This window comes from Pinus tabuliformis, chromosome 1_1 (genome assembly GCF_031772625.1).
Source record: "Pinus tabuliformis cultivar Carrire ecotype Pingquan chromosome 1_1, CPIR1, whole genome shotgun sequence".
Taxonomy (NCBI): domain Eukaryota; kingdom Viridiplantae; phylum Streptophyta; class Pinopsida; order Pinales; family Pinaceae; genus Pinus; species Pinus tabuliformis.
Window position 1 is genome coordinate 3,340,826 of NC_142297.1, and position 1,153,433 is coordinate 4,494,258.

The 1,153,433-nt window shown below is 39.7% G+C and overlaps 1 pseudogene; it reads left to right on the top strand.

The window, feature by feature from the left end:
* The first annotated feature begins 381,159 nt into the window (after positions 1-381,159).
* On the top strand, positions 381,160-382,262 carry LOC149211333 (uncharacterized; annotated as a pseudogene).
* Positions 382,263-1,153,433: the final 771,171 nt, after the last annotated feature.

The following is a 1,153,433-nucleotide window of genomic DNA, read 5'->3' on the forward strand; positions in this document are numbered from 1 at the left end:
AGCATGAAGGGAGCTCGAAATCCTATCATTAATTGCCTTATCCATATCTAAACAAACTAATTAATTACAAAGGTATTGCGCTGTGAAAACATAGAGTCCCATTCCCATTGAAACTCTAAGTCTATCTCCTCGTGTGCATTGATGCTTTCTTGAAATTTGACACCTGTATCACTTCAGTAATAGCCAAGACATGCTGGAGGAACATTCACTGAATGAGCAGCTTCGGATACTTGATATGTGGATGACTCATCAGCTGATAAGGATCTGTGCCCTATTTACACGGTCTCTGCCTCCCATTAGTCTTCATGCATTAAAAGACTATGCTCCAAGCCATTTAATTCTTCTAATAGCCACGCATAATTCAATATGCCTTATGATCTGGACACTTTGTGAACTGAACAGGTGTACCACTCAAAACTTCGGTAACCCTACCAGAACCCTAATAATTCGGCTATAAAGTAACTTTAGGAAGACTTTAACAAAAGACAAAAATTTCACTTTTTCCTTAAATACTCACACCTGTCACCTTTTGGATATCTGAATAGCTTTGTATAATCTCCATGCTGGCCTCGACTCATCCCTTTTAAGATTTGCTGACCTCAGCATCAATTTCATTTTTTCACATAAACAGTCATCTACAGCAGTTTCGTAGCGCGCTACGAAACTGCTGTAGGTAATCAAAACAAAGCATATGAATCTTAAAGCACTGATGACTTAACTTCGTGATTTCTTCAGCTATTTTGTATAGGTGTAAGGGCTCCAAAAAGTTTCAAAATGATGACAGCCAAAATTTATCAAAACTTGAAAAGCAAATTTCCCCTTGGATTAATCAGCTAGTTTGCCTAGCTTCCTCTTTAAACTGCTAACTTCTTCCTTTAAAGCCTTGTTTTCTGCTCTTAAGCTTGTGTTCATTTGTTTCATGATTTTTGCCTACTTCAGAGCTGGCACCGTCCACAAATATGCATCAGACACTGAGTCAGTTTGGCTCATTAGACTTGTTCTGCCCTTTATTACAGCCTTTTTATAATTTGCATATCTTACTGCCCTTTCCTTAGAAACATTTTTAATCTGAGGTATTTCTTCTTGTGTTGTTCCTGCTTGTTGCTTGATAGCAATGACATTTCCACCTTAACTGATGATAACCCTATTACCCTTATTTTTACTTTTGGCTGCTTGAACTGTTCTGGTCAAAACCTCAAGTACATCTGTACTAGGCACTTCTAAAGGTGCCTTCTCTTTCTGCGCTTTCTCCACTTCTTTCATTTGTCTTCTTGTGACTGGTCTACGTGGCTTGAAAGCATATTCTTTACTAGGCTCTTCAAATTTCAATCTTTTTGAAGCTCTTGGTTTTTTTGTACTTTCGGGTGAAGATTGAGTGAGGTAAATATGCATTGGCTGCACTGGGTGATCTTGCTCAAACTCTATTGGTTCAATCTGTATTGGCTGATCTTGCTCAAGTTCAATGGCTTCAAGTAAGTCATTTAAACTGCCTTTTGAAATAGGGCTTTCTTCCACAGTAATTGACTTACCCTTTTCCTTGTTTAGTTGACCTCTGGTTTTCACCCTTGAAATCTTTTCAACTTCACTTGGTTTAGCTTCATCCTTCTTTTTCTGGATCTTCTGCTTTGATGACTGAGGTGTCTCCTTAGATGATGGCTTAGGAGTTTCCTTTGCTGATGATTTAGGTGTCTCTTTTGCTGCCACAGACTTCTCTGATTTCCTTAATTTGGTTTTAGGCTTCTTTTGGTCTGTCACCTCTTTTCTGAGCTCAGCCAGAGTGGGTTCTTCATTCCTTTCTTCCCTTTCCGTCACAGGCAATGGAGTGAGGCCTGTTTTTCTTGGAAAGCCGGCCATAAACACAAATGAATCCCAATCTCTGCCAATCTTTTGTAAACCATCCAACACCAGCAACTTTACTAAACCATGATGAAACAAGGATGTTTCACAACCATCTTTCTTTAACTGGATTTTATCACACATTTTACTAATACTTCTGAACAAATAGAAAGGTATATCTATTGAAGCCTTACCTGTGAAATGCAACAAAAGTTTGAAGTGGTAGGAGTAAACTTTATTGTACCTTCCCTCGCATGTTAGGTATTTCTGGATGCATGTGAGGAGCATAGCATAATGTTCCTTTATGTAACTCCTTGGCACCGCTTTGGTGAGGTCCTCATTTACATAAGGTTCTTTCAAAAATTCTTTACAGGGACTCATGTCGAATTTAAAGTTTTTGAACCATTCTTGACCTCCCCTCGGAATTTCAGTGACAGTGGAAATAGTTTCAGGAGACACAGGAAACTCTAACATTGACACCTTTGAATTCAGTCCAGTAAAATTCAATGCGAAAGCCTTCGTTACCTCTGCATGTCCTCCTTTCAACTTCTCGCAGAACCTCCAGCAACCAGCATTTCGAAAGGCTCTTGCGACACCTTCATCCCTGAGTGTAACATCAAGCCCCTCCGGCTCTGTCCTCAAGCACCTACCGGATCGATGTTCCCTCTTTTCCATCTTGCTTCGAATATTTTCACACAGGGAACTAATGGCAGCTACAGCGCGAAAACAATCTCGACTTTGGAGTGCAGGCTCGCTTGCAATGATCCCTTTAAATGAGAACTTGGGCTTCTCATACAGCAAACATGTTTACACATTATGAAAACACATTATGACATAACCATACCTCGTAAAATCCCTTAAGCTGACATTCATATGCATGACTCTGGACCTTATGGCGGAATGATGATTTATCATGACCGGGAGATGACATCAACTGACAAACATGAACGGACCTATGACTCACCCCTCCCGGATTTGATATTCCAAGAACAAGCACTACACAAACACTGAAACCCCGATTTCGTAGCGCGGACAGTTCAAATTTAACAAAACGCGCTACGAAATGGCTGATAAACAGTACGCTGCGAAAAGACGGAAACATCATTGCGCAGCTAAATTGACCAAACAAACATGCACTGCGAAACTGCGCAAAGTACTAATGACATGACATGTCTTAACTGACAATGATGGAGGGTATCTAACGATTTTTTTCTTACACGAACTTACATCAATACCTTTTGAAATTCACATTTCAAAGTGACACACACATATAAACCTATTCACAAAACTGAAAACCTTTATATGAACCTTGTGGACAACATTACATACATGAACTATGGTTCTAAGTGATAACACAGCTAGTGCACGCTGCGGCAAAACTACCCAAATATGCTCCTCCATGGAGAGGGAAAGCAAAAGTACCCAAGGATGTGGATTTCGTTAAGAGTGCAATTGAAACCCCACTTCTCCCAGATGGAATTCTATTTGAGGGATCAATCGTAGGGCGCATGCCCATGATGAAATTTGAAGACTGGGACCTCGCAGATAGCGAAAAGTTCCCACATTTGGAGACTAGCCAATTATGAAACAGAGCAAGGAAGGGTCAGTTACAGCACTACATCCATAGAAATGGTTGCTCAGGGTGGAGGAGACTGGGCTACTCCACCTACTATGGATTCCACACTTTCACCGGGCACCAATCATGATATTTGTCATCTGGCATCTGCTTTGCCTAATGCATGATGGGTACTTGTGGCTGGAGGAGACGATTCCCATCACGGTGGAGCTTATTCATAGGATTTCTTGGCTTCCCTGCACGAGAAGGGACCCCGTAGAAGTAGCTGGCCAAAGTGGAGACTTGGCGCTAGCAGAGGCCATGAAGAAGAAATACAATTTGGAGAAGAAGCAGAGGGGCTATGTCATTACTAGCATTCAAGACAAAGGGGTGCACGTAGCCACCCAATTGCTGGCAGGAAAATTAATGAGAAAATGTCAAGGCAATGAGGTACCAGCAACGGTCATTGTGTTGGCCGAGTAATGCGGCAAGGGGGTACAATTCAACTAGGTGCAGTTTCTCTGTGATGAGTTCCTGACGAACTGTAAGGAGGCCTACGAGCAGGGTAAGGCCTTCCACTATGCGTGGTTGCTCTTATCCATCTTGTTGGTCACAGGGGAATTGTTGGAGGACAGTCAGTTTTCTCCTCTTGATCAAGACTTGCTAGAGGCAGTGAAGTACACGTCGCTATAGGTGACAAGGGACGCCATGCTGATCCGCGAGACCAAGATTTTTTGGATACTTATGGAGGCAAGCATACGTATGGGGATCAACAAACATTTGCGCCTATCACCTACGGTATACAACAGTTTGTGAAGCTTTACAGACTTTAAGGTAGATATGCATAATGTGTATATCAGGGCATGGAAGGACCCATACCAGAAATGGACCAAACTCCCCTTCATCGCGATTGATGACGCTGTGTTCATGGTGCTTGACTCATGGCCACCTAAGTGGCATGCCTTGGATCTGGAAGTGCGCAATGAGGCAGAAATATAGAGACAAAAGGATGTCGCCAAGCTTCTGGCACAACAGAAGTGAAATGAGCAATTTGCCGAGGAGGTAAGGGCTTCCTGGGAGGCAGCAAAGGCCGCTGCGGAGCAGACCAAGGCCGCGGACAAAGCAGCAGCAACACCAAAAATGGGGGCAACCACGATGCAGGAGGTAAGAGACCTGGATCTGACCACAGGATAGGCGACAGACGACATAGCAGAAGGCGTGGACCTGAGCACGACATCAACACAACTAAAACAACCGCGCGGAATGGAACGAACATGACCATGAAAGAAGACCAAGGTGTCCAAACTAGATGGGGAGCCTATTACATTGACAAAGGGTGGTCTATACAACATTGATGACACAGTTCGCAAGGTCACCAGGGAAGCACTCCAAGAAGCAATGGCAAAGCAGCAGAATGTGTTGGGGGCCCTCAGGGAACAACTCCAGGGACTTTAGGTGCGGCCCCCACAAGAAGGAACAGTAGTCACCTATAGTGCCGTGAGAACACCAGTAACAGAGTAGCTATTGCTGGCCAAAATGACTAACACAGTCGCACTGCCAGAAGGAGCACTGACAGCGGACATCATGGAGGATAGAGCCGTAGTAGGAGAGATCAAGGGACTCAGCCTAAACTTGGTTGCCGTTCTGCGGGATATTTTTTTTTTTTTTTTTTTAACAACATCGGTTACTTTCATATTATAAAACCCATAATCAGAATTCTAGTACATAGGTATCGGAGACTAGAGTGAAGAGGATCAAAACTGGGTGCGCAGACCCATATTCCTCAACTCTGCCTCTATGATGACTGTAATTAAAGAGAGAGTGGCTATATTGCCTTACAAAAGTGCCTCCTAACCAACAGAATTTGCAAACCATGGAAAATTTTTAAGGTAGTTTTTGTGTGACCGAATCATCCGGCATGGGATCCCTCCTTGCACTGGCCTTGGTAGAAGCTTCAGCCTGATAGCTCTGAGTGAGTGCTTTGATCTGTTCAATGGCTTCTTCCAAGTGGCTGCACCTTCCTTTGAGATTTTCAATCTCTTCCTTCTCTTTCTCCAATTTCTTCCTCTTAGATCTACGATCAGCTTCGAAGTCATCCTTCAGATCATTAAACTGCTTCACAAAACTGTTGATCATTATGGTATGGGTTTTGCGGGATATTTTATACCAGCTACAGGACAGAGCGATAGCATAACTCCACGCTAGGGAGGGAGGCGCAGTGCAAATGCTAAGTGAACAGAGAATCAACATCAAACAACTTAGCATACAACGCGATGAAGCGGTGGCATAGAACTAGCAGTTGGAGTAGATTCATAAAAGAAGCATGTCGCTGCGTCCCCGAACTGGAAATTGTGATAGATCTACCAATAGGAATGCGGATCCACAAATTAGCTAGTGGATTCCATGAGGCAAAGGAGGAAGCCACAAGAATCCAGCTGGATGTCAACCTGCAAATTGCTGAACTACGATTAAAGGTGCAGCCCTCCATGCCCCCAGAAGTTCGAGAATAGCATACCGGCGATATCCGAAAAGGGTTGGGAGAAATTGAACAGGCAGTGCAGAGTTGTACCACTTTGTTGGAAGAATCCTTTGGGGTCCTCACAACCTTACAGGAGAATCCCACCATACAGTGGTTGGAAATATAGGTGCGGGAGCTTCAAATGCAATATGATAGTGTGTGCGAGACGACACAGACAGTAGTCTTAACCCAACAGCTCATGAGGCTACAATAGGTGAAGGCATTGAAGGAACAAGTGGACGCAGCACGCCAAAAAGAGGTAGTACTTAAAGCATGAATCCAACCTTGGATCGAGGATACCTTCTTCATCACGGTCGACATCGAAGGAAAACTCGCATACATGAAAGCGATGCATGAACTAAGATAAGGATTTGACCCTGACAGTGAGCTTTCAGCCATGCAAGCATAGCAGATCCAGCGGATAACAGAGCAGTGCACTGTGGACCTTCGTGCCACACAAGCACAGTTAGATGGACTTTTCACGAAGATCGTTGCACTAGTAGAGTGATTCCGGACGAGTCACGATGATTGTGTTGGGGGCCTGTTGGGCAGTGGATCCCCCCATAGCATGTTTTTGGGGCTTGAAGCCCAAATTTTGGTCAAGTATAATGTAAAGACCCCACGAAATGCAGGCGCGGAGTGCAAGAGTCTAGGGTTATCCACCCTAATATAATGTAATTTAATGTAAAGTGTGTCGGCCTACCCATGGTCTGCGGACCATGGGATTGTATAAATAGAGCGAGGCTCTAAGTGTAAAGTCAGTTTTAGTTTTTGACAAGTAATAGAGAGATGCGAAGGTATGGTTATAAGTTATAAGTAGATCTGAAGGTATTGGGTCGTAGTGATAGGTATAGGCTCTGCAGCTGAGTGCACAGAGGCCTAGTAGAGTTCGCAGCCGAGCGCACAGACCCCCGCAGTTGAGTGCGCAGGGCGGAGTTGGGATTGTACTTGGCCAGAGAATTAATAAAAGATAAGTTGATTCTGAAATATTGTGTGTTTATGCTTCTAGTATATTTATGCATCTCTTTTCAGTTTTGTGATTGTGCACACTTGTTATGAATGTTGAATGATTAATAAGAATATTGGGCCCACACAATTAAGTTAATATCTATAATAATAGCACAGTAAGGATAAACGATCTAGACAGCACCTCTTCGCGCTCTTTACAGAGCTGCGCGGAAGTAGTTTCACAAGCTGCGAAGGACTAACGGCTGCGCTGAGTAGCGCATGCACACAGGTTGGGTTCGCGACCTTCCTAGATTTCATCAAGACATTCCTTGGGTGTGGAAACCTAGTTCCAGCACCCTCCCATACTACCATGGGTGAGACCTCAGTCCGCACACCGCAGACTATTGCTGAAAGGGCTGGTAGTTTCAAGATTTGTTTGGCTAAATCACTTCTGAACCTAGGTTAGGCCCCAACAAGCCAAAAATTTGTCACTATTTTTCTTACTTCTAATATTATATTGTCTATGGACTTCTAGTATAACATTCTCAAATCCACATTTATACTCATTAGATTCTTCAGATTCCAACTCTCTTTCAGTTAACAAAAATAGTTCTTGTTCCTCTTGTGTAAGAAAAACAGAACTATCTTCATTTGTCCCCATTAAATTAATTTGATTTTCCTCAAATTCTTCAACCACACCTACATCTTCATCAACATAATTTTCTTGAAATGGGGGCTTGATTTGTTGATTTGTTCCTCTTTGTTCTCTTTGTCTAATTTGTGGAGTGTTTCTTCTGGGATTTGGATTTTGGTTCTAGGGAGAACGTTGGTTTTCCCTAGGGACACTTCTCTCATTCAAACTTATTCTCTCCATCATTCTTTCCATGGTCCTCACTAAGGAATCAATATTAGCATCTGCTGCAGAAGTTGAAGCTTCTTCTCTTATCATCACCCTTCTTTCAGTTTTCATCCTAGCTCTTTTTTCTTGTAAATTTTCTTCTACACTCACGACATCTCTTTGCATCACTTCTAATGTTGGGGAATTCCTTTCCCTAAGCTGGTAGGACATATCTATATCAAATCCATCTGGGAATTTTATCAAGGCTAAGTCCTGTGGTGGTTTAAGATATATAGGATTTTCATTATATGTATTGTTGAATCTAGCACAATAGTCCTGAACACTTTCACCTACTTCCCTCTTAATATTTTCATATTCTGATAAAATTTGCAGAGGGTTCTTTTTGACTTCCATCTATTAAGAAAGGTTAGATGGAACACAAGGAGATCATTTATACTATTTGCAGGCAAAGAATTAAACAATTTCTGAACTTCTCCTCCTAAACTTTGAGCAAACATTCTGATCTTGACACTTTCTTCATCTACCTCTTGTAGGTCAAAAAAATCATTCATTTTATCCACATGTTGTTGGGTTGTTAAAGGACCAGTCCCATCAAATAGTGTGATTTTGGATTGATAGTCTTGCGGCATATTGGCCAATGTGCAACACCAAGGGAGCATACCTCGCTACCATGATTGGTGGTGGTGGAGGACCACTTGAAGGATGTTGAACACTGGATGAGGTTGGGCTAGCACTAGGAGGAAATGAGAGTAAAGGAATTTGAGTAATCTCATGTTGAAGAATAAAAGAAGGGGTGGGGATTATAGGGGCAGGAGGACATGGTGACTGAATATGTGTAGATTGAGATGTGAGGGAAGAAGCTGCTATGTTTAAGGTAGTTAATTCTACCAAGTGTTGAAGATAAGCATCATCAATTTCAGAGGTGAGATATGTTACTAAATCTTGAAGAGTATCAAAATGTTGTAAGAGCTGAAGATCTAATTTAGTTTATGAAGAAAGTTCTCTCACTAGGATTTTTGGTAAAACTGAGGGATCAAAGATAATATGATCTTTCCAATTCTCTGATTTAGTCATGAATAAGACCTATTCAAAGTGTAAATCAAACTGGATATCCTGAAAGGTAACAAAGTTTTCAGGGAGTGAGTTGGCTCTGTGAAGGAATCTATTGCTTTTCTAACTCTCAGTTCTAGGAGTTTTTCTTAAGATCTTTTCTGGATTGTCCACTATGGTAGGAGGATTTGGATCTGGGTGGGATCTAGTAAAGATTCTTTTGGGAGCCAGTGTTTAGGTTTAAAATACAGACAAACTAAATATATATAGGAGTGGAAAAGAAACCAATCTTAGGAATGATCTTATCATACAAAGCTTTTGATTGGGTACTCTAAATTTGAATGAAATGACATATTTTCAATAGATCCCCAATATGGTCGCCACTATGTTATCACTCTATGATTTTAAGATTGGAAAGAAAAAGGATCATAAAGGACACATCAAACCACTTTGGAGTCTAGGATCTAGCCATCTTAGACCTAGAGAGGGCTCTCTCTGTATATTTAAGATTTTGATTTTTATTCTTAGTATTTTAATATTTTAGCTAGTTATATATTTAAAAGAGTGATTAACTAATTAATTGGTTGGTTGGGGTAGATATTGTTTAAACCTTTTCCATTGGGCTATGGAGTCAATAGCTGGATTGTAGAATCAAATTTTTTTAGAGAATTCACAAGGATAGCTAACTATCTATGCTGGATCTTTAAAGCACAATAAGGAATGAAATGACAGAATGGTGAGATCAGTAGTGGTTAAAAAGAAATTAAGAATTTTTTAACCAGACTTCATAGGAAAACATGTATATGGTAAACACAGACAGAAATAAGGTGCTCTAACAACATATCTTACTGTAAACTTTCTGTTTTACCACAAGATTTAAATGATGCATACTGTAGAAAACAACAAACATTTAACACAGAAAGAAAAACATCACCAGATAAAAATAGCTCAAGTGTCTTGCAAACGGTCTTTATTATCAATGCTCCAGCTCCAAAATTACAGTGCTCCAAAAGAAAAAGTCTTTCAATTACTAGGGTCCAACCCCTAATACTTCCAATGCATGAAGTATTTAACTAAAATATACAACGAATGTCGTATACACTTGGCAGTTCGTTATTAATTACAACAAAACTAAAATTTGACTAATGTAACCAAGAAGTGGCCACGATGAGGTAACTTGGATATCTGGTCCATTTTTTTCTGAATTTAATTGCTAGGTAATTAATTTTGTTGTAGTCATTGATTTGGCTACTCTTTAATGTGGTGTGTTCACTTTGCTCACACGGTTGGGTGTTGACTTAGCTCTGTGTTGTTCCTTCAATCCTGCTTGTACTCTTCCTCTTGGTAGTCACACAAGTCACTCCATTCATCTTCATCTAGGATTTTGAATTTGATCAACCTATGATATGCCTCATCTGCTTTGGTTTACTTTCAAAAAGTGGGCTTTACTGTAAAAACGTGCTTCAATTCATGTCCAATATAGATTGGATTGTTGATAGACTCCAGCATTACTTTTCCTATTATGATGCCTCTGATATTGAAGAGATTGACAACATCCTTTGCTATTTCTTTTAGCCTCTTGACATAATATTATCTAGGAATGAGTTTGTCATTAATGACAAATAAAGAAGGGAGACCCTTTTGTGTTAAAGGCTCAATTCTGTTAAAAAATCTGTTTACTGTTAGCTCCAAATTCTAACATTTCTCCTCAAGCTGTACAATCAAGTTCGTTTTGGTTAATACCTTTTTCACTTATAGGATGGTCTCTATCTTATATTCTACTCCCATCTCTTCAAGGTCATACATATTCTTTAAATTTAGAAATTTGATGATTCTGTTGGTTGTTGCTGGCATGTCTTCGAGCTGTAGGTTAGTAGTTGAAATGGCTTCCTTAGCTTTTTCAAATAGCTCGTTCTGTTCAAATATAATTTGGATGTAGGCTAGATCTCATTCACGCCAATGATGATATAGTTCCCGATGATTTTCTTCACCCTTCCTAGAGTGTTGCCGATTGATGATTCATTTTCAAATTTCTGCAATTTTTCAATTAATGTTCTTGCTCTCTGCATTTTTGTTGAATGTGCACTTTCAGTTACTTTAATATGGTCCTGAAGAATGTTGACTTGAGTTTCAAGTCTCTTGATTTCCTCTATTTGAAGATTCGTGCTCTCCATGGATCTGGCTAGCTATTTTGTAATGCTTCCTGTCTCTGTAGTAGTAGTTGCTGGATTAGCTAAAGGAATAACTGTAAGAGGAAGAGACTCCATAGTAAGGATGGTCGATTGTGCTGCTTTTTACTTCTCTTGTACCATATTATCCATCTATGTTTCCATTTGTCTTATTTGGCATGACTGCTCCATAATCAATTTCATCATTTATGCCTTCTGACTCTCTGTTTCCTCTATTTCTTTGTTCAGGGGATCATGTGTGGCAAGCATTTTGTGTTAGGATATTTTGACACATAGGAAATAGTTAAGTATAACTTGGTCTTGTATAGAGTTAGGTAAAGTGTGTTTCTTTACTATGTACATTTTGTAACTTACAATCCGACAGTCACGATATGTAGTGATCCGACGGTTCATTCTCTCCTTGGTATTACCGACACTTGATCCGTGGCTTAACACCCAATTGGTCCATGATCTCTATTTAAAGAGCATGGAGGGTCATTTGTAGGTTAACTCGTTCATGAGAGAAGCTTATGTAAATTTTCATTCTTTTATTAATAAATTGCCTGAAGTGGCCGCGTTGGCTCAGGCCGTGGATTGTTTCCCTCTTTGAGGGTTTTAACCACGTCAAAATATTGGTGTATTGATCTGTGATCTGTTTGTGAGCGGTGTCCTTTGGTGTTCTGTCTGAGGAACTTACCCTGTAAATTCCTACATGGTATCAGAGCTATTTGAGGGCTGCGTCCGTTAGTGATCCAAATCTGAAGCCGGTAGAACTGTAACCGACTGTCGTTTCCTAGATCTACTGTTTCTGACTACTTTCGGGCTGAGAGGACTGCTTTATTGTGTTGGGAGCATCTGTTCCAGTGAGGAACCCCTTTCGTTTCACGCGAAAAGGTTTCCGGTAGCCCTAGCTACGTCATTTTTAAGATCTGGAGGTATGCAGTGTTTATTTGCAATTTACAGTTATTTTCTCTCTGTTTATTTCAGTTTCAGTTTATTTAGCCTTTTTTATTACCAGATCTATACCTTTCATTTCTGCATATGCTCTTTGCCCCGCGACTCTGTGCGATCTGGGCAAATCAGAAACAGAAAGGAAGGATTTTTCTCATTGGTGGGCTCCAGTATTGTAGCAATAATGCTACAACTCCTGGAGCTTCCTTCTCTAATTTTATCAACCCGGTAGTTCGTAACAAACTTGGAAGTGACGGTGCTGTATGCACAAGTACTAGCTCTTGTCGCAGCTGTCACTTGTTCAGCTGGCACAAGTCTGCTAGGGCTCAAGCCAACTTCTATATGTTCTCAGAAGAAGCTTTCTAAATGATGAACGAAGACTATCTGAAAGGAAATTAACCTACTTTGCAAGAATGAACCAAAAGCCAACCAAGCATGGAAACCCTAGTAAACCCTAATCTGACTAGCTTAATCCTTACAATGCAACGATGAGAATGCAACTTCTAACAATGATGCCATTACTTCTAGTGATATGAGATAAATGAATTTAAACTACTTCCATTGAGGAAAACATGTTTTTATATTTTTGCTTAAGTGGTTGGAGTTATTATGATTTTGTTTCTGATTGGGTTTTGACTGTGCAGGGGTAGTTCGAAGGGAAAGAAAGCTTGGGAAAGGTCAGGAGGGCTAGGAGAGGTTCCAGGGGATCCAAAACATCATTCCACAGAAGTCTACAACGTTCAGGTGCTCGGCAACCGAGTTTGCAGGCTTCTACAGGATGTCTGCAGGGGATCTTACAGGAAGCTCGGGATTTCTACAGGAAGTCTGCTAACTTCTACAGGATGTGCTAAAGTTGGAGTTTTGGGTGATGGAGGAGTCGAGGAGCTGTATGGGTGGATAGGTAGGATGAAAAGGGAGCTTGTGATGTCTCAGGGACAGAGATATGAGATGGAGAAAGAGTGGGTACAGTTGGTTGGTGAGTAGAAGGGTGGAAGCAACGAAAGGTTAAAAAGATGGAGCTACGTGAAAAGTAGAAGGGTTGGAAGGCAAACGAGCTGAACAGAGGATGGGTAGGTGACTTGGGCGCGGTTGAGAAGAAGAAGAAGATAACAGAGTGATGCAACACAGTGTAAAGGAAACAAATCTGCACAAAACCGAGAATTCATTCACCTATTCTAACTATGTTATTAAACCAACGAACATCAATGTAAGCTTCAGAGAAAAATCGTGCATGGTGTTGGAATGAAAAAGTATTGCTCAAGATCAGAATGCATGGATGGTTTTATGACTGAAATGATTGTGTTGCAGCTTGCATGAACGTATAAGACTGCGTTTTTTTGGTGGTTGGTACGGTCTACACCCCAGTCTCTAAACAGAGATGGCAGTGAGTGCACTGTCAACCTTTTCTTGGAGCTCTAATGAATGCTAATCCTCCTACTCTAATCTAAGCTATTGAAAGCACTTTAACCATGAACTAATCCTACTCAATCACATTAAAGAAATTAAATCAGCAGACTGTGTTTTTCAAATGCATGTCAAAGCAAAGAAATGAAGTGCTGAAAGGAAAGACAAGTAACAATACAAGGAAAAGGAGGTCTATTGCTCTCAGGTTGGGCCCTAACCTAAGAGCTATAGCTCCCTTAAAAACTCAGAATTGAATCCAAAGCTGCCTACCTTTATTGAATAATCATGAGTCTAACATCATGCCAAAACTGGCTTACAAAAAGCAAAAACAGAGCTGGAGCTCGTGCTTAGAAATTGCAACAGTAGTTCAAAAGTTCAAAAAGCTCCTATCAAAGGCTACGGCCTTAATATTTATACATGATGAGGACCACGCTGGCTTCCTCAATTAGTGGAGCTTGGCTGTCCAACTGAAAGTTAAACTGCTGTTCCTGTAGAATCCGTTGGCTGCCTTTAAGCTCGGTGGGGAGAGCTGTTGGAGCTCGGAGTTAGGGTGGAAATCACGAGTAAGGTCATCAAGACTGTGGACAACCTCCCTAAAAACCCGCAATGCCACCTTGGCTGTCTCCTTGTCTCCATTTGCGTGGTCTTTGCTCCCTTTAATGCCAAAAAACCTAAAATCATCATGTATTAGCCACATAGATATAATGCCTGCCCTTCTTCCTACAAATAACACGAATATACCAAGAAATGAATGCATAAGTGATAAAAGATGAAGGGTTGAGCAAGGTAAGTAGGCCAAATGAGCCCAAATTGTTACCAAAAATTGGGGCTCATCATCACCCCCCAGCTAAAATATTTGCTCATCCTTGAGCAATTTTGCTCCAGCTCCTTGTCCTTGGCCGAGAACTAGGCTCCGGAATACGCTCTTTCTTTCCTACCTTTGGTGGCTCTCCCTGTTCTGCCCTTGGTGGCGATGAGGGTGCCGTTCCTTCCCTCTTCTCTGTTTTCTTGACCTTGGGCTGGGCTTTTGAAGCCGATTGGTCTAACCTTCCTTTCCAAGTAGTTGTTTTTGGGCTCCCCCTCTCGTAGGTGACCGATATCTTCGAGGGGGACTTCTCACTGGGTGAAGTAGGGGCATCCCCTGTAGTGATTTGGCTGCTGGATGGAGGCTGTGGCTTGCCCGTCTTTATTCTGTCACTTCTTCGAGCTTTAAAGTATAGAGGGGTCTCCCTCTCTCTCTTCTCTTTTGGCTTAGGTGGCATGCTGAGGGCGGCCAGCACAGCTGCTGCCTCCCTTGCTAGAATGTCCGCCTTCTTCTCCTTGGGCTTCACTTTTTCAGGGCTTCCTGTAGAAGACCCTGTTTTAGTCAATTTCGGGCTTCCTGTAGAAGACCCTTTTTCTGTTTTCGGGCTTCCTGTAGAAGCCTGTTTCTTCTTTCCTGTAGACACAGGTGTCACCACCTTGGCTTGCTTTACTGCATGAGTTTTGCTTTTTGGTTTGGTTGCGGGAGCTGATGAGGTACTTTTGCTGATGTGGACTTTCTCAGCTTTGTCCGTTCTGCCTTGCAACCTTTTCTCTCTTGCTGACAAGATGGGTGTGTCACCTTTTTCTTTGTCATCCTTTTTCTCGTGCTTCCTCCTTTGTTCTTTCTTCTGCACTGTGGTCGGGGTCTTCTGGCCTGTTTCTTTCTTTCCCGCGGCCACTGATTCTTTTTCCTCACTGCTGGAGGAACCACTTTCTTCAGTCAACATCCTTATGTCTCCATCTCTTGTCAAATTTCTGAATGCTTCCCATGAGAGGGGAACCTTATATGAATGAAGCGCATCCTCCACGAGAAGTTTGATCAATCCATGGTGGGCTACCTGGTCGGGTATGCATTCTTTTAACTTTGTGGCACACTCAATTAGAGACTGTAGCAGGAAATAAGGGATGCTCAGTTTATTTTCTACAGGAAGATCAATCTGGTGCCTTAATTCAGTGAGCAACCGAAAGTGATACCCGTACACAATGCTAAAACGGCCTTCACAGGTTATATACTTCATGATCTGCAGGCTAACTTCATTCCATGGTGGCAGCAAACTGGTTCTACGCACCCCATTTTTGTCCTCCGAGAATTCCTCCTCTGGGGGAAAGAATTCTTTCTTGGCCTGCTGGCTCAACTTCCTTTCTTCCTTATCCCATGGCAAACCCATTGGAAGTTCAGTAATTCGACTGATATATTGTGGGGTGAGCTTGAGGCTTAGGCCCCTGAAGTTCACGGTGGCCAATGTTTTAGATTTCGGCCTCAGAGCTTGTAAAAATTCTTCTACCACTTCGTCGTCATAACCCTGCAATTTGTCACAGAAGGATATCCATTGCACCCGTGTGAAGAGCTCCACTACTTCAAGATTTTCCCTTAACTTGGTTAAATCAGTGGGTTCCCATCTAATAAACCCACCCGGCATGATGAAAACTGTTGCTTTAACTAGAGGTGGCAAATGCGGAAGAAATTTGGTCTACTGAGACAGAGCGTAGAATTACGCTTCTGTCATGCACATAATCCACGGAGCTTATCTCTGAGGACCTTAACACAGCTTAATTACACTGACATCCTGTAGAACGACAGTTTATGCACAGCAGACAACAATTGCAACAATTTCCTACGACCAGACTGTAGACGACGATTCTGCCACCTTCAAAAGCCAATTACATGGAGAGTTCAGGTTTACCTTTTTATCTGCCACCTTTTTACGTGAGGAACCCGCCTTCCTGTAGAAACAACTTTCCTGTAGGAGCAACGCGCGATTTCTGGGAAAGACTGCAGTTGGTCTGTGCTCTCGGTGTTGCTTCACAGGCGTTCTGATAGCCAAAGGCTCGGCGTATCGAACTGCAGAGGGATCCGGATGATCACTCGAGTTCCAAACGGTGAATGATAAATGCATGGGGCAATCTAGCCGATTAGATTTGAATCGGCGGAATCCGTGGCGCGGGGATGAGCTGTCTCCGCCGGACCGTTGGATGACGTCGTTCCATCATTTTTCTGCGAGTTCACTTACTGCCGCATCATCCCCCAGCAGATCCGCCACCGTCTCTTCTGCTAAATACGTTTTTTCCCGACGGGATTGCTCTCACGTGTGTGCTGCCCATTCCTTTTGTCACGGCCGCCACCCAAACATCCGACTGGACCATTAACCGGTCGACGTGGCCACTCAACTGGCCATACAGCCGCTCAACCCATTCACTTCACACTTTGCAAACAATTCAAAGTAAAATTCATGCAATCTGATGGAAGAAAGGGTCGAGACACTTACCTGCGCGGTTGCAACGCGATTTTTCGGTTTTTGGATGATGATGAGTGGATCTATCTGCCGCTGATGAATTGGCCCGGAGGTTCATGTTTACAGGCTGCCGACGATGGATTTGATGCTTGGCTGCATGCGCCCGCGTTTTCGTTGCATATGGCCAGCGCTGTGATTGGTGTACACCCTAGCGGGCTTAACTGTTACAGGACTCCCACAGGATGTCTTGTAACCGTTCTTCCTCCTCGGGTGCATGCTGCACGACGAAGGATTTGGCCTCACGATCCCGCTTCCAGAGCTCATGGATGACTGGGATAGATATGGTATGAGATCTCAGCGCTTTTTTCCATTTAAAAATTGCTTTCTCTTTGATACTCAACGATCTGCTTTGCTAGTGCAGGTAACTTCATTGATGTCGACAAGGATGGTAGAACGAGGTGACAACCGTGTGCAAGGGTGACAACAATAGCTTGCATGCGTCCGAACCGATCCTTAGTCGTTAGATCTCCTCATAGAATGGATTCTGGGCCGTCCCGAACTTCTACAGGAAGTTTCCTGTAGAAATACAGAGCTTCCTGTAGAAAGTTTGCATTTCCTGTAGAAAGTCTGCACCTTCCTGTAGAAAATCTGCATCTTCCTGTAGAAAACTCAAGCCGTGATGAAATTGTGCACATACCTTGGAGAAAAGGAGTATTCTTGGAGGAGGTGCTGGTGAGGTCTCCTGACAGCATGATAAGGATCCTTAGCTTTGAGTTGAGAGGCTTCCTCTCCTCCATAGAACACCTGCAACCTGCATGCAATTTCACATTATGAACTTGCCGTCCTTGCCTTTTTTTATTGTTTTTTTTTTTTTTCTTTTTTTCTCTTTTTTCTTTTTTTTTTGAAAGATAACAGGGGCGCCTCAATGAGGTTTTCACCCTTGCCATCTGCCTTAAGCGCCTCAGAGAGGTTTTCACTCAAGGATCTTTTTCAAATCTCTTTTTTTTTTTTTTTTGAAAGACAATAGGGGCGCCTCAATGAGGTTTTCACCCCTACCACCTGCCTTGGGCGCCTCAGAAAGGTTTTCACCCAAGGATCTTTATTATTTATTTATTTATTTTTTTTTTTTTTTTCTAGATCTTTCAGGGTATGCCCAAAGCAGAGGCAGAACCCTTCTCTATGACCAACACTGATTTCTCCATAGTTTTGATGAACTCTTGTCTTGAGAGAGGTTTCCTGTAGATCTTCAATCGATGCCCATTGACAAGCATGGAGATGGCTTCCTCATCAATGGTCCGAATAAGAACAGATCCATTGTCATGACATTTTTCCACTGCATATGGCCCCAGCCATCTGGTTCTCATCTTTCCCTTGAAATCTTTGTATCTGGAGTCATACAACAGTGCCCAATCTCCTGGCTGGAATTGCTTGTCATTGAGGTGTTGGTCATGCCACACCTTTCTCTGAAGTTGAACCACTTCCGAGTGAAGGAGGGCCTGCATCCGGTGCTCGTCCAGTCCATTCAGTTGCAATAACCTTTCTTGCTGTGCATGGCTGAGATCTAGGTCCAGCTGAGCTGCCATCCTCAAAGTGTTGTATTCAAATTCAATGGACAGCAAAGCTTTCTTCCCATAGACTAGCTCATAAGGTGTGAAGCCGGTGGTGGTCTTCCAGGTTGTGTTGTAAGCCCATGTGGCCTCAACCAGGCGATCTGCCCAGTCCTTTCTGCTGCTGCTCACCACCTTAGTCAAGATCCCTTCCAATGCTCTATTGGTGACTTCCACCTGCCCATTTGCTTGAGGGTGATAGGGGGTGGAAGTCCTATGCTTGATCTTGTGATGAGCTAGTAAGTCTTCAACCAGGTTGGATGTGAACTGGCTCCCTTGATCGGTGACCAGCTCTCTTGGGTAGCCAAACTTGTAGAAGATGTTTTCTCTTAAGAACTCGGCCACCTTTTCTTCTGTTGCTGCTTTGATTGCTTTGGTCTCTGCCCACTTTATCAGGTAGTCAGTACACACAATGATGTAAGACCTTTGCCTCAAAGGAGGGTTGATTGGACCCACAAAGTCCATACCCCACTTCTCAAATGGCTCAAGAGTCACTTGAGGTTGGAGAGGCATCTCATCCCTTTGAGTCGGTTTCCCCATTCTTTGGCATTGGTCACATTGGCTGATATATCTTTTGACATCTTGATGAAGTGTGGGCCAATAGTAGCCTGCCTGCAGGATTTTGAAGGCAGTCCTCTTTGCTGCAAAATGTCCTCCACAAGGCCCATCATGACAGGTGAGGAGGATATCAAAGACTTCCTCCTCCCTTACACAACGCCTTAAGATCTGATTGGGCCCAAGCTTGAACAGATTGCCCCCGATCCAAGTAAATGAGGCACTTTTTCTGATGATTCTGCTCTTCTCTCTTGAAGATAGGTGCGGAGGGAACTGTGCTGAAACAAGGTAGTTTGCTATATCAGCAAACCATGGAGAGAGTGCTGAGATAGCAAACAGATGCTCATCGGGCATCTGGTCATCCACTGTTCCATCCTCATCTGCAGACAAATCCAATCTAGATAAAAAATCAGCAACAACATTTTCTTTACCTGGTTTGTCAACAATGGTCAAATCAAACTGCTGCAACAAAAGTAACCATCTAATAATACGAGCATTCACATCTGGTTTATTCATTAAATATCTAATTGCAGCATGGTCAGTATGTACAAATGTTTGATAGCCAGTGATATAATGTCGGAACTTGTTCAGTGCATGGACCATAGCCAAAAACTCTTTCTCAGTTACAGTGTAATTCAGCTCAGCTTTGGACAAGTTTTTACTAACAAAGTAAATGGCATATGGAAGTTTTTGTTCAACTTGTCCTAAAGCTGCACCTATGGCTTTGTTCGAGGCATCAGTGTGGATGTGGAAAGGTAGGGCCCAGTTTGGACCTCTCAAGATTGGGGCTGACACCAACTTTTCCTTTAATTCATTCAAAGCCCTCTGACAATCGTCAGTCCATTTAAACTCCACATCTTTTGCCAACAGGCCAAACAATGGTGAGGCTAGCTTGCTGAAGTCTTTAATGAATCTCCTGTAATACCCTGATAATCCTAGGAAACTCCGAACATCCCTTACCTTTTGAGGAGGTGGAACCTTCTTGATGAGAGCAATTTTGTTAGGATCCACCTGTAACCCTTGGCAAGAAATGGTATGGCCTAGCACGGTCCCTTCAGTCATCAGGAATTCACATTTTTCAGGACTAAGGGACAGGTTCATCTCAATGCATTTGGTTAGGACTTTTCCCAGATTGGACAATGCTTCCTGGAAGTTGGCTCCATAAGGAGTGAAGTCATCCATATAGATTTCCACTGCATCATGGACTAGCTCCGAGAAGATGCTTAAGACAACTCTCTGGAAGGTAGCAGGAGCATTGCATAGCCCAAAGGGAAGAACTCGATAGGCAAAGGTACCCCAAGGACAAGTGAAGGTGGTCTTATCTTGGTCTTCCGGGCTGATTTGAATCTGGTTGTACCCGCTAAACCCATCCAGGAAAGAGAAGAACTTCTTTCCTGCCAGTCCATCCAATACTTGATCTATGAAAGGTAGAGGGAAATGGTCTTTCTTGGTAGCTTTGTTCAGTTCTCGGTAGTCCACACAGATTCTCCACTTCCCATTTTTCTTGGGAACTAGCACCAGAGGGGACACCCATTCACTATCTGAGATGGGGTAAATGAATCCGGCATCCAACAGTTTTTGCAATTCTTCCTTGATAATGTCCTTAAGGGCTAGATTCATTCTCCTCTGAGGTTGTCTAACCGGTTTACAATCCTCTTTGATGTATATGTGATGGGTACAAACCGAAGGATGAACTCCTTTCATCTCCTTATAGCTCCAAGCAAAAGCATCTAGATGGCTGGCCAACAGGCTACACAACTCCTTTTCCTGGGAAGGAGATAGGGAGGAGCTGATCTTTAACGTTTTCTCAGGGCCGAACTCCACATTTTTTACTCTGGGAGTGACAGGGTTGGTTGTACAAAGATCCACTAAGGTGCTGGCTTGGGCATCCTCCACCAATTTCTCTAAGGATAGTGCACTGGAAGGTGGATTCTGGATCAAGGTCTCAATCAAGTCATCCTCGGTTGGGGGGTCTCTTCTAGTGGTATCTAGGGTGCACAGAAGTGCTGCGTACACTTCATCCTCTTCTCCTTCCTCCAACCAAAGTGGTAAGTCATGCTCTAAGGAGGGTTGGGCAGGAGGGTATGTGACTAGCTGCTTGGACATAGGACCATTTTTGATGGTCATGTTTCCTGCACGACAACTTATGTAAGCATCTACAGTGGCTAACCAAGGCCTTCCCAGAATAAGAGGATATCCAGTAAGCTTTGCCTTGGGTTGCAGAACCAAGAAATCTGCAGGGTATTCTCAAGAGTCGACAGAGACCAAGACATCCTCCACAATCCCTTCAGGAGTCATAGTGGAGCAATCTGCAAGCTGCAGAACTATCGAAGTCTTCCTCAAGGAACCCTGAAGATTGAGTTTGAGCATGGTATCCCTGGTCATCACATTAATGGCAGCCCCCAAATCAATCAAGGTGTGAGGTATGATGGTGCCATTGATGTGGACATCTACTACAGGACTCCCAGGATCTAGATACTTTGGGCAGATGACTTGTCCTAACATAAGGTCAGACAGTTGTCCTAAGACATTGATGGTTGAAGCATCTCTCTTTCGCCTGCCTGGGTGTTTGAAACACTTTTCCTTAACAAGTTTGTTGTATATTGGCACATCCTTGATGGCTTGGAGAAGTGGTATTTTCACACACAACTGCTTGAGCTCACCCAAAAGCTCATCCTCCTCTGGGTTGGGTTGTGTGGTGGCTATTAGTCTCTCAGGAAAGGGTGGAATAGCCTTTGGTTCACTTTCCTGTTTATCTTCCTCATCCTCTAGGGGAGGAGGTTGGCGATCCGGAAGAGTCTTTCCAGATCGAAGATTGATCTCCTGGATCTCCACAGCATAAGTAGAGCATGATGTTTCCTTAGTGTATACCTGTTGGGCCTGTCTATTGTTGGGGTTCGGGTTCGGTTGAGCAGGTATTTGAGGTTGCCTTGGAGGAGCAGGAGGTAATGGTTGAGGTTGAACTGGTGGTGGAGGCAAAATGGCGGGCGGAGTGTTGTACTGGGGCCTCCACCCTGACTGAGGTGCATTCCACTAAGGCTGTGGCTGGGCATGTGAGTGATATGAATGAGTAGTGGGTTGAGTAGGGTACTGAGGTGGGTAAGACCATGGAGGCGGCATGGACCAAGAAGGATGAGCAGGGGGACCCCAGGAAGGCATAAGAGTCGATTGGTTGGGGCTGTAATAAGCTTGGGGTGCCCCTTGCATCCCCTGCTGGTAAGGTCTAGGTCCTTGTGGCCTTCTTTGGTTGAGGAAATAGAGAGGTTCAGTGGGAGCTTCTGTCCCTTGGTACATGGCTTTAAATCCAGGTAAGGTTGGACATTGGTTTGTGGGATGGTCCTCCTCACAAACGAAACACACTTCAACTGAATGCAATGGGCATTCGTTCTTAGGGTGTCTCCTTGTACATCTAGGGTAGAAGATGGCCAAGGCTCTCTCAGCTTCTTCCTTCTTCTGCTGGATCCTGAATGTGTCCAGCTGCATGGCAATGGTCTGTCTCACCTCACTCTTAAGATCTTCTAATTGATTTGCAAACTCATGTTTGGAGAAAGGGACACCAGCTGAGAGGAGGTTTCCTCTACCTCGTTTCCGAGCTGCCCTGGAGTGGTTTCTAAACACAGTCTTGATGTCCTCATAAGGCAGTTGGTAAATGTCCCCCCCAGCTAACATGTGAAGGGTATCTAAGAGGTCTTCAGGGACTCCTCGGAGCAGAACCAACTTGAGGGATTCAGGGTCAAGTGTGCACCTGGCCCGCTTATAGCTAAGTTGGAACCTCTCCTCATAATCCTCTAAGGACTCATCATTTCCCATAGTCATCCGAAAGATTTCTCCCTTGGTTTCCTTGGACCTACAGTAATCCCGGTATTTGGTATTGAAAGCTTGCTGCATCTGAGCCCAAGTAGTGATACTATTCCCAGGTAAGCCCATGAACCAGCGTAATGCTGCATCCTTAAGAGTTGAAGGGAAGAGTTTCAGCTTCTGCTCATCTTCAGTATAGTCATAGGTTCTACAAAGGACAGCAAACTCAAACAGGAAGGTATCAGGATCTTCAGTAGTCAGTCCATGGAAGTGAGGTAGAGCGGAGGGACTAATGTTTTTCATTTTCATGTCCCCATTGGTCTCTCGGATGGGGAAGGCACCTTCTATCCTCTCATCTTCTCCTCTATTGTCAGCCATAGCTTCAGATGGGATGGTCTCTAATTCTTCTTCTGCTATAGGATCTTCGTATATCTCAGGAGGTTCACCTATAGGTTCTTCTGGATCACTGTCACCGAAGAAGAGAGAAGGGTGACTCAGTGATGTGGTGGGGGTGTTGGGTAAGAATTTGCCTGTTTTATCTCGATTCCTACGAGGCATGAAATGGAAAGACTTTTTTTTGATTGCTTTTGTCTTTTTTCTTTGGTACCTGCAAAACTGAAACAGATTGATCTACAACTAACTATCTTACTGAAATAAAGATGCAGAATTGAATTGAAAGCAGGAAAGAACTAATCTACTTTGCTCAAATGAAATTTGCAGGAATGGAAATTCTAGTCTACGCTTGCAGAATTGAAATGCTAATCTACGCTTGCAGAATTGAAATTGCGGAATTGAAAGGCTAATCTATGAAAGCAGGAAATGTCTATGCTACTTTTGTAGAATGGAAATGAAATAAACTACTTGGCAGAAGGCAAGAGTAAGAAAGTAGAAGAAAAGAAACAATTACTAATACTCTGACGCTTCCCCGGCAACGGCGCCAAAAAGATGGTGGGCTCCAGTATTGTAGCAATAATGCTACAACTCCTGGAGCTTCCTTCTCTAATTTTATCAACCCAGTAGTTCGTAACAAACTTGGAAGTGACGGTGCTGTATGCACAAGTACTAGCTCTTGTCGCAGCTGTCACTTGGTCAGCTGGCACAAGTCCGCTAGGGCTCAAGCCAACTTCTATATGTTCTCAGAAGAAGCTTTCTAAATGATGAACGAAGACTATCTAAAAGGAAATTAACCTACTTTGCAAGAATGAACCAAAAGCCAACCAAACATGGAAACCCTAGTAAACCCTAATCTGACTAGCTTAATCCTTACAATGCAACGATGAGAATGCAACTTCTAACAATGATGCCATTACTTCTAGTGATATGAGATGCATGAATTTAAACTACTTCCATTGAGGAAAACATGTTTTTATATTTTTTCTTAAGTGGTTGGAGTTATTATGATTTTGTTTCTGATTGGGTTTTGACTGTGCAGGGGTAGTTCGAAGGGAAAGAAAGCTTGGGAAAGGTCAGGAGGGCTAGGAGAGGTTCCAGGGGATCCAAAACATCATTCCACAGAAGTCCACAACGTTCAGGTGCTCGGCAACCGAGTTTGCAGGCTTCTACAGGATGTCTGCAGGGGATCCTACAGGAAGCTCGGGATTTCTACAGGAAGTCTGCTAACTTCTACAGGATGTGCTATAGTTGGAGTTTTGGGTGATGGAGGAGTCGAGGAGCTGTATGGGTGGATAGGTAGGATGAAAAGGGAGCTTGTGATGGCTCAGGGACAGAGATATGAGATGGAGAAAGAGTGGGTACAGTTGGTTGGTGAGTAGAAGGGTGGAAGCAACGAAAGGTTAAAAAGATGGAGCTACGTGAAAAGTAGAAGGGTTGGAAGGCAAACGAGCTGAACAAAGGATGGGTAGGTGACTTGGGCGTGGTTGAGAAGAAGAAGAAGATAACAGAGTGATGCAACGCAGTGTAAAGGAAACAAATCTGCACAAAACCGAGAATTCATTCACCTATTCTAACTATGTTATTAAACCAACGAACAGCAATGTAAGCTTCAGAGAAAAATCGTGCATGGTGTTGGAATGAAAAAGTATTGCTCAAGATCAGAATGCATGGACGGTTCTATGACTGAAATGATTGTGTTGCAGCTTGCATGAACGTATAAGACTGCGTTTTTTTGGTGGTTGGTACGGTCTACACCCCAGTCTCTAAACAGAGATGGCAGTGAGTGCACTGTCAACCTTTTCTTGGAGCTCTAATGAATGCTAATCCTCCTACTCTAATCTAAGCTATCGAAAGCACTTTAACCATGAACTAATCCTACTCAATCACATTAAAGAAATTAAATTAGCAGACTGTGTTTTTCAAATGCATGTCAAAGCAAAGAAATGAAGTGCTGAAAGGAAAGACAAGTAACAATACAAGGAAAAGGAGGTCTATTGCTCTCAGGTTGGGCCCTAACCTGAGAGCTATAGCTCCCTTAAAAACTCAGAATTGAATCCAAAGCTGCCTGCCTTTATTGAATAATCATGAGTCTAACATCATGCCAAAACTGGCTTACAAAAAGCAAAAACCGAGCTGGAGCTCGTGCTTAGAAATTGCAACAGTAGTTCAAAAGTTCATAAAGCTCCTATCAAAGGCTATGGCCTTAATATTTATACATGATGAGGACCACGCTGGCTTCCTCAATTAGTGGAGCATGGCTGTCCAACTGAAAGTTAAACTGCTGTTCCTGTAGAATCCGTTGGCTGCCTTTAAGCTCGGTGGGGAGAGCTGTTGGAGCTCGGAGTTAGGGTGGAAATCACGAGGAAGGTCATCAAGACTGTGGACAACCTCCCTAAAAACCCGCAATGCCACCTTGGCTGTCTCCTTGTCTCCATTTGCGTGGTCTTTGCTCCCTTTAATGCCAAAAAACCTGAAATCATCATGTATTAGCCACATAGATATAATGCCTACCCTTCTTCCTACAAATAACACGAATATACCAAGAAATGAATGCATAAGTGATAAAAGATGAAGGGTTGAGCAAGGTAAGTAGGCCAAATGAGCCCAAATTGTTACCAAAAATTGGGGCTCATCACTCATGCGTATGCTCTTTTCTGCTGCGCCTTAGTGTGATCTTGGAAAATCAGAAACATTGAGGAAAATATTTAGTTTCCGGCTAAAGCTAACTTTGAGCCGCAAGGTTCATTTTTTTTTGTATATCCATGTTGGGTTTTGTGTTTTTTGTTTTGTAGAGAAAAAGAGCTTTCTCAAAGCAAGCATGCAACCCAAAGCTTCAACCCCCCCCCCTCTCTCTCTCTCTCAAACTTTTTGTATAGCTCACTTGGTCCAAAGCTAATTTATGAGAGTAGAGGTCTTGGGTTCAAGTCTCCTTTTTGTGGGGGCGGATTTTTTCATTTCCGCACATTCCCGCACTTCGTCGGCATCTTCATCAAATTTTCTTCAAAAAGCCATAACTTCTTCATCCGGAAGCCGTTTTCAGAACCGTTTTTTTTAAAACAGCCTAATTTTTTGAGATCTTTCCATTGGTACACTTAGTTTCAGCATCTATAGCTTTAGTTTCTGTTAAAAATGGAAAGTCCATGCCAAGTCATTCTTGATAGCACTAACTACTTCCAATGGTGGTCCTACATTGTGGATTTACTTAGAAGTAAAGGTCTTTACAGAATAGCCACAGGCCAAGAAACCAAACCAAAAGATGAAGATAAGGCATCTAAATGGGAAAATAGGCAAGATCAAGCACGTGGGCTGATAGGGATGTCTATTTCTCCAGATCTTAGATTCCATATTGCAGAACTTGATACTCCTGATGAAACAATGAAACAGATTACTAATGTCTTTGGAATTAAAAATGAACTTAAATCCCATCAACTTGAAAATGAGTTGCTTACATTGGACCCCAATAATTTTTCCTGCGTTGAAGATTTTTTGTCCAAGTTCAAGACCCTTAGACTTCTCTTGGAAGGTGTTAAGGTTAAGAAAGAAGATAGTAGCCTTATCTACTCCATTCTTACTAAGTTGGGACCAGCCTACTCTGTATTTGTTTCCACCTTCCATTCTACAAGAGAAGCCTTCATTTCTCAAGGACAAGACTACAAGTCCCCTTCCTTTGATTCTTTTTGTGATTCTTTATTAAGAGAACAAGAAAAAATCTTACACCTTGGTCTTCTGAATCTTGGAAAATCTTCTACGAAAGCATTAGCCACCCAGCAGCAACCAAATCCAAAGAATCCTAAGAAGTTGTATCCTAAAAGGAATGGTCCTAAACCAAACAAGGGTCCTCAGCAATTTCAGCCTCAAAATGAAAAATCATTTCAACAAAATGATAAGACAAATAAAAACAAAGGGAAGAAGACTGATAGACATTGCAACTTTTGTAATCGAGATGGCCACTTAGAATCCAAATGCTTTAAGAAGATGGAAGCCTTGGAAGCAGCAATGAAGAAGCATAACATCCATTTGGAGCACTCTTCAACTTAAACTTCATCTTCAGGAATGACACTTTTTGCATGTGGTTGTCAAGCATCTCGGTCTGGCTATGCGCTAAATGTATCTTCTTCTTCTCACTCTCATGAGTGGCTCATTGATTCTGGAGGTTCTTATCACATGGCCAAAAACAAAGCCATGTTTTCTTCTTTAAATGATTGTAACACCAAAAATATATATGTTGGTGATGATAGATCTCTTAGTGTTGTAGGGACTAGAACTGTTCATATAGACAATGGTCAGTTTAATGATGTATTATGTGTTCCAACCTTATCTTGCAACCTTCTATCTGTATATCAGATAACTCATTTAGGTGAAGGTAAAATTGTTGAATTTTCACCTCATGATGTTGTAATTAAGGACCTAAGAGATCCTAGACAGATTTTAGCTACTGGCATTGCTGATGATTCTACAAGGTTGTATAAGTTTCACAACTTTGGGTCATCAAATCTTCCCTCAGTATTTGTTGCTCATAATGATGAAGTTAGCAAACTTTGGCATGAGCGATTTGGTCACTTAAACTATCGCTCTCTTCCGAATCTATGTAACGAAAATATGGTGACAGGTCTTCCAATGGTATCTTGCAGAGATGGTGTTTGTTCCGGATGTGTACTCGAAAAAAATCATCGGGACAGTTTTGAAAAATGTGCCTCTTGGCACGCCTCAGCCCCTTTACAGCTCGTGCATAGTGATTTATGTGGTCCACTTCCAGTTGCTTCATTCTCTAGCTACAAGTATTTCTTAACTTTCATTGATGATTTCTCCAGACGCACTTGGGTATACTTCTTAAAACTCAAGAGTGAAGTATTTAAAATGTTCTTGGCCTTTAAGGCCTTCATTGAAAAACAATCTGGACATCAAATTCTTAAGCTAAGATCTGATAATGGCGGAGAATATGTTAAAAACACATTCATCAACTTTTGCACTGAGAATGGAATTCAAATGCAACATACTGTTCCATATACTCCACAACAAAATGGTGTAGCTGAAAGGAAGAATCGCACCTTAAGGAAATGTCTAATTGTATGCTTCAATCTAAAGGACTTAGTCTTAATTATTGGGCAGAAGCAATTAACTGTGCAAATTACATAATAAATCGCACTCCTACTAAGGTTTTAAAGAATATCACTCTAGAAGAAGCATGGAGCTCAATTAAACCAGATGTAAGTCACTTTCGTGTTTTTGGAAGTGAAGCATGGGCCCATATTCCAGATGAGAAACATACAGCTTTAGAACCTAAGAGTGAAAAATGTATTTTTGTTGGATATTCTGAAGATGTCAAAGGATATAGACTTATTCCACTTAAGTCCAAGAATGTTATCATTAGAAGAGATGTAAAGTTTGCTGAAAATATATCGGCCTGTGAGCCTAGTTCGGCGGATGTGCCACCTCTCCCTATCTCTTCTACTTTTGAAAATATTTCTTCTTCAGATGATGAAAGCGAGGATGAAAATCCTCCTCCACCTTCTCAGGATCCTCCTTCAGCTCCTCAGCTTCCAAAATGGGTCCGTGCTACTCGGGATGCAGCAGGTGATCTTGCCGGTGATCCTACAGATCAGCGACGTACACGTTCTTAGTTCGATAGAGCCTCTTCTTCACTAGTTCAAGCATCAGCGAATTATGATCTTGACACCTTTGCAGAAGCTTCAGGCCATCCAGATTGGGACGCAGTTATGAATGAAGAATATCATTCATTATTGGCAAATGATACATGGGATCTTGTTCCTCTACCAAAGGGACGAAAACTTGTTAGATGCAAATGGGTTTACAGAACCAAGTATGGACCAGATGGGAAAGTTGATAAACATAAAGCTTGTCTTGTTGCTAAGGGTTTTTCACAAGTTGAAGACATTGACTACACTGAAGCCTTCTCCCCTATTGCCAAAATGAATTCTATCCGTCTTGTTCTTTCCCTTGCTGCTTCTTTCAAATGGGAAGTCCATCAGATGGATGTTAAATCCGCCTTCTTGCATGGGGACTTGCATGAAGAAATCTATATGGAACAACCTATTGGCTTTATTCAAACAGACTCCAGCCTTGTATGTCGGCTTAAGAAATCCCTTTATGGTCTCAAGCAAGCTCCTCAAGCTTGGTATGCCAAAATGGATAGCTTTCTTTTAGAATCTGGCTTTTCTAGGTGTCATTCTGACAATACTATCTACACCAAGAAAGTGGGCAAGTCTCTCATAATTCTTGTTCTTTATGTTGATGATCTTATCCTGACTGGTAGTGATCCCAACCTTATAAACCATGTGAAGTCTAGCCTTAAAAGGAAGTTTGAAATGATAGACTTAGGACACTTACATTATTTTCTCGGTCTTCAAGTCTTGCAATCCAAGGAAGGTATTTCCCTTTCCCAGTCCAAGTATGCCTGTGATATTCTACGCCATTTTCACATGGAAGACTGTAAGCCAGCCCCTTCTCCCTTTCAGTCTGGAGTCAAACTTTCAGTCACTTGTACATCTCCTGAAGTTGATGCTACCTTATACCGTCAACTTGTAGGAGAACTTTTGTATCTAACCCATAATCGTCCTAACCTTTCCTTTGCTGTTGGCCTTGTTGCTCGGTTTATGCAAAACCCACGTGAAAGTCATTGGAAAGTAGCTAAAAGAATACCTCGTTATGTGCGAGGTACAGTTCAGTTTGGGATTCATTACAGTGCCGAAGCAGCTCCTATATTGGTTGGTTTCACTGATTCCGATTGGGCTGGTGACCCTGATGATCGGAAGTCTACTGCAGGTTATGTGTTCACTCTTGGTTCAGGACCTATTACATGGGCTTGCAAGAAACAAGGTGCCATTTCTCTTTCTTCAGCAGAAGCAGAGTATCGTGGTGCCGTAGAAGCTAGTAAGGAAGCCTTGTGGCTTCGTCAGATCCTATCAGAGTTTGGCTTTCAGCAGCAGCATCCGACTACACTTTGGTGTGATAATCAAAGTGCCATTCAACTATGCAAAGATCCAGTCCAACATCAGCGCAGCAAACACATTGAACTGCACATGCACTTCATCAGAAATCTCATTCATGACCATGTTCTTGAAGTGCAATATTGTTCAACAGATGATCAAGTTGCAGACATCTTTAAAAAGGCTCTCACAGAGGTGAAGTTTACTAAACTTCGATTTATGGTTGGAGTTCAGGAAGTTGTCACTGAGGGGGGATAGGCTCTAGTGCCTCCTTCCTTCTCCTATTGTGTCATATTTGTAAATCCTTCAATCCTATCCCAAGTTGTTCTTAAGGGGGGATGTTAGGATATTCTGACACATAGGAAATAGTTAAGTATAACTTGGTCTAGTATAGCATTAGGTAAAGTGTGTTTCTTTACTATGTACATTTTGTAACTTACAATCCAACGGTCACGATATGTAGTGATCTGACAGTTCATTCTCTCCTCGGTATTACCGACACTTGATCTGTGGCTTAACACCCGATTGGTCCATGATCTCTATTTAAAGAGCATGGAGGGTCATTTGTAGGTTAACCCGTTCATGAGAGAAGCTTATGTAAAATTTCATTCTTTTATTAATAAATTGCCTGAAGTGGCCATGTTGGCTCAGGCTGTGGACTGTTTCCCTCTTTGAGGGTTTTAACCACGTCAAAATACTGGTGTATTGATCTCTGATCTGTTTGTGAGCGGTGTCCTTTGGTGTTCTGTCTGAGGAACTTACCCTGTAAATTCCTACATTTTGAGCCGTTTCTTCAAGGTTACTATATAAATATCCTTCTTCTTAATAATTTCTTCTGCTACTTTCACATTCGATGTATCAGTTGTGGCCAGAAACAACCCCCCTTTTTATTTAGTATTAGTAATAACACTAAATAAATGGGGACCCTTCTAAAATAAAAAACTAGCACTTAGAATTCCCTTTTAATAAAACACACTATCATGAAATTAGGAAAAACATCCGCAAACACAAAATCTTAAGTATTATGAAAAGTTTCAAATAAAAATGTTCTCTTAATGATGAACATCACATCGCAAAAAGGTAACGGAGTGCATCATATATAAAGAAACTATTGGAATTGCGAAAACGCGATGATGCAAGATTGCGACCCACACAAATTCATCGCATATTGTAGATCCCATATGTTGCAACGCCACCTAAGATACAACGTCCCGATATTGCGAAATGCGATAAAGCATCTCGCAAATCGCATCTCGTAGTTGCATAATGAAACAAATGATTGTTAACGAAAAGGATTAGCGATATTACGATCTGCGATATTGCGAAGCAAATCGTAAAATCGCTTTATTGCAGACCAAAAGGGCTCACAGTTCGATGAAATATTTCTCGTCATCTGATACCAATTTATGGGCATTAATGTCAACTTAGTGGTTTATTGATGGTTATTTATGAGAAATGATTTAGATCTGAGCAAAAGGGTTATTTCACGTAAGGTGATATATTTGATGTGATTTCGAAATTAAGAGCTTTCCCATCACCTTATTACTTACCATCATTCGTTATATTTCTTATTGTGTCTTAGTTCTCTACTTGTGAACTTATAGGAGCGGTACGCAGAACAATACACAGAGCAGTGTGCAGAACGTGATGGGGAAGAAAGGAAAAGCTCTGGTATCTGAAAAAATAGAGATGACTCCATTATTCACGGACACCACCTATACCAGAGAAGCAGGGATATCTACTTGGGAAGGCATGTATAGTCTGCTGGAGGAAGAAAACCTAAGAGTCATGGAAGTTACAGCTACAGCAGATGGACGTGGGTCATCCAAAGCATCACTTACAGAGCTTGCATGCTCATTCGTGCACCGTATCACAGCAAGGCCACAAATACTTCCCTATACAGCTATGGTCAAATGGTTGATAGACGATGCTGAGATAACGGACAGGCAATTCAAGTCATGGAACCAGGAGGTTATAGGATCATTTACTCCACAGAATTTAAGACGCATGTCTCATTTGCCAGAGCCACATGCTAGCTATAACAAGAAGTTCGTGGAGAAATTTGTCAAGGAGAATGAAGATTTGGCAGAATGCACCAAAAGCTGGTCAGCGAAGGAAGAGTCATTAAAGAAGGATAAATATGGTATGTACAACATTGGTTCCCTCTCTTCTCCGTCTTGTTTCGCTACTACAATTTTATGTAGGCTATTCGAAAAACTTGATATCAATAAGTTTTCGTCTGAGTGGGTACCCCTACTAGATGCGGCCACCAATGCCACTATAATGGACTAGGCCCAAATATTGTCTGATAACTTAGCCTTTTCTATTTGGAATTATCGGAATAAAAGGAGTCCTTCTCAGAGGGTTTATCCTCCCTTTTTTCTAGCTGCCTATGTCATGGATGCTATCTGTTCTTTTTCTAAATTTCCTCTCATGAGTTGGAAATGGATGGTACAAAATCCCTTACCCATTCAAGTCTACCATAAGGAACTGTGGGATTCTAAGTTCACCCCATATTTTTATAAAATCTGCCATGGAGTTATGCTACCCATTCACAAGATGTTGTATAATACAGATGCCCCAAGATTTTCTCCTGAAGCCAAAATTGATATTCTCCCTGTGGGAAGATGGTTCGGAGAAGAATTTTTCACTTATATCAGAGTATTTGGAAGCATTGCCTCCCCTCATGTACTTCCCTTGTACGTTCCTGAAAAACTGATGGCCCAGGAAATAGCTTACCAAACCTCTGGGGTTGGAGGAATGAGAAAAGAACTTAAGGACAAGAAAAAGGCAATCTGGTCGCAATTCCCTGTGGTCTGTGGGGCTTTTGCATTGTTTGATCTAGGTCACGCTTTCAAGGAAGTAGACAACATGTTGAGTCTACGATTGCTTAAGTTCCCAGGGAGACAGTTTGATCCCTTTGATTTGATAAAGAATTTTACCACGACAAATAAAATAAAGGTGTTAACTAAGGAAGATGATCTCTTCGACAACGTTTTCCAGTAGAAGAGCACACTCTGAGACATCTTACACATGGCCCAAATCCAGTTTGGCCCAGTAGAATTCCAAGAGTTTAAACTCTACAAAGAACAAAGATTGGCAAATCTCCCCTTGGACAAATTGCACGTAGAACCAACAAGGGAACCCACTCCCAGCATTAGCATGAGTGGAAGCTCGGGTCAAGACAAGTCTAAATCTAAGTCTACAAGAGAATCGCTAGAAATGTCTAGATGGTCAGAGAGCAATCACAACAAGAGTGAAGGATCAGTCAGGGATACTACCCAATCCAAGGAGAATCCTGAGCATCAAGTGTTTTTACCAAAACAGGTGGAAACTCCCGCTCCCCTCATCCAGCCAATAAAGCCATTAAGAACAGAGCTGGAGAAAGAATGGGAAAACTTTAATGAATTGATCAACATGGAGGAGAAAAACATGGGGACACCAAATAATATAGCACAGACAATCACATAAATGGTGATTGACACAGTTGTCAATGCTCCAGAAACTGAGCACATTCCCATAGCTCCGTCATCTGAAATTATACTAAAGATAGAGGAAATCGCTCCTCTAGATGTGTTTTACAGTCCACAGCACAAAGATGTGGTCAGGAGACAGAGAAAGAAGCAAAAACTAGACAACATGCTCTCACTTGAAGCAGAGCCGTTGGATGTCCTTTGGTAAGACCCTACCACTAATCCGACAAAGAACCTGACTAGATTATCCCAAATCACAGGAGCTTATGCTTCTACTACTATTGACAAAGCATCCAAAGTTCAACTATTGCTTAAAGATAAAGAGGATAAAATCCTATTTTTGCAGCAACAGTTACAGCAAGCCAGTATTAGCCGAGAAGCAAAAGAAAAATTGGTAAAGTTACAACAGGACTTCCAGCAAATGCACCTGGGTTATCAAAGCAGTTTGGCCGAAAAAGAACAGCAATTACAGGCCATGTTAGAAACGCACAAATATGATCCTAATGTCACAGAATTTGTCACAGAAGCCCTTGCCCTGAATGATCAACTATTGCAACAGCAGGAAACGCTTTGCCAAAGAATATCGCAATGGAACTCTCACTGCAAAATAAGTGACAATATCACAAGTCAAGTCGTAGATTTGCAACTTGATTATGATTTAATTTATAAGAAATTTTTTGACTATTTGGATTGGTAGGAATTAGAGGAAGGCAAGAATGCAGGGATGCCCAAGATGAATGAATCCCACAAAGAAATGTTGTTTAATAAATGGGATACGCAGATAAAAAAAGCAGAATAGGAAGCGGAAGAAGTAGCGATAGTAGCAAGCAATGTCATTGACTGTGTCAATGAAAATCTGCACAAAGCCAACTTGATATCGGAGACCGCTCCAGGATTTCTTCAAAAATGCAGCAACTGCAAACAAGTTGGAGACAGAAAGCTGAAGGAAAGGCAGAGTCAATAAAAAAGTTAACTAAGTTAAATTGGGACACTTACTGGAAATATTTGGTGAAACCACACAGTTAGTGTATGACTTTGAAGTACCTTACAAATTCTGCTGAGAAGATAGCACCAGTGCTTGCTGATTCCATTTTCATAGGACAATTAAAATCATAGGTCGGCCAACTGACACTCCTAAAGTCGATGCTGGATGCTTGCGACTTAAGAGAACAGATGCATAGTTGATCTTTAGATATAGTTTCAGTTTAATTTCAATTTATTTTTGCTTTAGATGAAGATGGTCATTTAAACCTCCTCCCATATTTTTGTAATAACTGTTTTTAGTCTTTAGTTAGTAGTATTTAAACCCCTCTCATGTATTTAGAGAGGGGTCCAGAAATTTATCAAAAACAGTTCTTCAGAACATGCACTTTTGCTTCGCTGAGGAAGTTTTGATAAATGAATGGAACGAGATTTATTTATATCTGTTTTTAATGTCTGCTACTGAAATGCACTCCCGTACTCTTAGTAGATATTGAATTATGAGAAGATAAATCTATATTGCTGAAGCTTATGAGTAGGATTTATTATCAATGGTAATTTTATCTCTTAATGATTTCTGCTTATGTGTCAAGTGATATGTTATTTTCAGTTGTTTATATATGAAGGCCTGAATGTTCAGTTATCATTTGGCACTTTTGTACGGTGGTAACTATTCTTTTTATGCTGAGTGTATGAATAACTTATTATGCGATATGATTATCACAATTGCTTCGGCTAATTTGTTATATGAAACAATTTACTTTTAATGGATTCTTTTGTCGTAGCAATTGAATAATCTTTATCACTGATTACTGTTGGAAACTATTTTAGATCGTATAAGTGAAGAGTTAATCCCAAGATAGTTTTTTTAGAATTAGATATTTCCATTCATTAGAATAAAATTGCATGTCTTAGATTAGATTTAGATTAAAATCATTCTCTTTAGAAACTTTTAGGAAGGAAAAAATCATCCCTTAGCATCATCACAAACAAATTGGGAAACTGGTCCCATTACCCCCAGTCGGAGCCACTATCCCAAATGGAAAAGGAGTTGCTTTCAAGGTCTGGACTGGATGGTTATACCCCTTGTTGTAGACCTGATTTTCGGGGATTCAACAGGATCATATCTAATTTTCACCACTAAGTCTTCCAAGGACTTGATCCTATTATCTTTTGATTGTGATGAAGTCTTTTCCATCTTCAGCTGAGATTAGGAATTTGATAAAGCCACCTGCATTTTAAACAAACTCATAGAGGTACTTGTTAGAGTGGAAGAGATCATCTCACCTGTTTGCTTATGCATTTCCAGCTAATCAATAGGATGAAAAATTCTGGCATCAAACTCAAAGGAGGTCTGTTTGTAATCAGTTGGAGTTTTAGGCTCTGCTATTTGTGCTTCAAGGAATGCCATATGCATTTTTCCTTTTTCTAAATCAAAAGTTGATAGGAGTCTACCTTGAGAAGTAGAACTTTTCTTCCAGAATTGAGCATAAGTACTCTTTTTCAACATCTCATTTCTGATCTTTATCTCTAAAATGTATCAAAGATGGTCTCCTTATTTTCTCTTGTTACATTGGCAGATGTGGAAACTTGGAGAGTTTGTTGCGTTTCTAAGATTGGAGTGGTAGGAAAATATTGACCTCATGTTCAAGATGAATTAAGAATATCACTAAGATTAATGACTGTTTGTTGTGTTGATTCCTTGCCTATGTCCATGTGTATCCTTGCCCTTTTCCTAAATTTCAATTTGAACCCTTTCATAGAAGTATCATTCCCTGGTTATTGATCTTCTCTTGGTATTTTCCCAGTTGCTTATTTTTCATGTTCCTTACCCTTGTCTTGTCTGTCCTCTATACTCTGCCTTTCTTGCTGCCCAGGAGTTTGTGCACTTGAAGAATAAAGTATTTTTTCCTCAGCTTCTTGCTAGGTTTCAGGCATCCATTCAATCTGGTTCATAAAATTTTCTATTTCAGGTCTATGAGTGTGAATGTAAGGTCTTGATTTGTTCTCCACCATTTTCTTAGAGATGATTCCCCATGGGTCATAGGACCATGTGAAGCTGTGAGTGAATTTCATTTCTTTCAATTTCTTGTCAGCCTCCCCACCTGTTGCCCTGTTGTTGCAAATAAAAGGGCCAATTTGGGATTTGATCCTAAATTGAGACTTCTTCTTTGTTGCCACAAAATGTACTTCATATGCATTGATCATCTGCCTAATATACTCAAGTGAAAAGATCCTCATGGGGAGGAACTTTGGCAGCTTGTAAGGGGCCAATTCACACCCATATACCCTCAATTATGTGTAGTTTTCGTACAAGTACTAATCTCTTGTTCTTTCTTGATCTATCAGCTGCATAATCCTTTTAATTTCTTCACTTATTCTAGGTTCTGTTGTTCCACTAAGGAGGATCATAACTAGATGGACAAACATTTGTATGAATGTTTTGTATGTGAAGTTCCTTTGAACCTTCATTACTAAGGTTGTCTAGAAGATGACAGATTGGGGTTCTCCTTCCTCATTCAACTTGGTCATCACAAAATGAAATCTGTCTACCTAAAAATAAACAAGCATGTACGCTAATACTAAAGAATATTGAAACACTTCCTCTGTGGTGAAATTTATGAATTTCTCATGGATAGCATCTACCAGGAACTGACTAAAATTAAACAATATAGAGGGCTTTACATTAGATGACAATATGGACAAGAAACCTATTATGGCCTCACCAAGCCACTGATATGGATAATAGCCTAGTAGATATGAAAGTACAGTGACTATATGCTTGGTTCTATGAGGGAAAGTAGAGCAGGAATATGGAGGATTTTTGCTAGGCAGTGGAGTCTATTTAGTCATGAAGAGTTCCAGGGTTTTAGCTCTTTTCGAAAAGTCTAGTCTCTGGTACATTTCACTAAGGATTTCATGGGAAAAAGGAGAGGCTCCTTCAATGATAGGAGCTTGCATCATCTACATTATAGATTTAGCATCAATGGTAAACAATATGTCTCCTGCTGGGGCTATTACTGCCCTTTGTTGTGGGTTATAACATGACTGGCATTTTCTGATCAATTTCGGGTAGCTATGGGTTTTGGGAAAAATATAGAAAGACAAATTTGTATCACATAGTACTATGTCATCCATTTCATCAACAAATTTGTCCTCCCACCAGCAGTAGATGTCAAAGAGATCGAATTCTGATACTGTTTTGATGTATTTTGAGTTCTTTGTCTACAAGTGGGACATGGTCCAAGTCCACTGGTGGGTGCACCATTGGATTGAACAGCTCCTATTCGTTTCTCTTCGGTGGGATGGCCATCTTCTACAAAATTTTAAACCTGGACTATTTTTTCAATTTGTAGGTTAACTGTAACAAAAAAGGAATGAGAAGAAGAGGGAACTCAGAAAGGGAAAATAGAAAGGGGATGAATAGAAAACGATATTCAAGAAGGGGGATGTCTGCTAAATGTAGAGAAGTGCAGATTTTTGCAACTATGTTACTGTTTCACTGCCTGAACAAGCCTTCACATTCTCCTATAAGCAAAAGAGAACATATTCAAAACTCGGTAAACGAGTGAGATGATGCATTTGTAGTTTCAAAGAATCCCTGTTGGAGTGGCCTGAAGTGGCGCAGGTGCGTTGGCCAATGGTCCAATGAATAGAATTTGCAATGGTATAGCGTGGGAATGGAGGTGATAGGAAGATGGCACAGAGTGGCGGGATTGGTGAATGGTCACAATGGAGGGGTGGTTTATTGGAAAGCAAAAACCACTTTTTGGAGGGCCTATGGAGTGGTAAGTGGAATGAGTGGGGGGAGGTGAAAAATCACGACAGCGTGACACGTAAGTGGTCTGAAACCACTGATTTTGGACCCCTCCCCCAAGATTAACGTTCGGAGGGTGAGGGGGGGCTGAAAACTCATGTGGGCCATTGGATCAAATATCAATTACGGGGATTTGATGAAAGGTGCAGGGTGGGTAATAGTTGATGTGACGGGAACATGAGTGGTGGGGTAGGAAAATGAAAAGGGAGGCAGAGTATAGGATAAAGTTAGGAGTAATGTATAAGATCCCTAACCTTTTAATTTTTTTTTTGTATTTTTTTTAACATTAGGAAAAAAACATGAACTATGTCATACAATATTAAAGGAATTTTTCATGTCCTTTTCCATTTGTAATTATTTTCAATCTACCTACCCTTAGTTTCTAATCTAACATTTTTTCCTTTTTTGTATTTGCAGGGTGATTTGGACTTGCAGACCCCTTTTCACCTTCTCTCTCTCCTTTTTTATTTATTTCTAACCTACTCTATCACCTGTTTCTCCTATTGGTCCAGATTGAGAAGTTGAACCAATTTCATTTCTACCTAGCTACTGATTTTCCAAGCTTAAAATTTTTGGCAGATCTTTATTCTCTATCCTATCAACATAAATTGAAATTTGTTCAAACATGCTTAGACTGTATGAATTAAACAATATTTGGGGTTCTCTTTTCTTTTCATTTTTTCTCTTTTGTTCTTTTCCTCCTTTTTTTTTAATACCCTTTGTTATATAGCAAATTGATCCCCTCATCAGCTTAGAGGGGAAATACATGACCGCTGAAGCAAAGACCAAGATCACATGCCTTGTTTCCACACTAATGATGGCTATGCACTGACAACCTGCTTTATAAAGCTTCTTTGCAAGCCTAAGGGTGCATTAGTGACCCAAATAACTCTAGTTTCTAGTTCAGGAACAACGTTAGTGGACCCTAATTAAGTTCTAAGGGTCAAAGGATCGAATTGACTCATAAATATCTAGATATTTGCTCCTAGATCTACTCAAGAAAAGCAAGGAAACATCTCATGTTCAACCTATTTGGGGGATTTCTAACCCTAATGAAGGAGGAAAATGGGAAAGAGCTGAAAAGCATGGAAACTTCATTGCTTTTACCCTGAGGAACTCATGGAGGAACTTGGCAAACCTAAGTCAATTGCTACATAAGAAAAGCTAGGGCTATGGTGATAGAGGTCAGATCATTTGAAAGGATAGCATACTTGATTGTTGAGCATTGTCTCAAATCAGAAGAAGTTGGTAAGAAGGGAGAGAGAGAGAGACAAGCTGGAGGTGTAAGTGAAGGTTGATGCAACAGATGGTTGTAATCACTCTTCCGACATTAATATAGAACTATAGTTGTACCGTCTACTCCAGGTGTTGGTACTATCATTCATTTACTTGTTTGTCCAATACCTTTTAGCATGAGTAGCTTAGTTATGTGTAACTAGATGTTCTTTTGTGTATTCATGTAGTAGTTATCAAAGTTGTATGCTGTGATTATGCTTATCTCTTCTATGTGCAAGACTTGATTTGGAGCCAGCTCAGGGGATTTCCACCTAGCTGCATTATGCTCTCCAGCAAATCTACATGGAGGCTTGAGGTAATCTATTTGTCCTACTTTGATAGTTAGATATTGTTTATGAACAAGCATGTAACTTTGTGACGGTTGCAAATAATCTTATAGTTTTCCAAAGGTCCTAGGAAGACCTTTGAGGGTATCTCCATTCTCCATACACCATGCATTTTATCCTATAGCAGAATTGGTGACTCCATTGGGGACTATACATTTAGTTCCTGGTCTACCCGGATAGTTCTCAGTTTCCTCCTCCTTCTAAGACCTCCATATACTTATGCATTCCCTTTCTGACCCACCAAAACCTTGCTGCATCTTGCTTATACATATTGATCATTGAATCTAATCCAAGAAGCCCTGTTTTGAACTGTTTTCCCACACTAACGCAAGTTAGCAGACTACACAGTGCTTTATAAAGCATTGTTTCTGCACACACAAAGCATTAGTGGACCCAGTAACTCTCTGTGGCCACTGTTATAGAGCGTCAGTCTCCCAAAATCTTGATTTCTAGTTGTGTCTACAAACCCAAGGGGATAGGAAGCATGTTCATGGACTAAAAGAAGATCTACTACTTCATTTTGTTAGCAAGATAGGTGTCCTGAAAGTTTTTTTTTTTTTTTTTATTTTTTATTTTTTTTTTTAGGAAATAAGTTGTTTTTTCTTTCTTGAAAAAGTTTTTATCAAAGAAAAAATCATCAATTCTTTTATTCATTCTTCTGTTTAGCTGGTTAAAAGCTGCTTTATTTTGGTTTCAAGTAGTTGTTAGGAAAGCATTGGAAAGATTTATGTTGGTTATGCATGTGTTATAATGACTAAGATGCATGGAACAAATATGAATATGTGAAAGACTCTCACTTGTAGAATACAACTTGTTTTCATCGAATTGAATATTTTTTAAAGCATTGTCTTGTGCATGATTTTTGAGTCAGAGTCCCATCACATTTCATATGTCAACTCCCCTACTGAAGACAATAAAAAAGTACACATAAAATTTACCTAAAATCAATCAGTAACTCTTTATTGAGCAAACAAACATTAGTTCAGACTAGGATCTTGGGATAGGCAGCGTGAGTAAATTGCCCAAGATCAAAAACCCAAACTAGTGTCATTAAAAGAGAGAAAATTCCTACTGCACTCATACTACCGGGACCACTCCAGTCAAAGCGGGGCTAAATACGAGACAACATCGAACTGTAAGTGAAGGTAGCCTACCTTCACTTGCAAATCCTTTGGGTATTATGTGTATTGGGGATCCCTTCGTGGATTTCGGAGCTGAGTCGAGGACTCAGGTATCCTGTCCACACAGCATACTGTCTGCGACTATGTCCCCCCCGGTAGTGTCTGTGATTTGAGGTATCCTTAGTGGCCAAGATTTTAGGGACTTACACAAGGTGACTAGGGTAGGCTGCCCTGGTACCTGACACAGACGGACCTACTCTTTCTTCAGTTTTGGGAGGGTGCTCGTCTTCATGAGAGTACTTGGTCCCTCAATCTGAGGTTCGGGCGAAGCTCAAGAGTAACCATAACTGTATATTTGGCCAACCCTCTCTATTATTCATTGAGATACTAGGTTTCATCTCCAGTGATCGGTGCTTATCAGACAGGGTCATTTCCCTCCATTTGTTGATTGATCATTTTTTTCTCAAGCAAGAAACGAACCTTCTATTCAAATTAAGCAGCAAGGAGGATACATAGTATACAAGATGTCAATTGTTAGACATACACCCTTAGTTTGAGAACTGAGCAACATGATCAAGAACACGGCTAAGGGCCCATAAAACATTAAAACCAACAAAGCCAAAGGGCGGCCTCAAAAGTTAAAATGAGACCCTCGAGTCAACTCGATGGTGGGAAACATGCACAACATAATGAAGCCGTTGATCTGCATTCTTAAAATCCAACGACTGAGAGGGATATTGGTCGGAATAAAAGCACTAGGATTACCTGTCCAATGAGGGTGGTAATCAAAACAGCCTAGAGACATGTGTAACATGGTCAGTGGAATCGGAGGCATATCCGAAAATCCGCTTATGGTGTAGCCGATGCCCAATAACCAGGGACACTGTAGCAAAAACGTTGTGGTCCCACCAGCAAAACCGTTGATGTCTTCCTAGCACCACGTGTAACTCTTTTTGTGGCATTAGAGACATTTTGGTAAAACCACTTTGAGTACAATCGGCCCTCTGATAACCTTGGTAACTGCTGCAAAACCAATCAATTCTGAAGAGAAGATTTGAACCACTTTTTGGTTTAATGTTATTTCTCCTTTGCCCACTAGTCCCCTGCAAGATCCTAAACTTGGGCTGCCTATTAGAAGTACCCTTGACTTCCATCCACTTAGATATCTGTCGGATGTTTCCCCTTGGAGTGATGATAAAGATCCCTATCTTCGCACGCCAGAGTGCTGCAGTCCTTTCTCAGTTGTCCATTTTGAGAAAACTCCCATAAACAACACTTGCTTTCTCTTGCGCAAATCACCCCTTCATTGGCTAGCCTGTCCGCCACTCTATTGGTGTCTCTGAGCACATGAACAAAGCTCAGAGTTCTAAGAGTTCTGAGATGAGATTGAACTCGATGAAAAGCTTGCAAGAGTCGCCAGTGGTTTGAAACTTTGTCTGGTGTTGTGCCAGTGCTTATCCTTTTGATTGCGTTAATCATTAATTTCGAGTCTGCCTCTATGATAGTATTATGTAAATTGTAGTCTCTGAAGATTTCTAGGCCTTGCTCCATGGCCATGAGTTCAGCCATATTGTTGGTAGCCCTCCCCAAATCACTGTGCAAAATGATTTTGATATTGACCTCTGCATCTCTAATGACTCCCCCGAAACCCGCATCACCTAGGTTCCCTTTTGAGGCTCCATCTATGTTGAGTTTCAGGAAGCGATGGGGAGGGTGTTGCCAGAAAGCCTTGCCATTTGATCTGTGCCTTTCTTTCTTATGGGTGTCAGAAGGGCTGTGATACTTAAGTCCCAACTTTTCAAGGATGTGAGTGTCCCTTTGACTCGGCGGTTTCTCTGGAGGATGCTTCAGAAAGACATTAACTATTTCTTTGAGCTATTTTAGGATCTGAGCCATGATGCCTTGAGCTGAACTAGATTTATTCTTGAAGATCCTATTGTTGCATTCTTTCCACACATCCCATATCAAAAAACCTAGAATCAGTGTCTAGGCTACATTGACTGTCTCGCAGTCTAAAAAGTATTTTCTCCAATTCTTTAGAGTAGCAGTAATATCATCATCCTTCCTGACTGTCTGGTTGAAGATAGAGGCTACCCAGTTCCATATAGAGGAGGTGAACACAAAAAGGTTAAGAATGTGATCCATGGTCTCCTCCTGCAGGCCACATAAATGGAATTTTGAAGGACTTGCAAAACCTCTTTTCCTAAGATTTTCCTAGGTCAAAATCTTATTATGCTGAACTAGCCATATGAACATTTTGATCTTCATCCAGTGAGGGTTGCTCCAAAGGTTTCACCATGTCTTGTTAGGATTTGGATGATCAAATCCAGTGATTATTCTTTTGGCTTCTTTGAGGTTGAAGTTTCCCTCATTGTTTCTACCCCACCTTAGCAGGTCATTCGAGTTAGAAGTTAAAATTTGCCTTTTTCTAGGATCTCTTCCAGGACTTTAGCTTGGGCTTTCAAAGGGGTCTCTGCATTGTATTCTAGTACCCTCCAGATTCTCCATTTCCTTTCCTCTCTTGATTGATCCCAAAAGTCACATACCCTTTTTAGACCTTTATTGAGGGTGTCATCTCTGATGATATATAGGTCGTCCCTGCTGAGATTTTGTTCCCGTTGCTAGTTGTCCTCCTAGAACCAGACAATATTCCCATTTCTTATCTCCCAGAAACTATGATTTTGAACTAAGGCTCTATTTTCCCAAGCCTTGTTCCAAATATGAGAACCCCTAATGTGCCCTGACATCCGAATGTGGTCCTGTTCCTACCAATCCATTGCATACTTTTGTTTCCATAGCTTGGTCCATGGGCTGTTGGTTTCCTTTAGCCATCTCCACCAACGTTTTGCTCCCAAGAATTTGCTTATGGTGTCTAGGTTGTGGAGACCTAAACCACCATGGGTTTTGGGTTTGCAAAGCTTCTCCCACGCTACCAGGGCCCATTTCTTTTTCTCTTCTCCTTTACCCCAAAGAAAGTTTCTTTGAATATTCCTAATTTGCTGTAAAACTCCTTTTGGGGCAGGAAGGGCTGAAAACATATAAACTAGAATGGTTTGAAGAACAACCTTTGTTAGAATTAATCTTCCTGCTAAATTCAAAGATCTGCTAGTCTAGTTATTGACTTTGTCCTTCAGTTTATTCGTAATTGACTCCCATACTTCCTTCTTCAGAGGTTTTTTAGTGAGAGGCATTCCCAGATATTTAGATGGAAGATTCTCTCTTTGAAATCCCAGAATTCTGGAGAGATGTCTTTGGATGGAAATATCCGTATTGAAAAAGAAAAAATTTTATTTTGTGAGGCTTACCTCCGTGCCGGCGGCCATGGCAAAGTCATGCAGGATTTGTTTGAAGGCTTTGGCTTCCTTGACTATGGGTGTGCCTTGCAGCATAGTATCATCCACAAATTGTTGATGAGTCAAAGTGTCCCCATTCTGAGTGAGTTTTAGCCCCTTGATTCTTCCTTCTTCCTTGGCTGAGTTTATCATTCTGCCCAATCCTTCCATCATGAGAATGAAGAGGAATGGGGAAAGAGGATCACCCTGCCTAAGGCCCCTTGAAGGCCTGAAGGTTCTTGATGGAGAGCCATTGAGAAGGATAGAGCAACTTGCCGTGGTAACCAGGGCCATAACCCACTTTATCCAGTTGTAGTCAAAGCCATAAGCTTTAAGAATTTCCTTTATGTAAGGCCAGCTTAGCTTGTCATAAGCTTTTGCTATGTCCAGCTATATTATCACCCCTACTTGCTTTTTTTTCTTGGGGGAGTGCACCACTTCGTGAGCTTGGATGATATTGTTGAGAATTTGTTTCCCTTCCACATATCCGGCTTGCTCCTCTGACACAAGTGATGGAAGTAACGATTTGAGTCTGTTAGCAATAATTTTGGAAATGATTTTATACACCACATTGCATAAAGTTATGGGTCTAAATCTTTCAGGTGTCATGGATTTTTCTTGTTTAGGGATTAATGGTATGAAAGATTCATTAATCGCTCTAAGAACTATTCTGGATTTTCTCGAGTCCTCCACCACATCTAGAATGTCAAATTTGACAATTTCCCAACATGTTTTGAAGAAGACTACATTGAATCCATCTGAGCCTGGAGCTTTCCCATTATGCATCTCATTGATGACTTCATTGACCTCTTCTTCCATTATTGGCCTATTGAGATTATGGTTGTCTTCCCTAGTCACCAATTTTGGAATATTCTTTGTGAAGCTTTTGATGAATTGAGATCTGTCTATAATGTTTTCCTCAGCTATGCTTTGGAAATGTTGCACTAGAAGCGATTCCATTTCCTTGTGAGTATTTAACTCTTTCCCTTGCGGATCTAAGAGTTTAATGATCCTGTTATGAGCCCTGTGTTTCATGGTGGATTTGTGAAAGAATCTAGTATTTCTCTCCCCTTCCTTTATCCATTTTATTCTAGATTTTTGTCTCCAGAAGATTTCTTCCTGCTGGCATCTGTAGTCCCATTCTTGCTGTAGAAAGCTCGCCTATCCTTTCCTTTCCTCTATGAATCCTTCCTTGATGAGAATTTGATTAACTTCTTGTAATTTTCTTTCTACCTCTCTTTTGGCTTCAAAAATGTTGCCAAACTCATTTCTGTTCCATTCTTTGAGCCTTTGTTTGATATGTTTGAGTCTCTGATGTAGGAGGAACATTTTTGTGCCTTGGGTGGGCATGTATTCCACCCACCAATTTATAATATTAGAAATGAAGTTGGGGTGAGTCAGCCATGCATTTTCGAACCTGAAAGGTCTATTTCTCGGGGTTCCAATAAAATAAGCTTCCAAGTAGACCAGCTACTGGTCTGAGCCTCCAAAAGGAAGGATCCACGAAGTCATAGAGTGACCGGAAAGAAGGAGATCCTCTGAGATTATGAATCTATCTAATAACGAGGCAACGTGGGTGGTTCCCCCTATCCTGTTATTCCAAGTGAAGGTGCCATTTGTTGTTTCCATACTCACCAATCTCATGTTGTCTATGAAGTTTTGGAATGCCAGTGAGTTGCGTCCTAACATTCTGCTTCCCCCTTTTTTCTCAGAGAGGGATTTGATCATATTGAAGTCCCCTCCCATAATCCAAGGGATAATAGAGTGTCTCTCTCTTAGCTCCTCCAGAGAGGTAAGGAGCTTTAGTTTTTCTTCTAGCATTTGAGGACCATATACGTTTGTGATCAAGTAGTACTCTTTGTCTCCCAAAGGTTGTATTACCATTGAAAGGTGCTTTCTAGTAGCTTCTGCATCTATGATCTCAAATTTCTGCAGATTCCATAGGGTAAGAATTCCCCCCACTGTGTTGATTGCTTTGACTTCAAGGAACTCATAGTTGTAGAGCCATTTGCTATGTAGTTCTCTGATCTTGTCTACTGAGCATTTTGTTTCTTGAATAAACACCATGTTTGGTTTTTCTTCTTTTATATTGTTACTGATATTTCTTTGTTTTCTCTTGCTACCTAGCCCCCTAATGTTCCAGGATGTGAGCTTCATAATGATATGTTTGTGAAAGAGTGGCTGGTAAGATCTTTCATCTTACCTAAATTAATCATGAGTTTCCCACATTCTGATAGGAGTTCATTCTGTCTCCTTCTTCCTCTTTTCTTGCTTGGGTTTTTGGTGGAGTATCTAGATGTAATCTCCATTTGTCTAACCCCTTTATTCTCCTGGCTCTCATGGTTCCTTTTGAATCCTATAGCCTTTGTTTGGGACCTTCGGAGGAATAGTTGTTGCACTTTATCAAACTCCTCTTGTGGTAGCGAGTATATCCCTTTGTTGGTTCCTTGTTCTAGAAAGTGTTCTAGTTCCAGGTTCTCCCTATCCAGAATCTCCTATAGGTCTTGGTCCTCCATTCCTCCTTCACTTGGGGTCATCTCCTGGTCCCTTCCAAGTCCTGTGGTGCTTAGTGGATTCTCCTTTAGTTCATTATCTAGCCGTGTGATGTCCATGTTGTCCTCTTTTTCTTTTTCTGATGGAGTTTCCTCCAGATCCTTACTCTGTCCATTTTCTTCCCCCTCTTCTTCTAAAATCTCAAAACTATTGTGACTTGGTATCTTGTTCTCACTAGGTTTCTTTTGGTGCTTTTTCCCCCTCCTTTCCCCCTGCCTGCCACTTTGGTGTATCCTTCAGGATCTCTTCCGATGCTGCCTTTCAGTTTGTCCTCTCTTTTGTTGAGTGGGAATTCTCTAAAGAGGTTCCCATGTTCATGACATTTGTGGCATCTAAAAGGGATGTGTTCATAGTCAACTACCTGAACCCATTCCTCATCATACACTTCCAGGATGACTTCGTCTGGGAGTGCCCCTGATAAGTCCATTTCTACACAGATGCGGGCAAAGGAGGTATATTTGCCTCGTAGAGTTGCCTCTGATATCTTTATAAAATGTCCTAATTTATTACCTATAGCTTTTAAGGATTCCAGAAGCTAGTAATCTAAAGGTAAGGAATATAATCTAATCCATACTGGGACCGATGTGAACATTTCTCACTCCGGCATAAAGTTCATCGTCCAAGGTCGCATGTAGAGACCTGCGGCAACATAGAAGTATGGTCCTCCTTCGAAAATTCTGTCTTTATCCTCTAGGTTCGTGAATACCACTGTAAAAAAGCCCTTAGACCCAAGATGTATGTTTAGTTCTCCTTTTGGTTTCTAGGTGTTTTTTATCCATGTGTATAGTGCTTTCTCCATGGGCCAAATACCCATAAACTTGCATATGACCGCATAGGTTGCCATGTGATCTCTGTGCTCCTACAGAGCCGGATCATTCAGGACCACTCGTGGTTTAATATTGGACTTGGGTTTGCAGGGTCCCATTGTAGCTCTACCCTCCATCCTCTGACCACTGTCACCCGCTTTCGTATCTTATTGAACCTCCTTGTGGGTCCCTTCCTTATCATGGGGTTTGCTGCCTTCCGTCTTTTGAGTTCCAATAGTTTTTGTCTCATTCTCCAAAGGATTTTGGAGCTTGTTCCTACTCGTCCCTTTACGTCTATTTGAAACTATGTTACTGTAGGAGGTGTTAGCACCTAAATCTGCCCTAGCCTGAAGGAAGGTAAAATTCAGGGTAACCACAAACCACGCTCAGTCTAGTAGCTAGCCCTACCAGAACAGGAGAGGGCTCTCTCCAAGTCACGCTCAATGAATGGATAAATGAAACGGTTTGAGATGACTTACAGTGAAATATTTATCTTAGGCTAGTAAGTGAATATGGATACAAGAAACAATTTTATGAATGATTGAGCTTCTGGGATGTTATGGGACCAATGGACAACAATGAAAAGAGAATTTAATACAAAGGCACAGATTACTCTGTGAGGCAAGATAGGTGGAAAGTGTAGCAATTTAGTTAGAAATAATTTGGAATGGAGAGATTGCTTAGGAGAGTGAAAAGGGCATAAGTACATGAATCCTTTTAAACAGAAGAAGAACACTAAACATGAAATTTTCCCACAGGCAGAGCAATAAAATTGAATTCTACCTTATCTAACTCAGAAAATTTCACCGGAAATGAATATGAATTGAACTATGAAACATTACAAAATACATATGAAACATACGAGACACATTTACTACACTCACAACCACATGAATCTCATGAAACAGAGCCGCTGCCTTTCCTTAATTCTCTATCAAAAATATACAGTGAGGAAACAGAGTTTCTTTCCCACAGTCTCCCAGAAGTTACAAGCCAACCAACCCTTTGCAAATGGTTTGCATACAATATACAGAATATGCCATGAAGAGATAGAATGCCCAATGGTTGGGGAGTTACTCGAATCATTACAAAATGGAGGTGAAGAGCCAACCGTCAGCTACAGGTGCAGCGTTACAAACATGACAAATGGCTTGGGTGACCGTTTGCCTTCATTCACCACTTGGTTAGAAGCCAATATAGAGATAAAATACTTTAAATTCCACCTTAGGTGCCAAAAAACTGAAATGTAGATGAGCGGGCACACTTGGAGAAGTCGCGAATCGAAATTTCGCGAAACGGAAGCAAATTTGGCAATTTTTTCCTGTGTGCACTGTGCTACTTTGGAGCCTAATTTGAGGCACTTGCAAGTGTCCAAAATGTACCCAAGTGTGCTTGTTGGAAAGCCTGTCCTGTCTAATTTCTAACCCAACTAGAATTTATGAATTTGGTGCTCATTTTCCCCTCCAAATCTTCATTGTCCCAAGACTGCTTCCTGTGTGTCAAAATAGGGGCAGAGAGGCCATTTTTTGGGTCTTTTTGACCTCCTAGAGACTCAGATCTTGCCCAAATTTCTTGTCCAAGCACCAGTAGTCGTGATTTTCCATGATGAATCCAAAAATGCAAACCATTCTTCATTTGGAGCTCCCAATTTTTAGCGTCGCGCCAGTGGCGCGGCACACAGGGAGAAAAAACCTATGTTTTGCCCAAAAATTTTTCATGTGACCAAAATTTCCCCAAATTCCTTGAAATTCGAGCTAGAGGTTGTCTATGGGATGTTATGCTGTGCCAAATAAGCCTCAGCCAAGATTCGAAGCCAATCTTTCTCTTTTGCCTCTTTCGCCTCCTTTGTTGCTTTGCTCAATTTTGCCTTCAAGCTCCTTATCCGGGCCTTTGCACTCATATTTCGTGTCCTGTAATGATAAGCCATGTGTCTCAGCAAAGCATGGTCCTTGTCAGCTTTTTCTAGCAGCCTCTCCAAGTGCATGTTCACGCTCTCGAGATTGGCCTCCCGATTCTCATTGATTTCTTGCTCCAATGACGTGAGCTCAACTCTTCTCCTTTGTGCAGCTTGGCGATGCTCATGAATGTTTTGTAGCTCCATGATTGCCTGCTGATCCTCAAGCTGCTTGTTCCTCTGCTCCAGATATTTCATGTTCCCTTTGGCTCTTTCTAAATCAAGGGACAAGGCTTCAATCTCTGATTGCTGCTCCTGGATGATCTCTCTAAGCTCTGCATTTGTCAGTTCTGTATCTGTCTCATCATCATGAAGGAGAACGAATTCAGTCACTCGTTCACTTGATGGCTCACCTGGAGGCCCCTCATCATGCATGGGCTCCTTACCTCTGTCCTTTTCCTGTGTCGTCGATGTAGGAAGTGAGGCCCCTTCCACCCCGGGTGGAGATAACACTCGCTTTGCTGTTGCAAACAAATGTCTATTGCCTCTCTGATAGGTGATGAATACTGGCATAGTAGTGGTCTCATGGTGCTCATACTGATGAGAAGGACCACCTATCTCATGCTCTGCCTCTGATACTACTTGTGGAGTGCTGAAGAAGTCACGGGAGATGAAGTTCTCCCAAGAAATGCCCTGCAATCCCAACTGATGATCCACCAAAATCTGGATAAGAGCAAAGTGATAAACATTGTTGAGCTGCTGCTTAGGGGTCTTATGCTACATGAAATTGTTCATCCTCTCTATGTTCCTGCAAATGAAAAATGGGAGGTTCATCATCCGCACCCTAGTAAAGTGCATGAGCAACCTGATGTGATATGCATATAGGCGGGAGAACCTCCCCTCACAACTGAAGTATTTCATGATCAATTTCATGAGCGGAGCATACTCATGTTTCAAATATTTGAATGGGAAGACTCTTGTGGGATGCCTCAAACAACTAGCCTTAATGTAAGGCTCATAGTATTGCCTATCCACCTTCTTCTTCTTATGCCACTGTTCTCCAACATTTGGTATGCCTGTTGCCATTGAGATAGTTTCGGGTGTCAATGTGAAGGTGACCCCGACCAAGATAGATTGACCTCCATGTAGGTGAAGCACAAAAAGACAGGCCAACTCATGATGAACTCTAACATTTGCCACCCTTTGACAAAATTCAAAACATGCTAGGTGCTGGAAACATGGCATAGCAAGAGGGCATGCTTGCAATTCAGTGAGGGTGTTTGGCTCATCCCTAACATGTTTTCCACTCCTGTGATGTCTCCTGGGGGCCTGTTCTCCTGAAGCTGTATCACTGTGAGTTTCCACCTCATACTCTAATGAACCCTCAGATGCCATGACTGCTGTTTGTAAACTATATTTAGGCTGCCCTTTGATGATGGTGAAGCTGGGTGTTGTTTGTGATATCTGCCACCAAGCGGAACAATGAAACAAAGGGAGTATTAGGAGGGGAGTAATGTAATGGGAATAGGGGTTATAGGGAGAATTTTGTTTAGGGATATGTAGGGGTTTTGGGTATTTTGATAGGTTAGGGTTTGGGGTTTTAATTGAATAATAGGAGGAAGGGAAAGGGAATATGAGTTTGGTGGTGTTAGGGTAGTGATAATAGGGAAAATGGCATAGGGGAATAAGGAAAAGGGGTAGGGTAGGAAAAATAGAGCCTTGGCATCAATAACACAATGGCACAACCCTAGCAAAATGGTTTTTTGGTGTCTTCTTGTGGTTAACTTTATGAATTTTTTTTCATTTAATCATGCGCAATAAACCACCATATTTTTATCAAATTTGATGCACAAGTGAGTTTATGGAGCCTACCTTGCAATTTATGTGCTTCACAAAAAAAATTTGAGGGAGTTTGTCAAATTCTGGGCGCTTTGTCTCTGTGCACCAGGCGCAAAACCCAGTGCGCTGTGCTTTGGGTGTGCACTGCGCCAGTTAAAAATTTTCACTGCGGGCGGGCTCTGTGTGTGCCGCGCCCCTGCCTATATGCGCCGCGCGCCTGTAATGGCCTCCAAACTGCTCCAAATTACGCGCTTTCACACCCACAAATTTGCAATGCTTTCCTTCTGCCTTTGATTGCACAATGACTTGGATTTAGGTGGGAGTTTGTATATAAAGATTTGGAAGTGATGGGTTACATTTTTTCTTTTTCAAAAAACCCATTTTCTAATGTTTATGTTTGACACTTTTTCATTGCTTTAAAACAACCCTGATTTTCACTTTTCCTCTGAATTTTGGCTCAAGTGTTGAAATTTTCGGCACTCTTTGCAGGGATTGCTTGACAGGACATTTGGCCACAGAATCCATGACTGCACTTGAAGAAATCAACTGAAGACCTTTTTGAAAATTTTGTCACCAATAACACTATTTGACTTTTCTTCAAAACAGAGTTTTGAAGAACAGTCGAAGTTTATCAATATGACGATGAAACTCTGTGAATCATTACTTTACAAGGGCATCACCCCTGCATGGCTTTACTGGACATATTTAAAGACCAAATTGATTTAATCCCTAGACCTAATGACCAAAAATGAACTTTGTCCATTAAAGGACCAGACCTTGACTGTCATGGACTTTGGTAATCATTGACAAAAGACCTAAGCCAGTAGGGGCCAGACATGAGGGGCAATGACTAGCATGACCTTCTCCGTCAGATCATGGCATGCCCCTAGTAGAATGCAGCTGAGTGAATGGAGCGGGACACCTGAAAATGAAGTGCATAAAGAGTTTTGATCTCTGACGGAGGGCTGACCAGACTGACTCTAACATTGGCTCCAATGGGGGATGGTAGCTCCTTGGAGGTGCCAAGAACAGTGGATCTCTGGAGGAGCTAGAGAGTGCCTTTGTCCATTGGGCTATGGAGTCAGTTTTTGAAAAACAACACAGGACTCTGACTCATTTATGAAACTAAAATGACCAAAAAATTGACTCAAACTTGACATTGAAATGACTCAAAGACTAACTTGACAGACTGAAACCAAACTGAAATAAAAATGGTATTTACAATGATAGTGGAAGTAGCGTTGATAACTCAGCAATGGTACCGCTTGAGCAGCCGACCATTGATCGGCCCTCCTGGACAATCTTCCCCATTCATTTCCTTCAAAAGAAAGGCATTCTGACCCCTATATGCTGCAATCTTGAAAGGACCTTTCCAAAGATTCTCGAACTTTCCGTGCTTACCTTTCTCTTCATTCCTTGCATCCCATTTCAGCACCACATCATCCAACTGAAATTTATCTACCTTTGCTTTTCTGTCATAAATTTTCTTGATCTTCTCCTGCAATTTGGATGTGTTCTTGAAAACTTCTTCTCTTGTTTGCTGCAGGTGGACCATTTGATTCAGCCTTCTCTACATGGGATCTTCTTCACTGCTAGCCTCCTGAAGAAGTCTGACTGCTGGGGCAACGAGAGAGGTAGGAAATATTGTATCAACTCCATAAACAAGCTCAAATGGTGACATACTAATGGATTTTTTCTGACTGATCCGATCTGCCCAAAGCGCATGGACCAACCTCTTATTCCAACTCTTTTTATTTATTTCCATCAGCTTCTTGATGATGTTGATCAATTTGAAGACTCCGCCAATCCATTGCCTTGCGGATGATAGGCAGTTGAATGACCCAAAGTGATGTGATATTTATGACAAAATTCTACCATCCTTTTTGATTTGAAAGCTGCTACATTATCGGTGATTAACTTATTCGGACAACCAAAACGAAACAAGATGTTATTTTCAAGAAATGAAATGATTACCATATCTGTAGCTTGTCTGATGGGAGTTGCCTCAATCCATTTTGTGAAATAATCTGTTGCTGTGAGGATCCATCTATGCTGACCGAAAGAAGCGGGATGAATTTCACCAATGAAATCCAACCCCCACTGCTGGAAAGGAGCGCTCACCTCAATAGGCTTAAGTGGCAAAGGCTGTAACTTCTATTTTCCTTCGAAAATATGACATTTATGACAGTGCTTGACCATCTCATATACATCAGCAAACAATGTTGGCCAATAGTACCCTGCTCTCAGAATTTTATTTGCTGTTGACTTCCAAAAAAGGTGACCACCAGACTCTCCTCCATGGAAATCCTCCATGACTTTCTTTGCCTCCTCTTCCACCAAACAATTTAACAAAATGCCACCGGGATCTTTCCAATACAGTGCACAATTTAGAATGCAAAACTTGGCAGCTTTTAACTTGAGTGTTCTCGCTTTGTTTCTAGGCATGCTGGGTGGTGGTGACAAATTTTTAAGCACATATATGATATCTGAATACCATGGGGAAAGAGCAAACATTTCAGATACCTGAATTGATGATGATTCTTCATTCTCATCGGACATAGCAACGATCAGGTTTATATCCAAGGCATGCAAGTTTGATTCGGCCATTAGCTTTGCCAATCCTTGTCCTTTGACCAGCTTTGTGGGCTTTATTTCCACATCATATTCCAGCAAGGCTGAAATCCATTTGCCTCTTCTTCCATCAGGATCGATCTGCACTAAAACATCTTTTACAACAGCGTTAGGTACATAGGCCAGAATATGAGAATGTAGAATATATACCCGGAAATATTTCAATGCCTTCACAAGTGACAGGGCTTGTTTCTCAATGATGTTGTACTTTAAGGCTGCATCTCTTATGGCTCTGCTGAAGAATGCGATGGGTCTTTCATGATCATCTCTTTTTTGCAATAATACTGTTGCCATAGTGTGCTCCGAAGCAAATGAAAACAATATGAAATCCTGAGTGTAGTTCGGGCTGACTAGAACTAGAGCTGAAGAAAGAGCTAATTTAACCAAATTGAAAGATTTTACAGCCTCCTCTGTCCATTTCACTTGGTTTTCCTTCTTAAGCATGTTGGTCATTTCTCTTAGGTGTTCAGCAAGATTAGGTACAAAGTGACGTAGAAAATTCATCTTACCATTGAACGATTGTATCTCTTTTTTATTCTGGGGTAGATCGATTTGTTGAATTTCTTGCACACATGCTGGGTCAATACGAATGCCATCCTTTGAGATAATATGCCCGAGTAATTTGCCTTCTTCCATGGCGAATAAGCTCTTCTTCGGATTCAGCGATAAACCATATTTTCTGCACTTTTGAAAGACAGTTTTTAGATGATGCATGTGCTCTTCATTAGATTTGGAAAACACCGTCAAATCATCCAGGTACACCACCAAAAACACATCCTTCTCATTCGCAAAATCCAAGTCCATTGCACGCTGAAATGTGGCACCTGCATTCTTTAAACCGAAAGGAATTTTGGCGTAATGAAAGGTTCCCCATGGAGTGGTGAATGCTGTTTTGTCCCGGTCATCCTCATGGACAGAAATTTGGTTATATCCGGAATAGCCATCAAGTAATGACATACGAGATGCCCCCACTACTCACTGAAGTATATGGTCCATTTTGGGTAGTGGATAGTTGTCCTTCAATGAAACTTTATTGAGATTTCTGAAATCAATGCATAAGCGGATCTCATCTGTCTTTTTTCGTACGGGCACCAAGTTAGATATCCAATCTGAAAATCTGATGGGCACAATGATCCCTGATTTGTACAACCTGTTTACCTCCTTTTCAATAGATGGCAACAACTTTGGATTTATCCTTCTCAACTTTTTTCTGAATGGTTTTTGATTGGGCTTGATGGGTATCGTGTGCTGAATTATGTTAGTATCATAGGTCTTTAAATCAGAATAGTCCCAAGCAAACACATCTGCAAATGAAGCCAGCAAACTGATGTATTTGTCCTTGATCTTTGGCGGCAATGCTTCGTACAATTTTACCAACTTAGGATTAGCAGCTGTTCCGATGTTGACCTCTTCTACACCCTTCTCTATTGGCTGCAATGTTGGCTTGTGGGCTACATCATCTTGATCAAAAAGTTCTTCTAAAGGTATCAAGCCTTTAGGAATAATGTTATTCTTCAGCTGTAACACGTCCATTTCATTGATCTGCACTTCATCTGTACCATTACCTTTACCATTGTCATTTTCTACATCTATTGAGGTTTCTTTGAACTTGGCTTTGTTTTGCAGAAAATCATTAATCTCCTCATCATCTTGAAACACTTGCCAATATCTCTGATTGTCTGGAATGGTTGGACGATGCTTGACATGGATTTCGAATTTATTGTTGGAATTCATTGGGATCTTCAAACTACTTGCTGCCTTGGCAAGAGCGTCGGCAATATTATTTTGTATACGAGGCATGCATGTCAAGGTGTATTCTGAAAATAATTTTAGGATGTCTAGAACTGCATTACGGTAGGCCCGCATCCTAGGATGTTTTGCTTGATACTCGCCTCTGACCTGGCTTATTACCAATTTGGAGTCGCCATATACCGAAATCCTCTTAGCATTCAGCTTTCTTAAAATCTTCAGGCCAGCAATCAGAGCTTCATACTCAGCTTCATTGTTTGAACACTCAAAAGCCAACTTGTAAGAGCAAACCCTCACATTACTAGGCACTTTGTTTGGGGTGGAGAAAGGACTGTGTACCCAAATTCCAATTCCAGCACCATCATTTCCCACTGCTCCATCAAAATCCATGGTCCACAAACCTTCTTCCTCCTCTTGTAAGTGCTGGAAATCTGTTTGTTGTGCCTTGTCTGCTTGCTGTCCATTACTTTCAGCTGATTGCCCAACATTGTTCTGCTGTTCTTGTCCTTCTTTCTTTAAAATTTCTCTGAAATTTTCTGTTATTTCCGGAATATCATCTACTTCTACTACCTGACTATCTATATCATTTAAACTATCTGAATACAAAACAAAAGACTCTAAATCTGTATGTACATAGTTAATTGGATGATTTATTGGTTTCTCCTTGCTTGTGATCATATATTTCATTTTTTGTTCCTGATACAATTTCCTCATTTGTCCAAACACCGGAATAGTTACATAGGAGAAATCTATCTATAGTGTCCCTTTCAATTTCGCTACCCAAGACCTGGAAAGAAGCATGCCAAACCTTGGAGGAATATCTGCTACCACAACATCCATCAAAATATTTTTCATAGGGAGATGATCCAGACTCACAACCAAGTCTTTGATGAGTCCTATACATCTTACTCTGCTAGAATCAAATGAATAGAGATCATGGTATTGCCGGGTGATGTTCAGACCAAGCTTATCCATGATAGCCTTGGGCATGAGATTGTGAGAAGCTTCGGAATCGAACATGGCATTATGTAACACAAAATCATGCAATCTTAAACTGATATAAAAGGGTGGCACATCACTATCAAGAGACTCACCATTCGATGCTGGCCCAAAAATCATTTCAGGCTGATCGTCTTCAACATTCACCATGTCAGACATTGGGTCCAAATTCAACATCTTAGATATTTGTCCTCTATAACTGTTGTTCTTCATTATTTCAGTCAAGGGGATGGAAACTTTTAATTTGGAAATCTCATTCTCTAAATTAAAAGCAGGAATCTTTTCTACCTCTTTGACTGAGATTTCTTTCTTTTCCTTTTCTTTTGATGCAGCTTGCTGATGTGATTGTTCTACTGATGGTGATTTGTTGCTCTCCGGACCAACTGCCTCCTTTCCTTTCCTTTGTGAACTTGATGAATCGTTCTTTGATGCTTCAACTTCCTTCTTTTTCTGAATTGGTTTGGCCGGCACATTTCTGTTTCTAAGTGAATATCGCTGCTGCTGTGCGGATAGGGCATTCATATATCCCCTTTGATACTCCTCTGATTCTTCTTGTAAAACAGTGTCACTTGCTAGAATGAAATATGCATCTTTGTGTGCAGCTGAGCTCACCGCACACTCCTCTTCTTCGGTAATGTAAGTAGGCAGCTCATCTGGAGTAAAGAGGTGGTTTTCTTCACCTATTACATTTCCATCCTCATCTGACTCTGGTCCATGCACAAAGTTTTGCTGCAAAGGTGTCTGTATTTGCTGTTGCGCTGTCTGCTCTTGGGCGCGCTGATCTCTTTGTATTATTCTATATTGTGGTTGTTGCTGACCACGAAAGTTAGGATTTCTAACTTGTGGCTCCGGTTTGTCAAGTTTCACCCTTTCAAGCATCTGCTCTAACTTCTTGAGTAATTGATCCATTGAGGAAGACTCTTCTTTTACAGTGACCTTCTTCTTTGCCTTTGCTCTAGCTCTTTTGGACAACAGATTTGCTTCAACGCTGACCGCTATCTTCTACATGTCTTCCATTGTGGCTGGTTCTCTCTCTCTTAGTTGGTAGGCCATGTCATCGTCAAAACCATCTGGAAATTTCATCATAGCTAGTCCCACAGGTGGCTTTAGATGATTTGGAATTTCGTTATAAACTGAATTGAATCTAACACAATAGTCTTGGACCGACTCACCGACGTTTCATTTGATTTGCTCATATTCAGCCAGAATTTGAAGAGGATTTTTTTTCACTTCCCATAAATTTAAAAATTGTCTCTGTAGGTCGGCCAAGGTAGTGATACTTGCTGCCGGCAAACCTTTGAACCATTTCCTCACTTCACCTGCAAATGTCTGTACAAAGAGTCTCATTGCCACATTCTCCGCATCAATCTCATGAAGTTCATAAAAATCTGCCATTCTGTCCACATGTTGCTGAGCAGTAATGCTATTAGGAGTGCCATCAAAAAACATGATTTTTCTTTGATAATCTACGGGCATATCGTCTAGAACTTGAGGCAGAACCAGGGGTGAAAAACGGGTAGCCATCACTCTTGGTGGATTTGGCCTTGGAGGTGTTGGAGGAGTGTGCACAGTTTGTAAGGGGCTAGCAATTGGAGTTTGAAGCTGAGCTATAATGTAATTATCAATTGACCGGTTAGCCCTTTCTGTCTCCAAGTCTACATGGAATTGTGGATTGGGAACAGTATAGTCAACAGCCCTTTCGGATTTGGTCTCGAACAATGATAGTTCAAACTGCTCGTCAAACTCAAGCTCTTCAGGATACTGAAAAATGTCAGGACATGAATGGGATTTGAGCACGAGAGTTACAGTGTTCTCTTGACGAAGGAGTCTTGGAATCAAATTGGGGTTTTCGTAGATATGAGGAGGATCCGGGTTTGGATTAGCTCTGGTATATCGTCTCGAAGCCAGCGTGCTATTGAGAAAAATCACAGGACACAACCAACTTACTCAGCCTATCCAATCCTAAACTTATCATCCGGAAGCTTAGAATTATTAAGAAATAAGAGGATTTTATTTCAGTCGTCCCCAGCGGAGTCGCCACTATGTTAGCACCTAAATTTGCCCTGGGCTGAAGGAAGGCAAAATTCAGGGTAACCACAAACCACGCTTAGTTTGGTAGCTAGCCCTACCAGAACAGGAGAGGGCTCTCTCCAAGTCACGCTCAATGAATGGATAAATGAAACGGTCTGAGATGACTTACAGTGAAATATTTATCTTAGGCTAGTAAGTGAATATGGATACAAGAAACAATTTTTATGAATGACTGAGCTTCTGGGATGTTATGGGACCAACGGACGGCAATGTACAAAGAATTTAATACAAAGGCACAGATTACTCCGTGAGGCAAGACAGGGGGAAAGTGTGGCAATTTAGTTAGAAATAACGTGGAATGGAGAGATTGCTTAGGAGAGTGAAAAGGGCATAAGTACATGAATCCTTTTCAACAGAAGAAGAACACTGAACATGAAATTTTCCCACAGGCAGAGCAATAAAATTGAATTCTACCTTATCTAACTCAGAAAATTTCACTGGAAATGAATAGGAATTGAACTATGAAACATTACAAAATACATATGAAACATACGAGACACATTTACTACACTCACAACCACATGAATCTCATGAAACAGAGCTACTGCCTTTCATTAATTCTCTATCAAAAATATACAGTGAAGAAATAGAGTTTCTTTCCCACAGTCTCCCAGAAGTTACAAGCCAACCAACCCTTTGCAAATGGTTTGCATACAATATATAGAATGTGCCATGAAGAGATAGAACGCCCAAGGGTTGGGGAGTTACTCGAATCATTACAAAATGGAGGTGAAGAGCCAACCATCAGCTACAGGTGTAGCGTTACAAACATGACAAATGGCTTGGGTGACCGTTTGCCTTCCTTCGCCACTTGGATAGAAGCCAATATGGAGAGAAAATACTTTAAATGCTGCCTTAGGTGCCAAAAAACTAAAATGTAGATGAGCGGGCCCACTTGGAGAAGTCGCGAATCAAAATTTCGCGAAACGGAAGCAAATTTGGCAATTTTTCCTCTGTGCGCCGCGCCATTTTCTCTGTGCACCGTGCTACTTTGGAGCCTGATTTGAGGCACTTGCAGGTGTCCAAAATGTGTCCAAGTGTGCTTGTTGGAAAGCCTGTCCTGTCTACTTTCTAACCCAACTGGAATTTCTAAATTTGGTGCTCATTTTCCCCTCCAAATATTCATTGTCCCAAGACTGCTTCCTGTGTGTCAAAACAGGGGCAGAGAGGCCATGTTTTGGGTGTTTTTGACCTCCTGGAGACTCAGATCTTGCTCAAATTTCTTGTCCAAGCACCAGTAGTCATGATTTTCCATGTTGAATCCAAAAATGGAAACCATTCGTCATTTGGAGTTCCCAATTTTTAGTGCCGCACCACTGGGAGAGAAAACCTGTGTTTTGCCCAAAAATTTGTCATGTGACCAAAATTTCCCCAAATTCCTTGAAATTTGGGCTAGAGGTTCTCTATGGGGTGCTATGCTGTGCCAAAGAAGCCTCAGCCAAGATTCGAAGCCGATCTTGCTCTTTTGCCTCTTTCGCCTCTTTTGTTGTTTTGCTCAATTTTGCCTTCAAGCTCCTTATCTGGGCCTTTGCACTCATATTTCGTGTCCTGTAATGATAAGCCATGTATCTTAGTAAAGCATGGTCCTTGTCGTCTTTGTCTAGCAGCCTCTCCAAGTGCATGTTCATGCTCTCGAGATTGGCCTCTCGATTCTCATTGATTTCTTGCTCCAATGACGTGAGCTCAACTCTTCTCCTTTGTGCAGCTTGGCGATGCTCACGAATGTTTTGTAGCTCCATGATCGCCCACTGATCCTCAAGCTGCTTGTTCCTCTGCTCAAGATATTTCATGTTCCCTTTGTCTCTTTCTAAATCAAGGGACAAGGCTTCAATCTCTGATTGCTACTCCTGGATGATGTCTCTAAGCTCTGCATTTGTCAGTTCTGTATCTGTCTCATCATCATGAAGGAGAATGAATTCAGTCTCTCATTCACCTAATGGCTCACCTGAAGGCCCCTCATCATGCATGGGCTCCTTACCTCTGTCCTTTTCCTGTGTCATCAATGTAGGAAGCGAGGCCCCTTCCACCCCGGGTGGAGATAACACTCTCTTTGCCGCTGCAAACAAATGTCTACTGCCTCTCTGATAGGTGATGAATACTGGCATAGTAGCAGTCTCATGGCGCTCATACTGATGAGAAGGACCACCTATCTCATGCTCTACCTCTGATACTACCTGTGGAGTGCTGAAGAAGTCACGGGAGATGAATTTCTCCCAAGAAATGCCCTGCAATCCCAACTGATGATCCACCAAAATCCAGATAAGAGCAAAGTGATAAACACTGTTGAGCTGCTGCTGAGGGGTCTTATGCTGCATGAAATTGTTCATCCTCTCTATGTTCTTGCAAATGAAAAATGGGAGGTTCATCATCCACACCCTGGTAAAGTGCATGAGCAACCTGATGTGATAGGCATATAGGCGGAAGAACCTCCCCTCACAACTGAAGTATTTCATGATCAATTTCATGAGCGGAGCATACTCATCTTTCAAATATCTGAATGGGAAGACTCTTGTGTGATGCCTCAAACAAATGGCCTTAATGTAAGGCTCATAGTATTTCCTATCCACCTTCTTCTTCTTATGCCACTGTTCTCCAACATTTGGTATGCCTGTTGCCACTGAGATAGTTTCGGGTGTCAATGTGAAGGTGACCCCGGCCAAGATAGACTGACCTCCATGTAGGTGAAGCACAAAAAGACGGGCCAACTCATGATGAACTCTAACATTTGCCACCCTTTGACAAAATTCAAAACATGTTAGGTGCTGGAAACATGACATAGCAAGAGGGCATGCCTGCAATTCAGTGAGGGTGTTTGGCTCATCCCTAACATGTTTTCCACTCCTGTGATGTCTCCTGGGGGCCTGTTCTCCTGAAGCTGTATCACTGTGAGTTTCCACCTCATACTCTGATGAACCCTCAGATGCCATGATTGCTGTTTGTAAACTGTATTTAGGCTGCCCTTTGATGATGGTGAAGCTGGGTGTTTTTTGTGATATCTGCCACTAAGGGGAACAATGAAACAAAGGGAGTATTAGGAGGGGAGTAATGTAATGGGAATAGGGGTTATAGGGAAAATTTTGTTTAGGGATATGTAGGGGTTTTGGGTATTTTGACAGGTTAGGGTTTAGGGTTTTAATTGAGCAATAGGAGGAAGGGAAAGGGAATATGAGTTTGGTAGTGTTAGGGTAGTGATAATAGGGAAAATGGCATAGGGGAATAAGGAAAAGGGGTAGGGCAGGAAAAATAGAGCCTTGGCATCAACAACATGTTGTGGTCACCAACAACCCCCCTTCTTCACTTGACATTTGCAATAACGTCAAGCAAAGAGGGGACCCTGAACAAAAATCCCAAAAAATATTTTTCTAAAGTTTTTGTATTTTTCTCCCTAAGGCTTAAATCGCATCGCAAAGAAAGGCCGAAGCATTGCTCGAGCGCGAAAAGCAAGACTGCGAAGGAGCGATGCGAAGTTCATCGCGTCGCATACATCACACGCGCCCCTTTAAAAGAAGACCTTTGAGAAATGCCGATCGCCGATATGCGATATCGCAAATCGCAAGCATCGTGCTATACGGCATAACCATTAAACAAAATTTGCGATTTGCGATCTGCGATCTGAAAAGACTTATCACACGATAAACCCAGGATTAAGTGTGCGCCTTGAAGAAATTTAATGACCACATGCTTGAGTATCTAGGAATGATTGCATTACATTTATCGAAGAGTCAAGTCATGATGAATGTCAGGGTTATGCATTCATTAGAGATTAATACTTTCACGTCAAATCTTTTCATTTCCCTTCTTCTTTGCGTAGACTGCAAGACACGCAACTAATATAAGTTTATATGCAGGAAACATTTGAGGGAAAGAGGAAAGCGCCAATCAGATAGTAAAGAGAGAATGCCTCCGCAAACGGATGCCACATGCAGCAGAACCGCGGATTCCAGACTATCAGCCAACCGGCACTGATGAAATTAGACTATTCAAGACTCAGAGTCAAAGGCACACAAAAGCAGCGTGTTCAGAAAAGATCCTGAAGCTCAGACTTGGTAAAGCAGAGAAAGAAGCGCATGAGAAGGAAGACGCTTCATGAAAACCTGGAACAAAGAACAGAAACAATTCTTAAAACAGGGGGATGTCCATACAGCACGACTCCTAACCCACTCAGTCATTCGCACGATCGGAAACCGAAAACAGCAATAGCAAAATCAGTTCGAGAAGAACCTGGGTTATGCTAAGTATACACGTGGCGAATACACCCAGCTAGAGAAAGGTTTTCGAAAATATCTTCTGGTCTGCCGGAAGGAAGTGCCAGCTCCTGTTATTTCCACTTTTATCTCCAGAGCGAAAGAAGAAAGCGGCCAGCCGACTCTTCCCAGGAAAACGTTGCACTGTTGAAAGCACTAAAGAGAATATACAGAAACGGTCAGAAATTAGATTTTAAATTTAGAAATAAAGTTGCTTTTAGTAAAAGGGCGGTCATTTGAAGCCGATTCCCTAATTTCATGTAATTAAGATTGATTAGTTAGTAGTATTTAACCCTTCTCATGGTTTTTAGAGAAGGGTCCAGAAATCTGTCAAAAAACTTATCCTCAGAACATGCACTTCTGCACCCTCAGAGGAGGTTTTTGATGAATAGATGGATCAAGATTTATTTATGTTTGCATTTTAATATCTGTTACTGATGTTGCACTTCTGTACTCTTAGCAGATGTTAGAACAAGTAGAAATAAATCATTATTACTTGAAGTTTATTGGTGAAGTTAGTCATAAATGGTACTTTTATCTCTTGACTAGATTCTGCTAGTATCCCTAAAGTGATATGTAGCTGAGTTCTTTATATGTTATTGTATGAATGTCTGCATTACCATTTGGCACTTCTGTACGGTGGGATCATTTAATCATGCTTAACATATAGAAGACTGATTATGCGATATGCTGTTCACAACTATTCTGCCTAACTTCTTATGCAGAATGGTTTATCTTTATTGGTTTATATTCTGATATCAGTTGAATGATCTTTATTACCAGCTGTTGTTAGAAATCTTTCTAGATCGCATAAACAAAAAGAAAAACACCCTGGGTTAGCATAGATCAGATGTATTTCTCTTCATTAGATTACATTAGCATAGAGTTAGTTTAGCAGCTAGAATCGAGACTAGTTTAGAAAAACCTGTAGATTAATATCATCAGACTCTACGCACACACACACACCCATCACATTGGGAAACTGGTCCCATTACCCCCAGTCGGACCTGCTACTCCAAACGGGCAAGGAGCCGCCAACCAGGTTCCGGACCGGGTGGGTATCCCCCTTGTTGTTGACCCGACTTCGGGCCCCTCAACATTTCTGGCGCTAGAAGGAGGGCCTGAGCTATGAATGGCGCATAATTCAAAATTCAAATACCATTCTAAGAGCAAATCACCCTCACCAACTTCCCCGATTTCCCCGGTACGACTAAACTCGGAACTGGAAGTTGCTCGGACATCCACCGCTGCTATACATCCCGATACATCAGAACAACTTATTGTCGATCCCCCTGAAGTTCAAACCTTGATCCGTAAACTCCAGGGATTCTCTATTTTTAACCAGAAATCTGATAAATCTAAAGGCAGCTTGACTTCGCAATACAACCCTGCTCATCCCCTGACCCGATTGAAGAGTGAGAAGTTCGGCATTCAGCCAACTGAAATCCCTCTCCCCACTAGGAAAAGAGCAAGGAAAGCACTTCAAGAGTCTGACAGAGAGACTCTTTCATCCACCTCGTCCATTTCAACTCCCTCTCCGCGAAGTCAACCACCCACATCTCCACCTCAAATCACTCATCCATCTTCCGCAACCCTTCCTCCACAATCGTCAAAAATCGTAACATCTCTATCTTCTCAACCTCGAATATCATCTTCTACACTTTAATTAACCAGCAACTCAGCGATGGCACAATCTCCATGGAACAACCCTGGGGCGGTTTTAATGCCTCCACCCCTGAGTCCAATACCTGCCCATCCTGAGAAGTGGTTACCAAAGTTCAATCCAGAAACTGGAATGCTAGCTGAAGAACATATCAATAATTTCATGCTTTCTGTTAATCTCAATGGGGTCACCAACGAAGATGCCGTGGTCCGACTCTTTCCCTATACGATGCAAGGGACAGCCGGGTCATGGTACTTTTCGCTACCCTCCGGATCTATCACCAGCTGGGATATTTTTCAAAATCAATTTCTCACCAAATTCGGTGATGATAGATCGATAGCGACACTGATCAACGATCTGTCCAATCTTAAAGCTGAGGCTAGGGAACCCATTAAAGATTTTAACTTACGGTTCAACAAGATCCTCAATAAAATCCCCGCTGCTTCCCAGCCCAGCGAGGAAGTAAGATGCGAATGGTACATCATGGCCTTACCTTCAAACTTGGCCATCTTCGTAGATAGGGCAAGCAAGACAACCTTAGTCGAAAACTTGGCTGAGGCATTGGCAGTCGAAAGACGCGTAGTAGCCCTAGAAAAAAGATCTACAATCGAAGAGCGTAAATCTAAGAAAATCTCTTTCAAAGAAGAAACCAAGAAGAAGCAAACGAAGGATCCTTTCGACATGGAAGGATTACAAAAAGTCTTGAAAGCCATGTCTAATGAGATGATTGACATAAGAAAGCAAGTAGCAAAATCGTCCCCAAGAAAGCCTTTTAGGAATTTCAAAAGAAATCCCCCTATGGAGACGAAGCCACCCAACGTGGTCTCAAATGTGGAATCTGAAGAAGAAGAAGAAGAGAGCACCATCGAAACGCAGACCGACGACGAAGAAGTGGTGGAACTGCAAGGAATGTGGGATTTCATCCTCCCACAAGAGGAAGATCAAGAAGCACTTCCGGTTAGCACACGAAGCAGAAATCAACTTGATCCTCCCCAGACTACCCCAAAACAGAAGGGCGCAAGCCCTCCAGCGAAAGAAAAGGTCGCAACAAAGAAGACAACCCCTAAAGCGACCTCATTTAGTCCAGTCCAATCAGAGAAATCGCCTCCATCAAAGACACTAATAGTGTCGGATGAAATGGAGTATAACATCATCGACGACATGAAGAAGACTAGGGCTAATATCACCCTGTACGAGTTGAGCAAATTGAAACACCAACAGAAGATCATGATGAAAGAGTTACACGCCGTACCTACTGCACCTCTACCTACAGCTATAGCTTCCCATAATATAGGAAGACCCCCAATCAACGCGATCAATAAAATCGATCCAAATGACATCGCTTTGATTGGAGGGAGGTCTAGATCTCACACTCCTCCTTTCCTCCTTACTTATGAGATCTTTAACAGAAACGTGCATAACTGCTTGGTTGATTCTGGTGCTTCAACCAATATTCTACCCAAGTCAATATGTGCCAAACTTAATGTTCAACCGCAAAAATCCGCAGTGCGCATAGTTCAACTTGATCGATCACAAGTCGAAGTGATAGGCGAACTTAATCAAGTGAACATAAGACTGTCGTCCAACCCCAAGGTATGCCAGGTCATCGATATTCTAGTTGCTGACATCCCTGAATTTTATGGTCTAATTCTTAGCAGGGATTGGTCCGAGAAGCTCCACGGATACTTTTCGACTGACTGGTCACACATGTGGTTACCCTTCAACGGGAAGCCAAATCAAATAAAGGTTGAACGAGAACTGCACCAAAAGTACATAGTGACGGATTTGGAGGGAGAGAACGAAGCCATAGCATACAACAGCAGCATCATAGGCAACTACTCGGTAGACTCTTTCCTTGGAAATTTCAATGCTCACATATCACCATATTTAGAAAATTCAGTCGTGTCCCAAGTAGAAAACTTTTCCCAGACTGATGATTCAAAATGTGTTAGTTTCTTAGATAACCCTGTAAATACTTCTTTATTTTGGAAATTATATTTTGATGGCTCTAAGTCCAATGAGGGAGCGGGAGCAGGATGCGTCTTGATTAGCCCGGACGGAAATAAGACCATGCTCACATGCAGGCTGGAGTTCGATTGCACGAACAACACAGTGGAATATGAAGCCTTGGTGCAAGGCCTATACAAAGCAATCGGCTGCAACGTCAAATATCTTCAAGTCTTTGGAGATTCCGAGATCGTCGTCAAACAGGTACGTAACACCATACACTGCCTGTCTAGTCATTTAAAGCACTATCAATCTTTAGTGCAAGATCTCACTGCGCATTTTACAACATTCAATATTTCATCAATCCCAAGACTTCACAATGCAAGCGCAGACCTGTTAGCAAGCGTAGCCTCCAGACTCATCCCCTCCGAAGACTTTAGTCCAGATAGGTTTTCCATAGAATTAATTTTTAAACCATCTATCCCTGACAACATCACCAACTGGAGAGTATTCAACGACGACCCAGACATCGTAAGTTTCCTTACCTCTGAAGGATCCTACTCAAACCAGATAATCGACGAGGACTGTCATGACCACCAAATACAACAAAATGGCACTGATAATGCTATACCCAAATCAGTGGTCAAATTAGAAGATTTGTATGACTTAAAAAGTCGGTTCAAAAGGTCAGCTAACGCCAAACTTTACAGTTCAACTCTGAACTACGAATCAGTGAACTTAGGAACCGAAGAGAAACCCCAAAACGTCAATCTAGGCCAAGGCCTGGCTCCTGAAGAAAAGTCAGCATACATCCGTCTTCTACGACAGTACAAAAACGTCTTTGCCTGGAACTATGATGAGCTGAAAACTTATAACACTTCTATCATTCAGCACACTATCCCTATGATTGACAACGAGAAACCCGTCCAATAGAAGCTCAGGAAAATCCACCCCAACCTGGAAAATCAGATAAAAACTGAGCTGAATAAGTTGTTGAGAGCTAGAATAATTTTCCCGGTCAGACATTCCAAATGGGTATCCAATATGGTACCTGTTAGGAAGAAAAACGGAGATATTAGAATCTGCATCGACTTCCGGAATCTCAACAAAGCCTGTCAGAAAGACAATTTTCCCCTCCCACCTATGGAGCAAAATATTACAGGCTCAGAATTGATGTCTTTCCTAGATGGATTTTCAGGATATAATCAAGTGCTGGTACACCCAGACGATCAGCTAAAAACCACCTTCCGAACTAAATGGGGTACCTACGCGTATCGGAAGATGCTGTTCGGTCTGATCAACGCCGGCGCTACTTTTCAAAGAGCTATGGACATTGCGTTCAAAGGGTTAGTCAATAAATCAGTAGTGATTTATCTGGATGATATAACTGTGTACTCCAAGAACCGAAGCGACCATCTCAAAGATTTGAAGCAAATCTTTCAAAGATGTTTAAGGTATGGAATCTCGCTTAACCCGAAGAAATCTTTTTTCGCGTTGAGTGAAGGAAAATTGCTAGGATTCATAGTGTCCAAATCGGGCATTCACATTGAACCTGACAGAATCAAAGAAATTTCCGAGATATCCATGCCCCATAACAAAAAGACCATGCAATCTTTCCTAGGACAGATCAATTTTGTGAAAAGATTTGTCCCAGATTTTTCACGTATTATTTCTCCTTTACAAAAAATGATAAAAAATAATTCAAACTTTAGATGGGGCCTAGACGAGCACGAAGCGTTTAACTTAATCAAACAAGCCATCATCAACGCTCCATCCCTAGCAACCCCAAATTTTTCAGAACCATTCATCTTATACACGTTTGCCTCAGAAAATTCTTACGCTGCGATCTTGACCCAGGCAAACCAAGAAAAGGCAGAAGCCCCAATCGCATTCTTTAGCTCAAACTTACAAGGTGCTGAGCTGAAATATTCGGATGTAGAGAAACAGGCGTATGCCGTTTTCAAAGCGGTCAAATATTTCAGACCCTTCTTGCTAAAGGCCCATACCAAGTCATAGTACCATTCCCAGCGGTAAGAAACCTCCTGATTCAGAAAGACGTGGGTGAAAAGAGAGCGAATTGGATCACCGCCTTGCAAGAATACGACCTGGAAATCAAGCCGGCACACATCGTAAGAGGCCAAGGCTTCTGCAAGATGTTAGCCAGAGCATCGCAAATCCCCGAAGAATCGCCTGAAGAGGTACACACGTATGAGGTAAGCCTAAACGACACAGAATCATTTTATGCTGACATCATTTATTTCCTGAAAAACGGATATGCTCCATTTCACCTGGATCACATCAAAAAGAGAGCCCTGAGGTTGAAAGCTAAACAATATCAGCTCATAGATGATGTCTTGTTTAAAAGAAACTATGATTCTGTGCTTCTTAGATGTCTTGAGAAAACTGAAGCCGAAAAGGTTTTGCAGGAACTCCACGATGGACCAGCAGGTGGACACTATGTTGGAGAAGCCACCGCACACAAAATCTTACGTGCAGGATACTACTGGCCCACGCTATTCAAAGACTCGTACAATCACGTAAGAAAATGCCAAGTTTGCCAAACGGCTGCAGGGAAACAAAAGAAGTCATCCATGCCACTGCAACCGGTTAACATCGAACAACCGTTTAGCCAATGGGGCCTGGACATAATAGGTGAGATCGTTCCTCACTCCTCTAAACAGCATAGGTATATCCTCACTGCAACTGACTATTTTACTAAATGGGTAGAGGCAGTTCCTCTCAAGACAGCTAATTCTGAAAACATTGTTGAATTCATAGATCAGTTCATCATTACTAGGTTTGGATTGCCAACGGCCTTAATATTTGATAACGCTTCATATTTTTCTGGAAATACCATGACTGAGTTCCCACTCAAAAGAGGGTTCAAACTAAAGTATTCCGCCAACTACTATCCGCAAGGTAATGGGTTGGCTGAATCAACGAACAAGAACCTAATCAGGATCATCAAAAAGACAGTCGACCAAAACCAAAAGAATTGGCACAAAGCGCTGGTAAACGCCTTATGGGCAGACAGAATTACCAAGAAAGCCTCTATCGGGACTTCTCCCTTTAATTTGGTTTATGGGAGGGAAGCAGTTCTTCCTACTCACTTACTCATTCCCTCCTTGTCCTTAGTACAATACATTGATGAAGTACCTACTTCTCCCTTACAACTAAGGCAAATGGAAATAATCAAGTTAGAAGAACGACGAGAGCAGGCCAAGAAAACCCATGCTCACCACCAAGCGCTGATAAAATCCTCTTTTGATTCGAACATAATGACCAGAAAAAACTTTCAGATCGGTGATTTAGTTTTGAAGTGGGATAAGGCTCACGAAGAAAAGGGCAAACATACGAAATTCCAGAAGCTATGGCTTGGTCCTTTTCAAATCGTAGAAGTCATAGGCCCATCGACTTTTGTGTTGCAGGACTTGACAGGCAGGAGAGATCCTCTGCCTGTAAACGGACAAATCCTCAAAATGTATTTCCCATAGAAGGTCATCCTTCTGTTTTTGTAGGATAATTTTAATTTTTTTTTTTTACGTTAGTTTTCCATTTTTCTTCATAAATAGGGTTGGTTGTGAACGATCATAAATAGTATTCATGAAGAAACATACCATTTCTCTATCAGATTTTGATTTCACTTGTATAAATAGCAAAACTTTTCGAAAAATCTGACTTTTATTATTGACTGGTAGAGTTAACTTTCGCCTGAATATGATGTTAGTTTCAACTTTACAAAGAAATCTGGGATGAAAGTAACTTTTGGCAAAAATTGTTTTATGCCAATGCAATGAAAAGTATCATCGATAGCAAAATAAGTATTCTCTGCAAAACTGCTGTTCTTAAACTCTATTATTGTCGTCCAGAGCTTTCTTAAGGAAAAACAATGACTTCCTCCCTGCTAAGGAGAATCGCAGCATCCAGAGAAACAATCCAAGAAAACACTATATCTCAAAGAATAAGAGGTCTCATCGCGAGCCGGCTTATCATGATCACAGATATTATAACTTGCTGACTTTGCCACTACTGTCTATCAAAACAGGGCAACGACTCAAGATTGTTGCAATCAAAAGACAAGGGGTCTCATCACGAGCCAGCTTGTTCAGCAAAAGTGTAAATCAAGTGGATGACTGTGTCATAATTTGGCCACCAAACCAAGACATTGTTCTTTAGAGAATAAAAAAAAAAAAAAATTAAAAAAGAAAGAAAAAGTGTCAAAAGGGTTTTTCTCTGGAAATGTTGTAAATAACCTCAAGCAGGAAAAAGGATCATTGCTGGATAACATGGTAACCCTGTCGAGGCTATGGACGCTTGCAGGCAGCAGAGGCTCTACCTACGACAAAGGAGCATACTTTACAAAGCCAGTACGCAGAGAAGACCTTATTTTTTCTTTGAAAAAACTGAGTAATGACTAGGTATGAATACAAGAAATAACCCAGAGGAAACAAACAATCAGAATGAAATAAGAAGTTGTGACGAAGCATCATTGACAGGATAAAAGGTAATACTCTATCTGTCCATAACAAAATTTAGGCATAAGAAAACTTTTCTGTTTTGGAAGTGAAAATGCAATAGAACAAGCAGAGATAACTGGTTCTTCACAGTGAATCGCCATTGTTGTGGTCACCAACAACCCCCCTTCTTCACTTGACATTTGCAATAACGTCAAGCAAAGAGGGGACCCTAAACAAAAATCCCAAAAAATATTTTTCTAAAGTTTTTGTATTTTTCTCCCTAAGGCTTAAATCGCATCGCAAAGAAAGGCTGAAGCATTGCTCGAGCGCGAAAAGCAAGACTGCGAAGGAGCGATGCGAAGTTCATCGCGTCGCATACATCACACGCGCCCCTTTAAAAGAAGACCTTCGAGAAATGCCGATCGCCGATATGTGATATCGCAAATCGCAAGCATCGCGCTATACGGCATAACCATTAAACAAAATTTGCGATTTGCGATCTGCGATTTGCGATCTGCGATCTGAAAAGACTTATCACACGATAAACCCAGGATTAAGTGCGCGCCTTGAAGAAATTTAATGACCACATGCTTGAGTATCTAGGAATGATTGCATTACATTTATCGAAGAGTCAAGTCATGATGAATGTCAGGGTTATGCATTCATTAGAGATTAATACTTTCACGTCAAATCTTTTCATTTCCCTTCTTCTTTGCGTAGACTGCAAGACACGCAACTAATATAAGTTTATATGCAGGAAACATTTGAGGGAAAGAGGAAAGTGCCAATCAGATAGTAAAGAGAGAATGCCTCCGCAAACGGATTCCGCATGCAGCAGAACCGCGGATTCCAGACTATCAGCCAACCGGCACTGATGAAATTAGACTATTCAAGACTCAGAGTCAAAGGCGCACAAAAGCAGCGTGTTCAGAAAAGATCCTGAAGCTCAGACTTGGTAAAGCAGAGAAAGAAGCGCATGAGAAGGAAGACGCTTCATGAAAACCTGGAACAAAGAACGGAAACAATTCTTAAAACAGGGGGATGTCCATACAGCACGACTCCTAACCCACTCAGTCATTCGCACGATCGGAAACCGAAAACAGCAACAGCAAAATCAGTTCGAGAAGAACCTGGGTTATGCTAAGTATACACGTGGCGAATACACCCAGCTAGAGAAAGGTTTTCGAAAATATCTTCTGGTCTGCCGGAAGGAAGTGCCAGCTCCTGTTATTTCCACTTTTATCTCCAGAACGAAAGAAGAAAGCGGCCAGCCGACTCTTCCCAGGAAAACGTTGCACTGTTGACAGCACTAAAGAGAATATACAGAAACGGTCAGAAATTAGATTTTAAATTTAGAAATAAAGTTGCTTTTAGTAAAAGGGCGGTCATTTGAAGCCGATTCCCTAATTTCATGTAATTAAGATTGATTAGTTAGTAGTATTTAACCCTTCTCATGGTTTTTAGAGAAGGGTCCGGAAATCTGTCAAAAAACTTATCCTCAGAACATGCACTTCTGCACCCTCAGAGGAGGTTTTTGATGAATAGATGGATCAAGATTTATTTATGTTTGCATTTTAATATCTGTTACTGATGTTGCACTTCTGTACTCTTAGCAGATGTTAGAACAAGTAGAAATAAATCATTATTACTTGAAGTTTATTGGTGAAGTTAGTCATAAATGGTACTTTTATCTCTTGACTAGATTCTGCTAGTATCGCTAAAGTGATATGTAGCTGAGTTCTTTATATGTTATTGTATGAATGTCTGCATTACCATTTGGCACTTCTGTACGGTGGGATCATTTAATCATGCTTAACATATAGAAGACTGATTATGCGATATGCTGTTCACAACTATTCTGCCTAACTTCTTATGCAGAATGGTTTATCTTTATTGGTTTATATTCTGATATCAGTTGAATGATCTTTATTACCAGCTGCTGTTAGAAATCTTTCTAGATCGCATAAACAAAAAGAAAAACACCCCGGGTTAGCATAGATCATATGTATTTCTCTTCATTAGATTACATTAGCATAGAGTTAGTTTAGCAGCTAGAATCGAGACTAGTTTAGAAAAACCTATAGATTAATATCATCAGACTCTACGCACACACACACACCCATCACATTGGGAAACTGGTCCCATTACCCCCAGTCGGACCCACTACTCCAAACGGGCAAGGAGCCGCCAACCAGGTTCCGGACCGGGTGGGTATCCCCCTTGTTTTTGACCCGACTTCGGGCCCCTCAACACAACACAATGGCACAACCCTACCAAAATGGTTTTTTGGTGTCTTCTTGTGGTTAACTTTATGAAAATTTTTGCATTTAATCACGGGCAATAAACCACCATATCTTTATCAAATTTGATGCACAAGTGAGTTTATGGAGCCTACCTTGCAATTTATGTGCTTCACAAAAACAATTTGAGGGAGTTTGTCAAATTTTGGGCGCTTTGTCTCTGTGCGCTGTGTGTAAAACCCAGTGCGTCGCACTCTGGGTGTGCACCGTGCCAGTTAAGAATTTGCACTACAGGCGGGCTCTGTGTGCGCCGCGCCCCTGCCTATATGTGTCGCGCGCCTGTAATGGCCTCCAAACTGCTCCAAATTACGCGCCTACACACCCACGACTTTGCAATGCTTTCCTTCTGCCTTTGATTGCACAATGACTTGGATTTAGGTGGGAGTTTTTATATAAAGATTTGGAAGTGATGGGTTACATTTTTGCTTTTTCAAAAAACCCATTTTCTAATGTTTATGTTTGACACTTTTTCACTGACTTTAAAACAACCCTGATTTTCACTTTTCCTCTGAATTTTGGCTCAAGTGATGAAATTTTCGGCACTCTTTGCAGGGATTGCTTGACAGGACATTTGGCCACGGAAACCATGACTACACTTGAAGAAATCAACTGAAGACCTTTTTGAAAATTTTGTCACCAATAACACTGTTTGACTTTTATTCAAAACAGAGTTTTGAAGAACAATCGAAGTTTATCAATATGACGATGAAACTCTGTGAATCATTACTTTACAAGGGCATCACTCTGGCCTGTATGGCTTTACTGGACATATTTAAAGACCAAATTGATTTAATCCCTAGAACTAATGACCGAAAATGACCTTTTTCCATTAAAGGACCAGACCTTGACTATCATGGACTTTGGTGATCATTGACAAAAGACCTAAGCCAGCAGGGGCCAGACATGAGGGGAAATGACTAGCATGACCTTCTTTGTCAGATCATGGCATGCCCCTAGTGGAATGTAGCTGAGTGAATGGAGCGGGACACTTGAAAATGAAGTGCATAAAGAGTTTTGATCTCTGACAGAGGGCTAACCAGACCGACTCTAACAGGAGGGAGTGGAGCTCCCTCCTCCTTACCACTCCATAGTTACCAGCTTGCTTCTGTCACCCTTGTTTCAAACCCTAGTTTTCCTTCGTCACAAGAGATCAACAATGCGAAGGAATTCACATTGTTCTTGTTTGCTGATTGATCAAATTAGTGTATTTTTTATATTTTTTAGGCACCTGAGTGTTATCATTTGAGACTTTAACAAATATCACGACAAAATTTATTGATAAAAATTAACGGTCATTGTGGCTACATTTGGCCCTCATCGTCAATCTAGATGATTGTTAGGACTTCCTCCACTCATTTTGGAAGATCTGCCGAGCTCCAGTGAACTGGATTCCCCATCTTCAGGGAATCAATCTCCAAGATCTCACACAGAATCTGTTTGGACAACTGACGATTCAAGTTTTCCAGAGGATTTATTTACCAAAGGATTTCTTCCTCCCTTTAACCCTCCACTTACAAATCCGTTGGACCCACTCTTGGTTCCAGTGGCACCTATACTCCCTATTTTTGTAGGTGGAACATTTCCATCCCTCCCGTCGACGACTAACCAGTCATGGAACTTTGTGGACACTTTTAGTCCTCCACCACTTCCCCAGTCGACAGTCACCACCACACCATTGATGGTGAACCCTTCTATCCCATTTGTCCCAGGTACAAACACTCACATGACACCCTCCACGAGTGTAACCCAGCCAATGCCAGGTTCCACCCCTTTAGTGTCAAACTATATACATTCGACAAGTGCTACATGCATCGCTCCTTATAACACTTAATATAGCACTATTAGCTCAGTTCCCGTCAACCAACAATATGGTTAGCAGCCATTGTACAGTTCCGTCCCCTATATTCAAGTATCTAGGGGAATTCCCAATATGTACATACTGGTTGGGAACGTAACAATTCCCCCTCCATTCTCAGGCATGCATGGTCAGTCATTGATAGACATGAGTGTTCCTTATGTCAATCAAGGACATATGGTTAGTTCTGTGGCAGGAGGGAATCCTCAAGGAGGTCCCAACCAATCCATGGAGGCACCCTACTCACAAATTCAAATGAGTCAAGGGGACACTGCTTATCTTGGGGGAAATTCTATACCCCAACATCAGATTCCCCATGGAAATCCACACTACAACATCATACCGCAAGGAAACTACTACACCACACAGCCTATGTATAATATTGGGACTCAAATGATGGGAGGACCACAAGGTTCCTCAAGTCATGTGTCATCGCCTTGGTCCAAGTCAGGGGCACAACAAACTTTTCCTTTCTTGGCAATGTTGGATATCCCCAACTTGTACAAACTTACAAATGACCCCATCTATCATAACTTACTTTGGCCACTGATCCCGCATAATGCCAACAGACATCCCCAAGTTCGAAGGGAAACAAGGGGAGGATCCGGGCACCCATATCACCACCTATCATCTTTGGTGTGTTTCCAACTCCATGGTGGATGATAGTGTCCAGTTATGTCTTTTTCCCCGCACCCTCACTGGCAACGCAGCTAAGTGGTACATTGAGTTACCACGCGCGTCAGTAAATACCTTCGACGCTCTAGCGATGGAATTCCTAAAGCACTTCCAACTACCCATTCGCTATGAGACTAGGATAGAGCTCCTCTTCACTATGTCAGGATACTTCCACTCACATCTCTGATCAAATACATGAATGGAGATGTAGGCAGAGGTTAGTCAAAGCTCCCCTCCCAGACTATCTCTTAGCGGACTAGTTTTGCAAGTCCCTACTCCCCCAAATCACTAAGGATGTCACCTTAGGTGGTGCGGTCACAGAAGACCAATCCATACATCATGCCCAACACTTAGATATGATATATTCGCAGTCTGGCACTCTTTACTACATAATCCCTAATGCCCCTCACAACTCCAATGCTTCTGCTACTCAGCACCATGGAGCGCACGCCGATGGGATTATCGGTGCAGCCTCTGGGGCTGCTGTAAAAAACTCAGTGGTCACATTGCCCAGATGTCAGTTGACCCCTCTACCAAATCGACTGCTCTTCCTACCATTGTGATAAACTCTGTGCAGTCTACACAAAATCTTGGTGGTAAGAACAAGAAGAATAAGAAAAAGACCGCTCCTTTTGAAGAGTAGTCAACAAAGCAGTACAACCCAAAGTAGAAGGTTGCTGAGCCCTCTAATGATGGAAAGGATAAACCTACCCGATTCCCTTGCAAAATCTATGTTGAATACCACATGACATATCTATGTTTGTGTCTTCAGGAATGCACAGATTTCATTGCTAACAAGGATACTGGTAGGACCCCTACTGTCCTTAATAATCCTTTCCCCACTCAGCAGTAGCAACACCTCATTGCAAACCAACCCCAACCCCCACAAGGGGGCAATGGTGGTTCGCAACATCCTTCAACTGGTGAAAGACCCTCTACCGTTTACACCTTTGAACTGGTAGATCTACAAACCAGAGCCAAATCTTATGGAGCTCTTTTCGCTCATGCAGAGGAACCTTCCCCAAGTAAAAACCCACTACTGCCTAACGATTTGCATATCGAAAGGCCAGTTGCTGACCTTGTGATTCACCCCCCTAAAGGGGCACTTCGATGCACAATGCACAATACATCTGCGCATGCCCCCCAAAACTACAACATTATAGAAGACTTGGCGCAAGCGTCGTCGGCTATGTCGGCACTCGAAGTATTACAAACATGTCCAGCACAAAGGAAAGCTTTGCTTTTGGCTATTGGTGGTATCGACCCACAAGATTCCATGCTTGCAATTGTCGACATGGAAAAATGTAATCCTCCCTTTAATCACCAACTTTCATTTCAGGAGCAAATATTTTCGAAAGGTAAAGGTATACATAGAACTATCATTGACGAAGGTGCTTCTACCTATGTCATGTCGGCTTCATGTTGGCTCGCTTTGGGTTCTCTAACCCTATCCTCGTCGTCGAATTCGCTTAAATCTTTCGAAAACCACACTTTCATCCCAAAAGGTTACCTGGCTAGCTATCCCATCACCTTGAGTGGGAAAATGGTAACAGTGGATATCGAAGTCATGGATCATAAACTCGACTATAATCTCCTTTTGGGCCAAACTTGGACTTATGCCATGAATTGCATTGTGTCTTCGATCTTCCGTATCATCCTATTTCCCTTAGATGGAAAGATAGTCACAGTGGGTCAGCTGTCCTTTTGCACCCCAGATTACTCCCTATTACCTAGCACCTTTGTACCCTTAGTGGGTGGTGTACCTGACTCTTACATTAGTATTGGTACTGGTCTATTGAAGGGCTCTTCCCTGATGGGTTGTTTCCCTCTTCTGCTGCCCAAGGTTTCATAGACGATCAATATGATTTCAGCCATTCCTCATGAACAAACCAATCCTTGGATCCTACCTGCCCCTTCAGACATTGAAGTTGCAAAGAACAAATGCCATTGTCACCAGCTGAATTGGCCTATCAAGCCATTCAATCTACATTAGAGTCTTCGTTCACTTTGGTTACGACCAACAGTACCACTGCCCCTCCCATCACTACTTCTATCAATCCCCTCAATCAAGTCCTACCTAAGGACAAAGTTATTAGAGAGATTGTGAGTTTAGAATAGAGACCTTGGGAGGACTCGCACCATCATGTTTCCATACCTGATTCATACACGATGCCTCTTCAAATCCTGTCCCTTGACATACCAGAAATCATTTCCTCACCATATACGACTATCCAAACTTTGGAGGCAGAAGGAAACATGGGCAATATTTCAAAGACATTGCTCATTGATATTTCTGTCACAAAAGGCATCATGGAAAGCATACAAATTGGAGCCAATCGCAATCCTGAGGAAATTATGAGCTTCACCTGCCCTTCTAAGGATTTCTGCGATGTTTTCCCTTGGTCTTATGAGGAAATTCATGGCATAGACCCTTCTATTGCCAAGCAAGATATCAAGAAGGATCGAGCATTCTTTTATGGTATTTTTCTTGCTCATTAATCCAAAAATACCTCAAGTCTCCTTCTTCAGGCTTGTTAAACTACCACGAAGAAGATCGAGTGTTCTTTTTGTGGTATTTTTCTTGCTCGTTAATCTGAAAAACCTCGAGTCTCCTCCTTTGGGCTCGTTAAACTACTACAAAGAAGATATGAGCGCTTTCTTTTATGGAATATTTTCTCACTCTTAAACTGAAAAATACCTGAGTTTTTCATCGTTGGGCTCGCTAAACACATACGACGACGGTTTGAGCAACTCTTTTTCACTCTTTTTCTAGCTCATTAAACTGAAAAATACCATTAGAGCATTCTTTTTAGACACTTTTTTTCTCGCTCATAAAACTGAAAAAACCCTGAGTTTTCTCTTTAGGCTCATTAAAAATTTATAAACATGGCCCGAGCATTGTTTTAGATACTTTTCTCACTAGTTAAATTGAAAAATCCCGAGTTTTTTTCACCGGGCTCGTTAAAAATCTACGGCAGCAACAAGAGAACTTGCTTTTTTGGGACCATTTCTCGCTCTTAAATCGGAAAATCCCCGAGTTTTTCCCCTTCTTTAGGCTCATTAAATCTACGAAGAAGGAATGAGCAGTTCTTTTACCTCTTTTTCCTTGCTCAATAAACTGAAAAAGATACCTTGAGTTTTCTTCATTTGACTTGTTAAAATTTGATGAGGGTATTGAGTTTTTCGTCGTGTGACTCATTAAAAATTCACGACAAAAAACGAGTTTAGTCCGTATCCTCATACTCGTAACAAAATGAGGTCGACATCTATTGAACATAGGTTTCTCTTTATCCAGATTCAATATATTAACTCACGAAAAAGTAACCGATCCGGGTATACTATTAACCTTTTGTTGCACCCGGTTAACAACTATGACAAAGGGACCACCATGGAGTCATTCTTTATGATCTTTTTAGACTCTCTAAATATGAAAATACCATCGAGTTGTCTAGTTTGGACTATTTAAATTGCACAAACAAGATATAGAGTCGCTCTTTTTACGATCCTTTTCAGACTCTCAAAACATGAAAAAATAGACGAGTTTTCCTGTCTGGACTCATTAAACTAATCAGATAGGGCATAGAGTTGTTATTTTCTTGGTCCTTTTTCATACTCTTCAAATATGAAAAGATCGACAAGTTTACCCATCTAGACTCACTATACTAATCAGACGAGGAAAGTAGACAATACAACTGCATTCAGTATTAAAAAGCGTGGTTTGGCAGTAGTCGTTCCCTTGAACATGGCACTCCCTCAGATAAACCTTCCTTGTGACGACCTCTCAATATGAGTCCTACCATCCTATGAGTTTAGCCTAAATACCTCGATGTTCTTTCATCTCTGTATCCTAACACTCTTTGGTGTTCATGAGTCTAGTGTTGCATGGTTAAAACCATTGTTGTGCCTTCTATTGTTCAAGGGTTAACCTTTTTTTTCCTCCATCAACCCATCAAGCATTTCCTTTCATCATGCACTCTGTTGTTTAGACCCAATGCTCAAAGATTCCTCAAAAAACAAATCATTCTTGTCCCGTTTTGTGTCAATTGATGTAGGACACATTATTGCCTACCTTTCGACAGGTATCTTCCTATCGACTTCAACACTCTATCTAGGAAGACAACCCAAAAACACATTCAGTTCCTTGGTACTTGCAGACATTAGTGGCAGGTTGCCTTGTGTTTGATCAGGGGTTCTCATTATTGGCTCCTGGTTAAGCGATTCTACGGGTGTTCGATGACAAAAACATCTTTCACACTCGTTAGATTGTACTGTGCATCTTGGAGACCATCACCATTATTGGTGGCCTTCCTCACATCTGTTAACGGTCTCCATTATTGACTGGTAATCAGATGATTTTGTGCATGTTCAACATCAACGCATATATTCACATGTATCGATCTATGTTGTTCGATGAAGCAGAAATCAAGACCTTGGGTAGAGGCTTGCATCACTCATCCTTGTTTCCTCTCTCATGTTATGTATATTGTTTTTTGGAGACATATTATCAAGATGATTCTATTTATGACACCAGATACACATTGTGCTTATCAGCGGCCAACATCATCATATCTCTTTGGAGAAAATCACTCTGACATAGCTAATGAGCATGGGAATGCCCGACTCAGGACATGATTTTAGTAGTTATATATATATGTGTTGTATCAGGTTTCTCGTACCACCCGAAGCTCTGATCCTCTCTCTCTTTTTGTCGAAGAAGGAAAATTACAGTTAAGTAAAGTATTTCAGCCATCATCACAGCCTCTGATCTCACACTTTAGGGGGCATCTGTTATACAACAAATTGACCCCCTCATCAGCTCAGAGGGGAAAGACATGATAGCTGAAGCAAAGACCAAGATCACATGCCTTGTTTCCACACTAACGCTGGCTATGCACTAACAACCTACTTTATAAAGCTTCTCTGCAAACCTAAGGGTGCATTAGTGACCCAACTAACTCTAGTTTCTAGTTGGGGAAAAATGTTAGTGGACCCTAATGAAGTTATAAGGGTCAAAGGAGCGAATTGACTCATGAATATCTAGATATTTGCTCCTATATCTACTCAAGAAAAGCAAAGAAACATCTCAAATTCGACATATTTGGGGGATTTATAATCCTAATGAAGGAGGTAAATGGGAAAGAGCTGAAAAGAATGGAAAATTCATTGCTTTTACCCTAAGGAACTCATGGAGGAACTTGGTAACCCTTTCTCAATTGCTACATAAGTAGAGCTAGGGATATGGTGATAGAGGTCAGATCATTTGAAAGGATAGCATACCTGATTATTGAGCATTGTCTCAAATCAGAAGAAGTTGGTAAGAAGGGAGAGAGAGAGAGAAGCTGGAGGGGTAAGGGAAGGCTGATGCAACAAATGGTTGTAATCACTCTTCTAACATTAATATAGAACTGTAGTTGTACTGTCTACTCCGTGGTGTTGGTACCATCATTGATTACTTGTTTGTCCAATACCTTTTAGCATGAGTAGCTTAGTTATGTGTAACTAGATGTTCTTTTTTGTATTCATGTATTAGTTACCAGAGTTGTATTTTGTGATTATGCTTGTCTCTTCTATGTGCAAGACTTGATCTAGAGTTGGCTCAGGGAATTTCCACCTAGCTACATTGTGCTCTCCAACAAATCTACACGGAGGCTTGAGGTAATCTATTTGTCCTACTTTGATAGTTAGTTATTGTTTATGAACATGCATGTAACTTTGTGACAGTTGCAGATAATCTTACAGTCCGCCAAAGGTCCCGGGAAGACCTTTGAGGGTATCTCCATTCTCCATACACCATGCATTTTATCCTATAGCACCCTCTTTTTTTTTTTGGAAATCAATTGAATATTGAGATCTATGAACAATATAAAATCTATAAAATGTGAGATACTCAATCACCTTGAGATCCTATAAATTATAGGACCCTAACAGTGGCTCCAACTGGGGATGGCACTTCTCAGGGTGAAGTATCAAGAACATTAGATCAGTAGCCTTGAGCTCTCATATCTGCATTGTCTTCAATTTGATTTCTTTTTGTAGTAATTTCATCAAAAGAAGGCTTCAACCTCTTTCAAATGAGTCATCCAATAAAAAACATAAAATGTTGTGGTATTTACAATGGAGTAAGGGAAATCTTTGTGCTTATGTGAAGTAATGCTTCAACATCCTACCATTGACAGGACCTACTGGCAGCTCTGTTACATCCAACTCTTTAAGAAAAAATGCATTATATCCCCCAAAAGAAAAAAAATGTATGGACATTTCCAAATATTTTCAAATTTACCATGCTTCCCTTTATCTACTCTTCTTGAGTCCCATTTTAGAACTTTGTCTCCCAGGCTGAAATCATCAGTTTTGGTTCTTTTGTCAATTTTATTTTTTTGTTTGCCTGGACAACCTGAGTTCTATTGCATACCTCTTCTCTGGACTACTGCAACTGAATTGTCTGATGTATCCTTCTTTTTATATCATTTGGTTCAATTTGTATCTATTGAAGAATCTTCATGACTGGAACTCCCATGGAAGAATGGAAAATTGCATCCATTCCATAAACCAATTGATATGGGGAAATGCCAATTGATTTCTTTGTAGTCAATCTGTCAGCCCATAATGCATTGATCAATTTGTTGTGCCATGAATTCTTATTATCCTCCAATATCTTCTTAATGATATTTACCAAACTTTTTTTGAGGATTCAACCAATGCATTACCTTGAGGGTAATAATATGTTAAACGACCCAAATAAATATGGTACTTGTGACAAAAATCAACCATCTTTTTTTATTTGAAAGTTGCAGCATTGTCAATGATAAGTTTCCTAGGACAGCCAAATCTGGAAAGGATATTGGTTTCAAGGAATTTTATAATAACAGAATCAGTAGCAGCTCTGGAAGGGATGGCTTCTATCCATTTGGTAAAGTAGTCTGTGGCAATCAGGATCCATTTGTGTTGGGTAGAGGATGGAGGATGAATTTCACCAATGAAATCCAATCCCCACTGTTGGAAAGGACTTTCAACAGGGATGGGTTTCAGGGGTAAGGGTAATAATTTTCTCTTTACTTCAGATATTTGGCATTTATGGCAATAAGTTACCATCTTATGGATGTCCAAGAAGAATGTAGGCTAATAGAAACCAACTCTAAGGATTTTATTAGCAGTTGTTTTCCAATAAACATGGCCTCCATAATCACCTTCATGGAATTCCTGCATAACTTTGTCAGCATCATCTTTTAACAAACATTTGATTAATGTACCTCTAGCATCTTTCCAATATAATGTATTTTCAATAATGCAAAACTTAAGTACTTTTAATTTTAGAAATCTAGCCTTTGTTTTGGATAATCCAAGAGGAGCATTCATATTTAATAGAACATACAAAAGGTCTACATACTAGGGCGAATTTAAGAATTCTTCATCTATTAGTGGAGTCACTAGCTCTTCCTAATCATCCAAGGCAAATACCATGTTGATATCTAGTGCATTAAAATTTGATTCGGCCATTAGTTTGGCTAATCCCTGTCTTTTGATCAACTTGGTGGGTTTTATTTCTATATCATATTCTAGAATAACAACCATCCATTTGCCTCTCTTTCCATCAGGTCCATTTTGAGTTAGAATATTTTTGAAAATCACATTAGGCACATAAGGAATGATATGGTAATGTAAAATATAAACTCTAAAATCTTTTATTGCTTTAACCAGAGTGAATGCTTGTTTTTCCATGATATTGTATTTTAAAGAAGCATCTCTCAAAACTTTGCTAAAGAATGCTATTGGCTATTCATATCCTTCTCTATATTTTTGTAATAGTACAACTGCAATAGTATGTTCACATGCAAAAGAAAAGATAATAAAATCTTTGGTGAAGTCTGGGCTAATTAAAATTGAAGTTTTTGTTAATGCCTATTTGACGAGATCAAAAGATTTTTTAGCTTTGAAATTCCATTTAATTTTTGTATCTTTCTTGAGCATGTTTGTTATATTTCTAAGAAATTCAACAAGATTTGGTATAAATCTTCTCAAAAAATTATTTTTTCCAATAAAAGTTTGAAGTTCCTTTTTGTTTCTTGGATGAATGATTTTAAGGATACCTTCAATCCTAATGGGGTCAATTCTGATTCCATATTTGAAATTGATATGGCCTAGAAGTTTGCCTTCTTCAAGCCCAAACAATGTTTTCTTGGGATTCAGTGAGATACCAAATTTTTTGCATTTTTCAAATACCCTTCTCAAACGTGCTAGGTGTTCTTCATTAGTATTTGAGAAAATCGTGATGTCATCAAGATAAATTACAATAAAATGTCCAATTTCATTTGCAAAAGCAATGTCCATTGCTCTTTGTAAAGTGGCACCAACATTCATTAATCCAAAGGGCATTTTCACATACATGAAATTTCCCCAGGGAGTAGTGAAAGTTGTTTTATCTTGATCATCAGGAAATACTAAAAATTGATTATACCCTTAGAAATCATCTAACAAGGAGTTCCTACTAGAACCTACTACTCCTTGTAATATGTGATCCATTTTTGGTAAGGGGTAGTTGTCCTTAAGGGAAACCTTGTTTAGATTTCTAAAGTCAATGCACAATCTTATTTCACCAGTATTATTTCTTGTAGGCACAATATTGGATACCCATTTGGAATACTTGATTGGAACTATGATTTTAGCTTCATACATTTTCTTGATTTCCTTTTCAACTAGGGGAATTAGGACAAAATTTATCCTACGCATCTTCTGCTTAAACGGTTTATGGTCTTCCTTGATTGGAATTTCTTGTTGTATAATGCCAGTATCATAAGATTTCAAATCCTCATAGCTCCAAGAAAATACATCTATGAATTATTTAAACAAAGCTATATACCTTCGTTTTGCCATGATGGGCAATGATTTTGACAATTTTATGATTTTGGGGTTTGCTCGCTCCCTATGTTGTGTTCTTCAATGTTTGTTCTTTTTGGTTCCATTTTTGGCTATTTGGAAACTTCATTAAAGTCAAATAGTTCTTCCAAAGGGGAAATCCCCCTAGGAAAAATGTTATCCTTGAGTTGAAGGACTTTGAATTCCTCTTTCTCTGGGTCTTTATGTATTTCAATTTCATGTATAGTTTTATTTGCTGAAATATCTATATCAGAAACAACAAGTTGCTCTACACTAATATGTACATTAGTTTGACTATCTAGCCCATCCTCCAAAGCTATGTTGCTATTCTCAAATTCATATTTTGATTGTGTTAACACCCAGGTTGTTCCCTTTGACTCCTGAGGGAATACGGCCGGGGTAACCACTAACCAAGCTTTGGATTACAGGTTCTAGCCTACCTGTAATCAGAGAGGGCTCTCTCTTTTAGGATTTAGCTTTGTTTTGGTAATGTTTTAGGCTAGTTATACTGTGTTGAATTTTTTGTTTAAATTTTTGGTTGAATGATGTCTTGCAGAGGCTGAGATGAGATCTTCAGATGGTTCATTCCATTGGGCAATGGAGTCTGTGATTATGGGTTGTTTGAGGTATTGAGTAAGATTGCTAAAACTGCAGGGCCATATAGATATATCATGAAACAAACTTAAAACTGTGAAGACGAGATATGTCTAGCCAGTGAGAGGCAACTAAGAATCTTTCACTAAGCTGGTGATGTGGGAAAAGGAAATATCACTCAGGAGCAGATTTGAATTCCTGAATAATACTCACTGTGAAAGTTTTAGTATGAAGGTGAGCAACCAAGAATTACACTTTCATAACTAATACTGGCGAAAACATTCATAACAACATAGATTGAGTTCAAGGTGTTTAACGAACAAATCCTGAACTATTCTTTTTCTGTGCTATTTAAACCTGTGAAATATAGGACATGAGCGGATTATGAAAGAATGATATACATAACAAGAAGGTTCAGGAAACTTATTGTGCCATGAAATATGTAGGAATCCTATAGCAGCAAGCAATCACACCACGACACATCAAAACAACTCAGAACTTCAGAAATTCCATTCGCTCCCTGTATTAAAAGTCTGAAATTTACAGCATAAGTTCTCCAGAAGAAAAATCAACAACCCCAGCAAGCTTATGCGTGGGGATATATATACAATCGGTTTTTACAAAAATATCTGAACGCTGAGTCATTTGCTCAATAACTGCGTTCACCAACTTTCAGAATAGCAGATAAAAAAGTTATTGCCACTTTAAATATACAATGAATGCCCTTCAGCTTTGTCAGAAACTTTTTGACTTTTGGAGGCCACTGAGTCGGTTGGGCACTTTGTATTAATTCTGAATGATATGCTCTTTATTGCTCTGTCAAGGTGCGGCTATCTCAGCCCCGTCATCTGCATCTGTAGTCATCTGCTTTTGCTGGTCAAGCTGGATTGCTGAGTTGGCCTTTTCCTTAATCTCTCTCCCAGTCAAAACAAATATGTATTAACTTTCTGAAATTGCTAACTTCTTATGATAAAAATACAAAGATATGGTGATCAAATTGTTTTCTACAGCAGTGTTTGTATCATGCTTGTCCACCATTCCTGAGTAGGCAACTGATGTCTCAAAATTGTGCCTAAGGTTTCATTTGCCTCAGTATATTTGTAGTAATTTGGAGGCACTTCAAATAGATGTCTAATCTCATTCATGATAAAAAACAAATTCTCTATTCTGTCATAGAGACTCTGCCCAGATGCAGGCCCTGTTTCCTTTGGGGAACTTGATGCTGTAGTGATCTGATTTGTAGCAAATGTATTTACCCTCTTGGCATAGTTTTCATGGGATAGTAACCTTCTTGCACTGTTTAGTAAGCTGGGAAGGCCTCTGTTATGCAATGCTATAAATTTCTCTATGAATTTGTTCACCTCTGTCTGCATTTCCTGGCACCTTCTATCCAATGTTTGCACAAGATTTCTCAAAGTGAGCACCCTTTTTACTAATAAAATGGTATCAGTCCTGTTAGAGATGCCCATTGCTGCCAGCTGTGGGCCTGTGCGATTATTAAGGACATTGATCATTCTATTGGCTATCTCAGGCATATTGCCTAGAGATGCCCTTGCTCTTTGACTTTCCTTGTGGGCCCTGCCTATGAGATCTATATGCTCATGTATGGTTTCATTATATTTCCATTCATCTGTTATAGAGTGACCAATATTGGCCCACAGGACTTTCTTGATTTCAATTGCAGCCTTATCAAGAGAGAGTGCTTTTTCTTTTTCTAATTCCTTTATTTGCTTCTCAAGAGCCCTTATCTCTCTTGTCTTTTCAGCTACACTTTGCTTGGATTTGTCATATTTTTCATTAACTGTAGCCAATTTTTCCTTGGCCTCATTTAGTTCTGCTATCTGGGCCTCCAGAGCTTGAATCTCTTTCATCATCTTCTGCATGCTTAGGCTTGGTCCCTGATCTGGTGCTGTTGCTGGTGCTGATGTTGACGGGCCTACCTCTGGTGTTTGTTCTATGGGAGGACTTATAATTTGAGGAGTTTCCTCAAGGTTAATTACTGGCTGAGGGGGTTGAGATGTTTTCCCTCCCTCTTTCTGTTTCAGGGCTGCCTGTAATGCACCCTCTGTTGCTATCAATCTCCCTTCTGTTTCTACCAATTGTTTGTGTAGTGTCAGCAGCATGGCTGCTACATCTTGGTCCTTTCTCTGCTGAACAACATCTTCTGTTTGGGGGTGAAGGGTTGCTGGAATTTTGATCATCTTCCTCAAAGCCGCTATATCTTACTCTTTTTTCTTTAGTAATGCCTGCACAGCTTTGGGATCACTTGGGTCATGCCCAAGCTCTATAATGATATCTTCCAAAGACCTAATCCTGTTGTCCTTGGCTTGAGAAGATGCTTTCTCCAATTCTAATTCGGCAGTAGTATTATGGAGACTATTTTGCAATTTGTGTGCTAGAAAAGTTTTATCTGCAAGAGAGGAGTAGACCATCTCACCCGTTTGCTTATGAAGCTCTATTTGGTCCATTGGGTGGATGTCCTTTGCAAATACCTCAAGGTTGGTTCTTATGTAATCTGCAGCTGACTGTGGCTGCAGCATAGTAGGCATGAAATGGCTCATAGTCATCTTCCCCTCTGTTATGTCATATGCTGACATAAGCCTCTGTTGGTTTGTGGGAGCCATCTTGAGCAAGTGATTGTAAAGCTGGAGTCTGACTGGCTCATTCCTCTTCTTAATATCAATAAATTGCTACTTTATGCTGGATTCTGCCCTTCTTTGCTAGCTTGAGGAGCTGACCTCTCCTCCAAGTGGTCTTTCTTGTTCCTGTTGGAAGGAACTGGCTGATGCTTCCATGCTAGGGGGGGCCATACCTATGGATGGCGCAATAGGCATCTCTTCCTCAGAGAAAGGGTTTAATCTTTGCCTTTTCTCCCCTTGTTGACTTGCTGATGTAGTGAGGGGAGTTTCTTGCTGTCTGTCCCTCTTCCTAGTTCTCTCTTCATTCATTGGGGTTTGAAGCACCGCGGTATCCACTACTATTTCCTACCTTGGAGGCACACTTTGTTGAGCCTGTTGCTATGTAGATACAGGGGCCTCAGCCATTTATTCTTGCTGTTCTGTATGTTCCTTCTGCTATTCTGTTGTTGGGATTGTCTCCTCCTGCTCCATTTCTTTTCCCTTATCTGTGCTGGCTGCCTGAGGAGTAGTTTGAGTTGCTTGCTGGGGAGCTGTAGAAGATGAGGCAGCTGCTCCGAGTTGAGTATGAGGAAGAGAAAAAACCTGTCCACAATATTCCAAGTCAGCTTCCTTCTCAAGTTTCTTTGTTTCTTTTTGTGCTATTTCCTCTTTAGTACTTGCCTCTTCTAGGGTGCCCTCTTTCCATCCTAATAGATTTGCATATTTTTCAATATGAGGCAACCTAACATGATCATAGCTAGCCAACTTATATTTGACCCTTCTTGTTATAGACATTTTTGTGCCTTACAGCATTGAGCATGAAATGTTCGTAATCTAAGGGATCCAAAGTCCCTAAACATGTTGTTCCTACCCCTAGAGGAACAAGGCTAACAAACCACAGCAATTCACAGAAGTTCTCCACCAGAAACTGCTAAAAAACAAGTCAATTCAGGATCATTTCAGTGGCTACACTAGCTGTTTGCGCTGAATGTCAAAGCCAACACTGGCTACCTGCGCTGAATGTCAAAGGGAACACTGGCTACCTGCGCTGAGCAAGAGTGGACATGTGGCAAGTTCATTTCTCAAGGTGTCAAAACCCAGGAAGCTTCCAAAATGACACTTGCCTCAGGGAATTCGACTGGTGATGAGTAAGAGGTTCCAAATCTCCAAGTGGAAGCAAGAACCTCCAAGTGGAATCAAGAACTGACAGAGGGAGAGGACACTAGTCAGATCTCAAGCTGACTCATCCTCTCTCCAAACATCTATATATGGATCTCTCCTCCATGAGATCTGGAGGCTGGAATTTTGTTATTGCAAAGAATTGCTGTTGGTTTGAGATCATAATCATTGGGTGCTTAATGCTTTGAAGGGAGGTGAAGATAGGAATTCTATTTTGCTGGGAAGGAGATGTTGGATTGGAACCCTCTGGGTTGTATCTCTTTCTGAACCTTGTTATTCATCAATAAAGCTATCTTGGTTTCTCCTATATACTGGTGTATCTTTGATGTATGATTGCATTAGTATGTTTAGTTTGCTTCTAATCCTGAACTAGTTATGAATATGAATCTATGTCTTGTGTAGTGTTCTTCTCTTGCGATCTTGCAGAAACCTGTTGAAGCTGGGCGAGCGGGAAGGCAAGTAGCTGGGAACTCTCCAAGAGAAGAGAAACTGGATCGAGGGACAAATGGAAGACACCGATTAGTCCATCCATCTCTCTTCATTCTAATTCATAAAGGAAGAATACTAGAATAGCTGTCTCTGTTTGTTGCTAAGGCACTGTCACACCTTAGGTGGATAAGATCGTCCTGCATAGGCATTTTTCCCCACAACAAATTGGCGACTCCGCTGGGGAGATCTGTTTAGTCATTTTATTTGTGTCTCTATCATTGTTTGTTTCATAGACTCAACAGCAACAATCGAACTGCATTTGCTCTTCTCAAATGCAAAGTAGACAGTTGCTGCCTTGATCCAATCACTGGATTTGTCTATGATCTGAACAATGGACTCACAAATGATTTGATGATCCTTTGTGATAGATCTTAGTACCCCCTCAAAGCATCCCTTTGATTGTACCTTGCTTGTTGCTTTTATTTGGCCTGAAACAGTAGATTAATTAGCAATCTGTGACCCAGAACCCAGTGAGAAACTCTCGTTTCTCCTTCAGCGCGACCCCTGTGAAGAGGTTCTGCATTTCAACGCAGGTCCCGTGAAGGCTACCTGTGTTGAATGTCAAAACCCCAGTGTTGAGGTTGCGCTGAACCAGTTTGGCCTTGTGCAGCTGGGGTTCTCTGCTCTCTTTTGCCCTGTTTTGATCTCTGATTTTTGCAGCCTGTAACCAGCATAGGTACCAGTCTGATAACTCCTTTTCTCTGCTTAAATTCCGCCTCCTTTTGTACAAAAAGACTGTGAGTGTTTTTATGTGTTTGTGGCATCATTTACAGTTTCCCTTTGCATGAGTGAAATAATCATCCTGTAGCCCTTGATTCAGATCTGTTCATTGTGATCTTAGGAGAGAGTTCATTGGCTGTTTACAGTTGATTATACATTTACTTTTTCTTATTGGTTTGAGTTTGTCTCTTTTAAGTGTCGAAACAAGTGTTCATTTCGAAAGTCGTAAAGTGTTGTATTCTCTTCTACCCTTTCTGATTTCGAAAAAAGTAAACTTGTTTGTATTTGTCATTTAAAAGCAAATTCAAAGTTGTACAAAAAGCTTTCTTTGTAGGCATCAATACTAAGAAAGCGGAAAACAAACACCTGCATTGTGCATTTGCATCTTGATAGTTTGCATGCTTGATTTAGGAAAAGTGCATTAGAGTGTGCTGATTGCTCTTTGAGAAAAGATGGTGTCTTTCTTTTCCCTTTGTAGCTAAGATTTTCAAAGTTGAAAAGATATAAAGCTTTCTTATCATCTTTAGATTGCATTTAGGAATTGTACCATACATCTCGTGGTGATCCAGAAAGGCAAACCTCTAAAAAGATCAACTTAAAATAAACTGAATGAACTTAACAATGCTTTGCAACATAACGCACAACATAGAGGTCTAGGCTAGAGACGTGTTCCGGCGTCGTAAAGCCTGGTGACTGTCGATCTTGTTGAAGGTGGGTGATTCCTCCTGAGGGACGATAGCGCCAGTACGGATTGTGCTCCCACGTACCGTCGCGTATATATTGGGAGACCCCTATAGGCATAAAACCTTTATCCTTAGGAAGCTGTGTCGACCGCCCTACTAATCGCAATGCACTGAACACAGCATTCAGGAAGATCGACCGCCCGTACCTTAAAAAGTATTCTGCGGTTTTGCGAAAAGTTTGGCACACCCTCTGCCTAGAACTCCAGAGAAGTTTCTTTTGGCCTTTTTCAGACTCTATAACAGAAAAATTCCATCCGAGCATTTGTCACTTCGGGCTCGTTAAAACATCGAAGGAGACTAGAGTCATCTTTAGCTTTTTCTTGACTCTTTAAAAGTGAAAAAGCAAGTTGTGTCTAAGCGTTGTTAACAATTTATTTTAAACGGAACAATCACCCTTTATTCTTGCATTGATCTTTAGGTTGAAAAGATGGAGCCCACCAACCAAGGAATTCCCCTTGGTGGAAATCCTAGCCCCTTCTCCTCTTGGGGAGATGTTGGTGCGCCCCACATGGCCACTTTGTCACTTCCAGGATTGACAATTGGCCTGCCAGTCTGGCTCTTTTCAACCAATGTCGTTCAGAACACCACCATTCCTGAATAGTCGAGTCAACAGTTAGACCAGACCAGAGTTTCCCACCAGCCTTCTACTTCATCTAAGTCTTCCTCTCCTCCTTCCTCTTCGCTTGACGGAACTGGTAAAACAAAAAACCAAGTTCCTAAGGAGAAGAAGGAAAAGAAGAAGAAAGAGAAGAAGAAGAAGGAGCCAAAAGCGACTGGGGGAAAACAAGTGTCGTCTGACAAAAATCCACACACAGCACTGACTAGGCCTAAATCACCATGCGTCATATCCAAGGGAGACAACTTCCACAGAGATTGTCCCTGCATCCCTCGGATACTAAGGGACTAGTCTCCCCGTTTGCACAATTCGGTAGCGTCAACCTCTGATAGCCATGTTGACAGCCCACCGTCAACTAGTGAAAGTGAAGCCCCAGGACAGAGAGGGAAAGCTAGATTTCCCTGCAAGCTGTGTGAAGGCGATCACGCCATCCACCGTTGTCCCTTCTTAGACGAGGCTAAAAGAGTTTTGGAAGATCGCCCGGTTTTACCAGTGCAACTTCCTCCTGGAAATCAAAAACTCCTGCCAAGTCCTTCACTAGTTGAGAACCTGGCTGACCCGCTCAGGTGGTCAGCCGAAGCACCTATCATTGAAGATGAACCGTCTGAATCCATACCTGACGAAAGTCAAAAGGTTGAGGCGGCAGTTGACCCGGTTTTGCCTTCAAAGGTTCTATCTTTGAATGATACCATCACAGAGGAGAATAAAGACGACACCATCCAAGTTCTCTTCATCAACACAGACTCTGACGAACAAGGGGGCAATTTGCCCATTCCTTTATCGCAGGAAGGAACTTCGTCAGGGTCATACCCGGCCGTCTATTCGGTCCCACCACCAAGCAACCTAGTTGTCTCGTTCGACTGGAACCAACTAGGCAGACCCCGCTTGCGAGCTAGCATACCATTCAGAATTATCATTCAAATATATAGAATGGTAATGGCTAGCACTATTATTGATGAGGGGGCATCTGTGAGTATCCTTTCCTCTATTGCTTGGAAAGTGCTTGGTTCTCCAGCGCTTTTGCCTGAAATGAGAAATCTATCAGGCTTTGATAAAGGAACCAGTCGACCTTTAGGGATCCTCCCCAATGTGCCCATAACATTGAAAGGGAAGACCGTTCAAATGAACGTGATGGTCGTTCAAGGACCCTTGGATTATAACCTACTCCTTGGACGAGACTATATATATTGCATGGGAGCCATCGTCTCATCACTCTTTAGAGTAATGTGTTTTCCGCATGAAGGAAGAATGGTCAAGCTCGTGGACCAACTTTCATTCCCCGAATCACGCATCGCAAATAGTCATGTACCATCCCTAAATGGTCTATTCACGCAAGAAGTGTCTCAACCCACGGTCCGTCCTCCTAATGAGCGCGAGTAATCCGGGAGGATATGACCGAAACCCAGGGGGCATGCGTCCTGGTCTGTTTCGGCAGGGAAACTTTGGGTATAGAGTAGGTTTCCGCGGGAGAATATGACTAGTCTGTACCCCGTCTGTCTAGGAAGAGGGTTATTCTAGAATAAGATTCTTTTGTCAAAGTTATGTGAGTTGGCGGGCTACGTCGCTCACCTTTGTTTATCTCGGTAGACATCGCCGAAGAAGTGTTTCATTCGTGCCCGCGAACGAGACAATCTTTGGGTGACCTGAAAGAGGTAGGCCTCTCTCGGTGAAACGAATGTTTTGACGGAAATGAAGTAGAGGTAACCTTGAAATCGTACTTTATGCCTGGGGGCATGCAAACCTTTTGGAGTGCTAGCAAGGGGCGGCTATTTATTTTTTAAATTTTTAGGACCTCTAACCCTCTAAACTCGTAGGATTAGTCGTTTCCGAACTTGCATAACGAAAGGATCCGGAGCAAAGCTTACGTAAGATCTAAGCTCCCTAAAAAATAGCATCTTCAATGAGACACTCTTATCATATGACTGGTATATTTCGAGCAGTTTTAGCACACAGTTCATGCTCGTTAAAAAATAAACGCAAGATCCGAGCAGTTTTAGCACATAGTTCATGCTCGTTAAAAAATAAACATAAGATCGAGCAAATGTTTCAATCCGCGTTTAAGCTCGTTAAAAAATGAACTACCCGGTAAATAACCACTGTGAATGTAACATTATCCGCCATTAAAAGCCTTGGTCGTGTTTGCACCATCACCTCCACTTTTCATTTGGCCGATCGTTCACCTCCATATGATTGTTTACCCATTTTGAGGAACAGCTGCAAAGAGTGATTTCACCTAGCCATCCTTGTGACACTGCCATGATTGGAAAATTCCAACCTGTACCTGGAATCAGCTGCTAACCTGCTTTATCACTCGTTCCTCAAAAGACGAGTCTTCTTTAAGCTCTCTTCATCTGACTCGTAAAATATGAAAAGATTGCCGAGTTTTGGCCTTCCAGCTCGTTAAAGCAACCGGAAGTGCTATCCCTCCTCTAGATTTTAATCTTTTTGGACCTGAGGGATTATTGCACAAAAAGATCGAGCGCTTGTTTTGTTCGGCTCGTTAAAACTATCGAAAACTCATCCCTTCTGTATTGTTTTATACTTTTTCGGACCTAAGGGATTAGATGACGAAAAAGGAACTTTGGAGTTATCTTTACGTACCTTTTCAGACTCTCTAAAAATGAGAAGGGATCGAGTTGTCTTTGTCGTTAGACTCGTTAAAATCATTAAATAGCGACAAACTTGTCTTTAGACGAGAATGAGTTTCACTATCGCTAGGCTCGTTAAAACATAGCGATGGTCTTGCCCGAAGGGCAGGTTATAGAACAAGCATATGTTATCCTCCTCAAGCTTGACAAAAATAAAGAGGTACTGGTCAGCAATGACTGGGGAAAAATTGGGAGAAACTAAAGAAAACTTTGATGGTAGCAAGTCGCTCTTGAACATGACACTTTTCCTCCGTACCACAATCGGGTTGGGTTGTTTCATTCACCGGTCACATCCATGGTCTCGCCATACCATCCATATTTGGGGTAATGCTACCGATCCATCGCATCAGTGTCGCCACATGTTCAAGAGAAGTCATTCAGAAAAGTCAACCGTGTCCCATCCACTGCCATACATTGTCCTTCATCCTTTCATGACCGCCACCCTGAATCATATGTCACAGATCGTTTTCACCTCCATCAAAATCATTAGCTCCGTTCCGTGTCACTGATGTGGGATTCATTAAGGCCCTCCTTTTACGGATCGCTTCTTGTCGACATCAGCTCATTATCCGAGAAGTTGATCTAGGGACACCCCCTTCAGTACTTTGAAGCTTGCATGCCTCAATGGCAAGTTTCTCACTTCCGGCAACAGGTATACATCAATGACCTTCGACCAAAAGATTTTGCGTGGTGTTCGACGCCAAGTCCTTTATTCACACCACGTGAATTGTACTGCAGTACCTTGAGGGTCATTATCATTATCGGTGATTCCTCTCGCGCTTGTTAATGGTTTACCTCATTGACCGGTAATCAAGCGATGTCTTTCCATGTTCGACTTCAGAACATTTCTCGCATGGATCGACTTGTACTTAGAGTGAAGATCAAACGAGTTTGAAGACCCCGGATCTAGTTTCATCCATCCGGGCTGCGATATATATTCAGGAAAGATAAAGACATTTGACATGTACATCATTGCAGCAGATGATCATCCTACTCAAAGGATGATAATTTCATCAAAATTATCAGTCTACCATCAGACGATTGTCTGTTCTATGTACAGAAAATGAATTTATAAAGCTGAGCATGGGAATGCCCGCCTCAGCTAGATCATGAAAGCAGTATGAAAAATAATGTATTGTATTGTATCTTATTACAGGTCTCCTCCCAGCATTGGATGAACTTCGGACCCTCCTGGATAAAGCATTTCACCCGATAAACGGCCTCATACTTTAGGGGGCAACTGTTATAGACATTTTTGTGCCTTACAGCATTGAGCATGAAATGTCCGTAATCTAAGGGATCCAAAGTCCCTAAACATGTTGTTCCTACCCCTAGAGGAACAAGGCTAACAAACCACAGCAATTCACAGAAGTTCTCCACCAGAAACTGCTCAAAAACAAGTCAATTCAGGATCATTTCAGTGGCTACACTAGCTGTTTGCGCTGAATTTCAAAGCCAACACTGGTACCTGTGCTGAATGTCAAAGGGAACACTGGCTACCTGCGCTGAGCGAGAGTGGACATGTGGCAAGTTCATTTCTCAAGGTGTCAAAACCCAGGAAGCTTCCAAAATGACACTTGCCTTAGGGAATTCGACTGGTGATGAGTAAGAGGTTCCAAATCTCCAAGTGGAAGCAAGAACCTCCAAGTGGAATCAAGAACTGACAGAGGGAGAGGACACTAGTCAGATCTCAAGCTGACTCATCCTCTCTCCAAACATCTATATATGGATCTCTCCTCCATGAGATCTGGAGGCTGGAATTTTGTTATTGCAAAGAATTGCTGTTGGTTTGAGATCATAATCATTGGGTGCTTAATGCTTTGAAGGGAGGTGAAGATAGGAATTCTATTTTGCTGGGAAGGAGATGCTGGATTGGAACCCTCTGGGTTGTATCTCTTCCTAAACCTTGTTATTCATCAATAAAGCTATCTTGGTTTCTCCTATATACTGGTGTATCTTTGATGTATGATTGCATTAGTATGTTTAGTTTGCTTCTAATCCTGAACTAGTTATGAATATGAATCTATGTCTTGTGTAGTGTTCTTCTCTTGTGATCTTGCAGAAACCTATTGAAGTTGGGCGAGCGGGAAGGCAAGTAGCTGGGAACTCTCCAAGAGAAGAGAAACTGGATCGAGGGACAAACGGAAGACACCGGTTAGTCCATCCATCTCTCTTCATTCTAATTCATAAAGGAAGAATACTAGAATAGCTGTCTCTGTTTGTTGCTAAGGCACTGTCACACCTTAGGTGGATAGGATCGTCCTGCATAGGCATTTTTCCCCACAACACTTCTAAGACTAATGAAATGATTGGGATCATAGGGTATCCAGAGGAAATTGGTTTGCAACCCGAGGCGTTGCAGGATCTTATCACCTTCTTGCCATGCCTCTTCTCTTTTGTTATAAATAAATGGGCCTAGCTGGTTTTTGACTTTGAGTTGTGCCTTCTTATTTTTGCTGTGGAAATGGATCATGTCTGCATTTCCAAATTGTCTGAAATACTCTAAAGCAAAAAGTCTCATAGGGACATATCTTGGTAGCCTATATGGGGCTAACTCACAACCATATATTTTGATTACTGTATGGTGTTGGTAAAAGTACCAATCCCCAATGTTGTAGGCCTTTGAGAGCTGGAGGATTCTTTTCATCTCATCTGTCAATCTTGGAGGAGGGGCACTCAATAGCAAGGACATGGCTGGATGGATAAAAAGGTCTATGAATTAACAGTAGCTGTATGGTGAATAAGATGTATGATGAAAAATTGAAGACCAAAATACCACAGACCGTTGGTTTCCCTGAGCATCAAACTTCTTGAGGGTAATAGGGAAGCTATCAGGCTGATAAAATAGGAACAAGTGATAGATGTAAGAAGTGTATCTAAATATCCTTTCCCTCTCTAGATTCATCAATTGCTCATGAATTTTATTGGCAATGTATGCAGCATAATCATAGTGAACAGAAGGAGGCTTTCCAGGGGAGAAGATAGACATCATTGCCAGAATGGTTTCATCAGCATCCTCAGTTGACCTGTAACCCAGGACATAACTGATCATATCCACAAGCATCCTGCCCAACTCATTGAAATATACATTTCCTATAGGAGGGGTCCTCACAGTTTGAGAGCCTGATTCAATGAATAGCTGATTAATCTTTATGATTTGGGCACTGAACAGCTTGCCTCCTTCGTCTATTAAGTGCATCATGGACAGAGGAGTCAATGGATTTGTAGTATGAAAGTGCAGCATTTGATTTATAGCCTCAGGGGTGACATGGAACAAAACTGAACCTGAGGGAGTGAGGACAGCTCTTTGACATGGATCATAGTTGGCATTGCATCGACGAATTAAATCTGGGAGGACATTGACTTGCGGAAGATTGAAAATGGGCAAATTGGAGTCCCAAATCCCTAGAATATTAGTTCCACTGAGATGTTTGGCTTTCAGCTCATTGAGTACATGAATATGATGCTGTACAGTGGAATTACTTCAGCCATCTGGTAGTCTCTGTCAGCCAGGGCCTGCCATTCTAGCTCTCTTTGTGGGGCATTTAGAGGTGCAATGTTCAATGCCATTGGTGTTTCCATGGTTTTGGTACTTTGAATCGTATTTGAACTTGTTTTTCTGGGCACAACGATACAGAGCAATGAATTTTGCAGTAGCAGGGAAATTTACAGAGGAAACAGGGTGAATTAGGGTGAAAACAAGTCAAAATGCTCCTGAAAAAGGTTTAATGAGCAAATACTGGGACTGAAGAGTTGTTTTCCTGGTGGACTTGCGTAGCAGAGGTTTTAGTTTGCGAATGCGCAAACAGACTATAAATTTGTGGAGATTGGACACAATGGGGACTTCTGCAAGTAAAATTGGGCTTACAGTGTGGAGAATGACCAATGATTCCTGAAGATTTGCTGAACTTACAGTGTTTTTTTCTTTTCTTAATTTCCTCAGAGAACTATGGGAAAAACCAGGCGCGGAGGGGAAACTTTGATAAATACCTGGTAAACTCGGGCAATGGTGGCAATGCAGGCGAGTTGAGGGCGCCCACGGTCTTTAAATCAATTTCTGCAGGTTGGCGGCGAGAACGTCGTTAAATTTCATGCAGGAGCATAATAGTCTTTTGGTGAAAAAATGCGAAAAAATGCGTTTTTTGGCGAAAATATTGGAAATTTGGCCTTTGGCACGCTTTTCTCGGATGACATCAGCATGACGTCATCGGGTGGGGTCGGGTACGAAAATGTGACGTGGCGGCCTGTGAGTGGTCCGCATGGATGGGGGATGTGGCGAACAGCTCAGGGCGATGGCGAATGGAGCGGTGATGCGACGCTGAGGTGGTAGTGACGTGGGCGTGACATGGACGTGACGTGGGCAGGCGGTACACGGAGGGCGGTAAGCGGTATTATCAGACCGCTTAGGGTACGGGCGCGGTTTTGGCAGGAGGCCGCCCGATATAACCCAGGGATGACGCGTGTCATTGCCCTGACGTCATGGTCTGACACTTTTCGGGAGGTAACGTACCGCCATCGGGGGCGGTCCGATATCAATGTGAGCCGTCGGATGGGAGGGCCCAGATCTGACGGTTGACGGGGCGCAAAGGTGATAGGACAATACGGCGGGACCTGGCGGCATTATTTTAATAATTTCTTTTGTTTTTTGTGAAATGCACATTGTAACAAAAAACTTTGGATAGGCGGCAAAAGTGGGTTTTAACAATGTTTTTGCAAATAGTGCGGGTAAAGCATTGTGAAGGGATTGCAAGGGGATAAGGGTAGGGTTTAGGTTATTAAACCAACCAGGAGTTAGTTTAATCCCCGATTTTAAACAAGCCATGTACAACAAGACTTTGATTCTGCATGGTTTTCCAATATTTGAACATATGGCTATAATGCCAAAGGGGAGGGATATATACATATTTTGGGTTTTATACACAATAGTGATATAGTAATAGGGAAAAGGAACATAGGGAGTTAAGTGTAGATAGAGTTAGTAGTTAGTATTGGAGGGGAATATGGAAGAGAGGAGGCAAAGACTAAGTTTTTAGGGAACAAACTTAGTTAGGAGAGTAGATCAAAATGAAAAGATTTTTACACAAGAAATGTGGCTCTTTATGAAACAAGAATCAACAAAAGAGTTTGACTTCTCTTATGAACAAAGGTGGTATTGGGATGTTAGCAAGGAGTTTGATGGGGGATGATTGGGAAGTTAGACATGCTTCACTTTGTTGCTACAAAACTGCTGGATAGGAAGATCTGCACCGGCCACCATGTGTTTCCTTTGCTTAGGCCAGTGATATGAAACAAATCATGCTTCTGCAACCCCATCTACCTACCCATTCTATTGCCTAGCATTTTTTGTTACTTCAAGGAGGGTGCACTTAGACTAGCAAACCCTCAATTGCTCTTTTTCTTTTCTTTTTCCATTTTCTTTTGATTTCTATCTAAGGCTAGCCTTATTACTTCCAAGGCCCCAGATTCCAAGATTGAACAGTTTGGACAAATTTCTTTCTCTAGTCTACAACAAAAATTGAAATATGGCATGACCCAGCTTAGACTGTTGGATCACCCATTCAGAAGTAGGACAACATCAAACAACTGCAGATAGGTGTTTTCCACACAAATATGAGATCTTTGCACCATCAAAGTAGAACATATTGGCACTTCCCCAGCCAATCATGAAAAATGAAACCTATTGGTATAGGTAGCTAACAGTGGCTCCACTTGGGGATGGTTTTTCTACTTTGAAAGACCAAGAACAGCAGGTCAGAATGCCTTGGCCCTTGACTTCTTATCAAAACTTGAAAGCTTTCTCTTTGGATTTCAAAACTGGAATCTTCCACCACTTGTAGAACTTCTGAAATTAAAGCCTTTTCCTGCTTATTTACAAAAACTTGTGAAGCTGAATTATCTATATGCTGAAAGAAAATACTATATACAACTGATAATGTACAGGGCGAGGCCATGCTATATACATGGAAAGTAGTCAAAATAATGCTTTAACATCCGGCCATTTATAGGGCCCTCCTTGGCTTCAGTATCATCTAAATTCTTCAAGAAATAAGTGTTGTTTCCTTGCACTGCTTGAATTACAAAGGGTCCCCTCCAAAGGGAGTCAAATTTGCCATGCTTTCCCTTGTCCTCTCTTCTTGAATCCCATTTAAGCACTTTATCACCAACAAAGAAATCTTCAGCCTTGGTTCTTCTATCAAAGGCTTTCTTCAGCTTCTCTTGTAGGACTTGAACTCTACTGTACACTTGATCTCGGGTTTGCTGTAAACAAATTATCTGGTTGATTCTTCTTTGCATGTCATTTGGTTCAGCCTGACTTTCTTGCAGCAACTTCATGACAGGGACCCCTAATGATGAAGGGAATTTGGCTTCCATTCCATAAACCAACTCATATGGGCTGACCCCAATAGATCTTTTGGTTGTTAGCCTGTCTGCCCACAAGGCATTTACAAGTTTCTTATGCCAATTTTTCTTATTCTCTTCCAGTATCTTCTTAATGATGTTGATAAGACTTTTGTTAGATGATTAAGCTAAACCGTTGCCTTGAGGGTAGTATGCAGTAGAATGGCCCAAAGTGATATGGAATTTGTGACAAAAGTTCACCATCTTCTTGGATCTGAAAGCAGCAGCATTGTCTGTTATAATCTTATCAGGACAACCAAATCTGGAGAGAATATTAGTTTCAAGGAACTGAATGATAGTAGAATCATTTGCTTGTCTGCATGGAACAGCCTCAACCCATTTACTAAAGTAATCTGTGGCTGTTAGAATCCATTTATGTTGGCCTGAAGATGAAGGATGAATTTCCCCAATGAAGTCCAAGCCCCATTGCTGAAAGGGCCTTTCTGTTGCAATAGGTTTTAAAGGAAGTGGTAGTATCTTTCTTTTTCCCTCAAACACTTGACACTTGTGACATGTAGTGGTGAAATTTTTAACATCAGAGAACAGAGTGAGCCAATAGTAACCTTCCCTTAGTATCTTATCCACAGTGGACTTCCAGTACAAATGCCCACCACAATCACCTGCATGGAATTATTTCATAACATTGTTAGTCTCATCCATATTCAAGCAATTCAACAGTATACCTTCATGATTTTTCCATAGTAAATTACCATCTATAACACAAAATCTTGAAGCTTTCATTTTTAGAAATCTAGATTTGGTTCTGGACAATCCTGGGGGAGCACACAGGTTTTGCAATATATAACAGATATCAGAATACCACAGGGATTGTTCAAAGGTTGCATTGATCTTTGGAGTCGCCAGCTCCAGTTCATTGTCCAGTTGGTTAATATCCAAGGCTTGGAAGTTTGCTTCAGACATCAATTTAGCCAAACCTTGCCCTTTTATCAGTTTTGTAGGTCTTATTTCAATGTCAAATTCTAAAATGTTAGCAATCCATTTTCCTCTTCTGCCTTCTAGGTTTTCTTGAGTCAGTATGTCTTTTACAATGGCATTTGGTACATAAGCAATAACATGGGAATATAGGATGTAAATCCTAAAGTCTTTGATGGCCTTGACCAAAGCATAAGCTTGCTTTTCCATGATTTGATATTTCAGAGGTGCATCTCTAAGGGCTCTACTAAAGAAAGCAATGGGTTTTTCATTCCCTTGATCATCTTTCTGCAATAAGACAACGGCAATGGTATGCTGGGAGGCAAAAGAGAAAATGATAAATTCTCTGTCAAATTGAGGATTTGTTAAGACTGGGGTTTGGGTAAGGGCCAATTTAATACCTTCAAAAGCTTGATTTGCTTCTACAGTCCATTTCACCTTAGAATCCTTTTTTAGCATGTTGTTTAGCAATCTGATCAACTCTGCTAAGTTTGGGATAAATCTCCTTAAAAAGTTGATCTTTCCCAAGAAGGCTTGTAATTCTTTAATATTTCTTGGATGGGGCATTTGCAAGATGGCCTGTATTCTGTCTGGATCAATTCTAATGCCATCCTTTGAAATGATATGACCCAATAGCTTACCTTCTTCCAAACCAAATAGAGACTTCTTAGGATTTAAGGAAATCCCATATTTCCTACATGTTATGAATATTTGTCTCAAGTGTTTCAGATGTTCTTGGTCAGATTTTGAAAAAGGTGTGAGGTCATCTAAGTAAATAACAAGGAAGTCACGAATCTCTTTAGCAAAAGCAATATCCATTGCCCTCTGAAATGTAGCTCCTGCATTCTTCAACCCAAAAGGCATTTTGACATACTTGAAAGTTCCCCATGGGGTTGTGAATGCTGTTTTATCCTCATCATCAGGGTGGACTAGGATCTGATTAAAGCCTGAAAACCCATCAAGTAATGAGATTCTTGAAGCCCCCACCACTCTTTGGAGAATGTGATCCATTTTAGGTAAGGGATAATTGTCTTTGAGGGATACTTGATTCAAATTCCTTAGATCAACACAAAGCCTAATCTCACCGGTTTTCTTTCTTGTGGGGACCAAATTTGAAATCCAGTCTGAAAACCTGATTGGTGCTATGATACCAGCTTTAAACATTTTTTGCACCTCTTTCTCAATTGAAGGGAGAAGCATAGGATTGATTCTTCTTAATTTTTGTTTGAATGGCTTTTGATTAGGCTTGAGAGGGATGGTGTGTTGAATAACAGAGGTGTCATAGGATTTCAAATCCTCATAACTCCATGAAAACACATCCTGAAACTCTTTAAAGAGGTCAACGTATTTGGGCTTCTGGTCGGGAGGTAAAGATGCAGACAATTTTATTATCTTGGGTTTTTCAGTAGTTCCAATGTTGCATTCTTCAATGGCAGCATTAAGGGGTTGCATTTTTGGTTTCCTAGGAACATCATTTGAGTCAAAATTGTCCTCCAACGGAGTCAGGCCTGTTGGTAGGAAATTGTCTTTTAGCTGTATGACTTCAGCCTCTGCACCAGTTATTTCATCAAAGTGTAATTGTTTGAGTTCTTGTATATTTTCCTTGTCAAAGGTTGTCGGATGAAGTATTTGGTTTGCTGTTTTGAGTGATATAGCTGTTTGGTCCTGTTCACTTAGTGGCTGTGTGTCTTTCACAGAATCAACATCAATGTTCAAACCTGAAAATTCATGCTGCAAGGTCAAGAAGCTATTTATCTGTGTGTCATCCTCAAATACTTGCCAGTCTTTAACATTGTTTGGAATAGAAGGCCTGTGTTTTATCTCAGCTGTAAAACAATGGTTAGGTTCAAAAGGCAATTTGCATGTACTGGCAAATGTAGCTAAGCTATGTGCATGAAGGTTATGGGTTCTAGATATTTTGGTTATTTGAAATTCAGTGAAAGCTTTGAGTATTTCAATAGCAGCAGACCTGTATGACCTTAGTCTTTTGTCATTGGTGACAAAATTGCCTTTCACTTGTTGAATAATGAGGTCTGAATCTCCCATGATCGAAACTTTCGTGGCCTTTAAGGATTTTACCAGTTTGAGGCCTAGCAAAAGAGCCTCATACTCTGCCATATTATTAGTATATCTGAAATTAAGCCTATAGGCTCGACCTTCTGCATGATCGCTTTGTTTGTTATGAATCCACACTCCAGCTCCTGCCCCTAATTTGTTGACTGATCCATCAAACTCAAGAAACCAGAGGATTTCTTGATTTAGGGGAGATTTAACAGGCTCTCTATGACTTGGAATTATAAGCTGGAGATCTTGTTTTTCATCTGGTTTGTCTTCTAGAATGGTCTCATCAATTGATTGCTCAACCTTGATTTCTTGGGAACTTGATTGCTCAATCATATGCAGATCTTGTTTAAGTAAGACAGATTTGTCATCACATATTGGACTTACATTGTCATTGAACAGAATGAAGGAATCCATGTCTGAATGGACTGCATAAATAGGGAAATTTTGAGGTTTTTCTTCACTGCTCACCATGTATTTCATGAGTGATTCTCTGTATAGCCTCTTTGGTTGCCCAAAGATAGAGATTGCGGCATATGACATGTCCAATTGTAGGGAACCTTGGAGTTTGGATCCCCATGATCTTGATAACAGCATTCCATATTTAGGTGGGATATCAGCAACTACAACATCCATTAAGATTGTTTTATTTGGGTACTGGACAAGGGAAACACATAGATATTTTATCAAGCCTAAACACTTAACTTGGCTGGAGTCAAATGAAAATAGTTCCTTATATGGTCTTGTGATGTCTAGATTCAATCTCTCCATTACTGACTTAGGCATAAGGTTATGAGAGGCACCTGAATCAAACATTGCATTGTGTAATATCTTATCATGAATATGCAGGCTGACATAAAAAGGTAAGATTCCAGTACTTCCTGTCTTTCCATCAACTTCTGGACCGAAAAGCAATTCTGGGGTGTCATCCAACACATTGACATCATCTTTATTATGGGTCAGTTGAAGGGATTTCTTGATTTGTTGTTTGTAAATGTGATGCTTGGCTAGCTCTGAAAGAGGAATGGCTATCTTTAATTTACCAATTTCAGCCTCTAAGTCAAAAGGTTTTTCAGATTGGATCTTGGTGTTCTGGTTGACAACCTTTTCTTTGTCAATTGACTTTTTAGAGGTTTCTTCTTGACTCTCAATCTGGTCTTGAGATTTGTCCTTTTTGGTCACTTTTTGAGAAGTGTTACTTGGATTGTGCTGTAGAGGCGGTGTAGCCGATGGCTGTTGATCTGAGGGAAATGCTTCGGTTACCTATTCAACTGTTACTTCATTGGTAATTGAATCAGTTTTTTCAATTGGCTCTGTGACAATAACCTTCTTAGGCAGTTGGCTATCCTTTGTTTTCTCAGGCTGTGTCACATTTATAGTTCTGCTTCTCAATTTGTATTGCTTATGAACTTCAAAAACAGCTGTTGTTTGAAATCAAATGATTCACCTGATTTAGTTTGGAACTGATTAATGTCATCATCCTTATGATCTTCTTGACTCAGAAAAACTTGCTGATCATCGTTGAGACCCATCAAATTAATGTGGGTATCATCAATCTGCTCACTAGAAGTAGATGCTTCAGCATAGTTTTCTTGGAAGGGAGGTTTAATCTCCGGTTCAGGGCTGGCCTTTCCAACATTAGGATTTTGATTTCTTCTAAAATTGGGATTCCTGATAGGATTATTCTGTGGTCCTTCCCATGATGACTTCCTCTCAACTGATTCTACTATGTCACCTAACCTATGCATACCAGTGATTATTGCATCTAATTTCTAATCCCAGCCTGAAGGCTCTTCTTTGACGGTAGTCTTTCTTTCAGTTCTGGTCCTATTTCTCTTCGCTATTAGGTTGGCTTCTACACTAACTACTATGTCTTGCATCTCAGCTAAAGTTCGGGGGGCTCTTTCTCTCAATTGGTATGCCATATCTGGATCAAACCCATCCAGAAAGGTGTATAAGGCTAGATCAGGTGGGGGTCTCAGATTTTGGGGAATAGCATTGTACACATTGTTGAATCGAGCACAATAGTCCAAGACAGTTTCTTGGGGACCTCTTTTGATAGTATTGTATTCGGATAAAATATGGAGTGGATCCTTTTTCTTCTCCCATCTGTTAATAAAGGATTGATAAAGCTCATCTGGAGTAGTTATGGAGTTTGCGGTGAGTGATCTGAACCAAGTTCTTACATCACCAATTAGACTTTGCACAAAAATTTTCATTCTAACCCCATCATCATCTATCTCATAATTTTCAAAGTAATCCTGCATTTTCTTTTGATGTTGAAGGGCTGAATAAGAGCCAGTAGCATCAAAATATGATATCTTGGTTTGATAATCTTGAGGCATAGGCCCTAGATTGGCAGGTAACTGCAGTGGAGCATATCTATTAGCCATGTTTGGTGGGACAATCGGGATAAGAGGAACGAATGGGACAACTGGAGGAAATGGGATGAGAAGGGTATGTGCAGTTGATGGAGGGATTGAAAGGACACCTTGTGAAGTGGATGAACAACTAGGAGATTGTGGAACGGTGGTATGAGGATGTAGAGAAACCTTACCAGGGGTTGGAATATTAGTTTGAAATCCTGCTTCAGAACTTGAATCTGATAAAGTCCCTTATGATTTGTGTTTCTTAAGGATTCTTGGAATCAAGTTTGGGTTTTGGAACTCAGGTGATGGATCTGGATCTGGGTTAGATCTTGTATAGCGATTTTTCTTCTTAGGAGCCAGTTTCTGTGATTTTCTTTAGGAGAATTTTCTAAGAAGATAGTGATATTTGACAAGGACTGATCAGGTATAGCACAACTGTATGGAACTTAAGACTGAATAAAGATTGACTGAGGCAGCTTTTATATACTCCTGCAAATGCAAAGCAGAGGCAGTTTCTAAGGCTGTCTGGCTGTCACTTAGGCTTTATCTACAGTATTAAGAATCAGACAGGGGTTTATGAATTTCATTCAGATCCCCAGTGGAGTCGCCATTTATGTTAACACCCAGGTTGTTCCCTTTGACTCCTGAGGGAATACGGCCGGGGTAACCACTAACCAAGCTTTGGATTACAGGTTCTAGCCTACCTGTAATCAGAGAGGGCTCTCTCTTTTAGGATTTAGCTTTGTTTTGGTAATGTTTTAGGCTAGTTATACTGTGTTGAATTTTTTGTTTAAAGTTTTGGTTGAATGATGTCTTGCAGAGGCTGAGATGAGATCTTCAGATGGTTCATTCCATTGGGCAATGGAGTCTGTGATTATGGGTTGTTTGAGGTATTGAGTAAGATTGCTAAAACTGCAGGGCCATATAGATATATCATGAAACAAACTTAAAATTGTGAAGACGAAATATGTCTAGCCAGTGAGAGGCAACTAAGAATCTTTCACTAAGCTGGTGATGTGGGAAAAGGAAATATCACTCAGGAGCAGATTTGAATTCCTGAATAATACTCACTGTGAAAGTTTTAGTATGAAGGTGAGCAACCAAGAATTACACTTTCATAACTAATACTGGCGAAAACATTCATAACAGCATAGATTGAGTTCAGGGTGTTTAACGAACAAATCCTGAACTATTCTTTTTCTGTGCTATTTAAACCTGTGAAATATAGGACATAAGCGGATTATGAAAGAATGATATACATAACAAGAAGGTTCAGGAAACTTATTGTGCCATGAAATATGTAGGAATCCTGTAGCAGCAAGCAATCACACCACGACACATCAAAACAACTCAGAACTTCAGAAATTCCATTCGCTCCTTGGATTAAAAGTCTGAAATTTACAGCATAAGTTCTCCAGAAGAAAAAATCAACCACCCCAGAAAGCTTATGCGTGGGGATATATATACAAACGGTTTTTACAAAAATATCTGAACGCTGAGTCATTTGCTCAATAACTGCGTTCACCAACTTTTAGAATAGCAGATAAAAAAGTTATTGCCACTTTAAATATACAATGAATGCCCTTCAGCTTTGTCAGAAACTTTTTGACTTTTGGAGGCCACTGAGTCGGTTGGGCACTTTGTATTAATTCTGAATGATATGCTCTTTATTGCTCTGTCAAGGTGCGGCTATCTCAGCCCCGTCATCTGCATCTGTAGTCATCTGCTTTTGCTGGTCAAGCTGGATTGCTGAGTTGGCCTTTTCCTTAATCTCTCTCCCAGTCAAAACAAATATGTATTAACTTTCTGAAATTGTTGACTTCTTATGATAAAAATACAAAGATATGGTGATCAAATTGTTTTCTACAACAGTGTTTGTATCATGCCTGTCCACCATTCCTGAGTAGGCAACTGATGTCTCAAAATTGCGCCTAAGGTTTCATCTGCCTCAGTATATTTGTAGTAATTTGGAGGCACTTCAAACAGATGTCTAATCTCATTCATGATAAAAAACAAATTCTCTATTATGTCATAGAGACTCTGCCCAGATGCAGACCCTGTTTCCTCTGGGGTACTTGATGCTGCAGTGATCTGATTTGTAGCAAATGTATTTACCCTCTTGGCATAGTTTTCATGGGATAGTAACCTTCCTGCACTGTTTAGTAAGCTGGGAAGGCCTCTGTTATGCAATGCTGTAAATTTCTCTATGAATTTGTTCACCTCTGTCTGCATTTCCTGGCACCTTCTATCCAATGTTTGCACAAGATTTCTCAAAGTGAGCACCCTTTTTACTAATAAAATGGTATCAGTCCTATTAGAGATACCCATTGATGCCAGCTGGGGGCCTGTGCGATTATTAAGGACATTGATCATTCTATTGGCTATCTCAGGCATATTGCCTAGAGATGCCCTTGCTCTTTGACTTTCCTTGCGGGCCCTGCCTATGAGATCTATATGCTCATGTATGGTTTCAATATATTGCCATTGATCTGTTATAGAGTGACCAATATTGGCCCACAGGACTTTCTTGATTTCAATTGCAGCCTTATCAAGAGAGAGTGCTTTTTCTTTTTCTAATTCCTTTATTTGCTTCTCAAGAGCCCTTACCTCTCTTGTCTTTTCAGCTACACTTTGCTTGGATTTGTCATATTTTTCATTAACTGTAGCCAATTTTTCCTTGGCCTCATTTAGTTCTGCCATCTGGGCCTCCAGAGCTTGAATCTCTTTCATCATCTTCTGCATGCTTAGGCTTGGTCCCTGATCTGGTGCTGTTGCTGGTGCTGATGTTGACGGGCCTGCCTCTGGTGTTTGTTCTGTGGGAGGACTTATAATTTGAGGAGTTTCCTCAAGGTTAATTACTGGCTGAGGGGGCTGAGATGTTTGCCCTCCCTATTTCTGTTTCAGGGCTACCTGTAATGCACCCTCTGTTGCTATCAATCTCCCTTCTGTTTCTACCAATTGTTTGTGTAGTGTCAGCAGCATGGCTGCTACATCTTGGTACTTTCTCTACTGAGCAACATCTTCTGTTTGGGGGTGAAGGGTTGCTGGAATTTTGATCATCTTCCTCAAAGCCGCTATATCTTCCTCTTTTTTCTTTAGTAATGCCTGCACAGCTTTGGGATCACTTGGGTCATGCCCAAGCTCTATAATGATATCTTCCAAAGACCTAATCCTGTTGTCCTTGGCTTGAGAAGATGCTTTCTCCAATTCTAATTGGGCAGTAGTATTATGGAGACTATTTTGCAATTTGTGTGCTAGAAAAGTTTTATCTGCAAGAGAGGAGTAGACCATCTCACCCGTTTGCTTATGAAGCTCTATTTGGTCCATTGGGTGGATGCAGCTGACTGTGGCTGCAGCATAGTAGGCATGAAATGGCTCATAGTCATCTTCCCCTCTGTTATGTCATATGCTAACATAAGCCTCTGTTGGTTTGTGGGAGCCATCTTGAGCAAGTGATTGTAAAGCTGGAGTCTGACTGGCTCATTCCTCTTCTTAAAATCAATAAATTGCTGCTTTATGTTGGATTCTGCCCTTCTTTGCTGGCTTGAGGAGCTGACCTCTCCTCCAAGTGGTCTTTCTTGTTCCTGTTGGAAGGAACTGGCTGATGCTTCCATGCTAGGGGGGCCCATACCTATGGATGGCCCAATAGGCATCTCTTCCTTAGAGAAAGGGTTTAATCTTTGCCTTTTCTCCCCTTGTTGACTTGCTGATGTAGTGAGGGGAGTTTCTTGCTGTCTGTCCCTCTTCCTAGTTCTCTCTTCATTCATTGGGGTTTGAAGCACCGAGGTATCCACTACTGTTTCCTGCCTTGGAGGCACACTTTGTTGAGCCTGTTGCTCTGTAGATACAGGGGCCTCAGCCATTTCTTCTTGCTGTTCTGTATGTTCCTTCTGCTGTTCTGTTGTTGGGAGTGTCTGCTCCTGCTCCATTTATTTTCCCTTATCTGTGCTGGCTGCCTGAGGAGTAGTTTGAGCTGCTTGCTGGGGAGCTGTAGAAGATGAGGCAGCTGCTCCGAGTTGAGTATGAGGAAGAGAAAAAACCTGTCCACAATATTCCAAGTCAGCTTCCTTCTCAAGTTTCTTTGTTTCTTTTTGTGCTATTTCCTCTTTAGTACTTGCCTCTTCTAGGGTGCCCTCTTTCCATCCTAATAGATTTGCATATTTTTCAATATGAGGCAACCTGACATGATCATAGCTAGCCAACTTATATTTGACCCTTCTAAGACTAATGAAATGATTGGGATCATAGGGTATCCAGAGGAAACTGGTTTGCAACCCGAGGCGTTGCAGGATCTTATCTGCTTCTTGCCATGCCTCTTCTCTTTTGTTATAAATAAATGGGCCTAGCTGGTTTTTGACTTTGAGTTGTGCCTTCTTATTTTTGCTGTGGAAATGGATCATGTCTGCATTTCCAAATTGTCTGAAATACTCTAAAGCAAAAAGTCTCATAGGGACATATCTTGGTAGCCTATATGGGGCTAACTCACAACCATATATTCTGATTACTGTATGGTGTTGGTAAAAGTACCAATCCCCAATGCTGTAGGCCTTTGAGAGCTGGAGGATTCTTTGCATCTCATCTGTCAATTTTGGAGGAGGGGCACTCAATAGCAAGGACATGGCTGGATGGATAAAAAGGTCTATGAATTCACAGTAGCTGTATGGTGAATAAGATGTATGATGAAAAATTGAAGACCAAAATACCACAGACCTTTGGTTTCCCTGAGCATCAAACTTCTTGAGGGTAATAGGGAAGCTATCAGGCTGATAAAATAGGAACAAGTGATAGATGTAAGAAGTGTATCTAAATATCCTTTCCCTCTCTAGATTCATCAATTGCTCATGAATTTTATTGGCAATGTATGCAGCATAATCATAGTGAACAGAAGGAGGCTTTCCAGGGGAGAAGATAGACATCATTGCCAAAATGGTTTCATCAGCATCCTCAGTTGACTTATAACCCAGGACATAACTGATCATATCCACAAGAATCCTGCCCAACTCATTGAAATATACATTTCCTATAGGAGGGGTCCTCACAGTTTGAGAGCCTGATTCAATGAATAGCTGATTAATCTTTATGATTTGGGCACTGGACATCTTGCCTCCTTGGTCTATTAAGTGCATCATGGACAGAGGAGTCAATGGCTTTGTAGTATGAAAGTGCAGCATTTGATTTATAGCCTCAGGGGTGACATGGAACAAAACTGAACCTGAGGGAGTGAGGACAGCTCTTTGACATGGATCATAGTTGGCACTGCATCGCTGAATTAAATCTGGGAGGACATTGACTTGCGGAAGATTGAAAATGGGCAAATTGGAGTCCCAAATCCCTAGAATATCAGTTCCACTGAGATGTTTGGCTTTCAGCTCATTGAGTACATGAATATGATACTTGCTGTACAGTGGAATTACTTCAGCCATCTGGTAGTCTCTGTCAGCTAGGGCCTGCCATTCTAGCTCTCTTTGTGGGGCATTTAGAGGTGCAATGTTCAATGCCATTGGTGTTTCCATGGTTTTGGTACTTTGAATCGTATTTGAACTTGTTTTTCTGGGCACAGCGATACAGAGCAATGAATTTTGCAGTAGCAGGGAAATTTACAGAGGAAACAGGGTGAATTAGGGTGAAAACAAGTCGAAATGCTCCTGAAAAATGTTTAATGAGCAAATACTGGGACTGAAGAGTTGTTTTCCTGGTGGACTTGCGTAGCAGAGGTTTTAGTTTGCGAATGCGCAAACAGACTGTAAATTTGTGGAGATTAGACACAATGGGGACTTCTGCAAGTAAAATTGGGCTTATAGTGTGGAGAATGACCAATGATTCCTGAAGATTTGCTAAACTTACAGTGTTTTTTTCTTTTCTTAATTTCCTCAGAGAACTATGGGAAAAACCAGGCGCGGAGGGGAAACTTTGATAAATACCTGGTAAACTCGGGTAATGGTGGCAATGCAGGCGAGTTGAGGGCGCCCACGGTCTTTAAATCAATTTTCGCACGTTGGCGGCGAGAATGTCGTTAAATTTCATGCAGGAGCATAATAGTCTTTTGGTGAAAAAATGCGAAAAAAACGCGTTTTTTGGCGAAAATATTGGAAATTTGGCCTTTGGCGTGCTTTTCTCGGATGACGTCAGCATGACGTCATCGGGTGGGGTCGGGTACGGAAATGTGACGTGGCGGCCTGTGAGTGGTCCGCGTGGATGGGGGATGTGGCGGACAGCTCAGGGCGATGGCAAATGGAGCGGTGATGCGACGCTGAGGTGGTAGTGACGTGGGCGTGACATGGACGTGACATGGGCAGGTGGTACACGGAGGGTGGTAACCGGTATTATCGGACCGCTTAGGGTACGGGCGCGGTTTTGGCAGGAGGCCGCCCGATATAACCCAGGGATGACGCGTGTCATTGCCCTGACGTCATGGTCTGACACTTTTCGGGAGGTAATGTACCGCCATCTGGGGCGGTCCGATATCAATGTGAGCCGTCGGATGGGAGGACCCAGATCCGACGATTGACGGGGCACAAAGGTGATAGGACAATACGGCGGGACCTAGCGTCCTTATTTTAATAATTTCTTTTGTTTTTTGTGAAATGCGCATTGTAACAAAAAACTTTGGATAGGCGGCAAAAGTGGGTTTTAACAATGTTTTTGCAAATAACGCGGGTAAAGCATTGTGAAGGGATTGCAAGGGGATAAGGGTAGGGTTTAGGTTATTAAACCAACCAGGAGTTAGTTTAATCCCCGATTTTAAACAAACCATGTACAACAAGACTTTGATTCTGCATGGTTTTCCAATATTTGAACATATGGCTATAATGCCAAAGGGGAGGGATATATACATATTTTGGGTTTTATACACAATAGTGATATAGTAATAGGGAAAAGGAACATAGGGAGTTAAGTGTAGATAGAGTTAGTAGTTAATATTGGAGGGGAATATGGAAGAGAGGAGGCAAAGACTAAGTTTTTAGGGAACAAACTTAGTTAGGAGAGTAGATCAAAATGAAAAGATTTTTACACAAGAAATGTGGCTCTTTATGAAACAAGAATCAACAAAAGAGTTTGACTTCTCTTATGAACAAAGGTGGTATTGGGATGTTAGCAAGGAGTTTGATGGGGGATGATTGGGAAGTTAGACATGCTTCACTTTGTTGCTACAAAACTGCTGGATAGGAAGATCTGCACCGGCCACCATGTGTTTCCTTTGCTTAGGCCAGTGATATGAAACAAATCATGCTTCTGCAACCCCATCTACCTACCCATTCTATTGCCTAGCATATTTTGTTACTTCAAGGAGGGTGCAGTTAGACTGGCAAACCCTCAATTGCTCTTTTTCTTTTCTTTTTCCATTTTCTTTTGATTTCTATCTAAGGCTAGCCTTATTACTTCCAAGGCCCCAGATTAAGGAGTTGGGAACCTTCATTCTCTACCTAACTACTGATCTGCCAAGATTGAACAGTTTGGACAGATTTCTTTCTCTAGTCTACAATAAAAATTGAAATATGGCATGACCCAGCTTAGACTGTTGGATCACCCATTCAGAAGTAGGACATCATCAAACAACTGCAGATAGGTGTTTTCCACACAAATATGAGATATTTGCACCATCAAAGTAGAACATATTGGCACTTCCCCAGCCAATCATGAAAAATGAAACCTATTGGTATAGGTAGCTAACAGATTGTAAAAAACTTTCAATTTGTTTATCACTTCCAAAAACTTGCCAGTATCTCATGTTATCAGGTATTGTGGGATGATGTTTCACCTCAATTGTGTGTTGTTTGTTTGGGTGAGGTAGTTTGAAAGTGCTGGCTGAAACAGATAAACCATTTACCAGTACATTTTGGATCCTTGGGATGATAGCAAGTTCATACTCTTCAAATGATTTTAGGAAATCAATCACAACATTTTTGTTCTCTCAATCTAGGATGCTTTGCAGAATATTGTTCTTTAATTTGTTTTATGATCAATTCAGAATCTCCCTGGACTGAAATTCTTCTAGCACCTAATTTTTTAAGCAATTTCAAGCTTAATAGTAACGCCTCATATTCTGCTATATTGTTTGTACACAAAAAATTCAATTTGTAAGAATGACCTTCACCTTGATTAGTCTTTGAATTGTACAGCCAAACTCCTGCCCTAGAACCTGTTCTACCACATGAAACATCAAAATTCATATTCCAAATAGGCTCTGTTCTAGGGTTTTTTTGTATCAATGGTACTTGTGAGTTATGATTTTCATTAAAATCAATTTCTGCATGAGTGACCTACGTGTCTATAGTCCCATCATTATACAAAATGAAGGAATCAAGATCAGTATCGACAAAATAGAGGGGATAGTTGTCTAGATTTTCTTGGTTGTTCACCATATATTTCATTATGGTTTCTCTATATAGTCTCCTTGGTTGGCCAAATACTGGTATTGTCGCATATGTCATATCCACTTGAAGTGTTCCTTGTAACTTAGCTAGCCAAGAACGTGACAATAGCATGCATACTTAGGTGGAATGTCTACTACCGCTATGTCCATGACTAAACGTTTTGCTGGTATCTGGGCTAATGTGACACAAAGGTCCTTGATAATACCTAGACAGCTAACCTTGCTAGGGTCAAATGAGTACAAATATTTGTATGGTCTAGTGACTTCAAGTCCAAGTTTTTCCATAACATTCTTTGGCATAAGATTATGAGATGCACCTGAATCCAACATGGCATTATGAAGAATTTTGTCATGAATTTAAGACTGACATAAAATGGGGGAACTCCTCCTTTTTAAGGCTTTCCATCAACTTCTGGTCCAAATAGCAGCTCAGACTGATCATCATTCAAGTTTACAGTGTCAGTGATTTATTCTATGTTGAGTACCTTTAGGACTTGACACCTATACACATTTTTTTTTATCAATTCAGTGAGAGGAATATAAATTTTGAGTCTAGAAAGTTCATTCTCAATACTGAATGGTGTTTGAATTTTAGGCAAATTTGAGAAATCGGCGCTTTCGGCTACTTCTTTGGTGATAGGTATATTTTGTTGACTTGTACTAGGGATATTAGTTTGGACAGTTTTAGTGGAAACATCAATTATTTTCCTGGTAACATTCCCTGTGTTCTTCTTTTCTGAACTGTTTATATTTTTCTTAGAGCTTTCAACTGTTTTCTTTACATCAAGATTAACAGTGTTCTTGGAAGGGTTATCATAGTTCTTTTTTTTTGAGTTTTCACTATTTTTCTTACTTCTAAGATTGTACTGTCTGTGGACTTCTATTATAGAATTCTCAAATCCATGTTTATAGTCATTAGATTCTTCAGATTCCAACTCCGTTTGAGCTAACAAAAACAGTTCATATTCCTCTTGTTTAAGAAAAACAAAACTATCTTCATTTATCCCTATTAAATTAATTTGATTTTCCTCAACTTCTTCAACCACACCTACATATTCAACAGCATAATTTTCTTGAAATGGGGGCCTAGTTTTTTTTTTTTTGGGCCTCTTTGTTCTCAATGTCTGATTTGTGGAGTGTTTCTTTTGGGATTTGAATTTCAGTTCTGGGGAGTAGGTTGGTTTTCCCTAGGGACACTTCTGTCATTCAAACTTATTCTCTCCATCATTCTTTCCATGGTCCTCACTAAGGAATCAATCTTAGCATCTACTGTAGAAGTTAAAGCCTCTTCTCTTATCATCACCCTTCTTTCAGTTTTCATCCTAGTTCTTTTTGCTTGTAAATTTTCTTATACATTCACGACATCTATTTTCATTGCTTCTAATGTTGGGGAATTCCTTTCCCTAAGCTGGTAGGACATATCTGTATCAAAGCCATCTGGGAATTTTATCAAGGCTAAGTCCTATGGTGGTTTAAGATTTATAGGAATTGCATTATAGGTATTGTTGAATCTAGCACAATAGTCCTGAACACTTTCACCTACTTCCCTCTTAATATTTTCATATTCTGATAAAATCTGTAGAGGGTTCTTTTTGACTTCCCATCTATTAAGAAAGGTTTGATGGAATGTAGGGAGATCATTTATACTATTTGTAGGCAAAGATTTAAACCATTTCTGAACTTCTCCTCCTAAACTTTGAGCAAACATTTTGAGCTTGACACTTTCTTCATCTACCTCTTGTAGGTCAAAACAATCATTCATTTTATCCACATGTTGTTGGGTTGTTAAAGGACCAGTCCCATCAAATAGTGTGATTTTGGACTGATAGTCTTGTGGCATATTGGCCAATGGTGCTAGCAACACCAAGGGAGCATACCTAGCTGCCATGATTGGTGGTGGTGGAGGACCACTTGAAGGAAGTTGAACAGTGGATGAGGTTGGGCTAGCACTAGGAGGAAATGAAAATAAAGGAATTTGAGTAACGTTATGTTGAAGGATAAAATAAGGGGTGAGGATTATGGAGGCAGTAGGATTTGGTGTCTGAATATGTGCAGATTGAGATGTGAGGGAATAAGTTGCTATGTTTAAGGCAGTTAATTCTACTGATTGTTGAAGATAAGCATCATAAATTTCAGAGGTGAGATCTATTACAAAATCTTAAAGAGTATCAAAATGTTGTAAGAGATGAAGATCTAATTCAGTATGTGAAAAAAGTTCTCTCACTGGGATTTTTGGTAAAACTGAGGGATCAAAGATAATATGATCTTCTCTGATTTAGTCCTGAATAAGCCTTTTTCAAAGTGTAAGTAAAACTAGATATCCTGAAAGGTAACAAAGTTTTCAGGGAGTGAGTTGGCTCTGTGAATGAATCTGTTGCTTGTTTGACTCTCAGTTCTAGGAGTATTTCTTAATATATTTTCTAGATTGTCCACTACGATAGGAGGATTTGGATCTCGGTGGGACCTAGTAGAGATTCTTTTGGGAGCCAGTGTTCATGTTTAAAATACAACAAATTGAATATATATAGGAGTGGAAAAGAAATCAATCTTAGGAATGATCGTATCATATGATGCAGGAGCATTTAGGCCTAGTCAGCAATGTGATAGCATGATCACATGTTGTGACTAGCAAGGGATTGGAAGGCAAGAGTTTAATTAATTTTATTTATTTAAATATGTAAGAGTGTTTATTTATTGTAAAATATGAGAAAAGGGGCATAGTGGTTGATTGATTCTCCCTGTGTGGAGATCATGCCAAATTGTTAGATTTAATTGGTTTGAATAGGAAATGAGGAAATTGAAAGCTTGATTTAGTGCTGGTTTAGAAAATAATGGGTTTGAAGAGACTTTTTAGGAGAGGTTGAGAGATTTCTGGTTTTGAACCAGAAATGGTTCATGAATCCACTTTTGTATAAAGTGTGAACTCTTTGTATAATTCAGAGGTTAGCTAGACTAGGAGAGAGAGGTTAGATATTTTCGAGTGGTTTTGAGCCTACGGGCAGGATGTAAACTAGAGGCCACTGATAGTAGAAAATCAGGCCTGTGCGAGACATAAAGGTTCGGTTATGTAATCACTTGTTTATATCATGAATATACTTATCTTAATTATGAGTGGAATGCATGTTTAAGTGTTATATTATGCATGATTTGTAGGTCCTGTAATAGGATTGCAGGGAGAACTTGGAAGGATGCACAGAGGAGAAATTGAGAACTGTTCAAGCAGAACAACGAAGTGAAATTGGGCCGAGATGAAGTTTTTTGAATCCACCAAAAAGGAGGAGAAACAGAGGAGCGTGAGGAACCTTTAAATTCATTAAAGGGTTCAAGAGAGGAAGCTCAGGAGAAAGCATGCATTAGAAAGAACAAGGGACCAGACCCTTTTAAAAGGAAGCCGCAAGCCACAGACAACACTAAAACAACATAAAAACCCAAGTAACAGAAAGAATGAGAAGTGAAGTGGTGACACTTAGCAGTCGTTGGATCATTTACATCAACGGCTAGGATCAAGTCACGGTGGCATAAGCCTTTTGAAAACATCGGCGTGAACCTTTGGAATGGAGCGATCGTGATCCTATGATTAAACGTGGACTGTCGGATCAAGATTTAGATTGACGATCCAAATCTAATCGCAAATCGCGTTATCGACGGTTTTAAGTGGAAGCGATTGGCGAAGATGTGATATCGCCGACAGCAATAATCGGAGATCGGCGATCGGGGCCAAGAGGAGTTCGGCCTATCAGAGGAGTGGGTGACTTAAGGCAGACCCAATATATTTATGTGTGCAGGTATATAAATCTTGAGTTCCGGCTCTATGTAAATTGCGGAGATCGGAGTCGGAGGAATATGAGTTATATATGTTTGTGTTAAAGACCCACGGTAGGGCTGATTGCAATCAGCAATGAGGTACAACCTTGGGTTTTGTGCGAAGGTTGTACCAAAAGGCAGAAATGTTGTTTTGCGAGGATTTCCTTTATAGTGGAGCAAAAAAGGAATTAAATGCCGATATACGATTTGAGGTGGTTTATGTGTATTAACCAATAGTTTAAGGGGTGAAGGTTAATATATATGCTGCATTGGTTAATAAGACCTTATATGAAGGTTACGAAGGGTTGAATAGTCCTGATAGCAGGGTTTGGCGGGATGATTGAGTTTCGATAACAAGGAACGATTATAAAGGGCTTAACCATTTATGCTTTGAAGTTTTGACTCCATAGAAGAGTCAAACTCCTGGGACAATTATTTTTATGCGTTTCATGCATACTGTGGGTATGTGCAGGGGTAACCCTGCATCATTTTTGGTATCAGAGCAAGCTTACTGCTCTGTGGAGACTGATTGAGGAAGTCATGATCAGAAAGGATCTTACAATTTTAAAGCTTTAATGGTATGTGTAGGTCAATGTAGGTAATGAAATTGTAGTAAAACTATTGTAAGGAAAGAAAGTGAATATGGATGTACTCAGCAAGAACAGGAATTTGGTTGAAAGAAGGATTGAAGTGCAGACAGTGAAAGGTAAAGCAACATGTGTATTGTCCAGCTAGAGCAAGATGAAAGAGATAGATCAGCAGGTATGAGTTGTATTTTGATGATTGGTTCATTTGAATTGTTTTTATAAAGGGAAGAGAGTGGTAGCAGCAACACACAGTAGCAGACTATGTGAAGAAAGAGAGGAGTTGTGTTAGTGGCAGTGAACCTAAATATTCCAGCTAAAAGTTGGACAGGGAGAACAGTTAAAGTGTTCTTAAGAGAAGGTGAGATGAGGATACAAGCCTAAAGAGAGCAGAAGAGGATGCTCAAGAGGTTCCAGAGATAGAGAACCAGTCCAGAGAAGGGATTGGTGAGGTAAGTGACAGTAGGAAGGACTTGTTGTCACAGAGGCTTAGTGTAGCTCATAGTGAGTGAGAAGCTCATAGAGATAACGAGGAAATGACTATTGATAGTCATAGTAGGGGTTCGGAGAGAAGCCACAACAGAGGAACAGAGGATGCCAAGGAACAAGGCAAGGGAGAGAAGATGAGTCAAGAGGTATTTGACAGAGAGATTACAGAACTGAAGATAATTATGGATAACATGATAGTGCTTCTAGAAAAAGGTGAAGGAAACCGAAGATATGGTTGGACTATGAAAAGAGAGAAGATAAAGTGGAAGTTGTTGTAGAAACATGTAAACAGGAGAAAGTATATCAAATTAAGAGAAGAACTTAGAGCAGCTGAGTTAGAGATGGAGGATAGCTATTGTAGACACAAGCAAGATGTTTACCTTACTGGGGAAGGAATCATTGATGATTTCCTGAACTGTTGGACAAGTTCGAATCAGCAGCGAGATTTGATGTTTGAAACATCGAAGAAAAAGGAGCCTAGAATTTTTGAAACTAATGATTTGTGTATGTATGCAGGTGATGAACAACCTTTAGAGGATATGTTTATGCAGGTTGCTGAAGAAATGAAACTGTTAGAAGAAATGGATGTAATAGAGCAATTCTTGATTGACCATGTGTTCAAGGACACTGGAGATGGAAAAATGTTGAAGACTACTAAAGAAGATGAAGATGATGAATCCAGTAAGACTTGTCAGAAAGATGACAGACAATATGAAGACAAAAGGGAGTTGCATATTGCAAAAGGAGAAGTATGAAAGAGGTATGAAGATGACCTTATGAAAGGAGCAAACAAGAGTGTAGATACAGCACAAACACTTGAGGTAATGGAATTATCTCTTCAATTTTTATTCAAAAATTATGAACCTGTATTAATAGTTAATGGACAAGAAATAATCTTGAAAGCACATACTGGATCATTAATGGAAAGGTCTCTTACTAAAGAGTGTATTGTGGAAGATGATAGAACCAAGGTTTATAAAGAAAATTCAACCCAAGGAGGTATAGTTAATCCATTCAAGGTTATGAAGAAGAAAGGAAAAGAGGATAAACAGGAACACAAAGAGAGGTCGATAGACACTGATGCATAGCTGGAGATTGAAGACAATGTTATCTGTACAAATTGCAGAAAGAGTAAAGGTGAGTGTAAACAACAAACTGAAAATAGACAGGCAATCTTAGAGGATGAAGGTAAGGATGCTTTTATGAACAATGCATATGCAGTGAGCAACCCAGGGGAACAGTGGAAGGTGATATTTATGATGTTGACAGTAATCTTCACTATTGTGAAAGGGACTCAACAGTGGAATGGGAAACCTATGGTATATGGTGACTTTGTTTCTTGTATGGAAACAAATAGAACTTTAGGTTCTAAACTCAGAGATTGGCATATTTTTATTGAAACTAAGGAGGAATGGAAAAGGCAACTCAGCGGCTTACAGATTTGTAAGGAAGGAACAGGAAGAATGAAAAGGAGTGTGAAAGGAAGGAAGGCCAAGGAGAAGAGCAGAGAACAAAATTTAGAACTTAGACAACATTCAGAATAAAGTGAAGACAAAGAAGATTTTTTCAAGACAAGACAATGTGACAAGTTTGACATGTCATATATATATCAAGAGGATGACAAATCAGAAAACTTATGGAGCAGAATTAATGAAGACAGAGATAGAAAATGTAATATATTTTCTGACTATGAATTATTAATTGTTGAATGTGGTTTTCAGGATGAAGGACAAACTACTCTTGGAGATATGTTTGCACTAATAAATATGAAGGAAGATGTAAATTCTGGAGCTGTAGAAGGTCAATTTTCTTTATGGAAACAAGAAGATGAGAGTAAGCAACGAGTTGACTTAGAAACTTGGAATAGAGGAAGGAGAGTTGGCATAGCTCTTAAACCAGTTATTGCCGAAGAGGAAGAAGATTTAAAGAGATGTGGAAGTACAGTCCACAGACAGATTTTGTTCTTAATACAAAGAAGACTTAAATCTCGAGAGTTTATATTGAGGATGCAATTGGGAAATTAGGTGAAAGGCTATATGTTCTTGTATTAAACAATTCCCAATCTTATTTTGAGATTGGAAGGACTCTACTTAAGCTATTTGATAGATGGATGATGAAAACTACAAAGATAATGAGTATAAGGAATTGTCAAAGTCAACGAATCAAGGGAATATGGAAGGATATACAGAACAACATAAAGAAATTGGTCTATAGACAGAAGGAGATGCTGAGGATTGAGTCAGAAGTTAAAAGGAACAACCAGGTACAACACAAGAGAAAATACATGAAGATAGAGATCAATTCTATTGGTATAATGACAGGACAACAGTGGATAGAGAAGCAGAGATTTATGTTGTTTAAGGAGGTGTTTATACAGGGTATCAGCACCAAAACATTATTCAAAGGAGATGCTTATGAATGCAGAACAAAAATACTTCCACAACAAAAATATTGGCAACCACGAGAAACAAAGGAGGCAGAAAATACACTTGTAGCTGAAAAGGATCAGGTAACTAGTTGGGTAACGAATTCAGATGAAGTTTACAATAGAGGAAGTAGAAAGACTCATGAACAGGAGTCCATGGAAACTTTCAACTTTGGGAGTCTGATGCAGGAGCATTCAGGCCTAATCAACAATGTGATAGCATGATCACATGTTGTGACTAGCAAGGGATTGGAAGGCAAGAGTTTAATTAATTTTATTTATTTAAATATGTGAGAGTGTTTATTTATTGTAAAATATGAGAAAAGGGGCATAGTGGCTGATTGATTCTCCTTGTGTGGAGATCAGGCCAAATTGTTAGATTTAATTGGTTTGAATAGGAAATGAGGAAACTGAAAGCTTGATTTAGCATTGGTTTAGAAAATAATGGGTTTGAAGAGACTTTTTAGGAGAGGTTGAGAGATTTCTGGTTTTGAACCAGAAATGGTTCATGAATCCACTTTTGTATAAAGTGTGATCTCTTTTTATAATTCAGAGGTTAGCTAGACTAGGAGAGAGAGGTTAGATATTTTCGAGTGGTTTTGAGCCTACGGGTAGGATGTAAACCAGAGGCCACTGATAGTAGAAAATCAGGCCTGTGCGAGACATAGAGGCTCGGTTATGTAATCAATTGTTTATATCATGAATATACTTATCTTAAATATGAGTGGAATGCATGTTCAAGTGTTGGATTATGCATGATTTGTAGGTCCTGTAACAGGATTGCAGGGAGAACTCAGAAGGACGTACAAAGGAGAAATTGAGAACTGTTCGAGCAGAACAGCGAAGTGAAATTGGGCCGAGATGAAGTTTTGTGAATCCACCAAAGAGGAGGAGAAACAGAGGAGCATGAGGAACCTTTAAATTCATTAAAGGGTTCAAGAGAGGAAGCTCAGGAGAAAGCGCGCATTGGAAAGAACAAGGGACCAAAACCTTTTAAAAGGAAGCCACAAGCCATAGACAACACTAAAACAACGTAAAAACCCAAGTAACAGAAAGAATGAGAAGTGAAGTGGTGACACTCAACAGTCGTTGGATCATTTACATCAACGGCTAGGATCAAGTCACGATGGCATAAGCCTTTTGAAAACATCGGCGTGAACCTTTGGAATGGAGCGATCGTGATCCTATGATTAAATGTGGACTATCGGATCAAGATTTAGATTGACGATCCAAATCTAATCGCAAATCGCGTTATCGGCGGTTTTAAGTGGAAGTGATTGGCGAAGATGTGATAGCGCCGACAGCGATAATCGGAGATCGGCGATCGGGGCCAAGAGGAGTTCGTCCTATCGGAGGAGTGGGTGACTTAAGGCATACCCGATATATTTATGTGTGCAGGTATATACATCTTGAGTTCCGGCTCTATGTAAATTGCGGAGATCGGAGTCAGAGGAATATGAGTTATATATGTTTGTGTTAAAGACCCGCGGTAGGGTTGATTGCAATCAGTGATGAGGTACAACCTCGGGTTCTGTGCGAAGGTCATACCAAAAGGTAGAAACGTTGTTTTGCGAGGATTTTCTTTATAGTGGAGCAAAAAAGGAATTAAATGCCGATATATGATTTGAGGTGGTTTATGTGTATTAACCAATAGTTTAAGGGGTGAAGGTTAATATATATGCTGCATTGGTTAATAAGACCTTATATGAAGGTTACGAAGGGTTGAATAGTCCTGATAGTGGGGTTTGGCAGGGTGATTGAGTTTCGATAACAAAGAATGGTTATAAAGGGCTTAACCATTTATGCTTTGAAGTTTTGACTCCATAGAAGAGTCAAACTCCTAGTACAATTATTTTTATGTGTTTCATGCATACTGTGGGTATGTGCATGGGTAACCCTGCATCATCATACAAAGCTTTTGACTGGATACTCTAAATTCAAATGAAATGATAGATTTTCAATAGATCCCCAGTATGGTCGCCACTATGTTATTGCTCTATGATTTTTAATATTGACAAGAAAAATGATCATAAAGGACACATCAAACCACTTTGGAGTCTAGGGTCTAGCCATCTTAGACTCAAAGAGGGCTCTCTTTGTATATTTGAGATTTTGATTTTTCTTCTTAGTATTTTAATATTTTAGGCTAGTTATATAGATAAAAGAGTGATTAATTGATTGATTGGTTGGTTGGGGTAGATCTTGTTTAAACCTTTTCCATTGGGATATGGAGTCAACAGCTGGATTGTAGCATCAAAATTTTCAGAGCGTTCACAAGGATAACTAACTATCTCTGCTAGATCTTTAAAGAACAATAAGGAATGAAATGAGATAATGGTGAAATCAGTAGTGGTTAAAAGGAAATTAAGTATTTTTTAACCAAAATTTAGAGAAAAACATGTATATGGTAAACACAGACATAAATAAGGTGCTCTGACAACATATCTTACTATAAAATTTCTGTTTTACCACAATATTTAAATGATGCATACTGTAGAAAACAACGAAACATTTAACACAGAAAGAAAAACAACACGAAATAAAAATACCTCAAGCGTCTTGCAAATGGTCTTTATTATCAATGCTCAAGCTCCAAAATTACAGTGCTCCAAAAGAAAGTCTTTCAATTACTAGGGTCCAATCCTTAATAGTTCCAATGCATGAAGTATTTAACTAAAATCTAGAACGACTCTCGTATACACTTGGCAGTTTGTTATTAATTACAACAAAACTAAAATTTGACTAATTTGACCACGAAGTGGCCACGATGAGGTAACTTGGACGTCTGGTCCCTTTTTCTCTGAATGTCGTTGCTGGGTAATTAATTCTGCTATAGTGGCTAATTTGGCTGCTCTTTAATGTTGTTTGTTGGCTTTGCTAACTCGGCTGGGTGCTGACTCAGCTCTGCACTATTCCTTCAGTCTTGCTTGTATTGTTCCTCTTGGTAGTCACACAAGTCACTCCATTCATCTTCATCTGGGATTTTGATTTTTATTAACCTACGGTATACCTCATCTGCTTCAGTGTACTTTGTGGTATTCAATTCATGTTCAATATAGATTGGATTGTTGATAGCCTCCAACATTTATTTTCTTGTTATGCTACCTTTGATATTAGAAAGATTGAAAACATCATTTGTTATGTCTTTTAGGCTCTTGACATAATCTTCTCTAGTCATGAGTTTGTCATTAATGACAAACAGAGAAGGGAGACCCTTTTGTGTTAAAGGCTCAACTATTAAAAAATATGTTTACTGTCAGCTCCAAATTTTGACATTTCTCCTCAAGCTGTATAGTCAAGTTGTTTTTGGTTAATACCTTTTTAACTTGTAGGATGGTCTCTATCCTGTCTACTACTCCCAACTCTTCGAGCTCATACCTATTCTTTGAATTTAGAAATTTGATGTTTCTATTGGTTACTGCTGGCATGTCTCCTGGCTCTAGGTTAGTAGTTGAAATGGCTTCCTTAGCTTTTTCAACTAGCTCCTTCTGTTCAAATATGATTTGGATGCTGGGCTAGGTCTCATTCATGACATTGATGATATTATTCGAGATGATTTCCTTCGCCCTTCCTAAAGTGTTCATAATTGATTATTCCTTTTTAGATTTCTGCAATTTTTCAATTAATGTTCTTGCTCTCTACATTTCTGCTGAATGTGCACTTTCAGTTCTTTTAATTGGTCCTGCAGAACATTGAATTGAGTTTCAAGTCTATTGATTTCCTCTGTTTGAATATTAATGCTCTCCATGGATCTGGTTAGCTGTTCTATACTGCTTCCTATCTCTGTAGTAGTAGTTGCTGGAATAGTTGTAGGAACAACTGTAAGAGGAAGAGCCTCCATAGTAGGGATGGTCAATTATGCTACTTTTTCCTTCTCTTGTACCATGTTCTCCATCTCTGTTTCCATTTTTCTTATTTGGAGTGACTACTTCATAATAAATTTCATCATTTCTTTCTTCTGACTCTCTATTTCCTCTATTTATTTGGTTAGGGGATCATGTGTGGCAGGCATTTTGAGTTGTTCCTTCAAGGCTACTATATCCATCTCCTTCTTCTTAATAATTTTTTATGCTTATTTTACATTTGATGGATCATATCCAATTTTCACCACTAAGTCTTCCAAGGACTTGATCTTATTATCTTTTGATTGTGATGAAATCTTTTCCATCTTCAACTGAGATTGGGCATTTGATAAAGCCACCTATCATTTTAAACAAACTCATAGAGGTACTTGTTAGAGTGGAAGAGATCATATCACCTTTTTTCTTATGCATTTCTAACTGATCAATAGGATGAACATTTCTGGAATCAAGCTCAAAGGAGGTCTGTTTGTAATCAGTTGGAGTTTTAGGTTCTGCTATTTGTGCTTCAAGGAATTCCATATGCATTTCCTTTTTCTGAATCGAAAGTTGATATGAGTCTACCTTGATAAGTAGAACTTTGCATCTAGAATTGAGCATAAATACTCCTTTTCAACATCTCATTTCTGATCTTTATCTCTTTGAAAGTATCAAGATGGTCTCCTCCTTTTCTCCTGTTACATTGGAAGATGTGGAAACTTGGAGAGTTTGTTGCCTTTCTGAGATTGGAGTGGTAGGAAAAGATTGACCTCCTGCTAGAGATGAATGAGGAATATCATTGAGATTAATGACTGTTTGTTGTGGTGATTCCTTGCCTCTGTCCATGTGTATCCTAGCCCTTTTCCTAAATTTCAATTTGAACTCTTTCATAGAAGTATGAGTCCCTGGTGACTAATATTCTCTTGATCTTTTCCCAGTTTCTTCTTTTTCATGTTCCTTACCCCTGTTTGGTCTAACCTATATACTCTTCCTTTCTTGCTGCCTAGAAGTTTGTGCACTTGAAGAAGAGAGTATTTGTTCATCAGCTTCTTATAGGGTTTTAGCAATCCATTCAATCTGGTTCATAAATTTTTCTATTTCAGGCCTATGAGTGTGAATGTAAGGTGTTGATTTGTTCTCCACCCTTTTCTTAGAGATGATGACCCATGGGTCATTGGACCATGTGAAGCTATGAGTGAATTTCATTTCTTTCAATTTCTTGTCAACCTCCCCACCCGCTGCCCTACTGTTTCAAATAAAAGGGCCAATCTAGGATTTGATCCTAAATTGGGACTTCTTCATTGCTACCACAAACTGTACTTCATCTACATTGATCATCTACCTGATATACTCAAGTGCAAAGATCCTCATGGGGAGGAACTTTGATAACTTGTAAGGGGCCAATTCACAACCATATACCTTCAATTCTATGTAGTTTTGGTACAAGTACCAATCTCTTGATCTTACTTCATCTGCCAGCTGCATGATCCTTTTAATTTCTTCACTTATTCTAAGTTCTGTTGTTCCACTGAGGAGGCTCATAGCTGGATAGACAAACATATCTATGAATGTTTTGTATGTGAAGTTCCTTTGATCCTTCATTACTAAGGTTGTCCAGAAGATGACAGATTGGGGTTCTCCTTCTTCATTCAACTTGGTCATTGCAAACTGAAATCTATTTTCCTGAAAATAAACAAACATGTACACTAATACTAAAGAATACTCAAACACTTCCTTTGTGGTGAAATTTATGAATTTCTCATGGATGGCATCTACCAGGAATTGACTGAAATTAAACAAGATAGAGGGCTTTGCATAAGATGACAATAACAACAAGAAACCTATTATGGCCTCATCAAGCCACTGATTTGAATAATAGCCTAGCATATATGAAAGTACATTGACTATATTCCTGGTTCTATCAGCAAAAGTAGAGGAGGAATATGGAGGATTTTTGCTAGGAAGTGTTAATCTAGGTTGTCATTGATGTCAATATGGCACCAGGATGGAAAATATTCTTGAGATGCATCAATGTCATTGATGAAGATGCTAAGTCACTAATGAATAAGTTCCAAGTGTGCCTTGACGACCTAGGATCTCTTGATGACCTATGTGATGAATGTCCTTACCTTTGATGGTCTTGATAATGGAAGATTATATGATGATAATGGAAGACTATACGATGATGATGAAAGACTACATGCTGCATATGATTGATAACACATCACTATCTTGGGTAGATGATGAGATTTCTGAGCCTAGGAGCCTTGATGAAGAAACCAAACAAAAGTAAGCTCATCCATGAAAAATGTTGTTGTCCTATATTTCTGCACTAAATAATGACCAGTCACATCAAAAATTATTTTTCACCTCCTTAGAGGCTGAATATTTCCATGATACCTACACCATCTTTTAGAGCATAATTTTTCCTTTCCAATGAACTATTACACAGCCCGAAACTCCAACCGGTTTGAAAGTTATGATTTTTTTAAGTTAATTTATTAAATCTGGACGTGGAGCCAACCTGAGCAGGCTACACAAGTCGGCCTCCAAACAGAGGACGTGACTATTCATTTCAAGGATGGAAAGGGTATATATAGAGAGACTCAGACCTACTTTTTCCTCAAGTAATTTTGGTGAAAATACAGAGAAAAGGGATAGAACAGGTTGGAGGCCGAGGTGAAAATCTCAAGGATGAAAAGTAATGAGCTATTATGAAATTCTTTTGGGCTTAAATATAATACAAAATCACACTGTAATTTTTGTGAAAGAATTAGAAAACAATGCATATTTATGCTCATATCTATAGGTCACTATTACATTACCTCGGATTTATGGTGAGTTAAACTTGTGGGCAGTCATAACAACTTGGTCAGTCTCTTGTGTGCTATTTAAGAAACTCAGATTTGTTGTTACAAGGCTCATAACTGTGGAAGGATATCTTTTAAGCTTAGAAACTCAGTCTACATAGTAGTATAAAATTTTGTGAAGGCACAATCTTGTGTGAAGGCTAATGGAGCATGAACCTATGATGGAATGCCACCTTTAGAATCTTGGACAACAAACATTCACCGGTAAGCTCCTACACCTGTTCATCTATAGTTTCAATTTCTCGAAACTGTGATAAAAGGCTCAATTTGTAGATCCCGGACTAGTGAACAAATAATTTTTTGAGGCTTGGATTGCAACCCTTGTTGAAGATTAGAATCTTGGTCTTTGTTGGGCATGGAATCCCCCCAAGACATGTTTTGGGACTTAAAGCCCAAGTTTTGAATATGTCCATTGTAAAGACTCCGTGATTTGTGAGCGCGGAGTGCAAAGTCATAATAGAGTCATAGGGTTGTCCACCTTTGTTTTTGTAATGTAATGTCAGTTTGAAAAATCTACCCATGGTTCACGGACCATGGGATTGTATAAATAGAGCGAGGCTCTAAGTGTAGGAGAGATGGGATCTAATGGAAGAAAGATGAGTCTAAGGAATTGATGAAGCATTGAGTCGAAGTGCAAGTCATGTCTTTGGGTCATAGAGTAGGAGTAGGCTCTGCAACTGAGTGCATGAGGCCTAGTAGTCTGCAGCTGAGTGGGCAGACTCCTGCAGTTGAGTGCGCAGGGTAGGTCGAGTTTGTAACCGTGGGAAGAATTAATAAAAGAGAAGTTTTACCATATTTCTATGTATCTTTTCCTGTTTTATGCATTACTGGGTACAAATATCAAGTTTACTATTTATTTACTGTGAGAACTCATATGAATATGCTGAACTCAGGTGTAATTTGAGGAAATACGTGCATATCACTGCTCTAGCAGCACAGAAGCCCCACAGCCCTTGGTTAGGACTACACGAAGGCGAATATATCAGGGCATGAAGGCCATGGAAGTGTGCGAAGTAACCTGCATGAAAGGACTCAAAAATGGACTGAATCAATCCCTCAGACATCTCAAGGGTGCGGAAGCCTTGTTCTAGCACCCCCCCATATTACTTCGAGTGAGACCTCAGTCTGCAATCCGCGGACTGTTGCTGAAAGGGCCAGTAGTACCAGGATTTGTTTGGCTAATTAACTCCGAACCTGGGTCAGGCCCCTACAAGCCAACAAATGGTTCCATTGCCGGGACCAGGATATGCATAGAGATGTCTAATATTGTATCATTGGAATCCAACTAATAAAGGAATTAAATATTGGTTGGATAGGAATATTCATGAGTTCATGACGCAGGAGAACAGAAATATGCGACTATTAAAAGAAGAGTGGTTGCACTAGTACCTGTTGTTTCAAGGAAAACTAGTGTCGATTCGAACTGCTAGTCCCACTAAGACATGTAGCTATCTTAGAAACAAACAATGAAAGCTTTTTAAGAGTTCCTTTAAGTGTGATAGATGGAAGAGAAGAAAAGAGGACCAACCTGGATCTTCTGCTTTAATCCTAGCTTGATTTCCGCTTTCCTTGATAGAATTTGCCACTCCTCTCCTACTTGTCCCAATTCAAAGAGTACCTATAGAGTCAAAGTAACAACAAACTATCAAAGCATCTCTATCTAAAACATCATAAACAATGCAGAATCAGAAACACATTGACCATACAATTGCATTCATAAAGAAGATTCACAAATACACGATTATATGGAGGAAAACTCAAAGAACTTTATTAATAGTAATGTAAGAGAGAATTACAACCCAGCTGTCTGATCCAACATCATCCTCCTAGTTGTAGAAACCCTCTTCAACTCATGAACAAGCAAATCACCCAACAATGCAATGTCTCTTCTCACCAACAAACCAACAACACTTCCTTACAAAATACAAAATTCCAGCCTCTAGATCTCTCAGATGAGGGATCCATTTATAGATGTCTTGTAGGGGTGTGAGTCAGCTATGGGTTTTTAATTAGTGTCATTCCACTAATAGTTCTTGGTTCCACTTGGAGATTTCATTGATCTCTTACTCATCCCTGGGCGAATTTAGAGAGGTAAGTGTCACAGGAGAAGTTTCTAGAAGATTCCATGATCATCCACCTTGCAAATTGTCTCTGCCATTTGTCTATTCTTGCTCATCACACCCCAAAGAAGGCCATTTTAGTATGCATCACACCTGGCTAGTTTGGTAGTCAGTATGCATCTCACCTTGCCCATGGAGCAGTCTGTATGGTCTAGTTTTGGCCAGTTCTGAGTAGTTTTTCAGGTGGAACTTCTAGGAAATGATGTAATCAGTTGACCATGATCCTTTAGGGTATGAAACAAAACTTTTAGGGACTTAAGGAGCCCTTAGTTTATGGACATATGAGTTTGGGGTTGTAGTGCCCAAATATGTCTATAACAGCTGCCCCCTAAAGCATGAGGTCGTAAATCTTCTGATGTCGAGTGAAATGCTTTATCATGTGTTGGAAATAATACTGAGAGGGGGGGGTGAATCAGTATTATCACATTAATAAAACTTTTTCATTTCCATAATCAGATTCATATATGCTACTTCCACAACTTCTTATGATTAAGTTAATTGATCTTCAATGAGTGCATTATAACATTATCAACCATATTATCAGTTAACAGATGCAGTAACATAGAGTAGATCATCACACATAAGGCACACACATGAACACCATGATATAAGGTGGAAACCCAATGCGGGAGAAAACCACCTGCTGCAAGTCATCTCAATCTTCTTCTTAATAAGAAAATCCTTTTACAATATTTTGTACTGGTGCAGTCTTATACCAGTACGGGAGCTACAACCCCCTTTGCTCTTGTACTAGCCGATCCATTTACTAGTACGCAGGCTACTACCTGCTATAATGCTCCAAAGATTTCCTCTAGCTCTTGTATTAGCTTAGATACTAGTACGTAGGTGCTGACCTACAATCTTCTCTCCTCCAGGTACCACGTTTCATCAATTTTCAGATTGGATACACTGAAGCACAACACATAATCTAAAAGGCCACATTTCATCCAATTTTCATACTGGGCCCAACAACATTGAAGCTCATAATCAAACAACCTTCTGAATTACCCAAGCACTAGATCAATACATATACAAGAGAGTCATCAATCGGATCTAGTCCATTAGATCACATAAAATGAGTCAATAAGAACCTGATCCATTCATCCATCAATGTATAAACATTTAATCAATCACTGCTGTTATCAGAACTTAATATCAACAACCAGACATCACTTCAAAACCCAGAACACAACAATTAACAGGGGCAGCTAAATAGGTTTCATGAGAAGTACGCAACTTCACCATATAACACCTGCGTATAAGTACGCACTGTTTCCAACTGCATTCCTGCGTACCCACGCACTGAGCCTCACAGACTTCTTGCGTACCTGCGCTCTGTGTCCAATGAACTGCTGGCGCCCCCCGCATCTGCAGCGCTTTTGGGCCTGCGTATCTACGCACCTGCAGTGCTTCTGCGCCTGCGTACTTACGCACTTTTCTTTCACTGTACTTGCGTACCTGCGGGTATAGATAATTTCAAGACTTCAAGAATAACCCAGACTGTCAGATCTACAGATCTGATCATGCGCCGAAGGGATCTCCACCCATTAGTAGATCCGACTTGTAACCCTCATGTTTCTTCAGCTATCTCTCACAAACCCATCACTAGAATTTCAGATCTAGCTTCTCTCAAGATCTTCTACTTTCACAAGTTTCTAGCCAAATGATCTCCTTTGCTTTATATAGGCAAGCTCTCCTAAAATCATGGATCAATACCAAAACATGGGGCTCAATAATAATAATAATATAAAACAATACCACGGGCCAAAACCATAGAATCAAGAACGGCGGGCTAAATACCATGGGCCAAACATAAGAAACCCCACGTGAGCGCGCTTCTCTGCCTTGAAGTGAGTGAACTGGGGGTATGCACCTCATGAATGGGATAACTGCGGGTATGTACGCACTTTATGTAAGACAGGCCTGTGTGTACGCACCTTCTGTACGGTGTACCTGCGTACCCCTTATTTTCTTCAATATTTGAGAGCTGATCATCAATTTCTTCTACTGACCTGAAGTACTGTGATCTATCACTTGTATGGGTTGCCATCAAGGACAATACTTTAGCCATAATGCCAACAATCTCCCCCTTTGGACTTGATGGCAAAGATTACTTGTGAACTGTCATCTGATCCCTTTGAACTGCCCTACATCCATCTCTTCTGTGGATTCATCTGAATGTATACAAGTGAGATGATCTTCTATGAGAGGGTTGCCATCAAGTACAACACATGCATCATAATGCCAACAATCTCCCCCTTTGGACTTGATGGCAACAACACCAAATCACTCTCCCCCTTTGACATCAAGGGCAAAGGGTTATGCTCCCCCTAAGAACATGCTCCCCTTGACTATAAACCAGATCTGCTGAAGTCTCTGAATGAGCTCCCCCTTTGTATATGCCATGGTGCACCAATCTGATAATGCTCTTTCTGAGAACAAGCTGAAATATCTGCTCTGCTATATAGTGTTGTTCATGCTCAAGCTCCCCTTGACTGTAAGCAAGATCTGCAAAAAGATGTTCTACAAGAAGAACATGACTCTATATATCATAAAAGACTTTCCTATCACCAAAGACTCATACATACATCTATCTCCCATCACAATGATGATATACCAAAAGTTTACATATGATAACATAAAAGAATAACATCATTCATCCCAGGCATAGTGGGGAAACCAACATAGGCCGTTACATGACCTGAAGAGATGACTATAATAGATAGAGGCATAATATTACATCCTGAGTCTTGATATGACATTCATAACAGAGACCAATCACCTAAGATAAACATCAGCAGCAACACTGTATGATCTGCTCCATAGTATCTGTCAACAGCAACTAGATCAACAACTTGCATTAGTGCATGAATCATCAAGGTATGTCCGCATCAACAGAATTTCACATTCTATGTGAGAAACACCATAGCCATCATGATCATCATTTGGGAATATCTGCATCAATCAACATATGTACGAAACAACCTATCATCATATAGGTAAGAGCTCATCATCATCATGTCTTCAACAATGCAACTTTGAATAATCATCCCTGTATCCAGCCAACAATCCTCATCCATTTGTGCCAAGAATGAAAGGAATCATGCATCATAACTGTAATATATGATCTTAATGCATATGTCAACAGCAGCATATTAGTGACTCATCATCAAGAAGATGTGAATTTAAGCTAAGTGCTTCTCCTTATCCTCATGAAAGTTACCATGTAAGCACCATTAGAGAATCAACCACAAATCTGATCCAAGAACTATGTGAACAACTCATAGCAAGATGAATCATAAGCATCGTCACCAAGGACCATAATGCCAACAATGTATTAAGAACATATGCTCCCCCTAAACTGGTGCCATCTGTCAGATCTTATCAACAAGAAAAGTCAGCCAATAAATGCCTTAAGACAGATACGCAGTTTTTCTTTCTCTGGCCTGCGTGCCTACGCACTTCACCTTCTGCTCCCCTGCATATACCTGCAGACAGCCTTCTGCTGCACCGCGTACCCACACATTGTTTCTTCAATCACGCTGCGTACTGTTACTGTAGGCACGCACCCACAGATACTATCGCGCCGCGTACTGCTACTGTAGCCACGCACCCACAGATGCTATCGCGCCGCGTATCTACGCAACTGCGGCTTCTGAAGCGCCGCGTACTTTCCCTATGCCTACGCACCTGAACCTCTGTCACGCTGCATACCCATGCACTGCTCCTTCTTCTGCTCTGCGTACCCACGCACTTCTCCTTCTTCTGCTCTACGTACCCACGCACTTGCACCGTTAATCACCTGCGTACCTCTGATTAGGGCCAAATTAAATAGTCCTCCTCTGTGCCACTGACAGTCAGATTCTCAGATCTGATCTTGTGAGAGATCATAGCTTCACTTCCAACTTCACTTTCCCTACTGCCTTTCTTCAAACAATCATATACGCGATTGTGCAGTATCCAACTCGCGTATATACGCAACTTCCCTTTATGGAGTTTGCATATGAGATTCAGGGCACTGAATTTTTGTACTTTCAGCTCCCTCTGATTTTGGTATGTCTGTATGTTGTGCTGTGCCGCCACTTTTTGACTGAACTTCCTTTTTCTTCCATATCTTCAAGCGTGATGATGTTTTCTCCTTTTGGTGTGGTGCCCACACTTTGTTCCTGCAATTCTTGGCTATATGTCCAAGCTTGTTACATGCATAACATCTTACATGTTTCATATTCCTTTTGTAGCAATCAGCAGCTTTGTGACCATACATATTGCAAGCAAAGCAATATCCATTAAAGTACCTTGACTGAGAAGATCTGTTTGTTTGATGATCTTGAACCCTTCTTCTTCTACATCTGGCTGCAACATGTCCAAGGTTATGACATACATAACATTCAACATTATTCATAGGAGGAGTAAAGGATTTTCTTTGAGGAATCTCTTTCCTTGGTTGATGATGAGATTGATCTTTCATTTCTTCGTTGATCACTTTAGATTTTTCTTTAGAGTTCCTTGCCTCACCTTGTGAACTAGATTCACCTTCAACAGATTCATGGAAACCAAGACCAGTCTTTATAGTAGGAGACCTTTGACTACTAAGAATATCATCCAAGACTTTAGAACTATCTTGAAATCGTAAAAGCTTATCCTTTTCTTCTAATTTACCTTTCAAGATATTTACCTCAACCTGAAGCTGTTCTTCCTTTTCAAGAGATTGCTTTTTCAAATCTTCTTCAGCTTTCCTTCCTTCTTCCATTTGTTCCCTTAGTTTGAGAATCTCCTTTTCTTGTTCTTCATTCAGATCCTGCTACATTTGACGAACTCTGAAGGCACTTTTCAGCTGGGATTTTAAGTTGATGACTTCGTTGTCTTGTTTTTCAATTGCTTGGTGTAGATCTTCATTCTGCTTCTTTGATTCTTCAAGTTCTTCCTTTAGTGAGAGGATCGTGGCTTCAAGACTTTCATAATAACTGGATCGATCTCTGAGCTCCTTGATTGTTGTGTTCTTTTCAATGACTTAATTTCTTAGAGATGTTGCTTCATCCTGCAACTTTTGATACTTTTCCTTGCATAACTTTTGATGAGCTTTTTGTCTAGTAACAGCTTCTTTGAGGGCACCACTCTTTATGTTCAGAAGTTTTTCTTGTTCACTAATTTTGTTTGTCAGCCTGTTAAATTCTACCTCTATTTGATATCTTTCTTGCTCACCCATAAGAGCAAATTCAGTAGTCTCACTATCACTTTCATCTTTTCCAAAAGGAAAGATAGCTGGAACATCAGAGGATAGCAAATTCATACCTGAATGGTTGTCTTCATTCTGAACTGATTCTCAATCTGATTCTGAATCTGAAGAGCTTCTTAGACCTAATCTCCAATCAATTCTCCCACTGTCATAGTTCTTCTGAGATGTCTTCTTCTTCTTATGAGCTTTCTTCTTAAGCTTCTTTCCCATTGTTCCACGGATCTCCTTCAAGCGATCAAGCTTCTACCAAAGGACTTGCTCTGATTCCAATTGTTGGAAATAATACTGAGAGGGGGGGGTGAATCAGTATTATCACATTAATAAAACTTTTTCATTTCCATAATCAGATTCATATATGCTACTTCCACAACTTCTTATGATTTAGTTAATTGATCTTCAATGAGTGCATTAGAACATTATCAACCATATTATCAGTTAACAGATGCAGTAACATAGAGTAGATCATCACACATAAGGCACACACATGAACACCATGATATAAGGTGGAAACCCAATGCGGGAGAAAACCACCTGCTGCAAGTCATCTCAATCTTCTTCTTAATAAGAAAATCCTTTTACAATATTTTGTACTGGTGCAGTCTTATACCCGTATGGGAGCTACAACCCCCTTTGCTCTTGTACTAGCCGATCCATTTACTAGTATGCAGGCTACTACCTGCTACAATGCTCCAAAGATTTCCTCTAGCTCTTGTACTAGCTTAGATACTAGTACGTAGGTGCTGACCTACAATATTCTCTCCTCCAGGTACCACGTTTCATCAATTTTCAGACTGGATACACTGAAGCACAACACATAATCTGAAAGGCCACATTTCATCCAATTTTCATACTGGGCCCAACAACATTGAAGCTCATAATCAAACAACCTTCTAAATTACCAAAGCACTAGATCAATACATATACAAGAGAGTCATCAATCAGATCTAGTCCATCAGACCACATAAAATGAGTCAATAAGAACCTGATCCATTCATCCATCAATGTATAAACATTTAATCAATCACTGCTGTTATCAGAACTTAATATCAGAAACCAGACATCACTTCAAAACCCAGAACACAACAATTAACAGGGGCAGCTAAATAGGTTTCATGAGAAGTACGCAGCTTCACCCATATAACACCTGCGTATAAGTACGCACTGTTTCCAACTGCATTCCTGCGTACCCACGCACTGTGCCTCACAGACTTCCTGCGTACCTGCGCTCTGTGTCCAATGAACTGCCTGCGCCCCTCCGCATCTGCAGCGCTTCTGGGCCTGCGTATCTACGCACCTGCAGTGCTTCTGCGTCTGTGTACTTACACACTTTTCTTTCACTGTACTTGCGTACCTGCAGGTATAGATAATTTCAAGACTTCAAGAATAACCCAGACTGTCAGATCTACAGATCTGATCATGCGCCGAAGGGATCTCCACCCATTAGTAGATTCGACTTGTAACCCTCATGTATCTTCAGCTATCTCTCACAAACCCATCACTAGAATTTCAGATCTAGCTTCTCTCAAGATCTTCTACTTTCACAAGTGTCTAGCCAAATGATCTCCTTTGCTTTATATAGGCAAGCTCTCCTAAAATCATGGATCAATACCAAAACATGGGGCTCAATAATAATAATAATATAAAACAATACCACGGGCCTGTTCAGGGCCCCGAAATCGGGTCAACAACAAGGGGGATACCCACCTGGTCGGGAACCTGGTTGGCGGCTCCTTTCCCGTTTGGTGTAGCGGGTCCGACTGGGGATGATGGGACCAGCTTCCCAATCTAAAAGATGTGTGTGTGTGTGTAGATTTTGAAGATACTAATCTAAAGGTAATTTTAAACTAATTTAATTCTAGACTCTAAACTGACTCTATGCTACTGTAATCTAACAAAAACAGCACATCTAATCTATACTAACCCGGGGTAAAATTCTTTCATTATGCGATCTAAAAAGATTTCATACAACAACTGGTAATAAAGATCATTCAGTTATCATAAGAATATAAATCAATTAAGATGAACCATTCTGCATAAGAAGTTAGGCACAACAGTTGTGAACAGCATATCGCATAATCAGTTATTCATATGTCAAGCACAAACAAATGATTCCACCGTACAAAAGTGCCAAATGGTAATCCAGACATTCATACATTAACATATAAACAAATCAGCTGTATATCACTCTAAGAATATGAGCAGAAATTAATCAAGAGATAAAAGTACCATTTATGACCGATTTCACTCACAAACTTCAAGCAATAACGATTTATCTCTACTTACTTCTAACATCTACTAAGAGTACAGAAGTGCAACATCAGTAGCAGACATTAAAATGCAAACATAAATAAATCTCGATCCATCCATCCATCAAAAACCCCCTCCGAGGGTGCAAAAGTGCATGTTCTGAGGACAAGTTTTTTGACAAATTTCTGGACCCTTCTCCAAATGCCATGAGAAGGGTTAAATACTACTAACTAACTAATCTTAATTACACAAATTTAGGGAACGGCTTCAAATGACCGCCCTTTTACTAAAGCAAATTTATTTCTAAAAATTGAATCTAATTTCTAACCGTTTCTGTATCTGTTCCTTAGTGCTGTAAGCAATGTGAGGTTCGCCTGGAAAGAGTCGGCTGGTTGTCTTTTCCTTTTGCTCGGGCGATGAAAGTAGAAATAACAAAAGCTGGCACCTCTTTCTGACAACCTAGAAGATATTTTTGAAAATCTTCCTCTGGCTGGGTGTTTTTTGCTGTGTGTATACTTAGCATAACCCAGATTTCTTTCAAACTGATTGTGCTGTTGCTATTTCGGTTTCCGGCCGTGTGAATGACTCAATGAGTTAGGGATTTCGTTACCTGAACAATCTTACGTATTGAAAATTGCTTCCATTCTTTGTTCCAGGCTTTTCTGAAGCATCATCCCTTTTTAGCGTTTTTCTTTTTGCTTTACCCAATCTGAGCTTAAGGATCTTTTGCAAACATGCTGCTTTTGTGCGCCTTTGACTCTGAGTCTTGGATAGTCTATTTTCATCAGTGTTTGTGGAGTGATACTCTGGACTCCGCGGCTCTGCTGCATGCGGCATTCATTTGCGAAGGCATCTCCTCTCTGTTCTTCAAGTATTGGCGTTCTCCCCTTTTCCTTAGATGTTTCCTGCATATAGATTTATATCAGTTACTGCCTTACAGCTTACACAAAGGAAAAGAGATATGACGAAAAGATTGACATGAAAGCTTTAAACTCTAATGAATGCATAATCATGACACTCATAAGGAATTGACTCTTCGAAAAACGCAACATTATCATCTTTGGATACTCAGGCGTGCAATCATTAATTTTCCTTAAGGTGCACGCTCGATTTTGGGTTTACAGATCATGCCGAAGAAACTTTGCGATGAGTGGTTTCTGCGATTCGTATCGCAGCAATTAATAGTTTCATTCGTCGCAGATCGCAAATCGCAAAATCGCAGTTTGTAGGATCGCAGATCGCAATATCGCAATTTTCATTTGTTCGTTGTGTGCTGCTTTTGCGACGTTTGCGATATGCGACGTCGCATATCGGCCGTCGGTGATTCCTTTTTATTTTCTTTTAAGGGCGCTTTCAAAATATGTGATGCGATGAATTTCGCATCGCTTCTTTGCAGCTTATTTATGCGCATAGGAAAACTCTTCACTCTCTCTTTGCGATGCGATATAGCTTTTAGGGAGTGAAATACAAAAATTTGGATAAAAATATTTTTGGGATTTTTTGTTAAGGGTCCCCCTTTGCTTGATGTTATTGCTAATACTAAACAAAGAGGGGGGTTGTTGGTGACCACAACAATGGCGATTCACTGTGAAGAACCAGTTATCTCTGCTTTTCTATTGACATTTCCACTTCCGAAACAGAAACGTTTTCATATGTCTAAATTTTGTTATGGACATATAGAGTAGATTACCCCTCATCCTGTCAATGATACTTTGTTTCAATCCCTTCTTTTATTCCAATTGTCTGCTTCCTTTAGGCTTAGTTCTTGCATTCATACCAGACATTACTCGGTCCTTTTTTAAAAGATAAAATAAGGTCTTCTCTACGTGCTGGCTTTAAAATATGCTCATTTGTCGCAGGTAGAGCCTCTGCTGCCCGCAAGCGTCCATAGCCTCAACAGGGTTACCATTTTATCCAGCAATGATCCTTTTTCCTGCTTGAGGTTATTTACAACATTTCAGAGAAAAATCCTTTTTGGCACTTTTTCCTTTTTTACTCTCTAAAGAACAATGTCTTGGTTTGGTGGCCAAATTATGACACAGTCATTCACTTGATTTACACTTTTGCTGAACAAGCTGGCTCGTGATGAGACCCCTTGTCTTTTGATTGCAACAATCTTGAGTCCTTGCCCTGTTTTGATAGACAGTATTGGCAAAGTCAGCAAGTTATAATATCTGTGATCATGATAAGCCGGCTCGTGATGAGACCTCTTATTCTTTGAGATATAGTGCTTTCTCGGATTGTTTCTCTGAATGCTGCGGTTTCCTTTGGCAGGGAGGAAGTCATTGTTTTTCCTTAAGAAAGCTCTAGACGACAATAATAGAGTTTTGAAAATAACAGCTTTGCAGAGAATATCTATTTTATTATTGATGATACCTTTCATTGTGCTGGGATAAAACAATTTTTTACCAAAGGTTGCTTTCATCAAAGTCTTTTGAAAGGTTGAAACTGATATCATTATTCAGGCTAAAGTTAACTCTATCTGTCAATAATAAAAATCAGATTTTTCGAAAAGTTTTGCTATTTGTACAAGTGAAATCAAAATCTGATAGAGAGTTAGTGTGCTCTTTCATGTATCTTATTCAATGATCATTTACAACCGGTTTTATTTATAAGAAAGAGAAAACAAAATAAAAGAAACTAAAACTATCCTACAAAAAATAGAAGAGTGATCTTCTATGGAAAATACATTTTAAGAATCTGTCCATTCACAGGCAAAGAATCTCTTCTACCTACCAAATCTTGCAACACAAATGTCGATGGGCCTATGACTTCTACAATCTGAAAAGGACCAAGCCACAGCTTCTGAAATTTCGTATGTTTTCCCTTTTCTTCATGAGCCTTATCCCATTTCAAAACTAAATCTCCCATCTGAAAGTTCTTTCTGGTTATGATGGCTGAGTCAAAAGAGGATTTTATTAGCGCTTGGTGGTGAGCATGGGTTTTCTTAGCTTGTTCTCGGCGTTCTTCTAGTTTGATAATTTCCATTTGTCTTAATTGCAAAGAGGAAGTAGATACTTCATCGATGTGTTGTACTAAAGACAAAGAGGGAATGACTAAGTGAGTCGGAAGAACCACTTCTTTCCCATAAACTAAATTAAAGGGAGAAGTGCCGATTGAAGCTTTCTTCATGATTCTATCTGCCCATAAAGCATTTATCAGCGCTTTATGCCAATTCTTTTGGTTTTGGTCGACTGTTCTTTTGATAATCCTGATTAGGTTTTTGTTTGTTGATTCAACCAACCCATTACCTTGTGGATAGTAATTGGCAGAATATTTCAATTTGAACCCTCTTTTTAATGCAAACTCAGTCATTGCATTTCCAGAAAAGTATGATGCATTATCAAACATTAAGGCCGTTGGCAATCCAAACCTAGTGATGATAAATTGATCTATGAATTCAATAATGTTTTCAGAATTGACTTTCTTGAGAGGAACTGCTTCTACCCATTTAGTAAAATAATCTGTTGCCGTGAGGATATACCTATGCTGCTTAGAAGAGTGAGGAACGATCTCACCTATTATGTCCAAGCCCCATTGGTTGAATGGTTGCTCGATGTTGACCGGCTGTAGTGGCATGGACGATTTCCTTTGTTTCCCCGTAGCAGTCTGGCAGATTTGGCATTTCCTTACGTAATTGTATGAGTCTTTGAACAGCGTGGGCCAATAATATCCTGCACGTAAGATCTTATGCGCAGTAGTCTCTCCAGCATAGTGTCCACCTGCTGGTCCATCGTGGAGTTCCTCATACGTGTGTACCTCTTCAGATGAGTTCTCAGGAATTTGCGATGCTCTAGCTAACATCTTGCAGAAACCTTGACCTCTTACGATGTTTGCTGGTTTGATCTCAAGATCGTATTCTTGTAGAGCGGTAATCCAATTTGCTCTCTTTTCGCCCACATCCTTCTGTACCAAAAGGTTTCTTACCGCTGGAAACGGTACTACGACTTTGGTATGGGCTTTAAGTAAGAAAGGTCTGAAATATTTGATCGCTTTGAAAACAGCATAAGCCTGTTTCCCCACGTCTGAGTCATTGAGTTCAGCACCTTGTAAGTTCGAGCTAAAGAATGCGATTGGAGCTTCCGCCTTTTCTTGATTTACTTGAGTCAAAATCGCGGCATAAGATTTCTCTGAGGCAAAAGTGTATAAGATGAAAGATTCTGAAAAATTCGGGGTAGCTAAAGATGGAGCGTTGATGATAGCTTGTTTGATCAAGTTGAATGCTTCGTGCTCATCTATGCCCCATTTAAAATTTGAATTCTTTTTTATTATATTTTGTAAAGGAGAAATAATACGTGAAAAATCGGGGACAAACCTTTTTACAAAATTGATTTGTCCAAGGAAAGATTGCATGGCCTTTTTGTTATGGGGTATGGATATTTCAGAAATTTCTTTGATTCTGTCAGGTTCAATGTGAATACCAGATTTCGACACTATGAATCCGAGCAATTTCCCTTCACTTAATGCGAAAAAAGATTTCTTTGGGTTAAGTGAAATTCCATACCTTAAGCATCTTTGAAAGATTTGTTTCAAATCTTTGAGATGGTCGCTTCGCTTCTTGGAGTACACTGTTATATCATCCAGGTAAATCACTACCGATTTATTGACCAAACCTTTAAACGCGATGTCCATGGCTCTCTGAAAGGTAGCGCCGGCATTGATCAGACCAAATGGCATCTTCCGATATGCGTATGTGCCCCACTTGGTTCGGAATGTGGTTTTCAACTGATCATCGGGATGCACCAGCACTTGATTGTATCCTGAAAATCCATCCAGGAAAGACATTAATTCTGAGCCCGCTACTGCCTGTAGTATTTGCTCCATAGGTGGGAGGGGAAAATTATCCTTCTGACAGGCTTTGTTGAGATTCCGGAAATCAATACAGATTCTAATATCTCCATTTTTCTTCCTAACAGGCACCATATTGGATACCCATTTGGAGTGTCTGACGGGGAAAATTATTCTGGCTCTCAACAATTTATTTAGCTCAGTCTTTATCTGATTTTCTAAGTTGGGGTGAATTTTTCTGAGCTTCTGCTGGATAGGTTTTTCATTGTCAATCATAGGGATAGTGTGTTGAATGATAGAAGTGTTGTATGTTTTCAGCTCATCGTAATTCCACGCAAAAACGTTTTTGAATTGTCTCAGAAGACGGATATATGCTGATTTTTCTTCAGGGGCCAGGCCGTGGCCTAGATTAACGTTTTGTGGCTTCTGATCGGTTCCTAGGTTCACTAATTCATAGTTCAGAGTTGAACTGTAGAGTTTAGAATTGGCAGACCTTTTAAACTGACTTTTCAGATCATACAAATCTTCTAACTTAACCACCGATTTAGGTATAGCATTATCAGTGCTATTTTGTTGAATTTGGTGATCATGATGGTCTTCGTCAATTATTTGGTTTGAGTAGGATCCTTCAGAAGTGAGGAAATTTACAATGTCTGGATCGTCATTGAATACTCTCCAGTTGGTGATGTTGTCAGGGATGGATGGTGTAAAGATTAATTCTATTGAAAACCTATCGGGACTAAAATCTTCGGAGGGAATCAGTCTAGAGGCTACGTTAGCTAACAGGTCTGCGCTCGCATTTTGGAGTCTTGGGATTGACGAAATATTGAATGCTATGAAATGTGAAGTCAGATCTTGTACTAAAGATTGATAGTGCTTTAAATGACTTGACAGGCAATGTATGGTGTTACGTACCTGTTTGACGACAATTTCGGAATCTCCAAAGACTTGAAGATACTTAACATTCAAGCTGATTGCTTTGTATAGGCCTTGCACCAAGGTTTCGTATTCCGCTATATTGTTTGTGCAATCGAACTCAAGTCTGCATGTAAGCATGGTCTTGTTCCCATCTGGGTTAATCAGAACGCATCCTGCTCCTGCTCCCTCATTAGATTTAGAGCCATCAAAATATAATTTCCAAAATAAAGATGTATTTACAGAACTATCTAAGAAATTAAAACACCTTGAATCATCAGTTTGGGAAAAGTTTTCAACTTGGGACACAACTGAATTTTCTAAGTAAGGTGAAGTGTGAGCATTGAAATTGCCGAGGAAAGAATCTACCAAGTAATTGCCTATGATACTGCTGTTGTATGCTATTGCTTCGTTCTCTCCTTCCAATTCTGTCACTATGTACTTTTGGTGCAATTCTCGTTCAACCTTTATTTGATTGGGTTTGCCATTGTAGGGTAACCACATGTGCGACCAGTCAGTTGAGAAATATCCGTGGAGTTTCTCGGACCAATCCCTGCTAAGAATTAAACCATAGAATTCAGGGATATCAGCTACTAGAATGTCGATAACCTGACATACCTTCGGGTTAGACGACAATCTTATGGTCACTTGGTTAAGTTCACCAATCACTTCGACTTGAGATCGATCAAGTTGAACTATGTGCACTGCAGATTTCTGAGGCTGAACATTCAATTTGGCACATATTGATCTGGGTAGAATATTCGTTGAAGCACCAGAATCAATCAGGCAATTGTGCACGTTTTTATTGAAAATTTCATAAGTGAGGAGAAAAGGAGGAGTATGGGATCTTGACCTTCCTCCAATCAAGGCAATGTCATTCGGATCAATCTTATTGATCATGTTGGTTGGAGGTCTTCCCATGTTGTGGGAAGCTACAGCTGTAGGTAAAGATGTAGTAGGCACGGCATGTAATTCCTTCATCATTATTTTCTGTTGATGTTTCAATCTACTCAATTCGTAAAGAGTGATATTAGCCCTAGTCTTTTTCATGTCATCGATAATGTTATACTCCATTTCATCCGACACTATCAGTGTTCTTGATGGAGGTGCTTGATCTGATTGGACTGGGCTAAATTGGGTCACTCTAGCGGTTGTTTTCTTTGTTGCGACCTTATCTTTTGTTGCAGGGCTTGCGCCCTTCTGTTTAGGAGTAGTTTGGGGAGGATCAAGTTGATTTTTGCTTCGTGTGCTAACCAGAAATGCTTCTTGATCCTCTTCTTGTGGGAGGATGAAATCCCACATTCCTTGTAGTTCCACAACTTCTTCATCATCGGTCTACCCTTTAGTGGTATTCTCTTCTTCTTCTTCTTCTTCAGATTCGACGTTTGAGACAGCATTGGGTGGTTTCACCTCCATGGGAAGGTTTCTTTTAAAAGATCTGTAGGGCTTTTTTGAAGAAGTTTCTGCTACTTGCTTTCTTATGTCAATCATCTCGTTGGACATGGCCTTCAACACCTTTTGTAATCCTTCCATATCGAAAGGATCTTTCGTTTGCTTCTTCTTGGTGTCTTCTTTGAAAGAGATCTTCTTAGATTTGCGTTCTTCTATTGCAGATCTCTTTTCTAGGGCGACTACGCATTTTTCTACTGCTAACGCCTCAGTTAAGTTTTCAACTAAAGTCGTCTTGTTTGCCCTATCTACGAAGATATCCAAGTTAGATGGTAAGGCCGTGATGTACCATTCACATCTTACTTCCTCGCTGGGTTGAGAAGCAGCGGGAATCTTGTTGAGGATCTTATTGAACCGTAAATTGAAATCTTTAATGGGTTCTCTAGCCTCAGCTTTAAGATTAGATAGGTCATTGATCAATGTCGTTGTTGATCTGTCATCGCCAAACTTGCTGAGGAATTGACTCTGAAAAATGTCCCAACTTGTGATGGACCCAGAAGGTAACGAAAAGTACCATGACCCGGTTGTTCCTTGCATTGTGTAAGGAAAAAGTCGGACGACAGCATCTTTGTTGGTAACTCCGTTGAGATTAACAGAAAGCATGAAATTATTGATATGCTCTTCAGTTAGCATGCCTGTTTCTGGATTGAATTTAGGTAGCCACTTCTCAGGATGGGCCGGTATTGGGCTCAGGGGTGGAGGCATTAAAATCGCCCCAGGATTGTTCCATGGAGACTGGGCCATCGTTGAGCCGCTAGTTAATGAGAGTGCAGAAGATGGTCCCTGATGCTGAGAAGATGAAGGTATTATGATCGTTGATGATTGAAGAGGAAGTGTGGAAGATGGATGAGTGATTTGGGATGAGGACGTGGGTGGTTGACTTCGCGGTGAGGGTGTTGAAATGGACGAAGTGGATGAAAGAGTCTCACGGTCAGACTCTGGTGGTGCTTTCCTTGCTCTTTTCCTAGTAGGGAGAGGGAGTTCACTTGGTTGAATACCAAATTTTTCACTCTTCAATCTGGTCAGAGGGTGAGCAGGATTGTACTGCGAAGTCACGCTGCTGTTAGATTTATCAGACCTATGAGAAAAAATAGAGAATCCTTGGAGTTTACGAATCAAAATTTGAATTTCAGGGGGTTCAATAATGAGTTGGTCTGATATATTGGAGTAGGTAGCAGCGGTGGATACTCGAGCAACTTGTAACTCTGGGTTTAATCGTAGTGGAGAAGTCGGGGGAGTTGATGAGGGTGATTTACTCTCAGAATGGCATTTAGATTTTGACTTAGTTGCCATTCATAGTTCGGCCCCTCCTTCTAGTGCCAAATATGTTGAGGGCCCCGAAATCGGGTCAACAATAAGGGGGATACCCACCCGGTCAGGAACCTGGTTGGCGGCTCCTTGCCCGTTTGGTGTAGCAGGTCCGACTGGGGATGATGGGATCAGCTTCCCAATCTAAAAGATGTGTGTGTGTGTGTAGATTTTGAAGATACTAATCTAAAGGTAATTTTAAACTAATTTAATTCTAGACTCTAAACTGACTCTATGCTACTGTAATCTAACAAAAACAGCACATCTAATCTATACTAACCCGGGGTAAAATTCTTTCATTATGCGATCTAAAAAGATTTCATACAACAACTGGTAATAAAGATCATTCAGTTATCATAAGAATATAAATCAATTAAGATGAACCATTCTGCATAAGAAGTTAGGCACAACAGTTGTGAACAGCATATCGCATAATCAGTTATTCATATGTCAAGCACAAACAAATGATTCCACCGTACAAAAGTGCCAAATGGTAATCCAGACATTCATACATTAACATATAAACAAATCAGCTGTATATCACTCTAAGAATATGAGCAGAAATTAATCAAGAGATAAAAGTACCATTTATGACCGATTTCACTCACAAACTTCAAGCAATAACGATTTATCTCTACTTACTTCTAACATCTACTAAGAGTACAGAAGTGCAACATCAGTAGCAGACATTAAAATGCAAACATAAATAAATCTCGATCCATCCATTCATCAAAAACCCCCTCCGAGGGTGCAAAAGTGCATGTTCTGAGGACAAGTTTTTTGACAAATTTCCGGACCCTTCTCCAAATGCCATGAGAAGGGTTAAATACTACTAACTAACTAATCTTAATTACACAAATTTAGGGAACGGCTTCAAATGACCGCCCTTTTACTAAAGCAAATTTATTTCTAAAAATTGAATCTAATTTCTAACCGTTTCTGTATCTGTTCCTTAGTGCTGTAAGCAATGTGAGGTTCGCCTAGAAAGAGTCGGCTGGTTTTCTTTTCCTTTTGCTCGGGCGATGAAAGTAGAAATAACAAAAGCTGGCACCTCTTTCTGACAACCTAGAAGATATTTTTGAAAATCTTCCTCTGGCTGGGTGTTTTTTGCTGTGTGTATACTTAGCATAACCCATATTTCTTTCAAACTGATTGTGCTGTTGCTATTTCGGTTTCCGGCCGTGTGAATGACTCAATGAGTTAGGGATTTCGTTGCCTGAACAATCTTACGTATTGAAAATTGCTTCCATTCTTTGTTCCAGGCTTTTCTGAAGCATCATCCCTTTTCAGCGTTTTTCTTTTTTCTTTACCCAATCTGAGCTTCAGGATCTTTTGCAAACATGCTGCTTTTGTGCGCCTTTGACTCTGAGTCTTGGATAGTCTATTTTCATCAGTGTCTGTGGAGTGATACTCTGGACTCCGCGGCTCTGCTGCATGCGGAATTCATTTGCGAAGGCATCTCCTCTCTGTTATTCAAGTATTGGCGTTCTCCCCTTTTCCTTAGATGTTTCTTGCATATAGATTTATATCAGTTACTGCCTTACAGCTTACGCAAAGGAAAAGAGATATGGCGAAAATATTGACATGAAAGCTTTAAACTCTAATGAATGCATAATCATGACACTCATAAGGACTTGACTCTTCGAAAAACACAACATGATCATCTTTGGATACTCAGGCGTGCAATCATTAATTTTCCTTAAGGTGCGCGCTCGATTTTGGGTTTACAGATCATGCCGAAGAAACTTTGCGATGAGTGGTTTCTGCGATTTGTATCGCAGCAATTAATAGTTTCATTCGTTGCAGATTGCAAATCGCAAAATCGCAGTTTGTAGGATCGCAGATCGCAGATCGCAATATCGCAATTTTCATTTGTTCGTTGTGTGCTGCTTTTGCGACGTTTGCGATATGCGACGTCGCATATCGGCCGTCGGTGATTCCTTTTTATTTTCTTTTAAGGGCGCTTTCAAAATATGCGATGCGATGAATTTCGCATCGCTTCTTTGCAGCTTATTTATGCGCATAGGAAAACTCTTCACTCTCTCTTTGTGATGCGATATAGCTTTTAGGGAGTTAAATACAAAAATTTGGATAAAAATATTTTTGGGATTTTTTGTTAAGGGTCCCCCTTTGCTTGATGTTATTGCTAATACTAAACAAAGAGGGGGGTTGTTGGTGACCACAACAGGGCCAAAACCATAGAATCAAGAACGGTGGGCTAAATACCACTGGCCAAACATAAGAAACCCCACTTGAGTGCACTTCTCTGCCTTGAAGTGAGTGAACTGGGGGTACACACCTCATGAACGGGATAATTGCGGGTATGTACGCACTTTATGTAAGACAGGCCTGCGTGTACGCACCTTCTGTACGGTGTACCTGCGTACCCCTTATTTTCTTCAATATTTGAGAGCTGATCATCAATTTCTGCTACTGACCTGAAGTACTGTGATCTATCACCTGTATGGGTTGCCATCAAGGACAATACTTTAGCCATAATGCCAACAATCTCCCCCTTTGGACTTGATGGCAAAGCTTACTTGTGAACTGTCATCTGATCCCTTTGAACTGCCCTACATCCATCTCTTCTGTGGATTCATCTGAATGTATACAAGTGAGATGATCTTCTATGAGAGGGTTGCCATCAAGTACAACACATGCATCATAATGCCAACATCATGAGGATCCAAGGTATTTGTACTAGAAGGTGACCTGTATAAGATACAGTACAATACATCATCATCATATTATTTTCATGATCTAGCTGAGGCAGGCATTCCCATGCTCAACTTTATAAATTCATTTTCATGTACATAGGACAGATAATCATCTGCTGTTGTAGACTGGTGATCCTTCATAGGAAGAGTCATCTTCCCTGGCTTAGATGACTATTTGTGCAGCTTTTGTGTACAATTGATGTCTTTATTTTCCTAAATATATCACTGCTCAAATGGATGGAACTAGATCTGGGGTCTTCAAAACTCGTCCAATCTTCACTCGATGTACAAGTCGATCCATGTGAAAAGATGTTCTGAAGTCGAACATGGAAAGACATCGCCTGATTACCAGCCAATAATGTAAGATGTTAACAGACGCAAGAGGAGTCACCGATAATGATGATGACCCTCAAGGTACTACAGTACAATTCACGTGGTGTGAATATACAAGCCAATGTCGAACACCACGCAAAGTCTTTCGGTCGAAGGTCATTGATGTAAACTTGTCACCAGAAGTGAGAAACTTTCCATTGAGGCATGCAAGCTTCAAATGACTGAAAGGGTTGTTTCTAAGTCAAATTCTTGGATAATGAGTTGATGTCGACAAGAAGTGACCTATCGTAGGAGGGCCTTGATGTATCCCACATATACAATGTGAAACGGAGCAAATGATTTTTGTGGAGGTGAAAACGATCTGATGATATAAGGTTCAGGAATGGCAGCCATGAAAAATGAAGAGTGGATGTAGTGCAGTGGATGAGGCGTTTGCTGGATGGTAAATTCTCTGAATGACTTCTCTTGAACATATTGGTGACACTGATATGGACTTGGTAGTGTTAACCCCATGGATGGTACAGAGGACCAATGGTGATGGTGAATGGAAAAACCCAACCCAACTCAATCACAGTGATGGAGTGAAAGTGTCATGTTCAAGAGCGACCTGCTACCAATAGAGTTCTTCATGTTTTCTTCCCATTTTTCCGCAGTCATTACTAACTAGTACCTCTTTATTTTTTATATGCTTGAGGAGGATAACACATGCTTGGTCTATAATTTTCCCTTCGGGCAAACTTGTTGCTTTTTGTTTAGCGAGCCTGTTAGGATATTCCGACACATAGGAAATAGTTAAGTATAACTTGGTCTAGTATAGAGTTAGGTAAAGTGTGTTTCTTTACTATGTACATTTTGTAACTTACAATCCGACGGTCACTATATGTAGTGATCCGACAGTTCATTCTCTCCTCGGTATTACCGACACTTGATCTGTGGCTTGACACCCAATTGGTCCATGATTTCTATTTAAAGCGCATGGAGGGTCATTTGTAGGGTAATCCGTCTATGAGAGAAGCTTATGTAAATTTTCATTCTTTTATTAATAAATTGCCTGAAGTGGCCGCGTTGGCTCAGGCCGTGGACTGTTTCCCTCTTTAAGGGTTTTAACCACGTCAAAAATACTGGTGTATTGATCTGTGATCTGGTTGTGAGCGGTGTCCTTTGGTGTTCTGTCTGAGGAACTTACCCTGTAAATTCCTACATGGTATCAGAGCTATTTGAGGGCCACGTCTGTTGGTGATCCGAATCTGAAGCTGGTAGAACTGCATCCGACTGTCGTTTCCCAGATCTATTGTTTCTGACTACTTTCGGGCCGAGAGGACTGCTCTATTGTGTTGGGAGCATCTGTTCTAGTGAGGAACCCCTTTTGTTTCATGCGAAAAGGTTTCCGGTAGCCCTAGCTGCTTCATTTTTAAGATCTGGAGGTATACAGTGTTTATTTGCAGTTTACAGTTATTTTCTCTCTGTTTATTTCGGTTTCGGTTTATTTAGCTTTTTTTATTACCAGATCTGAACCTTTCATTTCTGCGTATGGTCTTTGCCCCGTGACTCTGTGCGATCTGGGCAAATCAGAAACAGAAAGGAAGGATTTTTCTCATGCGTATGCTCTTTTCCCTGCGCCTTAGTGTGATCTCGGAAAATCAGAAACATTGAGGAAAATATTTAGTTTTCGGCTAAAGCTAACTTCGAGCCGTAAGGTTTGTTTTCTTTGTATATCCGTGTTGGGTTTTGTGTTTTTTGTTTTGTAGGGAAAGAGAGCTTTCTCAAAGCAAGCACGCAACCCAAAGCTCTCCCCCCCCTCTCTCTCTCTCAAATTTTTTGTATAACTCACTTGGTTGAAAGCTATTTTAAGAGAGTAGAGGTCTTGGGTTCAAATCTCCTTTTTGTGGGGGCGGATTTTTCATTTCCGCACATTCCCGCACTTTTTCGGCATCTTCAACAACGTTTTTTCAAAAATCCATAATTTCTTCATCCGGAAGCCATTTTCAGAGCCGTTTTTTTTAAACCAGCCTAATTTTTCGAGATCTTTCCATTGGAACACTTAGTTTCAGCATCTTTAGCTTCAGTTTCCATTGAAATGGAAAGTCAATACCAAGTTACTCTTGACAACACCAACTACTTCCAATGGTTGTCCTACATCGAGGATTTACTTAGAAGTAAAGGTCTCTATAGAATAGCCTCAGGCCAAGAAAAGAAACCGAAAGATGAAGATAAGGCTGCTAAATGGAAAAATAGGCAAGATCAAGCATGTGGTTTGATAGGGATGTCTATTTCTCCAGATCTTAGATTCCATATTGCAGAACTTGATACTCCTGATGAAGCAATGAAACAGATCAACAAAGTTTTTGGAATTAAAAATGAACTTAGAGCCCATCAACTTGAAAATGAGTTGCTTACATTGGACCCCAATAATTTTTCTTGCATTGAAGATTTCTTGTCCAAGTTCAAGACCCTTAGATATCTCTTGGAAGGTGTTAAGGTTAAGAAAGAAGATAGTAACCTTATCTATTCCATTCTTACTAAGTTGGGACTAGCCTATTCTGTGTTTGTTTCCACCTTCCATTCTACAAGAGAAGCCTTCATTTCTCAAGGACAAGACTACAAATCCCCTTCCTTTGATTCTTTTTGTGATTCTTTAATAAGAGAACAAGAAAAAATCTTACACCTTGGTCTTCTTAATCTTGGAAACTCCTCCAAGAAAGCGTTAGCCGCCCAACAGCAACCAAATTCAAAGAATCCTAAGAAGTCATATCCTAAAAGGAATGGTCCTAAACCAAACAAGGGTCCTAAGCAATCTCAGCCTCGAAATGAAAAATCATTTCAGCAAAATGACAAGACAAATAAAAACAAAGGGAAGAAGACTGATAGACATTGCAACTTTTGTAATCGAGATGGCCACTTAGAATCCAAATGCTTTAAGAAGATGGAAGCCTTGGAAGCAGCAATGAAGAAGCATAACATCCATTTGGAGCACTCTTAAACTTCAACTTCATCTTCAGGAATGACACTTTCTGCATGTGGTTGTCAATCATCTCGGTCTGGTTATGCACTAAATGTATCTTCTTCTTCTCATTCTCATGAGTGGCTCATTGATTCTGGAGCTTCTTATCACATGGCCAAAAACAAAGCCATGTTTTCTTCTTTAAATGATTGTAACACCAAAAATATATATGTTGGTGATGATAGATCCCTTAATGTTGTAGGGACTGGAACTGTTCATCTAGACAATGGTCAATTTAATGATGTATTATGTGTTCCAACCTTATCTTGCAACCTTCTATCTGTATATCAGATAACTCATTCAGGTGAAGGTAAAATCGTTGAATTTTCACCTCACAATGTTGTAATTAAGGATCTAAGAGATCCTAGACAAATTTTAGCTACTGGCATTGTTGATGATTCTACAAGGTTGTATAAGTTTCACAACTTTGGGTCATCAAATATTCCCTCCGTATTTGTTGCTCATAACGATGAAGTGAGCAAACTTTGGCATGAGCGATTTGGTCACTTAAACTACCGCTCCCTTCAGCATCTATGTAAAGAAAATATGGTGACAGGTCTTCCAATGGTATCTTGCAGAGATGGTGTTTGTTCTGGATGTGTACTCAGAAAACATCATCGGGACAGTTTTGAAAGATGTGCCTCTTGGCACGCCTCAGCCCCTTTACAGCTTGTGCATAGTGATTTATGTGGTCCACTTCCAATTGTTTCATTCTCTAGATGCAAGTATTTCTTAACTTTCATTGATGATTTCTCCAGACGCACTTGGGTATACTTCTTAAAACTCAAGAGTGAAGTATTTAACACATTTTTGGCCTTCAAGGCCTTTGTTGAAAAACAATCTGGACATCAAATTCTTAAGCTAAGATCTGATAATGGTGGAGAATATGTTAAAAACACATTCATCAACTTTTGCACTGAGAATGGAATTCAAATGCAACATACTGTTCCATATACTCCACAACAAAATGGTGTAGCTGAAAGGAAGAATCGCACCTTAAAGGAAATGGCTAATTGTATGCTACAATCTAAAGGACTTCGTCTTAGTTTTTGGGCAGAAGCAATTAACTGTGCAAATTACATAATAAATCGCACTCCTAATAAGGTTTTAAAGAATATCACTCCAGAAGAAGCATGGAGCTCAATTAAACCAGATGTAAGTCACTTTCGTGTTTTTGGAAATGAAGCATGGGCTCATATTCCAGATGAAAAGCATAAAGCTTTAGAACCTAAGAGTGAAAAATGTACTTTTGTTGGATATTCTGAAGATGTCAAAGGCTATAGACTTATTCCACTTAAGTCCAAAAATGTTATCATTAGAAGAGATGTAAAATTTGTTGAAAATATATCGGCCTGCGAGCCTAGTCCGGCGGATGTGCCACCTCTCCCTATCTCTTCTACTTTTGAAAATATTTCTTCTTCAGATGATGAAAGTGAGGATGAAAATCCTCCCCCACCTTCTTAGGATCCTCCTTCATCTCCTCAGCTTCTAAGATGGGTCCGTGCTACTCGGGATGCAGCAGGTGATCTTGCCGGTGATCCTACAGATCAGTGATGCACACGTTCTCAGTTTGACAGAGCCTCTTCTTTACTGGCTCAAGCTCCAGTGAATTATGATCCTGACACCTTTGCAGAAGCTTCAGGCCATCTAGATTGGGAAGCAGCTATGAATGAAGAATATCATTCATTATTGGCAAATGATACATGGGATCTTGTTCCTCTACCAAAGGGACAAAAACTTGTTAGATGCAAATGGGTTTACAGAACCAAGTATGGACCAGATGGGAAAGTTGATAAGCATAAAGCTCGTCTTGTTGCTAAAGGTTTTTCACAAGTTGCCAAAATGAACTCTATCCGCCTTGTTCTTTCCCTTGCTGCCTCTTTCAAATGGGAAGTCCGTCAGATGGATGTTAAATCTGCCTTCTTGCATGGGGACTTGCATGAAGAAATCTACATGGAACAACCCATTGGCTTTATAAAAACAGACTCCAGCCTTGTATGTCGGCTTAAGAAATCCTTTTATGGTCTCAAGAAAGCTCCTCGAGCTCGGTATGCGAAAATGGATAGCTTTCTTTTAGAATATGGCTTTCCTAGGTGTCATTCTGACAATACTATCTACACCAAGAAAGTGGGCAAGTCTCTTATCATTCTTGTTCTTTATGTTGATGATCTTATCCTTACCGGTAGTGATCCCAACCTTATAAACCATGTGAAGTCCAGCCTTAGAAAGAAATTTGAAATGACAGACTTAGGACACTTACATTATTTTCTCGGTCTTCAAGTCTTGCAATCCAAGGAGGGTATTTCCCTTTCCCAGTCCAAGTATGCCTGTGATATTCTACGCCATTTTCACATGGAAGACTGTAAGCCAGCCCCTTCTCCCTTTCAGTCTAGAGTCCAACTTTCAGTCACTTGTACTTCTCCTAAAGTTGATGCTACCTTATACCGTCAACTTGTAGGAAAACTTTTGTATCTAACCCATACTCGTCCTGACCTTTCCTTTGCTGTTGGCCTTGTTGCTCGGTTTATGCAAAACCCACATGAAAGTCATTGGAAAGCAGCTAAAAGAATACTTCGTTATGTTCGAGCTACAGTTCAATTTGGGATTCATTACAGTGCCGAAGCAGCTCCTCTATTGGTTGGTTTCACTGATTCTGATTGGGCTGGTGACCCTGATGATCGGAAGTCTACTGCCGGTTATGTGTTCACTCTTGGTTCAGGACCTATTACATGGGCTTGCAAGAAACAGGGTGCCATTTCTCTTTCTTCAGCAGAAGCAGAGTATCGTGGTGCCGTAGAAGCTAGTAAGGAAGCCTTGTGGCTTCGTCAGATCCTGTCAAAGTTTGGATTTTAGCAGCAGCATCCTACTACACTTTGGTGTGATAATCAAAGTTCCATTCAACTATGCAAAGATCCAGTCCAACATCAGCGCAGCAAACACATTGAACTGCACATGCACTTCATCAGAAAGCTCATTCACGACCATGTTCTTGAAGTGCAATATTTTTCAACAGATGATCAAGTTGCAGACATCTTTACAAAGGCTCTCACAGAGGCGAAGTTCACTAAACTTCGATTTATGCTTGGAGTTCAGGAAGTTGTCACTAAGGGGGGATAGGCTCTAGTGCCTCCTTCCTTCTCCTATTGTGTCATATTTGTAAATCCTTCAATCCTATCCCAAGTTGTTCTTAAGGGGGGATGTTAGGATATTCCGACACATAGGAAATAGTTAAGTATAACTTGGTCTAGTATAGAGTTAGGTAAAGTGTGTTTCTTTACTATGTACATTTTGTAACTTACAATCCGACGGTCATGATATGTAGTGATCCGACGGTTCATTCTCTCCTCGGTATTACCGACACTTGATCCGTGGCTTGACACCCGATTGGTCCATGATTTCTATTTAAAGCGCATGGAGGGTCATTTGTAGGGTAATCCGTCTATGAGAGAAGCTTATGTAAATTTTCATTCTTTTATTAATAAATTGCCTGAAGTGGCCGCGTTGGCTCAGGCCGTGGACTATTTCCCTCTTTGAGGGTTTTAACCACGTCAAAAATACTGGTGTATTGATCTGTGATCTGGTTGTGAGCGGTGTCCTTTGGTGTTCTGTCTGAGGAACTTACCCTGTAAATTCCTACAGAGCCTAGCGTCAGTGAGACTTGTTCTTATTTGGGTGGACAAGTTTGTCGCTATTGTTTTAACAAGTTTAATGAAAAAGATAACTTGGTCCTCTTCATGTTTAGAGAGTTTGAAAAGGGATGAAAAGGAGACTCCAACAGTCCTTTTTCGTGGCATAATCCCTTAAGTCTGAAAAAAGTATAAAATAATAAGAAAGGGATGACTTTTTGAACGTTTTAACGAGCCGACAAAGACAAGTGCCTGATATTTTTGTTTAATAATCCCTCAGGTCCAAAACGATTAAAATATATGAGAGGGATGGCATTCCCTTTACTTTAACGAGCTAGAAAGGCCAATGGCTCGACAATCTTTTTATATTAAACAAGTCTAAAAAGAGTTTAAAAGGGACTTGTTTTTTAGGAACGAGTGGTATTTTCGGGCAGCAACCGGTTCCAGGTAAGTTTGGAACTTCTCAAAACATGGTAGTGTGAAGAGGGTGGCAATCAGAATCACTCGTTGTAGCTATTCCTCAAAAGGGTAAACAATCAAGTGGAAGCGTATGGTCAGCCAAATGAATGGAGGTGATGGTAGGAACACAACCAAGGTTCAAAAGGGCTGATAACAAGGTGATCACGAAGGTTATTTACCAAAGGTGGTTTCATTTTTTAATGAGCTTGAATCAAGAGAAACTATGCTCAGTGCAGGTTTATTTTTTAACGAGCTTGAACCTTGCAGAAACATTTCTCATTTTCCTTTTTATGTAAGCTAGGAACAACTAAACTATAAAGCTAAAAAGCTAAAAAATAAAATTGGTCATTTTTGCTTGTATGAAAAGGTTTGCATGCCCCCAGTATAAAAAAAAAGTCTTCAGTAACCATATGGAAACTTACTGTGGTTAAGCAAGATGATTTTCTATCAATACTTAGACAAAACACTTCCTGCACTTTGTTCGCCAAATAGACAAAGGTGAAAGGTCACTCGGACCGATCACATAACTTACAGGGAAACTTATCTCTACAGCTGGGTTTGTCCACAAAATAGACAAGGGTGCATGCCCCCTAAGCTTCGTTACATTCACTAGACTACTCCCGGTAATTAGGTGGATGGAATGATGGTTCCTTTACGAGATCAAGTGAAAGACTCGACTTGGAACATTGCTTAGCCTTGTTTCATTTTTTAACGAGCTTGACACAAGACAAGGAATTCTGCTTAGATCCTTGGTTTCATTTTTTAACAAGGTTGACACCAGTCAATGAACTATCCTCTGGTGACCTTTGATCACAACTCATAAGGGGTCATGAAGGAAAGATCTGGTCCCAATGCTCCTAGTACATATTGTACAACATCACTTAATTGAGTCATGTCAATTAGATTTTCAACTATGAAAACCTCGCTATGATCGATACTATCAAAATGGTGAGAGTTCTTCTTAATCTTTGATGATGTAGAAGATATCATATGACAAGTTTCCACTGTGGCCACTTCCACCAGATTACTTGGAGGTGGGAGGGAAAAAGTACCCATTAAGGATGAGTCTTTTTAGGAGACCTACTCTGACATGTTGAAGCGATTGAGAACTTCCATGGATCAATGGAATGCTTCCAGTAGCTTGTGAAATATTGGGGAAAAAGGTTAGTTGGTCAACGATTGTAATTCCACCTTGGTAGGGAAATGCAATCTTTCTAAAATATGTCAACATAATAGCAGCCATAGCATAAATCTAGGGCCTTCCCAGTAGGATATTGTAGTCAAGGTTTCCATCAATGACCTCAACTTCAATTTCTATTGTCTTGCCCCCAGTTCAATTTGCAAGTTACTTAATATCCCATATGGCATATATGTTCTTCCATCGAATGCTTTTAATGTCATTGATGATCGTGACAAGGGTGGAGAGCCTAAAGTTTTCCAGCAATTCATTGACATAATATAGGTAGATGCTCCCTCATCAATGATTGTTTGATGAAGCGTTTTGGTGAGGGATTTTACTTGTATGAAGAAAGAGAGTTGTGCTGGTAACTGAGGTTTGTATCCTTTATGATTAAAAGCCACTAGATTGGAATCTGCTGGATCAATCCCACCTATTGCTGATAACAAAGCTTGCTTTTGGGAGGGGAAATTTTGTAGTACTTCAAGTGTCGACATAGCGGATGGCGATTGGGCCAAATCCTCCACTATATTATAATTTTGTGCTGCTTGGGTACGAGGATTAAATGTCAATTCATGTGCTACTCCATTTGGCAGTTTTATAGTTAATTCAGGAATGATGGGTGGAACAACTTCTGGTGAAGTTGTTGTCGAACTACTAGGTTGATCTGTAGCCTTGTTGTTCGATGACTGTGGATTCCGATAATATTTATTCCTTATCGATATCAAAGCATCATTTTGTTGTTTCGAGATGGATAGCATAAGCACTTGGGATGGGGAAGGATGATCGATAGCAACCAAGTTTGTTTCTGGGCTCGGAAACGGATTTCTCAACACCGCTGGGGTATTTGAAGTTTTTAAAAATTTCATAACCTCAGCTTTATGTGGACAATCTTTTGTGAAATGCTCATCATCACATATGTAACATGGATAACGAGGTTTCTTTTTCCCAGCAGGGTTTTCAGAAGATTTTTTAGGAGGTGAATTTTCCTCTTTCTTCTTATTATTTTTGCCTTTCTTCTTGCCCCCTGGTTGCCTTGGATTTTTTCCCTTGTCAGACGACACAACATTAATCTCCGAGGCAAGAGGTTCTTCATTTTCCTTTTGACTAGAAACTGCAAGGGATTTTTTAGATGTAGCCTTTGTGGTTTTTGTGCTTGTTGTACCGATCATGCCATCACTAGCATGAGAGTCCCGGTTTGATTTAGGAGGGGGAGGAACGGAAAATTCTGGTCTAGGAGCATCTAGAATTTTGTCGTAGAGGGTGCCAGATTGAGTATAGATCAAGTCTAAATATTGTGCACGAGCAATGACTTGTTCCTCAGTGACAACTCCTCCTTTAGCCACATCCTCTGTAATAGAGGGTAATAATGACTTTATAAACCATTCAGCTAAAATCTGATCAGGAACATACGTCTTTACCATTCGACAATGATGCCACCACTCATGAATATGATCAGATATGTGAGTGGTTGTTGTCTGTTTAAAGTTGGTAAGGAGTTCTTTCCCTGTTTCGTACCTTATAGGTAACTAAAAATGGGTTAAAAGGGTAGTGGCAAGGGTGCTGAAGTTATCAAACGAAGCTCTAGGCAATTCAATATACCATTTTGCTGCTGGACCAGTTAGCGTTCATTGAAAAAGGTGAAGCCTAATTGAATCATCATTTAGGGTTTTGGATGAACACCATAAATGGAATGTCATTACATGATTCGATGGATCTTCACCTGGATTTCCATTGAATTTAGGAATATCTGAGGGAAGCTTATAAAGAATCGCTGGCCACCAAGGGGCATAAGCAATTGGATCATTTGTCAACCGGTTTAGATCTGGTAATTCTAGAGTTGCTACAAAAGGCAATTGTTGATTTAGGTTAGGCGAAGCATACCTAGGATAAGATGGAATCGCCTGAGCAGTAGGTCTTTTCATATCAGCATAATGTATCTGATGCTGGTAACTTTGATAAGGTTGATGGGCATAACCATCATAGTATGGTTGTTGATAACCATTTTGGAAATGCGGTTGCCCATTACTTACAAAGCCTTGTTGCTCAAGTCCTTGGTATGATTGTTGGAATTGCGGTTGTTGATATTGCACCAGCCATGGTTGTTGGACCACTTGCTATTGTCCAATACTGGAGGATTGACCAAGATGTGGAGTGATAGTACCTGTTTGAGCCTGAGTCATTCCAGGTAAGGAAGCACTAACCTGAGGTTGTGATTGAATCGCAGAGATGAGAGGTTGTTGTATTGCCACTTGAGAGACTTGAGGTTGACACACAACAGGTAGCGCTTGTACTTGCGATATAGTCACAATAGCAGGTGTAGTGGGAATATTCGACATAGGTTGGACTGGTTACATTGAATATACAACCCTTGGTTGTTGAGCCAGTATTGGTACCCAATTGCTGGATGTAATTCTAGTTTGACTTGAATTTTGTTGCAAACTCTCAAATGGTTTTTCTCTAGGAGGGAACAATGAAAAGGCATACTGCCCCCCATATGGTGGCAATCTAGTACTTAAAGGATAAATTGGCCTTTGAAGACACATTGTATCAACTTGTTGAGTTTCAACATAAGAAATACCAGATAAGATTTTGGATGAAGAAATAGGAACAGACCATGATGTTGAAACAGTCCCCAAGTGGACTCCAGCTTGTTGTTGATAACTAGTCAGGACAGATGGTATACCAGCAAACATTGTAGGAACGGTAGTAGGAAGCTCTACCATAGCTGTGTTAGTTGACATAGTCCTAGATGTTGATGGTTGTTCAGACATGTTTAGTCTATCCAAAAGATTTCCTAGTGATTCGACAAGAACTTGAGATGAAGGATGATTACAAAGACTAGCTTTTGTAATAGAAGGATGTAGGTGGATCCCAGTTCCAAAATGCACTGGAGTACTGGGTGGAAGATCCTCTACTATCTCTTCTATAACAATCAATCCAGGTGGAAGAGGTAGACCGTCAGGTCCGTAAAATATTTCTGGAGCCGAAGAAAGTGTAGCTTCTGCAGTAACAGATACTAGAGGGGTGACACCTTCTGAATTCTAGAACTCAACTTCTAGATGTTCAGGCAAGTGAACTTCAGTTTCTGGATCAGTCCTAGGTGGAGCTACTTTAGGAATAGAGGTGTCTATCGTTACACTAGGATTAGTTCTAATGTCCTCTTGTAATTGCAGAACTTTCTCTGTAAAGGCAGATGTACCAAAGATAACTAGAGTAACTGTAGTATCTGACAATGTTGAAACACAAGTTTCAAATAAATCAGGTGAATTGGACTCAGTTAAACGAGGCTCTTTTACCCAGGATGGCTTCGTTTCCAGGGTCAAAGACGGTTGACTCGCTAGCCTCCGCGAATGACAGGGTTTTGATTGATTTTCTTCCACGATTGCGGATTACTTGATCAACTCAAAAATTAAAGGGGAAAAAGTTATTCCGATTTAAATGAATTTTAAGACACTTTGATGCAACTTGATTTTTCAATTTTTAAGAGTCGAGAAAAAGCTAAAGGTGACTCTAGTCGCCTTCGATTTTTAATGAGCCTGAAGTGACAAGTGCTTAGATGGACCTTTTCTTTTAAGGAGTCGAAAAGGAATGAAAGTGACTGCTCTGGAAGTCTAGACAGAGGGTTTACCAAACCAATCGTAAAACTGCAAAATACACCTTGGTGATAAATGATAGAGAAATTACCAAGGACTTATGTATGGCAATCAATCTTCCCGAATGCCGTCTTTAGTGATTGCAATCGATAGGGCGACAGACACGGCTTCCTAAGGATAAAGGATATCAGCCTATTGTGGTCTCCCAATATATACTCGATGGTATGGGGAGCACAAGTCCATACTGGCACTTGTTGTATCAAAGAGGAGGAATTACCCAACCTTCGATGAAAACGATAGTTACTAGGTTTTACGATGCCGGAACACCTCTCTAGCCTAGACTTCTAGATGTGTTGCGTTAGGTTCCAAAGCATTTTTATGTTCATTGAGGTTTATTTTAGAGTTGATCTTGCTTAGAAGTTTGTCTTTCAAGGTTCACCGCGTGATGTAGATGTAAAATTCCTAAATATGCAATCTAAAATGATAAACAATCATTTATGTTCTTTTAGCAATCAAAATCCTAGCTACAAAGGAAAGAAGATAATGATTTTCTTTCAGCAGAGAGCATAGAGCACACACCAAATGCACTTTGCTAAATCAAATTTTGCATGCAGTCAAAATGCAGATGCACATGCATGTATTTGTTTTCTACTTCCTTAATGTGTGAATCCCAAAAAGGAAATCTAAGTACATATCTGAACTATTTTCTTTCAAAGCAACATTTCTAACAATTTCTTTTCAAAACGAAAGGAAGACTAAGACGACACTTTTCGATTTCGAATTTGAAAACTATTTTTGACACTTCAAATACTAATAACTCAAATCAAGCACAATGACAAAAGTACAATCAACTATCTAGAAGAGGAAGACTTTACGACACTCTTCTTTTGATTCAAAATGACAATTATGACACTTGCATCAAAGACGACAGTTCGATTAAGCTACTTTCGACAAAGGAATACTGTAAATGATTCACAAATACACAAAAACATTTACAATTCCTATTTGATGGAGGCTGAAATATGTGAAGGAAGAAGGTTCTAGCAAGAAGATACTAATCATGAATAGCAAAACTACTGAATAGAGCTAAAAACAAGGAGAAAAAAAACCAACTCTCGGAGAGAAAAACAGTATCACTCAATCATTGCACCTGAAACACAGGGAAACAGGGATTCTTCTCACCTGAAACACATGGGAGGTGCGATGCATCCAGGTTGCACAGTTACAGACAGTCCGATGGACTAGGGAGAAAAACTGAGCTTGGTTTTTGCTCAAAATTTGCAGCTAAGTTCAATGATTTAGGCTGAGTAATGATGGATCGTAAAAACAAAGCATAGGGGCAAGATCTTATGAGGTTCTGAGCTACCACAAGGGCACTTAGAATTCTTTGTAAGTCAGATGTTCAGTTCATAAACCAATCCAGAGATTGACTGAAGCAACATTCATCTACTTCGCAATTGCATAGCAAAGGTGTTTCGAAGGCTAGCTGGCTAACTTCAGGCTCCGTCTGTAGTTTATAAAGCAAACAATAAACAAACAAAACAAATTATTCATTCCTGAGCGGAGTTGCCATTTTGTTTCAGGGAAAACTAGTGTTGATTCGAACTACTAGTCCCACTAAGATGGGTAGCTATCTTAGAAACAAATAATGAAAGTTTTTGAAGAGTTCCTTTAAGTGTGATAGATGGAAGAGAAGAAAAGAGGACCAACCTGGATCTTCCGCTTTGATCCTAGTTTGATTTGTCCTTTCCTTGATAGAATTTGCCACTCCTCTCCTACTTGTCCCTCTTCAAAGAGTACCTATAGAGTCAAAGCAACAACAATCTATCAAAACATCTCTATATAAAACATCATAAACAATGCAGAATCAGAAACACATTGACCATACAATTGCATTCATAAACAAGATTCACAAATACACGATTATATGGAAGAAACTCAAAGAACTTTATTAATAGTAATGTAAGAGAGGATTACAACCCAGCTGTCTGATCCAACATCATCCTCCTAGTTGTAGAAGCCCTCTTCACCTCATGAATAAGCAAATCACCCAACAATGCAATGTCTCTTCTCACCAAAAAACCAACATCACTTCCTTACAAAATACAAAATTCCAGCCTTTAGATATCTCAGATGAGGGATCCATTTATAGATTTCTTGCAAGGGTGTGAGTCAGCTATGGGTTTTTGATTAGTGTCATTCCACTGATAGTTCTTGGTTCCACTTGGAGATTTCATTGATCTCTTACTCATCCCTGGGTGAATTCAGAGAGGCAAGTGTCATAGGAGAAGTTTCTAAAAGATTCCATGATCATCCACCTTGCAAGCTGTCTCTGCCATTTGTCTATTCTCGCTCATCACACCCCACAGAAGGCCATTTCAGTATGCATCACACCTGGCCAGTTTGGCAGTAAGTATGCATTGCACCTTGCCCATGGAACAATCTGTATGGTCCAGTTTTGGCTAGTTCTGAGTAGTTTTTTAGGTGGAACTTCTGGGAAAGGATGTAATTAGTTGACCATGATCCTTTAGGGTATGAAACAACACTTTTAGGGACTTAAGGAGCCCTTAGTTTATGGAAATATGAGTTTGGGGTTGCAGTGCCCATGTCTATAACACCTATACACAGAGATCCACGAAATGTTCTTCGCATCTTTCCCTACTAAGCTATATGAGTGGATTGTGAATCTAGCAGATAGCCAAGGAAGGTGCAAGCTCGACAGAACTATTGTGTGGATCCCAGAGTTGGTGCACAGATTGGAAGCATAGGAGGATAAGATCATGCGTGCAATTGATCATTGGCTCAATCAAATTATAGGAGGATTCATCACTGAGTTCACGGTAGATACTTTAGTCAGTGATAGCGAGGCAGTACAATGGTTCCTCAAATGACCACGAGGTAACTACGTTAAGTCTCTGAACACTTGGATTAAAATGCTACTATGTGAAAATTAGATTATGTGAATACATTGATGTTTGGGGCTACACGAAGTGGAAGAATTTATAGAAACAAAGGAAGTACATAACTAGAAACTAGCCCCTTGATTTCACCTCCGCGAGGGGGCAAGGGAGAGCCCGCGAAGGTCTCACCAAGAAGTGTGATCAATTTGATAAGACAGAGGATTCTATGCATACCACCCCCACCCACACCACCGCCACTTTCACTGTCTTCACCCCCATCTTCTCCTATACCACCTCTGCCACCACTGCGAGTTAATATGGCAAGCGCGATAAAGTTGTCGGTGTTCAAGGGAGTAGGAAATGAAGATCCAGACCAATTTTGGTTCATGATAAAAGTTGTATGGGAAGCGCAGGGAGTCACGGATGACAATATAAAGAAAGCAATGTTGGTCAACACTCTGCAGGATCACACGCTGACTTGGTATATTAAGCATTCTAATGACAATCCAGATGCTGGGATCGCAGACATCCAAAATGTGCTGAACAGAGAATTTAGCAGACCGAAGTCAGAGGCATAGTCGATCATTGGGTTCAAGGAGGTCACAATACTACCAAGCAAGACCCCTTGGGAGTTGTATTAGAGAATGAAGTGCACAATTCGCTAAGCTAACATGACTTTGATGGATGGACAACACCGCGAATGGTTTGTAGCATCGCTAACGCCACATTTAAGGAACGCGCTGTCACAACAGAGGCTAAAAACTTAGGTCGAGGCCTTGGAGATCGTGATGAGGCTGCATGAAACCTTGATATAGGATCCTAACCTGGGAGTTCAGCAGATCCATGCGTAGTTGAAAAACTTGTGCCTCGAGATGTAGAACCTAAAACAAGACAGGACAGCTTGCCTCGAAGTGCGTGACAAGATATGGTGTGTTAAATGTAAGGGTCAGAGTCATGACAAGGACCATTGCCCAGTGTTCACGAATTACCTTTCGGGAGGAGGACCAATGCCATTAAGACCAGAGGCCCAAGCAGGACCTAGCACGGTGCCTGCATTATGGTGCGCAATTTGTCAAGTAGGAGGAAAACATGTTATGGACAACTGCCACTTATTGCAGAAGTACATGTAGAATTCACAACAATTGTTCTATAATTTCCATAGATCAGTAGGACATGATGAGTGCACCTGCAGAAGTTATGAGCTGATGATGGATAGGACTCCCACCTACAGAGTTCAGGCCGAAACACAGCCCCTTGACCAGAACGCAGGGATGGTACGAACTAGATTTCAAGGGTGCAGACGAGGCTGAGGTGGAGGAGGACTGAGAAGAGGTCGCAGACAGTTGATATGTTACAATTGTAGAGGGCCAATACATTATGCCCGTGATTGTATGAATCCGACGCGTCTATCATGCTTGTATTCTACCTTGTTTGATCATGAGATGGAGGATTATCCCACTGTTGGCTTGATGGGGCCTAACCTAGGTTCAGAAATGTTTTAGCCAAACAAATCCTACACTACCGTCCCTTTCAGCAACAATCCATGGAGCACAAATTGAAGTCTCACCCGAGGTAGTAGGGGAGGGTGTTGGAACCAGGTTTCCGCACCCTAGGGATGTCTGATGGGGACTGGAAGGGTCGCGAATCGATCTGCGCACTTGCGCTACTCTACACAACAATCTGGTCTTCGTGAAGCTCGGTGAAGAGGCACTTCTTAGATTCTTATTATTAATGTATTTATTATAGATCAGATCTAATTCTTAAGGTCTTTACTCAAGAATTCAACAGTTATACCTAGTGCGCCCACCCATAAATCTTATAGATTTGCTTAAACTCTAAACAAAAGCATATAGAGATCTGCAATAAAACACATAATGATTCCAAAACAACTTATCTTTTATTACTTCGATCTAGTACATTCCACTTCCACACTACACACTCAGCTGTAGGGGTCCGCGCACACAGCTACAGATTCTACCAGGCCTCTGCGCACACAATTGCAGAGCCTACTCTAGCTACTATCACCCCAACTTAGACTTATAGACTAAAAGCAAATACTGCATTCATAAACCCATAACACTCTAGATCCAAACCAAAAACTGACCCCTATCCTTAGAGCCCTACTTTATTTATACATTCCCATGGCTTGCGGACCATGGGAAGGTCGACTTACTTTCTATTATCTTACATTATTCTCGGGCGGACAACCCTTTGACTTGACTCATTACAATTCACGTTTCGCACATTTTGCGGAACCTTTACCATACTTTTACACAAAATTGTGGGCTTTAAGTCCCAAAACTGTTACGCAGGGGATCCGCTGCCGAACAAGCCCCTAACACAAACATCATGACTCGTCCCGAGTCACTCAACTGGTGCAGCAATCTTCACATGGAGGTCATCCAACAACTTCTGCGCTTCGCTTACGCTCACAACAAATTCTTCTGCTATCTACTGTACCCATTGTACACGAGCCACTGATGCATCCGTATCATTTTCAGTTGCTTGTCCGGGTTCAAATACTACTTGCATGTGTGCTAACTTTCCCTCAATGTTGGCGGAGACCATGAATGCCTCATCAAGCCAAGGTTGGATGCGTTCTTTAAGCACTGCTTCCTTCTGCCGAGTGGTGTCAACTTGTGCCTTGAGAACCTAGGCTTCCCTCATCTTGGCCAATCGCTGCATAATAGAAACCGTCTGCGCGGTCCCCTTGACATTATCATAGGCTTGTTGCAACTCCCATGCTTTTGTCTCCAACCGCTGTAAGGTTGGGTCTTCCTGTAGTGAAGTGACCGTGATAAGTGACTGATCCAACAAGCCGGTGCACTCCTGCATGGCACATGATATTGCTTCCTGCTTGGATTGAATGGTGCCTTTCCGCTACTCTCTGACCTCTAGTGGTGTAGAGAGCTATGATTTCAATTTTAGTTCTATGATCTGTAAGTTGAGGTCCAACTCAATCCTTGCTGCTTCTTCCTTCGTTTCGCGGAACCCACTAGCCAACTTGTGGATCCGAATGCCTACAGGTAAATCTGTCGCAATCTCAAGCTCAGGGATATGACAACATGCTTCCTCCACAATTTTCTCCAACTGTCGATTTTGTGCTACTGCTTCATCACGTTAGAGGCTCAACTGCTCAATGTTAATTCGTTGCTCACTGAGTATTTGTACCACATGTCCTTCCCTAGCATGAAGCTCCATCGTTGCGCCATCTTGTAGCTGGTATAAGATTTCTCATGGGAGGGTAGCCAAATTTAATCCAAGTCCCGTAAGCTGGCCTACCACAACTCTGTCCACCGCGTTGTCTGCTGTCAATGCTCCTACCGGGAGTACGATAGTATTAGCCATTTTGGCCTGTAGCAGCTGCTCAGTTGCTGACATACCCGTAGCTCCATGGGTAGCGATTATTCCCAGCTGTGGGCTCGTGCTTCGAGTTCCTGCAGTTGCGCCCTGAGCACCCCCAACATAGTCTGCTACTCTATCATGGCCTCCTCGAGCGCCTCCATAGTGACTTCATGAACTGTGTCCTCGATGTCACATAGGTCACCCTTGGTCAATGTGATAGGTTCCCTGTCCAACTTGGACGCCTTGGTCTTCTTCCATGACCTTGACCATTTTGTCGCACGTGGTCGTTTTAAGGGCAAACAAGTGGTGGTTGGCGCTGCACCTTCCATCACTGTATCCATTTCTGGCTCTGTGGTCACATTCAGGCCACTTTCATCCTCTATTGTAGCAGCCCCTCCTACTGTCGCCTTGTCTGTGGAAGCCTGTGCTGCCACCCGGGACGCCCGTACTTCCTCAACGAGCTGTTCGTTCCGCTTCTGCTGTGCTAAGAACTTGGCTGTAGCCTTCTGTTTTTGGATTGCGGTCTCATCGCGCCCTACCGCATCTGGTCCACGCCACTCTGGTGGCTAGGTATCGAGCACCATGAAAACAACGTCATCAATGGCAATGAAGGGAAGCGTGGTCCACGTCTGCTCTGGATCCTTGTGCACCTAGATATATACATGGTGCATATCCGCCTTAAAATCAGCCACGTTCTTCACACTGTCATATACCTCAGCAGATAGATGGGGTTGCTGGTTGATCCACTGGCGTATGCTCACATCCATCAGTATCCAGAAAATCTTGACTTCTTGGATTCTTGTGGCATCCTTTGTCATCCATAACGACATGTATTTTGCGGCCTCTAGGCAATCCTGGTCTAGGGAAGGAAACTAACTATCCTCAGGTAATTCACCTGTAACCAATAGGATGGATAAGAGCAACCATGCATAGTGGAAGGTCTTACCCTACTCCTGGGCCTCCCTGCAATTGGTCAAGAATTTGTCGCGAAGGAACTACACCCAATTGAACCATTCTCCTTTCGTGCATTTCCTAGCTAACATAATGACCGTTACTGGGACCTCACTACCTCGACATTTTCTCATCACCTTACCTGCCAGCAACTAGGTAGCAATGCAGACCCCTTTGTCCTAAATACTAGTAATAGCATACCCTCTCTACTTTTTCTCCAACTTGTATTTCTTTTTCATGGCTTCCCAATCATCAAGTCACCACTCATGCCAACTATTGATGCGAGGTCCCTTCCTTCATAGGGAAGCCGAGAGATCCTATGAATGAGCTCCACCATGATGGGGATGGGTTTGTCTAGCCATAAGTACCCATTGTGCACTAGGCAGAGCAGTTGCATGATGTCTAATATTGTCATGAGGGCCCAATGAAAATGCGGAATTGATAAGAGGTGGAGTAGCCCGGCCTCCTCCACCTTTCGCAACCATTTATGTGGCTGTAGTGTCATAACAACCCCCTCTGTGCTTTGTTCCATCAGTTTGCTAGTTTCCAAATGGGGAAACTTCTTAGTATCTACAAGGTCCCATTCTTCAAATTTCATAGTGGGGATGCAACCAGTCATCGTTCCTTCGAATAGAACCCCTTCGGGGAGGGATAGGGTTATAAGTGTGCTTCTAACGGCATCCAAATCTTTAGGTACCTTGACCCTCCCTTTCCATGGAGGGATATACTTAGGTCGTTTTGCTAGAGCCCATACTGGTTGATTATCTACTTCCATTTCTTCTTCTCATTTTATTTCTTCGACAAAGGTCAGAGGATCCTCTTCCTCTTCATCACTCTCAATAGTACTGTTTTTCCCTTTTCTTCCATCGACAATTTTTCAAATCACGGATTTCACAGAGACATCTGGACCGGTCCTACTACCTGTGGGTCCTTCTTGGTCTGCAGCGTCTGGGGTGATTTAGGGATCTCGGCTGTACCCCCTCCCTATGGCGTAGGGTTTTGTGTAACATCCTTGGTTATGGACATCATCCTAATTAGGGACTCCTGCATATCCTTTGGCAATGCTTGAAACCATGGACTTTCTCTCAGTAGTTCCTCATTCATCATGCTTCTGTTTGCTGGATAACAGGATGACTTAATATGCAAAGTGCCGAGGGTTGTTTGGTGGTAGGCCACCTGTGCTTTATATGTCCCTTTGAATTTAAATTCGATCGTTCCCCCCTTTCATGGCTCATTAATACGATTTTGGTGGTAGATCCGTTCAATCATGTGTCTTAATTGCCCACCATCTGCTCCTCGGTTTCTTAAATGGGACATCTTGTCATGAATAGTATTAGTAACGGTTACTTTCCATCCTCCCCACGTGGTAGCGCAGTCCCTTGTACGTGGACACATTCTGTGCTTCATACTAATTTTGTGTGCCACGTCCGAGTTGCGCAACCCCCCTATATACTCCTTTATAGTCCCACACCCTCTTCCAACTGCATGGAGCACTGAGACTATGCTTCCTACAGACAGTCAGGTGGTCGCACCCTTGGTGCAGGATTTTAATGTCCTTGCTATCTCAGGCTACGGGCACCTTTCGAGTACCTTTGTATCCAGTGGCCCATCGCTCTCTGCTATATATGGTACACTCCCTCGTTGGTGCAGTCACGGCCATGATAGTAGGGTCACAACTCATTCTAGTACTGTAGTAGGGCTGGCCAGGTCTGGCCCCCTTATTCTCAGATTCACGCGGCCCTCTTGTGCAACTCTGATTTTCATGTTGCTTTTTTCGTCATCCAACATTGTGCTTTTCCTCCTCAGTCATGCCCATTCTTCATCAAGTTCGCGACGGTTCAAACTATTGGGCCAAATGGCTTCCTGCAACTGCATGATTCCTTTGCCCAGGACCTTGTGTTCAGTCTGAATGGTAGGGGCGGTGGTTGGGGACATTGTCTCCACCTTCCTAGTTCCATCGTTCCTAATCGCGGATAGGGCCATCTTTGCACACCTCATTTTGTTTATGGTCCTATATGCCCATCGAACCCTTGGTACGTGAAAATTTAGTTGTGGTAGTGTTTGCACAGCATACGTCTATCTTCCTCGTCATAGGTTGGTACCCAAATAGCTTCGTACTGGCTTCCCAGGTCGTGTTCACCATGCAAGGCCTCCAACCCGTACATGCATCTGCCTTATACATTTGCGCCCATTCCGCCTAATCTTCCCAGGTGTATGCCACCCTGATGTAGTTATCACACACAGTGTTCCTTTTAGTGCACCGTGCTACTTCTGCTCTATGATTGAAGCTCCATAGTGGTTGATGAAGTCCTCCCCATTTGTTGTGCTGTCATCCGTGGTAGTTTCCTTACCTCGGTTTTCAAGTGTCGTATTGATCTAATCATAATATTATAGTTTAGTGTTGTTACTTCATGCAATTGGTTCTGCCATCATTCTATCTCCTCATCTAAATCTGGCGTGTAGGAACTATCGTGCTCCCATCAGATTCTTCTGTTTGCTATTGGATTCACCCGATCCTGGTCTTGCATTGTTATTTGGTAGATGCAGTCTAGTTCATCATCATTGTCCTCATCGCGCATAGGTTCACTGTAGCGCGCTCCTTTGGCTGGGTCTAGCAGAGCTATTACATGGAGTGACTTTTTCTCGAATATCATCTTCCATCTTTTTAAGTTGTTGACTCCATTCATGTTCATGGCCCAATCTATTCCTAGAAACGCATGGTACGGACTACTATCATCAACAATTTCTATTACCTCAAAGTCTATCTGAGTACTTACGCCTTCAATGTCCACTGCCACCCCTTGCAATCTTCCCATCGGTAAGATCTTTTGTTTTTTGGCCATCCATAATTGAATAGGAGACCACTACAGCGCGGGCCTACCCATGCGTTCCCACGTCTGTTTTGGCAATACAGTTGCATTTGACCCCAAATCCAAGATGACCTGATCCATCCCATACTCACCTATTTGTGTTGTCATTCACATTTCCTGTTTGGTTAGCAAAGCATGTTTTCCAAGTTTTTGGACCACGCACTACTCTCCTGACCCTGTGCACCTAGTGATTAGATCTTGTAGTCCCTTAACTACCTTATTGTCATGTAGCAGCTTCATACATGTCTCTAAAAAGGTAGTGAGAATAGAAGGATCCATTCTCGGCTCAAGTTGATTCTTACTACCTGAAGTAGAAGCCTCTGTGAAGCTCTTCTTAGCTTCCTGAGATGTTCCCTTCATGTGTTCTATCTCAAAGTTAGGTTCCTTTGTAGGTGCATTGCGAACCTTCGAATCTTCTCTGGGTTGTTTCCTTGTATCTTCCCCTATAGTTGCGCCACTTCTGAGTACCATGTTTATGCTGGGGTCCTCTTCGCGTGGTTTAGACCTCATCATTTAGATATTTTGAGTTGGATTAGGCTGTAGTACCCCTTCCTCACGCATTTGGGCAATCAGCATTGGACAATCTTTCATTTCATGGTGAAACTACTCACAGTATGGACAAGATATTCTCGTCGGGTTGGTACAATCACAAGCGTAGTGCCCTGGTCCTCCGCAATTCTAACAGATCAGTTGTCCGCGCCTTTGCCTAGGTCCCATCCCTCCTCTCCCTCGTCCACATCCTTGGAATCCACCGCGTGGCCCTGTAGATGGATCGAAAACTTGTGTTTCAGTTTGCATTCTATAGGCTAGGGTTATATCTATCATTAGCTCATAGCTTCGACATGTTCGCTCATCATGACCCACTGATCTATAGAAGTTGCAATATAGTTGCTGCGGAGTCTGAGTATACTTCTGCAATAGGTGACAGTTGTCTGTCACATGCTTTCCTCCTACTTGACAAATCGCACACTAGAGTGCGGGTGCCACACTTGGCCCTGCATGTGTTTCTAGCCTCAGAGGCAGTGGTCCCCCCTCAGCGGAATAGTTTGTGAATACAGGACAATGATCCTTATCATGACCTGAGCCCCTAAATTTTATACACCACACTTCTTCATGTGCCTCCAGTCATGGTGCCCTATCTTGCTTCAGGGTTTGCATCTCTAGGCATAGGTTTTGTAGTTATGCATGGATTTGTTGAACTCCCAACCCAGGATCTTGTATTGGGGTTTCATGAAACCTCATCGTTATCTCTAATGCTTCAGCCTGGGTTGAGATCTTCTTCTGTGACAAAGCCGTCCTTAGGTGTGGTATCAGGGATGCCACAAACCAGGTGCAGTTCTGTGCATCTGAAAGCGTCATGTTAGCCTCATGGATCATACTCTTCAGGCGCTGATCCAGATCCCATGGAGTCTTGCTTGGAAGCATCATAATTTCCTTAAATCCTATGATTGACTGAGTTTTTGATTTCGGTCGGCTAAACTCTTTGTTCAATGCATCCTGGATCTTTGCTATTCTGGCATTTGGATGATTTCTAGTGTGCTTGATATACCGCGTCAACGCACGATCCTGCAGTGTGCTTACTAACGTAGCCTTTTTAATGTTATCATCCGTAACGCCTTGGGCTTCCCATACTGCATTTACCATGAACCAGAACTGATCTGGTTCCTCATTTCATATGCCTCTAAATACAAGCAACTTGATTGTACTCGCCATTCAAACCCTTGGTGGTGGTGCAGGAGGGGTAGGTGAAGATAGGGTTGATGTAGGTGAAGTGGGTGATGGCATGGATGGTGGTGGTAACAGTGGAATGCACTGCTTTATCAACCAGACCACGTTTCTCGGAGAGAACCCAGTGAGCTCCTCCTCACGACAATGAAATCAAGGGATTGTTCTCTATTCCTTTGATCCCTTGGTAGCCTCTTCTGCTCTGCGTTATCCCAAACATCAATGGATTCGCATAACCCGTTTTTTACATAACAACATTTTAATCCTGGTATTCAACGATTTGATGTACTTGCCCTGTGGTCCTTTGAGAAAACATCTTTCTGCTTCACGATTGTATCACCTTAGTGATAAACCCTCCTATTATCCGATCCCACCACTCTTCAATCTCTTTCTTCGTAGGGTTCCAGTGTTCTAATATCAGACATCCCTTAGGCAGATCCCTCTCCCGGCAACGGAACCATTTGTTGGCTTGATGGGGCCTGACCCAGGTTCGGAAGTGTTTTAGCCAAACAAATCCCGCACTACCGGCCCTTTTGGCAACAATCCGTGGAGCGCAGACTGAAGTCTCACCCGAGGTAGTAGGGGAGGGTGCTGGAACCAGGTTTTCACACCATGAGGATGTCTTTATGGGGACTGGGAGGGTCGTGAACTGATCTACACACTCGCACTACTCTACACAACAATCTGGTCTTCGCGAAGCTCAGTGATGAGGCACTTCTTAGATTATTATTATTAATGTATTTATTATAGATTAGATCTAATTCTTAAGGTATTTACTCAAGCATTCAACAGTTATACCCAGTGCGCGCACCCATAAATATTATAGATTTGCATAAACTCTAAACAAAAGCATATATAGATCTGCGATAAAACACACAATGATTCCAGAACAACTTATCTTTTATTACTTCGATCCAGTACATTCCACTTCCACCCTAAGCACTCAACTGCAGGGGTCCGCGCATACAACTGTGGATTCTACCAGGCCTCTGTGCACACAGCTGCAGAGCCATCTCTAGCTACTATCACCCTGACTCAGTGTTACAGACTAAAAGCGAATACTGCATTCATAAACCCATAACACTCTAGATCCGTACCAAAATCTGACCTCTATCCTTAGAGCCCTACTCTATTTATACATTCCCATGGTCTGCGGACCATGGGTAGGCCAACTCGCTTTCTATTATCTTACATTATTCTCGGGCAGACAACCCTTTGACTTGACTCATTACAATTCACATTCACGCACTTCGTGGAACCTTTACCATACTTTTACCCAAAATTATGGGCTTTAAGCCCCAAAACCGTTATGTGGGGGATTTGTTGCCCAACACCCACACTGATAGCAAGGTTGCGCGACAAGGGAGAACTCCAACCTTCCCCGACTCAGAACTTGCAAATGATGAGGTCTGAGCCGCACGAGGAAGACCCTAACGTAAACATTGTGCTCCAAAGTCGAATGGAGATGGGGGATGATAAAGGAAAGCAACTCGAAGATAGTACTTGGGTTCACAAGGCTCCGAAGAAAGAACCAGAGTTTGATTTGGAGCATGCTAAGGAAACCTTCATGGAAGCTGGGAAGAACTTCATTGATGCCTCCACTTCAGGAAGCAAAGACAGACCGGAGCCGGAAATGGACCCATCGATGCTCATGACGTTCCTGGAAACATGCATGAAGCTGTTGCGTGACAGCAAGGCTATAAAGGGACTACAAGAACTCATCAATCGATGTGCTGGGACCATTCCAAGAGAATCAAGCTTAGTCCGGAGGATTGGAAAGCACACGATGAGGACAGAAAGATAAATGAAGTTGACCACGCAGATTGGGGAATACGAGATGGACCAAGTGATTCTGGACCTAGGATTGGACGCGAACATTCTTCCGAAGAAAACATGGGAGCACATGGGAATACTAATGCTCCAATGGTCTCCTATCCAACTGCGAATGGTGAACCAGCAAAAGATCCTACCTATAGGAAGATTGCAGGGAATCACTGTGGACATTAAAGGAGCAAGTGCGCTGGTAGATTTTGAAGTGATAGAGATTGTTGATGACAACAATCCCTACCCTGCACTATTAGGGATAGATTGGGCTACTGACATGAATGGGGTGATAAATCTGAAGAAGCACAAGATGATTTTTGAGAAAACGTCTCTGCGCGTAGTTGTACCTTTGGACCCTGTAGAAGGATCGCGCTACACAGAGCCAGTGCATGACTATGAAAGCAACGACAACTTGGATTTCATCCACAAGATAACTGTGCGAGAGAAAGGTTGGGTAAATCCCACCGCAGATGAACGAATCTCATGGGAGCTCGAAAGCTCCTGTACATTGGATTTTGACAAAGAGATAGAGCGATGATAGAACCTGTTACACGAGGTAACCACGTTGAACTGTATAAGAAATTGCCTCCTTTTCTAAGGATAATGGGCAATCTTATTTTTACAATAACTTCTTCATCCGAAGTCCATTTTAGCCCATTCAAATTGCATTAGATTTATAATGAAGATATCTATGCAATGAGACTATTTCGAAGGGCATCCTTTGACTTTCAATTTTCCCCTGTGAGGAAAATTCACGGACTTAGAAGTCTATGTTAGATCCATTTTGGATCACGCCTTCCCACTAAAAAGCTTTTGGACTCCAAAAGACTGATATACTGATTGGAACAGTAAATGAGAGTACCTCAACCTCTTCTTTCAGCCTCCGTACACTTGCCTTGCATAGTGCCTTTGAACCAAAGCCTTTGAACACTTCCTTTGTGGATGTGCTTGTCCTCCTAGGAAGAAATGTCTTCGTCCTTGAATTCCTGCAGAACTCCTGCTGAGAAGGTCACAAGAGGCAGTTTGAACTTCTCTGCCTTGATCATTGATCCAAGGTGGCTCAAACCAATGTGAAGTTACATCTGCTTCACAAAATTTTCATTTTTACCTATTTGACATACTGTCAAGAACAACTGTTAACAACAACAAGTTTACAAACAAGAACTGGATGGCCTAAACTCTTGCTTCATCAAAAGAAACAGATTTCACATTGTGTGAATTACCTCCATGTCTTACATCTGCATACAAATGATTGACTAGATAACAAGCCAATAAAACATGCCTTTAAAACAACTGACCCTTCAAGCCAAGCATGTAGAAAAATAATTCCAGAGTTCTTTTTCAAAGATGAAACACTTCATCATTATCTCCATCTTGGAGACCAAATCAACTTTTTCCAAGTCAACATTAATATTACATGAATGTTTACAACAAAGTAATCAACCCTTCAAGTTAATCACACATACATGTTTAAATACAAGGAAATCATTAACCTCCCTGTGTTCATGCATATCACACTTATGCATGCATTTCATCCTTCAACTTTCACTTAAGTACATTGTACTTTCAAAGCTGAAATGAAATGAAATATTTCATCCTTCAACTTATGCTTAAGTACATTGTACTTTCGAAGCTGAAATGAACATAATTTTGCGGCAATAAAGTGAGTCTCCTACTCAACTTTTCCATTCACCTTCTTGGTAAAACCTTGCAACTTGCATTCCATTAACAAATAAATGCTAATAGATGCATTATATTAATAGACATGCAATCTTAATTGGATAAGAACTCTAACAATTTCTTACCAATCCATTTCAAAGGTCCTTCCTCTGTCTGCACATCAGCATCGACATGTGAATCATCCTGAAACACATCAATCATGGAATCTTTCTTTCAATTCTTGCCATTTTCTCTTTCCACCTTCTTCAAGTTTTGTGGAAGCATTGTTGGATTCAAAGTCCAACACTTTTCAGCAATGTGTCATTGCTTATGGTAGTAAGTGCAACTTCTTGATAGCATGATTTTCCTTGTCCAATGGACCTTTGGATTTTTGCTTCCTTTCCTTCAAAAGTTTCCTATATGTGGCCATCTCTTCCAACATCTAGAAACATTATGGTTAACCAAACCACAAAAGTAACATGCAATTCTTTTCCCATACTTATATGGAAATTTACCATGCTAAACATAATCAAAAGGAATATGATTAGAACCAAATTTATACCTTCCTTTTTCACCTTTATTTCCTTCATGAGAAGGTGAATCAAATGAAGAAGTAGCTCCCTTTGGGACACGATCAACTTTTCCACAACTCTCTGGTTCAAGTGTGTGCTGATATACACATTCTTTCTGTAAAGTATGCTTCACATTATTGCATTCCCCAAGAATACAATCTTCACACTATTGAGGTAGAAGACCTGCAATGAAACTCCTTCTTGGAGCTATTTCAATGGTCTTCATGGCAGCTTTGGAACTTTCTCCATAAGATTGTCCATAGCCAAGACCGAAATACTTAGGCCTTTCCTCAACCATTATTGGTTCAAGAATACCCTGTGCATGTTTGCCCAAGCCTTTTCCTTCATAGCCCATCTTGAACATTAACTTGGAGCCTATGCCTTTGGTATGTTTTTCAAAAGAACCAATATAAACATTCTTAGAGGAAATTGAAGACAAACTAGAATTATTTACCTCTTCTTCAAGCTAATACTTGACTAAGGCTTCTTTGGCAACAAAGAGATGTGTCTCCAACTCATGCATCCTTTCTAGGTTCATATTTGCAATATGAAGTTGTCTTTCCATTTCCTGTAACTTGTTAGAAAGCAACTACTTCTCTTCCTTCATGGAATTCAACTACTCTCTAAGTATGATGCTCTTCCTTCCATCCTCATATATTTCTCTCACCATATCCATCATGGTGAACAAGTCTTGCTTCATGTCTTCATCAAAGAATCTTGTGATGAAGGAAGAATTTGAGGACTCACTTGTAGAAGTATCCATTATCAAAATGAACAAGAGAACTTCAAACAAGACTAACAAAGAGCTTATTCAAGCAACCTTTTGCAACAAACCTTTTGTGCTTCAAGGATTGCTTTGCGGTCCTTTGGGATAAGAAGAATGCCTTCAGCCCTTCTTTCTTCCTTTCCTCTCCTGGACTTAGCTAACAATAGCTTTCACCTCTGCAAACTCACACAATAGTCAGTTTACAAACAATCAAACAGCTAAATTCTTTCTACTATTTGAACACCTTTCAAGTTAAACAAGAAAATAGATTTCTCTATCAAACAAGCATCCTGATTTGATACCACTTGCATCATGATACCATCTGCTTCATGATACCACCTGCTCCATGATACCACCTTCTCTAGTATAACCAGTTCTAATATAACCACTCTGATACCACCTGATATGAAAATGGGGCATTGAAGGCTTCTTGTCATCCTTACAAGAACCTCTCCCACTCCAAAGCTTATATATTCCCAAGATCTATGCTTATGATTGGCAATTTACGGAATTAGGTACTTGAAACAGGTGTATGCTTGTGTTTGTCTTTAATTATTTAATTGCTTAAAAATGATATGTAGCATATAACAGTGAAATAATGCAACAAATAAACATCATACACATAGCGACAAGATGCAGCAAGTAAACAAACCATAAGACAACATGCTTCATATGGAGTTCAACCGGATATCTTGGGCTACGTTTCCTTGAGCTCTAATCAACTTGATTAGGCTCTTTTGGATTATGGTTTGAATTCTTTTACAAGTCTTTGACTCAACTCCATAGGGTTCCAACTGTACCTATGGGCTTAGAATACCATCTTATCCCGCTGGTTGTCCATACTCTACAGATAGATCTAGGCTTCTATGGACTAGATTCCTTCAATCAGCACTCCGAGCTATCTTGAGCTCTTGGCTTGCACCAACTCCCTCAGAATTCTTTTAACTGTCTTTGAAATTCCTTCTTTTATCTTCAGCACACATCAGACACCAGCAACAACTTGATCATTTCGATCTCTTTGTTGTTCTGAGTTCATTACAACTTCATGGCTTGTAGAAGTCCATTGAACCCTTTGGCTTTGCAGCTATACCTCCAACCTCTGGTGGCTATGCCTCTGTCAAGCCTCCAACCTCTAGTGGCTCTTTTTGTCAAGTTCTCTAGCTCTGCAGCTCTTGGGCTCTATGTTTGGCTCTGATAAACTCTTACGCTACACCGAGCCTTCCTCGCTCCGCAGACTGCCTCTGCACATCACTCAGCATTCTCTTACTCTTCTTAAGTATTCACTGAGCATCCCTAGGCTTCTCAAGCTTCTCTGAGCTCTCTCTGAGTGTTCCTCTACCTGTGCCTCTGGGAATCCTCTTTCTCTGTGCTTTCTATGTTTTTCTCGGCCCTTGCGCGAATCCCTGTCAATTCTGTTCTCTATGTATTTAATACACATAAGCTACAGTCACCTAATGCAAGGAAGGCCGGTTGTTTCCTTACAAGAAGCAGTTTACAATTGGAAAGGAACCAGTGGGCATGGGAATCCAATCATTTGGCCTTCCTCTTGTAGAAATACCACGTTTGAACACGTAATGCAATACACAGGAAAATTGATGAAAGCCCATCATGAGTCATTTAACCGAACTTCAAATAATATGTAATCACACTTAAAAATCCTATCGGGTCCACCTTTCCATTGCATACTGCAATCACATTGCATATGGCCAAAAAACCCAATTACACGGGAGTACACAGAAATCCCGTAAATCTAGATTTCAAAACTTATGAAATCACACTTATAAACTTATCAGGTCCATGCTGTTATCGCACATTGCAATCACACAGGAGGGAGGTCCATGTCCATGGACTTAACAAAATAGTGATGTGATATTCCCCATTAAATCTCCACCGTCCGATTGAGCTCGTGATCCAACAGTCAAGATGCGATCAGGTCATCGCTCATTGCACTATCGCAAGTCGCTTGTCACATGTATAAACAACCCTTTGTTTTGTTGTGATCTTGATCGCTGATTGTTGATCATCGATCGCACTACCGGCACATCACAATCACTTTGTCTAATGGCCCGAGGTCTGTACCACGTTTGATGCATTGTTCCAATGCGATATATATATATATATCCCTGATCCACCGATCGTCGATCCTGCTCATCGCAATCGCAAGTCGCTTTGCCTGGGTTCTAATATTGCATGGCAACCTACCTCTGATGTGATACGTTGAAGATCGCAATCGGGGATTTGTAAGGCTTGTGGTTAAGTCCTCCATTTCAACCCTTTTCGATGCGAAATTTACTCTAAGAAGCCCTTGAGTCCATTTTTATAAGAAATTACCTCCTTTTCTAAGGATAATGGGAAATCTTCTTTTTACAATAACTTCCTCATTCGAAGTCCATTTTAGCCCATTCAAGTTGCATTAGATTTAGAATGAAGAGATCTCTGCAATGAGACTATTTCCAAGGGCATCCTTTGACTTTCATTTTTCCTCTATGAGGAAAATCCATAGACTTAGAAGTCTATGTTAGATCCATTTTGGATAACTACCCAACAAACAACACTTGGTCATTTGTGAATTGAGTTGTTGTGTGCCCTGAGTAGCCTAAACCGAGACCCGTTTTCCCTATGTAGAGAATTGATTGAGCCCCTGATTGAGTGATTGAGAGATTTCTGGACAAGCAAGATGGCAACATCTGAGGAAGCTAGGGAAATTGTAGATATGACCACCAAAGAGGCCGTGCAGGCCCTGACCATAGAAGATGCCCCTGAAGGCACCAGGATTGTTGCAGAAATCACTAAATTGCCACGTATGCCAAGGCCAAAGAAAGATAAGCAACCAATGATTCTAGTGCGTGTGTCCCTGCGAAACCCACTGTGCACCAGTTTAATGATGGAGGAGAAAGGGAAAGCAGTTAACCTAGAAACAGATGAGGAGGAAGACCTTGAGGACTTTATAATTGAAGAAGAAAAGGATGAGGACATGGAAGTAGAAACCGAGGCTTCACACCCTCCAACCAAGCTTCCTACATATATCCCCCCATGGAAGGGTAAGGCAACAGTACCCAAGGACCTCGACGAAAGCAAAATCTCTCTGTAGACTCCACTCCTCCCTGATGATATAATTATTGAGCGTACGCACCTAGGACGGGTTCCGAACTCGAAATTTGAAGATTGGGATCTCACTGACCATGAGAAATCCCCTCACCTAGAGACTGCACAGCTCATGAAGCCCAAGCAGAACACTGCAGCGGGGGTTATAGAATTGGAGCCACGAAATTGGTTACACAAAGTTGAAAAGGCAGGGTTATTAAACCTACTCTGGTTGTCACATTACCGCCGCACCCCAGTGAAGATGTTTGTCATCAGGTAACTATTATGCTTGGTGCATGGTGGGTGTTTGTGGTTGGAGGAGCCCATCCCCATCACGGACCACTTAATCCACCGCATTACCAGGCTCCCATGTAAAGGAGAGGACCCTGCAGACATCTCGGAGGGGAAAAGCAACGATTTTGCCATCATGGAGTGTTGGCATTATGATGCATGTGTTGTACTTGATGGCAACCCTATCATAGAATATCATCTCACTTATATACATTCAGATGAATCTACAGAAGAGATATTTGATGTGACATAATATATAGATGCAGGACAGCTCAAAGGAATCAAATGGCAAGTTCTTAGTAAGCTTTGCCATCAAGTCCAAAGGGGGAGATTGTTGGCATTATGGCTAATGTGTTTTCCTTGATGGCAACCCATCCAAGTGATAGATCACAGTACTTCAAGTCAGCAGCAGAGATTGATGATCAGCTATCAAATATTGAAGAAAATAAGGGGTACGCAGGTACACCTTACATAAGGTGCGTACACGCAGGTCGGTGATACATAAAGTGCGTACATACCCACAGTTATCCTGTTCATGAGGTGCGTACCCCCAGTTCCTTATTTTAAGGAAAAGAAAAAGCACACGTGGGGTTTTCTTATGTTTTACCCTTGGTACTTAGCTGATGGTATTTGTGTTATTATGATGTCGGCCCGTGGTATTGATCCATGATTTGAGGAAGAGCTTTCCTATATAAAGCAAAGGAGATCATTTGGCTTGTGCATGTGCTTGGGTTGAACATCTTATGAGAGCTAGATCTGAAATATGATGATCTCTTGGGAGTAATGTCTAGATCTAATTAAGGCGAATCTACTGATGGATTGAGATCTCTTCGGCGCATGTTCAGATCTGTAGATCTGACTGTTTGGGTTATTTCTGAAGTCTTGAAATCATCTATGCCCGAAGGTACGCAGGTACAGTGAAAGAAAAGTGCGTACATACACAGGAGCGAAGCGTTTCAGGTGCGTTGGTACGCAGGCACAGAAGAGTTGCAGGTGCGGAGGTCCGCAGGTAGTTCAATGGATACAGTGCGTATGTAAGCAGGCGAGCAGTTGAGCAGGGTGCGTACGTAAGCAGGCGAGCAGTTGAGCAGGGTGCGTACGTAAGCAGGCGAGCAGTTGAGCAGGGTGCTTACTGTAAGCAGGCAGTACATGGGTGAAGCTGCTTACTTCTCTTAAAATCTCTGCTTATCATTCTTATGATCTGGGTTGTTGAAGTGATGTTTGGTTCTGATATTATGTTCAGATAACAGCAGTGATTGAGTGAATGATTATGATTAACTTCAGTTTTGTTGGATGAATGGATCGGTTTAAAATGACTTATCTTCATGTGATCTGATGTACTAGATCTGGTTGATAACTCTCATAATTTGAATTTCTGATCGGAGAACCCACAGTAATGGAGTTTTTACACCAACGTTTCGAATCCCAAATGGGATCCATCATCAGGGAAAAGAGAAAGATGAAGAGAAAGATGATAAAAAGAAGAGCCAGATGGAGGGAATAAATACTTATGAGGGCAGAATAATAGAGGCAAAGCACAGGTCGGCTGGAAAAATAATGAAACCTAATTTTAATTTTAATTTTAATTTTAATTTTATTTATTGATTTTAATTTTAATAAATTAATTTTATTTATTTAGTAACTTTAAAACAAAATCATTAAACTAAACATTTTAAAATAATTTTAAAATCATATAATTATCTAGATACTAAAATAAATAATGATAATAATATCAAAAAATATTTTTAAAAACCTGAAACCCTAATAATATTTTTAAAAATATTTTTTGATATTATTATCATTATTTATTTTAGTATCTAGATAATTATATGATTTTAAAATTATTTTAAAATGTTTAGTTTAATGATTTTGTTTTAAAGTTACTAAATAAATAAAATTAATTTATTAAAATTAAAATCAATAAATAAAATTAAAATTAAAATTAGGTTTCATTATTTTTCCAGCCGACCTGTGCTTTGCCTCTATTATTCTGCCCTCATAAGTATTTATTCCCTCCATCTGGCTCTTCTTTTTATCATCTTTCTCTTCATCTTTCTCTTTTCCCTGATGATGGATCCCATTTGGGATTCGAAACGTTGGTGTAAAAACTCCATTACTGTGGGTTCTCCGATCAGAAATTCAAATAACACAAACCACAGATCTCTGAAATCCAACTCTCATAATATCATTGTATATGTATGGATCTGATGGTTGTTTGATTATGAGCTTCAGAGTTGTTGTTGGGTCCAGTATGGAAATTGGATGAAATGTGGCCTTTCAGATTATGTGTTGTGCTTCAGTGTATCCAGTCTGAAAATTGATGAAACGTGGTACCTGGAGGAGAGAAGATTGTAGGTCAGCACCTACGTACTAGTATCTAAGCTAGTACAAGAGCTAAAGGAAATCTTTGGAGCATTGTAGCAGGTAGCAGCCTGCGTACTAGTAAATGGATCGGCTAGTACAAGAGCAAAGGGGGTTGTAGCTCCCGTGCTGGTATAAGACCGCACCAGTACAAAATATTGTAAAAGGATTTTCTTATTAAAGAAGATTGAGATGACTTGCAGCAGGTGGTTTTCTCCCGCATTGGGTTTCCACCTTATATCATGGTGTTCATGTGTGTGCCTTATGTGTGATGATCTATTCTATGTTACTGCATTTGTTAACTGATAATATGGTTGATAAAGTTCTAATGCACTCATTGAAGATTAATTAACTTAATCATAAGAAGTTGTGGAAGTAGCATATATGAATCTGATTATGGAAATGAAAAAGTTTTATTAATGTGATAATACTGATTCACCCCCCCCTCTCAGTATTATTTCCAACAATTGGTATCAGAGCAGGTCCTTTGATAGAAGCTTGATCGCTTGAAGGAGATCCGTGGAACAATGGGAAAGAAACTTAAGAAGAAAGCACCTAAGAAAAAGAAGTCATCTCAGAAGAACTATGACAGTGGGAGAATCGATTGGGGATTAGGTATAAGAAGTTCTTCAGATTCAGAATCATTATCAGGTATGAATATATTATCCTCTAATGTTCCAACTATCTTTCCTTTTGGAAGAGATGAAAGTGATAGCGAAACTACTGAATTTGCTCTTATGGGTGAACAAGAAAGATATCAAATAGAGGCAGAATTTAAAAGGCTGACAGACAAAATTAGAGATCAACAAGATCTATTGAACAAAAGGGAATGTGATTTCAAAGAAGAAGATACCAAACTAAAGGCCCAACTAGAAGAAGGAAACAAGGTAAGAAAGTTACTCAAGGACAAGGAAGACCAATGTCAAAAATTGCAGCATGAAGTGACATCATTAAGAAAAGAAGTCAACGAAAGAAGCACAACCATCAAGAAACTCAAAGATAGATCCAGCTACTATGAAAATCTTGAAGCTACAATCCTCTCACTAAAAGGAGATCTTGAAGAATCAAAGAAGCAGAATACAGATCTACTCCAAGCTATTGCAAAACAAGAAAACGAAGTCACTAGCTTAAAATCTCAACTAGAATGTGCCTTCCGAGTTCGTCAAATGCAACAGGATCTGAATGAAGAACAAGAAAAGGAGATTCTCAAACTAAGGGAACAAATGGAAGAAGGAAGGAAAGCTGAAGAAGATTTGAAAAAGCAATCTCTTGAAAAGGAAGAACAGCTTCAGGTTGAGGTAACTATCTTAAAAGGTAAACTAGAAGAAAAGGATAAGCTTTTACGATTTCAAGATAGTTCTAAAGTCTTGGATGATATTCTTAGTAGTCAAAGGTCTCCTGCTATAAAGACTGGTCTTGGTTTCCATGAATCTGTTGAAGGTGAATCTAGTTCACAAGGTGAGGCAAGGAACTGTAAAGAGAAATCTAAAGTGATCAACAAAGAAATGAAAGATCAATCTCATCATCAACCAAGAAAAGAGATTCCTCAAAGAAAATCCTTTACTCCTCCTATGAATAATGTTGAGTGTTATGTATGTCATAATCTTGGACATATTGCAGCTAGATGTAGAAGAAGAAGGGTTCAATACCATTATGCAGACAAGTCATCTCAATCAAGGTATTTTTATGGATATTGCTTTGCTTGCAATATATTTGGTCACAAAGCTGCTGATTGTTACAGGAGGAATATGAAACATGTAAGATGTTATGCATGTAACAAGCTTGGACATATAGCTAAGGAATGCAGGAACAAAGTGTGGGCACCATATCAAAAGGAGAAAATGTCATCATCACGCTTGAAGATATGGAGGAAAAAGGAAGTAGAGTCAGAAAAAGGTGGCACAGCACAATGTACAGACATACCAGAATCAGAGGGAGCTGAAAGTACAAAACTACAGTGTCCTGAATCTCATCTGCAAACTTCATAAAGGAAATTCGCATATATACGCGAGTTGGATACTGCACAATCGCGTATATGCTTGTTTGAAGGCAGTAGGCAAGTGAAGTTGGAAGTGAATCTATCAGATCTGGGAATCTGACTGTCAGTGGCACAAAGGAGGACTGTTAATTTGGCCCCAATCAGAAGTACGCAGATCATTATCTGTGAAAGTGCGGGGGTACGCAGCAGAGCGTAAGATTGGGTGCGGATGTAGGCAAGTGAAGGCACAGTCCCTGTGCGAAGGTACGCGGCTTATCAGAAGAGCATATGCGGACGGGCGCGGCGAGACAGAAGAAAAGGTGCGTATCATGATCCGTGGTACGCAACGCGATAGAAGGATAACCTGCGTAGGTGCATAAAAGTACGCGGCGCATCTGATGGAACAGCTGCGTGGGTACGCGCTGTAGTAGAAGACTGTCTGCGTACATGCGCAGTGCAGCAGAAGGATCTCTGCGGGTGTACGCAGGGGAGCAGAAGGTGAAGTGCGTGGCTACACAGGGCAGATAAAGAAAAACTGCGTACCTGTCTTAAGGCATTTATTGGCTGACTCTTCTTATTGATCAGATCTGACAGATGGCACCAGTTTAGGGGGAGCATATGTTCTTAATGCATTGTTGGCATTATGGTCCTTGGTGATGATGCTTATGATTCATCTTGCTATGGTTATGAGTTGGTCACATGGTTCTTGGATCAGATTTGTGGTTGATTCTCTAATTTGCATGAAGTCTTTATTGTTCTTGGCACATATATGGATGAAGATTGATTGGCTGGATACATGGATGATTATTCAAAGTTGCATTGTTGGAGACATGATGATGATGAGATCTTACCTATATGATGATAGGTTTCATTCATATGTTGATTGATGCAGATACTCCCAATTGATGACTCTTAGTTCATGCAGATCTGGATGGCTATGGTGTTTCTCATACCTTGGAGATTCATGCACTAATGCAAGTTGATGTTGACAGATACTATGAAGCAGATCATACAGTGTTAATTGCCGATATTTATCTTAGGTGATTGGTCTTCATGTAATAGTGTGTCTCTTTTGTAGTTATCTCTTCAGGTCATGTAACGGCCTTTGTTTCCCCACTATGCCTGGGATGAATGATATCATATGTAAACTTTTGATGTATCACCATTGTAATGAATGTATGTATTGAGTCTTTTGGTGATAGGAAGGTCATTTATGATATATAGAGTCATGTTCTTCTTGTAGAACATCTTGTTGCAGTCAGGGGGAGCTTGAGCATGAACAACACTATATAGCAGAGCAGACATCTCAGCTTGTTCTCAGAAAGAGCATTATCAGATTGGAGCACCATGGCATATACAAAGGGGGAGTTCATTCAGAGACTTCAGCAGATCTGGTTTACAGAGCATGTTCTTAGGGGGAGCATATCCCTTTGCCCTTGATGTCAAAGGGGGAGAGTGATTTGGTGTTGTTTCCATCAAGTCCAAAGGGGGAGATTGTTGGCATTATGATGCATGTGTTGTACTTGATGGCAACCCTCTCATAGAATATCATCTCACTTATATACATTCAGATGAATCTACAGAAGAGATATCTGATGTGACATAATATATAGATGCAGGACAGCTCAAAGGAATCAAATGGAAAGTTCTTAGTAAGCTTTGCCATCAAGTCCAAAGGGGGAGATTGTTGGCATTATGGCTAATGTGTTGTCCTTGATGGCAACCCATCCAGGTGATAGATCACAGTACTTCAAGTCAGCAGCAGAGATTGATGATCAGATATCAAATATTGAAGAAAATAAGGGGTACGTAGGTACACCTTACATAAGGTGCGTACACGCAGGTCGGTGATACATAAAGTGCGTACATACCCGCAGTTATCCTGTTCATGAGGTGCGTACCCCCAGTTTCTTATTTTAAGGAAAAGAAAAAGCACACGTGGGGTTTTCTTATGTTTTACCCTTGGTACTTAGCCGACGGTATTTGTGTTATTATGATGTCGGCCCATGGTATTGATCCATGATTTGAGGAAGAGCTTTCCTATATAAAGCAAAGGAGATCATTTGGCTTGTGTATGTGCTTGGGTTGAACATCTTATGAGAGCTAGATCTGAAATATGATGATCTCTTGGGAGTAATGTCTAGATCTAATTAAGGCGAATCTACTGATGGATTGAGATCTCTTCGGCGCATGTTCAGATCTGTAGATTTGACTGTCTGGGTTATTTCTAAAGTCTTGAAATCATCTATGCCCGAAGGTACGTAGGTACAGTGAAAGAAAAGTGCGTACATACGCAGGAGCGAAGCGTTTCAGGTGCACCGGTACGCAGGCACAGAAGAGTTGTAGGTGCGGAGGTCCGCAGGCAGTTCAATGGATACAGTGCGTATGTAAGCAGGCGAGCAGTTGAGCAGGGTGCGTACGTAAGCAGGCGAGCAGTTGAGCAGGGTACGTACGTAAGCAGGCGAGCAGTTGAGCAGGGTGCTTACTGTAAGCAGGCAGTACATGGGTGAAGCTGCTTACTTCTCTTAAAATCTCTGCTTATCATTCTTATGATCTGGGTTGTTGAAGTGATGTTTGGTTCTGATATTATGTTCAGATAACAGCAGTGATTGAGTGAATGATTATGATTAACTTCAATTTTGTTGGATGAATGGATCGGTTTAAAATGACTTATCTTCATGTGATCTGATGTACTAGATCTGGTTGATAACTCTAATAATATCATTGTATATGTATGGATCTGATGGTTGTTTGATTATGAGCTTGAGAGTTGTTGTTGGGTCCAGTATGAAAATTGGATGAAATGTGGCCTTTCAGATTATGTGTTGTGCTTCAGTGTATCCAGTCTGAAAATTGATGAAACGTGGTACCTGGAGGAGAGAAGATTGTAGGTCAGCACCTACGTACTAGTATCTAAGCTAGTACAAGAGCTAAAGGAAATCTTTGGAGCATTGTATCAGGTAGCAGCCTGCGTACTAGTAAATGGATCGGCTAGTACAAGAGCAAAGGGGGTTGTAGCTCCCGTGCTGGTATAAGACTGCACCAGTACAAAATATTGTAAAAGGATTTTCTTATTAAAGAAGATTGAGATGACTTGCAGCAGGTGGTTTTCTCCCGCATTGGGTTTCCACCTTATATCATGGTGTTCATGTGTGTGCCTTATGTGTGATGATCTATTCTATGTTACTGCATTTGTTAACTGATAATATGGTTGATAAAGTTCTAATGCACTCATTGAAGATTAATTAACTTAATCATAAGAAGTTGTGGAAGTAGCATATATGAATCTGATTATGGAAATGAAAAAGTTTTATTAATGTGATAATACTGATTCACCCCCCCCTCTCAGTATTATTTCCAACAATTGGTATCAGAGCAGGTCCTTTGATAGAAGCTTGATCGCTTGAAGGAGATCCGTGGAACAATGGGAAAGAAACTTAAGAAGAAAGCACCTAAGAAAAAGAAGTCATCTCAGAAGAACTATGACAGTGGGAGAATCGATTGGGGATTAGGTATAAGAAGCTCTTCAGATTCAGAATCATTATCAGGTATGAATATATTATCCTCTAATGTTCCAGCTATCTTTCCTTTTGGAAGAGATGAAAGTGATAGCGAAACTACTGAATTTGCTCTTATGGGTGAACAAGAAAGATATCAAATAGAGGCAGAATTTAAAAGGCTGACAGACAAAATTAGAGATCAACAAGATCTATTGAACAAAAGGGAATGTGATTTCAAAGAAGAAGATACCAAACTAAAGGCCCAACTAGAAGAAGGAAACAAGGTAAGAAAGTTACTCAAGGACAAGGAAGACCAATGTCAAAAATTGCAGCATGAAGTGACATCATTAAGAAAAGAAGTCAACGAAAGAAGCACAACCATCAAGAAACTCAAAGATAGATCCAGCTACTATGAAAATCTTGAAGCTGCAATCCTCTCACTAAAAGGAGATCTTGAAGAATCGAAGAAGCAGAATACAGATCTACTCCAAGCTATTGCAAAACAAGAAAACGAAGTCACCAGCTTAAAATCTCAACTAGAATGTGCCTTCCGAGTTCGTCAAATGCAGCAAGATCTAAATGAAGAACAAGAAAAGGAGATTCTCAAACTAAGGGAACAAATGGAAGAAGGAAGGAAAGCTGAAGAAGATTTGAAAAAGAAATCTCTTGAAAAGGAATAACAACTTCAGGTTGAGGTAAATATCTTGAATTGTAAACTAGAAGAAAAGGATAAGATTTTACGATTTCAAGATAGTTCTAAAGTCTTGGATGATATTCTTAGTAGTCAAAGGTCTCCTGCTATAAAGACTGGTCTTGGTTTCCATGAATCTGTTGAAGGTGAATCTAGTTCACAAGGTGAGGCAAGGAACTCTAAAGAGAAATCTAAAGTGATCAACAAAGAAATGAAAGATCAATCTCATCATCAACCAAGAAAAGAGATTCCTCAAAGAAAATCCTTTACTCCTCCTATGAATAATGTTGAGTGTTATGTATGTCATAATCTTGGACATATTGCAGCTAGATGTAGAAGAAGAAGGGTTCAAGACCATTATGCAGACAAGTCATCTCAATCAAGGTATTTTTATGGATATTGCTTTGCTTGCAATATGTTTGGTCACAAAGCTGCTGATTGTTACAGGAGGAATATGAAACATGTAAGATGTTATGCATGTAACAAGCTTGGACATATAGCTAAGGAATGCAGGAACAAAGTGTGGGCACCATATCAAAAGGAGAAAATGTCATCATCACGCTTGAAGATATGGAGGAAAAAGGAAGTACAGTCAGAAAAAGGTGGCACAGCACAATGTACAGACATACCAGAATCAGAGGGAGCTGAAAGTACAAAACTTCAGTGTCCTGAATCTCATATGCAAACTTCATAAAGGAAAGTCGCATATATACGCGAGTTGGATACTGCACAATCGCGTATATGCTTGTTTGAAGGCAGTAGGCAAGTGAAGTTGGAAGTGAATCTATCAGATCTGGGAATCTGACTGTCAGTGGCACAAAGGAGGACTGTTAATTTGGCCCTAATCAGAAGTACGCAGATCATTAACTGTGAAAGTGCGGGCGTACGCAGCAGAGCGTAAGACTGGGTGCGGATGTACGCAAGTGAAGGCACAGTCCCTGTGCGGAGGTACGCGGCTTATCAGAAGAGCATATGCGGACGGGCGTGGCGAGACAGAAGAAAAGGTGCGTATCATGATCCGTGTACGCGACGCGACAGAAGGATAACCTGCGTAAGTGCATAAAAGTACGCGGCGCATCTGATGGAACAGCTGCGTGGGTACGTGCTGTAGTAGAAGACTGTCTGCGTACATGCGCAGTGCAGCAGAAGGATCTCTGCGGGTGTACGCAGGGGAGCAGAAGGTGAAGTGCGTGGCTACGCAGGGCAGATAAAGAAAAACTGCGTACCTGTCTTAAGGCATTTATTGGCTGACTCTTCTTATTGATCAGATCTGACAGATGGCACCAGTTTAGGGGGAGCATATGTTCTTAATGCATTGTTGGCATTATGGTCCTTGGTGATGATGCTTATGATTCATCTTGCTATGGTTATGAGTTAGTCACATGGTTCTTGGATCAGATTTGTGGTTGATTCTCTAATGGTGCTTGCATGAAGTCTTTATTGTTCTTGGCACATATATGGATGAAGATTGATTGGCTGGATACATGGATGATTATTCAAAGTTGCATTGTTGGAGACATGATGATGATGAGATCTTACCTATATGATGATAGGTTTCATTTATATGTTGATTGATGCAGATACTCCCAATTGATGACTCTTAGTTCATGCAGATCTGGATGGCTATGGTGTTTCTCATACCTTGGAGATTCATGCACTAATGCAAGTTGATGTTGACAGATACTATGAAGCAGATCATACAGTGTTAATTGCCGATATTTATCTTAGGTGATTGGTCTTCATGTAATAGTGTGTCTCTTTTGTAGTTATCTCTTCAGGTCATGTAACGGCCTTTGTTTCCCCACTATGCCTGGGATGAATGATATCATATGTAAACTTTTGATGTATCACCATTGTAATGAATGTATGTATTGAGTCTTTTGGTGATAGGAAGGTCATTTATGATATATAGAGTCATGTTCTTCTTGTAGAACATCTTGTTGCAGTCAGGGGGAGCTTGAGCATGAACAACACTATATAGCAGAGCAGACATCTCAGCTTGTTCTCAGAAAGAGCATTATCAGATTGGAGCACCATGGCATATACAGAGGGGGAGTTCATTCAGAGACTTCAGCAGATCTGGTTTATAGAGCATGTTCTTAGGGGGAGCATATCCCTTTGCCCTTGATGTCAAAGGGGGAGAGTGATTTGGTGTTGTTGCCATCAAGTCCAAAGGGGGAGATTGTTGGCATTATGATGCATGTGTTGTACTTGATGGCAACCCTCTCATAGAATATCATCTCACTTATATACATTCAGATGAATCTACAGAAGAGATATCTGATGTGACATAATATATAGATGCAGGACAACTCAAAGGAATCAAATGGCAAGTTCTTAGTAAGCTTTGCCATCAAGTCCAAAGGGGGAGATTGTTGGCATTATGGCTAATGTGTTGTCCTTGATGGCAACCCATCCAGGTGATAGATCACAGTACTTCAAGTCAGCAGCAGAGATTGATGATCAGCTATCAAATATTGAAGAAAATAAGGGGTACGCAGGTACACCTTACATAAGGTGCATACACGCAGGTCGGTGATACATAAAGTGCGTACATACCCGCAGTTATCCTGTTCATGAGGTGCGTACCCCCAGTTCCTGATTTTAAGGAAAAGAAAAAGCACACGTGGGGTTTTCTTATGTTTTACCCTTGGTACTTAGTCGACGGTATTTGTGTTATTATGATGTCGGCCCGTGGTATTGATCCATGATTTGAGGAAGAGCTTTCCTATATAAAGCAAAGGAGATCATTTGGCTTGTGTATGTGCTTGGGTTGAACATCTTATGAGAGCTAGATCTGAAATATGATGATCTCTTGGGAGTAATGTCTAGATCTAATTAAGGCGAATCTACTGATGGATTGAGATCTCTTCGGCGCATGTTCAGATCTGTAGATCTGACTGTCTGGGTTATTTCTGAAGTCTTGAAATCATCTATGCCCGAAGGTACGCAGGTACAGTGAAAGAAAAGTGCGTACATACGCAGGAGCGAAGCGTTTCAGGTGCGCCGGTACGCAGGCACAGAAGAGTTGTAGGTGCGGAGGTCCACAGGCAGTTCAATGGATACAGTGCGTATGTAAGCAGGCGAGCAGGATGCGTACGTAAGCAGGCGAGCAGTTGAGCAGGGTGCATACGTAAGCAGGCGAGCAGTTGAGGAGGGTGCTTACTGTAAGCAGGCAGTACATGGGTGAAGCTGCTTACTTCTCTTAAAATCTCTGCTTATCATTCTTATGATCTGGGTTGTTGAAGTGATGTTTGGTTCTGATATTATGTTCAGATAACAGTAGTGATTGAGTGAATGATTATGATTAACTTCAGTTTTGTTGGATGAATGGATCGGTTTAAAATGACTTATCTTCATGTGATCCGATGTACTAGATCTGGTTGATAACTCTCATAATATCATTGTATATGTATGGATATGATGGTTGTTTGATTATGAGCTTGAGAGTTGTTGTTGGGTCCAGTATGAAAATTGGATGAAATGTGGCCTTTCAGATTATGTGTTGTGCTTCAGTGTATCCAGTCTGAAAATTGATGAAACGTGGTACCTGGAGGAGAGAAGATTGTAGGTCAGCACCTACGTACTAGTATCTAAGCTAGTACAAGAGCTAAAGGAAATCTTTGGAGCATTGTATCAGGTAGCAGCCTACGTACTGGTAAATGGATCGGCTAGTACAAGAGCAAAGGGGGTTGTAGCTCCCGTGCTAGTATAAGACTGCACCAGTACAAAATATTGTAAAAGGATTTTCTTATTAAAGAAGATTGAGATGACTTGCAGTAGGTGGTTTTCTCCCGCATTGGGTTTCCACCTTATATCATGGTGTTCATGTGTGTGCCTTATGTGTGATGATCTATTCTATGTTACTGCATTTGTTAACTGATAATATGGTTGATAAAGTTCTAATGCACTCATTGAAGATTAATTAACTTAATCATAAGAAGTTGTGGAAGTAGCATATATGAATCTGATTATGGAAATGAAAAAGTTTTATTAATGTGATAATACTGATTCACCCCCCCCTCTCAGTATTATTTCCAACATGGAGGCCATGAAGAAGAAATACAAGATGGAAAAGAAGAAGAGGGGCTACACAGTCTCCAGTATCAACAATAAAGTAGTCAGGGCGGCGACTTAGATACTGGTGGGTAAGGTCATGTGGAAGTGTCATCTAGATGAGGTACCCACGCCAGTTGTGGCACTAGTTGAGTAGTGCATGGAAGGGGTCCAGTTTAACTGGTCTGAGTTCTTATGCAAAGAGTTCCTAGAAAATTTCCGCGAGGCATAGGAACAAGGAAAAATGTTCCACTATGCATGGCTTTTGCTATCGATAGTGTTGGTGGTAGGGGAATTGTCAGAGGATAGCCAGTTCCCCACAATTGTAAGGGATCTACCAGAGGCCACAATGTATACTTCGCTGTGGGCCACGAAAGATGCGAACCAGATCCACGACAGCAAGATATTCTGGGTGTTCATGGAGGTGAACATCATAATGGGGATTAACAACAAGCCATAGTTATCACCCACTGTCTACAATAGCCTGCAAAGTTTTGCAAAATTTAAAGTGGACTTTCACCACATATATCTCAGAGTGTGAAAGAACCTCGCAAAGAAGTGGAGCGATCTACCATTCATTGACACTGATGATGTGATTTTCGATGTACTGGAGACATGGCTGCTGAATTGGCATGCCCTAGACATCACCATGGTAGAGAAGTCTGTTGCATAGAGGAAGAAAGAGGAGGCCAAACTGTGCATGGCACAGTTGGCAGAAAAGAGAAGGCAAGAGGCAGTGGCAGCAAAAATGCAAGAGGCATAGGACGTTGCTCAGACATCAGCAAAACAGAAAAAGGCCGAAGCATCAGCAGCACAAGAGGCAGCTGAGAAGGCGTGTAAGGGCCAAAATTTGCCTTCGCATGGGCAGGAGAAAGAGATGGGAATAGGCGAAGAGGAGGGTAGTGCGGACCCACTAACAGCGTCAACACAGTTAAAGCACCAACGCCCAAGTGTGAGCGGACGAGGCTGTTCAAGAAGGTGAAAGCATCCAAGCTGTCAATCAACCCAATCACCCTTACTGAGGGTGATCTGCATGATATAGGAGAGACCATGTGCGACACCACCACAGAGGCCCTCCAAAACTTCGTGGAGGAGGATCAAATTGTGTTGGGGGCCCTCAGAGCATAGATTCAGGAGTTGTAGGTGTGTACTCCTTAGGCTAGTACTCTTTCGACCAACCTCACGGTAGGGATAGCTACAACTAAGAAAATGCTACGCGCTTGGACAACCAACACAATAGTGTTGCCAGAAGGGGCACTAGTTACAACAAATGAGGCCGACAAGCCTATGGTTCGTGCACTAAAAGGGATAGGGATCAACATGGTTGCACTCCTACGAGAGACACTCTATCTTCTGCATGGTGGGATTATTGCAGAACTACGGGCTAGGGAGAGTCGTGCATTGCAAGTGCTGAGTGAGCAAAAGATCAACATGGAGAAGTTGAGCTTGTAGCGCGATGAGGTTGTGTCGCAAAATGGGAAGATGGTATAGGTATTGGAAGAAGCCTACTAGATGGTCCCTGACTTGGCCATCCCAGCAAACACACCAACAGAGGCACACATCCATAGATTAGCAGCAGGGGTGCGCGAGGCGTGAGAAGAAATGGCCAAGGTTCAGCTGGATTTGAACCTTTAGATAGCAGAGCTACGGTTGAAGGTGTAGGTTTTAACCCCATACAGAAATTACCTGCATACACATTCTAAAACACAGAAAATAAACAATGCGAGAGAATAACACATAAAACACATATACACAGAGATTTTCCCACTGGATCCCAAAACGGGACTACCAGCTTGATTTTTCATTATGTTCCTTTCAATGTTATAATACATATTTATACATGCCGAAGCATCCAATACCATGAACCGAAAACCATCACGTCCAAAACCATGGACTGAAAACCATTGCGTCCAAAAACATGTGTGAAAATCATGCACAAAACCATAGGTTGGTCTACCCAACCTAACATAGGGTACCCCTCAAACCCCCTGTGACCTCCCCCGATTAACTACATGGGCTAGTCGTGGAAAGAATATAACACAACCCAACATTCTCCCACTTGTTGTTTTCTTTCCACAGGGGGCCACAAGAGATCTTAGTCATTTATCCAACCCTGCAACACCCATTGTTTCTCTACGCCAAGAGAACTTCTCAGAGCTCACAGATTTTGTCAATGTATCTATGGTATTCTTCAAAGTGTCCACCTTTACCAGCAACACCTTTTTTTCTTCTATCATATCCCTCACAAAGTGATACTAAACATCAATGTGCTTTGTCTTTGAATGATATGTAGGGTTATTTTCCAAGAAAATTGCACTTTGGCTGTCACAGTCTATCCTTATAGCTTCCTGTACTAACCCCATACTTATACACAATCTCTGCAACCAAACTGCTTCCTTGCTTGCATGAGTGGCTGCCATGTATTATGCCTCTGTAGTTGATAGTGCCACTATAGACTCATCAAACTGACTGCACCTCCAAATAGGTTAAACACATACCCACTTGTATATCTTCTCTGATCTAGATCTCCAGCCCAGTCTGCATCAACAAAGCCATGAATATCCAACACTCTGTTCAATCCTGGTCTTCCTTGGTAGCACAAACCATAATCACTAGTGCCATGCAAATACTTGAAAACCTGCTTCACTGTTGTCCAATGCTCCTTTCCTGGTTTTGACATAAACCTACTCAATACTCCCACTGCATGTGCAATGTCTAGTCTAGTACAGACCATTGCATACATCAAGCTACCGATTGCACTTGCATATGGAACATGGGACATGTCCTCTTCCTCTTCTTATGTTTTGGGACATTGTTTAGCAGATAACCTCACACCTACAGGAATAGGAACCTTCATCGGTTTACTATCCTACATATTAAACCTCTGCAATATTGTCTTGACATACTTCCTATGGTTTAACCAGAGCTTCCTCTTTGTCTGATCTCTTTTAATTTCCATGCCCAAAATATAGTTTGCAGCAAAAAGATCTTTCATGTCGAATTTGGAGGACAAATGGGTCTTCAAATCTTGGATAATTTCTTTGTCATTTCAGCAACATATCATCCACATACAAGACCAGATAAATAACACGATCACCAATTAATTTAAAATACACACAGTGATCTGCTTTGCTTTTGGTGAAGCCAAGTCCCTATATAAATGTATCAAATTTCTGATACCACATCCTTGGTGACTGTTTTAACTTGTTGTCACTCAGATTTTCCTTGAAGTTGCTGGGAAGAGGAAAGGGGTACGAGGTAACCACAAACCAACTTTTAGGTACAGAATCTAGCCAATCTATACCTAGAGAGGGCTCTCTCTTTAAGTTTTAGCTTTGTTTTGAAAGATATTAAGCTAGTTATGAAGTCTAGGGGTTTTGATTGAGTTTGGGTGGTGAAATTCAATAGTAGAGGGGTAGAACTGAGTATTTTAGGCCATTGGGCTAATGGAGTTAAAGAAGATGGCTTAACTGGATTTGGTCTCTTAACAAGGGATGGTTTCACAGGGCAAGGTAGTCAAATAGGGAGCAAATAAAGACTTAAAATAGATGGAATGGACTCAAAATAGGTGAAGGGCAGTTAAGAATCCTTCACCATATTCGAAAGAGGGAATTTGAATGATTACTAATAAAGAGCAGTTAAGAATTCTTTACTAAATAATCAAAGTGAATAAACTAGAAAACAGGAGCAATTAAGAATTCAATGTTTAAGCTAGTTCAGAGAAAAACATTAAGAATAACAACGATTGAAAACCTATTGCACTCAAGCACTTTCCAAATTATTCTTTTTCGTTTATCGTTCAGATATGAAACACAGATGATATAATAAACAAGAAAACTTTAAGACATAAAGTATAGAAGACTTATTGATCCGGTGTCTGACTCAAGAATTCCGTGAAAAGTCCTTTGCATCAATTCTTTATCCAGCTAGCCATACAAAATTTTGTCCAACAGCACTTTATTCGAAAATAATCAGTCTTACAGCAATGTCTAAGAATCCACCCTCAATACTCCAATTGAGGGATTATTTATGCAAAAAAATTTACAAAAAATATCTCATAATAGAGTGAGATATATTCTAGGATGACTATGACTAAGTTACAAGAAGATAGAGACAAATGGTCTCGTAGACAGGAGAAAAGGTAAACTAATATTGTGTTGTTCCTATTCTTGTGAGTGCGTTGGAGGTAGGCCCTATGAATTGGCTTGCTGCTATCTTCTTTGGTAACTCTATGCTAGCTGCCATGTTTTCATTGATACTCTTTACCTGTTTTGATACTCTTCGACATGTTTGACCTCTGTTTATCCTCTTTACCATTACTTACTACAGTAAACAACCAAAATTTACATTTTACCAAGGATAATTTTACAAAATGTCTACCAATTCTTCCCACCATTATTTTTCTGGTATTCTGGTTCTTTGAAGCTTTCTCAGGGTCTCATCTGTTTCTGTGTATCTAAAAAAGGTAGGCTGAATTGGAAAGAAGTGCTTTACCTCATGCTCGAAACAGAATAAGTTCTCTAGACTATCGTAGAGAACTCTACCTGTAGGCAATGCTTTTGCTACTGATGCACTTGTTGATGGACCTGCCTGGTTGCTTTCATATTGATCCAATTTCTCTACATAGTCTATATGACTCATTAGTTTATCATGAATAACTAAAGGATTTGGCAACCCTCTACTCTGCAAAATATCAAATCTCTTCATGAAAGCATTAATTTCTTCCTGCATGTCATGGCACCTTCTTTCTAGGTTTTGCATCAGAGTCCTTTTAGTAAAAATCCTTTTGACTTCCAAAATTGTTCCTGTTCTATCTTGAATGCCCAGCTCTTCAAGCTGGTACTTATTCTTGGTATTCAAAAACTATATGAGCCTGTTGGCTTCCTCCGACATATTCCCTAACTCTGCCCTTGCCTTTTGAACTTCTTGTTGAGCTAGCTTTACTAAATCAATTTGCTCATAAATTATTTGGATTGATGGCCAAACATCATTTATTAATTGAGTGATGTTGGCCCAAAGAATTTTCTTAATTTCTGTCAAAGGTTTCCCAAATGTGAGATCCTTTTCTAATTTTTTTACTCTGTTTTCTAGCCCTCTAATCTCTCTTGTCTTTTCTGCAACATTTATCTTTGAGAGGTCATACCTCTGTTCTAAGTTGGCATACTGTTCTTGTACCTTTTTTAGCTCTGAAACTTGCAGTTTCATGTCCTCCATTGACTTTATTAGTTCCTCTGTGCTCAAATTGATAGTAATATCCTGTGTTGCTCCTGTTGTTCTTGTTGTTGTTGTACCTGTGACCACCTTTGCTATGGCTGTTGGAATGTTTGGTGCCAGAGCTACTCCAAGGGTTGAAGGGACTGTAGTTGAGACTACTGGTATCACATTGGGAGGCTGAGAGGTCGACTCTCCCTGCTTGTCCTTCAATGCTTTTTCAAGTTCTTGCTCAGTCTCATTCAATCGTTCATTAAGTTTTAAGAGCAAATCCATCAGCTCTTCTTCAGATTTTTGCTTTATGATCTCAGCAGTCTGTGGATGCCTTGAAGGTGGCAGCTTTAGTTGCTTCCTTAGGGCAGCAATATCTTCATCTTTCTTTTTTATTAAGGCTTCTGTAGCCTTTACATCTTTGGGATCATGACCCAATCCAATAATTATTTCTTCTAAAGACTTTATTCTATTATCTTTGGCCTGGGAGGAAGCTTTCTCCAAATGTAGTTGGGCAGTTGTGTTATCCAAAGAATTTTCTAGCCTTTGTGCCATCATAGCTTTATTAGTCAATGTGGAATAAATCATTTCTCTAGTTTGTTTGTGCAGCTCAATCTGATCCAAAGGATGAATATCCTTTTCCATGAATTCAAAATTGGTTCTAAGTTAATCTGCTGCTGTTTGAGGCTGTTGCTCTTTAGGCTTGAAATAACTCATGATCATCTTACCTTCCTTGATGTCATAGGCTAACATCAATCTGTTTTGATTTGAGGGAGCCATTTTCAAATATTGATTATAGACTTGAAGCCTTAATGGATCATTTCTGGCTTTTATTTTAATAAATGTCTTTTTGATATCTTAAGTGTCCTTCACTGGTGGTCTGAAAGATGATACCTCTGCACTTTGTTGCCTCTCTAGCTCCTTTCTCTGTGAGCTAGTAGATGTCCCACCTACTGGGAATGTTTGTTGGCTATCTACTCATTCTCTCCTCCTACTATCAGTAGTCTCTTGGTACCAGGCTGTCCCGAAGGTCTACTGGTAGGGGTAGCAGTTTCCCTGTCTCTCTTTTTATTTCTTTCCTCATTTAGAGGAGTTTGCAAGATTGGAGGTTCTCCCACATTGCCATGAGTGGGAGGAGTTTGCATTTGGGCCTGTTCTTTGGAAGTTTTAGGCTGCTTTGACATTGTAGATTGCTCTGTGGCCTATGCACTGGTCTCTTTTTCCTTGCCTTTAGATGTTCCTGTGGCTGGTGTGCTGGTTTCCTGTGAATATTGCTAAGAGGTTCCAGCTGAGTAGGGACCACTCCCTGATATTTGTACCTGCCCAAAAGAATCTAGGTCAAGTGTTTTCTGAAGATCTCTCATAACATTTTCAATATTTACCTGTTCACTATCTTTTTCTACTAGGGTCCCTTCCATCCATTCATCCATATTTGCAAATTGTTCAATCCCTAGAATCCTATGGTGAATGTATGGTGACAATCTGTTCTTCATCCTTCTATCATAGATAAAGCTGTTAGGGTCATATGGTATCCACCCAAAAATCTTTTGTAACTTAATATGATCTTCTAAAATTCTTTCTGCTTATTTCCATGCATCCGTAGTATTACAGACAAAAGGGCCTAACTGATTCTTGATTCTAAGCTAAGCTTTCTTCTTGGCATTATAAAAATGGACCAAGTCTGAATTTATCATTTGCTTGAAATATTCCAATGCAAAGATCCTCATTGGAACATACTTTGGTAGCTTAAAAGGGCAGAGCTTACACCCATATATCCTGATTTCTGTATGGTTCTTGTATAGGTACCAATCACCTATTTTGTACTGCTTGGAGAGCTGAAGGATCTTCTTCATATCACCATTGATCCTAGGAGGGGAAACTCCTGTCAACAAGGTGGTTGCTGGGTGAACAAATAGGTCAATGAATTCATTGTAGGAGTAAGGGGTTTCAAAGGAACTATGGAAGACTGCAGACCAGAAGATTACAGACCTTGGATTTCCTCTGGTGTCAAGTTTCATGATAGGGAAGGGGAAGTTTTCTGACTAATAATACAACATAAGATGATAGACGAAAGTGGTGTATTTGAAAACTCCTTCATTGTCTAGTCTTAAGAACTGGTCATGAATCTTATTAGCAATATAAGAGGCATAGTCATACTTAACAGCAAGGGGCTGTCCAGGAGTGAAAATTGACAACAACACTAGGTTTATTTCATCAACAAACTCACTAGTGTTGAATCCCATAATCGAAGATATCATATCAGTTATGAGTTGCCCCATATCTATGAAGAAAGTTTGCATGTAAGGAGGTGGCCCATCAGGCTGATGCTTTGGTGACATGAAAGTTTGACAGATATGTTTCAGTTCTGACTGAGACAATTGAGTGGATTTCTCAAGAAAATATCCCATGGAAATGGGAGTGAGAGCTTGACTGGAGTGGAATTGTAACATTTCATTGATGGATTGAGCAGTTATTGGAAAGAGGACTGTTTGGCTTGGAGACATAACTGCTCTGAGGTTAGGGTCATAATTGGCCTGGCATTGGTGGATTATATCAGGAAAAACATGGACTGAGGGGAGAAAATACATGGGAAGGTTGGATTCCCACAGTCCTAGGATGTTAGAGCCATTCAGATAGTTATCCCTACTTTGGCAAAAGACTTTAAGGTGGTTTTTATCAGTGGATAAGTCTTTTATCTGAAAGTCTTTATCCGCAAGAGGCAGATAATCTAAATCTTTATGAGGGGCATTCATGGGTGCAACAGACAAAGCCACAGGGGTTTCCATTTCTGGTTCTTGAGGATTCATAAAGGAATTTGGGTTTTCAGTAAACAATGGGTGAATTCACAGGTTTGGGAACTTATATGGTGAAACAAAGACTGAATTTGCAGTTAATTTTGGCCTTTTATGTGGAATTGTAGTGCAAAATGTGAATTTGCAGGGTTTTGGTGGAAATTGGATAAATACCCATGTTCGGGGAGTGAATAGTGCAAAACAGGTACAAGAAGCAGCTGACAGGTTCTAGACTGGTTCGGCTGCAAGTTTCTTAGCAAGGTGGTAGTTGGAAATCTTTGATGGTTGACCTCGACGTTCATTGCATGGGAACACTGGTATATGGTAAAAAACAATGAAAATGAAATTCATTTGTTTTATTAACAAAGTCAAGGTTGGTCAGGGTTTTTTTGGTTTTCAGGTAGATGATGTCAGCAAGGAATGAATTGACGTTTTGTCATATATGAAATAGTGATAAGTGGTTTTCTCACACCACTTTTGGGGACGGGCAGTATTTAGCCGAGAGCCAGCGATTCCATAGATCTCTTAACGCGTGGCAGAGGTATGGGGGGAAAACAACTTAGTGATTGTGCACTAACGCGTGGTCACTAAGGGGTGCGCGATATTGATTAAGGCTATTAGATCTGGAGAGTGCAATTGGATGGCTGATGAGAGGCGCGATACGGCGGGGTTTAAGAGTGGTGGGCCCAACATAATTAGGTATTAGTTAATTATATCACGGTCGATATGATAGGTTGGGGAGAGTTATTAATTAGTCCAAATGACTAAATTAATCCTCATTCAATGGTGGCGGGGTTGAGTTCTTAATTAACTACAGATTAGTTAATTAATCCCAGTTTAAAACGTATTATGGTTATAATTAACCATCGAGGCGGGATATATAGACTTTTGGGGTTTTTTAATATATTTAAATAATACGGGAAAAGGGTAATTTTCTTTTATTTGGGAATTATATAATAAAATTTAAAAGTTAATATGATCAAATGAATGGAAAAAGCGCTAAGTACAATGTTTCCAAATATATTTCATCATATAGCATATTGACTTAGGCTAAAGTGTATAAAAGGGTTTTGATGAAGATTTATTTCAATTTACCTAAGTAAAATAGGATTTTACTTAGGAAAAGACTTATGAAAGTAAATGAATGACTTTATGGATGATTTTAAATATTTAAGCTTTTAAAATTATTGGGCTGAGGGTCCGGTCCCTCCAGAATTCAGAGAAATGCTTTGAGCCCCTCTAATTTTCAAATGCCTTAGTACTTAGGGGGAATTAGTGAAAATTTAGGGAAAGATGAGAAGGGGAGTTAATTATTTGACCTTGTCTTGCTTAAAATGCTTCCAGTGTAATTTTTGCTTTGCACTTGTGATGGAAGTGAAAATTAACACATTTAGAGTCATTATCCATCACATGTAATTCTGCAACATCATCTACCTACCCTACCTACTTTAACCTATCATTTTTTCTTCTTTATTATGGTGCACTTAGACTGGCAAACCCTTATCACACTTTCTTTTATTTTACATGTAGAAATCTATCTAAATCTAACCTTATTACATCCAAGGGTTCATATTAAACTGTTGAGCTCCTTTTATTCACTCTACCTATCTACTTATCTGCCAAGATTAAACAGTTTGGCCAGATTTTATTCTCTATCTCTAAAATATGAAATTCAAATATGAACTAGCCAAGCTTGAGTTGTTTGACTGTTCATCAATTGTGGCATAAGTTACAAGCTACACACAATTTGTTTATTTCATAAGAGTAAAATGTAGTGGCATTTAGACTTGCACACTTTCCTTGGTCTTTCTTTTGGTGGGGTTCATTTTCTTTCACTTTTGTGACCATTTTATTCTTTTCACCCTTTGATTTTTCTTTTAGGGTATACCCTCTACATTTTTTAAATTTTTTTTATTTTTTTGACAATATGGAAAACCTATGCAACAAGTAAAATTATGAACATATTCATAGCTCATCAAGTCAATCATGAAATATGACACCTATTGGTATAGAAGCATAACACTAGCTCCACTTGGGGATGGATTTTCCTGGTGAAAAGTCAAGAACAGCAGGTCAGCTGGCCTCTGAATGATTTTTGACTGAACTATGGAATCTTCTTCTGCTTATTGATTTATTATATGTATGACAGTGACACTTCTGAAGCTTAGGGCCTTCTCTTCAGGCTTCAAATCCAACAAGTTACTATCCAATCAAAACTGTGACATTACAAAGGATATAGTATTTACATGTTAAAAATTAGGATACATTAATAAGTAGGATCAAAGTAATGTTTCAACATCCGACCATTAACTGGCCCTTCTTCTATTTCTGTGCCATCCAATTTTTTCAGATAATATGTATTGTTTCCTTGTAAGGCATAGATAATATAAGGTCCTTTCCATAGGAAGTCAAACTTCCCATGTTTTCCCTTATCCTCTCTCCTGGAATCCCATCTTAACACTTTATCTCGAAGGTAGAAATCTTCTACCTTGGTTCTTTTATCAAATGTCTTCTTAAGCTTCTCCTGCAACACTTGGGATCTTTGATACACTTCCTCTCTGGTCTGTTGCAGATTGATGGTCTGGTTTATCCTCCTTTGAATATCATTAGGTTCCACCTGAGCTTCTTGAAGTAATTTAATTACAGGAACTCCTAAAGATGAAGGAAATACAGCCTCCATACCATAGACTAACTCATAAGGACTAGTTCCAATAGATTTTTTGGTGGTGAGTTTGTCTGCCCATAGTGCATTTGTAAGTTTCTTGTGCCAATTTTTCTTGTTCTCCTCCAATAACTTTTTAATAATATTAATGAGGCTCTTGTTGGAAGACTCAGCCAGTCCATTACCTTGAGGGTAATAGTCCATGGAATGGCCTAAGGTGATATGCTATTTGTTACAGAAACTTATCATCTTCTAAGATTTGAAGGCATAGTCATACTTAATAGCAGGGGACTGTCCAGGAGTGAAAATTGACAACAACACTGGGGTTATTTCATCAACAAAATCACTAGTGTTGAATCCCATAATCAAAGATATCATATCAATTATGAGTTGGCCCATATCTGTGAAGAAAGTTTGCATTTAAGGAGGTGGGCCATCAGGTTGATGCTTTGGTGACATGAAAGTCTGACAGATGTGTTTTAGTTTTGACTGAGACAATTGAGTGGATTTCTCAAGCAAATATCCCATGGAAATGGGAGTGAGAGCTTGACTGGAGTGGAATTGTAGCATTTCATTGATGGATTGAGAAGTTATTGGAAAGAGGATTGTTTGGCTTGGAGACATAACTACTCTGAGGTTAGGGTCATAATTGGACTGGCATTGGTGGATTATATCAGGAAAAACATGTACTGAGGGGAGAAAATACACGGGAAGATTGGATTCCCATAGTCCTAGGATGTCAAAGCCATTCAAATAGTTATCTCTACTTTGGTAAAAGACTTTAAGGTGGTTTTTATTAGTGGATAAGTCTTTTATCTGAAAGTCTTTATCTGCAAGAGGCAGATAATCTAAATCTTTATGAGGGGCATTTGTGGGTGAAACATACAAAGCCACAGGGGTTTCCATTTCTGGTTCTTGTGGATTCAGAAAGGAATTTAGGTTTTCAGTAAAAAATGGGCAAATTAACAGGTCTGGAAACTTATATGGTGAAACAAAGACTGAATTTGCAGTAAATTTCGGCCTTTTATGTGGAATTGTAGTGCAAAACGTGAATTTGCAGGGTTTTGGTGGAAATTGGATAAATACCTGTGTTTGGGGAGTGAATAGTGCAAAAACAGGTACAGGTAGCAGCTGACAGGTTCTGGGCTTGTTCGGTTGCAAGTTGCTTAGCAAGGTGGTAGTTGGAAATCTTCGATGGTTAACCTCGACGTTCTTTGCATGGGAACACTGGTATACGGTAAAAAACAATGAAAATGACATTCATTTGTTTTATTAACAAAGTCAAGGTTGGCAGGGTTTTTTTTGGTTTTCGAGCGGATGACGTCAGCGGGGAATGAATTGAAATTTTGTCGTATATGGAATAGTAGTAAGTGGTTTCATCACACCACTTTTGGGGACAGGCAGTATTTAGCTAAGAGCCAGCGATTCCATAGATCGCTTGATGCGTGGCAGAGGTACGGGGGGAAAACCACTTAGTGATCGTGCGCTAATGTGCGGTCACTAAGGGGTGCGCGATATTGATTAAGGCCGTCAGATCTGGAGAGTGCAATTGGACGGCTGACGGGAGGCGTGATATGGTGGGGTTTAACAGTGGCGGGCCCAACATAATTAGGCATTATTTAATTATATCGGGGGCGATATGATAGGTCGGGGAGAGTTATTAATTAGTCTGAATGACTAAATTAGTCCTCATTAAATGGTGGTAGGGTCGGGTTCTTAATTAACTACAGATTAGTTAATTAATCCCAGTTTAAAATGTATTATGGTTATAATTAACCATCGGGGCAGGATATATAGACTTTTGGGGTTTTTTAATATATTTAAATAATACAGGAAAAGGGTAATTTTCTTTTATTTGGGAATTATATAATAAAAGTTAAAAGTTAATATGATCAAATGAATGGAAAAAGCGCTAAGTACAATGTTTCCGAATATATTTCATCATATAGCATATTGACTTAGGTTAAAGTGTATAAAAGGGTTTTTATGAAGATTTACTTCAATTTACCTAAGTAAAATAGGATTTTACTTAGGAAAAGACTTATGAAAGTAAATGGATGACTTTATGGATGATTTTAAGTATTTAAGCTTTTAAAATTATTGGGCCGAGGGTCCGGTCCCTCGAGAAGTTAGAGAAATGCTCTGAGCCCCTCTAATTTTCAAATGCCTTAGTACTTAGGGGGAATTAGTGAAAATTTAGGGAAATATGAGAAGGGGAGTTAATTATTTGACCTTGTCTTGCTTGAAATGCTTCCAGTGTAATTTCTTCCTTTCACTTGTGATGAAAGTGAAAATTAACACATTTAGAGTCATTATCCATCACATGTAATTCTGCAACATCATCTACCTACCCTACCTACTTTAACCTATCATTTTTTCTTCTTTATTAGGGTGCACTTAGATTGACAAACCCTTATCACACTTTCTTTTCTTTTACATGTAGAAATCTATCTAAATCTAACCTTATTACATCCAAGGGCTTAGATTAAACTATTGAGCTCCTTTTATTCACTCTACCTATCTACTTATCTGCCAAGATTAAACAGTTTGGCCAGATTTTATTCTCTATCTCTAAAATATGAAATTCAAATATGAACTAGCCAAGCTTGAGTTGTTTGACTGTTCATCAATTGTGGCATAAGTTACAAGCTACACACAATTTGTTTATTTCATAAGAGTAAAATATAGTGGCATTTAGACTTGCACACTTTCCTTGGTTTTTCTTTTGGTGGGGTTCATTTTCTTTCACTTTTGTGACCATTTTATTCTTTTCACCCTTTGATTTTTCTTTTAGGGTATACCCTCTTTACACTTTTTAAATTTTTTGATTTTTTGACAATATGGAAAACCTATGCAACAAGTAAAGGTATGAACATATTCATAGCTCATCAAGTCAATCATGAAATATGACACGTATTGGTATAGGAGCATAACATAACCCATACAAAGACTTCTTTAATTTGCATACCAGTTCTTTCTTACCCTTCACCACAAAGCCTTCAGGTTGCTTCATGTAGATCTCCACTTCCAGATCCCCGTGAAGAAATGTTGTCTTCACATCCATCTGTTCTACCTCAAAATCAAAAGCAGCAGCAACAGATAAAAGTAATTTAATAGAAGTTACCTTGGCAACAAGAGAAAAAATATCACCAAAATCAATTCGTGGCACCTGGGAATAACCTTTTGCTATCAATCGAGCTTTGTATTTCTCCACTTTTCCTTCTACATTTGTCTTCTTTTTGAACACCCATTTGTTGCCAATGGGTTTCCTTCCAGCCAGCAACTCCACCAGATCCCAAGCCTCATTTTTGTGCAAAGATGCCATTTCATCAACCATGGCCTCTTTCCAGAGTTTTCCATCCTTTGAATCTACTGCCTCCTTCATAGTTCTGGGATCATCATCAGTAACAGATAAAGAAAAATTTGAACAAAATGCAGATGAACTATACCTTTCTGGTTGCCTTCTTTCTTGAACTGATCTTCTCATAGCTAGAGTTTGTGGCTCTTCATCTTCTAATTCCTCCTCTACTATAGAGTTTGATTCTTCCTCCTTTAGCTCAAACTCTATCTTCTCAGGTTCCTTTGGTTGGACTTCATGTTTAATAACATCTTTCACCTCTTTGAACACCACATCTTGGTTGTACACAACCTTCCTTGTTACTGGGTTCCAAAGCTTATAACCCTTTAAACCATCTTTATACATAATAAAGATGCACTTTTCAGATTTACTATGCAACTTGGTTCTTTTCTCCTTTGGAACATGTATATATGTATCACATCCAAATACCCTTAGATGTGAAAGAGAGGGTTTCTTACCAGTCCATACCTCTTGTGGAGTCTTATCCTCCAACGCTGATGAAGGTGACCTATTGACTAGGTAACATGCAGTATCCACTGCCTCTGCTCAGAATTCCTGTCCTAACCCAGCACCATTGAGCATGCTTCTTGCCCTTTCCATCAACGTCTTGTTCATTCTTTCTACAACTCCATTTTGTTGAGGTGTATATGGAGTAGTCTTCTGCTATGCTATACCACACTTCTTATAGAATTCTTCAAATTCCTTGCTGCAAAACTGTCCACCATTATCTGTTCTCAGCACCTTTATCTTCTTCTCTATCTGATTTTCCACGAGAGCCTTAAATTCTTTAAACCTGTCAAAGACTTCATATTTCTTGTTAAGGAAATATATCCATGTATTTCTTGAGAAGTCATATATAAATGATACATAGTACACAGACTTACCTAGTGATGGAACCTTCACAGGTCCAAACACATCACTGTGCACAAGCTCTAATATCTATTCCGCCCTCTTACCACCAGAGGGGAAACTCACCCAATTCTGCTTCCCATACACACAATTTTCACAGAAATCAAAATACAGATAGCTATTACTCATACCTTATACCATACCTTTACCATGAAGTATTCAAAGGCCTTTCTCTCCAATATGTCCAAGCCTTTGATGCCACAATATGGTCTTCTCTCCAGAGACCACTAGATTTTCTGCTCCACTTTCAGGAACCACAGAATTGTTGCACCCATCAATAACAGTGCTACCTTGCAGCTTGTACAGAGTTCCAATCCGAATGCCCCGCATCAATACCAGTTCTCCTCGAACCATCTTGCAAGTATCCTTCTTGAACACTATTTTTACATCTGCATCATCCAGCTTGCTTACAGAAATCAGATTTCTAGCTAATGCAGGAATATGCAGAACACTCGAAAGTGCTCTAACCCTTCCACCTTGAAACTTCAACTTTACTTTTCCACGACCAATGATTCTAGCCTTCCTATCATCCCCTAAGAAGACATCACCACCATTGTATTTATCATACTCACAGAACCACTCTCTATGGGGAGTGAAGTGAAAGGATGCACTTGAGTTAATCAACCATGCCTCATGATCTACATGTGTACTTGAAGAAGCCAAGTACACATCCCCACCTTCATCTGAGGTGGTTTTCGCCTTTACAGAAGGAGCATCATTAGATCCCTTTCCTTTGTCAGGAGCTTTAAATTACAGTCCCTTTTGTAGTGCCATTTCTAGCACACCACTTTTATACGTTTTCCTGGAGATTTAGATCTCCCACTTGATGACTTATTTTTGTTTCTGTTCTAGGACCGTCCTCGTACAGACAAGGCATCACCATTCCGGCTATCCATATTTTTCTATCTCATCTCCTCCGTCAGCAAGGCTGAGACTATTTCATCAAACTGCAAGGCAGTTGCATTGCTACCTATTGCAATAACCAGACTATCCCACGAATCTAGTAGAGAACACAACAAATTGATGCACTTATCTTCATCTGAAATTTTAATATCAACAGATTCTAACTGACTTACCATAGTATTAAATGTGCTTAGATGCTCTATCACCGAGTCTCCATCTTTCATCCTCAGTTATACAGCTTTGTCCACAGGAATAGTTTATTCACCAGAGACTTAGATTGGTACAAAGTCCCTAACTTGTCCCACAAAGCCTTCGTCGTAGCTTCCTCTGATACATTCAACAATATTGAATCTGAGACACAGAATTGTATTGTGCTTTTTTCCTTCCGATCCAACTTCTTCCATTCTTCTTCGAACACTCCCATTGGTTTAGTACCCAGATCTACCACGATCCACTGATCTTTATCCACCAACAGATCCTCCATGTTGAGTTTCCACAACTCAAAACTCTGACCATTAAATTTCTTGATCTCTCTCTTTCCACTGCTCACCATATTCTTTCACCACTAGAATCGATCTCACAGATCTCCCACTGAATAGGGTCTACCACAGGCCCAAGCAAAACCCCTCAGCAACAAAGGCATCCCCTTGAAGCCAAAACTGCTTTGATACCAAATGTAGGTTTTAACCCGTACAGAAATAACCTACATACGAATTCTAAAACACAGAAAATAAACAATGCAAGTGCATAACACATAAGACACATATACATAGAGATTTTCCCACTGGATCCCAAAACCAGGACTACTAGCTTGGTTTTTCATTATGTTCCTTTCAATGTTCCATAAAGTGGGGTTACGGGTACCCCTCAAACCCCCTGTGACCTCGCCCCCTCTAACCCCCGGTTAACTACGTGGGCTAGTCGTGGAAAGAATATAACACAACCCAACATCCCTAAACATCACAACGGTAGAGAAGTCTATTGAATAGAGGAAGAAAGAGGAGGCCAAACTGCGCATGGCACAGTTGGAAGAAAGGAGAAGGAAAGAATCAGTGGCAGCAAAAATGTAGGAGGCATAAGACGTTGCGCAGACAATAGCAAAATAGACAAAGGCTGAAGAAGCAGTAGCACAGGAGGCAGTTGAGATGGCGTGCGAGGGCCAAAATTTTCCTTCACATGGGCAGGAGGAAGAGATGAGAATCGATGAAGAGGAGGGCAGTGCAGACCCACAAACAACGTTAACACAGTTAAAGCACCAACGCTCGAGCATGAGCGGACAAGGCTGTGCAAGAAGGTGAAATCATCCAAGATGACAATCGACCCAATCACCCTTACTGAGGGTGATCTGCATGATATAGGAGAGACTGTACATGACGTCACCACAAAGGCCCTCCAGAACTTTGCAGAGGAGGATCAGATTGTGTTGGGGGCCCTCAGAGCATAGATTTAGGAGTTGCAGTTGTGGACTCCTCAGGCTGGTACTCTTTCGACCAACCTCGCAGTAGGGATAGCTGCAACCGAGAAAATGCTGCGCGCTTGGACAACCAACACAATAGTGCTACTAGAAAGGGCACTAGTTACAACAAATTAGGCCAACAAGCCTATGGTTAGTGCACTAAAAGGGATAGGGATCAACATGGTTGCACTCCCGTGGGAGACGCTCTATGTTCTGCAAGATGGGATTACTGCAGAATTGTGGGCTAGGGAGAGTTGTGCATTGCAAGTGCTGAGCGAGCAAAAGATCAACATGGAGAAGTTGAGCTTGTAGCGCGACGAGGTTGTGTCACAAAACAGGAAGATGGTATAGGTACTGGAAGAAGCCTGCCAGATGGTCCCTGAGCTAGCCATCCCAGCAAATGCACCAGCAGAGGCACAGATCCATAGATTACTAGCAGGAGTGTGTGAGGCATGAGAAGAAATGGCCAAGGTTCAGATGGATTTGAACCTTTAGATAGCAGAGCTACGGTTGAAGGCGCAACCGTCCACCCCTCCATATATAAGAGAACAGCGCACCAATGCTATTACATCGGGGATGGAAGAGATCAGCAGTGCAGTAAGGGATTGCACTAGAGTGTTGGAAGAGTCCTTCGAGGTCCTCACCGATCTACAGGAGGACCCTAACATCCAGCGCTTAGAGATAGAGGCGTGTGAGATCCAGCAGTAGTATGACAGCATCAAAGGGACTGCGCAGATGGTGGCCGTCACTCAGAGGCTCATGCGAATGCAACAAGCCAAAGTGCTGAAAGAGCAAGTGGATGCAGCACGACACCGCGAAGCAGTTTTGAAGGTGTGCATGCAGCCTTGGATTGACGAGGCATTCATCATTACAACAATAATTGAAGGCAATCTCATGCAAATGTATGGGACGTAGGAATAGATCCAGGGAATAAGTTCCGACATGGTGGTCTCGGAACAACGTGTACAAAAGATTCAGGAGGCAACCGCTCAATGCACTGCTGACCTTGCAGTTGTTCAAGCAGAGTTGGAGGGTCTTCGCGCAAAGATCTTTGCACCAAAACAGTGACTAATGGGCGATTCATGATGTTTGCGTTGGGACCTGTTGGGTGTGGAATCCCCCCAAGGCATGTTTTGGGGCTTAAAGCCCAAGTTTTGACTAAGTCCATTATAAAGACTCCATGATTTGTGGGCGCACTAAGTCATAATAGAGTCATAGGGTTGTCTGCCCTTGTTCTTGTAATGTAATGTCAGTTTGAAAGATCTACCCATGGTTCGTGGACCATGTGATTGTATAAATAAAGTGAGGCTCTAAGTTTAGGAGAGATGGGATCTAATGGAAGAAAGATGAGTCTAAGGAATTGATGAAGCATTGAGTTGAAGTGCAAGTCATGTCTTTGGGTCATAGAGTAGGAAAATGCTCTGCAGCTGAGTGTGCAGAGGCCTAGTAGTCTGTAGCTGAGTGCACGACCCTTATAGGTGAGTGCATAGGGTAGGTCAAGTCTGTAACCATGGGAAGAATTAATAAAAGAGAAGTTTTACATATTTCTATGTATCTTTTCCTGTTTTATGCATTATTGGGTAGGAATAGCAAGTTTACTGTTTATTTACTGCGCGAACTCATATCAATATGCTGAATAAGTAAATATAAAATAAGGCATCTATTTACATGAAGATAACTAACTATTGTAATAAGATAAGTAAGAACTTAGGTGTAACTTGAGGAAATAAGTGCAGATCGCTGCTCTAACAATGCAAAGCCCTATGACCCCTAGCTAGGGATGCGTGATGGCGAATATATCAGGGCGTGAAGGCTAGGGAAGTGCGCAAAGTAACCTGCATGAAGGGACTCACAGATGGACTGAATCAACCCCTCAGAAATCTCAAGGGTGCGAAAACCTAGTTCTATCACCCCCCCATACTACTGCGGATGAGACCTCAGTCCGCACTCCATGGAATGTTGTAGAAAGGGATAGTAGTACAGGGATTTGTTTGGCTAATTAACTCTGAACCTGGGTCAGGCCCCTACAAGCCAACAATATTCTTGAAGAAGTGTTGGCTTAGACCTAGCTGTGAAGAAGTACTTGAAGAAAGTGGATTGTAGAAGGATAGTTCTATGGAGAAAATAAGAGGCTCGAGTTTAGGATTCATACCTGTTGGATATTCTTTGTTACCTTACCTAACCATAGATATTTCAGACTTAGCACCTATACATTAGATCCCCACCTATGTAGAAGTTACAACCTTAAGGACAATCACTTTAATGAGCTCAAACCTATAGCAATGCAATGGCTCAGTTATGTATGATATTAGAGAGTGAATATCACTGTCATGGGGATGCTAAGTGTGTCCTAGAACAATTATTTTGAAGAATGCTAAAGGACCATGTGAGGAATTGGTGGAGAAGAATCGTTGTGTAAAGGTAGTATTATTGAAGTGTTCCTAGAAGATTTCTAGAGCAGACTTGAAGTCCATTTTTAAGCAGACATTGGACCAGACCTAGAAGTGTTTTTAAAGAGATTTTGGACCATCTTCAAAAGATTTCTCTTGGAGAACCGTTGAAGATACTTTGTGAAGATATCCTTGAGCATACCTTGGAGAGTACTTTGGAGCAGACATCTGAAGACAGTTTGTGATTTTCTTGACACATCACCAAAGAATTATTGAAGGATCTTTGAAGTCTTGGTAAAATAGCATATTGAAGATTCGTAGAGATTCTTGGAGACCATGATGCATTAGCCATCATGAGGCGACCTTGAATATTTTGTTTGGGTGAGATGAAGAGTAGTGGTGACACCTTCTATAAGACAAGGTTATCATTGATGATGGAGTGTGGAAGACTACATTGAAGATGAAGATTGATAGGGCTCAATGAAGAAGATTTTGGGAACCATGAGTTACTACCAAACATATCTTGACGAACTATAGCAGTGGGTTGGAGCCCAAGAGGTTGGAGCCTTGAAAAGACAAGGTTGATGCCTTGGAGGATAGGGCTGGAGCCCTAGAGGATTGGTGTCCTCAAGAAACTTGGTTGGAGCCTACACGAGAGAAGGTTGATGCCCCAGGGGTTGGAGCCTCTAAACACAAGGTTGGTGCCTTGAGAAGATAGGGTCAGTTCCCTAGAGGTCGGAGCCTCACAAAAGTCCAAGTCGGTGCTTGGCAACAAGTTGGAGCCAAGGAAATTGAAGATCGATGTCTTCATCTAGGGTTGGAGCCCTATATGCATTGTACTTTATTTATTCTGAAAAATAAATTAATAAAAGCATTTATTCTTATGTTCATTTTGTGTTCTGAATATACGTGATCTAACTATAAAAAGTAACAATTGAAAAGAAATATTGATTCACCCCCCCTTAGTATTTCCAACGATTGGTATTAGATGCTAGTACCTTCACTGAAAGCCTAACAGCTTGAAGGTTGATCCTTAGAACACAAATGGAAAAGCCAAGGAAGAAAGTCTCTAATCCTCCTAAAGATGTGTCTCCCTCAACCACCAAAATTGAAGTCAATAAATTTGTGGAGGCTCCATTGTTCAATGGAAACTTTGATATATGGGAGAAAAGAATGAGGAATTTCTTAAAGAATCAAGGCATTGAAGTTTGGAAATTAGTGATTGTTGATAGCATGATGGATGGAGAATCCAAGGAGCATAATACAAGAGAAATGAAAGAAATCTTGAATGGGCTACCTGATTCTATGAAGGCCAATGTTGAAAAATTTTCGTCAGCAAAAGGCATATGGGATAAACTTCATTATCTTCACTCAAAAGGATTGTTGACAATGATCTCTAGTCAAGAAAATGATGGAAAACAAGAAGGAAATCCAGAACCCATCAAGGAAGATGAAAATAAGAATGATAACACCAAGGCTAAAGAAGACCTAAAAGATGAAGAGAATGAAAATGATTTTGAAGAAGATCTCGTCTCTAAACTTATGGCTACCATGGAAGAGATTAACAATCTGGAAAAGGAAAATGAGGAACTTAAGAAGAAAGCGCAAGTTGGTGACTAGGACAAAACAAGGAAGGAAGTTTACCTTATCAAGCTTCAAGTACAAGAAAGAGATGAAGATCTCACCAAAATCAAGGAGGAATTTCATCAAAACAAGAGAAAGCATCATGAAGAAATCATATCCATGAAAAATCTATTGGATAAGGCAAAGAAATGGGAAGTCAAGCCACCTTGAAAAGAGGCACAAAATCTTGAACAAACTTGAAGTAGAGATTGGTCAATACAAGGAAGAGGTCTCCTCCCTTAAATCTCAACTAGAAGAAGCAAGGAAACAAGCACAAAGATCTGAGAAGGTGATGGAAGCTTTGACATTCATAGAATGAGAAGTTGATGAAGTAGAAAAGGAGAGAAACACCATGATATGCCAACTAGAAGAAAAGGATGATGACATCACCAAGTTAAGATCAAAAATCACTTCTTTTAAGGCCCAATCATGTGAAGCAACCAAGATGAAGGAAGAAATGGGGATCATTCTATCAAAGAGGGATGAAGAATGCAAGAAAATGAAGGAATAAATTGTCTTTCTTAAAAAGGAAGTTGACTTGTTGAATAAGAACTTGAAAAGTTCTCAAACCCTAGATGACATCCTAAGTCATCAAAGGTCTCCCCTTGATAAGTCAAGTCTCAGTTATACACATTGTTATCACAAAATTTGACCTTGATAGGCTACTAATCAAGTAGACTTTGAGTAACTCTTTCAAACCAATCTTTTGGTTGAGCCTTAGCCTCGTCAACCTGAGAGGGCTCTCTCAATAGGTTTAAGATTTTTGATTAATTATTAGATGGATAACTCTAGGAATAAAATGGACAATGTATATTTGGTTGACTGGTTGAATCAAATATTAGCAAACATCTATCAGTCTATGGAGTCAAGATAGTCTTCAACAAAACAACATGATCAACAAAACATGGAAGTCAAGGCACTTAGAGTTTAGGTTTATAAACAAAATAGTAACACAGTGAAACAACACAGTTTACAAGCATGTGAAGGAAGTTAGAGCATTTTCCAATGAATTCTAAGTATCACAAGCTCATACCACTTCAAATAAGTAATTGAACAAGGCCATAAGAACACCAAACACATAAACTCCTTATGAATCTTGAGTAGTCAAACTGATCTTTGCATTAAGTATGAAAACCACAGTTTCTTACAATAACACAACTTTCTTTTGCTAATGAAATTACAAACCCTGAGGAATTCGATTCTCAAGCTTTATATAGAGTTTTACATCCTTGGATGCTATGATCCACCTTTAAAGGAATTCGAATTCCTAACTTAGACACCTATCTATTCACAAAAAACCTATTTAATTACAATTTGACAACAATCTGTCTTTAAGAGTCCTAATACAAATAGGAGTAAAACTCCTAAAACATGCTTTCAACAACCTTATCTGGGTCTTGAATACATTCTTTAATCAACTGCCAACCATGTCTTTGAGTTTGATGATGTCCATAGTGTTGTTTCAAAACTAGCTGAGTCATCACCTAACTGTTCTGAAATCTAGGGATCAGAGTTCCTCTTCTTTAGGTCCTTAACCATTTATGCTTATCTTCAAATAGTTTGTTGGTGTGTAAGTGGCATGCATTAATAATTCCTTGAAACATAATTTTCCACCTGTGCAAAAAAGGAAACTCGAGCATATGGTGTAAAGGATGAAACATGACTATGCTATGAAAATACTTTGTTTTCGTAGCACAGTCTTCATATTACTTATGAAATACTCCTTGAAGCTTTGCTATCTACACCACTGCCATCTGAGACTTCATACATGATTCCATGTCTACCTGCAACCTCAAAATTTGGAACTAATCCAACTTTACCTCCGGAATAACATCCATAAATGCTAAACGATCATCTTCAACAGTTTCATAGAGTGCTACAAAAATGCTGTGTATGTTATTTTTCAAAATGGCGTTCAAAAATCTGTAGTTTGGGAGATTTTTTCAAACTTCCAAGAAGACTGATATGATCAACCAAAAATCAAAATCACTGACCCTTGTATATGTTCTTCTTCACAGTTATTCTTCCTTAATGCCAAAATTCTTTTTGTGTGCCAAAACTGTTTTAATATATCTCCTTCACTGCCTCTTTTCAACACCCTATTTCATTATTGTCGTAGACCCTTTTCCATATTTGGTTAGTTGCATTTCCAGATCTTCAATTTGCCTCTTCAATCCCATGTTTGTAGCTCTAAGCTAAGTATTAATTTTCCTTACAAATCTGGCTTCTCTGATTGCAAGAACAATCCATGTAAAGTATTGATTTTCACTGCTAACTAATTCTGGTTTGGACACCTTTTCAGCCTCCCAGAGAGCCTTCATCCTTTTGAAATTTGTCCTTTCAGCAGCATGCTCTCTTGCTTTCACTCTTAGTTTAGCAATTTCATTGTTGGCAGCTTTTAACTTTTCTTCCATAACTTCATAACTGGATTTTTCTGTTTGAGTGACAGGAACTGTGATTTTGTCTCTTGCAGGTCTTGGAGATGGTAAGTCTATCATCTCTTCTTGAACAACAATGGCTTCTTTTGTTCTCTCCAATTCAACGTTGGACTCCTGCATATTCTTGGATTGCTTGGTTAAGGGATTTCTAGGTTTAAAAACAAAAGCTGTAACATCATCCTCAAATTCCAGTTTCTTGGAGGGTTTCACTTGTTTCGACTTCCTTTGATCAAATTTTGTCACATCTGCCTACACCAAAGGGGATTTTGTAATGTCAATGGCCTTTAAGATATCATTTAAATCACCCTTCAAGCTTGAACCTTCTCCCGAGATCACTGTTTTTCATTTCTCCTTTGAAATTTGGCTTCTAGTTAATCTCTTTTGAACTGGTTTGCTGGTTGACTGCTCTTGTGTCTATCCTTTAACCTTAGATATGTTTTCCTTGGTTGATTTAGGAGTTTCAAGAATGACTATTGGGGTTTTCACTACTGGGGTTTTGCTTGCTTGCTCTTTCACTTGCTTCCTAGGCTTTATCTTAACATACCTTTTTGCCCTGGATATTGCAGACTTGCTGGTTTCTGCTGATGGAGTTCCTTTAACCCTAGGGCTAGTGTCTTCACCTTGTTTTTCTGTTCCAAAGTCACATACAAACAAAAACAAAGACCAATCTTTGTTGACCCTTTTGAGCTCATGTAGAACTATCAATTTAATTAGACCATGATGAAACAGGTAACTCTCACATCCTTGGGATTTTAACTGTACATTATCTGCCAGCTTAGCTATACTTCAAAATAAGAAGTAAGGAAAATCTAGAGAAATCATACCAATAAAATGTAAAAGGAGTTTAAAATGATATAAATAACCCTTCTGATACCTACCTTCACAGGTGAAATAACATTGAATGTTGAAAAGCAAGTTGGTATAGCTGTCTTTGATGTAGTCTTTGGGAGCTACCTTGGTTAGGTCGGTTTTTGAAAATTGTGGCTTCAGGAACACCTTACATGGTTCCATGTCGAATCTGAAGTTTTTGAACCATGTCTCTTGCCCCCTAGGAATTTTTGTGACCAACGCTATAATCTTTGGAGAAATTTGCAAATTAAGCATTCCGAACTTTGTACTTAAGCCACTAAAATGGAGTGCAAACTCCTTTGTCACCTGAGTATGCCCTCCCTACAATTTCTTGCAAAACTTCCAGCACCCTGCTTTCTTGAAGGCTTCTACAACTGCTTTGTCTCTGATTAAGACCTTAATGCTTTCAGGCTATGTTCTCAAGTAATGACCAAACCTGTGACGTTTCTTCTCCTCTGTCATCTTTCCTTCTGAATTCCTGTGACAAAACTGACCTCTTTTGAAACTCAATTGATTAGCCTCGCTTGCCAATGGTGTTCAGCCTCGCCTGAATGATGGATGCGGAAAAATTTGGTGAACAATTACCAAAGTTTATTGTTCGAAAAAAATTCTATTTCAAGGGTTTGCATGCAAACTAAAACAACGAGACTAGCTAGCCTTTTTGAACTTTGAAATTATCTTTCATAATGAACCCTAAATTTGAAATGATGAGTTTGAAGCAGTGGCATGCTTAACGATTGACTCCTAACTAACACATAATAATGAAAATTTTAATGGAATTTTGACAGATTGATGTTTGACAAGACTGCTTTTATGAATCCGTGCTTTCGTAGCGCACGGGGAAAAGTGCTACGAAAAGAGCAGCGTTTTCGTAACGCAAAACAGACAATTTACACTGTCTATGCTACAAAAACATGGTTTCGGGGCTAATTCCAAAAAAATTTCAAAAATGGTTTAAGCTATGAGTTTCTAAAAGAACATAAGCCTCATGAAACATGGGATAAGGTTGTTGGACTTTATTTGAACATAAAAATTGAAACCTTTGAGACTCCTAACCTATTACCTACCCCTTAAGATATAGGGTGAATTGACACTTGTCTAAGACCATGACTAAGAAAAATGTGAACCCTTGTTTTGGTGATAACACACATGAATCCTAAAGCAAGAATGATGCAAACCATAATGATTCAAACAACAAGGATGTGAGGAATCCAAGAAGAAATGTTGATGCTCCGAGTTCTAGCAAATGCAAGGAGAAAGACAACAATGGAATAAATATTATTCCAAGGAGAGTTGTAGATGGTGCCAAGAATACAAAAGGTAATGAATATCATCAAGGAATCCCAACGCAAAAATACTTTAGAAGTACGTCAAGGAAATATTCATCTCCCAAGTATCAAAGTATATTTCTTGGTTATTGCTATTCTTGCACAAACTTTGGGCACATGGAAAAAGATTGTAGGGCATATCACAAAGACAAATATAATGGTCCCCGTCAATCTCCTAGAAGCAATTTTGCAAGAAGAAGCCATGAATTCTTATTCATGAACAAGATGGATTGCTTCAACTGCCATAATATTGGACATATGACATGTGACTGTAACTTGGCTTGGGTCCCTCAACAAGCTAAAACTATGTCAACCAAGCTAGAGAAGAAAGTTATACAAGTATGGAGAAGGAAGCAAATTGAATCTGGAAGTCCCTTGAACATTCTAGCCAACAACACATGTTATTTACCTGAGCTTTGATAATCTAAGTATTTGATGGGGAGACTTTGTGAGGAAAAAAACCACACATACTGTTAGGGGGAGCTTATCATGATTAAGCACTCTTATAGAAACTATCCGTAAATGGGCCCTATCAAATCCTTGATGAGCCACTTGGACATTCATTCTTTGATAGATAATCTCTCTGGAATGCTCCATTGAAGAACATACTCCTTATTCATCCGATGGAGCATTATTGAAGATGCCTTCCACTTGATCACAAGTGAAGCAATATTTCTTGAGATAGAGGAGTTTATGTAGGCAAGGGGAGTTGGTTCATCACATGAATAAATACAAACACATCTATCATGGACCACATTGCTAGAAATAAAAGCACCATGACAAGGGGAGTAACGTACCTATGAAGATCTACTATTCATGAAGAAGAGAAGTAGTTTAACAGGGGAGTACTCAGGCACCCCATTTTCCATTGATGTCAAAGGGGGAGAGAAAGTTGGAAGAACAAGAATATTGCCATCAATGACAAAGGGGGAGATTGTTAATCTAGGTTGTCATTGATGTCAATATGGCAGTAGCCGGGATGGAAGATATTCTTGAGATGCAACAATATCATTGATGAAGATGCCAAGTCACTAATGAAGAAGTTCCAAGTGTACCTAGATGATCTAGGAGCTTTTGATGGCCTATGTGATGAATGTCCTTACCTTTGATGGTCTTGATAATGGAAGATTATACGATGATAATGGAAGAATATACAATGATGATGAAATACTACATGCTGCATATGATTGATAACACATCATTATCTTGGGTACATGATGACATTTATGAGCCTAGGAGCCTTGATGAAGAAACCAAACAAAAATAAGCTCATCCATGAGAAGCCCATCCATGAAAAATGTTGTTGTCCTATATTTCTACACTAAATAATGACTAGTCACGTTAAAAATTATTTTTCACTTCCTTCGAGGTAGAATATTTCCATAAGACCTACACCATCTTTTAGAGCATATTTTTTCCTTTCCAATGAGATATTACACAACCCGAAAATCCAAGCGGTTTGAAAGTTATGAATTTGTTAAGTTAATTTATCAAATATGGACATGGAGATGACCTGAGCAGGCTAGACAAGTCGGCCTCCAAACGAAGGATGTGATTGTTCATTTCAAGGATGGAAAGGGTATATATAGAGAGATTCGGACCTCTATTTTCCTCAAGTAATTTCAGTGAAAATACAGAGAAAAGGGACAAAACAAGTAGGAGGCTGAGGTGAAAATCTTAAGGACGAAAAGGAAGGAGCTATTATGAAATTCTTTGTTTGGGCTTAAATATATAAAAAAAATGCATTGCAATTTGTGTGAAAGAATTAGAAAATAGTGACATATTTATGCTCAGATCTGTAGCTCACTATTACATTACCTCGGATTTGTGGTGAGTTAAACTTGTGGGCAGTCATAACAGCTCGGTCAGTCTCTTGTGTGCTATTTAAGAAACTCAAATTTGCTAGTACAAGGTTCATAACTATGGAAGGATATCTTTTAAGCTCAAAAACTCAGTCTATGTAGCAGTATAAACTTGTGTAAAGGCTAATGGAGCACAAACCTATGATGGACTATCACCTTTAGAGGCTTGGACAATAAACATTCACCTAGAAGCTCCTACACCTATGCATCTATAGTTTCACTTTCTCGAAACTATGACAAAAGGCTCAATTTGTAGATCTTGACTAGTGAACAAATAATTTTTTGAGGCTTGGATTGTAGCCCTTGTTGAAGATTAGAATCTTGGTCTTCTTGAAGAAGTGTTGGCTTCAGACCTAGCTGTGAAGAAGTATTTGAAGTAAGTGGATTGCAAAATGACAGTTTTGTGGAGAAAATAAGAGGCGTGGGTTTAGGATTCTTTCCTGTTGGATATTCTTTGTTACCTTACCTAACCATAGATATTTTAGACTTAGCACCTATACATTAGATCCCCACTTGTGGAGAAGTTGCAACCTTAAGGACAGTCACTTTAATGAGCTCAAACGTGTAGCAATGCAATGGCTTAGTTATGTGTGATATTGGAGAGTGAATACCACTATCACGAGGCTGCTAAGTGTGTCCTAGAACAATCATTTTGAAGAATGCTAAGGGACTATGTGAGGACTTGGTGGAGAAGAATCATTGTGTAAAGGTGATATTATTGAAGTGTTTGGTGGTTTGGTTGCAGGTGTAAGGGATAATCATTCAAATCCAGTAATGATCTCTTCAAGTGTAGGTGGAAGTTCTTCTCAGACTTCCTTTGGAGTTTTAGTCATCCGCCTCCAAATGTAGTTATTCTGCTAAAACAATAGAATTGTTAAAATTACCCGGAATATGGAAGAACTTCACTTACCACAAAACCGAAAGGAAATAACACTGTCATTCATAAAATTCTCGCATCTACCTTTTCCAATAAACCTTTACATTTCCCATGGAACCAAAAGGAAACAAAGCTGCAGGTTATAACTTCTCGGGTCCGAAATTTAGATTAAAGCCTGTGTACTTTTTGACACGATATCCATCGGATCTCATCACTTCATAGTGAATGGCTATGATCAATCCAGACTTCAACGGATTAAATCACATTTCATACCATATCACATCTGATTTCCAAATTAAACCCCATGCATGTTAACCACAGGATTGCCATCGAATCGGCCTCCTTCAAGCGAACGGTCCATATTAACTTAGTTATTAAATCAGTTAAACAATTTCTCACGTCCAGTTTTAGAATTAATGTTCGCACTTATGAGCATGTGATCACCTTTAGATTTGTGCCTGTCGATCGAACGGTTTAGGTCTTCTCCGAGGTTCTCAAGAGTTTTGTTAGGTTTTCTTCATTCCGCCAAGGTTTTAGTGCTTCCACTAAGGTTAACCTGTTTCTAAGTTATATTTAGGATTTCACTAATTAAATTTTGTGACTTTGAAATACTTCTCGATAAACTCAAAAAACCATGAATAAAGACTTAAACCACGATAACACAAGATTATATAAAATCTAGTTTTAAAGGCCCAAATTGAAATAAAAAACATTAAGGAATATTTCAAAGGAACTTCAAACCTCTGGGATTGACCATTCATACACAGAATACACAGAGACACAAAGAATTTCCAATTTTTACAATCAAATCATCCTTAGCCAATCCAACCAAATCTTATTACAATAATTCAAAACTTACATAAATACCAGTACATACAAACAATCAGATCCTCCATCAATGGATCAAATCTGTCTAATACTATATAATATCTACGGTGGATGATATTCTCCTCGATAATATCAACTAAGTCTAAACTACTTGAATTAATTACAAAATCATTCAAATCCCTATATTCTAGTTCAAATACTATCTAGGAAACTTTGTAAAGTGACAGCTAAAGGATCCCACTTCTTTGCTTGTAAACATTTTTTGGATTTTTGGAATAAAATTTCAAAGCCTTTTGTCTTCAAGCCTCATGCTCCTGCGTCAAACTCCTGAGGACAAAATTCTTCATGGGCTTCTATCCATGAGCTCTTCTATAGAACTGCCCAACTTCTGTAGCATGGCCTTTGTCATCCAGGTAGCATCAACAATTGGTTGATCCTTGCATTTGACCAAATACTGAAAATACTTCTGTCCCATTGTCTTCTTAAGCACTATCTTATCCAAACTTTGTTTTGGCTACAATTCCTTTTCTGTAGGTAACTATTTTACCCAATCAACCTCTTGTTCTTCCTTGTCTTCTACTATGTCATCTGCATTTCCACTTTCATACCTGTAGAAATCAACAACATTGAAAATTGGAGATATTCCAATATCAGGGGGTAATTCAATTTCATATGCATTTGTAGAAAATTTCCTCAAGACTTTGCATGGTCCAATTGTTTTAAATTTCAACTTGTTATACTCCATTTTTGGAAATCTTTCCTTCTTCAGGTGTGCTAGAACCAAATTTCCAGCCTCAAAATTAGCTTCTCTCTTCTTCAAATCTTCTCTATTTTTGTACTTTATGTTGTTGTCCTGTAACTGCAGCTTTACCTGTTCATGTATTGCTTGAATCTCTGAAGAAAAATCTTCTCCTTTAGCACTTCTCATTTCAGCGTTTCCCAAGTCTCTTAATTCAGACACTGCTCTTGGGTGCATTCCATAAACTATATGGAGTGGACTCTGCCCTGTACTGCTATTAGGAGAATCATTATAAGCATATTCAACATGTGCCAAAATTTGATCCCATTGTTTTGGATGTTGACCTGCAAGACTTATCAGAAGATTACCTAAGATTTTGTTTACAACTTCAGTCTGTCCATCAGTCTAAGGATGATAAGCTGAATTGAAACTCAATTTAGTACCAAGATTCTTCCACAATGTCCTCCAGAAATGACCAACAAATTTGGTTTCCCTGTCTAAAACAATGCTCTTAGGTAACCCATGTAACCTTACAATCTCCTTAAAAAACATATTAGCAATGTGAGTAGCATCACTGTTTTTATAACATGGAATAAAATGTGCCATTTTAGAAAATCCGTCAACCACAACATAAATAGAATCATTACCTCTTTGAGTTTTTGGTAAACCCAAAACAAAATCCATACTTACCATATGCCAAGGTCTATCTGGAATAGGTAATGGAACATACAAACTTGTGTTTTGGCTCCTTCCCTTTGCATACTGATAGACTTTACAATTCTTTACATCTCCACTTATGATCTCATCTTCCGCCAGAAATAAAACTGACTCACCTGCTCATAAGTCTTGTCTACACCAAAATGTCCTCCAAATCCACCAATATGTCTCTCCTTGATTAAATTTTCTCTCATAGAACAATTTGGTATGCACAACTAATTTCATTTAAGCAACAATCCTTCTTGCAAGAAAAAATCTAGCCACTTACTTCTGTCTAACAAAACAAGATTTTTACAAGCTTCAAATGCATCTTTAAAATCTAAATCTTTCTCATATAATTCCTTAAGAAAATCAAAAGCCAACACTTGAATTTGACTTTCCTGAACTAAGATACTTTTTCTACTTAAGGCATCTACTACCTTGTTTGCTTGGCCAGTTATATGCTTCAATACAAAATTTAAACTTTGAAGATAGTCTACCCATTTTGCATGCTTCTGACTAAGCTTTGGCTGTTGCATAATGCACTGCAATGCATGGTTGTCTAAATATAGTATAAACTCCTTAGACATCAAATAATGTCTCCACTTCTTCAATGACTGTACAACTGCATAAAATTCCTTATCATAAGAAGAATATTTCTTCTTTGTCTCATTCAGTTTTTCATTGAAATAAGCTACAAGTCTATCCTCCTAACTTAAAACAGCTCCAATGGCTTCTCCACTGGCATCACATTTCACTTGAAAAGGTTTGTTAAAATCAGGCAAAATCAAAATAGGTTTTTCAGTGATTTTTTTTTTCAACAGCTGGGAGTTCCTTTTTGCTTCAACAGTCCACTTGAATGGCTGTCTATCCTTCTTGATAGTATCAATAATAGAAGCATTGATCTTACTAAAATTCCTTATGAATTTCCTATAAAAACTAGCAAGACCATGAAAACCTCTTACCTCCAAAATACTTTTTGGTGAAGGCCACTCCATGATTTCCTTTATCTTCTCTGGATCCATCTTTAATCCATCATTAAAAACAACAAAGCCCAAATATAACAACTCTTCCTTCATGAATGAACATTTCTTTAAATTTAACAGTAACTTTTCTTGTTGCAATTTCTGTAAGACATAATTTAGATGTATCATATGTTCCTCTTTAGATCTGTTGTAAACTAATATATCATCTAGATATACTATTAAAAATTTATCAATAAATTCTTTGAACACTTCATTCATAAGCTTCATAAATGTACTAGGAGCATTTGATAACCCAAAAGGAATTACCATCCATTCATACAATCCTTCATTTGTTTTAAAAACAGTTCTCCATTCATCTCCTTCTCTAATTATTATTTGATAATAACCACGTTTTAAATCCAGCTTTGTAAAATATCTATCTCCACTTAAACAATCCATCAAATCTTCAATTCTAGGTAAATGAAATATGTACTTGATTTTTATTTTGTTGATTACTCTTGAATCAGTGCACATTCTCCAACCCCCATATTTCTTTGGACTCAAGACTGTTGGTAGTTCACAAGGACTCAAAATATCTCTAATTAGTCCCTTATCTGACAATTCCTACACATGTTTCCTAATTTCTTCATTTTCTGTGGGAGTCATCCTGTAAGCTGCTTTATTTGGTAGATTTTCTCTTGGAATCAAATCTATATGATGATTGATTTTTCTAATGGGTGGTAACTTATTAGGAAAATCATCTACAATGATATCACAATAATTCTTTAGCATCTCTTGAATTTCAATTGGCAAATCAGAAATTTTAGTGGAAGTCATTATTACCTTGGGTTTGCGAATCAATGCAAAATTTCCCTCCTCCTCTTCACTTTGCTTCGGGTATTCTTTTCCACTCAACAATAAGGTCTTTGGATCAAATTTTTTTTCCCATCATGCATAGCTCCTCTGTCATACTGCCAAGGTCTTCCTGGCAATATGTGACACATATCCATAGGCATCACATCACACAGAATTTTGTCTTTGTATTTTCCTAACTGCAACTCCACTTCACATCGTTCATTCTCTAACAACTGATGTCTTTTTTGAAGCTATGACACCTTGTAAGGTGTTGGATGTTTCTTTGTCTTTAATTTAAACTTCTCCACCACTTCTATAGAGACCAAATTATCAGTACTGCCACTATCAATTATCATTTGACAACATTTTCCTTGAACCTTGCACACAGTCCTAAACAAAGTCTTTCTCTATGTTGGTTCAACAACTTCCTTTGTTGGCTTTAACAAAACTTTGTTAACTACCAAAGATTCCCCTTTCTCTGGTACATTTTCTTCTTCTTCTGGAACCTTTTTTGCTTCCTGTTAGGTCTTAGCAACAATTACATTCATCTGATTTGTTCCTATGTTTTATGGGAACTCATAGGCTCCGTGTCCCAACTTATTACATATGTAACATATGACTTCTCTTCCTCTGCCTCTACCTCCTCTTCCTCTGAAAAAACTGCTTCTACCACTTGCATCACCTTCTGTGGGTGTATGCTGACTCGAGCTTTTGCTAGCTCCATCTCTAGGTGTTGTAGATCTTCCTCTACCACCTTGACTTCCCCTTCCTTGGAAAGTACCTCTACTTCTGGCAAATTGCTTCCTTATGAATTTTTCTTCAGCTTTCAATACCATCTGATAAGCCTCTTCTACTATTTTAGGAGACAACAAACTTATCTCATCTTGGATCTCCATTATGAGACCATTTATGTATCTTGCAACCTTCTCACCTGTATCTTGAATTTTTCCAGCTCTTATGATCACTTTGTAAAATTCCTCTGTGTATTCTTTAACTATCAAAGACCTTTGTCTAAGGTTCTACATCCTTCTAAATAATGTCTGTTGATAATCACTTGGAAAAAACTTACCTCTCAACTTTGACACCATCTTGTTCCAATTTTTAATTGCCTGCTTACCAAGTCTTTTTCTTTCTGCCTGCACTCCATCCCGCCAAAGTGTTGCATGTCCTTTCAATTTTGTGACAACAAATTTCACTTTCTTTCCTTCTTCCATTTCTTCAAAATAAGATAATTTATCCATGCTATTAATCCAGTCTATCAAATCCTCAGGATTTAAGCCTCCTGCATAATTTGAACCCTCAAGTCCAGGTTTAGATGTGGATCCTAACACTGATTTGAAGAATCTCATTTCAGGAGTAATTTCTGCAGGTTCCTCTTCTTCTGTAGCTTCAACTTTAGGTTCACTGACATCTCCATTACCTACATCTCCTTGATTTCCCATTTCCACTGCTTCTAGTCTAGCTTGCATCTGTTGCATAGCTTCGAACGCTTCAACATTTACAACTAGTATTCCTCTTCTTTGACCATGTCTTCCTCCAACTCTGAAAGCCATGTTGGACTTCTTTTTCTGATCCTTGAGATCTTGTTCAGTGTCAATAATTTGCACGGATACCACTAATGTTGGTCTAGTTGCAGGTGTAAGGGATAATCGTTCAAATCCAGTAACGATTTCTTCAAGCACAGGTAGAAGTTCTTCTCAGATTTCCTTTGGAGTTTCAGTCATCTGCCTCCAAATGTAGCTATTCTACTAAAATAGAAGAATTGTTAAAATTACCTGGAATTTGGAAGAATTTCACTTACCACAAAACCGAAAGGAAATAACATTGTCGTTCATAAAATTCCCACGTCTGCCTTTTCCCACAAACCTTTACCTTTCCCACGGAACCAAAAGGAAAACTGTTAGGATATTCCGACACATAGGATATAGTTAAGTTCAACTTGCTCTAGTATAGAGTTAGGTATAGAGTTAGGTAAAGTGTCTTTCTTTACCATTGTACATTTTGTAACTTACAATCCGACGGTCATGATATGTAGTGATCCGACGGTTCACTCTCACCTCGGTATTACCGACACTTGATCCGTGGCTTGACACCCGATTGGTCCATGAGTTCTATTTAAAGCGCATGGAGGGTCATTGTTCGGGTAATCCGTGCATGAGAGAAGCTTATGTAAATTTTCATTCTTTGATTAATAAATTGCCTGTAGTACCCACGTTGGGACAGGCCGTGGACTGTTTCCCTCCTTGCACTTTGAGAGTTTTAACCACGTCAAAAATACTGGTGTATTGATTTGAGATCTGGTTGTGAGCGGTGTCCTTTTGGTGTTCTTTCTGAGGAACTTACCCTGTAAATTCCTACATGGTATCAGAGCTATTTGAGGGCCGCGTCCGTTGGTGATCCAAATCTGAAGTCGGTAGAACTGCATGCGGCTGTCGTTTCCTAGATCTGCTATTTCTGACTACTTTCAGGCCGAGAGGACTACTCTGTTGCGTTTGGAGCATCTGTTCCAGTGAGGAACCCCTTTCGTTTCACGCGAAAAGGTTTCCGGTAGCCCTAGCTACGTCATTTTTCAGATCGGGAGGTATACAGTGTTTTTGCAGTTTACTGTTATTTTCTCTCTCCTTATTTCGGTTTCGGTTTATTTAGCCCTTTTTTTTAACCGGATCTATACCTTTCATTTCTGCGTATGCTCCTTGCCCTGCAACTCTGTGCGATCTGGGCAAATCAGAAACAGAAAGGAACGATTTTTCTCATGCGTATGCTCTTTTCCCTGCACCTTAGTGTGATCTCGGAAAATCAGAAACATTGAGAAAAATATTTAGTTTTTCGGCTAAAGCTAACTTTGAGATTTTTTTAAAAAATTTCTAGTTTTTTGGCTAAAGCTAACTTCGAGCTGCAAGGTTCGTTTTTCTTTGCATATTCGTGTTGGGTTTTGTGTTTTGTGTTTTGTAGGGAAAAAGAGCTTTCTCAAGGCAAGCACGCAAACCAAGCCCCCCCCCTCTCTCTCTCTCTCTCTCTCTCTCTCTCTCTCTCTCTCAAATTTTTTGTATAGATCAATTGGTTCAAAGCTATTTTTAGAGAGTAGAGGTCTTGGGTTCAAGTCTCCATTTTGTGGGGGCGGATTTTTTCATTCCCGCACATTCGCGCACTTTGCCGGCAACATCAACAATTGTTTTTCAAAAAGCCATAACTTCTTCATCCGGAAGCCTTTTTCAGAGCCGTTTTTTTTAAAACCGCCTATTTTTTCGAGATCTATCCATTGGAACACTTACTTTCAGCATCTTCAGCTTCAGTTTAAAAAAAAAAATGGAAAGTCCATGCCAAGTCATTCTTGACAGCACTAACTACTTCCAATGGGTAGCCTACATGGAAGATTTACTTAGAAGTAAAGGTCTCTTCAAAATAGCCACAGACCAAGAGAAGAAACCAAAAGATGAAGACAAGGCTGCAAAATGGGAAAATAGACAAGATCAAGCACGTGGTTTGATAGGGATGTCTATTTCTCCTGATCTTAGATTCCACATTGCAGAACTTGAGACTCCTCATGAAGCATTAGAAAAACTCGCTAAAGTTTTTTGGATTAAAAATGAAATTAGAGCCCATCAACTTGAAAATGAGTTGCTTACTTTGGATCCTAATAATTTTTCTTGCATTGAAGATTTCTTGTCCAAATTCAAGACCCTTAGATATCTCTTGGAAGGTGTTAAAGTTAAGAAAGAAGATGGTAACCTTATTTATTCCATCCTTACTAAGTTGGGACCAGCCTACTCTGTATTTGTTTCCACTTTCCATTCTACAAGGGAAGCTTTCATTTGTCAAGGAAAAGACTACAAGGCCCCTTCCTTTGACTCCTTTTGTGATTCCTTAATAAGAGAACAAGAAAAACTCTTACACCTTGGTCTTCTTAATCTTGGAAACTCTTCCACGAAAGCGTTAGCCGCCCAGCAGCAACCAAATTCAAAGAATCCTAAGAAGTCATATCCTCAAAAGAATGGTCCTAAACCAACTCAGCCTCAAAATGAAAGATCATTTCAGCAAAATGATAAGACCAATAAAAACAAATAGAAGAAGACTGATAGACATTGTAACTTTTGTAATCGAGATGGCCACTTAGAATCTAAATGCTTTAAGAAGATGGAAGCCTTGGAAGCCGCAATGAAGAAACATAACATCCATGTGGAGCCTACTTCAACTTCAACTTCCGGAATGGCACTGTCTGCATGTCGTTGTCAATCATCTCAGTCTGGTTATGCATTAAATGTATCTTCTTCTTCTTCTCATTCTCATGAGTGGCTCATTGATTCTGGAGCCTCTTATCACATGGCCAAAAACCAAGCCATGTTTTCTTCTTTAAATGATTGTAACACCAAAAATATATATGTTGGTGATGATAGATCTCTTAATGTTGTAGGGACTGGAACTGTTCATCTAGACAATGGTCAGTTTAATGATGTATTATGTGTTCCAACCTTATCCTGCAACCTTCTATCTGTCTATCAGATAACTCATTCAGGTGAAGGTAAAATTGTTGAATTTTCACCTCATGATGTTGTAATCAAGGATCTAAAAGATCCTAAACAGATTCTAGCTACTGGTCTTGCTGATGATTCCACAAGGTTGTATAAGTTTCACAACTTTGGGTCATCAAATCTTCCCTCAGTATTTGTTGCTCATAATGATGAAGTGAGCAAACTTTGGCATGAGCGATTTGGTCACTTAAACTATCGCTCCCTTCAGCATCTATGTAAAGAAAATATGGTTACAGGTCTTCCTATGGTATCTTGCAGAGATGGTGTTTGTTCCGGATGTGTACTCGGCAAACATCATCGGGACAGTTTTGACAAACGTGCCTCTTGGCACGCCTCAGCCCCTTTACAGCTTGTGCACAGTGATTTATGTGGTCCTCTTCCTGTTGCTTCATTTTCTGGCTGCAAGTACTTCTTAACTTTCATTGATGATTTCTCCAGACGCACTTGGGTATACTTCTTAAAACTCAAGAGCGAAGTATTTAACACATTTTTGGCCTTCAAAGCCTTTGTTGAAAAACAATCTGGACATCAAATTCTTAAGCTAAGAACTGATAATGGTGGAGAATATGTTAAAAACACATTCATCAACTTTTGCACCGAAAATGGAATTCAAATGCAACATATTGTTCCATACACTCCACAACAAAATGGTGTAGCTGAAAGGAAAAATCGCACCTTAAAAGAAATGGCTAATTGTATGTTGCAATCTAAAGGACTCAGTCTTAGTTTTTGGGCCGAAGCAATTAATTGTGCAAATTATATAATCAATCGCACTCCTACTAAGGTTCTAGAGAATATCACTCCAGAAGAAGCCTGGAGTTCCATTAAACCAGATGTAAGTCACTTTCGTGTGTTTGGAAGTGAAGCATGGGCCCATATTCCAGATGAAAAGCATAAAGCTTTAGAACCTAAGAGTGAGAAATGTAATTTTGTTGGATATTCTGAAGATGTAAAAGGTTATAGACTTATTCCATTTAAGTCCAAAAATGTTATCATTAGAAGAGATGTAAAATTTGATGAAAATAAATCGGCCTGCGAGCCTAGTCCGGCGGATGTGCCACCTCTTCCTATCTCTTCTACTTTTGACAACATTTCTTCTTTAGATGATGAAAGTGAGGATGATAATCCTCCCCCACCTTCTCAGGATCCTCAACTTCCAAGATGGGTCTGTGCTACTCGGGATGCAGCAGGTGATCTTGCCGGTGATCCTACAAATCAGCGACGTACACGTTCTCAGTTTGAAAGAGCCTCTTCTTTACTGGCTCAAGCTCCAGTAAATCATGATCCTGACACTTTTGCAGAAGCTTCAGGCCATCCACATTGGGAAGCAGCTATGAATGAAGAATATCATTCATTGTTGACAAATGATACATGGGATCTTGTTCCTCTACCAAAAGGACGCAAACTTGTAAGATGTAAATGGGTTTACAGAACCAAGTATGGACCAGATGGGAAAATTGATAAACATAAAGCTCGTCTTGTTGCTAAGGGCTTTTCACAGGTTGAAGGCATTGACTACACTGAAACCTTCTCCCCTGTTGCCAAAATGAACTCTATCCGCCTTGTTCTTTCCCTTGCTGCCTCTTTAAAATGGGAAGTCCATCAGATGGATGTTAAATCTGCCTTCTTGCATGGGGACTTGCAGGAAGAAATCTATATGGAACAACCCATTGGTTTCATACAAACAGACTCCAGCCTTGTTTGTCGACTCAAGAAATCCCTTTATGGTCTCAAGCAAGCTCCTCGGGCTTGGTATGCCAAAATGGATAGCTTTCTTTTAGAATCTGGCTTTTCTAGGTGTCATTCTGACAATACTGTCTACACCAAGAAAGTGGGCAACTCTCTTATCATCCTTGTTCTTTATGTTGATGATCTTATCCTTACTGGTAGTGATCCCAACCTTATAAACCATGTGAAGTCTAGCCTCAAAAAGAAATTTGAAATGACAGACTTAGGACACTTACACTATTTTCTCGGTCTTCAAGTCTTGCAATCCAAGGAGGGTATTTCCCTTTCCCAGTCCAAGTATGCTTGTGATATTCTTCGTCATTTTCACATGGAAGACTGTAAGCCAGCCCCTTCTCCCTTTCAGTCTGGCATCAAACTTTCAGTCTCTTGTACTTCTCCTGAAGTTGATGCTACCTTATACCGTCAACTTGTAGGAAAACTCTTGTACTTAACCCATACTCGTCCTGATCTTTCCTTTGTTGTTGGCCTTGTTGCTCGTTTTATGCAAAACCCCCGTGAAAGTCATTGGAAAGCAGCTAAAAGAATACTTCGTTATGTTCGAGGTACAGTACAGTTTGGGATTCATTACAGTGCCAAAGCAGCTCCTCTATTAGTTGGTTTCACTGATTCTGATTGGGCTGGTGACCCTGATGATCGGAAGTCTACTGCCGGTTATGTCTTCACTCTTGGTTCAAGACCTATTACATGGGCTTGTAAGAAACAGGCTGCCATTTCTCTTTCTTCAGTAGAAGCAGAGTATCGTGGTGCCGTGGAAGCTAGTAAGGAAGCCTTGTGGCTTCGTCAGATCCTATCAGAGTTTGGCTTTGAGCAGCAGCATCCTACCACACTTTGGTGTGATAATCAAAGTGCCATTCAGCTATGCAAAGATCCAGTCCAGCATCAGCGCAGCAAACACATTGAACTACACATGCACTTCATCAGAAAGCTCATTCATGACCATGTTCTTGAAATGCAATATTGTTCAACAGATGATCAGGTTGCAGACATCTTCACAAAGGCTCTCACAGAGGCGAAGTTCACTAAACTTCAATATATGCTTGGAGTTCAGGAAGTTGTCACTAAGGGGGGATAGGCTCTAGTGCCTCCTTCCTTCTCCTATTGTGTCATATTTGTAAATCCTTCAATCCTATCCCAAGTTGTTCTTAAGGGGGGATGTTAGGATATTCCGACACATAGGATATAGTTAAGTTCAACTTGCTCTAGTATAGAGTTAGGTATAGAGTTAGGTAAAGTGTCTTTCTTTACCGTTGTACATTTTGTAACTTACAATCCGACGGTCACGATATGTAGTGATCCGACGGTTCACTCTCACCTCGGTATTACCGACACTTGATCCGTGGCTTCACACCCGATTGGTCCATGAGTTCTATTTAAAGCGCATGGAGGGTCATTGTTCGGGTAATCCGTGCATGAGAGAAGCTTATGTAAATTTTCATTCTTTGATTAATAAATTGCCTGTAGTACCCACGTTGGGATAGGCCGTGGACTGTTTCCCTCCTTGCACTTTGAGGGTTTTAACCACGTCAAAAATACTGGTGTATTGATTTGAGATCTGGTTATGAGCGGTGTCCTTTTGGTGTTCTTTTTGAGGAACTTACCCTGTAAATTCCTACAAAAACAAAGCTGCAAGTTATAACTTCTCGGGTCTGAAATTTAGATTAAAGCCCGTGCACTTTTTGACGCAATATCTGTCCGATGTTGTCACTTTAGGATATGATCAATCCAGACTTCAACGGATTAAATCGCATTTCATACCATATCGTGTATGATTTCAAAATTAAACCCCATGCATGTTAACCACGTGATTGCCATCGGATCGGCCTCCTTCAATCGAATGGTCCAGATTAACTGAGTTATTAACTCAGTTAAATAATTTCTCACATCTAGTTTTAGAATTAACATTTGCGCTTATGAGCGCGCGATCACCGTTAGACCTATGCCTGTCGATCGGATGGTTAAGGTCTTCTCCGGGGTTCTCAAGAGTTTTGTCAAGTTTTCTTCATTCCGCCAAGGTTTTAGTGCTTCTGCCAAGGTTAACCTGTTTCTAAGTTATATTTAGGATTCCGCTAATTAAACTTCGTGACTTTGAAATACCTCCTGATAAACTCAAAACACCATGAATAATGACTTAAACCGCGATAACACAAGATTATATAAAATCTAGTTTTAAATGCCCAAACTAAAATCAACAACATTCAGGAATATTTCAAAGGAACTTCAAACCTCCAGGATTGACTATTCATGTGTAGAATACACAGAGACATAAAGAATTTCCATTTTTTACAATCAAATCATCCTCAGCCAATCCAACCAAATCTTATTACAATAATTCAAAACTTACATAAATACCAGTACATACAAACAATCAGATCCTCCATCAATGGATCGAATTTGTCTAATACAATATAATATCTACACTGCATGATGTTCTCCTCAAGAATCTCAACTAACTCTAACCTACTTGAATTAATTACAAAATCATTCAAATCTCTATATTCTAGTTCAAATCCTATCTAGAAAACTTTGTAATGTGACAGCTAAAGGATCCCACTCCTTTGCTTGCAAATGTTTTTGGGATTTTTGGAATAAAATTTCGAAGCCTTTTGTCTTCAAGCCTTATGCTCTTGCATCAGTGTTCCTAGGAGATTCCTAGAACAGTCATGAAGTCCATTTTTAAGCAAACATTGGACCAGAGCTAAAGTGTTTTTAAAGAGATTTTGAACCATGTTCAAAAGTTTTCTCTTGGAGCACCGTTGAAGACACTTTGTGAAGATATCTTGAGCATTCCTTGGAGAGTACTTTGGAGTAGACATTTGAAGACAGTTTGGGATTTTCTTTGCACATCACCAAAGAATTATTGAAGGATCTTTGAAGTCTTGGTAAAACGACATATTGAAGATTCGTAGAGATTCTTGGAGACCATGTGATCTGGAATTTATCTAGGACAAAGAATTAAAGGTATTACAGACTTATGTGCATGGATGTGCTTATGTTACCTTATGCAATGGATCAATAAGATTGAAAAATAATAGATACTAAGGTAGTTAGAGAAAACATAACAGGAAAACATGTAAGACAACAAGTTTAATAAGGAGTTCACCCAATGCTCCTGGGCTACGTCTCCTGGTCCAGCTCTCAGTGGTGGCCTCTTTATTATGTTTTTAAGCAGGATTTTTACAACAATGAGGTCAATTCGAGTCTCACTAAATAGATAAAATTCAGTAGGAATAGAGTGCACAGACTTTCCTTACTGAAATTCGACCTCTGATGGTCACAGTAGTATGATAGGCCTATGCCGAGGAGTTTTCTTGAACCTCTCAAGCCTTCTATGGAGTACACAGACTCTCTGACTCTCTCTCGCTCTATTTTGCTTGATGCTACCTTTAGGTCAGCTTGGCTTCTACTCTCTATTTTCTGCTCTTAGCTACCTACCTTCTTGTGTTGCCTGCTCTGCTTTTGTCAGTTCATGGCTTTAAAGCCAGTCTGTTCTTTTTACTATTCATTTCCGCTTCCTGGCCTTCTGGTTTCCTTACCTCTATACATTCAAATTCCTCTACTCTGCGTCATCATCACTAGATAACACCTCGCAGGGAGGTGGCCACCTATTTCCTAACGAACTAGGAGTTAGATTCCTTGAATCATTTTTGAATGGCCGTTAATTCTGTTTGCTTCAAGATTGCCTGCGAAACATGAATTGTTTTCTAACTCATCATCTACGTCAGACTTCAAATCCCCTATCATCTTATTTTTTGACTTGTCAAATCTGGTTAGTCATCAGGACATATCTCTGTCATTGATCTGGGCCCCCCAGATCCTACGATCGTCCTTCATATTGGGCGGACAAGTTGCACGATGTTTACCCATCTGATGCGGGCAATTTTCTCTCTCATACACTGGATGCGTGTCACTCGATGTGTGGCATCGGGCGGGACTCAGTCAAAACTGCTTACCACCTCAAGGCCTTCTTATATCCTGTCAATTTGTGGAATCCTGCGCTATGGAACCAAATGTGTTACTTTTCCGAATTTTATAGCGATTTCAGGTATGGGTGCTTCGAGGCTTTCCTTCAATGAGGGGGATGCCCTACGATACGTGATTAGTGCTTTAGTGCTAATTGCGTATCAGAAACCACCACCGTTTCTTGATTTGGCCTTCGGTTTTGCCAGTTTGCGCCAGCGCGCATTACCATGGGCCAATGGTTTGCACACTCGACCAAGGGTCCTCGTTGCTCTACTCTGGCCACAACTGCCACTATTACGAGGATTCCTTCTGATAGCTTTGATTTTTCTAAGACTTGAAACTTTTGGCATAATTTGAAATAGTCATGAAAACTTAGAGAGTATTTTAGGATCCAATTCAGATCACCATGATGCATTAGCCATCATGAGGCGACCTTGAATATTTTGTTTGGGTGAGATAAAGAGTAGTGGTGACACCTTCTATACGACAAGGTTTTCATTGATAATGGAGCGTGGAAGACTGCACTAAAGCTGAAGATTGATAGGGCTCAGTAAAGAATATTTTGGGAGCCGTGAGTTACTACCAAACATATCTTGATGAAGTATTGCAATGGGTTGGAGCCTCAAAAAGACAAGGTTGGTGCCTTGGAGGATAGGGCTGGAGCCTTATAGGATTGGTGTCCTCAAGAAACTATGTCAGAGCCTGTACCAGAGAAGGGTTGGTGCCCTAGGGGTTGGAGCCTCTAAACACAAGGTTGGTGCCTTGAGAAGATAGGGTCGGTTCCCTAGAGGTTGGAGCCTCAAAAAAGTCCAAGTCGGTGCTTGGCAATAGGTTGGAGCTTGGGAGATTGAATATCGTTGTCTTCATCTAGGGTTGGAGCCCTATATACATTTTACTTGATTTATTCTGAAAAAGAAATTAATAAAAGCATTTATTCTTATTGTTCATTTTGTGTTCTAAATATAAGTGATCTAACTGGTAAAAGTAAAAATTGAAAATAAATATTGATTCACCCCCCTTCTCAGTATTTCCAACAGGAAGTGGAGTCTATTCAGTCATGAAGAGTTCCAGGGTTTTAGCTCTTTTGGCAAAGTCTAGTCTCTGGTACATTTCACTGAGGATTTCATGGGAAAAAGGAGAGGCTCCTTCAATGATAGAGCTTGAATCATCTGCATTATAGATTTAGCATCAATGGTAAACAATATGTATCTTGTTGGGGCTATTACTGCCCTTTGCTGTGGGTTATAGCATGACTGGCATTTTCTGATCAATTCCAGGTAGCTATGGGTTCTGGGAAAAATATAGAAAGGTAATTTTGTATCTCAGAGTCCTATATCATCTATTTCATCAACAAATTTTTCCTCCCACCAGCAATAGATGTCAAGGAGATAAAATTATAATATTGTTTCACATATTTTCAAGTCTATATCTGCAAGTGCGATATGGTCCAAGTCCACTGGTGGGTGCACCATTGGATTGAACAACTCTTGTTCTTTCCTCTTCAGTGGCATGGATGCCTTCTACAAATTTTTAAACATGAACTGTTTTTTGAATCTGCAAGTGAACTATAACAAAAAAGGAATGAGAAGAAGATGGAAACTAGAGAGGGAAAATAGAAAGGGGACGAATAGAAAGTGGGGTTCAAGAAGGGGGATGTCTGCTAAACACAAAGAGTGCAACTTTCTGCAATTGTGTTATTGTTTCACTATGTATGCGCGAGCAAGACTTCACCTTCTCCTGTAAGCAAAAGAGAACATATTCAAAATGTGGTAAACGAGTGAGATGATGCATTTGTAGTTTTGGAGAATCCCTATTGGAGTGTCCTGAAGTGGAGTGGGTCCGTTGGCCAATGGTCCAAGGAATTGAATGTGCAATGGTATAGCGCAGGAATGGAGGTGATAGGTGGATGGGACAGAGTGTCGTCGCGGAGCAATAGGATTGGTGAATGATCACATTGGAGGGGTGGTTGACTAGAAAGAAAAAACCACTTTTCCTCTTTAATACCCTCTTTTTTGGAAATCAATTGAATATTGAGATCTATGAACAATATAAAATCTGCAAATGTGAGATACTCAATCACCTTGAGATCCTATAAATTATATGACCCTAAAAGGTTCTATGTTATAATTGGAGTGGACAACCTCTATAAATAGAGGACTATCCCTCCATTTAAGCCGACTTGACTGGCTTCTTGTAGGCCGACTTTGAGGGTTGTTTGTAGGTCGACTTGGAGGGCAGATTGGTGGTTGTTTTGTTGAGCAGACTTCTCATATTTTTCCATGGCGGTGTAGCATGCTTGAAGGAGCTTATTTGAAGGTGTCATAGCAATAAACTTGACTTTGCTTGGAGGTTTCCCTTTGACTCTAATATATACATAGTGTAAAATTCGCTTAAGGCCTTAAATATTTTCTCTTGACTATTTGACTCAATTGTCATATATTATAAAAATAATATTTCTTTTCTTGAATAAGTACAAATATCAAAAGTACATTTATGATGACTGAACCTATTTACACTTCCTTCAACAACTATTTCTGTTACCTTGTTGGTAGGCTTGGGTCGTTATTATCCCAAACTATCTTCAGAAGGTGCTTTTTATCACTCTCTTGTATTTTGGTGTCCAATCCTAATCACCTGGAGTGGAAATCCATGCAAGTAGCTTGATTGATTGTATCTATAGGAACATTTTAGTGAGTGCTCTTTGCTCCTATATTGCCATAACGTTAAATTTTTTTGAGTCTTTACAAGTTCTCATAATACTTAAGAGTGGATGATCGACTAGTTCGTCAGTCCAGGAGGCTTCGTGGGCTCTCACCTACGAGTGCCGCACCTTCTTCTAGACCGTATAGGATTAATTGTGCTTGTGATTTTCAATCGGTAGCAATGAACGTATCCGAGATTGATCCTCTGCATAAGGCTATAGTTTCATACGGTAGACCTAGTGCAATCCATGTTTTAGATAGGGATATCCCTGCCCTTTCTAGGGTTCTCTTCTAATCAGAAGACGAAGTTGAGGTTGAACATATTCCTGAGTCACTTGTGACACCTTCTTCACCTCTTCCTCCTAATTATCCAGACGTTCTTTTGTACATTGGGACCCCGACTCTCAGGTTAGAAAGCCCTGGTTTTTATCGTCCTTTTCCTTTGATGGCCACTACTGGGAGCACACATCTAGATATGAGTGCTACTAGTGAGCATGCTCCTCTTTCAGTTCAAGGAGGAGGTACTATTGCTATATCTACTATCACTCCTAGTACTACAATATTTGTCTCTACTTCCATTCCATCATCGAGTGGGGCTAGCCAAGCTTTTGCTTCCCACACTGGTTCCTTCCCCTTTGGGATGCCTTCTAGTGAAATTCCCTTGGTTCCTCTATCCATCCCATCCGTTGTTTCCACAACCATGACTTCTATGGCTAGTGGTTCAACCTCTTTTCAAGTTTTTCCCTTTGGAAGTTGATCTGGAATTTATCCAGGACAAAGAATGAAAGGTATTACAAACTCATGTGCATGGATGTGCCTATGTTACTTATGCAATGGATCGATAAGATTGCTAGAATCCATAGAAACTGAGGCAATTAGAGAAAACATAACAATCAAACATGTAAACAAAACAAGTTTAATAAGGAGTTCACCCAATGCTCTTGGGCTACATCTCTTGGTCCAGCCTTTTAGTGGTGGCCTCTCTATTATGTTTTCAAGCAGAGCTTTTACAACAGTGAGCTCGATTCAAGTATCACTAACAGAATGAAGTTAGTAGGAATGGAGTGCACAGACTCTCCTTACTGAACTCGACCTCTGAGGGTCATAGTAGTATGACAGGCCTATGCTGAGGAGCTTGCTTGAACCTCTCAAGCCTTCAATGGAGTACACAGACTCTTTGACTTTCTCTGGCTCTGTCTGGCTCGATGTTGCCTTCAAGTCAACTCGGCTTCTACTCTATGTTCTCTGTTATTAGCTTTCTGTGTCTCTTCATTGTCTACCTCTTATGTTCTGCTTCTATCAGTTCATGGCTTTAAAGCCAGTCTGCTCTTTGACTGCTCATTTCCTCTTCCCGACCTTCTGGTTTCCTTTCCTATGTCCGTTTGAATTCCTCTGCTCTACGTCACCATCACTGGGTAACGCCTCGTAGGGAGGTGGCCACCTGTTTGCTAATGAACTGGGTGTCAGATACCCTGAATCATACTCAAATGGCTATTAAATCTGTTTGCTTCAAGATCACCCGCGAACACGAATCGTTTTCCAACTCATCATCCACGTCGGACTTCAAATCCCTGTTATCTCACTTTTTGACCTGTCAAATCCAGTTAGTCATCGAGATGTATCTCCATCGTCGATCTGACCCCCCAGATCCTACAATCACCCTTCATATCGGGCGGACAAGTCGCACGACGTTTACCCATCTGATGCGGACGATTTTCTCTCTCTTCCACTGGTGTCGCTCGATGTGTGGCATCAGGTAGGACTCAGTCAAAACTTCTTACCGCCTCGAAGCCTTCCAATATCTTTCTGGTTTTGGGGAATCCCACGCTATGGAACCGACATAGTTATTTTTCTGAGTTTTATAGCGTTTTCGGGTCTGGGCACTTCGGTTCTTTCCTTCACTAAGGGGGACGCCCTGCGATATGCAATTAGCCCTTAGTGTAATCGCGTATTAGAATCCACCTCTATTCCTTGATCTGGCCTCTAGTTTTTCCAGTTTTGTGCCATTGCACTTTACCATGGGCCAACGGTCTGCGCGCTTGACCGAGGGTCCTCGTTGCTCTGCTCTGGCCACAACTGCAATTGTTATGAGGATTCCTTCTGATAGCTTCGATCTTTTCTAGGACTTGAATCTTTTAGCATGATTTGAAACAGTCATGAAAACTTAGAGAGTTTTAGGATCTAATTCGGATCATGGCCTTTCCACTGAAAAGGCTTTTGGACCACCAAAAGTTGGTTTTCTTTCAAGCATCAATCAAGTGAGGGTATTTCTTCCTCACTTGCTCAATTTCTATCCATTTTGCACTACTTAGCTTTGAACCTTTGAGTCCAATCCTGAGGTACTCAACGTCCCCTTTGCGTTTAGTTCTTACCTTCCTGTCCAGAACTGCATCTTCCTGCAACTCATTAAGATATTCAGGTAATAGATCATCAATAGAAGGCAATTGACTCTGCTCTTCGAGATCTTCAATTAATGAAGGTTCAAATAGTCTCAAGTTGTTTGGATTAACAACTGAGTAGATGTGCATGTAAGCTGGTAGATCAAGGCGAAAAGCATTCCCACCGATTTTCTCAAGTATCTTGAAAGGTCCATACCTTATTGGCTTTAGCTTCTTACCTTCACCTTGCATTCTGTCTTTGCTGATATATAGCTAGACTTGATCACCAACTTGGAAACTATGCTCCATTCGATGCTTGTCATGCCTTGCCTTATACTTGGCTTGGCTCTTTTCCAGCTGTTCTTGCACTGCCTGGTGAATCTCTTGGATTTGTTCAATGAACTTGGTTGCCTTGTCCACATCACTGTGTCCATCAGCTACTATGTCTTTACCAAAGAAAAAATCCAAGGGAGACCTTGGTGTGAAACCAAAATAGGTCTCGAAAGGAGATCTCTGTGTAGAAGAATGTTTAGCTAGGTTGTAAGCATGTTTCACATAGCTTAAATGTTCATCCCAAAGTTTGGGATGCTTGCTGAAATAGCCTCTGAGCAACTAGATCACTGTCCTATTGACCACTTCTGTTTGGCCATCTGTTTGCGGATGAAAAGTTGTGCTTTTCTTCAGTCTGGTGTCCATTAATTCCCACAAACTTGACCAAAATTTCCCAACAAATCCGATATCTCGATCAGATATTATGGAAGTCGGTAATCCAAAATGAACCCATACATGCTGAAAGAACAACTTTGCAGTTTGTTCAACTGTAATCTATTTGTTACAAGGTATTAAAATACACATTTTCCTGAACCTATCCACAACAACATATAAATAGTCATGACCTTTCCTAGATTTAGGCAGCCCTCCAACAAAGTCCATGGAAGCACTTTCCCAAGGATGAGAAGGAACTGGTAGTGGAGTGCACAAGCCTAGTTTCCTATTGTTGGGCTTTCTTTTAGCACACATGGTACACCCTCTTACATATCTAGAAACTGTCTCATTCATTTTTGGCCAATAACAAAATCTTTGCAGTTGTGCAACCATTTTACATACACCAAAGTGACCTGATATTAGAGAAGTGTTTGCTTCTCGAATTATCTTTACTCTTTCAGTTTGTGGAATGCATAGCTTCCCATAATGATACAAGAGTTGGTTCTTAAGATGATAATCCAATTCTTCTACTCGTTTTCCTTGACTTAAAGTTGCATATACATCTTTAAAATCTATATCTTGAGAATATTGTTCAATATAGCTCTCATGCAATACTGAATTATGCTTATGTATAGTAGATGCATTTATAATTGGTCTAGATAACATATCTACAACTTTATTGTGTATTCCCTTTTTATATCTGATGACTAAATGAAATTTTTGTAGAAAACCCATCCATTTATAGTGTCTTGATTGCTGCAACTTAGTTTGGGAGTGTAGATATTGAAGTGGTTGATGATCAGTATGTATAACTGTCTCTTTGCCCATTAATTAATGTTTCCACTTTTCCACACTCTGTACTAATGCATACAATTCTTTATCATATGTAGGATAGTTAACTACTGCAGAATTAAATGTCTCGGAATGATAACATATGGGTTTATCGTGCTGCATCAACACTGCTCCCATGGCATAGTCACTGGCTTCTATTTCAATCTCAAATGGTCTTTGAAGATCGGGCAGTGCTAGTATTGGTGCTATACTAATATTTTCTTTCAAGGTGTTGAAGGCTTTCTGTTGTTTGCCTCCCCACTGAAACACCTTGTTCAATCCTGTTAAAGCATGTAAGGAAGCTGCAATTAAGGAAAAGTTAGAAATAAACTCTCTCCAATATTATGCTGCTCCTAAGAAGCTTCTAACCTCTGTAGCAAATTTGGGTTTAGGTCAGTTTACAATGACTACAACCTTAGAGGGATCTATCTTCAATTCACCACCCCCTACTATATGTCCCAAATAATTCAAAGATGTTTTTCCAAATTCACATTTTGAGAGTTTAACATAAAGTTTTTCTCTTTTCAAAACATCTAGTGTCTGCTTAACATGCTTTAATGTTCTTCCCACGTTTTGCTAAATATAAGAATGTCATCCAGATATACAATAACAAAATCATCAAGAAAAGGTCTGAGTACATCATTCATTACTCTCATGAAAGTAGCAAGAGCATTAGTTAAGCCAAAAGGCATAACCAGCCACTCATACAATCCCTACTTTGTTTTGAAAGTAGTGTTCCATGCATCTTGCTCTACAACTCTGACCTGATGATAGCCACTATGCAAGTCTAACTTGGAAAAATAAACAGCTTATTTTAACTGATCTAATAGATCATCTATGCGAGGAAGGGGATAATGATTTTTGTTATCTTATTCAGTGCTTGGTAATCAATGCACATTCTCCATGAGCCATCTTTCTTTTTCACCAAAACAATTGGAGACCCACAAGGTGATGTGCTAGGTCTGATGAACCCCTTCTCAAGCAACTCCTATACCTGCTTCTTGATTTCTGCATTCTCTAAAGCAGACAACCTTTTACACCTGTGGCTGTGATTGTTGCTTCATCTCCTGAGTCTAACCCCAAATCCTTTAGAATAGCTATAGCAGTCTTCTTTTTCTTGCCCTTGAACTTCTTAGGTTTCAGCTCCAGATGCAGAATCCAGCAGTGTTCATTATCATGCCCATCCTTCTTATAGTGAGTGCATGAGGACTTGCTCTTCTGTACAGTGTTTGTCTTCCTCTCTTTCCATTTCTGTTTTCTTTTCTCTTTATTTTTTCTTGCAGTGGGTTGGGATGATCCCCCAACTTTTGGGTTCCCATTCTTCTAGCTTTTAGATGTGTAGCCTGAATGGATACCTCATCTATGCTAGTGGAATTAAACATAAGGATAGTGTGCCTCATGTAGCTATGTAGACCACCTATGTACTTCAATAGAGTCTCAGGTGAGTCTAAATAAATTCCTGGAATCAAAGCTCTTTTCCTAAATTCTTGGGTGTAACCTTGTACACTTTTCCCTTTTAGTTGTCAAAGAGTTTGCCAGCTCATCATGGCTTGCTGCATGTAGGCTAGTGGATAGAATTGCTTTTTAATTGCAGAAACAAATTCACTCTAGATAGAAAGAATCTTACCATGTTTCTTCATGTCAGCTTGTGTCCTGCCTTCACACCATACCAAGGCAGTGCCCCCAAGGCATTCTTCTTCTTTCCCTTTGCCTTTGGAGTGGTCATGGAGGAGAGATTCTTATACTCCTTTTTCTTGTTTGGAGCTTGATGCATCTTCATCTCTATGCTTCTTATAGTCCCTATACATTTCCTCCACCATGGATTTCAGGGTCATAACACTATCCATGAACTGGGGGTCTGATTCCAAGGGGATTTCTTCTGACATTTTCCTCTTAAAATAGACTCTTCCAATTTCCGAGTTAGTTTCAGCCAATTCTCCTTCTCCTAATTTAAACTTTGATCTAGTTAGCATTCAACAACAAAATCCAGCACAAGCTTGTCTAACCTTAATAACCCTATGCTTTGATACCACTTGATCTGGAATTTATCTAGGATAAAGAATGAAAGGTATTACAGACTCATGTGCATGGATGTGCCTATGTTACTTATGCAACGAATCAATAAGATTGCTAGAATCCATAGACACTGAGGCAATTAGAGAAAACATAACAATCAAACATGTAAATAAAACAAGTTTAATAAGGAGTTCACCCAATGCTCTTGGGCTACGTCTCCTGGTCTAGCCTTTCAGTGGTGGCCTCTCTATTATGTTTTCAAGAAGAGTTTTTACAATAGTGAGCTCGATTCGAGTCTCACTAACAGAATGAAGTCAGTAGGAATGGAGTGCACAAACTCTCCTTACCGAACTTGACCTCTGAGGTTCACAGTAGTATGAGAGGTCTATGCCGAGGAGCTTGCTTGAACCTCTCAAGCCTTCAATGGAGCACACAGACTCTCTGACTCTCTGTAGCTCTATTTGGCTCGATGCTGCCTTCAAGTCATCTTGACTTCTACTCTCTGTTCTCTGCTATTAGATTTCTATGTCTCTTCCTTGTCTGCCTCTTATGTTCTGCTTCTGTCAGTTCATGGCTTTAAAGCCAGTCTGCTCTTTGACTGCTCCTTTCTGCTTCCCAGCCTTCTGGTTTCTTTTTCTCTATCCGTTCGAATTCCTCTGCTCTGCGTCACCATCACTAGGTAATGCCTCGCAAGGAGGTGGCCACCTTTTTGCTAACGAACTGGGTGTCAGATTCCTTGAATCATACTCGAATGGTCGTTAAATCTATTTGATTCAAGATCGCCCGTGAACACGAATCGTTTTCCAGCTCATCATCCACGTCAGACTTCAAATCCATGTTATCTTTCTTTTTGACCTGTCAAATCCGGTCAGTCATTGGGATGTATCTCTGCCATCGATCTAGACCCCCCAGATCCTATGGTCGTCCTTCATATTAGGCGGACAAGTTGCACGACGTTTACCCGTCCGATGCGGGCAATTTTCCCTCTCTTCCACTAGATGTGTGTCACTCGATGTGTGGCATCGGGCAGGACTCAGTCAAAATTGCTTACTACCTCGAAGCCTTCCGATATCTTGTCAGTTTTGGGGAATCCCGCACTACGGAACCAAGACAGTTATCTTTCTGAGTTTTATAGAATTTTCGGGTCCAGGCACTTTGGGGCTTTCCTTCACTGAGGGGGACACCCTGCGATATGCAATTAGCACTAATCACATATCAGAATCCACCTATGTTCCTTGATCTGGCCTCTGGTTTTGCCAGTTTTGTGCCATTGCACTTTACCATGGGTCAACAGTCTACACGCTCGACCAAGGGTCCTCATTGCTCTGCTCTGGCCACAACTGCAATTGTTATGAGGATTCCTTCTGATAGCTTCGATATTTTCTAGGACTTGAATCCTTTAGCATAATTTGAAACAGTCATGAAAACTTAGAGAGTTTTAGGATCCAATTTGGATCAGAACTGGTCACATTCATCATTCTAATCCTTCTTTAGGATCTCTTCCTTTTTCTGCTCAAGGTCAAAGTTATAATCCTTTTCAAGGGTAGACTAACCCTGCTTTTAGTGATTTAGGAACTGGGAATCAATTTTCTTTTGGTCAAAATGGGAACATGCCTTACTCCTCCATAAGTTTCTTTCAGGATTTTTCTCCCTTCGTTAATGCATGGAACCCTTACCAAGGGCTCTCCTCTCCTTTTAATACTTCACTTGGGGGAAATATTCCTGGTTATGATAACTTTTCGGTAAGAGTTGGTCAAACTCCAAATTTCTCTGGAGCACAAGGTTTTCCTTACAGTTTAGTTTCTTCTGCGAGCAATCCTTGGCAACCTAGTGCCTCTACAAATCCAGGATATTCTTTTTAGACTGTTGGGAATCCATCTCATAGTGGGTAGAATTCTTAATCTCCTCCTCGCTTACCATCCCTGTTAACCCTAAATTTTCTAGATCTCTCAAAGTTGATGAATGATCCCATCCAATATATTCTGGCATGGCCTCCGGTTCTACCAAATTTCCATAAGATATTCCAAAATTCGAAGGAAAGTTTGGGGAGGATCCGACTGACCATATAACAACATTTCATTTATGGTGTTCATCTAACTCCCTAATTGACGATTCAATCAGGTTTATATTGTTTCAATACACCTTAACTGGAAATGCTGCTAAATGGTATATAGAGCTTAATGGGCATACCTTTGCTTCATTTGGTGAGTTGGCTACTATGTTTTTGAACCATTTTTAGTTGTCTATTTGGTATGATGCTGGAATTGAGCTATTGGCTAGTTTCCAACAAGATACAACAACTCTCATTTCTGACCATATTTAGGAATGGAAAAGAAGGAAGAGTCTCATCAAATCATATGTTCCTAATGAATTCCTTCTTGAATGGTTTTTAAAATCTTTATAGCCAGACATTTCTAAGGATGTATCACTCTCCATAGTATTCACAAGAGAACAAGCTATCTTTAGAGCCCAGCAATTAGAACCTATATATTATCAGTCTGGGATTCTTGAGAATATTTTTCCTGATGCTCCTCGATACAAGAATTATTTAGCTAAACAGAAGCTAGGTCCCCATGTCGATAGGATTGTTGATCGATCAATAGTAGTATGGCTAACCTACTAAGTCAATTGTAGCAATTAGATTTACAAACTGCGTCTTCAATTCAGGCATCATCATTAGTGTCTATGCCTTCTCAACCTTCAACTATTAATGCTGTCTAATATTTGAACCCCAAAGGAAATCAACAATCCGATGGGAAGAAGAAGGGATGAGGTAAGAAGAAAGATAAGGATGGGAAGGGTAATGTGAACAAACCTAGTAATAATAACAAGCAGGGTAAAAAGGAGTCTAAAAAGAAAGTTAAGTTACCTTTAAATTTGTGCAATGGATACCATTTAACTCATATTTGCCCTAAGATTTAGGACACTCAGCACTTGTTAGTGCAACATGGTTCTTCTAGCTCCCAAGCATTTCTAACTAAAACTTTTCCCTAAGGGTAGCAAATGTTCGCTGGGAATGCTAGTACTAGAAACCCCACAGGGGGAAACTAGGAAGGGGAAAATCCATCAAATGTATATATGATGAGTACTCATGTCGATGTTGCTACAAGATCACATGATTATGGTGAACCGGAATCCTCTAAGGCTAAGGCTGCTCTCGATGTTTCAGAGCCGCTCCATATTGAGAGGCCCACAGTTGAGTCTATACCTCGAATGCCGAAAGGATCTGCAAAACATTCGACAATTAACCCTAATGTCAGGGTTTCCCATAACTACTCCATTGTTGAAGATATGGCCCAAAGCCCTTGTGTGATGTCTGTGATAGAGGTACTCCAGTCATGTCTAGCACAAAGAAGTGTGCTACTCACTACGCTCAGGGCTATAGATTCAAAAAAACTATCTTATTGTTACATTTTACATGTCAAATATTAAGAAGAGACTACCTCATGACATGGCTTTCCAAATTAAATATACATATCAAAATATCAATATATTTCGAACTATAGTTGATGAGGGAGCTTCCACATGTGTCATGTTTATTGCATATTGGAAAGCTATCAGATCTACTCAAGCTTCTCCTTCACATACTCTCTAAACTGCATTTGATGGTCATTCTCATAGCTCGCATGGAATTATTCCAGCCTTTCCCATCTGTGTTGGGGTTAAGGTGGTCAATATAGAGGTGGAAATAGTTGATACAAATTTTGATTATAGTCTTATATTGGTACGAAATTGGATTTATGAAATGGATGCCATTGTATCATCATTATTTTGCATCTAATGCTTTCCCCATGAAGGGAGAATTGTTACAGTTGATCAAATGGAGTATTCTTCGAAAAACTCCAATGCATCCTCTGATTCCTCTGTTCCTTTGGTGAATAATTCTAAGAAACCTATTGAGAATTTAAGAGTTGGAATGTATTCTTCATTGATGGGTACTTTTGACCTTCCTTCTCCTGTTGCTTGAATAAATGCCATTTCATTGTCCAAGACCTTTTCAAAAAGAGAGTTTTTTAGAACTCTTTATTTTTCAGATCCTTGGCCCTTACCCTCTTCTACCACCACATTAGAAGCAACACAAGTGGGTGGAATGGCATATCCTACGTCTGCAGCTAAAATTTCTTATCAATTTATTATCAACACTGCAGATTCCAATCCTACCCCTCTTTCACTGGAGGAATTGGATGGAGATGTGGCTCCGGATTGGACTCTTGACTCTAATTCTTCTATGGACTTCCTTGACACTTTTTTACCATCTAAGGAAGAAATCCTAGAAGAAATGACGGGTATAGACAGACCGTGGGATGATTTGCATCATCAGTCAAATTTTCTCCCAGAATTGCATGAAGCAGAATCAAGTTTGTCTAGTCCTTCGTTAACTAGTGATGTTCATGCATTTTTAAAACCTTAAGCTCTAGCATAGGTTTTTGCTGAAGGAACATGTCTGTTATTTTGGAAACTATTCTAGTGAACATCTCTAGGAATCCAAATATAATCAAGAATGTTTTCATCAGAGCTGAATTCTCCCCTGAAGAAATTCAAATCTATACTGATCTATTTAAAGAATTCCATGATGTGTTTGCTTGGTCTTATGAGGAAATGTCTAGAATTGATCCCTCTACATATCACATGATGGCCCTCTCTGGCTCTATGCAGCTCCTGGTTTTATTTGTATGGCCATTGGCTGGCTCTGTGTCAACCTCTCCCATCTCTGCGCTGATCCTCCTAGTACTAACTCTACCTCTCTGCTATGTATTCACTGCCCCTCAATTTCACCTCAGATCACTCACTCGATTTCCTCAGCAAACCATATCCCAGAACATCAAATTATTCATATCTCTTGGTGTGTCCTCCAACTGACCCTCAATCCTCCTCTTATACTTTTCTCGTTGGTCCATCAACGAATGAGATGAAATCTCTAATTAATGACTAAGATTAGATTTGGCTTGATCCATGACTTTTGGACCATTCTAACTCAGTTTTATATTAATACCCATTAATATTTTATTTTTCTTATGTTTAGACTTAGGAACTCCATTAAAAATATTAATTATTTTAATATCTCCCAAACCAGTTAGATTCTTCCTAGACCATTTCTGAGTCTTGGAGATCTCATGTGCTTTTAGTCTCTCCACCAATTTTCATGGCTAGAGCACATCCGATGCTATCCAAAATCAACATAATGGTGGTTGGTAGAGGCTACTGGATGTATAGCTAATCGATTGTATGGCTAATCGACTAGTTGTCAAATGTAGGAGAAAAAATTTCTCCCATGTGGTTACTAGTTTTGGTGGGTAATAGGCTTCACCAAAAGTGAAGCAACTCCTAACTTGTATTACATATTTCTTGGGATTGATCTACTTATTTTGGTGTTGTAGGTCGATGATTTGTTTCTCACAATTGTAGAGAAGCTCATTTTGGTGGGTAACAAGCTTCACCAAAAGTGCAGTAGATCCTAACTTGTATTACACATTTGTTGGGATTGATCTACTTATTTTGGTGTTGTAGGTCGATGATTTGTTTATCACAAGTGTAGAAAATCTCATTGTAGGGTTCAAAGAAAATTACTCTGAAACCATGTTGAGAAATCTATAAGGAAATGATTAGAGTGGTTTCTATTTTCTTGATAACTGCTTGTGATGTATTTTTACTTTTTCTTACTTATTATATTATTTATTTATTATTATGTTTGCATATCATCAAACAAATACCAAAACAAGAAGAACAAGAACACAAAATATAGGATGCAAGTCAAGGCCAAAAGCTGTCCACTCTCTTCTCTTCTTATAGATTCTTCAATTGACAAATTCCAAGAACTATAAACCAAGATCAATACCCTCCAGACCAAGTCCAATCCTTCTAGATGATGTGCTTATTTTGTCCAAGTCAAATCCAATCAAAGCTCTTCTAGTAGCACAACCTTGACCCCCAACCGTAGAATTTCGACCTCTACTATAGGTTTGAATTTTTGGCCCTCCCTGTAGTAGCTGTTGCCACATGTGTGAGCATAGTTTGGCCTCCCAAGCCTTCCTCAGACCTTCACTTGGCTTTGTCTTCCTTCTAGATCTTGAGGATGGCTTATTGTGACCTTCGCTAACCCTCTTTTTCTTCCTTCTTCAAGATCAAACCTGCAGAAGAAAAACCCTAGACTAGCCCAAAGACAAGTTTTCTTCATTGTCTTCCTTCTTTGCTGCCTTCTTCTTCTTCCTCCTTTGCTTGAAATGAGTGAGTGATGAATCTTTTCTAAGGAGGTCGAGTTTCCTCTTTTATGTAGGGTTCTCAAGGTGGATGTGGCTCCTCAAATTAGGCTGACTTCCCAATTTCCATGCCGACTTGGAATTTAACGATATTTTGATTTCTTGACCTATAAAATAAAAGACCTTGAGCATGATGTTAGCACCTAAATCTGCCCTAGGCTGAAGGAAGGAAAAATTCAGGGTAACCACAAACCACACTCAGTCTAGTAGCTATCCCTACCAGAACATGAGAGGGGTCTCTCTGAGTCATGCTCAGTGAATAGATAAGCAAGAACGATCTGAGATGACTTACAGTGAAATATGTATCTTAGGCTAGTAAGTGAAAATGGATACAAGAAACAATTTTCATGAATGATCGACCTCCTGGGATGGTATGGGACCAACGGTCAGCAAAGAACAGAGAATTTAATACAAAGGCACAAATTATTCCATAAGGCAAGGCAGGCGGAAAATGTAGCAATTTAGTTTGAAGTAACGTGGAATGAGTAAATTGCTGAAGAGAGTGAAAAGGGCATGGTTACATGAATCCTTTTCAACATAAGAAAAACACTGAACATGAAATTTTCCCACAGGCAGAGCAATAAAATTGAATTCTACCTAATCTCACTCAGAAAATTTCACTCGAAATGAACATGAAATGAATTATGAGGCATAACGAAATACATATGAAAACATAAGAGACACATTTTCTACACTCACAACCACAAGAATCTCATGAAACAGAGCCGTTGCCTTTCATTAATTCTCTGTCAAAATATACAATGCAGAAACAAAGTTTCTTTCCCACAGTCTCCCAGAAGTTACAAGCCAACCAACCTTTTGCAAATAGTTTGCATACAATATATAGAATGTGTAAGGAAGAGATAGAACGCACAAGGGTTGGGGAGTTACTCGAATCATTGCGAAATGGAGATGGAGAGCCAACCATCAGCTACAGGTGCAGCGCCACAAACATGACATTTAGCTTGGGTGACCGTTTGCCTTCCTTCGCCACTTGGATAGAAGCCAATATGGAGAAATAACACTTTAAATGCTACCTTTGGTGCCAAAAAACTGAAGTGTAGATGAGCGGGCCCACTTGGAGAAGTCGCGAACCGAAATTTCGCGAAACGGAAGCAAATTGGGCAATTTTTCCTCTGTGCGCCGCGCCATTTTCTCTGTGCGCCGTGCTACTTTGGGGCCTATTTTGGGGCACTTGGAGGTGTCAAAAATGTGCTCAAGTGGGCCTGTTGGAAAGCCTGTCCTGTCTACTTTCTAACCCCACTAGAAGTTTTGAATTTCGTGCTCATTTGCCCCTCCAAATCTTCATTCTCCCAAGACTGCTTCCTGTGTGTCAAAAAGGTGGCAGAAAGGCCATTTTTAGGTGTTTTTTGACCTTTTGGAGACTCATCTCTTGCCAAAATTTCTTGTTCGGGCACCAGTAGTCGTCATTTTCCATTCTGAATCCAAAAATGCAAACCATTCCTCATTTGGAGCTCCATAATTTTAGCATAGGGAGAAAAACCCTGTTTTTTGCCCAAAAATTTGTGAAGTGACCAAAATTTCCCCAAATTTCTTGAAATTTGGGCTGGAGGTTCTCTATGGAGTGTTATGATGTGCCAAGGAAGCCTCAGCCAAGATTCAAAGCCGATCTTTCTCTTTTGCCTCTTTTGCTTTTCTTGTTGCTTTCCTCAATTTCGCCTTCAAGCTCCTTATCCGGGCCCTAGCACTCATATTTCGTGTCCTGTAATGATAAGCCATGTGTCTCAGCAAGGCAAGGTCCTGATCGGCCTTGTCCAGCAGCCTCTCCAAGTGCATGTTCATGATCTCGAGATGGGCCTCCCGATCCTCATTGATCTCTTGCTCCAATGATGTGGGCTGAACTCTTCTCCTTGGAGCAGCTTGGCGATGCTCACGAATGTTTTGTAGCTCCATGATCGTTCGCTGATCCTCAAGCTATTTGTTCCTCTACTCCAGATATTTCATGTTCCATTTGGCTCTTTTTAAATCAATGGACAAGTCTTCAATCTCTGATTGCTGCTCCTGGATGATCTCTCTAAGCTCTGCATTTGTCGGTTCTGTATCTGTCTCATCATCATGAAGGAGAATGAATTCGGTCTCTCGTTCACCTGATGGCCCTTCCTCCTGCACTGGCTCCTTACCTTTGCCCTACTCTTGTGATGTTGATGTCGGAAGCGAGGCCCCTTCCACCCTGGGTGGAGATAACACTCGCTTTGCTGCTGCAAACAAAGGTCTACTACCTTTCTGATAGGTGATGAATACTGGCATAGTAGCAATCTCATGGCACTCACACTGATGTGATGGACCACCTATCTCATGCTCTACCTCTGATACTACCTGTGGAGTGCTGAAGAAGTCATGGGAGATGATGTCCTCCCAAGCAATACCCTGCAATCCCAACTGATGATCCACCAAAATCTGGATAAGAGCAAAGTGATAAACACTGTTAAGTTGTTGTCGAGGGGTCTTGTGCTGCATGACATTTTTCATCCTCTCTATGTTCCCGCAGATGAAAAATGGGAGGTTCATCATCTGCACGCTGGTAAAGTGCATGAGCAACCTGATGTGATAGGCATATAGGCAAGAAAACCTCCCCTCACAACTGAAGTACTTCATGATCAATTTCATGAGCGGAGCATACTCATCTCTCAAAAATCTGAAAGGGAAAACTCTCGTGAGCTGACTCAAACAACTGGCCTTAATGTAAGGCTCATAATGATGCCTCTCCACCTTCTTCTTCTTATGCCACTATTCTCCAACATTTGGTATGCCTGTTGCCACTGATATGGTTTCGGGTGTCAATGTGAAAGTGACCCCGGCCAAGATAGACTGGCCTCCATGTAGGTGAAGTGCAAAAAGACAGGCCAACTCATGATGAACTCTGACATTTGCCACTCTTTGACAAAATTCAAAACATGCTAGGTGCTGGAAACATGACATAGCAAGAGGGAATGCCTGCAACTCAGTGAGGGTGTTTGGCTCATCTTTAACATGTTTGCCACTCCTGTGATGTCTCCTGGGGGCCTATTCTCCTGAAGCTGTATCACTGTGGGTCTCCACCTCATACTCTGATGAAACCTCAGATGCCATGACTGCTGTTTTATAAATTGAATTTAGGCTGCCCCTTTGATGATGATGAAAGCTAGGTTGTTTTGATAATCTACCACCAAGGGGAAAATTAAACAAGGGAGTATTAGGAGGGGAATGATGAAATGGGAACAGGGGTTATAGGGAGAATTTGTTAGGGACTTGGGAGAAGTTTGGGTATTGTGTTGATGGGGTAGGGTTTGGGATTTTGTGTTGACCAAATAGTGGAGGGACAAGGGAGAGGGTTTGGTAGTAATTTAGGGCAAGGGTTTTAGGAAAAATGATAAAGGGAGGATGGGAAAAATGATAGGTGAGGGGAAAAAGGTGAGTGGAGTGAAACCTTGGCACTAACAACACATTTTAACAACCCTAGCCATCATTTTCTTGGTGATTTCTTATGGTTGACTTTATGCATTTTGGTGACATTCAAACATCTCTATAAACACCATATCATTGATAAAATTTGATGAGCAAGTGATGTCATAAGGCCTACCTCTCGATTTGATAGCATTCACCAAAATTTGGAAGTGTTTGGGCATTATTTTTGGTAATTGACTGTGTGCGCCGCACGCAAAGCCCAGTGCGCTGCACCCTAGGTATGCGCCGCACCCTTAGAAAAATTAAACTGTGGGCAGGTTGTGTGTGCGCCGCGCCCTCTGTGTGCGCCACGCTCCTGGGTATATGCGCCGCTCCCTCTAAAACCACCTCCAACTCACTCAAACGCTCACAATTTCACACTCACACCTTTGCAACGTCTCTCCAAGGCTTGTAATAGCACAATGCCCTTGATTTGGATGAAAACATGTATATATAGCCTTGGAAGAGATGGGTTTAATTTTTGCTTCTTTGAAAACCCATTTTTCTAATGTTGTGTTTTGCACTTTTTTCACTGACTTTAAAACACACTGATTTTCACTTTCCCTTTGAAATTTTGGCTCAAATGATGAAATTTTCGGCACTCTTTGTAGGGAATGTATGGCGGGGCATTTGGCCATAGAAACCATGACTGCATTTGAAAAAATCAACTGGCGAATTTTTTGGAAAATTTTGTCATAAATGACACTGTTTAACTTTTCTTCAAAACAGAGTTTTGAAGAAGAGTCGAAGTCTATCCACATGACGATGAAGCTCTCTGAACCATAGCTGTGTAAGGGCCTCCCTCTAGCCTGCATGGCTTTACTGGACATGTTTCAAAGATCAAATTGATGAATTCCTAGACCTAAACATAGAAAATGACTTTTTTCCTTTAAAGGACCAGACCTTGACTGTCATGGACTTTGGTGATTATTGACAAAAGACCTGAGCCAGCAGGAGCCAGACATGAGGGGAAATGACTAGCATGACCTTCTCTGTCAGATTATGGCATGCCCCCTAGAGGAATGTAGTTGAGTGAATGGAGCGGGACACCTAAAAATGAAATGCATAAAGAGTTTTGATCTCTGACGGAGGACTGACTAGACCGACTCTAACACATGAAACGCATGCTCCAAAAATAAAAATAAAAAAATTCTTTGATTTTACAATATACAAGAATCAAAAGTACATTTCATATTTATGAAGACCAAACCTAGTTACACATTTTTCAACGGGGAAGTATTCATAACAATAAATAGGTACAAGGATGTACTGAAATTTACATTGATTATTAAAGAGTTCCATCATACTCAATGCTTAGAATACCCTTACTGCCAAGGTATCCTCCAACAAGGACTATGGTGTTATCTAGGCATGGCCACTGTAGGTACTGTTACCCACCATTTTGTGGGAAATATCCCTAGGAGAAATGTTTTCTCCAAGATAGTCCTCAACCGGCAAACAACGACCTCTTATAGGCATCAACTAGCTCATTGTGCCATTTCTCCTCCACCTGAACCAACCATGTGGTCCCTCACTCATCTGGCATGATCATATGTTTGAAGGTGGGCCTCCCGAATCTAAAGGTATGCCTTGTCATTTTGAAATTGAGTATTGTAGTTTTCTTATCATGGACACTTATGGGCATAGATTAATGGGGGTATTCGATAGAAATGATGGGCTAGGTCTGTGCTTATGTTCCTTAGACCCCTTTAGGAATTAACCTTTGATTCTAGTCTCGTGGGATCTCTTTTACTGACCACTTGGTTTTAGGATGGTATTTCACGGGAAACCTTGATTTTGGTTGTGTAGTTCCTCTCCCTTATTCGCTCATATTACCATATTTCCATTCATTATTACCCCATCCATCATTTTCCCGCCTGGGTCCACATTCCTCCATTGGGTCCACATAGGGTTAGCTTGCCCCTTTCCCTTGCCCACACCTTGTGTCATGGCCTGGAATGAAGCCGAGAGGTTGATGTAGCTTAAAAGAATGTTAAAAGCATATATGGCCACATTCAACAAGAAAGTGCCAAAAAAATGCAAAAGATGGTTGGGACAAAAACATTTTAGCATGTGCGCAAAAGCCAATACATGAGCTCTACCCCATTATCATGCCCATCACCCTGGTTCCTACGTGTTCTATTAGCCTTTTTCATCATATAGGAACCCATGATTGTCCAAACCCATGGTGGGCGATGAACCACCCCACCTTAAAAAGGGGATTCCATTGCTATATCTTATATATCATGCCCTAACCCCTTAAGCCTTGAGCAATTAATCAAAGAAAATCATAAAAGGTGAAAGACATATAAAGAAGGGTGAAAAAACCATGGTAGGGGCACCTCATGTACCAATATTTCTCCCTTCTACACATTATAAACCCAAAGTGTGGGCTTCCCTCTTATTAGCTACCCTTGCACCCCAACATGTGACCTAGGACTGCTCCTTTGCATCCCCTACTTCATTCACCAATATGTCACATGCCACCACCTTTTTATGGATGTACCTTGACTATATTATCCCCTTTAGATGTAGAAACCACCTAATAAGGTGCTTCATTAACCCATTTGGTGTTTAGGAGACATTGGCACATCCCGAAGCGCATTATGGAAGGTCATGCCATTATGAAGTCCCCACTTGTGGTCCATGGTTGGGTAAGCTCATTTGCTTGATTTCTCTAATGACTTGTTATGCTGGAAGGCTAGGGGACACATTGGATCTTATGCAGGATTGAAAATGGTTTCCATTTGGGTTTGGTCTCCCTATATAGGGTTCTAATCCTTGAGAGGGCTACAATGGCACATATAGGGTGAGCGTTGAGAGCCATGAGCCTCCACGGTAGTAAATTGCACTTCATGCATCCCCACAACTATTCAGAGATTTCTTGTGGTTCACTTATTGGACGAGGACAATGCACCAGATCCATCATGCCCAACTGTCCCTAGATATACACCATACACTTGGAAGATAATCCAGGACTTGTACGATGATGTGGCATCACCTACATTATCATCCTAGCCCTTCTAGGCAACCTACAGGCATGTTTGATTTGTTTGGAGACCCATCAAGACACCTGTGTGCCCTCACATGTCATTTGGAGCACCACAAGTTATTACAAGGGGCCAACCCCTTGACCATTGTTTTTGAGGGTCCTATTATTCATTGTGGAACGCATGGACCTCATTAGGCCGCTTAGAGGGCCCTACGACATGTGTGGATTATTATTTGACCTCTTGAGAGGCTTATTTTTTCATTTATGAGCTAGTTTGGTGGGCTTGTCACCAAACGTATGTATTATTAACATATTATTTTATTTTTGGAGCTCATGTAGGCCAAGGAGGCTAATTCAAACTCCTTAGATGTGTATAAATACAAGTGAGGTGAGATCATTTATCATCATCCCTTTGGATTGGATCTCTCTCTTCTTTAGAGAATTTCACACTTTTTCCTAGAGGATGAATTGGAGCATTTATGGATGAATTTTGATGTGTGGTTATTGGTCTATCTTCTCTTATATCTTCTCTATAGTCATTTGTGAATGGTTGGATATACTCTACTGCATGTAAGTACGAAATTTTGATGTTATTCTTGTTAATTTTTTCATATATGCTGGATTGGGACTTTCGTTGTTTTAGGGTTAATTGACGCATGCAAATTATTGCTTAATATTGTGGGATTGTCTCTATTACAACGTTTCTCTCCAAGTATGGGCCATGTAGTATGAGTGAAATATCCTAGGGGTAAATCTGACCTTGATAAGCCATTCCTCTTGTGCATTTGAAGTATAAGAGCTACAAGATTGCTTTCACTTGACCTAGATGTGTTTGTGAAGTAATTTTGAAGCTTCCTTACCGGGAACCAAGACATCTTACACAAAATCAACATATACTCCATTCTCCCAAGGATTAAGGCACTGATCTACCAAGGGTGGTCACCAAAAAGCTTATTCTTTCACCTTATCCCAATTCTACCCACATTGGGGTGCCTAGGGCATCAATTTCCCGACAAGTTAGCCAGTAAAAAATTTCATATCCTAGGGTTTCCTGCACTAGCCTTTCCTTTAGCCCTCCTTCAAATTTGAAGACATTCCGATAGTGGAGCTGGGAGAAAAGCGAAGCCCTAGCTCCAAGACCAAAACTTGCCCTGCCATCCCTAATGATAGCACTTCCCAAGGTCAAAACAACATCTTTGACTAATTATGTTTTCTTTTATCCTCTCCACACCTTGTCTAGGGTAAGGATATCATTGGTTGCCACATTCCTTCCTCATACCCTAGATTGGATCCACTTGGCCTCATGTGGTCCCACTCCATTGAAAGACCATTCTTCAAGAACCATCTGGGATGCCAATTCTAATAAGGATTTTACGGATTGGGAAACTCCTTCACATGTCTTATCCCATAAACTGAACCCTCAAATCCTCTTTTCCTTTCCCTAGAACACATAGTACCTTGCTTAGAAGGAAAGAAAGTTCAATCCTTCCACCTCTTATGGAAAATGGATTCATTTGGGTCACTTATATCCATTTTTTTATCCTTTATTAGTGACTCTATTCATACCAGGTCTCCTCAAATCGATGAAAGTTTGTAAATGGAAGGGAGCCTTAGCTAAGGTGACAGTGGGCTAAGCCTCCATCTGTTGCCCTTAGGCCTAACATTTTCCCTTTAGGGATCCCCCTTAGGCCCCTTTCTAGATTGAGTGGTAACAGGTACCATGAGGCTATTGCCCTAGTATCCATCAATAAGATACCATCTAGGCTATCATTCCCTAAGACCAACCCTTACAAGGATCTAGGTATCATCACCAAATCAGAGCTCCAACTGATACCCTACCTATGGGATCTAGACATCAATTGAGATCTCATTAACCAGGCCATGATGTCATCCCAACTTCCAAGTACCAACATACAAGAAATTTTTACAGTACTCCATCATCTCTCCCTCTCAACGAGATCAAAGATATCTACCAAACGAAGCATGCTCCTAAAATAAACTAACTTCTTGTTGGGAAGAGATTTTGTCAATACATCGCTACTTATTCATTTGTCGACACGTACTATAGCTTCACGACCCCATATTGTACTAAAATTTTGATATAAAAATACTTATTTTTGATATGCTTAGTTTTTGCACGGAATATAGGGTCCCCTGTCATTTTGATGCTGCTTTGATTGTCAAAATTTATGATTGTAGGATCCAAGGGTCCTTCAAAAAAATTGATAGAAGTTTCCTCAACCAAGCTGCTTCCTTTCCAACTTCACAAGCAACAATACACCAAGCCTTAGCACTACTCAAAGCAACTGCATCCTGTTTATGACTCATCCATGAAATCATAGTAGATCCTAGACTAAAACATTCACTAGTGGTGCTTCTCCTATGCTTCTCACTGCCACCCCAATCTAAATCGATAAAACTTGTTAATTTTATTTCCTTTCCATAATACTTCAAGCAATGATGAATGGTCCTATTGCCACTCAGATTGTACACGAGAATGCGATAATGCTCAGGGCAGGGGTTGTCACTCTAATCCCAACCCTCTCTGTTTAAGCTCTCTCCCTATATAGGCTAAGGGGGGTAGTGCCTATGGATGAAATGATGAATTCATGATACATAACTAAATGGCTTAGCAATCTAAGTTAAAATTATACAAATTGGATTATTTAGAACAATTAATTGGACTCTTAGGATATATAAGTTGGAGATCAATGCCTTACAGATTAATTACTTGCACATTTTAAGATTCATTGTCTCAAGTTACTGGATGAACAACTATTTCTAGGATGAAGCACTATCCTGTATGAGATGAAACACCTAAAACTAAGTGAGTTGCAAGAAGATGGTTAATTTTAGATTAAATGCCTAATCTAACTGAGTCCTTTCTCTCAATTGTTTTGAAGTTAGTGTCAAATGTAGGTTGTGGAGAGAAACTTAGGGGAATGAAGCTATGACTTCATTAACGATACCTAACCTAGAGTTCTAACCACTCGAATGGCTCCATTCCTACAAGAGATTGCCCGCAAGAGAACTACAAGGTCACCGTGTTAACCACAAATGAGGGTCTAAACTTTGCAAGTTGGGTGAGAAAGGTGGCCCTATCTTCTTTCAACCAAGCTTATGCTTGAAGGTAAATTTATTAATGCACAACTAAACCTAAAATGATATGCAAGATGTGAGTGATTCCTTTAAATGATATTATTGAATGAATTTTGAGTGCTTCAAGTTAAATTACTTAACATTTATGACGTTCAACACAAACACATAAATGAAGTACTGAAAGAGCAATTATAGGAATAATCTCATTCAAAGAAATGTGTAAATAAACCACTTGATTTTCCAATAAAGTGCTTCAAAACCAATTAAATATTTATCCAATGAACTTTAACAATGGAACCAGTGCTCTAAATCTTATTAATGGGTTCCTCGCAACTTGATGTGCAAATTAGAGACAATGCACAATACCAAGAATGAGACAATAAGACTTAATCACAATTAGCAATTGACAACTATCTCAAATGAAGCAAGAGAGAGAGGAGAGATGTAAGACTTGCTACTTATTATCACAAGAGCATTTAATGGAAAGTTAAGATCTCAACAAGATTTACTTAAATTGAAACAAAGGAAACTTGAAATTTGTAATGCTAAAGTGATAAGATTACAATCAATGCTTGTTGTGATAGCCAATTGAAGCACAAAAAATATGAAACAATTAGATTATAGAATCAGAAGCCCACTTGCAATACCACAATGTTAGGAAATTTTAAGCACACGTATTACAAGGAACAATCTCACAATTAAATACAACCAATGCTTCTTTAAGTGACAATAGTATTCTATGATTGTAAACTTTGTTTGACAATAATGTGATATATCTCAAACACAAGTTATCCAAGAAGATGTTCTTGTCACAATGACATCCAAATAATAAGATTTCTAATGTTTAGCCAATTAACTTTACTTCTAAGAGATCATCAATTTTGTTATTGTTGATTTTGGGTAGCATCGGATGTGCTCTAGCTCTAAAATTTTGTGGCGGGGTAGAACACATGAGATCTCTAGAACCCATAAATCATTTGGAGAAATTCCACCATGATGAGGAGTTATTAAAATAATTAATATTTTTAATGGGTTCCTAAGTCTAAACTTTGTTGGAAATAATACTGAGAGGGGGGGGTGAATCAGTATTACCTAGCAATTTACCAAATCTTCCTTATTTGATCTTTTGAAATATTCTTGCATATCAGTACCATAAAACAATGAGCATGGATAAAGAAAATAGACAGTCACACCAAAGAACACAAGATGTAAGGTGGAAACCCAATGCGGGAGAAAAACCACCTGCTGCAATAATGTCTCTATCTTCTTTCAAGAAATTCTTTTTACAATGATTTTGTACTGGTGCAGTCCTTTACCAGCACGCAGGCTGCAACCTGCAAAGAGCTACAACTCTTTCTCGTTTTCCAGACTTCTCCTGGAAGGGAGCTACAACCCCCTACTTCTTTTCAAAAAGATCAACAAGTATACAACAGATACAGTCTACTACAGATATCAGATCAGTAATTACAGAAACAACCCAGAACACCTTATGAACAGAAATATACAGTTAACAGATCATCTTAAGACAGGGACGCATATTTTCTTTCTGTGGCCTGCGACTGGACGCGGTATACCGTATGCTGTTCTGCGTGCAGACGCACTGTTCCTTTTGCTTGTCTGCGACCGATGCACACATCAACACTATCGCGCCGCGTCTTTCGCTTCAGAGACGCACCCAATACCACAGTCGCGCCGCGTCCTTCGCTTCAGAGACGCACCTGATCCTTCACTGTACTGCGTCCCGGCGCACTTTCCCTTCACTGAATCTGCGTCCCTTTAGATATAGAAGATAAGAGGACTTCAGAACCAACCCAAACACTCAGATCCACAGATCTGATCATGCGCCATACAGATCGTAGTCCATTAGAAGATTTACCCTTAAAGATATGGACTAGATCACACCAAGAGATGATCAACCAAGATGATGCTTAATCCAAATGAACTCCTTTGCTTTATATAGGCAAGCTTCTCCCCAAAGCGTGGAACAATACCACGAGCCGACACCATAGAAACACACAACCGTCGGCTAGATACCACACAAGAAGCCCCCACGAGCTTTTCTCTACCTTGAAATGAGTGCACTGGGCGGACGCACCTTCTGAACGGCTGGCCAGCGTCCCTGGACGCGGGTTCTATATGGTATACCTGCGGGGACGCACTTGCTGAACAAAATTTCCTGCGTCCTTCTTGATTTACCACCTGAAGGCGTTTGCCATCAAGTACAACACCTGAATCATAATGCCAACAAACTCCCCCTTTGGACTTGATGGCAACCACATAAACTTTCAGCTTCATCATTCTCCCCCTTTGACATCAAGAGCAAAGGGTATGCTCCCCCTATGCTCATGCTTCTCCAGAATTGTAACCAGAAATCCATCATGAAGAAGACAGAGACATATTGCAGCTATTTCCAAGATCTCCTTCTCCATAATGCCAACAATGCATTATGTGCTCCCCCTGAGCCTATACCATCAATAGGAAGATGGTCAACAGTGAGATGATGCATCAACAACCCCCAGCTTTTGCCTGAGGTATTCAAAAGTGTCCCTGGGCAACGGTTTGGTGAAAATATCAGCAACTTGTTCCTTAGAAGGAACATACTCCAACTTGACCTTCTGTTCAAGTACTTGTTCCCGGAGAAAATGGTACTTGATTGGTATGTGCTTGGTTTTTGAATGCATAACCGGATTCTTTGAGATGCTGATTGCACTTGTGTTGTCACATAAGATAGGAATAGGAGGTGTACAAGTGATTTGATAATCCTGCAAAGTCTGCATCATCCAAAGAAGTTGGGTGCAACAAGATGCAGCCGCAACATATTCCGCTTCAGCTGTAGACAAGGCAATTGAACTCTGTTTCTTGCTGAACCAAGATACCAGTCTAGAACCCATAAAGAATGCACCACCACTTGTGCTTTTCCTGTCATCCACACTTCTGGCCCAATCTGCATCTGTATAAGCATGAAGAGTGAGATCTGTATCTCTAGGATACCATAGGCCATAATTTTGAGTCCCTTGAAGATATTTGAAGATTCTCTTTACTGCTTGAAGATGAGTCTCCTTTGGATTTGCCTGAAACCTTCCAACTATTCCAACTGCATGCATGATGTCTGGTCGGGTACCTGTCAAATATAGTAGACTTCCAATCATAGATCTGTAGGTTGGTTGATGAACTGCTGCAGATTCGTCATTTGCACTGAGACTACATCCTGTAACCATGGGTGTACATACTGGTTTTGCATTTTCCATGCCATATTTCTTCAAAATCTGCTTGAGATACTTGGTTTGAGATAAAAGGATTCCTCCTTTCTTTTGTTGGATTTGCAAACCAAGGAAGTATGTCAGTTCTCCTAGCAAGGACATCTCAAATTCTTTCTGCATGACTGAGGCAAAGCTTTGACTCATAGCTTCTTCATTACTGCCAAAAATAATGTCATCTACATACACAACAAGTATTAGTAATTTGTCATTTTCAACTTTTATATAAAGATTGCTATCTGCTGAACCTTTTGAAAAACCTTGTTGATGAAGATATTTGTCCAACCGGTAGTACCAAGCCCTTGGAGCTTGTTTGAGACCATAGAGAGCCTTTTTTAATCGGCATACAAGATTTGGATCGTTTCCAAGAATGAAACCATCTGGCTGTTCAATGTACACTTCTTCATCCAAGTCTCCATTCAGAAAAGCTGATTTCACATCCATTTGAAATACTTTGAAGTTCTGACAACTTGAGAGAGCAAGAAACATTCGGATGGCCTCAAGTCTTGCAACAGGAGCAAAAGTTTCTTCAAAGTCTATTCCTTCTTGCTGTGCATACCCTTTACAAACAAGTCTGGCTTTGTTTCTAATTACTTCTCCATTTTCATTCAATTTATTTTTGAAAACCCATTTTGTTCCGATAACATTCTTATCCTTTGGTCTAGGAACCAGCTCCCAAGTGTTGTTCTTTTCGATTTGCTCAAGTTCTTCATCCATTGCTTTCACCCAACATTCATCTTTGCATGCTTCTTTCACATTTTGTGGTTCAGTAGAGGAGAGTAATGCCAAATAACTTGAAGCTTCTGCAACTGTTCTTCTAGTTTGTATACCTGCTTCCTTTTGTCCCATGATCTGAGATTCTGGATGGTTCTTTTGAACATATCTGGATGGAGTCTTTTCTTCTATTCTTGTTCTTTCTTCTGCTTCTTCGTGAGGTCCGTCTTGAAATTGTTCTTGCGGTTCTTCTTCTTCATCATTCTGTCTTTGAGGGTAGCTTTCATCTTCTTCAATGTCTTCACGATGTATTTGCCTAGGAATGTATCCTTTCTCATCAACCACTACATCAATGCTTTCAACAATTCTGCCAAGTCTTTTATTGTAGCATTTGTATGCTTTGCTATGTGGAGAGTAGCCAAGAAGAATTCCTTCATCTGCTCTAGGATCAAGTTTGCCAAGCTGCTCCTCAGTATTTTTGATATAGCATTTGCTCCCAAAGATTTTGAAGTGCTTTACCGAAGGAGTTTTACCACTCCAGAGCTCATGAGGAGTTTGAGTGCTGTTCACTCGGACATTTGTCTTGTTGAGAATAATAACTACCGCATGTGCAGCTTCACCCCAGAAGGTTGCAGGAGTTCCTGATTCATCAAGCATAGCACGAGCCATTTGCTGGACTGTTCTGTTCATTCTTTCCACTACTCCATTTTGCTGAGGAGTTCTAGCTGTAGAAAATTCTCTCCTTATTCCATGTTCATCACAGAAATCGAAAAATTCATTTGAAGTAAATTCTCCACCTCTGTCGGATCTGAGGCACTTAATCTTGTGACCTGATTCATTTTCAGCCAAGGCTTTGAAGGATTTGAATTTTTCGAAAGCTTCATCTTTGTGCTTCATAAGTCCTAACCAAACAAACCTGGAGAAATCGTCAATAAATAATATCAAGTATTCCTCTCCTCTAGGTGTTCTTTTTCTGAATGGTCCACATACATCTGTATGTACTAGCTCAAGAGGCATGCTGGCTGATCCTTCTTTTTCTGGAAAGTTAGTTCTAGTCTGTTTTCCAAACTGACATGATCTGCACATGGTGTTGTCAGGAATTTTGATATCTGGAAGATCGCGAACTGCCTGATATTTGCAAGCTTTCCTTATTTGTGAGAAGCTTAGATGTCCCAATCTTCGATGCCATAACCAGTGCTCTTCATCCTTGCTTAGATAGCATTGTTGTTGTTCTTCATCAAAAATGTATAGATTATTTGAAGTTCTTTTTCCTTTGAGAACTGTTTTACCTGTATCAAGATCACGAACAAGACATCCATTTGATCTGAATATAACCTCGGTTCTTTGATCACACATCTGGCTTACACTTAGAAGATTATGCTTTAGTCCATCAACAAACAAAACATTTCCAGCCTTAACATCTTCTTTTAAAGGAGCAATACCTTTTCCTTTTATAGTTGCAGGTGTATCATTTCCAAAAGAGACTTTCTTTCCCTTTTCTAAATTAGAATAAGATTCAAGTTTTTCTTTATCACCTGTCATGTGCTTTGAACATCCACTGTCAATGTACCATAGATTTTCTTGTCCTTCTGCATAGAATGCTATCCCACATCTTTCTGTTTGAGGTTCCTTTATTTTCCATGTTTTGGTGTCTGAGGTTTGTTCCCTTTTTTGTTCTTGTACCTTTCTTTCCGGAAACCTGCTTCTGCATTCAACATCTTCATGTCCAAAATTATTGCAAATAGAGCATTCAACTTCATTTTCAAGAGCTGAAAAATTGTTATAGGTCCTTTTTGTAATCCCTGTCATGCTTCTTTGTTTTTGAGCTTCCCTAGTCATGATTGTTTTATACGCAACACATTGGGCTGCTTTGTGACCAAAGTTATGGCAAGAAAAGCATTGTCCATTGAAGAAGTTTCTGCGATTATTGAATCTACCAGCCGACTGATTGTAATTTCTATTTTCATCTATTCTTGAACCAAATTGAGAAGATTTTACCTGTGGCTGGTTGTGGCTTTTGTTCACCCTTAAGCTGGATTGCCCCTGATAGTTTGAAGTTTGTACCTGCTTTACCTGATGATCTTCCTTGTGTTCTTGCTCATTTCTTCTTGCTGCATCAAGATAACTTTTTGAAGTGGAAGCTTGAGAAGTTTCTCCATTGTAGCCCAGACCTGTCTTATTTAGAGGAGACCGCTGCACACTGATAATCTCATTCAACGTTTCAGATCCTTTGACAAACTTGAGATTAATAGTTTTTGTTTTCTCAATTTCTTTTCTAAGACCAACAATTTCACCTTCTAATTTTTCAAGATGTTTTTCCTTTTCATCAATCTGAAATTGTAGAGTATCAATAATCATGTTCTTTTCTTCTATACATCTCTTGAGTCTAGTAATTTCATCATAAAGGTTATCCACATCTATAGCATCCTCATAATTATCATCTTCAAATGCCATTAACAATCTATATTTGTTACCTTGTTCATCTTCATCACTGTTTGATAAGCCATCGCTATCTTCATGGGTGTAGTAGCTTTTCTTATTTGTACCCTGTTTCTTGTTCCATCTAACTGGTTCCTTTCCTTTATCCTTATAAGAGCATTTTGCAGCATAATGACCTACTCTTCCACAAGCAAAACATTTGAAAGGTAGCTTACCTCTGAACCTTCCAGAACCCTTTTGAAGATTTCTGACAAAGTTTGATTCTTCTTCCTCTTCTTCTGGAACATGACTTGCTTCATAGTGATCTTCTTTGCCTGATGCTTTAAAAGCAGCTTCCCTTCTGTCTGATGGACCTCCCTTTCTCATTTCATAAGCAGTTAGAATTCCATGCAGCTGAGACATAGTGAGAACGCGGAGATTTTCCTTTTCTTCTACTGCAGATACTTTAGATTCAAACTTGGGAGATAAAGATCTTAGAATCTTTTGAACTACTATAGTCTCTTTTATTTCTTCACCCAAATTTTTCATACAATTAACAATCTCATCTACTCGAAGAAAATAATTAGCCACACTTTCATCATTATACATCTTGAGAGTCTCATATTGAATCCTGAGAGTTTGAAGTTTAGCTTCTTTTACCTGTTCATCTCCTTCATAGCTAGTGATCATTTTGTCCCATATCTCTTTTGCTGATTTGAAGTGCATGACCTTCATGAACTCTGTTTGAGATATACTTCCTAATAGAGTACTGACTGCTTTTGCATTTGTTTCATACTGCTTTTTCTCAGCTGGATCTGTAGGAGTAACTGAAGGAAAGGCATAGCCTGATTCTACAATGTTCCAAACTTCTGTACCAAGAGATTGAAGATATGCAGTAACTCTTACCTTCCAATAATTGAAGTTTGTTCCATCGAAGACGGGTGGCCTGATTGATGCTTCTCTCTCGTAGTTGCTCATGATGATCGATCTACCTTCAAGCGATCAAGCTGTTCTGAAGGACCTGCTCTGATACCAATTGTTGGAAATAATACTGAGAGGGGGGGGTGAATCAGTATTACCTAGCAATTTACCAAATCTTCCTTATTTGATCTTTTGAAATATTCTTGCATATCAGTACCATAAAACAATGAGCATGGATAAAGAAAATAGACAGTCACACCAAAGAACACAAGATGTAAGGTGGAAACCCAATGCGGGAGAAAAACCACCTGCTGCAATAATGTCTCTATCTTCTTTCAAGAAATTCTTTTTACAATGATTTTGTACTGGTGCAGTCCTTTACCAGCACGCAGGCTGCAACCTGCAAAGAGCTACAACTCTTTCTCGTTTTCCAGACTTCTCCTGGAAGGGAGCTACAACCCCCTACTTCTTTTCAAAAAGATCAACAAGTATACAACAGATACAGTCTACTACAGATATCAGATCAGTAATTACAGAAACAACCCAGAACACCTTATGAACAGAAATATACAGTTAACAGATCATCTTAAGACAGGGACGCATATTTTCTTTCTGTGGCCTGCGACTGGACGCGGTATACCGTATGCTGTTCTGCGTGCAGACGCACTGTTCCTTTTGCTTGTCTGCGACCGACGCACACATCAACACTATCGCGCCGCGTCTTTCGCTTCAGAGACGCACCCAATACCACAGTCGCGCCGCGTCCTTCGCTTCAGAGACGCACCTGATCCTTCACTGTACTGCGTCCCGGCGCACTTTCCCTTCACTGAATCTGCGTCCCTTTAGATATAGAAGATAAGAGGACTTCAGAACCAACCCAAACACTCAGATCCACAGATCTGATCATGCGCCATACAGATCGTAGTCCATTAGAAGATTTACCCTTAAAGATATGGACTAGATCACACCAAGAGATGATCAACCAAGATGATGCTTAATCCAAATGAACTCCTTTGCTTTATATAGGCAAGCTTCTCCCCAAAGCGTGGAACAATACCACGAGCCGACACCATAGAAACACACAACCGTCGGCTAGATACCACACAAGAAGCCCCCACGAGCTTTTCTCTACCTTGAAATGAGTGCACTGGGCGGACGCACCTTCTGAACGGCTGGCCAGCGTCCCTGGACGCGGGTTCTGTATGGTATACCTGCGGGGACGCACTTGCTGAACAAAATTTCCTGCGTCCTTCTTGATTTACCACCTGAAGGCGTTTGCCATCAAGTACAACACCTGAATCATAATGCCAACAAACTTAGGAAAATTAAAATATTAATGGGTATTAATAAAGATATGGGTGAGAAGCTTCTAAGTGACGAGGATCAAGTCTGTTTTAATCTTAGCCGTTGATTAGGGACTTAATCTTGGTCGTTGATTCATCAACAGGAAAAATATAAAAGGAGGCTTGAGGGTCAGTTGGAGATACACTAGAGAGATCAAAGAGTTCGATTTTTTGGGGTGTGTTTTGCTGAGAAAATCAAGCTAGTGATTTGAGTTGTAGTGAGAGGGGAAGTTCGACAGAGGGACTTCAGTCCAAGGCCGAGAATACATAATAGAGAGGTAGAGCAGCACTAGGAGAGATAGTGCAACTCCAGAGAGGGTGACACAGAAGCCAGAGGGACTGGCGCATTCATTTAGAGGCAACTGTTGAGCGATAAAAAGGTGTCTTTTTAACTCCTAATTATCTTCACATTAATTGTCAACCTAGGGACAACTTTTTATTTCAAGAGTGTACTCAGTCTGAGGTGGCTATTTACTCAAGAGTAATGTTTTGTAGTATAGTGCTTAAAATTCAAAAGTAAATGAATGCTGGAAACAAAATCTACTTACAATTAAAAGAAACTTAACACTCTGAAACTTAAATCATTTGCTTAGAAAACTACAGCGATTTATCAGTCAAGGATGCAGTAGCAATAACTCATTCCTTGTTTAACTGATATAAATTAAATCAAGCGTAAATAAGATCCCCAATCTAAGAACTTAGACAGCGGTAGTCAGTGTTCTTTACAGTTGTTGACCTCTCACACAACGCTAAATAACCAATTGGAAATTGCAAAGAACTAAATCAATCGTGCTACTGCAACTTAATAGAAATGAGACAATTGTGCTAACTAGAAGAATGCTGAAAGGCAAGCTTAAATAATTGCAGAAAATAAATGAACAGCTGTGCTAAGTATTAAAAATGAACAGCCAAACTATTATAGCTATAATAAATAGAAAACTGTGAAATTACTGGAATGAACAGCAAAGCTATTTTAATAGAAATGAACAACAATCTGTAGTGAACATCAAAGTCTGAAATGAACATTGAAGCTTTATATTTGAAATGAACAGCATAAGAATATAGGTTGAAAAGGATAATAATCTTTGTTATGATGGAAAAGAACAGCCACGCGATTCAATCTCAACTTGTGCAATAAAACAATTTCATAAAATACTATAACAACACGCTGTAAAAACATGAAACTGTAAAGCAATGCAATTCAAAGGAATAAGAATTAAATCAAACCATCACACGGTAGAAATCATAAAGATATAATACAGCAGCAGCTTAATCCACCAGTGGCTGGGCCCTTAGCCACCAGCGGATGCTGTTGGGCTACTTCAGATGAGACGAATGAACAACAACCTCCAAATTATATATTAATCATCAAACTGTGAAATCATTACAACAACAAAAGCTTTGAAGATTACAATGGTAATGAAACAATCTCCTTTTTCCTCCTATCCTATCATGAATCACAAATCTTTAATTTTGAATCTCTAATTCTCAAATCATAATTCTGAATCCATCATTCCCATTCTCTGATTTCTATTCTGATTTAAATACACAGAGAGCAGAGAGCAGTTACAACTGTGATGATTACAATATGATCATTATTACAAAATTGGATTGTTTCTAGCTAATTGATCAACAAGAAAATATATTTCCATCCATCTTTCAATAAGAGCAAGGCGAATTTGGCTTTGCAGCTGAGATTTGGAAAACGGCCACACAACGAATCTGAAAACATTGTGTTCAAAGAACCCTACGTTTCTCTCAATACAAGCCGAATTTGGGCAAATCATTTTTGTTAAAGTTAATTTGGTCCGTTCTGGACAAAACCCATGTTCCAGATTTTCCAGATTCTTTTTCATTTTCCCAGAATCTCAACCGCAAAACTGTCACTTCTTATTCCAGCGAATTTCTGAGTTAGAATATTTAATGATCAAATCTTCAATCTGGAAATTTTATTGGAGGCTAAAAATAGTGAATAATGTTACAACCAATTTATTAATAAACTATCATTGATAAAATCATGCATAATCATCAATTTATTAGAAATAAAGGAGAATAAATAATATTTTTCCATAAGAGCATAAATCATTATAAAATGGATTTATATAATAAATTATAATAAATGACATGATAAAGAAGAATAAAAATGGATGAAATAAGTGTTAAAAAGTGGTCGTATTCACGGCCCAACACACCCCCACACTGAATATATTGCATGTCCTCATGCAACAAAAACTGAATATATTGCATGTCCTCATGCAACCCAAAGACAAAACCCATGTGTTAACCAAGCAATAAAAAATTTGTTCATCCTAGCTCATGAAATGGATAGAACAAATGAATTCTTCCTTAATTAATGAATATTCACTTTTAGCAATCTTGATGAAGGCATAGCAATTTTTACATTGACATTCAACTATATATGAAGTTGCAACAAAATATGATATAAGTAACAACAAACTTCATTAACCATTTTCTCAAAACTACAAACCAGATTTTGTTGAAATTGTGCAAGTAGATTTCTACTATATTAATGCTTCTATGATCAAAAAATTAGATCATTTTGATGCACGGATCATGAGATATAAACAAAATGGTTGTAGGTGATAGTGCATGATTTCTGAAATTTTATGAACCAATATTACTTGAAATTGTCTGAGTTTGTATATTTTAATGATACATTTGTGTTTTCCAAAAATCACAAGAATTGAGTTCATAGTTTTTAAAAATATTATGGAAATCAATTTCTGTACTGTATAAAAATGAAATTGTATGCCTTAAATGAGAAAGAAAGTAGAAAACATCCATCATACATAGCAATTCCTCCCCCTCTCTGAAGAATTAGCATGCCCTCATGCAATGTTAGAAAAGAAAATTGAGGTGGTTGCTACCATCTGTTGAATTCTATGCTTGGTTTAAAACAACATGGAATAAGGGAGGTGTTGAGAATGAATGAAAATAGCAATGGATGATAAAGAATATTAATGACATGATCATAAGAAAGAAATGAATGAAAGCAACACTCCCCCAAACTAAAAGATGATATGATGTTGAAAAATGGGAAGTGGTGAAGATATGGAATGAAGGATGATAAATAATGCTCAAAATGGATTTTCATTAAATTCTTCTAAATTCGTAATAAATCATAAAATTATGTTATTTTACCTCAAGTTTTACCTCCAGAATGACATATATGTATTGGCATTTGTTAAAGTTGATGTAGGCAGAGTTGGTGCTGAAAGTGATGCAAAAGGTGGAATTCAGGTAAGCACATTATGTCTGAACAATTGTTCACATTCGCGAGTTGCTCGAGCATCTTCTGTCAGTTGAAATAGTGTGGTTATGTTGCGAATAGAGTCCCCCCCCCATACTTGTTGTTCTCCTATAAACAAAGACTATTTTTCATACAATATTCTTGAATCCACAATGTTAGTTTTGAATAACAATAGATAAGATGCATGTAAAAATTACAATCAGAAAAACTTTTGTATACATGCAATACTAATATTTTGTCAAATCAACAAGTTATAGCAGAGTGCAGTAATCATATCGCATGCTATCCCATAATGCATACATTCCCCCCTCTAATTGGAAAAGGGATTCCATGACCATAAAGCATATGAAAAGTGTTATGTTGATGGCAAGGCAAGGGAATGAACAATACAATAGTAAATGAAGTAGAGTACACATATCAATGATAGGACAGCGAGAGTTATGGCTATAATGAGAGCAGAGTGTGTAAAGATAGTTATGAATAAAAGATAGGACACTTTGGATTGATGATAAGTTATCAAAAAGAGAAAGGACAACAATATGCCAAAAAGATGTTTTGCTGACAGTATTCTAGCTGAAAATGATGTGATTGATCATAAAACAATTTCTCATGCATGAAGGTTAAAAATAGGGAAAAAATTAAGAAAATAACTTCTCCGATAAAAAGAAAAAAATAAGAAAAGGGTATTATAGTAATAATTGATGATAAGATATAACTTCAATACCATAAGTAGATCCTCTGCTGCCAGTAGGCATCCATACCCTCGACAGAGTTGCTTTTTAACCCATATGAGCCAGGATCCTCAATTTATAAATGGAGAGTTCCAATGTTGTTCTACAGAAGAGATCAGTGTGCTGGCGTGGTAACCAGATAACCACACTGCCATTCACTAGGATGTAGCAAAAGTGATCAGGCCAGCGCGTGATGAGACTTCCTGTTCCAAGGATAATTTTGTTATCCAATGGATCATAACCCTGGTGTCGTGGCCATAATGGGAATGTCACTTTGTTACAACCTTATACATGGTAGGCTGGCTCATAATGAGACCCCCTATCCTCCATCTGCGAACAACATTTTGTTGTTATTACACATCTTTATGATAAAAAGAGGGAGGCTCAGTACTCCTTAAGAGTAAGGATGGTGGAGGAAGTTGAATATGTCAATAGAAAAAAATATACCCATAATCTCATTTATTACAGACAGAGAAGATTATAACCAGGAAGGGTGGAACCAGCATGATATTAAGATGATCAATCAATATCATGTTCAACAGAAAACAATGCAGTAAAGTAGTATATAAATAATTGTGTCCCTTTTGAAAAGAATCTATCATCAAGGAGCTGTCCTGTTAAAGATCATAACGTGAATGATATTAACTCGCTTCAATAGAATCCATAATTCTTGTCCTCATAAAAGTAGTGTACTTCATGCCATGAAAGGGAATCAGTAAAATGTGGTTGAGACGAATTAGGAATAATCCCACAAGAGGAAGAAAGGGTTGCTCTCGAAAATACTCCCAAAGTGTTGCTCCTTTAAAGAAACAACAAAAACACTAAAAAAAAGTGTTGTTCCTTGTAGGGAACAACAAAGAAAATGCATACCAAAAAACAAAAATACACACGAAAAAGGTGTTGTTCCCTGTAGGGAATAGCAAAAAAATGCATGAAAAAGTGTTGTTCCCTAAGAGAAACAAGAAAGTGTTGTTCTTTCCGAAAGGAACAACAAAAATGTGAAAGTGCAGAAATGTTGTTCCTTTCGGAAAGGAATAGCAAAACGTGAAAATGCAGAAGTGCTATTCCTTTTTAAAGGAACAACAAAAACGTGAAAGTGTTGTTCATTTTTTGAAAAGGAATAACAGAATGCAAAAGTGTTGTTCCTTTTAAAAGGAACGGCAAAAGTGTGAAAGTGTTTTTCCTTTAAAAAGGAACAGCCTTTCAAAAAGGAACAACAAAAATGTGAAAGTGCAGAAGTGTTGTTTTTTTAAAAAGGAACAACAAAAATGTGAAAGTGTTGTTCCTTTTTTGAAAAGGAACAACAAAGTGCAGAAGTGATGTTCCTTTAAAGAAGAACATAAAAAATGTGAAAGTGCAGAAGTGCTGTTCTTTTAAAAATGTGAAAGTGTTGTTCTTTTTTTGAAAAGGAAGAGCAAAGTGCAAAAGTGTTGTTCCTTTAAAAAGAAACAGCAAAAATGTGAAAATGCAGAAGTGTTGTTCCTTTAAAAATGAACAGCAATAATGTGAAAGTGCAGAAATGCTGTTCCTTTGAAAAGGAACAGCAAAAATGTGAAAGTGCAGAAGTGTTGTCCCTTTAAAAAGGAACAGAAAAAACGTGAAAATGCAGAAGTGTTGTTACTTTAAAAAGGAACAGCAACAACGTGAAAGTGCAGAAATGTTGTTCCTTTAAAAATGAACAGCAAAAATGTGAAAGTGCAGAAGTGTTGTTCCTTTAAAATGGAACAACAAAAACGTGAAAGTACTGTTCCTTTTTTAAAAAGGAAGAGCAGAATGCAGAAGTGTTGTTCCTTTGAAAATGAACAGCAAAAATGCAAAAGTGTTGTTCCTTTTTTGAAAATGAACAACATAATACAGAAGTGTTGTTCCTTTGAAACGAAACAACAAAAGTGCGAAAGTGTTGTTACTTTTTTGAAAAGGAACAGCAGAATGTATAAGTGTTGTTCCTTTGAAAAGGAACAACAAAAGTGCGAAAGTGTTGTTCCTTTTTTTTTTTAAGGAATAGTAGAATGCAGAATCATAAAATGCAAGCACGCAGAAAAATGAATTAGCTATTCAGGGTAATGATGCTGAGGATGGGTTATAATTTGAAGGAAGCAACACCTGAAACACAAAATATAAGAGAAATCAGAAAAGAAACAACATTTTATTTAAAAACAGTATGCAAATAAATAAATTAAGTTACAACAGCTATGATATAAAAAGAATGATCTCTTTGAAAAATGTTTTGGCAGCAATGACAAGACATGAATTTTCAAATGAAAATCAATTCTTCATTTCTTCTATTATGAATCCGTTGGGTAATGAGTTGGACGAAATTCCCTTGTTTCATTAAGATTCCTTTCAAGAATCACTTGTCCATAAATTGACCTTCTTTTTTTCCTGGGACCTGCAAAAAACGAGTATCTACCTGCAATAAAACATTAAATCATGGAGAAAGAGAGGTGTGCGGGCTCCTATAATCCAAGAATTATGCAAAAGACTAACAAGTAGTTATTCTGTAGAACAAATCCACGGACAAAGTAAAATTAATTTATTACCTATGAGAGAGCAGTGGCCAATCATGCTAACCAGCAGTGTTTCAATCATAACTTCTTTGTTTTTCGTCCGATTTGAGTGATTACAAAGAAAAATGAGAGCTAATTAAAAGGTTTATCTCCAGTAGAAATAGGTTTTTAAAAATTAAATGATATGATATGTCAATTTGACTTAGAACAACCTGCATAACAGAGTCATTTTCAATTTTCCAGCTTAGACCAACAATTGATATTTTAAGCATAAATTTTTCGTTTGATGTCGGATTCGAATGATTCAAATTGGAAATGAAAGTAGATTCATTTATTTATCTCCAATAGAAACAGGTTTTTAATACAAGAAGAATTGAAAAGTCAAATACTCTAAGGAACAGCTGGAAAGATAGAGTTTTAGGAGTGCTGATTTACGATAGACAGTTAGTATTTTGATCATAACTTACTCATACGATATCAAAAATGAGTGATTCCAATTGCCTTGTAAACTAAATTCACAGGGAAATCTATCATAGAAACAAGTTTTAAAAATATGGTCATTTAGGCCTCCAAAAATTGACTGTCCCAACTCTGTTCTTAAGCTGCCCGCTAGACATCCTGTCAATGTTTTGGTTCTAACTTTTTCGTTTCAAATCCAAATTGAGTGATTCAAATTGGGTTGGAAAGTAAACATGAAGGGATACTTAAGATAGAAATAGGTTTTAAAAATATTCCCTTTTGGGCCCTCAAAACATAACTGTCTCAACTATTTTTTCAAAAATTTCATTAAGCCCGCAAGCCAAAAAAAATGATATTCAAGCAGTTTTTCAAATTGGTGATAAAAATGAAAATGAGTGTTTGTAGAACTTATTATTTCCATTATGATTCATCTACATACACAAATGAATTAAAAAAAATTATCACTGATGTTGATTTTGACAGCGTGTTGCAACAAAAACAACTATTTTTACAAAAAAACAAAATGCATTTATTTATGTCCTTATTTATTTATTTTCTACACTAACCTATTTTGATTTGAAAAATGAATATGACTATGTATATGAGTACTTCCAATGGAACCATTTTCGAAATAGGGCTTCATGTATGCACATACCCAAATTTGAAAAATGCATATTAATGAATATTAGGGTATGAGAAGCCAACTTCCCTTGAAAAGATGGTATCAAAAATTGTTGAAGTATGGAGTGATGCTGCAAACAAGTAATGGAGTGAAACCAATCTTCAATATATCCGTTACTTTCTTGATTTGTCATAGCCATCATATCATGAAGTTCTTGAGCTTTTAAAATGACTTGTTGATGCATACTAAAAGAAACCTCATTTTCTTCCATCACTTCTACAATTTTTGAATTTGAAACATTCTGAATCTCATTGTAAGTTTTTTCAAATGGTGCATGTGAGATAGAATGGGTGGGAAGGGTGGGTAAATTTTGCAGTTCAACATTGTAAGCATGTTGTACTAGTTTATTATGGTGAGGGTGTGGAATTAGTTGAGCAGGAAATTGTGTACGGAATGGAGCATTTTGATGATGTGGTTGATTGGGTTGTGTGGATGGTTTTGATGGGCAAGCAAGATGTTGTGGAAGAGCTGGTAAAGAATATGGAGAATGTGTTTGTGCTACAAGGTGAGGGAGAGTAGTCATACAATCATAAGGTGAACCGTGCCAAACTTGTAGACAAGATTGGTGGTGGTTATATTGCGATTGGCATGGCTGCTCTAACATATGAGTATTCCATAATGGATTATGCACGTAAGAGAATGGAGAAGAAGTGTTTTGAACCATACCTGTAGGCCATGATTTCCATGGTTTTGACCTTGTTGCAGCTTCCTCATCTCTTTGATATGCTACTTCCATCCTAGATAAGGAAGAACAACTATCTATGGTATGCTCCTTTCGGTCATGAGTGAAAGACACTTCTTCAATTTCTTGATTTTTCTGAGCCTGCAAAACATCCAATTTTGAATTTAAAGAGCTAATAAAATCAACTTTAAAATTTTCAAATAAAACATTGATTTCAGCTCTTATGTCTCCTATTCTTGTAACAGATTTGGAAAAGAAAGAACAAACATCTCTAGAATTCTTACCAACCTTGGAGATTCCTCTTGAATACCTTATGCACAATTCACAAACATCATCATATAATAATTGAAAAACATCACCTTTTCCTATCAGATTTAAGAGTTCTAAAAATTCATCTTTGATTCCTTTAAGAAGGAGTGTTTTTAAGATCTCTTTTTCCAAATACTTATGCTTTGATTTTTGAAGGTTGTATCGAAATCGCTCCACATAGTCCTCCAAGTTTTCATCTTCCCCTTGTATCATATCGAAAATATTTTCATTGGCTTTGCAATAGTCTTGGTACTTATTCAAGAATATGTTCTTCATGTCCTCCCATGTTTGGATATAGTTCCCACCTAGGCTCATGAACCATCGGAGCGCTGCTCCTTTTAGAGTAAGAGAAAACACTTTCAACCTTTGATCGTTAGTGTAATAATCATATCCTCTACAAAGTATTTCAAATTCAAATAAGAATGTATCTGGATCTTCATTTGTCAAACCATGAAAATTTGGTAGAGAAGATGGGGGAATTATGTGCATTTGTGTCACTCCTCCTAGATCTTTGATAGGGAATTCAAAAGTAGAAATGTGAGCCATTTCTTACCATAATAGAAGATGTTCTTCATGTGTTTCTTCGAGGCTCCTTCTTCAAATGCTCATGTCAATTGGTTAGTGAAATGGGTGGTGCTTACATCACCACTTGAGAGAAATCATGAGATTTGTTTTTCAAAATTTCTATTTATTTTTTAGTCATTCACACAGAAATTCAAACATCTATTTCTACCCTAAGTTCTTTAACAGTTCTGTTGGAAAGCGGGTGGGGGAGCAGGGCTTCTACATGCTCTGTACGCAGGTTCTTACCTTCTATTTTTAATACCCAATTCTTTCCTAATAGGCACTCATCAAATGCACACTGCTCTTTAGAAATGGCTACACTCTCCCCGGCAACGGCGCCAAAATGTTGAGCGATAAAAAGGTGTCTTTTTATCTCCTAATTATCTTCACATTAATTGTCAACCTAGGGACGACTTTTTATTTCAAGAGTGTACTCAATCTGAGGTGGCTATTTACTCAAGAGTAATGTTTTGTAGTATAGTGCTTAAAATCCAAAAGTAAATGAATGCTGGAAACAAAATCTACTTACAATTAAAAGAAACTTAACACTCTGAAACTTAAATCATTCACTCAGAAAACTACAACAATTTATCAGTCAAGGATGCAGTAGCAATAACTCATTCCTTGTTTAACTGATATAAATTAAATCAAGCATAAATAAGATCCCCAATCTGAGAACTTAGACAGTGGTAGTCAGTGTTCTTTACAGTTGTTGACCTCACACACAATGCTAAATAACCAATTGGAAATTGCAAAGAACTAAATCAATCGTGCTACTGCAACTTAATCGAAATGAGACAATTGTGCTAACTAGAAGAATGCTGAAAGGCAAGATTAAATAATTGCAGAAAATAAATGAACAGCAGTGCTAAGTATTAGAAATGAACAGCCAAACTATTATAGCTATAATGAATAGAAAACTGTTAAATTACTGGAATGAACAACAAAGCTATTTCAATAGAAATGAACAGCAATCTGTAGTGAACATCAAAGTCTGAAATGAACATCGAAGCTTTATATTTGAAATGAACAGCATTACAATATAGGTTGAAAAGGATAATAATCTTTGTTATGATGGAAAAGAATAGCCACGCGATTCAATCTCAACTTGCGCAATAAAACAATTTCATAAAATATTATAACAACACGCTATAAAAACATGAAACTGTAAAGCAATGCAATTCAAAGGAATAAGAATTAAGTCAAACCATCACACGGTAGAAATCGTAAAGATATAATACAGCAACAGCTTAATCCACCAGAGGTTGGGCCCTTAGCCGCCAGCAGATGCTGTTGGGCTACTTCAGATGAGATGAATGAACAACAACCTCCAAATTATATATTAATCATCAAACTGTGAAATCATTACAACAGCAGAAACTTTGAAGATTATAATGGTAATGAAACAATCTCCTTTTTCCTCCTATCCTATCATGAATTATGAATCCTTAATTCTGAATCTCTAATTCTCAAATCATAATTCTGAATCCATCCTTCCCATTCTCTGATCTCTGTTCTAATTTAAATACACAGAGAGTAGAGAGAAGTTACAACTGTGATGATTACAATATGATCATTATTACAAAATTGGATTGTTTCTAACTAATTGATCAACAAGAAAATATATTTTCATCCATCTTTCAATAAGAACAAGGCGAATTTGGCTTTACAGTTGAGATTTGGAAAACGGCCACATAGAAAATCTGAGAAAATCGTGCTCAAAGGACCCTGCATTTATCCCAATACAAGCCAAATTTTGGAAAACCATTATTTAATAAAGTTAATTTGGTCCGTTCTGGACAAAACCCATGTTTCAGATTTTCCAGATTCTTCTTCATTTGCCCAGAATCTCAACCGAAAAACTGTCACTTGTTATTCCAGCTAATTTATGAGTTGGAATATTTAATGATCAAATCTTCAATCTGGAAATTGTATTGGAGGCTAAAAATGGTGAATAATGTTACAACCAATTTATTAATAAACTATCATTGGTAAAATCATGCATAATCATCAATTTATTAAAAATAAAGGAGAATAAATAATATTTTTCCATAAGAGCATAAATCATTATAAAATGGATTTATATAATAAATTATAATAAATGACATGATAAAGAAGAATAGAAATGGATGAAATAAGTGTTAAAAAGTGGTTGTATTCATGGCCCAACAGCAACGCTGGGGTTTCTATGGGGCAGAGAGAGCAACAATTCAACATATCGATTTCTAAGAAAGAAAGGCTCACGAGGAGGGAGACGCAACTCCTAAAGGAGGTGACGCAGTTCCAGTGCAGAGCTTGGAGCAACCATCACTGCCCAACACTGGGAACAATATTGTCATCTGTGGGGTTTGATCATTGAGTTGCTACATTTGCCAAAATATCTGTCTCCGGATAGAGGTACTTCTTCTAGTTTCAATCTCTATTGGGTGAGCCGGATGTAGCACCCTAGTTGTATTTAGAAATCTGCTTAATAATACAAATCCTTTATATGCTGCATCGGTTTTCCCGAATTGGGTTTTTCTGGGGACGATTGTCCAAAAATAACAGTTTCCCTTGTGTGATTGTCTCATTTTATTTCAGTTCATGATTTGTATGTATTTGTAGTATGCAATAATGTTTTCATCACTGTTTAAATATTTAAACAACTTTTTGAATGTAAAGAACAAGTAGGAGATGATAAACTAGTGATTGCAGTAGGATTTCTGATGTGTAGATTTAGAAATTTTCACAGTGGTAAGAACTAATTTTGGAAGCACAAGTTACTTATTAACAATTAGGAATAATAAGCTACTTTGAAACAAGATGCTCTTTAGCAAGATATTCTTATGCAATATTAAGGGAACTTTAGAGCATTAGCATTCATTCAAGCTTCTTACAACAAGATAAGTTCACTTCTTTAGAAAATGACAATGAGCACAATTTCTTTAGTTAGAGAGCACTTATAAGCAATTTTGAGATGCTAGTGGAGACAAAAGCAAAATTATGCCAATGATGCAATGCAAAATGCAAAGAGTGACCAACAAGATGCCAATTATATTTCCATAATGATTATTCCAACCACTTAAATCTCTTTACTAATGAAAGAAATGATCCATAAAAGCCTCAAAATGAGTTTCTTGTGAATTTAGGTGTTTTTTTTTATCACTACTATGGTTTATATCAAAACTGTAAATGCATATATTAGACTTAAAAAAATCATATGATAGTCTTTAAATTCACTTGGAACATCAAAAATTCAATAACCCAAATTTTTCTTAACACTTGAAATTAAATTGATGATGGTTATTGACTTACTTTAAAGTATTTTAGGGATCTTTTAAGGTGTTTGAAGATTTTACCACTGTTATAAGATGATTTCAGATCTGATATGCAAATAGTGAGGCAAGAGATGAGGTTTGAGTTCCCAAAGTGTGCTAGAACTTCTTCAAACAGGTGCAACACAAATATCAACCTTGACAAACAATGGATCAACCCTCTTATGACTAAAGCTAGAGCTTCTAGAGCTGGTTGGTGGATTAGTGAAGCTTCAAAGCCTTGAGATGTTCCCTCAATCAAGGACAAGTCTACAAAACTGAGTGTTATCTTGAAAACACAATGTATAATGGAAAAATACTTATGGAAACCAATTCAACCCCTTGCCGAATTTACCATAAGCCTACAACCACAAATATTAGCGCCAAAGTCAAGTACCAAGGGCCGAAAAATGACTGAAATGAAGGGGCGAAGGCCCAAAGAGGCCAGCCACTAGGGTGAGAAGGCTTAATAGGCCTGTGGCCTAGTGAAAATGACCCTCTAAGACTTGCGGCCTAGGGTTTAAAGCCCACTAAGGGTTGCCACTAGCAAGAAAATGCCTTCTAGGCTTGCAGCAAGGAGGAGGAAGCGCTCAAAGGGCTACGACTTAACTAACGAAGCCCTAGAAGGGATGTGGCTTGCCTAAAAGAGGCTAAGAAGGCCTGTGGCTAGGCCTTAGAGGCTACTTCTAGGATAGAATGAGCCCACAATGGCTGCGGCCTTAGTCACTAGGTTTAGTGAACTTGAACAAATAAATTTGAAATTCACCGAACTTCAACCGAATTTGAATTTCTTCATTCAAGTTCGCCGAACAAAATGCCAATCTCGAATAAAATGCCAAACACGAACAAAATGACGAACAAAATGCCAAACTTTAATTAAAAAACGCCATTAAATTCATTTGTATTCGTTTAGGTTTGTTTTTTTCTCCGTTTTAAAAAAATGAATTTTATGCGGGCTTTTTCGTTGTTTAAAAAAAAAAATAGCTTTCATTGTCTGTGGGCCTGTGGGTTTGGTTTTGATCCAACATGTGGCCCGAGGGTTCTGTGTTTTGTTTTATAAACAGCTGTGACCATAAAACATAGTGACCATAAATGTGAAAACATAATCGTGACCAGTCCACAACATACACAACTCTCTGCAGGTTTTCAAAGGGTTTTTGAGTCTCAACGCTGCCATACACAGCCTATGGGTGACCAGTGCAGCACACTGGTATACATAGCTCAGCCAACCACCACATGGCTCAACCTATTGAACAATGGCACATTCCACGCATACACAGTTCTGTTGAGGGTTGCATTTCTGATAGAGCAGTGAGACGCCTTCAAGAAGCCTCAACAAGCCTTCAAGCAACCTCCAACAAGCCACACTGTCTAGACTCCAGCCTCCAGGTAAGTCAAAAATTAAAATACACATTTCTTTTTATTAGTTCAATACAATTTACTAGTTTTTATCAGTGAAATACAATTTATCAGTAAGTCGCAAATTACAATTTAATAGTTTTTTTAATATAGTGTCTAGACTCTTAGGCTTCAGCTTGAGTGATCCAGACTCTTTAAATTTATTTTATAAATTATAGTTTCGAACTTTCATAATTTCATTCCTCAAAAAAATATAAAACTAATTAAAATGTAAATTAAAAAAAAATTGTAAACATTTCAGGTTTCAAGCCTTCACCTCAGTCTTCAACAATCAAAAGCTCAGAACCTTCAAATTTCAATTGCACCCCCAAAATAAACTGTTGTAGCATGGAATTTTATCAAAAAAGAGGGGCAAAATCTTTTGTGTCAGTTGTGTGGACATCAATTCACTAGCTCCTTAACTAGAGCAGTGGATCACCTTCTCAGTGTTAGAAATGGAAGTGGAGGTGGTGTTGAAGGTTGCACTAAGATCTCTGATGAACAAAAAGCCAAAGTGGAGAAAGACTATTTCACTTCAAAGATGGAGAAGGAGAAAAGGGAAAATAAGAGACATCGAATTGAGAGGGAGATTACCATGTGTGCCTCCAACACCATTAATTCAATCTCAACCATTGGTGGATCAAGTTCTACTCAAGTAAAAACAGGAGGAACCAAAACATTAAATCAATTCTGGAAACCTATTGAGAAACAATAAGTTGATGATGCTGTTGCAGAATTCTTTTATGCATGTGCAATTCCCTTTAATGTGGCGAGGAGTCCATATTTTAAAAATGTAATTAAAAAGGCCATTGATTTCAGGAAGGGTTATGTTCCTCCCGGATCTGAAGCTTTAAGGACAACTTTTCTAAAGAAAACAAAAGACAGAGTGATAGGAAAATTGGTTCAAATTAAGGAGTCTTGGAAGCTTACAAGATGCACAATTTTGAGTGATGGTTGGTCAGATTTGTGTCATCATCCATTGATCAATGTGCTTGTTTATAGTCCTCAAGGGGTACTTTTCTTAAAGGCAGTAAATGCAATAGATCGACTGAAGACATCAAAATTTATTTTTGGAATTTTTGATGAAGCGATTCAAGAGGTTGGGGAGGAAAATGTGGTCCATGTTATTACAAATAATGCATCAAATTGTGTTGGTGCAGGGAAGCTGATTATGGAAAAGTATAATCACATTTATTGGACCCCTTATGTAACTCATTGCTTGGATTTAATGTTGCATGACTTAGCCAAATTTCCTTGGGTCAATGAGACAATCCAAAGAGCCAAAACAATTGCGAACTTCATCATCAACCATCGTCTCACTTTGAGCATATATAGGAATAATGCATCAAAAGAGTTGTTGAGGCCTTGTGATACAAGGTTTTTCACTTTTTATATTACTCTCAAAAGATTTGTTGAGGAAAAAGCAAGCCTAAGAGTTGTTTAATGCAATACTTTGTGGGAGAAATCTACCCTTTCAATAGAAACCAAGGGGAAAAATGTTGAACAAATAGTGCTCAATAATGGCTTTTGGGAAAATGCAAACAAGGTTTTAAAAATATGTGGCCCAATTGTTAATGTGCTCCGCATGGTTGATGGTGACAAACATTGTATGGGTTTTGTTTATGAAAGCATTGATCATTGCAAAGAGACCAGGCCAAGTGCTTTTAATAATGTGGATGCTACTTACCTGGAGATATGGGATTTAATTGATCAAAGATGGAAGATGATGCATAGTCCATTACATGCAACATCATGCTATTTGGACCATAGATTGTTTGGGTTACCAAGACATAGGGATGAATAAGTCATGAATGCACTTATCCAAGCTATTGAGAAGCTAAATCTAGATCCGAAAATTGCAGGTTTGATTAGAAGTCAGTTGAAGGCATACAGGTTAGAAGAAGGGTTATTTGGAACACAATCAGCAAAGTATGATAGGAGCAGAAGTGATCTAGCATTACAGTGGGAATTTTATGGTTCAGGGGCACTAGAATTGCAAAATTTTTCAATTTATATCTTAAGTCAGGGATCAATTGCATCAACATGTGAAGGGAATTAGAGTTCCTTTGACCACATTCATTCCAAGAAAAGAAATAGATTGTTATCTGGAAGATTAGAAGATCTTGCTTTTGTTCGTAGTAACTTACAGTTGGCTTTGAAAAATGTGGCTAAAGAGTCATCCAATTCCTCTACTCCATGGATCGATCCTGTTCCAAATGCATCAATGAATGAAGCTGATTTGTACATTGATAATGACATTGACAGGGAATTGAGTGATGAATCTGATGTTGAAGCATATAGTGGATTCACATCTCTTACTACTCTTGATGATATCAACTTTTTGATATAACAAGTGGGCCACAAGAACATCAAGAATAAAACTTGTGTTCCTGTTTTAGATTTCTAGTTTACTTTTTGCATGAAATTTTTTCTAAAACTGCCAAGCTACTTTAAACTTTCGAGTTTATATATTTTGAATACTTTTTTATCAGATTGTTTTTCAATATATGAAATCTGATATGGCCCATGGTTCTGTTGAATTTGATATGGGTGTGAATGTCTATGATGAATTTCTCACCTTGTTTACTATGTTACATGTATGGAAGTTGGTTCTTTATTGGCACTCGCTTTCATGGTTTATAAATTTATGTGGAAATGATTTAAATGTTTGAACAATAATCTTATGTGTTTGAAATATGAATTATGGACTATGAATTTGACTTTAAATTGATTTTATTATATATCTATATATATATATATATATATATATATATATATATATATATATATATATATATATATATTTTTTTTTTTTTTTTTTTTTTTTTTCAAATTTCTATATGTCGAATTTTATGTCGAACTTTAACGACAAAATTTTAGGTGCCAAACGTTATCCGAATTTCAAGGTCACCGAACTTGAACATGAGCACGAACCTGGTGACTTAGGCTACAACTAGTTTCCAAGAGGCTAAAAACCCTCACGACCCCCAAAAAAATGATCAGATTCACCTGCAAGAGCTGTGACTTCCACTTTTGGCTAAGTGTTGAGTTACTTGGAAGCTAGAAAGGCTAGATCTTACTTTCAAGGGCCTAGATCAACTTTCTTCTCTTGAATGAATAGCCCAAAAATTAATTTATTCTTCAAACCTTTGAGTTATCACCTACAGAAATGAAACAGAGAAGACCCAAGAATCAAATATATACAAAATTGAAATAAAACCCCGAAACCCCAATAATTATTTACAAAATTTCAAAAAATAAACAAGGGTTAGTGGAAAAATAATTTATAGGTATTTACAATATTTACAATATAAAATTTTCTCTCATTAGCATATTAAAATTTATGGCACAAGTAAAATAGCTTTGGAATAGTGAGAGAATATTTCTTTTTTTAAATTTTTGCAAAGCCCTCTTGGATAATATTTTCGTTAGACAAAGACTAAGAGCTAAACAAGGGTGCGATCCCTTCACAATCTATGAACTTGGAGGCCAAGGGCTAGAACAACCTATAGCTCAATGCACTTCAAATGATAAATTATTAAATCAAGAGTGGTTCAATTCACACAAATCCCCTATAGATCTAGAGATACCTGCTAGATCTCGCAATGTTCAGTGTGCTTCCTCTAGCCCAACACCTAAGGAAAGATACTTGTACCAATAGATCTAGCACATATCACAAACCAGCGAATGAGAGACACCTTTAATTGAACCTCAAAGACTTTTTATTAAGTGAAAAGAAATTCCAGTAGAGCCCTGCTTAGTACATCAGATAATTTTTACATTATCCAAAGATGAAATGAAAATCTACATAGCTTCCTTATATAGAGAAAACCCCTCCAAGTGGAAATAATGGCTAGTTGGGTTGATCTTCATCAAAATAATCTCATTCGTTGACCTTCCTTTGAAAATAACTTGATCTCCACCGTCGATTTTTATTTTTATTTTTAAGGAAAATTTCGAATTTCCCTAAAAATCCTTTTTTTCTTAGTCCAAAAAATAAGATTTTTTACTAATTTCCTCAAAAACATCACTTTGATATAACCACCAAGGTCCAAGGGGTCCATTTTTCTTAAAAAAATCCATTTTTCCCTTGGTGGAGGACCTTCAAAAATTAATTATTTTCTCACTAACGAATTTTTGATAAATTTCCACTTGGAGAGAATTTAATTTCTCTCAAACAAATTTTTTGACGAAAAATTAATTAATTTTCCTTTTATTTTTGCCAGAAAAATTAATTAAAAGACTCATGAGGGGATTAACTGTTTTTTCCACCCTCAAATATTTTAGCCATGGTGCCTAAATATGAGTAACCATGCACTAAAATATTTTTATAAGATATTACAAATTAATTCAACCCTTAGAAGTGGAAATACACATTTAGACATAGACCGTCAAGACATTACCCAATTTTGCGACATAATATGATTTAGTATGAAAAATACATAGAATATAAGCACTAGGACTTACCTAAGATCCTGTCAACGAATTCCACCCTAGCTTTGGGGTTTTATCTGGGAGAAAAACTCTGTCGATTATGCATTTTTACAAACACACATAATTCATGGAGGTTTAAAAACTCCCTAGGATGAAATCCTTTGACAAAAATTATAGGCTTACTTAGGTGTTATTACATGGCTTAATAGACATACTTGAATCATTTACAAAAATTTTGTAGAAATTGGGTTTAAAATGATGAAATTGACACTGAATGATGATAATGATATTTAAAAAATTTGTCCACTTCCTTGTACTCTGCTTCTCGGACTGTTGACCACAAGTGTGGTCAACAGGTCCCACATAAGTACCTTAAAATATTCTTGGCAACTATCCAATGATAATGACATGGATCTATTTGAAACTGACTTATAACATTAACTGCATAACATATATCAGGTCTAGTATTCACCAAATATATTAATGAGCTAATCAGCTGACAGTAACATGTTGGATCAACGAGGCTAGAATCTGAACTTTTCAATTTCTTTAAATTGGTAATCATTGGACTTGTCATAGGCTTGGAATGCATCATACCAAAATTTTGTAGAATATTGATGATATACTTCCCTTAACCAAGATAAATTCCTTTGGGTTTTGTTAGTGCCTAAATCTACCTCAGGCTGAGAAAGGTAGGATCTAGTACAACATCAAACCATGCTTAACCTGGTAGCTAGCCCTACTAGGTAGAGAGAGGGCTCTCTCCTGGTCAATCTCAGCAAAATATGATCGCTAAAGGCTTGAGATGACTGATATAACTACTGATCTTAGGCTAGGTATAAGTGCAATGAGTTTGATTGAATAAAATGATGTTTTTGTTGGCTCAAATGGAAAAGCAGATTTTGGGTGCGGGGAATGAGGCTCAGTCTTGCAGGGATATCAATGGGGCAAGGTATGCAACTGATTTTGGCACTTAAAATCGAATGAGGTGGATGGATTAGACAGAGGAGGAGTTGAAGAGGGCAAGAGAAGCCATGGATCCTCTCCAAACAGCTGAAAACATTAAGAAACTAAAACAAACTTCAAGTAGAGCACTGCACTTTCAATGGATTCTACTTTCACTCTTGTTTGATTTAGCTGAGAAGAAATATGAGAGAATATGACATACATAAAACATAAATAAATTCACAAATACATAAGAAATCATTGTACCAAAACAAATGCCACAGGGATCCCAAAGAGTACTGCAAACCCTGGTCTCAATTCCTTAGCCAAAATGCTGATATGAGTGTACAATGAAGCTCAAGGCTTTCTCAAAAGTCCAACCATGCTAATGACTAAAAAATTACAAGATATAGGCAACCAACAACTATTCCTAGCCTCTAGGGGTCGAGCTCATAAGTTTAGGAGTTGTTCCAACAAATTCTAAACTGAGAACTAAAAAGTAGGCAGTGGAATAGCTTGCCTCTAAAAACTAGGAAACTGATTCATTCAGTTGCAAACTACCTTTTGATGGATGAATCTACCTCTATGAGTTAAAATTTAGCATAATTACATCAAAATCCATCATGTCACATTAAATTATATCATGAGTTTGACATTTAGAAGAAGAAAAGTCAAACTGTCAAGAAACTAGGTGAAAAACAGAGTATTTTTGGTCAAACTGAGCAAAATTCCTCCAATGCATTGCATTGATTTCCCTATGCGTAGCGCCTTTTTGTAGCTGATTTTTGAGGCCTTCCCGGTGTCCAAATTTGCTCCAAGTGGGCTTGTTGGAAAGGTCTGCCTGTCTACTTTCCAACACAAGTGGAATTTTTGAATTTGGCCTCCATTTGCCCCTCCAAAACTGAGTTCTCCCAAGACTGCTTCCTGTGTGTCAAAAAAGGGGCAGAAAGGTCATTTTTGAGGTGTTTTTGACCTTTTTGGAAGCTCAAAACCTGTCAAAATTTCTTGGCCATTTGTGAGCATGCATATTTTTCCATGAAAAATCCAAAAATGCTGAGTTTTCCTCAAAAGGAGGTCCCCATCAAAAGCGAGCGCCAGGTGGCGCGGCGCATTGGGCAGAAAAGCCTGTTTTGCTCCAAAAATTTCTAGTTCCGCACTTTCTCTTAGTATTACCTATGGTCCCGCACCCAATGGTCATGTCTCCAGCACACCTGACCGCACTTTTCCTGTGTTAAAGGTGTGGACCACTGAGTGGGCTGCGCCACTACCTAGGTGCACTGTGCCTTGTTGAATGAGACTTTTGGAGGCCTTCCCGATGTCCAAATTGGGCATAGGATAGCTTGTTGGAAAGCTTATTGAGTCTACTTTCCAACCCAAATGGAATTTTTCAATTTGGAGTTCAGTTTCCTTGTCAAAAATCAAATCTCCCAAGACTGGTCAAAATGTGCAAAATGAGGTTGCCTCAAGGAAGAGTGTTGTTGCAGTCAACTGTTGAAGGTCTTCCTCAACCCAAAATTGAGCTCATGATAGCTCATTGGAAGTATCTTTGTGTCAAGTTATCATTTGACTCATCAAGAAAGTCATTAGGCCAACCAAGCTAGGAGAAATTTTGATTTTCCCAAGGTCACTTCAGAGGTGCATCAATTCTCCTGAGGCAACTGTATTTTTGACGTTTCTCTAAAACCATGACACCCGTGTAAAAAGTGAAGGAGGTTTTTCTTCCTTGGCATATTTTGGAAAAAAACCTCTCTCAGTTGTCCCAAATTCATCTTTTCTTGCTCAAAAACATCATTGGAGTAAAACCTATCCTGATGTGTGGAACATGGGATTTGTCGAAATTAAGTGAAATGAAGGGGATAAGGGGCTTATAAATTCTTGAGAAAATTTTTGGAAGTAGGGAGGGATGTTAGGAAGTAGGGGAAAGTGGAATTTCAAAGATTGAGTGAGGGGAAGGGGTCCAAAAGGGAAAAACACAGGCCTAACCTAGAAAATTGTCAAATTGTAGCAAGAAACTAGGGTTTGTGCGAAAATGAGGAATTTGAGGGATATCAGTGATGGGAAGTGTTTAATAAGGTACATTAAGGATAGGGGAAGGTGTATGAACATCAGGATACAAGTTTTGTTGATGATTTGACCATCTAAGAGAAATTACCTTCAAAACCCTAGGAGAGGGAAATGAACCTTACCTAGGTGCAACTGAAGCATGAACAAGGTGTAAAATGACCCATTGGAACTTGACATGATGATGAAAACCCTCTGAATGATGGTACACTCAGCCGAATGGTGACATGGACCGACATTTGAACAAATTTGAAAGGAGTGAAAGCAAACCCTAGACCTAATACCTAGTGACCAAATTTTACTTGAAGACTCACTGAAATGAAAAAATTTGACCTTGACACCTTGAAAATCACTTTGTAAGAGCATGTTTGATCACTAGAGGAAGGCTGCAAAGACTGACACTAACAGGTTTCTGCCAAATTTCCAAGCCCAAATAGTAATGTATAAGTCCTAGGTCTTTCATTTCGAATTTTGCTGCTAGCATCATTTTACATTCTTGAATTCTATGCTACACACCTATAATGAGTAAATCATCCACACATAGTAATATAATGAATGGTTCATTTCTTACTACTTTGATGTAGAGATTTGGGTTTACAGAAATTTTTTCGAATCCAATCCTAACAAGATAGGCATCCATTCTAGCATACCATGCTCTAGGTTCTTGTTTTAGGCCATATAGAGCTTTCTTTAATCTGCAGGCATGAGATTCCCTGCTATGTATGTCAAAACCTTCTAGTTTCTCAATGTACACTTCTTCATCTATGGTTCCATTTAAAAAGGTTGTCTTAACATCCATTTGGTGGATGTTCCATCTCCTAGTAGCCGCTAAAGAGATTAATGATCTAATAATAGTGTACTTGGATGTAGGAGAAAATGTTTCTTCGTAGTCTAATCCTTCCTTTTGAGAGAATCCTCATGCAACAAATATTGCTTTGTATTTATCTATGCTTCCATCAACAACATGCTTTATTTTGTAGATCTAGTTGGAAGTGACAAAAAATTTGTTACTAGGTCTAGGAACAATTTCCCAAACCCCATTTTTCATGATAGATTGATATTCTTCTTGCATGGCTTTCTTCCATTCATCATGATGACTGACTTCAAATGTGGTTGGTTCTATTTCAATTAGTTGTCTGCTGCATATCTAGAATACCTCTTTGGTATTTTCCTTTCTTTGAAAGTTTCTTTTATTGCTTCATGTCCTTTAACATCTTCAAGTGTAGCTTTCAACCAATTTGACCTCTTCTTTGCTTCGGGAATAATTATAGCTTGAACAGGTTCACTCAAGGTGAGCCAACATGAAGTAGAAAATGGCTATAAGTTCCTTGAAAAAGGCTATAAGTTCCTTAGATGTATGTTCACCACCATTGTCAGATCTAAGATTTTTTATCTTCATTTCGGTCAATTTCTCTACTTCAGATTTGAAATCCTTGAATTTTTCAAAAACTTCATCCTTAGATTTGAAAAGATAAATCTAAGTCTTTCTTGAGTGATCATCAATGAAGGTTACATAGTATAGATGACCTCCAAGATATTTGACTTCCATTGGTCCACATACATCGGAATGAATGAGGTCTAGTACTTCTTTAGACCTTGTCTCACTATTTGAGAATGGTTTTCTTACATTCTTCCCAAAGCACAACCCTTACATACTCCTTCATGATCATCTTTCAAGTTTGGTATCCCATTCACCTTCTTATTTAGAGAGGGAAATATTTTGTAATGAAGATGCCCATATCTCCTATGCCAAAGTTCAGAGGGAGTAATATCCATATGAACAAGAGCTTGAGGATAATTTGTTAAGAGTCTATATAATATTCCTTCATGAATTCCAATCACCCTTGCTTTTCCAATATTTGAGTCCTTTTTCCATTCAAGAAATGTTCAAATTTGATGACTAAAAAAAGTTTCCAACAATCCCAACCCAGTTTTAATTTCACCTTATCACTCCCATTCAGTTAAATTCCCTTTCCCATAAACATACATTCAAATTAAATGCCCTTTCTGGAAATGAAATTTTCAGATTAAAACACATGGGACTATCAACACATGCTGAAAATAAATATGGACATCACTAGACCAACAACACACATAAAAATACACATAGATTTTTGGTAAACTTAGACCCAAGGCAAAACCTCTTGAATCTTCTCTGGGGAAAAATTGTTAGAGAGCTCTTCAAATTTATTTATCTTTCAAGTTTAGGAAAAATACATTTGCAGACAAAAAAAAACAACAAAATACAACTTATATATTCAGCCCAAAACTCCTTGAAAACGTGCCCACTTTGCCTTGATTTATGTGCCCACTTGAAGCTGAAAATATGTATTGTACAGATATGATTTCACTTCTTTCCCATATGGACTATACGGATTTCCGTACCACTGTATGGACTATACAGATTTTTTTATTTATTTCTTTTTTTCAAAAACTTCTCTCAAATAGTGTGTAGTTCACAACATTCAATGTTGTTCATACTATACCCTCTCTTGTCTTCAAAACCTTGATTTCCATGCCCAGCTTTGCCCAGAAATCACTCCTTTAGGTCGCTGTAACCAATTTCTCCTTCAGAACTTTTCTCTAGCTCTCAACCTCCTTTCTCCAATCTCCTCATGAAGAATGAATGCAATCTCTCTTTTCTTTTCCCCCTTTTGTTTCCCTAAATGACTTTTGGGCAACCCTAAGATCTAATGGCTCATATTCATTTAGATCAAGGGATGAGAATAAATGTGCATTTAATTCTTAGTTTCTATTTTTTAACTCACCCATTAAATAAAGTACCCACATTATACTTTATGTCTAATGTCACTTTTCACTTTATAATTTAACATTGACTTTACCACTTATAAAGTCAATTTCACTTTATAAAATCACACTTAGGAAAATAATTATTTTGGATACTTTTCCCTAGGTAGAGACTAACCCATGGGAAACCACTTGTCTAAGGTACATTAAAAATCAACAAGAGATTTTCCATCTACAAAATCAATCCTATCTCCTTTATCTTCTAGATAAGAAATAGAAAGTAATTTCTTTTTTGAACTTGGAACATAGAGGATGTCACTGAGATGAAGCTTTCCACCTTCTTCTAGATTCAACGAGGTAGATCTGTGGCCTTTGAATGCATGGCTTTTGTTATCTCCAAGCTCTAGTGCATGATATGATGATCCTTTTGATAAAGGTTGTAGTTGTCCACTTTCTCCTGTCATATGCCTTGAGGCTCCACTATCAATGATCCATGCATTGTGATCATTAAATATACCTATGGGTGATGCAATGAATCTTCCAAAATTGACTCTTCTAGATAGATTGTTGATGACCTTGATACCATTTTTTCTTGCAACTTTTAAGAGATTCTTGAGAGATTTGACTCCCATCTTTAAATAGCTTGCCATTGATGAGAGATCTTCCCTTCAAGAGTGTTTTACTTCATTCAAATGATAGCCAAAAAAGTGATCTTTAAATAGCTCTTCCTTCAAGTTGGCTCTGATACCATGCCGAGAAATCAATGTCAGTAGATATTAATGTTAGATTCCTCTTGTTCTTGATAATTAATTGTGATTATGTTTGCTTCTTTTACTTCTTAGTTACGTTATCTTTCATCAAGAAATTATTGAAACAAAAGACATGAAGATCAAAACAATAAGGGACACAAGATGTAGGCTCTCAGCCAGGGAAAAACCCCTCTTCTAGGGGAAAACCCAACCAACTCTTCTTCAATAATAGAATCAAGTCAAAGTGAGACAATCCAAGACTTTCTAACCAAGACAAAGACTTCCTTCAATCACCAAGTCAACCCTCCTTTCAAGTAGACAAGTGATGCTTCAATCAATGATAGTCAAGTCCTTGAAAACAACTTCAATCTAGAATTTCGGCCCTGAGCTACACATAAATTTAGACATGCAGTCACTATAGAAATTTCAGGCCCTACAACTTTCCCATAAACTCTAGAAAGACTCACACATGAGAGAGAGAGATGCCCAAAAAACTTCGATTTAGACATCTTGCTTTTTATTCTTCTTTCTCCTTGTCTGCACACTTCTTTTCTCTTCTTTGAGTTGCATATCGAACTTGTTGTGAGTGTGTGATAATGAGGTCAAGTTATCCTTCTATTTATATGCCTTCCACAAGGTCGAATAGACCTAGTTCAAATTGACTTCTCCAAGGCAGGGCCAACTTGGTGAGGAGGTGACAAATGACCATTTTGACTCAAAAATAATTTCCTTTACATGATACAAAAGCCCAAGAAGGCTCTAATATACATGAAAATGATGCTTATGACTCATAATAAACCCTATAAGCCTTCAATGGATGCTTTGACCTAAAAATAAATAAAATGAACATGAAACACATGCTTCAATTTTTTTTTTCTTTTACAAATAACTTTTTCTCTTTCTTTCTTTTGACAAATATATTACATCATGACTCAAGTACAATTATGAAGACCGAACCTAGTTACATTCTTCAAAACCCTTGAGGGTTGGAAGCAGTGTTGCAGGAAACATCCTCGCGCCCCTGGATCAAAACCCTGATCCGTACGAATGCGTGGGGGAATCACCCTCCGAAAAGCGTTTCCGAAAAACCAAAATGTAGATTGGGCTGATAAACACGCTTCCTGCCATTTTCAAAAGCATACGGCCAATTTGTGTTTCGATTTTTTTGAAACACAATTTGTACGGCGGTTTAGCCATACGAAGCATGATGCTTCGGGGTCTGATTCTTACAAATCACGACTGCTTCTGTCGAGTGTTCGCCGTTTCCGCTGCGCGGCCAAAAAAAGCGTTGTTTTTTAATTTTAATTTTTTAATTTTTGTTCTTTTGTTTGGTTGGGGGTGGGTCCAACTTGGGTTAGGGTGAGGACTGAAGGGATTTAACCCCCATTCATCTCTCATTTTCTCACTTTTAGTTTATGAGAGCTTGTAGAAGAGAGGAGAGGAGAAGAGAAGAGAGAAGAAGAGAGGAGAGCTTGGAGGAGTGAAGTGTAGGTTTTAACCCCGTACAGAAATTACTTTCATACGAATTCTAAAACACAGAAAAATAAATAATGCGAGAGCATAACACATAAAACACATATACAGAGAGATTTTCCAACTGGTTCCCAAAATCGGGACTACCAGCTTGATTTTTCATTATGTTCCTTTCAATGTTACAATACATATTTATACATGACGAAGCATCCAAAACCATGGACTGAAAACCATAGGTAGGTTTGCCCAACCTAATATAGGGTCCAAAAAAAACACGGTCAACCACATACAAGACCAGATAAATAACATGGTCACCAATTAATTTAAAATACACACAGTGATCTACTTTTCTTCTGGTGAAACCAAGCCCCTGTATAAATGTATCAAATTTCTGATACCACATCCTTGGTGACTGTTTTAACCCATATAGAGACTTCTTTAACTTGCATACCAGTTCTTTCTTACCTTTCACCGCAAAGCCTTCAGGTTGCTTCATGTAGATCTCCTATTCTAGATCCCCATGAAGAAATGATGTCTTCACATCCATCTGTTCTACCTCAAAATCAAAAGCAGCAGCAACAGATAAAATTAACCTAATAGAAGTTACCTTGGTAACAGGTGAAAAAATATCACCAAAATCAATTCCCGACACCTGGGAATAATCTTTTGCTACCAACCGAGCTTTGTATTTCTCCACCTTTCCTTTTGCATTTGTCTTCTTCTTGAACACCCATTTGCTCCCAATGGGTTTCCTTCCAGCTGGCAACTCCACCAGATCCCAAGCCTCGTTTTTGTGCAAAGATGCCATTTCATCAACCATGGCCTCTTTCCAGAGTTTTCCATCCTCTGAATCTACTGCTTCCTTCATAGTTCTAGGATCATCATTAGTAATAGATAAGGCAAAATTTGAACAGAAAGCAGATGCACTATACCTTTCTGGCTACCTTCTTTCTCGAATTGATCTTCTTACACACAGAGTTTGTGGCTCTTCATCTTTTGATTCCTCCTCTGCTGTAGAGTCTGATTCTTCCTCCTTTAGCTCAAACTCTATCTTCTCAGTTTCCTTTACTTGGAATTCATGTTTAATAACATCTTTCACCTCTCTGAACACCACATCTCAGCTGTACACAACCTTCCTTGTTTCTGGGTTCCAAATCTTATAACCCTTTAAACCATCCTTATACCCAATAAGGATGCACTTTTCAGATTTACTATCCAACTTGGTTCGTTTCAACTTTGGAACATGTACATATGCATCACATTGAAATACCCTTAGATATGAAAGAGAGGGTTTCTTATCAGTCCATACCTCTTGTGGAGTCTTATCCTCCAACGCTGATGAAGGTGACCTGTTGACCAGGTAACACGCTGTCTCCACCACCTCTGCCCAGAATTCTTGTCCTAACTTGGCACCACTGAGCATGCTTCTTGCCCTTTCCATCAACGTCTTGTTCATTCTTTCTGTAACTCCATTTTGCTGAGGTGTATATGGAGTAGTCTTCTGCCATGATATACCACACTTCTTACAGAATTCTTCAAATTCCTTACTGCAAAACTCTCCACCGTTATCTGTCCTCAACACCTTTATCTTCTTCTCTGTCTCGTTTTCCACCAGAGCCTTAAATTCTTTAAACCTATCAAAGACTTCAGATTTCTTCTTAATGAAATATATCCATGTATTCCTTGAGAAGTCATCTATAAATGATAAATAGTACACATACTTCCCCAATGATGGAACCTTCACAGGTCTAAACACATCACTGTGCACAAGCTCTAATATCTATTTCGCCCTCTTACCACCAGAGGGGAAACTCACTCGATTTTGCTTCCCATATACACAATTTTCACAGAAATCAAAATCCAAAGAGCTATTACTCATACCTTCTACCATACCTTTACCATGAAGTATTTGAAGGCCATTCTCTCCAATATGTCCAAGCCTTTTGATGCCACAACATGGTCTTCTCTCCAGAGACCACTAGATTTTTTGCTCCACTTTCAGGAACCACAGAACTATTGCACCCATCAACAACAGTGCTACCTTGTAGCTTGTACAGAGTTCCAGTCCGAACTCCCCACATCAATGCCAATGCTCCCTGAACCATCTTTCAAGTATCCTTCTCGAACGTTGTTTTTACACCTACATCATCCAGCTTGCTTACAAAAATCAGATTTCTGGCTAATGCAGGAATATGCAGAACACCTGGAAGTGTTCTAACCCTTCCACCTTGCAACTTCAACTTTACTTTCCCATGACCAATGATTCTAGCCTTCCTATCATCCCCTAAGAAGACATCACCACCATCATATTTCTCATACTCGCAGAACCACTCTCTATGGGGAGTGAAGTGAAAGGATGCGCCTGAGTCAATCAACCATGCCTCATGATCTACATGTGTACTTGAAGAAGCCAAGTACACATCCCCACCTTCATCTAAGGTGGTTTTCGCCTCTGCAGAAGGAGCATCATCAGATCCCTTTCCTTTTTCAGGAGCTTTAGATTTACAGTCCCTTTTGTAGTGCCCTTCCTTTCCGCATTTCCAGCACACCACCTGTTAGAGTCGGTCTGTTCAGCCCTCCGTCAGCAATCAAAATCTCTTTTGTTGCATTTCATTTTTGTGTCTCATTCAGTCCAGTCATTTGCATTCCATTAGGATCATCGATTTTCTAACGAAACGGTCTTGTCACTCATCTCCCTCATGTCATGTATTTGTTGCTCCGTGTTTATACATCAGAATCAATTTTAAAGTCATTCACAGTCCTATTTGGTCTCTTGGTCAGCAGCAGGGTCATTTTAGTCATGAGGTCTAGGGTTTCATCTTCAAAAAGTCTAATAATGTCCATAGGCACATGAGGGAGGTTTAAAATCAATTTTCATTGCAAAATTTCATTGTCAATATGTTTGATCATGATTCTTCTTCAAAACTCTGTTTTGAAGAAGAAATCATCAAATTTATGGTTTGTAATAAATATGTAATTTTTAAAGTTCTTCAGTCATGAGGTGCTTCAGGTGCAGCCCTGGTCGTCCTTTGCCGAAATTACATGCCAATCATCCCTGCAAAAATAGATAGAGTTTCATCATTCAGCCAAAAAATCAAAGTGGATGCAAAAACAGAGTTATGTGAAAGTGCCAAAGTCTACAACACTACAAAAGTGGGTTTGCCAAATGAAGAATCAAAGTCCATGCCATAGGAGATATTCTTGTGCTTCAATAGTTCATTTACATGCAAAAGAGAAAATTTGGTGAGTAAGTGTGAAGTGTGGGTGAAAATTGCACTAGGTTGCTCGGCGCAGTGCACTGGGCAGGAGGCGCGGCGCACCCATCAAGTGCGGTGCACTGGGCCTTAGTCTGCAGTGCAATTTAATACGGGCGCGGCACATTGGTGAGGCGCGGCACATTAGGCTAAGTGAGCGGCGCATACAGCCAGGAAGCCTGAAAATTGCCAAATTTGCTCCAAAATCACCCAAAACGTATTCCTTGCCATCGATAAAAGTAGGTTGAACTGCTCTCATGGTTTTTCATCCAAGATTGATGGTTGTTGATGGTGTTTGATGAATGGTGAAGTGTGTTAAGGAAAGAACACAATATCTCTTCAAAATTTGCAAAGGAGATTGCTACTAGGGTTTTGTATTTGGCTGCTTTTCTCATCACTCCCTTATTGCATATTTTCCTTGTTCTCCTTATTCCCTAAATTCACATACCCCTAATCCCAAGTTCCCTTTCCCAAAATCCCAAATGCACCAAACCCTAGTCTCATACTTAAAATTCCCAAACCCTAATGGCTGTCCCAAGAGCTTCATGTCACCATTAAGAAAAATGTACCATCATTCAGAGGGTTGTCATCATCATGTCAGGGTCCAATGGGTCATTTTACACCTTGCTTATGCTTCAGTTGCGCCTAGGTAAGGTTCATTTCCCTCTCCTAGGGTTTTAAAGGCAATTTCTCTTGGATGGTCATATCATCAACAAAACTTGTATCCTAATGTTCATACACCTTCCTCTATCCTTAATGTACCTTATTAAACACTTCTCATCACTGAGATCCCCCAAATTCCTCATTTTCGCACAAACCCTAGTTTCTTACTACAACTTGGCAATTTTCTAGGCCAGGCCTGTGTTTTGCCCTTTTGGACCCCTTCCCCTCACTCAATTTCTGAGATTCCACTTTCCCCTACTTCCTAACATCCCTCCCTACTTCCAAAAATTTTCTCAAGAATTTAGAAGCCACTTATCCCCTTCATTTCGCTTCATTTCGACAAATCCCCTGTTCCCCACATCGAGGTAGGTTTTACTCAAATGATGCTTCTGAGCAAGAAAAGATGAATTTGGAAAACCTGAGAGAGGTTTTTGTCCAAAATAGGCCAAGGAAGAAAAAATCCTTCACTTTTTACACAGGTGTTATGGTTTTAGAGAAATGTAAAAAATACAGTCGCCTCGGGAGAATTGATGCACCTTTAAAGTGATCTTGGGAAAATCACGTTTTCTCCTAGCTTGGTTGGCCAAATGACTTGCTTGATGAGTCCAATGATAACTAGACACAAATATCTTTCCAATGTACTATCATGAGCTCAATTTGGAGCTGAGAAACACCTTCACAAGTTGACTGCAACAGCACTCTACCCTGAGGCAGCCTCATTTGGCACATTTTGACTAGTCTTGGGAGATTTGACTTTTGACAAGGTAAATGAACTCCAAATTGAAAAATTCCAGTTGGGTTGGAAATTAGACTCAAAGATATTTTCAAGGAGCTATCTCATGCCCAATTTGGACACTGGGAAGGCCTCCAAACGTCTCTTTCAAAAAGTACTACGCACAGGGTTTGGTAGCACAGCGCATTGGGCAACTGGCACAGCGCATAAGGAAGGCGCAGCGCATTGGGGTGCATTTCTTAGTGAAAAAATACACTGGCATAGTTCATAGGGAAGGCGCTGTGTGTTGGGCTTGAGGCGCAGCGCATAGAGCTGCCAAGCCCAATTTTCTCAAAAACTTCATCAAATCGCCCCAAATCGCATGGATTTGCCTTGTGACAAGTAGGTAGACCCTTCATCATTGTTTTTTTCATCCAAGTTTGGTGTTTATGTTATGATGATTGGAGTGTTTAAACAAATAATCAAACCCAACCCTACCATTTCAAATTCCTCACACAAAGATTGCTGCTTAGGGTTTGACAACTATTTGCTACCAAGTCTATCCTCTTTCCATCATTCCCTTATCCCATTTATCCCTTAATCTCATTGTTCGTTAAGTTAACATACCTCCAAAATTCACTAAGCCCATGCCCCCAATTCCTATTTCCCATAATCCCAAACCCTAGTCCATATACTAAACCCTATCCCAACATTCCCTCATATCCCAAGTTACTCATTCCTAAGTCCCACTATCCCTATCCCTAAAGTCATTGCATTCCTTATCATTCATGTCATTTGTAAAATTCCCAAAACCTCAAGTTTCCCAAACAGTCAAGTAACTGTCCATTGTTCCTACATTTGTCAAAATTCCAAAGGGCAAAACCCCACTGTCCACACTGCCCTATTTCCCACAGTCCCTCCCACATTTGGAAATTGCACCAAATTCTCATTCTTCATCTCATTGAAAGCCAAATAGACTTTGAAACACCATGAAGGTGGACACCGATACATTATATGACCAAGACAGTGACTTTACAACTGAAACTGCATGCACCAGGAGGACACTGGAACGGCGTAAAAGGAAAGATCGGCTCCAAATCTTGGCTGAAGCCTCTTTGGTTGAGCATGATACTTGATGAGGCACCTTCAGTCCAAATTTCAAGGAATTTGGAGAAAATTTTGTCATTTTTGAATTTCTTTGGTCACAAAACAGGGTTTTCCTCCCTATGTGCCACACCACGTGGCACGCGCTTTTGCTAGAGGGCTCCAAATCCAAGAAACTTTGCATTTTTGGATTTTTCATGATAAATTATGGTTTCTTGTGCATGGCCAAGAAATTTGGGTAGGTTTTGAGCCCTTAAAAGGTCAAAAAACACTCAAACAATGACCTCACTGCCCCTATTTTGACACACAGGAAGTAGTGTTGGGAGATTGAAGTTTTGCAATGGAAAATTACATCCAAATTTAGAAATTCTACTTGGGTTGGAAAGGAGACAGGCAGGGCTTTCCAACAAGCTATCTTGGGCTCAATTTGGACTTCAGGAAGTGCCTCAAAATCAGCTCCAAAGTGGCGCGACGCATAGAGGATTTTTGCCTATTTTTCACTGTACAACTCAGAAATTCGCCCAGTTTTGACTAGTTTTACTTTTTAATGTCACACTTGATCTTTCATGATGTAATTTGATAACCATGATGTAATATTGGCACATTTTTACTTGTTCTAGAGGATTCATTCACTAAAAATTGAAAATTAAATGAATGAATCAGTTTCCTAGCATATAGGGGTAAGTTGTTTGACTACCTAGATTTCAATTCCTTGTTTAGAATTGGTTCAAACAGCTCCTAGAATGATGAGATCGACCCCTAGAGGCATGGGAAGGAGTTAGGCTTGTCTATATCATGTAATTTCTCAGTCATTTTCAGGGTTGGATACTTGGGATTACTTGGCACTCTATTGTACACTTCATTTCTGCAATTTTGGCAAAGGAAAGACCAGGGTTTTGCAGCGCTTGTTGGGATCCATGTGGCTCTGTGTTTTGATGGTGTTTTTCTCTATGTATTTGTAAGTTCATTGATGTTTATGTGTATCATTTTCCCTTCTCTTTTCTTTTGCAATTAAACAAATGAGTGATTAAGGTAGAATTCATTGGACTACTGTGCTCTGCCTTGAAATTTTGTTTAATTCTACATGTTTTCATTTGTTTGAGGAGGACTCTTGAGACCCTCTTTCCCTCCTTAGCTCCTCACCGGTCTGATCCATCCATTCATTCAATCCAAAGCATCAAAAATACTGCCTATCTTGCCCCTACCTGAACTTTGCAAAAATCTGGCCTCATCCCTGGACCCAAATTTGCCTGTCCCTTTTTCCCAACAAAAACCCTTAAGAACTCAAATAAAATCCTTTCACTTCATACCTAGCCTAAAATTAGTTGGTATTTCAATCATCTCTAGCCCCATTTATTATCTTTTGCTGAGATTGACCCGGAGAGAGCCCTCTCCTATCCTCGTAGGGCTAGCTACGAGGCTGAGCGTGGTTTGATGTGGACCTAGAACCTTGTCTTTTCAGCCTGAGGAAAATCTAGGCTCTAACACCACCTTTATAGGTTTTCCTCTAGATTTAGATCTCCCACTCGATGACTTATTTTTGTTTTTGTTCTGGGACCATCCTCGTACAGACAAGGCATCACCATTCTGGCTCTCCATATTTTTCCATCTCATCTCTTCCGTCAGCAAGGATGAGACTATTTCATCAAACTGCAAGGTAGTTGCATTGCTACCTATTGCAATAACCAGACTATTCCACGATTCTGGTAGAGAACGCAAGAAATTGATGCACTTATCTTCATATGAAATTTTAATATCAACAGGTGCTAACTGACTTACCATAGTATTAAATGCGTTCAGATGCTCTGACACCGAGTCTCCATCTTTCATCCTCAGGTTATATATCTTTTCCCACAGGAACAGTTTATTCACCAGAGACTTAGATTGGTACAAAGTCCCTAACTTGTCCCACAAAGCCTTCGCCGTAGCTTCCCCTGATACATTCAGCAATACTAAATCTGAGACACACAATAATATTGTGCTCTTTGCCTTCCGATCCAACTTCTTCCATTCTTCATTGGACACTCCCATTGGTTTAGTACCTGGATCTACCACGATTCACTGATCTTTATCCACCAACAGATCCTCCATCTTGAGTTTCCACAACTCAAAACTCTGACCATTAAACTTCTTGATCTCTATCTTTCCACTTCTCGCCATCTTCTTTCACCACCAAAATCGATCTTGCAGATCTCCCACTGAACAGGGTCTACCACAGGCCTGAGCGAAACCCCTCAACAACAAAGGAATCCCCTTGAAGCCAAAATATCTCTGATACCAAATGTAGGTTTTAATCCCGTACAGAAATTACCTGCATACGAATTCTAAAACATAGAAAAATAAACAATGCGAGAGCATAACACATAAAACACACATACACAAAGATTTTCGCACTGGATCCCAAAAATGGGACTACCTGCTTGATTTTTCATTATGTTCCTTTCAATGTTACAATACATATTTATACATGTTGAAGCATCCAATACCATGAACCGAAAATCATCGCGTCCAAAACCATGGACCAAAAACCATAGGTAGGTTCGCCCAACCTAATATAGGGTCCAAATTTTTTTTTCCCAGGGCACTACCCCGGACCCCGTAGAGGGGGGCTACCTGCCCCATTCAAACCCCTCGGATAGGTGGGGCTTCCGCCCCCCCTCTGACCCCCCCGCTACGCAATTGGCGCAACGAAGGGGGGCCTCCACCCCCCCTCTAACCCCCAAGTTCACTACATATGTTAGTCATGGAAAGAATATAACACAACCCAACATGAAGGAGGAGGAGCTTGGAGTAGGAGCTTGGAGAACTTCCATCTACAAGAGATAAAGAGGTAAGTGCAAACCCAAAACTCCCTCATTTTTTTTTTTTTTTTCTCCTCCCTCTCCTACTCTTTCCCATTCTTTCTACTTGCTCATTTAATTGCAAGTTGTCCACCACCTATATCCATATTCCAATATGGTGTTCTTTTGGCTTCTATGTATCATTCCACTTTTGGTTTTAATGATGGAAAGGGGGAGTAGGAATAGAAGGGAAGAAGAACAAGAGGATAGTGGTCCCAATATGAGTGACCCAATGTATGATGAGGAGGAAGGGTTTGAAGAGGAAGGGGATGAAGTTGAACCTGAAGGGAACACTAAAACACTAGAGGGGAAAGCTGCATTAACACCCTTGTGGAACTATGTGACCAAACTTGAAGGGGGAAAGGGTGGTGGAAGCAATAAATTTTTGTGCCTTCATGGTTGTCATGGAGGAAAACCATTTAGTGGTTCATATACCCATGTGAGGAGGCATCTTTGTGGGGTGATGGACAGTGGTGACAAAAAGGGTGCTGTGGGGATACAAATTTTCCCAAACATTTCAGTTGAACAAAGAAGAAAATACATCCAAATAGAGGAGGTTGCACAACAAAAAAGAAAGAAACAAAAAACTCATTCTGAATCAAGTGCAACCTCTAGATTTGGTAGCTCATCTCCTCATGGTACTTGTGGAAGCTGTGGAGGTAAAACAACAATAGGGGATTTCCTGAATGTTGTTGGGAGGGATGATGTGGATGGAAAGATAGTCTGATTTCTTTGTGCTTGCGGTGTACCATTCAATGTGCTTCGCTCTCCCTATTGGCATGAAATGGTAAAGGCCATCAATGAAGCCCCAAAAGGATACAAGTCCCCCAACTATGAGAAAGTTAGAACAATGTTATTAGAAAGAGAAAAAGCACAGGTTCAAAGAGTTTTAACACGTTTTACAAATTAGTGGGTAGATTGTGTGGTATCCATTGTATGAGATGGGTGGAAAAATATTAGAAACCAACATCTGATAAATGTTCTTGGTGTTTCTGCTAGTGGTGCAGTATTTATTACATTTCATGACTCCTCCTCCATCAGTGCATCTTCCAAAAACATTGCAGATCTCCTATTGCAATCAATCAAAGATGAAGCCTTTCTCTTCTTTCGCCTTTGCATTTTTTAAGAGGACTGTGCATATGCACTTTTTTTTTTTTTTGGGTGGAAGAGGGATCCAGACTTATTGAGAGAAAAAGAGGTTTTTCCTTTAGAGAAGCATGTAAGACCTCTGACATAGGTTTTCTCATTCAGATTTTCCCCTTCTTCATTTCTACTAGTTGGATGAGCTTGAACACACAGAGTAGAAGGCTAAGTATAGGCATGGGGTTTCCCAGTGTGGACACAGGTTCATGGTTGGACCTAAGCTTCCCTTGCAGACAGCTCATATTTTCCATCAATACTTCATTGGCTGAAGGTTTAACCAAGCACAAAGAGGATGAACGCAGGACTGGCCAAGTGCTGTAGTCTTGAGATCTTAGGCACATACTCATTTAAAAGCCAGAACTCAATAGATGGAAGAACTTATTTACAAAACTAAAAATAGCATGATACTAAGAAGAAAAAATAGAACAAAACAAAAGTAGTAAGAAAAGAAAACAAAACAACAAGCAAGCAAAGTGAGAAAGCAAACAAGCACTACTCCTACTCCTACGCTAAACAGTGCATGGGCCTACTTAGGTGAAGTGATATTTCCAATGTAGCCATCGACGCATTGGCTAGCCCATGTTGGTGAAGCCGTGGTTCGCGAGAAGCACAGTCAAGAGAACCATCAAACATAAATGATATAAAAATGAAGCCTAACATACTCCAAGTTTAAACACGTCCACAGAAAAGACAAGAGTGAAAGCGCAAGACAAACCCTTTGTGCACTTACCATGGTGTTGTGGCACACTATGTACAGATGATAAGCATATGCACTCTCTTGACTATGGCGGACAAGAAAACATGAGAAAAAGAGACAAATTACTCCTTTTGAGTGTGTTTGCTGTGAATGATTCCTCGAGTGCGCAAGCGATGGGATCATGTGATTCCAGTGGAGGAAGCGAAATCTGTGTGTTGGATTGATCTTTAGTGCATACAAATGAGTGATGAGTAGCCTTGGGTGTTTCAAAATTTTTTTGATTGGAAGTGGAACTAACCTCAGAACAATGAGGGCTTGACATAACCATCAACTCAGGCTGAAGTGCCTCGACACCCTGTGGGCTTTCCACTTCGTTAATAGATAGATCATGAGAGACCAATGGATTAGACAAATTAACAATGATTGAATCAACATCGTGATTAGATAAAGAAGTACAAAGATCACGACAACCATGATCAGAAAATTCAAGATGTTTGTCAGCATCCTCATGATTTTATGAATCATACAGAGGGGTAGATGAGAAGCAATGTCCACCCTCTGCGTTTCTGGAAAAAGCAGATGAAATGTCAAGTGGATTCTCAATGAAATATTTGTCCTCTCTGCTATCAAATGATGGACTCACATCAGGTGTGTTATGCAAATGATTGGAATTAGATGTGTCAGTGGATCGATTTAGACAAGGACAATCAGAGATAACAGAATCACCAATGATGTCAAGAAAAAGCGAAGGAGGCACGGACATAAGGAGATCATCCTTCACTGCGGGTTCATTCTCAGATGCTCAGTCATACTATTCATGAATTATAGCATAGATTGGTTGTGTAACATCAACTTCGTTGATGGTTTTATCCTTGTTCACAATAGGTGGAGTTCAGAATGGAAGAACACAAGATAGTGCAATCCGGAGAATCAGCAAAACGCAGAGACGGATGTTGAGGTAACAAGTGTGTATGACAACCCATGGGCTTCCCAACCAAATCTGCACATATATTGAGAGTATTGAGGGTGAGAGGATGTGACAATTGAACACACGTGTGCGCATGTTCTCCCACATCACTCTGCAGTGGTGGAGTTGTTTGATGAGGGGTAGGCAGACAGTCACTTGTGATAGCGACTGTGTCCGCTTGTGATTGCATAGCTCCATCACCAAAGTATGTTGAGCGAGGTTTGAAATATAACTTCAATTTCGAACAAAGTGATTTGGTAAGGAATATTCAAATATGTCCATGAGATATTGGAATTTCATCTGACTTTTCGGAGATTCAAACATGAATAGACGGAAGCGCTGTGAAAAATCCATAGGCGATTCATGCAGGGCCTTCTGTTCTTTTAACAAATTTTTATCAAGTGCTTCGGGATCAAAATCATGAAAAAACGATTCAATTAGATCATTGCACTGCTTGAATGAGTGCACGGAGTTATGACGCAATATGCTACACCATCACAATGGGTGGTCATGAAGTGTGTGCGCGAGCAACGAACATACCTCTGTTTCATTAAAACCTTCCACATTCTCCATAAGCGCATGGAAGTCATCTATGTGCTCAGGCTAGGCCACTTCACCTTCACCATTATAGATTATTTGTGACAAGTCATCCCATAACTCCCTCTCGACGTGAAAGATATGTTTGTTGGACAGAAATTTTTGAGGGTGAATTATAACAAATCCATGATAGATATGCGAAGATTCAAAATAGATTTTGAGGACTCAGCTTGTCATCTAGCCCTACTTCTAGCACCAGAAATGTTGATGGTGCTAGACCTGCCAACATTCATGCGATCTCCCTAATATGAAGTCCTAAATAGACCTCACACTATTTGGTGTAGGATTCCATTTAGTACAATGGCCCGGTTGCCATTATCTTAAAGATATGCCTTAGCTCTTGGTTGTCAGCATGTGAGAGTGGTCTTCTTTGTCTTCGAACAATGAGGTTTGCATGCTTGGTGAGTGCTTTGGTGTTACTTGCGTCAAATTTCTTTCATTGGAGAGGGAGAGGGTGGAAGTGAGTCTCAGGTTGAGAGAGAATATTCCCAACTCTGCTAGAGACACAAAACATAGAAAGACATGCACAGCTTCTGGCAAAGTAGTCCACATGGATGCAACAGTCACAAACACAAGGTGAATAGATAGCACGTAAAGCACCCAACAGGATAGTCCACATGAGTGTGATAGACGTTATAACAAGTTACAAGAATGAATATGTTGAGTGTCCATCGGGATAGTCCACATGGACGAGACAATGTTAACAACTTATACAACACATTTTCGTAAGTATATGTATTAGAACAACTGAAATAGTTCAAATTTCTTAATACAGGTTAAAGAAACATGCATCACAAGTGTCCAAAGAATAGTCTTACAAACAATTAAAATACATGTGTGAAAACATGTTGGCCTGTTAACAAGTTTCTGAATTAACTGAAAGTTCTAAGACACATCCGTACATGATTACATCACTAACTTTGATAACGGGGTGTTGGAGCCACTGCCCGCTCCTAAAAATAAGGATTACAGACTCTCAATGCTATGTGGGAGGAGCCAAGGTGAAAATTCTGTTGCATGTACAAATGAGGGGTATTTATAGCCAAGGGTAAAACTGGCCCTTGTGACTGTTCGACTTCCCTCATGAATGTTTGTCTCACATGACTCTTCAAATTTACATGAATCTTTAGATTTTCAAGTGGGTCTCTTGGAATTCCATGTTACATTACATTGATTACAACAGTGTGGCCCACTTTAGTGATCTGGCTGAGATGACTCATGACATGACTTGACACAATAGAGTTGGTGTGTTCATGTTTTTGGTGGTGTGCATGTCAAGCTATAGTGATGCTGAGTGATGGATGTCCTCTTGGTGTATCATAGCTTCACCTCCGCATGGAAAGGTGTGTAGAATATTTGATGGTCATAGTGTTTGCTTGATGTTGCATGTGCACGTCGCTCCTTCTCTTGTACTTTGGCATGCTTCATGTGTTTTTCTGTTCATGAAAAAATCTCCTTGCATGCATTCCTCATTCATTCGTTCGCAAAACAATCCCCTCGCATTCATTCCTCATTCGTCCCTTCACAAAACAACCTCCTCACATTCTCTCCTTTTTCATCTTGTTCGTTGTCGCGTCATGTCTCATCCATGTACCTATATCTGCAATCACTCATGACAAGATGACATCAAATCTAGAAATCTCCTAGTCTACCATGATGCATTGTCGTTTGCTTTTGGATGTAGGTGACCGGGAGAGAAGACAAGGCTCTGAAACTGTGCAAGGAAGATTTCAAGCTGGGATGCAGGCTCCGGGCACTACCGGTGAAAATTGCGCAAAGGTCACTGGGAGACTGAGATGGACAATCAAGGTCAACAATGACTGTCTGCGAGATTTGGCTCAGCTGGAGGGAACATCTACACAATTTTTTCAGGGAGGCAGTGCAGGCAGCAGAGGGGGACTCACAACAAAAACTATGTAATTTCTCCGGGAGCTAACAACGGGCTATAGGAGTGCTACTCACAAAATCTGCGTAATTTTTCTGAGGAGCTGGCAGTGGGCTACAGGAGTGCTACTGGAAAAAACTATGCAATGATTAGAGGCTGGCCTGCTAGACATCCTTGCACAGTTTTTGAGTTGAGCGGGATGCTGTGCAGTTGGGGAACTACTCATACAAACTGTGCAATTTTCTGAGTGAACAGTAGGACGACTAGAAAAACTACCCAATTTTTTTAGGGATACAATGAGAGACACAAGGTGTCTATCTTACATGTTTGCATAGTTTCTTCATTTAGTGGAGTGGGCATGTTTTGCAGCTTTTGCGCAAATTTTTGGGGGAGTGAGTCTCGAGGTCACTACCCAGTCAAAATGTACGGTTGACTAGTTGGACGCTCAGTTGATGTGCTTGCAGGCAATGCAAATTGAAATGGCTTGCTGCGAAACTTTTGCACTGTTCTAGGTGATAGTCGATTGAGTCAATTCCAGGGTTGCGCAGTGTAGACTACTTGGGAAGTAGCCTCAAGCTCTGCGCAATTTTGGGTAGCAGTACATAATCACTGAGAGATGAAACTGCGAAATACAGCTCAACGGATGTCTGGTTGTTGGAGGATGGTTCAGTCAACAAAGCTTCAACAAAAGGACTAATTGTGTGAACGAGTGATTTCATAGATGCATGACCTTGCGATCACAAACTCAACATGACTTGACGAAAGACACCTCAAACCAACAAGACAACATACACTCAGTGTGACTAACCAACGGTGTGAAAGATAAGTGCGATCCTTGTGATAGATTGTTGAACAACCGTGACGACGCTTAAGTTATAGTGCATACAACTTCGTGTGTGACTGTGATAGATGTTTACATAGCAGACACAGCTTGTACACACACCTTGTACATGGCCAGAACATGACTGCAAGAATGACATTGTGACCAACATGTAAAAATATTTTCGTTGAACGATCAAGATAGGAGGGTGCAAAGACTCAACATGAGCTCATGGGATGAGCTCAAGTGCTTGCAAACAACAAGGGAAATCCCAAGGAAGGCTCCAAAATTGGATGCGGGCCAAAATTTTGGAGGGTGTTGCAACCGCTACAACATGTTCTTGATACAGGTTACTCTTATGGCAAGTTTAATTAATAAATGCAAACAATTGACCTCTACTGGCATATCAATTTCCTACTAGGAAGAGTTCCCTTGGATTGACTCGAGCTTCAAGCATATATCCTCCACTCTCTTGAGCACCTTCACTTGGATATTGGTGAGCACTAGTATTGCAGCAATAATGCTGCAACTCCTAGGCTGCCTACTTTACTCTTATCAACCCAGTAGTTCGTAACAAACTTGGAAGCGTCGGTGTTGTATGCACAAGTACTAGTTCTCACTGCAGGTTGTCACTTGGTTAGCCGGCGCAAGATCACTATGAGCTCGAGCCAAATTCTATGGATTCTAGAAGAAGCTCTATATGTGATGAAAGGAAAGAAATATAGATACTATTCTAACTGCAGAAAGGAGAAAGACTAAATTGTAAAGTAAACCTAGTGAACCCTAATTAACCAACTAATTCTACTTTTGCAGAAAGCGCTATGAAAACCATGAAAGGAATGCCATTACCTATTCAAGGAAGTAAACAACATCTAACTATGCTATTTCTGGAAGTAAATAAGCAAAAAACATATTTTTGGATTTTTATGTATTTTTATGTGAATTTGACATGCATGTAATTTATTGTGTGTGAGTGTGGCAGTGAATAGGTGGTGTTGAAGGGCGGTTTTGGGACTTGAGAGGATGTAGGATGGTGTGGATGGGTCCTAGGAGGTCTCAGGTGGCCTTCTAGAGGCTTTTCCCACACTCGGCCTTCAAAAGAAAGCCTACAGGAAAATCTACAGGAGGACACAGGAAATCTACAAGAGGAAAACATGGAATCTACAAGAGGCCTATAGGAGGAGGCTGAGAGCAGTTTTCACTATTTTGAGGGTGTGAGAGTGGGTGAAAAAGGTGGATGAAGGTTGGAATGAGGTGTTAGGGCACCTAAGATCTACCATGAATCACCAAGAGAGAAAAATATGATTGGGTTTGCTCAAGGAGAGAGGAAGAAGTTCTATGGAAAAATGTAGGAAACTAGGGCAGAATTGAGTTGAGATTTGGGAGACCTATAGGGCATGGATCAGATGTAGGGTGTGATTTCTGATAATCTGGCCTACTACTGGAAGAGATCTGCTGCATAGAAACATACAGTCAACCAAGGAAATCAAACAACAAGTGAAATGAATGCATTTAGGAAAAATAGAGTTTTGCATAAAAATGGTCTAAACTATGATCTGTGAAAGGAAATGCTGAGAAATGTTGTAGGAAAGGAAAGCATGAAAGAATACTATTGAAAATTAGGAAGTAATCATGATGAATAAGATCGAAAGCAAAGCAAAGCTAGACTACTAACCTACTAAAAAGCTACAAATACTAGAAGTCCTATGAAGGAGAAAAAATTATGTTTTTGGGCTAGCAAGAAAGTATTTTCCTCAAATCATGGTCCCAAAGGGAGGAAGAGATGCCAAGGCACTATTGCTAGCCTTTTGAATCTTTGTTGATCACTGTTTAACCTTCTACGGAAAGCACAAATGGAAGCAAACTATTGATTCATCAAAAGCAACCTATTCTTAACCATAAAAGAAATACATCTAACAACCTAATATACAAACTGAAATAAAACATAAAAATACAAGTAAAGAGGAGCTTGGCTGCTTGGATTGGGCCCTAAGCTAAGAGCTTCAGCCCTCTGAGGTAACTTAGTGCTAGCTCAAGAAGGATCCCATCTTTATTATCAAAACAATAGCAAGATTACATGAAACTGTCACAAAATAATAAGCTCGAAGTTGGAGTAGAGTTTACATAAGCAAAAATCCAACCCTAATGAGGCTTTAGGCCCCTCTACTTATACAAATGAAGCTACCAATAGGTTCCTTAAAATTAGGGAGGCTTGGCTCCCAAAACTTGAGATAATCATCAGTCATCCTACACTTGCTCGGTTGCCTTCTAGTGCATGATTTGACTGCTTGTACTCCGAGCTGAATGAAGGGGAATTCAAAGTGATGAGTAATAAATGAGGTGGATTCCCTCCTATAAGTCCTCTCCTCTGTCCACTTCGAGTTATTTCTGCCATTTGTCCACTGGATCCTTGACTTTGACCTAAAAATCCATCAATAATTTGCATTAAATACATGTTAGACCACATGGCACAATAACTAGCTCAACTCACTCTATAAGCATAAATATAATCAGAAAATCATACAATAAGCTAAGAGAATGGTTGATTTGACTAGGTTAGGAGGTAAAATGAGCGCATATAATTACCCATTTATGAGGCTCATCATCACCCCCCTACTAAAAGTTTTGCTCATCCTCTGAGCAACTTAGTCAATCTCCTCATCTTTTATGGCCCTTATGGCCTCCCTAGCATCCTAGGCTTCTGATGTGATCTGATCTTCTTTGCCATAGAATCCTACCTTCCTATCTATCTCCTTCCACTGCTCTTCCTCTTCTTCTTCCCTTCTACCTTCTAGCATGCCTAACAGCAGTGGGGGACTCAGTTTAAGGCCAATCCAGTTGACCTTCAGCCTCTGCATGGAGTGCTTGTACATTGGCACTCTTTTCAATGCCTCCTTCAGCCTCATGGGGGAATGATATTCCCTAATCTCTAAACTGTGTAGTAAGGTGTTACATCTCCTCATGCATGCATGCACAGAGTCATCGCCAAGTAGCCTTTGCATATTCTCAAAGTGTGCAATGGCTTGTGCCTGATTGGTGAGATATCTGGCAGCAATCTGAGGGTCATTGGCAAGCAGGTTGTGTGTGCTGATGAGTGCCATAGGATCTGATGGCTCAGCTCTTATCATTAGTGGCTCATTCTTCTCCTTTATCATCAATCCTTTTATTTCTGCTACCCTCAATTCTTCATGGTTCATCCATGAGGCCATAGCCATTAATTGCAGGTCCCCTAGCTTGGCATTGGGGTCCCACACATTCATGTTAGCGAGGGCCATGTGTTATAGACATATTTGGGCACTTCAACTCCAAACTTATATGTTGATAAACTAGGGCTCATCAACCCCTAAAAGAGTTGTTTCATACCCTAAAAGAACATGGTCATCTGATTACATCATTCCCCAAAAGTTACACCTACAAAACCATCCAGAAATGGCCTAAGCTGAACCATACTGGCTGCTACACTAGCTAGGTGTGATGCATACTGAGTGATACACTGCTCAGGTGCAATGCATACTATTTAGGCCTTCTATAGGGTGCGATGGGCAAGGATGGACAAATGTCCGAGATAGTTTGCTAAGTGGTTACTCATGGGATCTTCTAGAAACTTCTCCTATGACACTTGCCTCTTTGAATTCACCCAAAGATGAGTAAGGGATCTAAACTTCAGTTATCTCTTCTCTTATGGAACCAAATGTAACAAGTGGAATGACACTAATCAAACCCCAAAATGACTCACACCCTTGCACACATCTATAAATGGATCCCTCATCTAAGATATCCAGAGGCTGGAATGTTGTGAATTGCAAGGAAGTGCTGATAGTTTGTAATTGAGGAAAGAGCATTGTATTGTTGGCATGATCTTGCTATTTCATGAGGTCAAGAGGTCTTTATGCTGGGAGGATGATGCTAGATTAGACAACTGGGTTGTAATTCTCCCTTCTATTTAATAAAGTTCTTCAAGTTTTCTTCCATATGATTGCGCAATTGTGAATGTTATCATTTGTGAATGCTATTATATTTTCATTATATATTTGATTCTATAATGTGTATGTTGTAATAGATCAAGATGCTTTGACGGTTCTTTCTTACTGTGTTTCTATAGGTACTCTCCAAGCGGGAGGATTACGGGGAGGAGTTGCAAGCTCTGTCAAGGGGGAGAGAGATCAAGCAAAGGATTAAGCGGAACTTCCAGGTTGGTCCCATTATCTTTCTCTTATCCATTACATAGAAGAAATCGTTGAATTGCTTTAAACTATTGTTTCTAGGGTAGCTGCCAAACCTAGAGGGCTAGTCGCTCGAAAAGACACTAGTTTTCCCATAAACAAATTGGCGACTCCGCTGGGGATCGAATAGATGTTTGTTTGTTGTTATTATTTGTTTTATAAACTATAGACAGAGCCTGAAGTCATCCAGGTAGCCTTCGAACTGCTCTTGCTCTGTAATTGCATAGTAGATGAATGTTGCTTCACTCAATCTCTAGTTTAGTTTATGAATTAATCATTTGACTTACAAGCATTCTAGATTCCCTTTTGGTAGCTCAGTAACCTCTCAAGACATTCCTTAATACTTTGTTTTTTACTGTTCATCGAAACCCACCTTAACTTATTGAAAACAACTGCACATCTGAGCCAAAACCCACTTCAGTTGCACTCCCTGGCCCATCGCACTATCTGCCACTGTAAACCAGTATGAATTGCACCTACCTAGCATGTAAAGTGTGATGCATCCCTGTTTCTGTGAAGCCCAGGTGCGATGACTGACTAAACCTATTTCCGTTCTAGAAATTGGTGGGTTTTGTCCTTGTTTTTAGTTTTGTTTAGTTGTTTTGTTGCTTATGAACAGTGCCTCCTTACTGAAGCCTACTTGCATCACATAGATCAGCCTCCATTGATTAGTATTAGTGAATGTTTTTTGTATTTGTTCATCATTTACAATCCTTTTTCAAAAAGTTGTTTAAATCGATTTGTCGCTTTGATGCAAAAAGTGTCGTAACTGTTGTTTTGTGTCAAAAAGAGAAGTGTCGTGGATTCTTCCCTCCCTAAACAGTCGATTGAACTTTTCGTCAAGTATTTGGTTTGATTTGTTGATATTCGAAGTGTCAAAAGCATTTTTTATTCAAAATTGAAAAGTGTCATTTAGTCTTCCTTTCTTTTTTGAAGAAGAAATTGTCAAAAATGTCATTTTGAAAGAAATATTTCAGATCTTTGCTGCATTCAATTTTCCTTTTTGGCATTCTCACATTAAGGAGAACGAAAAACAAATACATGCATTTGCATTTGCATTTAGTTTATGTGCGAAAAATGATTTAGGAAAATGCACTAGTGTGTGCTCTTTGCTCTTTGTTTGGAAGAATTGTAGTCTTCTTTCCCTAGTATTAGGATTTTCATTGCTCAAAATAAACAAAGATTGTTTATCATTGTAGATTGCATTTTAGGAATTTTGAATCAAAATCATGTGGTGAACCATTGAAAGGTAAACTTTAAACAAGATCAACTCAAAAATAAATTTCAATGAATCTAACAATGCTTTGGAACTTAACGCAACACATCTAAAGATCTAGGCTAGAGACGTGTTCCGGCGTCGTTAAAACTAGTAACTATCGTTATCATTGAAGGTTGGTTGATTCCTCCTCCTTGATACGACCAGTGCTAGCACGGACTTGTGCTCCCCGTACCGTCGTGTATATATTGGGAGACTACAATAGGCTTATATCCTTTATCCATAGGAAGCTGAGTTTGCCGCCTTATTGATCGCAATGCACTAAACACAACATTCGGGAAGATTGACTACCATACATAAGTGCTTGGTAATTTCTCTTTAATTTATCACCAAGGTGTATATTGAAGTTTTTTGATTGGTTTGGTAATCCCTCTATCTAGATTTCCAAAGTAGTCACTTTCGTTCCTTTTTGACTCTTTAAAAGAAAACGTCCATCTGAGCACTTGTTACTTCAAGCTCATTAAAAATCAAAGGGGACTAGAGTCATCTTTAGCTTTTTGTCGACTCTTAAAAACTGAAAAAGAAAATTTGTGTCAAAGCATCATTAAAATTAATTAAATTGGGAATAACATCCCTGCTCCTTAGTTGATCTTAGGTTGAGATATATGGAGTCCACCAATCGAGGAATCCCTTTTGAGGGGAATCCTAGTCCTTTTACTTCTTAGGGAAATATTGGTGCTCCTCATATGGCAACATTAACCCTTCCGGGACTTACCATTGGCCTACCAGTATGGCTGTTCTCAACCTCTATGGTTCAAAATGCCATGATTCCTCCCCAATCGAATCAACCTCTAGTTGATACTGAAGTTGACACTTTGCCTTCTTCTTTGTTTGTTTCTCCCTCCCCTTCTTCTTCTTTGCTTCGTGAAAATAGTAATACTAGTAACCAAGTGGCTGAGAAGAAGAAGAAAGGGAAGGAGAAGAAGAAGAAGCCAATTCAGCAAGGGGGCAACCAAGCAACCATTGCTTTGGATGCATCATCTGGTGAAAATCTGCACATTAGACTTTCCGAAGCCAAATTTCCATGTGTAATTTGTGTGGGTGACCATTTTTCTTGAGACTGTCCTTGCTTTCCTTGGATTTTGAGAGAATGGTCTCCCCTTTCACACCATCTTGTGTCATCAACTTCTAGAGATCATGTTGATAGCACACCTTCAACTAGTGATGATAGTGAAGTTTATGGACAAACGAAAAAGGTTAGATTTCCATGTAAGTTATGTGAAGGGAACCATACCCTTCACCTTTTTACCTTTTTGGATGAAGCCAAAAGAGTGTTGGATAACTGTCTTGCTTCACCGCAGCGACTTCCATCTGGTTACAGGAAACTCTCCCCAAGTCCTTTACTAGTTGAAAAACAGACTGAATTAATTCAACCGTCGGTCGAAACCACTCTCTCTGAAAGTGAATCTTATGAGTCTATACCCGACCAAAGTCAACAGGTGAAGGTGACACCCGACCCAGTTTTACCTTCAAAAAATTGTACCCTTCTTGAAGAGAGTGAGAACGATACTGTTGTAATTCTTTTTGTTACTTTAGAGTCCAATGAACTTGGGGGCAATACACCCGTTCCTTCACAACAGGAGAAAAATCCTCCAGTTATCGTAACTCAAGAGGTTAATTCACCTATTTATTTGGTACCCCCTCCAAGTATTCTAGTCGCTTCATTTGATTGGAATCGACTAGCAAGATCCCGCCTTCCTTATCATGTACCTTTCTGGATCATAGTACAAGTTCGTAAAATGATCATGTCTAGCATTATTCTAGATGAAGGGGCATCAGTGAGGATCCTTTCCTCAACTGCTTGGAAAGCTCTTGGTTCGCCATCGCTTATGCCTGTTACACATAATCTGTCAAGCTTTAACAAAGGAACCAGTCGACCATTAGGGATCCTTCCTAAGTTACCAATCACTTTGGGAGGGAAAACCATTCATTTGAACATGATGGTAGTCCCAGGACCGTTAGATTACAATCTACTCCTTGGACGTGACTATGTTTATAACGTGGAGGCTATTGTTTCAACACTCTTCCGAGCGATGTGTTTCCTACATGAAGGCAAAGTTGTCACTGTTGACCAGCTTTCATTTCCTGGTTTAAGCATAGCTCCAAGTCAATCATCATCCTTAAATGGTCCTTTTATATCAACGGTGTCTCTTGAACCTTCATTCCATCCACCTAATTGCCATGAGTAGTCTGGTGAATGTAACAAAGCTTAGGGGGCATGCACCCTTGTCTATTCTACAGATGAACCTAGCTGAGAAGATAAGTTTCCCTGTAGGTTATGTGATTGGTCTGACACACAATTCACCTTTGTCTATTCTACAGATGAAGCCAAGGAAGTGTTTTGTCTATTCTGTGGATGAAACTGTCCTGCCTAACCTTAGTAAGTTTCCATATGGCTACTGGAGACTCTCCTTTTCATCATGCTGGGGGCATGCAAACTTTTCATTTCCTTTTTTCAATTTTCATTTTCTAGCTTTTTAGTTTTGACTTTTCTAGCTTTTTAGCTTTGTCGTTTCTAGCTTTTTAGTTTTGTGCTTGTGTAGAAATAGAAACTAGTTCAAGCATATCTTTCCATTTTAAGCTTGTAAAAAAATGAAACTGAAACCAAGCATAGTTCCCCCAAGGTTCAAGCTCATTAAAAAATGAACCCACCTTTAGTAAATACCCTTTGTGATTGCCATGCTATCAGCCTTTTGAGCCTTGGTTGTGTACCTCTCATTACCTCCATTCTTTTGGCCGATAATATGCTTCCACTTGGTTGTTTACCATTTTGAGGAGCAGCTGCGATGAGTGGTCTTGTTAGCCAACCTCTTCCTATAAACGACCATGTTTTGAGAAGTTCCAAGCTTACCCGGAACTAGTTGCTACCATAGACACCACTCATTCCTCAAAATCGAATCTCCTTTAAACCCTTTTCAGACTCATTAAATATGAAAAGATTGTCCAGAAATTGGTCTTTCCAGCTTGTTAAAGTGATTGGAAGTGCCATCCCTCCTAAATATTTTAATCTTTTTGGGACCTGAGGGATTATCTCACGAAAAAGTTCGAGGCGCTTGTCTTTTTCAGCTCATTAAAGTGATCAAAAAGTCATCGCTTTTGTATTATTTTAATCTTTTTCGGACCTAAGGGATTATTCTACGAAAAAGAACCTCTGAAGTTTCCTTTTCATCCCTTTTCAAACTCTCTAAATATGAAAAGGACCGAGTTATCCTTGTCGTTAAACTCATTAAAACAATAGCGACAAACTTGTCCACCCAGACAAGAACAAGTTTCACTGTCGCTAGACTCATTAAAACATAGTGATAGGTTTTCCTGAAGGGAAAATTATAGAACAAGCATATGTTATCCTCCTCAAGCTTGACAAAAATAAAGAGGTACTGGTCAGCAATGACTGGGGAAAAAGGGAAGAAAACTTGAAAACTTTATGGTAGCAGGTCGCTCTTGAACACGACACTTTCACTTCATCTCCATGATTGAGTTGGGTTGATCCATTCACCGGTCATCTCACCATTGGTATTCCATACCATCCATTTTTGGGGTTAACGCTACCAATTCATCTCATTTTCGCCGATATGTTTAAGAGAAGTCATTCAATCGAGAATTCACCATCCAGTTAATGTCTCATCCACTGCAATACCTTCATCTTTCATGACCGCCATTCCTGAACCTTGTGTCATCAGATCATTTTCACCTCCAGAAAATCATTTGCTTTGTTTCACGTCGTAGATGTGGGATACATTAAGGCCCTCCTACGATGGGTCACTTCTTGTCGGCATCAAATCATTATCCAAGAATTTGACTTAGAAACAACCCTTTCAGTGCTTTGAAACTTGCATGCCTCAATGGCAAGTTTGTCACTTCCGGCAACAGGTTGACATCAATGGCCTTTGACCGAAAGATTTTGTGTGGTGTTCGACATCAAATCATATATTCACACCACATGAATTGTACTGTAGTACCTTGAGGGTCATTATCATTATCGGTGATTCCTCTCGTGTCTGTTAATAGATCACATTATTGGTTGGTAATCAGGTGATGTCTTTCCATGTTCGACTTCAGAACATCTTTTCACATGGATTGAATTGTACATTAGGCAAAGATTGAACGAGTTTGAAGACCTCAAATCTAGTTTCATCCATCTGGGTTGCGATATATTCAGGGATATGAAAACATCAAATGTACAAATACGCTGCAAAGATGGTCATCCAAACCAAGGATGAGGACTCTACATCTGAAGAAACACTAGTCTGCATCTACTGACGACTATCTAATCTATGTACATGAAATGAATTTATAAAGCTGAGCATGGGGATGCCCACCTTAGCTAGATCATGAAAATTATATTATGATGATGTATTGTATTGTATCTTATATAGGTCACCTTCCAGTTTCAAAACCTCGGATCCTCATGATAAAGCATTTCACCCGACATCAAGATGTACAACTTCATGCTTTAGGGGGCATCTATTATAGACATATTTGGGCACTTCAACCCCAAACTTATATTTCAATAAACTAGGGCTCATCAACCCCTAAAAGAGTTGTTTCATACCCTAAAAGAACATGGTCATTTTATTAGATAATTCCCAAAAAGCTCCACCTGAAAATCCATCCAGAAATGGCCTAAATTGAACCATACTGACTGCTACACTAGCCAGGTGCGATGCATACTGAGTGATACACTACTCAAGTGTGATGCATACTATTTAGGCCTTCTATAGGGTGCGATGGGCGAGGATGGACAAATGTCCGAGACAGTTTGCTAAGTGGTTGTTCATGGAATCTTCTAGAAACTTCTCCTATGACACTTGCCTCTCTGAATTCGCCCAAAGATGAGTAAGGGATCTAATCTTTAGTTATCTCTTCTTTTGTGGAACCAAATGTGACAATGGAATAACACTAATCAAACCCCAGAGATGACTCACACCCTTGCACACATCTATAAATGGATCCCTCATCTAAGAGATCCAGAGGCTGGAATGTTGTGAATTGCAAGGAAGTGCTAATAGTTTGTAATTGAGGAAAGAGCATTGTATTTTTAGCGTGATCTTGCTATTTCATGAGGTGAAGAGGGCTTGATGCTGGGAGGATGATGTTGGATCAGACAACTGGGTTGTAATTATCCCTTCTATTTAATAAAGTTCTTCAATTTTTCTTCCATATGATTGAGCAATTGTGAATGTTATCATTTGTGAATGCTATTATATGTTCATTATATATCTGATTCTATAATGTGTATGTTGTAATAGATCATGATGCTTTGATGGTTCTTTGTTACTATGTTTCTACAGGTACTCTCCAAGAGGGATAAGTATGAGGAGGAGTTGCAAGCTCTGTCAAGAGGGAGAGAGATCAAGCAAATGATTAAGCGAAAGTTCTAGGTTGGTCCCATTATCTTTCTATTATCCATTACACATAGAAGAAATCATTGAATTGCTTTAAACTGTTGTTTCGAGGGTAGCTGCCAAACCTAGAGGGCTAGTCACTTGAAAAGACACTGGTTTTCCCAGAAACACCATGTTATGTAGGTAGAATTTTGCCATCTTTGCCTTATCCTCTGAGGTGCTTTGGTCACACAAATCCATAAACTATCTGTAATCTTGGAAAGGAATTGTGCCTCTTTGTGCCAAAGTCTTTATCTAGAATTGTAACCATTGGTCCTTGAGATAGAGGCCATAGGATTAGCTAGTGTTTTGCATTGCAATGCCTCCATGGATAAGCTGGCCATGCATGCCAACTAAGTCTCTTTCTCTTGCAGTTTCCTCCTGAGAAAATCATTTTTAGTTTCAAGGTGGCTTCTTGTAATTGCTTCCCTGTCTCTGATAGCACTCAACTCTCTGCCCATTTCTCTGAGTTTGTTTTCCATATGGCCAACATCCTCAACTCTTTTGGATTTGGCTATTTGCATCCACCTATGTGTTCTTACTCTTTCTTTCTCCAATTCAAAGAATAATGGTATTGCAAATTTTTGTGGCATTATCCTTCCTCCTTCAAGTATATTGTAATAGGAGGCAAGACTAGGCTGGGGATCTGGTTCTTGTAGCTCTATTTCTTCCTCCTTTACTTGTGGCTGTCCTTTTATCCTTTTCTCAAGCTTTTGGGTCTCCTGTAGTTTGGACAGTGTCTCCTATAGAACTGCCTGAGCCTCCTGTAGGACTGTTTTTGGGTCCTGTAGTACTACCTTTTCCTTCCATGTGGAAGATCTAGGAGTCCCCCTTTCATATGTTATAGGTGTCTTGGAAGGGGATTCTTTCCCCTTGGTAGAGGGTGAATCTTCAATTGTAATTGGCACTTTTGAAGAGGGCTGATGTTTGCCTGTTTTGATCCTTGTGCTCTTCCTAGCCTTGAAATACATGGAGGCCTGTCTTTTCCTCTTTTTCTTTGGCTTGATTGGTGTACTGAGTGCAGTGAGGGCAGTTGCTACCTCCCTTTCTAGAGTCTCAGGGGACTCTTCTCCTTGTTCTACCGTTTCTGCCTCTTTTTCTCCTCCTTCTGTCTCTTTTTCTGTATCTTTTTCTGTCTCTTCTTGATCTGTTTCTTTAGCTCTATCCTCCTCTATTTTAGTTTCTTCCTCCTTCCTTTCTCGTTTTTCTAAGTCACCAGTGGCTTCACCTTCTCCCCCTTGCTTTTCTTCGTCCTCACTGCCAGTAAGAATGATGTCATAGGTTAAGGCCTTTATGTCATCCTCAACTGTCATGTTTCAAAAAACTTCCCATGCTATAGGGAGTGTAAATGTATGGAGGGCTTCCTCCACTAGGATTTCGATTAACCCATGGTGAGATAGCTACTCTGAATTTCTTACTTGAACCTTAGTGCTGGAGTCAATGAGGGACTGTAGGAGGAAGTAGGGGATACTGAGCTTCTGAGGTACTGGAGTGTCCATGCCATACCTTAATTCATGGAGGATTCTAAAGTGATAACCATAGACAATGTTGTACCTCCCCTCACAGGAAATGTATTTGATTATTTAATAGCTAACCTCATCCCAAGGATATGGTATGCTAGCCCTTCTAATGCCATTTTTATCCTCTACAGGGGTTTCATTGTTTTGGAAAAAGTTTTTCTTGGCATCCTGACCAATTGGTTTCTCATCCTTACTCCAAGGTAGCCCAAGATGAAGGGTAGTGACCCTAATGATAAATTCAAGGGTTATCTACATGGAAATACCTCTAAATGTGATAGTGGCATGAGTTCTTGTGTGGGGTACCAAAGAGAGAGCAAACTCTTGGGCAATTTCCTCATCAAACCCTTGGAATTTCTCAAAGAAATTCATCCAGTTTGCCCTTGTGAAGATGTCCACCACTTGTCTATGTGCATGGAGCCTAGTGGAGCTGGTGGTCTCCTTTCTCATAAATCTGTTAGGATATTCCGACACATAGGAAATAGTTAAGTATAACTTGGTCTAGTATAGAGCTAGGTAAAGTGTGTTTCTTTACTATGTACATTTTGTAACCTACAATCCGACGGTCACAATATGTAGTGATACGACGGTTCATTCTCTCCTCGGTATTACCGACACTTGATCCGTGGCTTAACACCCAATTGGTCCATGATCTCTATTTAAAGAGCATGGAGGGTCATTTGTAGGTTAACTATTCATGAGAGAAGCTTATGTAAATTTTCATTCTTTTATTAATAAATTTCCTGAAGTGGCCGCGTTGGCTCAGGCCGTGGACTATTTCCCTCTTTGAGGGTTTTAACCACGTCAAAATACTGGTGTATTGATTTGTGATCTGTTTGTGAGTGGTGTCCTTTGGGTTTTTGTCTGAGGAACTTACCCTGTAAATTCCTACATGGTATCAGAGCTATTTGAGGGCCGCGTCCGTTGGTGATCCAAATCTGAAGCCGGTAGAACTGCATCCGACTGTCGTTTCCTAGATCTACTATTTCTGACTACTTTCGGGCTGAGAGGACTGCTCTATTGTGTTGGGAGCATCTGTTCCAGTGAGGAACCTCTTTCGTTTCATGCGAAAAGGTTTCTGATAGCCCTAGCTACGTCATTTTTAAGATCTGGAGGTATACAGTGTTTATTTGCAGTTTACAGTTATTTTCTCTCTGTTTATTTCGGTTTCAGTTTATTTAGCTTTTTTTTATTACCGGATCTGAACCTTTCATTTCTGTGTATGCTCTTTGCCCTACGACTTTGTGCGATCTGGGCAAATCAGAAACAGAAAGGAAGGATTTTTCTCATGCGTGTGTTCTTTTCCGCTGCGCCTTAGTGTGATCTCGGAAAATCAGAAACATTGAGGAAAATATTTAGTTTCCGGCTAAAGCTAACTTTGAGCCGCAAGGTTCTTTTTTTTTGTATGTCTGTGTTGGGTTTTGTGTTTTTTGTTTTGTAGGGAAAAAGAGCTTTCTCAAAGCAAGCACGCAATCCAAAGCTTCAACCTCTCTCTCTCTCAAACTTTTTGTATAGCTCACTTGGTCCAAAGCTAATTTATGAGAGTAGAGGTCTTTAGTTCAAGTCTCCTTTTTGTGGGGGCGGATTTTTCATTTCTGCACATTCCCGCACTTCGTTGGCATCTTCATCAAATTTTCTTCAAAAAACCATAACTTCTTCATCTGGGAGCCGTTTTCAGAACCGTTTTTTTTTTAAACAACCTAATTTTTGGAGATCTTTCCATTGGTACACTTAGTTTCAACATCTATAGCTTCAGTTTTTTTAAAATGGAAAGTCCATGCCAAGTTATTCTTGACAACACCAACTACTTCCAATGGTGGTCCTACATTGTGGATTTACTTAGAAGTAAAGGTCTTTACAGAATAGCCACAGGCCAAGAGACCAAACCGAAAGATGAAGACAAGGCAGCTAAATGGGAAAATAGGCAAGACCAAGCACGTGGGTTGATAGGGATGTCTATTTCTCCAGATCTTAGATTCCATATTGCAGAACTTGATACTCCTGATGAAGCAATGAAACAGATTACTAAAGTCTTTGGAATTAAAAATGAACTTAAAGCCCATCAACTTGAAAATGAATTGCTTACATTGGACCCCAATAATTTTTCTTTCATTGAAGATTTTTTGTCCAAGTTCAAGACCCTTAGACTTCTCTTGGAAGGTGTTAAGGTTAAGAAAGAAGATAGTAGCCTTATCTACTCCATTCCTACGAAGTTGGGACCAGCCTATTCTGTGTTTGTTTCCACCTTCCATTCTACAAGAGAAGCCTTCATTTCTCAAGGACAAGCTTACAAGTCCCCTTCCTTTGATTCCTTTTGTGATTCTTTAATAAGAGAACAAAAAAAACTCTTACACCTTGGTCTTCTTCATCTTGGAAACTCTTCTAAGAAAGCATTAGCCGCCCAGCAGCAACCAAATTCAAAGAATCCTAAGAAGTCGTATCCTAAAAGGAATGGTCCTAAACCAAACAAGGGTCCTAAGCAATTTCTGCCTCAAAATGAAAAATCATTTCAACAAAATGATAAGACAAATAAAAACAAAGGGAAGAAGACTGATAGACATTGCAACTTTTGTAATCGAGATGGCCACTTAGAATCCAAATGCTTTAAGAAGATGGAAGCCTTGGAAGCAGCAATGAAGAAGCATAACATCCATTTGGAGCAATCTTCAACTTCAACTTCATCTTCAGGAATGGCACTTTCTGCATGTGGTTGTTAAGCATCTCGGTCTGGCTATGCACTAAATGTATCTTCTTCTTCTCATTCTCATGAGTGGCTCATTGATTCTGGAGCTTCTTATCACATGGCCAAAAACAAAGCCATGTTTTCTTCTTTAAATGATTGTAACACCAAAAATATATATGTTGGTGATGATAGATCTCTTAGTGTTGTAGGGACTGGAACTGTTCATATAGACAATGGTCAGTTTAATGATGTATTATGTGTTCCAACCTTATCCTGCAACCTTCTATCTATATATCAGATAACTCATTCAGGTGCAGGTAAAATCGTTGAATTTTCACCTCACGATGTTGTAATTAAGGACCTAAGAGATCCTAGACAGATTTTAGCTACTGGCATTGCTGATGATTCTACAAGGTTGTATAAGTTTCACAACTTTGGGTCATCAAATCTTCCCTCGGTATTTGTTGCTCATAATGATGAAGTGAGCAAACTTTGGCATGAGCGATTTGGTCACTTAAACTATCGCTCTCTTCAGAATCTATGTAAAGAAAATATGGTGACGGTCTTCCAATGGTATCTTGCAGAGATGGTGTTTGTTCCGGATGTGTACTCGGAAAACATCATCGGGACAGTTTTGAGAAACGTGCCTCTTGGCATGCCTCAGCCCCTTTACAGCTCGTGCATAGTGATTTATGTGGTCCACTTCCAGTTGCTTCATTCTCTGGCTCCAAGTATTTCTTAACTTTCATTGATGATTTCTCCAGACACACTTGGGTATACTTCTTAAAACTCAAGAGTGAAGTATTTAACATGTTCTTGGCCTTTAAGGCCTTTGTTGAAAAACAATATGGACATCAAATTCTTAAGCTAAGATCTGATAATGGCGGATAATATGTTAAAAACAAATTCATCAACTTTTGCACTAATAATGGAATTCAAATGCAACATACTGTTCCATATACTCCACAACAAAATGGTGTAGCTGAAAGGAAGAATCGCACCTTAAAGGAAATGGCTAATTGTATGCTTCAATCTAAAGGACTTAGTCTTAATTATTGGGCAGAAGCAATTAACTGTGCAAATTACATAATAAATCACACTCCTACTAAGGTTTTAAAGAATATCACTCCAGAAGAAGCATGGAGCTCAATTAAACTAGATGTAAGTCACTTTCGTGTTTTTGGAAGTGAAGCATGGACCCATATTCCAGATGAGAAGCATAAATCTTTAGAACCTAAGAGTGAAAAATGTATCTTGTTGGATATTCTGAAGATGTCAAAGGATATAGACTTATTCCACTTAAGGCCAAGAATGTTATCATTAGAAGAGATGTAAAGTTTGCTGAAAATATATCGGCCTATGAGCCTAGTTCGGCGGATGTGCCACCTCTTCCTATCTCTTCTACTTTTGAAAATATTTCTTCTTCAGATGATGAAAGCGAGGATGACAATCCTCCCCCACCTTCTCAGGATCCTCCTTCAGCTCCTCAGCTTCCAAAATGGGTCTGTGCTACTCGGGATGCAGCAGGTGATCTTGCCGGTGATCCTACAGATCAGCGACGTACACGTTCTCAGTTCGATAGAGCCTCTTCTTTACTGGCTCAAGCTTCAGTGAATTATGATCCTGACACCTTTGCAGAAGCTTCAGGCCATCCAGATTGGGAAGCAGCTATGAATGAAGAATATCATTCATTATTGGCAAATGATACATGGGATCTTGTTCCTCTACCAAAGGGACGAAAACTTGTTGGATGCAAATGGGTTTACAGAACCAAGTATGGACCAGATGGGAAAGTTGATAAACATAAAGCTCGTCTTGTTGCTAAGGGTTTTTCACAAGTTGAAGGCATTGACTACAATGAAACCTTCTCCCCTGTTGCCAAAATGAACTCTATCCACCTTGTTCTATCCCTTGCTGCTTCTTTCAAATGGGAAGTCCATCAGATGGATGTTAAATCCGCCTTCTTGCATGGGGACTTGCATGAAGAAATCTATATGGAACAACCTATTGGCTTTATACAAACAGACTCCAGCCTTGTATGTCGGCTTAAGAAATCCCTTTATGGTCTCAAGCAAGCTCCTCGAGCTTGGTATGCCAAAATGGATAACTTTCTTTTAGAATCTAGCTTTTCTAGGTGTCATTCTGACAATACTGTCTACACCAAGAAAGTGGGCAAGTCTCTTATCATTCTTGTTCTTTATGTTGATGATCTTATCCTGACTGGTAGTGATCCCAACCTTATAAACCATGTGAAGTCTAGCCTTAAAAGGAAGTTTGAAATGACAGACTTAGGACACTTACATTATTTTCTCGGTCTTCAAGTCTTGCAATGCAAGGAAGGTATTTCCCTTTCCCAGTCCAAGTATGCCTGTGATATTCTACGCCATTTTCACATGGAAGACTGTAAGCCAGCCCCTTCTCCCTTTCAGTCTGGAGTCAAAATTTTAGTCACTTGTACTTCTCCTGAAGTTTATGCTACCTTATATTGTCAACTTGTAGGAAAACTTTTGTATCTAACCCATACTCATCCTGACCTTTCCTTTTCCGTTGGCCTTGTTGCTCGGTTTATGCAAAACCCACATGAAAGTCATTGGAAAGTAGCTAAAAGAACACTTCGTTATGTTTGAGGTACAGTTCAGTTTGTGATTCATTACAGTGCCGAAGCAGCTCCTCTATTGGTTGGTTTCACTGATTCCGATTGGGCTGGTGACCCTGATGATCGGAAGTCTACTGCAGGTTATGTGTTCACTCTTGGTTCAGGACCTATTACATGGGCTTGCAAGAAACAAGGTGCCATTTCTCTTTCTTCAGCAGAAGCAGAGTATCGTGGTGCCGTAGAAGCTAGTAAGGAAGCCTTGTGGCTTCGTCAGATCTTGTCAGAGTTTGGCTTTCAGCAACAGCATCCGACTACACTTTGGTGTGATAATCAAAGTGCCATTCAGCTATGCAAAGATCCAGTCCAACATTAGCGTAGAAAACACATTGAACTGCACATGCACTTCATCAAAAAGCTCATTCACGACCATGTTCTTGAAGTGCAATATTGTTCAACAGATGATCAAGTTGCAGACATCTTTACAAAGGCTCTCATAGAGGTGAAGTTCACTAAACTTCGATTTATGGTTGGAGTTCAAGAAGTTGTCACTAAGGGGGGATAGGCTCTAGTGCCTCCTTCCTTCTCCTATTGTGTCATATTTGTAAATCCTTCAATCCTATCCCAAGTTGTTCTTAAGGGGGGATGTTAGGATATTCCGACACATAGGAAATAGTTAAGTATAACTTGGTCTAGTATAGAGTTAGGTAAAGTGTGTTTCTTTACTATGTACATTTTGTAACTAACAATCCAACGGTCACAATATGTAGTGATCCGACGGTTCAATCTCTCCTCGGTATTACCGACACTTGATCCGTGGCTTAACACCCGATTGGTCCATGATCTCTATTTAAAGAGCATGGAGGGTCATTTGTAGGTTAACTGTTCATGAGAGAAGCTTATGTAAATTTTCATTCTTTTAATAATAAATTGCCTGAAGTGGTCGCGTTGGCTTAGGCCGTGGACTGTTTCCCTCTTTGAGGGTTTTAACCACGTCAAAATACTGGTGTATTGATTTGTGATATGTTTGTGAGCGGTGTCCTTTGGGGTTCTGTCTGAGGAACTTACCCTGTAAATTCCTACAAAATCTTCCTGTCATATTGTCTATACTCTTTTGAAAAAACTAAATATGGAGACAGAGATAGAGAATTTTGAGAAAAACAGAAAAACAAAGAAGACTGTGTTTTTTTTTTTAAATAAGCAGATTTTTTTTTTTTTTTAATGTATTTTCTCCTCTGCTAAATACTTTATTTCCTCCTCAAACTGAACCCACTTCTTTAATATATTGATATTCAATAGGGGGCATGCATGAACCCTACCTCTTTAGACCAAAAATCGTGTTGAAACTCGTGTTTTCTCCCTTCAAAACAACTCACTGCCCCTCCTGTAGAAGCCTGCTGTCCCTCCTGTAGAATTCTTGTAGGTGCTCCTGTAGAAAACGTTGAGAGAAGAAATATGGGAGAGATCGATGGAGGAAGATGGTTACGAGGATGTGGGGGCACAAGGAGACTACTGTAGCTCAGTTACGAGGAGAGAATGAAGGAAAAGGTGGTGGGAATGGTTGGGGAGGAGTACTTATTACCCTTTATGGATATTTCCGGTGATGAGGGGTGAGATGGAAAGGTATACGTTGGCCATATTCAGACTGTTGGTCCTCACCTGCTTTGGTCATCATGGATTATCCTCATAATCATCTCCCATCATTGCATTGAAGTTCACACTTCCTCCACTACCTGTCCTTGGCATCTTGTGCTGGAGTTGACTGTGCACACGTGTGGGTGACATCTCGGATGAGTGGAGTTAACTAGATGAAGGTGGCCAAGTTAACTGGCCACCTTTCCCTCATTCAACCTCAACCATATCGTTGCTTTTGCATGACTTCTAATTACACAAATGCAAACAGAAGAGCGATTTAGTTACTTACCTGTGATCCGAATGTATTTTTTGTGAGGTGATGTGGCTCTCTTTATATTGCATGCCTTTATTTCTTTTGATGCATGTTGTCTACTTGCTGATGTGTGGTTGTGTCTTGTGCAGGTTCTTCTCTAGCTAGGTCTGAGCTTTAGGTGCCTTCTCAACCTTCATGTGTGCATTCTCCTGCTGTTGGTGCTGGGTTTTGATGGGATCAGCTGCTACAGGAATTCCTACAGGAGCTCCTGTAGCTGCTTCTCCCCTTGAAACTTCAGCTTCTTCCTATGATTGGAGCTTGAGGATGATGAAATAAGTATAGATAAAGATGGAGAGGTAGTAGGTAGGCTTTAGGTGTTCTTTTACTGAAAAACTATTTTTTTTTTTTTTTTCTTGGACAGGAAGAAAAATGATGCTTGGGGTGTGATGCAGGCTTGGAAATGATGGCAAGGAGGTTTAAAGATTGTAGGAGGGTTTCTAGGTTCTTCATGAAGCTTCCCTGTCCCTCAAACTTCCCTTTATATCCATTTCTGGCCCTCTGTAATTCCTACAAGATCCTCTTGTAGAAAACACACAGCCTCCTGTAGAAAACACAGTTTTTTGAAAAAGAAGCACAATGGGGTGAAAGAAATGTCAAAAATGATGGAGAAAAGTGTGGAGAAGATGAGATGGGTGCTAGTATGAATGTCAGGGTCCCCTTGGCACCTTCTTCTGCTCCTTGTAGTCCTCCTACAAACTTGCAATGCAACAAAAACTCATTTATTTTCTCTCTTTTTTTTTGTGTTTTTTTTTGAAAAACAACTAGGGCACCTCAGAGAGGTTTTCACCCTAATTTCCTGCCCTGGGCGCCTCCAAGGGAGTTTTTCACCCAGGGATCTTATTCATTTTTTCTCTTCTTTTTTTTCTTGACATCACTGGGCCGCCTCAAAAGAGGTTTTCAACCCAATGATGGGACTCAAGCGCCTCATGGAGGTTTTCAATTGAGTCCTTATTATTTTTTATTTTTTATTTTCTTCATTGAGTGGGTGAAGTAGAAGCTAAGACATGCTCCACTACCATCACTGTTTTATTCAGACCTTCAATAAACTCTCGCTTGGAGAGGGGTTTCTTGTAGACTTTCAACCGATGTCCATTTACAAGCATGGGGATGGCTTCATCATCAATGGTTTTGATCAAAACTGAACCATTGTCATTACATTTCTCCACAATGTAGGGTCCCAGCCATCTTGTCCTCAGCTTGCCTTTGAAATCTTTGTATCTTGAATCATAGAGTAGTGCCCAATCTCCCTCTTGGAATTGCTTCTCCTTGATATTTTTTTCATGCCATATCTTTCTCTGAAGCTGAACTACCTCTGTATGGAGAAGGGCTTGCAATTTGTATTCATCCAATCCATTGAGCTGAAGTAATCTCTCGTTCTATGCATGGTTAAGGTCTAGGTCTAGCAAAGCTGGCATCCTTAGTGTATTGAACTCAAATTCTATTGATAGCAAAGCCTTCTTCCCATAGACCAGTTCATAGGGTGTGAACCATATGGTGGTATTCCATGTTGTGTTGTAGGCCCAAGTGGCCTCAACTAATCTGTCTTCCTAGTCTTTTCTGCTGCTGCTCACTACCTTGGTCAGGATCCCTTCCAATGCTCTGTTAGTGACCTCCACCTGCCCATTGGCTTGTGGATGGTAAGGGGTGGAAGTCATGTGCTTGATTTTATGATGTATGAGCAGGTCTTCAATCAAACTGGAAGTGAACTGACTGCCTTGATCTATGACCAACTCTCTTGGATACTCGAACTTGTAGAATATGTTTTCTCTCAAAAACTCAGCTACTTTTTCCTCTGTCACTGCTTTGATTGCTTTTGTCTCTACCCACTTTGTCAGGTAATCAGTGCACACAATGATGTATTGTTTCTGCTTTGAAGGAGGGCTGATAGGACCCACAAATTCCATGCTCCACTTCTCAAATGGCTCAAAGGTCACTTGAGGTTGCATGGGAATCTCATCCTTTGGAGTAGGTTTCCCCATCCTTTGACACTGGTCACACTGGCTAGTATATCTCCTCACATCCTAATGAAGAGTGGGCCAGTAGTAGCCTACTTGCAATATCTTGAAGGTAGTTATTTTTGCTGCAAAATGACCTCCACAAGGTCCATCATGATAGGTCAGGAGGATGTCAAAGACTTCCTCCTCCCTGACACATCTTCTTAAGATCTGATCTGGGCCAATTTTGAAGAGATTGCCCCCAATCTAGGTGAAAGGGGGCACTTTTCCTTACTATCTTGCTCTTCTCTTTTGAGGACAGGTGTGGTGGGAACTGTGCTGAAACCAAGTAGTTTGTTATATCAGTAAACCATGGAGAGAATATTGAGATAGCAAACAGATGTTCATCTGGAATTTGGTCATCCACCATTCCTTCTTCACTTGCATGCAAATTTACTCTAGACAAAAAGTCAGCAACAACATTTTCTTTACCAGGCTTATTAATAATGGTAAAATCAAACTGCTGCAATAAAAGTAACCATCTAATAATGTGAGAATTTACATCTGGTTTGTTCATTAAATATCTAATTGCAGCATGATCAGTGTGCACAAAGGTTTGATAGCCTGTGACATAATGTTTGAATTTGTTTAAGGAATGCACGACAGCTAGGAGTTCCTTCTCGGTCATTGTATAGTTTAACTCTACCTTTGACAAGTTCTTGCTTATAAAGTATATGGAATAAGGTAACTTTTCATCAATTTGTCCTAAGGCTGCTCCTATCACTTTGTTCGAGGCATCTATAAGAATGTGAAATGGCAGGGCCCAGTTTGGGCCTCTGAGAATTGGGGCAGTCACTAGCTTGCTCTTCAAGGTATCTAGGGCTTCTTGATAGTTTTCTAACCATATGAACTCAACATCTTTGCCTAAGAGGCCAAACAAAGGAGAGGCTAGCTTGCTGAAATCTTTAATGAATCTCCTGTAATACCCAGCTAAGCCTAGGAAACTTCTGACATCTCTCACCTTTTGAGGAGGTGGGACCCTTTGGATGATGGCAATTTTGTTGGGGTCCACCTGTAGTCCTTGCTGAGATATTGCATGACCTAACACTATCCCTTCAGTCATCAAAAGTTCACATTTTTCTAGACTGAAGGATAGGTTCATCTCAATACACTTGTCTAGAACTTTTCCTAGGTTAGATAAAGCTTCCTAAAAGTCAGAACCATAAGGAGTAAATTCATCCATGTATATCTCTACTACATCATGAACTAATTCAAAAAAAATACTGAATACTGCTCTTTGGAAAGTGGCTGGAGCATTGCACAAACCAAAAGGAAGGACCCGATATGCAAAGGTACCCCCAAGGACAAGTGAAGGTGGTCTTATCTTGGTCTTCTGAGCTAATTTGAATCTGATTGTACCCGCTAAACCCATCTAGGAAAGAGAAAAACATTTTCCTTGCCAGATCATCTAACACTTGATCTATGAAAGGTAAATGAAAATGGTCCTTTTTAGTGGCTTTGTTCAATTCTTGATAGTCAACACATATTCTCCACTTACCATTTTTCTTTGGCACTAGCACCAAAGGAGAGACCCATTCATTGTCAGAGATGGGATAGATGAATCCTGCATTAAGCAATTTTTGTAGTTCATCCTTAACAATATCTTTAAGTGATGGATTCATCCTCCTTTGAGGTTGCTTGACTGGTTTGCAATCTTCCTTGATGTATATATGATGAGTACATATTGAAGGGTGCATCCCTTCATCTCCTTTTAACTCCAGGCAAAGGCATCTAGATGTTTTCTCAGTAGGCTGCATAGTTCCTTCTCTTGGGAAGTGGATAGGGATGGATTGATTTTCAAGGTTGTCTCTGGGCTAAACTCTATATTCTTAACACGGAGAGAAGTAGGATCAGCCACAAAGAGATTAGTTGAGGGGTTGTTTTTGGTTTCTCTTACTATGTCTTCTAATGGTGATACACTGGGATGTGGATTTTGAATCAAATTTTTTATCATATCATCCTCATCTTGCGGTTTCCCCCCCATGGTAGTTTCTAATGTACAAAGTGGTGTAGAATAAACTTCATCCTCATCTTCCTCCTCCAACTAGAGAGGTAGATCATGTTCTAGTAAGGGTTGGGTATGAGGATATAGGATTAACTGCTTGGACATGTGACCATTCTTTATGGTCATGTTCCCAGCTCAACAGCTGATGTAGGCATTGGCTGTAGCCAACCAGGGTCTTCCCAGAATGAGAGGATACCCAATGAGCTTTTCCTTTGGTTGGAGAACTAAGAAATCAACAGGGTACTCCCAAGAATCAATTGAGACCATCACATCTTCCACAATCCCCTTAGGGGTCACTGTGGAGCGGTCTACTAGCTATAGCACTGTCGTGGTCTTCCTCAAGGAGCTCTGGAGGTTGAGTTTGAGCATTTTGTCCGTTGTCATCACATTAATGGTAGCTCCCAAATCAATCAAGGTATGTAGGATCATTATGCCATTGATGTGTACATTAACTACTGGGCTTCTAGGGTCCAAATATTTTGGACAGATTACCTACCCCAACATCAGGTCGGACAGTTGTCCTATGACATTGATGGTTGGGGCATCTGTCTTGCGCCTTCCTGGATGAATAAATCACTTCTCTTTGATCAACCTATTGTAGATAGGCACATCTTTTATGGCTTGGAGAAGTGGTATCTTTACACATAAATGTTTCAATTCTCCCAAGAGTTTAGTCTCTTCTGGGGTAGGCTGGACTGTTATGGATAGTCTCTCAGGAAAGGGTGGATTTGCTTTAGGTTTGATTTCCTCTTTATCTTCCTCAACCTCCCTGTGTGGAGGCTGGCTATCTGGGAAAACTTTCCCAGATCGCAAGTTGATTTCTTGAATCTCCACAGCATAATTTGGGCATGATGGTTCCCCACTATACACTTGTTGAGCCTATCTGTTGTTTGGGTTCGGATTTGGTTGGGCGGGCATTTGGGGTTTCCTTGGTGGAGCAGAAGGTAACTTTTGTGATTGGGCAGGTGGTGGAGGCATAAGAGCGGGAAGAGAGTTGTATTGGGGCCTCCACCCCTGATGAGATGCATTCCACTGAGGCTGCGGCTGAGCATAGGGTTGAAATGAATGGGTGGCTAGTTAGGCATGATATTGAGATGTGAAGGACCAAGGAGGTGGTGTGGACCAGGAACGATGAACAGGGGGACCCCACGAAGGTATGGTGTTATATACATTTTTGGGCACTGCAACCCCAATCATAAATTTCCATAAACCAAGGGCTCTTAAGTCCCTAAAAGTGTTGTTTCATACCCTAAAGGAACGAGGTCAGCTGATTACATCATCTCCCAGAAGTTCTCCACAGAAAACTGCTCAGAACTGGTCAAAGTTGGACCATACAGACTGCCCAGTGTAGAGGGTGCGATGCATCCCACCTACTCAGTGAAAAAGGGTGTGATGCATACTGAAAATCCCTTCTGTAGGGTGCGATGGACGAGAGTAGACAAATGGCAGAGACAGTTTGCAAGGTGGATTGTCATGGAATCTTCCAGAAACTTTTCCTGTGACACTTGCCTCTCTGAATTTTCCCAGGGATGAGTAAGAGATCATCAATCTCCAAGTGGAATCAAGACCTATCAGAGAGAGGACACTAATCAAAATCCCAGAAGCTGACTCACCCCCCTACAATCATCTATATATGGATCCCTCATCCCAGAGATCCAGGGGCTGGAATTTTGTATCTTGTAAGGAAGTGCTATTGGTTTCTTGGTGGAATATCATAGTGTTTGGTGATCTAAGCTTTTTATGAGGTGAAAGAAGGGCTTTCATGCTGGAGGATGACGTTGGGTCAGAAAAATTGGTTGTAATCCTCTTTGCTATTCTTGATATTAATAAAGCTATTCAAGTTTTCCTCCACATTCTTGTATGTTTGATGATATATGCATTTGTGTGGTCAATATATATCTGGTCCTATATTGTTTATGATTGTAAATCTCTATTCTTCGATAGTATTATGCTGCTTTGATTCCACAGGTGCTCTTTGAAGCTGGGTAGATGAAGGAGAAGTGGCAAGGATCTGTTAGAAGGGAGAGGAACCGAGCAAGGAACCAAGCGCAAGACTGAGGTTGGTGTCCTTCATTCCTCTCTTATCTACTTCTCATAAAGGAAAACGAAAGTAGTTTTAGTTTGTTAAGTAGTTTTAGTTTGTTTGTTTCTAAGATAGCTACCAATCTTAGTGGGACTAGCAGCTCCAAGTGGACACTATATTTCCCGATAACAAAATGGCGACTCCACTGGGGAGTGAATAGATTGTTTGCTTGTCTATATTTGTTTTTTTTATAAACTTACAGACGGAGCCTGAAGTCAAGCCAGCTAGCCTTCGAACTGCATTTGCTATGCAAGTGAAAAGCATATCAATGCTACTTCAGTCCATTTCTAGGTTTTGTTTATAAACTGAACAATCGATTTGCAAACCTTTTAATTGCCCTAGTGGTGGCTCTAGTAACCTCATTAGATCAACCCGTGTGATTTATATTTACTGAACATCACTTGCTCGGCCTAAATCCCTGAACTGAGCTGCAAACTGTGACCTGGAACCCAGTTGAAGTCTTGTCCCTGGACCATTGCACCTTCTCCTCTTGGGAATCTAGATGCATCGCACCTCCCGTGTGTAGTAGGTGCGCTGCATCGCACTTTCCCTGTGTTGCAGGTGTGCTAATCAGACAAGACCTCTTCTGCTCTTAGATTTTGGTTTCTGTGTTCACTCTCTTCAGCTTTATTCAGGAGTTTTACTGTCTGTGATTGGTATACCACTATGGAAACTCCGTTCCTTTCCATCATTCCGCCTCCATTGTGCAAAGAACTGTGAATTTTTTTATGTATTGTGCGCCATTTTCAGTTCTCTTTTACAAAGAAGTAGCATAATCAAACTGTCGTCTTTTGATTTGAAAGTGTCGCAAGTGTTGTTTTCAGTCAAAGAAAAGAATTCTATTGTTATTGATGGTTGATTATACAGTTACTCTTGTATTTGATTTGAATTAGTAGTTTTTCAAGTGTCGAAAGCAGTTTTCAATTCAAAATAGCAAAGTGTCGTCATTATCTTCCTTTCATTTTTGAGGAGAAATTTGTTAGTACTGTCACTTTGAAAAGATAATTTAGATTTGTGCATAGCATTCTTCTTGTCATTCACACATTAAGAAAGCTGAAAAGATATACATGCATGTGCGTTTGAATTTAGATTGCTTGTTGGTTTGATTTAGGACAGTGCATCTAGTGTGTGCTCTCTTCTCTATGTTGAAAGAATATCGTCTCTCTTTCTTTAGTAGCTAGGATTTTCATTGCAAAAAGAAGATTAAATCATTGTTTATCATCTTAGATTGCATTTTAGGAATTGTATATCTACATCAAATGGTGAACCTGAAAGGCAAATTTCTTAAGAAAGATCAACTGTAAAATAAATTCAATGAACATAAAAATGCTTTGGAGCCTAACGCACAACATCTAGAAGTCTAGGCTAGAGACGTATTCCAGCATCGTAAAGCCTAGTAACTGTCGCTTTCAATGTTGGTTGGGTGATTCCTCCTCTTTGAGATGACAAGTGCCAGTACGGACTTGTGCTCCCACGTACCATCAAGTACATATTGGGAGACCAATAGGCTATATCCTTTATCCATAGAAAGCCGTGTCTGCCACCCTATCAATCACAATGCACTGAACACAGCATTTAGGAAGATTGATGGCCATACCGTAAAAAGTATTCTGTAGTTTTGCGATTGGTTTGGTAATCCCTCTATCTAGATTTCCAGAGTAGTCTCTTTCGTTCCTTTTCAGACTCCTTAAAGGAAAAGGTCCATCTAAGCATCACTTCAGGCTCATTAAAAATCGAAGGCGACTAAAGTCATCTTTTGTTTTTTCTCGACTCTTAAAAATTGAAAAAATAAGTTCTGTCAAAGCGTCTAAAATTCATTTAATTCGGAAACATTTTCCCATTTATTTTTAGTTGATCGAGTAATCCACAATCATGGAAGAAAGTCAATTGAAACCTCATCGTTCACGGAGACTTACGAGTCAACTGTCTTTGTCTCCAGAATCAAAACTATTCTAGACAAAGCGAAATCGTTTAACCAGTTCAAAGTCCCATGGTCTGGTTGGAACAAGTGTTCTGACACCCTTGGAGACTCCGGTTACTCCAAACATTTCTGGTACCCCTGCCTTTACAGAAGAAGTTCTGCAGCCACTAGAGGACAGTAGAACTGATCCTAGTGTGAGGGTAAACACTTCTATACATGAACCGGCTCCATCTACATCTGACTCGGAAGGTGTTATTCCCCGAACATCTGTCACTGCAGAATCTATACCTTCTTCAGCACCGTAAATATTTTACGGACCTGACTGTTACCGGGAATAGTGTCTATGCAGAACTGCTAATCCCACTAAGGCTAGTGGCTACCTTAGAAACAAACAAAGTAAAGACTACTTTCGTTTTCCTTTATGAGAGATAGATGAGAGAAGAATAAAGGAGACCAACCTTTGTCTTGCGCTTGGTTCCTTGCTCGATTCCTCTCTCTTCTGATAGTGCTTTGCTACTTGCTTCCTTGTATACCTAGCTTCACAGAGTACTTGTAGAATCAAAGCAGCACAATACTACACGAGAACATAGATCTATTATCATAAACAATCTAGGATCAGATGTAAATTGACCATACAAGTGCATAAAATATAAATCATACAAGAGTATGGAGGAAAACTTGAATAGCTTTATTGATAATCAAGAAAGAGCCAAGAGAGTTACAATAAAAAGTTCTGACCCAGCATGATCCTCTCAGCAAGAAGTCCTTCTTCACCTCATGACAAGCTTAGATCACCCAACACTATGATATTGCACCAAGAAACCAGCAGCACTTCCTTACAAGATACAAAATTCCAGCCTCCGGATCTCTGGGATGAGGGATCCATATATAGATGTCTGCAAGGGAGGTGAGTCAGCTTTTGAGAGTTGGTTAGCATCTTCTCTCTGATAGTTCTTGATTCCACTTGGAGATTGATGATCTCTTACTCATCCCTGGTCGAATTCAGAGAGGCAAGTGTCACAGGAGAAGTTTCTAGAAGATTCCATGCTCCTCCACCTTGCGGATTGACCCTGCCATTTGTCCCTTCTCACCCATCGCACCCCATAGAAGGGATTTTTGAAATGCATCGCACCCACTATGTGTATTCAGGTGGGATGTAGTGCACTTTGCCTATGGAGCAGGTGAAATGGTCCAGTTTTGACCAGTTCTGAGTAGTTTTTCATGGAGAACTTCTGGGAGAAGATGTAATCAGTTGACCTTGTTCCTTTAGGGGTTGGAACAACACTTTTAGGGACTTAAGAGCCCTTGGTTTATTGACATTTATGATTGGGGTTGCAGTGCCCAAAAATGTCTATAACAGTTGCCCCCTAAAGCATGAGGTCGTAAATTTGTTGATGTTGGGTGAAATGCTTTATCATGAGGATCTGAAGTTCTTTCAAGCTGGAAGGAGACCTGTAATAAGATACAATACAATACATTATCTTCATAATATTTTCATGATCTAGCTGAGGCGGGCATTCCCATGCTCAGCTTTATAAATTCATTTTCATGTACATGAGACAGACAATCATCTGAGTGTAGACTGATGATTCTGGTAGAGTCATCATCCCTTAGATTGGATGATTATCTTTGCAGCAATGATGTACATTTGATGTCTTTATTTTCCTGAATATATATCGCAGCCCGGATGGATGAAACTAGATCCGAGGTCTTCAATCTCATTCGATCTTCACTCAAAGTACAAGTCGATCCATGTGAGAGATGTTCTGGAGTCGAACATGGAAAGACATCGCCTGATTACCAGCCAATGATGTAAGTTGTTAACAGGCGCGAGAGGAATCACCGATAATGATAATGATCCTCAAGGTACTACAGTACAATTCACGTGGTGTGAATAAGGGACTTGGTGTCGAACACCACGCAAAATCCTTCGGTCAAAGGCCATTGATGTAAACCTATCGCCAGAAGTGAGAAACTTGCCATTTAGGCATGCAAGTTTCAAAGTACTGAAAGGGTTGTTCCTAGATCGACTTCTTGGATAATGAGCTGATGTCGACAAGAAGCGATCCGTCATAGGAGGGCCTTAGTGAATCCCACATCAATGACACAGAATGGAGCAAATGATTTTAATGGAGGTGAAAACGATCTGGTGATATACGGTTCAGGGTGGCGGTCATGAAAGAATGGAGCGAAGATGTATTATAGTGGGTGAGACACAGGTGAATTCTCTGAGTGACTTCTCTTGAACATATCGGCGACACTAACATGATGGATTGATAGCATTAACCCCAAATGTGGATGGTGTGATGGAAACATGGTGATGTGACCAGTGAATGGAACAACCCAACCCGACTTGGATGCGGAGTGAAAGTGTCATGTTCAAGAGCGACTTGCTACCAATAAAGTTTCTTCAAGTTTTCTTCCCAATTTTTCCCCAGTCATTGCTGACCAGTACCTCTTTATTTTTGTCAAGCTTGAGGAGGATAACATATGCTTGTTCTATAATTTGCCCTTCGGGCAAACCCATCACTATGTTTTAACGAGCCTAGCGATAGTGAAACTCATTCTTGTCTGTTATGGACAAGTTTGCCGCTATTAGGTTTTAATGAGTTTAACGACAAATATAACTCGGTCCTTTTCAATTTTAGAGAGTCTGAAAAGGGACGTAAAGGAAACTCCAAAAATCCTTTTTCGTCATCTAATCCCTTAAGTCCAAAAAAGTATAAAATAATATAGAAGGGATGAATTTTCGGTACTTTTAACAAGCCGAACAAAACAAGCGCTCAATCTTTTTGTGTAATAATCCCTCAGGTCCAAAAAGATTAAAATATAAAGGAGGGATAGCACTTCCGGTCACTTTAACGAGCTGGAGAGGTCAATGGCTCGGCAATCTTTTCATATTTTACGAGTCAGTTGACAAGAGCTTAAAGGAGACTCGTCTTTGAGGAACGAGTGATAAATTCGGGTAGCAGCTGATTCCAGGTAAGGTTTGGAATTTTCCAATCACGACAGTGTTACAAGGATGGCTAACAAGATCACTCTTCGTAGCTGTTCCTAAAAAGGGGTAAACAATCAAGTGGAGGTGAATGATCGGCCAATACAGAGTGGAGGTGATGATGAGAACACAACCAAGGCTTTAAAGGCTGAAGTACTACATTCACGATGGTTATTTACTAGAAATTGGTTCATTTTTTAATGAGCTTAAACGCTGGGGGAAACATTTTCTCATGACTTACGTTTATTTTTTAACGAGCTTGAACTATGTGCTAAAACTGCTCAATTAATCTAGTCACATAATAAGGATGTCTCATAAAAACGGCATTGTTTCAAAGCTTTGCCCCACATCCTTTCTTTATGCAAGTTAGGAAACAACCAATCCAAAAAGAAGATAAATGGTCGCTCTTCACTTGCATGCCAAAAGGTTTGCATGCCCCCAGGTATAGAGAAAAATTTCCAGGTTACCAAGAAAGTTTCATCCGCACCGCGGATAAAATTCTTTCTCGGCGATGCCTATCGAAATAGGCAAAGGGGAGTGGTGTCACCCGGCATAACCTTAACGAAGGTATCTTATTCCAGTCTGTTCCCATTTTCCTATCAGGACGGGTTCGCCAGATTAGTCATATATCCTTTGCGGAAATCAACCCTATACCCAAGGTTCTCTTGCCGAAGCAGACCAGGGTGCATGCCCCCTGGGTTTTAGTCATGTCCCCCGAATCACTCGCACTCATCAGGTGGATGGACTGGGGATTGATGAGACATTCCTTGCGTGAAAAGACCATTTAGGGATGGTATATGACTATTTGCTATGCGTGAACCGGGGAATGAAAGCTGGTCTACGAGCTTAACCACTCTTCCTTCATGCGGAAAACACATTACTCTAAAGAGTGAGGAGACAATGGCTCCCATGCAATAAATATAGTCTCGTCCAAGGAGTAGATTATAATCGAGGGGTCCTTGGACTACCATTACGTTTATGTGAACGGTTTTCCCTCTCAATGTTATGGGCACATTGGGAAGGATCCCTAACGGTCGACTGGTTCCTTTGTCAAAGCCTGTTAGATTTCTCATCTCAGGCAAAAGCGATGGTGAACCAAGCGCTTTCTAAGCAGTTGAGGAAAGGATACTCACAGAAGCCCCTTCATCTATGATGGTACCGGCCATGACCATTCTATATATTTGAGCAATGATTTGGAATGGTACACTAGCCAGTAAACGGGGTCTACCTAGTAGATTCCAGTCAAAGGAAACAACTAGGTTGCTTGGAGGTGGGACAGAATAGACGGTCGGGTATGACTCTGACGAACTTCCTTCCTGCGGTAAAGGAATGGGTAGACTGCCCCCATGTTCATCGGAGTCTGTGCTTACGAAAAGAATTTGGATGGTGTCATCCTTATTCTCTTCGATGACTGTATCATCTGAAGATGGAACCTCTGAAGGCAAGACCGGGTCAACTGCCACCTCGACCTTTTGACTTTCGTCTAGTGTGGATTCAGATGGTTCATCTTCAATGATAGACGCTTCGGCCGACCACAAGGGCATGTCAGCCGGATTCTCAACTAATGACGAACTTGGCAAGAGTTTCTTATATCCAGGAGGAAGCCGTAACGGTGAAACCGGACGGTCATCCAAAACTCTTTTAGCCTCATCTAAGAAGGGACAATGGTGGACGGCATGATCGCCTTCACACAGTTTACAAGGAAATTTACATTTTCCTTTTTGTCCAGGGGCTTCACTTTCACTACTTGACGGTGTACTTTCAACATGATCACCAGAGGTTGACGACACCGGGTTGTGCAAACGAGGAGACCAGTCCCTTAAGATCCGAGGGATGCAAGGACAATCTCAATGATAGTGGTCTCCTTTGCAAATGACACATGGTGATTTAGGCCTGGTCAGTGCGGTGTGTGGATTTTCGCTAGACAATGCTTGGTTGCCCCTTTTTGCCTTTGGCTCCTTCTTCTTCTTCTCTTTCTTCTTCTTTTCCTTCTTCTTCTTAGGTACTTGATTTTTGGCTTTACCAGCTTCATCAAGCGAAAAGGAAGGAGGAGAGGAAGAATTGGACGAAGTAGAGAGTTGGGGGGTAACTCTGGAATCGTTTAGTTGCTGACTCGATTGTTTAGGAATCGCGGTGTTCCGAACGATGAAGGTTGAGAAGAGCCATACGGGCAAACCAATCGTCAATCCTGGAAGCGACAATGTGGCCATATGGGGTGCACCGACATCTCCCCAAGAGGAGAAGGGACAAGGATTTCCTCCAAGGGGAACTCCTTGGTTGGTGGACTCCATTTTCCTCAACCTAAGACCAACGTAGGAAAGGTGATAATTATTCTGTTTAAAATAAATTTTAGACGCTTTGACACAACTTGTTTTTTCAATTTTTAAGAGTCGAGAAAAAAAAAAAGATGACTCTAGTCACCTTCGATTTTTAATGAGCCTGAAGTGACAAGTGCTCAGATGGACCTTTTCGTTAAGGAGTCTGAAAAGGAACGAAAGGGACTACTCTGGAAATCTAGACAGAGGGATTACCAAAGCAATCGCAAAACTGCAGAATACTTTTTACGGTACGGCAGTCAATCTTCCCAAATGTTGTGTTCAGTGCATTGCGATCGATAGGGCAGTAGACACGGCTTCCTATGGATAAAGGATTAAGCCTATTGTGGTCTTCCAAAATATACTTGACGGTACGTGGGAGCACAAGTCCGTACTGGCACTTATCGTCTCAAAGTGGAGGAATCACCCAACCAATAGTGAAAGCAACAGTTACCAGGCTTCACGATGCCGGAATACGTCTCTAGCCTAGACTTCTAGATGTTGTGCGTTAGGTTCCAAAGCGTTTTTATATTCATTAAATTTATTTTATAGTTGATCTTGCTTAAGAAATTTTCCTTTCAGGTTCACTGCGTGATGTAAATGTACAATTCCTAAAATGCAATCTAACATGATAAACAGTCGTTTAATCTTCTTTTTGGCAAATGAAAATCCTAGCTACTAAGGAAAGAGAGATGGCATTCTTTCAACAAAGAGCAAAGAGCACACACTATATGCACTGTCCTAAATCAAACCAACAAACAGTCTAAATGCAAATGCACATGCATGTATTTTTTTTCAGCCTTCTTAATATGTGAGTGATAAAAAGAAAGCTAATGCACAAATCTGAATTATCTTTCAAAGAAACAATTACTAACAAGTTCCTTTTTAAGACAAAATGAGGACAATGACACCACTTTGCGATTTGGAATTGAAAACTTGCTTTCGAAACTTAGAAAAACTACTAATTCAGATCAAATACAATAGTAATAGGATAATCGACTATCAAGAACAATCAGATTCTCTTCTATGACTGAAAACGACACTTTCAAATCAAGAAACGACAGTACAATTATGCTACTTCTTTGTAAAGGAGAACTGAAAATGACTCAAAAAAATACATAAAAACATTTACAGTTCTTTGCACAATGGAGGCGAAATAACAGCAAGGAAAGGGGTTTCAAATAGAGGTGTACTGACTACAGGCAGCAAAACTCCTGAATAGATCTGAAAAGAATGAGCACAGAAACCAAAATTTAGGAACAAGGCCTTGTCTGATCAGCGCACTTGTAACACAGTGAAACTGAAATGCAGCGCACCTACTACACTCGGGAAGTGCGCTGCATTTGAAGTTCACAGAACAGACAGTGCGCTGGACCAGGGACGAGACTTTGATTGGGTTTTGGGTCACAGTTTGCAGTTCAGTTCAGGGATTTTGGCCGAGCAAGTGGTAATCAGTAAATCAATCACAGGGGTAGATCTAAGGAGGTTACTAGAGCCACCACAAGGGCAATTAGAGAGCTTGTAAATCAATTTTTTAATTCATAAACAAAACCCGGAGGTTGACTGAAGCGACATTTATCTACTTTGCATTTGCATAGCAAATGCACTTCAAAGGCTACCTGGCTCAACTTCAGGCTCTGTCTGTAAGTTTATAAAGTAAACAAATGTAGATAAACAAACAACCTACTCGCTCCCCAGCGGAGTCACCATTTTATTACCGAGAATAGTGTCTATGCAGAACTGCTAATCCCACTAAGGCTAGTCGCTACCTTAGAAACAAACAAGGTAAAGACTACTTTCGTTTTCCTTTATGAGAGATAGATGAGAGAAGAATAAAGGAGACCAACCTTTGTCTTGCACTTGGTTCCTTGCTCGATTCCTCTCTCTTCTGATAGTCCTTTGCCACTTGCTTCCTTGTATACCCAGCTTCACAGAGTACCTGTAGAATCAAAGCAGCACAATACTACATGAGAACATAGATCTATTATCATAAACAATCTAGGATCAGATGTAAATTGACCATACAAGTGCATAAAACATAAATCATACAAGAGTATGGAGGAAAACTTGAATAGCTTTATTGATAATCAAGAAAGAGCCAAGAGAGTTACAACCAATAGTTCTGACCTAGCATCATCCTCTCAGCAAGAAGCCCTTCTTCACCTCATGACAAGCTTAGATCACCCAACACTATGATATTGTACCAAGAAACCAGCAGCACTTCCTTACAAGATACAAAATTCCAGCCTCTGGATCTCTGGGATGAGGGATCCATATATAGATGTCTGCAAGAGAGGTGAGTCAGCTTTTGAGAGTTGATTAGTGTCTTCTCTCTGATAGTTCTTGATTCCACTTGGAGATTGATGATCTCTTACTAATCCCTAGTCGAATTCAGAGAGGCAAGTCTCACAGGAGAAGTTTCTAGAAGATTCCATGCTCCTCCACCTTGCACATTGACCCTACCATTTGTCCCTTCTCACCCATCGCACCCCATAGAAGGGCTTTTTGAAATGCATCGCACCCACTGTGTGTATTCAGGTGGGACGCAGCGCACTTTTCCTATGGAGCAGGTGAAATGATCTAGTTTTGACCAGTTCTGAGTAGTTTTTCATGGAGAACTTCTGGAAGAAGATGTAATCAGTTGACCTTGTTCCTTTAGGGGTTGGAACAACACTTTTAGGGACTTAAGAGCCCTTGGTTTATTGACATTTATGATTGGGATTGCAGTGCCCAAAAATGTCTATAACACTGACGTTCTACCTCTTCCACCTAGATTGATTGCCATAGAATAGATTGTGGAGGATCCTCCATCTAGTGCTCCATCGCAATTCGGAGTTGGGATCACCCTATATCCTTCTTCATTAGAAGTTAGTCTCCTGCAATCGAAAGTTCCTGAAGAATCACTAAGGAATCTTTTGGATAGAATAAATATGTCTGAACAACCGTCAACATCTAGGACTATGTCATCTGACACAGAAGTGGCAGAACTTCTTGCTGCCACTCCAACACTGTTCGCTGGTGTACCATCTGTCGCAACTAGCTCTCAATCACTTGATGGAATCCATCCAGGGGCTGTTTCGACAGTATGGTCTATTCTCGTTTGTTTGTTAGGAATAATATCTAGAATCTCTTATGTTGAGTCTTAGCAAATTGATCCTTCGCAATGTCAATTTGGGCAGTCCGGTCCTCAAAGGAAAATAATTCCCTTAAGCACTGGATTACCACCATATGGGGGGCAGTATGCCCTTTCATTGTTGCCTCCGAGAGGTCAAACATACGAGAGTTCGCAACAGAATTCAGGTTATGTTGGAATTACATCCAGTGGTTGGATGCCAATACTGCCTCAACAACCAAGAGTTGTATACTCAATGCAACATAGTCTGCCTATGTCAAATATCCCCACTACACCGGCTATTGTGACGGTGTCGCAAGTACAAGCGTAACCTGTTGTATGCCAACCTCAAGTCTCTCAGGTCGCAATCCAATAGCCCCTTGTCCTTGAGACGCCACCACAATCATCGATTAGTGGCTCCTTAACTGGAGTGACCCAGGCTCAAACGGGTACCATTACCCCTCATCTTGGTCAAATAGCCAGTATTGGACAACAGCACATGGTCTCACAACCATGGCTGGTGCAATATCAACAACCACAATTCCAACAAGTTTACCAAGGATCTCAGCGCCAAGTCTTTGCAAGTAATGGGCAGCCGTATATTCAAAACGGTCAACATCAACCATTTCATAATGGATATGCCCACCAATCTTACCAATGTTATCAGCATCAAATGCACTATGCTAGTATGCAAAGACCCACTACTCAGGCAATCCCATCTTATCCTGGGTATGCTTCACCGAACCTGAATCAACAGTTGCCCTTCGTGGCAACTTTAGAGTTACTAGATCTAAATCGGCTAACAAACGATCCAATCGCTTATGCCCCTTGGTGGCCAACGATTCCTCATAAACTTCCGTCAGATATTCCTAAATTTAATGGAAATCCAGGTGAAGACTCGTCGAATTATGTGATGACCTTTCACATGTGGTGTTCATCTAACACTCTAAATGATGATTCGATCAAGCTTCGCCTTTTTCAGCGAACGTTAACACGTTCGGCAGCAAAATGGTATATCAAATTGCCTAGAGCTTCGTTTGATAACTTCAGTACCCTAGCCACAACCTTTTTAACCCATTTTCAGTTACCCATAAGGTACGAAACGAGAATAGAGCTTCTTACCAATTTCAAGCAAACAACGGCCACTCACATATCCGATCATATTCATGAGTGGTGACGTTGTCGTAGAATGGTAAAAACATATGTTCCTAATCAGTTGTTGGCTGAATGGTTTAGTAAGTCGTTGTTACCTTCTATTACGGAAGATGTGGCAAAGGGAGGAGTCATCACTGAAGAGCAAGTAATTGCTCGTGCGCAATATCTAGACTTGATCTATACTCAGTTTGGCACGCTCTACGATAAAATCCCTGATGCTCCTAGACCGGAATTTTCCGTTCCTCCCTCTCCTAAATGAAACAAAGACTCTCATGCCAGGGACGACGTGATAGGAACAACCAGCACAAAAACCATAAAGGCTAAGTCGAAAAAGGCCTGTATGGTTTCAGGTCAAAATGCAAATGAAGAACTTCTCGCCTCGGAAGTAAATGCCGTATCGACTGACAAAGGCAAAGAAACCAAGCAACCAAGAGGCAAGAAGAAAAAGAAAGGGAAAAAGAAGAAACAGGAGGAGTCATCCCCTGAAAAATCTTCTACAAACCCTTCTAGAGATAGGAAACCAAATTGGCCATGCCTTATATGTGATGAGGATCATTGGACAAGAGAATGTCCATATAAAGCCGACCTTAGAAAATTCTTCAAGAATTCAAAAACCTCGGCGGTATTGACTGATCCGTTTCCAAATCTAGGAACAAATATGGTTGCTAGTGACAATGCTTCCCCATCCCAAGTGCTAATGTTGTCGGTTTCGAAGCAGCAAAATGAGGCTTTGATATCGACAAGGAATAAAGATTATGGGAATCCATAGTTATCGAACAACAAGGCTAATGATCAACCTAGTATTTCGACAACAACTTCGACTGAAGTTGTGCCACCCATCATTCCTAAACTAACGATAAAGCTACCAAATGGAGTAGTACACAAATCGACATTTAATCCTTGTGCCAGAGCAGCACAGCATTATAATATAGTGGAGGATCTGGCCCAATCGCCATCCGCTATGTCGACACTTGAGGTACTGCAAAATTGCCCCTCCCAAAAGCATGCTTTATTATCAGCGATAGGTGGGATTGACCCAACAGATTCCAATCTTGTGTCCTTTAATCACAAAGGATATGACCCTCAGTTACCAGCTCAACTAGCTTTCCTGATTCAAATGAAAGCCCTCAACAAAACTTTCCATCAAACAATTATTGATGAGGGGGCATCTACATGTATTATGTCGATGAGTTGCTGGAAAACTTTAGGATCTCCACCCTTGTCGCGATCTTCGACGACATTAAAAGCATTTGACGGATGAACATACACCCCATATGGGATTTTAAGTAACTTGCAAGTCGAACTGGGGGGAAAAACAATAGAAATAGATGTTGAAGTAATTGACGGAAACCTCGATTACAACATCCTATTGGGAAGGCCCTGGATATATGCTATGGCAGCCATTGTGTCGACCTACTTCACGAAGATTGCATTTCCCTTTCAAGGAGGAATTACAATCGTTGACCAACAAACATTTCTCCCCAACAGTTCACAAGTTACGGGAAGCATTCCGATGATCCACGAAAGCCCTCATTCGCTTCAAAATATCGGAGTAGGCCTACTAAAAGACCCTACATTGATGGGGACTTTTTCCCTACTGCCTCCAAACAATATGGCAGAAGTGGCCACGGTGGGAACCTGTAATATGAGATTTAGAAGATTCTTGAACATTTTGTCAGCATGGATCATCGCCCTAATAGAAATATTGTAGCAATCAATTTTCTTGGCCTGGGGGGCAAACTCAAGTCAACACTCATCGAGTGTTTGGATAAATAGGTCTAAGGAATATGGCACCTCTTCAGATCCTTGGTCACATGTACACTCTACAGACAAAGGAATCATTCAGTCAATGGTGATAGGAGAGGCACCATGGGAAGATCACCACCATCGTTCCCATCTTCCGAATTACCATGAAGATAATTCCAGCGACCTTAATCATCCTTCAGTTTTTTATTTTCTATCAAATACTGTAAATACAGTGAATTCTAAGGACAGTTCCTATCTTGTGTCAACCTCATTCAAAATGAAACAACTCCCTTTCCAAATCAAATTTTTGATTATGATCTCGTAAAATCCAAGTCAAGTATTTCAAAATTCTCGAAGGTAAACCTTCATTCCAACCACCGCAATGAATGCAATGAAGCTTGGGGGGCATGCACCTCGATTTGCGTTATTATGTTGGGGGCATGCAAACTTATCATGAGCAATGTTTCTGCAAAGTTCAAGCTCGTTAAAAAATAAACCTAGCCACGAGCAGTTTTTATGCGAAGTTCAAGCTCGTTAAAAATTAAACCTAAGCGATGAGCAAATGTTTCCCCCAGAGTTTAAGCTCATTAAAAAATGAACCAATCTCCGCTAAATAACCATTGTGAATGCATTATCATCAGCTTTTGAGCCTTGGTCGTGTTCTCATCATCACCTCCACTCTGTTTTAGCCGATCATTCACCTCCATTTCATTGTTTACCCTTTTGAGAAACAACTGCAAAGAGTGATCCTATTAGCCATCCTTGTGACACTGCCATGAATGGAAAATTCCAAACCTTACCTAGAATCAGCTGCTACCTGAAATTATCACTTGTTCCTCAAAAGGCGAGTCTCCTTTAAGCTCTTTTCATCTGCATCGTAAAATATGAAAATATTGCTGAGCGATTGGCCTCTCCAGCGCGTTAAAGTGACCAGAAGTGCTATCCCTCCTCTAGATTTTAATCTCTTTGGACTTGAGGGATTATTACACAAAAAGATCGAGTGCTTGTTTTGTTCGGCTCGTTAAAATTACCGAAAATTCATCCCTTTCATATTATTTTATACTTTTTCGGACTTAAGGGATTATATGATGAAAAAGGATTATTGGAGTTTCCTTTACGTCCCTTTTAGACTCTCTAAAATTGAAAAGGACCGAGTTATCTTTGTCGTTAAACTCGTTAAAACTGAATAGCGGCAAACTTGTCCATATAGACAAGAACGAGTTTCACTGTCGCTAGGCTCATTAAAACATAGCGACAGGTTTGCCCGAAGGGAAAATTATAGAACAAGCATATGTTATCCTCCTCAAGCTTGACAAAAATAAATAGGTACTGGTCAGCAATGACTCGGGAAAAATTGGGAAGAAAACTTGAAGAAACTTTATTAGTAGCAAGTCGCTCTTAAACATGACACTTTCACTCCACATCCGAATCGGGTTGGGTTATTCCGTTCACCAGTCATATCACCATTGGTCCATAACATCATCCATATTTGGGGTTAATGCTACCAATCCATGTCAGTGTCGCTGGGATGTTCAAGAGAAGTTGCTCAGAGAGTTCACCTATGTCTCATCCGCTGCAATACATTCATGCTCCATTCTTTCATGACCACCACCCTGAACCCTATATCATCAGATTGTTTTCACCTCCAAAAATCATTTACTCTGTTCCATGTCGTAGATGTTGGATTCATTAAGGCCTTCCTACAACAGGTCACTTCTTGTCGACATCAGCTCATTATCCAAGAAGTCGACTTAGGAACAACCTTTTCGATACTTTGAAGCTTGCATGCCTCAATGGCAAGTTTCTCACTTCCGGCGACAGGTTTACATCAATGGCCTTCGACTGAAAGATTTTGCGTGGTGTTCGACACCAAGTCCCTTTTCACACCACACAAATTGTACTGTAGTACCTTGACGATCATCATCATTATCGGTGATTCCTCTCGCGCCTATTAATAGCTTAGATCATTGGCTGGTAATTAGGTGATGTCTTTCCATGTTTGACTTTAGAACATCTTTCACATGGATCAACTTGTACTCCGAGTGAAGATTGGACGAGTTTGAAGACCCCGGATCTAGTTTCATCCATCCGGGCTGTGATATATTCAGGAAAATAAAGACATCAAATGTACATTGTTGCTACACAGATGATCATCTTAATCAAAGGATGATGACTCTATCAGAATCATCAGTTTTCCACACAAACGATTGTCTGTCTCATGTACATGAAAATGAATTTATAAAGCTAAGCATGGGAATTCCCGCCTCAGCTAGATCATGAAAAATATTATGAAGATAATGTATTGTATTGTATCTTATTACAGGTCCCCTTCTAGCTCAAAAAAACTTCGGATCCTCATGATAAAGCATTTCACCCGACATCAAAAGATTAACGACCTCATGCTTTAGGGGGCAACTGTTATAGACATTTTTGGGCACTGCAACCCCAATCATACATGTCCATAAACCAAGGGCTCCTAAGTCCCTAAAAGTGTTGTTTCATACCCTAAAGGAACAAGGTCAGCTGATTACATCATCTCCTAGAAGTTCTCCACAGAAAACTGCTCAGAACTGGTCAAAGCTAGACCATACAGACTGCCCAGTGCAGAGGGTGTGATGCATCCCACCTGCTTAGTGAAAAAGGGTGTGATGCATACTGAAAATCCCTTCTGTAGGGTGCGATGGACGAGAGTAGACAAATGGCAGAGACAGTTTGCAAGGTGGATCATCATGGAATCTTCCAGAAACTTCTCTTATGACACTTGCCTCTCTGAATTCGTCCAGGGATGAGTAAGAGATCATCAATCTCTAAGTGGAATCAAGACCTATCAGAGAGAGGACACTAATCAAAATCCCAGAAGCTGACTCACCCCCCTGCAATCATCTATATATGGATCCCTCATCCCAGAGATCCAGGGGCTGGAATTTTGTATCTTGTAAGGTGTGGAGCACCTGGAAGGTATGCTTTTGACTAGCAATCTAGTGGTTTTTCAATAATAGTTATAACCTTTTCTGCATTATGAGTTCAAAGAAGATCAAGGGTTTTGATAAAATGTGCAACAATCGATAAAGGAAGCTTAAGTGCTAATGATTGACGTTTTCCATGCAGGAAGACGCGAAAACAAAGGATCGGCGATTGAAAGCAAGAAGCAAAGGGAAAATAACTACTGTCCCGCCAACAGGGAACCGGATGCGGACAAGATCAAGTAAAATTAGAGCCGAATAGCCCAAAGAAAGAAGGCGGGATACTGAGACGGAGAACGCAAGAAGGGAAAGAGAAGAATCGAATGATTAGCGAATCCCTCAGGATCCTTGATCTTGAGGGATCGCTGCTTTAAGTTATCTTTTGATTATCTAGATACCTCCGTCATTTCTGTTATATAAAGGCACCACGCCATTGGACGGAGGAGGACTGTCTTTTGTAATTTTCAATTTCAGAACCAACTGTAATTACTGAGTCTCTCTGAGACCTGACTTTGTTATACTTTTGTTGATGCAATTAATATAAAAGACTTGGTGTTCATTTTGTCTCTGCATCTGGAGTAACTTCAGGCGGTGTTCCATTGGTAGCCAAGGGCCCAACTCCGACGGACACTTGCTTTTGTACTATTATACTGTGTGGTTTGTTTATTTCCATTATTTCAGTAATCTGATACATCTTCTATATGATATGCTATGTTTCGTTATAACTGACATCTAAATGAGTTCTTTTATCTCATGTCTCTGCATTGTATAAGTGGATCCATTCGAATTACGTCTTTCAGCTATTTCTGTAGTGGAATGTTTGTATGAATATTATTGTTATCAGATCCATGTGAAATAGTATTTGCAAGACTCGAAAGCAATATTACCTTGTTCAGGAACATAGTCGTATCCTCCATTATTCTCAGATTGCTGTAGTAGTAGAGAACGTGTACATATGGTTAAGGATTGCTGTTCCATTATTTGCTGTTCCATTTCCTTACTGCTGTTCCATTTCCTTACTGCTGTTCCATTTCTTTACTGCTGTTCCATTTCCAGATTGCTGTTCCATTTTACTTTTCGCTGCTTGATTTACCTTCCTTTGTTGTTTTAGTGTGAGAGCAGGCCTAAGGCTGTCGTGAGCCTCAACAAGACGCTGCCTAGCCCCAGACCTATAAGTCCATGCTCTGATTTCCTTTCTTTATCAGTTTCTAAAGGGATAGGTTATTGTTTCCATACCCTTGACTGATTAACTGCCTTGCGTGATTTTATCTTTTTGGTTAGTTTCGTTACAGCTTAGCATCTGTTTCCTTTCAGACCATTAGGACACTATACTACCGAGCATTACTCGGACAAACAGCCTCGGATTGAGTTACTCCTTGCAATAAAAAAACGTTCCCAGATTGACTTATTAATGTAGGATAATTAGCGGTGTGAGAGACCCTAGTTACAGCTCTACATTTTGGCGTCGTTGCCGGGGAGGAGTAATAGCCATTTGCCCTTTACAGAGTAGTGCGCAAATCTGCTAGGAGGGAGTTGGATTTTAAAAATGGAAGGTAAGAACCTGCGTACGGAGCATGTAAAAGCCCTGCTCCACCGTCCGCTCTCTTAGTAGAATTGTTGGTTGATAGGATTTAGTAGTTCTTAGAGTGCATGACTAAGCAGAAAAAATTAGAAAAGAATACCAAAACCCCAGCCAAACCTGAGAAAGCCAAAGGACCGGTGATCCTTGGCCGAACGACCTTCATAGACGAAATCTACAAGAAAACTGAATCTCAGCCGTCAGTAGGCCTCAGAAAGACTTATTCTAAGCAGCCTACCAATTCCCTTCAGGCTACAGCATCACCATCTGGAGCCTACGCTGAGGTGCAGAGTCAGACTGTTGAACAGGACTTCCAAGAAATTGAAAATCCTGTGTCTGAACGGCTGCAAGAAGGGAACTTAAGCAACCTTTGTGAAGGAGAGGGGGAAACAGGGGAAATAGAGGAACCAAAATCTCCCTCCAGGATAATCCAGCTGTTGAACAGCTTAGATAAGGGAAGCACAGCCAGAATTAATACTGAAAGCACCCCATTCCTTCAGATAGAAATCCCTGATAAGGGAAGTGTCATCAAGACAGCCCCTGCCAAGGCCGCCCCTTCTCAACCTAGGAACACCCTCCTAGAAATCCCGAAAGGTTACTGGCACATCTTCGATTGCATGGCGCAGAATCAGCCAAATACCCAAACTTCCACATTGCAATATCCGATAGTAGATTCTGCTGCGAATGCCCCCATGAAGGCAATTCCTCTTCAACACATCCCAACGTTTCACGGGCTGACATCAGAGGACCCTGATGCGTTCTTATTTGAATTCGATGTGTTATGTAGAGGGTATGATTACACCACTGATCCTCGGAAATTAAAGTTGTTTCCCTCTACCTTGAAGGGAGCAGCTCTGAGATGGTTTATGGGTCTAGGCGGTGGAGTCATAAACAATTGGGAGCAAATGAAAGAGTCCTTTCTCAAAAAATATCAGGATTACTGTAGGTCAAGGGAACTGAAAGATGAAATCTTCCAAATGACAGCCAGACCAAATGAAACTCTAGAGGAATATGTAGAACGCTTCCAGTATAACTTACAGAGATCCCCTTATGCATCATTACCTCTGCCTGACAATGTGTTGAAAACTGCATTAATTAGAGGTATGAAAGAACAGTGGATCGAAACGTTGAATATCATGGGAAAAGGAGATATTTACCAAGAGAATTTTGTTGATATCATTAATTTATGTATTAGGAGTTCAAGAGGGAGCACAAGGATAAAACCAACAGAATATGATAGGTTTGTTAGAGATAACAAAATATCAACAGAAGGGGTAACACGGGTAGAACTTGGGAATTTATTAGAAAATTTTAAAACTGATATCCTAGGGACATTAACTACTCAGCTTGATATTGTGCAGGCTAAACAAAAGCAAATGGAGGCAGAGCAAAATCTGGCAATTTTTTGCCCCCGATGCAGAAGAAAACACAGCCACAAAGAATGTCCGCTAGATACAATTCAAGCCTGTGCTATCTGTACGAAAGACCACCTTACTGAAAGCTGCCCCTCACTTCCTGGATTGAAGGCTGTATACAAAGAAGCAGAAGAAGAATCAGAACCAGCATACTTTGTTAACCAACGTTGCCAATGGCAACCAAGGCAATCAGGTATGTTTTCGGATCCAACTTCTTCTTTTCAACCTCCACAATACAATGCTCAGCAATATGGTATGTGGCAAAATCAACCTACACCCCCAGTCCCGAATTGGTCATCACAGCCATTTCCTTCTCCAAATCCATGGATGAATCAGCCAAACCAATTCGGATGGCCAAATTTTCCCTACACCCCACCATATTGGCAGAACAATTCATACCCTCCGCAATGGATTCCCCCCACATCACAAGGTTCACCCTGGCAGACCAATTGGCCAAGATCGACATATCAGTCAACAGGAACTATTCCACTCCCTCAACCAACTCTGCCAGCCTTACAACAAAACCCCCAGTCTAATTTAAGGCCACAACTCCCAGCCCAACCCAACCCTAATCCTAATAATCGACCAGTCCAATCCATCCAAATCATAGACACATCAGAAACTGGACTTGACTTAAGGGAGTGTAATGACCTTCAGTTACGATCTGGACGTATCATAGAAACAGAGGGAGACAAAATAGGTCACATTGAAGATCAGTTACCAATAGAACAACCGCTACAACAAAAGGATGTAAATAAGGAACAGACCCCTCAACAAACAAATACATCCTCTCCTCCTTTCCCGGAACGATTAGTCATACCGCGACCTGTGCAACATCCAGACTTTGACATTCTGGGAGAGTTACAAAATCTGTATATAAAAATTCCATTCCTCCAGGCCATTCAAGATATTCCCATATACGCAAAGACTATAAAAGAACTGTGCATAAAAAAATCAAGGAGGAATATAACTACTAACCCTAGAGTCCAAGTAGTTGGAACTTTATCCGACCTGTTACCAGGAAAAGAGACACCTATCAAATACGAAGATCCCGGGAACCCAATTGTAACTGTCCAAATCTATGGTCAAACCCTGCCTAATGCTTTAGTCGACTTGGGAGCTGCAATCAATATTTTGACAACTTCCACCTGCCAAAAGCTTGGCATCACATCGGTAGAACCTACTTCTACTTTGTTAGAATTGGCAGATCGATCTGTAGTTCGACCCGAAGGTACTCTATATGATGTCATGGTTTCCGTAGATTCCTGGGAGTATCCAACCGATTTCCTGGTAATTAATCCAAAAACCCGACTAGATGGACATCCGCTAATATTAGGAAGACCTTGGCTTGCTACTGCTGATGCCTACATTGGTTGCCGGCAGGGAAACATGACTATAACTAAAGGACCAGATGTTAAAAATCTCGTTCTATACCCTCCAGCACAGCCAAGCCTGCCAATGATCAAAACCAATCAGTATCCTATGTCATACCTTACTAACAATATCAGAGCCCCATTAACTGTACAGAAGGCTTTAGATTTTAAAGATCAAATAGAAGATGATGCTATCAATAACTTCATCAGTCAAACCGAATCTAGCTCTCACACACAGTGTTTTATGATAGAGGCAGCATTTGATAGTGAGCTAGAAGAAGACCCCTTAAAAGATCCGCATGACCAAACAATACCAGTAATTGTTGTTGCCAATAGTAAAGTAGTGGAAATCGAACCTGGTAAGACTTTAAATATTAACGCCAACCTGACACCAGATCAAGAAATGAAGCTTGTTAGTCTGTTACAAAAATATAAGGGAGCATTTGTGTGGGATTACCCTGACATAAAGGGGATTGATCCTCAATTATGCACCCACCACATCTATATAGAGAAGGATGCAAGACCTGTTCGCCAGCCACAAAGAAGACTCAACCCCCATCTAAAAGAAATAGTAAAAGCAGAACTTCAGAAACTTTTAGACGTTAATTTTATTTACCCCATCTCCGACAGTAAGTGGGTCTCTCCCCTAGTGGTGGTACCCAAGAAAAATGGGAAATGGAGGATTTGCGTGGATTACAGGGAGTTAAATAAGGCCACACAGAAGGATCACTTTCCCCTCCCATTTATAGATCAAGTACTGGACACTTTAGCAGGGAAGAAATTTTTCTCTTTCCTGGATGGCTTCAGCGGATATAACCAAATCCAAATCGCCCCTGAAGATCAGGATAAAACTACCTTTACTTGCCCTTGGGGAACGTTTGCCTATCGAGTACTACCCTTCGGCCTATGCAATGCCCCTGCTACATTCCAAAGGGTTGTTCTCAGCATCTTTGCAGACCTAATAAACGACGGACTTGAGGTGTACATGGATGACTTTACACCATATGGAGATGATTTTGACCCAGCTCTGGATACCCTGGAAAAAGTCCTACAACGTTGTATCGCTACCAGACTTTGCCTGAGCCACGAAAAGTGTTACATGATGATGACAGAAGGGCTCATTCTAGGGCACTACATCTCAGCAGCTGGCATCCAGGTAGACCCGGCTAAAATTCAGATTCTTTTGCTCATCCCTACTCCCACTACTCAAACAGAGGTACGCAGTTTCCTTGGATTTTCTGGGTATTACAGACGATTTATAGAACATTACTCATGTATTGCTGCACCTCTATATGCTTTGACTGGCAATGTTGATTTCTTGTGGACAGAAAAATGCGACCAGGCTTTTAAGGAATTAAAGAACCAGTTATCAACAGCTCCAGTCCTTCGAGGACCCAACTGGAATTTGCCATTTCAAATCTCAACTGATGCCTCGGACACAGCAATTGGTGCAGTCCTAGGACAAGAAGAGGACAAGAAGCCATATGCTATTTACTATATCAGCAAAAATTTATCCTCTGCCGAACTTAATTATACTGTTACTGAAAAGGAATTCCTGGCTGTAATACATGCTGTTAACAAATTTAGACATTATATTACAGGCTATCCTGTTGTGTTATATACAGATCATTCTGCTATCAAATATTTGGCAAATAAACCTGTTATGAATGCTAGAATAACCAGGTGGTTGATCTTATTGCAGGAATTCGACATCACAATTAAGGATCGACCTGGCAAGGAGAACCCTGTAGCTGATTTCCTCTCACGGATGCCGAAAGCAGTTGAAACAGCAGCAGTAGACGATCAATTTCCTGACGAGCACCTTTTTGCTGTTTCTGTTCGAACACCCTGGTATGCCGATGTCGCCAATTACCTCGCAGTCGGTAAGTTACCAAAACACTTAACCCCTCAGGAACGCAAGCAGATTGTTCAGAAAAGCACTCGCTTTTCATGGATTGGAGGCCATTTGTTCCATACAGGGGCAGACATGCAAATCAGAAGGTGTATTCGAGAAGACGAAATCTTCGACATTCTAAAAGCTTGCCATGACGGGCCATGCGGGGGACATTTCGCTGAAAAAAGAACAGCACATAAAGTATTGCAGACCGGATACTATTGGCCTACAATCTTCAAGGATGCGAAAAAGTTTGCACAAGCCTGTGACAGCTGCCAGCGAGCAGGAAAACCTGGCCAAGCCGATGAAATGCCTCTGAGACCACAATTGGTCATTGAGCCATTCGAACGATGGGCTCTGGACTTCGTTGGGCCCATCAATCCATCATCAAATCAGAGGACATACATTCTGGTGGCAACAGACTATGTTACTAAATGGGTCGAGGCCGAATCATTACCTAGGGCTACAGAAGACTCTGTGATACAATTCTTGTTCCATTTGTTTGTACGTTATGGACTTCCGAGAGAATTAATCACCGATGGTGGACCACAATTTGTTGGAAATAAATTAGTTGCAACACTTAACAATTACCATGTCCAACATAAGATTACTACCCCATACCATCCGCAGGCAAATGGGCAAGTAGAAAGTAGTAATAAGGTAATAGAATCAATTTTAACAAAAACCATTGCATCGCATCGGCGAGATTGGGCCGCTCGACTACCTGAGGCGCTGTGGGCCTACAGAACCACATGGAGAAGCACTACAGGCTATTCACCCTATCAATTAGTGTTTGGAAAGCAGCCAATTTTCCCCATAGAATTCGAAATCCAAACGCTACGAACTGCACAGGAAGTCGGCCTAGATCTGAGTGAGGCACAAATCAATCGATTACAGCAGATTAATGAATTAGACGAAATCAGGCTCTTTGCATTACAGAATACAGCATTGATTCAACAGCAGCGGGCTAAATGGCACGATGCACTGATCAAGAATAAAGTCTTTCATGAAGGAGACTGGGCTCTGTTATACGACTCTCGGTTTCAGGATTTCCCGGGGAAACTCCAGACTCGATGGCTAGGACCATACGAAATCCAGAAGGTACACGAGAATGGGACCCTTACCTTGGTCACAATTGACGGTTCTGGATATGCATTCAAAGTAAATGGCCACCGAGTTCGCCTTTATCGAAAGCCACTCACTCGGGAATCCTTCTGTCAACAGCTGCGACAAGATACTGATATGAAAATTTTAGGAGAGGAAGCGCAATCTTCCTCACCTATAGCTTAAGAAATTCATTTTATAACTTGTACATAGCATCTTGTATATATGTTTCCTTGATTTTTTTTTCCCAAGTGTTCTTGCTGTTCCTTTGCGAAAAGGAACAGCACTGGAGTGTTTTTGCTGTTCCTTTGCGAAAAGGAACAACATTGGTGTGTTTTGTTGTTCCTTTGCGAAAAGGAACAACATTGGTGTGTTTTGCTGTTCCTTTGCGAAAAGGAACAGCATTGGTGTGTTTTGCTGTTCCTTTGCGAAAAGGAATAGCATTTGTGTGTTTTGCTGTTCCTTTGTGAAAAGGAACACCATTTGTGTCTTTTGCTATTCCTTTGCGAAAAGGAACAGCATTTCTATGTTTTGCTGTTCATTTTGCGAAAAGGAACAGCATTTCTGTGTTTTTCTGTTCCTTTGCGAAAAGGAACAACATTTATGTGTTTTGCTGTTCCTTTGCGAAAAGGAACAGCATTTGTGTGTTTTGCTGTTCCTTTGCAAAAAGGAACAGCATTTGTGTGTTTTGCTGTTCCTTTACGAAAAGGAACAACATTTGTGTGTTTTGCTGTTCCTTTGCGAAAAGGAACAGCATTTGTGTGTTTTGCTGTTCCTTTGCGAAAAGGAACAGCACTTGCGTGTTTTGCTGTTCCTTTGCGAAAAGGAACAGCACTTGTGTGTTTTGTTGTTCCTCTGCGAAAAGGAACAGCACTTGTGTGTCTTGTTGTTCCTTTGCGAAAAGGAACAGCACCTGTGTGTTATGCTGTTCCTTTGCGAAAAGGAACAACACTTGGATGTTTTGTTGTTCCTTTGCGGAAAGGAACAACACTTGAGCGTGTCTGCTGTTCCTTGTCAAAAGGAACAACATTTGAATGACTTTGTTGTTCCTTTCTCAAAAGGAACAGCATTTGCGATTTTCAGTGGCTCCTCTCAAAGAAATGGTATCCTATGAATGCCATTGTCATGTTTTCGTCCTTATGGAGGATGCTTTGTGACCATGGTTTCCTCAATCTTTTAGATACAGCAATGAACTTATGCCGTGAACATAAACCATGAGATACCGAAATCAGCACATCATAAATCGCTATCACTATGAAGCCAGTATGTATAAAAGGACAAGAGGAGGGACGTGAACTTTTAATCTTCACTGTCATTGTCATTTACCGGTACCATTGTATTGGTGATCTTTATCATGACGATTTCCCTAAAAATCTTTTTTGATTACTACTAGGGAATAAGAACGAATGATTTATATCTATCTGTTGGGATCGTAAGACTTCTTCCACCATTCCCCGCTCTTAAGGAGTGCGGAACCACCCTGATGTGAAAATAAACAAGAGAGATGCTCTGCAAAAGAAAACAAAAACAAAATATGAAAGTTGTCAAATGCAGGATAGGAGGTCTCATTCAGAGCCGGCCTACCATGATCATAAGGGTGGAAGCGAAGTGGCATTCCCATAATGGCCACCACACCAGGGAAATGGTCCAAAAATAAATTAACAAGCAAATCTTGGAACAGGAGGTCTCATCGCAAGCCGGCTTGACCACGTTTCGCGCCTACCTTGTGAATGGCATTATGACTATCTGGTCACCAAGCCAGCATAATGGCCTGCATTTTGACAAAGCACTCTTCAAAATATACACAAAGGATCATGGTTCCGGAGGGTGAGATAAACAACTCTGCCAAGGTTATGAACACCTGTTGGCAGCAGAGCTCTATTAATGGCATCGAAGTCGTAATATTTACACCAACAGGTATGATATTAAAATCTTTCTGTCTCTTATATCCTTCGCACGTATCATATGTCACACCCCGATATATTTATCGCATGAACATTAGCACCAATCATGGCAACGGAACTGACAATGACTACTGGAGACTTCGTACAGTTGACAGACGTCCAATCCCCCGGTTCCTCATTATATCACGCAGGCTTATATAAAATGCGATCCACCTTTTTGCCTCGGTTTCGGCATTTCATTGTTCTTTTACAACATGGCATACTTTCATATGATGTACTTGATGATTGCACTCCCGACTGGCTGCTGCTCCTCTCTTTGATGGCTGTGGGCAGCCTATCAGATCGCGGGGGGGGAAGTAACCTCATTACTCCATGGATTACGTGGCTGCATACCATTCGGGCAAAATAATGTACAAGGAAATGGCATGATTTAACGGTATGATGCTTCCATCTCACGGAGACTGCCGTCCACGATCTCTTCTTTTTGTTGCATGCCCTGTGTAGTCCTTTCCTAAATTGGCATCGATCATCCTTTTTGCGTCATAAATACCGCAAACAGTTGTTGTTCCATTTCTGAGTCCATTTCTCAGTTGAATCATGGGTGGAAGGACGGTCCGGAGCGAACCTCACAAGCTGACAGTCTCCGATGCTGCTCGCAAAATCCTGGAAAATGCAGGATGGTTGAATTACTTCAACCGCCTGCAAGAATCAAACGAAGCAATAGCGTTGGAATTCTTGCAGAATTTGCAGGAAAACTACTCCGTAGTAGGAGGAAAGCGGATAGAGGTTACAGAGGATATCATCGCCGAAGTCTCAGGATTACCAGCTGTTGGACCCAAATGGGGGCCAAAGAAGGAGAGATTACAAAAAGCTATGGAAATTTTCCAGGACGAAGGCCAAAGCTTGACAGTCAAAGGGAAAGGAGTTCTGCCGGCAGCACTAGGGGAACCCTGGACCGAGCTAGCGAAGACAGTACAAAGCTATATCACCTGCGAAGGGAGAAAAGACGTGGTAAGACCTCGTCATCTGAAACTCTTAGTAGTTTTAAAAGGAAAATGTTCTGTAAATCTCCTTGCACTTTTAAATTCGTTACTGCATGGCGCGGCCCAAAGCCTGAAAAAGGCCCAGCACATAGAAACAGTCGTTAGCCACCATGGGCTGATTCAGTTGATAGTGAGCCACGGTCTCACTCAACAGCAAAGCTCTTGGGAGGAATTGGTCGCAATAGTCGAAGGGGGAGTGGCTGTACCACCCCCAAAACCTGAACAATCCTCTGGCACGCCGGAACGATTAGAGAAACGCAAGAAGTCAGCAGCAGAGAGACATGCCGCTTCAAAACGGAAGCAACCTCCCGATACACCAGAGCAACCAGAGACACCCGCGGAACCTACTGATACTCCTGACCAACTTGAGAGGCCAAGAAAGTCAGCTCGGCTGGCCCGGATACGAGGAAGGTTGGAAAGAATTCAGGGAACAATGGCCCAGCCAATTGAAATTGCGGATGAACCTCCAGAATCAGAGGGAAGACCCTCCGAAGGAAATGCTGAGCAATCGGAGGCCGAGACTGACCAGCCGGAAGGAGAAATTGAAAAAGGACATGAACCCTCGGAGGAAGAAGAGGCCACTAAACAGGGCAATCGGGAAGAAGAAATTGCACAGCCAGGGGGTAGCCCACTGCAAGACCCTCCAAGTGAGGAGGAATTGGCAGCAGTTCTGGCTAATATGGGAGAATATGGCCAGGACTCCAGCACAGGAGGTGTCCCTGGCGGTCCCACAGAAAGAGAATTACCCGAGGAAATGCATGCAGAAGAGGTAGGGGGAGAAAACCTGCCTGGCTATGATAATGAAATGGAAGATAATAATCTGGGACAATCTGTCCCCAGGATGCCGGAAGATATCACAGAAGATGCAAGCCTGAGAACCAAACCCTCTGCCGAAACAAGGGAAATTGCGAAATTAAGAAATAAGCAGCAGAGGTTGCTAGGCACTATAGCCAGACTCCGGCGGCAAATTCGGATGCTGAAAGCCAGTCTGAGGATACAAAAGACTGCAGGGAAAAGGAAGAGGACCACGGTAGCAAGAACCCCAAGGATGAGAATTCGCTTTGATGGACGAAACCCCATCAGGAGACCTACTGTCGAGGAACAGTCTGTTGTTCCAAATAATAATGAGGAACAGGGTGCTGTTCCAAATGACATGGAGGGACAAACTGCTGTTCCAAATAGCGCGGAGGGACAGACTATTGTTCCATCCGGCCCTGAAGAACGAATGGATATCCCAATGGAACAGCAAGAGGCTCCGATGGCAGGAAGACCACAACAACCCTTCGTTCGCATTAAGAAGGAAACAGAAAACAAAGAAGTCCAAACAGAAGCACCACCCTCGGGCGTAATTCGGGTCCGAAACTCAAAGCAACGAAATAAGAAGGTCCAGGTTAAACTCCCAGCCTCTACGGCTGTGTGGAAGAAGGACCCAAAAACCAGAACCTTGCATAAAATGATGAAGGAAGCCCAACAGGAAGCCGAGCAATTGCGAGAACAGACAGTCCCCAAGGAAAGATATGAAGAGCTCCAACAGCAACTTCGAGACATCAGTCAGTCCGAGAGCCAGGCCTTTGAAGGATGGCAGAAGGAGCAGGAAAAGGTTGCTAAGGTAACTCGTCTATTAGATAGTGTTGTTAAGAAGATGGACACCGTGTGTTCCTTATATAATGATGTTTTGACTTGTAGGGCCCCTGCTAAAAATTATGCTTTATTTTTGCTTGAACGATATCTGAGATTAAAAATAAAAGCCGTTAGGGCAGGAGCACCTATCCACATCAACACTGTTAATGATTTTATAGACTGTTGCAAGCACTATGGAGTTAGAGTTCAGAGGTTATTATGCGAGTTTTACCTGCACAATCTTGTGCTAGACCAGGAAACTGATTTAAATCCTGGCCCTTTTGTTGGTGATGTACAATTCCAAGCCTTCATCTCATTTGGGGTTAATCAGGTGAAATGGCTTAGAGCTTATAACACCTTTCAGAGACAAGAGAATAGCCTAGACTTGTGGATACGACCTGAACCTAGAGACCCAGTGACGCTATGGAGAAAGCATAGGAGTCTCATAAGGACCCCAGGAGTCATTGAGATAATAGGGCCCATGCACGAAGACTTGATCCGAAATGGTCTGGAATATTTCCTGACTATTAAAGATCTTGCCCTCGATGCTGCAAAATTTCGATACCGGACTTCTAGTCCAAGCATCCAGCTCAGGGAACCATTCAAATATGAGAATTTTGAGCTGGCTACCAGCCGGTTGAACCTTTATGGGGAACGGATTCTGCAAGCAGGGCCATCCTGGTTAGGGTATCGATTTCGCAGTCCAATTATTTGGCACCCTGCACCCGGATATCAGGCCTTATATGAGATGCCTGCAGATCAAATAGACCAGTTCTTTGACCATCTAGTTGCTCATCACGGTTGCCGGCCTCCTCACGAGATCCCTTCTCCGGCCTATTCTCTCACCGCCTTGCATCTCAACTACAATGTTTTCATGAGGCCATGAAACAGGGTAAGCAGGGGGGTGTGTGGAGCACCTGGAAGGTATGCTTTTGACTAGCAATCTAGTGGTTTTTCAATAATAGTTATAACCTTTTCTGCATTATGAGTTCAAAGAAGATAAAGGGTTTTGATAAAATGTGCAACAATCGATAAAGGAAGCTTAAGTGCTAATGATTGACGTTTTCCATGTAGGAAGACGCGAAAACAAAGGATCGGCGATTGAAAGCAAGAAGCAAAGGGAAAATAACTACTGTCCCGCCAACATGGAACCGGATGCGGACAAGATCAAGTAAAATTAGAGCCGAATAGCCCAAAGAAAGAAGGCGGGATACTAAGACGGAGAACGCAAGAAGGGAAAGAGAAGAATCGAACGATTAGCGAATCCCTCAGGATCCTTGATCCTGAGGGATCGCTGCTTTAAGTTATCTTTTGATTATCTAGATACCTCCGTCATTTCTGTTATATAAAGGCACCACGCCATTGGACGGAGGAGGACTGTCTTTTGTAATTTTCAATTTCAGAACCAACTGTAATTACTGAGTCTCTCTGAGACCTGACTTTGTTATACTTTTGTTGATGCAATTAATATAAAAGACTTGGTGTTCATTTCGTCTCTGCATCTGGAGTAACTTCAGGCGGTGTTCCATTGGTAGCCAAGGGCCCAGCTCCGACGGACACTTGCTTTTGTACTATTATACTGTGTGGTTTGTTTATTTCCATTATTTCAGTAATCTGATACATCTTCTATATGATATGCTATGTTTCATTATAACTGACATCTGAATGAGTTCTTTTATCTCATGTCTCTGCATTGTATAAGTGGATCCATTCGAATTACGTCTTTCAGCTATTTCTGTAGTGGAATGTTTGTATGAATATTATTGTTATCAGATCCATGTGAAATAGTATTTGCAAGACTCGAAAGCAATATTACCTTGTTCAAGAACATAGTCGTATCCTCCATTATTCTCAGATTGTTGTAGTAGTAGAGAACGTGTACATATGGTTAAGGATTGTTGTTCCATTATGATCCGGATTTAAATAGGAACGCAACAAATTACAGAGATAACCATATACACAAAGATGCAGCGGAAATAATACTTCATTTCATTAATGGAAAATACTGAAATATGCTTACAAACAGAAATGGAAATAAACTAGCTAGGGCGATGGTAGCTTATCTCTGAGAAGAGATGTGATGGCTACATGCCTCTGAACTGTGTTACAATGAGGCTCGAAGGCCTATTTATTGTTGAGAAACAATGGAAAAACCCTTAACATTCCAAAACCTAACCCTAGGAGATGAAACGCCAAACTGTGGGCCCCGTTTGGGGGTAAGTTGGTACATCAACTTCCCGGGGTCGTAACTTTGGCATATGATCTCCGTTTGACGCGTACAATAGCTCATTAGAAAGATCTATCCGAGCACTATCATTTTTGGAATGGGCAACACCAGTCCATTCCATGGACTCGTGTTGCCCCTGGATTCCCCAAAAAACGTCGTTTAGGGCCTCAAAACGGCTCCGGAAGTTCAGGACCCGAAAAACTGCTAAAAATAGTAAGTTGTGCTACAATTAAGGAAACTGAAAATGCTGAGAAAGACAATGGTGGGGGTCCAGGTGGACTTGGCAGGTGGCCACCAATATCCACCTGGATCATTCCTCCCCCCTTAGGAAGCAATGGTCCCCATTGCGTTGAGCTCCTCCATGAGATGAGGAAACTTCTGCTGAACTTGTTCCCTGGTGAGCCACTTGCCCTGCTGAAGGAGTTGGCCCGCTTTGACAACTCGATACAGTTGGATATTCTGTTGGCGAGTGTTCTTGATCTGTGTGTCCATGATCCGATCAGTGGCAGCTTGTTCCATGCAATCTGGATTTAATTCTGTGGGTTTGAGCTGTTCTGCAATGTCGGATGTGTCTAGCAATGGTGGAAAGTATGGCCGAAGGCGGTCCACATTGAATACTGGGTGCAGGCCAAGGAATGGGGGAATGCTGAGCTCAAATGCATTGTCTCCCATAGCCTTAGTAATGGTGTAAGGCCCATATCGGAGTGGTCTCAATTTCCGATAGGCTCCAGTAAGGCGTTCCTTTTGCAAATGCAACCAGACTTTGTCGCCCACCTGAAACTTGTGTGGCACCCGATGTTGATCATGTCGCTGCTTGTACTTGGCATTTGATTTCTCAAGAATGTCATGGACCTGCTGGCGAATATGTTGGATGCGCTCAATGAAGCTGGTGGCCTTATCTGTTTCGGACTGGACATGAGCTGAATTCATGTGAGTAGCTGCAAGTGGCATGCCCACATCAATGGGGCATAGTGGCTGGAATCCCAAACCCACCTGAAAAGGGCTATGGCCAGTGGAGCTGTGAAGAGCTCGGTTGTAGCTGTACTGAACGTAGGGGAGGCTCTCGTCCCATGTGTGTGGATTCTTTGAGTTATACATGCGCAGAATGTGCACCATCATCCTATTGACAACCTCTGTCTGGCCATCAGTTTGAGGATGGAAGGCTGTGGACTTCGTGAGTTTGGTGTCCAGCATTGACCAGAGACTGGACCAAAAGGTGCTGAGAAACCGACTGTCCCGATCTGAGATGATAGACTGTGGGATCCCAAAGTGCACCCACACTCGTTCAAAGAAGAGTTTAGCAGTGGCTTCTGCTGTGATATTCTTCTTGCAGGCCATCTTTGAGAACCTGTCGACGACCACAAAAACACAGTCATTTCCATGCTTAGTGGAAGGAAGGCCTGACATGTAATCCATGGAGATGGATTCCCAAGGTCGACTAGGGGTAGGCAACGGGGTATAGAGGCCTTGCTTCTTAATGGTTGGTTTGGCAATGGCATAGGCAGTACATGATCGGATGTACTTCCCAACATCCTGTCGAAGATTCGGCCAATAGAAATAGTTTTGCAGTACTGCCACTGTTTTCTCGACCCCGAAATGCCCAGCAGCCCGACTGTAGTGTGCTTCCCAAATCATCTTGGCACGCTCGCTTGAAGGAACACAAAGGTGATCGAGGTGGCATAATAGGGCATCTTGGAGGTGAAAATCTGCAACCTGCCGACCCTCCAAGAGTGTCTGGTATGTGTGGCCAAATTCTGGGTCGCTTTTGTAGAGAAGTGGCCAATCAGAAGTCTCGTGCCCGCAAGAGTTGAGCACGGTGGTTAGCGCCATGATCGGTGGTCGACTGAGGCAATCTGCAACATTATTGGTGCTGCCCTTTTTATACTTGATATTCAAGTGAAACTGTTGCAGGTATGTAGACCACTTCTGATGGCGATCATTCTGCAATTTCCCTTGGGTCTGTATGAACTGCAGAGGTCGGTGGTCTGTGTGGATGACCGTTTCCTTCCCCAAAATGTAATGCTTCCATTGTCGGCAGGCCTGTACAATGGAATACATCTCTTTATCATAAGTGGGGTACTTCCGGACTGTGTCTGAAAGTGTTTCACTGTGATATGCCACTGGATGTCCATGTTGAGTAAGGACTGCCCCAATAGCATAGTCGGAGGCATCTGTCTCGACCTCAAATGGTTGTTGTAAATCTGGTAACGCGAGCACGGGTGTCGTGCAAAGGCGATCCTTCAACTCCCTGAATGCCTTCTGTTGAGATTCAGACCAAAAGAATTTTGCTTTCGCCCCGCCCTTGGTGACTTGACTCAAGGGCCAAGAAATATGAGAAAATCCCAACACAAACCTGCGGTAGAAGTTGGCAAGACCTAGAAAGCTGCGGAGCTCTGTTAGAGTGGTTGGAGAGGGCCAATCCCGAATGACTTGGACCTTGGCTGGATCGACATGCACCCCTTGTTCATCAATGATGTATCCCAAATACTGAACCTCGGTCATGCCAAAAGTGCATTTCTCCAAATTGGCACATAGCTTGTGTTGCCGCAGTGTTTGGAGAACCTGTCGGATGTGTTGGAGGTGCTCTTCCCAACTCTGGCTGAAGATCAGAATGTCATCCAAGTATACTACTACAAAGGAGTTGGTGAATGGCCGCAAGATGTCATCCATTAGCCTCATAAAGGTTGCAGGAGCATTCGTCAATCCGAAAGGCATGACCAACCATTCGAAGAGGCCCTCCTTGGATTTGAAGGCAGTCTTCCACACATCTGAGGGTTCAATTGGTACCTGGTGATATCCTGACTTCAGATCGATCTTACTGAAATATTTCGCCCCCTTTAGTTGGTCTAGGAGGTCATCAATCCGCGGGATCGGGTACCTATTACGGACAGTGATCTTGTTCAGCGCCCGATAGTCAATACAGAGTCTCCACGTCCCATCCTTCTTCTGTACCAACACTATCGGGCTCCCACAGGGCGAAGAACTCGGACGGATGTGACCTTTCTGCAGGAGCTCCTGAATCTGCCTCTTGATTTCATTGTTCTCCAGAACGGAGCGCCGATAAATTGGTCCATTGGGTAGCGGCGCACCTGGGGTCAGATCGATGGAGTGCTTGACTTGACAGTGCAGAGGAACCCCTGCCGGGGAGGTGAAGATGTCTTCGTACTCCTCCACAATCTTGTCCATCTGTAGCTGCCGTGCAGAGGGACCCCGTTTGGAGGCCGCGGCCACTGTCTTCTTCTTCCCTTGAGGGCGTATCATCAGGAAAACAAATTTCCTGGTTTTGGAAATGATCTTACTGCATTGTTTTGCAGTAATCAAAGAGATGGCGGCAGGTGGTGCTACCTCTGGTATCCTGAACAACTTATCTCCCAATGTAATAATAACGGCCCGGGGCCTTGATTCATACACAGCATGTCGCTTCCACAAGTATGGTTGTCCTAGTAATACATCACAAACTTCAAGGGGAGCAATGTCACACAATACCTCATCCGTGAAGGGCTTGATGTTGTATGGAAGGCGACACTGCTGGCTCACGCGAAGATCTCGCCCTTGGTGAAGCCACCCAATGGTGTATGGTTGTGGATGTGCTGTGGTCGGTAAGCCCAACCGCTTCACGACCTCTGCCGAAATGAGGTTCTTTTGACTCCCGCTATCAACAATGAACTGTATCGGGGAGCCCTTTACCCACATCTGGGAGTGGAAGAGACGCTCCTCCTCCTCTGGATCTTCGGGTTCATTTTTCTGGATCTTTGCAGTAGCAACAGTGGCGCTGGGATCCGCATCAATGATCTGCTTCCCTTTTTCATACCCCTTATCGGGTTCTGATTCAGAGTCGGAACATGCATCTGATTCTGAAACCTTTAGCTCAGCCACCAGTGACTGCTTGGCCCGACACTCACTTGTGTTGTGAGTGGAGCTCTTATGGAACTCGCACCATTTTCCAGTGTCCTTTCTCGGCTTCGCGGCGTTGCTCTTTTCTTGCAGCTTTGGCTGGTTGTCTTGGGCTGTCCTGCCTTGGCTTTGTCCTTTGTTCTGTGGTTTAGGGGCACCTTTCCCCTGCTTTGGATTCGCAGATCCAAAGTCTCGCTTCTTTTGTTTAAACTTCTGCTCGACCTTGACGGCATACCGGTATGCTGCGCTGAGCGAGGGGATGTTTAGGAACTGTATTTCTTCCTGGATGTACTTGTGCAGGCAGCCACGGTATTTGAGTATCAAATGTTGCTTCGAATCCTTAATACCCAACTTTGTGCGAAGGGTATGGAAAAGATTGGTGAACTCCGGCACGTCTTGGTCCCTTCCCTGCCGCAGCGTGGTCCACTTTATGTATTCATCCTCATAGCTTCCGACAGGGTAGTACTGTTCCTTGATGGCATCCCGGAACGAATCCCAGGTGGGTGCGGCTGAAAATAGTGAGCCAGTACTTTCATCCTTCTGCTCGCAGTAGGTTTCCCACTAGTCCTTGACGTGGGGGGCTGCTTTGAGAAGAGCAAAAACAATCTTTTCCCGACTCGAAAATTCATGAACAGAAAAATAACCCTCTAGCAGATTTAACCATTTATCTACGGCATCGGCGTCTATCTGACCCTCGAATATGGGGATTTCAAAATTAACTTGTACCTTAAAGGGTGTGGCGTTTCCAGAGGAGCTGCTGGAAGCCGATGCGCCGCTTCTGGGTAGCCGCTGAAGGATCTGCGCAAAGCTGTCCATCATCGCGTTCCGTTGTCGCTCGAGCGCTTCTTCGAGCAAGATTTTGATGGGATCTCCTGCCCCCTCGTCTTTCTTCTCGTCCGCCATGGGAGGCCGTCGGGATTTGCGAGGCTGGTCTTGCAAAGGTTCAACCAGTTCAAGCCCTAACTCCTTATATCCCGACCTTGTTGGGGACATGCAAAGAAAAACAGAGAAAAAGCAGACCGCTTTGATACCACTGATCCAGATTTAAACAGGAACGCAACAAATTACAGAGATAACCATATACACAAAGATGCAGCGGAAATAATACTTCATTTCATTAATGGAAAATACTGAAATATGCTTACAAACAGAAATGGAAATAAACTAGCTAGGGCGATGGTAGCTTATCTCTGAGAAGAGATGTGATGGCTACATGCCTCTGAACTGTGTTACAATGAGGCTCGAAGGCCTATTTATTGTTGAGAAACAATGGAAAAACCCTTAACATTCCAAAACCTAACCCTAGGAGATGAAACGCCAAACTGTGGGCCCCGTTTGGGGGTAAGTTGGTACATCAACTTCCCGGGGTCGTAACTTTGGCATATGATCTCCGTTTGACGCGTACAATAGCTCATTAGAAAGATCTATCCGAGCACTATCATTGTTGGAACGGGCAACACCAGTCCATTCCATGCACTCGTGTTGCCCCCGGATTCCCCAAAAAACGTCGTTTAGGGCCTCAAAACGGCTCCGGAAGTTCAGGACCCGAAAAACTGCTAAAAATAGTAAGTTGTGCTACAATTAAGGAAACTGAAAATGCTGAGAAAGACAATGGTGGGGGTCCAGGTGGACTTGGCAGGTGGCCACCAATATCCACCTGGATCACATTATTTGTTGTTCCATTTCCTTACTGCTGTTCCATTTCCTTACTGCTGTTCCATTTCTTTACTGCTGTTCCATTTCCAGATTGCTGTTCCATTTTACTTTTCGCTACTTGATTTACCTGCCTTTGTTGTTTTAGTGTGAGAGCAGGCCTAAGGCTGTCGTGAGCCTCAACAAGACGCTGCCTAGCCCCAGACCTATAAGTCCATGCTCTGATTTCCTTTCTTTATCAGTTTCTAAAGGGATAGGTTATTGTTTCCATACCCTTGACTGATTAACTTCCTTGCGTGATTTTATCTTTTGGGTTAGTTTCGTTACAGCTTAGCATCTGTTTCCTTTCAGACCATTAGGACATTATACTACCGAGCATTACTCGGACAAACAGCCTCGGATTAAGTTACTCCTTGCAATAACAAAACGTTCCCGGATTGACTTATTAATGTAGGATAATTAGCGGTGTGAGAGACCCTAGTTACAGCTCTACATAAGGAAGTGCTGTTGGTTTCTTGGTGGAATATCATAGTGTTTGGTGATCTAAGATTTTCATGAGGTGAAAGAAGGGCTTTCATGCTGGAGGATGACGCTGGGTCAGAACAATTAGTTGTAATCCTCTTTGCTATTCTTGATATTAATAAAGCTATTCAAGTTTTCCTCCACATTCTTGTATGTTTGATGATATATGCATTTGTGTGGTCAATATATATCTAGTCCTATATTGTTTATGATTGTAGATCTCTGTTCTTCGATAGTATTATGCTGCTTTGATTCCATAGGTTCTCTTTGAAGCTGGGTAGACGAAGGAGAAGCGACAAGGATCTGTCAGAAGGGAGAGGAACCGAGCAAGGAACCAAGCGCAAGACTAAGGTTGGTGTCCTTCATTCCTCTCTTATCTACTTCTCATAAAGGAAAATGAAAGTAGTTTTAGTTTGTTTTTTTCTAAGATAGCTACAAGTCTTAGTGGGACTAGCAGCTCTGAGTGGACACTAGATTTCCCGATAACATATGGAGGGCACTTGGTTGGGGTTGTAGTATTCTTGAGATGTCCCTTGCATCCCTTGATGGTATGGTATAGGTCCATGCGGCCTTCTTTGGTTTATGTAATAGAGTTGTTCAATGAATCCCTCAACCCCTTGATATACAGCTTTAAGTTCGGGCAAGGAAGGGCACTTATCTGTAGAATGATTTTCTTCACAGACTGAACAAACCTCTATAGAGTTCAATGGGCATCCATTCCTAGGATGCCTCTTGGTGCATCTAGGGCAAAAAATGGCCAAAGCCCTCTCTGCTTCCTCTTGTTTTCTTTTGATATGTAAAGTGACCATTTGCATGGCAAGAGTCTGCAGCATCTCACTCTTGAAGTCTTCCAGCATGTTTCCAATTTCTCCTTTAATGGATGAGTTGGAGGAAGAGTTACTGGCTATGGGTTGACTCCCCCTACCTTTCTTTCTGGCTGCTCTAGAATGGTTTCTAAAAACAGTCTTTATGTCCTCATAGGATAGTTGGTAGATGTCTCCCCTGGCTAGTAGATGGAAGGTGTCTAAAAGATCTTCCCAGATTCCCCTAAGCAGGACCAACTTTAGAGACTCAGGGCCAAGTGTACACCCGATCCTTTTGTAACTGAGCTAGAACCTCTCTTCATAGTCTTCTAGGAACTCATCACTTCCTATGGTCATTTGGAAAATTTCTTCTTTAGTATCTTTCAACATACAATAGTCTCGATACTTGTTGTTAAAGGCTTGCTACATCTGAGCCCAAGTTGTGATGCTATTTCCAGGTAATCCCATGAACCAACGCAGTGCTGCATCCTTGAGAGTAGAAGGGAACAGTTTCAATTTTTGCTCATCTTCTGCATAGTCATAAGTTCGACAGATGACAACAAACTCAAACAAGAAGGTGTCAAGATATTCTGTAGTCAGACCATGGAAATGAGGTAGGGTGGAAGGGCTTATATTCTTCATTTAGGTGTCCCCATTGGTCTCCTGAATGGGAAATGTACCCTCTATTCTCTCTCCATTCCCCCTAGCATTTTTGTTTTCAGCCATTGGCTCCAAAGGAATGTTTTCTTCTTCTTCTTCCCCTATAGGTTCTTCAAATATGTCTGGTTGTTCACCTAAGGGTTCTTCTTGATCGCAACCACTGAAGAAGAGAGAAGGCTGGCTATGTGAAGTAGTGGGGGTGTTGGGCAAAAATTTTCCTGAGTTATATCTATTCCTATGAAGCATGAAAGGAAATCTTTTTTGGTTGGTTTTTGTTTCTTTTTCCCCACACTGACAGTACCTGGAGAAACTAAGATTGTGATTGAACAAAAAAAATGCAACTAACTAAAATGAACTTACTGAAATGAAATTTGTAGAATTGAAAAGGAAAGCAAGGAAATGCAGAACTGAAGGAAAAGGAATGACTAGTCTACTTTTGCTGAAGCAAACTAATAACAGAATGTTGCAATAGAAAAGAGAAGAAAGCAGTAATCACAGAATACTCTGACGCTTCACCAGAAACGGCGCCAAAAAGTGGTGAGCACCAGTATTGTAGCAATAATTCTGCAACTCCTGGGCTACCTACTTTACTCTTATCAACCCGGTAGTTCGTAACAAACTTGGAAGCATCAGTGCAGTATGCACAAGTACTAGTTCTCATTGCAGGTTGTCACTTAGTCAGCTGGCACAAGATCACTAGGAGCTCGAGCCAACTTCTATGGATTCCAGAAGAAGCTCTATATGTGATGAAATGAAAGAAAGATAGATGCTATTCTAACTGCAGAAAGGAGAAAGACTGAAATGTAAAGCAAACCTAGTGAACTCTAATTAACCAACTAATTCTATTTTTGCAGAAAGCACTATGAAAAACATGAAAGGAATGCCATTACCTATTCAAGGAAGTAAACAACATCTCACTATGCTATTTCTGGAAGTAAATAAGCAAAAAACATATTTTTGGATTTTTATGTGAATTTGACATGCATGTAATTTATTGTGTGTGAGTGTGGCAGGAAATAGGTGGTATTGAAGGGCGGTTTTGGGACTTGAGAGGATGTAGGATGGTGTGGATGGGTCCTAAGAGGTCTCAGGTGGCCTTCTGGAGGCTTTTCCCACACTCGGCCTTCAAAATAAAGCCTATAGGAAAATCTACAGGAGGACACAGGAAATCTATAGGAGGAAAACAAGGAATCTACAAGAAGCCTACAGGAGGAGGCCGAGAGCAGTTTTCACTATTTTGAGGGTGTGAGAGTGGATGAAAAAGGTGGATGAAGGTTGGAATGAGGTGTTAGGGTGCCTAAGGTCTACCATGAATCACCAAGAGATAAAAAGATGATTGGATTTGCTTAAGGAGAGAGGAAGAAGTTCTATGGAAAAATGCAGGAAACTAGGGCAGAATTGAGGTGAGATTTGGGAGACCTATAGGGCATGGATCAGATGGAGGGTGTGATTGCTAATAAGCTGGCCTACTGCTGGAAGAGATATGTTGCATAGAAACAGACAATCAACCAAGGAAATCAAGCAACAAGTGAAATGAATGCATTTAGGAAAAACAGAGTTTTGCATAAAAATGGTCTAAACTATGATCTATGAAAGGAAATGCTGAGAAATGCTATAGGAAAGGAAAGAATGAAAGAAGACTATTGCAAATCAGGAAGTGAGCATGATGAAGAAGATCTAAAGCAAAGCAAAGCTAGACTATTAACCTACTAAAAAGCTGCAAACACTAGAAGTCCTATGAAGGAGGAAAATCTGTGTTTTTGGGGCAGCAAGAGGGTCTTTGCCTCAAATCATGGTCCCAAAGGGAGGAAGAGAGGCCAAGGCACTGTTGCTAGCCTTTTGAATCTTTGTTGATCATTGTTTAACCTGCTACAGAAAGAACAAATGGAAGCAAACTATTGAATCATCAAAAACAACCTATTCTTAACCATAAAAGAAATACATCTAACAGCAACCTAATCTACAAATTGAAATAAAACATACAAATACAAGTAAAGAGGAGCTTGGATGCTTGGATTGGGACCTAACCCAAGAGATTTAGCCCTCTAAGGTAACTCAGTGCTAGCTCAAGAAGGATCCCATCTTTATTATCAAAACAATAGCAAGATTACATGAAATTGTCACAAAATAATAAGCTCGAAGTTGGAGCAGAGTTTACTTAAGCAAACATCCAACAAAAATCTGACCCTAGTGAGGCCCTAGGCCCCTCTAATTATACAAATTAAGCTACCAACAGCTTCCTTAAAATTAGGAAAGCTTGGCTCCCAAAACTTGAGATAATCATCAGTCATCCTCCACTTGCTCGGTTGCCTTCTAGTGCATGATTCAGCTACTTTTACTATGAGCTGAATGAAGGGGAATTCGAAGTGAGGAGTAATAAATGAGGGGGATTCCCTACTATAAGTCCTCTCCTCTGTCCACTTTGAGTTATTTCTACAATTTTTCCACTGGATCCTTGACTTTGACCTCAAAATCCATCAATAATCTGCATTAAATACATGTTAGACCACATGGCACAATAACTAACTCAAATCACTCTATAAGCATAAATATAATCAAAAAATCATACAATAAGCTAAGAGAATGGTTGAATTGACTAGGTTAGGAGGTAAAATGAGCCCATATAATTACCCATTTATGAGGCTCATCAGATATGGAGAACCTGGATCGACAGATGGAGTGTATAGAGAAGAATCTTGGGATCCCTCCCCTAATGGGGGGCATATCTGGGGACAACAAAGATATTATCAAGGTCACTTCCATAGACTCAAAACCATCTACTTCATGATATGTCATGGTCTCGCTATATTGGTTTTTTATTACTTTTGTTTATTATCGACAAGTGAGGCATTCTACTTTCTTTTGTATGACTTTGGACCACTCCTCTACTCTTTTATATTGTACCTCTCTATAAAGAGTTCATTTTTGGTTTTGGTAAGGTCTCCCCTATGAGAGATCGATGTAAGAATTTTTGTACTTTTATGTAATTCCTATTTTTCAAGGTAAGACAATTCACCACAAAAAAAGAAAAAAAAACGAGTACCCTATGTAGTAGGCTCTTTCTGCTTAGGTCTCCATTTCTCTTAATGAATTACATAACTACTTTTAAACTTAAGAATCATATGTTACAATGAAATCATAAACAAAATGTTGTTTTTATATTAACTAATAGAATATAATGGGAATTGGAGCCAATTTGAAACTATAACATCAAAGGTTCAAACTTGGCTTATGCATGCTTTAGTTTTCCTTTACAAGGGGAAAATTAAATTAATAAATCAAAATTATTATAGATACAACTATGGACATCAAAACAAAGTATCCATGTTTAAAAAGAGGTTTGAGATTGTTAGACAAGGATCTCAGTATTTATCCATTTCTTAATCGGTTTGGCTCAAAACAAATCCCTGATTTGTATATGTTGATTCCATATGATCTCCAACTTATCCATGTCAAACATGGACTGATACATGTGGATTTTTCTCATTGTTGAAAACTCCTTTGACCAAATCTACTATGTATATTGCTTACATATCCATGTCACTTCGTGAATGAAAATCATTCTTCGTGATGCCTCGAGCTTCTCCAACTTGCACTTTAACCTCTAGGTCATTGCAACCATTCAGATCATTGGTCCTCTTAGGATTTTGGTATCGTTTTTATGTTTTCTACAATATAAAAAATTCTTCTAGTTACGAGATCATATTTTAATTATATTACTAATTCACAAAGACAAAAATGTCTAAAATTAAACAAATTACCTGAAAATTTACTTTGATGTATTATCATGAGATGGTGGTCATATTGACAAAATATGGAATGGAAATGAGGTCAACAACATATCAAAGTAAGGCTCTATGAGGAAAATTTTGGGAATACTTGTAATACAAATGATGGAATTCTAGAGCTCAACATTGTCCACATTTCCAATGTTATTTTTCACTTTAGTGTGGGAGAAAATGGATAAATTGTCCACACTTCCTTGTATTGGTAACTCTTCTTCTAAAATTTCTTTTTGATATTTGCAACCATTACCATTGGATATTGCATATGGAAAACCTAAAGTAGGGGCCTTAATATGCATTGAATGAAAAAAGAATTAGTAGATAAGGTAAGCAAATCACACTTATAAGTTTAAGAGAAATTGAGGAAGTATCAAGAGAAATACAAGACCTAACACAATAAATTGAGAAATGCAAGACCTAACACAGTAAGTTGAAAATAATTTTCAAATAGGGGATGCATTTAAGTGACACCTTAATAAGGAAAATTTGTAAGGGTCAAGGGAGAAAATAAAAACCTTAAGATATGGGGCTCTTGAATGTTTGCGAAGGAATAGAATCAATAGTTTAAAATAATACGTGCATTTAGTTAGTATCAAATTTATTGAAGATGATACTTTGAGTCATCTATGCTTGATAAGGATGAAAAGGGCCAATTTTTAACTTCTATTGTATATTTGGAACTAGATGCAAAAAATAGAATTATCAATGGACATAGGCCTATAAAAATAATATCAAAATGATCCAAAATGGCTAGTGAAAATTTTGGTGGGTAGGATTGAAGGTTATATACCAATAAAGGCCAAATGATGCACTAAGGAGAAATCGAAGGAATCGTTTCCTCGTCTCCTTATGAACTAAAGAATTTGGAGAACAAAAGCTTGCCAAAATGAGGGATGTACCATACATGATTTTTAGAGGTATCATGAGTTTCTTGATTCTCTATATAGGGGATATCCGAAATCAAGACATCTCAACATGAGTTGATTTTTTCAGATTTTGTTCATCAACCTTCAACCCATTTTTGAAGCCCTTGACTATTGTTTATAGGCCTTGTTCTAAAAGAGGAATTTCAAACATGATTTCTTCATCTAAAAGTGAAATTTTATTCTAAACTATATCTTCCAAGCAAGCTATCACACACTTCAAACGAAGTTAATATGCAAAAGTTATGGCCCTAACAAGGTAACAATCCAAATATTCCCCACATATCCAAGTGGAAACTATGTTAGCTGACCATAATTGAGTATTAGTAATTAGTAATGTAGGGGAATCCACTAAATTATTCTAAAAAGATGATAAAGATCTAAGAGAGTTTCAAAACCGTGATCCTAACCCTAATTCCAAATATAAAAAATTCTAACAAAATTGGGGAAAAATGTGCAATAATTGTTCCACAATAAAAACAATAATGTGAAAATTGTTATAATAAAAACATATAGCTTAGATTGTAAATAATGATAAATTGTACAACTTTATAATTAATATTACAATCTTTGTCAACAGGTGCTTAGCTTGAGAGGTAGAAATGGTAATTTCATCCAATCCCGTGAAATTCAAATCCCAAAAAAAAACCAAAAATAATATTACAATTTCTATAATATTAAAAATCAAACAAACAAACATAGCGATCATTAAATATTTCTCTATAAGTTTATGAGATAAATATTTGTATTCAACTCAGACTCTTAAATGCAATTCTAATCGTCCATAATGAATTATTCTTTCTAAATTGCCTAGTTCTTTTGAAAAGCTTACTTACTAACTCAACCTCGGGAGAAAAAAAAAGGTCGGTGACTAATAAAGACGATAATAAATTCTTATCTCTAAAATGCTTAGTTATTTTGAAAAGCTTACTTACTAACCCAACGTGGGAAAAAAACGAAAAGGATAAGAAAGGAAGAAAAGAATAGAGCAGTTGCTTGTAGTTGGGAAGTAAAACAAGGGGTCTCGTCGACTCCATGTAATATAGAACACTGTCGACTCCATGTAATATAGAACACTGCATTATTGCTATGATAAACTCAAAACCCTATTCCAAATGCACCATGATAAATTCACCATATCATATCTTGAAAGCTTTTAAGAAAAAACGACAATCTTTCCTAACACGCTCTGCCAAATGGACCACGAGCTTCTTATTGCAATGATAAATTCACAAGATCTTATCCTGAAACCGTTTACGAAACAACGAGCATCTTTCAGAACACCTTTTTAGATTCACTGTACCATGTCTGCGAAGAGTTGGAAGTTCAGATGGGTGGGCAGCCGGCTCATGTCAAATTTTAACCCACGTGAAGATAAGATTTGAACTTGGAATGTGAGGCGCATACAGAGGCATCACTGCTCCATCGGTAAAAGAAGATATCCATCAAAAGAAAGATGAGGTGACATGTTTGGCCTACTCCGGAAAATAATTTTGATTTCCAGATGGGTCTAGGTGCATGTATTATACTATAATTCCTCGGATTCTTCGACTGTTTCTAGTGCAGGAGTTATAATCACGTGGTGTTCTAGATGTGGCAATTCCGTGACAGGTGGTTCGTATACGCGTAACGCCCAACATCATCAAATACCTCACGCCGTGCATAAGCGGACGTGGACCTGATGATATGTAACAGGCTGACCATCGTGCTAATAGATATTTATATCGCCTTTTCTCTACTCTTCTTCCCTCATGTATATGCATGTGCACGTATTATCCGTAAGAGCCCTAGCGATCTCTGGTTATCTGCATTTGAAACATTGGAAGCGGCACTCAAGCTCATGCGCAAGCTGCAGTGGAAATTCGAGTGTGCCCATGGCTTCGGATTTACAGCGCTCGGTCTCGAAAGGGAGTGAAATGCATTATAGAGGAGTGAGGAAGCGTCCGTGGGGAAAATACGTGGCGGAGATAAGGGATTCGACGAGGCATGGAGTCCGTGTATGGTTGGGAACATTTGAAACGGGAGAGGAGGTGGCCATGGCTTACGATCAGGCTTCCTTCGCCATGAGAGGCTCCAACGCCATTCTCAACTTCCCCCTTGAAATTGTTTGCAGGTCCTTCAAGCGTCGTCAGGCCCACGCCGGTGTAGCTAATCCACTTACTTCCAACCCCAACTTTTCCACCGGCTCCTCTGAAATCTCCTCAACCACATCTAGTAGCCAGCTTTCCGACTGCCATAGCCGGATCCAGCAACTCGACGAATATCATTCCAGTACTCCCACCTCGGTGCTTGAAACGTACGTCGTCGAGAGGCTCGATTCACGCAGAGAAAGAAGGGGGCCGCCGCCAACTTCTACCCCTGTTGCTGCCGAGACTGATAAAAACCAAAACGTTAACAAATGTAGCGAATTATTACCAATAGAGAAGCCGTAGTCTCAAGAAATGTCGTCTGTATTGGAGTTGGAGGCTCTAGATGATGAATACTTGGAGGAGCTTCTACTAGCCACACAGGAAGAAGAACGAACCGCATTGGCAGTAGAATAACATAAAAGTTCAATGACAAGAAAAGTTCGTATTAGAGCTGCCTTTCTTTAGGGTATATGACAATTGCTTAGGGTATATGACAATTGGTTTTTTTTTTTTTTTTTTTCTCCGAGTGGCAAAACCTATCAAAATTAGGTGTCAAACCAACAGTGAGGACAGCCATCTCTGGCTGCTATCACTCCACCTGTAATAACCCGCTGGTGGTCCGTAAGGGAGCAGGCTTTCACTCCTGCCAGATGCCTCTGGGCCGTTAACCTGTTTCCTTACGTCGAGGAAGACGAGCTCTTAGCCAAACAGAAGCAGTTTTACGCTATTGTTTTTATTTCAATAAAAGTGTAAAATTTTCAGTTTTCTAAAGAATTAAATTTTAAATTTAATATGTTAGGTCACACTCTATGCAATTTATATGAGCCAGTGTATTTGTGGATAGCAGTTGACTGTCTCAAAATAAATTGGTGTAACAGGTTTCCCTAAGAAAAACTACACGCAAGTTATTTTTTTAGAATATGCCTGAGATAAGATTTAGTAATGTTATATATAAAATAATATATATAAAGAGATAAGATTTAGTAATATTATATATAAAATAATGTAAATAAAGAATGATATAAATTTAATAGTATTATATGTAACCTAAATTTTAGGGTAGTTTGGTTTTATCAATAACGTATTATATGTGAAGAGGTCTAGTGTGTACATATGAATTTTTTTTAATTGCATAATAGATAGTGTAAATAAATTCAATTATTAGAATGATGCTCATATCTAATTTACAATGATAATATTTACATGAAATTGCTTTTCATAATATTTAAATTTCTTTTTACTTTAATTATGAGTAAATAATTATGTTTTGATAAAGTGTACTTAGTTATATTAAGTTTAACTACTTATTATATTTATTTCCAAATTGAGGGAGTAAACTACCATGTATCACTAGTTATATTAAGTTTAACTACTTATTATATTTATTTCCAAATTGAGGGAGTAAACTACCATGTATCACTGGTTTAAAAGTATGATATAATAGTTTCACCTAATTACCATTTTTTTCCTTAAATTACAAGTTTGAATTACAATCACATATGATAAAATTACTTACAATATTCATATTCACACCATTTGAATTCATAGAGTTACCTTTAAGTACACATTCTCAAATTAAATATAATACATGATACATAAACATATATATTGAGAAGAAATTTAAGCATGAGTGTATAAAGTGACTAGGCTAAATACTATTAAACACTAAAAACTATATTACCTTGTCTTTGAAACAATGAATGACTAAAATCACACATTATATTTCACACATAGCTATGTATTCATCAACATGCACACACATACACATTACATTCAACTATTTCTCTATAATATAGAGTTTCTCAGATCTAACTTATTCCTAATTTAGGAGGAGATGTTGAGATAATATCTCATCCATCTCCAACAATTCACAAACCAAATTTTAATATAGAATGTAAGCATTAACTCTAACTCCCCCCTTAATGCTTACATTACAAAAATTTTATTGAAACCACCCATAGACACCAAAACACACAATCATTCATTAAATGGTTTAAATAGTTTTCATATCAACACTAGCTCCATCAAACTGTCTCCTATGTCTCCTAAATCTCAGTTCTCCTGAATTCAATTATTGAACAACATTCACAAGTTGTAGCATAACCTCACTAGAAGACCACTAACATGTCTTCAACAACTAATGAGGGATCCTTCCCTAGATCCACAACTTCCAAACTAATTGGACAACCATCCATGTTGAAACTTTTCACTGAACTGTAGTTGTTGTAAAAGATTTTGAGAGGTTTAATTTCTTCATTGAACTCATCATCATTAAAATTCAATGAATATTCATTTGTTTCTATGTTCGCTAATTATTTTAGCTTCCCTTTTAATAGATCACATATATGCTTTGTACAATTCCATGATTGCATGCCCAATTTTCTTGCAAAATAGCATTCAACTTCACTTTTACTTGAATTTTTCTTTCTCATCATCTTCCTTGAAAATAATGCATTTTCTATTTAAAAATTTCCTTTTGTATCCTCTGGTTTTAGCCTCTTTTCCTCCACCAAAAGTGCTGCAATTGTTTCATCCAATATGTGAAGACATTTGATTTAAGGTGAAGATAACATTGCTAAAATTTGAAAGTAAGTCATTCAGAAGATTGCTTTTGCATGTTCTTCTTGTACCTTAGCATATTGAATCAGCCCACTTAATACCCAATTCACACAAGTATTAATAGTATTAAGTGGGCTGATTCAATATGCTCAAAATAGTAAAAAACATGTCAATCATAATCTTTTCCTTAGAATAAGTTAATCTAAACCAAAAATGAAGCAAGAAAACCAAATAAACACCATCCTTTATATAAGCTTTGTTTCCTCTACTTGTATTTCTGTGCAAACTTTTTATAAATTTGGATTTTATATAAGCTTTGTTTCCTCTACAAAACTTGTGTCTAAAATAAAATATAAATGTCCATATAATTTTATAATATTTACAATTTACCATTATTCAATATCATGTACAATTTATATAAACAACTTTTCCAATTTAAAAATAATTTAAAAATAAAATTTATTTACCTTGATCAAACTCAATTTTTTATATTTGTGAAATACAAACATGAAACATATGTTGATGACATACAAATATAAAACATAGATTAATAACATTGAATATGGATAAAATTTCATAAAAATAATTTACTCGTATTTAAATGGTTAGCCACATTTACTTCTATTTAAATTGTTACCCAACAATCCTTGCCTTTGCTTACTTTTTTAAATATGCAAATGAATGGACACCGCTGAAAATACATAGATAGCCAGTGATAATCAAAATTCTCATGCGGACTTTATTATAGAGATATTCTTGTAATATTTCTAGAGTAATATTTTGTTACTGTAAATTGTGGAATTAATTATGGAAGATTTCTATTCTTTAGAGAAACATTTTTAAAATAAATAATTTTATTGTGGCAAATTGTAGAAGATTTGCAAATATGAAAGTTATTTGTTTTTCTACATATATTGTCTTTTTTTCAATTAGAATTGCATTCAATATGTAAAATGTTAAAAGAACATGTCAATCACAATTCTTTGAATAAGTTAATCTGGGTTACTTTCCTATTATTTGTATGCGAGTGGTACATGCAATGGTCATATATAGTTAATGAGAACGAACCCACAAGAGGGGAAACTGCCGCGAGAGATACCTGGGAAGGACAGTGTGACACAACTTGCACAATTTGAATAGCTTCATTTGGCTTTGGCTGCAGGTTTGTGTGAATTGGGTATTAAGGTTCATGTGAATTGGGTATTAATTGGGCTGCAGGTTTCTGTGAATTGGGTATTTATTGGGTCGTAGGTTTGTGTGAATTGGGTATTAACTCAGTGAGCTGTGCGGCTTGGCTCTATCAAATAAAGTTCCATAGAAAAAAAAGCGAGGGTCAATACCTAGGGCTACCCTGAGGATAACGCATTTTGATACCCAATATATATTCTCCTTTGAGTACTAAAAAACTGTGACCGTTAAGATAATGCCACACTAGACATTGAAATACCAAAAAAAACTAACTTTCTAAGCATTTTCCATTGCTCTTCCTCATTGAACTGGTATGCACAAAAAGCTTACAAGGATTAATTAGGTGGCTTTAGAGTTCCGATCTATAGAACCTGGCGTCTTTATCATCGAATCTTTTTCCCGGCTGCTGCCAGAGAACATGGAGGTTCTGGCCTGGGCAAAACTCCATGGCACGACAACTGAGCCTCATCCAAATGCGCGTACAGAGTCTGCAGGAACTTATGATCGAGAATTTCCAAAATCTCCCTGTTAGTCTAGGTCCTGATCATCTTATTCCGACTCGACAATGCCTTCTTATCCATTGCCGTGATCACGAAATAGCAATCCGTTCCCTTCAACCCTACCAAAAAAACACTGCCCATGTCCCGGTTGCTTGGTGGAAATAATAATCCCAACCACCCTCTTAAACACATTGACAACCAGCATGCTTGCCTAGTCAACCACTGCATGGTTGCGATTTTGTTTACAGGCAGAAGGACAAAAGTCAAAACAGAAGTTCACAGTGTACCATTTGCAACACATCACAGAGATTAAGACATTTAATGAAGTTTATTAAATAGATATGGGCAAACATTCAACTGTTTCCCACACTCCACAACACCTTCAAGTTCAGAAAATCATTTATTATGTAAAATCGCCCATGTTGCGTATTAAATATTTTCTCTGTCATGTAATTAATGTCAAATTCGTATGTTAGTATAAATATGCAAGTAAAAGTCATTTGTAATAGAGCAAGTGTAAATTTCACAAAAGAAAATCAAAACCATGATAGCATTTTTTTAGCTTGTAATGTAGCACAAGAAAAATAGAGTGATATATGGTATCTAGATTTAGGGTGTAGCAACCACATGTCAGGGAACATAAAAATGTTTTCCAATCTAGATGAAAGTGTGAAATCTGAAGTGACATTAGGGACTGATAGCAAAGTCTCTGTCATGGGAAAAGGTAGAGTTAATATCCTAACAAAGAAGGGGGAGAAGAAGTACATCTCAGATGTTTACTTTGTCCCTGGTCTAAAGCACAACTTCATAAGCATTGGACAGCTCGTACAAAAGGGCTACAATGTCTTTTTCAAGAATAATGTATGCACAATTTTGAACAGGCCTCCAAGCAGATAGCTGATTGTAAAGGTTCATATGACAAACAATAGAATGTTACCCCTAAAGATAAGATCAGATTTGAAAGAAGGTGCACAAGCACAGCTATCAATAACTCACAAGAGGATGGAAGAAAAGAGGTAGCTGTCACACAAGTGAACTATGAAGCAGAGGTCAAAGATGAAAATTGGTTATGGCATTTGAGATTTGGACATCTCAACTTTGGAGGTTTGAATTTGCTGCATAGGAAAGACATGGTGAAGGGATTACCACTCATAGAAAAACTGAACAGCCTATGTGAAGGATGTATCTTGGGCAAGAAACATAGAGAGACATTTCCAACAGGAAAGTTAGTAAGGGCAAAGGCACCTTTGGAGATTGTCCACTCAGATTTATGTGGACCAATGCAGACACCATCAATTGGTGGCAGCCACTATATATTGACCTTCTTATATGACTACATAAGGAAGACATGGGTCTATCTCCTAAAAAGTGAAGTGTTTGAGTGCTTTCGCCAATACAAGGCTCTTGTTGAGAAGCAAAGTGGACCATGAAAGTCGTCAGGACTAACAAAGGTGGCAAATACATCTCAAATGACTTCCTTCAATTTTTCAAGGGGCAATTTACAGCAAGATATATACAAATGGTGTGGCGGAAAGGAAGAACAGGACCATTATGGAAATGGCTAGTAGTATGTTGAAGGCAAAGCATTTGCCAAATGATTATTGGGTTGAAGCTATCGCTTGTGTAGCATATATCTTGAATAGATGTCCAACCAAAAGCATCCAAAACATAGTTCCTGAAGAGGCATGGAGTGGAAGAAAGCATAGTGTCACTCACATGAGAGTTTTTGGTTGTGTGGCATATGCACATGTCCCGGATGAGTTGAGGAAGAAGTTGGACAAAAAGGGGGAGAAATGTATATTTGTTGGATACAGTGATGAATCCAAAGCATACAAACTCTACAATCCATTAACCAAGAAGGTCATAATCAGCAGAGATGTGCAGTTCATAGAAGAAGAAGCATGGGATGGAAGTTTAGAGAAGACAGTCAATGTCAAAGCATGTATACCACATGAGGACAAAGAGGAATTGACAACAACAAGTAATTCCTCAACAGTGACTCCCTCTACACCTATTCAAGCGCAACAAAGTAGGAAGCAAGGAACACCATCAACAAATAATAGAACAGCATTACGTAGGAAAGCAACTGCTTCTCCAAGCATGCCACAAAGTGCAACACCAAGTCACATGTCAGGCCCATCTTCAACAAGCATAAGAAGACCAAAATTCAGAAATTTAAATGAAATTTATGAGCAAGATGAAGTTGATAGCAGCGCTACTCTGAATTCCTTATTTGCTTTGTTTTGTCATGTAGATGACCCAATCCATTTTGAAGATGCAGTCAAAGAAGAAAAATGGGTTGCAGCAATGGAGGAAGAAATAGAAGAAATAGAAAAGAATGACACATGGGAGCTAGTGGACTTGCCACAAGGAAAGCAAGTCATTGGAGTGAAGTGGGTCTATAAGACCAAGAGCAATGTTGATGGGAAGATTGGAAGGCACAAAGAAAGGCTAGTTGTCAAAGGATACAAGCAGCAGCATGGAAGAGATTATGTAGAGACGTTTGCGTCATTCGCGACGATGGAAACAATGCGTACAGTTGTGGCGATTGTCGCACAACATAAATGGAAAGTGTATCAAATTGATGTAAATTCAGCATTCTTGAATGGAGTGCTGAAAGAGGAAGTATATGTTGCGCAACCGCCTAGTTATGAGGTAGAAGGCCAAGAAGACAAAGGGTATCAGTTAAGGAAAGCTCTTTATGGGTTGAAGCAAGCACCACATGCATGGTACAATAGGATAGATGCATACTTGTTGGACAATGGTTTCGTCAAGTGTGACAATGAGCCTACTCTCTACATCAAAGAGAATGATGGTAAGATTCTCATTGTTGTCTTATATGTAGATGATTTAATTTTTATAGGCAGCGATGATTTTCTCATCGCTAATTTCAAACAAGTCATGAAGAATGAATTTGAAATAACTAACTTGGGGTTGCTAAGATATTTTTTGGGCATAGAAGTAAAGCAAACAGAAAATGTAATTTTTATTTCTCAAGCAAAGTATGTGGCAGACATTTTGGAGAGGTTTAAGATGCAGAACAACAAGCCCGCACCAACTCCAACTGTCATGGGGTTGAAGTTGAGCAAAGAAGATTGCAGCGGAAAAGTAAATCCGACGTTATACAAGAGTATGATAGGCAGCTTGATGTGTTTGACTACCACTAGGCTGGATATAATCTATGCAGTGAGTTTGGTGTCAAGGTGATCCAGATTTAAACAAGAACACAACAAATTACAGAGATAACCATAAATATAGAGATACAGAGGAAATTATATTTCATTTCATTACTATAAAATATTGAAATATTCTTACAAACAGAAATGGAAATAAACTAGCTGGGCGATGGTAGCTTATCTCTGAGAAGAGATGTGGGGGCTACATGCCTCTGAACTGTGTTACAATGAGGCTCGAAGGACTATTTATTGTTGATAAACAATGGAAAACCCTAAACATCCAAAAACCTAACCCTAGAAGATGAAACGCCAAATTGTGGGCCCTGTTTGGATAAATTGGTACATCAACTTCCCATGGTCGTAAATTTGGCATATGATCTTCGTTTGACATGCACAATATCTCGTTAGAAAGAGCTATCTGAGAACTACAACTTTGGGAAGAGCAACATCGGTCCATGGACCGATGTTGCTCCTAGTTTTCCCAAAATATGTTGTTTAGGGCCTAAAAACGGTTCCAGAAGTTCAGGACCCGAAAGACTGCTAAAAATAGTAAACTATGCTACAATTAATGAAACTGAAAAGATGAAAGAAACAATGGTGGGGGTCCAAATGGACTTGGCAGGTGGCCACCAATATCCACCTAGATCATTCCTCCCCCCTTAGGAAGCAATGGTCCCCATTCCATTGAGTTCCTCCATGAGTTGAGGAAACTTTCGCTGAACTTGGTCCCTAGTGAGCCACTTATCCTGGTGAAGGAGTTGGCTTGCTTTGACAATTCAATACAGTTGGATATACTACTGGCGAGTGTGTTTGATCTATGTGTCCATGATCCAATCAGTTGTAGCTTGTTCCATGCAATCTGGATTTAACTCTGTGGGTGTGAGTTGTTCTGCAATGTCGGATGTGTCTAGTAATGGTGGAAAGTATGGCCGAAGGCAGTCCACATTGAACACTGGGTGCAGGCCAAGGAATGGGGAAATGCTGAGCTCAAATGCATTGTCTCCCACAGCCTTGGTAAAGGTGTAAGGACCATATCAGAGTGGTCTGAGTTTTCAATAGGCTCCGGTAAGGCATTCCTTTTGCAAATGCAAACATACTTTGTCGCCCACCTGAAACTTGTTTGGCATCTGATGTTGATCATGTCGCTGCTTGTACTTGGCATTTGATTTCTCCAGAATGTCATGGACCTGCTGGCAAATATGTTGGATGTTCTCAATGAAGTTGTTTTCCTTATCTTTTTTGGACTGGACATGAGCCAAATCTGTGTGAGTAGCTGTAAATGGCATGGCCACATCAATGGGACATAGTGGTTGGAATCCCAAGCCCACCTAAAAAGGGTTGTTTCCAGTTGAGCTATGGAGAGCCCAGTTGTAGCTGTGCTGAACATAAGGGAGGATCTCATCCCATGTGCATGGATGCTTTGAGTTGTACATGCGCAAAACATGTACGATCATCCTGTTCATAAGCTCTGTTTGGCCATCAGTTTGAGGATGGAAGGCTGTGGACCTAGTGAGTTTGGTGTCCAGCATCGACCAGCGGCTAGACCAAAATGTACTGAGGAACCTGCTGTCTCAATCTGAGATGATAGATTGTGGGATCCAAAAGTGTACCCACACTCATTCAAAGAATATTTTACCAGTGGCTTCTGCTATGATATTCTTCTTGAAGGCCGCCATAATGGCCATCTTCAAGAACCTGTTGATGACCACAAAAACACAGTTGTTTCCATGCTTAGTAGAAGTAAGGCCCGACATGTAATCCATGGAGATGGATTCCCAAGGTTGACTAGGGGTAGGCAGTGGGGTATAGAGGCCTTGCTTCTTGATGGTCGGTTTGGCAATGGCGTAGGTAGAACATGAACTGATGTACTTCCCGAAATCCTATCTAAGATTCGACCAATAGAGATACTTCTGCAGTACTTCCACCATTTTCTCAACCCCAAAATTCCCAGTAACCTGACTGTAGTGTGCTTCCCAAATCATCTTGGCATGCTCGCTTGAAGGAACACAAAGTGATCCAAGTTCGGGTGTGACAGAGGACCCTTCCAAGACCTTTTACTTTCATGATGTGTTAAATTGCATTTTAAAAAAGAGCATAAGTGAATACATCTGCATGCTGTAAAGAAGAGTAACATGATAATCATTAGCACATGACAACATAAGTCGTTGATAACAGAGTTCGTCCGAGAGGGACTACATCTCTAGGCCCCGATGTCAAGATGGTGTAGGCCACTGCATTAAGTGGTGTCAATAGTGATGATGTACATAAGAGATGATCTCGCTATCATACAAGGAAAATTCCCTCATGTAGGAGTGGCTCCAAGATATGTTTCGCTACAGGAACTCTCAGTCAAAAGGACTCCTATCAGTATGAAACAAACTCATGCATGATGATAATGAGCATCCCACCAACATGGTATAAAAGGGATCTCAATGAAAACATGCATGGTGACACATGAGTATCCCATCAACATACAACAAAGGGATCTCAAATAAAACATGACGAATCATGACAACAAGTACATCACACAAATGATTCCATGTCACATCAAGTAGGAACCATGAAACAAGTAAGCAAACAAGATCCCACATCAACATCAAACAGGGATCCGTGCAGTACAATGCATAGCAAAAGAAGTACATGAACATGCTACATATACCTCACATATTGGGGCCATCTGAAGAAGCAGATGTCAAACTGCTGAAGTTCTTCGAACCATCGATCTCACAGCATCAAATCGCATGGAAATGACTGCTTGCACATGAACGCTGACACCCACATTCCACATAGAAAAGTGGCCGAAAAATGAAATGAGCAAATAAAAAATCTGAACACACCATCAAATTTGTGGTGTCGAATAGTGTAAAATTGATTGTCAAATTTCTGAATTCTGAGAAAGTGAAAAGCTAGGGCTCAAGAAATCTTTTAGATTCCCCCTAGATTCCTCAAAGTTTCCCTCCTTTAGGACGTCTACAAATTGGCTGCTCAGATCAGGAAATTGACTGCGCCATCGGGTTCGTGTCGCCGAGAGGTGTAAAATCGACATAGATTTTGTCCAATTTGGACACTGCAAAAATTTCACCCTCTTGGAAATTTCGCGTAGTAATGGTTCCACCTGCAATAAATTAATTAAAAAATATCACGCCTCGATTTCCATGCCTGCTCCTAGCTCCTCCATGCTTGGGCACATTCGTGAAATGAAGGCTTATATAAATTTTCGGGCAGATTAATCAATAAGGTTGTTTAGATGGATTGGTAAGGGATCTAAATTAGGTCGAGGAGGTCGGGTGGTCAAACCCCACCTCCTCCATGTTTAACCTTTTTTTTTTCGTTTTGTGAAACTGCAGCATATTACTTTGGAGGGGGGTCAATTCTGCATTGGGTGGCCTGCCCCATAACTCCCGTAACCCGTTTGAAATAAATGGCGCATTGGGGGTTGTACATGGTGCATTAAATGGTATGTTGTATTAATGGTTTGGTTTGTTGTACATGGTATATGGGGTTCAATCATTCATTCATGGGGCCGCTCGGTGGGGGCCGGCCCACATGGGTCAGGCGGGTTCAATCCCTGCCAATCTCTCATTAATCGTATGGCATATAGTGTTATTTAGAAGGATAAGTGTGGGGTGGTGGGGGTGGTGGCCCACCACCTCCTTCATATATTTTTTTAAAATTTTTAATATAATAAGAAGACCTTTTTCGAAAATTTCAAAATTTAACCGAAGGAGTCAAATTAAGCAGGCCACAAATTCACCCATAATCTGGCCCAGGTTGGTCGGAATTCGGTGACTGGATTTTTTCCAAATTGCTACCTCCTTAAGCCTAGCCAGTGAGCAAAAGTCAACCAAACTTTGACTGCCTCTATCTTCCTCATCAAGACTCGGATTGATGAAACATTCACACTGTTGTGATCAGGATGACAAGATCTACGCTCTAGTCCTGGTTCGAAAGCATTATAATCACTTCGATTTTCAAGCTTTCATAAGCCCTCTTTGTCCTATGTGTGTCTCTAGAGCCACCTGGATCAATCCTCCCCACTGAGGAGCTTTTGGTCCTCCAAAAGCATGAAAAATAATCTACAACTTTTTTGTACCTTGTCTACATCACAAGCATCCTAAAGGGTCTCACTTCCATCTCCTTCACCTTTGTTCTTCAGAGCCTTAAGCGATGAGTTGACACCTACAACCTCTGCAACTTGTAGTACATTGTTTTGCAAATTACATGGTGAATTTACATGACCAACTAATGACCCAAGCATTGCACACTTGCCACGAGTTTATAACACATACTCGGTGGTCAAGTTTACATCAAGATGGACACAATACTCCAATTACGAAAACAAGGCCAACATATCATTGTTGCTTCAACAAGTGATGGCAAAACACATCATCACTGCAACACATGATTTACAAAGATAAGGCGAAACACTATTTACTTTTACAAGTGATGGAAACATGACATCACGTTCACAGTTTATTATGCAACACGAAATAAGACCAGACATCATTGTTGCTTAACAACTGATGGAAAAAACATCATCACTTTTACATTTTAAAATGCAACAAATGATTTACAAAAGCGCGACCATGACAATCTAACATATCTAAAAACCATTTTTCAGTTATCAAGGTGAATGGGTCGCCTCCTTATGGCGCATTTGATGGTCGAACAACTGCTTCACCTGGTTCATGCACCGACACTTTATCTTTAAGGCGCTGCTCTGGATGGAGCCTCCAACAAGAGGCTCTTTGATGGCCACTTCTGTCGCAATGACTGCAATAGGTCTTCTTCATCCAAATCTATTTAACACGTTTCTTTACCTGCTGTTGAGAGGGTCTTTCACGCCTCTTGTTTGTTTGAGCTACTATTCTTTTCCAACACTTGGAAAATGTATGGTTATGTAATCCACAAAAGGTACATGTCTTTCGATTCCATGTTTTACGTTCATCTCTAACAACATGATTATAATCGAAATGAACATTCAAATGTCGAGAGTGGTTATACCTTTCCTTGCTACCTCTGGTGTCATTATGGCGATGAGATCTCACCTCAGCTCTTTCCCTACAATGGAAACTTCCATGTGATGATGGGGATGTGTTCCCATCATTCTCTTTCCTCGATGATTTCGACGATGTCTCGGAAGCATATGACACCTTTGAGCATTCTCCCTCAGTGTATCTCAAGCCTGCAAATTGAGGTTTATGCACAATCTCCAAAGGTTGAGTTATGCCTTGGTTATTAACACCAAGTTCTTTTTCCTCCTCGTGCCTCATCTTGGTAAGGAGCCTCATGTTTGTCCCTGTAATTGGGATCTGCACATCTCTAACAGAAATCATACTATGTGAAGACGAAATCGAAAGGAAATCAACATCTTTTACCTCCTCTATTGATTTGGAAAGAACTGATGAGGGCTTCTCATCATCTGTTGTTGGTGGTTCACTACCTATCTTAGCGCATTCCCCAACTTCCTTTCTGACATTCCCAAGTGCTATCTAATAAGGTAATTCCTCTACTTTGATGGGGTTGACAATGCCTTGGCCATTAATGCCCAAGCCTTTTCCTTCATACCCCATTTTCTTCAACAGTTTGGAGCCAATTCCTGTGGTGTGATTTTCAAAAGTAGCAAAATCATCATCAGGAAATATACATACAGATGGAGAACTACTTTTTACCTCACATGGGTCACGTTGCAGCTTTTCCAAGGACTCATCCTTTACTTGCAGCTGTCGTAGCAAACTATGTTTCTCCTCTTTCTCTTCATGTAGCCGCATCTTCAATTCGACGTTCTTTGTTTGAAGATTTTGGTTGTTGTGATTCAGTTCTTTCAGGGCCTCTTCCGTGGCTTGCAACTGAAGCTGCAATCGCTCCTTTTCCTTTGTCTTTTTCTGTAGACTTTCATTATTCATGCTTGAAATTCACATCCACGCAAAGACTGCTCTGATACCACTTGATCCAGGTCCGGGTGTGACAAAGGATCCTTCCAAGACATTTTACTTTTGTGATGTGTTAAATTTCATTTTTAAAAAGAACATAAGTGAATACATATGCATGTTGTAAAGAAGAGGAACATGACAATCATCAGCACATGAAAACATAAGTCGTTGATAATAGAGTTCGTCTAGGAGGGACTATGTCACTGGGCCCCGGTGTCAAGATGGTGTAGGCTAGTGCATTAAGTGTTGTCAATAGTGATGATGTACATAAGAGATGAGGTCGCTATCATATAAGGAAAATTCCCTCACGCATGAGTGGCTCTAGGAGATGTTCCGCTACAGGAACTCTCAGTCAAAAGGAATCCTATCAGTATGACACAAACTCATGCATGATGATAATGAGAATCCCGCCAGCATGGCATAAAAGGGATCTCAATGCAAACATGTATGGCGACACATGAGTATCCCATCAACATACAACAAAGGGATCACAAATAAAATATGACAAATCATGACAACAAGTACATCACACAAATGATTCTGCGTCACATTAAACAGGAATCATGAAACAAGTAAGAAAACAAGATCCCACATCAACATCAAACAGGGATTTGTGAGCCTAACCTCCGTATTTATGCAATAGGATCGAGTCATAGTTATAGTTAAGTAAAGAGTCAATAAAGCCCATATTAATAATTGTAAGTGGTTGACCCGCATTTAATGAAGGGACCACAATTAGTTGCAAATGGGCCGTGGTATTAGATAGATGGTATTAATAAGAACCATGGTATTGTCCCATGGTATTGCATGTATGAATCCTATATAAAGGATAGAGACTCCCCTCGAGGAGTATTGTGTCTTATTTTGTACTTGAGCTTAGCTCTATTGGAGGTTGCCCCCTCGAAGAGGCAAGTGAACATTGCTTTTTGAATAATAAAATACTTGCTGCTATTTCTTATCGTTCTGTGCTTTGGGTATATTTCTTCACATATTTTGTATTCTGGTATCTTCTTGCAGGTCAAGAGCATAACAAGTGGTATCAGAGCACTTTCCAGGGCAAGTGGGATCTCCATTTTTAGCAAATTTTTTTTTGGCTAGAGATGTGTTCCAGCATCTTTAAATCTGGGGATCTGTCATTGAGCGCATAAACCTACGGATTTGGGGAGGCATGCACATAGAAAATACAAGAGGTGGTCATGATTGTTGGACTCCATTATAACCCCTATAGGTACCCCTTCGAGTAGTAGCGCATTAGACAAAACCACGCACGGACTATCTTCTAAGTACCCTCTAGGTATATCGAAAGCCCCCTAGGCTCCCTTGAAACCTTGCCATAGATAAACTGTCAGTCGTCTTGCTGCTATAGTACATCGAGAATAGCACTCGGGGAGATTACTCGCACATACGATAGGGTAGTCGGGTTGTACGGCTAAGGGTATGGTTGATCCTCCTTGGTTAGTGCCCTGAAATATTGGGCCGAGTACTACTGTCAGACCCTTATGTATATTGCGATCTGTAGCACTTGACTCTCCTAGAGACCATAGTTCCCTTCTCTATCTCTAGATCATGCATCATCTTTACTAGATCAGATCTCGCAGGTGGGGTTCTGTCACAACAGCAACAATTAGTTCCGCCATTCAGATCTATCAGATTAGCCATTCAGATCTATTAGATCCATCATATCTGCCATCCAGATCTAGCAGCTTGGGCTCTGTAGCCGTCGCAACAATCAGATCCGCCATTCAGATCTGACTATTTGTGTGGGCTCCTATACCTAGGCGTGATTCTCATAGGACATTGGAAAAATTGAGTTTTCTAGGATTCGGCTATTGCAGTATTCCTAAGCGAGGTGTAAAACTCCTTTCGAAGTTAAAAAAAAAAAAAACTGGGCGGTCCCAAATTTTAAGTGCACCGGATCAGTGCATGGTACAAACTAGAGCTCAAGCTATGGCCAATGAGAAGATTGACAACCTTGAAAGAAAGTTGGGCAAAGAACTGTCATCGTTCCAGACCTTAGTGGACTCACTCACAAAGGGAAAGTCGGAGGAATGCGCGGAGGCATATATTTTCAATGAAACCGATGAGGGCGAGTCTAGCCATTCTCTTCACCTCTTTGGAAACCAACAACAACCCTAGACGCAACTACCTAAGCTGGAGATATATAAATTTGATGGTTCTCATCTGGCCACATGGCTAGCACAAATGGAGCAATATTTCACACTAAATCACATCAGAGATGATGTGACTCAGCTTACTGTGGGTAGCATGTACTTGGACAATGAAAGATGGCAATGGTGGCAGTGGCATCAACGTTGTTATGGAAGGCCAATGTCTTGGCAAACATTTGCCAAAGCTCTTACGGATCGCTTTGATAATGAATCTAACTTTTTGGGTCGTCTCACGAAGCTTTGACAGACAGGGAAAGTGAACGAATATATTACAGCCTTTGAAGCCTTAGCTTTCTGCACAAGAGCTCTAAATGATCAGTTCTACTTGGAATGTTTTGTCAGTGGTCTCAAAGAAGCCATACAAGCCCACGTCCAACTGCAACACCCTATCTCATGACTGGATGCTTGCAAGATAACTCGTGAAGTAGAACGTGCGTTGGCAGCCCAGTACAATCGGCCAAATTTCATAGCCAAGGGTCACCCCCCCCCAGGCTCGAAGCACTACCCAAACACTCAAGGTTCAAAAGGTGTCACCAGCGGAAATGGCAGAAAGAAGAAAGCAAGGATTGTGTTACTATTGTGATGAGAAATACTCCCCCGAGCATAAATGCAAGGAGCCCAAATTCTTTCAAATTGATGCTACTGATCATAGTTCATCGAAGGATGCCCCGCCATTTGTGGAACTAGAGGAGGAAGATGAAGACAACCAACCAGACAATGTACCTGAAGAACCAGTTATCTCGCTGCATGCCTTGGCAAGGATTTCTTCTCCCCAAACTCTCAAAATCAGAGGTTTTATTAAGCATCGGCCAGTAGTAGTCTTGATTGATAGTGGTACTACGCATAACTTTATCCATCAAAGAGTCGCGGAAGCTATGCATTGTTTTGTCAGAGAAGTCTCTAACTTCCAGGTACAAATTGCTAATTGGGGGGACAATGAAATGTGAAGGCTGCTGTGAAAATGTCAAACTTCAAATGGGGGATTATGTTGGCATTATGAGACAAGTGTTGTCCTTGATGGCAAATCACACAGATGACAGATTAGAGTGCAGTAGGTCAGTAGCAAAGAATTGATGATCAGACTACAAAGAATGAAGAAAGAAGAGTATATATGCAGGTTCACTATAAACCAAGTAGGGTATACATGCAGGTTCACTATATACCAAGTCGCGTATACGCAGGTTCGCTATATACCAAGTAGGGTATACACGCAGTTTCATGAATAGAAAAGCGCGTACATGTCGGAAAGCTTACTTTTGGTCCATGGTAGTTAGTCCTCGGTATTTCAACCTATGGTTTTGGACCGTGGCATCTCGACAAGTGTGTTGATCCCAAGTATTGGGCCCTTGGTATTGATTTATTATGGTTTTGGACCGTGGTATTGAGAAAGGCCTAAGACTATAAAAGGAGAAGAAGATCATTAGGCAAGACAATCTGAAAAAACTAGAATATCTGATGAAGTATGAGATCCAGTATGCAGGTTATGGGTTGATGATGCATTGCTTGATCTGAGCTAAGGGGGGATCTCACCGGTTGATGGAGAACAAGATCTAAAGAGAGATCGGGATCAAATGGTTTGAAATGAACTATCTTTCTGATGCTTATTCTAGATCTGCATACTAACGCATGTAATATTCTATAAATGTTATGAGTATGACTGATGTTTGGTACAGCTGCAAAGTTATAAGAAAATAATTTTAGATCTGTACGCGGGTTGTCTTTGGCAAAAGAGCGTATATGCGCGGGTTTGATTCATTATAGTAGCGTATACATTATGAAGGATAATATTTGAAGTTGCAGATGGATCTGATGGTTATGGCAGAGTTCTGTTGTCTGCTCTGTGTTCTGGTGACTTGTTATTGACAGGGTTTCAGTGTTTCAGTGATTCAGAAATTGATGATGCTAGTATTGACTGTTTTGTGCTTCAATGATATTTATGGGTCCGGTATGAAAATTTGATGAAACGTGGCCTTCAGATTATGTGTTGTGCTTCAGGAGTATCCAGTCTGAAAATATATGAAACGTGGTACCCGGAGGAGAGAAGATTGTAGGCCGGCGCCTACGTACTAGTATCTTAGCTAGTACAAGAGAAAAGGGGGTTGAAGCTCCCTTCCAGGAGAGTCTGGAGAACGAGAGAGGGTTGTAGCCCTCTGCAGGTTGTAGCCTGCGTACTGGTATAAGACTGCACCAGTACAAAAGATTGTAAAATGAAGTTTCTTATTAAAGGAAGATAGAGACGACTTGCAGCAGGGGGTTTTCACCCACATTGGGTTTCCTCCTTATATCTGGTGTCCATGTGTGCTTCCTGTGATGCTCTGTTCTATTTACTACTTCTGTTTACTGTTCATATGGTTAATAATGTTCTGATGCACTCACTAAGGATCAAATTAACAGCTGCATAAGTTTACTGTATATACGCGGGTTTCATTAATCACAGTTGCGTATACACGCGGTTTTACTTAAATGAAGTAGCGTATATGAATCTGAATATGGAAATGAAAAAGTTGTATTGATTTGATAATACTGATTCACCCCCCCCCTCTCAGTATTATTTCCAACAATTGGTATCAGAGCCAGTCCTTTGGTAGAAGCTTGATCGCTTGAAGGAGATCCGTGGAACTATGGGAAAGAAGCTTAAGAAAAAAGCACCTAAGAAGAAGAAGACATCTCAGAAGAACTATGACAGTGGGAGAATTGATTGGGGATTAGGTATAAGAAGCTCTTCAGATTCAGAATCAGATTCAGAATCATTTCAGAATGAAGATGAACTATCAGGTATGAATTTTCTATCCTCTGATGTCCCGGCTATCTATCCATTTGGAAAAGATGAAAGTGATGGCGAAACAACTGAATTTTCTCTTATGGGTGAACAAGAAAGATATCAAATAGAGGCAGAATTTAAAAGGCTTTCAGATAAAATTAGAGATCAACAAGATCTATTGAACAAAAGGGAATGTGACTTCAAAGAAGAAGCTACCAAACTAAAGGCCCAACTAGAGGAAGGAAACAAGGTAAGAAAGTTACTCAAGGACAAGGAAAATCAATCTCAAAAGTTGCAGGGTGAAGTGACATCATTAAGAGATGAAGTCAATGAAAGAAGCAAAACCATCAAGAAACTCAGAGATAGATCCAGTTACTATGAAAGTCTTGAAGCCACGAACCGCGTGCTATAGGAAGATCTTGAAGAATCAAAGAAGCAGAATAAAGATCTACTCCAAGCTATTGAAAAACAAGAAAACGAAGTTATTAGCTTAAAATATCAGCTGGAATGTGCCTTCAGAATTCGTCAAATGCAGCAGGATGTGAATGAAGAACAAGAAAAGGAGATTCGCAAACTGAGGCATCAGTTGGAAGAAGGAAGGAAAGCTGAAGAAGACATGAAGAAGCAATGTCTAGAAAAGGAGGAACAACTTCAAGTTGAGGTAAATATCTTGAAAGGTAAATTAGAAGAAAAGGATAAACTGTTGAGATTTCAAGATAGTACTAAAGCCTTGGATGATATTCTTAGTAGTCAAAGGTCTCCTGCTATCAAGACTGGTCTTGGTTTTCATGAATCTGTTGAAGGTGAATCTAGTTCACAAGGTGAGGCAAGGAACTCTAAAGAGAAATCTAAAATGATCAACAAGGAGATGAAAGGTCAACCCCATCAACAATCAAGGAAAGAGACTCCTCAAAGAAAATCTTTTACTCCTCCTATGAATAATGTTGAATGTTATGTATGTCATAATCTTGGACATGTTGCAGCTAGATGTGGAAGAAGAAGGGTTCAAGACCATCATGTAGAAAGATCATCACATTCAAGGTACTTTAATGGATATTTCTTTGCTTGCAATGTGTTTGGTCACAAAGCTGCTGATTGCTACAGGAGAAATATGAAACATGTAAGATGTTATGCATGTAACAAGCTTGGACATATAGCAAAGGAATGCAGGAACAAAGGACGGACATCACACCAAAAGGAGAAAACCTCATCACACTTGAAGATATGGAAGAAGAAGGAAGTACAGTCAGAAAGATGTGGCACAATACAATGTACTCAGACACAGCACAACACAGACATAACAGACCCAGAGGGAGCTGAAAGTATAAAACTTCAGTGTCCTGAATCTCATACGCAAGTTCCATAAAGGAAAGTCGCGTATATACGCGATTTGGATGCTACACAGTTGCATATATGATTATCTGAAGAAATGCAATAGGGACAGGTTCAGGAAAAGGATTTGTTATGTTTCAGTCCATTATTTTCTCTGTTTGATAATATTTACAGTCTGCTGAGGATGTGTGGAAATATCTTGATACTTGTAAGATGTTTAGAAGGTTTTGATCCTAACTTGATGATGATGTCTTGATGCTTATTACTGATATATGCATGATCAGATCTAACAGTAAACAGATGGCTCAGGTTGAGGGGGAGCATATGCCTTTAATAATGCATTGTTGGCATTATGGATTAATAGCCCTTGGTGATGATACTTATATGGCTAAATGATATATCTTGCTATGATGTGGTTGTGAGTTGTCTATGATAAAATCTCATATGATTCTTGAGGTTACATAGTTGATGTTCAAATCATATTTGTGGATTGATTCTTAGATGGTGCATATATATGGTGATCAGGATAAGGAGAAGTACAAAGCTTGAATACAGAACTTCATTACTTGATGATGAGTCTCTCATATGCTGCTGTCGTCATATGCATAAAGATCATAGTTGATGATATAAAGAAGTTTTGACAAATAAGGTTGAGCTCAAGATACATAGTGCTGATACATGGATGACTACTCAAAGTTGCTTTGTTGGAGACATGATGATGAGTTCTTATCTATATGATACTTACATGTGTTGATTGATGCAGATGTTCCCAAGTAATGATACTTGGATCATGTAGATCTTGATGTTGATGAAATGGCTATGGTGGTTTCACACATGATATAATGTGAATGACTCTGAATTCTGTTCAAAGGGATGAATTGATGCAGACATACCTTGTTATAGGTTGATGACTTATACTCTACAGGACATTTACAGGTTGCTGATTTGAAATTGGTTGTACGTGAGTTTCACAAGGAGTATCTGCGTATATACGCTAGTTTCTGTGGATACAGTCGCGTATATGTTGGTTTGAATAAAATCAGTGGGCCAGACTCTGGGTGAGAAGAGTCTGATATGGGTCTGACAGAGACCATCTGGCACAGGTTCAGGGGGAGCAGATTAACTTCTAATAATGCATTGTTGGCATTACCTTAGAAGCTTTTGGTTCTAGTTCACAGCTGTTGTTGGTTTTAGGTGGAACAGAGGCAGATGGAGAACAAAAGGAGATCATGGTTGCTGATCTGAAAAGTGTTTGACAGATGTTGCTGCTATCAGTTATTGGTGACTTTCATAAGTCTTGCTCTAGATATTTCATCTCTATGTCATGTATCTCTTTTATGGTGTCAAGGTCATGTAATAGCCTATATTGGTTTCCCCACTATGCTTGGGATGAAGATGTAATGTTCTTGTTTTATCATGTGTAAACATTTGATGTATCCCCACTTGGTTGGGTGGATGAGTCAATTTTTGTATATCCTCACTTGGTTGAGAGATGGATGTATGTATGATTCTTTGGTGATAGGAAGGTCATTTATGATAAAGTCATGTTCTTCTTGTAGAACATATTTTTGCAAATCTTGCCTACAGTCAGGGGGAGCATGAATAGCACACTTCAGCAGTGTATAGACTCAGCATGTACTCAGGGGGAGCATGGACAGATTGGTACACCTTGGCATATACAAAGGGGGAGCTCATTCAAAAATTTCAGTAGGCACTCAGGGGAGGATGAACAACGGAATGCTTATCTTGGAAAGAGAATATCTTGGTTCGCCCTTTGCCCTTGATGTCAAAGGGGGAGAGTGATTTGGTGTTGTTTCCATCAAGTCCAAAGGGGGAGATTGTTGGCATTATGATGCATGTGTTGTACTTGATGGCAACCCACTCATAGAAGAACATATCACTTCTTTATAACTGGATGAATCTTCAAAAGAGATATCAGATGTGACTGATGGAGGACAGCTCAAAGGAGTCAGATGATAGTTCTAAGTGTGACAAGTTAGCTTTGCCATCAAATCCAAAGGGGGAGATTGTTGGCATTATGAGACAAGTGTTGTCCTTGATGGCAAATCACACAGATGACAGATTAGAGTGCAGCAGGTCAGTAGCAAAGAATTGATGATCAAACTACAAAGAATGAAGAAAGAAGAGTATATACGCAGGTTCACTATATACCAAGTAGGGTATACACGCAGGTTCACTATATACCAAGTCGCGTATACGCAGGTTCGCTATATACCAAGTAGGGTATACACGCAGTTTCATGAACGGAAAAGCACGTACATGTCGGAAAGATTACTTTTGGTCCGTGGTAGTTAGTCCTCGGTATTTGAACCTATGGTTTTGGACCGTGGTATCTCGACAAGTGCGTTGATCCCAAGTATTGGGCCCTTGGTATTGATTTATTATGGTTTTGGACCGTGGTATTGAGCAAAGCCTAAGACTATAAAAGGAGAAGAAGATCATTAGGCAAGACAATCTGAAAAGACTAGAATATCTGATGAAGTATGAGATCCAGTATGCAAGTTATGGGTTGATGATGCATTGCTTGATCTGAGCTAAGGGGGGATCTCACCGGTTGATGGAGAACAAGATCTAAAGAGAGATCGAGATCAAATGGTTTGAAATGAACTATCTTTATGATGCTTATTCTAGATCTGCATACTAACGCATGTAATATTCTATAAATGTTATGAGTATGACTGATGTCTGGTACAGCTGCAAAGTTATAAGAAAATAATTTTAGATCTGTACGTGGGTTGGCTTTGGCAAAAGAGCATATATACGTAGGTTTGATTCATTATAGTAGCATATACATTATGAAGGATAATATTTGAAGTTGCAGATGGATCTGATGGTTATGGCAGAGTTCTGTTGTCTGCTCTGTGTTCTGGTGACTGTGTTATTGATAGGGTTTCAGTGTTTCAGTGATTCAGAAATTGATGATGCTAGTATTGACTGTTTTGTGCTTCAATGATATTTATGGGTCCAGTATGAAAATTTGATGAAACGTGGCCTTCAGATTATGTGTTGTGCTTCAGGAGTATCCAGTCTGAAAATGTATGAAACATGGTACCCGGAGGAGAGAAGATTGTAGGCCGGCGCCTACGTACTAGTATCTTAGCTAGTACAAGAGCAAAGGGGGTTGAAGCTCCCTTCTAGGAGAGTCTGGAGAACGAGAGAGGGTTGTAGCCCTCTGCAGGTTTTAGCCTGCGTACTGGTATAAGACTGCACCAGTACAAAAGATTGTAAAATGAAGTTTCTTATTAAAGGAAGATAGAGACGATTTGCAGCAAGGGGTTTTCACCCACATTGAGTTTCCTCCTTATATCTGGTGTCCATGTGTGCTTCTTGTGATGCTCTGTTCTGTTTACTGCTTCTGTTTACTATTCATATGGTTAATAATGTTCGGATGCACTCACTAAGGATCAAATTAATAGCTGCATAAGTTTATTGTATATACGCAGGTTTCATTAATCACAGTTGCGTATACACGCGGTTTTACTTAAATGAAGTAGCGTATATGAATCAGAATATGGAAATGAAAAATTTGTATTGATTTGATAATACTGATTCACCCCCCCCCCCTCTCAGTATTATTTCCAACAGATTATCAGTTAAAGACCCACATGTTTGCCATACACATGGGAGGGTGTGACATTGTCCTGGGGGCTGAATGGCTCCGCACACTTGGCCCAATCACAATGTATTTCCACGAGTTATATCTGAGCTTTAAGCAAAACAACCACACACATACCCTCCGCGGACTCTAGGCGGGTGATCCCTCTATCATTAGCTCACATAGGATGGAAAAATTGTTAAAAAAGGGCCACCATGGAGTTATAGGACAATTTAATGCCATTTAGGCCTTCGAACCCACTTCTCTTCATATTCATCCTGAGATGCAACAGATCATAAACAACCATTTGCCAGTCTTTGACAAGCCTCATGATATTCCACCCTCGAGAGGGTAACATGATCATAGCATTACTTTGGTCCCAGGGGCCCAACCACCAAATGTGCACCCATATAGATATCCGTTCGCCCAAAAGAATGAAATTGAAAAAATCATCAAAGAAATCTTGGAAACACGCGTCATTCGTCCTAGCATTAGTCCTTATTCATCACCAGTGGTCATGGTGCTCAAGAAAGATGGGGAATGGCGTATGTGTCCAGACTTCAGGGCCCTCACCAAGTTGACAGTCAAAGATAAATTCTCCATCTCGGTTGTCGATGATTTGTTGGATGAACTAAATGGGGCTCAATTCTTTACTAAGCTTGACCTTCGCTCAAGCTATCACCAAATTCGCATGAAAGAAGTAGACATTCCAAAGACTTCTTTCTGAACTCATGAAGGCCATTATGAGTTCCTGGTCATGCCATTTGGTCTTTGTAATGCCCCATCCACTTTTCAGAGCCTTTATGAACCACCTGCTCAAACCATATCTCAGAAAATTTTTCCTTGTTTTCTTTGATGACATCCTCATCTACAGCCGCACTTGGGCCAGACATCTTCAGCATGTAGATCTACTCTTGCAACTGCTCTGGAAGCATAAATTATTTGTCATGATGTCCAAGTGCTCTTTTGGCATGGAAGAAGTTGAGTATTTGGGCCACATTGTGGGGCATGAAGGTGTCAGGGTGGACCCAAAAAAGATCTAGGCAATGCAGAATTGGCCTCAACCCAAGACCTTGAAGAGATTGAGAGGATTTTTGGGTCTCACAGGTTACTATCGCAAATTTGTCCGCAATTATGGTCACCTTGCTCGACCCATCACCCACCTCCTCAAGAAAAATTCATTTCTCTGGAATGATGAAGCACAACAAGCATTTATAGCTCTCAAACATGCCATGTGTTCCACTCCCGTATTAGCACTACCTGACTTCCCCAAATATTTTGTGATTGAATGTGATGCTTCAGGTACAGGTATTGGAGCGGTCTTAATGTAGGAAGGCTGACCCTTGGCCTTCACTAGCCAACAACTAAGTGGGATAAATCTGGGACAATCTACCTATGAGAAGGAGATGATGGCCATATTACATGTAGTAGATACCTGGCGACCATACTTATTGGGGTGGTGTTTCCAAATCCACATAGACCATCAAAGCCTTAAATATTTTTTGGAGCAACGCTTATCCTCGCCACAACAAAATAAATGGCTCGCCAAAATGCTAGGATATGATTATGAGATAATTTACAAGAAAGGGTGTGAAAATATCGTAGCAGATGCGTTATCACGATAATTTGAGGAGGAAAGCGCCCTACTAGCAATTTCCCTTCCCATTCCAAAATGGATTGAAGAGGCGTGCAAAGAATGGTTTTCACATCCATGGCTCTCCCAACACATTAAACAATTGCAAGTGGCTCCAAATTCCACAACGAGCTACTCTTGGCAGGATGAGATCCTTTGCTACAAGGACAAAGTCGTGATATCACCAACATCCACCCTCAAAAGCTGCATTTTGGTGGAGTTGCACTCATATCCCATTGCAGGCCATTCAGGCTTTCAGAAGACTTATGCTCGCACTCGACGTTCATTCTTTTGGATAGGCATGAAAAATTACATTCTTACTTTTGTAGCAGAGTGCGACGTATGTCAGCGCCACAAAGGAGAAATAGTCAAATCCCCAGGCACATTACAGCCATTGCCCATCCCGGTTTCAATCTGGATGGAGGTTTCTATGGATTTCATTACGGGTGTTCTGAAGTCAGGCAACAAGTCAGTCATCATGGTGGTTGTGGATAGACTTTCTAAGTATGCTCATTTTTGTGCCCTACCCCACCCCTTTACACCAGCTTTGGTTGCTCAATCTTTCATGGATCAGATCTTCAAGTTGCATGGCATGCCCACTTCCATTGTGTCTGATCGTGACCCGATCTTCACCAATAACTTTTGGCAGGAACTCTTCAGGCTACAAGGTACTGAACTACAACTCAATATTTCCTATCATCTACAAACTGATGATCAAACAGAAGCAGTCAACAAATGTCTGGAGACCTACCTTTGGTGTTTCACTTCAGAAAAGCAACATCTATGGGTACAATGGTTACCTCTAGTCGAATGGTGGTATAACACCAACTATCATGCCACCACCAGAATGATCCCATATGAAGCAGTTTATGGTCAACTCCCTCCTTCACCTACTTCTTATATCAAGGGATGCTCGAAGGTACAAGCAGTTGATCAACTCCTACAGAAGCGCACAACCATGCTGGCCCACCTTAGAGAGAATCTTCATCAAGCTCAAAACCCCATGAAGCAACAGGTAGATCAACATCGTTCAGAACGCCAATTTCAAGAAGGGGATTAGGTATTTTTGAGGATGCAACCATATAAGCAAACATCACTCAAAGATAAGGGTTGTCAGAAATTATCTCCAAAATTCTACAGACCATATCAAGTACTTCAACGCATTGGAGAAGTCACCTACAAGCTATCTTTGCCACCTAATACAAAAATCCATCTAGTCTTCCATGTCTCATGCCTCAAGAAAGTGATTGGGAACCATTGCCGAATTCAAACCAGTCTACTTGAATTGGATGAAGAAGGGTCAATATGGCTCCAACCTGAACAGGTTCTTGACACACAGGAAAGGCACCTGCGCGGCCGCATGATCAAGGAAGTTCTTGTCAAGTGGAAAGACACCTCTCCAGAAGATGCGACCTGGGAACCAACCACTATCCTTCAGCGGTTTCCACAGCTTCAACCTTGAGGACAAGGCTATTCTTATGGGGGAGGGCATGTTAGGGTCCAACCCTAACCCCTGTATTTATGTAATAGGATCGAGTCATAGTTATAGTTAAGTAAAGAGTCAACAAAGCCCATATTAATAATTGTAAGTGGTTGACCCACATTTAATGAAGGGACCACAGTTAGTTGCAAATGGGCCATGGTATTAGATAGATGGTATTAATAAGAACCATGGTATTGCCCCATGGTATTGCATGTATGAATCCTATATAAAGGATAGAGACTCCCCTCGAGGAGCATCGTGTCTTATTTTGTACTTGAGCTCAGCTCTATTAGAGGTTGCCCCCTCGAAGAGGCAAGTGAACATTGCTTTCTGAATAATAAAATACTTGCTGTTATTTCTTATTGTTTTGTTCTCTGGGTATATTTCTTCGCATATTTTGCATTCTAGTATCTTCTTGCAGGTCAAGAGCATAACAAACTCTTAGTCAAAAGGAATCCTATCAGTATGACACAAAATCATGCATGATGATAATGAGCATCCCGCCAACATGGCATAAAAAAGATCTCAATGCAAACATGCATGGCAACACATGAGTATCCCATCAACATACACAAAGGGATCTCAAATAAAATATGACGAATCATGACAACAAGTACATCACACAAATGATTCCGCGTCACATTAAGAAGGAATCATGAAACAAGTAAGAAAACAAGAACCCACATCAACATCAAATAGGGATCTGTGCAGCACAATGCATAGCAAAATAAGTACATGAACATGCTGCATATACCTCACATCCTGGGGCCATCTGAAAAAGCGGATGTCAAACTACTGAAGTTGTTCGGACCATCGATCTCACAACATCGAATCACATGGAAATTACTGCTTGCACATGAATGCTAACACCTGCATTCCACTAAGAAAAGTGGTCGAAAAATGAAATGAGAAAATAAAAAATCTGAACACAACATCCAATTTGTGGCGTTGAATAGTGTAAAATTGACTGTCAAATTTATTAATTCTGAGAAAATGAAAATCTGGAGCTTAAGGAATCTTTTAGATTCCCCTTAGATTCCTCAAAGATTCCCTCCTCCAGGCCCTCTGCAAATCGACTACTCAGATTAGGAAACTGACTGCGGCATCAGGTTCGTGTCGCCGAGAGGTGTAAAATTGACATAAATTTTGTCCAATTTAGACATTGCAAAAATTTCACCCTCCTGGAAATTTCACTCAGCCATGGTTCCACTTACAATAAATTAATTAAAAAAATATCATGCCTTGATTTCCGTGCCGGCTCCTAGTTCTTCCATGCTTGGGCGCACTGGTGAAATGAAGGCTTATATAAATTTTTGGGCGGATTAATCAGTAAGGTTGTTTAGACGGATTGGTAAGGGATCCGAATTGGGTGGAGGAGGTCGGGTGGCCAAACCCCGCCTCCTCCATGTTTAACATTTTTTTTTCGTTTTATGAAACTGCAGCATATTACTTCAGAGGGGGATCAGGTTCATATTGGGCGGCCCGCCCCATAACTCCCGTAACCCGTTTGAAATAAACGGCACGTTGGGGGTTGTACATGGCACATTAAATAATATGTTGTATTAATGTTTTGGCTTGTTGTACATGGATATGCGGTTCGATGGTTCATTCATGGGGCCGCCCGGTGGGGGCCGGCCCACGTGGGCTGTGCAGGTTCAATCCCGCCAGTGTCTCATTAATCATATGGCATATAGTGTTATTTAGAAGGACAGACGTGGGGTGGTGGGGATGGTGGCCCACCACCTCCTTCATATATTTTTTAATATAATAAGAAGACCTTTCTTGAAAATTTCAAAATTTGATTGAAGGAGTCAAATTAAACAGGCCACAAATTCACTCAGAATCCGGCCCAAGTTGGCTGGAATCTGGTGGCCGGATTTTTTCCAAATTGCTGCCTCCTTAAGCCTCCCCAATGAGCAAAAGTCAACCAAACTTTGACTACCTCTATCTTCCTCATATGGACTCAGATTGACGAACCATTCACATCACTATGATCAAGACGACAAGATCTACGCTCTGGTATTAGTTTGAAAGAATTCTAATCACTTTGATTTTCAAGCTTTCATAAGCCGTCTTTGTCCTGTGTTTGGTCTCTGGAGCCACCTGGATCACAAAAGTGACACAGGTGGCATAACAGGGCATCCTGGAGGTGAAAATATGGAACATGCTGACCCTTAAAGAGTGTTTGGTATATGTGGCTGAATTCTAGGTCGCTTTTGTAGAGAAGTGGCCAATCAGAAGTCTCGTGCCCACAAGAGTTAAGCACGGTGGTTAACGCCATGATCGGTGGTCGATTGAGGCAATCGGCAGCATTATTGGTGGTGCCCTTCTTACACTTGATATTTAAATGGAAGTGTTGCAGGTATGTGGACCACTTCTTATAGTGATCATTCAGCAATTTCCCTTGGGTCTGTATGAACTACAAGGGTCGGTGGTCTGTGTGGATGACCATTTCCTTCCCCAAAATGTAATTCTTCCATTTTCAGCAGGCCTGCACAATGGAATACATCTCTTTGTCATAAGTGGGATACTTCCAGACTGTGTCTGAAAGTGTCTCACTGTGATATGCCACTGGATGCCCGTGTTGAGTAAGGACTGCCCCAATAGCATAGTCAGAGGTATCTGTCTCAACCCCAAATGGTTGTTGCAAATCTGGTAATGTGAGCATTGGTGCTGAGCAGAGGTGATCTTTCAACTCTATGAATTCCTTCTGTTGAGAGTTAGACCAAAATAATTTTGCTTTCGCTCCTCCCTTGGTGACTTAACTCAAGGGCCAAGTGATATGAGAAAATCTCAACAAAAACCCGTGGTTGAAGTTGGCAAGATCTAGAAAGCTATGGAGCTCTATCAGAGTGGTTGGAGATGGCCAATCCTGAATGACTTGGATCTTGGCTGGATCGACATGCACCCCCTGTTAATCAATAATGTATCCCAGATACTAAACCTGGGTCATGCCAACATTGCATTTCTCCAAATTGGCACATAACTTGTGTTGCCACAGTGTTTGGAGAACCCGTCAGATGTGGTGGAGGTGCTCTTCCCAACTCTGGCTAAAGATCAGGATATCTTCCAAGTATACCACTTTAAATGAGTTGGTGAATGGCCACAATATGTCATCCATTAGCCTCATGAAGGTTGCAGGAGCATTCGTCAATCTGAAAGGCATAACCAACCATTCAAAAAGGCCCTCCTTAGCTTTGAAGGCAGTCTTCCACACATCGGAGGGTTTGATTTGTACCTGGTGATATTCTGACTTCAAATTGATCTTGCTGAAATATTTTGCCCCCTTCAATTGGTCTAGGAGGTCATCAATCTGTGGGATCAGGTACCTATTATGGACAATGATCTTGTTCAACACCCGATAGTCAATACAGAGTCTTCAAGTTCCATCCTTCTTCTATACCAACATGATCGGGCTCCCACAAGGCGATGAAATCAAATGGATGTGACCTTTTTGCAATAGCTCCTGAATCTGTCTCTTGATTTCATCGTTCTATAGAACAGAGCACTGATAGATTGGTACATTGGGCAGCGGCACACCTAGGGTCATATCGATGGAGTGCTTGACCTGACAGTGCAGAGGAACCCCTGCAGGGGAGGTGAAGATGTCCTCATACTCCTCCATGACTTTGTCCATCTGTAGTTGTTGTGCGGACAGGCCTTATCTAGAGGTCATGGCCACCGTCTTCTTCTTTCCTTGAGGGCATATCATCAGGAAAACAAATTTCCCGGTTTTGGAAATGAGCTTACTACATTGTTTTGCAGTAACCAAAGAGATGGCAGTAGGTAGTGCTACCTCCAGTTTCTTGTACAACTTATTTCCCAAAGTAACAATAACAGCATGGGGCCTTGATTCATATATAGCATGTCATTTCCACAAGTATGGTTGTCCTAATACTACATCACAAACATCAAGGGGAGCAATGTCACACAATACCTCATTTGTGAAGGGCTTGATGTTGTATGGAAGGCGACATTGCTGACTTACGCGAAGATCCCATCCTTGGTGAAGCCACCCAATGGTGTATGGTTGTGGATGTACTGTGGTCAGTAAGCCTAGCTGCTTCACAACCTCTGCCTGAAATACAGAGATGCAGTGGTAACAATACTTCATTTCATTACTGTAAAATACTGAAATATGCTTACAAACAGAAATGGAATTAAACCAGCTAGGGCGATGGTAGCTTATCTCTGAGAAGAGATGTGGTAGCTACATGCCTATAAATTGTGTTACAATGAGGCTCTAAGGCTTATTTATTGTTGAGAAACAATGGAAAGCCCTAAAAATCCAAAAACCTAATCCTAGAAGATGAAATGCCAAACTGTGGGCCCCGTTTGGGTAAATTGGTACATCAACTTCCTGGGGTCGTAACTTTGGCATACGATCTCCATTTGACATGCACAATATCTTGTTAGAAATATCTATCCAAGAACTACAACTTTGGGAAGAGAAACATGGGGTCCATGTACCCATGTTGCTCGTATTTGTCCCAAAATACATCGTTTAGGGCCTCAAAACAGCGCTGGAAGTTCAAGACCTGAAAAATGCTGAAAATAGTAAACTGTGCTACAATTAAGGAAACTAAAATGCTAAATGAAACAATGGTGGGGGTCCAAGTGGACTTGGCAGGTGGCCACCAATATCCACCTGGATCAGAAGGTTCATGGAGACACCCAAGGAGACACATTGACAAGCAGTGAAAATAATTCTAAGGTATGTCAATGGTACAAAACAATATGTCATTTTGTACACTGAACAAAAGATTTCAGGTTGGTTGGTTACACCGACAGTGATTGCGTAAGAAGTGTTGATGACAAAAAGAGCACATCAGGATATGTTTTTCATTTGGGTTTTGGAACCACTTCATGGGCTTCCAAGAAGCAGCTGATAGTTTTATTGTCAACAACAAAAGTTGAATATGTCGCCGCAACAGCAGCAACGTGTCAGGCAATTTGGATGAAAAGGATGTTGATGGATCTTCGTCACGACCAAGAGGGAGCAACAACTATTTTCTGCGACAACACATCCTTAATTGCACTATCAAAGAATTTCATCTTTCACAAAAGGACCAAGGATATTGATGCTAAATATCATTTTATCAGAGAGTTGATTAACAATGATGAAATTGTGTTGTAGCACTGCAGGTCATAGGAACAATTTGTTAATATTTTCACAAAGCCATTGGCATGTGAAAGTTTTGTTTATCTCAGAGACAGTTTGGGAATTATCAATGACGACAGTTGTGATTAAAGGGGAGTGTTGGAAATAATAATCCCAACCACCACCTTAAATACACTAACAACTAACATGCTTGCCTAGTCAACCACTACACGGTTGCGATTTTGTTTGCAGGCAGAAGGACAGAAGTCAGAACAGAAGTTCAGAGTGGACCATTCCGCAACACATCAAAGAAGTTAATGCATTTAATGAAGTTTATTAAATAGATATGGGCAAAAATTCATTCCGTGACTCTTGCCCACACTCTACAACACCTGCAAGTTTAGAAAATCATTTAGTATGTAAAATCACCCATGTTGCGTATTAAATATTTTCTTTGTCATGTAATTAATTTCAAATTCGTATGTTAGGATAAATAAGCAAGTAAGAGTCATTTGTAATATTGGGCATGTTGGAAAAGTTAGGGAGAGAGAGTCTGTGAGGTAGTGAGGAGAAAATCATGGAGAAAATTTTGGTAGGCATTGTTAGCCTTATCGGGATGTGTCCCAAAGTGCATCCAAAACACTCCACTGAAGGCTTCGAAATTCACCTAAGGATCATTAAAAAATCCCAACAGTCACATGCCAAGAGCCCTTGGAAGGGCAGAAAATCACTATTGGGAGGCAAAAACCAAAGAAGAAGAGTGAAAAACCATTATCGCAGGCATACACAGAGATGACGCACAACAACTGTTAGATTTGGCCGTTCAATGGCCCAGACCTAAGCGGCAAATCGCAAATTAGCGAGCAGTGAGGATGCCTTAAGACTAGGCACAAGACACCCCGATCAGCGATCCCCGATGATTGGATCGGCGGGGACATACGGCATGTTATATAAATACCATTGGCTTGGGCGATATGCGATTGCGACATCATCGCATCGCAATATCGTGTTGGAACATTACGAAGGAGCGCGACCTTTATACATGCATATGCGTGATGTGTTGATGTGGACCCTACAGAGTGCTGAATAATATTTTATAATATTTGAGGTCCGTGGAAAGCCAATTTTCAATGCATTTGTCGCGTATTTCGTTATTTAACGAAATACAAAGGGAAGCTTGGATTTGCGATATGCGATAAGACCCGGACCTGAAAGGGTCCAGGAAGTGAAATATATAATATTTGAGGTCCGCGGGAAAGCTATTTTAATGTGTTTTGTGTATTTTCGTTGTATAATTAAAATACAAAGGGAGCCTTGGGTAGTGCCGATGCGATAAAGACTCGGATCCGAAAGGGATTGGAAATGAAATAAATAATATTTTAAATCCGCAGAAAGCCATTTTTCAATGTTTTTCGCAGTTTTTTATGTATTTACAAAATACAAAGGGAACGCAGGGTCAGGCCACTTGCGATTTGCAATAGCAACCCTATGGGCAGACCTGATGGATGAATATATCATATTTGAGGACTGTTGAAGTCTAAAAGAAATAGAAATGGGTGGGTTTTTATAGTATTGCATCATTTCTCTGTTTATAACAGAAAGCAGTCATTGTTTGCATTTTAAAGGGAAAACAGAAGCCCAAATAGCCATTCCAACACAGAACAGAGACCGAAAAGGGAAACAAAAGGGCCCAGCATGATGCAGCCACAACAAACAAACATCATGGAACATCTCTAGCATGAGATAGCTCCCTGCCAGCGCAACCAAAATATCAAAATGCGGTTATTCTTCTGTCAGAAGAAGAAACCCCCGAGCCCATGCATGCCTAGTCATGGCATCAGGTTGTTGAAGAGACAGAGGGATAGATTAAGACCTCTCGAGCCTCAGAAGGCTCGAGAGCATTGTAAAAAGATATAAATATCTGAAAGCTAAATATAACAAGGGTTCAACCTTTGGAGACTGTGGAGGCTCTACTCCTCTAAAATTCTTATCTTCACTCCAGCGATATAAGCTTCTTTTGCTATTATATGTTCAATTCCCCCTTTATCTGTTGTTCTATGCTTGTACATGAATAGGTTATTCATGTTTTCAGCTGTTTCTAATGCTAGATAACTCTCATCTTATCTCTACATTGATAAATTAGATTTGCAAGTTTCATTTACTTCCTAGCCATTCATATGTGTTTATGTATGTATCTGCTGGTACAGTTAGTATTCTCCATTTATCCATTGAATCTATAAACTATTGAGCATTAGTGGTCTAAAGTCTTGTATTGTTGAGGGTCTTCATGGATGTCTTGAGTGAGAATAGAGCTGAAATGGTTATCTGACTTGATTCAAACCATCGTCCATTCCAATAGTTCAGAGAACAATATTGAAGATTATATGTTACCAGGCATCTCCGAGCTGCAACTTAGGAGAGTTTGCTAGAGTGATAGCAGGTGCGTAAAAACAACTTTTACAGAGTTTTACAGAAGTTTACTCCGCAACCGAGTAATCGAAGTAAGGTTGTTGTGTTCTTCACTTGGAGTTGAGGAGAAAATCGTGGAGGAAATTTTGGTGGGAATGTAAAAACTAGTTTTATGAAGTTTTACAGAAGTTTACTCCACAACCCAGTAATGCGTAAATCGTAGTAAGTTTGTTGTGTTTTTCACTTGGAACTGCAGCCTCCATTTATCAGGAGAATGTAATTTATAAAGTGTGGTGAGTTGCGTTATGGTTTTAATCTTACACAAGTAAATTTCTGCAACCTCTTTTATTTTACTTTGTTTTGCGGCGAGTGAACTCTGTGTTTTAATTAAGTCCTTGTGTGATTGCGAATGGTTTTAATCTTACACAAGTAAATTTCTGCAACCTCTTTTATTTTACTCTGTTTTGCGGCGAGTGAACTCTATGTTTTAATTAAGTCCTTGTGTGATTGCGATATCCAACCGATTTCTGAATTCCTTTGACCTCGTAAAATTATTTTTCTAACATGGTATGAGAGCTCCTTTGCCCTCCTAAATTTTTCTAACATTGCCCAGCTTGTGGATCATCCTGAAATTTGAGAGGCTAAGAGGCCCTTTAGCTGTGAGCCTCTGTTCCCAGCCAGCATCATTGTAGGCCTTGTGGGGGATTGCTTGACCACCGGGGCCACTCATCCCTTCCGCTGCATAGTTGTCACAGCTCTTGTTGCCATCGCTGCTCCAGTTGACGTCCCCCGAACTGTGGAGATGTCACAAAATCAATGTGAAAGTATCAAGAAACGGTTCAAGAAACAGTTCCGCAAAATGATTTATATGGTGTAAAACTTTTCAATCGTCTAATATAATATGCTTACATTATATATCTAAAAATGCTTACTTTTAATATTTGAAAAATTGGTTTGTGAACCCTTGGAGATAGTTGAGATATTATAAGTTAAAATTGAGAAACTCTATGTTATATAGTAATAACTAAATATAATGTGTATATTGATAGATACATACCTCTGTGTGAAATATAATATATCCTTTCGATCATTCTTTATTGATTCAGAGCTTAGTTGAGAGTTGTGAGGCATTAAGCGTTGCGCTGTGGAATTGTGATAAAGCCGAGCGTCGAAGAAGTCAAGCTGGTTCGATAGAAATCGACCTGTGTTGCAAATTGACGTTGAAAACCTAAGAGGAGGGGAATCACTATCAAAGCTCGTGGGCCTTTATTCGATCCTAGTAGTCTATGTACTTGATAACAAAGGACTATTTTGATGGCTTAATAGTTCTCTGGGCACTTCATTGCACTCTGTTGACAGTCAAGGAACATTTTTGGTTCTAGGAATTTTAGATAAGACTCCAAATCTTAGGTAAATGGTGGTTTTTTTGGTGATAAATTATGTTGTGTAAGGAGTAATCTGCTGCGTGGACAGAACCGGTGTGAAACATGTGTGGTTGTCATGAAAGAGTTGGAAAAATGTGGAGCTGCTGTATAAATTTGGTAAAAAAGTTCAACAAGAAGCTCCCACGTCTTTCTTGATTTTCCATGTAGCTTTGCAGCCATAAATACAGTGAGTCAAGGACATCGTATTGCCACCATCAATGCCATGAGTCAAGTCACTGCATTCGTATCAGGATGGGATGTGGACCCGTCATCTGACGGGGAGAGTTCGATGTATTTTTTCCTTAGGGAAACCTGTTACACCAACACTGAGACAGTCAACTGCTTTTCTGAAAGAAATAAAAGAAATGCGAACATGAAAGGACTAAAGCAGTTAAATGCCTTAATATGCTAGATGGGCGTGTTGCCAAACAAATTGTAGTCGAAATACTTGAGAGAATGCATATGTCTTTGAGTCGCCAAGTTGCCAAGAATTTCATGAATTTCACATTTGAGTGTCAATTAATAAAGACTTTGAATTTTAACTTTTCTAGAGGCCATATTACTGGAAATGAAGTCAACATTCATTGATGTGTTTGTGGGACTGTTCTTAAAAAAAATATTCCAATTTCAACGATGTTGAGGTTGCACATAATTTCTGTGTCAAATGTTGGAAAGAAGTGTATTTTTATAGAAGGCGATGGTTTCTTGATTTGTAAGTAACATATTCGCTCAGGTGGTTTCAACCCTTGTAAATATTGAAAAGGCCTTGAGTTGTCAAACGATAAGGAATTTCACATTTTAATTTTACTTATTGTATACTTTATCTTTTATTTTTGCTAGAGTTCATATTACTCGAAATGAACTCCACAATCATTAATATGTTTGTGGGCTATCATTAATTATTCAAAGTTCATCAATGTGGAGGTTGGACACAATTTCTATGTCAAAATGTTAGGAAGAGGTGTTCTTTTACAGGAATAATCTTTCTGGAGTGTAATCCCTTTTACCAATAGAAAATGAAATTTTCCTAGTAATTCAAGGAAACACTATCTCTGTGGGTATATCATCACTACTACCACTGTGTCATTTAGACATGTCCTACAAAACAATTCTGAGCAATACGGGATGCAAAAATAAAACAATGAAGGAGGAGTTGGGACACAGGAGACAGTTATATCTATTTTCTAATTTCTTCCAACATGCATATCATAGATCCCAAAGAAAACCCCCAAAACCAATAAGGGAACCCAATTCACGAGACTAGTTCATTGATCCCACTTTGGGGTTTCACCAAGTCTTCCATGTTGATAGTGTCCTTATGGGCATATTGTTATACTTATTAAAAAATTCATTTTTCTTGTCTTTCCATCAACATTGTTGATATAATATAGAAATGAATATCAAAATTAATAAGATACTAATTACATATGAAGCTGGAAACAATCCTAACCAATTAGTTGATTCCAAGCATAAAGTGAAACAAAAGATTCACTGGACTAGCTAATTGATTCCTTTCCAAAATAAACTAGTTTCTCAACAAAACATGTACAAATATGCAAATTATTAGATACATCACTATTTGTTTGTTATCCAAATGGATCCAAGAACACTCTCTAAGTCTCGAAAACTCTTAAAATCATACCAAAGATCAAAATCATCGCATGCCAAGAGCACTTAGCATGGCGGAAAAACACTATCGGGAGGCAAAACCAGAGAAAAACACGTGAAATCGATGAAAATAATAGAGTATAAGAGGCAGAGCAAATGAATGCACAGTAGTCGTCAGATCTAGCCGATCAATGGTCCAGATCTGATCGGCAATCACAATCAGCATAGGTAGACGGTGGAAATCGACACAAACTACATAACACCTGCGACGATGATTGGCGAAGTCAACTAGGACCATCGATCAAGCGCGCAGATCGACGGCCCATGTTGCATTGCATGATCGCTATCGGTGATCACGAAGAGCGCTTGCAAACGGCCTGGGGCATGAGTGATATGCGATTGCGATCAATCGCGTCACCGTATTGCAATCGGGGCTACACAGAGGAGTGGGCATATATGCAGACACATCTACGACCCGATGAACTGGACCCGACAGTGATATAAATACTATTCCATAAAATTTGAGATCCACAGCAAAGCCATTTTTAATGTATTTTGGCGATTTTCGTTTATTAAACGAAATGCGAAGGATGAAGGCCGACGTGATAAGCCGGACTCGAAAGGTCTCCTTAGGGCTATTATATATTGTTTCAAGTCCGGAGAAAAGCCATTTCTAATGCATTCTCGCAATTTTAACATATTTCAAAAACACAAAGGGGAACTTTGGAGCAGGGCCATTGTGACATGCGATGGCAAATTACAGGTAGACCCGATAGGGGAATAGACCATATTGAAGGACTTTTTGAAGTCCGAATTGAACTGTGCTTTGACGGAATTTCATAGTCGTGAATACATTTTCCTGTGTAAAATAGAAAACGACTGCGTTTGGGATTTTGAAGGATTTCAAGGGACCAAGGCACTCTCATGCTGCAGAATAGGTGGCCACCTCCCCTTTAGGCATTATCCAATGATTGTGTAACGCCGGAAGAGGGATTTGAAGTGGATAGAGGCCCGGGAGATAGAAAGCCGAGAAGGAGAAACACAGCCCAGATTGGCTTTAAAGCCACAGACAGAGAGCAAACAAGATAGGCAGTATTGAAGGCAGTGCCGAGACAGAGCTAGGATAGAGACAGAGAGTGTTGAGGGAGTCTGTGTACTCAGAGGAAGCTTGAGAGGTTCAAGCAAAGCTCTTGTTGTTGCATCTGTTGTGTGTGAGGCTCAAATTGAGCTCATTGTTGTAAAAACTCTGCTTGAAGACATAATAGAGAGGCCACCACTGAAGGCTGGACCAAGAGATGTAGCCCAGGAGTATTGGGTGAACTCCTCATTAAATTTGTTGTGTTATGTGTTGTCTATTATGTTTTATTTACTGCTTCATTGTCTGTGTATTTTGCAATCTTATCGATCCATTGCATAAAATAACATAGACAAATCTATGCACATGAGTCTGTAAAACCTTATTAATTTTCTTAGATCTCATTATCAGATCAAGTGGTATCAGAGCTTTAGGTTTACTAAGGTTAGACAAGCTTGTTCTGGATTGGTGAATGATAACTAGGTGAAAGCTCAAATTAGGAGAAGGAGAACTGGTTGAAACTAACCCAGAAATTGGTAGAGTCTATCGTAGGAGGAAAATGGCAGGAAAAAAATTCCTTGGAATCAGACTCTTAGTTCATGGATAGTTTCATGACCATGAGAGCCATGGTAGAAGAAATGTATAGAGAATTTAAGAAAGGTCGAAGTGAAGTTTCTTCAACCTCCAAACAAGACAAAGGAACAAAAGAATCTCTTCTACATGGCCATTCTGAAGGCAAAGGGAAAGGAAAAGGGGCTCCTCTATCCACAACTCCTGATAGCCCTAAAAATAAAAAGAAGAAAACATCTTTGATTAAATTAGATGTTAAATTTGATTTGCCAATATATGATGGAAAATTAAATGTAGAGAAGCTAGATAACTAGATTAGACAGATTGATGTGTATTGCAGGGTGCAGAGCATTGATTCAGACATGAGTAAAATGCAGCTAGCCAGCCTACACCTTGGAGGAACTGCCTTGGTATGGTGGGAAGGCAAGACACATGCTGACTTGAAGAATCATGGCAAAATTCTTTCTGTCTGGAGTGAATTTGTTTCTGCAATTAAAAAACAATTCTATCCACCAGTTTATATGCAGCAAGCTATGATGAGTTGGCAAACTCTTCGCCAATTAAAAGGGAAAAGTGTACAAAGCTACACCCAAGAATTTAGAAAAAGAGCTTTGATTCTAGGCATTTCTTTAGACTCACCTGAAACTATGTTGAAGTATATAGGTGGTCTACACAGCTATTTGGGGCACACCATTCTCATGTTTAACCCTACTAGCATAGATGAGTATCTGTCCAGGCTACCCATCTAGAGGCTAGAGGCAAGAATGTGAAACTAGAGATTGGGGGATCATCAAAACCCAATGCAAGAAAGAACAAGGAAAAGAGGAAGCAGAAATGGAAATAGAGGAAGGAAAATGTTGTACAAAAGGCCAAACCTTCATGCACTCACTGCAAGAAGGATGGACATGATGATGAACATTGTTGGTCTTTGCATCCGGATCTGAAACCCAAGAAGTTCGATGGCAAGAAGAAGAAGACTGTTGCTGCTATACAAAAAGATTTGGGGTCAGACTCAGGTGATGAAACAACAATCGCAACCACATGTATAAAAGGTAAAAATTCTGAAGCATCTACTAGTAATTCTGCCCAAACTATTGATAGTGAAGAAAATGAGAGAAAAAGACATGAGCTTTTTCATATTAGAGTTATTTCCAAGCATCAAAAGATTGATACTTTGTTTGATAGTGGCTCATAAATAAAATTAATTTCTCAAGCAATTGTAAAAAAATTGGGACTACTAACCACACCTCACAAGAAGCCATATCCATTAGGTTGGGTACATGATAAAGCAAAGCTACAAGTGACTAGACAATGTAAACTTAGGTTTTCTTTTGGGTTAGCATTTGTAGATGAGGTTGAGTTAGATATTGTTCCCTTGGATATATGTGGAATTGTTTTAGGAAGTCCTTACTTGTATGATAGAAAAGCCATTTTCTATAGTGCTGAAAATAAGTATCAACTCATTAAAAATGGAATCAAATATATTGTAAGAGCTCATAAACTCAAGAATAATTATACTCTCATAAACTTAGGGCAGATGAAAAGAATTGTAAATTCATGCAAGCAATTTTTACTCATGGTTGTAAAGGAAAAGAAACCTGATAAAACCAATGTATTTGAAGGCTGTGATGCTAAACAACAAGTTGATTTAGAAAAAGTTGTTTCAGAATATGATATCTTATTTTAAGAACCAAAAGGTCCGCCACCCAAAAGGGAAATTGTACATGATATTAATTTATAACAAGATGCTCCATTGCCTAACATCAGAATGTACATGTTATCTGCTTTAGAGAATGCAGAAATAAAGAAGCAGGTACTAGAGCTGCTCGAGAAAGGGTTCATAAGACCAAGCACATCACCATGCAGATCTCCAATCATGTTGGTGAGGAAGAAATATGGTTCGTGGAAGATGTGCATTGATCACTATGCACTGAATAAAATAACGATCAAGAATCGTTATCCCCTTGCTCGCATTGATGATCTATTGGATCAGTTGAAGGAATCTATTTACTTTTCCAAGTTGGACTTGCATAGTGGTTACCATCAGGTCAGAGTAGCAGAGCAAGATGCATGGAAGACTTCCTTCAAAACAAAGCAAGGGTTGTATGAATGGCTAATTATGCCTTTCGGCTTAACTAATGCTCCTGCCACTTTCATGAGTGTAATGAATGATGTACTCAGGCATTTTATTGATGATTTTGTAATTGTATATTTGTATGACATTTTGGTTTTCAGTAAAATATGGGAAGAGCATTTGAAGCATGCAAGGCAAACTCTAGATGTTTAAAAAAAAGAAAATCTCTATGTTAAATTATCAAAATGTGATTTTGGTAAAACATCCTTGAATTATTTGGGTCATATTGTAGGGGGTGGTGAATTGAAGATAGATCCCTCTAAGGTTGCAATCATTGTAAACTGGCCTAAACCCAAGTCTGCTATAGAAGTTAGAAGCTTCTTAGGAGCAGCACAATATTGGATAAAGTTTATTGCTAACTTTTCCTTAATTGCATCTCCTTTACATGCTTTGACAGGATTGAACAAGGTGTTTTAGTGGGGAGGAAAACAACAGAAAGCTTTCGACACCTTGAAAGAAAAAAATAGTGCAACACCAGTACTAGCATTGCCAAATCTTCAACAACCATTTGAGATTGAAATTGATGCCAGATTATGCCATGGGAGCAGTGTTGATGCAACATGGTAAACCCATATGCTACCATTCTGAGACTTTTAATTCTGCACTACTTAATTATCCTAAATATGATAAAGAATTGTATGCATTAGTCCAGAGTGTGAAGAAGTAGAAACATTACTTAATGGTCAAAGAAACAATTATACATACTGATCATCAACCACTTTAGTACTTACACACAAACTAAATTGCAGCAATCAAGACACTATAGGTGGATGGGTTTCCTACAACAGTTTCATTTAGTCATCAGATATAAAAAGGGCATACATAATAAAGTTGCAGATATGTTGTCCAAACCAATCATAAATGCATCTACTATACTTAAGCATAGCTCAGTAATGCATGAAAGCTACATTGAACAATATGCTCAAGATATAGACTTTAAAGATGTATATGCAGCTTTAAGTAATGGCAAAAAGGTAGAAGAATTGGATTACTATGTTAAGGACCAACTCTTGTATCATTTGGGAAAGCTATGTATTCCACAAACAAAAAGAGTTAACATAATTAGGGAGGCACATACTTCTCTGATATTAGGTCATTTTGGGGTAAGTAAAACATTTGCATAACTGCAAAGATACTGCTATTGGGCAAGAATGCATGAAACAGTTTCTAGATATGTAAGAGGGTGTACCATGTGTGCTATAAGTAAGCCCAGCAATAGAAAACTAGGCTTGTACACTCCACTACTAGTCCCTTCCCGTCCTTGGGAAAGTGTTTCCAAGGACTTTGTTAGGGGATTGCCAAAATCTAGAAAGGGACATGACTATTTATATGTTATTGTTGACAGGTTCAGCAAAATGTGTATTTTAATACCTTGTAATAAGCAAATTATAGCTGAACAAACAACGGAGTTGTTCTTTCAGCATGTTTAGGTGCATTTTGGATTACCCACTTCCATAGTATCTGATCGAGACTCCCGATTTGTTGGGAAGTTTTGGTCAAGTCTGTGGGAATTGATGGACACCAGACTGAATAAGAGCACAGCCTTTCATCCAAATGTCCAAACAGAAGTAGTCAACAGGACAGTGATCCAGTTGCTCAAGGGTTATTGCAGCAAGCATCCCAAGCTTTGGGATGAACATTTATGTTATGTGCAACATGCTTACAACCATGCTAAACATTCTTCTACACAAAGATCTCCTTTTGAGACCTGTTTTGGTTTTATACCAAGGTATCCCTTGGATTTTGTCTTTGAAAAAGACATAGCAGTTGCTGGACACAGTGATGTGGACAAAGCAACCAGATTCATTGAACAGATCCAAGAAATTCACCAGGCAGTGTAGGAATAGCTAGAAAAGAGCCAAGCCAAATACAAGGCAAGGCATGATAAACATCAGGTGGAGCACAACTTCCAAGTTGGTGATCAAGTCTGGCTGTATATCAATAAGACAAAATGCAAGGTGAAGGAAGGAAGCTGAAGCCAATAAGGTATGGGCCTTTTAAGGTACTTGAGAAAATTGGTGAGAATGCTTTCCACCTTGATATGCTAGCATACATGCACCTCTATTCAATGGTAAATGCAAAAAATTTAAAACTGTTCAATGAACCTTCATTAATTGAAGATCCCGAAGAGCAAAGTCAATTGCCTTCCATTGATGATCTGTTGCGTGAATACCTCAATGAGCTGTAGGAAGATACAGTTCTGGACAGGAAGGTGAGAACTACACGCAGAGGGGACGTGGAGTACTTAGGATCAGGCTCAAAGGTTCAAAACCTAATAGTGCCAAATGGATAGAAATTGGGCAAGTGAGGCAGTTGTATCCTCACTTGAGCGATGCTTGAAAACCAACTTTTGGTGGTCCAAAATCCTTTTTTAGTGGGAAGGCGTGATCCAAATGGATCTAAAAACACTCTCTAAGTCTTGAAAACTCTTAAAATCATACCAAAGATCAAAATCATCGCATGCCAAGAGCCCTTAGCATGGCAGAAAAACACTATCGAGAGGAAAAACCAAAGAAAAACATGTGAAATTAGTGAAAATAACAGAGTATCAGAGGCATAGCAAATGAATGCACAATAGCCATTAGATCTGACCAGTCAATAATCCAGATCTGATCGACAATTGCAATCGGCATAGGTAGACAGAGGAAATCGATGCAGACTACATAACACCTGCGACGGTGATTGGCAGAGTCAGCTAGGACCGTCGATCAAGCGCGCAGATCGATAGCCCATGTTGCATCGCATGATTGTTATCGATGATCATGAAGAGTTCTTGCAAATGGCCCAGGGCATGAGCGATATGTGATTGCGATCAATTGCATCGCAGTATCGCAATCAGGGCTACTTAGAGGAGTGGGCATATACACAGACACATCTGTGACCTGATGAACTGGACCCGATGGTTATATAAATACTATTCCATAAAATTTGAGATCCACGGCAAAGCCATTTTTAATGTATTTTCATGATTTTTGTTTATTAAATGAAATGCGAAGGATGAAGGCCAACACGATAAGTCGGACCCGAAATGGCTCCTTGAAGCTATTATGTATTGTTTCAAGTCTGGAGAAAAGCCATTTCTAATGCATTCTTGCGATTTTAACATATTTCAAAAACAAAAAGGGGAACTTTGGAGCAGGGCCATTGTGACATGCGATGGCGACTTACAGGTGGACCTGATAGGGGAATAAACCATATTGAAGGACTTTTTGAAGTCCGAATTGAACTATGCTTTGGCAAAATTTCACAGTCGTGAATGCATTTTCCTGTGTAAAACAGAAAACGACTGCGTTTGGGATTCTGAAGGATTTCAAGGGACCGAGGCACTCTCACACTGTAGAATAGGTGGCCACCTCCCCTTTAGGCGTTATGCAATGCTTGTGTAATGTTGGAAGAGGGATTTGAAGCAGATAGAGGCCCGGGAGACAGAAATCCGAGAAGGAGAAACACAACCCAGATTGGCTTTAAAGCCACAGACAGAGAGAAAACAAGACAACCAATATTGAAGGCAGTGCTGAGACAGAGCTAGGATAGAGACAGAGAGCGTTGAGGGAGTCTGTGTACTCAGAGGAAGCTTGAGAGGTTCAAGCAAAGCTCTTGTTGTTGCATCTGTTGTGTGTGAGGCTCAAATTGAGCTCACTGTTGTAAAAACTCTGCTTGAAGACATAATAGAGAGGCCACCACTAAAGGCTGGACTAGGAGATGTAGCCCAGGAGTATTGGGTGAACTCCTCATTAAATTTTCCTTGTTATGTGTTGTCTATTATGTTTTGTTTACTGCTTCATTGTCTGTGTATTTCGCAATCTTATCGATCCATTGCATAAAATAACATAGACAAATCCATGCACATGAGTTTGTAAAACCTTATTAATTGTCTTAGATCTCATTATCAGATCAGTTTTAGTGAATAAGCCAGAATCTCTATCAATATACACAATCTTGATAAGAGTCCTATACCATAATTTTAGACTAACCTGGATGAATGAGGTCATTGTGTTTTTCATTTGCTATCACCCAAGTTCTTACAAGACAAGCTAGATGCCTAGTCCATATATTTGTTTAGCCATGACAGATGCCAGATGATTTCTTGTGAACTACTTATCTGTGAATCCTATTGTCCTTTGAGATAACACTAGGTAAATTAGTTATGCCAAAGCATCTATAATGTTTTTTTGTTTTGAATGGTTGGATGACCAATGAACAAATTTATAAACAGGTGCTTTTAAACTCAGATAGATTTCCAAGTAAAATAAAAGGTTGCTTTTTAACTGCACATAGTTAATTGATTTTAATGGGTTGGAAAAGTAGAACATGAAGAAGTATAATTCATTTAATATTCAAACTGAATAATTGACCAATTATAAGAAGAAATTAAGAAAACAATGTTTTCTTAATCAATAAAATATAATTAAACTGTTATAGATATCTAATGAATTTATAATTAAAGAGGAACTCACAATAACAAATAGTTCTGTAAATTATTCTCTTTTTATAAACACAATTTCACAGAGGATTCAAAAAGAGACTGAAACTCAGTTAAATTTTGGATCAGATAGCTGTAAAACACTTAATTTATATGAAGAAAACATAATGAATGAACAACATGAAATATAACTCAATGAGAAACAAACTATATGAGATAAATCCAGAATCCTTTATTATTCCAAAAATGCTCCAGCTTAGTACAATTTTTCTTAATAGCTTGTTCAAGGGTTCAACCCATAATAACTCAAAGAAGGAGTTATTTATATAAAAATTTGAAAAAGATCTACGTTCTATTGGAACAACATACCAAAATAGGACAAAATTACAAAAATAGGACAATATTGTAGGAACTAAAAATATTTCTGAAGAGGTGGCTCTATCTTTTGGGAATTTGCTGATGATCTAGCCTAAAAAAGCTGATGAGATGTCATACTATTAGGGTCAGAAATTACTCAATTGTTTCACACAATTGATCCCATCTTTGTTCACTTGGGATTTTGAAATTCACAATCTTTCTAAATGTTTCATCCACTTATGTATACCTCTCGAAATTTGGCTTGGTGAGAAATAAATGTCTAATTTCATGCATGATGGTTAAATCAAACTCCAAGGCTTACAAAAAGGCCTTTGCTGTTATTTTTCCTTTGATTCTTGCAAACTTGGCTCTGTCTATTGCAATAGTATATAATTTTTTGCAATAATCTTCTAATTTGATCAAATTATCATTTATATCTACCAATATTGGTAGTCCCTTTCAATTTAAAACATTAAACTTTGAATGAAACCTTTGGACAACAATATCTAGGGTTTAACATTTTGTCTCTAACTCGTTAATCAAATTCCTCTTTTGTAAGACCTTCTTAATTTCTAACATGGTAGTTGTTTTGTCAGAAATAATTATTCCTTCTAGCTCTTCTCTACTTTTTGAATTTAACACTTTGATCATATCTATGGCTTTTGTTGGCTTAGTCTTCAAGGTTGCTTTCTGTTCTTCTATCACTGCTCTGCATCTCGTGATGAGTTCCTGTTGATCAAAAATAATTTGTATGGATGGCCATACCTCTATCATAGATTGTATGATATGTGTCCACATACTTTCCTTGGCATGGGCCAAAGTATCTACCATTAGGGACTCACTTTCCAACTTCTGGATCTTAAGTTCTAATTTGTGGGACTTCTGCATCTCTTGCACATACAAAGTATTATTCTTGACTTTCTGCAATTCTGAACTTTGGAACGTTTGTAGTAACTTTTCATTCTCATGTTTCTATATGGCCAATTCTTGTGATAATCTTTCTGGATCAATTGTTGTTGGTGTAGACTCAATGGTTGTTGATGATGAACTAGGCTCTATACCTATAATTGTTATTGGGACTGTTGTGACTGGAAGCATAGCAAGTTGTGATGCTTCTTTCTCCTTTAGTAACTCTTCAATCTTCTCTTCCATTTTCTTTAGCTCTATATTTTGCTCAATGATAAGCTTGAGCATGTCCCCCTTTTGCTGTTCATTTTTTGCAATATCCTTTGTTAGATGATCTTCTATAGAAGGCAACTTCAACTATTTTTTTAACACAACAATGTCTGCATCTTTCTTTTTGATGAGTAACTCTACAACTTTTACATCTCTGGTATCATATCCTACTTTAATTACAAAGTCCTCCAATGCCTTTATTCTGTTATCTTTGGCTAAGGAAGAAATATTTTCTAACTTGAGCTGAGATTGAACATTGGATAGGGAAGTCGTAAGTTTGAAAAGAGACATAGTTATAGTTGTCATGGTAGAACACAACATTTCACCAGTCTGTCTATGCATATCCATCTGGTCAATTGGATGAATTTGGCTGGTATCAAATGAAAACACAGTCTTTTTATAATTTGAAGGAGACTTAGGAAATGGAATTTGGGCTTGAAAGAAATCCATTTGCATTCTTCCTTTCTCACTGTCAAAAGAAAAAGCAATCCTATGCTGGGAAGTTGATGTTTGTTTCTAGAATTGGCTATATACATTAGACTTCAAAGTCTAATTCTTCTATTTAATCTCAAGGAACCTTGAGAAGATGATCTGATCATCTGAGGAACTGGTTCCTGTGGATTGAATGATTTCTAGAGGCTCCCTGGAAGGTGAAGTTGTAGGAGGAGTTGTTGAAATACTAATTCCTGCTAATGTAGAAACTTATGAATCTACGAGATCAATTATTACTGGTTGAGTTCCTTCTATTGATGTGACCAAGCCAACCTTTGGCTTCTTCTATTGAGAAATGAATTCTTTCATAATCTCCTCAATAGATGAAGTCTCCTCTCTCATCCTTTTCTGTTGGTTGGTATGAGCAAATAGAGTTTGTTTAGTGGGGGTGGATACAACCGGTTCATCTGCCTCTTGAAGTGTCGCATCAACCCACTGCTCTTGAGTCATGAAATTTTCTATTTCTGGTCTTGGAGTATGATTAAAAGGAGTCATTTTTAATTGAACTCTCAAAGTAGAAATAATACCAAAAGGGTCATAAGACCAGGTAAAGCTAGGCTAGAAATTCATCTTCTTTAACAATGTATCTTCCTCAACACCAGCTGATCTAGTGTTGCAAATGAATGATCTAATCTTTGCCTTGATCTTGAATTGGGATTTCCTTTTTCTCGAGACAAAGTGCAAGTCATCCATGTTGTTCATCTACCTAATATATTCTAGAGAAAGATTCTCATGGGAACATACTTGGGAAAATTATATGGTGCAAGCTCACAACCATATACCCTTATCTCTATATAGTTCTGGTATAATTACCAGTCACCAACTTTAGTCTGCTCACTTAAATGTAAAATCCTTTTTATCTCATCTCCAATCCTTGGCTCCGTCTGACTGTTGAGGAGCTGTGCTACTGGATGTATGAATGTATCTACAAAATCTGAAAATGAAGAGCTGGTAGAAGTTGTTCTACCTATTTCTGTCCAATGAATCACTGATTGATTCATTCCTTGTTCATCCTGTTTGTTGAGCTTGATAGGAAAAAGATATCCCCGCTAAAAAAGAAACATGTGAACAATTACAAAGCTATGGCTAAACACTCCCTGTATAGTAAAATTCATGAATTGTTCATGTATATTATCAGCTAGCAATTGGTTGTAATTATACATGAATGCTGGTTGCTGATATTTGTTGAAGATGGAAAGGAATCCAAGGATGGTTTCATCAACAAATTGGTCATATAGATATCCCAACAAGTAGGAAAGCAGAGAAATACAATGTCTGGGGGCCTGAGAAAACATGTAAGATGGGTAGGGTGGATTCATTTTTTGTAATTTTGCATCCTCAGGCAAAGTGATCTCAAAGATTTTGGCTCTCTGTGGAAAGGTTAACTTATGGTATAGATCCATAACTGTTGCTGGTGAAAAATGGTTGAGAGAGTCTAATTGAGGGATTAAGTGCATCTAGTTTATGGTTTCAGCAGAGATGGTGATCAGAATGTCTCCATTCTGAGCCACCATTGCTCTTTTTACATGGTCATATTTGTCTTGGAACCAAGTAATTAGGTCAGGGAAATCATGAGTTTTTGGAAAGATGAAGAAGGGTAATAGTGATTCCCAGAATCTGATTGGGTCTTGCTGGTCAAGGTATTTTTGTTTGAGCCATAGGTGTAGTTCATGAAAATTGAACTCACACTTGACATTTGCAATCTTGAACAGGGAATCGATAAGGGGAACATGGTCAAGATTGGGCTGGGTGGCAGTAGCAGTGCTTTCTTCTGTACTCTGCTTTTTATCTTTCTCTTTTGGGGCCATGCTGACAGACAGAAGAAACAGTGATCAATTGAATGGATTGGTAGGATAACAAGAGGTTTTGAGTAGGAAACTGTTTTACCTGCAAATAAGAGTAAAAAGTTAGAGAAAAGTGACATAAAGACGGGTATGGGTTTATTTATATCATGTCAGGGAGGACTAACAGTTTTATTTATGACTGTAGCAGCTTTAATGCATAGGAGCGGAGTTGCAATGGGAGAATATAAATGGGTATGATAGCAGAGCAATGGGCACGTGAGGTGGAAATGGGTAGGATGACTTGGAAACAGGAAAATGAGGTGGTGGAATTGGATTGGTTAAAGGATAACGGTCAAGGCGTGGAATGGAGGACCATTAGTGGAGGGAAAATCATGACTAGATTGCAGACGGGGTAGGGAATGGTTTATGGTTTTGAGTCGTGGGGGGGGGGGGGGTGTGGGGCTATAAGGTGGTGACACGTAGGGTTGGGGAATCTGCCATTAAAACCACTTTGTGGACCCCCCCCCCCCCCCCCATCACATTAACAGGAAATAGAGGAGGGGGGTGCGAAGTCTCTCCCTGCCGTTGATCTGGGTGGGGAGTAGATTGACCATCCAATGATGCGCTCCTTTTATGTAAAGCCGACATGATGTTTTGTCGCTTAGTAACTTTGGCTTATATCAAATATATGTGTCATATAGAATAAAGTCTAATGTCAAAAGATTATAACAAGGATTAATACCTTCTTAGGAAATTAATCAATAATTAATAAAAATCTAACATTTCTAATGTGGCATATTTAAACGAGCAGCCCTTGCATTTATTCTATTTATTTGAAATTGAAGCCTTTATTTTCTTTTTGCTTCCCTAACCATTTTATTTTCTCTTTCCTTCTTTCTTTAGGGCAACTAACTCCTAACATTTTATTGATATGGATGCATGTAAAATATATAATTGTCCTAACATTTTTATTTTTCTTTCTTTTTCATCCATATCCTAACTTAACATTTTGAATTTATTTTTGACTAATATACTAACTTATCAAAACCAAATAATGTTACAACAAATCCTATAAGACAACAAAATATAGGGAAAACATCAGAAAAGTAAGCTATAAAATACGTATATATGCAACAAGTATTAATTGTATTAAGTTAAAGTAATGAGCACATGAGGTGGCGTATCAAGGTCAATGTTTTCTAGTTCTCGATGTGAAACTTGATGTATTTATTTTTCAAGTTTATACTTTTAACGCAATGACATTCAGTGAGGTTGGGGAGTATGCAGTTCCATTCTTCAATATTTGCCTTAGAAGGTTTGTTTTCAATTATATCACTACAACCAAGAGAGTGATTTATCAGCTGCTGAGAGTCTTCAATCAACTGAGACTCACCCGCTAACCATGTTAAGCTTGTAGTTTCATTTAGAAGATCATTATATTTGTTGGACTCTAATTCACTTCCCGCTCTCTCTAAATTGGCTTAAAATGGTTGCTCTACCTCAAGGATTTTGGCCTCTCTAAATCTACTCAAAATATTAAAAAACTTTAAAAATTTAAAATTTGACGAAACTTACATTTTGTATTTTTGTCGACTACCTATCTAATGCCCAGAAATAGGGTATTTTATATGTCCTCTACAAACCAAGTTCAAGCTCCTAATTATTCATGATCTTAGGGTTTTAAAGGTACAATAGTGTTTCAATTCAAAACAAATATGAGAAATTGGGTTTGATGTGGAAACTAAGCCACATATGACAGAACTCTTCTTGCATCTTCTCCACTACATCAACAAGAGGCTTCGTAGATGACACAAGGGACTGGGTGGATGACAACGTCAAAAAGTGATAAACAACACACTACATTCATCTTGTAGATGTGATTATTCCATCCAAAAACACTTGATTTTTTTTATAATTACACCCCATTGCAAATCATGATTGGCATAAAGTGAAAAGATGGGATTGTATTGGTATGCTTTCTTGCATGTCTTATTTTTATTTCTTTATCTCCTATTTTTCTCAGAGAGAAAAAAAAACCTAAATTTTATTAGTTAAAATAAAAGAGGTTACATTTGTAGAAATCTAAAGTCAAAGAAAATATAAATACTCCAGATGAAAGATTCCCTCAGAAATAAGACAAAAAACTCCAAAATCTAAAATATCCTAGACCATTGTAGTGCAAATTACAGGGCCAATACAATCCAACAAAAAACTAATTTACAAACCTCACCGATACTTCTAAATCCAATGGAGCTTTCTTTATGTCCTTTTTCATTCATAGTGATATCATTTGATGTATTTCCTCTTTTATATGCATTCAAGATGCCTTCTATATTTTCATTAATGTTGATGACATTCCAACACCTGTTAGTCTTTCATTATCCATCTCTTTTGAAATTCCTAGAAAAAGGTTATTAAAAAAAATCCTGGGCCTGGTCATCTTTTATGACATATTAATCCATTAGTTGTATAATTATGACATATTTCCATATTAACTGATGCCACCTGAAGCTATAGCAATAGGCCTTTGGTTTATGGGAGAGAAGTAAAATAAGTCTATTGCTCTACCCAGACCCAGTTCAAACCCATTATAAATGGTTCATGCACATTTTTCTTTGTTTTCCAGTGGAATGATAAAAACATGGTTCTAGGTCTGAAATACAGCATTTCTACCCTGAATTGAATGTACTAGCTTGATCCACTATAGCATCCTCCTTCACTGTGTTACTAATTTCATGGAATTCAATTCAATCCTCCTTTTTGTAGCTTGTTAGTTATTCTTTGACTTGCAATGAAAAAATTAACAAGCACGATAGCCTTAGACAAGCTTGACACATACATTTTCTGTTTTTTTTTGGTAAACTACACTAGTCAAATTGCAATACAAATTCTACAAAAAAATCTTAGTGCCTACTGCAATCTTGGATACAATTTAGCTCCAGAAACTGCTAGTCATTTCTATTCACCTTTAAACTTATGAAACATTCCACTATTCGAGTATGCCAAATTATCGTTTTACATATATCGAAATATTCTAAGTAATGACTATTATTTTTTTTTTATTCTTCGACCCAGACCCGACAAGGACTACTGCTACCTACAACCCTTGTTTATTATAATGTTTTAAAATTAAATATAATAATTGAAACATGTTTATATAAATTAGAACATTTTTATTATTAATGAGTCATAACCATATTTTTTTTTAATTATAATATTCAAATATTTTTCATTTTCATAAAAATTGTGATATTTAAGTATTGAGGGTTTTCCATAGTGCATTATATTGGATATGATATTTTGGGATTCAACTGCATTAAGAAATTCATTCGTCTATGACCATTTCCATGAGAGGTAGTCGTAACTGACTAATTTATCATGATTCTTGAATAGTCCACTTAGCACTCATTGCATTGGGTGATTCTCACAGGGGTGAAGAAGTGGGATTGAAACTAGTGAAATGAATCACATAGCGTCAATCATCACTTCCAGGGCTTGCACCCGGTAACCAAGACTTCCTGAGAGGTCAGCCATCCCAGATTGCCTCTGGCTCAAGCGTGCTTAACTGTGGAGTTTTCCCCACAATCAAGGCCACTTAACTTGCTACCCCATTTGCAAAACCTTAGCAAGTATTGTTCCTCATGAAACATTCAAGTAGATCTCCCTTCACTCTTATGTATTTAAGTATTGAGGGTCTTTCGCAGCGCATTATATTAGATATCATTTTTTGGGATTCGACTGTGTTAAGAAAGTCATTCATCTATGACCATTCCCATGAGAGGTAGTTGTAACTGACTAATTTCTCATGATTTTTGAATAGTCCACTTAGCACTCATTGCATTGGGTGATGCTCACAAGGGTGAAGAAGTGGGATTGAAACTAGTGAAATGAATCACATAGTGTCAATCATCACTTTCCGGGCTTGCACCTGGTAACCAGGACTTCTCGAGAGGTCACCCATCCCAGATCGCCTCTGGATCAAGCGTGCTTAATTGTGGAGTTTTCCCCACAATCAAGCCCACTTAGCTTGCTACCCCATTTGCAAAATCTTAGCAAGTATTGTTCCTCATGAACCATTCAAGTAGAGCTCCCTTCACTCTTATGTATTTAAGTATTGAGTGTCTTCCGCAGTGCATTATATTAGATCTCATTTTTTGGGATTCAATTGCGTTAAGAAAGTCATTCATCTATGACCATTTCCATGAGAAATTAGTCATAACTGACTAATTTCTCATAATTTTTGAATTGTCCACTTAGCATTCATTGCATTGGGTGATGCTCACAGGGGTGAAGAAGTGGGATTAAAACTAGTGAAATGAATCACATAGCGTCAATCATCACTTCTGGGGCTTGCACCCGGTAACCAGGACTTCCCGAGAGGTCACCCATCCCAAATTGCCTCTAGCTCAAGCACGCTTAACTATGGAGTTTTCCCCACAATCAAGCCCACTTAGCTTGCTACCCCATTTACAAAACCTTAGCAAGTATTGTTCCTCATGAACCATTCAAGTAGAGCTCCCTTCACTCGTATTTATTTAAGTATTGAGGGTCTTCCGTAGTGCATTATATTAGATATCATTTTTTTGGATTCAACTACATTAAGAAAGTCATTCATCTATGACCATTTCCATGAGAGGTAGTCATCACTGACTAATTTCTCATGATTTTTGAATAGTCCACTTAGCACTCATTGCATTGGGTGATGCTCATAGGGGTGAAGAAGTGGGATTGAAACTAGTGAAATGAATCACATAGTGCCAATCATCACTTCTGGGGCTTGCACCTGGTAACCAAGACTTCCTGAGAGGTCACCCATCCCAGATCGCCTCTAGCTCAAGCGCGCTTAACTATGGAGTTTTCCCCACAATCAAGCTCACTTAGCTTGCTACCGCGTTTGCAAAAGCTTAGCAAGTATTGTTCCTCATGAACCATTCAAGTAAAGCTCCCTTCACTCTTATGTATTTAAGTATTGAGGGTCTTCCGCAGTGCATTATATTAGATATCATTTTTTGGGATTCAACGACGTTAAGAAAGTAGTTCATCTATGACCATTTCCATGAGAGGTAGTCATAACTGACTAATTTCTCATGATTTTTGAATAGTCCACTTAGCACTCATTGCATTGGGTGATGCTCACAGGGGTGAAGATGTTAGATTAAAACTAGTGCAATGAATCACATAGCGTCAATCATCACTTCCGAGGCTTGCACCTAGTAAACAGGACTTCCCGAGAGGTCACCCATCCCAGATCGCCTTTGGCTCAAGCGTGCTTAACTGTGGACTTTTCCCCACAATCAAGCCCACTTAGCTTGCTACCCCATTTGCAAAACCTTAGCAAGTATTGTTCCTCATGGACCATTCAAGTAGAGCTCTCTTCACTCTTATTTATTTAAGTATTGAGGGTCTTCCACAGTGCATTATATTAGATATCATTTTTTGGGATTCAACTGCGTTAAGAAAATCATTCATCTATGACGATTTCCATGAGAGGTAATCGCAACTGACTAATTTCTCATGATTTTTGAATAGTCCACTTAGCACTCATTGCATTGGGTGATGCTCATAGGGGTGAAGAAGTGGGATTGAAAGTAGTGAAATGAATCACATAGCATCAATCATCACTTTCGGGGCTTGCACCTGGTAACCAGGACTTCCTAAGAGGTCACCCATCCCAGATCGCCTCTGGCTCAAGCACACTTAACTGTGGACTTTTCCCCACAATCAAGCCCACTTAGCTTGCTACCCGATTTGCAAAACCTTAGCAAGTATTGTTCCTCATGAACCATTTAAGTAGAGCTCCCTTCACTCTTATGATAATCAAAATATCTTTACGTAAATTAAAAATTATGTGTTATATGATGTGTGACGGGAAGAGAGAGAGAAATTATTATTGAAAATTCATACATTAATATTAACAAAAAATTATAATTTGAAAAGAGTTAAGATGTTTGGAAATACTCCTATTAATGATTATTTAAGAGATCCACATCAAGGGAATGTATATTCTTGAAGTCTCATTATAGTTAATTAATATTAACCAACTTTAATTCCAATTTTAAATTTATAATTTCTTAAAAGGAAATATTTCAACACCAATACATATATTTGATTTTAGACTTTTGTGATCCATACTAATTTTGATAAATTCTTTCGGATTAATCACATCATGAGTTTTTGGTTGACGTTTCGAACCATCTAATGTGGTCCTGATGATGAACCACATTAGATGGTTCGAAACATCGAATAAAAACTCATGATGTGATTAATTCGAAAGAATTTATCAAAACCAATACATATATTTAAAAGAGAAAAAGGAAAATTGCATTTATAATGACATTTTTCTATGTTATAATCCTATTTTCCACTCCATTATAGTGAGAGAGACCCTAGTTTAACATACCTCAGTTGGTAGCTAGAATGAATCCCCTTTCACACTTGCCTTCACTTATATGGGTTTTACAAGGAAGTTATTAGACGCTATAGGGATAAAATTACATAAAAAAATATTTTTTCATAATTATTTTGTCAAATTACATAATTATGATGGAGAAAAAACTCATAATTGAGAAAAAGGTTCTAGAATTTGTCATTCCCAAGGAGATCAACTTGAACTACTTGTGTATGAATTAGATATGGATCTATTATTATATAAATTTCCTAACTTCTAAATCCCTTAGGTGTCCATATACATTCTCTTAGAAGATATAATAAGCCTATATAATCTCACCCTATCAAGAGGAGAAGAGTTAGATACGTAATTAAAATAGGAGATAGCTAAATTATACTTCCATCTTGTGTGAGAGTAGCTCTGATCTAGGAAGTGGCTAGGTAGAGGACTAAGGAAGAGCAACAGGGAGTGATGATGTACCTATTCATTATGGTATAACATAATCAATTTACAATTTTCCCCTTTATATCCTCATACCTTTATTGCTTTTATACTAATGCATTTGATTTCAATGAAGAAGAATCACAAAGCCATATAACCATATGCACAACAAATTAACACACAAAAATTAAACTGGCGGAAAAGGCAGAGAGCCATCATGTGGTCTCTCATGCTCATGTAATTCACATTATTCAAAAAATTTAATAATACATTTAAATACATGAGTAAGTGGTCTTAAGATAGTGCATCTATCTTAGACTCACTTGGTTGAGACAATTTCTCAACTTACACACTAATTTAGGAGAGCTAGTTGGAGAGAATCTCTCATCCAAACTAGACTCCTTAGTTTGAGGAATTCTCATGATTTTATTTATTTAATTTAATAATTGGATTTATTATTGCTTTTAAGAGAGTGAGGCTAACATTCCCCCCCTCAATGATATATCCAAAACGAACAAGGAACCATCTTCTAAGTTCTCAAGTTGATCCTCAAAAAACATTTGCTTGAAAAAATTGCCAAAGCTGGATGTTGAAGAAACTACAATATGAAGAGACCATGAGTCAGCTACATGATTGATTCATCTCTAAATTTCGTTTGACAACTCCATCATGTGCCAAGCCACAAAAGGATCCAACTGTCCTTTGTTGAAAATAGCAACAAGAAATGCTAAAAATAGCACTGTTATAAATAGCAGTTCATCCAGTGTTGAACATTGCTACAAGGAATGAAAAAATGGAAGTGCTAAAAATAGCATTATATAAATAGCATTTCGGGATACCTTCCTATTTTATTCAGTCCCTAAACTAAAATAGTGAAGTAAAATTCGAATTTGATCTTAGCAACTGTTTGTAAAATAATTAATTAATTCATCTTGAGTTAATTAGTTATTGAAAATCAAACATGAAGTCTATGTGGGGACATGCAACAATTTCTCCATTAATTGAGGAATTTATCCATCAGTTAAAGAGATAAGGATGAGTTGTAATATTGAGTTGTAATTAGTTGGCTTAGTTAATTGAGTCAAGTCCAGTTAGATTAATTCAAACAGTTTGTTGAATTAATGTAAGTTCAGTTAGTTAATGCTTGCATGCATGTAATTACTGCACTTCAGATAACTAAGTATTCTCTCATAAATAACTCATGCATGTCAGTTAAGATAGAGACCCGGTTGAGATCAGATGGAGGGGCAGTGTACTATCAGTTGCTAGAATATTCCATTATGAATATTCCTTGCATGCAGAAGGAATTCTTTCCTTGAGGATTGCACAGTTACTTCTTCAAGTTTTGTGAGTGTGATGAGGCCAATTCACACATGTGGCTTCATTGGACCCCAAGAAAAACTGCACAAGGAAATAGGAGGATTGGAGGGCTTGAGGAGGACATATACTATGTCTATTCAGTCTATGAGCTGTATTGTTTTTTGATTGCAGAGAGAGTAGGATAGCTTGAGAGCTGATTCTTTTTGTAACTTGAACAAGATTTCCACTTGTATGATAATACATTTATTGGAGTTTTAGGCTGAGGCTTTCCCCGAGTTATTTCTTCTGTGTTATGTGTGATTGATTTCTAATTCCCAGTTATATGTGTTCTCTTGATCTTGCTCAATTTGATTAAGCTTCCGCAAAGTGTTGTAGAAGTAGATCTTGTATTGTGTTTTAGTATATTGCATAATCTGTTGATCTATAGTGGGAATTTCTACATGGTATCGAAGCAAAGGTGATCAAGGCAAAGAGCCATATACTAGAAGGAGGAGTTTGAAGATTGTGGTTCCTGAATATAGAAATCGAGTTCTTATCACATCTCAATTTCACCAATGGCATTCAGTGGTTTAAGGCTCGAGTATGCCCTTGATGACAGCTCGAATTATATAGCCTGGAAAGATTGCATGGAGGTAGTATTAGAGGATAAGGGTCTAAAGGACTTCATTGATCAAGAAGTCCCCAAGCTGACTGATGCTACTCAATTGGTGGAATGGAAGAAATGTGTGGCTAGAGCAAGGAGAATCCTCCTAGAGGGAGTTAGAGACCACATTGTCTCAAGCCTCCATGGGAAGGAGACACCATTTTCGATGTGGAAAACATTGAAAGATTTATATCAAAATAGCAGCGATCAGAGAAAGCTGGCGCTGAAAGACAAGCTTTATAAGATCAAGTGTGAAAAGGGTGACATGATCTCTACATATATGAACAAGCTCACCACCTGCAGGGATGAGCTTGGAAGTGTAGGGATCATGACCGCTGATGATGACATGGTGAATCTTGCACTCCTCGGTCTTCCTAAGAGCTGGCATAGCTACCAAGACTCGGTTAATGGAAGAGAAAAAATTCCATATTGGGAATGACTTTGGTCAGATCTAATGCAAGAGGAAATAAGAAGAAGCACCAGAGATGGATCCTCATCGAAGCAAGAAGATGAGGAAAATCTAGCCTTAGTGAGTAAGCCAAGGAAAGGGAAAGGGAAGGCGTCCCATTCCAAATTTGGTTCTTCCAATGGTGGGAAGAAGATTGACAAATCGAAAGTGCGATGCTTTCATTGTCATGAAGTGGTCCATTATGCTACGAATTGACCACAGAAGAAATCCAGAAACGGTTCCTCAAGGGGATCTGATGGTGAGGCACTGGTCTCACAGTTTGAGTTGGATTTCTCGCTTATCACATGCATGGTTTCATCCATGGTGGGATGTTTGTGGTACCTGGATAGTGGAGCTTCATTCCACATGTCAGGTGACAAGAATCTTTTCAGTACCTTGGAGGAAAAGGATCTCCAGATGCGGATCGAGATGGGAGATGATGGAAAGTACTGTGTTCTAGGTGAAGGTACGGTTGTGTTTCAGAGGGAGCATGGCGCTCCCCTCACCCTGACTGATGTAAAGTATGTACTAGGTCTGAAGAAGAATCTTGTGTCTGTCGCTATGCTAGAAGATAAAGGCTATGATGTAGTCTTTAGCAAAGGAAAGGTATTCCTGAGGCATATCGGTACTGGATAGAAAAAGTGAATAGGGATTTGAGTCAAGAATCTCTACAAGCTGGAAGTAGACAACTGTGTTTCTTTGAGTTCCAAAGCTGAGATGGCGCAGGGCCAAGATGTTGGCGAGCTATGGCATAGAATACTGGGCCACTTGCACCATGGAGCCTTGAAGATCATGCAACAGATTTCTACCAGATTACCCAAGGGAAAACATGAGTAGACGACTACATGCAAAGGTTGTACCTTGGGTAAGTATGAGAAATATTCCTTTCCAGATCGAGACAGTAGAGCTGGAGCAATTGTGGAGCGAGTTCACTCAGATGTTTGTGGACCTTTCTCTACATCCTCTACTGCTAAACAAAGGTACTATGTTATTTTTATTGATGATTTTTCTCGTAGATGTTGGATCTACTTTATGCAAAAGAAGGATCAGACTTTCTTGAGGTTTTGTGAGTTTAAAGCCTTAGCAGAGAAAGAATCTGGAAAGAAAATAAAAGCCTTGCTTAGCGACAATGGTGGAGAGTATGTCTCCCAACAGTTTAAAGACTTCCGCGCTACAGAAGGAATTAAACGAGAACTGACGGCACCCCATAACCAACAACAAAATGGGGTGGCTAAAAGGAAGAACAGATCGATTGTGGGAGCAGCTCGAGCGATGTTGCATGACCAAAGCCTACCACTACATTTGTGGGCTGAGGCATGCAATACAACAGTATACTTGCAGAATAGAAGCCCACACCATATACTGGGGATGAAGACACCTATGGAGGCCTATTCTAGGAAGCGACCTGATGTAAGTCACTTCCGAATCTTTGGATCATCAGTTTACTGTCATGTGACCAAAGATGCCAGGAAGAAGCTAGACCCAACAACTGAGTTGGGAATACTTATGGGGTACACAGATACACCCCACAACTATCGGGTGTACCTGCCTTCCACTCAAAGGATTGTGGTACGCAGGGATCTGAAGTTCAACGAGCAAAAAGCCATGCAAGTGTCACTTGAGAGGGAGCTCAAGTTGCATGCAGAGGAGGAACCTTCAACTCCTAAGGAGGAGGAGCCTCAGATTGATGCGGAGAAGCAGCGTGTAGAGGATCCGGGAGTGGATACATCCACTCATGCTGAGACTTCTAGAGATGGGAGAAAATGCTCAAGGGAAGCTGACAGGTTGATGCTGGATGTGTGGGAGAATGTGGGACAGCCATCTTCTTAGCGCAAATAGAGGAGGTCACCCGAGCAGTACACTAGGTACATGGCCCTGGTTGGGGAGTGTGTAGATACCAAACGTTCTTCATTCGAGGAGGCAGTGCAGCAACCAGTCTGGGTTGATGCAATGGTAGAGGAGTATGACTCTATCATTCAGAACAGTATGTGGGATGTTGTCCCAAGGCCTCAAGGCAAGTTAGTGGTGAGTTCTAGATGGCTTTACAAGGTAAGGCAGGCAGCTAATGGCAGTGTTGAGAAACATAAGGCAAGGTTTGTTACCCTAGGTTTCTCACAGGTCAAGGGGATTGACTACGATGAGACTTTTGCTCCCGTATCAAGGTACTCATCGATTAGATTGATGTTGGCACAATCAGCTTAGATGGGGTGGAAGATCCACCAGATGGATGTGAAGACAACATTCCTCAATGGGAATATTGAGGAGGAGGTGTACATTGAGAAACCAGAGGGTTTTGAGATCTTCGATCGTGAGTCACATGTGTGTCGACTCAAGATGGCTTTGTATGGGCTGAAGCAAGCACCCTATCCTTGGTACACCAGGATCGACAACTATTTCACTGGGTTGGGCTTCACCAAGAGTGAAGCAGATGTGAACCTTTACCACATCATGGTAGAAGGTAAACCATTGATAATTGTTCTTTATGTCGATGATTTGTTTTGACAGGTGATGATCAGCTGATACAGTCTTGCAAGGAGGACCTTGCAAGAGAGTTTGAAATGAAAGAAATGGGTCTTATGCACTACTTTGTAGGCATGGAGGTGTGGCAGAAAGATGGTGAAGTATTTGTGTCTCAAGGCAAGTATGCCAATGAGATACTCAGGCACTTTCACATGGAGAAGTCCAAGCCCATTCAAACTCCTCTAGCTGGGAACTGGAGGAAGGAAGATGCTACTTTAGGTGAGGTAGTAGCTGTTATTATTTATCGGCAGCTGGTGGGTTGACTTATGTAACTGGTGAATACATGACTTGACTTATGCTTTGCGGTGAACCAGCTGAGTCAAGCTATGGTTCATCCTACCAAGCTGTTTTGGAAGGCAACGAAGCATGTGTTGAGATACCTCAGAGGCACATCTCAGTTTGGATTCTGGTACATACGGTCAGAGGGAGTGAAGCTTCAAGGCTTCACAGATGCAGATTGGGCATGGAGTCCATCAGACTGGAAGAGCACTTCTGGAGGAATCTTCAACCTTGGTTCAACTGTAGTTTCTTGGTACAGTAGGAAACAGAGATCAGTTGCACTTAGCTCAGCAGAGCTGAATACATGGTTGCTAGTTAGGCTGCATGTGAGGCCATTTGGAAGCGAAAGATTCTAGTGGGATTGTTCAGTCAGAGTATGGATCCTACAGTTATCTACTACGATAATTAGAGTTGTATCAAACTCTCTAAGAATCCAGTTTTTCATGACAGGTCCAAGCACATTGATATTCAGTATCACCATCTTCAAGACTGTGTGGTCAAGAGGATCATGTTGTTGCTGTATGTTTTGATTGAGGAATAGGATGCAGATATTTTGACGAAGGCATATCAAAATGCAAGTTCAAGTTCCACAGAGACAGGATTGGGGTTACTGATAATCCCTTTCTTGCTGAGAGGGAGTGTTGAAAATAGCAAGAAGAAATGCTAAAAATAGCACTACTATAAATAGCAGTTCATCCAGTGTTGAACATAGCTACAAGGAATGAAAAAATGGAAGTGCTAAAAATAGCATTATATAAATAGCAATTCGTGATACCTTTCTATTTTAGTCAGTCCCTAAACTAAAATAGTGAAGTAAAATTCGAATTTGATCTTAGCAGTTGTTTGTAAAATAATTAATTAATTCATCTTGAGTTAATTAGTTAAGGAAAATCAAACATGAAGTCTATGTGGGGACATGCAACAGTTTCTCCATTAATTGAGGAATTTATCCATTAGTTAAAGAGATAAGGATGAGTTGTAATAGTGAGTTGTAATTAGTTGGCTCAGTTAACTGAGTCAAGTCTAGTTAGATTAATTCAAACAGTTTGTTGAATTAATGTAAGTTCAGTTAGTTAATTCTTGCATGCATGTAACTACTACACTTCAAATAATTGAGTATTCTCTCATAAATAACTCATGCATGTCAGTTCAGATAGAGACCCAGTTGAGATCAGATGGAGGGGTAGTGTACTATCAGTTGCTAGAATATTCCATTGTGAATATTCCTTGCATGCAGAAGAAATTCTTTCCTTGAGGATTGCGTAGTTACTTCTTCAGGTTTTGTGAGTGTGATGAGGCCAATTCACACATGTGGCTTCATTGGACCCCAAGAAAAACTGCGCAAGGAAATAGGAGGCTTGGAGGGCTTGAGGAGGACATATACTATGTCTATTCAGTCTGTGAGCTATATTGTTTTTTAATTGCAAAGAGAGCGGGATTGCTTGAGAGCTGATTCTTTTTGTAACTTGAACAAGATTTCCACTTGTATGATAATACAAAGATTTGGGTTTTAGGCTGAGGCTTTCCTTGGGTTATTTCTTCTATGTTATGTGTGATTGATTTCTAATTCTTAGTTATATGTGTTCTCTTGATCTTGCTCAATTCGATTAAGCTTCCGCAAAGTATTGTAGAAGTAGATCTTGTATTGTGTTTTAGTATATTGCATAATCTGTTGATCTATAGAGGGAATTTCTACATCCTTTGCTTCAAAACAACATCCACTGTCCACTTACACAATTTGATGAATGTCCACTAGCGTATTTGCTGATGATGATTACCCACTAGCTGATGGAGATGCCCACTGGCTGCTTCGCTGATGTTGTCAAGACTTTCAGTCTGACAACCACTTATCAATTTCATTGACATTTTCCTCCCTTTGTTAGCTGAAAGGAGAGGCAATCTTCTCCAAATTATATCTGAACTCCCCCCTTTTAGGTGGAGTATTTCACTGGTGTACTCCCCCGTTCAACTACACGAGAGTACCATCTTCATTTGACTGTTGGCTACAATATGTGTGAGTGAATCTGATTGTAAAACTTGGACAATCTTCTGGCTTTGGATGACCGTTCCCAGGGATCAATCCATGAATAATTTATCTTCAATCTGGAAGACTGTCGTTGGTTGTAGCATTTCTCTGATGTATGATTTGACTTGCCGTAATGGCTACAAGGATGGAGATCAAAACATTGATTTTCCAGATGATCGGTTCTTTGACAATGAGAACATTTCAGTTTGTCTGCAACTTGAGTTTGTGTGCATTTCTGTTTGTGTTAGGGCCCAACCCTAGCCCCCTTATTTATGTAATAGGGTCAAGTCATAGTTATAGTTAAGTAAAGAGTCAATAAAGCCCATATTAGTAATTGTAAGTGGTTGACCCACATTTAAAGAAGGGACCACAGTTAGTTGCAAATGAGCCATGGTATTAGATAGATGGTATTAGTAAGAACCAGGGTATTGACCCATGGTATTGCATGTATGAATCCTATATAAAGGATAGAGACTCCCCTCGAGGAGGATCATGTCTTATTTTTTAATTGAGCCTAGCTCTATTGGAGGTTGCCCCCTCGAAGAGGCAAGTGAACATCACTTTCCTTTTTGAATAATAAAATACATGTTGTTATTTCTTATTGTTCTATGTTCTAGGTATATTTCTTCGCATATTTGGTATTCTGGTATCTTCTCATAGGTCAAGAGCATAACAAGTGGTATCAGAGCACTTTCCAGGGCTAGTGGGATCTCCATTTTTAATAAAAAAAAAAATTTGGCTAGAGATGTGTTCTGGCATCTTTAAACCACGGGATCTGTTGTTGAGCACATAAACCTATGGATTTGGGGAGGCATGCACACAAGAAATACAAGAGGTGGTCACGCTTGTTGGACTCCCTTGTAACCCTTGTGGGTACCCCTTCGAGTAGTAGCGCAATAGACAGAACTGCGCACAGACTGTCTTCCAAGTACCCTCTGGGTATATCGGAAGCCACCTAGGTTCTCTTGAAACCTCACCATAGATAAACTATTGGTTGTCTTGCTGCTATAGTACACCAAGAACAACACTCATGGAGATTACTTGTGCTTATGATAGGGTGGTCGGGATGTATGGCTAAGGGTACGGTTGATCCTCCTTGGTTAGTGCCCCAAAAGATTGGGCCGAGTACTACTGTCAGGCCCTTATGTATATTGCGATCTATAGCACCTGACACTCCTTGAGACCATAGTTCCCTTGTCTCTTTCTAGATCATGCATCATCTTTGCCATATCAGATCTAGCAGGTGGGGTTCTATCGCAGCCGCAACAATCAATTCTTCCATTCAGATCTCTCAGATCTGCCATTCAGATCTATCAGATCTGCCCATCAGATCTATCAGATCCGCCCATCAGATCTATCAGATCCGCCATTCAGATCTAGCTGTCACCACAATCAGATCCTCCATTCAGATCTAGCAGGAGGGGTTCGATCACTGCCACATTCCTACTCATACTCTGCAGTTGAGGGTTAGCTGATAGATTTGACTATTTATGTGGGCCCCTATACCTAGGTGTGATTCTCGTAGGACATTGGGTAGAATTTACTTTTTTGGGATTTGGCTACTGCAATATTCCTAAGAGAGGAGTAAAACTCCTTTCGGAGTTGAAAAATAAAAAATAAAAAAATCCCAGGACGCTTATAGGAGACTTAGCCCATAATAATTAGGTCGACGAGTTGAGCAAGGTGGTACCATTCACTTGTTAGCGTCAAAATTTCGGGTGGTCCCAAATTTTATTTTTTTCATAGTAACAACAAGTGCACTGGATTGGTGCATGGTACGAACCAGAGCTCAAGCTATGGCCAATGAGAAGATCGACACCCTTGAACAAAAGTTGGACACATTATTGAAGACAATCCAGACCTTAGCTGACACAGTGACAAAGGGCAAGTCGGGGGAACAATCAGAGGCATATGCTTTTAATGAAAACATTGAGGACGAGTCTAGCCATTCTCTTCATCTCTTTGGAGACCACCAATAGTCCCAGCCGTGACCACCCAAGCTGGACATGTATAAATTTGATGGCTCTCATCTGGCCACATGGCTAGCACAAATGGAGCAATATTTCACATTGAATCACATCAGAGATGATGCAAATCAACTAAGTGTGGGTAGCATGTACTTGGACAACGAAAGATGGCAATGGTGGCAGTGGCATCAATGTTGCCATGGAAGGCCTGTGACTTGGCAGGTATTCTCAAAAGCCCTGACAGATCGCTTCGACCATGAATCTGATTTTTTGGGTCTTCTTACTAAGCTCCGACAGACAGGAACAATGTAAGAATATATTATAGCCTTTGAAGCCTTAGCCTTCCGCACAGAAGGTCTACGAGATGATTTCTACTTGGAATGTTTTGTCAATGGTCTCAAAGAAGCCATACAAGCCCACGTCCGAATGCAACACCCAATCTCATGGCTGGATGTTTGCAAGATAGCTCGTGAAGTAGAACGCGCGTTAGTAGCCCTGTCGACTCATCCAAATTTCATAGCCAAGGGTTGCCCCATCCAGGCTCCAAGCACCAACCAAACACTTAAAGTTCAAAAGGTGTCACCAGCGGAAATGGTGGAAAGAAGAAAGCAAGGATTGTGTTACTACTGTGATGAGAAATACTCCCCGGGGCATAAATTCAAGGAACCCAAATTCTTTCAAATTGATGCTACTGATCACAGTTCATCGGAGGAAGCCCCACCATTTGAGGAACTAGAGGAGGAAGATGAGGACAACTAGCTGGACAATGCGCTCCCAGCTACACTTGATGAACCAGTTATCTCGCTTCATGCTTTGGCAGGGATTTCTTCTCCCCAAACTCTCAAAATTAGAGGTTTTATTAAGCATCGCCCTGTATTAGCCTTGATTGATAGTGGCAGTATGCATAAATTTATCCATCAAAGAGTCGTTGAAGCAATGCATTGTTTTGTCAGAGCAGTCTCTAACTTCCAGGTCCAAATTGCTGATGGGGGGAAAATGAAATGTGAAGGCCGCTGTGAAAATGTCAAACTTCAAATGGGGGATTATCAGCTAAAGACCCACATGTTTGCCATACATATGGGAGGGTGTGACATTGTCTTGGGTGCTGAATGGATCCGCACAGTTGGCCCAATCACAATGGATTTCCAGGAGTTATATATGAGCTTTAAACAAAACAACCACACACATACCCTCCACGGACTCCAGGCGGGTGATTCCTCTATCATCATCTCACATAGGGTGGAAATATTGTTAAAAAAGGGCCACCATGGAGTTATAGCTCAATTTATTGCCGTCTCGGCCTTCGAACCCAGTTCTCTTCATATTCATCCTGAGATGCAATAGATCTTAAACAACCATTTTCCGGTCTTTGACAAGCCTCATGAGCTTCCACCCTCGAGAGGGGAACATGATCATAGCATTACCTTGGTCCCAGGAGCCCAACCACCAAATGTGCACCCATATAGATATCTGTTCGCCCAAAAGAATGAAATTGAAAAAATCATCAAGGAACTCCTGGAAGCAGGCATCTTTCATCCTAGCATTAGTCCTTATTCATCGCCTGTGGTCATGGTGCTCAAGAAAGATGGGTAATGGCGTATGTGTCCAGACTTCAGGGCCCTCAACAAGCTGATGGTCAAAGATAAATTTCCCATCCCGGTTGTCGATGATTTGCTAGATGAACTAAATGGGGTTTAATTCTTTACTAAGCTCGACCTTCGCTCAGGCTATCACCAAATTCACATGAAAGAAGTAGACATTCCAAAGACTTCTTTCCAAACTCATGAAGGCCATTATGAATTCCTGGTCATGCCATCTGGTCTTTGTAATGCCCCATCCACTTTTCAGAGCCTCATGAACCACCTGCTCAAACCATATCTCAGAAAATTTGTCCTTGTTTTCTTTGATGACATCCTCATCTATAGCTGCACCTGGGCCACACATCTTGAGCATGTAGATCTGCTCTTGCAACTTCTCCTGAAGCATAAATTATTTCTCAAGATGTCCAAGTGCTCTTTTGGCATGGAAGAAGTTGAGTATTTGGGCCACATTGTGGGGCATGAAGGTGTCAGGGTGGACCCCAAAAAGATCTAGGCAATGCAGGATTGGCCTCAACCAAAGACCTTAAAGAGCTTGAGAGGATTTTTAGGTATCACGGGCTACTATCACAAATTTGTCTGCAATTATGGTCACATTGCTAGACCCCTCACTCACCTTCTCAAGAAAAATTCATTTCTCTGGAATGATGAAGCGCAACAGGGATTTATAGCTCTCAAACATGCCATGTGTTCCACTCCCGTATTAGCACTACCTGACTTCACCAAATCTTTTGTGATTGAATGTGATGCTTCAGGTACGGGTATTGGGGTGGTCTTAATGCAGGAAGGTCGACCCTTGGCCTTCACTACCCAACAACTAAGTGGGACAAATCTGGGACAATCTACCTATGAGAAGGAGATGATGGCCATCTTACATGCAATAGATACCTAGCGACCATACTTATTGGGGTGGTTTTTCCAAATACGCACAGACCATCAAAGCCTTAAATAATTTTTGGAGCAATACCTATCCTCACCACAACAAAATAAATGGCTTGCCAAAATGTTGGGATATGATTCTGAGATAATTTACAAGAAAGGGTGCGAAAATGTCGTAGCAGATGCTTTATCACACCAATTTGAGGAGGAAAGCACCCTGTTCGCAATCTCCCTTCCCATTCTAGAATGGATTGAAGAGGCTCGCAAGGAATGGTTTTCACATCCTTTGCTCTCCCAACTCGTTAATAAATTGTAGGCAGATCCAAATTCCATAGTGGGCTACTCTTGGCAGGATGAGATTCTTCGTTACAAGGACAGATTCATGATATCACCAACATCCACCCTCAAAAGTTGCATTTTTGCGGAGTTGCACTCATCTCCCACTATAGGCCATTTAGGCTTTCAGAAGACATATGCTCGCACTCAACGTTCATTCTTTTGGACAGGCATGAAAAATGACATTCTTACTTTTGTAGCTGAGTGTGACGTATGTCAGTGCCACAAAGGAGAAACAATCAAATCCCCAGGCACATTATAGCCATTGCCCATCCCAGCCTCAATCTAGACGGAGGTTTCTATGGACTTCATTACGGGTCTTCCGAAGTCAGGCAACAAATCAATCATCATGGTGGTTGGGATAGACTTTCTAAGTATTCTCATTTTTGTGCCCTACCCCACCCTTTTACACCAGCTTTGGTGGCTCAATCTTTCATGGACCAGATCTTCAAATTGCATGGCATGCCCACTTCCATTGTGTCTAATCGTGACCCAATCTTCGCTAGTAACTTTTGGCAGGAACTCTTCAGGCTACAAGGTACCCAACTACAACTTAGTACTTCCTATCATCCCCAAACTGATGGTCAAACTGAAGCAGTCAACAAATGTCTGGACACCTACCTAAGGTGTTTCACTTCAGAAAAGCAACATCTATGGGTACAATGATTACCTCTAGCAGAATGGTGGTATAACACTAACTATCATGCCACCACCAAAATGACTCCATATGAAGCAGTTTATGGTCAAATCCCTCCTTCACCTACTTCTTATATCCAGGGATGCTCGAAGGTACAAGCACTGGATCAACTCCTACAGAAACACACAACCATGCTGGCCCACCTTAGAGAGAATCTCCATCAAGCTCAAAACTACATGAAGCAATAGGCAGATCAACATTGTTCAGAACGCAAATTTCAAGAAGGGGATCAGGTATTTTTGAGGCTGCAACCATATAAGCGAACATCACTCAAAGACAAGGGTTGTCATAAATTATCTCCAAAATTCTATGGACCATATCAAGTACTTCAACGCATCGAAGAAGTAGCGTACAAGCTAGCTTTGCCACCCATGAAAAAAATCCATCCAGTCTTCCATGTCTCATGCCTCAAGAAAGTGATTGGGAACCATTTCTGAATTCAAACCAGTCTACCGGAATTGGATGAAGAAGGTTCAATCTAGCTCCAACCTGAATAGGTTCTTAATACACGAGAAAGGCACCTACGTGGCTGCACGATCAAGGAAGTCCTCGTTAAGTGGAAAGACACCTCTCCAAAAGATGTGACCTGGGAACCAGCCACTGTCCTTCAGCAGTTTCCGCAGCTTCAACCTTGAGGACAAGGCTATTTTTATGGGGGAGGGCATGTTAGGGTCCAACCCTAACCCCCTTATTTATGTAATAGGGTTGAGTCATAGTTATAATTAAGTAAAGAGTCAATAAAGCCCATATTAATAATTGCAAGTGGTTGACTCGCATTTAAAGAAGGGACCACAATTAGTTGCAAATGGGCCATGGTATTAGATAGATGGTATTAATAAGAACCATGGTATTGACCCATGGTATTGCATGTATGAATCCTATATAAAGGATAGAGACTCCCCTCGAGGAGCATCATGTCTTATTTTGTAATTGAGCCTAGCTCTATTGGAGGTTGCCCCCTCGAAGAGACAAGTGAACATCACTTTCCTTTCTGAATAATAAAATACATGCTATTGTTTCTTATTGTTCTATGTTCTGGGTATATTTCTTTGCATATTTAGTATTCTAGTATCTTCTCACAGGTCAAGAGCATAACCGTTTGTCTGTAACTTCAGTTTGTGTGCATTGACGTCGGTCTGCAAGTTGCCGAGAACTTGCTGAGGTGATTTGTTCAAGTAATCCAGCACTGACGAACTGAATGGGCTTTGAATAATCAAGGATATGTAATTTTTTGTTATCTTTGACATATCCTAAGCAGCGTCGATTTCAATTACTTTGAAGTTCTTCCCATGGCTTGATGATCGGTTTGGAAGAAAGTTGAACTAGAACAACTTCAACACTTGAATCTAGTTGGATGAATGAAGTCGAATGATCAACTGTCTCTCGATTGGTCAAAGAATTGGAAGCAACATGCTTTTCTTGCAACTCATATCTTTGCAGTTTCGACTCCAGTTGAAGGAACTCAATCGTGTCATGTGCATGTTGAATATGCACTTGAATGTCAGCAAGAGTGGTTTTGCTGATGTGCACCATCTCACCGGCTGATGATAACATTAAATTGTTAATAATTTGGGACAACTGAATGTGTGTCACCATGTTTCCTTGCTTACTTTGAAGTCAGGCTCACTTGTCATAGAAGTCGTGCTTGAAAAAATTGCTCACTTGAGTCGATCACTGAAATGACACGCTCGCTTGTACTAGTTGTTGATTGCTGATGCTTTTAAACACTTGCTTGAACTGCTAATTGTACGCTCGCTTGATGATGATCACTTTGCTTGAATGAAACATTATGAATGCTTTAATGAACTTTACATAGGCTCACTTGTTGTGCGTTGAACTGTTGTACTTGATTTGGTTACTTGACATGCTCGCTTGATTTATCACTTATTGCTCACTAGAAGAATAGAATATGAGAATTCACACTCGTTTGATGATTATTTGTTAAATTATGGTATGTTCTATGCTTAGAGTAGTTTACTTCTTTTTCTTATTATTATCCACATATTAGGAATCACATGTACATTAAGTAAAGTGCAGATAGAACATTAAACGATCAATAGAAAACAAGCCAAGACAAGAGACACAAGATGTGGCGACTAGCCAGGGACAAACCCCAATATGGGGAAACCCTTTGATCAAGTCTTCGTTTATCTTCAATAATTTAGTAGAGAGAAATAGTACATAAACCTAATTTACATCAGTAGCAGCAAACCCTAGATTAGCCCTCAATTAGGGCAGACAATATCTTGCAAACCGACCATCGGATCAGCTTGATTCCTTCACCAAAAAATGCGGCCTTCTGAGGAGAGTCAATTCCACCTACAACACATTTTTGAAAGAGAGAAAGATGGTCAATTCTGGTCAAACATTCGATCTGCAGTTGTAGCCCTAAATCTGTGTCCTTCCTTCCACACGTGTGAGAGAAGAGTCCCTTTCTGCGCAGTAGGAGAAGAGCCTCTTTTCTGCGCAGGAGAGAGAGAGAGATGTGATGAGATGAGTGTGTTCAAAGGAGGAAAAGACCTCCTATATTTATATACAAATTTTGATGATGAATAGATCCGACTGTTAGGCTTCTGAGCCTACATGAGTTGTTGGTCGGCTTGATAATTATTCCATAATCAAAATAAATTCATATCTCGATAAATACTTATTAGAATCGGATGACCTTTAGATCAATCCTACACCTCTCGATGAGAGGAATAGAATAAAAATATTATCAGCCATGAATAAGATGACCCACATGGAGTTTGGCCCTAGTTGCCAATTTTAACGCTCCCTCTCAACTAGGGAGAACTCCATCTGCAATTCATCTGTCGATTGCTACTATTCATCCATCAAATGTACTACCCAACACAGCTTGACCCCTACTCTACTCTGCTCTATTTCGCCTACTCTGCTCTATTTTGTTCTGCCATGTTTTGATCTGCTCTGCTCTGCTCTACTTTGCTTTGCTATGCTTTGTCCAAATTATGAAGAAGAAGAAATGATTGAGGATGTATCATACCATCCTCCACTGACTCAAAGTTAGTCTCAGAGTGTGTACCACTAGTCCCAGACTAGTCCTCAACCGACCCAAAGTCGGTGTCATAGTGGGTACAACTCCTACCACTGGTCCTAGACCAGTATCATTGGTCCCAGATCAATGAAGGTCATCCTAGCATAGGGAGTATGGTAGATAAAATGATGCGTCCATCGGTACTACTATGGTCCCTATCCTCATTTCACTGCTCATTGATCAAATGAGAGGTACTTCCCATGAGTCCCAGACTTCATGGGTAGGATGCCTCGATAGGAGAGCTAATCATCCTGTCCACAGGAGAGTGAATCATCCTGTCCCACAATCTCCATGGAGAACAAATCATCCAGGCCTCACAGGAGAACTAATCATCCTACTACACAATCGTCATGAAGAACACATCATCCAGACCTCACAGGAGAACTAATCATCTTGCTACATAATCGTCATGGAGAACACATCATCCAAACCTCACAGGAGAACTAATCATCCTGCTACATAGTCGCCACGGGGTGTCACAGGGAACGTTTTGATTCTTTTCGCTTTGTACACGTACACCACCAGGGGATGGTGAGTCACCCTGCGATCATATTTCGCTCCAAGAAGTACCCCATGCCCCCACGGAGCTCCTAGAGCTCAATAAATCATATAAAACCCTCATCAGAGGGTCTTAGAATGACACCAAGTCATTCTCGAAAAGTCAGGAATTTGACTTTCCCTAGGGGCTTTGTCAGAATGTCGGCGACCTGTTCATCTGTACCGATATGTTGGAACCTTATTGCTCCTCGCTGCATCATATCTCGAATATAGTGGTACCTGATATTGATATGCTTGGAGTGATCATGAAATACAAGATTCTTTGACAAATGAATCCCACTATGGTTGTCACATAGGATCATGGTGGTATCTAATGTAAATCCAAACAACTTACTGAAGAGCTTTCACAACTAAACTACTTCACAAGAGGCCATGCTAGCAGCAATATACTCTACCTCGGCAGTGCTCAAAGCCAACGACTTCTACTTCCTACTCATCTAGGATATCGAAGCAGATCCCAAGGAGAAACAACACCCAAAAGTGCTCTTACAATCCACCACATTGCCTGCCCAATCAACATCAGTGTATCCAAGTAGTCTCACATCTCCAACAATGTATCTTAACCCATATGTAATTGTGCCACGAAGATATCTTAACAGATTCTTGGCACCAATCTAATGTATGTGGTGATATTCAACCATATGTTGACTTAATGTGTTGACTGCAAAGCATATATTTGGATGGGAGTTAACCATGAATATTAATGCTTTGATGAGTTGCTGATACTTGGTAGCATTTCGTAAAACAGGTCCAACAACACTACTACTTAACTTCTTGAAGTCAAGCTCCATCGGGGCAGTTACAGGATTGTAGTCTACCATATCGAATCTTTCCAATATCTTCACCACATATTTTCCTTGAGATAGGAAAATTTCCCTTGGCTTCTACTAGACTTCAAGTCCTAGGAAATAGTGCATCATGCCTAGGTCCTTCATTTCAAATTCAGAAGCCAACTCCCTCTTACATTTGTGAATGAGAGGGTCTGCACCTATTAGAAAGAGGTCATCCACATATAGCACTAGTATGAGAGGTTTGTCATCTTCAACCTTAAAGTAAAGGTTAGGATCGGCTTCACTCCTAGTGAATCCCAACTTTATCAAGTAGCTATCGATCCTCTCATACCATGCTTGGGGTGCTTGCTTCAACCCATAGAGAGCCTTCTTCAACCTGCATACATGAGATTTTCGATCATACATCTCAAATCCTTTGGGTTGCTCCATGTAGATCTCTTCTTTGACCGAACCATGCAGGAACGTGGTCTTGACATCGATCTGATGTAGGTTCCATCCTTGTGAAGCTGCAAGGGCTATGATTGAGCAGATGGTGGTATATTTGGCAACAGGTGCAAATATATCATCATAGTCTATACCTTCCTTCTGGGAGAAGCCACGAGTGACAAAACAAGCCTTATACTTTTCCGTACTTCCATTTGCTACATGATTTATCTTGTAAAGCCATTTAGAAGTGACAACTGTCTTATCTTGGGGTTTGGGAAATACTTCCCAAACATCATTCTTCATAATAGACTCATATTCTTTGGTCATAGCATCCTTCAAAACTTGATGCTTGACAGAATCTAAGAATGATGAAGGCTCATTTTGTATGATCGTGCTCATTATGGTCAAGTATCCCTGATACCTGTTAGGTTTCTTACTTTCACGGAAGGTTCCTCGGGGTGCAGTGTGTCCTTCAGCATCATCGAGTAGCCCCCTAAGCTAAGAGGGCCTCTTCCTAGAAGAGGAAGGCTCAGGTGGATCAATAGGATCCATGGGTTCATTCATAACGAGCATTGTTACATCATCTTTTTCTTTCGATTCCCTAGTGTCAGCTTCTTGAGAGCTCCTCAAAGTAGGAAGATTGTCCACCTTGCTGACAGCCATATCTTCGTCAAAGGTGATATCATGACTAATCACGACTTCCCTTTGACAGACTACATAGATTCTATAGCCCTTAGTATTTTCACCACAACCCACAAAGATTCCTTTCTTTCGAGATGCACCCAATTTATTCATTTTCTCTTTCAGCACATGAAAATATACAGGGCTTCCAAAAATTCTAAAATGAGATATGTCAGGTTTCTTACTGATGAACATTTCTTTAGGAGTCTTCGAACCTAATGCTTGATGAGGGCATTGGTTTTTTACATATACAATGGTATTTGCAGCTTCGGCCCATAGAAACTTTGGAAGTCTTTGATCATGGAGCATGGCATGGACAACTTCCATAATCGTATGGTTCTTCCTTTATGCCACACCATTCTGTTCAGGAGTATATGGTGTAGTAGTCTCCCTCTTAATGCCAGCCTCTTTACAAAAGTCATGAAACTTGTTAGATTCATATTCAGTCCCATTATCTTCTTTTCGGTTTGATTCTCGATCAAGGCTTTGAAGTGTCGAAACCAAGAGAGCACTTCATCCTTCTTTTTTCAAGAAGTATATCCAAGTCTTTCAAGAATAGTCATCTGTAAAAGTAAGATAATATGAATATCCTCCTAAGGAGTTCATAGGCATCATACCAAATATGTCTGAGTGAACCAACTGTAATATATCGGAGGTCTTACTTTGGCTTAAGGGGAATGGTCCCCTTTTGAGCTTTCCTTCGGTACATCCCGAACATACACCTTCTTTCTCTACACGGAATTCGGGCATCCCTGTCACCATTTGTCTTACATCAGGTAGAGATTTATAATGAAGGTGGGAAAACCTCCAATGCCGAAGTTCGAATTGAAGAGATGTGTCACAAGACATGACACCTAGCGGACTTCCACCGACCTGATATAATGAATCAACTCGAAACCCAAGAGTGAAGGCATTTTTAACATTGTTTTTCCATACACGTACCTTGCCATTGCTGAAGGTCACCTTGTAGCTTTTGTCTTCCATTGCCGAGATGGACACCAGGTTCTTTTTGAGGTCAGGTACATATAATACATCCTATAAGTGGATGTGTTATTGGGAAAACTAGTGTCCATTTAGAGCTGCTAGTCCCACTAAGACGGGTAGCTATCTTAGAAACAAACAAACCAAAGTTACTTGTGTTTTCCTTTATGAGAGATAGATGAGAGAGAAGAAGAGAGTACCAACCTTAGTCTTTCGCTAATCTCCTTGCTTGTTTCCTCTCTCCCTTGATAGAGCTTTCACCACTCCTTTCTCACTTGTCCTGCTTCAAAGAACACCTATAGAGTCAAAGCAGCAAAATACCATCAAAGCATAGAGATCTATAACCATAAACAATATAGGATCATATGTAAATTAACCATATAAATGCATATATAAATACAAGATTCAGAGATATATAATTATATGGAGGAGAACTCAAATAGCTTTATTGATAGAAGTAGTAGAAGAGAGGATTACAACCAAGCTGTCTGATCCAGTGCCATCCTCCCAGCATGAAAGCCCTCTTCACCTCATAAAAAGCAAGATCACCCAACAATACAATGTCTGAAAGAGAAACCAATAGCACTTCCTTACAAATTACAAAATTCCAGCCTCTGGATCTCTAGGATGAGGGATCAATATATAGATGTTTGCAGGGGAGTGAGTCAGCTTCTGGGATTTTGATTAGTGTCATTTCACTGATAGTTCTTGGTTCCACTTGGAGATTTTATGATCTCTTACTCATCCCTGGGCGAATTCAGAGAGGCAAGTGTCATATGAGAAATTTCTAGAAGATTCTTTGAGTTTCCACCTAGCAAACTGCCTCTGCCATTTGTCTACTCTCGCTCATCGCACCTTATAGAAGGGATTTTTAGTATGCATCGCACCCTTTGTGTGTAGCAGGTGAGATGCATCGCACCCTTAGCATGGAGCAGTCTGTATGGTCGATTTTTTACTTGTTCTAAGCAGTTTTTCAGGGAGAACTTCTTGGAAATGATGTAATTAGTTGACCTTGATCCTTTAGGGTATGAAACAACACTTTTAGGGATTTGAAAGCCCATGGTTTATTAACATATGTGATTGGGGTTGTAGTGCCCAAATATGTCTATAACAGTTGCCCCCTAAAGCATGAGGTCATAAATCTTCTGATGTCGAGTGAAATGCTTTATCATGAGGATCCGAGGTTTTTCGAACTAGAAGGTGACCTGTAATAAGATATAATATAATACATTATCTTCATAATATTTTCATGATCTAGCTGAGGCGGGCATTCCCATGCTCAACTATTTAAAATCATTTTCATGTACGTAGGAGAGACAACCGTCTGTATGGCAGACTGATGATTCTGGTAGAGCCATCATCCCTTAGCTTGGATGATTATTTGTGCAGCTATGGTGTACATTTGATGTCTTTATTTTCCTAAATATATCGCAGCCCAGATGGATGAAACTAGATCCAGGGTCTTCAAACTCGTTCAATCTTCACCTGAAGTACAATTCGATCCATGTGAAAATATGTTCTGATGTTGAACATGGAAAGACATCATATGATTACCAGCCAATGATGTAAGCTGTTAACAGGCACGAGAGGAATCACCGATAATGATAATGACCCTCAAAGTACTGCAGTATAATTCATGTGGTGTGAATACATGAGTTGATGTCAAACACCACGCAAAATCTTTCGGTCGAAGGCCATTGATGTAAACCTGTCGTTGGAAGTGAGAAACTTGCCATTGAGGCAAGCAAGCTTCAAAGTACTGAAAGGGTTGTTCCTAAGTCAACTTCTTGGATAATGAGTTGATGTCGACAAGAAGTGACCCATCGTATGAGGGCCTTAATGAATCCCACATCTACAACACAGAATGGAGCAAATGATTTTGTGGAGGTGAAAACAATCCGATGATACAAGGTTCAGGGTGGTGGTCATGAAAAATGGAGAGTGAAGGTATTGCAGCGGATGAGGTGTTAGCTGGGTTGGTGAATTCTCTGAGAAACTTCTCTTGAACATATCAGCGACACTATAATGGATTGGTAGCGTTAACCCCAAAATGGATGGTACGGAGGACCAATGGTAGTATGACCGGTGAATGGAATATCCCAACCTGACTCAATCATGGTGATGGAGTGAAAGTGTCATGTTCAAGAGCGACCTGCTACCAATGAAGTTCTTCAAGTTTTCTTCCCTTTTTCCCTAGTGATTGCTGACCAGTACCTCTTTATTTTTGTCAAGCTTGAGGAGGATAACATATGCTTGTTCTATAATTTTCCCTTCGGGAAAACCTGTCGCTATGTTTTAGTGAGCCTAGCGACAATGAAACTCGCTTTTATCTGCATGGACAAGTTTGTCGCTATTGTTTTAATGATTTTAACGACAAATATAACTTGATCCTTTTTAGTTTTAGAGAGTCTAAAAAGAGACGGAAAGGAAACTCCAGTAGTCCTTTTTCATAGTATAATCCCTTAAGTCCGAAAAATTATAAAATAATATGAAAGGGATGAATTTTCGATAGTTTTAACGAGCCAAACATGACAAGCGCTCGATCTTTTTGTGTAATGATTCCTCAGGTCAAAAAAGATTAAAATATAGAGGAGGGATGGCACTTCCAATCACTTTAACAAGCTGGAGAGGCCAATCACTTGGCAATCTTTTCATATTTTACGAGTCTAAAAAGAGCTTAAAGGAGACTCGTTTTTTGAGGAACGAGTGATGCTTTTGGATAGCAACTGGTTCCAGGTAAGTTTGGAACTTTTCAATCATAGCAGTGTAAATAAGGTGGCTAATAGAATCACTCGTCGCAGCTGTTCCTCAAAAGGGTAAAAAATCAAGTGGAGGCGTATGATTGGCTAAAAAAAAAGTGGAGGTGATGGTAAGAACACGACCAAGGTTCAAAAGCTGATAGCAATGTGATCACAAAGGTTATTTACCAATGGTGGGTTCATTTTTTAATGAGCTTGAACTCTGGGGGACATATGCTCATTGCTAGGTTTATTTTTTAACGAGCTTGAACTTCACGTAAATCTGCTCGTGATAATAGCCAGAGATGTTCAATTCACCATTAACACTATATTCTTCTAATGGTCGTACTGCCTATTCAATTACCTCATAAAATTGATTATAAATGTAAATACACGCTTGAAAAATGAGTTAAACACCAACATTTTACTTGAATTACATGAATAGTAACATAAAAGTAGTTTTTACCTCTCATTTTTACCATTTCATTGAAATTTGGGATTTTTGGAGCTCTGGAGGTGTTTTCCTCCCTGATTTTCATCAAATAATTCTGGGAGATTCGGTGGACTATTTTTGGTGCCATCTGGACCAGGTAGGAGCTAACCCTGAGCTCTTTAATTACATTCTTTCCTTTTCTAATTCTGAGCATCTTTTCCTATTTTTCTAGGCCTCTAGGGTTTGAACAATTAATTCTCTCCCCATCACACCTAATATACATCGAAAGATGTGATGCATTTTGAGCTGGCCATTGGCCAGTCAGTATGCATCCCACCTAGTATACAGTTGGGGTACAATGGGCACAAAGAGGAAAGTTTATGCACTGTTTTTTCATGGAAAGTTTTCCTGTTTTTGCCTGAATCAAGATCCTAATCCTTCTCTTGTTTGTTTTTCAGAGATTCAACGGATCAAGATGGTCATTACATGGTGTGAACGCAAGTATGAAGAAGAGGATATGATTTCCTTACATGATCCGGGTATGGTGACTGCATTGCGGAACTATGGTTTGCTCAAATTCTTCCGTATATCTAGCATGAGGCAACAAATCAATTTTTTGCAATACTTTCTCGATGCATGGGATCCTACCAACCAAGTGTTCCAGATTTGAGGTAAATCCATCCCTTTGACAATTGAGGATATCTACTTCTTGACTGGTTTATCGAGGTGTGGTGCTCCTCTCTCACTATCAGGATCTACCTGTGGGGGTGAATCCGTGAGGGATTATATTCGCTGGTTCTATAGAGATGGTTCTCAGTTGAGTAGGGACAGCAAGATCAGTATTCGAGATGTCACTGACCGGTCCTTGAGGACTATCTTATTCACCTTTGCTAGATTGGCTAGTAGTGCAGCTCTTCATTTGGCCAACAAGTACTTCCAGTTATAAAAGAACAACTTTCCAAGGTGAAGAATGGAAGATCTAAGAACTTTGGTTATGGTTCTATTCTGACCACTTTCGCCTTGGAGAGGATCCCATTGATGCAGCCACAGTACATTTCACTTGAACTACCAGCACCGACGGAACCACGGATGTAGAGATGGGTTGATATCATGGCCAGACATGCTGGTCAGTCATAGATTTCATTCTATGATGCCTTCTTTGAGTGGTTCAACCGTTAGGAGATGGTCTTTGCTGAGTACCCATATGTTGGGATGGATTTCCAAGGTGACCCAGATTTGGTGCTGCTGGCTGGCGAGCAGTGGGGTGTTATAGGTAAAAATATCTAACCATATCTCTGTTTATTGCTTTCATAATGTTCTTGTGTTTTTTAAATGTTATCAAGACTAATCAAACCCATATATTCATGTAGACATTGGACCAGTGTGACCAGCAGTGCCCCCAAGGGTAGCATCTGCCGTTCTAGCAGGAGAGGCTATAGGGAGGGTTGTCCTTCACGATCTGGACTTGTAGTATTGCAGGATCAGATCAAGGGTCTCACCCTTGGTATTCAGGATGTGAGGACCGACGAGTTACCTCTGAGATTACAGTGCCATACTACTGGTGTGCCGAGCCAATGGACTAGGCTCTTACGTATGATCGCCCAGGCAGTGACTTGTTATCACCAGCACCATTAGTCTAGGATGCTTTTCCTTCATTTTGAGTTTTTGGGTTGTATGACTGATTTTGTCCTGGACACAGAACATTTTGAAAAAACTATAAACAGTTATATATATTTTTGATTTTCAGAGCTTTATTTTGGTTAAGTTATATGATCCTGATGCAAATGTTGATTGAAATGATTTCTTTTATAAATGCTGCAAATGTCTATCTAACACATAATTTGCTAATGAATCAGTTAATGTGTTTAAGTTTCTGGAAATGTGTTGATATTGTATAGAATCAAACTCTCTTTCCAAAATACTGACCCTTAGGAACATACGATAGATAGCTGGATTCCGAATGGAATAGATGCCAGTAAGCTGTAGGATGATGAGTTGTGAGTCTAGCTTGACAATAAGTCGGAATATGCCATGTGCGATGGCATCGGAGAGAAGTTCTATCAACGTGCTATACTCAGCTATGTTGTTCGTTGACCGACCAATACATACCCTTCTGAAACTCACTAACTCGCCACTTGGATAAAAAATGGCCTAGGCTACAAAAGATAGATTCCGCGTACTACGACTAGCTCCATCGACATATCCAACAAATGATTCCAATAGGTTCGACATCTTCAACAAATGAAAAAGTGGATTACCTAACCAAAACGATCACTCTTGATGAAAACAAAAATGTAACAAAAGCATATAAAGAGATTACTACACTTAGTCAAGCATAGTAACGCTTAAGGTACAACCGGTTTCGGGTTGCAACAGTGGAATCCCATCGTAATCTACTAGTGTGTAGGCTCCTTTTGCTAATACCCGCTTAACAATGTAGGGGCCCATCCATAATGATTGGAACTTACTTGCTCCCAATTTATCGGATTCCTGATCGTAAAGTAAGACCAGGTCACCTTCTGAGAAGACACGGGGTTTGACATTTTTGTCAAATTGCGCCTTAACTCGTTTCTTATGAGCTTCGTTAGCCAAGGCAGCATCACGATGGGTTTCATCCAATTGGATTAATTCCAAGAAACGAGCCTCTTCCTCTGAAGTTCTGGTGAGAAGGTCGACTGCGAGCTTGAGAGATGAAATCTCACACTGAATCGGTAAGACCATTTCCAGGCCATACACTAGCTGAAAGGGTGTAAATCCAGTTGCATTTATCATTGATGTCCTATATGCCCACAAGGCTGAGTACATGATTAGGTGCCAACTCGGTTTGTGGACTCCAATCATCCTTTGTAGCATGCGCTTCAGGACTTTGTTGATGGCCTCAACTTATCCGTTAGCTTGCGGATAATACGGAGTAGAACTGTCGTGGGATAGTCCTAATTTGGCAACCAATTCAACCATCATGTGATTGCCGAAATGTGATCTATAATCTGTGACTATAGCTTGTGGAACACTGAATCTAGAGACTACATGATTGAAAAAGAAAAGAGCAGCTATTTTGCCGCTGTTGTTTAATGTAGGCATCGCCTCGGCCCATTTCGTAAACTAGTCAACTGCAACTATGATATACCCATTGCCCCCGACTAAGGTGGGGTTACATGTTGTTAGTTCCTAGATTTACCTCAGGTTGAAAAGGTAGGATCCAGGGCCAACATCAAACCACGCTCAACCTCGTAGCTAGCCCTACGAGGATAGGAGAGGGCTCTCTCCGGGTCAATCTCAGCAAAAAATAATTGATGGGGCTTGAGATGACCGAAATATGTTCTGTTTTTAGGCTAGGTATGAAGTGCAAGTATTTGATTTGATTTTTTGAGGGTTTTGTTGGAATCAAGGGAAAGGCAATTTTGGGTCCAGGGATGAAGGCCAATTTTGCAGAGTTCTGATTAGGGAAGGAAAGGAAATTGTTTTGATGCTTGAATTTGTAAAGGTGGAGGTTTCAGACCAGTGAGAAGCTGAAGAGGGCAAGAGGGTACCAAGAATCCTCTTCAAACTAAAGAAAACATTGAAAATTAAACAAAACTAACAGGCGGAGCACAACAAACTAATGAATTCTACCTTTATCACTCATTTGTTTAATTTCAGAAGCAAAGAGAAAAGAAAATGATGCACATAAATTTCAGTGAACTCATAAATTACATAGAGAGGAACACCATCAAAACACAAAGCCACAGGAATCACAAAGAGTGCTGCAAAACCCTAGTCTTTCCTTTGCCAAAAATGCAAAAATCAGATGTACAATGGAGTGCCAAGCAATCCCAAGTGTCCAACCATGAAAATGACTGAGAAATTACATGATATAGACAAGCCTAACTCCTTCCCATGCCTCTAGGGGTCAATCTCATCATTCTAGGAGCTGTTTCAACCATATCTAAACAAGGAACTGGAAAATAGGCAATGAAACAACTTGCCTCTATATGTTAGGAAACTGATTTATTCACTCACATCTCACCTTTTGGTGAATGAATCTACTAAGACAAGTAAAAATGTGCCAAAATTACATCATGGTCATGAAATTACATCAAGTTAGATCAAGAGTAACATCAAAAACTAAAACTAGTCAAAACTAGGCTAAATTCTGAGCTGCTGAGTGAAAAATAAGCCAAAATTCTCTATGCGCCGCACCCAAAACCTATATGCGTAGCACAAATTTGAGGCTGAGTTTGAGGCCCTTACCAAAGTCCAAATTGTGCCCATGATAGCTAGTTAGAAAGCCCTTCCTGTCTACTTTCCAACCCAAGTGGAATTTCTAGATTTGGATGTCATTTGATCCTCCAAAACTTCAATCTCTCAATACTGCTTCCTATGGGTGCAAAAGGTGGTAGAGAGGTCATTTTTTATGTGTTTTTTACCCTTTAGGCAACCCAGAACTTGATGGAATCCTTAGGTAATTCATGAGCATGCATAAATTTTCATAAAAAATCCAGAAATTCAAAGTTTTCCTCTATAGGATCTCCCAATTATAAGTGTGCACCAAGTGGCACTACGCATTGGGCAGGAAAATCTGTTTTGAAGCCAAAAAATTCAAAATTGACAAAATTTTCTCCAAATTTGTTGAAATTTGGACTAAAGGTCCATCATCAAGTATAATTCTTAGCCAAAGAAGCTTTGGCCAAGATTTGGAGCCTATTATTCCTTTTGCGTCATTTTAGTGCCCTCCTTAGTCTTGCCTTCAGGATTTTGATCCTTGCGTTGCAAACATGAGTTCGTGCCCAATAATGATTTTTCATGTGCCTGAGCATGTCCTTGTCTTTTTTTTCCTTTTCCAATATCTTCTCAAGATGAATATTGACCCTCTCAAGCCAAGTCTCTCGATCAGCCTCTATCTCCTGCTCTGATGAAGTGAACTCTATCCTCCTCCTTTGGGTAGCTTGGCAGTTTTGCCGAATGTTTTGTAACTCCATGACTGTATGCTGATCCTCCAGTTGTTTCTTTCGCTACTCCAAATAGTTTATGACCCATTGAGCTCTCTGCAACTTGTTGGTCAATGCATCCATCTCAGCGTTTTGCTCCTGAATGACCTCCCTCAGCTTTGAGCTAGGAGAGCTAACATCATCATCGATGAGTATGAAATCAGTGTCTAGGCTTCCTGAAGGGCCCTCATCCTACATAGGCCTCTTGCCTCTGTCCTGTACCTATACCTGTGCTGCTGATGAAGGCAACAAGATCCCTTCCACCCCAGGTGGAGATAGTACTTGTCGGGCTGCTGCAAACAATCCTCTCATGCCTCTCTGATAGGTGACATATGTCAGCACACTAGTTGTCTTTGCCTCCCGACCTCCATGTTGATATTAAGGTTCACCTATATGATGGAAAACCTCCTGATGAGCTACTGAAGCTGTGAAGAACTCACGGGAAATGAAGTCTTCCCATGTGATACCCTGCAAACCAAGCTGATGCACAACAATGATCTTGATGAGCGCATAGTGATAAATGTTGTTGTATTGCTGTTCTGGAGTCTTCTTTTGCACAAGAGTAGTCATCCTCTTGATTTTTCGGCACATGAAATATGGAATGTTCATCATCTTCACTCTCGTGAAATGCATCAATAACCTGATATGGTATGCATAGAGGCGTGAGTAGCGGCCTTCACAACTGAAATATCTGACAATGAGTCTCATCATTGGTGCATAGGCTTCTTTCAAAAACCAGAATGGGAACACCCTGCTGAGCTGTCTCACATAGCTAGGCCTGATATATGGTTCATAATGTACTTTTTCTACCTGCATTCTTTTGTTCCACTCCTCACCTACATTCGGTATTCCTGTTGCTTGAGAAATGGTCTCTGGTGTCAAGGTGAAATTTACACCAGCAAGAGTTACCTGACCATCATGCAAATGCGAAACAAATAACCGAGCCAACTCCTGATGATGCTAAATCTGAGCAATCATTTCGCAATACTGAAAGCATGACTGTTGTTGGAAACATGCCATGGCAAGTGGGCAGGCTTGCAGTTCAGTCAAAGTGGTGGGCTCTTCTCTAACATGTCTGCCACCCTTACGCGGCCTCCTCGGTGCATAAAGCTCTGTGGTAGAATCATTATCTTGTTCATATGATGAATCAGTCTCCATTTCCATAATTTTTCAAGCAAGGTGTATGTTTGGTTTGTTGAGAATGTCTAATTGATGCCTTTGTTTTCAATGCCAACTAAGCCAAAGGGAAATGAGGGACTGTGAGGAATATGAAACAGTGGGAAAAGTGGAGTTTGTCAAGTGAAATTAAAGTGTGCAATAACAATCACTTGACTGTTGGGAATTAGGGATTTAGGGACTTTTCAAATGAAATGGAAAGTGATAGGGATGGGATATTGTAGGGTTTAGGGATAGGGATAGGAATAAATGGGGGAATAGGGGATTGAAATGACGATGTGATTACAGTGATGGGAAAGGGAAACAAGGTTTAGATTATTGCAGCACCAAAGGCAATTTTTAATACTCAAATTCAAACCTTAAAAGTAGTTTTTCATGAGAGGATAGGGTTTAAATTTTAACACTCAAATTTCTCCAAATCAAGCTTCGAACCATACCAAACACTCTTCAACAACAAGTGCAAGGTTAATTGGACTTACTCGATGCAAATGGGAGGAAAGAGTTGAATTTTCGTTGAAGGCATGATAAATTTCAGTTGTTGGCTCTGTGCGCCATGCGCACAACCTAGTGTGTCACGCACACTGTATGCACTGCGCACGTTATAATTTACACAGTGGAAAATGGTTATATGCATTGCGACCAGGATTTCACACACAGTCCGGCTTTCACACTGACTTTTATTTCCTCCACTACTTTCTCTTTGCTCTCTTGCATGTAAATGAACTATTAAAGCACAAGAATATCTCCTATGGCATGGACTTTGATTCTTCGTTTGGAAAACCCACTTTTGTAATGTTGCAGACTTTGGCACTTTCACATAACTCTATTTTTGCTTCCACTTTGACTTTTTGACTTGAATGATGAATCTTGTCTATCTTTTGCAGGGATAGCTGGCATGGAATTTAGCACAGGCAACCAGGGAAGTACCTAAAAACTTTACAACTGAAAAAACTGTGGAAAATTACATGATATTTATTACAAGGGATGAAATTGACGATTTCTCTTCAAAGCAGATTTTTGAAGAAAAGTCATGATCAAAGATTGTGATGATGAAATTTGCGATGAAAACTTATTATGAGCCTCCCTCATGTGCCTGCGGACATTATTAAACACTTTGAAGACGAAACCCTAGACCTAATGAGGTTTAAAACCCTAAAATGACTCTTTGCTGATCAAAAGACTAAATAGGACTGTAAATGACTTTAAAATTGATTTTGATGAATAGACACAGACCAGAAGGTACATGACATGAGGGGTATGAGTGAAAGGACCCTTTCATCAAAAGATCGATGCTCCTAATGGAATGCAAATGACTGAACAAGAATGAGACCCCTAAGATGAAATGCAACAAAAGAGATTTTGATCTCTAATGGAGGGCTGAAGAGACTGACTCTAACATTGGCTCCAATGGGGATGGTAGATCCTTGGAGGTGCCAAGGACTGTAGATCTTTGGGAGAGCAGACAGTGCCTTTAGCCATTGGGCAATGGAGTCAAAACACAAAAACTGACATTATGCAAACTGACTCTGACTCAAGACTAAAACTGAAAACCATAATAAAACCAAACATGACTAAATCAAAACTAACAAACTGGAAAGATGCTCATATTTGATCTTATTCATCAAACCTACTCTAATTGTTCTTTTCACCACCCAATCAAGTGAAATGGAACAACCAATGCAACCACGTAAGCATCCTGACTGGTATTTGATTTCTTCCCAAATGCTTTCTGATGCGCAGGAAAAGGGAAGAATTGAAAGGCAACTCCCATGGAAACTTGGAATCAAGTTGACTGCTGATAAACTTGCAAAGCATGAATTGACTGGATGACTTCAAGAATACTGCAAAAGGATCTTCATAAACATCGCTATTGATTTCCATTAACACATTACTGTTCTGGTCCAAGTAATCTTCGTAGCTGGATATTAAGATTTTCCTCACATTGGTGCTGTCTTTCTTTGGTGACAGTAGCAGGCTGTCAAAAGGGTCCTGAATTTCGTGAATAACAAAAATCTATTTCTGATTCCAAATAGAATAGAAGTCTCCTTTATCAATCTCCTCATATGACTGCAAACCTTGGTATGGGCTATGCAATGAAAAAGAGCAAACATCATGCAACACACGAGTAATAGGATCATCAAAAATTTGAGAAGACTGCTGCGATGTATCCATTAAAACTGTATGACATCCTACTGGTTGTTCATCATTTTCTTTAGAGATATTACAAAGATTTTGCCTTATAAACTGAAATGCTTCGAAACAAAAAGGTACAGAATCCTCTTGCATCATTAAATCATGTATTTTGGCTTCCACGCCTTCATCTATAATCTGATCTTCAATTGTGTTTGTTGGCTGCAAATCTAGTGCTAGGGAGGGTTTTGTATCGAAAATGATTTCATTAATCATTTCAGGGGAAGATTTCTCATTAACAACTTGCTCAAGAATTTCGCTATCTGTCTCATCCTCAACATTAAAACTGAGAGATTGTTGATTTCCTACAGGCTGCTCATTTGAAGATTTACCATGCAATTTACCCTTCAAAAATTGAAATGTTTCAAAACAGAAAGGTAGGGAATCTTCTTGTGTCATTTGATCATATGTGCTAGCTTCCATTTCTTCATGTGCAACTTGAAAATCAATGGCATTTGGGGGTTGGAAGTCTGAATATGAGAAGTCTTGATTATTGCCCTCAAGATAGTCCAGATCAAGACTTGTTGACAGTTGATTTCTGATTGCATGGAAATTGTCTCTTATGAACTAAAATGAAGCAAAAAAAAGAGGCAAAGATCCTTCACTTACTTCAAAATTTGCTTCACTGTCCTCCTCACTTCCATAGCTGATATGCATCGGCTGAGCACTATATTCGAGTTGCTGAAAGTGAACTTCTTCCTCCCACAAACTAGCTGTTGATTCATCTGCAAGATTCGCTTCTGTTTGGAGAACATAATCATCGTCATACTAATCAAATTGAGGCAAATCATTAGTATAAAAGACATCATCAAGCATACATGTCATATCAACAGATCTCTCTCCTCCAAGATGATCTACAAAACAATCATTATCAGATCTATGACAACTAGGATAAGAAAGAAGATGTTTTGGATCAACAACTTGTTCTTCTTCAAACAACAAGCCATGGGCTTCAACATCATAATCATTCCTTTTGTTAATCTTGTCCATCATCTTTTCCACTGCATTTTCCAAAATGTCAAGCTTTACCTCTAGAGATGTCGATTCCTTCGGATCTATGTTTTTCATCTCTTCTTCCTTCAACTTTGCCCTTCAGATTAGCAAATGAGCCTCTACATCTACTGCACTGTTCTACATCTCTTCAAGTGTTGCAAGATTCCTTTCTCTCAGCTGGAACTCCATTTCTAGATCAAAGGCACCCGGGTAGTGCAAGAGAGCAGATCCAGGAGGAGGTCTTATATTAACTGGCATCGAAAAATAGACTTGGTTAAATCTGGCAGAAAACTGTTGTACTGTCTCCCCTGGCAATCTTTTCAGCTGGTTATACTCTTCTATAATCAAGAAAGGGTTCTGTCTTACCACCCACCTATCGAGGAAAACTTTGACGAACTGCTGGAAATCTGAGATGCTCGCATCAGGCAGGGTTTTGAACCAACTCTTGACTTTTCCTTGCAAAGAAAGAGCAAAAAACCTTATACTGACATCCTCTTCATCAACTTCAAAAAGATCAAGAAAAGACTCAAAGTTCAATACACGTCTCTCAGCAGTGATGTTGTCGCGTTCACCATCAAATCTTGGTAGATATAGGTCATGATTTTTAGGGAAAGCATGGGATATAGGAGGTAAAATCAGAGGCTTGTATCGATCTGGAATTTTACAAGGTCTAGGGGTATGTACACAAGGTATAGAATCAGTCTTGGTCTCTTGGGGCTCATCAGTTTTAAGACGGTCATCACAAGATTCAGAAGAAGGGTCTTGATCAAGCTCAAAGGCATGCAAATCTTTGGTATTCACAATCTTCAAAGGGAAAGAATCAATTGCAGGCCTGGGATCTTTTCTTAAGCATAGTATACTTTGAAAAGCCTTCTTGACATTCTTGAGAAAAGAGAAGAAATAATTTATGACAAAAAACAAAATGTCTTGGATGAAATTCCAACTTGAATACCTGATCTTTCCATATTGTCCTTTCATGTTTCTGTTGGTCGGGTTCATCCTCCAGTGGAGTCTTTGGATCTGAGCTCGAAAATGATTTGGAATCGTCAGGTGAATTATTTTAGCCTTTCCAGTGCCTGATCGTTGTCCACCATCAACAATCAGATCTGAACTTGATACATGTATTGGGGCAATTTGCAAGCCAAATGTTCAGCTTATAGGACTAGATTGGAGATTGACTGAAGTAGCTTTTATCTACTTTTGCTAATGCAAAGAAAGAGCGTTTCTAAGGCTACCTGGCTAACTTCAGGCTCCGTATGTAGTTTATAAAGTAAGAACACTAACAAACAAATAAGCTTGTCCCCAGTATGGTTGCCACTATGTTAGTGCCTAGATTTACCTCAGGCTGAAAAGGTAGGATCCAGGGCCAACATCAAACCACGCTAAACCTCGTAGCTAGCCCTATGAGGATAGGAGAGGGCTCTCTCGTGGTCAATCTCAGCGAAAAATAATCGATGGGGCTTGATATGACTGAAATATCTTCTATTTTTAGGCTACGTATGAAGTGCAAGGATTTGATTTGATTTTTTGAGGGTTTTGTTGGAATCAAGGGAAAGGCAATTTTGGGTCTGGGGATGAAGGCCAGTTTTGCAGAGTTCTAATCGGGGCAAGAAAGGCAATCATTTTGATGCTTGAATTTGTAAAGGTGGAGGTTTCAGACCGGTGAGAAGCTGAAGAGGGCAAGAGGGTACCAAGAATCCTCTTCAAACTGAAGAAAACATTGAAAATTAAACAAAACTAACAGGTAGAGCACAACAAGCTAATGAATTCTACCATTATCACTCATTTGTTTAATTTCAGAAGCAAAGAGAAAAGAAAATTGTGCACATAAATTTTAGTGAACTCACAAATTACATAGAGAGGAACACCATCAAAACACAAAGCCACAAGAATCCCAAAGAGTGCTGCAAAACCCTGGTCTTTCCTTTGCCAAAAATGCAGAAATCAGATGTACAATGGAGTGCCAAGCAATCCCAAGTGTCCAACCATGAAAATGACTAAGAAATTACATGATATAAACAAGCCTAACTCCTTCCCATGCCTCTAGGGGTCGAGCTCATCATTCTAGGAGCTGTTTCAACCATATCTAAACAAGGAACTGAAAAATAGGCAATGAAACAACTTGCCTCTATATGTTAGGAAACTGATTCATTCACTCACATTTCACCTATTGGTGAATGAATCTACTAAGACAAGTAAAAATGTGCCAAAATTACATCATGGTCATGAAATTACATCAAGTTAGATCAAGAGTAACATCAAAAAGTAAAACTAGTCAAAACTAGGCGAAATTCTGAGCTACTGAGTGAAAAATAAGCCAAAATTCTCTATGCGCCGCGCCCAAAACCTGTATGCATAGCACAACTTTGAGGCTGATTTTGAGGCCCTTTCCAAAGTCCAAATTGAGCCCATGATAGCTCGTTAGAAAGCCATGCCTGTCTACTTTCCAACCCAAGTGGAATTTCTAGATTTGGATGTCATTTTCCCCTCTAAAACTTCAATCTTTCAAGACTGCTTCCAGTGGGTGCAAAAGGTGGCAGAGAGATAATTTTTTATGTGTTTTTGACCCATTAGGCAACTCAGAACTTGATGAAATCCTTAGGTAATTCATGAGAATGCATAAATTTTCATAAAAAATCTAGAAATGCAAAGTTTTCCACTAGAGGATCTCCCAATTACAAGCACGCACCAAGTGGTGCTACGTGTTGGGCAGGAAAATCTATTTTGAAGCCAAAATATTCAAAATTGACAAAATTTTCTCCAAATTTGTTGAAATTTGGACTAAAGGTCCATCATCAAGTATCATGCTCAGCCAAAGAAGCTTCGGCCAAGATTTGGAGCCTATCATTCCTTTTGTGTTGTTTTAGTGCCCTCCTTAGTCTTGCCTTCAGGATTTTGATCCTTGCATTGCCAACATGAGTTTGTGCCCAATAATGATTTTTCATGTGCCTGAGCATGTCCTTGTCTTTGTTTGCCTTCTCCAATAGCTTCTCAAGATGAATATTGACCCTCTCAAGCCAAGTCTCTCGATCATCCTTTATCTCCTGCTCTAATGAAGTGAACTCTATCCTCCTCCTTTGGGCAGCTTGGCGGTTTTGCCGAATGTTTTGTAACTCCATGACTGTATGTTGATCCTCTAGTTGTTTGTTTTACTGTTCCAAATAGTTTATGACCCATTGAGCTCTCTACAACTTGTTGGTAAATGTTTCTATCTTGGCTTTCTGCTCCTGAATGACCTCCCTCAGCTTTGAGCTAGGAGAGCTCACATCATCATCGATGAGTATGAAATCAGTGTCTAGGCCTCCTGAAGGGCCCTCATCCTGCATAGGCCTCCTGCCTCTATCCTATACTTGTACCTGTCCTGCTGATGACTACAATGATACCCCTTCCACCCCAAGTGGAGAAAGTACTCGTCGAGCTACTGCAAACAATTATCTCATGCCTCTCTGATAGGTGACATATGTCGGCACACTAGTAGTCTCTGCCTCCCGACCTCCATGCTAATATGAAGGTTCACCTATATGATGGACAACCTCCTGATGAGCTGTTGAAGCTGTGAAGAACTCACGGGAAATGAAGTCTTCCCTTATGATACCCTGCAAACCAAGCTAATGCACAACAATGATCTTGATGAGCGCATAGTGATAAATGTTGTTGTACTGCTGTTCAGGAGTCTTCTTTTGCACAAGAGTAGTCATCCTCTTGATGTTTCAGAAAATGAAATATGGAATGTTCATCCTCTTCACTCTCGTGAAATGCATCAATAACTTGATATGTTATGCATAGAGGCGTGAGAAGCAGCCTTCACAACTGAAATATCTGATAATGAGTCTCATCAACGACGCGTAGGATTCTTTCAAAAACGGGAATGGGAACACCTTACTGAGCTGTCTCACATAGCTAGGCCTGATATATGGTTCATAATGTACTTTTTCTACCTGCATTCTTTTGTTCCACTCCTCACCTACATTCGGTATTCCTGTTGCTTGAGAAATGATCTCTGGTGTCAAGGTGAAATTTACACCAGCAAGAGCTACTTGACCATCATGCAAATGCAAAACAAATAACCGAGCCAACTCCTGATGATGCTGAATCTGAGCAATCATTTCGCAATGCTGAAAGCATGACTGTTGTTGGAAACATGCCATGGCAAGTGGGCAGGCTTGTAGTTCAGTCAAAGTGGTGGGCTCTTCTCTAACATGTCTGCCACCCTTACGAGGCCTCCTCGGTGCATGAAGCTCTGTGGTAGAATCACTGTCTTGTTCATATGATGAATCAGTCTCCATTTCCATAATGTTTCAAGCAAGGTGTATGTTTGGTTTGTTGAGAATGACTAATTGGTGCCTTTGTTTTCAATGCCAACTGTGCCAAAGGGAAATGAGGGACTGTGAGGAATATGAAACAGTGGGAAAAGTGGAGTTTGTCAAGTGAAATTAATGTGTGCAATAACAATCACTTGACTGTTGGGAATTGGGGATTTAGGGATTTTTCAAATGACATGGAAAGTGATAGGGATGGGATATCATAGGGTTTAGGGATAGGGATAGGAATAAATGGGGGAATATGGGATTGAAATGACGATGTGATTACATTGATGGGAAAGGGAAACAGGGTTTAGATTATTGCAGCACCAAAGGCAATTTTTAATACTCAAATTCAAACCTTAAAAGCAGTTTTTCATGAGAGGATAAGGTTTAAATTTTAACACTCAAATTTCTCCAAATCAAGCTTCGAACCATACCAAACACTCTTCAACAACATGTGCAAGGTTAATTGGACTTACTCGATGCAAATGGGAGGAAAGAGTTGAATTTTCGTTGAATTAATGATAAATTTCAGTTGTTGGCTCTGTGCGCCGCGCGCACAACCCAGTGTGCCGCACACACTGTATGCACCATGTACATTATAATTTACATAGTGGAAAATGGTTATATGCGTTGCGACTTACCCATGCGCCGCGACCGCCTCCCAACGTGTCGTGACCAGGATTTCACACACAGTCCGTATTTCACACTGACTTTTATTTCCTCCACTACTTTCTCTTTGCTCTCTTGCATGTAAATGAACTATTAAAGCACAAGAATATCTCCTATGGCATGGACTTTGATTCTTCATTTGGCAAACCCACTTTTGTAATGTTGCAGACTTTGGTACTTTCACATAACTCTGTTTTTGCTTCCACTTTGACTTTTTGACTTGAATGATGAATCTTGTCTATCTTTTGCAGGACAACTGGCATGGAATTTAGCACAGGCGACCAGGGCTGTACCTGAAAACTTTACAAATGAAAAAACTCTAGAAAACATAGTTTTGAAGAAAAGTCATGATCAAAGATTGCGATGATGAAATTTGTGATGAAAACTTATTGTGATCCTCCCTCATGTGACCGCGGACATTATTAAACACTTTGAAGATGAAACCCTATATCTAATGAGGATTAAAACCCTAAAATGACTCTTTGCTGATCAAAAGACCAAACAGGACTGTAAATGACTTTAAAATTGATTTTGATGAATAGACACGAACCAGCAGGTACTTGACATGAGGGGTATGAGTGAAAAGACCCTTCTGTCAAAAGATCGATGCTCCTAATGGAATGCAAATGACTGAACAAGAATGAGACCCCTAAAATGAAATGCAACAAAAGAGATTTTGATCTTTGATGGAGGGCTGAAGAGACTGACTCTAACACATGTCATGAAATCTATGCCCCATTTGGGGAATGGCCCAACAGAAACTACTGGATGCAGAGGTGCGGGTGGTATTCTGGTTTTGCGGTCGAAGATTTGACAAGCATGGCAACCTCTGACTGTGGTTATGTAATCTTTGAACATTGTTGGCCAGAAGTAACCTACTCATAAAATCTTTTGTGCCATAGCGTAACCAAATTGATGCCCCCCACACGCGCCTGAATGGCAATCATTTAGGACTTTTTCGGCCTCCTCATGGGTGAGGCACCTTCGCAGAACTGTATCGATACCATGACGGTAAAGTGTATCACCGAAGATCATGTAGTATTTTGCTTGGTATCGAGTACGTCGTTGTTCTAAGCGAGAGGTATTAGGCCTGTATGTTTGGGTTTGGAGATAGATGATTATATCTCCATACCACGGATCGCTCGATGATATCAGAAACAAAGATTCATCCATGATTGATGCTTTTGATGTTGAATCATTGGACGACGATGGGAGGTTGCATATTAACTCCGCGAAAACTAGATATTTCTTTGATTTGGATTTACGAATTCCAGATCAAACTCTTGCAAAATGGCTATCCGTTTCGAATATTTGCCCCAAAGTAACTGATGTGACAGAATGTAAGTCATAAGGTTGCAATATGACAAAATGGTAGTTTTGTGAAAGAGGATATAGTGTCGAAATCTCTATACTACTTGAACAGCTGCAAGAGCCAACTTTTCAACATAAGAGTACTTGCTTTCTGTATCATTTAAGTTTCGGCTTAAATAATAGACAGGATGTTCGATTCCATTGTTTTCTTGAACTAAAACCATTGTGATGGTTGTATCTGCTGCAGCTAGATACAGGTTAAAGTCTTGTTGATAGTTAGGAGCATACATTAATGATGCTTTTATTAGGGATTCCTTTAGAGCATCAAAGGAAGCTTGCGCAACCTGATCCCAGTTGAAGGGTACTTCTTCTTTCAAAAGATGTGTATAACCTTTAGCAAGTTTGGTGTAATTTGAAATGAACCTCCTCAGAAAGTTTGCTTTCCCTTGGAGTTTCTGAATTTGAAGCAAATTTGAAGGTGGAAGCATATCGATGATTGCCTGAACCTTACATGGGTCGAGTCGAATCTCGTCCTTAGAAACCACGAAGCAAAGTAAACGACCAGAACCGACACAAAACACACACTTGTGCGAATTGAGTCGTATCTTGTAGTCTCGGCAACATTGAAATGTAGCTCTCAAAAGCTGCGGATGATCAGTCTGCTTTCATGAATGAGCCGATAGATCATTGAGATATGGTTGAACGATGTTCTTGATGTCATGGAAGGCATAATTCATAGCCCTCTGAAAAATTGCCCCTGCGTTCTTTAAACCGAAAGGTAGTTTGCAGTATGCGAATGTGCCCCATTGATATATAAATGCAGTCTTCGATTGGTCCTTTAGGCAGATATTTATTTGATTATACCCGAAAAATCCATCCATAAATGAAAATATTTCACATCCGGTGCATTCATCAATTATCTGGTCAATGAAGGGTGTAGGGTAGTTGTCCTTTGGACAAGCTTAATTTACATCCCTGTAATCAATGCACACTCTAATCATTCCTTGCTTTTTCATCACAGGAACAATATTTGATACCCAATCAGTTAGAGGAACTAGGTAAATGAAACCAAAATGTAAAAGTTTTTCAACTTCTGCCTTAATGGTAGCGGCTTTCTTCAGGTGCACCTGCCAAAGCCATTGTCGTACCGGTTTGACATCTGGATACATCTTGATTTCATGTTCAACTATGCTTGAGTCAATGCCTAGCATTTCTTCATATGACCATGCAAAGACATCTCTGAATTTGTGAAAGAGAGCGCAATATATTTCCAGTTCTGAAGAAGAACAAGATTTGTCGACATCAATATTCTCTACAACATTAGGTTTGGTTGAGATATTTATGGCGATAGTTTCTTCAATACTGGACAGATTTTGCTCGAAATCCACCATATTTACAGTATTTGATAGAAAATAAAAAACTGAAGGATGATTAAGGTCATTGGAATATTCTTCGTTGTAATTCGGAGGATGGGAACGATGGTGGTAATCTTCCCATGGTGCCTCTCCTATCATCATCGACTGAATAATTCTTTCATCTATAGAATGTACATGCGACCAAGTATCTAAAGAGGTGCCATATTCCATTGACCTATCTATCCAAAAACTCGATGAGCATTGATTTGGGTTTGCCGCCCAGGCCAAGAAAATTGATTGCTACAAAATTTCTATTGGGCTTGGAGGCAATACCTGTTGATGAACCATGCTAACAAAATGTTCGGAAATTTTCTGAATGGAAGATATCATATTGCAAGTTTCTACTATGGCCACTTCCGCCAGATTACTCAGAGGTGGTAGGGCAAAAGTACCCATTAAGGCAGGGTCTTTTAGTAGGCCTACTTTGACATTTTGAAGCGAATGAGAGCTTCCATGGATCATCGGAATGCTTCCTGTAATTTGTGAACTGTTGGGGAGGAAGGTTTGTTGATCAACGATTGTAATTCCTCCTCGGAAGGGAAATACAATATTTCTAAAGTAAGTTGACACAACAGCAGCCATAGCATAAACCTAGGGCCTTCCTAGTAGTATATTGTAATCGAGGTTTCCATCGATAACTGCGACGTCAATTTCTACTATTTTTCCCCCCAGTTAAACTTGCAAGTTACTTAAAATCTCGTATGGGGTGTATGTTCGTCCATCAAATGCTTTTAATGTCGTTGATGATCTTGACAAGGGTGGTGACCCTAAAGTTTTCCAGCAACTCATCGACATAATGCATGTAGATGCCCCCTCATCAATAATTGTTTGATGAGGGCTTTCACTTGTATGAGGAAAGCGAGTTGAGCTGGTAACTGAGGTTCATATCCTTTATGATTAAAGGCCACAATATTGGAATCCATTGGGTCAATCCCACCTATAGCTAATAATAGAGCTTGCTTTTGGGAGGGCCAATTTTGTAGTACTTCAAGTGTCGACATAACAGATGGCGATTGGGCAAGATCCTCTACTATATTATAATTCTGTGCTGCTCAAGCACGAGGATTAAATGTTGATTTGTGTACTACTCCCTTTGGCGACTTTATCATTAGCTCAGGAATGATTGGTGGCACAACTTCAATTGAAGTTGTTGTCGAACTACTAGGTTGATCTGCAGCCTTGTTGTTCGACAGCTGTGGATTCCCGTAATATTTATTCCTTGTCGATATCAAAGCATCATTTTGCTACTTCGAAATGGACAACATAAGCACTTGGGATGGGGAAGCATTGTCGCTAGCAACAAGATTGGTTTCTGGGTTTGGAAATGGATCAGTCAGTACCACTGAGGTTTTTGAACTCTTAAAGAACTTCTTAATCTCAGCTTTATATGGACAATCTCTTGCCTAATGGTATTCATCACATATGTGACATGGCCGAGTAGGTTTCTTTTTCCTAGAAGGGTTTTCAGAAGATTTTTGAGGAGACAAATCATCCTGTTTCTTCTTTTCTCTTTTCCCTTTCTTCTTTTCTCCTAGTTGCTTCGGCTCTTTGCCCTTTTCGGTCGACACGACATTAACCTCCAAGGCAGGAAGTTTATCATTTGCCTTTTTACTAGAAACTGCAAGGGCTTTACTAGATGAGGCCTTTGCAGTTTGTGTACTTTAGGTGCTAATCACGCCATCGCCAGCATGAGAGTCCTTGTTTGATTTAGGAGGAGGAGGAACAGAAAACTCTGGTCTAGGGGCATTAGGAATTTTGTCATAGAGCGTGCCAGACTGAGTATAAATCATGTCTAGATATTGCGCATGAGAAATAACTTGCTCTTCAGTGACAACCCCCCACTTAGCCACATCTTTTGTAATAGAAGGTAACAATGACTTAATAAACCATTCAACTAGCAGCTGATTAGGAACATATGTTTTTACCACACTACGACGATGTCACCACTCATGAATATGATCAGATATGTGAGTGGCTGTCGTCTACTTAAAATTGGTAAGAAGATCCGTTCCTGTTTCGTACCTTATTGGTAACTGAAAATGGGTTAAAAAGGTGGTGGCAAGGGCACTGAAGTTATTAAATGAAGCTCTAGGCAATTTGATGTACCATTTCACTGCCGGACTAGTTAGTGTTCGCTGAAAAAGGCGAAGCCTAATCGAATCATCATTGAGAGTGTTGGACGAACACCACAGATGAAAGGTCATCACATGATTCGACGGATCTTCACCTAGATTTCCATTGAATTTAGGAATATCTGATGGAAGTTTATGAGGAATCGCCGACCACCAAGGGGCGTAAACAATTGGTTCATTTGTTAGCCTATTCAAATTTGGTAATTCTAAAGTTGTGATGAAAGGAAACTGTTGATTCAGGTTTGGCAAAGCATACCCAGGATAAGATGGGATTGCCTGAGCAGTGGGTCTTTTCATACCAGCATAATGTATTTATTGCTGATAACTTTGATAAGGTTGATGGGCATAACCATTATGATATGATTGATGGTAACCGTTTTGAATATACGGCTGCCCATTACTCACAAATCTTTGTTGCTCAGGTCCTCGGTAAGCTTGCTGGAATTGCGGTTGTTGATATTGCACTAGCCATGGTTGTGAGGCCATTTGCTATTGTCCAATACTGGATGTTTGACCAAGATGAGGGGTGATAGTACCCGTTTGAGCCTGAGTCGTTTCAGATAAGAAGCCACTAATCGGTGATTGTGATTGAGTCACAGAGATAAGAGGCTATTGTATTATGACCTGAGAGACTTGAGGTTGACATACAACAGGCAACACTTGTACTTGCGACACCGTCACAATAGCTGGTGTAGTGGGAATATTCGACACAGGTTGATTTGATTGCATTGAATATACAACTCTTGGCTGTTGAGGCAGTATTGGCACCTAACCACTGGATGTAATTCCAGCTTGACCTAAATTCTGTTGTGAACTCTCATATGGTTGTTCTCCTGGAGGGAACAATGAAAAGGCATACTGCCCCCCATATGGCGGCAATCCAGTGTTCAAAGGGAAAATTGGTCTTTGTAGACTGGACTACCCAAATTGATACTGTCGTGAAGGATAAATTTGATGAGACTCAACATAAGAAATTCCAGATAATATTCTGGATGAACAAACAGGAATAGACCATGCCATCGAAACAGTCCCTGGGTGGACTCCATCTAGCGGTTGAGAGCTAGTTGGGACAGATGGTATACTAGCAAACATTGTCGGAGTAGTGGTAGGAAGTTCTGTTGCTGCTATATCAAATGACACAATCCTAGATTTTGATGGTTGTTCAGACATATCAAGTCTATCCAAAAGACTTCCTAGCGATTCTACAGGAGTTTGTGATGAAGGGTGACTAACTCCTGTAGTAGAAGGATATAGGTGGATCCCAGTTCCAAAATGAAAAGGGGTACTGGATGGAAGATCCTCCACAATCTCTTCTATAGCAATCAGTCCTGGTGGAAGAGGTAGACTATCAGGTCCGTAAAATATTTCTGGTGCCGAAGAAGGTACAGAATTTGCAGTGACAGATGTTGGAGGGGTGACACCTTCCGAATCAGTCCTAGATGGAGCTGGTTCAGGAATAGAAGTGTTTATCCTTACACTAGGATCAGTTCTAATGTCCTCTTGTAACTATGGAACTTCTTCTATAGAGGCAGGGATACCATAAATAGTTGGAGTAACTGGAGTCTCTGAGAATGTTGAAACATAAGTTTCAAAGAAACTAGGAGACTTTGACCTAGTTAAACGAGATCGCTTGGCCCGAAATGGTTTCGTTTCTAGAGTCAAAGATGGTTGACTCGTTAGTCTCCACGAACGACGGGGTTTTGATTCACTTTCTTCCATGATTGTGGATTACTTGATCAACTCAAAATAAAAGGGAAAATGTTATTTCGAATTAAATGATTTTTATTACGCTTTGACACAACTTGCTCTTTCAATTTTTAAGAGTTGAGAAAAAGCTAAAGATGACTCTAGTCGCCTTCGATTTTTAATGAGCTTGAAGTGATAAGTGCTCAGATGGACCTTTTCTTTTAAGGAGTCTGAAAAGGAACAAAGTGACTACTCTGGAAATCTAGACAGAGGGATTACCAAACCAATCACAAAACTGCAGAATACCTTTTACGTACGGCAGTCAATCTTCTCGAATACTGTGTTTAGTGCATTGTGATTGATAGGGCGGTAGACACGGCTTCCTAAGGATAAAGGATATAGCCTATTGTGGTATCCCAATATACACTCGACAGTACATGGGAGCACAAGACCATATTGGCACTTGTCGTATCAAAGAGGAGGAATCACCCAACCTACAATGAAAACGATAGTTACCAGGCTTTACGACCCCGGAATATGTCTCTAGCCTAGACTTCTAGATGTTGTGCGTTAGGTTCCAAAGCATTTTATGTTCATTGAGGTTTATTTTATGGTTGATCTTTCTTAAGAAGTTTGCCTTTAAGGTTCACTGTGTGATGTAGATATACAATTCCTAAACATGCAATCTAAGATGATAAACAGTCGTTTACTTTCTTTTAGCAATGAAAATCCTAGCTACTAAGGAAAGAGAAATAAAATTCTTTCAACATAGAGCAGAGAGCACACACTAGATGCACTTTTCCTAAATCAATTTCTGCATGCAATCTAAATGCAAATGCACATGCATGTATTTGTTTTTCAGTTCCCTTAATCCGAGAATGACAAAAAGAAAACTAAGTACAGATCTGAACTATTTTCTTTCAAAGCAACAGTACTAACAATTTTCTCTTTTCAAAACGAAAGGAAGACTAAGACAACACATTGCGATTTTGAATTTAAAACTGCTTTCAACACTTGAAATACTAATAATTTCAAAATCAAGTACAATGCCAAAAGTGTAATCGACTATCTAAAAGAGGAAGACTTTACGACACTATTTTTCTTGACTGAAAACGACAGTTGTGACACTTTCAAATCAAAAGATGATAGTTCGATTAAGCTACTTTTTGCAAAGGAGAACTGTAAATGATGAAAAACACATAAAAAACATTCACAATTCTTTATCAATGGAGGCTGAATAATGTAAAGGAAGAAGGTTTCAATAGTGATATACTGATCATAGACAGCAAAACTACTAAATAAAACTGAAGACAATGAAGAAAAAACCAAAATCTAGAGGCAGAAACAGTCTCACTCAATCATCGCAGCTGTAACACAGGGAAACAGGGATGCATCTCACCTGCAAAACACGAGAGGTACGATCCATCTAGGTTGCCAATGAGAGACAGTACGATGGTCCAAGGACGAGACTGAGCTTGGTTTTCACTCACAGTTTGCAGCTAAGTTCAAGGGTTTAGGCTGAGCTTTTGATAGGCAGTAAACACAAAGTATAGGGGCTGATCTAATGAGGTTACTGAGCTACCACCAGGGCACTTAGGATGTTTGCAAGTTATATGTTCAGTTCATAAACCAACCCGGAGATTGACTGAAGTAGCGTTGATCTACTTTGCAGTTGCATAGCAAAAGCAGTTCGGAGGCTAGTTGGCTTAACTTCATGCTCCGTTTGTAGTTTATAAAGCAAACAACAGTAACAAAACAAACAAACTATTCGATCCCTAGTGGAGTCACCATTTTGTTATCGGGAAAACTAGTGTCCATTCAGAGCTGCTAGTCCCACTAAGATGGGCAGCTATCTTAGAAACAAACAAACCAAAGTTACTTGTGTTTTCCTTTATGAGAGATAGATGAGAGAGAAGCAGAGAGTACCAACCTCAGTCTTTCGCTAGTCTCCTTGCTTGTTTCCTCTCTCCCTTGATAGAGCTTTCACCACTCCTTTCTCACTTGTCTCGCTTCAAAGAACACCTGTAGAGTCAAAGCAACAAAATACCATCAAAGCATAGAGATCTATAACCGTAAACAATATAGGATCAGATGTACATTAACCATACAAATGCATATATAAATACAAGATTCAGAGATATAAAATTATATGGAGGAAAACTCAAATAGCTTTATTGATAGAAGTAGTAGAAGAGAGGATTACAACCAAGCTATCTGATCCAGTGCCATCCTCCCAGCATGAAAGCCCTCTTCACCTCATAAAAAGCAAGATCACCCAATAGTGCAATGTCTCAAAGAGAAACCAACAACAATTCCTTACAAATTACAAAATTCCAGCCTCTGGATCTCTAGGATGAGGGATCCATATATTGATGTTTGCAGGGGAATGAGTCAACTTCTGGGATTTTGATTAGTGTCATTTCACTGATAGTTCTTGGTTCCACTTGGAGATTTTATGATCTCTTACTCATCCCTGGGTGAATTCAGAGAGGCAAGTGTCATATGAGCAGTTTCTAGAAGATTCTTTGAGTTTCCACCTAGCAAACTGCCTTTTCCATTTGTCTACTCTCACTCATCACACCCTACAGAAGGGATTTTCAGTATGCATCAGACCCTTTGTGTGTAGCAGGTGAGATGCATCACACCCTCAGCATGGAGCAGTCTGTATGGTCCCGTTTTGACCAGTTCTAAGCAGTTTTTCAGGGAGAACTTCTCGGAAATGATGTAATCAGTTGACCTTGATCCTTTAGGATATGAAACATCACTTTTAGGGGTTTGAGAGCCCTTGGTTTATTGACATATGTGATTGGGTTGTAGTGCCCAAATATGTCTATAACAAGATGGTATTACCTTGATTCAATTTAACAGAGACATTGCATACACCTTTCACAGGATATTTCATATTATCTCCAAGGACAATTTCGAGGTTAGTTTGTTTCTATATCATATTATGGATAACTTATTTGTAACTAGTGAAGTGCCTTGAGGTACCACTATCAATAAGCCAAATTCCTAGTAAGTCCGAAGGAGCAAAGGTAGATAGAGCAGCTGGTAAATAATATTCATCCTACTTATTGTCAACAGTGTTAGATTCATAGATAGAATTTCTAGCCTTCTTGAATGATTGTCCTCTTCCTTCATTTCCAACACTCCTTTTACCTCTGCTATTAGATTTTCCATTCCTTTGATTGCCATGAGAGGGATTTTGATCATCGTCCCAATGTGAGTCCCTTCTATCAGGGCACTCCCTTGCATAGTGACCTGCTTTATCGCAAATGTAACATCGTCCTTTTCTTCCACCCTTAGGTCTAGCCTTTCTTTTTGATTTAGTCCCGAAATTATTTCTTTTCTTAGAATGAGAAGAAAAGGTAGTAGGAAGACCTTTAGGCATGGGCATTTATTTCTCTTCTATCCTTGTTTCTTCTTGAATGCATCTTGCCATTAATTCCTCGAAACCAAGAATTACATTATTATTGAGAAGAGTAGTCTTGAACACATAACATTCGGATGGTAATTGTCCAAGAGTCATGAGTGCCATTTCCCTATTAGTAATAATTTCCCCAATAGATAGGGGATTGTTCTTGATCTCATTGATTCTTAAGAAGCATGCTTGCATACTCTCTTCTTTTCCATTCTTAATTTCCTTTAGCTTATTTCTAAGAAACAAGACTTGATTTGCATCATTAACTTTAAATAAACTCACCAGTCTATCATAGATTTCCTTGGAGGTATTCAGGTCAGAGATGTAGGCCACCAAGCACTTGTTGATAGAGTTCCAGATGATCTTCTTTGTTTTGACTTCACTGGTTTTCCATTTGTTCCTGGCAGCAGCGGGTGCATTTGATGGAGGCTCAAAAATATTGCCTCTCACATGGTCAAACACTCCTTGATCTTCTAAGGTTAGATCGAGAGACATATTCCATCTGTGATAGTCAACCTTCTCACGAAGCTTGTCTTTGGTAGGGAAGAGTGTTGAGGACCCCATAGTTATTTTAGGATAGCCTTGCCATTCTTCTCTTTGGTGATTTCTCTTTCTCTTGTTCAGGATTTGTGTTCACCTCAGCTCCGATACCATGTTAAATTATGGTATGTTCTATGCTTAGAGTAGTTTACTTCTTTTTCTTATTATTATCCATAGATTAGCAATCGCATGTACATTAAGTAAAGCGTAGATAGAACATTAAACGATTGACAGAAAACAAGCCAAGAAAAGAGACACAAGATGTGGCGGCTAGCCAAGGACAAACCCCAATATGGGGAAACCCTTTGATCAAATCTTCTTTTATCTTCAATAATTTAGCAGAGAGAAATAGTACATAAATCTGATTTACATCAGCAGCAACAAACCCTAGATCATCCCTCAACTAGGGCAGACAATATCTTGCAAACCGACCGTCGAATCGGCTTGATTCCTTCACCAAAAAATGCGGCCTTCTAAGGAGATTCAGTTCCACCTACAACACAATTCTAAGAGAGAGAAAGATGGTCAACAATAGTCAAACTTCTGATCTGCAGTTGTAGCCCTAAATCTGCGTCCTTCCTTCCACACGTGTGAGAGAAGAGTCCCTTTCTGTGCAGTAGGAGAAGAGCCTCTTTTCTGCGCAGGAGAGAGAGAGAGAGTAAAAGACCTCCTGTATTTGTATACAAATGTTGACGATGAATAGATGCAACTGTTGGGCTTCTGAGCCTACATGAGTTGCTATTCGGCTTGAAAATTATTCCATAATCAAAATAAATTCATATCTCCATAAATACTTATCGGAATAGGATGATCTTTAGATCAATCCTACACCTCTCGATGAGAGGAATCTAATAAAAATATTATCAGCCATGAATAAGATGACCCACATGGAGTTTGGCCCTAGTTGCCAATTTTAACATGATTGTTTGCTAGATGGCTTGCTTGAACTTGTATATGTAAACTTTATTATGTGCATGTAGTTGTTTTGTTTAACTACATTGGAGGGTCGGGGGGAAATTGTTGTTGGGGTTTATTCTCCAGGTTTACTGTTTGAGTGACGAGGTAGCAGGGAAGGGCTAGCAAGAGGCCTCGTTGCGCAACACCAAGCGCCCTCAGTTATCACTGCCTGGGGAACCTTGCGAACCCTGTTACTGCTACTACCAGAGTTTCTGCATTCAATTCCCATGGAACCCACTGATGAAGTTTCACACCTTCGCCTTCTCTTGGATTACAAATGGGTTTGTTGCCAGGATTGCGTGGAAGGAGTCGAGGTAATTAGCATTGGCCCTGCTCCAATACATGACCATCCTCTGTTGAAAGAGGCCTTGAAGTTCTGGTAAAAAGAGATATAGAGCACAAAATTGTGCAGAGATATGAATTTCTCAACGTTTCAAGACTTTAAGGATTCAGAGTTTTAGACATAAGAAAATCGTAAAATCACGGAAATATATAGAAAACCAAAAAATAGAGGCAATATCCAACTTTATACAGAAATCTACGAATTTAAGAAGAAAAATAGGTTATTGATGAAATATATGGCAATAATCCTAGTGAGCGTTAGCCAAAGAAAAAGGTTTTAAAGAAAAAATTCATGACTAAAGCCTTAGAAACCACATAGAGAAAGTCCATAAAGATGATGCAGTAAATCAAACCAAGCCAAATTACTTCACGCACTACTGAATGACTCTAAATAACACAATAAGCCAAATTGACTACCAATATTGGTTCACAAACAAAGATGTCCATGACATGTTGTTACAACTGGTATTTTTGATCAGTTAATCGATGAGGGTAACGGAAGAATGATATTTTCAAGAAACGCCAATAATCCTTTAATGAACCTCACTAGTATGTTCCAAATTTGATAGCTCCAAATTTGACAGCAAAAGGATGTTCTCAACTCTAACTAATCTCACCGCAACTATGATACCACATGAAGAAGAATCACAAAGCCATATAACCATATGCACAACAAATTAACACACAAAAATTAAATTGACGGAAAAGGTAGAGGGACATCATGTGGTCTCTCAGGCTCATGTAATTCACATCATTCAAAAAATTTAACAATACATTTAAATACATGAGTAAGTGGCCTTATCTCAACTTACACACTAATTTAGGAGAGCTAGTTGGAGAGAATCTCTCATCCAAACTAGACTCCTTAGTTTGAGGAATTCTCATGATTTTATTTATTTAATTTAATAATTGGATTTATTATTGATTTTTAAGAGAGTGAGGCTAACATTCAATTCTCCACTAACTTTAACAGGTATTGCAGACTCTTCTATTTGCTAGATCTATTGTTTGTGTGCAGATATTCAAAGCAGGAAAGCGAGAAGCAAATATCTCTAGTTTTATTTCAATCTAGTTGCAATAAACATCGAATTCTCTCTATAGAAGGTGTGCCTCATTCCTTCTCTCTTTCATTTCCTTATTTGCATCCATGTAGGTGGGATTTGCTTGAAAATTTTCCTTACTATATGGACAAGCCATGGGTAGTTTGTTGGAATAAAATAGTCTACCCCTGTAGGTGTAATATCTTCACAAACACTCTAAATATTAAGTTTCATGCCATTGTCATTAATAATATTACCACTTGCACAATATTAATGATATTGTATAATTTTTGTTTTTGTTAAAGGAAACAATTAAGGTCTTTCTATTATATAAAGTTGATGTGAAGGACAATACCTTTACAATGGACACTCAATCTTCTTGTGCAATGCATAAAAATGTACAAAAAATGGTCTTAAGACACTAATTATCCGATTACATACTAAGAGTTTGATACAATTGGACTTATAAGCCTTCTAAAAAACACCTTAAATTTCTACATATATTTATAACATAAGAAACCAAAAGAGAAAGTTAATCATCCACCATTGCTCCTCTTATAGGGACAACTTTACATTCAATCGCGTGGGAGCGCTGAAGTCACAGTACCTTGATCCGGTTCTTTCTCACTTCCTCAACCAAATTTCCTTGTCTCTCTGGTGCCTCCACATTGGGTATCTCAGTCTCTCCAAGATTCCCATTCTTATCATCAACTAGTGACACAACCAATCATGGTATAATTTGGTCCAACTAGAAAATCAACCTATCAAAATATATTTGCATATGCTTCATTTTATCTTGTAGCCAAACAATTTTCTGGTGCAATAACTCCAATTTGACTTGGTTGTGTTCCTGTTTCATTTCCCTTTATTTAGCCATCCAATTAAAATGAACGCCATTGTATCCATCGATTGGACTAGATATTGGGCCAGAACATTTTCCTCAACACATAATGGCTCCATTCTGCGGTTGTGATTATCCTCTTTATCCTTTTCTCTATCATGAATCCAAAACCATACTTTTATTATAATAGAGTGATTCACATCATTTTTATAGCTGATCAAGGCTGATCCTATTGGGCAGGTAAACTATGTTGGGACTTGATGCCATCGGTCCTCATGCTTGTAATTCCTCATGATTTTATTCCTTTCCATAATTCTTCTCTCATAATCACCTTGCACCATTAATTTCTAAGTCTCAATTCTAGATTGATGTGTTTTGAAGTAGGGAGGATGGTTAATAGTTGTCCAAAAAATCTGGTAGTTGGATATTTACCTTCAATAATAAACCGCCTCAATGTAAGTTATGCTCCCTTACACTCAAGTAAGCCGCCACTATAGTTTAATCCCATCAATGAACTAGGATCATCACGAGTATTTGTGGCTCCAAAGTTACATTTAATTGATTATCGTATTGTCTCATATCTAGATTCACTTCGAATCCACTTACACCTGGTTGTCATGCAATCCTCCGCCACCTAAAATTTGGCCACCATACCACTAATCTAACGTTTCAATTTTTTGGAGATCACTGGTTCAAGGATTGAAGCTTCACCCTTATCCATCGATATTTAATATTCTGCCGATGGGATTGGGTGTCCATCCTTCTATTGGGCGCAAGCCAACTCGGTCCAAATTTGGTCAAACACTCCTCATTTTGAGGAGAGGAGCGCACAGAGCATGTGAATTTCTATTCATCACGCAATGTTTAGGAGATTTGGGGTGGGTCAAAGCCCCTTATTTTTTAACGTGTATTGAGTGCTAGTTCAATTTTTTTTTGGATCCATGTTATGTGGACCATGGTATTGTAGTAATGAAATGTATATAAGGACATATAATTCCTTATCGAAAGATGTCATAGGAAAAGTCATAGATGTGTCATTGATACTTTATGTATTTAGTCTATATTTTTGGGCCTGAAGGGAAGGCTCTGCAGCTGAGTGCGTGAAGGCCTGGGAAGAGCCTCCAACTGAGTGCCCAGACCACTTGTAGCTGGGTGCGCAAGTCATAAGTTATATGCATTGAAAGATCCATCTTAGTAAAGAAGAAGAAGTTTTGGTGAAGTCTTATGTATTTGTACTCTTACATTGTGTTTATACATACTATTATGCATGTTTTTTACTGAATTATGTGAAAGAATACATGTTATACTATTTTATGATATGTTTACACAATAAGTAGAAACTATGAAGTAAATCATCAGCTTGAAGTTATTTATGTACGTGAAGTTGTAGATAGGTATAAAACATAACTAAACACATGGACACCACAACACGCATATCCCTCTGGTTGCAGAAACCTGGTTCTGCAACCTCACATAATTTCTTCGGGTGAGATTACGATATGCTTGCAGGCCATTGTCAAAATGGCCTATGGTTGATGGTTTTGTTGGTGCATAGTACACTTTGAACCTGGGTCTAAGCCCCTTAAGCTAGCAAAAGGTTACATTGCCAGGAATATAAACTACTCTGTAGAAATGGACTTCACCAAAGGGATATTACTACCCAATACTCAGAAGTATGACGAAGTTCAAAGGAACTGTGATGAAGAAAAGATGATTGTGCCACAAAGGAAGGTTTGTCAAAGTTGGCTGGAAATACGACCGTTGGAAGGAAAAAATTACTGTTAAAATGAAGTTTTCGTTAAAGGGAACGGGAGAAATGCATTTATGAAGCATAGCTGGAAAAATCTAGCACCATACATGCATTAAATGAGCAAGATCTTAGCCAATCATGAGTCAGAAATTCAAATTCATTATAAAAACCATATCCCGCACCACATTTTACACTTTGATATCTGGAAAATTTAGTTTGAGAACTTGCAACTATGTGTGAGAGAAGTGAGTTACTGCATGTCTGAGAGAATATTTGAAGAAATTGCTAGATAATTTGCAAAGAAAGGGCTAGCAGGAGTCATGGAAGCCTAAGGTGGTCAAACCACAACAACGAGTGTACCCATGTCCCCAAGGCCCATTAGGTTGCTGCGAAATCAGGTACCCTCAGAAGAACAACCATAGAAGAAACAAGAAAAGAGGCTAGCTAAGGTCTCTAGGGTAGAACTAAGAACATCCCTAAGTAAGAAGACACAAAAGGAAGTGCAAAAAAAGAACAAGGAGGACAAGGGGAAGAAACCAATCCAGCAGAAGGAACCACATAGATTCATCACAATAAGGAAGAGGCTGAGGTACACCAGATGGAGATAGAGGGTACGAAGATTCCCTTTGTCCTCCCATCTTACATGCCACTGAGGAAATTGAGTGCCAAGTCATTCAAGGACCCAAAAGATATGAAGTTTAACACATTCACTCCATTGCTACTGGAGGAAGTACCGTTTGATGGCGAAGTGTTGGGGAAGATCCCATAGCTGAAGATGGAGAACTAGGATTTTAATGATTGGAGAAAATACCCACGGTTGGAGCCAATAAGATACCTACAGTAGGTATATTACCCAAAAAGTGGAGTTACAAGGTTGGATCCGCACTAGTGGGCTATAGGATTACAGAGAGCAGGCCTATTAAATATGCTACTTATGCCACAGTTCGGTAGAAGTACATCCAATACAGCTTGTGTGTGACAACTTATCACATTAGTACATGATGGATGCCTCTGGTTTGGGATGAGGATCCCGATCGACTAAATGTTGCTCACCAAAGGACTGCCTCACCAAAGAAAATACCTTGCATAAGAGTTTGTGGGCAAGAATCAAGATAAGTCAATGGCATAGACGATGAAGGATAAGTTCAAAAACTTTAGGAAATCGTATGGATATTATATCAGCTCTATGAATGACCAAGGGGTGTGCTTCTATGCACATATCTTGGAAGGAAAGCTCATGTGAAAGTAAAGGGAAAATGAGGTCCCTACAGATGTGGTTTCTTTGGCTGCATAGTGTAGTGCTAGGGTCCAGTTTAACTGGGCTGCCTATTTGTGTAAGGAGTTTTGAGAAGACTGCAAGGAAGCATAGGAGGAAGGGAAGATGCTTCATTATGCATGGTTAATCATCATCATCACACTAATTTCATGGAGGGAGCCAGAGGACTCATAGTTCCTCCTATCGAACCAGATGTTTGTGAAGAAGCAAAGTATGCCTCCCTTTGGTATACTAAGGAGTTGTCACGTGCGATGGAAAATAGGATTTTATTTGTATTATTGTCAATGGATTTACACATGGTGGTGACTCAAAACTCAAGGCTATCACCTTGTCTACATAGGCAATACTGCAACATTGTAGACTTTAAAGCAGAATTCCATTGAGTCTATGTAAAGGCAAGGAAGGACCCGAAGAGGACATGGAACTCATTTCCATATTTAGCGACTAAGGATGACTTACTCGCAATCGTACAATGCTGGTCTAATGGTAGAAGTGTCCTCAAACACACAATTTTATTAATCATAAAAGAAATTACATAATAATTTTGCAAGAGTTTACACATACACTCCAACACACTTGTAATCAGGAGAGTGAACTATATAAAAGCTTAATTTCCTAACCTATTCTAGTTATGGACTACTTATTAAATTAATAAGTGTCCATTTAAAATAAATGCAATTCTAACCAATCTACTAACTCTACTCCTAAATTGGAGCCTAAGATACAACATTATTCTAGATGTCATATCTTTTACAACAATATTCTATTTCTAAGTGTCTCCAATATTTAATTAAATATTCTAAATAAATAATTATTCTATCCTAAATTTGTGAACTATGAATTTTTTATTTTGGATGATCTAAAATTCCCCCCTATGATCCAAAGATACATTACAAAAGATACCAGGTTCACCTCTAAACTTAGTAAATTTGATCCTGCCAAGTGGTTTTGTGAAAATATCGAAGACCTAATCTTCTGAAGGACAATAAATTGGCTTGATGACGTCCTTGGCAATGAGCAATCTAATGTGATGATACTTGGTGTCCACATGTTTTGTTTTGGAATGAAAAACTAGATTCTTGGCAAGCTTTATGGCTGACTCACTGTCGATGAATAATGATTTAGCTTTTGCTTGAGGAATGCCCAAATCCTGCAAAACTCTGTGCAATCAAACAATTTCACATGCTACTTTGCATGCTGATATGTATTCTACTTCAGTTGAAGAAGTGGCCACTATAGCTTGTTTCTTTCAACTCCAAGATACTGCAACTTACCCCATGTTCATTAAATAACCAGAGGTTGATTCTCGATCATCAATACTGCCAGCAAAGTTGGCATCTAAAAATATGCCAAGTACAAAGTTTTTAGTTTGTTTGTAAAGAATACCAAAATATTTTGTTCCTTGGCTATATTGTAGAACCCTTTTGGCTGCATTCCAGTGGCTATCTCATGGTTCCTGCATAAAGCATGAGAGAATACTAACTGCATAAGATAGATCTGGTCGAGTCATTGTCAGATAAATCAGGCTGCCAATCAATTGTCTATAAATAGTGTTGTCCACGTTCCCCCCCCCCCACCCCCCCCTTTCAAATTTTGAAAGTTTCAAGTTTTGTTCCATGGGGGTAAGAATGGGCTTGCAATCCTGCATTCCAAATCGTTGAAGAACTTCTGCTGCATACTTACTCTGAGAAATGAAAATATGATGTGGACATTGGAATACTTCAACTCCAAGATAGTAGTGAAGTAGTCCCAAATCTATCATCTTAAATCCTACATGTAACTCCTTTTTCACTTGTACAATATGATCATCATTGTTTCTAGTAATGATCAATTCATCTACAAACATAACAAGAATCACCAAATTTTTACCCTGTTGACATACATACAAAGTATCATCAGATTCACTTCGTTGAAAGCCAACTTTCCGAAGGTATTCATCCATTTTGGCATACCAAGCTCGTGGAGCTTGTTTTAACCCATAGAAAGCCTTAATCAGTTTATAGACTTTATGCTCTTTTCCTTCAATTTTAAAACCTGGTGGTTGTGTCATATATACATCTTCCTATAAATCTCCATTGAGGAAAGCACTATTTACATCCATCTGATGAACTTTCCATCCTTTTTGTGCTGCTAACGCGAGTGTTAAGCGGATGGTGTTCCATTTTGCTATAGGAGAAAAAGTTTCCTCATAATAAATTCCTTCTTGTTGCGCAAAGCCCTTAGCCACAAGTCTAGCTTTGTACTTGTTGATTTCTCCATTTTGGTTGTACTTAATTCTATAAACCCATTTTCATCCGATGGGTTTAACACTTTGAGGACAATAAACAAGTTTCCAAGTGTTGTTGTCTTGAACTGCCTTATATTATTCAACCATAGCTTGTTTCCATTCTTTATATTTTACTACCTCTTTGTACGTAGAGGGTTTAGTAAAATCATTCGTGATCAAGGCAAAATTTCCTTCATTCCTGGTTGATCCCCTTGTTCCGGTTTTATTTTTCTCATCGGGCCTTACATCTTTCAAAATTTGAACAACCCATTTTGGCAATTCAATTTCACTTGTTTGAGATTCTAAAAATTCACCATCATTATAAAGAGGATTAATGTAAACAAAGGTATGTTGATCAACTGCAGATTCTAGGGGCAGAGAATCATTGTCAAAAGAACTACTGCTACTAGGAGATTCTGATGAACTTCGAGAAGACCCAAACTATGTTGGTGAAGTAGATGGACTGGAAGAATCAATTTAGAGGAAGGAAAATCAAATTCATACCAATTTTGTGAATTTGGTTGATGTTGAATGTTTCCTTTCCTTTTATCTCCTTTTAATTCCAATTTTTGAAGAAGTGTTCTATTTCTTCAGCACTCTTAATATTAGTTTCATAAAAAATTACATCTCTGCTGACAATAAATTTACCATTTGATAGAAACCTGTACCATTTCTTCTCATCTGAATATCCAATCATTGTGCATTTCAAACTTTGTGAGTCAAGCTTAGTTCATTTTTCTTTTGGAACTAAGGCATAACACACGGAACCAAAAACTCTAAGGTGTTTAACTTTAGGTGTGAAACCAAACCATGCTTCATAAGGTGTGATTCCATCCAAAGAAGCAGTGGGAGACCTGTTCCTTAAGTAAACAACTGTATGGATTGATTCTGCCCAATAAATAGGACTTAACTTTTTAAAAGTTAACATAGATCTCGCCATTCCTAACAAAGTGTGATTCATTCTTTCTACTACTCCATTTTCCTATGGAGTGTAGACATTTGTAAGATGTCGTTTGATCCCATTGTCTCATCAATAACTTTGGATTTCCTTAGAAGTGAATTCTCCTCCATTGTCAGTTCTAAGAGTGCCAATATTTTCTTTGACTTCATTTTCAACGAGTTGATGAAAAGTTTTAAACTTTTCAAATTCCTCTAACTTATGCTTCAATAAGTAAACCCATGTCATTCTACTGAAATCATCAATAAAGAGTAAGAAATATTTGCAACCTCCTAGAGAAGCTTACAAGGGTCCAAAAATGTTACTATGTAGTAATTGCAAACGCCTGTTTGCTTGCCATGAACTTGTCAGGAAAGTCTCTCGACTTTGTTTTCCATAAATGCAAGCTTCACATCTTGCATTTTCTTTCTTGAAGGTAGGAAGTCCCTTAACCATTCATTTTTTTTGGAGTTGAGAGAGACTTTAAAAGTTTAGATGTCCATATCTCACATGCCATAATCTGATAGGTGAAATGTTTTTGCTTGCTTCCCCTGCAAAGTCAGAATTCCTTGGAATAATTGTTCCTTTCATTCGTAACAGTTTTCCATATTCATATCCTTTCATCACTGTTTTCATATTCTGTTTGATTGAATTAATTTTAACTAGGCCATCCTCCAAAACCACCTGATGTCCAGCTTGTCGGATCGAGACTAACGACAACAAATTCTTTTTAAAGGTGGGTACATACCATACATTTGAAATCAATCTTTCTCGAATGTCAGGAAGATAAACTTTAATGACACCTTTTCCTTAAGGAGTATGTTTTGTATCATCGGGAAGAAAGATTGAACTAAGGTGGCATGGTTGGAAGTTCCAAAAGAAGTCTTGTCAAAAAGTCATGTGTTGAGTTGCTCCTGTATCTAAAATCCATGCATCTTCATAATCACTTTTAAGAAAAGTGGAAACTATTGTTGTTGATTTTGAGCTTTGACTTGATGTGAAGACATATTCCAAACCATCATTGTCTTGATCAGTGGAAAATTGAGCTGTGTTTTGATGGAAATTTGGAATTTTATCAATGGAAGTTCTACAATCTTCTACAAAATGGCCCACTCTATTACAACTTCTACAGACAATTTGATTTAAGTCTCTACCTCTTCCTTGATACTGTCCTCTACCTCTATTTTGACCTCTGCTTTGAGTTTTCCCTCCGCCTTGACTTTGACCTCTTCCTTGATTGTTTCCTCTGCCTTGAAAGTTACCTCTGTTTTGAAATTTTCCTTCTGCCTTGATTGTTTCCTCTTCCTTGAAAGTTTCCTCTATTTTGGCTTCTTCCACAACCTTGTACACTATGTGTTGTTGGATGTTGATTGAAATGTCCTCTTCCTCTAGAATTGTCAGTTGAGGATTTACTTGTGCTAGCCTCTGTGAAGAAGACATCTTCCACTTGTTTCTTCTTCCCAAAAGTTTTGTCGTGTTGAGCCGTCATCTCACTTAGCTCATCAAACTTTAATTTATCTAACTTTCCTGTCACTTGTAGAGTTTCCAACAAATGTGTGTAGGAAGAAGGAAATCCAGCTTTTACTATTTCTTGCTTAATATTTTTAAGCCTAGAGATATACTCAAGGACATCTCCTCCTTCAGTTAGTTTTTGTTGAAGCAACTTAAGTTGTAGATCAACCTTTTTTGATTCAGGTTGTGTATCAAATAGATCTTTGAAAGTACGCAAAGCAGACCATGCATCTGAGGCATTTTCAATATGAATATACATCTCATCATTAATTGAAGACTTTATAAGAGCTAGTGCCTTGACATTTTTAACTTCCCATTTTGCAAGTGAAGTTACATTTGTGGGTTTATTAAGCTTAATGTCCTCATCACATATGTTTTGCCACAATTCATTATATATTAGAGTGCTTTCAATGAGACCTTTTCATGTCTTGTATGATTTTACTCCTTCAAGCTTACCAGAATCAGAGAACAGATTAATTAACTTTGACATTGTAGATTTGAGCCAGCTCAGGGGACTTCCACCTCGCTGCATTATGCTCTCCAGCAAATCTACATGGAGGCTTGAGGTAATGAATCTGTCATGCTTTGATAGTTAGTTATTGTTTATGGACATGCATGTAAACTTTGTGGCAATTGCAAATAATCTTACAGTCTTCCAAGGGTCCTCGAAAGACCCTTGAGGGTATCTCCATTCTCCATACACCATGCATTTTATCCTATAGCAAAGATTCACCAACTCAAATTGGAAGATTGGGATTTCAATGACAGAAACAAATTCCTAAAATTTGAGCCTAGCAGGTACCTGAAGAAAGTCCACTACCTAGAGAGCGGAGTTACAAGATAGGTGCCGCAAAAATGGGTTACGATAGTGTAGAGAGTAGTAATTTCGAACATGATGAATGTGCCACACTTGGGTTGAAGTCCATTCAGTACAATCTATGTGGTAAATCTCCTTGCACTAGTGCATGACGATTTCATTTGGTTAGGGAAGGGGATCTCGATTGATGATACTCATTAGAAAAATAACAGCGCCACCATATCAAGGAAAGGACCCCATAGATGGATTCGTGGCTAAAAAAAAAGACAAGGAGATGGCCCAGATGATGAAAGAAAAGTTCGGTCTAGTAAATAAATATCGTAGATAAAATATAAACTCTATAAAGGATCAGGGTGTGTGCTTCATCGTATATATCTTAGTGGGGAAGATCATGAGGAAGTACAGGGCCAATGAAGTGCCTGCATTAGTAGTATCACTAGTAGAACAATGCAACACAGGGGTCTTGTTCAACTAAGCTTCTTATCTATGTAAGGAGTTTTTAATGGATTCCAGGGAAGTACAAGAAGATGGCAAGACCTTCCACTATGCCTGGTTGTTAAATCTTATTGTACTTATTACATGGAAGGAGCTAGTAGATTCTAAATTTTTGTCTATTGAGCTTTATGTATGTGTAGGATCTTCATTATGGTTTATGAAGGAGCCCATTGGGAAGGGGTCCCTTGGGTCAATTGAGTCAATTTTGAGTAAATTTTTAAGTTCTGTTGTAATGAATGTAAATTCTCCACCAAATGTGGAAAGTAGAGCGCAAAGCTAGCAAAAGTCAAAGGGGATTTAGTCCCTTAGTTGGGTAGGTGATAGAGTTGTTTTGAGATCCACCCATGGTCCGTGGACCATGGTATTGTAAAGAAAATGGTATATAAAGTTGAATCATAGTGAGTCTTAGAAGTTAACTTTTAGTGAAGAATAATTGTAAAGGCAAGGTGCTAAGGCAGGAAAGGTTTGTTTCTTGTACTTAGGCGAAATGGGAAGGCTCCTCTAGCTGAGTGCCTGGAGACCTTTGTAAGGCCACAGGCTAAGTGTGCAGGCTCCTATAGCTGAGTGCGCAGGGATAAGAATTCTATAATTGAACATTTATACTTAAGAAAGTCTATTTTGAGACAATTCTGATGCATATGTGCCTTTTTATTTAATTATGCTAAAGTTTATGTATCTTCACTCTGTGACATGTTTTATATTAATTAATGCTTATTTACTGTGTGAAACTAGTAGATCTGTAATATTTGTGAATGATAAGTACAATCAAGTACCTTAGTAAAGATATGGAAGTAGTTTAATAGAGTTGCATCAGTTGTCTGTTTGGAAGGGATAATGCCGCGTGAAAGTAGATCTAAACTGTAATAACCTCAGGAAACCATCACACGAGCCTCTGGATGTAGAAACCTAGTTCTAGCATCCCCGAATACTGCTTCGGGTGATACTGCAGCCTGCGCTATGTAGGTTGTTGCCAAAAGGGCCAATAATTAGGGTTTTTTTGGTTGGCACAGTTAAAGTTGATCCTGGGTCAGGCCCCATCAAGCCAGCAAATGGTTCTGTTTCCAGGACCAAGATCCATCTGAGAAATGTGTGATGTCGAATAAGTGATTCCCTACTAAGAAGGAAATCCAAAAGTGGCTTGATTGTAATTTGCACATGTTTGCAGCTCAGGAGAACAAAAACCCATGGTTATCCAACGAACAACAGTTGAATAGATACATGTACACTCACGAAACCAAATCCTTTTTCTATTTCTTTCCTTGTGAATTACACGAGTGGTTGTCTAAATTAGGGGATATTTAAGGTACGTGGATGCTTGATGGGCCTATTATGTGGACTCCATAGCTGGTGAAGCACCTATAAGCTTCAACAACTAACATCGTACGAGTTGCTAATCACTGGATTGATCATATCTTAGGAGGATTCGTCATTGAGCTCGTGATTGACACGACCATCAGATATAGCAAGAAAAGCGTAGTTTCTTCAAGGGACTACGAGGTAAGTATTTAAAATCTATGAAAACTTGAATTGAGATGCTTTTGTGTGAGAAACGAGTTATTCCATTACCTTGATGTTTGGGACTATGGGAAGTAGAAAACTATTTAGAAGGAACAGAGAATTGGGCTCTAAGTACAGTCCCTTGTTAGGATCCTCTTCTAGTGATGACGAGGGAACTATTATGAATACACCATGAAGTGCACTGTAGATAATGAGTCCAGGTATCCCAAGGATACCTCACCCATCCACTCCACCTCCATCTCCGCCTCAGCTGCATACACCTACACCCTCACCTCCACCTCCACCTCCACATCAATCATTCAACATGGAAGACACAATGAAGATGCCAATATTTAAAGGGGTAGGAAGTGAATAGCCCAAACAATTTTGGTTTGTTGCAAATTCTGTGTGGACAACACAAAATATTACTAATGATAACATAAAGAAATCACAACTAGTCACAATGATACAGGATCGAACGCTGACTTGGTATATCAAGTTCTGTCAAGATAGCCCGAACACGACATTGGCAAAGACTTAGAAAGCATTGAACAATGAGATTAAGAATCTTAAGTCTCAATTGGAGTCTGTAACCAAGTTTAAGGAAATACAACAGAGGGTAAATGAGTCCTCATGGGATTGCAATTAGAGACTAAAATGCCTGATTGAACAGGCTAATATGAAGATCACGAATGATCAACACAGAGACTGGTACATTGCTTAATTATTGCCTCATCTGAGATTACCATTATCACAACATAAGATAGGAACACAAGCGGAGGATGTGGAGATCACGATGAGGTTAGAAGCCTCGCCAGTGTAGGATACAAATGTTGGAATACAACAGATTTAGTCTCAGCTGGAAAGTCTGCACATGGAGTTGCAGAGTTTGAAGACAAGAAATGATGCTCAGTCAGAGGTGCACTCTGAAGTCTGTTGTACAAAATGTAAAGACAAGGGACATGATAAGGATCATTGCCATGTTTATCAGAATTACTTGATTGCAAGAGCTCTTGTGCCTCTAAAGCCTGAAAACATTGTGGGACCAAGCGCGAGAGTACCATTATGGTGCATTATTTGTCAAATAGATGGAAAGCACACGACTGATAATTGGCACCTCTTACAAAAGTTTGTTCAGACACCACAACAATTGTTTTGTACTTTTTGTAAATAGGTTGGACATGATGAATGAAATTGTCAAAGTTATGAACAGATGAGTGAAAGAACCCCTACCTAACGAATGCAGGTGGAAAATCAGCCTCAAGATCAAGGCACAGGTACAACGCATAGAGGATTTCAAGGTTGTGGAAGAGGAAGAGGAGGAGGGGATGGCATAGGTTGTGGAAAAATCATCTGTTATAACTGTGGCAAACCAGGACATTTTTCACGCGTGTCAGAATCCAATGTGCCCATCTTATCAATATTGCAGAGAGTTTGATCATGTGATAGAAGATTGCCCAGTGTTGATTGCCAAGATGCAATAGAAGAAGACACAACAACCTACGCAAAACATATAGATGATGAGGGTAGAGCCTCACGAAGAATACCATAGTATTAATATCATAACGTGTAGTTGCATGGAAACATGAAAAGATAAAGGAAAGAAGCTAGAGATCGAGGGCTGGGTGTGTTATCATTCCTCCAGATCTCCAAGGCTGAGGAAGAGTCCAACTGAGGCAACCACAGACCAACATTTTGACTTGGTAGCTAGCCCTACCATGCCAGAGAGGGCTCTCTCCAAAGAATCACATCCAAGAGGGTTGGATGAATTAGGGTTTTAGGCTAGGTATAAAGTGCAGATGCTATTTTGATTTGATTTGATGGGGTTATTTTTGGATGAGGATATTAGGTCAAAGAGGCTAGGCCATGGAAAATAAGATTAGGGTTACATTCCATTCAATGGGGCAAGGTAGGTAGGTAGGATATCACATTAGGGTTTCTTGGGATGAGATGATTCAGATAGGTTAGGAGCTAGGAAGAGCATGAAAGATGTATTCTTCCTAAATTGAAGAAAGATGAACAAAGTATGAAAACTTTCCCAAAACAGAGCATATGAGATGATTCCTATTTATCAACTTGAAAGAGATCATACAATAGACATGAAATGGAATATGGAGTAACAATACATTCACACAAATGAAACTGAAGAAAAAATAATGCTAGACAACCATACCATAGGTATCCCAAGGAAATAGCTGCAACTCATCTATTAAAACTGGTCAAATTTTGATACAATAGTGCCTTTGATCAATCTAATAGCATCCAACTAAGTCCAACCTTTGAAAATGACTGAAAAATATAAGATATAGACCTTAAAACAAAATCCTCCCAACCTCAGGGGTCAAATCCATAAGAGGAGGAGGAGCAGTTCAATCAAAATATGAACTGATAATTAGAGTATATGGAGCTCTAAGTGACTCCTCCCTAATCACATTGAAACTGATTCATTTGACTTGATGATAACTTTTACCTGATGAATCTACCCCTAGGTAACTTATCCACATCATTATTACATTTACCATCCTCAATTACATAAGTGAAAACATCATTTTCTGAGATGAAAGTCAAAATTACAGTGAAAATTCAAAAATATCAGCAAATGGTCAAGTGCGCCATTTTTTCAGCTAGTGCGCCCTCATAGTGTCAAGTGTGCCCTCCCTATTGCAGGCTGATTTTGACTGAGTTGTAGGTGTCCAAATTAGGCTCAAGATGGCTTGTTGGAAATCCATTCAAGTCTACTTTCTGAATATGCCTCTAGTTTGCAAAATGAAGCTAATTTTACCCCTCAAAATGTCATTCTCCCAAGACTTCTTAGTGTGCAATGCCTAGGCCAAAATTGAGGTAGAAACATGATTTTTTGCTTGTTTTTTTCCCTTTTTACCTGCTAGTTTTGCAAACTAAGGTTGGAAAAGTGGTTTTCTTAGATATATTGGTCATTTGGCATCCACTGGTGGTCTTCATTTGCTCAAAAAGTGGCTCAAAAAAGTGTGCAACACCAAGGGCGCTGCGCGTTTGACCATTTTGTTGATATAGCGTTGTCCAAGAACACAAAAAAAGACAGAACTTGCAAAAAATGAGCCAAAATGCTTCAAAATTGGTGAAGTGGCTGATGATGGTGTGGCTAGGCTTGGAGTGAAGCCTCTGCAAGTATATCAAGTTTCTTTTTCTTTTCTTGGTGAGTTAGGGCTTCAATCTTTGCATTTGCTTCCTTGAGCTTTGCCCTTGCATTTCTTTCTCTTTTGGCATAATGTTTGGCCATTTTCCTTTGAATGCTGTTGTCCTTTTTAGATTTCTTTAACAACTTCTCCAAGTGATCATTGATGGCATGAAGCCAACCTTCCTTTTCTTCTTTGATCATATCCAAGAATTGATCATCAAGCATAGCTTCATCAATTATCTTTCTTTGCCTTTGCCTTTCAAGTTCCAAGGCTCTTTTCAAACCTCTAGTTCTAGGCTTGCCTCTTGGTGCTTTTTCATCTTGCTCTTCAAGAAAACCATGCTTTTCAAGTGTCTCTTCTAACAAAACCTTGGCTTTTTCTACCTCCCTTTGAGTTGTGATGTATTTTACCTCATCAATGAATTGCTTGGTCTTCAACTGCTTATTCTCCTGCTCAAGGAAGTTTATGACAAATTTGGCCCTGTCAAGATTAGTTTGGAGTTATCTAACCTTGGCATCCTTTCCTTTGATGACTATATTGATGTTCTCATCATCATCATGCTCACTTAGGTCAACAAGCTCAAAATCCTGTTTAGTCTCATGGAGGTCCTCCTCATGTTTGATTTCTGCCTCAATCTATGCCTCAATCACCTTTTGTTTGCCTTTGTCTACCTGCTTTGCTGATGTAGAAGGCAAGACCCCTCCCACTATGTGTGGAGCAAACACATGCCTATGACCTCTCTGGTATGTTCTTGCCAATGGATCAACCTCAACCACATTAGCCCTCTTAGGCTTACTGACCTCAATCCTGCTAGGTGATCCAATGTCATGATGAAAAGGTGATGAGGGTGGTGAATTTGATGAAGGAGACTGATCTGATGAAGATGAATGTGCTGTGGGCTGAGATGGGGGAATGGAAGTGGAAGGGTGAGATGATGAAGGCAGATTTTGTGCATGCTGAATAGATGGCTTAGTGAATATCTCATTGGCTATGAAGGTACTCCATGCAATGTTCAGTTCTTTGAGATGATAGAGGACTATGATTTTGATGAGGGAATGACGGAAAAGACTTCTCATTTGATGTTCATACTCTCTTTTCTAGACAATAAATACAATGCTTCGGAAAAGGTAGTAGGGTATGTTGAGCATCTTTACCCTAGTGAAATGCATTAAGAGCCGGATGTGATAGGTACAAATTCTAGAAAATCTATCTTCGCATGAAAAGTATTTCATGATAATCTTCATCATTAGGGAATATCTATCGAGGAGGTAAGAAAAAGGAAAAACCCTCTTTTTCTCATTCTTGTACCTTGGTTTTATGAAAGGCTCATAGTAATGTTCATCCAATTCACTTTTCTTGAACCATTTCTCCCCAACATTTGGGATCTCGTGGCAGTTGATATAATGGCAGTGGATATAGTAAAAGTGACTAAGTTTTGACTAAGTCCATTATAAGGACTTTGTGAATTGAGGGCGTGGAGTGCAAAGCTGTAATAAAGTCATAGATTTGTCTACCCTCATATTTGTAGTGTAATGTTGGTTTGATAGATCTAACCATGGTCCATGGCCCATGGGATTGTATAAATAGAGCGAGGCTCTAAGTGTAAAGATATCTAAGGGGAGACATGGAATGATGATCATGGAATAGAAGCATAGTAGAGTATCTGAAGTGTAAAGTCTATTTTTGGGTTGTAGAGTAGGAGAAGGCTCTACAGTTGAGTGCGCAGAGGCCTAGTAGTCCGCAGCTGAGTGCGCGGACCCCTGCAGCTGAGTGTGTAGGGCAGGTTGAGTATATAACCATTGGAAGAATTAATAAAGAGAATTTTTACCATATTTCTGTGTATCTTTTCTTGTTTTATGCATTGAAGTATATTGGGTATGAATTACAAGTTTGTTGTTTATTTACTGCGTGAACTTATATAAATGTGTTAAGTAAGTGAATATAATATAAGGTATCTATTTATGTGAAGATAACTAACTGTTATAAGAATATAAGTACGATCCATGAGGTGACTTGGGAAAATAGTGTAGATCACTGCTCCAACAGCGCAAAAGCCCCACAACCCTTGGTTAGGGCTGCGTGAAGGTGAATATAATAGGGCGCGAAGGCCCCACAGGTCAGGGGAGTGCGTGAAGTAACCTGCATGAAGGTATTCACAGTTGGACTAAATCAACCCCTCAGACATCTCAAGGGTGCAGAAATCTAGTTCCAACATCCCCCCATACTGCTTCGGGTGAGACCTTAGTCCGCACTCCACGGACTTTTTTTGAAAGGGCCAGTAGTATAGGGATTTGTTTGGCTAATTAACTATGAACTTGGGTCAGGCCCAAACGAGCCAACAAATTGTTCCGTTGCCGCGACCGGAATCTACATAGATATGTCTGATGTCATATCATTGGAATCCAACTAAGAAATAAATTGAAGGTTGGTTAGACAGGAGAATTTATGAGTTCGTGGACAGCAGGACAGTGGTTAGACTGCTACTTGTACATAGAGGTCCATGAAATTTTCTTCACATCTTTCGCTACTAAGCTGTACGAGTGGATTGCGAAGTTAAAAAAGCATAAGATTGTGCACATTGTTGATCATTGGCTCGATTGAATTATAGGAGGATTCATTATTGAGTTCGCGGTAGATACTTCAGCCAGTTATAGCGAGGCAGAGTGACGCTTCCTCAAAGGGCCATGAGGTAATTACGTTAAGTCCCTGAAAACTTGGATTAAAATGCTACTATGTGATAATAAAATTATGCGAATACACTGATGTTCGGGGCTACGCAAATTGGGAGAATTGATAGAAACGAAGGTAGTGTAGAACTAGAAACTAACCCCTTGATTTCACCTCCGTGAGGGGACGAGGAGGAGCTCACAAAGGTCTCACTAGGAAGTGCAATCAATTTGATAAGGCAGAGTATTCCGCGCAGACCACCCCCACCCACACCACCAGCAGTTTCAGCACCTTCACCCCCATCTTTGCCTGTACCACCTCCGCCACCACCGCGAAGCAATATGGCAAGCATGATAAAGTTGCCGGTGTTCAAGGGAGTAGGAAATGAAGATTCAGACTAGTTTGGGTTTGTGATAAGAGATGTATGGGAAGAACATGGAGTTATAGATTACAGTATAAAGAGAGCGATGTTGGTCAGCACTCTGCAGGATCACGTATTGACCTGGTATATCAATAATTCTAATGACAATTCGAATGCGGGGATCATGGATGTCCAAATTGCACTGAACAAAGAATTTAGCAAGCCAAAGTTATAGGTGCAGTCAATCGTTGGGTTCAAGCAGATCATGATGATGCTAGGCGAGACTGCCTGGGAATTAGATTAGAGACTAAAGTGCACAATTCGTGAAGCTAATATGACTTTGACAGATGGATAACATTGTGAATGGTTTGTAGCATCGCTAACACTACATTTAAGGAACGTACTATCATAGCAAAGGTTAAAGACTCAGGCAGAGGCCTTGGAGATCACGATGAGGCTGCATGAGACACCGATACAGGATCCTAAACTAGGAGTTCCACAAATCCACGTGCAGTTGAGAAACCTATGCCTTGAGATGCAGAGTCTGAAACAGGACATGATAGCTCGCCTGAAAGTGCGCAAAGAGGTATGGTGTCTTAAATGTAAGGGTCAAGGTCATGACAAGGACCACTACCCAGTGTTTTTGAATTACCTCATGGGAGGAGGACTAATGCCGTTAAGAGCATATGCACAAGTAGGACCTAGCGTGGCACCTGCTCTGTGGTGTGAGATTTGTTAAATAGGAGGAAAGAATGCTACATACAATTGTCATTTGTTGCAGAAGTACACATAGAATTCGCAACAGTTGTTCTATAATTTTTGTAGATCAGTTGGACATGATGATCGCACTTGTAGAAGCTATGAGCTGATGATGGATAGGACTCCCACCTACAGAGTTCAGGCTGAAACGCTGCCCCTTGACCAGAATGTAGGAGTGGCACAAACCAAATTTCAGGGGCACAAACGAGGCCGAGGTGGGGGAGGACTTGGAAGAGGTCGCGGACAGATGATATGTTACAATTGTAAGGGGGCCAGGACATTATGCCCATGATTGTACAAATCTTGCGCATCCTTCATGTCTGTATTGTACCTTATTTGATCATGAGAGGGAGGATTGTCCCACACTGATAGCGAGGCTGTGCGACAAGGGAGCACTCCAACCTCCCCTAACTTATAACTTGCAAATGATGAGGTCTGAGCTACGTTAGGAAGACCCTAATGTGAACATTGTGCTTCGAAGTGGAATTACGATAGGGGATAATAAAGGCAAGCAGCCAGAAGATAGTACTTAGGTTCGCAAGGCTCCAATGAAAGAACCAGAGTTTGATTTGGAGCACACTAAGGAAACCTTCATGGAAGCTAGGAAGAGCTTCACTGATGCCTCCACTTCAGGAAGCAAAGATAGACCGGAGCTAGAAATGGACCCATCAATGCTCACGACATTCCTAGAAACGTGCATAAAGATACTGCGTGACAGCAAGGATGTAAAGGGATTGTAGGAACTCATACATAGATGCGCTGGGACCGTGCCAGCAGAACTGTGCGTAGTTTGGAAGATTGGAAAGCATACGACGAGGACAGGAAGAGAAATGAGATTGACCGCGCAGATTGGGGAATATGAGATGGACCAAGTGATTCTAGTTTTAGGATCTGACGTGAATGCTTTGCCGAAGCAGAAATGGGAGCACATGAGAAGGCCTACGCTACAATGGTCTCCTATCCAGCTACGAATGGCAAACAAACAAAATATCATACCTATGGGGAGATTGCATGGAATCAGTGTGGATATTGAAGGAGAAAGTGCACTAGCACACTTTGAAGTGATAGATATTGTTGATGACATCAATCCCTACCCCATGCTATTAGGAATAAATTGGGCCACTGACATGAATGGGGTGATAAATCTGAAGAAGTGCAAGATGATTTTTGAGAAAAAGTCTCTACGCGTAGTCGTACCTTTGGACCCTGTAGAAGGATCATGCTGCATGGAGCCAGTGCGTGACTATGAAAGTGACAATGAGTTAGACTACATCTACAAGATAACCGCGTGAGAGCAAGACTGGGTAAATCCCACCGCTGATGAACAAATCTCATGGGAGCGTGAAAGCTCCTGTACTTCGGATTCTGATGAGGAAATAGAGTGATGGCAGAACCAGTTGCATGAGGTGACCACATTGAACTGTAATATGATGACAATGTCATTGCACTGCATATCGACAAAAGTGAGGGATCTACCTACTTATGATGGGTTAAGTGAGGTAGATTCTTTCCTGAACAGATTTGAAAGAGAGGTGTTGACACAACAACATTTCAAGGCTTTGAAATGGGTACTACACGCTATGCCTGCTAGGTAGTGGGGTATGAACAAAGGAAGCTTTGAAGACTGGCACGAATGCAGGAGAATGATGCACATGCATTTTGGGAAGCCTCAAATGAAACTAACAGACAAGAATGATGGATGGGATAATCTGCACATGCATTTGTCCATGTGGGTACAGGCATATGGTAGATAACCTGCGCGGATACATAGGGACTTCATGTTCGGGAACCCGGTCAATAGGTAGGTGTTGGCGAGGAAATTGAATGAATGGTCCCTCCAGTTGAGATGATGAAATGTGGAAAGAATGAGTGTGCAGAAGGTTACCCATGTAGAAGCCTTTAAGGAAGTGTGTGAAGAACTGAATAGGGTATATAATGCGCAGCAGAGTGATTGGGACCTACGCGTAGTAGAAATTCTATGGGTCTATAGGACAACATGCAAGAAACTAACAGGGCAAATGCCTTCTATGGTGGCCTATGGAGAAACCAATGTAGTCCCAATAGAATACAGTATTACTAGTCTGTGCATAGTAGCACCGGTAGATATGATGCTTCGTAGAGCCTTGGAAGAAGGGATAACGCAACTGAATGAAGAAGAATGCTTGGGACCTAAGGAAGAAATCTGATAGCGTAATCTTAGGCTTCAATAACTCATGAAAGAAAGGGTGCGACTAAGGGAAAAAAATGCTCTAATGGAAGCAGAAGTCAAGAAGCTTGAGGAAGAAATAAAGAAGTATTTTCTTGATAAGCAAATTAGGGTGATAAAATAGGGTGCGCACAGATATGGTGACGAATTTGGGGACTACCACTGAGAGATGATCAGCTTGATGCCTTGGATTGGACCGTATATTACTAAAAGGATCACCGATGGTGGCGCGATGAAAATAGTAAAGTGTGCGACGTAGACAGTAAAAACAAAAGGTAGATTTTTTCCAGGAAAAATGATGAATGACCGGTTGAAACCCTATACAGGTGGCGCGACCACCTGACTAGCCATGGGAAGTAAAGTCTTAGTGCTCCAGGTAGTTAAAAGGAGGCGTGGGACTATAAACTACTCTGCCCAAGAGCTGCGCGATGTCAGGGTTGCATGCAGGAGCAAAGTGTCACAAGGTCTGTGACCACACAAGGGGGGCTGCGTTGTCGTGCGTGTTAGCTGGAAAGTGACTGTTGTAGTCACTATTTAATATTTGATGCTTGACTTGAGACCAAATGGGGCGGGTAGTAGGCATTTAAGATGAGCTTTATGGGTAAGATTTGGGAAAATCTTCCGCCAAGGGAGCATTAATGGACCAGATTTGGTGGGAATGGTCGAATTCAAATTCAAAAGGTGCTATAAATTAGAAAGGGATGCCCAACAAACAACACTTGGTCATTTTCAAATTGAGCTATCATGCACCTCGGGTATTCCGAATTGAGACTTGTTTTTCCTATGGAGAGAATTGGTTGAGCCCCTGATTGAACGGTTGAGAGATTTTGGGATGAACAAGATGGCCACGTCTAAAGAAGCCAGAGAAATTGCAGAGATGACCTCCGAAGAAGCTGCACAGGCCATGACCATAGAAGATGCCCCTGAGAGCATCATGATTGTTGCAGAAGTCCCTAAATCACCACACATGCTGAGACTGAAGAAAGACAAACAACCAATGATTCTGGTGCGTGTGTCCCCTCAAAATCCACTGCGAACCAGATTAACAATGGAGGAAAAAGGGAAACTGGTTAACTTGGAAACCGATGAGGAGGAAGAAGACCTGGAGGATATCATAATTTAAGAGGATGAGGATGAGGGCATGGAGGAAGAAACCGAGGGTGTGGTCCCTCTATTTAAGCTTCCCGAGTATGTCCCTACATAGAAGGGGAAAGCGAAGGTGACCAAGGACCTCGATGAGAGCAAGAGCTCTCTACAGACTCTGCTCCTCCTGAATGATATCATCTTTGAAGGAACACACTTGGGAAGGGTGCCGAGCTTAAAATTCGAAGACTGGGATCTCGCTGACCATGAGAAATTCCCTCATTTTGTGACCACGCAACTCATGAAGCCAAAGAAACACACCGTGATGTTAGTTATAGAGTTGGAGCCACACAAGTGGTTACGCGAAGTCGAAAAGGCAGCGTTGTTGAACCTGCTCTTGGTGCCGCATTACCATCGTGCCCCAGTGACTATCTTCATCATGAGGTAGTTGCTTTGCATGGTGCGTGGTGGTTATTTGTGGCTTGAGGAGCCCATACCCATCACAGACACCTAATCTATCGAATTACCCGACTCCTGTGTAAAGGTGAAGACCCAACAGACATTTAGAAGGGGAAGAGAAGTGATTTGGACATTGCGGAGGCCATGAAAAAGGAATACAAGCTGGATAAGAAAAAGAGGGGCTATGCGATCTCCAGTATCAACAACAAAGCCATCAGAGTGGTGACTTAGATAATGCCGGGTAAGGTCATGCGAAAGTGTCACATTGATGAGGTGCCCGTGCCAGTGGTGGCACTTGCCGAACAGTGCACAGAGGGGGTCCAGTTTAACTGGTCTAAATTCTTGTGCAAGGAGTTCCTGGAGAATTGCCGCGAGGCACAGGAACAAGGAAAAACTTTCCACTATGCATGGTTTTTGTTGTCCATAATGCTGGTGGCTGGGGAATTGCCTAAGGACAACTAGTTCCCCATAATTGAAAGGGATCTCCTGGAGGCTGCAAAGTACGCTTCATTGTGGGCCACTAAAGACACGAACCAGAACCGTGACAATAAAATATTCTGGGTGTTCATGGAAATGAACATCAAAATGGGGATAAATCGCAAGCTGCGGTTATCACCCACTGTCTACAATAGCCTACATAGTTTTGCAGAGTTTAAAGCGGACTTTTATCACATCTACCTCAGGGCACGCAAGGACCATACAAATAAGTTGAACGAGCTACCATATATGGCCATAGATGATGTGATCTTCGATGTACTAGAGACGTGGCCACCGAAATGGCGTGCCCCAGACATCTCCACGTTGGAAAAATCTGTTGCGCAAAAAAAGGAGGAGGCAAAACTGCGTGTGGCATAGTTGGTGGAAAAGAAAAGGAAGGAAGCCGCAGCAACAAAGGCATAGGAGGCATGGGATGTTGCGAAGATAGTAGCAGAATAGTAAAAGGCTGCAGAAGAAGCACAAAAGGTAGCAGAGAAGGCGCACGAGGGCTAGAAGTCACCCTCGCCTGAGGAGGAGAAAGAGCTAGAAATAGAGGTAGAGGAGGGCGGCGCAGACCCATAGATAGCATTGACACTATTAAAAAGCCAGCACTCGAACAAGTGGATGGAGCTGTGTAAGAAGGTAAAAGCATATAAGTTGTTTATCGACCCGATCACCCTTACTGAGGGGGATCTACATGATATAGGAGAGACAGTGCGTGACGTCACCATAGAGGCCCTCTAGAATTTTGTAGAGGAGAATCAGATTGTGTTGGGGGCCTTCCGAGCACAAATTTAGGAGTTGTAGGTATGCACTCCTCAATTTGGTACTCCCTCAACTAGCCTCGCAGTATGAACAACCACATCTAGGGAAATGTTGTGTGCTCATACGACCAACACAATAGTACTACCAGAAGGGGAACTAGTTACAGAAAATGAGGCCGAAAGGTCTACGGTCAGTACCTTGAAAGGCGTAGGGATCAACATGGCTGTGATCCCTTGGGAGACACTCTATGTTCTACAGGATGGGATTACTTGCAAAACTACGGGCTAGAGAGAGCTGCACTCTGCAGGTATTGAGTGAATAGAGGATCAACATGGAGCAGTTGAGCTTGTAGCGCGATGCGGTTGTGTCTCAGAATAGGCATATGGTGCAGGTAATTGAAGAAGCTTGCTAGATGGTCCCTGAGCTGGCCATCCCAGTAGAAGCACTAATAGAGGCGCGCATCCAGAGACTAGCAGCGAGGTGCACGAGGTGCAAGAAGAAATCGCCAAGGATCAGCTGGAGATGAACCTTCATATAGCAGAGCTATGGTTGAAGGTGCAACCTTCAACTCCTCTAGAAGTAAGGGAACAATGCACCAGCACCATTACATCGGGGATGGAGGAGATCAGCAGTGCAGTAAGGGACTGCACCAGAATGTTGGAAGAATCGTTCGAGGTCCTCACCAATTTGCAGGAGGACCAGAACATAGAACACTTAGAAATAAAGGTGCGTGAGCTACAACAACAGTATGAAAATGTCAAAGGGACCACACAGATGATGGCCCTTACTCAGAGGCTCACGCAAATGCAACAACCCAAAGCGCTTAAAGAGCAAGTAGACATAGCGCGACACAAAGAAGCAGTTTTGAAGGCGCGTGTTCAACCTTGGATCGACGAGGCCTTCGTAATCACATCAACAATTGACAGCAAGCTCATGCAGATGCAGGGGACGGAGAAATAGATACAGGGGAGTAGTTCTGACACTATGGTATTGGAACAATGCATACAGGAGATACAACAGGAAACCGCTCAGTGCACTGCTAACCTTGCAGTCATCCGAGTAGAAATGGGAGGTCTCCGAATGAAGATCTTAGCACCGACATAGTGACTCGAGGGCGAGTCACAATGTTTGTGTTGGGGGCCTATTGGGTGTGGGATCCCCCCAAGGCAAGTTTTGGGGCTTAAAGCCCAAGTTTTGACTAAGTCCATTATAAAGACTCTGCGAATTGTGGGCGCGGAGCACGAAGTTGTAATAAAGTCATAGGGTTGTCCGCCCTCATATTTGTAATGTAATGTCAGTTTGAGAAATCTACCCATGGTCCGTGGACCATGGGATTGTATAAATAAAGCTAGGCTCTAAGTGTAAAGATATCTAAGGGGAGACATGGAATGATGATCATGGAATAGAAGCATAGCAAAGTATCTGAAGTGTAAAGTCTAGTTTTGGGTCGTAGAGTAGGAGAAGGCTCTACAACTGAGTGCACAGAGGCCTAGTAGTCCATATCTAAGTGCACGGACCCCTGTAGCTGAGTGCATAGGGCAGGTTGAGTCTGTAACCATTGGAAGCATTAATAAAGAGAAATTTTACCATATTTATGTGTATCTTTTCCTGTTTTATGCATTGAAGTATATTGGGTATGAATTGTAAGTTTACTATTTATTTACTGCGTGAACTTATATAAATGTGCTGAGTAAGCAAATATAATATAAGGTATCTATTTATGTGAAGATAACTAACTGTTATAAGAAGATAAGTAAGATCCATGGGGTGAATTGGGGAAATAGTGCAAATTGCTGCTCTAGCAGCACGAAAGCCCCACAACCCCTGGTTAGGGCTGTGCAAAGGTGAATATAAGAGGGCCCAAAGGCCTCACAAGTCAGGGGAGTGTGTGAAGTAACATGCACAAAGGTATTCACTATTTGACTAAATCAACCCTTCAAACATCTCAATGGTGTGAAAATCTGGTTCCAACATCCCACCATACTACTTCAGGTGAGACCTCAGTTGCGCTCCGCGGACTGTTGCTGAAATAGCCAATAGTACAGGGATTTGCTTGGCTAATTAACTCCGAACCTGGGTTAGGCCCCAACAAGCCAACATTGACTAACATAAATACATGATGAAATGAGCTTTTATGATTGATGCATGCTCAATAAGACATAAAGGTGGGCCACAAGTATTGATTTTTGAGGGAAAGTGAGGTTTTTTTACTACGGCTACCATCAGTGAGTAAATTTTTTAATGAAGACCTAGGTGGAATAAATTTTTTTTTTGAGTGGGACCCTAATATGATATGAAAAGAGGATTTTTTTATCACTAATGGTAGTATGCAAATACTAACACTAACATCGGCCTTATTGGGAATGTCAGCTCCTTGAAGGTGTCAAGAACACCGTAGACCAAGTGCCTAACCATGTGGCCAATACGGTCAAAAACTAACAACTAAATTGAACACTGAAAACTTGAATCCAAACTATTAGATCATCAAAGTATTAGGGCCTTCTCCTTGGGCTTCAAACCTTAATGAATTTTTTCGTCACTTGCAGAAATCTAAACTTGAAAGAAAGTTGTTGTTGAAACAAAATCCACACCCTATTCAATTCTAACTATTGCAAATGACTACTAAATCAGGTAAAGGAGAAATTCCAATGAAGCCAATCAAGTAACTGGATACCTGATTGTCCTCTATTTACACTATCTACAAAAAACGTGAAGATTGGAAACTCAACATACAACTGAAGCTGAAAACTATGATTCAAAACAAGATGATCTGGAATTTATCTAGGACAAAGAATTAAAGGTATCACAGACACATGTGCTTGGATGTGCCTATGTTAATTTATGCAATGGATCGATAAGATTGCAAAATACATAGACACTGAGGCAGTTAGAGAAAACATAATAGGAAAACATATAAACACAACAAGTTTAATAAGGAGTTCACCCAATGCTCTTGGGCTACGTCTCCTGGTCCAGCCTTCAGTGGGGGCCTCTCTATTATGTTATCAAAGCATATTTTTTACAACAGTGAGCTCAATTTGAGTCTCACTCAATAGGCATGAATCAATAGGACTGGAGTACACAGACTCTCCTTACTAAAACTTGACCTCTACTGGTCATAGTAGTATGAGCCCAATCTAAGACTCATACATGACAAGCCTATACCGAGGAGCTCGCTTGAACCTCTCAATCTTTCTCTGGAGTACATAGACTCTCTAACTCTCTCTAGCTCTGTTTGGCTCAATGCTGCCTTCAAGTCAGCTCGGCTTCTTCTCTCTGTTCTCTTCTCTTAGCTTCTGCGTCTAACTAACTCTCCTCTGTGTTGTCTACTCTACTTCTGTCAGTTCATGGCTTTAAAGCCAGTCTGGTTTCTATTGGTTCGTTTCTACTTCTTGGAGTTCTAGTTCTTCTACCTCTGTCCATTTGAATTCCCCTATTCTGCGTCATCCTCATTGTGTAATGCTTCACAAGGAGGTGGCCACCTATTCTGCAATGGGTGAGTGTGTCAGACTCCTTGGACACATTTGAATGGCCATTATTTCCGTTTGCTCCAAGATCGCCCATGAAACACGAATATTTTGCCAACTCATCGTCCATGTTGGACTTCAAATCCCATGTAATCTTGCTTTATAACTTTGTCAAATCCGGTCATTTATCGGGACGTGCCTCCACCATTCATCTGGGCCCCCCAAATCCTACGGTCATCGTTCATATCAGGCGGGTAAGTAGCATGACGTTTACCCGTCCTATGTGAGTGGTTTTATCTCTCTTCTGCCAGATGCATGTCACTCAATGTGTGGCATCGGGTGGGACTCAGTCGAAACTACTTACCACCTAGAGGCCTTCTGATATCCTGCTGGTTTTGTGGAATCCACGAAACCAAATTAATTACTTTTCCCCATTTCATAGTCATTTTGGGTCTGGGCAATTCACGGCTTTCCTTCACTGAGGGGGATGCCCTGCGATACACAATTAGTGCTTTAGCGCTAATCGCGTATCAGAAACTACCCTCGTTTCTTGAATTAGCCTCTGGTTTTGCCAATTTGTGCCAGTGCGCGTTACCATGGGCCAACGGTCTGCGTGCTCAACTGAGGGTCCTCGTTTCTCCACGCTAATCACAATTGCAACTGTCACGAGGATTCCTTCTAATAGCTTGATCTTTCCAAGACTTGAATCCTTTTGGCATAATTTGAAAGAGTTTATGAAAACTTAGAGAGTGTTTAGGATCCAATTTGGATCACGGTCTTCCGACTGAAAAAGCTTTTGGACCACCAAAAGTTTATTTTTAAGCATCAATCAAGTGAGGGTACTAATTCCTCGCTTGCCAATTTCTATCCATTTTGCAGTGCTTGTTTTTGAACCTTTGAGTCCAATCCTGAGGTACTCAACATATCCTCTCTATGTAGTTCTCACCTTCTGGTCTAGAACTGTATCTTCCTGCCATTTGTTAAGATATTTAGGCAACAGGTCATCAATAGAAGGCAATTGACTCTACTCTTTGGGATCTTCAATCAATGAAGTTTCAAATAGTCTCAAGTTGTCTGCATTAACAACTCAATAGATGTGCATGTAAGCTGGTAAATCAAGGCGAAAAACATTCTCAACAATTTTCTCAAGTATTTTGAAAGGTCCATACCTTATTGGCTTCAACTTTTTACCTTCACCTTGCATTCTATATTTTCTGATATATAGCCAGACTTGATCACCAACTTGGAAACTATGCTCCATCCGATGCTTGTCATGCCTTGCCTTGTACTTGGCTTGGCTATTTTCCAGTTGTTCTTGTACTTCTTCGTGAATCTCTTGGATTTCTTTGATGAACTTGGTTGCCTTGTCCGCATCACTGTGTCCATCAACCGCTATGTCTTTATCGAAGACAAAATCCAAGGGAGACCTTGGTGTGAAACCAAAATAGGTCTCAAAAGGAGATCTCTGAGTAGAAGAATGTTTAGCTTGGTTGTAAGCATGATGCACATAACATAAATTTTCATCCCAAATCTTGGGATGCTTGCTGCAATAGCCTCTGAGCAACTGGATCACTGTCTTGTTGACTACTTCTATTTGGCCATCTGTTTGCAGATGAAAAGCTGTGCTCTTTTTCAGTCTGGTGTCCATCAATTCCCACAAACTTGACCAAAATTTCCCAACAAATCGGGTATCTCAATCAGATATAATGGAAGTGGGTAATCCAAAATGAACCCATACATGCTGAAAGAACACTTTGCAGTTTGTTCAGCTGTAATCTGTTTGTTACAAGGTATTAAAAAACACATTTTGCTGAACCTATCCACAACAACATATAAATAGTCATGACATTTCCTAGATTTAGGCAGTCCTCTAATGAAGTCCATGGAAACACTTTCCCAAGGATGAGAAGGAACTAGTAGTGGAGTGTACAATCCTAGTTTTCTATCGTTGGGCTTGCTTTTAGCACACATGGTAAACCCTCTTACATATCTAGAAACTGTCACATTCATTTTTGGCTAATAACAAAATCTTTGCGGCTGTGCAACTATTTTTCCTACACCAAAGTGACATAATATTAGAGAAGTGTGTGCTTCTCGAATTATCTTTACTCTTTCAGTTTGTGGAATGTATAGCTTCCCAAAATGATACAAGAACTAGTCCTTAACATGATAATCCAATTCTTCTACTTGTTTTCCATGGCTTAAAGTTGCATATACATCTTTAAAATCTATATCTTGAGCATACTGTTCAATGTAGATTTCATGCAATACTGAATTATCCTTAAGTATAGTAGATGCAATTATGATTGGTCTGGAAAACATATCGACAACTTTATTGTGTATGCCCTTTTTATATGTAATGACTAGATGAAACTATTGTAGAAAACCCATCCATCTATAGTGTCTTGATTGTTGCAACTTAGTTTGGGAGTGCAAATATTGAAGTGGTTGATGATCAGTAGGTATAACTGTCTCTTTTCCCATTAAGTAATGTTTCCACTTTTTCACACTCTGTACTAATGCATACAATTCTTTATCATATGTGGGATAGTTAACTACTTGTTATAGACATTTTTGGGCACTGCAACCCTAATCAAACATGTCCATAAACCAAGGGCTCCTAAGTCCCTAAAAGTGTTTTTCCATACCCTAAAATAACAAGGTCAGCTGATTACATCATCTCCCAGAAGTTCTCCATGAAAAACTTCTCAGAACTGGTAAAAACTGGACCATCTCACCTACTCCATGGTCAAAGTGTGATGCATCCAACCTAATGCACATGGGAGGTGCAATGCATACTAAAAATCCCTTCTATGGGGTGCGATGGGCGAGAATGGACAAATGGCAGAGACAGTTTGCGAGGTGGATGATCATGGAATCTTCCAGAAACTTCTCCTGTGACACTTGCCTCTCTGAATTTGCCCAGGGATGAGTAAGAGATCATCAATCTCCAAGTGGAATCGAGAACTATTAGAGAGAGGACACTAATCAAAATCCCAGAAGCTAACTGACCCCCATGCAATCATCTATATATGGATCCCTCATCCCAGAGATCCAGAGGCTGGAATTTTGTATCTTGTAACGAAGTGTTGTTGGTTTCTTGTTGGAATATCATAGTGTTGGGTGATCTAAGCTTTTCATGAGGTGAAAGAAGGGCTTTCATGCTAGAGGGTGACACTGGGTCAGAACAATTGGTTGTAATCCTCTTTGCTTATTCTTGATATTAATAAAGCTATTCAAGTTTTCCTCCACATTCTTGTATGTTTGATGATATATGCATTTGTGTGGTCAATATACATCTGGTCCTATATTGTTTATGATTGTAGATCTCTATTCTTCGATAGTATTATGCTGCTTTGATTCCACACGTTCTCTTTGAAGCTGGGTAGATGAAGGAGAAGCAACAAGGATCTGTCAGAAGGGAGAGGAATCAAGCAAGGAACCAAGCGCAACACTGAGGTTGGTGTCCTTCATTCCACTCTTATCTACTTCTCATAAAGGGAAGTGAACGTAGTTTTAGTTTGTTTCTAAGATATCTACCAGTCTTAGTGGGACTAGCAGCTCCGAGTGGACACTAAATTTCCCGATAACAAAATGGTGACTCCACTCAGGAGTGAATAGATTGTTTGTTTGTCTATATTTTTTTGTTTTATAAACTTACAGACGGAGCCTGAAGTCAAGCCAGCTAGCCTTCGAACTGCATTTGCTATGCAAGTGCAAAGTAGATCAATGCTGCTTCAGTCTATCTCCGGGTTTTGTTTATAAAATGAACAATCGATTTGCAAACTTTCTAATTGCCCTAGTGGTGGCTCTAGTAACCTCATTAGATCAGCCCCTGTGATTTCTATTTACTGTACATCATTTTCTCGGCCTAAATCCTTGAACTGAGCTGCAAACTGTGACCAAGAGCCAAGTAAAGTCTCGTCCTGGTACCATCGCACCCTCTCTTCAAGGAAACCAGTATGCATCACACCTCCCATGTGCAGTAGGTGGGATGCATCCCTGTTTCCCTGTGTTACAGGTGCGATGATCAGAAAAGGCTAATTTTGCCTCCAGGTTTTGGTTTTTCTTCACTCTTTTTAGCTTTATTCAGGAGTTTTGCTGTCTGTGATCAGTATACCACTATCAAAACCCCCTTCCTTTCCATCATTCCACCTCCATTGTGCAAATAACTGTGAATGTTTTTATGTATTTTCCGCCATTTTCAGTTCTCTTTTACAAAGTAGTAGCATAGTCGAACTGTCTTCTTTTGATTTGAAAGTGTCACAAGTGTCGTTTTCAGTCAAAGAAAAGAATTCTATTGTTCTTGATGGTCGATTATATAGCTACTCTTGTATTTGATTTGAATTAGTAGTTTTTCAAGTGTCAAAAGTAGTTTTCAATTCAAAATAGTAAAGTGTTATCATTATCTTCCTTTCGTTTTTGAAGAGAAATTTGTTAGTATTGTCGCTTTGAAAATATAATTCCGATTTGGACTTAGCATTCTTCTTGTCATTCACACATTAAGAAAGCTAAAAACAAATACATGCATGTGCATTTGCATTTAGACTACTTATTGGTTTGATTTAGGATAGTGCATCTAGTGTGTGCTCTCTGCTCTATGTTGAAAGAATATCATCTCTCTTTCTTTAGTAGCTAGAATTTTCATTGCAAAAAGAAGATTAAACGATTGTTTATCATCTTAGACTGCATTTTAGGAATTGTACATCTACATCACATGGTGAACCTAAAAGGGAAATTTCTTAAGAAAGATCAACTGTAAAATAAATTTAATGAACCTAAAAATGCTTTGGAACATAATGCACAACATCTAGAAGTCTAGGCTAGAGACGTATTCCGACGTCATAAAGCCTGGTAACTGTCGCTTTCACTGTTGGTTGGGTGATTCCAACTCTTTGAGACGACAAGTGCCAGTACAGACTTGTGCTCCCACGTACTGTCGAGTATATGTTGGGAGACCACAATAGGCTATATACTTTATCCATAGGAAGTCGTGTCTGTCGCCCTATCGATCGCAATGCATGAACACGACATTTGGGAAGGTTGACTGCCATACCGTAAAAAGTATTCTGCAGTTTCTCAATTGGTTTGGTAATCCCTCTGTCTAGATTTCCAGAGTAGTCTCTTTCAATCCTTTTTAGACTCCTTAAAGGAAAAGGTCCATTTGAGCACTTGTCACTTCAGGCTCATTAAAAATCGAAGGCGACTAGAGTCATCTTTTGTTTTTTCTCGACTCTTAAAAATCGAAAAAACAAGTTGTGTCAAAGCATCTAAAATTTATTTTAATCGAAATAATATCACCATTCCCACGTTGGTCTTAGGTTGAGAAAAATGGAGTCCACCAACCATGTAGTTCCCCTTGGAGGAAATCCTAGTCCTTTCTCCTCTTGGGGAGATGTTGGTGCACCTCATATGGCCACATTGTCACTTCCAGGATTGACGACTGGCTCACCAATATGGCTCTTCTCGACCTTCATCGTTTAGAACACCATGATTCCTGAACAATCAAGTCAACAACTAGATGATGCTAAAGTTACCACCCAACCTTCTACTTCATCTGATTCTCCCTCTCCTCCTTCCTCTTCGCTTGATAAAGCCGGTAAGGCTCAAAACCAAGTAACTGAGAAGAAGAAGGAGAAAAAGGAGAAGAAAAAGAAGGAGAAGAAGGAGCCAAAGGCGAAGAGGGGTAACCAGGTGTCGTCTAGTGAAAATCCACACACTGCACCATCTAAGCCTAAATCTCCATGTGTCATTTGCAAAGGAGACCACTATCATCAAGATTGTCCTTACATCCCTCGGATCTTAAGGGACTGGTCTCCTCGTTTGCACAACCCGGTGTCATCAACCTCTGAAGACCATGTTGAAAGTACACCATCGACTAGTGAAAGCAAATCATTTGGACAAAAAAGGAAATGTAAATTTCCTTGTAAACTGTGTGAAGGCAATCATGCCGTTCACCATTGTCCCTTCCTAGACGAAGCTAAAAGAGTTTTGGATGACCATCCAGCTTCACCGTTACGACTTCCTCTTGGATATAAGAAACTCTTGCCGAGTCCATCACTGGTTGAAAATCTGACTGACACACCATTGTGGTCAGTCGAAGCGTATGTCATTGGAGATAAACCTACTGAACCCATACTAGACGAAAGTCAAAAGGTTGAGGTGGCAGTCGACTCGGTCTTGTCTTCGGAAGGTCCATGTTCAGATGACACAATCACCGAAGAGAATGAGAACAACATTGTCCAAATTCTTTTCATAAACGCAAACTCCGATGAACATGGAGGTAGTCTACCCATTCCTTTACCGTAGGAAGGAAGTTTGTCAAAGTCATATCCAGCCGTCTATTCGGTCCCACCTCCAAGCAACCTAGTCGTTTCTTTCGATTAGAATCTACTAGGTAGACCCCGGGTACCGGCCAATGTACCATTCGAATCATTGTACAAGCTTACAAAATGATCATGGTCGGTACCATCATAGATGAAGAGGCTTTCGTGAGTATCCTTTCCTCAATTTCTTAGGAAGCGCTTGGTTTGCCATTGCTTCTGCCTGAGATGAGGAATCTGACAGGCTTCGACAAAGGAACCAATCGACCGTTAGGGATCTTTCCCAATGTGCCCATAACATTGAGAAAGAAAACCATTTACATGAATGTAATGGTAGTCCGAGGGCCTCTAGATTATAATCTACTCCTTGGACGCGACTATATTTATAGCATGGGAGCCATTGTCTCGTCACTCTTTAGAGTAATGTGTTTTCCGCATGAAGGCAGAGTGGTCAAGCTCGTAGACCAGCTGTCGTTTCCCAGCTCACACATAGCTAATAGTCAAATACCATCCCTAAATAGTCTTTGCACACAAGGAATGTCTCATCAATCTCCAGTTCGTCCACCTGATGAGCGCGATTGATTTGGGAGGACATGACTGAATCCTAGGGGGCATGCACCCTAGCCTGTTCCGGCAGGGAAACTCTAGGTATAGAGTAGGTTTCCATGAAGGAAAATGACTGATCCGATACCCATCTGGGATCGGACCGGAATAATATTCCTTCGTCAAGGTTAGGAGGTTGGGATTTAGAACCACCCTGGCCCAGATGGACTAAGCCAGGAAGTGTTTCTATCTACGGTGTGGATGGAAACTATCTTGCGAAAGTAGGAACTTCTATATGGTAACCTGGAAATTTTTCACTATACCTGGGGGCATGCAAACCTCTTTGCAAGTGAAGAGCGACCATTTATTTTCTTAGTTTGTAGATTCTCAAACCCTTTAAACTTCTAGGATTGGTCATTCCTAACTTGCATAAAGAAAGGATCCGGGGCAAAGCTTTGAAAGGTGCAAGCCCCATAAAAAATGGCATCTTAGATGAGATATCCTTATTATACGACTGGCATGAGACGTTTTTATGTGGAGTTCAAGCTCGTTAAAAAATAAACATAAGCAATGAGCAAACATTTCGCCAGAGTTTAAGCTCGTTAAAAAATGAACCAATTTCTGGTAAATAACCATTGTGAATGCATTATCATCAGCTTTTGAGCCCTGGTCGTGTTCTCATCATCACCTCCACTCTATTTTAGCCGATCATTCATCTCCATTTGATTGTTTACCCCTTTTGAGGAACAGCTGCGAAGAGTGATCCTGTTAGCCATCCTTGTGACACTACCGTGATTGGAAAATTCCAAACCTTACCTGGAATCAGCTGCTACCTGAAATTATCACTAGTTCCTCAAAAACGAGTCTCCTTTAAGCTATTTTCACCTGACTCGTAAAATATGAAAAGATGGCCGAGCGATTGGCCTCTCCAGCTCGTTAAAGTGACCGAAAGTGCTATCCCTCCTCTAGATTTTAATCTTTTTGGACCTGAGGGATTATTACACAAAAAGATCGAGCGCTTGTTTTGTTCGGCTCATTAAAATTACCAAAAATTCATCCCTTTCATATTATTTTATACTTTTTCGGACTTAAGGGATTATATGATGAAAAAGGATTATTGGAGTTTCCTTTACGTCCCTTTCAGAATCTCTAAAATTGAAAAGGACCGAGTTATCTTTGTCATTAAACTCGTTAAAACCGAATAGCGACAAACTTGTCCATATAGGCACGAACGAGTTTCACTATCGCTATGCTCGTTAAAATATAGCAACGGGTTTGCCCAAAGGGAAAATTATAGAACACGCATATATTATCCTCCTCAAGCTTGACAAAAATAAAGAGGTACTGGTCAGCAATGACTGGGGAAAAATTGGGAAGAAAACTTGAAGAAACTTTATTGGTAGCAAGTCGCTCTTGAACATGACACTTTCACTCCACATCCGAGTCAGGTTGGGTTGTTCCGTTCACTGGTCATATCACCATTGGTCCATCACACCATCCATATTTGGGGTTAACGCTACCAATCCATGTCAGTGTCACCGGTATGTTCAAGAGAAGTCGCTCAGAGAATTCACCTATGTCTCATCCGCTGCAATAAATTCACGCTCCATTCTTTCATGACCGCCACCCTGAATCCTATATCATCAGATTGCTTTCACCTCCAAAATCATTTACTATGTTCCGTGTCGTAGATGTGGGATTCATTAAGGCCCTCCTACGGTGGGTCGCTTCTTGTCGACATCAGCTCATTATCCAAGAAGTCAACTTAGGAACAACCCTTTCAGTACTTTGAAGCTTGCATGCCTCAATGGCAAGTTTCTCATTTCTGGCGACAAGTTTACATCAATGGCCTTCGACCGAAAGATTTTGCACGGTGTTCGATGCCAAGCCCCTTATTCACACCACGCGAATTGTACTGTAATACCTTGAGGGTCATCATCATTATCGGTGATTCCTCTCGCACCTGTTAACAGCTTACATCATTGGCTGGTAATCAGGCGATGTCTTTCCGTGTTCGACTCCAGAACATCTTTCACATGGATCGACTTGTACTCCAAGTGAAGATTGAACGAGTTTGAAGACCCCGGATCTAGTTTCATCCATCCAGGTTGCGATATGTTTAGGAAAATAAAGACATCAAATGTACATTGTTGCTGCACAGATGATCATCCGAATCAAAGGATGATGACTCTATTAGAATCATCAGTGTCCCGCACAGACGGTTGTCTATCTTATGTACATGAAAATGAATTTATAAAGTTGAGCATGGGAATGCCTGCCTCAGCTAGATCATGAAAAATGTTATGAAGATAATGTATTGTATTGTATCTTATTACAGGTCGCCTTCCAGCTTGAAAAAACTTTGGATCCTCATGATAAAGCATTTCACCCAACATCAAAAGATTAACGACCTCATGCTTTAGGGGGAAACTCTTATAGACATTTTTGGGCACTGCAACCCCAATCAAACATGTCCATAAACCAAGGGCTTCTGAGTCCCTAAAAGTGTTGTTCCATACCCTAAAAGAACAAGGTCAGCTGATTACATCATCTCCCAGAAGTTCTCCATGAAAAACTACTCAGAACTGGTCAAAACTGGACCATCTCACCTGCTCCATGGTAAAAGTGTGATGCATCCCACTTAATGCAGATGGGAGGTACGATGCATGCTAAAAATCCCTTCTATGGGGTGCGATGGGTGAGAATGGACAAATGGCAAATACAGTTTGCGAGGTGGATGATCATGAAATCTTCCAGAAACTTCTCCTGTGACACTTTCCTCTCTAAATTCGCCCAGGGATGAGTAAGAGATCATCAATCTCCAAGTGGAATGAAGAACTATCAGAGAGAGGACACTAATCAAAATCCCAGAAGCTGACTCACCCCCCTGCAATCATCTATATATGGACCCCTCATCCCAGAGATCCAAAGGCTGGAATTTTGTATCTTGTAAGGAAGTGTTGTTGGTTTCTTGTTGGAATATCATAGTGTTGGGTGTTCTAAGCTTTTCATGAGGTGAAAGAAGGGCTTTCATGCTAGAGGGTGACACTGGGTCAGAACAATTGGTTGTAATCCTCTTTGCTTATTCTTGATATTAATAAAGCTATTCAAGTTTTCCTCCACATTCTTGTATGTTTGATGATATATGCATTTGTGTGGTCAATATACATCTAGTCTTATAATTTTTATGATTGTAGATCTTTGTTCTTCGATAGTATTATGCTTCTTTGATTCCACAGGTGCTCTTTGAAGCTGGGTAGACGAAGGAGAAGCGGCAAGGATCTGTCAGAAGGGAGAGGAATTGAGCAAGGAACCAAGCGCAAGACTGAGGTTGGTGTCCTTCATTCCACTCTTATCTACTTCTCATAAAGGGAAACAAAAGTAGTTTTAGTCTGTTTGTTTCTAAGATAGCTACCAGTCTTAGTGGGGCTAGCAGCTCCTAGTGGACACTAGATTTCCCGATAACACTACTGCAGAATTAAATGTCTTAGAATGATAACATATGGGTTTACCGTGCTGCATCAACATTGCTCCCATGGCATTGTCACTGGCATCCATTTCAATCTCAAAGGGTATTTGAAGATCGAGCAGTGCTAGTATTGGTGCTGTACTAATCTTTTCTTTCAAAGTGTTGAAGGCTTTCTGCTGTTTGCCTCCCCATTGAAACACCTTGTTCAATCCTGTTCAATCATGTAAGGGAGTTGCAATTAAGGAAAAGTTAGAAATAAACTTTCTCCAATACTGTGCTACTCCTAAGAAGCTTCTAACTTCTGTAGCAGATTTGGGTTTAGGCTAGTTTACAGTCACTGCAACCTTAGAGGGATCTATCTTCAATTCACCACCCCCTACAATATGACCCAAATAATTCAAAGATGTTTTGCCAAATTCACATTTTGAGAGCTTAACATAAAGATTTTCTCTTTTCAAAACATCTAGAGTCTACTTAACATGCTTTAAATGTTCTTGCCATGTTTTACTGAATATAAGAATGTCATCGAAATATACAATGACAAAATCATCAAGAAAAGGTCTGAGTACATCATTTATTACTCTCATGAAAGTAGCAGGAGCATTAGTTAAGCCAAAAGGCATAACCAACCACTCATACAATCCCTTCTTTGTTTTGAAAGAAGTCTTCCATGCATCTTGCTCTATGGCTCTGACCTGATGATAGCCACTATGCAAGTCCAACTTGAAAAAATAAACAACTTCTTTTAACTGATCTAATAGATCATCTATGCAAGGAAGGGGATAATGATTTTTTATCGTTATCTTATTCAGTGCTAAGTAATAAATGCACATTCTCCATGAGCCATCTTTCTTTCTCACCAAGGCAATTGGAGACCCACATGGTGATTTGATAGGTCTAATGAACCCATTCTCAAGTAGCTCCTATACCTACTTCTTGATTTCTACATTCTCTAAAGCGGACAACCTGTACATTCCAATGTTAGGCAATGGAGCATCTTGCTGCAAATTAATATCATCTATTATTTCCTTTTTGGGTGGTGAACCTTCAGGTTATTGAAACAGTATATCATATTCTGAAACAACTTTTTCTAAATTAGCTTGCTGTTTAGGATCACAGCCCTCGAATAAATTAGTTTTATCAGGTTTCTTTTCCTTTACGACCATCGGTAAAAATTGTTTGCATGAATTTACAATTCTTTTCATCTGCCCTGAGTTTATGAGAGTATAATTATTCTTGAGTTTATGAGCTCTTACAATACATTCGATTCCATCTTTAACGAGTTGATACTTGTTCTCAGCTTTATAGAAAGTAGCTTTCCTATCATACAAGTAAGGACTTCCTAAAACAATTCCACATATATCCAAAGGAACTATATCTAACTCAACCTCGTCTACAAATGCTGACCCAAAAGAAAACATAAGTTTACATTGTCTAGTCACTTGTAGCTGTGCTTTATCACATAACCAACCTAATGGATATGGATTTTTGTGAGGTGTGGTTAGTAATGCAAACTTATTTACAATTGCTTCAGAAATTAAATTTACTTGTGAGCCACTATCAAACAAAGTATCAATCTTTTTATGCTTGGAAATAACTCGAATATCAAAAAGCTCATGCCTTTTCCTCTCATTTTCTTCATTATCAGTAGATTGTGGAGAATCACTAGTAGATGCTTCAAAATTTTTACCTTTTATACCTGTGGCTGCGATTATTGTTTCATCTCCTGATTCTGACCCCAAATCCTTTTGAATAGTTGCAACAATCTTCTTCTTCTTGCCCTCAAACTTCTTGGGTCTTAGCTCTGGATGCAGGATCTAGTAGTGTTCATCATCATGCCCATCCTTCTTATAGTGAGTGCATGAAGACTTGGTCTTTTGTATAGTACTTGCCTTCCTCTCTTTCCATTTCTGTTTTCTCTTTTCCTTGCTTTTGCTTGCAATGGGTTTTGATGATCCCTCAACTTCTGGGTTCACATTCTTTCCTCTAGCCTCTAGATGTGTAGCCTGAACAGATACCTCATCTATGCTAGTGGGATTAAACATGAGAATAGTGTGCCTTAAGTAGCCGTGTAGACCACCTATGTACTTTATCAGAGTTTCAGGTGAGTCTAATGAAATTCCTAGAATGAAAGCTATTTTCCTAAATTCTTGAGTGTATTCTTGTACACTTTTCCCTTTTAATTGGTGAAGAGTTTGCCAGCTCATCATGGCTTGCTGCATATAGGCTAGTGGATAGAATTGCGTTTTAATTGCAGAAACAAATTCACTCCAGAAAGAAAGAATTTTACCATGCTTCTTCATGTCAGCTTGTGTCCTACCTTCCCATCATACCAAGGCAGTGCCTCCAAGGCATAGGCTGGCCAGATGAATCTTACTCTTGTCTGAATCGATGCTCTGCACTCTGCAATAAACATCAATTTGTCTAATCCAATTATCCAACTTTTCTGCATTCAACTCTCCATCATATATTGGCAAATCAAATTTAACATCTAATTTAATCAAAGATGCTTTCTTTTTGTTTTCAGGGCTACTAGGAGGTGTGGGAAGTTTTTATTCTTTCCCTTTGCCTTTAGAGTGGTCATGGAGGAGAGATTCTTCTGCTCCTTTATCTTGTTTGGAGTTTGATGGATCTCCTTCTCTACCTTTCTTAAATTCTCTATACATTTCCTTTACCATGGCTTTCATGGTCATGAAACCATCCATGAACTAGGAGTCTGATTCCAAGGGATTTTCTTTTGACATTTTCCTTTTAGGATAGACTCTTCCAATTTCATTGTTAGCTTCAACCAATTCTTCTTCTCCTAATTTAAGCTTTGATCTAGTTAGCATTCAAAAACAAAATCTAGCACAAGCTTGTCTAACCTTAGTAACCTAGAGCTCTGATACCACTTGATATGGAATTTATCCAGGACAAAGAATTAAAGGTATTGCAGACACATGTGCCTGGATGTGCCTATGTTACTTTATCTAATGGATCAATAAGATTGTGAAATACATAGACACTGAGGCAGTTAGAGAAAACATAATAGGCAAACATATAAACACAACAAGTTTAATAAGGAGTTCACCCAATGCTCTTGGGCTATGTCTCCTGGTCCAACCTCCAGTGGGGACCTATCTATTATGTTTTCAAAGCAGAGTTTTTAGAACAGTGAGCTCAATTTGAGTCTCACTCAATAGACATGAATCAGTAGGATTGGAGTACACAGACTCTCCTTACTGAAACTTGACCTCTACTGGTCACAGTAGTATGAGCCCAATCTAAGACTCATACATGATAGGCCTATACCGAGGAGCTTGCTTGAAACTCTCAAGCTTTCTCTGGAGTCAACAGACTCTCTGACTCTCTCTGGCTATGTCTGGCTCGATGCTGCCTTTAGGTCAACTCAGCTTATTCTCTCTGTTCTCTGCTCTTAGCTTCTGTGTCTAACTAACTCTCCTCTGTGTTATCTACTTTGCTTCTGTTAGTTCATGGCTTTAAAGCCAATCTGCTTTCTGTTGGTTCGTTTCCGCTTCTCATTGTTCTGGTTTCTCTGCCTTTGTCCGTTTGAATTCCCCTGTTCCGCGTCATCCTCACTGTGTAACGCTTCACAAGGAGGTGGCCACCTATTCTGCAATGGGTGAGTGTGTTGGATTCCTTGGACACATTTGAACGGCTGTTATTTCCGTTTGCTCCAAGATCGTCCATGAAACATGAATCTTTTGCCAACTCATCGTCCACGTCGGACTTCAAATCGCATGTAATCTTGCTTTATAACTTTTTCGAATCCGCTCATTTATTGGGACGTGCCTTCACCGTTGATCTAGCCCCCACAGATCCTATAGTCATCATTCATATCGGGTGGGTAAGTAGCATGATGTTTACCCATCCGATGTGAGTGGTTTTCTCTCTCTTCCACCAGACGTGTGTCACTCAATGTGTGGCATCGGGCGGGACTCGGCTGAAACTGCTTACCGCCTCAAGGCCTTCCGATATCCTGCTAGTTTTGTGGAATCCACAAAACTGAATTAATTACTTTTCCGCATTTCATAGTCATTTTGTGTCTGGGAACTTCGGGGCTTTCCTTCACTGAGGGGGATGCCCTACGATATGTGATTAGAACTTTAGTGCTAATCGTGTATCAGAAACTATCCCCGTTTCTTGAATTAGCCTCTGGTTTTGCCAATTTGCGCCAGCACGCGTTACCATGGGCCAACGGTCTACGCGCTCGACTGAAGGTCCTCGTTTCTCTGCACTGATCACAATTGCAACTGTCACAAGGATTCCTTTTGATAGCTTGATCTTTCTAAGACTTGAATCTTTTTGGCATAATTTGAAAGAGTTTATGAAAACTTAGAGAGTGTTTAGGATCCAATTCAGATCACAAGATAACCATCATGATCTGATGACAGCAGCAAATTGGTAAAAGGATCTTGAAAATCATGTGCAAAGGACAGACCTTGATGATCAATAGAAAGAATAGAACAGTTGTAAATTTTAATTATTTCCTCTTCATGAGCCAGAGGGAACACATTGGCATATTCCTCCACATTTTCCCCTTCTTCCACCATTGCTGATTGGGTGAAATGATCCTTCCAGTGTAACCATTCCAGTAGATGGTTACTTACTGAAATTCTGCTCTCACTTACCTTGAGAAAGAAAAATGATTTATATGTAGGCAACTGACAATGAAAACTAAAACCAATATTTATGCTGTTAAACCAAACAACATTCATCTTCTCCAATGTTTTCAAAAGGATGTCCAAGGGATTTAAAAAATTATGAAGCATTACCTTTTGTGAATCAATAAAAGGAGAAGAATAAGCATTATTTCTATATGGCTGTAAAAAATTAGCAAAAGGATCCTCCATAATATTTTCAACAGCATAAGTGTCCATATCTATAGGATCTGGGGCAAACTCCTTTTCATCAATAGGTCGTTCATTGTCTGAACCTTGAGGAAGATTTGTATCTGCAAGGGGCTCTAAACAACTTCTTCTTTATCATTGTTCTCCTCTTCATAATCACTTCGAGACTCGCAAGAATGTACAATAACATCATCATTCTTAATGGATGGAATATGGATTTGTAAATTAAGAATATGATTTATTTCTTCTTCATTCAAAGGATGAAGTAATCTTTGTTTTCTTTGGACAAAACAACAAGTGTCTTCTTTCCTTCCTAAAGTTTGACAAGGATGTTAAATATCTTCATTAATTTCAAGCAAAGGAGTATATAAATTTTCATCAGATTGCTGATTCATTCATGTGATTCCTTTTCACTATCAAGATGAAAAAATCCCTCATCTTCAAGCAAAGAGGAAGCTACTGTATGCTGACTATGATCTTGTGTATCAAACTGACTGGATTCTTCAGATTGTTGTTGAAGCGAAAAATTAGAGAAGGCTTCAATGATTTCTTCATCATCCATACATTCAATATCATCAATACTTTCAAGATATGCAATGAAATCTTCACTATAATCACAACAACTTTGTAAAGAAAGATAAGACTTCACATAATGGTTGGAGAACACATTATGGAAATATTTTAGAGAACATAAGATTCCTTCTGGTAACCCTTCATACCATTGTTATAGACATTTTTGGGCCCTACAACCCCAAGCATGAAATGTCCATAAACCAAGGGCTCCTAAGTCCCTAAAAGTGTTGTTCTAACCCCTAAAGGAACAAGGTCAACAGATTACAGCTTCTCCCAGAAGTTCTCCATGAGAAACTGCTCAGAATTGGTCAAAACAGGATCATTACAGCTGCTCCACTGGCTAAGTGCGTTGCATCTCACCTAAATACACTGTGAGGGTGTGTTGCATTTCAAAAGTCCCTTCTATGGGGTGCGATGGGCGAGAAATGACAAATGGCAGTGTAATTCCGCGAGGTGGAGAGGCAATGGAAGCTTCCAGAATCTTCTCCTGTGACACTTGCCTCACTGAATTTGACCAAGGATGAGTAAGAGGCCCTCAGTCTCCAAGTGGAAGCAAGAACTATCAGAGAGAAGACACTAATCAAATCACAAGCTGACTCATCCCCCTTACAGATATCTATATATGGATCCCTCATCCCAGAGATCCAGGGGCTGGAATTTTGCATATTGTAAGGAATTGCTGTTGGTTTCTAGAGACAAACATCAGATTGTTGGGTGATCTAAGCTTTGTTTGAGGTGAAGAGGGGCTTCTTTGCTAGGAGGTTGATGCTGGGTCGGAACAACTAGTTGTAACTCCTCCTGGCTCTTTTCTTGTTTATCAATAAAAGCTATTTGAGTTTTCCTCCATTCTTTTGTGTCATTGATGCTTGTTACATTTGTATGGTCAATTTACATCTGATCCTAGATTGTTTATGATTATAGATCCATGTCTTTGTATAGTGCTATGCTTCTGTGATCTTACAGGTATTTTGTGAAGCTGGCCGTGCAAGGGAGCAGGTAGCTGAGGACCATCAAAGAAGAGAGGGATCGAATCGAAGGATTAGCGCAAGACAGAGGTTGGTCTTTCTGTTCCTCTCTATCTATAATTCATAAAGGAAAAACATAAGTAGCTTTTCTCTGTTTGTTTCTAAGGCAACTGTCACACCTTAGTGGGATAGAGCAGTTCTAAATAGACACTTTTCCCTGTAACAAAATGGCGACTCCGCTGGGGAAGAATTAGTTTGTTTGTTTATCTTCCTTGTTGTCTATTTCATAAACTTAAAGACGGAGTCTGAAGCTGTGCCAGGTAGCATTCGAACTGCGTTTGCTATGCAAATGCAAAGTAGATAAATGCCACTTCAGTCCATCTTCGGGATCTGTTTATGATTTAAACAACTGATTCACAAACTCTCTGATTGCCCTTGTGATAGCTCTTAGATCCTCCTTAGATCTACCCTTGATTGTTGCATTACTGATTGCTTTTTGCTCGGCCAAAACCCAAGAACTGAACTGCAAACTATGACCCAGAACCCAAACAGAGTCTCGTTTCTGGCCTAGCGCAGGTATTGTTCAGAGAATCTGAACTTCAGCGCACTTCCTGAGTGGACAAGCTGCGCTGCATTTCAAATTCTTTGTGTTACAGGTGCGCTAATCAGACTAGGCTTTGTGCAGTTTTGGTTTCTGTGACTCATTCTTTCCAGTTCTATTCCTGAATTTTGCTACCTGTGATCAGTATATGTCTGTTTGGAACCCCTTGTCCTTGCTGTTATTCCGCCTCCTTTGTGCAAAAGAACTGTAAATGTTTTTGTGTGTTTTTTGAGTCATTTTCAGTTCTTCTTTGCAAAAGTAGCATAATCGTACTGTCGTCCTTTGATTTGAAACTGTCGCAAGTGTCGATTTCGATCATAGGAAAGAGTTTGATTGCTGTTGATAGTCGATTATCCTGTTACTATTGGTTTTGGTCTGAATTTGTAATTTTCTAGTGTCAAAAACAAGTATTCATTTCAAAATTGTAAGGTGTTGTGATCATCTCATTTTTGATTTCGAAAATAAAACTTGTTGATATTTGTCGCTTGAAAAGAAATTCAGATTTGTGCATCAACTTTCTTCTTATCATTCATATACTAAGAAAGTCGAAAACAAATACATGTATGTGCATTTGCATATAGACAGTCTGATTGGTTTGATTTAGGAAAGTGCATTTAGAGTGTGCTCTTTGCTCTTTGTGAAAAGATTTTGTCTTTCTTTCCTTAGTAGCTAGGATTTTCATTGCACAAAGAAGATAAAAAGATTATTTATCATCTTAGATTGCATTTTAGGAATTACATCTACATCTCGTGGTGAACCTGAAAGACAAACTTCATAAACAAGATCAACTATAAAATAAATTTAATGAATCTAACAACGCTTTGGAACCTAACGCACAACATTTAGAAGTCTAGGCTAGAGACGTATTGCGGCGTCGTAAAGCCTGGTAACTGTTGTTCTCATTGATGGTTGGGTGATTCCTCCACTTTGAGACGATAAGTGCCAGTACGGACTTGTGCTCCCACGTACCGTCGAGTATATTTTGGGAGACCACAATAGGCTTAATCCTTTATCCATAGGAAGCCGTGTCTGCCGCCCTATCGATCGCAATGCACTGAACACAGCATTCGGGAAGATTGACTGCCGTACCGTAAAAAGTATTCTGCAGTTTTGTGATTGGTTTGGTAATCCCTCTGCCTAGATTTCTAGAGCAGTCCCTTTCATTCCTTTTCAGACTCTTTAACAGAAAAGGTCCATCTGAGCACTCGTCACTTCAGGCTCATTAAAAATCGAAGGAGACTAGAGTCATCTTTTGTTTTTTCTCGACTCTTAAAAATTGAAAAAACAAGTTGTGTCAAAGCGTCTAAAATTTATTTTAAACGGAATAATCATCACCTTTCCCTCGTTGGTCTTCGAAATTAGTCTCTCTTCATCGCAAGTTCTTGTAGAATCGCTAGGAAATCTTTTGGAAGACTAGATATGTCTGAACAACCGTCGACATCTAGGACTGTGTCATCCGACACAGCAGCAGCAGAACCTCCTACTGCTACTCCAACAATGTTCGCCGATATACCATCTGTCCCGGCAAGTTATCAACAACAAGCCAGAGTCCAATCACGGACTGTTTCGACGATATGGTCTGTTCCTATTTCTTCATCCGGATTATCATCTGGTATTTCTTATGTTGAAACTCAACAAATTGATCCAATGTGTCTTCAAAGGCCAATTTACCCTTTAAGTACTGGATTGCCACCATATGGAGGGTAGTATGCCTTTTCATTGTTCCCTCCCGGGGAACAACCATATGGGAGTTTACAACAAAGTTCAGCTCAAGCTGGAATTACATCCAGCGGTTGGGTACCAATACTGCCTCAACAACCAAGGGTTGTATATTCAATGCAACCAGTCCACCCTGTGTCGAATATTCCCACTATACCTGCTGTGGTGACTGCGTCGCAAGTACAAGCGCTACCTGTTGTATGTCAACCCCAAGTTTCTCAAGTTGCAATACAACAGCCTCTTGTCTCGACAACTCAATCACAACCTCAGGTTAGTGCCTCCTTATCTGGAGCGACTTAGGCTCAAACAAGTACTATGACTCCTCATCTTGGTCAATCATCCAGTATTGGGCAACAACAAATGGTCCAACAACCATGGCTGGTTCAATCTCAACAACCGCCATTCCAGCAATCATATCAAGGACCTGAGCAATAAGTCTTTGTAAGTAATGGGCAACCACATTTCGAAAGTGGTTACAACAACCATATTATAATGGTTATGCCCATCAACCTTATCAAAGTTGCCAGCATCAAATACATTATGCTGGTATGCAAAGACCCACTGCTCAGGCAATTCCATCTTATCCTGGGTATGCTTCGCCTAACCTGAATCAACAGTTGCCATTTGTAGAAACTCTAGAATTACCAGATCTAAACCAGCTTACGAATGATCCAATTGCTTATGCCCCTTGGTGGCCAACGATTCCACATAAACTTCCATCAGATATTCCTAAATTTAATGGAAATCTGGGTGAAGACCCGTCGAATCATGTGATGACCTTTCATCTGTGGTGTTCATCTAACACTCTAAATGATGATTCGATTAGGCTTCGCCTTTTTCAGCGAACGTTAACTGGTCCAACAGCAAAATGGTATATCGAATTGCCTAAAGCTTCATTCGACAACTTCAGTACCCTAGCCACAACCTTTTTAACCCATTTTCAGTTACCAATAAGGTATGAAACAGGAACAGAGCTTCTTACCAATTTCAAACAGACAACGGCCACTCACATATCCGATCATATTCATGAGTGGCGACGTCGTCGTAGAATGGTAAAAACGTACGTTCCTGATCAGCTCTTAGCTGAATGGTTTATTAAGTCATTATTACCTTCCATCACGGAAGATGTGGCAAAGGGGGGAGTTGTAACAGAAGAGCAAGTTATCGCTCGTGTGAAATATCTGGACTTGATTTACACTCAGTCCGGCACGCTCTACGATAAAATACCTGACGCCCCTAGACCGGAATTCTCAATTCCTCCTCCTCCTAAATCGAACAATGACTCTCATGCCGGCGATGGCGTGATTGGCACAACAGACACGAAATCGACAAAGGCTACATCCAAAAAGGCCCGTAAGATTTCAAGTCAAAATGCAAAAGATGAACTTCTTGCTTCGGAAGTAAATGCTGTGTCGACCAACAAGGGCAAACAACTGAAGCAACCAGGGGGAAAGAAGAAAAAGAAAGGGAGAAAAAGGAAGCAGGATGAGTCATCTCCTAGAAAACCTTCTACAAACCCTTCTGGGAAAAGGAAACCCCCTGCGGGGTGTCATATATGCGATGAGGATCATCGGACGAGAGATTGTCCACATAAAGCTAAAGTTAAGAAACTCTTTAAGAGTTCAAAAACCTCAGCAGTATTGACTGATCCGTTTCCAAACCCGGGAACCAAACTGGTTGCTAATCAAAATGCTTCCTGATCCCAAGTGCTTATGCTGTCTGTTTCAAAGCAGCAAAATGATGCTTTGACAAGGAATAAAGATTACGGGAATCCACAGCTGTCGAATAACAAGGCTAATGAACAACCTAGTAGTTCGACAACAACTTTGACAGAAGTTGTGCCACCCATCATTCCTGAACCAATGATAAATCTGCCAAAGGGAGTAGTACACAAATCGACATTTTATCCTCGTGCCAAAGTAGCACAGAATTATAATATAGTAGAGGACCTGGCCCAATCGCCGTCCGCTATGTCGAAACATGAGGTACCGCAAAATTTCCCCTCCCAAAAGCAGGATCTATTATCAGCAATAGGTGGGATTGACCCAATGGATTCCAATATTGTGGCCTTTGATCATAAAGGATATGACCCTCAGTTACCAGCTCAACTAGCTTTCCTTATTCAAGTGAAAGCCCTCAACAAAACTGTTCATCGAACAATTATTGATGAGGGGGCATCTACATGTATTATGTCGATGAGTTGCTGGAAAAATTTAGGCTCACCACCCTTGTCCAGATCATCAACGACGTTAAAAGCATTTGATGGACGATCATACACCCCATATGGGATTTTAAGTAACTTGCAAGTTGAACTAGGGGGAAAAACAGTAGAAATAGATGTTGAAGTAAGCGATGGAAACCTCGATTACAACATCCTACTGGGAAGGCCCTGGATATATGCCATGGCCGCAGTTGTGTCGACCTACTTCAGGAAGATTGCATTTCCCTTCCAAGGAGGAATTACAATCGTTGACCAACAAACATTTCTCCCCAACAGTTCACAAGTTACGGGAAGCATTCCAATGGTCCATGGAAGCAATCATTCGCTTCAAAATATTGGAGTAGGCCTCCTAAAAGACCCTGCCTTAATGGGTACTTTCCTACCGCCTCCGAGTAATCTGGCGGAAGTGGCCATAGTAGAAACCTACAATATGAAATCTTCTATATCTAATGGATTTGGAAGATTCCTAAACATTTTGTCAGCATGGATCATCGCCATTTTAGAAATATCGTAGCAATCAATTTTCTTGGCCTGGGGGGCAAACCCAAATCAAAGCTCATCGAGTGTTTGGATAGATAGGTCTAAGGAATATGGTACCTCTTCAAATCCTTGGTCGCATGTACATTCTACAGACAAAGGAATCATTCAGTCAATGATGATAGGAGAGGCACCATGGGAAGATTACCACCATCGCTCCCATCTTCCGAATTACCACGAAGATTATTCCAGCAACATTAATCATCCTTCAGTTTTTTATTTTCTATCAAATACTGTTAATACATTGGATTTCGAGGATGGTTCTTATCTCGTGTCGACCTCGTTAAAAAATGAAACAAGGAGTCCTGAGGATAGTTCTTTTCCAGTGTCAACCTCATTAAAAAATGAAACAACCCCCTTTCCAAATCTCAAAGGTAAACCTTCATTCCAACCACCGAGTTGAATGCAATGAAGCTTGGGGGGCATGCACCTCGATTTCCGTTATTATGCTGGGGGCATGCAAACTTATCACGAGCAGTGTTACTGCAGGGTACAAGCTCGTTAAAAAATAAACCCGCCACGAGTAGTGTTACTGCAGGGTTCAAGCTCGTTAAAAAATAAACCCGCATCGAGCAGTTTTAGCGCATAGTTCAAGCTCGTTAAAAAATAAACATAAGCCATGAGCAAGTGCTTCCCCCCGCGTTTAAGCTCATTAAAAAATGAACTAATTGCCGGTAAATAACCATCGTGAATGTAGTACTTCAGCCTTTAAAGCCTTGGTCGTGTTCTCATCATCACCTCCACTCTGTATTGGCTGATCATTCACCTCCATTTGATTGTTTACCCCTTTTCAGGAACAGCTGCGAAGAGTGATCCTGCTAGCCATCCTTGTAACACTGCCGTGATTGGAAAATTCCAAACCTTACCTGGAATCAGCTGCTACCCAATTTTATCACTCGTTCCTCAAAAGACGAGTCTCCTTTAAGCTCTTTTCAACTGACTCGTAAAATATGAAAAGATTGCCGAGCCATTGGCCTCTCCAGCTCATTAAAGGGACCGGAAGTGCTATCCCTCCTTTAGATTTTAATCTTTTTGGACCTGAGGGATTATTACACAAAAAGATCGAGCGCTTGTTTTGTTCGGCTCGTTAAAAGTATCGAAAATTCATCCCTTTTGTATTGTTTTATACTTTTTCGAACTTAAGGGATTAGATGACGAAAAAGGAATTTTGGAGTTACCTTTACGTTACTTTTCAGACTCTCTAAAATTGAAAAGGACCGAGTTATCTTTGTCGTTAAACTCGTTAAAAAGATTAATAGCGACAAACTTGTCTATAGACGAGAACGAGTTTCACTATCGCTAGGCTCGTTAAAACATAGCGATGGGTTTACCCGAAGGGAAAATTATAGAACAAGCATATGTTATCCTCCTCAAGCTTGACAAAAATAAAGAGGTACTGGTCAGCAATGACTAGGGAAAAATTGGGAAGAAAACTTAAAGAAACTTTGTTGGTAGCAAGTCGCTCTTGAACATGACACTTCCGCTCCATGCCCAAGTCAGGTTGGGTTGTTTCATTCACCGGTCACATCACCATGGTCATGCCATACCATCCAAATTTGGGGTTAATGCTACCAATCCATCACATCAGTGTTGCCGATATGTTCAAGAGAAGTCATTCAGAGAATTCACCTGTGTATCACCCACTACCATACATTATACTCCATTCTTTCATGACCACCACCTTGAACCTTATATCACCAGATCGTTTTCACCTCCATTAAAATAATTTACTCCGTTCCGTGTCATTGATGTGGGATTCATTAAGGCCCTCCTGTGACGGATCACTTCTTGTCGACATCAGCTCATTATCCAAGAAGTTGATCTAGGAACACCCCATTCAGTACTTTGAAGCTTGCATGCCTCAATGGCAAGTTTCTCACTTTCGGCGATAGGTTTACATCAATGGCCTTCGACCGAAAGATTTTGCGTGGTGTTCGATGCCAAGTCCTTTATTCACACCACGTGAACTGTACTGCAGTACCTTGAGGATCATTATCATTATCGGTGATTCCTCTCGCGCTTGTTAACAATTTACATCATTGACTGGTAATCAAGCGATGTCTTTCCATGTTCGACTTCAGAACATTTCTCTCATGGATCGACTTGTACTTTGAGTGAAGATCGGACGAGACTGAAGACCCCGGATCTAGTTTCATCCATCCGAGCTTCGATATATATTCAGGGAAATAAAGACATTAAATGTACATCATTGCTGCACAGATAATCATCCACTCAAAAGGATGATGGCTCTATCAGAATCATCAGTCTACACTCAGACGATTGTCTGTCCTATGTACATTAAAATGAATTTATAAAGCTGAGCATGGGAATGCCCGCCTCAGCTAGATCATGAAAATAGTATGAAGATAATTTATTTTATTGTATCTTATCACAGGTCTCCTCCCAGCATTGAAAGAACTTTGGATCCTCATAATAAAGCATTTCACCCGACACCAAAAGATTAACGGCCTCATACTTTAGGGGGCAACTGTTATAGACATTTTTGGGCCCTACAACCCCAAGCATGAAATGTCCATAAAACAAGGGCTCCTAAGTCCCTAAAAGTGTTGTTCTAACCCCTAAAGGAAGAAGGTCAACAGATTACAGCTTCTCCCAGAAGTTCTCCATGAGAAACTGCTCAGAATTGGTCAAAACAGGATCATTGCCGCTACTCCACTGGCTAAGTGTGTTGCATCTCACATAAATACACTGTGAGGGTGCGTTGAATTTCAAAAGTCCCTTCTATGGGGTGCGATGGGCGAGAAATGACAAATGGCAGTGTCATTCCGCGAGGTGGAGAGGCAATGGAAGCTTCCAGAATCTTCTCCTGTGACACTTGCCTCACTGAATTCGACCAAGGATGAGTAAGAGGCCCTCAGTCTCCAAGTGGAAGCAAGAACTATCAGAGAGAAGACACTAATCAAATCACAAGCTGACTCATCCCCCTTACAGATATCTATATATGGATCCCTCATCCCAGAGATCCAGGGGCTGGAATTTTGCATATTGTAAGGAATTGCTGTTGGTTTCTAGAGACAAACATCAGATTGTTGGGTGATCTAAGCTTTGTTTGAGGTGAAGAGGGGCTTCTTTGCTGGGAGGTTGATGCTGGGTCGGAACAACTGGTTGTAACTCCTCCTGGCTCTTTTCTTGTTTATCAATAAAAGCTATTTGAGTTTTCCTCCATTCTTTTGTATCATTGATGCTTGTTACATTTGTATGGTCAATTTACATCTGATCCTAGATTGTTTATGATTATAGATCCATGTCTTTGTATAGTGCTATGCTTCTGTGATCTTATAGGTACTTTGTGAAGCTGGGCGTGCAAGGGACCAAGTAGCTAAGGACCATCAAAGAAGAGAGGGATCAAATCAAAGGATTAGCGCAAGACAGAGGTTGGTCTTTCTGTTCCTCTCTATCTATAATTCATAAAGGAAAAACATAAGTAGCTTTTCTCTGTTTGTTTCTAAGGCAGCTGTCACACCTTAGTGGGATAGAGCAGTTCTAAATAGACACTTTTCCCTGTAACAACCATACCTAGCTTTATCTTCAAGGGTATCCATAAACAACTTCATGAGACAGTCCTCAGGAAACTAAACTCTTAGTCTACATACATGTACATGAAACCTTACTAAATGCAAAGTATTATCATCTTCTTGTTCATTTTTAAATATAGGAATATTTTTAAACTAGTCAACATGAGGCATACGATTTGGAAATCTAGGGATTTGAGATCGATCCATAGGAGCATACCTGGGATTTATTCTTGTAGTAGAACTTATCTTGACAACAATGAAGTCACCAAGAAGGTTTTCAAACTACTGGTTCTTGAAAAGTGGAGTCGCCATGAAAATTTTGAACCTTCAGATTTGTCGACACTGGAGTTGCCAAGTGAATGATTTCAACCTTCTTATGTGTCCAACTATTGTTCACCATCAACAATTAGATCTCAATCATTATCATTCTTTCCTGGGGAAGATAGGGCTTTCGCCCTGACAACAATGCCAGTATGTTATCACTCCTCCATATCTCCAAGGTTGAGGAAGAGTCCAGCTAAGATAACCATAGACCAACCTTTTGACTTGGTAGCTAGCCCTACCAAGCCAAATATGGATCTCTCCAAAGAATGACAGCTAAGAGGGCTAGATGAATTAGGGTTTTAGGCTAGGTATAAAGTGCAAAGGTTGTTTTGATTTGATTTGATGGGGTTATTGTTGGATGAGGATATTAGGTCAAAGAGGCTAGGTCAAGGAAAATAAGATTAGGGTTATATTCCATTCAATGGGGAAAGGTAGGTAGGTAGGCTAGCACATTAGGGTTTCTTGGGATGATATGATTTAGACAGGTGAGGAGCTAGGAAGAGCATGAAATATGTATTCTTCCTAAACTAAACAAAGATAAGTAAACTATGAAAACATTCCCAAAATAGAGCATATGAGATGATTCTTGTTTATCAACTTCAAAGAGATCATAAAATACACATGAAATGGAATATGGAGTAACAATACATTCACACAAATGAAACTGAAGAAAAAACAATCCTATACAACCATACCATAGGTATCCGAAGGAAATAGCTGCAACTCATATATTAAAACTGGCCAAATTACACCTTTACCTACTACTTCTGCTTCTTTACTTGAGACCGTCATTCCACCTCACTGTGTTTCTACCAACTTTGCTCTTTCATGACCTAGTTTAGAGCTTCCAGGTCATGGACTTGTTCTCCAAGTCCACTATTTTGCTATTAAGGAAGAGAGTGGACGGTGCTGTATTGAGATCTTCGGGAGCAAATTCCTTTTCTACCATGAACTCAACATCAAGGTCAAGACTGTCAAAAGTCTGCTTTAAGACATCGCTGAGGGTTTCTATGCTCGGGGTTTTTTTGTCGCTAAGGGTTTGGATACCCTCATCAATCTATGTGCTAGGGGTTTTAGTACCCTGTGCGCCTAATTACTCTGGGCTCTTAACTTGCTCTCCCATTTTCTCAGGGGATTCCACACCCTGTCCTTCCAAATCAATAGGGGTTTTGATTCCCCGTTCTTCCACTACCATAGGGACTTCAGTACCCTATCCTTCGAACATTGCAGGGATTTTAATGCCTTGATCTTCAAAAATTGCAAGGTCTTCGGTACCCTAATCTTCACAACCCACAGGGTCTTCAATGCCCTGTATTTAAAAAACTGAAGGGTCTTCAATGCCCTGGTTCTCAAAATCATTAAGGGTCTCCACCTTCGGTTCACTAAAATTGTCAGGGGATTCTTCATGTTGTTCTTCTTCGTCCTGCTTTGCTTGGACTTTGCCAGTGTTTGGTGTCAACATTGTTCTCTTGCTCCTTAGCCTACTGATGAATGTTGACAATAACATGTCATCTTCTGTGTTCTCCTCATCCTCCATAGTGTGTGCTATTGCATCTGCAAGCACCGAGAGATTGTGAACTATGGGGGAGACTTGGGGCAAGTCGTCAATTACAATTGGGGAGCCTAACTGATTTTTTCCTTAGCTAACAACTTTCATCCTTGCCGAGGTCCTAATTTTCTTTGTTGCAGGTGGAGTGTTTTCAATGTCCCCTTTCTCTACTTTCACTGGTTAGTATTTAATTCTTTGCTTGGTAGGAGACAATGTCTCTTCCTTTCTCTTTTTGCTTGCACTTGTGCTAGCAGGGTCTTTTGCATCCTTCGCTCAGAATTCCTTCAAAAATGACTCCCATGCTATTCCGTTTTTCTCTAACTTCTTCTTGACAAGCATCGTAATGAGTCCATGGTGGTAGAGTTTGGTTGCAACCTGGCTTACGCTCGCGCTCTGCACATTTTTCGTCATCTTTTCGAGGCTCCTGAGCAAGAAGTGAGGGAAATTAATCAGTTTCCCTGCCTCGAAATGTGATAGAAGTCAAAGGTGGTATATGAATGCCAAGGTATAGCGTCCTTCACTTGTGACAAACTTCTATAATATAAACAGTAAATCTCACCATTTTCTAACCAAGGAGGTCTATGGCAGTCCCTTTCTCCAATCGACCTCAATCTTCTTATCAACCATGAACCGCTGCCAATGCTTCTTTTTCAACTGCTCCTTCTTAAACCAACTCTCACATGTAAGTGGTAGGCCTGTGGCTTGCGAAATGAAATCTTCAGTGATTTTAAATTTTAAGGACCTGGCCCTAACTTTGGCCTTCCTTCAACGTTCTTGCAAATTCTAGCACTACGCGCATGTCGAATTCGTCAAATTTTTGGAGAAATGGAAGGAACCCAGTTTCTTACAAAAGTGCAACATTGCTCCTGTACTCGGCAGTTTGTTCAATCTATTGTAGCGAAAGTGGTTCACTCCTCACGGGTGACATTTTGAACCTCTTCCACTTAACCAATCAGACCATTGGAAAAATTCTAGTGTAACTCCAACATTCACCGAGAATTCTGTACAGGAGGTTCCTTGCCTTCCGTCTTTGTAGACCTGCTTACCCAGCTATGATGGAACAGTCCTTCCACTTCAGATGTAGATCTGTGTCAGCGATCATCATTATAGGTGAATCACGATGATTGGATGTAATGGTGGTATGCGCGATGGTGATGCAATGGCTAGAATGATCTGATCACAGGTAGGTTAATGATGATAGGATAGTGCGAAATAATTGCAAAGAGGGTGAGTGTAGGTTATTGGATGGAGTACCCTTCTGTAGTCATCATCATAATTCAATCAGACTTATTTTCATGATTTATTAAAAAAGATTAGATTTCAGCCTTACACACCTTGCAATTTAAAGATTTATCCATAGATTAGTAATTAATGAAACAAAGCATCAATTTAAAACATGGAGTGAGTTATCATATCAACATATGTACAAAAATATAGGCCGATAGATCTTTGATAAACCATTCAGGACTGTGTAAATTTCTCCCACAGTCAATTATATCTCTGCACCAGACCTGCTTACACTGCGTTGTGCTTGCATTGTGCTTGCACCAGAGAATTTTACCAAGTAGAAACTCTGATAGGACATACTTCTGTAGCTGGACTTTAATTTTTTTTCCTCATTATACAAGAAAAATTTATTTGCATCCTTTGGTGCTTCTCAACATGCCTTCTGAATGACTGCATCAAATTCTGCAATCAATTTATGAGGGAATAAAGAAGTGGGAAAGGGGTAAAAATTTCAGAATGGGAAGGAATATTATAGCAGGGATTTCAAAACGATATCATCAAGAGGGATAAATGAAATGGGATGTGGGAAAAAAATTCAAGGGAGAAGAGGGATTCTACGAATCGGGTAAGGGTGGTTTCTTGGAAGAAATAGGAAGGTAATTCATTGGGGAATTTAGAAAAGAAACTAGTGGGACATTTCAAAATGGGAAATAGAAGAACATTTTACCTTGATGTCTGCATGCACTTGTGCAGGAAAAATAACTAGAGTGGGAAGTAAGCATTTACTTGGAAAAAATGTCCATGCTAGTTACCCCAAACTTGGGTGAGGGCTTGGTTTCGTGAGCCTGCTTCTTCTTGGTGGTAGCCATCATATCTAAAATTCAAGTAACATTTCCTTTTTATGAAAATTTTTGATCTTCCTGCCAGCATGCTGGTTTTCAGGTTGATCCTTCTGCAATCATGTCAGTCAACTGATTTTCACAATTACAGGATTTTTTCTTCTTTTTATACTTTTTATTTTTGTCATTTTTTTCTTTTTATTTTTCTTATATTATTTTTTCTTTAAAATAAGGAGAATAAGGAATCAATTCTTCAATAGGTTGGTGTTATCACCTACCAACTCCTTTTCAAATGGTTGTTGGACTTGCTACATAAAATTTACTTTAGTAAGGGGCTAAAAATATACCTTCAATCTATGCCCGTTTACCAGGAACACTGAATTCTATCCATAAATAGTTTTGATTTATACCACTCCGTTTTTGAACACTTTGACCACCTCATAGGGTACCATCCAGTGTTAATGGAATTTTCCTTTAAAATGTTTGAATCTTGAATCGTAAAGGAGCACCCAATCACCAGGTTGGAATTTCTTTTTCTAAATGGACTTGTCATGCCACTTCTTGCACTATTGTTGAACCAAGATGTTCTACTGAACAACATCCCTTCGGATTTCATCTAAATCATTCAATTGTGGAAGGCACTACTGCTGTGCCTCAAAGAGACCCAGCCCCAATTGGACTACAGTCTTGAAAGTCTTGATCTGGAATTCTATCGGAAAAAGGACTTGTTTCCCATACGCCAGCTCATATGGTGTGTGTCCTGTGCTATTTCTCCAAGTGGTCTGATAGGCCTACAATGCTTCTGGTAATTTATCAGCCCAATTCTTTCTATTCATATTTACCATCTTTATGAGGATAGACTCAATCACCTTATTTGTGGATTCTACCAGGCCACTTGCTTGCAGGTGATATGGTGTGGATTTCCTATGCCAGATTTTGTACTGCTCCATTACACCCTGTACTAGATTAGAAATAAACTGTGATCCATTGTCAGAAACAATTTCTCTAGGTACACCAAATCTAGTAAATATTTTAGTAAAAATAAAATCAACAACAACTCTTTCAATAGCAAAAGAAATAGCTTTAGCTTCTACCCATTTTGTAACAAAATCTGCACAAACCAAGATATGCTTTTTATTTGATGATGAAGGATTTATTGGTCCTATGAAATCAATAGCCCATTTTTCAAAAGGCTCAATCATAACTTGAGGACATAAAGGCATCTCATTGGTTTGGATAGGCTGGCCAATTCACTGATAGCTATCACACCGCTTGATGTATTGTTTGGCATCCTCAAACAAGGAAGGCCAAAAATAGCCAGCTTGTAACAATTTGTATACAATTCGCTTATCAGCGAAGTGACCACCACATGGTTCATCATGGGTAGATTTTACGATATCAAACACCTCTTCCTCTCTTACACTTCTACGGATAATGAGATTTGCTCCAGTGTAAAAGAGGTCTCCTTGGATCCAGGAATATGCAACACTTTTCTTAATGATATTTCGATTTTCACAAGCAGATAAGGGGGGTGGTAATTTTCCAATGACTAAATAGTTAGCTATATTAGAAAACCATGGAGACTTTGTTTACACAACAAAAAGATGTTTGTCAGGAAAATCATGATCAACAGGAATTGCTTCACCAGGATTATTTAATCCTGAAAGATAATATGCTACTACATTCGATTTCCCTGGTCTATCAACAATAGTAATATTAAATTCCTATAATAATAGAAACTACCTAGTCATTGTACCGCTAGTTAATGGTTTATTCGTCAAATATCTTATAGTGGAATGATCAGTATGTACAAAAAATTCATATCCTGTAATATAATGTTTGAATTTATTAATAGAAAAAATTACAACTAAAAACTCTTTCTCAGTAACAGTATAATTGAGTTCAGCGGGTGACAAGTTTTTACTAATGAAATAAATAGCGTAAGATTGTTTGTCTTCTTCCTGCCCTAAAGCTGCACTAATAGCAGTATCTGAGGCATCAGAGGAAATATGGAATGGCAAGGACCTGTTTGTTCCTCTCAAAACTGGTGCCTGAACTAATTATTCCTTCAATGTCTCAAAAGACTGTTGGCAAGCTGTAGACCAAGAAAACTTACTATCTTTAGCCAAAAGTTAGAAAAGGCGGGTAGCTATCCTTGAGAGATTCTCAATGACTCTCCTATAGTACCCTACATGTCCTAGAAAACCTCTCACTTCCCTTTGAGTTTTGGGTATAGGAAAACTCAAAATGACTTCTATCTTGGCAGGGTCAAGCTGGATACCTTTGTTAGAAATAAGATGGCCAAGAACTACTCCTGCCTTGCACATTAATCTTCATTTCTTGTCACTCAAGGCAGGATGAGCTTCTTGGCAGCGAAGAATCACTTTTTCTAGATTCCTAAGGGCTTCCTGAAATGAATCACCAAACACAGAGAAATCATCCATATAGATTTCCATGCACTCGAGGTCAGCAAAAATAGCCAAGACTACCCTTTGAGAGGTAGCGAGGGCATTACATAGCCCAAAGGGAAGCACTCGGTAAGAAAGTGTACCCCATGGACATGTAAATGTGGTTTTGTCTTGATCCTCGGGTGCTATCTATATCTGGTTATATCTGCTAAAGACATCTAGAAAAGAAAAGTACTTTTTACCAACAAGCGTATCAAGTACTTGATCGATGAAAGGAAGGGGGAAGTAATATTTGAGAGTGGATTTATTTAATTCTCTATAGTCAATGCAAATGTGCCATCTCCCATCTTTCTTCAGGACTAACACTAATGGAGATACCCACTAGCTATCAGAAATGGGATAGATAAAATCATCATCTAAGAGTTTTTGCAATTCTTCCTTTACAACATCTCTTAGAGCTGGGTTCATTCACCCTCTGGGGTTGTCGGACAAGTCAGGATCCATCCTAAATATATATATGGTGTGTACAAGTTTCAAGAGGGATGCCTTTCATATCCTCATAACCCCATGCAAAGGAATCAAGATGGTTTCACAACAAATTCACAAGGTGCTCTTGTTGAGAAGGGTCCAAGTCTGAACTGATATACAAGGATTTACCTGGACTAATCTCAATAAGAGTAGTGTCAAGCTCCAGAGTACACAAAGGTGTCGCTAGAGGTGGTGATGATGGAAGTAGAGAGTCATATCCTTCCTGAAAATCTAGACTAAAAATATGACTTAATGACTCAAAATTAGGCATGGTGTCTAGATTGTTTAGGAAGTCTTGAATCTCACCCTCCTATGAAGACTCGGCATTTTGATGTATTAATGAAATAGGATGGGTCTCCTCATCACTACTATAGTCTAACCATAAAGTGTCTCAGAGATCTGTTGAGTTGTGTTATATTCTTTCCACGACTAGCCCACGTAGTTAATCGGGGGGTTAGACGGGGACGGAGCCCCCCTTCGTTGTGACGATTGTGTAGTTGGGGGGTGGGGGGGTCATAAGGGGTTTGAGGTGTACCCGTAACCCCAATTTATGGGTTCTGGGTCAGCACCCTGGAAAATTTTGGTTTTGGACCCTATGTTAGGTTTGGCGGACCCACCTATGGTTTTGTGCATGATTTTCGCACATGTTTTTTGGACGCGATGGTTTTCAATCCATGGTATTGGATGCTTTGGCATGTATAAATATGTATTATAGCATTGAAAGGAACATAATGAAAAATCAAGCTGGTAGTCCCGGTTTTGGGATCCAGGGGAAAATCTATGTGTATATGTGTTTATGTGTTATGCTCTCGCATTGTTTATTTTCTGTGTTTTAGAATTCGTATGCAGGTAATTTCTGTACGGGGTTAAAACCTACAAGCTCCTGAATAGATCTAGTAGGTGGATATAGGGTGACTTTCTTTCTAGAATCTCCATGGGAAATATACATATCACTAGAACGACATCCAATATAAGCATCAGCCATAGCAAGCCATGGTCGTCCCAAGATCAAGGGATTCCCTCCTACAAGATTATTTGGCTGAAGCACAATGAAATCTATGGGATATTCCCAAGAATCTAAGGAAATGATCACATCATCCAATACTCCTTCTGGCTTGATTTTAGACTATTTGCTAGTTCAAGCATAGTGGGAGTAGGTCGAATATGGACCAATCCAAGTTGATCCATGGTTTTCTTTGTCATAACATTAATGGCTACCCCTAGGTCTATAAGTACATTGGAGACAAGGAAATCACCTATCTGAATAGAGATAACAGGGTTTCCGAGGTCGTATATTTTTCCATGTTCATACATCCCATCATTAACTCTGCTGTTCTACCAACAAATTGAAAGGTTTGGGGTTCCAATCTTCTCCTCCCTAGATTCTTGAGGCAGATTTCCCTAATGATTTTTGTACATAAGGGGATCTCTTTGATAGCTTGGAGCAAAGGTACCTTTATAAAAAGGTTCCTAAGCTCAGAAGCTAGGCTAGCCTCAGGAATGGGGCCTTTCTTCTCCACAACTAACCTCTCTGGATAGGGAGGTTGGTTGGAAGAAGATGACAAGGGATTAGAATGTACAAGGATAGGCTGAATGGTGTCATATTTCCCATAATGGTCAGGAGTTTCCTCCTCTCCTTTCTCATCGATAATCATGATGGGCTGCTTTTGATTTTCTGAGGTTAACACTTTCCCTGATCTCAATTGGAGATCATTGACTCCAACTAGTTTAGTTTGAAATCTGGATGAAGAAAGCAGAGTCATAGAATGGATAATTTGTACCACTATATTATTTGGATTGGGTAAAGGTTGAGCAGGTAGCTGAGAAGGTCGAAATGGTGGAGGTAAAGGTAATGGTGGCGTAGGTTGACTCAGCTAAGGTAATGATGGTTGAGGCATTGGGTAAGGTGCATATGTAGGAGGATATCATTGCATCGGTGCATGATAGGAATTATGTGAATGATGTGAATGATTTGGCCCTCTCCATCCTTGTTTCCAAGATTGGGAGGGTTGTCCATATTGATATTGATTCCCATGTTGCCAATGTTACGAGTGACCGGTGTTAGGATAGGAATATGAGTGTGCATTATAACCAAAAAAATGTGGTGGAGGTTTAGGAACCATACCAGCACTTACCTAAGGCCAATTTCTTCGTGATCCCATTGCATGTAATGATTCAACTTCAGGTTGTCCCCCTTCGAATACAACTTTTAGCCCAGGTAGGGAGGGACATTTTTCCGTGGCATGGTTATTTGCAAAAATTGCACATTTATTAGTCTCTTTAATATCTAGAGGACATTCTCTTAGAGGATTCTTTCTTTTACATCTTGAACAGAAAATAGACAATGTTTCTTGCTCTTCTACAAGTTTTTGTTGAAACTTCAAAGAGTCTATTTTTTTACTAACAATATTCATTATTTCAATTTTCATATTGTCCATTTTGTTTTCTAATCCAATAATCATAGCATCAGTAGATTCAGTTTTCTTGATTTTATTCCGAATTCGTTTACCGGATCTATATTGGTTCCTTGAGAATTTCTTGCACAAGTCATAGATCTAATCAAAAGGTTTTTGAACAATATCCCCTTTTTCCAATAGATTTAGATTATTCCTAGAATCATTAGTAAGTCCACGTAAGAATAAGGTTATAATAGTACCTATATCAAATTTGTGCTTTGACCTTTGGACAATATACATGAAGCTCTCCAAATAGTCCTCTAGCATTTCATCATCATTTTTCACAATAGTAAAGATTTCATCTTGGATATCTCTAGTTTTACAATATTCCTGATACTTTGATAAAAACACTTTCTTCATTTGCTCCCAAGAATTTATAGTGTTTCCTCCTAGTCCCATGAACTAGCGGAGTGCTGCATTCTTGAGAGTTGCAGGAAACAACTTTAACTTCTGGGCATCAGATAAGTAATCATAACTTCTACACAAAATATCAAACTCAAATAATAAAGAGTCTGGATCTTTGTGTACCTTATCATAGAAATGAGGAAGAGTTGTTGGTGAAATATTTTTCATTTGTGCTTGTATATTAGGATTCACAATACGGAATCTGAAAGTAGATTGTTCATCATTTACCTGATTTTCACCACTTCCTTTTGTGTGGTCTTCCATATCTACCATTGTTGTTCTTCCACATGAATCATTCTTAACAGACTGAGAACGTTGACTATGGATTCCAACATTCCCCTTCTTCCCCTTTATGGGTTGTGTCACACCTGAACTACTGCTACCAAAGCCTAGGTGGACTGTTCCTGCGTGATGAGTCTCAGTTTTTTTGGACTTTCTGCTTGCAAAAGAAGGCCCAATATGAGTTTTGGTTTCATATTTGTCAGTGTTTCGTTGGCCCCTACCTCTTTTAGGCATTCATTTTAGAAAAAATGACAAACCAAATTCAAAAAGTAAAAGCTGCAAGTTTTAGAAATAAATCGGCACCTATGAACTCCTTCAAACAATAGAAGCAGACTATGGAGAAAATGATAGTAGACTTACCCCTATTGTAAAAAATGGAAAATTCTTACCAATTCAAATCGCCTCCCCAACAATGGCGCAAAAATGTTGGGTGCAACAATTCCATAAATGGTATGAACTTTTCCTATTTCTAATCCTACTTCTTGAAGGGAATGGTTTGCAAAATCATATAGAAAACAATTGGAAAGGCAATTTACACCAAGGAAAATCTAGTGTTGGAATGTAAAAGACAATTTGCAAGTAAATCAAGTAAATAAATTCCACACAACAGAAACAATCTTAAATGTTGAATGAAACACTATGTTAATCTACAGATGGATGATAAGTAGTCTGAAAAGTGGGCCCTTGCAAAGCTCTACCTTTCTTCTGATCTTTCTCCCACACAAACAATCTATCCTTGCGCAGTTGCAATCTTGCTTGCACTAGTGCAGGTACAATATTTATGTGTAAGAGTATATTCAATCTTCCTTACTGAAGACTTATGTCTGAGTGAAGGTGCTCTAAGCCTCAGGGCTTGGAGCACTCTATTCTGGTGTCAAGAGACTTTCTCTTGCCCCGAAGCAGGGTTCCCTTTACTCATTTTCTGGTTTACTTTCAAAAGTTGAAAAGATATGCTGAAAAGGAATTGAAACTGTAATGAAATTCTGAATTAACTAGCTACGAGAAAGAAAATGCTTCAACTCATTAAAATTCATAAGGGAAATAAACTTCATGAGATAAAACACTTACATGTGTCGACCAGTTTTGGTACTTCACCCACAATAATGATATTCTTTGCAAGTATAATTTGGTAGTTAATATAATTGCTTCTAGATATTTTTAGAGATGAAATTTTCATATAAAAAATAGTTACTTGATTTATTGATTCATTAACTTGTGAAATAATGGGAAATAAAATTTAGGTGAGTGATTTAATGTTTGTTGCAATGAATGACTGAGCGCGGTGCAAGCAACAACATGCACTGGTTAAGGAAAGAGTTCCTTGCACGATCTACTTCGAAAATTAATTAAAACAGAAAGAAGGAATAAAGTAAATGTGTAAAAGATATCTTATAAACGTAAATGAACACAAATACTCTGCAAACTACGGATCTGTTCCACACATAGGCTAGAGAAGAAAATTTAATTCAGAACTCAAAGATTAATGATTAAACTATTTCGTCACACAGCTGCTACGAAATAAACACACCGTCTTCCCAAATCACGAAAGCAAGAGGGGTCAATGAGTTGGGTTGGTCGGGCCCTAGCCAACTAGCTCATTCCCCTTCTAAGGGACGAAAGCAATCAACACTTCAAATAAAACATCAAAGATGAAATTACATGCTGTGTGTGCAAACCATAATGATCCTCTTGTATTTACTTGATTCGGAAAATTACATTACAAAGTAGTCTAGCCCCAGAACGAGGCGATAACTAGATTACATAAGCCAAAATAATAACTGATGGTTCGCTAGCTTTCCTATCTACAATTTACATCATATGTATCCTTTGGCTCAAAGTCACTTACACTAATTACAGATAATTGTCGTTCAGACCTCTTGGCTGAACAGACTTAGAAACCAAATTACAAACTTGGCCAATGGTTATAACAACACAAGCTTCATTGGGCCATGATCTATATTTGTAGAAAAATCGCTAGATGCACACCACCTACTTTAGTTTATCAGAAGTTAAACTCAGAGTCAAAGATCAAGATCCGTCCTCATGGAAGATAGCTCTCGGAATCTCAGATAGTGGTGGCGCGGAATTTTCCTGCACTAGTCAACTCATACATTATTAACACTACGTTCCATGATTACTTCTAGGAAATCAATATTATTTGCAAGAATATGTAAATAACATGAAATCTACATAAAGAGATTAATAAAGTGTTGTAGCAAATCTTAATGTAAACTATGAGCATGTGCAGTAAAAGGGTAACAATCTTGTACTAGTGCAGGGAAGAAGGGTCTTGTATTAAGGTAAAACAAAGGTTGATATTGATGGAAATTGGGTAGAAAATATGGCAATTTAGGATATCAACAGTTGCTTCCAAGGCCGCTGTTGCTAAGGCAACTACTGACAAGGAGCACACCGTGAAGGAGGAAACATTGGAGGTTAAGGAGTTTTCTTCTCAACATACTGCAGACAAGGAAGGGTCCGAGGAGGAGGAAGGAGGTAGTGGCGAGGAGCATACCAATCCCTTTAAGTTGTAGAAGCGAACCAAAGAGGCCACTTCTGGGCATAGAAAGAAGAAGAAGTTGGACAAGCACATCCATGTAGGTACAATGGTCCTCATTGAGGGGGACTTGGAGGAGATCAGAGATAAGGTCCATGACACAAAGACAGATCTATGGACGCAATTTGAAAAGCAATATCAATAGGCACTAGGAAACGTGCAAAAGAATCTATGCAAGTTGCAAATCCAAACAAGTCAGCTACAGGTGAGCGTGGCACATGAAAGCAGGATCCAAGAGAACCTGCAGTAAGCCAGTGTGACGGTACTAGAGATAGATAGGACTCTAGACCTCAGAGTTATACATTTATTGGAGGGCTCGTTGCACATAGAGGCAGATGAAGAAAACACTTAGCTAGGAAAAATCAAGGATGTGGGTGTTGACTTAGTTATGCTCCCTATTCAAACCATCCACACACTTCATCAGGGGGTATCAGATGAGCTCAGGATTAGGGAGCAGCACACGCTATCAGTTATCAACAAGGTAAATATGAACAATGAACATATTTTCACAGAAAAGGCTGAGGCGTTGAAGGAAAAGGAAGAACTTGCCACACAAAGCTAAAGCTTGGAATCAGCAATTACACAAGCATGTAAGAGGCTGCCAGAATTTTACTTTCCAGAATATGCAAAAGCAGCATCGAAGATTCATAAGTTAGTTGCCGCAATCAAAGAATCGAAGGATGAGATCGACTGGGTAAGCTTTTACTTCCAAATGAAGATCTCAGAGCTCGAGTTAAAATTGTAGCCAGCCACTTCGCTAGAAGTCTGGGACCCGCGTGGAGCATCCATCAGGGAGAGCATGGCCACTTTGGATGTAGAAGTCATAGGCTACACACTAATATTCGTACAAGAAATGGAACTATGGATGACTCTATAGGAGGGGCCAAACCTGCAGAAAATTGGCATAGATATCCAGGAGATGCATCTGTTGGGTTGTGTTATATTCTTTCCACAACTAGCCCACGTAGTTAACTAGAGGGTTAGAAGGGGGTCGGAGCCCCCCCTTTGTTGCGTTGATTGTGTGGTAGGGGGGAGGGGTCATAGGGGGTTTGAGGGGTGCAGGTAACCCCACTCTATGGGGTCAGGGGCAATGCCCTGGAAAATTTTGGTTTTGGACCCTATGTTAGGTTTGGCGGACCTACCTATGGTTTTGTGCATGATTTTTCGCACATGGTTTTGGACGCGATGGTTTTCGGTCCATGGTTTTGGACGGGTGTTCTTCATATTCCTGCATTAGCCAGAAATCTTATTTTTGTAAGCAAGTTGGATGATCCAGGTGTAACAACAATGTTCAAGAAGGATACCTGCAAGATGGGTCGGGGAGCACTGGTATTGATGCAGAGAGTTTGGATTGGAACTCTGTACAAGCTGCAAGGTAGCATGGTTGTTGATGGGTGCAATAGTTCTATGGTTCCTGAAAGTGGAGCAAAAAATTTGGTGGTCTCTGGAGAGAAGATCATGTTGTGACATCAAAGGCTTGGACATATTGGAGAGAAGGGCCTTCAAATACTTCATGGTAAAGGTATGGCAGAAGGTATGAGTAATAGCTCTTTAGATTTTGATTTCTGTGAAAATTGTGTATATGGGAAGCAGAATTGGGTGAGTTTCCCCTCTAGTGGTAAGAGGGCAGAACATATATTAGAGCTTGTGCATAATGATGTGTTTGGACCTGTGAAGGTTTCATCACTGGGTAAGTCTATGTACTATGTGTCATTTATAGATGACTTCTCAAGGAATACATGGATATATTTCCTTAAGAAGAAATCTGAAGTCTTTGACAGGTTTAAAGAATTCAAGGCTTTGGTGGAAAACTAGACAGAGAAGAAAATAAAGGTGCTGAGGATAGATAACGGTGGAGAGTTTTACAGTAATGAATTTGAAGAATTCTGTAAGAAGTGTGGTTTAACATGGCAGAAGACTACTCCATATACACCTCAGCAAAATGGAGTTGCAGAAAGAATGAACAAGATGTTGATGGAAAGGGCAAGAAGCATGCTCAGTGGTGTTGGGTTAGGACAAGAATTCTGGGTAGAGGCAGTGGAGACAACATGTTACCTGGTCAACAGATCACCTTCATCAGCGTTGGAGGATAAAACTCCACAAGAGGTATGGACTGGTAAGAAACCCTCTCTTTCACATCTAAGAGTATTTGGATGTGATGCATATGTACATGTTCCAAAGGAGAAACAAACCAAGTTGGATAGTAAATCTAAAAAGTGCATCTTTATTGGGTATAAGGATGGTTTAAAGGGTTATAAGCTTTGGAACCCAGTAACAAGGAAGGTTGTGTACAACTGAGATGTGGTGTTCAGAGAGGTGAAAGATGTTATTAAACATGAAGTCCAACCAAATGTACTTGAGAAGATAGAGTTTGAGCTAAAGGAGGAAGAATTAGACTCTACGGCAGAGGAGGAATCAGAAGATGAAGAGCCAAAAATTCCAGGTGTGAGAAGATCAGTTCAAGAAAGAAGGTAGCCAGAAAGGTATAGTCCATCTGCTTTATGTTCAAATTTTGCTTTATCTATTACTGATGATGATCCCAAAACTGTGAAGGAAGCAGTAGATTTAGAGGATGGAAAACTTTGGAAAGAGGCCATGGTTGATGAAATGGCATCTTTACACAAAAATGAGGCTTGGGATCTGGTGGAGTTGCTGGCTGGAAGTAAACCCATTGCCAACAAATGGGTGTTCAAGAAGAAGAAAAATGCATAAGGAAAGGTGGAGAAATACAAAGCTCGGTTGGTAGCAAAAGGTTATTCCCAGGTGCCGGGAATTGATTTTGGTGATATTTTTTCTCCTATTGCCAAGGTAACTTCTATTAGATTACTTTTATCTGTTGTTGCTACTTTTGATTTTGAGGTAGAACAGATGGATGTGAATACAAAATTTCTTCACAGGGATCTGGAAGAGGAGATCTACATGAAGCAACCTGAAGGCTTTGCGGTGAAGGGTAAGAAAGAACTGGTATGCAAGTTAAAGAAGTCTTTGTATGGGTTAAAACAGTGACCAAGGATGTGGTATCAGAAATTTGATACATTTATACGAGGACTTGGCTTCACAAGAAGCAAAGCAGATCACTGTGTGTATTTTAAATTAATTGGTGACAGTGTTATTTATTTGGTCTTGTATGTGGATGATATGTTGCTCATTGGAAATGACAAAGAAATTATCCATGATTTGAAGACCCATTTTGTTGAAAAGTGTGCAACAAGAAATGCTAAAAGTAGAAAATGCTAAAAATAGCACTGCTATAAATAGCTCGGCTATAAATAGTAGTTTAGCCATTGGTGATCTTAGCAACTATGGGTGAAAAGTGAAAGTGCTAAAAATAGCTTTTCTAAAAAATAGCATTTCGGGATCCCTTCTTATTTTAGTCAGTGCCTGAACTAAACATAGGAAGTAAAATTTCAATTTGATATCAACAACAGTTTGGAAATTAATTAATTAATTAATTCATCTTGAGTTAATTAGTTAAGGAAAATCAAACTTGAAGTCTATGTGAGGACATGCAACAGTTTCTCTATTAATTGAGGAATTTAACCTTTAGTTAAAGAGATAAGGGTGAGTTGTAATATTGAGTTGTAATCAGTTGACTTAGCTTAACTTAGTCAAGTCCAGTTAGATTAATTTAACAGTTTGTTAAATTAATGAGAGTTTAGTTAGTAAATGCTTGCATGCATGTAACTATTGTATTTCAGATAACTGAGTATTCACTCATGGATAACTCATGCATGTCAGTTCAGTGAGAGACCCAGTTGAGATCAGATGGAGGGATAGTGTACTATCAGTTGCTAGGATATTCCTTGGTGAATATTACTTGCATGCAGAAGGAATATTATTCCTTATGGATTACGTAGTTGGACCTGAGGTTACAGTGAGTGTGATGAGGACAATTCACACAAGTGATATCATTGGACCCCAATCAAAACTGTGCAAGGAAATAGGAGGCTTGGAGGGCTTGAGGAAGATATATTCTATGTCTATTGAGTCTGTGAGCTGTATTGTTTGATTACAAAGAGAGCAGGATAGCTTGAGAGCTGATTCTTTTCGTAACTTGAACAAGATTTCCACTTGTATGGTAACACAAAATTGGGGTTTTAGGCTGGTGCTTTCCCCAGTGATATATCTTCTGTGTTATGGTTGATTACTTCTCATCCTCAATTATATCTATTCATGCTTGATGTTTCTCATGTTCGATTAATCTTCCACTAAATTGTTTGTAGAAGTAGATCAAGTGTTTTGCTTTAGTACATTGCATTACCAGGTGATCTACAGTGGGAGTTTCTACACATTTGTCCTCCAAATTCGACATGAAAGATCTTGGTGCTGCAAACTTTATTTTGGGCATGGAAATTAAAAGAGATCAGACAAACAGGAAGCTCTAGTTAAACCAGAGGAAGTATGTCGAGACAATATTGCAGAGGTTTAAAATGCAAGATAGTAAACCGGTGAAGGTTCCTATTCCTATAGGTCTAAAGTCATCTATTGAACAGTGTCCCAAGACACAAGAAGAGGAAGAGGACATGTCTCGTGTTCCATATGCAAGTACAGTTGGTAGCTCGATGTATTCGATGGTATGTACTAGACGAGACATTGCACATGCAGTGGGAGTATTGAGCAGGTTTATGTCAAAACCAGGGAAGGAGCACTGGACAACAGTGAAACTAGTTTTTAGGTATTTGTGTCGCACTAGTGAATATGGTTTTTGCTACCAAGGAAGACCAAGATTGGACAGAGTGTTGGATATTCGTGGCTATGTTGATGTAGACTGGGCTGGAGATTTGGATCAGAGAAGATCTACAAGTGGGTATGTGTTTAACCTATTTAGAGGTGTAGTCAGTTGGATGACTAAGAAACAATCTGTAGTGGCACTATCAACTATAGAGGTGGAACACATGGCAGCCACTCATGAAAGCAAGGAAGCAGTTTGGTTGTAGAGATTGTGTCCATGTATGGGGTTAGTACAGGGAGCTATAAGGATAGACTATGACAGCCAAAGTGCAATTTTCTTGGCAAAGAACCCTGCATATCATTCAAAGACAAAGCAAATTGATGTTCAGTATCACTTTGTGAGGGATATGATAGAAGACAAAAAGGTGTTGTTGGTAAAGGTGGACACGTTGAAGAATACTGTAGATGCATTGACAAAATCTGTGAGCTCTAAGAAGTTCTCTTGGTGTAGAGAAACAATGGGCATTACAGGGCTGGATAAATGGCTAAGCTCTCTTGTGGCCCCCTACGGAAAGAAAACAACAAGTGGGAGAATGTTAGGTTGTGTTATATTCTTTCCACAACTAGCCCACATAGTTAACCGGGGGGTTAGAAGGGGGGTTGAGCCCCCCCTTTGTTGCACGAATTGTGTGGGGGGGGGGGTGATAGGGGGTTTTAGGGGTGCAAGTAACCCCACTCTATGGGGTCCAGGGCAGTGCCCCAGAAAATTTTGGTTGTGGACCCTATGTTAGGTTGGGTAGACCTACCTATGGTTTTGTGCATGATTTTTTTCACATGGTTTTGGACGCGATGGTTTTCAGTCCATTGTATTGGATGCTTCGGCATGTATAAATATGTATTGTAACATTGAAAGGAACAATAATGAAAAATCAAGTTGGTAGTCCCAGTATTGGGATCCAGGGGAAAATATCTGTGTATATGTGTTTTATGTGTTATTCTCTCGCATTGTTTATTTTACGTGTTTTAGAATTCGTATGCAGGTAATTTCTGTATGGGGTTAAAACCTACAGCAACGAATGTTCGATGAACTCAGGGTGACTATGCGCACCTTGGCGCTAGTCCAACGCTTCACTCACTTAACCGAAGGAAAACAACTTCAAATGCAGATTGAGGAGGTGAAAAGGAAAAAGGTTGTCTTAAAGGCCAAAATACAGCCATGGATAGAGGAATCGAGCAAAATTACTTTATCATTCCAAGAGAATTTGAAGACACTCTAGCAAACACAAAGACGATGCTATAGATGGAAGGCTTGACTATAGAAAATTTGATAGAGGAAGTGTAGTAGGCTGCGATAGAGGGTATTGCTAACTTAGAGGTATTGAAGATGGAGTTTAGTGACCTCCGCAACAAGATTGAAGCACCAGCTGAGTGACTCGAGTGTGAGTCACCCAATTTGTGTTGGGGGCCTGTTGGGAATGGGTCCTTGGGGTCAATTGAGTCAATTTTGAGTAAATTTTGAAGTTATTTTGTAACGAATGTAAAGTCTCCACAAAATGTAGAAAGTGAAGCATGAAGGTAGAAGAATTCAAAGGGGCTTTAGTCCCATAGTTCGGTAGGTGATATAGTTGTTTTGAGATCCGCCTATGGTCTGCGGACCATAGTATTGTTGGGTGTGGAGCCTGATTATCTTCTTTATTCAGAGGTATCACCACATTGGACCCCAGTTCGTAATGTGGTGGCAACGCCGCCAGTAATATTTTCCCTGCAAGGGGTGTCTAGGGTGGAGGCGGCTGCGATCTTTAGGAGCCCTTCCCCGTGGGGGATCGGGGGAAGCACCCCTAAAGCTAAAAAATAGATGTAAAATTTCCTTGTAAATGTTTTAATTTTGTAGTCAATTTGAGCCATTCATGAGGCAGAGATCTGATAGTAGAAGTTATGTTTAATTTAGAGTGTTTTCCCTAGAAAGAAACCCATCGCTATATATAAGGGAATTGTATTGCGTCTATGTAGATCTATATTCTGAGTGAAAAACAGAGAAGAGATTGTGTGAGAGTGAAGAGGGAATTATAGCAGATTTGTTGTAGGTTGTATCTCTTTAGTTTGTTGGATAATATAAAAGGAAGGACTGGCTGTTTCTCCATGGACGTAGCGCAAATTGGGTGAACCACGTATATCTGTGTATCTCTTGTTTTATGTGTTTTCTATGTTATATTTCTGCAATATATTTTATGAGTTCCGTTGCTCTATAATATATAATTTTCTAACAATTGGTATCAGACTTGAAGGTATATTTGGCTGATAAACTAGAAGGAGATAAGGGTTCCTCGTTCGAGTGGGAGAAATGGCGGAAGATGGTAGGTTTAGGTTTGAAAAATTTAATGAACAAAACTACTAGCTATGGAAGATACAAATGGAAGATTATTTGTATCAAAGAGATCTATACCTACCATTGAGCGGAAAGAAAAATAAGCCGATGAGTATGACAGACACAGAATGGGATATTCTTGACAAAAAGGCACTTAGAACAATACGGCTATGCCTAGTGGCATCGGTAGCCTTTAATATTTCAAAGGAAACAACAACAAAGGGTTTAATGAAGGCATTGGCCAAACTATATGAAAAACCCTCAACCTCAAATAAGGTATTTCTTATGAAGCATCTATTTAATATGAAGATGTCAGAAGGTGGATATGTTGTTGATCATTTAAATGAATTTAATACAGTTACCAGTTAGTTAAGTTCCGTAGGGATAACTTTTGATGTTGAAGTTAGGGCTCTATTATTTCTATGCTCATTGCCAGAAAGTTGGAATGGTTTAGTTATGGCCATTAGTAACTCCTTATTTGGAATCTCTAGTACTTTAAATTTTGATGATGTTGTCGGTGCAATCCTTAGCGAGGAAATGTGACAGAAAAGCTCTGGTAAGACATTAGGTAATGCTTTGACTGCAGATACTAGGGGAAGAAAAATGGAAAGAGGAAAGAGCCCAAGATATCGCAGTGAGTCAAGGCAAGGCAGATCCAAGTCCAGATCGGGGATAGTGTGCTAGAAATGCGGGAAGAAAGGACACCTGAACAAATACTGGAAGTCTTGGAAGGGAAAAGAAGGAGACGCATAGTAAGAAAACAATCATGAAGTGAATGTGACAGGTGATGTGTTGCAAGATGCTTTGATTATTTCATTAGAAAATATCATTGATGCCTGGATGGTAGATTCAGGGGCCTCATTCCATGCCACACCTGATAGGAAACATTTTCATGATTGTGTTCAAGGATATTTTGGATAGGTTCAATTGGGTGATGATAAACCCTGTAAAATCATTTGAAGGGGTACATTTTTCATAAAACAGTAGAATGAAAATAAATGGCTATTGAAGGAGGTGAGGCATGTTCCAGATCTGAAGAAAAATATTATTTCAACAGGGCAGTTGCGAGGTGAAGGTTGTGTGACTATTTTTATAGATAAAACCTGGAAGGTCACTAAAGGAGCCTCGGTAATAGAAAAAGGAGAAAAGGTTAGTACATTTTATTTATGCAATGGTATTTCTAATTATGTTATTGCTTTAACCTCTACAGGAGAAGATATGACATTGCGGCACCATAGGCTTGGGCACATGAGTGAGAAGGGGATGCAGATTCTTCACTCAAGAAATTTGTTGCCACGGTTGAAGCATGTTGATTTAAAATTCTGTGAGAATTGTGTTTATGGAAAATAGAAGAGAGTCAGATTTCTCAGAGTTGGGAAAGAAAAGAAGAGCAAAAAATTAGAGCTTGTGCATACAGATGTATGGGGACCTACTCAGGTATCATCTCTTGGAGGATCTCATTATTATGTTACTTTTATTGATGATGCAACCAGAAAAACCTAGATTTATTGTATTCGAAATAAATTTGATCTATTTGATACTTTCAAGAAATGGAAAGATTTGGTTGAAAATGAGATAGGACAAAGGTTGAAGTGTCTCAGATCAGACAATGGAGGTGAATATTGTAGCAAAGAGTTTGATAGGTATTGTTCAGAGAATGGAATTTGCAAAGAGAAGACAGTTCCAAGAACACCACACGAAAATGGTGTGTCAAAAAGGATGAACAGGAGAATCATGGAGTGTGCAAGGTGCATGAGATTGCATGCAGGATTGCCTTTACAATTTTGGGCAGATGTTGTAGATATTGTTGTTTATCTAATAAATATAGGGCCCTTAAGTTCCTTGGATGGTGGTATTCCAGAGGAGGCATGGATAGGTAAAATGGTAAATTACTCATTTTTAAAGACTTTTGGTTGTGAAGCCTTTGTCCACATTAATAAAGAAAATAGAACAAAGCTTGAGGAAAAATCAAATAAATGTACTTTTATTGGATATGGTGTTAATGATTTTGGTTATCACTTTTATGATAATGAAAAACACAAAATCATTAGGAGTAGAGATGTCATATTCAATGAAAAGGTTTTGTATAAGGATCAATTGCAGGAAAAGAAACAAGAAAAAGAAAACAGATAATACACAGTGCTTGATGACACCACAGAAAACATGAAGGTGCCTGAAAATCATAATGATCAATAGCAAGAACAAATACAACAACCACAAGAGAAACAAGCACCTCAAACACCTAAAAGTGGCATTAGAAGATCTACCTGGATAAGCAGACCCCCCGAATGATACTCTCGTTTATTATATTATGTATTGTTGACTGATTCTAGTGAACTAGAATGTTATGAAGAACCAGTGCATGTCAAAACCAGGAAGAAGTGGGAGCAATCCATGAAAGAAGAGATGGAATCCTTAGCACGTAACCAGACTTAGGACTTAGTCAGGTGGCCTAGAGGTAAAACAACATTACAGAATAAATGGGTTTATAGGTTGAAGGAAGAAGATGGAGGTAGAAAAAGGTATAAAGATAGACTTGTGGTGAAGGGGTTTGCACAGAAAAAGGGTATAGAATTTGATGAGATATTTTACCCTGTTGTTAAAATGACTTTAGTCATAATTATTTTAAGTTTAGTAGCAGCTAAAGATTTGCATCTTGAGTAGCTAGATGTAAAAAGTTCCTTTCTCCATGGGGATTTGGAGGAAGAGATATATATGCAACAACCATAAGGATATGACATAAAATGGAAGGAGAAACTAGTGTGGAGGTTGAAGAAGAGCTTGCATGGCTTAAAATAGGGTCCAAGGTGGTGGTATCTAAAATTTGACAGGTTTATGTCTGAACAAGGTTATACTAGATGTCACTCTGATCATTGTGTTTATCTCAGAAGGAAAAATGATGACAACTATATTATATTGTTATTTTTTGTAGATGACATGCTTGTTGCAGGTTCTAACATGTAGGAAATAAATGTGCTCAAAATAAAATTGGCAAATTCATTTGCAATGAAGGATTTGGGTGCTGCAAAACAAATACTTGGTATGAGAATAACTAGAGACAGGAAGAATCACAAATTAACATTGTCTCAGAGTGAGTACATACAAAAGGTGTTGAAAAGGTTTAATATGCAGAATGAAAAACCAATTAGTATAAATTTGGCTAGCCATTTCAAACTAAGTAAGGAAATGTGTCCCAAGACTTAGGAAGAAATGGATTATATGTCTAAAATTCCATATGCATCAACAGTTAGAAGCTTAATGTATGTAATGGTCTGCACAAGGTCTGATATTGCACATGCGGTGGGAGTTGTAAGCAGGTACATGAACAATCCAGGAAAAGAACATTGGATGGCAGTGAAGTGGATTCTCAGGTATTTGAGAGGTACCACAAATCAAGAATTATGCTTTGGTGTTTCAAACATTACTCTACAGGGATATGTTGATGCAGATGTCGTGGGTGATAGAGATAACAGGAGGAGCACCATAGCGTATGTGTTTACTGTGGGTAGAACAATTGTCAGTTGGGTCTCAAAACTGCAACATATTGTTGCACTCTCAACAATGTAAGTAGATTAAGTTTCTATTACAGAGGCTAGTAAAGAAGTGATTTGGTTACAAAGGTTTCTCGATGAATTGGGTAAGAAGCAGGAGTTGGGCAGGTTATACAGTGAAAGCCAGAGTGCAATACATCTTGAAAAGAACTCTTCATTTCATTGCAAGACTAAACATATACAACTAAAGTACCATTTCATATGGTTAGTGTTGGAATATGGACAATTGAAGCTGTAAAAGATACACACTAGCCAGAATCCTACAGATATGTTAACAAAATATGTAAACAGGGAGAAACTGAGATTTTGCTCAGTTTCAATTAGTCTTTAAGAATGATGATGAAGATGAGAAACAACCAGGTCCAAAGTGGAGTCATTGTCCAGCAAATGAAGCAGCAGTGGAGTTTCTATAACCAGTATCCAAGTGGGATATTGTTGGGTGTGGAGCTTGATTATCTTCTTTATTTATATGTATCGCCACATTGGACCCTAGTTCGTAATGTGGCAGCAACATCGCACGTAATATTTATGTAGCAAGAGGGGTACAAGGGGGGGGGCTGCCATCTTTGGGAGCCCCCCTGGCAGGGGATCATGGGATGCGCCCCTGAAGCTAAAAAGCAGATGTAAAATTTCCTTGTAAAATTTTGTAATTTTGTAGTCAATCTGGGTCGTTCATTAGGCAGAGATTTGATGGTAGAAGTTATGTTTAATTTAGGTTTTTTTTCCCTAGAAGGAAACCCCTCACTATATATGAGGGAATTTTATTGAATCTGTGTAGATCTATATTCCAAGTGAAAAAGAGAGAGAAGATTGTGTGAAAGCGAAGAGGGAATTACAACGATTCTACTGTAGGTTGTATCTCTTCAGTTTGCTAGATAATATAAAAGGAAGGACTGGTTGTTTCTCCATGGATGTACCCCAAATTAGGTGAACCACGTATATATGTGTCTCTCTTGTTTTATGTGTTTTATATGTTTTATTTTTGCAATATATTTTATGAGTTCCATTGCTCTGTAATATATAATTTTCTAACAGGTATTGTAAAGCAAATGCTATATAAAGTTGAGTCATAGCGAGTCTTAGAAGTTAACTTTTAGTGAAGAATCATTGTAAAATCAAGGTGCTAAGGTACGAAAGGTATGCTTCCTGTGCTTAGGCGAAAGGGGAAGGCTCCTATAGTTGAGTGCACAAAGACCTTGGTAAGTCCACAAGATGAGTGCACGGACCCCTGCAGTTGAGTGCACAGGGATAGGAAGTCTGTAATTGAACATTTATACTTAATAAAGAATTTTTTTGAGACGCTTCTGATGCATCTATGACTTGTTGTTTACTTCCGCTAAAGTTTATGTATCTTCACTTTGCGATATGTTTTATATGAATTAATGCTTATTTATTGCACAAAACTAGTAGATCTGTAATCTGTATGCATGATAAGTGAAATTAATTACCTTCACGAAGATTTGGAAGTCATTTAATAGAGTTGCAATGGTTGTCTGTTTGGAAGGGATAAGGTTACACGAAAGTATATCTAAACCATAAGAACCTTAGGAAACCATCACACAGGCCTTTGGATGCAGAAACCTAGTTCTAACATTCCCCAATACTACTTCGAGTGAGATTGCAGCCTGCGCTATGTAGGTTGTTGCCGAAAGGGCCAACAGTTAGGGTTTTGGTGGTTGGTGCAGTTAAAGATGAACATGGGTTAGGCTCCATCAAGCAAACAAAGCCAATGCATGCAACAATGAACAAGATGTTCTTTATAGTCATGGAAATGGATTTTCATATGGTGGTGAATCAATATCCCAAATTGTCACCGAGGCTGTACAAACAATATTGTCATATAACGGAGTTTAAGGAAAACTTTCACATGGAATATGTGAAAGAGATGAAGGACCCAATAGAGACATGGCATCCATTTCCATACCTGGTAATGGAATGATGATCTCCTCATGGTACTACAGGATTTGCTAGAGGAATGGATGACTCCACCTGATGGAAGAGTTGGAGGATAGGGAGTAGAAGAGGGACCTCACAAGGTGCGGGTACAAGCATGAATAATGTCGATGAGGAGATAGAAGAAACATGGGGAGGGAAGGAACACAAAGAACACCATAGGGATGTAGAGGTATTAGAAGAGTCACACTTTGTAATTAAAATGAAACCAAGAAAGAAGCATAAAGTAGATAAGAGTAAGGGTGCAGTGCCTATTGTCCTCACCTATGGGGACATCGATGAGATAACAGAGAAAATCTAGGAGATTAACAAAGAGACTTGGGACAAGATTAATGATCATTGCAAAACGATCTTGGTTGAGGTATAACATGGCATCGCAGAACTAAAGGCATTGCAACAAGAAGTGAAGCAACTAAAGAAGGCAACCTAGTAATTGCAGTAAGAACAAATACTGGAAACAAGCTTTGGAATGAGGATGTTACATGTGCTAGCTGGGGCACTGAAGTTTGAAGCAATAGTAGATAAAGAGTGAACCAAGGCATGGTGCAGTGTCCAGACGAATTTCTCTACGCTACCCCTCTGGGTGTTTTATGAATTTCATCATGGAATCATCGCATAAATGCAAGAATGAGAGCAACATATGTCATTGTTGAAAGAAAAGGCAGAGTCAAAGAAAGAAACATTGTAGACAGAACTGAGACAAGTGGCCATGGAAAGGGAGAAAGCAAGGTAGCAATGAGAATAGTTGGAGAAGGCCATTGCTTAGACTTGCAACATAATTCTGTATGTGAAGGTCCATGAGGATGAAGCACCAATAGATAAGGTCACGAAGCTCATCCTCATGATCAAGGACTCAAAGAATCCTATAGTGCAGATGAAATTTGATTATGAAGTGAAGATATCAGAGCTAAAAATAAGGTTGCAGCCAAGTACCAGAGGTTTAGGAGCAGAGACAAAGGGAGCTCAGTGCAACATTGAAAGGCATAGCTGATAAGGCGGAAGATTGTGGGAAGTTTCTCTACAACACAATACAGATTTGGGCCTCACTGTAAGAGGATCCAAACATATTGAATATTGAGGAGGAACCGTAGGTTAAGAAGAAGTGACGTGATGAGATCTTAGCATCTGTGAAGACCTTACCAGTGTTGCATAGGCTTAACAACATTTCTGAGGGAAAGAACCTCCAGACGAAAATAGATGATCTAGGGAGGAAAGAACAGATATTGCAGGAGAGGACTCAACCATGGCAGGAGGAAGCCCTGGAAATTTCACATGCAATATATGAATGGCTGAAGGAATTGAAGAAAAGGGAAGTAGAGCTATTGCAGAAGACCATTGGTCCTACTACAGAAGCCTTGCTGAAGGAGGTGCAACAGGAAGAAAAGTTGATGGCAGAAACACTCCATCATTACAACGTAGGATACAATAAGATCACAACGAAGATCAAGGATGTCAAAGCTGAGTGACTCAGGATGAGTCACGGGTGAGCGTTGGGGGCCTGTTGGGCATGGCCCAACTTGGTCCAAGTTTTGGGTAAAATACATAGCAAAAGAAGGAGCGGACCACATGGAGTTGGCGAAGATATATTCATTGCATGGAATTTTAGGGATTTTGGGATGGGATAAAGCCCTTATTTTGTAACGAATATCGGGTAGTAGTCCTTGTTTTGTGGATCCATGGTATGTGGACCATGGTTTTTGTATAGATGAATTGCATTTAAGGTTGTTTGATACCTTAGTGAAAGGAAATCAAATCAAGAAAGTAATGAAATATCATAAGTGAATCTTGGTGTTCGCATCTATAGCCTGTAGTTTTGGAGAAGGCTCCACAACTGATGTGCGGAGAACTTGAAGAGTCTATAGTTGAGTGCGTAGACCACCTGCAGCTAGGTGTGTAGGTTAGGGAAGTGAATGTAACTGAAGATCTGTTTAATAAAGAAGAAGTTTTGGCGAAGTATTGTATCTCTGTTAATTGTATACTGTTATGTATCTGATTATGTATGCTTTTCACTGAATTATATGAAGACCTATAAGATATATTGTTATGTGTTAGAATTTATGCATTTCTATAAACTAATCATCTTTGTGAAGTTATTATGTATGTGAATTTATAATATTGATATACAATAGAATCAAATACATGATGCCACTTCGCAGATATCCCTTTGGTTGCAGAAACTTGGTTCTGTGACCTCCCATAACTACTTCGGGTGAGACTACGACCTGATTCCAGGTTGTTTCCAAAAGGGCTAGTAGTTGAGGGTTTTTTTGGTGTGCAACACACTCTGAACCTGGGTCAAGTCCCCTCAAACCAATGGGTAGAAAATGACCATAGTAGCATGCTTATTGGAGAAGCCATAAAAAGAAGACTATGGTGGTTGGGAATCCCATAATTAGTTTAAAGAGCAGGTTCTAGGCACAAAAGAAGGGTCAAGGTTCAAATAACAATAGAGAATTTTCTTCCACTTTGTAGGTAGAAAATGGGCTCAAATCCTATATTGGACATTCTCCATTGGAAAGTTCTCTGAAAGATGTTTCGAATGGTATGTGGAAGTTTGCAAATGGTCTCCTGGATCAGGAGTTATTCCCAGTCAAAGTCTTATGAAATATGCCCATGAACACATAACTAAAAGGTGATTGGAGGAGTCTAGGCATATAACCAAATTTGGTATAAATTCCAAACTTAGCGGAGATGGTGGTGGAACCTCGGAGAAGGAATCATATCGAAACCTTGGAGCAGGCGAATTTCATAGGCCAAATATTGGAAGAAGGACTCGAGCATCGGGACCTTAAACTTCGGGATCTCAGGACGTCAGAACGGATGAACCTCAGAAGGTTGAAATATTAGAAGGTCAAATTTCAGATGTCAAAGCCCCGGGAAATCAGAGAAGGTAGAATATTAGGGAGCAGGAAGAACTTCGAACCCCTAATATTAAAAGGTTGGCATATTGGGACCTCAGAGGTTCGATACATCAGGATTTCAGAGTTTCATAACTCCTTGTTAATTGATTTCTTTTGAAAAGTGCTAAGGGTTGTGGAGAACATGAAATACAAAGGAAATCATTTGAAAACCAAGGATGAAGGGACCCTTTCTCTCTCCTCTGAAAGGACACATCAATTAGGTGATTGGCCTCGAGGAGCTAACTATAGCAACGGACGTTAGAATGACATGGCAATATGAAGGACACATGGCAGTTGTTATCTCAAAATCAGACCCTGATAGGCTGCTGGTCAGGTTGACTCTAAGTAACTATTTCAAACCTACTTTAGGCTGAGGCTTAGCCTCCTCAACCTGAGAGGGCTCTCTCTAGATGAGTTAATGATTTTGATTAAGATAAGATGGCTAACTCTTTGTGAAATAACTGTGACAAATATGGATGCTGGAAAAACATTAAACAAGTTTCCATTGGGCCTATGGAGTCAACAACACCTCAATAAACAATGATCTTGACTTTACATAGAAGTCAGGGCATTCAGAATTTCAATATTCAGAACATAACTCATAGGGAACCAGATTTCATAAATGCATACAGGAAATCAGAGCACAATCAGTGAATTCTGAGTGATTATACATCTATACAACTGTAAAAAACATTAAGGAAAGGATAAGATCACACATTCTGAACATAGAAATCCTTCATGAATCCTGAGAAGTAAAGCCAAATTATATTACTGAAACTGTGTCTTCATATAAGCCAAATACAATGCTCTGTCATAAAGTTTTCCAACCCCCATTACATTGCTGTTTCAGCTATATATAGAGTTTTTATTCTAACTGATCGAGATTCCTCCTCCAGCATGAGGGGAATTCGATAACTACCTCTAATGACACCTATCAACTATTTAACTAACTAATAAATACAATAAAGTGCTGACTGGAGCTTTTTTAGAGTTCTAAATCTATTATGACTCTAACTCCATATTATATGCATGATGGCTTCTCCTCGTTCTTTGACATCTGGTCTTCTTTCAGTTTGGCTGAGATAGCTGAGATGGATGTTTAATGCCCCATGTTGACCTTGGATGCTGAATCTTTTAACTGCTCAGAAGTATTAGGAGATTTCCCTTGCTTCTCGGCTTCAGTTTTCCCCAAAATATTCGAATGCACATAAACATGTCTTCTAGCTTTTAATTACCCAAAATGTAGAGGACTGTCACATTTTTGATGTGTTGTAAGCTTTGTACATGAACATGTGGGCAGGCAAAATTTTGTTGCAGGAAAACCGTTTGATATATCTTGAATGGTGATCGAGGGACTTTATAACAAAAATTTAAAATTGAATTTGAATATTCAACCTTTTAAAGCATCCACCTGTCTTGACCTGATTGCCTATTGACAGCTCCAGATGATCTCTTGCATTCCCTTTAGGCGTTTCCTTTTCAAAATTCCTGCTCATAATTCAAACTGTTTGATTTACGTTAAAATCATCACTTTCAGCAGTTTCGTAGCGCGCTACGAAACTGCTGAGTTATTTAAAACAGTTTGCCTTTGACCCGAGATCTTTATCAACCGAATATTTGATTGCCAAAAACTCCCTTCGACTTTCCACATGTTGAACAGGGATTTATATTTCCTCAGAGAAATAAGATTAAGCAAATTTGTCAAAAATTTGAAACAAAACCTTACTTGAAGTGAAAACTCATTTAGCAGGCAGCCGGCTTAGCTGTGTCTTTAAATCTTCAATTTGTTTCCTCATAGCTCTATTTCCAGCTCTCAGTTGCATATTAATCCTTCTGATATACCTGGCTTCTTTGATTGCTGGTACTGTCCAGGTGTGAAATTGTGCATGGCCATCAACCACTGAATTCAACTGAGCTTTTACAGCTTCATTTCCTTCCCATAAGGTTTTATAATATTTTGCATGTATGGCTGCATGCTTTCTAGCGGCCTTCTTCAATTTAGCAATCTCATATTTGGCTGACTCTAATTGTCTCTGTATGGCTGCTATATTATCTTCTTGAGATGCAATGATTGTTTTTCCCTTGTCTTTTTGTGTCTCTTCCCTTGTTTCCTCTGTTCTCGGCAGTGCTTCCTGTACTTGCTGGAATCTTCTTGTTATAGGTCTTCTAGGTTTGAAAATGAACTCTTCAGCTGGCACATCAAATCTAAGCCTTTTTGAGGCCTTGGATTTCTTGGTGCTTTCCTGCTCTGACTGCATCAATTCAATTTGGACTGGTAGAGACTGCTCGAATTCAATGGCCTGTAATAAATCATTCAAATTTGCCTTGGACACTGGGCTCTCTTCAACTGCTACAGCTTTACCTTTTTCCTTCATTATTTGACTTCTTGTTCTTACCCTTGAGACTGCTTCAGATGTGCTTGTTTCGGGTACATTCTTTTTACCCTGAGCCTTTTCCTTAGTTATTTGCTGAGGTTGATCTTGGATGATGAGAGGCTTTACTGGTTTTCTTAGCTGTGACTTTGGAACCCTTTTGGCTCTTGCCTCTTTTTGGAGCTCAGCTATTGTGAAATCTCTGGCCGGTTGAGGAGTGAGGCCAGTCTTGCTTTGGAATCCAGCCATAAAAATAAAAGAATTCCAGTCTTTGTCTATCTTCTGGAGGCCATCTAAAACCAGTAACTTGATCAAACCATGATGAAACAAAGAGGTTTCAGAATCCTCTTTTCTCAGCTGTACCTTATCACACATCTTACTCAAGCTACGGAACAAATAAAAAGGCAGGTCTATGGAAACTTTCCCAGTGAAATGCAAAAGTAGTTTGAAATGGTAAGAATAAACCTTGTCATACCTTCCTTCACAAGTCAAATATTTCTGTATGCAGGTGAGTAAGAGAGCATAATGTTCTTTGACATAATTTCTGGGCACTCCCCTACTCAAATCTTCATTTACATATGCATCCTTTAAAAACTCCTTACAAGGATTCATGTCAAATTTGAAATTTTTAAACCATTCCTCTTGTCCTCTTGGGATCTCTGTCACAGCAGATATTGCTTCTGGAGAAACTTGCACTTCTAACATAGCTACCTTTGAATTCAAACCAGTGAAGTTTAGTGCAAATTCTTTAGTTACCTGTGCATGTCCCCCTTGTAGCTTTTTGCAAAAGTTCCAGCACCCGGCGTTTTTAAATGCTTTCTTCACCCCTTCATCTCTCAGCGTTATATCCAGGCCCTCGGGTTCAGTCCTTAGAGGTTTACCGGATCTGTGCTCCTTTTTCTCCATGGATTCTTCCAAATCTTCACACACAAAGACTACCAGCTCCGGTTGGAATTGTGATTCAACTTCTTTTTGAATTCAGCCTCGCTTGATTATCAGCCTCGCTTGAATTTTGAATCTTTCCGCTTAAAACCTTTCAAGACATAATCTTGCAGATTTATCATTCATGCAAGACTTACGGCCATCATTAAGGCTTATGCACGGTGAAATTTCTTGGGAATGATAATACATGCGTATCAACAGATCGAATGGTGGTGATAATGGCAATGAGCGTTAAAACGTGATAGGAGAGATATATGAACTGACATGAGAAGACATGGCTGATGACTCACCTAACGGACTTGATATTTTGGGAAAGATTCGTTGTGGAAGTATGAATCCATGATTTCGCAGCGCTGTTAGTTTTAATTTTTAATGATGCATTGCGAAACTGCCTAATCATGATGCGCTGCGAAACTGCTTAATCATGATTGCGCTGCGAAATTGGCGAATTGGAATTATGCTGCGAAATTACTAAAAGACACGGTGACTCAGATAAGACAAGATGTGGCTATAGAACAATGATGGGTGGAGGAGAACCAATGGGAGTTGAGAATGACTTAAGTTAAAAAACTCTTTAAAACTCCAAATCCTAAGGGAAGAAAATTAAAACGTAATTAAATAACACAGACCTTTGTCATCGGGCTAGGATAGAAAATTATATGCATCAAATTTTTTAGTTCTAAGTGATAACAACAGTCACATACAAAAGTAATTGGTGGCAAATATGTATGACACATGTCATGACTAAGTAGACGCATGACATCATCTTGAAGGTCAGAATATCAGAGGTTAGAGATCTCGTAATTCCTGTGGTATTTTTTTTGAAAAAGTTATGATACAAGGGGATTCCGATTTGGATTGGAGTTTGGTCATGGAGACACAAAAAACCAAGGGAACAGATCATGGCTTAGTACCTGAGAGACATGGAGATGCCACATGAGTATTTTAGACCCCGAAGATTTCGTAAGTCCATTTGAATTGAAATTTTGGAAAAGTTACGATGCTAGGGGCTTTCGATGTGTTTGACACTTGGTCATGAAAGCCTGAAGAACCAAGCGAAAATAGAGATAACACAAGGGGAAAGACCCCCAGAAATATTCTAAATGGATTAGCACCTAAGTGCTATACTAGTGGTCATAGGCAACGATCCTATTGTCACCTTCTGAAAAACATGTTCTAGGTGTAAAAAAGAGTGCAACGAAGAAGAGAGGTTTGCAACCATATTCCAAGCAATAAAAGCACACAAAGCCCAAATTGGATCCTCTCCAAAGGTAATTCCTCTGAACATGATTTCCAATGGTATGTGTAAGTCCGAGAATGGACTTCTAGATCAAAAGTTATAGCATGTTGAAGCTCCACCCCTCAAAACCAAAAAACAAAGGAAAAAGATGGAAAATTTTAAGTTTGAGGTTGTGTCCTTCTGAAATGTGTCAAATCGGTGATCAACTATCGGAAGCAGAGGCATATGGTACATCGGAGATATGGAAAGGAGTAGCAGTAGAGGTCAAAGCGGGTCTGTGATCAAAAATCACCGATATCGCAAATTGGCGATTGTAGGTTCCAAAATACAATGCAACAACAGGAAGTATTTCATCGATTAGCAATTAGCGATTAGGTGTATCGATGAATAGTGAAGTAGGAATTCAGTGAGGTCTGGTTCACACTACAAATTGACAATCAGTGAAATGGTAAAGTGCGGTATGTTGCGATGTTAACAAATTTGTGATATGTGATTAAACTGCTGGGAAAAGTGCCTTCAGTGTTAAAGCGCCGGGAGGGCCAAAAATATTTAACAAAGGAAATTAGTCACAAAAATAGAAGAGGGCGGGTCCTTTCTCTATCCTCTAGAGGACCACATGGGTGAATGCCATTGGTCCCAATAAAGTCGCATCACATCTGATGTCATCATGATGTGGCACTATGGTGGACAGGTGGCATACAATTTTGACATTTTAGGGGGTCATAAGCGCCAAAATAGGGTGACACTTGTCACCACTCACAAGGTGACATGTGGCAAAGGATTACATCGCCTCGTAGATCAAAGATGAGAAATTGCAAGTAGCATGTAATCAACATTTTATAAAGGAACACATCAAGGAAACACCCGATATCGTGGGCCCAAAGTGAGGTGGACAGGTGCCATAAGGCGGTCGCATGAATATATGTGCCTAATGTATTAAAACCAATGGCTGGGTGGAGGAGTTGATAAATGTTTTTATAAAGCAGAGATATATTGTTAAAGGTTTCTATGTGTTAAAAATTTCACGTTGGACCTCCATTATCCCCTTTACACATGGGCCAAACCACATCATGTATCACAATCACTATTTTTTGAAGGATGCAACCAGAGGAAAGGATTAGAAATCCCTGATCTTCGAGCTCTGATATTGCAAAAGGGGCCAATGCGTATATCTATTGTGGTCCCATATCTTATGCAATGGGATTGTTTATAATGTAATGCTTCAAAGAATCGGCCCCCGATCCATCCAAGGGTTTAAGCCCCAAAAGGATTTGGCCTTGAGTCCACCGACCTCTATCATATAGTTTCTAGCTAAGTCCTCGGGGCTAAGGCAAGGGGGCTAATCGAAGATCGACATTTGCAATTTTGCATAGATTTTTTAGTTTAAAGTACCTAAACAGTCTGAGCTCTGATACACTACTATGATTGTTTCACAAGGCATGATTGGTTATGATAGATTCTTAAATAAAGGAAAGATGACGGATGAGTTGAAAATTGTGCTGAGAAATGGTCATCATGGGTGATCACTCTCAACTTTTGTAAAGGGAAGAATTAAAGCGGTTGAGATCAAAAGTGACAGGGAACCGTCCAAGAATGTATGAGGCATAATGTGGCTAGATCAGAGGCCATCCAAGGAAGCGGCGTGGAGATATTTTCACACTCATCATTCCATTTTCACATGTCTGGTTATTCAGTTGTTTTGTTAGTCTATTATTCTATTTTATTTTAAAGAAAAAGCATCTTTCTATTGTAATAATTTGAGACGATAAAGCCTACATGCCGAGACAACTATTCAAGTAGACAGCTCGATGCTTCGGCCTAAGATATTTTTGTAGCTGATTTTAAAGCTCTCCCTCTCCTTATAAAATAAGGGAAGAAACACTTAAGAGAGGTTTAGAATTTTTGGGAAAGACTTCTCTCTTACGGGACCTTTTCCTACTTTCCTAAAGGCCTCTCTGAAGCTTGTTGTATGTTGGTTTTCTTCAAGAGATTAATACAAATTTCGATGTGATTCCAACTTATTAGGTTGGTAGTATGTCCTTCTCTATTTGTATTATCATATATGTTTAAATTATTTACATATTGAATGTCAAGTACTAGCTAGCTATATTTCCCTTCAGACGCAAATTCATTTAAGTCAAAACATTGATGGATAATGCCTGTTTCATGGTGGAAATAGAGTCTTTAAAAAGCACTCCATGCATCTTAGAATTTCATAGCACTCCCTCTAACTCATTTTTCTCCGAGTCTTGATATATAGAATTCTTAGATATTAAGCTTTATATGATGGACTACTCTTTTATTGTCTTCTCCCATTACCTATGTTTGAACAATTAAATCGCTGGCAATTCTTAATATGATTTGACCACCTATGAGTTGAGCATTATTTCCTGAGTAATATTTTACACAAGATACTTCATATATTGTACCTTTATGAATGGTTCTGAATCAAACCCATTTGAATTATTTGTGACAAACCAAAGTTCTGCTAGTATTTATTATAAATCTATAAAGCACTCTTTAAGATGTCCTAGGCACTGGTCTCCCCCTTCAACCTAAGGATGTCTCTACGAATATTTCGTATCTTGTGAACCACTTGTGCTACTGGTGCTAGAAAAATCAAAAACATATTTTTGGCGTTGTTGTCGGGGAACTAATGTCAAATAATTTTCCCTAAGTGTGACAAATCTCTACATTCCCTATGTTAGGTACAAGGAAAGTGTGGGTTGAAGATCCCTCACCTTGGTGAATCCACTATCTGAATTCATTTAGAAACACCTTGGTGACTCCATTGTCTGTATTTTTATTTGATCATTATGGCTTATAATAGGGCCCATACCCACTCAGATAACTCTCAGCAAAAAAATCCATCTGCATCTGACCTAGAAAGAATAATATTCGGAAGGATTTGGAAAGAATATACTCCAAATATTGATGCTACTTTCTCTTCATCTCCTACAAGCTCCTCATCTAGTTCATAGAAGGTTTAAATTCATTGTTCTAAATTCCCTCCTAGAGTCCTGGTATATCCTCTCGAAAGAGGTCATATACTCAATGCCACCTAGCTAGAGGTCAAAGAAGAAGCTGAGGAGATAAAAGATAAACTCCAAATAAGTCCTACCCACAACGTGAACAATTTCTCATTCCACTATTAGTTAGTTGTATTACCATTGGTAATACCTTAGGCTCCTCTAGTAATTCATGCACTACCACCTCTGATCCAGATGTTTGTCCCAGACTTCTTGTTAAACAAGTATGCTCCCCTAAACTTGCCTCAGGACTATCTCAAGCTCCTGCCCAGGTATAATGAAGAATATGATATAACAACGCAGAGACAGAAATTTTTTGTGCCTTTGTAGAAAATCTGAATGTTGAACACCAGGATATAGTGTTAAGGCTTTTTGTCCAATATTTGGATGGGGAAGTCATGAAATGGTTTAAATCCTTTCCAAATGATACCATTAACACTTGGGAAGAAATAGAGAAATCCTTTATGCAGAAATTGGGTGAGAAGGGAGACCATGGATACATTCTCACTGAGTTTAATGCTATCAAGAAGAAATATGGTGAGGATATCTCAGATTTTATTAAAATATTTAATAAATTGTACAACAATCTACCTAATGAAATCAAATTTCCATAAGACGTTGTCTGAGTAGCATTTGTTGGGGCCTTTGAATAAAAATTTGGTTTTACTCCCAAGGAGAGGAAGTCTCCTACCTTGGACCAGATTTAAACTGATGCCCTTTAGGTAGAAGAAAACTTTACCTCAACCAGGAAGTCAAGAGGAAAATCTGATTCCAGAGAGAAGAAAAAGGGAAAAGAGGAGGTAGCTTCCTCAAGTGGGAGAGAATGCCAAGAACAAAGGATAATGGAGATGGATAAGGTGATAAAGAACTTATCAAGTAAACTAAATAAAATGGAATTGGATAATAAGAGTCTTTAGAGATAGAAATTCTCATGTGCTAATCGATGTTTTAATCCCCAATAAAGAAGGCCTCCCGTACCGATAATGAAAAGGGAGAGGAAAGAGAAACAAGACCACATTCATCCTCCATTGTGTATAGAAGATGATTTAGAGGAGCTAATGCTAGATAGAAGGGATGTTTATGGGAACTTGTATTCCCCTTTCTCTGATGAAGGATAAGAACTTAGAACATATGAAGAACATGAGAAGGAGCTTGATGCAACACTGGATGATGAGAAGATAGATAACTATTGCAAACACCTCACTAATTTCATGGAGGCTCTACTACACAAGAAATACGATTTGCGATCATCTAGAAAGAGATCGAGAGGACAAGATCAAAATGAAGGTACTTCCTCCCAGTAGCCTCCTAAGCCCGCAAACAAGGGTAAGGGACCTCTAGATCCAATTATGATAAGAAAGAAAGAGTCCTTAGATTCAAACTAATATAAGCTTGAAGTCATCAAAGAAGGTAAATCACATCCCCCTACTAGACTCATCCATGAAATAGAAAAGGAGCCATTAGAAATTAACACTACAAAGAAAGACCCTACCATATTTAACCTTCAGAAAGAGCTTGAGAAAGTCAAGATCCCAGTCCCATTGTCTGAGCTCTTGAAACAACCCACCTATAAGGCCCAAGTCTCTCAGTTTATGTTTCCTTCTGCTTCAGTCCAACCACTTGACAGTTTAAACCTACAAGAAGAAAGGCCAATGGTAGTCTTTGGACCTCATGTTGAGGAACAAGATCCCTCCACTCCACCTTTTTATGTTACTCTGGTAGTACATGACCTCCTGCTCCATAATTTCATGTTGGACTCATGCGTTTCTCATAATCTGATGCCACTGTTAGTAATGGACTAACTGGGTTTAGAGATAACCATACCATAAAAAGATCTCTATTCTTTTTACTCTAATAAGGTCAAGTGCCTGGGGATGATCAAGGACCTGGCGGTGAATTTGGCCCAGATCCTAGTGAAAAGTGTGGTGATAGACATTGTAGTTGTTGACATCCCTGCGAGGTTTGATATGCATTTTTCCAGGTCTTGGGGATCAAATATCAGAGGTTCCATCACGCTGGATCTTACTTATGCTACCATTCTTATTTTTGGTGGAGAGGAAAGGAGATTATACAAAGAATCCAGATTCATTAAAATAGTCACAAGAGTTGATTTCTCAAACAATGCTCCTGTATATGTGTCAGAAAGGGATATCTCCTACTTCATGCTTGAAGAAGATGACTTTATTCTAGAAGAAACATAGGTACAACTTGCAGTCAAATTAGACCAACAACTCAAAGATTGTAGCAAAGTATGGAAGTTGCATTTTAATGGTGCTAATTCTAAACAAGAAAATGGAGTAGGGGTATTTTTGATATCTCCATAGGGTAGCCTGATTACCTTCTCTTTCAAATTAGAATTTGAAGCAACCAATAATGTGGCAGACTATGAGGAATTTAAATTACGCATGCAATCAACAGAGAATATAAACATTGACTACTTGACTGTATTTGGAGACTTAGAACTGGTAGTGAAGAAAATCAAGGACCAATGCCAAACCAAGAACCTCGGTTGAGGGCTTACAAAAATGAGGTTTGGGACTTGATTGACAACTTATTCTCAGATTCTAATGTACAATTATTTCCTAGGGAAGGAAATCGAATGACCGATTCCTTAGCTATAGCTGCCAACAATTTCAAGCCAACACAAAATCCACTGCTCAGGTATGAAATTGAAGTTAGGTACAGACCCTCAGTGCTTGACAATGTGAAACACTGGCAAGTGTTTGAGGATGATGAGAAAATCAAGCACTTCATGGAAGTCATTGGGGAATTCTCAAACTCTGTGATTGACCAAGAAGAAGAAGAAGTGACAGAAGAACAACCAACTACATGGGAGGAAAATATCACAAGACATAGAGTTTTGCAGCTGAAGGGAAATTCCATTCCACGGGGTCTAGTTCCTTTGGAGAGGATATTCAAATCCAATGACGTGGATTCTAAACCTAATGAACACGAAGTTAATGAATAGGTGGAGGATTGTAACATAGGCTCAAAGGACGAACCCTGGATGATCAAGTTGGGAAAATGGATCCCTCAACAATACAAACATAGGTACTTAAATCTCTTAAAATATTATAAAGATGTTTTTTCTTGGACTTATGATGATCTAAAGACTTTTGATGTAAATTTTATCCAACATAAGATTCCTTTAAAGAGTGGAATGAAGCCTTGTACGTAGAAACTCAGACAGATCAATCCGCTTCTACTCCCATCTATTGAGAAGGAAGTGAAGAAGTGGCTTTAGGCTAAGATCATTGTACCACTGAGGTACTTAGAATGGGTTGTAAATCTGGTTCCTATTATGAAGAAGAATGAAGAAATGTGACTATGCATAGATTTTAGGAACCTCAATAGAGCTTCTTTGAAGTACAACTACCCACTTCCTAAAATGGAACATATTTTACAGAAGGTAGTGGGCTCTACCCGGATGTCTATGATAGATGATTTTTCAGGTTATAATTAGATAGAAGTGCATCCTTATGATTAGAAGAAAACCACTTTCACTACACCTTGGGTGACCTTCATGTGCCCAAGGAGAATGTTTCTAGAGGGAAATGGACATAGCATTTGTGGGAGTGTAGGAAAATTTTTTGGTGGTTTATCTAGATGATATCACTATTTTCTTCAAAACAGATGAGGAGCACATTGAACATCTGAAACTCACCTTTGAGAAATGCAGGAAGTATGGTTTGTATCTAAATGCCAAGAAATCCCAATTCGTTTTCAGCGAAGGAAAGTTGTTGGGGCACATCGTAGCATAGTAAGGGGTAAAGATCAATCCTAAGTGGGTGGAGGCCATCAGTCATATTTCCCTACCAAGAAATAAAAGGGAGGTCCAAGTCTTCTTGGGGAGGATTAATTTCTTGAGGAAATTTGTGCCTAACTATGCAGAAATAGTAAAAGGCATTATAGAGATATTGAAGAAGGAGAAAAAAGTAAAGTGGAGCTCAAATTCTCGAGAATCCTTCTCCAGAACCAAGAGATATTTTTCAGAGGCTCCGGAGTTAGTCCACCCAGACTATTCAAGGCCATTTCACATATCTTTTATTTTGCCTCCCCCCATACTATATTCGTTGTGTTATTATAGAAAAATAAGGAAGGCCATGAGCAGTATATAGCTTTCTTCATCCAGGTCTTGCGGGATGATGAACCAAAATGTAATATATTGGAAAAATAGGCATATGCTCTAGTAAAAGCTCTGAAGACTTTCAGAGTTTATGTTTTACACTCAAACATCGTGACTTATGTCCCGACAATAGTTGTTAAGGACATCTTGGTACAAGGGGATAGTGATGGTAAAAGAGGTAAGTGGATTGCAAAAATCCAAGAGTATGACATGGAGGTAAAGCCCACTAACCCCGTCAAAGGCCAGGGGTTGGCCAAAATTCCATCAGAGTCTAACTGCCAGGCCTTGTGGATCAACCTTTTAAAACAAGAAGATGAAGAGGGGAAACAACCCATGATCAAGACTTCAATCAAAAGTATTCATGTCAAATATGACACGTCTTCCTCGAATCAAAATTTCATCCACTATCTCCTATTTTTGAGGTGCCCAACAAATATGGAAAAATCCAAGTACATAGCATTGAGGGCTCAAGCCCAAAACTTCGTTATATCTAACGGGAAACTCTACTAGAAAGACCTAGTGGGAAGTCTACTGTTTTGCTTGGTTGAGACAGAAACTCAAAGACTAAAGGATGAGTTTCATAGTGCCGTTTGTGGGGAGAACTACAAATGGAAGACAACTGCACATAAGATATTGAAAGAATGGTTCTATTGGCCCAAACTATTCGAAGATGTTCACCCTTATTTTAAGTCCTGTCAGCAGTGTTAAGTGTTTGCTGAAAAGAAAAAAATAGCTCCACTCCCCTTGCTCCCTGTTTGCGTAGGAGAACCCTTCAGGTAATGGGGATTGGAATTTATCGGAGAGATACATCCCCCTTTGAGAGGCCACCATAAGTGGATCCTCATAGCGATAGATTATTTCACAAAGTGGGTAGAAGTAGTCCCAGCCAGGAATGTAACTAACATTGTGGTAATAAAATTTTTGGAGGAGAATATCTTGGACAAGTTTGGATGTTTGTGAATATTTTGATTGATAATTCTGAGGATTTTAAGTCTACCAAATTTAGCAGATTTTTTCATAAATTCAACATCACAGTTGGCCACTCTACTACCTACTATCCTCAAGTAAATGGTCTGGTTGAATCTTCCAACAAAACGGTGGTGAGAATCCTGAAGAAGGAAATTGCAGAAACCCATAGGAACTAGGATTATCAACTAAAATTTCACTATAGGCAAACATGGTACCTCCAAAAAGATCCATGATTAAATCACCTTTCAAGTTGGTATATGGAAATGCAAATGTATTCCCTATACAATGCTCTATGTCGGTTGCTAAGATGCTACAAGACGTGGAATAAGAACCCAACTCCTTGAATAAAAGGATAAATCAATTAGTGGAGCTCCAAGAGACCAGAGAATAGGTAAATCATAGGTTAGAAAACTACTAGCAAAGAATGAAATCCTTGTTTGGTAAGAAATCTAAAGATAGACCTCTCCAACCAAGAGATCTAGTTCTAAGGTGGGATGTGAGAAGGGAAGACAAATGGAGATGTGGTAAATTTGATCCCTTATGGTTTCGACCCTTCAAGGTTGCTGAGACTAAATGAAACAATAGTTTTATGTTGAAGAACTTAGAGGGTGAAATATTTGAGTTTCCTGTAAATGGGCAATTACTTAAGCCTTATTTCCAACATTAAGAGGTTTAGTTCTCACCCATTGTACATACTTGTGAGCCATTGTAAAATATCAGCAGTGATTTCAGTTCTTTATATTTCTGTTTTTTTTAATATACATGAATAAAATGACTCCATGCTCAATAGATAGAAGGTTTCTAGTCTACAGGTTCTCACCACCTTGCTAGCAAGGCACTGTCCCCAATTAGAGCCAATGTTTTCACCATCTGAAAAAAGTGTTCCGAGTGTAAAAAGAGTGCAAAGGTGAATATAGTTTTTCATCCATCTTCAAAGCCATAGAAGAACATACATCCCAAATCAGACCCTCTCTAAAGAAAAGTGATGTGAACAAACTTTCCAACGGTATATGGAAGTCCCAAAATGGACTTCTAGATCAAAAGTTAGAGTGAGTTGAAGTTACGCCCCTCAAAACCAAAAAACAAAGGGAAAGCATGGAAAATTTCAAGTTTGAGGTTGTGTCCTTCTGCCACGTGTCAAATCGGCGATCAAAAGCAGAGACATATGGTACATCATATATTTGGAAAGGAGTAGCAGCAGAGGTCAGAGAGGGTTTGCGATCAATGATCACCAATATCACATATTGACAATCGAAGGTTCCAAAATACAACGCAATAGCGGGAAGCATTTCGCTGATTATCGATTAGCAATTAGGCATATCAATCAATAGTGAAATCAACAATCGGCAGGGTCTAGTACATATTGCAAATAAAAAATTGGTGAAATAGTAAGGTGAGGCATGTTGTGATGTTATAAAATTTGTGATATGTGATTAAACTACTGGGAAAAGTGCCTTTAGTGTTAAAGTGTTAGGAGGGCCGAAAACAATTTAACAAAGGAAATCAATTGCAAAACTAGAAGAGGGTGGGCCTTTTCTCTCTCCTCTAGAGGGACACATGGCTGAATATCATTGGTCCCGATAAATCCACATGGTGTTTGAAATCATCATGACGTGGCAGTACGACAAACATGTGGCATGCATATTCAGCATTTTAGGGGGTCATTAGGGGACAAAATAGGGTGACATGTGTCATCACTCATAAGGTGACACGTAGCAAAGGATGATGTCATCTCATAGATCAACGATCGACAATCATAAGAAGCATGTAATTGACATTTTATAAAGGAGCACATTGAGGAAAGACCTGATATCATGGGCCCAAAGCGAGGTGGATAGGTGGCATAAGGTGGGTGGCATGAATATATGTGCCTAATGTTTTAAAACGAATGGTTGGGAGGAGGAGTTGATAACAGTTTTTATAAAGTGGAGAAAGATTGTTAAAGGCTTTTATGTGTTAAAAATTTCGTGTTGGTCCTCCCTTATCCCCTTTCCACGTAGACCAAACCACTTCGCATATCGCAATCACAAGTTTGTGGAGGATGACTCCAAAGGAAAGGATTAGAAATCCTTGATCTCTGAGCTCTGATATTGCAAAAGGGGCCTAGGCACATATGTATTGTGGTATCATGTATTATGCAGTGGGACTATCTATAATGTAATGCTTCAAACAATTGACCCTCATTCCATCCAAGGATTTAAGCCCCAAAAGGCTTTGGCCCTGGGTCACTCGACCTCTATCATATAGTTTCCACCTAAGCCCCCAGGGCAAAGGAAGGGGGGGCCAATAAGAGACCGATGTTCACAGTTTTGTAGAGACTATTCAATTTAAAGTCCCTGAACAATCTGAGCCTTGATACACTGGTATGACTATTTCATAGGGCAGGATTGGTTCTGATAGATTGTTAAAGAAAGGAAAGGTGACAAATGAGTTGGCATTTACTCTAAGAAACGTTCATCATGGGTGATCGCTCTTAGCCTCTGTAAAGGGAAGAATTAAAGTTGTTGAGACCAAAACGGACAGGGAATCAACCAAGAGTGTATGAGGCATAATGTGGTAGAAACATGGTTGGATTAGAGGCCATCCAAGGAAGTGGTGTGGAGATATTTTTACAATCATCATTCAATTTTCACATGTTTCATTATTCAGTTATTTTTTTAGTCTATTATTCTATTTTATTTTAAAGAAAAACATATTTATGTTGTCATAATTTGAGGCGATAGAGCCTGCATGGTGAAAAAGATAATCAAGTAGACAGTTGGATGCTCAAGCCTGTGATATTTTTGTAACTAATTTTAAAGCTCCCTGTCTCATTATGAGAGGAGGGAAGAACACTTAAGAGAGGTTCATAATTTTTGGGAAAGTCTTCTCTCTTACCAGACCTTTTCCTATCTTTCTAAAGGCTTGTCTAAAGCTTGTTGTATGCTAGTTTTCTTCAAGAGATTAATAGAAAGTTGTAGGAACTGATTCCCACTTATTATATTGTAATTCCTTCTCTCGTTGTATTATCATATATGTTTAAATTCTTCACAGATTGCATGTCAAGTAGAAGCTAGTTGTATTTCCCTTCATATGTAGATTCATTTAAGTCAAAACATTGATGGATAGTATCTATTTCATGGTGGAAATCGAGTCTTTAAAAAGCGCTCCATGCATATTAGCATTTCACAGCACTCCCTCACTCATTTCTCTCTGAGTCTTGATATATAGAATTATTAAAAATTAAGCTTTATATGATGGACTCCTCTTCTATTGTATTCTCCCATTACCTATGTTTCAAAAATTAAATCGCTGCACATTCCTAATCTAATTTGGCCACTTGTAAGCTGAGGATTATTTCCTAAGTACTCATGTACACAAGCTACTTCATATATTGTACCTTTATGAATGGTTTTGATTCAAACCCATTTGCATTATTTGTGAAAAACCAAAGTGCTACTAGTCTTTATTATAAATTTGTCAAGCACTCTTTAAGATGTCCTAGGCACTGATATCCCCCTTCAACTTGAGGCTGTCTCTAGGAAGCTTTCATATCTCTTAAAGAACTTGTGCTAGAGGTGATAGAAAAAGTGACAACAGGTCCTATGGTGGAAAAGAGGCTAAGCGCCCACAAAAGAGGGGCTCAAATGACAATTAGAATTTCGTGATTTCGTAACATCCTAATAAAGGTTATGAAATGTAAAGCTCAGATATTACAATATAGAGGAGTATTAAAGGGTAGTTGAGTCAATATTTAAGTAAATTCATAAGAGTTGGTTTCACAGGAGTAATGGCAACTACAGAGATCATTGAGTCAAGGCAGCGAGGACTGCGATTGGAAGGGAAGAGTGTTGGGCTTGTCTTGAGTTTAAATAAAGATACCTTTGAACTTCCCGTTCTTGCTTCATTGAGTTAGATGAAGAACAAAGAAGCCATTGTTGGGCATCGAATCTGGGTATCTTTCTGTCCATTTTTATCATCCTTTTTGACCCTTTTCGTACTTATTTACCCACGTTGCTATGCTAAAATTATGAGGTAAATACCCCTAACTTGTCCAATTGGAATATTTTAATTAATGAAGTAAAGTCACAGAGTCTTATCTATTCGTAGCACTGAATTGAATTTTTGACCATAGCTTGGAGAATAGGAACCCTTGCTTCAACATTTCACAACAGATCTGGTAACAGCCAGCCCTGAGGAGGCTGTGCAGCTGGAGTCACGATCCCCTGGAACTATTGTTGGGCCTTTTTGCTATCTCGGTCATCTAGTGATTAGTGCCATTCCAATAGATGTATATTTCTTCATATGTGGTTACTATGTTTCAGGGAGATATGTTATTCTCCTGTGCTGTGTATAGAAAGAATGTTCCTGTAAATGGGGGTTCACCCACCGCTATTGTAATCACCTGTTATAGATTAATAAAATATCACTTGTTTTGTTGTTCTAATATTTTCTGTGGCTAACGCAGCCTTGATCAGAGAGCTCGGCCCACTCTTCTAATCAGGTGCTACGTCTTTGTGTGTACATTATTTGATAGTTTATGTTTGTTGTTACAGTTCTTTATTTCTTGTAATTGTTTCTAGAGTTTTGTAATTTATTTACTCTTATAGTCATGTTTTGAATCTTAGCTGTGAGCCCTTGGTCGGAATGGATTGTGTTCTTGCCCTTGCATATACCTTGTGCATTGTCTTGAAAGGATACGCACCTGGATTGATAAATTAATGTTGGTGTAGGGTGAATAAATCATTCATACCTGGACACCAACATTTTGGTGCCGTTGTCGGGGAGGCTAACAAGGTGCAAATAATGATCTGGACCAACCAGAGGGTCAATCTCTCGTCCTGGGGAGAGAACAAGTTTTCTCACTCTGCTTCAGGTCTTGAGCATAGGTGTTCTTTCTGTTTGTTTATTTTTGCTTTTCTGTTGATTTTGGGCCACCCTCTTGTCCTGGGGAGGGAGGAGTGTTTTGATGCCCTGCTCCAGGACCTGAGTTGGATTTACTTTCTTTTAACCCCTTTGTGTGATTTTCAGGAAACCCTAGCTTTTACCCTGAGGAGGGAGGAGTATTTTGATGCCGTGCTTTAGATATGGAAGTATTAGGTATTCTCGAGGTTTGTGTTTTGTTTTTGGTTCATGTTTCAGGGAGGGAGGAGTGTTGGCATTATGATACAGGTATGACTCAAGTGTTGTCCTTGATGGCAGCTCACTCAGATGATAGATCATAGTGCAGACTCACAAAATGAAGAAAGAAAGGTATACGGAGCTTCACTATATACCAAGTTGCGTATATATGCAGGTTCACTATATATCAAGTCGTGTACACACGCAGGTTCACTATATACCAAGTCATGTATATACGCAGGTTCACTATATACCAAGTAGTGTATACACGTAGGTTCACTATATACAAAGGCACGTATAACGTACACACACACTTTCATAGAAGGAAAGGCGCATACATGTCGGGAAACTAATTTTTGGTCCGTGGTATTTGGTATTTTGTCCATGATATTTTGGTATTTGGTCCATGGTATTTGGTCTGAGGTATTGACCCTAGGTATTGGGTCCAAGGTATTGGTCCTACATGGTTTTGGACCATGGTATTGAGAGAGGCCTAAACCTATATAAGGAGAAGAAGATCATTAGGCCAAAGTGCAAGTATTCAAGTAATGAATATCTGATGAAGTGTGAGATCTAGTATGCTGGTTATGGGTTTGTGATGCTTTGCTTGATCTGAACCAAGGGTGCACCTATGCGGTTGATGAAGGTTGATGGATCGGGATCATGAAGACTAAGATGCATTATCATTATATGGTATGATCATGAATAGATCTGAATACTGACGCATGTCTTATCCTTTATATCTTATGTTCTGGGTATATCTAAAGTTGAAAATTGTAGTGAAGGTATAAGTAATTATTTTCATATCTGTACGCAGGTTCCCTTTGGTGAAAGAGCATATACACGCTGGTCCGACACAGTCAAGTAGCATATACTTTATGAGATTTGATATTTGAGGTTGTTGTTGGTTCTAGTGGTTGTTGCAGAGTTTTGTGCTCTGCTCTATGTTATGGTGACTGTGTTTTGATGACAGGGTTTCAGTGATTCAGTTGTAGGGTGATTCAAAGTTGATCATTATATTGTAGTAGTGATTGTTTTCTATTGATGGATCTAGTCTGAAAATTTATGAAACATGGTCCCTGGAAGAAAAGAGAAGGTTGTAGCCTTCTACAGGTGGGTGCCTGCATACTGGTATGAGTCCACACCAGCACAAAATTGTAAAAAGAATTTCTTATTAAAAGGAAGATAGAGACGATTGAAGCAGGCGGTTTTCACCCACATTGGGTTTCCACCTTATATCAAGGTGTTCATGTGTGCTTCTTATGTGGGATGATATGTTCTGTTTTACTGCACCTGTTTACTGTTTATATGGTTAATAATGTTCTGATGCACTCATTAAAGATCAACTAACAGAATCATAAGTTTACTGGGTATATGCTAGTTGCATTAAACACAGTTGCGTATACACGCAGGTTGCCTTAATTGAAGTAGAGTATATGAATATGATAATGGAAATGAAAAGCTTGTTAATTTAATAATACTGATTCACCCCCCGCCCTCTTATTATTATTTCCAACAATTGGTATCAGAGTAGGTCCTTTAGAAGAAGCTTGATCGCTTGAAGGAAGATCCATCAAGATGAGTAATCAAGAAAGAGAGGGATCCATCAGACCACAAATCTTCGATGGGAGCAATTTTGTCTACTGGAAGATAAGAACCACAACATATCTACAATCACTTGGAACGGATGTTTGGGGGAATCATGGAAGGAGGATATAAATATCCATCAGCGATTCCTATGGATACGGCAGATAGAAAGAAATATGAACTCAATGCCAAAGCTATTACTATCTTACTGGGAAGTTTGTCAAAATCAGAATTTGTTAAGGTCATGCAGCTCAAATCAGCCAAAGAAATATGGGACAAAATCATTCTAAGCGATGAAGGAGATGATCAGGTAAAATGTGCTAAGCTTCAAACTCTCAGAATACGGTATGAAACTCTTAAGATGCATAGCAATGAAAGCATAGCTAATTACAGTTTTTGGTCTTGGAGTCGGGGAACAACGAAGGCGAACTTCTATGGTTGCAGTGAGTTGCAAACATTGTTCCTCATGGAGGGTCGCAAAGGAGGGAGAGACACTCCCTCCTACAAGGAGGCCGTTGCTAGTAGAGGTAAGAAACCTCTAGAAAATGATAGAGGTACTTCGGAGGAAGGGATAAGATATATGGTAGAGGAGATAGTAGGAGCCAATACTAAGGAAATCAATGACACATAGGACAAGGAGGTAGGAGACAAAAAACAGGGAACTAAAGACAAGAAACAAAAGGGACCCTGCAAACCCAAAGCTGAGATCACTCCCAGAGTTATTTTAAATGACCCTGCTCTATAGGTGAACAAGGATCACATGCGGACATATGCTATTATCTGTAAGTTCATGGGACTATGGCCCACTGAAAAAGCATTACAGATGGATCAAATATCACTGGAAACCTAAAGGGAGCATTGACCTTCATGTTGGGTCAAAGGGATTCTTCACTGTAGTTTTCATGAATATTGAAGACAAGGACAGAGTATTTGAAGGATGACCCTAGTTCTATGCAACAGTTGGACTCTACATGAGGCCATGGATGATGAATTTTGTCTCGGAACGAGAGACTTTTACTTCGGTACCGGTCTGGGTAAGACTCTATTCTTTACCTCTTGATTACTAGCAAAATGAATCGTTAACGACCATAGGCAGTAAATTAGGTCATTTTGTCAAACCTTCTGAAGCCACAAGAAGAGGGAAATACACTTCCTTTGCTAGGATATGTGTGGAAAGGGATCTATCAGGAGCTCTACCAGATGTAGTGATTCTAGAAGTTTTTGATGAAGAATCAGTGCAAATAGTAGACTATGAGCATATTCCATTCAGATGTCATAGATGTGATGAACATGGGCATCTATTTAGAGACTGTCCTCTCGGTAAAGTGGTGAATAACAACAAGGCTAACACAGCGAAGGAAACGGATAGCTTCCATAAAGTGGTGAATCGAGGAAAAGGCGGCAAGAGAGGGCCAAAGAAACATCAAGATGAAGGGCTTAAGGTCAGTCAAAATAATTTCCAAGTTCTTGAGGAAGATGAAGAGATCACAAAGGAAGATCAAGCAATAGAAGGAAATCCTAGGGAAAGGAAAAAAGAAGAAGAAAGTGACCAAACTCAGGAAACTGATTATCAGAAAGAAAACATGATGAGTGAAACAGAGCATGAGATAGATCAGGAAATGACCCAGAGTGAAATGGACCTGGAGGACCATGAGCTACAGGAGATTCTTGATAAAGAAAACCTAGATTTGGAAGGGTTCTTGATTCAGGGAACTACGGCAGGAGTGGATTTGGTACCTCAAGAAGAGCTCAATAGAATACAACAGTTGTTTTTATGGAAAACACAGGCTAATGCGTTGGAGAAAGGAAAAAATATAGATAAGTAGGATAACAGAGGGGTGAAGATGATGAAAACAACTCTGGGACTGGTAACAAGAAACCTAGGTAAGAAAAGATGCAAGAAAAAGTAGAACGAAATCTTGATGGAGTGTGGCAAGCTAATGATAGATTCAGGTAAGATGAAAGATCTAGCCAGCTACTCCTTTACAAATATTTAATTATGAAGTTTACATCTTGGAATATCAGAGGTCTAGGGAGTAAGAGAAAGCAAAGAATTCTTAGTAATAGGATGAAACAAGAAATGCCGGACATAATCTTTATCCAAGAAACGAAATATTCCATTCAAAAATTAAGACAAATCCATAGTAAATGGCTTAGTAGATTTGAGTTTCTAGAAGTTAAAGTAGAGGATACAGCAGGGGGAATTCTCACTCTTTGGAACCCTAAAAAAATTAGCATAATAGATGCTGAGGCTACCACGAACTATTTATCAATCATTATTCAACCTGTAGGAGACATGTACACCTATCTGGTCACAAATGTTTATGGCCCTCAAAGAATAGATGACAAACTCAAGTTTCTAGACTCACTGGTGGATCTCAGGGACAGACATGTAGGAATACCTTGGATCATGGGAGGGGATTTCAACATGATCAAATCTCTTTCAGAGAAAAAAGGAGGAATCAGAATTCTAAGTAAAGACTCTTTAGAGTTTCAAACCTTTATAGACAATATGAACCTTGTAGATACTGAAACGAATACTGGCCTCTTTACTTGGAATAATAAAAGAGGAGGAGAGTCTTAGGTAGCCTCAAAGTTAGACAGATTCATGATCTCAGAGGATCTGATGCTAACAAATAAGGAAGTAATAGCGGAAGTTCTCCCCTTTGGAGGCTCAGATCACTGGCCAGTTCAACTGGAGATCAAAGGTATGGGCATTCTCAGAAACAGACCTTTCAGATTTGAAAATATCTAGCTCTCCCACCCAGATTTCTTCAATAATATTAAAGAATGGTGGTCAGAAGATTTACAGATTCAGGGAACAAGAATGTTTCTTCTTCATAAAATATTAAAGCATATCAAACTCAGACTAAAGGATTGGAACAGAAATGATTTTGGCAATATTTTTGTGGAGAAAAAATCTGTTGAAAACAAAATGAAGGTTCTCAACCAAGCTCTGATCAAGGATGGATTTGATAAAGTCAAAAGTAACCAAGTGGATAAATATCATCAAGAATGGGATAATTTGTGTAAACAAGAGGAAATTTTTTGGAGACAAAAGTCTAGGATTCAATGGCTAAAAGAAGGGGAGCATAACACAAAATTCTTTCACAGGTCCACCATGGCGAATAGAACGCACAACAAAATATCTTCAATTAAGAATGAAGAAGGGAATCTTCTCACCTCCCATGAGAATATTGAAGCTGTGTTAGTTCAGCACTTCCGAAGCATTACTCAGGAAAATAATTCAGATAGAGAATAGTCCATCAGTGAGGTAACTAGAAACATACCAAAGATGGTATCCAGAGAGGACAATTTCAATCTAAATAGGCCAGTTTCTGAAAAGGAGGTAGATGATGTCCTCAAAGAAATGCAGAATGGAAAAGCACCAGGCCTGGATGGTTTTAATGTGGATTTTTTTAAAGCATGCTGGAATATTGTTAAATAGGATATATTGAATGTAGTGGAGGATTCCAGGTTGAACAGAACTATTTTGAAAGTGCTCAAGACCTCATTTATCTCCCTTATCCCTAAGAAGGACATTTCTCAAACACCGGATAAGTTTAGACCCATAGCTCTATGCAATGTGGTTTACAAGATAATATCCAAAGTAGTGGCTAATGGACTTAAACCTCTACTTCCTACCCTAGTTTCAGGGGAACAATCCAGTTATGTGGAAGGTAGACAAATTTTAAACAACATCATTCAAGCCCAAGAGGTGTTTCACTCATTAAGTAGCAAAAGGCAGGCTAGAATGATCATGCAATTAGATATAGCCAAAGCTTATGATAAGGTAAACTGGACCTATATGAAGAGGGTACTTATTGCTTTTGGTTTTGATCATAATTGGGTCAGGTGGGTGGTGGTCTTAGTTACTTCCTCCAGCATCTCTATTTTGGTGAATGGCTCTCCCTATGAGATTTTTAGTCCTTCCAGAGGCCTCAAATAGGGAGACCCACTTTCTCCATTTCTTTTCATTCTCATGATGGAAGGACTTGGTAGGTCCATCAAGCATGCTAAAGTAACAGGTAAGATTAATGGCCTTCAACTAACTGAAAATAGTCAGGCTCTAACACATCAACAATTTGTAGATGATATGCTACAAGGAGTCCCCACAGTTAAAGAAGCTACAACATATAAACAAATCCTGAACGTCTTTACCATGGCCACAGGTACGGAAGTTAATCTCTCCAAATCAAAAATCTTCTTCTTTAATACCAATATTGTGATTCAAAGGAATATTTCCAGAATTCTTGGCTTTCAAATGGATTCCTTTCCCTCAAAATATTTGGGAGTCCCTCTAACTACTAAACCAATGCTCAAAAGCATTTGGGAACCCCTGATTAATAAGTTGCAGGATAAAGTCAGCAAATGGACCTTCAGATCTTTAAATCTTGCAAGCAGGTTGGTTCTTACAAAAGCTATTTTGCAAACCATCCCTATTTTTATGTTATTTGCCCTCCCAGCTCCAAAAGGAGTCCTGCAGCAATCAAGAAATATACAAAGAAACTTCCTTTGGGGTAAGGAGGAGATGAAGAAGAAATGGGCATGTTGACACCTAATCCTTGTGATTGGGTGAATATATGTAAATAGATAAATAAGAAATATGAATAGTCATCAGGAGATGAACTGAACAGTCTCTCCCTCATGTATATAATGAAGAACTACCTGATGGAATAGAACACATGAATCATTTTTTGCCTTATGGAGTTACTGCCTGGCCTGACATGGTATCAGAGCCAGCTCCTTCTTTTTTAGCTCTTATGTCCCTTGTAACTCCCTAGTCTGCTCTCCATATAGAAGCGCTACTCCTCCATACAGTTAGCTATTCATATAATTCAGAGCCTGACACTGCCTACACTCTCTGGCTCTTTGGACTGTCCATAAACATTTTCTACCATATTGTTCAAAGGAATCAAACTGCATTAAGTCCATAAACGTTTTCTGCCATAACGTTTTATGCCATACTAATTCCACTGAAAGCTATCACCTCTGCCATTATCATGAGCCCATACAATCCATTTGAGGAATGCTAGTGCGTGAGTCGAGCTGCCGCCATCACTAAAATCCATCACCTCAGCCATGGTTCTAACTATTCAGGAAAGGGTTCTTTTCTTGGGTAATCTTTACGCTTTCGAATCAATGCTCAATATAAACGTTGTTTCAAGTTTTCCACATAATGCTACTCCAGTATTTTTTTAATGCTGGTATATGCTGCGTGAATGATGCTTCAAGTTTTCCACATAACACTGCTCCGGTATTTTTTAACGCTAGACTGACAGAACGTTGCTAACCAACAACAACTGCAACGCTGAAGACCAAGCAAGGCGAGTTGAAGGAATTCAAGGTCGAAACTCCTCTGGTTGTGGAGGAGTGTAGTGCTTTAAGGGATAAATTGTAGCCCAATGGTAGCCTTGTTGTTGATCTGGATGCCTCCATTTTGGAATTGTTGGTGAGCTTTCTCCAGTTCAGGAAAATGATAAGAGACCAATTTCCGGGCGATGATTGAGTGAACAAACTGGCTTGGAAACGATATTGAACTTGTATCTCAATCTGCTACCTTGATTAATTAGAAATGTCACGTGAAGAAGAAGGATATTTGAAAGTTTTTGGATGGTATATATGTGAGTGAGAGAGCCACTATTGAAGATTGAAGGCTGTGCTCTCCCATCAAACAACAAATTTTCTCCATCATTTTTAAAGATGCAGAGTAGTGCATTTTCTTAGGGTAGTGAACTGAGCTTTATTTCAGGGTTTTGCTAATCTAAACACATAAAATTCATATGTTTTTTGTGTTTGAGATGATATCATTATCGTTGGCATATACTTTGAAGTTTTTTGGTATATACGTTGAAGACTTTTTGACATGTAAAATGTGTACTCTTAACTCTGTTTAACACATGGAATTGTATTGAGCCCCTTATTTTTGGTACGCTGACTGCATGATATTCGCGTCCATATTGGTATATAAGGAAGAGATTTGAAATATTTTGAGAATGCCCTTTTGAGTACAATTTTACTATATATTGGCAGAAGTATTTTTCTATCAGCAGAAATATTTTTTTTACAGAATGCATTCAATCATATCCATGGTGGGAATAGTTTGTTGGAAATAATACTGAGAGGGGGGGGTGAATCAGTATTATCAGATCAATCAATCTTTTCAAATTTCATGCTCAGAAACATATACACTACTTCAGTTAAGTGAACCCGCGTGTACACGCTACCGTGTCTAAAGCAACTAGCGTATATCCAGAAATCTTATGATTCAGTTAGCTTAATATTCAGTAAATACATCAGATCATTATTAAGCATATTAACAGTAAACAGGTGCAGAATAACAGAACAGAACATCACACAAGAGCCACACACATGAACACCATGATATAAGGTGGAAACCCAATGTGGGTGAAAACCACCTGCTGCAATTCGTCTCTTTCTTCTTTAATAAGAAACTTCTTTTACAATGCACTGGTGCAGTCATTTACCAGCACGCAGGCTACAACCTGCAGAGGGCCACAACCCTCATAGCTCTTGTACTAGCCGATCCATTTACTAGTACGTAGGTGCCAACCCTACAGAAGGCTACAACCTTTGCTCGTTTTCCAGCTGCTCCTGGAAGGGAGCTACAACCCCCTGGCTCTTGTACTGGCTGATATGTTTACCAGTATGTAGGTGCCGGCCTACGATCTTCCCGGGACCACGTTTCATACATTTTCATACTGGATCCATGAAACAATCACCATTGTAGAACAACCTGCATCATCAATCTCTAAATCACCCAATACTGAATCACTGAAACCCTGTCAAGAACACAGACAACATAACAACAACCAGATCCAACTCCATCTTCATACTTCACATTGTATACGCTACTTTGACGAACCCAACCTGCGTGTATACGCTCTTTTACCAAAGGCAACCCGCGTACAGATCTGTAAATTCAAACTTAAAATTCCGCAGCTATATCAGCCATCAAAACAGACCCAGATCATAACAATAAACATGCGTCAATAGATCTAGTCTATTCACAGTCAAACCATATGAAGATAATCATTCCAAGCCTTGAGATCTCGTTCCATCGTTCATCATCCTCCACATGAGTGAAACCTTGGTTCAGATCACCAACCCATAACTAGCACTTGGATCTCACACTTCCTCAGATCTTCATTACTCACACACTCTTACATTTTGGCCTAATGATCTTTCTCCTTATATAGCTTTAGGCCTTGCTCAATACCAAGGGCCAAAACCATAGAAATCCAATACCATCAACTCAATGCTAGGGATCGACACGTCCGTCGAGACACCATGGTCCGAAACCATAGGCACAACTTCCAAGGACTAACCGCCATGGACCAAAGGTACGTTTTCACATGTACGCGCTTTTCCTGAAGCCAACCTGCGTGTACACGCTGATTTTCCTTACTGAACCTGCGTATATCGCTTTCTTGTCCTGTTGTACTGAGATCTGTCCTCTGATCAAGTTGCCATCACTTGTACCTGTCTCTGAGTGAGTTGCCATCAAGGACAACACTTGTATCATAATGCCAACAATCTCCCCCTTTGGACTTGATGGCAACCACCACACCAAGTCACTCTCCCCCTTTGACATCAAGGGCAAAGGGCGAACCAAGATATTCTCTTCTTTGGTATACCTTCTGCTGTCCATACTCCCCCTGAGTACCTGCTGCAATCTCCAAATGTGCTTCCCCTTTGTGTATGCCAAAGTGTACCAATCTATCCATCCTGCTCTTGCTGAATTGTGCTGTTCATGCTCCCCTTGACTGTAGGCAAGATCTGCAAAGGATGTTCTTCAAGAAGAACAAAGACTTATACACCATAGAAGACCTTCCTATCACCAAAAGACTCAATACATACATTCATCACCCAAACTAGTGGGGATATACCAATATTGACTCATCCACCTAACCATGTGGAGATACATTAAGAGTTTACTCATGATAAGACATGAACATTACATCATTCATCCCAGGCATAGTGGGGAAGCCAACATAGGCCGTTACATGACCTTGACACCATAAAAGAGATATCACAACAGAGATACATGCTGAAGTTTCTGAATGGGCTCCAAGTTGTATCAATCCATCCATGCTCCCCCTGAGTAGATGCAAGTTCTAGGACCAGCAATTCATTCAAGACCATGACTATCATTCATCATATATGATCTGTACCATCAGCCTGCAATGCCATTCCTTTGATCAAACAACAAGATGTATCATTTAGCTTCATAGACTTTATCAACAACTTCTAACCATAATGCCAACAATGCATTATTTGAAGTATATGCTCACCCTGAGCCTGTGCCATAAGTATCAAGACATTTCCAGACATCCTCAGCAGACTGTAACTGTTAACCAATAGAACATATACTGGACTGGATCATATCAGACCCCTTTTCTGAGTCTGTCCCCACTACTTTTTCACACACTGACATATACGCGACTTTGCAGTGTTAAACTCGCGTATATACGCGGATTTGCTTCATGAAACTTGCGTATGAGAATTAGAACACTGAAGTTCTATGCCTTCAGCTCCCCCTGAGTTTGTTATGTCTGTGCTGTGCTGAGTACCCTGTGCTGTGCCACATCTTTCTGGCTGAACTTCCTTCTTCTTCCATATCTTCAAGCATGTTGATGATTTCTTCTTATCATGAGCTTTGTTCCTGCAATCTCTTGCTTTATGTCCAAACTTGTTACATGCATAGCATCTTACATGTTTCATATTCCTCTTATAGCAATCAGCAGCTTTGTGGCCAAATATATTGCAAGAAAAGCAATATCCATTAAAGTACCTTGATTGTGATGATCTTTCTGCATGATGGTCTTGAAACCTTCTTCTTCTACATATGGCTGCAATATATCCAAGATTATGACATACATAACATTCAACATTATTCATGGGAGGAGTAACAGATTTTCTTTGAGGAGTCTCTTTCCTTGATTGTTGATGAGGTTGACCTTTCATTTCCTTGTAGAGCCTTTCAGATTTTGCATTAGAGATTCTTGTCTTACTTTGTGAACCAGATTCACCTTCAATAGACTCATGAAAACCAAGACCAGTTTTGATAGCAGGGGACCTTTGACTACTAAGAATATCATCCAAGATCTTAGTACTATCTTGAAATCGTAATAGTTTATCCTTTTCTTCTAATTTATTTTTCAAGATATTTACCTCAACTTGATGTTATTCTTCTTTGTCTAGACATTGCTTCTTCAAGGTCTCTTCAGCTTTCCTTCCTTCATCCAACTGATGCCTTAGTTTGAGGATCTCGTTTTCTTGCTCTTTATTCAGTCCTAGCAGCATTTGTCGAGTTCTGGAGGCACATTCCAACAGATCTTCTAATTTGATGATTTCTTCTTTGAGGGCATTCTCCTTTTTGCTAGGTAGATCTTGCTGATCTATGGTTTGATCTGATGCTTCATTTGTTTGTCCATCTTCATTCTGAGGTGATTCAGGATCTGAATTCTTACTTCCACTCAATGGCAGGTTGTCATTGTTCCTTTGAGCTGTCTTCTTCTTCTGACGTGCTTTCTTCCCCATTGTTCTACGAATCTCCTTCAAGCGATCAAGCTTCTCTGAAGGACCTACTCCGATACCAATTGTTGGAAATAATACTGAGAGGGGGGGGGGGGTGAATCAGTATTATCAGATCAATCAATCTTTTCAAATTTCATGCTCAGAAACATATACGCTACTTCAGTTAAGTGAACCCGCGTGTACACGCTACTGTGTCTAAAGCAACTAGCGTATATCCAGAAATCTTATGATTCAGTTAGCTTAATCTTCAGTAAATACAATAGATCATTATTAAGCATATTAACAGTAAACAGGTGCAGAATAACAGAACAGAACATCACACAAGAGCCACACACATGAACACCATGATATAAGGTGGAAACCCAATGTGGGTGAAAACCACCGCTGCAATTCGTCTCTTTCTTCTTTAATAAGAAACTTCTTTTACAATGCACTGGTGCAGTCATTTACCAGTACGCAGGCTACAACCTGCAGAGGGCCACAACCCTCATAGCTCTTGTACTAGCCGATCCATTTACTAGTACGTAGGTGCCAACCCTACAGAAGGCTACAACCTTTGCTCGTTTTCCAGCTGCTCCTGGAAGGGAGCTACAACCCCCTGGCTCTTGTACTGGCTGATATGTTTACCAGTACGTAGGTGCCGGCCTACGATCTTCCCGGGACCACGTTTCATACATTTTCATACTGGATCCATGAAACAATCACCATTGTAGAACAACCTGCATCATCAATCTCTGAATCACCCAATACTGAATCACTGAAACCCTGTCAAGAACACAGACAACATAACAACAACCAGATCCAACTCCATCTTCATACTTCACATTGTATACGCTACTTTGACGAACCCAACCTGCGTGTATACGCTCTTTTACCAAAGGAAACCCGCGTACAGATCTATAAATTCAAACTTAAAATTCCGCAGCTATATCAGCCATCAAAACAGACCCAGATCATAACAATAAACATGCGTCAATAGATCTAGTCTATTCACAGTCAAACCATATGAAGATAATCATTCCAAGCCTTGAGATCTCGTTCCATCGTTCATCATCCTCCACATGAGTGAAACCTTGGTTCAGATCACCAACCCATAACTAGCACTTGGATCTCACACTTCCTCAGATCTTCATTACTCACACACTGTTGGAAATAATACTGAGAGGGGGGGGGGGGGTGAATCAGTATTATCATAACTATAAAACTTTTTCAATGCTCAGAAACATATACGCTACTTTCGTTAAGTGAACCAGCGTGTACACGCAACTGTGAATAAAGAAAACAGCGTATAACTAGAAATCTTATAATTCAGTCAGTTTATCTTCAGTTAAGTGCATGAGGACATTATTCACCATATTAAGAGTAAACAGATGCAGTAGAACAGATCACACAGAAACCACACATATGAACACCAAGATATAAGGTGGAAACCCAATGTGGGTGAAAACCACCTGCTGCAAGTCGTCTCTATCTTTCTTTAATATGAAACTTCAGTTTACAATCTTTTTGTACTGGTGCAGCCTTATACCAGTACGCAGGCTACAACCTGCAGAAGGCTACAACCTTCTCTCGTTCTCCAAACTTCCTTGGAAGGGAGCTCCAACCCCCTTTGCTCTTGTACTAGCTAAGATACTAGTACGTAGGTGCTGACCTACAATCTTCTTTCTTTCAGGTACCACCTTTCATACATTTTCAGACTGGATATTCCTGAAGCACAACATTACAATCTGTAGACCACAATTCATTCAACTTTCACAACAGATCATTGAAGCATAAAACAACCAATACTAGCATCATCAAACTTTGAATCACTGAACCACTGAACCCTGTCAATCACCAGTTACCAGAACACAGAGCAGACTACAGAACTCTGCAATAACAGTCAGACCCAACTGTAACTCAAAAAATCAAGCTCCAAAATATATATACGCTACTTCAATGAGAGAAACCCGCGTATACACGCGCTTTTACCGAAGCCAACTTGCGTACAGATCTAAAAATAAATTCTATCAACTTGCAGCTGTACCAGACATCAGTTAGACCCAGAACATAACATTGCGTCAGTATGCAGATCTAGAAATATGCATAATCAACCATATCATAATAGTGCATTTCAAATCATTAGATCCCGATCTATCCTTTAGATCTAGTCTTTCATCAACCGAAGTGATCTCTCCTTAGCTTAGATCAAGCAACCCAGAACCTGCATACCAGATCTCTTTCTTCTTCAGATATTCAAGCCTTTACAAGATGATTTGCCTAATGATCTTCTCCTCCTTATATAGCCTTAGGCCTAGCTCAATACCAAGAGCCAAAACCATAGAAATCCAAAACCATCAACTTCAAAACTAGAGATCTACACGTTTGTCGAGGTACTTTGGTCCAAAGACATGGGCACAAGTACCGAGGACTAACTACCATGGACCAAAAGGAAACTTCCCGACATATACGCCCTTTTTTGTTCATGCATCTGCGTGTATACGCGCCTTCGTATATAGCTCTCCTGCGTATACGCGACTTAGTATGCATATCACCAGCGTGTATACGCAACTTGGACTTGATTAACCGGCGTATATTAGATTTCTCTTTATTCTGTAGTCTGAACGGAGATCTGTCATCAAAGAGAGTTGCCATCAAGGACAACACCTGTATCAAAGTGCCACACCTGTGCCAAAATGCCAACAATCTCCCCCTTTGGACTTGATGGCAACCTCAAGATCCTTAGAATCATTCTCCCCCTTTGTCATCAAGGGCAAAGGGCTATGCTCCCCCTGAGTACATGCTGATACCTCTGCTTGGCTGTGCTAAATCATGCTCCCCCTGACTGTAGGCCAGATCTGTAAAAGATGTTCTTCAACAAGAACCAAGACTTCTACACCATAAGGAACCTTCCTATCACCAAAAGACTCAATGCATACATCCATACTCCCTACCAAGAGGGGACACATCAGAAACAACCAATTATATTACATCAATCATCCCAGGCATAGTGGGGAAACCAACATAGGCCGTTACATGACCTTGACATCATAAAAGAGATATCACAAAAGAGATACATGACATAGAGACAACAGATCTAGACCAAGACTTATGAAAGTCACCAGCAGCATCTGATAAACATCTTTTAGATCAGCAACCAGGATTTCTTTCTGAGCTCCTTCTCCTGAAACCAATAACCAAAACATCTAAATGCCAACAATGCTTTATGAGACTTTTAAGCTGCTCCCCCTGAACCTGTGCCTGCTGCACCTCCTGAAACTGTGTCTGAAGGATTCTGACATACCCATCTCAGACCTTTTCAAACCAGAGTTTGCCCTTGCTGCTCAGAACTCCATATACGCGATTTATCCTGCACAAAACTGCGTATGGATGCGGATATACTCTCTGCAACAAGCGTACACCATACACGCGACTTTCCCAGCATAAATCCGCGTGTATACGCGTATATACCTTTCGTAACTTGCGTATACCAACTTTTCTGTAGAACAGACAAGCTTCAACAGCAGGATGAAGCATCAACTACTCCCAGCTTTTGTCTGAGATATTCAAAAGTTTCCCTGGGCAGTGGTTTTGTGAGAATATCAGCAACTTGTTCCTTAGAAGGAACATACTCCAACTTGACCTTCTGCTCAAGCACTTGTTCCCGGAGAAAATGGTACTTGATTGGTATGTGCTTGGTCTTTGAGTGCATGACTGGATTCTTTGAAATGCTGATTGCACTAGTATTATCACATAAGATAGAAACTGGTGGAGTGCAAGTGATTTGAAAGTCCTGCAAGGTCTGCATCATCCAAAGAAGTTGTGTGCAACAAGATGCCGCAGCCACATATTCTGCTTCAGCTGTAGATAAGGCAATCGAACTCTGTTTCTTGCTGAACCAAGATACTAATCTGGAACCCATGAAGAAAGAACCACCACTTGTGCTTTTCCTATCATCCACACTTCCAGCCCAATCTGCATCTGTGTAAGCATGAAGAGTGAGATCTGTATTTCTAGGATACCATAAGCCATAGTTTTGGGTCCCTTGAAGATACTTGAAGATTCTTTTGACTGCCTGAAGATGAGTTTCCTTTGGGTTGGCTTGAAATCTTCCAACAATTCCTACTGCATGTGTAATATCTGGTCGGGTACCTGTCAAATAGCGCAAACTCCCAATCATGGATCTATAAGTGGGTTGGTGAACTGCTGCTGATTCATCATTTGCACTGAGGCTGCATCCTGTAACCATGGGTGTACATACTGGCTTTGACTCTTCCATGCCATACTTCTTCAAGATCTTCTTGAGGTATTTGGTTTGAGACAAGAAGATACCTCCTTCATTTTGTTGAATTTGCAATCCAAGAAAATATGTCAATTCTCCAAGTAGTGACATTTCGAATTCTTTCTGCATAACCGAGGCAAAGTTTTGACTCATAGTATCTTCATTACTGCCAAAGATAATATCATCTACATAAACAACAAGAATTAGCAATTTGTTATTTTCAACTTTTATATAGAGATTGCTATCTGCTGATCCTTTTGAAAAGCCTTGTTGGTGAAGATATTTGTCCAACCGATAGTACCAAGCCCTTGGAGCTTGTTTGAGTCCATAGAGAGCCTTTTTCAATCTGCATACAAGGTTTGGATCATTCCCAAGAATGAAACCATCTGGCTGCTCAATATATACTTCTTCTTCTAAGTCTCCATTCAGAAAGGCTGATTTCACATCCATTTGAAATACCTTGAAGTTTTGAAAGCTTGAGAGAGCAAGGAACATTCGGATAGCCTCAAGTCTTGCCACAGGAGCAAAGGTCTCTTCAAAATCTATTCCTTCTTGCTGTGCATACCCTTTACAAACGAGTCTGGCCTTGTTCCTAATTACTTCTCCATTTTCATTCAATTTATTCTTGAAGACCCATTTTGTTCCTATTACATTTTTATCTTTTGGTCTAGGAACTAATTCCCAAGTGTTGTTCTTTTCGATCTGCTCAAGTTCTTCATCCATTGCTTTGACCCAACATTCATCCTTGCATGCCTCTCTCACATTTTGTGGTTCAGTGGAGGAGAGTAATGCCAAATAGCTTGAAGCTTCTGCAAGTGTCCTTCTTGTTTGTACTCCTGCTTCTTTCTGCCCCACAATCTGAGATTCCGGATGATTCTTTTGAACATATCTGGATGGAGTCTTCTCTTCTATTCTTGGCTGCTCCTCTGGTTCTTCTTGAGGTTCTTCTTCTTCTTGAGGTTCTTCTTCTTCATCATTCCGTCTTTGAGGGTAGCCTTCATCTTCTTCAATGTCTTCATGGTGAACTTGCCTAGGAATATATCCCTTCTCATCAACCACTACATCAATGCTGTCAACAATTTTGCCAAGTCTTTTATTGTAGCACTTGTATGCTTTGCTATGTGGAGAATAACCAAGAAGAATGCCCTCATCTGCTCTTGGTTCAAGTTTGCCAAGTTGCTCATCAGTATTTTTAATATAACATTTGCTCCCAAAGATTTTGAAGTGCTTCACCGAAGGAGTCTCACCACTCCAGAGCTCATGAGGTGTTTGAGTGCTGTTTACTCGGACATTTGTTTTGTTAAGAATAATAACCGCAGCATGTGCAGCTTCACCCCAGAAGGTTGCGGGAGTACCTGATTCATCAAGCATAGCACGAGCCATTTGTTGGATTGTTCTGTTCATTCTTTCCACAACCCCATTTTGCTGAGGAGTTCTAGCTGTAGAGAATTCTCTTCTTATCCCATGTTCTTCACAGAAATCGAAAAATTCGTTTGAGGTAAATTCCCCACCTCTGTCAGATCTGAGGCACTTAATTTTGTGTCCTGATTCATTTTCAACCAAGGCTTTGAAGGATTTGAATTTTTCGAATGCTTCATCTTTGTGCTTCATGAGCCCTAACCAAACAAATCTGGAGAAATCATCAATGAATAATATCAGATATTCTTCTCCTCGAGGTGTCCTCTTCCTAAATGGACCACATACATCTGTATGGACTAGCTCAAGAGGCATGCTAGCTGATCCTTCCTTCTCTGGAAAGTTAGTTCTGGTTTGCTTTCCAAATTGACAAGATTTGCATATGGTATTGTCTGGAATTTTGATATCTGGAAGACCACGAACTGCCTGATATTTGCATGCTTTCCTTATTTGTGAAAATCTTAGATGTCCCAACCTTCGATGCCATAACCAGTGCTCTTCATCCTTGCTTAGATAGCATTGTTGTTGTCCTTCTTCAAATATGTACAGATTATTTGGAGTTCTTTTGCCTTTGAGTACTGTTTTACCTGTATCAATATCACGAACAATACATCCATTTGATCTGAAAATAACCTCGGTTCTTTGATCACACATCTGGCTGACGCTTAGAAGATTATGCTTCAATCCATCAACATACAAAACATTTCCAGCTTTGACCTTTCCTTTTAACTGAGCAATGCCTTTTCCTTTTATAGTTGCAGGAGTATCGTTTCCAAAAGAGACTTTCTTTCCTTTTTCTAGAACAGAATAAGATTCAAGTTTTTCTTTATCACCTGTCATATGCTTCGAACATCCACTGTCAATGTACCATAGATTTTCCTGTCCCTCTGCATAAAATGCTATTCCACATCTTTCTGTTTGAGGTTCCTTTATTCTCCATGTTTTGGTGCTTGAGGCTTGCTCCTTTTTCTGCTGAAACCTGCTCCTGCATTTAGATTCTTCATGACCAAAGTTATTGCAAATAGAACATTCGACTTCATTTTCAAGAACCGAAAAGTTGTTATAGGTCCTTTTTGTCATCCCTGTCATACTTCTTTGTTTTTGAGCTTCCCTAGTCATGATTGTTTTATATGCAACACATTGAGCTGCTTTGTGACCAAAATTATGGCAAGAAAAGCATTGTCCATTGAAGAAGCTTCTGCGGTTATTGAATCTACCTGCCAACTGATTGTAATTTCTATTTTCATCTATTCTTGAACCAAACTGAGAAGATTTTACCTGTGGCTGGTTGTAGCTTTTGTTCACCCTTAAGATGGATTGCCCCTGATAGTTTCTGTTTGTATTTTGTCCCTGCTTTACCTGATTATCTTCATTGTTCTTCTGCTCATTTCTTCTTGCCGCATCAAGATAACTTTTTGAGGTGGATGCTTGAGAGGTTTCTCCATTGTAACCCAAACCTGTCTTGTTTAGAGGAGACCGCTGCACATTGATAATCTCATCCAAAGTTTCAGATCCTTTGACAAACTTAAGATTAATAGCTTTTGTTCTCTCAATTTCTTTTCTGAGACCAACAATTTCACCTTCTAGTTTTTCAAGATGTTTTTCTTTTTCATCAATTTGAAATTGTAGAGTATCAATGATCACATTCTTTTCTTCTATACATCTCTTGAGTCTAGTAATTTCATCATAGAGGTTATTCACATCTACAGCATCCTCATAATCATCATCTTCAAATGCCATTAACAACTTATATTTATTACCTTGTTCATCTTCATCACTGTTTGATAAACCATCACTATCTTCATGGGTGTAGTAGCTTTTCTTATTTGCACTTTGTTTCTTGTTCCATCTAGCAGGTACCTTTCCTTTATCCTTATAAGGACATTTTGCAGCATAATGACCTACTCTTCCACAAGCAAAGCATTTGAAAGGTAGCTTACCTCTGAACCTTCCAGAACCCCTTTGAAGATTTCTGACAAAATTTGATTCTTCTTCCTCTTCTTCTGGAACATGGCTTGCTTCATAGTAATCTTCTTTGCCTGATGCCTTAAAATCAGCTTCCCTTCTGTCTGATGGACCTCCCTTTCTCATTTCATAAGCAGTTAGAATTCCATGTAGCTGAGACATGGTGAGAACACGGAGATTTTCCTTTTCTTCTATTGCAGATACTTTAGATTCAAACTTGGGGGATAATGATCTTAGAATCTTTTGAACTACTATAGCCTCTTTTATTTCTTCACCCAAATTTTTCATACAATTAACAATCTCATCTACCCGAAGAAAATAATTAGCAACACTTTCATCATTATACATCTTGAGAGTCTCATATTGAATCCTGAGAGTTTGAAGTTTAGCTTGTTTTACCTGTTCATCTCCTTCATAGCTCGTGACCATTTTGTCCCATATCTCTTTTGCTGATTTGAAGTGCATTACCTTCATGAATTCTGTTTGGGATATACTTCCTAATAGAGTACTGACTGCTTTTGCATTTGTTTCATACTTCTTTTTCTCAGCTGGATCTGTAGGAGTAGCTGAAGGAAAAGCATAGCCTGTTTCTACAATGTCCCAAACTTCTGTACCAAGAGATTGAAGATATGCAGTAACTCTTACCTTCCAATAATTGAAGTTTGTCCCATCAAAAATCGGTGGCCTGATTGATGCTTCTCTCTCGTAGTTGCTCATGATGAACGATCTACCTTCAAGCGATCAAGCTTCTCTGAAGGACCTGCTCTGATACCAATTGTTGGAAATAATACTGAGAGGGGGGGGGGGGGTGAATCAGTATTATCAGAACTATAAAACTTTTTCAATGCTCAGAAACATATACGCTACTTTCGTTAAGTGAACCAGCGTGTACACGCAACTGTGAATAAAGAAAACAGCGTATAACTAGAAATCTTATAATTCAGTCAGTTTATCTTCAGTTAAGTGCATGAGGACATTATTCACCATATTAAGAGTAAACAGATGCAGTAGAACAGATCACACAGAAACCACACATATGAACACCAAGATATAAGGTGGAAACCCAATGTGGGTGAAAACCACCTGCTGCAAGTCGTCTCTATCTTTCTTTAATATGAAACTTCAGTTTACAATCTTTTTGTACTGGTGCAGCCTTATACCAGTACGCAGGCTACAACCTGCAGAAGGCTACAACCTTCTCTCGTTCTCCAAACTTCCTTGGAAGGGAGCTCCAACCCCCTTTGCTCTTGTACTAGCTAAGATACTAGTACGTAGGTGCTGACCTACAATCTTCTTTCTTTCAGGTACCACCTTTCATACATTTTCAGACTGGATATTCCTGAAGCACAACATTACAATCTGTAGACCACAATTCATTCAACTTTCACAACAGATCATTGAAGCATAAAACAACCAATACTAGCATCATCAAACTTCGAATCACTGAACCACTGAACCCTGTCAATCACCAATTACCAGAACACAGAGCAGACTACAGAACTCTGCAATAACAGTCAGACCCAACTGTAACTCAAAAAATCAAGCTCCAAAATATATATACGCTACTTCAATGAGAGAAACCCGCGTATACACGCGCTTTTACCGAAGCCAACCTGCGTACAGATCTAAAAATAAATTCTATCAACTTGCAGCTGTACCAGACATCAGTTAGACCCAGAACATAACATTGCGTCAGTATGCAGATCTAGAAATACGCATAATCAACCATATCATAATAGTGCATTTCAAATCATTAGATCCCGATCTATCCTTTAGATCTAGTCTTTCATCAACCGAAGTGATCTCTCCTTAGCTTAGATCAAGCAACCCAGAACCTGCATACCAGATCTCTTTCTTCTTCAGATATTCAAGCCTTTACAAGATGATTTGCCTAATGATCTTCTCCTCCTTATATAGCCTTAGGCCTAGCTCAATACCAAGAGCCAAAACCATAGAAATCCAAAACCATCAACTTCAAAACTAGAGATCTACACGTCTGTCGAGGTACTTTGGTCCAAAGACATGGGCACAAGTACCGAGGACTAACTACCATGGACCAAAAGGAAACTTCCCGACATATACGCCCTTTTCTGTTCATGCATCTGCGTGTATACGCGCCTTCGTATATAGCTCTCCTGCGTATACGCGACTTAGTATGCATATCACCAGCGTGTATACGCAACTTGGACTTGATTAACCGGCGTATATTAGATTTCTCTTTATTCTGTAGTCTGAACGGAGATCTGTCATCAAAGAGAGTTGCCATCAAGGACAACACCTGTATCAAAGCGCCACACCTGTGCCAAAATGCCAACACACACTCTTACATTTTGGCCTAATGATCTTTCTCCTTATATAGCTTTAGGCCTTGCTCAATACCAAGGGCCAAAACCATAGAAATCCAATACCATCAACTCAATGCTAGGGATCGACACGTCCGTCGAGACACCATGGTCCGAAACCATAGGCACAACTTCCAAGGACTAACCGCCATGGACCAAAGGTACGTTTTCACATGTACGCGCTTTTCCTGAAGCCAACCTGCGTGTACACGCTGATTTTCCTTACTGAACCTGCGTATATTGCTTTCTTGTCCTGCTGTACTGAGATCTATCCTCTGATCAAGTTGCCATCACTTGTACCTGTCTCTGAGTGAGTTGCCATCAAGGACAACACTTGTATCATAATGCCAACATAGTTCTCACTGGTAAGGAGAACTATCCTGAATGGTCCCGGATGATAAAACACACCCTCATTTTCAATGAGTTGTGGAAAGGAATGTGTGTCAGAGACGGAGACAATGAACCAGTATAGTCTACCTCAGACAAAGAGCTCATCATTTAATCGTAGCATCTGTAAATGAAGAGGTGAGTAGCCATATTTCGTCATATTCAACTGCCTTTGAAGCCTTACAAAAGTTGAAAGAACTCTATGACTCACATTCTACACTTGAAGCTGTTCAACTCATGATTAAACTCTTCACTCTTGAACTACAAAATAATGATCCTCTTGCTCTTGCATCTGAAGTAAATTCTATAATGCATGATATCAAATCCACTAAGGTTGAATTGGATATTCCTCTTATCGCTTTTCTCAAGGAACTTTATCCTACTTACTCCAATTATCTTGAGTCATTGCAAGCAAATGGAAATCTCAAAGATATAACCTTTGACTCTCTTGTGAAAAAGTTTGCTGAAAGAGAGAAAGCTTTTGGAAATAAGACAACCCCTAAATCTTCTAAAGAGGCTGTGTGCCTTGCTCATAAAGAAAAGCATCCTGCTCAAGATTCTACAAGAAAAAGAGGTGGTCGAAGAGGAAGAGGAAGATATTTCAGAGGCAGGGGGGGTAGAAATTCTCAAGGAGAAAAGGCAGATTTTCACTGCATACGCTGCAAAAGAAATGGATCACATAATTCCTCTACATGCAAGCTACCATGGGACAAAATTGAGCAGAAAAGAAACCAACAGAAAGGTAAAATTGATGATATAGACAAAGGTAAAGCACCTGAATCCACTCACTATGTTGTGGCACAATGTAACATTGGAGTAAATGAAGATTTATTTAATGCTTCACTTGCTTCTTGGAAAAATGATTGGTTGCTTGATTCAGGAGCAACCTACCACATGACTCATAGAAAAGATTTTTTTGAATATTTCACTGACAATGTTGATGGAGCAGTATACTTTGCAAACCAATCAAAAATCAAGCCATCAAGGCTTGGCACAATCAGGTTTAAACTGCCTGGTCTTCCAGACTTTCTTCTGCATCATGTTCTATATCTCCCACAACTCAAGAGAAACTTGTTGTCCTTGGTCCACATCCACCAGCAAGGTCACTCCATTCATATGTTTGATGGAAAGATTGAGGTAAGAAAAGCATCTGACCACTCACTTGTCATGAGGGGAATAGAAGAAGAAAGGCTTCTCAAGCTGCAAGGAACCTATGCTCGTCCACAACATTTCTCATACAATTCTCATCATGAAGAAGGTACACTTCCATTAAGTTTATTATGGCATGCTAGATTTGGACATTTGAACTATGACAGTCATCGCTTGTTGAAGAAAAATGGTGTTGCTAGTTTGCCTATAATTCCTAGGAAACTTAAGTAATGTGATGCTTACATTCTAGGAAAGCATAGAAAACAGTCTTTTCATGATTCACATTCAAGAGCATATAGAAAACTTGAACTCATTCATTCAGATTTATGTGGTCCAATGCCTGTTCCTTCTACAAATGGAAATAAATATATCATGACATTTATTGATGACTACACTAGAATGTGTTGGGTTTATTTATTGAAGAACAAATCTGATGCTTTTCAAACATTCAAGAATTTTCATAAATGGATTGAAAATGATGCACAATCTCATATTGGGTCTATTCGCACTGATAATGGAAAAGAATACACATCAAATGAATTTGAAAACTATCTTCGCCAACATGGGATCAAACATCAAACAACTGTGCCTTATAATCCCCAACAGAATGGTGTAGCTGAAGGAATGAATAGGACAATCTTAAATATGGTACGATCCATGCTCTTCTTCAAAAATGTAAAGATAATGTTTTGGGCTGATGTTGTTCTATGTGTTGCATATATAAAGAATAGATGTTCATCTAATGTTATAAGAAACAAGACCCCATATGAAATGTGGTATGGATATGTTCCTTCGGTAAAGTATCTCAGGGTCTTTGGTTCCACCTGTTATGCCTTGATACCAAAGGTACATAGAAACAAACTTGGTGCTAGAAGTCGTAAGTGTATCTTTTTGGGGTATTCAAACACCTCCAAAGCATACCACCTCTATGATGAAGTAAATAAGAAGTTTGTTGTATCTAGAGATGTAATTTTTCTTGAATCATCCAAAACTGACAATGTTGTTGAGCGGAAATTTGATCACTTGGATAGATTTGCAAAAGAAAAATCATTTCAAGAATTTGATAATCAGATTCCACATCTTGAAAGAGGGATTCCTATACTAGATCAACATGTGGAATCTTCTTCTGAAGAACACTCTCCCCCGCATGAAACTCCAACAACGGATGATGCTTTAAGTGATGTGATTGATAGAATTGGGAGACTCAATCTTGATTCAGTCCCAACTCAATCAATGGAGTAGCCTGGACCATCTGAAAAAGGCCCTCCAAAGTGGCTGACAAAGACACTTGAAAGTGTTCATCCTGATGAGGTTGGAAAGACAAGAACTAGAAATTCAAATTGGCAAAATGGAGGTGATGTGGATGACTCTAATTCATCTGTTGATATGGATGTTTCTTATGATTGTGAATTTAACTTGTCTACAAATTTTGAACCAACTTCCTTCAAAAAAGATGCTTCTCATGATGAATGGAAAGAAGCAATGCAAAAGGAGTATGATGCCCTCATAAAGAATGGCACTTGGAAGCTGGTTATCCTCCATTAGGAACCAAACCAATTGGCTACAAGTGGGTCTACAAGAACAAGTATAAAGCCGTTGGCTCACTTGACAAGCACAAATCTAGGCTTGTGGCAAAAGGTTTTTCACAGAAGGAAGGGGTCGATTATGAGGAGACTTTTTCCCCCACAACAAAATGGGCTACCATCCGGACACTCTTTGCACTAGCAGCTCAGAATGGTTGGAAAGTCCACCAAATGGATGTAAAAAATACTTTCTTAAATGGAGATCTAAAAGAGAATGTTTTTATGTCCCAGCCTGAAGGATTTTCTATGAAAGGACATGAACATAAAGTATGCAAATTGGTGAAGTCCTTGTATGGCCTCAAACAAGAACTGCGAGCCTGGTATGAAAAACTAACTGAGCATCTTCTGAAACTCAATTTCAAACATTATGATCTTGATGATGCAACTTTATTTGTTAAGAAAGTTGGCAAAATAGTTGTATATCTTGTGGTATATGTAGATGATCTTTTGATGACAGGGAATAATGAAAGCTACATTGCATCCATAAAGAAGGAATTGTGGAAAAGCTTTGAAATGACTGATTTGGGCTATGTTCATTACTATCTTGGCATTGAAGTAACCCAACAACCGAAGTCCATATTTATTTCTCAAAAGAAATACATTGGAGATTTGTTGAACATGTTTGACATGACAGAGTGAAATCCTATTACTACTCCAATGGAACAAAACTTAAAGCTCACATCTATTGAAGGAAAAGAATTTGAGGATGCAACAAAGTATAGACAACTTGTAGGAAGTCTCAACTACCTAACTACTACCAGACCAGACATTTCGTTTGCTATTGGAATCCTATCCAGGTTTATTTCAAAGCCTTGTGAGGGACATTGGCCACTGCAAAAAGAGTTCTAAGGTACTTGAAGGGAACAAAGACTTTGGAATCAAGTATACACAGTGGACGACTTCAGCTTGATTAGATACTCTAATTCAGACTTTGATGGAGACAAAGAAACTGGGGTATCTACTTTAGGATATGCTATGAGTGTTGGATCAGGAGCTGTCTCCTGGAGATCACGCAAACAATCATTTCCAGCAGATTCCACAACAGAAGCAGAATACGTGGCAGCAGCTGAAGCAACAAAAGAAATTGTGTGGCTCAGGAAAATTCTTGAAGATTTGCAGGTAAAACAAGTACAATCAACTCCACTCATGATTGACAATACCTCTACACTAAAGTTGGCCAAGAACCCAAAGTTCCATGATCGAACGAAGCACATCAATACTAAATATCATCTGATTCGACATCATGTTGAGGCCAAAACAATCCATCTCTATCATTGTTCCACAAATGAGCAAATTGCAGACATTTTCACCAAAGCACTTGGAAGAGAAAAACTTGAATGATTTAGAATGATGCTTGGACTCACCAACATCCCTTCAGATTAAGGGGGGAAATGTTGATACCTAATCCTTGTGATTGGGTGAATATATGTAAATAGATAAATAAGAAATATGAACAGTCCTCGGGAGATGAACTGAACAATCTCTCCCTCATGTATATAATGAAGACCTACTTGATGGAATAAAACACACGAATCATTTTTTTCCTTATGGAGTTACTGCCTAGCCTGACAGGGCCTTACTGTCTTGGGAAAAAATTTGCAAACCCAAAAACAATGGAGGGCTTGGCTTGGGTGATCAGGAAATACTAAGCAAGGTTTTAGGGGCCAAACTATGGTGGCACTGGGTTCAGAATCCAGAGACTCAATGGGAAAATTTCTAGAAAGAAAAATATGAAAGATCCTGGCAAACTAGTGATCTCATAAGAATGTCAGGTAATATTAAGGGCTCATACATCTGGAACAAAGCCTGGGAAAACAAAAGATTAGTTCAAGAAAATAGTTTCTGGGAAATCAGAGAAGGGAGTCTAGCTCTTTTTTGGGAAGATAAGTGACAACAAGAACCAATATTGTTAAAAGAAGACTTCCTCAACCTTAAACATGAGACAGATTCACAAGGATTAATTAAAGTAAGGCACTTCTGGGATAACACTCAGCAGATGGAGAAATGGAAAATCTGGAGAAACATTGATTGCAAAAATAAAAACCCCTTGAAAACAAAAGCAGAGGAGCTAAGGAAAATGGTGGAACAAAGGATGATCTTAGTTTCAAAGGGACTGTTGGAAATAATACTGAGAGGGGGGGTGAATCAGTATTATTAAGTCAAATATTTTATTATTTCACACCCAGATCATATACGCTACTTCAGTTAGAGAAAACCACGTATATACGCAACTTCAGATAAGAAAACCCGCGTATACCATGCAGACTTATAATTTAATGTATTCTATAGATGTTGATGCATCAGAGTCATATAAACAATAACCAGGAACAGTAAAAATAGAGCAGAAGATAATCACACACAAGAACACAAGATATAAGGTGGAAACCCAATGTGGGTGAAAATCACCTGCTGCAATTCATATCTATCTTCTTTTAATTAGAAACTTATTTTTACAATGATTCTGTACTGGTGCAAACTTATACCAGTATGCAGGCTGCAACCTGCAGAGAGCTACAACCCTCTCTTGTTCTCCAGCTTCTCCTGGAAGGGAGCTACAACCCCCTTAGATCTTGTACTAACTGAGATACTAGTACGTAGGTGCTGACCTACAGAAGGCTACAACCTTCTCTTTTCTTCCAGGGACCACGTTTCATCAATTTTTAGACTGGATCCATGAATATAAAACAAACATCAAGTATATGTGCATCAACCAATCTCCTTTCCACAAACAACTGCTAAATCAACCAATAACTTCTCAGAATGCTGTAATCAGAAAACAATACTAGTAACCAGACACCAATGCTGAACCCAGAACACTGTAGTAATCCACAGAAGCAGCTAAAACATATTTCAAGAGATGTACGCTACTTCACTGTGTATAAACTTGCGTACATACGCAGCTGAATCAAGGTCAACCTACGTATATGCTTTCTTCTCTTGCTGAACCTGCGTGTATATGCGCTTTTTCAGAGCCAAACCTGCGTACAGATCTATAAAAGAAAATTCACCCTTTACACTTAAACAAACTTCAATTATACTCAGATTATCAGATTTATAGATCCAAGTATGTGTCGATTATAACAGATCAAATCACAGAAAGATATTACTATTCAAGCCTTGAGATCTCGACCCATCAATAGAACTTATCTATCTTGTAATGCTCAGGTTCCTCCTTGATTCAGATTCAGCCACACAAACCAATCACTTGCACGTCTTCAGATATTCAATACATCAGATGATCCTTGCCTAAAGATGTCCTTCCTCTTTTATTGTCTTAGGCCTTTCTCAATACCACAGTCCAAAACCATAACAAACCAATACCATGGACCCAATACTTGGGATTAACACATCTGATGAGATACTATGGTCCAAAACCATAGGTTCAAATACCAAGGACTAAATACCACAGACCAAACATAAGTTCTCCCACATGTACGCGCTTTTCCTTGCGTGAAAGTGCGTGTATATGCATACGCGACTTTGGAATGTCTAAACCGCGTGTATACGCGGCTTTATCACGATGAACCCGCGCATATATATTTTTCCTTCATTTTGAGAGCCTGAACTGAGATCTGTTACCAGAGTGAGTTTCCATCAAGGACAACACCTGTGCCACACCTGTGCCATAGCACCAAACCTATGTCATAATGCCAATAGGGACAAGACCAAATAATATGGGGCAATAATAAAGAGGGCACCTTTAATCTCAAAGAAGCAAAACGCATTCTCCTTGAGCTAGATCCCCAGGTTTCAGACAAAATCTGGAAGAAACTTTGGAGGCATCAAGGGTGAATGAAAATTAAACTCTTCATGTGGTTGGTATACCACAGGAAAATCCTGACTTGGGACAATATCAAGAAGAGGGGTGTTCTGGGGCCTTCTAGATGCCTACTCTATGGGGAGCAAGAAGAAACAATGGAGCATCTACTCAACAATTGCATTTTCACTTCCTAGTTATGGGACATATTTTCCAAAATCTTTCAAAAATCCGATAGGGACAGAGGGAGCATCATCAATACCCTCAATAGTTGGATGGGAAATTTTTCGGACTATGAAATTCCCAACTCAGCCTGGGCCCTTACACCAAGCTTCATCATATGTAATGTTTGGAAGGGGATTAACAAAAGAACTTTCAAGGAGGAAAAAAATCCCCCATATAGCTTGTTTGAGACAATCCTGAAACAACTTAAGGAGACAGTGGGTACCACTGTTTCCAACCACCCTAATAATCCTCCATCAGATTTGGATGGGAAAATTCTCAGACAGCTGGGGTTGCAAGGACTAACCCCTCAAGGTCTTAATAGGAAGGTTATAGCAAGGGACATGGAGAAGGATTTCTAACATCCTTCCCAAGAAGGTTATCTAAAATAAAACATTGATGGAGCATCGAAAGGAAACACAGGATATTCTAGGTATGGAGGAGTCCTTAGGGATGCCAAGGGAAGTATTATCTTCATCTTCCATTGTCACCTAGGAACAACTACCAATAACATGGCTGAACTAATGTCTTTGGAGCAATGCCTGGATTTTCTAAGTCAGGATAATTGCTGCAATGTGATAGTTGAAGCATATTCTGAACTAGTAATTAACTCAGTGAAAAGAATAAATAGTGGAACAGCGTCGGAGAAAGTCTCCAAACACTAGAAATTAATCAGGGTTTTCTAGAGAATTTAGGATCACCTTCAAAACCTGCGCACTATTAGCTTTCATCATGTTAGTAGAAAGGCCAACAAGCTGGTTGATCTTCTTGACAATCAGGGGGTCAGTAGTATAGAGGTCAAGGTTTCGATGGAGTGGCAGGATTTGCGTCAAAGCAGACTGAGAACTCTTTGCTGTGAGCAAGAGGAAGAATATAGGATAGTGTTCAGACACAAAGCCATGGAGGCAAGCCCTTAACCTTTTTGGCCTTCGTATGTGTCATTAGTTTCTAGCAAACAGGTCTTTGGTGGGGGATCGAACATGGATGGTCGCTAAATTCCCCGGAGTCAGCGGGATGGTCATTATTGTTCTTCGGGGGGAACGGAGTGGACATGATAGTTCCTTAATTAATGGTGAGCCTCTCTTCTTCTCTGGGATGTAGGTTTAGGCAAGAAAGTCGGGCAGACGTGGAAGGAATCATTCTTTTACCAGCAGCTGGAATCTTCACATTTTTGGGCCTCAGAGAGGAAAACCGCTTCCTTGGCGGTATTTGGATGATCGCACCGCTCTAAAGTGGGAAATGGTTTTAGTGATTTTGCAGCGATCCCATCCATCTTCCTACATGTGGCAGAGTGAGGGTTCGGAAAACCGCCCTCCATCGCACACTAACGTCTGGTTAACTTGTGTGGTGTGATACGGTTCTCTACCATTGGATCTCTCTGTGTGGATCAATGGTCATGATGGTTCATGCAACTTAGAGGGGCGGCCCATTAAACTTCGATCGTCTTTGATGTGCTACATCTTGACCGTTGGTTTAGGCGACAAAATGAATGGCTCAAATCAAAGGGACTCTTCCGGGGTATGATAGGTGGTAGATCTCGCGGGCTTCTAGGGGCAGGTTGCAATTTTGGGTTATCTGAATTTTGGGTCAAGATTCACTGTTATCTTCCGGGCATGTTGATCCGAGAGGTCGGAATCAGTGGATTGCGGGCGGATTACATGCACGATGTTTTTTCCACCATTCGGACCCGAAATCTGTTTAGTATGGTTTCTATTTTTTCATCGGGTCCATTTTTGGAATCATAGAATATGCCTTTTTTGTCCCGATATGCATCTCATTAGATAGATCTTTATAATTAGATCGGGTGGTTTAGCCATTGCTTTGATTTTTGGAGGTTTTGCAGTTAAGTTTGTGGGCCCTTGTCCTGTTTGTCGTGCTTTAGGCTTGGTACCCAAGCTGTGAGAGGATAGTGGATTTTATGTCCCTCAGGTCTCTTTGGGTAGTTGTATCATATGAATAGAAGGTACGACTCTTGCTTTAGCAAAAAAAAAAGAAATAATAGCTAATTACTTCCTACGTATAGATGAGATTGTCAATTGTATGAAGAATCTGGGTGAAGAAATTAAGGAAGCTGTCTTAGTTGAGAAATTTTTGAGATCCTTGTCTGCTAAATTTGAATCCAAAGTGTCTACCATAGAAGAAAAAGAGGATCTGCAGAAAATCACTATGACGCAGCTTCACAGAATCCTAACTGCTTTTGAAATGAGAAAAGGAGGACCATCAGATATGAGAGAAGCCGCATTTAAAGTATCAGCAAAGGGAAAAGAAAAACTCAGTGAATCAGGATACATTTCAAAAGAAGAATATGAGGTAAATTTTTTCAAGAATCTTCAACGGGGATCTGGAAGGTTCGAAGGTAAGCTACCTTTCAAATGTTTTTCTTGTGGTAGAGTTGGTCACTACGCTGCTAGAAGCCCTCATAACAAAGGAAAGATGTCTGAAGAAGGAAATAGAAGTTATTATACTCATGATAAATGTAATTAATCATCCAATAGTGATGAAGACATTAGACTTCTCATGGCATATGAAAATAAGGATGCAGAAATGGAAGAAGTTACTAGATTAAAAAATCAGCTGGAGACAGTAACCAGAGTAAGGGAGCAGCTGCAAGATGTAGTAAAAGATCAGAGCATAACAATTCAGAGACTTGAATCTAAGATCCTCTCTCTAAAAGAAGATCTTAAAGAATCAAAGAAGTAGAATAAAGAATCTCTTGAAGAACAAGAACATGAAGTGCTTGAATTAAGGCAACAAGTGGAAGAAGGAAGAAAAGCTGAAGAAAACATAAAGAAGAAATATCTGGAAAAGGAAGAACAACATCAAGTTGAGGTAAATATCTTAAAAGGAAAATTAGAAGAAAAGGATAAACTATTACGATTTCAAGACAGTACTAAGATTTTGGATGATATTCTTAGTAGTCAAAGATCCCCTACTATCAAAACTAGTATTGGCTTTTATGAAACTGTCGAAGGTGAATCTAGCTCACAGGGTGAGGAAAGGAATTCTAATGCAAAATCTGAAATGATCAACAAAGAGATAAGTGGTCAACCCCAGCAACAACTAAGGAAAGAAATTCTTCAAAGAAGATCTTTTGCTCCTAACTATGGAAGTGATAGTCAGTTATTTCCTCAAATGAATAATGTTGAATGTTATGTATGTCATAATTTTGGACATATTGCAGCCAGATGTAGAAGAAGAATGGTTCAAGACCATCACACAGAAAGATCATCACGTTCTAGGTACTTTAAGGGATATTGTTTTGCTTGCAATATGTTTGGTCACAAAGCTATTGATTGCAATAAAAGGAATATGAAACATGTAAGATGTTATGCATGTAACAAGTTTGGACATAAAGTAAAGGAATGCAGGAGCAAAATTCAGACACCAAAGCAAAAGGATCATACATCATCGCAATTCCAGATATTGAAGAAGACAAAATTAGAATCAGAAATATGTGGCATAACTCAGTTAGCAGACATAACAGACACAGGGGAAACTGAAAGTGTAGACCTTCAGTATTCCAATTTACATACGCAGATATTATAAAGAGAAATCACGTATATATGCAAGTTAGAGGCTGCAGAGTCGCGTATATGGAGCTCTGAAGAAAAAGCAACAGGACAGACTTAGGGAAAGAAGTCTGATATGGTTTAGTCATGGTATGTGTTGGTTGGCACAAGTTCAGGGGGAGCATATGCTTCGAATAATTGTTGGCATTATTGGCATTATGGTTAGAAGACTTTGGTGATAATGCTTATGTGGCTAAATGATACATCTTGCTACTTACTGTTGGTTGGTCAAGAGAATGATATTGCAGGTTACAGGTTGCTGATGTTGATGAGAGATGCTTATAGTGCAGATCATATGGTGTATGATAGTTGCTGATGACTATCATGGTCTTGTTTAGACTTGGCATGTGCTCAGGGGGAGCATGGACGGATTGATACATCTTAGCATATACAAAGGGGGAGCTCAATCAGAGATTTCAGCATGTACTCAGGGGGAGTATGGACAATAGAATGTATATCAAGGGAGAAAATATCTTGGTCCACCCTTTGCCCTTGATGTCAAAGGGGGAGAGTGACTTGGTGTGGTTGTTGCCATCAAGTCCAAAGGGGGAGATTGTTGGCATTATGATACAGGTATGACTCAAGTGTTGTCCTTGATGGCAACTCACTCAGATGACAGATCACAGTTCAGACTCACAGAATGAAGAAAGAAAGGTATACGCAGGTTCACTATATACCAAGTCGCGTATATACGCAGGTTCACTATATACCAAGTCGTGTACACACGCAGGTTCACTATATACCAAGTCGTGTATATACATAGGTTCACTATATACCAAGTAGTGTATACACATAGGTTCACTATATACAAAGGCGTGTATAACGTACACATGCACTTTCACAGAAGGAAAGGCGCGTACATGTCGGAAAAATAAGTTTTGGTCCGTGGTATTTGGTATTTGGTCCATGGTATTTTGGTATTTTGTCCATGGTATTTGGTCTGAGGTATTGACTCGAGGTATTGGGTCCAAGGTATTGGTCCTACGTGGTTTTGGACCATGGTATTGAGAGAGGCCTAAACCTATATAAGGAGAAGAAGATCATTAGGCCAAAGTGCAAGTATTCAAGTAATTAATATCTGATGATGTGTGAGATCTAGTATGTTGGTTATGGGTTTCTGATACTTTGCTTGATTTGAACCAAGAGTGCACCTATGCGGTTGATGAAGGTTGATGGATCGGGATCATGAAGACTAAGATGCATTATCATTATATAGTATGATCATGAATAGATTTGAATACTGACGCATGTCTTATTCTTTGTATCTTATGTTCTGGGTATATCTGAAGTTGAAAATTGCAGGGAAGGTATAAGTAATTATTTTCAGATTTGCATGTGGGTTCCCTTTGGTGAAAGAGCGTATACATGCTGGTCCGACACAGTCAAGTAGCATATACTTTATGAGATTTGATATTTGAGGTTGTTGTTAGTTCTAGTGGTTGTTGCAGAGTTTTGTGCTCTGCTCTGTGTTATGGTGACTGTGTTGTGATGATAGGGTTTCAGTGATTCAGTTGTGGGGTGATTCAAAGTTGATGGTTATATTGTAGTAGTGAATGTTTTGTATTGATGGATCTAGTCTGAAAATTTATGAAACGGGGTCCCTGGAAGAAAAGAGAAGGTTGTAGCCTTCTGTAGGTTAGCACCTACGTACTAGTACATCAGTTAGTACAAGAGCTAGGTGTTGTGGGGAAAATGCCTATGCAGGACGATCCTATCCACCTAAGGTGTGACAGTGCCTTAGCAACAAACAGAGACAGCTATTCTAGTATTCTTCCTTTATGAATTAGAATGAAGAGAGATGGATGGACTAACCGGTGTCTTCCGTTTGTCCCTCGATCTAGTTTCTCTTCTCTTTGAGAGTTCTCAGCTACTTGCCTTCTCACTCGCCCAGCTTCAACGGGTCTCTGCAAGATTACAGGAAGAGAACACTACACAAGACATGGATTCATATTCATAACTAGTTCAGGATTAGAAATAAACTAAACATACTAATGCAATCATACATCAAAGATACATCAGTATATAGGAGAAACCAAGATAGCTTTATTGATGAATAACAAGGTTCAGGAAGAGATACAACCAAGAAGGCTCCAATCCAGCATCTCCTTCCCAGCAAATGGAATTCCTATCTTCACCTCCCTTCAAAGCATTAAGCACCCAATGATTCTGATCTCAATCCAACAACAATTCTTTGCAATAACAAAATTCCAGCCTCCTGATCTCATGGAGGAGAGATCCATATATAGATGTTTGGAGAGAGGATGAGTCAGCTTGAGATCTGACTAGTGTCCTCTCCCTCTGTCAGTTCTTGTATCCGCTTGGAGGTTCTTGCTTCCACTTGGAGATTGAGAACCTCTTACTCATCACTAGTCGAATTCACTGAGGCAAGTGTCATTGAGGAAGATTCTGGAAGCTTCCTGGGTCTTGACACCTTGTTGAATGAACTTGCCACTTGTCAACTCTCGTTCAGCGCACCTGGGTAGTTCTTCTACCTGCGTTGCAGTGCAGGTAGCCAGTTCAGAGTTTGCATTTCAGCGCAGACAGCTAGTGGAGCCTCTGAACTGATCCTGAATTGACTTGTTTTTGAGTAGTTTCTGGTGGAGAACTTCTGTGAATTGCTGTGGTTTGTTAACCTTGTTCATCTAGGGGTAGGAACAACATGTTTAGGGACTTTGGATCCCTTAGATTATGGACATTTCATGCTCAATGCTGTAAGGCACAAAAATGTCTATAACAGTTGCACCCTAAAGTATGAGGCCGTTTATCGGGTGAAATGCTTTATCCAGGAGGGTCCGAAGTTCATCCAATGCTGGGAGGAGACCTGTAATAAGATACAATACAATACATTATTTTTCATACTGCTTTCATGATCTAGCTGAGGCGGGCATTCCCATGCTCAGCTTTATAAATTCATTTTTCTGTACATAGAACAGACAATCGTCTGATGGTAGACTGATAATTTTGATGAAATTATCATCCTTTGAGTAGGATGATTATCTGCTGCAATGATGTACATGTCAATGTCTTTATTTTTCCTGAATATATATCGCAGCCCGGATGGATGAAACTAGATCCGGGGTCTTCAAACTCGTTTTATCTTCACTCTAAGTACAAGTCGATCCATGTGAGAAATGTTCTGAAGTCGAACATGGAAAGACATCGCTTGATTACAGGTCAATGAGGTAAACCGTTAACAAGTGCGAGAGGAATCACCGATAATGATAATGACCCTCAAGGTACTGCAGTACAATTCACGTGGTGTGAATAAAGGACTTGGCGTCGAACACCACGCAAAATCTTTCGGTCAAAGGTCATTGATGTATACCTGTCGCCGGAAGTGAGAAACTTGCCATTGAGGCATGCAAGCTTCAAAGTACTGAAGGGGTTGTTCCTAGATCAACTTCTTGGATAATGAGTTGATGTCGACAAGAAGCGATCCGTCAAAGGAGGGCCTTAATGAATCCCACATCAGTGACATGGAACAGAGCTAATGATTTTGATGGAGGTGAAAACGATCTGTGACATATGATTCAGGGTGGCGGTCATGAAAGGATGAAGGATAATGTATGGCAGTGGATGGGACACGGTTGACTTTTCTGAACGACTTCTCTTGAACATATGGTGACACTGATGCGATGGATCGGTAGCATTACCCCAAATATGGATGGTATGGCGAGACCATGGTGATGTGACCGGTGAATGAAACAACCCAACCCGATTGTGGTACGGAGGAAAAGTGTCATGTTCAAGAGCGACTTGCTACCATCAAAGTTTTCTTTAGTTTCTCCCAATTTTCCCCAGTCATTGCTGACCAGTACCTCTTTATTTTTGTCAAGCTTGAGGAGGATAACATATGCTTGTTCTATAACCTGCCCTTCGGGCAAGCCCATCGCTATGTTTTAACGAGCCTAGCGATAGTGAAACTCGTTCTCGTCTAAAGACAAGTTTGTCACTATTTAATGATTTTAACGAGTCTAACGACAAAGACAACTCAGTCCCTTTTCATTTTTAAAGAGTCTAAAAAGGTACGTAAAGATAACTCCAAAGTTCCTTTTTCGTCATCTAATCCCTTAAGTCCGAAAAAGTATAAAACAATACAGAAGGGATGAGTTTTCGATAGTTTTAATGAGCCGAACAAAACAAGCGCTCGATCTTTTTGTGCAATAATCCCTCAAGTCCAAAAAGATTAAAATCTAGAGGAGGGATAGCACTTCCTGTCGCTTTAACGAGCTGGAAGGCCAAAAATCGGCAATCTTTTCATATTTTACGAGTCAGTTGAAAAGAGCTTAAAGAAGATTCGTCTTTTGAGGAACGAGTGATAAAACGGGTTAGCAGCTGATTCCAGGTACAGGTTGGAATTTTCCAATCACGGCAGTGTCACAAGGATGGCTAGGTGAAATCACTCTTCGCAGCTGTTCCTCAAAATGGGTAAACAATCATATGGAGGTGAACGATCGGCCAACAGAAAAGTGGAGGTGACGGTGCAAACACGACCAAGGCTTTAATGGCTGATAATATTACATTCACAGTGGTTATTTACCGGGTAGTGGTTCATTTTTTATTTTAAAATGAGCTTAAACGCTGGTGGAAACACTTGCTCATTGCTTATGTTTATTTTTTAACGAGCATGAAGTCCGCATTAAAACTGCTCAGATCTTGCGTTTATTTTTTAACGAGCATGAACCGTGTGCTAAAACTGCTCGATCTTATGTTTATTTTTTAACGAGAATGAACTATGCGCTAAAACTGCTTGATTAACCCAGTCATATGATAAGAATGTCTCATTGAAGATGCTATTTTTTAGGGAGCTTAGATCTTACGTAAGCTTTGCTCCGGATCCTTTCGTTATGCAAGTTCGGAAACGACTAATCCTACGAGTTTAGAGGGTTAGAGGTCCTAAAAATTTAAAAAATAAATAGCCGCCCCTTGCTTGCACTCCAAAAGGTTTGCATGCCCCCAGGTATAAAACAGAGTTTCAAGGTTACCCCTACTTCTCTTCCGCCAAAACATTTGTTTTAACGAGAGAGGCTTACCTCTTTCAGGTTACCCAAAGATTGCTCCATTCGCGGCCACGAATAGAACACTTCCTCAGCAATGTCTACCGAGATAAACAAAGGTGAGCGACGTAGCCCGCCAACTCACATAACTTTAACAAAAGAATCTTATTCTAGAATAACCCCTCTTCCTAGACGGATGGGGTACAGACTAGTCATATTCTCCCGCGGAAACCTACCTTATACCCAAAGTTTTCCTGTCGAAGCAGACCAAGATGCATGCCCCCTGGGTTCCAGTCATATCCTCCCGGATTACTCGCGCTCATCAGGAGGACGGACCGTGGGTTGAGACACTTCTTGCGTGAAGGGACCATTTAGGGAAGGTATATGACTATTTGCGATGCGTGATCTGAGAAACGAAAGTTGGTCCACGAGTTTGACCATTCTTCCTTCATGCGGAAAACACATTACTCTAAAGAGTGAGGAGACGATGGCTTCCATGCAATATATATAGTCTCGTCCAAGGAGTAGGTTATAATCCAAGGGTCCTTGAACGACCATCACGTTCATTTGAACGGTCATCCCTTTCAATGTGATAGGCACATTGGGAAGGATCCCTAAAGGTCGACTGGTTCCTTTATCAAAGCCTGATAGATTTCTCATTTCAGGCACAAGCACTGGCGAACCAAGCGCTTTCCAAGCAATAGAGGAAAGGATACTCACAGATGCCCCCTCATCAATAATAGTGCCAGCTGTTACCATTCTGTATATTTGAACGATAATTCTGAATGGTATACTGGCTAATAATCGGGGTCTGCCTAGTTGGTTCCAGTCGAACGAGACAACTAGGTTGCTTGGTGGTGGGACCGAATAGACGGCCGGATATCGCTCTGACAAACTTCCTTCCTGCGATAAAAGAATGGGAGCATTTCCCCCTTGTTCGTCGGAGTCAGTGTTGATGAAGAGAATTTGGACGGTGTCGTCTTTATTCTCCTCTGTGATGGTATCATTCGAAGATAGGGCCTCTGAAGGCAAAACCGGGTCAACTGCCGCCTCAACCTTTTGACTTTCGTCAGGTATGGATTCAGACGGTTCATCTTCAATGATAGGTGCTTCGGCTGACCACCTGAGCGGGCCAGCCGGGTTCTCAACTAGTGAAGGACTTGGCAAGAGTTTTTGATATCCAGGAGGAAGTTGCGCTCGTAAAATAGGGCGATCTTCCAAAACTCTTTTTGCCTCGTATAAGAAGGGACAACGGTGGATGGCATGGTCGCCTTCACACAGTTTGCAGGGAAATCTAGCTTTCCCTCTCTATCCTGGGGCTTCACTTTCACTAGTTGACGGTGTGCAGTCAACATGGTTATCAGAGGTTGACGCCACCGAATTGTGCAAACGGGGAGACCAGTCCCTTAGTATCCGAGGGATGCAGGGACAATTTCTGTGGAAGTGGTCTCCCTTGCATATGACACATGGCAATTTAGGCCTGGTCAGTGCTATGTGTGGATTTTTGTCAGACGACACTTGTTTGCCCCCAGTCGCTTTTGGCTCCTTCTTCTTCTTCTCTTTCTTCTTCTTTTCCTTCTTCTCCTTAGGAACTCGGTTTTTTGTTTTACCAGTTCTGTCAAGCACAGAGGAAGGAGGAGAGGAAGAATTATATGAAGTCGAAGGGTGGTGAGCAATTCTGGTCTGATCTAACTGTTGACTCGACTGTTCAGGAATAGTGGTGTTCTGAACGACATTGGTTGAAAAGAGCCAGACCGGCAGGCCAATTGTCAGTCCTGGAAGCGACAATGTGGCCATATGGGGTGCACCAACATCTCCCCAAGAGGAGAAGGGACTAGGATTTCCACCAAGGGGAATTCCTTGGTTGGTGGGCACCATTTTTTCAACCTAAAGATCAACGCAGGAATACAGGGTGATTGTTTCGTTTAAAATAAATTTTTAACGACGCTTTAGACACAACTTGCTTTTTCAATTTTAAAGAGTCGAGAAAAAGCTAAAGATGACTCTAGTCTCCTTCGATGTTTTAATGAGCCCGAAGTGACAAATGCTCGGATGGACTTTTTCTATTATAGAGTCTGAAAAAGGCCAAAAGAAACTGCTCTGGAGTTCTAGGCAGAGGGTGTGCCAAACTTTTCACAAAACCGCAGAATACTTTTTAGGGTACGGGCGGTCGATCTTCCTGAATGCTATGTTCAGTGCATTGTGATCAGTAGGGCGGCCGACACGGCTTCCTAAGGATAAAGGTTTTATGCCTATAGGGGTCTCCAAATATATACGCGACGGTACGTGGGAGCACAATCCGTACTGGCGCTATCGTCCATCTGTTATAGCTCCAAATCTCACTCTTATGGTTTGTGATGCTGCACTTATGGCCTAGGGCAACCCCTCCTTCCAGACCTGGTCCAAAAATTTAAAAAACAGTGTTTTATTCCCTGTACGCGACTTTGCCCTGTGTTAAACGCGTGTACACGCGGGTCTGTCATACCCAACCTGCGTGTATCTATTAAAACACTTAAAAAATATAATTTCCTCTTTTTCGGGCGGTGATCGCGGGTTTACCTGCTGGATCACCTGTTAGTGCCCGTGGCCCAACTGTTCCCAACCAACTCCTAACTAAAAAACTACTTTGGAGAGGGTATAAAAAGACATCAAAGGGAAGGCCAAGGGGAGAGAGAAAGGAGAGCAAGATTATTATGCTGAGATTTTTCCCTTAGACCAGGTCTGAAGTCCTTGGTGCATCCTGCACTTCCCCCATTTTGCATAGGAAACCCTTGTTTCCATGTGTATTGGTGATCATTCATCCTTGACATCATCATTGAGTAAGACTTGGAAGGAGCTCTTGTTGAAGGCTGGAGGCTGGAATGAATCCGGGAGGAAGCTTGCTTGGAGCCTGCTGAAGGTGTTCAGGTGATATCTTTCCGATATATGTACTTTATTTGCCTTTATATATAAAGAAACACGTCTTTGTTCCCGAATAATCTTTCTTTATGCTTATGAGATTCTTGTGTTGAATTCTTATGAAAGTAGTTACTTAAAGATTATTTATAACTAACTTTATAGCATAAAGATGATTTATACATAAACTTCTATACATGTACTGTTGTGTTCTTTGATTTGTTTGTCTTGCAGGTCAGAGAAAGAAGAAGGGAACTCCAAGAAGGGTTTGCACCCTAACGGTCTTCTCGGACGTAGGACCTTAGGTATGTACCCTAAACATTAGAATTTGCTTAAAAGTAAAAAAGATGGCTGTGTGTGTGTGTTTCTTTGTATAAGCAATTTTCAGTCTGGTAGAGTCTCAGCCCAAAGGACTCTAGGGGTACTTTCCCTTCAACCAGAATTGGCGACTCCACTGGGGACAACACTCTTGTTGTTCCTAGTTTGGGTAGTCCTCAAGCCAATCAAGGCTCAGTCCCTCTGTTTGTTGGTTCTGACTGTCTGATATTTTCTTGAACTCCAAGCTTTTCCAGTTTTTCAGTTTGTGTTTTTTATTTTTCTTGAAACACTTCATATACGCACTTTTTCTGGATTACAGAAGCGTATATACGCAAGTTGCACTAAGTAAACCCACGTATACGCAGGTTTCCTTAGTTACAGTCGCGTGTACACGCATTCTGCAAATAATTGCAGGCGCGTATATCACATAATTTTCAAGATTTATAATTTTTCTTTTGCTGAATGTCTGTCTGGTGGTTTGGGTCAGTTTAAAGCAGTCAAGTCCCAGTGACAGTTCTCTGTTTAACAGGGGCATCTTGTTTCGAACTCTCTCTATGAGTGCTAGTCTTGTTTTTCGTTGATTGCAAGCGTCATTGATTTTTGACACACAAGGTTTCTGTTTAAGAATTTTGATTGCTCTGTTTCGGCAGAGTGGGAAGATTGTCTTAAAATCTTTGTGTCCATTTTGTTTTCATGACATTTGTGTTTGCTTAACGAAATCATTTTTATGACTATTTGCTCCTTCGTTTCGGGAAAGTTGTTTGTTACCATTTCCTTGAAACTTGTCTTTTGATTTCTTGGACTTTCATTGCTGCTTTTGATTGTCAAAAGCGATTTCGAACACATTTTATTTTTGTTGAGTTCTCATCATTTGGAAGGTGTCAATTCACAAAAGTGTTTGGTGGCTTGTTTATCAATCATTAGTGTCAGTTTTTTTTTTGAGAGTTTTCCTTTGAAAAAGACTTTTTGGTTTGATTGAAAGAAAATCTTTTGAAAGTTTTTGAGTTTCGCTTTCTTAAACTTGCTTCTCATCTGATTTCCTTTTTTGCGAAGTGAAAGTGCTTTGTTTTTTATCTTAAAACTTGTTTTTATTGTTTGGACGAAATGATTAGTAACAAATCATCTTCTATCTAAGCATTTCAGTGGCAAGACAAAATTTGGTAAAGCAGCAACTTTCCTTCTTTGTTTTTAGAGTAGTCTTTGAATCGTGCATCCACATTTAGTTCTTGCATTAGGGAAAGATTTGCATCTCTTTTTAGGCATATTTAGTTTTGTTAGTTTTTGTGAGTGTGGAGTCTGAAAAGAAAAAGAAAAAAAATTTTTTTTTTTTATATTACAAGTGCCTTCTGAACCTCATAGAAATTGCTATTCATCGAAAACAAAAGTGCATGTGCATGTAGCTAGGTTTTATTAATTTCTTTTGCGTCCATAAAACACCACAAGTTTCACCTCCATTACCTTTGACTTAAAGAACAGCCTAATAAAATCAAGCGCTTAATTAAAATCCACTAGAACTTTTTGTTTTAGTTATTACACCAACAAGTTTAGGATTTTAGGGCCTTGGATTAGGCGAGTGGAGAGTTAACTCTCCAAGGCCATACAAAACGTCAAACATAAGAGTCTGATTAAAGAGAGTAAATCCAATAGCGTTAGGGAGACCAGGAAAGCTCCGGATCTGGGAGTTAAGCACGAGGGTCTGTGAAGACAGGGAAGAGAGATACCCCCTCTCCTACTTGTCCGAACTTACCTCACGACTGTTCCGCCTGGCTTCTGCGACGAGTTGGTACCCATAGTTGCCTCTCATAGGGATCTGCATAGGTGGCTGCGGAGGGGAATCCCGTGGCACCTGAGGTCGACGTTGTATCACTCTCGACAGTACTTCCGGAGGGCACCCTTGCGAAGCTTGGGGGCTTGCACCGGCGCAGACTGTTGTTAGGAGGTCAGCGTAACTTCCTCTGATACCTTCGCTGATAGGACTGGGCCCTCATCATCCCAGACTATCCTCGGAAGGCCCTTTGATTCACTTTCTCGTATTTTGGTGTCCGGTCTCAATCACCCGGAGCGGAAATACTTGAAAGTTGTTTGACTGGCTGTATCTTTAGGAACTTTTTAGTGTGTGCTCTGTGCTCCTAATTGGCCTAGCTTTTAATTTTTTGAGTCTTTAGATAAGATCATAACAAAAAATTCAAAGTGGCTGACCGGTCTCCAAGACGGTCTCGAAGACTTCGTGGTCTCTCGCCACCTAGTTTAGAGCCTTCTCCTAGAAGGCGCAGAGGGAATACTACCGGTGGGGTCCGTCCCACGCCGGCTGACGCATCGGGGATTGATCCTCCTCTCGGGGATATTAGCGGCCAAGCAAGGCCTGGTACTTTTGAACAAGAGAGGGACGCTCCAGTCTTTTCTCAAGTTCGCTTTCAAGCGGAGGATAACGTAGAGGTAGAAGAACTTTCAGAATCATTAGTGATTCCAAATTCTCCACTACCATCTAGTTACCCAGACGTATTGCAATACGTTGGGCCTCCATTATATAGACCAGCGAGTCCAGGTTACGCTACGCGCTTACCATTTATGATCACTACTGGAAGCATGGCTTCCACGAGTGCTGCGACTATGCAAACCCCAACATCGGTGCAAGGGGGAGGAACCATTTCCATCCCCTCCGCTTCCTTGTTCGGATCGTTTGCTAGCACATCTTTGGTTGGGTCTACCTCCATTCCGTCCACGAGTGGAAATGCCTAAACCAATGCTTTTAGTACTGGTTCCTTCCTTTTTGGCACCCAATCACAGGGTATTCCGTCAGTTCCGTTCAATGCCGCTACGTCCATGATGGGCGGATCGGCTTCATTTCAGGGTTTTCCTTTTGGAAGTGGTCATATTCCACATTCCAACCCAACGGTAGGATCCATGCCTTTTTCTTCAATAGGAATTACCCACCTTCAACGAGATCGACAGTCACCAGGCTTTACGACGTCAGAACACGTCTCTAGCCTAGACCTCTATGTTGTGCGTTATATTGCAAAGCGTTGTTAAGTTCATTCAGTTTATTTTAAGTTGATCTTTTTAGAAGTTTGCCTTTCTGGATCACCACGAGATGTATGATACAATTCCTAAATGCAGTCTAAAGATGATAAGCAAGCTTTATATCTTTTCAACTATGAAAATCCTAGCTACTAAGGGAAAAGAAAGACACCATCTTTTCTCAAAGAGCAATCAGCACACTCTAATGCACTTTTCCTAAATCAAGCATGCAAACTATCAAAATGCAAATGCACAATGCAGGTGTTTGTTTTCCGCTTTCTTAGTATTGATGCCTACAAAGAAAGCTTTTTGTACAACTTTGAATTCGCTTTTAAATGACAAATACAAACAAGTTTACTTTTTCGAAATCAGAAAGGGTAGAAGAGAATACAACACTTTACGACTTTCGAAATGAACACTCGTTTTGACACTTAAAAGAGACAAACTCAAACCAATAAGCAAAAGCAAATGTATAATCAACTGTAAACAGCCAATGAACTCTCTCTTAAGATCACAATCGACAGATCTGAATCAAGGGCTACAGGATGATTATTTCACTCATGCAAAGGAAAACTGCAAATGACGCCACAAACACATAAAAACGCTCACAGTCTTTTTGTACAAAAGGAGGCAGAATTTAAGCAGAGAAAAGGAGTTATCAGACTGGTACCTATGTGTTGTGGGGAAAAGTATCCAACACGGAATGACCCTATCCCACTCTAAGGGTGATAGTTCCTTAGCAACAGCTGAAGCAAAGCTATCTAAAGTTACTTCTTTATGACATGCAAGAGACGAAAGGAAGAGATCCACTTACCGATGTCTTGCGCAAATGGTCGGTCCAATCTCCTCTATTTGCCGCTTGCTCCCAGCTCCAAGTCTTCTCACGGGCCCAGCTACACGAGATCCTGCGAACAAGACAAGAAAAGGAAACTACAAGAAGCACGCATTCATAATTGATTCAAGGATTAGCATAAATCAAATACGCAAGTAAGACAATACACCATTGAAACACATGCGAATAGAAGAACCTCAAATGCTTTATTAATATAAGGAAGTAAGGTTCAGGCGGTGATACAACCGTGAGAGGTCCAATCCAGCATCACCTTCCCGACGGAAAGAAATCTCCTCTTCACCTCCCTCAAGCAATCACCCAATACTCACAACGGTAAACCAACAGCAATTCTTTGCACTAAATTCCGGCCTCCAGATCCCATGGGATGAGATCCTTATATAGAGTTTTGGAGTGAAGATAAGTCAGCTTGATGTGTGACTTGTTGTCCTCTTCAACTCCAATTGTTCTTCAGTCCTTCACTCGGAGTTTCTGCCTTCCACTTGGAGTTTTAGAAGCTCTTAACTCATCATTAGGCGAATCTTATGATCAAGTGCCTTTTTGGAAGCTTCTTGGGCACTGGCACATTGGGAAAAAGATTCCTCCACATGTCAAAGTACGCCCAGCGCAGGTAGCTTGTGTTGTACCTGCTATGCAGCACAGGTAGCCTTTGTTGCACTTGCTATGCAATGCAGGTAGCCTTTGGAGTAGCTGCTTTGATCCAAAATTGACCTGTTTCTGAGTGTTTTTCAGTGGAGAACTGATCTGAAGTGCTGTGGTTTGCTGACCTTGTTCCTCTAGGGGTAGGAACAACATGTTTAGGGACTTTGGACCCCTTAGATTATTGACATTTCATGCTCTATGCTGTAAGGCACAAAAATGTCTATAACAGTTGCCCCCTAAAGTATGAGGTCGTTTATCGGGTGAAACGCTTTATTAGGAGGATCCGAAGTTCATTCAATCGTTGGGAGGTGACCTGTAACAAAATACAATACAATACATTATCTTTTCATACTTTCTTTTCATGATCTAGCTGATGCGGGCATTTCCCATGCTCAGCTTTATAAATACATTTGCTGTACATAAACAGACGATCGTCTGATAATAGACTGATAATTCTCTGCTTTTAATTATCATCCTTTTAGTAGGATGATCATCTGCTGCACATGTCTATGTTTTTATCTCCTGAATATATATCGCAGCACGGATGGATGAAACTAGATCCGGGGTCTTCAAACTTGTCTGATCTTCACTCTAGTACAAGTCGATCCATGTGAGAATTTCTTGAAGTCGAACATGGAAAGACATCGCTTGATTACCAGTCAATAATGTAAACTGTTAACAAGCGCGAGAGGAATCACCGATAATGATGATGACCCTCAAGGTACTGCAGCACAATTCACGTGGCGTGAATATAGGATCTGACGTCGAACACCACGCAAAGTCTCCCGGTCGAAGGTCATTAATGTATACCTATCGCCGGAAGTGAGAAACTTGCCATTGAGGCATGCAAGCTTCAAAGTACTGAGGGGGTGTCCCTAGATCAACTTCTTGGATAATGAGCTGATGTCGACAAGAAGTGATCCGTCAAAGGAGGGCCGTAATGAATCCCACATCAGTGACATGGAACGGAGCTAGTGATGATGGTGAAAACGATCTGTGAAATATGATTCGGGGTGGCGGTCATGGAAGGATGAAAGATGATGTATGGTAGTGGATGGGACCCGGTTGACACTTTCTGAATGACATCTCTTGAACATATAACGACACTGATGTGATGGATTGGTAGCATTACCCCATGTATGGATGGTATGGCGAGACCATGGTGAAGGGACCGATGAATGATAATAACCCAACCCGATATTTACGGAGGCAAAAGTGTCATGTTCAAGAGCGACTTGCTACCATTAAGCTTTGAGGTTCTCCCAATTTTTCCCCAGTCATTTCTGACCAGTACCTCTTTATTTTTTTCAAGCTTGAGGAGGATAACATATGCTTGTTCTATAACCTGCCCTTCGGGCAAGCCCATCGCTATGTTTTAACGAGCCTAGCGATAGGGAAACTCGTTCTCGTCTAAAGACAAGTTTGTCGCTATCTAATATTTTTAACGAGCCCAGCGACAAAGACAACTCGGTCCTTTTCATTTTTAGAAAGTCTGAAAAGGGTACATAAAGTGGACTCCAGGGGTCCTTTTTCGTCATCTAATCCCTTAAGTCCGAAAAAGTATAAAACAATACAGAAGGGATGAATGTTCGATATCTTTATCGAGCCGAACTAGACAAGCGCTCGATCTTTTTGTGCAATAACCCCTCAGGTCCAAAAAGATTAAAATCTAGAGGAGGGATAGCTCTTCCTCTTCTTTTAACGAGCTGGAAGGCCAAAACTCGGCAAACTTTTCATATTTTACGAGTCAGTGAAAAGAGCTCAAAGAAGACTCGTATTTTGAGGAACGAGTGATAAACAGGGATAGCAGCAGATTCCAGGTACAGGTTGGAATTTTCCAATCACGGCAGTATTACAAGGATGGCTAGGTGGGATCACTCTTCGCAGCTGTTCCTCAAAATAGGTAAACAATCAAGTGGATGTGAATGATCGGCCAAGATGAAAAGTGGAGGTGATGGTGCACAAACACGACCAAGGCTTTTATGGCTGATGAATTTACGGTCTCAAATGGTCATTTACCGGTTCATTTTTTCTGCATGAGCTTGAACTCTGGGGGGAAGCCTGCTCACAAGCTTATGTTTATTTTTTAACGAGCATGAATTTCCGCATTAAAACTGCTCGGATCTTGCGTTTATTTTTTAACGAGCATGAACTTTGCCAAAACTGCTCGTTTTTACCAGTCATAAAGTAGTAAGGTCTCATGGAAGATCGCTATTTTTTAAAGAGCTTCATCTCCCTACGTATTGCTCCATATCCTCTCTTTGTGAAAGTCGGGTATCAGCTTATCTACGGGTTAGCAGGGTTAGTCCTACCTAAAACTAAAAAGCCGCCCGAGCTTGCATTCCAAGAGGTTTGCATGCCCCCAGGTGTAAGTCTAATTTCAAGGTTGCCCCTACTTTTCCGTTAAAAACTTTTGTTTTCAACAGGTGAGGCTTACCTCTTTCAGGTTACCCAAAGATCGTTCTGCTAATCCTTTCAAACAGAAACTTTCTTCGGCGATGTCTATCATTAGGTTACACAAAGATGGTTACAATTTGTTGCAGCAATTGAATCCCTTTCTTTGGAGGCTACCCCTACTTATCCTCTAAAACATTTGTTTTAATGGGTGAGGCTTGCCTCTTATCCAAAGATGGTTACTACTTGCTGCCGCAAACGGATCCCCTTCTTTGGCAGAGCCCACTTTTCTAGACAAAGGTGAATGACGACGCTCCGCCACACACTTAACTTTAACAAAAGAATCCTTTTCCAGAAAAACCCCATTCCTAACTGCCCCTTCTTCCGCATGAGAGCTCTTGCCGGCTCTTCTGTTTTACGAAGAAGAAGGAGGGGACAGGGTACGGACTAGTCATATTCTCCCGCGGAAATTCTACTTTACACCCAAGGTTTTTTTCTGCCTCCAGAGCAGACCAGGATGCATGCCCCCTGGGTTCCGGCCTTCCTCTCCCGAATTACTCGCACTCATCAGGAAGAAGAACCGGAGGTAGAGACCTTTCTTGATCAAATAGACCATTGAGGATAGGTATGTGACTACTTGCGATGCGTGATCCCGGAAGTGAAAGTTGGTCTACGAGCTTGACCATTCTTCCTTCGTATGGAAAACACATTATTCGAAAGAGTGAGGAGACTATTGCTTCCATGCAATATATGTAGTCTCGTCCAAGGAGTAGGTTATAATCCAAGGGTCCTTGGACGACCATCAAGTTCATCTTGACGACCTTCTCTTTCAAGGTAATAGGCACATTAGGTAGAATCCCTAATGGTCGACTGGTTCCTTTGTCAAAACCCAAGAGATTTCTTGTCTCAGGCAAAAGCGCCGGGCAACCCAGTGCTTTCCAAGCAATAGAGGACAGGATACTCACAGATGCCCCTTCATCAATGATAGTTCTAGCCATCACCATTTTGTATATTTGGACTATAATTCTAAATGGTATACTGGCTGGAAACCGGGGTCTACCTAGTTGGTTCCAATCAAAGGACACAACCAGGTTGCTTGGTGGTGGGACCGAATATACGGCCGGGTATGATCCTGACGATGCTCCTTCCTGCGATAAAGGAGTGGGCACATTGCCCTGATGTTCATCAGAATCGGTGTTGATGAAAAGAATCTGGACGGTGTCATCCTTACTCTCTTCGGTAGGGGTGTTAGCTGAAGATGAATCCTCAGTGACTGTGGTATTTGAAGATGAAACTTCTGAAGGGAGAACCGGGTCAACTGCCGTTTCGACCTTTGGACTTTCGTCCGACCCGGATTCAATAGGTTCACTTTCAGTGACTGACACTTCAGCTGGCCCTATGAGCGGGGCAGCTGTATTTTCAACCAACGAAGGACTTGGCGCGAGTTTTTGATATCCAGGAGGAAGTAGCAACGGTGCAACCGGTTGATCTTCCAAAACTCTCTTTGCTTCGTCTAAAAAGGGACAACGGCGGAGGGTGTGATTGCCTTCACACAGTTCGCAGGGGAATCTCATTCCCCTTTGTCGTCTAGAACCTTCACTTTCATTGGTCGACGGTAAGCATTCAACCTGGTTGTCAGAGGTTGACGCTTCTGAACTGTGCAAACGAGGGGACCAGTCCCTTAGTATCCGGGGAATACTGGGACAATCACGGTGGAGGTGGTCCCCTCTACATATGACACATGGCGATTTGGGCCCGGTCCGTGCTGTGTGTGGATTTTTGTTAGATGCCTTTTGCTTGCCCCCAGGTGCCTTTGGCTCCTTCTGCTTCTTTTCTTTCTTCTTCTTTTCCTTCTTCTTTTCCAGGGGAGCTCCGCTTTCGGCGGCTTGACCTTTCGAAGAAGAAGGATCGGAGGAAGGCTTATAAGAAGTGGAAGGCTGGAGGGTAGCTCTAGACTGGTCTAACTGTTGACTCGACTGTTCAGGAACCGTGGTGGTCTGAACTACAGTGGTTGAGAATAGCCAAACTGGCAGGCCAATTGTCAGTCCTGGAAGCGACAACGTGGCCATGTGGGGCGCACCAACTTCTCCCCAAGAGGAGAAAGGGCTAGGGTTTCCATCATGTGGAATCCCTTGGTTGGTGTGTTCCATGTTCTCAACCTAAAGATCAACATAGGAATAAGGGGTGATTATGTTCCGTTTAGAATGAATTTTATATGACGACGCTTTAGACACAACTTGCTTTTTCAATTTTTAAGAGTCGAGAAAAAGCTAAAGATGACTCTAGTCTCCTTCGATGTATTAACGAGCCCGAAGTGACAAATGCTCGGATGGACTTTTTCAGTTATAGAGTTTGAAAAAGGCCAAAAGAAACTACTCTGGAGTTCTAGGCAGAGGGTGTGCCAAACCTTTCGCGAAACCACAGAATACGTTTTACGATACGAGTGGTCGATCTTCGTGAATGCTGTGTTCACTGCATCGCGATCAGTAGGGCGGCCGACACGGCTTCCTATGGATAAAGGCTTTGTTCCTATAGGGGTCTCCCAATATACGCGACGGTACGCGGGAGCACAAATCCGTATTAGTGCTATCGTCCCTCAGGAGGAATCACCCACCTTCGTAGAGATCGACAGTCACTATGTTTAACGACGCCGCTTCACGTCTCTACCTAGACCTCTACTGTGTTTCGTTATGTTTCAAAGCGTTGTTAGATAAATTTAGTTCTTTTTAGGTTGATCTTGCTTAGCAGTTTGCCTTTATGGATCACCATGTGATGTATGATACAACTCCTAAATGCAGTCTGAGAATGATAAGCAAGCTTTTTCAATTCTTTCAACTTATGAAAATCTTAACTACTGAAGGAAAAGAAAGACATCATCTTTTCAAACAGATCATAGAGCACACACTGATGCACTTTCCTAAATCGACATGCAAACTGTCAAAATGCATATGCACAATGCAAGTATTTCTTTTCTTCTTCCTTAATGTTGATGTATTACAAAAAGAAAGCTGTTGTATAATTTCGAATTCAATTTCAAGCGAAAGCAAACAAGTTTTTGTCCAATAATCAAAAGAACACCTTAAGATTCACTCGTTTCAACACAAGAAATACTGAAATTCAAACCATATAACGAAAGAAAATGCTCAAGCAGCTATGAATAGCAATAAACTAGCTCTCAGAATCACAACGACACTTTCTTACAGGTCTAGATCCAAGAGGTCACAGCAAGACTAGTTCACTTTTGCTATGGGAAACTGTGAATGAAAGCAAGAAATACAATAAGAACAATCACGGTTTCTTCATACAACTGAGGCGGAATGAAGGCAAAGAAAGGTAGTTTCAGCTGGGTATACAGGTTGACAACAGGCTGCAAAAACAATACTGAAAACTGGGCAACAGACAGGAGGGAACCCCAGCTGCACAAGGCAAAACTGGATCAGCACAGGTGCTGCACTGTCAATCTGAGATGCAGCGCAGGTAGCCCCTTCGGGACCTGCGTTGCAGTGCAGGTAGCCTTTGTTGCAGCTGCACTGATGAGACAACTCTCGTCTCTCTCAGATTCCGGGTCACAGTTTGCTCAAAAATCAATGGTTTTTGGCCAAATCAGAGGCTATCAGTCAAGTATACACTAGAGGATGATTAAGGAAGATGAACACTATCACAAAGAGCTAAAAAAGAGTCCTTGTGGATCAGCTCTTCAAATCATAAACATGCCCAGCACTGGGCTAGAGTAGCTGCCCTCTACTTTGCATTCGAAGGATTCAGATGCAGTTCGATTCGGTACTCCCTTTGTTTAAGAAATGAATAGAAAGAAACACAAGCTACCAACAAGACACGATCCCCAGCGGAGTCGCCAGTCTGTTGTGGGGAAAAGTATCCAACACGGAATGACCCTATCCCACTCTAAGGGTGATAGTTCCTTAGCAACAGCTGAAGCAAAGCTATCTAAAGTTACTTCTTTATGACATGCAAGAGACGAAAGGAAGAGATCCACTTACCGATGTCTTGCGCAAATGGTCGGTCCAATCTCCTCTATTTGCCGCTTGCTCCCAGCTCCAAGTCTTCTCACGGGCCCAGCTACACGAGATCCTGCGAACAAGACAAGAAAAGGAAACTACAAGAAGCACGCATTCATAATTGATTCAAGGATTAGCATAAATCAAATACGCAAGTAAGACAATACACCATTGAAACACATGCGAATAGAAGAACCTCAAATGCTTTATTAATATAAGGAAGTAAGGTTCAGGCGGTGATACAACCGTGAGAGGTCCAATCCAGCATCACCTTCCCGACGGAAAGAAATCTCCTCTTCACCTCCCTCAAGCAATCACCCAATACTCACAACGGTAAACCAACAGCAATTCTTTTCACTAAATTCCGGCCTCCAGATCCCATGGGATGAGATCCTTATATAGAGTTTTGGAGTGAAGATAAGTCAGCTTGATGTGTGACTTGTTGTCCTCTTCAACAACAGTTGTTCTTCAGTCCTTCACTCGGAGTTTCTGCCTTCCACTTGGAGTTTTAGAAGCTCTTAACTCATCATTAGGCGAATCTTATGATCAAGTGCCTTTTTGGAAGCTTCCTGGGCACTGGCACATTGGGAAAAAGATTCCTCCACATGTCAAAGTACGCCCAACGCAGGTAGCTTGTGTTGTACCTGCTATGCAGCGCAGGTATCCTTTGTTGCACTTGCTATGCAACGCAGGTAGCCTTTGGAGCAGCTGCTTTGATCCAAAATTGTCCTGTTTCTGAGTGTTTTTCAGTGGAGAACTGATCTGAAGTGTTGTGGTTTGCTGACCTTGTTCCTCTAGGGGTAGGAACAACATGTTTAGGGACTTTGGACCCCTTAGATTATTGACATTTCATGCTCTATGCTGTAAGGCACAAAAATGTCTATAACACTATGCTGGTTACAGGCTGCAAAAATCAGAGATCAAAACAGGGCAAAACAGAGCAGAGAACCCCAGCTGCACAAGGCCAAACTGGATCAGCGCAACCTCAACACTGGGGTTTTGACATTCAGCGCAGGTAGCCTTCACGGGACCTGCGTTTAAATGCAGAACCTCTTCACAGGGGTCGCGCTGAAGGAGAAACGAGAGTTTCTCACTGGGTTCAGGGTCACAGTTTGCTGATTAATCAACGGTTTCAGGCCAAATAAAAGCAACAAGCAAGGTATAATCAAAGGGATGCTTTGAGGGAGTACTAAGATCTATCACAAAGGATCATCAAATCATTTGTGAGTCCATTGTTCAGATCATAGACAAATCCAGTGATTGGATCAAAGCAGCAACTGTCTACTTTGCATCTGAGAAGAGCAGATGCAGTTCGATTGTTGCTGTTGAGTCTATGAAACAAACAATGATAGAGACATAAATAAAATGACTAAACAGATTTCCCCAGTGGAGTCGCCAATTTGTTGTGGGGAAAAATGCCTATGCAGGATGATCCTATCCACCTAAGGTGTGACAGTGCCTTAGCAACAAACAGAGACAGCTATTCTAGTATTCTTCCTTTATGAATTAGAATGAAGAGAGATGGATGGACTAACCGGTGTCTTCCGTTTGTCCCTCGATCTAGTTTCTCTTCTCTTTGAGAGTTCTCAGCTACTTGCCTTCTCACTCGCCCAGCTTCAACGGGTCTCTGCAAGATCACAGGAAGAGAACACAAGACATGGATTCATATTCATAACTAGTTCAGGATTAGAAATAAACTAAACATACTAATGCAATCATACATTAAAGATACATCAATATATAGGAGAAACCAAGATAGCTTTATTGATGAATAACAAGGTTCAGGAAGAGATACAACCAAGAAGGCTCCAATCCAGCATCTCCTTCCTAGCAAATGGAATTCCTATCTTCACCTCCCTTCAAAGAATTAAGCACCCAATGATTCTGATCTCAAACCAACAGCAATTCTTTGCAATAACAAAATTCCAGCCTCCTGATCTCATGGAGGAGAGATCCATATATAGATGTTTGGAGAGAGGATGAGTCAGCTTGAGATCTGACTAGTGTCCTCTCCCTCTGTCAGTTCTTGTATCCACTTGGAGGTTCTTGCTTCCACTTGGAGATTGAGAACCTCTTACTCATCACTAGTCGAATTCACTGAGGCAAGTGTCATTGAGGAAGATTCTGGAAGCTTCCTGGGTCTTGACACCTTGTTGAATGAACTTGCCACTTGTCAACTCTCGTTCAGTGCACCTGGGTAGTGCTTCTACCTGCGTTGCAGTGCAGGTAGCCAGTTCAGAGTTTGCATTTGAGCGCAGATAGCTAGTGGAGCCTCTGAACTGATCCTGAATTGACTTGTTTTTGAGTAGTTTCTGGTGGAGAACTTCTGTGAATTGTTGTGGTTTGTTAGCCTTGTTCCTCTAGGGGTAGGAACAACATGTTTAGGGACTTTGGATCGCTTAGATTATGGACATTTCATGCTCAATGCTGTAAGGCACAAAAATGTCTATAACACTAGGGGGTTGTAGCTCCCTTCCAATAGTAGCTGGAGAACGAGAGAAGGTTGTAGCCTTCTGCAGGTGGGTGCCTGAGTACTGGTATGAGTCTGCACCAGTACAAAATTCTAAAAAGAAGTTTCTTATTAAAAGGAAGATAGAGACGATTGTAGCAGGTGGTTTTCACCCACATTGGGTTTCCACCTTATATCATGGTGTTCATGTGTGCTTCTTATGTGGGATGATCTGTTCTCTTTTACTGCACTTGTTTACCATTTATATGGTTAATAATGTTCTGATGCACTCATTAAAGATCAACCAACTGAATCATAAGTTTACTGGGTATGCACTAGTTGCATTAAACATAGTTGCGTATATACGCGGGTTGCCTTAACTGAAGTAGTGTATATCAATCTGATAATGGAAATGAAAAGATTATTGATTTAATAATACTGATTCACCCCCCCCCCCGTTCTCAGTATTATTTCCCACAAGGAGTCCTTTGATGCCCTGCTCCAGGCCTAAAACCCTAGATTTTTGTTTTCTTTTGCTGCCTTTCTTTTGTAGTTCTTTCATCTTAGGGAAGGAATGGTCATTTGACACCTTACTCCAAGATCGAAGCATTGTAAGTTCATACCAAGACCCTCCGTCATACCAACTTTTGTATGAACAGAGAATAAAATAAGAGGGGTAGAGGGAGAGCCCCAAAGAGAGGACCAGACCTAGGAAGAAAGACCTATATCCAACAAATCATAGAGAAGGCTGAATCTGAAGCATCCTCTCGTGCAGCTATGAGACCAGGGGCATGAAGGGTGAAGTTTGAGGGGCAATCAGTAGATCAACCAGTGTTGTCTACAACATTCTTTGGTGATTCAACACAACAGGTCCCTCTAATAGTGGAAGAAACACCCAGCAGTAGACCTGACCAGGAGAATCTTACGCTGGTGATAGCAGAAGAAGAGGTCGCAAGCAGAACATCGACAGGGTCAGACTACTCCAGCAAGGGAAAGGAGGTTATAGTTGAGGGATAGAACCATTAAAACGAAGGAGAAGGAAATGAGGAGGTACTCACATCATCAAGGGACCAGGGAAGTGCCGCTAAAGCAACCCAAACTCCAGTGGTAAGGAATCCTCAGCCATCTTCCACAGAGCCTGTTGAAATTCCCAGTGATTATTGGAAGATATTCATGGCTCCCACAAACACTACCATTGATTTTCTGATTGGAGATCTGGGAGTTGGCGCGCCCACGAAGCCTATTCCACTGGCAGCTTTACCAACCTTTCATGGGCTTGTTTCAGAAGACCCCGACATGTTTCTGTTCAAGTTCGACATAGTGTGCCGGGGGTATGACTACACAACAGATGCCCAGAGGTTAAAGATTTTCCCTTCTACATTAAAAGGAATGGCTCTGCGATGGTTCATGGGCCTAGGAGGAAAGTCTATTACCACATGGGAGGATATGCAGAAAGCTTTTCTGGAAAAATGCCAGGATTATTGCAAATCCCAGAACATTAAGGAGGAGCTTTTCAAGTTCACACAAAAAGAGGATGAGAGCCTGGAAGATTGTGTGGAAAGGTTTCATTACACCTTACAGAGGTCAGGTCACTCTCATCTGGATAAGGAAATTTTAAAAATTATCCTCCTACGGGCTTTTCGTGAGGACTTGATGGAACTGCTAAACATTGTAGGAAGGGGAGACATCTCGAAGGAAAGCTTCGAGACTATTTTTGAGTTATGCGTTCAGTGCTCAAGGGGGCTTACAAGAAACATGCAAGGTATTCGTACAACAAAGGGGTCTGGAAGGGGTGTTACAAAGGTATAAATTGGAAACCTGCTAGACAACTTGAGGATAGATATCCTCAGCACTCTATCGGCACAAATGGATACTCTACAAGTAAAGCAAAAGTAGCTGGAACTAGACAGGACCATGGCAATATTCTACCCAAAGTGTAGAAAGAAGCATTTGGAAAGGGAATGCCCACTAAACTCCATAGAGGAATGTGCAATCTGTGAGCTTAACCATGCAACAAGTTCATGCCCCTCCTTGCCAGGCCTGAAAGCAGTATTTCAAGGGACGGGAGAGGACATAGAGCAACTGTACCTCATGGGGTCTAAGAAGCCATGGCAGCCTCGACCACCGATGGGAAATCAAGGTATGTATCCAGATCCATCTCAGTATTTCAATAATTTTAATATGAATCCTCAGACCATGCCTTATCCCCCCATGTGGCCACAATACTAGTTTCCACCTTGGCAGTAGTGGAATCCTCAACCCAGTACGAGCTCTCCTTGGGCTCCAACCTGGCGGGGATCCTCTCCTGGGCAGTTCCCCCAACAGATGCCACAACAACAACTCCAATTGCCCTCTAATGTGCCTCATGGTAACCAGACTACCTGTCCTCAGCTTCCAATGAAACCTAACCCTAACCCTAACAATAAGGGAACTCATTAAGCTGATGTTATTAACCTGCCTTCATATAGTATCTCCACTGCAGAGTTGTATGAAATGAATCTACAATCAGGGAAGATAGTTAATGTCCAACCTCCTCCAGTTATCATTGAACAACTCGATGGTGAAGGTAAGGAGGCAGAACCAGTTAGTAAAGAGTTGAAACAAACTAATAGAAACCAGACACCTCCTATGAATCATCGTCAATCTGAACCGCCTTAACTAGAGAGACTAATTATGAGTAAACCAAGCCCTCAAGCTGAATTTGATTTATTAGGAGAATTTCAGAATTTGTTTGTTAAAATTCCCTTGTTACAAGCTATGAAGGATGTACCAATATATGCAAAGACTCTTAGGGAATATTGTTCAAAGAAACTTGCAAAGAAATCTAAAGACCCCCTCACTATTCATGTTATGGGAAAATTATCGGACTTCATGATGGGAAAATCAATGCCAGAGAAATATGGAGATCTAGGGAACCCGATTTTGACAGTACAAATTAATGGGGTAGAGATTCCAAATGTGCTGGTAGACCTAGGTGCTACCATCAATGTCATTACCACTGAAACCATGCATGCGCTAGGCCTTCGCAATTTGAAACATACACCTACAGTATTGGAACTGGCAGATCGGTCTATAGTTAAACCTGTAGGGAATTTGGAAGACGTAACAATTTCATTGGATTCATGAAACTACCCCATAGATTTCTTGGTATTACATACGCAATCCTCAGTGGGTGGTCATCCTTTGATTTTGGGAAGACCATGGCTGGCTACTGCAGATGCTTACATTGGGTGCCGTTTAGGGAACATGGTTATTTCTAATGGGCATAACACTAAGAATTTGGTGTTATATCCACCTGCAGAACCAAATCCTTCCATCAAGCCAGCAGGTGGCAAGAAAGCCTCAGCTAGGAAAGAACCTAAAATGGAAAATGAGGAAGTGAGACCAGTCCTCACTATTGGACATGCCCTTCAGTTGAAAATGGAATCAGAAGATGATGTAATCACTTCCTTCATGGATGATCCTTGCTCCGTTTCAGAACCAAACCAGCAGATCCTAGAATCTATCCTAAGCTGTGAAACTCAGGAAGTTATCGAAACAGCGGGAGGACTAGAGGAACCACCTGTTGATGCACCTCATGAAAGCGTTCAAGTAGAGATAGAACCAGGAAAAACTCTAAATATTAATCCGAATCTGTCAGAATCCTAGAAGAAGCAGCTAGTAGACGTTCTTCAGAAGCATAAAGAAGCTTTCACCTGGGATTATTTAGATATGAAGGGGATACCTGCCAACCTATGTACCCATCACATATATATTAAGGAAGATTGTCATCCTGTAAGACAACCACAGAGAAGAATGAACCCTGCATTGAAAAATGTTGTGAAAGAAGAGCTTCAGAAACTACTGGACGTGGGTTTCATCTACCCTATCTCAGATAGCCAGTGGGTCTCACCATTAGTAATGGTCCCCAAAAAGAATGGTAAATGGTGGATCTGCATAGATTATCGTGAGTTAAATAAAGCAATGCAGAAGGACCATTTCCCTTTGCCATTTATTGATCAGGTTTTGGACACACTAGCTGGTAAGAAGTTTTTCTCTTTTCTAGATGGGTTTAGCAGATACAACTAGATCCAGATAGCTCCGGAGGATCAAGATAAGACCACTTTCACATGCCCCTGGGGAACATTTGCATACCAGGTCCTTCCTTTTGGCCTGTGTAATGCTCCTGCAACATTCCAGAGGGAAATTCTGGGAATCTTCTCTGACTTGATAGATGACAGTGTTGAAATTTATATGGACGACTTTACTCCATATGGGGACTCATTTTTGGAAGGGCTGAAAAATCTGAAAAAGTTCTTAAAAGATGTATACAAGCACGTGTCTCTCTAAGTATAGTGAAATGTCATATGATGATGGAAGAAGGAATCGTTCTGGGGCATTTGCTCTTAGCGGAAGGAATCAGAATGGACCCAGCAAAGATAAAGGTAATTCTGCACTTCCCAACACCTAAAACGCCCACATAGGTATGCAATTTTATTGGTTTTGCTGGTTATTATAGGCGTTTCATAGAAAATTTTGCAAAAGTAGCACACCCATTATTTCAATTACTGACAAAAGACTTAGAATTTGTGTGGTCAAGTGACTGTGATGCAGCTTTTACAAAGATTAAAGAATTGGTCTGCAGTGCTCCGATCCTTAGGGGTCCAGACTAGACATTACCATTCCAAATTCATACAGATGCTTCTCAAATAGAAATTGGTGTAGTACTAGGATAGCAAGAGGATAAATTACCCTACGCAGTCTACTATGTTAGTAAGAATTTGGCTCCTACTGAATTAAACTACACAGTAACTGAAAAAAAATTCCTTGCTGTCATTTACGCCATCAACAAATTCTAGCACTACATTTCTAGGTATCCTACTTTCGTGCACACTGATCATGCAGCTATCAGGTATTTAATGAACAAACCTGTTACCCCTAGTCGCATTACAAGATGGTTGTTGCTACTACAGAAATTTGATATTACTATAGTAGATAAACTAGGGAAGGACAATGTGGTTGCAGATTTCTTATCTAGGATAGAACATGATGGTAAGAACGCACCAATTGAGGATAATTTTCTGGATGAGCATCTTCTTGCAGTTTCTTCTAACACTTTGTGGTATCCAGATATTGCTAATTATCTTTCTACAAGAAAGGTACCTCATCATCTGTCATATAAGGAGCAAAGGAAGATCATTCACCAAAGTACCCGATATTCGTGGATGGCTGGATATCTCTTCCATACAGGGGTGGACCAACAGATTCAGCATTGTGTGGAAGAGGATGATATTTATGAGATCTTAAAGGTTGAACATGATGGACCCTGTAGAGGAAATTTTGCAAACAAAAGAACAGGTCATAAAGTGCTGCAAATGGGATATTATTGGCCCTCCATCTTTCGTGATGCTCGGGGTTATGTTTGAAGGTGTGATAGTTGTTAGCAGATGGGACAACTTGGGAAAGCAGATGAAATGCCTCTTCAAACCCAGATAGTCCTTGAACCATTTGAGAAATGGGCCATCGCTTTTGTTGGAACCTTTAACCCACCTTCTCATCAAAAAGCTTACATCGTGGTCTGCACTGACTATGTAACTGAATGGGTGGAAGCTAGAGTGGTCATGAGAGCAACAGAGAAAGTAGTGGAGGACTTTCTTTTTGAGGAAATCTTTGCCCAGTACGGTACTCCAAGGGAAATTGTATCAGATGGAGGATCATAGTTCACATATCATATGATAGGAAAGTTGATGCAGAAATATGGGGTCAAAAATAGAGTGACAACTCCCTATCACCCACAGGCGAATGAGCAAGTCGAGAGCACAAACAAGGTATTGGAAAATATCTTGACAAAGATAGTAGCAAGTCATCACTAGGACTGGGCACAAAAGCTTCTAGAAGCTTTATGGGCATACAGAACAGCATGGTGGAACACAACTGGGTTCTCTCCATTTGAATTAGTTTATGGGAAATCCCCCTTGTTTCCCATAGAATTTGAAATCAGTACACTCAAAACAGCTCTAGAAGTAGGCCTAGATCTATCAGAGGCACAGAAACACCGACTGGAACAGCTGAATGACTTAGACAAAATTCGATTAGTAGCTATTCAGAGGACTACTCCTATTCAACAGCAGAGGGTGAAATGGCACGATAAATTTATCAAAACTAAGGTGTTTCATGTGGGAGATTGGGCGTTACTGTATGACTCCCGATTTAAGGATTTCAAACGCAAGCTTCGCACTCGCTGGATGGGACCATATCAAGTAGATGTAATGTTCGACAATGGAACGATCAAACTAATTACAATAGATGAGAATCAGACCGCATTTGTAGTAAATGGGCACCGTCTAAAACTATACCACCGTCCAGCTTCTAAAGATGCCTTTGTCAAAAACCTTTCTGATTCAGCTGATCTAATGGTTATTGGAATAGAGGACACTCTCACTCTACTCTAAATCTAAATATATATATATAATATACATATATATGGTTATTACTTACTTGTTTGTATTTTGCAGGAATAATAAAGAAATATGGCCAGGAGAAAGGTAACACTTGGTGCTATTACTCCACTAAGTGTTGTTACTCCGTAGCTGTTGTTGCTTCGTAGCTGCCGTTACTTGACAACTGCTATTACTCTGTAGTTGTTGTTACTCCGCAACTGTCGCTACACCGCTGATGTTGTTACTCCACAACTGCTGTTACTCCACTGGTGCCATTACTCCATCGATGTTGTTACTCGGCAACTGCTGTTACTCTACTGGTGCTATTACTCCGCAACTGTTGTTACTCCACCGATGCTATTACTCTGCATCTGTCATTACTCCGACATTGCCGTTACTCTGCCAGTGTCGTTACTCCGTAATTGTCGTTACTCCGCCGTTGTCGTTACTCTGCCAGTGTCGTTACACTGGAACTTCCATTACTCACTCTTGCTGTTACTCACTGTTGTTGTTACTCACTGTTGCCATTACTCACTCTTGCTGTTACTCACTGTTGCTGTTACTCATTGTTGCTGTTACTCACTGTGCTATTACTCCGTCATATATTTTTGCTGCTACTCCACCTTAACGTAGGTCTGCAGGTACGTCTCCATTGATTTTATGGATTTAATTAAATATTCCAAAAAAGGACATTAAACATGCCGAGGACGGCCATCATTTAGTTGGGAGGGGAAACCATCATAATGAATGACGGCATACCTCGAAAAAGCATTCATGACACACGATTTTCACCTAACTAAATCTAATGATTTCAGTACTCCGTAATCATACCTTTATGTGTTGGAATGCGTATTCGTACGCAAAGAGTCATATTAGTACCCTCCCAACACGCTGCATTAAATTCCTGAAATATCTAACAATACCAGCATAATCTGTCATCATTTTCGAGCGTACCAGTACTGTTTAATCCATTGTGTCCAAAAGTGGCCATGACGTTATTTCAGTTGCCAACGGTTTGGAGCCCTGTCACTCTCCCCTGCTAGCCAACTGCAGTCATCGTGCTAATTCTGCCTCTGTAGCAATGGGTGGCCGATCTGTGTGACATGAATCTGAGGATACAATGAGAGTTTGGAGTAATCGTGAGGTGTGGCAAGTGTTTGAGAACATAGGCTGGGACGTTTATTTTGACAGGTTAAGAGGGTCAAATGAAGAAATCATAGTGGAGTTTGCATTAAACTTGGGAGAAGGAGGCTCTCGGGTTTGTGGAATCGAAATCCCTATGATAGAGGAAATCATCGCGGAAATCAGTGGGCTCTCGTAAGTCGAAGAACGCTAGTTTTCGAGAAGGATGACCCTTCCAGAATTCCCCGAGGCCTTCCTGCAAGCAGGAGAAAGTATTGCACAGAAGGGTTAGGGATATGACAGAACTTCGCTACCACATCCATGGGGAGGAGTCGTAGAGTTCGTCATAAAATATATGACTTGCGAAGGAAGATACTCCATCATCTTCAAATATCATCTCCGCATACTAGCTCACCTGCAATTTCCACAAGTAGAAGCTTTTTCAATGAATGTGCCCTATTTTCTATTAAGGAGCCTTCACTTAATTGGGCATTCGGCTCAAGGGTCGCGAAAAGTATTTGTGGTCATCACTCACCATGGGTTGGTTTAGCTGTTAGTAATGAATGCCATCGGAAGGATCCCGATTCCGTGGGAACTATTTCAGGATTCCACAGAGGAGGAAATAGCAGTCGCTATGGCGGCTAGGGCAGAGGAACCTGAAGCCATGGAGGAAGATGACGAGTATATTGACCAGGAGGAGCCGGAAGAGATGGAGATGGAAACTGAAGAACTTGAAGAAGAGACGACTCCCCAAGAGTGAGCCAAAACTGTGGAGTCAATGGAAGATACGAAGATTGATACAAAGATGCCCACTAGTACTATGGCCGAGGCTGTCCCACAAGAACCAGCCCCACCCATGGAACTAGCAGAGAAAATGGATAGCGTGATGACTACAGAGGTAGACCCCAAATAGGCAAGAGTGGGCGAATCGGTTGATATTGCAACTGAGGGTACCCCACAAGGATCTCCTATCGCCATGGAGCTGATGGAGGAGGATAATCTGATTGGAGAAAAGGTCGTGACCACTCCAACCAGAGAACCCATGGAAGAAGAAGAATGAGGACAAGGAAGGCCCAGAGCTGAGGAAACTAGGGGACTTGTGGAGGAAACACCGGGAGAACTAGGTTGTGAGGTCGACGCTGACCCACAAGAACCAGCATCGACTTCGGGGCCAAATGATTCGTTCCAGATTTCCTTCTTCTCCTCTATCCCAAGAGGAGCGAGGGTAACTTGTTCCCCATGGCAGAAAGAGGAAGAAGATTATGCCATTCCTCTGGCTTCGAATTTAGCACAAAGGCGACAACCGTGTGGGGAGGATGGTACTCAGGCGATAGGCACTTCGGAGCCTGAGAGGAGAGAAGAGACAGAGGTTCCTGAGGTTGGGGAACTGGAAGGGACTCCAACAGGCACATTAATAGGAGAGCATCTCACTAGGGCATCGCCGGTCATGGAGAGTGCGCATGAAGAAGAAATAGCCGTTGGCAAAGAGGAGGGACTACGTGGAGTGGTCCCGACGATTGAGCCAATGGAACAGTTAGGTGAGAAGGTAGTGAAGTGTGGAATAATTGAAGAAAAGCATGTAGTGGAGGAAGGACCAACAGTCGGCACAATAGAAGTTGTCCCGGGGGATTTACCTCTAGCTGTCGAAACGGAGGAAATACAGGTCAAGCGAGAATGGGTAGAGCTATGCGAACAGTAAAGACTCCCAATCAAACAAAGATATCAGCTGTAGTTTAAGGAAACAATGCGGCTCAAAATGGAAGTCAGGAAATTGAGGAAACAGGTGCACCAAATGCAAAAACGGATAAAGAAATACAGGCAGCAAGCTAAGAAGCCCAAGGCCGTAGGGGTCGAAGTAGGAACTCAGGTGGACCAAATAGTCACAACCTCTGCTGCCACCCAAACAAACCCAGTTGAGAGATTGTTTGAAGTCCGGGAGTATGCCTTAATGGCCGAAGTACAGACTTGGAAATCTATTGTGACCCAGTATAAAAATGAGATCAGGAGAACTCAGGAAAGAGCCTACACAACTCTCTTTGGATATGTGGAGCGCATAGATATCATGAGATTAAGGCATGCGAAGCAGCAGCTCAAGATGGAGCAGCTGGAGAAGCAAGTGGCAGAATTAAAGGTTGATAAGGAGCAGATGTTCAATCTGGTGCAAGAGGTGATGGCATGTTGTCCCCCTGCTTCTTGTTATTCCCTATTTTTGCATGAACGTTTTCTTTTATTCTGCATGGAAAGCATTAAAAATGAGATTAGTTGTGAGATAGAAGATGGTATACAATTCCTCCGGATAATGAGGAATCATGACGTGCCAACTCAACACTTGATGTGTGAGTTTTACCTGCATGGGTATCTACTGCGTTTGGACAGAGATTTCAACCCGGTTCTGTATGTAGGGGACATTCATTTAAGGGCCCTCACCTCTTACACTTTCAATCAGATTCATTGACAGAAGGCTTTCAACACTTTTGAATCCAATCAAGTTACCAAGCCATTTATAGTAAGAGGAGAGCATGAGAGGTCAATCACAATGTTCACTAAGCACCACACCTTTTTGGGAATCTAGGGGAAAAAATATAGGATGTTGAGGACACAAAGATGGTGCTTTGATCTTTGTGTCAATCAGTTAACTGCTTTTCAAAAAGAGGCCCTTGATTGTTGTCAGAAAAGGTGGATGATGTCATCGACGGCTTTCTGGAATAGGGAACCTTTTGGGGCACCAAATTTTGCATGAGTGCTCACCAAAGTACCAAAATATGTGGCATATGTCCAAACATGTGGGGTCTAGTGGATGGGGATCCGGTTTCAATTTCCTATTATTTGGTTTCCTGCAGAAATTTACACTGCAACATATGATGTTCCAATAGATTGGTGGAAGGAAGTTCTCCTTTCGGATGGGTTTAAGGTTCCAAGAATAGAGATGGCCTTAGAATATGATCTCTCCCAGCTTCATGAAACCTACAGTCTGCAAAATCCATACCTGCGGAGGCGGCGGACTGCATGAGGACATGCAAAAGGCTAGTTGGGGGGAGATGTTGGGCACCAAATCTGGCTATCTTTTTGTCCATTTTTATCATCCTTTTTTACCCTTTTTGTACTTATTTACCCACGTTTCTATGCTAAAATTATGAGGTAAATACCCCTAACTTGTCCAACTGGAATATTTTAATTAATGAAGTAAAGTCACGGAGTCTTATCTATTCGCAACGCTAAATTGAATGTTTGACGGCAGCTTGGAGAACAAGAACCCTCGCTTCAGCATTTCGCAATATATCTGGTAACGCTCAACCCTGAGGAGGCCGCGTAGCTGGAGTCACGATCCCCTAGAACTATTCTTGGGCCTTTTTGCTATCTTGGTCATTTGGTGATTGGTGCTGTTCCAACTGATGCATATTTCTGCATATGTGGTTACCATGTTTCAGGGAGATATGTTATTCTCCTGTGCTGTGTATAAAAGAAATAATGTTCCTGTAAATGGGGATTCCCCCATCACTATTGTAATCACCTATTATAGATTAATAAAATATCACTTGTTTTGCTGTTCTAATCTTTTTTGTGGCTAACGCAGCCCTGATCAGAGAGCTGGGCCCACTCTTCTGATCAGGTGTTGCATCTTTGTGTGTACATTATTTGATAGTTTATGTTTGCTATTACAGTTCTTTATTTCTTATAATTGTTTCTGGAGTTCTATAATTTATTTACTCTTACAGTCATGTTTTGAATCTTAGCTGTGAGCCCTTGGTCAGAACGGATTGTGTTCTTGCCCCTACATATACCTTGCACGTTGCCTTGAAAGGATACGCACCCAGATTGATAAATTAATGTTGGAATAGGGTGAATAAATTGTTCATACTTGGACACCAACAGCCATGGCAAAGTACATTTTAAGCTCTATGAGCCACGAACAAGCATGGAGAGCCTGGTTGGAGTGTTTATTTTTACTGAGAATTAATTCTCAGTATGGATATCACTCAGGTTCCCATCATCATGTTTAATGCAGCAAAAATGGGTGAGATATCAGAGCCCATTCTCACTCGTTAATGAGGATGTAGTTCCTATGTATCAAGCGCAACAGCAAGATGGAGTGCTAAGTGTAGAAGTACACTCAGGTAGCATGAATGGTGAAATGATGGCTAACAGAGACATCATTGATCACAATGGCATAATTCAAGCAACAAGACACAACCACAGGATGGAGAAGCCATGCAGAGGTACACTTTGATAGCATGAATGGAAGATTGATGGCTGACAGAGACAGCATTGTTCACTTTGTTTTAGTGAAACAAAACCTAGGATTGCAGTTGAGTAATGTTGAGGGAAGCAACATTTTTGCTAGTGAGATTTGAGGAGAGCTCTATGTGTGTGTATGATGTTGTGTGAGGCTAAGTGAGCCTATTTTGAAGAGAAATGTTGAGAGTTCCTATGCAAAGGAAAGAGACCCTGAGAGAACCTTTGTTGTTTTGTAAGAGGATGAGAGAGGTTGTGGCATAGAAGGCCCTCAGTGAGCCAATACTGCGATAAGAGGTTGAAAGTGCCCGTGTAGAGGAAGAAGGTCAAGTGAGCCTATGTGTAGTGTGAGAGGCTGAGAGAGCCTATGGAATAGAAGGGGCCATTAGATGAAGTGTATTCTACTAATAGCAGAGGGTAGAGATTGGTATGATGTTGTGTGAAGTGGGCAGAGTGCTGAGAGTGTTGTGTGTTAGTGAATGTTGTTGAGTGGAATAGCGAGTTGCTATAGAGTGATCAGAGAACAAATAATGTTGCATGGGAAGAGTGGTTTCCATATACAATGAACATTAGTTCCTTATTGAGTGTGGGTTGGTGCTTGCATACAGGAAGTTGGTGCTTCCATATCTAGTGTGTGTCTGAGAAGGCTTGGGGGTCGGTGCCTTCCATAAGTTGGTTCTTGCATAAATCCAAGGAGCTGCAAGTTGGTGCTTGCAACAAATCTATGAAGTTAGTGCTTCACATGGTGCTTCTGGTAAGTTGAACCTGTGTCTACAAAAGGAGGGAGTTGGTGCTTCCTGCTAGTGGGTGATAAGAAATAATCAAAGGGTGTTGGTGCTTCTTGTGAGTGGTGGCTCACAAATAGATTGATGTAATAGAGTAGGTGCTCTTATTTTACATCGATAACAATAACAATATTTAGTGGTTTTTTTCCCAAAATGATTTACACGTAAACCTCCTTGTCTCGTGTTTTTTTCTCATGATGTGTATTCTTGTAGGGGTTGATATGGATTTCATTTTGGTTTTTTAATGGTTTCTCTCATATGGATGGTTGCCAAGTTTGAATGAAAAATAAATTTTCATAAAAGTAAAAACTACCCTTAATACTGATTCAACCCCCCTCTCCTTATTAACATTGTTTCCAACAATTGGTATCGGAGCAAATTTCCCTCAGGAATAACTTAATCTCTAGAAGGTAGATCAAAGGTAAAAAAATGGCTAATCAAACATGGCTTACATTAGAAGGAGTTACATTCTTAAATTTACCAAAGTATGTGCTCTGGAAGGTTAGAATTGAATCTTATTTAATGGCCTTAGTTGTTGATATATGGTGCTCCATATTGAATGGAGAAAAGAGTGAGCAAAATGAGAAAGCCAAGGAGGTTATCATGAAAGGGTTATCTAAGCTAGATGTTGATACAGTAAGGAATTGTGAGATATCAAGGGAAATTATGGATAGGCTACAATGTATGTATGGAGGAGATAACCATGTAGATCAAGAGAAGGCCAAAGAACTGTGCTACTCAAGCAGTGAACCAGAACATGTAGCTATTGATAATAAGAAGAAAAGGAAGAAAAAGGAGAAGGCATATAAAAGGAAAGATTCTCAAATGATTGAAGATATTTATTCATATGAGAGAACTGTTGATATTCACTCCAAGGATGGTGAAGAAGAGGACCTAGATGAGAGTCTATGCTTCTGAGAAGATAAGCTATTGATTTGTGATAAATGTAAAGAAGCGGGTCATTCATTGTCTACATGTTCATGTGAATCACTTGAAGATAGCAATATCCATGCATCTTGGAGTATTAGTGAAGATAAACCCACTTTAGTAGCAATAGAAAATAAGGGATCCTCTGAAGACGAAGAGAGTATATCCCGTGAAAGAATATGGGTATCACTGGAAGTGATGAAGATGGAATACTCCTCAAACCTGTGGAAGATTCCATGGACACAAAGATGGTTCTAGATCTCCGTGGTGACTCAGCTAGCACCTATGATATTGAAGAGAAGGATCTGAATGAAAGGATGTAATTTAGAAATAAGTTCATCTCTACTCTAAAGGTGATCAATGACCTATTAGAGGAAAATCTAAAGCAAGAGGAGAAATAAAAAATTTACGAACTTGAGAATGAAAAGTTGAGAACAACAATAATTGATCTAAATTCTCAACAAGAAGAGGATAGCAGACTGAATGGGATGATTACCAATCAGTTGAGTGAGAAGGAAGCTTACTATGATAGGCTACAAGTTGAAGTATTCGCATTGAGACATGACTTAGAAAATTCAAATAAGGAGTTATCTCAATACCAGAATCTTGAGGAGAGCACAAAGACATTGGATGAGATGCTTGTTAAGCATAGATCCATGCTTATCAAGGTTGGTTTGGTATTCGAAGAAGAACCAAGCTCCAAGAAGGAAAAAGCTGAGGTCAACCACCCATGCAAGGGTAGTTGAAGGTTCCAACAACAACAAGGTAAAAGGGGTTGTTGGATGAAAACAAGGAAATCGGAAAAAACAAGAGAAGAAAAGAAAATAGTAGAAGGATAAGAAGCAACAACAAGTAGAGCAACAGAAGAGAGCCAAGTGGCAAAAAGATAGAATGAAAGGAAATAATGCAAACTTCCATAGAAGGCACATGAAAAGCCAAAAGAGGTTCATTCCTCCTCAAGGAAAAATACCTCAAAGAAAAGGTATCTTTAGTCCTCAAAAGCCTTTTTATGGCTATTGTTTTTCTTGCAATAATTGGACATAAAACCATAAACTGTAGATGGCATGCAAGAAAATGAGATATGTTGGGTAGAAGCAACCCAAGGCTACGTAACATGGCTAGGAGAAGGCACACTAGCAGGAGTATTGGCCTTAACAAGATTTCTATCAGTGATAGAAATTCCTTTGCCCAATTCTTAAGCCAAATCAAATGCTACATTTGTGGAAATTTTGGGCATAAGGCAGTGAAATGAAAACATAACAAAATGAAGCCTACTTCGCAGATGATGTGATAGAACAAAGAAATTTGATCAATGAGGTTGAGAAGAGATAAAAGAGAAAAGGGATCCAAAAAAATAAAAATGGAAGCACGAGGATTTTGGTGAAGAAAGAGGAACAAAAGGTGGAGTGTCCTCTAGCCATGCACAATTAAGATAGATCCCAAATGAGGTCAAAGAAGAAGGTGGAAGGTAATCCTTTTATCAAGACTCAAGCATTGAAATTTTGGAAGAAGAAGGAGGATGATCTTCTCAAGGGGATTATGTCCTCTATTTCTCTTCAGTAAAGGAAGCGAATGGCCTCAAGCGAGGTCGAATAAGTCAGGTGCAGGAAGCTAGAAAGGATACACAGAAAGGTGCATCTAATTGTTAAAATTATGGTCAAGTCCCCTTTCTGATTATAGTAATGTATTTGTTCATTTCAAATGTATCAACATTGAAAGAGAGAGGAGGAGTGCAACCAACATGATTTCAGGGGAAGTACACAACAAAATTTTATGTTGTGAAGAGAAACTGAGCTGTAGCAGAAGTGTGGAATGACATGAACTCCACAGTCAGGTTAGGTCCATAGGATCAGTCCCCACCCAAAATCAAGGAAGGAGATGTAGGAGATCAGAGAGAATTAGCTCAAGGGAAGATGATTTGATAGTAGTGGCAGGAAACAACTGTCAGTCTTAGGAAGAAATATTGCATAGTGAATGAAAGGTTTGTGTCTTGGGTGAGATACCCTTATTTAATTTTAGATTGTGAATTTGATTTTTCCTAGTAGTCTTGTGTTCATGAAAAAAAATTGGTACAAGCTTTACATGCCCCATAACCTTCAATTGGTATTGCTATGTGAATTGGTAGTCTTGGGTTCAAGTGGAGAAACATTTTTCACAAATAGGAATTTCTTTTTGAAGGGAAGTATTAGAGTTTTCTTGGTACAATATTCAATTTGTATCATTTTTTTTGGTACAATTGGTATTATTTAAGTAGCAATTCATATTTGGAGCAACTTGATCTCAGGGGGAGAATAAGTGGTTAAAATTCTCAGGAGAAGTGAGCATAGAGGATGAAGCAATGACATCAGTGAGAAGAAAGATAACTGCATCAGTAATGATTGGTATTTGTAGCAGTGACAATACCATGAGAAATTTTAATTGGTATCAATTTCTTTTAATTGGTACAAAAGATGCATTGGCAGAGAGAGTATTCAACCAATAACCATGAGGTGTAAAAAACTGGAGGCATTAAAATCAGAGGAAGTATATGTTCAGGGGGAGCATATCACATATGTCCAGTTTATAGAGCAACAACAATGATCAATCCTTGAAGAGAATTTTGCACAGAAGAATGCACATCAACAACTAGACCCTCATCATGGATAGTCAATGATTGAATGGAGAAGAAGAAGCATCTTGTAAGCTCTTTGCCATTGATGTCAAATGGGGAGATAATTATTGGAGAAGCTTTGGAGAAGATGTGATGGCCCGTGTAGAGGAGAGAAAGCCATTGGTGGCTCATGCAAGGAGATGTGAGGAAGCAACATGACGATTGGCCATCAAAGTGGAGATGTGATGAGGTGTTTCCATCAATGCCAAATGGGGCGATTGTTGGACAATTGGCATTATCTGGATGGCTAGTGGTTTCAAGTGTGTTGGCATTGATGTCAACAGTAATGATGGGAGATCAAGTTGGGAAGTTTTTATTTCCTGGAAGTTAGCAAGTGTGTTTGCATTGATGTCAACCAGATCAGAAGGGATGTATGTGCTAGCATGGTGATTAGGCAAGACAACATTGATTTTCACCAGGCTAGTTGTGATAGTAGTAGATGCTAGCATTCATGTGTTTGAAGTGTCAATCACATGGGGATTCCTATGGTTGTTACAGTCTCTAGTAGAGAATCACCATAGTAGCAGAATTATTAGAGAAGCCATAAAAACAAGACTATGGTGGTTGGGATTCCCATAATTCTTCCGAAGAGTGAGCTCTAGGTACAAGAGGAAGGGTCAAGGTGAAAATAAAAATAGAGAGTTTGCTTCCACTTTGAACGAAGAAAATGGGCTCAAAGCCTATGTCAGACCTTCTCTAATATAAATCTCTCTAAAATAGTTTTCAAACGATATGTGGAAGTCTGCAAATGGCCTCCTAGATTAGGAGTTATTCCCAGTTAAAGTCTGGTGACATAAGTCCATGAAAGCGAAGCTAAAAGGTGACTGAAGGAGTCTTGGCATATAGTCAAAGTTGGAAACAATGCCAAACTCAGCAGAGATGGTGGCAGAACCTCAGAGTAGGCAACATAGGGAAACCTTGAAGCACGAAAATTTCAAAGGCCAAATATCAGAAGAAGGATTGGAACATTGGGACCCTGAACTTCGGGACCTCTAAACCTCAGAAGGGATGAATCTCAGAAGGCTGAAATAACTAAAGGTTTAATTTTGGATGTTAGAGCCTCTAGGTATTGGAGCAGGAAGAATATCAAGGAGTAGTCAAAACATCAGAACTCTGAATATCAAGAGGTCGACATATCAAGACCTCATAGGTTCGGTACATCGAGATTTTAGAGTTTCATAACTCCTTGTTAATTGATTTCTTTTAAAAAGTGTCGAGGGTTGTAGAGAACAATAGATACAAAGTAAATCATTTGCAAACCAAGGACGATGGACGCTTTCTCTCTACGCTAACAAGACACATGGTGCTAGGTGATTGGCCTCAAAGAGCTGAAGGTGGCAAATGATGTCAACATAGCTTGGTAGTACGGAGTACATATGGCAGTCACATTCAGTGGTATTGGGTGGTCTAATGTGAAAAATACGTGTGACACATGTCACCACTAAGGATATGCCATGTGGGATTAATGACATCAACATGATGTCATCTCAGAGGTCAGACTATCAGAGGTTGGAGATCTCGTAACTCCTATGTAATTGTTATTTTAAAATGTTACAATAAAATGGGTTTCCAATGTGGATTGGCATTTGGTCATGGAGACCCAAAGAACCAAGGGTGCAAAGTAGGGCCTAGCACGATCTATGGAGATGCCATGTGGGTATTTCAGACACCGAATATTTCATAAATCTGTTCTAATTGTAATTTGAGAAAATTTACAATACTAGGGCCTTCCGAGGTGTTTTGCACTTGGTCATGAAAGCCCAAAGGAACAAGGGAAAAGAGATATAACAAGAGGAGAAGGCCCCCAATAGGATGCTAAAGGTATTAGCACCTAAGTGGTATACTGGTAGTCATAGGCAGTGGTCCTATTGGAGAAAAGAGGCTAAGCGCCCACAGAATATAGGCTAAAGGGAAATCAAAATTTCTTGATTTCATAATATCTTGTTAATAAAAGTTACAAAAGGTAGAGCTATGATATTGCAATACAGAGGAGTATTGAAGGACGGTTGCATTGGAAGCTATGTAAATGTGTGTTAAAGAGTCGGTGCTGCAAGAGTAATGGTGACTGTAGAGATCACTGAGTCAAGGCAACGATGACCACGATTTGTAGGGAAGAGTGTTGGGCATGTATCGGGTTGAAAGAAAGCTACCTCTTATCTTCCATGCATGCTTCATTGGGTTAAATGAATAATATTGAAGCCATGCTGAATTACCTGTCAAGCTCTATGAGCCATGAATAAGCATGGAGAGCCTTGTTGCAGTGTTCAGTTTGACTGAGAATTAAGTCTCAGTAGGGAGATCACTCAAGTTCCCATCCTCATGTTAAATGCAACAACAATGGGTGAGAGAACATAGCCCATTCTCATTAGTTAATGAGGGTGCAATGCCTATGTACTAGACACAACAACGGGATGGAGTGCTAAGCATAGAAGTACACTCGGGCAACGTGAATGGAAAAATGATGGCCCATAGAAATAAAATTGATCACAACGGAAAAATTCAAGAAATGAGACACAACAACAAGATGGAAAATCCATGTAGAGGTACACTCTGATAGTGTTAATGATAGGGTCATGCATGACAAAGACAACATCTTTCATTGTATTTCAATGAAACAAAACCCGAGATTACAATTGAGTAATGTGGGGGGAAGCAACATTGTTGCTAGTGAGCTTTGAGGAGAGCTCTATATGTGTGTGCGCTGCTGTGTGAGGCCAAGTGTGCCTATTTTGAAGAGAAAGGCTAAGAGTGCCTATGTAGAGGAAAGGGACCCTGAGAGACACTGTACTGTTGTGTAAGAGTCTGAGAGAGCTTGTAGGACAGAATGGGTTGAGTGAGCCAATTTTGCGGTGAGAGGTCAAAGGTGACTGTGCAGAGGAATAAGGCCAAGTGAGACTTTGCTTCAGTGTGAGAGGCCGAGAGAGAGCAGTATGTTGTTTTCACTTGGGTAGAGTGCAGAGAGTGTTTCATGTTAGTGAATGTTGTTGAGCTGAACAACGAGTTGCTACAAAGCGAGTAGAGAATAGAGAATGTTGCATGGGCCAAGGGCTGAAGAAAAAAGCTGATGAAGTGTGGCTGCCATATATAGTGAACATTAGTTCCTTATTGAGTGTGGGTTGGTGCCTGCATAAAAGAAGTTGCTTCTTCCATCTCTAATGGGTGTGTGAGAAGGCTTGGGGGTTGTTTCCTCCTCCAAGTTGGTGCTTGCACAAATCCAAGGAGCTGTAAGTTTGTGCTTGCAACAAATCCGTGAGGTTGGTGCTTCACCTGGTGCTTCTGGTAGACTGAATGGGTGTCTACAAACTAAGGGAGTTGGTGCTTCCTGCTAGTCGGTTCTAGAAAACAATCAAAGGGAGTTGGTGCTTCTTGTGAGTGGTGGCTCATAGACAAATTGATATAATAGAGTAGGTGCTCTTCAACAAAAAGATTTGGTGGTTTTTTCCCGAAAGAGTTTCCACATAAAACCTCCTTGTCTCATGTGTTTTCTATTCATGATGTGTATGCTTGTATGGGTTGATATGGCTGCTATTATGGTTTGTTAATAGTTTCTCTCCTATGAATGGTTGTCAATTTTGAATGAAAAATAAATTGGCATAAAAGTTAAAATTAGCCTTAATATTGATTCACCCCCACTCTCAATATTAACATTGTTTCTAGCAAGGGGAAGAGTTGCATGACTAAGGTGAAATCAATATTAGTGAGAAAATTTCTCAATCCAATGGTGGTTGGATAGTTTGGAAAAAACTAGGCAAGGCTCATTGGTCATGGTAGATTCTAGTAGATCGGAGTCTGTAGAGTCATTGATAGTTCAGGAGTAACTCGGTGAGGATTGTTGATTGTGATGGCCTTCAGTGGATGGTAGTCCATAGATCTACATGAGAAACATTCATCATTTGATAGTAGCCATATTTGTATCTCTATGTACATAATTGTTTAACATAATAGGTGGTATTTTACCCTCGAGAGGTTTTTCCACCAAACATACTTGTTTCCATTGTGTTGATTGATTTTATGGTTTCATGTCTATTTTGATGTTCTGATATATGGTTTTTTGTTTCTATTTATGCATGATTAAAATGAATATTAATTTGGAGAAAAAGTTTATAAGTGCTCACACTACTGATTCACCCCCCCTGCCCTCCCTCTTAGTAGTGATCTAGTTTCCAACATAGGAACAACCCTTAGATTGTTTGTATGACCCTTACATCCATTGTATAACAATTTATAGCCTCTACTAAATTTTCTAGAAATGTGTACCTAAGGTGTTAGCACCTAAATCTGCCTTAGGCTGAAGGAAGGCAAAAATTAGGGTAACCACAAACCACGCTTAGTCTGGTAGCTAGCCCTACTAAAGCAGGAGAGGGCTCTCTTCGAGTCACGCTTAGTGAATGGATAAGAAAAAATGGTCTGAGATGACATACAATGCAATGTTTACCTTAGGCTAGTAAGTGAATAGGGATTCTAGAAAATATTTTATGAAATGATTGAGCTTCTGGGAAATTATGGGATTGGCGCTCAGCAAAGAACAGAGAATTGAATATGAAGGCATAGATTATTCCGTGAGGTCAGGTAGGCGGAAAATGTAACAATTAAGTTTGAGGCACCACGGCATGAATAGATTGCTGAAGAAGGTGAAAAGGGCATAGTGACATGAATCCTTTTCAACAGAAGAAATAACACTGAAACATGAAATTTTCCCACAGGTAGAGCAATAAAAATTGGATTCTACCTAATCTCACTCAAAAAATTTCACTGGAAATGAGCATGAAATGAATTATGAAACATAACTAAATACATATGAACACATAAGAAATACACTTTCTACACTCACAACCACAAGAATCTCATGAAATAGAGCTGCTACCTTTCATTAATTCTCTGTCAAAAATACACAGTGAAGAAACAAAGTTTCTTTCCCACAGTCTCCCAGAAGTTACAAGCCAGCCAACCATTTGCAAATAACTTCCATACAATATATAGAATGTGTGAGGAAGAGATAGAATGCCCAAGGGTTGGGAAGTTACTCGAATCATGGCGAAATGGAGATGGAGAGCCAACCATCAGCTACAGGTGCAACTTTGCAAACATGACATTTGGCATTAGGGTGACCATTTGCCTTCCTTCGCCACTTGGATAGAAGCCCATTTGGAGAAAAAGCTCTTTAAATGCCACCTTTGGTGCCAAAAAACCGAAGTGTAGATGACCGGGCCCACTTGGAGAAGTCGTGATCCGAAATTTCGCGAAACGGGAGCAAATTAGCAATTTTTTCCTCTGTGCACTGCGCCAAATTCTCTGTGCGTCGCGCCACTTTGGAGCCTGTTTTGGGGCACTTGCACGTGTCCAAAATGTGCCCAAGTGGGCTTATTAGAAAGCCTATCCTGTCTAATTTCTAATCCCACTAGAATTTCCAAATTTGGTGCTCATTTGCCCCTCCAAATCTTCATTCTCCCAAGACTACTTTCTGTGTGCCAAAAAAGTGGCAGAGAGGCCATTTTTGGGTGTTTTTTTACCTTTAGGAGACACAGATCTTGTCAAAATTTCTTGCCCGGACACCAGTAGTCGTAATTTTTAATGCTGAATCCAAATATGCAATCTGTTCCTCGATTGGAGCGATAGAATTTTAGCGTCGCGCCAGTGGCGCGGCGCACAGGGAGGAATTTCCTATTTTTTGTCCAAAAATTTGCCAAGTGACCAAACTTTGCCCAAACATTTTGAAATTTGAGCTGGAGGTTCTCTATTGGGTGCCATGCTGAGCCAAGGAAGCCTCAGCCAGGATTCTAAGCCTATCTTGCTCTTTTTCCTGTTTTACCCTCCTTGTTGCTTTCCTCAATTTTTCTTTTAAATTCCTTATCCGGGCTTGTGCACTCATGTTTCGCACCCTGTAACCGAAATTCATATGTCTCAATATAGCAAGGTTTTGATCAGCTTTGTCCAGAAGCCTCTCCAAATGCATGTTGACCCTCTCAAGGTTGGCCTCCCGATCGTCATTGACTACTTGCTCCAAAGATGTGAACGCAACCCTTCTTCTTTGAGTTGCTTGGCGATGCTCACGGATGTTCTGCAGCTCCATGATCGTCTGTTGGTCTTCAAGCTATTTGTTTCTTCGCTCCAGCTAGTTCATGTTCCACTTGGCCCTTTCTAGATCAATGGACAAGTCTTCAATCTCTGATTGCTGCTCCTGGATGATCTCTATAAGCTCTGCATTTGTTGGTTCTGCATCCGTCTCATCATCCTGGGGGAGAACAAACTCGGTCTCTCGCTCACTTGATGGCCCTTCCTCCTGTACTGGCTCCTTGCCATTACCCTGCTCCTGTGATGCTGATGTTGGAAGCGAGGCCCCTTCCACCCCGGGTGGAGATAACACTCACTTTTCTACTACAAATAAGGGTCTACTGCCCTTCTGGTATGTGATGTATACTGGCATGGTGGCAGTTTCATGGCTCTCAAACTGATGTGAAGGACCCCCCACCTCATGCTCAAACTGATGTGAAGGATCCCCCACCTCATGCTCTGCCTCTGATATCATCGGTGGAGCGCTGAAGAAATCACGGGAGATGAAGTCCTCCCAAGCAATACCCTACAATCCCAACTGATGGTCCACCAAAATCCGAATGAGAGCAAAATGATAGACACTGTTTAGCTACTGTCGAGGGGTCTTGTGCTACATGAAATTCTTCATCATGTCTATGTTCCCGCAGATGAAAAATGGGAGGCTCATCATCCGTACCCTGGTGAAGTGCATGAGCAACCTAATGTGATAGGCATAGAGGCAGGAAAACCTTCCCTCACAACTGAAATACTTCATGATCAACCTCATGAGTGGGGCATACTCATCCCTCAAAAATCTGAATGGAAAAACTCTGGTGAGATGGCTCAAACAACTGTTCTTGATGTAAGGCTCATAATGATGCCTCTCCACCTTCTTTTTCTTATGCCACTTTTCCCCAATGTTCGATATCCCTGTTGCCACTGATATGGTTTCCGGTGTCAATGTGAAAGTGACCCCAGCCGGGACAGATTGACCTCCTTGTAGATGGAGTGCAAAAAGGCGAGCCAACTCATGATGGACTCTGACGTTTGCCACCCTTTGACAAAATTCATAACATGCCAAGTGCTGGAAACAAGACATGGCAAGAGGGCATGCTTGCAGCTCAGTGAGGGTGTTTGGCTCATCTCTTAGATGTCTGCCACTCCGGTGATGTCTCTTATGGGCCCTCTCTCCTGAAGATGTGTCACTGTGGGTCCCTTCCTCATACTCTAATGAAACTTCTGATGCCATTACTGCTGTTTGTGCCCTGAGTTTTACGCTGCCCTCTGAATCCAATGGAACTGGGAGATGCTCTGAAAATCTGTCACCAAGGGGACAATCAAACAGGGAGTATTAGGGAGAGGAATGATGAAATAGGGATAGGGTTTAAAGGGAGAGATTTATCAGGGATTTGGGAGTGTTTTGGGTATAGTATTGATGTGGTAGGGTTTGGGTTTTTTGAGTCATAGGAGGAGGGGGAAAAAGGAATATGATTACAGTGGTGTTAGGGTGATGATAAGGGGAAAATGATGCGGGGAAAATGGTGATAGGGGTAGGATAGGAGAACACTTTGACAACATTGTTACTGTATCAAAAACCCTAGAAGCTTGATTTCCTTTATGTCTTCCTTTGTTTACTTAAATTTTTTTTTTGCATTCGGTTCATAGTCTCAAAATCATGAAATTCTCATCAAGTTTAATGCCAAGAGTGAAGGTATTGGGTCTACCTTTCAATTTTGATAGGCCTTCACAAAAATTTTAGGCAAATTTGTGTTTTTCTGAGCTTATACCTCTATGCACTGTGCGCTCTACCCGGTGCGTTGCGTGCCCTGAGTGCGCCACGCCAGTGGCATTTTTATACTGTGGCCGGGCTCCCAGTGCGCTGCACACCCTGAGTGTGACGCGCCTCCTCGTGTGTGCGCCACGCGCTGCCAAAGTCACCCAGACTTAATTTGGAAGAATAGGGGGAGGGTTTTAGTGGTGGATCTAGGGCGGCCTTTAGGGAAAAATGATCAAGGGAGATGGGAAAAATGAGAGGAGAGGAAAACAAAAGGGGAGGGGAGTGACCTTGGTGCTAAACTCACAATCTTGCAACCTCATCCATTGTTTTTCTTGGTGATTTTTTCATGTTTGACCTTGTGCTTTAAGGGTACCATTTAAACATCTTATGCACACCAAATCATTGACAAATTTGAGAGAGAAGAGGTATCAACAGGGCCTACCTCTTGATTTGCTAGCCTTCACCAAGACTTGAAGCGGTTCGGCAATTTTTTATGCCCTTGGCTGTGTGCATCGCGCGCCAAGCCCAATGTGCCACGCGCTAGGTGTACGCCGCGCCCTTAAGAAAATTGAACGGCGGGCACGCTGCGTGTGCGCCGCGCCCTCTGTGTGTGCTGCGCTTCTGGGTGTATGTGCCGCGCCTTCCAACACCAACTCTCACTCACTCAAACTCTTCACTATTTCACTCTCTCACCTTTGGAATGCCTCTCCAAGTCTTGCAATAGCACAATGGCTTTGCTTTGGGCCACAACAAGTATATATAGGCTTGGGAGAGATGGTTTGATTTTTGCTTCTTTGAAAACCCACTTTCTAATGTTTGTGTTTGCACTTTTTTTCATTGTCTTTAAAACACCCTGATTTTCATTTTTTCTTTGAAATTTTGGCTCACATGATGGAATTTTCGACATTTCTTTGTGGGGACTGTGTGACTGGGCATTTGGCCATGGAAATCATGACTGCATATGAAAAATCAACTTGTGCATTTTTGGAAAATTTTGTCATAAATGACCTTGTTTGACTTTTCTTCAAAACAGAGTTTTGAAGAAGAGTCGATGTATCTTCAGGTGATGATGAAGCTTTCCGAACCATAGCTGTGTAAGTCCTCCCTCTGGCCTGCATGGCTTGTTCTGGACATGTTTTCAGAGACCAAATTGATGAATTCCTAGACCCCAACAATAAAAATGACTGTCCTATAATAGGACCAGACCTTGACTGTCATGAACTTTGGTGATTATGGACCAAGACCTGAGCCAGCAGGGGCCAGAGATGCGGGAAAATGACTAACATGACTTTCTCCATCAGATCATGGCATGTCCCTAGCGAAATGCAGCTAGGTAAATGGAGCGGGACACCTAAAATTGAAATGCACAAAGAGTTTTGATCTCTAACGGAGGGCTGACCAGACCGACTCTAACATTGGCTCCAATGGGCGATGGTAGCTCCTTGGAGGTGCCAAGAACAACAGATCTCTGGAGGAGCTAGACAGTGCCTTTTTTCCATTGGGCTATGGAGTCATCATTTTGATAAGCAGCACAGGACTCTGACTTATTTATAAAACTGGAATAACCAAGAAATTGACTCAAACTTGACATTGAAATAACTCAAAAACTGACTTTACAGACTGAAACCAAACTGAAATAAAAATAGTATTTACAATGATAGTGGAAGCAGCGTTGATATATCAACAGTGATACTGCTTGAGTAGCCAACCATTGATCGGCCCTCCAGGACAATCTTCCCCATTCATTTCCTTCAGAAGGAAGGCATTCTGACCCCTATATGCTGCAATTTTGAAAGGACCTTTCCATAGATTTTCGAACTTCCCTTGCTTGCCTTTCTCTTCACTCCTTGTGTCCCACTTCAGCACCACATCATCCAACTGAAATTTATCTACTTTTGCTTTTCTGTCATAGATTTTCTTTATGTTCTCCTGCAACTTGGATGTGTTTTTGAAAACTTCTTCTCTTGTTTGCTGCAAGTGGATCATTTGATTCAGCCTTCTCTACATGGGATCTTCTTCGCTGCTAGCCTCCTGAAGAAGTCTGACCACCGGGGTAGCAAGAGTGGCTGGGAATACTGTGTCAACTCCATAAACAAGTTCAAACGGTGACATACCAATAGACTTTTTCTGACTGATATGATCTGCCCAAAGTGCATGGACCAGCCTCTTGTTCCAGCTCTTCTTATTTATTTCCAACAGCTTCTTGATGATGTTGACCAAAGATTTATTCGAAGATTCCACCAATCCATTGCCTTGCGGATGATAGGTAGTTGAATGACCCAAAATTATGTGATATTTATGACAAAATTCCACCATCCTTTTCGATTTGAAAGCTGCTGCATTATCAGTGATTATTTTGTTTGGACAACCAAAGCGAGACAAGATGTTATTTTCGAGAAATGAGATGATTACCGTATCCATGGCTTGTCTGGTAGGGGCTGCCTCAATCCATTTTGTGAAATAGTCCATCGCTGTAAGGATCCATCTATGCTGTCCGGAAGAGGCGGGATGAATTTCCCCAATGAAATCCAACCCCCCACTGCTGGAAGGGAGCACCCACTTCAATGGGTTTAAGTGGAAAAGGCTGTAATTTCTGTTTTCCTTCGAAAATTTGACATTTATGATAGCGCTTGACCATCTTATGCACATCAGCAAACAAAGTAGGCCAGTAGTACCCTGCTCTCAAAATTTTGTTCGCTGTTGATTTCCAAAAAAGATGACCACCACACTCTCCTCTGTGGAAATCATCCATGACCTTCTTTGCCTCCTCTTCCACCAAAAAATTTAGTAGAATGCCACCGGGATCTTTCCAATATAGTGCAGAATTCAAAATACAAAACTTGGCAGCCTTCAATTTGAGTGTTCTCGCTTTGTTTCTAGTCATGTCGAGCGGTGGTGATAGATTTTTCAGCACATATATTATATCTGAATACCATGGGGACAAAGCAAACATTTCGGATACTTGAATGAACGTTCCTTCCTCATTCTCATCGGACATGGCAGCGATCATATTTATGTCCAATGCATGCAAGTTTGATTCAGCCATTAGCTTCGCCAACCCCTGCCCTTTGACCAGCTTTGTATGCTTGATCTCCACATCATATTCCAGTAAGGCTGTGATCCATTTGCCTCTTCTCCCTTCTGGATCGGTTTGCACTAAAACATCTTTTACAGCCGTATTAGGAACATAGGCCAGAATGTGAGAATGTAGAATATACACCCGGAAATCCTTCAATGCCATCACCAATGCCAGGGCTTGCTTATCAATGATGTTGTACTTCAAAGCTGCATCCCTTATAGCCCTGCTGAAGAATGCAATGGGTCTTTCATGTTCTTCTCTCTTCTATAATAATACCGCTGCCATAGCGTGCTCAGAAGCAAATGAAAACAATATGAAATCCTGAGTGTAGTCCGGGCTGACTAGAACTGGAGCTGAAGAAAGGGCCAATTTGACCAAGTTGAAAGATTTTACATCCTTATCTGTCCATTTCACCTGGTTGTCCTTCTTAAGCATGTTGGTCATTTCTCTTAAGTGTTCTGCAAGATTAGGCACAAAGCGACGCAGAAAATTCATCTTACCATTGAATGATTGTATCTCCTTTTTGTTCCTAGGCAGATCGATTTGCTGAATTTCTTGCACACGTGCTGGGTCTATACGAATGCCATCCATTGAAATGATGTGCCCAAGTAATTTGCCTTCCTCCATGGCGAACAAGTTCTTCTTAAGATTCAACGATAAACCATATTTCCTGCACTTTTGAAAGACAATTTTTAGGTGATGCATGTGCTCTTCATCAAATTTGGAAAATACCATCAAATCATCCAAGTACACCACCAAAAACATATCCTTCTCATTTGCAAATGCCAAGTCCATTGCCCGCTGAAATGTGGCACCTGCATTCTTTAAACCGAAGGGCATTTTAGCATAGTGAAAGGTTCCCCATGGAGTGGTGAATGCTGTCTTGTCTCTATCATCTTCATGGATGAAAATTTGGTTATATCCGGAATAACCATCAAGCAGTGACATACGAGATGCCCCCACTACTCGCTGAAGTATATGGTCCATCTTGGGCAACATATAGTTGTCCTTCAATGAGACCTTATTTAGATTTCTGAAATCGATGCATAGGTGGATCTCACCGGTCTTCTTGCGTATAGGCACTAAGTTAGATATCCAATCTGAAAATCTGATAGGCACAATGATACCTGACTTGTACAACCTATTTACCTCCTTTTCGATAGATGGCAGCAACTTTGGATTTATCCTCCTCAGCTTTTGTCTAAATGGCTTTGGATAGGGCTTGATAGGTATTGTGTGCTGAATAATATTTGTATCATAGGTCTTTAAATCATAATAATCCTAAGAAAATACATCTGCAAATGAAGCCATCAAACTGATGTATTTGTCCTTGATCTTTGGTGGTAATGCTTTGGACAATTTCACAAACTTTGGATTGGTAGCTGTACCAATGTTGACTTCTTCTACACCTTTCTCTGTTGGCTGCAATGTTGGCTTGTGGGCTACATCATCCTGATCAAAAAGTTCCTCTAGAGGTATCAAGCCTTTAGGAATGATGTTATTCTTTAGCTATAATACGTCCATTTGATTGATCTGCACTTCATCTGTACTATTCCCTTTGCCTTCATCGTTCTCCACATCAATTGAGGTTTCTTTGAACTTGCCTTTGTTGAGAAAAAAAACCTTAATCTCCTCATCATCTTGAAACACTTGCCAATATCGCTGATTGTCTGGAATGGTTGGACGGTGCTTGAAATGGATTTCAAATTTATTGCTGGAGTTCATGGGGATCTTCAAGCTGCTCGCTGCCTTGGCAAGAGCATTAGCAATACTATTTTGTATACGTGGCACACATGTCAAGGTGTATTCTGAAAATAGCTTCAAGATGTCTAAAACTGCATTACGATAGGCCCACATCCTAGGATGTTTTGCTTGATACTCATATCGAAATTCCGAAATTCTCTTTGCATTCAGCTTTTTAAGAATCTTCAGGCCAGCAATCAGAGCTTCATACTCAGCTTCATTATTTGAACATTCAAAGGCCAGCTTGTAAGAGCAAACTCTCACACTACTAGGCACTTTGTTTTGGGCGGAGAAAGGACTGCGTACCCAAATACCAATACTAGCACCATCATTCCCATATACCGAAATTCTCTTTGCATTCAGCTTTCTAAGAATCTTCAGGCCAGCAATCAGAGCTTCATACTCAGCTTCATTATTTGAACATTCAAAGGCTAGCTTGTAAGAGCAAACTCTCACACTGCTAGGCACTTTGTTTGGGGCGGAGAAAGGACTGCGTACCCAAATACCAATACCAGCGCCATCATTCCCTACTGCTCCATCAAAATCCATGGTCCATAAGCCTTCTTCATCTTCTTGCAAGTGCTGGAAATCTATTTGTTGTGCCTTGAATATTTGTTGTCCATTATTTTCAGTTGATTGCCCAATCTTTTGCTGCTTTTCTTGTCCTTATTTCTTCAAGATTTCTCTAAAATTTTCCGTTATTTCCGGAATGTCATCTGCTTCTACTATCTGACTATCTATCTCATTTAAACTATCTGAAAACAAAACAAAAGACTCTAAATCTGTATGTACATAGTTGATAGGATGATTCATAGGTTTCTCCTTGCTTGTGATCATATATTTCATCTTTTGTTCCCGATATAACTTCCTCATTTGTCCAAACACCGGGATTGTTGCATAGGAGAAATCCAGCTGTAGTGTCCCTTTCAATTTCGCTACCCAAGACCTGGAAAGAAGCATGCCAAACCTTGGAGGAATATCTGCTACCACCACATCCATCAAAACATTTTTCATAGGAAGCTGATCCAAACTCACAACTAAGTCTTTGATGAGCCCTATACACCTTACTCTGCTGGAATCGAATGAATAGAGATCATGATATTGCTGGGTGATGTCCAGACCAAGCTTATCCATGATAGCCTTGGGCATGAGATTGTGAGAAGCTCTGGAATCGAACATGGCATTGTGTAGCACAAAATCATGCAATCGTAAACTGATATAGAAGGGTGGCACATCGCTATCGGGAGACTCACCATTCATTGCTGATCCAAAAATCATTTCAGGCTGATCATCTTCTACATTTACCATGTCAGACATTGGGTCCAAATTCAACATTTTAGAAATCTGTCCTCTATAACTGTTGTTCTTCATTATTTCAGTCAAGGGGATGGATACCTTTAACTTAGAAATCTCATTCTCTAGGCTAAAAGTGGGAGTTCTTTCCACCTCTTTGACTGGGATCTCTTTCCTTTCCTTCTCTTTTGATGTGGCTGGTTGCTGTGATTGTTCTGGTGATTTTGATTTGCTACTCTCCTGACCAACCGCCTCCTTTCCTTTTCTTTGTGTAACTGATGGATCATTTTTTGTTGTTTCACCCTCCTTCTTTTTCTGAATTGGTTTGGTCAGCACATCTCTGTTTCTAAGAGAATATCGCTGCTGTTGTGTAGACAAAGCATTCATATACCCCCTTTGATATTCTTCTGATTCCTCTTCCAACACGGTTTCGCTAGCTAGAATAAAATCAGTGTCTTGGTGTGTAGCTGAATTTACTGCACATTCTTCCTCTTCGGTGATGTAAGTAGGCAGCTCATCTAGAGTAAAGAGATGGTTTTCCTCGCCTATTACATTTCCATCCTCATCTGACTCCGGTCCATGTACAAAATTCTACTGCAAAGGTGTTTGTACTGGCTGTTGTGTTGTCTGCTCTTGAGTTCGCTGATCTCTTTGTCTTATCCTATATTGTGGCTGCTGTTGGCCACGAAAGTTAGGATTCCTAACTTGTGGCTCTGGCTTGTCAAGTTTTACCCTTTCAAGCATCTGTTCTACCTTTTTGAGCAACTGATCCATTGAAGAAGATTCTTCTTTCACAGTGGTTTTCTTCTCTGCTTTCGCTCTTGCTCTTTTGGATAGCAGATTTGCCTCAACGCTGACTGCAATTTTCTGCATGTCTTCCATTGTAGCCGGTTCTCTCTCTCTTAATTGGTACACCATGTCAGCATCAAAACCATCCGGAAACTTCATCATTGCTAGTCCCACAGGTGGCTTTAGATGGTCTGGAATTTCGTTGTAGACTGCATTAAATCTAACACAATAATCTTGGACCGACTCACCGGCATTCCGTTTGATTTGTTCATACTCAGCCAGAATTTGAAGGGGATTCTTTTTCACTTCCCACCGGTTCAAAAATTGTCTTTGTAGTTCAGCCAAGGTAGTGATACTTGCAGCCGTCAAACCTCTGAACCATTTCCTCACATCACCTGCAAATGTTTGTACAAAGAGCCTCATTACCACGTTCTCCGCATCGATCTCATGAAGTTCATAGAAGTCTGCCATTTTATCTACATGTTGCTGAGCTGTAATACTATTAGGAGTGCCATCAAAAAACGGGATTTTACTTTCATAATCATTTGGCATGTCATCTAGGACTTGGGGCAGAACAAGGGGTGCGAAATGGGCAGCCATCATTCTCGGTGGATTTGTCCTTGGAGGTGTTGGAGGAGTGTGCACAGTTTGCAAGGGGCTTGCAATTGGAGTTTGGGGCTGTGTTGCAATGTAATTATCAATTAATCTATTGGCTCTTTCTGTTTCAAGGTTTACAAGAAATTGTGGATTGGGGACGGTATAATCAACAGCCCTTTCCGATTTAGACTCAAACAAAGATATTTCAAATCATTCGTCAAACTCAAGCTCCTCAAGATACTCAAAAATGTTGGGACATAAATGGGATTTGAACACGGGAGTTATGGTGCTTTCTTGACGAAGGAGTCTTGGGATCAAATTGGGATTTTCGTAAATATGAGGAGGGTCCAGGTCTGGATTTTCTCTGGTATATCGTCTCGAAGCCAGCGTGCTATTGAGAGAAATTACGGGACACAACCAACTTACTCAACCTTTACAATCCTAAGCTCATCATCCGGAAGCCTAGAATTATTATGAAACAAAGGGATTTGATTTTCAACTGTCCCCAGTGGAGTCGCCACTATGTTAGCACCTAAATCTGCCTTAGGCTGAAGGAAGGCAAAAATTAGGGTAACCACAAACCACGCTCAATCTGGTAGCTAGCCCTACCAGAGCAGGAGAGGGCTCTCTCCAAGTCACGCTCAGTGAATGGATAAGCAAAAATGGTCTGAGATGACTTACAATGCAATGTTTACCTTAGGCTAGTAAGTGAATAGGGATTCTGGAAAAGATTTTATGAAATGACCGAGCTTCTGGGAAGTTATGGGACTGGCGCTCAGCAAGGAATAGAGAATTGAATATGAAGGCACAGATTATTCCGTGAGGCGAGGTAGGCGGAAAATGTAACAATTAAGTTTGAGGCACTACGGCATGAATAGATTGCAAAAGAAGGTGAAAAGGGCATAGTGACATGAATCCTTTTCAACAGAAGAAATAACACTGAAACATGAAATTTTCCCATAGGCAGAGCAATAAAAATTGGATTCTACCTAATCTCACTCAGAAAATTTCACTAGAAATGAGCATGAAATGAATTATGAAACATAACTAAATAAATATGAACACATAAGAAAAACACTTGCTACACTCATAACCACAAGAATCTCATGAAACAGAGCTGCTGCCTTTCATTAATTCTTTGTCAAAAATACACAGTGAAGAAACAAAGTTTCTTTCCCACAATCTCCCAGAAGTTACAAGCCAGCCAACCCTTTGCAAATAACTTGCATACAATATATAGAATGTGTGAGGAAGAGATAGAACACCCAACGGTTGGGGAGTTACTCGAATCATGGCGAAATGGAGATGGAGAGCCAACCATCAGCTACAGGTGCAACTTTGCAAACATGACATTTGGCATTGGGGTGACCGTTTGCCTTCCTTCGCCACTTGGATAGAAGCCCATTTGGAGAAAAAAACTCTTTAAATTCTGCCTTTGGTGCCAAAAAACCGAAGTGTAGATGACCAGGCCCACTTGGAGAAGTCGCGTCCCAAAATTTCACGAAACGGGAGCAAATTGGCAATTTTTTCCTCTGTGCACCGCGCCAAATTCTCTGTGCATTGCGCCACTTTGGAGCCTGTTTTGGGGCACTTTCAGGTGTCCAAAATGTGTCCAAGTGGGCTTGTTGGAAATCCTGTCCTGTCTAATTTCTAACCCTACTAGAATTTCCAAATTTGGTGCTCAGTTGACCCTCCAAATCTTCATTCTCCCAAGACTGCTTTCTGTGTGCCAAAAAAGTGGTAGAGAGGCCATTTTTGGGTGTTTTTTTACCTTTAGGAGACCCAGATCTTGTCAAAATTTCTTGCTCAGACTCCAGTAGTTGTAATTTTCGATGCTGAATCCAAATATGCAAGCTGTTCCTCGATTGGAGCCCTAGAATTTTAGCGTCGCACCAGTGGCGCGACGCACAGGGAATTATTTCCTGTTTTTTGTCCAAAAATTTTCCAAGTGACCAAAATTTGCCTAATTTTTTTGAAATTTGAGCTGGAGGTTCTCTATGGGGTGCCATGCTGAGCCAGGGAAGCCTCATCCAAGATTCTAATCCTATCTTGCTCTTTTGCCTGTTTTACCCTCCTTGTTGCTTTCCTCAATTTTGCTTTTAAATTCCTTTTCCGGGCTTGTGCACTCATGTTTCGCACCCTGTAACCGAAATTCATATGTCTCAATATAGCAAGGTTTCGATCAGCTTTGCCCAACAGCCTCTCCAAATGCATGTTGACCCTCTCAAGGTTGGCCTCCCGATCCTCATTGACTGCTTGCTCCAAAGATGTGAACGCAACCCTTCTTCTTTGAGTTGCTTGGCGATGCTCACGGATGTTCTGCAGCTCCATGATCGTCTGTTGGTCTTCAAGCTATTTGTTTCTCCACTCCAGGTAGTTCATGTTCCACTTGGCCCTTTCTAGATCAATGGACAAGTCTTCAATCTCTAATTGCTGCTCCCGGATGATCTCTATAAGCTCTGCATTTGTTGGTTCTGCATCCATCTCATCATCCTGGAGGAGAACAAACTCGGTCTCTCGCTCACCTGATGACCCTTCCTCCTGTGCTGGCTCCTTGCCCTTACCCTGCTCCTGTGATGCTGATGTCGGAAGCGAGGCCCCTTCTACCCCGGGTGGAGATAACACTCGCTTTGCTGCTGCAAATAAGGGTCTACTGCCCTTCTGGTATGTGATGTATACTGGCATGGTGGCAGTTTCATGGCTCTCAAACTGATGTGAAAGACCCCCCACCTCATGCTCAAACTGATGTGAAGGAACCCCCACCTCATGCTCTACCTCTGATATCATCAGTGGAGCGCTGAAGAAATCACGGGAGATGAAGTCCTCCCAAGCAATACCCTGCAATCCCAACTGATGGTCCACCAAAATCCAGATGAGAGAAAAATGATAGACATTGTTTAGCTATTGTCGAGGGGTCTTGTGCTGCATGAAATTCTTCATCCTGTTTATGTTCCCGCAGATGAAAAATGGGAGGCTCATCATCCGTACCCTAGTGAAGTGCATGAGCAACCTGATGTGATAGGCATAGAGGCAGGAAAACCTTCCCTCACAACTGAAATACTTCATGATCAACCTCATGAGTGGGGCATACTCATTCCTCAAAAATCTGAATGGAAAAACTCTGGTGAGCTGGCTCAAACAGTTGTTCTTGATGTAAGGCTCATAATGATGCCTCTCCACCTTCTTTTTCTTATGCCATTGTTCCCCAATGTTCGGTATCCCTGTTGCCACTGATATGGTTTCCAGTGTCAATGTGAAAGTGACCCCAGCCAGGATAGATTGACCCTCCTGTAGATGAAGTGCAAAAAGGCGGGCCAACTCATGATGGACTCTGACATTTGCCACCCTTTGACAAAATTCATAACACGCCAAGTGCTGGAAAGAAGACATGGCAAGAGGGCATGCCTGCAGCTCAGTGAGGGTGTTTGGGTCATCTCTCAGATGTCTGCCACTCCGATGATGTCTCTTATGGGCCCTCTCTCCTGAAGATGTGTCACTGTGGGTCCCTTCCTCATACTCTGATGAAACTTCTGATGCCATTACTGCTGTTTGTGCCCTGAGTTTTATGCTGCCCTCTGAATCCAATGGAACTGGGAGATGCTCTGAAAATCTGTCACCAAGGGGACAATCAAACAGGGAGTATTAGGGAGAGGAATGATGAAATAGGGATAGGGTTTAAAGGGAGAGATTTATCAGGGATTTGGGAGTGTTTTGGGTATAGTATTGATGTGGTAGGGTTTGGGTTTTTTGAGTCATAGGAGGAGGGGGAAAAAGGAATATGATTACAGTGGTGTTAGGGTGATGATAAGGGGAAAATGATGCAGGGAAAATTGTGATAGGGGTAGGATAGGAGAACACTTTGACAACATTGTTACTGTATCAAAAACCCTAGAAGCTTGATTTCCTTTATGTCTTCCTTTTCTTACTTTAATTTTCTTTTTTGCATTCGGTTAATAGTCTCAAAATCATGATACTCTCATCAAGTTTAATGCCAAGAGTGAAGGTATTGGGTCTAGCTTTGAAGTTTGATAGGCCTTCACAAAAATTTTATGCAAATTTGTGTTTTTCTGAGCTTATACCTCTGTGCGCCGCACGCTCTTCCGAGTGCGCCATGCACCCTGAGTGCGCCGCACCAGTGGAATTTTTATACTGTGGCCAGGCTCCCAGTGCGTCGCGTGCCCTGAGTGTGTCACGCCTCCTCGTGTGTGCACCGCGCGCTGCCAAAGTTGCCGAGACTTGCTTGGAAGAATAGGGGGAGGGTTTTAGTGGTGGATCTAGGGCGGCCTTTAGGGAAAAATTATAAGGGGAGATGGGAAAAATGAGAGGAGAGGAAAACAAAAGGGGAGGGGAGTGACCTTGGTGCTAACCTCACAATCTTGCAACCTCATCCATTATTTTTCTTGGTTATTTTTTCATGTTTGACCTTGTGCTTTTGGGGTACCATTTAAACATCTTATGCACACCAAATCATTGACAAATTAGAGAGAGAAGAGGTGTCAATAGGGCCTACCTCTTGATTTTCTAGCCTTCACCAAGACTTAAAGCGGTTCGGCAATTTTTTATGCCCTTGGCTGTGTGTGTCACGCGCTGGGTGTGCATCGCGCCCTTGAGAAAATTGAACGACGGGCAGGCTGCATGTGCACCGCACCCTCTGTGTGCGCCGCGCTCCTGGGGGTATGTTCCGTGCCTTCCAACACCAACTCTCACTCACTCAAACTCTTCACTATTTCACTCTCTCACCTTTGGAATGCCTCTCCAAGTCTTGCAATAGCACAATGGCTTTGCTTTGGGCCACAACAAGTATATATAGGCTTGGGAGAGATGGGTTTGATTTTTTCTTCTTTGAAAACCCACTTTCTAATGTTTATGTTTGCAATTTTTTTCATTGACTTTAAGACACCCTGATTTTCATTTTTTCTTTGAAATTTTGGCTCACATGATGGAATTTTCAACATTTCTTTGCGGGGACTGTGTGACTGGGCATTTGGCCATGGAAATCATGACTGCATCTGAAAAATCAACTTGTGTATTTTTGGAAAATTTTGTCATAAATGACCTTGTTTGACTTTTCTTCAAAACAGAGTTTTGAAAAAGAGTCGATGTCTCTTCAGGTGATGATGAAGCTTTCTAAACCATAGCTGTGTGAGTCCTCCCTCTGGCCTGCATGGCTTGTTCTGGACATGTTTTCAGAGACCAAATTGATGAATTCCTAGACCCCAACAATAAAAATGACTTTGTCCTGTAATAGGACCAGACCTTGACTGTCATGAACTTTAGTGATTATGGACCAAGACCTGAGCCAACAGGGGCCAGAGATGAGGGAAAATGACTAACATGACTTTCTCTGTTAGATCATGGCATGTCCCTAGCGAAATGCAACTGGGTAAATGGAGCGGGACACCTAAAATTGAAATGCACAAAGAGTTTTGATCTCTGACGGAGGGCTGACTAGACCAACTCTAACATAAGGAATGAATATAACTAGTGGGAAAGCCAACATGCCCAACAAGGAGGTGAATTGATCCAATAACAAATCCAAACACCCAAATTCAAGAAAAAAATCTCCTACTATTCATTAATTCTTAAAATTCCAATTTTGAAACCCCTTGTGAAAATTTAACATTGAATCCACAATTATCTTGAGTGCATTATTGGCATTTACATATAGGTAAATTATCAAATTTTAGGTTATGGTTAATTCAACTTTATGAAAATAGTCATTGATTTGAGCATACAAGGGATGAATTAATCCATATTAGAATGTTGGAAACAATTGGACTTTAACATCACCAAATCACATAGTAGTAGAATGAAAATGCCCAACTCATTCAATATAACAATGAGTAGATAATGCCACAAAGAATCTCAAGGATATAAACCTTAATACATTGCATATGGAAATTAAAAACACGCCAAAAAGCACTAAAAATTTACCCTAGAAAAGCATATGAGAAAATCAACATTGAATGGTTGCTCAACTTTCATTTCAACAATATTTGATTACAATGTAGGACATGGCTCTCTATGCATACTTCCCAAGCCAAAATACCATTTTAATGTGAAGATACAAAAAAATAAATAAGGAGAGATGGGATAATGAGAAGGCCCCTTTCATTTCCTATTCATTAGTCTTTTCTCTCATATTATTATGTTTTTTTAATTAATTTATTTCTCACTTTTCCTCTTTTTTGTCTTATTTAATTTTAAATTTCTATTGTTTTTAATAGTTTATTTAGCCTTAATCAATTAAGGTAATTACACATGCATATAGTGAATCTTACAATTATTTTCTTGTTTAGATCAATTTATGATCAAGCCTCGCCATTGAGAAGCATTTGGGCCTCCAAAATCTTAGAGGAAAGTAATCTAAATCAACCTACCTTCTCTTTGCTTCTCTAGAACATTGATATCACTATGGCTCCTAGGTAAAGCTTTGATTTTGGGATTAACTCTAGATCATAGCTCTAGCTACTAATTCTAGTTCTAATATGCTCTAGCTCTAGTACCTAGGTAACTTGTGTATGCAGTGTAGAAGTCTATTAATTGATGATCAACAAACTATGCCATCATGCAACAATTCCACAAAAGAAAGCGTGGATTACCTTCTTCTATCGGGAAGAATTACTCCATAACTTGGAAATAATCTTTTGAGGACATGCTAATTGAATAGTGGTCTTACATATCCTACATACTAGTTATAGAAGACTTGATTAGTAATAATCTAGTTCATATGCTAATAAACCATTCTTCAACTAGTTTGCAAGGAAAGAAGCTTCATCTCATACTTGAGATCCTTGCAATTACTTTTATTAAAATACTTCGTTACTTCTTGTGCTATTACAACTCATCGGACAACTTTTGTTCATCATCTTTATTTTTACGACATTTCGAAATAGCTACTCCCTGTGTTAACAAAAGTTAGTTTTATCAAAATAAATAGATTATATTTATAATTTTTTAAAATATGTTAAAAATAATATCCTCGTCCTTACATTACTTTAAAATATATTCTACGAAATGAATAATGGTCTTTATAATTATAATTTCTATAAATTAAGAATGAGATGATCAATTTAGGGATGTTAGGAAAAATTTATAAGATGCCATGATAATGTGACATTAAAAAGCTTAATGTGAGGATTACTTTTCTGATTGTTTTCATTCGATTGGATTCGATTTTTTTCGATATAATTCTCCGCATTAAAAAATGAAATATCATAATTCAGAATTACAGGAGTATAGCAAGGAGAAGAGATTCGTGAAAGTTGAGATGATTCAAATCCATTGTAACTAATTGCACTATCCTTTATCCCACTTCAAAGAACAGTTTAAAGAAATTATGTTGGTGTAAGCGCATAAAGTTTCAGATCATCGTCGAAAACCTGGAATTTGTCAAATTTATATGGTTTGAAATATGACGTGCTATAACACCGATACACGATGATTCGCCATTATGATTTTCAGGATAGGAAGCATATGGGCCATGGAAAGCTTGACTAAAATCATGGGGTAAACATGTTCTGTCACTTTCAGCTGTCTGCTCAATGAATTTTTAAATTAGGGATTACCCCCAGATCCATTATATGATACGCATTATATATTTCATCGATTGATACTTAATCTGGATTGATTATTGGGGGCAATACCCAAGAAATGCAGACTTCCAGATGCTCAGAACATGAGGAATGTCGTACCTTTCTTTTTACCTTAAATCCAAGTATTTACCAGTCGTCGTGAGTTTGTTGGTCTGGCAGACTGGAGTGTAATCTCTGAACCAAATGATCTTGGAAGTTGGTGTACTGGGGGCCAAACGTCCATCAAAGGCATGATATTCTGTCGATTCCGCACATGCATGACAGCGTTAAACGTTATCCAGAGCTTGCAGAAACGAGTTGTTTGACCTATTTTCTTTGTACACCACTGAAGAACTGAAAGAAAGTGCTTTGTATGTGTCAAATCTCTTTGACAGCCTTTCAGCAACACTTCTCACTCATGTAAGGCCATATAAGTGCATTTTCGCACCGCATTGCTTATACCGAGACGGCTTTTCAACGATATTTTTGTCATATAAGGCCATGCAAGTGCATTTTTTCACCAACATTGATGATGATGGGCAGATCGTTTCATGATTTTTGGAAAATACTAGTTACCAAATTCCGCCTTTTAGGTCTGATAATTCATACTACTGAATTTTAGTTTGCTCTATTAGGTTTAGATTTAAAAGAAATTTGGAGAAACTATGTAATATGTGCATTTCAGATAAAATACAACTTCGAGAGAAGATCTATCGAAAAGGCATTCGGATCTTTTCCTCAATCAATCTAATGAAATGATCACTAGAAATGCCGAAAATTTTACATTTGGATGCAAAATAGCTTTTCTTTTTAATAGATATTTATTTGAGATATCTGGTGATTTTGCCAAGTGGATGGACAAAAATTAGATTGTTTTAATGTATGATTGTATTATTATTATTGGTAATTTAGCTATATATTAAATAGTTAGTAAATTTTTGTATCATTTATGATGAATATTAAAATAATTATTTTATCATATTTCTTAAAAGATTTAAAAAATTAGATATCATTTTTGGGATTCAACTGCGTTAATTAAGTCATTCAAACGTATGACCATTTCCATGAGAGGTAGTCGTAACTGACTAATTTCTCATGATTTTTGAATAGTTCACATAGCACTCATTGCATCGGGTGATGCTCACAGGGGTGAAGAAGTGGGATTGAAAGCATCGGGTGATGCTCACAGGGGTGAAGAAGTGGGATTGAAACTAGTGAAATGTGGAGAACGAATCACATAGCATCAATCATCACTTCCGGGGCTTGCACCCGGTAACCAGGACTTCCCAGGAGGTCACCCATCCCAGAACTCCTCTGAGCATCACCCGATGCAATGAGTGCTAAGTGAACTATTCAAAAATCATGAGAAATTAGTCAGTTACGACTACCTCTCATGGAAATGGTCATACGTTTGAATGACTTACTTAACGCAGTTGAATCCCAAAAATGATATCTAATATAATGCACTGCGTAATCCCCCATACTTAAATTTAAAAAATTATTAAATAATAATAATAAATTATAATTAGATTGTTGAATTTAGGGTTTTGATCCATATCAATATTTTGAGAGGAGTTTTTTGGAGAAATCACATTATACACATTATAATTCATTTGTAGACTGTTTCGAACCAACACTTGTCCTTCTCATGAACCACATTTGTTGGTTCGAAACGGTTAGACAAATGAATTATAATGTGATTTCCTTAGGAAAACTCTTCTCAAAATATAATTACATTATAATAAATGGTCAATTCTCCATAGAGTGGATAATGTTTGGAAAATTAAATATTAGATTTTTTAATTCACATAATTTCACATAGATAACAAATTAAGTTCTCTCCCAATTTTTGAAATTATTATTATTATTAATTATAAAAAATTTGGTGTTTAATTTATATATATATATATATATATATATATATATATATATATATATATATATATATAGTTCCTAAAACACCATGGATGGAAAGGTTGTGCCATCTATGTGAGAATACTAACATCTTTTCTCTTAGAGTGCCCCGGGTACAACCACATTATATCTCACTTTCAAAATCTCTGTTGCAATAGTCACCTTCCTAGCCTTTTACAATGTCAAAATTATAGTGACCTCCGAAGACTTCTCTCCAAGCTTTTTGAGCATAGGAATAAAATCTTAAATCAAACTAAATAATTCCTTTCTTTAGGTCCATAGACAAAAGTTTGGTCACGCTAACCACCACCATCATCATATATATATATATATATATATATATGAAAAATTTATAGCAATGTTGTTAATTATGGAGATTCTCCCCCACTTTATTATGGATATTTTTAATATATAAATATGTTTTGTTATAATACCATGGTTTATAAATATCATTTGTCTAAAAAACCATAACTCATTTCATATAATAAATTTATAGCAATGTTGTTAATTATGGAGATTCTCCCCCACTTTATTATGAATATTTTTAATATATAAATAGGTTTTGTTATAATACCATAGTTTATAAATATCATTTGTCTAAAAAGCCATAACTCATTTCATATAATACTTATTCATATTACAATTACTCATATGACATATTTTTAATTAATCAATCTAATTAAAAACTAAAACATAGCTAAATATTTTAATCTCAAATTTTAATTTGTGACTATTACTAAAAATAAACTAAAATATTATGCAAAAATTAAATACATAACATCTAACTAACAATTATGGATAATTAAAGTAAAATTATAAAAATTCTATTCTAAAATAGATAATGTATAATAATAAAATCTTAAATGATAATATTAGTTTCCAAATGAGAATAATATATATATATATAAAACATACTATCATGTATATAGTAAAAACAAAATACCAAAAAAAATAATAAGAAATTATACTCTTCAGAAATAAAATAAAAAAAAGATTACAAATACAAGATAATGATGCAAATAACATGCTAAACATCTTCATGGACAGTAGCGAAATGGTCAAAAGCAAGAGATTCGTGTAGAAATTTAATTAGATTATTTGGACATTGAAAATTGTTGCGAAAGTATAAAGATTAATATTAAGAAAAAGTGCAAAACAATAAAGAAATAATTTTAATTTAATTAGTCTAATCATAAAAATTGTATGGTTGATGGTTAGGAATTAAAATATTTATTATTAGTATTATTGTTATTTCATAATATGAAGTTTAATTTTTTTTAGAATTAATAAATTTATAAATTATTATAAAAATAATTAAGATATGAGCTAAATATTCAAGACTTTTAATCAGGGAGATTTATTTCTACTATAATATTGAGATTTTTAACTTGTAAATAATCTTTGTTACAATATTATGGAACAATCATTTGAAAGGATCAAGATTATAAGAAATTAGGTTAGATAAAATAAAAACACTTGAAGAAAACAATTATAATTCTTAACTTTAGTTCAAAATCTAAAATTAGAATATAGAATATTTAGTTAAATAGAATAAACACTTTAAAATAGGAATTAGACTACTTAACTTAATGTTAAGGGTTAAAAAGGGAAAGATGGAACATGAAAATGAATAAGAGAGGAATAATTTTAAAAGTGAATCTGATAACACATGAATTAAATGAAAAGATAGATTCTTATATGTTTAGAAGAAACATGCACATGGGTATTGTAGCTAAATAATATATGGAGTACAAATTTGCATCCCCCTCAAGGCCCTAGTAATAATAAAATATTGTTATGAGGAGAATAGACCTAGAACATATATGAAATATGAGGATATTGTTCAAGCTTTGCGGTGTTCGATAGCTTCTCGATCCCTTATATCTTCTACCAAAAGTAGAAACTACAACTCTTGCAATGTTAGGCCCATAAAAAACTAAGATCCCAATGAAAGTAGGGAGAAATTATTACTCTCCAGGTTTACAATTGATCATTCTTATATGTAACGAGACTTGAGTGTCGAAGCCTAAAAATGGACTCTTTTTGTCACTATGTTATCATTAGTTTTCTATTTTATACTTAAAGGCCTCCCATAGCCATCATTCCTTATTACAATGCTATCATTTTTGTATAGAATCATGTTTGAACTACAAAGGTTACATTTTGGAGAAAACATGTCCATTCTATATGTTTATTTGTAAACATAGTTTAAAATGTTGTGGCTACACAAGCTAACATATTTTGTACCTGCTCCTTAATTATATAGCAGAATCATTGGTTCACATGGTTAAAAGCATGGTTGAACAAAAGTGTAGGTTTGAGGATGTGGTAGAAGGAAATATTAAGCTCTTACACCTATTGATGTTAACATAATGCTTACCACATCAACGCATGAGTGAGGTCAATGCTACAATACAGTCTTGGTTGAATGGCCAAAGTGGTGGTAGAGTAATCAAGCAATGAAAGAGCATAGGAGTTGGAATGGAATGGTTGGCAGTAGCTATGGATCGAATCCATGAATATATCAAGGTTTCATGACAGAAATTCATGCATACAACCATGAATTTCTCACACATATTCTACAGCTCCATCTCATATTGTTATTTTTTTCCAAAAATACACATTAAAACCCTGAGAAAACTTTGTCTTAAGGTTGTATAAATATCTATAGCTCCGACTATGGAAGCCACAAAAGTCTGGTTGTGAACATTTTGTAATTAGTACAAACTCTATTCATTGGTCTATTAATTCTTGTGTGGCACATTATTACTCTACAAATGATTTTATAATTGTGGTTGTAGTAGCTTAAGTTTATTGGTTTAGTCTAGCATGTGCAACAAAGCTAGGAAAGTCTCCCATGTTAGGGAAGCACATTTACTTTTTCTCCTTGCCTTATTTAGTCATAGATAGATTTTGATTTTAAAATCTGATGAAGTGTTTTTAATTAACATTAATTTGAATTTTTTTACAGTGATTTAGTTTGCTTATAGTTTGATTTAATTATAGAATTCTTTCAGTTTAGTTTACTCATTGTTTTCTTAAAATTTGGTTTACTTATGATTTGAATGCCAACAAGTTGCATGTTGTTCATATGAACCTTTCGATTGAATAGAGATCTATTCATCTTTGATTGTAAAAATTAAACTTTGTAATTGGTTTATGACTAATCTTCACATGATTATGAGGGTTTAAAAATGTATAAAACCATGGTTGTGTTGAATTAGTTAAATTTTAATTGTTTTCCATAGATTATAGTTTGCATTCATGTTAAAATTAAATAGATAAAATAGGCCCTACAAATATCTTTCATTACAATTCACAAGTTTACCAACTCAGATTGATGATTTGAATGTAACAAAATTTTAGTAAAATTGAATTGACCAACTGTTTTGGTGTCATTGTCAAGGAAGTGTACATAGGATTTGGTTTCTAATTTAGGCATACAATTAGATGCATAAGTAAAGCATGAAAAGTAGGATGCATGAATAGGGAAAGAGATTCTAGAGGTATAATTGTTAGAGGTAGAATCACTTCAACACTTTGTCCACCTACCACCCCAACTAGTTCAACATGTGGTATAGTAAGAGCCACACCATCATCCACATCACACATCCCCACATTTGCATGTAGAAGAAGGTATCCAAAGGAAATTGAAAGAACTCAAGAACAAGAAGAATATTCAACACAAGAAGTTTTTTCTACTCACATCCAATAGGAGAGGCACTTAGTGGACATCAATTTCACATACCCATTGAATAAATTATTATAGAGGAGAGTTTCTTTGCAGATATTGCAATTCCAAAATAGCTGAAAACTCTAGTTCAAGAACCTCCATATTCTCATTCATCATAATCATCAATGGTTGTAATTTCATGAGAAGGAATAGCGGAAATGGTACTTGGTGCTGGCACAAGAGCTGGAATTGGAGATGGAACAAGAGATGGAGGTAATGGAGGAAGAAAACAAGTGAATCATGAAGAAGATGAAGAAGAAGAAGAGGAAGAGAAAGAGAAAGAAGAATTTGGCTTCCCCATTCAAGGTCCAACAACTAATGTAAACATGAAAAACATTGTACCGTTTGTGCTACCAAATTTTCATGGATTAAGAATAGAGAATCCTAAAAAATTTCTCTTCAAATTTGAGGTATTATGTTAATGCTACGATTACTCATTATATGATCAAAATTAGGTTATTTCCTAGTACTCTTAAATATGGTTCTTTACATGTGTTCATGGGATTATGATCAAATTTTGTTAGTAATTGTGATGAAATGCATCAACTTTTTCCACTAAAAGGATAAATACTATTGTGTAGATCATGATCTTAAAGAGAAAATTTTCAAAATGACTCAAAAGAAGATGAATCCCTTGAGGATTATGTACAAATGTTTTCTTATAACTTCAAAAGAGCTAAAAAACACAGTTTAAGTCTTTATACCTTAAAAATCCTTTTACTTACAAGTATTAGACATGAGTTGATTCATATTTTCACTGCAATGGGAAACGGTGACATACATGTTATCGGGAAATCTAGTGTCTATGCAGAGTTGCTAGTCCCACTAAGACTGGTAGCTATCTTAGAAACAAACAAACTAAAACTACTTTCATTTTCCTTTATGAGAAGTAGATAAGAGGGGAACAAAGGAGACCAACCTTTGTCTTGTGCTTGGTTCCTAGCTTGATTCCTCTCCCTTCTGATAGATCTTTCCACTCGCTTCCTCATCTACCCAGCTTCAAAGAGCATCTGTGGAATCAAAGTAGCATAACACTATACAAGAACAGAGATCTACTATCATAAACAATATAGGACCAGATATATATTGACCACACAAATGCATATATCATCAATCATACAAGAATGTGGAGGAAAACTTGAATAGCTTTATTAATATCAAGAATAGCAAAGAGGATTACAACCAATTGTTCTGACCCAGCGTCATCCTCTCAGCAAGAAAGCCCTTCTTCACCTCATGAAAAGCTTAGATCACCCAACACTATGATGTTACACCAAGAAACTAGCAGCACTTCCTTACAAGATACAAAATTCCATCCCTCTAGATATCTGGGATGAGGGATCCATATATAGATGTTTGCAAGGGGGGTGAGTCAGCTTATGATATTTGATTAGTGTCCTCTCTCTGATAGTTCTTGATTCCACTTGGAGATTTATGATCTCTTACTCATCCCTGGGCGAATGCAGAGAGGCAAGTGTCACATGAGAAGTTTCTAGAAGATTCCATGATCCTCCACCTCTCAAATTGACTCTGCCATTTGTCCACTCTTGCCCATCGCATCCCATAGAAGGGATTTTTAGTATGCATTGCACCTCCCGTGTGCATTTAGGTGGGATGCAGCGCACTTTGACCATGGAGCAGGTGAGATGGTCTAGTTTTGACCAGTTCTGAGTAGTTTTTCATGGAGAACTTCTGGGAGATGATGTAATCAGTTGACCTTGTTATTTTAGGGGTTGGAACAACACTTTTAGGGACTTAGGAGCCCTTGGTTTATGGACATTTATGATTGGGGTTGCAGTGCCCAAAAATTTCTATAACAGTTGCCCCTCTAAAGCATGAGGTTGTTAATCTTTTGATGTTGGGTGAAATGCTTTATCATGGGGATCCGAAGTTTTTTTGAGCTGGAAGGTGACCTATAAAAAGATACAATACAATACATTATCTTCATAATATTGTCATGATCTAGTTGAGGCGGGCATTCCCATGCTCAGCTTTATAAATTCTTTTTCATGTACATAAGACAGACAATCCTCTGTGTGCAGACTGATGATTCTTGTAGAGCCATCATCCCTTTGATTGGATGATTATCTGTTCAGTAATGATGTACATTTGATGTCTTTATTTTCCTGAATATATATCGTAGCCCAGATGGATGAAACTAGATCCAGGGTCTTCAATCGCGTTCGATCTTCACTCAAAGTACAAGTCGATCCATGTGAGAGATGTTCTGGAGTCGAACATGGAAAGACATCGCCTGATTACCAGCTAGTGATGTAAGCTATTAACAGGCGCGAGAGGAATCACCGATAAGGATGATGACCCTCAAGGTACTACAGTACAATTCATGTGGTGTGAATAAGGGACTTGGCGTCGAACACCACGCAAAATCTTTCGGTCGAAGGCCATTAATGTGAACTTGTCGCCGAAAGTGAGAAACTTGCCATTGAGGCATGCAAGCTTCAAAGTACTGAAAGGGTTGTCCCTAAGTCGACTTCTTGGATAATGAGCTGATGTCAACAAGAAGCGATCCACCGTAGGAGGGCCTTAATGAATCCCACATCTACGGCACTGAATGGAGTAAATTATTTTAATGGAGGTGAAAACGATCTGATGATATAAGGTTCAGGGTGGCGGTCATGGAAGAATGGAGTGTAAATGTATTGCAGTGGATGAGACACAGGTGAATTCTCTGAGCGACTTCTCTTGAACATATCGGCGACACTGACATGATGGATTGGTAGCGTTAACCCCAAATGTGGATGGTGTGATGGACCAATGGTGATATGACCAGTGAACGGAACAACCCAACCCGACTTGGACGTGGAGTGAAAGTGTCATGTTCAAGAGCGACTTACTACCAATAAAGTTTCTTCAAGTTTTCTTCCCAATTTTTCCCCAATCATTGCTGACCAGTACCTCTTTATTTTTTTCAGGCTTGAGGAGGATAACATATGCTTGTTCTATAATTTTCCCTTCGGGCAAACCCATCACTATGTTTTCAGGGAAAATTTTAAGAACCCCCCCTAAATTTACATGTATAATAAATGGGCGAATCTCCATGGTATATAGGAAAAATGGAAGGCGATTTTATCAATAATATGATATGTATATATAATTTTTTAGCGAATCTCTCACCAGGCATGGTGAATATTTTACTCAATTATAAAATCTTGTGTTTATTGAATACACAAATGAAATCATTGCATTTCTTTAAAACATCTTTTGAAATCAAAATTATTGAAATTACATATCGATAACCTAGTGGGTGTAGGATAAAATTCACCCATGTCATTCACAGATAGCATGAGAAAAAACCTAATACTATATATAAAACCATGAAAAATTCAAATTCATCACTTCTAGGGACCTCGTAACCACCCTGCCAATACACAAGTATGTTCCTGTTTGCAATTAGAAAAATTACCCAAATTACAATCTGTTTACTCCAGCATATGTTGGAAAGTTATAGAAGGATGACTAGTGCAATCAATCCATTCCTTTTAGCCCTGGATTTGTTTCAGTTTAAAACAAAAGTATACAAATATACTTGTCCAATGTCTATGCTTTAACCATTCACCTTAAGATGTTTTTACAATATAATTTCCTAAGTCTATTTAATATATTCATTATCATAAAAACCAACCTATATCCATCTTAACTCCACATCTACCACTCTTAGGGGGATGAAATCTATTTATCCCTCTGAGCACTTGGTAGACCCAGAATTAAGATGGATCTAAGATGATAGAATTTCCCCTTTAAATATTCTATGCTCACATGAATACCATGGTATTACCATGGGTCAATACCATGGGTTATCATAAACCTGGAGCTTAGAAATTACTATTAGTAATTTATAAAATTAATAAAATTAATAGTTGATTTTTATTTTATTTTTTATTTTAACCAAGCTAAAATGTTTAACATACATTAAATTACAACATCCATTTTTACTCTTGATCGGATCAAATATTTTTTCACTCTATGCTAGTTTTCATATCACAATATTTGATACCTCTAAAGGGTTAGTAGATCCAGAGTAAAGATGGATCTATGCTGGTTTAATTCCCCCATTTAAATAGGCTACATTCGAGGTGAATACCATGGATCAATACCATGTGCCATTTTGGTGAATACCATGGGTCAATACCATGTGCCATTTTTATTTTTATTAATACTAATATTAGGGTTAATAATGTTTTTTTGCATGGTATTAATAACAATCTAGTCCATGGTATTTGTCCCATAGTATTTTGCCCATAGGTTTCACCTAAATATAACGCATTTTTTGAGTGTTCGTAAATATAAGGTGACTTATGGAGTAAATATAAAAAAATGTTTTATTTGTTTACCATACCTCTAGTTTATTTATATTTTTATTAATTTACCATACCTCTTTTACAAATATAGTATTTGGCCCATAGGATTCACTTAAATAAAACCTCTTTCTTGAGCCTTCATAAATAGAACGAGGGTTATGGACTAAATATAAAAAGAGGTTTTATTTATTTACCATGCGTATAGTTTATTTATATTTTTATTTATTTACCATACCTTTTGAGTAAGTATAAAAAGACGTTTTATTTATTTACCATACCTCCACTTTACTTATATTTTTATTTGTTTACACCCTTGCATGTATATAAGGTGACTTATGGAGTAAATATAAAAAATGTTTTATTTATTTACCATACCTCTCATTTATTTATATTTTTATTAATTTACCATACCTCTTTTATAAATATGGTATTTGGGCCTTTGGCCCATAGGATTCACTTAAATAAAACCTATTCTTGAAAATGGGCAAACGGAAGGTTGTAACTCCTAATTTCAAGGGCTAAATTTACCTTTTTTACCTGTTAAACACACATGGGAGCAAGAACAATATGAATGATAAATCATGAGAGTACAATTTTTATTAACAAGAGATATACATTTATAGTACAATATGTGACCGTTGGGTTTCACATCCCAAGGTCTCTTGGACTACTTAGTCTATTCAGCTTCCACACTAACCCATTTAGGATTAGGTGTCCAACATTCCCCCCCTTAATCCGAAGGGTTATGTATGAGTCCAAGAAGAGAGCTGTAATACAAAATGTGCAAAAAATGCATGGCAGCACTAGGCTGAATGTGCTCTATGAAATGTTGGTATAAAGGGCAGTGGTTTAAGGATGACCACCAACACTAGAACGCTTAGTGTAGTTCCCGGAACTCTTGACCACCAACAAGAACGCTGGAACTCTTCCAAAACTGGAAAGAAGCTGAAGTCTTCTGCTAGAGGAAGTGATCCTATTGTTTTAAAGAGGGAAACCTTCAACCATGAAAGGGAGGTCTCACCCCGCATAAAAGGGAGAACTTCAACCTGAAAAGGGAAGTCTCAACCTGTGATGGTTTAAGGATGACCAACAACTCTGGAATGCTTAATGCAATTCCTGGAACTCTTCCAAAACTGGCAAGAAGCTGGAGTCTTCTACTAGAGGAAGTGTTCTCAATTTTGTTCCAGGAATTCTTCCAAAACTGGCAAGAAGCTGAAATCTTTTGCTAGAGGAAGTGTCCCAGATTGCCAACTGAAGGCATGTTCACGGGCATCTTTGTTTCTGGCTACAACTCTAAAACAGGTGTGGCAGGTTGTGGCTCAGGTTCGCTTGATGTTACTTTGAAGCTTGTAGATGACCATCATTTCTCCCCCTGTCAGATACAAGGTGAGATGATCGAGAAAACTCAACTGCAAGATTGTTCAATATTCTGGAACAAGTTCTAACATGTGTTTGGAATATCGTCTTGGCTGTTGATGCCCATTGCCAAGAAGCGATCCATCCAAGATGAATCTTTGTTCTTGCAGGACGTTTGTTTCTGAAGCATCTGTGTGAAGAATGACTGGTTTTATGACAGTGCTTACATGGATGAAGATCAAAACAGTGATCTTTCAAATGGCCAACTCGGTCACAGTGTTGGCATTTCACAATCTATTGTTGTTGTTGTTGTTGTTGTTGCTGTGGAAGAGGGGCAGAGTCTGGAACAGCTAAAGCTGAACTGTCATGAGGAGCAGGTGAACTGTCATGAATGAATCCAGCACTCTGAAACTGAATGGGCTTTGAGTAGTCTGGAACATGAAAGGACAAGTCCTTGTCATATCCAAGACCAGTTTTGTGTTTGTTGTGGACAAGCTATTCCCAAGGTCTGATGATGGGCTTGGGATGTGCAGACTGAACTTCTGCATCTGCATGTACAACTGCTGCTTTATGGGGTACTAAATCTGAATGAATTGTAACATTATTGTCTTGCTGTTTATGGGAGTCTGTTTCAATATTCTGAACAGAAATAGGTTCAGAATGATGACTCCACTACTGTAATTCTTCCTACTGTATCTTTGTCTGAAGCTGCAAAAACTCAATATTCTCTTGTACATTATGCAAACAGGTTCTAATGTCAACAAGAGAAGCTTTGCTTATTCTTACTATACCATGATCAGAGGAATGTATCAGAGTTTTTAAGAACTCCAATACTTCACCAATTCTGGCTATTTTATTCATTGTCAAAATTACACTAATCACAACTATGAACTTGTAGAGAAAAATCAACACTCACTCGCAATATGTCAATACAATTGGATTTTACAACAGATTGCAATTGTCTTCAAAAATAGTGATGGCTCTCGATTTCAGTTGTGTTTGGTTATATAAGCTTCATATTCCAACACATTTGAAATAACATAAAATAAGGTGGGCTATTTGAGGTGATTTGTAAAAATGTACTATGATACAAAATATTCGCCCACTAAAAATTTAAAACCCCTTAATTTCGCCAAAGGGCGAACATTCGCCCCTAAAATTTTCTATGGTTTTAATGAGCCTAGTGATAGTGAAACTCGTTCTTGTCTGTATGTACAAGTTTGTCACTATTCGGTTTTAACGAGTTTAACGACAAAGATAACTCGACCCTTTTCAATTTTAGAGAGTCTGGAAGGGGCGTAAAGAAAACTCCAACAATCCTTTTTCGTCATATAATCCCTTAAGTCCAAAAAAGTATAAGATAATACAAAAGGGATGAATTTTCGATAATTTTAACGAGCCAAACAAAACAGGCGCTTGATCTTTTTGTGTAATAATCCCTCAGGTCCAAAAAGATTAAAATCCAAAGGAGGGATAACACTTCCGGTCACTTTAACGAGCTGGAGAGGCCAATTGCTCGGTAACCTTTTCATATTTTACGAGTCAGATGAAAAGAGCTTAAAGGAGACTCGTTTTTCGAGGAACGAGTGATAATTTCGGGTAGCAACTAATTCCAGGTAAGGTTTGGAATTTTCCAATCACGGTAGTGTCACAAGCATGGCTAACAGGATCACTCTTCGCAGCTATTCCTCAAAAAGGGTAAACAATCAAATGGAGGTGAATGATCGGCCAATACAGAGTGGAGGTGATGATGAGAACATGACCAAGGCTTCAAAGGCTGATGATAATTCATTCACGATGGTTATTTACCAGAAATTGGTTCATTTTTTAATGAATGAGCTTAAACTCTGGGGGAAACATTTGCTCACTGCTTATGTTTAATTTTTAACGAGCTTGAACTCCACATAAAAACTTCTCGATCCAGTCATATAATAAGGATGTCTCATCTAAGATGGCATTTTTTCAAAGCTTTGCCCCGCATCCTTTCTTTATGCAAGTTAGGAAATGACCAATCCTACGAGTTTAAAGGGTTAGAGGACCTATAAATTTAAAAAATAAATGGTCACTCTTCACTTGCATGCCAAAAGGTTTGCATGCCCCCAGGTATAGCGAAAAATTTCCAGGTTACCAAACATTGTTCTATCCGCACTTCAGACAAAACACTTCTTCGGCGATGTCTACCAAAATAGACAAAGGTGAGCGGCGCAACTTGCCTCCACTCACATAACTTTAACGAAGGAATATTATTCCAGTTTAATCTCACAAACCAATCATATATCCTTCGCAGAAACCTACCCTATACCCAAGGTTTTCCTGTCGAAACAGACCAGGGTGCATGCCCCCTGGGTTTCAGTCATGTCCTCCCTAATCCCTCGCGCTCATCAGGTGGATGGACTGGGGATTGATGAGACATTCCTTGCGTGAAAAGACCATTCAGGGATGGTATTTGACTATTTGCTATGTGTGAACTGGGGAATGAAAGCTGGTCTACGAGCTTGACCACTCTTCCTTCATGTGGAAAACACATTACTCTAAAGAGTGAGGAGACAATGGCTCCCATGCAATAAATATAGTCGCGTCCAAGGAGTAGATTATAATTCAGGGGTCCTTGGACTACCATTACATTCATGTGAACGGTTTTCCTTCTCAATGTTATCAGCACATTGGGAAGCATTCCTAACGGTCGACTGGTTCCTTTGTCAAAGCCTGTTAGATTTCTCATCTCAAGCAAAAGCGATGGCAAACCAAGCGCTTTCCAAGCAGTTGAGGAAAGGATACTCACAGAAGCCCCTTCATCTATGATGGTACCAGCCATGACCATTCTCTATATTTGGGCAATGATTCGAAATGGTACACTAGCCGGTAAACGGGGTCTGCCTAGTAGATTACAATCGAAGGAAACAACTAGGTTGCTTGGTGGTGGGACTGAATAGACGGCCGGATATGACTCTGATGAACTTCCTTCCTGCGGTAAAAGAACCGGTAGACTGCCCCCATGTTCATCAGAGTCTGTGTTTACGAAGAGAATTTGAACAGTGTCGTTTTTGTTCTCTCCGGTGACTGTATCATCTGGAGATGGACCTTCTGAAGGCAAGACCGAGTCAACTGCCGCATCGACCTTTTGACTTTCCTCTGGTGTGAATTCAGATGGTTTATCTTCAATGATAGACACTTCAACCAATCACAATGGCGTGTCAGTCGGATTTTCAACTAGCGATGGACTTGGCAAGAGTTTCTTATATCCAGGAGGGAGACATAATGGTGAAACTGGGTGGTCGTCCAAAACTCTTTTAGCCTCATCTAGGAAGGGACAACGGTGGACGGTGTGATCGCCTTCACACAGTTTACAAGGGAATTTACTTTTCCTTTTCTGTCCTGACATTTCGCTTTCACTAGTTGATGGTGTACTTTCAACATGATCATCAGAGGTTGTTGACACCGGATTATGCAAACGAGGAGACAAGTCCCTTAAGATCTGAGGGATGCAGGGACAATCTCAATGATAATGATCTCCTTTGCAAATGACACATGGAGATTTAGGCTTTGACGGTGTAGTGTGTGGATTTTCACTAGATGATGCCTGGTTGCCCCTTTTCGCCTTTGGCTCCTTCTTCTTCTTCTCTTTCTTCTCCTTCCTCTTCTTCTCCTTCTTAGTTACTTTATTTTTGGCTTTACCAGCTTCATCAAGCGAAGAGGAAGGAGGAGAGGGAGAATTGGACGAAGTAGACGGTTGGGGGGTAGCTTTGGTATTGTCTAGTTGCTTACTTGATTGTTCAGGAATCGCGGTGTTCTGAATGACAGAGGTCAAGAAGAGCCATACGGGTAGGCCGATTGTCAATCCTGGAAGCGACAATGTGGCCATATGAGGTGCACCAACATCTCCCCGAGAGGAGAAAGGACTAGGATTTCCCCCAAGGGGAACTCCTTGGTTGGTAGACTCCACTTTTCTCAACCTAAGACCAACATAGGAAAGGTGATGTTTATTCCAATTAAAATAAATTTTAGATGCTTTGACACGACTTGTTTTTTCAATTTTTAAGAGTCGAGAAAAAACAAAAGATGACTCTAGTCGCCTTCGATTTTTAATGAGCTTGAAGTGACAAGTGCTCAGATGGACCTTTTGCTTTAAGGAGTCTGAAAAGGAACGAAAGAGACTACTCTAGAAATCTAGATAGAGGGATTACCAAACCAATTGCAAAACTGCAGAATACTTTTTACGGTACGACAGTCAATCTTCCCGAATGTTGTGTTCAGTGCATTGCGATTGATAGGGTGGCAGACACAACTTCCTATGGATAAAGGATATAGCCTATTGTGGTCTCCCAATATATACTCGACAGTACATGGGAGCACAAGTCCATACTGGCACTTATCGTCTCAAAGTGGAGGAATCACCCAACCAGCAATGAAAACAACAGATACCAGGCTTTACGACGCAAGAATACATCTCTAGCCTAGACTTCTAAATGTTGTGTGTTAGGTTCCAAAGCATTTTTAGATTCATTAAATTTATTTTACAGTTGATCTTGCTTAAGAAATTTGCCTTTCAGGTTCACCGCGTGATGTAGATATATAATTCCTAAAATGCAATCTAAGATGATAAACAATCGTTTAATCTTCTTTTTGCAATGAAAATCCTAGCTACTAAAGAAAGAGAGATGATATTCTTTCAACATGGAGCAGAGAGCACACACTATATGCATTGTCCTAAATCAAACCAACAAATAGTCTAAATGCAAATGCACATGCATGTATTTGTTTTCAACCTTCTTAATGTGTGAATGATAAAAAGAAAGCTAAGCGCAAATCTGAATTATTTTTCAAAGTGACATTACTAACAAGCTTCTTTTCAAGACAAATGAAGACAATGATGACACTTTGTGATTTGGAATTGAAAACTTGCTTTCGACACTTGAAAAACTATTAATTCAAATCAAATACAAGAGTAACAGTGTAATCGACTATCAAGAACAATCAGATTCTCTTCTATGACTGAAAACGACACTTGCGGCACTTCCAAATCAAGAAACGATAGTTCAATTATGCTACTTCTTTGTAAAAGAGAACTGAAAATGGCTCACAATACATAAAAACATTTACAGTTCTTTGCATAATGGAGGCAGAATAATGGCAAGGAAGGGGTTTCCAATAGAGGTATACTGACTACAAACAGCAAAACTCCTGAATAGAGCTGAAAAGAGTGAAGAAAAACCAAAGTCTGGAGACAAAATTAGCCTTTTCTGATCAGCGCACCTGTTACACAGGGATTCCAGTATGCATCCCACTTACAACACACGGGAAGTGCGATGCATACTGATATCCTTGAAGAGAGGGTGCGATGGTACAGTGCGAGAATTTTGATCCAATTCTTGATCACAGTTTGCAGCACAGTTCAGGGATTTAGGCCGAGCAAGTGACCATCAGTAAGTAAATCACAGGGGTAGATCTAAGGAGGTTACTAAAGCCACCACAAGGGCAATTAGAGAGTTTGTAAATCACTTTTTCAGTTTATAAACAAAACCCAGAGATAGACTGAAGCAGCATTGATCTACTTTACACTTACATAGCAAATGCAGTTCGAAGGCTAGTTGGCTTGACTTCAGGCTCCGTCTGTAAGTTAATAAAGCAAACAAATATAGACAAACAAACAATCTATTCGCTCCCTAGTGGAGTCACCATTTTGTTATCAGGAAATCTAGTGTCTATGCAAAGATGCTAGTCCCACTAAGATTGGTAGCTATCTTAGAAACAAACAAACTAAAACTACTTTCATTTTCCTTTATGAGAAGTAGATAAGAGGGGAACAAAGGAGACCAACCTCTGTCTTGCGCTTGGTTCCTAGCTTGATTCCTCTCCCTTCTAATAGATCTTTTCCACTCGCTTCCTCATCTACCCAGCTTCAAAGAGCACCTGTGGAATCAAAGCAGCATAACACTATCCAAGAACAGAGATCTACTATCATAAACAATATAGGACCAGATATATATTGACCACACAAATGCATATATCATCAATCATACAAGAATGTGGAGGAAAACTTGAATAGATTTATTAATATCAAGAATAGCAAAGAGGATTACAACCAATTGTTTTGACCCAGCGTCATCCTCTCAGCTCGAAAGCCCTTCTTCACCTCATGAAAAGCTTAGATCACCCAACACTATGATGTTACACCAAGAAACCAGCAGCACTTCCTTACAAGATACAAAATTCTAGTCCTCTGGATCTCTGGGATGAGGGATCCATATATAGATGTTTGCAAGGGGGGTGAGTCAGCTTCTGAGATTTGATTAGTGTCCTCTCTCTGATAGTTCTTGGTTCCACTTGGAGATTTATGATCTCTTACTCATCCCTGGGCGAATGCAGAGAGGCAAGTGTCACAGGAGAAGTTTCTGGAAGATTCCATGATCCTCCACCTTTCAAATTGACTCTGCCATTTGTCTACTCTCACCCATCGCACCCCATAGAAGGGCCTTTTAGTATGCATCACACCTCTCGTGTGCATTTAGGTGGGATGCAATGCACTTTGACCATGGAGCAGGTGAGATGGTCCAGTTTTGACCAATTCTAAGTAGTTTTTCATGGAGAACTTCTAGGAGATGATGTACTGAGTTGACCTTGTTCTTTTAGGGGTTGGAACAACACTTTTAGGGACTTAGGAGCCCTTGGTTTATGGACATTTATGATTGGGGTTGTAGTGCCCAAAAATGTCTATAACAATATAGAAACTAATTTTTGTAAATATTTGTCAACTGTATAAGCATATTTTAAGAGGAAGATCAAAATATTCTAAGGGTCCTAGAGATCCCAACATATATAGGATAACCAAATCAACAACTAGTGGAGTAAGTAGGGCTAAATTGGGTAATTTACTTAAACGTTTGAAAACTCATATTCTTGGTACACTTTGTGAGAAATTATATAGTTAGAAATACATAACAAGTAAAAAGTAGAAATGCATCCTTATAAATATGTTGTCCTAGTTGCAGAGAAAAACATCTTTTGCATGAATTTCCATTAGATAACATTGAAATCTATGTCATATGGGCATAGAATCATGTGAAAAAATATTGCCCATCCTTACTAAGGCTAAAGGAATTATATGAAGAGGAAAATCAAGCAAATGAGACCACATAGTAGCTTCTCTATTTCACATAAAGAAGATCTTGGTAGTCACGACAACTAAGTATTACCCAATATCCCTTAAATAAATTTAATTGATATCAAGAATATCAATAAAAAAATTGAAATACTCCTTTATCTTGGCCACCATAGCCACCAAAGAACCAAAACCAACCTTGGAAATAAGGTTTACGAGGAAATTATTATGAAGCTTACCCAACTTCTACAATGTTATTTTTTCTTAGCGCAGTATTGTTCCTTGCTTTCGATAATTGCATTAATAAAATTTTTATCATTTACATTGCATTCACCCAATATCATTATAACATCACTAGAAATTATGTAGAAAGAAAAATACCATCAAATATGTAGCAGGATAATAAAAGGAACATTAGAAGAAAAATATGCACAAATAGAGACACCATGATTTGGTTGGAGACGAGGGAAAAACTCCACAAGGGGGAAAAGCCTTTTAGATTCTTCTCCTTAATAGATTGTCATAAAAAAATAATCAAAGAGAGAGTACAATATTCCAATTCACCAATAATAGGATTATCAAAGAAAACAAACTAAACAATGAGCTCAATATATAGATCTGAACTAGAACATAATTTTCAAGTCTTTGGTCTATTGTCAAAATCTGTGATCAACTATCAACAAAACTCTAGGTCACAGCCGCACGAAGCTAGTGACCATGCATGTAGATGAAGCCTTCTAGCTAGGGAGAAGCTTATTCTACATGCGGCTACAACCGATATTTCCATATTCCACCCTACAACCCCACACCAAAAACCCTATTGCACATGCGAGCTTGAACCCTACAATTTCAGACTTGTACAAACAAATTTTGTGAACGAACCTTAGACCAGTGTGAACCAAATCAAAGAAGAGAGAAGAAGAAGGTGCTTGGTGATGATATCCAAATGAGGTTCACTTGAATTGTATTTATAGGCTTCCAAGGGTGTCCAATTTCTCTTTTGGGTCAACCTGACCTTTTGTGCACATGTGGGTTTCCATATTAAAATTATATTTTTTATTCGACCAAATTAAATTCTTCCAAGGGCTAGGAGGGGTCCTTCTGAATGAAGGAGATTGCCAAAAGGAGGTAATTTTTCCTTGAGATGCCAAATTAACACTCCCTCTTAGCTAGGGAGAAATTGTTGACTACAACATGTGTCCCATCTCAGTTATCAAATCAAGTGTCATGTTTTCTCATATCTTCTCATATGTTGAATAATATTGAATCTAAAATAAGAGTAATTTGACATCGTAGGGGAGCTGAAGCTACCACCCTCTGTTACACATTATTTTGTCACACCTCATGCACTTCCCTGCGACATACCCTGAACTTCCTGAAACATGATCATTATACATTATACTCATCAATGTATACAACTCAGATCCCTCCTTTAACTTTGCTTGGAAAATCCCTTGAGCTTTCCCTCAAGAAATGGCTCTTGAAACCCTAAAATATGAGTCCACCATTATGAAGCTCAAAACCACGATGATCACTTGTTGCACCTTGTTAAGATGAGGATGGCATCATTTTGTTCTCTTTCATACTCGCGATGGTCTAAAATAGGAATTTTTCCCAAGGAAGATGAGAAGCTTCGTGATCTAGAGGCTTCAAGAGAGACGAGCTAGCGGTGGTTTCACATAAATGAGGTCGAATCCTCCTAATTTTACCTCTTGGTCTCATCCTTATGAGCTACCTCCTTAAGATGTGGGCCTAATCCTATCTTTGGAGGAGGTCTAACTCCCTCTCCCAGACTATATATTCCCCCTCTACCATTCCCAAATGGTTGACCTATGTCGATTTGCACTCCTATGCTGAGCTTGTGCTTAGAGGTTATTCATTAGACTTGGAGAGGGAGTGTTGGAGAGTTTCTTGGCTTGGACTTGGATTACCACTCAAGGAGAGCCTTTCAACATCAAGGCTATGGTTGCAAGCTTCCTCTTTATTCTTTAAATAATAATACAATTGCTGGTTCATCTTCCCAAAATATATATGTTCATGTATGTATTGGTTTGGAATTCCTTGATTAGCTAAATAGGTTATTATTGGATTTGATATTGGTTTTGGTATGCTTTGTTGTATCTTGGTCACTTGTGTAGGTACATAAGAAAAGGAAGAAGCCGAAACATGTCCGTGACACAAGCGGTTCGAGGATCGCAACAAAGGAAATCAGATTAGCATCAGAGTAAGGTAGGCCTTCTCTCTTGTTCTATTTTTCAATTATAATATAGGAAGATGTCTACTTGATTGTTCCTTCAGTTGCTAGACCCACTCATTGGGCTAGAGGGATCATCTCTGTCCATAGAGAGGATTAACCTTGTCAACAAAATGGTGACTCCACTGGGGACCCTATGACCCTTTCCTCCCTTTCCTTCACCTTATCTTTTGACGAGTTTGACCAACCATTGATTTTTAGACTTCATTGCTTGTTTGTAGTCAGTGTCATTGTCTAGTAGATGCCCGAAGATTGTTAACTTGAGTTGTTTTTGAAATTTTTTTATTTCTTTTTCCTTTTCCTCAACCATCGCGGATTTGAGTCTGACAGTCACAATGATATCATGGGATTTTTAGTTACAATATCGATGATCGCTACTTTACTCCTGTCAGATGCGATGATTGCAGAAAATTAAGAAATTTATAGTTTTATCTCTGATTTGTAGTTCTAGTTGTCTTCCCCGTGTGATTTACCAGTGTGTTTTTCATTGACTCTCTCATTGCCTAATTGTCATTGTCTTTTAACTTGGCTTTAGTGTCATTGATGTTTGATTATCCTTTTAGGGTTCTAGGTCTTCTAGGTCAACCTTCGTACACTCGTTGGTCTTCCCATCAGAGATCAGAGATCGATTGCCAATGTTAAAGACTCTTTGTGTGTTCAGACGTACTTTGCAGATTACTTTTTGGTTCTTGTGCCTTAAGTTGTTTTCATTAGTGGATATAGTGAAAGTTACTTAAGCTTCATTTGATGAATGATAGATTGCAAATCGATTCTCTCATTGGAATCAAAAGAAAGTGTTTTCTTTGAATTTTTCTATGTTTTGAACTCAAAGTAAAACTGGTATTCTTTTCCTAGTTTTTGGAACATTTTGTGTTGCTTTCCAATCATCAATGTGAAAGAGATTTTCATACTCCTTGGTTTGCTTGCATTCTCTTTTCCTTTACACTAGATTACATTAGTTGCACTTTTGAAGAAGAGGAAAATCATCATTACATCCTAATGAAAATTTTCTTTAAGATTTTTTTTGGCATTGCATTTGCTTATGATATGAAAGATTAGGCTTCATATCTCACATTTAGCATTTGAAGACTGTCATTGATGCATTTTTGAATTTGGTTTGATGCATGATTCGAGTGATCTTCTTCCTTTCATAGATAGCTTTCATCGAATTGAAAGATTTCATTTCATCATCTAGTTTACATTTTAGGAAGAGGAAACATTGTTAAGGCCTTGAAATTGAGACATAATTACAAGTTTAACTTTAAATTCTATCAATTCACCTAAGGAGCATTTGAAACATTAATGATCATATCTAGTGTTCTAGGTTAGAGACATGTTCCAACTTCTTTAAAACTTAGCAGTTGTCGTTCGCTTCGGCATTAGACAATGCTAGCGTGGACTTGTGCTCCCTGTACCATCGTGTATATAAAGGGAGACCCCCTAGGTTTCAATCCTTTACCCATAGGAAACCGAGTCTATCGCCCTGTAAACGTGATACACTTAACATATCATCTGAAGAGATTTCCTGCATGTACATCAAGTCTTTGGTCAATTTATTGGCTAAGGTGTATATTGCAGCTCACGGTTACTTGGTACTCCTTTTACATAGATTCCCTGAGCAGTCATTTGATCTTTTCTGACTCTTTAAATTTGAAGAGATCATCGAGCAACTTGTCCTTTCAAGCTCACAAAACTATTGAAAGCGACTAGAGTCACCTTTTTTCCCTTTTCTTGACTCTTAAAAGATGAAAAGGAAATGTTTCTATTTCTAAAATTTAACTGCCCACGGTAAACATGTCAATCCCAAGCAGGTGCTTCTTAGACAAAATTGAGTAATTCCGTGTTAATTTCAAGATTGTTAAAGCCTTAATCGTACTTTTCTTCCTTTCCTTTTCTGCTATTGAGGGGAAGCCATCGTGGCTAAACCATTGAGTCCATCTCATAGTTCCCTTCAATTGTCTGATATTGAAGGGTCCTTCCAAAGAGTTCATTCTAAACTTCCTCCATCGCTTGAGGATCAAGGTGTTGAACTTGGAATTGTTTTGAGTATCCAACCTTTGTCTTCTCGTCCGCCTCCATCAGATTCTTGGTCACCTCAAGAATATGATCCAGACTCCTTTGATAATCATATCGAGACACCCAAGATTTCGTAAAGACTGGTTATTTATCCACTGAACCCATTGTTCGATCCTGTTGTGATATCTCCACAGTGTCCGTACAGTTCATACAATCGGCCTAGTATTCATTTGGAGTTATCTTATTGTTCATCTCTGGTTCCTCGTCGCTAGTTATTTCCATCTATGGAGTCAGAAGGTGATGTCCCAGTCTCCTCTTCAGTTCATTCGAAAGTCTCCGCTACCCATACTCTTCATGTTAGTTTGTGTTCTATTCTTTCCATGACTAGCCCACGTAGTTTATCGAGGGGTTAGAAGGGGCATAGAGCCCCACGTTCATTGTGTTGATTGTGTAGCGGGGGGAGTCACAGGGGGTTTAAAGGGTGCAGGTAACCCCACTCTATGGGGTCTAGGGCAGCGCCCCAGGAAATTTTGTTTTTGGACCCTATATTAGGTTGGAAGGACCTACCTATGGTTTTGTGCATGATTTTCACACATGGTTTTGGACACGATGGTTTTCGGTCCATGTTTTTGGACGCGATGGTTTTTGGTCCATGGTATTTGATGCTTTGGCATGTATAAATATGTATTGTAACATTGAAATGGACATAATGAAAAATCAAGCTAGTAGTCCCGGTTTTGGGATCCAGGGGAAAATCTCTATGTATATGTGTTTTATGTGTTATGTTCTCGCATTGTTTATTTTCTGTGTTTTAGAATTCGTATGCAGGTAATTTCTGTACGGGGTTAAAACCTACATTTGGTATCAGAGCTATTTTGGCTTCAAGGGGATGCCTTTATTTCTGATGAGTTTTTCTCAAGCTTGTGGTAGACCCTATTCAGTGGGAGATCTACGAGAACGATTTTGGTGGTGAAAGAAGATGGCGAGTAGTGGAACGATAGGGATCGAGAAATTTAATGGTCAGGGTTTTGAGTTGTGGAAACTCAAGATAGAGGATCTATTGGTGGATAAATATTAGTGGATCGTGGTAGATCTGGGTACTAAACCAACAAGAGTGTCCGATGAAGAATGGAAGAAGTTGGATCGGAAGGCTAAGAGCACAATATGATTATGTGTCTCGGATTTAGTATTGTTGAATGTATCAGGAGAAGCTACGGCAAAGGCTTTGTGGGATAAGTTAGGGACTTTGTACCAATCTAAGTCTCTGGTGAATAAACTGTTCCTATGAAAAAAGTTGTACAACCTAAGGATGAAAGATGGAGACTCGATGAAAAAAAATCTAAATGCATTTAATACTGTGGTAAGTTAGTTATTATCTGTTGATATTAAAATTTCAGATGAAGATCAGTGCATCAGTTTGTTGTGTTCTCTACTAGATTCATGGGATAGTCTGGTTATTGCAATAGGTAGCAATACAACTGCCTCACAGTTTGATGAAATAGTCTCATCCTTGCTGATGGAGGAGATAAGACGGAAAAATATGGAGAGCCAGAATGGTGATGCCTTGTCTGTACGAGGATGGTCCCAGAACAGAAACAAAAATAAGTCATCGAGTGGGAGATCTAAATCTAGAGGTAGATCTAAATCTCCAGGAAAACCTGTAAAGGTGGTGTGCTGGAAATGTGGAAAGGAAGGGCACTACAAAAGGGACTGTAAATCTAAAGCTCCTGAAAAAGGAAAGGGACCTGATGATGCTCCTTCTACAGAGGCGAAAACCACCTCAGATGAAGGTGGGGATGTGTACTTGGATTCTTCAAGTACACATGAAGATCATGAGGCATGGTTGATTGACTCAGGTGCATCCTTTCAGTTCACTCCCCATAGAGAGTGGTTCTGCAAGTATGAGAAATATGATGGTGGTGATGTCTTCTTAAGGGATGATAGGAAGGCTAGAATCATTGGTCGCGGAAAAGTAAAGTTGAAGTTGCAAGGTGGAAGGGTTAGAACACTTCCGGGTGTTCTGCATATTCCTGCATTAGTCAGAAATCTGATTTTTGTAAGCAAGCTTGATGATGCAGGTGTAAATATAGTGTTTGAGAAGGATACCTGCAAGATGGTTCAGGGAGCACTGGTATTGATGTGAGGAGTTAGGATTGGAACTCTGTACAAGGTATAAGGTAGCACTCTTATTGATGGGTGCAACAATTCTGTGGTTCCTGAGAGTGGAGAAGAAAATCTAGTGGTCTCTGGAGAGAAGATCATGCTGTGGCATCAAAGGCTTGGAGATATTGGAGAGAAGGGTCTTTGAATACTTCATGGTAAAGGTATGGTAGAAGGTATGAGTAATAGCTCTCTGGATTTTGATTTCTGTGAAAATTGTGTATATGGGAAGCAGAATCAGGTGAGTTTCCCCTCTAGTGGTAAGAGGGCGAAACAAATATTAGAGCTTGTGCACAGTGATGTGTTTGAACATGTGAAGGTGCCATCATTGGGTAAGTCTATGTACTATGTATCATTTATAGATGACTTTTCAAGGAATACATGGATATATTTCCTTAAGAAGAAATCTGAAGTCTTTGATAGGTTTAAAGAATTTAAGGCTCTGGTGGAAAACCAGATAGAGAAGAAGATAATGGTGCTAAGGACAGATAACGGTGGAGAGTTTTGCAGTAAGGAATTTGAAGAATTCTATAAGAAGTGTGGTATAGCACGGCAGAAGACTACTCCATACACACCTGAGAAAAATGGAGTTGCAGAAAGAATCAACAAGACGTTGATGGAAAGGGCAAGAAGCATGCTCAGTGGTACTGGGTTAGGACAGGAATTCTGGGCAAAGGCGGTGGAGACAGCATGTTACCTGGTCAATAGATCACCTTCATCAGCGTTGGAGGATAAAACTCCACAAGAGGTATGGACTGGTAAGAAACCGTCTCTTTCACATCTGAGGGTATTTGGATGTGATGCATATGTACATGTTCCAAAGGAGAAACAAACCAACTTGGATAGTAAATCTGAAAAGTGCATCTTTATTGGGTATAAGGATGGTTTAAAGGGTTATAAGCTTTGGAACCCAGTAACAAGGAAGGTTGTGTACATCCGAGATGTGCTGTTCAGAGAGGTGAAAGATGTTATTAAAGATGAAATCCAACCAAAGGAACCTGAGAAGATCGAGTTTGAGCTTAAGGAGGAAGCATCATACTCTACATTAGAGGAGGAATCAGAAGACGAAGAGCCACAAACTTCGGGTTTGAGAAGATCAGTTCGAGAAAGAGGGTAGCCAGAAATGTATAGCCCATCTTCTTTCTATTCAAATTTTTCTTTATCTATTACTGATGATGATCCCAGAACTATGAAGGAAGAAATAGATTCAAAGGATGGCAAACTCTGGAAAGAGGCCACGAATGATGAAATGGCATCTTTGCACAAAAATAAGGCTTGGGATCTAGTGCAGTTGCTGGCTGGAAGGAAACCCATTGGCAGCAAATGGGTGTTCAAGAAGAAGACAAATGCAGAAGGAAAGGTGGAGAAATACAAATCTTGGTTGGTAGCAAAAGGTTATTCCCAAGTGCTGGGAATTTATTTTGGTGATATTTTTTCTCTTGTTGACAAGGTAACTTCTATTAGATTACTTTTATCTGTTTTTGCTGCTTTTGATTTTGAGGTAGAACAGATGGATGTGAAGACATCATTTCTTCACGGGGATCTGGAGGAGGAAATCTACATGAAGCAACCTAAAGGCTTTGTGGTGAAGGGTAAGAAAGAACTGGTATGCAAGTTAAAGAAGTCTTTGTATGGTTAAAACAGTCACCAAGGATGTGTTATCAGAAATTTGATATATTTATACAGGGACTTGGCTTCACTTGAAGCAAAGCATATCACTATGTGTATTTTAAATTAATTGGTGATTGTGTTATTTATCTGGTCTTGCATGTGGATGATATGTTGCTGGTTGGAAATGACAAAGAAATTATCCACCATTTGAAGACCCAATTGTCCTCCAAATTTGACATGAAGAATCTTGCTACTGCAAACTATATTTTGGGCATGGAAATTAAAAGAGATCGGGCAAAGAGGAAGCTCCAGTTAAACTAGAGGAAGTATGTCGAGACAATACTACAAAGGTTTAATATGTAAGATAGTAAACTGGTGAAGGTTCCTATTCCTATAGGTGTAAAGTTATCTACTGAACAGTGTCCCAAGACACAATAAGAGGAAGAGGACATGTCCCGTGTTCCATATGCAAATGCAGTCAGTAGCCTGATGTATGCAATGGTCTGTACTAGACCAGACATTGCACATGCAATGGGAGTATTCAGCAAGTTTATGTCAAAACCAAGGAAGGAGCACTGGACAATAGTGAAGCGAGCTTTCAAGTTTTTGTGTGGCACTAGTGATTATGGTTTGTGCTACCAAGGAAGACCAGGATTGGACAGAGTTTTGGATATTCATGGTTTTGTTGATATACACTGGGCTGGAGATCTGGATCAGAGAATATCTACAAGTGGGTATGTGTTTAACCTATTTGGAGGTGCAGTCAGTTGGATGAGTAAGAAACAATCTGTAGTGGCACTATCAACTACAAAGGTAGAATACATGGTAGCCACTCATGCAAGCAAGGAAGTAGTTTGGTTGCAGATATTGTGTTCAAGTATGGGGTTAGTACAAGGAGCTATAAGGATAGACTGTGACAGGCAAAGTGAAATTTTCTTGGCAAATAACCCTGCATATCATTGAAATACAAAGCACATTGATGTTCAGTATCATTTTTTGATGGATATGATAGAAGACAAAAAGGTGTTGCTGGTAAAGGTGGACACTTTGAAGAATTCTGCAGATGCATTGACAAAATCTGTGAGCTCTGAGAAGTTCTCTTGGTGTAGAGAAACAATGGGCATTGCAGGGCTAGATAAATGACTAAGCTCTCTTGTGGCCCCATGTGGAAAGAAAACAACAAGTGGGAGAATGTTGGGTTGTGTTATATTCTTTCCACGAGTAGCCCACGTAGTTAACTGGGGGTTAGAAGGGGGGCGAAAGCCCCCCTTAGTTGCATTGATTGCGTAGCGGGGGGAGTCACAGGGGGTTTGAGGGGTGCAGGTAACCCCACTCTATGGGGTCTAGCACAACGCCCCCAGAAATTTTGTTTTTGGACCCTATATTAGGTTGGGCGGACCTACCTATGGTTTTGTGCATGATTTTCGCACACGGTTTTGGACGCGATGGTTTTCGGTCCATGGTATTGGATGCTTAGGCATTTATAAATATGTATTGTAACATTGAAATGAACATAATGAAAAATCAAGCTGGTAGTCCTAGTTTTGGGATCCAGGGGAAAATCTCTGTGTATATTTGTTTTATGTGTTATGCTCTCACATTGTTTACTTTCTGTGTTTTAGAATTCGTATGAAGGTAATTTCTGTATGTGGGTTAAAACCTACATTTGGTATCGGAGCTATTTTGGCTTCAAGGGGACGCCTTTGTTGCTGACGGGTTTTTCTCAGGCCTGTGGTAGACCCTGTTCAGTGGGAGATCTATGGGATTGATTCTGGTGGTGAAAGAAGATGGCGAGCAGTGGAACGATAGAGATCGAGAAATTCAATGGTCAAAGTTTTGAGTTGTGGAAACTCAAGATGGAGGATCGATTGGTGGATAAAGATCAGTGGATCATGATAGATCTAGGTACTAAACTAACGGGAGTATACTCTTCACATAGATGATGAGCAAGGATATGAGTTCCCTCTAGAAGGCTTTCCTTATACGGGAAGAGTCACGTCTCTCTCTTATCCTGACCTTAGTGAGCCCATATTTCCGCATGGTTATACCTCTTTAGCTCAGTTGGTTTCAGGCACTCCTAGTGCCACGACATTGTATCAAAACCCCATCCTTTCTTTCAGAGCTATGCCTACATCAGGTCCGTTCGTTTAGAACACGACCTCTCGACCGACTTTACAAACTGAAGCCACTTTAGTTTCTGTTCAACCTATCATTCTGTCTCAACTTGTTTTGTCATTTTGACTAACTATTTCAGTTCAACCAACTGTCTCGGGTCAGGTCTCGATAAGTTATTCTATCCCTTCGGCGAGTGGATAGACTGTGCCAATGCCTGGGGGGACAGATCCAAATATTCTTCTTATGTCAGGCGAAACCAGTGTGAGTGGATTACAAACTCACATGGCTGGAATGAATAAACCTTTTTATGGTGCTGCTACTAACCCTCTTGGTCTGTATGGGTCAGGTAATGTCCAATATTAGCAGTCATATATGGCTCAGGTTCCATTCTAACTAGCTTATGTCCCATATGGTTCACAAGCTATGGTTAATATTCCATACATTCCTCAAGCTGGGCCTTATGTTCATCCTGGTCAATTCACTATGCCTGGTGGATTTGGCCAGATCCAATTCGGGAATTATCAATACCCTCAGGTTATAACCCCTGGAACTGTCCAGCTACCCTTGTAGCAACAAGGACAACCTTCTCAGCAACAAGGGAAACCTTCACAATAGCAAGGGAAATCTTTGGAGCAGCAAGGGAAAGCATTGCAACATAAAGGAAAACTACTATAACCACAAGGGCAACCTTTGCAAAAGTCGCAGCAACCTTTGTAGTTGCAGACACAATTTGTTCAATAGTCCTCCCAACCTTTGTCCTCACAAGGCAAACCTTTGTAGCTGCAAGACCATCCTTTACAGTAGTAAAGCGAGCCTTTGCATCAACAAGGTTAGCCTTGGCAGCAGCAAGCCTTATATGTGTATCAACAAGGCCATCCTTTGCAAGGCCAAGGTCATCCTTTGCAAGGTCAAGATCAATCGTTGCATCAGCAGGGTCAAAATCCTTACGTCTAGGGTCAACAGGTTCATTAGCCTTACAACCCGTATGCCACATACAATGCTCATTAGCGGCCTATGGCATGGAAGTATCAAACTTACCCAGGACAGAACCCTTCTTACAGACAAGGTAACCCTCAATGGGGACAAAAAAAGATTCCATATGGACGAAATCCTCCACTATGGGGGAAAAATCCTTACCAACAATGATGGACTCCACAGTTTGGGTCTCCTCAAAGACCCTATATGCCTTTTAACATGCAATTGAATTTCTTGGCTATGTTGGAGCAGGCTGATGTTTCGAGGCTCACAAATGATCCCATTCTTAATTCGTTGTGCTGGCCTCCCGTTACAATGAAGATTCCAAGTGATTGGCCCAAAATTGAGGGAAAAGCGAAGGAGGATCCACAACCCCACGTGATGACATATCACCTCTGGGGCTCCTCCAATTCGTATGTTGATGATTCTATTTGTCTTCAACTCTTTCAATGAACTATCATAGGTGCTGCCACTAAGTGATACATCGAATGGCCTCGAGGTACCTACAGTGACTTAAAATCTCTCACTATGGCTTTCCTCACTCACTTCCAGCTGCCAGTTCGCTATGAAATTGACACCCATTTGCTTACGTCACTTAAAAAAGACACTGCGACCCACATCTATGAGCATATCCATGAATGTAGATGTCAGCATCACCTCATCAAGTTTGATATTGTTGATGAGTTGTTGATAGAATGGTTCACAAAATCATTTATCAGAAAAATTGCTAAAGACATAGAAATGGGTGGGTGCATTATTGAAGAGCAAGATATCGCTCATGCTTAGTATTTAGACCCAGTCTATTTTCAATTTGGCACATTGTATGAGATGTTACCTGATACTCTGATACCATCATTGGATCTCACAGCGTCGAAGTCCCTGGATATACCACCTATTGACTGTGTGACTGGTCCTGTGTCTCAGACTCCCATGAAATCTTCTTCGAAGCATAAATCAATCTTGAACACTAGTTCCAATAATCCCTCTAAGAATTCATCTAGTCCTGGTAAAACCTCTAAGGTTCATATTGTCCAGTCTACCACAGTAGAAAAATCCTCTAAGAGTAAAAAGAAAGGAAAAGGTAAGGCCAAATCCGATGCCCCAAAACAGGACCCTCCTAAATCTTTTGCTAATGATGCTTCTCGAAGAAAGCTGAAGTATCCTTACCTCATCTGTGAGGAAGATCATTACACTAAGGACTGTCCCCGATGATATGAAGTTAGTCGCTTATTGAAAGGGACTCTGACTGTCTTAAAAGAACCCTTTTCATCACAATAGACCCAATTGGTAGACCAACCTCAGTCTTCTTCTTCCTTAGGTTCCCAAATGTTCGTGATGCAAGGTTCATCACCTATCTCGATCGCTACTCAAACCAAGGAATATCAAGTTGTGTCTAAGTAGATGATGGAGAAATAAGCCAATGATACTCATTCTACTTCTACTCTATCCTCTTCTAGTTCACTCCATATCGAGCACCCTAACAATGAGTCTGTCATCCAGCCACCCCAAAGTTTTTCTTATGAAATCATCTTTCAATCTAAATGCTAGAGCTGTGTAGCATTATAATATTGTTGAGGATTTAGCTCAGCCACCTTCACTAATGTTTGCCTTGTAGGTTCTTCAATCCTGTCCAACGCAACAAAAATCATTGTTGTCTACTATAGGTGCTATTGATCCTTCTGATTCTAGTTTCATTACTTTCAATCTAGAGAATCATGTACCTCATCTTCCTCATCAGATTGCATTTCTTATCCAGGTCCTTATTAAAGGAAAGATGATTCATAGAACAGTTATTGATGAAGGTGCCTCTACCTGCATCATTTCAATTTTGTATTGGAAATCCATTAGTTGTTCTCCTCTTAACCAATCTCCGAACACCTTGGAAGCCTTTCATGGCAGAGGTTCATGACCATATGGTATTCTCATGAACTTACCAGTTACGTTAGAAGGAAAGACCATTGAATTATAGGTATAAGTTTTAGATGCTAATCTCAACTACAATCTTCTTCTCGGGTGAACTTGGACTCATGCCATGTTTTGTGTGGTGTTTTCTTTGTTCTGCGTGCTTCATTTTCCTCATGAAGGAAAAATAGTCACGATTGATCAACTGTCTTTCTTTTCTCCTGGTTCATCAAATGGTAACATTCCTTATGTGGGCAATATTGAGATTCCTTACGAGAGCATGGGAGCAGGTCTCTTCAAAGACTCTACCTTGATGGGTACTTTTACTCTCCCTCCTCCAAATATTCATTTTGTCAATATGATATCAGATTCTGTAGACCCTTGGATTATCCCTACCGAAGATAAAATTGACTTATTTGGTGATGATATGCCTTTAATTCCATTGGAAATAAATTATGAAGAAATTGTTTTAGCTTTGATGGCCACTTTAGAAAGTCATACTGTCTTCAGTATGAACTTGGACACTTATGTTCCATCCCCTTGTCTTGGTTCTTGGGATTCTCCAGATCCCTTGAATGAGACATTCCCCACTAACGAGAGTATCATGGAGGTCATGTCTCTAAAGGAAGTTCCATGGAATGGTCTACATCATTGTTCTTCCTTTCTCCCTAGCCTAGATGAGATGTCTTCTTGTTCTGAAGCATCTATTTCTCTTTCTCTTACATCTCCACTTTAGACACCTATCTAGGTACATGAAGTCCTTTCGGAGGGTAACATGGGAAACATCATTGATACTATGCCTCTTGACAATTCCATTAAACTGGGAATTGTTGAGAACATCCATATTATGGTTTCTTTTTCTCTAGATGAGATCAAGATTTATACTCATCTTTTTAAAGAATTTCAAGACGTTTTCACTTGGTCATACGAGGAAATGCCCGGAATCAATCATTCCATAATGGTGCATGAGATCTTGACTTATTCTAGTGATAAGCCTGTTCAGCGACGGCTTCACCCTGTGCACCCTTGAAAGGCTGCTGTTATCAAAGCAGAAGTAGAAAAGCTTTTGAAATCAGGTTTCATTTATCCTATTCCATTGATGAATTGGGTATCCAATATTGTCCTTGTTGCAAAAAACTAGGGTATGATACGTGTTTGTGTTGATTACCATGATATCAATCGTCCGTGTCCTAAGAACAATTATCCTACTCCCTTTATTGACCAAATCATCGACGAATGCACAAGGAGTGAGATTTGTCTTGCATGGATGACTTTTCTGGCTATAACCAGATTAAGATTTAACTCACCGATCGGCATAAAACAAACTTTATCTGTCCCTAGGGTACTTTCACTCACAAAAGGCTTCCTTTCAGTCTAAAGAATGTTGGTGCTACCTTTCAGTGAGTAATGTCCTATGCATTCCATGACATTCGACACATTGTTCAGCCATACCTCGATGACTTGCCTACTCATTCAGCTAAACGTCGTGACCATTTGGATCACTTAAGAGCTATCTTTTTATAATGTCGGCATTATAATATCCATCTCAATCCACATAAGTGTGTGTTTTGCATAGATTCTGGCTGACTCTTTGGTTTTGTTGTGTCTCACGAAGGTATCAGTATTGATACTTTCAAAGTTGAGGCCATAATCAATCTACCCCCTCCTTCATCATTATTGCAATTGCAAAGTTTGCAGAGAAAAGCTAATTTTCTCCGTCGATTTGTCCTGAATTACATTGAACTTGAGAAAGGTTATACTCGCTTATTTAAGAAGGGCATCCATTTTATTTTGGATGAATTTGCCCAAGAATCCTTAGATGCTTTAAAGAAAGCCCTGATAAGTGATCCTTTACTGCATTCCCTCGACTATCATCGTGATTTTTTCTTGTATTTGGCTACAATTGATACCACTATTGCTATGGTGTTAGTTTAGGATGATGATGATGGCAATGAGAACGTGGTTTATTATCTGAGGCAGAATCTTCTTGATACCGAGTCTTGCTATGCTCATGTCGAGAAGATTTCTTTGGTGGTGGTTCATGTCATCCAAATATTTTGACACTATATCCTTTTATGGAAAACCACTGTAATTTTTTATTGCAACCCCATGACGTATATATTTACTCTCCAGTTTCCGGGGAGAAAATAATCCAATGGATCATCATCCTGTAGGAGTTTTATTTGGAATTTACTATTGCCAAATCAAAGAAATCGCTCATCTTTGCTGAGTTAATCTGTGCTCTTCCGTCTACAAACAATCCAACTAATTTTGCTAAGTAGATACTTGGTGAAACGTTGTTTCTAGTCAGTACTCTTGACCCATGGTATGGATACATTATTGTTTATCTCCAAACCTAGACCTTCTGATCTAATTTGTCCTGATCTGACTGACACCGCATCCGACACTAGTCCCAACCCTATCAGATCATCGGTGATACATTGTATCAGGTCAGTGTGGACTATGTCCTTCACAGATGTCTCACCCTTGAAGTGGCTAAGTGGGTCTTAAATTATTTCCACTTTGGTGCTTGTGGTGGTCATATGTCTGGATATGCCACTGCCGAGAAGATCCTTCGCATTGGTTGTTTCTGGCCTTCTATCTTCAAGGATTGCATTCTAGCTGTCCAAAAATGCTATTAATGCTAGATTTTCAATTACAAGCAACACACCCCACCCGCACCCTTACACCCAGTAATTACCATTTGCTCTTTTTCCAAATGGGGCATTGATTTCATGATCTATAACCCTCACTCGACCGGGTGGCATGGTTATATCATCGTCGTCCTTGACTATTTTACGAAATGGGTTGAGGCGATGCCTACATACAATGCTGACAGTATTACTACATGCAGTTCCTTTTTAACCATGTTATAACACATTTTGGTATCCATTAAGCTATCATGTCTGACCATGGATCACATTTTTGTCATCACATGATGGAAGAGCTAACTGCTCAGTTCGGCCTTGGACATGATAGATCAACTCCATATTATCTATAGGCCAATGGCCGAGTTGAGCTAATCAATAAGGTTGATTACTATGCTTCAACGTACCATTGGGAAGCCAAAAAAATATTAGAATTTGATACTATTCTCATCTCTTTGGGCTTACCGAACTTCTGCTAAGACGACCACTAGATTCACTCTGTTCTAGCTGGTGTATGGTTTAGAGGCAACTCTTCCATTTGAATGTGAAATCCCTTTGCTCAAGTTAGCTATAATACTTCTTCTGAATACCTCACCTAAAGAGGAGTGACTACTATATCTCGAGATACTTGACGAGACTCGTCACATCGATATGATGGTCATTGAAGCTCAAAAGAAATGGGTCAAAGCTCATTTTGACCAAAATGTTTCTCCTCGCACTTTTGCTGAAGGCAACTTGGTCCTACTTTACGATCAATCCAACAATAAATTGGGGAAGGTAAGTTTGAACCCATGTGGCATGGGCCCTACATTGTCAAGTGTGTCTTACAGAAAGGTGCCTATGAGCTATGTGATTATGAGGGAAATGCATTGTCACAGCCCCATAATGGGTTGTATCTCAAAAAGTATTATGTGTAAGATTCATGTAATAACTTTTGTACATTAGTGTGTTAATTCATTAGTGTCAGTTTTGATTTTTGGTGTGTTTGTTTTCTTGGAAGACATATGTTTTTTTGCTTACCCTATGTTCCACTTGGTTTGGAAATGTCATCAGGTCATTATGTTGGTTTTGATGATGGTGCTTGTCATAGCACATAGAACCTATCTTCCGCAACATGGATACTTTATGACCCTAATGGCGAGCTTCTTAACTTACAAGGTATCTGCCTTGGTCGAACAACCAATAATATTGTTGAATATAGTGAAATTATTGAACTCTTGTTAGAAGAAGTTTCTCTTGGGATTAGGGATTTAGTTGCCAGATTGGATTCACAGCTCGTGTTACAATTAAACAATAATTATTCAGTAAGGAATCATAAAATATTGCGTATGTATCTACGTGTCATATTGTTGGAAAGAAATGTTGATTACATTACATATCAACATATTCCACGTAATGTAAATACATTGACTGATGCATTATCAAATTTTGTTCTTGATAGAAATTTGCGTCATTTGTAAAACTGAATCATGTTATGAATGCATAAGTAGAAATAAAATATGCACATATATACATATATATCGCATCTATCAGAGTGTTTACATCAAATGTCAAAAAATAGAGTGTTCTGAGACACTTGGCTTTGAAAGCCTACAAAATGTGTAAAAGACTAGATGAACTATCAAACTGCACAATGGTCATGATAGCACGATATTGCCTGATCACTCGTCCTAACAGCTGATGCAGTCTCACAGAGACTCCCACAGTGTGTCTCTGCCAATGCAATGGAACATTGTCGATAGTGGCATACTCTATAACTCCTCGAGTGATTGCCTCCAGATTGCATTCCATCTCAGCTAAGGGGTCAGCCCCTTCCTCGTAGTCCGCACCCACTATTGGATGGTCAGCTCGTCATGCTATTGGCCACATTCTTGGTGGTCTCTCTCATCCCACATCTTCACATTTATCATAACTTGAGTCTTAGTACACACTTTTATAAAAATCATAAAAACTTGAAAAAATTCGAAAAACAAATTTTTACTTGCGTCAGTCCACTGTTTGCTTGGTGGTAGAGGTAGATATGGATCCCCTCTGAAATATATGCTAGCATAAGCATATTCATCTACCATAAGCAGATGGCATTCAAGCCAAGCAAATAACTGTGGTGGATAATGCATATGTTGACCTATGCCTCCTCGAGGCATGAGCTAGTTCCATCTCACAAGCCTCAGATCTTGGGGGGTAGGATGTGGTACTTCTACCCACTAATACCAGAAGAGTGGTACTCACTCCAAGAAGAAGGTAAACAATATAGAACCAAACCTGAATTACTTTAGGTGTTCGTGCTTAACCTTGGTCAATTGGCACTTCATTTTCGCCAAAAGGCCTCCACACCAGTTGAAGATGGTAGGGGTCAGAAATGTGATAGCATACTAAAACAGAGACTTGGAAGCCTCATGCAAAGCTTGCGTACCAGATACACATGCCATGGTGAAAAAAATGGTTCTCAAAATGAGGTTAATGGTGATTTTTTCAATCTTCACCTTACCTCCATTGGTTACCTTGGCACCAGGATAGTTTCTATGGACTAGACTTCTGGTACTCTCACCTCCTTAGCGAGATCCAAAGAGTTGAACTGCTTCTCCTCAATGGGATAATCTCGTGATGAAATAAATGTCCATCTGTTCCAATTCCAGTTGTTCCCTTTGATGATGAATATCTCTCAATCTACATCCCAAAGGCTGATCAGATAGGGTAGAAACTCCATCTGAGCCCTTGACCCTGTGGTCCAGAAGAATTTTAGTAGGCCACAATCCCTCAAAGCATTTATACATGCTGAATCCTGAGATGCTTGGAAATCCTAAGCCTCATGGCCACTTTCTTTCCACTCCAAGACCATATTTCTCCTGCAAACAACATTTGAACACTTATTAATGCTTTTTACAATGGATAAAAATCATCAATTTTTTCTTAAAAGAGAGTTTTTAACTTAAAAAAATCACTCTCAACGCCATCACGCCTGTTTTAAAAACAATACGATGGCATCATGTGAGCCTTTGGGCTCAAGCGCGACCATCGCGGATCCGATGATCATACACACGATGGTTGCTGACGAACTAAAGTCTTAAAATCCTCCTTTCTACCCTAAATTTCACTGTTAAAATTGCATAAAAAAGTAATGAAATGAAAGAGCAGGGATAGGGCTCTTGCCTGTCACAAATAGATCGTGAAATGGTACCCTAGATCCCATAGTAGCCACTGGAAAATCAAGGAAATTAGGGCACAAAAGCACTTTCAGAGCTCAGTTTGGTAAAATGGTAAAAAATGAAATTACTTTTACCTATTTATAAGTTTTAAAAGTCATTTTGTCAAATATTTTTGTAATATTTTAATATTTTCTCGATATCAATGATGGGTGTGTTTCTTGTATAGTTACAGCTACCTTCAATGTGAAAAGTGATCATTATTGACCGATTCTGGGATTTTTATTTTATCTCTTTTTTGAACTCCTTAAATAAACAAAAAAGGAACCCCCTCAAGTCATCTTTCAGCTCTTTTCTGACTCTCTCAAATTGAAAATATTTCTGAGTACTTGTCGTTTCAAACTCGTTAAAGTAAATGAATCGATGTCACCTCAGTATATGTTTACCCCTTTTTTGGGCTGAGACTGACTATTTAGGAAAAAGGTACACCTTGATCAACATGGTCAAGAGGTTCCCTCGGATATTGTTTTCTACCTTTCAGATTCGAGGGACAAATTACGAAAAGGGACATGATGGAGTTTTCTTTTCCATTTCTTTTTCAAACTCTCCAAAACATGAAAAAGATACCAAGCTTTTCTTATGTCAGTATTGTTAAAACTTTATGACGAAGGACTCGTCACCATGATGAGACCGATATTCTCCTTCCTAGGGCTCATAAAACTTACTAGGATGGATTCGTTCGAAGAATGAACTTACATAGCAAGCATATGCTATCCCCTTCAAGCTTGTGATAAATATAATTGGGGTACTCACTAGAAATAGCAGGGGAAAATGAAGATGAGACATCCTTTGTATAAGCAGCATGTCGCTCTTGAACATGACACTCTCTTGCTCTTGTCTCAGGTTTGGTGTATCCTCATTCAGTCACTTGTCCTCTAGGGTTTGGGTGATCCATCTTGCCTCTCATTTGACTATTCCACATTGCCATCGTGACCTTTATTCCCATGTTGGGTCAGATGTTTCCACACTCCGGAATCGTGTCACCAATATGTTTAAGAGAAGTCCAATCTAGAGTTATTTACCTATACATTGTTTGAGTCATTGCTACAGTCCTGAATATCATACCACTTTATTCCTTGTTTGGTTTCAATGACGAGGGATTCATCATTGCATTCCTTCGATGGGTCACGTCCTGTCGAATTCAACTCACTATCCACGAAGATGACTTAGGAACTCCCTTTCAGTACCTTAGAGCTTGCATGCCTTAATGGAAAGTTCTTCACATTCGATGATAGGTTTTCACTATTGGCCTTCGATCGAGTGATTCCACGAGTGTTTGACATCAGCTTCATTTTTTACATTCACATATTGTATTGTTGTACCTTGAGGGAAATTGTCATTATTGGTGGTTTCTCTCGTACCTATTAATGGTCAACATCATTGGTCGGTAATCAGGTGGTTTGCTAGCATGCTCAACTTCAACACGTTTATCCGCATGTTAGGATTCGTGCATTGATCAGGTCGAGATGGAGTGCAAGACTTTGAGTCTTATCTGTTATGGATCAGGTTGCATGGATTTTTATGTTATTCATAATTGTACACATGTTTCTATTATACGGATGGATGTGACCATACCATGAGACTTTATATTCATGATGATCTATGCTATCTGGATGGCTGCCCCCATACCATGGATCTTTTATTTAGTCTTCATCATTTGGATGGTTGCATCCATGCCATGGATTCATGTCTTGATCTCAAATATGTATATTTATATGCATCCTTGATTTTCAAGTCATCTGACAGTGCATTTCCTCGTCCTTGCCAAAATCTCATAAAGCATTTCAGCCATCACTCCTCATTCTGCCTTCATGCTTTCTGGGGCATCTGTTACACAATATTTTGTCATGCCTCTTGCACATCCCTGTGACATGCCCTGAAGTGCTTGAAACATAATCATTATACAATATACTTTTCAATGTATACAACTTAGATCCCTCTAACTTTGTTTGGAAAATCCGTGGAGATTTCCCTGAAGAATTGGCTCTTGAAACCCTAAAATGCAAGTCATCACCCTTATGAAGATCAAAACTACGATTATCGTCTATTGCACCTTGTTAAGTCAAATATGGCATTGTTTTGTTCTCTCTCATACTCACGATGGTCTCAAAAGGTAAGTTTTCCCAAAGAGGATGAGAAGCTTCGAGATCTAGAAGCTTCCAGAGCGGCGAGCTGGAGGTGGTTTTGCATAGATGAGGTCGAATCCTCCTAATTTAACCTCTTGGTCTCATCCCTATGAGATACCACCTTAAGATTTGGGCCTAATCCTATCTTTAGATGAGGTCTAACTCCCTCGCCCAACCTATAAATTCCCCCTCTACCATTCCCAAATGGTTGATCTATGTCCATTTGCACCCCTATGCTGAGCTCGTGCTTAGAGGTTATTCATTAGAATTAGAGAAGGAGCATTGGAGAGTTTCTTGGCTTGGACTTGGATTACGACTCAAGGAGAGCCTTTCAACATCAAGGCTATGGTCGTAATCTTCCCCTTATTCTTTAAATAATAATACAACTTCTGGTTCATCTTCCCAAAATATATATTTTCATGTATGTATTGGTTTGGCATTCCTTGATCAACTAAATAGTTTATTATTGGATTTTCTATTTGTTTTGGTATGCTTTGTTGTCTCTTGGTCACTTGTGTAGGTACATAAGAGCTGGAAGAAGAAGGAACATGTTTGTGACACAAACAGTTCGAGGATCACAACAAAGGAAATCGGATTGGCATCAGAGCAAGGTAGTCCTTCACTCTTGTTCTATTTTTCAATTATAATCTAGGAATATGTCTAGTTGATTGTCCCTTCAGTTGCTAGACCCACTCATTGGGCTAGAGGGATCATCTTTGTCTTCAGAGAGGATTAACCTTGTCAACACCCTCTATCCATCAGGGAGCCACTGATACTACCTAGAATCATCTGCTAGCGGGGAGCCCAATGCTACTACCTAAGAAACTCCACGAGTAGGATCCCAATGCTACTACCGAGGAAAATTTGCTAGCGGGGTGCTCGATACTATATCCTGGGAAACTCTGCTAGCAGGGAGCCAATGCTACTACCTAAGAATCATATTCGAGTAGGGAGCTAATGCTACAACCTAAGAATCCACATAAAATAGGCACGACTCCACTTACCTTATGAGGTAAGGATCAAACCTATCCCACTTCCTAATGATAATAAGAGGGATACCACTTACCATAAATGGTAAGGATCACACCTATCCTATTATCTGTTGATATTCCTAACTTGACCCTCAAGATCTAGTGGTAGAACACTTGCATCTCCATCTTAAGTGGGATGCCAGTTACCACAAATGGTAAGGATCACACCTAACTCAAGCAACCAACACCCATTGGCCAAATGGGTGGGAAAGAAAGATGCCAACTAGGGTATACTCAGTAAGGGGAGATACACATTTACCATGAGGTAATTATCAAACACACCCTGAGATGATAATAGGTGAGATATATAATTACTGTGAGGTAAGGATTAGACATACCTATCATCCATGAGTTCCCTCAACCGTTGGAGATCTCTATCTCAATTCCTCACCCTAGGAGAATACACAAGGGGGAATAACTAGCTCAATGTCCTCAATCATCCCTGAACCTTACCTAGGAGGGTCACATCCATTAATACATGATGCTTTTTGAATATCAAAAACATGTCAAAGTGCCTGTATTGGTATCAACTCAAGAAATTCACTGAAGAGTTTAATCAGACTACTTTATGCAGTACTTTCAAGTAGTAGTCTATTTTCTTATTCATATGGGACATCAAATAAAATATTGTGTTAGCTAAAATACATGTCATAAAAAGGATACCTTATTCATCCTTTGTTCCTCTCATGGAGGCAACAACCACAAGCCTAGGATTTTCTCACACAACAACACTATCTTAATGAATATATCTTTGTCCTAGCTATATACAGGATTCTTTGCCAATTAGATCCCACTCTTATTATCGCAATATATCATTGTTGTATGAACAAACTATTCAAACAACTCTCTAAAGAGCTTCCTTAACCAAAATTACTCATAGCTAGCCATGATAACAACAATGTACTCTACCTCAGTCATGCTTAAAACTATGTACTTCTATTTCCTACTCATCTATGATATCATGGAAGATCCCAAGCTAAAGCAACACCTAGATGTGTTTTTCCTGTCAATAATGTTTCCAACCCAGTCAACATCAATGTATCCATGTAGTCTCATATCTTTGAAAGTAGTGCATCATACCAATATCTTTCATCTCAAACTCAAAGGCTATCTCCCTCTTGCACTCGATAATTAGAGGCTCACTACAAGGATCAAGGAGCTTCCTCCAAACCATAAAATGCTTTATTCAACTTCAAAACATTATTCTTCTTGTTCTTCACATCAAATCCTTGAGGTTTATAAACATATACTTCTTCTTGTATAATTTCACGAAGAAATGTTGTCTTTACATCCATATGGTGATGTGTCCATCTGTGACTAGTAAAATGACAACAATGAGTACATAGATGTCATCATAATATTCTCCCTCTTTTTGGGAGAATCCTCTAGCCATGAAACTTCCCTTGTCTTTTTTCAATGATTTCATCAACCCCTTGTTTGATCTTATATAACCATTTCGAGGTTATGACAAAATTTAATTTAGGTCCTGTGACAACATCCTACACATCATTCGTCATAATGAGTTCAGATTCTTCAGCCATAACATCCTTCCAAAACTTTTCTTTCACTACTTCTTCAAATATAGAATTCTTAGTCTGGATCATACTGCTCATAGCTATGACATATCCCTGATATCGGCATGGATTTTAAAGGACCTTTTGGTGGGAACGTGACTCTCACAAAGGCAATATGGTCTCTTCCTTCAACAACGTCATATGATCATCTATTCTTGCATAGAATTCTAGCTTTATTCTGCAATCATCCATCGCAATTAGTGATAGGTGTTGGGATACCATGGAGAGTCTCTCCCTCTAAATGGGAAGCCTCTTCAACCACCATTAATCAAGAAATCAACCTGTCTATAATACTCTCATGCATCAACAAAATTGTCAGATCATGGAGTCAAACTATACAAGGTTCTCAATCTTTTTGCCACATTATTACTATCAGGGTTACCATGTTTATTATAAGAATTGGCAATAGTATCATGTTACCTAAATCAAAAATCAATGTTTCCATCATACTTTGTAAAATCAGAAAATCCGCCATGACTAATAAAGTGTAATATATTTTCCAAATATCAAGTGCACCAATATATCATATGTACCAAAAATCAAACTTACTTTCATAAGTATGTGACCGGCATGCATGAGTAATTTATGGAGGTGATATTCTCATTGTACCTTAGGGATTAACTTACCATTCAATATTGCAACTAAATCATAATAATAAAATAATATGCTATACATACCTTGTAATATGTAGACACCTTGTAGCACTTATTTACCATTTGCAGTTGTAGCACTTGAATATTGTAATTTTCAAATTTTATTCTACTTTTTCGAATCTTCAAAAACATTCACAAGGTACCTCTTCTTATTCTAGCACCAACTCTTCTCTTCCTGCACTAGTTCTCTTTTCATGCATCTTAGATTATCCTCAATAAAGATTTTCTTATTACATATCATCTAGAGTTTCGAAGTATTCAAATACTAAAATATTCTTGTAGGAAGGATCAAAAATAAAAAACAATAGTGTCATGAAGAAATAAATATAAAAGTTACTTATCTTTAACAAGAGGTGATCAACTCTCTCTTGAACCAAGCTTCAAGAGTTATTATGATCCATTATCCATATAAAATGTTAACTTCAATATTCCCAATCGTCTTCATCAACAATCAAGCCTATTGAGATTAACCCATCTAGGGTTACACTGAATCTGTCACAAGTGCTAGAACAAGTTTTCAATGATAAAGCTAGGGTTTCAAGACTTCCTAATTCAATTCTTTATTATAATTGAGGATTTCTTCTAAACCCTAACCTCATGTTATCCATCAAACCCTAATAAACAAACTACTTAGGTATTCCTTGAATCCCTAACATTATTTTAGGTCTATGCCATCTTCACTTGATTTCATCAATGGTATCCTCACAAGGGTGATCTTCAATGACATTTAATAAGCACATCTATAATAACATGTTAATTTTTCTTAGGAAATTTTTGTTCTTTTCTTTAGATAATTTCATTAACAATGTTTTCATCATTTAAATTGCATTCACCCCATATCATTATAACATCGACAAAAATTATGTAGAAAGAACAATAACATCACCTATGCAATGGAATAATAAAAGGAGAATAAAAATAAAAGCATGCAAAAATAGAGACACCGTGATTTGGTCAGAGAATAGGGAAAAACCCCGCAAGGGGGAAAACCCTTCCAAATTCTTCTTCTTATTAGATTGTCATAAAATGTTCAACAAAGAAAGAGTACAATATTCCAATTTAGAAATCACAATATTATCTAGCAAAACCAACCAAACAATGAGCCCAATAAACAGATCTGGTCAAGCCTGCAATCTACTATCAAAATTTGTGCTCAACTTGTTATTGGACAAATCTTGTCCTGTGGACAAGACAAGTCTCCCTAGATTCACAATTCAAATATAGAAGAAACCAAACAATAAATACAATTTCTCTCTAGGAAACCTTAAAAGAGACATACTAGTTTTATGAAGTAGATCTCTAATTAGATCTTTTCCTTTCTTGATTTCTTGCTCCACTTCAAAGATCTCCAATCCTCCTTTTCACAACAAGCCTTCAATCTCAATTGAGAAACATAAGGGCATAAGTCAAGTTCTCAAAAAATAAAAGCCTTCTCTATTGAGTAGAATTGTATTTATAGGAGAGATGGGGGAGTTTGGAGATCAATTTTCCATGGGATGAGATCCAAAAAATGTGGAATAGGTTGCATAATGAGTGGGATTAGATCAATTAAGCCGGGATGAGTTTTGGGGCCTTCGTTTTCAATTTTGAAGTTTTGAGAGAACCAAGGCGGAGAAAAGGTGGTGCGAGCAACGGTTGAGCTATGGAGATGTCAGTCAGGGATGAGGGTAGGAACATACAATAAATAGGAAGTTGCGACAAGGTGGTGAGAGAAAACAGGAACATCTGAGTGCACAAGGAGGAGAGTGGAAAGTAGTGAAGGGCAAGGACAACCAAATAAAACTAGCAATGGGGATGACAAAATAAAAGATAAAAGTAGAAGACAACAAGGGAAAGTGATTGGTATCTAGAAGGGGTCAGGAGTGTAGAAGAACAGGGTCCTAAGGACCTGAGCAATTATAGAAGGGTCATATCTAGAATTGGTTAGAGGTCTAAGGAATCTTGTGTCTATGTTATTTTATGTATGTAATGAAAGGCTTTATTCCTGATATATATTGTAATGACTCTTCCCTACGTTGATGTTAATGAATGAATGAGACAATTTGGGTGTTGTGTTATGGTCAAGTGTATTGTTCTAATTTATAGACCTGCTCAAAATTTTAATTAATGGCATTTTACTTAATGAATATAGTGATCGTAACATTATGACGTTGTGATGAATGATCTCTTTAAGCTATTGATAGTTGATGTCTGGATCTCCCTCAATATCTCTCCAACCCTTCTTAGATCTATTTGCGGCATGCCTTGAGTGAGACTCCTTACCCTTTGGGTAAGCTGAAAATGTCAATGTTGACCTAGACTATAGCGGATCCTTGTTGGCCCCTTGTGCCTGAACCTAGGGTCTCTTCCCTGATGACATTTTTGTGCCAACAAATGGTTTCGTTGTCGGGACCTGAAATCACAAGAAGCGGTTTAGAATATGGTATCAAGGATATTTAAGAAGGAAATATGGGATGCATGGGATAATCAGGTGGATCGGTTTGTGTTAGAGAAGGCTATCCTTCAAAACAGATCTACTGTTAAGGTGAACAAAGAAATCTTGTACTTGGAGGTTGCAAGCAATTAGTATGAGATCTTCTGGTGTAAATTTCAGGAAGAGATGTACAACTGGTTAAGGAGACTAAAAGTGCAAAAACGGCTAGAAGAACCGATGATAGCTCGTTGTGATTGGGTCCCTGTAGATCTTTTAATGCTCCAATTCTTGGATAGAAGCTTGATGAGGGCAGTATATGTGTGGGTAAAAACTACCATAGAGGGGTATGCTTTCAAGTTTGCAGCAGAGAGCTACGAATCCTTCTCAAAAGCGGATGTGGTGTTCAGATCGGGGTTGAGAGGAAAATTGTTGAAAGAGGTACCCTTTTGGATTAAGATGTTCATCATGGAGGAAGGGTTGAGACCATTACATGGAGTGAGTATCGTAGCGTAAAACCCCAGTGGTGGGGGAAGGATCTAAGGGGAGAACGCTACCATTTGGGGAACTAGGATGCTACTAAATATATGGATATAGAAGGATCACAAAGAGTTAGAGATGTCAGAGTGCAAAGGAGAGCACTAATAGCATAAAAGTGGCTGGGAAGAGCAGTACAGGCACTGAAAGAGACTTGCAGGACCCCACCAAGCAGGAGCGGTGTCAGAGAGTTTGAAAGAGAGACATAAGATGGTAAAGGACCTATAGTAAGAGAGGGAAATTGACAGGATAGATGGAAGCTGGGAGAACGATAGGAGTCCTCCCTCCCAGGTTGCAGGTAAGATACTGAAGGAAGTAATTACAACAATTCTGAGGAAGAGATGGAATATGAGATGTGTGATGGGATGAGGTGATTGTTTGCATAGAATGATATGTCAGAAAAAATTCAGTAGCCAAATCCCCAAATTTCAGGTAGTGTTCACCCTGACCTTCCCCTGGTGCTTTACAATAGCCCTGGTAAATTTGTTGCTAAGTTACTTAAAGTGATACATGTACACAATGTGCATGTTAGATATAAGATGTGTTTTGGTACATCTAACAATAGTGGGACTAGCAGTATTAGTAACCTGGTATTGCAAGGATCTCAGCAACCTGAAGCCCAAGGATTTATGCTCCTAGCACATACTCGAACCAACACGGCAAGATCCTTTTGCTAGATATCTAGAGTTCTCTGGTAGAGGGAACAAGGATGTGGAACAACATTGGTGCCTATGCGAAGCAATATGGAGAGCTCGCCATACATCACACAATGTGAAGTCGATTGAATTCGAGACTACCCTGAGGGAGAGAGACTTAAGATGTTTTATCAAATGGGCAGAGCTGAATCAGAATCTGTCTATAGACAACATCAAGAAGAGCTTTGTGCAAGAGTTCAAACTGCCGAAAATAGATCAACAAGGACTGTAAAACTGTGGGAGATAAAGTAGAAGGAAGGAGATACTGCTTGGGAATTAATGCAGAGGTTCAAAGATGCAATTGGAAAGTTAAGCTATACAATAGACCCTAATCATCAAAGGGATTGTTTCATTAATGCACTCCTACCCCTTACTAGGACACGCTGACACAACAGAATATTGAAACCCTCCAAGGTGCTCTGGAGCAACCAACGTGCATAGAGGCCATGGCAGAGTACCCCTGTGAGTATCGGGGAGGAATGGGATCTCAGGATCCATTGATCATGGGCCTCCAAAACCATATCGCTAGTCAAATAGAGGAATTAAAAGAATTACAGTCAGTTCGACCGGTGAAACCCAATGTATGGTGCACTCATTTCCTGATAGAGGGCCATGTAGTGACTGAATGCCTAAGATTGAGAGGAACAAGTAGTTCAGTGGGCCTTGCAGGATCATCAAAGGCCCCACCAACAATAACTGTTGTGACAGTAGGATTACAAGGAGCCTTCCCAGGCCCGAATTCACCAGACTACTGTGAGGTCTGTAGAAGCTATGAACATCTTCCACGACTATGTCAAATATTGCAGAAGTACTCCAATGTACCCAACAAAAATTATTGTGATCGTTTTGTATCCACGACTCACCACACCGACCAGTGCCAGGCAGTAGATGCCATGGCAGAATGACTGGACTGGTCGACATTAATAATTAATGAAACTGGTCATGGAGTATTGGGAGGAGGTATGAGAGGAGGAAGAACATGGGGTAGAGGACCCGTGAGGATCTACAAATGTGACATGAGGGACATGTCACCATGGACTACCCACTCCCAAGAAGGCCTTGGTTCTCACAATTCCAGTTTACTGCACATGCCACAAAATATTTCCCCGAGCTGATTGCAAGATGGGAGGAAAGGACCAAACAATGGGGAACTAACTTGGTCAATGAAGAGCCACGGACCATTGACATTTTCCCATTGACCAATATAAACATAGCTATTAGAGGGGGTAAGAAGACAGTGGATGATCGAGAAGCATTAGACCAACCCTCAATTGTTTCGATGGCATCCCTAAAGTGGTCATATAATCCTATTCAACAAAAGAAATATTATGAGGAAGCAGGTGGGCATTCGATAAATTAATAGAAGGTCAAAAGTACAAGGTGTCAGACTTAGGCATAACCGCAAGTTCTCCACCAATTGAAGAATGGTTTAGAATATTCCTACAAATTGTTGATAATGAACAGATGCTAGGGGAGTTGTGCAGGAGTCTAAAAGTAGTGTTACTTGAGGAAGAAGCGAGTCTAAAAGTAGTGTTACCTGAGGAAGAAGCGAGAGAAGGAGAAATATCAGAAAAATGCCTCAAAGACATATGTAGTGAATCCGGAGGAATAAGAAAAGGACCAATAGGGAATTCCAAATCGAAGCTCAAGTTGCATGGCTTCAAATTAAAGATACAATGCTAGATCTCGGGTCGGATGTTAACATCCTCCCAAGAAAACACGGAAAGAATTGGGGAAGCCTGTTGGCTTGTGGGGGCCTGACCCAGGTTCAACCTTAGTTAACCAAAAAAATCCCTACACTACTGGCCCTTTCGGCATCAACCCGTGGAGCACGGACTGAAGTCTCACCCAAAGCAGTATGGGGGGATACTGGAACCAAGCTTCCGCACCCTTGAGATGGTTGTGATGTCGGTTTATCCTAGATATACCTGCCTGTGCACAAGTTGCTTAGCCCTCTATTCCACCCTTTAGTACCTTCACAAAAGGATACAATCGGCTTTCATGCAACCCTAACCAGGTGTTGATATACTTTTGCGCTGCTGGGGCAACGAGCTGTGATATTTCTGAAATTATGCTAAGTATCTTACTTGTCTTATTACAAATCTTAGTTAGCTTTGCGTAAACATATGTTCTTACTTGCAGTCACTTATCCAACACAATTATATATATTCGTGCATCATATAAGCATTATAAGTGAAATTCATACCCAAACATAACCAGATGTATAAACATGAAATAAAGACGTAGAAATTGTAGAATACTTCTCTTTATTGATACTACCGAATAATTTACAGACTCGACCCGCCCTATGCACTCAGCTACAGGGGTCCGCGCACTCAGCTACCAACTTCTAGGCCTCTGGGCACTCAGCTACGGAGCCTATACCTATGCTACGACCCAGGACTTAGAATTCTACTTCAGAGCTATATCTCATACATCATATCTTGCTTGATTCCATTATTCAATTATTGCCTCTAACTACTTAGAGCTTAGCTCTATTTATACAATCCCATGGTCCACGGACCATGGGTAGATCTTCTACAACCGACATTGCATTTTCAAAATAAGGGCAGATAACCCTACGACTCTTTAAAATCTACGTGCTCCGTGACCACAAAGTGCAGAGTCTTTACACTTGGATTACAAAATTATGACCAAAATATGGGCTTTTAGCCCCAAAACTACCCTTGAGGGATCCCGTGCCCAACAGGCCCCCAACAAAAACATCGTGACTCGCGCTCAAGTCACTCTACAAGTGCATAGATCTTGGCGCGAATGCCTCCCAACTTCACTTGGATCACCGCAACATCAACAACACACTGAGCGACCACCTATTGGACTTCTTCCACTCGCTCTTCGGTGACTGCTACTCTAAATATTTTGCTGAGCTGCCTATAGTTTCACAAGATTTTTTTCAATGGAGGCTATGATCGTGTAAGCCTCATCTATCCATGGCTGCAGGCATGCTTTTAAGACCCCTTCTTTATGCCAAGCGGCATCCACCTGTTCCTTGAGTGCCTTTGCATCCTACATGCGTGCGAGACTTTGTGTAAGGGCAATAGTCTGACTGGTCCCTTTTACCTCGTCGTACATTTTATGTAGCTCACGCACCTCTGTCTCCAAGTGCTCTACATTTGGGTCCTCTTGTAGGGTGGTTAGGACCTTGAATAATTGTTCAAACAACTACATGTAGTCTACCACTACACTGTCAACCATTGCTATTTCTGTTGTAGCAACGGTGGTACATTGTTCCCTGACTTCCAGTGGAGTTGAAGGCTCTAGCAGGGAAAGTTTTTTCACTTTCCCTGCCAATATTTGTGTCGTGACCTTGACCAAAGGGTTGTTAATGCTGGAGATGGCATATCCTCGCTTCTTCTTCTCCAGCTTGAACTTCTTCTTCATCGCTTCTGCGAGGGCCAACTCGCCACATTTTCCTTCTAAGATATTGGCTGGATCCTCCCTTGAGTAAGGCAGCCATGTGATTCAATGAATCAGGTGGTCTATGATGGGAATGGGCTCATCTAGTCACAAACACCCATCATGTACCAAGTAGAGCAGCTGCCTAATGACGAAGATGGTCACTAGGGTGCGGTGGTAATGTGGCACCTAGAGCAGGTTTAGCAACCGAGTTTTCTCTACACCCGTGAGCCATTTGCATGGATCCAATTCAATCATTCCGACCATCTTTTCAATCTGTTGGTGCATTAGCTATTCAATTTCTAAATGCATGAATTTCTCATGATTCGCGAGGTCCCAATCTTCAAACTTTAGTACAGGAACTCATCCTAAGTGTGGACCCTTGAAAAAAAATATCGACTGGGACTAGCAGAGTTTGCAGGGAGCTCTTGCCATCGTATATGTCCTTCAGGACCTTGGCTTTACCATTGTGTAGAGAAACATATTCTGGTAGCTAGGTAATAGAGTCTGCAACCTGGGTTTCAACTTCCATCTCTACATCCTCTTCTTCCACCAGGATTTCTTTAGATTCCTCCTCGTCAGCCTCCAAAATAATAGCCTTCCCCTTTTCCTGTAAGGTGAGCTTGGTCCTCTGTGGGTTTCTTGGTGAGACATGCACTGGGATCTTAACCTACATATCCTTCTTAGGTCTCGGTGTTCTGGGTGATTTAGGGACCTCAACTATTATTTTGACGCTCTCTAGGGCTTCTACTACTGAAATTTCCTGTGCGGCTTCCTCGGTTGTCACCACTCCTGTGTCCATGGCTTCTGGGGGTGTTGACATAGTGCTATTCAATAATTCTTGCAGTGTCTCTAATAGTTGCTCAAACAATGAATGCGCTTTGAGAGTCTCGAATAGGTCTCCGTTCATGTATACTTGAGCACGCAACAACTCAGATCTCAAAATGCAAAGTCTTTTATGCTAGACAACTACTTGTAATTTATAGGGCCTTTTGAATTCAAATTCGATCATTCCCCCCACATTTGGTCGATTAATGCTAGATTGGCAGCAGATTTTCAAGAATCTAACGCATAAATATCACCTTAAATGCCTGCCACCCGTTTCATTTGGCCTCAAACCGACCATCAAATCATGAATAGTGACTTTAACAGTCACTTTCTGTGGACCTGCGTGGTAGCGCAGCTGTCTTCGCGCTGTCTTGGACCCTGTGACACTTCGTGTAGTCCTGAAATTGCCAGCTATCCAAATCAGGCAGTGTAGTTTATAGTCCCGTACTTGCTTTCAGCTACCTGGAGCACTAAGACTATGCTTTTTTCGGCTAGTCAGATGGTCAAGCTACCTATGTATGGCTTCAAATGACTGCCATTCACTTTTCCTAGGAAGGGATCTCCATTCAACTTAACCAACTGGATCGCGCCACCATCGATAATCTCGTTAATAACATACGACCCTAACCAGTGCATTCTGAATTTTCCAGGGAATTTATCAAACTTATTGTCATACAACAACACCAAGTCATTCACCATAAAGGTGCGCAGCTTAATATGTCGATCTTGCCACACTTTTTCACACTGCTTTTGGACCTGCTGGTGAAATCCAGCCAAAAAGCTCTCTTCTTCCAGCACGTCCAACTCTGTGAGGCTCTCTTCCAGAGCTCCATGATCTATCATACCTGTGAGCGCTGATATGCACAGACTAGGCACGATGTATTCCATAGGCATCACTACTTCAACCCCATATACTAGCTTAAAGGGTGTCTGTCCCATTAACTTCTTGCACGTTGTCCGATAAGCCCACAATACTGAAGGTATGTGTAGGTCCCAATCACTTCGCTGGGTATTGAATATCTTGATCAACATGGTCTTGAGTACTTTGTTGAATGCCTCCAATATCCCATTATCCTGTGGGTGATAAGGTGTATTGTTCTAGTGATACACCTGAAATTCCTCCATTAGTGCACTGATTGTCTCATTCAGGAAGTGCATACCACGATCGCTCATCAAGATCTTTGGACATCCAAATCGCATCAGTACATGTTCAAATAGAAAATTCATGGCCTTCACGCCCATGCAATCCTTCACCAACTGCGCTTTTTCCTGATGAGTCAAGTACTCCATCGCAGTGATGATATACATCACGCCTTTCTTTCCATGGGGCTGAATAGGTCCTACAAAATATATTGCCCATTTTTCGAAAGGTTGCAATGTCATTTGTGGATTCAAAGGCATTTCATCCCTCCATGATGACCTACCTGTTCTTTGACATACGTCGCATGCCTTGCAATATGCTTTTGAATCGTGATGAAGGGTTGGCCACCACAATGCGTAAAATATTCTGCGTGGTTTCTCTCCCTGCATAAATTCCTTGAATGCCGCAACAACCATGGGTGAAAAGATAGCAGGCACATTTTTCAACCCAAAAGGCATTACAATATATTGAAGGCAACCCCACTCAGTCGCGAAGGTTGTCTTTCTCTTATCTTGAATGCGATTTTAATTTGGTGGTACCCATAGAACCCATCAGTTAAGGAGTATGCTTCTTGGCCACCTACATTGTCCAACACTTCATCCGTGAACGTGTTTGGATATTTCGACACATAGGAAATAGTTAGGTATAACTTGGTCTAGTGTAGAGTTAGGTAAAGTGTGTTTCTTTACTATGTACTTTTGTAACTTACAATCCAACGGTCATGATATGTAGTGATCTAACGATTCATTCTATCCTCAGTATTACCAACACTTGATTCATGGCTTAACACCTGATTGGTCCATGATCTCTATTTAAAGAGTATGGAAGGTCATTTGTAGGGTAACCGTTCATGAGAGAAGCTTATGTAAATTTTCATTCTTTTATTAATAAATTTCCTGAAGTGGCCACGTTGGCTCAGGCCGTGGACTATTTCCCTTTTTGAGGGTCTTAACCATGTCAACAACACTGGTGTATTGATCTGTGAACCATTTGTGAGCAGTGTCCTTTGGTGTTCTATCTGAGGAACTTACCCTTTAAATTCCTACATGGTACCAGAGCTATTTGAGGTTTTTTTTTTTGTATGTTTGTTTTGGGTTTTGTAGTTTTTGTTTTGTAGGCAGAAAAGATCTTTCTCAAGTAAGCACACACCCCAAAGCTTCGGTGACTAAAAAAAAAAAAACCCTTTCTCTTTTCCAAAAATTACTAACCTTTTAAACTAGCTCACATGGTCCAAAGTTACTTTATGAGAATAGAGGTCTTGAGTTCACGTCTTTCTCTTTGTTGAGCTAATTAGATTAAGTTTGGAAAGAGGTGTGGATTTTTTTTAAAATATAACATTATCATTCATTTCCGCACATTCCTCCACTTCGTCGGCATCTTTAACAACTTTTCTTCAAAAAGCCATAACTTCTTCATCTGGAAGCCGTTTTCAGAGCCATTTTTTTTAATTAGCCTAATTTTTCAAGATATTTGCATTAGAACACTTAGTTTCAGCATCTATAGCTTCAGCTTCTATTAAAATGGAAAGTCCATGCCAAGTTATTCTTGGCAGCACCAAATACTTCCAATGGTGGTCCTACATTATGGATTTACTTAGAAGTAAAGGTCTTTATAGAATAGCCTCAGGCCAAGAAACCAAACCGAAAGATGAAGATAAGGCATCCAAATGGGAAAATAGGCAATATCAAGAATGTGGGTTGATAGGGATGTCTATTTCTCGAGACCTTAGATTCCATATCATAGAACTTGATACTCCTAATGAAGCAATGAAACATATCACTGAAGTTTTTGGAATTAAAACTGAACTTAGAGCCAAACAACTTGAAAATGAGTTGCTTACATTGGACCCCAATATTTTTTTTTCCATTGAAGATTTTTTGTCGAAGTTCAAGACTCTTAGACTTCTCTTGGAAGGTGTTAATGTTAAGAAAGAAGATGGTAACCTTATCTATTCCATTCTTACTAAGTTGGGATGATCCTACTCTGTGTTTGTTTCCACCTTTCATTATACAAGAGAAGCCTTCATTTCTCAAGGAAAAGACTACAAGTCCCCTTCCTTTGATGCCTTTTGTGATTCTTTAATAAGGGAACAAGAAAAACTCTTACATATTGGTCTTCTTAATCTTGGAAACTCTTCTAAGAAAGCCTTAGCTACCCAGCAACAACCAAATTCAAAGAATCCTAAGAAGCTGTATCCTAAAAAGAATGGTCCTAAACCAAACAAGGGTCCTAAGAAATTTCAGTCTCAAAATGAAAAATCATTTCAACAAAATGATAAGGTAAATAAAAACAAAGGGAAGAAGACTGATAGACATTGCCACTTTTGTAATCGAGATGGCCACTTAGAATCCAAATGCTTTAAGAAGATGGAAGCCTTGGAAGCAGCAATGAAGAAGCATACAATCCATTTGGAGCACTCTTCAACTTCAACTTCATCTTCAGGAATAACACTTTCTGCATGTGGTTGTCAAACATCTCGGTCTAGATATGCACTAAATGTATCTTCTTCTTCTAATTCTCATGAGTGGCTCATTGATTTTGGAGCTTCTTATCACATGGCCAAAAACAAAGCCATGTTTTCTTCTTTAAATGATTGTAACACCAAAAATATATATGTTGGTGATGATAGATCTATTAGTGTTATAGGGACTGGAACTGTTCATATAGACAATGGTCAATTCAATGATGTATTGTGTGTTCCAACCTTATCCTGCAACCTTCTATCTGTATATCAGATAACTCATTCAGGTGAAGGTAAAATCGTTGAATTTTAACCTCACGATGTTGTAATTAAGGACCTAAGATATCCTAGACATATTTTAGCTACTGGCATTGCTGATGATTCTACAAGGTTGTATAAGTTTAACAACTTTTGGTCATCAAATCTTCCCTAGGTATTTGTTGCTCATAATGATGAAGTGAGCAAACATTGGCATGAGCGATTTGGTCACTTAAACTATCGCTCCCTTCAGAATCTATGTAAAGAAAATATGGTGATAGGTCTTCCAATGGTATGTTGTAGAGATGGTGTTTGTTTCGAATGTGTACTCGGAAAACATCATCGGGATAGTTTTGAAAAACGTGCCTCTTGGCACACCTCAGCCCCTTTACAGCTTGTGCATAGTGATTTATGTGGTCCACTTCCAGTTGTTTCATTCTCTGGCTACATGTATTTCTTAACTTTCATTGATGATTCCTCCAGATGCACTTGGGTATACTTCTTAAAACTCATGAGTGAAGTATTTAACATGTTCTTGGCCTTTAAGGCCTTTGTTGAAAAACAATCTGGACATCAAATACTTAAGCTAAGATCTGATAATGGCGGAGAATATGTTAACAACAAATTCATCAATTTTTGCACTGAGAATGGAATTCAAATGCAACATACTGTTCCATATACTCCACAACAAAATGGTGTAGTTGAAAGGAAGAATCGTACCTTAAAGGAAATGGCTAATTGTATGCTTCAATCTAAAGGACTTAGTCTTAATTTTTGGGCAGAATCAATTAACTGTGAAAATTACATAGTAAATCGTAATCCTACTAGGGTTTTAAAGAATATCACTCCAAAAGAAGCATGAAGCTCAATTAAACCATATGTAAGTCACTTTCGTGTTTTTGGAAGTGAAGCATGGGCCCATATTCCAGATGAGAAACATAAAGCTTTAGAACCTAAGAGTGAAAAATGTATTTTTGTTGGATATTCTAAAATGTCAAAGGATATATATTTATTCCACTTAATTCCAAAAATGATATCATTAGAAGAGATGTAAATTTTTTCGAAAATATATCAACCTACAAGCCTAGTTCAGCAGATGTGCCACCTCTCTCTATCCCTTCTACTTCTGAAAATATTTCTTCTTCAGATGATGACAGTGAGGATGACAATCCTCCCCCACCTTCTTAGGATCCTCCTTCAGCTCCTTAGCTTTCAAAATGGGTCCACACTACTCGGGATGCAGTAGGTGCTCTTGCCGGTGATCCTACAGATCAGCGATGTATACATTCTCAGTTCGATAGAGCCTATTCTTTACTGGTCAAGCTTCAGCTAATTATGATCCTGAAACCTTTGCAGAAGCTTCAGGCCATCCATATTGGGACGCATCTATGAATGAAGAATATCGTTCATTATTGGCAAATGATACATGGGATCTTGTTCCTCTACCATAGGGACGAAAACTTTTTAGATGCAAATGGGTTTACAGAACCAAGTATGGACAAGATGGAAAAGTTGATAAACATAAATCTTGTCTTGTTGCTAAGAGTTTTTCACAAGTAGAAGGCATTGACTATACTGAAACCTTCCTCCCTATTGCCAAAATGAACTCTATCTACCTTGTTCTTTCCCTTGCTACCTCTTTCAAATGGGAAATCCATTTATGGTCTCAAGAAAGTCCCTGGAGCTTGGTATGCCAAAATGGATAGCTTTCTTTTAGAAACTGGCTTTTTTAGGTATCATTCTAACAATACTATCTACACCAAGAAAGTGGGCAAGTCTCTTATCATTCATGTTCTTTATGTTGATGATCTTATCCTTATTGGTAGTCATCCCAACCTTATAAACCATGTGAAGTCCAGCCTTAAAAATAAGTTTGAAATGTCAAACTTAGGACACTTCCATTATTTTCTTGGTCTTCAAGTCTTGCAATCCAAGGAAGGTATTTTCCTTTCCCAGTCCAAGTATGCCTGTGATCTTCTATGCCATTTTCACATGGGAGACTGTAAGCCAGCCCCTTCTCCCTTTTAGTCTAGAGCCAAACTTTCAGTCACTTGTACTTCACCTAAAGTTGATGCTACCTTATACCGTCAACTTGTAGGAAAACTTTTGTATCTGACCCATAGTCGTCCTAAGCTTTCCTTTGTTGTTGGGCTTATTGCTCGGTTTCTGAAAAACCCACATGAAAATAATTGGAAAGTAGCTAAGAGAATACTTCATTATGTTCAAGGTACAGTTCAGTTTGGGATTCATTACAGTGCCGAAGCATCTCCTCTATTGGTTGGTTTCACTGATTCCGATTGGGCTCGTGACCCTGATGATCGGAAGTCTACTGCAGGTTATGTGTTCACTCTTGGTTCAGGACCTATTACATGGGTTGGCAAGAAACAAAGTGCCATTTCTCTTTCTTCAGCATAAGCAGAGTATCATGGTGCCATAGAAGCTATTAAGGAAGCTCTGTGGCTTTGTCAGATCCTATCAGAGTTTGGCTTTCAGCAGCAACATCTGACTACACTTTGGTGTGATAATCAAAGTGCCATTCAAATATGCAAATATCCAGTCCAACATCAGCGTAGCAAACACATTGAACTGCACATGCACTTCATCAGAAAGCTCATTCATGAACATGTTCTTGAAGTGAAATATTGTTCAATAGATGATCAAGTTGCAGACATCTTTACAAAGGCTCTCATAGAGGCGAAGTTTACTAAACTTCGATTTATGGTTGGAGTTCAAGAAGTTGTCACTAAGGGGGGATAGGCTCTAATGCATCCTTCCTTCTCCTATTGTGTCATATTTGTACATCCTTCAATCCTATCCCAAGTTGTTCTTAAGGGCAGATGTTAGGATATTCCGACACATAGGAAATAGTTAAGTATAACTTGTTCTAGTGTAGAGTTAGGTAAAGTGTGTTTCTTTACCATGTACTTTTGTAACTTACAATCCGACGGTCACAATATGTAGTGATCTGAGGTTCATTCTCTCCTCAGTATTACTGACACTTGATCCATGGCTTAACACCCGATTGGTCCATGATCTATATTTAAAGAGCATGGAGGGTCATTTGTAGGGTAACCATTCATGAGAGAAGCTTATGTAAATTTTAATTCTTTTATTAATAAATTTCCTGAAGTGGTCGCATTGGCTCAGGCCATTGACTATTTCCCTTTTTAAGGGTTTTAACCACGTCAACAATATTGGTGTATTGATCTGTGATCTATTTGTGAGTGGTGTCCTTTGGTGTTCTGTCTAAGGAACTTACCCTGTAAATTCCTACAGAATGGAGTTGGGAAAGGATCATGCACACAAGTGTCATTTAGTTTTCTGAGATCCACGCATATCCTTATCTCATCCTTCTGCTCCTTCTCTTGCACCACCATTGGGCTTACCCAATCAGACTCTTCCACAGGCTCAATGATGCCTACTGCTAGCATTTTGTCTAGCTCTAAGCGGACCTTCTCCTTGTATTTAGGATTTAAGCAGTAAGGCCTATGCTTAACTGGCTTCGCATCAGGTTTTAATGTGATACTCATCACTCCTAAATCTCTGGTTATTCCTTTCAAATCCGTAAACTTGGTAGGGAATAAGTCCTGGTATTCATGAAGTAATTCAGTGACTTTATCCACCATCATGTCATCCCAATAGTCTCCAATCTTTGTGAATTTGGGTTCTGCCTCCGTACCAATGTTCACATGTTTCGTTCTCACCAGTGTGGTTATATCAAGGTTCCCAATCTATGGTCCTTGAACCTTGTGGTAACTTTCGATCTCTGCAATGTTAATCTTCCATGGATCTTCATCCTCTTCTTCAGCAGTTACATTATAACATTCCATCATGTGACTCAGCTGAGTAGCCCATTCAGGTTGCATCAGGTCTAAAGGATCTTGCAGTATCTTAAAGATGGTTGCTTTCACCTCTTGTAGCACTTCATCAATGCTGTCAAATCTGTCCTCAAAATTGAAGGTCATCATGAATCGTTTGTGTAGGGTATCCCATTCACATGTCCCATGGCAGAGCTTTGTTTCTATATACCAATTCATTGGGATAACATCCAGAGTATGACAGAATAGGTGAACCCACTCAGGTTGTGGATTTTCTCCATAGGCCTACGTCCATTTGGCCAGATGCATGCGCGGATCATTCTGCCCATCGTACTTTTCTATCAGCACATCTTAGGCTTCCCAAATCGTGCTCTTATCATCCTCCTACATTTGCACCAATCATCAAAACTTCCCTTGTGCATACCCCACCATCTTGCCAGCATAGCACGTAGTGCCCAGTCCAATTCCTGGAAGCATTACTTTTTTGACACCTCCCTTTCAAACACATCCAAAAAGATATCTACCTCACTCAGTCCATCGTACGTAGGGAAATTTCTTTCTTCTAATGACACACAGCACAGTGACCAGGTCATCATGTTGCAATTTAGCGTAGTTACTTCGTGTAACTGATTCTACTAGCGTTCTATTTCTTCGTCGGAGTCCGAAGTGCAAGAAATCTCACGATCCCACATAATCCATCCATCCGTGGTGGGATTCACCCAGTCTTGGTCACATGTCGTTATCTTATAGATGCAGTCCAGATCATCATCACTCTCATAGTCACGGACTTGTTCAGTGTAGTGTGATCCTTCAGCATGATCTAGGGGTATTATTACACGCAGTGATTTCTTCTCAAATATCATCTTTCGCTTCTTTAGATTAATTACCCCATTCATATCAGTAGCCCAGTCAATTCCCAGGAGCGTAGGGTAGGGATTGCTATCATCAACAATCTCTATTACTTCAAAGACTACCAGTGTGCTTGCTCCCTCAATATCCATGGTCACTCCCTACAGCTGCCCCATGGGTATGATTTTTTGCTGATTCGCCATCCTTAGCTGAATCGGAGACCATTATAGTAGGTCTCCCCATTCACTCCCATGTCTGTTTCAGTAGAACATTCGCATCTGATCCCAAATCTAGAATGACTTGATCCATTTTGTATTCTCTGATCTGCATGGTGAGTCTCATTTCACACCCCGTCCTTGTCTTATGCTTTTCGATCCTGTGGACTATGCGTGGTTCAGCGAGCGTGGTCCTAGTAAATCTATTTATAAGTTCCTGTAATCCTTTCACAATCTTACTATCGCGCAGCAACTTCATACATGTTTCCAGGAAAGTTGTGAGCATAGAGGGGTCCATCTCCAGCTCCGGTTTATCATTTCTTCCTGAAGTGGAGGCCTCAACAAAGCTCTTCTTAGCTTCCATGAATTCTTCACCAGCATGCTCCAAACCGAACTCAACCTCTTTGGCGGGGCTTTGCAAACCCATGTACTATCCTTCGGCTATTTCCCCTTGTCATCTCCCGTTTCGATCTCACTTCGGTGCACTATACTTACATTCAGATCTTCCTCGCGTGGCTCAGACCTCATCATCTATAGGTTCTGAGTCAGGGGAGGCAATAGCACACCTTTGTCATGTATTGTATCTATCAGCATAGGACAATCTTCTGTTTCATGATCAAACAATGTGCAATACTTGCACGATGTGTGCGTTGTATTAGTGCAATTGTGGGCATAGTGTCTTGGCCCTCCGCAATTGTAGCAACTAAACTATCCTTGACCTCTATCAGGTCCTCCACCTTGCTATCACTGATTGAGGTTTCAACCACGAATTCAGTAACAAATCCTTCTATGATGCGACCGAGCTAATGATTGACAGTGTGTGTGATCTTATCCCCTGATGCTTCCAACCTTTGCACTAGCTCTAGGGTCCACACAATAGGACTGTCAAGTTTCCACCTTCCTTGGCTATTTTCTAGCTTTGCGATCCACTCATACAGCTCAATAGGAAAAGAGGTGAAAAATATTTCATGGATCTCCATATACAGGTATCGATCCAACCATTGTTCTTTTGACAGTCGCGGATTTCTATTTTGTTGTTCCACGAAATCATGAATCCTTCTGTCTGACCAACCTTTGATTTCTTTCTTAGTTGGATTCTAGTGATACGACATCACACATCTCTCATGCAGATTCTAGTCCCAACAATAGAACCATTTGTTGGCTTGTGGGGGCCTGACCCAGGTTCAGCGTTAGTTAGCCAAAAAAATTCCTACACTACTGGCCCTTTCGGCATCAGCCCGCGGAGTGCAGACTGAAGTCTCACCCGAAGCAGTATGGGGGGATGTTGGAACCAAGTTTTTGTACCCTTGAGATGGTTGTGATGTTGGCTTATCCTAGCTATACCTGCCTGCGCGCAGGTTTCTTAGCCCTTTGTTCCATCTTTTAGTACCTTCGCTAAAGGATACAATCGGCTTTCGCGCAGCCCTAACCAAGGGCTGATATACTTTCATGCTGCTAGCGTAGTGAGCTGTGATATTTCCCAAACTATGCTAAGTATCTTACTTGTCTTATTACAGATCTTACTTAGCTTCGCGTAAATAGATGTTCTTACTTGCAGTCACTTATCCAACACAATTATATATATGCACACATCATATAAGCATTATAAGTGAAATTCATACCCAAACATAACCATATGTATAAATAGGAAATAAAGATGCAGAAATTGTAGAATAATTCTCTTTATTGATATTTCCAAACAATTTATAGACTCGACTTGCCATGAGCACTCAGCTGCAGGGATCTGTGCATCCAGCTGCAAACTTCTAGGCCTCTACGCACTCAGCTGCAGAGCCTCTATGTACACTATGACCCAAGACTTAGACTTCCACTTCAAACCTGTCTCTCATACATCATATCTTGCTTGATTCCATTATTTAATTATTGCCTCTAACTACTTAGAGCTTAGCTCTATTTATACAATCCCATGGTCCACGAACCATGGGTAGATCTTCTACAACCGACATTACATTTTCAAAATAAGGGTGGAAAACCCTATGAATCTTTAACATCTACGTGCTTTGCAACCACAAAATGCGGAGTATTTGAAGTTGGATTACAAAATTATGACCAAAATATGGGCTTTTAGCCCCAAAACTGCCCTTGGGGGATCCCGCACCCAACAAAGCTACAGCTGAAGTATTCACCAATTCAACTACAGATGGAAAACCATTACTACATCTTACCCATTGGGAGTCTAGAATATGTGGAGATAGATGTGGCAAGGGTAAAGACTCATGCCGAATTTCAAGTAATAGATATAATTGGTGACAAGGGCCCTTACCTAGCACTCCTTGCTATCGACTGGGCATATGAAAATTATGCCATCCTTGAACTTAAAAAAGAGTTGATGATTTTTGAGGTAGAAGGGATGCAGGTAATACAACCAGTAGATCCATAGCAGGGGCCAAGGTTCACTAAACCCGTAGATGATCGAGATGAGCCTGGAATGCTAAATTAGTTGTACAGACTTAATGTAGGAAAAAGAGAAGAATACATCAATCCCACGATAGGAGGATCAGTCAGTTAGAGAAGCATATAGAGCTCAAAAGTTGGCTTGGAATATACTTGTGATGCTTGGAAACAAGGAGGATATGAGTTTGATACCAAACGATCTGCCAAGATATGCTGAGTTAACTAGATTAGCACCGAGGTAAGTAATTATCCAACCTTCCATGATAGAATTAGTAGATGTTTTCCTGAATAAGGTTGACAAAACTATAAGGGAGAGACACAAGGTCTCGTTATTGAACATTGCATTGCAATCTACCCCAGAGCGATGGTTGGGAGCACATCGCAACACCCTTCATGACTATGACAAAATCAAGCAGGCTGTGAGGGAAATGTTTAGGCAAGAAGGAGACCGCCCATTGGAGATTGGGAAGTATAGGGGGGAACTCTGATCCTAAGAAACATCTAGAGAACTGCACAGAGAGATGGAGAAAAGAGCGAGTCACAAAGGATTTTTGGTACACATGTTCATACATACCTTGGGTACGATTCCCCAAGCATGGTATATATAGGAAGAACTTCGAAGAGAAACCGAAGACTGGGACACTATGGATAAATAGTTTAGTAGTATTTTATGATTCAAAGACGGTGACCGATGATTGACTGAAGCCATACATGCCATCAAAAGGATCATGTTCACTCCACGAAAAATGTGCAAAGGGCGTATCGATGAGAGATTCCTACAATATTTCTACGAACTGGGGTATCCAAAGTTCATGGCTTGTAGAAATGTTAATGCGGGTCCAAAGGAGGATGGTTTGGAAGGACTCAGAAACCCGACATTTCAAGAAACAAAAGGAAAGTAGGACATTCAAGAGGGACATGCAACAGATGCCCCCCATTTTATCCCAGTAAAGTTGCGGAAGCAAAACATTGGCTCAAAAGATAGATCTAAGATGGCATCCATTGGGGATTATTAGGATGAACAAACAACTAAAGAAATTTTTAATTTGATGCGCGAGTATGAAGACCTATTCCCAGCTTTGGTTGTTGAGTTGAAAGGAGTAAAAGGGTACATTGGGGAAATGAAGATTATGGTGAAGCCAGACACATAACCAGTAAAGTATAGACCATATAGGCTCAACCCAAGGGTGAAAGAGAAGGTTAAGAGAGAGATTGATCATATGTTAGAAGCAGGACTTATATTCCCAGTAGACGAGGAAAAATGGATCAACCCAATTGTAAGAAAAAATAAGAAGGATGACATGGAAATCAGTGTCTGCGTAGATTACAAGAGCCTAAACAATGCATGTGTACATGACCCATTTCTGACGCCCTTTAGCGATGACATCCTAAATAACATTGTGGGGAATTAAGCATGTTCTTTCACTGATGAAGTCTCAGGATTCCATCATGTTCACATAGAAGAATAAGATAAGAAGAAAACAATATTCACCATAGAATGGAGATCTTACGCATATCGTGTCACGCCATTCGGTGTGAAGAATGCACCTGCTATTTTCTCCCAGATTGTCATAGCTAGCTTTAGGGACTACATCCACCAATTTTTAGAAGTATACATGGATGATTGGATAGTTTACAACTTGATAAAGAAGAATACCAGCCTACTTCAAGTGATGTTTGAGCGATGCAAATATCTGAAAATCTCTTTAAACCTAAAGAAATTCATATTTGCAGTTCCATTCAGAACATTGCTAGTCCATATCATTTGCAAGGATGGTGTTTGTGTAGATCCCACAAGGGTTACGAAAATCATAAATATGGACCCACCGAAAATGTGAAGCAACTTCTATTAGCACTAGGCCACATAGGATATTACCATTGATTCATTCGCAACTACACATCCATTATCGTTTCCATGGAGAGACTTGTTACACAGGATTTTGTCACTGTCCCTGTACCCCCAGTTCCTCGATCCTGGAGGACCTCTACAATGAACCTCATGTGTTTTCCTATCATGAAGAACATGTATTTACATCACTCTTCATCTACAGAAAATTTCCCTCTTACATCATTTCCAGAGAATATTCCCTCAAACTCGGTTTTAAAGGCCAATGTTATCCCTCAATTTCTTTCCTACGCTGATTTGTAGAGTTTAACACTGATTTTAGCACCGATTAGCACTGGTATCCATCCATTACTTGCACTAACCCTCTTTTGGAAATATTTTAAAAATAGGGTTGAAGCTTCCAGGTCTATAAGCTTCATGAATGAAAGTCTAGTAAATGGTTAGTCGAGATAAATCCGAGAGAGACTGTTTGGGTTCCTTTCCTTTATTAAAATGGAAGAAACCAAAAGGGATAAGATCTCTCCCTTCATAAGAGTATCCATGTCACCTCTCTCAAGATATATAAACTTCCCCCGTTCCAACCTCATCTAGCTAATGAAAGGGTTGGAATAATCTACAAATCTTTATAGCCTTAGCCTTCTAGTTTGTGCTTGTAAAGGGAGAATAAGTATGTAGTTTGTTTGGTTTGGAGCAAAGAGGAAAAAGCCTTGAAATTCTATTGTTTGAGGTGAATCATGAGATGCTAACAGTGGTGCTGGAACCCGGACACGTCGAAGGAAACTTGCAATGCTAAGGCGAAGGTTGTGTTATGTTCCTATACCAATAGGTGTCATATATCATGATTGACTTGGTTTAGCTCTGAAATATGTACATACCTTTGCTTGTTGCAAATGTTTTCCATATTTGTAAAAAATCAAACAATTTAAAAAATGTAAAGAGGAAAAATCAAAGGGTAAAAAGAATAAAGAAAAGGTCAAAAAATGAAAGAAAATGAACCCGAAGAAAAAGAAAAAGACCATGAAAGTGAGCAAGTCCAAATGCCACTACCACTTCACTTTTTGAATAAAGATTGTGTGCAACTTGTTACTTATGCCACAATCCATGGTAACCAAATAGTTTAATCTTGGTTATTCCATGTTTTGAATTTCATGGTCATAGATATAGAGAATAAAATCTGACCAAACTATTTAATCTTGGCAGATAAGTAGATAGGTAGAGTGAATAAAAGGAGTTCAACAATTTAATCTGAGCCCTTGGATGTAATAAGGATAGACTTAGATAGATTTCCATTGTAAAAGAAAATAAAAGTTTGATGAGGGTTTGTCAGCTTAAGTGCACCTTAATAAAGGAGTAAAAATGATAGGATGTGTAGATAGGGTAAATAGATGATTGGTTGCAGAATTATGTATGATGAATGGTTAAGTTAAAAGCTCAAATATTTTGCTTTCGTCATTTTGACAAAGTATGGATGATAATGAATACATTTACATCAAAGACAACAGTCAAACTAATTAACCTCCTCACTCATTTTCCCCTAAATTTTAATAATTTCCCATAAGTACTAAAGTCACCAATAACCTGAAAGTTAAAGGGGCTCGGAGCATTTCTCTGACTTCTAGAGGGACTGGACCCTCGGCCCAATAACTTGTAAGGCCTACGTGCTAAAACCCCTCCATGATTCATTCATTCCTTCAAATGCTTTCCCTAAGTAAAATCATTATTTTACTTAGGAAAAATAAAGGTTCTTTAAAAAACCCTCCCCCAAACACATTTTAGCCTAAGTTATAATATTAGATGATGAAATGAATTTTCAGAAACATTTACTTAGCGCTTTTTCCTTGCCATATTCATATTAATTTTTAACTTTTATTATTATCTAACTCCCACAACAATAACCCTTTCCCGTATTAATTAGTTAAAATCCCAAAATAAATAAATATCCCCTCCCATGGTTTGAAAAATAAACCAAAATAAAATTAAATAAATTGGATTAATTAGTCGAACCACGATTAATTAAGAACCAAACCCCCACCATATTAAAAAGGGATTAATTAATCACTTGGATTAATTAATAACCTCCTCGCCAATCACATCGCCCCCGATATAATTAAAGACCTTTTAATTACAATCGGGCCCCTCCATTAAACCTCCACCACTTACCAATGTTGACTACCATCTGATCAGCCTTCCTAGATCTAATGGCTATCGCACACATCACGCGGGCCTTTTGGTCGAATGTTAAACGTGCGATGTAAGCGATTTTTGACTTTTCGCCGATGCTACGTGTCAGCCAGTCTGTGGCATCACGTGACCCTCCTCCAAAACCACTAGCCTCCCAAAAGCTGTGCGATGAAAACCATTACCGCTCCCGTTTACCACCTCCACTAAACAACAAAGTTGTCCCATCAGTCAGTTAAAGCCAACTGTCATTTTCGTTAACCCGCCAAAAGACATTGACTTTGCATATAAAACAAAAACATCCATTGTTTGTCTTTTTACTAAGAAAGGAAAGTTCTGTCTCCCATGCACGCACAAAGGATGTCCAGACCAGTAGCTTGTTCCCAATCGTCAACCACCATCAACTACTGAACTTCAAGCTACTCTAGTCTACTGTGCGCACTCTGCAGAGCCATCACCATAATCAAATGCCCCTTCGACCATCCAAAAATAGGTATTTACCACATTTCAATCTCAAAATCTTTGTTTTAAGCTAAAGCCTCCATCAAATTGCTCTTAATTTAAGTAATTTGGTGCAATTGAACTATTCCTTAACCCTAAGGCCACCTTAAGTACCTCACTCATCTGAAAAACCTTGAAAATCTTGTCTTCCTTGCTTGAATACACAAGAACCAGGGATGGGAACCCCAGTTCCCATAAACATCGCTCCAGTCAATGCTCCCCACTGGGGCTTGGACTATCTCCCCTTGGCCGATAAGGATTTTCAAATCAAAGACCTTACTTTTGACGATAACCCATTGAAATTCTACAATAGGTACTGTTAGAGTCAGTCTTGTCAGTCCTCCATCCGAGATCAAAACTCTTTTCGCATTTCATTTTTAGGTGTCTCGCTCCATTCACTCAGCTACATTCTACTAGGGGCATGCCATAAATTAGATGGAAGGGTCTTACCAGTCATTACCCCTCATGCTTCATACCTGCTGGCTCAGCTCTGTTCATCAAAGTTCATTTAATGACAGTCGAATATTTGGTATATTAATGGGCAAAAAATCATATCATTCATAGGTCTAGGGTTTCATAAGTCGTTTTCTCAGAGTACCCAAACATGCCAGTAGGCCAGAGGGAGGTTCAACAAGTTTCATCTCCAAATTTTCATCATCCATGATGCTCAAGGGTGATTCCTCTTCAAAACTTTGTTTTGAAGAGGAAATCATCAAATTAATGTTTATGATAAATATGTAAAGTTCTCCAACATGAAGCACTTGAAAAGCTGGTTTTGGTCATCCTTTGCCAAATGCCATGACAACTGCTCCTACAAAAAATTGCCAAAAATTTCATCATTTTAGTCAAAAATCCAAAAAGAGAAGGTGAAATACAGAGTTGTATTAAGTTGTGGAAAAAGTACCAAAATGAAACATTGCAAAGTGGGTTTTAAAGAAACAAAAATCAAACCCATGACTCCATGCCTTTATATAGATTTTCTCATAAGAATCAAAGTCATTTTCACATGCCAAGGTCAATGAGTGTTATGAAACTAGCTCACAAAAAGATAGAAAAGAGAGATCCACGCCTTAAAATTCAGCCTCTTCGAGGGGGCAACCTCCTTTACATTACATAAATGAACAATTCTTGGATGATACAAATGACAAAACCTCCTTTCTATATATAGGAGTCTAAGGAGTCACAATATAATCCAGCCGACCTAACAATAATAATATAAAGCCACAAAAATAACAATAGAGGGATTCTATGGGGCACAGAAATAACAATATGGGGGTAATAGGGGCACAACAATATAAATAGGGGGTATAACTACAATAGTAATGGGGTAATCACTAGTATTATAGGGACCCAACATGCCCCTCTCCTTCAAAAAAGTGTTGTCCTCAACGCTTGAGCAGTTCTGGATACTTCTGCATAAAATTCTCATCCTCCCATGTGGAATCTTCAGCGGATAAGTTCTTCCACTTGATAAGATACTCTGAAATTGATCGATTTCGTAGCTGTCGAGTTCTTGTTTCTGTGATTGCTTCCGGTTCCAATATAATTTTTCCTTCCTCGTCAAGTTCTGGCAATATTGTTTGAATTGGGAGCTTGTCACCTATAACCTTTTTTAAACATGAAACATGGAAAACTGGGTGCAATCGAGAAGCTGCAGGAAGCTCCAATTTGTATGCCATAGTACCAATCTTTTCCAACACCTTGTACGGACCATAATACTTTGGTGATAATTTATTATCCTTCTTAGCTTGCTTTAGGGACATTTGCTTATATGGTTGTAGCCGTAGGAATACCCAATCACCTACATCAAAACTTCTTTCACTGCGATGTTGATCTGCCTGTTGTTTCATTCTATTTTGTGCCAACACGAGGTTATCCTTTAAGAGTTGGAGGACTTGTTGTTGATGTTCGATGTGATGTTCCACTGCCTGAACCTTAGAATTTTCTCTTAAATATGATGTGATGGATGGTGGTTGATACCCATAAAGTGCCATAAATGGGGTCATTTTTGTTGCTGTATGGAAGGAAGTGTTATACCACCATTCAGCTAGAGGCAACCATTTGACCCATTGTGTCTGTTTATCAGATACAAAGCAACGAAGATATCCTTCCAAACATTTGTTTACTATCTCAGTTTGCCCATCAGATTGAGGATGATAAGATGAGCTATGAGCTAACTGAGTACCAAGACAAGAAAATAATTCTGTCCAAAAATTTCCAGTGAAAATGGGATCTCTGTCACTTACAATAATCTTTGGGTTTCCATGTAGCTTTTGAACTGTTTCCATAAATGCAGTAGAAACTGTACTGGCTTTAAATGGATGTGATAATGCACAAAAGTGTGCATACTTGGTAAGTCTGTCAACTACCACCATGATGACACTCTTTCCCTCAGACTTGGGTAAACCTGTGATAAAATCCATTGAAACCTCCTCCCAACGTTGGCTTGGAATGGATAAAGGTTGTAATAGACCTGGTGTCTTAATTGTTTCAACTTTATTTTGCTGGCAAACCAAACATTCCGCCACAAACTTTTGAATATCTGATTTAAGGCCATCCCAAAAAAATTCCTTCTTAACCCTGTGGTAAGTTTTTAAAAATCCTGAGTGCCCTCCTAAGGGAGAAGTGTGCAATTCCATAAGAATCTTTTGTTTTAGCTGGGAATTCTTACAGAGGTATAAGCGATCTTTGTACCATAACGAATCATTTTGCCAGCTAAATGTATCAGAAGTACTGGAATCTTGTTGTAGCTTTCGAATAAGTGCCCACACTTCTTCGTCATTCTTCCATTCCTCCCTTGCTTCGTTTATCCAATCTGGTTGGATAATAGAAATGGCACACAACAATGCTTCCACATCCTCATCCTTTCTTGAGAGTGCATCTGCCACCACATTTTGCTTCCCTTTTTTGTAGATGATTTCAAAGTCATAACCCAACATCTTTGTGACCCACTTTTGTTGCTCTTCAGAGGATAATCTTTGTTCTAAAAAGTATTTAAGGCTATCATGATCCGTTTTTACCTTGAAGTGTCTTCCCATTAGGTAGGGTCGCCATTTCTTAAGTGCATGGAGTATTGCCAACATTTCCTTCTCATAAATAGCTTTGTTTAAAAACTTTCCCTTGATTGGACGACTTTCAAAAGCAATGGGTCTTTCATCTTGCATTAGAACAGCACCAATTCCATTTCCTGAAGCATCACATTCCACAATAAAGGTTTTTGTGAAGTCCGGTGTAGCTAAGACCGGTGCTTGGCACATTGCCTCTTTAAGATGTTCAAAGGCCTTTGTTGCTTCCGAAGTCCATGAAAATGAATCTTTCTTCAATAATGTTGTTAGAGGTGCTGCTATTCTCCCATAATTCTTAACAAACTTGCGATAATACCCTGTCAACCCAAGAAATCCTCGCAGATGCTTTATGGATGTGGGGATTTTCCATTCCTTAATGGCTTTAATTTTGCTAGGGTCTACCTTAACTCCTTCATGAGATACAATATGACCCAAATATTCCACCTCCTGGACTCCAAAGAAACATTTGGATCTTTTTGCATATAATTGTTTCTCCTCCAATAGTTGTAACACCCTGTCAACATGTTCAACATGATCCTTCCAAGACTTGCTGTAGATTAGTATATCATCAAAAAATACTAACACAAATTTTCTAAGGAATGGTTTGAAAATTGAATTCATCAAACCTTGAAATGTTGAAGGTGCATTGGTAAGGCCAAAAGGCATGACCAAAAATTCATAATGACCCTCATGAGTTCTAAATGCTGTTTTCAGAATGTCTTCAATCTTCATTCTGATTTGATGATATCCCGAACGAAGATCCAACTTGGTGAAGTAAATTGATCCATGCAATTCATCCAGTAATTCATCAATAACAGGAATGGGGAACTTATCTTTAATAGTGAGCTTGTTGAGCTCCCTATAATCTGGACACATGCGCCATGATCCATCCTTCTTGTGCACCAATACTACTGGAGCTGAGAAAGAACTTTGACTCGGTTGAATTATACCAGCCTCTAGCATTTCTGCAACCATACGTTCAATTTCACTTTTTTGGACATATGGATATCTGTACGGCCTGATGTTTGGAGGAACACTTCCTGGAATCAGATGAATAGCATGATCATGATCACGCATAGGTGGGAGACCTTTGGGAGTCTCAAATACCTTGGAATGATTGTCCAGGACTTTTTGGAGATCTGGAGAAATAGATGATTCCAATGTGGAAACATCTAGCGAACATAATTGTGCAATTACACCTCTTTGCTCCTTTTTTAGAAGCTTTGTCATGCCATTAGAGCTGATTATCTTTCCTGGTTTCCCTGCAATACCCCTTAATTCAACTTCCTTTCCTTCCACAGAAAATTTCATGAAAAGTTCTTGAAAATTAAAAGCTATTGTACCCAAGGATTGTAGCCATTGGACTCCTAGTACAACATCAGCACCTCCCATTGGAATGGAAAGCATTGGGCTAGTCAATACATATTCTCCCATGGATAGCTTGATATTATGGCACTTTCCAGAACAATTTATTGTTCCTCCATTTGCAATCATCACTTGACACTCTGGTGCTGGATATAGGAAGCAATTCAATTCTTTTGCTACCCTACAATGAATAAAATTGTGGGTGCTTCCTGAATCAATCAACACTATTACCTTTTTCTTCTTGATTTGTCCTTCTATCTTGATGGTTTGAGGAGTGGTAATTCCCGCCAATGCATTACAAGATATGGTCGGATTTATTTGTTCTTCATCTAGGCTTTGTTCCTGGAATATATCCTCTTCTTTTGACCTTTCTTGCTCCTTTTCTTCTTCCTCTTCACAATCTATGTAGAATAATTTCTTCTCAGCACACTTATGACCTTTTGTGTATTTGCTATCACAATTGTAACAAAGCCCTTTTGCTCTTTTTTCTTCCAATTGTTGTGGTGTCAACCTTGTAGGTTGTGGAAGACTATGGGCAACAACACTTCCGTCTTTATAGTTGTGAACGGTATGCTTCCTAGTTGCCATAATTTTGCTTTCCATTTTTCTTGCTAACCTGAATGCCTTCTCTAATGAATCAGGTTCCCAAAGGCGCACATCATGTTGGATATTATCCTTTAAAGATCCTATGAACACATCAATCCTATGCTCCTCTGGAATATCTTTTACCCTTATGTTCAATTTTTGGAACTCCTCAATGTGCTCCATTATTGAACCCTTTTGTTTGAGACTTATCAATTGGCTAAAAAAAGTGTTGCTTTTTGTATCCTCATAATGTGCTATCAATTCTTCCGTAAAAATTGCCCAAGTGATAAATTGTTTACGAGAACAAAGCCATTGATACCATACAAACTGATTTGGTTCCAAATATAAAGTTGCCATACGTACCTTTTGTGTGTTTTGCACATTATTGAGATCGAAGAATTGCTCCATCTGTAATATCCATGTGGCGGGATCCTTGCCATCAAACTTCCTCATATCGATTTTTGGAACATGGTGAGTCTTCGATCCAACATTAGAGTCTATGGAATCATGATTAACATTTCTTTTGTTCTCATCATGAGTTTCCTTTACTACCTTTTCACCATTAGTGACCCTTTCTTGTAGCAACTTCTTCAATTCTTCCATCTTATCATCCATGCCATCAATTTTAGTGTCCATGCCATTCACCTTAGCTTCCATGCCATCCATCTTAGCTTCCATGCCCTTTATCTTAGATTCCATGCCATTTACCTTAGATTCCACGCCATTTATCTTAGATTCCACGCCACTTATCTTAGCTTCTGTTAGCTTTTGTGAGCGTGACATTTGTTGCACTTGTTCTTGTAATTTTGATATATCATGTAGCATTTCTTCTTCTTCTTCATGAGTCATGCTAGAGCTTTCAGGTTCCTTACTAGGTGTTTGCATTTTCTTTCCTCGGGGCATCAGTTACCGATAATAATGTTTTACTATGCCCTTTGAATTCCGTTAAACCAAGCTTACACAAAAATTAAAAAAAAAACTACACACATTTTTTCACTTTATAGAAGCCTGATATTGAATCTGATGTATCTCTGTAATTTCGGATCCTCCAATTCTGAAATTGCTACCTGTAGTAGCCTTCTGGGTCCTCTTTCCAATGCCACAATTCTGAGCCAAATTGGATTCTCCAAGGAAGAGTTATGTGAAATCTCCCACAGTGACTTGCTTTTAGACTGGTTCAGTAAAGCGAACTTGTACGACATGCCACGAGTCCCTGTTTCAACCTTTGAATCTGAAACACACATACAAGAAACTACAGTCCGTCCTCTTTCTGTACCTTCTTATGAAATTTCAATCCGATCCCGAGAGAGAAAGTTATGACGATTTTCCCCAGGTCACCTGTTTTGAATGTAATTCAGGAGTCTGCAAAAAGACCAACTTCCTCAGATCATATCTCCGTAAATATCGCGCGAAAAGCTCTGAAATTCGGACCCAAGGTTCAGCGCGATTTCTTCTCAAATGGGTTTTTTTTGCGACTTCTGAAACGTCACAGAAAAAACGTTATAGTGAAAATGGCACGATGACCTGTTTGGAGCAGCGAAACCCTAGAATCCAAAGCTCTGATACCAAATGTTATGAAACCAGCTCACAAAAAGATAGAAAAGAGAGATCCACGCCTTAAAATTCAGCCTCTTCGAGGGGGCAACCTCCTTTACATTACATAAATGAACAATTCTTGGATGATACAAATGACAAAACCTCCTTTCTATATATAGGAGTCTAAGGAGTCACAATATAATCCAGCCGACCTAACAATAATAATATAAAGCCACAAAAATAACAATAGAGGGATTCTATGGGGCACAGAAATAACAATATGGGGGTAATAGGGGCACAACAATATAAATAGGGGGTATAACTACAATAGTAATGGGGTAATCACTAGTATTATAGGGACCCAACAATGAGAATCATTTCAATGGTGATTGGCTGAGCCAGCGCACGTTTTGGATGAAGTTGGAGGTGTCTTGACAGGCGCGACGCACAGGTGGAGTGGCGCGGCGCACTGAGGGAACGCGGCGCACTGGGCGCGACCACACAATGTTAAATAACACGGGCGCGGTGCACTCAAACGGTGCGGCGCACTGGGTATGCTGTGTGGCGCATACACATAAAAGCCCGATTTTGCTCAGAATTGCAACAAATTGCCTTTTAATCCCATGAATTTTCCAGGTGGGGTCGATCTCTCAGTGTTTCATCCATTTTAGGTTAGTATGATGATGGTTTATGGCTACTTATGGTTGTAATAAAAACTCTTGAACCCTACCACTTAAAGTCATCAAAACAATTGTTGTTAGGGTTGCAAATTCATTGTGTTGGTGCCAAGGTTCCTCCTCCATTTCACTTTTACCTTCTTTCCATCATTCCCTTCTTCACTATTCCATTTTTCCCATTTTTCCCTATCCTAAAACGTTACTAAACTCCTATTCCCTATCCCCTCTGCTCATTTGTCAAATGTAAAACCCCAAACCCTACCCTATATAAAATTTTCTAAACCCCCCTACATGTCCCTAAATAAAATTCCTCCTCATAGTCCCTAGTCCCTTCATATTATTCCCCTTCCTAATAGTCCCTTGTTGAATTTTTCCCCTTGGTGGCAGATTTCAACACATCACGAAAGCAGTCCAAACACAATTTTATTACCAGCATCTTTTTCTCTAAGGCAGTGGAAAAACAGCAGTCATGGCATCTAAGCATGCATTGGACTATGAAATGGAAACCAAAAGCGAGTCATCCTGGGAAGAACAAGCTCCCCGGAGGCCTCACAAAAGTGGCAGACATGTTAGAGAAGAATCGACTACCCTTACAGAATTGCAGGCCTGCCCTCTTACTATGCCATGTTTCCAGCGTCAGTCATGCTTTGAGTTTTGTCAAAAGGTGGCTAGTGTCCAATTTCATCATGAGCTGGCTCATCTATTCATGCTGCACTTACATGGAGATCAGGCTACTTTAACGGGTGTCACCTTCACACTTACACCAGAATCTGTCTCATTAGCAACTGGCATACCGAACATTGGAGAACCATAGAACAAGAAGCAGAAGATTAACCGGCATCATTATGAGCCATGTATTAAAACCACTTTCTTGAGGCAGCTCAAAAGAGTCTTTCCATTTCGATATCTGAAAGATGAATATGCTCCACTAATGGGATTGATTATGAAATATTTCAGCTGTGAGGGACGATTCTCTCGTCTTTATGCTTATCACATTAGGTTGCTCATGCATTTCACCAAGGTACGGATGATGAACATTCCGTATTTCATTTGCCAGAACATAGAGAGGATGACCACCTTTATACAACATAAAACCCCTCAGCAACAACTTAACAGTGTTTATCATTTTGCTCTGGTTAAGATTTTGGGGGTTCATCAGCTTGGATTACAGGGCATCACTTGGGAGGATTTCATCTCTCGTGACTTCTTTAGAGCTTCACGGGGAGTATCAGAGATTAAGCATGAAGGTGAACCTTCTCATCAGTATGAGTGCCATGAGACTGCTAGTGTGCCGGTTTTCATCACATATCAGAGAGACACCAGAGATTTGTTCGCAGCGGCAAAGCGAGTGTTATCTCCACCCGAGGTGGAAGGGGCCTCGTTTCCTCCATTAGCATCACAGGTACAAGACAAAGGTGAAAAGCCAATGCAGGATGAGGGGCCTTCAGGTGAGCCATCAGGTGAATGAGAGACCGGCTTCATTCTCCTTCATGATGATGATACAGATACGGGTCTGCAAAGTGCACAGCTTAGAGAGATCATCCAGGATCAACAAACTGAGATTGAAGCCTTATCCCTTGACTTGGAGAGGTCTAAGTGGACCATGAAATACTTGGAACAGAGGAACAAACAGATTGAAGATCAGCAGGCAATCATGGAGCTACAGAACATCCACGAGAATCGCCAAGCTGCACAAAGGAGGAGAGTTGAGCTCACATCATTGGAGCAAGAGATTAATGAGGATCGGGAGGCTCATCTCAAGAGAGTTAACATGAATTTAGAGAGGCTTTTGGACAAGGCTGAAAAGGACCATGCTTTGCTGAGACACATGGCTTTCCACTACATGACATGAAACAAGGTGTGGGAGGCCCGAATCAGGAATTTGAAGGCGAAATTGAAGAAGGCAATAAAGAAGCAAAAGAGGCAAAGGGAGCTCGATCATATTTAGATACTAGCCGAGGCCTCTTTAGCATAGCATAACACTTGATAAGGAAGCTCCAGCCCAAATTTCAAGAAATTTGGGGCATTTTTGGTATTTTTGGAAATTTTTGTGCAAAAAACAAGGTTTTGCTCCCTGTGCACCACACCACGTGGTGCGCGCTTACAATAGGAGGCTCCAAATGCTAAAAGGTTTATAGTTTTTGATTTTTCATGAAAAATCATGACCGCTAGTGCATGGCCAAGAAGTTTGGGCAAGTTTTGAGTCCTCAGGAGGTCAAAAACACTCAAAAAATGACCTCTCTACGCCTATTTTGACACACAAGAAGAAGTCTTGGGAGATTGCAATTTTGGAGGGGTAAATGGCATCCAAATTTAGAAATTCCACTTGATTTGGAAAGTAGACAGGAAGGGCTTTCCAGCAAGCACACTTTGGCTCAATTTGGACTCTAGGAAGTGCCTCAAAACCACCTCCAAAGTGGCGCGACGCATACATCTTTTGGCATGGCGCACAGAGACCCAAAGGCCAAAATCACTTTCGCTCTACGAGAATTCGATTTGCCATTTTCTCCAAGTGGGCCCATTCATTTACAATATATTTTTCCCGACATCAAAGGAAAAGTTTGAAAAACATTTTCATGAAAGGTTGGCTTCTATCCAAGTGGCAAAAGGAAGGCGAGCAGTCACCCAGAAAATTTGCGCTCATGTTTACCTTGTTTTAATTGGTCATTATAGAAACTGAATGTAACTTTGATGGTTGGCTTTTCATTTCCTAGGTTGATCAAATCTCTCATAGCAAAGTCTATTTATTGTATGAAAAACCATTTGCAAAGGGTTGGTTGGAGTTTCTGGGAAGCGGTGGGAGAGAAACTCAGTTACTCACTGTACATTTTGACAGAGAATTAATGAAAGATTGCAGCTCTAGTTCTTGAAATTCCTATGGCGTGAGTTTAGCAAATGTATTTTCTTTATGTTTCATATGTATTTCGTTATGTTTCATAGTTCATTCATATTCATTTCTAGTGAAAGCTTCTAAGTAAGAAAAGGTAGAATTCAGTTTACTGCTCTGCCTTGGGAAAGTTTTCACGTTCTATGTTTTCTTTTGTTGAAAAGGATTCATGTATTTATTCCCTTTTCACCCTCTTAAATAGTCTCTCCATTTCATGTTATTTCAAATTTAATTGCTAGACTTTCGGCCTGTCTTGCCTCACGAAATAATCTGTGTCTTTGAGTTAAATTCTCTGCTCAGGCTGTTCCTTGGTCCCATACATCCCAGAAAACTCAGTCATTCATCAAAATACGTCTTTCATATTTATTTACCTAGCCTAAAATAAATATCCATTTTAAGTCATTCTCAGACCCTATTTGTTTATTCTTCACTAAGCATGACCTGGAGAGAGCCCTCTCCTTTTCTGGTAGGGCTAGCTAGCGGACTGAGCGTGATTTGTGGTTACCCTGAATTTTGCCTTCCTTCAGCCTAAGGCAGATTTAGGTGCTAACATAGTGGTGACCATACTGGGGACGAAATTCTTTGTTTGTTAGTCTTCTCCATTGTGTAAATGGTAGGATTAACCTACAAACACCCCATACTTCTGATAATTCTAAACTTCCGGATGATAAGTTTAGGATTTGATAGGCTGAGTAAGTTGTTCATGTCCTTTTGATTTTTTGAAAATAGCACGCTGGCTTCAAGAAGATATACCAGAGCTAATCCAGATCCAAATCCTCCTCATATCTACGAAAACCCAATTTGATTCCAAGACTTCTTCGTCAAGAGAGCTCTATAACTCCCGTGTTAAAATCCCATTCATGTCCTGACATTTTTGAGTATCTTGAAGAGCTTGATTTTGATGAGCGGTTTGAAATATCGTTGTTTGAGACCAAATCTGAAAAGGCTATTGACTCTACTGTCCCCAATCCACAGTTTCTTGTAGACCTAGAAACTGAAAGGGCTAACCGGTCAATTGATAATTATATTGCGACAAAGCTTCAAACTCCAATTGTTAATCCCTACAAACTGCACACACTCCTCCAACACCTCCCAGACCAAACCCACCAAGAGTGATGGCTGCTCGTTTTGCACCTCTTGTGCTGCCTCAAGTTTTAGATGATATGCCTGCAAATTATCAAAGAAAAATCCCTTTGTTTGAAGGTGCTCCTCACAGCATTACCACTCAGCAACATGTGGACAGAATGGCAGATTTCTATGACCTTCATGAGATCGATGTAGAAAATGTAGCAATGAGACTCTTTGTACAAACATTTGCAGGTGAAGTTAGGAAATGGTTCAGAGCTTTGCCGGCTGCATGTATCGCTACCTTGGCCGACCTGCAAAGGCAATTTTTAGACCACTGGGAAATGAAAAAGAATCCTCTTCAAATTCTTGCTGAGTATGAGTAGATCAAACAAAACGCTGGTGAGTCGGTCCAAGACTACTGCATTAGATTCAATTCTGTTTATAATGAAATTCCCGATCATCTAAGGCCACCTGTGGGACTAGCCATGATGAAGTTTCCATATGGTTTTGATGCTGACATGGATTATCAACTAAGAGAAAGAGAGCCGGCCACAATGGAAGACATGCAGAAAATCACGGTCAGCGTTGAAGCAAATCTACTGACCAAGAGGGCTAGAGAAAAAGCAAAAAAGAAGGTCACAGTAAAGGAAGAGTCTTCCTCGATGGATCAATTACTCAGGAAGGTAGAGCAGATGCTTGAAAGGGTGAAACTCGACAAACTTGAGCCACAAGTTAGAAATCCTAACTTCCATGGCCAGCAGCAGTCATAATATAGAATAAGGCAGAGAGATCAGCGAGCCCAAGATCAAACATCACAGTAGCCAGTACAGCCACTTCTGTAGCAAAATTTTGTGCATGGACCGGAGTCTGATGAGGAAGGGAAGGTAATAGGGGAAGAGAACCACTTCTTTACTCATGATGATTTTCCTATTTACATTACTAAAGAGGAGGAGTATGCGGAAAGTTCAGCTACACACAAAGACGCAGATTTCATTCTAGCAAGTGACACAGTTTTGGAAGAAGAATCAGATGAGTATCAAAGAGGCTATATGAATGCTCTGTCCGCTCAGTAGCGACAATATTCACTAAGAAACAGAGATGTGCTAGTTAACCCAATTCAGAAGAGGAAGGAAGTTTCAACATCAAAGAATGATTCATCAGTTGCACAAAAGAAAGGCAAAGAGGCACTTGATCCTGACAGTAGCAAATCACCATCAGCAGAAAAATCAAATCAGCAAATTGTATTGAGAGAAAAGGAAAAGAAAGAAGTCCCAGTAAAAGAGGTAGAAAAGACTTCTGCTTTTAGTTTAGAGAATGAAATTTCTAAATTGAAGGTATCCATTCCCTTGACTGAAATAATGAAGAACAACAGTTATAGAGGGCAAGTTTCTAAAATTTTGAATTGTGATCCAATGTCTAATATGGTGAATGTCGAAGATGATCAACCTGAAATGATTTTTGGGCTAGCATTGAATGGTGAGTCTCCAAATAATGATGTGCCACCTTTTTATATCAGTTTAAGATTGCATGATTTTATGTTACATAATGCCATGTTTGATTCCGAAGCTTCTCACAATCTCATGCCCAAGGCTATCATGGATAAGCTAGGTTTGGACATCACCCGGAAATACCATGATCTCTATTCGTTTGATTCCAGCAGAGTGAGATGTATCGGGCTCATCAAAGACTTGGTTGTGAGTTTGGATCAAATCCCAATGAAGAATGTTTTGATGGATATTGTTGTAATGGATATTCCTCCCAAGTTCGGCATGCTTCTTTCCAGGTCTTGGGCAGCAAAATTGAAAGGGACACTACAACTAGATTTCTCCTATGCAACAATTCCAGTGTTTGGCCAAATGAGAAAACTGTATCAGGGACAGAAAATGAAATACATGATTACGAGCAAGGAGAAACCCATTAATCATCCAATTAATTATGTACATACAGATCTAGAGTCTTTTGTTTTGTATTCAGATAGTTTTAATGATGTTGATAGTCAGTTAGTAGAAGCAGAAAGTATTCCAGAAATAGTAGAAAATTTAAGAGAAGTTTTGAAGAAAGAACGATGAGAACACCAAAACACCATTGAGAAATCAGTGGAACGTAACGGATAGCAAGCCGGAAAAACAGAGCCAGCAGAATTTTGGCACTTGGGAGAAGAGGAAAAAGGTTTGTGGACCATGGATTTCGACGGTGCAGTGGGAAATGATGGTGCTGGAATTGGTATTTGGATACACAGTCCTTTCTCTGCCCTGAACAAAGTGCCTAGTAATGTATGGGTATGCTCCTACAAATTAGCTTTTGATTGTTCGAACAATGAGGCTGAGTATGAAGCTCTGATTGCTAGCCTAAAAATTCTAAGAAAGCTAAATGCTAAGAGGATTGCAGTATATGGTGACTCCGAATTGGTGATTAAGCAGGTCAGAGGTGAATATCAAGCAAAGCATCCTCGGATGCGGGCTTACCGGAATGCAGTCCTAGACATCTTGAAATTATTTTCAGAATATACCTTGACATGTGTGCCTCGTGTTCAAAACAGCATTGCTGATGCTCTTGCTAAGGCAGCCAGTAGTTTGAAGATTCAAATGAACTCCAGTAATAAATTCGAAATCCATGTCAAGCATCATCCGACTGTCCCCGACAATCAGAGATATTGGCAAGTTTTCCAAGATGATGAGGAGATTGATGATTTTTTGCAAAACAAAGGTAAGTTCAAAGAGACCTCAATTGATGTAGAAAATGATGATGGCAAAGATGAGGTGCAAATCAATCAAATGGACGTGTTGCAGCTAAAGGATAACATTATTCCTAAAGGCTTGATACCTTTAGAATAACTCTTTCATCAAGATGACGTAGCCCGCAAACCAACATTGCAGCCAATAGAGAAGGGTGTTGAAGAGGTCAATGTCGGAACAACTGCTAATCCTAAAATGGTAAAACTGTCTAAAGCATTGCCACAAAAGATGAAAGCCAAATACATCAGTTTGCTATCTTCATTTGCTGATGTGTTTGATTGTGACTGTTCTGACTTGAAGACATATGATACCAACATAATTCAACACACTATACCCATCAAGCCTAATCAGAAACCTTTTAGACAGAATTTGAGAAGGCTAAATCCAAAACTGCTGCCATCAATTGAAAAGGAGATAAACAGGTTGTACAAATTAGGAATCATCGTTCCCATCAGATTTTCAGACTGGATCTCTAATTTGGTGCCCGTGTTGAAGAAGATAGGTGAGATTCACTTGTGCATTGATTTTAGGAATCTCAATAAAGTTTCATTGAAAGATAACTATCCATTGCCCAAAACGGATCATATACTTCAGCGAGTAGTTGGAGCATCTCGTATGTCACTACTTGATGGTTATTCTGGATATAACCAAATTTCTATCCATGAAGATGACCGAGACAAGACAACGTTCACCACTCCGTGGGGAACTTTTCATTACGCTAAAATGCCTTTTGGTTTGAAGAACGCAGGTGCCACCTTTCAGCAGGCAATGGACTTGGATTTCGCAAATGAGAAGGATGTCTTTTTGGTTGTATACCTTGATGATCTGACGGTGTTTTCCAAATCTGATGAAGAACACATGTATCATCTGAAAACTGTCTTTCAAAAGTGTAGAAAATATGGTCTATCACCGAATCCGAAAAAGAGCTTGTTTGCCATGGAGGAGGGAAAACTACTTGGGTACATTATCTCAAAATATGGCATTCGTATCGATCTAGCATGTGTACAAGATATTTAGCAAATCGATCTGCCTCGGAATAAGAAGGAGATTCAATATTTCAATGGTAAAATGAATTTTTTACGCCGCTTTGTACCTAATCTTGCTGAACACCTAAGAGAGATTACAAACATGCTTAAGAAGGACAGCCAAGTGAAGTGGACAGAAGAGGCTGTAAAATCATTCAATTTAGTTAAATTAGCTCTTTCTTCAGCTCCAGTTCTAATCAGCCCGGAATACACTCATGATTTTATATTGTTTTCATTCACTTCGGAGCATACTATGGCAGCCATGTTGATGCAGAAAAGAGATGATCATGAGAGACCAATTGCTTTCTTCAGCTAAACTATAAGAGATGCAGCCTTAAAGTACAACATCATTGAGAAGCAAGCCCTCGCACTTGTGAAAGCATTGAAAGATTTTCGGGTATACATTATGCATTCTCATATTTTGGCTTATATTCCTAACACTGCTGTCAAAGATGTTTTAGTGCAGACAGATCCGGAAGGAAGATGAGGCAAGTGGATTGCAGCTTTGTTGGAATATGATGTGGAAATAAAGCCCACAAAGCTTGTTAAAGGATAGGGATTGGAAAAGTTAATGGCCGAATCAAATTTGCACGCCTTAGACATAAATTTGATCACTGTTATGTCCGATGAGAATGAGGAAGGTTCGTCAATTTAGGTATCTGAAATGTTTGCTCTTTCTCCATGGTATTCAGATATCATATACATGCTTCAAAATTTGTCACCACCACCCGGCATGACTAGAAACAAAGCTAGAACTCTCAAATTAAAGGTTGCCAAGTTTTGCATTCTAAATTCTGCACTTTATTGGAAAGATCTCGGTGGTGTCCTATTGAATTGTTTGGTGGAAGAAGAAGCAAAGCAGGTCATGGAGGATTTCCATGAAGGAGATTGTGGTGGTCACCTTTTTTGGAAAACAACAGCAAATAAAGTTCTGAGAGTGGGATACTATTGGACGACATTGTTTGCTGATGTATATAAGGTTGTCAAGAGCTGTCATAAATGCTAGATTATTGAAGGAAGGCAGAAATTATAGCCTTTGCCGCTTAAGCCCATTGAGGTGAGTGCCCCTTTTCAGCAATGGGGGTTGGATTTCATTGGTGAAATTCATCCTACTTCTTCCGGTCAGCATCGGTGGATTCTCACGTCAACAAGTTAATTCACGAAATGGATCAAAGCAATTTCCACCAGACAAGCTACAGATGCAGTAATTATTTCATTCCTTGAAAATAACATCTTGTCTCGCTTTGGTTGCCCGAATAAGTTAATCACTGATAACGCAATAGCTTTCAAATCAAAAAGGATGGTAGAGTTTTGTCATAAATATCACATCATTTTGGGTCAGTCAACTGCCTATCATCTGCAAGGCAATGGGTTGGCGGAGTCTTCTAACAAATCTTTGGTCAACATCATTAAGAAGCTGCTGGAAATCAACAAGAAGAGCTGGCATAAGAAGTTGGTCAATGCACTTTGGGCAGATCGGGTCAGTTAGAAGAAATCCATTGGTATGTCCCCCTTTGAGGTTGTGTATCGAGTTGATACTTTGTTTCCTACCTCTTTCACAGCCTCGGTAGTCAAACTTCTTCAGGAAGCCAGCAGTGAAGATGATCCTATGTAGAGAAGATTGAATCAAATGATTCATTTGCAGCAAACCAGAGAAGAAATTTTCCAAAACACATCCAAGTTGCAGGAGAAGATTAAGAAAATTTATGACAGAAAAGCAAAGGTGGACAAATTTCAGTTGGACGATGTGGTGCTGAAGTGGGAAGCGAGGAACGAGGAGAAGGGTAAGCACGGTAAATTCGAGAATCTCTGGAAGGGTCCCTTCAAGATTGCAGCATATCGGGGTCAAAATGCCTTTCTTCTGAAGGAAATGAACGGAGAAGATTGTCCAGGAGGGCTGATCAATGGTCGGCTGCTCAAGCGGTACCATTTCTGAAAAGTTTTCTGCTGTTTCCATTGTCACTGTAAATACCATTTTGTTTCAGTTTTAGTTTGAGTCTGTCTAGTCAGTCTATTGAGTCATTTTAAGTTCAAATTTGAGTTAGTTTGAGTCAAGTTTCATGTTAATGATTGAGTCGAGAGTTTCATGTCGTTTGTCGAAATGATGACTCCATATCCCAATGGACGAAGGCACTGTTTGCTCTCCCAAAGATCTGCTGTTCTTGGCACCTCCAAGGAGCTACCATCCCCATTGGAGCCAATGTTAGAGTTGGTCTTGTTAGTCCTCCATCCGAGATCAAAACTCTTTCTGCATTTCATTTTTAGGTGTCTCGCTCCATTCACTCAACTTCATTCCGCTAGGGGCATGCCATAAATTGGATGGAAGGGCCTTGCTAGTCATTACCCCTCATGCTTCATACCTGTCGGCTCAGCTCTGTTCATCAAAGTTCATTTAATGACAGTCAAATATTTGGTATTTTAATGGGCAAAAAATCATATCAGTCATAGGTCTAGGGTTTCATAAGTCGTTTTTCAGAGTACCCAAACATGCCAACAGGCCAGAGGGAGGTTCAACAAGTTTCATCTCCAGATTTTCATCATCCATGATGCTCAAGGGTGATTCCTCTTCAAAACTCTATTTTGAAGACGAAATCGTCAAATTAATGTTTATGATAAATATGTAAAGTTCTCCAACATGAAGAACTTGAAAAGCTGGTTGTAGTCATCCTTTGCCAAATGCCATGATAGCTGCTCCTGCAAAAAATTGCCAGAAATTTCATCATTTTAGTCAAAAATCTAAAAAGAGAAGGTGAAATACAGAGTTGTATTAAGTTGTGGAAAAAGTGCCAAAATGAAACATTGCAAAGTGGGTTTTAAAGAAACAAAAATCAAACCCATGACTCCATGCCTTTATATAGATTTTCTCATAAGAATCAAATTCATTTTCACATGCCAAGGTCAAAGAGAATCATTTCAATGGTGACTGGGTGAGCCAGCGTACGTTTTGGATGAAGTTGTAGGTGTCTTGACAAGCGCGGCGCACAGGCGGAGTGGCGCGGTGCACTGAGGGAGCGCGGCACACTGGGCGTGACCACACAGTGTTAAATAACATGGGCGCGGCGCACTCAAACGACGTGGTGCACTGGGTATGCTACGCGGCGCATACACATAAAAGCCCGATTTTGCTCAGAATTGCAGCAAATTGCCTTTTAATCCCATGAATTTGCCAGGTGGGGTCGATCTCTCAGTGTTTCATCCATTTTAGGTTAGTATGATGATGTTTTATGGCTGCTTATGGTTACAATAAAAACTCTTAAACCCTACCACTTAAAGTCATCAAAACAATTGTTGTTAGGGTTGCAAATTCATTGTGTTGGTGCCAAGGTTCCTCCTCCATTTCATTTTTCCCTTCTTTCCATCATTCCCTTCTTCACTATTCCATTTTTCCCATTTTTCCCTATCCTAAAACATTACTAAACTCCTATTCCCTATCCCCTCTGCTCATTTGTCAAATGTAAAACCCCAAACCCTACCCTATATAAAATTTCCTAAACCCCCCTACATGTCCCTAAATAAAATTCCTCCTCATAGTCCCTAGTCGCTTCATATTATTCCCCTTCCTAACAGTCTCTTGTTGCATTTTTCCCCTTGGTGGCAGATTTCAACACATCACAAAAGCAGTCCAAACACAGTTTTATCACCAGCATCTTTTTCTCTAAGGCAGTGGAAAAATAGCAGTCATTGCATCTGAGCATGCATCGGACTATGAAATGGAAACCCAAAGCAAGTCATCCTCGGAAGAACAGGCTCCCCAGAGGCCTCACAAAAGTGGCAGACATGTTAGAGAAGAATCGACCACCCTTACAGAATTGTAGGCCTACCCTCTTGCTATGTCATGTTTCCAGCATCAGTCATGCTTTGAGCTTTGTCAAAAGGTGGCTAGTGTTCAATTTCATCATCAGTTGGCTTGTCTATTCGTGCTGCACTTACATGGAGATCAGGCTACTTTAGCGGGTGTCACCTTCACACTTACACCAGAATCTGTCTCATTAGCAACCAACATACCGAACATTGGAGAACCATGGAACAAGAAGTAGAAGATTGACCGGCATCATTATGAGCCATATATTAAAACCACTTTCTTGAGGCAGCTCAAAAGAGTCTTTCCATTCCGATATCTGAAAGATGAATATGCTCCACTAATGAGATTGATTATGAAATATTTCAGCTGTGAGGGACGATTCTCTCGTCTTTATGCTTATCACATCAGGTTGCTCATGCATTTCACTAGGGTACAAATGATGAACATTCCGTATTTCATTTGCTAGAACATAGAGAGGATGACCACCTTTATACAGCATAAAACCCCTCAACAGCAACTTAACAATGTTTATCATTTTGCTCTGATTAAGATTTTGGTGGTTCATCAGCTTGGATTACAAGGCATCACTTGGGAGGATTTCATCTCTCGTGACTTCTTCAGAGCTTCACGGGGAGTATCAGAGATTAAGCATGAAGGTGAACCTTCTCATCAGTATGAGCGCCATGAGATTGCTAGTGTGCCGGTTTTCATCACATATCAGAGAGGCACTAGACATTTGTTTGCAGCGGCAAAGCGAGTGTTATCTCCACCCGGGGTGGAAGGGGCCTCGTTTCCTCCATCAGCATCATAGGTATAGGACAAAGGAAAAAATCCAATGCAGGATGAGGGGCCTTCAGGTGAGCCATCAGGTGAACGAGAGACCGACTTCATTCTCCTTCATGATGATGATACAGATACGGGTCCGCAAAGTGCACAGCTTAGAGAGATCATCCAGGAGCAGCAAACTGAGATCGAAGCCTTATGCGTTAACTTGGAGAGGGCTAAGTGGACCATGAAATACTTGAAGCAGAGGAACAAATAGCTTGAAGATCAGCAGGCAATCATGGAGCTACAGAACATCCGCGAGAATTGCCAGGCTACACAAAGGGGGAGAGTTGAGCTGACGTCATTGGAGCAAGAGATTAATGAGGATTGGGAGGCTCATCTCGAGAGAGTTAACATGCATTTAGAGAGGCTTTTGGACAAGGCTGACAAGGACTATGCTTTGCTGAGACACATGGCTTTCCACTACATGGCACGAAACAAGGTGTGCAAGGCCCGAATCAGGAATTTGAAGGCGAAATTGAAGAAGGCAATAAAGAAGAAAAAGAGGCAAAGGGAGCTCGATCATATTCAGATACTAGCTGAGACCTTTTAGCCCAGCATAACACTTTATAAGGAATCTCCAGCCCAAATTTCAAGAAATTTGGGGCATTTTTGGTATTTTTGGAAATTTTTGTGCAAAAAACAGGGTTTTGCTCCCTGTGCGTCGCGCCACGTGGCACGCGCTTACAATAGGACGCTACAAATGCTAAAAGTTTTATAGTTTTGGATTTTTCATGAAAAATCATGACTTCTGGTGCATTGCCAAGAAGTTTGGGCAAGTTTTGAGTCCTCAAGAGGTCAAAAACACTCAAAAAATGACCTCTCTGCCCCTATTTTGACACACAGGAAGCAGTCTTGGGAGATTGCAATTTTGGAGGAACAAATGGCATCCAAATTCAGAAATTCCACTTGATTTGGAAAGTAGACAGGCAGGTATTTCCAACAAGCACACTTGGGCTCAATTTGGACTCTAGGAAGTGCCTCAAAACCACCTCCAAAGTGGCATGACACATACATCTTTTGGTGCGACGCACAGAGACCCAAAGGCCAAAATCACTTCCGCTCCGCGAGAATTCGATTTGCAATTTTCTCCAAGTGGGCCTGTTCATTTACAATATATTTTTCCTGGCATCAAAGGCAAAGTTTGAAAAACATTTTCATGAAAGGTTGGCTTCTATCCAAGTGGCAAAAGGAAGGCGAGCAGTCACCCAGAAGATCTGCGCTCATGTTTACTTTGTTTTAATTGGTCATTATAGAAACTGAATGTAACTCTGATGGTTGGCTTTTCGTTTCCTGGGTCGATCAAATATTTCATAGAAAAGTCTATTTATTGTATGAAAAACCATTTGCAAAGGGTTGGTTGGAGTTTCTGGGAAGCGGTGGGAGAGAAACTCAGTTACTCACTGTACATTTTGACAGAGAATTAATGAAAGATTGCAGCTCTGGTTCTTGAGATTCTTGTGGCGTGAGTTTAGAAAATGTAATTTCTTTATGTTTCATACGTATTTCATTATGTTTCATAGTTCATTCATATTCATTTCCAGTGAAAGCTTCTAAGTAAGAAAAGGTAGAATTCAGTTTACTGCTCTGCCTTGGAAAAGTTTTCACGTTCTATGTTTTCTTCTGTTGAAAAGGATTCATGTATTTATGCCCTTTTCACCCTCTTAAATAGTCTCTCCATTTCATGTTATTTCAAATTTAATTGCTAGACTTTTGGCCTGTCTTGCCTCATGAAATAATCTGCGTCTTTGAGTTAAATTCTCTGCTCAGGCTGTTCCTTGGTCCCATATATCCGAGAAAACTCAGTCATTCATCAAAATACCTCTTTCATACTTATTTACCTAGCCTAAAATCAGTATCCATTTTAAGTCATTCTCAGACCCTATTTGTTTATTCTTCACTGAGCGTGACCCGGAGAGAGCCCTCTCCTATTCTGGTAGGGCTAGCTACCAGACTGAGAGTGGTTTGTGGTTACCCTGAATTTTTCCTTCCTACAGCCTAAGGCAGATTTAGGTGCTAACAGGTACTGAGAAAATTACCTGAATAACTATGTTAAAATAGGTCTTTGGGAGTCCAACCTCCCCAAATATCAGTTCCCCACTGTCCATAACTTTCCAGACATTGTTCACCAATGCCATGCAAATTACAACCCCAATCTGAGAGCTCTAATGTCCCCTAACCAAGAAGTTCTTTTCACCATTACAGCTGAGTCCATAAACGAAATGTTGCAATTACAGCCTGGCCAGAACCTCACTCCCCTTTCCAATGCAAAATTACTTGAGAAATCTACCAAGATGTCCAGTTCTGAAATCAACCAAGTCCGTCAGACTTTCATGGAGGAAAAATACAGGCCCAAAGAACCTCTTCCTTATATGTCAAGCTTCTTTACAAATCTGGGCCAGGATATCATCACCACGATTGCTTGCATTTTGGGTTTTACTACTAATGAGTATGTAGATGAGTTGACCTTAGCCTTCATGACTATTTTTACCCCTGGTCAACCTCCTGTACCTAAATTTTACTATGCCACATTCATTGCAGACAAGATACATGACCAATTCATGAGATTAGAGAATGAGAGAGTCTTTAAATATTCCACAATCTTGTATCATCTTTTTCTTTACTACCAGTCTGATAAATTCTCTTTCTCTGTCCAAAAACTTGATACCAGAGGGAATCTCAGGTTTGTTGTCTTTTGGACTTTGATTTTCCACTATTAAGCTTCTTTTCCTTATTCTTATACAGATTTTATTGATCAATTTGTCCATCCTGTAACTACCATGTTGATAGGAATTCCCCCTCCTAGAATCAGTGATGATATCAAAAGAATCCTTCAATTGTCCAAGCAATATAGGATTGGTGACTAATATTTATACCAAAACCATACTGAGATCAGAGTTTATTGGTGTGAATTGCCTCCCTAAAAATTGCCCAAATATGTCCCCATGAGATTGCTTTCCCTAGAGTACTACAGGCAAATGATAAACTCTGATGAAATCCACTTCATGAAAGAAAAAAAGAAAGCCCAGCTGAGGATCAAAGATCACCTAGGCCCATTTGTGTGCAACAACAGAAAAGCAGGGCAAGCAGCAGAGGAGATCTTAGAGAGGATGCATTTGAAAAAGAGTTTTATTTGGCCTTATGATCGTCACAACTTTATCTGTGATAGAAGAGTAAAACATAAGTTGTCCCCTTACTTTCATCATAGAATTCCAGAGATAGAGCAATATACTAATCAAAATGAATGGGTGGAGGGAACACTCATAGAACAGGATAGTGAAAAGGTCGAAGTAGAAAATATCATGAAAGATTTAGAAAAAAGGCTTAATCTAGATTCCTTTGTACAGGTGCCTGAAGAATCTTGACAAAGGCCACCATAGGAACATAGTGCATTGACATCGGGACAACCAGAAACTTAGAAACAGCCTAAGACCTCAACACAGTAAGAAGAGTCAGAGCAGCCAGAAATCTCAGAAGAATTTGCTCCACCTCAGCCAAATCCACTGTAGCCAGACATGAGCAATCCCCCAGTTTTACAGACTCCTCTTAATGAGGAAAGAAATTTGAAAAGAGACAAGGAAGAGGCCACTCCCTCAAGGCCTACATATCAACCTTTTGAAAAAAGGCATAGGTTGAATCCTTACTCAGAAGAAGAACTCATTGAAGAAACTGCAGGAAACACAATGACGGAGAGGGTATAAAGTCCACAGACTATCCCTACAGGTGGGACACCATCCTCTTCACATAAATAGATACTAGAGAGGCAACAAAGTATAGAGGTATCTTCTATTAGGGCTTCCTCTGAGCAGAACGTAGATATCAAGGGAAAATATCAAGAAATAAAAAGAAGAAATGAACAATTGAAAGCACAAACGTATGCTCATTACTTGAAAATGGTTTCCACAAACCAGACAAGATTGTTGTCAGCATTTGACATCAAAAAGGGAAAAATGCAAATGATCTTTTTGAAGCCAACAGTACAGAAGCCAAAGTCTGTGGCTGATTTTTTCAGAACGAATTTTGAAGTTCTTGCCAAAGACATCCACCCTATTGATCAAATTGAGCTCCATAAGGAAACGAGTGAGATGGTCTATTCTACTTTGACCAGTAAAGCCATGATGGCACATCAGTTGCAGAATTCCTTGAGTAATACCACAGGATAGTTGCAATTGGAGAAAGCCTCTTCTCAGGCTAAGGACACTAGGATCAAATCATTAGAAGATCTGGTGATTGAGTTGGGACACAATCCCAAAGATGTAAAAGAAGCTGAGAGTTTGATAAAGAAGAAAAATGAAGACATTGAAGAACTTAGAAAAAAGCTCAAACTCCCTCCCCTCATACATCCACAGACTACTAAAATCATTGAGAAACGAAATGAGGAAGAACTTATGGACTTAGTCCTTAAGTTAAATGAATAACTGAAAGAGACTGAGTAAGAATTAGAAAAAGATTTGCAGTCTAAACAGAGTGAGTCGACCACCCTGCCTTAGACTGTGGTACCAATAATTTCTATAGTAGTGCCATCTACTATAGTAGCAGCTTTGGCACCCAACATTCCCGTAGCAACTACTCTTCTAGTAACAGCAACAACAGGTACATCAACAATAGCAGCCACTTCAACACAGCAAACAGAGGACTTAATCAAGTCCATGGAGGAAATGAAAATTCAAGCAACTGAAATACAAAAGTTGAAAGAAAAGGTTACTAGCTTGGAGCATGATTGTGAGATAAATAAGATCAACTATAATGAAGAGAAAAGGAAGAACAGAGGGATGATTTATTAGATCAAAACATTAGAAAAGGACTTGACATTTGACAAGCCCTTAAAAGATATCAGGAAAATTTTATGGACCAATATCATTGATTCCATCAATGATATTTGGTCTTCTATTCAGATTATCTTTGAACAGATAGAGTTGGTCAAGCTTGCTACTGAGGCCATACAAAAGACTAAAGAAGAATTGGGAGGAAAGCATGAAGAAGCAACTCGGTTAATAAACTTTTTGAATAGCCAGAGCAAACAACAGCTGGAACAATGGGACATCGAGGATCTAACTGATACTATCCTCAAAGTGAAGAAATTTCTAACCAAAAAGAACTTAATGCTTAACTTAGAAAGAAGATGTCAAAGCATACAAGAAGACATAGATGAGTTCATGATGAATTTTGACATCTTAAGATGTAAAGGACTACCAAACCCTCTAGTCATAAATGACAAATTAATGACTCAGATAGACTACATCGACAAATTACACCAGCAAACTGAAAGTCAAGCCAGCTCATCCTCAGCAGAAGCACTCCCTACTGGAAAAGTGCTGTATGATGGTTTGGAAACCTTTTCTATATTGAGCATGAAGTAAAACACTTGTTCACAACCAAGCCCAATTTTGCAAAGCACACTGAGGTTGATGAAATATATAGGAAACTTATCAGAATGAAGATACCCAATGAAGAATGGTGGACTAATATGACAGACATTCTATAATTTACCACAGTAACATTGAGGTACATAGAAATATTTACTAAGGTAAAGTCTAGTAAAACAGGTAAAGAGTATCAGAAAATAGGTAAAGAGTATCAGTAGGGAGAAGTAAACAAGAATCCAGCACACAATTACCAAAGCAATAGCAAGAGGCAAATTTGAGCTTCAACCTTCAGCTCTTCCATGGAAAAAGGGACATCAGTAATCAGTTTTACATCTATCTCTATAATTTTTTAAAAGATATTTTGTATTCCCTAGAATAAATCTCATGTAGTTATGAGATATTTTGATGTAATTTTTGTATAAATACTTCTCCATTCGAAGTATTGAGGGTGGATTCTATAACATCTCTGTAAGTCTATGCTATAAAGTTAAGAAAGCTATTGTAATCTAATATTGATTTTTGCTAGAAAAGGAATGAAATTTGAGGACATTTCATCAGATTCTCGTGCAGTCTAATTGCAAATAAGTATTCTATCCTTGTGATTTTATATGTTTTCTATATGTTTCAATGTTTCATGCATCTGAAATCTAAATGGTAAAATAGTCAAAGTATATCAAAATTATCATTATTGCTCTCTGCTATCAACAGTATACCATTTACATGTTTTCTTCTAAACTATTTCAGTAAAGGAATTCTTAACTGCTCCTCTATCCCTGTAGTTTTCTCTAATAAGTCCCTGGTATAGGATTCTTAATTGCCTTATGTTGGTTGACCTATCTTCCTTTCCTCTTTCTAATCCTAACTTGAGGATTCTTGAATAGAACTATCATCCATTAGAGCCCCAAAGTTTGTTTTTACTCTGTTATCCTGCCTGTTGAAATCCTACCTTAACAATTTGACTTATTCCAGTGAATTATCCCTATTTGACTCCATAGCCCAATGGCCTAAAAGCCTAGTTTTCCCATTTGTTTCAGAACTCCACCATTCTCAAACAAAACACCCTTGAACTTTTATAACTAGCCTAAAATCTTTTCAAGCAAAGCTAAATCATAAAGAGAGAGCCCTATTCGAGTACAGATTGGCTAGATTCTGTACTTAAAAGATTGGTTTGTGGTTACCTTGGATCCTTTCCTTCTTCTAATAACTTGAAAGGAAAATCTGAGTGATAGCATAGTGGTGACCATACTGGGGATTCCCAAATCCTCAGTTAAGTAAACCTTTGAGAAACATAAAGTTTGCATTTAAAAGAATCTTAAAGGATTATTTTGAAGTTATTTTGAATTTATCTCGAAAATCTATAAAAGAATAGTATTGAAGGCTTCAAATCTGGCTTCAGGAAGAACTCATTACACTAGGGCTAACCCTGATCCAAATCCTCCCCCTGTGTTTGAAAATCCTAACTTGATTCCAAGAATCATTAGAAGGCAAGAAAGTTAATTAAGTCCTCGACCATTTTTCAGATCCCATTCATGCCCTGTTGAGTGGCTTTTCCTAGAAGACCTTCCTTTTGACAAACACTTTGAACTCTCTTTGTTTAGAACTACATATGATAGTGAATTATTGGACTTAGCCCAAGATCCAGAATTCCTCAGAGAACTTGAAACCAAATTAGCCAATTTGTCAATTGATCGATATCTGCAGAATTCCACTCCGTCCTCTCTCACCACCGATAGAACACCTAAACTTTTTGAGACTACTTCTCTTTCTACCAGTTCATCATTATTCCCTCATTCACCTAAAATCCACTCCACTCCTCCCTTCATCCCTTCACTTCCTCTTCAATCGATCATCACTCAACATCCTACTACTACCTCTAGTTCTTCTTCCACGATCCAGACACCACCTGTTACCCAAACTCCTACCCAACCTACAATCATGGCCAATAGATATGCTCCTCTTATGTTACCTGCTACTCCAGGCACTATGCCATAAGATTATTAGAGTAAAATTACTACTTTTGATGGCACTGGGGCCTACATAGCTCAAGAGCATACTAGGAAAATGACAGACTACTTTGAACTTCATGAGATTGACACAGTAGATATCCAAATGAGAATTTTCGTTCAAAGTTTAGCTGGAGAAGTTAGAACTTGGTTTAGATCTTTAGCTCCCCAAAGCATAGACAGTTTAAGAATCCTTTACCAACAATTCCTGAATAGGTGGGAGAAGAAGAAGGACCCCCTTCAGATTCTCTCTAAATATGAAAAACTTAAAAGAGGGCCTCATGAGACCATTTAATACTATTGCACTAGGTTCAATAGTGTTTATAATGCCATTCCAGTTGACCTTAGGACCCCACCTAGTTTAGCCCTGATCAAATTTCTCGATGGATTTGATTTATATATGGCTTTCCAGTTAAGAGAAAGGAACCCTCCCTCTTTGGAAGAAATGCAAAGCGTAGCTGTAAGTGTTGAGGCTAATCTACTTTCTAAAAGAGCTAAAGCTAGAAACGAGAGAAGAATACCTACAAAACATGGAAGTTCACCCTTTGAACAAAAGCTTGATGCTATTGTTAAAGGAATGGACAAATTGTTTGACAGAGTTGATACAATTGAAAATAAATCTCCTTGGGATGGCCAGCAGGCCAATTCAGGGAGAAATCCTAATTTTAGGAAAAAACAGAATCAAAATTCTGGTAAGAATATTCCTGACCAGAATATCAGACCACCTTTCCAAGAAAACTATGCAGAAGCCTCTCAATCAGAAGACCCTGAGCAAGACACTCAGATAAATTTAATGGGTCTAGATGGTGAAGAATATTTATTCCTAACTCAAGATGACCAAGAATCCCACGTGTTGCAACAATTTAAAACCCAAATAGGAGAGTCATTTGATTTCAGACAGGGGTATGACTTTTCTATTTTTGAAGTTCATAAGCAGTATAATATAAGAAGTAGAAAAAGTACTGATAACCCTAAAACAAACTAGAAAACAACTCCTAATCAACCCAAAAAGGGAAAAACAGGTCCAGTGACAAAAACACTTCAAATCCTTTCAAGGACAAATAAAAATCTTTCCAGCCCCACCATAGAAGATGTGTCTAATAACTAGCCCACCAATGAACAACCTTCCACTTCACTTCCCTCCAAAGAAACAATGGAAGAACCCCAAAAGATTGCATCAGAGAAATCAGCAAAGGATGTCTCAAATCTTGAAATAGAAGAAAACGTGGAAAACATTTCTACCAGAAACCCAAAGGTTCAAACTGACAAAACAACCCTACCCTTTAATCTAGGAGAAAAGGTAACCAAGATTAAAATTCTAGTTCCTTTGACAAAACTAGAAAAACATGATGTTTACAGGTCTCAAATAAACAAACCATTAAATATCATTGAAAATGAAAATTTTGTAAATCTCTTTGATGACTAGCCTGAGTTGATTTTTGGTCCCGAGGTAAATGGGAAACCACTAGAAGGAGGGATACCACCTTTCTATGTCAATCTCAATATCCATGATAAGATTTTGCATAATGCCATGTTTGACTTTGGTGCTTCTCACAACCTCATGCCCAAGTTTGTAATGGAGAAACTCAACCTAGACATCACTAGGCCCTATAGGGATTTATTTTCCTTTGATTCGAATCAAGTGAGATGTTTAGGTCTAATAAAGGACTTATGTGTTTCATTGGTTCAATACCCTTCCAAAACTATACTTATGGACATAGTAGCAAACATTCCACCCAAGTATGGCATGTTGTTGTCCAGATCCTGGGGTGCCAAACTTCAGGGGTCTCTACAATTAGACATGTCATATGCTACCATATCTGTTTTTGGAAGACCAAAGAAGTTATATAGAGAAACTTTAATGAAGTATGTAGTGAGTAGTCAGGAAAAGCCTCAAAACTTTCCCATTTACTCAGTACATTCTGATATGGATTCCTTTATTCTCTATAATGTAGAAACTGATCCAGATGATATTCCAAATGGTATAGCAGTAGAACCCAAAGAAATTAAAAAATCTGAAGACATAGTAATAGAACCAAAAGAAATTGTAAAAGAAAGGTCAACTGTCCAAATTCAAGAAATATCAGATGATAAAGAAAAACCAGATGATAAAGAAAAATTAGATACCTTAGCCAATAAAGACTACACTACCCCAGATACAAATTATGAACATGAAATTTGATGGCATTTAGAATTTGATGGTTCAGTAAACAAATTAGGTGCAGGGGCAGGTGTATAGGTCTATAACTTAGAGAATGATTATGCAGAAGGACATGCCTATAGGTTGAATTTTAAATGTACAAACAATATGGCAGAATATGAAGTGCTCTTCCTAGGCCTCAAGTTAGTCAAAAGATTAGGAGCCATAAGGGTATCAATCATGGGAGATTCTGAACTAATAGTTAAAAAGATAAAAGGAGTTTACATAATCATAGATCCTAGATTAGGACGTTACAGAGGAACAACGATAGAAATCCTTAATACTTTCTTAGAAACCCAGCTTGCAACTATTCCTAGAAAACATAACATGCAAGCTCATAACCTAGCTATGTTTGCCAGCACCTACAAATTGCCTTTCTAGCCCAATCACCACTATACTACTGAGATTAGGCATAGGCCATCCATACCAGATAATCTTGAGAACTGGCGGGTTTTTGAAAACGATAATCAGATTAATCGCTTTCTGACATTAGATGAAGAATTTGCTAGCTTTAATATAGATGTAGACATAGTTTCGGATTTTGAACACACTAATGAGTTAGATATTAACAAATTATAAGAAAACTCAATAAACATGCTTCATCCTACTAAATTCATGAAAAAAGACATTCAGGATTTAAAGCAAATGGATATTGATGAAATAATTGATGATGAAATTGAAGTCATAAATCTAAAAGATAATCAATTACCCAAGGGATTAACTCCTTTGGAGGACTTATTTGACTCTAATGATATTCCTAAAAAGCCTAAGATGGAGCCCTTGAAAGCAGACATTGAAGAATACAACATAGGAACTCAAGAGAATCCTAAACTGATAAAATTTTCCAAATCATTACCCCTTGATGAAAAACTAAAATATATTGAACTGATGAAACAATTCCAGGATGTTTTTTCCTGGAGTTACGAAGACTTAAAATCCTATGATACCAGTATTATGTAGAAATTTTGAACAATATGAGACTTATTCATAGAGATTATCCCGATTATACACTATTGCGAAATACATGCATAATACATAACCTCCTCTACGTTGATCATCAATTTTGCGGAATTAAAAACAATGAAACATCAATCGCATGCGCACATTAACACAGTATGTAACCCAGGGAAACCATACAGCTGAAAACCCCACACTATCTATATATTATATTGATTGAGAACATGTAACAATACATAGTACAATACTCCTCACAAGTACTCAGTACTATCTCCACCTGCTACACACAAACTAGCTCAGATCTGAATCAATCACAGGTTCAAATCTCCTCCGTTGCTTGCCTGCCTCCACTGCGCAATCCTGCATGAGAATAGATGAGTATGGATGATCCAAACTCGTATTTCCTTGTCTGAACCATGCAATCCTCATTGACAATATTCAATCCATTAATTGTGCAAATCTCATGCACAACTATAGTCACAACTGATAGCAATCTCAACCTCTAACACCTGTCTCCACTGAACTGTCCATGCACTGAGTTAACTGATGTATTCTTTAGTTGCTTTATGAGTTAGTAATTAGTGAATTAATTAACAATTAATTCACATCACTCATCACTAGTGTATTTGCAGTTAAACTAAATACAACTAGTTCAACCAAGTCAAACTGAACACAACTCCTTAATCAACTCCACCAAACTCGACCACATGAGTTCTAACAGAAGTCCATCATGCAATAGCTCAACTGACTCATAAGAAAAGTGTATTTCCTTCTGACAGCTACATGTGCCACATTTGTAGCTCAAACTGAAGTGCTCCAAGAGGATAAGATAATGTGTATAGTCCAAATATTATTATGAGCTAATAATATTCGACTGTTGTATTTTTAGCCTGGCAGTCTAAAAATAGAAACCGCCCATATGTCTAAAAATAGAAGTCCATCTATTTTTACCAACATGACCAATCATCCACAAATAGCATCCTACAACACATAGACCATGATCCATATGTCTAAAAATAGACATAGTCTAAAAATAGACTTTGTGCCAAAAATAGCCTGAGGGCCCACTTAGTGAAGGCGACTTCTTTTCACTAAGCTCCATCATCTTGTTGCATTTTCAACACTCCCTCTCAACAAGATATGGATTATCTACAACCCCTATCCTGCAACTCTGGAATGTTATGCATGCAACACATTTGCCTGGTCCACTTGCTCCAACAACACTTGGAACAAAAACACTCCCAACTGACCACTCTATTGGGCTAGGAACATACTCTGATGTTGAAGCTCTACTTGCTGCTGACAAGTGCTCCCTCTCTCACATCTGTGCTACTGCAACATCTCCATGCATCTTGCACCATTGCACACCTCTCTGTGCCACCTAGCACTGTGTAAAACACTTGTGCCTATCGCATTGCTGCAGCCTGTTAGCTATGCACTGTCCTGGGATTCCCTACACTGTCGCTCTCTCTGCTGCTCCATCTATCTCTACCCAATCAGTTAGTTCCTGCTACTCCACATCGGGGCTCCCGTAGCAAGGTCTCATCCAAGAGGTTGGGTACCTCAAGGATCCTGCCCCTCCTCCTTGGGACGATCAATCCACATCACCCCACCTCCTACCTAGAGGTATGGCTGCATGCAATCCCTTAGCCCACCTGGCTCGAAGTTTCCCCCTACTAGAGGTCTCTGCATGAGTAGATGTCTCTACTCGATCTCCTCTCAGCTTCCCTTGTTGTGGCTGCTCCACAACCTCCTGAAGCTGCTGCACCAATCGTGGCTCCTCCACAATCGTCTGAGACTTCTTCTGGCTCTGCATGTTGAGAGGTAATATACGCTCCCTCTCAACCACCAAGTGTCCATCAGTTGCCTCTCCCCTCAAGGATTTGCATGCATCTTGAACCTCAATAGCATACAGGTTCTTGACCTATGAACCAATCTGCTTCACTTGTCTAGTGATGATGTGTCTAAGGAAAACTTTTCCTTTATTGAAGTCTACATCATAGCCTCTGTCTTCCAGCATTGCGATCGACACCTAGTTTCTCTTCAGTCCTGGTACATACTTGGTAAAGTGAGATCCATGCTCCCTCTGAAAAATAACTGTGCCTACACCTGAGACACTATACTTCTCATCATTACCCATCGCTATGAGTATCTGGAGATCTTTCTCCTCCAAAGTACTGAACAAACTCTTGTCACCGATCATGTGGAAAGAAGCTCCACTGTCAAGAAACCAACTACTTCCCACCATGGATGAAACCATGCATGCGAAGAGTGTGAAATCCAACTCAAATTGTGAAGCAAGTGCCTCACCTTTAGATCCTTCCCTGGATCGCTTCTTGGATTTCCTCCGTGGACAATTTGCAGCATAATGGCCCACCTCATGACAACGAAAGCATCGCACTTTCGATTTGTCAACCTTCTTCCCATCATTGGAAGAACTGGATTCGAAAAGAGAACCCTTCTCCTTCCCCTTCTTTGCTTTGGCAGCCAAAGCGCAATTTTCTTCATCAGATGCCTTTGATGAAGATACGTCCCTGTTATTCCGCCTGATCTCCTCTTGCACAAGATTCAACCAAAGTCTCTCCCATCCTGGTAATTTCTCCCGACCATTGACAAAGTCCTGATAGGAATTCCAACTCTTCAAAAGACCAAGGAGAGCCAAGCTCACCAAGTCCTCATCATCGACAGTCACCCCCACACTTCCCATCTCATCCCGGCATTGGGTGAACTTCGTGAGATACTTGGGAATACTGTCTCCATTCTCACACTTAATGTTTCTGAGTTTATCCTTGAGTGCCAACTTCCTCTAGTCTATCTTGCTTTGGAATAGATCTAAAAACACTTTCCACATCAAGTATGGAGAAGCCTTTCCATGTAGGCTAGACACAATGTGATCCTTCACACCCTCCAATAGAATCCTTTGACACTTTGTTGTCTTCTTTTGCCAAGCATCAACTTGAGCAGTATCAGTAGGCTTTGGGACCTCAACCTCTATGAACTCCTTCAGCCCATTATCATCTAACACCACCTCCATCCTATCTTTCCATGCAATATAATTCAAGCTTCCCTCAAGAGCATACTCCATTCGCAATCCGTTGAAAGACATTTCAACTTTGACACCGAGAAAACACTGCTGCAAATTTGAATTCCATTGGCTCAAAACTCAACCGCTTCTGATCTAAAATTCATGAGAAAATTGTATTTCTCATACAGAGATTGACTGTATGGGATTTTACTGGATATCTCACCTTCCAAAGGAAGGATGAATCCAGAGGCTACCTGGCCCGATTACAAACTCTGCCTGAAGAAATAAAATGTAAACACTTTCTGAATAATAGATATGATGATCAACTGCTCTGATACCATGTAGAAATTTTGAATCATATGACACTTATTCATAGAGATTATCCCGATTATACACTATTGTGGAATACATTCATAATACATAACCTCCTCTACGTTGATCATCAATTTTGAGGAATTAAAAATAATGAAACATCAATCGCATGCGCACATTAACACAGTATGTAACCTGGGGAAATCATACAGCTGAAAACCCCACACTATCTGTATATTATATTGATTGAGAACATGTAACAATACATAGTACAATACTCCTCACAAGTACTTAGTACTATCTCCACCTGCTACACACAAACTAGCTCAGATTTGAATCAATCACAGGTTCAAATCTCTTCTGATGCTTGTCTGCCTCCACTGCGTAATCCTACATGAGAATATATGAGTATGGCTGATCCAAACTCATATTTCCTTGGCTGAACCATGCAATCCTAATTGGCAATACTCAATCCATTGATTGTGCAAATCTCATGCACAACTATAGTCACAACTGATAGCAATCTCAACCTCTAACACTTGTCTCCACTGAACTGTCCATGCACTGAGTTAACTGATGTATTCTTTAGTTTCTTTATGAGTTAATAATTAGTGAATTAATTAACAATTAATTCACATCACTCATCACTAGTGTATTTGTAGTTAAACTAAATACAACTAGTTCAACCAAGTCAAACTAAACACAACTCCATCAACTCCTCAATCAACTCCACCAAACTCAACCACATGAGTTCTAACTGAAATCCTTCATGCAATAGCTCAACTGACTCATAAGAAAAGCGTATTTCCTTCTGACAGCTGCATGTGCCACATATGTAGCTCAAACTGAAGTGCTCCAAGAGGATAAGATAATGTTTATAGTCCAAATATTATTATGAGCTAATAATATTCGACTGTTCTATTTTTAGCCTGGCAGTCTAAAAATAGAAACTGCCCATATGTCTAAAAATAGAAGTCCATATATTTTTACCAACATGACCAATCATCCACAAATAGCATCCTACAACTCATAGACCATGATCCATATGTCTAAAAATAGACATAGTCTAAAAATACACTTTGCGCCAAAAATAGCCTGAGGGCCCACTTAGTGAAGGCAACTTCTTTTCACTAAGCTCCATCATCTTGTTGCATTTTCAACATGTTATTCAACACACTATCCCTTTGAAAGAAGATCAAAATCCTTTTAGGCAAAATCTAAGAAGAATTAACCCTGTTTTATTACCTTATATTGAAAAAGAGATCAAACGAATGTATGAAGCAAGAATCATTGCTCCCATTAGGTTTTCAGATTGGGTATCTAATCTTGTCCCTACAAGAAAGAAAATAGGAGAAATCAGACTGTGTGTTGACCTTAGAAATTTGAACAAAGTCTCACCCAAAGACAACTATCCCTTACCTAAAATGGATCACATACTGCAAAGGGTAGTAGGTTCTACAAGGATTTCACTTTTAGATGGATTCTTAGGTGACAACCAAATTTTAGTCCATGTTGATGATCAAGCAAAAACTACATTCACAACACCATGGGGCACCTTCATGTATGTCAAAATGCCCTCTGGATTGAAAAATGCAGGGGCCACCTTTCAAAGGGCAATGGATGTTTCCTTTGCAAAGGAAATCCATGATTTCCTAGTCATATACTTGATGATATAACAGTCTTTTCAAAGTCAGATCAACAACACCTGGATCATCTCAAGCAAGTTTTTCTCAAATGCAAAAAATTTGGCATTTCTCTGAACCCAAAGAAATATTTATTTGGTTTGGAAGAAGGGAAACTGTTGGGCCACATTATATATAAAGATGGAATCTGGATTGACCCAACCAGGATTGAAGCTATTTTGCAAATACCTCACCCAAGAAACATTAAAGAACTTCAGGCATTTTTAGGAAAAATAATTTTTTTAACAAGGTTCATCTCTAACATAGCTAAGCTAATTAGATTGTTGAATAACATGTTGAAAAAGGATTCGACTATTAAGTGGATAGTAGAGGCTAAACAATCATTCGAATAAAGAAAATTAGCCTTAACTCAAACACCAGCCCTCACAAGCCCAAAGTTTGACAAAGACTTCATTATCTTTTCCTTTGCATCAGAACACACCGTAGCTGTAGTTTTACTACAAAAGGATGATCAAGGATGTGAAAAACCAATAGCATTTTTTAGTAAAGCTATTAGAGATGCCTCATCAAAGTATAAAATAATGGAGAAACAAGCTTTTTCTTTGGTAAAGGCTATTAAAGATTTCAGAGTATATATCTTGTATTCTCATGTAGTAGCTTATGTTCCAAATGCTGTAGTCAAAGATATCCTGACACAGGATGGAATTGATGGCAAGAGGGGAAAATGGATAGCTACTATTTTTGAATATGATATAGAGATAAAACCTACCAAGTTAATTAAAGGTCAGAGGTTGGCCAAACTCATGGCAGAAACAAACTTCCAAGCCCTAGACATTAATCTGATTGTAGAACTAGATAATGAACAGGAGATGGCGACTCCACAGATCAGCTAGACTTTTCTAGATTCCCCCTGGTATGCTGATAAAATATATGTTTTACAAAACCTGCAGGCTCCTCTAGGGTTATCTAGAACTAAGAGTAGGTTTTTGAAAATGAAAGCTTCGAAATTTTGCATTATGGATAATACTTTATTTTGGAAAAATCACAAAGGAATTTTGTTAAACTCTTTATTAAAAGAAGAATCTGACAAAGTACTCCAAGAATTTCATGCAAGGGATTGTGGTGGGCATCTCTACTGGAAGTCAACTGCTGAAAAAATTCTAAGAGCTGGATTTTACTAGTCAACCTTGTTTTCAGATGTTAAAAAAATTGTAACTTCTTGCCACAAGTGCCAGATCTTTGAAGGAAAAAGAAAACTCTTGCCTTTGACTTCAAAACCCATATCCATAGAAAAACCTTTTCAACAATGGGGTCTTGACTTCATTGGATAAATCCATCCACCCCCTTCTACTCAGCATAAATGGATCCTCACTGCAACTGATTATTTCACCAAATGGATAGAAGCTATTCCCTCTAGACAAGCCACTGACACTGTAATAATAGGTTTTCTAGAGTCTATTATTCTTTCTAGGTTTGGTTGTCCTGAAAAAATTATCACAGATAATGCTGCAGCCTTCAAGTCAAAGAAAATGATTCGTTTTTGTCACAAGTATCATATAACACTTTGTCATTCCACAGCTTACTATCCTCAAGGGAATGGACTTGCAGAATCTTCCAATAAAAGTCTAATAAATATTATCAAAAAACTATTGGAAGATAATAAGAAAACTTGGAACAAGAAATTAACCAATGCTTTGTGGGCAGACAAGCTTACTACCAAGAAGTCCATTGGAACCAGTCCCTATGAGCTAGTGTATGGAATGGAGGCAGTTTTCCCCTCATCTTTAGGAGTTCCAATCTTGAAGTTACTTCAGGAAGCCCAAGTGGAACAAAATGATATACAGAGGAGAATTAACAAGACTATCCATTTACAGCAAACCAGGGAGGAAGTATACAACAAAGCCCAAGTACTGTAAGAAAAACTTAAGAAAATATTTGACAAAAGGACCAAAGCAGAAGACTTATATCTGGGAGACAAAGTGTTAACTTGGGATTCAAGAAGAGAGGACAAAGGGAAACATGGGAAGTTCAACTTCCTGTGGAAAGGGCCATACATTATATATGCTTTTAGAGGAAATAATTCATATTTCCTTAAAGAATTGAATGGTGAAGAGATTGAAGGAGGACCAGTTAATGGTTGAATGTTAAAGAACTACATTGACCCCATTTACTAATTTTACAGGTTCAATTGTACATATTATATCATTCATAATGTTCAGTGTTGATTGGATGGTAAAATTTTTGAAGTTGAAGACCGAAGAGAAGGCCCTAAGCTTCTAAAATATTACTATTATACATACCAATAAAGTAGTAGGGAAAGGAAATTGCAGAATAAAATCACAGTCTTTCAGAAGGCCATTGATATACTGTTCTTGAATTTCCACTAGGGAAAGCCATCCCCAAGTGGAGCCACTGTTATGTTCCTATAACAATAGGTGTCATATATCATGATTGACTTGGTTTAGCATTGAAATATGTACATACCTTTGCTTGTTGCAAATGTTTTCCATATTTGTAAAAAATCAAACTATTTAAAAAATGTAAAGAGGGTATACCCTAAAAGAAAAATCAAAGGGTAAAAAGAATAAAGAAAAGGTCAAAAAATGAAAGAAAATGAACCCCAAGAAAAATAAAAAGACCATGAAAGTGAGAAGTCCAAATGCCACTGCTACTTCACTTTTTAAATAAATATTGTGTAACTTGTTACTTATGCCACAATCCATGGTAACCAAATAGTTTAATCTTGGTTATTCCATGTTTTGAATTTCATGGTTATAGATATAGAGAATAAAATCTGACCAAATTGTATAATCTTGGCAGATAAGTAGATAGGTAGAGTGAATAAAATGAGCTCAATAGTTTAATGTGAGCCCTTGGATGTAATAAGGATAGACCTAGATAGATTTCCATTGTAAAAGAAAAGAAAAGTTTGATGAGGGTTTGCCAACTTAAGTGCACCTTAATAAAGGAGTAAAAATGGTAGGATGTGTAGATAGGGTAAGTAGATGATTTGTTGCAGAATTATGTATGATGAACGGTTAAGTTAAAAGCTCAAATCTTTTGCTTTCATCATTTTGACAAAGTATGGATGATAATGAAGACATTTACATCAGAGACAACAATCAAACTAATTAACCTCCTCACTCATTTTCCCCTAAATTTTACTAATTTCCCATAAGTACTAAAGGCACCAATAACCTGAAAGTTAAAGGGGCTCAAAGCATTTCTCTGATTTCTGGAGGGACCGGACCCTCGTTCCAATAACTTGTAAGGCCTAAGTGCTAAAAGCCCTCCATGATTCATTCATTCCGTTCAAATGCTTTCCCTAAGTAAAATCATTATTTTACTTAGGAAAAATAAAGGTTCTTTATACACCCCCCCCCCCCCCCCAAACACACTTTAGCCTAAGTTATAATGTTAGATGATGAAATGATTTTTCGGAAACATTTACTTAGTGCTCTTTGCTTGCCATATTCATATTAATTTTTAACTTTTATTATTATTTAACTCCCACAACAATAACCCTTTCCCATATTAATTAGTTAAAATCCCAAAATAAATAAATATCCCCTCCCATGGTTTGAAAAATAAACCAAAATAAAATTAAATAAATTGGATTAATTAGTCGAACCACGATTAATTAAGAACCAAACCCCCACCGTAATAAAAAGGGATTAATTAATCACTTGGATTAATTAATAACCTCCCTGCCAATCACATCACCCTTGATATAATTAAAGACCTTTTAATTACAATCGGGCCCCTCCATTAAACCTCCACCACTTAGCGATACCGACTACCATCCGATCAGCCTTCCTAGATCCGACGGCTATCGCACACATCACGCGGGCTTTTTGTTCGAACGTTAAATGTGCGATGTAAGCGGTTTTTGACTTTTCACTGATGCTACATGTCAGCCAATCTGTGGCATCATGCGACCCTCCTCCAAAACAACTAGCCTCCCAAAAGCTATGCAATGAAAACCATTACCGCTCCTACTTATCGCCTCCACTAAATGACAAAGCTGTCTCATCAGTCAGTTAAATCCAACTGTCATTTTCATTAACCCGCCAAAAGAAATTGAATTTTCATATAAAATAAAAAGCTTCCATTGTTTGTCTTTTTATCGAGAAAGGAAAGTTCTGTCTCCCATGCACGGACAAAGGACGTCTAGACCAACAGCTTGTTCCCAACCATCAACCACCATCAGCTACTAGACTTCAAGCTACTCCAGTCTACTGTGCGCACTCTACAAAGCCGTCACCATAATCAAATTCCCCTTCGACAATCCAAAAATAGGTATTTACCACATTTCAATCTCAAAATCTCTATTTTAAGCTAAAGCCTCCATCAAATTGCTCTTAATTTAAGTAATTTGGTGCAATTGAACTGTTCCTTGACCCTAAGGCTACATCAAGTACCTCACTCATCTGAAAAACCTTGAAAATCTCATCTTCCTTCCTTGAATACATAAGAACTAGGGATGGGAACCCTAGTTTCCCTAAACATCGCTCCAGTCAATGCTCCCCACTGGGACTTGGACTATCTCCCCTTGGTCGATAAGGATTTTCAAATCAAAGACCTTACTTTTGATGATATCCCATTGAAATTCTACTACAGGTACCAAGATAATTACCTGAACCACTCTGATAAAATAGGTCTTTGGGAGTCCAACCTCCCCAAATATCAGTTCCCCATTGTCCATATCTTTCTAGACATTGTTCACCAATGCCATGCAAATTACAACCCCAATCTGAGAGCTGTAATGTCCCCTAACCAAGAAGTTCTTTTCACCATTACAGCTGAGTCCATAAACGAAATGTTACAATTATAGCTTGGCCAGAACCTCACTCCCTTTTCAATTGTAGAATTACTTGAGAAATCTACCAAGCTATCCAGTTTTGAAATCAACCAAGTCTCTCAGACTTTCATGGAGGAGAAATACAGGCCCAAAGAACCCCCTCCTTATATGTCAAGCTTCTTTACAAATCTGGGCCAAGATATCATCACCATGATTGCTTGAATTTTGGGTTTTACTACTAGTGAGTAAGTAGATGAGTTGACCTTAGCATTCATGACTATTTTTACCCCTGGTCAACCTCCTGCAGCTAAATTTTACTATGCCACATTCATCGCAGACAAGATACATGACCAATTCATGAGATTAGAGAATGTGAGCGTCTTTAAATATTCCACAGTCTTGTATCATCTTTTTCTTTACTACCAGTCTGATAAATTCCATTTCTCTGTCCAAAAAGTTGAAACCAGAGGGAATCCTAGGTCTGTTGCCTTCTGGACGTCAATTTTCCACTATTCAGATTCTTCTACTTATTCTTATACAGATTTTATTGATCAGTTTGTCCATCCTGTAACTACCATGTTGATAGGAATTTCCCCTCCTAGAATCAATGATGATATCAAAAGAATCCTTCAATTTTCCAAGCAATACAGGGTTGGTGACTGGTATTTATACCAAAACCATACTGAGATCAGAGTTTATGGGTGTGAATTGCCTCCCTACAAATTGCCCAAATATGTCCCCACGAGATTGTTTGCCCTAGAGTACTATAGGCAAATGATAAAATCTGATGAAATCCACTTCATGAAAGCAAAAAAGAAAGCCCAGCTGAGGATAAAAGATCACGTAGGCCAATTTGTGTGCAACAATAGAAAAACAGGGCAGGCAGCAGAGGAGATCCTAGAGAGGATGAATTTGAAAAAGAGTTTTATTTTTCCTTATGATCCTCACAGGTTTATCTATGACAGAAGACTAAAACATAAGCTATCCCCTTACTTTCATCATATAATTCCAGAGATAGATCAATATGCTAATCAAAATGAATGGGTGGAGGGAATACTCATAGAACAGGATAGTGAAAAGGTTGGAGTAGAAAATTTCATGAAAGATTTAGAAAAGTGGCTTGATCTAGATTCCTTTGTAAAGGTGCTTGAAGAATCTTGACAAAGGCCACCACAGGAACATAGTGCACAGACATCGGGACAACCAGATACTTTAGAATAGCCTAAGACCTCAACACAGCAAGAAGAGTCAGAGCATCCAAAAATCTCAGAAGAATTTGCTCCACCTCAGCCAAATCCACTGCAGCCAAACATGAGCAATCCCCTAGTTTTACAGACTCCTCTTAATGAGGAAAGAAATTTGAAAAGAGACAAGGAAGAGGCCACTCCCTCAAGGCCTACAGATCAATATTTTGCTAAAAGGCATAGGTTGAATCCTTACTCAGAAGAAGAATTCATTGAAGAAACCGCAGGAAACACAATGACAAAGAGGGTAGAAAGTCCACAGACTATCCCTACAGGTGGGACACCATCCTCTTCACATAAGCAGATACTGGAGAGGCAACAAAGTATAGAGGTATCTTCTTTTAAAGCTTCCTTTGAGTAGAACATAGATATCAAGGGAAAATACAAAGAAATAAAAACAAGAAATGAGCAATTGAAAGCACAAACTTATGCTCATTACTTGAAAATGGCCCCCACAAACCAGACAAGATTGATGTCAGCATTTGACATCAAAGAGGGAAAAATGAAAATGAGCTTTTTGAAGCCAACAATACAGCAGCCAAAGTCCATGGCTGATTTTTTCAGAACTAATTTTGAAGTTCTTGCCAAAGACATCCACCCTATTGATTAAATTGAGCTCCATAAGCAAACGGGTGAGATGGTCTATTCTACTTTGACCAGTAAAGCCATGATGGCACATCAGTTGCAGAATTCCTTGAGTAATACCACAGCACAGTTGCAATTGGAGAAAGCCTCTTCTTAGGCTAAGGACACTAGGATCAAATCATTAGAAGATTTGGTGATTGAGTTGGGGCACAATCCCAAAGATGTAAAAGCAGCTAAGAGTTTGATAAAGAAGAAAAATGAAGACATTGTAGCACTTAGAAAACAACTCAAACTCCCTCTCGTCATACATCGACAGACTGCTGAAATCATTAAGAAACGAAATGAGGAAGAACTTATGGACTTAGTCCTTAAGTTAAATGAACAACTGAAAGAGACTGAGCAAGAATTAGAAAAAGCTTTGCAGTCTAAACAGAGTGAGTCGACCACCCTGCCTCAGACTGTGGTACCAATCATTTCTACAGCAGTGCCATCTACTATAGGAGCAGCTTTGGCACCCAACATTCCCCTAGCAACTGCTCTTCCAATAACAGTAACAACAGGTACATCAACAACAGTAGCCACTTCAACACAGCAAATAGAGGACTTAATTAAGTCCATGGAGGAAATGAAACTTCAAGCAACTGAAATACAAAAGTTGAAAGAAAAGGTTACTAGCTTGGAGCATGATTGTGAGATAAATAAGATCAACTATACTGAAGAGAAAAGGAATAATAGTGGGATGATTGATCAGATCAAAACATTAGAAAAGGACTTGACATTTGACAAGCCCTTAAAAGATATTAGGAAAATTTTATGGACCAATATCATTGATTCCATCATTGATATTTGGTGTTCTATTCAAATTATCTTTGAATAGATAAAGTTGGTCAAGCTTGCTACTAAGGCCATACAAAAGACCAAAGAAGAATTGGGAGGAAAGCCTGAAGAAGTAACTCGGTTAATAAAAATTTTGAATGGCCAGAGTAGACAACAGCTAGAACAATGGGACATCGAGGATTGAACTGGTACTATCCTTGAAGTGAAGAAAGTTCTAAACAAAAAGAACTTAATGCTTAACTTAGAAAGAAGATGTCAAAGCATACAAGAAGACATAGATGAGTTCATGATGAATTTTGACATCTTAAGAAGTAAAGGACTACCAAACCCTTTGGTCATAAATGAAAAATTGATGACTCAGATAGACTACATCGACAAATCACACTATCAAACTGAAAGTCAAGGTAGCTCATCTTTAGCGGAAGCACACCCTAGTGGAAAAGTGTTGTATGATGGTTTGGAAAACATTTTCTATATTGAGCATGAAGTAAAACACTTATTCACAGCCAAGCCAAATTTTGCAAAGCACACTGAGGCTGATGAAATATATAGGAAACTTATCAGAATGAAGATACCCAATGAAGAATGGTGGACTAATATGACAGACATTCTACAATTTACCACAGTAACATTGAAGTAAATAGAAATATTTACTAAGGTAAAGTCTGGTAAAACAGGAAAAGATTATTAGAAAATAGGTAAAGAGTATTGGTAGGGAAAAGTAAACAAGAATCCAGCACACAATTACCAAAGCAACAGCAAGAGGCAAATTCAAGCTTTAACCTCCAGCTCTTCCATGGAAAAAGGGACAACAACAATTAGTTTTACATCTATCTCTATAATTTTGTAAAAGATATTTTGTATTCCCTAGAATAAATCTCATGTAGTTATGAGATATTTTGATGTAATTTTTGTATAAATACTTCTCCATTTGAAGTATTGAGGGTGGATTCTATAACATCTCTGTAAGTCTATGTTGTCAAGTTAAGAAAGCTATTGTAATCTAATTTGGATTTTTGCTAGAAAAGGAATGAAAGTTGAGGACATTTCATCAGATTCTTGTGTAGTCTAATTGCAAATAAGTATTGTATCCTTGTGATTTTATATGTTTTCTATATGTTTCAATGTTTCATGCATCTGAAATCTAAATGGAAAAATAATCAAACTATATCAGAATTAGCATTATTTCTCTCTGCTATCAACAATATACCATTTACATGTTTTCTTCTAAACTATTTCGGTAAAGGAATTCTTAACTGCTCCTCTATCCTTGTAGTTTTCTCTAATAAGTCACTAGTATAGGATTCTTAATTGCCTTATGCTGGTTGACCTATCTTACATTCCTCTTTCTAATCCTAACTTGAGGATTCTTGATTTCCCTCTAGTTTTGAGTAGAACTATCATCCATTCGAGCCCCAAAGTTTGTTTTTACTCTGTTATCCTGCCTGTTGATATCCTACCTAAGCAATTTGAGTTATTCCAGTGAACTGTCCCTATTTGACTCCATAGCCCAATGGCCTAAAAGCCTAGTTTGCCCATTTGTTTCAGAACTCCACCATTCTCAAACAAAACACCCTTGAACTTTTATAACTAGCCTAAAATCTTTTCAAACAAAGCTAAATCATAAAGAGAGATCCCTCTCTGAGTACAGATTGACTAGATTCTATACTTAAAAGATTGGTTTGTGGTTACCTTAGATCCTTTCCTTCTTCCAATAACTTCAAAGGAAAATCTTAGTGACAACATAGTGGCGACCATACTGGGGATTCCCAAATCCTCAGTTAAGGAAACCATTGAGAAACATAAAGTTTGCATTTAAAAGAATCTTAAAGAATTATTTTGAAGTTATTTTGAATTTATCTCGAAAATCTATAAAAGAATAGTATTGAAGGCTTTAAATTTGGCTTCAGGAAGAACTCATTACACCAGGGCTAACCCTGATCCAAATACTCCCCCTGTGTTTGAAAATCCTAACCTAATTCCAAGATTCATTAGAAGGCAAGAAAGTTCATTAAGTCCTCGACCATTGTTCAGATCCCGTTCAGGCCCTGTTGAGTGGCTTTTCCTAGAAGACTTTCCTTTTGATGAACACTTTGAACTCTCTCTGTTTAGAACTACATCTGATAGCGAATTATTGGACTTAGTCTAAGATCCAGAATTCCTCAGAGAACTTGAAACCCAACGAGGCAATTTGTCAATTGATCGATATCTGCAGAATTCCATTCATTCCTCTCTCACCACCGATAGAACACCTGAACTTTTTGAGACTACTTCTCTTTCTGCCAGTTCATCATTATTCCCTCATTCACCTGAAATCCATTCCATGCCTCCCTTCATCCCTTCACTCCGTCTTCAATCGATCATCACTCAACATCCTACTACTACCTCTAGTTCTTCTTCCACAACCCAGACACAACCTGTTACCCCAACTCCTACCCAACCTACAATCATGGCCAATAGATATGCTCCTCTTCTGTTACCTGCTGCTATAGGCACTATGCCATAGGATTATCAGAGTAAAATTACTACTTTTGATGGCACTTGGGCTACATAACTCAACAACATATTAGGAAAATGACAGACTACTTTGAACTTCACGAGATTAACATAGTAGATTTCCAAATGGAAATTTTCGTTCAAAGTTTAACTGGAGAAGTTAGAACCTGTTTTAGATCTTTATCTCCACAAAGCATAGATAGTTTAAGAATCATTTACCAACAATTCCTGAATAGGTGGGAGAAAAAGAAGGACCCCTTTCAGATTCTCTTTGAATATGAAAACCTTAAAAGAGGGCCTCATGAGACCATTGAAGACTATTGCACTAGGTTCAATAGTGTTTATAGTGCCATTCCAGTTGACCTTAGGCCCCCACCTGGTTTAGCCCTGATCAAATTTCCTGATGGATTTGATTCAGATATGGCTTTCTAGTTAAGAGAAAGAAACCCTCCCTCTTTGGAAGAAATGCAAAGCGTAGCTGTAAGTGTTGAGGCTAATCTACTTTCTAAAAGAGCTAAAGCTAGAAACGAGAGAAGAATAACTACAAAAGAAGAAAGTTCACCATTTGAACAAAAGCTTGATGCTATTGTTAAAGGAATGGACAAATTGTTTGAAAGAGTTGATACAATTGAAAGGAAATCTCCTTGGGATGGCCAGCAGGCCAATTCAAGGAGAAATCCTAATGTTAGGAAAAATCAGAATCAAAATACTGGTAAGAATATTCCTGACCAGAATATTAGACCACCTTTCCAGGAAAACTATGTAGAAGCCTCTCAATCAAAAGACCCTAAGCAACACACTTAGATAAATTTAATGGGTCTAGATGGTGAGGAAGATGTATTCCTAACTCAGGATGACCAAGAATCCCACATGCTGCAACAATTTAAAACCCAAAATGGAGAGTCATTTGATTTCAGACAGGGGTATGACTTTGCTATTTTTGAAGTTCATAAGCAATATAATTTAAGAAGTAGAAAAATTATTGATAACCCTAAAACAAACCAAAAAATAGCTCCTAATCAACCCAAAAAGGGCAAAATAGGTCCAGTGACAAAAACACTTCAAATCCTTTCAAGGACAAATCAAAATCTTTCCAGCCCACCCATAGAAGATGTGTTTGATAAGCAGCCCAGCAATGAACAACCTTCCACTTCACTTTCCTCCAAGGAAATAGTGGAAGAACCTCAAAAGATCGCATCAGAGAAATCAATAAAGGATGTCTCCAATCCTGAAATAGAAGAAAACGTGGAAAACATTTCTGCCAAAAACCCAAAGGTTCAAACTGACAAAACAACCCTGCCCTTTAATCTAGGAGCATAGGTAGCCAAGCTTAAAATTTTGGTTCCTTTGAAAGAACTGGAAAAACATGATGTTTATAGGTCTCAAATAAACAAATCATTAAATATCATTGAAAATGCAAATTCTGTAAATCTCTTTGATGACCAACCTGAGTTGATTTTTGGTCCCGAAGTAAATGGAAAACCACTGGAAGGAGGGATACCACCTTTCTATGTCAATCTCAATATCCATGATAAGATTTTGCATAATTCCATGTTTGACTCTGGTGCTTCTCACAACCTCATGCCCAAGTCTGTAATGGAGAAAATCAACCTAGACATCACTAGGCACTATAGGGATTTATTTTCCTTTGATTTGAGTCAAGTGAGATGATTAGGTCTAATAAAGGACTTATGTGTTTCATTGGTTCAATACCCTACCAAAACTACACTTATGGACATAGTGGTAGCAAACATTCCACCCAAGTATGGCATGTTGTTATCCAGATCCTACGGTGCCAAAATTCAGGGGTCTCTACAATTAGACATGTCATATGCTACCATATCTATTTTTGGACAACCAAAGAAGTTATATAGAGAAACTTTAATGAAGTATGTAGTGAGTAGTCAGGAAAAGCCTCAAAACATTCCCATTTACTCAGTACATTCTGTTATGGATTCCTTTATTCTCTATAACGCAGAAACTGATCCAGATGATATTCCAAATGGTATAGCAGCAAAACCCAAAGAAATTAAAAAATCTGAAGACATAGCAACAGAACCAAAAGAAATTGTAAAAGAAAGGTCAACTGTCCAAATTCAAGAAATATCAGATGATAAGGAAAAACCAGATGATAAAGAAGAATTAGATACCTTAGCCAAGAAAGACTACACTACCCTAGATACAAATTATGAACATGAAATTTTATGGCATTTAGAATTTGATGGTTCAGTAAACAAATTAGGTGCAGGGGCAGGTGTATGGGTATATAACTTAGAGAATGATTATGCAGAAGGACATGCCTATAGGTTGAATTTTAAATGTACAAACAATATGGCAGAATATGAAGCGCTCTTGCTAGGCCTCAAGTTAGTCAAAATATTAGGAGCCATAAGGGTATCAATCATGGGAGATTCTGAACTGATAGTTAAAAAGATAAAAGGAGTTTACATAACTGGAGATCCTAGATTAGGACGTTACAAAGGAACAACCATAGAAATCCTTAATACTTTCTTAGAAACCTAGCTTGCAACTATTCCTAGAAAACATAAAATGCAAGCTCATAGCCTAGCTATGTTTGCCAGCACCTACAAATTGCCTTTTTAGCCCAATCATCGGTATACTGCTGAGATTAGGCACATTCCAGCCATACTAGATAATCTTAAGAACTGGCAGGTTTTTGAAAACGATAATCAGATTAATCACTTTCTGACATTAGATGAAGAATTTGCTAGCATTAATATAGATGTAGACATAGTTTCGGATTTTGAACACACTAATGAGTTAGATATTAACAAATTAGAAAAAAACTCAATAAACATGCTTCATCCTACTAAATTCATGAAAACAGACATTCAGGATTTAAAGAAAATGGATATTGATGAAATAATTGATGATGAAACTGAAGTCCTAAATCTAAAAGATAATCAATTACCCGAGGGATTAACTCCTTTGGAGGACTTATTTGACTCTAATGATATTCCTAAAAAGCCTAAGATGGAGCCCTTGAAAGCAGACATTGAAGAATACAACATAGGAATTCAAGAGAATCCTAAACTGATAAAATTGTCTAAATCATTACCCCTTGATGAAAAACTGAAATTTATTGAACTGATGAAACATTTCCAGGATGTTTTTTCCTGGAGTTACGAAGACTTAAAATCCTTTGATACCAGTATTATTCAACACACTATCCCTTTGAAAGAATATCAAAAACCTTTTAGGCAAAAGCTAAGAAGAATTAACCTTGTTTTATTACCTTCCATTGAAAAATATATCAAACGAATGTATGAAGCAGGAATCATTGCTCCAATTAGGTTTTCAGATCAGGTATCTAATCTTGTCCCTACAAGAAAGAAAACAGGAGAAATCAGACTGTGTGTTGACCTTAGAAATTTGAACAAAGTCTCGCTCAAAGACAACTATCCCTTACCTAAAATGGATCACATACTGCAAAGGGTAGTAGGTTCTACAAGGATTTCTTTTTTAGATGGATTCTTAGGTTACAACCAAATTTTACTCCATCCTGATGATTAAGCAAAAACTACATTCACAACACCATGGGGCACCTTCATGTATGTCAAAATGCCCTTTGGATTGAAAAATGCAGGGGCCACCTTTCAAAGGGAAAAGGATGTTTCCTTTGCAAAGGAAATCCATGATTTCCTGGTCATATACCTTGATGATATAACAGTCTTTTCAAAGTCAGATCAACAACACCTGGATCATCTCAAGCAAGTTTTTCTCAAATGCAGAAAATTTGGCATTTCTTTGAACCCAAAGAAATTTTTATTTGGTTTGGAAGAAGGAAACCTGTTAGGCCACATTATATCTAAAGATGGAATCCAGATTGACCCAACCAGGATTGAAGCTATTTTGCAAATACCTCACCCAAGAAACATTAAAGAACTTCAGGAATTTTTAGGAAAAATAATTTTTTTAGGAAGGTTCATCTCTAACTTAGTTGAACTAATTAGATTGTTGAATAACATGTTGAAAAAATATTCGACTCTTAAGTGGACAGTAGAGGCTAAACAATCATTTGAATAAATAAAATTAGCCTTAACTCAAACACCAGTCCTCATAAGCCCAATGTTTGACATAGACTTCATTATCTTTTCCTTTGCATCAAAACACACCATAGCTACAGTTTTACTACAAAAGGATGATCAAAGATGTGAAAAACCAATAGCCTTTTTTAGTAAAGCTCTTAGAGATACCTCATTAAAGTATAAAATAATGGAGAAACAAGCTTTTGCTTTGGTAAAGGCTATTAAAGATTTCAGAGTATATATCTTGTATTCTCATGTAGTAGCTTATGTTCCAAATGTTGTAGTCAAAGATATCCTGACACAGGATGGAATTGATGGCAAGAGGGGAAAATGGATAGCTACTATTTTAGAATATGATATAGAGATAAAACATACCAAGTTAATTAAAGGTCAGGGGTTGGCCAAACTCATTGCAGAAAAAAATTTCCAAGCCCTAGACATTAATCTGATTGCAGAACTGGATAATGAACAGGAGATGTCGACTCCACAGATCAGCTAGCCTTTTCTAGATTCCCCCTGGTATGTTGATATAATATATGTTTTACAAAATTTGCAAGCTCCTCTAAGGTTATCCAAAACTAAGAGTAGGTTTTTAAAAATGAAAGCTTCGAAACTTTTCATTATGGATAATACTTTATTTTGGAAAAATCATGAAGGCATTTTGTTAAACTGTTTATTAAAAGAAGAATCTGACAAAGTACTCCAAGAATTTCATGCAGGGGATTGCGGTGGGCATCTCTACTAGAAGTCAACTGCTGACAAAATTCTAAGAGCTGGATTTTACTGGTCAACCTTGTTTTCAGATTTTAAAAAATTTGTAACTTCCTGCCACAAGTGCCAGATCTTTGAAAGAAAAAGAAAACTCTTTCCTTTGCCTTTAAAACCCATATACATAGAAAAACCTTTTCAATAATGCGGTCTTGACTTCATTGGAGAAATCCAGCCACCCTCTTCTACTCAGCATAAATGGATCCTCACTACAACTGATTATTTCACCAAAAGGATAGAAGCTATTCCCTCTAGACAAGCCAATGACACTATAATAATAGGTCTTCTAGAGTCTAATATTCTTTCTAGGTTTGGTTGTCCTGACAAAATTATCACAGATAATGCTACAGCCTTCAAGTCAAAGAAAATGATTGATTTCTGTCACAATTATCATATAACACTTTGTCATTCCATAGCTTACTATCCTCAAGGGAATGGACTTGCAGAATCTTCCAATAAAAGTCTAATAAATATTCTCAAAAAACTATTGGAAGATAATAAGAAAACTTCGAACAAGAAATTAACCAATGCTTTGTGGACAGACAGGCTTACTACCAAGAAATCCATTGGAACCAGACCCTATGAGCTAGTGCATGGAATGGACGCAGTTTTCCCCTCATCTTTAGGAGTTCCAGTCATGAAGTTACTTCAGGAAGCCCAAGTGGAACAAAATGATATACAGAGGAGAATTAACCAGACTATTCATTTACAGAAAACCAGGGAGGAAGTATACAACAAAGCCCAAGTACTGCAAGAAAAACTTAAGAAAATCTTTGACAAAAGGACCACAGCAGAAGACTTTTGTCTGGGAGACAAAGTGTTAAATTGGGATTCAAGAAGAGAGGACAAAGGGAAACATGGGAAGTTCAACTTCCTATGGAAAGAGCCATACATCATATATGCTTTCAGAGGAAATAATTCATATTTCCTTAAAGAATTGAATGGTGAAGAGATTGAAGGAGGACCAGTCAATGGTCGAATGTTAAAGCACTACATTGACCCCATGTACTAATTTTACAGGTTCAGTTGTACATATTATATCCTTCATAATGTTCAGTGTTGATTGGATGGTAAAATTTTTGAAGATGAGGCCTGAAGAGAAGGCCCTAAGCTTCAGAAATATTACTATCATACATACCAATAAAGCAGCAGCGAAAAGGAAATTGCTGAATAAAATCAGAGTCTTTTAGAAGGCCATTGATCTATTGTTCTTGACTTTCCACCAGGGAAAGCCATCCCCAAGTGGATCCACTGTTATGTTCCTATACCAATAGGTGTCATATATCATGATGACTTAATTTAGCTCTGAAATATGTACATACCTTTTCTTGTTGCAAATGTTTTCCATATTTGTAAAAAATCAAACAATTTAAAAAATGTAAAGAGGGTATACCCTAAAAGAAAAATCAAAGGGTAAAAAGAATAAAGAAATGGTCAAAAAATGAAAGAAAATGAACCCCAAGAAAAAGAAAAAGACCATGAAATTGAGCAAGTCCAAATGCCACTGCTACTTCACTTTTTGAATAAAGATTGCGTGTAACTTGTTACTTATGCCACGATCCATGGTAACCAAATAGTTTAATATTGGTTATTCCATGTTTTGAATTTCATGGTTATAGATATAGAGAATAAAATCTGACCAAACTGTTTAATCTTGGTAGATAAGTAGATAGGTAGAGTGAATAAAAGGAGCTCAATAGTTTAATCTGAGCCCTTGGATGTAATAAGGATAGACCTAGATAGATTTCCATTGTAAAAGAAAAGAAAAGTTTGATGAGGGTTTGCCAGCTTAAGTGCACCTTAATAAAGGAGTAAAAATGGTAGGATATGTAGATAGGGTAAGTAGATGATTGGTTGCAGAATTATGTATGATGAATGGTTAAGTTAAAAGCTCAAATATTTTGCTTTCATCATTTTGACAAAGTATGGATGATAATGAAGACATTTACATCAGAGACAACAGTCAAACTAATTAACCTCCTCACTCCTTTTCCCCTAAATTTTACTAATTTTCCATAAGTACTAAAGGCACCAATAACCTGGCACCAATAACCTAAAAGTTAAAGGGTCTCAGAGCATTTCTCTGACTTCTGGAGGAACCGGACCCTCGGCCCAATAACTTATAAGGCCTAAGTGCTAAAACCCCTCCATGATTCATTCATTCCCTTCAAATTCTTTCCCTAAGTAAAATAATGATTTTACTTAGGAAAAATAAAGGTTCTTTATAAACCCCCCCCCCCCCCCCCACAAACACACTTTAGCCTAAGTTATAATGTTAGATGATGAAATGAATTTTTGGAAACATTAACTTAGCGCTTTTTCCTTGCCATATTCATATTAATTTTTAACTTTTATTATTATTTAACTCCCATAACAATAACCCTTTCCCATAGTAATTAGTTAAAATCCTAGAATAAATAAATATCCCCTCCCATGGTTTGAAAAATAAACCAAAATTAAATTAAATAAATTGGATTAATTAGTCGAATCACGATTAATTAAGAACCAAACCCCCGTTGTATTAAAAAGGTGATCCAGGTGGATGTTGGTGGCCACCCACCAACCCATTTGGACCCCCAAAACTGTCTCTTTCAGTCTTTTCAGTTTCCTAAATTGCAGCATAGTTTACTATTTTTAGTACTTTTTCGGGTCCTGAACTTCCGGAGCCGTTTTGAGGCCCTAAACGACATTTTTTTGGGAATCTGGGGCAACATGGGTCCATGGACCGATGTTGCCTCCCAAAGTGGTAGTACTCAGATAGATCTTTCTAACGAGCTATCGTACGCGTCAAACGGAGATCGTATGCCAAAGTTACGACCCCGGGAAATTGATGTACCAATTTACCCAAACGGGGCCCACAATTTGGCGTTTCATCTTCTAGGGTTAGGTTTCAGGATGTGAAGGGTTTTCCATTGTTTCTCAACAATAAATAGGCCTTCGAGCCTCATTGTAACACAGTTCGGAAAACAGTTCAGAGGCATGTAGCCGCACATCTCTTCTCAGAGATAAGCTACCATCGCCCTAGCTGGTTTATTTCCATTTCTGGTTGTAAGCATATTTCAGTATTCTACATTAATGAAATGAAGTATTATTTCCGCTGCACCTTTGTATTTATGGTTATCTCATCTCTGTATTTATGGTTATCTCTGTAATTTGTTGCGTTCCTCTTTAAATCCGGATCAGTGGTATCAGAGCGGTCTGCTTTTTCTCTGTTTTTCTTTGCATGTCCCCAACGAGGTCGGGATATAAGGAGTTAGGGCTTGAACTGGTCGAACCTTTGCAAGACCAGCCTCGAAAATCCCGACGGCCTCCCATGGCGGATGAGAAGAAAGACGAGGGGGCAGGAGATCCTATCAAAATCTTGCTCGAAGAAGCACTCGAGCGGCAACGGAACGCGATGATGGATAGCTTTGCACAGATCCTTCAGCGGCTACCCAGAGGCGACGCATCGGCTTCCAACAGCGACTCTGGAAATGCCACACCCTTCAAGGTACAAGTTAATTTTGAAATCCCAATATTCGAGGGTCAAATAGACGCAGATGCCGTAGATAAATGGTTAAATCTGCTAGATGGGTATTTTTCTGTTCATGAATTTTCAAGTCGGGAAAAGATTGTTTTAGCTCTTCTCAAAGCAGACCCCCACGTCAAGGACTGGTGGGAAACCTATTGCGAGCAGAAGGATGAAAGTACAGGCTCACTATTTTCAGCGCACCCACTTGGAATGACTTCCGGGATGCCATCAAGGAGCAGTACTACCCTGTCGGAAGCTATGAGGACAAATACATCAAATGGACCACACTGCGGCAGGGACGAGACCAAGATGTGCCGGAGTTCACAAACATTTTTCACACCCTTCGCACACAGTTGGGTATCAAAGATTCTGAGCTGCATCTGGTACTCAAATACCGTGGCTGCCTACACAGATACATCCAGGAAGAGATGGTGTTCTTGAACATCTCCTCACTCGGCACAGCATACCGATACGCTGTCAAAATCGAGCAAAAGTTTAAACAGAAGAAGCGAGACTTTGGATCTGCAAATCCGAAGCCCAAAGGACAAAGCCAAGGCGGGGTGACCCAAGACAACCCGTCAAAGCCGCAAGAAAATAACAACACCATGAAGCCGAAGAAGGACACAGGGAAGTGGTGTGAGTTCCACAAGAGTCCCACTCATAACACAAGTGAGTGTCGGACCAAGCAGTCGCTGGTGGCCGAGTTGAAGGCTTCCGAATCAGATACATGTTCTAACCCTGAGCCAGAACCCGACAAGGGTAATGGAAAAGGGAAGCAGATCATTGATGCGGATCCCAGCGCCACTGTTGCCACCGCCAAGATCCAGAAAGATGAGCCCGAAAATCCAGAGGAAGGGGAGCGTCTTTTCCACTCACAGATGTGGGTGAAGGGTTCTCCGCTACAATTCATTGTCGACAGTGGCAGCCAAAAGAACCTCGTTTCAGCTGAGGTCGTGAAGCGGTTGGGCCTACCGACTACACCACACCCACAGCCGTACAGTATCGGGTGGCTTCATGAAGGACGAGATCTTAAAGTTCGCCAGCAGTGCCGCCTTCCCTACAGCATCAAACCCTTCACAGACGAGGTATTGTGTGATGTTACACCTCTGGATGTTTGTGATGTATTATTAGGCCAGCCATACTTGTGGAAGCGACATGCTGTGTATGAGTCCAGGCCTCGTGCTGTCATTATTTCTTTGAATAATTCATTATACAGGATACCAGAGGTAGCCCCACCTACTGCCACATCCTTGATCACTACCAAGAAAGGCAGCAAGCTCATATCACAGACTAGGAAATTCATCTGTCTGGTTCACTCCCAAAGTAAGGGGAAGATCGTTGCTACATCCATGACCCCTACAAAGGGTTCCTCCACGCAGCAGCAGCAACAAAGGGATACGGTCATGACAAAACACAGGAACAACTTCTCCTCACCCACAGGGGTACCACACAAGTTTCAGGTGGGCAACAAAGTCTGGTTGCATCGACAGAGAGAACGCCTTACCAGAACCCATCAGAAGCTCAGACCACTCCGACATGGTCCTTACAGCAGTACCAAGGCTGTGGGGAACAATGCTTTGGAGCACATCATTCCTCCATTCCTTTGCCTGCACCAAGTGTTCAATATGGACCATCGTCGACCATGCTTCCCACCATTACTGGACACATCAGAGATTGCAGGACAAGTTCAGCAGATGGAGGAACTCAACGCAATGGGGACCATTGCTTCCTAAGGGGGGAGGAATGATCCAGGTGGATGTTGGTGTCCACCCACCAACCCATTTGGACCCCCAAAACTGTCTCTTTCAGTCTTTTCAGTTTCCTAAATTGCAGCACAGTTTACTATTTTTAGTACTTTTTCGGGTCTTGAACTTCCGGAGCCGTTTTGAGGCCCTAAACGACGTTTTTTTGGGAATCTGGGGCAACATAAGTCCATGGAACGATGTTGCCTCCCAAAGTGGTAGTACTCGGATAGATCTTTCTAACGAGCTATCGTACGCGTCAAACGGAGATCGTATGCCAAAGTTACGACCCCGGGAAATTGATGTACCAATTTACCCAAACGGGGCCCACAATTTGGAGTTTCATCTTCTAGGGTTAGGTTTCGGGATGTGAAGGGTTTTCCATTGTTTCTCAACAATAAATAGGCCTTCGAGCCTCATTGTAACAAGTTCAGAAAATAGTTCAGAGGCATGTAGCCGCACATCTCTTCTCAGAGATAAGCTACCATCGCCCTAGCTGGTTTATTTCCATTTCTGGTTGTAAGCATATTTCAGTATTCTACATTAATGAAATGAAGTATTATTTCCGCTGCACCTTTGTATTTATGGTTATCTCATCTCTGTATTTATGGTTATCTCTGTAATTTGTTGCGTTCCTCTTTAAATCCGGATCAAAAGGGATTAATTTATCACTTGGATTAATTAATAACCTCCCCACCAATCACATCGCCCCTGATATAGTTAAAGACCTTTTAATTACAATTGGGCCCCTCCATTAAAACTTCACCACTTAGCGATGCCAACTACCATCTGATCAACCTTCCTAGATCTGACGGCTATCGCACACATCGCACTGGCCTTTTGCTCGAATGTTAAACGCGCGATCTAAGTGGTTTTTGACTTTTCACTGATGCTACATGTTAGCCAATCTGTGGCATCGCGCGACCCTCCTCCAAAACCACCAGCCTCTGAAAAGATGTGCGATGAAAACCATTACCGCTCCAGCTTACCGCCTCCACTAAATGACAAAGCTGTCCCATCAGTCAGTTAAAGCCAACTATCGTTTTCGTTAACCCGCCAAAAGACATTGACTTTTCATATAAAACAAAAACGTCCATTGTTTGTCTTTTTACCAAGAAAGGAAAGTTCTATCTCCCATGCACGCACAAAGGACATCTAGACCAACAACTTGTTCCCCACCGTCAACCACCATCAGCTACTGAACTTCAAGCTACTCTAGTCTACTGTGCACAGTCCGCATAGCCGTCACCATAATCAAATTCCCCTTTGACCATTCAAAAACAGGTATTTGCCACATTTCAATCTCAAAATCTCTGTTTTAAGCTAAAGCCTCCATCAAATTTCTCTTAATTTAAGTAATTTGGTGCAATTGAACTGTTCCTTGACCCTAAGGCTACCTCAAGTACCTCACTCATCTGAAAAAACTTGAAAATCCCATCTTCCTTCCTTGAATACACAAGAACCAGGGATGGGAACTCTAGTTGCCCTAAACATCACTCCAGTCAATGCTCCCCACTGGGACTTGGACTATCTCCCCTTGGCCAATAAGGATTTTCAAATCAAAGACCTTACTTTCAATGATAGCCCATTGAAATTCTACTATAGGTACCGAGACAATTACCTGAACCACTATGATAAAATAGGTCTTTGGGAGTCCAACCTCCCCAAATATCAGTTCCCCACTGTCCATATTGTTTCGGACATTGTTCACCAATGCCATGCAAATTACAACCCCAATCTGAGAGCTCTAATGTCCCCTAACCAAGAAGTTCTTTTCACCATTACAGCTGAGTCCATAAATGAAATGTTGCAATTACAGCTTGGCTAGAACCTCACTCCCCTTTCCATTGAAAAACTACTTGAGAAATCTACCAAGTTGTCCAGTTCTGAAATCAACTAAGTCTGTCAGACTTTCATGGAGGAAAAATACAAGCCCAAAGAACCTCCTCCTTATATGTCAATCTTCTTGACAAATCTGGGCTAGGATATCATCACCATGATTGCTTGCGTTTTGGGTTTTAATACTAGTGAGTATGTAGATGAGTTGACCTTAGCCTTCATGACTATTTTTACCCCTCGTCAACCTCCTGCAGCTAAATTTTACTATGCCACATTCATTGCAGACAAGATACATTACCAATTCATGAGATTAGAGAATGAGAGAGTCTTTAAATATTCCACAGTCTTGTATCATCTTTTTCTTTACTACCAGTCCGATAAATTCCATTTCTCTATCCAAAAACTTGATACCAGAGGGAATCCTAGGTCTGTTGTCTTCTGGACTTCAATTTTCCACTATTTAGCTTCTTCTCCTTATTCTTATATAGATTTTATTGATCAGTTTTTCCATCCTTTAACTACCATGTTGATAGGAATTCCCCCTCCTAGAATCAGTGATGATATCAAAAGAATCCTTCAATTGTCCAAGCAATACAGGATTGGTGACTGGTATTTATACCAAAACCATATTGAGATCAGAGTTTATGGGTGTGAATTGCCTCCCTACAAATTGCCAAAATATGTCCCCATGAGATTGTTTGCCCTGGAGTACTATAGGCAAGTGATAAACTCTGATGAAATCCACTTCATGAAAGAAAAAAGAAAGCCCAGCTAAGGATCAAAGATCACCTAGGCCCATTTGTGTGCAACAACAGAAAAGCGGGGCAGGCAGGAGAGGAGATCCTAGAGAGGATGCATTTGAAAAAGAGTTTTATTTGGCCTTATGTTCCTCACAGCTTTATCTGTGACAGAAGACTAAAACATAAGCTATCCCCTTACTTTCATCATAGAATTCCGGAGATAGAGCAATATACTAATCAAAATGAATGGGTGGAGGGAACACTCATAGAACAAGATAGTGAAAAGGTCAATGTAGAAAATGTCATGAAAGATTTAGAAAAGAGGCTTGATCTAGATTCCTTTGTACAGGTGCCTGAAGAATCTTGACAAAGGTCACCACAGGAACATAGTGCACACACATCGGGACAACCAGAAACTTCATAATAGCCTGAGACCTCAACATAGCAAGAAGAGTCAGAGTAGCCAGAAATCTCAGAAGAATTTGCTCCACCTCAGCCAAATCCACCACATCCAGACATAAGCAATTCCCCAGTTTTACATACTCCTCTTAACGAGGAAAGAAATTTGAAAAGAGACAAGGAAGAGGCCACTCCCTCAAGGCCTACAGATCAACCTTTTTCTAAAAGGCATAGGTTGAATCCTTACTCAAAAGAAGAATTGATTGAAGAAACCGCAGGAAAGACAATGACAGAGAGGGTAGAGAGTCCACAGACTATCCCTACAGGTGGGACACCATCCTCTTCACATAAACAGATACTGGAGAGGCAACAAAGTATAGAGGTATCTTCTTTTAGGGATTCCTTTAAGCAGAACATAGATATCAAGGGAAAATATAAAGAAATAAAAACAAGAAATTTGCAATTGAAAGCACAAACGTAGGCTCATTTCTTGAAAATGGCCCCCACAAACCAGACAAGATTGATGTCAGCATTTGACATCAAAGAGGGAAAAATGCAAATGAGCTTTTTGAAGCCAACAGTACAGCAGCCAAAGTCCATGGCTGATTTTTTCAGAACTAATTTTGAAGTTCCTGCCAAAGACATCCACCGTATTGATCAAATTGAGCTCCATAAGCAAACAGGTGAGATGGTCTATTCTACTTTGACGATTAAAGTCATGATGGCACATCAGTTGCAAAATTCCTTGAGTAATACCACATCACAGTTGCAATTGGAGAAAGCCTCTTCTCAGGCTAAGGTCACTAGGATCAAATCATTAGAAGATCTGGTGATTGAGTTGGGACACAATCCCAAAGATGTAAAAGAAGCTAAGAGTTTGATAAAGAAGAAAAATGAATACATTGCAGCACTTAGAAAAAAACTCAAACTCCCTCCCCTCATACATCCACAGACTGCTGAAATCATTGAGAAATCAAATGAGGAAGAACTTATGGACTTAGTCCTTAAGTTAAATGAACAACTGAAAGAGACTGAGTAAGAATTAGAAAAATATTTGCAGTCTAAACATAGTGAGTTGACCACCCAACCTCAGACTATGGTACCAATCATTTCTACAGCAGTGCCATCTACTATAGCAGCAACTTTGGCACCCAAGATTCCCCTAGCAACTGCTCTTCTAGTAACAGCAACAACAGGTACATCAACAACAACAGCCACTTCAACACAGCAAACAGAGGACTTAATTAAGTCCATGGAGGAAATGAAACTTCAAGCAACTAAAATACAAAAGTTGAAAGAAAAGGTTACTAGCTTGGAGCATGATTGTGAGATAAATAAGATCAACTATACTGAAGAGAAAAGGAAGAATAGAAGGATGACTGATTAGATCAAAACATTAGAAAAGGACTTGACATTTGACAAGCCCTTAAAAGATATCAAGAAAATTTTATGGACCAATATCATTGATTCCATCAATGATATTTGGTCTTCTATTCAGATTATCTTTGAACAGATAGAGTTGGTCAAGCTTGCTACTGAGGCCATACAAAAGACCAAAGAAGAATTGGGAGGAAAGCCTAAAGAAGCAACTCGGTTAATAAAATTTTTGAATAGCGAGTGGAGATAATAGCTAGAACAATGGGACATCGAGGATCGAACTGGTACTATCCTCGAAGTGAAGAAATTTCTAACCAAAAAGAACTTAATGCTTAACTTAGAAAGATGTCAAAGCATACAAGAAGACATAGATGAGTTCATGATGAATTTTGACATCTTAAGAAGTAAAGGACTACCAAACCCTCTGGTCATAAATGACAAATTGATGACTCAGATAGACTACATCGACAAATTACACCACCAAACTGAAAGTCAAGCCAGCTCATCCTCAGCGGAAGCACTCCCTACTGGAAAAGTGTTGTATGATGGTTTGGAAAACCTTTTCTATATTGAGCATGAAGTAAAACACTTGTTCATAGCCAAGCCCAATTTTGCAAAGCACACTGAGGCTGATGAAATATACAGGAAACTTATCAGAATGAAGATACCCAATAAATAATGGCGGACTAATATGACAGACATTCTATAATTTACCACAATAACATTGAGGTAAATAGAAATATTTACTAAGGTAAAATCTGGTAAAATAGGTAAAGAGTATCAGAAAACAGGTAAAGAGTATCATTAGGGAAAAGTAAACAAGAATCCAGCACACAATTACCAAAGCAATAGCAAGAGGCAAATTCGAGCTTCAACCTCCCGCTCTTCCATGGAAAAAGTGACATCAGCAATCAGTTTTACATCTATCTCTATAATTTTGTAAAAGATATTTTGTATTCCCTAGAATAAATCTCATGTAGTTATGAGATATTTTGATGTAATTTTTGTATAAATACTTCTCCATTCAAAGTATTGAGGGTGGATTCTATAACATCTCTGTAAGTCTATGCTGTAAAGTTAAGAAAGTTGTTGTAATCAAATCTAGATTTTTGCTAGAAAAGGAATGAAAGTTGAGGACATTTCATCAGATTCTCGTGCAGTCTAATTGCAAATAAGTATTCTATCCTTGTGATTTTATATGTTTTCTATATGTTTCAATGTTTCATGCATCTGAAATCTAAATGGTAAAATAGTAAAAGTTTATCAGAATTAGCATTATTGCTCTCTGCTATCAACGGTATACCATTTACATGTTTTCTTCTAAACTATTTCAGTAAAGGAATTCTTAACTGCTCCTCTATCCCTGTAGGTTTCTTTAATGGGTCCCTGGTATAGGATTCTTAATTGCCTTATGCTGGTTGACCTATATTCCTTTCCACTTTCTAATACTAACTTCAGGATTCTTGATTGCCCTCTAGTTTTGAGTAGAACTATCATCCATTCGAGCCCCAAAGTTTGTTTTTACTCTGTTATCCTGCCTGTTGAAATCTTACCTTAGCAATTTGACTTATTCCAGTGAACTATCCTTATTTGACTCAATAGCCCAATGGCCTAAAAGCCTAGTTTGCCCATTTTTTTAGAACTCCATCATTATCAAACAAAACACCCTTGAACTTTTATAACTAGCCTAAAATATTTTCAAACAAAGCTAAATCATAAAGAGAGAGCCCTCTCTGAGTACAGATTAGCTAGATTCTGTACTTAAAAGATTGGTTTGTGGTTACGTTGGATCCTTTCCTTCTTCCAATAACTTCAAAGGAAAATCTGGGTGATAACATAGTGGCGACCATACTGGGTGTTATCGGGAAAACTAGTGTCTATGCAGAACTGCTAGTCCCACTAAGGGTGATAGCTACCTTAGAAACAAACACAGTAAAACTACTTTCGTTTTCCTTTATGAGAAGTAGATAAGACGGGAAAGAAGGAGACCAACCTCTGTCTTGCGCTTGGTTCCTTACTTGATTCCTCTCCCTTCTGATAGATCTTTGCCACTCGCTTCTTCATTTACCCAACTTCAAGGAGCACCTATAGAATCAAAGAAGCATAACACTATCCAAGAATAGAGATCTACTATCATAAACAATATAGGATCAGATATACATTGACCACTAAAATCATATATCATCAATCATACAAGAATGTGGACGAAAACTTGAATAGCTTTATTAATAATCAAGAAAGAGCAAAGAGGATTACAACGAATTGTTCTGACCCAGTGTCATCCTCCCAGAAAGAGATCCCTTCTTCACCTCATGAAAAGCTTAGATCACCCAACACTATGATATTGCACCAAAACACCAGCAACACTTCCTTACAAGATACAAAATTCCAGCCTCTGGATCTCTGGGATGAGGGATCCATATATAGATGTTTGCAAGGGAGGTGAGTCAGCTTTTGAGATTTGATTAGTGTCCTCTCTCTGATAGTTCTTGATTCCACTTGGAGATTTATGATCTCTTACTCATCCCTGGGCGAGTGGAGAGAGGCAAGTGTCACAGGAGAAGTTTTTGGAAGATTCCATGCTCCTCCACCTTGCAGATTGTCCCTACCATTTGTCCACTCTCGCCCATCGCACCCCATAGAAGGGATTTTCAACATGCATCACACCTACTGTGTGTAGGCAGGTGGGATGCAACGCACTTTGACCATGGAGCAGGTGAAATGGTCCAGTTTTGACCAGTTCTGAGCAGTTTTTCATGGAGAACTTCTGGGAGAAGATGTAATCAGTTGACCTTGTTCTTTTAGAGGTTGGAACAACACTTTTAGGGACTTAAGAGCCCTTGGTTTATGGACATTTTATGCTTGGGGTTGCAGTGCCCAAAAATGTCTATAACAGTTGCCCACTAAAGCATGAGGTCGTTAATTTGTTGATGTTGGGTGAAATGCTTTATCATGAGGATCTGAAGTTCTTTCAAGCTGGAAGGTGACATGTAATAAGATACAATACAATACATTATATTCATAATATTTTCATGATCTAGCTGAGGCGGGCATTCCCATGCTCAGCTTTATAAATTCATTTTCATGTACATAAGATAGATAATCGTCTGAGTGTAGACTGATGATTCTGGTAGAGCCATCATCCCTTAGGTTTGATGTCTTTATTTTCCTGAATATATATCGTAGCCCGGATGGATGAAACTAGATCCGGGGTCTTCAATCTCGTTCGATCTTCATTCAAAGTACAAGTTGATCCATCTGAGAGATGTTCTGGAGTCGAACACAGAAAGACATCGCTTGATTACTAGCCAATGATGTAAGCTGTTAACAGGCGCGAGAGGAATCATCGATAATGATGATGACCCTCAAGGTACTATAGTACAATTCACATGGTGTGAATGAGGGACTTGGAATTGAACACCATGCAAAATCTTTCGTTCAAAGGCCATTGATGTAAACCTGTCACCGGAAGTGAGAAACTTGCCATTGAGGCATGCAAGCTTCAAAGTACTAAAAGGGTTGTTCCTAGATCGACTTCTTGGATAATGAGCTGATGTCGACAAGAAGCGATCTGTCATAGGAGGGCCTTAGTGAATCCCACATTAATGACACAGAACGGAGCAAATGATTTTAATGGAGGTGAAAATGATTTGGTGATATAAGGTTCAGGGTGGCAGTCATGAGAGAATGGAGCATAAATGTATTGTAGTGGGTGAGACATAGGTGAATTCTCTGAGCGACTTCTCTTGAACATATCGGTGACACTGACATGATGGATTGGTAGCATTAACCCCGAATATGGATGGTGTGATGGAACCATGGTGATGTGACCAGTGAATGGAACAACCCAACCCGACTCAGATGTGGAGTGAAAGTGTCATGTTCAAGAGCGACTTGCTACCAACGAAGTTTCTTCAAGTTTTCTTCCCAATTTTTCCCCAGTCATTGCTGACCAGTACCTCTTTATTTTTGTCAAGCTTGAGGAGGATAACATATGCTTGTTCTATAATTTTCCCTTCAGGCAAACCCATCGCTATGTTTTAACGAGCCTAGCGATAGTGAAACTTGTTCTTGTCTGTTATGGACAAGTTTGTCGCTATTCGGTTTTAACGAGTTTAATGACAAAGATAACTCGGTCCTTTTCAATTTTAGAGAGTCTAAAAAGGGACGTAAAGGAAACTCCAAAAATCCTTTTTCGTCATCTAATCCCTTAAGTCTGAAAAAGTATGAAATAATACAAAAAGGATGAATTTTCGGTAATTTTAACGAGCCGAACAAAACAAGCGCTCGATCTTTTTGTGTAATAATCCCTCAGGTCCAAAAAGATTAAAATCTAAAGGAGGGATAGCACTTCCGGTCACTTTAACGTGCTGGAGAGGCCAATGGCTCGGCAATCTTTTCATATTTTACGAGTCAATTGAAAGGAGCTTAAAGAAGACTCATTTTTTGAGGAACGAGTGATAGATTTGGGTAGCAGCTGATTCCAGGTAAGGTTTGGAACTTTCCAATCACGACAGTGTCACAAGGATGGCTAACAGGATCACTCTTCGCAGTTGTTCCTCAAAAGGGGTAAACAATCAAGTGGAGGTGAATGATCGGCCAATACAGAGTGGAGGTGATGATGAGAACACGACCAAGGCTTCAAAGGCTGATGATAATACATTCACGATGGTTATTTACTGGGGATTGGTTCATTTTTTAATGAGCTTAAACTATGGAGGAACATTTGCTCATTGCTTATGTTTATTTTTTAACGAGCTTGAATTCCGCGTTAAAACTGCTCGATAATCCAGTTGCATAATAAGGATGTCTCATCTAAGATGCCATTTTTTATGGAGCTTGCACCTTACAAAGCTTTGCCCAGATCCTTTCTTTATGCAAGTTAGGAAATGACCAATCCTTGCACGCCAAAAGGTTTGCATGCCCCCAGGTATAGTGAAGCAGAGTTTCGAGGTTACCCCTCAATTTGCAGGCAAAACATTTGTCTTATCGGGAAAAGCCTACCTTTTCAGGTTACCCTTCAATTTGCAGACAAAACATTTGTTCTATCAGGAAAGGCCTACCTTCTCGCGGAGGTATCTTATTCCGGTCTAATCCCATTTTCTAAAATGGATGGGTGTGTCAGGCCAGTCATATACTCTCCGCGGAAATCTACCCTATACCCAAGGTTTTCCTGTCGAAACAGGCCAGGGTGAATGCCCCCTGGGTTTCATTCATATCCTCCGAATCACTCGCGCTCATCAAGAGGACGAACTGGGGATTTATGAGACATTCCTTGTGTGAAAAGACCATTCAGGGTTGGTATATGACTATTTGCTATGTGTGAACCAGGGAATGAAAGTTGGTCTATGAGCTTGACCACCCTTCCTTCGTGCGGAAAACACATTACTCTAAAGAGTGAGGAGACAATGACTCCCATGCAATAAATATAGTCTCGTAGAAGGAGTAGATTATAATCTAGGGGTCCTTGGACTACCATTACATTCATGTGAACGGTTTTCCCTCTCAATGTTATCGACACATTGGGAAGGATCCCTAACGGTTGACTAGTTCCTTTGTTAAAGCCTGTTATATTTCTCATCTCAGGCAAAAGCGATGGTGAACCAAGCGCTTTCCAAGCAGTTGAGGAAAGGATACTCACAGAAGCCCCTTCATCTATGATGGTACCGGCCATGACCATTCTATATATTTGAGCAATGATTCAAAATGGTATACTGGCCGGTAAACAGGGTCTACCTAGTAGATTCCAATCAAAGGAAACAACCAGGTTGCTTGGAGGTGGGACCGAATAGACAGCCGGATATGACTTTGACGAACTTCCTTCCTACAGTAAAGCAATGGGTAGACAGCACCCATGTTCATCGGACTCTATGCTTACGAAAAGAATTTGGACGGTGTCATCCTTGTTCTCTTCGGTGACTGTATCATTTGAAGATGGATCCTCTGAAGGCAAGACCGGGTCAACTGCCACCTCGACCTTTTGACTTTCGTCTGGTGTGGATTCAGATGGTTTATCTTCAATGATAGACGATTCGGCCAACCACAAGGGCATGTCAGCCAGATTTTCAACTAGTGACGGACTCAGCAAGAGCTTCTTATATCCAGGAGGAAGACGTAACGGTGAAACCGGACGGTCGTCCAAAACTCTTTTAGCCTCGTCTAAGAAGGGACAACGGTGGATGGTGTGATCGCCTTCACACAGTTTACAAGGAAATTTACACTTTCCTTTTTGTCCAGGGGCTTCACTTTCACTAGTTGACAGTGTACTTTCAACATGATCATCAGAGGTTGATGACACCGGATTGTGTAAACGAGGGGACTAGTCCCTTAAGATCCGAGGGATGCAAGGACAATCTCGATGATAGTGGTCTCCTTTGCAAATGACACATGGCGATTTAGGCCTGGATGGTGCAGTGTGTGGATTTTCGCTAGACGATGCCTGGTCGCCCCTTTTCGCCTTTGGCTCCTTCTTCTTCTTCTCTTTCTTCTTCTTCTCCTTCTTCTTCTTAGTTACTTGATTTTTGGCTTTACTAGCTTCATCAAGCGAAGAGGAAGGAGGAGAGGAAGAATTGGACGAAGTAGAGGGTTGGGGGGTAACTCTGGTATCGTTTAGTTGTTGACTTGATTGTTCAGGAATCACGGTGTTCTAAACGGCAGAAGTTGAGAAGAGCCATACGGGCAAGCCAATTGTCAATCGTGGAAGAGACAATGTGGCCATATGGGGTGCACCAACATCTCCCCAAGAGGAGAAGGGACTAGGATTTCCTCCAAGGGGAACCCCTTGGTTGGTGGACTCCATTTTTCTCAACCTAAGACCAACGTAGGAAAGGTGATGTTTATTCTAATTAAAATAAATTTTAGACACTTTGACACAAATTGTTTTTTCAATTTTTAAGAGTCGTGAAAAAACAAAAGATGACTCTAGTCACCTTTGATTTTTAATGAGCCTGAAGTGACAAGTGCTCAGATGGACCTTTTCCTTTAAGGAGTTTGAAAAGGAACGAAAGAGACTGCTCTAGAAATCTAGACAGAGGGATTACCAAACCAATCGCAAAATTGCAGAATGCTTTTTACCGTACGACAGTCAATCTTCCCGAATGCTATGTTCAGTGCATTGTGATCGATAGGGCGGCAGACACGGCTTCCTATGGATAAAGGATATAGCCTATTGTGGTCTCCCAAAATATACTCGATGGTACGTCGGAGCACAAGTCCGTACTGGCACTTGTCGTCTCAAAGTGGAGGAATCACCCAACCAACAGTGAAAACAACAGTTACCAGGTTTTACGACGCCGGAATACGTCTCTAGCCTAGACTTCTAGATGTTGTGCGTTAGGTTCCAAAGTGTTTTTAGATTCATTAAATTTATTTTATAGTTGATCTTGCTTAAGAAATTTTCCTTTCAGGTTCACTGCGTGATGTAGATGTACAATTCCTAAAATGCAGTCTAAGATGATAAACAGTCGTTTAGTCTTCTTTTTGCAATGAAAATCCTAGCTACTAAGGAAATAGAGATGGCGTTCTTTCAACAAAGAGCAGAGAGCACACATTATATGCACTGTCCTAAATCAAACCAACAAACAGTCTAAATGAAAATGCACGTGCATGTATTTGTTTTCAGCCTTCTTAATGTGTGAATGATAAAAAGAAAGCTAAGTGCAAATCTGAATTATTTTTCAAAGCGACATTACTAACAAGTTTCTTTTCAGGACAAAATGAAGACAATGACGACACTTTGTGATTTGAAATTGAAAACTTGCTTTCGACACTTGAAAAACTACTAATTCAAATCAAATACAAGAGTAACAGTGTAATCAACTATCAAGAACAATCAGATTCTCTTCTATGACTGAAAACGACACTTGCGACACTTTCAAATCAAGAAACGACAGTACAATTACGCTACTTCTTTGTAAAAGAGAACTGAAAATGACTCAAAATACATAAAAACATTTATAGTTCTTTGCACAATGGAGGGGGAATAATGGCAAGGAAGGGGGTTTCAACAAAGGTGTATTGACTACAGGTAGCAAAACTCTTGAATAGAGCTGAAAAGAGTGAACATAGAAACCAAAATTTAGGAGCAATGCCTTGTCTGATCAGCGCACCTGTAACATAGTGAACCTGAGATGCAACGCACCTACTACACTCAGGAAGTGTGATGCATCTGGAGTTCACAGAATAGACAGTGCGCTGGACCACGGATGAGACTTTGACTGGGTTCCGGGTCACAGTTTGCAGTTCAGTTCAGGGGTTTAGGCCGAGCAAGTGGTAATCAGTAAATCAATCACAGGGGTCGATCTAAAGAGGTTACTAGAGCCACCACAAGGGAAATTAGGATTTCTACAAATCAGTTGTTCAGTTTATAAACAAAACCCGGAGATACACTGAAGCGACATTTATCTACTTTGCATTTGCATAGCAAATGCAGTTCGAAGGCTACCTGGCTCAAATACAGGCTCCATCTGTAATCTTATAAAATGAACAAATATAGAAAAGAGTCGCCATTTTGGAGTCGCCATTTTTTTATCGGGAAAACTAGTGTCTATGTAGTACTGCTAGACCCACTAAGGGTGATAGCTACCTTAGAAACAAACACAGTAAAACTACTTTCGTTTTCCTTTATGAGAAGTAGATAAGACGGGAAATAAGGAGACCAACCTCTGTCTTGCGCTTGGTTCCTTACTTGATTCCTCTCCCTTTTGATAGATCTTTGCCACTCGCTTCCTCGTTTACCCAGCTTCAAGGAGCACCTGTAGAATCAAAGCAGCATAACACTATCCAAGAACAGAGATCTACTATCATAAACAATATAGGATCAGATATACATTGACCACATAAAAGCATATATCATCAATCATACAAGAATGTGGAGGAAAACTTGAATAGATTTATTAATAATCAAGAAAGAGCAAAGAGGATTACAACCAATTGTTCTGACCCAACGTCATCCTCCTAGCAAGAGAGCCCTTCTTCACCTCATGAAAAGCTTAGATCACCCAACACTATGATATTGCACCAAAACACCAACAGCACTTCCTTACAAGATACAAAATTCCAGCCTCTGGATCTCTGGGATGAGGGATGCATATATAGATGTTTGCAAGGGAGGTGAGTCAGATTTTGAGATTTGATTAGTGTCCTCTCTCTGATAGTTCTTGATTCCACTTGGAGATTGATGATCTCTTACTCATCCCTGGGCGAATGTAGAGAGGCAAGTGTCACAGGAGAAGTTTCTGGAAGATTCCATGCTCCTCCACCTTGCGGATTGTCCCTTCCATTTGTCCACTCTTGCCCATCGCACCCCATAGAAGGGCTTTTCAATGGGGATGCAATGCACTTTGACCATGGAGCAGGTGAAATGGTCCAGTTTTGACCAGTTCTGAGCAGTTTTTCATGGAGAACTTCTGGGAGAAGATGTAATCAGTTGACCTTGTTCTTTTAGAGGTTGGAACAACACTTTTAGGGACTTAAGAGCCCTTGGTTTGTGGACATTTTATGCTTGGGGTTGCAGTGCCCAAAAATGTCTATAACATTGGAGATTCCCAAATCCTCAGTTAAGTAAACCTTTGAGAAACATAATGTTTGCATTTAAAAGAATCTTAAAGAATTATTTTGAAGTTATTTTGTATTTATCTCAAAAATCTATAAAAGAATAGTATTGAAGGCTTGAAATCTAGCTTCAGGAAGAACTCATTACATTAGGGCTAACCCTGATCCAAACCCTCCCCCTGTGTTTGAAAATCCTAACCTGATTCCAAGATTCATTAGAAGGCAAGAAAGTTCTTTAAGTCCTCAACCATTTTTCAGATCCCGTTCATGCCCTATTGAGTGGCTTTTCCCAGAAGACCTTCCTTTTGATGAACACTTTGAACTCTCTCTATTTGGAACTACATTTGACAGCGAATTATTAGACTTAGTCCAAGATCCAAAATTCCTCAGAGAACTTGAAACCCAACAAGGCAATTTGTCAATTGATCGACATCTACAGAATTCCACTCAGCCCTCTCTCACCACCGATAGAACACCTGAACTTTTTGAGACTAATTCTCTTTCTACCAGTTCATCAGTATTCGCTCATTCACCTGAAATCCATTCCACTCCTCCCTTCATCCCTTCACTCCCTCTTCAATCGATCATCACTCAACATCCTACTACTACCTCTAGTTCTTCTTCCATAACCCAAACACCACCTATTACCCCAACTCCTACCCAACCTACAATCATGGCCAATAGATATGCTCCTCTTGCATTACCTACTGCTACAGGTGCCATGCCATAGGATTATTAGAGTAAAATTACTACTTTTGATGGCACTGGGGCCTACATAGCTCAACAACATACTAGGAAAATGACAGACTACTTTGAACTTCATGAGATTGACACAGTAGATGTCCAAATGAGAATTTCCGTTCAAAGTTTAGCTGGAGAAGTTAGAACCTGGTTTAGATATTTATCTCCCCAAAGCATAGATAGTTTAAGAATCCTTTACCAACAATTCCTGAATAAGTGGGAGAAGAAGAAGGACCCCCTTCAGATTCTCTCTGAATATGAAAACCTTAAAAGAGGGCCTCATGAGACCATTCAAGACTATTGCACTAGGTTCAATAGTGTTTATAGTGCCATTTTAGTTGACCTTAGGCCCCCACCTAGTTTAGCCCTGATCAAATTTCCTGATGGATTTGATTCAAATATGGCTTTCCAATTAAGAGAAAGGAACCCTCCCTCTTTGGAAGAAATGCAAAGCATAGCTGTAAATGTTGAGGCTAATCTACTTTCTAAAAGAGCTAAAGCTAGAAACGAGAGAAGAATACCTACAAAAGATGAAAGTTCACCCTTTGAACAAAAGCTTGATGCTATTGTTAAAGGAATGGAAAAATTGTTTGACAGAGTTGATACAATTGAAAGGAAATCTCCTTGGGATGGCCAGCAGGCCAATTCAGGGAGAAATCCTAATTTTAGGAAAAATCAGAATCAAAATAATGGTAAGAATATTCCTAACTAGAATATCAGACCACCTTTCCAGGAAAACTATGTAGAAGCCTCTCAATCAGAAGACCCTGAGCAAGACACTCAGATAAATTTAATGGGTCTAGATGGTGAGGAAGATGTATTCCTAACTTAGGATGACCAAGAATCCCACATGCTGCAACAATTTAAAACCCAAACAGGAGAGCCATTTGATTTCAGACAGGCATATGTCTCTGCTATTTTTGAAGTTCATAAGCAATATAATTTAAGAAGTAGAAAAAGTACTGATAACCCTAAAACAAACCAGAAAACAACTCCTAATCAACCCAAAAAGGGAAAAACATGTCCAGTGACAAAAACACTTCAAATCCTTTCAAGGACAAATCAAAATCTTTCCAACCCCACCATAGAAGATGTCTCTGATAACCAGCCCAGCATTGAACAACCTTCCACTTCACTTCCCTCCAAGGAAATAGTCGAAGAACCTCAAAATATCGCATCAGAGAAATTAGCAAAGGATGTCTCAAATCCTTAAATAGAAGAAAATGTGGAAAACATTTCTGCCAGAAACCCAAAGGTTCAAACTGACAAAACCACCCTGCCCTTTAATCTAGGAGCAGAGGTAGCCAAGCTTAAAATTTCGGTTCCTTTGATAGAACTGACAAAACATGATGTTTACAGGTCTCAAATAAACAAATCATTAAATATCATTGAAAATGCAAATTCTATAAATCTCTTGGATGACCAGCCTGAGTTGATTTTTGGTCCCGAAGTAAATGGGAAACCACTGGAAGGATGGATACCACCTTTCTATCTTAGTCTCAATATCCATGATAAGATTTTTCATAATCCCATGTTTGACTCTGGTGCTTCTCACAACCTCATGCCCAAGTTTGTAATGGAGAGACTCAACCTAGACATCATTAGGCCCTATAGGGATTTATCTTCCTTTGATTCTAGTCAAGTGAGACGTTTAGGTCTAATAAAGGACTTATTTGTTTCATTGGTTCAATACCCTGCAAAAACTATACTTATGGACATAGTGGTAGCAAACATTCCACCCAAGTATGGCATGTTGTTGTCCAGATCCTGGGGTGCCAAACTTCAGGGGTCTCTACAATTAGACATGTCATATGCTACCATATCTATTTTTGGACAACCAAAGAAGTTATATAGAGAAACTTTAATGAAGTATGTAGTGAGTAGTCAGGAAAAGCCTCAAAACTTTCCCATTTACTCAGTACATTCTGATATGGATTCCTTTATTCTCTATAATGCAGAAACTAATCCAAATGATATTCCAAATGGTATAGCTGAAGAACCCAAAGAAATTAAAAAATCTGAAGACATAGCAATAGAACCAAAAGAAATTGTAAAAGAAAGGTCAACTGTCCAAATTCAAGAAATATTAGATGATAAAGAAAAACCAGGTGATAAAGAAAAATCAGATACCTTAGCCAAGAAAGACTACACTACCCTAGATACAAATTATGAACATGAAATTTTATGGCATTTAGAATTTGATGGTTCAGTAAACAAGTTAGGTTCAAGGTTAGGTGTATGGGTATATAACTTAGAGAATGATTATGTAGAAGGACATGCCTATAGGTTGAATTTTAAATGTACAAACAATATGGCAGAATATGAAGCGCTCTTGCTAGGCCTCAAGTTAGTCAAAAGATTAGGAGCCATAAGGGTATCAATCATGGGAGATTCTGAACTAAGAGTTAAAAAGATAAAAGGATTTTACATAACCAGAGATCCTAGATTAGGACATTACAGAGGAACATCCAGAGAAATCCTTAATACTTTCTTAGAAACCTAGCTTGCAACTATTCCTAGAAAACATATCATGCAAGCTCATAGCCTGGCTATGTTTGCCAACACTTGCAAATTGCCTTTTTAGCCCAATCACCAATATACTGCTGAGATTAGGCACAAGCTAGCCATACTAGATAATCTTAAGAAGTAGCAGGTTTTTGAAAACAATAATCAGATTAATCAGTTTGTGACATTAGATGAAGAATTTGCTAGCATTAATATATATGTAGACATAGTTTCGGATTTTGAACACACTAATGAGTTAGATATTAACAAATTAGAACAAAACTCAATAAACATGCTTCATCCTACTAAATTCATGAAAACAGACATTCAAGATTTAAAGAAAATGGATATTGATGAAATAATTGATGATGAAACTGAAGTCATAAATCTAAAAGATAATCAATTACCCAAGGGAGTAACTCCTTTAGAGGACTTATTTGACTCTAATGATATTCCTAAAAAGCCTAAGATGGAGCCCTTGAAAGCAGACATTGAAGAATACAACATAGGAACTCAAGAGAATCCTAAACTGATAAAATTGTCCAAATCATTACCCCTTGATGAAAAATAGAAATATATTGAATTGAAGAAACAATTCCAGGATGTTTTTGCCTGGAGTTATGAAGACTTAAAATCCTATGATACCAGTATTATTCAACACACTATCCCTTTGAAAGAAGATCAAAAACCTTTTAGGCAAAAGCTAAGAATAATTAACCCTATTTTATTACCTTCCATTGAAAAAGAGATCAAACGAATGTATGAAGCCGGAATCATTGCTCCCATTAGGTTTTCAGATCGGGTGTCTAATCTTGTCCCTACAAGAAAGAAAACAGGAGAAATCAGACTGTGTGTTGACCTTAGAAATTTGAACAAAGTCTCACTCAAAGACAGCTATCCCTTACCTAAAATGGATCACATACTGCAAAGGGTAGTAGGTTGTACAAGGATTTCACTTTTAGATGGATTCTCAGGTTACAACCAAATTTTAGTCCATCTTGATGATCAAGCAAAAACTGCATTCACAACACCATGGGGCGCCTTCATGTATGTCAAAATGCCCTTTGGATTGAAGAATGAAGGGGCCACCTTTCAAGGGGCAATGGATTTTTCCTTTGCAAAGGAAATCCATGATTTCCTGGTCATATACCTTGATGATATAACAGTGTTTTCAAACTCAGATCAACAACACCTGGATCATCTCAGGCGAGTTTTTCTCAAATGCAGAAAATTTGGCATTTCTCTGAACCCCAAAGAAATGTTTATTTGGTTTGGAAGAAGGAAAATTGTTGGGCCACATTATATCTAAATATGGAATCAGAATTGACCCAACCAGGATTGAAACTATTTTGCAAATATCTCACCCAAGAAACATTAAAAAACTTTAGGCATTTTTAGGAAAAATAATTTTTTAAGAAGGTTCATCTCTAACTTAGCTGAACTAATTAGATTGTTGAATAACATGTTGAAAAAATATTTGACTATTAAGTGGACAGTAGAGGCTAAACAATCATTCGAATAAATAAAATTAGCCTTAACTCAAACACCAGTCCTCACAAGCCCAAAGTTTGACAGAGACTTCATTATCTTTTCCTTTGCATCAGAACACACCATAGCTGTAGTTTTACTACAAAAGGATGATCAAGGATGTGGAAAACCAATATCCTTTTTTAGTAAAGCTCTTAGAGATGCCTCATTAAAGTATAAAATAATGGAGAAACAAGCTTTTTCTTTGGTAAAGGCTACTAAATATTTCAGAGTATATATCTTGTATTCTCATGTAGTAGCTTATGTTCCAAATGTTGTAGTCAAAGATATCCTGACACAGGATGGAATTGATGGCAAGAGGGGAAAATGGATAGTTACTGTTTTAGAATATGATATAGAGATAAAACTTACAAAGTTAATTAAAGGTTAGGGGTTGGCCAAAATCATGGTAGAAACTAATTGCCAAGCCCTAGATATTAATATGATTGCAGAACTGGATAACGAACAGGAGATGGTGACTCCACAGATCAGCTAGCCTTTTCTAGATTCCCCTTGGTATGCTGATATAATATATGTTTTACAAAACCTACAGGCTCCTCCAGGGTTATCCATAACTAAGAGTAGGCTTTTGAAAATGAAAGCTTCGAAATTTCGCATTATGGATAATACTTTATTTTGGAAAATTCATGAAGGCATTTTGTTAAACTGTTTATTAAATGAAGAATCTGACAAAGTACTCCAAGAATTTCATGCAGGGGATTGTTGTGGACATCTCTACTGGAAGTCAACTACTGAAAAAATTCTAAGAGCTGGATTTTACTGGTCAACCTTGTTTTTAGATGTTAAAAAAATTGTAACTCCCTGCCACAAGTGCTAGATCTTTGAATGAAAAAGAAAACTCTTGCCTTTGCCTTTAAAACCCATATCCACAGAAAAACCTTTTCAACAATGGGGTCTTGACTTCATTGGAGAAATCCATCCACCCTCTTCTACTCAGCATAAATGGATCCTCACTGCAACTTATTATTTCACCAAATGGATAGAAGCTATTCCCTCTAGATAGGCCACTGACACTATAATAATAGGTTTTCTAGAGTCTAATATTCTTTCTAGGTTTGGTTGTCCTGACAAAATTATCACAGATAATGCTACAGCCTTTAAGTCAAAGAAAATGATTGATTTCTGTCACAAGTATCATATAACACTTTGTCATTCCACAGCTTACTATCCTCAAGGGAATGGACTTGCAGAATAGTCCAATAAAATTCTAATAAATATTATCAAAAAACTATTGGAAGATAATAAGAAAACTTGGAACAAGAAATTAACCAATGCTTTGTGGGCAGACAGGCTTACTACCAAGAAGTCCATTGGAACCAGTCCCTATGAGCTAGTGTATGGAATGGAGGCAGTTTTCCCCTCATCTTTAGGAGTTCCAATCATCAAGTTACTTCAGGAAGCCCAAGTGGAACCAAATGATATACAGAAGAGAATTAACCAGACTATCCATTTACAGAAAACGAGGGAGGAAGTATACAATATAGCCCAAGTACTAGAAGAAAAACTTAAGAAAATCTTGGACAAAAGGACCAAAGCAGAAGACTTCTATCTGGGAGACAAAGTGTTAAATTGTGATTCAAGAAGAGAGGACAAAGGGAAACATGGGAAGTTTGACTTCCTATGGAAAGGGCCATACATTATATATGCTTTCAGAGGAAATAATTCATATTTGCTTAAAGAATTGAATGGTGAAGAGATTGAAGGAGGACCAGTCAATGGTCGAATGTTAAAGCACTACATTGACCCTATTTACTAATTTTACAGGTTTAGTTGTACATATTATATCCTTCATAATGTTCAGTGTTGATTGGATGGTAAAAGTTTTAAATTTGAAGCCTAAAGAGAAGGCACTAAGCTTTAGAAATATTACTATCATACATACCAATAAAGCAACAGGGAAAATGAAATTGCAGAATAAAATCACAGTCTTTCAGAAGGACATTGATCTACTATTCTTGGCTTTCCGCCAGGGAAAGCCATCCCCAAGTGGAACCACTATTATGTTCCTATACCAATAGGTGTCATATATCATGATTGACTTGGTTTAGCTCTGAAATATGTACATACCTTTGCTTGTTGCAAATGTTTTCCATATTTGTAAAAAATCAAACAATTTAAAAAATGTAAAGAGGGTATACCCTAAAAGAAAAATCAAAGGGTAAAAAGAATAAAGAAAAGGTCAAAAAATGAAGGAAAATGAACCCCAAGAAAAAGAAAAAGACCATGAAAGTGAGCAAGTCCAAATGCCACTGTTACTTCACTTTTTGAATAAAGATTGTGTGTAACTTTTTACCTATGCCACAATCCATGGTAACTAAATAGTTTAATCTTGGTTATTCCATGTTTTGAATTTCATGGTTATAGATATAGAGAATAAAATCTGACCAAACTATTTAATATTGGCAGATAAGTAGATAGGTAGAGTGAATAAAAGGAGCTCAACAGTTTAATCTGAGCCCTTGGATGTAATAAGGATAGACCTAGATAGATTTCCATTGTAAAATAAAAGAAAAGTTTGATGAGGGTTTGCCAGCTTAAGTGCACCCTAATAAAGGAGTAAAAATGGTAGGATGTGTAGATAGGCTAAGTATATGATTGGTTGTAGAATTATGTATGATGATTGGTAAATTTAAACACTCAAATCTTTTGCTTTCATCATTTTGACAAAGTATGGATGATAATGAAGACATTTAGATCAGAGACAATAGTCAAACTAATTAACCTCCTCACTCATTTTCCCCTAAATTTTACTAATTTCCCATAAGTACTAAAGGCACCAATAACTTGAAAGTTAAAGGGGCTCAGAGCATTTCTCTGACTTCTGGAGGGACCGGACCCTTGGCCCAATAACTTGTAAGGCCTAAGTTCCAAAACCCCTCCATGATTCATTCATTCCCTTCAAATGCTTTCCGTAAGTAAAATCATTATTTAACTTAGGAAAAATAAAGGTTCTTTATAAACCCACCCCCGCCCCCCAAAACACATTTTAGCCTAAGTTATAATGTTAGATGATGAAATGAATTTTTGGAAACATTTACTTAGCACTTTTTCCTTGCCATATTCATATTAATTTTTAACTTTTATTATTATTTAACTCCCACAACAATAACCCTTTCCCATATTAATTAGTTAAAATCCAAAAATAATTAAATATCCCTTCCCATGGTTTGAAAAATAAACAAAAATTAAATTAAATAAATTTGATTAATTAGTCAAACCGCGATTAATTAAGAACCAAACCCCTGCTGTATTAAAAAGGGATTAATTAATAACCTCCCCGCCAATCACATTGCCCCCGATATAATTAAAGACCTTTTAATTACAATCGGGCACCTCCATTAAACCTCCACCACTTAGCGATGCCGACTATCATCCGATCAGCCTTCCCAGATCCGACGGCTATCGCACACATTGCGCGGGCCTTTTGGTCGAACGTTAAATGTGTGATGTAAGTGGTTTTTGACTTTTTGTCGATGTTACGTGTCAGCTAGTTTGTGGCATCGCGCGACCTTCCTCCAAAACCACCAACCTCCCAAAAGTTGTGCGATGAAAACCATTACCGCTCCTGCTTACCGCCTCCACTAAACGACAAAGCTATCCCATTAGTCTATTAAAGCCAATTGTCATTTTTAGTAACCCGCCGAAAGACATTGACTTTGCATATAAAACAAAAACATCCATTGTTTGTCTTTTTACCGAGAAAGGAAAGTTCTACCTCCCATGCACGCACAAAGTACGTCCAGACCAGCAACTTGCTCCCAACCATCAACCACCATCAGCTACTGAACTTCAAGCTACTCCAGTCTACTGTGCACACTCTGCAGAGCCGTCACCATAATCAAATGCCCCTTCGACCATCCAAAAATAGGTATTTACCACATTTCAATCTCAAAATCCCTGTTTTAAGCTAAAGCCTCCATCAAATTGCTCTTAATTTAAGTAATTTGGTGCAATTGAACTGTTCCTTGACCCTAAGGCTACCTCAAGTACCTCACTCATCTGAAAAACCTTGAAAATCTCATCTTCCTTCCTTGAATACACAAGAACCAGGGATGGGAACCCCAGTTGCCCTAAACATCGCTCCAGTCAATGCTCCCCACTGGGATTTGGACTATCTCCCCTTGGCCGATAAGGATTTTCAAATCAAAGACCTTACTTTTGATGATAGCCCCTTGAAATTCTACTGCAGGTACCGAGACAATTACCTGAACCACTCTGATAAAATAGGTCTTTGGGAGTCCAACCTCCCCAAATATCAATTCCCCAGTATCCATATCTTTCCAGACATTGTTCACCAATTCCATGCAAATTAAAACCCCAATCTAAGAGCTGTAATGTCCCCTAACCAAGAAGTTCTTTTCACCATTACAGCTGAGTCCATAAACAAAATGTTGCAATTACAGCGTGGCCAGAACCTCACTCCCCTTTCCATTGCAGAATTACTTGAAAAATATACCAAGTTGTCCAGTTCTGAAATCAACCAAGTCTGTCAGACTTCAATGGAGGAAGAATACAGGCCCAAAGAACCTCCTCCTTATATGTCAAGCTTCTTTACAAATCTGGGCCAGGATATCATCACCATGATTGCTTTCATTTTGGGTTTTACTACTAGTGAGTATGTAGATGAGTTTACCTTAGCCTTCATGACTATTTTTACCCTTGGTCAACTTTCTACAGCTAAATTTGACTATGCCACATTCATTGCAGACAAGATACATGACCAATTCATGAGATTAGAGAATGAGAGAGTCTTTAAATATTCCACAGTCTTGTATCATCTTTTTCTTTACTACCAGTCTAATAAATTCCCTTTCTCTGTCCAAAAACTTGATACCAGAGGGAATCCTAGGTCTGTTGTCTTCTGGACTTCAATTTTCCACTATTCAGCTTCTTCTCCTTATTCTTATACATATTTTATTGATCAGTTTGTCCATCCTGTAACTACCATGTTGATAGGAATTCCCCCTCCTAGAATCAATGATGATATCAAAAGAATCCTTCAATTATCCAAGAAATATAGGATTGGCGACTGGTATTTATACCAAAACTATACTGAGATCAAAGTTTATGGGTGTGAATTGCCTCCCTACAAATTGCCCAAATATGTCCCCATGAGATTGTTTTCCCTGGAGTACTACAGGCAAATGATAAACTCTGATGAAATCCACTTCATGAAAGCAAAAAAGAAAGCCCAACTGAGGATCAAATATCTCCTAGGTCCATTTGTGTGCAACAACAGAAAAGTAGGGCAAGCAGCAGAGGAGATCCTGGAGAGGATGCATTTGAAAAAGAGTTTTATTTGGCCTTATGATCCTCACAACTTTATCTGTGACAGAAGACTAAAACATAAGTTGTCCCCTTACATTCATCATAGAATTCTAGAGATAGAGAAATATGCTAATCAAAATGAATGGGTGGAGGGAACACTCATAGAACAGGATAGTGAAAAGGTTGAAGTAGAAAATGTCATGAAAGATTTAGAAAAGAGGCTTGATCTAGATTCCTTTGTACAGGTGCCTGAAGAATCTTCACAAAGGCCACCACAAGAACATAGTGCACAGACATTGGGACAACCAGAAACTTCGGAATAGCCTGAGACCTCAACATAGCAAGAAGAGTCAGAGCAGCCAGAAATCTCAGAAGAATTTGGTCCACCTCAGCCAAATCCACTGCAGCCAGACATGAGCAATCCCCCAGTTTTGCAGACTCCTCTTAATAAGGAAAGAAATTTGAAAAGAGGCAAGGAAGAGGCCACTCTCTTAAGGCCTACAGATCAACCTTTTGCTAAAAGGCATAGGTTAAATCCTTACTCAGAAGAAGAATTCATTGAAGAAACCGTAGGAAACACAATGACAGAGAGGGTAGAAAGTCCATAGACTATCCCTACAGGTGGGACACCATCCTCTTCACATAAGCAGATACTGGAGAGGCAGCAAAGTATAGAGGTATCTTCTTTTAGGGCTTCCTCTAAGCAGAACATATATATCAAGGGAAAATATAAAGAAATAAAAACAAGAAATGAGCAATTGAAATCATAAACGTATGCTCATTACTTCAAAATGGCCCCCACAAACCAGACAAGATTGATGTCAGCATTTGACATCAAAGAGGGAAAAATGGAAATGATCTTTTTGAAGCCAACAGTACAGTAGCTAAAGTCCATGGTTGATTTTTTCAGAACTAATTTTGAAGTTCTTGCCAAATACATCCACCCTATTGATCAAATTGAGCTCCATAAGCAAACGGGTGAGATGGTTTATTCTACTTTGACCAGTAAAGCCATGATGGCACATCAGTTGCAGAATTCCATGAGTAATACCACAACAAAATTGCAATTGGAGAAAGCCTCTTCTCAGGGTAAGGACACTAGGATCAAATCATTAGAAGATCTGGTGATTGAGTTGGGACACAATCCCAAAGATGTAAAAGCAGCTGAGAGTTTGATAAAGAAGAAAAATGAAGACATTGCAGCACTTAGAAAACAGCTCAAACTCCCTCCCCTCATACATCCATAGACTTCTGAAATCATTGAGAAACGAAACGAGGAAGAACTTATGGACTTAGTCCTTAAGTTAAATGAACAATTGAAAGAGACTGAGTAAGAATTAGAAAAAGCTTTGTAGTCTAAACAGAGTGAGTCGACCACCCTGCCTCAGACTGTGGTGCCAATCGCTTCAACAACAGTGCCATCAACTATAGCAGCAGCTTTGGCACCAAACATTCCTGTAGCAACTACTCTTCTAGTAACAGCAACAGCAATAGCCACTTCAACACAGCAAATAGAGGACTTAATTAAGTCCATGGAGGAAATGAAACTTCAAGCAACTGAACTACAAAAGTTGAAAGAAAAGGTTACTAGCTTGGAGCATGATTGTGAGATAAATAAGATCAACTATACTGAAGAGAAAAGGAAGAACAGAGGGATGACTGATCAGATCAAAACATTAGAAAAGGACTTGACATTTGAAAAGCCCTTAAAAGATATCAGGAACATTTTATGGACCAATATCATTGATTCCATCAATGATATTTGGTCTTCTATTCAGATTATCTTTGAACAGATAAAGTTGGTCAAGCTTGCTACTGAGGCCATAAAAAAGACCAAAGAAGAATTGGGAGGAAATCCTGAAGAAGCAACTCGGTTAATAAACTTTTTAAATAGCCAGAGCAGACAATAGCTGGAACAATGGGACATCAAGGATCAAACTGGTACTATCCTCGAAGTGAAGAAGGTTCTAACCAAAAAGAACTTAATGCTTAACTTAGAAAGAAGATGTCAAAGCACACAAGAAGACATAGATGAGTTCATGATGAAATTTGACATCTTAAGAAGTAAAGGACTACCAAACCCTCTGGTCATAAATGACAAATTGATGACTCAACTAGACTACATCAACAAATTACACCAGCAAACTGAAAGTCAAGCCAGCTCATCCTTAGTGAAAGAACTCCCTATTGGAAAAGTGTTGTATGATTGTTTGGAAAACCTTTTCTATATTGAGCACGAAGTAAAACACTTGTTCACAGCCAAGCCCAATTTTGCAAAGCACACTGAGGCTGATGAAATATACAGGAAACTTATCAGAATGAAGATACCCAATGAAGAATGGTGGACTAATATGACAGACATTCTATAATTTACCATAGTAACATTGAGGTAAATAGAAATATTTACTAAGGTAAAGTCTAGTAAAACAGGTAAAGAGCATCAGAAAATAGGTAAAGAGTATCAGTAGGGAAAAGTAAAAGAGAATCCAGCACACAATTACCAAAGCAATAGCAAGAAGCAAATTCGAGCTCAACCTCCAGCTCTTCCATGGAAAAAAGGACAGCAGCAATAAGTTTTACATCTGTCTCTATAATTTTGTAAAAGATATTTTGTATTCCCTAGAATAAATCTCATGTAGTTAAGAGATATTTTGATGTAATTTTTGTATAAATGCTTCTCCATTTGAAGTATTGAGGGTGGATTCTATAACATCTCTGTAAGTCTATGCTGTAAAGTTAAGAAAGATGTTGTAATCTAATCTGTATTTTTGTTGGAAAAGGAATAAAAGTTGAGGACATTTCATCAGATTCTCGTGCAGTCTAATTGCAAATAAGTATTCTATCCTTGGGATTTTATATGTTTTCTATATGTTTCAATGTTTCATGCATCTGAAATCTAAATGGTAAAATAGTCAAAGTATATCAGAATTAGCATGATTGCTCTCTGCTATCAACAGTATACCATTTACATGTTTTCTTCTAAATTATTTCGGTAAAGGATGATCCAGATTTAAACAGGAACACAATAAAATACAGAGATAACCATAAAGACAGATATGCAGCGGAAATAATACCTCAATTCATTACTGTAAAATACTGAAATATGCTTACAAACAGAAATGGAAATAAACCAGCTAGGGTGATGGTAGCTTATCTCTGAGAAGAGATGTGGTGGCTACATGCCTCTGAACTGTCTTACAATGAGGCTCGAAGGCCTATTTATTGTTGAGAAACAATGGAAAACCCTTCACATTCCAAAACCTTACCATAGAAGATGAAACGCCAAATTGTGGGCCCCGTTTTTGGGTAAGTTGGTACATCAACTTCTCGGGGTCGTGAATTGGTCGTACTATCTCCGTTTGACGTGCATGATAGCCCGTTGGAAAGATCTCTCCGAGGACTACGACGGAAAAGATGATTTTTATCAAAAAAATCACTGGTGGTGGATTTCCCAAAAAACGTCGTTTAGGGCCTCAAAATGGCTCCGGAAGTTTAGGACCCGTAAAACTGCTAAAAATAGTAAACTGTGCTATAACTAAGGAAACTGAAAAAAACTGTAAGAAGCACTAGAGGGGATCCAAGTGGAATTAGTGGGTGGCCACCAATATCCACCTGGATCATTCCTCCCCCCTTAGGAAGCAATGGTCCCCATTGCGTTGAGTTCCTCCATGAGATGAGGGAACTTCTGCTCCACTTGGTCCTTGGTGAGCCACTTGCCCTGGTGAAGGAGTTGTCCTGCTTTGACAACTCGATACAGTTGGATATTCTGCTGGCGAGTGTGCTTGATCTGTGTGTCCATGATCCGATCGGTTGCAGCTTGTTCCATGCAAGTTGGATTTAACTCTGTGGGTGTGAGTTGTTCTGCAATGTCGGACGTGTCTAGTAATGGTGGAAAGTATGGCCGAAGGCGGTCGACATTGAACACCGGGTGCAGGCCAAGGAATGGGGGAATGCTAAGCTCAAATGCATTGTCTCCCACAGCCTTGGTAATGGTGTAAGGGCCATATCGGAGTGGTCTGAGTTTCCGATAGGCTCCGGTAAGGCATTCCTTTTGCAAATGCAACCAGACTTTGTCACCCACTCGAAACTTGTGTAGCACCCGATGTTGATCATGTCGCTGCTTGTACTTGGCATTTGATTTCTCCAGAATGTCATGGACCTGCTGGCGAATATGTTGGATGTGCTCAATGAAGCTGTCTGCCTTATCTGTTTCAGACTGGACATGAGCAAAATCTGCGTGAGTAGCTGCAAATGGCATGGCCACATCGATGGGACATAGTGGCTGGAATCCCAATCCCACCTGAAAAGGGCTGTGGCAAGTCGAGCTGTGGAGAGCCCGGTTGTAGCTGTGCTGAACATAGGGGAGGCTCTCGTCCCATGTGCGTGGATGCTTTGAGTTGTACATGCGTAGAATGTGTACGATCATCCTGTTGACGACCTCAGTCTGGCCATCAGTTTGAGGATGGAAGGCTGTGGACTTAGTGAGTTTGGTGTCTAGCATCGACCAGAGGCTAGACCAAAATGTACTGAGGAACCTACTGTCCCGATCCGAAATGATAGACTGTGGGATCCCAAAGTGTACCCATACTCGTTCAAAGAAGAGTTTAGCAGTGGCTTCTGCTGTGATATTCTTCTTGCAGGCCGCCATAATGGCCATCTTCGAGAACCTGTCGATGACCACAAAAACACAGTCATTTCCATGCCTAGTGGAAGGGAGGCCTAACATGTAATCCATGGAGATGGATTCCCAAGGTCGACTAGGGGTAGGCAGCGGGGTATAGAGGCCTTGCTTCTTGATGGTCGGTTTGGCAATGGCACAAGCAGTGCATGATCTGATGTACTTCCCGACATCCTGTCGAAGATTCGGCCAATAGAAATATTTTTTCAGTACAGCCACTGTTTTCTCAACCCCAAAATGCCCAACGGCCCGACTGTAGTGTGCTTCCCAGATCATCTTGGCACGCTCGCTTGAAGGAACACAAAGGTGACCCAGGTGGCATAACAGGTCGTCCTGGAGGTGAAAATCTGGAACATGTTGACCCTCCAAGAGTGTTTGGTATGTGTGGTCGAATTCTGGGTCGCTTTTGTAGAGCAGTGGCCAATCAGAAGTCTCGTGCCCACAAGAGTTGAGCGCGGTGGTTAATGCCGTGATCGGTGGTCGACTGAGGCAATCTGCGACATTATTGGTGCTGCCCTTCTTATACTTGATATTCAAATGGAACTGTTGCAGGTATGTGGACCACTTCTGATGGCGATCATTCTGCAATTTCCCTTGGGTCTGTATGAACTGCAGGGGTCAGTGGTCTATGTGGATGACCATGTCCTTCCCCAAAATGTAATGCTTCCATTGTCGACAGGCCTGCACAATGGAATACATCTCTTTGTCATAAGTGGGATACTTCTGGACTGTGTCTGAAAGTGTCTCACTGTGATATGCCACTGGATGCCCGTGTTGAGTAAGGAATGCCCCAATAGCATAGTCAGAGGCATCTGTCTCGACCTCAAATGGTTGTTGCAAGTCTGGTAATGCAAGAACTGGTGCTGTGCAGAGTCGATCTTTCATCTCTGTGAATGCCTTCTGTTGAGATTCGGACCAAATTTTTTTTGCTTTTGCTCCTCCCTTGGTGACCTGACTCAAGGGCCAAGTGATATGAGAAAATCCCAACACGAACCTGCGGTAGAAGTTGGCAAGGCCTAGAAAGCTGCGAAGTTAAGTCAGAGTTGTTGGAGATGGCCAATCCCGAATGACTTGGATCTTAGCTGGATCCACATACACCCCCCGTTCATCAATAATGTATCCCAGATACTGAACCTGGGTCATGCCAAAAGTGCATTTCTCCAAATTGGCACATAACTTGTGTTGTCGCAGTGTTTGGAGAACCTGTCGGATGTGGTGGAGGTGCTCTTCCCAAGTCTTGCTAAAGATCAAGATGTCATCCAAGTATACCACTACAAATGAGTTGGTGAATGGCCACAATATGTCGTCCATTAGCCTCATGAAGGTTGCAGGAGCATTCGTCAATCCGAAAGGCATAACCAACCATTCGAAAAGGCCCTCCTTGGCTTTGAAGGCAGTCTTCCACACATCGGAGGGTTCGATTGGTACCTGGTGATACCCTGACTTCAAATCGATCTTGCTGAAATATTTTTCCCCCTTTAGTTGGTCCAGGAGGTCATCAATCCGTGGGATTGGGTACCTATTACGGACAGTGATCTTGTTCAGCGCCTGATAGTCAATACAGAGTCTCCAAGTCCCATCCTTCTTTTGTACCAGCATGATCGGGCTCCCACAGGGCGATGAACTCGGACGGATGTGACCTTTTTGCAGCAGCTCCTGAATCTGCCTCTTGATTTCATCGTTCTCCATAACAGAGCGTCGATAGATTGGTCCATTGGGAAGCGGCGAACTCGGGGTTAGATCAATGGAGTGCTTGACCTGACAGTGTAGAGGAACCCCTGCGGGGGAGGTGAAGATGTCCTCATACTCCTCCACGACCTTGTCCATCTATAGTTGTCGTGCGGAGGGGCCCTGTCTGGAGGTCGTGGCCACTGTCTTCTTCTTTTCTTGAGGGCGTATCATTAGGAAAACAAACTTCCTGGTTTTGGAAATGAGCTTACTGCATTGTTTTGCAGTAACCAAAGAGATGGCGGTAGGCGGTGCTACCTCTGGTATCCTGTACAACTTATTTCCCAAAGTGACAATAACAGCACGGGGCCTTGACTCATACACAGCATGTCGCTTCCACAAGTATGGTTGTCCTAATAACACGTCACAAACTTCAAGGGGTGCAATGTCACACAATACCTCATCCGTGAAGGGCTTGATGTTGTATGGAATGCGACACTATTGGCTCACGCGAAGATCCCGTCCTTGGTGCAGCCACCCAATGGTGTATGGTTGTGGATGTGCTGTGGTCGGTAAGCCCAGCCGTTTCACGACCTCTGCCGAAATGAGGTTCTTTTGGCTCCCGCTATCGACAATGAACTATAGCGGGGAGCCCTTTACCCACATCTGGGAGTGGAAGAGACGCTCCTCCTCCTCTGGAAGTGGAAAGAATTTTCATTGTTTTGTTTTGAAAAGTGAAGTAGTGAAGAGTCATCTTACTTTCAGTTGCTTGTTTGTTGCATTGATTGTTTTCTCTTCTCTCAATTAGTGTAAGAATTCATGGAATTGAAAGGGTCTTGTTTCATATAGCTACACATAAGAGATTTCAGGTGACATTGATAAGACCTTATAACGGAGACTTAATTTCAGGATAAACCTTTAAAATATAATCAATTAACCTAAGGTGCATTTGAAACTAAATGCTTACATTTAGAGGTATAGGCTAGTGACGTGTTTTGACATATTTAAACCTAGCAGTTGTTGTTCGCTTTGGCATTAGATAGCACTAGTATGGACTGGTGCTCTCAGTAACATCCCGTATATAAAGGGATACCCCACTAGGTTTTCAATCCTTTATCCATAGGAAGCTGAGATTGTCACCTTGTAAACGTGATAAACTAAACACATCATTCAGGGAGATTTCCTGCTCGTACTTTTCGGTTCATAGGAGGTATTCTGCAGTTCACAGTTACCTGGTAATCCCTTTTGCCTAGATTATCCTGAGCAGTCATTTTCGTCTTTTTGACTCTTTAAATTTAAAATATCATCGAGCATTTTTCATTTTGAGCTCGTTCAAACCGAAACTAACTAGAGTCATCTTTGCTTGTTCTCGACTCTCAAAACATGAAAAGGCATCAATCTGTTTCAGCGTCTTAATTTTTTTTTTTGCCCATGATCACATCACATTCCTGATAGTTTTATTTTGGACCACATCGTGAGTATATCCCTAATATATTTTAAAGAAGCCTTGAAATTAATATCCCTTCTCTTTTGTTTGAGACAAAGTCATCATGGCTAAATATTCAGGTTATCCTCATTCCCCTTCCTCTCCTCCATCGGGAAGGTCATCCAAAGAAGCTTTCCCTGAAATTCTGCCATCACTCGAGGATCAAGGTGTTGAAATTGGGATTGTTTTGAGTATTCAATCTTTGTCATCTCATCTGCCTCCATCAAATACTGGGTCATCTTATGAATCTGGCCCAAAATCTTCAGATAATCCTATATAGACTCCCAAGAGTCTGCAGACTCTTAAAAGTTCGCAAATACTAGTTTCTTATCCACCAAATTGTTATAGCTCAAAATATCACCCTTGGTATTTGTGATGCTTGGTTTGTGGCCTAGGGCAACCCCTCCTTCCAGACTTGGTCCAAATATTTTAAAAAACAGTGTTTTACTCCATGTACACTACTTTGCCCTGTGATAAAACTATGTACACGTGGGTTAGTCAATACCCAACCCATGTATATGTGTTAAAACACTTTAAAAAATTAAATTTCCTTAACTATGGGCAGAGTTCATGGGTTTTACCTATTGATTACCTCCTAGTTCCCATGGCCCAACTATTCCCAACTATTTCCCAACTAAAAAACTAATTGGGAGAAGTATAAATAAGACTTCTATGGGAAGGCCTTAGGGAAGAGAGAAGAGATAGAATTACTATACTGAGATTATCCCCTGATCAAGTCTGAAGTATCCCTGTGCTTCAAGCACTTCCCCAAGTTCAGGAAACCCTTGTTTCCTTGAGTGTTGATATTCTCCCACTTGCTTGAGATATCATGGTATTAGTTATGGAAGGAGGTTGTTGAAGACCGGGATTGGACGAACCTGGAGGATGGTTCCACTTGGAGCCAGAAGAAGGAGACTCAGGTGAACTCTTTCCATGTTTATTATAGTTTTCTATAGTAAAAAGAAATGTTGTCTTGTTCCTGAGATTGACCTTGTTTATGCATCAGATGTTGTTGTAACTCATGTATGAATGTCATTTGGAAGTATAACTAATCATATTACTTAAATGATATAAAGTTGATTTCATTAAAATGCTTTATCTATATGCTGCTATGTATGCTCAGATTTGTTGATTTGCAGATTCGAAGATCATCAGGAGTTGCAGAGGGTCTGAATCCTATTGGGACTACCCAAACGAAGGACATCCAGGTATGTTTATCCATACATAGTTTGTTTATTTAAGCATGTTTCCTGAGTTGTATGGGTGTTTCCTGCTGTAGATTACTCTTGCTCTATTGGGGTTTTGACCCAAAGCCCTAGGGGACTTATTCCCGTAACAGAATTGGCGACTCCATTGGGGATAAAAATCTTGTTATTCCTAGTTTGGGTTGTTCAGTGTCAATCAGGCTCAGTTCTTGGTTTGCTTGTTGTGTTAGTATTGCCTGCTCCTGTAGGAACTCAGACCTCAAGTCTGATCTTTTTTATCAAGCCTTGTTTTTTATTTTTCTTGCAAAACTTAGTATATGCACCTTTGTCTGTTTATAGAAGTGTACGCACGCTTGTTTCTGTGAACTGAAACCACGTATATGCGAGTTTCTTTTGTCAAAAGCGCATGTACACGCACCTGTGTTGGAACACAGTCGTGTATACCCTTTTTTGCATGCTTTTTTCAAATCTTTCTTCCTAGAAAGATTTGTTTCTTGGTTTGTTTGGTTTCTGAGTGGTCATTTTCTATCTTCAGAATTTAATTATTCAATGAGCTTACTATTTCAAATTCTCTCCTGCTTTGAAAATTTTTTGGCCTAGGTTTGCTTATGAGTGAGTTTTATGATTTGTGTTTGAACACACAAGGCCTCTTATAGAGGTTCTTGATTGTTCTAGTCTTCCAGAATAGTAGATTGTTTTCAATCTTTGTGTCAAACTTGATTATTGGTCTACTCACTTTGCTTTCCGTCATTTCGTGGCCTTACACCCTTTCTTGCTTTTTGAAAGTTTCTTTTTGATGAATTAGAAAGTGTTTCTTTCCTGACTTCTTGGTCAGTTTCTCAAAGCTCTTTTGCTGCTTTTGGATCGTTTAGTGCAAGTGAAGCTCTTTTTGTTCAATTTTTCATTCATGTTGAATTGGTAACTTACAAAGTTTCCTTGTGCTTTGTTTTCGGTCTTTGAGTCTTTAGTGGCATTTGGAGTGCTTTTGAAAAGTTGTTTTCATTGTTCCTTGAAAAGGAAAAGTTTTTAAAAAAAATTGTTTTTGCTTTCTTTTGCCAATATTGATTTTGGTTTCTTTTGGTTTTTGAGAGTGATTTGTGATCTTTTTTATTAGTCCTTCTTGTTTGGGGAAGATTTTGCATTCAAAATTCATATTCTTTTCAAACACTTAAGTTGGCTTATAAACAATTGCTTTCATTTATTTTTAGAGTAATCTAGGATTTTTCATTATCATGTACACCTTGCATTAGGGTAGTTTTCCATTATTAAAGAATCAATAGTATTTTTAGTTTTTGTGAGTGTGAAGTTTGCTATAAGAAAAGAAAAGGAAAAAGTTTTTGCTTGATAGAAGTTTCTTAGAACCCAAGTAGAAGTTGCTTTTCATCGAAGAACAAACAAGTGCATTTCATATACGTTATTTTTTCATTAATTTCTTTTGCATCATACAAACACCATCAGTTTCATTTCCATATTGTCCCTTTGACTTAAAAGAACAACCACTTAAAATCAAGTGCTTAATAAAATAAACTAGAACTTTTTGTATTGTCATCAGAATACACCAATAAGTTTTAGGTTTATTTAGGGCCTTGGAATAGGTGAGAGGAGAGTAAATTCTCCAAGGCCACTCTAAATTGTAAAACATAGAAGTCTGATTAAAGAGTGAAATACAATAGCATTAGGGAGACTGGGAAGGCTCTGTGACTGGGAGTTAAGAAAGAGGGTTTGTGAAGATAAGGATGAGAGATACCCCCTCTCTTACTTGTCGGATCTTACCTCGCGATTGCTCTACCCGACTTCTGATACGAGTTGGTGTCTTTAGTTGCCTATCCTAGGGATATACATTGGTGGCTTCAAAGGGGAATCCCATGGCACCTGAGGTTGACGTTGCATCACATTCATCAATACTTTTGGAGGGCACCCTTGCGAAGCTTGGGGGCTTGCACCGAAAAAGGCTATTGTCTGGAGGTTAGCGTAACTACCTCTGATACCTTCACTAATAGACCTAGGGCGTAATTACCCCAGTATATTTTCGGAAGGCCCTTATTATTAAATTTCTTGTATTTTGGTGTCCGGTCCTAATCACCCAGAGCGGAAATAATTAGAAGTTTTTTGATTACTGATCTCTTTAGGGACATTTTTATTGTGTGTTCTGTGCTCCTAGTTGGCATAGCTTTCAATTTTCTTCAGTCTTTAAGTAGATCTTATAAAAATAATTCAAAGTGGCTGACAGACCACCTAGACGGTCCCGTAGACTTCGTGGGCTTTCACCTGCAAGTCTAGAGCCTTCTCCTAGAAGGCGTAGCAGTGATTCTACCAGTGGCAGCAGGCACATTGGAGATTGATCCTCCACTTGGGGGCATTAGTTCACAAGATATACCTGGTACTAATACAGAGTTAGAGAGGAACACACCAGTTCTTTCTTGAGTACTCTTCCAGTCGGAAGATAGTATTGAAGTGGAAGAGCTTTTAGAGTCAGTTGTGGCTTCGAATTCTCCTCTCCCTCTTGATCACCCAAATGTATTGTTATACGTTGGAACTCTGACTCACAGGCCTTCGAGCCCAGGTCCACACACATCTGTCCCTTTGATGACCACTACTGGAAGCATGGCCTCTACCATGAGTGTTGCGAGTATGCAGACTCCCATATCTGTGCAAGGGGGAAGAATTATTTCCATCCCTTCTAATACTACCAACACATCCTTATTTGGGTCTACTTCCATTCCGTCGATGAGTGGAAGTTCCCAAGCTAAGGCATCCAATTTTGGATTTTTCCCTTTTGGAATGCCCTCTCAAGGTATTTGTTCATTTCCATTGAATGTAACATCAACCACCTCCATGTCCATGATGAGTGGATCAATTTCCTTTTAGGTTTTCCCATTTGGAAGTGGTCATATACCACATTCCAATCCGACAGTAGGGTCTATGCCTTTTCCTTTTACAAGTCAAGGCAGTAATCCTTTTCAGAGTTGGACAAACCTTGTGGTTAGTGGGATAGGAGCTGGGAATCAGTTTTTCGGCCAACAATGGAATATGCCATACTCCTCCGTTAATTCATTTCAAAGTTTTCCACCCTTAGTTAATGCTTGGAACCCTTACCAGGGGCTGTCAGCTCCTTACAATACTTTGTTAGGGGGAAACTTTACCGGTTACAGAGGATTTCTGGCTAGAGTTGGTCAAACTCTGAGTTTTGTTGGACCACAAGGGTCACCTTTTGGTCCAGTAGGTTCTACTAGTTACTTCAAGCAACTTGGTGCCTTTCAAAACCTAGGTCATTCTTTTCAGACTTTTGGGAACCCCACCCCATCTGGGTGGAATCCCCAAGGTCCTCCACGACTTCCTTTTCTGGCCACGCTTAATCTGCCAGACTTGACTAAGTTGACAAACGATCCAATTAGGTACAATCCGGCTTGGCCTCCGGTCCCAACCAAACTTCCATCGGATATTCTGAAATTCAAAGGGAAAAATGGTGAAGATCCGAGCAACCATGTAACCACGTTCCATTTATGGTGCTCATCCAACTCCCTGATCGATGATTCGATCAAGTTGAGGTTATTTTCGTGCACCTTAACAGGGAATGTGGCTAGGTGGTATATAGAGTTGCCAAGGAGCACCTTTACTTCTTTCGCCGATTTGGCTAACATTTTCTTAAACCATTTTCAGTTGCATGTCCTTTATGATGCCGGAACTGAGCTTCTAGCCAATTTCCATCAAGACACGGCTACTCACATTTCGGATCATATCCAGGAATGGAGATGGATAAAAAGGCTCATTAAAGCCGAAATTCCAACAGAATTATGTCTCGAATGGTTTTTAAAATCATTACAACAAGAGATCTCCAAGGATGCTTCTATGTTCGGCGTTTATTCTAAAGAGTAGGCTATCTTTTGCACCCAACAGTTAGAACTGATATATTCTCAGTCTAGGACTCTTTAGAAAACCTTACCTGATGCTCCTAGATCCACGATTGATGTAGCCAAACCAAAGTGAAGCCCTCACGCTGATGGTATAGTTGGATTGGTTGATGCAAATACAGTGAACCTTTTGAACCAATTGTAGCAGTTGTCTCTACAAACTGCTTCTTTTAATCAGGCTCCACCGTCTACTCCTTCACCTTCCCAACCTTCTTCCATAAACATCATCCAAGCCTCTAACCCCAAAGGAAATCAAAAATCTGATGGGAAGAAGAAGGGATAAGGTAAAAAGAAGAATCAGGAAGCGAAGGGTAATGCGAACAAGCCCGGTAATGGTGCCGATGAGGGTAGAAAAGAGTCTAAGAAAAAGGTTAAATTTCCATGCAAGTTGTGCAGTGGAGATCATTTGACTCATCTCTGCCCAAAAATTCAAGACGCTCAATGCTTGTTAGTGTAGCAAGGGTCTTCTAGCTCCCAAGCTATCTTAACTAACCCTTTCCCCCAAGGGCAACAGTTGCTTGCTGGCGTGAACTCAAACCTTGGTACCTCTGCATGGGGCAACCAGGAGGGGGACAATTCCTCAAATGTTTTCATGATGAGTTCTCATGTCAATGTGGCTACATGGTCATGTGATTATGGTGAAGCAGAAACATCTAAGGATAAGTCTATTCCCAGAACTACAGATCCACTTCATATTGAGTGACCCTATGTCGAGTCTATTCCTCAGATACTGAAAGGTTTTGCCAAGTGCACGACTATTAACCCTAATGCTAGGGCAGCCCAGAACTACTCGATTTTAGAAGATCTGGCTCAAAGTCCTTATGCTATGTCTACTTTAGAGGTACTCCAGTCATGTCTTGCTCAACGAAGTGCTTTGCTTTTAGTGATCGGGGCAGTAGATCCAAAAAAATATTTAGTGCTCACTTTTGATATGCTCAATGTCAAAAAGAGACTTCCTCATCATATGACTTTTCAAATAAAGTCTACTTACCAGAAAACTAATATTTTTTGAACAGTTGTAGATGAGGGAGCTTCCACATGCGTAATGTCTATGTCATGTTGGAAGGCCATTGGATCGCCTTTAGTTGTTCCTTCACCCACTCTCTTGACAACATTTGACGAACATTCTCATAGGCCACACGGGATTGTCTTGGCCTTTCCTATATGTGTTGGAGGAGAGGTTGTTAATATCGAAGTATAAATCGTTGGTGCCAACCTAGATTACAATCTCCTCTTAGGGCGGAATTGGATTTATGAAATGGATTCCATAGTGTCATATTTATTCTGCATCCTTTACTTTCCTCATGAGGGGAGAATTGTTAAAGTTGATCAATTGTATTATTCTCTAGGTGACCCTCGGGCAACTTCGTATTCTACGATTCAATTGGTCGATAACCCCTGCCAACTTATTGAGAATTTAGGAGTTGGGATGTACTCTTCATTGATGGGTATATTTGATCTTCCCACTCCTATAGCTAGAATCAATGCCATTTCATCCTCCAAGGAAGAGTTCTTTTGAACTCCTTATATTTTAGACCCTTGGACCTTACCTTCACCTACAACCACATTAGATGAAGGGTAGGATGGCGGAATGGCATTCCCCATGTCTGCAATAGAGCTTAGATATCAATCGATCATTAACTCTGTAGACAACCATCCTACTCCTTTTTCACAGGAGGAGTTAGATGGTGATGTGGCTCCAGCTTGTATGCTTGACTCTACTTCTGCTATGGATTGCTTAGATACAGTTTTACCATCTGAGGAAGTGATTTTAGAAGCGATGACAAGTGTATATCGACCATAGAAGATTTACATCATCATTCATATTTTATTCCTCCATTGCAGGAAGTTGAATCCAAGTTCTCCAATCTGCTTACTAGCGATGTTTGCACGGTTTCAAACCCTTTGGATCTAGCACACATATGCACCGAAGGTAATATGTCAGTCATTTCAAAAACCATACCAATAAACATCTCTAGGAACCCTAAAGTGATAGAAAATGTCTTCATCAGAGCCAAATGTTCCCCTAAAGAGATTCAAATTTACACTGACCTCTTTAAATAGTTTCAGGATGTATTCGCTTGGTCTTATGAAGAAATGCCTAGTATTGATCCATCCATCGTTCAGCATGAGATCAAGACATATGAAAACACCAAGATGATTCGTTAGAAGCTTTGGCTGGTCAATCCTAGGAAAGCAGCAACTATTAAAGCTGAAGTAGAAAAGTTGCTCAAGGTGGGTTTCATATACCCTGTTCCTCTAACGGACTCAGTTTCTAATCTAGTCCCAGTTGATAAAAAACAAGGAACGATCCGAGTGTGCATTGACTTTAGGGATTTGAACAAAGCTTGTCCGAAAGACAATTACCCCACAATGTTTATTGATCAGATAGTTGATGCATGTGCGGGTAATACGTTTTTCTCGTTCATGGACAAATTCTTCGATTATAATCAAATATCTATTCATCCAGAAGACCAATATAAGATAGCTTTCATTTGTCCCTGGGGTACCTTTGCATACAAAAAGATGCCTTTTGGTCTTAAAAATGTTGGAGCTATGTTTCAGCGGGCCATGTCTTATGCTTTCCACGACATCAAGCATGTCATTGAAGCGTAATTGGATGATTTAGCAGCTTGTTCTTGAAAGAGAATCGATCATCCTAGTCACCTTCGATTAGTTTTTGAGAGATGTTAATTTTACAAGATCCAGTTGAATCCGAACAAGTGTGTTTTCATGGTTACATCTGGTCGGTTGTTAGGGTTCATTGTATCAACTGAAGGGATTCGAGTTGATCCCTTCAAGGTTGAGGCAATAATTCAGTTGCCTCCCCCATCTTCCATCTGACAACTTCAAAGTCTCCAAGGGAAGGAAAATTTCTTGAGATGTTTTATAGCAAACTATGCTGAGATAACTAAAGAATTTATGTGTTTGCTGAAGAAAGGAGTTCCATTTTTATGGGACGACTTTGCGCAACGATCTTTCGATGCCTTGAAGTGGGTGTTAATCTCTGCCCCACTTTTGAGTCCACTGAATTATGGTAGAGATTTCCTTTTATATCTTGCAGCAACAAAATCAACCATAGGTATGGTTCTGGTTCAGGAAGATGATGCTCTCATGGAGCATGTGATTTACTACTTGAGTCGAGGCTTGGTAGGCCCTTAACTGCACTATTCTCCGGTTGAGAAATTCGCCTTGGCAGCTGTCCATGCTATCTAGTGGCTTCGTCATTCTATTCTACTATGCAAAATGTTCGTCTTAGTGACAGTCAATCCTTTCCAATTTGTCCTTAGTAGGCGAGCGATTGGGGGAAAATATAATCGATGGATTGTTATTTTACAAGAATTCAATCTCAATTTTTTGTCAGCCAAGTCTAAGAAGTCATTGGTTCTTGCAGAATTAATTTCTGAGTAGCCTTGTGAAGAAGATATTGTTTATGAGGAAAGTTTCCCAGATGAACATCTATTCCTCATTTCTTCACAAGATCCTTGGTATGGAGATATCATCATCTATCTCCAGACTTCAAAGTTCCCCCCTGCTTCCTGCAAGGATGAACATCGAAAATTATGTCACCTTGCTAAGAACTATGTCATGATTAGTGATACATTATATCGTTGAGGGATTGATTCAATCCTTAAGCGTTGTTTAACTTTAGAGGAAGCAAAGTTTGTGCTCAATGATTGCCACAGTGGAGCTTGTGGTGGTCATCTATCATGGCTTGCTATAGCCTAGAAAATCTTGCGTGCTAGATACTTTTGGCCTTTGATTTTCAAAGATTGTATTGAAGCGGTCAAACGTTGCCACCCTTGTCAAGTCTATACTCGGAAGATGCACATGCATCCAACTCCTCTTTTCCCTATTATCACTGTCGTTCCTTTACAAAGTGGGGAATCGACTTTACCACTTGTAATCTGCCTTCAGTAGCAAATGACAAGTACATTATAGTGGCCGTAGACTACTTTACGAAGTGGGCTGAGGCCATTCCTACTTATAAAAATGATAGTGAGACATCAGCATTGTTCCTCTTCAATCAGATTATTTCACGTTTCGGTATCCCGAGAGAGATTGTCACTGATCATGGTAGTCATTTCCAGAACCAATTGATGACTAAATTGGGCTTCCGGCAGGAGCATTTGTCTCCATATTATCCTCAAGCCAATGGGCAAGTCGAATCCGTGAATAAGTCCCTCAAGACGATCCTGCAAAGGACAATCGACAAAAATCGCTCCAACTGGCACATCATGTTGTACCTGGCTCTCTGGGCATACCGAACCTCAGTAAAGACCACCACCGGTTTTACACCTTTTTAGTTAGTTTACAGGCTGGAATCTATTTTTCCTATTGAATGTGAAATTCCATCTCTTAAGGTAGATGTTAAGCTTCTTCCAGAGACCCCTAATCTCAAAGAGTGCCTCGTTCATTTGGAACATCTCGATGAGTAGCGTCGAGATGCTGCCATAATAAATGAGGCCCATAAGAAAAGGGTTAAAACTCAGTATGATAAAGTTGTCCGTCCTCGGGTATTTTCTAAAGGCAACCTTGTCTTGGTCTATGACCAAGATAAAGACGCCTTAGGGGAAGGAAAATTCAAGTCTATGTGGTATGGTCCCTTTCTAGTAAAATGAGTTTTAAGAAAAGGGGCTTATGAATTAGTCGATTTTGAAGGGAACAAGTTGGTGGAGCCACGAAATGGGCTCTACCTCAAGAAGTATTTTGCTTAGGTTATAGCTGAGCAATGGATTCTTTGTATATTTTGTATTTTTGTACATATATTTTCGGGAGTTTTTGTGATATCAACACTTATTTTATCTACTTTCACAGGTGTTGACGGATGACTTGGTTTATTTCAGGTTCGCCGATGGTGCTAGTTGGCACACTCGAAATCTCACTTCCGCAGCTTGGGTGATTTATTATCCATCTGGTCAGTTGTGTTATCACTCAAGTTGTTCCCTTTGACTCCAAAGGGAATACGGCCGAGGTAACCACTAACCAATATTTTAGCCACAGGTCCTAGCCCACCTGCAACCAGAGAGGGCTCTCTCTTTCTGATTTAGCATTGTTTTGGTGTAATTTTAGGTTAGTTATGGTGCACAGGATTTTGTTTTGAATTTGTTGGGATGATGATTTCAGTCATAACAGGTATGTTTTCGCAGACTGATCTAGGCCATTGGGCATGGAGTCGATGATGGTGAACTGCTGGAAATGTTTTTTGAGGGAAAAGGTTATGCTACAGAGCCAGACAAGCATCTATGGAGCAATTTTTCAAATCTGTAATATGATGGGATGAAACCAGGGAGTGAAAGGAAACTAAGGATCTTTCACTAAACTGATAGAGGGAATGGTGGGAATATTTTTTAGGAGCATTTAAGAATTCCTGAACAACATTCATAGGGATAGAACGAATACAAACATGAGCAGTTAAGAATTCATGCTTATGATTAATTCTGAAGAAAACACATTTAACAACAGAGATTGAGCATAGGGTGTATTCAAACAATTCCTGTACTATTCTTTTTCTCTATTGCTAAGCTAGTGAAACATATATATGAGCCAAACAAACATAGAAAGACAAAACATAGTTTAGGAAAACTTATTGCTCCGTTAGACAACACAGGAATTCTGTAGCAGAACGCAGATCATCACTTTGACATCAAACAGTGCAGAGATCATGAACTTTTCCAGTCATTTGTATTAGATAGTCTGAAAATATACAAAACAGTGTCTCAGAGAGAAAATCACCAACCCCAAATACGTTGTGTGGGGAGGTATATATACAAAAATTAGATACAAAATATCTAGCTGATGAGTTAATGGCTCATAAATTCTATGCCAACCCCTGAAGAATTACAGCTGAGAGAGTAAATGCTGAAATAACTATTTAGTGCATTAGTTGTCCATCTTTGTCAGAAAATATTGACTTTTGTGACCCATTGAGTCGGCTGGAGCCATGCTATCCAAAATTTGCGCATTTTCTTTCCTTAGCTTGCTATCCCAGTATTTGGCTAAGTCATCATTCTCACCCGCTCTGCCTGCTGTCTTCATGCTGCATTAATTTTTGTTGACCTGAAGCTGATTGGAAGAGACCGAACTGAGATTAGTGGGGCAAAATTTGCAGCATTGCCTGCCACCAATCCTCCTTGGGTAGTTGGTGTCTTCGTATTTTTATTAAAGTTTCATCTGCCTCTGTATACCTGTAAAAATTTGGTGGGACCTCAAACAAGTGATTAATTTCATGCTCAATGTAGAATAAATTTTCTAGCTTGTTATAGAGGCTTTGCCCTGATGGAGGTCCTGCTTCTTCAGAAGTGCTAGTGGATGCTGTGATCTGATTTGCAATGAAATTGGTCATCCTAGTGGCATATTGCTCATGGGTGAGCAGTCTTCCTGCACTAGTCAAAAGGCTTGGCAATCCTTTATCTTGAAATGCTCCCATTTTAAGCTTGTAGTCATCCACCTCAGCCTGCATTTCCTGACATTTTCTTTCCACAGTCTGCACAAAATTTCTGAGGGTCAGCACTTTTTTAACTGTTAGAACAGCATCTGCTCTGCTGCTGATGTTTAGGTTTGCCAACTCCTCCTTGGTGTGATTGTTGAGGAAATGTATCATCCTGTTGGCCTGCTCAGGCATATTCCCTAGTGCTGTTCTGGCCTTCTGGCTTTCAACTTGTGCTTGGCCTATTAACTCCATCTGTTCATGTACTATTTTGATTGACTTCCACTGTTTGGTAATAGAGTGGTCAATCCGGGTCCACAAAATCTTCTTTATCTCTGCCAGAGTATTCTCTAAATTTAGTTCCTTTTCCAAGGCCTTTATTTTGTCCTTTAGGGCCTTAATCTCTCTGTTCTGCTCTGCTATTGTCATTTTGGATTTGTCATATTTTGTTTCCAGCTCAGCCAATCTTTCTTTGGCTTGTTTGATCTCTGTAGCCTGAAGCTCCAACTCTTTGACAGCTTTGGTCAAATCATCCATGTTTATGCTAGCCTCAGGAGCTATTGTTGTTGCCGCTGCAGCATCTATAGTTGTTGTAGCCGTTGGAGGGGTCACTGCTGCCTCTGTAGGTGCTGCAGTAGTTGGGGCAGTTTGAGGAGGTTGGGAGGTTGATTCTCCTTGTTTGTCTTGCAGTGCTTTCTCCAGCTCCCCTTCCAGATCAATTACTCTTTGGTTCAGTTTCATCATTAGATCCAATTGATCCTCAGCTTCCTTTTCTTTCTGCAATTCTCCTGTTTGAGGGTGCTCAGTAGGAAGCAATCTCAATCTCTTCTTCAATGCAGCAATGTCATCATCCTTCTTTTTCATAAGGGCCCTCACACCCTTAGGATCCTTAGGATCATGTCCTAAGTCCACAATAATGTCCTCCAATGTTTTGATTCTGTTGTCTTTGGCTGTGGAGGACATTCTCTCTAAATCAAGCTGAGTATTAGTGTTCTTCAGTGATTCCTTTAATTCATGTGCCATTGTGGCCCTGTCTACCAATGTGGCATAGACCATTTCCCCTGTTTGCTTATGCAGTTCTATCTGATCCATGGGGTGAATGTCTTTTGCCATGACCTCCAACTTTGTTCTAACAAAATCTGCCGCTGAGTGAGGCTACTGTATTTTGGGTTTAAAATGGCTGAGGATCATCTTTTCCTCTTTGATATCATATGCTACCATCAGCCTTTCTTGTTTGGCCGGTGTTGCCTTGAGAAATTGGTCATATAACTGCACTTTTAGCAGCTCATTTTGTGCCTTAATTTCTTTGAAGGTAGCCTTGGTACTAGATGGCTTCTTACTTTGCTGAGTGGAGGAGGACACCTCCATGCCATGCTGTCTTTCTTGCTCTTGTTGAAAAGAGCTTGTAGTTGTTTGTTGACCATCTTCTCCATCTGTCCTTGGACTTCCAAGGATTTCTTCACTGATTTCTTCTATAACTGGAGAATCAACCTTTTGTCTTTTGGCTTCAGGTTGCTGAGTGGATCCACTAACAGGTGTGGAATCCTCTCGGTCACGTTTTTTGCCTCTTTCGTCATGTGCAAGAGTCTGCAAGGCAGGCACTGTTGGTGCCTCTGTTTGTTGCGGAGGAGTCTGTTCTTGCTGCTGCCCAATTGAAGAGGCAGGCTGCTCTCTGACCACTTCTTTTTCTGCACCCATTATCCCCTTGCCCTTTTCTGTACCTGTTGCTGATGTAGATGGCCCCTGGGTGGCTGGTGCTGATGCAACAGTGGATGTACCTTCTCCAATTTGATGTGGCTGTTTGAAAGTTACCTGCTGCATAGAATCCAAGTCAAGAGTATTTTCTAAATCCTTGACATTTTTCTCCATTATTTCCTCTTGAGTTAATTCCTCAACTAATGTGCCTTGCAACCATTCATCTTGATTGGCATACTGCTCAATTTGTGGATATTTACAGTGATCATAACCTAGCAACCTGTATTTGACTCTTCTAGCATTGATGAAGCCTTCTGGGTCATAAGGGACCCACTAGAAGCTTCTCTTTAGTTTATATTTATCCCTGCGAATTTGATCAGCCTCTTGCCAACCTTCTTTCTTATTCATGATGAAGGGGCCCAGATGGTCTTTAAATTTGAGTTGGGCTTTCTTTTTGGCACTATGAAAGTGGGTGAGGTCAGAACTAATGAGTTGCCTATAGTATTCCAAGGTGAAAAATCTCATCGGTACATACCTTGGGAGCCTGTAAGGACAGAGCTCATAGCCATAGATTCTGATGACAGTATGGTTTTGATATAGGTACCAATCACCTATTTTATAACTCTTGGACAGCTGCAAGGTTTTCTGAATTTCAAATGACAGTCTGGGAGGAGGGGATCTCATCAAGAGGCAAGAGACTGGGTAAACAAATTGGTCAACAAACTCACAGTAAGAATATGGAGAGTCTTGAACTTGGTGGAAAACTGATGACCAGAAGATGACAGACCTCTTTTCACCCCTAGAATCCAATTTCTTGATGGGGCATTGGAAGATTTCAGACTGATAATACATGAATAAGTGGTAGATATATGATGAATATTTAAATACTCCCTCCCTATCCACTTTCAATAGCTGGTCATGTATTTTATTGGCTATAAACTTGGCAAAGTTATATTTGTAAGCAGGGGGCTGGCCTGGACTATATGCAGCTAATAATACCAACACTGTCTCATCAATGTGCTCACTAGTTTTGAAGCCCAGCACATAGGAGATCATATCAACAAGGAGCTTGCCTACATCATTGAAATGGACATATAAGAAAGGAGGAGGCCCTGTAGGCTGGCGGTCTGCCCTCATGAATGCCTTAGTGACCTTTTCAATGTCAGCACTGGAGAGTTTGGCGCCTGCATCCAGCAAATAGTTCATGGAGAATGGAAACAACAGCTGAGCTTTCTTGAAATTGAGCATTTGGTTGATGGATTCAGGATTAATGTGAAAAAGTATGCTCCCAGATGGAGACTTAACAGTTCTCTAAGTTGGATCATAGTTCTCAGCACATAAGCGGATGAGCTCTGGAAAGATATTGACAGATGGGAGGAAATAATAAGGCAGATTGGACTCCCATATACCATATGTGTCATTGTTGCTTAGATAGCTGTCTCTCAACTGGCAGAAGGTCTGTAAGTGGTTTCTGTCACCAACAAGATCTTGGATAAGGTTATCTCTATCAGCAAGAGGCATGGCCTCAAGTTCCTTGTTTGGTGGATTCATAGGAGTGACACTGAGAGCTGATGGTGTAGCCATTGTAGAACTTTCAGGTGTTATCTTTAGAATACAGTTTTTGAGTATAACAGGCTGAAGATGATAGCTTATGAGGATTTGAAGAAGAGTGGCAGAAATGAGTGTAGCTAGAGCCAAAGTTGCTTTTTGAAAAGAACAACTTAAAGAACTTGATTTGAGCTTTGGTTTCTTCTGGTGAACTCTTAGAATTTAGAGACAGTGAGGGTAATTGCAAAGGAGAAAAAGGATTGCAGCTTAGTATAATGAGAGCTTGAATCAAAACACGGCAAAAGGGAACAATGCCGGGCAGGTGCGAGAATATGTCGAAAATTCAAGCCTGAAAATGATTCTGTGACAGTAAGATTATGTATAGTGCTCAGCTATCTTAAACAGGGGGTGCTTTAGATTGCTTTAGGCCAACATTTACAGGACAACACCATTAATTTAGGAGTTTTTAGGAAATTCAGTGGAAAAATTTGCAGAGAATGGGAAGAACACGGGCAAACGGGTTGAATTTGGCAAATATCTAGATTAGCCAACGCCGAGGGTGGTCAAATTGATTGGAGGACGAAGACTGTCATTGAATTTGCGGGTGGCAGCTTCCGAAGCAGTGAATTTTGAAATCTGGAGGTAGTTGGAGGTGACTAGCAGAATAGCGCAGCCGCAATTGTATAGTGAAAATGACAAAAAACGGTCACTTTCGACCTTTTTAACGATAAATTTGGCGCATACGCGCTTTTGGTGCCTTCCCGCGATGACGTCATCAGCGGGCCCCGGGTACGGACGGGTGACGTGGATGCTGACTGGGATGACAGCGCGGCGGGACACGGTGGCACAATGTGGGGGTGCAAAGACAGCGTGGCGGGCGACGTGGGATAGTGGCGGGGGCCCAGGCGTGACGTCACAGTGATGATAGCGCTGACGTAATTGGGGGTGGTCGGTTTGCAGAAGGCGGTTTCCGGTTTCCCCGCACCACCTTTGGGGATAAGCGGTTTTGGGGGGAAGGCCTCCGAACACCCCGGGCTGCCGACATGTGGCAGGGGTACGACGGCAAAACCGCCCATCCCCCGGACATTAAAGCCCGGCATGTTGGCGGCTCAGATCACCCGCCCACCGTTGGATCGGGCGCACTTGGAGATCAACGGCTGGTGGGGCCTCCGGCGCGGCGTGCAGGTCTTGGAGCGAGACCCGCCCAATATTTAAATGATATTTAATGGCGCAGGTTAAAAACCTTAGTTTTGGTGGGTTTTGGGGTTGAAAATAACGCAGGCCACAACGCCACAATGTGTAATAAAAAGTATTTAAACATTTTACCATTAAAAACATTGGGTTCTAACTTTGAGGGGGCAATTTTTGCAAGGGTTTAGGTGAATGGTGGTTTAGGTATAGGCTATTAATTTAACCAGGGGTTAGATTAATTCCGGGGTAAGGATGCAGAAGGGTTGACTATAGTCCCAGATGGACTAATGTCTCCCATAACATGTTACTTAGCTATAATGCTAGGGGGGGGGATATTTAATGTATTTTTTGGAATTTTCTATAGTTTTTTGTAAGAAATAGGGGAGGGGATGTACTAGGGAGCTATATAATAGGGTTAGAAGTTAATATGGGTATGTGAAGTGAAGTGGGAACACAGAGATAGATGAAAGATGAAGTGAAGGCTTTACACAAGAAATGTGGCTCTTCCTTGAAGAAGAAGGTCACAACTTGTCATGAATTTGTCAAAGGAGAAATGGAAGGAGGACTACTTAGGCAGATCCTAAAGTCCTCAAGGGGATGTTAGTAAGAAACCTTTTGAAGGGAATGAGGGAAGTTAGAGATGGTTTGATATTTTGCCACATGGACCATTGTTCTTGCCCTTCTCCTATTGGTGAGATCAGATATGATTTTCCATATATCATGTGGTTAGACCTTGCTTCTGCAACCTCCAACTGCCTACCCTTCCTAATAGACCTAACATTTTTTCTTCTTTTGGATGGGTGCACTTAGCCTTGTAAACCTTGATAATCCTCTTTTCTTTTTGCTTCCCTCCTATCTAAATCTACCCTTATGTCTTCCAAGGGCCCAGATTAAGCAATTGGGCTCCTTCCTTTCTCTATCCAGCTACTCATATGTCAAGCTTGAACTGTTTGAACAGGTACTCTTTCTCTAGTCTAGAACAGGCAATTTAAAACATGGCATGGCCCAGCTTGAACTGTTGGGTCATCCATCAAGATAGCAGTGGCATTTTGGTTGGCCACTTTCCTAGTCTTTCTTTGGGGTTCATTTCAATTATTTTTTCTGACCAATTCATTTCTTTGCCTTTTGATTATTCTTTTAAGGCATACCCTCTTTACATTTTTTAATTGTCTGTTTCTTTCACAAAATATGGAACCTTTGTATCATCAAAGATGAACATTTTTGGCACTTCCACTGTCAATCATGAAAAATGAAACCCTATTGGTATAGGAGACTAACAAGTTGATGGTTTCAAGAGGAGTATGTATTGGTTTTACTTCAAATAATATTTCTGAATATACTACCATTATTAATTTACTATCCGAAGCTATTTCTTATGGAATTGATTCGTTGGTAGTGTATCTTGACTCATAACTGGTAGTGTCACAATTAAATAACATTTATCAGGTTCGGGAACCTTATTTATATCACCAATTTTTTAGAGTGAGGGTGTTGCAACAGTCATTTGTTTATATTACATATTTTCACATTCCACGATCTAAAAATTCATTAGCGGATTCTATTGCTAATCAAGCATTAGATTGGCACATCAATCATTCATCAAGTTAAAAACAAACATCAAAAATCTGGAACTGTATATATATATCATAAAGCTGCTCGTGTGTACATAAAGAGTTCAAAAATAATATAAAAAATCGGGATTAAATGCCCATAACCATGTCCATTCTATCTATCGACCCAGCTCAGGATGAGAGGCTAAGAAGGTGACTACTGCGTTGGCCACATGTCAAAGTATGTGAACCCTGTCTCGTGGTACCCCTACCACGCAGTGCTGCATCTCCTCAGGTAGGTCTTCTACAGCCACCATCGGTACCTGGTGAGTCAATCTCACCAAGTTTCTTTGGACTGCATATAAGACCCTGTCTATCTTAACATGTTATGAAACCAGCTCACAAAAATATAGAAAAGAGAGATCCACGCCTTAGAATTCAGCCTCTTCGAGGGGGCAACCTCCTTTACATTACATAAATGAACAATTCTTGGATGATACAAATGAAAATACCTCCTTTCTATATATAGGAGTCTAAGGGGTCATAACATAATCAGAGCCAACATAACAATAATAATGTAAGGGCACAATAATAACAATAGTGGGCTTCTATGGGGCACAAGAGTAACAATATGGGCACTACATGGGTACATCAATATAATAAGTGGGTTGTACTAATAACAATAAGGGGTTACACTAGTAGTATAGGGACCTAACATGCCCCTCTCCTTCAAAAAGCATTGTCCTCAACGCTTGAGTAGTTCTTGATGCTTCTGTATAAAATTCTTGTCCTCCCATGTGGAATCTTTAGCAGGTAGGTTCTTCCACTTGATGAGATACTCTGAAATTGATCGATTTCGTAGCTGTCGGGTTCTTGTTTCTGTGACTACTCTAGGTTCCAATATGATTTTTCCTTCCTCTTCAATTTCTGGCAATATTGTTTGAATTGGGATCTTTTGCAACTTTTGAATAAGTGGCCATACTTCTTTGTCCTTCTTCCATTCATCCCTTGCTTTGTTTATCCAATCTGGTTGGATAATAGAAATAGCACAAAACAATGCTTCCACATCCTCATCCTTGAAGAGTCTTCCCATTCGGTAAGGTCGCCATTTTTTAAGTGCATGTAGTATTGCCAACATTTCCTTCTCATAAATAGCTTGCTTTAGATGTAGCAGTAAAAATACCCAATCGCCTACATCAAAACATTTTTCACTATGATGTTGATCTACTTGTTGTTTCATTTGATTTTGTACCGAGGTGGCATTATCCTTTAAAAGTTGGAGAACTTGTTGTTGATGCTCGATGTGATCTTTCACTTCTTGAACATTTTTCTTCTTTATATGTCCTTCTATCTTGATAGTTTGAGGAGTGGTAATTTCGAACAATGAATTACAAGATATGGTTGGATTCATTTCTTCTTTATCGATGTGATCTTTCACTTCTTGCACCTTTTTCTTCTTGATATGTCCTTCTATCTTGAGAGTTTGAGGAGTGGTAATTCTTTCCAATGCTTTACAAGATATGGTCTGATTCATTTCTTCTTTCTCTGGGGTGGCGTCCTGGCGTATATCTTCTTCTTTTGTTGTTTCTTGATCCTTTTCTTCCTCCTCTTCATATTCTATGTAAAATAATTTCTTCTCAGCACACTTATGACCTTTAGTGCATTTGCTATAACAATTGTAACAAAGCCCTTTTTCTCTTTTTTCTTCCAATTGTTGTGGTGTAACCCTTGTAGGTTGTGGAAGGCTAGGAGAAACAACACTTCCATCTTTATAGTTGTGAGGAGTACACTTCCTGGTTTCCATAATTTTGCTTTCCACTATGTCACAAAGCCCTTTTACTCTTTCCAATTGTTGTGGTGTTTCTCTAAAGAAGGTGTTGCTCTTTGTATCCTCATAATGTGCTATCATTTCCTCCGTGAAAATTGACCATGTAACAAGTTGTTTACGAGAACAAAGCCCTTTGTACCATAAAAATTGATCTGGTTCTAAATATGAAGATGCAATACATACCTTTTGTAACAGTTGTACACCATGTATATCAAAATATTGCTCCATCTGAAGTATCCAATTTACCGGATCCTTGCCATCAAACTTCCTCATCTTGCTTTTTCTTGATTTTAGGAGCTCTACCTTGAAACGACAATAACTCTGTATTTTCGGATCTTTAAGTTCTGAAATTGTGACCTATATTAGCCCTCTATGTCCTCTTTCCAATGCCACCAGTTGGATCCAAATTGGATTCTCCAAGAAATAGTTATGCACAATCTCCCAAGATGACCTGATTATAGACTAGTTCAGTAGAGCGAACTTGTACGACGTGCCACGAGTCACTGTTTCAACCTTTGGATCTGAAAAATGCATACAAGAAACTACAGTCCATCCTCTTTCTGTACCTTCTTATGAAATTTCAATCTGATCCCCAGAGAGAAAGTTATGACGATTTTCCCCAGTCACCTGTTTTGAATGTAATTTAGGAGTCTGGAAAAAGACAAACTTCCTCAGATCATATCTCCGCAAATATCATGTGAAAAGCTCTGAAATTCGGAACCAAGGTTCAGCGTGACTTTTTCTCAAATGGGTTTTTCTTGTGACTTCTGAAACATCACAGAAAAAAAGTTCTAGCGAAAATTCCACGATGACCTGTTTGGAGCAGCGAAACCCTAGAATCCAAAGCTCTGATACCAAATGTTATGAAACCAGCTCACAAAAAGATAGAAAAGAGAGATACACGCCTTAGAATTCAGCCTCTTCGAGGGGGAAACCTCCTTTACATTACATAAATGAACAATTCTTGGATGATACAAATGAAAATACCTCCTTTCTATATATAGGAGTCTAAGGGGTCATAACATAATCAGAGCCGACATAACAATAATAATGTAAGGGCACAATAATAACAATAGTGGGCTTCTATGGGGCACAAGAGTAACAATATGGGCACTACGTGGGTACATCAATATAATAAGTGGGTTGTACTAATAACAATAAGGGGTTACACTAGTAGTATAGGGACCTAACACAGCAGCTGCCTCTTCGGCACCTCTTCCACAACGCCTATGCTGCAGAAATTTGTCTCGTCTTACCGGACCCACATCTGGAACATGATGATTATGTGAGTATTTTAATCCCATCAAAAATATTTCTAAGTTCATTTTCATATTTAAAAAACATAAAAAAAATATTAAAAATTGATAAAAACTTAAAAAATGGTTACCTATCTCTCCCCATGCTACGTTTGGTGGCAGCACCAAGTCTGGATCTCCTCTGAAATCCATGCCAGCATAGGGATAGTCATCCACAATGATGATTTGTTATTCCCACTAGGAGAAGAACTCATCATCAAAAGTAGTCCTCTGCACGTCCCCGCCTCCATGGCCTTTCATCAAATCGGCCCACCTACCCATCCGAGGATCTCAAGGGCTGCTGATAGAGACTGATACCTTGGGATGTAGCCCAGGAACCTTCTTGAAGAAGAGGGAGCATAAAATGGTCCCATACCAAAAAGGTTTGGTTTTCCCTTTCTTAATGGAGGACAACTGGCTCTTCATATTGGTAAGAAGGGGTGTACACCAGTAAAAAAACAGTGGTGAGGCACTCCATGGCCAAGCTCATGGATACTCGTGAAGCTTGGTGCAATGAGGCTGATTCATTTATCCTGGCTATGGTGAGCAGTAGAATCCTCAGGGATAAGCTCTCCACATGTTTTATTGGAATCTGACTTCCAATTTTTTCCGGATGCCTAGGACAATAAATGTGTACGTAGTCTTCCACTGAAAGAATACCTTGTGTCCGACCATTTGAATGTACAACTTCTCCTCTCCAAGAGAGACCAGTGATAAAGTAAATATCCTCTACCTCTATCCTCAAAGGCATTTGATCAATCATAAATGCATCATCTTCGACACTCCAATAGTGGATTAACATTTCAAGCAGATGAGTATTGGCTTTCATGTTGGGCATTTTGAAAAATTTCAACAAGCCACATCCCCTCAATGCATCTAATGCCTATTGATCATTCATAACTTCATTATCAATTGTGGTATGCTACCTCTCTCTCCATGTGATTGTTATCCTAAAAAATTTGAGTTTCAACCATTAGATTTTTGTGTTTAAATTTCAAACCATGTATACGAGGGTTCCTTTTACACACAGTCGTGTGTAGGGACTTCGTATACGCAGGTTGATAACATCCAACCCGCGTATATGCCACATTGAAATTTTTAACATAAATTCCTACAGTCAAACCTTAATAAAAATTTCTAAAAACAATCACAAAGTAATGCAATCTTGAATTTTGGGTTACTTGATGATTTTGATCCAATTTGAATGGTCCAATTCTTTGGGGGGCAAGTTTTCTCTTTTCCTCCACACCTTTTGCTCTCAAACACAAATGGAACAAATGGTGAGTCAAAAGGTCATTTTATAACTTTGAAAATGTCAAATTTTTTCAAAACTTGAATTTTTTCGTCTCATGAATCTTTTAACTTGTGAGCTTGGATTATCGGGAATAGGTTGTTTTTTCAGGGTATTATGGACGCTTCTTTGAAGTTTCATATTGGTTCCATGACTGCTGACCTGTCATGGCAGGTATCGTTTACTCACTGGCATATAGGTTAGGGAAACCATTTTTTCCGTTGCATCTTGCATACTAGCCTCCATTTGTTGATACATTAGCCATAGGGTCGATCCCATCATGTTATGATTCGTAAACCATGTTCACTCGCCAATTTTTAATTCATGACATGATCGTAGAGCCATCCTTTACATGGGCATCATAGTTAGCACCTCACTGACATTTGTTTCCCATGCTGTTATATTGAGTAGGCTCGGGAGTCCTCTTTAGTCCTACCATGACTTGTGCATTGAAGACTCATTTCTCGTTGCTTCTTCGCTTCATTCTGGACTTATACCCTAGAGGCTCCTTTCTGTTGAGTTGTACTGCTGCATTGCATTTTGACTATTTGCACCTTTTGGCCTTGAGCCGGCTTCACTTGGACTCGTGTTTAAGCTACTTATTTGACCATGTCTTCTACAAACTCAAACCTGCAATCACTTAGCTTCTGCAACTTGACACACCCTTTGATTCGTGGAAGGAACATCCCTTTGAGTGTCCTTGAACAGTTTTACCTCCTTGCATTGAGCATAGGATTGTTCCTATCCTAGGAACTAGATCATCTATTTCACTGACACTCGTTCTTTCCGCTGTACTATAGCATTCTATTATTCTTTTTCCAGCTTAAATAAAAAGACAAAAAAATTATATATTCCAAAAAAGAGTGGGAACGGGACAACATTTCCATATATTGTTAGTAGCTAGAGTCAGTTGTGTCACCCTTGAACAAAGCACTCAAAATAAAGTCTCTCCTCCATTTTGGGTGGGATTTAGTTTGACTTAGGTACACCTTAACCTTGTTATTGAGTCAGTTCCCTCCGATTGGTTATCTCTTCCAATCATATCGAGAGTTTGTTAGTGCCTCCTACATGACGAACTTATACAGAGTTATCATATGCAGCCACATAGTCATCATTGAGTCGTGCTTTTGTTCAAGGGAAGTAAGCCTGAATCGGCCTCTCTACAATGTCTCTTGACCTATTTTTCAGTCGGCCATCCCTAGTTGTCAGTGTCTTGTTTCTCATCACATCAGTTATATTGGTCCTTTTCTCATGCCAGTTTGAGAAGGTCTCCATTGACTTCTGAGGGCAGGCCTAGAGCCGCACCCTGGCACTATTTTCATTATTGATAGGTCACCTTGTGCTCAACATTGATCAGTATCATGGGTCTTTGACTGAGTGATTTCCCTTGTGTTCGACTTCAGCTTTCATTGTCACACATTAGGATTCTTACAGTGCCTTGGTTTCCATTTGACCCTATTGGTGGATTCCTCACCTCTGTGTCATCTTTCATTATTGGTTGGTTTAGAGGGTTTCTATCGTGTGCTAGCTACATCTTGTGTACACTGAAAACGTGCTTTGGTTGGGTTACTACATCTTTTTTCGTCCGATTCCTACCACATTATTGGCCTACGGGTTACAATCGCACTATATTGATGAAGGATGCCTTAATGCCTTCCTTCTAGCGGATCTTTTCCTATCGACTACAACTCATTGCTCTGGGGCAAAGATCTAGAGTCCATTTGGTAGTACCTTGGGGTTTGCAATCATCAGTGGTAGATCCTTCGCTATCGACAGTGGGAAACCATCATTTTCCCCTGATTGGTAGATTCTTCCAGGTGTTCGACCTCGGCTCATTCATTTGCACTTGTTAGATTGTATTGGGTACCTTGACTCTCATTATTTTTATCGGTGAGTAGTCTCACGTTTGTTAATGGTATACATAAATGACCGGTAATCAAACAATTTCTCACATGGTAGACTTCAGATAATTTATTCCCATTGTGTAGAAATGTACCACGGTGGTCAGTGAAGACCTCGGGTTGCATCAGCATTCTTTGGTTCACTTGTTAGTTGCTCCTGTTGCTGCTAGTTGACACTATCCACATTATATGTTGCAGTTCTTCACAGTGACATCTTATATGCTGGCATCTGAGTTACGATGTAGTATCATCTTATTCCATCATGTTCATTTGATACTATTGGGATTAGTTTTTGACATTAGTGATCAGCTTCATCCTTCAGCTTCATTGATCATCTTCTTATATATGTGATGTTCTTCATGTACTTGTTTGATCATGATCATATGATCCATTATGTACTTTTAGTATTTTATACTTGTATACATAGTGGATCCACTTGTACTTGATATGCAGACATGCTTTACTTTCTCTGAGCATGGGTATGCCTGCCTCAAATACTTGTTTCTTTCTGATCTTCTTTTTGATGGCTTGGCAGGCTGAAATCTGGTGAAGTCCTTCTCAGTTTTCGACAAGTTTCCTTTCCATATACTTAATACTTTTCGACCATCATGTACCTCTTCTGACCTCATATATTAGGGGGCATCTGTTATAGCTCCAAATATCACCCTTGGTATTTGTGATGCTTGGTTTATGACCTAGAGCAACCCCTCCTTCCAGACTTGGTCCAAATATTTTAAAAAACAGTGTTTTGCTCCCTGTACGCTACTTTGCCCTATGATAAAAGCCTGTACATGCGGGTTAGTCAATACCCAACCCACGTATATGTGTTAAAACACTTAAAAAAATTAAATTTCCTTAACCATGGGTGGAGTTCACAGGTTTTACCTGTTGATCACCTCCTAATGCCCGTGGCTCAACTGTTTCCCAACTAAAAAACTAATTGGGAGAAGTATAAATAAGACTTCTATGGGAAGGACTTAGGGAAGAGAGAAGAGGTAGAATTACTATACTGAGATTATCCCCTGATCAAGTATGAAGTATCCCTATGCTTCAAGAACTTCCCCAAGTTCAGGAAACCCTTGTTTCCTTGAGTGTTGATATTCTCCCACTTGCTTGAGATATCATGGTATTGGTTATGGAAGGAGGCTGTTGAAGGCTGGGACTGGACGAACCTGGAGGACGGTTCCGCTTGGAGCCGGAAGAAGGAGACTCAGGTGAACTCTTTCCATGTTTATTATAGTTTTCTACAATAAAAAGAAACATTTTCTTGTTCCTGAGATTGACCTTGTTTATGCATCAGATGTTGTTGTAACTCATGTATGAATGTCATTTGGATGTATAACTAATCATCTTACCTATATGATATAAAGTCGATTTCATTAAAATGCTTTATCTATATTCTACTATGTATGCTCGGATTGGTTGATTTTTAGATTCGAAGATCATGAGTTGCAGAGGGTCTGAACCCTGCTGAGACTACCCAAATGAAGGACATCCGGGTATGTTCATCCATACATAGTTTTTTTATTTAAGCATGTTGCCTGAGTCGTATGCATGTTTCTTGCTGTAGATTACTCTTTCTCTGTTGGGGTTCTGACCTAAAGCCCTAGGGGACTTATTCGCATAACACAGACCCTTTTGTGATATCTCCTCAGCATCCTTACAGTCTGTATGATCAGCCTAGTGTTCCTTTCAAGTTATCTCCTCATTCATCTTCGGCTCAATGTTGGTTGTTTTCTATGGAGATAGAAGGTGAAATCCCTGTCTCCACTCCAAGTTAGTCAAAATTTTCTGCTACTAATACTCCTCACATAGATGATGAGAAGGGATATGAGTTCCCTCTAGAAGGCTTTCCTTATATAGGAAACATCCCATCTAGTGCCTATTCTCAGACCAATGGCCCTATGTTTCTGCATGGCTACACCACTCTATCTCATTTGGTTTCGGGCACTCCTAGTGCCTCGTCATTGTATCAGAATCCCATCTGGTCTTCCAATCCTATGCCCACGTCAGGTCCATTCATCTCTGTCATGGCTTCTCAACTAATTGTGAAAACTATAGTTACTTCTATTTTGGTTCAACCTACCATTCGATCTCAACCTGCTTCATCGTTTTGACCAACTCTCCCAGTCCAACCGATTGTCTTAGGTCAGGTATCGGTAAGTCCTTATACAGCTCTAGTGAGTGGATAGACTGTGCCACCACCTAGGGGGAAGGATCCGAATATTCCTCTTATATCCAGCGAAACCAATGTGAGTGGATTACAAACTCACATGGTTGGAATGAATCAACCTTTTTACAATGCTATTCCTAACCATGTTCGTCCATCCGGGTCAGGTAATGTCCCATAACAGTAGCCATACATGGCTCAGGTTCCATTCCAACCGGCTTATATTCCATATGGTTCGTAAGCCTTGATTACTCTGCCTTAGATTACTCAAGCTGGACCTTATGTTCAGCTGTGTCAACTCACTATGCCTGGTGGATATGGCGAGATTCAATTCAGGAACTATCAAGGAACTATCCCACAACCCTTGCAGTAGCAAGGGCAACCTTTGTAGCCGCAAGGACCACCTTTGTAGCAGCAAGGGCAACCTTCAACGCAGCAAGGGCAAGAATTGTAGCAGCAACCTTTGTAGCCGCAAACTCAGTTTGCGTAGTAAAACTCTAAACCTTTGCAGTAGCCATAAGGTCAGCCTTTGCAGCAGCAAATCCAACCTTTGTAGCAGCCACAAAGTCAACCTTTGCAGTAGCAAGCCGTATATGCATACCAACAAGGTCATCATGTTCAAGCACAAGGTCAACCTTTGAAAGGTCAAGGTCAACCCCTACAGCAACAAGTTCAAAATCCTTATGTCCAAGGTCAACAGGTTCAAAATACTTATGTCCAACGTCAATAGTTTCAACAGCCTTTTAACCCATATTCCCATCAATGGCCTATGGTAGGAAAATATCAAATCTACCCAAGACTGAGTCCTCCCTACGGGAAAGGTAACCTTTAGTGGGGGAAAAATTAGATTCCATATGGAAAAAATCATCCACTGTGGGGGAAACATCCTTACCAACAAGGATGCATTCCACAGTTTGGGTCTACTCAAAGGTCCCACATGCCTTTTAACATGCAATTTCCTTTCTTGGTCACGTTGGAACTGCCGGATGTTTCGAGGCTCACCAATGATCCTATCATTCATTCACCTTACTAGCCTCCAATCCCAATGAAGGTTTCGAGTGATTTCCCCAAATTTGAGGGAAAGGTGAAGGAGGATCCACAAGCCCACGTGATGACATATCATCTCTAGTGCTCCTCCAATTTGTACGTCGATGATTCTATTCGTCTCCGACATTTTCAAAAAACTCTTACAGGGGTTGCAACAAAATGGTACATCGAATTGCCTCGAGGTACCTATGATGACTTCAACTCTCTCACCATGGCTTTCCTCACTCATTTCCAACTACCATTTCAATATGAAACTAGGACATATCTGCTTATGTCACTTAAGCAAGACACTGCAACCCATATCTTCAATCACATCCACGAATGGAGACATCGGCATCACCTCATCAAGTTTGATATTACGGATCAGTTTCTCACCGAATGGTTCAAAAAATCATTCGTTGGCCCAATTGCTAACAACATAGCTATGGGTGGGTGTGTTACTAAGGAGTAAGCCATCACTCATGCCCAATATTTGGACCCAGTCTACTCGCAATCTGGCACATTATATGAGATATTACCTAATGCTCCAAGACCATCATCAGATCTGACATCATCAAATTCTCCGGATACAACACCTATTGATGGAGTGATTGGTTTTGTGTCTCAGACTCCTGTGAAATCTTCTTTAAAGCAGAAATCAGTCTCGAACACTAGTTCCAATTATCCCTATAAAAATTCATCTAGTTCTGGTAAGACCTTTGAGGTTCATTATGTCTAGTCTACTACAATAGACAAAAATTTTGAGGGTAAAAACAAGGGCAAAGGCAAGGCCAAAACTAATGCCCCGAAACAAGGCCCTCCGAAATCTTCCACTGGGGATGCTTCTCAAAGAAAGCCAAAGTATCCTTGCCTCATCTATGAGGAGGATCATTACACTAAAGATTGTCCCTGATGATCAGAAGTTAGTTGCTTGCTAAAAGGGACCCCGGCCATCTTAAAAGAACCTTTTCCATCCCAGTAGACCCAAATGGTAGACCAGCCTCAGTCTTCTGCTTACGTAGGGTCCCAAGTGTTTATGATTAATACACCTATAAATGTGGCTACCAGATCTAAATGTTATCAAACCCCAATGGCAAGGAAAGAGAATGAAAGTATCCCTTCCTCCTCTATCTCGTCTCCCTCCAGTCCTCTCCATATACAGCAACATAGTCCTAATTCCGCTATCCGAGCACCCTCTGGAGGTGTGCTAAAAAATTCCTTGTATAATCCTGATGCTCGAGCTGCTCAGCATTACAATATTGTTGAGGATTTAGCTCAAGCGCCATCAACCATGTCTGCCCTCAAGGTCGTTCAAAGTTGTCCCTCTCAGCGAAAATCATTACTGTCGGCCATTGGAGGCGTTGATCCATATGATTCTAATCTCATTTTCTTTGATCTAGAAAACCATGTTTCATGCTTACCCCATTAAATTTCCTTTCTCATTCATGTGATTATTAATGAAAAGACGATTCACAAGACCGTCATTGATGCAGTTTCTTCTACCTGCATCATGTTTGTGTCTTGTTGGAAGGAAATTGTTTCTCCTACCCCGAACCAATTACCTAACACGTTGGAAGCCTTTGATGGACGCGATTCTTGACCATTTGGTGTCCTTCTAATCTTGCCATTACTTTGGAAGTTAAGACAGTTAATGTCAAAGTAGAAATTGCTGATGCAAATATTAACTATAATCTTCTACTCGGATAGAGTTGGACCCATGCTATGCATTGTGTAGCCTCCTCTCTTTCTCACATGCTCCATTTTCGTCATCAAGGGAAAATCGTCACGGTCAACCAATTGTCTTTCTTTGCCTCTTCCTCCTCAGATGGAAATGTTCCTTATTTGAAGCACACCAGTGTTCCATATGAGAGTGTGGGGTATGGAATTTTCAAAGATCCCGCCTTAATGGGTACTTTTCCTCTCCCACCTCTAAATTTTTCCTCAGGCAACATGATCTCGATTAAGTCTGATCCTTGGGTCATTCCTCGTCCTGATCGCATTGATTCATGGGGTGATGTCATGCTGTTAAGCCTCGCCAATATTAATTATGTGGAGATTGTTTCGGCTTTGCCTTCAGTATCTACTATTCACACTGCTTTGAGTACGTCTCTCGATGCATATTCTCAATCCCCTTTTCTTGGTTCTTCAGATTCTTCTAATCCCTTAACTAAGACGTTTCCTACTGACAAAAGTATCATGGAAATTATGTCTCTTGAGAAAGCACCTTGGAATGATACTCATCATTGTTCCTCATTCTTACCTAGCCTAGAAGTCATGTCTACCTGTATTGAGAAGTTCCCTTCTCATTTTCCGACCCAGCCACTTCAGATGCTTATCATGACCCATGAAGTCGGGTCGGAAGGGAACATGGGTAATATTACGCAAATGATGCCTATTGACATTTTTGTTAAACTTGGTATCATTGAACAAGTTCATATTGACGTAACTTGTTCTCCTGATGTGATCGAGCTTTATACTCGCCTTTTTCAAGAGTTTCGAGATGTTTTTACATGGTCGTATGAAGAAATTCCCAGCATTGACCCAAGTATAGTCATGCATGAAATTCTGACTTATCCTAACGCGAAGCCCATTCGTCAACGACTTCATCTTGTGCACCCTAGAAAAGCGGCCGCCATTAAGGCAGAGGTTGAAAACCTTCTTAAAGATGGTTTTATTTATCCTATTCCTCTAATATATTTGGTGTCCAACATCATACTGGTGACTAAGAAACAAGGCACCATTCATGTCTGTGTTGATTACCATGACATTAATCATGCCTCTCTGAAAGACAATTATCCCACTCCTTTTATAGACCAGATTATAGATGATTATGTTGGGAGTGATATTTTCTCCTTTATGGATGGTATTTCCAGTTATAACCACATAAACATTTCACCAGTTGATCAAAACAAGACCACATTTATCTATCCGTGGGGGGCTTTTGCATATAAAAAGCTCCCTTTTGGCCTTAAGAATGTTGGGACTTCTTTCCAATGAACGATGCCTTATGCTTTTCATGACATTAAAAACATCATTCAGCCTTATTTGGATGATCTCCCTGCTCATTCACTTAAGCGCCATGACCATCCCGACCATATTCAACAAATATTTCTTCATTGTAGACACTATAACATTCGTCTTAACCCGCATAAGTGTGTCTTCTGCATTGAGTCTAGATGACTTATCGGTTTTATTGCTTCGAAGGATGGAATTCATCTTGATCCTCTCAGAGTCGAGGCTATTGTTAATCTACCCCCTCCCTCTTCATTGCATCAATTATAGAGTCTAGAAGGGAAAGCGAATTTCCTTAGTCACTTTGTGCCTAACTATGTTGAGCTAGCTACAGGGTTCACCCAATTACTTAAGAAAGGAACTCCATTTCTTTGGGATGAGACTACCCAAAAGTCTTTTGATGACTTGAAATATGTCCTCATTAATGCTCCTTTATTGCACCCTCCAAACTATCATCATGATTATTTCCTCTATCTTGTTGTAGCTTCTAGCACTATTGCTATGGTACAGGTGCAAGGCGATGATGAAGGTCATGAACATGTCATTTATTACCTCAACCGTGTTGGTCACTTTAATTGCTTATTGAATTAAACAACAAAGTGTGACATTAATTGTCAACCTAGGGAAGTCTTTTTATTTCAAAGGCAACTGCGTACTATATGCACTCAATTTTAAAAGCAACAAAAGTTGTAGCAGAAACAAATCACACCTTAAATTAACAAACTGAAGCTCCACTCTGCATTATAGCAATTACACTCTATTGCAGATACTAAGGAATTCTTAATTCCATTCAAAGAATCATATAATGAAAAAGAATCAATCTGCAAAGGAAAGCAATGGCTGTGCTGTAACAGAGAGTCAGGGTCCTATCCCTAGAGCGGGAAGCTCTAGCACCTGCCTCTGATTAACTAGCTTGCCAATTCACTCTGTAACTTAATCACCGGTGAAACATTCATGAATTAACTTTGAATAACACAACAATCAATTGAGAAAGAAACAGAGTTTCAGCAAAAGGTATTATAGACAATATTCAGGAAACAGTACTTGTTAACAAGGCATGAATAAAAGACACACTTGACACACTGCAGAAATATAATGGGTGAATCTTGTGATGAAGGTGGGCCCTGTCCTTCTCACAAGATTCCCCAGGAAACAAGAACTAGAGAAATATGTTCAGAACAAAGTTTTATTCATCCATCAATATTTCATATTACAAAAAGAATTCCAGTCCTGTTTCTTCAGCTCAGCCTTTTTCCATAGTCTGTTCATCCCCTTCTAATGTAGATGTCTCCTCTTTATAAAGAGGAGACATCTATTACAAAAGATTTACATTATTTTAACCCATTATACAAAAATAGGGAAATCAATTTCCCGTCAACAAAATGCTGTTACAGTAATGCTGTCTTTAGATTATAGGCGTTACATCCAGTGTAACAACTTCCTCGGTGATCAGTTTGGTTCCTTTGCTGCTGTCAAATTTAGAACGCAAATCTCAACTGTTTCAGCATCAAGATTCGCGTGCCGTTTTTACTGTTTCAGCAACTGCAAAAATAGTCTCGCAAACTCCAGGCTGTTTCAGCAACGCGGACTGCACATCATTCTTTAACTGTTCAACACTTAATAATTCAAAGATTAACTATGAAGATGTCGTGATTATATGCTAAATAATTAAATGTATAGTGATGAGAAGAATCATTACATACCTTTGAGATAATTGGGTTAAAACACTAACAAGGACTTTTAAATGTAAGTTGAAAAGGATGATATCATGGCAAAATGTATGGTCAAAAAGGGACAATATGAGGTCGTAACATCCCCCCCAACTGCAGCAGTTGCATGTCCCAATGCAACATTTAATCTGAGTCTAAATCAAAGTACTGAGATGTATAGTGAAAATTACTTATATAGTGAGTATAGAAGGTGCTATCAGTCGAATCTCTGAAGCCCTGGACATTTTGTAATCTCTGCCATGCTACAAGCTCCTCCTTTTTGGACACCTTGAAGTAGGCCTTATATTGTTGTACTAGAAACCAGAGAAGCGGGAAATGAAAATGATAACCCAACCATTTTTCGCCACACTACTGAACACATTTAACATAATTAGGCACTCGTGAAATTGCTACATGAAGATTAAGAGGGTTAAAGGGATGGTATTCCCTTCTCTCCTTAGAGCAATGTTCCCATAACAAATTGTTTGCCTGTATGGCAAGAGGTCCTTTCTTTTTGACATACTGTTGACATTCCTCTAACACTGCTACCTGTAATTCTCTGATATGCTCAGTCATTCCTGGTTCTCTTACAACCCAATGATGTTTAGCAATGAAAATAGCAACATTCTGTGGTTCAACTCAGATCCACAAAAGGCGATTTTCTTCGTTATGTTTTTCTAAAAGAAAAGTGTTTTGCCACGTGAGCTGATTGGCCATAAAAGAGACCAAGGTTATAATCTGAATGTCACCAGCCACAGGAATCAAATTAAGCTTTCTATCCTCCGGCATGGCTTCATTATGGAGGTAGAGTTCACATAAGAGATTTTGTTCATTAACTAACAATGCTGCAAAGGTTTCAATAAACTGCTGGGGTGTAGACACCTCATGAGGTCGTCCATCTCTGACTGCTTTTACCTGAAGGAATGCTAAGCGTTCTGCTAGAAACACAAAATAGTTAAAGGATGGTTTCCTGGTGGCCAGAAGTCTTTGAACTAACTCAAAGATAAGAGACAATCTAGTTTTCAACTCCTTATTTTCCTTTTTTTGTGCATGGAACTGTTTTAGGACTTCCCAATTTCTATATACATGATTCTACCATAATGATTTATGTTCCAGCAATGCCTTTTCTTGTGACAAGGCATACTCTTTTTTCCATATATTCCTGAGCTCTTGAATGCTTAAGGTCTGAGTGAAGAAATTCTCTGCACACGGAGGTTCAGTCTGGGTAAACACTGTCTTTGCAGACTTTGGTGCAGGATTTTCAACTTTAACAACTAGGGTAGGCTGGGGTACTTGCGGTTTCTCTTCTTCTTCAGAAATCTTTGAAGGCCCTGCTGGTTCTTGTGTAACAACAGGGTGTTCATTTTTAACTACAACATGAGTAAATGCAGGAGTGGGTCCAGGCAATGGGACTTCAATTACCTTATAACCAGCTCAAGAATAGAGCTCACCACATTGGCTGCACATGTATTCATCATATCGATCCTTATCTGCACTTTTCTCGGCTGCAGATGCTACCTGAGCTAAAGTATACAGATTAAGTTCTTTTTCATAAGCTTCCCTTGCTATTATTAACTCCTGCTTATAAGCCTAAATCTCAACTTTTAGAAACTCATTCTCTTGTTGAAGGGAAGCTAGCGTGACAGGGCCTTCTGTAGCAATTGCAGTCTCTGTAGCTGGTTCAAGTGGATGGGAGGATGGTTGTTTGGTGGCAGCTTCATTATTTGTATCTCCTGTTAGCCTCCTATACCAACAGGTTTTCATCTCTCATGATTGACAGGGGAAGTGCCAAAAATGTTCACCTTCCATGCTGCTAAGGTTCCATTTTTGTGAAAGAAGCAGACAATTTAAAAAATGTAAAGAGGGTATGCCTTAAAAGAAAAATCAAAGGGCAAGAAAATGAATTGGTCAATGAAAAAATAAAAGAAATGAACCCCAAACAAAGACCATGAAAGTGGCTAGTCCAAATTGCCACTACTACTTTGATGGGTGGTCCAACAGTTCAAGCTGGGCCTCACCATGTTTTAAATTGCATGTTGTAGACTAGAGAGGAAGTACCTGTTCAAATAGCTCAAGCTTGACAGATGACTAGGTGGATAGAGAAAGAAAGGAGCCCAACTGCTAAATCTGGGCCCTTGGAAGTCATAAGGGTAGACTTAGATAGGATGGCAGCAAAAAAGAAAAGAGAATTATCAAGGTTTGCAAGGCTAAGTGCACCCATACAAAGGAAGAAAAAATGTTAGGCATAATAGGCAGGGTAGGCAGTTGAAGGTTGCAGAAAGCATGATCCAAGCATATCACTTGGAATAAATCATAAAGTGGTCATCAGCAGGAAAAGGGCAAGAGCAATGGCCTATTTAGCAAACTACTAAACCATCACTAACTTCCCCCTTCCCCTTCAAAGTTTTTCACTAACTTCCCCATGAGCACTGCAGGATCTTCCTGATCAGTCCTCCTTACACTCTTCATTTATACAAATTTCATGTCAGATGTGACTTCTCTCTTTGAAAAGAAGCCACATTTCTTGTGTAAAAATTCTTTTCATTTTGATCTACTTCCTAACTAAGTTTGATTCCCAAAAAGCTCAGTAGCCATCACTTCCCATTCTCATTTCCCTCCAAATACTAACTACTAACTGTATTTACACTAAATCCCCTACGTTCCCCTTTTTTCCCCTACTATTATAACACCACGGTGTATAAACCCCAAGCAATGTATAAATATCCCTCCTTTAGCATTATAGCTAAATACTATCTCTATGGGAGACATTAGTCCACCAGGGACTATAGTCAACCCTTGTTTTGGGAATTACTCTAACCCCTGGTTAGACTAATAACCCACCTTTAACCCTCATATATACCCCTTTTTCCAGAAAAATTTCATAAAAACCCCTTCTTCCCCTCTCTAACCCAATATTCATATGTTTTCTAAGCCCGACAGATTAACCCATATATTCCAAAAACCCCAAAACCAAAGTTTAAAACCCGAAATATTATAATGAATATTTTAATCGACCGGCGGGTCCCCCCCCAAGTTGCACGACCGGGTCGGGGCGCCCTCCAACCGTCCATCTCCCGCCCCCCTTCATCCAATGGTGGGCGGTCTTTTTTGAATTTCAACCCGCCGCTGTTTAACGTCCGGGGAGAGGGCAGTTTTCCCCCCTGTACACGGGACGCGTGGCAAGCGGCGGGGGTGTTCGGAGCCCCCCTCCCCGATATCGCCCCTCCGCTGTCACGTCAGTCCTACGTCACCATGACGTCGTGCCACCTGCACCCGCCCTCATGCATCGTGGCCCTCCACGTAACTTTGCCACCGCACTCCGCCCGCCACCGTGTCCGGCCACACTGGCCTCCAGCTCAGCGCCCACGTCACCCTCCATACCCCGGGCCTACCATGACGTCATGCTGACGTCATCGGCGGAAAAGCGCCAATGACCCATATTTGCCAAATTTGTCATTAAAACGCGCGTTTTGGCCGTTTTATGTCATTTTCACGCGAAAAAGAAAGAGAGCCGTTGTGAGCCGTGCGCTGCGAGGTTTGCCTCCAAACCACCAAATTCAAGGCTCTGGACGCCATTATTCGCCAATTCAGCTGTGATTCTGCACCCACTGTTCAACCCGAAGGTTTTCCGCACCATTTATCCAGGTATTCACCGCAATTCTATTATTTTGCCCCTATTCATGCCGTTTCACTGCAAATTCTCCATTGAACACCTGTTAAATCCCAAATTGAAGAGTGTCTCCTAGTTAATTTTGAACTAAAGCAACCTACATTGCCCCCTGTTCTGAAAATTTGAGATTGAAACGATAATTCACGGTCTAAATTTACAAATTCGTCCTCAAGCTGCCCGGCATTGTTCCCTTTTGCCGAGTGCATGCCCAAAAAGCTGCATTTCACCAATTTAAATCCTGCCCACCCTCTGCATTTCATCTCCAGTATTCACCATTCCTGTGAATTTACCAAAGAACAGCAGAGACAAGTCTGCCTAGCCTGCCTATTCCACTTTGAAGAAAATTTCTAGCACTGTCTACATTGAGTCTGCCACTTGAGCTTTGAGGAACCTTGCAAACCATTGCACTTACCTTGTTCCATTCACAAACTACATAATGGCTGCTCCTGCACCCACAGCTCTCAGTGTTGCCCCCATGAATCCACCAAATAAAGAGCTGGAGTCCCTGCCTCTTGCTGACAGGGACTACCTCATCCAAGACTTTGTGGGTGATAGAGACCACTTGCAGACCTTTAGGGAGTTGAGATATGACTATCTGAATGGCAAGGACACATATGGGATATGGGAATCAAACCCGCCATATTACTTTCTGCCATCTGTGAACATTTTTCCAGAGATTATTCACCTATGTGCTGAGAATTATGATGCAAATCACAGAGCTGTCAAGTCTCCATCTGGGAGCATCCTCTTTCACATTAATGCTGAGTCCATCAACCAGATGCTGAAGTTCAAACAAACTCAGCTGCTGTTTCCTCTCTCCATGAACTATCTGCTGGATACAGGTGCCAAAATGACCACTGAGGACAGGCAGAAGATCACCAAGACATTTATGAGGCCTGACTGCCAGCCCACAAGGCCACCTCCCTACTTATATGTCCACTTTACTGATATAGGCAAACTTCTGCTGGACATGATTTCATATGTGTTGGGCTATAAAACCAGTGAATTTGTTGATGAGACAGTGCTGGTATTACTAGCTGCTTATAGCCCAGGCCAACCTCTTGCCTACAAATATAATTTTGCTAAGTTCATAGCCAACAAGATACATGAGCAGCTTTTCAAAATAGACAGGGAGGGCATCTTCAAGTATTCATCTTATATCTACCACCTGTTCATGTATTACCAGTCCGAGGCTTTTCCATGCCATATTAAAAAGCTGGATTCTAAAGGAGAGAGAAGATCTGTTATCTTTTGGACATCTGTCTTCCACCAAGTGCAAAATTCACCATATTCATATTGTGAATTCATTGATCAGTTTGCATACCCAGTCTCCTGCTTGTTGATGAGGTCCCCTCCTCCCAGAATGTCATTTGAAATACAGAAAATCCTGAAGCTCTCCAAGAATTATAAAATAGGTGATTGGTACCTATACCAGGATCATACAGTCATCAGAATCTATGGCTGTGAGCTCTGTCCATACAGGCTCCCAAAATATGTGCCCATGAGACTGTTTGCCTTGGAGTATTATAGGCAGCTTATTCACTCTGACCTCACTCACTTTCACAGCTCCAAAAAGAAATCCCATCTCAAGTTCAAGCACCACCTGGGCCCCTTCATCATGAACAAAAAAGAAGGATGGCAAGATGCTGAACTAATCCTCAAAGACAAGTACAAGCTATCACAAAGCTTCCGGTGGGTCCCTTATGACCCTGAAGGCTTCATCACTGCTAGAAGAGTCAAGCTAGGCTATGAGCACTGTAAATTTCCACATATTGAGTAGTATGCCAATCAGCAAGAATGGAAACAAGATACATTAATTGAAAAATTAACTGAAGAAGAGATAATGCAAAAGAATGTCAAGGATTTGGAAAAGACTCTTGACTTGGATTCTGTGCAGCAAGTAATCTTCAAGAAACCACATCCAGTGGGAGAAGGGACCTCAGCCACAACAACTGCACCAACCACACAGGCACCTTCTACAACAGCACCAGGTACAGATAAAGGTAAGGGGATAATGGGTGCTGAAGAAGAAACAGTAAAAGAACAGCCTGCCTCCTCAATTGGGCAGCAACAAGAGCAGACCCCTCCACCACAAACTGAGCCACCAGCAGCACCAATCTTGCAGACTCCAGCACACGAGGAGAGGGGTAAGAAAAGAGACAGAGAAGAGTCCACTCCTGCAAGTGGATCCTCCCAGCAACCTGAAGCCAAGAGGCAAAGGGTTGATTCCCCAGAGATAGAAGAAATCAATGAAGAAGTCCTGGACAGCCCAAGAAAAGATGGGGAAGGCAGCCAGCAGACAGGTACAAGCTCCTTTCAGCAGGAGCAGGGATCACAACTTGGCTTGGAGGTGTCATCCTCCACTCAGCAGAGCAAGAAGCCTACAAGTACCAAGGCTTCTTTCAAGCAAATAAAGGCACAAAATGACTTGCTGAGAATCGAAGTGTACAAACAGTTTCTGAAGGCAACACCAGCCAAGCAAGAAAGATTGATGTCAGTGTATGACATTCAAGAGGAGAAAATGATCCTCAGCCACTTCAAACCTAAGGTGCCGCAGCCTAAATCAGCTGCAGATTATGTAAGAACAAGGGTGGAAGTCATGGCAAAGGACATTCACCCCATGGACCAAATAGAACTCCACAAGCAAACTGGAGAAATGGTCTATGCTACCTTGGTGGACAGGGCAACCATGGCCCATGAATTAAAAGAATCACTGAAAAATACCAACATTCAGTTGGATTTTGAGAGAATGTCCTCCATGGCCAAGGACAACAGAATTAAATCACTTGAGGACATCATCATAGACCTGGGACATGATCCTAAGGACCCAAAGGGCGTAAGGGCCCTCATGAAGAAAAAAGAAGATGACCTTAATGCATTGAAGAAAAGGTTAAAGCTACTGCCCACCGAGCACCCCCAAACAACAGAATTACAGAAGGAAAAGGAGGCCGATGAGCAGCTTGAGTTAATAATGCAGCTTAACTAGAAGGTCCTTGATTTGGATAAGGAGCTTGAAGGGGAACTACAAGATAAGCAGGGAGAATCTACATCCCAAGCTCCTCCAACTACTTCAACCACAGCAACAACAACAGAGGCAACAGTGGCCCCTGTATAAACCACAACCACAACAGAAGCAGCAACAACAACAGCTCCAGACTCCAGTACAAGCATGGAAGAGTTGACTAAGGCTATTAAAGAAATGGAGCTCCAGGCCACTGAGATAAAGCAGGCCAAGGAAAAGCTAGCAGAGCTAGAGGCCAAATATGACAAGTCAAAAATGACTGTGGTAGAGCAAGGCAGAGAAATAAAGGCCCTCAAAGAGAAGATAAAGGCCTTGGAGAAAGAGCTCAAGCTAGAAACTGCTATGGCAGAAATAAAAAGAATTTTGTGGGCCCGAATTGACCAATCCATCACTAGACAATGGCAGTCAATTAAGACTATGCATGAACAAATGGATTTAATTGTCCAAGCACAGATAGAGATTCAGAGGGCCAAAACAGTGCTAGGAAACAGGCCTGAGCAAGCCAATAGAATGATAGATTTTTTGAACAATCAAACAAAGGAGGAGCTGGCAGCCATCAACATTGTCAATAGAACAGAGGCTGTTCTTACAGCTAAAAAGGTACTGACTCTCAGGAACTTTGTACAAACTGTGGAGAGAAAATGCTATGAAATACAGGCTGAGGTGGATGAGTACAAGCTCAAAATGGGAGCACTGCAACAAAAGGGACTACCCAGCCTACTAAATAGTACAGGAAGACTGCTCCCCCGTGAGCAATATGCCAACAGGATGTCAACCTTTGTTGAAAATCAAATCACTGCAGCTGGCAGTACTTCTGAGGAAACAGGGCCTCCAACAGGGCAGAGCCTATATAATAAACTTGAAGGTCTATTTTTGATTGAAAATGAGGTAAATCACCTTTTTGAGGTTCCTCCAAATTTTTACAAATATACAGAGGTAGATGAAACCTTAGTGAAGATTCGAAGACACCAAATGCCCAAAGAGGATTGGTGGCAGGCAATGCTTCAAATTTTGCCACAATAGCCTCTGTTGCTCGGTCCCAGTCAGCTACAACTCAGCAAAAGGCAAAAAGCATAATAAAGACAGCACTTCAGGCAGCCGAAAGGGTGACTCAGCAAAAGACAGCGGCAGCAAGCAAAAGATAAGAAATACGCAAGTTTTGGGCAGCGCATCTTCAGCCGACTCCAACGCTCACAAAGTCAACATTTTCTGACTATTTTGGACAGCTATTACAGCCAGAAGTTACTACAGCATTTACTTCCTCAGCTACAACGCTCCAGGAGTTGGCATGACATTAATGAAGCATTTACTCATCAGCTAGATATTTTCTTATGTAAATTATGTATATATACCTCCCCTGGCAACGTATGAGGGGTTGGTGATTTTCATTCTGAGGCAAATGTATTGTATATTTTCAGATTATCTAATGCAAAAGGCTGGAAAAGTTCAATGATTTCCTGAATGTTTGATGTCTTGGTGATGCTATGCGTGCTGTTGCAGAATTCTTGTGCTGTCTGATGGAACAATAAGTTTTTCTCAATCTATGTTTTGTCTTCTTATGTTTATTAAATCATACACATGTCTCACTAATCTAGCAGTAGAGAAAAGGAATAGTACAAGATATGTTTGGTTACACCTTGTGCTCAATCTTTATTGCTGAAAATGTTTTCTTCAGAATTGATCATGAACATGAATTCTTAATTGCTCATGTTTTCATTAATTCTATAAATATGAATGTTATGTAGAAATTCTTCACTGCTTCTAAATAATATTCTCATTGTTTCTCCATACCAGTTTGCTGAAAGATTCTTAATTGCCTTTCGTAGCCTGGTTACATCACACTGAATCACAGCTTCAAAGCATTGTTTCTCAGACACTTATCTGGCTCTGCAACATCACTACTGTATCAACACAGACATATCAAACAAATTAAGCACCACTGACTCCATGCCTAATGGCCTAGAACACCCTGATAAGCACATATATATCTTGACTGAAGTCATCATCCAGCAAATTCCAAAAACAAAACCTTGAGCATCATAACTAGCCTAAAATATTATACAAACAGAGTTAAATCATAAAGAGAGAGCCCTCTCTGGTCATAGGTAGGCTAGAACCTGTGACCCAAAGATTGGTTAGTGGTTACCTCGGCCGTATTCCCTTGGGAGTCAAAGGGAACAACCTGAGTGATAACATAATTGGCGACTCCGCTGGGGACAGAGCATATTTTTCAACTGCGGTCTGTTTTTAGACAGTGGTTCCAAAAGCTTAAGTAGTCCCATAAAATAGTTCTAAAAAATATCCTCAAAAACACCAAAACAAGTTCAGAAGCTGGCTCCTAAGAAGAGAACTAGGCACACCAGGTCAAACCCTGACCCAAATCCCCCACCTGTTTTCGAGAATCCAAATCTGATCCCTAAAACTCTTAAGAACCAGAAGGAACCTGAACAATCCCCTGAAACTAGCCCTGAGGCAGGTCAGCAAAGTTTTATTCCAACACCTGTTAAGCCATCTGTTCACCTCCATACAACTCATTCCTCCCCCTCTTCATCATCCACTTCACAAAACATATTGTCAACAACCAACACACAAACTGTTGTTGCTGTCCCAGTTGTTCCCCTTCTACCAGTTGTTCCACTTATCCCACCAAATATGTCTAATCGTTATGCACCCCTTCAGTTGCCTAGCAATCCTGGGGCTATGCCTTAGGATTACCAAGGCAAAATCACTTATTTTGATGGAACCAATACGTACATTGCCTTACAGCATACTAAGAAAATGCAAGACTACTTTGAGAACTATGAGATAGATGATGATGATGTAAGGATGAAAATCTTTGTCCAAAGTCTGACAGGTGAAGTAAGAACCTGGTTCAGGGCACTGGCTGCACATTCTATAGCTGATTCAGGTGCCCTTTATCAGTCCTTCTTAAACCGATGGGAAAAGAAAAAGGACCCTCTGCACATTTTATCTGAATATGACACCATAAAAAGAGGCCCACAAGAAACTGTCTTGGACTATTGCACTAGGTTCAATACTATTTATAATGCCATTCCTCAAAATCTTAGACCTCCACCTGATTTAGCGTTGATTAAATTCCCTGATGGATTTGATGCTGACATGGCATATCAACTAAGAGAAAGAGCCCCTGCTACTCTAGCAGACATGCAAAACATAGCTGTGAGTGTAGAGGCAAATCTAATTGCCAAAAGAAACCGGGCAAGAAATGAAAGAAGAACTACTTTCAAAGAAGAACCCTCATCATTTGAGCAAAAGCTAGATGCAATCATCAAAGGGATGGATAGACTTGGAGACAGGGTGGAAACCATAGAAAGAAAATCATCATGGGAAGGTCAAACAAGCAATGTTAGAAACCCAAACTTCAGAAAGAATCAAAATACTAATGTGGGAAGGATTGATCCTGACCAGCATGTCAGACCCCCTTTCCAAGAGAATTATGCTGAGGCTTCAACATCTAGTGAACCTAGTGAGGACCCTCACATCAATCTGATGGGTTTGGACAGTGAAAATCAAGTCTTTTTAACACAAGAAGACCAAGAGATTTACAATGACAGTCAATTCCACACTAAGTCAGGAGAATCTTTCGATTTTAAAGAAGGATATGATGCCGCTGTGTATAAGGTGCACAAACAGTACAAACTAAGGAGTAGAACAATAGATGTGCCTACACCCCTCAAACCAAAGGATAATAAACAACCAAAAAAGATAAATGAAAATGTTGCTCTTCCCCAATCAGCTGGCAGCTCAAACCCACCTGCCACAGAAGTGACTGTGGAAGACATTTCAGAGCAACAGTCCTCTCAAAATCAGCCAGGTTTGCCCATCAATAAAAAACAAAGGCAGACACTCCTCTAGGAAACAAACATGGCACCAGTTTCACTCAAAATGGACCTAATTATGAGCAGAAGACACTTGATAACTCAGCTAAAAAGGAAAAATCTGTTGCACTAAATGCCAAAATTCAAATGGAAAAACCTTTCAACTTGGAAACAGAAATAAGCAAGTTAAAGATATCAGTTCCTCTTTCGGAATTAGCCAAACATGACATATACAGACAGTAGATCAATAAATCACTCCAAATATCAGACAATAAAGATGTTGTGAATGTCCTAGATGACCAACCAGAGTTGCTGTTCGGACCTGAGGTTAATGGAAAAACAGAGAATGGAGGGGTGCCACCCTTTTATGTTAGTTTGAACATTCATGATAAGGTCCTACATAATGCAATGTTCGATTCTGGGGCCTCACACAACTTAATGCCCAAATCTGTGATGGAAAAACTGGACTTAGACATCACAAGACCTCACAAGGATCTATTCTCATTTGATTCAAGCCAAGTTAGGTGTTTAGGCCTGATTAAAGATTTATGTGTCTCTCTGGTTCAATACCCAACTAAAACCATCTTGATGGATGTAGTGGTAGCTGACATACCTCCTAAGTATGGCATGCTCTTGTCCAGATCCTGGAGGGCCAAACTTCAAGGATCTCTGCAATTAGATATGTCCTATGCAACTATCTCAGTCTTTGGGCAGCCAAAGAGATTATACCAGGAAACTCTGATGAAATATGTGGTAAGCAGTCAAGACAAGCCTCAAAACTTCCCAATCTACTCAATACACTCTGACATGGATTCGTTTATTCTCTACAATGCTGACATCTGTCACAAAGCTTATTCTGACCTATTAATGACAGTACAGACCGAGGAGTCAGATGAACAATGTACTTTCAAAGACCAAGGGACTGTGGGAATAGCTGATAAGAAGGCAAAGGAATAGGATACACCAAGTGACTTGCAAGAAACCAACCTACCCATCATCCAACTTTCTAATGATGCCAATCCAAATCTTGATCATGAAACTTTATGGTATCTAGAATTTGATGGCTCTGTAAACAAGCTAGGAGCTGGGGCAGGAGTATGGATCCACAATATGCACAATGACCAAGCTGAGGGCCATGCATATAGACTAAACTTTCGATGCACAAACAACATGGCTGAATATGAGGCCCTTCTGTTAGGTCTGAAACTCATAAAAAATCTAGGTGCAACCAAAATCTCAATCTTGGGACATTCAGATCTAGTCATACAACAGATGAAGGGGAATTTCACCACCAATGATCTGAGGTTGAAAGCATACAAGGGGGTAGCTATTCAAATACTTGAGAGCTTCCCTCAATCACAGTTGACTAAAATTTCCAGAGAACTCAATCTACATGCTCACAGCTTGGCAACCTTTGCCAGCACTTGCAAGTTGCCTTTCAAAACCAATCATACATTTACTGCTGAAATCAAACACAGACCTTCAGTTCCGGATAACATCAAGAATTGGCAAGTCTTTGAGAGTAACAAACAGATAAAAAACTTTCTCACTTTAAAGGAAGAATTTTCTAGGATGAATATTGACACTAGCACTAAAGATGACCAACCACAAATCTGCATAATTACACAGGAAATATCAGCTGAAACAGTTGATCGAGTCTTGCATCCTACCACCTTTGACAAGGAAACTATACGGGAATTGAAACAATCAGATGATGCAGAGGAAATGACTGAAGCAGAAGATGAGGTGATTGAGCTAAAAGATAATTTTCTACCCATAGGTCTAACCCCTTTGGAGGATCTGTTCGATTCAAATGACATCTCAAGAAAACCAAAAATGCAACCCCTTAATGCTGCTATTGAAGAATGCAACATTGGAACTGCTGAAAAACCCAAGATAATAAAATTGTTCGCATCTTTACCTCCTGACCAGAAGCCCAAATACATTGACCTTTTTAAAGAGTTCCAGGATGTGTTTGCATGGAGTTATGAGGATTTGAAATCCTATGACACCTCTGTTATTCAACACACTATCCCTCTCAAGCCTAATCAAAAGCCATTCAAGCAAAAATTGAGAAGAATTAATCCTATGCTTCTCCCTTCAATTGAGAAAGAGGTACAAAAAATGTTTAAAGCTGGTATCATAGCACCAATCAGGTTTTTAGACTGGATTTCAAATTTGGTCCCCACAAGAAAGAAAACAGGTGAGATTAGGCTTTGTGTTGATCTAAGAAATTTGAATCAAGTATCCCTCAAAGACAATTATCCCTTACCTAAAATGGATCATATTCTCCAAAGAGTGGTGGGCGCCTCAAGAATTTCTTTACTTGATGGATTTTCAGGTTTTAATCAGATCCTAGTCCACCCTGATGATCAGGATAAAACAGCATTCACAACCCCATGGGGAACATTTAAATATGTTAAAATGCCTTTTGGGTTGAAAAATGCAGGTGCTACATTTCAGAGAGCAATGGATATTGCTTTTGCTAAAGAGATACATGATTTCCTTGTTATTTACTTAGATGACCTCACACCTTTCTCAAAATCAGATCAAGAACATCTGAAACACTTGAGACAAATATTCATAACATGTAGGAAATATGGAATTTCCTTGAATCCTAAGAAGTCTCTATTTGGTTTGGAGGAGGGCAAGCTATTAGGTCATATCATTTCAAAGGATGGCATTAGAATTGATCCAGACAGAATTCAGGCCATCTTGCAAATGCCCCATCCAAGAAATATTAAAGAATTACAAGCCTTCTTGGGAAAGATCAACTTTTTAAGAAGATTTATCCCAAATTTAGCAGAATTGATCAGATTGCTAAACAACATGCTAAAAAAGGATTCTAAGGTGAAATGGACAGTAGAAGCAAATCAAGCTTTTGAAGGTATTAAATTGGCCCTTACCCAAACCCCAGTTTTAACAAATCCTCAATTTGACAGAGAATTTATTATTTTCTCTTTTGCCTCCCAGCATACTATTGCTGTTGTCTTACTGCAGAAAGATGATCAAGGGAATGAAAAACCTATTGCTTTCTTTAGTAGAGCCCTTAGAGATGCACCTCTGAAATATCAGATCATGGAAAAGCAAGCCTATGCTTTGGTCAAAGCCATCAAAGACTTCAGGATCTATATCCTATACTCCCATGTTATTGCTTATGTACCAAATCCCATTATAAAAGACATACTGACTCAAGAAAACTTAGAGGGCAGAAGAGGAAAATGGATTGCAAACATTTTAGAATTTGACATTGAAATCAGACCTACAAAACTGATAAAAGGGCAAGGTTTGGCTAAATTGATGTCTGAAGCTAACTTCCAAGCCTTGGATATTAACCAACTGGACAATGAACCGGAGCTGGCGACTCCAAAGATCAATGTAGCCTTTGAACAATCCCAGTGGTATTCTGATATCTGTTATATATTGCAAAACCTGTGTGCTCCCCCAGGATTGTCCAGAACCAAGTCTAGATTTCTAAAGATGAAAGCTTCAAGATTTTGTGTTATAGATGGTAACTTACTATGGAAAAATCATGAAGGTATACTGCTGAATTGCTTGAATATGGATGAGACTAACAATGTTATGAAAGAATTTCATGCAGGTGACTGTGGAGGACACTTATACTGGAAATCCACAGCTGATAAAATCCTAAGGGCTGGATTTTATTGGCCCTCCTTGTTTGCTGATGTGAAGAAATTTGTAATGGCCTGTCACAAATGCCAAATTTTTCACCCTTCATCCTCTGGCCAGCATAGGTGGATTCTCACTGCCACAGACTATTTTACCAAATGGATAGAGGCCATCCCTTGCAGACAGGCCAATGATTCCATTATTATACAATTCCTAGAAACCAACATCTTGTCCAGGTTTGGCTGTCCAGAAAAAATTATTACAGACAATGCTGCTGCTTTCAAGTCCAAGAAAATGATCAACTTTTGTCACAAGTATCACATGACCCTAGGTCATTCCACTGCCTATTATCCTCAAGGTAATGGCCTAGCTGAATCTTCCAATAAAAGTCTCATCAACATCATTAAAAAAGTTTTGGAAGAAAACAAAAAGAATTGGCATAAGAAGCTGGTAAATGCACTGTGGGCAGATAGATTGACCACCAAGAGATCAATTGGCATGAGTCCATATGAACTAGTTTATGGGCTAGAAGCAAAGTTTCCTACATCTCTAGGAATTCCAGTGATCAAGTTGCTGCAAGAAATACAAGCTGAGCCCAATGACATCCAAAGAAGAATCAACCAAACAATCCATTTACAGCAAACAAGAGAAGAAGTCTATCAAAGGACCCAAGTTCTACAAGAAAAGCTTAAAAGAATATTTGACAAAAGAACCAAAGCTGAAGATTTCTTTATAGGAAATAACGTGTTAAGATGGGATTCCATAAGGGAAGACAAAGGCAAACATGGTAAGTTTGATTTTTTATGGAAGGGACCCTATGTCATCTATGCTATACAAGGAAACAACACTTACTTTCTAAGAAGTCTGGATGGCTCAAACACCGAGGAAGGCCCAGTTAATGGGAGAATGCTCAAGCATTATTTTGACTCCCTTTGATCAAACACTCAACAGGCATGTATTGTACATAAATATTTGTATTTCCAGTATTTTCAATTACAGCAGATAAATAAAGCAGCGAGTGCATCATATTTTGAGAAGACCAGGATAAGACACTATGTTCTTTTTTGGAAAATGTTGATCCTGGCATTTGGGCAGCAAGGAAAACACAGAGTAGTTATCAAATCATGAAGAGAAAGTTTGAGAAACAGGTAAAAAACAGATCTGCAAATTCACAGCAAATCAGCTTACTGGGTGCTGCCTGCAACTATTTAGGGTCCTAACCATTGGTCTCCAACAACAGAGAAATTCAGCCAGCAGCAGGGGAGCAGAAACTCAGGCAATCTGACCTGCTGTTCTTGGCTTTTCACCTGGAAAAGCCATCCCCAAGTGGAGCCACTGTTAGCCTCCTATACCAATAGGTTTTCATCTCTCATGATTGACAGTGGAAGTGCCAAAAATGTTCACCTTCCATGCTGCTAAGGTTCCATTTTTGTGAAAGAAGCAGACAATTTAAAAAATGTAAAGAGGGTATGCCTTAAAAGAAAAATCAAAGGGCAAGAAAATGAATTGGTCAATGAAAAAATAAAAGAAATGAACCCCAAACAAAGACCATGAAAGTGGCTAGTCCAAATTGCCACTACTACTTTGATGGGTGGTCCAACAGCTCAAGCTGGGCCTCACCATGTTTTAAATTGCATGTTGTAGACTAGAGAGGAAGTACCTGTTCAAACAGCTCAAGCTTGACAGATGACTAGGTGGATAGAGAAAGAAAGGAGCCCAACTGCTAAATCTGGGCCCTTGGAAGTCATAAGGGTAGACTTAGATAGGAGGGCAGCAAAAAGAAAAGAGAATTATCAGGGTTTGCAAGGCTAAGTGCACCCATACAAAGGAAGAAAAAATGTTAGGCATAATAGGCAGGGTAGGCAGTTGAAGGTTGCAGAAAGCAAGATCCAAGCATATCACTTGGAATAAATCACAAAGTGGTCATCAGCAGGAAAAAGGCAAGAGCAGTGGCCTATTTGGCAAACTACTAAACCATCACTAACTTCCCCCTTCCCCTTCAAAGTTTTTTACTAACTTCCCCATGAGCACTGCAGGATCTGCCTGATCAGTCCTCCTTACACTCTTCATTTATACAAATTTCATGTCAGATGTGACTTCTCTCTTTGAAAAGAAGCCACATTTCTTGTGTAAAAATTCTTTTCATTTTGATCTACTTCCTAACTAAGTTTGATTCCCAAAACGCTTAGTAGCCATCACTTCCCATTCTCCTTTCCCTCCAAATACTAACTACTAACTATATTTACGCTAAATCCCCTATGTTCCCCTTTTTTCCCCTACTATTATAACACCACGGTGTATAAACCCCAAGCAATGTATAAATATCCCTCCTTTAGCATTATAGCTAAATACTATCTCTATGGGAGACATTAGTCCACCAGGGACTATAGTCAACCCTTGTTTTGGGAATTACTCTAACCCCTGGTTAGACTAATAACCCACCTTTAACCCTCATATATACCCCTTTTTCCAAAAAAATTTCATAAAAACCCCTTCTTCCCCTCTCTAGCCCAATATTCATATGTTTTCTAAGCCCGACAGATTAACCCATATATTCCAAAAACCCCAAAACCAAAGTTTAAAACCCGAAATATTATAATGAATATTTTAATCGACCGGCGGGTCCCCCCACAAGTTGCACGACCAGGTCGGGGCACCCGCCAGCCGTCCATCTCCCGCCCCCCTTCATCCAACGGTGGGCGGTCTTTTTTGAATTTCAACCCGCCGCTGTTTAACGTCCGGGGAGAGGGCGGTTTTCCCCCCCGTACACGGGACGCGTGGCAAGCGGCGGGGGTGTTCGGAGCCCCCCTCCCCGATACCGCCTTCTCCCAAAAGCGGTGCGGGGAGACTGCTTACCACTCTCCCCGATACCGCCCCTCCGCTGTCACGTCGGTCCTACGTCACCATGACGTCGTGCCACCCGCACCCGCCCTCATGCCTCGTGGCCCTCCACGTAACTTTGCCACCGCACTCCGCCCGCCACCGCACTCCGCCCGCCACCGTGTCCGGCCACGTTGGCCTCCAGCTCAGTGCCCACGTCACCCTCCGTACCCCGGGCCCGCCATGACGTCATGCTAACGTCATCGGCGGAAAAGCGCCAATGACCCATATTTGCCAAATTTGTCGTTAAAATGCGCGTTTTGGCCGTTTTATGTCATTTTCACGCGAAAAAGATAGAGAGCCGTTGTGAGTCGTGCACTGCGAAGTTTGCCTCCAAACCGCCAAATTCAAGGCTCCGGACGCCATTATTCGCCAATTCAGCTGTGATTCTGCACCCACTGTTCAACCCGAAGGTTTTTCGCACCATTTATCCAGGTATTCACCGCAATTCTCTTATTTTGCCTCTATTCATGCCGTTTCACTGCAAATTCTCCATTGAACACATGGGAATTCCCAAATTGAAGAGTGTCTCCTAGTTAATTTTGAACTAAAGCAACCTACATTGCCCCCTGCTCTGAAAATTTGAGATTGAAACAATAATTCACGGTTTAATTTACAAATTCGTCCTCAAGCTGCCCGACATTGTTCCCTTTTGCCGAGTGCATGCCCAAAAAGCTGCATTTCGCCAATTTAAATCCTGCCCACCCTCTGCATTTTATCTCCAGTATTCACCATTCCTGTGAATTTACCAAAGAACAGCAAAGACAAGTCTGCCTAGCCTGCCTATTCCACTTTGAAGAAAATTTCTAACATTGTCTACATTGAGTCTGCCACTTGAGCTTTGAGGAACCTTGCAAACCATTGCACTTACCTTGTTCCATTCACAAACTACATAATGGCTGCTCCTGCACCCACAGCTCTCAGTGTTGCCCCCATGAATCCACCAAATAAAGAGCTGGAGTCCCTGCCTCTTGCTGACAGGGACTACCTCATCCAAGACTTTGTGGGTGATAGAGACCACTTGCAGACCTTTAGGGAGTTGAGAGATGACTATTTGAATGGCAAGGACACATATGGGATATGGGAATCAAACCTGCCATATTACTTTCTCCCATCTGTGAACATTTTTCCAGAGATTATTCGCCTATGTGCTGAGAATTATGATGCAAATCACAGAGCTGTCAAGTCTCCATCTGGGAGCATCCTCTTTCACATTAATGCTGAGTCCATCAACCAGATGCTCAAGTTCAAACAAACTCAGCTGCTGTTTCCTTTCTCCATGAACTATCTGCTGGATACAGGTGCCAAAATGACCACTGAGGATAGGCAGAAGATCACCAAGACATTTATGAGGCCTGACTGCCAGCCCACAAGGCCACCTCCCTACTTATATGTCCACTTTACTGATATAGGCAAACTTCTGCTGGACATGATTTCATATGTGTTGGGCTATAAAACCAGTGAATTTGTTGATGAGACAGTGCTGGTATTACTAGCTGCTTATAGCCCAGGCCAACCTCCTGCCTACAAATATAATTTTGCTAAGTTCATAGCCAACAAGATACATGAGCAGCTTTTCAAAATAGACAGGGAGGGCATCTTCAAGTATTCATCTTATATCTACCACCTGTTCATGTATTACTAGTCCGAGGCTTTTCCATGCCATATTAAAAAGCTGGATTCTAAAGGAGAGAGAAGATCTGTTATCTTCTGGACATCTGTCTTCCACCAAGTGCAAAATTCACCATATTCATATTGTGAATTCATTGATCAGTTTGCATACCCAGTCTCCTGCTTGTTGATGAGGTCCCCTCCTCCCAGAATGTCATTTGAAATACAGAAAATCCTGCAGCTCTCCAAGAATTATAAAATAGGTGATTGGTACCTATACCAGGATCATACAGTCATCATAATCTATGGCTGTGAGCTCTGTCCATACAGGCTCCCAAAATATGTGCCCATGAGACTGTTTGCCTTGTAGTATTATAGGCAGCTTATTCACTCTGACCTCACTCACTTTCACAGCTCCAAAAAGAAAGCCCATCTCAAGTTCAAGAACCACCTGGGCCCCTTCATCATGAACAAAAAAGAAGGATGGCAAGATGTTGAACTAATCCTCAAAGACAAGTACAAGCTATCACAAAGCTTCCGGTGGGTCCCTTATGACCCTGAAGGCTTCATCACTGCTAGAAGAGTCAAGTACAAGCTGCTAGGCTATGAGCACTGTAAATTTCCACATATTGAGCAGTATGCCAATCAGCAAGAATGGAAACAAGATACATTAATTGAAAAATTAACTGAAGAAGAGATAATGCAAAAGAATGTCAAGGATTTGGAAAAGACTCTTGACTTGGATTCTGTGCAGCAGGTAATCTTCAAGCAACCACATCCAGTGGGAGAAGGGACCTCGGCCACAACAACTGCACCAACCACACAAGCACCTTCTACAATAGCACCAGGTACAGATAAAGGTAAGGGGATAATGGATGCTAAAGAAGAAACATTAAAAGAACAGCCTGCCTCCTCAATTGGGCAGCAACAAGAGCAGACCCCTCCACCACAAACTGAGCCACCAGCAGCACCAATCTTGCAGACTCTAGCACACGAGGAGAGGGGTAAGAAAAGAGATAGAGAAGAGTCCACTCCTGCAAGTGGATCCTCCCAGCAACCTGAAGCCAAGAGGCAAAGGGTTGATTCCCCAGAGATAGAAGAAATCAGTGAAGAAGTCCTGGACAGCCCAAGAAAAGATGGGGAAGGCAGCCAGCAGACAGGTACAAGCTCCTTTCAGCAGGAGCAGGGATCACAACTTGGCTTGGAGGTGTCATCCTCCACTCAGCAGAGCAAGAAGCCTACAAGTACCAAGGCTTCTTTCAAGCAAATAAAGGCACAAAATGACTTGCTGAGAATCGAAGTGTACAAACAGTTTCTGAAGGCAACACCAGCCAAGCAAGAAAGATTGATGTCAGTGTATGACATTCAAGAGGAGAAAATGATCCTCAGCCACTTCAAACCTAAGGTGCCGCAGCCTAAATCAGCTGCAGATTATGTAAGAACAAGGGTGGAAGTCATGGCAAAGGACATTCACCCCATGGACCAAATAGAACTCCACAAGCAAACTGGAGAAATGGTCTATGCTACCTTGGTGGACAGGGCAACCATGGCCCATGAATTAAAAGAATCACTGAAAAATGCTAACATTCAGTTGGATTTTGAGAGAATGTCCTCCATGGCCAAGGACAACAGAATTAAATCACTTGAGGACATCATCATAGACCTGGGACATGATCCTAAGGACCCAAAGGGCGTAAGGGCCCTCATGAAGAAAAAAGAAGATGACCTTAATGCATTGAAGAAAAGGTTAAAGCTACTGCCCACCGAGCACCCCCAAACAGCAGAATTGCAGAAGGAAAAGGAGGCCGATGAGCAGCTTGAGTTAATAATGCAGCTTAACCAGAAGGTCCTTGATTTGGAGAAGGAGCTTGAAGGGGCACTACAAGATAACCAGGGAGAATCTACATCCCAAGCTCCTCCAACTACTTCAACCACGGCAACAACAACAGAGGCAGCAGTGGCCCCTGTATCAACCACAGCCACAACAGAAGCAGCAACAACAACAGCTCCAGACTCCAGTACAAGCATGGAAGAGTTGACTAAGGCTATTAAAGAAATGGAGCTCCAGGCCACTGAGATAAAGCAGGCCAAGGAAAAGCTAGCAGAGCTAGAGGCCAAATATGACAAGTCAAAAATGACTGTGGCAAAGCAAGGCAGAGAAATAAAGGCCCTCAAAGAGAAGATAAAGGCCTTGGAGAAAGAGCTCAAGCTAGAAACTGCTATGGCAGAAATAAAAAGAATTTTGTCGGCCCGAATTGACCAATCCATCACTAGACAATGGAAGTCAATTAAGACTATGCATGAACAAATGGATTTAATTGGCCAAGCAGAGATAGAGATTCAGAAGGCCAAAACAGTGCTAGGAAATAGGCCTGAGGAGGCCAATAGAATGATAGATTTTTTGAACAATCAAACAAAGGAGGAGCTGGCAGCCATCAACATTGTCAACAGAACAGAGGCTGTTCTTACAGCTAAAAAGGTACTGACTCTCAGGAACTTTGTACAAACTGTGGAGAGAAAATGCTATGAAATACAGGCTGAGGTGGATGAGTACAAGCTCAAAATGGGAGCACTGCAACAAAAGGGACTACCCAGCCTACTAAACAGTACAGGAAGACTGCTCCCCCATGAGCAATATGCCAATAGGATGTCAACCTTTGTTGAAAATCAAATCACTGCAGCTGGCAGTACTTCTGAGGAAACAAGGCCTCCAACAGGGCAGAGCCTATATAATAAACTTGAAGGTCTACTTTTCATTGAAAATGAGGTAAATCACCTTTTTGAGGTTCCTCCAAATTTTTACAGATATACAGAGGCAGATGAAACCTTAGTGAAGATTCGAAGACACCAAATGCCCAAAGAGGATTGGTGGCAGGCAATGCTTCAAATTTTGCCACAATAGCCTCTGTTGCTCGGTCCCAGTCAGCTACAACTCAGCAAAAGGAAAAAAGCATAATAAAGACAGCACTTCAAGCAGCTAAAAGGGTGACTCAGCAAAAGACAGCGACAACAAGCAAAAGATAAGAAATATGCAAGTTTTGGGCAGCGCATCTTCAGCCGACTCCAACGCTCACAAAGTCAACATTTTCTGACTAATTTTGGACAGCTATTACAGCCAGAAGTTACTACAGCATTTACTTCCTCAGCTATAATGCTCCAGGAGTTGGCATGACATTAATGAAGCATTTACTCATCAGCTAGATATTTTCTTATGTAAATTATGTATATATACCTCCCCTGGCAATGTATGAGGGTTTGGTGATTTTCATTCTGAGGCAAATGTATTGTATATTTTCAGATTATCTAATGCAAAAGGCTGGAAAAGTTCAGTGATTTCCTGAATGTTTGATGTCTTGGTGATGCTATGCGTGCTGTTGCAGAATTCCTGTGCTGTCTGATGGAACAATAAGTTTTTCTCAATGTATGTTTTGTCTTCTTATGTTTATTAAATCATACACATGTCTCACTAATCTAGCAGTGGAGAAAAGGAATAGTACAGGATATGTTTGGTTACACCTTGTGCTCAATCTTTATTGCTGAAAATGTTTTCTTCAGAATTGATCATGAACATGAATTCTTAATTGCTCATGTTTTCATTAATTCTATAAATATGAATGTTATGTAGAAATTCTTCACTGCTTCTAAATAATATTCTCACTGTTTCTCCATACCAGTTTGCTGAAAGATTCTTAATTGCCTTTCGTAGCCTGGTTACATCACACTTAATCACAGTTTCAAAGCATTGTTTCTCAGACACTTATCTGGCTCTGCAGCATCACTACTGTATCAACACAGACATATCAAACAAATTAAGCACCACTGACTCCATGCCCAATGGCCTAGAACACCCTGATAAGCACATATATATCTTGACTGAAGTCATCATCCAGCAAATTCCAAAAACAAAACCTTGAGCATCATAACTAGCCTAAAATATTATACAAACAGAGTTAAATCATAAAGAGAGAGCCCTCTCTGGTCATAGGTAGGCTAGAACCTGTGACCCAAAGATTGGTTAGTGGTTACCTCGGCTGTATTCCCTTGGGAGTCAAAGGGAACAACCTGAGTGATAACATCTCCAATAGGTGGTTCTTGTGTGACAACTGCTGGGTCATCAGCTAGTGCTGTAATAGCTATATCCTCCTAAACATACGAATTTTTCATATCAGCCAACTGAGTTTCTGTAACAGCTATAGTTTGTGTAGTACCCTGGTTATCTACACTTTGCTCATCAGTAGGTGGCTCCTGTGTGTCAACCATTGAGTCAGTAGCAGCCAAGTCTTGCTCTGTTTCCTGGTCATGGTCATCAGCAAGTGGTTCTTGTGTATCAACCATTGAGTTTAGGATACTCGGCTCTCACCCGAGAGACCCGGGTTCGTGTCCCCAGCAACGACGCCAAAATGTTGGTCACTTTAATTGCTTATTGAATTAAACAACAAAGTGTGACATTAATTGTCAACCCAGGGAAGTCTTGTTATTTCAAAGGCAACTGCGTACTATATGCACTCAATTTTAAAAGCAACAAAAGTTGTAGTACAAACAAATCACACCTTAAATTAACAAACTGAAGCTCCACTCTACATTACAGCAATTACACTCTATTGCAGATACTAAGGAATGCTTAATTCCATTCAAAGAATCATATAATGAAAAAGAATCAATATGCAAAGGAAAACAATTGCTGTGCTGTAATAGAGAGTCAGGGCCCTATCCCCAGAGTGGGAATCTCCAGCACCTGCCTCTGATTAACTAGCTTGCCAATTCACTCTGTAACTTAATCACCGGTAAAACACTCATGAATTAACTTTGAATAACACAACAATCAATTGAGAAAGAAACAAAGTTTCAGCAAAAGGTATTATAGACAATATTTAGGAAACAATACTTGTTAACAAGGCATGAATAAAAGACACACTTGACACACTGCAAAAATATAATGGGTGAATCTTGTGATAAAGGTGGGCCCTGTCCTTCTCACAAGATTCCCCAAGAAACAAGAACTAGAGAAAGATGTCGAGAACAAAGTTTTATTCATCCATCAATATGTCATATTACAAAAAGAATTCTAGTCTTGTTCCTTAAGCTCAGCCTTTTTCCACAGCCTGTTCATCCCCTTCTAATGTAGATGTCTCCTCTTTGTAAAGAGGAGACATCTATTACAAAAGATTTACATTATTTTAACCCATTATACAAAAATAGGGAAATCAATTTCCCGTCAACAAAATGCTGTTACGGTAATGTTGTCTTTAGATTATAGGAGTTACATCCAATGTAACAGCTTCCTCGGTGATCAGTCTAGTTCCTTTGTTGCTGTCAAATTTAGAACGCAAATCTCAACTGTTTCAGCATCAAGATTCACGTGCCGTTTTTACTGTTTCAGCAACTGCAAAAATAGTCTCGAAAACTCCAGGGCATTTCAGCAACACGGATTGCACATCATTCTTTAACTGTTCAGCACTTAATAATTCAAATATTAACTATGAAGATGTGGTGATTATATGCTAAATAATTAAACGTATAGTGATGAGAAGAATCATTACATACCTTTGAGATAATTGGGTTAAAACACTAACAAGGACTTTTAAATATAAGTTGAAAAGGATGATATCATGGAAAAATGTATGGTCAAAAAGGGACAATATGAGGTCCTAACAAGCCGCAATCTCCTCAATACTGAGACCTATTATGCTCATGTCAAGAAATTGGCTTTGACTGTTGTTCAGGTTGTCCAACGCTTTCAGCATTATATTCTCATCTGCATTACAACCATGATTTCCGATTACAACCCCATGACTTATATTCTGACTTTTCAATTACTTGGGAGAAAATATTCCAAGTGGATTGTCATCCTTCGGGAATTCAATTTGGTATTCACTACTGCCAAATTGAAGAAATCACTTGTATTTGCTGAGTTGATTTCCTCTTTTACCTCCGCTTCTCTACCTACTAGTGTTGATAAGTAACTCCCCGATGAGACTCTATTTCTGATTAGCACCCTCGATCCTTGGCACGGTGATATCATCGTGTATCTCCAAACTTCTACATTCTGGTCTGCATTGTCCAAGTATGATTACCGACGCATTTAGCATCAAACCCAACCTTACCGCATCATTGGGGATACTTTATACCGTGTTGGTGTTGATTCGATTATTCACCGATTTTTAAATCTCGATGAGGATGAAAGAGTATTAAATGACTATCATTCTGGTGCATGTGGTGGTCATTTTTCTGGCTATGCCACTGCTCAAAAGATCCTCCATGCTCACTATTTCTAGCCCTCCATCTTTAAATATCGCATTCTTGTTGTCAATTTTATCATTCAGGTTGTTCCCCAAAAGCAGTGAGAAAGGGAATACGGCCGAGATAACCACTAACCAATCTTTTAGCTGCAGATTCTAGCCAATCTACAACCAGAGAGGGCTCTCTCTTTATAATTTAGCTTTGTTTTGCTATATGTTAGGCTAGTTATGAAGCACAAGTATTTGTTTGAATTTTGGATGGTGACATTCAATAGAACAGGGCTGCAAAGTATGAGAAGTTCAGACCATTGGGTTGATGGAGTCAATGAAAATAAACTTCCGAGTATGGTTTCTTTGGCAAAAGGAGGAACAACAGAGCAAGATAACTAAACATGGAACAATTTTCAAGCTGGAATAAGATGAAATGGAGTCAGGGAATGAAAGGCAATCAAGGATCTTTCATCATGCTAACAGAGGGAAAGTGGGTAAATATTACCAAGGAGCAGTTAAGAATTCCTTAATTATATTCAGGGTGCAAGAACCAGGGATATAGGAGTAGTTAAGAATTCCTGCCTATGCTAGTTCTGAAGAAAACATTAAAAATGACAGGAATCGAACACAGAGTACAGTTAAGTAAATTCTGAGCTATTCTTTTTTCATGAAATTTAGAGTATGATATGTAAATGATATATAGAACATAGAAACAGTAAAACATGAGTTAGAAAAGACTTATTGATCCATGACATAATTCAAGAATTCTGCAACATGGGCTTCTTCCATCAATTCCATAACCAGAGAGTTCATTAGCAAGGCATTCCAACAATCTTTATTTAGAAGAGTTCTCAAATTTGCAGTGCAGTTCCAGAATGATATTCACCAACCAACCCCCAATACATCTCTAGTGGAGGTATTTATACAAAAAGAGTTACAAAATATCTCATAGAGAAAATATCAAGCAATAACTTTATCCATCTACTTCTTCAAAGGAAGTAAATGACATTGAAAATAGAGCGCAATGAATGTAGGAGTAATTTCCACTGTACTGGCTGCCTTAGGTGGTCAGATATATTTGACTTTTTAACTCAACAAGTCAGCTCGTAGCTATCTCTTTATTTTGCGTTCCTGCGTTGCTGTCCCGACCCTCTCATCTATGCCTAATTCCGCTTTAATGTGTTTTGGTGTGACTTCCTTCCTCTGTTGTTTTCATTTTTATGATATGTGGCACGTGCATTGAATTTGATTAAATGCAGATGATCAAAAAGAGAACTAAAACTACATTGGTAAAACCTCTAACATGCTCTGCCACCATTGGTCTGTTGGCAACTGGTGTCTTTGTAGTTTTATCAATATTTCATCAGCTTCAGTATACCTATAGAAATTGGGCTGGATTTCAAAAAGATGTGTTATTTCATGCTCAATATAGAACAGATTTTCCAACTTGTCATATAAGCTCTATCCAGAGGGAGGTACTATGTCTTCTGAAGTGCTTGATGATGCTGTGATCTGATTGGTAACATATGTATTCACCCTGTGAGCATATTGTTCATGTGTCAACAGTCTCTGACTGCTGGTTAACAAATTGGGTAGACCCTTTTGCTGCAAGACTGTAAACTTTTCTGTAAAAGCATTTATTTCTATCTGCATTTCTTAACACTTTCTCTCCAGATTTTGTATAAAATTCCTCATAGTCAGCACCTTTTTAACTGTCAAAATGGTACGTGTTATGTCCCTGATATCTAGAGCTACTAGTTGTTCTTTGGTATGAGTATTCAAAAAATGAATTAGACTATTGGCCTGTTCAGGCATGTTTCCCAATAATGCTCTAGCCTTTTGAATCTCTACTTGGGCCATTTTTATCAATTCAATTTGCTCATGCATAGTTTGTATTGATCTCTATTGATCAGTGATGGATTGGCCAATTTTAGTCCACAAAATTGTTTTGATTTCTGATAGAGGTTTATGAAGAGTAAGATCTTTCTCCAAGGATTTTACCTTATTTTCCAAGGCCTTTACCTCTCTTGTTTTTTCAGCCATAGTTATTTTAGATTTATCATAGCTTACGTCTAACTTGGCCAGTTTTTCTTTGGCTTCTTTTAGCTCTGTCATTTGGAGTTCTAATTCTTTTATTTCCTTCATCATCTCTTCCATGCTTATACTAGTATCTGGTACTGTTGTTGTTGCTGCTGCTGAAGTATCTGTGACTGATGTACCTATTGCTAGGACAGTAGGAGGTATAGCTGTTGTGGTTATAGGAGGAACTGTTTCTGGTGGCTGGGGGGTCGACATTCCCTACTTCTCTTTCATTGCTTTCTCCGATGCCTACTCTGTTTCTGCTAATCTCTCATTCATCCTCATCAGTAAACCCATCATGTCTTCCTCTACTTTCTGTTATGCAACTTCTGTGGTTTGTGGATGCATTGTAATCGGCAACTTTAATTTCTTTTTGAGGGCTGCAATGTCCTCCTCCTTCTTCTTTATTAGTTCTTTGATGCCTTTTGCATCCTTGGGATCATGTCCCAGCTCAATAATAATTTCCTCCAAGGATTTGATCCTGTTATCCTTGGCTAATGAGGAGGCCTTTTCCAACTCTAATTGGGCAGAGGTATTATGTAATGAATTTTGCAATTTGTGAGCTAATAATGCTTTGTCTGCCAAGGTGGAGTACACCATTTCTCCGGTTTGTTTATGTAATTCAATCTGGTCCATTGGGTGGATGTCTTTAGAGAGAACTTCCAGATTGGTCCTGATATAATCAGCAGCTGACTGTGGCTGCTGCATTGTGGGCTTGAAGTGACTAAGGGTCATTTTTCCTTCTTGTATATCGTATGCTACCATTAACCTTTGTTGATTTGTGGGGGCCATTCTCAGCAATTGATTATAAAGTTGGATCCTTATTGGCTCATTTCTAGTCTTTATTTCAGTAAATGCTTTCTTGATATCCGAGCCTTGCTTGCTCTGTTGTTTGCTTTGTGGCCTAGTGGATGTAACCTCCACACTATGTTGCCTCTCTAGCTCTTGCTGATATGAGCTAGTTGATGTTTCCAAAATTGGAGGAGTCTGTTGTTCAGTTCTTCCCTCACCTCTCAGGTTGCCTGTTGTCTCTTACAAGAGTTCCTCTTTAGAGTAAGGATTTAACCATTGCCTCTTTTCCCCTTGCCATTTTGCTGGTCCACTTACAGGTGTGTCTTCTTGCCTATCTCTTTTCTTGCCTCTTTCCTCATTTAGAGGAGCTTGTAATATAGGGATTTCAGATACCTTTGTTTGTGTTGAAGGACCTTACCCTTGGCTTTGTTCCTTTAATGTATCTAGCTGGTCTGCCATTGTCTCCTACTCTGAATGCAGCACTTCTTCGCCTTTGGATGTCCCTGCAGGTGGACTACTTTCTTGGGCAGGTTGTTGTGAAGTTGTAGCAGATGATGTGCCCGCTCCAATGTGTTGAGGCAATTTGAAAGAGACCTATCCAAAAGAGTCTAGGTCAAGTGTTTTTTCAAGCTCTTTCATTGCTTTTTCCAATTTCTCTTCCTCAGTAATCTCTTCTACTAATGTGCCTTCTACTCATTCTTGTTGGTTAGCATGTTGTTGAATTTTAGGGATTTTGTGGTGAACATATCCTGTAAGCTTGTTTTTTACTTTTCTATAACTTATGAAATGTTCAGGGTCATATGGTGCCCAATAAAAGCTTTGTTTCAGCATAATTTGCTCCCTTAAAATCTTATCTACCTCCTCCCAAGCTTCCCTTTTGTTGAAGATAAAAGGGCCCAATTGATTTCTTATCTTGAGTTGTACCCTTTTCCTAGCACCATAGAAATGAGTCAAATCTGAACTAATAAATTGCCTGAAGTATTCTAGGGAAAATAGTCTCATACGGACATACTTTGGTGGCTTGTAGGGGGATAGTTCACAGCCATAAATCCTGATCACTGTGTGATTTTGGTAAAAATACCAGTCACCTATACTGTAGTCCTTTGAGAGATGCAAAATTTTCTGCATTTCAGTAGAGAGCCTGGCAGGAGGGGTTGTAACCAATAAAGAAGTGGCTGGATATATGAATAGGTCAATCAACTCACAATATGTATAAGGGGAGTTTTGGACTTCATGGAATACTGAGGACCAGAATATCACAGACCTCCTTTCTCCTTTGAGGTCCAAATTTCTAAGGGGATTTGAAAACTATCAGGTTGATAGTACAGCAGCAAATGATATATGAAAGATGTGTATTTGAACACTCTTTCTCTGTCCAAGCTCATGAATTGCTCATGGATTTTATTGGCTATGAAGGTGGCATAATCATATTGGACAGCAGGGGGCTGTCCTGGAGTGAATACGGACATTAACGCTAAGACAGTTTCATCAATATGCTCACTAGTTTTGAAACCCAATATATAGGAAATCATATCAGTAATGAATATTCCAGCTTCATTGAACCAGACCTGATTAAAAGGAGGTGACTGCCTGGGCTGGCTTTCTGGTCTCATGAATAATTGAGCTATTCTGGTTATCTCTGAACTAGGCAGTTTGGCACCTTGGTCAAGCAAGAATTCCATGGTGAGAGGGGCCAGAGGCTGAGTTGACTTAAAATGCAGCATCTCATTTGTGGATTGAGGGGTAATATAGAAGAGGACAGTCCCAGATGGAGCCATAACTGCTCTTTGTGTGGGGTCATAATTTGCACAGCATAAATGGATGAGATTAGGAAGCACATTTACTGAAGGGAGGTAGTAGATGGGCATGTTGGACTCCCAAATTCCAAAGACATCAGTATTTCTTCTGTAGCTATTCCTAATTTCACAAAAAGATTGAAGGTGAGGCTTGTCACCCATCATATCCTTAATTTGGAAATCCCTATCAGCAAGGGGCAGCCATTCCAATTCCTTATGTGGTGCATTCAAGGGGGCAACATTTAGGGCCACTGGAGCCTCCATTTTTCAAATTATTTTATGAATTTTCAACTTGTAGTTAGGGCTTTTGCAGCAACAGTATGGTGAAATGACAGTTTGTGGGCTTTTCTGTGGAAATTGCAGGCCGAAATAGGCTTGAATTTTAGCTAAATGGGCGAAATTGCAGAGGGAGATGGATTTTGAGGAATTTTTTCGGTAAAATGGATAAAAACAAAGGTTATAGCGCGCAGGTTCGAAAGCGGCACTGTGTTTTTAGTTGTGGAAGTCTGGTTTACTGCGAAAAATGGATAAAACAGGTTGCTTTGTGGAAATAATGTTAAAAACAGGGATGGTTGTGGTATATTTCTCAAGAGCTGTAGACTGGATTTGTGCAATTTTTGGTTTCATGGATTTAAACTCAGAGAAAAACTAGAAATACACAGGGTTCGGGAGCAATTGAGTAAATACCTGCTTCAAATGGGCGCTCTGTGCAAAATGTGGACTGCAGACCGAGCTGAGGGGCCAAGCTGTGGAGCGAATTTCACTGGATGACGGACTGTGTAGTGGAAATGGTGTTTTGAATGTAAAAACCATGCAGAAGCCGCGCAGAAGAAACAAAGAGAAATGGACGAAAAACGACGTTTTAACGGCTTTTTAACAAAAATTTGATTTTGGCGGGTTTTTGGCGCGCTTTGGTTGGGTGACGTCAGCATGACGTCATCTTTGTCGGGTAGCGGGGGTACGGAAGCTGACTTGGCGCTGAGGTGGTGGACACGACAGATGATACAGTGATAAGGTGGCAGCCAACGTGGGTGGTGACGTGGGCGACAACGTCAGTGGCGGGAAAGGAGGGCAGTTTATGGTTTTATTGCACCGCTTATTGGACAATGGCAGTTTTGGGCAGAGTGGACGCGATAAACCATGGGGGCGACGCGTGGACTTTGTACGACGACAAAACCGCCAAGTTCCCGGAGCCTATCGTTAGGTCATCGGGGGGCTTCCGATATTGACGTGGATCGTCCGATGGGAAAGCCCAGATCAGATGGTTGACGAAGGGGTGGAGTTGGCAGAGGTGCATGGCGTGGGGACCCACGTTAATTTTTTAACGTTATATAATGTTCTGCGGGGTTTGCAATGTATTGAAGCTTTGGGTTTGCAGGCCGGTTATTCATTTAACCAATGTTAAATGAAATCCTTTGTTACATGCGCACGGGGAGGGTTGTCGAAAAGGTTTCGGGTAAACCTTGGACCCCCGTTAAGTATTAACATATGGCTTTAATAAGCCCGAGGCGGGATATTATAAACTTTGGGGTTTTGTGTATTTTACATATAATAGAGGCGAGGAAAACTTTTCATAGGAGTTATATAAATAGAGTTAGGATGTTAATATGAGAAATGTTTTCAAACAAAGCACTAAGCGAAAGATGAGAGTTAGGCTTTAAGGAATAAAGGGATCCAAGTCATGAACTTTTAGAGACTTAGCATAATGGAAAAAAAAAAGGACTTTTACACAAGAAATGTCACTTCCTTTGCCTAAGAAAACACAAAGTTTTGCTTAGCTTTTCTCATAAAATGAAATGAACTAGGACCACCTGAGCAACTCTCAATGTCCTTGAGGGGAAATTAGTAAATGTTCTTGGAGGAATGGGAGGGAAATTAGTCATGCTCCAACTGCTTTGTAGCCACTTTGCCATGGTACCTATGATATCCACGAGATAGATCATATTCAAAAAGACAAAATTGATCACAAGCTTGCCTCTGCAGCATCACACTGCTTACCCAACCTAATGCACCTAAAATTTTTCTTCCTTTTGATTGGGTGCATTTGAACTAGCAAACCCCTTCTCTCTTGTTTTCTTTTTACTGCCCTCCTATCTAAGTCTGCCTTTATGTCTTCCAGGGGCTCAGATTTAGCTATTGAGCATCCTTGCTTCTCTACCTAACTACTGACCTTCCAAGCTTAAACTGTTTGACCAGACCTTATTCTCTAGTTCTACAATAAGAAATTTAGACATGGAGAGGCCCAGATTGAGCTGTTGGGCCATCCATCAAGTGTGACAAAATCACTGTTTGCACAGTTTGAAATTCTTTGCAAAAATAGGATAGTAGTGGCATTTTGACTACCACACTTTCCTGGTCTTTTCTTTGGGGTTCATTTTCTTTCTCTCTTGACCAATTCATTCTTCTTGCCCTTTGATTTTTCTTTTAGGGCATACCCTCTTTTCATTTTTTAATTTTTTTATTTTTTGGAAAATATGGAACCTTTGCAGCATGGAAAGGATGATCATATTTGGCATTCCAACAGTCAATCATGAAATATGACACCTATTGGTATAGGAACCTAACAGTGGCTCCACTTGGGGATGGCTTTTCCAGGTGAAAAGCCAAGAACAATAGGTCAGATGGCCTTATGTTCAACCATTGCTGCAATCTGAAATTTCCTTCTACTGTAAACAAGCAAAACTGTATCTCTGTAACATATATGCTTTTCCCATAAGCTGGTTTGAACAATTACAGCTCTATCTCTAATAGTTTGTCTGAATATTTGCCATCATTTTTATAGCTCCCAAGTCTTCTTCTTCAATTCTTCTAATAAACTCACAATGTAATACAAAAAGTGGCACAATTCCTTGCCTTTTCTAAAAATTTGTTGCATCTTATTCCCTATCTTATTGCTGTAATAAAGTGCAGAAAATAGACACTATTATGTACAAAATACAATCCTAACACCTTAACAAAGTGGATCAAAATAATGCTTGAGCATCCGACCATTGACTAGCCCATCCCCTGCTTCTGTACCATCCAGGCTTCTCAAAAACTAGGTGTTTTTTCCTTGTACAGCCTGAATAAAAAAAGGTCCTTTCCATAGGAAGTCAAACTTCCCATGTTTTCCTTTATCTTCCCTCCTAGAGTCTCACTTTAGCACTCTGTCTCCTATGAAAAAATCCTCAGCCTTTGTCCTTTTGTCAAAAATCTTCTTAAGTTTCTCTTGTAGAATCTGAGTTCCCAAGGATGAAGGCAATATAGCCTCCATGCCATAAACCAACTCATAGGGGCTTGTTCCAATAGATCTTTTTGTAGTTAACCTGTCTGCCCACAGTGCATTAATAAGCTTTTTGTGCCAATTTTTCTTGTTTTCCTCCAATACTTTCTTTATGATATTGATCAAGCTTTTGTTGGATGACTCAGCTAGACCATTACCTTGAGGGTAATAGGCTATGGAGTGGCCTAAGGTAATATGGTACTTGTGGCAAAAATTGATCATTCTTTTGGATTTAAAGGCAGTAGCATTGTCAGTTATTATCTTTTATGGACAGCCAAATCTAGATAGGATATTGGTTTCTAAAAATTGCATGATGACTGAGTCATTGGCTTGCCTACAAGGGATGGCTTCTATCCACTTGGTAAAATAATCTATGGCAGTCAAAATCTGCTTATGCTGGCTAGCAGAGGGAGGGTGAATTTCTCCAATGAAGTTTAAATCCCATTGTTGAAATGGTCTTTCAGTGGAAATGGGTTTTAGAGGTAAGGGTAACAGCTTTCTCTTGCCTTCAAAGATTTGACATTTATGGCAAGAAACTACAAATTTCTTTACATCAGCAAACAGGGAGGGCTAATAAAATCCAGCTCTTAAGATTTTATTAGTTGTTGACTTCTAATACAAATGTCCACCATAGTCCTCTGCATGAAATTCTTTAAGCACTTTGTCAGTTTCATCCTCTGTTAAGCAATTCAGCAAAATGCCTTCATGATTTTTCCAAAACAAAGCATTATCTACAATACAAAACTTTGAATCTTTCATTTTCAAGAATCTCTTTTTAGTTTTGGATTGTTGGCATTATGATTCAAGTGTTGTCCTTGATGGCAACTCACTCAGAGAAAGGTACAGGTGATGAGTGCAGTAAAGAATTGATGATCAGACTACAAGCATGAAGAGAAAATATATACACGCAGGTTCACTATATACCAAGTCACGTGTACACGCAGGTTGGCTTCAGTAAAAGCGCGTGTATGTGAAAATGTAACTTTGGTCCGTGGCGGTTAGTCCTTGGAAGTTGTGCCTATGGTTTTGGACCATGGTGTCTCGACGGACGTGTTGATCCCTAGTATTGAGTTGATGGTATTGGGTTACTATGGTTTTGGACCGTGGTATTGTGAAGGGCCTAAAGCTATATAAGGAGAAAGATCATTAGGCCAAAGTGCAAGAGTGTGTGAGTGATGAAGATCTGAGGAAGTGTGAGATTCAAACGCTGGTTATGGGTTGGTGATCTGAACCAAGGTTTCACTCATGTGGAGGATGATGAACGATGGAACGAGATCTCAAGGCTTGGAATGATTATCTTCATATGGTTTTACTGTGAATAGACTAGATCTATTGACGCATGTTTATTGTTATGATCTGGGTCTGTTTTGATGACTGATATAGCTGCGGAGTTTTAAGTTTGAATTTACAGATCTATACGCGGGTTGCCTTTGGTAAAAGTGCGTATACACGCAGGTTGGGTTCATCCAAGTAGCGTATACAATGTGAAGTATGATATTTGAAGATGAAGTTGGATCTGGTTGTTGTTATGTTGTCTGGTTGTTGTTGACAGGGTTACAGTGATTCAGAATTGGGTGTTTCAGTGATTGATAATGCAGGTTGTACTACAATGGTGATTGACTTATGGATCCAGTATGAAAATGTATGAAACGTGGTCCCGAGAAGATCGTAGGCCGGCACCTACGTACTGGTGAACATATCAGCCAGTACAAGAGCCAGGGGGTTGTCGCTCCCTTCCAGGAGCAACTGGGAAACGAGTGAAGGTTGTAGCCTTCTGTAGGGTTGGCACCTACGTACTAGTAAATGGATCGGCTAGTACAAGAGCTATGAGGGTTGTAGCCCTCTGCAGGTTGCAGCCTGCGTGCTGGTAAAGGACTGCACCAATACATTGTAAAAGAAGTTTCTTATTAAAGAGAAAGAGACGAATTGCAGCAGGTGGTTTTCACCCACATTGGGTTTCCACCTTATATCATGGTGTTTATGTGTGTGGCTCTTGTGTGATGTTCTGTTCTGTTATTCTGCACTTGTTTACTGTTAATATGCTTAATAATGATCTGATGCATTTACTGAAGATTAAGCTAACTGAATTATAAGATCTCTGGATATACGCGAGTTTCATTAGACACAGTAGCGTGTACACGAGGGTTCACTTAACTGAAGTTGCGTATATGTTTCCGAGTATGAAATTAGAAAAAGTTTGATTGATCTGATAATACTGATTCACCCCCCCCTCTCAGTATTATTTCCAACAATGAATATGGTAATAGGCTATGGAGTGGCCTAAGGTAATATGGTACTTGTGGCAAAAATTGATCATTCTTTTGGATTTAAAGGCAGTAGCATTGTCAGTTATTATCTTTTATGGACAGCCAAATCTAGATAGGATATTGGTTTCTAAAAATTGCATGATGACTGAGTCATTGGCTTGCCTACAAGGGATGGCTTCTATCCACTTGGTAAAATAATCTATGGCAGTCAAAATCTGCTTATGCTGGCTAGCAGAGGGAGGGTGAATTTCTCCAATGAAGTTTAAATCCCATTGTTGAAATGGTCTTTCAGTGGAAATGGGTTTTAGAGGTAAGGGTAACAACTTTCTCTTGCCTTCAAAGATTTGACATTTATGGCAAGAAACTACAAATTTCTTTACATCAGCAAACAGGGAGGGCCAATAAAATCCAGCTCTTAAGATTTTATTAGTTGTTGACTTCTAATACAAATGTCCACCATAGTCCTCTGCATGAAATTCTTTAAGCACTTTGTCAGTTTCATCCTCTGTTAAGCAATTCAGCAAAATGCCTTCATGATTTTTCCAAAACAAAGCATTATCTACAATACAAAACTTTGAATCTTTCATTTTCAAGAATCTCTTTTTAGTTTTGGATAACCCTGGAGGAGCTTGCAGGTTTAACAATACGTAGACTATATCAACATACCAAGGTGATTCTAAAAAGGCTTGATTGATCTATGGAGTCGCCATCTCCTGCTCGTTATCCAGTTCATTGATGTCAAGGGCTTGAAAGTTGGTTTCAGTCATCAATTTAGCTAATCCTTGTCCTTTTATCAGCTTGGTTGGTTTAATTTCAATGTCATATTCCAAGATGTTAGCTATCCATTTGCCTCTCTTAACTTCAAGTCCCTCTTGAGTTAGAATATCTTTGACCACAGTATTTGGCACATAAGCTATTATATGAGAGTACAAGATATAAACTCTGAAATCCTTGATAGCTTTTACAAGGGCATAAGCTTGTTTCTCCATGATTTGATATTTAAGTGGTGCATCTCTAGGTGCTTTGCTGAAAAAATCAATGGGCTTCTCACATCCTTGATCATCTTTTTGCAATAGGACAGCAGCAATAGTATGCTCAGAAGCAAAGGAAAAGATTATAAAATCTCTATCAAATTTCGGGCTTGTGAGAACCGGTGTTTTGGTCAAAGCTATTTTGATTTCCTCAAAGGCTTGTTTAGCTTCTATTGTCCATTTGACTTTGGAATCTTTCTTGAGCATGTTGTTCAGCAATCTTATTAGTTCAGCCAAGTTGGGTATGAATCTTCTTAGGAAATTGATCTTTCCTAGAAAGGCTTGTAGTTCTTTGATATTTCTTGGGTGAGGAACTTCGAGAATGGCTTGTATTCTATCTGGGTCAATTCTAATACCATCTTTTGAGATTATGTGATCTAGCAATTTTCCTTCTTCTAGGCCAAATAATGATTTCTTTAGGTTCAATGATATGCCATATTTTTTGCAAATTAGAAACACTTGTCTGAGATGTTCTAAATGTTCTTGATCTGATTTGCAAAAAGCAGTGAGGTCATCAAGATATATGACTAAAAAACCATGGATCTCTTTTGCAAAGGCTATGTCCATTGCTTGTTGAAATGTGGCCCCTACATTTTTAAGACCAAAAGGCATTTTTACATACTTGAAAGTTCTCCAAGGTGTTGTAAAAGTAGTTTTATCTTGATCATCCGGGTGAACTAGGATCTGATTAAATCCTGAGAATCCATCTTGTTACACAAAATATTGTTACCATGACTATTTGCAGTGAGTATGGGTCTATCATCATTCATACTGTCCTCCTAAGCAAGTCTCAAAACTCAGCTCTTCATGTCAAGCTTTGAAAATGAGAGAAAGACCTTTGAAAATCAATAAAGTTCTGGTTCCGCACTTTCTCTCACTATTGCCTGCGGTCCCGCACCCCCTGTTCACATTACCTGTGGACCTGCCCACTCTGTCACTAAAGGAGTGGGTTCGGACCCCTGTGAAAGTCAAAAAGGCGCAAGTTTATTCTAAAAAACTCACTTTTGGTTAATTCTAGATGATTCTAGAAGGAATTTTAATGTGGATGGTTCGCTCTTAGGTGTTTCATGCATCCCAAAAGAGAAGGAGCTAATCCCTTGATGAGAGGAGCTATCCCTTTGAAGGAGGACCTAGTAACTTCCCTCCATTGCACTATAAATTAAGGCATTGGGTTAGTTTCTAGGGAGGTTAGAAGCTGAACATTTTTTAGGGTAAATGCTGGTGGAATTGAGACTTCCTAGTTAAGCTTGAGAGGAGAGATCACATACCTTTTGGCTTCATTGGGAAGAGAGTGAAACTTATCAAAGTAGAGGAGACTTCTTGCTGGACCCTGGGAGGAGCTTGTACAGCATCAAGGCACAGGTTGTAAAGTTCTTCTTTTGATTTGAATTAATACAATCGGATTCATTTTTCTCAACAAATTGTCTTATGCCATTTGTTTCATGAATTCCTTGATCATCATGATAAGTATGCTTTATGATATTGGATTGCTTGTCACTAGATATCTTTAGATACTAGGGAGGTCGATCTTGTCCACAAGAACGACTCATTCCGTGTGACAAAATGGCGACTTTGCTGGGGACTTGATTTTTTTTCCTTGCTTTTACTTTGACCTGAGAAACTGTGTTTTTGTTTCTGTTTTTGGCTTGTTGTGTGTGGAATTGGGTAGATTTAGTAGATGTTGGATTATTTTTTGTTTTTCATAACTTTGGGAGAGGACCGCACCCTCGGCTTGCAACACAGTGTGGACCTATCCACACTTTTGCTTTTCACACAGAGTGGTACCGCACCTGTGTGAACTGTGGGCCTGCGGACCCTGTCAAAATTTTGGAAAACTTAAGATTTTCTCTTTTAGTCAGCTTAGGATTTGTTTAAGTGTTGTTATCCCCTGCCCAGACCTACATGTGACTTGTCAGGATCTTTTCTTAAGTTAATTCCATTGGTGTTAGGGTTTTAGGTGAAATTCCTAGAAGTTTGGTTGCCAGGCTTGATTTTCACTTTGGTCTTGTAGTAGCTCAAAGCTTAGAAGTTGTATAAGCCTCAGATCACCTCGATTTTTACTGGCCTTCTTATGAGTCTGACCATTTGAAAAATCTACCTTTGTTGAGGAATCCATCTTGTGTTTTCTCCTTGCCAAACTTCGAAAAGACTTGTGTTAAAAGTTTGGATTTTATTTTTAGAAAAGAAAACAAAAATTGGTTTTTTTTTGACTAATTTGTGATTCTGGACAAATTAGTCCTTAGTGTGCTCGTAGCTAAGTAAAACATCCTTCAAAATAGATCTTGTAAGCTTTTACTTCAAATAGTTCTTTATAGTTTATAGATCTCAAGATTAGATTTTTCCATAGTTTTGAGTGTTTTATAAAAAATAAAAATCTCTTTTGGAAAAAGTTTGTTTTTGTAGTATTTGAGTGTTTGAAAGAAAAGGTAAATTTTCAAAACATAACTAGTTGTCTTGTTTTAAGTGCATTGGAAAAGACAAAAAGCTCTTCTTTTGATTTTTTTGTTAAGAAATATTTGTTTTTACAGGCATTTACATTCTGAAACTCTTTCCTGGCTAGAAATTCATTGAAGGGAAAAGATTGCTTATCATCTTAAGTGAATTTTTTAGTGATTTCGAGTCGAGTCTTCACACCATAAGTTTCATCTCCGCACCTCTTGACTTAAAGAAAAACCAATAAAAATAATGCTTAAAATAAAATCTATCTAGTAATCTTTTTGTTTCTAGGGCTCCATTACACCAACATAGCTTAGGCTAGTATCTTGGAGTAGGGAGTAATTAACTCTCCAAGATAGTAAAACAAACAAGTAGCTGTATCTTGCGGTAGGAGAAAAATCCAATTGTCACATCTATGCTCTAGGAAAGCTCCTCTTAAAGGAGAAGCACGACATCGTGTCCGAACCAGTGTGGGAATCAATCCTTATTAGGAACGACGCCAGATATTCACATATTAAAAACGGTAAACCTCAGATTAACCATTGTTGAGGAGGCTAGGGTCACTTGTTGGTAAACCTTGGATTATGTCAAGGAGCCTTCAAGGGGATTGAGCTTGTTACTCTGCCCTTGCGTGCGTATCAGATCGTAGACTGTTCCCCCAGGTATATTTTTTCTGTTGGTAACCATAGTGACCATATTCTATAGGATTCTTCCTAACGTGATGGTGGAGGGAAGATCCCACTGTACCTGGAGCAGACGTCGGCTAGAATCACTTGGATTTTCTGGGGGTTTCTCTTCACTCGAGACAGTTTAGTGGAGGAACTTGTGCCAGTCTATTCATTAAGCAGGTTGTCGGGGTAACTGTTCCAACCGCCATTTCTGTATTGAACTCTGCGACGTTGGATTTCATCACCAACTAGTGTTTTCAGTACGGAAAGTTACTGTTTGTGTGTGGTGTGATCTCCTAGATTCTTTAGGCATGTGATTCAAAAATTTGTTTGGTTATTTAGAGGGTTTAGGTGGTTTTCATTGAGATTTTTCTTTGTTTGCGTGTGAAGTAGTTAAAATATTTAATCGTGGCTGAATTATCGAGGAAGTCCTGTAGACTTCGGGGCCAACCTCCTGAGTTTTCACCAAGCCAGCCTGAAGGGCTACGAGCCCTTGTAACTCTTAGAGACAGTAGAGTAGGGTCACCTGAAGAAGGAGAGTCTTCTTTAGTGGTACATCCTGATTTTCAAGCTCTAGTGGCAGATTATAATCCACAATCTGTTTCTATTTCCGAAGTTACTGGTAGTGTTTCATCTACTAGTGATTTAGGTGAGGAACCTGAAATATCTGAACCTGAAACTGAATTTGCTACTACTCCAACATCGGGGTTTACCTCTCCAACTTCTAGTGGTCCTGGTTCACCCAGGGTAGAAAGAATAATTACCCAAAATCTTCCTTTTGGACTTATAGCTATTGAAGAACTTGCTACTCCGGAAGAGGAAGGTATCCCTATCCCTGAAAATCAACCTATTATAGAACTTAGGGAGCGTGAATCGATCTTTTACATTCCACCTAGGACCAACACTTGGTATCTTTCATTAACCAATTTTTTGGAAAACCCGGGACTAAGTTTTTCACCACCTTGTATTCCTTATCACCCAACACCTAGGGGTTACTATCCTCCGTTAAATATGTCAAGATAGTTTTCCATGTTTTCTCAATCTCCAGAAACCTTTTTGTACGGTGGTCCTTCTGTTCCCTTTGGGTATCAGTCACTTACTGGTACTTTTTCGGGAGCATCTCCTCAACCTATCGAACAAGGGTTATTAACTGGTAATAACGGTACTAAGCCGTTGAATGTAGAAGATATTCTCATGATGTCAGGTACTATTCCTAATCCTCAACCTCAAGGTGGCTAGTTACCGCCTGGGGGGCAACCTCAAAGTCCTCAAGTATTGCTTGGGGGGCAACCTCAAGGTACCCAATTTGTGCCTGGGGGGCAACCTCAAGGACAGTACATACCTACGAGACAGTACGTTCCTCAAGGTCAACCCCAGACTCAATATGTACCTCAAGGTCAACCCCAGTATCAATATGTACCTCAAGGTCAACCCCAGTATCAGTACGTGCCCCAAGGTTATCAACCTCAAGGTCAGTACCCAACCCAAGGTTACCAACCACCTTCTGGTCAATCATATGTTCAAGGAACTGGAAATGTACCGTTGAATTATCAACCCTACCCTCAACCCAGTTATGGTCCTCAATATTCTCAACCTGTTATGGGTCCGTACCCCGGAATGAACTTAGTGTGGGATCCATCACAATCCCAACAGATCTTGCAACCAAATGTGCAGTTTTCATCTCAAACTGGACAACCCTTGGTTTTTGGTTCACCCCAGCAACCAGTCCAGCCTATCATACAAACTTCTGCACCTTCTGTAGTTTCTCAGCCTGGGCCTAGTTCGCCTCGAACTTCGCCTCAAACGACTGCTACAACTGCTACAACATCTATTCAATCTACCCCACCTACTTCTGGAGTATCGACAGCTCCGGTTTCTACTATTCCTGTATCTACTCCTCAGACATCTTTACCTCAGTCTAGATCCACAATTCAAACTTCGGTTCAGATGCCTGTAGGACAACCTGGTCCAAGTACGATTGTCATAAGTCAACCTCAATTTACTTATCAACCATACCAGGGACAGTACCAATTCGGTCCCGTTGTGCAGCAACCAGTCTATCAGTATCAACTGTACCCTGGGTATACATATCAACAACCTCAACAACCCCAGTACGGTCCGGTTAATCCTAGTTTTTTAGGAGGATATAATATCCCAAATGCAATTCCAATTCCTAGTTATCTTGGATATCCTCCTCCTGGGGTTGGTCTCATCACCCAGGGTTTTAGGGACCCTAATCGTCAGTTACCATTTATCGCAACTTTGGATTTGCCTGACTTGTCGCGCTTTACAAACGATCCAATTAACTATCTTCTGTTTTGGCCGCCAATGCCGAATAAGTTGCCTAGTGATATTCCTAAGTTTGAAGGAAAATCAGGAGAGGACCTGTCGAACCATGTGATGACTTATCACCTCTGGTGTGCCTCTAACTCCATTTCAGTTGATTCAATCCGTTTAAGGCTTTTCCAGTGCACTCTAATTGGTCTTGCGGCCAAGTGGTACATTGAGTTACTGCGAGCCACTTTTTATAATTTTAGTCAGTTAGCTACTTCATTTTTAACTCATTTTCAGTTGCCAGTCAGATATGAAAATGGCACGGAATTATTAACTTCATTAAAGCAATCAACGTCCACTTACATTTCAGATCACATTCATGAATGGAGACGTCGATGGCGTTTAGTGAAAGTTTTTATCCCGGATCAGATCTTAGCTGAATGGTTTGTAAAATCTTTACTACCAAAGATCATTGAGGATGTAGCTAAGGCCAGAGTCGTTACTGAGGAGCAAGTAATTGCTCAAGCATAGTACCTTGACTTAGTTTATACTCAGTCAGGTACGTTACACGAGAAAATCCCCGATCTCCCTAAACAAAATCAAATAACTGCAGCTCCTTCAGGGTCTCATGCCGCTGATGGTATGATTGGTATGGTTAATACCAAAGGTAAGAAGAAGTCTTCCAAGAATTCTTCTCCTATCATAAATTTACCAGATTCCCCGACAGGAGATTCTTCCACAGAAATCTCCGCTGATATTCATGTTGTAGAGTCATCTACAGCCAAATCAAAATCCGGCGGTAAGAAGAAAGGGAAGAAGAAAAATAAAACAGATAAGAATTTGAAAGAGAAACTAGAAAAAGCGGAATCAACTAATGAGAAACGCAAACCTCGTTATCCTTGTCTCATTTGTGATGAAGAGCATTTTACAAGAGATTGCCCTCATCGTGCAGAGGTTGCAAAAATTGTCAAATGTTCCCAAACGCCTGCTGTTTTGAAGGATCCTTTTCCTAGTCAAGACAGTAAGATGATAGGTTCTTCCTCAAATGCCTCCGAAGAACCCATAATGATGATGTCCCATGTTAGGATTGTGACTCGATCACAAGATTATGGAAGTAAAAGTCCTGTTGATGGTAAGGAAGCATAATCTTCTCATTCGAACCCATCAACCTCAGCTCCTGGTTCCGATCCACTACAGATCGAGAAACCTAACCCAGACTTAGTAATCAAACCGCCCGCCAAGGGTATACTTCAAAAGTCAGCTTTCAATCCACATGCGAGAGCGGCTCAGAACTATAACATTATTGAAGATTTGGTTGTTTCACCTTCAGCAATGTCGGCTTTGGAAGTGCTGCAATCATGTCCAGCACAATGTAAATTGCTATTGTCGGCTATAGGAGTTGTTGACGTTCAGGACTCGAACCTTATAATTTTCGATTTAGAAAATAGTACACCATGCTTACCTCATCAAATGGCTTTCCAGATCCCAGTGTTAGTCAAAAACAGACCTTGTCATAGGACTGTGATTGATGAGGGAGCCTCAACGTGTATTATGTCGATACAGTGTTGGAGATCGCTTGGTTCTCCTTCGCTAAATCAATCCCCGACGATTCTAAAGGCCTTTTATGGCCGTGGGTTTCATCCTTTTGGCATTCTACAAGATTTACCTATAGGGGTTGAAGGTAAAACTGTTAATCTAGATGTGGAGGTGGTTGATGCCCCTCTAGATTACAACCTTCTCTTGGGTCGTAGTTGGTCTTACGCTATGACAGCTGTCGTTTCATCGGTCTTTCAGCTTATAAAGTTTCCTCATAATGGAAAGATCGTAATAATAGACCAGCTGACTTACTTTTCATCCGACCCAGCCTCTTCTGAAAGTATTCAGCATGTCGGCAAAACAACTATCCTGTATAAGGATGTTGGTGTAGGACTAGTTAAAGATTCTGGTTTACTGGGAACTTTTCCTTTTCCTCCTATCAACGCATCATCTTCTACTGCAACCATTCATATGATTTCGTCAGACACTATTGTTTATGATGATCCTTGGATCGTACCTTCTGAATCTGAGATAGACTCATTTGGTGATGTTATGCCTTTGAGTCCATATGAAATTGCGTATCAGGCTGTGCAGTCGCTTTCCAACCCATCTTCAACCAAAATTGACTTAATGAATGTGGTCCATGAGGAATCAATTTCAACATCAAACTTGGATTCAACAACATTTTCTGAACTTGTTCACATTGATGAGCAAATTCGTGAAATCCTATGTGTCGATGATTTACCATGGGAAGATCTTCATCATAGATCTTCGTTTTTACCCAAGAGTGATCGTTTTGAAAATGATTTTTCATCTATTTTTATGACTGAATATGTCAAGGAACCTCAGAATCCAATGAAAAATCCTGATTCAGAGTTAAATTTGGGACACATTTCTCGAACTATTCCTATTTATATTTCGGTTAAGCCTGGAATTGTTGAAAACATTCATATAGGTGCATCTTGCACGGAAGATGAAATTCAAACGTATAAGGCCCTATTTCAAGAATTCGGTGACGTGTTTGCCTGGTCATATGAGGAAATGCCAGGAATCAACCCTGCAATTGTTGGTCATGAAATCAAAACTTACCCGGATGCTAAACCTGTCTGGCAACGTTTGCGTCAGATCCACCCGAGAAAAGCTGCTACTATTAAAGCAGAAGTTGAAAAATTACTCAAAGCAGGTTTCATTTATCTGATTCTGTTAACGGATTGGGTATTGAATATTGTTCCTGTTAACAAAAAGTAAGGGACAGTAAGAATATGTATCGATTATAGGGACATTAATCGAGCCTGTCCAAAAGATAATTACCCAACTCCTTATATCGATCAAATCATTGATGATTGTGCCGGCAGTGAAATATTCTTCTTCATGGATGGTTTCTCCAGATACAATCAAATCAATATTCTACCTGCCGATCAACCAAAAACAACTTTCATTTGTCCATGGGGGACATTTTCTTATTGAAAATTACCTTTTGGGCTTAAGAATGCCGGGGAAACTTTTCAAAGGGCCATGTCTTATGCGTTTCATGACATCAAGCACATTGTGCAACCCTATCTCGATGGTTTGCCTGCTCATTCATTACATCGAGCTGATCATCTCATCCATTTACGAGCAATCTTTATGAGGTGTAGGCATTATCGGATTAGGTTGAATCCACACAAGTGTGTTTTCTGTATAGAAACGGGTTGATTACTGGGGTTTGTTGTTTCGAAAGCCAGCATTGGCGTCGATCCCTCGAAGGTTGAAGCTATTGTCAAATTGCCTCCTCCTTCGAGTCTTCGCCAACTCCAAAGTTTGCAAGGGAAAGCAAACTTTTTACGTCGATTCATTCCTAACTATGCCGAGATCACAAAGGGTTTTACCCGGTTGTTGAAACAGAATACTCCATTCTATTGGGATGAGATAGCTGAAAAATCTTTTGATGCACTAAAACACGCGTTGACCCATGCACCGTTATTGCATCCTCCCAACTACAACCAGGACTACTTCTTATATCTCGCCGCCTCTCATTCCACCATTGGAATGGTCTTAGTTCAGGAAGATGAATTCGATACTGAACATGTGATATATTACCTTAGTCGAACTTTAAATCCAACTGAGCTTGTTACACAGCAATTTGTCACCGTTTGTCACCGTCCCTGTTACCCCTCTCCCGCACACTGGAGGACTCATTTCGGGACTTGTGAGAAGTGACATGACCTGAAACCACTTGCATCATATTCCTCTAAGTATGAGCTTCATATGCCCTGAAGACATCTCCTACAGAAAACCCATGAAAACAACTTTTTTTTCATTAGCGCGGGTCCACAGTGTACTGCCCGCGCCAATGGCGGAAATCCTCTAAATAGGGCGCGCCAGTTGGTGCTCTGTCTCAGAGTCGCAATCGCGCCAACCTACTTGGGCAAAGTTTTTAACAAATAAACTTCCGAAGGTTCTCCTTAACTCATTCATCAACTGAATCTATGTTGGGTGAAGATGGTTTGGCTTCGAATCTCCATGGAAGGGAAGTGGTTTGCCACCTTTCATGGAAGTTTCCAAGTGATAAAGCCAATCCCATGGAAAATGTGATTGATCTTATCTCTTTCTCCTTCATCTATAAAAGCTTGTCTCCATGCCTTGAACAAGCTAGTGAAATAGATGACTATCATTTATTAATAATCAACAAAGGAGAATACAACCATAGTTCTGACGTCAAGTCCTCCTTTGGCTGGGTAATCAGCTACACAAGTCTTGCAAAGCTTGTTGGGATGGGAAAACAAGCCTCTCCCTTCTTATTGGAGTGATAGTGGTAGTGCTAGTGGTAGTAAGAATTCCAGGAGATCAAGAGATTGAAGTTGCAAGAGCCTTCTTTGTATCCATAAGGCCAAATCTAAGAGAGGAGATTCTTGTCACCAAGGAGGGAGAGGCTTGTTTTCCCATCCCAACAAGCTTTGCAAGACTTGTGTAGCTGATCACCCAGCCAAAGGAGGACTTGACGTCAGAACTATGGTTGTATTCTCCTTTGTTGATTATTAATAATATATGACTATCATTATGGTTCCACTCTCATTGTTTTTTTTAATGATTGATGTTGAGTTATATCTTTTCTGACTGATGTATAATTGCATTTATTAGATTACACTTGTATTCTTGTTTTTCTTTACATGTGCAGGTGTCCATTCATGGAGATCGTGGAGGATTGTGACCAGCCAAAGCTAAGGAGCGGGGGCGACGTCTCTTCTACGAATATTAGCGTTGGAATCCAAGTAGGTCCTCATCACCTACCTTTAATTTTCAATTAGGAACTTGCATGGTAGCATTGTTTGATTGTTGCTAGACCCGTTCTAGGCTAGTAGGGATCGCCTCTATCCGTAGAGGGGATTTACCTCTCCAACAGAGCTAAAATACTCACATGTGGAGAAATTGGCATTGGCAGCTATTCAAGCTGTCCAACGTTTTCGTCATTACATTTTACTACGTAAAACTATAGTAACTTTTTATTGCAACCCTATGATCTATATTTTAACCAAACAATTGCTAGGGGGCAAGTACTCCAAATGGATAGTGATCCTGTAGAAGTTCGACTTGGAATTTGAAAAGTCTAAGTCGAAGAAATCTTTAGTTTTTGTGGAGTTAATGTGTGACTTCTCGCGTGCTGACACAGAAACTGTGGCAGAGGAGCCCATTGTGGATGATTCCTTGTTTCTAATCAGCACTGTAGATCCATGGTATGGGGATATCATCGTTTATCTCCAGACCCAATCCTTTTGTCCAGAGATTTCAAGGTCAGAACGTCGAAAAATACGATTCCAATCCCAACAATTTAGAATTATTGGAGATACTCTTTATCTCCGTGGGTGGACTCTGTTTTTCAACGTTGTTTAACTCATGAGGAAGCTGAAAGGGTTCTGAATGACTGTCACTCTGGAGCGTGTGGTGGTCATATGTCTGGGTATGCCACAGCCCAAAAGATATTACGCGCTAGCTACTTCTGGCCGTCTATGTTTAAAGATTGTATTAATGCAGTCCAAAAATGCCACAACTGCCAAATTTTTGATCGAAAGATGCGTGCTCCACCTGCTCCTCTCCGTCCTATCATTGCTGTCGGTCCTTTCGCAAAATGGGGTATCAATTTTATTACGTTTAACCCTCACTCGGCCGGGGGGCATGCGTATGTCATCCTTGCGGTAGATTATTTTACCAAGTGGGCTGAGGCGATGCCTACATTTGAGGCAGATGGCAAAATTGCTGCGATTATCGTGTTCAATCATATAATTGCTAGGTTTGGTGTTCCACAAGCGATTATCACTGATCATGGGCGTCATTTTCAAAACGTTATGATGATTGAACTTACAGGCCAGCTTGGCTTGCGTCACGATAGTTCAACTCCATATTATCCACAGGCTAATGGTTTGCTTGAAGGCATCAACAAAGTTCTAGTCATCATGATCCGACGAATCATTGGGATTCATAAGTCGAATTGGCATAACATGCTATTTTCAGCGCTTTGGGCGTATTGAACCTTAGTAAAAACGTCAATAGGTTTCACTCCTTTCCAACTAGTTTATGGTCTGGAAGCTGTGTTACCTATTGAATGCAAAATCCTGTCATTGCAAATGGCCATCGAGTTACTTCCAACCACTTCTGAAGAGGAAAGACGTTTGTTATACTTGGCTCAGCTAGATGAGAATCGACGTGATGCTACATTAGCAATTGAAACTCATGCAAAACATATTAAAGCTTAGTATGATCGAAATGTGACCCCTCGAAATTTTTCGAAAGGAGACCTAGTCTTATTATACGATCAAGAAAATGAAAAATTAGGCGCTGGAAAATTCGTACCTATGTGGCATGGTCCTTATGTTGTCAAGCGAAAGCTGGCAAAAGGAGCCTATGAATTGGTAGACTTTGACGGGGTCTCTTTAGGTAAACCCAGAAATGGTCTTTACTTGAAGAGGTATTATGCTTAAAAATGGGTGTGGAGATTTTTAGTTAGGTTAGTTTTCTTTCTAGCTGGTGTGTTTTAGTTTAAAAAGTGTGCTTAGCTTAGAGAGTGTTTTTCGTCATTATTCCTGCTTATCTTGGTTTTACTCTTGATATTGCAGATGTCGACGCCTCTCCAAACATACATTGGTTTTGCTGATGGTGATTGTCGTAATACACAGAACATTTCTTCCGCGGCCTAGGTTATCTATTCGCCCTCTGACGAGTTGGTATCTATGCATGGGGTAAGCCTCGGTCAAACAACAAACAACGTTTCCAAGTATAGTGCAGTGATTGAGTTATTATCTGAATCTATTTCATTTGGGATTCGGAGTTTGATAGTGAGGTTAGATTCTGAACTCGTTGTATTACAGCTTAATAAAGTATATGCCATTAGAAATCCAGTGTTATTGAGATTATTTTTGAGAGTGCGTCTCTTGGAACATGAATTTGATTATATTGAATATCAGCATATTCCAAGATATTTAAATACATTAGCAGATGCAATTGCTTCTCGAATGTTAAGTAGACATTTGCAATAATCATACAAGTAAATTTAGAAACATTCCATAACATGTTTTACAAGATAAGCCGGTAATAGTGATATAGTATAATATAGGAGTGTGTCAAAATATACATCGTCCTCGATCATAGGTTGAAAAACACCTTATGATCGGCAAAAATGATAGTACAAAAAGAAAAAAAAATGTCATATGTGTCTACAATAGGCGATCATCCTATCACTGGTGATGATCTAGATAAGAAACCACTGTATGGGCCACCTTACAAAGGAACCTCCTGAAAGGTCCTGGGACGCCAATCACATAGCGCTGAAGTTGAAGAGGAATGTCATCTATGCCGGTCTCCGGAATGTCTCTTGTCAAATGCTCTAGATGGCTCTCCAATTCAGCCAAGGTCTCTGCTGATTCATCCTGTGGAGCTTGTGCCGCTGCAGCTGGTTGTTTCCTCTCGTAGGGCCGGAGAGCGGCTGGTCATTGTGGACCCACATCTGCATTTGAAACTTTAACTATCAATTTTGGGGCAAGTTAAAAACAAAAAAAAAATTAATTAGGAAAATTTTGAAAATGATTTTACCTGAGTCATCCCATTGCTCTCCTGGTGGAAGAGCCATGTCTGGGTCACCACGAAAATCTTCCCCGGCATAAGGAAAGTCCTGAATAGAAAAAACCTGGTTTTCCAACCAATGGAAATACTCAGGTGTGAATCGAACGACCTTTGTCCCCTCCTCAGGATGACGAGCCATAACTGCAACCCATCGCATCAGTTTGGGCTCTCGAGGAAGTCCAGCTCCAATAGTGAGGTGCTGTGGGACCAACATTGGGACCCTCTCCAGACCAAAGCTCATGACTAAAGCACCATATCGAAAAGTCTTCAGTTGTCCGTTCTTGGCTGTAGTCAGTGGTGAGCTCCAGTGTTGTAGCAATAATGCTACAACTCCTGGGGCTTCCTGTCTCTCATTTTATCAACCCAGTAGTTCGTACAAACTTGGAAGCGACAGTGCTGTATGCACAAGTACTAGCTCTTGTCGCAGCTGTCACTTGGTCAGCTGGCACAAGTCCGCTAGGGCTCAGGCCAACTTCTATAGGCTCACAGAAGAAGCTTTATCAATGATGGACGAAAGCTAGCTCAAAGGAGACTAATCTACTTGACAAAAACGAACTGAAAGCAAATCAAAGCATGTAAACCTAGGAAACCCTAATTTAACTAGTCTAACCTCTATAATGCAAAGAATGTGAAGGAAACTTCTACCAATGCTGCTGTTACCTCTAATAAGTGAAAATGCATGGATCTAAGCTGCTTGCATCATAAAAGACATGTTTTTGTATTTTTCCTTTAAGTGTGTGGAATGATTGTGATTGTGTGCTAATTAGGGTTTGGTTGTGCAGATGGGATGGAGAAGGAAGGAGAACGTGGGACAGGTTGGGAAGGCTAGGAGAGGTCCCTAGGGATCCTCAGCATCCATCCACAGAGGTTCCTCACATTCAGGAGCTCAGCAACCGAGTGAGTGGCCTCCTACAGGGTGTCTGCAGGGGATCCTACAAGATACTTAGAGGTTTCTACAGGATGTCTATAAACTGCTACAGGATGACCTACCGTGAGTGTTTGAAGAGATGGAGGAGTGATGGAATGGTAGGGGGAGATGTGCAAGGTGGGAATGAGGCTGGTGATGGCTCTAGAAGTGGAGGAATGAGATGAGAAATGAGTGTAGGGAGTAGGTTGGAAGATAGAGGGCTAGGTCAACAAAAGGCTAGGAAATGAAGTTACGTGAGGAGTGGAAGACTTTGGGAGATAACAGAGCGGGGTAAAGGTCGAGGAGATGTGTTGCATGCGTGATCAAGATGGAGAATGAAGTAATGGACGAGAGAGCGTAGTGCAAGTGAAACAAATGCTTGTGACTGTTACCAAACTGAAAATGCATTAACCTAAACTACCTATGCTTGTAAATTCAATGAACAGCAATCCAAAACGCGAAGGAGAATGTGCATGAAGCTGTAGTAAAGCAGTGTGGTGCAGGTGTGAATGACAAGGAAGCATCTAACATAACGTGACTGTGTTTGCAGCAATCATGAAATAAAGAAATGCGTGTTTTTGGTGGTTAGTCATGGACTGCACCCCAATCCCAAATGAGATGGCAGTGAGCCTTAACAACCCTTTTTGTTGGAGCTCCAATGGACTATATCTATCCTCTGCTACACTAAACAACTGTAAACAAACTCACCATAAGCAAATCCTATCTAACTCATGAAAAAGACCAACTTAACGACCTGGAATTCGAATTGCATGTGCAAATGAAAAGCTCAAAGTGCTGAAATGAAATGGAAACAACACTACAGCAGAGGGGATCTATGGCTCTCAGGTTGGGCCCTAACCTAAGAGCTATAGTCTCCTTAAGAAACTCAGAACTAGATCACGAACTGCCTTCTTTATTCATAATCTGATGTCATGCCAAATTGGCTTACAAAAAGGAACGAAAACTGAACTGTGCTCCAAAATTACAATAGCAATACGAGAGTTTCAACAACCTATCCAAGGCTAAGGCCTCTACACTTATACAAAAATGATGATCCAACAAGTGTCCTTGATTTTAGGAGCTCGGCTGTCCAACTAGAGTTTAACTGCTGATCCTGTAGGACGGTCATAACTGCTGTTCCTGTAGAGCAGTTTATAACTGCTGTTCCTATAGAACAGCTGGCTGCTTCTAAGCTCGGAGGGGAGATGGATTGGAGCTCGGAGTTCTTGGTGGGAATCACGAGGAATGTCCCCAAGACCGTGGACATCCTCTCCTAAAAACCAGCAGTGCCACCTCATTGTCTCTTTATCTCCTTTTTCGTTGTCTCTTGCTCCCTTTTAATGCCAAAACCTGGAATCATAATGCATTAGTCACGTAGATAAAGTGCCTACCCTTCTTCCTACAAACAACATGAATAAACTAAGAAATGCATGCATAAGCAATAAAAAATGAATGGTTTGAGCAAGTAGAATAGGCCAAAATGAGCCCAAATTGTACCAAAATTGGGGCTCATCATCACCCCCCAGCTGAACCATTTGCTCATCCTTGAGCAATTTTGCCCTGGCTCCTTGTCCTTGGCCGAGAGCTGGGGCCCAGAACCTGCTCCTTCTTCTCTACTTTTGGGGCCTCTGTTTTCTCTGCCTCAGGTGGAGACGAGGGTGGTGCTTCTTCCCCCTTTTTCATTTCCTTGATTCGGGCTTCAGAAGGCGACTGGCCTATTTTTCGCGTCCAGGAAGTGACTTTTGGGCTTCCCTTCTCAGGGGTGGCCTGTGTTTTAGAGGGAGTTCTTGTACTGGGTGAAGTAGGGATGTCTCCTGAAGTGGGTTGGCTGCTGGGTGGAGGCTGCGACTTGTCTGTTTTCATTCTCTGACTCCTCCTTACTTCGGAAGGTAGAGGGATCTCCCTCTCTCTCTTTTCTTTGGGTTTTGCCGGTGTGCTGAGGGCAGCCAGTACCACTGCCACCTCCTTTTCGAGGATGCTAGCCTTCTCTTTCTTGTGCTTTGCTCTCTCAGAGCTCCTTGTAGAGGGTCCCTCCTCCTTTGGTTTCGGGCTTCCTGCAGAAGACCCTTCCTTGACCGGTTTTGGGCTCCCTGTAGGAGCATCTTCCTTAGCTCTTGGGCTTCCTGTAGGAGCCTTTTCTTTTAGCACGTCTGGGCTTCCTGCAGGAGCTTTTCCTTTTTCTTTCGGGCTACCTGTAGAAGCTTTTTCCTTTAGCAGTTTTGGGCTTCCTGTAGAAACCTTTTCATGAATTTTTGGGCTTCCTGTAGAAGCCTTTGTCTTTGTTTCCAAACTTCCTGTAGAAGTCTGTTCCTTAGTGATTTTTGGGCTTCCTGTAGAAGACCCTACTTTGTCCACTTTCGGCCTTCCTGTAGAAGACTCTTTCTTTACGCTCTGTGGGTCTCTTGTAGAAGATCCCTTCTCTATTTTTGAGCCTCCTGTAGAAGCCTTCATCTGCTTTCCTGTAGGCGTTGTTCTGGGGCTTCCTGTAGAAGCCTGCATTTGTTTCCCTATAGATGCAACTGTCACCACCTTTTCTTGCTTGGCTGCATGGATTTTGCTTTTGGCTTTGACTGCAGGAGCTGACGAGGTGCTTGGGCTGACAGGGACCACCTCCGCTTTGTCCATTCTTCTCTTCATCCTCTGTTCTCTTGCTGTCAAAACAGGTGTGTCACCCTCCTCTTCGTCTTGCTTTTCTTCTTGCTTCCTCTTTTGTTCCTTCCTCTGCACCGTGGCAGGGGTCTTCTGACCTGGTTCCCTCTTTTCTTTGGCCACTGCCTCTTTGTCTTCACTGCTGGAGGAGCCACTATCTTCGACCAGCATTTTGATGTCCCCATCTCGTGTTAGATTTCTAAATGACTCCCAGGAGAGGGGAACTTTATAGGAGTGCAGTGCATCCTCTACAAGCAACTTGATCAGCCCATGGTGTGCCACCTGATCTGGGACGCCACCCTTCAGCTTTGTAGCACATTCCATTAAAGATTGCAACAGGAAATAAGGAATGCTTAATTTCTTTTCTACAGGAAGCTCACTTCGGTGCCTTAACTCATTCAGCAATCGGAAATGGTACCTGTAGACGATGCTATAGCGCCCCTCACATGTAATATATTTCATAATCTGCAAGCTGACCTCGTTCCAAGGTGGTGTCAAACTATTCCTTCGTACTCCATTCTTATCTTCAGAGAATTCTTCCTCAGGTGGAAAGAATTCCTTCTTCGCTTGCTGGCTCTGTTTTCGTTCTTCTTTATCCCACAGGAGACCCATAGGAAGCTCAGTGATTCTACTGATGGACTGCGGGGTTATCTTGAGGCTTAGGCCTCTGAAATTGACTGTGGCCAGCACCTTGGATTTTGGCCTCAGGGCCTGCAAGAATTCCTCGGCCACTTCCTCATCGTACCCCTGCAACTTATCACTAAAAGACATCCACTGTGCTTGTGTAAAGAGCTCCACCACTGCTTGATTTCTCCTCAATGTGGTTGAATCAGTGAGCTCTCGTTTGATGAACCCACCAGGCATGATGAACACAGTAGTTTTGACCAAAGGTGGTAGATACAAAAGAAATTCGGTCTTATAGACAGAGCATGCAATGAATTCACAGACCACAGTCTAATTATACTGCTATCCTATAGAAGCGATAGTATGGGCACGGAAATCCAATATCTTTTATGACCAGACTGTGAATAATGACCTTGCCACCTTTGAAAGCCAATTGCGGAAGGAGTTTCAGGGTTACCTCTTTTCTGCCACCTTTTCTTACGTGAAGACTTCACCTTCCTGTAGAGCTGCGTTCCTGTAGAAACTGCTTCCTGTAGGACTGCGTTCCTGTAGAAACTGTTCCTGTAGGAGCAGTGCGCAGACTTCGGGGGGAGCTATAGTTGGATAGCGGTCGAGAGGTGCCTTACCAGCGTTTAGGTAGCCGAGAGCTTGGCGTATCAACATGCAGAGGTAATCAGAGGAGCTACTCGAGTTTTGAAGTGAGGTTGATGGATATACACGCTTAATCGAGCCGATTAGATTTTGAATCAGCGCAGCTCGTGGCGCGGGGGGTGAGCTGTCCCCACCGGACCGTTGGGTGACGTTACCCATCATCCGCCTGCACATTCGCTTGCTGCCGAATTCATTCCCACAGATCTGCCGCCACCCTTTTCGGTTAAACTTGTTTCACAGTTGACGGGACTAATCTTCACGTGCGTGCTACGTGTGTCTTTTGTCGTGGCTGCCACCTCATCATCTGACTATCCTTTCACTAGCCGATGTGGCCAGTCAACTGGCCTTACGGCCGCTCAACCATTCACCTTTATGCCATGCAAAACAAATCAAAGTAATATCCATGCGATTTGATGGAGAGAAGGATTAGAACACTTACCTGCGCGCGGCTGCACATGATTTCCAGTTTGTGGACGATGGATTTACCTGCTGCACGCGGCTTTCACAGACCCGGAGGCACATGGCTACCGGTTGCTAACACTGGAGTGGATGGTTTCGCGTTCATGCGCCCGTGTTTTATCTCGGATGGCGGTGCTGCGGACGGTATTCACTCGAGCAGGTTGAACTGTTACAGGATCCCCGCGAGGGGTCTTGTCACAGTCCTTTCTCCTTGGGTACATGCTGCATGCTGGCGGTTCTGGCTTCTCGATCACGATCCCAGCGCTTCTGATGCATAACGTGGATGTGGTATGGCTCTCGGTGCTTGGTTTTTCTTTGACAGATGTTTTTTCACGAGAACTCATTGCTTTGTTGTGCTGCTGCAGGGATCTTGGTTGCATGGCGACGAGGATGGTGGAGCAAGATAATAGCAATGTTTAGGGGTGCCATCAGTGGCATGCATGCGTTCAATCCACTCCTCAGTAGCTAGATCTTCACTTGAAACACATTTCGGCCGTCGCAACCTTCTACAGGAAGTTTCCTGTAGAACATAGAGCTTCCTATAGAAATTTTGCACTTTCCTGTAGAAGATCCGCGTCTTCCTGTAGGAAGACTGTCTGTTCCTGTAGAAAACTGTATCTTCCTGTAGAAGATCCAAATCATGATAAAAATTGCACATACCTTGAAAAGCATTTTTATTCTTGGAGGAGGTGTTGATGACATCCTTTGATAGCATGATGAAGGCCCCTGGCTTGGAGTGGAGAGGCTTCTTCTCCTCCATAGAACATCTGCATGCAAAACTTTTATTGTGCTTATTGTTTTTTTCTCTCTTTTTTTTTTTTGAAAAGATAGCAGGGGCGCCCCAAAGAGGTTTTCACCCTTGCTACCTGCCCTGAGCACCTCAAAGAGGTTTTCACTCAAGGATCCCTTTTTTTTTATAACTTTTTTTTTTTTTTTTTTGAAAGACAATAGGAGCGCCTCAATGAGGTTTTCACCCCTACTGCCTGCCTTGGGCGCCTCAGAGAGGTTTTCACCCAAGGATCTTTATTTTTTCTCTCTTTTTCTCTTTTTTTTTTTTTTTTTTCTTCAGGGTATGCCCAAAGTGGAGGCAGAACCCTTCTCTATGACCAAAACAGATTTCTCCATAGTGCTGATAAACTCTTGTCTTGAGAGAGGTCTTCTGTAGATCTTCAACCAGTGCCCATTGACAAGCATGGGAATGGCTTCCTCATCAATGGTTCGAATGAGGACAGATCCATTGTCATGGCACTGTTCCACTACATATGGTCCTAGCCATCTGGTTCTCAACTTCCCCTTGAAATCTTTGAATCTGGAGTCATACAACAAAGCCCAATCTCCCGGCTGGAACTGCTTGTCACGGAGATGTTGATCATGCCACACCTTTCTCTGAAGTTGAACCACTTCTGAGTGAAGGAGGGCCTGCATGCGGTGCTCATCCAGTCCATTCAGCTGCAATAACCTTTCTTGCTGTGCATGGCTGAGATCTAGGTCCAGCTGAGCTGCCATCCTCAAAGTGTTATACTCAAACTCAATGGACAGCAAAGCTTTCTTCCCATAGACCAGCTCGTAAGGTGTGAAGCCGGTGGTGGTCTTCCAGGTGGTGTTGTAAGCCCATGTGGCCTCAACCAGGCGATCTGCCCAGTCCTTTCTGCTGCTGCTCACCACTTTGGTCAAGATCCCTTCTAATGCTCTATTGGTGACTTCCACCTGCCCATTTGCTTGAGGGTGATAGGGGGTGGAAGTTCTGTGCTTGATCTTGTGATGAGCTAGAAGATCTTCAATCAAGTTGGATGTGAACTGGCTCCCCTGATCGGTCACCAGCTCTCTTGGGTAGCCAAACTTGTAGAAGATGTTCTCTCTTAAGAACTCGACCACCTTCTCTTCTGTTGCTGCTTTGATTGCTTTAGTCTCTGCCCACTTTGTCAAGTAGTCAGTACACACAATGATGTAGGACCTCTGCCTCGAAGAGGGATTAATTGGACCCACAAAGTCCATGCCCCACTTCTCAAATGGCTCAAGAGTCACTTGAGGTTGGAGAGGCATCTCATCCCTTTGGGTTGGTTTCCCCATCCTTTGGCATTGGTCACACTGGCTGACATATCTTCTGACATCTTGATGAAGTGTGGGCCAATAGTAGCCTGCCTGCAGGATCTTGAAGGCAGTTCTCTTTGCTGCAAAATGTCCTCCACAAGGCCCATCATGACAGGTGAGGAGGATGTCAAAGACTTCCTCTTCCCTTACACAACGCCTTAAGATCTGATCAGGGCCAAGCTTGAACAGGTTGCCCCCGATCCAAGTGAATGAGGCACTTTTTCTGATGATTTTGCTCTTCTCTTTTGAAGAGAGGTGCGGAGGGAACTGAGCTGAAACAAGGTAGTTCGCTATATCAGCAAACCATGGAGAGAGTACTGAGATAGCAAACAGATGCTCATCAGGCATCTGGTCATCCACCGTCCCATCTTCACCTGCAGACAAATCCAATCTAGATAAAAAGTCAGCAACAACATTCTCTCTACCTGGTTTATCAACAATGGTTAGATCAAACTGCTGCAGTAAAAGTAACCATCTAATAATACGAGCATTCACATCGGGTTTATTCATCAAATATCTAATAGCAGCATGGTCAGTATGTACAAAAGTCTGGTAACCAGTAATATAATGTCGGAACTTGTTCAGTGCATGGACCACAGCTAAGAACTCCTTCTCGGTTACAGTGTAATTCAACTCTGCTTTGGACAAGTTTTTGCTAACGAAGTAAATGGCATATGGAAGTTTTTGCTCAACTTGTCCTAAGGCTGCACCTATGGCTTTGTTCGAGGCATCAGTGTGGATGTGGAAAGGTAGGGCCCAGTTTGGACCTCTCAAGATTGGTGCTGACACCAACTTGTCCTTTAACTCATTCAAACTCCTCTGACAATCGTCAGTCCACTTAAACTCCACATCTTTTGCCAACAGACCAAACAATGGTGAGGCTAACTTGTTGAAGTCCTTAATGAATCTCCGGTAGTATCCTGCTAATCCCAAGAAACTCCGGACATCCCTTACTTTTTGAGGAGGTGGAACCCTCTTGATGAGAGCAATTTTGTTAGGATCCACCTGCAATCCTTGGGAAGAAATGGTATGGCCTAGCACGGTCCCTTCAGTCATTAGGAATTCACATTTTTCAGGGCTGAGGGACAAGTTCATCTCGGTGCATTTGGTTAGGACTTTCCCCAGGTTGGACAATGCTTCCTGGAAGTTGGCCCCATAAGGAGTAAAGTCATCCATATAGATTTCCACTGCATCATGGACCAGCTCCAAGAAGATGCTTAGGACAGCTCTCTGGAAAGTAGCAGGAGCATTGCATAGCCCAAAGGGAAGGACTCGGTAGGCAAAGGTACCCCAAGGACAAGTGAAGGTGGTCTTATCTTGGTCTTCCGGGCTGATTTGGATTTGATTGTACCCGCTAAACCCATCCAGGAAAGAGAAGAACTTCTTTCCTGCCAGTCCATCCAACACTTGATCTATTAAAGGTAGAGGGAAATGGTCTTTTTTGGTAGCTTTGTTCAGCTCACGGTAATCTACACAGATCCTCCACTTCCCATTCTTCTTGGGAACCAACACTAGAGGGGACACCCATTCACTATCTGAGATGGGGTAGATGAATCCGGCATCCAACAGTTTTTGCAATTCTTCCTTGACAATGTCCTTAAGGGCTGGATTCATTCTCCTCTGGGGTTGCCTAACTGGTTTACAATCCTCTTTGATGTATATATGATGGGTACAGACCGAGGGATGGACTCCTTTCATCTCCTTATAGCTCCAAGCAAAAGCATCTAGGTGGCTGGCCAACAGGTTGCACAGCTCCTTTTCCTGAGAAGGAGATAGGGAGGAGCTGATTTTCAATGCTCTCTCAGAGCTGAACTCCACACTCTTAACTCTGGGAGTGACAGGGTTGGTTGTACAAAGATCCACTAAGGTGCTAGCTTGGGCATCCTCCACCAATTTTTCTAAAGGTAGTGCACTGGTAGGTGGGTTTTGGATCAAGTTCTCAATCAAATCATCCTTGGTTGGGGGATTTCTTCTATTGGTTTCTATCGTACACAGAGGTGCTGAATACACCTCGTCTTCTTCTCCTTCTTCCAACCAGAGTGGTAAGTCATGCTCCAAAGAGGGTTGGGCAGGAGGGTATAGGACAAGCTGCTTGGACATAGGACCATTTTTGATGGTCATATTTCCGGCACGACAACTGATATAGGCATCTGCAGTGGCTAACCAAGGCCTTCCCAAAATGAGGGGATATCCAGTAAGCTTTGCCTTTGGTTGCAGAACTAGGAAGTCTGCAGGATACTCCCAAGAGTCAATAGAGACCAAGACATCCTCCACAATCCCTTCGGGAGTCACAGTGGAGCGATCTGCTAATTGCAGTACTGTCGAGGTCTTCCTCAAGGAACCTTGAAGATTGAGCTTGAGCATGGTATCCCTGGTCATTACATTAATGGCAGCCCCCAGATCAATCAGGGTGTGGGGTATGATGGTGCCATTGATGTGGACATCTACTACAGGACTTCCAGGATCTAAGTACTTTGGGCAGATGACTTGTCCTAGCATAAGGTCAGACAGTTGTCCTATGACATTGATAGTTGAAGCATCTTTCTTCCGTCTGCCTGGATGTTTGAAACACTTCTCCTTAACCAGCTTGTTATAGATTGGCACATCCTTGATGGCCTGGAGAAGGGGTATCTTCACACACAACTGCTTGAGCTCTCCCAGAAGCTCATCTTCTTCCGGGTTGGGTTGTGTGGTGGTTGTAAGTCTCTCAGGAAAGGGTGGAATAGGCTTTGGTTCACTTTCCTGATGGTCTTCCTCATCCTCTGGGGGAGGAGGTTGGCGATCTGGAAGAGTCTTTCCAGATCTAAGATTGATCTCCTGGATCTCCACAGCATAGGTAGGGCATGAGGTCTCCCCAGTATATACCTGCTGAGCCTGTCTATTGTTGGGGTTCGGGTTCGGTTGAGCAGGCATTTGAGGTTGCCTTGGAGGAGCAGGAGGTAATGGTTGTGGCTGAACTGGAGGTGGAGGCAGAATGGCGGGAGGAGTGTTGTACTGGGGCCTCCACCCCGACTGAGGTGCACTCCACTGAGGCTGTGACTGGGCATGTGAGTGATAGGAGTGAGTAGTGGGTTGAGTAGGATACTGAGGTGGATAAGACCATGGAGGAGGCATGGACCAAGAAGGATGAGCAGGGGGACCCCAAGAAGGCATAGGAGTCGATTGGTTGGGGTTGTAATAGGCTTGTGGTGCCCCTTGCATTCCCTGCTGATAGGGTCTAGATCCTTGTGGTCTCCTTTGGTTGATGAAGTAGAGAGGTTCAGTGGGGGCTTCAGTCCCTTGGTACATGGCTTTAAACCTAGGTAAGGTGGGACACTGATTGGTAGGATGGTCCTCCTCACAAACAAAACACACTTCAACCGAATGCAATGGGCATTCGTTCTTAGGATGTCTTCTTGTGCACCTAGGGCAGAAGACAGCCAGGGCTCTCTCAGCTTCTTCTTTCTTCTGCTGGATCCTGAATGTGTCCAGCTGCATGGCAATGGTCTGTCTCACCTCACTCTTAAGATCTTCTAATTGGTTTGTAAACTCATGTTTGGAGAAAGGGACACCAGTGGAGAGGAGATTTCCTCTACCTCGTTTCCTAGCTGCCCTAGAATGATTTCTAAACACAGTTTTGATGTCCTCATAAGGCAGTTGGTAAATGTCCCCCCCAGCTAACATGTGAAGGGTATCTAAGAGATCTTCAGGTACTCCTCGGAGCAGAACCAACTTAAGGGATTCAGGGTCAAGTGTGCACCTGGCCCACTTGTAACTAAGTTGGAACCTTTCCTCATAATCCTCTAAAGACTCATCGTTTCCCATGGTCATCTGAAAGATTTCCCCCTTCGTTTCCTTGGACCTACAATAATCCCGGTACTTGGTGTTGAAGGCTTGCTGCATCTGAGCCCATGTGGTGATACTATTCCCAGGCAAACCCATGAACCAGCGTAATGCTGCATCCTTGAGAGTGGAAGGGAAAAGTTTTAGCTTTTGTTCATCTTCAGTATAGTCATAGGTTCTACAGAGGACAGCAAACTCAAATAGGAAGGTATCAGGATCCTCAGTGGTCAGTCCATGGAAGTGAGGCAAAGCAGAGGGGCTAATGTTTTTCATTTTCATCTCTCCATTGGTCTCTCGGATGGGGAAAGCTCCTTCTATTCTCTCATCTTCTCTATTGTCAGCCATAGCTTCGGATGGAGTGGTCTCTAACTCTTCTTCTTCTATAGGATTTTGGTATGTCTCGGGATGTTCACCTATAGTTTCCTCTGGATCACTGTCGCCACCGAAGAGTGAAGGGTGACTAAGTGATGTGGTGGGGGTGTTAGGTAGGAATTTGCCTGATCTATCTCGGTTCCTACGAGGCATGAAATGGGAAAGACTTTTTTTTTTTTTTTTTTTTTTTGATTGCTTTTGCTTTTTCTTTGGTACCTGCAAAACTGAAACAGAGTGATCTACAACTAACTATCTTGCTCAAATGAAATTGCAGAATTAGAAAGCTAATCTAGGAAAGCGAGAAATACTAGTCTATGAAAGCAGGAAATGCTAATCTATGAAAGCAGGAAATACTAAGCTATGAAAGCAGGAAATACTAAGCTATGAAAGCAGGAAATGCTAATTTATGAAAGCAGGAAATACTAAGCTACTTTTGCAGAATGGAAATGAAATAAACTACTGAGCAGAAGTAAGAGTACGAAAGTAGAAGAAAAGCAACAATTACTAATACTCTGACGCTTCCCCGGCAACGGCGCCAAAAAGATGGTGAGCTCCAGTATTGTAGCAATAATGCTACAACTCCTGGGGCTTCCTGTCTCTCATTTTATCAACCCGGTAGTTCGTACAAACTTGGAAGCGACGGTGCTGTATGCACAAGTACTAGCTCTTGTCGCAGCTGTCACTTGGTCAGCTGGCACAAGTCCGCTAGGGCTCAGGCCAACTTCTATAGGCTCACAGAAGAAGCTTTATCAATGATGGACGAAAGCTAGCTCAAAGGAGACTAATCTACTTGACAAAAACGAACTGAAAGCAAATCAAAGCATGTAAACCTAGGAAACCCTAATTTAACTAGTCTAACCTCTATAATGCAAAGAATGTGAAGGAAACTTCTACCAATGCTGATGTTACCTCTAATAAGTGAAAATGCATGGATCTAAGCTGCTTGCATCATAAAAGACATGTTTTTGTATTTTTCCTTTAAGTGTGTGGAATGATTGTGATTGTGTGCTAATTAGGGTTTGGTTGTGCAGATGGGATGGAGAAGGAAGGAGAACGTGGGACAGGTTGGGAAGGCTAGGAGAGGTCCCTAGGGATCCTCAGCATCCATCCACAGAGGTTCCTCACATTCAGGAGCTCAGCAACCGAGTGAGTGGCCTCCTACAGGATGTCTGCAGGGGATCCTACAGGATACTTAGAGGTTTCTACAGGATGTCTATAAACTGCTACAGGATGACCTACCATGAGTGTTTGAAGAGATGGAGGAGTGATGGAATGGTAGGGGGAGATGTGCAAGGTGGGAATGAGGCTGGTGATGGCTCTAGAAGTGGAGGAATGAGATGAGAAATGAGTGTAGGGAGTAGGTTGGAAGATAGAGGGCTAGGTCAACAAAAGGCTAGGAAATGAAGTTACGTGAGGAGTGGAAGACTTTGGGAGATAACAGAGCGGGGTAAAGGTCGAGGAGATGTGTTGCATGCGTGATCAAGATAGAGAATGAAGTAATGGACGAGAGAGGGCAGTGCAAGTGAAACAAATGCTTGTGACTGTTACCAAACCGAAAATGCATTAACCTAAACTACCTGTGCTTGTAAATTCAATGAACAGCAATCCAAAACGCGAAGGAGAATGTGCATGAAGCTGTAGTAAAGGAGTGTGGTGCAGGTGTGAATGACAAGGAAGCATCTAACATAACGTGACTGTGTTTGCAGCAATCATGAAATAAAGAAATGCGTGTTTTTGGTGGTTAGTCATGGACTGCACCCCAATCCCAAATGAGATGGCAGTGAGCCTTAACAACCCTTTTTGTTGGAGCTCCAATGGACTATATCTATCCTCTGCTACACTAAACAATTGTAAACAAACTCACCATAAGCAAATCCTATCTAACTCATGAAAAAGACCAACTTAACGACCTGGAATTCGAATTGCATGTGCAAATGAAAAGCTCAAAGTGCTGAAATGAAATGGAAACAACACTACAGCAGAGGGGATCTATGGCTCTCGGGTTGGGCCCTAACCTGAGAGCTATAGTCTCCTTAAGAAACTCAGAACTAGATCACGAACTGCCTTCTTTATTCATAATCTGATGTCATGCCAAATTGGCTTACAAAAAGGAACGAAAACTGAACTGTGCTCCAAAATTACAATAGCAATACGAGAGTTTCAACAACCTATCCAAGGCTAAGGCCTCTACACTTATACAAAAACGATGATCCAACAAGTGTCCTTGATTTTAGGAGCTCGGCTGTCCAACTAGAGTTTAACTGCTGATCCTGTAGGACGGTCATAACTAATGTTCCTGTAGAGCAGTTTATAACTGCTGTTCCTGTAGAACAGCTGGCTGCTTCTAAGCTCGGAGGGGAGATGGATTGGAGCTCGGAGTTCTTGGTGGGAATCACGAGGAATGTCCCCAAGACCATGGACATCCTCTCCTAAAAACTAGCAGTGCCACCTCATTGTCTCTTTATCTCCTTTTTCGTTGTCTCTTGCTCCCTTTTAATGCCAAAACCTGGAATCATAATGCATTAGTCACGTAGATAAAGTGCCTACCCTTCTTCCTACAAACAACATGAATAAACTAAGAAATGCATGCATAAGCAATAAAAAATGAATGGTTTGAGCAAGTAGAATAGGCCAAAATGAGCCCAAATTGTACCAAAATTGGGGCTCATCAGTCAGTTGGCCTTTTACATTAGCGAACACAGCATCGCACCAGTTGAAAATGGTGCCTCGAAAGCAGTCAACTGCCATCCGCATTTTGGATTCAGTGGCTATATGTAGTGTTGTGCTCCTGCAGAGCCTGGTAACAGTAAACGCAATTACCATGAGTTCAGGAAGGGATATGGTTTTGATATCTATCCCTTTGTCTCTAGTCTAGTTGTTACAAAACTCTAGCCGGAGGCTATCGATAGACTAGCTACCTGGCCTAGTCCCGAATAGAGTCAAATGTTCACCTCTCTTAGGCAAACCAGTCAAAAAGTAAATGTCTGCCGGCTCCATTTCGAGCTGGTGACCACCAATGAAGAAGCACTAGTCCTGTATGCTCCACCTGTCTACCAGTCACTGCAAAAAGTCCACCTGGGCCCTCATGCCAGGTATGGCCCAGAATTTGTATAAGCTTCATGCCTTCAATGCATCAATAGAAGGTTGATGATTTATAGCGGCGAGTTCTACGTCCTCATGCTCCCATTCTCACCAATCAAGCATGGTGTATACTCTACATTCAACAAAAAGGCAAGTTAGAATATCTAAAAGCAAAATTTTTGGGTGAAATTTGAGTTTGTTAAGTTTAAAAAACCTTTGCGCGGGGTACGCACCCTCTCTGTTAGAGATAGTGCGTGGGTCCGCACATTGCCTTAAGGGCAGGTGCGAACCCCCGACTTTTTTCCTTGTGCAAAAAAGTCGGGGTCTGCAGGTCCCCTGTGTTATACCTGCAGACCTCTGCGCATGGGTTTTTGAACCTAAAAGCCTCTAAAAAATGAAATCAAACCCTAAAAATCAATTTGAAACAGATGAAATTAAAGAGTAGGATGATGTAGATTACCTGGAGGAGATGACATTCGATTCCAACGGACAAATTTTCCGCAATCTTCACGGGAAGTTTCTGACCAAAAGCTCTATTTTCTCACCCAAAACTCAAATGGTAAAAATGAATTTACAAAAGCCCTTTTTATAAGTTTTTTGAATAAATGAATTGTTAATTTGTTTATGTTTCACTTTAGAAGGGTAACTTTTGTAGCATTTTTATCCATTTTAAATAGGTATGAGTAATGTTTGAGTTTTTGTGTAGGATAACGGATTTTTCAGGTGAAATCAGTCATTTTCGACGAAAAAACATTAGAGTCACCTTTAAGCTCTTTTCTGACTCCTAAAATATGAAAATATCGCCGAGTTTTTCTTTTTAAACTCGTTAAAACGGAACTAAAAAGACGGTCCACTTACAGCTCTTTTCTGACCGTAAAAACATGAAAAGATTGCTGGATTTTTGTCGTTTCAAATTCGATATTGGTTATAAAATGAGATGTCGTTGATCGCTTTTTTACTTTTTCGGATCAGAGGCACTAATTACGAAAAGTACTCCTTGGTCGTAATGATCAAGCAGTTCTCTCAAGTATTATTTTATACTTTTTCGGGCCTGGGAGACACAAATTTACGAAAAAGGACAACCATGGAGTCTTCTTAAGTTTTTTTACACTCTCTAAAATTGAAAAACGCCGAGTTTCTCCTATACTGGACTCGTTAAAATTTAACAGTAAAGGACCTGTTCAATTACAAACAGGAATGAACCACTCCTTAGGGTTTGAATTTAAACTAAGTTAGACTCATCCGAAGGATGAGCTTATAATCAAGCAAATGTTATCCTCCTCAAGCTTGTCAAAAATAAAGAGGTACTTGCCAGAAATGGTGGGGGAAAAGAGAGAAAAATGAGCCTGTTTGTCATACTTTGTAACCACTCTTGAACATGACACTTTTATTCACCTAGGTTGGGAAATCCTTTGCCTAACAGTTGATCAAACCACATTGAAAGTCTTCAGCCGGTTTCTGGGTATTAACTTTGGGTCAATTGTCACCAAACCATCTACTGTGTCGTTATGTGTTCAAGAGGTCAGTGCAAATAATCCATTCATCTGCAAAATATCTGTCATCCATCTTGACCATCCCTGAGTCAGTCCTTGCAACTAAATTTCTTCAAACTTGATCTATGATTTCGTGTTGTGGGCTTGCCTACGACGGATCGCTTTCTATCAACTTCAGCTCATTATCTAGAAATATGATCTAGAAATCGTCAGTACCTTGGGATCTGCATGCCTCAATGGCAGGTTTCTCGCCTTCGACGATAGGTTGCATCATTGACCTTCGATCAAAGGATTCCGTGACATGTTCGACATCAACACATCTATTCACATCTCGTGGATTGTACTGAGTACTTTGAGAGCCATTAACATTATTGGTGGTTTCTCTCACACTTGTTAACAGTTTACATCATTGACTGGTAATCAAGTGGTTTCTACCATGTTCGACTTCAACACATTCATTCGCATGGATAGAATCGTACTATTTCGGGAAGTAGAAATGAAGACCCTGGATCTAGTTTCCACCATCCAGGCTACGAGGAATTTTGTATTCATTATACAGTGGACTATTCATAAACAGATGGCTGCATGCATACTGTGTCTACATCTGTCTATACTTTTGATGTATTACAAGATCATTCCTACATTAGAGAAGTAGTTAGTTTTCTAGTCAGTTTTGATCTGAGTATGGGAATGCCTACCTCGGCGATGATATGATCTCATATATATATTTTGCGTTGAATGTTTTTACAGGTTCCAACCGGGCTCTCCACAAGATGATCCTCGAAATGATAAAGTACTTCACTCTTCCTAAATGATAAATGAAATCCTCATCTACTATAGACTTCGCACTTTAGGGGGCAATTTGTTACACAAAATATTGTCACCATGACTATTTGCAGTGAGTATGGGTCTATCATTATTCATACTGTCCTCCTAAGCAAGTCTCAAACCTCAGCTCTTCATGTCAAGCTTTGAAAATGAGAGAAAGACCTTTGAAAATCAATAAAGTTCTGGTTCCGCACTTTCTCTCACTGTTGCCTGTGGTCCCGCACCCCCTGTTCACATTACCTGCGGACCTGCTTGCTCTGTCTCTAAAGGAGTGGGTGCGGACCCCTGTGAAAGTCAAAAAGGTGCAAGTTTATTCTAAAAAACTCACTTTGGGTTAATTCTATATGATTCTAGAAGGAATTTTGACGTGGATGGTTCGCTCTTAGGTGGTTCATGCATCCCAAAAGAGAAGGAGCTAATCCCTTGATGAGAGGAGCTATCCCTTTGAAGGAGGGCTTTATCCCTTTGAAGGAGGAACTAGTAACTTCCCTCCATTGCACTATAAATTAAGGCATTGGGCTGGTTGCTAGGGAGGTTAGAAGCTGAACATTTTTGAGGGTAAATGCTAGTGGAATTGAGACTTCCTAGTTAAGCTTGAGAGGAGAGATCACATACCTTTTGGCTTCATTGGGAAGAGAGTGAACTTGTCAAAGTAGAGGAGACTTCTTGCTGGACCCTGGGAGGAGCTTGTACAACATCAATGCATAGGTTGTAAAGTTCTTCTTTTGATTTGAATTAATACAATTGGATTCATTTTTCTCAACAAATTGTCTTATGTCATTTGTTTCATAAATTCCTTGATCATCATGATAAGTATGCTTTATGATATTGGCTTTTCAGGTGCTATTTAATTTGTGTGCTTGTTTGTGTTTGCAGATCTTCTACAAGGGAGCTCATTTGGATCAAAGGAGTGAGGCTTCCACAAACTTGCATTGGACCCAAGGTAGGCCTAAAACACTTGTTTGCCTTTGTTTATAAATTGCATATTTAGAGAAAGATAGGATTTGATTGGCTTGCTTGTCACTAGATATCTTTAGATACTAGGGAGGTCGATCTTGTCCACAAGAACGACTCATTCCATGTGACACATCTAATAATGAAATCCTAGAAGCTCCCACAACCCTTTATAAAATGTGATCCATATTGGGTAAGGGGTAGTGATCTTTGAGAGAAACTTTATTCAGATTTCTTAAGTCAACACACAGTCTTATTTCTCCCGTTTTCTTCCTAGTAGGCATTAGATTTGAAATCCATTCTAAGAACTTGATGGGTGCAATTATTCTAGCTTGGTACATTCTTTTGACTTCTTTTCCAATAAGGGGAAGGACGTCAGAATTCACCCTTCTAAGCTTTTGTTTAAAAGGTTTTTGATTTTCTTTTAAGGGTATTGTATGCTGGATCACAGAAGTATCATAGGACTTGAGGTCTTCATAGCTCCATGCAAAAACATCTTGAAATTCTCTAAACAACTCAATGTATTTGAGTTTTTGGTCAGGAGGCAAAGCTTTGGACAGTTTTATCATTTTAGGATCTTTTGCAGTTCCTATATTACAGTCCTCGATTTTTGTGTTTAAAGGCTCCATTTTTGGCTTTCTTGGAATATCATTTGAATCAAATATATCTTCCAGAGGAGTCAAGCTTGTGGGTAAAAAATTATCCTTTAACTCAATTACTTCAGACTCTCCCTCAGCAATTTCATCAAGGTCTATTTGCTTCAGCTCTTGTAAATTTTTGCTGGTAAAAATTGTTGGATGCAAAATCTGATTTGTTGTTTCAGTTGATATATTAGTTTCTATTTTGTCTATTTGCTGTTCTTCACAAATAGTGCTTGTATCTATGTTTGTGCTTGAAAATTCCTCTTTCAAAGTCAAGAAATTATTGATTTGTGTGTCATTTTCAAACACTTGCCAATTCTTAACATTGTCTGGTACAGCAGGTCTGTGTTTAATTTCAGCAGTGAAGTGGTGGTTGGGCTCAAATGGCAGCTTACAAGTGCTAGAAAAAGTTGCCAAACTATGAGCATGTAAGTTGTGGTTTCTTGGAATTTTGGTAAGCTAAGACTCTAGAAAGCTATTGAGTATTTCCATTGCTACCCCTCTGTAAGCTCTCAGCCTGAGATCATTTGTAACAAAGTTTCCCTTCATCTGTTGGATAACCAAATCTGAGTCCCCTAAAATTGAAATCTTAGTTGCCCCTAGACTTTTAATCAGTTTGAGACCTAGCAAAAGGGCCTCATATTCAGCCATATTGTTTGTACATCTAAAATTCAGTCTATATGCATGTCCTTCAACATGATCATTTTGCATATTGTGTACCCAAATCCCTACCCCTACTCCTAATTTATTAACTGATCTATCAAACTCTAAGTACCATAGGATTTCTTGATTACAGCTAGCATGAGGAGTTTTAAAAACTATCATAGTGGGCAGATTTGGATTTTGTAACTCATATGGTATTCCTTGTTTGTTTGTTGCATCAATCAATTCAACAAATTTTAGATCTTGAGCAATGGATTCTTCATTTATGTTTCTTGCTTGTGCTAGTTCTGGAAACTTGTGATCAGTTTTGGGACACATTTCAGCATTGTATAAGATGAAAGAATCCATATCCGAATGCATGGAATAAATGGGGAAATTTTGGGGTTTCTCTTGAATGCTGACCACATATTTCATCAATGTTTCCCGGTACAATCTCTTTGGCTAGCCAATGACTGAAATGGTGGCATAGGACGTGTCTAGCTGCAAAGATCCTTGGAGTTTTGCACCCCAAGATCTGGACAAAAGCATTCCATACTTTGGTGGGATATCAGCTACCACTACATCCATTAAAATAGTTTTGGCAGGGTATTGCACTAGACATACACGCAAATCTTTGATTAGGCCTAGACACCTGACCTGGCTGGAATCAAATGAAAACAAGTCTTTATATGGCTTTGTGATATCTAGGTCCAGTCTTTCCATCACAGACTTAAGCATTAAATTATGAGAAGCTCTCGAATCAAACATTGCATTATGCAGTACTTTGTCATGAATGTTTAAGCTTACATAGAATGGAGGGACTCCTCCATCTATTGTTTTACCATTTACTTCAGGGCCAAAAATTAGTTCTAGTTGGTCATCTAAGACATTCACTGCGTCTCTATTCTCTGATATTTGGAGTGACCTGCTGATTTGTGCCCTATAAACCTCATGTTTAGCCAATTCGGACAGTGGAATGGCTATTTTTAACTTTCCAATTTCGGTTTCTAGGTTGAAAGGTTTTTCCACTTGAATTTTTACATTCCGGGCAGCAAGATTTTCCTTTTCTGCTATGTTTTCAGTGGTCTTTTCTCTATCTGGAGTGCTGTTATGAATTGCATCTGCTTTAAAGTTGCCTTCAGGAGAGCTGTTTACATTTTCTTTTGGAGGAAAGGAGGTGGATGGCTGATTATTTGATGGTTGTAAGTCTGATATGTCCTCAACCACGGTTCTTTTGGGTTGAGGTCTGTTTTAGCAAGAAGTTCTATCAGGGAAGTTTTATCCTTTGCTTTTTTAGGCTGCTTGGTATCTTTTAGCTTGCTAGGTTCATGAACATCTACTGTTCTACTTCTCAATTTGTATTTTTTATGAATCTCATAGACAGTTGCATCATATCCTTCTCTGAAATCAAATGATTCTCTGGATTTGGTTTGAAATTTGTTGAAGGCATGAGCCTCCTAGGCATCTTGGGTTAAAAAGATTTGCTGTTCACTGTTTAGACCCATTAGGTTGATTTGAGTATCCTCTATTGGCTCACTAGAGGTTGAAGCTTTAGCATAGTTCTCTTGAAATGGAGGTCTGATATTCTGGTCAGGACCAACCTTCCCAGTATTAAGATTTTGATTTTTCCTAAAGTTTGGATTTCTAGTGGTGTTACTTGGTTGACCCTCCCAAGAAGATTTCCTTTCAATGGTTTCCACTCTATCACCTAATCTATCCATTCCTTTAATAATTGCATCTTGTTTTTGCTCAAACACAGAAGGCTCTTCTTTGAAGGGAGTCCTTCTTTCAGCTCTAGCTCGAGCTCTTTTAGAGATCAGATTAGCCTCTACACTAACGGCTATGCTCTGCATGTCTTCAAGACTTGGAGGGGCTCTTTCCCTTAGTTGATATTGTTGTAGGGAAAAGTATCCGATTCGGATGACCCTATCCCACTCTAAGGGTGATAGTACCTCAGCAACAACTGTAAACAAAACTACTTAAGGTTTACTTCTTTATGAAAGCAAGAGAGAATGAAGAAATGCACTAACCGTTGCCTTGCGCTTAATATTTGCTCCAATCTCTTCTCTTTGCTGCTTTCTCCTAGCTATTTGCTCTTTTGCTGGCCCAGCTACAATGAGATCCTACAAAATAACAAAGAAGGAAACTACAAGAAGCATGCATTCATAACTGATTCAAGGATTAGCATAAATCAAATATACAATCATCACAATACATCATTGAAACAAATGCATATAGAAGAACCTCAATAGCTTTTATTAATGGAAGAAGTAAAGTTCTGAGAAGGTTACAACCATTGAAGGCCCCAATCCAGCAACACCTCCCAGCAGAAAGAATTTCTCCTCTTCACCTCCTTCAAGCAATCACCCAATAGTTCTATAGTGAAACCAACAGCATATCATTACTTTGCACAAAATTCCAGCCTCCTGAGCTCATAGGAGAGAGCTCAATATATAGATGAATTGAGAAAGGATGAGTCAGCTTGCAACTGATGTGTAGCTGCCTTGTGTCCTCTCTCTCTTCAGTTGATCTTCAGTTCTTGAGTCCACTTGGAGAACTTTGCTTCCACTTGGAGAAACAGAGCCTCTGACTCATCACAAGGCGAAATCCCTGATCCAAGTGTCATTTTTGGAAGATTCCAGAGCAATGACTCAGTATGCCACTTGTCCCATCTCGCTCAGCGCAGGTGGCCTTTGTTCTACCTGCTTTGCAACGCAGGTACACCATGGAGGAGTTGAGTTTCAGCGCAGAAGCCTAGTGGAGCACCTGCTTTGATTTCAGGATTGCTTGTTTTTGAGTGTTTTTCAGGTGGAGAACTGATCTGAGAGCTGTTGGTTTGCTGACCTTGTTCCTCTAGGGGTAGGAACATCATGTTTAGGGACTTTGGATCCCTTGGATTATTGACAATTGATGCCTGATGCTGCAAGGCACAAAATTGTCTATAACAGATGCCCCCTAAAGTATGAGGTCGTTTATCGGGTGAAATGCTTTATTAGGAGGATCCGAAGTTCATTCAATCTGCTGAGAAGTGTCCTGTAATAAGATACAATACAATACATTATTTTTCATACTTTTTCATGATCTAGCTGAGGCAGGCATTCCCATGCTCAGCTTTATAAATTCATTTTGGTACATAGAACAGACGATCGTCTGATGGTAGACTGATAATTCTCTGCTGAAATTATCATCCTTTGAGAAGGATGATCATCTGCTGTAATGATGTACACATCAAATGTCTTTATATCCTGAATATATATCGCAGCCCGGATGGATGAAACTAGATCCGGGGTCTTCAATCTCTTCCGATCTTCACTCGATGTACAAGTCGATCCATGTGAGAATTTCTTGAAGTCGAACATGGAAAGACATCGCTTGATTACCGGTCAATGATGTAAACCGTTAACAAGCACGAGAGGAATCACCGATAAGGATGATGACCCTCAAGGTACAGCAGTACAATTCACATGGTGGGAATAAAGGACTTGGTGTCGACCACCATGCAAAATCTTCTGGTCGAAGGTCATTGATGTATACCTGTCGCTGGAAGTGAGAAACTTGCCATTGAGGCATGCAAGCTTCAAAGTACTGAAGGGGTTGTTCCTAGATCAACTCCTTGGATAATGAGCTGATGTCGACAAGGAGCGATCCGTCAAAGGAGGGCCTTAATGAATCCCACATCAGTGACACGGAACGGAGCTAATGATTGTGATGAGGTGAAAACAAACTGTGATGTATGATTCAGGGTGGCGGTCATGAAATGGATGAAGGACAATGTATGGTAGTGGATGGGACACGGTTGACTCTTTGCAGAACAACTTCTCTTGAACATATAACGACACTGATGTGATGGATCGGTAGCATTACCCCAAATGTGGATGGTGTGGCGAGGACCATGGTGATGAGACCGATGAATGAAACAACCCAACCCGAGGTGGTACGGAGGACAAAGTGTCATGTTCAAGAGCGACTTGCTACCATTAAAGCTGTGAGGTTCTCCCAATTTTTCCCCAGTCATTGCTGACCAGTACCTCTTTATTTTTTGTCAAGCTTGAGGAGGATAACATATGCTTGTTCTATAACCTGCCCTTCGGGCAAGCCCATCGCTATGTTTTAACGAGCCTAGCGATAGGGAAACTCGTTCTCGTCTAAAGACAAGTTTGTCGCTATTTAATGAATTTAACGAGTCTAACGACAAGGATAACTCGGTCCTTTTCATTTTTAGAGAGTCTGAAAAGGTACGTAAAGTCAACTCCAAAATTCCTTTTTCGTCATCTAATCCCTTCAGTCCGAAAAAGTATAAAACAATACAGAAGGGATGAATTTTCGATTGCTTTAACGAGCCGAACAAAACAAGCGCTCGATCTTTTTGTGCAATAATCCCTCAGGTCCAAAAAGATTAAAATCTAGAGGAGGGATAGCTTTCCGATCGCTTTAACGAGCTGGAAGGCCAAAACTCGGCAATCTTTTCATATTTTACGAGTAAGTGAAAAGAGCTTAAAGACGACTCGTCTTTCGAGGAACGAGTGATGAACAGGGTAGCAGCAGATTCCAGGTACAGGTTGGAATATTCCAATCACGGCAGTGTCACAAGGATGGCTTAGTGAAATCACTCTTCGCAGCTGTTCCTCAAAATGGGTAAACAAACATATGGAGATGAACGATTGGCCAAATGAATGGATGGAGGTGAGACTGCAAGAACACGACCAAGGGCTTTAATATGGCTGTCAAAGGTTACATTTACCAAGGTTATTTACCGGTTCATTTTTTCTGGGTGAGCTTGAACTCTAGGGGAAGATTGCTCACAACTTATGTTTATTTTTTAACGAGCATGAACTATGTGCTAAAACTGCTCGGATCTTGCGTTTATTTTTTAACGAGCATGAACTGTGTGCTAAAACTGCTCGAATATACCAGTCATAATACAAGAAACGCCTCAGGTGAGATAGCTATTTTTTAAGGAGCTTTATCTCACGAAGCTATGCTCCTATTTGGCAAGTTTTGACTTTTGCCCCACATCCTTTCTTCATGCAAGTTCGGAAACGACTAATCCAAAAAAAACAGATAAATAACCGCTCTTTGCTTGCACTCCAAAAGGTTTGCATGCCCCCAGGTATAAAATATAATTTCAAGGCTACCCCTCCTCTGTCCCACCTCCGTTTTTCTACTTGTTGTCTTGCTATATTTTTAACGATACTTGTCTTCTCGTTATTTTTCGGTGCCGACGGTACTTGTCTTCCCATCAGTTCACTTTTAGGTTTTTGCAAGATCGCAACAGATAAAACATTGGTGTTACGGAGGGAGGCTTGCCTCTTACTTATTATCCGAAAAATAGTTCTGTTCGCTGCCGCAAACTAAACCCCTTTTTCCGGCAATGTCTATCACTAGGTTACTAAAGACGGTGACCACTTGTTGCAGCAATTTCATCTCTTTCTTTGGAGGCTACCCCTACTTATCCTTCAAAACATATGTTTTAATGGGTGAGGCTTGCCTTCAAAGATGGTGGCTACTTGCTGCCGCAAATGGTCCCCTTCCTCGGTATCCTACTTACCTAGACAAGGGGAGCGAGAAGCTGATTATCTCACTCACATAACTTTGACAAAAGAACTTTATACTAGAACAACCCTCTCTTCCTTCTTTCAGACGGGGTACGGACTAGTCCCATTCTTCTGCGGAAATTAACTTTATACCCAAGGTTTCCTCTGCCCAAGGCAGGCCAGGGTGCATGCCCCCTGGGTCCCAGTTATATCTTTCCGAATCACTCGCATTCATCGGGAAGTAGAACCGGGGGTGGAGGCATTTCTTGAGTGAATAAGCCATTCAGGGATGGTATTTGACTATTTGCGATGCGAGATCCCAGAAATGAAAGTTGGTCTACGAGCTTGACCATCTTTCCTTCGTGTGGAAAACACATTACTCTAAAGAGTGAGGAGACTATAGCTCCCATGCAATATATATAGTCCCGTCCAAGGAGTAGGTTATAATCCAAGGGTCCTTGGATGACCATGACGTTCATATGAACTGTCTTCTTCCTCAATGTAATCGGAACATTGGGGAGGATCCCTAAAGGGCGACTGGTTCCTTTATCAAAACCTGATAGATTTCTCATCTCAGGTAAAAGCACTGGGGAACCCAGTGCTTTCCAAGCAATAGAGGAAAGGATACTCACAGATGCCCCTTCATCAATGATAGTTCCAGCCATTACCATTCTATAGATTTGGACAATGATTCTGAATGGTATATTGGCTGGTAACCGGGGTCTGCCTAGTTGGATCCAATCAAAGGACACAACCAGGTTGCTTGGTGGTGGGACCGAATACACGGCCGGATACGACCCTGACGATGTTCCTTCCTGCGATAAAGGAATGGGCGCATTGCCCTGATGCTCATCAGAGTCTGTGTTGATGAAAAGAATCTGGACGGTGTCATCCTTATTCTCTTCAGTGAGGGTGTCATTTGAAGATGAGTCTTCAATGACGGAGTCATTTGAGGATGAAACCTCTGAAGGAAGAACCGGGTCAACTGCCGTTTCGACCTTTAGACTTTCGTCTGGTCTGGATTCAGCAGGTTCATTCTCAATGACCGACACTTCAGCTGACCACTTGAGCGGGCCAGCTGGATTTTCAACTATCGAGGGACTTGGCGCGAGTTTTTGGTATCCAGGAGGAAGTCGTGACGGTGAAACCGGACGATCTTCCAAAACTCTCTTTGCCTCATCTAAGAATGGACAACGGTGGATGGCGTGATCGCCTTCACACAGCATGCAGGGTGATCTTGGTCTCCCTTTCCGTCCTTCACTCTCGCTAGTTGACGGACTGCAATCAACATGACTACCAGAGGTTGATGCTACCGGATTGTGCAACCTGGGGGACCAGTCCCTTAGTATCCGGGGAATAAAAGGACAATCACGGTGGAAGTGGGTCCCTTTGCAAATGACACATGGCGATTTAGGCCCGGTCGGTGCAGTGTGTGGATTTTTGTCAGATGTCTTTTGCTTGCCCCCAGTCGCCTTCGCCATAGGCCCCTTCTGCTTCTTTTCTCTCTTCTTCTTTTCCTTCTTCTCCATGGGAGGCTGACTTCTGCCAGCTCTACCTTGTGAAGATGAAGGATCAGAGGAAGAATTGTAAGAAGTGGAAGGCTGGTGGGCAGCTCTAGACTGGTCTGACTGTTGATTCGACTGCTCAGGATTTGTGGTGGTCTGAACTACATTAGTTGAAAAGAGCCATACAGGTAGGCCAATTGTCAATCCTGGAAGTGACAATGTGGCCATATGGGGCGCACCAACATCTCCCCAAGAGGAGAAGGGACTGGGACTTCCACCAAGGTGACTTCCTTGGTTGGTGGGCTCCATACTTTTCAACTGAAAGATCAACGCGGGAATAAGAGGTGATTATGTTCCGTTTAAAATAAATTTTATTAACGACGCTTTAGACACAACTTTGCTTTTTCATGTTTTAAGAGTCGAGAAAAAGCTAAAGATGACTCTAGTCCCCTTCGATGTTTTAACGAGCCCGAAGTGACAAATGCTCGGATGGACTTTTTCAGTTATAGAGTTTGAAAAAGGCCAAAAGAAACTGCTCTGGAGTTCTAGGCAGAGGGTGTGCCAAACTTTTCGCGAAACCACAGAATACGTTTTACGGTACGGGTGGTCGATCTTCGTGAATGCTGTGTTCACTACATCGCGATCAGTAGGGCGGCCGACACGGCTTCCTATGGATAAAGGCTTTGTTCCTATAGGGGTCTCCCAATATATACGCGACGGTACGTGGGAGCACAAGTCCGTATTAGTGCCACCGACTCTCAGGAGGAATCACCCACCTTCGTAGAGATCGACAGTCACTACGTTTAACGACACCGGAACACGTCTCTACCTAGACCTCTATGTGTTTGCGTTATGTTACAAAGCGTTGTTATGTAAATTGAATTTATTTTAATGTTGATCTTGCTTAGCAGTTTTCCTTTAAGGATCACCACGAGATGTATGTAACAAATTCCTGAATGCAGTCTAAGATGAGAAGCAAACTTTTCAATCTTTCAACTTTGAAAATCTTAACTACTGAGGAGAAGAAAGGAAAATCTTTTCACACAGATCATAGAGCACACACTAATGCAAAATTTCCTAAATCAGCATGCAAACAGTCAAATGCAAAATGCACAATGCATGTATTTTCTTTTCCCTTTCTTAATGTTGATGTATTACAAAAAGAAAGTTGTTATATAACTTTGATTTCGATTTAAAGCGAAAACAAACAAGCTTGTCCAAAATCAAAAGACACCTTAAGATTTACTTGTTTAATCACTGGAAATACATGAAATCAAACCATAATGACGAAAGTAAAAAGACTAATCAGCTATGGACAGCAAACAAGCTAACTCTTTAGACCAGCAAAATGCCTAACACAGGTTCAGATCTAAGAGGCCAAAGCAAGACTAGTTCACTTTCGTTATGGGAAAATGTAAATGATGTAAGAAATACAAAAGAACAAATACAATTTTGTTATATAACAGAGGCAGAATGATGGCAAGTAAGGTTGGTTTCAGAATAGGTACAAGACTGGTAACTAGCTGCAAAATCTATAGTGAAAACAGGCAAGAAAAAGGGAGGAAACCCCAAATGCACAAGGCAAAATTGGGCCAACGCAGGTGCTGCACAGCCAGTCTGGCTCTCAGCGCAGGTAGCCCCTTCGGGACCTGCGTTGCAAAGCAGGTAGCCTGTGTACTACCTGCTTTGGAAAACGAAAGTTGCGTTTTCACAGTTTCCGGGTCACAATTTTCTCAAAAATTCACAGTTTTTGCTCAAATCAGAAGCTATCAGTCAAGTACACACTAAGGGATGACAAGGAAGATGAAAAGCTATCACTAAGAGCTTACAAGGATCCTTGTAGATCAGCTCTTCAAATCATGAACAAGCTCAGAAATGAGCTAGAGTAGCTGCCCTCTACTTCGCTTTTGATATAGTCAAAAGCTTTTCGATTTGGTACTCTTTTGTTCAGGAAATGAATAGCAAAATACTACAAACAATCAAACAGATACGATCCCCAGTGGAGTCGCCAGTTTGTTGTAGGGAAAAGTATCCAATTCGGATGACCCTATCCCACTCTAAGGGTGATAGTACCTCAGCAACAACTGTAAACAAAACTACTTAAGGTTTACTTCTTTATGAAAGCAAGAGAGAATGAAGAAATGCACTAACCGTTGCCTTGCGCTTAATATTTGCTCCAATCTCTTCTCTTTGCTGCTTGCTCCTAGCTATTTGCTCTTTTGCTGGCCCAGCTACAATGAGATCCTGCAAAATAACAAAGAAGGAAACTACAAGAAGCATGCATTCATAACTGATTCAAGGATTAGCATAAATCAAATATACAATCATCACAATACATCATTGAAACAAATGCATATAGAAGAACCTCAATAGCTTTTATTAATGGAAGAAGTAAATTTCTGAGAAGGTTACAACCATTGAAGGCCCCAATCCAGCAACACCTCCCAGCAGAAAGAATTTCTCCTCTTCACCTCCTTCAAGCAATCACCCAATAGTTCTATAGTGAAACCAACAGCATATCATTACTTTGCACAAAATTCCAGCCTCCTGAGCTCATAGGAGAGAGCTCAATATATAGATGAATTGAGAAAGGATGTGTCAGCTTGCAACTGATGTGTAGCTGCCTTGTGTCCTCTCTCTCTTCAGTTGATCTTCAGTTCTTGAGTCCACTTGGAGAACTTTGCTTCCACTTGGAGAAACAGAGCCTCTGACTCATCACAAGGCGAAATCCCTGATCCAAGTGTCATTTTTGGAAGATTCCAGAGCAATGACTCAGTGTGCCACTTGTCCCATCTCGCTCAGCGCAGGTGGCCTTTGTTCTACCTGCTTTGCAACGCAGGTACACCATGGAGGAGATGAGTTTCAGCGCAGAAGCCTAGTGGAGCACCTGCTTTGATTTCAGGATTGCTTTTTTTTGAGTGTTTTTCAGGTGGAGAACTGATCTGAGAGCTGTTGGTTTGCTGACCTTGTTCCTCTAGGGGTAGGAACATCATGTTTAGGGACTTTGGATCCCTTGGATTATTGACAATTCATGCCTGATGCTGCAAGGCACAAAATTGTCTATAACAGATATGCCATGTCAGAATCAAATCCATTAGGGAATTTGATCAAGGCCAAGTCTGGTGGAGGTGCATTGTACACATTATTGAATCTGGCACAATAGTCTTGGACAGTTTCTTGTGGGCCCCTTTTCAAGCTTTCATATTTAGATAGGATATGCAATGGGTCCTTCTTCTTTTCCCATCTGTTCAAAAAGGTTTGGTAAAGGGCATCTGGATCAGCAATTGTGTTTATAGGGAGTGCCCTATACCAAGTCTTTACATCACCAATTAAACTTTGAACAAAAATTTCATCTTGACATCATTATCATCAATTTCATAATTTTCAAAGTAATCCATCATTTTCTTAGTATGTTGTTGTGCTATGTAGGTGCCAGTACCATCAAAATAGGTGATTTTTCTTTGGTAATCTTGAGGCATAGCCCCTGGATTTGCAGGAAACTACAAATGAGCATATCGGTTTGCCATATTAACAGGGATAAATGGGACAGCTGGAAGCATAGGGATAACAACTGAGATAAACAGAGTGGATGGGGGAGTGGAAAAGATGCTTTGAAGTGATGATGGTGAACTAGAAGAAGCTGGAGCAACAGTAGAAAGGACTGCTACTTTTCCAGGACTAATCTCAGATTTGGTAAGGTTTTGCTGAAGCATATCAAGGTTTAAATCAGCAAAATTTTCTAGACTTTCTTGTCTTCTAAGGCTCTTAGAGATCAAGTTAGGATTTTCGAAAATAGCTAGAGGATTGGGATCTGGATTTGATCTAGTGTAACAGGTTTTCTTCTTTGGATCCAGCTTCTAAATCTGTTTTTTGGTATTTTCTAGAAGTATTTGAAGAATACTGCTTTGACAATATCTTTCTAGGGAATTATAAATTGTGAGAACCTTAAAATTTCCTGAAGATATTTTGAAAACAAAAGGAAACTGATCATAAATTTTTGAGACAGCTGTTTGAAGCCTAAAACTAGACTGGAGATAGACTGAAGCAGCTTTTATTTACTCCTGTAATTGCACAGCAAAGACAGTTTCAAAGACTACCTGGCTAACTTCAGGCTCCATCTGTAGCTTCTAGAAAATAGACAGCAGTAACAAACACAGTCATTCAATCCCCAACGGAGTCGCCAATGATGTTATCACTCAAGTTGTTCCCCAAAAGCAGTCAGAAAGGGAATACAGCCGAGGTAACCACTAACCAATCTTTTAGCTGCAGATTCTAGCCAATCTGCAACTAGAGAGGGCTCTCTCTTTATAATTTAACTTTGTTTTGCTATATGTTAGGCTAGTTATGAAGCACAAGCACTTGTTTGAATTTTGGATGGTGACATTCAACAGAACAAGGCTGCAAAGTATGAGAAGTTCAGACCATTGGGTTGATGGAGTCAATGAAAATAAACTTTCGGGTATGGTTTCTTTGGCAAAAGGAGGAACTATAGAGCAAGATAACTAAACATGGAACAATTTTCAAGCTGGAATAAGATGAAATGGAGTCAGGGAATGAAAGGCAATCAAGGATCTTTCATCACGCTAATAGAGGGAAAGTGGGTAAATATTACCAAGGAGCAGTTAAGAATTCCTTAATTATATTCAGGGTGCAAGAACCAGGGAAACAGGAGAAGTTAAGAATTCCTGCCTATGCTAGTCCTGAAGAAAACATTAAAAATGACAGGAATCGAACACAGAGTACAGTTAAGTAAATTATGAGCTATTCTTTTTTCCTACAATTTAGAGTATGATATGTAAATGATATATAGAACATAGAAACAGTAAAACATGAGTTAGAAAAGACTTATTGATCCATGACATAATTCAAAAATTCTACAACATGGGCTTCTGCCATCAATTCCATAACCAGAGAGTTCATTAGCAAGGCATTCTAGCAATCTTTATTTAGAAGAGTTCTCAAATTTGCAGTGCAGTTCCAGAATGATATTCACCAACCAACCCCCAATACATCTCTAGGGGAGGTATTTATACAAAAAGAGTTACAAAATATCTCATAGAGAAAATATCAAGCAATAACTTTATCCATCTACTTCTTCAAAGGAAGTAAATGACATTGAAAATAGAGCGCAATGAATGTAGGAGTAATTTCCGCTGTACTAGCTGCCTTAGGTGGTCAGATATATTTTACTTTTTAACTCAACAAGTTGGCTGGTAGCTGTCTCTTTATTTTGTGTTCCTATGTTGCTGTCCCGACCCTCTCATCTATGCCTGATTCCACTTTAATGCGTTTTGGCATGACTTCCTTCCTCTGTTGTTTTCATTTTTATGATATGTGGCATGTGCATTGAATTTGATTAAGTGCAGATGATCAAAAAAGGAACTAAAACTACATTGGTAAAACCTCTAACATGCTTTGCCACCATTGGTCTGTTGGCAACTGGTGTCTTTGTAGTTTTATCAATATATCATCAGCTTCAGTATACTTGTAGAAATTGGGCTGGACTTCAAAAACATGTGTTATTTCATGCTCAATATAGAACAGATTTTCCAACTTGTCATATAAGCTTTGTCCAGAGGGAGGTACTATGTTCTCTGAAGTGCTTGATGATGCTGTGATCTGATTGGTAACATATGTATTCACCCTGTGAGCATATTGTTCATGTGTCAACATTCTCTAACTGCTGGTTAACAAACTGGGTAGACCCTTTTGCTGCAAGACTGTAAACTTTTCTGTAAAAGAATTTATTTCTATCTACATTTCTTGACACTTTCTCTCCAGTTTTTGTATAAAATTCCTCATAGTCAGCACCTTTTTAACTGTCAAAATGGTACCTATTCTATCGCTGATATCTAGAGCTGCTAGTTGTTCTTTGGTATGAGTATTCAAAAAATGAATTAGTCTATTGGCTTGTTCGGGCATGTTTCCCAATAATGCTCTGGCCTTTTGAATCTCTACTTGGGCCATTTCTATCAATTCAATTTGCTCATGGATAGTCTGTATTGATCTCCATTGATCAGTGATGGACTGGCCAATTTTAGTCCACAAAATTGTTTTGATTTCTGATAGAGGTTTATGAAGAGTAAGATCTTTCTCCAAGGATTTTACCTTATTTTCCAAGGCCTTTACCTCTCTTGTTTTTTTAGCCACAGTTATTTTAGATTTATCATAGCTTACCTCTAACTTGGCCAGTTTTTCTTTGGCTTCTTTTATCTCTACCATTTGGAGTTATAATTCTTTTATTTCCTTCATCATCTCTTCCATGCTTATACTGGTATCTGGTACTGTTGTTGTTGCTGCTACTGAAGTATCTGCGACTGATGTACCTATTGCTGGGACAGTAGGAGGTACAGCTGTTGTGGTTGTATGAGGAGATGTTTCTGGTGGCTGGGAGGTCGACACTCCCTACTTCTCTTTCATTACTTTCTCCAATGCCTGCTCTATTTCTGCTAATCTCTCATTCATCCTCATTAGTAAACCCATCATGTCTTCCTCTACTTTCTGTTGTGCAACTTCTGTGGTTTGTGGATGCATTGTAATTGGTAGCCTTAATTGCTTTTTTAGGGCTGCAATGTCCTCCTCCTCCTTCTTTATTAGTGCTTTGATGCCTTTTGCATCATTGGGATCATGTCCCAGCTCAATAATAATTTCTTCCAAGGATTTGATCCTATTATCCTTGGCTAATGAGGAGGCCTTTTCCAATTTTAATTGGGCAGAGATGTTATGTAATGAATTTTGCAATTTGTGAGCTATTAATGTTTTGTCTGCCAAGGTGGCGTACACCATTTCTCCGGTTTGTTTATGTAATTCAATCTGGTCCATTGGGTGGATGTCTTTAGAGAGAACTTCCAGATTGGTCCTGATATAATCAGCAGCTGACTGTGGCTGCTGTATTGTGGGCTTGAAGTGACTAAGGGTCATTTTTCCTTCTTGCATATCATATGCTGCCATTAACCTTTGTTGATTTGTGGGGGCCATTCTCAGCAATTGATTATAAAGTTGGATCCTTATTGGCTCATTTCTAGCCTTTATTTTAGTAAATGCTTTCTGATTATCCGAGCCTTGCTTGCTCTGTTGTTTGCTTTGTGGCCTGGTGGATGTAATCTCCACACTATGTTGCCTCTTTAGCTCTTGCTGATATGAGCTAGTTGATGTTTCCAAAATTGGAGGAGTCTGCTATTCAGTTCTTCCCTCACCTCTCAGGTCGCCTGTTGTCTCTTCCAAGAGTTCCTCTTTAGAGTAAGGATTTAACCTTTGCCTCTTTTCCCCTTGCTATTTTGCTGGTCCACTTACAAGTGTGTCTTCTTGCTTGTCTCTTTTCTTGCCTCTTTCCTCATTTAGAGGAGTTTGTAATACAAGGATTTCAGGTACCTTTGTTTGTGTTGAAGGACCTTGCCCTTGGCTTTGTTCCTTTGATGTATCTGGCTGGTCTACCATTGTCTCCTGCTCTAAATGCAACACTTCTTTGCCTTTGGATGTCCCTGCAGGTGGAGTAGTTTCTTGGGCAGGTTGTTGTGAAGTTGTAGCAGATGATGTGCCCGCTCCAATGTGTTGAGGCAATTTGAAAGAGACTTGTCCAAAAGAGTCCAGGTCAAGTGTTTTTTCAAGCTATTTCATTACTTTTTCCAATTTCTCTTCCTCAGTATTCTCTTCTACTAATGTGCCTTCTACCCATTCTTGTTGGTTAGCATATTGTTGAATTTCAGGGATTTTGTGGTGAACATGTCCTATAAGCTTGTTTTTGACTTTTCTATAACTTATGAAATGTTCAGGATCATATGGTGCCCAATAAAAGCTTTGTTTCAGCATAATTGCTCCCTTAAAATCTTATCTGCCTCCTCCTAGGCTTCCCTTTTGTTGAAGATAAAAGGGCCCAATTGATTTCTTATCTTGAGCTGTGCCTTTTTTCTAGCACCATACAAATGAGTCAAATCTGAACTAATAAATTGCCCGAAGTATTCTAGGGCAAACAGTCTCATAGGGACATACTTTGGCAACTTGTAGGGGGATAGTTCACAGCCATAAATCCTGATCACTGTGTGATTTTGGTAAAAATACCAGTCACCTATACTGTAGTCCTTTGAGAGATGCAAAGTTTTTTGCATTTCAGTAGAGAGCCTAGTAGGAGGGGTTGTAACCAATAAAGAAGTGGCTGGGTATATGAACTGGTCAATAAACTCACAATATGTATAAGGGGAGTTATGGACTTCATGGAATACTGAGGTCCAGAATATCACAGACCTCCTTCCTCCTTTGAGGTCCAACTTTCTAAGGGGAATTTGAAAACTATCAGGTTGATAGTACAGTAGCAAATGATATATGTATGATGTGTATTTGAACACTCTTTCTCTGTCCAAGCTCATGAATTGCTCATGGATTTTATTGGCTATGAAGGTGGCATAATCATATTGGATAGCAGGGGGCTGTCCTGGAGTGAATATGGACATTAACACTAAGACAGTTTCATCAATATGCTCACTGGTTTTGAAACCCAATATATAGGAAATCATATCAGTAATGAATATTCCAGCTTCATTGAAGCGGACCTGATTAAAAGGAGGTGGCTGCCTAGGCTGGCTTTCTGGTCTCATGAATAATTGAGCTATTCTGGTTATCTCTGAACTGGGTAGTTTGGCACCTTGGTCAGGTAAGAATTCCATGGTGAGAGAGGCCAGAGGCTGAGTTGGCTTAAAATGCAGCATCTCATTTATGGATTGAGGGGTAATATAGAAGAGGACAGTCCCAGATGGAGCCATAACTGCTCTTTGTGTGGGGTCATAATTTTCACAACATAAATGGATGAGATCAGGAAGCACATTTACTGAAGGGAGGTAGTAGATGGGCATGTTGGACTCCCAAATTCCAAAGACATCAGTATTGCTTCTGTAGCTATTCCTAATTTCACAAAAAGCTTGAAGGTGAGGCTTGTCACCCATCATATCCTTAATTTGGAAATCCCTGTTAGCAAGGGGCAGCCATTCCAATTCCTTATGTGGTGCATTCAAGGGGGCAACATTCAGGGCCACTGGAGCCTCCATTTTTCAAATTATTTTATGACTTTTCAACTTGTAGTTAGGGCTTTTGTAGCAACAGTATGGTAAAATGACAGTTTGTGGGCTTTTCTGCGGAAATTGCAGGTCGAAATAGGCTTGAATTTTAGCTAAATGGGCGAAATTGCAGAGGGAGATGGATTTTGAGGGATCTTTTTGGTAAAATGGATAAAAACAAAGGTTATAGCGCACAGGTTTGAAAGCGGCACTGTGTTTTAGTTGTGGAAGTCTGGTTTACTACGAAAATGGATAAAACAGGTTGCTTTGTGGAAAAAATGTTGAAAACAGGGATGGTTGTGGTATATTCCTCGAGAGCTGTAGACTAGATTTGTGCAATTTTTGGTTTCATGGATTTAAACTCAGAGAAAAACTAGAAATACACAGGGTTCGGGAGCAATTGAGTAAATACCTGCTTCAAATGGGTGCTCTGTGCAAAATGTGGACTACAAACCGAGCCGAGGGGCCAAGCTGTGGAGCTAATTTCACTGGATGACGGACTGTGCAGTGGAAATGGTGTTTTGAACGTAAAAAACCATGCATAAGCTATGTAGAAGAAACAAAGAGAAATGAACGAAAAACGACATTTTAACGACTTTTTAACAAAAATTTGATTTTGGCGAGTTTTTGGTGCGCTTTGGTCGGGTGACATCAGCATGACATCATCTTTGTCAGGTAGCGGGGGTACAGAAGCTGACTTGGCACCGAGGTGGCGGACACAGCAGATGATACAGGGATAAGGTGGCAGCCAATGTTGGTGGTGACGTTGGCGACAACGTCAGCGGCGGGAAAGGAGGGCAGTTTATGGTTTTATCGCACTGCTTAGTGGACAATGGTGGTTTTGGGCAGAGCGGACACGATAAACCATGGGGGCGATGTGTGGACTTTGTAGGACGGCAAAACTGCCAATTTCCCAGAGCCTATCATTCGGTCATCGTGGGGCTTCCGATATCGACGTGAATCATCTGATGGGAAAGCCCAGATCGGACGGTTGACGGAGGGGTGGAGTTGGCAGAGGTGCATGGTGTGGGGACCCATGTTAATTTTTTAACGTTATATAATGTTCTGCGGGGTTTACAATGTATTGAAGCTTTGGGTTTGCGGGCCGGTTATTCATTTAACCAATGTTAAATGAAATCCTTTGTTACATACGCGCGGGGAGGGTTGTTGACAAGGTTTCGGGTAAAACTTGGACCCCCGTTAAGTATTAACATATGGCTTTAATAAGCCCGGGGTGTGATATTATAAACTTTAGGGTTTTGTGTATTTTACATATAATAGAGGTGGGGAAAACTTTTCATAGGAGTTATATAAATAGAGTTAGGATGTTAATATGAGAAATGTTTTCAAACAAAGCACTAAGCGAAAGGTGAGAGTTAGGCTTTAGGGAATAAAGGGATCCAAGTCATGAACTTTTAGAGACTTAGCATAATGGAAAAAAAATAAAAAGACTTTTACACAAGAAATGTGGCTTCCTTTGCCTAAGAAAACACAAAGTTTTGCTTAGTTTTTCTCATAAAATGAAATGAACTAGGACCACCTGAGCAACTCTCAATGTCCTTGAGGGGAAATTAGTAAATGTTCTTGGAGGAATGGGAGGGAAATTAGTCATGCTCCAACTGCTTTGCAGCCACTTTTCCATGGTACCTATGATATCCATGAGATAGATCATATTCAAAAAGACAAAATTGATCACAAGCTTGCCTCTGCAACATCACACTGCCTACCCATCCTAATGCAGCTAACATTTTTCTTCCTTTTGATTGGGTGCATTTGAACTAGCAAACCCCTTCTGTCTTGTTTTCTTTTTACTACCCTCCTATCTAAGTCTGCCCTTATGTCTTCCAGGGGCTCAGATTTAGCTATTGAGCATCCTTACTTCTCTACCTAACTACTGACCTACCAAGTTTAAATTGTTTGACCAAACCTTATTCTCTAGTTCTACAATAAGAAATTTAAACATGGAGAGGCCCAGATTGAGCTGTTGGGCCATCCATCAAGTGTGACAAAATCACTATTTTCAAAGTTTGAAATTCTCTGCAAAAATACGATAGTAGTGGCATTTTCACTAGCACACTTTCCTGGTCTTTTCTTTAGGGTTTATTTTCTTTCTCTCTTGACCAATTCATTGTTCTTGCCCTTTGATTTTTCTTTTAGGGCATACCCTCTTTTCATTTTTTAATTTTTTTATTTTTTGGAAAATATGGAACCTTTGCAGCATGGAAAGGATGATCATATTTGGCATTCCAACAGTCAATCATGAAATATGACACCTATTGGTATAGGAACCTAACAGTTCGCAAATGCCACAAGTGCCAGATTTATCAGTGGAAAATGCGCACCCCACCTGCTCACCTTCACCCCTTTATTACCGTTGGTCCCTTTGCCAAATGGGGAATTGATTTTATGACATTTAACCCTCATTTGGCTAGGGGGCATGGTTAAATTATCGTTGTTGTATATTACTTCACTGAATGGACCGAAGTGATGCCTACATTTTCGACTAATGGTAAAAAGGCTACGCAATTTCTCTTCAATCATGTTATTTCCAAGTTTGGAGTGCCTCAAGCCATTTTCACTAACCATGGCTCCCATTTTCGCGATTATATTATGGTTGAGCTGACTTCTAAATTGGGCTTACGTCACGACGGCTCAACTCCTTATTACCCTTAGGTCAATAGCTAAGTGGAAGCAGCAAGTTTTAGTTACCATGCTTCAGCACACCATTGGGATGCAAAAATCCAATTGGCATCTCATGCTTCTTTTAGGTCTATGGGCCTACCAAACCTTGACTAAAGATGCAACTGGATTCACCACTTTTCAGCTAGTCTATGGTCTTGAAGCTACCCTACCGATTGAATGTGAAGTTCCCTCACTCAAATTGGTTGTCGAATTACTCCCTTATACCTCTCCTCAAGAGGAGCGTCTCCTATATTTGGAACAACAAGATGAAACCTATTGTCTCGATTCTTTGGTTATTGAAGCACAGAAAAAGCGAGTTAAATCCAGTTTTGATCAGTTGGTCTCTACTCATGATTTTTCTAAGGGTGATTTGGTCTTGCTATATGACCAAGCTAACGATAAGCTAGGGGTAGGAGAATTCAAACCCATGTGGCATGGGCCCTATATTGTGAAGCATGTATTACAAAAAGGGGCCTATGAGCTAATTGATTATGAAGGTAACCCTTTTGAAAAGCCCCGCAATGGGTTGTACCTCAAAAATTATTATGCATGAGTCATCTCGCATGGTTACTTATGTACATAATTGTGTTATTCATTCTTTTGCAGTTTCTTTTGGTGTGTCTTTTTCAAGCAACTTTCCTGCTTTTTATGTCTTCACTTGCTTTGCAGATGTTTGTGACTCCTTATGTTGGTTTCACTGATGGTGCTTGCTGTAGTACCTGTAATTTATCATCCGCAACATGGGATATTTATGACCCTCATGGTGAGTTGATTGATCTTCAAGGTATTTTTTTGGGTCCAACAACTAACAACATTTCTAAATATAGCACAGTTATTGAACCCTTGTAAGAAGATATTACTCTGTACATTTGAGAAATGGTTGTAAACCTTGATTCATAGCTTGTTCTTCAGATCAATGGGCAATATTCTGTCAGAAAGCCTCAATTATTGAGAATTTATTTTTGTATTCGTCTTTTGGAAAGGAATTTTGATTATATTACATATCATCACATTCGTAGGCATATGAATACATTAATAGATGCATTGGCTAATTATGTTTTAGACAGACATTTACACAATATGTGAAAAAAATTGTATCATATTAAACAGGAAATATAGCATATATATGTCGATAATGTTTGAGTGTAATACATGAAAATCAAAAAAATCATATATCTGTTCCAAGTACATCCGTGGTTCATAGGCCTCAAAACTATAAATGATAACTATGGACTACTCTGCATGATGCTCATGACAGCATGTTACTGCTCGCACTACATGAGTCAGTAATCGACAGATCTGATCCGACACTCCCACCATGTGCCACTGATAATGGCGAGGAATGTCCTCAATCAATGCATACTATGGAATCCCTCTCATTAGGTTATCCATATTTCGAGCGTTCTCATCTTCATTGTAAACTCCTTCTTGGTAAGGAGTGACCTTGAATTTCTGAGCCACGCGTCTCGCTATTGGGGACATCCCTACTGGTCTCTCTAGTCCAACATCTGCAATTACAAATTCAAGGTGTCACAAATATATTTATTTCAAAAACAATAATAAACAAAAAACAAAATTGTTTTGCTCACCTCTATCATCAAATTCCTCTCCCTCTGGGAGTGCAATGTTGGGATCACTGTGAAATTTAGTCTCGTTGTATGGACAATCCTCCATGATGATCAATTGTCATCTAAGCCACACAAAGAAGGTGGGCTTGTAAGACATTTGTTGGCCCCCTCCACATCTGGGCATCAACGCGCTCCATCGAACCATCCTTGGATCTCGTGGTAACGAGAGGCTCACCTCCACCATTTGATAATGGAACAGTGGGATTCGTTCCAAGAAGAAGGATACTAGGATAGATCCATATCCAAATTGCCTCAAATTCCCTGCTTTGCATTTGGATAGTTTCCACTTCATGTTTACTTTCATTGCTTTCGCCTAGTTGAAAATGGTGGGCGCCATAAAGTCCAAAACATATTGGAAGCAAGATTTTTTGGACTCATTTAGTGCTTGAGCCTTGGCTACTCTGTTGATGGTCAAAAGTACCACCTTCAATAGAAGATCATCCATTGTCATAATATCAATCTTGCCACTTACAAATTTCTGAGCTCCTGGGAAATGTTGGGCAAGTAGCATGTTTATGCTTGCCCCAATAGGCCTACTTCCATATAGTTGGACTAGTTCCCCTCTGCACGACAGTCTAGTGATGAAATAAATATCTAAAGTCTCCAACTCCAGCTCTTGGTCATGAAACATGAATACCTCTCGTCCAATATCCCATAGATTGATCAGGTACTGCAGTAGTTCAGGTTGAGACTGTAGGCCTGGTGTCAGAAAGAACTTAAGGAGCCCACAGTTCCTCAATGTGTCAAGATAGTCTGGATCCTCCAAGGCCATTTGGTCTATTCTTCCATGTTCACATTTTTTCCACTCAACCACCATTTTCTTGCCTTGATTTACCTACAAACACCCCACATTTAACTCAACATCAATCCTTGAAAGGGAAAATTCTGGTTTGAAGCATTCAATTTGGGAAAAAATTGGAAAATTTTAGTTCTCTATGCTGGCACAATTTTTTTTAAAATAGAGGCATCGATGGCGCAGGACCCTGTGTTAAAAGATGATGATCAGCATGATCCCATGCCCGGATCCTACGCTGACCGTCAACAATTTTTGTTGTTGCAAAAAGCCCTTTAGTTCCCCTAAAAAGACAATTAAATGCTTAAACAACAGGTATCAATTCGAAGAATAGGGCCATGAATCTTACCTGCAATGAAATGTTTGACAACTAGATTCCTGGGTTTGTAGCAATCTACTCCTAAAGATCTAGGGCAAAATTGGGTAAAAAATTACTCCAATGAGGTAAAAAGATAAATGGTAAAATGTTTTACTTTTTTCCCATTTTTATAAGCTTTCCATTGTGTTTTAGGATTTTAAAAATAATTTTCACCATTTTTCCTTAGAAATGGATAATTCGTTTACTTCTTGTGCAACAACAGATGATGGTTTGATGGTAATGATGCAAAACTGGAGTCGTATTTAAGCTCTTTTCCTGACTCGTAAAAAATGGAAATGAAAAGATTGCAGAGTATTTTTCCCTTTTTGACTCATTAAAGTAAATAAAAATGAGGAGTTTGCTTTAAGCTCTTTTCCAACTCTCAGAACATGAAAATATTGTTGAGATCTTGTCGTTTTTACCTCTTAAATGGTTTTGAAACATCATTTACCCAATATGCGTTTACCCCTTTTCCGGGCTGGGATAAACTATATACGAAAATGGTACTCCTTGGTTGACATGGCCAAGAGGTTCTCTCGGGTATTGTTTTCTACTTTTTCAGGCTCAAGAGACAGCTTTACAAAAAGGGACCTTTTGGATTTTTCTTTTTCGTGTCTTTTTCAAACTGTCTAAACATGAAAAAGATACTGAGTTTTTCCTTTGTCAAACTCGTTAAAATTTAACAACATCAAATTCATCACCATGACGGACGCGAGCTTCTCCTTCCTAGGGCTTTTTAATCTTACTAGGTCGGATCCATCTGAAGGATGGACTTATATTACAAGCATATGCTATCCCCTTAAAGCTTCTAATAAAAAATAATTGGGGTACCTCCTAGGAATGGTGAGGGAAAATGGAAAATTTTTACAAGTTGTGTCAGCAACTTGTTTCTCTTGAAAATGACACTCTTTTGCTTCATGTCAGGTTGGGATATCATCACATCATCATTGACCTTCCTGGGTTTGGGTCATCCACTTTTTTCCTTTCCATTCGATATTTTCCACATCATCATGACCTCTGATCCTGTGGATCCAAAGAGCTGCTAAACTCTAGAGTTGTCTAGCCGATATGTTCAAGAGTTAATCCTTCTACAGTTTACACTCATTCTTGATTCTCTGTCTCATCCATGGTCATTGCATCCCCTTGTCTCACATCAATGATGTGGGATACATCATGGCCCTCCTTCAATAAGGCCACTTCATGTCGACTTCAACTCATTATATGGGAAGTTGGCCGAGAGACTCCCTTCCAGTACTTGCATGCCCTAATGGAAAGTTCTTTGCACTCAACGATAGGTTCTCATCATTGGCTTTTGATCAAGTGACTTGACGGGTGTTCGACTTCAATTCCTTATTCACACTCCATGAATTGTGTTGCTAGTACCTTGAGAGACATTGTCATTATTGGTGGTTTCTCTCGTGCTTGTTAACGGTTCACATCATTGATCAGTAATCAAGTGACTTTCTAGCATGTTTGAATTCAACACATCTATTCACATGTTAGAACTTGTAAATTGATCAGGTCGTGTTGGAATGCAAGACCCTGGGCTCAGCTTACAAAATTCTAGGTTGCGAGGTGATGAGACATGATCATGCTCATACACATGTCTCTTTTAGATGGATGGTTGCGACCATACCATGAATTTATTATATGTGATCCTTCTCATTATTAGATGGCTGTGACCATACCTTGGGTTAGATATGATCCTTCTTACTGGATGGCTACGCCCATACCTCGGATCCATTTACATGATATTTTTCTGGATGGATGTGTCCATACCACGATTCATGTATCTTTTGTTAGATATTTTAGTGATGTATGTGTATCTATTCTTACTTGCAAGTTTCCTGATGAAAGTTTTTGGTTCCATGCATCTAATCGTAAAGAATTTCACTACTCACTCTTTTTCAGCCTTCACACTTTAGGGGGGCATATGTTACACAACATTTTGTCACTGTCCCTACACTCCCCATTCCTCGATCCTAGAGGACCTCTATAGTGAACCTCATGTGTTTTCCTATCATGAAGAACATGTCTTTACATCACTCTTCATCTGCAAAAAAGTTCCCTCTTACATCATTTCCAGAGAATATTCCTTCAAACTCAATCTGAAAGGCTGACACTATCCCTAAATTTCTTCCCCGTGCTAATTTGCAGAGTTTAACATTGAGTATAGTACTAATCAGTGCTGGTATCCATCCATTACTCGCACTAACCCTCTTTTGGAAAGTTTTTAAAAATAGAGTCGAAGCTGCCAGGTCTAGAAGCTTCGTGAGTCTGGTAAATGTTTAGTCAAGGTAGAGATGAGAGGGACTGTTTGGGCTCCTTTCCCCTATTAAAATGGAACAAACCAAAGGGGATAAGATCTCTCCAACCATAAGAGGATCCATGTCCCCTCTCTCAAGCTATATAAACTTCTCATGTTCCAACCTCAGCTAGCTAAAGAAAGGGATGCAATAATCTACAAACCTTGATAGCCTTAGCCTTCTAGTTTGTGCTTGTAAAGGGAGAATAAGTTTGTAGTTTGTTTGGTTTGGAAAAAAGAGGAAGAAGCCTTGAAATTCTATTGTTTGAGGTGAATCATGAGATTCTAATAGTGGTGCTGGAACCCGAACACGTCAAAGGAAACCTGCAATGCTAAGGCGAAGGTTGTACTTTCCTTTCTGTCATAATAATACAACAGATATGCATCTTAAGTAGGTTGAATCTATTGTATGCTATCATGTGTGCCTTGGTTTCTTGTCCATTTGTTTTAGGTGCTGGATTGACATTAAGGAACTAATCCCTAGAGCAAAGACACGAGGACATTATCAAACAAGGATAACTGATACAAGAGCTAGGATCTTATCCATTCTCAATTTAAGGGAACTTACATCAGATTGTCTTGTTTGTGGCTAGACCCTCTCCCCTGGGCTAGAGGGATTGTCTCTATCCATGGAGAGAATCTTCCTACTCCACAAGAATTCTAAAGAAGACAGAAGCATTCAAGTGGAAGGAGGTTTGTCAAGTAGCACTAAAAAAACTAAAGGAAAAGCTGGTGAGTGCTCCCATTTTGGTATATATAGACTGGAATAAATAGTTCCATGTACACATTAACACATCAGAAATTTCACTAGGGGTAGTATTGGCACAACCAGGAGAAGGGAAGCTAGACCACCCAATATATTTCGCCAATTAGAAGATATCAACCGCAGAAAGGAACTACACCACAACAGAAAGATAAGCATTGGCCATGGTGTACTCATTACAAAAGTTCATGCACTATCTACTCGGAGTTCCATTCAAGTTCTTATTAGACCATTCAACTTTGAAATATCTCGTAAATAATCCAGTCCTAGAAGGAAGAATCTACAGAAGGATATTGATGTTCCTAGAGTTCACATTTGAAGTTGTTATGAAACCGGGAAGATTAAATGTGGGGTTAGACCACCTATCAATATTGGAGTCAGGAGAGAATGAAGGCTCCCTAGACAACCAACTCCTTGACACTGACTTGTTTTGCATAGAGGCTATTCCAGATTACCTGGAGGAGATTTTTGCTTTCTTGGCAACATGACATTGCTCAGAAGGATACACAACAATGCAAAAAAGGCACATAGTAGTAAGACCAAGATACTATCAACTAATTGTCGGTCATCTATACAAGCTAGTACTTGATCAAGTGCTACAATGCTATCTCCTTCAACATGAAAGGCAGGACATGCTGTGGGAATGCCACATTGGTCTTGTGTGGGGCGATGTCGGCGGAAAGGCTACTGCAAGGAAAGTCCTACAAGATGGGTTGTGGTGCCCACCCTCCACAAGGATGATAAGGAGCATGTAAAGGGATGTGTTGTTTGTTAGAGGTTTGGAATACCATTACATTTAGGTGAATTACTGTTACATCCAGTACACAAAGTACAAATTTTTCAAAAATGGGCAGTAGACTTCATCGGTCCAATTACGCCGCCAGCACGTCATTCCCATGCAAGATACATTATCACAGCTATAGAGTACCTCACTTGGCAGGTAGAGGCAGTGCAAGTAAAGTACTATAAAGCTGATACATTGGATAATATCGAGGTTTGGATGTTCGAAGAGCCTAACCAGCGATCAAGGGGCTCACTTCATAAATGAAACAGTTTCCTCTCTCTTGAAGAATTTCTTGATCCAACATCATAAGAGAAACCCTTACCATCCTCAGGCTAATGGAACGGTCGAGGATTTCAACAAGATACTTGATAAGGTCCTAAAAAATGTTGTTTCAGCAAATCGAGATGACTGAAATGAGCTAGTGCGAGCCATGTTGTGGGCATACAGAAAAATGGTAAAGCGGTCACACAAACAAACACCATTCCAATTTGTATATAGGAAAGAAACAGTAGTACAAGCAGCATTCTTCATACCAAACATCTTCATTTCCCATGCTACTAAAATGATATATGATGCATCCTTACAAGAGAGGTTGGAAGAACTAACAGAGTTAGATGAATCAAGATTTTTAGTTGAATTCCACTAATCAGTCGAGTAATGGAGACATAATTCTTGGTATGACAGGCACATTAAGAAGAAGTATTTCATGGTGGGAGATCACATTCTATTATATGACATTAAATTTAAGAAATTCTCGGGCAAGTTACAAATGCATTGGTTGGGGCCATTCATAGTTGCATAGATCAAAGAGTCTGGTGTGGTGAAGTTAGCGCAACTAGATCTCATATTGTTACCAGGATGGGTGAATGGCACATGCTTGAAACCTTTCTACAAGTCCAAAGTCATGTCATCAAATTGATGGGATCTCGAAAACAGGTCGACAGGGAGGTTTAGAGTTAATAACACTTAGTTTCATAGTAAGTTGCATTTGCATTTCTTTTTCTAGAAAATAAATAGTGTATGTTAGTTCGATGGCAGCATCAATGTCATGACACCGCAACCCACTTATGGTTATGGTAGGTGGTCACACTTTTTATGAGTCTTATCCATTGTACTCTGATTCTTTTCCAAAATAGGTAGGCAATAATACACCTGTCAGAAAAATTTCCATAGGATCTTTTCTCGTTAGGGAAGAAATTAAGTAATAAGTGTCTTACATTATGGAAACTTTATTACCCATACACCAAACTTTGTGCTTTCCCATGCTACGTCATCTGAGTTAGGTCCAGGTTAGCTGACGATGAAGTAACATTATTGAGTCTACATAGGGAAAGTTTCCATAGTAATTAGTTAGCAAGTCGAGTCAGAAACATCGTGTCGAAGCTGGTCTACTTAATCTACATAGCTATGCAGGAAGTTCCAAAGTTTCAAATGTAGGTGGTAGAAGAGATCAAAATTTAGTCTGAGCACCAACAGCAGCAAAGGCATAGTTGCTATCGACCTACAGTAACCATACTCTATCAGAGATGCAAAAAGATGACAAAGGCCATTATATTAGTCTGTTGACATGGCTAATGTGCACTATTCCAACAAGGGGAACTAACTCGATCGCAAGCCCCAATTAGACCTGCTTTCATTTGGATTGGCTAGCTCTGACGGGTTTTAAGGGACCTTGTAAACCACTTGGACATGTCGAAAGATTGCTTCCGGGAAGAAGACTTCAATTAAATCAACAAAATTAAACAACTAACCTCTATGTTTTAAATCCTATCTATACTACTTCTAACTACTCTAATCTATCCTGCAAGAGCATGATACAGAGGTTTAAACATCATATATATGTTCAGCAGGAGCGTGATAAAGAAGGTTAAACATCATGCATAGATTCAAGTCCAAATGAATCAATCATTGAATTCACAATTGGACAAGGCTGTATTAAAGTTAAATTGAAATCCAATCACTCATATAGGAATCCACATTCTTCTATGCAATTAAAACTACATCTGATGTTTAATTTAGTTTCAAATCAGAGACCATTCACAAGTTAACCATGAAACTAAATCGCATTCAATTTCACAAGACTAATAGTGAACTATAAGTCATCAATATGCATAAATATAAATCACATTTACATTCATGCCAGTAACAACACTCTGATCCAAAACAATACAATCAGTCCTCAAACTAATGTCTCTTTCTTCCCCTAAAAACAATCCTCCTCATTCACAATAAAGCAACATTGTTCTTCCTAAAAATCAAAATCCCCTTCCCCTCTTCGAAGGTAATACTTATGCCGCCCCGAACAACCCTTGGCCTTCCCTGACCTTTCCCTACCTCTTGTCGTTACACAGATCGGTATGTACAGATGCAACAGGTTGGTGAAACTGCCAAAACGCTGAGGTCACCCTGCCTCTTCATCCTCCCACTGTTGTAGCTATGCCAATCGAGTATATAGAGATAGGATCATTAGCATGACCACTGGCACGTAGAAGGAATAACGTCTGGGTCGATTCCTTTCCTAAGGACGAGAACAAACATTGGCGAAAAGGGTGACTGTGTGTTGCCTCCCCATAATGAAGACCGGGACAACTATGCTTACGGTATGCACAGGCAACACATGGGCTCCTGACCCAGAACGCTTGTAGCCAAAGCCTTAAACGTAGTGTTTCTGCATCCATGGCTCTTCGTATCCCCTCATGCGTCCTTTACCTCTCACCTACAGAGATAGCTATCATTAGCTTCATAATTGTGAGCGACATAACAGAGATATTCACATGAAATACAAACGCTGCTTCCATTAACTTTTATAACTATGGGAACAAGTGTGAAAAGGATCTATGCATAAAACACAGTCAACTTGCAATTTCCTGCTCAAAGCATAGTCTTGGTACAATTTTTGAGGGCTTCCTATCATCACAATCGGGTATTGGCCCCCTCTCAGGTCACAGAACCCATGCCTTCCACCGCCCTGATGTGCAGTTACAATATCGGGGGTCCACAGGCTTGCCCTTTACACTAAAACCTGATCCCATTATAATTTCAGAAAATTTGGAAAACAAAGAAATACACAGGAAAACCTAAGTCAATTGCCCAAGCCGGACCTCAAATATTATATGTTGTAGCCTATAAATATCATCGGGTCTGGTAAACAACGGTGTGCCTTATATAAAACTTTGGACCGGGCCGATTGCGATATGCGAAATGCTCCAGACCCGATATATATATATATATATATATATATATATATATATATATATATATATATATATATATATATATATATATATATATATATATATATATATATATATATATATATATATATATATATATCTATATATATATATATATATCGTGGTTCATAAAACCATAAGGTCCGGTAGATGGTAGCGTGCCATATATATAAGCCCTTTGCCTCCCGATGGCGATAAGTGATTAACTCCAGACCCAATATATCATATGATATGCTTAATAAGATCAACGGGTCTGCCACATCGCTGCGCACCTTATGGTCAAGCCTTGGGACCCCGCCGATTGCGATATGCGAAATGCTCCGGACCCGAAGATATATGTATTTCGATTGATAAGGCCATCGGGTCTGGAGGGTAGCGGCACACCATGTATGAAAATTCCTTGGACTTGGGCCGATTGCAATATGCGATGGGGTTTTAGGACCCGAAAATGCATATATTGTGGTTTATAACGCCATCGGGCCCAGAGCCTTATGGCATGCATTATGTTAATTGCGATAAGCCCCAAAAGGGGATTTATGTATGTTTTGTGAAGGATTTTCATTATAAAGGGTTATAATGAAAATAAAGGGGCGATAGAAGGTTTTATGTATTAAGTGCACAAACGACTATAGTGAGGGTGGGGGTGATTATGCGTGCGGGCATAGAAATACTATGAATGCATATGAATATTGAAAATTCTAATGAAGGGAATGAATGAAGGGCTAAGCTGGGTCAAAAATGAACTATGTAGTAGAGATTTATCAAACAGGGTCTTGACCATTTAGAAATTAAATATTTGGCTTGGCAAAGAGCTAAAATCCTTGGGATAGGATAGATCATTCGAAGGAGTGCAAGATTACCTTATAGGGGGGCCCATTCAAAATTGCTATAAAGGCAAGTTTTAATAGGGTGGTGGTTGTGGCCACAACAAATGGCGAACCGCTGGGTGAACGAGTTATCTCTGTTTCCAAACAAACCTTGGATCAAATAGAACAGTAGGGTGTTAAGATAAACTTGAAATGCACATTGTACAAATGGAAAAGCATGGGTTCCACTTCAACATTAATTGCTTCAGATGGGATAATGACAAATAACTTCTACTTACTGATAGGGTTTTGACAGGAATTCTCCAATGGTGGTGTTATGGGCTTTATTGGCCTTCCTCTACTTGTTTCCAACTTTCAAAAATCCTTTCAGGGCCGTCACTAGTCTGCCAATACCTATTTAGGTCTGTACCTCAGCTCTTTGTGTAGATGTGTTTATCGGCACTTTGTATAAGAATTTCAGTGCTATATTTTCTTATGATGAATGGTGTGCAGTCATGGATCATGCCATATTTTTAAACTGCTTAAGTACGGTTGGGCTTGCTGTGTCAAGCAGCACTCTGAGCCTAGCAATAGTCCCTACTCAAACCGGCTTTCCAAACAACCTATCCTTCCAGATTGGCACAAGGACTTGACATTTCCTTTTCTTTTAAATAAGTCCTTCCAATTTCAGGCACAACGACTAGAGCATAGTTGGATTTACCATAGGGTATATGACAGTGAGCTTAACCCATGAAAGGAGGTTTACTTGTAGGCAACAAGTAGAGGACAATTTAGTATGGTGGATGGGGCCAATGGAGAATGACTGTAAACCTTACAAATAAGTATAGGCTAGGTTTGAGTGGGATTTATTTAAATGCAGCAATCCTCCATGCCAGCCCAGCTGTAGTTACACATTTTTTTGTTTTATAAAGATGCCCCTACAGGCTCCAAATATCCAAGTTATCAACAAATTTCACATAGTTCCCAGCAGATGCCAATGAGGGGTTGCGGTTTGTATCCCACTGCTGAATCTCAGGTGCTCATGGGCTGATAGAAAGTTTGTTTGATTTGCAGGAAAAAGATGGATTCCAGAATAACAGAGTCATTAGCAAGCTAATGAGGTAGGGAAAGGCGGAGAGTAGTGAATGAGGGAAAATCTGAAAGGTAGAACAAGACTAGAGGACTACAATTAGTTGGATGAAAAGGAATGTAATTCAAAGTAGCAGGAGAATAGACTTGGCAGAAAACAAAGGAAAGGATAGAATACAACTAAACTAACAACAAAATAAATGAACTCTAACCTACTCAAGAGGTAACCACCAATGTGGTGGCTACAGGAAGTATCTCTTCAAATGCTGGCCATTAACAGGGAGCTTTTCAGTCTCCCCTTGTAATGTTTTCAACTTGTAAGTCCCTTGACCAATATTTTCAACGACTTGGAATGGGCCCCACCATAGGTGTTGGAATTCTGTGTGTTTACCCTTTGGCTCACTTAGCTTGTCCCATTTCAGAACTAGTTCCCCCACTTGGAAATCTTTATCTCCTACCAGATGATGATCAAACCATATTTTTACAATCATTTGGTGATTTTTGAATTTAATTCTGGCTCTATCCCTTAATTCCTCTAGCTTCATCAGTTGGTCGATCCTTTCTTGAAGCGGGGCTGAAGGTGCTCCTCTTGAAGCTTGGGAGAGCTATAAGGATGGAAGAGCAACATTTGGGGGCAAGATGGCTTCCTGTCCATAGACTAGGAAGTATGGAGAGTTTCCTAAGGCCACTTTAGGGGTGACCCTATCAGCCCAAAGGGCATTTGTCAAGGTGTTGTGCCAGTTCCTCTGGTTATCAGCGATTGTCTTGCAGATTATGTGAATAAGGTTCTTATTGGAAGACTCTGCAACTTTGTTTCCTTGGGGATAATAGTTTGCTGCATATTTTATGTGGATTGACTTATCAATGGCAAACTAAGTCAGTCTCAATGATGAAAAATAAGAAGCGTTATCGAAGATGAGAGCATCAGGGATGCCATACCTATTGATAATGAATTTCTCAATGAATGATATTACCTCATATTCGTTCACCTTTCAGAGCGGGATGGCTTTGGTCCATCTGGTGAAGTAATCAGTTGCTGTGAGTATATACTTGTGCTGCTGTGAGGAGTTTGGAGTGATTTCGCCTATGACGTCTAGGCCCCATTGCTGGAACAGTCGGTAAATCATGACAAGCCTGAGGGGAACAACATTCTTTCTTTCTCATCCTACGGAAGTTTGGCACACCTTCCATTTGTGAGCATAGGCATGCGAGTCTCTAAACACTGTGGGCCAATAATATCCGGCTCTCAATATTTTGTGGGCACTAGTCTCTCCGCCATAATGACCACCTGCTGGGCCGTCGTGCATTTCTTTCAATACATGGTTAGAATCATCTTTCTCTAAACAACTCAGCCAGATTCCATTGTGATTGTTTATGTACAAGATGCGGTCGGCCAAATAATACAGATTGGATTTTAATATGAGAGATCTCCTATGTGATGCATCCATCTGTTCAGGACATGAACCCTACACTAGATAGAAGTGTATGTCATGGTACCATGTCTCAGGGTCCAAAAAGGTTTTCAATGCTTCTCGCTCATACATCAACACTTTGTTACTCCATAATAGCTCCCCCTTGAGTTCCCTTTGCGCATATTGCAAGCTCAACGTTCCTGATTTTTCAGATGCCTCCTTTTGGTCTGTTAAGGCTTCTGCTACTAGCCTGCAAAGTCCCTGCCCTTAGACTATCAGTGTTGGTTTTATCTCCAGGTCAAACTCTTGAAGGGTGGTTATCCAGTTCCCTCTTTGTTCACCCATTTCTTTTTGTATGAAGAGGGCTCTTATAGCAGGATGGGGCACGATTACTTTGGTCTTGGCCTTTAGTAAGTAAGGGCGGAAATGTTTAATGGCCTTGAAAACTTCATAGCCCTGTTTCTCCACGTCTGGGTAATTCAATTCCGCTCCTTGGAGATTTGAACTCATGTAGGAAATGGGGACTTCATTTCCATCATCATTTTTTTTAGTGAGAATTGCGGCATATGAAACGTCAGAAGCAAAGGTGTATAAGAAGAATCCTTTGCCGAAATCAGGGCTAACCAATGTAGGAGCTTCAGCAATGGCTTCCTTGATTCACCAAAACACTTCCTTAGCTTCATTGCTCCATTGATACGCAACGTATTTCTTCATCATCAGTTGCAAGGGGCGTATTATTTCGGCAAAGCCTGAGACCAACTTTCTAACAAAATTAATCCTCCGAAGAAAGATTGCATGGACTTTTTGTTAGTAGGGGGCTATATTCTTATGATGGTCTGTATTCTTTCAAGATCAATCACAATCTTGTCTTTATAAAGGATATGACCCAGTAGTTTCCCCTCTATGGATGAAAATATGCTCTTCTTGGGATTCAAAGAAATTCCATACATTCGGCATCTTTCGAAAATCTGCCTCAGGTGATAAACATGGTCCCTCCTGCGATATGAATACACAGTGATGTCATCCATGTACACCACTACCGATCTATTCATCAACCCTCGAAAGGCTATGTCCATAGCTCTCTAGAATGTGGCACCTGCGTTAATGAGCCCAAAAGGCATTTTTCGGTATGCGTAGGTGCCCCATTTGGTGTTGAAGGCTGTCCTAAGCTGATCCCCATGCCATACCAGTACCTGATTATATCCTGAAAACCCGTCTAATAGGGAAAACATTTCAGACCTAGAAACACACTAAACGATGTGTTCCATAGAAGGGATCGGATAGTTGTCCTTTTGAGATGCTCTGTTCAGGTTTCTGAAATCAATACACATCCTGATGTCTCCATTTTTCTTTCTCACTGGCACGAGATTGGCTACCTAGTGGGTGCATCTGACCAGGAATATGATTTTAGCATCCAGCATCTTGTTTAGTTCTTTCTTCACCAATGGTTCTAGGCTTGGATGCATCTTACGCAGCTTTTGTCGATAGGGCTTGGCCTCCTTTTCCAAAGGGATCACATGATGCATAATACTAGTATCAAATGTCTTTATGTCTTCATATGTCCATGCAAAGACATCCTTGTATTCTTTAAATAGTTTGACAAATACAACCTTTTCTTGCAGAGAGCACCCCAAGCCCAGATTTACATTTTTTTTGGTCTTTTTCGGTCCCAAGGTTGACCATTTCATACTTCATGGATGAGCTGTGTGTTTTGCAGTTATTGGGTTTCTTGAATTTATCATGCAAGTCATACAAGTGCTCCATCCTAACCACTGATTTTGGAATCACATTGGGCTGATCCTTTTCCTCATCTCCCCTTTCATTCATAAGATTGTCATGCTCCCTTTCGTCAATGACTACACTCTTGAATGTCTTCTCGCAGTGAAGGAACTCAAGGATTTTCTCATCATCTTCGAAAACCTGCCAATTCGAGATGTTATCAGGCATGGACGATCTGAAAATCAATTCAACAAAACATTAATTTTTCTTCAATCTAAAATCAGGAAAAAGTTTAGCATCCATATTAGCCATCAGATCAGCATCTTGGTTTTGGCCTCGAGGTATGTATATAATATTATAGGAATCAAAACTGTCAATTAAATCTCATACCTCATGATGGTACCTCACCAGGTGTGGAGAATTACAATGTATCCTCTTCCTTACCTAATCTACGATTATCTGTGAGTTACCAAAAATCTTAAGGTTTTTCACATTCATACCAATCGCTATCTTCAAGCCTTACAGCATGCCCTCATATTCCGTTGTGTTGTTGGTGCATGCGAAATCCAACCGGCTGGCCATTAGATGTTGGTTCCCTTGTGGTTCAATGAGAATACTTCCAGCACCTGCACCTTCAAGGCAGTTAGAGCCGTCAAAATAGAGTGTCCAAAATATTACATATAATGTTACATCAATTGAACTACTATCTAAGAAATTGGTCCTATCATCTACTATAATACAGGATAGCTCATCAGTTGGATTATAGGAGGGAATTTCCAACTGTGTGTGTGTCAAAGTTTCTTCAACGGTTTCTGCATGAAACTCTCCAAAACAGGTTTCTATATTATAAACATTGAAACTATAGTTCCCAAGGATGGAGTTGGTAAACATTACAGGTTCATTGGGACCATTTAGTTTTGTTACCACATACTTCATGTATCTCTCCCTATCAACTCTCAGCATGTTACCCTCTCCCTTCTGAGGCATCAAGAGATGGTACCAATCAGTCGAGAAGTATCTGTTCAATTTTGTTGACTAGTCCCTACTATGCAACATTCCATAGGCCTCAGGTATATTGACTACCACTATATCAATGACCTGTGTGTACTGTGGTTTAGCAACCATCCAAATCAGCACATCCTTCAATTCTCCAATTACTGTCACATTTGTCCTATCTAATTGCATGATTCGAGTTCCAGTTTTTTCAGGTATGGCTTGAAGTATTTTAGCCATAGCATAAGGCATGATAGTGGATGAGGCACCAGAATCTACCAAGCAATTGTGGATGTTCATGTTGAAAATTTCAAATGTAATGAGGAACGGTGGGGTCATAGATTTTGATTTCCTCCCTATCATGGCTGCGCTGACATCTTGGGGTTTTCAATTCATTTTAGACAACGTGGCCTCCATAGCTGAGGGTATTTGGGCTGCACTAGTGGTACTAATAGGTTTTGACATTGGATTCTTGGTTTGGGTGCTTGAGGTGGTGGGGATTTTGCAGTTTTACTCATTCATAGCTTTCAGCAGCAAATCTCTTTGCTGCGTTAATTTTAACAAGTCAAAATATTTGATATTGGCCCTAGACTTCTTGAGATCATCCAAAATATTATAATCAATGTTATAAACAGGATAGGGTAGAGTAAACATACCTGTCTTGCCATTTTTAAGTGGGATTTTACCATGTTGAGTAGCCTTCATTTTAGTGGGAGATGCATTTTCTTTCTCTGGGTGACTTGCAACAAGGGTATTCTTGGATTGACTGCCAGGCCTACTATTCTCGATAGGAACCTTGGGAGAGGATGCTTTCATAGAGAGAACATCTTTCTTTGTTCGATCTAAGGGCTTTGTCGCACCTAGAAGTGACCCTTTACTGCGCGTGTGGATTTCATTAGCATTGATTTATGCAGTGTTATCTCCCTCGTCATCATTCTCATCACTATGGAAATCCCACAGCACATTAATTTGGGTTTCCTCATCTGAGGGTTCTTCTACTTGGTATTCCTCTTCATCTCCTTGTTCTAGTTCAAGCTCCAGTATAAGTTCTTCTTTGTTGAGGAGCGATCCAATCAGAGCCAATTCTTCTGGTTTTAAATCCCCTTCATTAGGTGGAGTACGTAATGCAAGCTAATGATGAGCACCTTCTATTTTATTCTGGTAGAAAGTTTTGAAGGGTTTTCTATTATTATAATCTCCTCCCTTACCACTAGTACTCTCTCCATGATTCCTTCTCATATCAATAACTGTGTTCATAAGTTTTTTAATGATTCGATGCAACCCTTTCACATCTGTGGCGTCCTTGTCTTTAGTTTCAGCCCCTTTGTTATCATTTCCATTATTTTTCTTGGATGTCTTAGAGACTTTCTTTTCTCCAGTTGTGGGATGGCATGCTGTGAGGTTGATCATTTCATTTTCAACTTTCACAGCTTTATCAATAGCACCTTGCAAGGTCTGCACATTACTCCTTTTAACCCACATCGCTGTAGGGATAGGGAGAGCAATAGATAGAACTCCATGAGCACTTCCTTAGTAGGTCTAGCAATGGATGGGATTCTATTGAATAAGGTGTTGAATCAGATATTAAAATCCTTAACCTTCTCCTTGGTTTCCATTTTCATATGAGATAATTCTAAAACTAAGGCCGCAGGTCTTTTGTCATCACCAAACTTGTCTAAAAAACCCTGCTGAAAAGCATCCCAAGAGGTGATTGACCCTATTCTCAAGCTGAAATACCATGTGGAGGCAGCACTAGTCAAAGTAAAAGAGAACAAGCGACACACCACATCTTCATCAGTGACCCCCAACTTGTGCAAGGCTAGGAAGAAAGAGCGAATATGGTTATTAGCGATATCTCCCCGCTCAGGGTCGAAATTGGGTAATACTCGTTCTGTATTTTTTGGGTAAGGGATGCTACTACCCAAGTACTACTATAGCATCCTATGCAAGCCAGGGAGGGAGTTCTCCTGGAGGAGGTGGGGGTTGATTCCCACCCGGAGGTGGAGGTTGGCTCCCACCTAGAGGGGGAACGTTGGCCATATTATGGGCAGGGAAGTTTTGGTCAGAGGCTTCTCCACTAGGATTCTCAAAATCAAGCAAGGAGTTACCTTTAGAAGTGGAATCCTTAGGAATTTATTCCCAAGGGGTGTCGATACTATGCAAGGATTCTAGCACAATGTCTTCGAGAGAGGTGACTAGTGGTGTATCTTCACTGAGGATAAATATCCTTGGCTTTCTCTTAGTTGTCGAAGGTAAAGAGTGAAAGATGGGAAGCTGAGAGAGGGAACAAGCGTAAGCCCGAGTAAGCACTCTGACTGGTTGTTCCTGAGTGATAGGATACTCCCACAGTCTCTCTTCCTTGGGTGACCCGGAAATAGGACTTAGAGGGGTCTCTGTTTCTTCAAAATGAGGCTCTTTCAAATGTGTTGCAAGATCTCTCCGACCTTTATGATACATACATTAATCCTTTTGAACCCATGGGTGGCACTTATAGATGAAATATTGAAAAGCTGGAGAGGGTGGTTTGCCTTCCTTCTAGCACCAATTTGTTGACATGGCTAATGTGCACTATTCCAACAAGGGGAACTAACCTGATCGCAAGCCCCAATTAGACCTGCTTTCGTTTGCATTGGTTAGCTCTGACGGGTTTTAAGGGACCCCGTAAACCACTTGGACATGTCGAAAGATTGCTTTCGGGAAGAAGATTTCAATTAAATCAACAAAATTAAACAACTAACCTCTATGTATTAAATCCTATCTATACTTCTTCTAACTACTCTATCTATCCTGCAAGAGCATGATACAGAGGTTTAAACATCATATATATGTTTAGTAGGAGCGTGATAAATAAGGTTAAACATCATGCATAGATTCAAGTCCAAATGAATCAATCACTGAATTCATAGCTGGACAAGACTATATTAAAGCTAAATTGCAATCCAATCACTCATATAGGAATCCACATTCTTCTATGGAATTAAAATTGCATCTGATGTTTAATTTAGTTTCAAATCAAAGACCATTCACAAGTTAACCATGAAACTGAATCACATCCAATTTAACAAGACTGATAGTGAACTGTAAGTCATCAATATGCATGAATATAAATCACATTTACATTTATGCCAGTAACAACACTTTGATCCAAAACAATACAATCAGTACTCAAACTAATGTCTCCTTCTTCCCCTAAAAACAATCCTTCTCATTCATAATAAAGCAACATTGTTCTTCCTGAAAATCAAAATCCCCTTTCCTCTTCAGAGGTAATACTTATGCGGCCCCAAAAAACCCTCATCCTTCCCTAACCTTTCCTTGCCTCTTGTCGTTACACAGATCGATATGTACAAATGCGACAGTTTGGTGAAACTATCGACAAGCTGAGGTCACCCTGCCTCTTCATCCTCCCACTGTTTTAGCTATGCCAATCGAGTAGACAAAGATAGGATAATTAGCATGACCGTTGGCATGTGGAAGGCATAAAGGCCAGGTTGATTCCTTTCCTAAGGAGGAGAACAGATGTTGGCAAAAAGGGTGACTGTGTGTTGCCGCCCCATAATGAAGATGGGGACAACTCTGCTTACGGTATGCACAGGCAACGCATGGGCTCCCCACCCAGAACGCTTGCAGCCAGAGCCTTAAATGCAGTGTTTCTACATCCATGGCTCTTCATATCCCCTCCTGCATACTTTACCTCTCACTTGCAGAGATAGCTATCATTAGCTTCATAATTGTGAGCAATATAACATAGATATTCACAATAAATACAAATGCTGCTTCCATTAACTTTTATAACTGTGGTAACAAGTGTGAAAAGGATCTATGCATAAAACATAGTCAACATACAATTTCCCGCTCAAAGCATAGCCTTGGCACAGTTTTCGAGGGCCTCCTATCATCGCAATCGGGTATCAGCCCCCTCTCAGGTCACAAGTCTCATGCCTTCCACTGCCCTGATGCACAATTACACTATCGAGGGTCCACAGGCTTGCCCTTTACACTAAAACCCGATCCCATTATAATTTTGGAAAATTTGGAAAACAAAGAAATACACAGGAAAACCTGAATCAATCACCCAAGTCGGACCTCAAATATTATATGATGTAGCCTATAAATATCGTCGGGTCCAGTAAACAATGGTGTGCCTTATATAAAACTTTGGACTGGGTCGATTGCGATATGAGAAATTCTCTGGACCTGACATATATATATATATATATATATATATATATATATATATATATATATATATATATATATATATATATATATATATATATATCGTGGTTGATAAACCATCGGGTCCGGTAGATGGTAGCGTCCCATATATATAAGCCCTATGCCTCTTGATAGCGGTAAGTGATTAACTCTGGACCCGATATATCATATGATATGCTTAATAAGATTGACGGGTCGCTGCGCACCTTATGGTCAAGCCTTGGGACCCCGCCAATTGTGATATGCGAAATGCTCCAAATCAGAAGATATATGTATTCCGGTTGATAAGGCCTCAGGTTCAAAGGGTAGCGGCACACCATATACGCATATGCCTTGGACTTGGGCTGATTGCGATATGCGACGGGGTTTTCGGACCCGAAAATGCATATATTGTGGTTTATAAGGCCGTCGGGTCCGAAGCCTTATGGCATGCATTATGTTAATTGCGATAAGCCCCAAAAGGGGATTTATGTATGTTTTGCGAAGGATTTTCGTTATAAAGGGTTAGAATGAAAATAAAAGGGTGATAGAAGGTTTTGTGTATTAAGTGCACAAATGACTGTAGTGAGGGTGGGGGTGATTATGCGTGCGGGCATATAAATACCACGAATGCATATGAAGATTGAAAAGTCTAATGAAGGGAATGAATGAAGGGCTAAGCTGGGTCAAAAATGAACTATGCAGCAGAGATTTATCAAAGGGGGTCTTGACCATTTAGAAATTAATGATTTGGCTTGGCAAAGAGCTAAAATCCTTGGGATAGGATAGATCATTCAGAGGAGTGCAAGATTAACTTATAGGGGAGCCCATTCAAAATTGCTATCAAGGAAAGTCTTAATAGGGTAGTGGTTGTGGCCACAACACAGTCCCAGAGGATAAATTGGATGAACAAATTGCAGTTCTCGAAACTTTATATGGAAATTATGATAAGGTGACGCTAGTGGATAATGGTATTTCTGATTGTTTCCTATTCCCAGCCTTAAAATAGAAGTCTACATAGAGGAGGTTACAAAGGGGGTGTTGGAAAATACTGAGAGGGGGGTGAATAAGTATTCCTTAACAATTAACAATTTTAAATCTTTTCAAAGCAATAGTTAATATTCAATTATCATTAATGTTTATGCAATAAGAACAGTGAATAAAAGAACACAGGAGGCACAAAAATTTTAAGTGGAAACCCCCCTCTGGGTTAAAAACCACCGAACACTTTTCTAATAATTCTTTAATCTTCAACTCCAATTGAAAAGAAAGCTCCAACTTCCTAGAATCTAGAAAAGCATTCTTCTCGAGCTCCCACTGGATGGACGCTCCAATGCCCAAGATCCTTCAGTAGTCAACTGAACGGATGCCCCAACATCTAATGAGCTACAACTCACCCTAGCACCACCCTACCACCCTGAATTTTTCATAGGCTTGAACCTATTGGTGACTTCAAGCACCAGCCTAGCACCAACCTACCACCCTATAGAAGAATAAAAGAAGAATGGACTCCTGTACCAAGGAAAATGGTCCACTCTACAATGATATAGAATGATGTAGAAGAAGAGGACACACTAGACCATAACCCAAAATATGACACAACCACCTAATGATGATCCTAGACCTCCCAACACTGCCTCTTCAACTCTTGGCAGATAGACACTTGTACAACTTTTACAATGATGCTTTTACAATGACTCTGTACAATGATACTTTTACAATGATTGTATGCAGTGCTTCCCACTTGAAGACTTCATATGGTGAATTTCTTGTTGTTGTTCTGCACCTTGATTGCTACTCTTGTCATGTTGCCCTTTCTCATTCTTCAGAACATTAGATTATGCATTGAGTGTTCTCTTGATGAATATATAATACCTGCAAAAAGTCTTCAAGGAAATACCCATGACATGATAATAGCAAAACTTACCTCATCCTGCAGAGCATATGTCAGTGCTAAACAAAAACAACAAATTAGAATACAAATAACCTAATGCAATTAAGAAATGAACATGCATATACAGAAGATACTTACCTATAGCTTACCTTTGCTGCATCATTTTGCTGCACCTTGCTCTTTTCTACCTTAGAAAGTCTAGTCCTTTGCACCCCTTGACAACACTTGATCTAGTTTTCTCTCCTTCCAGGCACACGATATTTAATCTTATGTATCTCTGTGATTTCAGATCCCCAATATGTGATATTCAGTACTGTAGTATCCCTCTGAGTCTTCTTTATAAATCCATAGGTCTGACCTGTTTTGGACTCTTCAAGACAAAGTTATGCCCAATCTCTCACAATGTCCTAATTATGGACTAGTTTAGTAGAGCGAACTTGTACGCTATGCCACATGTCACTGTTTCATCCTTCGGCTTTGAAACTGATACAAAAAAACTAAATTCCATGCACTATCCGCCACTTTTTACATAATTCCAATTCTCTTCTCTGAGAGAGAGTTATGATGATTTTCCCACAGTCACTTCTCTGAGATGAAATTCGGCAGCCTGCAAAAACCCTAACTTCCACAGATCATATCTCTGAAAATATAACGATACAAGATCTGAAATTTGGTCATGATGTTCATCAGGATTTTAAATCAAATGGGCTTTAATTTCTGAATCTAAGACTTCATAGAAATGACATTAGAGCGAAAATTCCACGATCACTACATTTGGAGGATATATGAGATTTCGTTTTATAGAGTTGAGAGGGGATTCTATAGAGAATGTTGGAGGGATTTTAGGAGCTTAAAAATTTGTTAATTATTTACTATTCAATGACAAAAACCAATTATGGGTGTCATACCATGACCCCATATGGTTTTATCCCACTAACTGGGGTTACTAACTTCAAACATGAATATCTCTCAAACCGTGAGGCACTACTTGGCGTGCCATATATAAGCTGAAAGATCTCAACGAGTAGAATCTATCTCGAAGATCCTTGACTCAAAATAGAGTAAGTTGTTAAGTCAAAATTCCCTTGCAATATCAGGGTAGCCCCTTGTTATGAAACTAGCTCAAGAAAAGATAGAAAAGATAGATTAACGCCTTAGAATTCAACCTCTTCGAGGGGGCAACCTCCTTTACATTACAAAAATGAACAATTCTTCGATGATACAAATGAAAAGGCCTCCTTTCTATATATAGGAGTCTAAGGGGTCAAAACATAATCAGAGCCGACATAACAATAATAATGTAAGGGCACAATAATAACAATAGTGGGCTTCTATGGGGCACAATAGTAACAATATGGGCACTACATGGGTACATCAATATAATAAGTGGGTTATACTAATAACAATAAGGGGTTACACTAGTAGTATAGGGGTCTAACATGCCCCTCTCCTTCAAAAATCATTGTCCTCAATGCTTGAGTAGTTCTTGATGCTTCTGTATAAAATTCTTGTCCTCCCATATGGAATCTTCAGCAGGTAAGTTCTTCCAGTTGATGAGATACTCTGAAATTGATCGATTTCATAGCTGTTGTGTTCTTTTTTCTGTGACTGCTCTAGGTTCCAATATGATTTTTCCTTTCTCTTCAATTTCTGGCAATATTGTTTGAATTGGGATCTTTTGCAACTTTTGAATAAGTGGCCATACTTCTTCGTCCTTCTTCCATTCATCCCTTGATTCATTTATCCAATCTGGTTGGATAATAGAAATGGCACAAAACAATGCCTCCACATCCTCATCCTTGAAGAGTCTTCCCATTCGGTAAGGTCGCGATTTTTTATGTGCATGTAGTATTGCCAACATTTCCTTCTCATAAATAGCTTTCTTGAGATGTAGCATTAAAAATACCCAATCACCTACATCAAAACATTTTTCACTACGATGTTGATCTACCTGTTGTTTCGTTTGATTTTGCACCGAAGTGGCGTTATCCTTTAAAAGTTGGAGAACTTGTTGTTGATGCTCGATGTGATCTTTCTCTGCTTGAATCTTTTTCTTCTTGATATATCCTTCTATCTCTAGAGTTTGAGGAGTGGTAATTTCTTCCAATCCTTTACAAGATATGGTTGGATTCATTTCTTGATGCTCGATGTGATCTTTCACTTCTTGAACATTTTTCTTCTTGATATGTCCTTCTATCTTGATAGTTTGAGGAGTGGTAATTTCGACCAATGAATTACAAGATATGGTTGGATTCATTTCTTCTTTCTCAAATGGGTTTTTTTTGCAACTTCTGAAACGTCACAAAAAAAAAGTTATAGCGAAAATTCCACGATGACCTGTTTGGAGCAGCAAAACCCTAGAATCCAAAGCTTTGATACCAAATGTTATGAAACCAGCTCAAGAAAAGATAGAAAAGATAGATCAATGCCTTAGAATTCAGCCTCTTCGAAGGGGCAACCTCCTTTACATTACATAAATGAACAATTCTTCGATGATACAAATGAAAAGGCCTCCTTTCTATATATAGGAGTCTAAGGGGTCAAAACATAATCAGAGCCGACATAACAATAATAATGTAAGGGCACAATAATAACAATAGTGGGCTTCTATGGGGCACAATAGTAACAATATGGGCACTACATGGGTACATCAATATAATAAGTGGGTTATACTAATAACAATAAGGGGTTACACTAGTAGTATAGGGGCCTAACACCCCCGGTCCTACTTGGGTTGACATCAATGACAACCTCAGATCATCTTTAGATCAACAATCTCCCCTTTTGGCATTGAAGGCAACACAAGTACTCCCCCTGCGATCAAGGCGCCTCTTCCTACTACCTTCTCTCCCCCTTTGAAATGAATGGAAAAGGATAACTCCCTTTGAAACACAACCATCCTGTGGACCTGTACACACTTCCACTCCCCCTTTATTTTTTGAATAAGGAAAATCTAATGAGAACTTGGGAGAATCCCAAGCTTCTGGCGAAGATATTGAAATTCTTCACGAGGTAAAATTTTAGTGAAGATATCAGTGATTTGTTCTTTTGTACCAACATATTCAAGTTTGATATTCTTTTCAGCGACTTGTTCTCTAACAAAATGATATTTTACTGGAATGTGTTTTGTTTTTTAATGCATGACAGGATTCTTGGAGATTTTGATGGCATTGGTGTTATCATAGAAGATGGGAATAGGCTCACTGAATTGTACTTGAAGATCTTGCAAAGTTTGTTTCATCCAGAGGACTTGAGTACAACAAGATGCCACTACAATGTATTATGCTTCTGCTATAGATAACGAGATTGAGGTTTTCTTTTTGCTCAACCATGATATGAGACAACCACCTAGATAGAATGTTTCTCCACTAGTACTCTTATGATCATAAATGCTTCTTGCCCAATCTACATCTGTAAAGGCTTGAATAATGATATTGTTTCCCTTGGGATACCACAAGCCATATTCTGTTGTGCCCTTTAGATGTCGAAGAATTCTTTTGACAACAATAATATTTGATTCTTTTGGTGCTTCTTGGAATCTTGCTACTTTTCCAATTGCTTGCATAACATCTAGTCGGGAGGTTGTTACATATAGAAGACTACCAATCATATATCTGTACAACCTCTTATCCACATCCTTAGATGAGTCGTCTATGTTCAACTTGCAACCTATCACCATCAGAGTAAAGACGGGTTTGCAATCTTCCATTTTGAATTTCTTGAGCATTTCCTTGATGTACTTGGACTGACATATAAATATTCCTTTCTCTTGCTGAGATATTTGAAGCCCTAAGAATTATGTCAAGTCACCAAGTAAAGACATCTCGAACTCACTTTGCATCTTTGTAGGAAATTTCTTACTTAGTTGATCATCATTGCTACCAAATATTATATCAACCACATATACCTCAACGATTGTTAAATTATCCTTATCTCTTTGTACGTAAATATTGTTATCAGTAGTACCTTTCTTGAACCCTTGTTGATGGAGATATCCGTCAATATGAGCATACGATGCTCTAGGAGCCTGCTTGAGACCATACAGAGCCTTCTTTAACCTACAAACATAGTCTTCTTTTTCTGATAGTAGAAAACCTTCAGGTTGTTCAATGTAAAATTCTTCTTCTAATTCTCCATTCAGAAATGGTGACTTAACATCCATTTGGTATACTTTTATTTTTCTTGAACATGCATAGGCGAGAAACATCTGGATGGCTTCCATTCTTGCAACTGGTGCAAATTTTTCATCGAAATTAATTCCCTCCACTTATGCATAGCTTTTGCAAACCAATATTGCTTTGTTTCTGGTAACCTGTCCATCTTCATTCAATTTTGTTCCTGAACACCCATTTAGTCCCAATGAAATTTTTATCTTTTTGTCGTGGAACTAATTCCCAGGTGTTATTATTCTCGATTTGATCCAATTCTTCATTCATAGCTGCTACCCAATGTTCATGTTGGCTGGCTTCCTCAAAACTACTAGGCTCAAAGTTTGCTAGAAAATAAATGTGAGCTTATTGTGATGAACGAAGTTGTCAACCTTTTCTTGTTCCAATTCCTTCATTTATGTCACCAATGATTTTATTTGATGGGTGGTTCTTTTGAATCCATTCTTTTGTTCTCTTTGGAGAAGATTCTTGCTTTTGTTCCTGTATATCTTGTTGATCATTATTTACTTCTTTCTGGTTGACAGTTACGTCTTGTTCTAGATTTTTCTTTGTACCTTTTTCAGCCTCTATCTCAAGTTTCAAAGATTCTAGATCCTCATCATTATTCGTTAGAAATCTATCTTCGTCAAATGTAACATTTATGCTCTCCACTATCTGTTTTTGTCTTATATTATCTTTTGCGTGAGTAACCAACAAAGATACCTTCATCAACATGCGATTCAAACTTACCCAACTTTTGATATTCTCTTTTGATATAACATTTGCTTCCGAAGATTCTAAAATATTTTACATTAGCTGGTTTTCCTTTCCATAATTCATATGGGGTCTTATTGCAATTATTTTTTAGAAGACTTCTATTGATAATGAAGACCATCATATCAATTCCTTGAACCCAGAATTTTTCATCCAATTTTGAGTCCTTCAACATTGTTCTACCCATTTCCTGTACGGTTCTATTCTTTCTTTCAACAAATCCATTTTGTTGAGGTGTTCGTGCTATTGAAAATTGTCTTTTTATTCCATTTTCTTCATAGTATTTATGAAATAATTTGGAAGTGAATTCTCCACCATTATCTGATCTTAGACACTTTATTTTTAAATTAGTTTCATTTTCGACCAACTCCTTGTAGATCTTAAAGCACTCAAATGCTTTAGATTTTTTCTTTACGAAATTGACGGCTGTCATCATTGTATAGTCATCTATCATTAACATGAAATCTAATTCTCCATCTAAGCCTTTTTTTCCCATAGGACCACATAGATCAGTATGTATCAATTCCAATGGATGTGATGAAAAGTGTTCTTTTGCTTAAAATTTGCATTTTGTCTTCTTGTCGTGCCGATAGGCCTCACATAGTGCATTGGAAGGTTTTGGGATTTTTGGCATTTCTCGTACTGCTTCTTTTTTGCTTATCCTAACAAGATTGTCAAAGTTTATGTGACCCATCCATTTGTGCCATAACCATCTTTCATCTTCTTTAGCTAGTAGACATGCTTTAGTTGCTTCATCCGGAACATATATGTCGTTTGGAGCTTGACCTACTGTAGCCACAATTTTACCATACCTACCTTTCCTGATTTCACATTTTGTGCAGTTGAATAGCATTGTGTGTCCTTGATCACACATTTGTCCAACACTGAGCATATTGTGATTCATGTTTTCAACCAATAGAACATTCTTGTCTAGAGCATCTTTTCTTCCAAGACTGACGGTACTTGATCCTATAGCATTTGAATATCCATCATTTCCGAAGGACACGGTTCCATCCTTCTTCTCTTTTAGATATACAAATTTCTTTCTATCTCCAGTCATATGCGTTAAGCAACCGTTATCAACATACCACACATCTTTGTTGTTTTCAGCCTTGAGAGCTAGAGTACAATTATCAGTGTTCTTCTTCGATGTTTGTTTGTTCTGTGGCTTCAAAGATTCTTCCGGAGGATTTTCAAGTCTGCAGTCTCTGGTTATGTGTCCAAAGCTTTTCATTTGTAAAATTAAATATTACTTCTTAAATGTTCAAATCTATTGATGTTTCATTGAGCCTTGGGAGGTTCATATTTGACAGATCTCCTGGAATTGTATTGGTTCCTAGGGTACGTGTGACATTCTATAGCTTTATGACCAAATTTTCCACATGAATAATAATAGCCATGAAAAGTATGTTGGTACTTGGATGGAAATATTCGTCAGGGAATTGTCTTCCAAGGCTGTTCTTTTGAATCTTGTCCAATGAAGTCTACATGCCTATCAGATCTCATAGGTTCATTGTATTTTGTTGTAGAAGGTCCTACTTCTTCTTCTTTATAACCAAGGCCAGTTCTGTCATTGTAAGATCGTTGATTGTTGATGAGTTCTTCCAACGCCCTTGAGCTATTGGCATAGTTTTGGACAATTTTTCCCTTCTTCACTTCCTTACGCAGCGAGACTACTTTGGCTTCTAATTCTTCCCTTTCTCGGTTTCTTTCTTCCAACTTCTTTTAAAGTGACTCTTCAATGCATTTGTGTTCTTCAACTTCAATTTTGTGACCTTCAACTTGTTCTTCAAGAGTGCTGGAATGGATCTTCTCAGCCTTGAGCTATTTTATAAGCTTGATTGCCTCCTTCGAAAATTATTCTATGGTCAACCCTTCTTATTAGTTGTTTGATACCTCTTGTTTATTGTGCTTGGCCAAAAACAATACTCTCTCATTGGCTTCTTCTTCACTGTCACTGTCTTCAATGGATGATGACCTATCTTCTTTAGAGAGAAAGTTCCTTTTGAATCCTTTCTTATTACCTTGCTTGTTGAATTTCTTAAATCATTTCTTTCCTTTTGAGTTTCCGTCACTTCTATTTGGACATTTTGTTGTGAAATGCCCAACCTCACCACAACCGAAACATATCAATCGAATTTTAACTTTGAATTTTCCCTTGCCAATTTTTAGTTTTCTCATAAAGTAAGCAACCTTCTTCATCATCTTCCTTTTCTTCACACTTGTAGGTGTAGGTGCAAGTATTTGCCTTTGAAGGTTGTTTGTCCTTATTGGTTTTCTTAGATGCAAGGAACACATTTTCTAGATGCCAAGTACCCTCTTCTTCATCAAGTCTCATTTCATATGCAATGAGAACTCCATGTAATTCTACTTTCCTGAGTTTGTCCAGATTTGCACTGTATTCTAAGACTGATACCTTTGGGTTGAATCTTCCTGGTAACATTCTAATAATCTTTCGTATAATAGTCTTCTCATCAATAGGCTCTATTGGGCGTGGAATCCCCCCAAGGAATGTTTTGGGGCTTAAAACCCAAGTTTTGATTAAGTCAATTGTAAATTCTCCATGATTTGCAGGCGCGGAGCGCGAAGTCATAATAGAGTCACAACGTTGTCTACCCTTGGAGTTCTAATGTAATGTTAGTTTGAAAGATCTATCCATGGTCTGCGGACCATGGAATTGTATAAATAGAGCAAGGGCTCTAAGTGTAGAAAGAACATCGAAGGATTATGAGTCTAAGCGATTGAGGAAGCGTTGAGTCGAAGTGCAAATCATGTCTTTGGGTCGTAGAGTAGGAGAAGGCTCTGAAGCTGAGTGCGCAGAGGCATAGTAGTTCATAGCTGAGTGCGCAGACCCCTACAGCTGAGTGCGCAGGGCAAGTCGAGTCTGTAACCATTGAGAGCATTAATAAAGAGAATTTTTACCATATTTTTGTGTATCGTTTCCTATTTTATGTATTTTTGGTATGAATTGCAAGTTTACTATTTATTTGTTGCGTGAACTCATATGAATGTGCTGTATAAATAAATATAACATAAGGCAACCATTTACACGAAGGTAACTAACTGGTGTAAGAAGATAAGTAATATCTTAGGTGCGACTTAGGGAAATAGTGAAGAGCGCAACTCCAGTAGTGCAGAAGCCCCACAACCCTAGTTAGGGCTGCGCAAAGGCAAATATATCAAGGCGCAAAGGCTAGGGACGTGCGCGAAGTAACCTACACGAAGGGACTAACAGTTGGACCGAATCAACCCCTCAGACATCTCCACGGTGCAGAAACCTAGTTCAAGCACCCCCCCATACTAATTTAGGTGAGACGTCAGTCCGTGCTCCGTGGACTATTGCCGAAAGGTAGTACAGGGATTTGTTTGGCTAATGAACCCCAAACCTAGGTTAGACCCCAACAAGCCAACAAATAGTTTTGTTGCTGGGATCGGGATCTACATAGAGATGTCTGATGCCATATCACTGGAATCCAGCTAAGAAAGGAATTGAATATTGGTTGGATAGGAAGATTCACGAGTTCGCGGCGTGGGAGAATAGGAATCCACGACTGTCAAAAGAAGAGTTGCTAGATTGTTACCTGTACATAGAGATCCACGAAATTTTCTTCGCATCCTTCCCTACTGAGCTATACGAGTGGATCATGAAGCTAGCAGATAGCCAAGGAAGGTGCAAGCTCGAAAACCTATTGTGTGGACTCCAAAATTGGTGTGCAGATTGGAAGCATTAGAGGATAAGATCATGCATGTTGTTGATCACTGGCTCAATCGAATTATAGGAGGATTCATTACTAAGTTCGTGGTAGATGCCTTAGTTAGCTACAATGAGGCAAGGTGACGGTTCCTCAAAGGACCGCGAGGTAAGTACGTTAAGTCTTTGAACACTTGGATTAAGATGCGATAGTGTGAAAAGTGGGTTATGCGAACACATTGATGTTTGGGGCTACGCAAAGTGGGAGAATTTACAGAAACAAAGGTAGTGTAGAACTAGAAACTAGCCCCTTGATTTCACCTCCATGAGGAGATGAGGAAGACCTTGCCAAGGTCTCACCAAGAAGTGCAATCAATTTGATAAGGCAGAGGATTCCGTGCATACCACCCCCATCCACACCACCACCATTTTTGCCATCTTCACCCCCATATTTTCCCATACCACCTCTGCCACCACTATGAGTCAATATGGCAAGTGCGATAAAGTTTCCAATGGTCAAGGGAGTAGGAAATGAAGATCCGGACCATTTTTGGTTCGTGATAAAAGTTGTATGGGAAGCACAGGGAGTTACAGATGACAATATAAAGAAGGAAGCATTGGTCAGTGCTCTGCAGGATTGCACGCTGACCTAGTACATTAAGAATTCTAATGACAATCTGAATGCGGGGATCGCAGACATCCAAACTGTGTTGAAGAGGGAATTTAGCAGGCTAAAGTGAGAGGTGCAGTCGATCATTGGGTTCAAGGAGATCATGATGCTACCAGATGAGGCCCCTTGGGAGTTGGATCAGAGACTGAAGTGCATAATTCACGAAGCTAACATGACTTTGACGAATGGAAAACACCGCGAATGGTTCGTAGCATCGTTAACATCGCATCTAAGGAACGCATTGTCAAAATAGAGGCTAAAAAGTCAGGCCAAAGCCTTAGAGATCATGATGAGACTGCATGAGACCGCAATATAGGATCCTAACCTAGGAGTTTAGCAGATTCAGGCGTAGTTGAAAAACTTGTGCCTTGAGATGCAGAGTCTAAAACAAGACACGATAGCTCGCCCAAAAGTGCGGCGAGGTATGGTGCGTAAAGTGCAAGGGTCAGGGTCATGACAAAGACCACTGCCTAGTGTTCACGAATTACCTCGTGGGAGGAGGACCAATGCCATTGATACCAGAGGCACAAGCAAGACCTAGCTCAATGCCTGCATTGTGGTGCATGATTTTTCAAATAGGAGGAAAGCACGCTACAGACAACTGCCATTTATTGCAGAAGTAGACACAGAATTCACAATAGTTGTTTTGTAATTTCTATAGATCAGTGGGACACGATGAGTGCACCTGTAGAAGCTATGAACTGATTATGGATAGGACTCCCACCTATAGAGTTTAGGTCAAAACTTGGCCCCTTGACCAGAATGCAGGGATGGTGCGAACCAGACTTTAGGGGTGTGGACGACACCGAGGTGGAGGAAGACCTAGAAGAGGTCACAGACAATTGATATGTTACAAGTGCGGAGGGATAGGACATTATGCTCATGATTGTACAAATTTGACGCATCCATCATGCTTATATTGTACATTGTTTGATCATGAGATGGAGGATTTTCCCACACCGATATCATGGCTGCGTGACAAGGGATCACTACAACCTCCCCCGACTCAGAATCTACAAATGATGAGCTCTAAGCCGCACGAGGAAGACCCTAATGTGAATATTGTGCTCTGAAGTGGAATGATGATAGGGGATCACAAAGGAAAGCAGCTTGAAGAGAGTACTTGGGTTCATAAGGCTTTGATTAAAGAACCAGAGTTTGGTTTGGAGTGCGCTAAGGAAACCTCCATGGAAGCCAGGAAGAGCTTCACTGATGCCTCCACTTCATGAAACAAAGACAGACTGGAGCCAGAAATGGACCCATCAATGCTCATGACGTTCCTGGAAACATGCATGAAGCTGCTGCGCGATAGCAAGGATGTAAAGGGACTACAGGAACTCATTAATAGAGGCGTTGGGACTGCGCTAGGAGAACCGTGTGTAGTCCAGAATATTGGAAAGCACGTGATGACGACGGGAAGAGAGATGAGATTGACCACACATATTGGGGAATATGAGATGGACCAAGTGATTCTAGACCTAGGATCAGATACAAACGTTCTATCGAAGCAAACATGGGAGTGAATGGGAAGGCCTATGCTGCAATGGTCCCCTATCCAACTACAAATGGCAAACCAGTAAAAGATCCTACTGATGGAAAGATTGCAGGGGATCACCGTGGATATTGAAGGAGCGAGCACGCTGGCATATTTTCAAGTGATAGAGATTTTTGATGATAGCAATCCCTACTTGACGCTATTGGGGATAGATTGGGCCATTGACATGAATGGGGTGATAAATCTGAAGAAGCACAAGATGATTCTTGAGAAAACGTTTTTTCACGTAGTTGTACTGTTGGACCCTACAGAAGGATCACGCTACATGGAGCCAGTGTACGACTATGAAAAAGATGACGACTTGGACTGCATCTACAAGATAACCATGTAACAGAAAGACTGGGTAAATCCCATTATGGATGGATGAATCTCATGGGATCGTAAAAGCTCCTGTACATCAGATTCTGACGAGGAGATAGAGCGATGGAAGAACTGGTTACATGAGGTAACCACGTTGAATAGTAACATGATGAGGAGATCGTTGCGCTGTGTATCGACCGAGGTAAGGGATCCGCCTATGTATGGTGGATTGAGCAAGGTAGATGACTTCTTGAATATATTCGATAGGGAGGTGTCAGAACAATAATGTCTTAAGGCTTTGAAATGGGTACTGCGCACTACACCTGTGAGGTGGTGGGGTATGCACCAAGGAAGCTTTGAGGACTGGCGTGAATGTAGGAGAATGATGCGCATACAGTTTGGGAAGCTTCAGATGTGAGTGATAGACAAGATTTCCAGATGAAATGATCCACACGCACACCTGTCTAGATGGATACAAGTATATGTTATAGGACCTGTACGAGACATAGTCAGTAAGCATGTGCGGGTGAGGCAATTGCGCGAACAACCACTCAAAATGGAACAACGGAGTATGGGAGGAACAACTAGGTAGAAAGCGATCCACGCATAAGCCTTTAACGAAGTATGTGAAGTACTAAACAAGGTACACAATGCGCAGTGGACTGATTGGGACCTACGTGTACTAGCGGTTTAGTGGCCAAGGGAGCATTAATGAATCGGATTTGGGGGGAATGGTTGAATTCAAATTCAAAAGATGCTATAAATTACAAAGGCCCACCCAGCAAACAACACTTGGTCCTTTGTGAATTGAGATGTTGTATGCCCCATGTATTCTGAGCAGAGACTTGTTTGACCTATGCAGAGTGTTGATTGAGCCCCTGATGAAGCAATTAAGAGATTTCTGGATGAGAAAGATGGCAACATCTGAGGAAGCTAGGGAAATTGGAGAGATGACTGCCGAAGAGGTCGCGGCTCTGACCGTGGAAGATGCCCCTAAAGGCACCGAGATTGTGGCAGAAATCCCTAAATCACCGTGAACACCGAGGCCGAAGAAAGATAAAGAACCAATGATTCTGGTGCATGTGTCCGCATGAAACCCACTCTGCACCAGGCTGACGATGGAGGAAAGACGGAAAGCAGTTAATTTGGAAACAGATGAGGAGGAGGAAGACCTAGAGGACCTTATAATTTAAGAAGATGAGGATGAGGGTATGGAGGAAGAAACTGATCTTGTGCACCCTCCAATAAAGCTGCCCATGTATATCCCTTCGCAGTAGGAGAAGGAAAAAGTGCCCAAGGACCTCGACGAGAGCAAGAGCTCTCTCCAGACTCCACTCTTCCCGGATGACAACATCTTCGAGGGTACACACCTGGGGAGGGTGCCAAACATGAAATTTGAAGATTGGGATCTCACTAACCATGAAAAATTCCCTCATCTAGAGACCTCGTAGCTCATGAAGCCCAAGAAGAACACCGTGGCCAAGGAAAACTTTAAGGATGGAAGTTTATCTTAAAGTTTAGAAACCTTGGCGAATCTTACTAGTCCTTAATATGCAAATTGTAAACTTTTTGGTGATATTTTACTAGAAATATTTAGATTTCCAATGTTATTCTATTGGTTGATATAATATTTTGCCAATTAGTAAGGTAAAATAATGGTATACTATAAAATTTGGGTGAATCATTTTAGAAAAAAAAATGAAAATTGGCGAATCTTTTTTTTGGAAAAAGCGTGGAAAGTTAGCCCACCTGTGAATATTAGCCCCTAAAAGTTTCCCTGACGATAGCGAGGTTATAGAATTGGAGCTACGAAAGTGGTTATGCGAAGTGGAAAAGGTAGGGTTATTAAACCTGCTCTGGGTGTTGCATTTCCACCACACCCCTGTAATGATATTCGTCATCAGGAAGCTGCTCTGCCTAGTGCATGGTGGATGTTTGTGGCTGGAGGAGTCCATCCCCATCAAGAACCACTTAATGCATCACATTACCCAACTTCCGTGCAAAGGAGAGGACCCGGCAGACATCTCAGAGGGGAAGAGTAGTGATTTGGCCATCACAGAGGCCATGAAGAAGAAATACAAGCTAGAGAAGAAGAAATGGGGCTACAAAATCTCCAGTGTCAACAAAAAAGAGGTCAGGGTGGCGACTCAGATATGTAGGTTTTAACCCCATACAGAAATTACCTTCATACGAATTCTAAAACACAAAAAATAAACAATGCGAGAGCATAACACATAAAACACATATACACAGATATTTTCCCCTGGATCCCAAAACTGGGACTACCAATTTGATTTTTCATTATGTTCCTTTCAATGTTAAAATATGTATTTATACATGCCGAAGCATCCAATACCATGGATAGAAAACCATCGCGTCCAAAACCATGGACCAAAAAACATCACATCCAAAACCATGTGCGAAAAATGATGCACAAAACCATAGGTAGGTCTACCCAACCTAATATAGGGTCCAAAAACAAAAATTTTCAGGGCTCTGCCCCAGACCCCATAGAGTGGGGTTACCTGCACCCCTCAAACCCCCTGTGACCCCCCCCACTACGCAATCGGTGCAACGAAGGGGGGGGCTCCGTCCCCCTTCTAACTCCCCGGTTAACTATGTGGGCTAGTCATGGAAAGAATATAACACAACCCAACATACTGGAAAGAAAGGTCATGTGGAAGTGCCACATGGACAAGGTACCCTTGCTGGTGGTGGCACTTGCTGAACAATGCATGGAGGGGGTCCAGTTTAACTAGTCTAATTTCTTATGCAAGGAGTTCCTGGAAAATTTCCGTGAGGCACAGGAACAAGGAAAAATGTTCCACTATGCATGTATTCTATTGTCCATAGTGCTGGTAGCGAGGGAATTGCCAAAGGATAGCTAGTTCCACATAATTGATAGGGATCTGTTGAAGGCCACGAATTATGCTTCGCTTTGGGCCATGAAAGATGCGAATGGGATCTGCGATAGCAAGATATTCTGGGTGTTCATGGAGATGAACATCAGAATGGGGATTAACCACAAACCGTGGTTATCACCCATTGTCTACAAAACCCTACAATTTTTTTTATAATTTAAAGTGGAATTCCACAACATATATATCAAAGCGTGCAAGGACCTGGCCAAGAAATGGAGCGAACTACCCTTCATAGCCACAGATGATGTAATTTTCGAGGTACTGGAGACATGGCTCTCGGAGTAGCGCACCCCAGACATCGCAATGGTGGAGAAGTCTATGACGTAGAAGAAGAAAGAGGAGGCCAAGCTGCACATGGGACAATTGGCAGAGAAGAGAAACCAAGAAGTAGTAGCAGCAAAAGCGCAAGAGGCGCGGGACACTGCGCAAACAGTAGTAGAAGAAAAAAAGACTGCAACAGCAGTAACATAGGAGGCAGCTGAGAAAGTGTGCGAGGGCTAGAAGTCACCTTCACATGGGTAGGAGAAAGAAATGGAAAAAAAGGAAGGGGAGGGTGGCGCGGACCCACAAACAGCATCAACCCTATTAAAGTGCCAGTGCCTGAGCGAGCAAACCGGGCTGCGCAAAAAGGTGAAAGCATCCAAGCTGTCAATCGACCCAATCACCCTTACTGAGGGTGATCTACATGACATAGGAAAGACAGTGTGCGACGCCACCACAAAAGCCCTCCATAGCTTCGCGGAGGAGAATCAGATTATGTTGGGGGCCCTCTGAGCGCAGATTCAAGAGTTGCAGGTGTTCACTCCTCAGGTTGGTACCCTTTCGACCAACTTTGCAGTAGGGACAGCTGTAGCCCATCAAATGTTATGCACTCAGATGACCAACACAATAGTGGTACCAAAAGGGGCACTTGTTACAACAAATAAGGTCGACAGGCCTACTGTTAGTGCACTCAAACGGATAGGGATCACCATGGATGCACTCCCGCGGGAGACGCTCTATGTTCTGCATGATGGGATTACTACAGAACTGCAGGCTAGGGAGAACCGCACATTGCAGGTGCTAAGTGAGCAAAAGATCAACATGGAGCAGTTGAGCTTGCAGCGTGATGAAGTGGTGTTGTAGAATAGTCAGATGGTACAGAAACTAGAAGAAGCTTGCCATATGGTCCCTGAGCTGGCCATCCCAGCAGACGCACCAGCAGAGGCGTGCATCCACAAATTAGCAGCAAGGGTGCGTGAGGCACGAGAAGAAATGACCAAGGTTCAGTTGGAGCTGAACCTTCAGATAGCAGAGTTGTGATTGAAGGTGCAACCGTCCACCCCTCTAGAAGTAAGAGAACAGCGCGCCAGTGCTATTACATCAGGGATTGAAGAGATCACCAGTGCAGTAAGGGACTGCGCTAGGATGTTGGAAGAGTCATTCGAGGTCCTCACCAATTTGCAGGAGGAACCTAACATCTAGTGCTTAGAGACAGAGGTGTGTGAGCTCCAGCAGTAGTATGACAACATCAAAGGGATTGCGCAGACGGTGTCCCTCACTTAGATGCTCACGTGCCAGTTTTGTCGTTGTAAGATCATTAATTGTTGATGAGTTCTTCCGACGCCCTTGAGCTATTGGCATAGTTTTGGACAGTTTTTCCCTTCTTCACCTCATTATGCAATGAGACTATGTCAGCTTCTAGTGCGTCCCTTTCTCAGTTTTGTTCTTCCAACTTCTTTTGAAGTGACTCTTCAATACATTTTTGTTCTTAAACTTCAATTTTGAGACCTTCAAATTCTTCTTCAAACGTGTTCGAATGGATCTTCTCAGCCTTGAGCTATTTTATAAGCTTGATTCCCTCCTTAGGAAATTATTCTATGGTCAACCCTTCTTCTTCATTGCTTGATACCTCTTGTTTATTGTGCTTGGCCATAAACAATACTCTCTCATTGGCTTCTTCTTCACTGTCATTGTCTTCATCGGATGATGAGCTATCTTCTTTAGGGAGAAGTTATTGTTGAATCCTTTCTTCTTACCTTGCTTGTTGAATTTCTTAAAGCCTTTCTTTCCTTTTGAGTTTCCATCACTTCTGTTTAGGCATTTTGCTGCAAAATGCCCAACCTCACCACAACCGAAACATATCAATGGAAGTTTACCTTGGAATTTTACCTTACCAATTTTTATTTTTCTTGTAAAGTAAGCATATTCTCCATCTAAAAAACCTTCTTCATCATCTTCATTTTCTTCACACTTGCAGGTGTAGGTGCAGGTCTTTGCCTTTGAAGGTTGTTTGTCCTTATTGGTTTTCTTAGATGCAGGGAACATAGTTTCTAGATGCCAAGTACCCTCTTCTTCATCAAGTCTCATTTCATATGCTATGAGAACTCCATGTAATTCCTCTTTGCTGAGTTTGTCCATATTTTTACTGTATTCTAAGACCGATACCTTTGGGTTGAATCTTCTTGGTAACATTCTAAGAATCTTTCGCATAATAGTCTTCTCATCAACAAGCTCTGTTGGGCATGGAATCCTCCCAAGGCATGTTTTGGGGCTTAAAGCCCAATTTTTTATTAAGTCCATTGTAAAGACTCCGTGATTTGCGGGTGCGGAGCATGAAGTCATAATAGAGTCATAGGGTTGTCTGCCATTGGTGTTGTAATGTAATGTCTATTTGAAAGATCTACCCATGGTTCGCGAACCATGGGATTGCATAAATAGAGTGAAGCTCTAAGTGTAGAAAGAACATTGAAGGATGATGAGTCTAAGGGATTGAGGAAGAATTGAGTCGAAGTGAAAATCATGTCTTTGGGTCGTAGAGTAGGAGAAGGCTCTGCAGCTGAGTGCGTAGAGGCCTAGTAGTCCGCAGTTGAGTGCGCAGACCCCTACAACTGAGTGCGCAGGGTAGGTCAAGTCTGTAATCGTTGGGAGCATTAATAAAGAGAAGTTTTACCATATTTCTATGTATCTTTTCCTATTTTATGTATTATTGTGTATGAATTGCAAGTTTACTGTTTATTTTCTGTGCGAACTCATATGAATGTGCTATACAAATAAATATAACATAAGGCATCCATTTACGCGAAGGTAACTAACTGGTGTAAGAAGATAAATAAGATCTCAGTTGTGACTTAGGGAAATAGTGCAGAGTGCTGCTCCAGCGGTGTGAAAGCCCCACAAACCTAGTTAGGGCTACGCGAAGGCGAATATATCAAGGCACTAAGGCCAGAGAAGTGCCCAAAGTAACCTGCACAAAGGGACTAACAGTTGGATTGAATCAACCCCTCAGACATCTCCAAGGTGCGGAAACCTGGTTCCAGCACCCCCCCATACTACTTCGGGTGAGACCTTAGTCCGTGCTTCACAAACTATTGCCAAAAGGGCCAGTAGTATAGGGATTTGTTTGGCTAATTAACTTTGAACCTGGGTCAGGCCCCAATAAGCCAATAGGCTCTCCCAATCCTTCCAGAGTTTTGGTTATTTCATCAACGTGTTGGAAGTATGCAACAATGTTTTCATCTTATTTCATTCTAAGTTTCTCAAATTTTTCTCTGTAGATTTGAATCTTTGCTTCTTTGACATTTGAGTCACCTGCATATATATTCTCAAGCATGTACCATACATTTTTGGTGGTTTGACAACCCAACACCTTATGGTAAGAAGATTCAATAAGTCCACAGGTAATAATATTCTTTTCTTTTGCATCATTTACCAAATTCTTCTTACCTTGTTCATCAGTGGTTGGTGTAAAGCCATTTTGAACAGTGTCGCATACTTCATAACCATGCACCAAGAGATAGAACTACATTCTTCCTTTCCAGAGTGCATAATTATTTTCATTGAATAGAGGTACACCATTATTGGTATGCTCCATGATCTCCTTCTAGTTATTAAAATGTTATTAAAGGAACCAAGCTTTAATACCAATTGTTGGAAAATACTGGGGGGGGGGGTGAATCAGTATTCCTTAAAAATTAGCATTTTTGAATCTTTTCAGAGTATTAGTTAATCTTCAATTATCATTAATGTTTATGCAGTAAAAATTGAATAAAAGAACACAGGAGGCACTAAAATTTTAGTTGAAAACCCCCTCTGGATCAAAAAGCACCGAACACTTTTCTAATAATACTTTAATCTTCAACTCCAATTGAAAAGAAAGCTCCAACTTCCCAGAATCTAGAAAATAATTCTTCTCCAGCTCCCACTGGATGGATGCTCCAACGTCCGAGATTCTTTAGTAGTCAACTGAATGGATGCCCCAACACCAAATGAGCTACAACTCACCCTAGCACCGCCCTACCACCTTGAGGCTTTCACATGCTTGAACATGTTGGTGGCTTCATGCACTAGCCTAGCACCACCCTACCACTTTACAATGATATAGAATGATGTAGAAGTAGAAGACACACTAGACCATAACCCCAACTAAGACACAACCACCAAATGATGATCCTAGACCTCCCAACACTTCCTCTTCAGCTCTTGGCAGATAGAAACTTGTACAACTTTTACAATGATGCTTTTACAATGACTCTGTACAATGATACTCTTACAATGATTGCATGTAGTGCTTCCCACTTGAAGACTTCATATGGTGAACTTCTTGATGTTGTTCTGCACCTTGATTGCTGCTCTTGTCATGCTTCCCTTTCTCATTCTTCAGAACATTGGATTATGCATTGAGTGTTCTCTTGATGAATATGTAATACCTACAAAAAGTCTTCAAGGAAATACCCATGACATGATAATAGAAAAACTTACCTCATCCTACATAGCATATGTCAGTGCTAAACAAAAGCAACGAATTAGAATACAAAGAAGCTAATGTAATTAAGAAATGAACGTGCATATACATAAGATACTTACCTATATCTTACCTCTGTTGCATAATTTTGCTGCACCTTGCTCTTTGCTACCCTAGAAAGTCTGGTCCTTTCCACCCCTTAACAACACTTGATCTAGTTTTTCTCACCTTCTAGAACCACGATATTTAATCTGATATATCTCTGTGATTTTAGATCCACAATATGTGATCTTCTGTCTTGTAATATCCCTTTGAGTATTCTTTCCAATTCCACAGGTCTGACCTGATTTGGACTCTTCAAGGCAAAGTTATGCTCAATCTCTCACAATGACCTAATTATGGACTAGTTGAGTAGAGCGCACTTATACGGCATTCCATGTGTCACTGTTTGATCCTTCGGCTCTAAAATTGATATACCGAAAACTACAGTCTGTGCAATATCCTCCATGTTTTACAAAATTCCAATCCTCTTCTCAGAGAGAGAGTTATGACGATTTTCCCAAGGTCACTTCTTTGAGATGAAATTCAACATCCTGCAAAATCCTCACTTCCAAAGATCATATCTCCAAAAATATAGCAAACGAAGATCTGAAATTTAGTCACGAAGTTCATTAGGATTGCAAATCAAATGGGTTCTAATTTCAAAATCTAAGACTTCGTAGAAATGAATTTATAGCGCAAATGCCACGATCACTACATTTGGAGGATATATCAGATTTCTTTTTATAGAGATGAGAGGGGCTTCTCTAAAGAATGTTGGAGGGATTTTAGGAGCTTAAAAAATTATTAATTATTGACTATTCAATGACCAAAACCAATTATGAGTGCCATGCCACAACCCCATAGGGTTTTAGCCCACTAACGGGGGTTACTAACTTCAAACATGAATATCTCTCAAACCGTGAAGCATTACTTGGTGTGCCATATCTCAATGGAAACATCTCGACAAGTAGAATCTATGTAGAAGATCCTTGACTCAAAATAGAGTAAGTTTTCAACTCAAAATTCCCTTGCAAGATCAGGGTAGCCCCTGGTGTTGCTTGCGTTGACATCAATGACAACCTCAGATCATCTGTAGATCAGTAGGGGGATGGTACCATGGTCACAAGATTTAAATCTACATTCAAGGGCCTCCATCGATTGACTTTGATCAACCTAAAAAGTTTACCGGTTTTCGCTACACAATTGGCTGCAATGAAATGTACCAATTTCCTTGCAAGAAAGATTCATGGATCATCCCTGTGGTTGGATAAAGAATACCAAATCCATGTGGATGACATCCAACATTTAATAGGACTCTTGGTGACATGGAATGGAGTTTTTTCCACATTCCACGAAGGAACGAAATGAGCAAAGAAAGAAGGTGACAGGGACTACTATGACAAGTATAAAACTAAGCGTGGAGGCAAAGGTGCCAAGATTGACCTGATCCAAAAGGAAGAGATTAAATTCACTTGTTATATCATAGCAGGGAAGACGATGCAATAATTTTCTAGAAATGAGTGTATGCTGGATGCCATATCAGTTGTGGAACATTGTTGCGAAGGGACTGTTGGCTTGTAGGGGCTTGACCCAAGTTTGGAGATGATTTAGCCAAACAAATCCCGGTACTACTGGCCCTTTTGGTAACAGTCCATGGAGAATGGATTGAGGTCTCACTCGAAGTAGTATGGGAGGGTGCTAGAACTAGGTTTCTGCACCCTGGACATGTCTCATGTTTTCTAGTGGTCCACGGTTCGACCCTGCGTGCATGTCGCTACACGCACTTATCAGTACTTTGTAGCCAGTGATGCTGCCTTCACACAGCCCTAGTTGGGGGCTGAATAGTGTTATTACCCAAATACTTACTAGTAACCTGATATTAGTTGATTAACTTAGCTTATATGTATGCTTTCATTTATATTTAGCAATATTCACCCTTCATACAACAACGCGCAGTAAATAAACAGTATAAGTGCAATTGTTATCAGACATGTAATAACATAAAAACAGATACACAGAATTTAGATAAACTTCTCTTTATTATTCTTCTTCCTTGGTTACAGACTCGACTCCGCCCTATTCACTCAGCTGCAGGGGTCCGCACACTCAGCTGCGGACTCTACTAGACATTTGTGCACTCAGCTGTAGAGCCTCTTCCTACTACTATGACCCAAGACACTAGACTCTTGCTCTATGCTCACTATCCTTTTTACTCCATTCGTTTGTTAATTCTACTTTACTTCACTTAACTGCTTTACAACTTATAGGCTTTCTCTATTTATACAATCCCATGGTCCGTAGACCATGGGTAGGCCGACACTAGATTCAAAACTTAGGGTGGATAGCCCTATGACTCTAACATACAATTCGTGCTCCATGCCCGTAATTCGCAAAGTTTTTACAATAATATTATTCAAAACTTGGGCTTTGAGCCCCAAAACATGTTGCAGGGGGGATTCCATGCCCAATAAGCCCCCAACGCAAACATCTTGACTTGCCCTTGAGTCACTCGGTTGGCTCGATGATTTTGGTGTGGAGTCCCTCCAACTGGTCCCGAACGGTGTTGATATCTGCAACGCACTGAGCTGTTGCTTTTTGTATTTGTTGAATTCTCTTTTCTGAGCCCTTGATGGTCGAATTGTTTCATACATGTATACCAACATCTGTTGTGTATGTTTATACTCCCACGCCCTTGTCCAGCTTCTTGGTTCGCGAAGACTGTGCTTCGACCAGCTAGTCGAATAGTCGACCCACCCATGTAGGGTTTCAAGCAGTTGCCATTTACTTTTCTTGGGAAGGGTTCTCCATTCAGCTTGACTCGCTGGACTACACCTCCATCTGTGACCTCCTTAACCACGTATGCTCCCAGCCAGTGCATTATGAATTTTCCCGAAAATTTTTCAAACTTACTGTCATACAACAGCACTAAGTCATTTACTTTGAATGCGTGCAATTTGATATGGTGGTCGTGCTAGGCCTTTTCACACTGCTTTTGTACCTATTAATGAAATCCAGCCAAAAACTATTCTTCCTCAAGTTCTTCTAATTGAGTGAGCATTTCTTCCAGAGCTTTGCAGTCCGCAATCCCAGTAAGCACTGCTATTTGCAGGCTAGGTACGATATATTCCATTAGCATGATAGCTTCTATGCCATAAACTAACCAGAAAGGTGTCTGTCCCGTCAGTTTCTTGCACGTTGTCTTGTAAGCCCATAGCACGACAGGTACATGCAGATCCCAATCGTTTCGCTATGCGTTGCACACTTTGGTCAGCGCAGTCTCCAGTATTTTTTTGAAAGCTTCTACAGTCCCATTGGCTTGTGGATGATATGGTGTACTCTTCTGATGATAGACCTACAACTCTTTGGTGAGTGCACTGATGGTTTCATTCAGGAAACGTGTTCTGTGATCACTCATTAACATTTTTGGACAGCCAAATTGGGTCAACATGTTTTCGAACAAAAGCTTTGCAGCCATAGTGGCTGTGCAGCCTTTGATCGGTTTTGCTTCTGCCCATCGTGTCAGGTACTTCATCGCGGTGATGATGTAGCATGCGCCCGTATTTCCCTAAGGTTTGATCAGTCACACAAAGTCGATTGCCCATTTCTCAAACGGATGTAGTGTCATTTGTGGATTTAATGGCATCTCATCCCTTTGCGATGGTTTTTGAATCCTTTGACATATATCACATGCCTTACAATGCATTTTCGAATCTTGGTGCAGAGTTGGCCACCACAGCCCTGCGCGGAGAATTTTTGTGCGGTTTCTTGTCCTGCATAGTGTCCTCCTGCAATGCCCCCATGTGCTTCTGTGAGGATCTGACTTCGTTCAAATTCAGGTACATATCTTCACAATATCTCATCATTTCCCATTTTGTATAGGTGCCCCGCGATGATAGAAAAATTTTCCGCGCACACCACCAATTCCCTCTTCTGTTGGACGAAGTATTCCTTTGGTGCAATTATTGTTGTAAAAAAATGGATTATATCTTCGAAGTGGCCATCCACGACGCGCACCGCAAAGAGTTGTGCATCAAGTAATCCTTCCTCTAGATTAGTGGGTTCCTCACCTATCTTAATGTGCAATAAATGATCCGGTCCTATGTTCAGGCGTCCTGGCTTTATTATGACCTCAAAATCATATTCCTGGAACAATAAGAGCCACCTGCATATGCGCCCCCCCAACATAAGCTTATTGACCAGGTATTTCAGTGCGGAATGGTCAATATACATCTTGAAATGCCCTCCGAGTAAATAGCATCGGATGTTTTGGAGCACGTACACCATCACCAACCCCTCGCACTCGGTGGTGGAATAGTTCTTCTCTACTTTGGAAAATCGCCAGTTTCCAAATGCGATAGGGTGATCCAAGCCTTCCCTGCCCTCCTATGTGAGCACTGCTCCCAACGCGATACACAACGCATCAACATGGACATGAAACTCTACATCCCATTTTGGGAATACCAGGATTGGAGCAGAGGCCAATTTCCCCTTTAGGATGTCCAAACTTTTTATACAATCATCATTCCAGCAAAATGTAACATCCTTTTTCAATACATTTTCCATCGGCGTGGTGATTTGGGCATAGCTTTTGATAAACTTTCTATAGTATCGGGTGTGTCCCAAGGTAATGCACAATTGTTTAACACTTCGCGATGCTTCCAAATTTAGAATCACAGCAATCTTTGCAGGGTCCACCATCAGTCCTTGTTTGCAGACCACATGTCCCAGTAGGTTTCCAAAGGGAACGAGGAATGGGAACTTCTTAAGGTTCAACGCAATCTGGTGTCAACAACTAGTATCCAACATCAAGCATAAGCTTGCTACATGGTGCTTAACTTTTTGAAAGACAGTCCAATCATCCAGGTAGACCTCCAAGAACTTGTGGATATATTCTTTGAACATAGCAACAATGATGTGTGAAAAAATGGTTGGCGTGTTTTTTAATCCAAATGACATAACAATGTATTGAAAGCAGCCCCATTCCATTGCGAAGGTCGTTTTTCTCTTGTAGGGGCCTGACCTTGGTTCAGAGATGATTTAGCCAAACAAATCCCAGTACTACTAGCCCTTCCAGCAACAATCCGCAGAGCGTGGACTGAGGTCTGACCCGAAGTAGCATGGGAGGGTGCTAGAACCAGGTTTCACACCCTGGAGATGTCTGATGTTTCTAGTGGTCCGTGGTTCAACCCTGTGCGCATGTCACTACGTGCACTTATCAGTACTTCGCAGCCGGTGATGCTACCTTCGCGCAGCCCTACTTGGGGCCGAATAGTGTTATTACCCAAATGTTTACTAGTAACCCGATATTAGTTGATTAACATATCTTATCTATATGCTTTCGTTTATATTTACCAATATTCACCCTTCATACAACAGTGCATAGTAAATAAACAGTATAAGTGCAATTGATATCAAACATGTAATAACATAAGAACAGATACATAGAATTCAGATAAACTTCTCTTTGTTATTCTTCTTCCTTGGTTAGAGACTCGATTCTACCCTACGCACTTAGTTGCAGGGGTCCGCGCACTCAACTATGGACTCTACTAAGCCTCTGTGCATTCAACTGCAGAGCCTCTTCCTACTACTATGACCCAAGACAATAGACTCTTGCTCTATGCTCGCTATCCTTTTACTCCATTCATTTGTTAATTCTACTTGACTTCACTTAACTACTTTACAACTTAGAGCCTCACTCTATTTATGCAATCCCATGGTCCACTGACCATGGGTAGGCTGACATTCAAAACTTAGGGAGGACAACCCTATGACTCCAACATACAATTCACACTCCGTGCCCACAATTCACGGAGTTTTTACAATAATATTATTCAAAACTTGGGCTTTGAGCCCCAAAACATGCTGCGAGGGGATTCCATGCCCAACAAGGACGTTGATTAACTGGTCTACCTTCCTGTTGAATGAACTATTTGAAGCTTGAAAAGATATATACAGGAGAAGCACCAACTTTATCTTCACATATTCTCTCATGACATTAGCAATGTGGAAGTGGAATCCACCCAGAGGAAGGTAGCTTGCACAAATCAAAGAAGACCAACTTGTTGCCCTAAGGTACAATCCATGGAGGACCTTAGGAGACCTGATTAGTAAAGAGGTCAATGAGGCAACCTTGAATGACTGGTACTAAATGATTCTTGCTAGAATCATAGAGGCAGAGCAGATCCCCATAATAGTGTTAGACGCGTTTTGGAAGGATATCTGGTTCAGGGTCACCCACGGACATACTTATATAAGATCATGATATGTACATCCAAAGACATTCCAAATGAGGCTACAAAATTTTCTTTAGTCGATGTAGCATTCCACACTAAAGTTGGTTCATGGCCAGGGGTTGTGTGTGATATTATAGAGGGAAGATACAAGTACTTGTTTGCAGGCATGTAATCGCAACCGTCATCAAGAAAAGCAACAAGGAGCAAGAAGAAGAGAGAAAATGAGGATGAACTACAACCCATGTTTACCCAAATGCATAAACAAATGTCTTCACTCAAGCAGACAATTGAAAGTTTTACAAACCCCTTAGGTAAGAGCACTTAGTTTGTCACTTTTCAAGGTTCCACACTATTTAATCCAATTGTCACCACCCCATTGTCTGTAGCAACTCCTCACATCGGCCCTCATGCACAGCCTAGGCCAACCATATCTAAGCTAAAACATAAAATAGGGTCCAAAAATCCCCCAACCAAGAAGCATGAGAGAACCCTTGTAGTTCAAATTCTTGACCTCACTAGTGAGGCAACTCAATTAGTATCTGCCTCACCCGTAATTGAAGAAAATACCCCATCCACATCTACAGTTTCACTTGGGTCGCAGGATCAATCTGCACATACTACCTCCACCTCCATAACCCTATCTAAAACCATTTCCCCCAGTACCCGAGTGGCCACAGAAGAAATGTAAGTTGACTTAGTTCAACAATACAACAGGTCGCTCCAAGGTAATGACACTCAAACCTCCTCACTAATATCCATACTCCTAGGGTTAGGCCCACTTTGAGGTGAGGACCCAATCACTTCCACACCATAATGTATGAGAATTGAAACCTTGCAGCTTGCTTTTCAAATAACTTTCATGGTAATCCCAAAGCTCATTATTATTCCACCCATTCCTCAATTCACCATAGCTTCCTAGCCAACCACCTCACCCCATTCCCACTCCGAAAAATCCATTTCCAGTGGCATAACCTTTCAGAATAACTTCCTAGATCCAAACACCATGAAGGTAGAGACTCTCCAACACTGCTCATCCTCACAATTGTTTGGATTTATCCAACAGGCTACTCAGCGAGCAGAGAAAATACACGAGGACCTTGTCCAAGAGAATGAGTAGCACAAACAGGAATTGCAAGCAATCACAGAGGAAAGGGACAAGCTCAAACAGGTAAACCAGGATCTCCAATCACGAGTAGATTAAGTCACAGACAAGCTTTGGGCTCTCTGGTTGACAATTTCAGACCTTGTTATCGAAGCTCCCAAAGATTTTGCATCCTGCACACTAGTCAACTACTGTGAACACATTCAGGCAATGTGCTTAGGATTGCTGGCCACAAACACTAAGCTAAAGAAGAATTTGGAAATGGTCAGATCAGCGATGCTTGATCGAACTCGAGCTACACCCAACAACTGATGATAATCTCACCACTCATGCCTCCATAAAGAAGTCCCTTACTAAAGCCCTTATAGATGGATATGCCCTAATGGACCAGGTGCACAACTATTCGGGAATCCTAGCTCAAAAGAATCAACCCGATCTATCCCCTTCACGAGTAGCTACAAAAATAAATCACAGACAACAAAACCTACATAGACCTAGTTTGAATGTAGCAGATTGATGAAGAGATTGCCTCCATTGAAGCCCAAGTTCGGCAGATAGAGGAAGAGTCTACGAAGACCAAAAAGAAAGTTTGTGACCTCAGACAGTTAGTCTGCTGGCGTTTTCTTGCTCTGTGGGAGGTCTGCAACAACATTGAAGCATAGTGGAGCACACTACACAATAGAAGGCTAGATCAGCCAACCTCTACCATGGTGGATAATTTCATTAAACAAAATGAATCAATCATGACTACATGGCAAGAAGTTCTTTATGATTACCCCCACTTCAAGAAAGAAACAACCATGAATGTCTGTGAATTGGGGCCTTCGTTTTGAAAAGAAAACCAACCGTCGATTGGGAAAGAAGGTCAGCATATAACAAAAGTAGCTAAAGCAGTAGCCCCCCAGAAGGAAGGACTGGTGCAGTAGCAGGAAGAAACAACGAAAACATCAACAGAACCAGAGATAGGACCAACAATGCTCGAGATATATTGACTCATGGATAAGTCAAAGAACTGTGGTAGAGGATTGTTTGGGCCTTCATTTTGAATTTTGATGTTTTGAGAGAACCAAGGCAGAAAATAGGTGGCAAGACGAATGGTTGAGCTGTGGAGATGAGAGGCATGGATGGAGGTAGGAATATATAGTAAACAAGAAGTTGCAGCAAGGTGGCGAGAGAAAACAAGAACAATCAAGCAGACAAGGAGGAAAGCGGAAAGTATCCAAGGGAAAGGATAGCCTAATAGAACTGGTAGTGGGGATGATGAAATAAAATATAAAATAAGAAGACAACAAGGGAAAGGGTTTGGTATCCAATAGGGGTCAAGAGTGTATAAGAATAGGGTCTTGAGGACTTGAGCAGTTGCATAAGGGCTAGAGCTAAACATGGCTAGGGGTCTGAGGCATCTTGTGTCTATATTATTTTATGTATATAATGAAAGTCTTTGTGCTTGTTATATATTGTAATGAATCTTCCTGATATTGATTTTAATGAATGAATGAGATAGTTTGGGTGTTGTGTTATGGTCAAGTGTATTTTTCTAATTTATAGACCTGCTCAAAATGTTAATTAATGGCCTTTTACTTGATGAATACAGTGATTGTAACATTATGATGTTGCGATGAATGATCTCTTTAAGATATTGATATTTGATGTCTAGATCTCCCTTGATATCTCTCCAACCCTTCTTAGTTTTGGTCGCAACATGCCTCGGGTGAGACTCCTTACTCCTTGGGTAAGGTGAAAATGTTCGCATTAGCCTAGACTATAAAGGATCCTTGTTGGCCCCTTGTGCCTGAACTCAGGGTCTCTTCCTTGATGATATTTTTGTGCCACAAATGATCCCCAAATAGGTAGGAGCTCAATTCTATGTGGTTGATATAAGATTTCTCGACCAGGACTCTAGAATTTACTTTTTATTTTTACCTTGTTAGAAAGGTTTTCACATGTTTTAGTGGAGAACGTGTGACACAATGTGTAGGTTACAATGATTGAACCTGCAATGTCGTAGTTTATTCATAGGGAAAGTTCAAAAATGCTTGAAATTAGGGTTTTTAAGAAATGTAATCCATAATTCTTGTACTTCTCATAATTTGTTTTCTCGAACTTTCTAGGAGATTTCTAAGAATGATTTATTTGATAGTGAGAGATATGGTTTAGCAGTCATTTTCCTAACGGCAAAAAAATGATGTGTAATAGATTTCCCCCTAAAGTAAAAATTCATAAATTGCGTATGAGGCTTGAAGTGCTTTATCATGCGAAGGTCTAGATCAGAGATCAATGGATTGGAAACATGAAAGTAAACTATCAAGGGTTACAATATAATATAATCATGAAATCATCTTTGAGGTAGGAATTCCCATACTCAGTATATTATATGAACAACTCCATACTTAAGAATGAAAATATGGAAATTTACATCTAAACAAGTCAAATTCATGGCCAGTAGACATACATCATGGATCCATGCTCGAATAGACTCAATATGACAATAGTCATCATCGTATAGTGTGAATTTGTACATCGTTCATGAAAACTCCACATAACCTGGATGGATGAAACTAGATCTAGGGTATTCCTCAATACTACTCAATAGTACGCGTTGAACCATGTGAATGAACATGTTGAAGTCGAACATGGAAAACACCATCTGATTACTGGTCAATGATGAGAACCGTTAATATATGCAAGAGAAACCACCAGTAATTTCAATGGCTCTTAAGGTACACTAGTACAATCTATGAAGTGTGAATAAATGATTTGTAGTCCAACACTCGTATAATATTTAGATCGAAGGACAATAATGTGAACCTTTCATCAAAAATGAGGAGTCCTACCATTGAGGCATGCAATTTTGAAGGAAATAAAGAGAGTTTCTAAGTCAACTTCCTATATAATATGTTGAAGTCGATAGGAAGTGACTCATCATAGGAGGGCCAATGACATGAAATCGGTATCAATATTTTGAGTAGGACAAACAAAGTAACTAAGGACTAACTCAGGGATGGCCAATGCGAGAGAGGGATACAATTACTACATAAGATTTTAATTGAGGTGGAACTTTTCTTAAACATATTAGTGACACTATACAAAGTTGGAAACACTGACTCACTATGAGATAAAAAACAAATATGAACACTTTCAAGGAGGTGTGTTCAATAGATAGGTTAGTGGATTTCCCAATCCAATTAAACATGAAAGTGCAGGAATATCATGTTCAAGAGTGACTTACCACCAATTACTGACTTTATGCAATGTTTTCCCAATTCCCTCCCACCATTTCTAGCAAGTGCCTCTTTATTTTTACACAAGATTGAGGAGGATAAAATATGTTTGTAGTATAATCTCATCCTTTAGATAAGTCCTTCAAATTATTTTTAACAAACCCTAGGAAGGAGTCGTTCAGTCTCATCATGATTGATGAGTCCTACACTATTTACATGTTATGAGTCTAGTGAAGGGATAACTTGACTTATTTTTCAATTTTAGAGAATTTGAAAATGAAACGAAAACGAAACTCCATAAGGTTTTTTTCGTAAATTTAGTCCCATAAGCCTGAACAATTGTAAAATAATACAAGGGAGAACAATTTTGACCATGGTTAGTCAAAGTATGTAATTTTTGTAAATAGTTTACATAGTCCGTGTTGGCTTAGGGAGTCCTGACCTAGGTTCAGAGTTAGTTGCGCCAACATAATCCCTACACTAATGGCCCTTTTGGCATCAATTCATGGTGCGTGGACTGAAGTCTCACCTAAAGCAGCATGGGGGGATGCTAGAACCAAGTTTATGCTTCTAGAGATCAGTGTGATGTCCTTTTGGTGACCTAGATATGCCTTCACAAAGACCTCTATGCTCCTGCAGCCTATTGCTATAACTTCCTCCAATCGGCCTCTAGACCTCCACGGAGGTCTATGATTGGGTTTTGCGCACCCTGAATAGGTCAATTAACTACTTATTCACACTTTAGATTACCCTTATACCATTATTTGCTCAGATCTACTTAAGTGTTTGATAACTTTAACAGAAAGCGTTATAATCTTCATGTAGTCACTTAACATTAATTACATTCAGATAACAACATAGATAAAGTAAAGTCGTGCATCAATACATCATTATTTCATAAATACATTATTCATCACAACATAGAGCGCATTCATACAACACAGAAGTTAATAGATAAAACACAGGAATTTTTGCAAAAATATTCTTTATTGATAATCAGTTAAGCTTACAGACTCAAAACTTCCTTGCGCACTCAGTTGCAGGGGTCTCCACACTCAGTTGCGGACACTACTTTAGGCCTCTGTGCACTCAACTGTAGAGCCTTTCACTCCTCTAAGACTTCTACTTCTGCGCTAGACTTCTTTGCTCATATGCATAGACAAATTCAATTTCTTACCTTAGACTCTCTAAGACACACCTATTTATACAATCCCATGGTTTTTGGACCATGGATAGATATTCAAAAGCTGACTCAAGTTACATAAAAGAAGGGTAAAACCCTTTTTGACTCTTAAGTAGCTACGCGCTCCGTGACCACATTTTGCGAAGACTTTACATATTTTTATATCAAAACTTGTTCTTTTGCCCCAAAACTGACCCAAGGGACCCCATCCCAACAAGCCCCTGATGAGCACCAGTATTGCAGCAAGAATGTTGCAACTCTTGGCGCTACCAACTTTACTTTATCAACCCGGGGTTCATACAAACTTGGAGGTGAGAGTGTTGTCTACACAAGTAGATGCGATGGGTCCACTCTTTGTCACTACTAAGTTCATGATAGACCACTATGGTTTCTCAAACCAGCCTTCTATTGATTCGAAAGAAGTTTGATTACCAATGAAGAAAGGGGAATTTTACACTAATTGGGAGAATTGGAATATTGTCTACTGCAATAAGGAAAGACTGAAATCGATGCTTTAAACACACCACTCATCTAACTAATTTCTAAGAGATCTTGCTTCCAAAGAATTATAAGCTAACATGTGTGTAAGCCTAATTGTCCTAGGCATGCAATCTAAAATAACCAAACATTCTACTATTGTGCATATGAATGAACACAATAACTCTTTTTTCCTTTTTTCCTTTTTTGTGAAAATGTGAATGCTAAATATTCTTGGTAATGTGGCAGGTGAGTTAAAGATGTTGATGGAAGGTCAGATGGCTTGGGAGGCAAGTAGGGGTCTTCTCCTATCTTCCTGGATGATTTTTTCACAAATCGGCCTCAAAACAGGCCACTACAGGTTGTCCTACATGGTGTCCTAATGCTTCCTACAGGATTTCCTAATGCTCCTACATGATCCCCTGTATTCCTACAGGATCCGATTGAGAGAAATAGGAGTGATTTAGAAGGCGGTATAGGGATTAGGGAAGGTGAATGATGTAAGAAAAAATTCAAGGGAGTGGATAGGACTTCTTCAGAGCTCAAAACAGAGTTTTTAAGATGGTTGGATTTGCTCAACAAACCTAGAAAGTTGTTCTTATGGAATGACGAATTAGTTGATGGATTTTGTGGATTTTAGTGACCATGGATGGATGAGGTTAGGCTAGGGTTGTTAGCATGAGATATTCCTATATTATTGAAACTCCTATAATACATACATTATTGGAATTTATCCATGAATCATATCAAACAAGGATGTTTTCCAATCAACTTAAGAAAACAAAATTTCATTATTTGGTTTACCAGTTCATGCGTGAAAATACTTGCAGAATATTATGAAAGACCATGAGTTCTAATACAAAGTGGAAGATATCATAAATAAAAATTGAAACCTATTCTTGAAAACTGAAAAGATGCTGGCCTAAGTAGCAAAAAACCCTAAATTCCATAAGAAATCAGAATTCTGTCTTTTTGGGGCTGAATAGGAGTTTTTCCTCAAACCATGGTCCCTAAAAGGAGGAGTGAGGCTAAATCCACCTGCTATCAGTATTTTTGGTATTCATTTACCTATCTAAACTACTACTAAAGCTATGCACAAATGGAAGCAAACTAATCAAATTTACCCCTACTTGCAATGAAACAATGCTAAAATCAATTCAACACTTAATTTATGAAATAACCTAAACATACAAGTACAAGAAGAGGAGCCTTTTCTTCTAGGGTTGGGCCCTAACCCAAGAGCTTCATCCCTCTAAGTCAACTTAGTGTTGGATCAAGGAAATTCTCATTCTCAATATCATATCAGAAAAATCACATAACAATGTTTTTCCACAAAGCTTGAACTCGAAAATTCTTAGTGCTCTTACATAAAAAATTCAAATCCTAAAGAGGCTCTAGCCCTCCTTATTTATACAACAAAAGTATCCAACAACTTCCTTAAATCTAGGGAGGCTTGGCTCCAAAACTCAAAATGAACTGGCTCTTAACTGTCACTGGCTCGGTTGTCCATGATCTCCATGACTCTGTTACTTGCCTCCGAGCTAGTGTGATTTGATTGAGGAATATTCAAATGAGTGAGGATTTAATGATGAGGATATACCTCCTATAATCTCTCCTCCTTTTCTCATTCGAGTTTCTGCCCTTAATTAGCCAAAATTTCCACGATTGTCTCTCAAAAACCTACAATCAATGCACATTAGACCACTATACATACATCTTAATTTTACTCATCTCATTAAGAAAAATATAATTAAAACATGTAAGGAATTATGAGAAGAGTTGATTTTAATAAGCTTGGATGTGTATTAAGGTCCATATAGTTACCCAATGATGAGGCTCATCATCACCCCCATACTAAAAGTGTTGCTCATCCTTTGAGCAACTTAATCTATATCCATGTCCTTCATTGCTCTGGTGGCCTCCCTGACATCCCATGCTTGTGTTGTAGTTTCTTCTTCTTGTGAATAAAATAACGCCTTGCTGTCTATCTCTTCCCACTCCTTTCTTTCTTATTTTTCTTTCCTTCCTTCCAACATTCCTAAAAGTAGTGGTGGATTGAGTCTCAAGCCAATCCAATTGACTTTGAGTCTTTGTAGAGCTTTCTTGTACATGGGTGTTCTGTTTAGTGCCTCTCTCATTCTCTGATTTTCAGGTTATAAGGAAAGGTGCTCCATCTCCTTTCGAAAACTTTCATGTTGTCATCTCCTAGCAACTTGAACATCTCTTCAAAGTGTGTGACTACTTGCTCTTGTGCAGCAGGGTACCTAGGTACAAGCTTAGGATTATTTGCAATCAGGTTGTGGGTGTTGATGACAACCATTGGATTGGATTGTTCAACTCTGATCATAATTGGTTCTGTCTCTTCTCTTTCCATTACCTTTTTCATCTCTGTAGCTCTTGCCTCCAAATGATTCATCCATTATACTAAGGCCATCAATTGCAAGTCTCCTAGCTTTGAATTTGGGTCCCACACATTCAAATTTGTCAAGGCCAAGTTGTGTAGGTAAAACTCAGACATATTTTCTCTATCTTCCAAGGTTCTTTGAACACAGAGATAAATGAATTATATAGAGTCTTGGAAGGGCATAGTGCCTCTCTATGCTAAAGTCTTAATTTGGAATTGTAGCCATTGTTCCTTGAGATACAAGGCATAAGACTTGGCTTCCATCCTGAACTGGATTGCCTCTAAGGATAAACTAGCCATAGCTGCCAACTGGATTTTCCTTTCTTGTAATTGTCCCCTTAGCCATGCATTCTCTGCTTCTAATTGAGCTTTCATCATTGCCTCTTTGTTCCTTATGCTCCTCGGTTCTCTTCCCATCTCCTTCAATTTCTCCTCCATGTGGCCTACATCCTCCACTCCTTTTGATTTGGCAATTTTCATCCACCTATGTGTCCTTTCCCTTTCTTTCTCAAGTTCAAAGAATAAGGGGATGGAAAACTTATGTGGGATAACCCTACCCTCTTCAATGAACATGTAGTAAGAGTTGAGGTTGGGTTGTGGACTAGGTTCTCTAAGTTCTGGGTCTTCCTTCCTTGTTTATTTCTGAGTGATACCTTCCTGGTCCATTCTCTAAGTTTCCTATAGGATGGCCTCTACTTCCTGTAGGTATTTTTGTGTCTCATGTAGGAGACCTTTCCCCTTTGATGAGGAAGACCTTGTGACAGTCCTCCTAACATATGTGATGGAAAATTTGGGAGAGGCTTGTCCTGTTTACCCTTCTCCTTGATTTTTCTCAAGAGGATATATCTTTTCTTGCTTTGGTGAGTCTTCAATGACAATAGAAGTTTTGGTGGGTGTTTGAGGTCTTCCTTGTCCTAAAGTACAATGGGGTTTGTCTTTGTCCTTTCCCTTTTGACTTGATAGGTGTACTTAGGGCAGTCAGAGAGGCTGTTGTGTCCTTCTCTGTGGGTTCTGGAAATACCCTTGGTGATTCTTCCCCTTATTTTCCTTGAATTGTAGACCTCTATTCCGCCTTTTGTTTTGTCTCCTCTTCTCCATTCTCCTCCTCATCCTTGTCTTTCTCTTTCTCTTCTTCCTCTAATTCCTCACTCTGTTCATTTGTCTCTTCTTTTGTTTCTTCTTTTGTCTCTTCTTCATTTTCCTCTTCCTTTTTTTCATCTTTTTCCTCCTCTGTTTCCTCTTCATTTTCTCCCTCTATTTCTTCATCCATCTCACTAGTAGTGGGGATTTTCTCATATTCAAGAGCTTGAAATTCTCCCTCCACTTGCATGTCTCTAAAATTACTCCATGTAATAGGGAGTCTTAGGTTTTGTAGAGCATCTTCTAGGATAAGTTTGATCAACCCATGATGGGCTAGTTGTTGATGGTTTTCCTTCCTGAACTTTGATGCTCATATCTTTCATTGATTGAAGAAGAAAGTCGGGTATACTTAATCTGTTTTGAGGAGGTGTATCTTCTCCTAATCTTAGTTATTGGAGGAGTCTGAAATGGTATCCATACACCACACTGTATCTACCTTCACGTGATATATATTTAATGAGGTGGTAACTAACCTCATTCCAAGGGTATGGAATGCTTTCTCTTCTGACCCCATTTTTGTCTTCCATTTCCTCCTCCCCTTCCAAAAAGAATTTCTTCTTTGCAAGGGTGTTGTTACTCTTATCTTCTTTTCTCCAAGGTAACCCTAAAGGAAGTGTGGTGATTCTGCTTATAACTTCAGGGGTGATTTCTAGTGATAGGCCTTTCACCACAACAATGGCATGGGTCCTAGTGAGGGGTATGAGTGAGAGAGAAAAGTCTTTGGCCACCTCATCATCATATCCTCTCATTCTTTCAAAGAAACCCATCCAATTGTGCCTTGTGAAAATTTCTACTATAGGAGGGTGCTGGTCAATTCTTACTGTGTTTATGGGTTCCCTCTAATAAAAACCCCCTGTAGTATTTCCATGGTAATTATGGAGTCTTGTATGGATATAACTCAGGAATTCTAGTGGGTGAGAGATTTAAATTATAAATATGCAATATAATTCCGCTAGGCTACAACTTCCTTAACCAAATGGAGGATTTTTATTTTTATTTTTAATTGGAAGATATGGGAAGGTATAGCTCCTACCTCACTGGTCTGATGAGGACAGCCTTTGATCTCTCTTCCCTTAATGCCCACTAATAATCCTATAGATGACTGCTCTGTATCTTGTAGGTCTTCTTATAGGATCCTATAGGTTTTCTTGTAGGATCCTATAGGTGCTTCTGCGCTACAAAATGCTCACTGTCTCCTGTAGGTGCTGCTTCAAGAAGGCCGAGGCAATCCTCTTTTCGATGAATTCTCGAGATTTCTAATGCTCTTTTAGTGTGGGAATTAGTGTTTTATTTCCTTATATGGATGATCGTGTGGGATGGTGTGTTGGCTATCTAAGTACGATCACCTCCTTTTGGACCGTTGGTCCCACTATCAATCCATAATTTCACTCACCTCGTAATCATCATCCAGTTCTTTCCTCTGTAACTTAACCATTTTTGGCATTATGTCCTTTTTCTTCTGATTTGACTGTTGCCATGTGTGGAGTGATCTAACTGTTTTCTCCTCGTCAACTCGACGAAGGTGGCCAAATTAACTGGACATATTTTCTTACAAAACCAACTCTTACATAATGCTACACTTTTCATCATATCGTGCTAATGAGCGAGCATGAGTAAGATGATATAACTATGGGTAATATGCCTTGATGATGATGCTCATTGGAGAATGATGTTCCTATGCTGTGTATTTGTTGCATATTTTTTTTTTATTATTGGCCTCTTTTGATGCTTATTTCCTTAGATGTGCAGGTACTAGAGAGTGATGCTGATGATCTTGCTTTTGCTTCTGAGCTCTAGAGGAGCTTTCTTAACCTTGCAATATTTATGCTGAAGATGGCTGCAATCCTATGAAATTTCCTTTGTCGGGTAGGCTGCTATAGGATTTCCTACAGGAAACCTACAGGATGTCCTGTAGCTGCCTCTCCCCTAAAATTTCATACTTTTTTCACTTCTAGAGCATGAGGATTATTGAAATGAGTAGAGAAGGGTTCTTGTAAATGGTAGGTGAGAGGTATAGCCCTCAGGTATTGTCCCTCTGTCCTCTATTCTCACCCTCTTCTATTTGTTTTTTTCTTCTTTGAAAACAATATATTTTTTGAATTGATTTATTGGATGGATGCAGGGGTAATATGGTGTTGAAAGGCATGGGGATGATGTGGTGGAGTGAATATTTTATTTTTTGACATACGATTGTCATTTCCTTTCTCTAGGGTCACTTTTATTGGGATTTCAAAACCATTGTAATTCCTACAGGAAACTCCTATAGGTTTTCAGGGAATTGTGTAGGACTACGGGGAATCCTGTAAAAAACATAGAGCCTGTGTAAACTAAGATGGAGGAGTTCATAAATGGAAGGATAGATGGAATAATGAAGAATATGAGATGGAGAAATGAAAATGTGGATTGTGTAGGTACTTCCATTCCTCTCAAATTGCGCTGACCCTCCTCCTGCTGACCTGCAAACAAGATTTTCAATTTTTTTTTTTTTTGAAAACAACTAGTCTGCCTCCAAGGAGGTTTCATCCTAGCTGCTTGCTCTGGGTGCCTCATAAGAGGTTTTCATCGAGAGATATTTTTATATTTTATTTTTTCAACACCATTGGGCCGCCTCAAGAGGTTCTCAACCCAACAATGGGACTCAGGTGCCTCTTGGAGGTTTTCACTTGAGTCTCTTTGTTGTTTTTTCTTTTTCTTTTTTTTTGAGGGACTTGATGGGGTAGAAGATGAGACTTTCTCCACCACCATCACTATCTTTCTGATTCCATTAATGAATTCTTTTTTTGACAAGGGATTCTTGTAGACCTTCAGTCTGTACCCATTGACAAGTAAAGGGATAGCCTCTGCATCAATGGTCCTTATCTGTACTGAACCATTCTCATGACATTTTTCTATGACATAAGGCCCTAACCATCTAGTCCTTAATTTGTCTTTAAAATCCTTGGATCTGGAATCATAAAAAAAACCCCAATCACATTATTGAAATTGTTTGTCCTTTATGTTCTTGTCATGCCAAATCTTCCTTTGAACTTGAGTCACCTCTGTGTGTAGGAGGGCTTGCATCCTAAATTCATCTAACCCATTTAGTTAGAGCAATATCTCTTGTTGTGCCTTGGTGAGATCTAGATCTAGTTGTACTTCCATTCTTAAGGTGTTGTATTCAAATTCAATTGACATTAGGGCTTTCTTCCCATAGACCAACTCATAAGGAGTGAATCCAGTGGTGGTCTTCCAAGTGGTATTGTAGGCCCAAGTGGCCTCAACTAATCTATCTACCCATTCCTTTTTGCTGCTGCTAATCACTTTGGTCAGACTGACTTCCAATGCTCTATTGGTTACCTCCACTTGCCCATTAGCTTGTGGGTGGTAAGGAGTGGATGTTCTATGCTTGTTCTTGTGTTGGCTCAACAATTTTTCAATCATGTGAGATGTAAATTGACTACCTTGATCAGTGACAATTTCTCTAGGGTACCCAAACTTATAAATACATTTTCCCTTAAGAGCTTAGCCACTTCCTCTTCTGTTTCTTCTTTGATGGCCTTGGCTTCAACCCACTTGGTTAAATAGTCAGTGCACACAATGATGTACTACTTTTTCCTGGATGGAGGGTCAATGAGTTTAATGAAATCCATGCCCCACTTGTCAAATGGCTTGAAAGTCACTTGAGGTTGCAGAGGAATTTCATCCCTTGGGGTAGGTTTCCCCATCCTTTGGCACTAATCATGATGACTAGTATACCTCCTCACATCTTGGTGAAGAGTGGACCAGTAATAACCATATTGTAGCACCTTGAATGTTGTCCTTTTGGCTACAAAGTGACCTCCACGAGGCCCATCGTGACAGGTCAGAAGCATGTCAAAGACTTCCTCCTCCCTGACACATCTTATTAGAATTTGATCCAGGCCTAGTTTGAAGAGGTTGCCCCCAATCCAAGTGAATGGGGTGCTCTTCCTCACAATCTTACTCTTTTCCTTGGAGGACAAATTTGGTGGAAACTGTGTAGACACCAAGTAATTTTCTATGTCAGCCCATGGAGAGAGAATTCAAATGATGAATAAGTGTTCATATGGTAACTTATCATCAACCATTCCTTCCTCCCCTGAAGGAAAAGTCAATCTGGATAAAAAAATATGCAACAACATTCTCCTTTCTAGGCTTATCAATAATAGCTAAATCAAACTCTTGCAATAAAAGTAACCATCTAATAATCTAGGCATTTACATCAAGTTTATTCATCAAGTATTTAATTGTAGCATGGTCAATATGTACAAATGTTTGGTAACCTGTAACGTAATGCCTAAATTTGTTCAATGAATGCACAACAAATAGGAGCTCCTTTTCAGTCATTGTGTAGCTCAGTTCGGCTTTTGACAGATTCTTATTGATGAAATAAATGGGATAAGGTAGCTTGTCATCTATCTGGCCTAGGACTGCTCCTATGGCTTTGTGAGAGGCATCAGCATGTATATGGAAAGGAAGAGCCCAATTTGGGCCTCGAAGAATAGGTGCATTAGTCAACTTGTCCTTTAGGGTGTCTAAGACCTTTTGACAACTTTCTGACCATAAAAATTTAAAGTCTTTGGCCAATAACCAAAATAAAGGAGAAGCTAACTTGCTCAATTATTTTATAAATCTCCTATAGTATCTAGCTAAGCCTAGAAAACTTCTGACATCCCTCTTTTTTTTGCGGAGGTGGGACCCTTTGGATGATGGCTATCTTATTCGGGTCCACCTGCAGTCCTTTCTGGGATATTGCATGACCTAGAACAGTCCCTGCAGTCATCAACAAATCACATTTTTCAGGGCTAAGGGACAAGTTCATTTCAATGCATTTGTTCAGCACCTTACCCAAGTTGGAGAGAGGCTCCTAGAAATCACACCCATAGGGTGTAAAGTCATGCATATAAATTTCCACTGCATCATGGACTAGCTCGACAAAGATACTCAAGACTGCACTCTTGAACGTGGTAGGGGCATTGCATAAGCCAAAAGGAAGGACCCAATAAGAGAAAGTACCCCAAGGATAGGTGAAGGTGGTTTTATCTTGGTCCTCTAGGATAATTTGGATTTGATTGTACCCATTGAACCCATCTAAGAAAGAGAAACAATTTTTCCCTATCAAGCCATCCAACACTTTGTCAATGAAAGGTAGAGGTAAATGGTCCTTCTTTGTTGCTTTGTTTAACTCTCTGTAATTGACACAAATCCTCCACTTTCCATTTTTACTTGGAACCAACACCAAAGGAGAGACCCACTCACTATCTGAGATAGGGTAAATGAATCCTTCATCCAACATCTTTTGCAGTTCTTCTTTGACTATATCCTTTAGAGCTGGATTCATTCTCCTTTGGGGTTGTTAGACTGGTTTGCAACCTTATTTGATATAAATGTGGTGAGTACACACTGAGGGATGCACTCCCTTCATTTCTTTGTAACTCCAAGAAAAGGCATCCAGATGTTCCCTTAGCATTTTTCACAACTTTTCTTCTTGGTGTATGGAAAGAGAGGATTTGATTTTCAAAGTTCTCTCAAGGCCGAATTCTATGGTTTTGATAGAAGTAGGGTTTGAATAAGCTAGGTATAGGTCAATCTGATGGTTTCTCTTGTTTCCTTTACTACTTCCTCTAAGGACAAGGTGCTAGGCATTGGATTTTGGAGTATGTGTTCAATCAAATCATCTTGATCCAGTTGTCCTCCTCCCATGGCAGTTTCTAGGGTATATAGTTGGGTTGAGTAGAATTCATCTTCTTCTTCCTCTTCTAGCCATAAAGGTAAATAATGTTATAAAGATGGTTGAACAGGAGGGTACAAGACCAACTGCTTGGACAGATGCCCATTTTTTATAGTCATATTTCCAGCCCTACAGCTAATGTAGCCATCGACAGTGGCTAACCAAGGACTCCCAAGTATGAGAGGATAACCATTAAGCTTGGCCTTAGATTGGAGAACTAGGAAGTCTACAGGGTAATCCCAGGAGTCAATGGAGACCATCACATCCTCAACAATCCCCTCAAGGGCTACTGTGGAATGGTCTACAAGCTACAAGATTGTTGTGGTCTTTCTTAGGGAACCCTGGAAATTTAGCTTGAGCATGGTGTCCTTAGTCATTACATTAATGGCAGCCCCAAGATCAATCAAGGTGTGTGGGAAAATGGTGCCATTGATGTGCACATCTACTATAGGGCTTCCAAGGTTTAAATACTTTGGGAAAATTACCTACCCCAGCATTAAGTTGTATAGTTGTCCAATGACATTAATGGTAGGGGTTTATCTTTTTCACCTCCCTGGATGTTTGAAAAACTTCTCTTTAATCAGTTTGTTGTCGATAGGTACATCCTTAATGGCTTGAAGAAGTGGAATTTTGACACATAGATTTTTAGATTCACCCAAAAGTTCATTCTCTTCTGGGGTAGGTTGGGCTGGATGAGTTAATATTTCTGGAAAGGGTGGTGGATTCACTCTAGGCATACTTTCCTCTCCTTCCTCCTCACTTTCCCTAGGTGGAGATGGAGGTTGGTTATCCGAGAGGACTCTCCAAGACCTTAGGTTGATTTCCTAAATTTCCATAGCATAAGCAGGGTAGGAAGTCTCTCCACTATATACTTTCTGTGCCTGTGTCTTGTTCAAGTTTGGATTTAGTTGGGCATGTATTTGAGGTTGTTTAGGTGGAGCAGGGTGTAAAAGCTGGGGTTGAGTATGAGGTGAAGGCAATAAAGATGGAACATTGTTGTATGGGGGCCTCCACCACTAGGGCGGTGCATTCCATTGAGGTTGTGGAGGAGTATATGGCTGAAATGATTGGTTGGTTGGCTTGGAATGGTACTGAGGTGCAAAATACCAAGGAGAAGGTGTAGACCAGGAGGGATGAGTAGGGGCCCCTCAAGAGGGAATATATGTGTTTTGGTTAGGGTTTTAATATGCATAGGATGACCCTTGCATGCCCTGCTGGTATGGTCAAGGTCCATGTGGTCTCCTTCAATTTATGTAGCAGAGTTGTTCAATCACCCCTTCAGCTCCCTGATACACATCTTTTAGTCCAGGTAGAGAAGGGCACTTGTCTGTGGAGTGGTTATCTTAACAAATCGATCAGATATCTATAAGGTTTAATGAACATTCATTCCTAGGGTGACTCCTTGTGCATCTAGGGAAGAATAAGGCTAATGCTCTCTCTTCTTCCTCCTTCTTTCTCTTGATGTGCATAATGTCCATCTATATGGTGAGGGTTTGCAACATTTCACTTTTGAAATCTTCTAGCATATTTCCAATTTTTCCTTTTATGGATGTGTTGGAAGAGGATGAGATGGCCATTGGTTGACTACCCCTACCCTTTTTCCTAGCTACCCTAGAATGGTTCTTAAAGACAATCTTGATATCCTCATAGGGTAGTTGGTAGATGTCTTCACCTGCTAGGAGGTTCAGGGTATCGAGAAGGTCTTCCCTGAATCCCCTGAGTAGGACTAGCTTCAGTGACTCAGGATCAATTGTGCACCTGGCCCTTTTGTAGCTAAGCTAGAATATTTCCTCATAATCCTCTAAGGATTCATCATGCCCCAAGGTCATTCTAAAAATTTCCTCTTTAGTGTCTTTGGACCTATAGTAGTCCCGATACTTTTTGTTGAATGCTTGTCTCATCTAAGCCTAGGTTGTGATGCTATCCATAGGTAAACCCATGAACCAGCACAATGCTACATCCTTGATAGTGGATGGAAATAATTTCAACTTCTGATAATCATTGGTGTAACCATTATTTCTGCATATGATATTGAACTTAATCAAGAAAGTATCTGGATCTTCTAAGGTCAGGCTATGGAAGTGAGGAAGAGAAAAGGGGCTTATGTTTCTCATCTTGGCATCCCCATTGGTTTCCCTAATGGAAAAATCACCCTCAATTATTTCTCTATCTCCTATGTCATTTCTATTTTCAGCCATGAGGTTAGTTGGAATGGGTTCTCCTTCTTCTTCTCCCCCTATAGGCTCTTCAAAAATATCTTGTTGTTCGCCTAAGGGGTCTTCCGATTCACAGCCACCGAGAAGAGGGAAGGTTAGTTGTTTGAAGTGGTGGGGGTATTTGGAAGAAATTTTCCTAAGTTATGCCTATTCCTATGAGGCATGAAAGAAGTGTTTTTGTTTTGTTTTGTGTTTTTTCAATCTTTGATAAAAATTGCAAAATTGAAATAACAAACTGAATGGATACTAACTACTGAATGAAATCTCACTTGCAAAATGGAAAAGAAAGAAAAGAAACTTACCATTACTCTTACAGAAATGAAGCTAGTAGAAAATTGAAATAGATAAGAAATGGAAGAAAGAAAGAAGAAATCACATCTTACTCAGACACCTCCCCAACAATGGTGCTAAAAAGTGATGAGCACTAGTATTGCAACAAGAATGTTGCAAGTCCTAGGGCTACCAACTTATTTTATCAACCTGGGGTTCGTACAAACTTGGAGGTGACAGTGTTGTATACACAAGCAGATGTGATGGGTCCACTCTTTGTCATTGTTGAGCTGGTGATAGACCACTATGCTTTCTCAAGCCAACTTTCTATTGATTTAGAAGAAGTTTGATTACCAATCAAGAAAGGGGAATTTTTCACTAATTTGGAGAATTGGAATATTGTCTACTGCAGTAAGGAAAGACTGAAATCAATGCTTTAAACACACCACTCATCTAACTAATTGCCAAGATATCTTGCTTTGGAAGAACTCTGATCTAACATGTGTATAATCCTAACTTTCCTAGGCATGCAATCTATGAATGAACACAATAACTCTTTTTTCCTTTTTGTCCTTTTTTGTGAAAATATGAATGCTAAATCTTCTTTGTGATGTGGTAGGTGGGTTAGAGATGGTGATGGAAGGTGAGATAGCTTGGGAGGCAAGTAGGGGTATTCTCCTATCTTCCTGGATGTTTTTTTCACAAATCAACCTCAAAACAGGCCACTACAGGTCGTCCTACAGGATGTCCTAATGCTTCCTATAGGATGTCTTGATGCTCCTATAGGATCCCCTGTATTCCTATAGGATCTAGATGAGAGAAATAGCAGTGACTTGGAAGGTGTTATAGGGCTTAGGGAAGGTAAGTAATGGAAGAAGTAAGGCAAGGGAGTGGCTAAGACTTCTTCAGAGCTCAAAATAGAGTTTTTAAGATGGTTGGATTTTCTCAACAAATCTAGAAAGTTGTTCTTATGGAATGATGAATTGGTTGAGGGACTTGGTGGATTTTGGTGATCATGGATGGATCAGGTTAGGTTGGGGTTACTGGCATGAGATCTTGTTGAACTATTGAAACTCTTGCAATACATACATTACTAGCATTTATCCATGAATCATATCAAACAAGGAAGATTTCCAATCAACTTAAGAAAATAGAATTTCATTATTAGGTTGCCTATTTCATGCATGGAAATACTTGCAAAATATTGTGAAACACCATGAGATCTAATAAAAAGTTGAAGATATAAGAAATGACAATTGAAACCTAGTCTTGAAAACTGAAAAGATGTTGGCATAAGTGGAAGAAAAACCTAAATTCCATAAGAAATCAGAATTTTGTCTTTTTGGGGCTGAATAGGAGTTTTTCCTCAAACCATGGTCCTTGAAGGGAGGAGTGAGGTCAAATCCACCTACTATCAGTATTTTTGGTATTCCTTTACCTCTCTAAACTACTGCTAAAGCTATACACAAATGGAAGCAAACTAATCAAATTTACGCCTACTTGCAATGAAGCAATGCTAAAATCAATTCAATGCTTAATCTATAAAATAACCTAAACATACATGTACAAGAAGAGGAGCCTTTTTTGCTATGGTTGGGCCCTAACCCAAGAGCTTCAACCCTCTGAGTCAACTCAGTGCTAGATCAAGGAAATGTTCATTCTCGTTATCATATCAGAAAAATTACATAACAATGTTTTGCCACAAAGCTTAAACTCTAAAATGCTTAGTGCTCTTACATAAAAAATTTTAATCCTAAGGCTCTAGGCCTCCTTATTTATACAACTAATGTCTCCAACAACTTCCTTAAATCTATGGAGGCTTGGCTCCCAAACTCAAGATGAACTGCCGCTTAACTATCATTAGCTCAGTTGTCCATGATATCCATGACTCGGCTGCTTGCAACTTCGAGCTAGTGTCATTTGATTAAGGAATATTTGAATGAGTGAGGATTTGATGAGGAGGCTCTATCTCCTATAATCTGTCCTCCTTGTCTCATTCGAGTTTTTTCCCTTAATTAGCCAACATTTCCATTAGTTTCTCTCAAAAATTTGCAATCAATGCACATTAGACCACTAGACATACATCTTACTTTTACTCATCTCATTAAGCAAAATATAATTAAAACATGTAAGGAATTATGAGAATAGTTGATTTTAATAAGCTTGGAGGTGTATTAAGGTCCATATAGTTACCCAATTATGAGTCTCATCAACTCCCAAGACAAAGATCATGACTCGCCCTCCAGTCACTCAGTTAGTGCGGAGATCTTGGTACGAAGATCCCCCAGCTCCACTTGCACCACTGCTACTTCAACCTCGCTCTGCATGGTTGCTTGCTTCACCTACTCGATTAGTTGTTTTGTGGATGGTCCTTCCCTATCCTACTTGACCTTTTTTTGTGTAAGTTGTCGGTTCGCTAACTTTTCCTGTATGTTGGTGGAGACTTGGTAGGCTTGTTACAACCAAGGATTCAACCGCGCCTTAAGGACCACCTCTTTTTTCTTCATGGCTTCCACTTTTTCAAGGAGTTACTTCCCCTCCTGCAACGTGGTGAGGTGCTATGCTATAGCCATTTTGTGTGTCGTCGACCACACTTCATCGTACTGCTGCTGAAGCTTGCGCATCTGTGTTTTTAATCTCTAAAGATTGGGATCTTGCTGTAGGGCTGTCACTACTTCCATGGCCTTCTCAAACAACATTGTGCAGTCCACCACCACAGCAGTGACAGTAGCTATTCCATCCTTAACAGTTGCTTCACATTGTTCCTTAAATTTTGGAGGGGTCAAAGGTTGTGACCTGAGCTCTAGTTCTGTGATTTTCAGGTTGAGCTCGAACTGAACTCGAGTGTCTTGCTATGGGGTAAAATGCACGGTGTATGGAGAATGAAAACTACCCTCAAAGGCCTTCCAGGGACCTTTCACACACTGTAAGATTATCTGCAGAAGCTACCAAGTTATACACATGTTCATCTATCTAATATCAGTTAACAAAGTATGGAAAGAAGATTGCATCAAGTCTCCTTCTAGATTTGTTTGGAGATCTCAACGCAGCCAAGAAGAACTCCTTCAAAGTCGACTCCAAATCAATTCCTACACAAAGGAAAGGCAAACACAATCAAAACATACAATCTTGAAAACTAATATAAGAATGCACAATGAACATCTATTTGCATACAACTAAACCATTCATCTAAACAAGTATCGAATGAACAACTTAATGAACATAGGTTACCGACACCATGGGGTAGGGAACACAACTGCAATTCTGTATTAATAACGGAAGAGTGCTTACAACCATCCATTGTATCAGTCTTCCCTTGCCCCTTCTTCTTCATCTCTCTCTCTCTCTCTTTCAACTCACTTCTTCAAGTATATGATAGTTCACAACAACTTAGTATGCTATCCTTTCAAATGCTTTGACCTCTTTCACAATGGCCCTCTCACTACTTATGTAGCAATAGAGTTAGGGTTGCCAAGCTCTTCATAGAGTTCATTAGGGCAAAAGCAATGAACCTGCCCTGTTTTCTAGCTCTTTCCCGTTTGCCTTCTTTTTCAGATTGGAATTTCCCCAAATAGTTTGATTTTTGGGAATTTCCTTGCTTTTCTTGAGAAAATTTAGGGATAAATATCTAGATATTTGTGAGCAGATTCATTGGTTTGACCCATTGAACTTCCCTTAGTTTCACTAACGCTGCCCCTAGTCTAACAACTTGAGTTAGCAGGGTCACTAACGCACCCTTAGGCATAGTAACAAGCCTTATAAAGTAGGTTTACAGTGTGCAACCAGCGTTAGTGTAGAGTCAAGGCCTTCAATTGTGGTCTTTGCTTCAGTCATGCTATCTTTCACCTTGTTATAAACATATTTGGGCACTGCAACCCCAAACTCATATGTCCATAAACCAAGGGCTCCTTAACCCCTAAAAGTGTTGTTTCATACCCTAAAGGATCATGGTCAACTGATTACATCATTTCCCAGAAGTTCCACTTGAAAAACCACTCAGAACTGGCCAAAACTGGACCATACTAACTGCTCCATGGTCAAGGTGCGATTCATATTGGCTACTACACTAGCCAGGTGTGATGCATACTAAAAGAGCCTTCTGTGGGGTGCGATGAGCGAGAATAGACAAATGGCAAAGACAGTTTGCTAAGTGGATGATCATGGAATCTTCTAGAAACTTCTCATATGACACTTGCCTCTCTGAATTTGCCCAGGGATGAGTAAGAGATCAATGAAATCTCCAAGTGGAGCCAACAACTATCAGTGGAATGACACTAATCAAAAACCAAGAGCTAACTCACACCCTTGCAAGACATATATAAATGGATCCCTCATCTGAGAGATCTAGAAGCTGGAATGTTGTAATTTGTAAGGAAGTACTATTGGTTTATTTATGGGAAGAGACATTGTATTGTTGGGTGCTCTTGCATTTCATGAGGTGAAGAGGGATTTGATGCTGGGAGGACGATGCTGGATCATATAGCTGGGTTGTAATTCTCTCTTCTACTATTAATCAAGTTCTTTGAGTTTTCCTCCATATAATCGTGTATTTGTGAATTTTTTTGTTTATGAATGCAATTGTATGGTCAATGTATTTCCGATTCTGTATTGTTTATGATATTATAGATCGAGATGCTTTGATGGTGTTTTGTTGCTTTGACTCTATAGGTATTCTCTGAAGCGGGACAAGTAGGAGAGGAGTGGCAAGCTCTATCAAAGGAGAGAGGAAACAAGCAAGGAGCTAAGTGGAAGATCCAGGTTGGTTCCCCTTTACTTCTCTCTTATCTACCATACATAAAGGAAATCACAATTTGCTTTGACTGTTTGTTTCTAATATAGCTACCCGTCTTAGTGGGACTAGAAGATCGAAAAGACACTAGTTTTCCTGGAAACAAAATGGCGACCATACTGGGGAACGAATAGTTTGTTTGTTTGTTATTGTTCTTTGCTTTATAAACTACAGACGGAGCCTGAAGTTAGCCAGCTAGCCTTCGAACTGCTCTTTCTATGCAATTGCAAAGTATATGAATGTTGCTTCAGTCAATCTTCAGGTTGGTTTATGAAATGAACATTTGACTTACAAGCATTCTAAGCGCACTTGTGGTAGCTCAATAACCTCCTAAGATCATACCCCTGTACTTTTCTTTTACTGTCCATCATAGCTCAGCCTAAATCCCTAAAATCAGCTGCAAATTTGACTAAAAACCCAACTCAGTTTTGTTCCCTAGCCAATCACACTGTCTGTAACTGGAAACCTATATGCATCGCACCTCCCGTGTGTAGCAGGTGAGATGCATCCCTATTTCTGAGAAGCACAGGTGCGATGACTGAGTGATCTCATGTCTCTCTTTGAAATTTGGTTTTTGTCCTTGTTTTCAGCTCTGTTTGATTGTGTTGCTACTTATGATCAGTATCCCATTGTTGATGCCTCCTTCCTTAACATAGTTCAGCCTCCATTGATTAGGATTTGTAAATGTTTTTACATATTTGTCCACCATTTACAGTCCTTCTTTGTCAAATGTAGCTTAATCGAACTGTCATTTTTGATGCAACAAAAGTTTCGTAATTGTCATTTTGAGTCAAAAAGAAGAGTGTCGTAAAGTCTTCCTCCTCTAGATAGTCGATTTTACTTTTTGTCATGTATTTGATTTGAATTGTTAATATTTGAAGTGTTGAAAGTAGTTTTATATTCAAAATCGAAAAGTGTCGTTTAGTCTTCATTTCATTTTGAAAAGAAATTGTCGAAATATCGCTTTGAAGAAAATAGTTCAGATCTATACTTAGTTTTCTTTTTTCGCATTCTCACATTAAGGAAATGAATAACAAATACATGCATTTGCCTTTGCATTTATACTGTGTGCAGAAATGATTTAGGAAAAGTGCATTTAGTGTGTGCCCTTTGCTCTCTGTTGAAAGAATCGTAATCTTCTTTCCTTAGTAGCTAAGATTTTCATTGCTAAAAGAAAATAAATGACTGTTTATCATTTTAGATTGCATATTTAGGAATTCTACATATACATCACATGGTGAACCTTGAAAGGCAAACTTCTAAGAAAGATCAACTCTAAAATAAATTTCAATGAACTTAACAACACTTTGGAACCTAACGCAACACATCTAGAATTCTAGGCTAGAGACGTGTTCCGGCGTCGTAAAACTATTGTCTATTCGATCTACTAGTCCCACTAAGATGGGTAGCTATCTTAGAAACAAACAATCAAAGCAATTCAAGATTTCCTTTAAGTGTAATAGATAAGAGGGAAGAAAAGAAGACCAACCTGGATCTTCCGCTTGGATCCTTGCTTGATTTTTCTCTCCCTTGATAGAATTTTCCACTCCTCTCCTACTTGTCCCGCTTTAAAGAGTACTTGTAGAGTCAAAGTAATAGAAAACCATCAAAGAATCTCTGTCTAAAACATCATAAACAATTCAGAATCAGAAACACATTGACCATACAATTGCATTCATAAACAATAAGATTCACAAACACATGATTATATGGAGGAAAACTCAGAGAACTTTATTAATAGTAGAAGAGAGGATTACAACCCAACTGTCTGATCCAGCATCATCCTCCTAGCATAGAAGCCCTCTTCACCTCATGAAAAGCAAGATCACCCAACAATATAATGTCTCTTGTCACAGATAAACCAACAACACTTCCTTACAAATTACAAAATTCCAGCCTCTAGATCTCTCAGATGAGGGATCCATTTATAGATGTCTTGCAAGGGTGTGAGTTAGCTCTGGGTTTTTTATTAGTGTCATTCTACTGATAGTTCTTGGTTCCACTTGGAGATTTCATTGATCTCTTACTCATCCCTGGGCAAATTTAGAGAGGCAAGTGTCATATGGGAAGTTTTTGGAAGATTGCATGATCATCCACTTAGCAAACTGTCTCTGCCATTTGTCTATTCTCACTCATCGCACCCCACAGAAGGCTCTTTCAGTATGCATCACACCTAGCTAGTGTAGTAGCTAGTATGCATCGCACCTTGACCATGGAGCAGTTAGTATGGTCCAGTTTTGGCTAGTTCTGAGTGGTTTTTCAAGTGGAACTTCTGGGAAATGATGTAATCAGTTGATCATGATCCTTTAGGGTATGAAACAACACTTTTAGGGGTTAAAGAGCCCTAGGTTTATGGACATATGAGTTTGGGGTTGCAGTGCCCAAATATGTCTATAACAGTGGCCCCCTAAAGCATGAGGTCGTAAATCTTTTGATGTCGGGTGAAATTCTTTATCATGAGGATCCGAGGTATTCGAACTGGAAGGTGACCTGTATAAGATACAATACAAGACATCATCATCATATTATTTTCATGATCTAGCTGAGGTGGGCATTCCCATCCTCAGCTTTATAAATTCATTTTCATGTACATAGGACAGATAATCGTCCGCTATTGCAGACTGGTGATTCTTCACGTGAAGAGTCATCTTCCCTAGCTTAGATGACTATCTATGCAGTTTCTGTGTACAATTGATTTTTCATTTTCCTAAATATATCACAGCCTAGATGCAACTAGTCCAACCTGTGTCGAATATTCCCACTACACCTGCTATTGTGACTGTATCACAAGTAAAAGCACTACCTGTTGTGTGTCAACCTCAAGTCTCTCAAGTTGCAATACAACAGCCTCTTGTCTTTGTGGCTCAATCACAACCTCAGGTTAGTGCCTCCTTACCCAGAATGACTTAGGCTAAAACAGGTACTATCACTCTACATCTTGGTCAATCATCTAGTATTGGGCAACAACAAATGGTCCAACAACCATGGCTGGTACAATATCAACAACCGCAATTCCAGCAAACCTACCGAGGATCTGAGCAACAAGGTTTTGTATGTAATGGACAACCGCATTTTAAAAACGGTTATCAACAACCATATTATAATGGTTATGTCCAACAACCTTATCAAAGTTATCAGCATCAGATACATTATGTTGGTATGCAAAGACCTACTGCTCAGGAGATCCCATCTTATTCTAGGTATGCTTCGCCTAACCTAAATCAACAGTTGCCTTTTGTAGCAACTCTAGAATTACCAGATCTGAACCGGCTGATGAATGATCCAATTTCTAACGCCCCTTGGTGGCCAGCGATTCCTCATAAACATCCCTCTGATATTCCTAAATTCAATGGAAATCCGGGTGAAGATCCATCGAATCACGTAATGACTTTTCATTTGTGGTGCTCATCTAACACCCTAAATGATGATTCAATTAGGCTTCGCCTTTTTCAGCGAATGCTAACTGGTCCAACAGCAAAATGGTATATTGAATTGCCTAGAGCCTCGTTTGATAACTTCAGCACCCTTGCCACAACTTTTCTAACCCACTTTCAGTTACCCATAAGGTACGAAATAGGAACAAAACTCCTTACCAAATTTAAACAGACAACAACCACTCACATATCTGATCATATTCATGAGTGGTGGTGTCATCGTCGAATGGTAAAGAAATATGTTCATGATCAGCTTTTAGATGAATGGTTTATAAAGTCATTATTGCCCTTTATTATAGAGGATGTGGCTAAGGGAGGAGTTGTCACTCAAGAGCAAGTCATTGCTCATGCACAATATTTAGACTTGATCTATACTCAGTTTGGCACGCTCTACGAAAAAATTCCTGACACTCTTAGACAATAATTTTTCATTCCTCCCCCTCCTAAATCAAACAAGGACTCTCATGCTGGTGATGGTGTGATCGGTACCACAGGCATGAAAACCACAAAGGCTCCATCTAAAAAAGCTCTTTCAATTTCTAGTCAAAAAGAAAATGAAGAAACAAGAAAGTTCATCTCCTAAAAAATCTTCTGAAAACCCTACCGGGCAAAAGAAACCTCGTTATCCATGTTACATATGCGACGATGAGAATTTCATGAAAGATTGTCCACATAAAGCTAAGGTTATGAAATTTTAAAAAAATTCAAGAACCTTGGTGGTGTTGACTAATCCGTTTCCAAACCCATAAACTAATATGGTTGCTATTGATCATGCTTCCCCATCCCAAGTTCTTATGCTATCCATCTCGAAACAACAAAATGATGCTTTGATATCGACAAGGAATAAAGATTATGGGAATCCACAGTCATCAAACAACAAGGCTACAGATCAGCCCAGTAGTTTGACAACAACTTCGCCTGAAGTTGTTCCACCCATCATTCTGCCAAATGGAGTAGTACATAAATCAACATTCAATCCTTGTGCTCGAGCAACACAAAATTATAATATAGTGGAGGATTTGGTTCAATCATCATTTGCTATGTCAACACTGGAAGTACTATAGAATTGCCCCTCCCAAAAACAGGCTTTGTTATCAACAATAGGTGGGATTGACCCAACGGATTCCAATCTTGTGGCCTTCAACCATAAAGGATATGAACCTCAGTTACCGGCCCAACTCGCTTTCCTCATATAGGTAAAAGCCCTCAATAAAACTATTCATCAAACAATCATTGATGAGGGGGCATCTACCTATATTATGTCAATGAGTTGCTAGAAAACTTTAGGCACACCACCCTTGTCATGATCATCAAAGACATTACAAGCATTCGATGGAAGAACATACACGCCGTATGGGATATTAAGTAACTTGCAAGTTGAACTGGGGGGAAAGACAGTAGAAATTGAAGTCGAGGAATATCTTGCTAGGGAGGCCCTGGATTTATGCTATGGCCGCTGTTGTGTCAACATATTTTAGAAAGATTGCATTTCCCTTCCAAGGTAAAATTAAAGTCGTTGACCAACTAACCTTTTTCCCCAATAGTTCACAAGCTACTGGAAGAATTCCATTGATCCATGGAAATTCTCAATCGCTTCAAAATGTTGGAGTAGGTCTCCTAAAAGACCCTTCCTTAAAGGGTAATTTTGCCCTCCCACCTTCAAGTAATCTGGTGGAAGTGGCCACAGTGGAAACCTGTCTCCCTTCCCTTCTTCCTCTTCGCTTGGTGAAGATAGCGATGCTAGTAACCAAGTGGCTGAGAAAGTGAGAACGATAACATACAAATTCTTTTGTTACTTCAGAGTCCGATGAACTTGGGGGCAATCTACCCGTTCCTTTACAACAGGAGGAAAATTCCCCAGTTCAAGGGGTTCATTCAACCGTTTATCTGGTAAACCCTCCAAGCAGTTTAGTCATTTCCTTCGATTGGAATCAACTAGCAAGACCCCGCCTTCCATCTAATGTACCATTCCGGATAATAGTACAAGTTTACAAAATGATCATGTTTGGCACTATCATAGATGAAGGGGCTTCAGTGAGTATCCTTTCTTCAACTACTTGGAAAGTGCTTAGTTCGCCATCGCTTATGCCTGGTACACAAAATTTATCAGGTTTTAACAAAGGAACTAGTCGACCATTAGGGATCCTTCCTAAGTTGTCGATAACTTTGAGAAGGAAAAACGTTCACTTGAACATGATGGTGGTCCAAGGGTCATTAAATTATAATCTACTCCTTGGACGTGACTATGTTTATAGCATGGAAGCTATTGTTTCCACACTCTTTCGAGTGATGTGTTTAAAAAGAATGAAGGCAAAGTTGTCCAGCTTATCGACCAACTTTCATTTCCTGGTTCAAACACAGCTCCAAGTCAAACATCATCCCTAAATGGTCTCTTTGATTCAAGTATGACTCTTCAACCTTCATTCCATCCACCTAATTACCACGAGTAGTTCGGTGAATGTAACGAAGCTTAAGGGCATGCACCCTTGTCTGTTTTGCGGACAAACTTAGCTGTAGAGATAAGTTTCCCTGTAAGTTATGTGATCGGTCCGAGTGACCTTTCACGTTTGTCGATTTGGTGGACAAAGTGTAGGAAGTGTTTTGTCTAAGTATTAACAAAAAATCATCTTGCTTAACCACAGTAAGTTTCCATATGGTTACTGAAGACTTTTTTTTTATGCTGGAGGCATGCAGACCCTTTTATGCAAGCAAAAACGACCAATTTCATTTTTTAGCTTTTTAGCATTTTTAGCTTTTTAGCCTTATAAGTTTGGTCGTTCCTAGCTTACATAAAAAGGAAAATGAGAAATGTTTCCGCAAGGTTCAAGCTCGTTAAAAAATAAACCTGCCTATGGGCAATGTTTCTGCAAGGTTCAAGCTCGTTAAAAAATAAACCTGCCAATGAGCAATGTTTCCGCAAGGTTCAAGCTCGTTAAAAAATAAACCCACCTATGAGCAATGTTTCTGCAAGGTTCAAGCTCATTAAAAAATAAACCTGCCAATGAGCAACGTTTCCGCAAGGTTCAAGCTCATTAAAAAATAAAGCCGCCTACAAGCAATGTTTCTGCAAGGTTCAAGCTCGTTAAAAAATAAAACCACCTATGAGCATAGTTTCTCCCGGTTCAAGCTCGTTAAAAAGTGAATCCACCCTCGGTAAATAACCTTTGTAATTACCCTGCTATCAGCCCTTTTGAACCTTGGTTGTGTTCTTACTATCACCTCCATTCTTTTGGCCGATCATACGCTTCCACTTGATTGTTTACCCTTTTGAGGAACAGCTGCGATGAGTGATTCTGATTGCCACCCTCTTCACACTGCCATGTTACTAGAAGTTCCAAACTTACCTGGAACCAGTTGCTACCCAAGAACACCACTCGTTCCTAAAAAACAAGTCTCTTTTAAATTCTTTTTAGACTCGTTAAATATAAAAAGATTGTCGAGCTATTGTCCTTTCTAGCTCGTTAAAGTAAGGGGAAGCGCCATCCCTTCTATACATTTTAATCTTTTTGGATTTAAGGGATTATCAAACAAAAAGATCGAGCGCTTGTCTTTTTCAACTCGCTAAAGCAATCGAAAAGTCATGCCTTTCGTATTATTTTATACTTTTTCGGACTTAAGGGATTATGCTACAAAAAAGGACTGTTGGAGTTTCCTTTTTGTCCCTTTTCAAACTCTCTAAACATGAAAAGGACCGAGTTATCTTTGTCATTAAACTCATTAAAACAATAGCGACAAACTTGTCCACCCAGACAGGAATGAGTCTCATTGATGCTAGGCTCATTAAAACAATAGCGAAAAACTTGTCCACCTAGACAAGAATGAGTCTCACTGACGCTAGGCTCACTAAAACATAGCGACAGGTTTTCCTGAAGGGAAAATTATAGACCAGGCATATGTTATCCTCCTCAAGCTTGACAAAAATAAAGAGGTACTGGTCAGCAATGACTGGGGAAAAAGGGATGAAAACTTGAATAATTTTATTGGTAGCAGGTCGCTCTTGAACATGACACTTTCACTCCATCACCATGATTGAGTCGGGTTGGGTTATTCCGTTCACTGGTCATATCACCATTGGTCCTCCATACCATCCATCTTTTGGGGTTAATGCTACCAATCCATCTCAGTGTCACCGACATGTTCAAGAGAAGTCATTCAGAGAATTCACTATCCAGCAAATGCCTCATCCACTACAATACCTCTGCCCTTCATTTTTCATGACCACCATTCCTGAACCTTATATCACCAGATTGTTTTCACCTCCAAAAGATATTTTTGTTCCGTTTCGTGTCGTAGATGTGGGATACATTAAGGCCCTCCTATGACGAGTCACTTCTTGACGACATCAGCCCATTATCCAAGAAGTTGAGTTAGAAACAACCCTTTCAGTACTTTGAAGCTTGCATGCCTCAATGCCAAGTTTCTCACTTCCGGCGACAGGTTTACATCAATGGCCTTCGAGCGAAAGATTTTGCGTGGTGTTTGACATCAGATCATATATTCACACCACGTGAATTGTACTGTAGTACCTTGAGGGTCATTATCATTATCGGTGATTCTTCTCATGCCTATTAACAACTTACATTATTGGTTGGTAATCAGGCGATGTCTTTCCATGTTCGACTTCAAAACATCTTTTCACATGGATCGACTTGTACATTGGGTGAATATTGAACGAGTTTGAAGACCCCAAATCTAGTTTCGTCCATCCGGGCTACGATATATTCAGGAAAATAAAAACATCAATTGTACACAGAAACTGCACAGATAGTCATCCAAGCCAGGGAAGATGACTCTTCATGCGAAGAATCACCAGTCTACAATAGCGGACGGTTGTCTATCATATGTACATGAAAATTAATTTATAAAGCTGAGCATGGGAATGCCTACCTCAGCTAGATCATGAAAATAATATGATGATGATGTATTGTATTGTATCTTATACAGGTCACCTTCCAGTTCGAATTCCTCGGATCCTCATGATAAAGCATTTCACCTAACATCAAAAGATTTAAGACCTCATGCTTTAGGGGGAAACTGTTATAAACATATTTGGGCACTGCAACCCAAAACTCATATGTCCATAAACCAAGGGCTATTTAACCCCTAATAGTGTTGTTTCATACCCTAAAGGATCATGGTCAACTAATTACATAATTTCCCAGAAGTTCCACTTGAAAAACCACTCAGAACTAGCCAAAACGGGACCATACTGACTGCTCCATGGTCAAGGTGCGATGCATACTGGCTACTACACTAGCCAGGTGCAATGCATACTGAAAGAGCCTTTTCTGGGGTGCGATGAGTGAGAATAGACAAATGGCAAAGACAGTTTGCTAAGCAGGTGATCATGGAATCTTCTAGAAACTTCTCATATGACACTTGCCTCTCTGAATTCGCCCAGGGATGAGTAAGAGATCAATGAAATTTCCAAGTGGAACCAAGAACTATCAGTGGAATGACACTAATAAAAAACCTAGAGCTGACTCACACCCTTGCAAGACATCTATAAATGGATCCCTCATCTGAGAGATCTGGAGGTTGGAATGTTGTAATTTGTAAGGAAGTGCTATTGGTTTATCTGTGGAAAGAGACATTGTATTGTTGGGTGATCTTGCTTTTCATGAGGTGAAGAGGGCTTTGATTCTGGGAGGATGATGTTGGATCAAATAGCTGGGTTGTAATTCTCTCTTCTACTATTAATAAAGTTCTTTGAGTTTTCCTCCATATAATCGTGTATTTGTGAATTTTGTTGTTTATGAATGCAATTGTATGGTCAATGTATTTCTGATTCTGCATTGTTTATGATATTATAGATCGAGATGCTTTGATGGTGTTTTGTTGCTTTGACTCTACAAGTATTCTCTGAAGCAAGACAAGTAGGAGAGGAGTGGTAAGCTCTATCAAAGGAGAGAGGAAACAAGCAAGGAGTCAAGCGAAAGATCCAGGTTGGTTCCCCTTTACTTCTCTCTTATCTATCATACATAAAGGAAATCTCAATTTGCTTTGATTGTTTGTTTCTAAGATAGCTACACGTCTTAGTGGGACTAGCAGATCGAAAAGACACTAGTTTTCCCAAAAACACACCTCTGAGTTGATGAGGAGGTCATTTTGTTGTATAACAGATGCCCCCTAAAGTATGAGATCAGAGGCAGAGATGATGGCCAAAATATTTTACTAAAACTTTAATTTTCTGTCAAACATTTGTAGAGAGAGAGAAGCTTCAGGCGGCAAGGAAAACTTGAGAATTCCCATGCTCAATAGCTATGTCAGAGTAATATTCTCTGAAGAGATATAACAAGGCTGGCCGCCGATAAGCACAAAGCAGATCCAGTGTCATAATGGAATCATCCTAAAACAACTGTCTCCAAAAAACAATATCCACAACTTGGGAGAGGAAACAAGGTTGAATGATGCCAACCTCTACTCAAGGTCTTGATTTCCGCTTCACCAAACAACATAGATCAATACATGTGAAAAATATGTGTTGATGTCGAACATGAACGAAATCATCTAATTACCAGTCAATAATGGAGACCGTTAACAGATGCGAGGAAAACCACCGATAATGATGATGGTCTCCAAGATGCACAGTACAAACTAGCGAGTGTGAAAGATTTCTTTATCGTCGACCACCTGTAGAATTGCTTAAGTAGGAGTCAATAATGAGAACCCGGGATCAAACACAAGGTAACCTGCCACTAATGTCTGTAAGTACCAAGGCACTGAATGTGTTTCTGGGTTATCTTCCTAGATAGAGTGTTGAAGTCGATAGGAAGAAACCTGTCAAAAGGTAGGCAATAATGTGTCCTACATCAATCGACACAAAACGAGACAAGAATGATTTTGTTTTCTGAGGAATCTTTTGAGCATTTGGGTCTAAACAATGGAGGGCATGATGAGAGGATATGTTTTATCCATTGATGGAGGAAACAAATGGGTAACCCTTGAACAATAGAAGGCACGACAACAATTTTAACCAGACAGCACTTGACTGATGAACACTACAGAGTGTTAGGATACAAACACGCAATTACATCAGGGTATATAGGCTAAAACTCATAGAATTGTAGGGTTTATATTGAGAGGCCATCAAAAGGAAGGTTTTTCTGGGGGAGTGCCATGTTCAAGGGAACGACTGCTGCTAAACCACGCTTTCAAATATGGAATATAGTTGTATTGTCCACTTTCCGAGTCTGATTAATTTTATGAGTCTAGACAGGTAAACTCATCGATCTTTTCATGTTTAAAGAGTATGAAAAGGACCGCAAAAAGAGCGACTCTTTGCCCTATCCAATTAGTTTAATGAGTCCAGACAGGAAAACTCATCGATTTTTTCATGTTTTAAGAGTCTGAAAAGTACAGTTAAAAGAACGACTCTATGTCTTGTCTGTGTAATTTAAACAGTCCAGACTAGGCAACTCAGTGGTATTTTCATATTTAGAGAGTCTGAAAAGATCGTAAAGAGAGACTCCATGGTGGTCCCTTTGTCATGGTTGTTAACCAGGTGCGAAAAAAGGTTAATAGTATACCCGGATCGGTTAGTTTTATGGTAGTTAATCTATTGAACCCGGATAAAGAGAAACCTACTTTCAATAGATATCGACCTCATTTTGTTACAAGTACGAGAGGATGGACTAAACTCGTTTTTCGTCGTGAATTTTTAATGAGTCACGCGATGACAAACTCAATACCTTCATCAAAATTTTTAATGAGTTAGATGAAGAAAACTCAGGGTATCTTTTTCAGTTTAGTGAGTGAGAAAAAGAGGGAAAAGAATGGCTCATCCCTTCTTCATAGTTTTACGAGCTCGAAGGAGGGGAAAAACTCAGGGATTTTTCAATTTAAGAGCGAGAAATGGTCCCAAAAAAGAAAGTGCTCTTGCTGTTGCCGTATATTTTTAACGAGCCCAGTAACAAAAACTCGGGAATTTTCAGTTTAACGAGCGAGAAAAGTACCTAAAAGAATGCTCGGGTCATTTTTATCAATTTTAACGAGCCTAAAGCCAAAGCTCGGGATTTTTTCAGTTTAAAGAGCGAGAAAAAAGCACCTAAAAAGAATGCTCCCTTGGTCTTTTTCAGTTTAATGAGCTAGAAAAATATCAAAAAAGAGTTGCTCAGAGCATCATTGTATAGATTTAACGAGCGCAACGATGAAAACTCGGAGATGTTTCTTATTTTTTAAAGAGCAATAAAATATCACAAAAAGTTCTTTGACCATTGTCGCAAAGTTTTAATGAGCTTAACGATGAAAACTCAAAGATGTTTATATTTTTTAAAGAGCAATAAAATATCTCTAAAAGTGCTCTAATTTAGACTTGCATGCAGCTTTTACTGCTTTCATTCCCGGAGATGCTTTCATCAAAAGCGGTAAAAAATATAAAAAAAGCAGCAATTCCTATCATATGGGTTCATGCATGATAAAAAATCATGGAGAATGGACTACTTCCTCTTTAATGATTTTCAGAAAATCATATCTCCAAAATTATATAAGGAGATGCTTGGAGCTTTCACATGCATCATTTTCACTATTTTGAATTTTGTGAGAGCATTTTGGAGCTAAAGAGGAGCAGATTTTCCGTGGACCATTGCAGGAGATCCAGGCGACCATTTGACGTGCTGTCAGTCCCAAGTGAAAACTAAAACCTTGCTCTATGAATTACTTGACCTTTCTTAATAGTTTTATGGGTGGAATTTTGCAGATATGAGGTGCCCTAGAGCCTTATTTGCACACTAATGCCCTCTAGATGGCCAGTAGGGAGCATTAAACACTCTGTATGAGCGACTGGAGGGCATTAATCCTCCCTGTACAGCACTGGGGGTAGCGTTAGGGCTCAAGGGTACAGTGAAAACCCTCATGCATGGATTCCTTAAGTGATTTTGCCCTATTTTAACTATTTTTAGGGTTATTTTGTGCAGGTTTCAAGCTAAAATGACTCACCTATGGAGATAACAAGCCCATGATAATGAGGAATTGCTGATGCGAAATGATCCAACATGCATACTTGCATTGCGCCACTGTGGTTTACTAAAGTATGCAAAGCTAGAGCTGATGAAAGGATAGGAGGATTTACTAAGATGGATTATCCAGCACTGGGATGAACACGAGCAAGTGTTCAGGATTGGAGATCAGGTGCTGGCTATTGACCGGGATGACATATATTTTTTGACTGGTTTGTCATGCCGTGGGGCATAGGAAAACCTCACCGGTGGTAGGCCAGATCCACGATCTACCTCAGAGTTGGTACAAACCTACTACATCCCTAAGAGTGGACTAGTCAGCAACAGAGTCCCCATAGACAGGATAAGATCATGGTCTATGAGGGTAGTTTTATGGTTTATTGTGCGGTTGGTGGGGTCAAAGAGTCCCCACGTTGTGACAAAGGCCCAACTGTTGCTTGCAGTTGACTGTGTCCAGCCCGAGATGTTCAACTGGTGTGAAGCAGTTCTTCACCAGTTGAAGGCAGAATTAACAGCATACAAGACTCGTACCCAACACAGTTTTGAGTATGGTACTATCATAGTCTCACTTTTCCTTGAGAGGGTACCTATCATGTGCCCACGGATGAGCTTAGGTCTCCTAGATCCGAGGGAGCCAAGGCAAGGTCGCTGGTCATCACTCGATCCTCGCACAAGAGGAGGACTGATCCAACATTTCTTCGACGAAGACTTCTTCCGGTGGCTTCGTATCCAAATTGTGATTATTGATGACTATGCCTATGAGGGCATGGACTTCACCGACAACCTCGAATTGATGCTACCACCCGGGACCAACTGGAGTCCTCAAGGTGAGAATAATTTTGATAGTACTTTAAGTACTTTTTAGCTTTTGAATGTTTATGTAATGTTTTTATAGGCGAAATAAGTATTGACATGAAACTCTTATGCTTAACACAGATGTGGCGCCATTACGACCCGCAGGCGAATCTCGCAATGTGCAACGAGGAGGCCAACTACTTGCTGGAGGGGACAATGGCGATAGTCTCTGCGAGGTTCTAAGGAACCTGGAGGGTTTGACCATCGGTGTCCCCCCTTCCTATGAGGGAGATTCTCGCTCATATGTAGCGGCACACAGTTGGTGTACCTGAGCGTTTTCTTGTTCCTCTTCGGAGGGTAGCTAGAGCAGTTTTAGCGTTTCTGGAGCAATAGGCTCTTTTTAGCAGGTGTTTTGGCATAGCCACATGAGTGTTTGTAGTTGGGCTTGTATAGCCATTTTTGTACTTAAAACATCCAAGTTTTGGAATATTTTGATGTAAAAGACTGGATGACGATCTATATATATATATACAAACATTTTTAGTATTTTGGTGGTGTAAATGTGTTTTTTAAATCTTTTTTGCAATAAATTTTTAACTTATTAAATGTTTTACTTTTCATGCATGCTTCTATAAAGAATGAGACAAATGCCAATCTAATACATAGTTAGCTAACGAATCAGCAACTGTATTTAATTCTCGAGGAACATTTTCATATGTGATTATTTCAAATCGGCGTTCTAGGAGTCACACCCTTAGATAATGATGTAACAAGGTTGGATTATGAATGTGATAACGATTAGTCAATTGCATAACGACTAGCTGGGAGTCTAACCTGACCACCAGATTGGAGATGTCCCTTGACGACGCTTCCGTGAGAAGTGAAACAATGGACATGTACTCAACAATATTGTTGGTGGTGGTACCAAGAAAGACCCCCCCGAAGCAAAATAGTTCTGACTCGGGTGTGTAAATGTTATGAAACCAGCTCAAGAAAAAGATAGAAAATATAGATCAATGCCTTAGAATTCAGCCTCTTCGAGGGGGAAACCTCCTTTACATTACATAAATGAACAATTCTTGGATGATTCAAATGACAAAACCTCCTTTCTATATATAGGAGTCTAAGGAGTCACAATATAACCCAGCCGACCTAACAATAATAATATAAAGCCACAAAAATAACAATAGAGGGATTCTATGGGGTACAGTAATAATAATATGGGGACAATAGGGGCACAACAATATTAATAAGGGATAAAACTACAATAGTAATGGGGTAATCACTAGTATTATAGGGACCCAACATGCCCCTCTCCTTCAAAAAAGTATTGTCCTCAACACTTGAGTAGTTCTGGATGCTTCTGTATAAAATTCTCATCCTCCCATGTGGAATCTTCAGCGGATAAGTTCTTCCACTTGATAAGATACTCCGAAATTGATCTATTTCGTAGCTGTCAAGTTCTTGTTTCTGTGACTGCTTCCGATTCCAATATAATTTTTCCTTCCTCGTAAAGTTCTGGCAATATTGTTTGAATTGGGAGCTTGTCACCTATAACCTTCTTTAAACATGAAACATGGAAAAATGGGTGCAATCGAGAAGCTGCAGGAAGCTCCAATTTGTATTCCATAGTACCAATCTTTTGCAACACCTTGTACGGACCATAATACTTTGGTGATAATTTATTATCCTTCTTAGCTTACTTGAGGGACATTTGCTTATATGGTTGTAGCCATAGGAATACCCAATCACCTACATCAAAACTTGTTTCGCTGCGATGTTGATCTGCCTGTTGTTTCATTCTATTCTGTGCCAACACGAGACTATCCTTTAAGAGTTGGAGGACTTGTTGTTGATGTTCGATGTGATGTTCCACTGCTTGAACCTTAGAATTTTCTCTTAAATATGATGTGATGGATGGTGGTTGATATTCATAAAGTGCCATAAATGGTGTCATTTTTGTTGCTGTATGGAAGGAAGTGTTATACCACCATTCAGCCAAAGGTAACCATTTGACCCATTGTGTTTGTTTATCAGATACAAAGCAACGAAGATATCCTTCCAAACATTTATTTACTATCTCAGTTTGCCCATCAGATTGAGGATGATAAGATGAGCTATAAGCTAACTGAGTACCAAGACAAGAAAATAATTCTGTCCAAAAATTTCCAGTGAAAATGGGATCTTTGTCACTTACAATAATCTTTGGGTTTCCATGTAGCTTTTGGATTGTTTCCATAAATGCAGTAGAAACTGTACTGGCTTTAAATGGATGTGATAATGCACAAAAGTGTGCATACTTGGTAAGTCTGTCAACTACCACCATGATGACACTCTTTCCCTCAGACTTGGGTAAACCTATGATAAAATCCATTGAAACCTCCTCCCAACGTTGGCTTGGAATGGATAAAGGTTGTAATAGACCCGGTGTCTTAATTTTTCAACTTTATTTTGTTGGCAATCCAAACATTCCGCCACAAACTTTTGAATATCTGATTTAAGGCCATCCCAAAAAAAATCCTTCTTAACCCTATGGTAAGTTTTTAAAAATCCTGAGTGCCCTCCTAAGGGAGAAGTGTGAAATTCCATAAGAATCTTTTGTTTTAGCTGGGAATTCTTACAGAGGTATAAGCGATCTTTGTACCATAACGAATCATTTTTCTAGCTAAATGTATCAGATGTATTGGAATCCTGTTGTAACTTTCGAGTAAGTTCCCACACTTCTTCATTATTCTTCCATTCCTCCCTTGCTTCGTTTATCCAATCTGGTTGGATAATAGAAATGGCACACAACAATGCTTCCACATCTTCGTCCTTTCTTGAGAGTGCATCTGCCACCACATTTTGCTTCCCTTTTTTGTAGATGATTTCAAAGTCATAACCCAACATCTTTGTGACCCACTTTTGTTGTTCTTCAGAGGATAATCTTTGTTCTAAAAAATATTTAAGGCTATCATGATCCATTTTTACCTTGAAGTGTCTTCCCATTAGGTAGGGTTGCCATTTCTTAAGTGCATGGAGTATTGCCAACATTTCCTTCTCATCAATAGCTTTGTGTAAAAACTTTCCCTTGATTGAATGACTTTCAAAAGCAATGGGTCTTTCATCTTGCATTAAAATAGCACCAATTCCATTTCCTAAAGCATCACATTCCACAATAAAGGTTTTTGTAAAGTCCGGCGTAGCTAAGACCGTGCTTGGCACATTGCCTCTTTAAGATGTTTGAAGGCCTTTGTTGCTTCTAGAGTCCATGAAAATGCATCTTTCTTCAATAATGTTGTTAGAGGTGCTGCTATTCTCCCATAATTCTTAACAAACTTGTGATAATACCCTGTCAACCCAAGAAATCCTCGCAGATGCTTTATGGATGTGGGGATTTTCCATTCCTTAATGGCTTTAATTTTGCTAGATACTACCTTAACTCCTTCATGAGATACAATATGACCTAGATATTCCACCTCTTGTACTCCAAAGAAACATTTGGATCTTTTTGCATATAATTGTTTCTCCTCCAATAGTTGTAACACCCTGTCAACATGTTCAACATGATCCTTCCAAGACTTGTTGTAGATTAGTATATCATCACAAAATACTAACAAAAATTTTCTAATGAATGGTTTGAAAATGGATTTCATCAAACCTTGAAATGTTGAAGGTGCATTGGTAAGGCCAAAAGGCATGACCAAAAATTCATAATGACCCTCATGAGTTCTAAATGTTATTTTCAGAATGTTTTCAGTCTTCATTTTGATTTGATGATATCCTAAACGAAGATCCAACTTGGTGAAGTAAATTGATCCATGCAATTCATCCAGTAATTCATCAATGACAGGAATGGGAAACTTATCTTTAATAGTGAGCTTGTTGAGCTCCCTATAATCCGGACACATGTGCCATGATCCATCCTTCTTGTGCACCAATACTACTAGAGCAGAGAAAGAACTTTGACTTGGTTGAATTATACCAGCCTCTAGCATTTCTGCAACTGTACGTTCAATTTCACTCTTTTGGGCATAGGGATATCTGTATAGCCTGATGTTTGGAGGAACACTTCCTAGAATCAGATGAATAGCATGATCATGATCACAAATAGGTGGGAGACCTTTGGGAGTCTCAAATACCTTGGAATGATTGTCCAAGAGTTTTTGGAGATCAGGAGAAATAGATGATTCCAATGTGGAAACATCTAGCAAACATAATTGTGCAATTACACCTCTTTGTTCCTTTTTTAGAAGCTTTGTCATACCATTAGAGCTGATTATCTTTCCCGATTTCCCTGCAATACCCCTTAATTCAACTTCCTTTCCTTCCACATAAAATTTCATGAAACGTTCTTGAAAATTAAAAGCTATTGTACCCAAGGATTGTAGCCATTGGATTCCTAGTACAACATCAGCACCTCCCATTGGAATGGAAAGCATTGGGCTAGTCAATACATATTCTCCCATGGATAGCTTGATATTATGGCACTTTCCAAAGCAATTTATTGTTCCTCCATTTGCAACCATCACTTGACACTTTGGTGCTGGATATAAGAAGCAATTCAATTCTTTTGCTACCTTACAATGAATAAAATTGTGGGTACTTCCTGAATCAATCAACACTATTACCTTTTTCTTCTTGATTTGTCCTTCTATCTTGATGGTTTGAGGAGTGGTAATTCCCACCAATGCATTACAAGATATGGTCGGATTCATTTCTTCTTTATCTAGGCTTTGTTCCTAGAGTATATCCTCTTCTTTTGACCTTTCTTGCTCCTTTTCTTCTTCCTCTTCACAATCTATGTAGAATAATTTCTTCTCAACACACTTATGACCTTTAGTGTATTTGCTATCACAGCTGTAACAAAGCCCTTTTTCTCTTTTTTCTTCCAATTGTTGTGGTGTCAACCTTATAGGTTGTGGAAGACTAGGGGCAATAACACTTCCATCTTTATAGTTGTGAGTGGTATGCTTCCTAGTTGCCATAATTTTGCTTTCCATTTTTCTTGCTAACCTGAATGCCTTCTCTAATGAATCAGGTTCCCAAAGGCGAACATCATGTTGGATATTATCCTTTAAAGTCCCTATGAACACATCAATCCTATGCTCCTCTGGAATATTTTTTACCCTTATGTTCAATTTTTGGAACTCCTCAATGTGCTCCATTATTGAACCCTTTTGTTTGAGACTTATCAATTGGCTAAAAAAAGTGTTGCTTTTTGTATCCTCATAATGTGCTGTCAATTATTCTGTAAAAATTGCCCAAGTGATAATTTGTTTACGAGAGCAAAGCCATTGATACCATACAAACTGATTTGGTTCCAAATATAAAGTTTCAATACGTACCTTTTGTGTGTTTTGCACATTATTGAGATCGAAAAATTGCTCCATCTGTAATATCCATGTTGCGGGATCCTTGCCATCAAACTTCCTCATATCAATTTTTGGAACATGGTGGGTCTTTAGTCCCACATTAGAGTCTATGAAATTATGATTAACATTTCTTTTGTTCGCATCATGAGTTTCCTTTACTACCTTTTCACCATTAGTAAGTATTTCTTGTAGAAAATTTGTCAAATTTGTCTTCAAATCTGCCATGTCTCTCTTCAAATCTGTCTTCAAATCTGTCTTCAAATCTATCTTCAAATCATCCATCTTAGCTTCCACGCCCTTTATCTTAGCTTCTATTAGCTTTTGTGAGAGTGACATTTGTTGCACTTGGTCTTGTAATTTTGATATATCATGTAGCATTTCTTCCTCTTCTTCAAGAGTCATGCTAGAGCTTTCAGGTTGCTTACTAGGTGTTTGCATTTTCTTTCCTCAGGGAATCAATTACCGATAATAATGCTCTACTATTCCCTTTGAATTTCTTCAAAATAAATGTTCAAACCAAGCTTAAGCAAAAATTTAAAAAAATCTACACACCTTTTCTCACTTTGTAGGAGCTCGATATTGCCTCTGATGTATCTTTGTACTTTTGGATCATCCAGTTCTAAAATTTCGACCTACAGTAGCCCTCTATGTCATCTTTCCAATGCTACCAGTCTGATCCAAATTGGATTCTCCAAGAAAGAGTTATGTGAAATCTCCCATAGTGACCCGATTATAGACTAGTTCAGTAGAGTGAACTTGTACGACGAGCCACGAGTCACTGTTTCGACCTTTGGCTTTGAAAAATATATACAAGAAACTACAGTCCATCCTCTTTCTATACCTTCTTATGAAATTTCAATCCGATGCTCAGAGAGAAAGTTATGACGATTTTCCCCAGCTCACCTTTTTGGAATGTAATTCAGGAGTCTGCAAAAAGACCAACTTCCTCAAATCATATCTCCACAAATATAGTGCTAAAAGCTCTGAAATTTGGACCCAAGATTCAACGCAATTTCTTCTCAAATGGGTTGTTTTTTTAGATTCTAAAACATAGCAGAAACAAAGTTATAGCAAAAATTCCACGATGACCTGTTTGGAGTAGCAAAACCCTAGAATCTAAGGCTCTGATACCAAATGTTATGAAACCAACTCAAGAAAAAGATAGAAAATATAGATCAACGCCTTAGAATTTAGCCTCTTCATGGGGACAACCTCCTTTACATTACATAAATGAACAATTCTTGGATGACTCAAATGACAAAACCTCCTTTCTATATATAGGAGTCTAAGGAGTCACAATATAACCCAGCAGACCTAACAATAATAATATAAAGCCACAAAAATAACAATAGAGGGATTCTATGGGGCATAGTAATAACAATGGGGACAATAGGGGCACAACAATATTAATAAGGGATACAACTAGAATAGTAATGGGGTAATCACTAGTATTATAGGGACCCAATAGTAAATGACCCAAGCAGCTGACGCAATGTGACGTGTGTGACGACTGGCACCATTCGCGTATCCTACGTATGTTAAAGGTAACGATGACACCTGGATTGTGAGAAGAATGCATGAGACAAGTACTCCAATAAATAACAAAACAATCCAATCACACTAAAAAGAAAAGAAAAAATTATGAATACATAAAATTACAAAGCATATGCCCAGTGCGAGACTAGGCATAATACTTTTTCAGATAGAGCCCATATGTGGGCTCCTTGAGCGGGACTCCTTCCCAGTCCTGTAGTTCGTATGCCCCCATGGGGAGGACTTTAGTTACGAAATAGGGACCTAGCCTTTTGGGTTGAAGCATGCATGCCTCCAAGAGGTCATCTTTTGGATAGAGCAACACAAGGTTGCCCTCTTGGTAAGGAGGAAACTTAAGCTCTTTTGTAAATTGAGATTGTACCTGGCACTTGTAAGCCTCAAGTGCCAAGTTGGCCTATCAACGGGTTTTATCCATTTGTTTAAGGTATAGTAAGCATTCTTCTTCGGCCGTGGTGCCAGGCATGGGTTCAACGACTATTTCTAGGGGACGAATCTGCTACCCAATGGGTTCGTCATCGTTGTAAAATTGGATCTCATGCGCGACAGTCGACAGATCAATGTCGGGAATTTCCTCATGAGACCCATTGAATTCATCATAGTATTCCTGAAATAGGCAGGTGGAGCTCGCAATTTCCTCAGGATTGCAATTTGCTCTCATTTGGATGTTTGCCACGATGTCTGTCCTGGCAAAAATATCGATGGGTAATGACCTGGAGGTGTCGCTCCTGTTTCCTTCCGCATCCAAAGTTTGGATGTTCGTATGTGGAGAGGAAATGATTTCTGGTATGTCAGGGGATAGGATTTGAAGAGGCATCATGTCCGAATTAGATATCGGAACATGATGGTGCTAATCCTCCCAATGTTGCTCTCCAAAACTCATGATTTCCTAAACGGCTTCATCTGTAGTAAGGAGTTGATTAAATGGATCTAAAGGAGTAGTGGTTATGGGAAGGGCAGAGGTACCATCGGCCATAACGAACATGACCGAAGATGCAAACATGGATTGAATGGCTTGGTAGGCCAATTCAGCTAGTGACAGTGCCATCAGGTCTCTGAATGTGTCAAGGTCGGAAGGAGCCGGCAGGATCCATGGATCGGTCAGTTCATGAGGAATAGATGAAATCATGTTGACTGTCTGTGAAACCTTGGGTGGCTGAAGAGGAAAACATCCCATGAGGGAAGAAGCCTTCAGTAGACTGGTACCTAAACTGATATAGCAGTCAGTTCCACCTCCTACTAGGGGTACGGAGCCACTTGGTAATGGTGAATAATCAGGGGTGCAGAAAGACAACTGTTCTACTGTAATAACCTTTCCATCCAATGGAAATAGGATGATGTGAAAGACAGTAGATATGACAGCCATCATGGCATATGTCCAACTATGACCCAGCAAGAGATTATAGTCGAGTTTCTTATCCACGACTTCTACATCCATCGTTACAATTTTCCCATACAAAGTAATGGGGAAATTGGCTAGGTATCCTTTTGGGATAAAGGTGTGGCTGTCGAAAGCTTTCAGAGAGTTCGATGGCGGAGATAGGGTTGTAGAACCTAGGGTGAGCCAACATGAAGCTGACATGATGCAGGTAGAAGCACCTTTGTCGATGACAGTTCTGTGTGTACCTTTACCTTTCGAAGTGATATACACCTAGAATGTAAGCTAGTGAGAAAGGGGAGGTTTACACTTGTCCATGTCGAAAATAGCAAGCATGGAATCCATTAGGTCAATACCTCCAATAGCTGAAAGCAAAGCTTTTCATTATGTTCGGCATGTTTGTAATACTTCGAGCACCGACATAGCCGACGGAGCTTGCGCCATATCCTCTATGATGTTGTAGTGTTGGGCAGCACGTGCAGATGTATTTTGCATTGTGTGTCAAAGTGCCCCTTTTGGGGGTCAAATTATAAGGTCCTCAACAGGCCTTTTGATATGAAAATCGTTAGGCAGCGGTGGGTTTTGACCTGAGGATGGTTCTGTTGCTAGAGCGACAGGAGCTCCATAATATTTAGCTCTTGTGGTGAGTTCTACCATTTCAAATGTGTAAACGGTAGAAGATACTTCACCAACTGAAGGATGTTGTGAACCATTGTTGCCCCCTTGCGAGGGTTGTGGGTGGTTGGTAATAAGATTTTGTTACTATTGATTGGGAAAAGGATTTCTAAGGACAATGGGGGCCTTACCAGAATCCCTCTTGGCAAGGTATTCTATGCATTCCTGAAGCCGCGGACATCGCCAAGTTGTGTGGTCTTCAGCACAGAGTTTGCATGGATATCTAGTGGTTTTATCCTTTTCCTCGTCAGTAGGTGCAATGGCCTTCTATTTTTGGTTGGGCTACTTTGGTGACTGCTCTTTAGAAGGAGTGGTCTTTTTCTTGTTCTTCTTGTTCTTGCCACTAGATTTTTGTGTAGATTGCATAGAGTTTATCGCTGTCGCAGGAAGAGTAGTTGTATTGGTAGAGGGGTCCACTGCCAGCTTGGCAATGGAACCACTGAGTTGTTTTACAACGGCCCCAGAGGTTGCACAGACAATCCCGTTGGCGTGCACTCCGAGGTGCTGAGTGGTGGAAGCATTAGGGTTACCAGGAGCATTGGGGATTATGTCATAAAGAGTGCAAGACAATGAATATTTCAGATCTAAGTGCTGGGCACGACATCTGGATTGGTCTTCCATGACTGCACCACCTAATGCGACATCTATAGTGATTTGCGGGAGTAAGGACTTACAGAACCAGTTTGTTAAGAGAAAGTCTGGGATGGGAGATTTCACTAACCTCTGCCTATGTCTCCATTCATGAATATGATCAGAGATATCGGTGGTAGTATCCTAAAAAAATGAAGTGAGGAGCTCTATCCTAGTCTCATAGTGGATAGGTAGCTGGAAATGCTTTAAGAATTCCATCACTAAAGTATCAAAGGTGTTTATTGACACGCGTGGTAACTAAATATACCATTTCACTGCATTGCCAGTGAGGGTGCGGGGAAAAAGACGTAACTGGACACTATCATCCACCATAGAGTTTGAAACACACTAGAGATGGTAGGTGGTGATATGGGTGCCCGGATCCTCCCCTTGTTTTCCATCGAACTTTGGGATGTCCGTTGGTATTTTATGCGGGATCGGTGACCATTGTAAGTTGTGATAGATGGGGTCATTTGTCAATTTGTATAAGTTGGGGATATCCAACGCTGCCAAAAGCGGCAGAGAGTTAGGTGCCCCCGACTCGGACCATGGTGATGACAGATGACTTGAGGAGCTTTGTGCTCCTCCCATCGTTTGATTCCCCATAGTGTACATGGGTTGCGTGGTGTAGCAGTTGCTTTGAGGTATGGTGTTGTAGAGTGGATTTCCATGAGGATTTTGATACTCGGGTATGGAATTTCCAGTAGTATAAGCTGTGCCCCCTTGAGTCATTTGAGTATGTGAGTAGGGTACCCCCATGGACTGGTTGGGAACCCCTTGTGGATTCCCGCCCGACATAGAACTGACCATTTGGCCTTGATTGACAGATGGAACACTCATGTCAATTAGCGACTAACCATGCATGCCTGAGAATGGAGGGGGAATTGTTACATTCCCTACTAGCATGTGCATATTGGGAACCCCCCTAGGTATATGAATCTGGGGGTTTGAACTGTACATTAGCGGCCGACCATGTTGTTGGTAAATGGGAACCGCACCCATAGTGCCTCATTGAGTGTTATAAGGAGCACTATATCTGTCACTTGTCGAAAGTATGCAGTGTGGCACCATAGGGGTGGAACCTGGCATCTGCTAGGTTCCACTCATAGAGGGTGTCATGTGAGTGGTTGTACCAGGGACAAATGGAATAGCAGGATTCCACATTACCGGTGTTGTGATGACTGTCGACTGGGAGAGTGGTAAAGGACCAAAAGTGTCCCTAAAGTTCCACAACCCGTTAGGCATCGACTGGATAGATGGAAATGTTCCAACTACCAAAGCAGGAAGTACAAGTACCACGAGAGCCAAGACAGGTTCCAATGGATCCGTGAGCAGAGGGTTAAAGGGGGGAAGAAATCCCTCAGTGAAGAAATCCTCCAGCAAACTTGAATCGTCGGTTGTCCAAACAGATCCTGTGTGAGATCTAGGAGACTGATCCCTCGAAGATGAGGAATCTGATTCAGTGGAACTTGGTGGATCTTCCACAATGAGTGGAGGAAGTCCTAACAATCGTCTAGAGTGATGACAAGGGCCAGATGTAGCCATGGTGACCGTTAATTTTATCAATAAATTTTTATCGTGATATTCTTTAAAGTCTCAAATGATAGCACTCAGGTACCTAAAAATATAAAAAATACACTAAATATATCAATCAGCAAACAAAGGGAAATTACCTCGTCTGATAAGCACCGATCACCAGAGATGAAACCCAATCTCTCAATGAATAATAGATAAGGATGGCCAAATGTATGGTTATGGTTACTCTAGAGCTTCGCCCGAACCTCAGATTGAGGGGCCAAGTACTCTCGTGAAGACGAGCACCCTCCCAAAAATTGAAGACAGAGTAGATCCATCTGTGTTAGGTACCAGGACAGTCCGTCCTATAGGTTTTAACCTCATACAGAAATTACCTGCATACGAATTCTAAAACATTGAAAATAAATAATGTGAGAGCAGAACACATAAAACACATATACACATAGATTTTCCCTTGGATACCAAAACCGGGACTACCAGCTTGATTTTTCATTATGTTCCTTTCAATGTTACAATACATATTTATACATGTTGAAGCATCCAATACCATGGACCGAAAACCATCGCATCGAAAAAACATGTGCGAAAATCATGCACAAAACCATAGGTGGGTCCACCCAACCTAACATAGGGTCCAAAACCAAAATTTTCCGGGGCGCTGCCCCAGACCCCATAAAGTGGGGTTACGGGTGCCCTTCAAACCCCCTGTTAACTACGTGTAAAGAATATAACACAACCCAACATTCTCCCACTTGTTGTTTTCTTTCCACAGGGGGCCACAAGAGAGCTTAGTCATTTTCCCAACCCTAAAATGCCCATTGTCTCTTTACACCAAGAGAACTTCTCAGAGCTCATAGATTTTGTCAATGCATCTACAGTATTCTTCAAAGTGTCCAACTTTACTAGCAACACCTTTTTGTCTTCTATCATATCCCTCACAAAGTGATACTGAACATCAATGTGCTTTGTCTTTGAATGATAGGTAGGGTTCTTTGCCAAGAAAATTGCACTTTGGCTATCACAGTCTATCCTTATAGCTTCCTGTACTAACCCCATACTTGAACACAATCTCTGCAACCAAACTTCTTCCTTGCTTGCATGAGTGGCTGCCATGTATTCTGCCTCTGCAGTTGACACTGCCACTACATATTGTTTCTTACTCATTCAACTGACTGCACCTCCAAATAGGTTAAACACATACCCACTTGTAGATCTTCTTTGATCCAGATCTCCAGCCCAGTCTGCATCAACAAAGCCATGAATATCCAACACTCTATCCAATCCTGGTCTTCCTTGGTAGCAAAAACCATAATCACTAATGCCATGCAAATACTTGAAAACCCGCTTCATTGTTGTCCATTGCTCCTTCCCTAGTTTTGACATAAAGCTACTCAATACTCCCACTGCATGTGCAATGTCTAGCCTAGTACAAACCATTGCATACATCAAGCTACCGACTGCACTTGCATATGGAACATGGGACATGTCCTCTTCCTCTTCTTGTGTCTTGGGACACTGTTCAGCAGATAACCTTACACCTACAGGAATAGGAACCTTCACCGGTTTACTATCCTGCATATTAAACCTCTGCAATATTGTCTCGACATACTTCCTCTGGTTTAACCAAAGCTTCTTCTTTGCCCGATCTCTTTTAATTTCCATGCCCAAAATATAGTTTGCAGCACCAAGATCTTTCATGTCGAATTTGGAGGACAATTGGGTCTTCAAATCCTAGATAACTTCTTTTTCATTTCCAACCAACAACATATCATCCACATACAAGACCAGATAAATAACACAATCACCAATTAATTTAAAATACACATAGTGATCTACTTTGCTTCTGGTGAAGCCATGTCCCCATATAAATGTATCAAATTTCTGATACCACATCCTTGGTGACTATTTTAACCCATATAGAGACTTCTTTAACTTACATACCAGTTCTTGCTTACCCTTCACCACAAAGCCTTCAGGTTTCTTCATGTAGATCTCCTCTTCTAGATCCCCGTGAAGAAATGTTGTCTTCACATCCATCTGTTCTACCTCAAAATCAAAAGCAGCAGCAATAGATAAAAGTAATCTAATAGAAGTTACCTTGGCAACAGGAGAAAAAATATCACCAAAATCAATTCCTGGCACCTGGGAATAACCTGTTGCTACCAACCAAGCTTCGTATTTCTCCACTTTTCCTTCTGCATTTTTCTTATTTTTGAACACCCATTTGCTGCCAATGGGTTTCCTTCTAGTCGGCAACTCCACCAGATCCCAAGCCTCATTTTTGTGCAAAGATGCCATTTCATCAACCATGGCCTCTTTCCAGAGTTTTTCATCCTCTAAATCCACTGCTTCCTTCATAGTTCTGGGATCATCATTAGTAACAGGCAAAGAAAAATTTGAACAGAAAGTAGATGGACTATAGCTTTCTGGCTGCCTTCTTTCTCAAACTGATCTTCTCACAGCTGGAGTTTGTTGCTCTTCATCTTCTGATTCCTCCTCTATTGTAGAGTCTGATTCTTCCTCCTTTAGCTCAAACTTTATCTTCTTAGGTTCCTTTGGTTGGACTTCATGTTTAATAAGATCTTTCACCTCTCTGAACACCACATCTCAGTTGTACATAACCTTCCTTGTTACTAGGTTCCAAAGCTTATAACCCTTTAAACCATCTTTATACCCAATAAAGATGCACTTTTTAGATTTACTATCCAACTTTGTTCTTTTCTCCTTTGGAACATGTACATATGCATCACATCCAAATACCCTTAGATGTGAAAGAGATGGTTTCTTACCAGTCCATACCTCTTGTGGAGTCTTATCCTCCAAAGCTGATGAAGGTGAGCTATTGACCAGGTAACATGCAGTATCTACCGCCTCTGCATAGAATTCCTGTCCTAGCCTGACACCACTGAGCATGCTTCTTGCCCTTTCCATCAACATCTTGTTTATTCTTTCTGCAACTCCATTTTGCTGAGGTGTATATGGAGTAGTCTTCTGCCATGCTATACCACACTTCTTATAGAATTCTTCAAATTCCTTACTACAAAACTCTCCACCGTTATTTGTCCTCAGCACCTTTATCTTCTTCTCTGTCTGGTTTTCCACCAGAGCCTTAAATTCTTTAAACCTGTCAAAGACTTCAGATTTCTTCCTAAGGAAATATATCCATGTATTCCTTGAGAAGTCATCTATAAATTATACATAGTACACAAACTTACCCAGTGATGGAACCTTCACAGGTCCAAACACATCACTGTGCACAAGTTCTAATATCTGTTTTTCCCTCTTACCACTAGAGGGGAAACTCACCAGATTCTGCTTCCCGTATACACAATTTTCACAAAAATCAAAATCTAGAGAGCTATTATTCATACCTTCTACCATACCTTTACCATGAAGTATTCGAAGGTCCTTATCTCCAATATGTCTAAGCCTTTGATGCCACAGCATGGTCTTTTCTCCAGAGACCACTAGATTTTCAGCTCCACTTTCAGGAACCATGGAAATGTTGCACCCATGAACAACAGTGCTACCTTGAAGCTTGTACAGAGTTACAATCCAAACTCCCTGCATCAATACTAGTGCTCCCTGAACCATCTTGCAGGTATACTTCTCAAACACTATTTTTACACCTGCATCATCCAACTTACTAACAGAAATCAGATTTCTGGCTAATGCAGGAATATGCAGAACACCTAGAAGTGTTCTAACACTTCCACCTTGCAGCTTCAACTTTACTTTTCCACGACCAATGATTCTAGCCTTCCTGTCATCCCCCAAGAAGACATCACCACCATCTTATTTCTCATACTCACAGAACCACTCTCTATGGGGAGTGAAGTGAAAGGATGCACCTGAGTCAATCAACCATGCCTCATGATCTACATATGTACTTGAAGAAGCCAAGTACACATCCCCACCTTCATCTAAGGTGGTTTTTGCCTCTGCAGAAGGAACCTCATTAGATCCCTTTCCTTTGTTAGGAGCTTTAGATTTACAGTTCCTTTTGAAGTGGCCTTCCTTTCCGCATTTCCAGCACACCACCTTTACAGGTTTTTCTGGAGATTTAGATCTCCCTCTAGATTTAGATCTCCCACTCAATGACTTATTTTTGTTTTTGTTCTGGGACTATCCTCGTATAGACAAGGCATCACCATTTTGGCTCTCCATATTTTTTCGTCTCATCTCCTCCGACAGCAAGGTTGAGACTATTTCATCAAACTGCAAGGTAGTTGCATTGCTACCTATTGCAATAACCAGACTATCCCACGAATCTAGTAGAGAACACAATAAACTGATGCACTTATCTTCATCTGAAATTTTAATATCAACAAATGCTAACTGACTTACCATAGTATTAAATGTGTTTAGATGCTCTATCAACGAGTCTCCATCTTTCATCCTCAGGTTATATAGCTTTTTTTGTAGGAACAGTTTATTCACCAGAGACTTAGATTAGTACAAAGTCCCTAACTTGTCCCACAAAGCCTTTGTTGTAGCTTCCCCTGATACATTCAGCAATATTGAATCTGAGACACAATTGTATTGTGCTCTTTGCCTTCCGATCCAACTTCTTCCATTCTTCATCGGACACTCCCGTTGGTTTAGTACCCGGATCTACCGCAATCCACTGATCTTTATCCACCAACAGATCCTCCATCTTGAGTTTCCACAACTCAAAACTCTGACCATTAAATTTCTCGATCTCTATCTTTCCACTACTCGCCATCTTCTTTCACCACCAGAATCGATCTCGTAGATCTCCCACTGAACAAGATTTACCACAGGCTCGAGCAAAACCCCTCAGAAACAAAGGCGTCCCCTTGAAGCCAAAATTGCTCTGAAACTAAATGTAGGTTTTAACCTCGTACATAAATTACCTGCATACGAATTCTAAAACACAGAAAATAAATAATGCGAGAGTAGAACACATAAAACATATACACAAAGATTTTCCCCTGGATCCCAAAACTGAGACTATCAGCTTGATTTTTCATTATGTTCCTTTCAATGTTACAATACATATTTATACATGCCGAAGCATCCAATACCATGGACCGAAAACCATCGTGTCCAAAAAACATGTGCGAAAATAATGCACAAAACCATAGGTGGGTCCGCCCAACCTAACATAGGGTCCAAAACCAAAATTTTTTGGGGCACTGCCCCAGACCACATAAAGTGGGGTTACGGGTGCCCTTCAAACCTCCTGTTAACTACGTGGAAAGAATATAACACAACCCAACATGTCCCAGTCACCTTGTGTAACTACCTAGAAGTTTGGCCACTAGAGATACCTCAAATCACAAACATCACCGGGGGGGGCATAGTCATAGATAGCATGTTGTGTGGGCAGGATACCTGAGTCCCCGACTCAGTTCCAAAATCCCCGAAGGGACCCTCAATACACAGAATTCCCAAAGGATTTGTAAGAGAAGGCGGGCTACCTTCAATTACAGTTCGATGTTGCCTCGTATTTCGCTCTGTTGTTAGTGGAGTGGTCCCAGTAATATGAGTGCAGAAGGATTTTTTCACTCATTAAGGACACTAGTTTTGGTTTTCAACCTTCGGTAGTTCACTCACATGCTTATCCCAAGATCCTAGCCTAGCTAATGTTGGTTTGCTCAAAAGAGTGAATGATTGATTTTAATGTAAATTTTATGTGTACTTGATTATTGTCTTCGGTAGGGGTGTGGACGTATGAAATATGGTGAGACTCTTGACTCAATAAATCATGCAAAACAATGATTTGAATTTTTTTTTCAATTTGATGCAAAACAAGCTTTATTCTACATATTCATATTTTTCGCATATTCATAGATTTGTCTATGCATCTATAGTCTTTCAACACATGCATAACCAAAAGATTATTTTCCAATATTTCCTAACAACTACTGAAAACCAAAATGAAGCAACTCACAACTATTTAAACAGAAGGATGAATACAAATTATCAGTCTTTCTTTCAGAAAAAATGTTTTTTAAGAGAGAAAAACCAAAACTTTTTCCTAAAAATAAATTTCTAGGACACCAATTTTGCTGACATAATACAATTACAGATCTTATTTCAACCCATGAGAAGATTTTCCATCCCTTTTGGTCCACAGACACTACTGGAAATCAAGACAAAGGGAGATTAACTCTTTGTAACAGTGGTTACAGAGAGTTAGTAGGGTCACTAACGCTCCCTGTACATAGGCACAGTGATTTATAAAGATCTATGTATCCTGGTAACCTACGTTAGTGTGGGAAATCTTTCACAACAAGGGTTTCCAAGATCAGTTTCTGAGATGAATGTATACTAGTAGGATGCAGCAAGATATTTGGTGGATCAGAAAAAGGATTGTTGAAGAAGAGGGAGCTCTCGGAAGGAAGAGAGAACAGAGAAGAGTCTAGGTAAACTGGGAACTAGATGTATAGTCCCCAGTGGAGTCGCCAATTCTGCTATGGAAAGTATTTTTTTAAAATCTGCCCATTAACAGGTAGAAATTCTCTCTTACATGAAAAATATTGTAATAGAAAAGTTAATGGGCCTATTTGTTCCACAATTTGAAATGGGCCAAGTCACATTTGTCGGAACTTGGTATGCTTACCTTTCTCATCATGGGATTTACTCCATTTCAATACTAGGTATTCAAGTTGAAAAGATTTTGGACTTAGAAAATGTGAATCAAAGGAGGCATTGACTAACTGCTGATGATGTGCATGTGTGATCCTGCCCTTTTCTCTTTCCTCTTCAATCTTAAGGATTTGTAACTATCTAACTTGCATGGATGAGAAAGGAGTTTCTTCGATGAATTGACTAATTCTAAAGAGGGAATAACTACATTTGTTGGTAAGACGACTTCTTTCCCATAGACCAAATTAAAAGGAGAAGTGACAATGGAGGCTTTTTGAGTTATTCGATCTGCCCATAGAGAAAACATTAAAGACTTATGCTAGTTCTTCTGGCTTTGGTCAATACTTCATTTAATAATCTTGATGAGATTCTTGTTTGTGGATTTAGCTAACCCATTTCCTTGCGGATAATAATTAGCAGAGTATTTAAGCTTAAAACCTCTTTTAAGAGAAAACTCTGTCATAGCATTTTCTGGAAAATAAGATGCATTATCAAACATCAAGAAAGATGGGAGGCCAAATCTGGTAATGATAAATTGATCTATGAATTCAATAATGTTTTCAGAATTAGCTACCTTGAGTGGAATTCCTTCTACCCATTTGGTGAAATAATCAGTGGCTATAAGGATATATTTATGCTTCTTAGAAGAATAAAGAATGATCTCACATATTAGGTCCAATTCCCATTGCTTGAATGGTTGGTCAATGTTGGCTAGCTATAATAGTAATGTGGTCTTCCTATATCTTCTAGCAACTAACTGACAAATTTTACATTTCCTTACATAATTGTGAGCATCTTTGAATAGTGTTGGACAGTAATAGTCGACATGCAAGATTTTATGTGTTGTAGTATGTCCTCCAAAGTGACCACCAGCTAGTCCATCATGAAGTTCCTGCAACACCTTCTCTGCCTTAGATTTCTCAAGACATCTAAGTAAAACAGAATCATAATTTATTGTAAACAACACATCATTGACAATTTGATATTGTCTAGATTTTAATCTCAATGCCCTTTTCTTTGTGTAATTTAATTGGGTTGGGGCATATCCATTTCTCAAGTAAAATATGATATCAACATATATTGACTTAGTTTCATTAAGGATTACCTTGTAGACTTGTACATCGTCATCTGAATGTTGTGATGCTGATAGATTTGATGCTCCTTCCAACATCCTCCAAAAACCTTGAGCTTTTACAATTTTTGCTGGTCTGATTTCGATGTCATATTCTTGCAGAGTTGTAACCCAATTTTCTCTCTTCTCACCTACATCCCTTTGTATTAAAATACTTCTTACAGCTGAGAATGGTACTATTACTTTGGTGTGGGTTTTGAGGAGAAAAGGTCTGAAGTGGTTTATTGATTTGAAAACAACAAATGCTTGTTTTTCAACATCTGAGTAATTCAATTCAGCTCCCTGCAAATTGGAGCTAAAGAAAGAGATTGGGGATTCAACTTTTTCTTGATTTACTTGTGTCAATATGGCTGCATATGATTTTTCGGAAGCAAAAGTATATAAAATGAAATGATTTGAAAAAATTGGCATTTCTAAAGATGGGGCATTTATGATTGCTTGTTTTATCAAGTTAAAATCTTCATGTTCTGAGTGTCTGCATTTAAATAAAGAATTTTTCTTTATCATGGATTGAAGAGGTAAAACAATTTTTGAGAAGTTAGGGACAAATATTTTAAGAAAATTTAATTGACCTAGGAAAGATTGCATTGATTTTTTGTTATGCGGTAAAGGAATTTCAGAGATTTCTCTAATTTTGTCAAGGTCAATGTGAATTCCTCCTTCGGAAATAATGAATCCAAGGATCTTTCCTTCACTTAATGTGAAAAAAAGACTACTTGGGATTAAGAGAAATCCCATACCTTTCGCAAAGTTCAAAGATTTAATTTAAATCCCTTAGAGGATTACTGCGCTTTCTGGAATATATAGTTATATCATCTAACTAGATTACTACTGATTTGTTTACTAAACCTTTGAAGGCTATGTCCATGGCTCTCTGGAAAGTGGCACCGACATTAATCATTCAAAATGGCATCTTCTGATAAGCATAAGTGCCCCATTTTGTCCTGAATGTAGTTTTCAGCTGGTCATTTGGATGTACTAAGATTTGATTATAACTTGAGAATCCATATAGGAAATACATTAGTTTTGAGCATGCAACTAATTGCAATATATGTTCCATAGGGGGAAATGGGAAATTGTCCTTTTGACAAGCTTTATTGAGGTTGTGGAAGTATATACATATCCGAATATCGCCGTTCTTTTTCCTCACTAGGACAAGATTGGAGACCCACTGGGAATGTCTGACATGAAAAATAATCTTGGCTTTCAACAATTTATTCAATTCAGATTTAATTTGACTTTCTAAATTAGGATGGATCTTCCTTAATTTCTGTTGAATAGGTCTTTCATCAGATTTCATGGGAATAGTATGTTGAATAATAGAGGTGTCGTATGTCTTAAGATCTTCATAGTTCCACGTGAAGACATTCTTGTAACTCTTCAACAAACCTATAAAGGCAAATTTTTCATCTGACGTAAGTCCAAGACCCTGATTAATATCTTGAGGCTTTAGGTCAATCCCAAGATTAATCAATTCAAACCTCAAAGTTGAACTCTGAAGTTTTGAATTGGTGGATCATTTAAATCTGTCTTTGAGGTCATATAAATATTCCAAATTAACTACAGATTTTGGTATAGCGTTATTGAATATTTCTTGTTTAAGTTGGTTATAATGATGGTCTTCATCAACTATCTGGTCATCATAAGAGCCTTATAAAATCAGGAAGCTTATGATATCCTGATCATTAATTAAGACTCTCCAATTGGTGATATTATTGGGAATAGAAGGCCTAAAAATTAGTTCAATGGAAAATCGATTAGGGCTATAATCCTCTGGTGGAATAATCTCCGAAGCGACATTAGCTAGAATATCGGCACTAGCACTTTGGAGTCTAGGAATAGGGGAAATATTAAACACTGTAAAGTGAAAGGTCAGGTCTTGGACTAACTTTTGATAGTGTTTCAAATGTCCTGACAAACAATGTATAGCATTTCTCACCTGTTTTATTACAATTTCTGAATCTCCAAATACTTGGAGGTGTTTGATATTAAGGCTAATTACCTTATACAAACCTTGAACTAATGCTTCATATTCAACAGTGTTGTTTGTACAATCAAATTCAAATCTGCATGCTAACATAGTCTTTACCCCCTTTGGGCTAACTAATATGCATTCTGCTCCTGCTCCATCATTGGATTTAGATCCATCAAAAAATAATTTCCAAAATAAATATCTAACTACAGGTTTATCTACAAAGTTTACACATTTAGAAGTGTCTGTTTGGGAAAAAATTTCGACTTGCGATACAACAGAGTTTTTAAGAAAGATGAAGTGTGAGCATTGAAATTCCCTAGAAATGATTCTACTGAGTAGTTTCTAATGATATTTTTACTATACGCGAATGGTTCATTTTCTCCTTCTAGCTCTGCTACTATGTACTTTTGATGTTTCTCGCAATGAACCCTTATTTGATTTGGCTTGCCATTATAGGGAAACCACAAGTGAGACCAGTCAGTTTCAAAATAACCATGAATTTTTTCTGACCAGTCTCTACTAAGGATTAAGCCATAAAACTCAGGAATATTAGCTACAATTATGTCAATGACTTGACAAAATTTAGGGTTTGATGAAATTCTGATGGTTACTTGGTTAAGTTCCCCAACAACCTAGACTTGAGATCGATCTAACTGTACCATACATATAACAGATTTCTGAGGCTGAACATTCAGATTTGCACAAACTGTTCTAGGTAAGATGTTAGATGAAGCTCCTAAATCAACTAAACAGTTGTGTAAATTCTTATTAAAGACTTGAAAATAAGGATAAATGGAGGAGTATGAGATTTAGATCTTCCTCCAATTAGAGCGACGTCGGTTGGATCAATCCTTTTTAAAGAGGTGCTAGGGGGTCTTCCCATTTCTTGGGCGGCTTGTGAGATCACAACAATGGGAATCGGTGCAGTAGGTACTACTTTGAGTTCTTTAAGGAGTATCTTTTGCTGATGCTTCAATCTACTAAGCTCGTGGAAGGTGATGTTTGTCCTAGTTTTCTTCAAATCATCAACAATATTATACTCCATTTCATCAGAAACTATCAGATTTTTAAGTGAAGGTGAAGAATCCAATTGAGTAGGAGTAGCTTGAGTGGATTTTGATGAAGATTTCTTACCTGTTGTTTTGACCTTGGGAGGTGGCATTGAAGCCTTCTGCTTTGAAATTTTTTGTGAGAAATCAAGAAGGTTTTTACTTTGGGAAGTGACAAGGAATGCTTCTTGAGTTTCCTCATTGGGAAGGATAAAATCGCACATTCCTTGTAACTCTGCCACTTCTTCATCGTCTACTTGTTCTTCATTTGTTGAAAATTCATCCTCCTATCCATATGATTCGCCATTTGATATAGCATTTGGAGGTTTAGGATCAGCAAGGGAATTCCTTTTAAATGGTCTAAAATATTTCTTAGAGGAAGTCTATGCTACCTATTTTTTTTATATCAACCATTTTCGTTAGACATGGTCTTGAGGACTTTTTGTAACCCTTCAAGATCAAAAGGATATTTTGGTGGTTTCTTCTTGGAGTCATCCCTAAAAGTCACTTTCTTAGACTTTCGTTATTCTAATGAGTTTTTCATTTCTACATCTAGAATGCATTTTTCCACGGCTATTGTCTCTTTCATATTTTCTGCTAAAGTTGGTTTGGCAGCTCTATCAATGAAGATAGCTATGTTTGAAGGTAGAGAATAAATATACAATTCATTTTGGGCCTGAAAGTTGGGCTGAGACATTGTTGGTATCATATTCAATTATTTGAAGTGAGAGTTGAAGTCGTTAATAGGTTCTTTTGCTTCGGCTTTCAAATTGGAGAGATCATTGATTAGGGTAGTTGTGGATCTATGTTAAGTTATGGTATGTTCTATGCTTAGAGCAATTGACTTTTCTTTCTTATTATTATTCATAGATTAGTAATCACATGTGCATAAGTAAAGTGCAGATAGAACACTAAATGATCATCATAAAACAAGCCACTTGATAAGAGACACAAGATGTGGCAGCTAGCTAGGGACAAACCCCACAGTGTGTGGGGAAACCCTTTGATCAAATCTTCTTTTATCTTCAATAATTCAGTAGAGAGAAATAGTACAATGAATATGATTTATATCAGCAGTAGCAAACCCTAGATTAGCAACATCAGCATTAGCGGCTTCATCATCAAAACTAGGGTAGTCGATATCTCGCAAAATGATTGTCGGATCAGCTTGATTCCACCACCAAAAAATGAAGCCTTCAAAGGAGGTCTAGATGGATCTACAACGCAGTTCAGAGGAGATCTGATGGTCAATGCTGGTCAAACTTTGGATCTGCAGTTGCAGCTTCAGGTTCAGCAGCTTCCTTCGACATGTGTGAGAGAAAGTCTCTTTTCTGCGCAGTAGAGAAGAGCCTGTTTTCTACGCAGGAGAGAGAGAGAGATGTGATGAGATGAGTGAGTCCAAATGAGGAAAAGTCCTCCTATATTTACACACAATTGTTGATGTTTGAATAGATGTGATTGTTGGGCTTCTGAGCCTACATGAGTTGTATGTCGGCTTGATAATTATTCCATAATCAAAATAAATTCATATCTCCATAAATACTTATTAGAATCAAATGCTCTTTAGATCAACCCTACACCTCTTGACAAGAGGAATCTAATAAAATATTATCAGCCATGAATAAGATGACCCACATGGAGTTTGGCCCTAGTTGCCAATTTTAACACTCCCTCTCAACTTGGGAGAACTCCATCTGCAATCTGTCTGTCGGTTGCTACTATTCATCCATCAAATGCACTACCCTGTATAGCCTGACCCTTACCCTGCTCTGCTCTATTCTACCTGTTCTGCCCTATACTAATCTATACAGCTCTGCTCTATTCTACTATGCTCTACTTTGTTCTGTTCTACTCCGCTTTTGTCTGAATTATGAAGAAGAAGAAATGATCGAGGATGTATCATACTGACTCAAAATCAGTCTCAAAGTATGTACCACTGGTCCCAAACCAGTCTCAACCAACCCGAGGTTAGCTTCATAATGAGTACAACTCCTACCACTAGTCCCAGACCAGTATCATCCTCCACTGACTCAAAGTCAGTCTCAGAGTGCATACCACTAGTCCTAAACCAGTCTCAACCGACCCGAAGTCAGCATCATAGTATGTACCACTCCTGCCACAGGTCCTAGACCAATATCACAGTCTCAGAGAGTGTACCACTAGTCCTAGACCACTCTCAACCGACCCAAAGTCGGCGTCATAGTATGTACCACTCCCACTGGTCCCTGACCAATCCTGCACTGACCTGAGGTTAGTCTTAGAGTATGTACCACTGGTCCCAGACCAGTATCAACCGACCTAAATTCAGCGTCATACTGGGTACAACTCCTACCACTGGTCCCAGACCAATATCATTGAAGGTCAACCTAGCATAGGGAGTATGGTAGATACAATGATGCATCCATCGGTACTACTATGGTCCCTATCCTCATTTCCCTACTCATTGATCAGATGAGAGGTACCTCCCATGAGTCCTAGATTTCATGGGTAGGATGCCTTGACAGGAGAAATTAATCAATCTTGTCATCACAGGAGAAGTAATCAATGAAGGTCAACCTAGCATAGGGAGTATGGTAGATACAATGATGCATCCATCGGTACTACTATGGTCCCTATCCTCATTTCCCTACTCATTGATCAGATGAGAGGTACCTCCCATGAGTCCTAGATTTCATGGGTAGGATGCCTTGACAGGAGAAATTAATCAATCTTGTCATCACATGAGAAGTAATCATCCTGCTACACAATCACCATGGAGAACACATCATCCAGGCCTCACAGGAGAACTAATCATCCTGCTACATAATCGTCACGGATAACACATCATCCAGACCTCACAGGAGAACCAATCATCCTGCTACATAGTCGTCATGGAGAACACATCATCCAGACCTCTCAGGAGAGCCAATCATCCTGCTACATAGTCGCCACAGGGTGTACATGTACACCATCAGGGGATAGTGAATCACCCTATGGTCATATGTCACTCCAAGAAGTACCCTACACCCCCCCGGAGCTCCCAGAGCTCAATGCATCATACAGGACCCTCATCGGAGGGTCTTTGAACAACACCAAGTTGTTCTCGGAAAGTCAGGAATTTGACTTTCCCTAGGGGCTTTGTCAGAATGTTGGCGACCTGTTCATCTGTACCGATATGTTGGAGCCTTATATCTCCCCGCTACACCATATCTCAAATATAGTGATGCCTGATATCAATATCCTTGGAGCGATCATGAAATACAGGATTCTCTAACAAACGAATCCCACTTTCATTGTCACATAGGATCACGGTGGTATCCAATGTAAATTCAAACAACTCACTAAAGAGCTTTCACAACTAGACTGCCTCATAGGAGGCCATGCTAGCAGCAATATATTCGGCTTCAGTGGTGCTCAAAGCCACCGACTTTTGCATCCTGCTCATCCGGGATATTGAAGCAGATCCCAAGGAGAAACAACACCCGGAAGTGCTCTTACGGTCCTTGTTATAGACATATTTGGGCACTTCAACCCCAAAAATTATATGTCAATAAACTAGGGCTCATAAAACCCTAAAAGAGTTGTTTCATACCCTAAAAGAACATGGTCATCTGATTACATCATTCCCCAAAAGTTCCACTTGAGAAACCATCCAGAATTGGCCTAAACTGAACCATACTGACTGCTACACTGGCCAGGTGTGATGCATACTGAGTGGTACACTTCTTAGGTACGATGCATACTGATTAGGCCTTCTATGGGGTGTGATGGGTGAGGATGGACAAATTTCCTGGATAGTTTGCTAAGTGGATGCTCATGGAATCTTCTAGAAACTTCTCCTATGACACTCGCTTCTCTGAACTCGCCCAGGGATGAATAAGAGATCTACGAAATCTCTAAGTGGAACCAAATGTAACAAGTGGAATGGCACTAATCAAAACCCCAGAGATGACTCACACCCTTGCACACATCTATAAATGGATCCCTCATCTAAGAGATCCAGAGGCTGGAATGTTGTGAATTGCAAGTAAGTGTTGATAGTTTGTAATTGAGGAAAGAGAATTGTATTGTTGGTGTGATATTGTTATTTCATGAGGTGAAGAGGGCTTGATCCTGGGAGGATGATGTTGGATCAGACAACTGGGTTGTAATTCTCCCTTCTATTTAATAAAGTTCTTCAAGTTTGCTTCCATATGATTGTGAAATTATGAATGTTATCATTTGTGAATGCTATTATATGCTCATTATATATATGATTTTGTAATGCGTATGTTGTAATAGATCAAGATGCTTTGACGGTTCTTTGTTACTTGTGTTTCTGCAGATACTCTCCAAGTGGGATAAGTACAGGGAGGAGTTGCAAGCTCTGTCAAAGGGGAGAGAGATCAAGTGAAGGATTAAGCGGAAGTTCTAGGTTGGTCCCATTATCTTTCTCTTATTCATTACACATAAAAGAAATCGTTGAATTGCTTTAAACTGTTGTTTCTAGGGTAGCTGCCAAACCTAGAGGGCTAGTCGCTCGAAAAGACACTAGTTTTCCCAGAAACAAATTGGTGACTCCACTAGGGAGCGATTAGATGTTTGTTTGTTGTTATTGTTTGTTTTATAAACTATAGACAAAGCCTGAATTCAGCCAGATAGCCTTCGAACTTCTCTTGCTCTGCAATTTCATAGTAGATGAATGCTGCTTCAGTCAATCTCTGGTTTAGTTTACGAATTAAACATTTGACTTACAAGAATTCTATATGCCCTTTTGGTAGCTCAATAACCTCTCAAGACATTCCTTCATACTTTGCTCTTTACTCTTCATCAAAACCCACCTTAACTCATTGAAAATAGCTCCACATTTGAGCCAAAACCCATCTCAGTTGCGCTCCTTGGACCATCGCACTATCTCCCACTGTGACTCAATATGCATAGCACCTCCTGATTGCAGTAAGTGTGATGCATCCCTATTTCTGTGAAGCCCAGGTGCGATGACTGACTGAACCTATTTCCATTCTAGAAATTGGGGGTTTTTGTCCTTGTTTTTAGTTGTGTTTAGTTGTTTTGTTGCTTATGAATAGTGCCTCTTTACTGAAGCCTACTTGCATCACATAGATCAGCCTCCATTGATTAGGATTAGTGAATGTTTTTTTTGTATTTTTTCATCACTTACAATCCTTTGTAGAAAAGTTGTTTAAATCAATTTGTCGCTTTGATGCAAAAAGTGTTGTGACTGTCATTTTGTGTCAAAAAGAGAAGTGTCATGGATTCTTCCTTCCCTGAATAGTCGATTGAACTTTTCATCATGTATTTGGTTTGATTTGTTGATATTCGAAGTGTTGAAAGCATTGTTTTTATTCAAAATTGAAAAGTTTCGTTTAGTCTTCCTTTCTCTTTTGAAGAAGAAATTGTCAAAAATGTCGCTTTGAAAGAAATATTTTAGATCTTTGCTGCATTTAATTTTCCTTTTTGGCATTTTTCACATTAAGGAGAATGAAAACAAATACATGCATTTGCATTTTGCATTTAGTTTGTGTGCGAAAAATGATTTAGGAAAGTGCACTAGTGTGTGCTCTTTGCTCTTTGTTGAAGGAATTGTAATCTTCTTTCCCTAGTAGCTAGGATTTTCATTGATTGAAATAAACGAAAATTGTTTATCATTGTAGATTGCATTTTAGGAATTTCAAATCATCATCATGCGGTGAACCATTGAAAGGAAAACTTTAAACAAGATCAACTTTAAAATAAATCTTAATGAACTTAACAATGCTTTGGAACTTAACGCAACATATCTAGAGGTCTAGGCTAGAGATGTGTTCCGGCATCGTAAAAACTAGTAACTATCATTTTCACTGAAGGTTGGGTGATTCCTCCTCCTTGATACAAAAAGTGCTAGCACGGACTTATGCTCCCCATACCATCGCGTATATATTTGGAGACCACAATAGGCTTATATCCTTTATCCATAGGAAGCTAAGTTTGCCGCATTATTGATCGCAATGCACTGAGCACATCATTCGGGAAGATTGACTGCCATACATAAGTCCTTGGTAATTTCTCTTTAATTTATCACCAAGGTGTATATTGCAGTTTTGCGATTGGTTTGGTAATCCCTCTATCTAGATTTCTAGAGTAGTCACTTTTGGTCCTTTTCAACTCTTTAAAAGAAAAGGTCCATCTGAGCACTTGTCACTTCAGGCTCATTTAAAATGAAAGGGGACTAGAGTCATCTTTAGCTTTTTATCGACTCAAAAAAAATGATAAAGCAAAGTTGTGTCAAAGTGTCGTTAAAATTAATTGAATTCGGAATAACATCCCTGTTCCTTAGTTGATCTTAGGTTGAGATATATGGAGTCCACCAATCAAGGAATCCCTTTTGTGGGGAATCCTAGTCCTTTTACTTCTTGGCGGAATATTGGTGCTCCTGATATGGCCACGTTGTCCCTTCCGGGACTTACCATTGGCCTGTCAGTATGGCTGTTCTCAACCTCTGTGGTTCAAAATGTTGTGATTCCTCTGTAATCGAATCAACCTCTAGCTGATACTGAAGTTGACCCTTCGGCCTCTTCTTCATTTATTTCTCCCTCCCCTTCCTCCTCTTTGCTTGGTGAAAGTACTGATGCTAGTAACCAGGTGGCCGAGAAGAAGAAGAAAGGGAAGGAGAAGAAGAAGAAGCTAGTTTAGCAAGGGGGAAACCAAGCAACCATTGCTTTAAATGCATCATCTAGTGAGAATCTGCACATTAAAGCTCCTAAACCCAAATTTCCTTGCATAACTTGTAGAGGAGACCATTTTCATCGAGATTGTCCTTGCTTTCCTCGGATCTTGAGAGAATGGTCTCCTCGTTTGCACCATTCGGTGTCATCAGCCTCTGGTGATCATGTTGGTAACACTCCTTTAACTAGTGATAGCAAAGTTCATGGACAGAATGGAAAGGTCAAAGTTTCATGTAGGTTATGTGAAGGTAATCATTCCCTTCACTATTTTCCCTTTTTGGATGAAGCCAAAAGAGTGTTGGATAACCGTCCTGCTTCACTGCAGCAACTTCCATCTGGTTACCAGAAACTCTCCCCAAGTCCTTTACTAGTTGAAAAACCGACTGACTTAAATCAACCATCGGTCGAAACCAATCTCTCTGAAAGTGAATATTATGAGTCTATACCCAACCAAAGTCAATAGGTCGAGGTGACAGTTGACCTAGTTTTACCTTCAGAAAATTGTACCCTTCCCGAAGAGAGTGAGAACGATACCATTTAAATTCTTTTTGTTACTTCAGAGTCCAATGAACTTGGGGGAAATCCACCCATTGCTTCACAATAGGAGGAAAATCCTCCAGTTATCGTAACTCAAGAGGTTAATTCACCCATTTATTCGGTACCCTTTCCAAGTAGTCTAGTCGCTTCCTTTGATTGGAATCAACTAGCAAGATCCTACCTTCCTTATCATGTACCTTTCCGAATCATAGTACAAGTTCGTAAAATGATAGTGTCTGGCACTATTGTAGATGAAGGGGCATTAGTGAGTATCCTTTCCTCAACTGCTTGGAAAGCGCTTGGTTCACCATTGCTTATGCTTGTTACATAGAATTTTTTAGGCTTTAACAAAGGAACCAATCAACCATTAGGGATCCTTCCTAAGTTACCAACCAATTTGGGAGGGAAAACCATTCATCTAAACGTGATGGTAGTCCCAGGACCGTTAGATTACAATCTACTCCTTGGATGTGACTATGTTTATAACATGGAGGCTATTGTTTCAACACTTTTCCGAGTGATGTGTTTCCCACATGAAAACAAAATTGTCACCGTTGACCAGCTTTCATTTCCTAGTTCAAGTATAACTCCAAGTCAATCATCATTCCTAAATGGTCCTTTTACATCAGCTGTATCTTTTGAACATTCATTCCATCCACCTGACTGCCATGAGTAGTCTGGTGAATGTAATTAAGCTTAGGGGGCATGCACCCATTGTCTATTTTGCAGACAAAGCCAAGGAATTGTTTTGTCTTCTAGACGAAACCGTCCTACCTAACCTCAGTAAGTTTCCATATGGCTACTAGAGACTCTCCTTTTCATCATGCTGGGGGCATGCAAACTTTTCATTTCCTTTTTTAATTTTAATTTTCAATTTTTAGTTTCAATTTTTAGTTTTGTCATTTCTAGCTAGTGTAAAAATGAAACTAAATTCGAGCATAGTTTCCCCCACGGTTCAAGCTTGTTAAAAAATAAACCCAGCTTTAGTAAATAACCTTTGTGATTGCCATTCTATCAGCCTTTTGAACCTTGGTTGTGTACCTCTCATCACCCCCATTCTGTTGGTCAATCATACACTTCCACTTGGTTGTTTACCCTTTTTGAAGAACAGTTGCGATGAGTGGTCTTGTTAGCCAACCCCTTCACAGAAATCACCATGTTTTGAGAAGTTCCAAGCTTACCCGGAGCCAGTCGCTACCCTAGACACCACTCGTTCCTCAAAATCAAGTCTCCTTTAAACCCTTTTTAGACTCATTAAATATGAAAATATTGTCGAGAAATTGACCTTTCCTGCTCGTAAAATTGATCGGAAGTGTCATCCCTCCTATATATTTTAATATTTTTCAGACTTGAGGGATTATCTCATGAAAAAGTTCGAGCGCTTGTCTTTTTCAGCTCATTAAAGTGATTGGAAAAGTCATCCCTTTCGTATTATTTTATCCTTTTTTGGACCTAAGGGATTATTCTACGAAAAAGAACTTTTGGAGTTTTCTTTTCGTCCCTTTTCAAACTCTATAAACATGAAAGGGACCAAGTTATCCTTGTCATTAAACTCGTTAAAACAATAGTGACAAACTTGTCCATTCTAGACAAGATTGAGTTTCACTATCACTAGACTCGTTAAAACATAGCGACAGGTTTTCCCGAAGGGAAACTTATAGAACAAGCATATGTTATCCTCCTCAAGCTTGAAAAAAATAAAGAGGTACTGGTCAGCAATGACTGGGGAAAAAGGGAAGAAAACTTGAAAACTTTATGGTAGCAGGTTGCTCTTGAACATGACACTTTCACTCCATCACCATTATTGAGTCGGGTTGGGTTATTCCGTTCACCGGTCATCTCATCATTGGTCTTTCGCACCATCCATCTTTTGGGGTTAATGCTACCAATCCATATCAGTGTCACTGACATGTTCAAGAGAAGTCATTCAGTCAAGAAACCACAATCTAGTGAATGCCTCATCCACTGTAATACCTTCAACCTTCATTTTTCATCACTGCCATTCCTGAACCTTATGTTGTCAAATCGTTTTCACCTCCAGAAATCATTTTCTTCATTTCATGTCGTAGAGGTGGGATACATTAAGGCCCTCCTATGACGAGTCACTTCTTTTTGAAATCAGCTCATTATCCAAGAAGTTGACTTAGAAACACCCCTTTCAGTGCTTTGAAGCTTTCATGCCTCAATGGCAAGTTTCTCACTTCTGTTGACAGGTTGACATCAATGGCCTTCGACCAAAAGATTTTGTGTGGTGTTCGACATCGGATCATATATTCACACCATGTGAATTGTATTGTAGTACCTTGAGGGTCATCATCATTATTTGTGATTCCTCTTGCGTCTATTAACAGCTCACATTATTGGCTGATAATCAGGCGATGTCTTTCCATGTTCGACTTCAGAACATCTCTTCACATGGATTGACTTGTACATCGGGCGAAGATTGAACGAGTTTGAAGACCCCGGGTCTAGCTTCATCCATCCAAGCTGTGATATATTCAGGGATATAAAAACATCAAATGTACAAAGATGCTACACAGATGGTCATCCGAAACAAGGATGATGACTCTACATCTGAAGAATCACCAGTCTGCATCTGCCGACGACTATCTGATGTATGTACATGAAATGAATTGATAAAGCTGAGCATGGGAATGCCCACCTCAGCTAGATCATGAAAAATTATATTATGATAATGCATTGTATTGTAACTTATGTAGGTCACCTTCCAGTTTCGAAACCTCGGATCCTCATGATAAAGCATTTCACCCGACATCAAGATTTACGTCTTCATGCTTTAGTGGGAAATTGTTATAGACATATTTGGGCACTTCAACCCCTAAACTTATATGTCGATAAACTAGGGCTCATCAACCCCTAAAAGAGTTGTTTCATACCTTAAAAGAACATGGTCATCTGATTACATCATTCCCCAAAAGTTCCACATGAGAAAGCATCCAGAATTGGCCTAAACTAAAACATACTAACTGCTACACTGGCCAGGTGCAATGCATACTGAGTGGTACACTGCTCAGGTGCGATGCATACTGATTAGGCCTTCTATGGGGTGCGATGGGTGAGGATGGACAAATTTCTGGGACAGTTTGCTAAGTGGATGCTCATGGAATCTTCTAGAAACTTCTCCTATGACACTTGCCTCTCTGAATTCGCCCAGGGATGAGTAAGAGATCCAAGAAATATCCAAGTGGAACCAAATATAACAAGTGGAATGACACTAATCAAAACCCCATAGATGACTCACATCCTTGCACACATCTATAAATGGATCCCTAATCTAAGAGATCCAGAGGCTGGAATGTTGTGAATTGCAAGTAAGTGTTGATAGTTTGTAATTGAGGAAACAACATTGTATTGTTGGTGTGATCTTGCTATTTCATGAGGTGAAGAGGGCTTGATGTTGGGAGGATGATGCTGGATCAGATAATTGGGTTGTAATTCTCCCTTATATTTAATAAAGTTCTTCAAGTTTTCTTCCATATGATTGTGCAATTATGAATGTTATCATTTGTGAATGCTATTATATGTTCATTATATATCTGATTTTGTAATGCGTATGTTGTAATAGATCAAGATGCTTTGATGGTTATTTGTTACTATGTTTCTACAGGTACTCTACAAGCGGGATAAGTACAAGGAGGAGGTGCAAGCTCTGTCAAAGGGGAGAGAGATCAAGCAAAGGATTAAGCAAAAGTTCCAGGTTGGTCCCATTATCTTTCTCTTATCCATTACACATAGAAGAAATCGTTGAATTTATTTAAACTCTTGTTTCTAGGGTAGCTACCAAACCTAGAGGGCTAGTCGCTCGAAAAGACACTAGTTTTCCTAGAAACAGTCCTCCACATTGCCTTCCCAATCAGCATCAGTATATCCAAGTAGTCTCACATCTCTAATAGTGTATCTTAACCCATAAGTCATTGTGCCACAAAGATATCTCAACATATTCTTGGCACCAATCCAATGTATGTGGTGAGGTTCAACCATATGTTGACTCAATTTGTTGACTGCAAAGCATATGTCTGGACGGGAGTTCACTAAGAACATTAATGTTCTGACGAGTTGCCGATACTTGGTAGCATTTCGTAAAACAGGTCCAACAACACTACCACTTAACTTCTTGAAGTCAAGCTCCATCGGGGTAGTTACAAGCTTGCAGTCTACCATACCAAATCTTTCCAATATCTTCACCACATATTTTACTTAAGATAGGAAAATTTCCCCTAGCTTCTGCCATTATTCAAGTCTAAGGAAATAGTGCATCAGTCCTAGATCCTTCATTTCAAATTTAGAAGCCAACTCCCTCTTACATTTGTGAATAAGAGGGTCTCCGCCTATTAGGAAGAGGTCATATTCAACCTTAAAGTAAAGGTTAGGATCTGCTTCACTCCTAGTGAATCGCAGCTTCATCAAGTAGCTATCAATCCTCTCATACCATGCTCGAGGTGCTTGCTTCAGCCCATAAAGAGCTTTCTTCAACCTGCATACATGAGATTTTCGATCATAAATCTCAAATCCTTCGGGTTGCTCCACGTAGACCTCTTCTTTGATCGAACCATGCAAGAATGCGGTCTTGACATCCATATGATGTAGGTTCCATCCTTGTGAAGCTGTAAGGGCTATGATTGAGCGGATGGTATTGTATCTGGCAACAGGTGCAAATATCTCATCATAGTCTATACCTTCCTTCTGAGAGAAACCACAAGCAACAAAATGAGCCTTATACTTTTTTGTACTTCCATCTGCTACATTCTTTATCTTGTAAAGCCATTTAGAAGTGACAATTGTCTTGTCCTAGGGTCTGCGAACTACTTCCTAGACATCATTCTTCATAATAGACTCATATTCTTCGGTCATAGCATCCTTCCATACTTGATGCTTGACGGCATTTGAGAATAATGAAGGCTCATTTTGTATGATAGTGCTCATGATGGTTAGGCATCCCTGATACCTGTTAGGTTTCTTACTTTCATGGAAGGTTCTTCGAGGTGTAGCATGTCCTTCAACATCATCAAGTAGCCCCCTAAGCCATGAAGGCCTCTTCCTAGAAGAGGAAGATTCATGTGGAGGAGGATCAATTGGATCCATGGGTTCTTCCACATCAAGCATTGTTTCATCATCCTTTTCTTTTAGTTCCCTAGTGTCGGCTTCTTGAGAGCTCCTCAAAGTCGGAAGATTGTCCACCTTGCTGAGAGCCATATCTTTGTCAAAGGTGACATCATGACTAATCACGACTTCCCTTTGATCGGCTACATAGATTCTATAGCCCTTAGTTTTTTCTCCATAGCCCACGAAGATTCCTTTCTTTCTAGATGCACCCAATTTATTCCTTTTCTCTTTCAACACATGAAAATATACAGGGCTTCCAAAAATTCTAAAATTAGATACGTCAGGTTTCTTATTGGTGAACATTTCTTCAGGAATCTTGGAACCTAATGCTTGATGAGGGCATTGGCTTTGTACATATACAGCGGTGTTTGCAGATTCAGCCCATAGAAACTTCGGAAGTCTTTGATCATGGAGCATGGCACGGACAACTTCCATAATCATATGGTTCTTCCTTTCCGCCACATCATTCTATTTAGGAGTATATGGTGTAGTAGTCTCCCTCTTGATGCCAACCTCTTTACAAAAGTCATGAAACTCGTTAGATTCATATTCAGTCCCATTATCAGTCTTTAAGATATTGATCTTCTTTTCGGTTTTATTCTCGATCAAGGCTTTGAAGTGTCGAAACCAAGAGAACACTTCATCCTTCTTCTTCAAGAAGTATATCCACATCTTTCGAGAATAGTCATATGTAAAAGTAAGGTAATATGAATATCCTCCTAAGAGTTCACAGGCATCATACCAGATATGTCTGAGTGAACCAGTTGTAATATATTGGAGGTCTTGCCTTGGCTTGAGGGGAATGGTCCCCTTTTGAGCTTTCCTTCGACACATCTTGGACATACATCTTCTTTCTCTACTCGAAATTCGAGCATCTCTGTTACCATTTGTCTTACATCGAGTAGAGCTTTGTAATAAAGGTGGGCAAACCTCTAATGCCAAAGTTTGGACTGAAGAGATGGGTCACAAGACATGGCACCTAGTGGACTTCCACTGACCTGATATAATGAATCAACTCGAAACCCAAGAGTGAAGGAATTTTTAACATTATTTTTCCATATACGTACCTTGCCATCATTGAAGGTTACCTTGTAGCCTTTGTCTTCCATTGCTGAAACAGACACCAGGTTCTTTTTGAGGTCAGGTACATATAATACATCCTGTAAGTGAATCGTATTACCTTGATTCAATTTGAGAGAGACATTGCCTACACCTTTCACAGGATATTTCGTATTATCTCCAAGGACAATTTCCAGGTTAGTTTCTTTCTCTATTAGATTATGGAGAACTTCTTTGTAACCAATGAAGTTCCTTGAGGCACCATTATCAATGACCCGAATTCCCATCGAGTCCGAAGGAGCAGAGGCAGATAGAGCAGCTGGTAGATAATATTCATCCTGCTTATTTCTAAGAAACAAATTTTGATTTGCATCATTAACTTTAAATAAACTCACCAGTATATCGTAGATTTCCTTGGAGGTGTTCAGGTCGGAGATGTATGCCATCAAGTGCTTGTCAATAGAGTCCTGGATGATCTTATTTGTTTTAAATTCTCCGGTTTTCCATTTGTTCCTGGCAGCAGTGGATGCATTTGATGGAGGCTCAACAATATTGCCTCTCACATGGTCCAACACTCCTTGATCTTCTAGAGTTAGATCGATTGACATATTCCATCTGTGATAGTCAGATTTGTCACGGAGCTTGTCCTCAGTAGGAAAGAGTGATGAGGACCCCATAGTTCTTTTAGGATAGCCTTGCCAATCTTCTCTTCAGTGATCGCTATTGCTCTTTCTCGGGCTTTGTCTTCACCTCAGCTTTGATACCATGTTAAGTTATGGTATGTTCTATGCTTAGAGCAATTCACTTTTCTTTCTTATTATTATTCATAGATTATCAATCACATGTGCATAAGTAAAGTGCAGATAGAACATTAAACGATTGACAGAAAACAAGCCAAGAGAAGAGACACAACATGTGGCGGCTAGCCAGGGACAAACCCCACAATGTGTGGGGAAACCCTTTGATCAAATCTTCTTTTATATTCAATAATTTAGCAGAGAGAAATAGTACAATAAATCTGATTTATATCAATAGTAGCAAACCCTAGATTAGCAGCATCAACATTAGCGGCTTCATCATCAAAACTAGGGCAGTCGATATCTCGCAAACCGACTGTCGGATCGGCTTGATTCCACCACCAAAAAATGAAGCCTTCAGAGGAGGTCTAGATGGACCTACAATGTAGTTTAGAGGAGGAGATCTGATGGTCAATTCTAGTCAAACTTTGGATCTACAGTTGTAGCTTCAGGTTCAGCAGCTTCCTTCCACATGTGTGAGAGAGAGTCTCTTTTCTGCGCAATAGAGAAGAGCCTCTTTTCTGCACAGGAGAGAGAGAGAGAGAGATGTGATGAGATGAGTGAGTCCAAATTAAGAAAAGTCCTCTTGTATTTATACACAACTGTTGATGTTTGAATAGATGCGACTATTGGGCTTCTGAGCCTACATGAGTTGTAGGTCGGCTTGATAATTATTCCATAATCAAAACAAATTCATATCTCCATAAATACTTATCAGAATCGGATGATCTTTAGATCAATCCTACACCTCTAGATGAGAGGAATCTAATAAAAATATTATCAACCATGAATAAGATGACCCACATGGAGTTTGGCCCTAGTTGCAAATTTAAAAAATCTATCATTCCCAAATTTAGTTAAAAATTGCTCATGGAAAGCATCCCAACTATTAATATTACCTAATGGTAATGAAAAGTACCATGATCTTGCTGCTCCCTGTAGAGTATATGGGAATAATCTTATGATTGCATCTTCTCCTACTACTTCATTCAAGTTAATGGACAACATGAAATTGTTTATATGTTCCTCATCTAGTAATCCATTATTAGGATTAAATTTGGGTAACCATTTCTCTGGATGAGCTCACTGTAAAGGCCCAACCATCCTAACAGCTCCTGGGTTTATCAATGGCCTTGGAGGATTTTGTGCCATTGCTGGTATGTGAGTAGGAGAAGGTGTAGCAATGGTTGAAGGTAATTAGGTAGAGAAAGATGTAGTTCCTGTACCTGTGTGAATCACGATCTAGAGTGGCGAGGTAGGTGATTGATCCTGTGATGGTATAGATGGAATGAATGAAGATGATGAAAGAACCTTGCTATGAGATTCATATTTTCTTAGCTTTCTTATGGCATGGAAAAGGGAATTCGAATAGAGGGATTCCAAGCTTTTCACTCTATCCTCTAGTTAACTATTGAGATGGGGTAAACTGAGATGTAACACCATCTTGGGATAACTTAGATTCTTCTTGAAATAATGAAATCCCTCGTAATTTATGAATCAAAGATTGGACTTCAGGGGCTTCGATGGAAGAAGAATGACCTATATTTTGTTGGATTTCAGTAGTGGGTTTTGTAATTTTCTTTGCAACTTCTCGCTTAGGATCAGGGGATTTAGAATTCTTTCGAGAAGTTGGAGGTGATGGTGAGGGAGTTTTACTCTTAGAATGGCTTGTTGATTTGGATTTACTTGCCATTCATAGTCAAGCCCTCCTTCTAGTGCCAAAATGTTGAAGCTTGAAAAATCGTTGCTTCAACATGGGGGAAAACCACCTGGTCCAGACCTTGGTTGGCAACTTCTTTTCCATTTGGAGTAGTGGCTCCGACTGGGATAATGGGACCAGTTTCCCAATCTATTTTATTATCGTGGTGAAGTGGTGATATGTGATATTTTGGAGTAATGTTTAAGCTAAAAGTAATGTAATCTAAACTAATAATCACATGCATTTTATCCTAATTTAAACACTATATAATTATGACTATACCCGGGTATAAATTGGAGTATGCAATCTACAATAATGTCTAAAAACAATCAATAATAAAGTTCATTCAATTGTTGATCTAGGAGGATCCGTCGATCCAATTGAAAAATTGTTCAAAGTGTCATCCTTAGTGTTCATGGGTGTCGTTCAGTGTTGTCGTCGCTTCAGTTCAGCTTCGACAGATCGACAGTATTGGTTGTGGATCAGGTTGTTCAGGTAATGTTCATGGCGTTCAGTTGATGTGGTGATGTACCTGGCTGTCGACTTATGTTCATCAAAAATTCCCCAGGGTTTGGTCGACGACATGTGTTTTGTCATTCGACTTTGCAGGTTTGATGTGTCGACATTAGTGTCGTCAATAGCATATATGCATCATTCAAGTTGTCATTACAAAGATAGCTGGAATCAACGATGTGCGTGGGTTGTCGTTGTGGCAGAGGATCGATATCATCGTTTGTCGACGATCAGCATGAGTTTATTGTCATCATGTGATGAATTTTGCGAACGTCGCATTGTGACAAAATTGTACATATAGGTTTTTAAAAGAAATCATAATCTATGAAGAAACCCTAAACCTATGCCTAAATTCTAAAAACCCTAATCCTATGCTAAAACACCAAACCCTAATCAAAACCATGTACTAAACCATGGCATTCAAAAACTATGTGTTAAATACAATACCTAACCCTAAAACCCTAGCTCCAATAACTCTTGGCATATTTACCATGTAAAACATTACAAACAATACAAAATTGTTCATAACAGTTCCTAACCACATGTTTAGACCGCAGTAGAACCATGTAAATGTGACCAGTGTTATCTTAAACTGTCGGAGGTATGGTTGACTGTTTTGGGTTAACCACTAGTTCATAGACTGCGATGGAGGTTTGGCATGTGAATGCTGCATTGTAAAACTGTCAGGGTATGTGCTAGCAGTTTTGGAGAAGACCGTCTGTAAACCACGTTGGAACCGTGTAGCAGCTATCACATGCGATAGTTACCGCAACCATTGCCTTAACCGCTGGGGGCAAATGTTACCATGGCAGTCCATGGTTTGACCGCAACACTATTCACATGACCACCGATTGTCCAGCATGTTGTTAAGAAACTGTTTTAGGTTTTGTGGTTAAACCAATGTCTATTTTGGGGTTTTTATCTGTTAATTTGTTTAAATTAATACAAGGACCATGGGAACTAAACCTAAGGTGTCAAACAAACTTAACCAAAACCCTAAGTTGAACCTTCAATTCAGCTCATTCATTCTAAATATGGACAGCAGATGGTTCCAATGCATCTTCAGGATTATGAAAGGTAGTTTTGCCCATGGAAGAAAAGGACAGTGGTTTTCAACTTTTGTATGTAGGTTCTGGAGTGATAGAGGCGATTTTGTTTTAAGTGTTCCGGGGGCATTCAAAGTCAGAATTGGAAACTGTAAGCGGCATTGGAAAGATGGTTCAGAGAGCTATCTGATGACAGAGGTTAGAATTGCCTATGTGGAAGTTCAATTTGTCCAAATCATTGTGTAATCGACTTCTTCTTCTCATTCCTAATAAAAACGGTCGCCCATCTTGAAAGCGGACCCAGAGACGTAGTCCATCAAGCACAAACTCCATAGTCAATCTTGCTATCTGGTATAACTATGTTTTCATTGTTTTCACTTCTGTTTTTCATCTTAATTATGGTTTATTAGCTATTGTAAAGTGATCAATTCAAGCAGTTTACCTCGATTTCTGTGCTTTTAGTTAACATTTAACTCATTAATGGCTAATCAATTTTACATTAGTTTTTAGTATATGGTCATTTCAGATCATATAATTTGGTAGTAGAGCAGGTTGCATTGTAGAATGTGCCATTGAATGTTGACCAAGTCAAAGTCACAACGAGGAGAAGGAATCCTTGAGCAGATCGATCCAAAGATTGGAAAGTGATGAGTCGTTCAGAAATCAACCATGTCAGGACCTGATGTAGGTGAAAACATTGAGACTAAGATGAGTGAAGAGCAGTTTCAGCAGGCATTCTTAACTATGCAGCAGATGTTGGGAGAATTGTACAAAGACAAGAAGGCGAGAGATGCAGCTTCTTCTTCAAAGGCATCGAAGAAGGACAAAGGTAAAGGGAAGAATGATAAACCTCCTTCACTTCCATCATCTCCATCATCCTCTTCTTCTGCTTCTTCTTCCAGTGCAGAATCTAAAATGGAAAATAAACCTAAGAAAACATCTCTTTTGAAACTTGATGTTAAATTTGAGTTAGCTATTTATGATGGCGAAATGAATCCTGAGAAGTTAGATAACTGGATAAAGTAGTTAGAAGTGTATTATCGCATTCAAAAAATTTCTAAAGATAAAACTAAAATTCAATTAGCTACACTTAGAATGGGGGGAACAACTTTAATCTGGTGGGAAAGTAAAACCTAGCTAGATGTCAAGCATGAAGGAAAAATCATCTCTTCATGGTCTAAGTTTTTAAAAGCTCTTAGGAAATAGTTGTATCATTTAGGATACATGTAACAAGTTGTTATTGATTGGCAGAATTTGAGGCAAGGTAAAGGGTAGAGTGTTTAGGAGTTTACTCAAGAGTTCAGAAAGAAAGCATTGGTGCTTGGTATTTCATTGCATACACGGGAAACTTTGTTGAAATGCATCGGTAGTTTACATTCGTATTTGTAGCATACTTTATTGATGTTTAATCTTGATGATTTTAATGAGGTGAGTGTTCAGGTCATACATATTGAATCAGGTGGCAGACCATTCAAGTTTTCATCTCAGTCATCTAAAGAGTTGGAAACCAGAGATTCCAGTGAGAGTAAGGGGAAGAACATTTCGAAGAGAAAGAAATCAGCGATCGTTTAGAAGGAAATATATACCTGTTCTTATTGCCAGGGAATCTGTCATGATGAATCTAAGTGCTGGAAACTTCATCTAGAACTTAATCCCAAAAAGTTCCTTAAGGCGAAGGATGAAAAGAAGGCCATTGCAGTAGTCCAGCAGGATCTAGGTTCAGATTCAAGTGATGAAAGGAGGATAACTACCATGGTTACGAGAGGTAAAACTTCTGATACTAGTTCAAGTTCGAAAACTAATGTATATTCTTCAAAAATAAATCCTCCACGTGAGGATAAAAGAGTTGAACTCTTCCACATAAGGATAACTTCTAAGTATACAAAGATTGACACAATGTTTGACAATGGATCGCAAGCAAATTTAATATCTAAACATATAGTTAATCAATTGGGATTGGAGACACAGAATCATCCAAGACCATACCCATTAGGTTGGATTAATAAATCAACTCAGATACATGTCACAAAGCAGTGTTAGTTAAAATTTGCAATTACATCTAAGTACATTGATGAAGTGGAGTTAGATGTGGTCCTAGTAGACATATGTGGAGTTGTCTTAGGAAGTCCTTATCTTTATGATAGAGATGTAGTGTTTTACAGAAGAGAACATAAATATAACTTAAAGAAAGAAGGGGTTGAATTTATTGTTAGGGCACATAAAGTCAAATCAAACTTGGATTTAATTGTTACAAATCAAGTTAAGCAGTTAATAAGTTCAAGTAAATATGTACTCATGTTTATTAAGGAACAACATAAGGATGATTGTTCGAGATGTGAGATTCAGTTTATAGTTCAATTGGTCAAGGTGGTTAATTATTTTCCAAGAAATCTTATTCATGAACAGGATAAGCAACATGAGATACATTTAATGTCCTATGAAAATCTTCTTAAAGATCGAATGAATTTCAATTCATTCATTAGAAGCTATCATCATTTGTAGGGAATGGTACATGTGAGTCTAATCAGAGACTTATTTCAGATGGTATGTTTATTTTCAATTCCAAGGGTGTAGGTTAGTATTGGAGAAAGTCAGGGTTACATTTCTTTGGTATTGCATCATCATTTCATGCTTTAAAAAGTAATGAAGCCTCTTTGCAAGTGGAGAGGAAGCCTATAAGTTTTCATGACAAAGCATTTTTGAAAGCAGATCTAAAGTTTTTGTATCATAATTTGAAAACTAATGCATTAAGTGAAAGTGTTAGTCAATGGAGATATCAGTTAATAGACGAAGAAATAGTGATTCAAGTAAATCAACAATTACTTAGATACTTTCAAAGTCAAACTAAGTTGCAACAGTCTTTACATCACAGTTGGATGAGTCATGTGCAACAAATTCACCTAGTAATCAGTCAACATGAAAGTAAATCAAGTCAATTAATTGATGTGAAGTCAAAATCAAAGGATTCCTTGAATATTTCAGTTATTCGAGAAAGTAGATTGTTAATACCCATCATATGTATTGAACAAATTTCTACAAATATTATTTTCAAAGATGTTTCTAAATCACTAACTCGTGATTCTTCGTGGAAAGAATTCAATTTCCATGTTGATAACAGGTTGTTTGCCCATCGTCGTAAGTTTTTCATACTACGGATGGAAGAAATAGGTCACCAAATCGAAAGGTATCATGGTCAACATCATCAGGGTTATCACATGTAGGTGATTGATCACATGTATTGGTACATCGTCAGGTCAAGGTGGAAAGAGAAGGAGTTCTACCCAAACTTTTGTGGTCCAAAGCCTTTAAAGTGGAGAGGAATGATCCAAGAGGATCCATCGATCCAGCTGCACAAGTGTTCAAAGTGTTGTCATCAGTGTTCATGGGTGTCGTTCAGTGTCGTCGTTGCTTCAGTTCAGCTTCGACAGATTGACAATGTTGGTTGTGGATCAGATTGTTTAGGTAATGTTCATGGTGTTCAGTTGATGTGGTGATGTACCTAGCTGTTGACTTATGTTCATCAACAGTTCCCCAGGGTTTGGTCGACGACATGTGTTTTGTCATTCAACATTGCAAGTTTGATGTGTCAACGTCAGTGTCCTCAGTAGCATAGATGCATCATCTAAGTTATTGTTGCAAAGATAATTGGAGTCAATGATGTGCGTGGGTTGTCTTCATGGCAGAGGATCGATATCGTCATTCGTCAACGATCGACATGGGTTTATCGTCACCACGTGATGCTTTTCGCGAACATCGCATTGTGACAAAATTGTACATATGGGTTTTTAAAATAAATCCTAATCTATGAACAAAACCTAAACCTATGCCTAAATTGTACAAACCCTAATCCTATGCTAAAACACCAAACCCTAATCAAAACCATGTATTAAACCATGGCATTCAAAAACTATGTGTTAAATACAATACCTAAGCCTAAAACCCCAGCTCCAATAACTCTCGGCTTATTTACCATGTAAAACATTACAAACAATACAAAACTGCTCATAACAGTTCCTAACCGCGTGTTTAGACTACAGCGGAACCATGTAAATGTGACCAATGTTATCTTAAACCATCAGAGGTATGGTTGACCATCTTGGGCTAACTGCCAGTTCGTAGACCACGGCAGAGGTTTGGCATGTGAACGCTGCGTTGTAAAACCGTCAGGGTATGTGCTAGCAGTTTTGGAGAAGACTGTCTATAAACCACGTCAGAACCATGGAGCAGTTGTCACATGCCAGAGTTAGCACAACCATCACCTTGACCGCCGGGGGCAAATGTTATTGTGGTAGTCCATGGTTTGACTGCAACACTGTTCACATGAGCACTGGTTGTCCACCACGCTGTTAAGAAACCGTTTACGGTTTTATGGTTAAACCAATGTCTATTTTGGGTTTCCTATGTGTTAATTTGTTTAAATTAATACGAGGACCATGGGAACTAAACCTAAGGTGTCAAACAAACTTAATCAAAACCCTAAGCTGAACCTTCAATTCAGCTCATTCATTCTAAATATGAACAACAAATGGTTCCAATGCATCTTCAAGATTATAAAAGGTAGTTTTTCCCATGGAAGAAAAGGAGAGTGGTTTTCAGCTTTTGTATGTAGGTTCTAGAGGGATAGAGGCGATTTTGTTTTTAGTGTTTCGGGAGAATCCAGAGTTGGAATTAGAAACCGTAAGTGGCATTGGAAAGCTAGTTTAGAGAGCTCTTTGATGACAAAGGTCAGAATTGCTTGTGTGCAAATTAATTCTATCCAAATCACTATGTAATTGACTTCTTCTTCTCATTCCTAATAAAAACAGTCACCCATCTTGAAAGCGGACCTGGAGACGTAGTCCATTAGGGACGAACTCCGTAATCAATCTTGTTGTATGGTATAACTATGTTTTCACTATTTTCACTTCTGTTTTGTATCTTAATTATGGTTTATCAACTATGGTAAAGTGATCAATTCAAGCAGTTTACCTCGACTTCCATGCTTTCGGTTAACATTCAACTCATTAATGGCTAATAAATTCTACATCAATTTTTAGTATATGGTCATTTTAGATCAATTGCACTGAGAAATGAAATCATTTAACAATAATCGTTTCATATAAAAAGTTAGCCGAAACGATTGTGAAAGATATATCACATAAGAAATTATTCATGTATTCAACATAAAATATAGGCCATCATCATAAAGAAGTGCAATAATGCTTAATCAAGATTCAAACTTTCATACATAAACAACTTGAATAGAAATTATTTCTTGATACATAAGTAAAAACAATTATGAGATAAAAGCACCATTTATAATACGTCCTACTCATGTGCTTCAACAATATTGATCTACTTTCAATCCATCCAACACCATCTAAGAGTACAAAAGTGAACTTTCAGTAGAACATGTCATATAAGATATAAATAAATCATGTTCCATTAATTTCACCAGAACTTCCTCAAAGAAGTGCATGTTTTGAAGATTGTTTCTGATAAAATTTCTGGACCCCTCTCTAAATGCATGAGAGGGGTTTAGATACTAAATTATAAAACTAAAATTAGATTATTACAAAAATATTTGAGGAGGTTTAAACGACCTTCCTCAAATTATGTAAAATAAAACCAAAACAGAAATGAGCATGGTGACTAATTGTTCTGCATTTGATCCTTTATATCACAAATTTTCATCATGGGCTTAAGCTATGTCAGTTGGTTGATTTCAGCTTTCAATTGTCTAGTGAATACAACATCGATTAGTGCTAGCACCATTTTCTCCATAGAAGTGGCTAGGCATCATAGGGTCATCCACTAGCTGTGAGGTTTCACTAAATGTCGCCAATATGCTTCCTAGTTTAACCTCGTCGTTTGCCTTATTGCTTCTGCTTTTTCTTCTATTTCTTATCTCCATTGTAGTTCAAGTTGTTCTACATTAGGAGGAAAACCTGGAATGGATTTTTCCACAAGGTTGGCACTATGTAAATTTTCATTAATATTTTCGATAACACTGTTTGTTGTTGTTGCCGCGTCTGTTGTTTCCTCTTCTGCCTCTCTAAGCCAAGAATCCCAGTTTGCAAATAAGATTTCTTTGTGTGACTCCTCCATTTTAGGCAAGTCGGTTTTTTTCCCATCTTCTGAATTCCTCTAAGTGATGAAATCGGAGACTTTTTTCAAGATTTCAACATATTCAAGTCTCATTTCCATGACTTGACTTGTCAATTTGTCACTTGTTTCACAATAAGAATTCCATTGTGAAACCTTCTGGCATAATAGTTCTTTTTGGTCCATCTTTATGTAGATCAATTATTCCTTGTAGGAAGCACAAATACAAGGAATAACTAATCAAATGCATCTTCCTCTTTACTAAATACTTTTATTTTCACCATGGTGGTAAAGTATTTGAGAGTGCCGAATGGGTCATATTGTTTTCCAAGGAATTTAGGTAATTTCAGAGATAATGTAATCTCTGCTTCTTTACATGCATGGCCCAAGTCGCGCAATGCAAATGCTCCACACTATAAAGGGAATGTATGAAAAATGGCCTTTTTTGCTTCCTTTAATGTTTTTCTCATCCCTCCCTCACTGGCTGTTTGATAGGCTATCTCTCTAGCCATCAATTTTTCTAGGACATAGTATGGGAGAACATGGGGGAGGTAATGCTGCCAAATACCCTAATATATGTAAATGTCTCCTCCCCAAACCATCTGGCCACTGGGAGGATATCTACCTCAGCTTCTTTGGAAAACCTGGGGGCATCTCGGTTATAAACCCGTTTGTGGATAGGGAGCATAACTCCATGACAAATTTTGAAAAAATTCGTTGAAACTGAGATTCCCACATGTCTTTATGGTATATCTGAATGGGAAGTGGATTCAGGATAGTCCACTTTCATCCCATGACAGGAATTTTTGAACCAAAACAAATTGCATCCATTACATAGGCATTCATAAAAAATGGAGGGTAAACCCTTGAAGCTAGACTTGTTTTCCTTCTATACTCCATTATTGTTCTTGCTAAATTATCAGACAAAATGTGTGCCAAATTCATTACAGTTGTGTTTACGGTTGCATCTATTAATGGTAGCCATTCTGGGGAGAATTTAGTACTATCGGGTTTGCCATATAGTCTACATACCATGGCCACTGAAAAACTATGAGGGGGAAAAATAGAGGCAGTAGTGTACATATCGTTCTTGTCTTTCTTGATTTTTCCCTCATTATTTGACCAGGTTGGGGTGCAGTCTGTTCGGTCCTCATTTTCTTTGGAAAACTTCTCAACAAACTGCTTGTTGTAGATGACTTGTGGCTCTGGTAGGTGGTACATGAGGCAAAGGTTATCTAGCGTAAAAGATCCCATGATGTCTTGGCTTCTTGTCTTGAATTCTCTGTCTAAGATGTTGGCTTCATCAATAACCCATTTAACCATGTTTGTATAAGGGCTTAAATGCTAAGTTTATTTTTTGGATGGATTTTTAAAGGGTCCCCATTTATTAATGTAATATTAACTACTATTATTAATAAATGAAGGGTTGTTTAATAGCACAACAATTGGAGATTCACTTGGAAGAACCAGTTATCTCTGAGAGTTTTTTGAAATTTTTAAAACATCTAAAATAAATATAGTTTTGAAAATAAAAATAAATTACATGGAATATAAGGTAAGTAATACTGCTCATTAATAATAAAACAACATCTACCTAACTATAATTCTTTTGATTATTCTTTTCTCATAAGAAAGTCAATTGTCTACATCAGTCATTACTTCGTTTTAAAGATAAAAGAAAGGAGACTCTCCTTGGATCAATTTTTGGTATACTCATTTGTCATAGGTACACCCTCTGATGCCAGGAGGCGTTCATAGCCTCAAAAGGGTTACCTTTTAACCAGCAATGATTCAGTATCCCACCTGTTATCACTCAGAATTTTCTCAAGGTTAAAGAAAGAAATTTTCGAGGTAACCACAAACCAATCTTTTAGACTCGGGTTCTAGCCAACCTAAGTCCAGAGAGGGCTCTCTCTTTATAATTTAGCTTTGTTTGATGGGATATTAGGCTAGTTATGAAATTTCAGGGGTGTTTTGTTTCGATTGGGTGGTGGAATTAAGAAGACGGATGGGCAGAGCAAGTATTTAGGCCATTAGGCTATGGAGTCAAGTATGAAAGGTTTATCAAGATTTGATTAATCACCGAGGTAAGAGTTCACAAGGCAAGCTAGCATAGCAAGGACAAATATGAAGGTTTCAATGGATGAAAATCTTAACTAGGGCCAAGGGCAATGAAGAATCCTTAACAGGGATTAAGATGAAGAAGGGAGTTTTGACAAATATCAAGGGAAATTAAGAATCCTGCACTAGGGGCCAATAGAGGGAATGGATTACAGAAGTAAGGGAGCAACTAAGAATTCCAAAACTTGAGCAATTTAGTAGAAAACATTAAATAAGAAAACAGTTAAAATAGAGAGCACTTAAGCTAATTCTGATGATATTACTCGTTTTCTTTTAAGAATTATGAGAAACACATATGATATTTCATAACATAAAGGAAAACAATAATCAAACTCAGAGAAGTGATACTTATTTGTTTCCCACAGTGCACATGAATCGAGTGAAATGTCCTCAGCTTTATTTAATCCAGTAAACCAGTCCAGCCTTGATTACAATAGCTCCTTTAGCTCCAAAAAAAAATTGTCTACAGAAATGCTTTTTAATCCACCCAAAATACTTCAAATGAAGAAGTATTTATACAAATTCTAAACTGAAATATCTTGAAAAAATATCAAGATTGGTTTACAAATATCTCCAACTATTTTACATTAATAGAACTTAAATAAAGGACACTCAAAACTAATGAATCTATTTGGCACTAATTTTATGGATTTATGGTGAAAAAGAAGAGAAAGTCAAATTTTATAGCAACTCTTAATTGATGATGAGGCATCCTAGTCACTAACTGCATCCTTTCTTTGTGCATTCTACTCCAGAAATTCTTCAAACTTAGGGTCCAATGATACGATTTTATATCTCAATCAGAGATAAATATGTAAAAAGTGAAAGACTTTTTTGTACATGAGAATTTGTTTGAGATAAACCTCTCTCCGTTTCCAAAAATTCATCTCTGGCTATTCACAATATTCTCTGCAAAAATATGTCAAAAACAGGACTTTGCACAAACTGAAACATAGGCTGTGAAGACATGCACTTATCTCCATTTTGGTAATACCTGTGTAAAAGGTGAGATAGGGTTTTGTAGAATGGCCTGTTAGGAATAAAAACCTCCTCCATTTTCATAAAATACTTCTTGGATTATCCACAATAGTTTCTACAAAACTATGACTTGAACAGGAAATTTCTGAAGAATGTACCATTTTTGCTGTGATTTCATCTTTTAACCTTAAACTTCTATTAACTTTTTTTCACTTTTACTTTGGATAAACTTCATTGTTTCTGGTGAAAGTGTATTCATATCTGTTTAACCTTTACTGCATGCAAGTTTACTTTTACCGTTTTACTTTTACCGTTCTGTTTTTTCATCTATCTTCACTTTGACATGAATCTGTATGCTATGCTTTGTAATTGTCTGCGCTACTGTTTATCTTCATGCTAGTTGATTTACTTGACTTGGTCTTCAATCTGATACTCTTTAACCCTAATACACTTTGACTATTCTTTACTGTGTCCTATTAGCCTCACTGTATATTTTAGGTTTTTACTATCTATTTCAACAGTAAATCCTTTTATTTTTGTGTGTATCAGCATTAGGTAGTGGATATAGGTTAAGTCCATGCTTATTGTATTCATCTGCCTTGTAACTATATTCTCTGTCTGGTTGCTCTGTTTTGACTGTCAATCCTTTGTGTAGTTGCCTTCTTTTCTGTTTCCTTGTACAATTGTGTTCATACTCTGAGCACAAGTTTCGAATGAGGTTTTCTGTTGATTCTTGGAATAAACCAGTTCTGTGACTAGTATCATAACTATTTATCCAAGATCTGATCTTAGTTTGAAAACCTGAAAAAATTCATTATTATTTAAGAGAACGCAGGTCTTCATGAAGGGTGCTTGATGGCTCTCTAGCATAGGGATGACTGGGAAAGGGGTTGCAATAGAATTTTGGATAGAAAACAGATCGTGAAATCGTGTTGCAGAGGTTCAGGGAGGTGGTGGAGGGTTTCGTAGGTTTACACAGTTGAATGGGTGAAAACCATGAAAACACAGGTTTTCATGTTATAAGGTTTAATGGGAAAAATTTCGAAATATGGTGCGAAAGTCAATTAAATTAATAGATGGGCGGTTTATTGAAATGGTGAGGAAGCATTATTGAAGGGCCATTGCACTGATTATGAGCCGTGGGCAGTTTTGAGGGAAGGCCACCCAATTCCATTCATCGAGTGCCACGTAGTGACGGGGTGAACATTGAAACTGCTCACATCGGGTGGGTAAAGCTCGGATTTCAGAGGCCGCCCGATATGAGCGTCAACTGTTGGATCTGAAGGGGTCAGATCACACGATGATCGGGGCAATGATTTGATCGGGGAGTTAATGGAGGAGCCCGATGGGATATTAACTGTGGATTAAGGAGGCTTAATGGTGTCGAGGGTGATTTGATTGACGAGGACAGATTTCATTAATCACTGATTGACTAATTAATCTTTTCTAATTGGCAGAGGGTTATGGTTCTTAATTAGTCGCTGATCGATTGATTAATCCATTTATTTAATTTTCTTAATAAGTTTTAGATTTCAAACCTCAGGGATGAGATATTGTCATATGGGTTTAATAAATAATACAGGAAAATGTTTGTTTTTGGGAGTTAGATAAATATAACGAAAATTAAAGTTAATATGAAATAGAGGCGGAAAGACAAATGCGCTAAGTATAATGTATTGACATTCATTTTTATATCCACATTTACACATTATAACTTAGGCTAAATGCTTTTTTTGTGGGTTTTTTCTGAAAAAGGTGGTTTTGTATGGGGATAATTACTTTCCCTAGGCAAATGGTGACTTTTACCTTAGGAAAGGGATTCTTTAGGTGAAATGAATGAATTATGGAAGGAATGAATGTTGATAAGGGGGCTTTTAGTACTTAGTCCCTATAAGTTATTGGGCCGAGGGTCCGGTCCCTCCAAAAGTGAGAGAAATGCTCTGAGCCCCTTTAACTTAAGGTTTTAGGTATTTTTGACTTTGCTCATGGGAAATTAGTAAATTAAAGGTGAAATGAATAGGGAAATTAATCATTTGACTTTGTAAATGTTCCATTATCAGCCGCACTCTTAGAAACTTGATGATGAAAGTAAATGATATGACTTTATCCAATCAATTACCATAATTCTGCAACCATTCTTCTACTTACCCACCTACTCATCCTACCATTTTTACTTCTGTTTACTAGGGTGCACTTAAACTGGAAAACCCTTATCAACACCTTTTCTTTTCTTTTACAATGGTATTCTAACTAAGCCTAACCTTATTACATCCAAGGGCTTAGATTAAACAGTTGATCTCCTTTTATTCACTCTACCTAATCTAATTATCTGCCAAGGTTAAACAGTTTGGTCAGATTTTCATTCTCTATCTATCAACATGAAGTTGAAAACATGGAATAATCAAGATTAAACTATTTGATTACCATGGATTGTGGCATAAATAACAAGTTGCACACAATCATTGTTATGCATAAAAGTAAATGGTAGTGGCATTTGGGCTTGCACACTTTCACGGCCTTTTCTTTTTGGGCTTCATTTTTCATCTTTTTTGACCTTTTTCCTTCTTTTTTCCCTTTGATTTTTCTTTTAGGGCATACCCTCTTTACATTTTTTAAATTTTTTGATTTTTTGAATATGGAAAAAATTTGCATAAAGCAAAGGTATGTACATATTACAAAGATAAACTAAGTCAATCATAAATTATGACACCTATTGGTATAGGAACCTAACAATGGGTTCACTTGGGGATAGCATTTCCTTGTGAAATGTCAAGAACACCGTTGACTAGTAACCTGATCCATTGGGCCAATCCCACACCTGTGTATGCTCTGTTGTATAATCTTTGTGAATAAAACTTTTGAACTGAAAATACAACCTTTTCTGCAAACTGAAATCCGATCTAACATAAACTTGTTGCTCAAAACTGAATTTATTCAAACTGAAATTCTACCTAACTCTAATCAACTTTCTGACTACTGGCTAGGTAAAATGAAACAACCAATGCAACCACACAAGAATCATATACATTGGTAACTTTTGTTGTTTGTGCTTGTTGGTGGTTAAAATTGAGATCCTAAAATCAAATATAACTTTGTTAACCTTTGAGAAGATAAGGAAATTCCTGATTTCCTATGTTGACTCTAGAAACTGTACAAAAGGATCTTGTAAAATATATACACTATTCTCAAACTAATTCACACAATTGTACATCTGTTGTGTATGGCTTACATACCATGAAACTGAAATAATACCTTCATCTTTATCACCCTGCATGTTTTCAAATTAGTTTAGTGATGATGTTTCTTCTGAAAATGGAAAGAAAACTAGTTTCCTAGCTACATCTGTATCAATACTTTTTTCAAAGTCATAATTAGTTAATGGAGAAGGACTTTGACTACAAATTCCATCCAACACATCAACTATTGGATCATGAAAGACTTGAAGAGACTATTGCCATCCGTTTTCTATTGGTTCCAATGAAACTGCATGATTCTCTAAAAACTGCTCATCCGTTTTTACAGATAGATTATGCAAATTTCCTTTCAAAAACTGAACTGACTCAGAACAGAATGGTAGGGAATCATCTTTGATCATTTGACCATATGTTCCAGCTTCCAAGTCTTCTTCTGCAACTTGACATTCAATGGCATTTTGGGGTTGCAAATCTAGATATGAGAAGTCTTGAACAAGGATTTTATTGCCTTATAAATGATTAATATCAAAACTTGTTGACATTTGATTTCTGATTGCATGAAAGTTATTTCTGATAAACTAAAATGAAGCAAAACATAATGGTAAAGTTCCTTCACTGATTTCAAAATTTTCTGCATTTTCCTCCTCATTCTCATAGCTGAAATGAACAAGCTGATCACTATTTTCAAGCTGCTGAACCTGAACTTCCTTATTCCTCAAATTAGCTTCTGATTCCTCTGTAAGGTTAATTTGGATTTGAGGAACATAATCATTATTATAGTGATCAAGCTTAGGCACATCATCATAAGAAGTAATGTCACCAAATGTACATATTAGATCAACAGATTGCCTCTCCACATATGGTTCTATAACTCTATCTTCAGATTTATGGTAGTTGGAATTAACAGGAATTTGTTCGTGGTTGTCAACCTCTTCTTTTTGTGAAACAAATGTGTCATGGTGATTTTGAACAAAAAGTTCATCTTTCATGGTGATCTTCTGTATCCTCTCCTCTATCTTCTTTACCAAAATGTCGAGTTTTACCTTTTCTTCTGCTTTCAACTTTTCTCTTCTAATTTGTAGATTAACTTCTACATGTACTGCCATGTTCTGCATCTATTCTAGTGTTGAGGGGCTTCTTTCTCTAAGCTGAAATTCTAGCTCTGGATCAAATGCTCTTGGGTAATGCAAAAGAGTTGAACCAGGGGGAGGTCTTATATTTGATGGCATTGAGTAAAAGATTTGATTAAATCTTTCTGAAAACTGTTGTATTGTTTCATCTGGATGTCTTTTTAACTGATTATATTGTTCTATGATTACAAACAGATTAACTTTGATTATCCATTTATCAAGGAAGAATTTGAGAAACTTCTGGAAATTTGAGATGCTTGCCTCATGCAGGGTTCTGAACCAACTCTTGAGTTTGTCTTGCAAAGAAAGAGCAAAAAGCCTTATACTGATATCCTCTTCATCTACTTCAAATAAGTTAAGATAATCCTCAAAAACTTGAATATGTTTTTGGGCAGTGATACCATTCTCTCCATCAAACCTAGGGAGATACTTGTGATAATCATTAGGGAAAGCATGGAGTGTAGCAGGTAACATGAGGGGCTTATATCTATCAGGAACTTTATAAGGTATAGGAACATGTACAGGGATTGTATGATTAGTCTTGATTGTTTTAGTTTCTTTGATTGGAATATGATCTTCATTAGATTTAGAAGAGAGTTGTTCAAATATGTAAGGAGACTTTATATCTACAACTTTTAAAGGAAAATAATAAAAAATTAATCTAAAATCTTCTCTAAAATACAATATACATTGAAAAATTTATCAATGAGAAAGAACATAATGTCTTGGATAAAAATCCAAGTTAAAAGCCTGATCTTTTCACGTAGTTCTTTCAGGTTCATTTCTCCAGTGGAGTCTTGATGGTGGAAATGATTTGGAGTTGCCAGGTGGATGATTTTAACCTTTGTGTGTCTAATCACTATCCACCATCATAGATCAGATCTAAACCTATAAAACAATTCTGAAGAAAATGTTAGTTCTCCCCAGTATGGTCACCACTATGTTATCACTCAAAATTTTCTCAAGGTCAAAGAAAGAAATTTCTGAGGTAACCACAAACCAATCTTTTAGACTCGGGTTCTAGCCAACCTAAGTCCAGAGAGGGCTCTCTCTTTATAATTTAGCTTTGTTTGATGGGATATTAGGCTAGTTATGAAAGTTCAGGGGTGTTTTGTTTTGATTGGGTGGTGGAATTAAGAAGACATATGGGCAGAGCAAGTATTTAGGCCATTGGGCTATGGAGTCAAGTATGAAAGGTTTATCAGGATTTGATTAATCACCGAGGTAAGAGTTCACAAGGCAAGCTAGCACAGCAAGGACAAATCTGAAGGTTTCAATGGATGAAAATCTTAACCAGGGCCAAGGGCAATGAAGAATCCTTAACAGGGATTAAGATGAAGAAACGAGGTTTGACAAATAGAAAGGGCAATTAAGAATCTTTTACTAGGGGCCAACAGAGGGAATGGATTACAAAATTAAGGGAGCAACTAAGAATTCCCAAACTTAAGCAATTTAGTAGAAAACATTAAATAAGAAAATAGTTAAAACAGAGAGCACTTAAGCTAATTCTAATGATATTACTCCTTGTTTGGTTTTAAGAATTATGAGAAACACATATGATATTTCATAACATTAATGAAAACAATAATCAAACTCAGAGAAGTGATACTTATTTGTTTCCCACAGTGCACATGAATCGAGTGAAATGTCCTCAGCTTTATTTAATCCAGTCAACCAGTCCAGCCTTGATTACAATAGCTCCTTTAGCTCCAAACAAAGAGTGTCTACAGAAATGCTTTTTAATCCACCCAAAATACTTCAAATGAAGAAGTACTTATACAAATTGTAAGCTGAAATATCTAGAAAAAATATCATGATTGGTTTACAATATCTCCAACTATTTTACATTAATAGAACTTAAATAAAGAACACTCAAAACTAATGAATCTATTTGGCAATAATTTTATGGATTTATGGTGACAAAGAAGAGAAAGTTGACTTTTATAGCAACTCTTAATTGATGATGAGGCATCCCAGTCACTAACTGCATCCTTTCTTTGTGCATTTTTCTCCAGAAATTCTGCAAACATAGGGTCCAATGATACGCTTTTATATCTCAATCCGAGATAAATATGTAAATATTGAAACAGGTTTTTTTAGATAAGAAGATTTTTGAGATAAACCTCTTTCCGTTTCCCAAAATTCAGCTCCAACTGTTCACAATATTCTCTGCAAAAAGATGTCAGAAACAGGACTTTGCACAAACTGAAAAATAGGCTGTGAAGACATGCACTTATCTCACGTTTGGTAATACTTGTGTAAAAAGTGAGATAGGGTTTTGTATATTCGCCTATTAGGAACACCAACCTCCTCCATTTTGGTAAAATACATCTTGTATCAGCCACAATAGTTTCTGCAAAATTATGACTTGAACAGGAAATTGCTGAAGAATGTACCATTTTTGCTCTGATTTCATCTTTTAACCTTAAACTTCTATTAACTATTTTTCACTTTTACTTTGGATAAACTTCATTGTTGTTGGTGAAAGTGTATTCATTTCTGTTTAACCTTTACTACATCCAAGTTTACTTTTACTGTTTTGTTTTTTCAACTGTCTTCACTTTGTCATGAATCTGTATGTTATGCTTTGTAACTGTCTTCGCTACTGTTTATCTTCATGCTAGTTGATTTACTTGACTTGGTCTTCAATCTAATACTCTTTAAACCTAATACACTTTGATTATTCTTTACTGTGTCCTGTTACCCTCACTATATATTTTAGGTTTTTATTGTTTATTTCAACAGTAAATCCTTTTATTTTTGTGTGTATCGGCATCAGGTAGTGGATATAGGTTAAGTCCATGCTTATTGTATTCATCTGCCTTGTAATTTTATTCTCTATCTGTTTGCTCTGTTTTGACTGTCAATGCTCTGTGTAGTTGTCTTCTTTTCTATTTCCTTGTACAATTATGTTCATCCTCTAAGCACAAGTTCTAAATGAGGTTTTCTATTGATTATTGGAATAAACCAGTTCTGTGACTAGTATTAGAACTGTTTATCTAAGATATGATCTTAGTTTGAAAACCTAAAAAAATTCAATATTATTTAAGAGAACACAGGTCTTCATGAAGGGTGCTTGATGGCTCTCTGACACAGGGATGACTGTGAAAGGGGTCGCAATAGAATTTTGGACAGAAAACAGATGGTGAAATCGTGTTGGAGAGGTTCAGGGAGGCGGTGGAGGGTTTCATAGGTTTACATAGTTGAACGGGTGAAAACCATGAAAACACAAGTTTTCATGTTATAAGGTTTAATGGGTAAAATTTTGAAATATGGCGCGAAAGTCAATTAAATGAATAGACAGGCGATTTATTGAAATGGCGGGGAAGTGGTATTGAACGACCATCACACCGCTTATGAGGCGTGGACGGTTTTGAGGGAAGGCTGCCCAATTCCATTCATCGAGTGCCACTTAGTGGCTAGGTGAACATTGAAACTGCTCACATCGGGTGGGTAAAGCTCGGCTTTCAGAGGCCACCCGATATGAGTGTCAACCATTGGATCTGAAGGGGTCAGATTGCACGGTGATTAGGGTAATGATTTGATCAGGGAGTTAATGGAGGGGCCCGACAGGATATTAACTGTGGATTAAGGAGGCTTAATGCTGTCAGGGGTGATTTGATTCACGGGGACAGATTTAATTAATCACTGATTGACTAATTAATCCTTTCTAATCGGCGGAGGGTTATGGTTCTTAATTAGTCGTTGATCGACTCATTAATCCATTTATTTAATTTTCTTAATAAGGTTTATATTTCAAACCTCGGGGACAGGATATTATCATATGGGTTTAATAAATAATACGGGAAAATGTTTGTTTTTGGGAGTTAGATAAATATAACGGAAATTAAAGTTAATATGAAATAGAGGTGGAAAGACAACTGCGTTAAGTATAATGTATTGACATTCATTTATATATCCACATTTACACATCATAACTTAGGCTAAATGCTTTTTTTGTGGGTTTTTTGTGAAAAAAGGGGTTTTGTATGGGGATAATTACTTTCCATAGGCAAATGGTGATTTTTACCTTAGGAAAGGGATTTTTTATGTGAAATGAATGAATTATGGAAGGAATGAATGTTGATAAGGAGCCTTTCAGTACTTAGTCCCTATAAGTTATTGGGCCGAGGGTCCGATCCCTCCAGAAGTCAGAGAAATGCTTTGAGCCCGTTTAACTTAAGGTTTTAGCCATTTTTGACTTTGCTCATGGGAAATTAGTAAATTAAAGGTGAAATGAATAGGGAAATTAATCATTTGACTTTGTAAATGTTCCATTATCATCCACACTCTTAGCAACTTGATGATGAAAGTAAATGATATGACTTTATCCAATCAATCACCATAATTCTGCAACCATTCTTCTACTTACCCACCTACTCATCCTACCATTTTTACTTCTCTTTATTAGGGCGCACTTAAACTGGCAAGCCCTTATCAACACCTTTTCTTTTCTTTTACAATGGTATTCTAACTAAATCTAACCTTATTACATCCAAGGGCTCAGATTAAGTCTAATTATCTACCAAGGTTAAACAGTTTGGTCAGTTTTCATTCTCTATCTATCAACATGAAGTTCAAAGCATGGAATAATCAAGATTAAACTATTTGATTACCATGGATTGTGACATAAATAACAAGTTATACACAATCATTATTATGCATAAAAGTAAACGCTAGTGGCATTTGGACTTGCACACTTTCATGGTCTTTTCTTTTTGGGGTTCATTTTTCATCTTTTTTGACCTTTTTCCTTCTTTTTGCCCTTTGATTTTTCTTTTAGGGCATACCCCTTTTACATTTTTTAAATTTTTTGATTTTTTGAATATGGAAAACATTTGCAGAAAGCAAAGGTATGTACATATTACAAAGATAAACTAAGTCAATCATAAATTATGACACCTATTGGTATAGGAACCTAACAGCGGCTTCACTTGGGGATGGAATTTCCTTGTGAAATGTCAAGAACACTATCGAATAGTAGCCTGATCCATTGGGCCAATCCCATACCTGTGTATGCTCTAGTGTATAATCTTTGTGACTAAAAATTTTGAACTGAAAATACACCCTTTTCTGCAAACTGAAATCTGATCTAACATAAACTTGTTGCTCAAAACTAAATTTATTCAAACTGAAATTCTACCTACTTACTCTAATCAACTTTCTGACTGCTGGTTAGGTAAAATGAAACAACCAATGCAACCACTCAAGCATTATATACATTGGTAACTTTTGTTGCTTGTGCTTGTTGGTGGTTAAAATTGAGATCCTAAAATCAAATATAACTTTGTTAACCTTTAAGAAGATAAGGAAATTCCTGATTTCCTTTGTTGACTCTAGAAACTGTACAAAAGGATCTTGTAAAATGTATACACTATTCTCAAACTAATTCACACAACTGTACATCTATTGTGTATGGCCTGCATACCATGAAATTGAAATAATACCTTCATCTTTATCACCCTACATGTTTCAAATGAGCTTAGTGATGATGTTTCTTCTGAAAATGGCAAAAAAAATAGTTGCCTGGCCAAGTCTGTATCAATACTTTTTTCTAAGTCATAGTTAGCTAATGGAGAAGGACTTTGACTACAAATTCCATCCAACACATAAACTATTGGATCATGAAAGACTTAAAGAGGTTGTTGTCATCTGTTTTCTATTGGTTCCAATGAAACCACATGATTTTCTAAAAACTGCTCATCCTTTTTTACAGATAGATTATGCAAATTTCCTTTCAAAAACTGAATTGACTCATAACAGAATGGTAGGGAATCATCTTTGATCATTTGACCATATGTTCTAGCTTCCAAGTTTTCTTCTGCAACTTAACATTCAATGGAATTTTGGGGCTGCAAATCTAGATATGAGAAGTCTTGAAAAAGGATTTTATTGCCTTCTAAATTATTAATATCAAAACTTGTTGACATTTGATTTCTGATTGCATGAAAGTTATTTCTAATAAACTGAAATGAAGCAAAACATAATGGTAAAGTTCCTTCACCGATTTCAAATTTTTTTGCATTTTCCTCCTCATTCTCATACCTAAAATGAACAATATGATCACTATTTTCAGGCTGCTGAACCTGGACTTCCTTATTCCTCAAATTAGCTTCTGATTCCTCTATAAGGTTAATTTGGATTTGAGGAACATAATCATTATTATAGTGATCAAGCTTAGGCACATCATCATAAGAAGTCATGCCACCAAATGTACATATTAGATCAACAGATTACCTCTCCACATATGGTTCTATAACTCTATCTTCAGATTTATGGTAGATGGAATTAACAGGAATTTGTTCATGGTTGTCAACTCTTCTTTTTGTGAAACAAATGTGTCATGGAGAATTTGAACAAAAAGTTCATCTTTCATGGTGATCTTCTGTATCCTCTCCTCTATCTTCTCTACCAAAATGTCGAGTTTTACCTTTTCTTCTGCTTTCAACTTTTCTCTTCTAATTTGTAGATTAACTTCTACATGTACTGCCATGTTCTGCATCTGTTCTAGTGTTGAGGGGCTTCTTTCTCTAAGCTGAAATTCTAGCTCTGGATCAAATGCTCTTGGGTAATGCAAAAGAGTTGAACCAGGGGGAGGTCTTATATTTGATGGCATTGAGTAAAAGATTTGATTAAATCTGTCTGAAAACTGTTGTATTGTTTCATCTGGATGTCTTTTTAACTGATTATATTGTTCTATGATTACAAACAGATTAACTTTGATTATCCATTTATCAAGGAAGAATTTGAGAAACTGCTGGAGATTTGAGATGCTTGCTTGAGGCAAGGTTTTGAACCAACTCTTGACTTTTTCTTGCAAAGAAAGAGCAAAAAGCCTAATACTGACATCCTCTTCATCTACTTCAAATAAGTTAAGATAATCCTCAAAAACTTGAATATGTTTTTGGGCAGTGATACTATTCTCTCCATCAGACCTAGGGAGATACTTGTGATAGTCATTAGGGTAAGCATGGAGTGTAGTAGGTAACATGAGGGGCTTATATATATCAAGAACTTTATAAGGTATAGGAACGTGTATAGGGATTGTATGATTAGTCTTGATTGTTTCAATTTCTTTGATTGGAATATGATCTTCATTAGATTCAGAAGAAAGTTGTTCAAATATGTAAGGAGAATTTATATCTACAACTTTTAAAGGAAAATAATAAAAAATTAATCTAAAATATTCTCTAAAATACAATATATATTGAAAGACTTTATCAATGAGAAAGAACATAATGTCTTGGATAACAATCCAAGTTAAAAGCCTAATCTTTTCACATAGTTCTTTCAGGTTCATTTCTCCAGTGCAGTCTTGATGGTGGAATTGATTTGGAGTCACCGAGTGGACGATTTTAACCTTTGTGTGTCAGATCACTATCCACCATCATAGATCAGATCTAAACCTGTAAAACAATTCTGAAGAAAATGTTAGTTCTCCCCAGTATGGTTGCCACTATGTTATCACTCAGAATTTTCTCAAGGTTAAAGAAATAAATTTCCGAGGTAACCACAAACCAATATTCTAGACTCGGGTTCTAGCCAACCTAATTCCAGAGAGGGCTCTCTCTTTATAATTTAGCTTTGTTTGATGGGATATTAGGCTAGTTATGAAAGTTCAGGGGTGTTTTGTTTTGATTGGGTGGTGGAATTAAGAAGACAGATGGGTAGAGCAAGTATTTAGGCCATTGGGCTATGGAGTCAAGTATGAAAGGTTTATCAGGATTTGATTAATCACCAAGGTAAGAGTTCACAAGGCAATCTAGCACAGCAAGGACAAATCTGAAGGTTTCAATGGATGAAAATCTTAACCAGGGCCAAGGGCAATGAAGAATCCTTAACAGGGATTAAGATGAAGAAGGGAGGTTTGACAAATAGCAAGGGCAATTAAGAATCCTGTACTGGGGGCCAATAGAGGGAATGAATTATAGAAGTAAGGGAGCAACTAAGAATTCCCAAACTTAAGCAATTTAGTAGAAAACATTAAATAAGCAAATAGTTAAAACAGAGAGCACTTAAGCTAATTCTGATGATATTACTCCTTGTTTGCTTTTAAAAATTATGAGAAACACATATGATATTTCATAGCATAAAGGAAAATAATAATCAAACTCAGAGAAGTGATACTTATTTGTTTCCCACAGTGCACATGAATCGAGTGAAATGTCCTCAGCTTTATTTAATCCAGTAAACTAGTCTAGCCTTGATTAAAATAGCTCCTTTAGCTCCAAACAAAAAGTATCTACAGAAATTCTTTTTAATCCACCCAAAATACTTCAAATGAAGAAGTATTTATACAAATTCTAAGCTGAAATATCTTGAAAAAATATCAAGATTGGTTTATAAATATCTCCAACTGTTTTACATTAATAGAACTTAAATAAAGGACACTCAAAACTAATGAAGCTATTTTTCACTACTTTTATGGATTTATGGTGACAAAGAAGAGAAAGTCGAATTTTATAGCAACTCTTAACTGATGATGAGTCATCCCAGTCACTAACTACATCCTTTCTTTGTGCATTCTGCTCCAGAAATTCTGCAAACTTAGGGTCCAATGATACACTTTTATATCTCAATCCGAGATAAATATGTAAAAAGTGAAAGAGTTTTTTGTAGATAAGAATTGTTTTGAGATAAGCCTTTCTCCGTTTCCCAAAATTCAGCTCCAGCTGTTCACAATATTCTATGCAAAAAGATGTCAAAAACAAGACTTTGTACAAACTGAAAAATAAGCTATGAAGACACGCACTTATCTCACTTTTGGTAATACTTGTGTAAAACGTGAGAGATGGTTTTGTAGATTGGCCTATTAGGAACACAAATGTCCTCCATTTTCATAAAATACTTCTTCGATTAGTCACAATAGTTTCTGCAAAACTATGACTTCAATAAGAAATTTCTGAGGAATGTACCATTTCTGCTATGATTTCATCTTTTAACTTTAAACTTCTATTAACTATTTTTCACTTTTACTTTGGTTAAACTTCATTGTTTCTGATGAAAGTGTATTCATCTCTATTTAACCTTTACTACATCCAAGTTTACTTTTACTGTTCTGTTTTTTCATCTGTCTTCACTTTGACATGAATCTGTATGCTATGCTTTGTAACTATCTTCGCTACTATTTATCTTCATGTTAGTTGATTTACTTGACTTGTTCTTCAATCTGATACTCTTTAACCCTGATACACTTTAACTATTCTTCACTGTGTCCTATTACCCTCACTGTATATTTTAGGTTTTTACTGTCTATTTCAACAGTAAATCCTTTTATTTTTGTGTGTATCAGCATCAAGTAGTGGATATAGGTTAAGTCCATGCTTATTGTATTCATCTGCCTTGTAACTGTATTCTCTATCTGGTTGCTCTGTTTTGACTGTCAATGCTCTGTGTAGTTGTCTTCTTTTCTATTTCCTCGAACAATTATGTTCATCCTCTCAGCACAAGTTCTGAATGAGGTTTTCTGTTGATTCTTGGAATAAACCAGTTCTGTGACTAGTATCAGAACTATTTATCCAAGATCTGATCTTAGTTTGAAAACCTGAAAAAATTCAATATTATTTAAGAGAACACAGGTCTTCATGAAGGGTGCTTGATGGCTCTCTAGCACAGGGATGACTGGGAAAGGGGTCGCAATAGAATTTTGGATAGAAAATAAATGGTGAAATCATGTTGCAGAGGTTCAGGGAGGTGGTAGAGGGTTTCATAGGTTTAAACAGTCGAACGGGTGAAAACCATGAAAACTTCATGTTAAAAGTTTTAACGGGAAAAATTTCGAAATATGGCGTGAAAGTCAATTAAATGAATAGACGGGCAATTTATCGAAATGGCAGGGAAGTGGTATTGAAGGGCCATCGCACTGCTTATGAGGCGTGGGCAGTTTTGAGGGAAGGCTGCCCGATTCCATTCATCAGGTGCCACATAGCGGTGGGGTGAACATTGAAACCGCTCATATCGGGTGGGTAAAGCTTTGCTTTCCAAGGCCGCCCGATATGAGCGTCAACTGTTGGATCTGAAGGGGTCAGATCGCACGGTGATCAGGACAATGATTTGATCGGGGAGTTAATGGAGGGGCCCAACGGGATATTAACTGCGGATTAAGGAGGCTTAATGGTGTTGGGGGTGATTTGATTGGCGGGGACAGATTTAATTAATCACTGATTGACTAATTAATCTTTTCTAATCGGCGGAGGGTTATGGTTCTTAATTAGTCGTTGATCGACTGATTAATCTATTTATGTAATTTTCTTAATAAGGTTTATATTTCAAATCTCAGGGATGGGATATTATCATATGGGTTTAATAAATAATACGGGAAAATTTTTGTTTTTGGGAGTTAGATAAATATAACGGAAATTAAAGTTAATATGAAATAGAAGTAGAAAGACAACTGTGGTAAGTATAATGTATTGACATTCATTTATATATCCAAATTTACACATTATAACTTAGGTTAAATGCTTTTTTTGTGGGTTTTTTGTGAAAAAAGGGGTTTTGTATGGGGATAATTACTTTCCCTAGGCAAATGGTGATTTTTACCTTAGGAAAGGGATTTTTTAGGTGGAATGAATGAATTATGGAAGGAATGAATGTTGATAAGGGGGCTTTCAATACTTAGTCCCTATAAGTTATTGGGCCAAGGGTTCGGTCCTTCCAGAAGTCAGAGAAATGCTTTGAGCCCCTTTAACTTAAGGTTTTAGGTATTTTTGACTTTGCTCATGGGAAATTAGTAAATTAAAAGTGAAATGAATAGGGAAATTAATCATTTGACTTTGTAAAAGTTCCATTATCATCCACACTCTTAGCAACTTGATGATGAAAGTAAATGATATGACTTTATCCAATCAATCACCATAATTCTGCAACCATTCTTCTACTTACCCACCTACTCATCCTACCATTTTTACTTCTCTTTATTAGGATGCACTTAAACTAGCAAACCCTTATCAACACCTTTTCTTTTCTTTTACAATGGTATTCTAACTAAGTCTAACCTTATTACATCCAAGGGCTTAGATTAAACAATTGAGCTCCTTTTATTCATTCTACCTAAACTAATTATCTGCCAAGGTTAAACAGTTTGGTTAGATTTTCATTCTCTATCTATCAACATGAAGTTCAAAACATGGAATAATCAAGATTAAATTGTTTGATTACCATGGATTGTGGCATAAATAACAAGTTGCACACAATCATTACTATGCATAAAAGTAAATGGTAGTGGCATTTGGGCTTGCACACTTTCATGGTCTTTTCTTTTTGGAGTTCATTTTTCATCTTTTTTGACCTTTTTCCCTCTTTTTGCCCTTTGATTTTTCTTTTAGGGCATACCCTCTTTACATTTTTAAATTTTTTTGATTTTTTGAATAGGGAAAACATTTGCAGAAAGTAAAGGTATGTGCATATTACAGAGATAAACTAAGTCAATCATAAATTATGACACTTATTGGTATAGGAACCTAACACCACCTAGATCAGAATGCAATCTTAAAGATAAGCTCGTTTGTATACTTATTGCTTTCTTTATTTTCTAAAGTAATTCATTCTTCCTTAAAATTTTCATCTTTTATCTCTTAAAGGATAGTGTCTTGGTTTGGTGACCAAAATTGACAATGCCATTCACTTGATTTGTAACTTAACTGAACAAGCTGGCTCTTGATGAGACAACTTGTCTTTTGATCTTTATAATCTTAAACCATTACCTTGTTTTGATATGCAGTATTGGTAATGTCAGTTAGTTATAATCTTATGATCATGGTAAGCCGGCTCTTGATGAGACCTCTTATCCTTTAAGTTTAAGTATATTTTAGAATAACACTCTAAAAGTGAGAGCTGATTAGGTGGGGAGAATCATTGGCTCTCGAAGAGTTTCCAGATGACAATTGTAGAGTTTTTAAGATGCTTTTTGTAAGTTTTAACCCCGTACAGAAATTACCTGCATACAAATTCTTCATGACTCCATGGTTCCCAAAATTTGATCCAAACACAATGGTTGTATCTCGGATGCCAGTCTGGGTTTGCCTTCCAAACCTAACTCTACACTTCTAGAACCCTCAAGTCCTGACTACTATAGGAAACACCATTGGGCGATTCATTAAAATGGACGCAGAAATAACAGAGGAAAGAATTTATACATTCACACACGTGTGTGAAAGTAGACCTCAGTAAATGGCTGCCAGACCAAATACAACTCAAGTATAAATAGAGCTACTAGACAAAGATACTAGATTATGAAAATATTGCATTCAGATGCAGAATTTGTTGCCAAATAGGGCATCTTCAAAACACATGCCCAGAAGCCAAAAAAGATACACGTAGGAAGAAGAAAGCAGGAAAACAACCCAAGGGATGGAAATTCCCTCCACCAGCCCCTGAGGATGTCCCTGATGAGGAAGAAGAAATGGAAAAGGAACATCACCCTCCCCAAGAGTACTATCAGAACCACAAGCCATAAACTATGGAATCTATACCATAGGATCTAATGGACTCTTTGCCGGAGAAGATACTAGATTCAATGGATACTAGTGGAGCCAAAAGACTCCATTCTTCAGACCACTCTGATTCAAACAAGGATAATCCTCACCCAGAGGAGGACACCTCACTCATATTGTTTTCATCCTTACCGACTCAAGGGGAGTGGCGAAAGGTTGAGAAGAAAAAAGGGAGAAAAGCATAATTTTCTCCCCAATTGTACATTATTTTCTGGTTATTTTCTTTCTTGTTTCTTTCTTTGAACAACAGTTTTGACTTTCTTATGAATATGTGCTTCAGTATCTACAAAATGTAACTTTTTATTATTAATAAAATTACAAATTTTCCTAGGGGAAAAAACACATATACAAAGACATTTCCCTTGGATCCCAAAACTGGGACTACCAGCTTGATTTTTCATTATTTTCCTTTCAATGTTATAATACATATTTATACATGCCGAAGCATCCAATACCATGGAATGAAAACCATCGCATCCAAAACCATGGACCGAGAACCATTGCGTCCAAAAAACATGTGCAGAAATCATGGACAAAACCATAGGTGGCTCCGCCCAACCTAACATAGGTTCCAAAACCAAAATTTTCTGGTTGGTTGCCCCAGACCCCATAAAATTGGGTTACTTGCACCCCTCAAACCCCCTGTGACCCCCCCTCTATGCAATCGGTGCAACAAAGGGGGGGCTACATCCCCCCTCTAGCCCCCCGGTTAGCTACGTGGGCTAGTCGTGGAAATAATATAACACAACCCAACATTCTACCACTTGTTTTTTTCTTTCCATAGGGGGCCACAAGATAGCTTAGACATTTATCTAGCCTTGCAATGCCCATTGTTTCTCTACACCAAGAGAACTTTTCAGAGCTCATAGATTTTGTCAATGCATCTGCAATATTCTTCAAAGTGTCCACCTTTACCCGCAACACATTTTTGTCTTCTATCATATCCCTCACAAAGTGATACTGAACATCAATGTTCTTTATCTTTGAATGATATGCAAGGTTCTTTGCTAAGAAAATTGCACTTTGGCTGTCACAGTCTATCCTTATAGCTCCCTGTACTAACTCCATACATGAACACAATCTCTGCAACCAAACTGATTCCTTGCTTGCATGAGTGGCTACCATGTATTCTACCTCTGTAGTTGATAGTGCCACTATAGATTGTTTCTTACTCATCCAACTGACTGCACCTCCAAATAGGTTAAACACATACCCACTTGTAGATCTTCTCTGATCCAGATCTCCAGCCTAGTCTACATCAACAAAGCCACGAATATCCAACACTCTGTCCAATCCTGGTCTTCCTTGGTAGCACAAACCATAATCACTAGTGCCATGCAAATACCTATAAACCCGCTTCACCGTTGTCTAATGCTCCTTTCCTGGTTTTGACATAAACCTGCTCAATACTCCCACTGCATGTGCAATGTTTGGTCTAGTTCAGACTATTGCATACATCAGGCTACCGACTGCACTTGCATATGGAACATGGGACATGTCCTCTTCCTCTTATTATGTCTTGGGACATTGTTTAGCAGATAACTTTACACCTATAGGAATAGAAACCTTCACCGATTTACTATCCTGCATATTAAATCTCTGCAATATTGTCTCGACATACTTCCTCTCGTTTAACCAAAGCTTCCTCTTTACTCGATCTCTTTTAATTTCCATGCCCAAAATATAGTTTGCAGCACCAAGATCTTTCATGTCGAATTTGGAGGACAATTGGGTCTTCAAATCCTGGATAATTTGTTTGTCATTTCCAACCAGTAACATATCATCCACATACAAGACCAAATAAATAACACAGTTGCCAATTAATTTAAAATACACACAGTGATCTGCTTTGCTTTTGGTGAATCCAAGTCCCCATATAAATGTATCAAATTTCTGATACCACATCCTTGGTAACTATTTTAACCCATACAGAGACTTCTTTAACTTGCATACCAGTTCTTTCTTACCCTTCACTACAAAGCCTTCAGGTTGCTTCATGTAGATTTCCTCTTCCAGATCCCCGTGAAGAAATGTTGTCTTCACATCCATCTGTTCTACCTCAAAATCAAAAGAAGCAACAACAGATAAAAGTAATATAATAGAAGTTACCTTGGCAACAAGAGAAAAAATATCACCAAAATCAATTCTCGGCACCTTGGAATAACCTTTTGCTACCAACCGAGCTTTGTATTTCTCCACCTTTCCTTCTACATTTGTCTTCTTCTTCAACACCCATTTACTGCCAATGGGTTTCCTTCTAGCCGGCAACTCCACTAGATCCCAAGCCTCATTTTTGTGCAATGATGCCATTTCATCAACCATGGCCTCTTTGGAGAGTTTTCCATCCTCTGTATCTACTGCTTCCTTCACAGTTCTGGGATCATCATCAGTAATAGATAAAGCAAAATTTGAATAAAAGCTAGATGGACTATACCTTTTTGGCTACCTTCTTTCTCAAACTTATCTTCTCACACCCGGAGTTTGTGTCTCTTCATCTTCTGATTCCTCCTCTGCTGTAGAGTCTGATTCTTCATCCTTTAGCTCAAACTCTATCTTCTCAGTTTCCTTTGGTTGGACTTCATGTTTAATAACATCTTTCACCTCTCTGAACACCACATCTCAGTTGTACACAACCTTCCTTGCTACTGGGTTCCAAAGCTTATAACCCTTTAAACCATCCTTATACCCAATAAAGATGCACTTTTCAGATTTACTATCCAACTTGGTTCATTTATTCTTTGGAACATGTACATATGCATCACATCCAAATACCCTCAGATGTGAAAGAGAGGGTTTCTTACTAGTCCATACCTCTTGTGGAGTTTTATCCTCCAATGCTAATGAAGGTGATCTGTTGACCAAGTAACATGTTGTCTCCACCACCTTTGCCCAAAATTCCTATCCTAACCTCACACCACTGAGCATGCTTCTTGCCCTTTCCATCAATGTCTTGTTCATTCTTTCTGCAACTCCATTTTGCTGAGGTGTGTATGGAGTAGTCTTCTGCCGTGCTATACCACACCTCTTACAAAATTCTTCAAATTCCTTATTGCAAGACTCTCCACCGTTATCTGTCCTCAGCACCTTTATCTTCTTCTCTGTCTGGTTTTCCACCAAAGCCTTGAATTCTTTAAACCTGTCAAAGACTTCAGATTTCTTCTTAAGGAAATATATCCATGTATTCCTTGAGAAGTCATCTATAAATGATACATAGTATACAGACTTACTAAGTGATGGAACCTTCACAAGTCCAAACACATCACTATGAAAAAGCTCTAATATATGTTTCTCTCTCTTACCACTAGAGGGGAAACTCACCCAATTCTGCTTCGCATATACACAATTTTCAAGAAAATCAAAATCCAGAGAGCTATTACTCATATCTTCTACCATAACTTTACCATGAAGTATTCGAAGGCCCTTCTCTCCAATATGTCCAAGCCTTTGATGCCACAACATGGCCTTCTCTCTAGAGACCACTAGATTTTCTGCTCCCTTTCAGGAACCACAGAACTATTGCAACCATCAACAAACGTGCTACCTTGCAGCTTGTATAGAGTTCTGATCCAAACTCCCTGCATCAATACCAGTGCTCCCCGAACCATCTTACAGGTATCCTTCTCGAACACTATTGTTACACCTGCATCATCCAACTTGCTTACAAAAATTCAATTTCTGGGCAATTCAGGAATATCCAGAACACCTAGAAGTGTTCTAACCCTTCCACCTTGCAACTTCAACTTTACTTTTCTGCGACCAATGATTCTAGCCTTCCTATCATCCCCTAAGAAGACATCACCACCATCGTATTTCTCATACTCGCAGAACCACTCTCTAGGGGGAGTGAAGTGAAAGGATGCACCTGAGTCAATCAACCATGCCTCATGATCTATATGTGTACTTGAAGAAGCCAAGTACACATTCCCACCTTCATCTGAGGTGGTTTTCGCCTCTGTAGAAGGAGCATCATCAAATCCATTTCCTTTATCAGGAGCTTTAGATTTATAGTCCCTTTTGTAGTGCCCTTCCTTTCCGCATTTCCAGCACACCACCTTTATAGGTTTTCCTAGAGATTTAGATCTCCCACTCAATGACTTTTTTTTGTTTCTGTTCTGGGACCATCCTTGTACAGACAAGGCATCACCATTCTGGCTCTCCATATTTTTCCGTCTCATCTCCTCCATTAGCAAGGATGAGACTATTTCATCAAACTGCAAGGCAGTTGCATTGCCACCTATTGCAATAACTAGGCTATCCCACGAATCTAGTAGAGAACACAACAAACTGATGCACTTCTCTTCTTTTGAAATTTTAATATCAGTAGATAATAACTGACTTACCACTGAATTAAATGCGTTCATATGCTCTGTCACCGAGTCTCGATCTTTCATCCTTAGGTTATACAATTTTTTTCGTAGGAATAGTTTATTCACCGGAGACTTAGATTGGTACAAAGTCCATAACTTGTCCCACAAAGCCTTCGCCATAGCTTCCCCTGATACATTCAACAATACTAAATCTGAGACACACAATCGTATTGTGCTCTTAGCATTCTGATCCAACTTTTTCCATTCTTCATCGGACACTCCCGTTGGTTTAGTACTTGGATCTACCATGATCCACTGATCTTTATCCACCAACAGATCCTCCATCTTGAGTTTCCACAACTCAAAACTCTGACCATTAAATTTCTCGATCTCTATCTTTCCACTGCTCGCCATCTTCTTTCACCACCAGAATCTATCCCACAGATCTCCCACTGAACATGGTCTACCACAGGCCTGAGCAAAACCCCTTAGCAACAAAGATGTCCCCTTTAAGCCAAAACAGCTCCGATACCAAATGTAGGTTTTAACCCCATACAGAAATTACTTGCATAAGAATTCTAAAACACAGAAAATAAAAAATGCGAGAGCATAAAACATAAAACACATATACATAGAGATTTTCCCCTGGATCCCAAAACTGGGACTACCAACTTGATTTTTCATTATTTTCCTTTCAATGCTATAATACATATTTATACATGCCAAAGCATCCAATACCATGGACCAAAAACCATCGCGTCCAAAACCATGGACTGAAAACCATCGTGTCCAAAAAACATGTGTGAAAATCATGTACAAAACCATAGGTGGGTCCGCCCAACCTAACATAGGTTCCAAAACCAAAATTTTCCAGGTTGCTACCCCGGACCCCATAAAGTGGGGTTACCTGAACCCCTCAAACCCCCTGTGACCCCCCCGCTACGCAATCAGCACAATGAAGGGGGGGGCTCCGCCCCCCTCTAACCCCCCAGTTAACTACGTGGGCTAGTCGTGGAAAGAATATAACACAACCCAACACTTTTCTGTAGAGAGACTTTGCTTTGTTATTTATACTTTTCTTGACTAATGTAAAGGAAAGATTTCTTTCTAAAGATAAGTTTCATCAAAGATCATATTTTTGTAGAAAACAGACAATTTTGAAGCAATAGAACTTAACTATATATTTCATATGTGAATATTATTTTGATAACAATCTTTACTTAAACAAGAGAAAAGTCAAAATTAGAAACAAAATATCCTTTGTGAAGCCAAAAGTAAATGTTTTTCAACTTGTATTATTCTTTCTAAAAAAAGTAACTAAAGGAAATAATATACAGTGAACAAAAGAGATCATCTTCTATGGAAAGTATTTCTTAAAATATTCCCATTAACAGGTAGATATTCTCTCTTACCTTATAAATCTTGTAATAGAAAAGTTGATGGGCCTATTTATTCCACAATATGAAATGGGACAAGCCACATTTGTTGGAACTTGGTATGCTTACCTTTCTCTTCGTGGGCTTTATCCCATTTCAATACTAGGTCTCCGAGTTGAAAAGATTTTGAACTTACAGAATGTGAATTAAAGGAGGATTTGACTAACTGTTGATGATGTGCATGTGTGATCCTGGCCCTTTCTCTTTCTTCTTCAAGCTTAAGGATTTGTAACTGTCTAACTTGCATGGATGAGGAAGGAGTTTCTTTGATTAATGTAACTAAGGCTAAAGAGCGAATAGCTACATTTGTTGGTAAGACAACTTCTTTCCCATAGACCAAATTAAAAGGAGAAGTGCCAATGGAGGCTTTCTGAGTTATTCGATCTGCCCATAGATAAAACATTAAAGACTTATGCCAGTTCTTCTAGCTTTGGTCAACAGTTCATTTAATAATCCTTGTGAGATTCTTGTTTGTGGATTTAGCTAACCCATTTCCTTACGGATAATAATTAGCAGATTATTTAAGCTTAAAACCTCTTTTAAGAGAAAAATTTGTCATAGCATTGCCTAAAAAATAAGATGCATTATCAAACATCAAGGCAGATGGCAAGCCAAATCTAGTAATGATAAATTGATCTATGAATTCAATAATATTTTCAGAATTGGCTACCTTGAGTGGAATTTCTTCTACTCATTTGGTGAAATAATCAGTGGTTGTAAGGATATATCTATGCTGCTTAGAAGAATGAGGAACGATCTCACCTATTATGTCCAATTCCCATTGCTCGAATGGTTGGTTAATGTTGGATTGTTGTAATGGTAATGTGGGTTTCCTCTTTCTTCCAGCAGCTTTGTGACAAATTTTACATTTCCTTACATAACTATGTGCATCTTTGAATAGTGTTGGCCAGTAATAATGAGCATGCAGGACTTTATGTGTTGTAGTATCTCCTCCAAAGTGACCACCAGCTGGTCCATCATGAAGTTCCTGCAACACCTTCTCTACCTCATATTTTTCAAGACATCTAAGTAAAACAGAATCATAATTTATTCTAAACAGCACATCATTTACCATTTTATATTGTCTAGCTTTTAATCTCAATGCCCTTTTCCTTGTGTAATTTAATTGGGTTGGGGCATATCCATTTCTCAAGTAAAATATGATATCAGCATATCTTAACTCAGTGTCATTAAGGCTTACCTCGTAGACTTGTACATCGTCACCTGAATGTTGTGATGTTGATAGATTTGATGCTCCTTCCAACATCCTACAAAAACCTTGACCTTTTACAATTTTTGTTGGTCTGATTTTGATGTCCTATTATTGTAGAGCTGTAACCCAATTTGCTCTCTTCTCACCTACATCCCTTTTTATTAACAAATTTCTTACAGCTGAGAATGGTACTATTACTTTGGTGTGGGTTTTGAGGAGAAAAGGTCTGAAGTTTTTTATTGATTTGAAAACAGCAAAGGCTTGTTTTCTAATGTCTAAGTAATTCAATTCAGCTCCCTGAAAATTGGAGCTAAAGAAAGAGATTGGGGCTTCAACTTTTTCTTGATTTACTTGTGCCAATATGGCTGCATATGATTTTTTGGAAGCGAAAGTATATAAAATTAAATGATTTGAAAAATACGGCGTTGCTAAAGATCATACGTTTATGATTGCTTGGTTTATCAAGTTAAAAGTTTCATGTTTTGAGTGTCCCCATTTAAACAGAGAATTTTTCTTTATCATGGATTGAAGAGGTAAAACAATTCTTGAGAAGTCAAGGACAAATATTTTAACAAAATTTATTTGACCTAGGAAAGATTGCATTGATTTTTTATTATGCAGTAAAGGTATTTTAGAGATTTCTCTAATTCTGTTAGGGTCAATGTGAATTCCTACTTTGGACACAATGAATCCAAGGAGCTTTCCTTCACTTAGTGTGAAAAAATACTTCTTGGTATTAAGAGAGATCTCATACCTTTGGTAAAAGTTCAAATATTTTCTTTAGATCCCTTAGATGATTACTGCGCTTTCTGGAATATACAGTTATATTATCTAAGTACATTAGTACTGATTTGTTTACTAAACATTTGAAGGCTATGTCCATGGCTCTCTGGAAAGTGGCATCAGCATTAATCAGGCCAAATGGCATCTTATGATAAGCATCAGTGCCCCATTTTGTCTTGAATGTAGTTTTCAACTGTTCATTTGGATGTACTAAGATCTAATTATAACCCGCGAATCCATCCAGGAAAGACACTAGTTCTGAGCCTGTAGCTAATTGCAATGTCTGTTCCATAGGGGCCAATGGGAAATTGTCCTTTTTACAATCTTTATTGAGGTTGCGGAAGTCTATACATATCTGAATATGGTCGTTCTTTTTCCTGACTAGGACAATATTGGAGACCCACCAGGAATATCTGACGGGAAAAATAATCTTGGCTTTCAACATTTTATTCAATTTAGATTTAATTTGACTTTCTAAATTAGGATGGATCTTCCTTAATTATTGTTGAATAGGTCTTTCATCAGATGTCATGGGAATAATATATTGAATAATAGAGGTGTCGTATGTCTTAATATCTTCATAGTTCCATGCGAAGTCATTCTTGTACCTCTTCAACAAACCTATAAATGCTAATTTTTCGTCTAATGTAAGTCCGAGACCTAGATTAATATTTTGAGGCTTTAGGTCAGTCCCAAGATTAATCAATTCAAACCTTAGAGTTGAATTCTGAAGTTTTGAATTGGTGGATCGTTTAAATCTGTCTTTGAGGTCACATAAATGTTCCAACTTAACTACAAATTTTGGTATAACGTTATTGACTCTTTCTTGTTTAAGTTGGTTATCATGCTGGTCTTCATCAACTATCTGGTCATCATAAGAGCCTTCTGAAGTCAACAAGCTTATGATATCTAGATCATTATTAAAGACTCTCCAGTTGGTGATATTATTAAGGAATATAAGGCCTAAAAATTAATTAAATGGAAAATTGATCAGGGCCTATAATCCTCTGGTGGAATAAGCTTGGAAGCAACATTAGCTAGAAGATCAGCACTAGCATTTTGGAGTCTAGGAATAGGGGAAATATTAAACGTTGTGAAGTGAAAGGTTAGATCTTGGACTAACGACTGATAGTGTTTCAAATGTCCTAACAAACAATGTATATTATTCTCACCTATTTTATTACAATTTTTGAATCTCCAAATAATTGGAGGTGTTGATATTAAGTATAATTACCTTATACAAACCTTGAACTAATGCTTCATATTCAGTAGTGTTGTTTATATGATCAAATTCAAGTCTGCATGCTAACATAGTCTTTTCCCCCTCTGGGCTAACTAATATGCATCCTGCTCTTGCTCCATCATTGGATTTAGATCCATCAAAAAATAATTTCCAAAATAAAGATCTAACTACAGGTTTATCTACAAAGTTTACACATTTAGAAGTGTCTGTTTGGGAAAAAATTTCGACTTGCGATACAACAGAGTTTTTAAAGAAAGATGACGTGTGAGCGTTGAAATTCCCTAGAAATGATTCTACTGAGTAGTTTCCGATGATATTGTTACTATACGTGACTGGTTCATTTTCTCCTTCCAGCTCTGTTACTATGTATTTTGATGTTTCTCACGATCAACCCTTATTTGATTTGGCTTGCCATTATAGGGAAGCCACAATGAGACTAGTCAGTTGCAAAATAACCATGAAGTTTTCTGGCCAATCTCTACTAAGTATTAAGCCATAAAACTTACGATATCAACTACAAGTATGTCGATGACTTGAAAAGCTTTAGGTTTTGATGAAATTTTTATGGTTACTCGGTTAAGTTCCCCAACAACATCAACTTGAGATCGATCTAACCGTACTAGACATACAACAGATTTCTGAGGCTGAACATTTAGCTTTGCACAAACTGTTTTAGGTAAGATGTTCGATGAAGCCCCTGAATCAACTAAATAGTTGTGTAAATTCTTATTAAAGACTAGAAAAGTAAGGAGAAATGGAGGAGTATGAGATTTAGATGTTGGATTTAGAGCGATGTCGGTTGGATCAATCTTGTTTAAAGAGGTGCTAAGGGGTCTTCCCATTTCTTGGGCAGCTTGTGAGATCATGGCAACCGGAAGTGGTGCAGTAGGTACTGCTTTGAGTTCTTTAAGGAGTAGCTTTTGTTGATGCTTCAATCTGCTAAGCTCATGGAAGGTGATGTTTTCCCTAGTTTTCTTCATATCATCAACAATATTATACTCCATTTCATCAGAAACTATCAGAGTTTTAGGTGAAGGTGAAGAATCCAATTGAGTAGGAGTAGTTTGAGTGGATTTTGGTGAATATTTCTTAGCTATTGCTTTTTCCCTCGGAGTTGGCATTGAAGCCTTCTGCTTTGAAATTGTTTGTGAGAAATCAACAGGGTTTTCACTTCGGGTAGCAACAGGGAATTCTTCTTGAGTTTCCTCATTGGGAAGGATAAAATCCCACATTGCTTGTAACTCCGCCACTTCTTCATCATCCGTTTGTTCTTCATTTGTTGAAAATTCATCCTCCTCTCCATCTGATTCGGCATTTGATATAGGATTTGGAGGTTTAGGATCAGCAGGGGAGTTCCTTTTAAATGATGTAAAATATTTCTTAGAGGAAGTCTCTGCTACTTGTTTTTTGATATCAACCATTTCATTAGACATGGTCTTGAGGACTTTCTCTAACCCTTCAAGATAAAAATGATCTTTTTGTGGTTTCTTCTTGGAGTCATACCTAAAAGTCACTTTCTTAGACTTTTGTTCTTCTAATGCATTTTTCTTTTTTACAGCTAAAATGTGTCTTTGCACGGCTACTGTCTCTTTCATATTTTCTGCTAAAGTTGGTTTGGCATCTCTATCAATGAAGATAGTTGTGTTTAAAGGTAGAGCAAAAATATTCCATTCATTTTGGACCTGAAACCTGGGCTGAGAAGTCGTTGGTACCTTATTCAATAATTTATTGAAGCGAGAGTTGAAGTCGTTAATGGGTTCTTTCGATTCAGCTTTCAAATTGGAGAGATCATTGATTAGGGTAGTTGTGGATCTATCATCCTCAAATTTAGTTAAAAATGTCTCTTGGAAAGCATCACAACTATTAGTAAAACTTAATGGTAATGAAAAGTACCATGATCCTGCTGCTCCTTGTAGAGTATATGGGAATAATCTTACAACTGTGTCTTCTTCCACCACATTCAAGTTAATGGACAACATGAAATTGTTTATATGTTCCTCATCTAGTAAGCCATTATCATGATTAAATTTGGGTAACCATTTCTTTGGATGAGCTGGCAATTGATGTAAAGGCCCAACCATCCTAACATCTCCTAGGTTTGTCGATGGCCTTGGAGGATTTTCTGCCATTGCTGGTATGTGAGTAGGAGAAGGTGTAGCAATGGTTGAAGGTGATTAGGTAGAGGAAGATGTAGTTCCTGTACCTGTGTGAATCACAATCTGGAGTGGCGAGGCGGATGATTGATCTTGTGATGGTATAGACGGAATGAATGAAGATGATGAAAGAACCTCGCTGTGAGATTCAGATGGTGTTTTCTTATCTTTCTTACAGCTTGGCAGAGGGAATTCGAATAGAGGGATTCCAAGATTTTCACTATGTGCTCTAGTTAACCATTGAGATGGGGTAAACTGAGAGGTAACACTATCTTGGGATAACTTAGATTCTCCTTGAGATAACGAAATCCCCTGTAATTTATGAATCAAAGATTGGAGTTTAGGGGCTTTGGTGGAAGAAGAATGATCTGACTTTTTTGGGGTTTCAACAGTGGGTTTTGTAATTTTGTTTGCAACTTCTCACTTAGGATCAGGGGATTTAGAATGCTTTTGAGAAGTTGGAGGTGATGGTGAGGGAGTTTTACTCTTAGAAGGGCCTGTTGATTTGGATTTACTTGCCATTCATGGTCAGGCCCTCCTTCTAGCGCCAAAATGTTGAAGCCTCGAAAATCGTTGCTTCAACATGGGCAAAAACCACCTGGTTCGGACCTTGGTTGGCAACTCCTTTTCCATTTGGAGTAGTGGCTCCAACTGGGGATAATGGGACCAGTTTCCCAATCTATTTTATGATCATGGTGATGGGGTGATATGTGACATTTTGGAGTAATGTTTAAGCTAAGATTAATCTAATCTAAACTAATAATCACATGCATTTTATTTTAATTTAAACATTATCTAATTATGACTATACCGGGGAATAAATTGGAGTATGCGATCTACAATAATGTCTAAAAATAATTGGTAATAAAGATCATTCAATTGCACTGAGAAATGAAATCGTTTAACAATAATCGTTTTGTATAAAAGGTTAGCCGAAACGATTGTGAAATATATATCGCATAAGAAATTATTCATGTATTCAGCATAAAATATAGGTCATCATCATACAAAAGTGCAAGAATGCTTAACCAAGATTCAAACTTTCATACATAAACAACTTGAAGAGAAATTATTTCTTGATACATAAGTAAAAAGAATTACGAGATAAAAGTATCATTTATAATACATCATACTCATGCGCTTCAGCAATATTGATCTACTTTCAATCCATCCAACATCATCTAAGACTACAAAAGTGCAATTTCAATAGAACATGTCATATAAGATATAAATAAATCCTGTTCCATTAATTTCACCAGAACTTCCTCAAAGAGACGGAATTGCATGTTTTGAAGATTGTTTCTGATAAAATTTCTGGACCCCTCTCTAAATGCATGAGAGGGGTTTAGATACTAAACTATAAAACTAAAAATAGATTATTACAAAAATATTTGAGGAGTTTTAAATGACTTTCCTCAAATTATGAAAAATAAAACCAAAATAGAAATGAGCATGGTGACTAATTGTTCTACATTCGATCCTTTAGATCGCAAATGTTTGTCATGGGCTTGCACTGTGTTGGTTGGCCAATGTCAGCTTTCAACTGTCCAGTGAGTAGGGTGTCGGTTAGTGCTGACACCATTTTCTCTGTAGAAATGGTTAGGCATCGCTGAGTCATCCACTAGCTATGAGGTTTCACTAAATGTCGCCAATATGCTTCCTAGTTTAACCTGGTCATTTGCCTTATTGTTGCTACTTTTTCTTCTATTGCCTGTCTCCACCTTAGTTCAAGTTGTTTTACATTAGGAAGAAAACCTGGAATGGATTCTGCCACAACGTTGGGGCTATGTAAATTTTCATTAATAATTTCGATAACAATGTTTGTTGTTTCTATCGTGTCTGTTGTTGCCTTTTCTGCCTCTCTAAGCCAAGAATCCCAGTTTTCAAATAATATTTCTTTGTGTGACTCCTCCAGTTTAGCCAAGTCGGCTTTTCTCCCATCGTCTGAATTCTGCCAAGTGATGAAATAAGAGATGTTTTTCAAGATTTTATCATATTCCAGTCTCATTTCCACGACTTGACTTGTCAATTTGTCACTTGTTTTGCAATAAGAATTCCATTGCGAAATCTTCTGGCATAATAGTTCTTTTTGGTGCATCATCTAGTAGTTAAGTCCGTGTGCTTTAGTAATAAACTGATCAATTTTTCAATCATCTTTATGTAGATTAGTTATTCCTTGTATTTTTGATTCCTTCTCTGCTAAGTTGGTTTGATGTTTTCTTTACATCTGCTCAAGCTCTTGTTGAATCTTAGCTAACTATATCTTTGCTTGATGGTCAGATTTTGCTTGCTGTAATTGTTTTTCAACCGACAAAATTTTATCTTATTTTTCTTTAGGAAATATTTTCACTTTTGTTTCTTTACCGATGGTCATTGTAGCATAGGCACCTGCAAACTGTGACAATCTAGTAAGGTTGGTGGATGGGTCGATGGGTGAGTCTTTCCAGACAACATCCATCGGTTCATTATCAGGGGTAGTAATAGTTGTAGAATCCAATTTCCTTTTCTTCATTTGCCTTTTAACAACAACTTTGTGTTGTGGGATATAAAAAACATCTAGAGGGGGGAATCTCCTCAATTCTCAAAACTATTTTAGAGGTGGGAGTAATAGGAATGCGCTCTACCTCTTGAGTATTTATAGTCTCCTTCATTGTGATTTCTTGATTTGTTTTCTGTTTTGGAGTTTACAACTCTGTCATTTGTTCCTCTCTATTGAGACTTTTGTTAAAGTTGTCCCATTCTACCTCTAAATCGATCACCAGGGGTTTTATTGGCTGCGTGGAGGTGGAATGGATCTCAGCATATTTTCTAGCTGAAGTTTGTTTAGTTGTCTTTTCTGTTGATTGGGCTATATCTTTTTCTAACTCCCTACTTCTACTTTTCCCATTTTATGATGAATTCTCTAATTCTGTGATCAATTTCTGTTGGGATTCTGCTCCAGAATCAGTTTTATAATTTCCTTTGGAATCTCCTTCTAGACTTACACTGGGAATAGGCTCCCTTATTGGTTCAATCAATAATTGGTCCGATGGGACCTTTGTTAACCTCCTTTCTCTGTACTCGTAAAAGGTTTTAAGATCTTCACGATAAAAAAGTAATTGTGCCATATGCTTCACCTATGTGAAGGTCTTTTTACTCAAAAAGATGTCATCAAATGCATATTCCTCATTACTGAATACTTTTATTTTCACCATGGTGGTAAAGTATTTGACAGTGCCGAATGGGTCATATTGCCTTCCAGGGAATTTAGGTAATTGCAGAGATAACATAATCTATGCTTCTTTAAATGCATGGCCGAGGTCGTGCAATGAAAATGCTCCACATTGTAAAGGGAATGTAGGCCAAATGACCTTTTTTGTTGAATCCTTTAATGTTTTGCTCATCCCTCCCTGACTAGCTATTTGATAGGTTATCTCTCTAGCCATCAATTTGTCTAGAACATAGTATGGGAGGACATGGGGGTAGGTAATACTGCCAAATACCCTGATATACGTAAATTTATCCTCCCCAAACCATCTTTCCACTGGGAGGATATCTACCTCGACTTCTTTGGAAAACCTGGGGGCATCTCGGTTATAAAGGCGTTTGTGGATAGGGAGCATAACTCCATGACAAATTTTGAAAAAATGTGGTTGAAAGTGAGATTTCCACATGAATTTATTGTATATGTGAATGGGAAGTGGATTCTAGATAGTCCACTTCCATCCCATGATAGGAAATTTTGGACCAAAACAAATTGCATCCATTACATAGGTGCTCATAAAAAATGGAGGGTAAACCCTTGAAGCAACACTTCTTTTCCTTATATACTCCATTATTGTTTTTGCAAAATTATCAGACAAAATTCATGCCCAATTCATTACAGCTGTGTTTATGGTTGCATCTATTAATGACAACCATTCTAGGGAGAATTGAGTACTATCAGGTTTGCCAAATAGTCTACATAGCATGGCTGTTGCAAAACTATGCGGGGGACAAATAGACACAGTAGTGTACATACAATTCTTTTCTTTCTTGATTTTTCCCTCATTATTTGACCAGCTCCAGGTGTAGTCTACTGGGTCCTTGTTTTCTTTGGCAAACTTCTCGATGAACTGCTTATTGCAGATGACATGTGGCTTTGGTAGGTGGTACATGAGCCACAGGTTATCTGGCATAAAAGATCCCATGACCTCTTGGGTTCTTGTCTTGAATTCTTTGTTTGAGATGTCGGCTTCATCAATAACCCATTTAACCATATCTGTATAAGGGATTATCTTCAGATGCACAACTATGCGATGCAAAAATGAGCATGTTGTCTCAAATATGGAGGCGTCTGAGGAATCACGTCCGTCAACTATAACCTTTGTTTCCATAATCCTTGGTTGCTCTTCCTCCAATATATTATACATGGCCTCCCATGTAGAGGTTCCTCCCTCTCTATTGCATGCAGTATCCATAAATAGAGGATTCATTTTTGACTTCTCAGAGTCAACTGCCTTGCCTTTCTTCACCATAGCTCCCAACGATTTTCCTTGTGGATTTTCCCTGAAGTGAAGAACAATAGCTATTAGATACAAACATGATAATAAACATGAAATGAAATAATGTGAATAACCTGTAAAGGTGATAAAAGGAGTTTTATTTGGACACATGTAAGAAGGTATCATATCACATTAAATTCCTTTTCACACATAAATGCAGTTAACTCTTACTAAAATCCCACTAATTCTTCGTTATCCCTTAGATTTAATGCTCATAAATGTCTGCATCGTAAATTGGGAAGAAAGCTTCTAGGGTGGTGACCCTTCAAATTGCAATAATGGCGATTTTGCAATTTGCAAAGAAATATCGCAGATCACAATATCGCATTATACCTCTTCGCTTTTCTTACCCTCCCTTGTGTTTCTGCAAGATGCGAGATGCAAGCCACTTGTTTATTATCTCAAAACATATCTACTTGTAAGGTTTTTCTATGTAAAGACCCTTTTCAATAAGTGGTGGACCTAAACATTTGTTCGTAATGTATTGAAGGAGTGGGTCTGTGTCTTGATCACATTTCGCAATATCAATTGATGATAGGTTTGCGGTGTTCTTTTGAATGCTAGAAATGCGATGCGATAAAGGTTACGATTCCATTGCAATTTCGCATTTCTCTTGTTTTGAGATAACCTTTTAAGGTAGGCTCTTCATAAATAGCGATATGCGATGTGAGACTTGGTTTTAAAGAGAAAATCTTAACGACCTAGTTTATGTCAAAATATAATCATTTCGAGGTATAAAGCATAAAGTCCTCTTTTAATTGTTTTTACTAGATTTAGTGGGTTAGCAAGGTCTTTTGATGATGCTTAATCATGCAATATGTGGGAAGGAAAGAATTTAGTAGCTCTTTTGAAAAAGGGGTTTGATTGATATCTTGCCTTATTCGAAAAATAAAACAAAGGCCTAAATGCTAAGTTTATTTTTTGGATGGATTTTTAAAGGGTCCCCATTCATTAATGTAATATTAACTACTACTATTAATAAATGGGGGGGTTGTTGAATAAAACAATAGGGTGTAGAGTTCTTCTAATGCACCGCTAAAACAACAAATCCCCTCCAACCCTAGTGCAATTATATAAATATGACACAACAATGCCAAGATGATGTTATGGTGTGCTGCCAATACCATAACATGTTTGTGGCAATGCATCTAGAGGATAAGATAATGTTGGACAAGGTTGGTTCTTTATTCAAACATCTAAGGTTTTGGGCACGCACGTTGAGGATAACAATACATAAAACCTAATTCATTTGGAAGGGATGAGGATAATGGTGAGGTGAAGTCACCGACAAAAGGTTATTCCCATAAACCCTAATGTTATTGATGTGATCATGCTTCAAGATAAGATGAGGAGGGAACTTTTCTTTTGACAATATAGGGTTTTTGCCATGCCCTAATATGGTCAACCATAAGTAAAGCCAAATTAAAGTCATGCCTATCCACACACAGGTGCCTCCACTAATTGAAAATGTACACTATTAGAGGATAGGTTTTAAAGTCATGGGGCTCTCAATTCTTCTTGAAGAAACACACTCCTAAACCCTAATGTGATGATATGGCTTACAACTAAGCTAAAAACATGATACTTGGATGCAATGTGTGAGGTTTGAGCAGGCACATCACCAAGTTTTGACAGGAAAGGTAGTGGGGAAAGTAATTAGTTAAAAACCTTATCAAAACCCTAATATCCTAGGGTGAGTAAAAGGGGTGCGGGGAGGGGGGCGAATTTTGGATATGCCCAAAGTTTTTGGGTTTTGTTGTAGTGGCTACAATAGGACCCATGCGAATTGTTTCACCATTTAACAAATTAATAAAATTCCTCATTTTCAACCTTTGTGTAAATTCAATTTCATCATTTTTTTTAAGCAGAGATAACTAGTTCTTCCCCATCTATCATCATTGTTGATGTGAAAACACAACACCCCCATTTTTTTTTTTTGTAAGCTAAGGAATTTCTATTATCTACAGAAAACTGAAAATTACATACTAAGGAACCTCAATCCGCCCATATGGGAAATCGGATCTGTTGGTTCCTCTTCATCATGCATTCGGTACTGTTTTTCTTTTTTCATACCGTCAGAAAAAAACTTACAAGACATTAAACCTTCATAATCAGATTGTTTTCAGAGACTGTTTTTTCTAAGATCTACTCAAAGACCTATCTTCACTACTGGTTATTGTAACATGCAATCAAATTCCCAAAACAGATCTGTAGCAACAAAAATAAAAAAGAGAGAGTTAACTAGCCTCTCAAGTCTCCGCGCTTCCCTTTTTGGTTTCGTTATTGTCCTTGGTTTTTACCAGTTCCTTCAGCATCCCATGTATCTCCTTGATCTGCTCATTCTGTTGACGCATTATAACTTCGACATTAGCCATCTCCTTTCTTGCTGCCAGCGATTCCTGGGCCATCTCCCCCATTTCTACAGTGACCTATTCCATTGCCTTGGCCAAAAGGTGCTTCAGGACCCAGTAAGTGTGGAGAGCTTGACAGTATAGGGTTAGTCTACCTCTAGTATTGCCTGGATCTGGCATCTGAGATTTCCACTCTTCCATCTCAGGGTCTGACGGTTCTTCCAAGACTTTGTTTTCCATGACATCTATGATTTTTCGAATGTCTTCATTTGTTTCTTGATTGTAAGCCTGCTCTGCCTCATGAGCCGTCCTACGGATAGATTTCCTCCCCCTTTTTTGTTTTTCCCGTGTCTGGTTTCCCTCCTCTCCATTGTTTTCTTGCCGAGGTCGGCCCTTACCTCTTCGTCCTTGTCCTCTCCCTCTTCTGCCTGTTCTACCTCGTTTAACATTTTTACTGCTCTGTCCTATTTCAAAAGTCCCCCTCAGGAAATCCTCATCCTGGTTAATATCCATGTCTTCTGAGCTTTCAACCTCAATTTTGATTCTGCTTCGATCAAATTGTCTGTCTCTGTAATCTTCCCGCTCTAACTGAACTTCTTTATCCCAGCTCGCTGCCATCTTGACTCGCTTAAGTCGTTGGCTTTTATTCCTCTGCCAGGTCTCTCTTTTCCTTGCCACCTTCTTCAACGTCTTGCTGTCTGTCATCCTTCTCTTGTTCCGCCTTATAGTTTTATCGCCACCTTTCTGTTTATGATGCATTTGTCTCCCTTATTACTTGCATGATACTCTCTGTGATGTTTCTCAAGTTTTGATTTGATTTCCGTACCTGCTGCTCTGAATTATCATTAATTACTGTGGTCAGGGAAGTGTGGCCGTCGCCCTTCTATCCTATATTTGCTGCCAAATTCTCCTGCCTTGTCATCCCGCTCAGGAGCTCCACAGTTTTTTGATTGCAATTATATTGTTTCATGGGTATCATGTTCTATGAGTTGTCTTAAACTTTCCCATCTTTTCATCTCCATTTGGTTTGTCCAACTATCATCCACTTTCCCTATTAATTCCTTGCTTCCCCAATTGGCCAAGAAATCTGCAGGTTTATTTCCTTCTCGCTTAACGTGAGAGGTGGTCTTGTATTCTATACCTTTCAGTATTTCTTCAATTTCTTGGACCAGGCTCGCCGTTCTCCAGCTTTTGGCTACCTGCTCCCACTGTTTCCCTTGTATTAGTTTTTTTATGGTGCTTATAACCAAGGCTGAGTCGCCTTCGATCTCTACCTTTCTATATCCATTTCTTATCGCAATTTTGAGGCCCTGATAAGCTGCCATGAATTCCGCTTCATTATTACTCATAGTTCCTCCATGTTCTGCATAAATCCATTCTATATTTCCTTGACTGTCTCTAAAAATTCCTCCGTATCCTGCTGGACCTGGATTCCCCTTTGCCGCTCCGTCGAAGTTGAGCTTGATAAACCCTTCCTGTGGCCTTCGGAAGACTGCAAGACTTTGGGTAACAATAGGTTGTTGTTGCTTTGTTTTTTGTTGAAAGACCATCCCTTGTTCCAAGTTCAACCTTCTTAGGATTTCTGCTTCTTCTTCAGAGGTTTTCCAATCTTCCTCTATCCATACTTCTGCAAGAATTGATTCTCTGATTTGTCTCAAGGTCCTTTGCCAAACTTCTTCCGGATTTGATATTTTCTTTTGGAAAATTCTTCCATTTCTTTCTTTCCAAATATTCCACACATTGAATCCTGCCACCATGTTCCAGGCTCTTCTCACCACCGAGCTTTTAAATTTTCCTTCTCCCCAATTACACAGAGTTTGTATGATATCTTGTGGATTTCGTTCGATTTTTGAAAAGAGATCTCTAGTCTTATCCCATTGGTATTGTGCTACTCTGCAACCATTTAGTAAATGTTCCTGGTCTTCTCCATCTTGGTTGCAGAGACAGCATCTTGATGGGCCTGAAAATCCTCTTTTTTGGATTTGGTCCCAGGTTAGTATACGTTTCCTTCCTACCAACCACACGAACATCTTTATCTTCGGCCACCATTTATTTTTCCAAAGTTTTCTCCATTTCTGCTCCTCTTCCCTCTGATCTTGCTGGACTTTTATATTATATGCTTCCTTAATAGTGAAAGTTCCTTTAGTTTCTTTTCCCCATCGTAGGATATCATTACCTCCTCTGATTTTTATTTTCCTGGATTCTAATTCCTTACTAAACAAGATTTTTTGTTCCTCCGTTGAATTCCTGTTCCAATCTTCTATTGTTTTCCATTCTCTCCATTCTTCATTTTCTCTTCCTTCTATCCAATAATCTTTGACCAAGATGAGTCCTTTGTCTATCCCTATTCTGTAAATATCCTGCATTCCCTGTAGATTCACCATTTTCTCCCTTTGTTGCCACGCTTCTTCCCAAAATCTCGCTGTCTGGCCCCCTTTGATTTCCCAAAATATATTTCCATCTACTATTTCTCTGTTTTGATTGGCCAGTTCCCATATAGCTGATCCTCTTGGTATTTCTTGTTTCCTTAATATTTCTTCAGGTGTTGATGGCATATTATATTTTGCTGTCCATATTTCTTTCCAAAGGTCCTTTCCTCCTTGCATCCATCTCCATCTTAGTTTTGCTGCTAGAACTTGATTTAGTACAGACGGGTCCCTTAGACCTAATCCGCCTTTTTCTTTTGGTTTAGTTAGGCTATCCCAGGAGCAAAGTGCCCATTTCTTTTGTTGCTTAGGCCCTCCCCATAGGAATTTTCTATAAATCTCTATCAGCTTGTTGCATATCCCTTTTGGTGCTGCCATTACTGATAGTGGATATATTGGGATCGCCTGTATGGTTGATTTGAGCAGTACAACTCTTGCAGCAAGATTCAGGGTGCGGAAAGACCAATTTTCTAGTCTTTTCATGATCTTTTCTATTATGGATCTCCAGTTTCCTATTTTTAGGGATGATGAGTCCAGCATGGTTCCTAAATACTTTGTTGGGAGCTCCCCTTTTCTATAACCCAAGGTTCTGGTTAAGTGATTTTTGATGGGTTCCACTGTATTAAAAAAGAACGTTCTTGATTTTTCATTATTTATCTCCATACCTGAACCTTTCATAAACACCTCTAAAATTCTCCTTATCCGTCTCACCTCTTTCAGGGATACTTTACAGTATATCATGATATCATCCACGAACTGTTGGTGAGTGACTATAGTGTGATTGCCCCATAACCTTAGACCTTGGATTTTTCTTTCTCTTAATTCTTTTTTGAAATATCTGCCTAATCCTTCTGCTGCTATTATGAAGAGAAAGGGGGATAAGGGATCACCCTGTCGAAGGCCTCTTGAAGCATTAAAAGTAGCAGATGGGGCTCCATTTAGCAAGATGGAAAAATTTGGCGTGGAGATCATACTTAAGACCCATTTCACCCATCTATCACAGAATCCAAAGGCTTGAAGGATGGCTTCTAAATATCTCCAATTTAATCTATCATAGGCTTTTGACAGATCTAATTTAATCAGCATTCCTTTTTCCTTTTTCACTTTTAAGGTATGGATTACTTCCTGGGCCACCACTAATCCATCCAAAATCTGTCTTCCTTCTACGAACCCAGTTTGTTCTGGGGATATTATGTTCGGGAGGATGGATTTCAGCCTCTGGGCCACCACTGATGCCACTATCTTGTAGATAACATTACATAAAGCTATAGGGCGGAAGCCTTCAGCTTGATCCGAGTGGGTAGTTTTAGGAATGAGAGTTAACAAAGTAGAGTTTATACCTGGCCATATTCTTTGATGAATTCGAGCTTCCTCCACCACTTCTAGGACTTCTTCAGCAAGGAAGTGCCATCCTGCTTGGTAGAATTCTACTGTATACCCATCTGGCCCAGGGGCTTTGTTCCTTTTCATATTCCTAACTGTTTCCTCCACTTCTTCCATAGTAATTTTCCTCATCAATGCCAAATTCTGATCTCTAGTTACCAGTTTAGGGATCTCCTTGCTTATCTTCATTATAGCCTCTGTTCTATTTTCCTGAGTTTCACTTAGAAGATTTTTGAAATGATTAACCAGTACTTTTTCTATTTCATCATGCTGGAGGATACGTTGACCTTCTTGGTTCTTAATGGAGAAAATTTTGTTTCTTTGTCTATGCTGTATCATTGCTTTATGGAAGAACTTAGTATTCCTTTCTCCTTCTCTAAGCCACTGAACTCTTGACTTCTGTCTCCATAAGATCTCTTCTTGTTTTCTTCTCTCTTCTAGTTGATTTATTATAATTCCTTCTTCCTTTATTCTATCTTCCTGTAAACCTTCTAATATATCCATCTGTTGCAGCTCATTCATTCTTTGCTCTAGGCGCTATTTCTCCTTCAGTATATTTCCAAATTCTTCTTTATTCCACTTTTTTATTTTTCCCCTCAACTCTTTTAATTTGAGTTGGAAGGTATGCATTTTATTTTTTCCTTTTTGTTCGCTCTTCTTCCACCATTCTTCAAGTTTCTCTATCAGCCCCTCGTTTCTAAGCCAGAATGCTTCAAATCTAAATGGTCTGTTATTAGGTCTTTGTTTGAGATCTATTTCCATCTTAATCGGCCAGTGTTCAGATCCTGCAACCGGTAGAATTGTGGCTTCTATAAAAACATCTTTCATCATGATTTGTTTAGAAATTAAGAATCTGTCAAGTCGTGATGCAGTTTGGTTAGCTCCCCCTCTTCAGTTGTTCCAAGTATGATTTCCATTTATAGTTTGAATATCAACCAGTCCCTACTCCCTTATCATATCTCCAAACTGTTCCATAGTTGTATCCATTCTTCTTAGACCTCCTCTTTTCTCCTCTAAGCTTCTAATCAGATTGAAATCCCCTCCTACTATCCACGGTTTTTCAGGGATTAGAGTCCTCATTGCTTTTAGATTTTGCAGAAAGTTTTCCCGTTCTCTTTGGGTATGAGGTCCATAAACACCTGTTAAAATAACCTCCTCTGTTGTTCCTATAATCTTTGCAGTTCCTGTTAGGATTCTTGGGAAACTTATCCAATTGTCTATTTGTATTTCTTCTGGGTTCCAAATTATTACCAAACCTCCCGCACTCCCAATCGCATCCTGTCCCATCATTTCATATCTATTCTTGTTTCTATTCAAGATATCTCTCATTTTCTCTGTACTTATTTTTGTTTCTTGTACTATCATTATGCTAGGCTTATCTTTTTTCAGTCTATCATTTAAATACCTCTGCTTGCCTCTACTGTTGAGGCCTCTTATGTTCTAGCTTGTGATGATCATCTCAATAGTTTTGGGGGGGTTTGAAATACCTCTAAGAGAGGTATAACTCTTCCTGAATTCACCAACATTTATCCCACTTCTTGAATTGTTTCACTCAGTGTTCTTCTACCTCTTTTTCTACCTCCTTTGTGATGCAGGAGCATCAAGGGCGTTTTTTTATTTTGTAAATATGTTAAAAGGGGGTGTGTTGATTTTTAATATTTTATTAAATTAATTTGAGTAAAATAGGAAAATGTGAGGATCTATTGTAAATATCTTTTTATTTAATAAAAGGATATGAGGGAATTTAATTAGTGGAAGGATTTTAGGGATAAAGAGCTATCCTTTAGGGATGTTGAGAGATTTAGGGGTTTGTTGAGGAATTGAAGGGATTGAGCATTTAATTTAATGACATTTTTAAATTGTATAAACAGGAAGAAGTTTTAGAGGAAAATACATTGAGAAAAGTGAGAGGAGTAGAGAGCTGGTTGGGAACAACCAAGGCTGTGAGCCTTTGGTAAATTGTAAGGGCCATCAATCTGGAATATCAGGCCAAACAAAAGTTGTAAGTTATTGTTTTGATTTCAGGATTGTAAGGTTCGATTTATGGAGTGGTATATATTTTTTCTGCAATTGGATTCTAAATGGAGAATGCCCCTTTCTATAATCTGGTAGTGAAATTATTGTGAATGCCATTAAATGAAACAAAATAGGAAATCGATCTGAATAATCTATACTTGAATTTTTGTGTGAAGCACATAAGGGGAAAGGGTCGATTCAGTGAAAATTCGACCTACGTGTGAATGTAATCCCATCTGCATAAGCGTAATTACTTAATTAGAGGAGTGAAGGATTCGTTGTAGATGTGCATGAATTCTAATGATGTTTCTGCGAAGAAATATCGAACCAATAATAAATGGCTGAATTGCGCATGAACAGATTCTGAATCACTATCATTAATGTGTTGGACTTTTGTCCAAGAATAAATATTGACATGATATATGACCACATCTTGAAATCGTTTTTAGGAGAACTTAAATTTGTATCGGTTCTGCATTAAAATACATAGTTTGACTGCGCTAGTGGTATTGAGTGGCATCTTTTGTTGACATTGGGAACAGGAAATTCAAACTGTGTTTTGGCTTGACATACATAGTCTTGTTCTGTAGTGCGAATATTTGAGATGGAGATTGCTATATGAGTTAAGATGATGTTCTGGGAAACAAAGAACTAAGTGCAGAATCGATTCCTCTAAATCGAATTTCCATTTGAATGATTTTACTAAGGTGCAGGTTCGAAATCCGATTAAAATTTGTTCCCTTCGTGGTGTTTGATTGATGGAAACTGTGTAGAAGCTGATGTGTAAGGCACTGAAGTCATATATGAATTCGAACTTCGTTCTTTGGGCACAACAAGTTGAAGATTGCAGAGTTGCTTGGGCACAGATTTAACAGTCAATGTCAATTGGGTATGAATGTTTATGACTGAATGCTGCAAATATTTGATCTGTGGTTGACATGATTTGAGATGAATATAGAAATCGATATAATTAAAATGATATCGATTCTATTTGAAATGATAATACACAGCATTTGACAGCGCAATGAGTGAGGAGATAAAATCGATGGTTAAGTCGATATTCGATCTGCAATGTAATGCTATATGTTGTTTGACATGAATTCAGTAAAAAAAAAATGCAGGAGCAACATTATCCAGTTCTGAAATCATACTGTAGAAGTTTTTTATGTTAATGAATTGATGGCGCAGAGAATTTCATTATTAACTTGAGTATGTGGTGAAATTATGGCGCTAAGTTTTAATGCAGAAGAATCAACAAGAAGTCGATATGAAAATGCCACGAGTAGGACCGATCTACAGTGATGATAATTGCAGAGTGAAATCATGGAAGATGATAGTCTGAACAGAGGTAAGAGAAATTGCTAGATTTCAATATTTAAATTTGATTGAATCAACTGTAAATATTGAAAGGAAATACTTGTGTATCACTGGGTACGCTGTAAGAGAAAGGGCGCACATATATTTGGTGCTTTGACTAGTTGAAACAGGTAAATTTGTGCATGCAAATGATATTGGTATTGTTTGTTATGTCCACTTGAGGTCGAAAAGCATAAGTTCATTCTTTTGATTGAACTCAGTTATAAGTCATATTTGAGCATTGATGTTGAATGGAAATGATAGCAGGGCGCATCCTTTTCTTTGAGTTTTGATTTAACTCTGGCGTTATAAGAATGAAAGTATGTGAGTTGGAATGATAGTTATGAAGAAAATTTGGGATGGTGTGTATTAATAATGGCTTCATAACCATGGTTGTTTGTAACAAAGAAGCTTTCATATAGATGATGAAATTGCCGTGTATTGAGAAAAAGTTGAGGCGCATGCTTGTATATGAATGTATGAAAAAGATCCTGGTTATTTGCAGGCCTAGCCTGCGTCATTTTGGTATCAGAGCAGGAATGCTCTGTTGAAATAGAAGGTTTTGTTGAAAACTGAAATGTATTTTTGACTGTATGATGAATGATGAAAGGAAGATTAGAGTTTTAAATTTGATGTGTAAGCTACACAAATGCAGTAAACAGATTGGCAGAAGCGAAAGGAGGAAACAATCATGCAAGATCTTAAGAGGTGAGATGATTTTTTTGAATTGAAATTTGTGATTGAGGTTTATGGTTGCAGAGAAGACGATGGCATTGAACCTGGCATTCAGCTAAAGGTTGAATAAGGAGGACAATTGTAGTGTCCTGAAGAAGAAGTGAGTTGAAGAGATAGCCTGAAGAGAGCAGAGAGAGTGCTTGAAAGGTTCCAGAGGTAGTGAACCAAGTACTTACCAAAAGACTGAGTGAGGAGAGCTTGGTGAGGTAAGTGGCGGCAAGACAGGAGAGCTTGTTGCAGAGGCTAGTGCAACTCATGGCAAGTGAGAAGATGATCATGGAGGATCAAAGAAGAGGTTCAGAGGAATGCCACAGTAATGAGATGACTGCAGAAGTCAGAGAAAGAGAGATTGCAGTAATGAAAGTGCAATTGCAGGTACTAGAGGAATGGCTGCAAAAGCAGGAAAACCAGAATAGAGGATGGATCTTTCCACTGAAGGGAAAGAAAGTGAAGTGGCAGAGGCTACAACAGAAAAGAGATCGACACATAAAAATGCAGTTAACAGAAGAGCTGAGAAAGCTCAAGCAGATGATGGATGTACAATTGAGATGTGAAGAACTCAGAGCAGTTGAGTTGGAAGAGGAGGTTTCCATTGATGAAACAGAGGAGAAGATCATTGATGATTTCTTGAATTACTGGGCAGATCCAGATCAACTGGATAATATGAACTATTATGTTTTTATAGCTGACAGTTGTGATGTGATTACAGGTTTTGTTGAAGAGGAAGTTCATGTGAATGAAGAAGATGATCAGCTGGAAGAGCTGGTATACGAACCGAATATTAAAGCTGTTGAGACTTGTAGTTTTCAAACTAACAAGTTGTGTATGCATGCAGGGACTGTAAGTGATGGTGATTTTATGCTTCAGCAATGTTACAAAGAAATTACATTGCTAGAATATTTGTTGAAGAATTTGGAGTATGACAGGGAGATGGCAGAAGAAAGAGTTCAGTACAGTGAACGAGTGCAGAAAGACATCATAGAGACAGATGGTGTGAGAGAAAGATTGGTTGACAATCTTGAGAATTCTTCAGAGGATTCTTTGGGCAAAGAGAAACAGCCTACTGAAGTGCTGGAAAAGGAGGATAAGGCACTGATGCCTTCTGATTTTTATTCTAACAAGTGTTTTGTGAATGCAGGTATTGTTGCAGAACATTTGACTCAGTTGAGCAGTCAAATGAAGGAAGAAGAAGTTTTCTGTTCCAGAAGAGAAGAGGGCATGGATGATTGGGTGGCAGTAAGAAATGAGAAAGTCAGAACAGAAACAAGAATAGAAGCAAGAAGTCAGCAAGTGACAGTACAGATAGAGAAAGTAAAAACTGAGCAAGCCGTCTTAGCTCAGCAGGCAGCAAGAAATCAACAGCCGGGAGATTATTTGGACCGAGAGATTGAAAGTATCAGAAGACTGATGACGAAAGAATCCCGGAAAAGGCCAGCAGCAAGAAAGGAAAGGAAAGACAACAAGAGAAAGATAGTGAAGGATTGCAAGAGCAAAGCAAGTGGAGCACTACAACACAAAATATGGAAACCTGGAAGACAACAATAGATGATAACAGTAGTAAAGCAATCGACAAGCATGGGAAGATTACAAAATAAAATTTGGGATCCAGGAGGAGATATCTAGACTTATGACCAGGTGGTCATGAACTTTCTTACATGGGGAGTCTGATGCAGGAGCATCAAGGGTGTTTTTTTATTTTGTAAATATGTTAAAAGGGGGTGTGTTGATTTTTAATATTTTATTAAATTAATTTGAGTAAAATAGGAAAATGTGAGGATCTATTGTAAATATATTTTTATTTAATAAAAGGATATGAGGGAATTTAATTAGTGGAAGGATTTTAGGGATAAAGAGCTATCCTTTAGGGATGTTGAGAGATTTAGGGGTTTGTTGAGGAATTGAAGGGATTGAGCATTTAATTTAATGACATTTTTAAATTGTATAAACAGGAAGAAGTTTTAGAGGAAAATACATTGAGAAAAGTGAGAGGATTAGAGAGCTGGTTGGGAACAACCAAGGCTGTGAGCCTTTGGTAAATTGTAAGGGCCATCAATCTGGAATATCAGGCCGAACAAAAGTTGTAAGTTATTGTTTTGATTTCAGGATTGTAAGGTTCGATTTATGGAGTGGTATATATTTTTTCTGCAATTGGATTCTAAATGGAGAATGCCCCTTTCTATAATCTGGTAGTGAAATTATTGTGAATGCCATTAAATGAAACAAAATAGGAAATCGATCTGAATAATCGATACTTGAATTTCTGTGTGAAGCACATAAGGGGAAAGGGTCGATTCAGTGAAAATTCGATCTACGTGTGAATGTAATCCCATCTGCATAAGCGTAATTACTTAATTAGAGGTGTGAAGGATTCGTTGTAGATGTGCATGAATTCTAATGATGTTTCTGCGAAGAAATATCGAACCAATAATAAATGGCTGAATTGCGCATGAACAGAGTCTGAATCACTATCATTAATGTGTTGGTCTTCTGTCCAAGAATAAAGATTGACATGATATATGACCACGTCTTGAAATCATTTTCAGGAGAACTTAAATTTGTATCGGTTCTGCATTAAAATACATAGTTTGACTGCGCTAGTGGTATTGAGTGGCATCTTTTGTTGACATTGGGAACAGGAAATTCAAACTGTGTTTTGGCTTGACATACATAGTCTTGTTCTGTAGTGCGAATATGTGAGATGGAGATTGCTATATGAGTTAAGATGACGTTCTGGCAAACAAAGAACTAAGTGCAGAATCGATTCCTCTAAATCGAATTTCCATTTGAATGATTTTACTAAGGTGCAGGTTCGAAATCCGATTAAAAATTTGTTCCCTTCGTGGTGTTTGATTGACGGAAACTGTGTAGAAGCTGATGTGTAAAGCGCTGAAGTTATATATGAATTCGAACTTCGTTCTTTGTGGCACAACGAGTTGAAGATTGCAGAGTTGCTTGGGCGCAGATTTAACAGTCAATGTCAATTGGGTATGAATGTTTATGATTGAATGCTGCAAATATTTGATCTGTGGTCGACATGATTGGAGATGAATATAGAAATCGATATAATTAAAATGATATCGATTCTATTTGAAATGATAATACACAGCATTTGACAGCGCAATGAGTGAGGAGATAAAATCGATGGTTAAGTCGATATTCGATCTGCAATGTAATGCTATATGTTGTTTGACATGAATTCAGTAAAAAAAAACGCAGGAGCAACATTATCCAGTTCTGAAATCATACTGTAGAAGTTTTTTATGTTAATGAATTGATGGCGCAGAGAATTTCATTATTAACTTGAGTATGTGGTGAAATTATGGCGCTAAGTTTTAATGCAGAAGAATCAACAAGAAGTCGATATGAAAATGCCACGAGCAGGACCGATCTACAGTGATGATAATTGCAGAGTGAAATCGTGGAAGATGATAGTCTGAACAGAGGTAAGAGAAATTGCCAGATTTCAATATTTAAATCTGATTGAATCAACTGTAAATATTGAAAGGAAATACTTGTGTATCACTGGGTACGCTGTAAGAGAAAGGGCGCACATATATTTGGTGCTTTGACTGGTTGAAACAGGTAAATTTGTGCATGCAAATGATATTGGTATTGTTTGTTATGTCCACTTGAGGTCGAAAAGCATAAGTTCATTCTTTTGATTGAACTCAGTTATAAGTCATATTTGAGCATTGATGTTGAATGGAAATGATAGTAGGGCGCATCCTTTTCTTTGAGTTTTGATTTAACTTTGGCGTTATAAGAATGAAAGTATGTGAGTTGGAATGATAGTTATGAAGAAAATTTGGGATGGTGTGTATTAATAATGGCTTCATAACCATGGTTGTTTGTAACAAAGAAGCTTTCATATAGATGATGAAATTGCCGTGTATAGAGAAAAAGTTCAGGCGCATGCTTGTATATGAATGTATGAAAAAGATCCTGGTTATTTACAGGCCTAGCCTGCATCACTTTGCCAGTACTGCTCATTCCTAGATTTTGGGTTTCCTACATCTCCATCTTCCCAATTCTTCTGTCTTCAATTATTCCTTTTTTCTCTTTTTATCTTTGAAAGGCTTCTTTATACATCTACTTATGTTCCTCTGGAATAAATCTTTCATCGAGCATCTTCCATTCCTGCAAAAGCTTCCTCATTACTTGTTCTTCTTCCTCGCCTTTTGTTTTCTGTGGATCTATTTCCATTCTTCGTTGATCCTCTTGGTTTTCTATTGATTCCTCTGTTACCTCTTGACCTTTATCTACTTGATCTACCCCTTTATCTGCATTCTCCTTTATGACCTCCATTCCTTCTATTTCCTCATCTTCTTTCTCCTCTGTTTCCACTTCTTCTTCCTGTAAGACTTGGAATTTGTTTTGGGATTCTATAGTATTGATTCCTTTTTGTTTGTCCGACTGTGTCTTGTTGTTCCCTCCTTTTTTCTTTCTCTGCACTTCTCTGAAGTTCTCATCCTCCTGTCCTGATTCCTTCGCCGTGTTTCTCCTTTCATTATCTGCTTCCTTTTCCTTTTCTGATAACGTGATAGGGCATTCTCGGTATAGGTGTCCATACTCATGGCATCTTCTGCAGCGAAAAGGGATATGCTCATAATCAATTGGTTGGTGCCAGATCTCGTCATGGTATTCCAACTCTATTGTGTCTGGAAGTGGCTCTGTTATATTCATATACACAGAGATTCTTGCGTATGTTGTATATCTTCCCCTCTTTGTCGATTCTGCCACTTTCACAAAAGATCCTACTACGTTCCCTATACCCTCAAGGATTTCTGGGTCCCAGAATTCTATTGGTAAACCAAAGAGTCTGATCCATACTGGAACTGCTAGCATTTTTTCCTTTTCTGGGTTGTAACAGTCTACCCAATGTCTCATAAATAATCCAGCATTGTTCATGAAGTAAGGTCCTCCCTCAAAGATCCTTTCCTTGTCCTCTAGATTGGAGAATATTACTGTAAAAAAGCCCTTCGCCCCCAGCTTTATTTCCACATGTCCTTTTGGTTTCCACCTTTGTTGGATCCATCTGAAAAGATCTTTCTCTGCTGGCCAGAATCCTACAAATTTACAGATCAAAGCATAATCCTTCATATAACTTCTATATTCCTCTAATCTGTTATTAGGTATTACGAACCTGGGTTTGTTCATTGCCCTCGGCAGACATTTGCTTGTTAATCCCGTTTTCCTTTTCGTTCCTGTTGCTGAAGTCTCTCCTTCGCTTGTTTTAGCTCCTTCCTTCTGTCGTTCCTTCCGCGCTTCCCCTGTTGTCACTGCTTTGTAGGAGGGGATCTCTCCCCTCCCCTGCACCGTTTCCATTGCTTTCCTTCAGTTCTTGAAATTCTTTTTACCCCCAGGCTTCTGGTTTTTAAACTTTTCCTAATCTAGTTTTTGTACTCTGATCCTCTTGCCCGTGTTCTGCCCTTGTACGCTGCTACAGCATTCGGCACCCCCTCTATCCTTCCTTTGACGAAACCCTAGACTGCAAAACCCTCATGTCCACTCCCCCCCACAACACCCCCATTTTTGTTGACTTATTTATTTCAAATAATCAGGACCATTTCCGTAAATTCTAGCTAAATCAACTTTTTAATGTTTTCTTTTGGTTAAGTGTCCTACAATTTTGCCAAACTTTTATTTTATTTGGATTCTTCTTTTGATTGCTTCATTGCGTTCAACTTTTTGCAAGATTTCCATCGGTTGTCATTTCATCTCATTTGGTTGCACAGTTTGTAAAAGGTGCTTATTCAAAGTTAAATAATTTTTACCACCAAGGCTAAAAAATGTATATTACTTTAATTTCTGTAAATTAATTGTAAATATTGATTTTTAATTAATTTTTAGAAATCAACTCATTTTTCGTTGATGACCCTACAAAATCAGCGCTGCCAAATTGTAGAACAATTAAAATTGTTCGTTTTCAAATTTCATAAGTTAATTTCAATTTCAATTTTAATAAAAGTTTCGAGATCAAAAATCCCAAAGAATCAAGTTGTTGTAGTTTATACAGATGAGGGAGGGACCCAATTCATGTAGCCCTCTTCTCCTCCTTCACGCCATACATTACTTCCTCTCATTAATTCCCTCATCCATCAGAACTCAAAACATTTGGAAACCTCAAAACTTTTATAATATCGAAGCTCAATTAAAAGAACTTGTGATATCGCTATACTTCTGATACCCCATACTCTCTTGGCATATATCATCGGAACCTCAAATTTTTTTTATCATAACTTCAATTAAAAGAGCCTTCAATACCCTTCCTTTGATCAATCAATCCCTGTTGCCCAATATCTCCATATCTCTGTTTCCTAATGTCATACTTCCTCTGATACACCTTATACCTCCCTCCTTCACTCCTTATCCCTCCTCGCTCCCCACACCCTTATAACTTCCACTCCACTTTATGCCTCCACTTATTATATAATAAAGCCTCCTTATGCATCCCACTTAGTCTCACTGTGGCCCAAGGTAATGGATCCAAAAAACCACTAAGGTCCATTTGTTGGCGCCAATAGCCACTTAAATAATGACACTTGTCCCATTTTGTTTTTAATATAATTTAAAATTATTTTATATTTTTTAACTTAGTTTAATTAAATTAATTTATAATTGATTTAATTAATTTAATTTAAGTTGTATATAATTGATTTAATTACAATTAATTATTAATTAATTTTTTTTTAATTATACAGTTAATTAGGACTGAGTTTTTAATTAAATTTTGCTTAATCCTACCCGAGGCATGCATTTTTTCGACGGCTCATTAGAAAGATAAAATCATGACAAATATTTCTAAAGTGGTTGCATGACCATATTTCATCATTATCTGAGTCTAAAATTGAGCATAAAATTAAGCTTCGAATTTGCAATCAAAAATAACTTTTTGAGTTTAGTTTTTTACATTTTCATTTCCCCAAAGCCTCTGTTGATTGTAGATCCATTCGAAAATGCCCTCTTTGACCATCAATATATTTACACAGATCAATGGGAAGCTCTAATTTCTTTTTATTTATTTATTTAATTTAATTTTAATTGGAGATGTTTGTTTTCCCAATTTTGGTAATTATGATTTTGATTTGCAATCTAATTTACCTTTGATTGTTTTTGGCGTGAGAGCAATTGGGGAGATGAGGAGGAGAAGACTTAGAACAATTGAATTGCACCAACAAGAGTGAAAGTAATTCGGGCAATTAAAATTTGTTGGAGCAAATTTATTCTCCAATACCTCTCTCATTCTCATTTTATTTTGTAATTATAAGTATGGCTTTTGTAGAATTGAGGGGAGGTTCCAAATCTTAAAATCAAGGAGAAAATTATCTGCAAAGAGAGGGCCTTTTGGACTACTGTAGGGAGCAATATTTTTGTAGAGGATTACCTAGTTTGGACTAGACTTGAGGATATTAAAAGAGATGTAGTTCGAATTAGAAAGTTTTGTTGAAAAGCATGCAACAAGAAATGCTAAAAATAGCACTGCTATAAATAGCCTGGCTATAAATAGTAGTTCAGCCATGGGAGATCTTAGCAACAATGGATGAAAACTGAAAGTGCTAAAAATATCTTTTCTAAAAATAGCATTTCGAGATCCCTTATTATTTTAGTCAGTCCCTGGACAAACATATGAAGTAAAATTCGAATTTGATATCAACAACAGCTTGGAAACTAATTAATTAATTCATCGTGAGTTAATTAGTTAAGGAAAATCAAACTTGCAGTCTATGTGAGGACATGCAACAGTTTCTCCATTAATTGAGGAATTTAACCTTCAGTTAAAGAGATAAGGATGAGTTGTAATGTTGAGTTGTAATTAGTTGACTTAGTTTAACTTAGTCAGGTCCAGTTAGATTAATTTAACAGTTTATTAAATTAATGAGAGTTCAGTTAGTTAATGCTTGCATGCATGTAACTACTATATTTCAGATAACTGAGTATTCACTCATGGATAACTCATGCATGTCAGTTCAGTCAGAGACCCAGTTGAGATTAGATGGAGGGACAGTGTATTATTAGTTTCTAGGATATTCCTTGGTAAATATTCCTTGCATGCAGACGGAATATTATTCCTTATGGATTGCACAGTTGGACCTGAGGTTACAGTGAGTGTGATGAGGCCAATTCACACATGTGATATCATTGGACCCAAATCAAAACTACGCAAGGAAATAGGAGTCTTCGAGGGCTTGAGGAAAGATATATTCTATGTCTATTGAGTCTATGAGTTGTATTGTTTGATTACAGAGAGAGCAGGATAGCTTGAGAGCTGATTCTTTTTGTAACTTGAATAAGATTTCCACTTGTATGATAATACAGAGTTGTGGATTTAGGTTGGTGCTTTCCCTAGTGATATATCTTCTGTGTTATGGTTGATTACTTCTCATTCTCAGCTATATCTGTTCATGCTTGATGTTGCTCATGTTCGATTAAGCTTCCACTAAATTGTTTGTAGAAGTAGATCAAGTGTTTTGCTTTAGTACATTGCATTACCAGGTGATCTACAGTGGGAATTTCTACAAGTTTCACTTTATCATGAAATGTTTTGAGAATTTTCATGTACTCAAAGGCTATGATCAGAGTTTTAATTCTTGTATACTATTTTCAGAGATAGAAGTTGATTGGTGGCCTGCATTTAATAAAATTTAAGGCAATTCTTGATCTAGATAAGTATGTGTTTGTGAACTTTTTCACTATTGTGAATTCATTTAATACCTGCTTTTCTTAATCATTTGAAAGCTATATTTTAATTCGAATAGATAACTAGGACATACTTATTAACTATTTGGAAAATTCATGTCCATTTTATCTTGTTTTAATAATGATTGTTTTATGAGAGATATTTCCTTAATGTAGTCATATATGTTTTAGTGTCAATTCATTTTATTTGAATTGGAATGTATGTGCACCAGAGATCTAATGACTAATCATCATATAGTTGTATACATATATGTTGGGATGGGGTCCCCAGGGGTAGAATTGAAGTAACTTAGTCAATTTTGGTAAAGAATTTTGTAAAAAATGTAAACACTCTGCAAAATGTGGATGTGGAGCGCGCAGATAGATAGAGGCAAAGGGGCCTTAGCCCCTTGTTTTTGGTCAGTTTTAAAGACTCACCCATGAGGCAAGGGCCATGGTATTGTATTAGAAAAGCTATAAATAGTTGAGTCATAGCGAGTCTTAGAATTGAACTTGGATAGAGAATTGGGTACATTGAAGAGTTTTGTAGTCTTGGGCAAGCACTAAGGTAGGAAGGCTCTGCTTCCTATGCTTAGATAAAGAAGGAAAGGCTCCTACAGCTAAGTGCAAAGGAGGCCTAGGTAGAGTCAAAAGATGAGTGCGTGTACCCCTGCAGCTATGTGTGCAAGGTAAGAAGAGTTTGTAATCAGTGAATTGAAGATCAATAAAGACAATTTTTTGAATAATTACTAAGTATTTCCCTTAAATATGTTTATGTTATATGTTTTCGATTAATGATATGTTTTCTGAAATATTGAATGAATATTGCATGAATGCACTTGATCTATCTTAATAATGACTGTTATGAATAAATATCTAGTTCTATGAAGTTAGAAGCTAGCTCGCTTATGTTTTCTACCGAATTAAGTACATCTATTGGAACTCCGATCTAGGGTTGCTTATTGATGCACGAAAGTAGGTAAATCACCTGTTTAAGGGCTACAGTTGTTATCACAGGCCTTCGGGGAGGTCTGAAAGGTAGTTAACCTAGTTAGAGTAAAAGATCCCTAGAATTCTACCGATCTATGTAGAAGAAGATCTAAGGTGCTGGAAGACATCACACTAGTATCTGGATGCAGAAACTTGGTTCTTGCATCCACCAATACTGCCTCGAGTGAGACTGCAGCGCAGGTTGTTGCCAAGAGGGCCAGCAGGGTAAGGTTTTCTTGGTTGGTGCAACTAACTCTGAACCTAGGCCAGGACCCCCTATGCAAACAATATACTTTCTTGAGCTAGTAATAAATCTTGGAGCTATTTCCTTGGCTTATTGAATTCATTTTTATTACAAATTCAAATCTGGTCCAAGTCCCCTTTTACCTTGCTCTTGGTTGAGAAAGGGACTAATCTTTCTTTCAATCAATATAGATTTAAGATTTGTTTTTGTATTACTTAGAGTATATTTTCATTTACTTTTAAATATTACATTCTAGAAGTCTGCTTGCACAGGGGCATACTTTATAGTGGTCTAGCTGAGCCATTAATTCAACTTAAGGATCACTTTCTGGCATGACCTCTGCAAGAGGGAAGATCCAATGTATCTTGTCTATTGGAAAGTAATAGACATACTATAAGCCAACAGAGATAGAGAGAGGTTAACTGGACCCAATTGAACAAGTCGTAACCATCATTCCAAATGGAAAAGGATTTTCTCTAAGTTCCCAACAGGGTGGTCTCCCTTATAATGTTGACATCCTCATTTTGAGCCATCAACAAATGCACAACTGTATTATGCTCTTTGCCTTTTGATACAACTTCCCCCAATCTTCATTTAACATTTTTTTTGGTTTAGTATCTAGATCTACCATGATCCAATGATCTTTATCCTCCAACGGATCCTTCATCTTGAGCTTCCAAAACTCAAAACATTTTCCCTTAAATTTCTTGATCTTTATCTTTCAACTATTCCCCATCTCTGTTCAACACAAGAATTGATCCGACAGATCTCCCAATGTAATAGGGTCTACGATAGGCCTGAGAAAAACCCCTTAGCAGCAAAGGTGTCCTCTTGAAGATGAAATAGCTCTGATACCAAATGTAGCTTTTAACCCTATATAGAAATTGCCTACACATGAATTCTTAAAAGTGAAAAATATATAATGGCGAGAAAATAAAACAAATATACACAAATATTTTCCACTAGATCCCAAAATTGGGACTACCATTGTAACACCCTCCTCCCACTCTTACCCAAGATTATCGGCCTACCAAGGTAAATATGCGAAGAAGAGTTATTATGATATGATTCAAATTCCTGATTACAATTAAGGACATGGAACCAATGAACCAAAACTTGACATACCTCGCTCATGTGCTATAAGACCCCCAAGAGATTACCAAGCACCCCGAGTGCCTCACCACTAAGTTAACATATCCTTTCACTGAACTAAACCCCCAATCACTCCCATGACAAGACCTCCATGTGACTGAAACCCTCTAGTTTCTCCCACAAACCTTCTTCCTAGAAACTACACTCTTTTCTACCAAGTTCTGTGATAATGTCTATGAGATCTAAGCCACTTTTCAAAGGCTAGGATCCAGACATCTACCTAGAACTTTATGAACCACTCAGAAGTGTTAAATAACAAGAATACAAGGCCTATCATTAAAAACTTGAATAAGGACCTACCCCAACCCATCCTATCCATGACAGGCCTTTCGTCAAACATATCATGAACATGTAATGTGCAGGTCATAAAAACACATCTGAATATATGGGCCTCATAATTACCTGAGATTTGTCAAGAAGATCTAATGCCTTCTCAAAATAGTTGCATTATCATCTATTAGGTCATTCATTGATTAAAATTTCATCTACTAACCAAAACATGATGAGAGCCATAACTCAAGACTGTCATAAAACCATGGTTGTAACCAGCATATAACCCGATAAATAACAATAATAGAACATCCATCATTAGAGGAAATTTTAGCCTAAAAGTGCCCATGAAATTTTCACGTGATTTCCATGTTATAATATGTAAACCAATCAAAATCCTTTAAATTTAAAAAGAGGTACATGTAAATATTTTGGAGGGAAAAAAGAAAAACTACTTCTTCTTTTTTTAATTATATTTTTGGTTTATCTCCTTATAGGTTTACTCATCAAGCATACTCTTGAGAAGGCCCACATTGATAAAAATTGAATATACATTAAAAAACATGTGTTCAAGTTTACAAAAGATTTTTCGGCGAAGACCAAATGAAACATCATTTGTCGACGCATTTCGAACCAACCAGTGTGGTTCATCGTTAGGACAATTTGAAGAAATAGATCCAGCTTAGCAAGTTAAATAGACAGAGCAAAGCCTCCAACGGCTAAAAAGACCAACATCTACTTTTGACTAGGTACCGGGAACAAAACCCTTTTTAATAATTTAAGGGAAAAAGTTACCCTAGGGGGACCAATCCCTTAAAATAAAATAAATAAAAATAATTTTATGATAATAGTTAGTTAAAAATATTAATAAATAATTAAAATATTATGTAAAAATAAATTCATGATAATAGTTAGTTAAAAATAAATAATTAAAAATTATATTTAAGGGAAAAAATAACCCTAGGGGGACCAATCCCTTAAAATAAAAATAATTTTATGATAATAGTTAGTAAAAAATTATTAATAAACAATTTTATGATAATAGTTAGTTAAAAATATTAATAAATAATTGAAATGTTATGTTAAATTAGTAATTAAAATAATTCATGATAATAGTTAGTTAAAAATAAATAATTAAAAATTAAATTAAGGGAAAAAAATTACCCTAGGGGGACCAATCCCTTAAAATAAAATAAATAAAAATAATTTAATGATAATATTTAGTTAAAAATTTTTAATAAATAATTAAAATTTTATGTTAAATAAAATAAATAATTAAAAATAGTAAGTTAAATTAGATTAGAGGAATTAAAACAGGACTATTTTTATATAAATGAATATAAAAGAAAGAGAAGGTATGAATGAAAAATTAATATAAGTCAACTTAAAAAAAATAAAAAAAAATAGGAGTAAATAATAAATCAAAATCAAATAAACTAAACTAAAATAATAATAATAATAATAATAATAATAATAAATAAATAAATAGGAATAAATAAATAAATCAAAATCAAAATCAAAATCAAATAAACTAAACTAAAATAATAATAATAATAATAATAATAAGAATAATAATAATAATAAAAGGGACGACTAGGACGAGAGTGCTGGGACCCAACACCGACTGATTTTCCAGCCATCATCTCTATTGAGATTACTCGGCCTCTTTTCAATCTCAAGCGCCTCCCTAAATTTTCGATGATGGAAGTGCGAAACCTTAGCAATAACACTAGCTTCCTCAATACAAACATGATGATTGGTTTTCTCAGCATGCTCAACTAAAGCGGAAGACTTAGTTCACCTATGCTTAAGGTCTGCTGCATGCTCACTAATCCTCTGATTAATGGAGCGACCAGTTTCCCCAATGTAGGGGGTCCCACAGGAACAGGGGATCAAGTACACACCTTTCATATCTTTAGGGTCGATAGGATCCTTCACTGATTGGAGGGACATGCGAATGGTGTTTAGGGGCCTAAAGGTCACAGGGACACTATGCGTCCTGGGAATCCTACCAATCTTATCAGTAGTCCCCTGAACATACGGAAGATGGACACCTGGAACTCGCTCCTTTGGTTCTCGTTGAGACAGTGAATTCTTGGAAGCTTTAAGGAAAGTCCTCTAACCCAAGAATCTACTGTAACCATTCTCAACAAAGACATCAAGGAGATGGGATTTTTCTTTCTCAAAACTCTTCTTATCCGAGATCCTTAGAGCTCGAGTAGCAAGGGTATTGAGAACACCCATCTTTTGAGCTGGGAAATGATGGGAAATGGCATGAAGATACTGCTCAGTATGCGTTTTCTTCCGAAAAACTTGGTGGCCAAGGGAACCATCACTATTCTTAGAAATAAGAATATCGAGGAATAGAAGGCAACCATCGACCTCCTACTCCATAGTGAACTTAATAGCAGAGGATTGATTATTGAGATGATTGAAGAAGAGATCTATTTCTCTAATCATCTCAATAATCAATTGATCCAGGTGGATATTGGTGGCCACCTGCCAAGTCCACCTAGACCCCCACCATTGTCCCTCTTGACATTTTCAGTTTCCTTAATTATAGCACAATTTACTATTTTTAGCAGTTTTCGGGTCCTGAACTTCCGGAGCCGTTTTGAGGCCCTAAACGATGTTTTTTGGGAAATCCCGCTCCTGCGATTTTTTAGATAAAAAATCGTTGTTTGTGTTATAGTCCTCAGAAAGATCTTTTCAACGGGCTATCATGCGTGTAAAACGGAGATCGTATGCCAAAGTTACGACCCCGGGAAGTTGATGTACCAATTTACCCAAACGGGGCCCATAGTTTGGCGTTTTCATCTTCTAGGGTTAGGTTTTGGAATGTTAAGGGTTTTCCATTGTTTCTCAATAATAAATAGGCCTTCGAGCCTCATTGTAAAGACAGTTCGGAACAGTTCAGAGGCATGTAGCCGACACATCTCTTCTCAGAGATAAGCTACCATCGCCCTAGCTGGGTCATTTCTATTTGTAAGCATATTTCAGTATTCTCCATTAGTGAAATGAAGTATTATTTCCGCTGCATCTCTACTTTTATGGTTATCGCATCTCTGTATTTATGGTTATCTCTGTAATCTATTGCGTTCCTGCTTAAATCCGGATCAGTGGTATCAGAGCGGTCTGCTTTTTCTCTGTTTTTCTTTGCATGTCCCCGACGAGGTCGGGATATAAGGAGTTAGGGCTTGAGCTGGTCGAACCCTTGCAAGACCAGCCTCGCAAATCTCGACGGCCTCCCATGGCGGATAAGAAAGACGAGGGAGCAGGAGATCCCATCAAAATCTTGCTCGAAGAAGCCCTCGAGCGACAACGGAACGCGATGATGGACAACTTTGCCCAAATCCTTCAGCGGCTACCCAAAGGTGACACATCAGCTTCCAGCAGCTACTCTGGAAACGCCACACCGTTTAAGGTACAAGTTAATTTTGACATCCCCATCTTCGAGGGTCAAATAGACGCAGATGCCGTAGATAAATGGTTAAATCTGCTAGATGGGTATTTTTCTGTTCATGAATTTTCAAGTCGGGAAAAGATTGTTTTCGCTCTTCTCAAAGCAGCCCCCCACGTCAAGGACTGGTGGGAGACCTACTGCGAGCAGAAGGATGAAACTACAGGCTCTCTATTCTCAGCCGCACCCACCTGGAATTCATTCCGAGATGCCATCAAGGAGCAATACTACCCTGTTGGAAGCTATGAGGATGAATACATAAAGTGGACCACGCTGCGGCAGGGAAGGGATCAAGATGTGCCAGAGTTCACCAATCTTTTCCATACCCTTCGCACGAAGTTGGGTATCAAGGATTCGGAGCAGCATTTGATACTCAAATACCGCGGCTGCCTGCACAAGTACATCCAGGAAGAAATGGAATTCCTGAACATCTCATCGCTCGGCATAGCATACCGATATGCCGTCAAGATCGAGCAGAAGTTTAAACAAAAGAAGCGAGACTTTGGATCTACAAATCCAAAGCAAGGGAAAGGTGCCCCTAAACCACAGAACAAGGGACAAAGCCAAGGCGGGGCAGCCCAAGACAACCCGCCAAAGCTACAAGCAAAGAACAGTGCCGCAAAGCCGAAAAAGGACACGGGAAAATGGTGTGAGTTCCATAAGAGCTCCACTCACAACACAAGTGAGTGTCGGGCCAAGCAGTCACTGGTGGCTGAACTAAAGGTTTCAGAATCAGATGCATGTTCCGACTCTGAGTCAGAACCCGACAAGGGGAATGACAAAGGGAAGCAGATCATTGATGCGGATCCCAACGCCACTGTTGCTACTGCCAAGATCCAGAAAAATGAACCCGAAGATCCAGAGGAGGAGGAGCGTCTCTTCCACTCCCAGATGTGGGTAAGGGGCTCCCCACTACAGTTCATTGTCGATAGCGGGAGCCAAAAGAACCTCATTTCGGCAGAGGTTGTGAAGCGGTTGGGCTTACCGACCACAGCACATCCACAACCGTACACCATCGGGTGGCTGCACCAAGGACGGGATCTTCGCGTGAGCCAACAGTGTCGCCTTCCATACAACATCAAGCCCTTCACAGATGAGGTATTGTGTGACATTGCTCCACTTGAAGTTTGTGATGTATTATTAGGACAACCATACTTGTGGAAGCGACATGCTGTGTATGAATCAAGGCCCCGTGCTGTTATTATTACTTTGGGAAATCAGTTGTACAGGATACCAGAGGTAGCACCGCCTACTGCCATCTCTTTGATTACTGCAAAACAATGCAGTAAGCTCATTTCAAAAACTGGAAAATTTGTTTTCCTGATGATACGCCCTCAAGGAAAGAAGAAGACGGTGGCCACAACCTCCAGACAGGGCCCCTCTGCACGACAACTACAGATGGACAAGGTCGTGGAGGAGTACGAGGACATCTTCACCTCCCCCGTAGGGGTTCCTCTGCACTGTCAGGTCAAGCACTCCATCGATCTGACCCCAGGTGCACCCTTACCCAATGGACCAATTTATCGGCGCTCCGTTTTGGAGAACGATGAAATCAAGAGGCAGATTCAGGAGCTTCTGCGAAAAGGCCACATCCGTCCGAGTTCATCGCCTTGCGGGAGCCCAATTGTGTTGGTACAGAAGAAGGATGGGACTTGGAGACTCTGTATTGACTATCGAGCGCTGAACAAGATCACTGTCCGTAATAGGTACCCGATCCCGCGGATTGATGACCTCCTAGACCAACTAAAGGGGGCAAAATATTTCAGCAAGATTGATCTGAAGTCAGGATATCACCAGGTACCAATCGAACCCTCTGATGTGTGGAAGACTGCCTTCAAAGCCAAAGAGGGCCTTTTCGAATGGTTGGTTATGCCTTTCGGGTTGACAAATGCTCCTGCAACCTTCATGAGGCTAATGGATGACATCTTGCGGCCATACACCAACTCATTTGTAGTGGTATACTTGGATGACATTCTGATCTTCAGCCAGAGTTGGGAAGAGCACCTCCACCACATCCGACAGGTTCTCCAAACACTGCGGCAACACAAGCTATGTGCCAATTTGGAGAAATGCACTTTTGGCATGACCCAGGTTCAGTATCTGGGATACATTATTGATGAACAGGGGGTGCATGTGGATCCAGCCAAGATCAAAGTCATTCGGGATTGGCCACCTCCGACCACTTTGACAGAGCTCCGCAGCTTTCTAGGTCTTGCCAACTTCTACCGCAGGTTCGTGTTGGGTTTTTCTCATATCACTTGGCCTTTGAGTCAAGTCACCAAGGGCGGGGCGAAGGCAAAATTCTTTTGGTCTGAATCTCAACAGAAGGCATTCATAGAGTTGAAAGATCGCCTCTGCACAGCACCAGTGCTCGCTTTACCAGATTTACAACAACCATTTGAGGTCGAGACAGATGCCTCTGACTATGCTATTGGGGCAGTCCTTACTCAACACGGGCATCCTGTGGCATATCACAGTGAAACACTTTCAGACACGGTCCGGAAGTATCCCACTTATGATAAAGAGATGTATTCCATTGTACAGGCTTGTCGGCAATGGAAGCACTACATTTTGGGGAAGGAAACGGTCATCCACACAGACCATCGACCCCTACAGTTCATACAGACCCAAGGGAAATTGCAGAATGATCGCCATCAGAAGTGGTCCACATACCTGCAACAGTTCCATTTGAATATCAAGTATAAGAAGGGCAGCACTAATAATGTTGCAGATTGCCTCAGTCGACCACCAATCATGGCGTTAACCACTGTCCTCAACTCTTGTGGGCACGAGACTTCTGATTGGCCACTGCTCTACAAAAGCGACCCGGAATTCGGCCACACATACCAGAACCTCTTGGAGGGTCAGCGTGTTCCAGATTTTCACCTCCAGGACGACCTGTTATGCCACTTGGGTCACCTTTGTGTTCCTTCAAGCGAGCGTGCCAAGATGATTTGGGAAGCACACTATAGTCGAGTTGCTGGTCATTTCGGGGTCGAGAAAACAGTGGCAGTGCTGCAAAAGTATTTCTATTGGCCGAATCTTCGACAGGATGTTGGGAAGTACATCAGATCATGTACTGCCTGTGCCATTGCCAAACCGACCATCAAGAAGCAAGGCCTCTATACCCCACTGCCTACCCCTAGCCAACCTTGGGAATCCATCTCCATGGATTACATGTCTGGCCTTCCTTCCACTAAGCATGGAAATGACTGTGTTTTTGTAGTCGTCGACAGGTTCTCGAAGATGGCCATCATGGTGGCCTGCAAGAAGAACATCACAGCAGAAGCCACTGCTAAACTCTTCTTTGAACGAGTTTGGGTGCACTTTGGGATTCCACAGTCTATCATCTCAGATCGGGACAGTCGGTTCCTCAGTACATTTTGGTCCAGTCTCTGGTCAATGCTGGACACCAAACTCACTAAGTCCACCGCCTTCCATCCTCAAACTGATGGCCAGACAGAGGTTGTCAATAGGATGATTGTACACATTCTGCGCATGTACAACTCAAAGCATCCACGCACATGGGACGAGAGCCTCCCCTATGTTCAACACAGCTACAACCGAGCTCTTCACAGCTCCACTGGCCATAGCCCTTTTCAGGTGGGCTTGGGATTCCAGCCATTATGCCCCATTGATGTGGCCATGCCATTTGCAGCTACTCACGCAGATTCTGCTCATGTCCAGTCTGAAACAAACAAGGCGACCAGCTTCATTGAGCACATCCAACATATTCGCCAGCAGGTCCATGACATTCTGGAGAAATCAAATGCCAAGTTCAAGCAGCGACATGATCAACATCGAGTGCCACACAAGTTCCAGGTGGGTGACAAAGTCTGGTTGCATTTACAAAAGGAACGCCTTACTGGAGCCTATCGGAAACTGAGACCACTCCGATATGGTCCCTACACCATTACTAAGGCTCTGGGAAATAATGCATTTGAACTCAGCATTCCCCCATTCCTTGGCCTGCACCCAGTGTTCAATGTGGACCGCCTTCGGCCATACTTTCCACCATTGCTAGATACATCCGACATTGCAGAACAGCTCAGCCCCACAGAATTAAATCCAGATTGCATGGAACAAGCTGCAACGGATCGAATCATGGACACACAGATCAAGAATACTCGCCAACAGAATATTCAACTGTATCGAGTTGTCAAAGCAGGCCAACTCCTTCACAATGGCAAGTGGCTCACCAGGGACCAAGTTCAGCAAAAGTTTCCCCATCTCATGGAGGAACTCAACGCAATGGGGACCATTGCTTCCTAAGGGGGGAGGAATGATCCAGGTGGATATTGGTGGCCACCTGCCAAGTCCACCTAGACCCCCACCATTGTCCCTCTTGACATTTTCAGTTTCCTTAATTATAGCACAATTTACTATTTTTAGCAGTTTTCGGGTCCTGAACTTCCGGAGCCGTTTTGAGGCCCTAAACGATGTTTTTTGGGAAATCCCGCTCCTGCGATTTTTTAGATAAAAAATCGTTGTTTGCGTTATAGTCCTCAGAAAGATCTTTTCAACGGGCTATCATGCGTGTAAAACGGAGATCGTATGCCAAAGTTACGACCCCGGGAAGTTGATGTACCAATTTACCCAAACGGGGCCCATAGTTTGGCGTTTTCATCTTCTAGGGTTAGGTTTTGGAATGTTAAGGGTTTTCCATTGTTTCTCAATAATAAATAGGCCTTCGAGCCTCATTGTAAAGACAGTTCGGAACAGTTCAGAGGCATGTAGCCGACACATCTCTTCTCAGAGATAAGCTACCATCGCCCTAGCTGGGTCATTTCTATTTGTAAGCATATTTCAGTATTCTCCATTAGTGAAATGAAGTATTATTTCCGCTGCATCTCTGTTTTTATGGTTATCGCATCTCTGTATTTATGGTTATCTCTGTAATCTATTGCGTTCCTGCTTAAATCCGGATCATCAATCCTCTGCTATTAAGTTCACTATGGAGCAGGAGGTCGATGATTGCCTTCCGTTCCTCGATATTCTTATTTCTAAGAATAGTGATGGTTCCCTCGGCCACCAAGTTTTTCGGAAGAAAATGCATACTGAGCAGTATCTTCATGCCAGTTCCCATCATTTCCGGGCTCAAAAGATGGGTGTTCTCAATACCCTTGCTACTCGGGCTCTAAGGATCTCGGATAAGAAGAGTTTTGAGAAAGAAAAATCCCATCTCCTTGATGTCTTTGTTGAGAATGGTTACAGTAGATTCTTGGGTCAGAGGGCTTTCCTTAAAGCTTCCAAGAATTCGTTGTCTCAACGAGAACCAAAGGAGCGAGTTCCAGGTGTCCATCTTCCGTATGTTCAGGGGACTACTGATAATATTGGTAGGATTCTCAAGACGCATAATGTCCCTGTGACCTTTAGGCCCCTGAACACCATTCGCATGTCCCTCCGATCCGTGAAGGATCCTATCGACCCTAAAGATATGAAAGGTGTGTACTTGATCCCCTGTTCCTGTGGGACCCCCTACATTGGGGAACTGGTCGCTCCATTAATCAGAGGATTAGTGAGCATGCAGAAGACCTTAAGCATAGGCGAACTAAGTCTTCCCCTTTAGCTGAGCATGCTGAGAAAACCGATCATCATGTTTGTATTGAGGAAGCTAGTGTTATTGCTAAGGTTTCGCACTTCCATCATCGGAAATTTAGGGAGGTGCTTGAGATTGAAAAGAGGCCGAGTAATCTCAATAGAGATGATGGCTGGAAAATCAGTTGGTGTTGGGTCCCAGCACTCTCGTCCTAGTCGTCCCTTTTTTTTTTTATTATTATTATTATTTTAGTTTAGTTTATTTGATTTTGATTTATTTATTTATTCCTATTTATTTATTTTATTTTATTTTATTTATTTATTTTTATTTATTATTATTATTATTATTATTATTATTTTAGTTTAGTTTATTTGATTTTGATTTATTTATTTATTCCTATTTATTTATTTATTCTTTTATTCTTTTTTAAGTTGACTTATATTAATTTTTCATTCATACCTTCTCTTTCTTTTATATTCATTTATATAAAAATAGTCATGTTTTAATTCCTCTAATCTAATTTAACTTACTATTTTTAATTAGTTATTTTATTTAACATAAAATTTTAATTATTTATTAACAATTTTTAACTAAATATTATCATTAAATTATTTTTATTTATTTTATTTTAATGGATTGGTCCCCCTAGGGTAATTGTTTTCCCTTAATTTAATTTTTAATTATTTATTTTTAACTAACTATTATCATGAATTATTTTAATTACTAATTTAGCATAACATTTCAATTATTTATTAATATTTTTAACTAACTATTATCATTGAATTATTTATTAATAATTTTTTACTAACTATTATCATAAAATTATAATTATTTTAATGGATTGGTCCCCCTAGGGTTATTTTTTCCCTTAAATATAATTTTTAATTATTTATTTTTAACCAACTATTATCATGAATTTATTTTTACATAATATTTTAATTATTTATTAATATTTTTAACTAACTATTATCATAAAATTATTTTTATTTATTTTATTTTAAGGGATTGGTCCCCCTAGGGTAACTTTTTCCCTTAAATTATTAAAAAGGGTTTTGTTCTCGGTACCTAGTCAAAAGTAGCTGTTGGTCTTTTTAGCCGTTGGAGGCTCTGCTCTGTCTATTTAACTTGCTAAGCTGGATCTGTTTCTTCAACTTGTCCTGATGATGAACCACATTGGTTGGTTCAAAACACGTCGACAAATGATGTTTCATGTGATCTTCGCCGAAAAATCTTTTGTAAACTTGATATGGATCACAGAAGCCTAAAATCTACAACATGTGTTCAACATGTTTTTTTCATGTATCTTAATTTATCAATGTGGGTCTTCTCAAAAGTATGCACGATGGGTAACCGTTGGATGCTGAATTTAATTTTTCATCCAAGGAGTGTTTACAATTGAAATTTGAGTAAACATATAAGGAGATAAGCGAAAAATACAATTAAAAATGTAGTTTTCTTCTTTTCCCTCCAAAATTCATAACTCTTATTTTATTATTTTTCCTTAGGAGGCCACTTTTAAAATAAAATTTTGTCTAATTCATAGCCACATAGTGACAAGTACGTTTACACATAAAACAAAAGAGGAAAATAACTCTTATTAACATATGAAAATCCAACCAAGTCAGGTACTTCAACATACCACCCGACCATAGATTGGGTTGAACCAAATCTTTCTTTCAGCTAATCACCCCTGTGACATATTCCAAGCATGAATGTGGGACTCACAACAAACCAAACATGCTTCTCAGGCTTTACCGGATATATCTCCCGAACCGATCAAGGATTTCCAAGCCCAAGGCAAACACCTATACAAGCAGGCTTTACTGTATATCCTATATGGGATTCCTATGCCCAAACAAGAAACATACACTACCAGGATTTACCAAAATCCCACCATGTCTCGGTCCAAGGATCACTAGGCCCATACAAGCATGCATTCTTTTGGATCCATCCACCTAAACCATGAGCAATTTGTTCATCTCCACCCTTAGGATTTATCATATATCTCGCCATTTACTGGTCAAGAATTCCTAGGACCATTGATGATATGTATAACCTATCTTTACCACAATCCCACCTTTACCAGTCTAGGGATTCCTAAGACTTGTGATTTTTCTTGAGACCACCTCACTTAGTTTCGAAACCATCCAACATTCCATCTCAACCAACTAAAAGAACCCCATCACACCATGTCTATCTGGAAATGGAAAGGAAAGGTTGAAATCATTGTCACACCTAGAAAAACCCATGCTGATGAGAGGAAGAGAACCAAATACACACATGAATATACCATGCATACCAAAACTAGCGAGGAAACCATACATGCAACTCAATACCTACAACTAATCCTGATGTAGCCACTTGTTCCAACTCTTCCTTTCTTGATCTTTGCTTCCTTTTCTTTCTTGTCCTTTCTTTACTTTACTTCCTCCAAATATAGAGTGCTATAAGAATGCTCTAAGTGTGCAAGAGTATGAGAGAATAGAGAGAATAGAGAGAATATAGAGAGCTCCAAGCTAAAACTGAAAAAAGGTTGTGAACTAATCCTCATAAGCCTTTTTATCAATGAGGCCTCTATTTTCTTCAATTTCCATTATTTTTACTTCATTTTCACACCTAGAAAAACCCATGCTGATTAGAGAAAGAGAACCAAATACACACATGCATATACCATGCATGCCAAAACTAGCAAGGAAATCATACAAGCAACTTGATACCTACAAGTAATCCTGATGTAGTCGCTTGTTCGAACTCTTCCTTTCTTGATCTTTACTTCCATTTTATTTCTTTTCCTTCCTTTACTTTCCTTGCTCCAAAGATATAGTGCTCTAAGAATGCTCTAAGTGTGCAAGAGTATGAGAGAATAGAGAGAATAGAGAGAGCTCCATGCTAAAACTGACAAAAGGTTGTGAAATGATCCTCATAAGACTTTTTATCAATGAGGCCTCTATTTTCCTCAATTTCCATTAGTTTTCCTTAATTTTTCTCCTCACGTGCAACCTATGACCTTTCACTTTGATTTTCTCCTAATTTCCATTATTTTCATAAATAAAATGTCAATTAATTCTTCTTTCCTTTCCAATGTTGGAAACTAGATCACTATTAGGTGGGGGGGGGGGTGAATCAATAGTGAAGGAACTTATAATTTTTTCTTATACTTTTTCTCCAATTAATTATTCATTAAAAATGCATAAACTGAAACACATAAATATAAATCAAGGCACCAAGCATAAAACAAAAACTATGAAAACAATCAACACAATGGACACAAATATTTCTAGTGGAAAACCCTCTCTAGGGAAAAAAAGCACTCGTTGTTGTTGTGCTGCTCAAAGATTCTATTCGTCAAATAAATTCTTTACATATAGATATACATGGCTACTATAAAATGTAGACTCTTTCTCATGTATATACATAGAATATCATCCGTAAAAGGCCACCATGATCAAGGATCCTCGCTCGATTACCCCTAAAATATCAATCGACTCTATAGAGTTTGATATGCTGGAAGCCACCATGACCAATGAACCTCACCCAATTTCTGCCAAACTTTCCAACCACCATTGGATTGAGAAAATTACTCACTTATATTTATTTCACTAGAGTCCTCAAACTCCTCTCCTCTATGTGGTTCTCATTTCATACATTTTCAAATTGGAACTGAGAACTGCTCAACATGAGCACTACAACAACGTATCATCAAGGAAAAAAATAAAAAGTTGAATCAACACTACAAACTGTAGCAAAATCTCTCCATACACTATACAAAATAGTCTGATCAATGCATCATTTAAAACCCACTTTGTGAAAAATAAAACTGCTCTCAAATGATGGCTGCATACAAACAATAAAATGAAGAATATACTCAAAGAAAACAATCTCCAAATAATCTTGCTAAAAAAAACTAATCATCTCCTCACTAGTTGCACAAATTATTGGTTGAAACATACTTCATCTAACTCCTATAAATTTTGTTTTATTTTCTATAAAAATTCGATAACCTACACACAATATTCTTCTCTCACACACGCTCTTCCTTACTCACTCAACCATCACCAAAAAAGAAAACCAACTCAATACTCTCTTTTTCCCTTTTTTTTGAAGTATATGCCAAATTATCCTCAATTATCTCCAAACCAATACCATAGACAAATACCTTGGTTATGTGAATACCTATCACACTTGTACCATGGTAATATTCAAATCAATACCACAGGTAAATATGATGGTTATGCCAATACCATAGACACCTGTACCATGGTAATATCCAAGTCAATACCACCGGTAAATACCATGGTTATGCCAATATCACTGACCTGTGTTGCATGGTAATCTCCAAGTAAATACCATAGGTAAATACCATGGTAATCTCCAAATCAATACCATAGGTAAATACCATGGTTATTCCAATACCACAGACTCCTATACCATGGTAATCTCCAAGATAATACCATCGATAAATACCATGGTTATGTCAATACCAAGACTATCTACACCAATTTAATATCACATGCCAACCTACTCCACACACATATCAATACCAAGAATACTTGTACCATGGTAATGCTTTGCTCATGAAATATGCAAAATCTACAAGGAAACCAAAGAAAATGCTCAAACAAAACTGGAAACAACTCAGCTCCAAAACATTTGATATAAACGAAGCTAACATAAACTAATAAAAATCAGCTCCAAAACCTTATAGCAACATCAATTCATCCAACTGCCTCCAACACCTATAGAGGCACATCCAACATATGCAACAAGATCTAAACACATGTAAAAACAATTCCAATTCTTCCAACACATGTAGAAGCAAATGAAACACCTGTAGATATAATCCAAACACCTACGCCAACATCATCTTCAGCATATGTAGAAACATGTACTGAATCTATCTCTACTCAGCCTTCAAATCACCTTCACTAAGTCATGCCATAACCAAGTTGACATCAATGCCAACCAAAAAGACCATCAGGCCAAACACTCATCACACATCATGAGGACTAATCATCATCAGTTACACATAAGGCATATGATGAAAAATAGTAGTACCCTATTAACATTAATTCCAACACTACAATTCCAACAAGCTCCCCCCTTTTCATTGATGTCAACCTCCATCAAACATCTGAGGTTGATCTCCATACACTCTCCAAAAACTAAAGGTGCAACTCTGAAGCGGATCTTTATCCATCCAAATTCTCCCCCCCTTTGATATCAATGGAAAATGTCCATACCAACATGGAATACAATGCCAATAATGTGCTGGATGACAGACAGAGTCCCCCTGTCATACTCAACACCATTTCCATGCAGACGAAAGAGGTATATCCTGTCAGAAATGCATGTAAAACAAGGAACTTTTTTGCCAACACCTCTAGCCAATGTCATACAATCTTTGAAACTGCACATGCTCCCCTAAGCATGTAATAAAACAAAAATCACACTCACTCTATTGTTGTAGCAACACATTTGCCTAATGCAATAAGCCTCTTTCCCAAGTGTAGGAGACTACTCCTGATGAACTATGATGCCAACTGGCTTTGGAAAAGATATACAATGAATTACAATACGTATACAATGCTTCATGGAGCAAATACATGGTTGTGACAAATACATAGGACTGGCATATGAATCCTCTATAAACTCTCCTATCACCAACCAAGACTTCTATGGACCCAAGTTTACATCATGCACCCAATATAGTGTGGCTACATCAATGATATACAAAATAAAACATGACTTGGACACCCATTGACCCATACATAGCTAATGAAAATACATACTAGACACCATGGGTCTCTCCATGATTAATACACCCAAAATATAAGGCAATGATAATGCATAACTTTTAGTATTGCACACAACGGTGCTCTCTTCTATACATGCCCAAAACATGGAATAACATTAGTACATGGAAATAATGAGAAAAAAAATATGCTCCATATATCAACAACAATAAAAATACAATACATGGCATGTGCATCAAAACATAGGGCCTCCATAAGAAATGCCATAAATTCTCAATATGAAACAACAACAATAAAAATACTATCCAAACCACATTCTAGTCCATGGCCACTCAACACCTTGGCCATCACCAACTGAACAATGACTATCTTGTAGCAAGATCATGATAACCCCTAGCAACCACCATGCTCCACATGTGCATTAACAATAAAATAAACTAATATCAACATCATAGAAATATGCCATGGAAACATATAGTAGCACCAACATAAATTTTGAACAACAAATCATCCCTGTATATCAACAACAACAACATAAGATATAGAAATAAAGTATTGTGAGTAGAAAATAATTTCATCCTCTCCATAAATACACAATATATCATCCATCAACATACATCAAAATATTATGATCAGCATCAATCATCCTCCTCATGTCTCATTCATCCAAAAACACTTGAGCAACAACATGATACATCTATAAATATAATATATAAGCGGTAATAGGCCATAACATCAACTATTCTCAATGGAAGCAACATCAAAAATAACTCAAAACAATTACAAGCATATGCACTACATGCTCCTACAAAGGAGCATAATTCCAACCATCTACAACTTCATTAGGAAGCAACAATGTTCCCCCTGAATGTGTGATCATCCATCACACCTAGACAATGCATATAAGACAACCATGTGGCTATTATATCTCCGAAAATATCTCAATATGTAGTTGCTCTAAAAACCATTAGTAACACTATAGTTGGTCCAACTGATAAATAAACTAGAAGAAAATAGATCAAAAATAAAAAAATACACTTAAAAACTAACGAACGCCACCTAAACACATGCATCTCTAATAATGCATATTTGTCTTTGTTAACACTTTCCTATATGGTTGGAAAATTAAGGATTTGCATTCAACTCATGATGTAACCATATGCTCCCCGTAAGACCATGCAGGCCTCAATTCTTGGTGTGAATATCTTTCTTCTCTTTCTCCTCCAAACTTTCATATGTTGATCCTCCTTCTTCTTGTGCGGTTCCATTTGAATATTCTTCTCTCTTTGGTTCGATCTCTTGTAACACATTGGTAGTTTTCAATCCTTGGTGTCATGGCCAATATTGTCACGTAAAAAACATATAATGTGACCAAGGAACTGAGGAATAGCTTGATATCTTCTGTTTTTCTTATTTTTATTCCTTGCATGTGCCCTACAGTAAATATCCCTATGGCCAAAATCATTGCATGAGAAACAATAACCATAAAATGGACTATTAAACTTGAATGATGGAGATATTCTTTGCATGAGGGCTTGATGTAGCTTCGCCTTTGGCTGCTCCTTTTTATGAGAGGGATTGATTTCTTCATTATTGCAAATTGCAATTATATGTCCATGAACTCCACATTTGTAACATTTTCCAATTTTATTCTTCTTCTTTCACCTCCTTATCTTATTCTTCCACTTCTTTCATGACTGGTGACCCCTTGCATCAAGTTCTAAAAGTGCTCGTATCCATCTTTTCCCATACCGAACCTTATATTTTCCAAGTTGAGTTGAACCATTGCATCACACTCGTCACATTCCTTCTTCTGATATGACTTAGAGCCTCTAACTGGTAAATCTTGGAATCTTGATCCTCTCCTTTTCATTCTTCCAAGATTATTTCCCTTCAAATTTTTGAGTTTATGGCTTATCAGACTATTGGCTTTATGTTATATCGAAATCATTTGAAAACACATTCCAATATTTGTCTCTAAGATCCACGAGGCTTATTTGATTTCTCTTGTCAAATTCCTTGATCTCGGTATCTCGTAGAAGTCATATTGAACTCCAATATTATGTTTTTATCCAATATTAATTTTGGGCTTCCTTTTATCAGAACTCTTATTTCAAAGCTCTATAAAAAATATTTATATCGGAACTTTCGATATCAGAAGTCAAAATCAATTAAATCTTTGAAAAGGAATTTTGTTGAATTTTTTTTAATAACAAATGCTTTATTTATCAGAAATTTGTCTATCATAGAATTTTTCTCATTCCAGAAGCCTTGTGTATCGGAGCTCTTACCTTTTTCTTTGATTTTCTCGAAATCTCGAAACCCTAGGATATCGGGTTTTTATCATTAATCAATTTAAAATTATTCTCGAAATTTTCTTTTCACCTCTTTTCATTTTGGAACTTCGGAATATCAGCTTAAGTATCTTTGTAGGCCTCTGATCAATTCATTCATTGTTAAATAGTTCAATCTATCACTATGATCACATGGATTCCTATATATATATATATAGATATATATATGTTGACTTTCATGTTAACATGGTGTTCGAGAGCTTGGATGTATTTTAAATTATAATTTCATCAAACCCCAAGCTTTCATTTCTCTTTATGACTATGTGACTTTTAAGAACATTCATTCTTCACTCTGTGTACACATGGATCTTATCATTATTCCTTCATTGTAGAGTTGAGCTTCTTTTTACTCTTCTCGGTAATGTTCTTAAGTTCATCCCAAGTGGATTTCTTACATTTTCATCTTTATATTACTATCAGATGCTCATCCCATCATCTTGGTCATCTTTTAGCATGCATCTTTATTTGCTTTTCATAGACACTCTGAGAAGCCACTATGATGATGCGACCTGCTGGTAAAGAAATTTGGAACAAGTAAAAGCATGGATCATGGTTAATTCATGTTTGAATTCTCTTTTTTTTTTAATTTTTGATATATCACTCCATATTTAGCATGAAAATTTTCAAGAGCTCTCCATACACACATATGTATTACATAGGTTGGGAATTGGTCTTGAATTTTAAGATTTTATGAAAATCATGGAGTAGATATGAAATATAAAGAGAAAAATTACCACTGCAATGTATAAAGGAGCATATATGTATTATTATTTATGATGGATTTGATTTCTTCTTCCAACTCCTTGAACATGAGACATCATTTTTCTAGTTTTACTTCTTGCTTAAGTTATATTTAATAAGTTATGCTTTTCGTCCAATGAAAATTACATTGAAAGCCACTTCTTCATGCTTTTACTTCCAATTTAAAGAAGAGGTTAGATTTTGTTCGAGAAATTCGTTATCTATCATGTAAAATTTTAAATAAATTCTCCAATGGTAAGTTTCATATGCTTGCTTTCATCCTTTTATATTTCTTTACATATTTCTTTTAGTTTTATTTTTAATTTTGTTGATATATATCTCTCTTTTGCAAGTCTTCCAGAATTATTTTTCACTTCTACCAGCTTAGATTTTGGAACTCATTATTCTTGTTGTTTCCCTTTCAGTTTTGGAAGAGTAGTAATGATTGTTCATCAAATCAGCTAAATTGGGGAGTCCCTAAACTTTTATTTGTTTCTCAAGCATTGCTTTATTTAAAAAATTGTTCAGATGTTCTCATGCAGGCTTAGTTTTGAAACCATAAAAGTTTGAAAATGGCAGAGACTTAGTATTAGCTTAATTTCATCTCACCATTGTTATTCACTTTATGATTTGATAGCCTAATTGTTTATAACCCTGTAAGATAGAATTCAGTAAATCTCAACATAAGATGAACACACACATTTTTGTCTTATTTTACTCGTTAATCTCTTCTTAATCTATTGATGTATCATATCCCCTGAGGATGGACTCACTTGGAAGTCTGAAACGTTGGGTTAATAAAACTCTATAACAGGTTATTCCTCCACCATCTAACATTTTATAGTTGTCTTGTTGGGGGTTGTTTTTAATTTTGTTTTTTCTTTCAAAGTTTCCTTTCCTCATTTTGTCATTTTTGGAAGTTTGTTGGTGATTTCTTTCACTTCAATTCATATTTCTTTTTCCTTTTTTCTGATTCGTTATAGTTTGATTTTAGTGACTCTGCCAAGATTTATGTGGAAGTCCTTTTCCTCAACCAACATTGGTTGGCAGACATGAGAAATATTTACTCTATCTATATAATGAG